The 1,064,644-nt window shown below is 36.2% G+C and overlaps 1 protein-coding gene and 2 pseudogenes across 2 annotated transcripts; 1 reads left to right on the forward strand and 2 right to left on the reverse strand.

Annotated features, from left to right (window-relative positions):
- Positions 1-133,318: 133,318 nt before the first annotated feature.
- On the reverse strand, positions 133,319-135,036 carry LOC122730435 (annotated as a pseudogene).
- A 66,877-nt stretch (positions 135,037-201,913) lies between these two features.
- LUZP2 (leucine zipper protein 2) lies at positions 201,914-974,295 on the reverse strand. Of its 2 annotated transcripts, XM_043973414.1 has the most exons (12): positions 973,772-974,292; positions 634,540-634,657; positions 630,751-630,821; positions 624,740-624,821; positions 602,401-602,463; positions 437,817-437,879; positions 424,255-424,317; positions 365,986-366,060; positions 336,705-336,872; positions 239,869-239,958; positions 203,820-203,897; positions 201,914-202,324 (listed from the first exon to the last, which is right to left on the reverse strand). In XM_043973414.1, the coding sequence occupies exons 1-12, from the start codon at positions 973,831-973,833 to the stop codon at positions 202,220-202,222; spliced, it is 1,038 nt and encodes a 345-aa protein (XP_043829349.1). In that variant the 5' UTR covers positions 973,834-974,292; the 3' UTR covers positions 201,914-202,219. The 2 variants fall into 2 exon arrangements, with proteins under 2 accessions (XP_043829349.1, XP_043829350.1); XM_043973415.1 differs by lacking the exon at positions 437,817-437,879 and having other exon boundaries at positions 973,772-974,295.
- Positions 264,177-265,262, forward strand: LOC122732959 (annotated as a pseudogene).
- Positions 974,296-1,064,644: the final 90,349 nt, after the last annotated feature.

The following is a 1,064,644-nucleotide window of genomic DNA, read 5'->3' on the forward strand; positions in this document are numbered from 1 at the left end:
TAAATTCGCCTACAAGCAATGAAGATCAATATGTATTCTTTCATACATTTGTGTACACAAAAAGACATAGTGGCATACTCCATTGATCCCAACCATTTGCCATGATGAGGCTGATGGATCACTTGATCTTGGGAGTTTTGAGCTTCAGTATACTCATGTGATCACGTATCCATACTAAGAAGGACATTAGGTGAGACCCCATGAGTGGGGGGGCAACCTGTTGCCTGAGGAGGTTTTGGAGAATGCTATGTGAATGTGATATGATATTATTGCTCAATAAAAAATAACAAAAATGATAAATTCAAAGAATAGTGAAAGAATTGCTTAAAATGATTTAGAATGAAGGAATACCTACACTTTAGAAATAACTTATCTTAAAATTGACAGCACTTTCAAACTATGAATAGGGTATAAAACAAACATTTCATACAACTGTAAGAAATAGAGGTCAAAGCTTTCACACCAATTAGAGTAGGGTGATACCCATTGAGAAGACATCGAACTTTTAGCCTGCATGAGATAGAGAGATGCAGAATAGATAGACAGATAGCTGTTTATATAGACTATACACACACACACACACACACACACACACACACACATATATACACACATATCAATCTATATGTGTTTATATTCATGCATAGGTGGGTATGCTTTCTGTCTCTGTGTCTCTCTGTCTCTGTCACACACACACACACACACACACACACACACACAGGCACATCTCTAGTTTTCCCCAAGGTCTCAAAACAAATACTGTCACTGAAAGTTTGCAACTCTGGCTATTGCAGCCCACTGTATTTACCTCTATTTTACATTGCCTCTTTCCACAAGTTTGCGTATACCTGTTGTTCAGTGATTTCATTCGTGTATGACTGTTTGTGACCCCATTTGGGGTTTCCTTTTTTTTTCTCCAGTTAATTTTGCAGAGGAGAAACTGAGGCAAATAGCATTAAGTGATTTGCCTAGGGCCCACAGCCAATAAAGTGATTAAGACCAGACTTAAAATCAGGAAGATGAGACTTCCTGAATTCAGGCTTGGCACTCTATCCACTGAATCACTTGGCTACCAATGCATACACCTATACATAATATAGAAAAAAAGTTTTGTTTTGTTTTGTTTTGTTTTTAAAAAGCAAGAATATAGGTATAACTTGAAGACAGGATCTACTATAGGAATAAGTGGTGTTGATAGCTATTCTTGGGAATAGTTTAGGGATGAGGTCAGAATATGAAATATCCTAATGAAATAATTATCTTGCCACTATTTCCTCCTCTCCTCCAGTTATAAGCACCAGACATCATTAAGCTCCTTGTTAAGTCTTTTTCAAGGAGAATAATTCCTGGGTGAGAGGGCAGGTTAAGCTATCATTATTCATTAATACCTCAAAGTAAATGAACTAATAATTATATATTATTAAATAATATTAAAATTTAATTAAATACAAATAATAATATTTTAAAATCATATTAAACAAAAATCAGTGTGAATGAGGCATTGTACAGATAAACTGACTAGTGTTACAAAAAGTGATATATTGAAAGTATGGAAATATTATCAGGAAGCAGCAGAAGTGCTAGAATGTGGGAGGAGAATTATTGACAATGGGACTGGGCAAGGGAAGGGGCAGAGGCTCTGAAAGATCATTCTTATTTCCGAAAACATTTTGCAGAAGGTAAAATAGGCTGAATAGTGAATCAAAAAGAGCACAGAGTGAGGTCAAAGTCATCAGTTTAAGTCTCTGCCTGATCCACTTTCTAGCTGGGTTATTTTTGTCAAGTAGCATTGTCTCTTTAACCTTGTCATCTAATCTGTTCAGTGGGCATAATGGTGACTTCCCTTTTTGCCTTACAAGATACTGGACAGGTGATGATGAAGACTGGATGATGATGATGATGACGAAGAAGAAACATTTGGAACTTACTTTGCTGGGCCATTGTGAAGAAAATTCTTTGTCAGTTATAAGATACTATATAAATGTTATCTATCTATTACTGTTGTTGCAATAATCAACCTCATGATTTCATTGTAAGGCAATAATTCTTTAAAGTACTATATAGGGGCAGCTAGGTGGCACAGTGGATAAAGCACTAGCCCTGCATTCAGGAGGACCTGAGTTCAAATCTGGTTTCAGCCATTTAACACTTACTAGCTGTGTGACCCTGGGCAAGTCACTTAACCCCAATTGCCTCACTAAAAATAATAATAATAATAATAACAATAATAATGAGCAGGATGCTATCAGAAAAACCTGAAAAGACCTACATTATCTGATCCAGAGTGAAATGTACTGTAAACGAAATAACAGCAGTATTATAAGATGATCTGCTTTGAATGACTCGGTTATTTTCAGCAATGCAATGATCCAAGACAACTCTGAAGAGCTTATGAAAATACAATCAATCTACAGAAAAAGAACTGATGGTATCTGAATACAGACTGAAACATAATTTTTTTTTTGTTATTTCCTTTAACTGAAGTTTTGTTTTTGTCTGTTTTCTTTCACAACCTGGCTGAGGATGGGGTGGGGAGGGAGGAAGAGAATTTGGAGCACAAAGGTGTTTTTTTTTTTAATTGATGTTAAAATTTGCTTTTAAATGTAATTAGGAAAAAAATCTAAATAAGCTATAAAAAAAAAACCAAAGATACTGGGCAGGAAAAAATTCAGAGCTCTTATAACTATATAAATGAAAGGATCTTTCATCATTAAGGCAGGATTTCTTTGAAGCAACGACGGATGCCTAGGGTGATTGGTGAAACCAGACAAATCTCAATCTCAATCTCTCTCCCTCTCCCTCCCCCCTCCCTCTCTCTCTGTCCCTCCATTCCATCAGTATGTTTGTTTATTTATTTATGTATAGAGCCAGTGTTCTGCTGGACATATAGGGAAGATAATCCTTTGGAAATATTTTAAATCAGTTCCTTATATACCATAAAAATGAGACTTTTATTAGAGAAAAGTCCTCCAGCTAATACCTTCTTTATAAACTTAGCTGTACTGTATTTCTTTATGAAAAAAGCACACCTTTTAAAACTGTAATATTCAAAATGTTCCATTTTAATTTTCTGTGATCATTACTAGATATGAGATTTTTTCCTTGTTTTAATTTGTTTATGATGTTTGTGTTTAGCTCATGTATCCAAATGTAGTTTATCTTGAAGTATACTGTGAGTCTTCAGTCAAAATCTAATTTCTGGATCAGTGCTAATTTTCCCCATCAGTGTTTTTTTTAGTGAGGCAATTGGGGTTAAGTGACTTGCTCAGGGTCACACAGCTAGTAAGTGTTAAGTTGTTGAGGCCGGATTTGAACTCAGGTACTCCTGACTCCAGGGCTGGTGCTCTATCCACTGTGCCACCTAGCTGCCCCCTTCCCCATCAGTATTAATGAAACACTGATTCTTTTCCCCAATAGTTGGGGGGTTTAGTTATTTATTTTTTTAACACTAAGTAATTGGCTTCATTTGTTTCTGTATGTTGTATGCTTAATTTATTCTCAAGATCGATGTTTTTCTTCTCTTTTGCCTAGAACCAAAGTATTTTGAGAATTACAGTGCATTGTTTATATTGATGATGACCAAATCTTGCTATACAGTTATAGTATCTCAGAGATGGAAGGAACTTCAGCAGTCAACTACAACTCATTTATTGGCAAGGATACTTTTACTGCTTCCCTGAGGATTAGTCATCTAGTTTCCCAGTAATGGAGAATTAATTCACTTCTTCCCAAGTCAGCCTGTTATACTTTTTGGACATTTCTAATCTTTACATAAGGTTTTCTCTTTCTTTCTTTATTTATTTCTGTACACCTATATAAAACTAAACTCTCTGTTGTTTCTGCTCATTCTTTATAGTTTTTCTCCTCCAGGGCTAAGCAGAAAAATGACATTCTTCTTCCCCATGACAGCCCTTAGAGTTTTGAAAATATCCTATGGCTCTTTTCCATCTTTGCTAGCAACTTAAGTGTTTCTCACTGAACTTCTCTCCAATAAACATAAATAAATGAGTTGACCCAACAATATAACTTGCCAACAATAAAATAGATTCACAAGGGTTTGGAATTCTATCCTCACATGTGTATTTCTGTGTCTGTGGGACACAAAGCATCTAGGGTGGTATCTGATAAATCTACAATAATAAGGAATTTTCATTTTTCTAGTAACTAGCTTTATATAACCCTTAAAATTTTACAATTTTCTTGAAATATATCATTTTGGTCCTATAAGCAGCCTTTGAAGTAGGTATTGCTGGTATTATTGACTTCATTTTTCTTTTTTTTTTTAGTGAGGCAATTGGGGTTAAGTGACTTGCCCAGGGTCACTTGACTTCATTTTTCTGAGGCTTAGCGAGTGTAAGTCACTTGCTCATGGGCCCACAGCAAATAAAGAACAAAGCCATGATTCAGATCCAGGACTTTCTGAATCCAAGAACAGAAATTTGCCTACTAGGCTACATTCTTGCTCTATTCCTCAACCTCTCTTCCCCATGCTTGCTCATTTATTTAGTGGTAAGATGGAATTCACTGTCCTTTGTAAATATCATTGAACACTCCTTTAACTTTTTGAGCCTGAGATTTGTTGGTTGTCACCATTCACTTGTTTTTGTTAAATATATATATATATATGTATGTATGTATATATATGTATATATATGCATACACACATATACATACATGTATATATTATATATAATGTATACACACACATATACAAATATATATAATGTGCATATATATTATATATATGTATGTATATATATATTTTTTTCAATAGCAGTTCTGGAAACAAATACCAAAATTTACTTGGGAAAGGTTCTGTTTAGAAAGTTATTAGAGGCTTAGAACTGCTATAGTTTGATACATATTGAGCAGGAATTTTCTTTAGGGAAGGGAGTGTTTTCCTTTTTTGTTTGTTTGTTTGTTTGAGACTAGGTCTTCTTATGTCACTCGGGTTGATAGTTCAGTGGCCATGTACAGAGCCAGCCCTACTGCTGATTTGGAAAAAATAAAAAGGCAAGCAACAACCAAAAAATTAACTTTAAGCTTTCTGTTTCTAACCTGAAGTAGTTCAGTGCTCCTTAGGCAACTTGCTGTTATTCTTGTCCTAGAAGCCTGTCATATTGGGGTGTCTATCTCAGAACTCCTGAACTCAAATGCTCCAGAAGCTTCAGCCTAATTTAATAATAGGGAAAACAGATGTATTCTAAAATGCATGGAAGAAATATTCATGTTCCTTTATTTTCCCAAAAATAAAGGTCCAAAGAATAAATGTAAGGCTATGGAAGGGACTCTGTATTCAATGGAGTGTAGAAATTGAAAGCATTGGGGGCAGCTAGTTGGTACAGTGGAGGACCTGATTTCACATGTGGCCTCAGACATGTGACATTTACTATCTGTGTGACCCTGGCCAAGTCACTCAACCCTCATTGTCTTGCAAAAAAAAAATGAAAGTACTTCAATTTTTAAAAAAATCTCTGTCCTAAACACAGTAACACTTATCCTTTTCTATATTCTATGATTTCCCCATATTTTTGAAGAATCTGACCCCTTATGAAACAAACACAAAATCTTTTGCTTTTAAACATGGGTTATCAATTTAAAATTATTCCCGTAGTCCTAGTGAATGGTCAACCAGAATCATTTACTAGAGAAAATCCCAATAAGCAAGGTAAATTCACAAATAATGTGCTACCTGAGTAGTCAGATCATTGAAATAGCTGAAAGGCATCAGACACTATTGAGCTCTTTAATCACAAATAGAGTTCGATTTCCAACAATGAGATCTTTAAATGTAAAGGTTACATTAGAGAGAAGGATCATTTAGTTCTTATGTCCACCAATGAGTCAACTAAAATGGCACAGTATATGAGTTGAGACCCAAGGTCTTGTCCTAGATCTTTTGTTAAACATTTCTGTGGCCATCAATAAGCCACCACCTCCTCAGTTCAAGTTTCCTCCACTATAAAATGAGATGATCACATTAGGTGACTTCTAAAGTCCCCTTCTGTACATCATATGCAGTCTTATGACTTAGAATACCATTTGTTTTCAACTGTTTTCAGGAAATATCACAAAAAATAGGGTTTCAAGTTCTTAGCTTCAGAATTAAGAACTAATGATGAAAAAAAAAGAACTAATTATGAAGAATGGATCAATATCGATTATGGAATGGATAGTATATTGGGATTGGAACAATAAAACCTGGATTCAAATCCCACCTTAGACCCTTAATATCTGTGGGACTCTGGCCTAATTTCCTCACTATGTAAATTTGGAAGTTAAACTGAATGACCTTTAATATCCCTTATCCCTTAAAATCAATATTTTTAAAGAAGGGGAGAGAGGCAGAATTAAACTTAATGAAATGAAAAGCCCCTAAACAATTAGGATTGCTAAGAACAGAATGAGCTATTACAGGAAGGAATGGCTTCCCCCTTAGTTGAAGTTTTCAAGGAAATATTCAATATCCACTTTGTACTTAGGAGGAAATTCTTATACAGATACAGGTTAGGCTTTCTAGAATCTAAAGTCCCTAGAAACTCTGAAATTCTGTGATTCATCCATAATCACCTCAGTACTTCTCTTAATTCTTTTGAGTGCTTTTTCCCCTTCTAGGGAAACCATTGATCCATCATCACAGCTGACTTTCCAAGGATATTTGGCCATAATTAGTCTTTGAATATTCACAATTTGTTTTTGTTCTGTTCAAGTGAGTAACAGAATAAGAAGGAAAGTCATTTAAAGTATTGAGCAGACCAAGGAGGAGAAAGGCAACAGATCCATATCCACACAAGATGTAAAACAGGATTGAGAAAAATTGCAGTTGCTTCACAAAGCTACAGGAAGGTGTGGTGACCAATTTTTAAATGGGGAGTGTTAGCTAAGTGGCTCGCTGCAATATTGGGGCAAAGAAGGAGACCTGCAGCCTCCCTCAAAACAGAACAGGATTTATTTTAACAAGAATGAACTTAAAAACACAAACAAGATCAGTAGGATCAAGGGAAAGGAAATAAAATGATGAAAGGGAAATTATACAACCTGAAAAGATAATACCACCGAGGAATCAGCTGAGAATATGCAGCAGAACTCCTGTCACCTTCCAGCTGGCTAGAATGCCCAATTCTCCTCCCCCAGTTCCAGATAAACCCCACACAGCCCCAGCCATTGGGATGGCCACTCTGACAGTCACATCACTGCCCTCACTGGGGTTCCAATCATTATAATTTTGCCAGGCCCATGTAGGTTTTGGCGAGTGGTGATGACGTGAGGTGCCAGTGCCATGGCAATGGCTACAATCAGTGGATGGAGCACTGTGAGGTTTGCAGAGCCCCAGGCCAGTGCACACCAAGGCATAAAAACCTCAAATAACAATTAATTCTTTACAAAGGTGATTTAGTGTTGATCAGGAAAACAATATGAATGGAATCCTGACCCATAAGAGTTGAGAAAAGTGCCCTTAAAGTAGCGACCCTCTCTTTAATTCTTTAATCCCCCACAACCAATACTTTTTTTTTTTTAGTGAGGCAATTGGGGTTAAGTGACCTTGCCTAGGGTCACACAGCTAGTAAGTGTTAAGTGTCTGAGGCCAGATTTGAACTCAGGTACTCCTGACTCCAGGGCCGGTGCTCTATCCACTGCGCCACCTAGCTGCCCCCATATACTTTTTAATATTAAGATAATAATAACGATTAAGAGGTTGTGTGGAAGACTGAATAAGTAATGCCTCCAGCACATCCATAGTGGCTGAGTGACCTTGAACTAGTCAAACCTCAGAATTTACCATGTAGTATCCCTAAGTCCATAAATTGTACAAGCGTTTTTCATCTGCATTGGCAGAGAGAGTTTCTTTCCCTGCAGGAGTTCTCTCTACCAAAGAAATCCTAATTCCAAAGGACGGTCAAAATAGAGTGGGGGAGAGGGGCATGTAGCAAAAGCAGCTTGCATTGTTATATTATTCTAGTTTTTGAAGAAGCATTTTCCTTGTAACAACTCTATGAAACAATTAAGGAAATTGTCAGTCTATCAAAAATAAATAATAAGCAAACTGAGGCTCAGAAGACTGTTGTAAAATTAATTTTTTATTCCCAGACCCTGATTATAAAAATCCCCTTATGCCAATCCATTCACCTCCCCAGAATACCAAACCTCATTTGACCCTCAAAGTTGCAGACATGTATTATGATTGTCTTTTAGATACAGGAGCCCCTAGATCAGTATTAGCGAGTAAACCTGACCCTGGATGACCAGCTGAATGTAATCATTCATCAGTTGAATAAGTACCTATGGCAAATTGGTGGTGCAGACAAAGCCAATGCTAAAGAATTCCACATTTTCTACCATAGAGAACAATATGACAGCATTAGAAAAATCAATGATAATTAGGAAACCCCTGCCACTTTGGCATGCAGAGAATTGGGGAACCAGTTAAAACAATGTGGATTTACCCCAAACTGGAGCGGTATAATAATTTAACTTTAACAAGGTTTTCCTTCTACAGGTAAACTACTGAGAGCACATGGCCTTGTTTTCTGGGCTACCTCAACCTCCCTCACCCCTTTCTTTTCCCCTACTTAACCCTACTTCCTTAAAACTGTTGTTTGTTTGTTTTTTGAAAGGCATTGAAAAGGCCTGGAATTCACCACATACTTAAGTTTCCTCATGAACACAAAAGGGAGCTTAGCAAACCTTTTGCTTTTTGGTTTTGGTTTGTTTTTGACTTCTGTTTCTTTTGCTTTCTTTTTAATTCAATTTTGTAAACTGTGTGAATTTTCAAAGACATTTTAAGTATATGCTGTGGGGCTATTAGGCCTCAGAAACTGAAGCTACAAGGAACCATGGGATTAGTAAGTTTGTTTATGGGATTATGTCTTTTTTTAATGTTATTGAAATCTATTGATTGATTTATCAATGACCATATTGGATATTGAGTCTTGTTGATTGAAGATTTATTTCTTTTTGATAAACTCATTATCACTTTAAGTATCTGTTATTGTCATACTAGAGAATTCATGTACAAGGTGATGTTGGTTTACTTGCTAAATGTTTAATATTATCAGCCATTTACATTCATTTATCATTTATATGTCATTGTGACTGTGTATACTCAGGGTATGGTTTGGGATTATTGTATATATTACAAGTATATCCTGTTATGCAGCATAAAACATTTTTACCATCATGTTGTCTTTGGTACAATTAATGAGATTTATGAATTATGAAAACTTATCATTTCAGAGACTAATTGCTCTTACAATGAGCTTGATGCAGGCCCTGGAGAGAATATATGTACAACAGGAGGAGAGACAGGTATACGTAAGTCTATGGTTTGCTTATGATGTCAACTATGTAGACTACAATTGCTGCACATAGTCCAGTTTCTTCTTCTCTCCCTCCTAAAATAGCCTGGTGTTATGGAAGCTCCAATACATGCACCTAATTTAATATAACTTGTTTTCTTTTTCTTTCACTAAGTCTGATGACATGGTCAGAATCCATCCAACTGTGACCTAGCACAATTGCTGGATGTCTTGGGACCATGAGATGTGGTATGGTAACCTTTTCATAACATTTTCAGGTGTCATCATGGACACATTACTAAATTTGGCCTTGATCCAGACACATGGTGGTAAAAAGTGTTATAGATTACATAACTGCCTCAACTCTGTATTATGTAAAGTGTAAGGAGGGGAATGTAATATTATATATATATATATATATATATATATATATATATATATATATATATATATATATATATATATATATACATTTACACACATATATATAAAGTTTGAGTATGAGTTATATTTTGAAAAACTCTCTCTGTTTAATTGGTCATTGACAATGCTATGCTAAGGATTAGTGAAAATCCAGCAGTTCAACAGCTAAAGAAGTGAGGTCAGTTTTCCTGATGACTCCAGACCAGAGTCCAGTTTTCCTGATTACTGCAGACCAGAGTCTATTTCTCCTGATGACATCTCATCACTCCAAGAAGACAAGATCTCAACGACTTTAAATGAGCAGTTTTGTTTTGTTGTTTTCCTTTTTCCCTTCTATTATCATATATACCATTTGTAAAGTATTCTCTGCAGAGGCCCTCCCTCTGCAGGCAGTGTCAAAGGGACTGCCCCTCTGGACAAACTTTCCTTTTCTACCTTTTCTATATTGTTATTAACATATTGTTTGTTAGCATAGGGTATTATATTCTGTTATTTTTGACGGTTTGGTCAAGGAAACACCCCATGTTCCTTGAAGAAACAAAGGGGAGAATGTGGTAAAATTAAATTTGGGTGACTAATTTGGGAGGGGCCACACTTGGCCTGCCCTAAAGTTATGTATGCTGCTGAGGTCAGAAGGAGAATCTGCTCTCCATAGACAGTTTTTGAAGGACCTCCCCTTTTGGGGTAGGAAAATTAGACACTCGCTGAGGGGAGTGAGTCTCTTGCTGAGCTCTCTCTTTCTCTTTTTCCCTTCCAGTGGTTGTGGGCAGCTAGAGCAGAGGTCCCAGGTGGTGAGTTAACACAAAAGCCCTGCTTTATTTTGAATTAGCTTAATTGGAAGCAAGTTGGGGATTGTATAGACTTAGGTTAGAGCTAGGAGGATTATCTGTATTTCTTTTTCCCTATTTCCTGGTCTTTGATTTTATTAATTTCACCTTATCTGTTTATTTTTTTCTCCCTAATAAAACATCTGTGAAATAGAGACTGTGAGGCTCCTTTCTTATTGGCCTGGGAGAAATATCAAAAAAAGGAAGTTTCTGAGGGAAGGGAGCTTTAAACCTAGAGGTCCCTCATTATCTCTGGAACCCCAATATTTAGGTGAGCCACCCAATTAACTCTTTATATATTAAATTTGGCCCCCACAAGACTTACTATCAAATGTATACCTTTTGCTAAACATATAAGACTTTAGAAGGGGCAGGTAGGTGGAAAAGTAGATAGAGAACTGGCTCTAAAGTTGGGAGGACCTAAGTTAAAATTTGAACTGAGACACTTACTACCTGTCTTACCCTGGGCAAGTCACATAACCCTTATCATCCTAACCATCTGGGGCCATCTCTAGTCATGCTAATATATATCTTGCACTGGACCCAGATAGCTCTGGAGGAGGGAGTAAGCCTGGAGACTTTAAACAGCCCTTCCTCAGTTAAATTAAATTTATAGGAAGTCATGACATCTGTCATGGTCTTCTTTGAGAACTAAGGATAAACAACAAACAAATACTTTAGAAAGATCACCTGTCTGGGCCTCAGTTTCTTCTCTCATCCAATGAAGAGGTTTGTCATGACCAAGGGTTAACCTAGGAACTGTGAACTTCTTAAAATATTGTGATAACTATTTCAACTTGTTTTCTTTTGCATTATTTTATATTTAATTTTATTTATTCATTTAATAATATTCTTCTAAGGATTTATCCAAAGGCTTCTTCAGTCTGCCAAAATTTACTATGGAAAAACAAAAACAAAACAAAAAAACAAATGGAAAATAATCCCTGTACTACTGGCTGGAAAGGTGATATCCTGCTAAGACAAACAGGTGCTCAGATGCCCAAAAAACACTCCACAGGGCTTAAGAAAGGTATCAGTCTTTGAAGAAATAGTACCTCTGGACTTCTTCACCAAGACCAATATACAGAGAAGGACCCAAGGAATTCTGCAGAGACCCTGAGATATAGAAGCCAGGGAATATGAAAAACAGATGAGTGGGCAGTCCAGGACGATTCCTGATTGGGGTTCACTCATTGCCAGCTTCCTTAAGACCAGTACCAGAAGCCCTAGAGAAAAAACAGGCCAAGTCATCCCTGAAGCAGTAGCTATTAGATGCCAGAACATAGAAGTAACCCCTGAACTTGTCAGTAGTTGGGGAAGGCCCTCAAGTAAATCTGAAACAAGGAGTGGTAACAGAGCATAGTGAAAAGGAGTGTCTGACCATGGCATAGTTACAGAGTAACATCACAGTCTCTTGGAACAAAAAACTTAGTCTTAGATGCTATATGATGCCCACATATTTTGTGGAGATTTGGATCTATGTATAATATCCCAACCTAGATATTATGATTGATGAAATGTACAAACCATGGAAAAAACCCAAGCACAATAGGAGGATATGTTAGCTTGAGGGACACACCTAGGGAGTAATATCTGAGGAAGATTGTCACCCAGCTTGTCGATTAAATCATTGGAAAAAAATGTCTCAACCAAAAGGATTACAAGACTACATGAAGAAAATTAAACAGATATGTAGGGAGAAAATATTGAAGAGTAATGGAATACTTAGGGAAGAAAGAATGACAAAAGAGAATTATTAAATTAGAAAAAATGGTGGAAATTTTCACACAAGAATAACATATCATGAAACCTAGAATGGACTGAAGAGAAAACAACAAATCAAAAAGACAACAAGGAATATTAAAAATAAAATCCAAACCAAACCAAAAACAAAAACAAAAAGATTAAATTTTTCTTTATAAATCTAATTAATTGTTCCTTTATGAATTTAGATCCTATGGCATTTAGAACATAAGTGAGGATAAATTAAATACTGATATTGATTAATTTTTATGGCTTCTTTCATAAAAACATAAATTTCTTATTTGTCTCTACTTATATTTTGAATGTTACTTTTGCTTCACCTTATAATATTATTCCTATTTATGCTTTATTGGATTCAACAGATGCATAGTCAATTTTGTTCCAGATTCCAATCTTTGTTCTGCATATGTCATTGCTTTTTAGCCATTTTGTTTTTGCAAGCAACATATTGTGGATTTTTTTTTTTATTCAACCTATCACTCATTCATTTAACTGAATTGTTTAATTCACTCAAATTTGAAGGACAAAATATAGGTTTGTATTTTACTCCTTTTGTCAATAATATAACATCTTTTCAGAATTATATTTTCTTTAAATACAGCACTTTTTGGATTTGATTATTTATCCTTAATCTATTTTAAAGCAACTTTTTCCCACAGGTTCTCTTCCCGTTATCCTCATTCACCATGTCGAATTTTCCCCTGTTAAATTGAGCATGCAGTACAATTCTCTCTCCTACCTGCCCTATAATCATTTGCTTTCTTATTTGCCATGAAATCCCACTCTTTGGTGTCATTTCATTCCCAATCTGACTATTAAATAGCAAAGTGGCTTTGATTAATTTTCTCTTAAGAAAGGATGCCCTCTATAGCTACAATACAGTTGTGGTGATAGTTGTCTCTCTATGCACCAAATCCCTGCAGATGATTCTCAATATAAGGTCCCTATATCCCAATACAGCATACATTTATTTCCCCATTGTTTTTCTGGTGGGGACCCCATTACTTCACTAAATTACGATACCTTCTTTCTTATATTTCATTACTTACTCTTGCTACCTCACATTCTACATTTCATTCTCCCAAATGGTGGTTGAGTTGAGACCAAGTTGATTTTAGCTTGTTTCATCACCACTTTCTTTCCTACTTAGTTTTTATCTGCATCTTCTGATATATTTTCAGATAGGAATTTCTCCACTGTCCAACTGTTATTTTGATGCTATTGTTTTCTGCTTATAGTTGTCTTCCCTGCTATGCCCTTTTAATAGACTCTACAGACAGGTATTTTTTTTTCTTTATTTAGTGGCTGCATTTAGGTCTTTTGCTTGTGTTGCTGTTTTCTAGCATATATGCAAATGGAATAATTGTGCCTGCTTTTTGTGGGAAACTTTCAAATGCCTCTCTTAACAAATGTTTTTAGTTTCTCTTTGGCTATTTAAATTAAGTTTCTCAAAGTATGTCATTTTGGGTTGCATTTTAAAATATTTTGCTTTTTCAGAATGCTTCATTCCGATCTTTTCTGTGTTTCCTGGTAGGTGCATAAGAGTCTTCTATTATTCAAATATTCATTTTTTACTTAAAGATCTTTTTGTTCTTCACTTGCAGAATGTGTTGTCATAGAAATTTTGAAATTTGACCTTTGTGGAAAACCTCTAAAGAATTTATATTTTACTGTCATTATTTTTCTGAAGACTATGTTTTTTTATACTTAAGATTGGTGTATTATTTTCTATATTCAGAAGTGCTAAGCAGTTTTCTTTCTTTGGTATAATAGTCTGTGGTATGGTGTTCAGGTGTTTTGTTTTGTTTTGATTAACAGGTTATTTTTCTCCTAGGAAATTCATGATCTTTAAATTTTCTTTCTGCATCTTTTATTTTTGAAACTAAATGTGTGTGGGTTTTTAATAGAGATCATGTTTGTTTGTTTTTACCAATCTTGGTTTACTTCTTCCAAGTTATCCTTTTATTTAGCATGTTTATATTCCTAATCACTTATTCTCTTATTTGTTTCTTTGCAGAGAATTGCCACCATGGATTCAAATTTGTCTATTTTGTTAATTATTCATGCTATTCAGGCAATAAATTCTGCCATTTGTTCCTATTTAATTCCTGCTTTCAAGACCCTTATTTCTCTTTTGAACCATTAAGAAATATCCCAGCTTTGAGAATCCTCAAAGCTCTTTGCCTTATTAACTATTGGCTCAATTTCCTTTAACTTGCAAAGTTTGTTTTAAGATGTTTGGACTCATTTAGACATTTCTGTGGCTATCTGCCATTCTGTTTTAATATACTATTCCCTGTTGATTTATCTGCTGGTGCGCTAGGATTTTAATTGAATTTTCTTTCAAGATGTTGGATTATTTCAGTTTTTCCTCTTTATCTCCTCTTTTTGTTCACTTTCTGACTCTTTTACCTTTGATGAGTGATCCCCTAGGAACTAAATCTCAAAGATTTATCAGTCTTCTCTGATACTAGGAAATTTACTTTCTCCAGACATTCTGAAGAAAGTATGCAACTTTCAAAAAAAAGTTACTAAACTCTATGTAATCATAGATTCAGCTAACTCACTATTATATCTTCCCCCCAAAGAGATCAAAGAAAGAAGAAAAGGACCAATATCCAAAAATATTTACAGGGACAATTTTTGTAAGGGCCCCAAAATAAAAACTGAGAGAGACATGTTCTTCTATGAGAGGGAGAGAGATGAAGCATGCCCTCTCTATTCCTTTTGTTCTAGATCTTAAATTACTTTCTCAAGTAATTATTAACTACAAAATTAATAATAAATAAGAATAACAATTAACATTTAAGCAATTCTTTAAGGTTTATAAAGCCTTTTACACATTTTGTCATTTGATCATGATAAAAACTGTTATAAGGATATTATTATTTTTATTACCCTATTTGTATAGCTAAGGAAATTGGAACAGAGTTGTTAAAAGACTTTTCTAGATGAGATTCTAAAAAAAAGATGGTATATAAATACAATGCAATATAACCAGGCTATAAGAAATGATGAAATGAACTGCTTCATAGGAAATTAGAAAGATTTCTATGAACTGATGCTGAGAGATCAATACTAAGAGAACATTGTGTACGATGTCAGTAACATTATAGTGGGGAAAAATTGTGAAAATTCAGAGAACTCAGATCAATGCCATGATAAACCATAAGTCCAGGAAAATGAAAGTGAAACTGCAACAAGCATCAGCCAGAAAAGGAATAGACATAATGTGCAGATGTATGTATATATTTTTATACACACTTATATGTGTATATATGCATATACACATATTATTCATATACACATACCTGTATTCATTCATATATACACAGATACATATAAATATATACATACATACATATATACATACACACACAATTTTGTCAATTACCAAAGTATAGATATGTTTTAATGGACTATGCACATATAGAATGTCAATTGTCTTTTTTCCCCTATTACTCATTTGGCTAAACTGTGAGAAGGACAGGTTATAAACGCTTATTGAAATAAATTTATTTTTAAAAGAAAAAAATTCACATTTTTTTCAATTAAAAAAACAAAACACTTTAAACAAAGGCATCTACCAAGATCACATTCTGCTGAAGGTTTTTCCTGGTCTTCCCTCCCCATCTCCACCTGCTAGTGCCTTCTCCTTTGAGAATAACTTCCATGCAGCCTTTGTCTTGTATGCATCTCTTTTTGTACCGTTTCTCTCTTTAGACCATGAACTTCTCTGGAGTAAGGATATACTTGCTTCTTCTTTGTAGCCACGCCAATTAGCACAGCACATTGCACATATTAAATACTCAAAAACCACTGCTTGGTTATTTATTGCCACTATGATACCACTATCTGGATTTTTGAACTTTGTCTCCTGAAATCCCAGACCAGTGTTCCTCCTCCTCTCTCCCCAATGTCTCCCAACTCCCTGCCAGAAGCAGAAATAATAGCACCTTACCATTTTAAACAGTAGAAAGATATGTCTGAATAGAACCGAATAAATGTTTTGGAGGTTGTTTAAAAATGCAGGAGAGCCTTGTTTAAATAGGCCATTCATCAACACCAGGCCCAGCACTTAATCACCTGAGCAATCACTTTTCATGATGGAATAATCAGGATATTTCAAAGAATGGTCCATAATTTCCACAACAATTGCTATTTCCTTTTCATCATCCTCCTATCAGAATCCCTTTTTCTCTCTTTCTTCATGCTTTTTCCCCAGGGTTTTTGAGCTGCCTGATTTATATTTTCCCATAAATAATACCATCAATTAGACTTCTTAGAAATGTCTATGCTATTTGCATGATATACTCCAGGAGAATTACAGTCTAACTTATATAATGCTGTTTCAAGGGGAATGTAACATGTTTAGTTTCCCAACTTTGCCTTTCAAATGCTAATGCTAGTCCTCCCCCCTACCCTTTTTTTTTTTTAATTTTGCCCTTTGGTCATATTAAACTTAGCCTATCAGCAACTTGAGCACAAGAGCATCTGGAATACATGATAAGTATCAATTTGCTCCAGAGAGTTTGGCTCTCAAACTTTCTCAACCTCCTGTCAAATATAACAGTAGCCTGTCACAGGTTAGCATTTATTTTAATGGATGGAACACCTTTTCAAAGAGAAATGAAAAATAAAAGTAATCCTACCACCCTCCTCATTCCTGTTTTTTCTACATCTCAAATAGACTTCTCTTAGAAGTCATTTTTAACTCTCAAAATAACAGCAAAAACAATAATGATAATAACTTCTATCATTTAATTAATACCTTAAGGGTTACAAAGTGCATATATCATTTTTTTTGTTCATCACAGCAATCCTTTAGTATTGCTGCTATTATCCTTATCATCCTATTTGCATAGATGGGGAACTTGAGATAGAGATGTTAAGTGACATTCTCAAGCTCATACATGTACTAAGAATAATTATTCAAATTAATATCTTTCTGATTTCTTGTTTGACTTTTTCCCCATGATGATACACTGTCTCCATAGTGAATGTTGACATGCATATAGAAAGAGATCCTGTGACTCAGTAGAAAGCATACTAGGATTTGAGGTGGGAGACTAGGTTTCTTTCCTAATGAATCATATTCTCTCAGCCTCAGTTTCTTCACCTACTAATTTCTTCAACTATCATTCATCTTTATTCAAAGCAGGATTGAGAGCAAAAAAACTTTAAGGACTTATAATGCCTCTGACTAGAGAATGGCCAAACAAATCATAGTATAATAATATAATGGGGATATTATTGTTACATAACAAATGGTGATGTTTATAGAATTCAGGAAATAAAACATAGAATCACAATGACAAGTTATAAAGTAAAGAAATAAGATTTAAGACAGTATATGTTTTGAATGCATTAAGGTTATTACTAAAGCACTGAAAATCAGTCTTATTTTGATGAACTATAAGGAATTTTCTCTGAACTGGAGAAGAAATAAAGAATTCCTCTTCTTAAAAAGTTTTTTTTTTATTTTTGCATGTAATACAAATGGTGAATGAAATACACCATCATATTTAGCCAAGAAATATTCATTAAACATTTATTATGTTCCAATTTTTATGCTAAAAACTGGAAATTCAAGGAAAGGAAGAAACAGACCCTATTCCCAAGGAATTCTCATTCTAATGGGAGTGGGGAATATATATGTATATATATATATATATATATATATATATATATATATGTATAGTGAGTGAGGTTTTCCCCATCCCTTAGTTATAAAAGATTCACCATAGTTATAATTGATTTGATTAAGATAATAATCAATATATTAACTAAAAATTGTGATTTATTATATTTAGATATTATTTTGTTACAATTACATAAGGTCAAAAAGTTAATTCTTTCCTCATATTTCCTAACTTTCCAATGTCAAGCATTAAGTAATATCACAAGATATATTAGTCAGCAATGCTATATTTTACTAATCATGAGTGACGTACTTTTCTTAAAAGAGTTCACTTTGCTGACCAGTGGCCTGAAAATGACCCACCCTACTGTCATCATAATGCTGACATTTATGGTCATTTAAGTAGTTCCTCATATTTCCTAAGAATATGTTCTAATTTTAGAAGCACAACTAATAAAGATTAATAAAATGTTATACAAGTGTAACTTTTGGAAGGGTATATAAACCCATGGATTTTGTAATTCTGGGTCTTTCAGGTCCAATGTCTGGATGACCGGCTTTATTGGGAGACTAAAACTCTCTCAATCAACATATTGGCTTGTTGGGGGACTAACCCTCTCTCAATAAGCCTATTTGCTTCAGCCTGGAAACTTTGTTGTTTTTGTTCTTCCATTGGACTTAAAAATTTCCCTGACAATATACATATACACACACACACACACATACACACATATATACATATATATATACACAAATATATATACATATATATATACACACATATATATACACATACATATATATGTGTATATATATAATGTATGTGTATGTACGTGTATATATGTATGCGTGTGATACATAGACAATTATCTTCATAACAAAAACATGGAGTAAATGATATAATGTTGGAAGGAAGTAGGGGGAGATTCTAGGAAAATTCACTTGGAGAAAGTTAGATTTGAGGAATATATACAAGAGAGTGCATTCCAGGAAGGGATCTAGCTAGCAAAATTTTATGGGCATGGAAGGTGGTGCATCATTATTCAAGGAACAGAAAGAAGTAAAGTCTCAGTGTCTCAGAGTGTATGAGCAAAGTAAGACATGAGAAAACTGGAAAGGGAGAAAGGGGCCATATTGCAACTGGCATTTAACACAAGATTTTGTACTTGATGCTACATGTTATAGGAATCCACCAGTGTTTATTGAGTAGAGGAGTGATGTGGTAAAAAGAAAGTCACTCTGTCAGCTAAGGAGAGGATGGCTTGAATGTGGAGAAACTTGAGGCAAGAAGAGTGGCCAACAGGATATTTCAATAATCCAGGCAGGAGGTGATGAGGAACTGTACCAGGGTGAAATGAGACAAGATATAGAAAAGCGATGTTGCAAGCATAGTAACAAAGCAACTTGACAGCAGATTGCATATAAGGGGTGAATACAAGTGAGTAGTTGTTTGTGATACAGGGTATCTGGGAGGATGGTGGTGTCCTTGACAACAATATAAAAATTGGGCATGTAGAAGGTCTTGAGGAGAAAAGATAACTTGTATTTTGGACACATTGAGTTAAACAACAGCGTCAAATGTGAAGCATGCAAACCTTCTGTGAGTGGTCAAATCAAATGAAAATAAACAGGAGGGGGGGCCAGCTGGATGCTGCAGTGTATAAAGCACTGGCCCTGGATTCAGAAAGACTTGAGTTCAAATCAAGGCTCAGTCATTTGACACTTACTAGCTGTGTGACCCTGGGCAAGTCTCTTAACCCTCATTTCCCTACCCCAAAATAAATAAACAAATAAATTAATGAATGAATAAATAAAAAATAATTAAACTTGGGAAATGTTTAACAGGAAAAAAAGTATAAGATATCATACATAATCCTATTTTGTGGTTTTCTTATTCAATATACACACACAGCAATCTATTTATTTTTATTTGAATTTGACACCACACTTCTAGAAGTTTATAGATTAAGACATGGTAAGTAGCAAGTCTTGTGCTAGATATATAGATCTGGTGATCATTTACACTGAGATGATAACGGATCCCATGGGACATGATGAGATTACTTTGTGAGAAGAGGGATCAAGAGAGAAACTTTTGGGATCACTCAAGATTAGTAGGAATGACCTGCATGAATATCCAACAAGGAAGAGTGAAGATTTCTCAAACAGCTAGAATTATCATGAAAGATTAGGGTCACAAAATTATAGAAAAACCAGAGGATGTACCTGGGAAAAGTTGATCTAAACTCCATATAAAAGGTCATAGAGTGGTCCAGAAGAATGAAGACTGAGAAAAAGTCATCAGATTCATCACCTAAGAGATAATCAGTAACTTTGAAGAGGGTAGTTTTAGCTAAATAATGAGATCAGAAGTCAGACAGCTTTCTTTTTAAGAGAGTAAGAAGGAAAAAATGGAAATACAAATTTTAGACAGCTTTCTCCAAGAATAAGTAAGGAGTTATATATGTCTACAGGCTAGGGTGATGAATGGATAAATTGAATGTTTTTTCTTTCTTTCACTTTTTTAAGGATAGAAAAGACATACGAATGCTTGTAATCGCCAGGGATGCAGCCATTAAAATAGAGTAGATGGAAAATTACAATGAAAATAAGGATGGGGGGGGGAGATTATCCACTAAGGAAAATGACAGGTGTTGTTGTTGCAATGGTATTGATTGACTTTGTAAAATTCCTTGCTTATTACAGGTTTTAGTATTGGTTCTGGGATTCTTTTTTTTTTTTTAAATCTTAAAATTATTTTATTATTTCCAGTTACATGTAAAGATAGTTTTCAACATTAGTTTTTATGAGATTTTTAGTTCCAGTTTCTTCTCTTTCCCTCTTTCCCAAGACAGAAAAGAATCTGTTATAGGTTATAGATGTAGAACTGGGATTCCTTTATAGTCGTCTCAGCACCTAATTCTCGAATCAAAAGACCTGAGTTAAAATTACACCTATGGAGCACATTACCCATAAAGCATTTGAAAAGTAACAACCTTTCAAGGCATTCAAATCCTTATTTCTATATAAAATAAGGGTCCTGGACTAGATTACCTCTGAAAGTAATTGTTCTTAAATATCTATAATCCTGAAGGTAGAACTCAATAGAGTTAATGAAGTAGTTATCAGGGTGGGGAAGCCTAAAAGCTATGGAATACCACCACCACAACCACCATTACCACCACCAATAACATTAAAAAATATATAAAACAAGTCATTATTTAAAGACAGGGTAATTTTAAGATCCTTTCTTATTTGAATAGGCTAAAATTAAATATGTTTTCAAATATTTCAAATTACCTCCTCTTCTATTAGATGTAGGTGGTTCCTCAGAGTTTAGTATTTAGTCATGAGACTCATTAGTTGTACCAGGCCAGGTCCTACCTCACACCTTACAGAAATTTGTAGTTTGGTTGCTTTTGCAGTCAGGTCCAATTCTTTGTGAACCCATGTTGGGTGGGGGGTTTCCATTTGCAAAAAATACTGCAGTAGTTCATCATTTTTTTCCTCTGGTTTGTTTTCTAGTTGAGGAAACTAAGACAAACATAGTTAAATGATTGAACAATGGTTACACAGATAATAAAATGTCTTAGGCTAGATTTGAATTCATTCAAATCTTCCTTGCCACTTAGTGGGACCAATATAAAATTATCTTTTTTTCCCCCACAATTTAAACAAGTGCTTTGCCCAATGACTGATGTCATCAGAAAAAATAAAAATAGAGAAGAGAAACAATGGCTAGCAGATCCTAAGCGAGAAGCCTTCTTGAGGAGGGATATCTGATATAATTAACTTGCATGGCACATGTCCAGATTCATTTTTATGAAGTTTTTTGTTTATTTATTTGTTTGTTTCTTTTTTTTTTACATTGAAGAGTAGTCAGTGAATTTAGAATCCTCAGTGCTAGCTATAGCAAGTTAACATTAAACAACATTAAATTCAAATAAAAAAAAACTTACTGTGTTTCTACATTTTTACCTCATATCCTATCACTAGTTGTATGTAGCTTTTATTCTGTAGAAGCATCTATAACTATAGTTTTGGAATATGGAAGGAGTGCAATTACTATATAGGCACTTTATTTGTGCTTAGTGCCTATGGAGTGTCCAGGTACCTCAGACCATCGAATGTTCTTTATTAACCATGTATAAACTTATAGAAGGTTGCTTTCTTTGACTATATGAGAGCTTCAATCTTAAAGGCAAGAGATCTTCGCTAAATATAATTAATTTTATTTCATGGTATATGTAACTTTAATTATTCAATACAGAATTGTCTTAAGGGGTAAAAACAACTGTTTTAAATCTATTTCTTTATGGTATCATTGGCTCTCATTATAGCTTTTGCACTTGACTTTTAATATAGCAAACTATTCCTGTCACCTTGCATTTATTGCAGACTATGAAGGGATTTTAAACTTGATGTATATTTTTATCATTTTACAGCAAAATGTTGAACATTTCATGAATCACTGTAGTCAAATCAAATGAATTTTAATAGCATGTGATTAACTTGAAAAAGTCTTATTAATAAAATGTCAAATTGATTTGAACACAACTAAATGACTTTATTCAATATGATTTTAATCACCATAGCTAAATTCAATAAACTGTTTTCCAAACATGCCATTTTCAATAATTTGCAGTGTACATAAAAAGAGATAACAAATTGCATTACCAGACAAATGAACATTTTTAGTAAGGTAGATTAAGAAGATATGATCACAAAAATGCCACTATCATACAATAAAGCGGTGTGTTATAAAGGGAAAAAATGACTGACTAGGAAATAGGATACTTTATTTCTAGTCTGGTTTCTAAACTAAACTGATCTCTGTTAAGTTGTAGGTAGTATATCATAACAATAGCATTGATAGGCTATAGATTATTTGGAGAAATTGACATAGAAATGTATCTAAAATCAATCAAGATAGTGAAGGTATTTGGTATCATTAAATATTAGGATATGTGTACAGTGTCATATACTTAGGGGTAGAAAGAATTTAGAGGGTTATTTACTCCATCTCCCACAATTTACACAAAAGAAAATTTGGACTCAGATAAATGAAGTGACTTTCATAAATAGAAAATCCATAAACCATTGAGGCAGGTTGTGAATCCAGATCTTCTGGATTCAAATCCATTTTGCTTTCTACTGTACTTAACTAGAGATGTTTAACCTGGAGAAAAGAAGACTAATTTGGAGGTATAATAGTTTTCTTTTAGTATTTGAAGAGTCACCTTTTACAAGGGAAATTATATATTTATTTATTTATTTATTTATTTATTTATTTATTTATTTATTTATTTATTTATTTATTTATTTATTTATTTGTTTGTTTGTTTGTTTGTTTATTTATTTATTTATTTATTTATTTATTTATTTATTTATTTATTTATTTATTTTCTTTTTGATCCCAAAGGTGAGAATTTGAAGCATTGGAGGATATAGGAAATTTTTCATAAATATAACACCTAAAATTAAATAAACAATCAGGAGCCTTGGAATCTCTCTTCTTAGAGGTCTTCAGTGAAGATTGATGACTATTTGTCAGCAATATTGCAGAAGGAATTTGTGTTTAGGTACAGTCCAGGGTAGAAAGCTTTAAGGTACTTCTTGGCTATGAAATTTATTGATTATTATGTAAATGCTATTTGAGGTTGGACAAGTTTCTCTGCCTGTATGAATCTTCACCTGCAATTGAAGAATATTAATGCTTGGGCTCCTTCCTTAGAAAGACTATATCAAATTGGAAAATATAGGTTAGAATGTTATAAATGATAGAGAGACATAAAGAATTATATGTGTTTTACTATTTTACCTTATGAAACTAAAGGAAAATAGTTACATTTATGTTGAATCCCAGCCTCAGAACATAAGAAAAACAAATAGCCTAAGGAAAACTTAACGCAACATTTTTTGATTCTCGATTTGACATTAGAATTTTTTTTTGATCAGTCTAAACATTTCATCAGACAACTGTTAACCATTTCGAGAAAATTCCAAATCTTTTGCTATTTTCATTTCAAATGTGACTTTTTATTTAATGGGCTGTAGTCCCCACTTTCTTTTCTTTTTTTCTCTATTAGGAAATAAAGCAGTGAATTCAATTCAATTCAGTTAATACTGATCAGGCACTTCCATGCAACCTCCTGAGTTTCTTGTGGAGAATAGAAAACTGAGTGATTCATGTTTTTTGCTCTGAATAAGTTACACAATTATATGAGAAGACAAGACGAAAAAAACTAGGCATATCAAATAGAATGTGATCAATTCCACAAGAGAAGGCAAACTTAAATGTTGTGGGGAATCAAGAAGGACAGGTCTTGGTTGTTTGCTGGGGTCAGGGAAAACCTGGAAGATAATGTTTAATCTGGGCTTTGAAAGCCATATACTATTTCACCTGGATAAGTTGGGATAGGACACTGGAGAGTGAGAAAACAGCACAGAGTTAATGTAATGCTTGGGAATTGATAGGCTGGTTAAAATACAGCATAAGTCAATGATATGGCAGAAAAGAATGGTTGGGAATATATTATGGGCATCATCAAATTCCAGGCTCAAGAATAATAGGGTCATAGAGTTGGAAGGGATGATAAACAATGGGAAAGTATGGGAGGTACTTGAGAAACTGACATAAAACTGAAGAATAATACATAAAATGATAAAGGTGGAAAGGGTCCTAAAGATTATCCAGTGCAAGATGCTTATTTTACAGAAGATGAAATGGAATTCCAGTGAATAAGAGAAATAAATTTGAAAGAAAAACAAACATTTACTAGGTACCACTTTGTATCAAATGCTATGTTTAACATGAGGGATAAAAATAGAAAAAGTGAAAAACCTCTTACTTTCAGGCAACCCATTTATAGATTAGTGCAATGAGGTGACTTGCTTAAAGTGAATAGGAGAGAAAGGCCAGATTGGGATGAGGATCTTCTGATGCCCTGATTACCATGCTTTTTCCATGAAATCACATTGGCTCCTAACTTTCATGATGTGGATCAGGCTTTGGTAAGTTCAAAAGAGTTGTGTGATCTAAGATTCATTATTTAATGCTCTTGTGCTACTATTTCTCTTGTAAAATGCTGGTGATACTTTGACAACTTCACAAGGTTATAGTTAAAAAAGTGCTTCACAAGCCACAAAGAACTAAAGAAAAATTATTCTCATTTGGCAAGCAAGGACTTTTAGGAACAAATGTTGAATTCATAGAGTTCAGTTAAAGGCAGAAGAGTAGATGGCATTAGGCACAGGGCATAAGGTGATGATAATGGAGAGAGTACTCTGTCAGATATAATATATAATCTGTCAGATTAGATACATGGCACATTTATCTAAAAAGGTGCTGGTGGAAGTGTGTGAGTATACATACCCCTATATGTATGTATGTGTGTAGGTATGCAGTTATATATACACACATAAATTAACACATATAAGCATATGTATACATATATGTATACACAGAGATGTGTATAAAGTTTGATATAAATATGTATGGATAAAGATACAGTTATATCAATATCTACCTCTGTGTCTACCTCTTTATCTCTGTCTCTTTGCCCCCCCCCCCGTATTTATCACCAAATCTCTATATCCATATAAGCACATACATAAACTTTATCATAACACACACACATATATGTGTGTGTATGCATGTATGTATTGAGAGCTCTTAATATTATGGAAGTCATATTATGAACCTTTATTATGATACAATATGTATATTATAATATACATTAAATGACAGACCTAGAGTCAGTAGAAATTGAATTTGAATTCCATCTTTACTACTTATCAGCTGTGTAACAATGATGTATACTTCTATAAGTCTCAGTTTAGGCATCTAGGTGGTACAGTGGATAGAGAATTGGACCTGAAATAATTATGATTCATCTTCGTGAGTTCCAATTTGGCCTTAGAATCTTGCTAGCCATTTGACCCTAGGCAAGGCACTTAACCCTGTTTGTCTTAGTTTCCTCATCTGTAAAATGAGTTGGAGAAGGAAATGATAAATCCCTCCAGTATCTTTGCCAAGAAAACCCAGAATGAGATAAAGAAGAGTCAGACACAATTGGAAAAAAAAAATATATATATATATATATGGTGAGGCAATTGGGGTTAAGTGACTTGCCCAGGGTCACATAGCTAGTAACTGTCAAGTGTCTGAGGTCATATTTGAACTCAGATCCTCCTGATTCCAGGGCTGGTGCTCTAGCCACTGCACCACATATCTACCCCATAATTGAAAATGATTGAACAACAAGCCTCAATTTGCTTATCTATAAAGTGGGAATTAATGATAATTTTAGTAACTATGTCTCACAACTGTTGTAATAATCAAATATCATGATATATATTTAACAGCTATGTAAATGTCAACCACTATTATAATAGGTATTTGAATATGGCTGTTTCTTTGACAACTATATCATAATGTGAATCATTTTTTTCTCATATGATACAATTTACTGTTTAAAAAAGGGAAATACAGGAATGATATATTCATCTATAGAAATACAGAAATATTTTGCATTGTAATACAGCAATAACCTGGAGGGAGGCAGCATAGATTGTGGAGAGAGATTCAGCTTTAAAGTCAGGAAGACCTGGGTTTATATCTTAGCCACATCCTGTCCATGTGAGCTTGGGAAAATACTTAAGCCCTCAATACCTCAGACAACTATGACTCTAAGATGTAAAGCAGGTCAGATTTCTGTTGAAATGGGGAGTTTACTCACTGATTATCTCCCTATACTGATAAATTCATAGGTCTAGGCAACAAAAATCTCATCTGATGGTACAGTATATTTCCAATAAAAGCTCATAAATTAGGCTGCATTAACAGAAGTGTTTTCTTCTAGAAATAGGAAAAATGTATCAGGTCTTTTAAATATTGTTTCTAGTTCTGGGTACCATTTTTCAGAGAGTCACTGATAACCCAAAGAGTATCTACAATGCTGGAATTAGTGCCATGAATGGAATGGTTAAAGACAGAGGATATTTATCCTGGAAAATAAAAGAGATGATGGGTAGCATGCAAGTGACCCAATAATAATGTTCATATATCATATGTATATCAGTTCATATATCAGTGTTGAATGTATGGATGGATTTGTGTATGTGTGCATGTGTATATGCATGCATACACATACTTAGATATGTATATGTGTATGTGTTTGTGTGTGTGTGTGTGTGTGTATATATATATATATATATATATATATATATATATATATATATATATTGTGAGATTAAAATTGGATATTAGATCATAAATCTCCCCTACTTAACTTTTCCCTAATTTATCTCCCAGACTAGTAAATGGAAGAAGCTTCTGGTTTTCTAGATAGAGCCTTTATTGTATGGTAGTCACAAGGTGATGTTGATTAGAAGGATAGGAAAATAGAAATACAATACAAATCGTCTTAAGTCTAGGCTTAGTCTATATTCCTTATAAAAACTCACCAAACCGAAAAAGGCCACCTTTGGAGAGAGAGAGAGACCGTCTGTGCCGCACCATCAGGAGTCCCGCCAAGCAGGCAAAAAGGCCTACTCCCATTCTCTCCACCCCGGAAGTCAAAAACCCGGCAGGCAGTCTGACACGCGCAGCAGGTGGACTGTTCATCTCCTCCCCAAAAGGGTGGTCCTTGAAAAACTGGCGTCTTTCAGTTATCCTAACTGACTGTTAAAAACTTTCATATTTTACCACAATATATAAAATCTTTTGCATTTATCTTGATAAAGCAAAACTAAAATCAGCAGGTGAATAGAACAGATTGTATTTTAATATCATGAAGGGTTTTCTAACAAGAAGTGTTGTCTAATAGTCAAACAGTTGGTTTATTTTCTGAGATACTAAATTCAGTGGAAGTTCAATTGGAAATGGTACAGAGTTAATTTCTGCATTGAGTGAGAAATTAAACTTTAAGACCATCCTTTTTAATTTTCTAAAATTTTATGTGATAGAGAATTATATTTTATACAAATATAAAACATTCATATAATATACACAGACACGTATATAACATGTAATTTAAAGATCTTTCTAACTATGAAATTATTTCCTTCTATGAAACCCGTGTATGACTGTTGAGGGGTGTTTGAATAAATATCTGGATTTGAATGTAGAGGCATAAATGGAATCAATTTTTCTATGTATCCAGTAAAGGAATTTCAATATAAATAGTTAAAGAAGAGTACTGGGCTTTTAGTCAGAGCTAAGTGGGCAATTCACTTGAGTTCTTTAAGCCCTTGTCCCTTTATCCTCAAAATGAGGGAAAAAAGTTTGGTTCAGGGTCAGAAAACTTGGGTTTGCCTCCTGGCTCTTCCTTTTATTAATTGCTATCTTTTAAAAATTTGGGCAAGTCACTGGGACTTTCTAATCCTTAGTTTCCTAATCTACAAAAGGAGAAGGTTGGAATACATATGATCTGAGGTCTCTTCTAGTTCTAGATATGAGAGTAGTTTACTTAGATAGTGAGCTGATGTCAAATCTAGAAAGACTTTGGTTGAAACTAAACCTCTAACACATATTGGCTGTTGCAACTCGTAAATCACTAAGTACTCTACACCAACTGTGTTAAAGTCAAATGAAAGCAGGGCCACTAAATCCTGCATAAAGAATCTTGCAGACAGACATTGACTTAGGAAGCCACATATTAATAATACATACATGAACACACACATATATGTGTGTGTATGTATATGTGTGTACATATACATGTATATGTATGTACACACATATATATTTTGTTTTTTTTTCCTTTGGTGAGGCAATTGGGGTTAAGTGACTTGCCCAGGGTCACACAGCTAGTAAGTGTTAAGTGTCTGAGGTTGGATTTGAACTCAGGTCCTCCTGAATCCAGGTCTGGTGCTCTATCCACTGAGCCACCTAGCTGACCCCCCCAGAACCATCTGTCTGTATGATGCCATTGGTCTAATTGAACCTCTAAGCTCATGTAAGTTTCAGAGAAACTATAAACCTTCTCTGGCAAAAGGACTTTCATCACATGGATTTCATTATATTAACTCACTCAGGGTTCCAATCACTATCTGTCACAATGTACTGAACTCTGAGGATGCAAAGACAAAAATCAAATATCCAATCAAATTTTCCATCAATTATTGTCTTTGCTGAGGAAGACAATGCATCCATAGGAAAACACATACAAGGGGGCGGCTAGGTGGCGCAGTGGATAAAGCACCGGCCCTGGATTCAGAAGTACCTGAGTTCACATCCGGCCTCAGATACTTGACACTTACTAGCTGTGTGACCCTGGGCAAGTAACTTAACACCCCTTGCCCTGCAAAAACAAACAAACAAACAAAAAAACCCAAACAAAACACATACAAGATAAATTCACAATAAATGCAATGACTTGGAGGTTTAGGGAATGGGACTGGGGGAACCATGAAAGACCTTTTGAAAGGCCCAGATTCCAATGATCTGGAGTCTCCTGGTAGTCTTTCTAGTATGTACACCACTGTATGGCTCACCTCCCTTCTTCATCCCGAGGGATAATTATCAAATAATTTAAAGGTTTGCTGTTCAGGTTAAAATAAATCTTCTATTTCTGCTTGCCTGTAGGTCAAGTTTAAGATGATTTCAGATGGGATTCTAGGGATTTAAGACAAGTAGGATTTCAGTCAAGTGCCTAAATTTGGCTTTGCTATAACTATGAGTTCCAGTGGAATATAAGCTCTGCCAAGTACAAAAGACTTTGAGTTCAGTAGAGGCAACAGATCATATATCTGGAAACAAGGACCAGCTTAAATAAATTAGTAGAGTAAAAAATTTGCAGAGAGAACACCACAGATATCAGTGTTGTGTTCACTCTTTTTTTTCCCTTTTTTTTTTTTGCAGGGCAATGGGGGTTAAATGACTTGCCCAGGGTCACAGAGCTAGTAAGTGTCAAGTGTCTGAGGCCAGATTTGAACTCAGGTCCTCCTGAATCCAGGGCCAGTGCTTTATCCACTGTGCCACCTAGCTGCCCCTGTGTTCACTCTTAAAGAATTCATAAAACATAAACGTTAGTGATTTCCCATGGAGCAAAGACTATCCACAATCTAAGGAAATCAGGAATGCTTAAAATATTAATCTATGGATAGTAGAACATTATGTTGAAGTGTCCTCTAGGAAAAGAAGAGAGTTTGGCGAAGTATTGCTTAGGAAGACATTGACTGATGCAAGTAATAGAGGGCTAGATTTAAAAAAAAATGCACTACACATCTTTTACAAAGGATTTAAAAAAATCTAGGGAGAGGGGATTCTACAGGCAGATATGATGGTTCTAACTTAAAAGTTTGGAGCTCTAAATAATAACTCAGAGAGATGAGATTCTAAGGCAGTTTAGGATTTAAAGAATAGAACTTTAGAGTTTAAATCCCTTCTCTGCTGCTTATTACCCTTTTAACATAAGGAAATTTTCTTCACTTCTCTATGCAATTTCTTCATTTGTAAAATGTGAATAGAAACAAAGCAGCAGCACAGTCAATTAAGAACTGGACTAGGAATTAGAAAGACTTGGGTTAAAAGGTCATCTGTGAAACATTGACTGGATGACAGCAGGCAAGTTATTTAACCTCGGACTCTCCTAGTTAGCTCTCTAAGATCAACAGTTGAAGATCTGGAATGTTATACCATTGATAATATAGCTCTGGTTCAAAAGGAAACAACACCACCACAATAATTTTATTATCACATGCCCTTTTCTAGGCAAACTTTTCCCCTGATTGGATATTGAGGCCAAGCATATATGATATTTAGGTTGAATGTATCCCTTGCCAGTCAAATCCCCTTTTAAAATGTAGAATTATATTTAAATTATATTTAAACCACTGGAAATGAAATTTGACACCATCAAATAAAAGTATACTACTTTACAGAAGAGAAAGTTGAGGCCCAAAGAGTTGAAATGACTTGTGAAGGATCAAAGAAGTAGTAATCTGCAGAGCCTGGATGTAAACACCAGCTCTTTGACTGCAAATCCATTCTTCTTTCCACTGTACTACATTGGAACCTCACTATGGGCCACATAAGACACTTGGGAACACAGAACCAGGCTACTTAAGGTCCTTACTGTTTTCTCTTGAGTTCATGAAGTTGGAATAGACAGTATATAAAACTGCAGATGATGAGAATTTTTCAGAACCCTAGCTGTTGTATGTTTCCCCATTTTCTTAAACATACTGAATGAGCCACAATTTCTTCATGGGATGGGCTGATCTGTCTAGGACACAACTGCCCTGTAGGCAGTGTAGATTAATTTAAGTACCTACAGTTTTGTTACTAGGTATGGGTGGAACTCCTGCTACTCATGTTTGGTGAATGGTCTCAGCTGAGAATGTTCACCCCCGGCACTTAGCCAATAGTCATCTATAAAAGCCTAGCTGGATTATTATCTGCTCCTCAAACTCTACAAAAATCTCTTGCATCAGGGAATTAACCCAGATTGTTTGGTATGCCTAGAATGCTCTTGTTTCTCATCTGCCTTTCAGAATCTTTCTCTTCCTTCAGGGCCCAGCTCAGATAGTCTACACCAAAAAAAGTATTCCCTCCCCCTAGCTGAAAGGTGGTCGTGGTGCTGTAGGGTAGTACATATTTTATTTTACAAAAGTACTTTAGGTCTTTCTTACCACAACCATACATTTCTTGTACATACTTGTATGTATGTATATGTTGTATTATTTCCAAAGCTCTCTCCCTGCCCCTGTAACAAATTCCTTGAGTGCAGCAGAAGTGGTATTTTATTTTTTTACCTTAGCAGAAGAACAAGCACAACCACAACCATCACAACAACAACCATCACAACAACAACAATAACAAGAACTTAAATTTATATAACACAACTGCTACAAAGCCCTTTATACATGCTATATTATTAGATTATATTAGATATATTATTAGATCCTCAGAAAATCCTATTATTTTAATACATCAGTAAACAGGCGGATAGAGGTTTAGGAATGTGCTTAAGATCACACAACTAATAAATATGGAGAGAGTCAAGAAGTATTGTGTCCAAATGTGACTACAGATATGATATGGGGTTGGGACATATCAAGGAATTAAGATGCTATTAAAGTTTCAACTGCCCTACTACCTGTCAGGAGGGACATACCTAAGAAGTAAGGGAGATAAAACCATTGGTATGGCAGCTGCCTGATTGGCACCAGGGGAGAGAGATAACTCAAGAAGTCAGCACAAACACCCTTCCATTCTCAGGTGGTCATCACACCATCTACCAGCTAAAAAAGCTTTTGCCTTTCTTCTATTCAAGGATAAATGTGTCTCAGAGAATCATGTCTCTATGCCATTTTCTTACCTTGAAGCAAGTCTTTGACTTCAGTCTTGGCCACTTTCTCTACTGCCCAAATGAAAGACTATTTTATTCTAAATGGATTGTGTGTAAGAACATGGAATTCTTTAAAGAGCCTTAGGGTGACCTAAGGAAACCCACCACCTATTTCCCCCATGACAAGATACTTACTAGATATATAACCTTGTATAAGTCCCATAAACGTAATGTGCTTCCATTCTTTCAACTAAATAAATATCCCTCCCACCTCCCATTTATGATTTTTGATCCTAAGTATATAAAGCAAGGTTCAAACTTGGGTCCTCCTGATTCCAAGGCTAGTTTTATTTTGTTGATCTAGGACACCATTTTGTATTCCCCAGTACTTAGCCCAGAGTTCTCAAATATATCAATGTTTTATAAATGTTGGCTGATTTAAATTGTGATATTGTATTATTCATATTCCATCACATTCAACAAATGTGAGCACCAGAATAAAAGGTGAGATTGTGGAATGATTTACATTGGTCACAGCTAGGGAAAGATGCCAATGCAGAAATGAGAAGCAAGAAAATGTGCCTCCCAAGGACAAACTATTTGGAAGGGCTATTCGTTTCCTAATGTTTCTCATGGTGACAGTAGACATAAACCCATGTACACATCTGGGTAAATATTGAATCACAGATTTATAGCTAGATTTAGATAGGGGAGGGAAATAAGCATTTATATAATGCCAACTATATGCCAGGCATGGTGCTGAGCATTTTACTAATTTTTATCTCATTTGATCCTTGTCACTTTTGAGCTAGGTACTGTTACTGTCCTTATTTTGCAATTGAAGAAACTTAAGTAAACAGAGGTCAAGTTACTTGCCTGGCTAAGACAGTCAGTAAATGTCTTAAGTCTACATTTGAACTCAGGGTTTCCTAACCATGGGCACGTCTCCCTATCCACTATGTCCCTAAGCCACTAGATAGAATAAATAGAAAATTATTCACTCAAACTCACACAGGTTGTATGAAGTAGAGTCTGAATTCTACTGCAGGTCTTCTGACTCCAGCTCCAGCCTTCTTTTCACAGTCCCATGCAAGGTTCTGATATCCTTAAAAGTCAACACCCCATCTGCCTGCTAATACTTGAACTTCTAGTCAGATCTCTTCCTCTTTAAAGCCTTCACCTCCTAGGGGGAAACACGGACAATTTTCAAACCCTACATCAAATGAAAAGACCAAGGGTAAGTTGTAATGGGACAGGTAGAAACAGATAAATAGAGGAGCCTTAGACAATGGAGACTGGAGTGAGAGAGAAACACACATAACTTGCTTGTGGGGTGGGGGGTGGAGAGGCTAAAACATAAAGCAGTCAAATCTTTTTGGAATTGAGGAGGGGAGCATCTTTTAGCACATGTATAAACACACACATTTCAAATTATATCTCCACAGGGTTGGTACTCTTACCTATGGAAAGAATAAATCCATGCACAACATAACCCTTTTTCTGCTAAGGCAGCAAATATCTTTAATAGAGATTACTATGGAGGTGAGCTCCAAACACCCTTCCTTCTACTCTCTAATTATGTATTCCTGACTTATACATGATAATCAGTGCACAAGGGAGACTGATCGATGCAATAATGAGGTCTGGTATACATGGCAATTTTTAAAAAATTATTTTTAATGCTAAAGCAAGGAGACACTACCTCATAAGATCAATTACCCTAACTCCCCTTGGAGTCCAAATTGAACAATGATAATTTTCAAGGCATTTGCATTTAATAACTTATATTTCTAGTTGGCTGTTTTCCTCCGTGAGTACAGGAATACACATGTCCTCTGTGGCTCATCACAGCCTACTTAAAATGGATGGTTGTGACTCATGACCATCAATGCTGATGCTGTGCATTGAAACAACGATGCCAAGTAGGGCCCCTGAGCTTCCTGGAGCTGTTTGCCTCTACATCACCACAGCCTAATGTATAATTTCTCTTTCTCTGCCTTCTGTAGTCTTTTTAGTTTTAAGAAGCAAAAGATCTCAGGGGAAAATTTTTTAGCAATCAGATCAAGTCTAAGGTACCCATAACCCCAACTCTTTGATTCCCTTTCTTAGGCACCCCATGCTGTTTTACAAGTGTCAATACTTTCAAGGTGAAGTAAGTTCCATCATCCCTTTTGAACTTCAAAACATTAAAGTGTCTCCCTTCAAAAGCATGGTAAGGAATCATGAATGAAATCAGCAATTTCAAATTCATCCTGACACCTCTTTGAAATTCTATCCTAGTAACTTTGTTGTTCGAAGGGCTGTCATAGACATAGGGAATTAGCCTTGCTCTGCTTGGTTCAAGGGGCCAGAATTAGGAGAAGTGGGTAGAAGTCAGTTTCAGGAAGTCAGATTTAGACTTGAAATTAGAAAAAATAAGTACAATAACACAGAGCCATCCATGGGTTGCCTTAGAAGGTGATTGACTCAGCAATCTTGGGGGAGGACTTGAAGCAGAAGTGGAATGACAGCTTGCCTGAGATGTTGTACAGGGCATTCTGATTCTGGTATATGATGGTCTATGTGGATCATACGATCTTATAGATATTTCTTTAGAGCTAGAAATGACTTTAGAGGTCATTGAGTCCAACCTGACTGTTTGATATGTGGATATGAATCCCAGGGAGGTTAAAAGAAATGATTACTCAGATCTCATTCAACCTATTTTCTGTAATTTCCTTCCTTTAATCCAAAGGCAAAAGATAACCCCTGCCCTCAAGGAGTTTATACTCTAATAGGGGAGACACGTTTATACCAAGCTAGCTATATACAAGAAAACAGGAATTAATTAATAGATGAAAGGCACTGGAATCAAGAGTGATTGGGGAAAGTTTCTATTGAAGTTGGGATTTAAAGGAAGAGAGATATATCATCACTTCTCACAATATTCTCTACATTCTAGTGAAACTGAACCAGATACTATCTATACATTCCATCCTCTTTTATGATTGTTTGGTGCATTTAATCCATTGTTAAGGCCTAAAATTCTAGCTAGTCTGTTTAAAATATCTAATGAGTGGTCGCCAATAAATTATAAGCTTTAGCAAGAGTTAGACTTTTAAGCATTTATTAAGGAGAATAAGAATTTGGTAAAGAGAGAGAGAAAGGCCTAGATTCCTATCTATTAAAGGGAGAGCACATTTCTAGCTCCCTTCTCCACCAGAGTCCAAAGGAAAGAGCATGAGACCGAGCGCCAGTCTCTTCCTTCCTCCTCCCACTAGCCCGCGTCACTTCCTGACACCAAAGAAAAGACTCCTGGTCTTGCCCTCAAAGACCTTCGCTTCATGGGTGGAACTCTTTTACAGTAAGTCTCCAGCAGGTGGCATCATTCCAATCGTTACACCATAAAATTACAAGTTTCATGAGTACAGCAACTATGTCTTATGCATCTGTGTATCCTTAATATCACCCAGTCTAGAATTCTGAAAATATTAAATACTTAATAAATTTTGTCAGAATCTGCTGGCTGAATTTGGAACAGATTCCAGGCACTTGCAAAAAATAATAATCATAATAGAGTGAGCCAAAGAAGGGTAGGATGGAGAATAACTTCCATTTGGATTTTTCCTTTTCTAATTTTAAGTCTTCTATGTAATATAACCACACAGATTGGTTTAGATGGGGCCAGGCAGATGGTGTAAGGAGGGGAAACAGTGTCATTAACCAGCAGTCACAGAAATTTATGGAAATACATTTCCCTCCCCCGGACATCAATGTTTCTAATACCAAAATCTTTCCTATGTTTTGCTGAGCTGTTCAGATTACATGCTGTGATACCACTGCAGGTCATGTGCTTCTGTAGCACATAAAAATTCATTACTTAAAGGGAACATACATTGACAGTTCACTCTCGGACATCAAGATCACTGCCCCTATTCCGCTTTCTGATGTAGTTTACACATAGAAAATTCTATCAAACGGGACCTTTGAAGGCAGGGGATAAGAAAGTAAACAAAATCCCAGTTGAACAAAATAGTATCTCTCTCCCTTTGGAAAATGGATATTTGGCAATTTACTTCCTAATAAAACTTTTGTTTCCCATTTTTTTTTCTTAGAACAAATTCAATAGCAATACAAAAATAATTTTTTAATGTAAAAAGAGCAGGGGAAGCTAGGTGGTACAGTGGATAAAGCACCAGCCTTGGATTCAGAAGGACCAGTATTCAAATCCAGCCTCAGACACTTGACACTTACTAGCTGTGTGACCCTGGCCAAGTCACTTAACCCTCATTGCCCCATATTAAAAAAAAATGTAAAAAGAGTTCTGAAGGATACATTTCAGTTAATCAGTGATTAAGCATACAAATTGTTTGATGAAGGATCCAACTTTTTATTTATTTATTTATTTTTTTGCTGGGGGGGCAGGGGTGGGAGGCTCTACCTGTAGGTTAAAGTCAATAAGAAGTAGCCTATGAGGACATCCCACTAGTTGATTCCACAGGTCAACTGTAGAAGGAATTCAGTTTTCTTCAATGAGATATAGGAAAAATTGAGTTCTGTGTCATCACTCTACACAATACTGTCCTACTTGGGTAAGTACCCAGGGAATCCTTTAGGATTTGATTGGCTACTGGACTTCATATACATAAATAATGTCTCTTATATTAAATGTAAACTGCTTGAGTACAGGAACTGTTTCACTTTTGTCTTTACATGTGCAGACACACGAATTTTGCCCAACATAAAAAGTCCCAGTCACTTATTGAAGATTTCCCTCTCTATACAATATCCTATTACACCTACCTCACTGATGCACATTATTTTTTGTATATACAGGGATATCTCATTAATAAAAGTTAATCCCTGATGTTTTTGATCACCCTTATACCATATATTATAGATTTAATTCAAGAAATCATGCAGTCAGCATTTAAACCTGTGAGGCTCAACTTTAGTTCATCTAGCTCAACCTTATTCCATCTGAAACAAAGATAGCAATACTAAAAATTGTAAAGAATTAATTGTTATTTGAGGTTTTTATGCCTTGGCACACACTGGCCTGGGGCTCCACAAATCGCACAGTGCTCCACCCACTGGTTGTAGCCGTTACCAGGGCTCTGGCACCTCACGTCATCACCACTCGCTGATGCCTACATGGGCCTGGCAAAATTATAATGATTGGAAGCCTAGTGAGGGTAGTCATGTGACTGTCAGAGCGGCCATCCCATGGGCTGGGACTGTGTGGGGTGTTTCTAGGTTTGGGGGAGGAGATTTGGGCATTCTCGGTGGAAGCTGGAAAGCAACAGGCATTCTGCTGCATATTTTTAGCTGATTCCTGGGTGGTGGTATTTTTTTAGGTATTATAATTTCCCTTTCCCCATTTTATTTCCTTTCCCTTGATCCTACTGATCCTGTTTGTGTTGTTTTTTTTTTTAAGTTCATTCTTGTTAAAATAAATCTTGTTCTGTTTTGAGGGAGGCTGCTGGTTTTCTTCCTTGCCCCAATATTGCAGCGAGCCGCTTACCTAGTACTCCCCAATTAAAAATTGGTCCCCACAGTTTTGATATGAGCATCCTCCAAAGGGGGGACTCCAATATGCTGTTTATGTATGTATGTATGTATGTATGTATGTATGTATGTATGTATGTGTGTGTGTGTATATATATATATATATATATATATATATATATATAGTTTAAACTTGTATATTTTGAAGAACTTTCATTGTTTAATTTGAACATTTTTGGACAATGCTATGCTAAAGATTAATGAAAATCCAGGAGTTCCGGAGACATCCAGAATCCAGACCAGAGTCCAGTTCCCCTGATGACATCTCAACCCTCCTTTGAAGACAAGATTTTAAAGACTTTAAATGGACATTTTTGGTTTTTGTTTTTCCTTCAGTTACTATATACATCTTCTGTAATATGTATTTTCCCTTTCCTATATTGTTATTAGTATATTGTTTATTAGTATTGGTTATGATAATCTTTTATTTTTTAAATTTATTTATTGTTTATTGTTTATTATTTATTGTTCCATCAAGGAAACACACCGTGTTTCTTGATGAAACAAAGGGGGGAATGTAAAGAATTAATTGTTATTTGAGGTTTTATGCCTTGGCACACACTGGCCTGGGGCTCCGCAAACTGCACAGTGCTCCACTCACTGGTTGAACCTGTTGCCATGGTGCTGGCACCTCACATCATCACCACTTGCTGATGCCTACATGGGCCTGGCAAAATTATAACAATGGGAGGCCTAGTGAGGACAGTCATGTGACTGTCAGAGTGGCCATCCAATTCGCTGGGGACTGTGTGGAGGTGCTGGGCGAAGGGAGATTTTTTTTTTTTGTCTGGCATTCTAGCTGGAAGCTGGAAGGTGACAGGAGCGGGGCTGTGTCTTCTCAGCTGATTCCTGGTTGGTGGTATTTTTTCAGGTTCTATAATTTCCCTTTCCCCATTTTATTTCCTTTTCCTTGATCCTACTGATCCTGTTTGTATTTTTTTTTTAAGTATGTTCTTCTTAAGATAAATTCTGTTCTGTTTTGAGGGAGGCTGCTGGTCTCTTTCCTTTCCTCAATATTGCGGTGAGCTGCTAACCTAATACTCCCCAATTAAAATTGGTCCCCACAAATTAGTGTTCATTTATTTAGAATTTAAGGTTTAAAAGACTCTTATATGCATATGATATTTGATCCTTACAAGGAAATTGCTATATTAGTAAGACAGGTATTATTATTCTCATTCTAGATCAGTAAAGTGAGGTCTAGAAAAATACAGTAAGTTGCCCAAAGTAACACAGCTTGTATGGGACTGAACCAAGATTTGAAATTCTTATTTTCTGATTCCAAACCTACCACCATTTCCACACAAAGAGAAACATTTTTTATGTCTATGATTGCTAATTTAACACTCAGAGAGACTGAACATTTTGCCCTAAAATCAGAGAGCATACTTGTTCTGAAGAAATATCTAGAAACCAATAGCATCGACTACTTACTAGTCTTGCCTTCAACCTCCTGAGCCATATTGCCTGGTTAATATGACATTGCCATTACTCAAGATAATTTGGAGTCTTTTATATGCTTCAGATATTAGTACACACACAGTGTGATAGCAGCCTTCATAACTCTATGGACCATGTACAACCCTATGATGCATTTCTCATAAAATTAAGGACAATTTGTTGGGATTTTCTCGCTCAACTGCCTTTAGCAATACATTGGCTGCCTTCCTCCATGCAGTGTGGGCAGGTTATGCATGTATGAATTTTAGCATATAGCCTATTTGCTGCAATTCCACCTTCCCCCCCCCAATTCAGCCTTTTATGCAATGCTGATGGCCCCTTCTCCAATAACACTGACTTAACCAGTAACAGATCCCAGATGATCTATGAGTGACTACAAGAATTGCTTTTCATTACATTTGATATGTTACAATATTGGCTTCATCAGCTGTCTTCATTAAACTGCGCTGTTGGCCATGGTTTGCTAGCAACAGTATTCACAGAGGGGCCCCTGATTCTGTAATAAAGCCAGAGGATGGGAAACCTGGCCATATCATTTCATGGATGACTGCTATGGAACTGTTGCATCTAATAGAGTATTGATCAAGGCAAGAAATAAAAATGGACAAGTGGTTGGGAAAAGTCCCAGGACCTCAAGTCAGATGGGTAACAGACATTACATTTCAGATGTTAGCAAGGGGCCTGGTAATTCTCAGAGATAGTCACTTTAATTAAATCTGTTCATATGGGATGTAAGTGCTTATGTTCAGTTAATATGTGAGGCAGTTTGAAATGAACAGAAGCTTCTGGGACACTACATAAATTATATGAAGTGTGATGTGATTACTACAGTTCTTTCCTTCATTCTTTCTTGGATTTAGCTTATATATTTCTGACTCATTCCTATTAAAGATATTCTAAATTGCCTCCTAATTGATGCTGCACTAATAAAGAATCAAATCAATCTAAAATACAAAATTATCTGCTTGGTGTTCAGAGTCTTTCATGGCCTCATCAACTCCTGCCTTTCCAGTTTTCTTATATCTTCTCTCCCCAAATACTCTGTGTTCCATTGATATTGGCCTCTCTATTCCTTGAGCAAGAAACTCCATCTTCTCGGTCCATGTATTTTCACTGACTTTTCAATCCTTCTAAAAGTCCCAGATGTATCCTAACTTCTATAAGAAGCTTTTTATACTCCATGATTCCCTTTAATACCAATGTTTTCTTTGTTGGTTAATTCTGTATGTAGCTAATTTTTGGTCTATTTACATATCTTTTCCCCAATAGACTGTCAGCATCTTGAGATTAAGGACTACTTCTGTCCTTTTTTTTGTATCTTGAGGGCCTAACACAGTGCTTGCCATATAGGAAAAGTTTAATAAATGCTTATTGACCAAGCAATAGCTCTTCATCCAAATCCAAAATATTATCTCCCTATTTTAAAACATTTTGGGTTCATTTTCCCTTCTTGCAACACCTACATTCTATGTCAGACATCCAGAATCCTTACCTTCTTTCAAGTTTTAATTCAAATGCCACTTACTATGTGAAGTGAGACCTTCCATATTCTCCCAGCTAAAAGTATTCTTTCACTTATCAAATTTTCCTAGAAATTTTTCTTTAAAAAAATATTTCCTGAGTTCCAACTGTACTCTCATTGGTTCCTACACTTATTAATCTGCTTGCAATCTGTATTTGTAATTAACACCTCCCAGCCCCAGTAGAATATAAGTTGCTTGAAGGTGAGAAATATCCCATTTCTTATTTCTGTAAATAACACCTAGTCAAATTCTTTCATTATAGCAGGCACTCAATCAAATGTTTCTTGCATTCATATTTAAGTATGGTGTATTCTCCCCATTTAAGATATATACATCCACATGTGATTTTTAAATGTACAAACAGGAAACTCTGGTGGAAGGTATCGGTATGGTTTTTAAAATATTTTGTCCATTCTTCCCTGAGAAAATTTGTGATATATGCCTTGAGGAGAGTAGTAAATGGGACCATGAGACAGGACACTGTATTTTTATCTGTGAAAAAGAATACTAGACTAGAATTATATCCATTTGTACCTACTCCATCAAAAACTGTTAGCCTAAGAAAACAATTGGTTCATAACAACAACAATAAAATATATACATATATATAATATGTAAATATTTGTGTGTATATATATATATATATTTGTATTTATATACATACATACACAGACTTTCATTAGGATAGGAAGATATGTCAAGGTTACACCTTTACCTTATCCCCTTCTTTCCAAACATTAATAACACACACACACACACACACACACACACAAGCACTAATATAAAGAGTAATTAGTGAGTAAAATCTTTTATCAAAAAAGATAGGAAACAGAAGTGAGAGAAGTTCTATAGATTAACATATACCATAAAATAAACAAGTATGAATAAACTCTCTATATGGGAGCAAGTTGATTTCTCAGCCAAGGCAGGAGTCCCTGGGCCACCAAAGGATAATTCCCCAAAGTGTCTAAGTAAGCAATTTGGAAATCAAAGACATGTTGAGAAGCCAATTTTTACTACAAGTCTTGAAAAGAGTATTTCTCTTTCTCCCTCAAGGATATTGCCTTGAAGAATCTGGAATCATGAATGACTCAAATAAAAAGAATATCTTCCCTCTCCAAAAAGTCTTCCACACACCGCACCAACCCTCCCCCCCACAAAACAACCATGACAATGACAAAAGCACACACAGGTATGTAGTATTAAGTCAGCCTTCTCTCCACCAACTGAGTGCCCTGGAAAACATCAAGCTTGATCAGAAACCAAGGTTACACATAGAATGCTGTGTCAATGGTTGTCAATTTCAGCTCTCTCCCCACCCCAACTCCTGACTGTTAGGGGTTTTTTTTGTCCTCTGATTCAGTATTACTTCAGATAACATATACAGTTACACAAAGCAATAAAGAAGATCATTTTTACTACTCCATCCTTTGCTATTCTCCCTTTCCTATCTTTAGCTACCTTTCTCCCTTCTTTCTATGTTCATTGTGTTGTAATAGTGTCCTCTAGAAATTTTATCAATTGATAGTACATTTTTTAAGTGTTTACTTTTGTTAGCCCCTGTACAAAGTGCCACAAACAAAAATAAACAAAAAGAAGAGTCTCTACCCTTAAGGAACCTCTATTGTTATAGGGGAAAACATATAACGGGGATCTGGAGACCAGGTAGGTTGGTACCTAAAGACTGGATAGCAAAGGGTTGAAATTTGGGGGTATATCTAGGGTGAAATGAGCATAGAATGGTGGTGCAGGATAGAGACGCATGAGTAAGACTGTGTCAAGGTTTTGGGGGGGGAGACATCTTCAGGGAAATAAGGCTACTGGTGAAGGGGATGGAGAAGTACAGATTCAATAAAGCTGGAATTGAGCTTTGATAAACATATCTTCCCACTGTCCAGCTCCATCTGAACTTACCTTACTCATGCAAACCTTTACCATCTGGAATTTATTCCATCTTTACCTGACATCTCAAGTTGTCCCAATCTTTATTTTCTCTAACAAGCATTTCTTGGGTCACTTTAGCACAAAATTAATGCTTGTGTCTCTAGCTCCAGTCCACATTTCTTTCTGTTTTCTTTGAGCTAACATTAGATTCTCAGGCAAGACCAGTCAATTTACTATCTATTATCTGGCTATTTCCTCCATGTCACCTTTGTTCCCTCAGCTAGACTCTAAAGAAATTGATGATGTGGATGGTTGCATCTTTTTACTGATGTGCAGAACTTAGAGGGAGGCTCCTTTCTGTTCAGTACATGTGCTAACGTTCTCTTCTTTTATGAGACATTGTGCTCCTGGGTGTAAAATCAAAGGAATAGTTCAATAAGGTATGGGGAGACCTAATCAATGAGCTCATATTACTAGGAACATGCAAAGCCTACACTCCTTGGTGGCAACCCATTTAAATGTTTGGGTTAGCCTGCTTCTCGGCATGTGTATTGAGGACCCTGAGTACGTGTAGGTATCCTACAACTGTTTGCCCTCAGTGTGATAATCAAAAGTGTTTTAATTGCCTGCTGAGCCAAAGTAAATAGAATATGAATACAAAAAATACCAATGTACTAAATCTCTCTTTTCCTTCCTTCTGTCCATGAGGTGTAAGGAAGTAAATTATTTTCTGTCACGATGGAGTAAGCATCAAAAATAGTCACAAAATACCACCTTTATATCTTCCAAAATAGAAGGTAGGGCCCGTCATTTCTTTTTTTTTTTTTTTCTTTTCTTTTTTTTTCTGTAGCAGTCAAGCATTAAAGTGAGTTTCTATCAGGCATATGAAATACACATATCTCCAGGGCAGGGCCCACATTAGCCAGTTTCCCCAACTTCCTACCTCATTTTACTAGGAAGAAAGGTCCAATATATTGGGCTAATATGCCCTTATTATATTTATAGCAGTATTGTTTATAATAGCAAAGAATCAGAAACAAACTAGATGCCTTTCAATAAAGGGAATGGCTGAACAAAATATGATATATGAATGTAATCACTGCAAGAAATGATGAATATTACTAATCCATGGGGCACATCAAAAGATTTATATGAACTGATGTGACACAAAGTAACAGGAATCATGATAACTATGCAGTTGATGAGTAAAGTGACATAAATCAAAATAACTAAGGCAGTAACCAAAGTCCTAAGTGAATCCTGTACCATTCTAACGACCTAACTTGATCCTGAAGGACAAGACATGAAAAGTTACCTCCCTCCCTTCTATGCAGGGATAGAGGACCACAGATATGGAACATTTCATGGAGTGTTGGATTTGATTTATGTGTACAGATTTGCATAAATAATTATTTTATATCCTTTTTATTTAGAAGAATGCTCTCTAGGTAGGGCATAGGAAAGGATGCAATTAGAAAATTAAAAGTTATTTTATATGTACATATACATATATCTATATATCTATATCTATACCTATATATATATATATATCCATATATATATATATACATAAGTGTGTATATATATATATGTGTGTGTGTGTGTGTATATATATATATGTGGATATATATATATAGGTATAGATATAGATATATAGATATAATTTCCTAACAAACACTTGACTGGGAGAGAAGTATACAGCTTCATATAATCATGAGCAGCACATTGTTAAGGATGTTCAATCAAAGGCTTGAACAAAAAATTAAAGGATAATTGATACCCTTTTTCAGGGATAATGTAGAGAGGATCTCTTTACTTATGTAAGAAGTTAAAGTAGATATTCTGTGAGGTCTCTTTTAGGTCTGAGATTTTATTATTCCAAGATGATGTACTCCATTCAACATTTATCAAAATGTTTGCATTATTGATTTGGGATTATCTTCTTATCACTCGAGAGGATTTTGAATTGAATCAGGTTTTTATGATTAGTGAATGAATCAGAACTTTTTTCATTGCAAAGGATTTTTTGTTGTGGAGGTAGGGATAATCGTCTATTTTTTTTCCTTTTAAAATTTATTTTATTGTTAATTTATGGAAGAAAACAAATATTTCTTCAATGTAGAATAATAATGAAAAGTATATTTGCACTTGAAATTACAAATCTATTATGCAGAACTTGCTATTTTTTTCAAATATACATATAATTATCATGTAAATATATTTTTCCTTCCTTCTCCCCGCAGAGATGCCTATGATTAGACACAAATAATTGTGTGTGTGTACACACACACGCCTATATAAACATACACAAACACATACATATATACATATGTGCATATAAAATTATTTTTACCCAATAATTTACCAGTTATGTCTCTGGATACAGATACTGTCTTTCTTCATATGTCCTTTATGGTTAATTTGGGTATACAAACATCCTTTAAAAAATAACGTTGTGGGGCAGCTAGGTAGTACAGTGGATAAAGCACCGGCCCTGGAGTCTGGAGGGCCTGAGTTCAAATTCGGCCTCAGACACTTGATACTTATTAGCTATGTGACCTTAGGAAAGTCAGAACCCCAATTGCATAACTAAAAAAAAAAAAGAATCATTTGTAAAAAATAATATAGTTACTATGTAGATTGGTTCATCTAGGACCGTGTTTTTTTAGCACAATTTAAGACAGTAGGAGGGGGTGTCTTTTACACACCTGTCATCATTCAGATAAGGAAGTAGAAAGGCAATTATTTTGAGAAATCATTACTAAACTTGGATCATGGTATTCAAGAAACTTAGTTTTCCACAATGTATCCTGGGTTAGTTTAGTTTGCTATCCTGACATAACTCCATCGTTAATTCAGCTTCATAAAAATAATATACCACCAAGTCTATCCAGGTGTCCTCAGTTATCTGTAATGTACAGCCTTTAGTAGCTTAGAAGTCAAGCAAGTCAAAAATGTGTTGATATATGTGACCAGAAGTTGGATGAAGTTAGAATATTTCCTTGAATATGAATAGAAAATTAAAAACTACAACACTGACAATCATGTGGAAACTTAATGGGGGGCGGGGAAGGAAAGGGGACATTTTTGTGATGGGAAATATAAGAGAGAAAAAAATGCTTCCAAACAACTGGGAAAGTGTCTCATGTGAAATGAGATTCCAAGTAGCTATACCTTCCTAGCTTACTTTGGCTCAAAGAAGAATAGAAGAATCACATAAATTTGAGATGGGAATGACCTACAGGTCAGCCAGTCCATTTCTCAGCTAGTGCACAATTGTTCTCTACTCTATTTTATGGTATAGTGGCCCATCTGGTTTTAAATGTCAAATAATACGAGCACGCAGGCCAAAATTACCCTCATAAAGTATAATCACACCAAGCCATACCGCTTGTCGACAGTGCATCATGCTTGGGATTCTGGTGGACTTTTCTTATTGCTTCAGTGTTAAAGAGCTGAGAAATCCATAGGCAGAGTCTCTAAAAGTACATGCTGTCCTAGCAGAGCTGTCAGTAAGCTAGCCTTTGCCATTATGGAGAATTTACTGCATCAGAAGATTGAAGGAAGTCCCTTATTGAAGGTATGAAGACACATTGATGAAAGCTGTTATTCCCCACTGTGGTAAAAAATATGAAAGTTTTTAACAGTCGGTTAGGATAACTGAAAGACGCCAGTTTTTGAAGGACCACCCTTTTGGGGAGGAGACAAACAGTCCACCTGCTGCGCACTTCAGACTGCCTGCGGCGCACTCGACTTCCGGGGTGGAGAGAATGGAAGTGGGGCTTTTGCCTGCTCCAGTGGTCTGCTGGCGGGCTCGCCACGCAGCACAGACGGTCTCTCTCCAAAGGTGGCTTTTCGGTTTGGTGAGTTTTTATAAGGAATATAGACTAAGCTTAGACTTAAGAAGATTTGTATTGTGTTTCTACTTTCCTATCCTTCTAATCAACATCACCTTGTGACTACCATAACAATAAAAGGTTTTCTATCTAGAAAACCAAAAGCTTCTTCCATTTACTAGTCTGGGAGATAAATTAAGGGAAAGGTTAAGTAGGGGAGATTTATGATCTAATATCCAATTTTAAATCTCACACCACGTTGTGACAATGGTTACATTGGGCAATGTGACTAAAGAGGCTTGCAGGATAATCTACTACTTCAGATAATAGTCAAGAATTATTTATTAGTGCTTAGTGTGTGTCAGAAACTGTGGCAAGCACTAGGTACACAAAGAAAAATAGAAAGAAATGGTGTCTTCCCTCAAGAAGTTTCTATTCTAAAGGTAAGAAGACAATACATAAAAAGAAGTTGACCTAAGTGTGGAGAGAGGAGGCTTTTCCTCATATGTCTTTCCAAATGTTGCAGATGTTTATTTTTTTAAAACTTCCAATGTTCCTGGTTGTGGCTCATATTTTGATGAATTTGTTTATGAATGTCGTCTCAGCACAAATCCTATCCTTATTACATAATGAGCATCCTTCCTGTTTGCAATTTTACAGTCTCTTCATGTGCATTAGCTCAATGTCAAGGAGCTTAATGGGTCCTATCACCTCTGGCGCTTCCAAGAGAGCAGGAAAAGGTTCAGGAGGGGTCAAAGCAATCTATGTAGCTTAAACTGTGAATTGGTAATAGTCATTATTGTTTTCTGTGCTCAAACCCTCAGGCTGATGGTTGCAAAGACAATTCTCAAGGACATATACACAAAGATTTTCTTGAGGACATATTCAACATGCCTAAATAAGGAAAGCTACATCAGATGTAAGAAAGCTTCTTTGTGCTGCCTCTTACCTCATGCTTTTGCTCTCCCTCCCTTTAACACACATCTGTTGTAGCACTAAAAAGATTCTAGGGATGACCAGGCCAGAGGTCTACCTCCCCTGACTTTTAACTACAGACTACAGGCAGCCTCAATGTCAGAGAGAGGCTGTTGACCACCTTAGACATATTGGCAATAGCTGCTTCCTTCCTGGTCTAAGCACCCTGCTTTCCTGGTTATACCAAAACTTGTTTAATGCTCTTCATTTTTGTCCAACTATTCATTACCCCTTTTGGGGTTTTCTTCACAAGGATACTTGAGAGGTTTGCCATTTTTTTCCCACCTCATTTTACAAATGAGGAAACTGATGTAAATGAAGTTAAGTGACTTGGTCACACAACTAGATCCTGAGGCCCCATTTGCACTCATGTCTTCATGACTGGATTGGGGAATGCCTGAACAAGTTGTGGCATATGCTTGTAATAAATAATACTACTATACAATAAGTGATGAGAAAGATGATTTCTAGGAAAAAAAAACACAGGGAAAACTTATGTGAACTGATGCAAAATAATTTGAGTAGAACCAGGAGAACATTGCATATAGTAGCAGTAATATTGCAGAATGATTAACTAAGAAAGACTTATCTATTCTGATCAAGACAAAGATTCAATAAAATTCCAAAGGACCCATGATGAAAAATGCTATCCTTTCCAGAAAGAATTAGTGAACTCTGAATGCAGATTGAAGCATTTTTTTAAACTTTATCATTTTTGTATTTGTGTGTATATGTGTTTTCTTTTGTAATATGGTTAAGATGGAAATATGTTTTTCATGATATCACATGTATAATTGATAACATATTGCTTGCCTTCCTTTTCAAGGTGTATGAGGAAAAAAGAATTTGAAACGCAAAATGTTAAAAAACAAATGGTAAATTTTTAAACGTAATTGGGAAATACTCAATGAAATAAAGAAAATACTTTGGAAAATGCAATCTTTTTTATATCATAGGACTATAAGATTTTATATTTTGAGCAATATGTCCCTGTCTGTGGAAAATAAGCCTAAATTTGCTTTTTTGTTTATTTTTATGGTTCCTGTATCATTCTTCTGAACCAAATTGAACTTGTGATATATTAATAAGCCCAGATCTCTATTCAGCTGAAATGCTGGTCCTTAATTTATGTACAGCTAGCTCTGTATGAATTTTCCTGAAACCCTGAGAGGAAAAAAATAAGTGACGTGAACACATGGGAAATTAATATCCTTTTGGGAAAATGTATCATCCCTTAAGGTAAATTTTATGAAATATAGATAATCGTCTAGGAGTTCTTTGTGATTCTGTACCAAAAAAAAAAAGTGGAGTGGAGGAGGCCAACAATGGAAAAGACAGAAAACAACTATCTTTATTATGGTAAAATATAAAGTATGAAGGCAATTCTGGAAAAAAAAAAGGAACTCGTAAGCTTGCAATATCTTCCTCCCATTCCCCCAAACATAGGAAAATATAATATTCACTTTAGATGAACTAAAGACTAAGTGAAGTCCCCATTTCTAGTTAGCAATAAATCCAGTTCTTCAATCCTCCAAATAGCGTGTTAATTGTTTAAACACTTAGATGGATAATCTGAAGCCTCTGGGATAGATGCCAAACACACAGCCTAAGGTAAAACCACTTTTGTTTCAAGAGTAAACACCCTCCATATTTGCCAATCATTAGACTTAAGTAATTGCTGATAATCAGCATTTATCTAGGTAAAAGCCTAATGTTCTAGGAAAGCAATTCATAAATGCTAATTAATCAACTGATAATATCTATTACTGAGTTCTGTAACCCTTTCCACAGGGGAAAAAAAAAGAGTCAAAATTCCTATGTGTCTTAGCCAAGAAGGGCATCTCCAATGCTCTAATGTAAGACACAGACTGATAGATCATTTGGTTTCTGCTTATAGTAGAAGTACAAATTGCTAGGAATGATTCTGTGAGAAAGACTCATAGATTCAATGCTAAAGATATTTAATAAAAGACTCTTGTCTTCTCTTCCTCCCTCCCTCCCCTTTCTCTCTCCAAACACACACACACACACACACACACACACCTATATACTTATATATGTGTATGTGAATATACCTATGTATACATAAATGTGCATTTATAAGGTATGCAAAGGTGGGTGATACGTCAAATAATAGCAGTCACACAAACCTCAAAACAGAAGCCCTGGTTAGAATGACCATCCCTCAGCCTCAGTTTCTGATACCCTGTGACTTAGCCAATGAATATGATACTATTCCCACTTTAATGACGAGGAAGCTAATATTCAAAAAAGGTCATGCTGCTAGTGATTTCTGGACCCAGAAGTCAAACCCAGATGTTAAGATTTTAAGACAAATAGGGACACATAGGTGGCAAAGTGCATAAGGCACTGGCCCTGGATTCAGGAGGGCTTGAGTTCAAATTCGACCTCAGACACTTACTAGCTGTGTGACCCTGGGCAAGTCACTTAAACATCATTTCCCTGGGGGAAAAAAAAAAAAAGATTTTTAAGACAAATGGTACAAAGATTAGCCTAATGAGACTCCTGAAGTGTTTTATCAATTCATGTGTGATACATGCCTTTATTTTATGGCCCAGATGAAGGTAGAGTTTTAAAACTATGAAGCAAGGGGCAGCTAGGTGGCGCAGTGGATAGAGCATCATTCCTGGTTTCAGGAAGAACTGAGTTCACATCTGGCCTCAGAAAATTGACACTTACAAGCTGTGTAACCCTGGGCAAGTCACTTAACCCCAATTGCCTCAAAAAAAAAAAAAAGACTATGAACATTGGTGTGGTTGGTTGGTCTTATTTTCTTTGTTCATTCCTTTCTCTCCCTCTTCTCTTCCCATAGGAGTAAAGAGACTGTGCACATGTATGGTTGGGGTGGGGGTGGGGGGTTCCTTGCTGAAATGGGATGGACCATTCTTGAGTTTCTGCCTGATTAAATGGCCAGAAGGAGGAGTCTGTTTTCTCCCTAATCCAGTTGTAAGTAGGAAGGGAAGCAACTGGCTTCTTGACCATGGAGAAAAGGACCAAAAGGGAAGCCCTGTCTTACAAGGTGCCATAGCAATAACAACAACAAAGTACCTAAGGCATCCTGAGGTGGCAGATACAGAGGATGGCTTTCAACTAGGTGGGTGGAAAAGATGAGCAGGAGCAGACAGAGATGCAAGAAACAAATGGCCCTTCAGTACAAGCATCAGCCCTGGCACCAACTGGAAAAGCCATTCCTGCAATCAGAGACGATCTCTCTATGGAGAGGTCATTGGGGAGGTTGTTTCTCATACTTCTCAAAGGGAATAAACAGTACATTGTACATATTTGTAAATATGACTTCCATTATTTTACTGATGATTTCTGACTCCATTAAGTTAATTATTCTTTAACCTAGGTGGTATGTTTGAAGAAAAGGCAAGACACGGGGACAGCTAGGTGGCACAGTGGATAAAACACTAGCCCTGGATTCAGGAGGACCTGGGTTCAAATTCAGCCTCAAACACTTGACACTTACTAGCTGTGAGACCCTGGTCAAGTCACTTAACCCTCATTGCCCTGCAAAATTAAAAACAAAAACAAAAACAAACAAAAGACAACAATAGCAACAAAACATCTTGCAAGTCATATTTCAATATCATTGGTTTCTTTTTTTAACTGTACATATCTTTATGCATTAAAAATAGGGAGTGAGAATACATAGACTTTGCCAGATTGTCAAAGGTGATATATAAAACGTTTAGAATTCCTACACTAAATATTCTATTTAAATGTTATCCTTTGCTTTGTTCTGATAGTATGGAAATAACATTAATTAGGCAGCTAGGCAGTATACTGAACATACTGCATAAGTAAAAATCACACCTACTATTCAGAGTTGTTCTTAAGATTAGATGAGCAATTTTTATAAAATGATTAACAAACCTTAAAATAGTATATAAATGGGGCAGCTAGATGGCACAATGGATAGAGCACCAGTCCTGGAGTCAGGAGTACCTGAGTTCAAATCCGGCCTCAGACACTTAACACTTACTAGCTGTGTGACCCTGGGCAAGTCACTTAACCCCAATTGCCTCACTAAAAAAAATAGTATATGAATGGTAATAATAATCAGTATTATTATGTTATTATTATCCTTGAACTAAATAATACATTCACATTTTCAATTGGGTCCAGCAAGTGAACTAAGGTATGTAAATAACCATTAAAATTCTCCACAATTTAAAACTTATTCTGAGAGGTTCCTAAAGTGATAGGGCCTACAAACCATAAATATATAAGTTGGTAAGAAGTTCAGTAAGTTCCCTTTTTTAATGATAAAAATATTTTATTATTTTCATTACATATAAAGATAGTTTTCAATATTTCTTTCATAAGATTTTTATTTCCAATTTTTTCTCCCTCCCTCTCTTCCCTTCCCCTCTCAAAGCCAGATAGGAATCTGATATAGGTTATATATGTGGAATCACATTAAACATATTTCTGCATTAGTCATGTTGTCAAAGAAGAATCAGAAGAAAAGGGAAAAAACTCAAAAGAGCAAAGCAAAAACAACAAAAGTAGAAACAGTATGTTTCAATCTGTATTCAGAATCTACATTTCTTTTTTTCTGGATGTGGAGAGCATTTTCTATCATGTGTCCTGTGGAGTGGTCATGGATCTTTGTATTGCTGAGAAGAGTTAAGTCTATCACAATTGATCATGGCACAATGTTTACATTACTTTTTACAATGTTCTTCTGGTTCTCACTTCAGTCAGCATCAGTTCACTTAAGTCTTTCCAGGTTTTTCTGATATCTTCCTGCTCACCATTTCCAATGAGGTATTTCACATTTCCCTGTATCTTTTCATTATTTTGATTCTGTTTGACTGATTCTTGATGTCTCACAGAGTAATTAGTTTCCATATGGCCAATTCTAAGTTTTAAAGCTTTATTTTCTTCTGTTAGCTTTTGTACCTCTTTTTCTATTTGGCCATCCCCCCATCCCCAATTTGGCCAATTGTATTTTTTAAGGAATTGTTTTCTTCAGTCAATTTTTGTGCTTCTTTTTCTTTTTTATCTTTTTGTTTGTTTGTTTGTTTGTTTTTGGTGGGGCAATGAGGTAGCTAGTAAGCGTCAAGTGTCTGAGACCAGATTTGAACTCAGGTAGTCCTGAATCCAGGGCCGGTGCTTTATCCACTGTGCCACCTAGCTGCCCCCTTGTGCTTCTTTTTTCCAAGCTGTTGACTCCTTTTTTCATAATTTTCTTGCATAACTCTCATTTCTCTCATTTATTTCTCCATTTTTCTTCTACCTCTCCTTTTATTTTTAAAATCATTTTTGAGCTCTTCCAAGAAGGCTTTTTGGTCTTCAAACCAATTCATATTTCACCTTGAGGATTCACATGTAGGCATTTTGACAGTATTATCCTCATCTGAGTTCATGTTTTGGTCTTCCCTACCACCATAGAAGCTGTCAATGGTAAAGCTCTTCTTCTTCCTCATGGTGTAACCCATTTTTTGACTTATAAAGCTGAGGTCTGCTCCTGTGGCACAGGGGCTACTGTTGCAAGCTTCTTGTACTGGGGGATAGGTAGCTGGCTTCCTGCTCTGAGGCTTCTGTGACTTGTAGATTCCTCATCATCCTGGGCTTGTTCCCTTCACATGCCCCCTGATCTGTGATGGCTTGCCCTAAGCATGTCTGTCCTGTGTGTGGTTCTCTCGCTGGCAGTTTGCCCTTTCTACCAGGCCTGGCAGGTCTGGTAACTGGTCTGCTGCACCACCAGCCTTCTGTGCCTGGACCAAGAGGCCTCAGTGGCCGATCTGTGTTGTGACCTGGAGCCTCCTGCTAACTTGTCCAGACCCCCTCCCCCTGTGCTGAGCTTCACTGCACTGGCCTTCTGACCAAGTGAGACCAACCTTTCCCGAAGTCTTCTAAATTATCTCAAGTTGGAAGATTGTGTCTGTATGTCTTTTTGTAGGTTCCGTGGTTCCAGAATCAATTTAGAGGCTCGATTTACTGTTGTTTTTGAGGGAAACATGGGAGAGCTCAGGCAATTTCCTGGATTCTCTCTGCCATATTGTTTCTGCCTCTTCCTTAGCAAGTTCTTAATAGCACCTGTCCAAAAGAAGAAATGATCCTAAACCTGCACTGTAATATTTAAAGTTCCAGATCCTTCAATATTTGTATGGAAAAACTAGAGATGCATTATTTTTATTTATTTGTTTTTGTTTGTTTATTTACTTATTTATTATTATTTATTTTTTCAGGGAAATGAGGGTTAAGTGACTTGCCCAGGGTCACACAGCTAGTAAGTGTCAAGTGTCTGAGGCCGAATTTGAACTCAGGTCCTCCTGAATCCAGGGCAAGTATTTCATCCACTGTGCCACCTAACTAACCCTAATTAGAGATGTTTTGACTGAAGAAGTGAAAACAGAGAGTGGATAAGGCATTTAAAAATATTTCTTTAATGGAAATGGTATGAGATTGTTCCTGCTTGTCTACAGAAAGAAGGGCTAGTAGTAATGGGTAAAATATATAAACAAGGGGTTCTATGAAAAAGTGTATTCATGAAACACTCTTTATATTTAATCCACATAACAAACATTTTATTTTTTCTTTTCTTTTTTTTTAAGTGAGGCGACTGGGGTTAAGTGACTTGCCCAGGGTCACACCGCTAGTAAGTGTTAAGTGTCTGAGACCCGATTTGAACTCGGGTCCTCCTAACTCCAGGGCTGGTGCTCCATCTACTGTGCCACCTCGCTGCCCCATAAACATTTTCTAAAACTTCATTTTATTAAGTCTAGACAACCAACAAAACAATAAAGCCAACGTTGTTTTGTAGTGTTTCTAGATCTTCAAGGTTTAAAGCTTCACACTGAAAATTTAACAATAGGCTCTTTGAGCCAGTTCAAGTTTCCTGGAGAATAGCCTTAGGTATGGGGTTGAGGATCATGTTGGTTAACTCTTTGAAGAGTTTCCTATTACTGCAGATGTTCAAATGGTGGTTAGAATGCTATCTGTTGGTGATGCAGTAGAATAGATACTAAGGCTCTGTTTATCCTTGATCACTTTGGCAGTAGTCTGGTAAAATACTGTGAACCCCTTCTCAGAATGATGCTTAGAAATGCATGTAGATAGCCAATCAAATGCAATCCACATTGATGAAGCACCTGTTAAGTGCCAGTCATGATCCTAAATATTGGGGATATAATTAATAAAAAGTAAGGCAGTTCCTACCCTTAAAAAGCTCAAGATCTCCTATACATACACATGCATGCATATATGCATTCATATGTATAGATTTGCATGTTGCATATACACGTATGTTTATATGTGTGTAAGTTTCTTTTATATATCTGTGTGTATATATATATATGTATATGTATATGGGTATATGTATATATACATACATATGAAAGAAACCAATTGTGCTGAAATATGATCAATAATCACCTCGAACTTTTTTATAAATATTTTTGAAAGAAATTATTATTTCAGCAAGAGACTAGTGAAAATAAAGATATTTTTTTCCTCATCTGAGTTTATAGACCACATGAAAACTATCCATGGCTCTTTTGAGAACCCCTGCTGTAAAAGGTATGCCTAATTTCTGTACAGGTCAGCCTGGGTGGTCTGTGAGGTCCCTTCCAACTATGAGATCTGGTTACTCTGTAGCTATACACCTTCCCTCGACTAGTACAGCATGCTTTACAGTACTTCATGCTCTGGCTCAGGGCTTGTTTAAATGCTGTTTTCTCTATCAGTCTTTTCCATCACACTAAACTCACCAGGGGCTAGAAAGTTAATATGCCTTGTAGAGCATCCAACATCCCTAGCCCAATGAGCTACTACTATATATGCACCCCATGGACTGATAGGCACAGAATTAATTCTCTGGATAAGGATAGTAAGTAATTGAGATGATATCTTGTCTCCAAAGGGCTCAGAGACTTTACAACACCCATGTGGGGAAAACACACACATGCATACACACAAATCGTGATATTGAAAAGCAAAAGAATGACTAAGTCTTTCCAGCAGTAGTATTTCCTAAAATGCAGGCTGCTTTCATCAATTCTGGTACTAAGAATATTTTAGAAAGTAACTCTGAAAAATTATAATATCTAATGGCTAGAGTTCCTAATGTATGATCCATGAATGGATTTTAGTAGGCCTGTGAACTCTAATGGAAAAAAAAAAACACATCCATATTTTCAATAACCCTTAATTGAAATTTAAAATTCATTTTAATTATAGAAGTTTAGAAGAGGTCCATAGGCCTCATCAGACTACCAAAGAGCTGCATCGATTAAGACTCCCTCCACCAACACCCATGAGTGACTTAGGGGATTCTTAGGGAGGTACCTCTGACTCATAGGAATTAAACTGCCTGACTAAAATCACATAGTTATCATCATCAGGTATGCGATTTGAACCCAAGTCCTTCTGACTCCACATGTAAAATTGTACCTACTCTATAATGAGGGTTCTATATACTATAGTTTACAAATAGATAATTGGGGGCAGCTAGGTGGTATAGTGGATAGAGCACCGGCCCTGGAGTCAGGAGGACTGAGTTCAGATCTGGCCACAGACACAACACTTACTAGCTGTGTGACCCTAGGCAAGTCACTTAACCCCAATTGCCTCATCCAAAAATTAAAAAAAACAACACAAAAATAGACAACTGAAGTAGTGATTCATTGCAATAGAATTGATACAATAAACTAAGAACAGATCCATCTGAGATCTAAACAGATTGTTCTAAATAACTCCCTGTTCTGTGCAGTTCTTGAAGCAGGTTTTTCAAAGTGATTTCCCTTTGAGGTTGAGTTTTCACTGCCTACCTAGAGATTGCAATGGGAGTCTCTTATTATCCCCCAATTAGTTGGAAGGAAAAGGGAGAGAAAAGGTGAAGGGCCTTGACCAATGTCACAGCCAATGAAACTAAGTGAAGAATCACTGGGATGTTACTATTTACCCCAATATTCTAGTATATGAGAATGAAATTTAGTATTATTCATGTCAATTACTATAAAATTTGACAAAAGGAACACACATCCAAAGTTGTTATTGGAAATATGCCAGAAATGTATTCCATGGTCATTATCAAAAAATGATGAAAATATCCAAGTTTCTCTTGTGGAATTGGTCTATATTCTCCATTAATACTCAGGTTCTTTAAAGAATTAATTATGAAGCATCAAAATCTGGGAAACTACTTTTACAAGAGAAAAAAAAACACATGACGTGGCCCACAAGCAAGGAGAATGTTTCAGTTAATATCTTGTTAACATTAATATCACATGGTTTATTGTTTTCAAAACAAATTGTAAATAAATAACTGAGCTTGAGATTTCTTATATAATTTAAAAAAATATTGTTGTGTATGTAAATCTATTTCTTCTCAATCATTAGTGAGGTCAGAATGAATAACCAACAAATAAATAAAATCTTTAGGGAGCCATGATTTTTGGTGTGGCTACTTTTGGTATTGGCTTTAAAAAAAAGAGTACTTGCTTTGGAGTCACGAGAACTGGGTTCAAATCATACCTATTAAACTGGGAAAAATCACACACTCTCTGGGCCTCAGATAATTCATCTGTGAAATGAGAGGATTAAAAAAGATGACTTCTGTGGTCCCTTACAATTCTAAATCTATGTGCCCATGATCCAAGTATCTCATGAATTGATGTGGGGAGAAGGGAGAAAGGAAGGAAGGAAAAAGCACTTTGGAAGGGAGAAAGGAAGGAATGAAAAAACATTTTACTTTGGCATCCAACTAAGACATTCCTCAAATGACATATAACATATGACTCTATAGTGAACAATTATACTCAAAACCTTTCCAGAAAGGTAGAGCCAGCCAGACTTGGCAGCATTGTTAAATTCTAGAGAATTTAGGATTTTATTCATGTCTTTGGTGACAGTGTTTTCTATATATTAAAAACCTTTTATTTTAGAATTTGTTTTATCTTGAACTCAATGAATCCCAAATAAAATTTGCATTTCCATGTATAGAATGCTGAAAAATAAGTGGTTGGTACAAGGATACTATGATACTCTAGTATGTGTAACAGCCATTTAGTCTGCTTATAGATTCAGATGTAAGCCCTTTTATTATGCTTTTGGTTGGGCAAAATTAAACCTATTTTGTATTTATTATAAAGTGAACATAAGTGCTCGCATGGGATCAGGGACTTTAAGGAACAAACAAACAAAAAACCTTATATAGAGACTGGGACCTGAGTTACATGCTAACATTCACAGTCAAGACTTCAGAAGCAAACAAAATGAGTTAAATATTGATACAACCAAGAGAAATCCTCAGTGGAAACATGAGTCAGTCACTTTGATATATGGTCTATGACTGAATTTGGCCTGTAGTCACCCAGAGTTTCAGTTCTAGACTAAGGATCACGTAACAACTGATTCTAATAATAGCCCTATGGGGCAAAGAGTACAAGTAACATTGAATACATTTCATAAATGAGAAAACTTAAGCTCACAGATATGATTTATGTTCAGTTATTGAGCTAGGAAGTAGGAGAGCTGCTAAACTTTGTATGTATTGGTTAGTCACTAAAACAATAATTTGGAAAGAAAATGAAATAGTATACTCCTAAATAATCTCATGGTATTTCCTAGAAGGATTTATTCTATGAGAAATAAGGTACCCTTCCATCATGATGGGTGATATTTATTAAATTAATAATGATGATAATAATGACAATGACAATATGTACATAATAAATTAAATAAGTGATGTTTAGAAATAGGGATTCTTTTTTTTTAATTAATAAAGTATTTTATTTTTTCCGTTACATGTAAAGATAGTTCTCAACTTTTGTTTATACAAGCTTTACAATTTCAGATTTTTCTCCCTCCCTTCCCTCCCTCCCCCCTCCCCTAGACAGCAGGTAATCTGATATAGGTTATGTATATATATACATAATAACATTAATCTAGAAATAGGGATTCTTAATGCCTGCCCTATATTATTTTCCATACAAGTACTGGTTTGTTTTCTTTTCTTTGAAGATACCAGAGCTAATCCTTCAATAATGTTATTATTTCTAGTTATAGCTAATATGCAAATTGATTTCATTATATTACAGAGAATAATCCAAAGTAGTCCAGTGTGAGCCAGTCACTTGATGCCCTTTGGCCTTTTAGATTCCGTAATTAATCATCCATGATTATCGCTCCTGTGACTAAATTTGAAACAGAATATCAACATGTGATTACATTAAAAGGATTTACCACTGGACAATTTATCTATGTATTTAATATGTAATTGAGAAGGATATTCAGATTATTTTAAAAAAAAGGATATAGCTATGAATTCAAATGTTTATTTCACCCAGGGATTAGCAGAAAATATTTCTGCCTGTTTACTAAGAAACATTCTTTGTGCCCAAATCTGAATAGACTTTTTGATGATCTAGCCTGGGATGCTTGGAGGTATTTCAAAAGCACTGCACTGGCTTTCAGCATGTCCCATGACATTCAAGGTTAGACGAACGTATCTTTCAATTAGTTTGGCAATTTTCTCTTCCTTCCATTTCCAGTTGCACATAAAAAAGAAAGCCAACATTCATTTGCTCTCAGGATGTGAAAGTGATGACCTAAATGAAAAGAGCACTGGAGCCAACTGGCTAGGTGACGTGTTCAGTCCATGGGGACTTGAAATGGGAATGAGCTTCAAGACAATAGAAACTGAACTGATGCTGAGCTTAGAAAACATTTTATATATACACATATACATACATATATATATATATATATATATATATATATATATATATATATACACACCCACTCTCTGTGTATATTCACACATATATTATTATACACGCATGCATGTTTATGGTATATATGTATATAACATGTTTGCAATGTGTTATATATACACAAGATATTTTAGCATATACTGCAATTGAAAGGCACCCTGGCAGGTGTTTAATTTCTGTTTTCATAGCTGACAGTCAATTATAAAAAATAATCAAGAAGAAGTCATTTTTCTCAGTGATAAAATCAACCATGGATGAAAAGTTATTACAGTTAATCAAATAATACATCTGAAATCATCATATATGCCTTATATGCATATGTCAGGCACATCCAATGTGGGATTTACAACACTCTATGTGGTAGGGCCAGAGGGAAGAGTTGCCTTCCATATCAGGGGAAAAAACAAAACAAAACAAAACAGTGCATTCCCTCAAGGCAGATAAAAACTGTGCTTTTCTCTATGAACTGGGTCTTTATTTCACTGCAATGGAAACAACATTCCTGGAGAGGAAGAAGAAGATTATAGAGAGGAAATGTGATTACTAACATGCATTTGTAGATGGTAAACTGAAAGGATAGAGATTTTTAAGGCATTATTTGATTTAGTGTAATAAGTATGACATTTCTCATACTCTTTTTTTATGCAAATGGTGTTAAGTGACTTGCCCAGGGTCACACAGCTAGTAAGTGTTAAGTGTCTGAAGCCAGATTTGAACTCGGGTCCTCCTGAATCCAGGGTCAGTGATTTATCCACTGTGCCACCTAGCTTCCCCATCTCATATTCTTTTGATGTGTTAAACATAACACAGAAGATCAATAGTTGTGTGAACTTGGGAAGCTCATTTGACCTCTGTTACTCATTTTCCTTATCTGTAAAGTGAGGATAATAACAGAATCTACTTCACAGGGTTGGTGTTGTAGATGAACTTTTCTATCTATCTATCTATCTATCTATCTATCTATCTATCTATCTATCTATCTATCTATCAATCTATCTATTAATCTATCTACACAGATACACCCATATACACAAATATACACAAATTTTGTATATACACATGCATGCATGTACATGTACATATTTACTATATATAAAATAGTTCTTAAATGTCTGCAAGATATAGATATATAGATTTATCTTTCTATGTGTATACATACATATACATACATAGGTATTAAGGGTTCTAAGCAGCATGATGCAGGAGAAAGGAATATAGTATTATAGGTAAGCAAAATCTCAGAGGTCATCTCATGAAACATGAACCTCAATGTTAGACTTTTCTCCTTAATATCCAACATGAAGTCATTCAAGTTTCACATAAAAACCACAAATTAGTATGAATCCATTGTCTCTAATGCCATCATATTCTAGTTTGGGCCAGTTCTAATTAGAGGTCATGTCTAAAGTGAAGATGTTGGCCCTGATGGCCTGTGAGGTCTACTTCAATTCAAAATTTACTATCCCCCAAAAAATACCATCCTCCACTCTTAACTGGAGCAGCTAAGTGCCACAGTGGATAGAGTGCTATACCTGGAGTCAGGAAGATGAGTCTTCCTGATTTCAAATCCAGTCTTAGAAACTTATTAGCTGTGTGACCCTGGGCAAGTCACTTAATACTTTTGCCTCAGTTTCCCCATCTATAAAATGAGCTGGAGAAGGCAAACCACTCTGCTATTTTTGCCAAGAAAACCCCAAAACTTCTCAAAGAGGTAGACATGGATAAAATGATGAACAACAACACAATTAATCAGCATCCAATAGAAATTTAATGTATCTCTTGAAATGGTTTCGTTCCTTTGTTTTTGCTTGGGAAAATGCCTTTCCTTTATTTTGTGGTACACACATTTGTCATAATATATTTGAATTTGTAGGGTTGAAATAAATTTCAAAAATAAAATGGGGAAGAATATACTCAGAATTACAGTGTGGAATTCTGGTAGTTAGGGGTAAATTCTATTATTTTCAATTGGTTGCAGTGCAATACCAGCCGACAACTCAGGAAGGAAGAAAAAAAATGGAAACAGGGAAGTTAGACAGTGTACCCTCATAGAAGAATGTCTGCCCTGGTTTTCTTGTTGCTTCAATCAATGCCCATGATGATAGGGTATGGATGAGGATTTGTGGTAGGTGATAAAAACATTTTTACCCAGCTGGGTGCTGAACAACCCCTGAGAAGCGGTAGCACCTGGGAGAGGCATAGAAGGGGTAGGCAGATTCAATTAGACTTGGTAACCAATTAGATAGAAGGACTGATGGAAAAGAATCAAAAATGATTCATGGGTTGAAAACCTCAGTTAATAATAAAAAGATAATGGAGCTCTCAAAAGAAATAGTGAAGCTAAGGATAGAGGATGGTTATATGGGGAAGTATAATTAGTCTCATTTAAGATATACTGCCTTTTAGATATATAATAGGAAGAAAATTGATGATCAGCAGAGAGGCTGGGAAGGAATTCTCAGACAACAGAGGAAGAGGTAGGAGAGTGTAGTTATTTGAAAACCAAAGAAGAGAAGATCTGAGAGGAAGAGGGTGTCGAATACGGCAGAGAGGTCAAGAATACGACAAACAAGAAAAGTCTGTTAGATTTATCAATTAAGAGACAATTGGAGAACTTGGATTAATGTTAGTTTAGGAATTTGTCAGGAGCCACATTTCAAGGAGAATTGCTTCCGTTTGTATCTTCCAGATTTCACACTCCAGAGCTCTCCATCTCTCTGGGGCTAACTAGGGGCTATGTGAATGTGATGTTTCCATAGTATTTATTACTGAAGTTTTGAATGCATGGCAAATATTTTTGCTCATAGGTTTGCCCTCATCCAAGCTTACTACCTCAGGAAGTGATCTCACCCCATCTTTTCTCTGCCAGCAGATTTCCCCCCTGTGTCATCCCTACTCTCTTATTTATCTTCATTCTCTTCCTGTCTACTTTCCCCAGTGCCTACAAATATGATCATGTCTCCCTTAGCCTCAAAAACCCTCACTTAGTCAGTCCACACCCTGAAAATAGAGTTCCATATCTCTCCTTCTTTTTCTTGATAAACTATTTAAAGGCTATCTAAAAAATATACCTCAATTTCTTCTCCTCGTACTATCTTAAGTCTCTATAATCTAGCTTCTGACCTGGTAACTTAAAGGAAATTTCTCTCTATACATACCAATGATTGATTAATTGCCAATTCTAATGATAAATTCTCAATAGTCAGTCATTTTGATGTATGTTAAGCCTTTCACAATTTTAATCACTGCTTCCTAAATAGTATTTTCCCTATATTTTAGTCATACCAATCTCTGCTTGTTCTCCTTCATACTATCTGAACACTCCTTTTCAACTTCCTTTGCTGGTTCTCTTGGGTCACATTTGATAACCACTGGTGTCCCACAGGGCTCTGGCCTATGCTTTCTTCTCTTCTCTGTCTAAATCAGTTCACCAGGTGATAATATCAGCTCCCACGGATTCAACTATTATCTCTATACCAATGTTTCTCAAATTTACTTATTTAGCTTTAATCTATCTCCAGTTTTATATATCCGAGTGCCTACTGAACATGTCAAACTAGATGTCCCATAGATTCAATAAATTCAACCTGTCCAACACAAAACTTATAATATCTTCCCCCAAATTTCCCCCTTCCAAAGGCCCCTATTACTATTGAGGACATCATGTACCTCCAGTCACCCAGGCTTTTAACTTAGGTTTCACCCTAAACTTATCAGTCTCCTCCCCCATATCCAATAAGCTGCCAGGTAATATTGATTTTAATTTTATTATATCTCTCCCATATATATGTTCCCTTTTCTCTTTTTACTACCAAGACTCCAATGTAGGCCCTCATCTCCTCCTGACTAGATGATGATAATAGCCTGCTGATTGGTCTCCTGGCCATAGGTCTCTTTCCACTCCATTTCCACTCAGTTGTTTATGTAATTAGGCAAACGCAAAGATCTGACCATTCAATATTCCCTACTGTATAAATTAGTGACTCCCTATTACTTCTAAGATTAATTATAAAATCATGTATTTTTCATCCAAAGGCTTTTGCAACTCCCTCTTTCCAGTGGTCTTCTGGGTCCCAGCCTCTTTCATACACTCCAATCTGGTGACACAGATCTCCTTGCAGTTACTTGAACAAGACGATCCATCTCACAATCCAGGTATTTTCCCAAGCTTTCTTCCATGCCTAGAAGGTTCTCGCTCTTCACCTCTGTCTCCTAGTTGTCTTCAAGTCCCAGCTAACATCTCACCTTGAAAAAAAACCTTTTGTGATCCCTCTTGATGCTAGTGACTTCAATCAGTTGATTATTTCTTTTTCTTTCTTTCTTTCTTTTCTTTTTCTTTTTCTTTCTTTTTTTTTCAGGGCAATGAGGGGGGCAGATAGGTGGCACAGTGGATAGTGCACCGGCCCTGGATTCAGAAGGACATGAGTTCAAATCCAGCCTCAGACACTTAACACTTACTAGCTGTGTGACCCTGGGCAAGTCACTTAACACCATTTGCCTCAAAAACAAAATAAAAACAAAACAAAAACAAAAGAAGTAATTTTGGGGCAGCTGGTGGTGCAGTGGATAAAGCAATGGCTCTGCATTCGAGAGGACCTGAGTTCAAATCTGACCTCAGACGCTTGACAATTACTAGCTATGTGACCTTGGACAAGTTACTTAACCCTTGTTGCCTCACAAAAAAAAAAGAAACAAAAAATACTTCAGTGCAATGAGGGTTAAGGGACTTACCCAGGGTCACACAGCTAGTGTCAAGTGTCTAAGACTGCATTTGAACTCAGGTCCTCCCCAGGGCCAGTGCTTTATCCACTGTGCCACCTAGCTGCCCCTCTGTTGATTATTTCTAATTCATCCTGAATATAGGCTGATTGTCCATTGTTGATGGCATGCTATCTCCTCACTGACTATGAATTACTTCATAGCAGTAACTGTCTTTTGCCTTTATTTGTTTGCCCTTCTTCCAGGCACAAAGTAGGTATCTAATAAATGTTTACTAGATGTTTGCTAATACACAACTATTTCAAAGTGATAAACAGAAAGCATGCATGTCTTTAATCAGCTAAAAGTAACAAAGAGAACATATTAAAATCATAGTAATAGTGTGTCAAATAATATGTCTGTCTATGTCATCTAACATAGTAGTCTGTCTAGCTCCCTAATAGATTTTCTGCAAGTTTGTTTGAAATATTGTTCAGAGTGATGATGATGGTAGATTATATTTTGCTTTAATATGTCTGTCTTTATATTGTGAGTTGTCCTCATTCACAGTAATATAATTTTAGATTAAGATAGGAGCTAAACGCAATTTGAAAATATAGGTTAACGCCTTTTGCTTCACTTTTTACAGTGTTAGAGAATTGTCTAGATAAATAAGATGTTAAGTGACTCGCCCAGGTTCACAAAGCCAAAATTTTGAAGAGAAAGGATTTGAATCCAAGTTTTCCTCGTTTTTAGGTTGATTTTCTATCTACTGTGCTAAGCTACCTACTTCAGAGATTAATATGCTTCTGACAATTCTTGGTTTATTCAGTTCAGAATAATCCCTTGCTAACTCTGATTGTTCTCCTATCAACCTCTGATAGGCTTTCCTCTACCTCACTTAAGATGAAAGAGGATTTTAGTAGTGTCTTGCTTGATTCCTTCTTTAAAAAATTGTCTTTGAAGTAAGTTTTACTTATATAATAATCATGTGCTAAAAGCTCATTTTATCTCCTGTACAACAATAACAAAACTGAGGAAAAATCTCTGGTATCCTGACTGGGACCTGTAACATATTTAGGATTCCAAATGCATAACATTATCTCTCTAATGTAAAGTAGGAGGTGATTTCCATCAGCCGTTCAATTGTTTGGTCTTATTTTATTTTCATTTACAGTATTATATTGATTTAATGAACTTTTTCTAGTTCTTCTTTATCCTGTTTGTAATATTTAATTTAAGTTTTCCTGTGTTTCTCTAAATTTCTATTTATCTCTATTTATGGCACAAAAATATTAAATCAGATTCATGCAAATTAATTGGTTTAAGTAATGCCGAAGCATAGGATCATAGGATACCCACTTTGTTAAAAGGTTTTTTGTTGTTGTTGTTTTGCTTTGTTTTGTTTTTGTGGGGCAATGAGGGTTAAATGACTTGCTCAGGGTCACACAGCTAGTATGTGTCAAGTGAGGCCTGTGTAGTCTTTATTTAAATGCTCAAACATATTTTTTAATTTTTCTGCATGTTAAACAATATTAATGAAATGTTAATATTATTGAGTATTTACTAATGTCAACATGACCAAAATGGAGCAAAATCATGGACTATTTTCATTATTTATATCTAGTGCTTCACAGGAGATTCTCATTTAATGAACTTTACTTCATTTGAAGTAGTAGTTTACATGTTATTTCCACTTTAAAAAAAAGTTCTTTAAAGTCTTGAAATTTTTTTCCCTTTTTAATCTCAAGCCTTTAGCACAGTGAACTACACATAGTAGTGAACTAATAAATGTTTCTTCAGTTGTAGGTTGTAGAGACTCAGGATATCTATCCAACAATGTTTATTCAAGAAACATCACATGGAACATGTACTACACTTATAGCCCTGTATCAGGCACTGAAAATACAAAAGATAAAAATGAATCAGAAGACATCATGGCATGATGACAAGTATACTAGATTTGGAGTTTAAAACAAGGGATTATATGCTTGACTTTGACAGTTCCTACCAAGGAGTACTTGTGTCAATAACTTAACCTTATTAAATGAGTAGGATCTCATAAAATGAAGAAGTTGGAATAGGAAACATCTCAGGCCCTTTCAAATTTTAACGCTGTGTAGGGAACCTGGTACAGGGGAAACAGTGCAGAATCTGAAGCCAATTAATATGGGTTAGAATGCCAATTTTGGCATTCAAAACCTGGGTGATCTTAAAGAAACCTCTGCAATATTCTGAGACTCAAATTCTTTACCTGTAAAATAGGAGGAAAAAAGGTTGCTTCAATTGCTTTTTGAAATTTCTTTCAACCCTAATTATCTGGCAATTGTTAGATCTCTATGCCAGTGCTCTGATCTAGTAAATTTCAACCATTCAACCTGAATTCAAGTTTCAGTGGGGAAAAAAAAAAAAAAAACAACAAACCTGCTAACTCTATGAAAACATACCATTCAAAATATTTATTAAATACCATCTATTAACACATCAACTGCCTCAGGCACTGTGCACAATATGGCCAAAAGTAAGACATGATTGCTACCTTTCCTTGTGAAGTTTATAGCTATTAGCTGTCAAAATGCATAGTGATATAGTGGAAAATTTACTGTATTCAGTCAAATTTCTGAAACCTGGCAATGTCAAATATAAGTAGATCTTAAAAAAGTCACTCTCCCTTTCTGGGTCTTTGATTCTTTACCTGTAACATGAGGAAGTTAGGAAAAACCCAAGTTTAAAGACCTCAGATGCTTACTACCTGTGTGAACCTGGGGAAGTCATTGAACTTCTTCTGGCTTTCGTTTCCTACCCCTAAAATGAGGACTTTTGACTATATGGCCTCGGAGGTCCTTTCCAGACTTAAATATCCAATCTGATCATCCTGTGTTGACTCAAGGATCTTTCTCGATCTAAATCTATGATTCAATTTATCTTCATTACATGAAGAAAGGTTTTGAAGGGAAATCTGTTCATCTGAAAATGTGACTCACAATAACTTCAGAAATCCTACAAAATAGAACCTCAGAAATCATAACGTCTTTTCAGTCACTGAGTTGGCAATTAAGTATCATAGGAAACTATACCACATAAGCATCTCAAGCCAATGACTTCTCTTTAAAAATGTTAATTACCACATTTACTAAGTGAAGTAACAATTTGGGAAATTCTGTCATGATTGAAAGTGAAGGAACTAGCCCTAAGTCTTCCTATGCAACAAGTAGATTTCTAGTGAGATAGCACAAAACAGGAGGGAAGCAGAATTATTTTTGGGTTTCATGAATTATCTTTACCTAAAAAAAAAAATCAAGAACAACCCATGACACATATTATTTTCATAGAAACTAAAAATGAATTAGGAGTGACTATTTTGTCATATAAAGCTGGAAGGGACAGAAGGATTCATCTAATCAAAATATCTCATTTTACAATGATCATATTGAGGCCTAGAGAGGCCAAAGAACTTTTGTTCAGTCATTTCAATCATGTCCAACTATTCATAACCCCATTTTTACTTTTCTTGGCAAAGATACTGGAGTGGTTTGCAATTCTTTCTCCAACTCATTTTACAGTTTAGGAAATGGAGGCAAACAGGGTTAAATAGCTTGCCCAGTGTCACATAGCTAATGTGATCTGAGATCAGATTTAAATTTGGGTCTTCCTGACTTCAGGTCAAGCACTCTATCCACAGTGCCACCCAGCAGCCCATCAAAGACTTATACAAGGCCAAATAGGGTGGAAGTAACAAGCACAGAATTTAATTAAAATTCTCTGATTTCAGTCTATCACTCTTTCCAGGGCATCATACTATGGAAACATTCTTCAAGGGAAGTACTCACTGGTTTCCATTTTGACACATGACATATCTATCCATTCCATGAAGGCTTATTAATAATAGTATTATTATAATTAATTATATCATGATTAATAATCTTAAAAGATCATAATAGAGAAATTAGTCAATATATTAACAAACATAGAATCATAGATTAAGAATTGGAAGTAACCTGGGAGGCCATTTAATCTATTAATTTACTTTTACACATAAGGACAATGAGGGAGATAAATTTTAAGCTAGGAAACTAGTTGGTTCAGTGAACGGATACTCGACTTGGAATCAGAAAATCTTAGTTCAAATTCTTCTGCAAGTAATGACTCACAGTGGAGAAGTCACTTCATCTCTTTCAGACCAATTTTTCTCAACAGTCAAAAAAAAAAACCTCAAGGTATAATAATGGAACTAACCTGACGTGATAATCAAAGGAAAAAAGATCTATATAATACTCTGCATACCTTAAAGTTTCCCACAAATACTAATGTTTCTCACTACTAAAGAGATCACAGAATCACAGAACAAATGCTAATAGGGATCTCTTAGACAATCATATAGTCCATGAAATATCATTTAGTCCAACAAGCTCATTGTACAGATGAGGAAACCAGAAGACAGAAAGACTAAGTTTTTGCCCAAGGTCATTCAGGAACTAAGTGCCCAAGAATGGATTTGAATAGATGCCCTCTGATTGTGGAAGCCATACTTTTGCCACCCTCCAGCACTGCCTGCCTGGATGACAAAAAAGAAAATCCTTTTCAAATTAGATTGAGGAGCAAAGCCTATGTTCCTCAAACAATGGCCACAGTTTTTGCCTCCAAAAAAATAATTGCTTACATTTATATTGGGCTGTAAGGTTTGCAATGTGCTTGGCTCTAAATCTTGAATTAGTATTTCAGTTTTAAAGGTGAAAGCACAGAGGTTCTAACGGGATAGTCACTGGATGGAGGTCATAGAGTAAGAATCTGAGACTGAACAGTATATAAAATAGGAACTATTTCCCCAGAAGATGCTGTACCTGAACCAAGTTTTGAAGGATGGTAATTCCCATGAGAAACAAAGTTAAAATTGGAGTGCATTGAAGGCATGGGAAGCATTTGCTTGGATACACAGAGGTAGAGGTATAAATTAGTAAGTGCCGAGATGGATAGAAGATTTGTTTTCCTGGTTTTCAGAGAGTGTCTAAGAATCAAAGGTTGGAGATGATTATTGAAGACTTTAAACTGGCAGACTTAGGAGGCTCCATTTTAATTAAGAGAAGGTACTCTTATGTGGATTCTAGGAATGTTTAATCATAGTTTTAAATGAATTTAATATAATTGATTTCCTTTGTGTTCCTATCTATTGTAGTTTATTTATTTAAAAATCATCTGAGAAGAGGTCCATAGAAGTCATCAAATTCGTGAATGCAAATGAAGAAGCTGGCCATAGTATACTTCCTGAGGGAACAAAATGGTTAAGAGTATTTGACCTAGAAGCAAAAGGGAATCAAGAAATGCTTTTGAGAAATAATTGACCCTATCAGTCCAAAGCATTTGTAATACTCTTTTGGTAGTTTTGTGGAGGATCTATTGGAGAGAGGAGAGTATGGAGAAGGAATAAACTTGGAATCCAAGTAGAAAGATACATATTCCAATATTATAGAGTACAGGCTTTTTGATATAACTAAACTACAGCTATGTCTAAAACTGGAAGGAAGGAAGGAAGGAAGAAAGAAAGGAAGGAAGGAAGGAATGCAAGAGAGGGAAAGAAAGAGGAAGCAAGCAAGGGAAGGAGCAATGGAAGGAAAAGGAAGGGAGGAAACAAGCATTTATCAATCACCTATGTGCCAGGCACTATGCCAAGTGCTTTACAGATATTATCTCATTTGATCCTTACAACATCCCTGAGAGGTGAGTGCTATCATCCTCCCTATTTTACACATGAGGTAATTTGAGATGGATAAAAAGTTAAATGACTTCCAAGCTCCTGAATCTGAGGCTGGATTTGAATTCAAGTCTTCTGGATTCCAGACCCTTATCTCCATTTACAATGTCACCTAGCTGCCTCTAACTCTAACCCAAAAAGATCAAAGAAAGAAAGTTCTTACATATAGGAAAAATAAATATGTATAGCAGTTCAAGTTTTGTACTAGAAAAAAACCATGAACTAAGTAGGTGTTAATCAATTAAGGAACTGTTAAAGAAATTGTGATTCATGAATAGATTAGAATATGTGTACTCTACTGTATGAGCAAGACAATTTCAAAAAGGCATGGAAAGACTTATGAAAAGATCAACATTTATTAAGCACCTACAGTGTAATGTTCTCTGTCTCAATTGAAGAGGAATCAAAAAGAGGATTAAGGAAATGGTACCTGTCCTTAAGGAGTTTACAGTCTAAAGATTCAGAGCAAAGTAAATAGAACCAGAAAAATATATGCTCTAACAACAATATTTTTAAAGTTGAAAAAAAAAAAACTCCGAAAGACATAAAAAGTCTGATGAACTAAATTCTCAACCATGATTCCAAAGGACTGATAAAGAAAAATGTTGCCTACTCATTACAGTGATATCATGGATAACAAACAGTATAAGAAATGCATTTTTGGATATAAACAATGTAGGAATTTGTTTTACTTGGCTGTATTTATGTGAAAAAGATTCTGTATTTCCTTCTTCCCTTCCTCTTTCCCTTTCTTCCTTCCTTGTTTCCAGTCAGTGAGAGAAGATGGGAGGGAAAAGAAAATTATTGCTTTACATTTGGAATATATATATACATATATATGTATATATATATATATATATGTAGATATATTTCATGTCTGTGTGTAAATATATGTGTATACATACATGTATATATGTGTGTGTATATACATACATATACATACATATATACATGTGTTTTTATATATATATATATATTCCTTGAATAGTCTATATGAGAGCTAAATTAAAGACCTTAACTAGGGAAGCAATACATGATAGATTTTGTCTTGGTAAAATTGAGAAGATCTAGCAATTGTTCAGATATGGGGATGGGGTGAAGGAACAGAGAAGAATCTAATAAGACGTTGCAGGCTGGGATTTTAGAGATTGTATTAATAGTACAATATTTAAAAGATATAGTGAAGCTTGAAGGAAAGACTATTTTAAGGAAGAAGTTATTGGCTTCTATTTTCTACATTTTGAGTGGAAGGTAGAGTATGGACATCTATGATGTTGTAGATATAGATTTTGAATTCTTGTGAGAAATTAAGAGTTCACAAAAATATTTAAAAGTCATGGAATAATGGACTTCAACTTAGACATAATGTAGAGTTCATCTGGATTAATTTATTTATTTTAAAAATGAAGCAACTAAAACCAAGACCAATTAAATGACGAGTTTACAGTCACAGAAACAAATCTAGGTTTGTTTTTTTTCTGCATGTAGATACGAAAACTGAACCACTAGAAACAGATGTAATCATTACCCCGCCCCAAAGTCATTTTTAATAGGAACTAGAAATGAAAAACACACAAGTCTTTTCCAAAAGGAAGCATCAATACAAGGTTTGTGTTTTTAATCTGATTTTCAAAATTCTTCACACCAAGCAAATATACTCTCACCAATAATTTACTTCTTTTCCTGGATTAGGCTGGCTGAGAGGTGCTACACAAGGAGAATTAACTGATTTTTGTTAAGAAATGCTTTAATCCTCCTTTAAGGCTCTGCTTTTGATTCCTTCTCATCTGTACAAATCCATTCAATCCAGTCCTTCCTCAACTTTGGTTAGAATATTATTTATTGTCTCTGTTTTTTTGTGGAATAAAAAAAAAATCAAGTTTTAAACTTCCCCACTCTCCATCATGATACTGCCTGGGAAAATAAATAAATAAATAAAAGTGAAGCTCTTTATGAAGGTTACTTGTTTCCCAGCTTACAATCTCTATGGAAACCACATTCATTTGTAAAGTTTCATGCATATCATCAATTTCAAATACATCAAGTTATATGATTTAAAGTTCAAGAAACATATTATATTGCCCATCTATAAATGGTCCAAATAATATCCTGGTTTCATCACCTAATTCTGATGCCCAGTTTCTGACAACAAATTATTCAGCCAACAGACTATTCAGCTTCATTTTGACAAAATGAAATACATTTAGTGATATCCTGTGTTTTGTTTAACAATGGAGAGAACAAGACAGGAGTTGATCAAGACATGCAAATGTCATGGTATATTTGATATCAACTTGATACCCAACGTATAATGTTTCATCTTAAATTTGTAACAAACTGAAACCAAAATTATTCTCACAGTGTTTTCTTCAGTTCTGAAATCTTAAGTATGGTTTTCATTCTTCAGATATTCTAGGTTAAGCAGCTCATGGGCACAATAGATAGACCCCTGGACCTGGAATTGGGAAAACCTGAATTCAAATCCAACCACAGTTACTTAATAGCTATGTAAGTGTATATAAGTCACTTAACTTGTTGACTCAATTTCCTCATCTGAAAAAATGGGTACCCACATCACAGTGTGGCTAGGATAAACTGAGTTAAGAGTTAATGAATTTTAGGGGCAGCTAGGTGGCACAATGGATAGAGCACCAGCCCTGAAGTCAGGAGGACCTGAGTTCAGATCTAGCCTCAGTCACTTAATACTTACTAGCTGTGTGACCCTGGGCAAGTCACTTAGCCCCAAAGACCTCATAAAAAAAAAGAGTTAACGAATTTTGTAAACAAATAACTATATTCATTTTTTCTAATGTTATTATTCTTTCCTTAAGAAGCACTATCATATGAGATGATGAACACTGCAGTTAGTGTAAAATGATATAGGTTGGTGATCTGATTCTGCCTCTTGGCAACTTTTTGATGGGAAAGTGACAACCTCCTGAAGACTCAGGCCCCTTAGATTTAACATGGAGATGATACCATATGTATTACCTTCCACATAGTGATCTTTTGAACACTTAGTGAAAGAGTATACATGAAGTGATATATAACCATGAAGCACCACAAATATATGTGTGTGTGTGTGTGTGTGTGTGTGTGTGTGTGCGTGTAATTGTGGTAGCACAGAATTGCAAATAAGTAAAGGCTTATTGACTGGGAAATTGAGAAACAAATGGTAATGCATGAATACAACAGATTATTACTGCTAAGTATTGACATATATGTAAAGTTCAAAGAAGCAAGAGAAGTTGTATCAATTGATGATTATCCTGGAAAACAACTTACTTATGTTAAAAAAAATAACATACTAATGAGGACAACAATGTAAACTAAAAGAACAAATGTGAAATTATGATGACAAAATATATCAATTGCACACACTCCACTCCCCACGCCCACATTTATCAGTAAAATATTATCTATTATATCACCAAAGCAGTAATTATTAATGCAACACAACTTCCCTTATATTACTTCCAGATAATATGAACTCATTACTCCATCTTGACTTCCCCATTATAACAGTAGCTGCATCAAGGCAGAGGATACTTGGGCCATTAATTTTTAGCCCTAGAATTTAGCATAGTGCCTGGCACATAGTTTTATATTAGAAAAATAATAAATGTGTTGACTAACTTAATTGAATACTTACTTAAAAATAAAGAAGTCAATTAGTAGAACAGACTAATTACCCAACAAAGAGAAGAAATAGATACAATATGATAGTTTTAGATAAAGTCAAAGATCTCATTACTAGGGTAAGGATTCACACATGATAAAAACTTCTGGGAAAACTGGAAAGCATTTTTGCAGACATCTTAAGGTGTATATCAAGTCATACTCCAAATGGAAATATAACTTAGATATAAAAGGTGATATCAGAGGAAAATTAGAGAATTAAGGGAAAATATAATTTGGATTTATGGACTGTGAAAGAATTCATAATTAAACGTGATGAAGATCACATAAAAGAAATGAAGAGTTTTATTACATGAAATGAATTTTTCATAAACAAATTTAATTTAGCTATAATTAGAAGAGAAACAGGCAACTGGGGAAGTAAATTATTAAAAAGAGTTAAATAGGTAATTATACAATTACTTTTGATGTGTATTTATATCTATTTGTTTTTCTTACATTTCATTTTAGGAGTGTGATCAGTATTCAATGAAAGCCTATGTACAGAAAACTAAGACTTTATTTATTTTAAAAAAGATTTTCTCTCTCTTCCACTGCCCTTCCCTAAATAAACAATAGTAGTAGTAGAATTTACAGCAATAGCAACAACAACAACAACAACAACAATAATAATAATAATAATAAAGTTATAATGAATATGTACAAACCAGTGAAACAATGTATCACATGGGCAATGTCCAGATGTGTATATTCCATTAATATTTTAAATCAATCTTTTATTTTTGAGAAGGCAGCCTCATCTTTATTCCTTTGGAGTCATAGTTTATTATTACATTAAGCAGAGTTGTAAATTCTTTAAAAGTTTTTTTTTTCCTTTTCTTTCTGGAATGTTGCCATTGCATATAAGTTGTTCTCCTAATTCTGCTTACTTTACTCTCCATCAGTTCATAAAAGTCTGCCCAGTCTCCTCTGAACCTGTCCATTTCATCATTTTTCTAGCTATGGTTTACTGTTGCTTTCCAGAATGGCTAGATTTTGCAATCTCCAGAAATAAAAAAGTGTGCCTGTTTTCCTGCAACCCCTTGAACATCTGTCATTTAATTCTTTTTTAATTTTTACCAATCTGATGGATGTAAGGTAGAATCTCACAGTTACTTAACTTTGCTTTTGTTTAATTACTAGTTATTCAGAGAATATTAAAAATGCTTTATATTGTCACTGTTCAAATTAATGATCTGCATTGTGCTTCTATTATTAAAAGCATAGTTATGCACCATAATGGATTTTGTATAAACTGGAAACAGGAGGTATAGTGCAGCAGAGGGGGACTGAGTGTAGTGTGACTAATACTTGGACCAAGGTAATCAGTCTAAAGTGTAGGTTTATTTTTGTTTTGTTTTGTTTTCATTTTATTTCATAATAGACATATTTTGGAGGACAGCTAGGACAGTGGATCAAGCTTGGAATCAGGAACATTCATCTTTTTGAGATCAAATCCAGAATCAGACACTAGCAGTGTAACCCCAGACAAATCATTTAACCCTATTTTCCTTAGTTTTCTCATCTGGAAAGTGAGTTGGAGAAGGAAATGAAAAACCACTCCAGTACCTTTTCCAAGAAAATCCCAAAATGAAGTCATGAAGAGTTAGACACAACTGACAAACAACAACACATTATCATTGTCTATTGAACTGGGGGATATCTAGCATGGAAATTTCATCCATTGATGGAGATTGACGTCTCATCTCTACCTCATCTGCTTTAGAGTTGTAGAGTTAGTTGACTTGGTTACTGAGAGCTTATGGTTCATATAGTTACAATGTGTCAAAGGCAGAACTTGAACCCAGGTCATTTTGATTCAAAGACCAGGCTGTTCTCCACTACACCACAGTATTTTTTCATTGATGTAGATATTTTTAATTAAAATTCTTACTCAAAGTCCTGATTTAGCATTGACTGCATTAGTATTAGCTCCAAAGGATAAATCACAGCTACTGAAAAGTTCATTATACACTTACTTGTTTGAGGTGCTATGCTATATTACTATACACACATTTTTAAAGCAGATAAGTGTGAAGTTTCCCACAGGTACAAAGGTAAGGGTAGACCTTGGAGAAAAGCAGTCATTTCAACTTGACCATAATGACAATAGACAAGTTTAGATATTTACATTGAACATAGGCTATCAGCAAGGTGGACAGAGCCAAGGAATGAAAGTGATCAATAAAAAGTTTCACGTTCATGATAATTTCTATTTCAGAGCTTGACAGGCTATAAAGAACCATTTTTGCTATTCATTTTGGGAAGTTCAAATGAAATCTCATTCCTAGAAGGCTGTGCTCCTATAGATAAGAGCCCTTCCAATTCGTAGACTCATTGATTACAGCTGAGGCCTTAAAGTCCAACTAGGTCTTTATACAGATGAGGATAATAAGAATTAGTAGAGTTCAGTGATTTGTCCAAGGTCACAGTGGGCATGATTTGAACTGAAGTCCTGACTTCAAAACTGATGTATTTTTCCACAGCAACAAGCAGCTGCAAAATTTTGTATGGTGTTTACATTGTACCAAGCATTGTGTTAAGCACTTTATAACTATCAAATTTTTAAAAATTAAAATTAAAATTAAATTTTTTTTTGGTTTTTGTGGGGCAATGAAGGTTAAGTGGCTTGACCAGGGTCACACAGCTAGTAAGTGTCAAGTGTCTGAGGCAGGGTTTGAACTCAGGTTCTCCTGAATCCAGGGCCAGTGCTTTATCTACTGTGCCACCTAGCTACCCCCATAACTATCAAATTTAACCCTTACAACAACCGTGGTAGGTACATGGTATTATTATCTTCATTTTAAAAATGAGGAAATTGTGGTAGACAGTGATTAACTGATTTTCCCGGAATCACACGGCTAGCTAGTGTCTGATGATACTTCACCACCCAGACTACAAAACCTGAGTATGTCACAAGGTTCACTTTAAACTCTGATACTAAAGCTTAGTGAAGCCATTCCTGATGTGAGGCAGAAGGAAAAAGACCAACTTACATGGGAACCTTTATTTAGATAAAATGGTAGGCAGTCCAGAAATCAAACTCGTAAAATAATAAGTAAGATTATAATGACAGTCTACAATACTTTTGGGTTATGTCCACCAAATAGCCCAGGTCAATTCAATTGGAAGTGAGGTGGCTCAGTGGATAGGGAGTTAGGTCTGGTGTCAAGAAGACCTGAGTTCAAATGTGACCTCAGACACGTCCTAGCTTCAGGATCTTGGGTGAATCACTTAACCTTTGTTTGCCTTAATGTTCTGGAGAAAGAAATGCCAACCCATTCTAGTATCTTCTCCAAGAAAACCCAATGAGCACTATGTTCCATGGGCTCACAAAGAGTCAGACAAGACTGAACAACAACAAAATGTAAGAGGTGCTTAGTTCTTGGCATACAGAAGATACTTAATTGTTGTTTGTTGATTGAGGAAACATAAATGCTGCTTCCCTGTAGTCTGGCCCACCCCTTTCTGGGCAAGGCTAAATCAAGATGGGACATATAATATCTAACTTGTTAATATGCCTATCAGAATAAGGCAGATATGGGCAGAGAACAAACTCTGCCTCTATTAAAAGCCAAAATTTGGGGGAGGTACTTTATGTCTTACAAATGACAATTTCCTTGGTACTTCTGGTAGCATGTTTCGCTGCCTTCTCACCATTTTTGATCTTTCCTGGCTTGAAAAATCTCTATTATTCTTTGATTTCCCACTTATCTTTCAGACTCTTGGACTGTGTTTTAACTGAGAAATTCCAACTCCTGGTTTCTAGAGGGGAGTGTCCTTCTTCTTTTGGTGACTGTTTTAATTCCTGGTCCACACCTCCTCCATTTCCCCCTTCACCTTCCAACAGTCCTTTTTGCCAAAAAGGTTGGATACACCCTAGACTAATAATCCATTTGCTCTTAATGGGAGGCAGCACAATCCCTGTTAGGCAGAGACTATGTATGAAGGTTATAAAATACAACAATTCTCTTAATTATATTTCTTGAACTAGTCCCTAAGTGACACAAGGACATAGATATAATGCTGAATGAAACCTTAGGGGCCTTCTTATTCCAATTCTCACTTTACTGAGTAAAAGACTAAGCCTGAAAGAGGTTAAGTGACTTTTCTAAAGTCACATGTGTTATGAGAGCACTAGAATTTAAACAGGTTTTCTCTCCACACCCTTTCAGCATCACCTGGTTCCCCTATAGTATGTGTAATAGGTGATGGTGACTGTAGAAAGTACCAATGACTTCATTGAAGTTATAAAATGCAGAAATCAGAGATCTACTTTTCAGTTATCTCCCTTAGGATAAGGGTGCAAAAGACATGACTTTCTCCTCCTGGGTAAGGTTGTGCCTTCCTCCGTCCAATATTGTCAGGGATGTGTGGTTGGGTGGAGACCTAAGGAGGGAGCAGCCACACATTGCTGAAAGAAAATTAAGGTTTCCTTTGTTATTTCGACACCTGGTAATAATGTTTCTAATAACAACAAAAAGTCTGTTATTGGAAAGCATCCTCCCTCTCAGTATATCTCCAAATATCAACTCATCTTTAAAAACATAAAATTACCCCCATATATTCGTAAATTTCCCAATTTCCAGCAAAGATCAGATAATTCCTTTCTTTTAAATGAAATCCAACAGCCAGGAATCCTTGCCTATGGCTGCCATCTAACAGTAGCCTTGGGAACTGCTTATCCAGCATAGCATATTCCCATATAATTTCTTTGAGCCTCCTTTCTAGGAAGATAAGACATCTTAGGCACCTTGGGAATGAATGTTGCCACTACTTAACTTTATGCATTAAAAGTTTTAAATTGGGTTGGCCAGTGGCCAGTTGTTAAATAGGAGGCCTCTGTCCTTGGCTTACATTCTAGAAGGGAATTGGCAGCAAGCAATTCGGGGCCAAATTTCTGTCAGCCATAGAGTTGCCCAATGAAAAGAATTTCTTCCCAGAATACAATTTGGCTTTACCTAAAGAAAAAAAGGGGACTTTAGATGTCATCTAGTCACAAGATGATAAGTACAAAAGAAGTGACTTCTAAGGTCATCTAGCCTAACACCTACATTGTAAAGATGAAGAAACTGAGGTCCAGAGTTGAAGGGACTTGCTGAATGTCACACAAGGAGTAAGTGAAAGTGCCAAAATCCAAAGCTAAGTGTTTTAAATACCCAATCCAATACTCATCCCTTTGTATCACTTAAAACTGCTATTAACTCATGTTTAGAGTTTAGTATAACTTTCTTCTTGGATGTTCCACAGTTTGGAAGTCAGAATTAAAATATGCACATATATTTCTATGTATGCATGTATTTGTACATATACATATATGTAAATGTACAATATAGAAATTTGTTGTATACATACATGTACAAGTACTATATGAGTACATGTGTAGTTATAAATATATGTATATGTGTATATATTACCTACTATAGTATACATACATTACCCATATACATATAGAGAGACACAATACATACATACATGTGTGTGCATATATGAGCCAACCAGACATAGTGTAAGGAAGGTTTCAGTCCATGGCATGATTTTGACATCTATTAGTCATGTGATTATACACAACTCACATCAATTCTCTAAGCCCCAAGGGAATTCTCTAAAAATTAGCTCCTAAGTAAAAGTTAAGCAATGAATTACCCTGATGATCCACTGGTGAATCTTCACTACATAGTTGCACAGATTTGTGGCATACTGAACTGTGATTCATCAAATACTCTGCCAGACACTTAGATTACAAAGGCAAGAGGATCAAGGAGCCTACATCCTTCCCAAAAATCAAATAGACAAACTAATGGGTGAGTACAATATATTTTGAAAAAGGAGGAATGGGGAGCAAAAGCTATAAGAGTAACAATCTGAGCCATGGGAGAAAGCCTTGAAAGAAGCTAAGAATTCTAAGAGAGAGAGAGGAGAAGAAAGATCTCTCTTGATTCCATGTCCAATGACATAGAGGCATTTTTTCCAATCCCGGCCGGATATAAATATGTAGAAGAATTGATAGAATATTTATTTCTAGGTTCAGAGAAGCTGTGTTTAAGTCCTGCCTTGGACCCATACTAGCAGTGTAATATTGTAGCTCAGTTTCCTCATTGGCAACAAGAAGTGATTGGGATAGTTGTTGTTTGAGAACCATTCTGATTGAGATCTATAATCATTTGAGTCAATCCACTGATTTAAAACTAATTTGTGTGAGGGCCAAAATTTGATATACAGAGCATTATTTGGGTGACTCACCTTAATATTGGGGTCCTGGAAATATGAGGGACCTTTTAGGTTCTCCCTCCACTCTGAACTACCCTTTTTAGATATTTCTCCCAGGCCAATAAGAAAGGAGCCTCTAAGCTTTAGTTCACAAAACGATCAGATTTTATTACTTGGGAATTAAACAACAAAGGTTAAACTAATAAAAATCAAAGATAAGGAAATAGGAAAATAGAAATACAGATAAATATTCTTAACTCTAAGCTTAACCTATTCACTGCCCAGACCATTCCCAATTAAGCTAGTTCAAAGGAACTTAGGGTTTTCTGTAATTAGCTCACCAAACCTGAAAGTCTACAGTTGATCATGCCACCAGCACAGCCAACACACCACTGCAAGGGGAGTCGCCAGAGAGTGAACATGCCACCAGCGTAAGGGCCAAGAAGGAAAAGACCGAGTTCTGGAAGACACCTAGCAATCTGGAAGCAGCCTGCCTCCTTTCAGGGAGTGTTCAATCTCTCCTCCCCCAAAAGGGGAGGTCTTTCAAAAACTGCCTTTCTGAGCTCTGTAGCATTTGTAACCACGGGGTGGGCCAGGTGTGCCCCCCCCAAATAAATTAGCTAAAAATGGGAATATTAATCTTTACCACAAACAATTTGTACCACAAAAGAGAATACACATTTTAAGATGGCAATGAGAACATTGGTTGTGTCTATATGTGTATGTGGACGTGTGTGTGGTTGCGTGTGTAGGAGGGGGATGGAATTGATAAAGCTTTCAATTTGGAATCAGAAATACTTGGGTTTATAGTTGTGTGAGTCAAGTAGGTTGCTTAACTCTCCTGGGCCTTGTTTTTCTCAGCTATGAGATGAGAGTATTGGACTAGATAGGCAATGATGGGTCACTTCCAGCTTGAAATCAATGATCCTGGTAAATGAAAGAAGTGTGAGAGGCCCATTACTGAAACCTGAAGCAATCTATCTTGAGTCACAGCTCACATAATAGCAATAGCTCACACGTGTATCATGAGTTTAGGTTCACTTTGATAGTGCTTTTCTAACAATCTGAAGAGACTGTGGGACCAGTGTCATTATCCCCATTTTATAGATTAAGAAATTAAAGTTCAGAAAGTCTAATGGACTTGCTCAAAAGAACTGAATATTAGTATCAGTGATGAGTTTTGACTCAGATCTTCTGGCTTCCACCTCAATGCTACTGTGCATGTGACATCAAATGTTATTATATCAGTGTTTGTCAAATGTTCCCTCCCCTTTCTCTCCCTTCAAATACAGGGCTACATTCTCCTTTCAAATCCTCTCATTTTTCAACCAAGAGGGACAACTGGAGCATGACTTACAGCAATGACAGTCTAAAAAGAGAAATGGATCATAATAGATTTATGCTAGTTAGACTCTTTCCTGAGATTCTGATGCCTGTTGGCTATAGAATAATTACCAAAAAAAATTAAACAAAAAAAAAAGAAAATAGTAGTGAGATGGTGAGCTTCCTATATTAGTCTTGGCAATGTTTTCTCAAAGGAGGTGACTGTCTTCTACAGGATCACACAGTTCATTGCCTCAAACACAAAGAAAATACTCCTTTTGCTGGGAGATAAAGTAATTGTCAGTAGCTTAGGTTAAATGTGGTGCTGTAAGACATGGATGTAGCACTTTCTTACTTTTGTCTTTTTGACACTAGAATCTTCATGCTATCAGTTTCTCGGACACAATGTTTCCATGCTGTTTCCTGCACAGGATCGTCCATCTTCTGCCTCTGTACCTTAACACTGGTTTTCCTGTGGGCCTAGAATGCTCTCCTTTCTCACCTCTGCCTTGATAAAGACTTAACTTTCTTCAAGATTCATCTCAACTGCTACCATTTTTTTTTCATAAGGGGGACTATCCCAGTCTCCCTAGCTGCTAGATACTTCCTCTCTCAACTTACCATGATATATACACGGGTGTATATGCATGTATGTATGTGTGTATGTATAGAGAGATTGATCATGTATCTATTTCCTATTTTGTATAATTCATATTATGTGATAAATGAGACATATCAGGCATATTATATGTAACATACCATACATCTGTCTATTTACATGTTACCTCTCCTATCAGAATGTAAGCTCCTTGAGGGCAAAAACTGTTTTGATTTTTCTTTGGATTCCCATTGTTTAGTCCATTACCTGAAACACAACAAATGTTTAACAAATGCTTCCTGGCTTTTTGATTTACTGTACAGTGGGTAAGGCATATCCCAGAGACGCTTCTGCCAGGACTGGAGGAAATGGTTGCCTTTACTGGTTCCTGATTATAAGAGAACACCCAACAAACCACTTAAGATAATCAGATAGCGAATGTACACAATAAAATAGTCAGTATAGTAGCAAAGATGTCAGAAGAGTATGTGGAATGTGGGCAAGAGGACAAAGCATTAAGCAGGAAATAGACATAGGTGTGATAACTATGGTCAGAGGACCAAGCAATCATCGATTTAAAACTAGAAGAAAGTGAGAGGTCAATGATTCTAATTCTATTATTTTATATTTCAAGAAACTGATGCTCAGAACTTGTTTGCCTAGGGTCCTATATCCAGTGCTATTTTCCAATATAGGTTTTCAGGGTTCCTTGCCCAATACTTGATTCACTATGTCATGCTATTTAGTGCTAGTCTTTTCAATCTCTTTATGAGTATTGCAGTGACCTGTACTACTCATTAGTGTGAAATCAAGCAAAGGCATGCAGGAGGACCCCCAGGGATATGCTTGTAAATATTTAACACCTGGATTTTTTTTGGGGGGGATGCATTTAAAATACTCTTTTTAAATTTAATCCACATTAACTTTTTCTCTATCACTTTCTTAAAACTAGACAATCGACAAGACTCAAGTCCTGCTTTTTAGCATGTGCCAGTTTCTGAGATGCAAATGCTCAAAATGGAAATTGCAAAATCTGTTCTCACGAGCTAGTATGAGATGACTTCATCATTGCCCTAAATCACCCTTCAATTCGGTTGGAGAAGGCCAATATCTTCAGCCTATCCCATCTGGAGGGGTGGGAAGAAAAGTGCAATGTTTCATAAGGAATAAACCCATAAAGTATCATCTATATCTAACCCAGCTATCCTATTTCTAGTGCTACTGATGAAATTTCTGGTTGCTCAGTTATTGGAACATATTTTTATTAAGATAATTATTCCATGAAGATATTTACTTCTTCCCTATGGCTTATACTGCTAGAATAGCCACTAAGGGCTCCTAGACAAGGGTAAAGCCAGTCTAGCCGAGTGCTTATTTTTATTATTAGAAAATTTCCTTCTCAAGCTTACTATCTGAGGGCACAGTCCCATCTCCCTCCTGCTAACTGTGAGGACACAAAGGGGAAAAATCCCCTCCTAGGGGATGTGACATGATTACAGGTAACCAGATTTAAGTTGGCACATTCTGACAGAGATGCACAAATTTATAGTAGTAGATGGTGAGAACCGAGGTAGGTCTCCAACACTGCAGGTGGGGATGATGTCCTTTGTTCAAATAGTACTACTGGCGCTTGTGATGGGAAGCCTCCCAATTTTTTTAAAGGTTATTTACCGCCAGTGAACAGAATCCTGAAAATGGCAAGGCGAGATCACCAGTAGCAGGCTGTGCCTGCTAATAATCTTTCCCCATTAAATTTTAAGCTCCATGAAGTAGGGACTATCTCCTTCTTATATGTATTACCAGCCATTATGTCTGGCACATAGTAGGTGTTCTATTGTTGTTCATGCATTTCCAGTCATACCCAACTCTTTGTGACCCCTTTTTGGGGGCTTTTCTTGGCAAAGTACCTGAGGTCTTTGAACTCCACTTTTCCTGACTCCAGGCTTGGCACTTTGTCCACTATACCACCTAGCTGCCCAAATGGAAATTAAATGGAAATTAAATACTGGGGCAATGGATAGAGCACTGAACTTGGAATCAGGAAGATTTATCTTCCTCAATTCAAATCTGGTCTCTGATATTTACTGCTGGTGTGAAGCTAGGCAAGTCACTTAACCCTGTTTGCCTCAGTTCCTCATTTGTAAAATGAGTTGAAGGAGAAAAATGGCAAACTACTTCAATATCTTTATTTTCTGTTGTTGACTTATTTTTTTTTCAGTAAATGCTCATTTATTTAAAGTTTTGAGTTTCAAATTTGATCCTTCCTTTCTTCCCTGCCCTCCTCCCTCCTGAGGTGGTAACAAATAAGATGTATTTTATATGTGTATAATTATGTAAAACACTGCCTTATCAGTCATTTTGTACAAGAAAACTTTAATGAAAGAAAAAATGAAAGAAAGTGAAAAATAGCATACTTCAGTCTGTGTTCAATCAATATCAGTTCTTTCTTTGGAAGTGGATAATTTGTTTCATCATTAAACTTTTGGGAATGTCTTGGATCATTTTTTTGCTGAGAACAGGTGTCATTCACAGTTCTTCATCAAACAATATTGCTGTCACTATGCACAACATTTTCTTGGTTCTGATTACTTCACTATACATCTGCTCATAGAAGTCTTTCCAGGTATTTACAAAATTATCTTGTCATTTTTTTTGCACAATAATAGTCCATCACCATCATATACCACAACTTGTTTAGCCCCAGCTGATGGGGCATTCCTTTTATTTCTAATTCTTAGCCCCCACAAAAATAGCTCTTATAAATATTTTTGTATAAATAGGTCTTTTTTTCTCTTTTGGTGGACATCTTTGGGATATAAACCTAGCATTGATATCGGTGGATCAAAGGGTATATGTACAGTTCTATAGCCTTTTGGGCATAGTTCCAAATTGCTCTTCAGAATGGTTGGATCTTCTCACAACTCCAACAATAGATTGCCATCGCAGTTTCCCCACATCCTCTCCAACATCCAAAATTTTCCTTTTTTGTTATATTATCTACTATGATAGGTATGATACCAGATAGACTACTTCAGTAACCTTGCCAAAAAAAAAAATAAATGAGATCATAAAGAGTCAGGCACAGACACAATAGAAACAACTGAAGAACAACAACAAATATACCATAAAGGAGTAAGAATGCATTAATTAATGAGAACCCTTTCTGACTTTATAGTTCCCAGAAATTCATTTTCCCTGATATTTGATTACTCATAAGCCCTTTGTCTGGCTGATGTTTTTCAATAACTCCTTCACCAATACCACTTTCCTTTGTGTATCATGGTTTATGTAAGTTTTACCTTCATTGTAAGTCTTCTGTATACTGGGAGGGGCATGGTAGAGGGGGTGTGCCAGAAAACATTGACATGAAAGCATCATTTTATATTTTCTTTTTATATATTACTTTCTTCTATTTGAAATGGACTGATTTTATCTGATGTTTGCAGCAGTGTCATGTTTAATTGCTCTATGGATCCTGGCAAATTAAATGTGGCAGTTACAAAGCTGAAACACTACCAAGCATCAGAAGACTTTTGTCGTGATTTTATTCTTTTTATATTCTCACTGTAATGGAAGGCAATTAATCCTTCAGTTAGTGGGATATAAAATCGAAGGATAGGGGCTCCAATGTATAAATCTAGACTATAATGCCTTAGCTATATATCTTCTTTTACATATGGAGTATTCTTAGTCTTACATAGTTGGACCACAATTAAATCCTGTCTGTAAAGATGAAATGCTTTGGCTATAACATGGCCAAAGTTGGTTTTCTTTTTTTTAAGATTCCTAATAATCTCTTTTAGGCTAATTTGATGTTTATTGAGGAGTGAAATTATAAATGTTAAAATATGTTTTAAAACATTTTTAAAAAATATTCACACTCCATCCATAATCATCCAGCTTTACTCCATCTGTTAGCTTAGAAAAAGAGTAAATTTGAGAGGCAGCTAGGTGGCGCAGTAGATAGAGCACCAGCCCTAGAGTCAAGAGTACCTGAGTTCAAATCTGGCCTCAGATACTTAACACTTACTAGCTGTGTGACCCTGGGCAAGTCACTTAACCCCAACTGCCTCATTTTTTTAAAAAAAAGAGTAAATTTGAGCCAAGGTTTTGCCACTTTATACATGTATGACCTTGGTAAAGTCATTTTACCCTTCAAACACTATTTTTTCTGTAAAATGGTGATATAGATACTTCAAATGTTACTTTCAGAATTGATAAAATAATATTTGTGAAAATGTCATAATTATAAAACAAAAATTGTGAAAAGTCCTTATTACTGCAAAGCCATAAAAATGGGAATATTTAAAAATATAATTATGTTCTTCATTTTTAGCTTATAATGCTAATATCCTGGCAAAGAGCTCTGATCAGGTTCAAAAGAAGGTCTTTGTAATGATCAGCTCTAGAAAGCACAAAGTGAAAGCAGTAGAAACATTTGCAGCCACTGACAGCGGTTGCCAATGAAGAAAAATAAATTAATTGGCTTGTTCCAGATTACATAGCAAATCATGATGAATTAGAACAATGAGTTTAGTTTTCAAACCTTATGCTAGAGCTAATAGAAAAAATGAACTCTTCCTCTTCTTTTTTTTTCCTCCCCAGTATGTGAAAATAAATGACTGATATAGGAAAATAGAGGTTGACAGCAAGACTTGATACACCCTTTTGGGGGGAAATGAAACCATATTTCCTCTGGGTTCAGATGTCAATCACTGTAAAAAAAAAAAAAAAACCTTGTAAATAAATGGAGTCTTGTTATCTCATCTATCTCTTTGTCTGTTTCTGCAGGAGACTTGTCACAAATACTGTTGCGAATAGCAACCTCTACACAAGGCAGTGTCTGAGAAGGGCGAGATGGTCTGTCAAAAGCAGATTCTTTAACAGAAATGATTTAGCTTCCAAATAGCTGGGAAAATCAAATTTCAACACAGCATTTTGGAAAGAAATTGGACTTGAATTTGGGGTTGGGCAGAATTGAAAAACTGACAACTGTCAGGGAATATTTGGGATACTTCTTAAATCTCAACTGGTCACATGATACTTGATTTTTATTCATTGCAATAGCCAAAACACTAGTCCCCTGAATCCCTGCGAATCTACTCAGGTGATGTGGAAGTTCTCAAGATTAGATGTTTATGTATGTTAATGTCAGGGAAAAGGGTAAAATGGGGTTATGCTTAGGGGTGTTAAGAAATTAAGGGACTCATGCAAGGTAATATAACCTTTAAGTGGTGAAAGTGTGGCTGGAATCCAGTTTTTCCTGATTCTGAGATCAGTGCTCTCCACTCCACTACAACTCCATCTGTTCTATGGAGATAACATAACTTGATTTGCCATACCTCCAGAATAGTTTTGAGGATGAAACAAAACTGTTTATACACAGTTAGATTTTTTTTAAAGTATATTATTTATTATATATCTTTGGAAATTGCTAGTGTAATGTAAGTTATAATGAAAACTCAAGATGTTGTGTTTGGGAAGGAGAATTTGGCTCAAGAGAATAAAATAGTAAACTATCTGCCAAGAATAAAGAGGCAAAGCTAACTGAGACAATTTCACTGGACAAAATTCATGGCTAGGGAGGCAGTCTAGATACAACATAAACATGAGTTCAGTGGAAGGAGTGCTGGATTTGGAACCAGAGAATTCACATTCATATCTTAGCTTTGCTATGAACTATTCTTGCAATCTAAAACAGGTTTCCTAACTTCTTGCAATCTCAGTTTCCTCACACCTAAAATGAAGAGATTGAACCAGATGGCGTCTGAGGTCTTTCCCAGCCATAATCCTCTAATCCTTTCATGAATTCCTCCATTGAAGTCCATCAATTTGGGGTAGAAGTGTCTTTGGGTTCTAGAAAATTAAGCCAGCAAATCTGCAATTGTGACAAGTTGTCCATCTATCTATCCAACCATCCTTCCATTCATATTCTGCCAAGTTAGAAAGTGTTTTCAATGAGTTTAGAAATGGACTACATGACCAAAGATTAACCTTGCCAAATCTGGAGAGTCATCATTTGGCGGGCAGCAAAGTGAGACTTCCTGGGAATTCTTAAAGATAGCAAAGTAATTCAGATAAACATATTGTCCTCCTTTGATGGAGATAGTTCTCACTTTAACACAATAATAGAATTAGGAAATATGTATCTATGTAACCATGTACCTCATATGTGCCTATTTATTATCATATATCATCTAATGAAATATAAGCTTCTAAAAGGTAGGGTCAGTTATTTTTGACAGCTTTTTTTTGGTTTGTTTGTTTTTGTTTTTGTTTTTTGTAACCTAACATTTAGCACAGGGTCTATAAGGGCTTTGAGTGGAAAGATGATTTTGGTTTTCCTTTTCTGTCCCAGTTTTTGAAACCCTCTCATGTGGTAAGGAGTTAATAAATTCTTGATGACTGCCTGTCTGCCTGGTGTATAGTAAGTCCTTAACAAATAATTTTTGTTTGATTTTATTTTGTCCACATATGTCAGAAACATTTTACTGTAAGGTAACACTGGAATCCCTTTGCATTGATGTTTCAATTAATTTAATTAAATTTTACTTTTCAAAATGTTGTCTCCTTGAACTTCTTCAAATCTCTGTGCTTTCCCATTGGAGTAATCTCCAAGGGAAAGATTAATGTTTACGTGCAAAGCCATGAATAATGAAGCCAGAAATTGAGAGATTAACTGGAGATTCCTCAGACATGATAATTGCATATGTTTGTTCAGTCATTCAGCAATAGACGGACAATCTCTTTATTCCTTGTTTTGTTCATTTTTGTTTAAATAAAAAATGCTATTCACATTTTTGAAATAGAACATGTTCTTCTTTTTCTTTCATATCTCTGATGGTGGAACTAGTAGATTTTTCTTGAATGTTTGAAGGAACCCTTCCATATTATCTAATAGGGGACTTTGATTCATGATGTTAGGAGTTGGCCAACACACTATTTGCCACCTCAACACAAGTAGTAATTCTTGATTGTGAAGGACAACAAATAGTTTGAATTGAATCCTAAGTCCTACCTAGTATGTCCTTCTTCCATTCCTCTGAAATAACCCTAGGGATACTTGACTCCTGGTTATGTGTATATATGTATATATCCACATCCACATCCAATCTATCCACACACACAAATTTCTGTAGACCTAGATGTAGATATACATATGTGTGTGTGCCCACATATATATACATATCTTGTTGTCTATATATACACATGTGTGTATATATACATATATATATATATGCATATGCATATATACAAAAAACACACACATGGATAAATGTTTTTCAAATTCCCAAAAGCATCCAGGAACATGGCTAGGTATACAGAAATTTGTTCCAAATACTCTCATAGTGTTTCTATATGAATTTCTAACTCTAGTTTTTCAAGAGTGAAGTCTACAAGGAAACAAGTAGCTGAGTTATACCCTGAGCTATTAACTGGGGAAGGAGGTTGTTTTTGTTCTATTGGGAGAGAAGATCCCTTGTCTCTCTGGGATACAGCTAACAAGTAATGGTGATTAGAGGTTATTAAAAATGCCTATGGTATCCTACAGGATAGAACACATAATCTCAATGTGTAAACAAAATATATCTGTGATAACCCAGTCAAAAAAAAAAAAAGGTGTTCCCTTAGGTAAACCATCTAGAACAGGTCAAAAACCTAGAACCAAAAGGTCAAAAGCCAGGTCAGAAATATGATTAGGATAAGGTACAGAATTTACTAAGGAAGAAGAAGTACTGACAGTGATTTACAGTATCTTGGATGAAACTTCTTACATTGGTGACATACTTATGTGTCCTCTTTACTCTGTTGTACTTATACCATTAGTATTTGCTATCATTCCAGATCACTCATTCTTAAAGATTCCTAAAGAAAAACTAGGTCATCACTGCTTGTAAAAGACCACTGAAATGGAAATGGTATTAACAAAACTCTTGTAGAGCGAACTATTTGAAATTGACTTCCTCATTTTACATATGAGGAAAGTGAGAATTTCAGTAGTGGTTATGTAATATGTCCACTGGATTTGTATGTGGCAGAGCCAGGACCAAAGGCCAAGCTTTTTGTTTCTAATATCAGAAAACTTTTTGTAGCTTTCTGGTTAGTAAAGTGCTACATTCCAACACAACAAGCAAATAAAATACAGACAAAAAGCTTAAATGCAGTTGTTGTGACCAATGTTGTTTTCATCTTACTTAATTTTATACCCTTTAAGTTATAGTGGTTTTATTCATTCCTCTCCAGAAATGCCCATCATTCATGTGAAGGATCCTAACTAATTTTTATATTTAGAAAGGGTGTGAAATTTCTCAACAATAGCCAGTTAATGAAAACAACAACAACCACATCTATTTGAGCTCAGTTGTGTGGTCATTTAGAAGACCTCAAGTTTAAAAGTGAAAACATTGGGAAGGTTCCTAAATTCTTAAAATAGCTCACCTGAAGGGGACTTTGTTATTACATGCTGTTCTTTATTTTTGCTTCCACTTCTTCAGTCCCTGTCATAGGGTGGGGGCCCTACCACTGGGCATGTCTTTCAAGGATGGTTATGTATTCTTAACCACCATAATCAGCTATGTAGCTCTCAGATGTTATGTCTTCATAAATCAACTCCCTCAGTGAGATCAGCCTCCATTATCTATATTGGCTTCAATACACAGTTGCAGACTAAAAAGCACAGATTCCTCATGGCCATTGATGTCTGGTGTCCATTTGAACACATACGGGCAGAGGAAATGGGTTTTTTTTAGGAAGTGGCAGGGATTTTTTAGCCCTTTGTGAGAAAAAAAAATAATGGGGTTCTATGAGACCCTGAGAGCCTGACCAGACCTTTCTTAAGGCCAGCTCAGAGTCAAGAGAATTTCAAAGGAAATGTGGTTGGACCTTGGACTGAGAATAGGGATTACAATCACACCTACCTGAAGGCTTTTTCCCCTTGGAGGGCTCCATACTCTGACATCAGCACGCACAGTGCCCAATCACCTTCAAATCCAGTAAACTAATAGATTTGAATGATGCTAGCCAATTAGCTTTGAGCAACGTGTAAGGGTGGGCTCTCCTCTGGCCCACAGGAAGCTTACACAGTCACAGGCTCTCTTGGCCCTGGAATTTGGAGAGGCAGATGTAGCCCACTATGGCTCCTCACTATCACTCTTAACTTTCTGAGCCGTGTGCTCTCTTTACTAATATTCAATATGCTTTAACAAATGCGTAATGCCCCCAAAATTTATGCAGTAGATTATAATTTCTAAGTAGCAGTATATTGGAATCCTAGCTAATTTTCCCTAAAGTTGGGACAGTAATAGGGCATTCCCATATAATTTTAATCACCACACCTTGAATATGTATTCCACCATTGTTACCTTCAGAAATATTCTGTAAAGGTTCAGGAAATAGAGATACAGACTGTAAAATATACATCTTTATTGAATGTGCATTTGAGTTGGATTAATCATGGGTGAAGAAAGTGGCATCAGCTCACAATCCCATTTAACTCTTCTCAGAGTTCCTGTCCATTCTTCACAATGTGCTGTTGTTTTTTAAACTATTCCCTCTTCTTCTCCTATACCTTTGGGGGGTCCTCCATTGAACATTTCTGACTACCTCATAATTCTAGATTTTTAGCTAGAAGGAACCTCAGATACCATTAAATGCAACTCTCTAATTTTACAAATTGGCAAGCTGAGGTCAGGAAATGCATTTATTTCTTTGTTTGTTTATTTATACAATTATTTATTTATTTATTCATTCATTCATTTGTTTGTTTATTTTTGTGAGGCAATTGAGCTTAAGTGAGTTGCCCAGGGTCACACAACTAGCAAGTGTTAACTGTCTGAGACCAGATTTGAACTCAGGTCCTCCTGACTCCAGGGCCGGTGCTCTATCCACTGCACCACTTAGCTGCCCCCTTGCTAAATTTTTCAAAGTAAATATCTATTTTTAAAATCTCATTGTTATTAAGTGGTTAAAAGAAGCTAAGTCACTAATCACTAGTACCACCTAGCTGTCTCAGGAAAGGTATTTATTAAGAGCCTACTCTATGCCAGGCATTATTCTAGACTCTGAGGATACAATGAAAGTCAAATACAATTCTTGCCCTCAAGGTGCTCCCAATCTCACTGTTAGAGGGGGGAGGACATATGCAAGTAGCTAAAAATGACTTCGATTCATAAATATAGATCTAAAAGACACATCGGAGATATTCTCAGAGGAAAGACACAAGCATTAGGGGAGATCGCTTAAGTTACATCAGGGTTGGAATTTGAATGCAGGTGCTCTGAAACAAAATCTGGCATGCTTTTCACTTCTATATAAGCAATGGTAAAGGACAAAAAGATCCATAAAAGTGCATCTTTTTCTTGGGCTCTGCAATTTCTAGTCTTTAAGGATTTCCCAGAGCACTTTGTGGTTAATAGACTATACTAGGGTCACACAAACAGCACATGTAAGAGAAAGAACTTGACTTCATTTTTTCTTGGGTCTGAGGCCAGCTCAATATGCAGCCTCCTAATGGGGAGCTAACTAAGATTAATTTAAGTTTAATGTATGTAAGTTCAAAGTCCCATAAAGGCACAAAGATGAGACATGGAATGCTGGATATGGGCAAGATCTATTAGGCCAGTTTGTTTACAGCATGGAGTTATACTGGAAAGGACTACTTTGGACAAGTCTCTCATACTTGACCTCATTTTCCTCAAGTCTAAAATACCTCTTAGTATGTGGCTTAAATGAATTCTAATGTAATTTCCACCTCTAAATTCTATGATATTAAAAGTTATGAGATGAATTACTGAAGTCCTCATCTGGATCACATAAACCCATGGAGGCCCCTTGGCTCCAGAGTAGAACATATCTCAGGAATCTCCCAGGATACCAGTCTATTGAATACTGGTTCTTAAAACTTACAAGAGATAATGGAACAGACCTGTTCTATTTGAATTAATGGAATTTTGCCACTAAATGGGAAGGGGCAAGAGATTTTTCATAACCTTGAATACAGCCATAACTTTGGAGATCAAACAACTCAGACTATGCCCTGAGGAATCTTGCAAACAGAACCTCAACCCAAGCAAGCTGGTAAAGATTGCCAGGAAAGAGGAAAGAACGTGTCACCAGTGTTGCAAGCCATTCTCATGCCTAATTTAGAATTTGGGCCAGAGATCCAGAGAGCAGATCTGAGAGGAGCTGTGTTTTCTGATGAGAGCAAATTGCCATTGACATCGGGAAAGAAAAACTCAAGGTATTGCCTTGAGCCTTACTCAGAAATGTAACCAACAGGGAGTCATTGGCTGTCGAGTCATAGATGTTGCCACATATATTTCAACTAAATCAGGAGCATGCATTCATAATCTACTGTAGAGAGGTAGCACATTTGTTTTCTAGAGTCTAGAAACCTCTTTAAGGATCACCAGGACTCATCAATTTTGTATGATGACTTGTCAACAGCAGATGCAATATTGATGCTACCCTTCATTATAATTCTCTGAATCAGAACCTCACAGGTGAGCGAAATCAGTCTATGTTTGGAAAATGTTCACAGCAAATCAAGGATAGCAGCATGGTGTAATGCAAAGAATTCGATGCTTAAAGTCAGGGGCACAAATCTGCCATTATTCTCCTTGAGTGAACTTTTTATTATTTATTCATTTCAGTTGTTTCTGACTCTGTGTAAACCCCTTTGAGTGTTTCTTAGCAAAAATACTTAGGTGGTTTTCCATTTCCTTCTCTAGCTCATTTTATAGATGAGGAAACTTTAACAAACAGGGTTAAGTGACTTCCCAGAGTCACACAGTTAGTAAGTGTCTGAGACTGGACTTAAAGTCAGGTCTTCCTGACTCCAGGTCTCTTCACTCTATCCACTGTGATCCCTAGCTGCCCCTGAGTGAATTTATGTAAATCATTTAATACCTAACCAACAAATGCTCTTCTTCCATATTCCCTTTTGAGGGAACCACCTACATCCTAAGAGCTTAACAGAGTGGGAAGAGTAATATGATCACTCATTTATTGGATGATCTAGAAATCACCTCTTCTCAACAATTTCAGATATACTTATAATACCATTCTGATGGCAGATAGAGGCTAGCTGGTGCAGTGGATAAAGCACCAGCCCAGGATTTAGGAGGACCTGAGGTCAATTCCATCCTCAGACACTTGACACTTACAGGTGTGACGCTGAGCAAGTCTCTTAACCCCAATTGATCGATCCACTCCCCCACCAAAAAAAACTGCTCAGTCTTTGTTTTGAATGATCTTACATGCATAACATACTGAATTGCCAGAATTCTTAAGGGAGGGGGAAGGGCGAAAGGAAGAAAATTTGGAACACTAAGTTTTAAAAATCGATGTTAAAATCTGATGGCAGACAGTGAATAAGAATTAAGAACCTTCTTGATGAGGGTAATAAAGCCCAGTCTAAAATATGGCTCAAAGCTACACATCAAAAACCTGCCTTGGCAACTGGGAACAACACTTGGCAAATAAAGAGAGAAGAAATGGAAGAAATGTCACCTTTTATACTCTTGGGCTAAAAGATCACTGCAAATATAACGGCAACCATGAAAGGAAAACATATTTTTCCTTGGAGGAAAAGCCATAGCAAATCTTCACAGCATACTAAAAAGCAGAGACATCACCTTGCTGACAAAGGCTTGTATAGTCAAAGCTTTTTTTTTTTTTTTTTTTTTTTTTTTTTTCCGGTAGCAATGGAAGGCTGTCAGACTTTGACTATACAGAAAACTGAGCATCAACGAATGGATGCTTTCAAATTGTGTTCCTGGAGAAAATTCTTGAGAGTCCCTTTACAGAAAGAAGATCAAATCAGTCAATGCCACAAGAAATTAATTCTGGGCATTCATTGGAAGGCCAAATACTGAATCTGAAGTTTAAATACTTTGACCACATAATGAGCAGAGGAAACACTGGAAAAAAATGCTGATTTTGAAAAAGATTGAAGGCAAAAGGAAAGGGGACAACAGAGGATGAAGCATATAGATATTGTCATGAAAACAAAGAACCTTAATTTGGACAAACTGTGGGAAATAGTGGAATATAGAAGGGTCTGATATTCTATAATCCATGGCTTCACAAAAAGTCATAGAGGACTGAATGACAGCAACAACACAACTTTCCGGGAGGTGCATCAATACTAGTCCTTACTGACTCCCTTCACGATGTATCTTAAAGTCCCCTATACTGTACCATACTGTGTGCTTTTTTCCCAAAGAACAGCTAGGTGGCACAATGGATAGAGCATTGACCCTGAAATTGTGAGGTACCTGAGTTTGATTTCTTTTTGAGGTGATTGGGGTTAAGTGACTTGCCTAGGGTCACACAGCTAGTAAGTGTAAAGTGTCTGAGGCTGGATTTGAACTCAGGTCCTCCTGAATCCAGAGCCTGTACTCTATCCACTGTGCCACCTAGCTGCCCCTTGAGTTTGAATTTCACCTCAGACACTTACTAGCTGTGTGGCCCTGGGCAAGTCACTTAATCCCAATTGCCTCAAACATCCAGGGACATATTCAGTCATACTGATATATATCTTGCCACTTGATCCTGATTGCTTTGGAAGAGAGTGAAGTTTGTAACCTTGCCCAGCCCTCCTTCACTTAAATCCAGTTCATTGCAAGTCATGGCATCACCCTAATGTCATGATCCTCTTTGATAACAAAGGGCAAACAACAACAGCAGGTGCAACAACAACATGCTTCCCCTCCCCACCCCCACGATCAGCAACATTGTTTCAGGACTTAATGTTGCAACTTGAGGACTCAAAAGTCTTGCCATTTGCCCTATTGCTGCATCTTTAGGAGTTTCTGGCCTTTCCATTCTCCTAGAATTCTTTTATGTATCATCCAAATAAGGAAGTGTCCTCTTGGAGAATAAGGATTGCATTTCATTATCTAATCAATGCTTTTTTTCCCCACTCATTTATTCATATGGTGTTTTTGAATTATTTAATCTGATTGTCACAGCAGCCCTATAAGTAGTTATTGATATTCTTCTTCTATAGATGAAGACACTGAGACTCAGAAGGACTAAATAACTTGGCCTTTTTCCAAATTTCCAGGAAGTAGAGGAAGGACTGGAATTTTGTTAAGCCCTGATTCCATGATTACTGTTCTTTCCACTCCCATATAATGTCTCTCCGTGCTTTAGTTTCCTCGGCTATACAAGGGATGGAATGGATGTGTGACCTTGGACAACTAGCTTAATGCCTTGGGGTCTCAGTTCCTTCATATATGAAAATAAAGTGCTGCCCAAATCATCTCTGAAGACCCTTTTTGTTGTCAATCTATGATCTTTTGCTCCCTCAAAATTCCCTCTCAAGACTTTGGGGACCAATTTTTAATTGGAGAGTGTTGGCTAAGTGGCTCACCGCAATATTGGGGCAAGGAAGGAGAAAGACAGCCTCCCTCAAAACAGAGCAGGATTTATTTAACAAGAATGAACTTAAAAAAAAAAAACACAAACAGAATCAGTATGATCAAGGGAAAGGAAATAAAATGGGGAAAGGGAAATTATACAACCTGAACAATACCACCGCCCAGGAATCAGCTGAGAACACACAGCAGCATCCTGTCACCTTCCAGTTTCAAGCTAGAATCATGAAAAAAAAAAAAACAAAAAACCCTCCCTTCTTCCCAGCAGACCCCAGGCTGACCACACACAGCCTCCAGCCAATTGGCTGGCCACTCTGACAGTCACATGACTGTCCTCACTGGGCTTCCATTCATTATAATTTTGCCAGGCCCATGTAGGCATCAGCAGGTGGTGATGATATGAGGTGCCAGCACCATGGAAATGGCTACGACCACTATGTGGAGCACTGTGCTGTTTGCGGAGACTCAGAGGCCAGTGCACACGCCGATGTTTTGTTTTTTTTTAATTCTAGCCAAAAGATGGGGTCATAAAAACCTCAAATAACAATTAATTCTTTACAAGACTAATAGGCTAATATTCTGAATGACTCTATGTAAGAAAGAATAGAGATGGCCATGGCAGCATCTACAATGATAGAGGGTTTGAGTTCTTCCTTGAAAAAGGCCAAATGTTGACTCATCATATACATTCTGAATGGGCTTCCCTTTCAGGCATATGTTGGATCAGATTTACCTCCAAACTCTCTTCCAATTCTAAAATTCTGTCCTTGTGAAATTCGGTGAAAATATGTCATGTATCCACTGAAAACTAATATTGCCACAACCTTGGTAATAGCCCCTTGTCCATCATCTGAAGCAAACAAACTATGGAGATGAAACCTGAGGAAGAGAAAGATTGCAGGGCTAACTCATTTGTCTCCTCCCTGAAGAAAGGAAAACTATAGGGAAAATAACTCTGTAAAAATAATAATGATTGAGTGGCTTTGGTGATTGTTATAGCATATTTGGAAGATTGATTTCAAAGGGTTTTAAGAAATCAAATTCAATTCAGTCATAGAATTTGCACCAATGGGAATTCCTCAGCAAACTATTTCAGTTCATAAAGACCTTAGCTGCTAGGTCTTAGGAAAGCCACAGTCGATAGGTTTGCAGTAGGTACTGGTGTCAGGTATCTGTAGTTGGTGTGTGATGGAGGATGTAGGCTGTGCTATAGACACAATTGAAAAGTCTTTGAAAAATCATCTTATTTCCCCTGAATTAAATCAATCTTGAATCTATCTGCTCACATTTCTATGATAATATAAGAATTTTTATAATCCTCTCACTGCCAGGGAACAATTCAGGGTAGCATTAGGTGTATTATATTTGAGAAGTACTTGCAATCCCATGCAAAAATAATGAGCCTGACAAATGATGTGTGTGTATATACACATATATATGTACGCATGTATGTATACACAGACACAGACACACACACACATGTATATACATATATATGTGTGTGTGTATATATATATGTATACATATACATATATACACACATATGCATACATAAAGACCATTATGTTATATATTTTGCTATATTATATTATAGATATCTTATGTATTGTATATGTACACATATGCTACATATATACATCCATATAGATATAGAGAGAAATATATGTTTGTTTAATTATGTAGTCATATTTATATACATATACATGTTTACATACCCATGAATATTTTACTCCACAGTGAAACATCGTGAAAAACATCAGCTTGTTATATTAATTGAAGCCAAATTGGTGTTATCAATGTAAAGTAAACATAAGCTTTCTATCCTTTTTCATCCAGTGCTCTAACTGGGAAATTGGGCCAATCTGAGTTATATTACTACTCTCACATGATATAAAAATCACACGCTTGTTTTCATTTATATTCATAGTGGTCTTTCTGCCTTGTCTTAGCAAATTTTAAGAAATGCAATTATATTGGAGGACACTGACTATTTTCTAAAGAGGAAAAAGACCAACATTGGCCAAATAGAGTCTCCCTACTGAGTATTCCATTTTTGATCTCTTAATATTACAGTCTATTTTTCATGACTTTTCTTTTGTCCCCACTGAAACATTTCGATTAAAAAAGAAAAAGTTAAGCAAAAGAGATTAAACCACAGCATTGGTGATGTAAATAAAATTATTTCTACTGTTTGTGCAACCATTGGGGTAAAATGCTTCCTTAGGTGCTCATAAAAGATTATCCTACCCCAAAACCATCCCTGGACCTGTCATATAACTGATATTGGGATGTTCCAGTGTAGAAGCTTCATGACAAGATTCAGATTGACAGATCATCTGCAATTTACATTGTCATAGAGTTGCCTGGCACATAACATGGAAAACATCACAAAGATAACAATGGTTCTAAGGATAATACCATGTAAAGATTGCAAGTTCTGGCACATTAGGATATCTATTTAAACCCTTGAGTCCTGGTTGGCAGTGTTTCCTCATTTGTAAAATAAAGAGGTTGGATGAGATATCTATATCTATGATCCAAATATTTCATTTACTAGCAAATTAGTCCTAAGTTGGTAGCTATGAGCAATGTAGATGGAATGGAAAATGAGAATATGGTAGCAGTATTTATCTGAAAATCAACCGATTTCCTCCTTTATGAGGGATAGTCTATTTGCTTATAAATATTCCTGATTATTAAACCCATTGGATAACATAATGAGATCCAGGAGACACTGACATAAAACCAAACAACTTGGGACCATTAAAGGATTAGAATAAAATGGCCTTAGCAAGGAAAAGGCAAACTATTTCAGCATCTTTGCCAAAAAGACTCCAAATGGTGTCATGAAGAGTCAGACATTGAAATGAATGAAGAATACCAATAGCAAAATGATGTGATTCATCTTATAATTCAGAGATTAGAATCTGTCACAATATAGTTTACAAATAACATCACCAGGTGCCTCTTCTCGCATTTCCTTACTTCCTTCTGGTCCTTGTGGAACATACCTAAATCTTCTATAGCAATCTTTTCTGCCACCAGCTCATCTCTTTACAAACAAAAGACAGAAACATTTATAAGAACAAAATTTGGTCATGTGAATAACACTCTCTCTATTTACATAGCATGGAAAAGTAGAGAATATATACTGATTTTTCAGTTAGAAAAAAGAGGGCTTAGTGGGGTGATCCAATTCATAAGGTTGTCTAAGGTAGAATTTCTCAGTAGGCATTTTACTTTCTCATTCTCCCTGAAGGTGGGCTTGACTGTGGCCTCATGGAAAGTTATTCTACTGAGTTTTTCTTTTTCTTTCTTTCTTTCTTTCTTTCTTTCTTTCTTTTTTTTTTTGTGAGGCAATTGAGATTAAGTGATTTATGTCTGAGGTCAGATTTGATCTCAGGTCCTCCTGAATCCAGATCCAGTGTCTATCAAAAATCAAATCTTATAGGAAATATTTATAAAAATTAAGATAATATTTTTATTAAAAACAAGAAAAACCTTCCATACAGCAAAACATTAATTTACTGTTATTTTACCCTGAATCTAGAATAAAAGATACATAGGGTATTTGAGCATAAAAAAAAAATTTCTTCCATTTAGGGTTATAGCATTTAGAGCTATAGGGCACCTCAGAGATTATAGAAGCAAACTCCATTCTTTATAGAAGACGAATTTGAAGCACAGAAGAGTAAAGGGATTTGCCTATGGTAAAAGTTATTTTTATATTGGGCTAATTCCCATTTGGATAAACAGTGATTCATAAATCTGGCTTTGAGCTAAAATTTCTCCAAAGTCACCATTGTATATATTCAATCTTTGTCTTGTATAAAGTTATAGCTCTGCTATGAAAATAATAACAATAACAATAATAATAATGACAATAACAACAACAATAATAATAATGATGATGTTAAGAATTGTCGGATATAATTGGCCAAGTAGTATTACTGACAAAGGTACAACATTCTAGGTTCATGATACCAAAACCAAAACCAAAACCAAACCAAACTAGTATTTATAAAGTGTTTCTAATTACACAACTATAGAGACAATATACACATGTATGTACATATATGAACAAAATGCAATGCATATGCATATGTGCATCTATTTATGCTTATAGGAATGTATAAGCAAGGAAATCTACTTGTGTGTAAATGCACACACTTGTATTTGTGTATATCTATATAAATGCATATGTATAACTCATAAACACAACAAGGTATACATATATGTATATATTCATACATGTGCATACACATGTGAGTGTGCATGACTATAAATGTCATATACACATGTTACACTGTTTGTGTAAATCACTATGACCATCCACATGTGTGTACGGTTACATGCCTATGTTGCATTGCATTCATGTATACATTTAGACTAAAGTGATTTAAAATGGTGAAATTATTATAATTTAGAATATATAATTATATAATATTATATAATATATAATATATATTATATTATATAATATAATTATATAATATATAATTTATAATTTATAAATCTAGCATTTTAAATTATTTAACATAATATTAAACCTATGTAAATTTGATATTCCACAAACATCTTTTGGTGTATATAATATTCATACTTAATTACATATATACATACACATACATATACACACACATATACACACATATTTATGTATTCATATATTCCTGGCAATATGCACATATACATAGATAAATTAGATAGTTAAATCTATTATTCTTACCTACAGGGTTGTGGTGAGTTCTGAAACATGTGTGGATATTTATACTCATAAGCAGATAATACACACATGAATGCATACATATGTGTACACATACATATACATTTCAGAACCTCACAATAACCCTGTAGGTAGGTGCTATAGTCTTGTTATTCCTATTTTACAAACAAGGAAAGTGAGACAAAGATCATTTCCAAAGGTCACCCAAGTGAGGAAATTTAACCTAAGAAAGGGTAAGTCACTTCCCTAAGAGCATACGACTAATTAGCATTGAATGAAGACCTGTACTTCCATCTTCTCTCATGTAGTTAACCACTTGAATTAATGAATATGTGTTACAAAAGACAAAATGAGATGTGGGAAAGACCTTAACTTAAAAAGGTCAGGTTTCCCACTGCATTTTGGGCCATTACCAGTCATCCTGACCGATGTCTTACCCCTGGACACCAATGACTCTGGAGGAGAGAGTTTGGCTAATGAATTTGCACCTGTCTGCCTCATTTAAGTCTAATTCATTTGCAAGTTAAGACATCACCCTCCAACTGGCACTGATACCTTTTTAAGGATGAAGGCCAAACAACAATAGCTAGGTTCTTGCATTAATTCCTGTGGGAAGCAAACCTTGTCAAGAAGTAACCTGCCACCACCAAAACTCATCACTGACAAACAGCTACTGAGAAGCAGGTATGCCCCAACTCTTGAAATAGCAGCATTTCCAGAACCCCCGCCCCATTGTTCATAGTTCAGGAAAGCAACCTTTATAGATTTGAGACTTGACAACTTTCTCTGTAGCTGCTCTAGCCTCTGAGTTCTAATTAACCACATTTACTGAAGATATAGAAAAGAAAGCTCCTCCCACCAAAATCTTTGGAACTATCATATCAACATCAGAAACCAATATGTTTTCATGAATGGAAACACCATTAATGTAGTTTCATTAATTACCAGCTACTTTGCCATGTGCCCTAATGACCAGGGTACGTTTCTATTTGATTTGCAGCTAAAACCCCCTTGTGTCTTTTCTTCCTTCATTCCAATAAGAGCTCCTTAAATTCAGAGACCGTCTTGTTTTTCTTTGTGTATCCATCACAGTTAACACAGAGTTTTGTAAGTAATATGTACTTAATAACTACTCATTCATGTATTCATTCTCTCCTAACTGAGGGCAGCACTCCACCTCCTATACCTCAATCCTTCCCATACTCTTGTACTATGTAACAAATGTCCCTGTGGCAAAAGATGACTTGCTAACATCTGATAGTATTCTTGAATTTTTCATTAACATTCAACAGAGACATGAATAGATGCATCAAGGGAAATCGACAAAGTAACCAAAAATCTCAGTAAATTCCAGTGCTTAAAAATATGAGGAAAGGCAGATTAGAGTCTTTTTCCTTACATAAAATTTGGTTCAGTTAGAAACAAAATAAATGATCACTTAGAACCAACGAGTCAGAGAATCTTAGAGATGAAAGGAATTGGAAGTCCATATAGGTGATATGACTTGCCAAGGTTAATCAGGTCATTATTGGCTGAGCTGGGACTTAAATTAAAATAGCTTCAGCTCAAATAATGCATCCTTGCCAAAATCTTCAAAGTGTTTCATGTCGACTGGCATGCCTCTTATAGACTGAGTGTAGTTGAGCACATTGAGATGTTCATTAATTCTTTCAGATCATTAGTGAACATTTACACATCCCTGCTTTCCTGCAGTAAGTGGCTCCCCAGAGCCTAAAGGAATTAACAATGTGCTAACATCCCTTAAAGAGGACAGCAGTCATTAATTAAATGAGAAACATATAATGTTAAAAACAGAGGTGTCAGAAAAGGAGCAACCTACCAATATGTTCACCATACATCTATGTGAGCTATATCTATATCTTAGACTAAAGATGAACATACATACATATATATGTTCATCTTTAGGGGTGTGTGTGTGTGTGTGTGTGTATATATATATATATATATATATGTAATATTGTATTGTATCTACCATGTATACTCATGTAACCTTTATTTTACCATGTATGTTATTACAAATACACATTGCACATATTCTTTACAAATATGTTAAATATATAATATATTCAACTGACAAAACATTTATTAAATTTACACTTCGGGAAACACTGTACTAAGTTCTAGTAATAAAAAGATTTTTTAAAAATTAATTGCTTCCCAAGAAACCTACATTTTACTTATAGGAACATGACGTCTACAATCAAGACTGATGGTGGGGGGAGGAAGTTCTTAGATTTATGATTTCATTGATTTAATGGTTTCATTGGTCTGCCAAAGGAGGTAGGTGATGTTTCTGCAAATTCTCACATTAGGAGACAATGTGAGGTAATGAGTGGTTAAATGACGTGCCCAGGACCACATAGCCAAAAATTTATCAGAGGCAGAATTTGAACTTGTTTTCCTGACTCTTAGGTCGGTTCTCTATCCATTCTGCCCCAATGCTTCTCTTATAAATACAAATAATAAAGGGAAACTGAGGAAGGAGAGAACTAGTAATTGTGGGAATTAGGAATGCTTTCACAATGGAAATGACTCCTGAGTTAAGCCATGAAGGAAAACTACTATGCTCAAAAGAGAAGAGTTTGAAGGAGGACGCTCCAGGTACAGAGGAATCAATTATGCAATTGCAAGTGATGGGAGATGAAATGTCAACTTCCGGGGACAGGTGATTGTCCAGCTTAGTTATGTCTACGTATCTATATTTAAAACATAGAATTCCTGAAGAGGACTTATATGAAAAAATAAAACTAGGAAGAAATAAAAGAAATACTGTGGAGTTAAATAGGGTGGACTTAATTACTTGATTAAATATTTTGAATATACTGGGGCTCAGCTAAATATTTTGAAGATAGGGAGTGACACGAGCCAATATATGCATGTTTGAACCAATGATTCTCATTATTCCTAGCCCAGTGAGCTTCCTATATTGCCAACACAAGAGACCCAGACTCTTGCCACTGCAAAATAATTTGACAGCTGTTTTGAATAAGATATTAGACAGGGAGCAAACTAGAAGCAGGGTGACTAATTAGAAAAATATTACAGTTATCTAGAATGTGGGTGATGAGCGAATGAAGAATAGCAAGTGACATTTATATATAATTTTCATTTTGTAAAACATTTTATTCACATTGCTCCATTTGGTCTGTAAATACAACACTTTAAAGGTAGGTACTACAGGCAATCTCATTTCAAACACTAAAGAGATAAGTGGCACTTGATTGGGACTGAGCTAGCTCCAGGACCACTACCCTTTATTCCAGTCTCCCCCACCCCTGGGGAGGTAAGATTAGGTGTGGCTGCTGCCTTTGTGGTGTGAGAAGGAGAGAGATGGCTTGATAGATCCACAACCACCCCTCACCCAACTCCCCCAGCAACCACCAGTGAGATGATCACCCCCATCAGTCCTTTAGAGCCACTCCTCTGGGCTATGCCTTCTCCCCATGAGAAGTTAGAGGATTTCTCTCTTGGTTTCCTTTCCCCAGCCCCTAAATACAATATTATCTCATTTTATTTGATTTGTGTGCAAGAGGGTGTAATTCTTTTAAGAGGAATTCCTAAGAACCCCAAACTCCTATCCCTGTCTCAACCCCCTACCTATTTTCCCCATAACAAAATGAAAAAAAAAAACATTTCCAAACGTGACAAAATGAGGTAATAATTTCAAAGTACTTAAGACAGTGCCTGGTAAGAGAAGGTACCTAATAAATGTTTATTAGTGTCTTCCTTTCTCCCACAATCATATAACTATTAATTATTTGAGGAAAGATTTGACCTAGTGTTTGAATTGACTCCAAGTCCACTTCTCTGTCTACATTGCCAATTATATCTTCCTGTGAACTAGGGAGATAACTTAATACTGAGAAAAGGGAAGTGATGTCAGAAAGGTTGTAAAGTTGGAATGGATAAGGTCTGGCAACTCATTAATTATGAGGGTGGGGCAAGGGTGAAAATTATAGGATGACTCTGAGGCTATGGATTTCACTGAATGGGACAGTGGTGGTACCCTCTGCAGAAACAAGGAAGATTGAATGAAGGACTAGTATATAGAAAGAAGAAAAGAAGTCCCATTCCCTCCACTAAGCTTTAAAAGTTGATGAGGTCTTAAGGACATATACAAATGCCAGTTAAGTATTCAAGACTAGAGTTCAGGAGAGAGACTGGAGAGGAAAATAGAGAATTCAGAGTTATTTTAGTAGAGGATAATGGAACCCATGGAAGTAGATGAGATCAATGGAGGAAGTTTTACAAGAAGAAGAGGGGACAGAGATTGCATGATCCAGCAATGTCACCAGAGAAAGAGTGTAGTAGTAATCTAGTGTTTGGGCTTTAAATGACTCAGAGTGAGTGTATATAGCAATTGTTTCTATTTTGACCAGAAACCCTGAGGGCCTTCTTCCCCCAGGCTGACTGACAGACTTCCTACCTTTTCTCCCTCCTTCCTATCATTTGTGTGTGTGTGTTTGTTTTGACTAGGTAAAGGAGGCTTTCTTTGCTTCACTTCTTACCTAGCCTTAATCACTGAATGGGCATTGCCTAAGTCAAATTGAGACCTGGGGAAAGACATTAGCTTAGAAAGGCCTACTTCTCCCACTGCTGCTAGGGCCATTCTCCAGGCATCTTCATGTGTATTTTGACACTTGCCCCAGATAACTTTGGAAGAGATTAAGGCTGATAACTTTGCGCAGCCCTCCCCCATGTAAATACAATTCACTGCAAATCATGACATCACCTCCCAATGTCATGGTTCTTGTGAGAATGAAGGACAAACAACAACAAGGATGACAAATTATTTGGTCAGTCAGCCAACAACAATTATTTAAACACCTAATATGTGACAGGAACTGTGGTAAATGCTAGAAATACAAAGAAAGATCAAAGAATGCTTCTTTTATCAAGAAATGTACAATCCACTGGTAGAGACATTATGAAAACAGTTATGTACAAACCAGAAATGTACAAGATAAAGCATACATCACCAACTGGGAAATCAGTAGCATTAAGATGGAGGAAAGGGGCAGCAAGGTGGCACAGTGGATAAGAGCACCGGCCCTGGAGTCAGGAGTACCTGAGTTCAAATCCAGCCTCAGACACTTAACACTTAGTAGCTGTGTGACCCTGGGCAAGTCACTTAACCCCAATTGTCTCACTTCAAAAAAAAAAGATTCTTATAGAAGGCAGGAAGGAGGAAAATTGTAAGAAAGCACTGCCATTGGAAGAAAAAGGAGTTGAGAGTCTCCAGGTAGATAGGTTGGTAAAGGAGAATAAGGACAGTAAGAAAGCCTTCAAACCTATAATGTGAGAGATTGTTGGCAATGTTAAAGGAAACCATTTTAACCTGATGATGGGCTAACAAGTCTGATATAAGAGAATTAAGAAGGGTGAGAGGATACATGAGGTTGTGTAGATAATTCTAACAGTTTTGCAAGGAAGTAGAGAAGAGATGTAGGACGATAATGAGAAGGGGTAGAAAAGCCAAATATTGTTATTATTTTAAGGATTGGACTGATCTAAGCATAAGAATGTGGAAGGAGTCTGTAACTAGACAATAATCAACAATTCAGTTCATTTAACTTCAATTCAGCAATCATTATTTAGTGCCTAAAGAATGCTAGACATTTTGTGTGGTTCTGAGGCTACAAAGACAGAATTGGGAGGGGGGGCAGCTAGGTGGCACATTAGATAAAGGCAATAGCCCTGGATTCAGGGGGACCTGAGTTCAAATCTGACATCAGACACTAGCTGTGTGACCTTGGGCAAGTCACTTAACACTCATTGTGAAGAAGGAGGAGGAGGAGGAGGAAGAAGAAGAAAAGAAGAAGACAGAATTAGAATACCTAATGAAAAGAGATTAGGTTGTATTAGAGGCAACACAATTTAAATTCCCCCTCCCATTATTTATTAGGAAGTAATCATGATCTCATTCATACAGGGAACTCTCTACTGAGAAAACTTCTTCCTAAGAAGGACAGCACATGCTCTGTAATTTTTAATTTTTGCAAGTTTTATGGGATACTAAAAGGTCAATTAATTTGTCCAGCATCACAGAAGGAATATGTATTAGTGTTGGGACTTGAATCTATGTTTTCCTGGCTTTGACGCCAAATTTCTGTCATTGAAATATCTATGTTGCAGTATCTATGTGAAGCCATAGTAGTAGCATAAACAGGGACACATCCACATGTTTAAATATGTTTGTGTTTGTGTTTCTGAGGTGACAGTTTGTTATCAAATATGGACCAAAAATTCATTCCACCTTAAAGAGCCTGGAGGGTGCACTCCTCTGGTTACATCCCTGCCAGGATGAGCACTGGAGTAAGACTTCAGTGGAGGTTAAGTGACATATTGAAATTAAAACTCACTCAACCTTCAGGTCAGTGAAAGCAGAACTGGAGTTGGGCCATTGAGCTTCCTGATCTAATTCAACAACAGCTGTTAATGTAATGCTTTGCTGCTTGTTAAAAGGGAGCAGCATTTTCTGAAGACAAGGAGATTGTGATCACTAGGCATCTTCAACATTAACTGTCCTTAATGTCCTCTGCAGCCCCTCTCTTTGTGGTTCGTATGAGTCCTAACCTAGAAGTCTAAATGGACACCAACAATTATGTTCCCATATTGATTGGCACAGGAATACATGATCAGCAACTCAGTAGTTAATATTAAGAGGCTTCTAATAAATGTCCTCATCTGAATACAGCTGTTTCATGATGAATATTTCCAGGGTGAAATTTTGAAGTCCTGTGAATTTGTACTACATTCACTCACAAATTCCTAACTCATCTTCTATTTTGAATTAGAGTTATTTTTCTGGAGTCCATTAACTTGGAGATCTCTCCCTCTCCCTCTCCCTCTCCCTCTCCCTCTCCCTCTCCCTCCCTCTCAATCATCTACCTACATACCCATCTGATACCTGAATCTACATATCTACATTTGTTTATTTATATTTATTACATTTACATAATATATGTAATATATTACAGTATTTTATTCTAATTTGTTTACTTTTTAATCTTATGTATTTCATTTTAAGCATTTACAGTCACTATTCTAAGAGCTTCATATGCTTCACCAGACTGCCGCAAATGTCCATGATAAACACACACACACACACACACACACACACAGAGTTAAAATCGAGAAGAAAGAAGTCAACTAGATTCCCTAGGAAATCATAGTCCTTTCATTTAGCTGATTCCAAGCTAGAGCCTCCACTAACCATCCTGGGAATTGTCCTGTCTGTTTTAAAGGGTGACTTTAAACTTAAATATATACATATATACATATACATACATGCATATACCTATACACACATACATACACACATATATGTGCATATACATATATGTACACACATATATGATCATTTGATCCTCACAACTACTCTGATTTTGTAATTAAGGTAACTGAAGCGAATAGTGATTAAGTGACTTTCTCAGGGTTGTTCCTGAAGCTAAATTTGAACTCAGATCTTCCTAACTTCAGGACCAACACTTTATGCAGGGAGCCACCAGATGCCTCTAAAGCATTTCATCTCACAACATATTTAATACCTTCCCTATATCCATAAATAGAATACTATGTAAATAATACAATTGTCTCCTAATGATTCAGGATCATTTTCAAGTGTCAATTGTTATTTTGTAATAGTGATCCTCTTTAGAACTTTTGAGTTGTGCATTTCCGCAAAGACTATTGGACTTTCAAACAACTTGTATATTCTCCCTTAAAACCAGATTTTTAGCTATCATGTCTTCTTGTTGTCTGCATACCTGCTCCTAGCATCAGCCTTCTACCAGTTTTATTCATTGACTGCTTCTAAACTGTAGATATATAATCTAGAGAAAGAGTAAATGTGATCTTCTAACTTGCTTATAGCATCACACTTCATGATTAAGTCACATAACCACTTAGACCTTACATTGGTATATGGTGTGAGATGTTAATCTATGCCTAGTTTCTGTCAAATTACTTTTCAGTTTTCCTAATAATTATTCTAAAATAATGACTTCTCATGCTAAAAACTTGGATCTTTTCATTTATCAACACTAGATTACTACAGTCATTAACTACTCTGTATTATACTTAATGCAATCCATTGATCCACCACTCTATTTCTTAGCCAGTACCAGATGGTTTTGATTACTAACCACTTTGTAATGCAGTTTGAGATCTAATATAGCTAGGCCACCTTCCTTCACATTATTTTTCATTGTATCCCTTGATCTTCTTGACCTTTTGCACTTCTACATGAATTCTGTTGTCATTTGTTCTAGCACTATCAAATATTATTGGTAATTTGATTGGTATGACATTGAATAAGAAAAATTAATTCAGGTAAAATTGACATTCTTACAATATTGTTTTGACCTTCCCATGAGCAATTAATGTTATTTTCAATTTTTTTGTGGGTGGGGCTTGACTTAACTTGTGTGAAAAGTGTTTTGTAACTGTGTTCAAATAGTTTCTGGGTATGTCATGGCTTTAAGGTTTCCAAGTATTTCATATTGTCTACAATTATTTTAAATGAAATTTCTCTTTTAATCTCTTATTTCTAGACTTTGTTTATAATATATAGAAATTCTGATGATTTATGTGGATTTACTTTATATTCTACAACTTTCTTATGATTGTTAATTGTTCCAGCTATTGTTTAGTTAATTCTCTGAGATTCTGTAATTATACTATCATATTATCTGCAAAGAGTGATACTTTTGTTTCATCACTTTCCATTCTTATTCCTTTAATTTCTTTTTCTTTTGTTTGCTATGGTTAGCATTTCTAGTATAGTATTGAGTAATAGTGGTAATAATGGGTATCCTAGGGGTTGCCCATCAATTGGGGAATGGCTGAACATGTTGTGGGATATGAAGGTAATGGACTTCTATTCTGCTGTAAGAAAGGATGAGCAGGAGGAGTTCAGAGAAACCTGGAAGGGCTTGCATGAACTGATGATGAGCAAGATGAGCAGAACCAAAAGAACATTGTACACAGTATCATCAACATTATGTGTTGATCAATTGTGACAGACTAGATTTTTCTCACCAATACAATGGTACAAGAAAGTTCCAAAGGACTCATGATGGAAAAGACTCTCTAAATCCAGAAAAAAATAAAACAAAAAACCAAAACACTATGGAATATGGATGCTGATTGAACCATACTATTTCTTTTGTTTTTGGTGCTGTTGTTTTTCTTTTTTGAGATTTTTCCTTTTCGCTGATTCTTCTCTTCTAACATGACTAATGCAGAAATATGTTTAATGTTAATATATACATACATGATTATATACATGTACACATATATACACATGCAGGCATACATGTATGTACATACATACATATATATACACACACACACATATATATATATATACATATAAACATACACACACACACACACACCTATATCAGATTACCTGCTGTATAGGGTGAGGGAGGGAGAAAAATTTGAAATTGGAAATCTTATAAAAACAAATGTTGAAAACTATCTATACATGTAACTGGAAAATAACAAAATGGGCATCCTAGCTTCACTCCTGATCTTACTGGAAAGGCCTCTAGGTTATCCCCATTACAGATAATGCTAGCTGATGTTTTTAGATAGATACTACTTATTATAAGGAAAGCTCCATTTATTCATATGTTTTCTAGTGTTTTTAATATGAATTCATGTTGTATTTTGTCAAGAACTTTTTTGTATCTACTGAGATAATCATATGATTTCTATTGGGTTTTGTTTTAAATATGGTCAATTATGCTGATTGTTTTTCCTAACATTGAACACATCCTGCATTCCTAGTATAAATTTCACCTGGTCATGGTATATACTCTCTGTAATATATTGTTTTAATCTACTTGGTAATATTTTACTTATCATTATTATTAATATTTTACCCCTGCTTTTTTTCTGATTATTATTTTAGTTAAAACATAATAGATTCTGCTCTAGCCTCTTACATTTACTCCATGTGTGTCTCTCTGATTCAGGTGTGTTTCTTATAAACAACATATTGTAGGATTCTGATTTTTAATCCACTCTGTTATCCTCAACTGTTTTATGGGCTAGTTCATCCCATTCACATTCTCAGTTATGATGATTGTGTATTTACTTCTACCTTATTCCCGCCCCCCCCATCCATCATTTTCTCTCTCTCCTTTCTCCCTGTCTCTCTTCACCAATAATTTTGTTCTGAACACTACCTCCTCAATCTGCCCTCACGTCTATCATTACCCTCTTCTCTAATCTCCCTCCACCCCCAAAGGCCTGTGTATGCTATTCTCTCTTTGAACCACTTTTAGTAAGAAAGTCCAAGCTTTTTATGCCACATCTTCTCATCCATTTTAAAAGTTTTCATGATTCATTTATGTCAGATAATTTACCCAATTCTACCTCTCCTTTCATTTAGTACATTACTCTTTCAATCCTTAATTATATTTTTTTATCACTCATCATTGTCAAATTATACTTGTGCCATCTATAAATATGTGCTCTAATTGCTATAAAAATGATACACTTCTTAGAAGTTATACATAATATCTTTTCATGAAGGATTGTAAACAGTTTAATCTTATTGAATCCATTGTGATTCCATTCTCTTTACATTCTTCTTGAGTCTTGTGTTTGAAAGTCAAATTTTCTATTCAACGCTGGTATTTTCATCAGGAATATGTGAAGTTCCTCCATTTCATTAAATATTCATTTTTATCTTGAAGGATTATACTGTTTTTCTTGGTAAGTGATTCTTGGTTGTAATCCTAGTTGCTTTACCCTTCAGAAAGCCATATCCCAAGCCTTCTGATTATTTAATGTAAAAACTGATAAATCTGGTGTTGTCCTGAGTATAAATCCACAATATTTCAATAGTTAGATTCTTACTCCTTGCATTACTTTTTCCTTGACCTGGGAGCTGTGGAATTTGGCCATAATAGTCCTAGGAGTTTTTATCTGGGGATCATTTCAGAAGGTAGTCAGTGGATTCTTTCAATTTCCATTTTAGTCTCCAGCTCAAGGATGTAAAGGCAATTTAACTTGATAATTTCTTGAAATATACTGAGTTCTTTCTTTCTTCCTTTATTTTTTTATCATGGCTTTCAAGCAGTCTAATAATTCTTGAATTATTTCTCCTACATATATTTTCTATATCATTTACTTTTCCAATGATATATTTCACATTTTCTTATTTTTTTTCATTTTTTTTTTATTTATTGATTGTGTTTTCTGTCTCATGGAGTCATTACTTTCCACATGCCCAATTCTAATTTTTAAGGAATTATTGTCATTGGTGAGCTTTTATAGCTGCTTTTCCATTTGGTCATTTCTACTTTTAAGAGATCTTTTCTTCAGTGGATTTTTGTGCCTCTTTTTCTATTTGACCTATTCTGTTTTTATAAGTTTTTATTTTCTTCAGTATTTTTTGTGCCTCCTTTGTCAAGCTGTTGAATCATTTTTTCATGATTTTCTTGCATTACTGTCATTTATTTTCCCATTTTTTCCTCTACAGCTATTTGATTTTTACAGTTTTTGAGTTCTTCCAGAAGTTTTTCTCTAAGATAAATTCACTTTTTCCCCTGAGGTTTTTTTGCATATAGCTGTTTTGTCATTATAATCTTCTCAGTTTGCGTTTTGTTCTTCCCCATGATCATATAGCCACATTTTTTTCCCTCATTTTTTCCTGTCTATTTTTTCATTTCTACTTTATCTTGAAGTTGGGCTTTGCTCCTCAGTTGGAGGAGGAACTTACCCAAATTCAGGGTTTTCATGCTGCTGTTTTCAGAACTAGTTCTGGATGTCACTAGCGAATCTCTCTCTCTCTCTCTCTCTCTCTCTCTCTCGCTCTCTCTCGCTCTCTCACTCACTCTCGCTCTCTCGCTCACTCTCGCTCTCGCTCTCGCTCTCTCTCACTCTCTCTCGCTCTCTCACTCACTCTCGCTCTCTCTCGCTCTCTCACTCACTCTCGCTCTCTCGCTCACTCTCGCTCTCTCACTCACTCTCGCTCTCTCACTCACTCTCGCTCTCTCACTCACTCTCGCTCTCTCTGTCCATGTCTCTGTCTCTGTCTTTTCTTTTCTTGATTTAGATATTAGCTCCAAATTTGTGTCATAAAAGGAAGTTGGTGGGACTCCTCCTTTACCTATTTTCCCAAATAGTTTATATGATGTTAGAATTATTTATTCCTTAATGATTATACATTCAGGGAGTTCATTTTTCAGCCATGTTTAATTATTCATGACCCCATTTTGAATTTTCTTGTCAAAGATACAAAAATGGTTTGTCATTCTCTTCTCCAAGTCATTTATTAATTCAATGATTTTCTTTCAATTTTATTAATCTCTCATATTATTTTTCAAGACTTCCAATTTGATGTTTAATTTTATATTTTTTCTTTTCTCTCTCTATATATACATATATATATTTGTGTGTATATATATATATATAGTTAGTTAGTTAGTTGCATGGTCAATTAGTTGATCTGCTCTTTCTCCTAAGTAGTGCCTTGGTCACAACCCATAAATTTTGGTATGTTAACTTGTTGTTGTCATTTTCTTTAAAGCAATTATTGACTGTTGCAATGATTTGTTCTTTGACCCACTCATTTTTTAGAATTACTTTATTTTGTTTTAAATTAATTTAATCTATGCTCTAAGACCTTTATATTGAATTTAATTTTATTGTGTTTTTATCTGAAAAGGATGCATTTAATATTTAAGCTTCCCTACATTTCTTTATAAGGTTTTTATGCCCTAATACATAATTTTTTTGCATAGGTGCCATGTCATGCAAAGAAAATTATATTCCTTTTGATTCCTATTCTATTTTTCTCCAGAGGTCTATCATATCTATTTTTTTTCCAAAATTCTATTAATATTTTTGTTTGCTTTTTTGGTGAAATTTAATTCTGAGAGGGGAAATAGAGGTTCCTTATTAGTATAGTTTTACTGAGGTTGTTTTTCTTTTCTTCCTATAACTCATCTATCTTTTCCTTTAAGAATTTACATGCTATACCATCTGGTTCATATATGTTTAATAACTATATTGTTTCATTGTCTATAGTAACACTTATCAAAATGTAATGTTCCTGCTTGTCTCATACCATATACCAAAATAAGGATAAAATGGGTACATTATTTAGTCATAAAGGATAATGACATAAACAAATTGGGGAGCATGATATAGTTTACCTGTCAGATGAAAGGATAGGGGAAAATGTTATGACCAAATATGGGCTAGAGAGCATTATGGGTTGTAAAATGGATAATTTTGATTACATTAAATGAAACAAATGTTTTCAGAAACAAAACCAATTCAGCCAATATTAGAAGGAAAGCAGAAAATTGGGGGGGGGGACCATTCACAACAAGTTTCTCTAAGGCCTTCATTATATAAAGAGATTTCAGAGTCAGATTTTTAAGCATTCGAGTCATTCCCCAATTGATACATATTAAAAGGAAATGAATAGACAGTTTTTGGGTGTGGAAATAAAAGCCGTCTGTAGTCATGTGAAAAAATATATATTCTAAATGACTTCTGAGTAGAGATTCAAATAGAAACAGCCCTTAGATACCACCTCATGTCAATCAGATTGACTAATACAATAGAAAATCAAAATGATAAATGACAGAGGTGATGTGGTAAAATTGGAATACTAATGCAGTATTAGTGGTGTTGTGAACTGATCCAAGCCTTCTGGAGATCAATTTGGAACTACGTGCAAAGCACTATAAAATTATGTATATGCTTTGACCCAACAATACCATTTCTAGTTCTGTATCCCAAAGAGATTTTTAAAAAGGAAAAATGACCTATTTGTGTAAAAATGTTTATATCGGCTCTTCTAATGGCTGGTTGCAAAGAATTAAAAATTGAGGGGATGCCAATGAATTGGGTAATGGTTGAACAAGTTGTTATATGTGATTATAATATGATACTATTAAGGTATAAGAAATAATGAGCAGGATGCTTGCAGAAAAAAACAAACAAACAAAAAAACAAAAATGAGAATTCTTACATGAATTGATACAAAGTGAAGTAAGTAGAACCAGGAGAATATTGTACATAATTAGTAATAGCAATAGCATGAAGATGATCAACTGTGAGTAACTCAGCTATTCTCAGCAATACGATGACCTAAGACAATCACAAAGGACATATGTTAAAAATTACTACCCACCTCCAGAGAAAGAACTGATAGAATCTGAATGCAGATCAAAACAAACTTTTTTTTTACTTACTTTATTATTCTTTGAGTTTTTGTCATTTTTTTCTTTTCATAATATGACTAATATGGAAATATTTTTGAATAACTGCACATGTATAATCTATATCAACTTCAAGAATTTAAGAACAAATTCAAGTTTACATTTGTTGCTATTACTCTGCCCATAAAGAGATCAAGTTAGCTATGGGAGTCAGCCCAAATTAGTTAGAAAATTTACAAAGTGGGGAAAACATAAATGCATTTCCTGCTGGAGCTTTTGTTTTATCTTGATACCCTTTTGAGGAATTAGGAGCCGGCTACTTCATCTAATATCAGGGGATGTTATTGTCATCTTCCCCTTGTCTGACTGCACTCATCATCAAATTACTTCTTCACAATAAGTGAATGAAGAATCTTGCAAGTAGAAAAGAATAGAAGACAATCGTTAACCATCTAACAAAAACCCCATTTTGCTGGATTGTGCTTAAAAGCAAAGTGTGAGAAGAAGTTTAAAATCTCTCAGATGTTCACCTATCTTCATTTCTGATATGTATTTCAAATGAGGAGAAATTATACAATGGTGATCTAAACTTCCCTCATGGTATAAACACATTAACCAAATGTCATAACAAAAAAGTAAAAGTTTTATTTTCTCACAACTTCCCTGAATAGTTTCGAGTAACTATTTCTAATTATACAGATAAAAAAAGGAAGACTATAGGGCTCAAATGATAATTGTGAAATCACAAGATGCTACAAAGGACGAAAGGCAGTGACTCTTCCATGTTCCTGAGACAAAAGTTAAAAACAATTTCATACATTTTCCACGTCCCAATAACCTTAATGAGAACAGTTTCTGGAAATACTATACAAAATAAAATTCTTATACATTGTTCCCTTCCGTAATTCCCTCAATTACTACCTGCAAAAGTATTTGGGATCACTTTATAAGTATGGGTTTGCAAGGCCAGTACTCAAGAGAATGCTCATTTCTTTCTTGTTGCTTTAACTTGCAATTTAGAAATGCTGCTCTTAGTTAGAGAATGTTCCTGCTAGCCTGTGATCTCAAGGTTTGATCTGATAGATTTGCCACACAGGAGACAAACTATGCTAGCCTGAGGCAGTCGGTTCATGGAGTCTAGGGCAGAAGAAGATGAGTTCAAATCCTGCCTCAGACATTTTTTTTTTAGCTGTGTGACCCTGGGCAGAGCCCTTAAACCCTCAAAACATCTGTTTCCACCTAAGTAAAACTAGAGATAATAGCACTTTCTTCACAGAGTTGTTTTAATATTAAATGAGATAATATACACAAAGCACATTCAAAATATAAAGCAATACATATACATACATATGTTGTTGTTTGTCCTTATTCTCGAAGAGAACTATGACATTGGGGTAATATCATTTCTTGTAGTGAATTGGATTTAAGCAAGGAAGGGCTGTGCAAGGTCACCAACCTCACTCCCTTCTCCAGAGACATCTGGGTTCAGTAGCTATCTATATCTATATCTATATCTATATCTATATCTATATCTATATCTATATCTATATCTATATCTATATCTATATCTATATCTATATCTATATCTATATCTATATCTATATCTATATCTATATCTATATCTATATCTATATCTATATCCACCTGTCTGTCTGTCTATCTATCTATCTATATATATATATATATATATATCAACACGACTGGAGATGGCCCTGGATGATTAAGGCAAATGGAGTTAAGTGACTTGCCCAGGGTCACACAGCTAGTAAGTGTCAAGTGTCTGAGGCTGGATTTGAACTCAGGTGCTCCCAACTTCAGGGCCAGTGCTCTATACACTGTGCCACCTGGCTGCCGTGTGTGTGTGTGTGTGTGTGTGAGAGAGAGAGAGGGGGGGGGTACATAAATAGATGGATATACATATAGATAGATATTGATAGATATGTGTATATTTGTAGATATATATATGTATATACATATATGTGTATAAATATATTAATATACATATGTGTGCCAGTGTACACATACACATATGCATATATTATATCTATATACGCAAATACATATATACATAATTCAGTCCTGTCCAATACTTCATGACCCCATAGACCATAGCGTTCATGAGGTTTTCCTGGCAACAATACTGGAATGGTTCACCATTTCATTCTCCAATGGATTAAGGCAAACAGAGATTAAGTAACTTTCTTGAGGTCATACAGCTAATAAGTATATGAGGCCAGGTTTGAACATAGGTCTTCCTGACTCCAGGCCCAATGCTCTTTCCAGTGAGCCACCTAGCATATTAACTACTATTATTAAGTGAAAGAAATCAGCACACTTTACCTCTCAATTCTGTTTTAACTAAATAAAATTGCTCAAACCCTAAACAAAATTATTGTAATTAGAATTATTAGTCATTACATTTAAACAGTATCGGCTCACATTTATATATCATGCTAAGTTTTAGAAAGGTCTTGACTCAAACTAACTCTGAATGGTAACTTGTGCAAGTGATTTTTATCTACTTTCTATACATGAAAAAAAAAAGAAAAAGGAAAAAAACATTCTAAAAGAAGATTGGGATTTGAATCCAAGAATGTTCTGATTCCAAATGCAGGGCTATTCCTACTACACCATGGTGCCTTTCACCAAGGATACAAAGGTAGAGCATAAAAAAAATACACAAATAATATATAGATTCAAATTAGTGGTTTGTTGAAGATCAGTGATTTTAAACAGATAGAAATTCCCCCACATCTGTGCACTTGAGCCCCCTGGGGCCTTGTATGATAAAATGTCCATCTCCCATTTTCATGCAAGAGGGAGTAGAGAGATTTCAATTCTACCTTCTTCCATTAATAGTCATTTTTATCAATCACTACTTAACAGAATCACTTTTCTCCTTGGGATTCAGCAAAATGTTTCTAGCTCATGCTGAATCTCAAGCTTTCTGGGCTAAATTTATTGCATTTGTTGATTTTAGGCAATCTAGGTACCCAAAGCCATTTTTTTTTTCAGGTAGGTTCAGAATTTAGTGGGACCATGGCCACTGGTCCTGTCCAATTCCGCATGACCCCTTGGACCATACTGTATGTGAGGTTTTCCTGGCAAAGATACTGGAATGGTTTGCCATTTCCTTCTTCAATGGATTAAGGCAAACAGAGGTTAAGTAACTTGTGTGAGGTCATACAGCTAATAAGTATATGAGTCCAGGTTTGAGCATAGGTCTTCCTGACTCCAGGCCCAGTGCTCTTTCCACTGAGCCACCTAGCATATTAGCTATTGTTATTAAGGACATCAGCCTTAATACCAGGCTTAGGAGAGCTAAAACAAAGTGTGGGCAAGAAGGGTAGGAATAAATAAGAAGAATGGTTTGTTCTCAAGAATATACAAAAGCTGTTGATCTACATGAATAAGTGACTGCAATAAAATATTGGACAAATATTCAGAAAATAGGTCTCAAGCAGCAGACAAATTGGAGCTTTTGGTAAAAAGTGAAGAAGGCAGTAAGGGTATGATAATCGACATATTCTATATGTCAGAAATTTAACATTTGTAAAGCACTTAATATGCACCTAGTACAGTGCTAATATAGTGAAGATAAAGTCTGAAATGGAAGCAATATCTGTGTTCGTATATGTACCTATGAATGTATGCATATGTATGCCTATGTCTATGTCTATATTGATAGATACATACATACAAACATAAATAACAAAGATATCCTCACTGTGCAGCTGACGTAGCTAATTGCATCTAGGTTGCTGTTTGTCCTTTGTTCTCTTTTTTTTTTTTATCTTAATGGTATTTTTTTCCAGTTGTATATAAAGATAGTTTTGTCCTTTGTTCTTGAAGAGGACTGTGACATTGGGGTGATGTCATGACTTGCAATAAATTGGATTTAAATCAGAGAAGGTCATGCAAAGTCACCAGCCTCCCTTACTTCTAGAGAGCCATCTAGGTCCAGTGGCAAGATATCTATGCGCATGACTGGAGATGGCCCCTGATGTTTAAGGGATTTGGCATTAAGTGACACATAGCTAGTAAGTGTCTGAGGTCACATTTGAACTCAGGTCCTCCCTACTTCAGGACTGGTGCTCTATTCACTGTCCTACCCTGGGACCCCAGCTACATCTAGGTAATACCATGCCCGTAGCTGCATCTGAGTAATATAATGGATGGAGCATTAGACTTGGAGTAAGAAAAACTTGAGTTCAGATCTTTCCTCAGATAACTGCTGTGTGATTTTAGGCAAGTCACTTAACAACTCTATGCCTCAGTTTCCTCGTTTTTAAAAAAAATGGGGTAATACTACCTGCCCCAGAGAGTTGTCTAAAGAATCAAATGAAATAATATATGTAGAATGTTTTGAAAACCGTGAAGTGCTATATCATTTAGTATTTTTACATCTCATATTCTCCCTGAAGTAATCTCAGGAAATTGTTAGCTCATTACATCAGCAAAGCCCTCAAAAAGGCTATTTATTCATTATTGTTCATTCATATCCAACTCTTTGTGACCCCCCTTTTTGTGTTTTCTTGGCAAAAATACTGGAGTGGTTTGCCATTTCCTTATCCAGTTCATTTCACAGATGAGGAAATTGAGGCAAACAAGATTAGTGATTAGCCTGGGGCTGTTTAGGTTTCCCTGATTCCAGGCTTTATTCTCTATCCACTACACCCTCTAGCAACATGCTACAACTAGTGTATTATAACAGGTTAAATTCCTTCATCTGCCATTTGTTGAGTAGCTTTATTCTCTTATTTATTTTCTCCTGCCAATGGAGCCATAAACAAAAGAATAGTCATTTTGCCAGCATTGCAAAAGACTGTGATTGTCTTTAGCCTAGTGGGAACAAAATTTCTCTGTCACTACCCTTTTTTTTTCTTTCCACCCTTTCTTCCCTTTTAATCAATATTTCTCCACCATACACAATTTTCTTGCTAAGTACTTCCTATCCTGAAACTTTATCTCTTGAGCTTAGCTTTGAACCTTTCCCAGATAGACCTTGGAATTTCAAAATCTCAGTCTATAAACAGACGGCAATTTTCAAAACATTTAATCATGACAAAACAAATCCTCTAAACAGATTAAAAACCATCCCACCACAAAGAACTTCACTGGAGAGATGTAGGACCACATAGTGTGAACAAAACATCATGAAATTGCTTTGGGGCAACTTTCCAGAAAACACTTTTTTCAGTACTTAGTATATACAAATAACTTTGCTATGTTCTGGAGGTCCAAAGTTTAAAAAACAAAATGAAAGTCTCTGACTTTAGGAAATTTATGTTACTGGGGGTTCATGATAGCTATAGAAATGCCTATAGATACAGCTATTTTTCCTTTTGATGTTAACTTCTGATTTCAACAATGCACTGTATTATTCCAAGTCTAAAATATTCTACCACTGATGCATATCAAAAATGCATTTATTAAACATTTACTGTGGATACAAAGAATAAGCAAAATTAATCCCTTCCCTCAAAGAATTTACTTTCTAATGTGGTAAACAACATATATAAATCAGAAAATAAAAGAAAAAAACAAAGTGGTTGGAAGATAACCTTAAACTCAATAAAACTAGAAATGCAGAGGAACAGGAAAGCTTTTCTGAAGAAGATAGAAATTAATCAGAGTCACAAAAGAAGTTAAAGAATTTAAGGTTTGGAGGATGGGAGGGAGAGCTAACAGGCATGAGGAATAACCAACCAATTGTTATGTCTTTTGTGCTTGAAGAGGACAAAACTGACATCAAGGTGTCAAGGTCAATGTATAGTGTGTCCAGCTGTGGCTGATCCTACCAGTACAAGATTAAAAGTCTCTACCACAGGTCAGGCACAAATAATCCAGACGATCATTTAGGAGCAAGATGTCTCTAAATTTGTGCTGCTCACATTTCTTTTGAGTTTCTGCAATTCTGCTTTGCTCAGAGAGCACAGGATTTTCTTTGATGAGGGCATGCCATGCTAGACACTCCTGCACTTCCATGTCTCACAATCAAAACTCACAACTATGTTTCACATCCAGTGATTCCTGTGTCTCCATGTCTCACAACCAGTGTCATCCATGTCTCACAATCAAGACTCAATTTCTCCAGAGAGATATTAAGAAGGTCTTTGTAATGCTTCTTCTGAAAACCATGTAGTGCCTGCCTTGTGTAAGTCCCTGTTAAATAGACTAAGCCTGAGCTTAACATTCAAACCATGTGCAGTAGAGTTTGAATGCTTGGCACTTAAGCTTTAAAAAGCATGTCAGCGTCTGACATTGTATCTTGCAAGGTGATTTTCAGAATCTCCTAAGACAAGCAAAATAGAAGTAGTTCCATTTTCTGGCTTGGCACTGGTAGATTGTCCTGGTTTCACAGGTATACAACAATGAGGTCAACACAATATCTCTATAGACCTTCAGTTTGGTAGGTATCCTAATGCCTCTTCTTTCTCACACATCTAGCTCTGGCAATGTGTGCATCAACCTCATCACCTATATGTACATCCATTGAAAGTATAGTTCCAAGTTAAGTGAACTCATCCACAGCATTCAGAATTTTTCCATTTGATGTAACTGATAGTTTTGGGGATGGATGTTTCAGTGCCAACTCTTGATGAATAGCCAGTGCAGAGACTATCAATGAAATTCTTTGCACAAGAACCAGCAAGTAGATAAGAATGACTTGATCAGATATATAGGGATGGGAGGAAAAGAAAAGGAAAGGTAGAAAGGGAGCAGGTTGTAAAGAGCTCTACATGCCAAAGGGAGGCCATTATTTCATCCTGAGAATCATAGGGAACTGAGAGAGTTTGTTGAGTAGTAGAATGACATGGTCAGACATTTGCCTTGGGAAAATCACTTTGGTGGCAATGTTAAGAGTGGAATAGAATGGTGAAAGCCTTGATACAAAGAGACTTATTAGAAGAATTATAGTAGTCAAGGTAAGTGGTAGTTAAAGCTTGAAACAATGCATCATTTTCTCACCTACAGTTTATACTTTTAAAGTTGCCGGTGTGGTAAAAAGTACGCCAGTTTTTGAAGGACCACCCTTTCGGGGAGGAGACCGACAGCCGTGCATGGGCTACACACGCCAGTCCGGCTGCTAAGCACTCCACTTCCGGGGTGCGAGCTTAAAAGGCAAGGAGAGAATGGAAGTGGGATATATCTCTTTTCGGATCTCCTTGTTTACTGGCTGTGCTGCACACACAGAGGCTGATGGAGGTTGGACTCGGCCCGGCTCACCAAAACAGCATGTGCTTGACGCAGCTCTTCCCCCCAAAGGTGGCCTTGGGCTTTTGGTGAGTCTTATACAGAATATAGACTAAACTTAGACTTAAGACTATTTGTTTTGTATTTCTATTTTCCTATCCCTCTAATCAACATCACCTTGTAATTGCCAAACAATAAAAGCTCAAACTAGAGACCAGAGGCTTCTTCCATTTACCATTCTGGGAGACAAATAAGGGAAACAGTTAAAAGGGGAGGTTAATGCTCTAGTATCCAATTTTAAATCTCACACCAGTATACTGAGATCAAGTGAATTACCAGTGACTTACCAGAGACACACAGTAGGTGTCAGAGACAAGAATTTAAATGAGGTGTTTTAGATTCCAAGGGCCACCCTCCATGTTCTCCAGCATACTGCTGTCATATACAATATGACAAATAATACAAGATAGAGGATAATGGCCATCAATGGAGAAATACAAAGAAAGAAGTGTAATAAATTTGAAGGAGAGATCATTTTCAGCTTTAAAATTTAAGCCAGAGGACAAAGGACCACATTCGGTTTTGTACAATACCAGCCTTCTGGGAGCACTCAATACATTTTTCAAAGTTGATGATATGAGTAGGCAGGCTTTTTTTAGTCTTCCTTTTCAATGTCTTATTTTATTCTATTTTGATTTTAAAGAGCCTATTTCCAGGGTACTTAAAAACTGAACCCACTATCTGTGGAGAACAACCTCTAAAAACATGTAAACATATTCTTAATATCTTGAGCTTGGGGTGGCCTCAGTCAGGCCAGTGTCCCATTGTCACTACCTTGCTAGGTTAGGTTTGGTTTGTAGTATGAAATGAGACCCAGGGAGGTCATGTGGAAGTGAACAAAGAGAAATCAACTTAACCCTAACATAGAAAGGATACACCATATATTTATGACAGTATTTAGTTCAAGATAGGCATGCCTACTTTCTCTTCCTCTCCTACATTATGGATGGCCTGCTCAACAAAGGTAGAAGTAATTATATAACAATGTCTATAAAAAGGAAAGAGTCCAATGCCATATAGTGCATGAGTGTTGCACTCCAAGTGCCTGTTGTTGTTGTTGTTTTGGGCTTTTTTAAAATAGTTGCTGTACTTATACTGTATGCATGCCTATACAAACTTAGCTCTAGTTCTCTGAAACTACTTTAAATGCTATCTATTGAATGTATCAGTTAATTGATCAAAGACACAAATATACCACTTTAATGAATGCTTGAAATATGACTGAGTTCTTTTTTTTTCCTTTTACTTTGATGATAGCATTCAGGTAATCCAATGATTCTTAAAATATCCTTCTTAATGTTATTAGGTCAATTATTATTTTGTAAGATAACTTTTACTTTATTCTGTTTTCAGGCTTAACTTTATTTTAATATTTATTTTTATCTCACAAACACATTAAATTTTATTTGATCAATGTTAGTGTTGATAAATTCTGAGGTAATTGAGGCAAAACAAGGTCATGACTTGTCCAGGGTCACACAACTAGTAAATATACGAGGCCACATTTGAACTTAGATATTTCCGACTGATAGAGGTCAATGCTCGATCCAATGTACCCTCTAGCTGCCTACCTACTGTTTAGATAAATTTTTTCATATCTTCTGCCAAACTCTTAATTCTTATTTCATGTTCTTCATAGCTCTCATTTCTTTTCTTCTACTAGTCCTGTAATTTCTTATATAAAAATAATTTTCATATTATATTTTATTTTTGCTTCCACCTCTTCAGGCAATTCTAGTATAAATTTTCTCCATGTCATGTTTATCTTTGAAGAATTGCATTAGATGTTTTGGATTTATTCTCTTTTTCTATATTCTAAGCTTCATTTTCATCATATAGTTTTTTTTAATATTAATGGTTTATTATTATTATTTGTCCATTCTTTAAATTCATTTCCTGACTTTGAACTTTACTTTAGGATCAGCCTCTTCAAATTTATTAAGAGAAGCCTGGGACTATCATATTCGTGTTTTTTGATGGTATTGAGTGTTTTTTTAATCCAGGATTAAATGAGATAATATCTAAAAAGTACTCAGCACAATCAAATAAATGCTTTTCCCCTTCCTTTTACCTTCCAAGATCTTAGGGACAGTTTAAGACCTGAAAGCTTTCAGCACCCTCAAAAAGTTTGATCCAATGTCTGATGTTTAAAATCTAATTGTATTGTCTAAAAAAATCTAATGTGTGGTCACCTTAAATTAGAGGTTTTAGCACCAGTCTTTGGGCATTAAGCATTTATTAAAAGCATACTAGGTATTAGGAAAAAAAAAAAAAAAAAGGACACATGGAGTTAAGAAGAGGCCTATCTAACCTAGAGTTCCAGCCTAGTCTGGTTCTTCCTCATGTCCTCTACCACAAGTCTGCTTCAACCATGAACCGCCCTCAAACTGAGTGTGGAAGCTGTTTACGGGAGCAGAGGCAGTCCTTACACACTGCTTCAAGCTAATTTGTAGGTGTCATCCAAATCCATTGGTTCACTGAACTTGAAGGTGGTCTCTAGTTGAGTTCAAAGTCCTTAGCTTCTGAGAACAATACCTCCCTAAGGGCCAGCCAGGTGTGGTTAAAATCTAATTAACTTAAAGTAGGCTAATCAGCAAAGCCAATCACTCTCACTTAATTCAATCAGTTTAGAGTATCTGCCAAATCCCATTATTTTCTCACATCCCCCCTGTGCTTTGTTAAGAAACATTGTTTCCTTAATGAAGCAATAACATTACAGATACTTATGACTAACAATGTAAAGGGAATGAAAATAGAGAAAAGAAATTTGAATGACCCATTGACAAAGGCTAAAGGGGGCACTCCCCTATTAGCAGGTGGACATTACAAACAGAAAAATCTAAAGGGGGCACTCTCCTTTAGTAAGTGGGCATTATAAACAGTGAATACAATGTGGAAAAGGAAAACAGGAAAATGTCCATTTAAGCTTTTTGAAGTCTTTTCTCAGATGATTCTTGAGATATCCTCTGGATGTAGTTGTGGAATGGAAGTGCTTTCAGGTATTGATGTGTGGACTCTAGTAATCAGCCAGGAAATTTTCCTACAAAAATGAGCTTAACACAACTTTAAATGGCTTTCCTTATAATCAAATCAAACAATGAGAGTTCCCAAAAACATGTCTAAGGAAATTTAGAATATTTTAGAGATTTTACAATTATTGTCCAGCTCTTATGCATGAAACATATTAAAAACAAAAATGGAAACATTCTCCAAAACTTAATATTACTACAAAGGTGAAGTTTTAACATTGCCTTTCTGGTCTGAAGTATTCAAATTCCTGAACTGAGTTTGGGTCTTACCAATATGCCTGTGAGCGTGCCTCTGGTTAAAATTCAGCCAATCGATTGCTTTTAGGATCAGTCACCATATCTAAAAGTTCTGCAGGTTAAAAGTGACAGAGCTACACCTTTTTTTTTTTTAAATCTGAGTTTCCTGCCTTCATTTTTTTCTCTTCAGGCTTCAGGATAGACTGGGATCTGGAACTGAGAACCCAACTCTAAGCCTGGGTTAAAACCATACAATTGCTACTTGTTTCTGTACTTGTTCATGACTTCATTTAAAGCCTGTGATCATTCATTACCTTGTACTGTCCCACTCTGATGCTCAGGTCCACTTTTTATTTTACTATGGATCTCTTCCTCAAAACTGGGTGGTGAGCAACAGAGCAGCAGTTTGGCACTTGTTCCTGCCCTACACATTGAGAAGTCCCTCACTGTGTATGTTAGACTTTCTTTTGTACTGAGGCAAACCTGATGCAGTCTCATCACTAGAAAGGGTGTTCCTGCTCTTAGCCACAACCATCCCAAGTGTTAGCAGATCCACAATGTCTTCTTATTCCAAACTGTACTGGAAAAAAAAAAATCTGTTTCCTGGGATTTTTTTTTTTTGGATTGTCCAGTCAAGACTTGGTATTGCACATTGTTTAAGATCTAGGAGTAGTTGTTTGGTTGAATATGGATTTACGTTATCCTGCTACTTCACCATTTTCTGTGATAAGTATTTTTCTACCTTATTCCTAACCTTTTCTCGTGTTAAAAATTGTGGCAACAAACCAGTTTGGCCACTATTTATCTGGCACTAGGACAAAGCATGAAGCCATTGAAAAGGTTGCTAGCTGATCAGTTGCCAAGTTTTATATAATTTATCTCTGGAATATCTCTAAAATATGCCCCTTTTTAAAAATAAATCCAGTTTAAACCTGGCCAGTTCAATAGTTAATGATATATTACTTATTTTCCTCCAAGAGTCTCCTAAATTTGTCTCCCTTTCTTAAATACTCCTTATACAAATATTCCAATTTGATTTTCCTGTAGCATTGCTCCGACCCTGTTGCTGTCCTGCTCAAGAAACTTCAAAGGCTGTCTATTGTCTCTATGATAAATCTGCTCTGTTTGGCATTTAAAACCCTTCAATATATTTTTATATATCATAGGTTCAGGAATCCTCAGGGAGGATGCTGACATTACAAATGCAAATCAGCAGCCACTCCACAACTTAGAGTGGCACAAATTTGCCAGGAGCACTGAAAGATCAAGTGATTTGGCCAGGGTTACAAAGCCAAAGAAGCAAAACCTGAATCATGACTCTGAAGATAGCAACTCTCTCTCTAATAATTTGTCCTTCTGCTTCTCAGTAATTTAGGGTTAGAAAGGTATTTATCATTAATTTAATTCCTACAAAGATACTATAGCCCTATATGCCCATTTCAAAGGCAAAAAAAAAAATCTGTGACATCTGTATGTTTGGACCTTCTATTAGAAGAGGATTTTGAAAGAAGGGATGGGATGTGGAGCATATGCCAGACCTAGGAGATGGCATGAGGGGGGAGGGGGAGTTGGGGAGGGGGAGAGAGAGGGAGATGAGGATAGTAGAGGAGGGGGAAAGGAGAATGAGAGTAGAGCAAAAGGAGAGGGGAGAGCTTAGTGATGTTAGTAAGAGACTTTTCCTGGAACATATAGGAAATAATATAGAATGACCTATGTCTGGAGAAATAGTTAAGCCAGAGTTTTTAGGGAATGGAGTGATAGCCTAGGCATTTTATACTTTATTGAAGAGGCAATGAGTGGGCTTTCAGATGAGATGTGACATGACCATAGTAATATAGAAGAAGAAGGAAAAAAAAAAAAAACAATAACCTTGGCCATAATAGCTGCTTGCTTGCCATGCAAATAAAGTTAATCAAGAACAAAATCTAAGGGACAAAGTCAAGGTCATTGTCCTATACTCTCCTAACTCATATGGCTGGTTTTATTATGTATAACTCTAAAGAAAAAGTATAGCAGAGCTGTGGCTTTGAGCTACATTTTACACATCCTCACATCATCCTATATCCATCCATTACCAATTCAGAAGGATTTCACTAAAGGGCAAACTGTTTTCAGCACAGTTATAAAACAGCCATACTGGACCTTCACAGCACAGAAAACACTCCTCACTTTTCCTTTCAGACATGGCTTTTTTTTTTTTAAACCAATTTCAGTGGATCCCCTATCACATTCTTTTCATCAGCCAGGACTGTATTCTATCTGCACAGCTGGCAGCAGAAACATGGTTGCCATTCCCCTGGGCAGGCTTTGAAATCACAGGTGGCAACATTTATCTATTCAGTTATGGAAAAAGTAAGATTCCTATGGCTTAGAAGAGGGGAAATATTTTTGCCTCATTTCAAAAAAATGGCGTTAGATTCTAACCCATTTCACAAGAATGTCCAAAAGAAAAGTTGTTGTTTTTTTTTTTTTTGGTGAATAAATGTTTATTGAACTAAATGGGATTAAAAGCACTTGGAGCTTTTAGCATAGACATTATGCAAATATCTGATTTCTAGCCACTTATTCTATATTCCGTGCTTAGAGGAAATCCTGAATCCTAAATTCATTCCTATAGTTAGCTGTCTTCCAGATTTTTTGAACCATTATTGCCTTTAGCTTTATGACATTTTTGAGGAGACAAGTCAAAAATACTGATTTCTAGTTATTTTTTAAATTAATCTATAAATCAATAACTACCTGTGATCAACTTCTACTGTTGTCGTATACTATGCTAGTCACTGGGTTAAATAGAAACAACTGAAGAGTCTTTCTCTTATAGTATATCAGGGAAAGAAAACATATGCATCCGCAAATATGTAGAAAATATATACACAATTAAAACAAAGTTTCTTGGAGGGTGGCGGAAGGATGCAAGGAACAGTGTAAGCCACTAGATGCTGGGCTAAGAGCAGCCAAGTTTTCATGTAGGAAAAGGGTTTCTAAATAAAATAGAAAAGGGTGCATACTAAATATTGGATAAAGATCCTCCCTGTAGGTTGCAGAATGACAGTTGTTAAATGCTATGTTATCTCTGTATTATCCTATTTTATATAGTTTGTGAAATATTTCCCACTTGTGTTTTAACCTGGTTTGAGCCACACTTGAACTTGATACCCCTGTAAAGTTGTTATCTGTATAGTGGCTAAAATTCTAGCTAAACTGTCTAAAAATCTATTGAGTGGCTGCCAAAAATTATAAGTTTTAGGAAGAGTTTAGACTTTTAAGTAGTTATTAAGGAGCATAAGAATTTGGTGAGGAGAGAAGAAGAGGCCAAGATTCCTTCATCTATCTATCTAAGGGATAGATAGCATTTCAGCTCCACTCAAACTGAGGTCCCAGGCAAAAGAGAGCTCGCTCGCACCTTCCTCCTCCCAGAAACCTCTTCTCCAACAGGAAAAAGGGCTGCACACGCACACACGCGCGTGCACGCGCGCGCACACACACACACAGCTCCAAGCTAATTGGCTGTTAGCTCTGATTGACAAGTCCCACAGGTGGTTCTATAGATGTCATTTCCAGATGCTAAAGACATATGGTCTCTAAATCACATGCTTTCTCCTCATGGAGAAACTTCCCTACAGTATCTCTCCAGTAGGGGGTGCAATTCCAATTCCCATACATCTGATATAGAAGATGGTACTTGGAGCCTTTCCTGATTGTTCATAAGTATATGAGTGGCTAAGAAAGGGTCACCTTGCCTCTTCAATTGAATCATATCATTCAGAGTTATGAATTAGGTGTGAATACAGACTAGTCTTCTGGATGGAATCCACCAACCACTGCACCCCACTTAAAGAAACTCCCTTAGCACAAAAAGTCTTTTATTGAACCAATCGAGGACATTAGGTTTGAGAAGTCATTAAAAGTCAGTGAATGGAATGGAACTCCCCCAAGAACTGTACTGGTAGCAGTTTCAGAAACTACTTGGTCACAGCCTTCTATGAAAGGGCAAACCAGTTCAAAGACCAAGCATTTAGCATTGGCCTGGCAGCATCACTTTAGGGGATAGGAAAATAGCAGTATCTGGTGTACAATAGAGAGGGGTAAGCCTCTGTCTGATCCCCTCGAGCCCTTCACCAGAGGACCTAGTGAACTTTTCAAGATCAAAGGAACGACTTCTCATTAGGGTTCTCAGAACATCTGTGAAGAGTAAATGAGGACAGAGTAGAGATAATGAGGAAAATCAGTCTCTCAATTCTGCAAGTATTACAACAGAGAATGGAGCCAGGACTACTTCCCAAGTACCCCCTAAAAGGAAAGCATATGACTTCCAGCTATCAGAAATGACATTTGATTCTTGGCCAAATGCTTTCAAAGCTTCAGTTCACTTTCCTTTGAGTCTCTATGTATTGGTAGGAAAGTATGCTATAGACATAGCCTATATTGATAACATGTTATAAGGGGCTATGCCATTCTTATTATATGACTATAGTAAACAACATTATTATCAGTAGTGATAACATTATTCATGATATATAAAATATTTACATATAAATTTAATGATGATGATGATAATTATAATAATAACCCCCTTTATATAGTGCTCACTATGTTCCAGGAAGGGCAGGTAGAGGGCACAGTGGATAAAGTGTCTGACCTGAAGTCAGGAAGTCCTCAGCTCAAATCTGACCTGAGATACTTCCTAGTTGTTTTTCCCTGGAAAAGTCACTTGACTCTGTTGGCCTCAGTTTCTTCCTCTATAAAATGAGCTGGGGAAGGAAATGGCAAACCACTCCAGTATCTTTATCAAGAAAATCTCAAATGTGGTCATGAAGAATCAGACATGACTAACAATGACTAAACAACAATGTGTGTTAGGTGTTATGTTAATTGCTTTGCAAATATTATCTCACAACAACCCTGGAAGATAGATGCTATAATTTTCCCTATTTCACAGATGAGGAAAATGGAGCTTATGAGGCTAAATCATTTATCCAAAGTCACAAAACCAGTAATTGTCTTTCTAATGATATTTTTTACCTTCTGTTTTTCTACTCCTTTAAAAAACCCAAAAAACTGGGGTGGCTACATGATGCAGTGGATAAAGGACAATCCCTGAATTCAGGAGGACCTGAGTTCAAATCTGGCCTCAGAAACTTGACACTTACTAGCTGTGTGACCCTGGGCAAGTCATTTAACCCTCATTGCCCCCCCAAACATACATTTACACACACACACACATATATATGTAGTATTGTCAGATAATTGATATCAACTGATAATCACTGGCAGAAAGCAAGCAAATGGGGTTTTGTAAGATTCAAAAGATACAATGCCCTAATCTTCTAAAGTTATTCTTTGAGCTCTGAAGGGAGACATAGACATGCCTATGCAAATTGGGCTTAAAAAGAATAGTTCCAATGCCTAAACTGCACATTGCACAGGCTTTAAAAACAAACAAACAGTATGGAATGAAGCAATGTTTTCAACAATGTGGGAGCTTCTGCAGAGAAAAGAGCTTCTAATACAGAATGGCAACTTCTCAGTTTGAGAGAGCTGCCTGGAACATGAAGAGATCAGATGACTTCCTCATGGTGATATAACTAGGAGGTAACGAAGCCATTACTTGGACTGAAGTCTTTGTGACTTCAGTATCAGTCTTCTATCTACTCCCTCAACTATTTGAAACTTGTCTTCTCACTCCCTTTCCTTCCCAGTCTCCTTCCTTCCCTGTCTCTCCATACACATACACACACACACACACTTTTATATATATATATATATATATATATATATATATATATATATATATATATATATATTTATGTCTGTATATATGTACATGTATACACAAAACACACATGCACATGAACATTATACAATCTATATGCACATGTGCATGTGGATATGCATGTGATGCTCATAGTGCATACATAAATACACATGTGCAACCATATGTAATGATTGGAATGGTGCAACCTACTGGAGACTTGCTGTGGGAAAGCTCCACCATGAGGAAATGCCTCAGAGGCATTGTGGCTTTTCCTTGGCATCAGGAAATGACGTTTGCTCATGGGTGCTGTCTATCAAAGCTACCAGCCAATCAACTTGAGGAGCCTCCTATTTTCTGGGAGGAGACAGGAAGGAGGATAGGGAGCCTGTGTGGAGAGCTCTTGTGCTTTTGGGTTCCTGACTTGGTGGTGGTGGCGGCAGCGGCGGCAGAGGACTTCACAGGAAATTTGAGAAAAAGATAAGAATGCCAGGCTGTTGGAATTCTGTTCTCAATCTTTTTCTTTCTATTTTCCAATAAACCCTTAAAAACCTAAACTCATTTTATCAATGATTTTAGTCAGTTTCCCCCAAAACTGGGGGAACAGATTAGAATCCACATTTAGAATCTTAAATTACACACATACATGCAATTGTGTGTGCATGTATCACACAAGGTTTTATTTGAAAGAAATTATCAAGAAATTAGACAAGCCATAAACCTCAGACATGGTAGAAGAAAGCATTTATCATAGAGTGAAATATGGATGATACCTAATAATAAGTGAATGATAGATTTCAAGATCTCAATTTTCCCAGAAACACTATGTAAACATAAATCTCAGTTGACTGAGATAAAACTCTTAGAAGTTCCAAATTTATCTGACTAAACAACTCAAGAATGACTTATGTTCATTAAATCAAACTGACATATTCAATTCAGAAAGTAGACTCAGAAACACTCAATTGAAAAAGGAAAATAGAGACACTGACTGGCTCTCTGGCTTTTAAATCAAAATAGGTTAAATGAGCATTTCTTTTTTTTTAATCCAACATTGCATGCAGCATTTAGCAATTAAAGAATTTGTCATAAGTATGAAAAACTTCAAAAAAATCGGGAATCTTTTAAATGCTTTAAAACAGAAACTCAAAGGGATAGATATGATCTACTTTGAATGGTCTTTAGCAAAGATATTCTCCCTATTAGAGTCCTGAAATAATTTCCATTTCATAAATCTGCTTAAGACAGGAATGTTCCATTCACATGAGAATATTTGGGAAGAAGGGGATAATTTAACATTCTTAAATAAAAGGTAAAGTTTAAGCAATTGAGCCAATAAAAAAATACAGAATTATAAAATAATAAAATAATTCTGCATATTTTTAATTTATGTTTAATATTCTCTGCAACCCCTCACAACTAGACTATTGCAATAGACCCTATTGGGTCTGCATTTCTCAAGTTCCTCTCCATTCCAATCCATCCTCCATTCAACCACTAAAGAGATTTTCCTAAAGCCCAGGACCTCTCATATTACTCTTTCTACTAAGATAATTCCAGTGGCTCCTTGTCTCCAGAATACAATATAAATTCTTTTGTTTGGCATTCAAAGCACTTCCTAACCTTGCCCTTTCTTATGTTCCCAGTCTTCTTATTCCTTGCCCCCTGATACCTATTCCTCAATCTAGTGACACTGACCTCCTGAACATTCCATGAAGAACACCCTCTATTTCATTCCAGGCTTTATTTTTTTTTTCCTGGCTATCCCTCAGACAGGGACCTGAAATGCTTGCTCTTCTCCCCTCCCCCACTGACCTCCTTAGCTTGATTCAAGTACGAACTAAAATTCCCTTTTATTGGAAGCCTTCACCAATGCCTTTTTTGTTTAAATACATGGGAAGCAGGAACAGCCAGGACATATCAAGAGCCCTGTGGGGAGGTCGGTGGTGGGTAGGTGGAGACGGCTAGAGGCAATTGAGCACTAGCAGGGCCCTAAGCTGGTGCTGGTGGAACCTGGATGAGCAGAGGTTTCCCCCCACCCTGCCATGCCCACCTCACCTCTCAGCCTGGGGAGAATTTTCTAATCCCCTGAAGTCCAAGGGTAGAGTTGGAGGAGCTACAGCTGGGAGGGGTCAGCTGCTAGGATGTGGGTCAGAACTAGGGTCCATGGTCCCTGATGCTGAGGGGGCTGGGAGGAGGGTGTCCAGTCATTTGAAGCTTCTGGCTCGGGAGTGATCTTTTCACTTACTTTTCTGTAGGTGAGTGAGGTCTGCCTTGGTTGTTTCCCGGGTCAGATTGGCTGCTGTGTCCAGGGCTTGTCCACCCAGGTTGGTCACCAGGCTGTCCTTGGAAGCCTTGTGCTTCAGGAAAATGGAGAAGATCAAGCAATGATACAGGATCTGCGAGCCATTACAAGCTACTGCAAGCATGCACCACAGCAAGAAGGCCCACTTCCCTACATAGTAGAAGGGGCACCAGAAAAGGAAGATGTCAGAGAAAAACTCAGCCAGACCAAAAATGCTGTATACCACTCAGTAGGTTACCAGATGGTATCGTCATCTTTGTTGTGTAAAAAAATTAATTATTAATAACTATAACTATCCTGGAAAAATTATGTATAATTGGATTTATGAAAAAATTATGATTATATGAAAAATTATAAATTTAGAAAAATTATAATTGGGCCATAAGTCCCTTCGTGGTCGCCATTCAAATGTAGAAATATTTTAAATGACTAGGGCTAATTTGGGGGCTGAAGCTGATGAAGGACTAATCTGGGGACTGTTGACTATTTGGCTATCTGACTTCGTTAATTTAATGTGGGCTGTTTTATAAAGTTCCACCACACTGCTCCCAAACTGATAGACTAAAGATTAAGAAGCCTCTTAACCAAATAATCAAAGCAGAGTTTATTTATGAGATACTATTTAAAATTAAGAATACAGGGAAATAAAGTGTACAACCTGACTGCTTTCCTGTGGTGTCTTTCCTCTCTTTCCCACCTGCTGCGCTTTGAACTTCTTGAATACAATAAGGGCCTTAGCTGCCTCCGGCCTCAGGGCACATTACACTTTCCCTGGTTTGTATTAAGGCCTGTAACCTTGTGAGACCCGGCTCTCCTTTTCCGAACCAAACTCTCCTCCGTCCTTGTCTGGGCCCCCCTCTAGTCAGCTTCTCTCCTAGTTCGTCCTTCTCTAGTCCGTCCCCCTCCTTTTCCTTCCTAGTGCGTCTCCCTCCAGTCTCCTTCCTTGCTCTAGTCAGCTGTTCTCTCCTTAATCTTGTCTCTCTATCTAGTCTGTCCTCGCTCCTTCTTTTTCTAGTCCATCTCCCTCTAGTCTCCTTCCTCCTCTAGTCAGCCGAACTCCCCCTAGTCCATCTCCCAGGTCTATATATAACTTTTCTTCTCTCCACTCAAATCTCAGGGCTTCCTTCACCCCCACAGACCAAGCTAATCTGCCAGCCAGAGCTGCGGCTGGGGGTGGGGGGGGGGAGAGTACGCTCCAAGTTTCACGTGCCTCCGCACAGGCTAGCCGGGATCGGCTCAGGTCAGAGGGAGCTGGGGGCTTTTTTTTTCCCCCTAGCTCCGTCTGACCTGGCGTCTTGTATAGCCCACGGGGCTTTTTCACTCAGCTGAAGCTAAGGAGGAGGGGGGAGACCCTGAGGGTCTAAGGCTTTCTAATCTCAGCCTAAAGGTAGGGTCCCCAAATCAAAATAAATTTCCACAGTTGGGACTCTCAGTGGCCTTCATGGAGGCATATGCTGGGTAGATGAATCCAGTGAGATTGCAGAGCAGGGAGGCACCATAGCCAAATAAGAGATAGAGGGCCCGGAAGGCAATGGTACCTGTGGCCAGGTAGTACTTATTGATACTGGAGATTTCCTCCAGCTTTCCCAGGCCATTGGTGACAATGTTTTTCTGATCCAGGAACCTCTGAAAACATTGCCTCAAGCTACCCATGGCTCCTGGGACCAGTGGGAGAGGGGAGGGAATGGAAGAAGACTGGACCTGGGTCCGAGGGGCGACCTCCAGGGCTTCTCCGCTACTTCACAGTGCAGGTGATCTCTCCCTCTCCAGGCTTCCAGAAGCTGCACTCCTCCAATCCCAAGGTCCTTCTCCTTCCCCCACCAATGGCTTTTAATCCTACTTGTCTTTGCCCTGGTAATGACTTCCTTTTTATCCTGTATTTGTATATATTTGCTTGCATGTTTTCTCCCCCAGTAGATTGTGAGCTCCTTGAAAGCAAAGACTGACTTTTGCCTCTTTTTGTATCCTCAGTGCTTAGCACACTGCCAGGTACATAGTAGGATTTTAATAAATATTGATTAATTGAGTGTTACTTGGTCAATGATGTGAAAGATGATTGAGAGAAGAGATAGACTAGACACATCAAGATCAACTATATCATTGTTGCAATACCTTAGGCCTGAATTAGGTTGGCTGCCATGTGAGTGCAGAGGAGGGGTCAGGGGTGAGATCCCTTTTGCAGGAAAAAAAACATGATAGGCAGCATGGGAGAATAAAAAGAACATTGCATTTTGAGTAAGAGGACCCGAGTTGAAAGCCTATTTTGGTCCCTTACTCCTTTTGCCAGTATCAACATCTCGTGGCCTTACCATTTCCATGAAATCTGTGGTGAGTGAAACTATATGTGGTCAACTTATTTCTGTCCCAAGTTTAGAGAAAATTAGCTGGGGTTTCTAATAAATTTTTAATTATAAATTAGAAACTTTAGCACCAGATTTGGGCGTTAAGCATTTATTAAAGCATACCAAATATTGGTAAAGAGAGAACATTTGGCTCAGAAAGTTAAGAAGCCTATCTACCCTAGAGGAGAGATAAGAGCTCAGTCTGGCCTGCTTCTTCCTTCAAGTCCTCCCCCACAAGTACATGTGAGACCCTAACTGAGTGTGGACACTTCCTCTGGGTCTGGCGGAGAGGCGGTCCTTAGACATTTCTTCAAGCTAATTGGCTAACATCACCAAAATCCACTGGTTCACTGTACGTGAGAGTGGTCCATGAGCAGTGCCCAAGGTCAGAATTCAGAGAATGCACCCCCTGATGGCCAGGCTCTCAGTTAGGTGTGGTTTCAATCAACTCAACTTTAAGTGAATTAATCAGCAAAGTCAATTCAATCAATTTCAACATTATCCTCTCAAACTCAAGTAGGGGCTTCTGGGAGTCCCAAAACCCATTATTTTCTCACAATTCTAAGGACCCTTCAATCTTTAATCCTAGAAGCCTGAGATTTGAAAGAATAACTTGATGGGTAAGAAGGTTAAGGAGAAGGAAGGTTTACAGATGATTTCAAAATCACAAGCCTCACAAATATTCTGGCTTCATTAACTATGTTCCAAACCCTGAAATAAGGAATTTTATGATTTATCTCTGCATAAAAAATTGTCCATCATCTAATGTAAACTGTTTTATATAATTTTAAAATTCTTAGTTGTTTGTTTTTTTAAAGTGATACTTTTTGAAGAAGCCCCCCACACCAATCATGCCTTTGATATTCCAAAAACTTTTTCCATCTTCTACCCATGCTTATCAATTCTTTTTTGGGTGTTATCTTCCCTACATTAAAATTTAAATTGATAAGCACAGTGAATGTCTTTTTGGTTATATTTGCATTCTCAGCTCTTAAAATATCACAATATCTGGCAAACAGTAAGTGGTTTATTAATATTTTATCTAATTTTATTTTTATAATCTACTCCGCCTCCTGCTGTGTATTTCACTATTGCTCCAGAAAGAGACTTCAAGCATATCCAAAAGGCAAAATGGGAGACTTTTATATGTGTATAACACATTGTATGTATGTATATGTATGTTACATATGTATGTCTCAAATAAAGAGGCACTGTCAGAATTTGAATATATATATATACACATATAACATAATTATATTGAATATAACATATATAAAATGAGGAGCAGTCAAAATTTGGATGTACATATTCACAGATATTCATATATGTATATGTATGTACACACACACATATGAAACACATTTGCTATACACACATCATTGATCTCCCATTTTGGCTTTTGGATATGTAACATTTGGATATGTATGTAACATGTATGTTAATGTGTATAGTATAATATAACTTTGTAATATAATTATATTATAAAATACGTACGTAACATCTATATTGTGCAAATGTTAATAATATAACTTTTATAGTATAAGAACATTTAATATATAATAAATACATGCATTAATTGCATTAAGTATTCATATAATTTTATAATTGTTGCATCTTATCAATAATAGATATCTAGTCCATGGATATTAATATAATATTTATTTATACTATAAGTATTTATGCATTCATTTATTAATGCCTATGTGTGTACAACATGGTAAGGTATATACAACATGTATGTATTCATGCATATATATGTGGGTATATGTGCATAGTTGTTTACAAGTATAGGGTATCTCAAGTATCTTGTTTTGGTTTAAAGCTTACTAGCATAAATTATAAAATAGATACATATGTGCATGTATATATCACATAGGTACATGCATGCTTACATAGGCATACACACATGTGTATATGAATGCATTCATATACATGAATATATATGTATATATGTGTGTATATATGTATGTGTGTATATATATGTGTGTGTATATATATATATATATATATATATATATATATATATATATATATATATATATATAATATGTACATACAGGGGTCAGGATGGACAATCTCAGCTCATAACATTCATGTTGTTCTCTTACTCTACTGTAGAAGTTTCCTTTAAAAAAGAAAACTGACAGTGAGTCCATGGTCAGACATCTCTCAGGGTTGCTGATGGTCAGACTGCCATAGGGATAATGGGACAAGAACACATAGCCAGCTCAAACTTGTGCACAATATGAAGTAGAGTCCCTGATATAGCCAAAGGACACATGATCTAACACTATTAATGATCCTGTTGGAGCTCTCCCTCCAGGGACCGTTTGGACACTACCCTTTACAATATCCTTTAGGACTTTCCCAGAATCCTTTAGGAATCCTTGGGACCTAGAAATGTAGAAAGGGATGGGAACATAAACACATCCCCTGTGAGCCTATGTCAACACATGCAATATACAGAAAAAGAAACCAAAGCTCAGAGGGTAAAGTGGTTTTACAAAAGTAACATGCTTGGTAAATGGCAGAACTGGATCCATTGACTTGTATACTACCATTTTTACGTACCACACTACACTACTTTATTCATTTTTGTCTTTCATATTGAGCATGGTGTTTTGAATTATAAATTGTCAGCTTAGAAGGAATAACTGAGGACATCTATGACAACCTACACTTCTGCGGAAATTTACTCCATAACATCCCGAACAGGTGATTACCCACATTTCACATGAAACCCTCTAGTGAGGGTTTCTATTCCATTGCTTCAAAGTCTTAATTGCTAGTAGATGTTTCTTTATAATGAGTCAAAATATACTTTCCTTGATGATCATCAATATATCATAGCTTTTGCCTTTTCATCCCAAGTAAAATATCTAATCTCTTTTCCATATGACTAATCTTCACATATTGGAAAACTACAATTATATTCTGCCATAAGAATTCTCTTCTCTAGACTAAATATCTCCAATATATTCAACATCCCCCAGCTGTTTCTGCTTTTTTTGAATGTGTTTCAGCTTTAATTCAATCCCTGTAAGGCATGTAGGAGGACGAGTGCTGAACTTGATTCCCCAGAGACCCAAATTTGAAGGCAAACTCAGATTCTTCCAAGTTGTGTGACTCTAGATACATGACTTAACTTCTGTCAACCTCTATTTCCTCATCTATAATTGCTAATAAAAATAACATTTACTACCTAGGGTTGTTATAAGGCTCAAACAAGATAATAAATGCCAAGCACTTTGCAAATTTTAAAGGATTATATAAGTATTAGCTGTCATTTAGATAGTTAACATTTTATAGAACTTACCATGTTGGTCAGGCACTGTGCTAAGCACCTCAATTTTGTTTCTTCTGATCCTCAGAACAACCCTGGTAGATACAATTATTATTCTCATTTTACATATGAGGAAACTGAGGAAAAGAGGCTAAGGCAGTAGCTTAGAGTAACAAAGCCAGTATATTTCTAAGGCCAGATTTGCAGTACTTCCTGATTTTAGATCCAGGACTAACAACACCAAAAATAATAATACTTAAAAAAAATACACAAATACTTATTAGGCACCTGCTATGTGCAAGCCATGTACTGAGAATAAAAAGATAGAAACATCCCCAAGACACTTATACTCTATTAGGAGAAATAATAGGTACATGGATAAGTAAATATAAGGCAAATTAAAGAGATTTTTTTTTTTTACACATAGACTCTCCCTCACACTCAGTTCTACTCACACACACTCTCACTCTGCCTCTCACTCTGTCTCTCTGCTACACTCACACACGCTCTCACACACGCTCATATATAATCACACAAATTGGAGAGGATCCACAAAAGCTTCAAAAAAATAAAAGAAGTGGCAATCGGTCATGAAACTTGAAATGCAAGGATTCATTAAGCACTTTTTATGTACAAAACACTAAGAACAGTGCCCAGCCCATAGTAGGCACTAAATAAATATTTATTCCCTTCCCTCCTACAAGGCAGTGGCAATACAAAGCAAATTGAATCATATCCTATTTTTAAAAAGGTTTGTTTTGTTTTGTTTTGCTTTAAAATCAGGGCGGTAGTTTGGGAGTCCCTGGAGTAGGGAGTTGATGTCACAATTTATCACCTTGTTGGAAGACTGATGGCTGTCTCTGTAAAAGGCAGGTGAACTCTTGAGGTTAGTTAATTATTCCCAATAATTTAGCTAAAAATGCTGAAGCACATGAGTTTCAAGGGAATACTATATGGAAATAAAGAATAGCATCAAAGATGGCTATAAAAAAACCAAAAAACTGCCAAATAGGATATTGAATTCCCAGATATATTTTCCTGACTTTTACAGGTGCTCCTGGGACATGTCTGGTGCTCAATAAATATCTGTTGATGAATGAGTCAATTGACAACCATTTTTTAAATGCTTACTATATGTCAGGCAAAGTGCTAGGTACTTGAAATATAAAGACAAAGGGGAAACAATGGTTGTAATTACAGAAGCTCACTTTCTACTGGGGCAACAACATCTACATAAAGAGTAAAGAGATACAATATAGCCTTGGAAGAGTTTTGAGGAGGAAATCCTAGGAGCTGGGAGGACCATGAAAGGCCTCATACAGAACACAATGATTGATTCAGGTCTTGAAGGAAAGCAAAGATTCCACAGGACAGAAATAATGAGCCTAAGGCAGCTAGAGAGTACAGCGAATCTGAAACTTGGCTTGGAGGCAGGAAAAAAACGAGTTCAAATCCTGCCTCAGCTATTACATGATCCTAAGCAACGGGAAGCCCTCTGAACCTCCATGTCTCTTTCAAAATGACCGAGAATGCCTAAATATCCTATTCTTATTGTTTAGTGTTTTTAGTTGTGTCCAACTCTTTGTAAGCCCCTTTTGGGGATTTTCTCGTTGAAGCTGCTAGAGTGGTTTGCCATTATTTTGTTTGGCTCATTTTTACAGATGAGGAAACTCAGGGAAACAGTGTTAGGTGACTTGCCCTGGGTCACACAGAAGTGGCGTCTCCTTTTGTTTAAATCAGATTTTCTTAATCTGGACTCCATGAACTTTTGGTGATAGGGAGAAAGAGGATGGATGAATGGATAGATAAATAGAGAAATGGATAGATGGGAAACTAGATTTGAATATATTTCCTTTGTATTTTAATGCATTTGTATTGAATTTTAAAAACCCTTCTTGTATAATAATTCTTATGCACTTAAAACCTTTTTTCTTTTTTTTTAACCTCTGAGAAGTAGTCCATAGACTTCTCTAGACTACAAAGGGGGTCCACATCACTCAAAAAATGTTAAGACCCTTTGTTCCAGAGTCTCCCAGTGCTTTAAATCTCTCCTATATCCTAACCACATTCTAATTTAGGGAACAGTCTGTATAGAACACTGACTTGGTTAAGAAAAAAAATGCCCAGTTTCAGCCCCTACTTCAGCCCCTACACTTATCTTAAGCTTATTGAGTCTAAGTTCTCTCATCTGTAAAAAAGAAATAATGGGGGCAGTCAATAAAAATATACAAACATCTATTGAATGCCTACTATGTGCCAGGCTCTGTCCTAGGGACCTGTCTCACAGGGTTTATTGAAAAGATCAAAAGAGATAACAGATATAAAGCATTTTGTAAACTTTGAAGTACTATATGTATGAGTTCATACTAAAGTTCAGATGACCAAGGGGAAAAACTATGCACTGTGAAAACATGAATATTAGGAAATAACAAATACAGTGAATTGCAGTCAGTATATGGTAGTGAATAGAATTCTTGCCTTAAGGCCTGGAAAACCCAATCTTGAATCCTGCCTCTGACACTTAGTAGCTATGCGACCCTAGGAAAGCCATTTTAATTTTCAATACTTTAGAATTATTTTCAACAGTTCTGGGTTGCAGAGAACTTTCAAACTTGCATTAGGACATGGAATTTACTAATCTAGAAGTTACTTAAACTACTGAAATTATAAGCCTGGTCCCTACCTCTATTAATAATTACTTAAGCATCAGGCATACTCCTCAAAGTGTAGGCTCTAACAAATTTTGAGGACACTTAAAAAAAAACAACAAAACCTTCTTTTTCCTTCAATAACATAACTTCCAATCATACAATTTCTGATTAAGGTTGGAAAAAGCATCATTACACATATGCCATTTGGGGGCCTGTAATCTTCAAAAAAAAACTACTTCTAAGAAAATTGTCCTAAGGCCGCATGCTATAATTCTTTAACAAATTGGTCTAGATAGAGGTTTTTTTTTTTTAAACTATAGCATTAAGTCATTACATGCCTTTTCATGGCTTTGTACTTAGAAAGACATTTATAGCCTGAGTCTCCATCATTGAGTCTCTCTTGCTTGTTAAACCTTCATTTTCAAGCAATTTCAGGTCTCTCTTTGGAAAATTATGGTGATTAAAAACCCTCATTTTGACACAACCCTCAATCTCCTAGTTGCAAAGTTCATTAACCCCAAGATTTTGATCCAAGTGTTAAAAAAAAAATAAATCTGTGAATAGATTTATAGTGTCTTTTGATAGTTTATTTGCCTTTGAAGTTTCACTACATGCACAGTTTATTGATGGAATAAGTCATTTCATTTTGTGTGGGGGGGGGCAATGAGGGTAAAGTGACTTGCGCAAGGTCACACAGCTAGTAAGTGTCAACTGTCTGAGGTCGGATTTGAACTCAGGTCCTCCTGAATCCAGGGCCAGTGCTTTATCCAGTGTGCTACCTAGCTATTCCCCAAAATAAGTCATTTCAAAGCCTGGATTGAAATGTGCTGGTCCTGTGAATGTTGCTTTGAGAGGAGCTCAAATATTGGTACAAATGGTTAAAGGAGTTTATCTATCAACAAGCATTCATTAAGCACTTACTAAATGCCAGGCATTGAGTTAAACACTGGGGATATACAGAAAAGGGAAAACAAAAAACCAGAAAAACAAAAAAATACAAAATCCAAAGAAAAAATATCTTTCTACTCAAAGAACTCATGTTTTATTAAGGGAGAATGTGTAAATGATTATGTATGTGCAAGATACTATATATAAAACTATAGTCCCACGTCTTTGAATTTTGACCCAGGTTCTTATTAGTAATTGATTTCCTGCTCTCCCTTGCTTTTCTTGAACAAGCTGTCTCTATTTTGTAGGGTGAATTGATCTGGTTACATTAAAATCTGGATTTTATTTGGGAGGAGGGCACCTTCAGAGATTGTCATTATAGCAACAATGTTGTTGTTCAGTCATTCAGTCGTGTCTGACTCCCCATGACCCCATGGACCATAGCCTACCAATACTGTCAATGGGGTCTTCTTGGCAAAGATACTGAAGTGGTTTGTTATTTCCCTCCCTAGGTGAGTAAGGCAAACAAAGGTTTAATGACTCAGGTCTTCCTGACTCCAGACCTAGTACTCTGGGCCTAGGTGCCTCCACAACAACAATAGCTAAAATCAATGTAGCTTTTTGCAGTATATGAACTACTTTATATATTTTCTCTCATTTGGTACTCTGAGCAATCTGATGAAATGCTGATATCTGAATTTTGTTGTTGTTGTTGTTGTTTTTGTTTTTGTTGTTTTGTTTTGTTTTTTGTTTATGTGGGGCAATGAGGGTTAAGTGACTTGCCCAGTGTCACACAGCTAGAATGTGTCAACTGTCTGGGGCTGGATTTTAACTCAGGTCTTCCTAAATTCAGGGCTGTTGCTTTATCCCCTGCACCACTTGACTGCTTTCTAAGAGATGTATCCACTTTTTTAGATAAGAAAAGTGAGACACAGCAAAGCCTAGTAGGATACAAATCAAGAATCCCTTATTCTTCCTAAGTCTTCTGACTCAAAAGTTAATTGTTTTCTACCACACCGCAATTGATAATCAGTCCCCATTTTTATTCTTCTGAATTTGGACTAAGACCTACACAAATAAGCTCACCAAAAGAATTTTGCAGAGCAAGAAATAATACAGTATGAATTAAAGAAAATTTAAGGGGAAAAGATCACATCATCTTAGATTGAGTGACAGAGGAAGGGAAATGGGGGGGGGGAGATAATATTATAACTTAGAGCACCTGGGAGCTATGTTCAAAATATTGTTTTACGTAGGATGGTCAGGAACAGGCTGTTGGGAAAGACTATAGTATGAATACTGGAAGTTAGTAGACTAAGTCATTGAATGCCTATAGGTGGTAGTGGCAATGCCAAGTACGTGTTGAGGTCAGCAGCCTGGGTGGATGATCATAGACCTGAATAAGGTAGTATTATCCTAAGATGACACTCAAGTAAAAACAATAAAAGAAGTGAAGGGACTAGTAAGATTTGGGGGAGGGGTTTAATGAAACATTTGGTGTGATGTAGCCAAGGAACTTAAGAGTTAAACATCAAACGTTTCTTTTTTTTTTCTTTTTTTTAGTGAGGCAATTGGGGTTAAGTGACTTGCCCAAGGTCACACAGCTAGTAAGTGTCAAGTGTCTGAGGCCAGATTTGAACTCAGGTACTCCTGACTCCAGGGCTGGTGCTCTATCCACTGTGCCACCTAGCTGCCCCAACATCAAACATTTCAACCTGTCAAATACCTTTGAGTGAGAGGGAACTTTGCTTTAGCTTTATCAAATGTTCCCTTCCTTCATTCCCCAGTTCACAACAGCTGACATACTCATTAAATGCATCCTTAATAAAAAAGAAAAGACTGTGCAATAAAGCCGCTCAATTCTCACCTCAAAACTATGCTATTTGGGGGCAACTAGGTGGTGTAGTGGATCAAGCTCCAGCCCTGGATTCAGGAGTAGCTGAGTTCAAATCCGGCCTCAGACACTTGACACTTACTAGCTGTGTGACCCTGGGCAAGTCACTTAATCCCCACTGCCCCGCCCCCCCCCCAAAAAAAAAACCCTATGCTATTTGATTTTAAGATATCAGGGAAATCATAGATATGACCAGTGCCATTTAGGACATTTTGTCAAACTTTGGGGGGTAGGAAAATCCATAGAAAAATGCAATGTCATAAAAACTCAAAGAATAAAAGCAATCACATAGGCTATCCTTAACAAGAATCTCCCCCATCCCCAGAAACTTAGCCAGAAATCATTAACCAATTCAATGAGCTCATTCAACTGTTGCTTGAAGATCTGAAGAGAGGAAATAGATACTCCATGACATAGCCCTCTCTACTTCTAGATCGCTCTCATTGTTAAGTTTTTCCTCACTTTAAACCTAAAAGCTTTTTTTTTTTTTTTGTATCTTTAACTCATCACTCTTGGCTCTGCACATAGAGAAGAAGAAGAAGTCCATTCTTTCTTCTTTGTGACACCCCTTCAAATACTTGTGGAAATTTTAAGGTTATGGTTATACCTACTTGATACAGCTAAACATATAAATAGATTTATCAATGAAATAATTTTACCTCCTTTATTCCTTTTATATTTCATTTAAGAATATGATTGTTTTCACTGTAAAACAAGTTTTACTTTTGGTTTAAGATTTTATATATATATATGCACACATACAACTATTTATTTTTCTCAGATAGACTCTCAGTATGTGTGTCTAAGAAAATAAGAGTGATTCTATCAATTCCAAGCATGCCAAGATAATTCAACCTCATCCCCACCCCCAACAACCTTTTTCGAGACAAAGAATTCTTCTGACCCCAGTTGGATTCCCATTGACTCTATTTTTTCCCCTTTTCAAATAAAGATAAGAATCATGTAGAAACATGAGCCCCATGGGACAGATTGGTCCCAAGAAAAAGAGTATACCTTGCCCAGCAAGATCTATATGCTTGAGCCTCTTTATCCTTTCTCATGATTGCAGCTATTAGTACTGATAACAAGATGGCTGAGACTTGCCCCCCTTTCCCATCAAACGTTGAATCTATATTCCACTTATGACCTCCTACTAACACTTCCTTAGTTAGTTAATGGTGTATGGTACTAGAGAGATACTAGATTTCTAAAAGTACATCTAAGAAGTTTTAGCATCTCACATGACTCAGGTGAGTTATAGTAACAAGAGGTTGCTGTATGGTGAGAGGACATACTTGACCACATATTCCTTGCTTTCCTATGATGCTTGTAATTGCTGTCCCATCTTGTTCCCCCCTTTCAGTTACTATGTCCACTAGAAGACCTCTATCATAATGCGTAGACAACCCCCTTACCATATATACACATGGGAAGTTAATTTTACTTTAACAAATTTCTATATTTTGAAGTCAGTCCCTTTAACTTTTCTCTCCACTGTTTTCCAAACTCCCACTTTCCCTTTCCTTCTTTCTTTCTCTCTCTCTTTCTCTCTCTCTCTCTCTCTCTCTCTCTCTCTCTCTCTCTCTCTCTCTCTCTTTCTTTCTCTCTCTCTTTCTCTCTTTTTTGGTGAGGCAATTGGGGTTAAGTGACTTGTTCAGGGTCACAAAGCTAGTAAGTATCAAGGGTCTGAGGCCAGATTTGAACTCATGTCCTCCTATATCCAGGGCCAGTGCTATATCCACTGTACCCCCTAGCTGCCCCCCTTTATTTCTAAGAAAGGAATAATATTATTCTTCACTGTGGCCCTTCTCACCTTCCTTTCTTCTCCTTTTTCAGTCTAGCTCTTAGATAACCATTCATGAATTCTTACAATATGAAATTAGACTTTTAGTCAAGCTTGAGGCATTTGCCATGCTGATTGCATATGTGGAAGGATACTTGACCTCTGTTTAAGGGGTAGAGTTCTTGACAGAGCTCCTTGAGGTGAGATATTCATCATTACAGACTTTGTAATTTACAATGTTTGGAAAAGAGACATGTAAAAATCTTTGTAAACTGCAGACATGGAAGGGAAACTGGATCCCTAACCAGTCCATGGTTTTCAGGTTCCCTTCCTAAAGATTTAAGCTACTTTCTACTTCAGTGAGGACTCAAAGACTCCTCTTTGAGCCAAGTTCTCTCCTTGCTTGTAGCAAAGAATTCATTCGAGGTATTAATTGATAAAATTAATAGCATTAGCAAAGTTGCAGGCTACAAAATAAACCTTGAAATATCAACTGTATTTCTGCATAACAATAACAAAAAACAAGAAGCAATAACAGAAAAGGAAATCCCATTTGGAATAAGTACAAATTTATCTAGGGATCAGCATGCCAAAGCACATTAAAGATTAATATATATTAAATTACAAAGTCTACCTTAAAGAAATAAACAACCTGAATAGCTGGAGGAATCCTTAGTGCTCATGGCTAGGTCATACTGATAAAAATGACAATACTAACCAAATTAATTTGTACTTTTAATAATATGCCAATCAAATTACCAAGGGTATACTTTACAGACTTTGAAAAAATAAAATCAAAATTAATTTGGAAAACAACAACAACAACAAAAAGTTCCAGAATATCAAGGAAATCAATGAAAAGAAGCAGAACAGAATAGCAGACCCCTAATTATTATAAATTAGCAGTCATTAAAACCATTTTTTTTGGGGGGGGCTAAAAAGTAGAGAGATCAATGAAACAGATTAGTTAAAGGAGATTCAGAAACAGAACTGTGAAGTAGTCACAACCACATTTTTTAAAATGCTCCAAATCGCCAGTAATAAAAATGCAAATAAAAATGATACTGAGATTTCACCAAGGAAATTGGCCAAAAAATAAAAATAAAAATTGGCAATAGTAAGTTTTGAAGTGGTTACAGCAAGATAGCAACATTAATGCATTATTGGTGAAGCTGTGATATGGCACAAATATTTTGGAAAGCAATTTGGAATTATTTAAATAAGGTGACTATAATGGTCATGCTCCTTGAACTAGAGATTCTATTATTGAGCCTATTTCCCAAGGAAGCTGTTGATAAAAAAATAAAAGTTCACATAAATGCCAAAATATTTATAACATCACTTTTAGTGACAGCTAAGAATTGGACACAAAGTAGATACCTACCAATAGATGAATGGATAAATTCTAGCATGTTAATGCAATGTAATAATACATGCCAGTGTTGTAAGATGCTGTTGTAGAAGTGTGAGAAATATGGGGGGTAAATTAAATGAACTAATGCAGAGCGAAGTAAACAGAGCCAGAGCCAGAGATAGAGCCAAAGCCAGAAAGAGAGAGAGAGAGAGAGAGAGAGAGAGAGAGAGAGAGATACACACAAAAACACAAAGTAACTACAACAATGCAAAGGGAAAGAACTATGAGAAAATAATTATTAATAATGAGTTTTCTTGGGGGCACCTAGATCAGTTTTATCCCTCCCCCCCCTTCAGAAAGTTCAATCCTGAGGAGGAACTTCAGCTGATTCAGGCCAAGCTCAAGAGTTGAATAGAAATGGAGATAGGCTCTTTTGTCTAGTTAAGTGAACTAAGGGGATTATACCACACCTAGATAATAGGTTCTGATGTCATTGTACAGCTCATTTTAACTTGGACCACCCCTCAGTCATGTCAACCAATAGAATTGAATGATGCTAGCCAATTAGCTGTGATCAATGTGTAATAACCCACCTCTAATCAAAAGAGGATAAAAAGCTTGAACACAAGGCTTGTGCTATTTTAGTCTTGCACTCTTGATCTAGACCTGCTGTCTGTTGGTGCCAGCTCTTCTCTTAGGCCAGAGCAGGTCATGTAGGGCTTCTGAGCACTGCTTTAGGCCATGTGCTTGCTGGAGCTTGCACTCATGCTTGCGCTTGCGCTCTCGCTCATGTTCTCTCTCTCTCTCTCTCTCTCTCAGAAGCAACATGGTGGGGGAGGGGGAGTGTTCCTCCAGCTTGTGCTAATTGCCATGTGGTCAATTCCTTAATAATATTCAAGACTAATTAATAATAAATATACTGTTTAAACAGGCACAATAGCCATTACATGAACAGCCATTATTTTATAAGTACCAACATTTTAGAAAACCCAGCATAGCCTAGCCACAAATAATTTTTCAAAACAGATCATTAGACCCCTACTCCCCCCCACAAAATGTGAATGTAGTAAAAAAAAAAAAATCAAAGACAAATGAAAAGACATGAGAAGACACATCCAACCTACTGCTTTGTAGAAATGGGAGGGCAGGGAGCAGCTAGGTGGCGCAGTGCATAAAGCACCGGCCCTGGATTCAGGAGGACCTGAGTTCAAATCTGGCCTCAGACACTTGACACTTGCTAGCTGTGTGACCCTGGGCAAGTCACTTAACCCCAATTGCCTCACCAAAAAAAAAAAAAAAAAAGGAAAAAAAAGAAATGGGAGGGCTACAGGTATTGTTTTTATATTTTATATTTTTATTTTTATTTTTATTATCCAATAGTTGCGTTGAATTATTCTTATTATTTTTCTCGTGGAAATTATTGTCTTACCATCTCCTGGAGATGGCTCTCCATGGATAGATTGTGATGTAAGAAACAGAAGATATATCACAGATATAGCACTGGCCCTGGATTCAGGAGGACCTGAGTTCAAATCCAGCCTCAAACATTTCACACTTAATAGCTGTGTGACTCTGGGCAAGTCATGTAATCTCATTGCCCAGCAAAAAAACAAAACAAACAAAAAAGAATATGTCAATAAAAATTACAGTGTGGAAAAAAAAAAAACATTCCCTCCTGTGTATTTGCAAATATATTCTAATATGAATATTCTCTACATCTCATCTATTGTTTGCATATATTGTTTTCCTTTTAATTTGCTATTTATAATGGCTTTTATATAATTAATAATTGATGCAAAGAGGGGGATGAGCTAGTTGGCGTAAGCTTGGGCTACTTTCCCCCTTAAGGGTGAGTAGAAGTAAAGTTTGTGTTCTCTATCTATAGTCTAGAAAATTATAGTTTAAAAGTCAATACACTGGGGGGAAAAACATGCAATACAGCAAAAACAGTGATTAGAGGAAATTGTATAAGTCTAAGTGCTTACATCAATAAAACAAAGAGCAGACAAAGGAATTGGGTATGCAATTTAAAAAACTAGAAAAAAAAAACAAATTAAAAATCCCCAATTAAACAGTAAATTGGAAAACTTGAAAATTAAAGGTGAGATAAATAAAATTGAGAGTGAGAGTGAATAGATAAGAAGCTTTTGTTTTAAATCACTAAAATTGCATTTCTACTAACTTTTAAAGAGTGTGGATAGATATAATTCTCACCAATAGCCCTCTTGGAGATAGGTGGGGAAGGAAGTTAGCTTCAAATGATGGCCCTTTCCCTGCTCTCTTTAAGGCAGAAATCAAAGTTATCTTCTGGAAAGTGGTGGGTCACATTTCAATATCTATCTAGTTGTGCTCCCCACCAAAAAATCCTCATCTATATATTCAAAGAACCCATGTATATACACAAATCTTGCAAATAGCACTTCATTCCCTACTTGAAGCTTCAAATTATACTATTCTCTGGAGCCTTAACTAGTATTTCTTTTTTTTCATATGGAATAAAAATAAATTGAGGAGAGGCATCTTTGTTTTCTGTGAGATGGAAAGTTAATGACATTAATGTTGTCACATATCTGGTATGTAGTCAGAGGTAGTACTTGAACCCATGTTGTTCTGACTCCTCTATTAAGTCTCTAACCAATTATTCTCAGCTTGCTAAGAATGGAACCAATTAGTTACACTGGTGGCCTTCACTGTGACCAATCATGGAGGTGTATATGGTTTGGCCTAGGCTTTGGGTCTTAGATTTATAAAGGTAACACTAGAAGGGAACTCAGAGGCACCTTATCCAACTCATTTGTTTTACAGATGTGGAAATTGAGGCTCAGAGAAGTTAAATGATTTTTCCATGGCTATGTAGTCATTAAATGGTAGATTAGACATCTGAACACAGGTCCTTTGACTCTAAACACAACATTTTCCCACCCCACCTCCCACATCAGGTGCCTAGCTTTATGATATATGGTGGAAGATTACCGTCATATGGTAACAAATTTTATAGTTGGAAGAGACCTTTGATACCTCTGGCCTAGATGATTTCAAACAAATAGAAACAGGACCACTAAACAGTACATAAAGATCTTCATGGGCTGCATACTTACAAAAAACAAAAGGAAAACAAACAAAAAAACACACGTTAACATTATCTATGCTCTATTTTATTTTTATTTCTTTTGTTAATTTTCCAATTATATTTTCATCTAATTCCCCATAGCTTTGGCAGAGTTGAGAGCTTCAATATGACCTTCAGGCAAAGGTTCAACATCTCTTATCTCTGTCAACCATTGATTTTTCAGGTGAGAACAAGATGTTTGAGTCAAGTCCCACAGATAGTAACAGAATTGGGAATTGAATATTCTGACTATAAATATTTATTTTCACTATGCCACACTGTAGAGAAGTCAGTTTAGATCTGAAGGTCTAGGCCAATTTGGGCCTCTAGTGCTTAGCTGATTTACCTGCAAAACTAGTGTATTCAACCAGATGACCTCTAATGACCTTTCTAGCTGTATAATTTGGATATGGTAGTAAATATATGTTCCTCCCTCTCTTTAAAGATTTTCTTCATGCTTCCCAACTCCTAGGAACCCAATTTTCTCCATATTTGATCCCCTACTAAAGACATAATATGATGCATCTTTACAATGGCAAAAATACACCACTGAAAAAAGTCATAACTGGTAAGCTGGTTTTGGTGCATGTGTGAGTGTGTACACATGTGCACATAATGGGCAGGAGGGAGAGGGAAGAGGAGGAACAATGAACAATGACATACTGACTGTTTTCCCTGTAATCAGGGATACTGGGGTAGTAAGATCCCAGTAGCTTCTTCACCATGGAGATACAACTTCCAGGTCTGCTGACAGGTCATACCAGGAAAAGGAGAGAGATGCTGAAGAGACAGTAGTTCCCCATTTCTGATAAAGTCCAGAGGACTTAACAGTGTACCTGCTGAACAGCTTTAGGACAAATGGTAGATATGGGTACAATCCTCAGTACCATTTTTTTATTCATGGAGAGGGAATTTTTTTTCCAGAACATTATTTCTCCAGGAAGGAGAAAGCCTTGTCTATACCTGTAACTGCTAAGATGAGTGGCAGGCTAGGAAGACTTCCTGGGACCCTGATTTTGTGTCTATCAGGGTTGGGCCCTCTGCGTCTAGAGGAAAGATTACAAATTTACCTAGACAGACCTTAGACATAAAGATGGAGGGAAGGGTAGAGTGCTTCCCCAAATACAGGTAGTCTGATTAAATAAAGACACCCTAGTTTCCCTGGTTCTTTGAGAAGCATACATTTCTCCAACCATCCACATTTAGGTGAGAGAATTCAACTATTACTCAGAATTCTGGGACAAATTTTATGCTAAAAAAGATCCACCTAGACACTAATTCTTCATTCCATTCACATCTCTGACAACTTGATTTGACCCAGATTGTAACAATTCCAACTGATAATTTCCAGAGGTCACTTAAGCACCTTCAAGGTTACATCAGTGTAGAAAATTCCATGGAATGGCTCATAATCAAAGGACCATTGCCTTGGAAGGGCCCTGAAAGTTCACCTAGTCCCACTGTCTCATGTAACAGATGACAACACTGAAAGCTAAAAGGTAAAGGCTTTGTGAATATAAGCTTGGTAACACAATGTGTTCTAGGATTCACCTATGTTTGGTCCCAAGGAGATTACTGTTTCAGCTACAACTACCCTAAGAGACCATCTCTTGAGGTCATGATTTCCACCAGTTCAGAGGGTCCTCTCAACACAAAAATCATAGATCCTTGAAGCATAAACTTTCTGCTCTCAGCTCTCATGTTTTCTGCCGTAGTCTTTATTCACAAGTGGTAGTTGTTTCTAATTTTAAAGGAAGGATTTGTGCTTGCCCTGATGTGAACAAAATGATACAGAAGAATTTCCAATTATACCCAACTTATATTAAATGAGATGAATTATATTGCAGTACTATCATTCAGAACAACTATTGCTGCCCTGTCTCCCATCTTCCCACAGAATTAGATTTATTACTTATGGGATCCCTAACATTCATTCCCATTCTCATGCTAGGTGGCTGACTCAAGCTGGAGGTTAATCTAAAGCCTTGGCCACCTGGTGGGGGGAAGAAACTAAGGTACAAATTGTCATTTCTCTGTGTCATCATTAGACAAGACAGTTTCCAGTCCCCAATGCAGCTGCCACATCATGGAATATTCTGCCTTACATGCAACATGTCATGTCAATAGGGGAAATGACATGTTTTTAACTCATCTACATTCTTGCTCTTTAAAAAACACACATATCCACGCATTCCCTTCTTTTCTTCCCACAACTTTTGACAAGTCCTCAGTCACTATTTTCAGTAGGATAAAATTAACAATGAAAGACCCTGCTTGCTCTGGAGGCCTCTCTTTTGATTTCTATTTTGGGGCCCATCTTGTCATTTGCTGTCAAAGGCCTCAGGTAAAAACATGGGCAGAACTGGCAAAGTCAACGTCAATTCTCTTCTTTATCCTGGGAAGGGAACAATAGAAGGGGCAGGAGTGTTCTTATTTCTGTCTATTTTCACAGCTGCTACTCTAGTGCTAGGCTCTTTCCAATTCAGAAGAGGCAAGGTGTATAGCACATGGGGCAATGGACCTGGATTTAGGACGACCTGGATTTAAAACAAAACAAAACAAAACAAAATCCTTCATACAAAGAGAAACTTACCAACTGTATGTCCATGAGCAAGTCACTTAATCTATTTGCCTCAGTTCCCTTATCTGTAAAATGGGGATAATACTGATAATAGCACTAGCCTTATAGGATTGCTGTGAGACTTCAGTGAAATAAAATGTGTAAATCATTCTCTCAGCCTGATGCACCATATAAAAGGTATTATTGACTTTCCAGTGTTCTCTAGGGCCACTCTTCTGCAGGAATCATCAATTTTATTTAAAACAGCTTATTTTAAATTAATTGTATTGATGCCTCTTTGAAAAATAAAACATTCATTTCCAGATACTGTCCACTTTCTCCAGAAAGTAACTCTCCCTTTTTTTTTTGTTTGTTTTTTTTTTGTTTGTTTTTTAGTGAGGCAATTGGTGTTAAGTGACTTGCCCAAGGTCACACAGCTAGTAAGTGTTAAGTGTCTGAGGCCGGATTTGAACTCAGGTACTCCTGATTCCAGGGCCGGTGCTCTATCCACTGCACCACCTAGCTGCCCCAGTAACTCTCCCTTTTAAAAAGACAGAAAAAAAAGTAACAAAAAGAACGAATAAAGAGTCCGTTGCTAACAACGCATGGCACATTGTGCTCCAATGTACTTTGGTACTTCTTTGCAGTGAGGAGGAAAGTTTGTTTCTGCCTTCTCGAGGGCTAAGAATTGCATCCTCTTTCCCATAAACCATTCTACTATCTCCTAAACATATCTTTCACTTTCTCATTTCTATATGTTTGCTCATAGAGTTTTCCCTACTTACTCCTTTCTACTTATCAAGAAATCTTTAAAGACTCCAACATTTAAGAACCTAGAGTAATATATAAGTGGTGATGGTAGTAGAGCCAAAGTTTATTAGTTACAACATTCAAATTTGTATCTTGACAACCAGTAATAGTTCTCATTTTGAAAGGCAGCATGATGAAATGAAAGTAGTCATAATTTTATAGATGAAAGGGAATAGTTTTCAATCATGGCTTTGCTATATCTACTACTTGGATAAGATGAACCATGACCCTGAACTCTTCCAACAAATACTATATAAATTTATTCTTCTTCTCCATCCTTCCTCTTCCCCTCCCCCTCTTTCTCCTCCCTCTCACCTCCTCCCTTCCCCTTCTTTCCCTTCCCCATGAAGTAAGGAATGCAATAGCACATATGGCTAAATAGCCTTGAAGAAATGAAATGACCTACCTAGGACCACACATGCAGTTAGTCTCCTTATACCAGGTACAACTTTCCTGGATACCAACTGTCATGTTCTTTGAACAATTAACAGCTATAAGACAGTGGCCACACGTTAATTCTTGATGTCCACAGAAACAGCATCTAGTCCAAAATTTGAGAATTTAATCATAGTTTACAGATAAAACTTAGGATTATGGCATACAAAAATAGCTACAAGGCTTGTAGAGCTTTGTGACCTCCTTGGGTGGTGATATATATGTTGTCAATGGAAGCAGATGGCTCTGGAAGAGAGAGTGAAGTTGGTGACCTTACCCAGCCCTTCCTCGCTTAAATCCAATTCAGTCCAAGTCATGATATATGTCATGGTCCTCTTCACAAATGAAGGACAATCAACAAGAACTGCAATAGCCTATTTTTGCCTCCTTGCCTCAAGCTCCTACTTACTCCAAGTGATTCTTCTTCATACCGTTACTGAAGTGATTTTCCTAAAGTATAGGCATGACCAGTTCAACCCTCCCCCCAAACCCACTCAAACTCTTTATTTTTCAGAAGTTTCAGTTGTGTCTGACTCTTTGTAACTCTATTTGGGATATTTTGGAGAAAGGTGCTGGAGGGGTTTGCCATTTCCTCCTCCAACTCATTTTACAAATTAAAAAAAAAAAACCAAAACCCGAGGTAAACAGGGTGAAGTGACTTGCCCAGGGTCACAAAGCTGGGAAACATATGAGAACAGAATTCGACTCACAAAGAGGATTCTTCCTGACTCCATGCCTGATACCCTAGCTGCTGCACCACCCAAACTCCAACTCCAGTGACTACCTATTACTTCTCAGATTAAATGTAACTTCTTCTGTTTAACATAAAAATGCTTTAGAACCTGGGCCATTCTTACCTCTTGCATTTTCTTCTATAATACTTCCACATAGCTGGTAGACCATACTGGTCTATTTGCTGTTTATCACTACATTTCTTTAATTTATCCCCTACTTCCATACCTTTGCTCTTTCTGGCCTGCATGCAATGGGGGCTCATCTTCTTAAAATAACTAGTTTTCTTCTAGACTTAGCTCAAGAATCGCCACCTTCTACAGGAGACTTTTTCCTGCTTTCCTCAACTACTCATGCCCATTTGTCCCATGTGATTTTTCATCTGTTTTGTATGTATCTTGTTTATAATTCTATTCTTGCAGGCTGCCTTCCTCTTCAGAAAGTAAACTCCTTGAGAGAAGGGACAACTTCATTTATGTCTTTCCATCCATAGTATTTAGTACTATGTTTAGCAAATGGTAAACACTAAATAAATGTTGATTGACTGATGAAAGAGGAAAATAGAGGTCAGCCTATAAGTCCACAATCAAAAGCCCATCAGACAAAAATCACCCCCCCCAAGAAAAAAGTGAAATTTTACCATTAGATAATGTTCTTTCGACATAATGTCTTGGGAAGGCCTTTGTCAAAGTGTATCTATCTTACTGGGACAGCTAAACTTCACCCAATACTACTGTTTTATTTATATTCATTAGACAATAAGATTTGACAGGAAAAGTTAATCATAGGATGGTTAAGTAAGAAAAGCACACTAGCTGTACATACCCTTTGACCCAGTAATATCACCATTATGTCTATATCCCAAAGAGATCATAAAACAGGGAAAAGAACCCCACACGTACATAAATATTTCTAATAACTCTTTTTGTGGTGGCAAAGAACTGGAAATTGAAGGGATGTTTATCAACTGGGAAAAGGCTTAAGTTGCAATATATGAATATAATATTATTGTTCTGTTAAGAAAAATGATGAGTAGGCAGATTTCAGAAAAACCTGGAAAGACTTACATGAACTGATGCTTAGTGAAGTGAGCAGAACCAAGAGAACATTGCACACAGTAATTTTGTGATGATCAGCAGTTAGACTCAGCTTTCTCAGCAATACAATGATGTAAAAGAATTACAGATTACTCATGATGGAAAATGCTCTCCATATCCAGAAAAATAATTTTGGAGCCTGAATGCAGATCAAAGCATGCTATTTTCACTTTTGTTGTTGTTGTTGTTGTTGTTGTTGTTGTTTTTCTTGTGGTTTTCCCCTTTTGTTTGATTCCTCTTTCACAATATGACTAATGTTTGACATGATTACAATGTATAACCTGTATCAGATTGTTTGCTGTCTTGGGGAGCAGGGAGAGAGAAAAATTTGGAACTCAAAAAAATCTTACAGAAATAAATCTTGAAAACTATCTTAACATGTAATAGGAAACAACAAAATGCTATTAAAATTTTAAAGTGAGAGAGAGAGAGAGAGAGAGAGAGAGAGAGAGAGAGAGAGAGTGAGTTATGGATCATGAAATCTAATATCAGCAGTGCCACCAATGAGTTGAATGAGTCTGAATTAGACTCTTCCCGTTTCTGGGGCGGTTTTCCTCCTGGGAAAAATAAGCAGTATGGTACAGTGGAAAGAACTTTTCAATCAATGAACCTGAATGCAAAATCCTTACCTGAGTACCTTTGTAAGCCTGGGACAAGTTCTTTAGCTTCCCTGGGAATTCATTTCCTCAAATGAAAAATGTAGGCATTGGACTAACTAACTTCCCTTCAAGTTCTAAATATTTGAGCCTATGATTTTGTGAGCCCTAATGTCTCTTCAGATCTGACATCCTATAAATTAACATTTATATATTTTATTTTTCCAATTAGATGGTTACAAATATTAATTTTTTGATTTCAAAATTATTTTTCCCTCTCAGCCCCACTCCCTGAGATGGTAAGTAATCAGATATAGATTATACATATATATTCGTTTAAAACATTTCCACATTAGTCATTTTTTACAAGAAGACACAAATAAAAGAAAAATAATGAAAGAAAAAAGGTGAAAAATAGCATGCTTCAGTGTATATTCAAACAATACCAGTTATTTCAATGGAGGCAGATACTATGCTTCATAATTAGTCTTGAGGGGAGAGTAATTATAATGTTTATAAAAGATAGAACCCTGAAGGAAACACAAGTGCAGACAACTCCCCAAGAACAATAGTCCCAGAACAACACCCCCCAATCGACACTAAGTGGGAGGAGAAGTAAAGAAATTTCACCTTCTTCCTTCAGGCAAGTAAAAGGGTTAAGGGCTACTTGAAGGAATGAACACACACACACACACACACACACACACACACACACACACACACACACTTTTCTTTAAGGAAAAAAATCTCTCCACTAATAATGTGATAGGCACAGGGGAAAAGTTCTAAAAACTAAATAGATAAGGGGCAAAGTCAGATCATGTTTCAGGTCAAGTCATGAAAGAAAAAAAAAAACTTAGAGGGCCCATTTGTGCCCTTCTATCAAACGCTAGGTAGGCCCAGCTGCCCTCCTCTCCAATGGGTGTCCTGTTGTTCTTGTCAGCCATCCCTGGAGTAGCCTGGTCAGGGAAAGGAAACACTATGAATGGCCTGAAAATGACAGCTCATTAATGACAGCTCATTAATTTCCTTTTCCCCTAGGTGATCCTGGGCTGAGGTTAAAAAACTTGAAGACATCACAGCTATCTTTACAAGACCACACTCAGTAGGCATTGTTTTAAAGAAACAAAAACAAAAAACCAAAACAAAACAAATGAGGGATCTGATCAGCCACAGCTAGTGATTTTTTTGGAAGCCATACTGAAAGCAGACAGGTTAGAGGTGATGTGCTTAGAAACACACACATACACAACACATCAGGAAATGCAGAGTAATAATCACAGGAGATGAAAGTTCAAGGAGGCCCAGCCTAGACCCCAGCCCCATTCTGAGGAGAAAGAAGCAAATAGAGGAGAACCTTGAAGCATCTTTACATTTTACTAGTAAAATCCCCTCATAAAATAAAAGATCACTTCCAGAAATATGAGAAACCAATAATTCAAGACAATCCTTTAGTTATAGCCGAAGTAAAGCAATGTAGCAGGACATTCTAAAGGTACCTGAAATCCATTTTGCATGGGCTCCTCAGGATCACTTCTTTTGGAAGCTGATTGCCGTGCACTGTGGGACTTCAGAGAGATCATCTAAGCACTCCCAGGTTTCAAAAATCTTCTAAAAGATTCATATCTTTGTTAGTTGGGACCTCTTTGAGGCAATTGTGCTTATGTGTACATAGCCTCTATTCAAGCGTATTAGGTCCTTCCAAGGCTTGAGCCCAAGTTCTCACTAGGACAGACTAGTGAGTATTTAGCATTTGGTACAATCTATCACTAAAGTCTCATTGCTTTACTAAAATATATTTCAATTCCCTCAAGTAAGAGTTAAGAGTTGGTCCCCATGTAGTTAAAAAGCAGTTCAGAAAGGCTATGTCAAAAAGGAAAAAAAAGGGTGGGGGGCAAAGAGGTTAAAAGCAGCTGACTAGAAGGCTTTCTGGTGATCTCAGGAGCTCACCTAAAACGTGCTCAGATAGTATTCTTGCTTGAAGGGCCCACAGCTGGCTTCAAATCAATCCACCTGCAGCCAAAGTTAGCTGAAGCTGCCATCCAGTCTGTACCATAATATGATAATTATAATGTAAACTGGGATAAGGACTAGAGTTCTTATAATGCATACATAAATTAAAATGGTTGCTATTATATCATCATAGCTGTTCTCACCTGGACATTTCCATAAACCCATGACCCTTATAAAGAGGTATTTCTGTGTAGTGGTAGGTTAATGTGGTCATTACATCTTGAAAAAAATGGCCTTATGGGGCAGCTAGGCGGAGCAGTGGATAGAGCACCAGGCCTGGAGGCAGGCCAACCTGAGTTCAAATTCAGCCTCAGACACAGGACACCTACTAGCTCTGTGACCCTGGGCAAATCACTTAACCTCAATTACCTCACCCCCTCTTTCTCCGCACCCAAAAAAAAAGAAAGAAAATCCTTGCATTTCCTGATAGCAAACCTGTGTCAGAGCTTTAAAAAAAAAATTCAAAACAGTTTAAAACATAACAAATAACCCCAAATAAAGTGCAAGTATTAGGCCAGGCACCAGAACAGTACAAGACTTCAAAGAACTTACCTTCTATAGGAACTTATGTGGAGCTTGAGATCTAGATAAGAGGAAATATTAATATGCTGGGGAAAATTAAGGAATAATTAAGTACTGAATATTAATAGCTTATATTTATGTCATCTCAAAGGTTTTTAATGTACTTGATATATATTGTTGAAATTGATGCTCAATACTAATAGTGGAACTATTATTTTCTCCATTTGCAAAAGTGAGGTCAAAGGTCAAAGACTGAGTTCATATCAGAAGCATAGTTCAAGTTCAGGTCTTGCATCACTTAATGTCCTATCCCGGTTCCCTTATACCATACCACCTCTCAAACTTTAGGATGTATCACTCTACATAGTATGACACACAAAGAGGGGGATTAGATTATCTTTCCTCTGAAATTCCTCTCCACTTTGCATCTACTGCTTTTACTGGTTTCAGCTCCATATGACAAGATGCCCCTGATTGTTACCCACCACCATTTCCTGCTTCCTTGGGTGCTTTATTTCCACACATTTTATTTTAGACTCCTTGAATGGATTGACCCACTTTCTTTTTTGTTAATTGTATCCCCAATACTTAGCTCACTATCTGGCATGTAGTAGGCACTTAATTAATGTTTACTGGATTTCATTGCAATTTTTCTCATTCTGTAATTACTCTAAGTCTCACACTTAAAGTAATCAAGGGCATCAGAATACAAAACTGAATAACAGAGTGTATAGCTGGAAGTGACCTTAAATTATAGGACACAGAATGTCAAAATAAGAAGTGATTTTAGATCATAGAATGTCATCTCTGAGGAGGGACATAGAACATATGACCCCAAATCCAGAATGATCCTTAGAACATAGACTGTTAGAGCTGAAGTGGAACATATAGATTTTCTAGTTTAGAGGTTCTTAACAATTTTGTAGTCACAGACCCCTTTGGTAAAACTTTAGATCTCTTTTTAGAAAAATGGTTTGTTGCATACATTCACAATTGAAGAAAATGCTCTGTTTCAGTGAGAGCCTAGTGAAAATCAAAATGTAATGTTGTCCCATCCAAGTATACAGACTCCCTGAAATCTATCCCTGGATACCACCATCAACTTCATGGATGCTAATTTAAGTGCTCCTGATCTAGCTCAAGCCTGATATGAGTAAAGTGAGAGCTAAGAGGGCAAATGACTTTTTGGGTGTCCCATTAACTAGGGGCAGAACCAGCATTAGAAACTGGGCCCCCTAAGATGAGGAGCAGCTTTTTTTTCTCAACTTCACACTGCCTTGAATATAATCACATCATTCTGGACATTGAATATGATTTACAAAATCTTTTATGAATTCCAAAAACAAAAGACAGTGATTTGTGAATTAGAGGAAGGATAAATGGAATTTCAATTAACCCAAGCTCTGATACTGGCATGCTATTGGGAAATGTAGGGATGAAATGCAAACTCTTTTTTCCTTTTTTTTCCCATTGCATTATTCCCAACATCAATTGTCAGTTGTAGTCAGTATCTCCCTTCTATCATCAATGCCCTACAGTGATTTATGCTCCAGATTAATTTACCCAATTAACAACAGGTAACTTTTCCAAAAGGATATTTTTGAGAAGATATGGTGGGGAATACAAACAATTTCCCTTTATACATGAAGGCACATAATCTCACTGTCTAAGTTAATGGTAAGGGAAAGGAATAAGCATCTATATAGAGGCTACTATGTGGTCAGCACTGTGCTAAGTGTTTGGTAAATATCGTATTTGATCCTTACAAAAACCATTCAAGTTTTCTTCATTTCACAGTTTAGGAAATGAACAGAAACAGAGATTAAATAACTTTCCCAGGGTCATATAGCTAGTAACTTTTTGAGACTGAATTCAAACTCAGGTCTTCCTGACCCTAGAAATATTGCTCTGCTCTACCCAAGTCACCTAGCTTCCTCAGCATAGAGTGGGAACAATCTTAAAGCAGTATCTAAAAAGCATTTGTCACAAGTTTACTTTTAAATATTTTATAGATAATGAACAATTTCCCCATTTGGATCACTGCCTTATCCTGACAGAGCTGCTTATAGCTTAATGAAATTGTAAGCTATGCTGTGCAGGGTTACCCAAGACAGAGTGGTCATAGTGGAGAGTTCTGACAAAAAGTGATCCATTGAAGAAGGAAATGGCAAACCACTCTAATATCTTTGCCAAGGAATCCCCATGGTCAATACTAAAATGATAATAGATGACTTAAGAAGATGAGCCCCTCGGGTCAGAAAGTATGTAATATACTACTGGGGGAGAGAAGAGCACAACTACACATAGCTCCAGTACTAATAAGGCATCTGGGCCAAAGCTGAAAGGAAGCTCAATTACAGTTTTGTCTGATGACAAAAAGAGAAAGTCTGATTTTGTAAAGACCAGTATTGCATAGGAACCTGGAATGTAAGGTCTATGAATGAAGGTAAGTTGGACATGGACAAAAAGGAGATGGACATATTAAACATCAACATCTTGGGTGTGGATGAACTTAAATGAAGAGTCAGTGGGTCCATTTGATTCAGGTTATCACTACATATGTTACTATGGGCAATAATCCCTTAGAAGAAAGGAAAACCCCCTTCTTAGTTTATAAAAGGGTTTAAAAAAAAGCAGTCACTGGGATATAATCCTTTAAAATGACAGAATGATATCTGTTTGAATCCACAGCAAACTATTCAACATCTCAGTCATACAAGTTAATGCTCTGAATACTAATGCTTAAGAGGCCAGAACTGATCAATTCTATGAAGACATACAACATCTTATAGAAATAACACAAGCAAACAAACAAAAATATTTCTCATCGATCATAGGGGATCAGAATGCTAAGGAAAATAAAAAGATCACTGGAATAATAGGTAAGTTTGACCTTGGAGTAGAAAAGAGAATCCAAGGTATCAAGGACACATTTCATGCAAAAATGGGCATGATATAAAACAAAAATGGTAGGGACTAAGTAGAAGCAGAAGAACTTAAGAAGAGGTTGTAAGAATACACAGAGCTATACAAGAAAGATCTTAACATCACAGAAAACCACTATGGTATGGTTATTGATCTAGAGGCACACATCCTGGAAGATGAGGTCAAGTAGGCCCTAGGAAACACTGCTAGCAATAAGGTAGGTGATGAAATTCAAGCTGAGCTATTTAAAATCCTAAAAAAAATGATGACATTAAAGTGTTGCATTCATTATGCCAGCAAATTTGGAACATTCAACAGTGGTTATTGAAATGGAAAAGATTGGTTTATGTCCTAATCCTAAAGAAGAACAACCTCAAGGAATGTTCAAATTACTGAACCATTGTGCTCATTTCAAATGCCAGCAGGGTTATTCTTAAGATTCTGGAAGCTAGGCTTCAGCAATATGTGAACTGAGAAGTACCAGAAGCCCAGGATGATTTTCAAAGAGGCAGAGAAACTAGGGATCAACTTGACAAGATTTCATGTATTGTGGAGAATGCAAGGGAGAGCCAGGAAACAAACAGACTACTTACTTCAGTAACTATATGCAAGCCTTTGTGTGGGTCAAAACAAAATATGGCAAGTTCTCAAATAGATGGTAGTACTAGATCATATTACTTGTCTCCTGAGGAACCTCTATGTGGGCCAAGAAACAACAATTGAAACCAAATATAGAACAACTGATTGTTTTAAGATTGGAAAATGAGTACAAAAAAAGCTGTATATTGTCACCTTATTTATTTAACCATATGCTGAGTGAACCATTCAAAATGCCAGGATGGATGAAGCAAAAGCTGGAATTAAGGCTTCTGGAAAAATAGCAACACACTCAAATATGCAGATGATATCATTCTGATGGCAGAAATTGAAGAGGAATTAAGAAGCCTCTTCATGAGGGTGAAAGAGGAGATTATAAAAGCTGGCTTGAAACTTAACATTAAAAAAAAGAGAAATTTTGGCAACTGGTCCCATCACTTCTTGGCAAATAGAGGGAGAAAAAATGGGATTTTATATTCTTGCATGCAAAGATCACTGAAGAAAGCAATTCCAATAATGAATTTAAAAAATACTTGCTCCTTAGAAGGAAAGCTAGGAAAAATCTGTATTGCATACTGAAAAATCAGACATGCCCTTCCAACAAAAATCTGTATAGTCAAAATGATCCTTTTTGCCTTTATATTCAATTCACACCTTTGCCCTCTAAGTATATTCCTTTCAGCTGCCCTAATACTCAGAAAGATCTTATGAGTTAGAAGTATTATCTTCCCATGTAGAAATATAAACAGTTTAATCTTTTAATAACCCTTATGATTTCCTTTTCCTGTTTATCTTTTTATGCTTCTCTAGGGTGTTGTATTTGAAAGTCAAATTTTCTATTCAGTTCAGGTCTTTTCATCACAAATGCCTGAAAGTCCTCCTTTTCATTGAAGTCCCATTTTTTCCCTTGAAAGATTATACTTGGGCAGCTAGGTGACACAGTAGATAAAGCACCAGCCCTGGATTCAGGAGGACTTGAGTTCAAATCCAGCCTCAGACACTTGACACTTACTAGCTGTGTGACCCTGGGCAAGTCACTTAGCCCCCATCGCCCTGCCAAAAAAAAAAAAAAAAGAAAGATCATACTCAGTTTAACTGGGTAGGTGATTTTTGTTTCTAGTCCCAGTTCCTTTGCCCTCTGGATTATCATATTATATGCCCTCTGGTCCTTTAATATAGATTCTACTATATCTTTTGTTATCTTTACTATAGCTCCAAAGTATTAGAATACTTTTTTTTCCTAGCTGCTTGCAATATTTTCTCCTTGATCTGTGATCTCAGGAATTTGGCTAACATATTACTGGGAGTTTTCCTTTTGGGATCTCTTTAAGGAGGTGATTGGTGGATTCTTTCAATTTCTATTTTACCTTCTGCTTCTAGAATATCAGGGCAATTTTTCTTTATAATTTTTTGGAAGATGATGTCTAAACTCTTACTTTCTTCATGATTTTCAGGTTGTCCAATGATTTTCAAATTATGTCGCCTGGATCTATTTCCATGGGAAGCTGTTTTTTTTTTTATTGTTTTGTTTTGTTTTGTTTTTGTTTTTGTTGAGGCAATTGGGGTTAAGTGACTCGCCCAGGGTCACATAGCTAGTAAGTTAAGTGTCTGAGACTGGATTTGAACTCAGGTACTCCTGACTCCAGGGCCGGTGCTTTATCTACTGTGCCACCTAGCTGCCCCCAGGGCAGCTGTTTTTCCAAGGAGATATTTCATATTTCCCTCTATATTTTTATTCAATTGGATTTGCTTTATTGTGTCTTGGTTTCTCATAAAGTCACTAGCTTCTATTTGTTCAATCCTAATTCTTAGGTAATTATTTTCTTCAGAGTGCTTTTGTATCTCCTTTCCCATTTGGCTTTTTAAGCTGTTGACTTTTTTCTCATAACTCTTCTGCATTGCTCTCATTTCTATTTCTATTCTCTCCTCCATCTCTCTAAATCTTTCTTCTATCCCTTCTACTTTCTCTTCAAAGTCCCTTTTGAGCACTTCTTTGGCCTGAGACCAATTCATATTTTTCTTGGAAGCTTTGGATGTTGGAACTTTGACTTTGTTATCTTCTGAGGGTGTATTCTGGTCTACCCCTCCCCCAAATAAGCTGTCTATGGTCTGCTGTTTTCTTTGCCTACTCATCTCAACCCAGAAGCAGATGTCTGATTGAAATATGTTTTTCTATGGTAGGAAGCTTGGCTTGACTGTGCCCCTCCCCCACTGGGCCACCATTACTGGATTAGGCCCACTGGTTCAGAACCAGGGCACTTCACCCCAACTCCAGCAGAGACTGTAGCCATTTCACCCTGGCCAACCACCGAACCCCTTCAGTGATCTGTGAGTAGAGCCTCAGAAGAACCCACTGGCAGAAAAGACTATGAGGTCCTGGAGGCATGGTCTTTTCCTGGCTGGGTATGGAACATGTGCTGAACTATTCTCTCACCCCAATCAGCGGGTCATCCCACTTGCCATCTTTGGCCAGAAAATTGTCTCACTTTGTTTTTATGTGTGTTAGGCTGCTCTATTTGTTTGATTTTTTTGTTTGTTTTATTTTGTTTTGTTTTTTATAAGCTGAGTACCACAGAAGTGATCATTTCAAATTGTGAGGCTAGAGGAGATTTTTGAGATTCCCTGGCATGGCAAGGAGATCAAATGAGATGATAATTCAAACCATTATTCCAGGCTATTCACTGGAATACTGAAACTGAAGTTTAAATACTTTGGCCACATTTGGGGCCATTCTCATCATTACGTGAAGATGGGACACATTGGGAAAATCCCTGGTGTTGGGGAAAATTGAAGGGAAGAAGAAAAAGAGACAGCAGAGGATAAGATAGATAGTGTAATGGAAGCAATGAACATGGTCTTTGACAGACTTTGGGAGATAGTGGAGGATAGAAATGCTTGCTGTGCTATGTATGACCTGAAGCACATAAAGAATCAAAGATAACCGAATGACTGAACAGCAACTACAATAATGAATAAGTGCCTCCCCAAAAATGTTTCTGGATCTTCCCTGCAGTACTGGATCCCTCAGGTTATTCCCTTCAAAAGGATACACTGGTGGGAAACTTTGGCATGAACTCAATCTCTCACCTCTAGTAGGTCTCCCCACCTCTCCACATTTCATATTGAAAAAGGTCATAGCCTTATCCCATCTAAAATACTCTTCACCTGAAGCAATGTAATGACTTCAGTTACCTCCACTTTCTGTGAAACAAAGAAACACTGAAGTAGTTCAAATCCCTTGAATCAATCTGTCTCAAAGTAAGGCAGGGATAAATGGCCTAAAGCCCCTTTCTCACTATTGGGGTTTTGAATATCAACCAGCCACCATTTGCCCTTGACTTGAATAAGCAACATTATGATCCACAGTTCCAGGCTCCTCATTTCCTCCTTCTGCACCCCTATACCCCATCCCCACATCAGGTTCAGTTTAAGCAAAGATAAAAATGAGAAAAAAATCCACCATCTTTAAGCAGCTTTAACACACCCAATTCTATCCAGCAATCCCCAGTCAACATTTTTCCCCTATGGTCTCTGACTGCACCTTCTTATTTGAATATTTTCAATCAATAAAAGTACTTTATTTACATTCTTCTGCTGATTCTGTTTAGTTGTGCTCCATGTTTCCTTGTACCAGACCTTGGAATCCCAAACTTTACTAAAATTCCTTTAAAACAGGCAGGAGAGCATAGACACAGTGAGATAGAAGTGTCATGGGGAATAGATGGTGGGGATCCTCAGGTATTCCTCTTTAATGAATTGCACCCTCTCCTCACAATTCAATTTGAATAAAAACATTTTATTTGGGCACTAGAGAAAGTGACCAAGAAGGAAATCAAAGACTTCCCTCCAGGGGAGAAAACAGCTTCAAGATAACATGATTCTCTGAGGCATATTTCTCTTCCAACAGAAGAAAAGCAAAAACTTTTATAGCTGGTAGATGGGGAGACTGTGACTGAACACCTGACAATGGAAGGGTGGTGGTACTGACTTCTAGAATTATCTCTGTCCCCTGGCACAGATCAGGCAGCAGCCACACCTAATAGGCTTATTCCCTTTACTTCTCAGGTGTGTCATAGGAAAAACCCGTTCTAATTGATTTTAGGCCCATGTCACTATGACAAGAGTATTAAAAGTACAAATCAGTTTAACATTTGACACTTGAAACCAAACAATGTAACAATAAATATGAATATATAAAAAATATATAATATTGTGGCAAGTAAAATTATATGTGGTCGCCTTATATCTGTCCCAAGTTTGGGGCAAATTAGCTGGGCATTCTAATATATTGCTACTTATAAATTAGTAGCGTTAGCATTAAGCATTTATTAAAGTGTATTAGATATTAGTAAAGAGAGAGCACATGGCTCAGAAAGTTAGGAAAGCCTACCTAGGATAGAGGAGGAGAGAGAAAAAGGTGCTGCCACCTATGAGTCTCAGGACAAAAAGGGAAGTTCATATCCCTCTGTGAGCAGAAGTTTCTTGCGGGTCAGGACAAGAGGCAGCCCTTACATACTGCTTTAAGCTAATTGGCCAGCATCACCCAAATCCATTGGTTTACTGGACTTGAGAGCAGTCAATGATCAGAAAGAGCTGAGGTCAGAGTTCAGAGAACACCACCCACACACACCACCACCACCACCACCACCAGGGCCAGGCCTTCAGGTAGTTGTGGTTCTAATCAAGTTAACTCCAAGTGAGTCAATCAGCAAAGTCAATCCAATCAATCTTAATATAATCCCCTGGAGTGGGTGTGTCTGGGTGGGGCTCCAGGCATCCCCAAACCCATTATTTTCTCACAAAATATTCATATTACATAAATATTTTATATTATTATATAATAATATAATATAAATATATTAAATATATAAATATGTGCACACATACAAATATATACACACATTGAGGACTCAATGGAATCACTTCAGAGTTACTCCTCAATGGTTATCTGAGGCCATTTAAAGAGAAGACTAGAATTAAATGACCTCTTTGATTCTGCTCCTTTCTTCTTAATAGTGGAATCCTTTCCTACAAGTACTTTGCCTATTTCAGGCAAAGAAGGAATCAACTCTACTGCATTATTTATGAAATAAACCTTAACTAGAAACTCCTCTCCTACTCAGCTTATTTCAACATTCCAGTTCTGGTTCAAAGGGTAGAGCACTTGGTACAGATGATTAATAAACAGTACCCATAATCCTATACTTTGTTGTGGTAAATTGGTGTTTGATATTGGCATCAGAGGCCAGGAATTATCATTCTGATAATTTGTTTATCCAGCAATGGGCAAGGAAGTAGAAATATTGTCAGGTCTCAGACTAACAGGGGGAGGTTGATCACTGCTATAGCATCATTTGCCCATCAAGAGAAGTATTATGATATTAAGATTATTATGCCCTAAGAACAAGTTCCAGCTGGCACCACTAAATTTAGCTGCACACTGTGACTTGTGGGAATTTCCTTGCAGATGGCAGTCATCTTATCTCCACTGGCAAAGGTAAAAGCAATATAATTTCATTACTTCAAATGAGTCTCTGCTTGAAGTGTTGAGGATAGCACACTAATAACATGAGAAGACATTAAACTGTTTGTTTAGTGTTATTCACCACAATGAAAATATAGGCACCTTACCCTATGTACAAACCACATAAGATCTCTCTCTCTCCCTACCTGTCTGCCTCTTTTCACTTTCTCCCTCCTCTTCTGAATTCATCAGCTTTGGAACTCTTGGTGAGGTATGCCCTTAGCTCTCTCTCTCTCTCTCTCTCTCTCTCTCTCTCTCTCTCTCTCTCTCTCTCTCTCTCTCTCTCTCTCTCTCTCTCTCACACACACACACACACACACAGAGCAATGTTTCTTTGAAGACAGAGGGCTCTGTCATCTCGAATTGCTTAGTGCCATCCATTCTCTATTGATTCTAAAGCTCAGTTTAATTATTTAAATGATCATGGTGTTTATAATCATGGATAAAATAGGATTAAAATTTAAAGTTAATTTGGGAGATCCTTTTGAAAGGATTGATTATATTATAACCATTTGGGTGACATTAAACATAGAGTGCCAGACATGGAGTCAGAATAACCTGAGCACAAACTGTCCCTCAGGCCTTAGCTGTGTGGCACTAGACATGTCTCTTAATCTCTCTTAATCTTGGTTTCCTTTTCCATAAAATGGCGATAATAATAACACCAAATTATAACAAGATTTTTGCATGGATCAAATGAGATGATAGATATATAAATATGTTATGGGATTGGGACATATCAAGAAATTTGGGACTATTAAAATTTAAACTAGCCAGCTAAACTGAAGGATGAATACACCTTGAGAAGTAAGGGAGATAAGCCCATTAGGCATGACTGTTCCCTGATCAGCACCATGGGACAGAGATGACTCCAGAAGTCTGGACTACCACCTCTCACTCAATCTTTCCCCACCCCCAAAGGGAACTTTCCATTGTCAGGTGTGACCCCATCTGGTCACCCCATCTACTATCTATAAAAGCTTTTGCCTTTCCCTTGTTCAACTAGGTAAGTATTTCAGAGAATCATGTCTCTAAACTACCTCCCCTTGAAAGAAGTCCTTGATTCCTCTCTTGGTCTCTTTTCTTTATTGCCTAAATAAAACATTGTTTTATTCTAATTGGATTTGTGCGTGAGAGGGTGTAATTCTTTAAATAGGAATAACTAAGGACCCCCCACTACCAATACCCACTGTGACAGATAGATAGATACCAATACCCACTGTGACAGATAGATAGATGATAGATAGTGTTGAATACTAAAATACATAGTTTATGTTGCTTATTTCCTACAAACAGATCAGAGAAATTAATCTTTAATCTCTCCTACAAAATTAATAAACCAGAGATATTATAAGATATTATAATCAGATCAGAGAATACATAAATCTGCTACTAAAACCAGATCAGAGAACATGGCTAAAAACCAGATCAGAGACAGACAGAAAAAAAACATAATACCAATTTATTTATTTGGTCCTAAGAAGAAAGAACAATAATCATGGGGAGACCCCCTTCCGTAGAAGGGAACTCGGGGATTCCCTCTTTCTTAGGGTATATAAGTTTTGGTTTTGGTGGGGTTTTTTGTGGTTTTTGTTGTTTGTTTTGTTTTTGTCCAGGGGTTACAGGGATAAGTCAGTTACAGATCAACCCAAAAGCAAATACTATAATGAGAATGGATGTAACAGAGGCATTATAACAAGATTACAGGATTCCCAAAAAGGGTTTGGGAAAGATGAGAACTCCAAGATATCCCAATAAGATAGGAACTTGCTATCCTTAGAGAAAAGAAGTTACCAGTTCAGGACTTTTATCAGCTAGCTGTCTGGGTTCAGTTTGGAGTTCCATTGAATGACATTTTGTTCCTATTAATCATAGTAATCCAGGGTTTCATAATACATACTTTTGATAAGAAGACACCTCCATCAAATCCAGGTGATCCATATATTCTTATTAACAATAGCTAGATAGCTAGATAGCTTTGCAAGTATTAAAATGCTGTATTCATGCTAGCTATTATTATTAAACAAAGAAATGAGATTTTTTTAAAGAAAGGTTTCCACAGGGCAGCTGATATTAAAGGAGGGAAGATGCTGGGTTCTGTTATACCTTGTTAGAATAATTTCTCATTTGCTATTAGTGAGTGGGTGGTAGAGCAGATAGGAACAAATCCTTGTCAGATACATTTACATGCTCTTTACATTTTCTAAGACATTATATGCCTGAAGGCCCAAGGATTTCAGGGAGACTCAATTTTGTGGAAGAAATCAATAAAGATGCACCAGGAAAATGTTTAAAGGTAAAGGGATGAAATGGATGAGAGGAGGGGGTATGGAAGCTAACATGATTAACCAGAAGTACTCCTAAGGAGAAGCAACATCTCCAAGTTCATAAAGTAGCAAAAGGCTTAGAGTCTTTAAACTATCATTATTTTAAAAAGAAAGTTAAATAAATGGGTAATAATTGAATAAAAGTGACTTATTTACTAAGGACCAATTATGCATAGGGATGGGAAATACAAAGAAAATAAATGAAAAAAAGTCATGACCTTCAAAAGACTTACATCATACTAGGGATAGAAGAGGTACATGTATAAATAAATTTAAGGTAATTCAAGGCAAGGAGAGCTTCCAACTTGTGGTGATGCTTGGTCAGAGGTTTCATAGAAGAGGTGGTGCCTGATCTTAACCTTAAAGGAAGGTAAAAATTCAGAGAAGCAAATTATACTTCAAATTCAAATATGGCTTTAAAGTTTGCACAGCCCTTGATTGACATCTCTTTTGTTCCTCAAAATATCTGTTGAGTAATATTGTTCTCAAGAAAACTGAGTCTCAGAGAACTTACATTTCTTACCTAGAGTCACACAGCCAGGAAGTGACTTTAGAAGGATTGGATACTGGGTCTTCCTGCCTCCAAATCCAACACTCTATCTTTATGGTTTTTCAGAGATGAGAGAGTGAATTCTAAGCAGCAGAGATGTAGAGGTTGGGTATATAATATTGACTTTGGAAAGTTGATAGCAGTCTATTGACTAGAATATGGAGTACATGACTTCAGTACATGACAGTTCCATATAAAACATGTTTAGGAGTGGGAATTTGAGAATTAATACTGTTTCCCCTTCTTCACTGTAACATATGATTGCTTTTTACATATTGAGAGGAACAACATCTCATTCTTGTATTTGCATAAGGAACAAATGTAAACTAGGAGCATCTTGAGAATAGGTTTTTCTTCATACTTTTAGTATTAAGTACAGAGCTTTGCACATAGTAGGTTTTTAATAAACATTTCTTGAATTGGAGTGAGTTCATCTTTATCTCCGTGAATGTTATCACAGGGTATATTTCGTGGATTGTATAGAGTTTATACAAATCAGAGGATTTCTACAGCTTCTGAATATAAATAGTCAGATCTAAAGGACAAAAGCAAAATGGCCAACTAATAATGACTTGCTGGGGGCACCAAGCTGGTCCCTACCAGTGAAGACTGTTTAATGTCTTTATCTTGACTTCTTGGAATCCCAAAGACCATTCAAGGTTGAGATGAGACCAGCTAGATTCTGGAATGGATGTATTTTCTAGCAAGAAATAGTGATGGGAAAAGCAGAAAGCTTCCTTAGCCACACAGTTCAAGAAAATGCAATAAACATATTATCAATGAATGGTTCCATTTGAAAAAGTGTGACATAACTCACTATATTGAAATGCTGATTGTATTGAAAACCAGAAAAGAAGGAAAATATAAAACAGTAGATCTTTCAGTTGGATATTCTGAGGCATTGTGTAATATGACATTACTTTTTGCACATGGAAGGCTTGATGGAGGATGAGAACATGAGTCAAGCCTGTGACAGCTATGGAGAATATTAAGTTGTCATGGGCAGGTTTGCAGAATGGACTGATTCAGGTTAATCAATGAGTCAATCAAAGAAGCAAACTCTCATTAAGTTCCTATTGTATTCTAGGCTCTGTGCTAGGTGCTGGGGATATCAAGATAAAAATGGTAACATTTCTGCCCTCAAGAGACTTATATTCTGGCAGGGGTCACAACACACACACACACACATATGTATAAAAGCATATTCAATATAAATATTTCATTGTAAAACACACATAAAGCAAAGAGATGGTAATCTTGCAGAGGAAGAAATGAGCAGAAGGGTAGATGAGGATAGGCTTCATGAAGGATGAGATATTTGAGAGCCTGGATAACTTGGAGGTGGTTGAGCACCCAAATGACTGGGATATATCTCTATCTCTATCTCTATCTCTATCTCTATCTCTATCTCTATCTCTATCTCTATCTCTATCTCTATCTCTATCTCTATCTCTATCTCTATCTCTATCTCTATCTCTATCTCTATCTCTATCTCTATCTCTACCTCTGTATCATCTGTATCTGTGTCTGTCTATGTCCATGTCCATGTCTATGTCTATGTCTATATCCATATGCATATCCATATCCATATCTATATCTATATCTATATATCTTTGTCTATCTCTATATCTATGTGTATATGTGTGTGTGTGTGTGTGTGTGTGTGTATCACTTCCCAATGAATTATATTAATTAGTATTCAAAATAACCCTGTGAGGCAGCAGGGAAGATGCAAAGTTCCATATATTTTCTTGTCATTGTGCTTGTGCAAATATAGCTGAATTTCTTTATTGTGTTGTTTGTTTTTTGCTTTAAGGAAATTACCTTGACTTTTCCCACCTGGAACTATTCAGTCTCTTGATTGCTTTCCATTTTTCATCTTTTCTCAAGGGTGTCTTAAATTTGAATCCAGAGCTCCAAACCAGATCCATTGTGCTGCTATGCTCGCCCAAGATGTTTCTAAAGAACATTAAATTGGATGAAGAACTACACTCTAGTCCTGGTTCTGCCATTAATGGACTTTGTTATCATGTTAAGTCATTTTATTTCCCTTCGATTTCTCTTGGAAAATCTCTTCAATTCCTCGTGATATCATTTATAGAAAGAAAGGGGGATTTTAGCAGGTGATCTGCATGCCTCCTTCTAGCTATATAATTGTAATTCTATATAGAAAAGATGTCTGTAGATTTCTGAATAGACTGATGGATATGACAGAAAAAATACTAGGTTTGGAGTTTGTTCGCTTCCATTCAAATGGTAGCCTTGATATTTACATCTGTGTTACATTAGCCAAACCATCTAATCCCCCACAAATCTCAGTTTCCTTGTAGGCAAAATGAGGGGATTATACTTAATCACCTCTAAGGTATCTTCCATCTGTGAGTGTAGGATTGTATAAGTCATTACCATTTGAAAGATGAAAAAAAATGAAACATAAACATTTAGCAACTTTTCTAAGGTTATTTAACTAGTTAGAGGTAGTTGTCTAAATTAAATTAGAACTCTGGTTTTCTGATTCTAAGTACAGTGCTCTTTTTCCCCAATATGATCATGTTAATCCCTCTTCATACAAGTGACTTCCCTCCGTGGATTATCTGTATTTTGTCCTCTTTGTATTTTGTTTTTACATAGTTGATTGCATGTTATTTTCCCCATTAGAGTGTTAGCTCTTTGAGAATAGGGATTTTGGGGAAGAACTCACTACTTGACAAAAACTGCTGGGAAAACAAGAAAAGAGCAGAAACTAGAATATATGGAACAACTTCACACACCATATAGAAAAATAAGGTCAAAATGGGTACATGATTTAGATATAAAGTGTGATATCATGGGCAAATTAGGGGAGCAGGAAATTGTTTACCTGTCAGATCTATGAATAAGGGAAGAATTAATTCCAAAGAAAAGATAGAGTAATAGAGTATGACAGGATGTAAAATGGATAATTTTGATTATATTATATTAAAAAGTTTGCACACGAAGAAAATCCATGCAGATTAGAAAGAAAGCATCAAGATGCAGGGACAAAAACCAACAAAACAAAACAAAAAAAAAAAAACCTTTTTACAAGTATCTCTGATAAAGGCCTCATTTCTCAAACAGTGTCATTTTTTAGTTTTAATGTATTTTGCATTTTTATTTTAGTTTTAGTTTTTTTCCAATTACACTTAAAGATATTTTTCAGCATTCATTTTTGTAAGATTTAGAGCTCCAAATTTTTCTCCCACACTCCCTTCCCTGCCCCCTCCCAAAGGCAGCAAGGAAACTGATATAGGTTATATATGACATTACTGTAATACTTCCACATTATTCACGTTGTAAGAAAAGAATCAGAAAAAAAGGACAAAAAAATAATAAACAACAGCAAAGCAACCATAAAAGTTAAAATAGTATGCTTCAATCTGCATTCAGACTCCACAGTACTTTTTCGGAATGTGGAGAGCATTTTCCATTATGAGTCTTTTGGCATTGTCTCAGATCACTCTATTGCTGAGAAGAATTAGGTCTATCACAGTTGATCATCACACAATATTTTTGATACTGTGTATAATGTTCTCTTGGTTCTGTTTGTTTCACTCAACATTAATTCAGTTTTTTCTGAAATCCATCTGTTTCTCATTTCTTATAGCACAATAGCATTCCATTCCATTCATATATATGATATAGCCATTCCCCAGTTGATGGGCATCCCCTCAATTTCCAATTCTTTGCCACCACAAAAAGAGCATCTGTAAATAATTTTGTTCATGTCCATTACTTTACCTTTTTGTGATCTCTTTGGGATATAGACCTAGTAATGATATTGCTGGCTCAAAGTGTAGGAACACTTGTATAGCCTTTAGGGCATGGTTCCAAATTGCTGAGTCAAATTTATAAGAATACAAGTCATTTTCCAATCGATAAATGGTCAAAAATATGAACAGGCAATTTTCAGATGAAATCATATATATCTCATCATATGAAAAAAAAATTCTAAAACACTATTTATCAGCAGTATGCTAATTAAAACAACCCTGAGGTACCACCTCACATTTATCAGACTGGATAATATGACAGAAAAATAAAATTATAAATGTTGCAGAGGATGTGGGAAAATTGGCACACTAAATACATTTTTGGTAGAATTGTAAACTGATCTAACCATTCTAGAGAGGAATATGGAACTATGCCCAAAGGACTATAAAAATGTGCATACTCTTTGATAGAACAATACTACCTCTAGGTCTGTATCCCAAAGAAATAAAAAAGAGGTAAACATCTATTTGCACAAAATATTTATATCAGCTCTTTTTTTTGTGGTAGCAAAGAATTGGAAATTGAGATGTTCATCAGGTGGTGAACAGCTGAACAAGTTATAGCATAATTATGATGGAATACTATTGTACTATAAGAAATGATGAGCAGGATGATTTCAGAAAAATATGGACTTACATGAACTGATGCAAAGTAAAATGAGAAGAAGCAGGAGAACATTGTACATAATAATAGAAATATTATATGATGATCAGCTGTGAATAACTTAGATAATCTCAGCAATACAATGATCAAAGCCTATCCCAAAGGACTCATGATGAAACATTCTACCCACCTCCAGAAAAAGAATTGATGAAGTCTGAATGCAGATGAAAACATGCTATTTTTGATGGGTTTTATGTTTTTTTTAATTATCATCTTTGTTTTAACAGCATGACTTATATGGAAAGATGTTTTGCATGATTGCACATGTATAACCTATCTCAAATTGCTTACCATCTAAGAGAGAGAGGAGGAGGAGGGAGGGAGAGAATTTGCAACTGAAGATTTTAAATTACTAATGTTAAAATTGTTCTTACAATTGGGAAAAACAATATATTTCTCAAAAGAAAGTAAAAAATATTTAAAAGAAAAAAACAATGTAGGAATTTTTTTCTGTGTGTGTGTGTGTGTGTGTGTGTGTGTGTGCCTGCCTTTTGGCCTTCATCAGAGTGCCTAGCAAATTATTAGGAACTTAATAAATTTGTCTTAATTTGCCTTGGCATTTCTACATTTGGGGTATGGATATTAAAAGTGCCTCAATTCCATATACTGTCGTTTACAAATTTTGTCTTCACCAAAAATAAAAATGCTACTTTAAGAGCCTTCTAATTGGAGACCATAATTCAAATATCTTCCTACTGCAGTCAATTCTCCATTTAGCTGCCAGTGATTTTCCTGAAGTGTACCTTTTACTATGTCACAAGCATAATCAGTAACCTCCAACTGCTTCCTATGACCTCCAGGATTAAATATAACATTCTCTCTTGAACATTTAAAACCCTTCAAAACTTGGCTTCCTCCTGCTTTACCAATTTTCCTTTTCTATAATGCCCTTTATGACTGCAATGATCCAGCTCTATTGGCCTAATTGTTGGTCTTCAATTATTATACTAGATCTTTCCCTCTGAATTTTCACTGCTTTGTGCATGTTAGGAATGCTTTTGCTCCCAACTTCTACCTTTTACTCTCTATGCTTCCTTCAAGATTTAGATCAAATGAATCTGCTATAGGGGGGCTTTTCTCTCTCTTTCTCCCTCTCTCCCTCTGTCTCTCTGTATTGCTGTGTTTCTCTGTCTCTGTCTGTTTCTGTTTCTGTCTCTCAGTCTCTTGCTGTATCTCTCTGTGTCTCTGTCTCTGCTTCTGAAGCTCTGTGTGTGTCTCTGTTTCTTTCTGTCTCTCTTTTTCTCTCAGTGTGTCTCTCTGTGTCTGTCTCTGTTTCTGTGTCTCTGTGTCTTTTTATCTATCTCTCCGCCTCTCTCTGTCTCTGTCTCTCTGTCTCTGTCTTTTTCTGTCTCTCTCTCCCTATCACTATCTATGATCCTCTTTTATGTAATACATCCTTGGTGGCAAGAAGTCAATCCTATGTTTGTAATCTTGGGTTACTCTTTCCCCTTTAAAGGATAGGAACAAGGAAAGAGTCTTGTCCCTAAAAGCAATCTTTCCCTTAGACCTGTAATAATTGGGGAGGAAGACATAAAATCTTAGTCTTATTTTGTACCCCCACCTTCATCTCCTGATTCCCCTTTCTCAGGAGAGAACAGACTGATAAGCATCATAATTGTTTCTGCTCTTTTCCAGGCAGGAATCAAAGAGTCCCTTTGACAGAGAGACAGAAAGGGTGACATCTATGTCCATAGACACCTATGCATGCCTATTTGTAAGCTACATTTAGACAACACTATGGACATGCACAGAAACCAATGAGAATACTCATCTTAATTTATGTTTCTCACACTTGCTCCAGGGCATTGAACATAATAAATGCTTAGTCAATGTTTGGTGACTGACAGACTGACTTAAAAGGCAGACAAATGTAAACAAACTCAGAGCTAAACCATTTAGAATACCCCCATCCCAACAAAGCATAGCAGCATTAAAGGTTCTTTATAATTCATAGATATACCACAAAGAATTTTCATAATTCACCATTTGTTAGAAAGAAATTATAATTATGTACTTTAAGTTTAACCAGTTAGTACCAAAGTTATCCATCATGTTTATCTTTAGTGTTGCTGTGGTTTTAATATTGTCTTACTTTACACAGTCATAGTTAGACTTTCATCCCCTTTCCAACTCACTGTTTCCTCTCCCTTCTAATTGGAGGGCTGTAGGGAAGGCATTAAACTCGTCCCAAAGGTCCCAGTTAATTCTCCGCTTTCCATCAGCCCCACTGCTTCATGCCAGACACACCCTGGTGTCTCCCCTGCCACTACTTTTTCTCACTTTCTTTTGGGTGTCACCTTTGCATATTAGACTTTAAGATACATGAGGGTAGAGACTGTTTTTTTTTCCTTGGTTTTTCCAATTTGTATTCCAAGCACTTGGAAAAGTTCTTCTCATATAGCAGGTACTTAATAAATGTGTATTGTATTGTATTAATAGAATTGTTTTGTGGTGTGGTATGTTGTGTTTTATCATGTTCTGTTGTGTTCTGTTGAGTTCTGTTGTGTTGTGTTATATTATATTGTATCATTATGGTTATCAATCTTCGATTTAGTTAATTTAACACAAAGTACTTCACTGTTCTGTAATTTAGGATGTACAAAATTGTCCTTTATTTTTCATGTCACACAAGACTATGTTTCTTCTTCTTTTTTTTAATGATTCATGAAACATTTATCCGATGCCTACAATGGGCAAAGTACTAAACTCAGAACTTGATATAGCACAGAAAAAAAAAAAAAACAGGGTCCTAGATCTAGAACTGAAGGTTGAATAGAAGAAATTTGAATGCCAACCTATTTGTTTCACAAATGAAGAAACTGAAGCCAAGATTACTCAAGTAATTACAAAGAAAGAAATTTGGAACTCAGGTCCTTAAACCCCAATTCAGGGTACTTTCCTCTAATCATATTACTTGGCAAAGAGTCCCTTCTCCTAAAGGTTTTCACATTTTTATTTATTTTTTAAAGTATATGTGTAGGACCAATTCTCTGAGTCTGAATGATAGCTTGGTAACTGATGAGGAAACTTGGGCTCAGAAAAATGAAATTATTTGCTGAAGATAAAAGAGGTAGTCTATCTGGCTTTGAAGCCATGTCTTTGGATAGAAGATCAAGGAAGCTGACATTTATTAAGCACTTACTATATACCAAGTATTATGCTAATTATAGGTGACAAAAAGAGGGAGAATATCCAAAAAAAACTGCTACCCTCAAGGAGTTTACAATCTTATTGGGGTAACAACATCAGATATATAAGTATTTACATAACATATACAAAAAGAATATCAGGTAGTTCAGTAAGGGAGGTCACTAGCAGGTGATTAATGGCAGAGATCAGGAAATCCCTCAAGCAGAGGTTTGCACTTGAGTCAAATCTTGAAGAAAACAAGAGATACCAAGAGATGCAACCAAAGAGAGAGTTCATTCCAACATTCTTGCCATTGAACCACCTAACATTATTTTAACTCACTGCACTTATTCTCACTTTGAACTAGTAACTAATTTGGTTAAAAGGAAAATGAATTTAGGAATTCATACAACTAGAGGAGGCACCTACATTGCTATGACTCTTCCAAATCACAGGGAAACTATATCCTTTCACCTTTCTTTAGAGCACCAGCAAAAGACATTAGGAAGAGACAATAACGTTCTAGAAATATGACAAACTGGGGACCTTGATCTGTCAGAATATGGAACATCCAAATCATGAGTTTACAATCCTATGTAAGCATCCATAAGTTGTCCCCAGTGAGAGGAAATGACAGAGAGTGCATATTCAAAGACCCAAACAGCACTACCCCAGTAAAGCAACAAATGCAAAATTCAGTTTGTGGAAAGGAAGGAGGTGGGGAGAAAAAAAAAATAAAGTCAGTTCCTAAAGATTAAAAAGCACACTGGGGGCAGCTAGATGGCGCAGTGGTTAAGCACCGGCCCTGGATTCAGGAGTACCTGAGTTCAAATCCGGCCTCAGACACTTGACACTTACTAGCTGTGTGACCGTGGGCAAGTCACTTTACCCCCGTTGCCTGCAAAAAAAAAAAAAAAAAAAAGCACACTGAAAGTCAAAAAACAGAATCTTCTAGAATGGCTAGTTTCCATGGAGACCAAGTCACATCCATCTTGCATGGCAGCCGATTAGATGCTTATTATGGGAATTATTATTAATGTTATCAGCCATCAGTTCCTTCCTTCTATATTATTATAAATTCAGAGGGGATGAGGAAATAAACCCATTAAGCTGCTATTGTTAAGAGTCAGTGATGTGGCCCTTTGCTGATTGCAGTGCCAGAAATATACCAGGGAGGCAGGAGAGAAGATTTGCTTCATGTCAGCTTGAAAACAATACACTGGAAAAATAAGGGAAGTCCCTATACCAATGGCATCATGCTTTCCATGAAGGGCCAGAGATGAAACTTGGAGACAGTTGTGTGTGGCCAATGCACAGAGAAAAGATGATTCTGAAGAATGGACAATTCTAAAAGGAAAACAAATAGTTTGGTTGCAGGAAAACCAGAGAGACAGTGTGGTATGTCAGTGGAAGGAATATGTCATAGAAATAAAGATTCTTATTTATTTGGTGCCAATCACTAATGGGATGACCTTAGGTAGGGCTCTTCATCTCACTAAGTGTGAAAGAAGCAGATTGGTTATTCTCTATAATGATGATTACAGACACACATATTTGCTAAACTCTTTAAATATAAAATCTCATTTGATCCTTATAATAACTCTATGATTTAAGTACTGCATGTATTGTAAACTACATTTCACAGGTAGGGTAAGTGAGTTTTGGAGAGGATAAGTGAATCAGCTAAGGTCACATGACTAAAAAGTATCTGAGGAGATATTTCAATTAGTGTCTCAACTACTTATTTTTCCCCCTTTTATTTTCTTCCTGCTGCCTCCCTCCCTCCATCATATTAAGAAAAGAAAAAGAAGAGAGAAGAAAGCAAAAGCAAAAGAAAACCATCAATACATAAATATATGCATAGTCCAGAAAAAAAAAATCCTACATTGGCCATGCCTGAAAATGATTGTCACTTTCTGTATTTTATTAATCACTTCTCTGGAAGGAGGTGAGTGGTGAGTTTCATTATGATGCTTTTAGACATGTGATTTATCATTGAATTGATCTTTATTCTAAATTCTTTAATGTCTTTCATCTCTATGATGTTATTATTATAGAGATTATTCTCCTAGTTCTGCTAACTTCAATTTATATCAATTCATAGAGGTCTTCCCTGTTGTTCTTGTTTTTTGAAATTATAGATCTTATTTCTTATGGTACAATGCATTTAAAAAAATATATATGTCTATATGTGTTAATGCTAAAAAAAGGAAAATATATATACTAATGCTAATGTCATAAAAGATACAGTATTTTGAGAATTTTTGACCTACAAAAATAAAACCACTCAATATATTCATATTATTATAATGGCCATTTGATATTGTAACTATGTATCTTACATCATTTTATTACATGTTTAAGACTGCATTTTATGTTAATTATAAAAAATGGATTTCAAGTACCTCCTTATTTTAAGTCTGATTTTTTCTCCCCAAAACTGAGGAAAATGACAAATTTGATAACATAAAAAGGTATAATCTGGCTATTTGACAAGATTCATTCTCATGTTTTAGAAAAAGATTTGTGATTTATTCTCTCTCCCTTCCTCCTTCCCTCTTTCTCTCTTTCCTTCCCTTTGTCTCTCATTCTTCTCTCTCATCCTATGACTCTGTTTATCTCCTTATAAATAAATGCTTGGTTTTTATTTTTAATATAAAAACAGCTCCATGACAGCTTTTTATGTTCCTTCAGCACAGTAGACAATAGCACACACTCTTTTTGATTAATCTTTTCTGGCTCTCTATGAAATGTACTAATTTTTGTCTTAAAAGGATATGTAGGGGGGCAGCTAGGTGGTGCAGTAGATAAAGCACTGAGGAGGGAAAAAAGAAGTCTCAAGTGGTGATATGGAACAACAACAAAACTCTACTTTACTAAGTACTACTACTTTATTTGCTCATTTAAATTTAGGAAGTCATTTCAATATGATATCCCCCATTCCAAAGATGAGGAAACTGAAGTTCACTGTCAATGCAGTGGTTCAAACCTTAGTCTACTACACATGAGTATATTGTGAAGTTTGATTCGCTCAACAAAAGCTCAATTTTTTTTTTGGGGGGGTGGGCAGGGCAATGAGGATTAAGTGACTTGCACAGGGTTACACAGCTAGTAAGTGTCAAGTGTACGAGGCTGGATTTGAACTCAGGTCCTCCTGAATCCAAGGGCAGTGCTTTATCCACTGAGCCACCTAGCTTCCCCAAAAGAGCAATAAGAAGTGAGGAGAGTAAGGGCAAGGGTTTGGGAGAGGACTCAGGTATAGTGAAAGAAACCTTCTAGTGACAGTTTAAATAGGTTGAGGAATAAGCCAAAGGAGGATCTAGAAAGATAAATGGTTTTTGATAAGATAAAGGACACTCAATGTTACTGATTATTGAAGTGGAATACTTATGGGTGACAGGGAAATCAAGGGTTATTGATGAAGGTTATTATCAAGGTTACCAAGCCTTTTAAAGCAAAATATTCTTTCAAGATCTTAAAAAAAAAAAAGATTCAGGGTTATCACCATCCCTTTGTGATAAAAATAATGGGATTTAGCAGATACTCAAAGGCCCACCTGGAGATTAATCTAAACTGATTGAATTAAGTGAGAGTGATTGCTGATTAGCCTACTTCAAGTTAACTAGATTGTAAACACAGCTGGCTAGCCCTTAAGAAGATATTGTTTTCAGAAGGTAAGGACTTTGAACTCAACTTAGAATAAGGGAAGGAAGGATAAAGGTTGGAAAGGAAGACTATGAGCTAGGCAGTGAACTCACTGAAAATTGAGGGAAAATATTTTGGATGTCCATTGGTAACAAATACCATAATCTAGGTGAATTATAATTTTGAACTAAAATAGCCTAAAAGGAAGAACGGTTGTAATGGTTGTAAAAGTTGAGTGTGGAATTAGTAATGATAATGAAGAACTAATGAAAGGAATGTTAAGGTAAACTTTGTTACTAGGAGGTATTTGGGGTTCAGTGCATGCCAACAGATGAAAGGAGTAAGGAAGGAAGGGATTTATATATGAAAAATAAATTAATTATGAGACAGGCATTCTTTTTTTTTTTTTTTTTTTTAGTGAGGCAATTGGGGTTAAGTGACTTGCCCAGGGTCACACAGCTAGTTAAGTGTTAAGTGTCTGAGGCCGGATTTGAACTCAGGTACTCCTGACTCCAGGACCGGTGCTCTATCCACTGTGCCATCTAGCTGCCCCTAAGACAGGCATTCTTGAAGGCACAGTGAGAAGGAGCAAGCATATCTGGTATGAAACACTGGAGACAAATGTTGAGTTGAATTTGAAGGAGATGAGAATTTTAGGAAACAGACAACTGAAGGGGCATGTTCTTTAGCAGTAGAGAAGGCTGAAATAGACAAATCTTTGGGAAATGAGTCCATTTAATAGTGAGGTTCACCAACGAGTCAGATATTTTGAAGGTTAAAGGCCAATGATTTATATTGTTATAGTTTTCCACTGCATGGCCTGCTCTATTGCCTAGTTGTAGGAAGAGCACACAGGTGATTTTTCTAAGAGGCTTAATCAGTATTTGGTTGAGGTTATAACTAAACCCAAGATTTCCTAATTTAGATGCTACTTCTAGATCAGATACATAGCAGTTTTTTATCATGTAAAAATGATATGAGAATTAAAAAGGCTTTATTTCAATGAGTGAAGGAAATCAGTTACCATAGAAGCTTCTATGCTCCTGGATTATGTATTATATATTTTATGTTCTTTAAATATTGGTGCCCTGGTACAAAGGCCTGATCAACTCATACTAGCTATAGCTCTGTCTATATACTATAGTCATGTGAATATGATCATACAATTAAAGCTGACAGTTCAACTTTCCTCTGATTCTTTGGTCATGTTTACATGGGGGCATGAGGAGATGATTAAGATGGAGGGGATAAGTAGATAATATGTGTATGTATATATATATATTCATATTTATTGAATTATCTATAAGTTTTACCCATTGACATTATTTTGTTTGTAAAGTTTGCATCTCATTAGGGAAGTACCACCTCGGGAATTTTGCACAGCTCATAGGGGACTTTCCTCTATGCATTAAATTGTATAGATCTTTAGATTGTTAATGATCCAAGAGACAAATTTTATTATTTGTCTTTGGATCAAAGGAGGGATAAGGTGAGTGAGATTTTCCTTATCCCTTAGTTATAAGCAATTTAACATGATATAATTATGATAATAATAAGCATATTATCTAAAAATTGTGATTTATTATATTTAGGTATCTTATTTTAATTGTATTACTAGATTAAGCCTCTCTTTTTACTACTTAATAATGTCAGATCATACATTCCATTCTCAAGCATTAAGTAATATCAGAAGATACAACAGTCAGCAATACTATATTTTAGAAACCATTCGTGTTATGCTTGACTAGAAGGGTTCACGGGGCAGAATTATGACCCTGTTGCCACAAGAAGACTGAAAAGAGTATTGGAAAATGCTGACATTTGTCACATGGGCAGTTTCAATATGGTTTAATTTTAATTTGAATGGTTTAATTTTAGATACTTTTAATTAGTATGCTACAGAAGCATACAAGCTCTGGAAGGGTATAAAAACCCATTGATTTTGTAACTTAAGGTCTTTCAGGCCCAACCTCTGACTGACTGGCTTTATTGTGAGGTGTTTTCTCAATAAACCTATTTTTTATGGCTTGGAGATTTTCGATTCCTCCATCGGACTTAGACATTTTCCCAAATATATGTGTATATGTGTGTGTGTGTGTGTGTGTGTGTGTACACAAATATCCACTATCCAGCAAAATACAGTACACATGCCATATATGTGAATGGGACAAATGTGAACATATGTCTATACATATGTTTAGATATATACTGAATTTTATGAAGTAGACATTTTTCACCATTTTTTGATTTACTGGTTGACTTTCTTTTTCTCCTCTTAAAAGAACTCACATTTCAATGTTCCTTGACGGAAAGAAGAATTTTGTTCACATATGTGCCTTTAAAAAGGGGTAAACAAGAATTAAAGAAAATCCAGCAGACTTTGGAGCTTCAAAGGGAGACTAGATGGAGAAGATTCTTCAGTCTCACAAATGAGCATAAAAAGCTCATTAAAAAGATAGAAATATGAGTCAAACCATTCCTTCCATCACATTTGAAATGTGGCTGTTTTGATGAATGTTTTATTGGTTCTTTTAACAGTCTCAGTGACTCTTGTACTGGGATCTTTATAAGAATTAAAGAAGGTTGAAAGCAAAAGGACATTTTCATTTTACTCTTTTTTAAAATGTATCAAATCAAGGGTGTCATTCAGAAATGATGCTGGGCTATACCTCCTTTCATCTGGGAAACAACTGTCTCTTTTGTTGCAAAGATAGAATGGTGTTTTTTCTTCTTTTTTTTACATCTTAGAATTAACAGAAAGCATATTGCTCTGTTCTCCAGCTTTTGTTTGTTACATGTTGATAGATGTAGGAGAATACTGCAAGCACAAATTTTTAAAAAATGGTTTAAACTTCATTCTTCTGCTAAACATCAGGAACAAACAGGTAGATATGTGTATATATGTGCCAAATATATGGGCATGTATTTCTATGTACATGTATGTTTGTTAAGTTGTATTTCATTCATGTCCCATGCTTCTTGACACTATTTGGGGTTTTCTTGGCAAACATATTAGAATAATTTGACATTTCCTTCCCAAGTTCATTTAACAGATGAGGAAACTGAGACAAAGGGGATTAAGTGACTTGTCCAGGGTCATACAGGTAATAAGTGTGTGATGCCAAATTTAAACTCAGGAAGAGGACTTTACCTGAACCCAGGCTGGGATCTCTATCTACTATTCCACTTATCTTCCCATAAATGTATGAACAGAAGCATATATGTGCATATGTATATACATGCATGTACATGAATTTTTATATCAAACTCACAGTCATGTATTAGAGGGAATTATGGAGGGAAAAGAAAAAGCTATAAAACAAATGCATTTGTGAAGAAATGTTACATGTTATTACACATAAATATCTTTAACATATATTTATATACATTACCCACATACATATATTCATGTATATTATTGCATATGTACACATTTGTCTTTTCCTATTAATACATGTGTATGTTTATATGTATGAATTGTCCACCTGCGTGAACACTTGTACATGTGTAGCTGTCATGTAAGAGTCAGTGTATAGCAAACCATCCTAAGGCAGGATAGGCTACATTCAAGATCCTCCTCTCTAAGTTGCTGATAGTGGCTGAGGCTGAAGTGTTAGAGAGGGTTTCTCAACTTGAGAATGCAAATAAAAATTCACATTTTCTTTATAATAGAGGACTCACCAAGATTTAAGTGTCTTAGAAATAGCAGATATTTAATAAGAATTTTGTTTGGATTAAATGATTTTTTTCTTTTTTTCTTTTTCTTTCTTTCTTTTTTTTTTTAGTGAGGCAATTGGTGTTAAGTGATTTACTTGCCCAGGGTCACACAGCTAGGAAATGTTAAGTATCTGAGGCCGGATTTGAACTCAGGTACTCTGGACTCCAGGGCTGGTGCTCTATCTACTGCGCCACCTAGCTGCCCCAAATGATTATGTCTTAAAAGCTTAATTCAGGCAGGGTCACTTAACTAGAGTCATCTGGGTCCAGTGGCAAGGTATACATCAGGACCAATGGATATGGAGATGGTGCTGAGTATTTTTTTATGTAATTGGAGTTAATTGACTTGCCCAGGGTCACACAGCTCATAAGTATCAAGTGTCAGAGGGCAGATTTGAACTCAGGTCCTCTTGACTCCAGGGCAAGTGCTCTATCCATTGAACCACCTAGCTGCCCACTCTCGATCATATTAGAGGAGATAATGGGAAAAAATATATTAGAGGAAAAAATGAAAAAGGTAGCAATTGAAAAGGTATCACAATTTTAAACCTTGATCTACATTATAAAGTAGTAAAGATTAAAACCACTTATTATGTATTAAAAACATAAAAGTACATTAATTAAAAATACTAGTTGAGGAAGAATCAGAATAAAATAGCTCAATCATCCAAGGTTTGATGAACTATAAAACAGAAATCGCTAAATAAAGAACTTCCTGTACTTTAAGAAACAGGATAAACTAGAAAGTAGTCTTGCAAAAATCAGGCTTGTATAAAATATTTGAACATATCCCACAATGAATTCAAAATTGATAGTTGATCTGAATATTAATGATTACATGATTGACATTATTAGTGAAGTACATCATAAATCACTTATACTTATGGTCAAAGAGAAGATAGAGGCAATTCCAAAAGATAAAATAGATGTTTGCTTACATGAAATTTGAAACCTATTGTTCAAATAAAATCAATGCACCTAGGATAAGAAGGGAAGTGTGCTAATGAGGAAAATTGTATCAAATATCTCAGACAAAGCTTTAATTTCCAACATATATAGAAAAGTAATAGAAATACTTAAGACAAAAAGCCATTCCCAAATAAATAGGAGGTCAAAGATATAATCAGTTTTCAAAAGTATTCTACACTATTAACCTCCTGAAAGAATACTCTAAATCAGTAGTAATGAGAGAATTTCAAATGAAAATGATGCTAAGGTTTCATCTCAGACAAATTACAAAGACATCAATAGATGGAAATAGGCAATGATAAAAACATTGCAAAATCAAAGAACTGAAACACTAATGAATGAGCATGTCCTTTCTGGAAAGCAATTTGGAATTATGTAAAGTGGCTGAAATGTCCATGCCCATTACCTTTGAAGTCAGAAATGCCACAGGCAAGTATATATCCCAAGGAAATAATTATAAAATGAAAGACCCCATAGACACCAAAATATTTTTATCAGTGCTTTCTGAGGAATAAAAAATCTGGAAACAAATACTCAACAATTTGGAAATGGTAAAACAAATTTTGATCTTTTAATACATTGGAATATAATTCATGAAGCTTTTGCTGGTGGTGATGATAATTGACATTTATATAGTGCTTTGAGCTTTCCAAAGCACCTTACATGCTAACTAATTGAACCCTAACAACCACCCTAGGTTATGTATCAATCAAAGCTTCTCAGAGTTTAATATGATCTCAGCATCTATTTGTCTAAAGCATGTTTGGTTGAAACTCCTATCTTTAATGTTCCCAATAAGAGGAAACTATTTACTTGGGGACCTCTAGTAAGGAGAACATTATACTTCTCTACTCTACCAACTCCATTTAAATAGCTCTAACTATAAGGTTCTTCTTTACATTTGGACTAAATCTGTCCCTTAGCATTGCTCTGAGGTCCATTTGATTATTTGATTATTATATTCTGCATCTTTTTATTTATTACCTTTCCCCCTGCCCAAACTTTCTCTTTTTCAGTCCCTATTCCTTTAATTGAACCTTGAATGGCCTAATTTTGAAATCATCACCATAGGTTGTCATTCCTTGGATGATCTCCAGGTTATCAGTGCCCTAGAAAAAATGTAGTTTGACAATGGCAAATTTTGCTGGGATTATCACTCTCCTCATTCTTGATACTATGGTTCTCTTGATGCAGACTAAGACAATTGATAGAGGTCAAATGCCTTGCCCATGTTCACACAGTTTAACAGCAGCACAGCAAGAATCTGAACCCAGGTCATTAATCCTAAATCCAATACTCATTTCCACTGGACCACTACCATGTGTTATCAATACAGCCCTTTTATTAAGTCACAGAACTTCCACAGAGGTGCAGTATCTTGTTAAGGTCAAATACCTACAAAGCAATGGAAATTGGATACTGGAAGAAAGACCCTGCCTCCTTTTACAGTATTTTTCTTTCTTTCTTTCTTTCTTTCTTTCTTTCTTTCTTTCTTTCTTTCTTTCTTTCTTTCTTTCTTTCTTTCTTTCTTTCTTTCTTTCTTTCTTTCTTTCTTTCTTTCTTTCTTTCTTTCTTTCTTTCTTTCTTTCTCTTTCTTTCTTTCTTCCTCCATCTTAAAAGTATTTTATTTTAACAGTTCCATGTAAAGATAGTTTTCAACATTTGTTTTTATAAGATTTTGAGCTCCAAATTTTTCTCCCTCCCTTCCCTCCCTCCTCCCCAATACAAAAAGCAATTTCATATAGGTTATATATGTACAATCAGATTAAACATATTTCTGCATTAGTCATGTTGTGAAAGAAGAATTAGAACAAAAGGTAAAAATCTCAAAAAACAAACAAAAAAATCCCACAAAAGAGTAGAAACAGAATGGTTCAATATGCATTCAGATTCCAAAGTGTTGTGTTTTTTTTCTGGCTGTGGAGAGCATTTTCCATCAGGAGTGTTTTGGAATTGTCTTGGATCATTGCATTGCTCAGAAGAGTTAATTCTATCACAGATGATCATCACACAATGTGGCTATTACTTTGTACAATGTTCTCCTGCTTTTGCTCACTTCATTCAGCATCAGTCCACTTAAATCTTTCCAGGTTGTTTTTCTGAAATCTGCCTGCTTATCATTTTTATATCAAAATAGTATTCTATTACATTCATATACCACAACTCGTTCAGTCATTTCCCAATTGATGGACATCCGCTCAATTTCCAATTTTTTGCCATCACCATAATATATATATATATATATATATATTGTGCTATAAATATTTTTACACATATAATGCTCTTTCTTTTCCAGAACTTTGGTGGAGAGAATTCTTGCTGAGAAACATAACCCAGCATTACAGATAGGCAATTTCTATGCCACTTATAGAGCTGAGGGGTTTGCTAACTTGCCCAGGGTAATATATTTAATACATGTTAGATGCAAGATGTAAACCAATAAATTCTGCCTCGAGGCCAAGTTTCTAATCACAACTCATGCTGCCTATTGTTTTCTCTCCTTCTAAGTTATACTTTCCGTTTTTTTTTTGTTTGTTTGTTTTTGTTTTTGCTTTTTTATTTAGTGAGGCAATTGGGGTTAAGTGATTTGCCCAGGGTCACACAGCTAGTAAGTGTTAAGTGTCTGAGGCCGGATTTGAACTCAGGCACTCTTGAATCCAGGGCCAATGCTCTATACACTGCACCACCTAGCTGCCCCTATACCTTCCATTTTCATTGAATAGGAAGCCAAAGGCAAGGAACTCCACCTACTAATGTAGAATTGCATTTTCTCTGCAACTTTTATTCTTAGAGGGTGACCTGGTGCACTGAGAGGTTAAGTGAAATACTGAGGGCCAAAGTCAGTTTTTGTCAAAGGTGGAAATGAATCCAAGTCTTGCTGCCTTGAGAACAATTATCTGTATACAAAGCCAAAATGTCTCTCAAATTCTTTACCACAACTAAAGCAGAAGCCTTGGTTTGATCTCATCAGCCTATCTTGAGTACCAAGGGCCATTTTAACATTCATCCATCATTCCCAATCCAGTAAACAAAGCAACAGCTCACAGTGAGAGGAGCTGAGAATAAAATATTGAGAGTCCCAGTCCATGTAGGAAAAGATCTTCCTGAATCCATGAAGAAGATCGGAACCTGTGGTTCTGATTGGTGTGACTGCCCCATCTAGATAAAGTTTGAAGATGCATAGGATAGTAATCATAAACTGCAGGACCAAAAACCTCCTCTCTGTCAACTAGATGAGCTCTGAAATGCCTTAAGAATAAAAACAGTGGATGAGGCCAAGAGAGGTGGTATGAGGTAGGAGGACAAAACAAAACATTCATACCTGGCAGTGATGTGGATGGATGTTGGCATCTGTATGCAAATATATAGGGTTCTAGCCACCCTAAGAGTGCATACAAAGTTTTAGAAATAGTTTTCCCCTCAGTCTTCCACTCCAGGGTGAGAAGTTATCTTTTTTCATCTAGAAGGACTCAAGGAGATTGACAGGTGGTTAAGGGAGTTTTTGACTTATTAGCTGGCTATGTGACACCTTCCCTTGAGCAGTAGAAGAAATACTTTGTTTTAGGCCTGTTAACTGTAGAAGTGCCCTGAAAGTGTTAGCTTGTGGTTTATTTGATGAAAATTTTGAAATACAGCTCAAGCTGCCATTGTAAATTAAGAAACAACCAATATAAAAAAAGGGGGGGGGGGGCTGCTAGGTGGCACAGTGGATAGAGCACAGACCCTGGAGTCAGGAGTACCTGAGTTCAAATCCGGCCTCAGACACTTAACACTTACTAGCTGTGTGACCCTGAGCAAATCACTTAACCCCAATTGCCTCACTAAGAAAAAAAAAAAAAAAAGAAACAACCACTATCTTAGGGAATCAGGTATTGATCAAAATGAGGTTTGGACTAAATGTTTCTGAGTTACCTCACAGCTCTGTCTCTGGTCCCATGCCTAGATGAGTTGTAACGATTGGAATAACGCCACCTGCTGGATACTTACTGTAGAGGAGTTCTGCCCATGAAGGGAAGGTCTTTGAGGGCAAGACCAGGAGTCAGGAAGTGACGCGGGCTAGTGGGAGGAGGAAGGAAGAGACTGGCGCTCAGTCTCGGTCTCTTTTCCTCTGGACTCTGGCGGAGAAGGGAGCTAGAAATGCGCTCTCCCTTTAATAGATAGGAATCTAGGCCTTTCTCTCTCTCTTTACCAAATTCTTATTCTCCTTAATAAATGCTTAAAAGTCTAACTCTTGCTAAAGCTTATAATTTATTGGCGACCACTCATTAAATATTTTAGACAGACTAGCAAGAATTTTAGCCTTAACAGAGTCTAAGTTCCCTTGCAAGTTTAAATATAGATTCTTGTTGATGTGGCAATAAATTTATAAAAGTCAATATCAGAAGCTCATTGTCATTATAGAGCCACTGGGTAAGGTGGAGGGAGAGTCTCAAGGCAGAATCTCTTCTGTATTATCTGACCATCTTTTCTCTTACACTGAGTTTCCAATTTAGTGTATGACACTGATGAGGAGCAAAAATCCTTTAAGACTAAGCAATAAGGGGAAGCTAGGTGGCGCAGTGGATAGAGCAATAACCCTGCATTCAGGAGGACCTGAGTTCAAATCCAGCCTCAGACACTTTACACTTACTAGCTATGTGACCCTAGGCAAGTCACTTAACCCCAATTGCCTCACAAAAAAAAAAAAAAAGACTACGCAATAAGGGTCAGCTACATGGCACGGAGATAGAGCACCAGCCCTGGATTCAGGAGGACCTGAGTTCAAATCCGGCCTCAGACACTTTACATACTTATTAGCTGTGTGACCCTGGGTAAATCACTTAACCCCAATTGCCTCACAAATAAACAAAAAACAAACAAGCAAAAAAGACTAAGCAATATGCTAGAGAAGCAGAAAGACTAAAGGCTGAATTTTTTGTATTTTTAAAAATATATTTGAGGGAAGGGGTATCTGTCCCATGTCCCTACCCCAAGGGACAGAGTGTGAATCACATTCTTTCTGGGTTAAGTATTTATCATTTAAAAAACAAAACAAAACCAGGTATCCTAATATTAAACAAACAAAAAAAACCCCACAGATTAAATTGACTATTCAGGCAGCTCAGCTGTTATAAGTAGAATTAGGATTATTCTATTTACTCAAGGACAGTAGAATTTACTTCATCCCTTCAGCACACATCTGTTGACCCCCTTCTATAACTGGTTCTAAGTTTCATTTCTTCAGTGGAAAGCTCAGAAAATAGAGTGATGAACTTATGCTTCAAAACTAATAGTTAATAAGGGCCATGCTTGTGATGTTGTCACTGAAATCTCCAAATCTTCCAGTGTTTTTGTTTGTTTTGTTTCTCTCTAAATCTCAGGAACATAATCAGAGTTTATAACCATTAAAACTTTTATCAATGTGCACTGGATTTCAAAGGATTTTGAAAAAGTACATGCAGTATATGCTATTTTGGGTAAATGAATCTTCCCTATATGCTTCATCAATCCCATCCATCACAGTATCTGGGATGAAACAGGGGGAAAGTCCCAATGTTTTCTGATACTGTTCTCCCATAACATCTCTATTGCTCATCTATCATTGGAAGCCAGAATCAACTAAGTTTGATCAATAGCACTGCCCTGCAGAAGAGAATGTAAAAATGCAAAAAGCAAATATCACAAGACCCTAAGGTTTCCCAGACTTTTCTGGCTTGGCTCAAGGAAGCAAGCATAAACAGAAGAGTGAGTGTTAATCTGGCAAAGCAGTCTGTAACAATACTATAAACCATAAATTATACTGTGAAAATAATGATCTATGCATTGTCACAGTAGCCAAGCCACTCGAACTATTTGAACTTCAGTTTACACATTTGTAAAATGAGAATAATCATACTTGCAAACCCTAAATTATAATGTGTTTTTGATAAAAAACCCTTTGCAGACATTAAGGCAGGATATCAATATGAATATTTGTTACTGCTCCATAGAATAAAGGGGAAAGAAAGACATTCAGCTCTGAGAGCAAGAGTGAGAGCTAGAGCAAGAGGGAGAATAATCATGCTTAAAGATTAGACACTAATAGGGAGTCAAAGAGCCCAGGGAAAGAAGTGTACTCCAGCATGATGTTGGTGGTACCATCTAAATTTTGACCTACTAGAGGAAAATTATTCCATGCTAGATATAGCTTGGAAATAAGGAGAATTGTATCTCAATCCAATTAAGTGAAATTAATTGTCAGAGAAGTGGCATGTCTATTAGTTATTAGTCTTTAGGTTGTTAGGCAGGAAACAGTGACCAGTCTCATATATCTTGGGGTGTGCTTATTCTTACATTGCAGACATCTGAAAAAAAGAAGAAAAAAATAGGCCTTTTCAGCTGCCAGGGTCCTTAGAGCTCAACATGTCCAATCCATTCATTTTACAAATATGGAAGTGAAGGCTGAAAAAAGTAAAAGAACTTGGACAAATTTACACTGAACATCTGTGACAGAGCCAGGAATAGAACCTGGGGGTCCCAACTCCTAGGCTTATTCTACTATATTAGAGCATTGCAAAAAGAATCAATTAGAAATCTTAACTTCCTACAAAGAACAGACTCATTTCAGAACAATTCCTTAAAATGGATTGCGAGGTACATTGTGGTCTACTTTAATTAATGCCTAGTTGGTTATTTCCTGTGTCAGGATTATTCATAGAGAGGCTGTGGCTATACAATACTAAATAAGGTAGAGTTAGTCAGCTTAAGTACTAGACATTTCATTGGCAGATTTAGATTTTGGAGTAAATCAGGCTTGAGTTCATAAGGTTTTACTGCTCTATAGTGTGTGTGTGCATGCATATGTGCATAGGCACATGTGTGTAAGCATGTATAGCAAAAGCAACTGTTAGTTGACCATGTTACGGAAAGTAATGTGGTTGAATAAATGGAAAATTAGACTTCTGAATAGTTCCCTGATTTACTACATATCTTTCCTTGGACAAGTTCAATTAGTCTCTCTTGAGCTTCTGTTTACTCATTTGTAAAATAAGGGATGAAGAGTTGGTTTTGGAGTCAAAGACGAATCCAAAGCTTGCTTTGACACTGGGCAGGTCACTAAATTTCTCTTCATCTGTAAAATAAGGAGACTGGACTCAATGACTGCCAAAATTCCTTCTATTTTTATGTCTATATTCCTATGATCTATGAATTTAATTTTTCATGGAGTTGTGAAGATCACGTGAAGTTATGGCAGTGAAGGTCTCTGCAATAAGCTGCAATATAAGTGTGAGTTATGTTAAGGCAATCTATGTAAATCAAGTGAACAAGGCACCAGCCAAACCTTTACTTCATTTAAAAATATAATCTCATAGACATATTCCAAAGATGAAAAAAGAGAGGAAAAAACCTGACAGAAGGGATTAAATGTCTGTTCTTTATGGAATAGTCTTGCATTCTCTCTTGGTGTGCTTGACCAAACAAAGTATTATTGGGACACCAAAGGAGAACAGAAAAAAATAGTTCCAAAAATAAATTTTATAAATTTCCCAAGTCCTGATAAATAGGATGTAACATTTTAAATTAAATATATTATTTCCAAATTAACATATAGATTAAAGGAATGTCTGTTTAAAATCTATTGTAATCTTGGAAAGTAAAACTTGCCTAAGGAAAAAAGTATATATAATTTTAAAATTTATTTTTATGCTCTTTTGCATTTGATGGTTAATATTATATGAAAAAATAATATGAGCACATAATACATCAGCTCAACAGGTTGCAGCTGTGCATAGTATAGGGGATATGTTTGCTAAGTAATCGAGTACACTTTGAAAAATAACTAGTCTTCTTTGCATTCCATTTGTCTGGCACACCTTCTCCCAAGACACCAATCAATAATTATTGTCTTGATTGCAATTAGTGTTAGTTACAGTAGCCAAGCCTATAAAAATGAAATATTCATTAAGGTAAACTTCTTAGACATTTTCAAATATAATTATCAATAGATTCATTATAAAACATTTTAAGTTTCTTACATACAAAATGGCTCACAAGTTGGAGTATGGGGGAACATTGAAATATTATTTTTAGAAAATAAAATATGATTCATTTGCAATGGCAACCACACAGTGAAAAGTCCAATCATTCAGTGTTCTCAATGAACAAAATGTTTGCTTTGATTCACATAGGATATACGGCAATGTAATTTTTCCTTCTTTGAATATGGTGGCATTATATTTACCCCCTACATATGAATTTGAGAATGTGTGCATGTATATTCACAATATATATGTGTATACACATCATAAACATGTATACATAGAGGTTGCTGTGATAATGCCAATACATCCTACAACATCTATGAACATCACTCATTTTCTCCAATGGGAAAGAAGGAATAGAAATAATCAAAACTGCATTGTAGTCAGGCATACTTGGTACTCTCTCTATGTATATCTATAGCACACATAATATACATACATGTTTGTTCAGTTATTGCAGTAGTATTCAACTCTTTGTGACCCCATTAGTAGTTTTCTTGGCAAAGTTACTGGAATGGTTTGCCATTCAGTTCTCCAGATAATTTTAAAGATAAGGAAACTGAGACAAATAGGATTACATGACTTAACAAAGTTCAAATAGTAAGTATCTGAGACAAGATTTGAACTCAAGAAGATGGGTCTACCTCACTCTAGGACTGGCACCCTATCCCTTGCAGTACCCAGCTGCCCTATGAATATATTTGAATATATAGGAGATATGATTTTGTTAGTGTCAGAAACTTTAATTAGCATATCACAACTGTATATTATTTATAATCTACCTTGACAAGGCTCATGTAAATTAAATTATTTACCTGTGGTTGTATAATTAATATATGTTTGATACATTATTTGAACCCAAATCTTTTTAATCTCAGCTCTGTAGTCTATTCATTGAACTGTGTTTGCTCTTTAGGAAAACAATTATATATATACATATATAAACATATAAATATATATGTGTGTATGTACACACATAAACAATATATATGTATACATGCATAAACATGTATATACATATATACACACATGTATATATAAACATGTGTGTAACCCATATTAAATATTTATGTGTATATCTTTGTGCAGTCTTGTGTTATGATTCCATAAAATATGTATGTATATATGAATTTCGCATACATGCATACATTATATGCATAGAAATATATATGCATATAGAGAATATGAGACAGAGAGAAAGAGACAAATATATATCGGATATAGTGTGGTGAAGTGCTTCTCAAAGCATGATCTGTGCCAATTTGGGGTCTTCAATACTTTCTTAGATGTTCCATGAAGTCAAAACTAGTTTCTTCATAAAAGATAGATATTTTGATTTCTAATATGGTAAATACTAGTAGCTATAATTCACATAAAGAAAATCTCTTTGGGGAACCCTCAATAATTTTTAAGAGTATAAAGAGTTCTTGGGGGCATCTAGGCGGCACAGTGGATAAAGCACGGCCTTCGATTCAGGAGGACCTGAGTTCACATCCAGCCTCAGACACTTGATACTTACTAGCTGTGTGACCCCCCCTGGGCAAGACACAACCCCCATTGCCCCACAAAAAACAAAAACAAAAACCAACAACAACAACAACAACAACAAACAAACAGAAAAGCATCTTCTAGAAGGTGATACTTGATTTGGCACTTAAAAGAAGCCAGTAGGTGGAGATGATGAGGAAGCAGAGTCCAGGCATGGGAAAGTCATAGGAAAAGGCTGGACTTAAAAGATAGAGTCTCTTGTTCATGGAATAGCCAGGAGGCCAGTGTCACTGGAACAAAGAGTATGTGGTGAGAAGTAATAGGGAAGAAGACTGGAATGGCAGGAGGGAAATAGTTTAGAGAGGGCTTTGAATACCAAGCAAAGGATTTTGTATTTGCTCTCTCTCTCTCATCTACCATCTATCTATCTATCTATCTATCTATCTATCTATCTATCTATCTATCTATCTATCTATCTATCTATCTATCTATCTACCTATCTATCTATCTATCTGTCTATCAAGCAATCTATCTATTGATCTATCAATATATAAATATATCAATTTATTGCTTTATCTCTCTATTAAATATGCATGTATATGAATGTATCATAAAATAAGTGCTAATTTGATTTTCAGATAAAATTATTTCAAAGCAAACAGAATTTCACAGGCAGTCCTAACATAGGAATCAACCTATGTAAAAAAAAATGACAATTATTTATATTTTTAAACAACTAAATATTATTTTTGCTAGCTTTGGTAACATATAGATAAAAAGTAGGTTATACAATAAAAGTTGTATAGTTTTTAATACAAATTAGTTTCTGGCCAACATAATTGGGTTATTTTTCCCCTACTTACCATGGATATACAATAAGATTATTCTATGCATAGGGGGCAGCTTGGTGGCATAGTAGATAAAGCACAGGCCCTGGATTCAGGAGGACCTGAGTTCAAATCCGGCCTCAGACATTTGACACTTACTAGCTGTGTGACCTTGGGCAAGTCACTTAACTCTCATTGCCCCACCCAAAAGGGGAAAAAAAAAGATTATCCTTTGTATAGATGACAGATATTATAATACTTTCCCCAATATTGGGATTTTCTGATAATCCCATGAATTTCAGGAAATGAATATACATTTTTAAATATGTTTAGTAAAAAAAATAGACCTACCATTATCATACAAAAGGAGCAAAATTGAATTCTACTATTAAAGATGGAAGTAACATAAGATTTTAAACCAATGCAGATCTAATTTCTATGTGGGTCATCTGTGTGATATAGCAGGTACTAAAGTGGATCCAATTTAAATTGAATGAAGGGAGTCATTGGGTCCAGGACTAGGGGACATCAGCCCTTCTCTACTCCATTCTCGTCAGATGACATGTAGAATGGTGCTTTCAAACTCAAATAGAGATTTCTGCAGTCTTCATATCCACTTGGTTTTAAAATATAATGCTATCTCCTATTTTGTTTTATTAAATATTTCCCAATTACATTTATTCTGGTTTGGGCAGCAGTTGTGTTGTTCACCAAATATTGCCTTCAGGCAGTGTATTTGACACCTCTAACTAGAGCAGTCTGTTCAACTTTGGGTTCCATATTTTAGGAAAGGTATTAATAACATCCAGAGGAGGGCAAACACGGTGGCAAAGAACAATGAATTCAAGTCATTGAAGGAAACTGGCGTTCTCTCCCACTACCCCAAACATTAAGTTTGTTGGAAGATATCTTCAAGCATTTAGAGAGCTATAAAATGGGCGAAGCATTATTATTTTGTTTATCCCGAATCTACAAAATAAGAATCAATCAGTAAAAGTTGCAAAGAAGCAAATTTGGGCTTGATGAAAGCAAAGACCTTATTAACCTTTAAAGATAACGAAAGTTTAAAGGGGTGCTTCAGAGAATAATGGACTCTCCCAAATAATAGGCCTTCAAGCCATGGTTAAATGATAAATTGTTCAGTTTTCAACTACAGGGAAAGTTCAGTTGACTCTGATCTTTCTAGTTCTGAGATTCTGTTCCTATTTCAACCTGGAGAAGACATTCAGTAAACTTCTGTGTTTATCATTCCAGTGGAACACAAAATCTTTTAGAGCTATGACTATTTTTCTTGTTTCTTTTCCATTGGGAACACCAATCATGGCACTTTTTCCTATAAGTGTTTAATAAATATTTATTTACTTATATTTTATTAGGGGATTTTAATGATTTTTTTGGAATGGCTAAAGTAAGTTTATTCATTTATTTATTTGTCTATTTATTTATTTAGTTGTTTATTTGTTTGTTTGTTTGTTTGTTTTTGCAGGGCAATGAGGGTTAAGGTATTTGTCCATGGTCACAGAGCTAGTAAGTGTTGAGTTTCTGAGGCCGACTTTGAATTCAGGTCCTCCTGATTCCACGGCTGGTGCTTTATCCACTGTGCCACCTAGCTGCCCCAATAAACAATTTGTAAAAGACTACATCTATGAAAAATATAATTATGGATCCCCATTCCTATCCAACTTCTGAAGGATCATAATAACCAAAGGTGTGATAGGGTATTTCAAATGAAAAAGTAAATAATATGTTTGAGGTTTGGGGTTTGTCATCTTAGTCATAAATCTTTGAGTGAGGCCTCAAAGTACCTTTTTATTTTTTTCTTCAGGTAATCATGTGGTTATGGTCAATATAGTGGCGTCTCCTTGCTTGATGAAGACAAATCTTGGTATCACTTTGGTAGATTGAGTTTACAAAGATAGCAAAAATGTATTATGGGGCAGCTCGGTGGCACAGTGGATAAAGCCCCGGCCCTTGATTCAGGAAGACCTGAGTTCAAATATGGCCTCAGACACTTGACACTTACTAGCTGTGTGACCCTGGACAAGTCAAAAGTCACTTTACCCTCATTGCCCCACAAAAAACCCAAATCAAAACAAAAAAACCACACACACACACACACACACACACACACACACGCAAAGAAACCAAACCAAACCAAAAAACAAACAAAAAAACCACACGCACAAAAAATGTATTATCAGTGTGGATAATGATGCAATCTAATCAAACCCCAAAGAGTCATATTTGGAACTAGACATTCCATTTTGGCTGCTTCCCCACTGAACAAATTGAATAATTAATTACACTGTTTCTACTTTTCCTTGTATATATAGCCACTATTAAGTCAGAGCATGAAAGTTTTGACAGGTTTTTTTTCCCTTCCTTTATTCTCCTCCTTTCCCTTCTCCTCCCCACCCCTTCCTTCTCCCTACCTTTTCCTTTCCCTCCCCCCTCTGTTTTTTTTTTCCTTCAGTTCCCATTCCCCATTCCCCTGCATTTATCCCTCCTTTTTCCCCCATCCCATGCCCATCATCTCCCTACCCCTTCCCCCTCCCTTTCCTCCTTCCATCCCCCCTTCATTTTCTTTTTTGCTTTTCACAAAACTCCATTTTTCATAAGAATCCCAAAGCTCTGAGTGGTCTGAGGGATGACCTTTTCCAATTCCTACCTGACCTGAACTCCTTTCAAATTATTCTGGCAATATGGTCCTCCAGATGCTAAGATAAGAATTTCAATCAATGGGGAACCTAACAACTCCTGAGATAGCCCATTTTTCTTTTGGACAACTCAAATTATTAGGAATTCTGACCTAAAATCTGGCTCTGATATTTTCATTAATTATAAATGCCGACAATTTCAGAAATCATAGATGTGAGCAAAAAGTTTGGCAAATACAAGGCAGTAGAAAGAGCACTGGGCCAAGATATTCTAACCTCAGATCTGCCACTTTACTTTTTAGGATTCAGTTTCTTCATCTTTAAATTAATATGGTTAAATTAGCTGATCTCCCATGTCTCGTCGAGCATTAAAGTGCTATAATTCAAAATTGCTACAGTCTTTTTATTCCTCCTCCTCCTCCTCTTCCTCTTCCTTTTCCTTTTTCTTCCTCGACCTTTGGTTTCATAGGTCAAATCACTTCCAAGTGAGAAACTTTTCTCAACCAATGCTGTTCAGCGATTGCTCTGCACAGTCTGCAATTGACACATAGAGAACTGCCTGGAAGAAGAGATTAAATGACTTTCCCAGGGTCACATATCCATACTTGTAGGAGGCAAGAATTGAATCTAGGTCTTCCTTGTTCCAAGGAATATATTGTAGTCACCATATTGCCCCTTAAATGTCCCCACTTCAGGTAGTAATTGAATAATAATTTAAATAGCTTTTATGGCATTTTTTAGGTTTGTAATGCATTTCACAAATAATATTACTTTTTTTTCTCACTGAAACCCTGGGAATCGTTCCCCAGTTTATACATGAAAAAACTGGGGTAGAGAGATGTCAAAGGACTTGCCAAAAGTGACAAGGCAGAAAGTGATCAGAAAGCCCAGCACTACATTATGCTACCTAGTTGCCTCCCATTTTAAATTTAATAATTTATTCCTTCCTAAGTTAGAAGACTTTACACACCACACACACACACACACACACACACACACACACACACACAGACTATGCCTACAACATGCCAAGATACCTCATCAAGCCAATCAAAAATGGCATTAGTCATCCAGATTTTTTTCTCTTTTTTGGCTACATAAAGACAAGCGTCTGTGAAAATTCATTTTCAAAGGCTTGACACTCTCTGGTTCAGTTGCTCTGGGGTTATCCAGATATAGCCAAGTGGACAATTAGTCATAAAGACCTGTGGATTGGATTAGATGAGATCGGAGATGGGAATTCTCTCTTATGTAACAGATCCCAACCTGGCCATGACTTTACAGCTTGTTCTAGGAGGCACAGAGCATTTAAATGATTTGCCCTGGATCACCTAGCTAGGATATGCCAGAAGTGAAAATTAAATATATCTTCCAGAATCCAAGCCCAGCACTGTACCATCTAATCCACAACACTTCTCATACTATGCTCACCTACAACCACATCCCATCAAAGTACATAATCTGGATAGCAGACACTCGAGCCCTGTGCATTGCTGTGCGGATAGCAAGATGCAGACTCCATTTGTAAGGCTGGTAGTAATGCTGGTACTAATGAAAAGAGTGGTCTTTATTTTCATGTTGCCATCAAAGCCTCTCCAAGAAAAGGATAACCATAGGGGAAAAAAATCAGGCAACAAAACAAACTTTGAAATGGTGTTAGTGTACAAAACCAACTATTTTATAGTAAGCAAGTTACTGATCCAGACAGCATAATGGCTTAAAAAACTGGATTCTATTACAAAAGCATTTTTGTGAATATCGATTTCAAAGATATTATTGCTAAAGGATAGTAAATGGCATGTAGGATTTTGGAAATTCTTTCGGCTACTTTACAAACATACAGAAAATAGTGGAAAAGATGCATGCTCTAGAAACTTAGTATTTTTGTCATGCCTTTGGACTAAAAATAATGTGAAGACACTAGCAAATGGGCATTTGCAACAGAGCTTCCTGAAGCCTACAGTGTCTTTTCTTCTGTATTTGCAATGCCTTTGGAAGTCTTCTGGTTGTTATCTTCTGATTTGGGGATCTCCAGCTTCGTTTGAGGAGGAGTGTACAGCTTCTGTCAAGCAACATAGAAGGATGAGTTAGTCAAGTTAGAGATAAATACCATCCCAGGAGCAAACATATTGCTGATGACTAGAATTTGGCAGGAAAAATACACTGACAACCCCGGGACACAGCATATAAATTGCATTTAAAAGCAATGTTTAATTAAAAAAAAAACAGTTTCTAAAGCTTCTGTAGTTCAATCTGTAATACAATCCATACAAAGAGTCTGTGTTTATGAAAAGGTTCTTTCCAACACTATTCTGACTATAACTTAAACTCAAACAAGACAGCTTAAGTCCATGTGCAATGATGGGGCAATGAAAAGCACTGTATTAATACAAAATTCTTGCAGTTAACTTGTGCTTTAAATACTTCCTTCGAACCCCTTAGCCACTCCCTCCTTCCACTCCCCTCCATTAGACTAAAAAGTGCTTAAGGAACAGAATTGTTTGTTATTGTTCACTACAGTGTATGACATCCTGTCTTGAAAACTGTAGGCCGTCAAGGAATGCTTGTTGAAATTGAATTTAATGTGTATGTATATTTACATTAAAATAAGTGATGTGCAAGGGCAGCAAGGTAGTACAGTGGATAAACAGTGGCCCTAGATTCAGGAGGACCTGAGTTTAAATCTGACCTCAGACACTTGACACTTACTAGTTGTGTGACTCTGGGCAAATCACTTAAGCCTCATATCCCCACAAAAAAAAAAAAAAAGAAAAAAAAAAGAAAAGGACATTCACAACAATTATCTCAAAGTCTTTGGTTTTGGTTTTTCTTTGCTTGTATTTGCCAGGTAAGGGGAGTTAAGTGACTTGCCCAGTGTCACAAAGCTATTAAGTATGTAAGTGTCTGAGGCTGGATTTGAACTCAGGTCTTCCTGAATCCAAGGCCAGTGCTTCATCCACTGTGCCACCTAGCTGCCCTGTCTCAAAATTTTAAATAATATATGTTATTCTTTTGAATTTTCAAAGGATAATTTAATGTTTTTATTGTAGTAGCACAAAGTAATTAATTACTAATGAATGTTTTTTTGGGGAGGGGCGGGGCAATGGGGGCTTAGTGACTTGCCCAGGGTCACACAGCTAGTAAGTGTCAAGTTTCTGAGGCTGGATTTGAACTCACGTACTCCTGAATCTAGGGCCAGTGCTTTATCCACTGCGCCACCTAGCTGCCCCAATGAATGTTTTTTTAATTAAATGTTTTAATTGAAATTGATTTTGTAAAATGGTTGATATGGGCAAGTTTTTATTTGAAACAAAATATTCAGGAACTGACCACATTGCTTTGCTATCCACTTCGGATATCCTCGAGTTCAAAAAGAGGATTAACACTGAGGCAACCCCAAAGTTACCTTGTTGAGACTTAGTCTGAATAGTTATCTAATGCGTACGCTTGAGTATGGGGATACATTCAGAAGGACAAAGCAGAATCTGACTTAAATATATTGACTCCGTTGACTGAGTTTTAGAAATATTTTCAATTTTACTCAAGGACAAGAATACCTGAAAGACAGGATCCAATTCTGTTGTCTTGTTGTTCACATTGGTAGAGTTGTGATTCACCACACATATCTTGCCACCCTATAAAAATAACCATTGAGAATGTCATGAGATGCATCATACAAAAGCACGGGTGGAGGTATGAACTCCCTGAGCTTTTCAGATCTTGAGAAAGTTCCAGCAGGTCGCCTTTCATTGAAAGGCCAAATCATAATCACAAACAGCAGAGATAATTATCACTAATAGAAAAGGACTCGGACAAAGACATTTGATGGTGGGTTTAAATACTCCTTGTATTATTCAGCTGCTGCAAAAGAGGGCAGTGGAAGAAGAAATGCCCTTCTCAGAATGAGAAAAAGAAATAATTCTAAGTAAGGAATAACAAACAAAAGCATGGAAATCCTGAACTATTTATCAGTATTGTCCATGAAAATGGAATATTACAATAGATTCTCTGTTATCAGAGCTCTCTCTTTTCTTCCACCTCTTTCTCTTCCTCTTTTGCCCTCCCTTCCCCTACTTTATGTAGAGTGTTTTGTATATGCATATATTCTATAATCTGTAGTTAAATAAAGATCATAGAGAATATACATACATATATAATACCATATATATTATGCTAGTTTCCATATATTTGTATGTCTAATGTATGTATCTATATGTTCTCTCACATTCTATGTTCTGTTTTTTCTTCTTTAGATCATATATCAACTGCATTTTATAATATAGAAACACATAATTGATATACTATATAAATACTATATTGCCTCCTTAAATATCAGACACACCCATATAGGCACATATATACACATATATACACATGTATATATATATATATATATGAAAGAAGAAAGATTACAATAGATGAGATCAATAGATATAGCACACTATATGTAAGTATATGTACATATACTATACTCTTTTTTGTCTTTCTCTCATTATATACACATACATATATGTGTATATTTTAAACATATGCATAAACACAAAGCATGAGAATAGAGAAAACATGCATGTGCATTTATGTAAACACATATGCATATGTGTACATTGAATGCACATCACTTGTATTATAAATGTGTGTTGTTATATGCCCACATATTATATAGTATATGTATAGCTTGTGTGTGTTATGTTATATATTCATACACATATAAATAATGCACATATGTGTTATATATACATAAACATCCATATTCATATCTATATAGAGATTTATTGATATATAATTACCTCCCTAATGCACATCCATACCCACACACATCTGTACTTAAATATTAGGGATATGGCATTGTAGAAAGAAATAGAGAACTGGTTCTGGAATCAGATAATGTAGATTCAACTCCTATCTCTTACAGCACCTATGAGACCTTAGGCAAGTCATTTAACCATTCTTAGCACTAATTTCTTCATCTATAAAATAAAGAGACTAGAGAAGATACTCTGTAAAGAGCTCTGTAGAATCTTTTGCAAATTTTGGTCTGTGACTCTGTGAGCTAGAGAGATAAATGAACAGGTGTCTCTTTAGGTTTCATAGGATCATAGACTAAAATTTGCAGAGAGCCCTAGAGACCATTTTATCCAAATTCATTTTAGTAATGAAGAAACTGGTGCATAGAGTATAATTAAGCGACTTTGCCCAACCAAGACTAGACATATGTGCGTGTATGTGTTTAACAGCATAAAGCCCAATAGAATTATCTATTTATCAGAAACAACTAACATATTTTAAAATCAACTGTGTTACTAAAATTCCTTTATCCTTTGCAAGAGAAAGTACTTTGAAAACTAAGCCACAATCATTAGGTAATCAGAAGAAAAAAATTATATTTATTAAACTCCATTGTTAATAAAAATGAAAGCACTTATAGCCAAGAACACATTCTAGATTAGTTATTCAAAAGTTTTTTTTTTAATCATTTTCTTGTATTGAACAGTTTAGAATAATAAAATAAGCTAATACGGGCTATTGTAATGTTCTGCACGGGTGTGAAATTTAGGTTTGCTTCTCTCTTCTTCTCACCCCCTCACCCCAACCTTAGTCATTCTGCCAATGACTATCAAGACAAGAAGCTGAGCCCATTAGCTAGCAAGAATCTGACCTTGAACAACTCATTTTTCTGGGTCAATTTCCCTATTATAACATGATGGGGTTAGGCTAGATGACATCTGAGATTCAATCAATTCTAAAAACAATGGGAAAGATTGAACAATGGGAAATAACCAGAGGCAGAGTGGTGAATAGTTACAACCTTCACATAGCATATACAGACATATGTAAAATCAAACCTCCAGTCCTGTGACAATTTCAAACTTCATGGTCTCCTTGAACCCCTGAATATGTAGGAAAAGATGACACTATATTTTGGACATCTCCAAGTTCATTGGTCAGTCACAACTGTAATGCTTTGCTTTTTGTAGATCTAATCAAGGGCTTCTTTTCCTTCTACCATTAGTATGTATACATTCATGCATATATACACAGATACACAAACAATTAAAATAAGCTCTCCACATAATGGCTGTTTCAATTAGTGAAAAGATGAATTATTAAAAAATACTATTCATAATAAGAATACCATCCCTCCTTAGATTTTTTTGTAGATATTTGCCTATAACTTTCTTATGTATTTATCATTATTCTCCTCTCTAAAAAGAAGTGAGTTGGACTAGATAATATTTCCTCTCCCTTTTGTCCCCAAATCTGTGATCATTACATTTGCTCTTGGGGGACACTCTCATTATCTGTCACACTCTTACCCTTCTTTTATCTTTCATGGTTTGCCCTTTGCCATAGCTATCTTCATACCACAGCCCCTAGGATGCCTTAAATATAGTGGTTTCTGGGCAAGTTAGTTAATATGAATTACATTGAAAAGTCAAGTCTTGTTAATTAAATTTCAATAGTAATAAAAATATAAAGCCCCCAAAGAGCCTTTTTCCTCCTACCATGCTCTATGTTAAAAAAAAAAAAAAAACAAAACCTTTAAACTTCTTTTCCTTCTGTGTTTCAGGAAGAAGCTTAATGAGATAGCATTCATAAAGCCCTTTGAGCTTCTCAGGAAGGCAATGCTAGATAAGGCCAAAGTTATTATAACTTGTAAGCATCTTGTCTTAATAAGCATCTTATCAAGCTTGTAGCTATTGTTGGAGCAAACTTTCCCTTTGTATGAAAACAAGGGACCCATGAAATCTGTATGCTTTATTACCTACTTTATAGAGTCCCTGATGGGAGAATAGTCCAGCATTCTAAACAAGCCCTGTTGAAAAATGATGACCCCTCAAAATGTCACAGGAGATTGTGCAAACCTTGGGGCTACCTCAAACATGGTCCCACAGGGATTGGGTGGAGACTTCATTTAGTCAGACATACAGGCCATGCTTTATCTCTGCTGGGACAGACTTGCTTTTCTAGACAATTAACTCCTAACCTACTGGGTTGAGGACTAAGCAGAAACAATACATATAATGATTTCGGTTGTAGGGAAGAAGGGGAAACATAACCACACCAGAACTGTTCTGCCCTGAGTGCTGAAAGATCTCGTTAATTATTGCTGGCTTCACTACTAATCCAAATGAGACCACAGGCTATAGCATTGCAACCAGTCTGGCATAGAACAGAAATACTAAGGTATTTTCTTCTTAAATATACTAACTAATAATTCAGCATAAATATCAGAAAGGATACTGCAATTACTTGGAAAGCAACTTCATTTGTTTCCTTTAGCTCCTCAGTTTTGGTAGATTTTCCCATATCCCAAGGGGCCCATGTGAAGTATAATTAAGGAACCATCCATGTCCTAGTCTATATTCAGCAGCACTGGGAGCCATTCTCCCGGCTGTGCTGACAGAATGGAATTGTTTAAATTATTACAAAAATATATATAAACTCTCCCCAGCATATTAGCACTTTCTACATTATTGACAACTAAAAATAACAAGAAACAGAAGATATTGTCACTAAGAAGGAAATATGTAGAATTAATAGTAATTCAAATACCACAACTAGTGGAAGGGAGAGAGGCATAGAGACAATGGAAGAGGAAAAGGAATGAGGAGGGGTAGAGGAAGGATGACTGGAAGAAGAACAAAGAAAGGAAGAAGGATAAGGAGAAGTTAGAGGAGGTGGAAAGGCATAAAGAGAGGGAACACATGGGGTATGGGAATTGGAATACAGAGTTTAATTTATGTAATTTTACTCTTTTACCGTGCTAATTTTTTTCAAAGAACCATTGCCAGAATTATAAATATAAACATGCATACACATGCACAAAAATGAATGTATCTATACAGTACACCCATATATATAATATGTATATAAATATGCACATAGGTATCAACCACAATATTTTGTGAATTAGAACCTACTGCTTTCTAATCAGATTAGATAAACAAGATTTTCTTGTATTTTGCATGAAATGAGCAAGCATAAATACTGCTACCTGCTAAAGAGTTGGCACATTAGCAAACTCTAACTTGGAGAAAGAAAGGGAAGAATAGGTGAATGTGGTAAAAATTATTTGTGATAAAATTATTATTGCAGTTTTTAGCTGACTCATTTGGGAGGGGCCACACCTGGCCCACCCCGAAGTTATGTATACTACTGAGGTCAGAAGCAGAACTCTCCATAGGCAGTTTTTGAAGGACCTCCCCTTTTGGATGAGGCAGAGATTCTTCTGGAACACTCTCTCTCTCTCTGGCTACTGCTTTTCCAGTGGCGCGAGCAACTGTAGACTGTCCAGGTTTTGGTGAGTTCATTACAGAAAACCCTAAATGCCTTTAAATTAGCTTATTTGGAAATGATCTGGGGATTCCGTAGACTAAGTTTAGAGTTAAGAGTATTTATCTGTATTTCTTTTTTCCTATTTCCTTATCTTTGATTTTATTAGTTTCACCTTTGTTGTTTAATTAATTCCCAAGTAATAAAATCTGATCCTTCTGTGAATTAAAGCTATAAGACTCCTTCCTTATTGGACTGGGAGAAATAACTAAAAAGGGCAGTTCAGAGGGGAGGGCAAACCTAAAAGTTCCCTCATATTTCTGGGACCCCAGTATTTAGGCACGTCACCCAATTAATGCTCCGTATATCAAATTTTGGCCCTCACATCTTGAAGATTCTTCTAAGTTTCCAGAGAAGTAGGGGTACATTAGTAATGAATCACAGAAAACAGGCAATGTAGTTGAACTTTCACTCTACTGGGATGACCTAGGGCCCATACCAAATTACTTTCCAAGTATTATTTCTTCACCCATTAATTTAAAAAGCATTTGTTTAGCCTTTATGTAGTCTGAACACAAGTGTATCTTCCACTTACAAAGATCTTTACCATGTTTATCTTTCTATTGGAGGAATTATCTAGTATGTCACAAAATTAGAGAATTTTACCATTCACAAAGGCAGGTAAAAAGTTATGGTAGTGGGAAACTCCCTCTGGGTTACTTTGTAAGGAAGGGGATATGAGAACAAATTTATGTATATGAGAATAGTTAATCACACCTGCTGTTAATCAAATCCTTCTGTAGTATGTGTCTGAAAAGCCAAAAATTGACTGTTACCTACTTCTCTAGATTCATGTGTGAATTAATTATCCATACTACAGAGACATGGACACAAAGCTATTTTTGAAGAGCAATAACTACTGGTCTAACCAATTTGCATGGTAATTTAAAGTTTGCAAATCTTTCCACATACTATCTCATGAAGGAACACAAGAGTAAGGTAGAAATATCACCATTTCCATCTTACAGATTCCTAATTACAGCTCTCTTACGTGGACAAATGGTAGACTTCTGAATAAATGTGACACTTTCATTACCTACTATAAGAGGTAACTTTGTAGTGGAAAGAATAAGGTAGAAATCAAAGAGCAAAATCAGTTGAATGACTTTTTGGTTTGTTTTATTTTAGCATCCTTATATAATCTGACAATGAGAAATAAATATATAGTAAGCAACTGGCTGACTAAAATTTGAAGAGATGGAAGACTGTCTATATAAAACCCCCAGACTCTGAAACCATTAAAGAAAGCATGCATTTGTCATGAAAATAATATCAAAGTATGTTGTAAAGTCTCAAGAAAAAAACACATATGATTTGGTTAATAAACTAAACAAAATTTATATTTATTACATATGCAATGAAATTTTATGGGCATTGCTGAAATTTAATAAATTTCAGAATTTCATATTTCATATCATGTATTATGATATCAGAATATCATAATAAAATACATATTTTGAATAAGAGAGATGGATCTTACAAAAGGGGAAGCGAAGAAGTTTTGTGATTGGATTAAACACGATATAATGAAAAGATCACAGTGTAGTAAAACTACTGCTGGAAAGATCTACAAATTTTATATCCTACATTCATTGTTTTTTGGTGTTTGCCAAAAGGGTCTTTCTTCTGTCTTGTTCTAATCAATATTTTAACCAGTTACTTAGATAAAAAGCAATATCTTTGATTTCTTCAGGGTAGGGAATTCCTTTACTACATAAATCCTAAGGAATTGTCTGAGGCATGAAGAGATTAAGTGACTTGCCCACAGAAATACAGTGAGTATATCTTCTTCACCCCTATTTTTATAAGAAAGACCACTAGATTCAGAAGCAGGGAAAACGTCTGCAAACACCAACTTTGTTACATCCTACCTGTTTGCCCTTAGGCAATTCATTAATCACTCTGTATCTCAGGTCTTCTCATCTATAAAATTACGGCTTTGGACTAGATGAATTCTATAGTTCATTCTATGGTATGGCACTTAAATTCTGAGACTGTTTTGTCTATAAAATGAAGATAACAACACTTTCACTAGTATCTTATTTCCAGAGATACTGTGAGAATCAAATGATATAATGTATGGAAAGAAGACTATCAATGCCAAATCAACATATGTGTGTACACATACCATCTTTACACACATATGTATGTGTGCATGTATATGTATATCTACACTTATGTATGCATGAGTAGATATGTTTGTGTGTATGTATATGTGTTGTGAGTTTTACTCTGATTATTAATTGTGGTAGATATATTTTTGAAAAATCTTAATTAATGACTGATTTAAAGGAGAGGATAATGGAAATGACAATATTGCTAGATTATACCATACTGCACCTAGAGAGATGAAATCTATAGATGATATTTTCAAAGTTTATCCTGGCATGGAAGTGACTATGAATTATGGAATCTGAAAGATTATCTTTGAACAGCTTGAGGTTTTACAGGTCTTAACAGGTCAGAAAGATCATAAGTATGGTACAGAGATAGATTGTCTTCTTTTGGTTGGGGATTGTAGTAGCATAACACATTAAAATATCATCTACCAGAAGGTTTGATGACTCTCTTTTAAATTTAATGCCTTCCTTATACTCGTTATCTCTAATTTATCATGTAGGAAACTTATTTATACATAGTTATTTGCATGTTTTTTTCTTCCATTAGAGTATAAGGTTGTTGAGAGTAGGGACCATATTTTGTCCTTCTTTGAATTCTGAAAGTTTAGCACAGTGCCAAAAACATAGTAGGCAATTGTTAACAGATGGACAAGCAAAGATTGTTGAATTCAATTGTCAGCACTTCTGCCAACAAAGGATTATTTTTAGGAGAAATATCAAGTCAGGAAGTACAGCTACTAAGGTGTAGAGAGATAGAGGGGTTCTTATTGATATTCGTGTTTCCACAACAGGAAATAAAAATACTGGTGCAGCACTAAAAAGCAAACAAACAAACAAAAAACCAATAGTTTTAGGGGAATATAACTCTGGATAACTGTCTGCAGCCTCAGTTTCTTAAAAAAAGAATGTTCAAAGAGGGTGGAGCCAAGATGGCAGAGGAAAGGCTGACTTGCCTGAGCTCTCCCCAAAAACCCTCCAAATACCTTCAAATAATTCAATTCCTGGAGCAGCAGAACCCACAAAAGGATAGGGTGAAATAATTTTCCAGTCAAAGACAACTTATCAGGTCAGCAGGAAAGGTATGTTTTATTAGGGTGAGAGTAGAGCACAGAGCAGTGCAAGCCATGCCAGCCAACCCCAGCACAGACCCTGCCCCAGCAAAGTAGGCCACAGGAGCTTCTGAATCAGCAGTGCAGGAGCTGTTTCTGGAACTCTGCACATGGATGGTGAGGGGGTCACGTGGTTGGCCAGGGGGAGATTACAGGGATCTCTTTGCTGGCATTGAGGCAGGACTGTTGTTTTGCTCATGCTCTCAGGCAGGTCACAGTCTTGGGTGGCAGCCCCAGGTGGGAGAGGAGCACAAACACACCAGAATTTTTATGCATAGTGGATCAGGACTCTGTTCCAGGTTCAAAGGTAGAGAAACAGGCCTGTAGTTGCTTGCAGACCATAGCATAGGCCAGGTGAGTGGTGATCATGCCTCTCCTTAAATCATACCACCTTGGAAGAACAAAGGACTTACAGAATTCTAGAAGTATCTCTGCAAACAGCTGCTAAAACCCCCTGAAGCTTAGGACAATACATGCTCCACCCTGGAAGCAGTGTCACACTTTAACAGAGTCAGAAAACAGATTGGGAAAATGAGTAAGCAGAAAAAATACTGACCCTAGAAAATTTCTATAGTGACAAGGAAGATCAAAATACACTCTCAGAAGATAAAAAAGTCAAAGCTCCTACACTCAACGCTTCCAAAAATAAAAATATGAATTGGTCTCAGGCCACAGAAAGTCTCAAAAAGAACTTTGAACATAAAGTAAGAGAGGTAGAGGAAATAATGGAAAGAGAAATGAGAGTGATGCAAGAAAATGATGGGGAAAAAAGTCAATAGCTTGAAAAGCCAAATTGGTCAAATGGAAAAGGAGGTACAAAAGCTTTTTGAAGAAAATAATTCCTTAAAAATTAGAATTGAGTAAATGGAAGTGAATGACTTTATGAGAAATCAAGAAACAATAAAGAAAAAACAAAAGAATGAAAAAATAGAAGACAATGTGAAATATCTCATTGGAAAAACAACTGACCTAGAAAATAAGATCCAGGAGAGATAATTTGAAAATTATTGAAGTACCTGAAAGCCATGATAAAAAAAAGAGCCTAGAAATCATCTTCCAAAAAATTGTCAGGAAAAATTGCCCTGATATTCTAGAAACATATAGTAAAATAGAAATGGAAATAATCTACCAATCACCTCCAGAAAGAGATCCAAAAATGAAAACTTCTAGGAATATTACAGCCACATTCCAGAACTCCAAGGTCAAGAAAAAAAATATTGCAAACAGTAGGAAAGAAATAATTTCAGTATTGTGGAGCCAAATTCAGGATAACACAAGATCTAGCATCTTCTACATTGAAGGACTGAAAGGCTTGGGATATGATATTCCAAAAGGCAAAGAAACTGGGATTACAACTAAGAATCACCCTTGACTAGAATGTATAACTGCCATTATCAACATAATTGGAAGCATTGAGCCCCACATCAGTGAAAACATGGAGTCCTAAAGCACTGGCATAAAATCCTGGGATATTCTGCCAACCCAGATATGTGGTGTAGTGGTGGTGGTGGTGTGTGTGTGTGTATTTCATATTGTCAGAAATAGTGTTATCCCTGTGATACAACTGTTTTTTTCAGGGCAGTGAGGGTTAAGTGACTTGCCCAGAGTCACACAGCTAGATAAGTGTCAAGTGTCTGAGGCCAGATTTGAACTCAGGTCCTCCTGAATCCAGGGCCAGTGCTTTATCCATGGCACCACCTGGCTGCCCCCCATGATACAACTTTAACAGTCCTTTTGAACATTAAAGGCCCAGTTTTTTCATCAGGGGCAGAAAATATTGGGAATAATTTTCATGAATAATTCTGTTCACTTTTGTTTGTTATTTTGACCAGTGTGAACCAAAGCAAGTTTTTTTTTTGGGGGGGGGGCTTCCAGCATAATAAAGATGTTTATTGTCCAACAATAGTCATGGTAAATTATTACTAATTGGGTTTATAGGGAAAATAATTTCTGGAGGGGTGGTTGGTATCTGGAATGTAACTAAGTCACTTAAGTTTTGCTTCATTATGTCATGAAACAAGTTGGTTAAATTAAACATGTTAAGTTATTAAAAGCAACCTTCATTATTCTCAAATACTATTTCCTCATTAGAATATAATTGGTTACAGTATTACAGATTCAGGGCCAAGGGTAATCCCCTAGGTTCTTCAAGACTCTGTTAGTATAACACAAGCTCAGGTCTTAGCAAAAAATAATAACCTGATCATAGATTAAAACAGGAATATCTAGAAGCCATTTATGCATGGTAACTATGTAATGCATTGGAAAGAGCAATAAACTTGGAGTAAGCAAGACCTCTATAAGTCTTAAAAAGTTAAAATCTGGCCTCAGACACTTATTAGTAGCAAGTGTTTGGACCGGTTATTCAACTTCTGTTTTCTTTGGTTTCTCATCTGTAAAACCAGGATAATAACAGCACCTTTATTCTAAGGTTGTTGTGTGTATAACATTTGTAAAGAACAGATAGATAGGGATATAGAGATTTATGAATATTTATATATACACATACATATGCATATGTATATACATGTATACATACATATACATATACACATATATATGTGTATTTCTAGTTATTATGATGGTGATTAGTAATTGGCGAGTGATTATGATAATAATGATGTCCAACCTCCTTTTATATAGGAGGAAACTTGGACCCATTGAAATTGAATGTCCCAGGTTCAACAAGTGGTAAAGAATAAAAGTAGAATTTGAACTCAGGTCTTTTGATTCTAAGTCTAAAATTCTTTTTACTTCTCCCTATTTCCTTCTTTGAATATTAATCAGTTAATGGCTCATAGAGCTGTAATCTGAGGACCAATTTATTCAAATGTGGTGACACATTACAAGGGAATTGAACAGCAGCTTATGATTTTACTTTTTTGGCTTGGGAAAGTTATTTTAGTAGTTCACTAAAGGGAGAAAGGATTGCTATGATGTCACTAATTAGGGAAGACTCACACTGAGAAATACAGGATCTCTGATAGTACTGAGAAAGAATCACAAAAGGAGAAACCTACAGTCATCAAATTGGTCACCTAGGTGAGATTATATCTAAGAATTGCTTCCTATAATATAGAAGAAATGTTCATTCAGGCATAATTAGACCTTAATCGGAGACAACTGACTTCCAAGGAAGTCCATTCACTTTTGGAAAAATTAAAATGTTATGAAGATTTTAAAAATTATTAACTTAATATAATCATTATGTTTTCCTTAAGCCTTCTCTTTTCCATTATAAATATTCCTAATTACCTCCACAGTATTTAAGCTAGTATGGCTCTGAGAATATTTAGGAACTTCCTGGCCACGTTTATGTCTGGGAATTTTTCATCTTAGTAATTTCCTCCCTGACATGTGATACACAGAACTCAATATAAAACTCCTACTATAATCTGACCATAGTGATATACACCGGGGCTACCACACCTTGAATTTTGGATACTGTGTCTCTCTTAAGGACTCCCAATTTCAAGTTACTTTTTTTATTGGCTAACAAAGCAATCTCATGGCTTTAATGATGCATGATTGTGTGAGGGAAGTGGGATTAAATGAAAGAATATGCTTTCAAAACTTAAAAGACTACCTAAGTACTACTTATCATTACTTCAATTATTATTTTTCCTCTTCTTTTACAGGATATCATCAAGGGGGAGTATGACCATAAAAATGGGTGGAAATAATGAATGATAAGCATATTTAAGGAAATCTGAGGGAGTCCTCAAGCAGGTCATATAGATTCCATGTGGAGGATTTATAGGAGGACAAGGACAAAAGTAATTCCCATGAAGGGACACAGATAGGTTGTGATCTGTACAATTACATGTCCTGGTAGACTGATGCAACCACAATACGGTTAGTTGCATAAAAAATGCTGTATTTATGACTCATAAGAAACTTGTTTTTCACTAGCATTTCCAGTCTTTTGCAGACAGATGTTTGTCTAATCATGACTTTCCATGTAATACTTGAGAAGTTCATTCATTTGAGCACAAGTATAAGGCTTATTGCTTTTACAATTAAATTTAATTTTATTCACTCTGCCCTAGTGTTGCAGAATTTCAAGATCTTGCTGCATCCTGACCCTCATACAATGTGGTTCATATTTCTCTTAGTTTGCATCATCTGCAAGTGTGATGCACATCAGCTATGCCTTTATCTAAGCCATGAATAGACATGTTAAAGAGCAAAAGGCCAGATTCCCTGGTGACTCTTCTAGAAGCTTCCTTCTATGATGATACTGAATCATTAATGGCTACTTTTTTGATCTTGCCATTTAATAGGTATGAAACTACCTCACTTTTATTGTCTATCCTGTGTTACATTTTGATAATGATAATTGCAAATAACTTTTCCAAATTTGAAAGAAAAACAAGGTTAACAATGTCTACAGCATTGCTCTGATGACAAAGCATAAAAACTTGGTCAATCAGGAAATGAATTATCCTGGTATAACCTCTTCTTATAGTCACTGTTTCCTTTTCTCGATTGTGGAAACCTCCTAAACCCACCTGTCCATTTAATAATGTGTCTGAACAATGGGCCAGGATCAAGATCACATTATTTTTTCTTTGATGGGAGACATTCTCTTATCTAAAAATGTGTCAGCTTGGTAGAGAGCTGGAAATGGAGTTAGGAAGACCTGAGTTCAAATCCAACCTAATATAAATACTAAAATGATCCTAGACAAGTTATTTAACCTCTATTTGACTTAGTTTCCTCAAGTATAAAAAAGTGTACCTGCCTCACAGAGTAGATGTGAAAATAAAATAAAATAATTTTTATAAAATTATTAGAAAGAGCCTGGCACACACTAGTTGCTATATAAATGATTATTCCTATTCTTTCTTTCTCCTTTCTTTAAAACTTAGAGCAATATTTTTTCTTCTGTAGTTCTGTGATATATCTCTTATTCATTCTTTTAAAGCTTACTGAAAATGTCTCCACAAGTTCTCTCCAACTCCAGCATGTACGTCAATCGATAAATATTTATTAAGAGCCTACCATGTGCGAGTCACTGTGCTAAGTGCTAGGGATATGAAAAGATGCAAAAGATACTCATTCCCATTAAGGATCCCATAACCTAATCTTCATTTGGTCTAGTAACTTTAATTCATCATAGATAGGTAGGGTTTCATTATTCTTATTATTGCTCTGTGTCTTTAAGTAAGTGACTCCCTATAAAGCATTTCCCCCCATATTTGCAGGTTAATAAGTATAACTATGCTTAATTTAACAAAAGGCAGGAGCAAAATTAGATTTAGGCAGTCTCACCTTCTCTTCATTATCTGTTATCATCATCAGTATATTTATGGAGTAATGTGTTCATATCATGCCACTCCATTTTAGGAGAGCATTGGTAAATTAGAATGTGTTCAGAAGAGGATTATTAGGATACTGAGATCATCCATTAAAGGGAAATAATTGCAGTAGACATGGAGAAGGCAAAAACTTTGGGGCAAGTGTTTTTTTTTTTCAAGTATCTGAAGTGTTGATGAGGACAGAGTAGACTTAGTTCTTCTTGCTTGATTCATTAGACAGGACACCAGTGAATAGACATTATGAGGAGTTTGATTATAGTTCAATATGACAAATATTTAGAATTATGTGCAAATAAAATGAGTTGCCTTGTGAGTTTGTGACTTCCTTGTCATTGGAGGTATTCAAGAATAAGAATAGGGGCAGCTAGGTGGCACAGTGGATAGAACACCGGCCCTGGAGTCAGGAGTACCTGAGTTCAAATCCGGCCTCAGACACTTAACACTTACTAGCTGTGTGACCCTGGGCAAGTCACTTAACCCCAATTGCCTCACTTAAAAAAAAAAGAATAAGAATAAGCAGTTACAAAGTAACTATAGCCAAGGAAGGAAATAAGCATACATTAAGTATCTACTATAGGTTAGACACTGTGCTAAATGTTTTACAAATATCTCATTTGATCCTCACAGCAACAATGAAAGGTTAGTGCTATTATAAACCTCATTTTACAGATGTTGAACCTAAGGTTAAGTGACATTCTCAGGGTCAGACAAATAGTATCTGAGGCCAAAGCTGAACCCAAGTCTTCCTAACTCTAGACCCAATGTTCTATGCACTATGCCAACCAAGGTAGGTCAACCTAGAGATTGAGGTGAGGATTAGCCTTCTTACAATAAGATTCTTTTGTTTCAAGGTGTTAAAAAATAGAGGTTAGCTTTGAGAGGCCCATTCTATTAACCAATCAGGGGAAAAAATCAAAGGGTAGATTACAGGAGGGTTGATGAAGAAAATATGTCACTGCTGGGCAATGTCAAATAGAAAAGTATGCATTATTTGCAATAAGTATTCTCATTGATTAATTTTGTGGTTTTCCTATATCACTGAACAAAAAGAAGAGATCCATATTACCTTAATGATCAGATTTAATTGACTGAGTTACTGATCTAAGTGAAGGGTTCTAAATCATGCCTCAGAGTTATTTCCTTTCAGATAGAATCCAAATTCAAGAATGAATTAAATTTGTGGTGTTTTTTTATTGTCATAAAAATACACCAAAACATTATATATTTTCCTCCTTCTTCCCAAATTAAAAATCCCAACACATTCAGAGTTTGCATGTATACATCAAATATTATGTGATTTATGTTTTTTTTCCAAACAGCTCTTATTAATGATGACATAAAAAAAAAAGAAGACCAACAAAAGGATTTCTGAACATTCCTTAGATTGGTAACTGTCATTGGTAAAACATCTCAGCACCACTTGGTAGCTCATAGGAGAAATATTTTCTTTAGCATATTGGTAGTCTAACATGACCAATGGCATCAAATATACTACAAGTCTCTCTGAATTCATCATTGTGAATACAACAGGGTCATGTTTGTTAATAAATAATTAATAAGTACCTGAAACATTTACTATGTGCCAGAGGATGTGCAAGCACTGAGGATACCAAGGAGGGTCCCTGCTCTCATAGAATTTACCATCTAAAGGGGGAGACACCATGCAAAGAACTTTGTACAAACAAGCTAAAGACAAGATAAATTGGAGATAATTAAAGGGGAAATACACTAGAAGTAAAGGGGATTGATAACTACTCTTTCAAAAGGTGGGACTTTAATGATGATTAGAGGAAGCCAGAGAGACCTGGAGGCATAGAAGAGAAGGAATAATGTTCCAGATATGGAGGAGAGCCAGTAAAAATATCTGGAGTCAGAAGTTAGAATATATTTGTTTGAGGAACAACAAACAGGAGGCTAATGCCACTGTACTGAAAAGTGTGTGTGTGTGTGTGTGTGTGTGTGTGTGTGTGTGTGTGTGTGTGTGTGTGTGTGTGTACAGGGTCAGAGTGAAGTAGGGGAGGTGTAAGGTATAAGAAGATTGGAAAGTTGGATGGGGGAATAAAAGATTTTCAGTACCAAACAGTTTCATATTTGACTACAGAGATGGCATTGAACCACTAGAGTTTACTGAGTAGAGATGGTCAGATATGCAATTTAGGATGATTACTTTGACAGAAGAGTGGAGAATGGATGACAGTGGGGAGAGACTTGTCATAGGGAGATTAACCATCAGGTTGTTGCAATAGTCCAGGTGTTAGGAGATTATGATCTCCATCTGGGTACTGGTAGTTTTAAGATTTAGGGATTATAAGAGTTCAAGGTGTTTGAATTGGGACTGCAAGATTCTTCTAGATCAGGGATTCTTAACATGGATTCAACGAACTTTTAAAATGTTATTTTGTAACTTCCCCCATAGAATTAATTTTATTTGTAATACCTTTATAGATATTATTCTGAGAACAAATTCAGAGGTTTCACTAGACTGCCAAAGCAGAAGATGGGTTACCTTTTAAAGGGAAAATTACAGGGGAGATATATATTTGAGCTGTGTGTCACACACACATATAGAGAAATCTGCAAACACAAATATTAAGAACTCCTCATCTAGGTCAACTCCTTTTTTTAAATTTTATGAAACTGAGATTCCAAGAACAAGAATGATTTTCCAAGTTAAAAAAAAGAATGATTTTCCATAGTTTGCATGGATAGTAAATGGAAAAGGCAGAATTTGAATCTGTATCCTATGATTCCACAATTAAAACTGTATATTTTGTTGTTCTTAGTTGTTTTCAGTCATGGCCAACAATTCATGACCACTTTTGGGGGTTTTCTTGACCAAGATACTGGAGTGGTTTACCATTTCCTTCTCAAGCTGATTTTATAAATGAGGAAACTGAGGCAAACAGAGTTAAGTAACTTGCCCAGGGTTACACAGATGATAAGTGTCTGAGGCCTGATTTGAACTCAGAGAGGAAAATCATCCTGACTCCAGGCTCAGCACTCTATCTACTGCACCACCTAGTCGTCTGCTGTTTTGGACCAAGATTCACATTCTCTACTCTGGAAGAAACATATTTAATGATGGTCACTGACACATTCTTCATTTAACAGAAATCATACATTCTTCCTAGGTATAGCTGCATGGTTCTAATGTTTCAATAGAATTGCTAATGTATCTCGATTAAAAGTATTCCTTGGGATTGACATTCAGTTAAATCTACATTTCTGTGATTAAATTCACTAAATAAGTTTAATATCATGGCTTAGCCATTCATAGAGACATATCTCCGTTTATACACACATGTATGTATATGTATGATATATATGTATATATGTGTTCGTGTATATATTTCCTTTAAAAAACAGTAAAAACCCCTTCCATAAATAGTAGCTCACTGAGTCTGACACATTCAATGTTTCCCCAAAGTGGATATGCTCCTCTGCTATTTTGGCTTAGCTATATCCTGCTTGTGTTTTTTTTTTTTTTAGCATAAAGATGATGTATAACTCCAGTAAAGAATTTTACCTCATCCCACTTAGTGGTTCTGAATTAAAAGATGCTGAATAATGAACCCTTGCAGTTCTTTCAGTTCTTGAACTATGTACTATGAACTCAGTACTATGGAAGAAGTACTAAAAGCTGATCAAAAAGCCAGAAAGACCTAAAATCTAGTCCCAACTCTGAATTATACTGTCTGTGTGACCTTGGGCAACTTATTTGACTTATTAGTGATCTAGGAAACTCTATAAGACTATAACTTGCAGAAGTGCCAACTTCCACTGGTACCAGAAATTTCTTCACTTGAGTTTTCTGTTTGTTTGTTTGTTTTCACCCCCTATCATTGCAATCCACTAATCTGGTCCCTATCTTGACATAACAACAACAAATAAGCCAATGGTTTATCTGCTACACTGAGGACTACACCAAACATAATTCCAGGTGAAAAGATACACTTCAGAAATGCTTCAAGATGAGGAGAATAATATGCCAAGTTGGCATATAGCTAAAGAATTAAGTGGGCCCATGGCATCAGCTATACAAATGCTATGAAATCATAGAACTGACAAAATTAGAAAAAAAATAGATTTGGAAAGAAGCCCATGTTTGCCTATGATCTTAGCTTAAAGCTATTAAGTGGCTTTTTTGGCCTCTCCATTTAAATACTTATGGTAAACATGCTTTTCTCCATCAGAGTCCAACCAAAAAGAACATGATGAAGTGGGCATGCGTGGGCAAAGCAGTGACTATAATAGATGAGCTACTACCTTCAAAGAATTATGAAGAGGAAAGTGTGGATAAATCACAGGACCTGCAATCAGGAAGAATTGACTTGCCATTTGCTAGCTATATGACCTTGCTTAAGTCACTTCATTTAACTAATAAATGCTGTATAATTATAATTATAAACTATGACAGATATATGAACAGCAGCAGTTGCTTATATAACTATTGCCCTATATTATTATTATTATTACTGTTGATAATTGTTATGATTATCATAAATACTGATTATTTTGAAGCACATTACCTATTCAAAATTCTCTCTTACCACTTTGCCACAGTGCCTGGAATTATCACATTTCAAGTCATTCATCTGTACTAAAGCATTGACATTTATTATTAAAATGTAAAAATAATAGTTCAAGTAATATTTTACCCATTATATAGGCAATATCTCTTTACACTAAAATAACGGGTACATTTTTTTCATACTCCCCTAATTTACTAATGAAATTAATTTTATGTCAAATCATTCCATTTTGACTTTATCTTGGTATATGGTGTGCAATGTTGGCCTATGCCTAGTTTTCACTAAACTACTTTTAAGATTTCCCAGTAATTTTTGTCAAATATGGAGTTGTTACTCTAAAACTGCTAAGATCATTAACTATTATGTATTGAGGACATACTCATTTCTTAGCCAGTATCAGATTGTTTTGATGATTACTACTTTGTAATATAGTTTGAAATCTGGAACAGATAGGTTACTTCCTTATTTTTTTCCTTCATTCCATTGATATTCTTGATCTTTTGTTGTTCCAGATTGATCTTGTTATTATTATTTCTGGCTCTATAAAACAATTTCTTCATATTGTGATTTGTATGGTATTGAATAAATAAATTAACTTGAGTATAATTGTTATTTTTATTATATTGACTTGGCCTACCTCCTAGCAATTGATATTTCTCTGAATGTTATGTCAGTTTGTACTTACATGTAAACTGTTTATTAATTTTGTTCATATAATCCCTGGTTTTGTCTTGGCAGATAGACTTCCAAGTATTTTATACTGTCTACAGTTATTTTAAATCAATTTATCTTTCTTTCTCTTTTTGGTGGACTTTGTTGGTAAAATATAAAAACACTGATAATTTATGTGGATTTATTTTATAGCCTACAACTTTGTTAAAATTGATAATTGTTTCAGCTTGTTTTTAGTTGATTTTCTAGGGTTATCTAAGTATACTATCATATCATTTGCAAAAAATAATAGTTTTCTTCATTTCACCAGAGAAGCTTTTTGTGATCACTTCTTTTGTTGTTTTTGTTTGCTTATTTTCCACCCTATTTCTTTATTTGGAACTTTTTGTTCAAATTTGGCTCTTTTCTCAGACTAGGGGTTGGGGTGGGGAAGCTTTGTTTCAAATTTCAGGCTTTGTTTTCAGACCTAGTTTTGGGATTTTGGATGTTTTGGGGGTTTCCAAGATTCTGTGATCATTTCTGGCTAAAGAACTCTAGAAGTTGATGCTGCTTGTCTCTACCATTTAGTCCTATCACTGAAATTTCATCCACATGGACTCCAGGCCAACCTCCTCCCCAATGTCACAAATCTCTCTTCCTGGCCTCTTATGGTAAGCTACAAGAATGTCTCACTCTAAACTTTTATTGGCTCCAATAATCTGGAATTCAACTTGAGTTATTGTTTTCAACTTGTTTGGAAGGGGATGTTGGGATAGCATAGCTTTTTCTCCTTTCCCATCATAAATCTGCCTTCTGAAGTCTAGCTTGTAGTTTCTAATGGAGAGTAAACTAGTTGCATTTGTTTCATGTCAGTCCTCTTATTATTTGTGCAAGAAGTGACATAAGAATAAGGATTGGGGTGGGAAAGGCCTTGGAAATGAATGAGAGGATATGCTCAAGGCTGCTTTTTTTAAGCAAGCATGCCATACTACAGATATAGATAACAGAATGGTGGTAGGGAGGCTCACATTGATGAAACACAGCAAGAACTCAGGGAGGAATTGGAGGACATTAAAGTAAAGGCATCTTAGTTGCCACCTCCTTAGAGGCTGTATAGCCTCTCTTTCTTCTCTCATAGCTTTTTTATTTTAGAAAGCAAATAGATATCTCTGATCTTTATTTTCCCTATTTCCCTTGGACCATTTATTGAATTTCCATTTCTCATGTTATGCTGCATGACCTTTAAAAATGGTAGCATTCTGAAAAAGTAAAAAGGAAAAAAATAAACCTAAAGTAACTATTATTGCATTTAGCAATGATAAAAATCTCTGTTAACCTCGACAGGGCTTAGATAACAATTATTATTAATATTATTATATTTCAATATAATATTTAGTTTTTACAAAGGATTTTATATAAATTATTACATGCGGTTCTCATACCATAATTATCATCTTTTTACAGAAGAAGAAGCTGAGGTTGAGGTAAATTACATGATCTGTCTATGGTCTCATAGCTATCAAGCTATCTATCAATAAATAAACATTCATTAATGCCTATATGCTAGGCATTAAACTTAGTAATGAGGATAAAAAGAACAAAAAAATAAAATGTTCCTGAGTTGGAACTTGAACTCAAGTACAGTATATTATTCATAACATCACATAATCCTTCCAAAATGTAGGGTACTGAAGCTTATAAAGTATCATGATTTATAAAGTAGAGAATAAAACACTGGGATTCCAGAACTCTGACTTGTAATCTTAGTTCTGACATTTATTACCTTTGGTGACTTTGGGGACATCATTTCTTTTCTCTGGCACTATCTCCCAATCTGTAAAGTGAAAGGGTCAGGCTGGATGACCTCTAAATGTTCTCCCCAATTATATTTTCTATGTTGTGACATTTTCTATAGGAGAGCGTTGCTCTGTGGAGCTACCTTCCATATCTTTTGCAGAATATAGATTCCTGAATAATTCACTGAGCAGGCTGACAAACTGGGCTTTATCCAGATTCTGAACATCTTTTCATTTACTACATGCCTCTCACTTCCACATCAGTACTGCAGTTCCCAGACTGACCTGCATAGCTGATTAGGATTTGCTGAGCTTTTATAACCTTGAGAGTGTCAGAATTTCTAGCACCTTGATGCTCTTTCCAGCATTCAAAGACCTTGAGAAATATTAGCAAATTAATTAAGTCACATGAAACCCTGCTTTCATAATGAAACATTATGCATTTCTCTTAATAAACTCCTGCACGTTGCTATTGCAATCAAGAAGGCAGGGCAGTGGAACTGTGAGGACAGGAAGGCAACAGCTATTGTCAGTAGCCCAGCAGAAAGTTGTTGGTATGTTGATCAATCAATTTACAAGCATTTATTAAACACCCACATTGTCCCAAGAAGTATGGTAGCTATTGTGAATACAAACACTTACAATAAAACAATGCTTACCTCAATGAGTTCCTATATTAACAGAATATCAAGGCGTGTTCACTAAGCAGCTATGCTTAAGCCAGTACTTAAAGTGTGGCAACCAAGCTTGGATGAATAACAAGAAAAGCACACAAGATTTCTCTAAAGCAGAACAGTGGGGCTCTTGGAGTCTTTCTAGATAACTTACTCTATGGGCCTGTTTGTATTGTCATAAGTCATGGATGTCCCTGAAGAAGTCTTGTGCTACAGAGTGCATGGGGGCCTAAACATAGAAAATACTTAAGTGAATAGATGATGATGATGACTGTGTCACACCATTAGCTAGCTCTAGCTTCAGCTTTGTGCCCTTTTAAGATTTTGTTCATTCTTTATGATGATTATGATTCAGAAAAGACTCAACCCTAATAGTTCAAGGTCACAGGACATGCATATGTGTATGTGTGTGTGTGTGTGTATGGACAAATGAAGAAACCCCTTTCCCCCCCACAAACTCGAAGGAACAAGTCCCAGGGTAAAAAACTCTTTTTACTAAATAAAATTATGGCAAATGGTAAAGAAAAGTAAGACAGATTTGGATTAAGAGGTGGGAGGTACATTGGCGATGATTTTAGTCCATTGCCACTAGTTCATTTTCCAGATGAGTAAACAGACTCAGAGATGTTACATGACTTGCCCAAAGTGATGTGTTTCAGGCAATACTTAATATGTGTATGTGTGTGTGTGTGTGTGTGTGCGTGTGCGCACACGAGCACATACACCAACTTGATTTAAAGGACTTTCTTTATTGAGTAAATATGTTATATTGGAATGAATGTGACAGTTGTAGTTACAAGATCTAATTTCAAATCCCAGCTTAATATTTGTTACTTGTCATTTAGTTACTCTGTTTCTTTGTCCTTAATTATAAAATGTGGTTAGAGGTAGGTTGGATTCAATTAGCCATTTCAGTTTTAAATCTATGATCTTATCATAAGCAATAAAAGAATATTTACATTGCTCTATAACTAAAAGGATTATAAAACACTTTCCTGAAAATAGCATTGTGAGGTAGGCAGTTAGGAACAGTTAGGAACAGGGTAATTTCATTTTTTGGACAAGCATCATGATACTTAGAGATTCCATGACTTTCATGGGTGACATGCAGAAGAAGCCAAGTTTGAAGCAGAACTCAGTTCTCTTGACTCTGCCTCCAGTGTCTTTGTTTCTTTGTTTGCTTTTTTCCTTAGGTTTCCATCCCAAATCTATTGTAAGAATAGACACACCTATGCAAGGTATCACAAGGATAAAATGAGAGTATGAGGTGGGCCCTGTTTTAAAGGTTGTGACAAAAGAAATACATGTGAAATACTGAAATGACAATATGAGACATCATTATAAACAAAAATAAAACATAACTGCGTAAGTACAGATGACTATAAAGAATATAGAGAAGTTTAAAAAACATAAATTGGTGAAAACTGAAGTTAGTCATACCAGGAAAAAAGAATACACAAGTATTACAAGAAATGGAAAAAAACAAACAAAAAATACTTGTCTGTCAAAAAATATATATATATATAGATGATCACCTACAATGATCAAATTAAGTGACAAAAGCATGTGAAAATGGTCCTTGCCTCCTTATTTGCAGAGGAGTAGAACTATGATTATTATATAATGCATATATTGTCAGATCCGGCTGATATACTGATTTTAAGTATAATTTTATATATTAATATGTAAATGTAAATATATACACATATGCATACATATATGTATGCATATATGTATATCTGGAGAGACAACTGAGTAAAATTTATGCGAATATGTCATTCCCAAATTGATCCCAAAAGAATATGAAACTAGCAAATTTCTTTACTTTTCCACAAGGCAATCCTATATCCAGGAGCTATTAAATCATTGTATATGGATCAATTTCATTTTGTCTAACTCCTCCATTCATTATCCTCTATATAAACTGCCAATGAACAGATTCCCTCCATTAATGTGATGGTCAGAACTCAACACAACACTGTAGACAGACTTAGACAATGATACATCTTTGTCAACATAATCATTTCTCTCTAAATAGGATTGTACATATAAACAGATGACTATTAGGTTGGAGAAGGCAGAGCTTTTGTACATTTCATGTGTCTTTCTATTTAATTCTGTGTCAAGAAAGAGGAGGACAAAGAAAGCCAAACTGGCCTTCTTGATAATTGACCTGGCATTACGATTCATTCTCAGCATAAAAGGCCTTTTATTTCATCAATATTTGAATGTGCCGATCACAATATCTGAATTTCCCTTAGCAAATAATTCCCTTTACCAGGCAGTTTGTGATTGTAGTACATAGTATTACTATAATCTGTATGTACCACCTGGATTTGATGGAGGTACCTTATTATCCAAAAGTATTTTTTATGAAAACCTAGGTTAATACAAACAAACTGACCTACAACTGAACTCCAAATTGAACCCAGATAATTAGCTGATAAATGGCCCTTCCTCATTGACTTCTTTCTTCAGAATAGTAAGTTCCTATCTTATGGGGAAATCTGGATGTCCTCATCCTTTCCAAACCGTTTTTTATCATCATGTTTCAGTATTTCCTCCATATTTGTTATAACTGAAATTGTTAAACTGCTTTTGCTTCTGGGTTGCATTTATAATACTATTGAAACTGATAACACTCTGTAAACCATGGACAAAAAAATCCTTATATAACCTCAGAAAGAGAGAGTCCCTGATCTCCCTTCTGAGGTGGGGGGGTCTCCAACATGATCGTGTTATATTTTCATCTTGGGAAAAAATTAAATTTCTTTATATATTTTTTCTGTCTCTGATATGGTTTTTAGCCATGTTTTCTGATCTGTTTTTTTGGTATGAGATTTATGTTCTCTGATCTGGGTTTTTGTAGGAGGACAAGTATGGAAACAAATTGTAAGAGACATTATGAGATATTATACTTTCTCTTATTTGTTTTGTAGGAGACAGGAAGATAAAAAAACAAACAAACAAAAAACTATATTCAACATTCAACAATAGACACTAAGAAGTTCCAAAGGTACATGGGGCTATGTGAGTTGCATAGTGTAACATATCTAATAAGAATCTGCTGGGAATTAATCCTTAGTCTTTCTGATAACAAGTTAAGTAATCCATTCATTATACTAAACCATCTTTATACCATTTCCTATATAATCACCATCACAGAATCCAATAATAACAAACTTGGAAGGAGCCTCAAAGGAACTCTTGTCTAACTTGTTAAGAACAAGAAACATTTTTACCACATGCCAAATAGGGGGTCCCTATCCAACTTCTGAAAGGGAACTTCTAGTAAGTAGTGGATACCCATCCAGAGACAACAAATGTAAATATGATTGCATTTTTCACCACCTATTAAGCCTAACTATACCTTTATGGAAATTTTATTTATTTCTATTAGCTGTGATCTCGAGGGCCAAGTAAAATAAATTCAATCACTTCTTTCTATGTTAACTTTTCAAAAATTTAAGGCCAGGTATCATAAAATGTTCCTCTTCAGCTTCTTACAAACTCCCTGCCCCAAAACTATGTCTTCTTTAAGTTTAAAAATGTGCAGGCCAGTCAGGTGATACAATATAGTATTGTGTTAAGAACAGTAGATTTGGAGCAACTTGATTTTTAATCCCAAATTTAGCTTTCTTTATTTCTGATTTTGGGCTGAGGTGTATACACTACATGTAAAACAGGTAAAATATAGTGGATAGAGAACCAACCTTGAAGTCAGGAAGACTTGGAAATGTGAGCCAAGACATATAATTTTTGACTCTTGGTGTACTAGGAAACTATAAAATTGATAATTATATATAGTAGTAATTGACTGGCATTGGGGTTGAAGGAGTTTCCCTATTGGGATTTATCTATAATAATTCAATCATAGAAACATATACACACAGCCAAATGCAATATACCCAAATGTGTACATATATATGTATCTATCTCAAACTACACATTTCTGTATGCATACATATATATATATATATGTGTGTGTGTATAAAACATCTGTACATATATATAAATACACACGGATGCTTATTGATTTCTCAAAAAGAATACCTAAGCAAAACAATGCCTACTTTCTCCCTCTATCATCAATCAGAACCAAAAATGATCCTCATTCAAGAAAATGGAAATTACACAATTTAGATCTTATTTTCTTTTTTTCACATGAATAAGAAAAAATGAAGTGATTGTCCTTTTGAAAGAATGTGTAGAGATTTAACATGTCTATTTGTAGTAAAGGGTTGATTATTTAAAACAGCTCCCTTTCTGCTACTATGAGAGAAATATGAAAGCTATAATAGTAAATTAGGGTAAAGAATATAGTAAAATCAAAGACTGGGGACAGGTCTAAAGATTACTTCCATCATCTCAATTAGTTAAATATGCAGCCTGATGAGCAAAGCACCTCTATCTGAAAATCTGGCTGATGAAAAATGTAGAATGATCAGGAAAGCATGCAAACATGTGGCAGCTACAGCATGCAGCTCACCCTTTAAATTATACAGAACAAGAGAAGTACACAGCTGGGCCCGTAAATTATGAGACTGGATGAGCCAAGAATGCATTTTCCTTAAAATGATCTCAGACATGTACATACGCAATATAACCAAAGAAACTCAGTGCATATCACAACTCTGAAAATGTCACTCAATTTGTCCATAAGCAACAATGTAGCTACAAAAGCATCCAGGGTAAATAGCAACACTATTTGTGTTGGCCAAATTATACTAATTACTTACCATGGTGTATGGAAATGCCACAAATCCATGGTAAAGTGATTTAGCAGAATTATCAAATGAGGAAAATTAGTATTTATAGATGAGCAGAGCAGATTTTTATACTTCACGAACCTCTCCCCATATTTTACTAGCCTTCATCCATACTTCTGAAATCTTGTACAGAAATTCCAGGGATCTTATTTGCTTCCAATATGTAGTCCTTGTCATTTTACCTGTTTTTGTTTCATCATACTAGCTTTGCTCCAGACAGTATGCTGACAATGTCAAGTGATTTGTTGCTGTTTTGTTTATTTGTTTTTCTTAGAAGCCTTTTTTTGTCTGCTTTCCTCTCTGTCCTTCTCTGCTTAGGATTCAACAGAGCAAAAAAACCAATCTCATGCATTAGTCCCCTAGACTCCTAGAGTAACCTTCACTTCTGATGATACCTTTGCTCTCATCTACCACATCTTCACTCTTCAAGATACTGTTCATCAAACCTGTCTATCAAATATACCTTAAAGCTTTTGGTATGACTGAAAAGTTTTTTCCTTACTTTAAAAGGCATACCTTTGGTTTGGATCTGAACATGACATTTGAGCAGTTTAAAGAGCCAAACTAGGTATGAAGAAGTACATGGACCAAGGAAGAACTATTTCAAAATTAACAGCCCATTAAACAGAAGCTGCTGCTTCTCCAAAAACAATATTGACTTTCTTTCCACTCTGAACTCTTGTAGTTCTCAATACAATAAAAAAGAATAAAGCTAATGGAGGGTTGTAGCTGTCAATCACTGCCAAGCATGGCTGAAGATTGGCTTTCCTTGTTCCATATGAGTGGCTCTTACACTTCTTTTGGTATTAATCATGCTGCATCTCCCTACCTAAGAGGAATTAAATTAACTTCTGAGGACCCACCACAAATATTCTAAAAACAAAGAATGATTAAATCAAATACATAATTCAAGCAACCATAAATTTTTGTAACCATCTGAGACCATGGCTTGAATGTGGTGGGGGGCAAGGGGAGTTTGGTGTTTAAGGACTTTAAGCTCTGTGATGGCCCCCTAAAAATTCTGTAGCTCAAAGCCATTTTGCTTGGAAATGTATATATGTTTGGGGCAATACTTTAGCATCCCCTGCCAATGCAAACTGATGAATTTGTCTTACTTATAAAAAGGATGCTTACCAATATGCTAAAGGCAGTTAATCAATCAGGGTTGCTTTTCTTTTCTGAATAGCCTGAATTTGGAGAAAGGAAATAATGAATAATAAGATGCTGAAATAAAGTAATGGCATGAGTTGGTTGATGAAATGAGAAAAATGAGGGCAGGACACCTGAGTTTTAGCCCTGGCTTCTTCATTATCTCCTGTGTGACTTAGAGCAGGCTAATTTCATAAAATCTTACTCATAAGGGACTTCCTTGGCCAGCTGGATCAATGTTTATGTGACTAAGAATCTACTCTACAATTCCTCCAAGAATGATCATCTAACTATCAAATGAACATTGCTAATGAGGAAGATCCCACTGCCTGAGGCAACCTATTTTTACTTTGGGATAGCCCTGATTATTAGTCATTTCTTATTTCTCCTTATGATTAGGCCTATATCTGCCACTCCAGCTTTTATTACTGCTCCCAGTTCTTCCCCTAAGGATCAAGTAGCCTAAGTTGAATTACTCTTCCATGGGCAAAATCTTTAAATATTTGAAAATAGTTATCATGTTCATTGCCACCCCTAAATTTTGTCCAGAATAAACATTCTCATTTCTTTCAAGCTTTCTACCATGATTTGAGCCACAGTACTTCAACACAGTAGGTATCCTAGAATACAGTGCACAGAAATACACAAAATATTCAATTCATTCTGTCAGGTTGTCAATTTTTGTTAATGTCAGAACTAAATGATCTGTAAGGTACCTAACAGTAATGTTCATTTAGGAGACATAGCTATAATGGCAAGTGTATCAATGGTCTGGACTTGGAGTCATGAGACTGTGAGAATTGGAGTGACGCCGTCTGCTGGAGAAATACTTGAGGAAAGCTCCGCCATGAGGAAAAGGCATCTGAGGGCAAACCATGTGATTTGGAAGGCCAATTCCTTGGCGTCAGGAAGTGACATTTGCTCGTGGGTACTGTTGATCAAAGCTCCCAGCCACTTAGCTTGGAGCTGTGGGTGTGTGGACGGGCTGTTTCTGATTTCACAGTAGGCTTCTGGGATGAAGAAGGGGTGAGGGTCTCACTTTTTCTCCTGGGTTCTCATTCTGAGTGGAGCTGAGATGCTGGCTCCCTAAGATAGATGAAGGAATCTTGGCCTCTCTCCCTCTCCTCTTCAAATTCTTATACTCTTTAATAAATACTTAAAAATCTAAACTCTTGCTAAAGCTTATAATTTATGTTGACCACTCATTAGATTTTTAGACAGTTTAGCTAGAATTTTAGCCCCTTACAGATAGCAAATTTACAAGACTCATGTCATCTTTAGCATATACCAACAGGATATTGGTTGGCAAGCCTTCTTACCTCTTTGAGTCTTATTCTATTACCTCCCCATAGGTATAAAAATAGTTGTTTCCTATTCCATGCAATTGTCATGAAAAAAGCACTTTCTACCTCATAAAGCATTAGCAGAAATATAAGGTCTTGTTAGCAGCACAGGATTAGAACTTTGGTACTATAAGGGACCTTGCAGACAACTTCTTTCAACTGTTTTATTTTACAAGTGAGGAAAGATTAAGAGAACGTAAAGGAGCATGCCCATGATCACACATGCAACTGACGTCAGACAAGGACATTTGAATCTACGCCATCTGTCTCAAAGTCAAGCTTTATGGCATGATTGGGGGAAAAATAATATGATCCAAGATCTCTTTGATATTTGAAGTCATTCAGGTCCAAAAGACCCCAGCTTAGTAAGAGTCCTTCCTACCTGCCTTCATCATTTTTATTTCATGAATTGATAATTATAGACAGACTGAAAATCTCATTGCATGAGTTGTAGGACAATAGATAATCATTGATCCATTGCCCTCTTGATAGTATGTCTGTTTCCCAAACCCATTAATATTTGACAAACAGCAGGAAATATTTCAGCAGGATATTTACTGGAATCATGGTAAAAGAAGGTTTTGACTATGTTTGCCAACATCCAGTTCTGCCTTAAACAGCCTACTGATCCTGCTCTGCTTTACCCCAGGATTTACATTCCTGCTCCCTTGCTGTCCCTAAATGCTATTCTGTTGCTGAATAAACCTGTCTTGGTGTAGGCTGTGCAAGGGAGCATAACCATACGAAAGCACCAGAAAGGTCCCTGAGCTCATCAAAAGCCATTGTTCGGAACCCAGCTCTTCATTTTCTCAGCACATTAACAAAAATTAAATATTCACTAACTCTCTAAGCCTGCCAGTTAGAAACATAACAGAACACATTTACTTTAAGCATTCAGTCTTAATCCCTGGGTGAAAGTTACAATGAAATGCACAATTTCTTTAATTCCTGCTATGTTATTAAACAATACAGTGAACATTTACATGGTGGGGGAGGGAGTGGAAAGTGCACAGGTAACTCCTCTCCTTCTGAGCACAGTTATTGAAGCAAAGCCATTGAGAATAACTAGCCATTTGAAAGTAATTTTCTAATATCCCAAACAGAACACTTATTATGGCCCCAAGCACTTGATGAGCCATTTCAACTTTAAGAAGTCCATTACAAAGGAACCCAAGAATGCATTTTTTTTAATAGTTGTATTAATACCATTGTGATGTGCTGCTGGGGGAAAGAAGGATTTGACAATATGCTGAACCCAAGAAGGTATCTTTGAATGAGTGCAAATGATCTTTTACAGATGAGAACAACTTGGCATGTTTAGTAATCACAGAAGTGAAGCATTTATGAGTTGGAAGGGATATTTACAATAGCAGTTTCTACTGTCTGGCTGAAGCAGGAAACCCTTTAAAAATAGCCCTGGCAAGTGTCATTCCAGTAACCACTTCGAGTTTCAGTGAGAAGACACTCACTACTGCCAGAGGCAGTACATTCTACCTTATAGAGACAGCTAGGTGGACCAATGGATAGAGCCCTGAAACTGGAGTCAGGAAGAACTGAGTTCAAATCCAGCCTAAAACAATTATCAATAATGTGACCCTAGACAAATCACTTAACCTCTGTTTGCCTCAGTTTTTTTGACTATAAAGTACAGAAAATGATAGCATCTACTTCCCACTGTTGCTGCATGGATAAAATGACCCATTATTTGGAAAGCACTTAGCAGAGTGCCTGACACATAATAGATGCTACAGAAAACTTATTCCCTTCCTTCCTCCCTCTCTGCTTTGTTTAATGATTGAAAGTTCTTCCTGCCACTGACCTTGAGAGTCAGTTCTGGAATCAGAACCATCTGAGCTCAACTCATATTAGTCATTTCAAAGATGGGTGCCCATGTTATATGGCCCCAAGTGTAATCTTGATTATTGTACTGAAAAATCCCCTATGACCCAAGAGAATGAGGTAGTTGTAAAAATAAATAAATAAATAATGTATGGATTACTCAGCCTTTCACTGCTTCCAGAAAGTGCTTTAAGACTAAAATAACATATAAGATCTGCCATGGTAGATGCAGTTTCCACACTAGAAGTTCCCTATACTAATGGCTCATCCTACCTCCTATACACTAAAAAGAGGAGAAAGGGAAGGCTAGAATATGGATCACATGGAGCATTATAATTTATATTCATTTGCTTTCTTTGGACCTCTTGGTCAAAGCTGAAAACGTTTAACCACTCAACCATCACATTGCTCAACAGATACCTGAAGATAGCAATCATGTTGCTCTTAGATCTCCCTTCCATTGGCTACACCTGTCTAGCTTCCTTATACAGTCTTCATGTAACTTATTCTGTGAACTCCTCACCATCATTGCTCCCCTTTCCCCTTTCAAATTGGTAGTCTACTTACGAGGTAGATAGAGGCAGTCAGGTAGTACCAGAGTGCATGGGCTACTGGGCCTGGTGTGAGGGAGATCTGAGTTCAAAATCAGCCTCAGACACTTACTAGAATTGTGACCCTGGTCAAGTTGCTTAACCCATTTGCCTTAATTTCCTCAATGATAAATTGGGGATGTTGATAGCACCTATTTCCCAGGGATACTGTATATATTAAATAAGACTATATATATATATATATATATATGAGATCCTTACTACAGTACCTGGCACATAATAGATATTCAATAAGTCCTTCCTTCCCTCTCTACTTCCCTCCCTTGCTCCTTCCTTCCTTCTTTCCTTCCTTTTTAAATGAGGCATAACACTATAGATGTGATCTCAATGCATGGAGTACATGAAGATGAATTTTCCCCCTGTTCTGAATGTTATGACTATTACCAAAATTTGAGACCACATGAGGTTTGTCTGAGTTTTTTTTTGTTTTTGTTTGATAGCTATATCATTCTTCTTTCAGAGAGATTTTTCAGGCCAATAAAATCTTCATATCCTTTTCAAACTTTATTGAGAGCGACACGTCTAAAGGCTACACTTGTGTAATAAGTCTCTTGACCCCAACTGCAGGACTCTTAATTTAGTCTTATTAATTTTTCATCTTTCTAGTTTATGTATAATTTCTTTTTCATCTATCATTACTTGTTTGGTTCTATCTTTATCAATCTAAAGATTGATTTTCCTTAGATATTAAATGGTATCAAAATAGAGCTGAGTGGTGGATTTTTTTCACTGCATTATTCTAACACAATATCACTCTATCTCCTATAAGCACGAAGACTATATCTTCCTCATTCTTCTGCCTACACTATATTTAAGAGACTTTCTCCTTGATTTTTTTTTATTCCGGTCTCAATATTTTGAGCAAGCCTCAGCTGTTTCTGGGAATTAGACTATTCTTACATGACTATGTCACTCTCCTGCAATACCCACAAGCTTTAATTATGTTCCTCATGTTAACAGCTCAGCATTCTGTCCCTATTAAATTGCTTCTTATTAAATTCAGCCCATCATTTAAGTCTGCTGAGATCTTCATGGATCTAGATTCTGTCATCCAACATATTGGTTATTCCTCAGTGTGTCTCATAAGTGTGGCTAAGTGTTAAAGAAACTGCTACAGATCTGTGGGGAAGGTAAAATAGTCCAAGAAAGCTTTCATTCCTCTTTTTGAGGTGAAACTCTGAAATATTTCCATTCTTCTGGGATGTTAGAAAGAAGACAACAGAACTTGAATATCATTAATATTCATTGTCATTAAAAAATGAATGAATGCATACAGAAGTGAGAGCTAACTTGTTTTTGTTTTTGTTTTTTAAGATGACGTTTTGGAAGATTGCTTAAGTAATACGTGGCCAATGCATTATTAAGATGAGACACCCACAGAACAGGCAGTAATAAGGAGCCAGAATAATCCCACTAAGACTAATTTAACCACTCCTTCCAGAGCAGAAATGGTATATCATGGAGTAAAAATACTGCTAGACTGCATGTTGTTTCCAATTGAGGTGAGATAAGTATCCCTAGAAGTGTGTGATAGATATTTTTTGTAGGTTAGAAATAATGGTTTTTTGTTTTGTATTGTTTTGTTTTTGCGGGGCAATGGGGGTTAAGTGACTTGCCCAGGGTCACACAGCTAGTAAGTGTCTGAGGCCAGATTTGAACTCAGGTATTCCTGAATCCAGGGCCAGTGCTTTATCCACTGCGCCACCTAGCTGCCCCCAGAAATAATAATCTTAAGTGAGAAACCACTTGGGGTGAGTGTAAGGCAAGTGAAATTATTACTTATTATTGGGAACTTATCATCTCCAATATTTGAGTCTTTATAACCCATATTCATTGTGAATATGCACATTTAAAATGTGCTGCCTTGTTAAATAAATTAAAGCCATACCTTTAGGATGGCTTCCATTCATCTTTACATTAACTCATTATTGTTTATTCTAAGCCTAAATCCTCAATTTCCAGCTACCCTAATTCTTCTTACATATCATATCACCACTATGACCACCACTGCCACCATCTCACTGAGACCTAATGTGAATATGATGCTGAGTGATTGCGTACATCCAAAGTAAATTGAGAATGGATGGCTGCTCCACAATGGCACCCTACTGTCCAACTTGACATGTCATTTTCCAATTCTGTCACTAATTGTTGACTTTGGTGAAATGGGTAATGGAATATAGTCATTGCTGCCAGTCAAGTGTCAAAAGGTAAAAGTATTTAAGATTTCACATTTATAAATAAAACCGATTTGAAAAATAATATGTTATATATAAACATAATGATGATTTCAGGGGCACTAGGAAAACTTTACCCACTGGAAAAAATCTCTTCTACATTATATTTAGTAACAAAAGTTCTGTTATTCTTCAATGCATCATCCCTTTGAGTTACTATAGATTCATGAATGAATGTTTGGGGTCCCCAAACATTCATTAAGTATGGTACAGGGGTTTTTGCAAGGATTAAATGAGGTAACATTTATCCTTTGGTAAAAGGAACTTTGATGTAGAAATTGTATGTAAAACTATATATCAGCAACTTCTCTTATTTACAAACAATGAAGTTCCTGGAAGATATGAGAAGTTGTGACTTATTCAAAGTCCTCCAGCTATAAAACATCAGATATAAGAATTGAGCTTAGATCTTTCAGATTCCTGAATTAACTCTAAAGGTCAATTTCAGGAAGAAATAATTACAAACAATTAGTGTTCCATTTTAAATAGAAATGGAATCAACTAACCCATTCATAAGCATTTCTGTGGGCTGCAAATTTACTTGGAAAATAAGATATTTACATTATCTATGTTCTATTGTACTTTTATTTGTTTTGATAAATATTTCCCAGTTTTATTAAGCCACACGAGTTCATTCTGGGTCAATGTATGGTCTGTAGATGATATGTTAGACACCTCTATGTAGGGTAGAATATTAGAGAATTACTTTATCAAAAATGTAGCTTAAACTTTGTAAGGAAGGTTTTATTTTCAGATTCAACTGTACCAGAAGGTTGATAACCAGCCAATTAGAAGGTAAGAAAGCATGACTACAGAATACAGATGCCTAATGGGAATGAAAATGCCAATAGAATACACAGACCTGAAGAGTATCTTCTCACTGACTACCATTGGAAGAGACATACCAAAACATCAAAGGCAAAATACTTTCCTAAGTAATATAAATAACATGGTCATAATTTTCTAGTGCCTTAGAAAATTAGTTTAATTACTACCTATGGAAAATAAATCTATCCAAAGGTACCACAAAAGCTAGTAACTACCAGTGGGAGACATTTGTTCTTCACTTTCCTTAAATCTCTCCCTGCATGCTGTCACCATGGCCATGGTGTTGACTGCACTAGCCGTTACTACTTGTCTTACCCCCTGCCATGGTATTGAAAAGAGAACAGTGTTGAAAGGAACTTTGAAAACATAAAATGGCCCAAGTTCGACCTGAAACAGGAAACCTGTCTATAATAACTCCAAAACCTGACTCTTCAAAGTCTTCTTGAAAATATCCAGCAACTTATAGCTTCCTGACACAGCCAATATAATAAATTATATTATGTGCCTTGAATATATTAAACATTTCAGAAATTTTTGCTTACTTTATATTAATAATACCACTCTAGGGTTACAAACTGCTTTCATATCTATGAACTAATTTTATTTTTACAATCTTAACATGGGGAATATGATGCAAGGATAATTATCCTCATTTGAGAGCTAAACAATCAGGCTCAGAGTGATTGTAACTTGACTAAGTCACAATAAGTGAGGCAGATTATACATAAATTCAGTTCTTCTGGTGATATGTGCCAATGTCTACAATATCATTTACTTCATTTCCCAGGAGGCTTAAAAAAAGTTAATGCATTGGTAGCCTTCTCAAGATTGGGAGAGAATTTGGAATTCAAAAACTGTGAAATTATTAAATGAAATAAATCAATAATACATCAAAAAAGTTTAACATAATTAGGTGAAGTAAAACCTACAAACTCAGAAATGTTATTTGTCTCTCACATATGGGCAGAGGCATAGTGTAGGGGATATAGCATTGGGCCCAGTGTCAGGAAGATTGAAATTCAAAATTTAACACTAACTAGCTGTGTGACTCTTGGCCCAAATACAACCTCTGTCTGCCTCAGTTTCCTTATCTGTAAAATGGGGATAAAAATAGCACCTACCTCCCAGGTATATTGTGAGTATGAAAGGATCTAATAATTGTAAAGCACTTCACGCATAGGACCTGGCACATAGTAGGTGCAATATAAATCTTTATTATTAATATTACTACTACTATTACAACAACAATCATCTTTTTTTAAACAATCATCTTTTCTAAACCACAACCTCAACTATCTCTTCTAGTCTCCATGCAGAAGCAGAATCATCTGCCTAAAATAAATGTTCTATATCAGTGGAAAGAAGACACTGGTTATATTAATATATTTAATGGATTCATTTTGGTTTCCATTAGATGCAATGCAGTGGTTTTTAGGGGTCCTTTATTTTAAGTGGACAGTATCTAAATTTAAAATGTTTTTAAGCCATATTTTATAACTTTGTGCAGCTGTCATTTGATTTTTGTGTAAATTGGTCAGTCTTTACATGTGTATTACCCTTGACAGATTTTGGAGTGTTTTCATATTCATTACATCTTTATAATAACCCTGTGGTATAAACTTGACAGTTCTGAAAGCTGAAGAAAATGAAGTCCAGAGGGGGTAAGAGAGGTCCTTAAGGTTTCATGTGCAGTAAGTAGAAGACCATGATTTCTATCCTAGTATCTTAATTTCTAAGTGAGTATTTGTTTTCACTACACAAAGGTTCCATAATGCTCTACAAATTCCTGCTCACTTCATCTGATCCTCAGAATTCCCTATATTTCTTGGTCATTATGTAGCAGAAGGCATAAATCCATCCTTTTAAAATTCACTCCTGTTATCATATCAAGTTAATCTTCTTCTTTTCCTTTCCAATGGAGTAGTTCTGACATGGAGTTTTGCCTGCTGCCTATTGGGAGTATTATATAACTAAGCTTGGCCCTTCATTATATATCAGCAGCATTCCAACTAAATCTCTGTGGGAACAAACAGATTGCTGAAACTGCTAATCATGAAGTTACATCTCTTGGACTGGATTATTCTACAAAAGCTTTGTAAACCCTGCTTACTAATACTTGATGGAAATGCCAACATATTTTAAGCCACAAAAACATTTGTTTTTGGCACCAAAGCAGAAAAAAAATGCTTAGATTTTTCTATATGTCGACATATGAAAAGATACTTGGATTTATGCATTTAATTAAAACAGATTTATGCACTATTTCTGGTTACATTATATAAATTAATCTTACATCTGGAGAATCACAGTTGGTACTTGGCTTTTCTTCTTTAGGTGATTCAACTTGAAGGCTTCTTTTATCTCCCAGGACAGTTGGTTGAGCCTAGAAATCAAGAGGAAAATAGACTGCTGAAAGACAGAAACTCAGTACATATTTGAACTGATGCAAAGGCAAATGAACAGAAACAGGAGAACAATACACATACTAAAAGTAATAATGTAATGATAATCAATTGTAAAAGACTTAACAGTACTTCTTGATACAATAATTTAGTAAATTTCTAAAGAATGCATGTTTCATCATGGTCCACCACCAGAATTAGAAATAATGGGCTCAGAGACTAAATCAGAGAATAAGCATATTTTTTCCTCTCCTTTATTTTTTCTTATTTTCTTTAACATGGTAAATATGGAAATATATTTTATATAATTTTATATTTATAATGGGTATCAGATATCTTTCCTTCTCAATTCATAGAGAAGGCAACAGAGGGAAGGAAAAAACATGAAAAAAACATAAAAATAATTCTCACCAAAAATTTAAAAAATCAGGCAATAACTGATAATATATCAACAAAGGACACCATTTATAATTTATGTTTATGTTCATAGACACAAATTAAATGTTAGCTACTCTTTCTTGGAGAGCTTCTTTCTGGGTTTCATAGAAACTTCAGCTCCACAGTAATGTTGAAAAATTTCTAAAACTTGTACCGAATTTAGCACTAGTAGTATCCAAAGTGAAAATCTTTCTTAAGAATACTCATTAATGATTCAACTCAACAAAAGTTCATTAAGTACCTAGCATGTGCAAGAACTTGGGAAACCAAAAATAAAAAAAAAAAGACATACTTATAAAGCAGTTGCAAAGTAGCATACTGGATAAGACACAGAAATAATTGACACATGATTATATTATTTAAATTGCAACAAATATTTTTTAAGTGAACTTGAAAATGCACTATAAAATATCTCATTAATAAAATTTATATTTAGCACAAGTAAACATTTTAATATATTTTATTTATTTTGTATTCTCCAATTACATATCAAATTAATATTCATTTAAAAAGTATTTTGAGTTCCACATTCCCTCTCTACTTCCTATCCTTTGCACCTCCTTGAAAAGGCATTCAATTTGATTATAAATATGACATTACAGAAAACATATTTCCATATTAGCCACGCAGCAAAAGAAAATACAGACAAAAAAACCAAGGAAAATGAAGAAAGCTTAAAATGAATGCTTCAATCTTCATTCAGAATTCATCAGTTCTCTCTCTGGAGGTGGATTTTTCAACATGGAAATTTTCTTGGATCCTTGTCTCGATCAGAGTATCTACGGCTACCATATTTGATCATCCTTACGGTGTTGCTTTTACTGTTTACAATTTCTGGTTCTACTTACTTCAATTTGTATGAGTTCATATGTCTTCCCAAATTTTGATGAAATCTTTCTACTTGTCATTTTGTATAACACAATAGTATTCCATTAGAATCATCAACTACAACTTGCTCAGCCATGTAAATAGATGGGTGTCCACTCAATTTCCAATTCTTTGTTACCACAAAAAGAGCAGCAATACATGGTTTCTTTTCTCTGTTCTTTGGTCTCATTGGGATATAGAACTAGTAGTAATATTACTGGGTCAAAAATTATGTTTAGTTTTGTAGCCCTTTGTGCAGAGTTCCCAATTATTCTCTAAAATTGTTCAACTGGGTCAAAACTCCATCAAAAGTGCATTAGTGGGGGCAGCTAGATGGTGCAGTGGATAGAGCACTGGCCCTGGAGTCAGGAGTACCTGAGTTCAAATCCAGCCTCAGACACTTAACACTTACTAGCAGTGTGTCCCTGAGCAAGTCACTTAACCCCAAATTGCCTCACTAAAAAAAATAATAAAATTAAAAAAAAAATTTCCAAAAAAAAAAAAAGTGCATTAGTGGGGGTGGCTAGGTGGCGCAGTGGATAAAGCACTGGCCCTGGATTCAGGAGTACTTGAGTTCAAATCCAGCCTCAGATACTCGACACTTACTAGCTGTGTGACCCTGGGCAAGTCACTTAACCCCCATTTCCCTACAAAAAAAAGTGCATCGGTGGGGGAAGGTAGGTGGTGGAGTGGATAAAGCATTGGCCCTGGATTCAGGAGGACTTGAGTTCAAACCCGGCCTCAGACACTTGACGCTTACTAGCTATGTGACCCTGGGCAAGTTACTTAAGCCTCATTGCCCAACAAGAAAAACAAAAGTGCATTAGTGTTGCAACTTTTCCACATCCTTTCCAGCATTTATCTTTTTCCTTTACTTTCATATTAGCCAATCTGATAGGTGTGAGGTGGTACCTCAGAACTATTTAATTTACATTTCTCTAATCAATAATATTTTAGAAAAATGTTTTTATGTGACTGTAGATTTCATTTCTACTTCTAAAAAAAGAGCATTTAACAACTGGTCAATGTATCTTTTTTATCATTTTGGCTCAATTCCTTATGTTTCAATTCAATATGTTTGAGAAATAAAGCCTTCATCATAGAAACTCATTTCAAAAGTCCCTCCACATGCCCATTTTTCCTTTTCCCTTCTAATTTTGGCTGTACTAGTTTTGGTTATGTAGAAGCTTTTTAATATCATGTTTGAATAAAAATTATCCAGTTTCCCATGATCACTTTTCTCTCGTTTGGGCATAACACCATCCCTTATCAATGGATATGAAAGTCCCCCCTGCTCCTCTAATTTACTTACTTATGTTATCATCTTTATGTCTAAATCATTTGTCTATTTTGAGCTTATCTTGGTATAGAGTGTAACATGTTGGTCTATGCCCAGTTTCTGCCAAACTGCTTTCTGGTTTTCCCAGTATTTTTCTCAAATATTGGGTTCTTACCCCAAAAGTTAGGTCTTTGGGTTTACCAAATAATATATACATTGTTCATTTACTACTGTGTATTGTGTACCTAATTTATTCCAGTAATCTGCCACCCTATTTTGTAACTGGTTCCATCTTACTATCATAATTAGCACTTTGTAATGTGGTTTGAAAACTGGCACTGCTAACCTTCTTGCCTTCACATTTTTTTACTTTTATATCCATGATATTCTTGGTCTTTTATTCTTCAATTATTTTGTTACTACTTTTTTCTCATTCCATAAAATAATTCTTTGATCATTTTGTATGGCAATGGAATTATATTACCTTGACTAGAATTGTCATTTGTATTATATTGGCTCAGCCTATGCTGCATACTAACTGTTCAGTCATGTCTAACTTTTTGTGACCTTATTTGGACTTTTCTTGGCAAAGATACTCACATGTTATGCCTGGTTTCTCTAGCTCATTTTACAGATGAGGAAAGTGAGGCAAACAGGGTTAAGCGACTTGCCTAGAGAACACAGCTAGTAAGTGTCTAAGGTCAGAATCAAACTAATAAAAATCAGTCTTCCTCATTCCAAGCATAGTTCTCTGCCCACTAAAGCATCTCTATTTTTTTCAGTTGTTTAAATTTGTTGTTGTATGTAAAGTGTTTTGTAATTGTCTTCATATATTCCTGGGGTTTGTCTTGACTAAGGCCATCCATTGCATACTCTGGTACCACCAGTCATCTTGATGTCTTGCCACTGAACTTCAATGTTTATGAAAGTGAGAATGAGGCTGACAACTTTGCACAACTCTGTCTCACTTAAATTTAATGCATGTGCAAGTCTAGACTACACCCTCATGATGCCATTGGTCCTCTTCAAAACCAAAGGATGAGCAATATGCTTTGCAGATAGATCCCTAAGTATTTCCCATTGTCTGAAGTTTTTTAAATGTACTTTCTCTTTCTATCTCATCCTGCTGGATTTTGTTCATAATATATAAAAATGTTGATGATTTATGTGGGTTTATTTTATACCGTACAATTTTGCTGTAGTTATTCATTGTTTCAACTACTTTGTTGTTGATTTTCCAGTTTCTCTATGTCATCTTCAAAGAGGGATAGTTTTGTTTTCTAACTGCCTTTGATTATTTCTTCAATTTCTTTTTCTTGACATTGCTATAGCCTGCACTTCTAGTACAATATTGAATAATAGTGGTGGTAATGGTCATATATGCATTATTAGTGATGTTTTGGGTAAGGCTTCAAGTTTAATCCCATTACAGAAATAATGCTTACTTTTGATTTTAGATAGATAGTACTTGTCTTTCTAAAAAAGGCTCTATTTATTCCTCTGCTTCCTAGTGTTTTTAAGAGTAATGCTTTTTGTACTTTGTCAGTCTTTTTCTCTATCTATTGATATATTCATATGATTTTAGTTGTTATGGTTATTGATGTATTCAATTATACTGATAATTTTCCTAATATTGAACCAGCTCTGCATTTTTGGTATAAATTCTATCCAGTACTACTGTATGATCATTGTGATCTCCTTGCGAGTATTTCAGTTAAAACTTTTTTATTCTTTAGATTTTTTTTTGTTCCCCCTTTCTGTTTTTTTTAAGGGGCAATGAGGGTTAAGTGACTTGCTCAGGGTCACACAGCTAGTAAGTGTCAAGTGTCTGATGCTGGATTTGAATTCAGGTCCTCCTGAATCCAAGGTCAGTGCTTTATCCACTACACGACCTAGCCACCCTCACCCCCTCTATTTTTAATGTCTATGATTTAGGTGTCAAAGCCATATTTGCATGAAAAAGGAATTTGGTAGGATTTTACTACTTTTTCAAATATTTTATAGTGTATTGAGATTAATTGTTCTGTAAATGTGTGGCAGAATTCACTTGTAAATATAAATGGTCCTGGGAATTTTTTGTGGGGACCTCTTTGAAGTCCTATTTAGTTTCTTTCTCTAAAATAGCTTATTGGGGAGAGCTAGGTGGAACAGCAGCGAAAGCACTAGCCCTGGATTCAGGAGGACCTGAGTTCAAATCCAACCTCAGATACTTGACACTTACTAGCTGTGTGACCCTGGGCAACTCACTTAACCCCAATTGCCCCACCAAAAAAAAAAAAGTGTGTTGTAAAATGACATATTTATATATGATATTTTAATAAGGCAGTGTATATTTTGCAAATATTATTCATTTCACTTAAGCTGCTAGTTTTATTGGCATATAATTGGGTGAAATATTTTCTATGAATTGCTTTAATTTCATCTTCATTGATGGTATATTTATTCTTTACATTTTTGATGCTAGTAATTTTTTTTTCTTTCCCTTTTTGATCAAACTAACCAGTAGTTTATCCATTTTTTATTTTTGGTGAGGCAACTGGGGATAAGAGACTTGCCTAGGGTCACACAGCTAGTAAGTGTTAAGTGTCTGAGACCAGATTTGAACTCAGGTCCTCCTGATTCCAGGGTCAGTGCTCTATCCACTGTGCCACCTAGCTGCCCCTATCCATTTTTATTAACAACCAGGTCATAGTTTTATTTATTAGTTCATTTTTAACTTTTGGTTTAATTAATCTCTCCTTTGATTTTCAGGATTTCCATTTTGGTGTTTAATTGGGAATTTTTAATTTGGTCTTTTCTTTTTTACTTGGTTAATAGTATTCCTACTTCATCAATCTCATTTTTTATAATTTTATTGATGTATGATTTAGAAATTTAATTTCCCTGTAAGTACTATTTTTGTTTGCTTTATCCTAAAAATTTTAGAATGTTCTCTCATTGTTTTAATGTTCTTTAATAGAATTATTTATTGTTTCTGTTATATGTTCTTTAATTCTCTCATTCTTTAGGACTAGATTATTTAGCTTCCAATTCATTTTTCGTCTATGCTTCTATGGACATTATTAAATGTAATTTTATTGTATTATAGTCTGAAAAGAGTGCATTTAATATTCCTGCCTTTGCTTGTGAGGTATTTATGCCTTACAACATGGGCAATTCTTATGAAGTTGTCATGTACAGCTGAGAAAAAGGTATATTTCTTTTTATTCCTATTACATTTTCTCAATGGCTCTATCACATCTAACTTTTCCATGATTCTATTGATGCTTTTAATTTATTTCTTGCTTAATTTCTTAATTTATATTTATATTTATCTAGCCCTGAGAGGGGAAATTCACCACAGTTATAGTTTTATTGTCTATTTCCTCCAATAAGTCTTTTTTTTTCTTTTTTGTGGGGCAAGGAGGATTAAGTGACTCACCCAGGGTCACACAGCTATTAAGTTATCAAGTATCTGAGGTTGGATTTGAACTCATGTCCTCCTGAATGCAGGACCAGTGCTTTATCCACTGTGCCACCTAGCTTTCCCCAATAAGTCATTTAAATATTACCTTTAAGAAATCTGATGATTGTTTAGTATTGACATTACTTTATTATCTACTGTTCCTTCTAGTAAGATGCAGTTTCCTCCCTTATCTCTTTTAATTAATTTTATTTTTGTTTTTCCTTTATCTGAAATCTTGATTTCTCTCCCTACCTTTTTTTATTAAAGGTAAAGGATAATAGATTCTACTCCAGTACTTTTTTGTTGGATTCTGGTTTCTAATTTATTCTGCTATTTGCTTCCATTTTATGGGTGAGTTCATCCCATTCATATTAACAATAATGCCTACCACCAGAGCACTTAATAATGCTTTCCAGTTGTTTCCATTGGGACCTAGAGCCCTAGGAACATGACCTGTGACTCCCTGGAGAATGTAAACTACCTTGAAGAAATGTAAACAGCAAAAGAAGCTCCAACTATTCCATATGACCAAGGACCATCCCTGGTACTATGGCCCTTTTCTCTGCTTCTATAAAATATATAGCCAGAATTGGGATTGCTGTGGGGATTTAAGACAATACTTCATCTTGCTTCCTCCCAATATGACATGCTCTTGTGAGTAAGCTCCCCTAATTAGCCCTAATAACCCTAAACCTCTTAATAACCCACCTGGCATTGCCCCCAACCTTTTTGGTATCACAGTATTATCTTGGAGTATAAGACATCCTACAATTACCACTGTTGGGGCAGAATTGAGATGCACCTTTAATTAGACATATTTGACAGGATTTCAAAGAAATAGGAAGAGATGAGGCCTCTTCAGGGAAATTCCTGGTCATGCTCATCCCTGAGGGAGAGGTAGCATATTTGCTGGGGAGAATCCTGACTTGGACACAGTTATTTAACTGCATGTGAGAGAGGTGGCCTGATCTGTAAGTCTACAGGACACCTGGAAAATGCACACTAGCTTGTGCCTTGATAGGCTTCCATGGGGGAAATCCCATATGCTCTCTGTATTGTGTAAGGGAAGATTTCTACCCTAAGCAAACATGAGAAGTTCCAGTGCTGTTTAGAGATACATTAAAATAACAATTGTCCTATGTGCCATATGATAAAGAACATGAAGAACCTCCCTCCCAACCCTGTACCTCTCTCTCATATATCCCACCTGACTGAACCTAAATCTAGTTATGATGTAGAATTATTACTGCATTGTCAACTCTAACTCTTTTAGTAAGACCTTTAGAACCACAGATGCTTTATTTTGTTATATATGTGTTGAGTCACTCTGTGCCCAAGGTTAAGGCCTGAACAACCAGTTTTGATGCCCTGATAATTCTGTACCTACTTTTCTCCTTTTATAGCAAATTTCTATAATAAAAGCAAGTGGTCACTAAAAGATAATAGCACAATGCGATTATTTGAGAACTTGTAGTTCTAAAACTATATGTGTAGTAATTCCATATCCCAGATAGCTAAGTAAATTAGTATTTCTGCTTGTCATATACCTCCTAATAGTTGCAAAGTCATGTATTAGATTAAATCTCTGAAGTTTCTCAATTTTTCACAATTATGAAAACAATTGGACAAAGTTGCAAAACTATTAAATTGTGAGGTTAAATTCAGAAACCTCTTCTGCTCTGTTTTAAGGAATATAATTTCAACATAATCAGTCATTTTAGGTGGGAGAAATGATTGTGTAGTATCTATTCCATTTGAATAAAGGTAACAACTTTTCTCTGTATACAATTGGGATTTGATTACTTAAGTGTATATACACATACCACCCCAGGTCTTTTATGACAATTGGAGTAAATTCAGGCCCCTGCAAGTAAATTGATTTGTGCAACCATTGAACCTATGTAAGGAGAACCTCTACCTGCAAAAAAAGTGGTGTTACCCATGTATTCATATACAGGAATATATCGTTAATGACATCTGATCCTTCCTAAAAAATTAGAATTAATTGGAGTAGGAAAATTTTGAAAAACCAACAATCTTGAATAAGCAACAAGATCAGATATAAATTATTATAAGGGGACAAGCAAAAACCTAAATTCTCTGAAGTTTCAAGTGAACTCCTAATTTGCTGTTATTTTTATAGCTTTATTGTTAATAATTTTATTACCTTAAAGTTTGAGGTAGTTTCCACCACATGAACTAGTTATTGGAGAAGTAAAATTTGGGAGGCAGTACTAACTTGCATTGGAATACTTTATAAAATATTTTAGAAGAAACATCTAAGGAGTTTCTACAAATTACTTGGAACCAGAGAAGCAAGATTACTAAAGAATGAGATCCATCCCAAAATATTCAAGAAAAGAAATTTCCAGAGAACAAATGAATCCATGGAATACCTAAGATGCAAGATAAAATTTGCAGATTAAATGGGAATTGGAGTTGGTTACTAAAATGCAAGGAGACTTAGTGCTAACTAATGTTAATGCTTATTATTATATTACTCTGGCTTTTTTGTTTCACTGTATCTGTATACTGGGTTCTCTCAATTATTTTGGTGTCATTCTCCTCTACTTTAGTCCCTGGCTTTAGATATTTATTGTTACAGCTTGTACTATGATTAATCAATCATATTGTCCTTACATTGAACAGTCATGAAAAATGTGACAGGTCTACCATTGACAAAAGGGGAAAATTAAGAAAAAACAAACAATTCTGATTACATTTTGTTATTGATTCTATTCTGCTATCACCCCTAACACATTGTAAAATTGCCTTTGCCCTACTGACACACGGGATGACAACTTCCTGTGAGTAAATTCTCCCAATTAACCTTAATAAACCTAAACTTATTAATAAAGAAGCTAGGATAGACCCCTTTTTCTTTGGTATCTCAATATTCTTTCAGAGGGTGTGCTGTCTTGCAAATGGCATAATTAGGGCAGAAAGGATGTACCACCTTTACATCTTGGCAAAGATATAAGTGGTTTGCCATTTACTTCTCCAGCTCATATTTTTACAGAAGTGGAACTAAGGCGGGGCAGCTACGTGGCAGAGTGGATAGAGCACTGGTCCTGGATTCAGGAGGACCTGAGTTCAAATCTGGCCTCAGACACTTAACACTTACTAGCTGTGTGACCCTGGGCAAGTCACTTAACCCCAACTGCCACACACACACACACACACACACACACAAGTGGAACTAAGGCAAAAAGAGCTAAGTGACTTGCTTAGGGTCACACAACCAGTTAGGTTGTGAGGAGATATTTGAACCAAAGAAGATGAGTCATCTTGTTATCAGGCCCAAAACTCAACTATGCCACTTAGCTGCCATCAACTGTGCATTTAACTCCACCCTATTTTATTCTGTTTATAATTCATTCTCTCTGTCTCACTCTGTCTCTCTCTTGTGTCTCTGTCTCTCTGTCTCTGTATCTCTCTCTGTCTCTCTGTCTTTCCATTCCTCTGAAGTCTGCTTTACTTCTGACCACTGCTTTCTTTTATTTGCCCTCCATTTTATCACCCATTACACTTTATCCTATCTCTTCCCCCTCCTCCTTCCGAACTGGATAAGAAAGATTTCTATTACCAATTTGAATCAACTCAGATGTGAATGAACTTCAAGTATTGCCCAACCCTGCCCTTACAATTTTCCCCTGCATTGTAAAAGCTCTTCCTTGTGCACTTTTTTTTTATATTAGATAATTTCCCTCATCCTCTTCCTTTTTTCTCAGTTCTCTCTCAGGACATCTCTTTTTTCTTGCCTATTCATTTTTTTTACATCATTTCAATGTAATCAACTCATCCCCACACCCTCTTTCTATGTAAGATCTTTCTAACTGTCCTAATAATGATAAAGTTCTGAGAAGCTGTATTGTCTTCCCATATATCAAGTGACAGAGTGAAACCTCTTTTAGTCCCTTGTAGTTTCTTTTTCCTGTTTGCCTTTCTATGCTTCTCTTGAATCTTGTATTTGAAAGTCAAATTTTCTATTCAGCTCTGGGGTTTTCACCAACAATGCTTGAAAATCTTCTATTTCCCTAAATATCCATTTTTCCCTGGAAGCATTGTATTCGGTTTTGCTGGGTACATTATTCTATGTTGTATCCCAGCTTTTTTATCTTCTAGAATATCATATCCCAAGCCCTTCACTCCTTTAACATGGAAACTGCTAAATCTTGTGTGAGCCTCATTGTGGCACCATGGTATTAGAATTATTTCTTTCTTACTCCTTGAGGTATTTTCTCTTTGACCTGGGGGAGGGGGGGGGGGAAGGTTCTAGAATTTGGCTATAATATTCCTGAAAGTTTTCATTTGGGGTTCTCTTTCAAGTGGTAACAGGTGAATTCTTTCAATTTCTATTTTACCATCTGGCTAAGTGATATCAGGACAATTTTCATAGATGATTTTTGACACGTGATATTTAGGCTCTTTCTTGGATTATGGCTTTCTGATAGTCCACTAATTTTTGCATTATTTTCCTCAGGGAAAAAGCCAAGAAAGCAGAGAAAAGGAAGGGGCTCCCTTGAGCTCTATCCAAAACCTCTCCAAAAAACTTCAATAATGCTTCAAAAAACAGGTTCTGGAGTGGAAGAACCCACAAAAGGACAAGATGAAACAATTTTCTATCCCAAGACAACTTAGAATGTTAACAAGAAAGGTATGTTACTCCAGAGTGGGAGTGGAGCCCAGTACAGCAGAGGCCATGCCCTAGCAAACAAGCAATAGGCTTTGGAGGCAACTGAATCAGTGGTAGCAGTGGTGGTTTCCATACCTTAGCCCACAGATGGTAGGGGAGGGCAGATAACTGGTCAAAAGATCCCAAGGGTCCCTTCAGTGGCACTAGTGGGGCAGGGCACTGTTGCATTGCTCACACTGGATCTGGGTCTGAGTCCTTAGTCTCTGTCTCAGGGCAAGAAGGGGCAATAGCACACAAGAGCTTGTAGCTACATGAGATCTGGGACCCTGCTTGTGGTCCCTCACAGACCAGAATACAGGCAAGGATAACACGATTCTGTAGATGGGAAGCACTGAAAACATACAGGTCCCCAGAATTATCTAGGAAAATAGCTGCTGCTGTATCGTCGTCATCATCATCATTCTGAAGGTTGAGGCAATACCCCTTCCATTCCAGAAGCTGAGACCTACTTTAGCATGGATTGAAAGGCGAGATACAGGCTAGAAAAAAATAAGTAAATAGCAGAAAAAAGGAAAACAAAGCCAAAATTTGCATATCCAAAGCCTCTAAGAAAAATAAGAATTATCCTCAGCCATGGAAGAGTTGGAAAATGATTTTTTTTTTAATCAAAAAAGGTAAAGGAAAAATTGGGGGGAAATTGGGGCAAGATAATCATGAAAATAAAAGTCAGCAGCTTGGTAAAGGAAGGATGAAAATACTAAACAAAATAACACATTAATAAAAGAATAGGACAAATAATAAAAGAAGTAGAAAAGTCCAATGAAGAAAATAATGCCTTACAAAGTACAACTGGCTAAATGGGAAAAGAGGTACAAAAGCTCAATGAAGAAAAAATTCCTTAGCCTAGCAGCAAGAGATAGAAAAATAAATTCTATTTAAAATAACTGTAGAAAACATAAAATATTCAGAAGTCTACCTACCAAGATAAATCCAGGGACTGTATGAACACAGTCATAAAATACTTTTCACACAAATAAAGTCAGATCGAAACTGGAAAAATATCAATTTCTCATAGGTAGGCTGAGCTAATATAATGAAAATGACAATTCTACCTAAATTAGTTTCTTATTCAGTACCATACCCATCAAACTACCATTTTTAATCGAGCTAGGGAAAAAATAACAAAATTAAATTATAAGAATAAAAAGTCAAGAGTATCAAGGCAATTACTAAAAAATAAAAATGCAAAGGAAGTTGGTCTAGCTGTACCAGATCTAAAACTATATTATAAAATGGCAATCATTAAAATTATATGGTACTGGCAAAGAAATAGAGTTATGGATCAGTGGGAAATATTAGGTACACAAGACACAGTAGTAATGATTATAGTAATCTACTGTTTGGTATGCCCAAACACTCTAGCTTCTGGGATAAGATCTTACTGTTTGACAAAAATTCCTGGGAAAACTAGAAAATAGTATGGCAGAAACTAGGTATGGGGCAGCTAGTTGGCACAGTGAATAAAACACTGGCCCTGGATTCAAGTGGACCTCAATTCAAATCTGGCCTCAGACACTTGGCACTTACTAGCTGTGTGACCCTGGGCAAGTCACCTAACCCCCCCCCAACAAAACAAAACAAAAAAAGAAAAAGAAACTAGGTATACACAAACATCTGACACCATACACCAAGACATGGTCAAAATGGCTACATAATTTAGACATAAAAGGTAATAAATACGATATGGAAGTTAGGAGAGTATGATATAATTTAAATGTTAGATCTATGGAAAAGGGAAAGAAACAAGAGAGAGAGAGCATTTGTGATGCAAAATGGATACTTTTGATTACACCCCTTTTTTGTGGGGCAATGAGGGTCAAATGACCTTCCCAGGGTCACACATCTAGTAAGTGTCAAGTGTCTGAGTCCGAAATTCAACTCATGCCCTCTTGAATCCTGGGCTGGCACTTTATGCAATATGCCACCTAATTTCCCCCTTGATTACACAAAATTAAAAAAATAATTTTGCACAAAAAAACCAATGTAACCAAGATTTGAAGGAAAGCAGAAAGATGGGAAATAATTTTGACAGCCAATGCTTTTGGTCAATACCTCATTTTTCAAATATAAAGAGAACCAAATCAAACTCATAAGAATACAAGTCATTCATTGTTGTTTAAAAATCTAAATGTGAGTTCTAATCTGCCCCCCCCAGTTTTGGGGGAAACTGTCTAAAATCACTGATAAATTCAGCAAGAGTTTAGGCTTTTAAGGGTTTATAAAAAGATATATTATAAGATAGTGAAGAGAGAGAAAGATTCAGAACAGATTCATTATATCATGGAAATCCTAGCTTTCCTAACTGCCCATGTGAAGTCCTGCCACCAAACTGATGTCTTGAACCAAAAGAGCAAGCTCCAGTCTGCCAGGCCCCCACTTCCTACTTCCTGTCCTCCTCCCTGAAAGGGTAGTTTCTTCAAGTTGATTGGTCCAGAGCAGTCTCCTGTTGATGTCATAGGCCATAACCTTTGAGAACACACTCTCCTGAGGGTTGGTCACGTGTTATCTCAATTTAATCAACTTTAACTAGGTTCAACTTCTGAGAACAACACCCTACTCAGGGCTGGCCAGGTGTGGCACCAATTTCTTCATCACAAGTAGGTACTTAGTCTCTCAGTCTCACTCAATTCAATCAATTCCAAATAAAACGTCAGGTGGGGGGCTCCTGGGTGTCTGCCAAGTCCCATTATTTTATCACATTCCCCCCCCCTTTATTTCTTTTAGAAACACAAGAAACACTGGGTGTTTCCTTGATGAAACAATTCCACAATTGATATATGGTCAAAAGATATGAACAGGTAGTTTTCAGATAAAGAAATTAAAGCCATTATAAAAAAAATGCTCTCAATCACTATTAACTAGAAAAAAACAAATTAAAATAACTGAGGTAACACCTCTGAACTAACAAATTGGCTAAGATGACAGGAAAGGAAAATAATAAATGTCAAAGAAGATGTGAGAAAATTGGAACACTAATGCATTGTTGGTGGAGTTTTGAACTGCTTCAAGCAGACTGAAGAACACTTTAGAACTGTGGCCAAAGGACAATCAAACTGTGCATACCCTTTAATCCAGCAATATCACTACTAGTTCTGTATCCAAAAGAGAACATATAAAGAAGAGGATAAACATGTACACAATATTTACAGCAGTTCTTTCTGTGGTAGCAAAGAATTGGAAAATGAATGAATACCCATAAATTGGGGAATGGCTAAACAAGTTATATTATATGAATATAATGGAAAACTATTGTGCTCTAAGAAATGAGGAGAAGGAGGATTTGAGGAAAACCTTGAAAGACATATAAATTGATGCTGAGTGAAGTGAACAGAACCAGGAAAACATTGTACATGGTAACAACAATAATATGCAATGATCAACCATGATAGATTTTGCTCTTCTTAGCAATACAATGACCCAAGACAATTCCAAAAGCGTCATGATGGAAAACGCTATGGACATCCATAGAAAGAACTGATAAGGGATGAATAGAGATTGAAGCAACCTATTTCCACTTTCTTTTTTTTTTCTCCTTGTTCTATTTCTTCTTTCACAACATGACTAATGTGGAAATATGTTTAACATGATTGTACATGTATAACATATATCAGATCACTTGCTGTTTTAGTGAGGGGTTGGAAATAGAAGGAGGAAGAAAAAAATTGGAACTCAAAATCTTATAAAAAGGAGTGTTGAAAACTATCTTTATATGTAATTTAAAAATAAAATACTATTTATATTAAAAAAATGAACAATTCCTTAAAAGTAGAATTGGAAAAGTGGAAGCTAATGACATAAGAAATAAAGGGAGCAGCTAGGTGGCACAGTGGATAAAGCAGTGGCCCTGGATTCAGGAGGACCTGAGTTCAAATCTGGCCTCAGACACTTGATATTTACTAGTTTTGTAACCCTGGGCAAGTCACTTAAGCCTCATTGCCTCACAAAAACAAACAAAAAAGAAAACAAGAAACAATAAATCAAAATCAAAATAATGAAATGGATGTGAAATTATAATTATCTAAAATAATATTAAGGGATAACAGGCATTCACTGCAAGAAGGGGAGAGGGAGAGGTAGAATGGAATAAATTATCTGACATAAAAGAGGCATGAGAGAGCTTTTACAGTGGAGGGGAAAAGAGGAGAGCTAAAGAGTAGTGCAAGAATATTACTCTCATCACAATTGACTCAAAGAAGGACTAATATAAAGACTACATTGGGTATAGAAAGGAAAATGGGAGGGGAAGAGGATAAGAGAAGACGGGGGTGGAGGGCAGATTGTGGGAGGCAAAAGTCAGAAGCAAAACAAATTTGAAAATGGACAGGATGAAAGGAGATAAAGAATGGGGTAAAATATGATAGAGGCAAATATGGGGTTAATATTCATAACTGTGAAAATTTTATAGAAAGCTTCCTTGTTAAATACATAATTTCTCAAATATAAAGAACTGAATCAAATTTACAGAAATAAGAGCCTTTTCTCAATTGATAGTCAAAGGATATGAACAGCCATTTTTCAGATGAAATAATCAAAGCTGTATATATAGAATCATATAAAATGCTGTAAATGTCATATAAAATGCTATAAATTACTACTGGTTAGATAAAGGCAAATTAAACTAACTCTGAGGTAACACCTCATATGTATCGGATTGTCTAATATGACAGAAAAGGGAAAATGGCAAATGTTGAAAGGTGGGAAAATTGAGACATGCACTGTTGGTGAAATGGAATACTGATTCAACAATTCTTTAGAGCAACTTGGTACTATGCCCAAAGGGCTATGAAAACATGCATACCCTTTGACCAAGGAATCTTACTACTTATTCTGTATCACAAGAAAACAAAGAAAGGGAAAGTACTTATATGTACAAAAAATATATTTATAGCAGCTCTTTCTGTGGTGCCAAACAAAAGGAAATCAAGGGGATATCCATCAATTGAGGAAAAGCGGAACAATTTGTTATACATGATTGTGATAGAATACTATTGTGCTATAAGAAAAAATGAGAAGGAAGTTCTCAGAAAAACCTGGAAAGACATATGTGATTTGATGCAAAGTAAAAATCAAAGAACAAGAATAACATTATATATAGTAACAATAATATTGCATGATGATCAACATGAGTGCCTTAGCTTTATTCAGCAATGCAATGATCTAGGACAATTCTGAAGGAACTATGATGAAAAATGATATCCATCTCTAGAGAAATAACTGATAAATTCTTTTTTTTTTTTTTTTTTTTTTTTTTTGGTGAGGCAATTGGGGTTAAGTGATTTGCCCAGGGTCACACAGCTAATAAGTCTTAATTGTCTGAGGTCACATTTGAACTCAGGTCCTCCTGACTCCAGGGCTGGTGCTCTATCCACTGCAATGAAGATTAAATCATTCTTTTTTCTTTAATTTCTTGGTCTGTTTTCTTTCATAACATTTCTAACGTGGAGATATGTTATATATGCCTGCACATATATAACCTGAGTCAGTTTGCTTAACTTCTCAATGAGAGGGGAGGGGACAAAGCGAAAGAGAATTTGGAACTCAAAAATATTTTAAATGAATGGTAAATTTTATTTTATATGCAATATGGGAAAATAAAATATTAAGTTAAAAAAAACCTTTCCAATCTATTTTTAGGTTGAGTTTTATTTTTCAGCGAGACATTCCATATTTTCTTTTTCTTTTTCCTATTCTGTGTACTTTGTTTTGTTTCTTGATGTCTAATAAAGTCATTAGCTTTACCTTGTCCAATTCTAGGTTTTAAGGAATTATTTTCTTCAGTGATGTTTTATACATCTATTTAGCCAATTCCGTTTTTTAAGGTGTTATTTCCCTGTGAAATTTTGGACATCTGTTTCCATTTGAGCAGTCCCGTTTTCAAGGTTTTCTTAAGTATTTTATGCCTGTTGATCTTCCCTAGCAGCACAGTAACTTTTTATGGTTAAATTCTTTTTGTTTGTTTGTTTACTCATTTTTTCACACTATTTTTGATTTTTATACTTTATGTTAAAGTTGGTTTCTGCATCGGTCGTGGGAGGCATGAGGGGGCACAATCTCAAGCTTCAGGATTGTTTACACTGCTGTTTTCAGACCTAGTTCTGTGGATTTGCAAGTTTTCAGTACTTTCCAACATGACATGACCTGGGGATCTGTTCACTGCTCAATTAGTCTGTAATCTTGTCCTAACCCTAGAAGGGCCCTTGATCCCTGGAGATTACAATGCTCCTCCTAGTCTGCAGAACCAGAAACAATACTTTTCCCTCAAGATCCTGCTTCTCTGGAACCAGAAGTGATACTGTTCCTCAAGGTTCCTGCTCCCTTTTGACCAAAAGTGATCTTTTCCTCCCTTGAACTATGATGCAAAATTGATTATTGACAGTGAAGTTGCCAAGCAGCATCTAATTTTTTTTTTTTGTGAGGCAATTAGAGTTAAGTGACTTGCCCAAGGTCACACAGCTAGTAAGTGTCAGGTTTCTGAGATCATATTTGAACTCAGGTCCTCCTGAATCCAGGGCTGGTGCTCTATCCACTGCACCACCTAACTGCCCCAAGCAGCATCCAGTACTAGCGTGAGGATTCCCTCTAACCTTTTTCTGACCAATTGCCACATCTCCATAATATATCTGGTTGGAAACCCTGTAAAACTGCTTCTGTTTTTTGCCACAACCACCTAATTCGACCACTGTTGTTTCATACACATGGTTTCTAAGGCATTCTCTACTCCTGTCCTAGATATATCTTTCTGATCTCCTAAGTTTTCATTGGGGTAGAAGAATGCCCTTTTATTGTTGCTTTCCTTTTGTTGTCTCTGCTACTCAGGAATTTTAATTGCAAGTTCTTTTAATGTTGCTCAGAGGGAAATGTTGGGAGATCTCATCTTTGTGTTTTCTTCACTTTTCCATCTTTGTTCAACCTCCAGAAGTCCCATAGTAACAAATCGTTGATATGTCATTCCCCCTTTTATTCTCATCCCCTGGTTTAGGTAGATTCTTTTCTTTCAAAAAAAATCCACAAAACAAAACAAAAACAATTAGTTAAGTAAAAACAATGTAAAGAAAAAACATGTCCATTAATTTATTATGTAATCTATTACCCTTTTCATTGCATCACCTTCAGAAATAAAAGGGAGGTCTGTTTGTTTCATCATCTCTCCTTTGTTACCAATGTTGTTCATAGCATATATTCTAAATTCAGTTGCATTTTAATATTCTTTTCATTAATATTCTTTTCAGAATTGTATATTATCATTGTTTTCTCTCCAATTCATAAGTTAAGGTTCAATTTATTTCCCATGTTCTTTTAAAAAGTATTAATAGGGCAGCTAGGCGGCACAGTGGATAAAGCACCTGCTCTGAATCCAGAAGGACCTGAGTCAAATCCAGCCTCAGACACTTGACACTTACTAGCTTTGTGACACTGGGCAAGTCATTTAGCCCTCATTGCCAAGCAAAGGAAAAAAAAGTCCATTTAGGGGACAGCTAGGTAACACAGTAGAGTACTGGCCCTGGATTCAGGAGGACCTGAGTTCAAATCCAGCCTCAGACCCTTGACACTTACTAGCTGTTTGACCCTGGGTAAGTCACTTAACTCCAATTGCCTCAGCAAAAAACACACATACACATGCACATAAATAAAAAGTATTGATAGTTCACTAATATTACAGTGCAAAAATTTTCTATTCAATCCATACAGAAATTAATTTGGCTATTCATCAGTTAAAGAACACATACTTTATTAACAGTTTTTGGATATCACCAAAAGGAATTCTCTGGATATCTGGCTCTATTTTGGATTTACTTTTTTTAAAAATTTTTTTAGGGTAAATGCCCTACAGGGCATTCACTGTAATAAAAAAGGTCTAAATAATTGAGGCAACTGTTCTTAGGTTATTCCAATTTGTTTTCCTGAAATTTTGGAATAAAGTAATAGCTTTACAATAAGGCACTATTGTGCCTCTCCTCCCCAGACTCCCAAAATATTATTTTCATCTTTTAGCATTTTTGACAATTTGATGTGAGATGAAACCTACACATTTTTCATGCTATTCATGGTTTAGATATTTTCATACGATTAGTTATTTTCTCTATACCCATGTCATTTTAACAATTATTTGTTGTGGAATGACTTTCATGATTTTCTGATAAAAAGCATAATGACTGGAGTTACAGGACTCACAGTAACTCTCTTCACCCTTCCTGATAATGCATGAGCTCAGACAAATCCTCTTGCTTTTTAGAACTTCAACTTCCTCACCTGTAAAATAAAAGTATAGGACTAGATGAACTTTTAGCTTTCTTTCAAATATAAATCTGTAATCTCATAAATGATTCAAAGAAAGAGATTAAGTCTTGTTGGGAAAACCAAGAAAATTATAATGGGGGAAGGGATACCTGGACTGGATATTAAAAGAGGATTGTGATAAGCAGCAAAGGGTTAAGAAGAGAGATGAATTCATTCCAGGGACAGAAGTTGTCACATGGAAATACACGAAGACAGAATAGAGTATGATGAGAAGATACAACAGCAATTAATTGAGAGGAAGTTTTCATTTTAATGTTCTTTGTATAGCTTTTATTTTTTATTATATGTTTTATTTCCATGAAACAGTCCAATCATAAATTAATTTGAACAATGAGAAGGAATTGTACATCACTTCATCAATGAGAGTACTGAACCATGAAAAGCTAAACTTCTTTAGGTTTCAAAGCTTATTATTTTGATGATTGAGGGGCAACTTGTTTCCTGAAGTGATAAATGAATTATTCACAATAGGCCCATTCAAAAAGGGTAATGATTCTTTTTTAAAAAAACACAGATTAAATTCTATGCATATCCAAGAGAATGAAATAGCAGTTGAAGAGTGAATGTTTACTTGAATAAATCCACATACTGCTGGGTACTCTGGGGAGTGGTATGTCAGCAGAAAAGGAATGTTTCCTCTAGTGATTTGGAAACACAATGGAAGTTCATTCCAAAGTTCTTGATTTTCCCCCCACAATCCTTTTCAAGCTGTACAATTGAGCATTTTCTCAATTTTTTTCAAGTCTTTGCCATATATATTTCAGCAGTGAAAGTAAGTAAAGTCTTTCCAGTCTGAATGGAAAATCCAAGTTTAATGTTCCAGCTGTCTGAATTAAATGAAATAACTTAAGCCAATTTAATTACTCTTGTCATGGCAAAGGCATCCATGGGAATATACCTGGCTTGCACACAGAATTACTGGACACCAAAATTTGCAAATAGCCAAAAAATCTCTTTTTCCAAGCATGTGGGCATATTGGTATTAACTTCAAGTCATTGCCCTTATTTCCTGAGTTTTTAAAAATATATTCTTGATTTTTCTATGTTGACAACAGTTCTTTTAAAGAGAGCTCCTTTATCCTCACCCACTGTGTTAGTTATATCTATGTTCTATTTAGTACCACATAGCTCTTACTTGTTCTATGGATGGACCTTTGGCAATGCCTCCCTCTGCCAAATTCATGAGCATACTTTTTCCATTTTTTAACAATAGTGATAAAACTAGTTGCTGTTGTGAGCCATTCCTATCATATCATTCTTTCACTTGGAGATCACTATAAAGTCTTTTCTTACTGAGGGTACTTAGTGACATCATCTTTGCTGCCCAATGTTTCCAAGCCTAACTTGGCACTGATATTGCTATCATTGATGTTATTAAGTGGTTCCCTGTATCTTACTCTTCATGACTCCTTTTGGGGTTTTCTTGTCAGAGATGCTAGAATGGTTGACCATTTCATTCTCCAGCTCATTTTACAGAGGAGGAGCTGAGGCAAAGAGGGTTAAGTGACTTGCCCCAAATCACACAGGTGGTAAGTGTCTGAGACCAGATTTGAACTCAGGAAGATGAGTCTTTCTGATTTTAGGTCTAGCACTCTAACCACTGTGGTGCCTATCTGCTTTTGACATTGATATTTATGGGATATGACAAGCCTCATATTATTTGTAAACATTTAAAGCAACCATATTATTTCTAATCTTTTCTTAATATGCAAAGAACCTGTGATTTCACTTGAAGGGTAATCGCTGGATAAGGAACACCATCAGCAAGTATGTTAGATCATCTTATATCCTTACATTGTAGGCCATCTATTAGTAAGTAGATAAAGCCTATGGATATGGTTGTGGTAAACAGAATTTAAATGATTTCCACAGGGATAGAGAGGAAGCAAGACTAGAACTTAGGTCCTTCTTACTCTGAGGCCAGAATTATATCCACTGCTATGATTCAGACTTTCCAGCCTTACCTTGTACTAAGCCCTTCCAGACACTTGGTGTCCCAAGCAAATATTTTATGCTTTTCTCTATAACTGAATGTCATCCCCCTCATCTCATTTGAATGTTATTTACTTGAAAGCAAGGGCTAGTTTTGCTTGCTTTGTATCTTTTCTTCTTAGCACAAAGTCTGAAACTTATCAAGCACTTAATAAATGCCTGGTTACTTGACTTGAATTCCCTTCTTCATCTGTTGAAGTTATTTTATGATAAGAAGCCATATTTAACAGGTAGAAATGAAGAAAAGATCAAAACAACTACAAAAATAAAACAAAAAAACAAAACATGAGTATAATGAAATTGGGAAGAGATTGCTTGTCCAAGTCAGTGAGAAGATAGTTCAGACTCTGTTCTGAAAAGAGCTAGAGTGAAATGAGGTCCTCAAAGAAACTTTATTCATGTTCCTATATTTGCAGAGGTTAGTCTTCATGGATATATTCCAGTAAGCCTATTAGTGCCTACTTATATGACAAGAGAAATATATTGGCCAATGAGGATAAAAGAATAAATGAGAGACATATTGAGGGGACATAGCCAAATATGATTCATGAATTTAGTACTTCTAGAATCTTAAAGGTCAGCTATTGAATTCTTTCCATTTTGTGGGTGGGGAAGTTAAGGTGTAATGAGTTAAAAGAAGGTATCTATATCCCACAAACAGTAAGTGGCAAATCCAAAATTCTAATTGAGATCCTTTGTCAAGTCTATCACTTTTCCCCCATTGTGCATAAATGAAATCCATTTCAGTTGAGCATTGTCTCTTCTAGTACTCTGTACTAAACCGTAATTTGGAGATTGTTGTTTACAACTTAATTTTTTCTTCTTTTAAAATTAATCTCAGGAGAATGAATAGATCACATGATGTTTATATCAGTAGAACACTGATATATTATAATATATTGGACTTATTCTACTCCTTCCACCTATATTATTACAGCATAAATGTGTATCATGTAAGGAAAGCCAAGGGCCAAGGTTGTTTGGATTATTTTTTGATAGTCCACAGATCTTTAATTTGGAATTATTCTCTCTAGGTTAAAATGGAATGGCATTTCTGTGGGATTCCTCATAATAATCTTCAAAGTGATACAACAAATCATCAACATCAAAAAAAATTAGGCTTGGCTCAAATCTCCATTTTATGTCATCTGGTCAAGAATGTTCTTTGTTAAAAAAGAGTTTTAAGGATCATAAACTGGATTGAGGTTCAAAATTTAGTCTGATCACAGTCGGTAGCTCTTTTATCCCAACATGCTGTGAACAGAACTATGTAATGTCTGTAGGGTACTCTTTTTCTTAATATGGACAATGAAGTAATTAAGATGCTGATTTCATAATGCAAGATTTTATAAGTCCTCTTCTCCTACTATAAAGCAAATTCAGTAGAACAACATTGGTTGTAGAAAAGAAAAGAAGAGGAGAGATGAAGTCTGAGAAAGGAAGTGGCAGGATGATATTAAGCCATTTATTGGCACACTAAAGGGAAATCAAAACTACCCAAAGAAGAAGAATGGTATCCTCTCTCTCAACCTTACAAGGTCCCCAAGAGGCATGCAAAAAAGAATTAGTATCATTATCAGCACAAAGGATGATGGGGGGAAAGGAGAAATATAATAATATACAAATAGTGAGAAGAAAAAAGAAAGTCAAACAAGCAAGCATTTATTAACCATCTAATATTTATTAAGCATAATTATACTGTGCTAAGAACTTGGGATACAAAGAAAGGAAAAACCAGTCTTTCCTTTGAGGAATTTACACACCAATATGGAGCTTGTAAACAGTTACATACATACAAGTGGTATTTAAAAAGTTGCTTATGAAATAGTTAGAAATAATCTCATAGGGAAGGTAATAACACTAAAAAGGAGTGGAACAGGCTGCTTAAGAATAGAGGAATTTTCCTGAGACTTAAAGGAAATCAGGGAATTATCAAGGTGGAGTTGGAAAGGAATGAAATCTTGAAAAGTAGAAATGAGAGTATTTAAGCAATAAATGGATTTATATGGTTCAAAATGAGGAGTCAAGGGGGCAGCTAGGTGGAGCAGTGGATAAAGCACTGGCCCTGGATTCAGGAGGACCTGAGTTCAAATCTGGCCTCAGACACTTAACACTTACTAGCTGTGTGACCTTGGGCAAGTCACTTAACCCTCATTGCCAAAATAACCTCAAAACCAAAAAAAAAGTTTAAAAAAAAAAAGAAAATGAGGAGTCAAAGATCACACCCAACTTGTGAGTCTAGGTGATTGGGATTATGTTGGAACTCTCAACAGCAGTAAGGAAGTTAGGAAAGCAAGGTTGAAGGGACATATAAGGAGCTGACTTTTAGAAATGCTGAGATTAAGTTGTAAAAGGGAACTCAATTTTAGGATATTCAATAAGCAGTTGGAGATGTGAGACGAGCTCAGAAGAGGTCATAGATAGATAGATAAATTTGAGAATCATACCTATAGAGAAGATAATTGAATTGATAGGAACCGATATAAGTGCTTGTCAGAGTATATAGAAAAAAGACCCAGGACAATGCCTTGCGGAACACTTGCAGATACAGGCCTGGACTGAGTAAAGATCTAGCAAAGAAGATTGAAAAGTAATGGTAAGACATCTAGAAATAGAACCAAGAGAGAGCAAAAGTAAAAAAAAAAAAAGGAAAAGGAAGAATTTTTAAAAAGAGGTAGAGACAACTTATCCAATGAAGCTTGGGATAAAGATCATCATAAAAGACAAAAGGCAGTTGCAATTGCATACAAGTGAAATGGATTTGTTTATTTGCTTTTGGTGTGGGGCAATGAAGGCTAAGTGACTTGCCCAGGGTCACACAGCTAGTAAGTGTCAAGTGTTTGAGGCCGAATTTAAATTCAATTCTTCCTGAATCCAGGACCTGTGTTTCATCCACTGTGCCGCCTAGCTGTCCAACCTATATTTACAATTGTTTTTTCCCTTGTCTTTTCAATCAATACTGGTGAGATTTGGAAATGTATATAAAATAAACTGAATTAAAAGTAAATAAAGGTAGTACTGATTCACTCGAGTTATTTCAACACTACCACCCAAAAAAGAAAAAATACAGCTTCTGCTTACGGCAAAGAATTTCAGTTGTAGAATCATAAGAGAAATAAAAGGAATGTTTCCTATAGAAATGTACTCTGGCATAGTCACCACCAGGCTCTGAGGAGTGGACGCTATGGCCGGTCCCACGTGGATCTCGAAGGTATCGCGGCTGCTGAGGGCCTTCCACAACCCAAAACAGGTGACACGAGGTTTTGCTGGTGGTGTACAATGACCTTAATCCTCGGAGATGGTATTGGACCAGAGATCTCAGCTTCTGTTGTGAAGATTTTTGATGCTTCCAAAGCACCTTTTCAGTGGGAGGAGAAGATTGTTACTGCCATTAAGGGACCTGGAGGAAAGTTGATGATTCCTCCCGAAGCCAAAGAATGCATGGACAAAAACAAGATGGGACTGAAAGCCCCCCTTAAAGACACCAATGGTGGCTGGACATCCTTCCATGAATCTGCTGCTTTGTAAAACTTTTGACCTTTATGCAAACGTGCGTCCGTGAGTCTCCATTGAAGGCTACAAAACCCCTTACATGGATGTAAATATTGTCACCATTCGGGAGAACACTGAAGGTTAATACAGCGGCATTGAGCTTAGGATCATCAATGGTGTCTTACAGAGTATAAAACTCATCACAGAAGAAGTGAGCAAGCGCATCATCGCCAAATTTGCTTTTGAGTATGCCAGGAACAATCACTGAAGCAACATGAAGGCTGTGCACAATGCAAATATCAAACAAAAGTCAGATGGGCTTTTTCTTCAAAAGTGCAGAGAAGTTGCAGAAAACTGTAAAGATATTTAATTTAATGAGATGTACCTTGATACAGTATGTTTGAATATGGTTCAAGATCTGTCCCAATTTGATGTTCTTGTGTTGCCAAATTTGTATGGGGACATCCTTAGTGATTTATGTGCTGGCCTGATAGGGGGTCTTGGTGTCATTGGCACTAATGGGATTGCAATCTTGGAATAGGTTCACAGAACATCCCCAGACATTGCTGGGATGGACATGGCCAATCCCACTGCCCTGCTTCTGAGTCCTATGATGATTTTCCAGCACATAGGGATGCATGACCATGCGGCCAAGATTGAGACCGCCTACTTTGCAACAATTAAATATGGAAGGAGCTTGACAAAACATTAGGGAGGAAATGCCAAGTGTTCAGACTTCACAGATGAGATCTGTCATAGAGTAAAAGACCTAGATTAAAAGAAGGCTTCTCTCATTAGGCATTTTACAGCAGTCACTCCTAATGGAAACAGTAGAAAAACCTATTGTAGACTATCTACCATCCATATGTGTTGGGGTTGCATATTTCTTGACAGAACAATCATTTTAAATTGAGCCTTTTTTTTTGGGGGGGGGTGGTAAGGCAATTGGGGTTAAGTGACTTGACCAGGGTCACACATCCAGTAAGTGTTAAGTGTCTGAGGCTGGATTTGAACTCAGGTACACATGAATCCAGGACCGGTGCTTTATCCACTGCGCCACCTAGCTGCCCCTGAGCCTTTTCTTAATACATTCTATACCCAGGCATGCAAGTGACCCTCTGGTGCCTGCTTCCAATAGACTTTTTTCGAACACATTGTTTTATTTATTAAATGTCTCGCTGGTGAAAATGTTTTATATATTGTAAGGATGGATTCCTGTCTTGTCATTTTCTATTGTTAACCATTTTACACTTCAGTTAGAACAGTTTTTTTTTTCTTCAACCAAAAGACTTGCTATAAATATGGAGATATTGAATTAACAGGATAAACGCCTAACTTTTTAAAGAAAAACCCTATTTTCCTTGGAGTAGGTAAAGTGTAATGGAACTAAAATAGGATATTAACATTGCAGAAGATGACATTCTTATAAAAATAAAAGGGTATAAGAGGAAATTCCTGGAAGAGTCACATCAAAGAGGGTGCAGATGATATATTTTGAAGTTGTATAGTGGGCTAAGAAATAAAGAGATTTGCTTTCTAAAAGATTTATTGTATGCATGACTAAAGATTACAAACCTGAGGGGAAAAAAAAAAGAAATGTACTCATAAAGGACTAATGTCCAAGGTAAGGAAATAATTGATACAAATTTATAGGAATAAGACTTATCCCCCAAAAGAAAAGTGGCTAAATTGCTTGAGCAGGCAGAACTAAAATGAAGAATAGTAAGCAACAAACAAAGGAAAAATGAGGCAAATCATCAAGTAAAGTAGAAAGGAAAATTAAAACTAGTGAGGTTTCATTTTGTACCCAAAAGATTGATAAAGATCACAAAAGGGGAAAATAGCCATGGTTGAAACAGTTGTGGCAGCCGATTTAACCATTATATGAAAACAAAATAAATTATACTCCAAATTTGACTAAATAATGCTTTCCCTTTTACCCAGCACTAACATTATTACACATATAATGCTAGGAAGTAAAGGACAGAGACACATATACCAGAATATCTGTACTGTCATTTTTTTTTTTATTGTGGGAAAGAACTGGAAATATCATAGATGCCTATCACCTGAGGGATGTCTGGCCAAATTGTAGCATATAAATGCAATGTTTTTTTTTATTGTGCCAAAAAAATGATGATTATGACATATACAGAGAAATGCAGGATCTGAATTTGAAGGCTTGCTACCTTGTTAGAGCCCACCAGAATTTATTCTCTAGATGCATAGACTTCAAGAAGTCACAGTACCCCTGAGACAGGGTTGAAATAGAGTAGTATTGGGGCGGTTAGGTGGCACAGTGGATAAAGCACCAGCCCTGGATTCAGGAGGACCTGAGTTCAAATCCAGCCTCAGACATTTACACTTACTAGCTGTGTGACCCTGGGGAAGTCACTTAATCCCAATTGCCTCACCCCCCCAAAAAAAAGAAAAGAAATAGAGTAGTATTTGTGGAAAGGAAGTGGGCAAGGCATTTAAACTCTAATTTATTTAGGAAGTAACACTTTCTCCTCTCTCCCCTCCTTTCCTATCCTCTCTCCCTTCCCTTCTCTCTGTGTCTCTCTCTCTACCCTTGTCTTTTTCATCATGTCAATCTACCCTTTCTCTCTCACTCCTCCCCACCTCCATTTCCATTTCTCTTCCTTCTTTTTCTATATCTTCCCTTCCCTCTCTCATTCCTTGCCTTTTCCCAACGCCCTTTGTCTAAAAATGTAAAAAAGGCACCTACAAAGGATCTCTGGAGAACCACGAATAAAAATCAAATCAGAAGAACAAAAGGCAAATAAGTTGCACTAAATAAAAGTGGAAAGAAATTCATCATAAAATGTAGGAGAACATGGACCTATTTAAGTATTGAAAAATGTATGTGTGTATGAGTATGTGTTAACTAACTAGAGATACATATATACATAAATCCCTAAATACAGTAGGCCTTTTCTGTAATTTACACAGTGATTTCTTAAATATTAGTTTGACCACTGGACAATTTAATTCAACAGATCAGATATTGAGGGTTGTGTTTGTTTTCATGGAAGCAAAGACTCCATTTGGCTTCATTTTTCATTTCCCAGTTAATCACCCTGATGCTGTGAAACTTCATGTGAGATTACTGGCTTAACTGTGAATGTGCTCTTGACAATGTGGCAACTCAATTTATTTAATAGCAACATGAGCTTCCTTCCTCCTAAAGGTTGGTGGAAGTTCCCCCCCCCTCAGGGCAGCCAATCCAACTGCCTCTCCCTCTGCTTCAGCACACTTCATTGGTTCTCAGCAGTCAATACAATCGTTTACAAGGAGCTGACGAATGCATCATTTTACATAGCACATAAACTTCCATTAGCAAACCCACCAGGATATTTTAATGAGGACTTGGCACATTGATAGTGCTGCTCAGAGGGGCTTAAGATACCACAAAGCTAAGAGTCATCAGCTTCTTGTCCATATTGACTCAGAGGGATTTCATAACCCAAGCACTGTATAGAATAATGGAACCAAACAACTTCATAGTTGAAAGGGCTCTCACATGCCATCTGGTCCAACCCATAACTGAACAAAAATTACCTCTAGAATCTCACTCTCTCTCTTTTTTTTGTGGGGCAATTGGGGTTAAGTGACTTGCCCAGGGTCACACAGCTTGCAAGTGTCAAGTGTCTGAGGTCAGATTTCAACTCAGGTACTCCTGAATCTAGGGCCAGTGCTTTATCCACTGTGCCATCTAGCTTCCCCTAGAATCTCTTTTAAAAAAATAATCTAACCAGGCTTAAAACCTAAAGTAAGGTAAGTTACCACTTCCCTAGACAGTCCACTTTAACCTTAGTTACTTCTAATTACTAATTTTTTTTTTCTTTTCATCAGATGTATTCAGACTCTTCAATTTGCATCCACTCCATCTAGCTTTTCCCTAAGTGGCTGAGAAGAAAGAGCCTTAACCTTCATCTTCTACATGATTGCCTTTCCAATACTTGAAGGTACATAATGTGTACTCTGAATCTTCTCTCTGCATCTAAAGTATAAACATCCACCATACTATCCCCTATCCTTAGAGGGGATGAACTACAGGCTGTCCCCCTCTGAATACTTTTCCATTTTCCCCCCATATACCATTTTCCCTCTATATACCTTAGGACCACAACCTCAAAACAAGTCTCAATGTGGCCTCATCAGGGCAGAGTTCCAACAGGGCTGTGCTCTTCCTAGTCTTCGTCAATGGCACTTAAAGGAGCCAAAGATAGAAGAATTGGGTTGTCTGAGGTACTGTGTCACAATGACGATGGGTGCCCACTAAAATTCTCATCTTCAGGCTTCTTGAGATTCTTAAAGAAATGTGAAGTTAACAAATATTTAGTATAATGAACTAAGAGGCAAAAGAACCAGAAGAAAATCATCACTGACCATGAAACTATGGATCTCTAATATGGTTGTGTGTTTGTTTTTTAATCAAGTGTACATTACCTCTAGTATGATAGTACCGAATCTGTCCTACTTGCCAGTGTTTCCTTTTGAATTTATTTCTCATGTCAGTGTATATTTCTTACATTTCTTTGATACTATTTTCTTTCTTTTCTTATTTTTTTTACATTATCTCTAATCCCCCAGTCCTCCACAACTCTCAATAAATTATAAGCTTTCTTGTAATAAATAATGTAGTCAAGGAAAAAAATGTGCATTGCTCAGTTCTAAATCTCTATGTCTCATTCTTTTGCTCTATTTTCCTTTTCCAAGCCATATATATATTTATATACATACATACATACATACATACATACATTTATCTGACTGCTTTTTTTGCTTTTTTAATATAGATTAGTAGGTAAGCAGGAATAATTTCAGGTATTTTTATCTTCCTAGTATAATCTCTATGATTATGGAAATGTGTCTGGGTGGATAGATACATAAATACATACATACATATATACATACCTATTTGTATTTGAGTATGTTTATTTTTGTGTATATGCATATATGTATATATGTCTATACATATGTCTATATGCACACATACACTTCTAAAAATTCATTTACTTATTTATTCATTTATTCATCCACCCATTTATTTATTTAATTATGCTTATAGACCAAAGCAAGGATTTCCATAACATAGTATGATTTTTTAAAAAAGATGGTTGCACATGAAACTGCAAATCTATTTTGTACAATTTGCTATTCCTTTTAAATATGTAATAAAATGATTTAAATTTCCTTTTTTCCTTCCCTCTCCCAGTTACTATAGTAATGACAACCATTAGAAATAAATGTGTGTATGTGTAGAATCATTCTATATAAGATTCTATTTCTCATTTCTTTCTCTGAATGCTGATTTTGTCTTCCTTCATATGTCCTTTGTAATTAATTTAGGTATTTATATTAGTCAAAATGACTTATATGCTCAAAGTGGTTCTTAAAATAACATTGCTGTTCCTATATACCACATTTTCTTGGTTCTGCTCATTTCACTCTTCATTTATTTTGTGCAAGTAAAAATATAGAATGCTTCACAAATTTGCAAGTCATCCTTGTAGATACAGCCTTATAAAATCTTTAATTATAATTACTATTGCAAACTCAATCCTATTTGCTTTTGTGTTCAGTAAATACTTCTGAATGGAAAAGTATACCCTTTTTGACCTTTCTACAGTATTTTCTACTGTTACTGTTTTCCAATCCTCGACTGTCTATACTTTGAGGTTTTCCTGACATTGCTGTCACCAGTTCTCCTTCTGTCTGTCCAGTTCCTGCTCTTCAGTGTCCTTTGTTGTCTCTTTACCCATGTTATGCCCACTCAACACAGCTTTCTTCTATAGGTCTCTCCTGGACATTTTTTATTTTACCCTCTATACTCTGTCACCCATCTCATGAGCTTTAGTGAATCTGATTATTACCTTTATGAAGATAATTCCTAGTTCTAAATATTTAGTCCTGGTCTATCTACTCATAATCCATATTAGCAACTTCCCTAATAACTAAAACCAGATGTTTCAAACTCAACATGGTCAAAACTGAATTTCTTCTCTTTCTCTCAAAAAAGTTCCCTATTTTGATCATCCCTACTATTATTTCTTTTATTGCTATCCTCTGAGTCATCCAGATTTACAAGGTTGGTGTCATTCTCAATTAGTCACCCTTACTCATTCCACATATGCATTCCTTTGGAAATTCTTCTTCCCCCATCTTCACCTCGTCTTTTGTCAATGAATCCTTCTCTCTGCTCTCACAACTACCATCTTAGTTCATGTTCTCAACATGCTTCATATGGACCAGTACAATAGCTTTCTTACTTGTCTCTCTGCCTCAAGTTTCTCCCCATCTCAATCTTTCTCAAATGTTAAGGTGCTTTTTCTAGAGCATAAGTGTTATGTTACCTCCATATTCAATAACCTATCATGATTTCTATTACATCAAGAATTAGATATAAAACACTTTCTTTGGTATGTAGAGACCCATAATGTACAATATGGGGCAATTAGGTACCACAGGGGATAGAGTGCTAGGCATAGAGTTAGGAAGACCTGAATTTAAATCTAACCTTAGATACTTAGTAGCTATGTGACCCTGGGCAAATCATTTAACCCTGTTTGTGTCAGTTTATGCATCTGTAAAATGAGCTGGAAAAGGAAATGGTTAACTACTCTGGTACCTTTTCCAAGAAAACCCTAAATGGGGTCACAAAGAGTTATACACAACTGAAATGATGCAGCAACAAAAAAAAAATGGTCAACATGTAGTTTCTTGATCGCAATGTTGTATCTGACATCTCTGTCTTTTCAAGATTTGTCCTCTATGCCTGTAATGATCTCTCTTCTTGCTTCTGGATCATAGCTTCCTGAGCTCCCTTCAAGAATCATATCATATCCAACTTTTGGCTAGAGGTCTTCTTCTTCCATTTATCAGAGTCCCCTCTCTCCACCCCAGCCTTTAACTCTGAAATTTTATGTAGTGTGGGTGTATATATACATATATATATATATGTGTGTGTGTGTGTGTGTGTGTGCGTGTGTATCTCATATGACTAGGTACAAACACACACACACACACACACACATATATATATATATTCTCATGATTATAATTCATTAGAATTCGAGGTCCTTGAGACAAGGGTGGTTTTTTGGTTTCCTTCTATCTTCAACATTTAGCACAATGTCTGGTATACTCTTAAAAATGTTCACTTAGCTATTTTGATATCATTTTATTTCGCATTCTCAGAAAATCCTGGACTTTTTATGCAGACATGGATAGTGCTGACTTGCCATCAGGAAGACCCAGTTACAAATCTTAATTTGACATGTATTAGTTATATCATTGTAGACAAATTGTGTTGGGTATTTGAGCTTCAATTCTTCATTGATAAACTAGGGTCATAAATAATACTGATATATAACACTCAGTGATCCCGAAAAGCTCTAACAAGATAGTCTACTGAAAAAAAACCTTTGAAAACCTTAAAATGAGATATGATCAGTAATGATGATGGTAACACCATGGTGAAGTTAAAGAAGGCTAGTTTAAAAAAAAATAGAAGGACAGTTTTAGAGACAAGAAGACCTAAATTAAGGCACTAGCTATGTCATATATTAGCTGCCTAAAAAGAGTCAAGTAACTTCTGATGGCCAAAGGCATCTCACTCTGTCTTTAAAGATTTAAATGTTTTTAATCTATGTCTCTAATTAGAGTTCCCACATTGCATGTTCCCCATACGGATTAAAACACATACTCAAATGCCAAAAGTTTCCATCATCATTATTATTTTTATTTTATGATTATTATTCTTTCCTGCAATGTTGTCATAGTATTTTAAATCACAGCCCTCTTATTTCATTTAATAGATAAGGAAAATGAAGGTGGGAAGATGAAACAGAATCTTCCCCCCACTTTTCTAACATTGATCAGAACTGGATTTAGAACCTAAAGATAATTGGCCTTAGGAATGTTGAAAGCTACATGTCACTACTAGCAGAATTTAACCATCTTTTAATTAATAACATCTGGGGATGGCTTCACCCAGAGTTCCATTACAACTTATTTTAAACATCCAAGGTTAACGGCCAGCTCCCTCAAGGCTGGGGTGGAAAGTTTGTCTCTTCAGAAATACTTTTGTTTGGACACATTAAATACAAAGGGATTACTAGCAGAAAAAAAAAATATTTAATTTTCTGCATTTAAAATCAGTAAATTTATGACCATGGCTGAATTATGGGCCCAGCAAATATCATGTGATCATTTTATACCAAGTTATTTTTTTTTAACTTGAGAGGAAAGACATCCACTTTTAGATGCTTTGTCCCTTAAATGATACTAAAATAGGAAGGACATTCAAAATGTCATAGAATAGACTTAGAAATGAAAAGAACTTTCGAGCTCATCTAGGCTTACAATTTGATTTTACAGATGAGTAAATGGAATCATTGAGAACTTAAGTGACTTGATTAAGGTTATATAAATAGTTAGATGGCAAATCTGGGATTCAAACCAAAGTGAGCTTTTTATCTCATTATATTGAGATTTCCTCCTGCAAGTCCTTCCCTAACTGAAAACATCATCTAGGTAAGGTACCTCACAACAGAACCAAAGCTATTGCTATTGTTGACTCAAATGGGGGGGTGGGGAGAAGGAGAGTGAGTGTGAGTGAGAGAGAAAAAGGGACAGTGACAGACAGACAGACAGACAGACAGACAGACAGACAGACAGACAGATACATAGGCCAGCTAGATGGCACAGTGGATAAAGTGAAAAACCTGAAGTCAGAAAAACCTAAGTTCAAATCCAGAATCAGATAGTTACTAGTTGTATGAGTCTGGACAAGTTATTGAACCCTGTTTACTTCACTTTACTTGTCTCTAAAATGATCTGGAGGGGAAAAAATGTCAACTACTCCAGTGTCTTTGACAAGAAATTTCAAATAGTGTTGCAAAGAGTTGGACATGACTGAAATGGCTGAAAACTTGCACACATACAATCATGTGTGTATGTATATGTGTATATGTGTGTGTATGCACACATATTACACATGCAGATCTTAATTCATTCAGCAAAAATAGTCATTGTTTGTATTAGAGCTGAAAGGAAATTTAAAGTCCATCTACTCTGACCTCCTAATTTTATAAATAGGGAAATCAAAGTACAGTGTGTTTGCCCCATGTTACAACATAACTGGACAGAATTTGAACTCTTTTCACTGTACCAGAGTGGCCCATAGATGAGCCAAATACTTATTTTCATCACCTGTTATGTGTCTGTTAATCTTGCACAGAACTATGGTCTTATCCCTGAACATGTTTAGAAACCAGTTTTTGCATAACTTGATATTATAGAAATAAAGTAACTGTTTATATCTTTCTAGTGGACACACAATTGCTCTAGATGTTTACAAAACTTTTGAATCAGCTTAACTTAGAATATGAGGGTAAGTTGGAGCAGAAACATTATGGGAGAATGGAAATCCCATTAGCATTACATTTAGAGGCCATATTTGAATTCTTATACTCTCAGTGACTTCATCTACAAAATGAGATGATTGGACTATGTAACCCCCAAAGTGTTTCCTATCACTAAATCTATGATCCTTAATTGTATTATCCCAAACCTCTAAAAGTCAGAAATTCAGTAAATTTATTTAAGATCATTGTTGAGCATTTGTCAGGAATGTTAGGAAGACAATTTATGTTTAGAAGGATTGGGAAGCATTGTGGTACATTGGAATGAGACATAATTTAGAATCAGGGGACTTGTGTTTGACTACTATCCCAACCCTTGTCAGTGTATTCCCATTGTTAAACCACTTATCTCTTCTGAACCATTATAAAGTGAATAAGTTAAGTTTAAAGATTTACAAGGCTCATTACAAGTCTAAAACTATTTTCCTTAAAGTACCAACACTAATATTCTAATAACCAAAGATTATTTTCCCAAATGGTGAGCAGGAAAGGTAACCCATACATTTGCAAGATTTATAGTAGAGGGGTCAGCTAGGTGGCATAGTAGTTAAAGCACTGGCCCTGGATTCAGGAGGATCTGAGTTCAAATCCATACTCAGACACATGACACTTACTAGCTGTGTGACCTTGGGCAAGTCACTTAACCCGCATTTCCCTGCCCCCCACCGGAAAAAGAAAAAGATTTATAGTACAGACATCATCAAGAGAGACTGTGGTGGAAGAGCAACTAAAATGTTGGTATTGGGATAAGAAAGACAGGAGATATCACCTATGACTTCTGGTAGCTATGTAGGCCTAAGTAATCCAATTAACCTCTATATGCCTTCAGTAACTAGGATTTATCTACTTACAGAATTGCAACACCAAAATATTACTCCGCTGATGAATCATATGCTTTGCATATTCAAATTCTTTAAGTAACAAAAAATTATGTTCACTTGTAAAAATAATTTATCAAGTCTCGGTGATGTTATAAATATTTAAAAAAAAACTGAGTCAGAAACAAAAGAAGAATAAAAATAATTTCACGAGCATGTAGGAAAGATTTAGTGGTTATCTCTATATGAAAGATGGTAATAAATAAAAAGGACTAAATATGATAAATCTATTATTTATTCAAAGTTAAAATCAATTTTAAATTAAAAATGGGAATCACATGATCAATGTTTCTAAAGCATTTTGGAGATGCATAAAGCTACATAACATAATTACTAATTAATGCATTTTGCATACATGTTTATTAATAATACATCCGGATATGAGATCTGGTATACATCAGTATGAGTTATTTGACATGTATTTTGCTGTTTCCAATTTATTCATTTCAAAAGAAAGATCATCAAACCTACAAAATATCTTTCCTAAATTGTAATTTTTCCTTTCTAGAATCCTGTTAGAGGTTTGGCCTAGTAAGGAAGTCAACTTTGGAAGTTTTGTCAGTGTTTACATTATAGTATTTATATGCAGAATGGAATGGTTTGAAAGAATGTTGGGCTTGGAGTCAAGAATTGGATAAATGGATTTAAATGCCTCCTCTTATTAGGTGTGTGATCTGTAAACTGTGGGCATCTCCCTAGGATTTAATTATCATGTTATATAGGGGATATAATATACTTTAGCGGAAGGAGTTCCAACACCAATCAAATAACAGCTCTTTTCTGTTGTCCTGCTTACCTTAATTTCCATGTTAAATAGGCTAACAATACCAGTCCAGGTGCATAGTAGAAGTCAAAGTCATGTTTGAAGTTGGTGCTGACTTAAGAATAGGCATTTGAGATGGAGCTGTGCTTCATTTGGTTTGTTACATACTTAAAGCTTTTTCTATTTTAAATTTAATTTCTTTAAACTCAGTTTACTAATCTAAAATGTGTCTTTAAAAATTAACTTAATTGTTTCTATCACAGGCTCCAAGCAAAATTCTTTCTAAAGTACTGATAATGATAAGCATTTGCAATATTTGCAAATATCCACAAGAGAGAATGCTGTTCTAGCTTTCCGTTTTCTCACAAACCCTTCAGTCAGGCAATTGTTTTCAATGCTTAACCTGAATCCCTCTGGCTTCATTTTGAGTCTCCTCAATTACATTTTTTTTTTCAGAGAAACTGGGTTGTTACTCATCAGTACTCAGGCATATTGTTTTAGACTTATGCTGACTATAACTGAGTCCCTCTTCAGCTTTTTGGCAGTGAAAGCAAACCCAAATCCTTATCTTTTCCTTATTGGATGTTTATTTAACATTTTCATTGTATATCTAGTTCTTTTCTTTACCAAAATGCATTTTTGTACCCTCTGGTCTACCATTATCTTTTTCTCCCATACTTAAAACAAAAACAAAAACAGCTGAACGTACTTTCAGCACTGTGCTCTTTCTGTAGAAGTGTGGCACATATAGTAGGTCATTTGGGAAATTTACACACTTAAGGTAGGTTAAGTATGAGTTGGGGCAGGTAGGTGGCACACTAGATAAAGTGCCAATCATGGAGTTAGGGAGAGTCATCCTCCTGAGTTCAAATGTGGACTCAGATACTTACTAACTCTGGGACTCTGAGCAAGTCACTTAACCTTGTTTGCCCTAGTTTCTCCATCTATAAAATGAACTGGAAAAGAAAATCTCAAATTACTCCATTATCTTTGCCATGAAAACACCAAATGGGGTCATGAAGAGTTGAACATGATTGAAATAACTGAACAAAAATGTGACTTAAATCTAACTTAACAAATTTTATTGCTCAGTAGATCTGGGAGTCAGTGAAGGGGAATGTAACTGAGTATACATAGGTTAAATGCCCATGTGGAGCTTTTATTCCATGAAAAGAAAACAAAACAATCTCTACTGGAGCAACTATCTGTACAATGAAGTGACATAAAAAAGAATCAAATGGGCTCTTGGGGAAATGAAGGAGTAAGAAGGTGTGAATTCATCCCAGAGGCTCATAAGGACACTGCAATAAATAATCCAAAAGTTCAAGTTATATTTAAGGGATAATGCTTGCATATAAGTAGTATATAAGGAAATAAACAGCATCTGTGGATATAAAAAAGAGAAAACTGAAGCTAAAATGTCTGTTAATGGTGAAATACATCCACTGCCATAGACATCAAGATCCTACACATAACTTTTTTTTTTTCCTCTGAACATCACTCTTAAGTGATGGCCAGGAAACACTCAGTGTGATATTTTTTTAAGCCCATTGATGCTACAAAAATAGATTCTGATTTTATGGAATATGGAATTTTCTAAACATTTCACATTATGAAATATGATGCCATACTTAAATCATAGCCCTAAATAAGGATTCTTGCTTTCAGGGCAAATTCAGTTGTAGTGGGATAAGGAGTGCTAGGCTATTCATTAAAAAACAAAAACATAAATGCTTATTAATTTCTGAATCAAATATTGCTAAATGAACTATGTATTAACTGGCTAATAAGAAACCTATTTAGAAATGCATTTAAAATAGGTAAGAGATACAAACTTGTTTTATCTAAAACTCATTTCTGTGTGTAAGGTGACCTCCTCTCAAATACATTCCCCCTGACATGGACCTCATAGAAAAATGGTAGAAATTGGAGCTCAGGGCTCCATGGTGATAGTAACTTGAGGTTCTAAAAGAGGCAGCTTTGGCAAGCAAAGGAGTTATTCGGGATTGTGTGAAATAGTAGAAAATTACATAAAAGGATTGCCCACAGGTAGGAAACAAGCGTCTCCTGCATCAGTACCTTGGACAGAGTTTGAGTTTCCCACTCAAGCTAAATTGATTAAAATAAGTGAGCACAGTTCAGATCACAATATAGAAGAGATCAAAGGTACATTTAAAATCACTAACTCCAAACCAAGCATGTGACAGATGAGGGAGTTGTTTTTGCTGAGTGTGATTTTTTTTTTTATCCCACATAGGAAATAAGTGGAAAAATACTATTGTAGCCATATATTTGATATATTTTATTTTATTCATTAATATTTTTGAGCAGTGTGGTACCATGGAAAGAACACTGTCTTTAGAGTCAGAACATCTAGGTTCCAATTTTTCTTCCAGTATCTATTATCGGGGTGACCTTATGAATGATGCTTGAATCTCCTGAATCTCAAATTTCTTCTTTGTAAAATGAGAAAGTAAAGCTGTCTCTCCTCTCTGCTTTAAAGATATCATCCTTGATGTTAAAAACAATTGATTTGGAGTCAAAAGCTAACTGCCAAGGTGTGACCTACAGGGAGTCACTTAACCTCTCTGGCTCTTATGTTTTGTCAATTGCAATAAGTAAAAGTTAGTATAGATGTTCAAAGAAGTCCCTTCAAGTTAGAGATTTATGATCTTATTTACTGTCATGTGCATGTGTAAAAATGAAATGGGATTTGTTGGTAGATATAATAATAAGAGGAGGTGCTATTGGGAAAATATGTGTGTAGGGGTGTGTGTGTGTGTGTGTGTGTATGTGTGTGTGTGGAGAGAGAGAGAGAGAGAGAGAGAGAGAGAGAGAGAGAGAGAGAGAGAGAGAGAGAACAAACTATTATCTTGGCGAAGTACAGTTTTCTCTCCTTTATTAGACCTTTTTTTTTCCCTCCCACTCTAAGGTCCAGTTCTCCCTGAAAGTAAGAGTCATCTGGGTCAAGCCCAACCAAAGTTTATAGCTGGGATGAAGAAAGTTCCTTTTATCTAGATAAGGAAGGACTTTACTGATGAGATTTAGCCTGCACCAAACCACACCTAGATGAAAACAATTGTGATCCCATCAGCTTGGGTAGGGTCTGAATTCTTTCTCTGATGTGTCTTTGACCAAGATTTGAGTGAACTAAGGCATGTATCCCCAGACTTCATTTTAATATAACATGCCTCCAATCATGTTAAACAATTAGATTTGATTGCTATGTGATGGACCTCCTATACTCAGAGAAAAACACCCACTGGCCATTGTTTTATTAATAATCTTCTGGCCTATTTATAAAATTATTAAATTGCTTGCAAACTATGTCTCATATTTTCATTGTGTATATATTTGTGTACATATGTGTTTGTATATATGCACATACGCCCATGGGAATATGTACATAGATATAAAAATATGCATGCATGGTAATGAATACATACATAAATGGTTACTATTATTTTTTTTAGAATTTCATTGTAAGAACATAATAAAAAAACTATTTAAACCCTAGATCCTTCTGAAAATAATCATTTGCACAGTTGCATTTGTGCAGCCACATGAGCTATAGGTTCACATGAAAACTGGATGGAAATACTATGGAGGTTTATCCTGGAGAAGAGAATTCTTGCGTCTATTTTTTGTATGGGAGGAAGTAGAATGGAAGGCGGTGTGATGGTTCTCTTCCAGTATTTGAAGAGCTGTCATGTGGAAGAAAGGATAAATTTATTCTGTGTGGCCTCAAAGAACAGAACTAGGAACACTATTTTGAAGTAAGAGAGAAGTAAAATTTATCTAACAGAAGAGAAGCAGGAGGGGAAGAAGGAGGAGGAGGAGGAGCAGAAGAGGGAATATAAAAGGCAGGAGAGATGGAAGAAGGGGAAAAAGGAGGAGGAGGAGACAGAGAAAGAGAAAAATAAGGGGATGGAAAAGGAGAAGGAGAAGAAACATCAGTAATTCGTGCTACCAAAAAGTGGAATGTGATGCCTTGGGAAATATGCACTTCCCCCTCTGTAGATGCCTCACTTCAATGGTCACTGACTATTTGCTGGATATATTGTAATATAATAGGAATTTCTAGTAAGGTTGGGGTTGGGGTGAATGTTTCTTGAGGAGACCTCTACCTTTACAAAGATATATTAGTGGTTCCAACTCAGGAAAAGGGTGTACATACATTTACTTCAACTGGAATTTTAGCTGTAGATATTAGAGGGAAAATTTACTCTCAACTTAGACTAACCTTTGGTGTGTAATTACATGATAATATCTGGGAGAGACATGTAATGCATTTTGCTCTGGTTAAATTATATGTAATTGCCATGGAAGGCCAATAAATATTTTTGGAGGGAACTCTCTTGGGACTGATTCTGAAAAGTTTAGTTCAGAGAAAGATGTTTCCTGTCAGGAGAGAGGATTTTTTTTTTTTATTAGAGCTCGGTCAAGGGTTCCTCCAAAATTTCCATGAACTTGAATTCCATTGCCTCCAGATTCATAATGACACCTCTAAGATAACTCTCTTTGTGTGGCTATAAGATAAAGTGACTCTCTACTAATTTTCAACCTCAATTTTTTTTTTTTTTAGTGAGACAATTGGGGTTAAGTGACTTGCTCAGCGTCACATAGCTAATAAGTGTTAAGTGTCTGAGGCCGGATTGGAACTCGGGTACTCCTGACTCCAGGGCCAGTCCACTATCCACTGCACCATCTAGCTGCCCCTAACCTCAATTTTTAAATAAAATTTTCATCTACTGCTGTCAACAGGGTGCAAAATAAGATGAAAAATGATGAAGCAAAAACTATATATTAAGGTATGCCTCAGAAAACACTCAAAGTCAAGGCAGAAAAAGATGGTTATTTCAGGATAGCGTCTCTCCAGTGAGATGATTTCTTTTGTTCCTATACATATCTCAAATAGAATTTTTAATAATGCCATAAAAATTAAATTAATAGATCCAAGTGTCTTAAAATTATTCAATGAAAGGTGCTAGCAAAATGTGAAAGATTCTGAAAACATGCTGAATTTTATTGGCAGGGCTAAAGAAAAAAAAAAGGTCTCACATATGATAGTGTGATATGAGACCAAAGTAAATTTAGAATGCAAATTAGTAATCACTAGTGTAGCTCCCAAGGTCTAAGGGTTACAATGAGTCAGAAATTAATTGCTAGTGCCACTTATGTAACCATCTAAATAATCACCACATGTCTCTTTTTTGTAATTTAATTACATTTATATGTTTCTATTCTAATACAATATTATCAAACATTGTAGTCTTGAAGTTCTTCTGACTTTCTTTTTAGGAAGAATGGACATCAAACAGAACAACTAACTTGATATATTTCTCTCAACTCACTCCAGTCCCAACCCCTGCAATGCAAAGAACAAAAGCCTTCTTTACTTGTGTATGTGTGTGTGTGTGTGTGTGTTTTCAATGAATTATATCACCTACCAAATCAAGTAATTATGTTCTTATAGAGCAGTGTTTACATACTCATGGTCTCTGGTTCTCTACTGTGTACACAACTTATTTCAATGAGACTGAAAATTAAAAATGCATGTCAAATATTATTATTTTGATGAGCATCATAGCTTTACAACTCAAAGGGACCTTAAGGTTTATCTATTCTAACTCTTTTTCTATAGAAGGAAAATATACCCTAAAGAGAGAGAGAGAGAGAGAGAGAGAGAGAGAGAGAGAGAGAGAGAGAGAGAGAGAGAGAGAGAGAGAGAGAGAGAGAGAAAAGCAACTTGTTTGCCTGATTGTCACACAAATAGTCTATACCTAAGCTGAGATTCCAACCTGGGTTCATTGACTATAAATTCTGTACACTTTTGTTTACACCAGACCACCTCTAACTTATTTAATTTAAAGAGGATGTGCAATCAGACATAGTATAATAAATAATCAAACATTTCTGTAGAACCTGTCCAGATGTGTACCACTATTTTTCTGTTGCATGTAGTGAGTATCATAATTAACAAATTCATTTAAAAAAAAAAAACCTTGCCCAAATTTTTATTAGAGAAGGAAGACTGAGAATATAAGTTATATTGACTGTTAAATTCCAAATACTGCTAGGAAAAATAAATTATAAATATTTAATAATAATAAAAACAGTTTTGCTACTACTTTTGAAATGAGGATGATTAGGTATGTTGTTCATTGTATATCAATAGAAGCTTTTTGACATTATGCACTTCCTCAGTAATATTAACATTTAACTATAGGAGTTTATCTGAGAATTTTTTTCTGCAGGACCTTATATTGTCTTTTAGACATATAAGAACATATTTCAATGACTCCCTTTTCTGTATATTTTGTCTTAGTTTTCCTTTATTTTTTAGGGGATTATATTTATCAACATCATTTTTAAAATTGATTAGTATTATAAAAAACATAATTCCAGAAAAATCATGTTGACAGACTAGTGATGGGTCCAAGATGCAAATTTTATACATACATACATGTGTATATGTATGTGTATGCATATATGTATAAATTCCAATAGAGCCAATACAGTAATATGTTTTGTTTGATTTTCTTTATTTATTACAATAATTTTGTTTTTTTCCCATATTACTGTATTGGATCTATTGGAATATATACATTTATGCATACACATACACATACATATACACACATGTATGCATGTATAAAATTTGTATCTTGGGCCCATCACTAGTCTGTCAACATGATTTTTCTGGAATTATGATTTTTATAATACTAATCAATTTAAAAAAATTTTCAGTCACTTTTTTTACAATGTTGCTAGAGTATAAATTGTTCTTCTGAATCTACTGCTTCAGTCCAAATCAGTTTGAATAAGTGCTCGATGGTTTCTACCAAAAAAAATGCCAACAAATTGATATGCCAATATTGGTTTAGACATTGACATTGGCCAGTTGATGACTCTCCATTAGTTTCTAATTTTTTGTTATGACAAAAAAAAAAGCTGCATGTATAGCAGCTTTTGTATACTCATGGATGAAATTTATTTTTACCTGATCCCTTTTGGACAAGTATTTGCACAGTTTAATGACTCTTGGAGAAGAGTGATTGCCTTTCAGAATAGCAAGACATTCACAGTTCCCCCATGATAAATTTATTGAATATATTTTTCCTGAGAATTTCTAACACTTGTCATTTTCATATTTTTTAAATCTTTGCTGATCTGATTGGTGTGAGGCAATTTGTATTTCTTTAATTTTTCATAATTGTAGAGCTTTTCCCATAGGGTGGTTTAATCTATTTCTTTTGTTGAAATACTCAATTGAAACTTCTACCAGTATTTTATAACAAGTTATCGTGGGATGGAGTATGTGCTTCATTGTTGATTAGAATTCACTGAAGTACTAAGGTTTTTCTTTACCATATCCTGACTCATCTTTCAATTCAATGTCCTATGAAATATTTTGTTCACTCATCTTCAGTCAAGAAGATAATAACCTTTGTTAGTTAAAACAGAAGTTACATAAGAGTAGTGTAGTATATGGTTGTCATGAATGATTGGTATTGCCTGAGGAAAGCACTGATTTCTTAAATTAAAAATATCAGTTTAAATACAAACATATATTTAAAGGGCAAATACACCAACACACACTCACTTTTGTCAGAATCCCATAAGATCGAGACACACTAATGATGTTCTACCATATTAAAGAATCATCAATCTGTCTCTATCATTTATCTATCTATCGATCTATCTATCATCTATTTATCTATCTATCTATCTATCTATCTAAATATATACATATACATACATATTTACACAGATATAATAAACATATCAATGGAAAACTATAACAAAACAAAAATAGTAATTTATTAATAAAGGAAATTGGGGGGGGGAATGACCTAGTTGAAGGCTGAAAAAAGAGCATGCTAAACAATTGGATCAATAAAAAATATAATGAATATATTAAAGAGAATGATAGCAATAGTTTATTGTACAAAAATTTTAAGCATACACATAAAATATTCCTCCGAGGGAAATTTATATAGTATTTATGAATATTGTTAACAAAAAAAGAAAAAAATAGAAGTTGAATTAACTCAGGATGAAATTTCAAACACTAAAAACAATGAAAGTAACTATCTTAAAGCAAATATATGAGAATAAATCTTGAAGATGAAAGAAAATAGATAAACTAGAAAATAAAATAATATGGATATAAACAAAATTTAGAATTATTTTAGACACAAAATCACCAAATGATTGATGAATTTGACAAAATTTAAATGAAATTAACATTATCATATTTTAGGAGGAACAAAGTAAATTCACAAGAGAAATTAGATTTTTTAAAAATCAGAACACAGGTATATTGGATGAAAAGTTCCAATTCATAGGGAATGATTTTCTGTAAAACAAAGCAAAAAATACATAAAATGTGTAACTTCAAAGAAAAAGGGATTTCAAATTATACTATTATAGAAAAATATATTGAGAAAGCCATAAATCAATTACCACTGGGAAAAGGATTATTCCTGAGTTAGAAAAGCTGCTTTTTATCCCTCAGATAAACTATAATTATTGCCAACTCTTCAAAAATATGCTTAAAATCAGGAAAAAATCCTCTTCTGGGACAGAAAAGCATCATGATACCAAAAGGAGAGAGAGGAAAAAAAAACAGAGAAAAAGAAATATAAGCCAAATTCACCAGTAAAAAGTAATGCAAAGAAAGAAGACATAATGAAAACTATTGTAAAGAGATTACAGAAATATACACAGAAAATAAATAATTATCACTAAGTTGAATTCATATAAAAACATAAGAATCATTTACCATTTTGAAAATAGTCAATCACACAAACTATATCAACAACAAAAATAAAATGATTACGTGGTTAGCTGGTAAATGAGTGTTTGAGAAACTTAAGTACTCATTCATATTAAACAAAAATCAAAGAATGACCCTTCTTTTTTAATAACAAATATTTTATTTATAGTTTTGAGGTCCAGATTTTATCCCTCTTTCCCTCTCTTCTTTCTGCCCTGTCTAAAGGGGTAAGCAATCAGATGGGGGTTATACATGTGCATTATGTAAAGCATTGTCATATTATAAATTTTGTAAAAGAAAATTTGAATTAAAGGAAAAAATGTATGAAAGTGAAAAATAGCATCATGCTTTAGTCTGTGTTCAATCAATAGCAGTTCTTTCTTTGGAAGTGGATATTATGCTTCATTAGTCCCTTGGAATTGTCTTGGATCATCATATTTATGAGAATAGTTAAGTCATTCACAGTTGTTAATCAAATGATATTGCTGTTTCTGTGCACAATTTTTCTCTTGATTCTGCTCACTTCATTATACAACAGTTCATACAAGTCTTTCCAGGCCTTTCTGAAAACATTCTGTTTGTCATTTGTTACAGCACAATAATATTCCATCACCATCATATAACCCAATTTGTTTAGCTATTCCCCAATTCATGGGCATTTCTTTGACTTCCAATTCTTAGCCAGCACAAAAAAACTGCTATAAATATTTTTTGACAAATAGGTCTTTCTTTTCACTTTTGGGGGATGGAATGACCCTTCTTTAACATGATCAAAAGCATATATATAAAACTAAATACCCAGTCATATTTTCAGTGGAGAGATGGAAATATCTCAAATACAAACAGGATTATAACAAGTATGCATAGTCTTTCCACTAATATTTGTTATACATCTAGAAAATACAGCAATCTTGGATCATATTTTCCCTTTTGTTAACATCCATGTTTTACTCAGTGAATTTCAGAACTATAGCAAAATAACTAATTGTGCTAATCAGTAAATTGGTTAGCTTCATTAAACTATCAGGATATGAAAATCACAAAACTCATAAGGTCTAACAAAAATGAGAAAAATGACAATAAGTGAAATTCCATTCTATATAACTAACCACCCAAAACCTTCACAACAATATTTTAAATATAACTATAAAACATTTTTATGGAAATAGAAGAATTAAATAACTTAAAAGTATTTATAGCTAAGCCATGCCAAAATAATAAAATAATGACAATACTTAAATTACAGATTTAATTACATGGCAGTTAACTTACTAAGTAGATACTTTATCGAACTAGACAATAAAGGAAAAATGGAAGAAAGCAGGTACAGCATTATTATGACTCAAAATATATAAAACAACAGACAGCAAAGGTATTTGGTGCGAATTAAAAATAGATTAGTGGAAGAGACTACATAAAGAGGAATCAGAAAGCCCCAAAGAAGTAACCCTATGCTTGGTTGACCTAATAATATAGATTAATGGGGGAAGGGTTCTTTTCATGATAAGTTTTAGGAGAGAAGCAAAGTAGTTTAATAGAAATTAGGCTTAGACTAGCATTTCATGCCAAATAATACTTTAATAGATTCTTGGCTTGAATATGAAAAAGTCACACATTTTAAAAAGGAACTGAAAGAATGAGGTACTATTTAAAAAAAATAACTAGGGGGCAGCTAGGTGGCACAGTGGATAAAGCACTGGCCCTGGATTCAGGAGGACCTGAGTTCAAATCGGGCCTTAGACACTTGATACTTACTATCTGTGTGACCCTGGGCAAGTCATTTAACCCCCATTGCTCCACAAAAAACAAAACAACAAAACAAACAAACAAACAAAACTAGATGAAGGTTATTCTCCCCCCCAACACAGGGATTGAAGTAGCCATACCAGTCAAAATTGGCTGTTTTAGTTATGCAGAATTAAGGAGCTTTTATATGAAGCAAGATGGAAGCAAAAAATAAAAATTTTAGGTAGATGAAAGCATTTTCACCAAATATCATTGATAGGACCTAACAGAAGCAAATGAATCAAAGCAAGAGCCATTCATCAATAACTAAGTGATCACAGGATATAAATGAATTACATATGAAGACATCATTATTGAATTTTAATAAGCACATAGAAATATGTTACAAGTTATCACAAAACTCCACCTGAAGTTTTTATTTATGTAGGTCACAACCGGGACATTGCAGCCCACTCCACCTTCCATTTATAGCTCAGATTGGTTTTAAGCTCACAGAATAAGACCCTGAGGTGACACTGGCCTTAGGACACTTATATTGCCCATATACAGTTTGTAGTCCCAGTTACATGGAATGGGCGTACTAATGCATGTAGATGCAGGAGAGCAGCTGACATAGTCACAGTCCCAGAGACAAGAGGAGCACTAACACTTGTGATCACAAGGTAAGAGGAGGTCTTCTTGTCTAAAGATCAGAACTCAGATGAGAACAGTGACAATATCATTCCCCAGATTAAACCAACTTGGAAGCACTGAAAACTTCTAACCTCATCTCCAAAACTGACTCTGAAAATAGTGTCATGAAAAAGCCTAAAATTTGGAATAGTTCTTCCCCACCCCTTTAACATAAAATTTGAAGTAAAGAAATAGACCGGGAAAACAAGCAAATTAAAAAAAGAAGAAGAAGAAGAAATTGTCCACAAAATTGTACTACAGTGCTACAGTGGCAGAAAAGAACAAAACAATCTCAGAATAATACAACAAAGTGAAACAACTACAATTAAAACCTAAAAAAAAAAGAAAAAGGAAGAAAATTGGACACAAACCTAATAAGTGTTTCTGGAAAAGTGAAAGCAATAAAGCTGGTAGAAGGAAAATTAGGGAAAGAAATGAGATTTATTCAAGAAAAATATTTAAAAAAAAGAATTAACAGGTAAGAGGCACAAAAAATTATGAAGAAAATGACACCTTAACAATTGATTTGGGCAATGTCTGAATAAGTTGTGCCATATAATTTGTAATGGAATACTATTCTGCTATAAGAAATGATGAGTAAGATGGCTTCAGAAAAAATAATGTTGACTTATGTGAACTTATGCAAAGTTAAGTCAGTAGTATCAGGGATCATGGTACAGAGTAATAGCAATATTGCAACAATGATCAACTGTGAAAGATTTAGCTACTCTGATTAATACAATGATCTAAGACAATTCCAGAGGCCTCATGATGAAAAACGCTATTTACTTCCAGAGAGAGGACTGATGAATTTGGAGGGCAAATTGAAGTATAATTCTCTCAATTTCCTCATTTTTCTTGCTTTTTTTGGTCACATGGCTAATATGGAAATGTGTTTTGCATGAATTCACATTTATAATTCATATCATATTATTTACTTTTTAGCAGGTGAGGAGGGTCTGGAGTGATGGAAAAAATGGAATTCAAAATTTTAAAAAGGTAAAATAAATAAATAATATTAAATTATCAAAAATGAACACAGATGTGGGAAGCTAGGAATATCTATTCACCAATCATTCTTTGATATACTTTTTTGATTACTTGAAAATATGTCCAAAATAGAATTCTTTACCCCACCCCCCATTTTTTTTTCTGGAATTCCTTATTTCTTTCAATGGTACCACCATTCTTCCATTATGCTAGCTTCATTACCTTGATGTTACCTTTGCCTCCTAATTCTCCCTCTGCCTACATAGCCAATCATTTGCTAAATCTTGTCATTTCTACCTCCGCATGTTTTTCCTCTGATTGTTTCACACTGCTAACATCTAGGTTCAGTGCATTTTAGCTACATCACTGAAAGAGCCAGGCTCCTAATTTGTTTGCCTGCCTCAAACAGCTCCCTACTTTATTTGATCCCGACACTATGATCAAAATGATCTTGTAATGATTAACTCTTTCACTGCTCTGTTCAATAAACTCCACTGACTTCTTTTTAGCTTTCAAATCAATTATCAACTTTTCTTTTTAGTTATGAAAACTCTTTTGCCAATCTTTCCCAATTTATCTTTCTGAACTCGATTGACATCACTCGCCTTTCAATGCTTTGTGACCCAAACAGGCCCTTTCTCTGCTTCTCAGAAATCATTTTGGTATCCATATGTGTGCCTTTGCAATAGCTGGCTTCATACTTCATTCTCCCTTCTTCCTTCTGCCTAATGAAACCCCTCTCTTTGTTCCAGACAGTACTAGCACTGTCTTCTGCACACATAATACTGACAAATTTAAACAAAAAGGTTATGAAAATAAAGTTAACATTCGAAATAGAGCAAATGGAAAGACATGTGTCACAAAGAACAGAAAAAGGAGAAAAATAGGCCTAGTACTACTAGGGAATTATGGTATACACACTTTCAAAAATAGTCATGTTCTTGGTGGTTGTGGCTTTTTCATTATGTTTCTGGAAAATGGGAGATAGGATGACAAATGGTGTCTTTATATAAGTAACATATTTTAAAAAAACAAAAAGTCTCAGAGAACATTTTTTAAAACTCTACCTTAGTACCTGAGTTCAAATCTGGCTTCAGATAATTGACACTGACTAGCTGTATGACCCTGGGAAAGTCACTTAAGCCCAATTGCTTCCCAAAAAAAACAAAAACAAAACCCTCCACTAAAAAGCCACTATCTGCAGGGTCTGGTGTTATACATGTTATAGAGAAACATAGCTAATTAAGGCACAGATCCTATCCTCATGAAGCTTATAAAGCAATATCAATCAGTAAATAAACAATTATTAAATGCTTCCTGTGTTCCAAGTACTGGGCTAAGTGCTTCTAATCCTTCTCAAATCTCTTGGCATATGTCATTTCCTTTAACAATAAAGAGTGATAAATGGTGTTAAAGAAAACAGTGAAAAGAGGGCAGCTGGGTGGCACAGTGGATAAAGCACCAGCCTTGCGTTCAGGAGGACCTGAGTTCAAATCCAGCCTCTGACGCTTGACATTTACTAGCTGTGTGATCCTGGGTAAGTCACTTAATCCTCACTGCCCCACAAAAACAAAACAAAACAAACAAACAACAACAAAAAAAAGAAAACAGTGAAGAAAAAAGAAAGGAAAGATATAATTAATTTTTAAATTTCCCAAATGTTTAAAGCCTAGAGTGTGGGAAGTATACTGTACTGAAAATACAGAAGAATGGCAAGAAGAGAAAAGAAAAATACATTTTTCTCAACTGACTTTCTGGGTAATTTGTACATCCTTACAAGTAGTTGACCAGAGTAGTAGATAAGAATACACTGCTCCCTCTTTAGCAACCCTAATTGATAGGTACAACAATAAATGGGTGAGAAGAGGTGAGCAACATGAAAATTGCTATTCAGACAATAGTTGGTGTTTTGATCATAATAACATCCTAAATGCAATCAGGCCTGAAAAAATATATGGTGAGTTGATAATTTTGTTTAAATTATTGTCAGTTATTTTTGCTTACATCTACTCTCAATGGAAGAATGTTATTGAAACAGTTAGATTACTGATGGATCAAATCATCTTTTCAGAATAATTTAAGAATGACAGAATCAAACTTTTTGGGGTCTATAGAAAAAAGAGGACTAAATGTTTTTTTTTTTATTTAACAAGATAAAAAAGGATTATTCTTGGAATATGATTTAGCCTTCTTTAAATGAAAGAGTGATTGGATATTTAAAATTGTGACATCTAGATTTTTTAATACTTACTTCTTTTCTAAACAGTAGAGATAAAAATTACTGGATAATAAGGAATCATCTTGTTCATGTTTCCTTCCCTGTACAAAAACTGAGATCATTGAAAGCATCTCAGCAACATATGACTCATAGGATCATAGGTATAGAGCTGAAATAGACCCCTCAGGCCATCTGGGTCCAAAATTTGCAGTTGAGGAAACTGCAGATGGATTGTAAGTGATTTTTCCACGTAAGGGAGAGAACACCACTTTCTGAAGCAGTCCAATTCAATTTGTAGATTGTTCTCACAATCAGGAAAATCGAACTACCTCCCCACCCCAAAATCAAGCCTACATGTGTTCCTTTTCATGTACTCATTGCTTCTATTTGTGCCCATTAGGCCCAAACAATTCCATATGATAGTTTAATGTTATTATGTGTGGATAAAAATACATATATATGCATACACATACACATACATTTATACAAACATACACATACACACAGAGACACACACACACACACACATATATATATATATACACATACGTATAAAATATTGATTTCTGTCTCAAGGAGTAGGGAGGGAAGGGACAGAGGGAGAAAAATTTGGAACTCAAAATTTTATAGAAACAAATGTTGAGGGCAGCTAGGTGGCACAGTGGATAGAGCACTGGCCCTGAAAGTCAGGAGGACCTAAGTTCAAATCCAGCCTCAGACACTTAACGCTTACTAGCTGAGTGACCCTTGGGAAGTCACTTAACCCCAATTGCCTCACCAAAAACAAACAAAAAAAAATGTAGAAAACTATCTTTAAAAAAAATTAGAAATAAAAAAAAGAAAACTATCTTTGCATGTAACTAGAAAAAATACTATTAAGATTAAAAAAAAAAAGATTCAGAGTATGGAGATTTTCCAATATGGAAACACATTCTGTCAATGCTGATCAGCATTTACATAGTAATATATAATCTTAGTTGCTCAGGAAACTCTCTAATTTAAAATTGACAGCATAAATATATGTATTATTATAAATAACATTCATAACATTGACCCAATATTTGAACTTTTTGTCCATTATAATGTCTGCCTCTGACATAAAATGGTGGTTTGCAGGTGGTTTGAAAGGGTTATTTGCCTTTCTATAGCATGAATTAATTTAAAACTGTGATCCGATTAAATGTTTTAAATTAGCATTCATGAAGTACGTATACTATGTTCTAATTCATATATTGCACCAAGTAAAGCAAACTCACATGAAAAAAAAGAAATAATTTGATAGACTTTCAGGTATTTAAAGAACCTTCCTGTCTGCCCTAAGTCTTCTCATCTCTGGCATAATGATATGGAGTTCAGTATATGACATTCAGGAACTTGAGAACCTGTACCCTCCTCTTATCCTCCAGAAACTCCCTAGCTTACCACTGTCCTTCCAACAAGGTAGTGCCTTTAATTCCCCACGGAAAAAAAGTATCTCCTGGTTATAGGTTTTAACTCCCCACAGATAAGGTATCTGCTGGTTATAGGTTACATACATACAAATATACACATGAATATACATATGCATATATATCCATGTGTATATATATGTGCATATATACATATAGAGAGCTTATATTTATTTACTCATTAATTTTATTTATTTACTTCTTTATTTATCTGATAGGTAAACCTGATACAAGAAATATTTTAATGTGAGAAATCTTAGGAAAGCCCTATACACAAAGCATGTCCATGCATGTGTCATTAGTATATATACACATTTGTTTCAATGGAGGTAGAAAAAGGGCTTTTTAGACAATAGTATGAGCTAACACCCAAAAAGATTGGTTCAAGTCAGACCATGGATTCCTTTCCTGTGTGCCTAATGCATTCCTTCCTTGCTGCAATTTGAGTTTGAGTACTCTGCTTCCCTCCCCAAAAACACAGAGGGTTCCTGACAACCATGAGCTAAATGTTCCCATGCAAAGCACTTTGCCAGTTGTAGATATTTCCTGATCTGATTAGAGATTCTAACCAAGCCTTCATTAATTCCAAGTACAGCAGAAGGAGATATAGACAAAATGATTTGGGTAATATGGCTCCATAAGGGCTTACAGAAAGGCTGTTTCCATGGTTTCTATTTCTCAGACTGGGAGAGTAGAAGACACACAGGAGTGTGAGCTTATTTGGGGAAAAAAAATCTGATTTGAAATTGTATTTTTTTTCTTCTCCAAAACACTAGCCATGTAGGGAGACAGCAAAAACAATCTCCATCACATTGGTGGTTTTTTTGAAATTGAGCTTTTAAATTCTGACTTTGTGCTATTCTTTTCTCTCTACTCAGAAGCTCTGGCTTCTGATGTAATTGGAAGGAAAACTAACACAGATGGATCTGCTGTCATTGATTTTTCTCTCGTTTGGCTTCACTTAAGTTCTGAGACCAGTTGAGTCAATATGAAGGCCAGAAAGAAACAGCTTCCCAAATCAAGGTGGGCAGGTCAACTGTTTCCTGGAGAAAAGAGTCAACGAAATGTTGTCAAAATAATGTGGGGACTTTGGAAAGTGACTAAAGTCAAAAGACTCAGAATAAGCAGATCAATCGAAGATAGTTCTGTTGCTTTTGGGCCAGTTCAGGTGACATCTAGAGTCATAAGATGATCTATTTAAAGTGAAGGGGACCATAGAGGTCATTGAAACTGACTCTTTAATTTTAGAGATGAGAAAACTGAGGCAGAGACTTCATAAAATCAGGGGTCTAGTAATGGATGGGACCACAGTTCCTATGAAGTATAGCAAATTCTCTCATTTTATAAAGGATCATGAAAATGTAAAGCATTTTGCTTTTAGTCATATGTACAGTTAGGAGATGAGGCAGGTTGTGAACTAAATGGTTTGGTGTCTTCACAGAAATACAATATCGGGCCCATTCTTAACCATTCAGCTTCACAAATCAGGATGTCCTTAGATTTCTTTAGCAAATCTACAAGGAGATGTTTCACTGAACACCCACGGGATGAGTTCTCATGGGGACCTCAGGCCCCCAACCCTATATGAATGGTTAGGAACATCTTTCCTCTCTCTAATCCTAATCCCTCTTCACACTAGATCCCCTGCCTTTCACATAAATCTATGAGGTGTTTGTATTTTAATATTTCCCATGATTGCTATGTATTATGCCACCCAAGGATGTCCATATATTGGAATACATTAAAAGGGGAGGGGGATTTATTTGGTTAAAAGAATGGCCACCATGCTGGAGTGAGAACATTTAAAATACATGATTATGTTTAGCCCCATGAAGAAAAGGTTGGAGAAGAATATTTTTAGTGCAATGGTAAAAACCACAGAATTTAAAATAGAGGACCTGGGTTCAAATTCCGGCTATATATTATTCCTGGCACAAACTTGGACAACTCACCTAAACTAATGCTTATTTTCCTCAATTGAAAAATGAAAGGTTAAGTTGAAATGGTCACAGAGGGTTTTTTCTAGCTCTAATTTGTTGATCTATTTGAGGTAGCAACTATAATTCTTTATTATGAAAAAAAAAATTTATGATGAATAAACAAATGCAAGTGTAAGGAATCTAGGAGCAACAACACCAAAAGATCCATGGATGCCAAACTGGCAAGAGCATGGCCAAAAATCTGAATGAAAATCCTGCATTAAATATTTATGAGCTTTATTATCCTTGGCAATTTATTCAACATCTCCGATTTTCCTTTTCCATTTTTTATTGTTTTAGAAAAGGGGGTTAATAGTAATAATAACATTTGTAGTATTTACCACACTGTGTTATTTGAAACTCAGATTAGAAAAACACCTGTTAGAGCACTAGCCCTGGAGTCAGGAGTACCTGAGTTCAAATCTGGCCTCAGACACTTAACTCTTACTAGCTGTGTGACCCTGGGCAAGTCACTTAACCCCACTTGCCTCACTAAAAAAACAAAACAAACAAACAAATAAACAAACAAACAAACAAACAAACAAATAAATAAATAAATAAATAAATAAATAAATAAATAAATAAATAAAATAAAAACACATGTGAGGCACCTTTATTGCCTTAGAAAATAATGTAAATGTCAGCTATTATTATGATCCTAATGATATCTGTATTGTCAGTATAACTAGCAAATTCAGAGGACTCAATTCTACATTAGGAATATCATAACTCAAACCAAATTAAACAGGCAGTGAGAGGAAAACAAAACTTGGTGAATTCATATTTCTTAGCATTATTTTTTATAACAGTGACATGCCTACCAGTGGCATCATGATTCATGGTACCTTTTCAAAAGTACTTTGCCAAATACCATAAAATTCAATTGACACACCTTTGTCTTATTTGATTTCATTTCAGTGTGACTTTTATGTCATTTATATCCCTCTGAAAAAGAACGTGGAAAGACCAATGTTAATCATTTCATTTAGATCAGTCAGTTGAAGGTAAATAGTGCACACATTGGTTCCTTGAGCCTTTGGACAGTCTAATGACACATAGTAGGTAACACATAAATGCTAGATATTATTAGTATTACTATAAATAATTAACTCCAGTGTCGTTTTATTGCTTTCAAGTTCAGGTACAAAATCCTGTTTCATTTTTAATTCCTTCATAAGCTGATCTGTTCCTACTTCTGCAGTCTTCTTTTGCCTTATTTCCCTCCACAAATTCTGTGATCAAGTCACACTAGCCTCTTTGCTGTTACTTACAGTAAATTTGCATACTCCAAATCTCAGCATTTTCTTTATTTTCTTTACTTTTTTTTTTAATCTGAGCATTTTCCCTGGCTCCCTCCAATTCCTAGAACTTTCTTCCTTATCATCTCAGCCTTATACACTTCCCTAGATTCCTTCAACTCAGAGTTAAAACTTTTAATTTCTTCAAGAAAGCTTTTGCAGTTCTCATTAATCTTAGTGCTTTCCCCCCAAACCATCTCCAATTTACCCTGCATATCTTTTAAAAAGATTAATTTTGGCAAGTTGCCTCCCTCCTACTGAGCTCCTTGAGAGCAGGGACTTTTTTGGTATTTTTTTTTGTATCCCCACCATGTAGCACAATAAATGTTTGTTGGATATCTGACAGTCCCCACTCACCATGTAAAAGGAATATATTAAAGGTAACCAACAGATTCACAATAAAGTTTTTAGTGAAAGTTCATCTTTGTCATCACCAGGATACCTTAGATCTAAAGACTAACAATTTGCCATCAGCAATGTACTATTTCTCCATTGGTTGGTCAAATGTAATCTTTCAAATTTTCCTTATGTCGAATTAACCTCCATTGAAAGGCAAAGCTGAATTTTCATCCATGTGTATTTCCAAGTCTAACATTAGAACAAAGAGTGCAGCTGGAAAGCTAAGCTACGACTTGGACTTCAGGTCCTGTCTGTCAATTTTCGCTTAAATCATTTCAGACAATGGCAAATTGAATTCCCTCATTGATGGGGAAGGTGGTAGACATTTTTCTTCTTTCCCCCTTTTTTATGTGTGTGACTGATGATTCAATGCAACATTTCACCAATATTATTAGCAGAAAAGGTGCTGGTTCTGGTTGTATTGTAAAGGTCAAGATGTTTTGATTCATTGGAGTCAATTAATGGTATTCTAATTAATGAAAAGAGAGGTAAAACCTCTGCTAACAAAGATGCCAAGAAGATAAAATTACCTTGACGAAACAAAGCCTAGGAATCCTCCCTCCTCCCACACCTAATTATAGGACAAAAAGTATAGAAGCCTGCCTGCCAGGCAGCCATAATTTTTGTCCTGTGTTTTTTCAACATTTTGTCCTCTGTATTTTCAACTCACAATGGAACTATAGCTATATCAATACTAGGCAGTGAGATCTTTAGGAGCAAATATGTTTCATGCATACAATCAACACATATCAATACAACTTTTGAAATGTCATACATATCATATATGCATGCAATTATATAAACATATATACAATCAATACACATAATACTTTTAAAATAGTATGTATATATATATATATAATTAATATCAGTAATCAGGATACATATCTAAAGAGCATATTATATGTTTGTATAAGCACATACTGTTTAACAAGTTGTATTGATATTGATATGACATTTTACCCAACTATATCCTCCATCCATTGGAAACTCCCTTGTGACAGAGAAAAAAAGTAAAGAAGCAATTAAGCAAAGCCAACCATAATAGATCCTTGTTGTCACTTTAAGAAAATATAGTACCCCTTTGAGAGCCACTTTCCAAATTCACAACATCTTTTGTTAGTTGGAGTCTTATCTTCTACTCTACTAAGTGATCAAAGGTAAACCTGAGAGGTTGAGGTTTATAGTTGCTAGTTCTCACTAGCAAGTTTGTTCTTGACAATTAGCCATTAGCTACAATTAGCATTTATGGAATGGTATTTATTGAGGTGATATAGCCAAACATTCATCCCAAACTAGGATGCATTCTTCCCCAGAACATACAATATCACTGCAGAGAGTGGACTCAAATTTAAAGCATTTTAGTTATAATAATAATTACATGTAACAATTATAATGCTTACCATGTGCTAAACACTAATATTTTCCCGGCTTTGCAGATGAGGGAACTGAGACAAATAGAAATTAAGTAATTTGACCTGGGTCACTTAGCTAGTAAAGGTGAAGTCTTCCTGATTCTAGGCCCAGGAACATACCCACTGGACCAAGAAGTTGCCAATGGTAGTGAGGTACATACATAGAAAACAACTGGCCAATGGGGTACCTCACAACTCATAATTACTGGAAGACCTTTGTCCCTCCTTTTTGATTCCTCAAACTTCCCATTAAGGGAATGTTCCTCTGTGCTCTGGGAGAATGCCTCTGTTGAGTTTACAATCATAATATCTTTATGCCGTGAGGTATTTTACTTGCTTAAACTGTTGTTATTCTCCGGGTTTTCTTCTCTTTTTCTTTTTCTTTTCTTTTACTCTTTTTTTGGACATCTCTGCTCTGTCAGTAACTACTATTCACTCTGGTGGCTGACTTATCTAGTTAACTGTCAGGAGTGGGGATAAGTAGAGAGGAAGAGACAACTATCTCCAATGCCTGTGATTTCCTCTCAGGGGTTTTTATGGAGCTTATCCACCTATGCTGACAAACTGGCTTGCCATTTTATTCACAGGACCAGAGGTATGTCTTACTATTTCATCTCAGCAAAAAAGTATTTCTTCTGTAACATCATCTGTGTTTTTCCAATAATTAAAGCACTTTATTCAGCTCAAATTCATTTGAGTTGTTGATTTTATGATTAGTTTTATAGTTTTAATTGAATCATCGAACCAAACTGTCTGAATTGTCTGTGATTACTTTAATAGCGATTCTACATCCATATGTTCCCACGTCACTACTAGGAAGAGGCCAATATGTTTCATCATGTGTTAGAATTCTGCGTTTCTTGCAAAACTCACCTGGGAATACTATGTTTTGCAAGGTCTTTCTGGCCTTGTGAATATCAGTGTCTTCTCCCTAAAAACAAAAGAAAACACAATACTGCTTCCTATTTCTCTCTTCTGTAAGAACAGAGGCTTCCAGAAGGCAGGATAAGCAGGCTAAGTAAAGAATCAAGAATAACTAAAGTAGGGGGCAGCTAGGTATACAGGGCATAAAGCACTAGCCCTGGATTCAGGAGGACCTGAGTCCAAATCTGGCCTCAGACACTTGACACTTACTAGCTGTGTGACCCTGGGAAAGTCACTTAACCCTCATTGCCCTGCCCCCCCCCAAAAAAAAGAATGACTAAAGTTGTAAACTTGGGGGACTGAAAGGATAATATAATATGATATAATATAATATGATGTGAAGTGATGTGATATGATATAATATATAATGTTGCATACATGACACACAATAACTTTTATTGAATTAGTTATTGTTGTTCAGTAGTTCAGTCATGTCTGACTCTTCATGACTCCATGTACCATACATAGCACACTAGGTTTTTCTATCCTCCATTATCTCTTGAAATCTGTCCAAGCTCATGTTTATTGCTTCCATTGCACTCTCTATCCATCTCATTCACTGCCATCCACTTCTCTTTTTACCTTCAGTCTTTGTCAACAATAGGACCTTTTCCAATGAGTCCTTTCTTCTCAATATGTGGCCAATGTATTTCGGCTTCAGCTCCACTATGTGTCCTTCCAGTGAATTCCCTCATTTAATTTCCTTAAGTATCGAATGGTTTGGTTTCCTCGATTTCCAAGGGAATTTCAAAAGTCTTCTCCAAAACCACAAGCCAAAGGCATAAATTCTGCAGCATACTTATAGTCCAACTCCCTCAGCAAAATATTACTATGAGAAAAAATGAAAGCTTGAACTATGTGGAGCTTTGTCAGCAAGGTGATGTCTCTCCTTTTCACTGTGTTGTGCTTTGCCATCATTTTCCTTTTAAGGAGCAGGCATCTTTTAATTTCATGGCTGAGTCACTATTTGTAGTGATCTTTGAACTCAAGAGTACCAAATGTGACAGTCCTTCCATTTCTTCTCACTTTACTTGTTTTTGTTTGTTTCCTTGCTTGTTTTGCTTTTGATGCTAAGCTTCAAGCCATCTTTTACACTCTCCACTTTTCACCCTCTTCAAGAGGCTTCTTAATTCTTCAATTTTTGCCATTAGAGTGATATCATATGAATATCTGAGATTGTTGATATTTCTCTTGACAACCTTAATTTTGACTCTTAGTTTCATTCATCCTGGAATTTCATATGATATATCCCACATATAAATTAAATAAATAAGGTGAAAATATGCAGCCTTGTTGTACTCTTTCTCAACTGTATGCCATTCATGAAAATATATAGTCCTGTACTCCTTTCCCAATCTTAAAGAAATTAGTTCTTCTATGTCAGTTCTAACTCTTGCTTCTTTAAAAAATATTTAATATTTTATTTTCCACAGTTTCATGTAAAAACAACTTTTAATATTTTTATTTAACACTTGGATTTCATAATTCTCTTCCTTCCTCCCTCCCCCTCCCTCCTCCATTTAGAAAGTATGCAATTAAATGTAGGTTATATATGTGTAGTCATGAAAAACACGTTTCTGCATGAGTCAATCTGGGAAATAAAACAGAAAAAAAAACAAACTCAAGAACAATAAAGAAAATTTAAAAAGTATCTTCAATTTTCACTCAGATACTATCAGTTCTTTGTCTGGGGATGGATGACATTTTTGATCATAAGTATTTCAAAATTGACTTAGATCATTATATTGCTAAGAATAGCTAAGTTATTCACAGCTAATCATATAATATTCCTGTTACTTTTTACACAGTACATTTCACTTTGCATCAGTTCATGCAAGTCTTTCCAAGTTTTTCTAAGAATCCTCCTCAACATTTCTTAAAACACAATAGTATTCTATCACAATCAAATATCATAATCCCAAATGATGTGCATACTGTTTCCAATATATAAATATTTCTGTATATATAGGCTATTTTCCTTTTTTTAATGTCTTTTTTGGATACAGGCCTAATATTGGCATTGCTAGGTCAAAGAGGATGTATGATATGCCTTTGGGCATAGTCAAAATTGCTCTAAATAATGGTTGAATCAGTTCACAACTCCACCAACAGTGAATTGATGTCTCATTCTCCCCACATTTCTATCATTTTTGTTTTCTGTCCTATCATTCAATTTAATAGGGATGTGCATGAATTCATGTGTGATATCTCAGTTTTGTTTTAGTTTGCATTTTTCCAATCAATGGTGATTTAGAGCATTTAATTTTCATAGATAGATAGATAGCTTTGATTATTCCTTCTAAAAACAATTCATATCTTTTGATCATTTATCAATCATGGAATGGCTTTTATTTTTACAAATTTTACTGGGTAAAATTTGAAAAATGAGGACATTATCAAGTAAACTTGTTTTACATTTTTTTTTCAAAGTTATGATTGCTAAATGTATTTCCCTCCATCCCCTTCCCCTTCCCTTTTCCATTCTTTCTCTCATTTCATCTTGTCCCTTCTCAAAAGTATTTTTGCTTCTTTGAGTGAATTTTGAGGGGAGTAAGGTTCACTCACTCCCTCCTCCTTCATTTTCCCCTCCACTGTAAAAGCCTGTTCTTGCCTCCTTTATGTGAAATATTTGTCCTATTCCCTTTATCCCAATACACTGCTCTTTCTCACCCCCTAATTTTATTTTTTTTAGATATCATCCCTTCATATTCAACTCACATCAGTGTCCTCTGTCCATATGTACTACTTTCAACTGCCCTAATGAGAAACAAATATCATCCCAGGTATGAATGTAAACAGTTTATTAAATCCCTTATGATTTCCTTTTCCTGTTTAGCTTTTTATGCTTCAAGCTTGTATTTGAAAGTCAACATTTTTATTTAACTCTTGTCTTTTCATCAAATTTTCCTGAAAGTATTTGGAATTTTTTATCACTAAGCTGGGGAGGGTCTATGCTGGTGCATCTTGTGCTGGACTGTGCTTAACTCTCATTCAGGTGCCATAGACCTTTCCTGACAATCCTGTAAGTAGTCTTTGGCTGGAAAAAGTATTTCACCTCATATTTTTGGGGGTCCTGCCACTCCAAGATTTTTAGGGCATTATTTAAAGGTGTTTTCAGGAGTTTGGGGGAGAGCTCAGATGAGTCACACTGTCTTTTCTTTGCCATCTTTGCCCTAACTCCTAACCCTTGCTTCTTGACCTTCAGAAGACAAGTAAGACAATCTGGTACTCCTATTTCTTTGAGGATTTGGCACATTTTGTTGTGTTCCACACAATCATAGGCTTTTGTACAGTCAATGAAGCAGAAGTAAATCCATTTTTCAGGAACTCTCTTGATTTCTCTATAATCTAGTAAATGTTGGCAAGTAAGTCTTAAGATCCTTTACCTCATTAAAGACCAACCTGTTTTTCTGATAATTATCACTTGACATGTTGATGAAGCCTAGCTTGTAGTACCTTAAATATAACCTTGTTGGCATTTGAAAGGAGCACAATTGTTCAATAATTTGAACATTTTTTAGCATTGCTCTTCTTTTGGATTTGGATGTAAAATTTTCCAATCCACTGGCCACTCTTAGATTTTCCAAATTTGTTGATCTATTGAGTCCAACAATTTAGTATCATCATCTTTTAGGATTTTTTGTAGTTCAGTCTTAATTCTGTCACTTCCATTAATCTTATTGCTAGAAATGTTTCCTAAGGACCACTTGACTTCATTCTCTAGGATGTATGGCTTTAAAACAGTAATCACAACACTGTGGTTATCAGTGATGTTAAGATCTTGTATAGTTTTCCTGTGTAAAACTGTAACCTTTTCTTAATCTCTAAATTTCATTTAAGTCTCTACCTATTGACTTATCATCCTCATTTTTGATTGAACAGTTCCTTTGATATCTATAATTTTCTTAAAGCGACTTGTCTTTCCCATTTTATTGTTTTTTTTAAATTTCTCTTTTCACTACTCATTTAAGAAAACCTTAGCTCTCTTTGCTATGCTCTTGAATACTGCATTAAGTTGGGTATATCTTTCTTTTTTTTTTTTTAGTGAGGCAATTGGGGCTAAGTGACTTGCCCAGGGTCACACAGCTAGTAAGTGTTAAGTGTCTGAGGCTGGATTTGAACTCAGGTACTCCTGACTCCAGGGCCAGTGCTCTATCCACTGCAACAACTAGCTGCCCCAAGTTGGGTATATCTTTATTTCAGTCCTTTTCCTTTTGCTTTCCTTCTTTCCTCAGCTATTTGTAATGTCTCTTAAGATAGTCATTTTGGTTTTTTGCTCTTGTTTTTCTTTGGCATCTTTTGTTATTGTTGTTGTTGTTGCTGCTGCTGCTAATGAGCCTACTGCTGATGTACAATATTGTGAACCTCTTTCCATAGTTCTTCAGGTACTCTACCAGATCTAATCCCTTAAATCTATTCATTATTAATACTTCATATTCATAAGTTATGGTATTTAGGCCATTTTCATAAGGTCTGATAGTTTTCCTTACTTTCTTCAATTTGAGTCTAAATTCTGCAATAAAGAAGTATATAATATGTGCCATAGTTAGTTCCAGCTCTTCTTTTTAATAATAAACATATTTTATTTATAAGTTTGAGTACAAATTTTTCTCTCTCCTCCCATCCCTACCCACACCCTTCACTGAGGTGGTAAGCAATCAGATATGCATTGTAAATGTGCAATTATGAAAAACATTGCCATATTAGTCATTTTGTACAAGAAAACTTGAATAAAAGGGAAAAATAAAAGTAAATCAAAAATAGCAGGCTTCAGTATGTGTTTCAGCAATAACAGTTCTTTCTTTGGAAGTAGATAGTATGTTTCATCAATAGACCTTTAGGGCTCTTTTGGATCATTGTATGTTGAGAATGGTTGTAACTCACAGTTCTTCCTCAAACAATATTGTTGTCTCTGTGCACAGTGTTCTTTTGGTTCTGCTCACTTCACTATACATCAGTTCATACAAGTTTTACGAGGCCTTTCTGGAATCATTCTGCTTGTCATTTCTCATAGCATAATAATATTCTATCACTATCATAGACCACAGCTTGTTTAGCCATTCCCCAATTGATGGTCATTCCTTTGATTTCCAATTCTTAGCCACCACAAAAAGAGCTGCTATAAATATTTTTGTATGAATAGGTCTTTTTCTCTTTTGGGGGATGTGCTGGGCATATACCCAGTTCTTCTTTTGACTGACTCTGAAGAGCTCTTCTGCCTTTGCAAAGAGTATAATCAATCTGATTTCAGTATTAGCCATCTGATGATTTTCTCATCTAGAGTTGCCTTTTGCATTATTAAAAATAGTTTTTGCTATGACCAACAAGTTATCTTGACAAAACTCTATCAGTCTCTGTCTTGCTTTATTTTATACTCCAAGGCCAATATTGCCTGTTATTTCAATTAACTTTTGATTTCCTCCTTTAGCATTCCAATCCCTTATTATTAATGCGACTTTTTTCTGTTATTTCTGGAAGATGTTCTGGGAATTCAAAGAACTGATAAATTTGTGCCCCTTCAGCATTAGAGGTTGAAGCAGAGATTTGTGTCACTGTGATGTTGAATAGTTGCCTTGGATTCTACCAGAGATCATTCTGTCATATTGGAGATTATACCCAGTATTGCTTTTCTCACTGATTGTTTTACTATGAGGACTACTTCATTTCTTCTAAGGGATTCTTGCTCTTAGGACTACATGTAATGATAACCTGAAATAAATTCACCCATTTCCATCCATTTAAGTTCAGTGATACCTAAGAAATAGATTTTTTTTTTATTCTTTACATTTTCGTAACCTGCTTGACCTTATCCAGTTTACCTTGGTTCATAGATCTTATGTTACAGCAGATCAAAAAATATATCACATACACATGTCAGAGTCACCTAATTTGTGGGCCAGAAATAAGGACAGATGCCATCTAGTTCAACAACATTGTTCTACAGATGGGGAAATTGAGACTCAGAGAGGTTGATTTGCCTGAAGTCATGCATCTAACATAGAGGAGAACAAATGAAATACACATCTGTGCTTTGAGACTTTCAAAACGGAGGGGCTTCGTCCAACTAGTTGGACTTCTTTTACACAAAGAATTATCAAAGTAAGAACAGAGGCAATCGTGCAAGCAATATCAGCTGTTTTTTACCTATTTAGTGTACTTTTATGCTTAAAATCTGGTGAAAGTATTTAGTGGCTTCGGTGAGGCAATGTGTAGATACAGAAGCTAAGAAGGGGGAGGTTGTAAGTTCTCCCACTGACACATAATGTTTATGGGATGATAGACAAACACTTAGGCTCTCTAGGACTAGTTCTCTAAGCAATTCTCAAAGACCATAAATTGTAGAGAAAAAAGCCATTTGCATTGGAAGAAGTAGTTTCTTTGCATGTGAATTCCCTCTGCTAATGAAATATCAAGTATAGCCCTTACCACAAACCATAATTCTTGGCTTCAATTCCTTATAAACTTTCATTCATTTCTGATTTTACTACCCAAGTGTAACTTTACACATACAGTGATATCTATAGTGGACTACAGTGACTTCCTGGATTTGTTCTGCTGCATAGCTTGGCAGTGTATTCTTTACAAAGAAAAGAAGGGGAGGCAAGTACTTATTTTGGGAAGGGGAATCAAGCAGTTTGAGTGCTGCAGTAAGATAGCAACTTTTCAGAGATCTAGAATTCTGTTGTTAAAAGAATTTAATGCACCTCTCTAAATCCACTCCTCTTCTGATTTTCCCCATTTGGGCACCACTACCTTTGCTTTCACCTAGATTTGTAACTTTGGATTCATCTTTGCCTCTCTATTTTTTTCTCATCCATCCCCATCCAATCAATTGCCTTGTCTTCTTGATTCTACCTTCACATATCTCATGTGCATCCTTTGTTTTTCTCCACTCAAAAGGCCACAGCCAAGCTCAGCTTCATCAGCTCTTGCTTGCAGTACTGGAACACCTCCTAATAGCTTCTTAGTAGGTCTCAATGCCTCAACACTTTCCCCTTTCCAAATAATGATCTCTTATGTGCAAGAAAAAAAATTTTATAGTGCATGCCACTTGTCTGCTCAAAACATTCCAGTGGCTTCCTATTTCCTCTATAATACAATAGATAGTATTTTAAAAAATATATTGTAGATTCCCAATCTCATTAAACAGTTCTCTGCTTTATACATTATATTCTCCAGTCAAACTGAACTATGTGCTGTTCTTCCTGTGTAACATACCTATGTTTTGTTTCCCCTGACAGAATGTAAGTTTTTCTTTTTTTTACAATTACCATTTCACTTGATCTGCTTAACAAAATTGTGAGGTACATGCTAATAGTATTTTCATTTTACAGTTGAGTGAATTGAGGCAAATATAATTTAAGTGATTTGCCCAGAATTACACGGCTATTAAATATCTGAGGCTGTACTCAGATCTTTCAGACTTCAGGCACCATATTGTATCCAGTGCTCTACGAACTGCCTTTCATTAAAACAAAACAAAACAAAACAAAACAAAACAAAACAAAACAAAAAACTAAAATGGAGTCTATTCAGATGAAGAAGATTGGTACTCCACTGGAATAGATATTGAGACCCCAGGATCAACTCCACACAAGGGCATGATATCAGGGAAGACTCCATATCAGGCTTTATCAGTAGCCACAGAATATAACAAGTACAATACCTATATCATTTAGGTGCATCTTCTATAAGAGACCAATACAAAAAAAAAGGGGAGGGGGATGAGGACTCCACAGGATGCAAAGTTTCTGATGTGATCAGCATTGAGGAGTTCAATAAGCATAATATGGAAAATAAAATAACTGCCCAAAAGGGAATTCTTATGGTGACTGTGTACATAGGTGTCAGGCATGATTTAGACTAATGAGAAGATAAAAGATGGGGCTCAAACAGCTCAAGGGAATGGCATAGTTAAATATGTAATAGGAGACATATCAGGTATTTGCATTTCAAATTCACCATATCATGGCTAGATACAAAAACTATATAAAATTCTATAGCTATCAATTTAACATGTTAATTGTGATTAATCTTTAAAAATCAACATAAAATGGGGGTGGAGCCAAGATGGCAGAGAGAAGCCAGCAAGTTGCCTGAGCTCTCCTTTGGTTCCCTGAAAAAGAACATTAAATCAAGCCACTAAATAGATTCTGAAACTACAGAATCTACAAAAAGACAGAGAGAAACAATCTTCCAACCTGAGATAATTTAGAAGACTTCTGGAAAGAGTGGGTCTCACTCAGACGAAAGGGGAATGCAGCACACCTCAGCACAGCACATTGTGGAGGGGATTTGGGCAAGTCAACAGGAAGTTCTAAGTCATAGCCCACCAACTCAGGCCCCTTGATCCTGGCTCAGCAAGCTGGTGGCACAGCAGGTCAGCGGTGAGATACAACAGAACCAGCTGAGAGGGTAGGCTGACAGCTAGAGGGCCACCCAGCATGCCAGAAGCAAACCCAGGGCAGTGAGAAATCCACAAGCTATAGAGGCCTCATAGTAGAAAGTCAGTGGCACAGCCCTTATCCTCCAGCACAATAAGCTTGAAACAGTGACCCTGGTGTACCAGGAGCAGACCTCAACTTAAAAAAAAGAATAAGCTGCATTACGAGTAAGAAACAAAAAAGAGTTCTTATCATTGAGAGCTTCTGTGTTGACAGGGAAGTGTTAAACACAAACTCAGATGAGGACAATACTCTCAAATTGCCTACATGTGAAGCCTCAAGAGGGAAGATGAATTGGTCTCAAGACCAGAGGGCCTTCTTGGAAGGGCTCCAAAAGGATTTTAAAAATCAATTGAGAGAGATAAAAGAAAAAATGGGGAGAGAAATGAAAGCAACACAAGAAAATTATGAAAAAAGAATCAGCAGCTTGGAAAAGGAAGCACAAAGATTGACTGAAGAAAACAATTTCTTTAAAAAAATTGTTTAGCCAAATGGAAGAGCAGATACATAATCTCTCCCAAGAAAACAATGCCTTAAAAATTTAAATTGGACAGTTGGAAGCTAATGACTCCATGAGACACCTGGAATCAGGCAAACAGAATCAAAAGAATGAAAAATATATAGGAAAATGTTAAATACCTCATTGGAAAGACAACTGATCTGGAAAACAGATCCAGGAGAGAGAATTTGAGAATCATTGGACTGCCTGAAAGCCACAATCAGAAAAAGAGGTTAGACACCATATTTCAGGAAATTTTCAAGGAGAACTGCCCTGGTATTACAGAATCAGAGGATTAAATCATCAATGAAAAAATCTACCAATAACCTCCTGAAAGAGACTTCAAAAGAAAAACTCCAAGGAATATTGTAGCCAAATTCCAGAATTATCTCATTAAGGAGAAAATACTCCAAGCAGCCAGAAAGAAGCAATTTAAATATCGTGGAGCCACAGTCAGGATTGCTCAGGACCTGGTAGCTTCAAAATTAAAGGATCACAAGGCTTGGAATATAATATTATGGAAGGCAAAGGAGCTTGGTTTGCAGCCAAACATCTATTACCCAGAAAAACTGATCATGCTCTTTCAGGGGGGGAAATAGATATTCAAGGAAATTCAGAACTTTCAAGGTTTCCCGATGAAAAAACCAGAACTGAATAGAAAATTTAATCATAACTTATAAGACTCAAGAGAATTTTAAAAAGGTAAATGAGGGGGGAAAGTCATTCATTAAAGTTAAACTCTTTACATTCCTACACAGGAAAACAATACTTATAACTCTTGAGAACTGTATCTCTATTTGGTCAGACAGAATGATTATACACAGAGCATATAAATATAAATCGACTTTGATGTGAGGATGTAAGGAAAATTAAGGGGTTCAAAAAAGGAGTTTATGGGGAAAAAGGAAAGGGGGGGTGGAATGGGGTTAATTATATCACATGAAGAGATGCAAAAAATGTACTACAACAGAAGGAAAGAAGGGAGGGCTGAACATTGTTTCAACCTTACTCTCATTAGAATTGATTCAAAGAGGGAATAGCATATATGTTCATTTGGATAAAGAAATTTAGTTTATTCTTTAGGGAAGTAAAAGGGTAAGGGGAAAGGGGGGCTGATAGAAGGGAGAGTTGAAGCAGGGGAGTAAAGGGTAAAGAAAAGGGATGGGGGCTCATAAAAGTGAGGGCAGATTGGGGGAGGCAGGGGTAAGAAGCAAAACATTGGTGAGGTGGAATAGGGTGAAAGAAGGGGGAAAAAGTACAAAAGTGGTAAATAGGAAATAAATAGTAATAATAACTATGAATGTGAATGGGATGAACTCTGCCATAAAACAGAAGTGAATAGAAGAGTGGATTAAAAACCAGAATCCTACAATATGTTATTTATAAGAAACATATTTGAAGCAGAGAGATATACACAGAGTAAAGGTAAAAGGTTGGAGCAGAATATATTATGCTTTAGCTGAAGTCAAAAAAGCAGGGGTAGCAATCCTTATCTCAGACAAAGCAAAGGCAAAAATAGGTCTAATTAAAAGATAAGGAAGGAAAATACATCTTGCTAAAAGGTACTATAGATAATGAAGTAATGTCAATACTAAACATATATTAACCAAGAGGTATAGCATCCAAATTCTTAGAGAAGTTAAATGAGCTATAAGAGAAAATAGACAGCAAAACTATACTAGTGGGGGATTTGAATCTTCCCCTGTCAGAATTAGATAAATCTAGCCACAAAATACATAAGAAAAGTTAAAGAGGTGAATGGAATGTTAGAAAAGTTAAATATGATAGATGTCTGGAGAAAATTAAATGAGAATAGAAAGGAATATACTTTTTTTCTCAGCACTACCTGGCACTGACCATGTGTTAGGGCAGAAAAACCTCATAGTCAAAAGTAGATTGGGATAATAAAAGTATCTCCTTCACAGGGTTGTTGTGAAAATCAAAGAAGGTGATAATTGTAAAACACCTAGCACATTGCCTGGCGCACATTCACTGATAAAAAATATTAACTATTATCCTTAGAGAAGGATTAGCTGTGGACCACAGAAGGGCACAAATCCTTGGAGCTCATAAGAGAATTATACTTAGTCATGTATAATTAGTGGGAACCTCATGAGGACTCCTTAAAAGGCAAAAAAAAAAATCCAGTAATATATGTGTGTTAACCTTTTGACCTCAAATAAATATTTTGCAAGTGGATGATCTTTGGATTCTTTATTGTTTCTTACATGTTGTAGTTCAGTTATTTCAGTTATGTCTGACTCTTCATTGACCCCACTTGGGGTATTCTTGACAGAAACAGTAATGGTTTGCCATCTCCTGCTCTACCTCATTTTACATATAAGGAAACTGAGGCTTACAGGGTTACGTGACTTGTCCAGAGTCACATAGCAAATGTGTATCTGAGGCCAGATTGAATTCATGAAGAGAAGTCTTCAGCACTCTAACCACTGTACCACCTAGTTGCCCTTCCTTCATGTTCACCTTCTCCTATAAAAAATGCTGGTAAGATGCTACACCTTGGAAAGTGGGTGCTTCCTTTACTTCCTCTTTATATTATTTACATGTAGTGACTTTCATTAAACACAGCAAGTAGGAGTCTAGTCCCTGGTATTTATCATAATAAGGCAAACAAACAATATGTAAAACCACTCCTAGATTCCCAAATGGGTTTACATACAGGGACCTTTACATGAGATATAACCAAACCTATATGGGGACTCCCATGAGTCCCATGAGTCAGCTATACTCTTGGAACTATAATCTGTAAAGGCATTTTGGGTGTGTACCGCACAGTAAGTGTTCCACTTCTGTCATTGTAGACCAGAACATGATGATTCTGGCTTATAAATCAGTTTCAAACTTTTGACTTATTCTGCCATCATACTTGACCACTCAAACTCCCATGTTGTTGTTGTTTTTCCTCAGAAACTGAAGATTCACAATTTCCATGAGAGGATGCAGCTAATTCTTCCATTGAATTCATTCTTCCCAATTCTATATTTATTCAATTATCATTATTTGTAATTTGCCCCTTCTCAAACCTTCCAATGCCATTTCTGACTCATGGAAATTAGGATAAAATAAAGCACTAGTTTAATTGCTGTACAGTTTGGTTAGTATATATAGGTAGAATCATATAATCCTTTAGATAGTGAATAATTACTTTAGCATCTACCACTTTAAAATTATTTTTTTAGATTTTGTCAGTCCCAGGAGCATCAAGAGATATGCAATTACAGATGTAAGCAATTTGCCTCAGTAGTTACTCAACCCAAATGAGGGAAGGAATATAAGCAGCATTAATAAATGAAAATAAGGAAGCATAACTCCATCCTATAGACAACCTTGAATCCAGTACAATGGAGATTTTAGGCAAGGCTACCCTCATTTCCACCTCTAATGAGAGGTTTTTTTTTTTTTTGAAAGCCATCTGGGTTCTGTTGCAACCTATCATGGGGAGAGAGGTACCATGGAAAACATATTGGCTTCTGAATCTGGGGACCTCCATGTATCCTTGGGAAAAGTCCCTTCAGACCTCAATATACTGATCTTTGCAAAGAGGAGTTTAAATTAGATGGTTTCTGAATTATTTTTACCTCTAAAGCTGTTATTCTATGCTCCAATGAAGAAATCATGAAAGAAGGAAAAATATGACAGCATACAGTTGCAGTTTGTGAGAAAATTATTAATAATAGGGTGTTTGAGGGACTCAGAAACCCCACACCACACACACACACACACACACACACACACACACACAGGAACTCTGGGTGGTTTTACAGGGCCAGCCCTTAGTCAGGAGATTATTAAAGGAAATGTAGATCGATCTTCCTAACTAAAGGAAGTTAACTAACTTAAGAACACCTTCAAGTGACGTGAATCAATGGACTTGAATGTTACTGGCCAATTAGCTTGGACCAAGGTGGAATGACACACCTGTACCTGAGACAGGTTAAAAACCCTGGAGGGGCATCTCTCACTCTCTTTGCATGCTCTTCTCTCTTCCACACTGCTTGCTCTCTGTCTTTCTCTGTCTCTCTCTCACCTCTATCCTAGGTATGTAGCGCTTCTGATCTTTCTGAGCCATTTGCTCTCTATCTTTACTAATATGCTTTAATAAATGCTTAATACCCAAAACTAGTACAGTAGCCTCTAATTTCTAAGTAACAAATATATTATAAACCCCAGATAAATTCTTTAAACTTGGGACAATAATAGGGTGACCCCATACATTTTTTTTTGTTTTGTTTTTTTTTAGTGAGGCAATTGGGGTTAAGCGACTTGCCCAGGGTCACACAGCTAGTAAGTGTTAAGTGTCTGAGGCCGGATTTGAACTCAGGTCCTCCTGAATCCAGGGCCGGTGCTCTATCCACTGCGCCACTTAGCTGCCCCTGACCCCATACATTTTTAATCACCATAAATCAATGTCTTTCCTGAATAGCTATTGCTATTTGTCCTTAATTCTCAAAGGGGACCATGATATCAGAATGATGGCATGACTTGCACTGAATTGGATATAACCAAGGGAGGGCTGTTCAAGGTCATCAAGCTCACTCTATCTCCAGACATATTTATGTCCATTGGCAAGATATACATCAAGATGACTGGAGATGGCCCAGGATGTTTAAGGAAACTGGGGTTAAGTGACTTGCCCAGGGTCACACAGCTATTAAGTGTCTGAGGTGAAATTTGAACTCAGGTTCTCAGGTTCAAGGGCAGTTCTCTATAAAATGTACCAACTAGCTGCCCAATAGTGTCCTGAATAGCACTATTAGAGTAAAATAATGGAGGGTCATGTGTGACTGTGCTACTCATTTAAATCCCTTGGAGCCTCTGGATTCCTCACTTATAAAATGAACTGGTTGAACCTGAAGATCTCTAAAGTCCTCTCAAGCTCACAAATTTGAAGACTGATATAATAAATCTCATCTGAAGCCTAAAGAGCCACTTTCAGAAATGTATTATCTATTCGTATTAAGGGGAAAAAAAATGAACTGGGTCGCAAGGGATTCTAATTTCCAAATAAAAATAACTGGTCTTTATAAAACATGCAATCACCAGAAGCACTCAAGCTTTCTCTTTTGTGGATAATAATTTGAGTTTTAAGTCTCCTAAGATACAGTATGCTTTTCTATTGGTTGACAATTGATTTAACTGATTTAGGAGTAATTGAATCATGTGTTAATGCCCCCAAAGTATCATTTCTATTATAGAATTATTTTGGCACAATATTGAATAAGACTTTCAGTTTTGCCTAAATATAAAAAAAAACAGAAAATGCAATTATAAAAGACAACTCTAGTTTTAAAAAAATAGTTCTATTAATAAAATGATAAATGTGTAATCCATCTTTTCCCCCTTCCTCTTTCTATAGGCATAAGCAGACAGACAGAAAGGAAAACACACATATACACACACACACACACACGTATACATACATATATACACACACACACGTATACATACATATATACATACACACACATATATATACCTACATATACACACACATACATACATATATACATATACACACACACATATATATACCTACATATATACATACACACACACACACACACACACACATATATATATATATATATATATATATATAAAACACAAATATATGGTTAGGTAAACACAGAAGCAGAGATAGAGACACAGACTGTGACAGGTAGGTAGTAGATAACATACATAAACTGACAAGTTCAACTATACTACATACAAATAAAATATTTAGATAATACTTATAGAGAGCCAGAAAGATGAAAGAGAGATAAATAGATCTATTGATAAAGATAGGCATAAGGATGGACAGATACACACACACACAGAGTCAGATAGACAGACCAAGAAAAGAGACACGGGGATGAATACAGATAGTTAAATTGATAGAAAGTATCAGACAAAAAGATAGTTAGATAAACACATGGGAGAAAGGAGGGGAGGAGGGAGAGAAGGAGGGAAGGAGAGAGGAAAGAAGGGAGAGATTGAGGAAGAGAGGAAGGGGGAAGGAAGAAAGGGAGGAAGGGAGGAAGGAAGAAAGGGTGGAAGGAAGGAAGGAAAGAAGGAAGGGAGGCAGGGAGGGAGGGAGGACAAAGGAAGGAAAAGAGAAGGGAGGCAGAAATAAAGGTAGGAAGGGAAGGAGAAAAGGAGAGAGGAAGGAAGAAAAGAGAGAAAGAAAAAAGAATGATAATGGTCAAATTTATGGACAGAGAGACACAGAGAAAGTTAGAGAAAGCTAGAAATAGAGAGCTAGGCCAATAGTTAAGGAGGCTTAAAAACTGAGATACAAATGAAGTGATAGTTTGACATCCTAAGTCTGTACTTTTGTCAACCAATAGCAAGACATCCACATATTAGAGCAAATAGTAAACTTTGGCTACAACTAGTCAATATCTAAAAGTTTAAAAAATGCTTAGGTGTTCTTTAATCCTGACTTTTCAGAAGATGAAGATAGTTCTGGGATACCTAGGATCAAAATTGTGACTGATTTTTGTAAAGAATTTTAAAACTCTTGACAAAATATACATACCCAGTAAGCTTCATGGTATTCTGAGAGGCAAGTATCCATTTGCCTTGAAATTTCTTTGGGACCGTGGGAATATTATTCTGCAGGTGCTGGGTACCTTACTATCTTATTAATGTATCAAAATAAAAGAATATTGTACTTCCTTACTGAAAGTTCAAGAAGTTAAGTAATTTCTTTAATAGTATTTTATTGTATTTTTACCAATTGCATGTAAAGATAAATTTCAACATTCATTTTTGTAAGATTCTAAGTTCTGAATTTTTCTCCTACCCTCTCTTGCCTCCCCTTCAGAATCCAGCAAGCAATCTGATAAAAGTTATACATTACAATCATGTTAAACATATTTCCATATTAGTCATATTGTGACAGAAAAATAAGAACAAAAGGAAAAAATACACAAGAAGGAAGAAATCAAGAAAAACAACTAAACAACAACAAAAGAAAAAGAGTGTGTTTCAATCTGCATTCAGACCCATTTTTCTTTTTCAGAATATGGAGAGCATTTTCTATCCTGAGCATTTTAGCATTGTCTTAGATCATCATTGTATTGCTGAGAAGAGCTCAGTCTATCAGCTAATCACCACAAAATGTTGTTGATACTGTGTACAATGTTATGTTGGTAGCTGGGAAAGAATTTTTATAGCCAGTATTTCTAATAAAGGCCTCATTTTTAAAATATATTGGGAACTAAATCAAATTTATAAGAATCCAAGTCATCCCCCAATTTAGAAATGGTCAAAGGATATGAACAGGTAATTTCCTGATGAAGAAAACAAAACTATTATCATATGAAAAAATGCTCTAAATAACTATTGATTAGAGAAATGCAAATTAAAAGTGAGATGCCACCTCACACCTATCAGATTAGCTAATATGACAAAAAAGGAAAATAATAAATGTTTGAGAAGCTGTGGGAAAATTGGAACACTAATGCATTGTTGGCGGAGTTGTGAACTGATTCAACCATTCTGGAGAGCAATTTAGAACTATACCCAAAGGGCTATAAAGCTGTGCATATCCTTTGACCCAGTAATACCACTATTAAGTCTTTTTCCCAAAGAGATCACAAAAAGTGAAAAGGACCCACATGTACAAAAATATTTATAGCTGCTCTTTCTGTGGTGACAAGGAATTGGAAATTGAGGGGATGCCCATCAATTGGGGAATGGCTGAACAAGTTGTGATATATGAATGTAATGGCATACTATTGTGCTGTAAGAAATGATGAACAAGTGAATTTCAGAGAAACCTGGAAGGACTTACATGAACTGATACTGAGTGAGATGAGCAGAACCAGAAGAAAATTATGCACTGTATCAGCAACATTTTGTTTTGATCAACTCTGATAGACTTGACTCTTCTCAGCAATACAATGGTCCAAGATAGTCAAAGGACTCATGATGGAAAATGCTCTCTAAATCCCAGAAAAAAAAAAGAACTTTGGAATCTAGATGCAGATTAAACCATACTATTTCTACTTTATTTGTTTTTTTTTTCTTTTTTGAGGTTTTTCCCTTTTGTTCTTATTCTTCTTTCATAGCATGACTAATGCAGAAATATGTTTAATGAGATTGTACATATATAACCTATATCAGATTGCTTGCTGTCTTGGGGAGGGAGGAGAGAGGGAGAAAATTTTGGAATTAGAAATCCTAAAAAAACAAATGTTGCAAACTATCTCTACATATAACTAAAAAAATAATAAAATACTTTTATGATTAATAGAAAATGTTAAGTTGTTTCTGCGTATTTCATTCAGCTTCAATTCATGTAAGTCTTTTCAGGTTGGCTTTGTGGTTTTTTTTGTTGTTGTTTTTCCTGAACTCTGCCTGATAATCATTTCTTACAGCACAATAGTATTACATTATATTCATATAGCACAACTTGTTTGGCCACTCCCCAATTAACGGGCATCCCCTTAATTTCTAAATCTTCATCACCACAAAAGAGCAGCTATACATATTTTTTACATGTGGGTCCTTTTGCTCTTTCTATGATCTCTTTGGGATATAGACCTAGTAGCGTTATTGCTGGGTCAAAGGGTATACACAGTTTTATAACCTTTTGGGCATGGTTCCGAATTTTTCTCCAGAATCGTTGAATCAGTTTACAACCACACCAAGAGTGCATTAGTGTTCCAATTTTCCCAAATCTTTTACAACATTTATTATTTCCATTTTTTGTCATATTAGGCAATTAGATAGGCATGACACGGTGCCTCAAGCAGTTGTCTTTTCAATATATACAAAGGTCCATGACTTCACTAACATGTGAAAACTATATTATTTAAGACTCACTGCTGAAAGTATTTAACTTTGAAAAGTACTGGCCTGAAATCATTCAAACATTTTGTGTGTGTGTGTGTGTGTGTGTGTGTGTGTGTGTGTGTGTGTGTGTGTGTGTTTGGTAAGGCAATTGGGGTCAAGTGACTTGCCCAGGGTCACAGAGCTAGTGAGTGTCAAGTGTCTGAAGCGGGATTTGAACTCAGGTCCTCTTGACTCCAGAGCTGGTGCTCTATCCACTGTGCCACCTAGCTGCCCCCAAACATTTGGTTTTTTTAGGAATTATACATCGGTCTGACAATGTCATCCCCCTGCTCAATCATCTCCAATGGTTCCCTATTGCTTCTAGGATAAAAAGAAAAAATCTAAATGGCTACACTTGGTTTTTAAAATGCTGCAAAATCATCTTTACATGTAACGGAAAAAATAAAATATCTCATAAGAGGAAAAAAAAAATGCTGCAAAATCAAGTTCAGAGTTTGTTGCCAGGCTGTATATATGTTACTCCTCTCACACTCTGCAGGACAAATTGGCTAGATTCACAATATTCCAACTATTGCAGTCATGCCTTTAAAGACTGCCCCTTATGTTCATAATGTTCTCCTTCCTCTCCTCTACCTCTTGGGAAAGAGCTATATCTGTTTAAGTTAGTTCAAGTGCTACATCCTTTAGAGAATAATTCAAACTATGTAAATACATGAATTCTTTCAGATATTAATCAATAAGAGTCTTACTTCTGATGTGGATAAAGAAAGCTGAAGTATCTAACCATCTGAAAGAAAAAAAAAGGTTGTTACATTCCCCTCCTAGGGTGCCAAGGGTATATATCATAATATATTGTATTATGGCATGCCATTTTAGGGAAATTCATAGAGCCTCTCATTCAAACACATATCTTAGGAAGTTATTCAAGAAAGACAATTAGCTCTACCCAGAATTGGACTAAAGTGGGCTAGATAGGCCTTGGGAAATTGTACATTTCTTTTTAATGACCTCAAACTTCTCTTTAAATCAAAGCCCAGCTTTTTATCATGAATATTGTCCTTGTGAATATATCATAGGGGTCATGATCTACCACAACCTCAATATAACATCATGAAAGTGACTAGGGAGATGTGTGATGGATGTAAGCAAGCTGAAACACATCCTGCGTGATGAATTCCACAGAAGAGATGTAAAAGATGTCATCAGACAAATGTATTTCTAGGGGAAAAGAAAGGCAGGCTATTCATTTAAAGAAGTATGAGAAATAACTGAGATAATTGAAGAATAGTTTCTGGCACAAAGTAAGAACTTAAATGCTTGACTAACTAACATTTTATAGGGTTCATTAGTATCTATTCAATGTCAAGAGAACTAGAGCATTCGGGAGAGGTGTTGGTTTGGGGTGGGTTTTCAGGGGGAAAAAAATGACACAGAATAAGGAATGACACAGGTGGTCTGTAATCTATACCATTTGAGATCACTAATCTATCATGGTATCTAGAAAAAGTTATATAAACAGTGACATACTGGAAGATAACATGGTTTCTAGCCATGTTTCTATTGTTAATCACCTATCAATTCCATTTTCTGAGCTTTACTTTCCTTATCTTCAAAGTGAGTACTTTGGGCCACATGGTTATTAAAGTTCCTTTCACTTTTCAAATTTTAAGATTCTGAGATTTACACTTACAAAAGAAATGCCTCCATGATGGTTCAGCTGGTTGTACCAGTAGAGGATAAAGAGACACATTGACAGAAGGGATTAGTAGATAAAAATTTCTGGAAGTCTTTTCTTTTTCCCAGCCTGACCACCTTTGCTCTCACACACCACCTCACCCAACTCTCTTAATTCATGGCCCTGCCAATATTCAGTATCCTTGACACACAGCTCAACTATGTACAGGGAATGGAAACTGGACCATGAACAAAACCTAGGAATTCCTAAAGGAAAATAATGACTTTCCAAATTAAAGATATTCATGATGCCTGCCTCTAAACTCTCCTCTGAAGCATAAAACAAAAGAGTCACAAGTTTAGGGTATGCAATACATAAAAATGTTTATAGAGGTTATTGTAAATTTATTATTATAAGATTGACAAGGGGGTAATCCCTTATATTTCTAGTTGAAGGTAATCAATTTATAAGAATGACAGGGTAAGGGGCAGCTAGGTGGCACAGTGGATAGAGCACTGGCCCTGGAAGTCAGAAGTACCTGAGTTCAAATCCGGCCTCAGACACTTAACACTTACTAGCTGTGTGACCCTGGGTAAGTCACTTGACCCCAATTGCCTCACTAAAATACAAAACAAAACAAAACAAAAATGACAGGGTAAAATCTTTCACATTTTTCCTTGAAGATAGTCACTTATAATAGGGAAATAGTGTCAAGAGTTGGTTATTTTCCATGCATGGCATGAGGGAAAGATTCACATAAAATGTGCTGATGTAGCATGTATAATTGTAGACCAATCTGTGATTCCATAACAGCCCATTTCACTGGCGGCAGATTTCAGTGGTTTTATATTTAGAGATAATGTGTAAATTCACAATGAGGTGATGTCAAAGTATCAAAACAGGACTGAAGCTCAATATTTTCACTGACATTTTTCTAGTGTATACCAGGTTTCAAAGCCAGTGAGGAAACAATATAAAATATATAAATAATAGTTTCCTCGTTAAAAAGAAATATTGAGAAAAGTCTTTCAGATATTATAGGAAAGATTTGCCTTCCTCTTTCTCACCTTCCTTCTTTCCTACCCCTTCTTGGTTTCTTTTACTCCTTTTCTTCCTTCATTCTTTTTCCCTATCTCCTTCCTTCACCCTTTCTTTTTCCTTCCCTCCTTCATTTTTCTTCCCTTCCTGCTTTCCTTCACGGTCTTCCACATCTGTCTATCTGTAATCTACCTACCTATCTTCCAACTTTTCTAGGGCTTTATAGAAAATATGGAACAATAATGTGCACTAAATTTGTTAAACATATTTTGTTAATACTTTGACTTTATTGTGTTATGCCAAAGTGATGTCAAGTTGTTATACTCTATCATTTTGTTATGTTTATGTTTCATCAAAATGTAAAGAGGCAATAAAGAATATTAGAACAGCTGGTCTTGGGGTCAGCTACGTGGCACAGTGGATAAAGCACCGGCCCTGGATTCAGAAGGACCTGATTTCAAATCCAGCCTCAGACACTTGACACTTACTAGCTGTTTGACCCTGGGCAAGTCACTTAAACCTCACTGCCCTGCAAAAAAATCAAACAAACAAAACGACAACAACAACAACAACAAAACAGCTGGCCTTAACGTCAGGAGAAACCAGATTTAAGTCATGACTCTGAAATATACTTTAATAATCCACATATTGTTTGTGTGACCCTGGAGAAGTCATTTGACTTGTCAGTACTCCCAGACAACTATGTAAAATCATAAACCATAATCATAAAATCAGAATAATAACAGATCTGCCTTCATAGAGGGAATTCCTCATTAGGAGCAACTTATATTGGTTGGAAAATCAAAAACAAAATATAAATACTCTGAATTTTAGGGTTGCATGTATAGATTTGCTACATTTCATTTATATTACTTAATAGACTCGTTTGAGATTGCTGTTTATAATATGTGAAGCTTCTATGATTTCAAGAGAATACTGAATCCTCCACATCAATGTAGATAGCAACCCATCTGTGACATAGTAGATCACCTAATTATAGCATTATAGATTTAGAGATAGAAGATCTCATAGAGATCATCTAATCCACCCCCTTCATATTGGAAGCATTGCATTTGGAATAAGGTGTCCTGGGTTTGAATCCTGTAATCTTCAAGCTCTGTGAATTAAAGATTAATTTGTAATTATCAGTATGGAAAACTCCCCAGAGCATAAACTTCATATTTTAAAGCATATATCACCCTGTTTATTAATAGATAAATATATATTGGTCTTTATGTTTTGCTTTCCCACAGCTCTTGAAACATCTCAATACAAGTCCTCCAGATTTGCTTGTGGCAAATAGATATTAAGTATTTGAGGCAAGAATGGAATGAAGGTCTTCCTCACCCCAGACCCAGCACATTCTTCACCATAGCATGCAGTTTCTACAAAAAGAAGTTTAGCGGAAGTTTTAGCTTAATCATTTGAGCACTGAGTGCATGATTCTGAAGCGGCTTTTGAAGGATCGCTCTTTTGGGGAGGAGACCTTGGTGAACGGCCGTGCATGTGCTGCTGCCCAGAGAGCTGGCCAAGCATGCCGTGTCCAAACTTCTGGGACAGCAGTTTAAAAACTGAGGGTGGAACGAAAGTTCAGGCTCTCTCAGTCTGGCTTCTCAGCTTAGCGGTGGCAGTGCACGCATCTGGTGGTTGGCTCTGGTTCTCAGCCTGGCAGGCAGTTTGGGATTTGGTGAGTTTTATAAAAGAATATAGACTAAGCTTAGATCTAAGATTATTCATTTGTATTTCTACTTTCCTATTTCCCTAATCGGTATCAACTTTTTGTTATCTAATTAATTCCCAAACAATAAAAACGAATCCCTCACTGAAAAAAAATAAAGAAGTTTAGAATAACAAATAGGTACAAGAATTGGTAGAGCCAGTATGGTGTTATCCTACATGAGAAGTCCAGAAAATCTACATTCACACACTTCTGGCATTTATTATGTGTGTAACTCTAGACAACATAACTTAATCTCAAAATGCCTCCAGAAATTTCCAAGGATTTGTCTATTAATAAACAGGATGATATGTGCTTTAAAATATGGGGGGTGTGCTCTGGGAGCTTTTCACACTGTTAAAATTACAAATTATTCATTAATGCAAAGTACTTGAGATATTCTGTAAAGATATTAAACACAGATTACTTTCTCCAATGAGACTATTTCACAAACCCCACATTTAGGACCTACTCTGCTTTTCAATATAGGAATCTCTCCAAGCCTAACTAGTATTCTCCATTCAGGAATCTTCAGGCAGTAGTTATTGAATCTTCCTCCTTCTTAGTGCTTCAAAGAAAGAAGGTCACACAGCATTTCAATGTAGACGTCAAATCAAGTTTGAAGGGCACTGGCATTAAAAATAGATCACATGAAATTTAGGATGTCACTAGGCTATATCTGTCTCATGCTGAGGTGGGACACCTGGAAACCAGTGCCAGTCAAAATTAGAATCACGTATTTAACTTTGCTTGTTTGAACCAACAGAATTGGATACAGTTCTGTTTCTGACTTCTAGACAGAATCTAAGAAATGAGACAATATTAACTGACCTTCATATATGGTCCATTTGATAGCATTGTGGGTTAGATAGGTTCACCCAAAGAAAAGTAATGGACAGTGTTGTCTCTTTTTTTGCCTCAACCTAAAATCTTCAAGCATCTGCAAAGAGACCTGGCTTCCCTTATTGGTTTTTTTCAATCTAACTAACATATATGAATATAACCAAAGTCCTTTTATTGCATGTATATTTCCTAACTGTCATATTTTGGGAACAAAATAACATGAGAATTAAATTATAGCCCCATGAGAAGTAGGGCTTCACTTACTATCCCAAATTTCTCTATCTTCATCCAGTGATACCTGGTGCTAGGTTTGCAACTTACAAAGAACAAACAGATATTCATCATATCCCTTCAATTTCTGATTTTATAAATGTTATTAATAATAATTTGAATGTTTACATTGGACTACAACTACAAATTGCTTACCACACATTATCTCACCTCCTTCCCATCTTGTGAAGAAAGTAGGGGAGGTATTCTTAGAAGGGGATTGGAGGCCAGGTCCTTGGATTTTATGCCCATCTGTCTTTCCATTCCACCTCAGGTCTTTTGTAATCTTCTTTCAGCTTGTGTTCTTCAAGGACAAACTTTTGATATTGTTAGTGCTGCTATTAATACTAATAGCATTATTGATTATTCCTTTTAATAAGAGATTTAATGGATGTGCCCATAGATATGTAAATGCAGGGGAGGTTAAATGTCCTTTTAAGTTCCATTTCACTACATAGGATAAAAGGAAAGGGGGCTGAATTGCCTTTGAAAAATTAGAAATTACTTTTTATGACCCCAACCCTCTAAAATAAAACCTATGTAATACAAATAGTTTAACTGCTTAATAACAATAATCTTCCAGTGATGTGTATGCTTGTTAGTCATGTAAAAATCTCAAGAACTGGGAGCAGCTAGGTGGTGCAGTGGATAAAGCACCAGCCCTGGATTCAGGAGGACCTGAGTTCAAATCCGGCCTCAGACACTTGACACTTACTAGGTGTGTGCCCCTGGGAAAGCCACTTAACCCCCATTGCCCTACTGGAAAAAAAATCACAAGAACTGAAGTTCTCTGTGTTACTCTATGAATGCCACATTTCTCCAGTTTTTGATCCTAACACTCTCCCAGACCTCAACACCACCCTAGAAACCCCTGCACCATGCATGCTGCCCTTCACATATTGCAAGTAGCGTCTGCCCTCTGGCTTCTTCCTATGATTTGCTGGTTATCCACAGAGCTTCCATTTTAAAGGAGAATAACCAGGCAGCCATGTCTTCGTTTCTTTCCTAGATGTCCTGGATTTTTTCTACAAAACCTCAAACTGTGTCTCTCCCTGACACCTTTCATTCTGCTTTTATGTGTGGGCAACTCAATGGCACAGTCGATAGAGCACTGGCCCTGAAGTTGGAGGACCTGCCTTCAAATCTCACCTTAGATCCTTACTAGCTGTTTGACCTTGGGAAAGTTACTTAGCCCCAATTGCCTTAAATATCCAGGGCCATCTCCCGTGTACATCTTGCTACTGGACCCTGATGGCTCTGGATGAGAGAGTGACGTTGATGACCTTGCAGAGCCCTCCCTCACTTAAATACAATTCACTGTATGTCATGACATCACCCTGAGGTCATGATTCTCTTGTAGAAAAATGACAAGCAGCAGCTGCAGCTTTTATGTGAGGCCTTCCCACATTAGAATAAAAGTTCCCAGAGGGCAGGAACTGTCTTTCTTTCTGCTTATATTTATATTCCTAGCACTAAAGGATGGTGCCTGTAACTTAGTAAATGTAGAACTTTTTTCTTGACTTTACCCAAAGGGCAATGATAAGATATGTCAAAGGAATGAACAGACTACAACATGTACATGTAAATGCCATTTCATCCATATTGTGAGTTACCAATGAATAATTCCCTCTTCCCTTGAAGATCTGTACCCATTTAGTAACTTCGTGTTTTGCAGAGTTGCCTAGGGGCATGTACCCAAGCATATGTGATTTCTTGATTGTCACACATAAACTCCAAGACAAGTTCTTGATCAAATTACTCCATGCCGCCTTATATATTATCAACTAAAAATTATGGAAGAATTATATCAGGGAGAGATATGACCTGCACAAAATATAAACCTATCCTGTAGAGAGATGAAGGGATGACAGGCCTGGGATTCCATTTGTGGCTTCACAATTTTATCAATGTTAGATGACAACTCTTAAAACATAAGCTCTACATGGAAAAGAACAGCTCTGGAAGGGGAGAAAACAGAAGGGTTGCAAACTGTTTAAATGGGAGTATATACAATGATGACATTATAGATCTATGGAGTACTGTATTTTGAAGAAATAGAATTTTTTTTTTGCAGGGCAATTGGGGTTCAGTGACTTGCCCAGGGTCACACAGCTAGCAAGTGTCAAGTGTCTGAGACCGGATTTGAACTCAGATCCTCCTGAATCCAAGGCCGGTGCTTCATTCACTGGGCCACCTAGCTGCCCTGAAATAGAATATATTTTTTGTTTTGTTTGTTTGTTTGTTTGTTTGTTTTTTTGGTGAGGCAATTGGGGTAAAGTGACATTTATAAAAAAAGAAGTTGATACTTTATCTTTGCTTTTCTTCATATCACGATGATTCCCAGATCTCATTTTACAATATACTTTCTCATTAAATATAAATGTCTTATTAACATTATGATAGCAATAAATACCACACTAAGAAAACATTGTTACTAATGAAAGCAACATGCAAGAATTTGTTGGAGGATTAAATTAATTATATACCCATGTTCCTAATTAATGTTTCTGAAAAGAGTTCAAAGCTTTCTATCCAAACATCAAATTCTAGAAGTAATGTCCCCATTTGATATTTATCAATGAAGATGGTTAGGATATAATTTCAGATTCTTTTTGAAAAAAGTCAACCAATACGCCAGTGATTAAAACAAACAACCCCCCAAAAACAAAAAAGAAAAGAAAAAACAAAAGAAAACTTGTCTTTAGCCAAAGTCAGCAATATCATAGATAACCAATTTTAAAAACATGAAACGTAGAATATACTTTTTTTCACTTCCAGTACAGTTCTATTTTACTTTGGAACTAAGACAGAGCCTCATAATTCATCTCATTATAACTTTCCCCTGCCCCAAACAACAAGAAATCAACCCTTACATTTTCTCTGTTATATTACTTTGAAACAGTTAAGGAAGGTTATAATATTTCCACTTACAATATGTGGAAACTGGGGTTTAGAAAATTTAAAGAGATTTATCTATTTTTTTTTTAAAGTAGAAGGTTAGATATTGTTTTTCACTGGACAACAATAAAAACTTAAATGTACTTGGCTTGCATTTCCGTTGAGAGAGCATGGAGAATTCTTTAAGGCCCATTAGCATCTGAACTGGTTTTAGGGAAATCCTGAATAGAAGCAAGGAGCAAGGGGTTGGTAAAATTGAATGCTTAGGCTCTTCCCCAGCCCTATCAGGGACTATGATTGAAAAAATACATTAAAACTCACTCTCAACATAAGAAATAAATGTACAATGAAATCGTTAGCTGGCAGAGATCTTAGAGCTCATTGAATCAAACATTTCATTTTACAGGTGAGGAAGGTGAGATCCAGGGAAGTTAGCATAGAAGGAGCAATGATTTGGAAGTCAGACAACCTTGGTCACCATCCTCACTCTGCTACTTGTAAGCAGTGGGACCTTAGGAAAGCCACTTAATCCTCCTTGGGCCTCAGTTTCCTTATCTGAAATATGAAGAGGTTGCCCTAGAGGGCCTATGCAATCCCTCTTATCTCTAAACCTATAATCTGATGATCTTGTAGGTGACAATTTCTTGGAACATCAGTTGTTCATCTGTAAAATAACAGATTGGATTAAATGAACTCTGAGGTCCCTCTCAGCTCCAAATCTATTACTCTGGGGTCCTAACTGACTTTCGAAATTCAAAGATTGGCAGAGCTAACAATTCTTTTCATTCTCTGACTCTAAACCCAATAGGTTTTTTTTTTGCTGCACCATATTCAAAATATTTGAGGTTGTCTTCATCCAGAATTTTAGAAAATTACTTAGAAATTAAATAGTTTAGTAGGAGATAGGGAGATATCAGACTAACTTGATGTGGGGAACAAGTCAACTATTACATATGGGTTTCTCCAGTCTTCCAGATGGTGCTCTGTTTGCCCACTAGGTCACAGAACTCGAGGGTTTTTTTTTTACAGTTTGACAAGATGAACAATCCATGCTTGTCCAATTAGGCAGACACTTCAGCCATGGCCTTTCTTAATGCAAACTGCAACTGAGCGAGTGCCTGCAACCAATTGGGCCAGAAAAGGAGTCAAAACTAGGGAGAGAATACTAATTACCTTCAGGGGGAAATAGAATTCTGGGTTTAATAATGTAATTTCATTGCTTTCTTATCTGTGTTTCTGCTCTGAATTGTTTTCCATTCCCAGGGTCTTTCAATCTTCTCTCTCTTCATGGCATTTGCTATTATAATCCCTGAAGTGAAACGCATTGTCAGAACTGTTGGGTACTGTCATGCTATAAGATTGTATTAATACTTAATTTGGGAGATGTATTATATTCTAGTGTTAAAACAATAAAACAAGTAAAGTGCTGTATTTGTTAAAGCCTCATTTTTCTTAGAGCCTATTGTCACAGAATGACCTAGTCTTCTGTACATCAAATCCCAGAGATATTATTTCAATTCAGACTGGATTTTTTTTAAGTTGGAAAAACACAAAGAAAATAGTGAGTTTTACAGAAATAGGCTGATATAAGTGTATTTGTTTATTGGAATACAGTTACCACTGGGCTTCCTAATATGGTAACTTGATCCACTTGGCGTTAGTGCCACTATAAAGAGTTTATCTTTTGGCATGGGGGCATTATATGGAGTGTGGAAGACGATATAGGTATAAAAAGACATGGAAAGGCATGGGAGAAATGGTGTGAAATTGTCATGACCATGGTGGTCCCTTTTCTCCAAGGTAAATTGGTCAGATATTCATAACTAAATTTTATGGACACTGGATACTCCTGGTGAGTGAAAATTTCAGTCCTATATTTTAGAGCAATAAGAATCTATGCTTGCCAGGGAGCCAGAATGGAATGAGGAAATTGAGGCAAACAGGTTAAGTGACTTGCTGAGAATCACACGGCTGGTTTTCAACTCAGGAAGGGTCTTCCTGACTCCAGGCTTGATGCTCTATCCACCATGCCACCTAGCTGCCCTTCAGAATATTCCTTCAACCATTTGATTCCAATAGGACAGTCCAATTCTTCTCTGTTTTATAAATATTGTGTACATACATATTTAATTGCATTAGAATATAAAGTCCTTGTGGAAAGGATTTGATTTTTAGCTGTATCGTTTTGTTTTTGCCTTTGTATCCTCAGAGTGTATCACAGTGACTGTCATAAAGAGCTTAATATATGTTTGTTGACTGATAGCATGTAATTTACATGATGCTGAAAATATTGTGATAATTTCTTGCAAAACTAGATGCCTGCTTCCCTATCCAGGGTGATGAGATTCTAATTATATCACACCTATGCGTACACCCATTGAAAGGGTGCAGGGTTTTATGGGATGGATCCTTAACAAGTGACCTTTCTAAATTCTTTCTCTATGGCTTAGGTATATGAAAAGAGTAATCAAGGGAGTGAGACTTTACCCTGCGGGGTGGAAATGTAAATCCGCCCTAGCATATGCTACTTGATTTGCCACAGCTAACTTTACCAAGGCTCAATTAATTTAAATCCATGTATTTGTTTAGTTATTTCAAGGACCTGAGATATTGTACAGATAAACTACAAACAAGGTCTAAGAAGCATTGGGACATTTTCTAGTGGAGTGAATCAATGAGAGGAAGCCTTAGGAGTAAGAAGTTCTATACTTCCCACTCACTGAATGAGTGAAAACATCTATTAAATCAAACAATAGAGTGTAAGAATCAGAATCTCCAAGTGAACAGAGACCATAGTGGGCTCTAAAAGAAAGGATACTGGATTTAAGGATAGCTTAACACTGCTCTATACTAGCTCTGTGATGAGCAGCTAGGTGGTACAGTAGATAGAGTGCAGGGTCTGGGGACAGGAAGATGAATCGTCCTGAATTCAATTCCAGCTTCATACACTTACCAGCTGTATGACCCTGGGGCAAGTCGCTTAACCCTGTTTGCCTCCATTTTTATCATCTATAAAATGAGCTGGAGAAGGAAATGGTGAACCTCTCCAATATCTTTGCCAAGAAAACCGCAAATGGGGTCATGAAGAATTGGACACAACTGAAATGACTGAACAACAAGAAAAAAACAAAACAAAAGAAAAACAAAACCAGCAGCAATGTGATCTTGGGAAAATCAGTACATTTGGTCATAGAATTTAGATTGGCAAGGCCCCAGAGGATACCTAGCTTAATTCATACTATAAGAAGAATTTCTTCCTTAATATACCTGACATGAAGCAACTTGACCTTAGCCTAAAGACCTCTTTTGAAGAGGGAACCCACTTTTTCACCAGAGAAAACCTATTCCTTTTTTGTATGGCTCAAATTGCTAGCATTTTTGTTGGTTTGTTTTGTTGGGTTTTGGATGGTAAATCTAAGTCCATTACTCTACCACCCTTCCACTTCTCATGAAATATGGCAGATATGCAAACAGCCCAGGTAAGATTTCCCAGCTTTGACTTTGGGGGTAGGAGGAGGGAAGCCACCAGCATGAGCTTCCACGAATGGGCTTTTCATCAGAAAACAGCTCAAACATGGAGCTAAAAAGGAGATTCGAGATGGCAGGTGGCCCCTTTCCCTTCTTTATCTTGGGGTTCTTCAGACATCGCTGCACCTGCCCCACCCCTCCATGGTGCAACTTAAGGGTTATTTTGTGGTTATAGTGTTAGGAAAAGAGCACATTATCAGATTTAAAGTTCTGCTATATAGGGGGCAGCTAGGTGGCACGATGGATAAGGCGCCGGCCCTGGACTCAGGAGGACCTGAGTTCAAATCCGGCCTCAGACACTTGACACTTACTAGCTGTGTGACACTGGGCAAGTCACTTAACCCCCATTGCCCAGCAAAAAACAAAAACAAAACAAAACAAACAAAACAAAAAAAAGTTCTGCTATATAGAACTGTATGCAGAAAATTGGTGGTTTTTTCCAGCAATTCCTAGCAAGAAATTACAGTTTTCTCTATTTTACAGAGGTTCAATTTCTCAATATTTACATTATTTTTCTTTTGTGCTCTTTTCTAGGAACATTACTCCTGTGAAAGTTGAGGACTGACTTTATATACTTCTATATTATTTTCAAAGAACTTCACAATTATCTCATTTTTTCCTCACAATAATTTTGAGGGGTAGGGGCTAGGATCATTCTCATTTTACAGACAAGGAAATTGAGACAGAAAATTTTAGATGACTTGACAGATTCCAGATATTCCTAACTCCAAATTTAGTGCTCTATCCACTATGCCACATAGCTGCCTCTAGTATTTCTGAATAAAACCATTCTTTGCTTTCTAAATCTTCTGTTTCTCAGAGACATACTATTATTTTAGCATCCCCTTCCAGAAGAAAAACAACTTTAAGAAAATGTTTTAATAGATGCAACCAACCCCAATACTCACAATTTATAAGTTTCATTGGACAAAAAATTCCAAGGTATAAAAACCTGGCTAATAACAAAACTATGTGGGAATAGGCTGGAGTCTATATTTTTACTATTTTTCTCTCTGCCACTGGAATTATATCAAGGATGCTTTCAGTAAGTTTACCAAGGATGAGTTTACATCTAAATGCTTGTATTCAAGTATAAAAAGAAGTTATTTTATATGTATGTGAAACAGACCAAAATATTTAATAGAAAGGAACAATAAAATAGTGACATATGTCAGGATGTTTCCAGTAGAAACACAATGAATTGGGGCAGCTAGGTGGTGCAGTGGATAAAGCACCAGCCCTGGATTCAGGAGGACCTGAGTTCAAATTCGACCTCAGACACTTGATATTTACTAGCTGTGTGACCCTGGCCAAGTCACTTAACCCTCATTGCCTTACCCCCGAAAAAAAAGAAATGCAGTAAATTAAATAGAATGATACTACTGCTATTGAAAACGATTTCTATTTTGAATAAAAGTTTCTATCTGAAATGATATGGTTAACAATATAATAAATTTAATAAATTTTTACTTATTCATAATAACATTATAAATAACTTATTCATAACAATTGAGAAAATGATGATTTTGTTTAGATATCGGGCAAAGCATATAATGTCATTTTTTATTCAACTACAAAAATAGTTATTTAATTCATCTGTATAATAGATATTCTACAGGGTAATGAATAAAATATCATTTGAGCAGAGGGCAAATGACAACTTTTGGAGTATGTTATAGTTACTGGCAACTCTTTTCTTGTATGTTTTAGACTAGATGACTGCTGAGGTACCTTCTAGCTCCTAAATTTTGTGATTCTGTAGTACTATGATAACATTAGCAAATGCCAAACATCATCTTAGCTCTACTAGTTTTGTGATATCTTTAGCATGCACCATAACAAATTTCCTCTCTTCCATCTAGCTGTTTCTTCCTCCTCCTCCTCCTCCCCCTTCTTCTTCTTCTTCTTCTTCTTCTTCTTCTTCTTCTTCTTCTTCTTCTTCTTCTTCTTCTTCTTCTTCTTCTTCTTCTTCTTCTCTCTCTCTCTCTCTCTCTCTATATATATATATATATATCATACATATAGAAGTGGTCTTAGGAAAAAAAGCACCATCTTGCTATGACTGCTTTTGCATTCATTGTAAATAAAATAATTATGTTTTAACTAAATAAAAGTTTTAGGATGGCATTTTTATGTTCTCATCTTGTTTTCTTTAATTGTTTTATCAACATTCCATCAAAATTATTATTATATTATTTTCTTATTGTTTAAATCATATTTTACTTTAAAGTTATATTTCTTCTTATTTGAGGACATCATAGTTTCTAAAATTAGCCAGCTTTGGAATCATACTAGGGAAATGTTTTCATTAAAAAGATATTAAATGCTATGAATATTAAACTTTACAGTCAATTTGCATGCATTATATGATTTGGGGCTCACAATAATCTCAGGAGGTAGGTAATATTCATGTCCCCATTTTATAGATATGGTAAGTTAGGAATTAAGTAACTTCTTATGTACACAGAGCTAGTGTCACAGATGAGAATGGAAACCAGAAATTCCAAGTCTCAGTGCAGACCCTTAATTACTACATATAAAGAGAAATGGAAAGATCATGGTAGTTCAAAAATGAATTATAACAGAAATAGTCATTGAAGTTAGCCTAACTTGGGAAAGAGAGCCCAGGCTGCCTCACAAAGACAGATTGCTGAGTTCAAAATATGCTTGTGTAGCAGACATTTTAATAGGGTGAACAGTCTATGACAGTTCCTATCCCTCTTATACTTCCTATTTCTTCTGTTCCATAAAGGACCAGGAAAAAGGGTGGGATTTCTATAGACATATGCTTAGTTAAAAGACTTGACTGGCCTTTGGAATTGACAAAATAACCAGTGCAAAGAGATCCGGCAGCCATCAGAAGAAAACAAAGTAACAACGAGCACCTGACTAAGAGGAATGAAAAACAAAGAAGCCCAGACAAGAACTTCATCAGCAGGGAAAAGATAAGTAGATGATATAATGTTCATTATTTGACATTGGGAGAGGAGCATACATTCCACCAGTACATGGGTTTGTTTTTCAAGTCTTCTGCAGAATGCACTTGAGACTCTGAACTTATCCAGAGGATACTGAAAGTTTTGAAACTTCAATTGCTATTAAACTTATGAGAAAACTTGGATAACTAATTTTAAATTCTGTATTAACTTGTTTTCTTGAGGGGGAAAATAGTTTTCTTCTATCCCTTGCTTCTTGTTATCTGTGGAAAAAAATATACTTATCTCTGCTTCTCCCATTTGAAACTGAGCAGTCATTTATTAACTTGATATGTTTCACAAGTTTCCAGGAAAGACTTTGTAAGTTAAAATAATAATAATAATAATAATTTGATTTTATCAATTAACAGAAACATCTATTTTACCTCCCCAATGCCCAAAAACAATTGAAAAAGAAAACCTTTCTAACAAATATGTTAAGTTGGTTAGAAAATAAGTTAACTCTCAGTACTTATAGAGCAGGAAAGACAATTAAATACCCATAGAGGGAAGACAGGTATGAAATTCACATGAGTGTAACAGAATAAAATGATTAGCGTGTAAACACAGAGTTTTACACACCTGGGGATGACTTTAGAGAAGATCCAAGTCAGCACTCTTCATCTGATAGATGAAGAAACATAAGTTCAAAGGTAGGGAGGCTTCATACCCAAGGGACACACAGTGACTTGGTGACAGAGTGCTGACTATAACCGGCACATGCTGCCCTGTAGCTCAGGACTTGTTCTGTTGGTCCATTCTACACTGGTTCACCTGTAAGTTAGACTTCTCCTTCCCAGGAACCATCATGGCTGCTATTATTAGTCAGCGCAGGAAACTGTTCACGGATGTCTTCGTTTAAACACATACTGAATTCAGTAAATATTTTAATAATTCATCAAATATTTGATTAAATAATATTTTAATAAAATACTTCATTTACAAGGAAATGTGGCTGATGAAGCCCATCCCATTCACGACCTCTCTCAATTTAAGTGTACTAGAGGTACCTGAATCATAAAGTTCAGAATGTATATAAGATAGTTTTATATAGAAGGGAGGAATAGAGGCAGGAAGGAAGAGAGGGACGATGAAGGAAGAGAGGGAGGAGGAAGAAAGGAAGGAAGGAAGGAAGGAAGGAAGGAAGGAAGGAAGGAAGGAAGGAAGGAAGGAAGGAAGGAAGGAAGGAAGGAAGGAAGGAAGGAAAGAAGGAAGGAAAGAAGGAAGGAAAGAAGAAAGGAAGGAAGGAAGGAAGGAAAGAAGGAAGGAAAGAAGGAAGGAAAGAAGGAAGGAAGGAAGGAAGGAAGGAAGGAAGGAAGGAAGGAAGGAAGGAAGGAAGGAAGGAAGGAAGGAAGGAAGGAAGGAAGGAAGGAAACAGAGACCAAAAAGAGTATTCATAAAACAATTAGCATTAGTCAGGCACTTGTGTAAGAACTTAGGATACATATACAAGCAAACAAATAATCCCTTTCTTAAAGAAGTTTAAAAATCTAATTGGAAAGAACTCAGCATGAAGACTATGGCAACAGCAGAAAGAAAAATATGCAACATCTTAATATCATTATACAAAAGAGAATTTCCTGTTTTCCATTAACCTAGACATAATCAATTTAATGAAAGAATTGGGTTTTTCTGATATTGTCTGAAAAATATGTGATCTCATTCATAATGACATCCCAAATATTATTATTGTCATATGTGACATAATAGGGAAAACAATAATTATATGCTATTCATTTCATTGGCATAGCATGAATTATTCATTGGAAATTACTAAAGGCTAAATCAGGAAATTCCCACACATTTTTGAGTCATGACAAGTCCAATTATTAATGATAGATTTAATGCCATAATCTCTGCTCTTAAATGGTGTTGAAGAAGATGATATTCAAGCTATTTCCTTATTTTTTAAAAGAATCTTATTAGATTGAAATATAATTCAGTATGTTCTATAAGACACTTATTAAGCCCTTTCCTGGTACATTGTAGGGCAACTAGGTGACAGTGGATAGAGTGCCAGGTCTAGAATATGGAAGATTCATTTTCCTGAGTTCGAATGCACCCTTAGACACTTACTAGCTATGAGATGGTGGGCATGTTACTTCACTAGGCAGTGGTTTAACAATTTTTGTTATCTTCACATCTCCAGAGACTACTGCAGTACAATGTATCTTGTTGGTGCATTGTCCCTTAAGTCTTGTGTCCAACTCTTTGTGACCCCATTTGGGATTTTCTTTGCAGAGATACATGAGTATAATCATGTAATGAAATGTTACTGTACCATAAGAGATAACAAAATAATGGAAAGTTTCAAGGAAAGCAGAAAAAAAAGTCTATGATCTGACACAGTGTGAATTGAGAACCAGGAGAACAACTGGCCTAAAGTACTATTCTATTAGACTCTACAGTTGATCTTGGACTCTTCTAGAATCATAGGATCATCAATTTAGGAGGGGGTTAAGCTTGGATGTCATTCTTCATTTTAAAAATGAGTCACAGATAAGATGAATAAATTATCTAAGTTCACCCAGGTAACAAATATTAGAGGCAGAATTTCAACCCAGTTTCTCTGACTGTAACAGATAGTTAGGCCCTAGTTAGAGCCCAAGATGAAACAAATGCAGGATAATTGAACAATGCACTGTGTAGAACTGAGATATAGAAAGAGATAGAACATATTAATGTGTTAGAAAAATCACCAAAGATGTCATTGAGGAGGGGATTCTTGAGGGCTGGCGAATACAGAAACAAGTTAAAAGAAGGAGGGGGGATTTGTAGGTGGAGGATCATCAAAAGCAAAATTAACAAATGTTCTCTCTGCCAATGAACAGCTGGCATATTCTGCACAGCTCAACTTTGCTGTGTTAGAGCAGAGGGCAAAGTGATTCCTGAATATGCATTAGTATCTTTATAAACACGTTAAAACAATTTGGGATGAGATGAAATGTACTGTGTCACAGCGATCTGTTTCATAAACCTCATTAGTTGACTAATTGGATCACCTCATGTCATTTTCTCCACATGGTTAAGAAGTAACCTTTTCCCCCTCAGCACTGAAATGAATATCTTCATGGATTTTAAAGTATGGACATGTTCCAAAAAACTTGTTTCATCCTGGCATTATTGGTTGTTTTGCTGTGTTCACCATGCTGGAGAACAGAGTGGGAAAAGAAAAAGAAAAAGAAAAAAAAAATGAAAAGAAGTCATGGATCAGATAATCGCTGAATGCTTGTGTAGGAAGCAAGTAAGTATTTGGACAATAAAACAAAAAGAAACAAACAACAACAAAAGCAACCTTGGGCATTGGATATTACTTTATCACCATTGGTTGAAGAGTTAAGAATATGTGTGTGTATACACATATACATATATACACATACATACTGTAGGGGCCAAATTTAGTATGGGGAGATTTAATTGGGTGGCTCACCATGATATTGGGATTCAAAAAAATAATGATGAACCTCTAGGTCCAAAGTTTCCTCCCTTCTGAACTGCCTATTGTAGTTATTTCTCCGAGGCCAATAAGAAAGGGGATAGACAGCCTCTTTTCCACAAACAAATCAGATTTTATTAATGGAAATAAAATACATGCAAAGGTGAATTTAATTAAGCTAATGACAAGGGAATAGGGAAAGAGGAAAATGAATAATCTCCCTGGCTCTAACAAAGACAGACACAATCCCCAAACTTGCTTCCATCTCAACTAATTCAAAGACTTGGATTTGTTGTTATTAACTCACCACCTGGGGTCCATATTTTCAACAGGAAACAACTGTTCAGCCTCTCATCAGTCTCCTCCCTGAAGCTTATCAACAGGAAAAAGACCCAGTCCTCAGTGAGCATTCTTCTTTCTACTTTTACTTTCCCTCCCCCAAAAGGGAGGTCCTTCAAGTTGGATGTGGAGAGTGGTTCCCCTGCTGACATCAGCAGCATCTGTCACTCAGGGCAGGCCAGGTGTGGCCCATATCCAATCATCCCTAGCCAGTTTCCCAGACAGTACAATCATTCACAGGGGGAGCCCTGGGCATCTGCCATCTTCCATTATTTTATTTTATTTTATTTTGTGGAGCAATGGGGGTTAAGTGACTTGCCCAGGGTCACACAGCTAGTAAGTGTCAAGTGTCTGAGGTCAGATTTGAACTCAGGTCCTCCTGACTCCAGGGCCGGTGCTCTATCCACTGCATCACCTAGCTGCCCCCATCTTCCATTATTTTAATCACAATACACATGTACATATACATATATACGTGCATATATGTGTACACATACACATATAGAAACATATAAATATGCATGCATTTCTACATATACACTGTAACGATTGGAATGACGCCACCTGCTGGATACTTACTGTAGAAGAGTTCTGCCCATGAAGGGAAGGTCTTTGAGGGCAAGACCAGGAGTCAGGAAGTGACGCGGGCTAGTGGGAGGAGGAAGAGACTGGCGCTCAGTCTCGCGCTCTTTCCTCTGGACTCGGGTGGAGAGCAGAGCTAGAAATGTGCTCTCCCTTTAATAGATAGGAATCTAGGCCTTTTTCTCTCTCTTTACCAAATTCTTATTCTCCTTAATAAATGCTTAAAAACCTAACTCTTGCTAAAGCTTATAATTTATTGGCGACCACTCATTAGATATTTTAGACAGACTAGCTAGAATTTTAGCCCTTAACAACACACATACATAGGCATATGCGTGTACATGTATACAAGCATATGTACATAGAAAACCCCAAATAGTGTCATGAAGAGTCAGACATAACTGAGAATTACTCAACAATAACTTTAGTAACATCATCTTAGTCAATAAGAATTTATTAGCGACTACATTGAATCATGTACCATACTAAATGTTAGGGATAAAAACGATAAAAATGAAACATTCCCTTCCTTTAAGGACTTCACATTCTACCAATGCAAACCTTTGCACATACAATACGTACTCTCATATTGCAGATTTTAAGAACATTCTTTATACTATCTTTTTGCTCCACAGAGACTCCCTACAAAAGTCACTATAAATTCTTCCCAACTCTTTGAATAAGTGTGCAGTTCAGAAAGCCTCATCACCTATCACTAGCAGGAAATAAGTGATTTGGATGAAGATTGCATCTTTTTTGAAGAGAAGGGAAGCTGATAGAAATGAACAGATACTTTCACATGGAGGAAAAATGTTTCTGGTTTTAAAGCCTGGCCTAAACCCCAGTACTCCCTGTTCTTACACTTGCAGCATGTAATGCCGCCTAATGGAATGACAAGATAAATGGAAACACTTTTCTGAGAAATGATTTTTGACTGGGAAACCTGTTTTCAGATTACTTGGTGAAATGACAATGTGGATAATTGGCCAGTGGAGAAACATAAGTACTCTATATGAGGTCTATTCCTGTTAAACATTTTGTCCTGATCTGAAACATTTTTACAAAAATAAGTGCCCCTTCCCCATCCACCACCTTCCTAAAACATGAGCCCATCTAAGAAAATTGGAAAGAATGGTTAAGAAAGCAAAAAGGAAGAGAAATCCTAATTAGTATGTGTCATCTTCATCAAAAATGACCATTTGCTACTTATACAGACAATTAATCTTCCTGTGAATATATAATTTAATTTTAGAGTAGAACCTCATTAATATTAATTATACATATGAGATGGTATGAATTTGAGGTAAGTCAGATAATGACTGAGCCATAATTCTTGTTTGCCTTTGGAAGGGAAACAAAAATAAAAGTAAAAACAGGGTTTGCTTAGAAAATGAAGTATAGATAAGATCACTGTGGCACTATTTAGCCACATGCTGCCAGCACAACTTCCCAGTGTTTTGGAAGCAAATTAAATAATAATTGGGGGATGTTTAACAAAATAAAAAAAAAGCATACAACACACCACAGATAATGTTAATTTGTTGTTTTCTAAGTCTATTTATGAATGACAGGCACTCATCTCTATTTTCATTTTCCACCTCCTTCTTAAGGACAGTAATTGGACCTGTGTTTAACATAGTACAAGGAAGTGTCAGGTAAAGAAAACTTCGTTATTCAGAGCATCTCAGCACTTTCTCTGACACTGAATCTGAATGTACTGCTGAGAGCAATGAGAATGACATTCTAAAACACAGAGCCAATATGTGTCAGAAGCAGGATTTGAACTCATGTCTTCCTGGATCTAAGGAATGCCTAATATCCACTATGACAAGTTGAATATCTAGTTCTAATCATTAGAAACTGTCTTAAGAGAAATTGCTTTGAAGATTAAAATTGACTTCAGGTAACACAATTGGATTCCTTTAAAAAATATATAATTAATTGACTTTTCACTAAGTTTGGTTAGACTCATAATCCAATTAGTCTGAAATACTGAATCTGTAATGTGTTAGAGAGAAATCGTTTCACTTGGGGAAAAAAGCCAATTGAAAACTTTTTCAAAGTAATTTTGGTGACATGAGAAACAAGGTTAGCATGATCTTCGAGATTCTTCTTAATCTTTCAATGAATTTGAAATCCTTCTTGGTTCCACTTTGATGGTCTCTCAGGAGAAACTGCAAAGTAGTATTTTATCTTATTTCATTTTTAGAAGCCCAAATAAAATGTACCTTTTTTCCTGTCACAGCAACTGGAACTTTTGAGTCATTGGTACTGGGTGGCGGCAGCCTCCTCTCAGTTACTTTGGATGATATTAGGCTCATAGCTGGAGGTTGATTGCGCAGAACGGATGTCAGGCAGAGCTGGACAGTCTCTTTCAGAGCTTTCAACTGGGACTCCTAGGGAAAACAAAGAGGGATCAAGTGTTTTAAAAACTGAGTCCAATCAACTGGAATGATCCTATATCCATTTCCTCCATGGCTACCAATTAAATGCTTTATGACAATCATATATTTTTAATTAAGATTAAACCAACCAAACATGATCTTTTTATAACTTTAAGTTATGCTGTGGGGATTAAGTAGTCTGGAAAATTCATAATTTGTTTCTTTCGCACTGACATATAAGAGTTATTAGGTTGAAACAAGGCCAATCATGGACAGCGAAATAGGAATATGTCATATTTACAAAAGGCTAAAGGAGTTTCCTTACCCTTTAAGGAAAGTATTCAAAAAGAACATTCCTATTTTACAGATGAGGGGAATACTAAGCATGAAAGAACTTGGTCAAGGTGACACAAATAGCAACTAACAGAACCTATGACTTTGATCTGCATCTTTTAATGCAAAAATGATCATTTTATGTTAATATGGGAACACATTCTACTTGGTGTTGGCCTTTGGATAGCAATAAATATTATCACATCTGCAATAAGCTCCAAATACCTATCTAAACTACCTGGACAAATGTTGAGCTTTCTAGCAAATAGAATATCCCAACACTTCCACTATTACCAAAGATTTCCCTGACACAAAGGAATAGGTGGAAGGACCTGCATTTAAAAAGGTCTCTCAGTTTAGCCAGAGCCACCTCTTTCATTCCCCACTCAAATAGCTCATTGGAGTAGACTCCATCATACCCCTTGGTGCCTCCTTTTCAGATTTCTTGTGTATGTTATCTTTTCCCACAACAAAGTAAGATCCTGAAGGGCAGAGCTTATCTGTTTGGGAGTTCTATCCCAAGACCTTAGCAAAGTACCTGGCACACAGTAGTCATTTAATAAATGTCTACTGGCTGACTAAGAGTAATCAACAAACTGCCTTTTGAAGGTACCACATCCAGATATAGAATTTTGAAGACATTCACTGTACTTTATGTGTCTTTACTATCCACCCCACATAACACTGACCCAATTCCTAGTATATCTTGGCCACAAAAGGGAAGCCAATAAGAGCTGGGCCAAGAAAAGCAATAACTGGTTCTTACCTGACTCAATGACAGGTCAAAGTAATTTCACACTTGTGATATCACATAATACCTTACATCTAAAACTGAGCAGCATTGGTAGGTAGTGAGGGAAAGAGAGAGACCTTTCTATTCCCCTCTTATGCTTACTGCAAGGTTCCTAGGCCTAGAAGCAAGAAGGGCCTTAATCTTCTCCATGGGTACACAGAAGGAGAATTTATGCAGCAAAGTAACTCTTCCTTGTCTTTTTATTTTCTTTCTCATAACTGCGTGGGGGTGGAAGGAAAGTAAATGATAGAAGAAAAAGGGAAAATGCTAATTATTATTCTATGTATATGCACATAAAATGCTTACATTACATGAGCACTATATTGCTGAATGATAGCTTTTTCTCAGCATAAAGGGGGCAAAGGAGGAAATTGGGCTCATTACATTCATATATGTGTGCTTGAGTCCATACACCAACACCATAATCAGGAGTTTTCCCTGAGGGCAAGATTTTACAAAGACTATAAATACATGATAATAAGAACTCCCATTTGGATAGTGTTTCAGGGCTTACAGAGTGCTTTCCTTACAACAATGTCATTAGGTAGGCAGTGCAAGTGTTATTAGTCCCATTTCTATTCATCTCCAGACTAGAGTTCAAAGGAATATGCGACTTAGCTGTGACAACATACTAAAAAGTATCAGCATTGGTAAGCCAACTCAGATCCTTCTCATTCTAAAATTCAGGGCTCTGTCTCCTACCTCTTACAGGCATACTTCATTTTACAAATTGCATGTTGGTGGCAACCCTTACTCAAAAAAGTCTATTGGCATTTTTTTTCCAACAGCATATGCTCACATCATGTCTCTGTGTCACATTTTGGTAATTCTCATAATATTTCAAACTTTCTCATCACTACAAAAATTATATCTGTTTCTTTGATCAGGGATTTTTTATGTTACTGTTATAATTATTTTGGTGTGCCATGGACCATACCTAAATAAGATAGTGAACTTAAATGATAAATGTTTTATGGATTCTGACTGCTTCAATGGCTGGCTACCCCATCTCAGTCTGTCTTCTCAGACCTCCTTATCCCTGAGACACAGCAATATTGAAGAATATTATAAAAAACTTAGTTGATAAAGCAGCAGAAGGGTTTGAGAGGGTGACTTCAATTTTGTGGGGGAAAAGCTATCAAACAGCATTGCTACTTAGAAAACTATCATGAAAGGGAGACTCAATTGATGTAGAAAACTTCATTATTTTATGTTAAGAAATTGCCACAGCCACCCCAGCCTTCAGCAACTACCACCCTGAGCAGTTAGTGGCCATCAACATTGAGGCAAGACCCTCCATCAGCAGAAAGATTATGACTCACTGAAGGCTCAGATGATGGTTAGAATTTTTTAGTAATAAAGGATCTTAATAAAAGTATGTACATTGTTCTTTTAGAAATAATAACATTGCACACTGAATAGACTACAGTATGGCATAAGCGTAACTTTTATATTCACTGGGAAACAAACAAAAATGTGTGTGACTTGCTTTATTGCAACATTTGCTTTATTGTGGTGGCCTCAAACTAAAACTATAATACCTCTGAGTAATACCTATAATGTTGGTAGTTTTATATTGTGTAAGACACAATCAACTTAAGAAGCTTACATTTGACTGAAGAAGAAAGTAAACATATGTATATCCACTAAATAGATATAGATATGCATGGTGCATATACATAATATGTATATGTACATGTTATATCTCTATGCCTATACCTATATAGTGCAAATAAATATATAGTATACTTGTATATACATGCATATATGCATGCATTTTACTTGCACAATAATGTATATAATATTATATATTATATATATATATATATACATACATATACACACATATATACACATGCATGTATACATGAATATATATAAATATGCATATATACATATATCTATACATCCATCTCTCTATCCATCCATTTATCTATATATTCAGATGTTGCTATTTCTCTTTTGTGTTTTTTTTTTAATTTTGAAAAATTTTTTGTGGGGCAATGAGGGTTAAGTGACTTGCCCAAGGTCACACAGCTAGTAAGTGTCAAGTGTTTGAGGCTGGATTTGAACTCAGGTCCTCCTGAATCCAGGGCTAGTGCTTTATCTACTGTGCCACCTAGCTGCCCCCATATTTCTCCTTTGTTTTTAAAGTGGACCAATGATATCACAAGTAATATCTTGACATGCACAATAATTGGAATCAAGTGAGGCAGAGAATTCATCAGCCTCACTCTCTCTTTCACAGCCATCAAAGCCCAGTGCAGGATAAACTCAAGATAATCATCAATGACCCATGATGCAGTGCATTGCCTTAGCTTCTTCAATGGCTAACTAAGCTCTATGCACTCCACATCATCTTCTTCAGCTGCCTTCATGGCTATAAGAAATAAAGTCTTTTCATCTGCCCATTTCAACAGGAAAACTTCACATACTTGAAGAAGGCATCCACCTATTGCCCTGTCAATTACCTTTACTCTGGTTTAGCCTCTCTGTCAATAAGCTTTAGCAGGATGTGCCTATTACTCATGCTACAGCTTCTTGGAGGCACAGGTGAGATTTGGGTGAAGGTGGACACCAAAGTTCGATGAGCAGCTGTGAAAAGGGTTTGGCAAGTCCCAACAACAGAAATGCTAGTCCTACTTGAACACCCCATATACCTCTATATACACATATACACATTAGGTAATGATACACAAGGTATATATACGTATGTGTATATATGTTGCCACATACACATATAGGTATAAAGGTGGAATAGTGATTGAATAATGCAATCAAGTTTCCCATCCCACATAAAGTGATGATACTCTGATATTTTACTGGGGCCTAGCATATATTAAACACTTAATGAATGCTTGTTGACTTAATGAGGTGAGAATTAATCAAAATCTAAATTAATTAAAGACTTAAGATTAAGTATGAGAAGCTTTTGAGTAAAGTTACTAATAGGTAGAAGATTCAGAGTGGCTGAGAATATACCACCACCATGAAAAACTGGGAGATGTAGAAATTCTGATCACAGACCTATTTCAAGCTTCTGCCACTGGAGAGGAAAGAATGGGGGAATCAGGAGCAAAGCTGAAAAGAAGCAGTAGACCAAGGGCAAATGGAAAAAAAAAAAGAGAAATGAAAAGGAAGATTTAGCATCATGATATTAAAGACTCAGACTGATACTAATAGTTGTATTCATCTCTTCAAGGATTGAAGAAAATTCTTAAAAAACTAGTCTGCTCTTTCTTCTACTACCTTTCCTGGGACCTGTCCATCAATAAAATAATATGTGATACTAATTTTTTTTTATTTTTATTTTTTTTTAGTGAGGCAATTGGGGTTAAGTGACTTGCCCAGAGTCACACAACTAGTAAGAGTTAAGTGTCTGAGGTCGGATTTGAACTCAGGTACTCCTGACTCCAGGGCTGCTGCTCTATCCACTGCACCACCTAGTTGCCCCTTATGATACTAATTCTTAACCCAGATGTTTCCAGAATTCTGAATTGTTTCTCTTTATAACAAAAATGGGTGGTTAGTTATAGTTAAATATAAATGTAAATTATGGCAAGGAATGAAAATTCTTATGAAATGTTGGAAATTTTCCTAACTAGGGACCTAGAAGAATTGATACTAAACGCCTAAGATTTCATTTGATAGAAATTCCCTAAAGTAGCAGAGGAGGAAAGCAAATGGACCTGAAAGGTACTTACAATGTTTCCTATGCTTTTTTAAAAGAGTTAATTATCATAATGAGTTCCAAATATAGATATGTCCAAAAAAAGATCTGAGGTAATTTTAAGAGGGGCAAAAGGAGGTAGTACCTGGGGGAAGAGTAACAGGAAAAAAATTCATGTAAAAGATAGTATCTCAGGTGAACCTTGAAGAAAACCTAACAAGGAGGGAAGGAAGGAAGGAAGGAATGAAGGAAGGAAGGAAGGAAGGAAGGAAGGAAGGAAGGAAGGAAGGAAGGAAGGAAGGAAGGAAGGAAGGAAGGAAGGAAGGAAGGAAGGAAGGAAGGAAGGAAGGAAGGAAGGAAGGAAGGAAGGAAGGAAGGAAGGAAGGAAGGATGTTATTATCTTCATTTAACAGATGGAGATAAGTAATTGTTGAAGGTCACATTTAGTAAGTGCCACGGTGGGGATTTGAAATCAGGTCCTTTGATTCTACCTCCAGAATTCTTTCTAATATGTGGCAACTTTCAGTGAGCACACTATAAAGGGGATCAAGTCTGGTTTTGTTACTTTTTCCACCCTTTGTTAAAAGTGATTTTTTTTCACCCCAGCTAGGAATCTCCTAGGTTTTGTCATTTATCTTTCCTCTCCTTTTCCAAATGATGCACTTTGCTGACAAAACGTTGTCTCCCTAGGCTTCAACAAGCTGGCAGGAAATTTCTGCAATGGAATCGTCTTTCCCTTTCATTTAAAAATCAAATTACAGCTCATACTTCATCTAGGGACCATATACTAGGAAACTTTCCATTTCTGAATGAAAGGACACTAAGACATAGACTATTATAGCCAATCCAATTTGCAACATGGCTATATATAACAAACAGATTATTATGCAACTTACAATATCATCACAAGACGTATAATGTATAATAAATGTGATCAGATAAACCTTATGGACAAAACCCAGGCATTTTCTCATTTCTTTTTTGTTCAAAATCCAATTTTATTTTTATTTATTTTTCTTCACTTTAAAAAAATTTCTTTTTTCCACTTATTAGTATTTTTCAATTACAGGTTAATATACTTTTAACATTAATTTTTATAAGATTATGAGTTCCAAATTTACCTCCCTCCCTTTTCCTCTTCCCCCTCCCGAAGACAGCCACCAATCTAATTTAGGCTATACATGATCATGTTAAAGACATTTCCACATTATTAATGTGGAAGAAGAATTATAATAAAAGGGGAAAACCATGAGAAAAACAAAACTAAAATAAAATTGAAAATGGTATGCTTTGATCTTCATTCAGACCCCATAGTTTTGTTGTTTGTTTGTTTGTTTGTTTGTTTGTTTTCCTGGGTATGGAGAGCATTTTCCATCATTAGTCTTTTGGAATTGTCTTGGGGCATTGTATTGCTGAAAAGAGCTAAGTCTGTCATAGCTGATCATTTTCTAGTTTCTTAATTTTTCAACTATCTTTTCAGGTCCTTTGGGGGTAATGATGGTATATGGTTCCCTGATAGCTTTATGGTGTCCAGCACAGAGTCTTAGACAGTGTAGGTTCCTTAAAAATTGGTTACTTGTGGGGCAGCTAGGTTGCACAGTGGATTGAGCACCAGCCCTGGATTCAGGAGAACCTGAGTTCAAATCCAGCCTCAGACATTTAACACTTACTAACTGTGTGACCCTGGGCATGTCACTTAACCCCAATTGCCTCACCAAAAAAAAGGAAAATTGGTTACTTGTTAGCACCTGGCTAATATTTGTTGCATGCAATGATCACATCCTTTTTCTGCTATATTTGTGTGTTCATATGCATATGTTATGTGTATGTGTATTGCCATCTTCTTGACCTCTGCCCTCCTTGGAAACTGATTCCATTTCTCACATATCATTGCATTATCCCCAGTACCTAGTCCACAAAATATACATTTGATAAATGTTTTCTGGATTGAGAAAGCTGAATTGAATAGCAATTTTAAAGAATCTCACCACCACCTTTTTTTTTCAGGAGACAGGGCAGCAATAATAGGAGAGCAGCTGTTACAGAGACTGTGAATAATGTAGGGGAAAATAGAATAGATAGATTAGCTTGACCTGATGACCTTGCTATGTTGAGCTTTCTAAAATAGTATGATACTCTTAAAAGAGGGCTTATTGAATGGATAGCAAATAATAAAGAAGCTCTTTTTTTTTTTAAATGCATCTTTTCTGTTTTTTTTTCCCTCTGCCCATTTCAGTTCCCAGTCTATAAGTGAACATAACAGACATTACATTCTGCATTTCTATGTAAGAAAACTAGCAATTCGGCTGCTTAACAAAAGAATGGAAATTTAGGAGCAGGTGAGGAAGAAAGGTATCACACTCCAGAGACAGAAAGTTGGGGGAGGAAGCTGTTTGCAGATATTGCCCATTGGAGAGGGGCACCTGCTTATCCCACCTGCTGGGGTTGGAATTAGCCATGATAATATTTAACTAGGTGCATTACAGATAAGAAGATGCTGGCATTAACAAGCTTGCCAATGTCATCTTGTAGTGGAATAGGAGGAGGTTGAGTATCTGCCACATCAGCCAATATGGTTATACTTGATAATTTTGGATCTTGTCTTTATGTTTAAGTCCCCTTTACAACCTGCAGTGCCACTTGGCTCAAGAGTGTGCCCAGAGAGGATTTCTTGTGTTGTTGTTTTGGGACAAGTGGCACTTGTGTCTTGAGCTAAAAAAGACAATCAGAGGTAAAATCAAGGCAAGCAGACCCCAGAGAAACTGCTCTCTTATGGTAGAAAAATCAGCGCTATTCACTAGGAGTAGTCTTCTTTCTTACTCCATACCATAGAATTTCTCTACATTATATCTCATTCTCTATTTTGGGAGTTTTCTAGTCTCTAAGGAAGTGCTTCTCATTGCCAAAGTCAACTCATCTATTTATAATTAAGATCTCTCTTCACCTCTAAGAATTTTTTTCCCTTTACCTTCAATCTCTCTCTTTATATTGGCTATTCTGTACCCCAAAATACCCTCATATCCTAAATCTTAAAATACACCTCTCCTCAATGCTGCCATCATATTAGATTATCCATCTTTACCTCTTCTACTTTTCAGAGGTAAACACTTGCTATTTGCGATTCCTTACCTCCCAATCACTTCTGAATACCTTGCCATCAACTTCCTATAGCCCCATGATACTAAGGATTACAGATGCTTTAAGTGACAAAACCAATACTATTTTCCCAATCCCCATATTTCTTGGATCTCTACATACCTTTTGAAACTACTGACCTACCCTCCATCTCTCTCATGTCCTCTTCCCTGGATCATCATATATCTCTTACCTCCTAAGAGGCCAATCTTCCAAAGTTTTGTTTTGTTTTCTCTCCTCTGTCCTTTATATATTCTACTCCTTAGTCATCTCATTATTCATATGCAGTTAATCATCATCTCTACTTGTATACCTCCCAAAACTGTATGCAAAGCTCTTTCATTTTTTAAAGCTCTTTTCTAGTACTTCATGGTCCCTGGCCTAATACATGGCTACATCTGTAAGTCCCAGTGGCTTATATAAATTCAGCTCCAAACTTGCTCTTTCTTCAAGCTCCCATATTTCTACTGTGGGTATCCAAACCTCCTGTGTCATTCAAGTTCAAAAATTACATTGTTATAAATTACTATTAATTGCTGTTTCCTTTCCTTCATCCCTATATCCAATGAGATATATCAATTAACTCCACAACTCTCAAATCCACTCCATTTGTCTTCACTCACATGAGTCACCATACCTTGCATCCTTATCAATTCCCCCCTACTACTGTAATAACTTTCTAAATGTGCTACTTTCTTCCAAATTCCCAATATCTGAGGAATCCTTTCTACAGATGAAAAAACAAAACAAAACAACAATCTTCCAAAGTGTGGACTACATCATTTCCCTATTGAGCTGCTATACAGTACCTTTAAGATTAACTATCATTTCATCAATATGACATTTATGGAACTGACAAACATGGTTCTAACCTACCATTACAAATTTTAAATCAGTTGCCTTTTCAAAATCTACATCTAGCCAGACTAGCATCAATAACTTTCTATTCCATTTCTCCATTGTCCTTGCTTTGGGAAGCTATTTGTCCATTCCTAAGTGCACTCCTTCCTCATCTCTACTTAGAATTCTAATCTTCCTTTGTGCAGCTTTCCCCTAAATCCTAATGTGGAGGGTTTGCAACCTACTCAAATTACCATTTGTATCAACTTCCTGTAGGCTCCCTATCTCAACTCTTAATATCACCTACAGAATGGGTTCCAGGATAAGCAACTTGCTATTGCTTGCCTCAGAGATCAAGGGGTAACACTGAGGAGTTGTAGATACTATTGTTAGAAAGCACCCATCAATCAGTGTGATGCCCCTGACCATAATTTGATACCAATTAGCCAGACTTATTTAACTTTTAGATAAGAATATTTTATAGGGTGGTATACTTAGAAAAAAACCATTTCTCCGAAAGTCTGGAATGTTCGCTCTTTCAAATATTTATAAAGATCTAAAGAAGGTAAATGGATGAAGTTAACACAGTAGATGTGGCAAGGGGTGATTTGCAGTTCCTGGTTAGATGAAAGTCTGTTTATCCTTTTGTGGAGATCACATGAAGTTCCCATAAGCTATGCATAGTTCACTTATCTACCCAGAGGGTTGGAGCCCTCATAAAGTCTTGAAGTTACACCTCTTTCCTCATGTCTAGTCCATCTTCTTTCAGTTTTGTCTGTTACTTGTCTGGTTTCTCAGATGACATAATTTGGTTGTGGAGGAAGAATAGGCATGAAGAAGATTTTCCCTTTGGATTAACCTGACCCTTCCTGCCCTCTGGTTTTAGGCATAAGAGTTTGGCTTTTCAAAATGTTTCCAAAGCTTTACTCCTGAAGTAGTGATTCACATACTTCTGTTGCAACATCATCCTTCTCTGAAATACATAATGCCCAGATACAGGCTTAATCTTTCAGCCAGGCAACATTTCATCATATGCTTTTATCCCAAAGTTCAAAAGCATGTATTCCTACCCAAATCTATTAATTAAATTGATTGAACCTACTTTATGCCTTCAGTTAATTGGTTCAATTTGGTCTAAAATATTTAATTTATGTATTAAATGTATTTATCTCTTCTGTAAATTAATCAAAAATACATTCTTACCTGATGTTATACTATTAGTGTCAGGGTGTAGATATTCTTATTATCTATGTCAACTGTTTCTACACTTACATTAAGTGATCTTGGTACCTTGTTTATAATTATCTCCCTTCATGCCAGAAGATTATAATTTTTTTCAGTGCAAATAATGTTTAATTTAGTCTTTTTTTTTGGTCCTTTCATTCTTACTAAATAGAAGATATTTAATGAATATTTATCACAATGAGCATGCCATTATTAGGACAATTGCCCTCTGATATAAGTGCCAGTTGTATAGCTAGAGATCACCGCTGAGACTTTCTATTTCTCCTTTTGGTTATGGGTATTCAAAATCCAGAGACAAAAACTCTGATATAAACAAATAAAAAATCAGTATTGGGGCAGCTAGGTGGTGTAGTGGATAGAGCACTGGCCCTGGATTCATGAGGACCCAAATTCAAATCCGGCCTCAGACACTTGACACTTACTAGCTGTGTGACCCTGGCAAGTCACTTAACCCCAATTGCCTAACCAAAATAAAGTCAGTATGTCCTTAAAATAGATAGTTCATAACCATCCAGTACATCTTCTTTACTGTCTTACAGATCATTTAGTGAATGTCTTCTGCTTGTTGTTCAGTAATTTTTCAATCATGTCCAACATTTTCTTACCCCATTTGGGATTTTCTTGCAAAGATAATTACTGGAGTAATTTGCCATTTGCTTCTCTGGCGCATTTTACAGGTAAGGAAACTAAGGCAAAGAGGGTGAAGTGACTTGCCCAGGATCACACAGTTGGTTGGTGTCTGTGATCACATGCAAACTCAGGAAGATGAGTCTGCCTGACTCCAGGTCCTGCACTCTATCCATTTCACCACCTAGCTGATCATTTACTGGATGTAACACACCTTTAATAAAAAAAAAATCTTTTGTGTTCCAATTGGGATCTATTCCATTCTCTTCCTTTAATCAAATGCTAGATCCAACTAATAGTATATATGCAAAGGCTGCTTTGGATACATATACATATAGATATGTACTCAAGAGACAGGGCATCTGATCACATATTTGTCTGTCAAAATGCGTTTTTTATCCAGTAAGTAGATTCTTCTTCAATTGTAATCTGGTTCAGAACATTCTCAATGATAATAGTAAACTTTCCCTTTAATATTTGTTACTTTATCCTACTAATAAGATAGTCCTTGAATACAGTATTTCAGGGTTGCATTTACAAAGTAAACTTACATGATATTAACATTCTTTAGAGCCTCTTTGTTGGATAAGTGTTTCAGTCAAACTTTTTTTCTAATAATCAACAAACTATAACTAAGGTAGAATCTTTTTGTCTCTGTACATCTCACTCAAAAACATATCTCACTCCAGTGACTGACTGTGAAGGTATACTATTCAATATAACAGAATATATTTTTTTCATATTTGCATCAAGCATAACCTCAATAAAGTATTACAGTTTAAAAAGACAAAAAAGAGAATATCTCTAATACATTGAGAGACATTAGTATAAAGATAAGAAAATAGGTGACAAAGTTATTGATTTAGAGTTGGAAATCATCTTAGATACCCTGTAGTCTAACCCCATCATTTAAAGAAACTACAGGTTGGAGAGATTACAAGATTTGCCAAATATCAAAAAGACAATGAGAGGCAAAGCCAGGATTCAATTTTAGGTCCAAGCTTCCTCAAGTAGAAAGAGTAAGAGTAAAACAAGAAGGGAAGAGATAGAACAGACCACTGTAAAGTATACATTAAAACAGTGTTTTCTTTGAAGATTTAGCCACTCTTGCCAAGAGATAGAAGGTAAATTAGGACCTATTCTCTTTACCTCAACAAAAATAATTGTGATTATTTTAAATATCTTCTCATTTTTCTCCTTTCTTATAATTTGATATTGATTCCTGTGGTTGTTCTATTCTATCAACTTATTGGACATTACTGATTCTGCTACCATGTTTCATTTTTTAAAGACATAGTTTCAGGTTCTGTTGTTGTTCAGTGCTTGCCATGGTCAGTACCTCTTAACTTAATACTATTACAAAGTATTTCTAATGTATACTATTGAGATCCTTGATAGTTTCCAAATCCTTGGTCTCTTTTTCTTTCTTTTTCCCAAGTATTTTTCAGTATCATCTTCGATGTTAACTTCACTGAGAATATTGTACATGTTGATTTGATTTGCAGGATTTTTGTTAATTTTTAAAAATAAAATTTCTCTACCTTTTCATATTTTACACCAGCTGTTGGCATTTAACGTGAAATTACTTTCTTAGAGGTCTTTTGCTTACATCCATAAGAATTGCATATTGCGAGACAAAAATATGCCATAAAATTGTTTCTTGCTGCCTTTGAGAGCACGATGAAACCATTACAGCCAGCTCATTTGTTTGCCTCTCCAGGAGAATATATGAATCATCCAATTTAGCAATCACCTCCTTTTGACTTCAGATTTTAAATCACTAGAATATCAATATTGATGTAGTTCCCAGCTTCCAAAAGTGTAATGATTGGATATTGGAAAAGATTTCACATTTGCAGGACATGTTTTGAATGGTTATCATATCCTATCAAGTCTCAGATGCGTGTGAAAGCAGGGAGAAGCCACACAAATCTAATTGGTCATTTTGACTTTTTTCCCTTTGTTCCTGGGGTCAGTACTTCATCAGTTACTATCCAACTTGTGTTTGGAGAGTCTCTTGTTAAAATGTAAACTTCTTGGAAGTAGGAATTATTTAATTCCTTTTAGTCATATCTCCACTGCTTGCTACATTGGATAGGAGATAAGGACTGGACCTATAATTTCATTAATATAAGGATTTCTCAAGAAGAGGAACATCCCTCTAATACTTCAGATCAATACCTTTGCCTCAACATTGTAGAAAGTCACCTACATCCCTGAGATGATATGTGACTTGCCAAGCAAAATATATAGTGTTTCTCAGAGGCTAAAGCTAACTTTCAATGCACTATGACATACTTCCTTCCCCTAATACCATCTATACCCACAATAAAGCCATGAAAATATTCATTTATTAAATTTCTAGCTGTTCTTCAGATAATAAACTCAGTCTATTGACAGAACTGAACTAAATAATAATCATACCAAAAAATTTGAAATAGTAGGTATTTTTCATATTTCATTGAGGAGTTCTTTTAATGAGACAATTAAATGTGTATTATATACACACACACAAATGTATGTATATATATATACACACACAAAAATGTATGTATATATACACACATATATATTGTGTATGTATATATGTGTGTACATACATGCATACATGCATACATACATGTGTGTTAGATTAGATTGAAACCATAACTCATTTATCTTCAATTGTTAATTTTTTGTTTTTTGGGGTTATTGGGGGGGGGTGTTGGTGAGGCATTTGGGGTTAAGTGACTTGTCCAGGGTCACACAGCTAGTAAGTGTCAAGTGTCTGAGGCCGGATTTGAACTCAGGTCCTCCTAAATCCAGGGCTGGTGCTCTATCCACTGTGCCACCTAGCTGCCCCCTTCAATTGTTACTTTTGGAGATCCTCGAGACTTCTTTTTGACCCTATTTCCTTAAATAACACCAACACAACCTATTGCAAGCATTAAACTCATACTTACTGACTTATATATCTAAAAATAAATTCAAAGGTTTAGGCTAAGATTATACCTGAGTTCATATACAGAAAAACAAAATAAGCAAACAAAATTAAAAAAATTATGTGAATAAAGAGTCAACTTCAGAGTACAGAATTCCTTGGTTCAAATCTCATCTTTGAAATACAACTATGTGAGCTTGAACAAATTATTCCTGGAAAAGTACTTTAGACTGTAAGTTGTAGAACAGTATCTGATCTATATTGGTGAAGTTTCTTTATTGCAATGAAATCATATATCTATTTCAAAAAATATTTTAATGATTTCAAAGAACATTACATAAGTTATCTCATTTGATTTCTGAATCTCTCTGTGGACTTAAGTTGTAATATCTGTAATTTAAAAGCAAGAAAAGAAAAGCTCTGCCAAATCATTTCACTGGCCACTGTAAGTTCTTAATAGTGTTTCATGAATGAATGGAAAAATAACAGTGAGTTGACATTTATATAGAATATTAAGTCTTACAATGCACTTTGTACATATAGTTTCATTTGATCCTCTCAATAAGACTATAAAGAAGAAACCACGGTTGTTTTTGATTGTTGTTTTAAGCTAATTCTTTTTAAGTGAGGAAAATGATGTTCAGGCAAGGGAAGGGACTTAGTAAGTACACAAAACTCAGAAGTGTTAGGAGCCAAACTCAAAGCCAGTTATCCTGATTCCAATTGCCTTCTAGCTTAAATCTCTTTCTTCTCAATGCATGATTAGGGAGGTTGAAAACCTTCCTGAGATTTGTCTTCTTGGCCAGAGCATATCCACTGCATCATAATTGGTTTTGGATTCAACATCTTTGGGAAGGATATTGAGAAGCTGGCGAGAGTACAAAGGGAGGGAACAAGGATGGTGAAGGGTCTCAAGTGTTTCAAATGGCAGGGAAGAGTTGAGGGAAGTTAGAATGTCAAACCTGTTTAAGAGAAGACTTATTTAAAAAGGTCTGCTTTCTTTCAATATATAGATGGCCATCATATCAGAATGGAATTAGATTAATTCCCCTTGGTTCCCTAGAGTAGAATTAGGAGTAAAGGGTGGAAAATTTCCACTTCATATAAATAAAGGCTTCCTTTCTGACTGCCTTGGGGGACTGGGTTTTTCTTCTCTGAAGAGCTTCAAGCAAAGACTGAACAACTACTTGTCAGTAAAAGTACAGATGAGTTTCACATAGAGATGTGGGTCAGACAAGAAGGTCAGGGACATACCTTCCAACTCTGAGATAATGTAATTCTGTGGATAAAAGAATGAATAGCTATATGTATGAATAAATGGATGAATGAATGAAAGAATGAATGAATGGAAGGGTGATTGACTTCCATCCATTATACCTATTTTACTAAGTTGTAGCAACAAAATATCTTTCAAAAGTAAGGGCAACCCTTTACAATAACCTTAAAAGGCAGACACTCAAGGAAAATTAAAAAAAAAAACACCATTATGTAAAGAGATGTAAAGAAATGAGCTCATATTTATTGTGCTGCCAACCCCTAGGTAGCTTAGTCTTTTACATTTTAAAAGTTCTTTGTGTCAGTAGCTAAAGGCTGTCATAACTCAAAACACAATCATAATAATAACTGACATTTATCTAGTGCTTTACATTAAAAAAGCCTTTTTATACCTTACCTCTTTTATACAGTGTTTTATATTAGAAAACTTTTTATACCTTGTCTCATTTAATCAACACATTTCTGTGAAGCATACTCGTCCCCATATGACCAAGGCAGAAACTAAGGATTGCAAAGGGAAAATGACTTATTTATTGTCACATTATGGAAGATATGGAATTTGAACCCTGATTTTCTGCCTCTACTCTCAATACTTTTTAAACCACATCGTGATGCCTTAAACCCAAAAAATAATTAAAATTCTCCAAAAATTCAGGGTTGATTCAAAGATGGTGAGATTTTTCGTGCATATATCAGTCATTGTAAATATCAGTTTTCTTTATCAAAATAGAGCCCAGGACCAGGATGCTGAAATGTTAAAAAGGAAGCTGTTTTCATAATATTTATGAGGACTTTAATGAAATCTGAAGGCCTGATCCAGTAACCTAAGGAGACAGACACTCAAAGTGAATAAAAACCTCCTATAAAGAAGATGGAGGCAAATAATTTGATTTGTCATTAAAGTAGACTTACTTATATTGTGAATGTGAGCAGAGCATTTTCATTTTGCTTTATGTCTCCGGTTAATAGGCCACAGTATCATTTGGGAGAGTCCTTCATGAGGGATCCATCAGTTATGTGAACAGGACATTTGGTTCTCTGTGATAACAAAGGAAGTAATGGAGACTAAGGGGTAGATGACAGAAATGGTAATACAAAGAGACAGGCCAGAGTTCCTGTGTTCCTATTTACATTGTGGAGAGAAATCAGAATGGACAAAGAGCTGAGAATAAGAAGGGGAGAAGGTCTGGGGAGCAGGGAGGGGGCAGTCTACATAAAGGGGATCATGGGTAAGGTGACTGTGGACAAATCTTCGTTCTGCTTTTATGTGTCTTCATATGCATTCAGTTGTTTTAGTCATGTCTGACTCTGTGAAACCATTTGGAAACCATTTTTCTTTAGTAATGATATTTTAGTGGTTTGCTATTTCTCCAACTCATTTTACAGATGAGAAAGGGAGGCAAACAGGCTAAGGAGACTTGCCCAGAGTCACATGGCTAGTAAGTGTCTGAGCCCAGATTTGAACTCATGAAGCTGAGTCTTAATGACTCCAGGAGCAGTGCTCTATCCAATGTACTATCTAGCTGCTTCTATATTCTGTGCTTTGTGGCAAGCTTCCCCTCTTCCCTTCAATAACATTCCTTTTCTCCTCTATCCACCTCGAACCTAATCATTCTCTAGAACCCAGTTCAAGTACTACTTCCTCCAGAAAGTTTCTCTGATATTCTAGCCATCATTGATCTTCAGTGTGTTGAATTCAAAGACCACAATGTATACATTTTGTGTGTGTGTTTTAAATGTAGACCTGTTATTTCATTAGTGTATGTTCATCGAATCAGAGATTAAAGTTGAAAAGTAACCCCAAATTCTCAACTGATTCCAACCCCATATTTCTACACAAAAGGAAACCAAAGAGAAGGGGGGTAAAACAAGCTGTTTGAGGTCATGGAGTTAGTAAGTCATAAAGGGCAGGGCTGTGAGGATGGAAATTCGAACTGGATCTTGAGAGCCAATTGTTAAATTTTCAGTAGGAACATTTACACCTTGGAAATTGTTAAATCCCTACAAATCAGGGCTTGATTGACTCTTCTGTTGATTGTCTCCACTTAAGGAAGTCATGGATAAAATGATATTCTTAAAGATTAATTTGGAAAGTGGGTCATGCATACATATAATTTATGTTAAAGATTTACCAGCTAGGTGTCGAAGTAGATAGAGCACTGGCCCTGGATTCAGGAGGACCTGAGTTCGAATCCAACCTCGGACACTTAACACTTACTAGCTGTGTGACCATGGGCAAATCACTTAACTCCAATTGTTTCAAAAAAAGAAAAAAAATTATTTACCAGAAAAACACTGACCAAGGGGCAGATGTGTACTTGGATTTCAGAGCAGTAACACTCTACTATACCAGCTCCTCAAAGAAGAAGCATTGTGTACCAACAGAGAATGACAACTGTTATTGAATTTATGGTCTTAGTGAGCAGTGAAAGGTTGAGTCACCTAGTCAGCTTGCATAATAGGCAGGACCTGAGATCACCTTTCCTGACTCCAAGGCCAGCATTGTATTCCCTATAACATGTTAACTCTAACCATCCAGATTATCATTTAATTTTAAAACATTTCACTATTTAATATAAATTTTATATTATTTTCCATATCTGATGTCCTAGAATTTTTCATCTTGTATAAATCATTAGCTCTTCCTTTGAGATTGGCCTCATAATGAAAGGGGCTTGGACTGGATGCTCTCTGTTAACCCTTCCATCTCTGAATTATAGCCTGGGAACATTTGCTGCATTGGATGGAATGTTGAACAAGTTCCATCTAGTTCTGAGAACTTGAGATTTTATGAATCTGTCTAGGGAGTGAGATTTGAGGAATGATGACACAAAATCAAGATTACTTATTGTCTTTCCCAGTGCCTGAAATTTACATTGCAAGAGTCATTCCATTTGCCTTTTCCTCTGACCCTGTTAAAAACCACATTATTTTTTTAGGAAATAATAAATTAAATGCCCTTATATCTTCTGGGAGACAGGTGGTATTAACATTCCTATCTTTCCAGTCTTCTCATACTTTATTCTTTTACATAATATACAATCTATTGATGTTGGCCTACTTATTTCTTTTATAAAATGCTCCAGTTTCATTCCCTACCTTGTGTATTTTCATGGAATCTTCTTCATGCTTTCAATGCTCTTCCTCCTTACCTTTACTTCCTGGCTTCCTTCAAGTCTCAGGTAAAATCCTACCTTCCATAAGAAACCTTTCCCTCTCTGCCTCTATGCTAGTGTCTCTCCTCTAAATGACCTCCCAACCATAGTTACTTTTATATATCTTTTCTATACACACACACACACACATAGATGTAATTCTATTCATTTCATTTTATGCATTTTAAAACAGTATTCTACTAAAGGGTTCATGGTCCTTACCAGATGGCCAAAGGTATTCATAACACCAAAAAGGTTAAGAATATCTTTTCGTTGGTGCTAGGTGGCTCAGTGGATAAAGAACCGGCCCTGGGTTCAGGAGGACCTGAGTTCAAATTCAGCCTCAGACACTTTACACTTATTAGCTGTTTGACCCTGGGCAAGTCACTTAACCCTCATTGCCCTGCCCCCCTCACCCCCCCCAAAAAAAAAGGATTTCAAAAGAATATCTGTTTTAGAGAGTGTCCATGATGAGCTAACAGGGGAAAACCTGTAGTATTTGAATACTGCTGGTAATAATAAAAAATAGTAGGGCAGCTAGGTGGCACAGTGGATAAAGTACCCACCCTGGATTCAGGAGGACCTGAGTTCAAATCCAGCTTCAGACACTTGACACTTACTAGCTGTGTGACCTTGGGCAAGTCACTTGACCCTCACTGCCTCACCAAAATAAAATAAAATAGAAAAATAAAAGAATGTTAAAAATATTCTTTCCATATAATTGGTAAAAATAAAATTCTACAAAAAATAATAATAGTAAAAATAGTCTTATATTATTGTGATATTTTAAATTTACAAAGCACTTCAGCATACATTCACCCCTTGAGCTTCATAACAGTATTGGGAGTTATTTACATAGAGATCATTCTCACCATTTTATTGTCCCTTTACTAGAGATATGGAAACTGAGACAGACATTTTAACATGAATAACAGGCTTCAGGTAGAAGTTGGAAGAGTGTATATTGAAATATTAAGATGTACTCGTATGGGCTAGCTGTGCTATCATAGAAAAAATATGGTATTTACTGTGAATATGATTTAATAGAGACAACATAGGGTAAAAAGTCAGGAAGACTTTGGTCTTAATCCTGTCATAGGCACTTATTCTCTGAATCACAGTGGTTAAGTCACTTAACATCTCTGGGTCTCAATTGTTTTGTATGTAGATTGAGAATACTAGACTCAGGGACTTCTAAGTTATCCTCCAGTTTTAAGTCTATCCTAGGAAGAGGAGGAAGGAAAAGTAATAATTATTTCTAAGTGCTTTACAAATGTTATCTCATTCTGTGACCTGGCCTAAAATCTTTTCCCACTGATTAGCAACATGATTTTAGATAAGTCATTCACCGTTTTCAAGGGTCAGGTTCTCCATCTATAAAATGAAGACAATAAATCCTACCTTGCTTATATCACAAGATTGTTTTGAATATGATTCAGGTAAAAGCATTTTATATTGTAAAACACTATATAAGGACACAGCTAGAACAATGAGGATACTGAGAATGCTAAAGTCCTTTCTCCCTCAAAAAACAATGTATATAACTTTCCCAAAGTTCCACAGCTAGTTAGGGAAAGAACTGCCATTTAATTCAAACTTTTGAACATTGGCTCAGCATTTACTAGAGCAAGGTACTTTCCTGCATCTAGGGTACCTCAATGAGTATAACATTCATCTACAGGTAAATGACAAGTACACAGATAAATAAACACACCATAGATACAAAGTGGGATTGAGATCTAACAATGAGGGGAGGAGAAAGTTCAGGAAAGGCGTTTTATAAAAGATGGTACAAACTATGTTCTAGATTCTGCCAATCTTCTCTTTACATTATAGCTGCACCATTGACATCTTAGTGCTATTAATAATTTAAGTTCTGTTATCTCCCCATTTCAGAGGCAGTCTGCTTTATGATTTAATACAATTAGACTGTGGCAGAATCTAGTAAACAAGGACGCTGATTGGGAATTGACAGTAAACCAAATCCCACCTGATAATCACCAAACATCTTGACTACTTACCGAGTCTTATTCTAGAAAACCTAAGTACAAATGCAGCTAGGTGGCACCATAGTGTATGGAGTCACTTAGCCCTTAGTTCAAACCTGCCATATAATATTTACTAGTTAAAAAGTTGGAGGAAAGGCAGCAACTTGCCTGAGCTTTCCCTAAAACCCCTCCAAATATATTTAATTAATGCTATAAGGCAATTCTTAGAGCAGCAGAATCCACAAAAATGACAGTGCAAAATAATTTTCCAGTCAAAGACAACTTAGAAGGTTCTCAGGAAAGGTCTTTGGTACCTGGGCAAGAGTGGAGATCAAGTCCCAGCAAACCAGGAGTAGGCCTGGGGAGTCACTGAATCAGCAGGGGAAGTTACTACTTCTGGAACTCTCAGCCCACAGACAGTAAAGGGGTCAAATAACTGGTCAGAAGGAGAGCACAGAGATCTCTGCATTGAGGCAGGACTTGGGTGTTTTGCCTATACTTAGATCCCTGTTACAGTCCTGTAAGGCAGTCTGAGGGTGGGGAGAAGCACTAGCACACCAGAGCTGTAGCCAGAACTAAGTGAAGACCCTCCTCACAGTTTCCAGGGCAGAAAAAGAGGGCTTGTGGTTGTTCACAAACCAGAGCACAGGCCAGGAGAGTAGCAAACACATCTCTCCTTAGATCTTACCACTTTGGAAGAACTGAAAACGTACAAGTCCCTGGAAGTTTCTTGGAAAACAGTTGCACAAAACTCCTGAAGCTTGGGAAAGTGTGCCCTTCACCTTGAAGCAGAGTCCCACTTTAACAAAGAGTTAATAGTCAAGAAATGGGCTAAGAAAATGATCAAACAATAGAAAACTATTCTAACCATAGAAAGTTCTATGGCAATGAGAAAGATCAAAACACACCCTCAGAAGAATAAAAAAAAGTGAAAGCTCCTGTATCCTCTATCCAAGAAAAATATGAAAGGGTCTCAAGCCATGGAAGGGCTCAAAGAGGACTTTGAAAACAAAGTAAGAGTGGTAGAGAAAAAATTGGGAAGAGGAATGAGAGTGATGGAAGAAAATCATGTAAAAAGAGTCAATAGCTTGGTAAAGGAGACACAAAAAATATGGAAAAAATAACACTTTAAAAAACATACTAGGATGAATGTTAAAAGAGGTACAAAAAGTTGATAAGAAAAGGAATGCATTGAAAGTAGAACTGGATAAATGGAAAAGGGCACAATAATTCAGTGAAAAAAAAACACAACCTCCTTAATAAGTGGAATTAGCCAAATGAAAAAGGGGATAAAAAAGCTCACTGAAGTAAATAATTGCTTAAAAATTAGAATTGAGCAAATCAAAGCTAATGACTTTACCAAATCTTTACTAGGTGTGTGACCCTGGGCAAAACACATAACCTCTTTCTTTCAAAGTTTCCTTAGTTGTAAAAAGGAGATAATAACACCATCTTTCTCCTAAGGTTTTTGTGAGGATCAAATAAAGTGCTTAGGACACTGCCTGTCACATATTAGACACTATGTAAATAATTATGCCCTTCCTCATACACAAGTATATGTGTCCCAAGATATGAAATGGAAATAATATCAATAAAATATTCTATTATATATCATATTTATTAGATAATATTATGTTATTGTATTATATAGGAGCTATGATTTTGCTTTCTTCTTCTGAGGGTGTGTTTTGATCTTTTTGCGATAGAACTTTCTATGATTAGGATATTTTCTATTGATATTATTTTAGATATTATATGCAATAGAATAGATAAAATATATTCAATAATATTATAATATTTTGTGTATATGTTTGCCATCTTGTCAGCTTTGCATCTGTGCTTTAACTTAGCTGAAACACCTACTTCAAAATAAGTAACATTGTGTAACTTGTTGGGCAACTAGGTGGTATAGAGGGTAGAATGCTAAGCCCGGAGTCAAAAAGATTTATCTTCCTGAATTCAAATCTGGCCTCAGACACTTATTAGCTATGTGAACTTGGGCAAGACCCTTTTTTTGTAATAAACATTTTTATTTATCATTTTGGGTTCCAATTTTTATCCCTCTTTGCCTCCCTCCCCTATCCCCTCCCTGAGGTGGCAAATAATAAGATATGGATTAAACATGTATGATTATGTAAAACATTACCATATTTGTCTTTTTGTAGAACAGAACATGATTAAAAGAAAAAAAAGAAAGTGAAAAATAGTATGCTTCAGTCTGTTCCATCAGTATTGGTTCTTTCTATGGAGGTGGATAGTATGTTTCATAAATAGTCCTTTGGGGTTATTTTGGATTATTGTATTGCTGAGAATAGTCAATTCATTCACATTTCTTCATCAAACAATATTGCTGTCTCTGTTCACAGTGTTCTCTTGGTTCTGCTCACTCACTATATATCAGTTCATACAAGTCTCTCCAGTGCTTTCTGAAATAATTCTGCTTGTCATTTCTTATAGCACATATCCCATCACCATCATATATCACAGTTTGTTTAGCCATTCCCCAATTGATCGGCATTCCTTTGATTTCCAATCCTTAGCCACCACAAAAATAGCTGCTATAAATATTTTTGTACAAATAGGTCTTTTTCTCTTTTGGGGGATATCTTTGCGATATAGAGCTAGCAGTGTTATTGCAGGATCAAAGGGTATGCACAGTTCTATAGCCCTTTGGCCATAGTTCCAAACTGGGCAAGACACTTAACATTATTTGCTTCAGTTTGCTTATCTGTAAAATGAACTAAAGAAAGAAATGGCAAATCACTTCAAATGGGGTCACAAAGAGTCAGAAATAGCTCAAAAATGAGAAAAATGACTGGACAACAACAAATATAATTGGCAGGCCCACCAAGGATCAGGGAAAATATATTCTATTTTCTATTTGAAGAAATAATCACAAAATAACTGGAAAACAACTAGAAAATTATTATTATTTGTGTTATTCCTTAGGATATTAATCATAAAATGATGATATTATTTAAATAATTAACTTACAAGAAACAACAAGGTCTCTCACTGAAGGACATCTCCAATAATGTTTGTTTTTAAGTCTCTCATGTCAAAGATCTAATATAACTACAAATATGCTAAAAATTTACCCAATCTATAAACATTCAGCATTATTTTGATATTCATTCTGCCTTTTGACTCCAAATCTTTTCAGTTATGCAATTAGTTTTCTCTGAGATATGGTAAAAATGATATGGTTGAATTGTCTCTGGATATAATGACATTAAAAAAATATCCCAACACTTTTCAGGAATTCTTGATGAAAAGAACAGAGATGAATAATAAATGTGACTTTCAAACACAAGACAGAAGTACAAAAAGGTAAACAGGAAAAGGAAATCATAAGGGATTTAATAATGTTAAACTTTACATTCATACATGGGAAAATGATAGCAGTAACTCATGTGAACTTTCTCTTTATTATTGCAGTTGGCAGAGGGCACAGGTATAAATTGAATTATGACGGTATGATATCTTTAAAAAAGTTAAGCAGTGAGAATGGAATACATTGGGAGAAAAGGAAAGAGGTAGAATGGGGTAAATTATCTCACAAAAAAGAGGCAAGAAAAATGTCTACAATGAAGGGGCAAATGGAAGAAGTGAAAGGTTGGAAGGGAATCTTACTCTCATCAAAATTGGCTCAATGGGAGTATAACATACATGATCAGTTGGGTATAGAAATCTATCTTACCCTGTTGAAAAGTATGAGGGGAAGGGATAAGAGAATGAAGTAAAGAAGGGAGGACAAATTAGGGGTGGGGATAGTCAGAAGCAAAACACTTTGAGGAAGGACAGGGTAAAGGGAGAGAGAGAATAGGATAAATGAGGGTATAGGAGAGTGGGAAATACAGTTAGCAATAGTTACTGTGAAAAAAATAAAAAAAAGCAAACTTCTCTGATAAAAACCTCATTTGTATAACATAGAGAGAAGTAAGTGAAATTTATAAAAAGACCTATTTTCCAATTGATAAAAGATCAAAAGATATGAACAGTTTTCTGATGAAGTAAAGCTATAGGTATATGAGAAAAATACCTATAACTCACTATTGATTGGGATGATGCAAATCAGCACAATTCTAGGGTACCACATCATACCTATTGGATTGACTACTAGGACAGAAGAGGAGAATGACAAATATTGGAGGGATATGTGGAGAAAGATTTTAATACAAAGTTGATGGTGTTTAAACTGATTCAAGCATTCTGTAGAGCGATTAGAAACTATGCTGAAAGGACTATAAAACCATGGATACCCTTTGGCCTGACAATGTCAGTTCTAGGTCTGTATCCAAAAAGAGATAATAAACAAAAAGGAAAAGAACCTATATGCACAAAATATTTATAGTAGTTTTTTTTTTTTTTCTGGTGGTAAAGAATTGGAAATTGAGGGGATGTCCTTCAATTGGAGAATGGCTGAACAAGTTAGGGTATGTGAATATGATGAAATACTATTGTGCTTTAAGAAATGATAAGCAGGACAATCTTATAAAACCTTGTAAAGACTTACATGAACTGATGCAAAGTGAAGATTTATTGTGTACAAAATAAGAGCAATACTGTAAGAAGATCTGCTGTGAATGACAGCTATTTTCAGCAATACATGATCCAAGACAACTCTGAAGAGCTTATGAGGAAAACTGCTATCTACCCAAAGATAAAGAACTGAGGGTGTCTGAATACAGATAGAAACATAATTTTTTAAACTTCATTTTTCTTGTTTGTTTTTGTCCCTTTTCTTTCACAACATGACTAATATAAAAATGTTTAGCATGCACACACATGTATAACCTATATCAAATTGCTCGCCTTCTCAGTGAAGCAGGGGGAAGGATGGAGGAAGAGAATTTGGAACTCAAATTTTTACAAACAAATGTCAAAAATTGTTTTTACATATAATTGGGGGAAAATAAAATATTAAAGTCAAAAACATAAAAAAGAGATATATCCAAACCTAAGGAAAATATTTCAGGCAGGGGAGTTTGGAGCTGGGCTTTATTTATTATTAAATTTAATGGGGAAAGAAATGGGATAGAAAAGCCATCAGCAATCATTTATTAAATACTTATGTGTTTAATGGGTCAAACATTGTGTAATGTGCTGGGAATTCAAAAAAAGCGGGGGGAATCAAAACCAATAAACAAGTACCGCCAACAACAAAAAGATTCTTGCTTTAAAAGACCTTATATTTTGCTGGACCTCAACTTATACTACTCCCCATTTTTTCAGTCTTGTTTAGTAATAGTACTGTTCTCCTATTAGCACTCAGCATTCTAGCTTACTCATTTCCTATTTTTTTATTGTAATTTTGCTGCGTTTGTGGTATGACCTTGGGCAAAGGGACTTAATATCTCTTGGGATCAGTCAGTCAACAGGTCCCTCCCAACATGCCTCTTAGTCTCCAGGAGCTCACAGTCTAATAGGGGAAAGAAAACATGACAACGATGATATATCTGTATCTGGGTCTGTCTGTGTCTGTGCCTATTTCTCTATATGTATCTGAATATGTGTATTATTATGTATGTGTGTATATGTGTATGTGTATACATGTATATCTGTTTAAATATACATATACATACATATACACAAAGTACCATCCATCTTCATTATTCAAAGATTCCAGATACTTGCTAAAATGTATCTGTAACCCCAAAATCAATATTCAAAACAATTTCACAGTCAATGGTATATAAGTGAAAGGCATTGAAAAATTAGAATTGCCTGATACGCACATTCCCAACTAAGGGTAAACAAGGCAATGCCTGACCTTCTTGTTCAAGCTTTCACATGTTAAACAAGTTTCCTTTTCATGGTCTATTCAGTGCCATGTTTCTCCCATTTTTATGCTTTTCTTTGGTGATTTCACTGTTTAAAAAGGCCTCTAAGCATAATGCCGAAGTCGTGTCTAATGTGCCTAAGTGTAATAAGGTGGTGAGATGACTTACAGAGAAAATGCCTGTCAGATAAGCTGTGTTTAGACATGAGTTATAGTGCAGTTGGACATGAGTTCAATGTTAAAGAATAAAAAATATAGTATGTCCAGAAAAAAGGCTGAGGAAATGTGTCATTCTATATCTCAGCCTACTATAGAAAGTATTAAATTAACTGTTGTGACGAGAGGCTCCCAAAAAACTAAGCCTGTATTTCCCTAGGAGACTGTAGCTACCATGAATGTTGAGAATAGTGTCTAGCTTCCCATGACCTCATTTGGAGTTTTCTTGGCAAAGATACTGGAGTGGTTTACCATTTTCTTTTCTAGTTCCTTTTATAAATGAGGAAACTAGGGCAAACAAGGATAAGTTTCTTACCTAGGGGTTCAGAGCTAGTAAGTATCTGAGGCCAGTTTTGAACTCAAGTCTTCCTGACTCTGGGCCCAGGGCTCTATCCACTGCACCACCTAGTTGGCCTAATTACTTTTCATGGTGATTTTATAGAACATAACTTCTTTAATTGATGAGAATCAACTGTATATACATGATGAATTGGATCTCTAAACTGAGTACATTAGGTTATGTGAATCCTTAGGTCATCTTAGATCTCTTAACTTTCTCTTTTTTTTGGGGGGGGGGTTGGGAAATGAGGGTTAAGTGACTTGCCCAGGATCACACAGCTAGTGTCAAGTGTCTGAGGCTGCATTTGAACTTAGGTCCTCCTGAATCAGGGGCCAGTGTTTTATCTACTGTGCCACCTAGCTGTCCCTGATCTCTTAACTTGCTTAAGCTCTCAAGTGACACCATGAGATAATGGATAGAGTGTTGTAATAGGTGTAATAGGTAAAATCTAGAAGGCCTGGATCAAAATTCCACCCCTGGAATTTATCAAGGTATGTGACCATGATCAAGTCACTTCTCTTAACTTCATTTGGCTCATCTATAATAAAGGTGGGTCATAGTATCATAGATGCTAAATTTAGAGATGGAAGGAAACATAAAAGTCACCTATGTATTCTAACCTCCTTACTTTATAGTCAATAGGTTAATTGTTCCTAGGTCTGACATCTGGTACATAGCAAATAAATTCAATTACTCTCCAATCATCATCACTGACATCATTATAACTAACACTTACATACTTCTTTCTGAATTTTAAAGCACTTCACATGTAAGTCATTTGACCTTCCATGTGGAATCTTTTAAAATATTGGTAGACAGATATAATGGCTTCCTATGTCTTCTCTTGTTTAGACTCAACACCCCAAGTTGGATCGACCAGTTATGATCAGGTAAGAACTCAAAGTTGTTTACTATACTGCTTGTTCCCCTCAATTGCCAGCTTGGATATCACTTTAATAATGAATTTAAATATCAGAAATATGGAAGATATAGGAAGATGTAGCTATTAAAGCTACTTGCTAATCATATGGAGAAATCTTTATAGCTTTGGAAGCTGAGTCAGTACAATAAGCCTTCTTGTACTTAAGCAACACCTATACCTTACCCTCTGATAGGAAGCTCCCCAAAGGAAAATTATCAACATTGTTTTTTGGTTTTTTTTCTTCCCATTTTGTCTTTCTAATTCTCTCAGAGAGAGTTAATATGGGCTAGCTTAGTTGATGTTATAGAACATGTTTATTCATGGAAATGTTGAGTGAAAACTCCCATCAATTGTGGGAAAATGGCATTATGAAATTGCTAAGCTTCAACCTCAGGTCAACTGACCCACTGTCATAACTTTTAAAAAATGGATTGAATATAGACCAACATCTCACATTGTATACCAAGATAAGAACAAAATGCATAAATGATTTAAATATAATGGCTGGTATCATGTGCAAGGGTATGAAAAATTTTACTTATCAGATCTATAGATAAAGGAAGAATTTATGACCAAACTAAAGATAATAAGGATCATAGGAAGTAAAATGGATAATTTTGATCACATCAAATTAAAAAGTTTTTATAAAAACCAATGCAGACAAGATTAGAAAGAAAGCAGGAAACTGGGTTGAAAAGTTTATAACAAGTTTTTCTGTTTAAGGTCTCATTTATCAAATATATAGGAAACATCTAAATTTATAAAATTGCCATTTTCTAATAGATAAGTTGTTAAAGAATATGAACATACAGTTTTCAGAAGAACAAGTCAAAGCTATCAATATTCATATAAAATGTTTTAAATCACTATTGATTAGAGGAAATGTGAATAATAAAAAGAAAAACTTTGATGTGACACCTTACAAATTGGGTAACCTGTAGAAAAGGAAAATGACAAATCCTAGATGACATGTGGAAAAATTGTGGCACTAATGCACTGTTGGTAGAGTTGTGAACCGGTCTAACCATGCTGGAAAAACTTTGCATATCCTTTGACCAAGCAATAGCACTAGTATGTTTTATCCAAAAAAGAACAAAGAAAAGGAAAGAGGACCAACTTCTACAAAAGTTTGAATAGCAGCTTTTTATAGCAGCAATTTCCAAGAATTGATAATTAAAGGGCTGCCAATCAAATGGCAAATGGCTGAACAAGTTGTGTTATACAATTGTGAAGATGATACTACTGTGCTATAAGAACTTATGAGGGGGAGGTGTTTTCAGAAAATCTGGGAGAACTTATATAAACTGAAGCTAAGGGAAGTGAGAAGAACCAGGAGAAGATAGTTAACAGTAACAGCAACATCATATGATGATCAACTGTGACAGACTTAGCTACTCTGATCAATATGTTGTCAGCCAGTTCCAAAGAATTCATGGAAAAAAAATGCTATACACTTTCAGAAAGAGAAGTGATGTACTTAGTGTGCAGATTTAATTATATTTTTGCATTTAATTTATTTTTCTTGTTTTTGTGCGTTTGTTTTCTTTTGCAACATGGCTAATACAGAAATATGTATTGATAACTTCACAGGTATAATTGAAATCATAGTGCCTTCTCCGTGGCTGAAAGCAGTGCAGGATGTAGAAAAGGAAGAACTAAAAAAAATAAAGTTAAATGAAGGTTAAAAGTTGATAAATAATATGTTTAGAAAATTGGACCTTAAGGGGTTATATTTTCCTAATAAATTTTGTATCATGGGGGTACAACGAGCAGAATCGCATAAGCAAATCAGTGACAGAAAGGATTGTCCAATGTTGCCAATAAGCAAGCAAATAAATAAATAAGTAAAAGTATATTAAGAATCTAGCCTCAGAAAAAGCTCACCTTGTCAAGAGCTGCTTTCTCCAATTCATCTTTAGCAACTGCTAGTTTTTGCTCCAAATCTGTTAGCTGTTGTGCCTGTGGAATAAATAGAGATGTACATTTAATCACCTCTTTCTATTAGCTTACGCGATTCTCTCCTTCAAATCAATCATACAAAGACTTGTTAAGGGCCTACTATATAAAATATCCTGTGCTAGGCTCTGGAGCTATGCAAATGAATGAGGCACAGTCTTTGTACTCAAGGACCTTTCAATGATAATATACATGGGATCTTACATTTGGAGTATGGAGGAAACCCAGAAACCATCTGCTCTAAACCCTTAATTTTACAGATGAGGAAATTGAGGTTCATGGATGTTTCTCCAAGGTCACACAAGTCAAGGTCTGGAGGCAAATCTGAACTGCATTCCAAGGACTCCAGAGTTTTCTACTGTACTAAGTAGTGTCCTCTCTGGTGTGTCTTACAGTTCACCAAACAGTCCCTTAGAAAGAAAATAGATAGGGCTAGGTATGTGGCACAGTGGATAGAGCACCGGCCCTGGATTCAGGAGGACCTGAGTTCAAATTGGGCCTTAGACACTTGACACTTACCAGCTGTGTGACCCTGAACAAGTCATTTAACCTTCATTGCCCCGCAAAAAATAAATAAATAAATAAATAAATAAATAAATAAATAAATAAATAAATAAATAAATAAATAAATAAATAAAATAAGCAAATAAAAACGATGATTTATTGTAGAACAGCTAAATACTGGGCTTGGAGTCAGGAAGATTTGAGTTGAATGCCTTCTTCCAAAATTCAACAAGCTGTGTGACTCAGATTTAGCGACAAACACTCACTGCATTTCAATTTACTCATTTATAACATGAGTGGTCGGGACATTGAGAGTATTCAAGATCTTCTTAAGCTCTAAATCTATGAAGCTGTGATCCCTCTTCCAAAGACTGACCTTTCAAATACTTTAAAAATAATGATTTGGCTGGAACATAGAGCATGTTAAAAGGAACTGTGTGGAATACAGTTATAAAGAAAAGGTATTATTAAGGTGTGGATGCATTGAATCACAATATAAACCTAACAGAGAGTGCAGCTACACCTTCCTACCACAAAAAAGAGTTCAGAAGTATTGTGATAGGGGCAGCTAGGTGGCACAGTGGAGAGAGCACCGGCCCTCAATTCAGGAGTACCTGGGTTCAGATACAGCCTCAGACACTTAACACTTACTAGCTATGTTACCCTGGGCAAGTCACTTAACCCCCACTGCCCCCCCCCAAGAAAAAGTATTGTAATAGATAGATTCAAAGGGGACGAAGAGATTGAGTCACATAGCACCAATCACAATAGTCCAAGTGAGAGGTAAAGATTAAATGAGATGATATTTGTAAAGAACAAATCACAGTGCCCAGCAAGAAGTTGGTGTTTAATAAATGTTTGTTTCCTTTTGTTCCTACTATCATCCTAGTAGGAATATAGGAAAACAGGTGATTGGTCATGCAGTACCCAGAGATGAAGAAGAAATATGAAACCATACTGCTTTTTGAAAATCAGTTAAAATTGAAGGGGGAAATAGTATACTGTATTAAAATATTCACTTGATTAGGCTGAGATGAATTGTTTTCTGGATGATCAAACACCAAGTAGTTTACTGGACCATAATGGCTAATTTCCATGCCAATGTCAAGTCCTTTCTAGTGTTTGATTTGAATCTATAAATGATTCCTCTATGCTTCAATATTTATCTATTATGTTGCTCATGTCATCCCCCTGTGCTTCTGTGAATATTGTTCTTATCCTTACCAATTACAACAAATGACAACCTATGTTTATTTCAAAGACTATATCAAAATCATGTTCCAATCTAATGTCTTATTAAAGGATGTTAAGGGAATTTAGACATAATACAGTCTCAACCCCTTGTGGTACTGGGAAAGAGACTGAATCCTAGAGAAATGAAGGCAAAAGTAAGTTTTCTGAAAGCAGGGTCTTCAATTATATCCAGATCACTTAGCCTTGTTTCTGGCATATAGTTCACATTTTACATACACTTTTACATATATCAATTTACTAATGGTCACATATAAAACAAACAAACAAACAAAAAACAGGAACTGATGTTCACTGACCCTTTGGTCACTCGGCACCCCTCTGTCACCTTCCACACTGTCAGCAGCAAGGCTGCACCAGTGCATGCAAGGATGCAACAAAGAATTACATCAATATTCACCCTGGCACGCTGGTTCCCCTTTCCTCTTTCTATCATCACAGAGATCCTGGTCAAAAGCAGTAGAATATTGCTTAGCCCTTGACAAGGAGCTTGACCATAGCCCTTCAGGAGCAAAAGCCTACAACCCATAAGCACCAGAGCTGCAAAGGTCAAAACTGTAGTTCCAGAAAAAGAAGACTCTGAATTATCAGTCCCAGACCAGATAAAGAAAAGATGGGGTGGGACAGCTCACCAGGAAAGGACAGGATGGATGTGGGAAACTATGCAGCACTCTACCAAGTCTGAGGGAAAGAACACAGCATCCAGCTGGAGCCAGTTTTGACCTCATAAAAGGCAGTTGAGGCAGAGATGTAGTCTGACGATTAATGAATTACCCATTGTGGGAGAAGACTGAGATGATTTGAGGTCTAGCCTCTAATTAAATCTTACTCAGATGGAAGGAAGGCATATGTGAGTGATAAGGAAAATAACAGGGATTGGAGAAAGTGCAAGGAAAGAATCCAGGAAGAAGAAAAATAAAAGATCTTGAACACATGCAGATAAATAAACAGGAAAAACAGTAACAGAGGGAAATATGCCCCCTCCCCAACCTTAGTAAACGAATTCAGGAAAGTGAATAAATATTGTAAAATGAAGGGAAATGGGGGCAGCTAGGTGGGGCACCAGCCCTGGATCAGGAGGACCTGAGTTCAAATCCAGCCTTGTACACTTGACATGTACAAGCCGAGTGATCTTGGGCAAGTCACTTATCCCTCACTGCCTTGCAAAAAAAAAATAAATAATGATTCAACACTTGGTAAGACAGGGTACCTTTTGAGATTTGAAGAGAACACGGAATTACAATATCTTCATAAGTAGTTTAAAAGAGAAATTAGAATTATGAATATATAATTTAGGTTCTAAGATGGACTTGAATCTGCAATGTTAAACCTCATAAAAGAAACAAGAGAGAGAGAACAATAGATTGGGAATGCAAATAGATCGATGTGAAGGACAATCTAAAAGAAGAAAAGCAAAACCCAATAACATTAAAAGAAAATATGCTCAGTAAGAAAGCAAGACATTATCTTCTCAAAGATGGGAAGTGTAGAGACAACCTAAGGGTCATCAGTCTTCAAGAGGAACATGAGAAATAAAAACAACAACAACAAAAACCTGTAACACTACAGTGAAGGAAATAATAAAAAGAATTACTCAGAACTTCTGAATATGGAAAATGAAATTTCACTAGGAAGAATTCTAAATTGTCTTCAGGGAAAAAAACAAAAACAAAACCAAGGCTTCAAATTCTACGTCCCTCAGTATCTAAATTTAAAAATTCCATTTAGAAACAACTAGTTCTGCAAGTTATCAGGAGAAAGATCTTCAGATATAAAGAGAAGGATGTTCAGTAATAAGATTTAGTACACAGGGAAGCTACGTGGCACAGTGGATAGAGTGCTGGACATGGAATCAGGGAGACTTGAGCCTTTGTATATCTTATTTCTCCCATTTTATAGAGAGAGAAATTAAGACAGAGATTGATGATTTCTTCTCCAAGATCACGCAATCAATAAGGTTTGGAAGTTGTATTCAAATAGAGTTCTCTTTTGAGTCTAGCACTGAAGTTTAAGCAGTTTCTCTACCAAGTTTAAGAGTTTCTCTCTTAAATCGGTCAACCTTTTTGTATCTCAGTTTCCTCCTTTGTAAAATCAGTGGATCAGAGAAGATGATCTCTAATGTCCTGTATAGATCTAAATCTCACTTGACACTCACAATGTTCCTGTGAAGGAGTTTGATGTTGTTTAGTGATGAAATTAACTATATCCAGTTTGCATTTTTATAGAAATCTACACCCTCCGTTGCTTTGGTTTTAACTTGTGTAATGTTCATATGGTACAATTGAACATATACAGAAATTAGGATCTAAGGATCTAGTTTCTAATCTTAGCTCTGTCAATTACTCCCTTTGTAAATGTGGTCAAGTAACTTAATATTTATCAGCATAATTTTTTCATCTGGAAAATTAGAAAGTTGGAATAAATAAAATAAAAAAATAGCTAATGAACAGGTCTAGGTGAGGGGAAAAGAAAGAGAAATTTACATGCTTTAGAGGAAAAAAGAGTGGAAAGATTTTTCCCTCTATACCAATACTTTGGAAAAGAGTTGTTTTCTTGGGGATAAAGCACCCTAATGGTCAAGCATAATTCCTAACCATTACGTTGTTTTGTCCCCAAGAAAACTACTCTTCTCCAAAGTGTAGGTATAGGGGGAAAAATCTTTCCATTCTTCATCTTTATAGAAAAATTGAGCTAGAGACTTGACACTTTTAACACCAGGTGGTCCAGTAGGGCAGAAATCCAATTCTTTTCTTAGCATGGGTATTGAACAACACTACAGGGGGAAACAAAATGAAACTAATGCCTGTCTGTGGGGTTGCAGAATGGTCGTTGCAATATGACTCAGTGGTCATTAGAATCTATGCTAGAAAGGTTTGCAAATTGTCTCTTCCTAGGATTCTGGCAGATGTGACTAATACTTAGCCCTGTAGCCCACAGCAAGCTTTCTCTCCTCAAAATGCCTAGAGCATGTTATTACATGGGCCACTCAGCCTGGCATTTGATCACTTGTTGTTTGGAACTGTAAACTGTGTCTTTCTCATCTTTCTATCTACAGCATAAGCCTTCCAGAATTGGGAAGTCCTGTGTCTTACTTTTCTGCTTTTCTCTCCCCTTCCCCTTAACTTCAGCTCATAACCCCAGATTAATAATAATAATAATAATAATAACAATAATAATAATAATAACAATAATAACAATAATAAACAAGATTTTATAATCATTACAGTATACAAAGTCCTTGACATATATGCTCTCATTTGAGCTTCAACATTGATCACATGAGTACTGTAGTCATTATTTACCCACTTTACAGATCAGAACACTGGAGCATAGTTTAAGTGACTTTTTCATGGTCCTCGAGCTAATGAGTAAAGGGAACATGTTTTAAATCTAGGTCTTCCTCAAGATATATAGTCTATTTATAATGTGGAGTTGTACACTGTAGACATACCGAACATGATTTCTTAAGAACTTGAAAATATGATATCAGAAAAAGTATAAAGAGAATGCCAGCATCATTGCTCATGTGTTAAAAGTCATGAAGGGGTAAAAAGGGGTAAAAACTCATAATTGGTATAACTTATTTGAAAATAATTTTCAAAAGGTTATTGAAACATCAGACCCTTTTGTGACTTTTGGCCCATGCTTTGTAATATAATTTATTATCTATAACATTAATATAATGCATGTACATATGTATCTATATCCGTTCATGTTTCTCATTGTTTATTTTTATTTTGTTATAGGCTAACATGAGCATCAGTCAATTACAATTACAACCCTTTTATATTGACTGAACACCCTGACCCTCAGATCCCAGGGAATTGGGGCATCTGGACCCCAAATTCACAACAATAAGAATTCCTTTCTCACATGTAAATATCAGGTAGCAGATCTTAGGTAAAGCCTTATGAGATTAATCATTTCCAGCATTGTTCACAAGTCTTGTCAAAGAGGACAATTCCTGTAAAAGGGTTAGCTTTTGTTTTAACTTTTTCAGCAGTGCCATTCTGCAAGCATTTATTGATTACTATGTGGAATATGCTGAATGCATTATAGAAACAAAGACCTCCTACCACCACCCCATTCCCCTCATACAAAGAGGGAAGGGGAGAAAAAGAGGAGACACACATAAACAAGAGACAGAAAAACACAGAGAGGGGAATGGAGAGAGATTTAGAAAGAGACAGAGGGGGAAGCTAGGTGGCACAGTGGATAGAACATCAGACCTAGATTCAGGAGGGCCTGAGTTCAAACCTGAGCTTCAGACACTTGACACTTACTAGCTGTATAACCATGGGCAAGTCACTTAACCCCAATTGTCTCAGTAAAAAAAAAAAAAAAAATTTAAAAAAAAGAAAAAAGAGAGAGAGTCAAGGATAAATAGAGAAAAAGAGAGCAAAGTGAGGAGAAAGACAGGGGGAAGGGGGAGACAGAGAGAGACAGAGACAGAAATAAAGAGACAGAGGCAGAGAGATAGACAGTAAGAGAGAGTCCCTGACCTCAAGGAGCTTACATTAAACTGGTAGAATAAATTCACAACATATATACATTATTAGAATTCATTTAGAAATTAAATACATTTCAGAAGAAAAACACTAACAAGGGAATCAAGAAAGGCCTCCAGTTGGAGGTAGCAGCTGAGCTGAGTATTGAAGGGAGTTAAGAATTTCAAGAGATGGACTGCAACATAGAGATAGGAGTTCGAGTTGGGATGTGTGAGAAAATAATTATTAGTAATGGATTTCTTAGGGGACCCAGAGATCCCTTTCTCATTCCTTTCTGCCTCCTACTCCAGAAAGTCCAGTTCTCCTTTAGAAACTACATCAAATATTATCTGGGACAAACCCAAGGAAGAAAAGGAATGGAGATATATTCTTTTGTCTAGATGAGTGAAGGACTAATGGATTAAACCACACCTAGATAATGGGCCTTTGCCTTGAGCAACTTGAATGAAGGGTCTTTTGCATTTTTTTTTCCTTGATGTCATCCTAGAGTTCATGTTATTGATGTCATGGATAGAGTTCATTTTAATGTAGACTACCTTCAAGTCATGTCAATGAATGGAATTTATTGATGCCAACCAATTAGCTTTAATCAATGTATAGTGACCTCATTCTATCAAAAGAGATTAAAAAAACTTGTACAGGTAACCATGTTGGCTTTTCTTCATCTTTTGGGGCATCTTCTGAGTTTCTCTTGGCTTTCTGGGACCAGACAGTCTCTGTCTCTCTCACTAGCTCTCTTGGGTTTCCTTAAGACCACATGATGTCTCTCTGGAAAACAGCATGGGTCTTTGGGGGATTTTCTCCTGCTTGTACTAACTGGCATGCTGAAGTTCTCTCCCTGTTATCTCCACCAAGCAGCCTGAGACCATGAGCAGTTAGGGAGACATGTAGTAAGCCCTTTATTTGTATATTGATAAATTAAGTTATGATTACTTAAACTGGTTTCGATAGCTACTGTAATTAATTTAAAAAAAAACTAAGAGATGTCATAAATAGCAACCATCGAGTAGATGCATTAGCTTGGGACTTAGAAATCTGAGAAGTAATACTGTGAATCAGTATTTATTTGAATGCCAAAGAGAGCCTAAAAGCAATGGGAAGCTGCTGAAGATCTAGGAGCAGAGGAGTGACATATACAGATCTGTGTATCAATTTGGCACCTCTACAGAAGATAGACTGAAGAGCATAGAGGATGGAGGCAGTATAATGCTAATTAGGACATAATTAAATATTTCATTAAGAGTCAATGATAAGGGGAAGCTAGGTGGTGCAGTGGATAGAGCACTAGCCCTGGATTCAGGAGGACCTGAGTTCAAATCCAGCCACTTGACACTTACTAGCTACGTGACCCTGGGCAAGTCACTTAATTCCAATTGCCTCACCAAAAAAAAAAAAAAAAGAAAAAGAAAAAGAAAGAAAAAGAAAAAAAGAGACGATGATAAACATGTGAATAGAGAGAAGGGGGGTTGGTTATTACTGCCCCAAAACAATTGGTGATCTCTTTGGATTTCCAAAATGCACTTCATTATTGTGTTCTCTTGGTCACAGTGAGTATCTAGCATTAGTCAAGATGCATAGTTAGGTGATTCAGCCAATTCAGTACTGCACCAGCAGTCAGGATGACCTGAGTTTAAATCTTTTTTCAGACACTTACTAGCTGTGTGACACTGCACAAATCACTGAACATGTCTGAAGTCTTCATCTGTTAAACTGGAATCATAGCAGCACCTATCTTCCAGGATTGTTGTAAGGATCAAACAAGATCATATTTGTAAAGTGCTTAGCACAATGCTTAACATATAATGGAAACTCTCTCTATCTCTGTGTATGTGTGTGTATATGCATATGTATATGTATATATATATATATTCACACATACATATATGTATGTGTGTGTGAGAGGAGGGAATAAGCATATTTACACATAAATGTAAATAATGACAAACTCATACAAATACAAATATTCATACATATGGATATACATATATACATACTTTATATAAATGTTTATAATCATAATTTTAAGAATAATGATTATTATATAATTTTTCTTAATTCTATCTTTGATCAAAGCCAAATATCATTTAAATTAATCAATGAACAACCTTCATAAAGGAAATATAAACACATGTTTAACCCGATATTTGTTCATTTGTTGTTTTTTTTACTGCCACACACAGTAACTTATTATCCAATACATGCCATATTAATCACATTGTCCAGATGCAGTATTCCTGCCATCAAACTCTCCTTCTTAGCCCATATATCAAATCAGGATATGTGTGTGTCCTGGCAAGAAGAATGATCTCCAAGAGGAGCAACAAATATATCTTTTGTCAACAGCACTACTGGCTGTCTGTACCATTCACTCCTACCACTTTGCTATTGTGGGGCTATACTGCATACATTTCAAAGGGATCATGAACCCTGAGGATGCACCTGTTCTACATGGGCATAAAGTGAAGTATACCTTTAGCTGTGGCCCCAAACATCTAATGGAACAAAATAAGAATATGCGTTGCTGGATAACAACCCCCAAGGAAAGTGGTGATATGGGTTATACTACTAAGACATTTCTCTTGGGTCTATGAAATGTCCAGCTGAAATTTAATTTGGCTAAGATGATTAAACACTAAGCAGCAGGTGATGAAGGAGAAGATCTGCTACATTTAAAACATATGTGATACATCTTCCTCTGCCTTCATAAAACAGTTGCACAGATTGGAGGTACCTTCTAGGTACATGAATAAGAAAGGAAGAAAGTACATAGTAGCAGATGGTTATCTTTCCCATCTAAAATTTTAATCAAGCATTGTGTAATTTAGATGCATATGAATAACTGGAAGGTTCTAATTCATCAGTTATAAAGAACAAATTTTAGGTGACTGCTTATATATTTCTGGAGATCTCATTACTGTAACTTATTGCTAATTTCCCACTGGTAAACAATATCCAACTGCCTATTTCTTTTTTCTTTTTTTTTTTTTTTTTTTTTAGTGAGGCAATTGGGGGTAAGTGATTTGCCCAGGGTCACACAGCTAGTAAGTGTTAAGTGTCTGAGGCTGGATTTGAACTCAGGTACTGACTCTAGGGCTGGTGCTCTATCCACTGTGCCACCTAGCTGCCCCTGCCTATTTCTTTTTTATGAAAAAATATCAATACATACATATATAAAGTTTTTTTTCTCCCCCTCTCTCTTCCCTGCCATTTATTTATTCTGGTCTAATAGATTAACTGTAAACTTTTGAAAGGGGGTGGGGACTGAAAACTTATTAAAGAATATCTCAATCTATGGTGGTAACTGGTGAGGGCTGATAAAAAGAAAAAGCTCAAATCAACTAAATATTTATTGAACACCCACTTGATGCCCAGGGCTTTAGGGAATACAAGGAAATAAGAAATGAATTTACAACCTCTTTGTTCCAAAGAACAATGAAAAAGATAACTCCAGCCATTGGATTCCACCATCAAAGTCCCATGTGTTTCAATGGTAACTTCTCAGGAAGAATCTGAACAGAATTGGCCTTGCCTTCTAGGCATATGCAGAATGAGTAAATTTACTTACTAAATTGCATAAGAATAGCTTAGCATAACATCTGGTTGTGTAATCTATTAAAAATGAATTTTATTGGGGCAGCTAGGTGGCACAGTGGATAGAGCACTGGCCCTGGAGTCAGGAGTACCTGGGTTCAAATCCGGCCTCAGACACTTAACACTTACTAGCTGTGTGACCCTGGGCAAGTTACTTGACCCAAATTGCCCCACTAAAAAAAATTAAATTAAATTAAATTAAAATTAAAAATAAATTAAAAATAAAAAAAATAAATTTTATTATGACAAAGCTATGAAATTTAAGGATAAGTCATTTTCTGGGCAAAGTAAAACAGACTTACCTTAGCTCTCCCACTTTATGTGTTGCTGAGAAACTGTGAATAAACTGAATTTTGAAAATCCAATCTACTTTTAGCAGCATGCTGATGAAAGGTATTGAAAAATAAACTTGAAGCAATGATTTTGAAATTATATGAGTGATTAACTTTGCTTTGAAATCAAGATTGCTTAAAATGGGGCTTTCCTCTCAATGCTAGGTATCATGGGGTTGGGGGGGAATCATAAAATTTCTGATCTGAAGACTCCCAAGTGTACAAATCCCTCTTCTGCTATCTATATTTATCTATGTGAACTTTAGTATTTATTTAACCTCTTTGGTTCTCAATTTCCTTACTTTAAAATGAGGTGATAAGGCTCATTGACTTCTAGATTTCCTTCAAACTCTAAAGATCCCATGATGTTCACTTTGAAGAGCAGAGATAACTGTGTACAAACCATCCTTTCAGATAACCCTTTTGTAGACAGTACTCTGCTATGGAAACAACTGATGGAGAAAGCATCTGTAACAACCTAAGAGAAGAGCTTAACCATCAAAGATGATGTAGAATTGTAGTTGAACTGGGAGTCAAAATTGCTAAATTCTCATACCCAAACTTCTCCCTAATTATTATATACATTCCTTTGATCAACTTATATGCTGGCTGCCACATTCGTCACTTATCAAATTAGAAAAAAAATTGAATTCCTTCTCCAATTTTCCTTTTATATATTTTCCTGCTTGAGGCCCCCCAGTGTGTAAGAAAAAAATATTTATGATAAGAATAGCTATCCTTATATTGCATATGAATCTCCTAAAATAAACACTGCATTTTGGATTGAATCAGTTAAGCTCTCTGAGCCTCATTTCCCTATATGTAAATAGGGGTAATTATGGCAACTTCTTCACAGGGAGTACAGGAGAGATTGGATATAGAAATCACTTTGTAAGCTATTAATTTATAAATATTTACAAATATATAAACATCTTCTGTTATTTATACTTAATTCCATAATGCACTTATTTATTTATTGAATCAGTTTTTACTTGTTCTGGGTGGTTGCTATTTTAAGAGGTTTGTTTTCTGTGAACAGTACTAGATCCAGGTGAGAAAGAGGTTGCTGAGATCTATAAAATGAAGAGTTTCAACAAGATTGCCTCTAATGCCTCTCCAGATTTAAATTCCATTGTCTATGAATCATAGTATTTTCCATGGTGCCAATAGGAAATCATAAAGAACTTAAAATGGTATAGGGAATGTTGCTCTTTGAATGAAGCCCAACTAACTACTTGGGTTGCTAGCCCAATAAATAATAACAGAAACTCATGTATATATTCATATATACATATATATATCTACATACACCTATTTCTCTTATTTAACAAAGTATCTTCTTCCCAATAAGCCTTGTGCCATAGGTAATACAACTAGCATGATGACTTGCTGATGAGTAAAGTCAGATTCAGATAAGTGATGTCACTTGTCTATAGCCACACAGATATATACTGGAGATGGAATTTGAATTTTAGTTTTTCCTGACTGCAAGGCCAATTTTTCCCCCACTATACCATATTTTTTTCTCTTATTAAATATTTCTTTTCAAAGAGAAAAAGGTCGACCTGCAACAACAACAACAACAAAATTGTCAACACTGTAAGCAAGTTTGAATTCTGTTACCCTCCCCCTCCTCTCCCAGAAGGCCTTTCTAAATTTGGTGAGTTTCTTCTTTCTTTCAAGAGGTGCCTAGTATGAATTCCATTGCATTCCTTTTATCTTTCTCTGGAGCCTGGGAGGTTCTGTGGAAAGATCAGTGGCCCTGAAGTTGGGAAGACGAAAGTTCAAATCCCCCCCTCAGACACTTACTAGCTATGTGACCCTGTTCAAGTCACTTAATTCCAATTGCCTTCAGCATCTGGGGCCATCTACAGTAGTCCTAATATGTATCTTGCCACTGAATCCAGATGACTGAAGAAGACAGTGAGGTTGGTGACCTTGCACAGACCTTCCTCACTTAAATCCAATTCAGTGAAAGTCATGACATCATTCTGATGTAACTGTCCTCTTCAGGAACAAAGGACAAACAACAACAACTCCTCTGAGGCCTGGGAATTGGTCTAACAAGCTGTCATTAATTAGCTTCTTACTGTTACTAGGAGTGCTATCTGCATGTTAATATAAGGCTTTTCTATATCATAGAATACAATCTGGAAGGGGCTAGAGAAATCCTCTAGTTCAAGTTTCTCATTTAAAAGATAAGAAAACTGACATATGAAACATGCAATGATTTGGCAAGGGTCGTGTATTTAATAAGTAACAGAGAAGTGATATGAACGCTGGCCCTTTAAGTCCCAATTTCACTTTTTTTTTTTTGTAGGCAATCCAGATTAAGTGACTTGCCCAGGGTCACGTGGCTACTAATGGTCTAAATCCAGATCTGAACTCAGGACCTAATGATTCCAGTGCCAGTGCTCTATCCACTGTGCCATCTAGCTGTCTCTCCCACCCCCAATTTACTATTCTTAAAGAGTTGAAAAGACTTAAGATCTTTTCTTAGTCTTCAACAGCTTTGGATATCAGTGCAGCATTTGATCACTCTAGCCTTTTGGAAGTTTTATCATTCCTTTGTTTCTCACTAGCTACTTCATATTCTTCTAGTATGATTCAATTCAATTAAAGTGACTCTTTCTTCACTCTTCTTCCTTCTACTCTTACAAATGGGAATTTCCCAATCCCTGACCCAAAGTTCTTTCTTACATACTGTTTTTTCTCAGGAAACTCATTCACCTGAAGAACTATGTGGGTGACAAACATGAGCTCTGAATGTCTCCTAGGTTCTTCCCAAGTCTCTCAAGTTCTTCTTTTATGCCTCATTATCTCTTCAATCTCAGCAAATAAACAATTGAATTGCTTCTATTCATCCTCCTCAAAAATGCCCTTTGCTGAGTCCCTGGTTTCTTTTACTGGTGATATAATTCATTCTTTAGTCATCATAATAGATGGCATTCATGTATTGTGCTTCAGAGTTTGTAAAGTCCTTTAGAAAGATATTCTCACTTTATCCTTATAACAATCCTGGAAGGTAGGTGCAATTATTATTTCCATTTTACAAGGAAGAGTTGGTTGGTTGGTTGTTGTCTTTCATTCTCAAAGAGGACCAAAATAATATCACTATGTCGTGGTCAAAGTGTAGGTGTCCACCTGACTGAACAGACCAATACGTAGACCCAAGGAGTTCACATAAACATTTGGAGTGCTAATGGCTCTAAATTTGCACATCTCACATTTCTTTTGAACTCCTACAATATTGCTTTGTTCATAGAACACAGTGACTTCTTAGACGTGGGTAGACCATGCTGGCGTTCCTATGGTCTCTCATGTCTTAAATTGATTCAAAGTACGTCAGAGTGTACTTGTATCATTTCCTCGGATCTCTGTGTGAGTTCTCCATAAAATTGTCTTTTAGGCAAACATATGTTTGATATTCAAACATGGATGTCCCATCAGAATTGTGCTCTTTAGGGGCAGCTAGGTGGCGCAGTTGATAGGGCACTGGCCCTGGAGTCAGGAGTACCTGAGTTCAAATCCGGCTTCAGACACTTAACACTTACTAGCAGTGTGACCCTGGGCAAGTCACTTAATCCCAATTGCCTCAATAAAAAAAAAAAAAAGCAGGGAGGCAAGCACACAGTCCTTCACTCCACTGATGAATGGAAAAATGTGAGAGTATTGGGGGTTTTTTTGGGGTTGTTTTTTTGTTTTCTGTTTGTTTTTGTTTTTGTATTTTTGTTTTGTTTTTATCCACAGGACATGCAAACATGTTGTAGTGGAAATAGTATATAATACTGATGAACATCTCCAGGCAAGAGAATTTTGCCATGACCTTCCACAAGCCCTCATGACTAATAATATCAAAGGCCTTAGTCAAATCCACAAATGATATGTTCAGAACTATGATCTGCTCCTGGCATTTCTCATGAAATTGTTGGGAAATATATACCATATCAGTCATTTTTTTTTCTGAATCATTCAATGATTTCTAAAATCACATGAGCTCTCAGGTAAATGACCATCTTCCAGGTAAAGAATCAGCCTATTAAGGAGAACTCTGGCAAGTATCTTGCTAGTAATGGCTATTAAAGAGACCTTCCGAATAGTATTCATAGGACAAACTATTCCTTTTTCCTTATAGAGATGGATAATGGAGGCATCCTTGAACTCTGGGGAAAAAAAAAAACAACAACACTTTTTGCCATGTAACCTAGAATATTTTAGTCAGGTTTTCATGAGCAGTGGACCTTGTGCCTCAAACATGTCAGCTGGAATAGAATCAATACCAGGTGCTTTGCCATATTGGCATTCAAAACCTCTTCTTCAATTGGAAGTTTGGCCAGAGAGGGATTCATTTCAACCTGAAGCATATGGTCAATATCTTCACCATTGGTTAATTATGGTCTGTCAAGAATGCTATGGAAGTATTCAGTCCATCTCTCCGGGATCATGTCCTTATCACTAATCAATGTGGTTCCATCAACACTAAGTAGTTGAGATACACCATAGGTCTTTGTCCCATAAACAGCGTTCAGGGAATTGTAAAAGTGCTTTGGGTTTTCCGCCATCTTGCTGATCCAAGAATCCTGCATCTTTCTAAGCTTTACTTGTACTTTACTTTAGAGTACTTTAGAGAACTCCCTTCTTAGAGTTAAACTTTCTTGCTGGTAAATGCCATGGAGTTCTCTTTTTTCATTTAGCAGATTCTGACCTTCCCGCATCATTTTTATCAAATGAAATCTTGATGTTTTTAGTGTTCTGGCCCAGAAGAGTCAATGAATAATTATCAGAGTAAATCTCTGAAAACTTCCCACTTCTTTTCTGCTCCACGGTTGCCAACCATTTATTGGCTCAGTTTTTCCTCCAAGTTAGCAACAAATTGTTTATACTGGGAGAAGTACTTGAATCTGTGGACATTAAGTCTTCTGGTTGTCTTCTTGCCTTGGATCTCCTCTTTTGTTGAATACAAATGTTTATCTTGGAGAGGATAACTCTTATCAGTCCAACACTCTGTGACACACATCATCTCTGTCACCCTGACATCCTGTTTGTCTCTTCTAACAATGACATGGTCTATTAAATGCCAATGTTTTCTTTGTGTTTGTGTGCATGTGTGTGTGTGTGGGTGCATCCCTAAAGTTAAATTGCATTTATGGAAACAGTATGGGTAAGAAGTTCATGAGATGTACAAGTCTACAGTAGCAAGGGATCATTGTTGTTGCTGTTTCCCACCCCATGCTTCCTGAGGACTCTCTGCCATGTCTCAGAGTCTATGTCTACTTTGGTGTTAAAGTCACCCAAAATGTCCACTTTCAGGATCTTGATGACGAGGGTTTCTAGGTCTTTGTGAAATTTTTCTTTGACTTTATCAGGATTTGTCATGGGAAAAACATAAACACTGGTGATGGAGGCATGGCACTCTTGTGAAAGTATCAATTGCATTGTCACAAGCCTGTCGCTCACTTGTTTTGGGAGGCATACACATTTCTTAACTAAATTAGTTTTTATTATGAAACCTATGCCAACATCATTGAGCCTAGGTTGTCTATGTGTAAGCTTGTGATTACAGTTCCATGGGTATCTGTACCAACTACTTCAATACTTGGCTGTGGACACAAGGCTTTGAGGAAGGTAAAAATTTTAAATGATATGGGTGATGTCTTTTGAATGATGTAGAAATTGGATTTAAGTGAGGTCAGAGGTACACAAAGACATTGGGTTAACTCTCTCTTCCAGAGCCATGAAAGTCTAGTGGCAAGATGAAAGTCAATGTGACAGGTGATGGCTTGGGATGAAGTGAATGAAATCATCTGTGATGTCTAACCAAGCTCTAAGTATTTCACAGCACCAGCTTCCACTGTTTTTATGGCCATTGGAACAAATTGTTTTCATCTGCCCATTGAGCTAGGTGAAACCTTCATATGCTTTGGGTTGCCATGTTTAAAAATGCTCAAGAGATATAATTTCTGAGGAATTTAATCATTTTATTAATAATGCCAGCATTTTAATAAAAGGATGATCAATTGACCATGTCTCTCTCGCACAAAGGCCATCATAGTGCTAGGCTTACAGCTTTTAAGCCCTTTGAAGAACAGGTGTTCCCCAGGGTGGTAATCAATTCTGATTGGTTAACAATTAATGAGAGAATGAATATTACAATGAGGGGCTGGACCAGAACTTTGATTATGTCATTTATTTCATAAGTTAACTCCAGTTTTAGGCAATCTAATAAAACAAATGTATCTCTACCTAAACCTGAGTAGAACACAAAGGCTGCCCCACCTAGGTAGGGTCTGGATATAGGAAAAGGTTAGCTTTACCTTCAGATGTTGAGGTGTTAAAAGGAGAATAAAAGAAAAAGGGGGAATCTGAATCTTTCAAAATAATTGGTTATTAATAACCATTTATCTCAGGGTAGACACTCCCCTAACTCATAGATGTGCTTGAAACGACTTGGTTACCCTCAGCCTGGTGAACCCTGTTCCCCAAAACAATCTACCAGGGTATGGCTACTGGCAATATTAAAGCTTCTTTGGAACCATAAGTGAGTTAGGTGAATCAGGTGGACATTAAAAGTAGAAAGCAGCCCTGACAGGTATTTGGTAGCCCTGAGACCAGAGGTACTGGTCTTTGCTGAACACTCATAGAGACACCAATGGGGAAAATACTGAGACAGGCAGTGATTAACTGACTTTCCCAGGGACAAGCATATAGTAAGTGTCTCAGGTGAAATTTGAACTCATAATTTCCTGAATCAAGCCAAAGTACTCAATCCAGTAAACCACCTAGCTGCCCAAAATGTCAGAGATATCGTTGAATTTTCCCCTTTTAGAAAGAGAGGATATAAGAAGTGGGTATATAACTAGTGAGGAACTGAACAATGTTTCAATTCCAACTTGGCTAGATTTTTAAAAATTTGAAAAGAAAACTCGGAGAGTATCTCCTCTGCCTAAGCCATGATTGATGACAATATCAGTCCAAACAATAATGATTATATTAAAATTTGCAAAGCAGGGGCAGCTAGGTGGCACAGTGGATAGAACATTGGTCCTGGAGTCAGGAGTACCTGAGTTCAAATCCAGCCTCAGACACTTGACACTTACTAGCTGTGTGACCCTGGCCAAGTCGCTTAACCCCAGTTGCCACACACACACACACACACACACACACACACACACACACACACACACACACCAAAAACAAAAACAAAAACAAACAAAAAAAACTTTAATACTTAGGGCAGCTAGGTGGCTCAATAGATAAAACACTGGCCCTGGATTCAGAAGTACCTGAGTTCAAATCTGGCCTCAGACACCTGACACTAACTAGCTGTGTGTACCTGAGCAAATCACTTAACCCTCATTGCCCTGCCAAAAAAAAAAAAAAAAAAAAAAAAGAAAGAGAAAAAAAAAGAAAAGAAAAAAAAAGAAATAAAATCTGCAAAGCATTTATATTATAAGGGTACTTTATTCTCCCAATCAATTGGGGGAGCTAAATTTTATTATCGTCTCCTTTCCACAAATGAGGAAATTGAAGCTAATAAAAATTAAGGAACTTGCCCAGAATCACATAGTTAGTCACTGTTGTTAAGGGCTAAAATTCTAGCTAAACTATCTAAAATATCTAATGAGTGGTCACCAATAAATTATAAGCTTTAGCAAGAGTTAGGCTTTTAAGCTTTTATTAAGGAGAATAAGAATTTGGTAAAGAGAGAGGAAAAGGCCTACATTCATCTATCTCTTAAAGGGAGAGCACATTTCTAGCTCTGCTCTCCACCAGAGTCCAAAGGAAAGAGAGTGAGACAGAGCGCCTGGCTCCCCCTTCCTCCTCCCACCAGCAAACGTCACTTCCTGACACCAAAGAAAAGCCTCATGGCCTTGCCCTCAAAGACCTTCCTTTTATGGTGGAGTTTTTCTACAGTAAGTCTCCAGCAGGTGGCATCATTCCAATCATTACACTGTCTTAGGTAAGATTCAAACTCAGGTCTTGCTGACCCAAAGTCCAGCATTCTATTCATTATGCCAAGTGGCCTTACAGATCACAGATTACTTCAATCACAGGGAGAGGTAACTTACTCCATTTTGAGGCAAACCATTCTACTTGTGCCCAGATTTAACTGTTGGGAAGTTTTGTTGTTGTTATTTTTGTGGTGGTGGTGTTGGTGTTGGTGTTGGTGGTTTTTCATCCTATGCTAAAACAAACAAACAAACAAAACTGCTGCTCTGTAATTTCTAACACTTTTCTTAGTTCTGACCTCTGAGGCACAGCAAAATAAGTCCCATCTGTCTTCTACATAATAGCCTTCCAAATACCGGAAGAATATTAATTTTGAGAAATCATATCTTCTGCAGATTTACCATCCCCACTTCTTTGACTGATATTCATTTGAATGTCATATGTTGTATTGTAGAAAAGGAAGTATCAATGGAATCAGAAAATCTGAGTTTAAATGCTCCCCTGGAGGGGTAAAGCCAATGTGACCTTAGAAAAGTGATTTTTACCTCTCTAGGATTCGGCTCTCTCATCTATAAAATGAGTTAATTAGACTATATGGCTTCTAAGTCCCTTCCAGCTCTCAATCTATGAGCCCTTGATCTATCCTTTCACCATTTAAATTACCCTACTCTTCATGCTTTTTATGGTGTTAGTCTCCTTCTAAAATTTGGTACTCAGAATTGCATGCAGTTCTCCAGATGTGGCCCAATCAGAGCACCAGAAAGTGAGGAGGGCCTCTACTCCTGAACTTTGGGTTCTGTACTCCCAATGACATAGTCAATCCTTCCTTCCTAAGCACTTGGCTAAATGATTCCATCTGGACTGCATCTTTCTCAGTGATGGAGCTCACTCTATATGGCTGAACACTTAGAAAAGCTGGAATCTTTAGTTCAATGTAGCCCCAAATGCTTCCGTAAGAGCCATAACGGTACATCATGGAAATCTCTCTTGTTTGCCAGATGATTGACCCAACAGATTAAGACTTATCTTTCTTCCATCAAGCATGAGAAATTATCATGCATCAACATAAAAAACTACTTTGCTTCAATGGGGACTGGTTAAAAATCTATCAGAGAAAAACGTGTGGATATGTGAATTATTGTCAGTAGGGAACATTTCTTCTAAGTTCTTTATTTTTTTTTATCCCTTTCAATTTGATCCTGATGGAATATAATGGTTCTCTCCATTGTACAAATCCTTTTGTAGACTGAAGTGTATATGGAGCCAATTGTTGGATTTTGTTGTTGACAAAGTGTTACAGTTAAACTGAATCCTTACCGTGAAAATCTTTTCAGAGACTGCTGTAAAGAAGTAAATTACATAGTTCCATGGCAGCAGATATTTCAACCTCCACATAATGGTTTGTCAATACTCTCATAATGCTAAAAAGATGTTTTTAGTTTGTGTTTGTGTGTGCGTGTGCAGGTGCATTCACATGCAATTTTAAATAACTTCTGAGTTTATATATCACTCTTAGTTTATTTCATGATTCCTTCCTTCCTTCCTTCTTTCCTTCCTTGTTTTTCCTCCCTTCTTTCTTTTTCCCCTCATTGTTTATTTTACTCATTCATTCTTTTTATGTGTCTCTCATAATAAACATATGCATATGTGTTTATATATATATATATATATATATACAGGCATGCATGTACACATCATCATCATCATAGACTAATCCAGAAAAGTTATGGAATATAAGAGGTAGAAATGAGCTGATAAAATAAAGGATCCTACAAAAAGAAGGGGGGATTTAGCAGGAGTCATGGAGGTAAATACAGAAAAAAATAGATGAAACAGAGACATTGGGTTTGAGAGAGGAAGGAGGGGAAACAAGATAAGAGAAACTTGTGAATAAAAGAGGGAGAGGAAATGCAAGAGAGCTAGGAAAGTTGACCCAAGGGATGGGAAGAATGGGGAAAGGGAAAAGAGGAAGGGTGAAGGAGAGAAATAAAGAAAGGGGCTGAGGGGAAAAGAGAAGAGAAGGGAATAAGGTAAGAAAGTAAAAAGAAGATAGAAGGGGGAGGAGAAGAGTAGAATGGGTGGGAAAGCAAGGAAAGAAGGAATAGAGGAAGAATAAAAGAGGAGAGGGGGAAAAAAGGAAAAAGAGGAAATAAAAGAACTTTCCTTCTGTGCCATTCTCCCTTCCCTCCATCTCCCTCTCCTTCACCCTCTCCTTTTCTCCCTTTCCCTCATCTTTTTCTCTCCCTCCCTCAATGATTATCTGTTGAATAAGTAATTAAAAATCTGAAAGTATTTATTGACCTCTATTTGGGTAGACGCTCTAATTGGGCTAAATATATTCATACAGAGAGATATTTCTTATGTTCTGAGTGTTCTGTTTCACATGTTTTAGGAACAGGTGGAGGGAATGGACCATTTCTGAGCACATCCTTTCAATGCTACTTCATCTTCCAAGGATATGTCTGCATGGAACAATTCTACAAACCCTTATGACTAACTTCATCAATAAAGCTGGTTAAAATGTTTCACCTCATTTCCCCACATAATCCAATGGTCATTTTGGCATAACAAAGACAGAAAGAATAGTAATGATGCAATCTTCCCTTTTTTGCCAGAAGAAACAAACAGAAAGCAACAACGAAAGTCACATTTCTATGCCATGCTTAAATCCCAATAAAATTCCAAGCTCATCACAAATCACCAAGGAAGAAAAAAATAATAAAATAAAATAAGATGACTTTCATTAATAGTCAAATTTGAATGTACTTATACTTTGGCAGGATATTTTCAGTTCCCACAGGTATAGAATTCAAGTGATGTTTAGAGACTTTTTGAACAAGATGAGGCCCAAGAGAACCATGCTGTCCAATAGCTCCATTTCATCAGGAAGGAATTTTGAGACCTGATTTTATAGCTGAGGGCACTTAGGCCTAGAAAGTTAAAGTAGCATGCCCAAAATCAAACACGCTGTTAGTGGTGGGGCAAGGCTACAAAATACTTTTCTTAACTTCTCACCCAGTAGTCCTTCCAATATTATCAAATATTATCAAATAATAAGGCATTTATTAGGTGCCCTGAAAATAAAGGTATAAAAAACAAAACAATTTCTGCTCACAAGGAATTTACATTGCTATGGAGAACACAGGAATAGCACAGTTTATATGTGTAACACACTCAACCGTACAATTGTATATATGTATAAACACATATGTATACATGCATATATATGTGCATATTCATATAATGCTTTCCTCTTGTACATATGCAATGGATATTCCATAGGCCTTAGTGTGTAATCTGATGTTCTTAAAATTTGGGGTATCAGAGACAGAAAAAGATATATTTATATGCCTATCTATGTATCTATCTATCATTTATCTCTATCATTTATCAATCTATCTTAAATCACAGAACTGTAATAGCTTGTTTTTATAATGTCCCTGTATAAATTGTATGTGTCCCTTTGTGACCCCATGGATTTGTTCATGGTTTTTTTTTTGGCAAAGATAATGGAGTAGTTTGCCATTTCCTTCTCCATTGTGTCCTCACTTTATAGAAGAGGAGCTGAAGCACATAGGGGTTAAGTGACTTACCCAGAGTCATACAGCTAGTAAGTGTCTGAGGCCAGATTTGAACTCAGATCTTCCTGACTACAGGCCTAGAGTTCTATCCATCATACCACCTAGTTGCTGTAATAGCTTAAAACTTCCCTATATCTATACTGGTATTTATACTGATATAGGTACAGATATGTAGAAATAGACATATACATATATAGATAAATATAGATAAAAGAAATATCTATCTATATAGGAACACAAAAATCTATCAACCTACCTGCCAAGCATATAAATGTAAACATTTATGGATATGTTTATTATGTATGTAAATGTATATACACATATAAATATATGTGTGCATAGAAAGACACACACTTGTACATATATGTATGTGTCGTAATAGAAGAGAGGAATATCACATACATGCACACACAAATAAAACATAGAGGAAAGTATGTTCAGGAGGAGAGCGATGTTAACATTGTCAAATGCAGTAGATAAAATTGGAAATCATTAGGATTGAGAAATCATCCAATTTCCCAATTAAGAGATGACTGACTGTGAGAAAATTATTATTAATAATTAATTTCTTGGGGACCCAAAGACCCAGTGCTGGCCTTTTCTCTCTTCCCCCCACCCCCCACTTCAGAGGTCAATTTTTAGAAGGGACTTCTAATCCTGTGCAGAGTGTACAATAGAAATATGGAGATAGACTCTCATTTTACTGATAGGATGAAGCTGCACCTATCTGGACTTTGCCTTTGTCCCTCAGGGGGTCTCTCTCATTAGCCCTTGATGTCATCACTGTACAGCTCATTTTAATGTGGATTACCCTCAAGTCATGCCAACCAATGGAACTGAATGATACTATTTAATTAACTTTGATCAGTGTGTAAGAAGCCACTTCCATTGAAAAGAGGAAAAAGACTGGCCACAAAGGGCTCACCCTCTTCTTCCCTTCACTCTCTCTTACTCTCCATGAGCCCTCTCTTGCCCTCTTGATTCAATACACTGGGTATGTAATTATTTAGTCCTATAAGCCTGTGACCAATGGGGAAGTTAGGGAGACATGCGGTCAATACTTTGATAATATGTGATATTAATTAATAATAAATGCTTGCTGCCAAAACTGGTAAAATAGTCATTAATATATCATTTATTAATAATTTAGAAAACTCAGCCTAGCTCCCCAATAATTTAGCTAAAAACAGTTGGTGACCCTGTAATTTATAGAACAAATGGGAGCTCTGCAGAGGTAACTTGCAGTTGAATCATGAGTTCAAAAGCCAGATGACAAAACATTGTATTGTGATCAAGAATATGTGGAAGCGGGGCAGCTAGGTGGCGCAGTGGATAGAGCACCGGCCCTGGAGTCAGGAGTTCCTGAGTTCAAATCCGGGCTCAGACACTTAACACTTAACTAGCTGTGTGACCCTGGGCAAGTCACTTAACCCCAATTGCCTAACTAAAAAAAAAAAAAAAAAAAAAAAAAAAAAAAAAAAAAGAATATGTGGAAGCAGTGTGTGTAGACCAATTTTTCAAGGAGTGTGGCTAAGAAAAGAGTAAACATATAGAGCTACAGCTTGAGGGAATGGCTAGCTATAGAGAAGGGTGTAGGGGTATTTTTTAAATTGGGGAGCTTTGGGGAGCTTTGGGCACATTTGAAGCGAGTATGGAAAGAAAGAGATGATAGGGAAATGTTGAAGATTTGTTAGAGGGGAATCACTGAAAATTAAACCTGCTTGAGAAAACAATAAGGTCTAGAATCAAGTGGACATTTAGAAGGGCAGGCCTTGGTAAGGAGGCCAACATTTCAACAGATACTGGTAGAGAGAAGGAAAGAGTAGAAGAAGATCTAAAGATGATTTAAGATGAAAGGGAATAGGCAAAGATCACTTCAAATGTCTCTATTTTTTTCAGTGAAAGTAATAGGTCTGTTCCTTAACGGGGGGGGGGGGGGGGGGGGGAGGTCAAGAGGATCAGTTTGAAAGGGGATGTTGGAAGGAAAAGATGGTTTGGAACAGCTTCTATAAGGGGAGGGAGTCAATAAAGGAAGAATAAAAAAGACTATCTGCATTTCTGCTGTCAAAGCTGGATAATAGGAACTTGTTATAGACATAATTAACATGATCCTGCGGTGTGCTCCAGCTTCATTCAGTGGTTTACATGCAGTAGTGGAGGAAGAAGGTGGCAAATATGATGTAAGGCTGAGGTTAGATTAAAAAAACGATCCATGAGAGGGCCAAGCAGTGGGACATTTAAGAACTGGAGACATTATAGAGTTGAAATGTCTAATCATTTCCTTAATGTCACAGAGGGAAGAAAATGAAGTATGAGTAGCCTTACTAACTTGAGAATATATTGAAGGGCAGAGGTCTCAATGAAAGTGAAGAACAAGCAAAGAAAGGGTCCAGCACAGAGAGGTGAAGTATATACTATGTGGCCTGCACATATAAAGAACAAGTTCCCACATATTCCCAGAGCTTAGCTGTAAAACTGGAAATAAAATTAATATCAGATGAAAACCCAAGCTGTCTTGACTACCTCTGCAGCAAATAGAAAGTTTTTCAAATGGATTTCCTCACTAATTAAAGATTCAACAATAACAGAGATAGACAGGTAGATATTTACATGTGTATCCATATAATATACAGATATGCATCGTATATATCTATACACATACACACAATATAAACATTGTGATGTTTAAAATCTAAATGTGTGGTTGCCTTAAATTAGAAGCTTTAGCACCAGTCTTTGGGCATTAAGCATTTATTAAAGCATACAAGGTATTCACGTGGAATTCAAAAAGTTAAGAAAAGGCCTATCTAGCCTAGAGTTCCAGCCTGGTCTGGTTCTTACTCAAGTCCTCTGCCATGAGCCTGCTTCAACCACTAACTCCCCTAAAACTGAGTATGGAAGCTTTTTATAGGTCTGGAGCAGAGGCGGTCCTTACACACTGCTTCAAGCTGATTGGTAGGTGTCATCCAAATCCATTGGTTCACTGGACTTGAAGGTGGTCTGGAGTTGAGTTCAAAGTCCTTAGCTTCTGAAAACAATACCTTCTTAAGGGCTGGCCAGGTGTGGTTACAATCTAATTAACTTGAAGTAGGCTAATCAGCAAAGTCAATCACTCTCACTTAATCCAATCAGTTTAATCTCCAGGTGAGCCTTTGAGTATCTGCCAAATTCCATTATTTTGTCACAACATATATGTATATATCTACATATATGTATGCATATATGTGTGTTTTGTGTGTATATGTATAATGCATTGTGTGTATGTGTATGTGTGTGTGTGTGTGTTTTCCTGAAGGCTAAGAAAAGAGAATATCTGCCACACAGAGATGTTTCCTAGGTCTATCTGGTTGCTTAGAAATAAAATGACATATAAATTCTTCAGATATGTTGTCTCCATCATGTCCTGCATTAATTAAAATGCATGAGTTCAAAAGAAGATTCACAGCTCATTTATCAAAATGATTAATGAGCTATTTGATCAATAAATGTTCACAAACCTCCTACCAGGAGGAAGACGTAGAAAAGACATAAAGTTGGTCCTGAAGGTGAGCAATGGAGAAGGCCAGTACAAAGTCATGCATGGCCTGAATGTCCTGGGGAAGTGATTAGCATCCTGGAGCTCAAAGTTCAGTGGTTAACTTTATTAACAAAATAGGTTTTCTTCAACAAAGGCCAATAAACATTATTCTTCATTCTGGAGCCTCTTTAAGACCCAACAAACAGTGAATATTTTTAATGATGCAGGCCAAAATTGCTAAGATCCTGAAAAGGAGCATCAGATTTGGGGACAAAAGATTTGAGTTCAATTCTTGGTACTATTACTTGATTTTTTTTGTTGTTTCTTTGTTTTCTTTTTTGTTTGTTGTTTTTACCTTGGACAAGTTTCTTTTCCTTTGGGACTTGAGTTTCCTCATTTGTAAAATGAGTGACTTAGGCTAAATGATCCCTAGTTAAGCATTTCTCTGATCCCAATGATTTCTAGTTAAGCATTCTCTGATCCCATGGTTGGACTTTATTACTAAAAGCTTAGTGTTTGTGTAGGTAACTAACACACACATAGACATATACATACACATACACACTATACACGCACTATACACATACACATCATGTACACACTATACACATCCACATCCACATCCACATATACATATAAATATGCATATGCATATACATATACATATACATGGGGGCAGCTAGGTGGTGCAGTAGATAGAGTACTGGCCCTGAAATGGGGAGGTTCTGGGTTCAGATGTCACACCAGATAATTACTAGCTGTTTGACTCTAGGCAAGTCACAACCCCAATTACTGTAAACACCTGGGGCCATCTCAAGTCATCATGATCTATATTTTGCCACTGAATCCAGATGGCTCTGGAGGAGAGAGTGAAGTTGTACAGACCTCCCTCACTTAAATCCAATTTAATGCCTGGCATTATATCACCCTGATGCCATGTTCCTCTTCAAGAAAGAAGGACAAACAGTAACAAGACCACTACCACCAAATACATAATCATATGTACATATGCATACACATACACAATATGTTTATATTCCATATATGTTCCATGTGTACTATACACATGTGTGTATACATAAAAATATGTGTCTATATTATATATATACTCTATGTGATATGTAACTCTGCATATATATAACCATCTATATCTATCTACATGTAATATTCAGGGTCGTTCTACTAAATACCTACTTTGCACCCACTCAATTTCAAGCATCTTTTGACTTTACAAAATACAACAGTTTAAAAAGATATATTGCTTTGATGCAATTTTACAAAAGTTATTTAATGAAAAGAAAAGAAACTAAAATATCCCTGACCTTCTAAAAACTTATTAATGAATTGTGTATAAAATAGATGAAGCTGGTGTATTATAGGGGAGGAAATGATCAGGATAAGTGAATACTATTTTAGACTCTACTGTCTAACCTGGGGTCATTTTTTTTTTTTGATGAGCCATAGTTTCCTTATCTGGAAAAGAGGGGGAGATAAAGAAAAAAATAAAATATTAAACCAAAATAAAATGTTAAATGAATAAAAGAAAGGAAAATAATAATGATAATAGTAATATAATTAACATTAATATAATGCCTATATGACAGGCACTGTGCTGAATTTACAAATTTTATCTCACTTGATCCATACAATGACCCTGTGAAGTAAGTACTATTATTATCTTCATTTCACAAATGAGGAAACTGAGGTAAGGACCAGTTAAATGACCAGTCCAGGATTACAAATATAGTCTGAGACTGAATTCGAACTTATATCTTCCTGACTCCAAGCCAATCATTCTATTCACTTTGCCATGTACCAGACCATAAATTAAATAATGTATTTTAAATTTTTTTTTCAAATCTTAAGTATGTGAATGATTCAGAGAATCATCACATTTGTATTTATGGGGGAAGGGTCCATGACTTCTGTTAACCTGTGATTTCATTGGTTTAAGGCACTCCTAGATAGTGATCTTAACTATTCAGCACTTTTTAATCTCAGAGTTGGCATGTTGAATGAGAAACAGTTCTGTTACATATATATGTATGTGTATACCTCTGTATAAATTTATGTATACATTTATGTATACGTATCTAAGTCTACATATACGTATTTGTACACACATACATACACACACATATATATTTATAGATATATATGTATATAGATATATTGAAATTTGAAATGCATACTAGAATTTTACCTTGAATTGGGTAAAAAGGGATGGAATAGTGGGAAATATATTGATCTTGGAGTGGGAAGAACTGATTGAACTATGGCTTCCACCCTTAATAGTAGGCAAATCACAGAACTATAGGATTTAACTTTCTATGCCTCAGTTTCCTCATCTGTATAGTAGCTACAATGATACTTTATAGGGTGGTATTAAGGAAAGCCATTAAAAAACCTCAAAATGCTGGAGAAACACGACCTCCTATTATTTATAAGCAGCACAGAAAAGTCTGATTTCACCAATGAAGAAAAGATTTTGAAAACCTAGGGGTTTTTGTTTGTTTTTTTGTTTTTGTTTGTCTCTTTATATCTTTATTTATTTTTCTATTCAGTTATAGGTTATGTAAAATGCCTTACTTCATCATTATAAAAGTTCAACCCATTCTCCCCACTCCCAATCCCACAGTGAATGTGGTCGGCTACTATTTCTCCTGGGCATTTACTTGTGTATATAAATCTGGACATGAGGTACACAAGATTGGAAATATCCTCCATTGTATCTTGATGTTTGATTCTGGCTTTATCATTTGGAAAGGGGGCATCATGTCATAAGCTCCCTCCCATCCACTTCCCCTAAAATGAAATTGGCAGAGAGCAGCAGGGCAAAAGGGAAATATTTTGACATTGAACTATGTCGTGGGGATCTGAAACTGGCAAATAAGAGGCTCTTCAGAGAAACATGCTGCTTGCCAGGGACATCTGGCAATTTAGGTGGTATTTAGGCTGCAGTTTACAAAAGACTCAGGATCTCACAGCAAAAAAAAATTTTTTAGTGTCCTTGTTAGGTACTTGTGAAGATAATGTCTTAAAAAAACACAAAATCAAACCAAAAAATCTCATACCTTGATCATTCTGGGCATCACAGCTGTTACAGAGCTGAATAGTGAGGCATGCTTGGCTGAGCCCCATACCCTCTCTTCTCTGTTCTCATACTGTACCCCCTCTTAGCTTCCCTTCACATCTCTGATTAAATCTTATCTTTTACAAAGACCTTTTACCACTTCTCCCTTCAGAAACTACTTTCTATGTGGTCTATAAACTCATATGTTCCCAGTTATTTAAATGTTTCATTCATTAGAATGGGCTCCTATCGATGAGGTCAAGGGCTGGTTTTTCCTTTCTATCTTTTTTATTCATGCTTTGGCAAATTTCCTATCAAAGAGTGAGTGCTACATAAACAATTTGTGATTGTTTAACATCTTATTTGATAACTAGCATCAAGTTACCATTTAGTCTCTGGGGATTCATGGATTGAGGTCACAATTTTCTATTATTAATAAGAAAGAATTCTCCTGATTCAAAACTATGGACTTCAATGAATTGGAAGAAAGAGAATAAGAAAGTGGCTTTCTGTTTATTGATAAGGCAGAACTTCTTTCAGTCAGGATAGAATTATCCATTGAGTAAGCTACCTCCACAATTTAGCAGAATAAGGAAGTTAAGAGATAATGATGTTTCACCTTCCAGGAGCAGATAAGGAATAACTTTGGATTTTAACATGACTGCAGTAGAAGTATGTTACTTGGCTTGAGCAGTAGTAGGGAAACTCAGCTCTTTTGTACTCTTCTCTCAACTTTTCCTGCTACTGAATTTGCTCCTAACTAGGAGAACAGAAGACTGTAAGCATGTCTCTTCTTTATCTGACAGCCAAGAAAACAAAATCTCTGGGTTTTTTTCTTCCTCTTTTCTTCCTTTCTTACCTTTGAGCATGTAGTAGAGAAGGGATCCATCACTAACCTACTCTTTGTTTTTTTTCCACCCATTTTGACACAGTGTCAACTGTGACTCTTTACTTAATAATAACAATATCTATAATAGTGATAAAAATAAGGAAAGAGAAGAAAAAGGAGGGAAAAGAGGAGAAGGAGGAAAAGAAGAAGGAGAAAGAGGAGGAGAAAGAAGAAAAAAAAGAAGAGGCAGCATGTATATACACCTACCTATCTACATCCCAGGTTCTGTGCTAAACATTTATCAATATTATCTATTTTGAGCCTCACAACAACCCTGGGAAGTAGGTGTTGTTATTACTCACATTTTACAATTGAATAAATGGAGGTAAATAGCTGTTAAGTGACTTGCCCCAAGGTCACATACCTAGTAAGTATCTGAGGCTGTATTTGAACGAGGTCCTTGACTTCAGACTAGTATTCTACCCGGTGTTTCACCTGTCTCCCTTTATTCTTCTTAGATACCATAAGAAACAATTAAAGAGATGATTTCACAAGAAGACTTGTATGAAGTTATACACAGTAGAGTAAGCAGAACCAGCAGAACAATTTGTATATTGGCAACAACATTGTAAAAAAAAATCACTTTGAAACATATGAAAATCTCTAATCAAAGCAAAGACAAACCATTATTATAGAGTATTGATGGTGAAGAATGTTACCATCCTCTTGACAGAGAAGTCAAGATTTCAATGTGCCGAAAGAGATATACAATTTTCAACATGGCTAATGTGATAATTTGTTTTGTTGTACTATTCCTATTTGGTACAAGGATTTTGTTTTTTCTTTTCTTTTCAGTGGTGGATAGGGGAGAAAGTGGGGAGTGCTTGTTTAAAAAAATAGCTAATAACAAAATGAAGGCATTAGACCAGAGCATGTCTTAGGTTCCTTCCAATTTTTATGTTCCATAAATCTATGAATAAATGAAATATCAGGAAAAATAATGTGTCAAGTGTAGGAGACATATCTATATTCTTCTCTAATCCTTTGACACCCTTCCCTCATCTTTTCTTTAGTTGGGTCTCCTTATACACCATAATCATCATCCACAAAAAAAAAAAAAATAAATTGTGACATTGAAAACATAATTTAAAGGCAGACATACAGAATGTCTCAGTATTTAAGTAACCTCAGACACCAGGGAGTCCAATCCATGCCTGAAAAATAATATCTCCAATCTCACAGACAATTGATAACCCAGCAATTGTATGAAATATCCCCAGCATAGTAAACCTACACATTCCTGAGACAATCTATTCTACATCTGAACAACTCTAATTATTAGGAAGTAGTCTCCTTCCCATAAGCCCCTTCCATCTTGCCTAATTATTTCTTTCTGTGACTCACTTAATTGCTCCTACTTCCATATTTTAGGGCCAAGTCAAAGCAAGCATAATCCCTGTTCCATATGACAACCAGAAATCTTTTACATCCATTTTCTCATTCATTCTGCCATGAGCCAATGACATTATTAGTTCAAATAGAGTTATCACCATTTGGCTGCTAAGAACACCATGGCCTGCAGAGGGTATAATTTAGCCAAGGTCATGACAAAGGTTCTATGTCTTGCTTTTAAGATCTTTCATTCTCAAAGGCTAAAAACTGATCACACACATTAGCATGTATAAGACAGCAATGGAAATGTTATCAAGCTATTGGAAATTGATGACTTCCTGGCAAGCTGTGACCCTGGCATATAAAGGTGCATATTACTATTTAAGACTATGGTGTGAAATGAATTTATATTCAATACTCCTGTAAACCAACCACAGGACCCTCAGGGAAAAAAAAAGTCTTTCCCACATTTACTTTGTGTTAACGTAAAGCTATTTGCCTCTACCGTTACTGAGATATCAGGACAATTAAATTAGTATCCACTGTGTCTAGACACTACAGAACATGTCACACCAATGTCAGGTATGACTTTGTGTCCCAGTTTCAGACAGAAAAACCTGTTTTTCTCTTCATTTCCTCAGTAACTTATTCCAGTGATAAGTAATGAGACATCCCAAGTAGCGAAAAATGCAACTGAATCTATAGTCAGGGGATCTGAGTTCTAGTCTTAACTTCATCACTAGTTATTAGAGTGGCCTTTAACAAGTAACTTCATTTTGATCAGATTAAGTTTCTTCATCCATAATAGGCTATGGCTGAAACACATCACATTAGCATGAATGCTAAGAGGTCAGAGAGAATGATCCTCTCATTTCACCAATGAGGAAGAAGCTGAGATATACAAAATGATGTAACTTGCTGCATGTCATGGACAAATTAGGTGTCAGAACTGAGATTTAAACCCAGATCCTGAACACCAATATAATATTATTTTTGCTGCATCCTGCAACCATCTCAACTGATGAACCACCACCACCACCCAACCCATTCTAATTACAAGTAAAAGTAGTCTTTCCTACCTATCAGTTTTCCTGGACTTCATCACCATCTCTAGAAACTCAACTTCCTGTAAGATTGCTTTAACTCTGAAACTCATACCTCCATGTAATTCTCTGTGCCTAACCCCTTCCCTCCAAATGGAGAGGGAAGAGGGTGGATATAGGAGATCTATTCTCAGAATATTCATTTATGTGGAGGTTCATCCTAGCCATCTCATTTCCCCAACCTCCCCCATTCTAACTTTTCTCAACTTTCATATAATGCTTTTTCCTATTTGATTGGCAGGGGCTATCCTCTGTCTTTCTTTGTATCCCATTGCCAACCATGTTCCTGGCATATTGTCAACATTTAATAAATAGTGTACCCACTGATCAAATACATAGCCAGCATTTGAACTCAGGTCTTCCTGAGCCAATCTCAACTCTTAATTAACTACCTTTCTAAATGCCATATATTATTATTAGTATCTAAGAATCATTCCAACTATAACATTCTGAGTTACTAATGCAACTGGAAATAGTTTGATATTTTTAAGTGTCTAAAATGTTTTTGAAAAGTGTTTAAACTCAGGGCAGCTGGGTGGCACAGTGGATAGAGCACTGGCCCTGGATTCAGGAGGACCTGAGTTTAAATCTGGCCTCAGACACTTGACACTCACTAGCTGTGTGGCACTTGGCAAGTCACTTAACCCCAATTGCCTCACTTAAAATTTTTTTAAGTGTTTAAACTGTTTTAAAGTGCAAAAGTATTTTAAAAAATAGCTAAGGAAGAGAAAAGTTACTTTGTTAAATACACAAAGTAATATCATCCCTTCCCTAACATAGGGAAGGCAAAGCACTAACAACTGGGGGAATAAGGAAAGACTTTATTATGTGGTGGTATTTGCGTTAATCTTTGAGGGAAGCTAGAATTGGATTCCCAGAAGAGGAGATGAGGAGGGATTGCATTTTACCTCAAGGGCACATCCTGTGTTATACTTTGCCTCATTTCTTACCTAGCCTTGTATCACTGAATCACTGAATGGGTGTTGCCTAAGATAAACTGAGACCTAGGAGAAACCTTAGCTTAAAGAGGCCAAGGACTCCCTACTGTATCTGGGGCTATCTCCAGTTATCCCAACCTGTCTTGACACTGGACTCAGATGGTTCTTGGGGAGAGAGTGAGGCAGGTGATTTTGCACAGCCCTGCCTCACTTAAATACGATTCACTTACAAGTCAAAACATCACCCTCATAATGTCTTTGGTCCTTTTCCAGAATGAAAGACAAACAACAACATGGAAGAGAAAGTATACTTTCTTCCTCTCATCTTTTGGGTTCTCTATATGACCAAGATTAAAGCATGAGCCCAGCAGTGAACAAAACACAAACTTAACAAGACTGTCTAGAACAGAGAAGGTCTATACAATGGATTCCCTTATCATTATCTAAAACAGTTCAACCCCAATTTTGTTACACAGCAGAGGCAAATTTAATTTTTTTAAAATAGCTCATTAAATAGCAAGACTCTTTTCATGCTGATTAAAAGGTTTTTTTTAATTAATAAGAATTATGGGACAGTGAAGAGGTAATGTAGTGTAGGCGAAAAAATGAACATGCTGTCAGAAATTATGCCTTCATGCCCCACCTCTGTCATTTACTAGCTGTGATCATGGATAAGGTCTTTAGGTCTGTTAAATTAGATAACATATTAGATTAGCTTCTAGCTCAACACCATATGAAATCATCATGATTACATTTAACTTTTGAAGACACTGTTCAAATATTCTTTTTTTTGTTTTTCCTTCTTAGTTATACTTAGAAATTATAGACATTTTAAATTTGTGGGTGAAGAAAGACATAAATAGATGATCCAGAAGGCCTACTAATCAATCTGTTCCATCAGCAAATTGCATCTCCTCCCTACTTTGGTAATTTGCAAATTTTTTGTTGCCAAACAGACTGGCAGATTAAGTCAGGCACAGAAATCAGAAATAAAATTAAACAAATGTAACTACTGTGTGAATATAACACCGTATTAGACTGGGGAAGGGGGAAGCTCGGTGGTACAGTGAATAGAGTGCTGGGATGACAATCAGGAAGACTCCTCTTTCTAAGTTCAAATAAGGCCTCAGACACTTACTAGCTGTGTGACCCTGGGCAAGTCACTTACCCTGTTTGCCTCAATTTTCTCATTTGTAAAAGGAGCTGGAGAAGAAAATAGCAGACCACTCTAATATCTTTGCCAAGAACACCCCAAAAGGGGTCACAGAGTCACATAACTGAAATCACTCAACAGCAACAATATCAAGAGCAACAGACCTCAGGAGGTATGAAACTTAGATATTTCATGACCTTGACTTATCTAGAACTTACATTCTGAGGTATTGGGAAGAAGACTGGATTTGGCATTAGAGGATCTTGGTTTGAATGCTTCTGCTTACTACTATGTAATTTTTGATAAGTCCTTTTCCCCTCACCATTTTGAAATGAAGAGAGAGTCATATAAGGTCTCTTTTTAACCTCTCTAAATTCTATGAAAAATTCTATGAAAAACATGAAGGTATGTAATAAGGTAATTAACTCCACACTGAGCATATGGGAGTTATAAACACAGTGTGGTATAAGATCAGATGGGGAAGGAACTGATACTTACTAAAGGAATAAGGGGAGGGCACAGGGAGGAAGGGGAAACATAATTGAGATTTGAATGATGGGGAGTAAAATGGAGAGGATAGGTAGAGTTTTCTAGGCAGAGGGAATAGAATGAACAAAATCAAAGGGGCTGGATGGTACAAGTTGTGTATATGGTGTGGTGGACCAGAGATTCTAAGCAGGAGCATAAGTTGATTGGCATCAGAGGGACTTGCAACCAGGCTAAGGGAACTTTATTCTGTAGATAATGAGGAGCCATGAAGAACAGTATTTTACTTATTTTTAACAGCAGAATGACAGTAATAGTTACATGCATAAGGGAAACTAATGTGATAGTGATTTGAAGGATGGATTTGGGAGGGCATAGGAAGACTTGCTGGTATGGTCCAGTTGAGTGGTAATAAGGGTCTCAGCTAATATGGGGGCAATTGCCAAATGAGGGAGGATATGGATACTGAAGTTGATGTGGTGGTGTAATCAACAGGACCTGGTAAGTGACTGGCTATGAGATTCAACAGGAAAAAAGAATCAGTGACAGCACTGAGGCTGGTAACATGGGAGACAAGGTGGCTGGTGCCACTGACAGAAACAGGAAAGTCAGGGAGAGAAAGCAGGTTTTAGGGGAAAGATAAGAGTTGCCTTTTAGACATCTTGAGTGTGAGGCACAGCTCATCTGTCAGGAGTCTGCATCTTGTTCATGACACTAAAGTAAACCTTTGGATGTGAGATATGTCACTTTTATTCTGAGTGCTCTGTGCATAGAACCATTCAGCTCCAGAAGCCCAGCTCAAATGTGGAGCTTTAGAAGAGTTTGGAATGAAATGAAACTCTTCCAAATAAACCTAAATCAATTAACTTCCCCTATGATAATGTGAGAGCAGCGGTAGTGTTTTACCTTTCTTTGTATCCCCAGTGCTTGCCCCCTTAAAAACTGCTAGTAGAACAACCCATCGACTAACCTATTAACAGTACAGTTAAATGATGGAAATAAAACATCGTGCAGCTGGAAAGGAAGACAGATTAGCACCTGCTGCCCCACAATTATTCTTCTCCCATGATGGCATGTGAATTATCTGTATATAAGCATATTAAAGTTTGCCAAGTGATGAGCCCATTCACGAATCCAAATTAGAGCAGCTAAGGTTCATTGTTCATCTATCTGTCCATGTTTAGAGCAAATTTCTTTCAGTCACCTGCTCCCAAACAATATACCAACGGCAGCTGAAAAGAAAACATGAATCTTCTAAATCTCTGACCCCGGACAACAACCTCCAGCCACGAAGTTAATAGATGGCATAGAGTTCTTTTTATCCATATCTATTTCTCAACATTAATAAAAATTTATCTAAAAATATGGAGGGGGAAAATAAATAAAATAACAACAAGGGCAGCTAGGTGGCATAGTGGATAAAGCACCGGCCCTGGATTCAGGAGTACCTGAGTTCAAATCTGGCCTCAGACACTTGACACTTACTAGCTGTGTGACCCTGGGCAAGTCACTTAACCCCCATTGCCCCCCACAAAAAAATCTTAAAAAATAATAAATAAAAATAAAAATATGGAGGGGGAAATGAGCAAGTGACACTCTCATTTTGGGAAAACCTAAAGTATCTTATAAATTGTAGGTGGTCTAATATAGCACAGTCTGAAAGTATGGTACACAGACTCTGGCGGGGGGGGGGGCAGTTCCTGAAATCGTTTTAGTGGATTCATGAGGTCAAAACTATTTTGTAAAAAGTAATAGCATTATTTATGTATGAAAATACTCCTCCAAGTATATACAACTAAAATAGTTTTCCAGCTACAAATCAGAGTGGGACAAGATTTTATTTATATACTTCAACCAAAACAATGTATCACAACAGTTCAAATGCAGAAGCAGATATAAAAAGCTCATCTTCTTTTAAGTCAGACAATAAAGAGTTTTACAAATATATATGTGTGTGTGTGTGTGTGTGTAAAACATTATTTTTCTAAGCATTTAAAATAGTTTCTATGCAAATGTTGTTAACATGTAATGAATTTATTATTAATATTTCAATGGCTATTAAAGAAATATTATTAAATTATCAGTTTTAATTTCTAACATGGTAAATAACAATAGAAATAACTAGCAAAAACAAAGTCTTTAGGATCTTTAAAAATATTTAAGCAGGTGAAGGGATCCTGAGGCCAAAAAGTTTTGAGAACTGCCAGTCTAATAAGATACTCCAGACCACAAGTTGTTCTTATGCCCCCTCTCTCATTCTGGTAACATCTTCCTTTTTATGTTTAAATAAAGAAAACAGTGAGACTTGCCTCTGGTGAAACAGAAATCTTTTTTTCTCCTTAGCCTAAAATGTAGCTATATATCGTAAGGACAGCTTGGGTCCACAGAGTTCTGTTCCTCATATCCATCCCAGAGATAGAAAAGCAAGAGAGTATAGGTTGAGGAGGTGCAAGAACATCTCTTTCAAGAGGAAAAAACAGAAATTGTTTTGCTGTCTGAAAAAAAAAATGAGATCAGGAATTGCTAGAGGAATAAAGGACATTTCTTTCCTAAAAAGAAACTAATATAAAATAAAAACAGGTAGCTCTGTTTCTTCTTAAATAGGAAAAGAACATTTTGAAGGCTAAGACAAAACAACACCAGAATTAGTCAAAGCAAAAATCACCCTGAATAAACATTGATGCATTGTTGGTGGAGCTGTGAACCGATCCAACCATTGTGGAGAGCAATTTGGAACGATACCCAAAAGCATTTAAAACTGTGAATACCCTTTGACCCAGAAATAACACTAATAGGTCTATAGCCCAAAGAGATCATAAAAAAAGGGGGAAAGGACCCACGTGTACAAAAAATATGGCTACTCTTTTTTTGGTAGCAAAGAATTGGAATTTGAAGGGATACCCATAAATTGGAGAATGGCTAAACAAGTTGTATTAAAAGAATTTAATGGAATACTCTCATGCTGTAAGAAATGATAAGCAGATAGATTTCAGAAAAAACATAGAAAGACTGAATTGATTCTAGAATTAGCAGAACTAAGAGATTATTGTACACAGCATCAACAACATTATATGATTATCAACTGTGATAGACTTAACTATTCTCAGCAATACAATGATCCAAGACAATGACAAAAAAATCATGAGGGAAAATGTTTTCCACTAACAGTAAAAAGAAATATGAAGTCTGAATGCAGATTGAAGCATACTATTTTCAATTTTGTTGTTGCTTTGTTGTTGTTGTTTATTCTTTCTTCTGTTTTTTCCCCTTTGGTTCTGATTCTTTTCTTACAACATGACTAATGTGGAAAGGTCTAACATGATTGTAATGTATAACCTATATCAGATTGCTTGCTGACTTTCAGAGGAAGGAGGAAAGGAAGGTGGGATAAAATTTTGGAACTCAAAAAATATCTTTACATGTAATTGGAAAAAAATGGGGGGGGGGAATGAGGGTTTAGTGACTTGCCCAAGGTCACACAACTAGTAAGTGTCAAGTGTCTGAGGCTGGATTTGAACTCAGGTACTCCTGAATCCAGGGCCAGTACTCTATCCACTGCACCACCTAGCTGCCCCAGAAAAAAAAAAAATTTTAAAGAAAAAAAGAAAAAGAAAAAATCACCCTGAATAGCTCAATCAACAAACATTTATTAAGTTCCTACTATGTTCCAGGTAGAGTGCTACGCTTTGGGGAAACAAACAAAAAGAATGAAGGAATACTAAATTTCAGGAAACAAAGATTTAGAGAAGACAATAGAAAGATCTTCTGTCCCATCAGTGAATCCAGACCATAATCCAAAGGATGTGGTCAAATATACTCTGGGGGAGATTTTTAAACATAGGATGAATGTACCCTTGTAAGGTGTAAATGAAGTCCAGTGCTTCCAGAGGCAGAGCTTGAACTCTCAAAATGTCTTTTAGCATTGTAATTCAACCAATGCATTTAAAGCATTTGCAAAGCTAGTATATAAATCATGGTCCAGGAGACAAAAAATGAATAGAGTAGAGAAGGGGAAGAAAACCAGTGGGATGACTTTTTACTGGATAGGAAGAAACCTTTGATATGGAGTTAGAAGTCCTATTTTTGCTACTAATTTACTGTTGGAACATGGGAAATTTACTATTTCTTTCAGGGCCAAAGATGTATGGCAAAGTCATAGAATCAAAGGATCATAGAGGTTGACTGGGGTTCTTAATCCAGGATCTACAAACTTAAGAAAACAAATATATATATATATATATATATATATATATATATATATATATATATATATATATATATTTGTGCATGTGTATGTGTGAGTATATACACACACACATACATAAATATATATACATATATAACTATATTTCAATGCAATTGTTTTCTTTTGTAAGTTTTTTCATCTTATAAATTTAAATACATTATTTTGAGGAGTATATACCAGATTATCAAAGGGATTCAAGGCTCTAAAATGGTTAAGAAGTGCTGAACCAGAGCTAGAAGAGAACTCAAAGGACAACTAGTCCGACCCCTCATTTCTCAGAAAAAAAAAAAAAAAAAAAGAAAGAGATGTCTAAGCAATTCCAATAGCTTGCTTATGGATGCCTTCGTGGTGTCAGAGTTGGAACTTGAACTTGGGACCTCTGACTCCAGGGCTTCTTCCAAGAAAACTGTAGATCTTCACTGATTACTAAAACGTTAAACAAAGAAAAGTTCTTTGACCAAATGGATATCGGTCAGTTTATTTATTTAGCTTTTTACTACATCTTATTCTTTTCATATATGGGTACAAAAAACAAAAACATAGTAATGGAGTCCAGATGAGGGGTTTCCGTGGGCCTGCCACCATAATTGATTTAAATTGCTACTTATTTCTTTCACCACTATCTATGATTTCACTGGTGTGAGCATACTCTCTATGGATGCAGATCTTAACCCTCCCCTGTATACTTTAGTGGATGGGATAATCACACATATTCATCATCTGTTTACTCATTTCCACAGACAAGCCAAACTATTCCTCTAAGTATATGAATAAAATTTATCACTGTGCATGATCTTGTGGGGCTTTGCCAGGAGAATTAAAATTTCTAAGGCATGGATTTTAAGAACCCAGATTTACCCCCATGCTGCCATGAGACTGGGTAGGCCTTTAATAGCAGATTTAATATATGTCTAATTACATCAGAGACATGATTCTCCCAACATGGGTCCTAAAACAATGCAAACAACAATGCCTTGATTTCTTAGTATACAGTCTACACAAATAACTATTGCTGAAAATGTCATGACCTTGTGGCTAGCATAGTGATAGGCTTCTCTCAATTTACCCAAATTAATCTTTGAGCTTTCAGTATGTTACTAGGATGTGACTCAGTTATTATTATTTTCAACCTTTGTAGAATTTGCTTGAAAATGCTCTGTAATATTGTTTGAGGATCTATGGCCCCAAAAGAGTAGGACTTCAGTGGAAGAAGAAAGCTCACTTTCTAAAAAACATTTGCCCCATTCTAGTCCCCTCATTTTCTTTATCTTTCTTCAGGTATCATCTCCAAATAGCCTTGGGATGATCTGCCTTAACTTCATCACATCTCATGCTCTCTGCTTATGATGTCATATATTCAAACCTCTACTACTTCAGTAAAGTTTTGCAAATAAGCCTGTTTTCTATATTAAGTTACCTTTGCTTGTTATTGTTCTGGGTAGGGTATGATTAAGCATTTGTATGCTGGGCAGTTTCTGGGTTCTATGAGCATCTGTGTTACACTGACTCTTGAAAGTTCATCAGACCTCTACAGAAATGGCCATAGGGCTTATCTTCACTGTTGTCTAATTTTAAAGGTTTCCAATAATGTCCTCTTATCTTTTTCCATTTCTTTCAGTTTAGTACTTCTTTTGACCTTTGCTCTAACTAGTCAATCCCCCAACTATATAAAAACATTTTATCCTGAAATACCTGCTACATCTGCATCCAGTTATTTTCTGTCTATTAAAATAGAATCAATTTTAAGGATGCTGTTCGATGCTTGCCATATCCAACACCTTATGACTCTCACTAAATAAAATATTCAGGATGCAGAGATATAAGACCCCTGAATAGTCTAAAAGCCATTGGTACATTTTCTTCTTTGATACTGTAAACAGATTTTCTAAAATAGTCTTTGCCATTTTCTGTGTGTTATTTTGTCCTGATCTTGATAGAATATTTATTCTTTGTCACCCAGATTTCTCTTTAATTGATTTCAGCACAGATTGTAATTATCTTCATAGTTGCATGTATACTCGAGCTTGATGTAAGCATTGTAAAGCAAGATGACCAAAGAAATGCCTCATGATATTGGTGTCACTCATTTGATATCACTTTGGGTTTTATGATGAAACCTAACCTGTCAAATATTTATTTCATCATTCTGAGAATATGTTAAATGTCTTTCCACTTAGCCACGAATATTTTATATCTTCTAGTTTCTTTTATAGGAAGTATGTCAATATATATCTGGTTCATTTCCTACACCAGAATATCAGCTCATTAGTTATTACCAAAAGACAACATCTTAGTAATAAAAATGGTTAAATTGGTGTCTGTAAATGATCTAAAAACTGAATAGTTCCTAGTGTGGCTTGCCTATATGGACTATGGAAGCAGGGTCATACATTTATGAGAGATTTTCTAGCTCACCTTTTATACAATTCACCTTCTCTGTACCAAAGGGAGGGAGGGAGGGAGGGAGGGAGGGAGGGAGGGGGAGAGAGAGAGAGAGAGAGAGAGAGAGAGAGAGAGAGAGAGAGAGAGAGAGAGAGAGAGAGAGAGAGATCTAATTGAAAATATTTTTATAACACTGTGAGGTTTTTTTTTCTCCAGGATAAATATGGACAGATTGTTCAGCCACTACTTTAAGCCCTTCAACATTACACATTACAGCTGTCCTCCTCTGGCAAAACCTAACCTACCAATATTCTATTTAAACAGAATCCAGAACTGCTTATAGTGCACCAGAGGTAGCCTAAGGCAGAAGAAAGTTGGACTATTCCATTAGCTGTTTGGGCTGCAATATTATATGGCTGACTTTCATTAATCTTGCAGTTCAATAAAATACTCAAATCTTTTTTTTTTCAGAACTACTAGATAACCATGCCTATCCCATCTTATCAAGTGAAGTTGACTTTTTTTCTCACAGGCAAAACTTGACATTTATCTCCATTGACTTAAATATTATTAACTTCACCTTAGTGATTAAGTCTAGCCTGCAAAATACTCTGAGATCCTGAATCTGTCATCTACTCCTCCCAATGTTGTGTCCTTTGCAAACTTAATGAGTATGTCTTTAAGTCATTGATGTACAAATACACACACATACATATGTATACCTATATGCTGTGTTTATAGATATGCAGTATATATGTGTGTGTGAAATATACATGCTGTATATATATAAATATATAAAACTATATACATATACATATACACATGCACATACACATACATATACATATATAAATGCCAGCTCAGATTTAAGCATAATCCTGTCTGAGCTAGGCATGACTCAAGGCCAATGCCCTGATATTTTAGGTTCAATACTGAAAAAAATGAGATAACCATAGGTCAGTAAAATGTTAACAAAAGGAGATTTACTTAGAGATAGTAGAAGAAGGATATTCAACATGGATAGGCATTGAGTACACTTTAAAGTGATTCAGCTATGCAAATCTCTCATCATGCACAATCTACCAACCAAGCATCAGAGGTTCCCTTCAGTTCTTAATGGTTACTTTGTACTCATAAAATAGGCCTTCAGTTGCCTGAATCAACAAAGTTCCATGAAATATCTCACTATCTTTAAAAATAAAAAAATAAAAACCCACAAACTAGCCTAGCCCATATGGAGAGAGGGTGTAGAATTTTACCCTCTTGGGAAATGGCACTGGAGATCTGCTGCCACATGGACATTAACCATGAAAAATGACTTTTCGAGTTTAGCCATCTGAACAGTTCTGAGTAGGATTATATAACTATCTAATCCATATATTTCCATCTTATCAACAGTATGAAATACTTTACCAGAAACTTTGAATCTAGGTAAACTATATATAGACCATTTTATCTACCAATTTAGTAATGTTTTTTTAAATGAAATTAAGTTCATTATCATTACCTGTTCTTGATGAAGTCATATTTATTTAATCTTTGTAATCACTAATTCCTTGTCTTGATATTAATTATCTCTTTAGCCATTCATTGTAGAATTTTCTTAGAAATCAAAGTCAAGGTCTCTTAGATTGCCTTTAATGAATTTAGGTTGCCAGGCCCAAATGAACCATTTCCTCTGGTAGAGAAACAAGTTGGAAACTATCATTGTAGACTCACTGCCAACAATTTTTAAGAAATATTTCAAAGACTATAGATAATAAGAAATATATCATAGGACAGAGAAGGGCAAATGAAACAATTTTCAAAAAAGGGAAGAAAACAGAACCTCCGGTTATAATGTAGTGACCTTGAATTTGAATTCCTGGCAAAATTCTAGAATATACTATTAACAAGATTTCAGAAAATATCTATAGAAGTAAGTTGTGAACTCAAAGGGGCTTTAACAAGGAAAACTTATGGTGCAGTGACGTCATTCCTTTTTCAGTGAGTTGATTGGCCTCACATACCAATTTAGCCAGGTTTTAGTGAAATATTCCTGTAAAAAAGATGGAATTACATTGGCTAGATAAACATATATTTAAGTGGTTTCATATCTGACTGAATGGCTGGAAGCAAAGAGAAGCCTCAAAACTTCAAACAGCAACTTAGAAAGAGAATTCTAGCATTCTAGGCACCTGTGCATGGCCCTGCAATATTTGACATTATTATAATTTTATAGGTTGTAGGCACATATGTCATGTTTAACAGATTTATAGATGAAACAAAACCAGGAGGACCTCTAACATATTGGGTATCAGAATAAAGATCCCAGTAAGTATTAAATGCTTAAGATATTCAGCGTTATGTCATCAACTAGGATTTAGTAGGAATGAATGTAAAGTCTTAACTTTGGTTTTAAAAACACAAAATCACAAATACCAAATGGTAGCGATATGATTGGATTCCTTCATTAATTGTTCTTTTAACATTGTACTTTAGAATTTTTTCAGGAATAAAAAAAAGATGGTTGGTTTATAATTTACAGATTTCCTTTTCCTCTACATTAAAAAAAATGGTATGTTTGATTTTTCTAATCCTGAGATACTTCTCACATTTTCCACAATCTTCAAAGATCTTTGGTAGTATGTCACCAAAGAATGTCATATTTGAATCTAAGATCTACTACCTACAAGTGAATAATATCTAGAAGTTGCAGGTTTTGTTTGAGTGAACCAGATATAAAATTGAGAAAGAGATTAGTCTAGAACATAGTTGGATAATTCTACAGTGGTTTCAATAAATCCAAACTGTCTATTCTTTGAACATCTGCATTCTACCAGGGATGTTATGAACAATGGAACACCATTGTCTCGCAAGAGTACAAGTTAAAATTAACTTAATGTACAATGGATGCATGATGGGCATAATGAGTCTGTAGCATGTGACCAGCAATGGCATGCATTTGCAAAGTGGCATAAACCAAATAACTGAAGACATGAATGACTTGGAATAGCAGGTGGTGCTAAAACTAAGAGACAATTGCTGAACAGACTGAGTCATAACTTGGCATATCAGGCCAATGGATAGCTTGCTGGACCTTGAGTCAGGAGGTCCTGAGTTCCAATCCAGATTTCAACATTTACAAGCTGTTGTCTTTGATTTGTTTTTTCATTTGTTTGTTTGTTTGTTTTCTTTAGCACCTACTTCACAGATTTGTTGTGAGGATCAAATGAAATGATATTTGTAGAACAAACAAAGTAACAAACAAACAAAAAAAAACCTTAGCACAGTGTCTGGAACGTGGTAAGTACTATATAAATGCTTATTCCTTTTCCTTCCTTCTGTATCCAAAAGAAGCAGAGTAAGATCTTCATGGTTCTGTATGGATCTTCTTCTGAGAATTTATGGAAGTATATAGGGACAGAGGGGTTGTGATGTGAATCAATGGAGACATGTCAATCTTACAAAACTGGGTTACATCAAGTATGTTTTTCCCTTACTATAAAGTAATATCCTTGAGGCCAAAGACTTTCACACTCAATTATATTAACATTTTCAGTACAGTTCCCAACACATAATGAGTACTTGATAAATGAGTAAGTGCTATTTCATTCAAAGCCCCTAAGAAAACAGTAATAGAACAATAACTCACATTGCTGGAGTATTTACAACATTCAAAGCCTTTTCCTTATAGCAACCTTACGAAGGGAGAAGTGCTGATATGTTCATTTTCTGTAAAAAATAATATGGCAGCAAAAACAAAGCTGCCACCCCCACCCCCACCAGGTTCAGGGGTTAAGGTATGAATGCTGCGGCAGCCATGCCAAGGCCTGTCATACATGAAGTTTATGGATACTTGCCTGGAATTTGCAAGCATTAAATTTACTTTGGCAACCTACACATTTGGTGGAGAGGCATATATTTTTTTAATTGCTCAGAACAGTGTCTGTTGCTTGTAGCTTGCTACATAATTACCTTCAGAGGTAATTGGTTTCGTCTTCTTTTTTTTTTATTACCAGAAGGTTAACAAACATCCTTGTACTTGAGCATTGCTGATGAAATGAAGTAAAATGAATCAAATAAAAAGTTTCAAATCCAACTCCTGGTAGAAAAAAGTCAAGTATCTCAATGTTTTGCCCTCTCCCCCTACCCTCCCAAAAAATGACTTACGTAAGAACAATAATGTGCTCTCATTTTATTAAAATCACAGTTGGCATCACTATTAAGGTAAAAGATTTGGGGGAAGGAGTTGCTTTAAAATCATTTAATTACTGAAATAATTGCATATTGTCTCCCCTGTCCCTTCTTTCAATTTTATGTTCATAATAACATTTCAGTTTGAACATGCAGGTTTGTATTGAAAGGTATCTATATTTTAATTAAAATTGAAAGCCTATTTGAATATCTAGTATTTCCAGTACTATACATACAAAATGTCCCAAATAATTAAGATTTTTAAATCACTTTCCCTAGCATGAATAACCTTAATTTTTTTTTAGTAAGTATCCTTTTGGTTTTGTTTTAATAACTTTTTACAGCAATTTTAGGTACCTAATTTTACAACCATCTTGTGGCTGAAAATGAACGCGGTGCCATTTTGGTAGTCATAGACCACTTATAGGGTGCTGCTGTGGTGAAAATTCCAGCTCATGTATGGGTTGCATACCAGCGTCCCTGGAGTTTCCTTCCAGCTTAGAGAATTGATAACTGTGTGATTATTTCCCATAAGGCTGACCTCCTAACTAGCAGAGCCCATTAAATGGTGGGACCATGACAGTAGGAAAGCTTTGGCCAAGGCCCACCAGGACTTTCACACCACGGGAGGCAAGCAATGAACTGTTTAGTGCATATTCAATTCACCCTTTAAAACTGTGTTCCATTTTTAATGTCCAAGTTTCTCCCAAAGACTCAGTTCTTTGAATTTCTTCTTATACGGCAGCTAGATGGTGCAGTTGATAGAGCACCAGCCCTAGATTCAGGAGGACCTGAGTTCAAATCTGCCCTCAGGCACATAACACTTACTAGCTGTGTGACCCTACATAAGTCACTCAACCCCAATTGCCTCACCAAAAAAAAAAAAAAAAAAAAAAGAATTTCTTCTTATAGACTGAATCCTCTCCAAGGTCAGTGCATACATATTGGGCAAGATGGACTGTCAGAATATGACAGATGGTGAGCAATGCCTGTCAGAAATGATTTCTGGAGGCTGAAAATTCCAGGCAAGGGAAATGCCTTTGAATTCCATCTGATTTTTGACTGACATACAACACCTAAAATGGTGTCTAGGATTATGGGTTTGTGTTATAACATTAGGTTTATCTAGGTAGTACAGTGGATAGAGCACCAGGCCTGAAGTCAGGAAGTTCTGAGTTCAAATTTGGCCTCAGACACTTACTAGTTGTTCATCCCTAAGGAAGCCACAACCTCTATTTGCCTCAGTTCTTCTGTTAAACAGGAACTCACTGGAAAAGGAAATGGTAGACCAGTGCAGTATCTTTGACAAGAAAAATGTTGATTAGGTCACATAGAGTCAGACATGACTGACTGAATGAAAAACAATAACCATAACATTACTAAATGCTTTTTTACTAATGTTTTTTTCAAAAACATTATGGCATATCACATAATGTAATATAAAGGTACTCATTTTCTCCCCTTAGATTGGAGCTGATATCAAATATTTATTTTGGCATTGAGAGTTCTTTCCTTGACCCAAGGTTGAAATTTGGGGAAGGAAGGAGCAAAACTTATATGGTCTAAATGTAGTGATAACTAGGACAAATTATCTTATCTACCAACTACAGATGTTGAGAAGAGCGATAGGATGGATATCAACATTGAAAATAATAAGCAAGCTTATCTATGATTTTGAGCATCTGTATTCTATTTTTGTTGTTGAGTCATTTTCCAGTTATGTCCAACTCTTTGTAATCCCATTTGTGGTTTTGTTGGCAAAGATACTGGACTACTTAGTCATTTCCTTCTTTAGTTCATTTTACAGATGAAGAAACTAATGTAAATTGGATGAAGTAACTTGCCCAGGGTCACAGAGGTAGTAAGTATATGAGGCTGGATTTGTACTAAGGAAGATGAGTTTTCCTGACTAAAACCTGTCACTCTATTTAAAGTGTCACCTACTATATTCTAGAATTTATAATAAATATAAGTGTAGACGTCCTATGTATTTAGGTCCTCTAACTGGTAGGCAAAGAAATGAAATCAGGGACTGGATAGATTAGAGTGAAATAACAAAGAGGTAAGATTCTTTCCTTTTACTATTGAGTTAGGACCAGTTATCTCTGCTCTTCTTTATAGCTCCAAGTCACCATGTTAACTTAGACTTAAGTCTAATCATCCACATTAAATATGGGAAAAGAAATAAGGAGAACTAGGCAAGAAATATAGAGGTAGCTATAACAATATGTACCCCACCAGAAGCTCATAATCCTCTTTCTCAATAAAGAATGACATTAGTATTTAAGCATATATACAACCATTTTGTTATTGAGGTGTTTCTTTGGACCCTGATTCTTTTTAGATATCTATATAGCATACACCTATATGTAATCTGGAGGAAAAAAACCACTGTCATATTTATAGATTACCAAATACATGTGTGTCTCAGCCTTGTTAGCACCACCAGAAAAATAACCATGGGAATTTAGATCTTTTTGTCAGTCAAGTGCACCAAAATGAGATTGTCGACAACCAGAATCCTTAATAAAAGAGAAGCAATATAACCACTGAGCAGTAGGTTGCCCAGTGGATAAAGCACTAGCCTTGGAATCAGGAAGACTCTTCTTCATGAATTCAAAGCTCAGACTCTAGCTGTGTGGCCCTGGGCAAGTCACTTAACCTTGTTTGCCTTAGTTTCCTCATCTGTAAAATGAGCTGGAAAAGGAAATCACTACTGTAGCTTCTTTGCCAAGAAACCTAAAAATGAGGTCATAGAGCTGGACATGACTAAAAAATGACTCAACAACAACAATGTAAACACTGCCAATGTGTTGAGAGAACCCTTGTAATTCTTCAGACACTGGGACATAATACAGTTTAGAAGAAAGAATGCTAGATTTGGGGTCACAGGTCATGCATTTGAATCTTAGTCCTTTGGCTTTCTAGCAGTAGGATATTGCTTTCTATCTCCAAATCTCTGATTTTATGATAGAATGAGGAGAGAAAAGGAAGAATTCAGTAGGACTCAGTCAGGCAGTAATAGCCAGGGTGATTTGGCAAACCTCGTTGATTTTCCTCTTGGTTGTCATTGTGCCCAATCACTGCAAATGCCCATTTCAGAGAGGCCGTCTAGAGGGCTATCTTGTCACCATATGGGTCTGATGTATGTGCCTAGACAGTTAACACACTCTCCCAAAGTCCATAGTTTATAGTGCTATATATGGCAAGGCTATCTCCTGATATTGAGGTGTGTGTGTATGTTTTATATCTCCAGCACCATCAAAGCTCAACTTTAATTTCACTTTCTGAAATCACATTCTTGTCCCCCCAGAAACAAAGCATTGATAGTGCTTTACTGTTGAGATTACCTTTCCTTTTCACTGTAACTATCATATATGTACCATTATTTGCATGCTGTCTTTGTCATTGGAGTGTGACTAATTTTGCCTTTCTTTGTAGATCCCCAGAACTCAGTGCAGTGTTTGGCACATAGTAAATACTTAATACTGAAGTATTTAACCATTTTTATGTATGGACCACTTCTGAGATTAATGTGTTTAAATCCATTAAATAAAATATATAGGATAACAAAGGAAAATAAAGGCTATTGAAACTAAAGATCATTTTTTCCTATAAATGTTGATGGATCCCACAAAATCTATTTATAAACCCAATGAGAATCTATGCACCCCAGGCTAAGAACACATATTTTAGAGATAGTGCATAGTAAATGCTGAGAAGAAAAGTATGTTGATCAAATTGATCTTTTTCATTTGTGCCATGTTGTTGTTCAGTAATTTCTGACTCTTCATGACCCCATTTGGGACAAAGATACTGGAGTCATTTGCCATTTCATTCTCTAGCTTATTTGACACATGAGGAAACTGAGGCAAATACAGTTAAATGACCTGCCCAGGGTCACACAGATTGTAAGTGTCTGAGGCCAGATTTGAACTCAAGAAGATGAGTTTTCCTGACTCCAGGCCCTGTTGCTCCATCTACTATGGCACTGCCTAGCAGCTGATCTTTTTCATGGTTGTGTTAGGTATCACAAAAAGATACCTGATAAGTATTAGCAGAGTCTAATCCTTTGATTCATGGTGATACAGGAAAGCATCAGGAACAGGAATGATAGGCAACATATAGGTCAGGCCTTTCAGTCTATCTGTCTTTATTCTTTCTTTTTCTTCTTTCCTCCCTCCCTCTCTCCCTTCTTTCTTTCTTTTTCTTTCTTTCTTTCCTTCTTTCCTTCCTTCTTACCCTCTCTCTCTTTCTTTTTCTCTATTTCTTATTTGGTTATTGTTTATTTGTTTGCTTGTTTTTTTTTTTCTCATTTAGATGCTTGGTGTCATTTAGAAATACTATCTGAAGATTTCCCAAATACAAAGAAAAGCCCAGGGAACATTTTAAAGTTGAATCCTCCTACTTCCACGAAGGATTTGTGGGAGAAGAACCAGAAAAGATAAGATGACATTGAAAGATTTTGATTGACATCATCAGAAGAAAAAAACATATTCATGGGCACACTGTCCCAGAATGAAATATGTGAAGATAACTATACCTAGCAGAAACAGACCTTCTTTAAGTGTCAAACCAAACTAAGGGATAGTTTAGAAACTCCCCAAGCTTCCTCCCTTCTGGGTTGCTGGCCCTTTGGGGCTGAATCTCATTTAAATCAAGTAACCTGTACCTTTTAACAAACAAATGGGACAGAAAATGTTTTTGCTCATTAAAAAGCCAGTGAAATGTACTGATGAGCTAAGTGCAAATTAATCAGAAACAGATGCACTAAATTACCTTAAATTACCCAAGGGCTTCAAAATTAAGGGGCAAATGCTTGACTGAATACCCTTAAAGGTAGTTCAAAGTACTTTGGAAATATTCTGATACTTGTTGATCTTAATGGTTCTATTTTCATTATTAAGGGCAAATGCAAAGGGACCAAGTAAAATCAATCTCATGCTATTTCTTCATACATAACAGCAGAACTCTAATAATAATGCCAACTTTGGGGGAAAATAAAACGATTTAGAATGATTCCTGTGTCTGAAAATTGTAGCCAGAGTGGCCCAAACACCAGAAGCCTTCCAACAGTTTAGATCAGCATTTTAATCTCATGAGATGAATTTATATTGAAGAATTGCAAAGTGGTAATAATTATCCAATTCATTCAATAGGTAACAATGATGCCAAATAAAATTTAGAGAAAGGTCTTCCCAATGTCTTCAATTTAAATTCAGAAAATCTTTGGTGGTAGCCAATGTGGAGACAAAACAGGGAATTAGATTTGGTGGAAAGTAGTTTGGACAAAGAATCAACAAAATTCCTGGATTTTAGTCTGGGTTTTGCAGGTAATTAGCTATATATGCAATATTTCATTGTAAGTCTGTCTTTCTAGTTGTCTTGGACAATTATGATTATAAATTACCACCTCTTAACCCTCTAGGCATTTGAAGTTGGGAAAGATAATTTATTTAATTTCTTCTCAGCTCCAACTAAAAGAGTAAGTCTTGAAAAGAGAGGCAGTAATAAGTGACTCCATTGAAGAGGCAACTCTTTGTTATCTTAATTCAAAATGTATTTGACCTTTGATGAGGGCTGACTCATGCACTGGCCCTCAGATACGACAGTGAGCTTAGCATGCAGAAACGGGGAGAGCACCTCTAATTCAAATGATGTGCTGATAATCTCAGGACAGAGAAATTGGTAAAGAAGCTAATTACAGTCATACTAGGTATGAAATAGTGGAGAGAACTTGAAGACTGTCAGGCATTCAGAACTCTTCCTCAGCCCCCATCCTGGAGTCTCAGAGCAATACATAACAGTACTGCCCTCTTCTTTCCAAAAGGAATAGTAGCAATTTTCTTCAGTTTTTTTTTATAGGTCTTACTGTGTCTAAGATAGATATAAGTGAGAATTCTTGTCATATTCTCTATTCAGAAAGTCTAGTTTGTCTTTGTCTTTAAGGACACCATTAAGAATTATAGTTTCAGGGGCAGCTAGGTGGCACAGTGGATAGAACACTGGCCCTGAATTCAGGAGGACCTGAGTTTAAATCCAGCCTCAGACACTTGACACTTAACTAACTAGCTGTGTGACCTTGGGCAAGTCACTTAACGCCAATTGCCTCACCAAAACAAAAAAAACAACAACAAAAAAACCAAGAATTATAGTTTCGATTTGCAGAAATATTGTTATGGCTTTTTTTGTTTCTGAATTATATTTTTCCAGAAACTCCATAGTTTTGCAAATTCTAATTATTCATTTCTCTAACTTTCTAAGCAAAACAGTTTGCTTATTTGATGGAGTTGAGGCATGTCATCATCCTATTGTCCACCACTTAAAACTTTGCAAGGTCACTTCAACCCTCTGAGACATAGGAGTGACTGAACTCCATTATCTCAAAGAAACTTTTCTATTGCACACATTCTAAAAACTTATAGTTCTATGAACAAGGATCTCATGATAACTAAGTCACCACCACAGAGAGCTTCCCCAAAGAATTGCCATGAATATTATGAGAACAAAAATGGTGCCCAAATAGGACTCCCTTATGCCAAGATATGGGCAGCAGTATACTGAGAAGGTACAGATGTAGATGAAACGCAAAATAGAGATGGCAGAAATATATGATAAATCCTTTCTTGGTATGGCAAGATGACCCTGGGTTCTATAAACCTATAGCATCAGAGCAGAAACACTAGCTGTTTTTTTTTGGTTTTTTTAAGTTTTCGCCATGCTTGAAAGGCTTTGCAGGTGTATCCAATGAAGACAACAATTTGTTAGCTTATGGATTGGTCACCATATAAAATTCTCTCCCTCCCTCCCTCTCCCTCCCTCCCTCCCTCTTCCTCCCCTCTGCCTTCTTCTCCCTCCTCCTCTCCTTTTCCCCCCTCCTACTCCCCTTTCCCCCTTCTCTCCTTTGCCTTCCTCTTCCATATCTCATTGAGATAATTTATAATGAAAAGGGGGGGCAGGGATGGGGAGATGAAATGAAGGATTGTAATCCCTTCAACTGAAAAGCAATGTGGTATATTAGAACCTAGGACATGGTGTCAAGAGAGAACTGGGTTTAATCTGCCCCAGACAGTAACTATTCACATTAGAATAGACAAATGTTTTGTTTTGTATTTGTTTCTTTGTTTTCCATTTTAATTATTTAATTGCTTCCCAGTTACATGTAAGGATAGTTTTCAACATTCATTTTCATAAGATTTAGAGTTCCAAATTTTTCTCCCTCCCTCCCTCCCTTTCCTCCCCCCTCCACAAGACAGCAACCAAGTTATATATGTACAATCTACAAGTGCTCTTTTTATCAGTTCTTTCTATGGGGGTGGATAGTAAGCTTCATCATTAGTCCCTTGGGATTGTCTTGGATCGTTGCATTGCTGAGAGTAGTTAAGTCATTCACAATTGCTCATTGAGCAATACTGCTGAGAATAGACAAGTTTTAAAAAATTCTTAGCCTGTTTTCTCATCTATAAAGCAAGGATGATATTGACTCTACCTCTCTGCAATAGTATGCTATATGCTTTAATGTGGTACAATGAAGGGGTTTTTTTTTGTCTGTTTTCTTTCACAACCTGGCTAATGTGGAGATGTTGCACATGACTCCTCATGTAAAAAAAAAAAGACTCAAGTTTGATTCTAGCATCAAGTACTTATGAACCAAGACCTTGGGCAAGTCACTTCACTTCTCTCTCTCTCTCTCTCTCTCTCTCTCTCTCTCTCTCTCTCTCTCTCTCTCTCTCTCTCTTTTCAGTATACTCATCAATAAAATGGGGATAATAATAGCACCTAACTCTGAGTAACTGTGAGGATCAAATGAGAAAATAACTATAAAGAATTTAGGAAAGTGACTGTCACATAATAAGTATATATATGAACTATTTATCATCATCATCATTATTTTTATCTAAAAAAGAAGTAGGGTGAACTACACTGTGGCACACTTAGCACTATGGCACACTTAGCAGGGGCATATGTAATGGAATACAGTAGAATATGATAGAATAGAATATCTCCATGCATATAGACATATACATATGTCTATATGCATGCACATGTGTTCATGTATGGATTTGTACATGTATAAAGTATAGCTTAAAACCACCCTGTGACAGTCGGGACACCCTATGTAATTATCAGCTACTATTGTTTGTTACGCTGCCTGTGACTCCATCATGCTGGGCAAACCTATTGTGGATGTTTCTTACAGATTTTATTGTCATATAGAGAGTTGTCCAGGAAACTGAGAAGTGTAATGACTTTGACTTAGTCACATAGCAGGTCTGTGTTAGCTAGGGTTTAAGCCTAATTATTTCTGGCTCTAAGGCCAGTTCTCAATGCCCTGTGTCATTTTGACTGTTTATTCAACAGCAAGAATAGCAATACCTGCCCCCCCAAAAAAATGAAAGAAAAATTAAGCATTCTTGAATAAAAATTACTGTTCCTGGATTTGATTGTGAGAACCCAAAGGAAAGGAAATGTTTTTTTGGTTTTTTTTAGTCACTGCAAACGTACTACTCTGCACACAGCAATAAAAATAATAACTCATATATATGTGATATTATACTGTTACAAAGTGACTTTTTTTCTTTTTCTTTTCTTTCTTTCTTTCTTTCTTTTTTTGTGGGCCAATGGGGGTTAAGTCATTTGCCCAGGGTCACACAGCTAGTAAGCATCAACTGTGTGATGCCAGATTTGAACTCAGGTCCTCCACTGCACCACCTAGTTGCCCTGACAAAGTGCCTTTCATATAACCTATATATGAAGTAGGGGGTGTAAGTATCATTTTATAGATATGGATACTAAGGCTCAAGGAGATTTTAGGAGTACTTACGATTAATATTGTATCAATCTTTATTAAAAGGTCATAATAGACACTTTTCAATTGACAAATATATTGATATTCATAGAAACACCTACACAAACACACACACACATACACACTTCGGAGTATTTGTATAGGTGATCCCCATGTCTGGAATGTTCTCCTTTAATTGTACCTCTACAAAAATCCCTATCTTCCTTTGAGGCTCCTCAAATGCCACTTTCCACGTCAGGCCTTTTCTGAACCCTCAAGTAAGTTTTCAATGTCTCTCTCTTAAGAAATTATTTTATATATCATTAAATTCAGTGATCTATGTGCTTATAATTTCCCCAGTAGAAGTCCAGCTACTTTAGGTTAGCTTTGTATCCCTAGCACTGAGGAAAGTGCTCTCAACTATTAGAGAAGGTTAGAAATGCTTCTGAAATGGAATTCAAATGTATTAATATCTTCTAATAGCAACTGCTTAATGAACTAACAGGGAGAGGAGTAAGCTTCTTCTATTTCCACTGCCACTCTTGTTTGGCAGGGTCTAATTTGTGTAAACTCATTTATTTATTCCCAAAGCCTCTGACTCTCATTTGGATGGGAACTTCCAGATGATATTTGACCTCAAGCTTGGCCACCATGCTGATTTTCAGTCAAGATTGTTCTGAACCTTCCTCCCATGAACTAGGCCACTGGAGGAAAATCTCTTGGCTTGCTCAGAGAGTTGGCCAAAGTCTGGGTTAAGATTGGAATGATGGTGGAGCTACTTGAAGTCCTTCTGAAATGATAAAAGGTAGGGGGTGGGGAGGGACCAGGACATAAAACATCAGCTTCCAAGAGAATCAATTCTTACCCAGATAGCCTATAGCTAACATTGACCATGATCCCCTCACTTCTGCAAAGGGAGAGTAGTTGTTTCACTTGGTCCTTCCCCTAAAGCAGAGAGTTAGGACTGAGCAACATTAATAAAGAAAACAAATTTATCATCTGGCTTTCCAATTGTGAGCCTACCATTTATTCCAACCACAGAGAGCTTAGTACACAGACATCTGTCCTATTTCTGGCTATGTTAATAACCTCCAAATAGCATTAAGTCACAGTAATGGTAAGACTGAAGAAAAAAAAAATATTCCCAAACCAGTTATTTCCTCTTTTATGGCTCAATCCAAGGGTCCAAAACCAATAGTCAATATTATAACAAAAAAATTGCTCATCTGTATATAGTGTTTTAAGATTTGCAATGTTTTTTTTTAAATTTCATAGCAGAAATTGCTTGGTTTCAAATTAAACAGAACTGAGTTTGAATCCTTCCACAAATAGTTGCCAGCTATGTGACCCTGTCCAAGGCAATTAACCTCTCAGAGCTTCAGGTCCCTCATCTGTAAGGGGAATGGATTTTACTCAATTACCTCATTTTCTCATCTATAAATAAAGGGGATGGACTCAATGACCTCTAACCTCCCTTCTGGCTCAGTATCCATGAGTTAATGACCTCATTTGATCATATAGCTGATATAAAAAGGCACTGTTTGCCATGGATGCTAACTTGCTACACACTGTTTCAAACTCTTTACAGTTGTTTTTGTGTTTAGATGCTTAACACTGGAGAACTTCCCTTCCCTCTCCCACCACCACCTTACTACTTGAATTCTTTGCACCCTTTCTGATACATTGTTCATTTATCCTATTCCTCATTTTAAATATGGAAGAATGATAGGAACAGAGTCATAAAAGGACATTTTAGATTCTGGAACAAAGTGGAGAACAAGGGATGTGCAGTGGGGCGGCTAGCTGGCGCAGTGGATAAAGCACTGGCCCTGGAGTCAGGAGTGCCTGAGTTCAAATCCGGCCTCAGACACCTGACACTTACAAGGTGTGTGACCCTGGGCAAGTCACTTAACCCCCATTGCCCCGCAAAAAAAACAAAAAAAAAAAACAAAAAAAACCAAACAAGGGATATGCAGCAAGAGAGGTTTGATAAAGGAAACCTAGGCAGAAATATCAGTGGATATTTGATTCACCCAGGTTCATGAGCATGCTCTTAAATTTTGGCTTACCAAAATGAAGCCCTAGCTATGAATCTGGTCAGGATAATTTCTGAAAGGTTATCCATTCCTCATCTAGTCTGTATCCATTGTACCATGAATCCCTCCACAAATCATCAAGATTTAGGGTGTGTTCGATTCACCATTGAATAACAAATGGTATGATAAATAGCATGACATAATAAACAGAATTTTAACTTTTCTTTAAAATTAACTAGCCAGGTAACACTGAGCTATTCACATCCTCAGTTGCTTCATCTCTAGAATGGGGATGTCAAGAACTATAGTAATTGCAAGTTTTGGGAAAGTTACTCTGAGGCTCAAATGAAATAATACATGTAGAGTATTTTGCAAACTATAAACTACTTCACCAATTCATCAACCATATATATTAAAGTAATTACTGTGTACCAGGCATGATGAGAAAAAAATGTCAGCTATTATGATTATGAATATAAATTAATAATAAATATGGAATGTCAATTCTCTCTACTTCCCACCACCCCTTATTAGAATCAGAGCCAGCAGAGAACTCCAGAGGTTACCTCAAACAGTATCCCCCATGGCAACATCTCTTCCAAGTAATTAGCTAACCTCCGAATGCAGACCTCCAACAAGAGAGAACTCACCACCTCAAGGTTCCTTCTAGCAATTCAAACATGAACCAAACTTTCATAAGGTTAGAGGGGAGGAGTGTTGTGCAGAAACTAATTAAGGCCTCTTCCCAGCATGATTTCAAGCTTAGCTCTATTGAGATATAAATTTGGCCATTTGGAGTGCTTTCAGGAATACTAAACTAGAACACTGAGGGACTGGACTCTGGATTAAAGAAACCCTCCAGAGATTCTCCGTCTGCCTCTTAGGTTGCCTAGCTTATTTCAAAGCAGAGTTAAGATGCCACCTACAAGTTTCCTAATCCAGCCTCCCAGTAATTCTCCCGTACTTTGAAATTAGTTTGTCCATGTTTTGCTTCTAATTATAAAATACAAATAAAAAGAGGTAGCAGTGCATAGATAAGAGAATAACACTTTGAGTCAGGAAGACTTGGGTTCAAATATCTCTTCTGACACAAAATAATGACTGTATAGGTAAGAGTCTTAACATCTCACTGGTCCAGGTTGGCATATAAGTCTATAAATACAGATGGTAAAGGGAGTACCTCAATCTTAAGTCCTGTCCAAAACAAAACTATATATATATATATATATATATATATATATATATATATATATATATATATATATATATATATATGTCATTGCTGTTTGTTCTTCATTTTTGAAAAGGACTATGACCTAAAGGTGATGCCATGACTTGCAGCAAATTGGATTTAAGTGAAGGAGGCTGTGCAAGGTCACTAACCTCACTCTCTCCTCCAGAACCATCTGAGTCCAGTGGCAAGACACATATCAGGATGACTGAAGATGGCTCTAGATGTTTGAGACAATCAGTTAAATGACTTGCCTAGGGTCACATAGCTAGTAAGTGTCTGAGATTGCATTTGAACTCAGGTCCTCCCAACCTAAGGGTCCATGTTCAAATCTCACCTCAGATATTTTCTATCTGTGTGACCCTGGGCAAGTCACTTAACCCCACTGCCTTAAACATCCAGGGCTATCTCTAGTTGTTCTGACATATATCTTGCCACTGGACCCAGACAGTTCTAGAGGAGGGTGAGGTTGGTGACCTTACACATCCCTCCTTCACTTAAATCCAATTTACTGCAAGGTGTGACATCAACCAACATCATGGTCCTCTTTGAGAACAAAAGACAACAACATATATCAACCAAACACAGCATATGATAGGGATTTATAAATGTTTGTGAACTTGAATTGTGTTTAGCAAGCATATTAATGAAAATAGGTTTTCTCTGTGTGTAATGCACATGTATTATATATATGTATATACAATAAATCATACACACATGCTTATATGCACACATATGCATGTGTGTATATATGCATTTGTTGTATATATCCTATATCTAAAAACAGTACATAGAGGATACATATTTTACATGCATATTTATGCACATATAGAATACATATTTTATAGGCACATTGTATGTACAACTAGCACAGCATTTCAGATATTTATAAATGTTTGTTAAATGGAATTGGATTTAGAAAGCACAATTAATGGAAGCATGCTTGCCCTTAAATGTTCCCAACTCTAATTAGCTTAGCAGGGAAATTACAGTCCCTTCTATGTTATAAATGTAGTTACACTCTCACTGAATGACTCTGATGGTTCATTTATTCTAGGAAAATACATGTGCCCAATATAAGCAAAACAAAAATAAAATTGAAAAAATAAAATAGAGACAAACAGACTCACCTTGAAAATCAAGTCCTTTTTCCCATAACGCAGCTCTTTCAATTGGGCTTGGATCTTTTTGGACTGAAAGAACAGAATAATCGATTTATTCCTTAAATCATTCACATTTTAGAACACACAGACAAAAATACAATCATCTCAAACAATAGTTTCCCAATAAATGAGATGTCAAAATCAAACTAAGTAAAAAAAATAATAAAATTGAGGTCAGATTTGGGTAGGGGCAATCACATAACCTGACAAAGAAAGAGATCTCTCAGATGAATTTAAAATACATAGAAACAGTATTTGAGCTGCGATGGGTAAAATCCCCAGAGATACAGCACAGCTCACATGTACCTCCTCCTAGTGACCTTCCTTATAACATTCTCTACCTCCTGAAATAACTTTCCATTGTATTTATGATTTATTTTTACTTACTTATGTACCTATTTCATATCTCCAGGAACAACTAAGATCCTCCTCCAGAGAAAGAATGTTTTTTCTTCCTTCCTTCCTTCCTTCCTTCCTTCCTTCCTTCCTTCCTTCCTTCCTTCCTTCCTTCCTTCCTTCCTTCCTTCCTTCCTTCCTTCCTTCCTTCCTTCCTTCCTTCTCTCTCTCTCTTTTTCCTTCCTTCCTTCCTTCCTTCCTTCCTTCCTTCCTTCCTTCCTTCCTTCCTTCCTTCCTTCCTTCCTCCTCATAGGTGGTTATAATATGTTTGTTGGAATGAACTGAATAATCATAAGACTTTCATTATTTCCCTATACTCAGCTCAGGCCACTACTCATAAGACAGACTATAGAGTTTCATGAGCCAAATATAACTAAGGTTGCTTTAGATCAATACTCTTAAGAAGGTTGATTGATATCTTGCTTTTAAAGTTTTTTTGTTTAGAAGATGAATTTTAAATTAAGCATTTCAAAATTTTAAAAATAGCTGGTATTACACACACACACACACACACACACACACACACACATATATATATATATATATATATATACACACACACTCTGGCATGTTTGTGTGTGTACACACACAGAGACACAGAGACACAGAGCAAGAGAGTGCTAATATTAGCTAACATTTACTTAGTACTTACTATGTGCCAGACACTATGCTAAGCACTTTACAGTTTTATCTCATTTCATCCTCACAACAACCTTGGGGAGTAGGTGCCATTGTCTCCATTTTACAATTGAGGAAACTGAGGCAGACAGAAGTGAAATAACTTGCCCAGAGTCACACAGCTAGGGTCTAAGGTCGAATTTGAGTCTGTACTTCCTGACTTCAGGACAAGTGCTCTATTCACTACACCACCTAGCCAGTAGTGCTTATGAGAAGGCACTCCATGGTGTGTCAAGATAATGGAATGTGATAGATGAAATTTAGCAGATACTCAGAGGCCCACCTGGAGACTGGTTTAAACTGATTGAATTGGATAAGGTGACTGACTGCTGACTGGATTATTGGTTTACTTCCAGTTTACTGGATTGTAAGCACATCTGGCTGGTGCTTAAGGGTACTTAGGAAGGTGATTGATTGTTCTCAGAAGCTAAGAACTTTGAACTTTACATGGAGACCACCTTTGGGTCCAGTGAACCAATGAATTTGAATGACACTAGCCAATCATCTTGAAGAACTTCCCATTTCTGGGAGGGGAACAGGAAGGAGGAAGCAGATGCTGGCAAAAGAGCTTGGCCTCTTTTTGGTTGGAGAGATCATCATGGTGGCAGAGGACTTCAGAAGTGGGAGTTTAGGAAGGTTAGGATTGCCAGGTTAGAGGAAATCTGTTCTCAATCTTTCTCTTTCTTTTACTATCTTTCAATAAACCCTTAAGAAACCTAAACTCCTTTATCAGTGATTTTAGTTTCCCCCCAAAACTGGGGGGACAGATTAGAACCCACATTTAGAATGTTAAATTATACAATGGAGAGAAATTGACAAGGCATATATATAATTGGAACCTGCTGAACCACAGAAGGTTTAAGCATAGAGTTAGCTAAAAAGCCTCTGCAAGTGACTAAGCAACTTAATAGGGAACTTACATCAGAAGGGATGTTTGGCTATCACTTGAGACAAAGGGATTATAGAATAGATACATTTATGTGTATGTGAATGAAAAAGTCAAAAGGGAAGAAATTGAAGAAAAACCAATCGTATTAATTCATAACTGATAAAGATAAGAAACTTGGGTAATTTAATGTCAACTCCGTGGTAGCTACATAATTTTATGGACCAGAAATGGCCATTGATAGAGAAGCCTGGGATTTCAGCAAAGAAGACCTGAGTTCAAATCACACAGTAGATGCCTATAATCTATATGACCCTGAACAGGTCATTTCATTTCTCTGGCAGTATGTTTCATCTTCAGTAAAATAATAGGATTTGATTAGATGATCTTCAGGGCTTCTTATGTTTCTAAACTTAGGACCCCCCAAATTCTAGAATGATGACTTAGTTAAGAAGTCCATCCATTTCCTAAAGAGGGGAGTGAGTCTACAATAGCTTATATTAGGTTATATTATCTACTCATAAAGAGACAACCATCTGGCTTGTAGGGATAATGGAATTGAATGATATATCAACCACAGGGAACTCATGAGAATAAAAAGAGGTGTTTGTTGAAAGAGTTTTAGACATATTAAGAGCTATATAATGTAACTTAAGTGATAGGGCAGAAAAATGGAATTGCAGTCAGATTCTGGAAGTTTGCTACCTGTGTGACCCAAGGTGTGAGCTCCATACAATGGAAAGACCATTAACTCTATAGTCGTCTTTGCATCTAGGTGTTCTAGTCAGTGCCTGGATTCCAATCCCACTTTTGATGTTTTACCATCTATGAAAACTAGGTAAGACACTCAAGCTCCCTGGACTTCAGTTTTTCCACCTATAAAATGAAACCCTTTAGTTTAATTGGTTTACATCTATTGAGGTCCTTTCCATTTATACTTCTGTCACTTGAGAACAGGTTATTTCATATTCCTATGTCACTTCTCTCTCATCCCGGTTCCTTATCAGCGACTCAATGGCATCCTTTCCAGCAGATCCTAAAAACAATGCAATTTGCAAAGGTTATGGATGTGTGGCAATTACTTTGCAATCATTTTACTGGCTAAAAGATGCCAAGAGAGGATAAAACAGAAGGCACAGGTATCATGAAATGGAGTGCATCAGAAAAAAATATCCATATGTGTTTTCAAAACTATGAATTATGATGCACCAGGAGATTCTCTAAAGCTCAGGAAAGAATAGAGGCCCTAGGCACACCAATAATTGTTTGGGATAAGTCAATTCAGCTCTACATTTCAGAGAGCCAGTAATTGCTGTTTCTGACAAATTAGTTAAATGATTTGCAATTTCCTTACGCACATTTTTTCTAGTTTCTTTGAAGTAGCTGGCAATTATGAAAAGTAAGATATAACAGATAACAATGCCAGAAACCCATGTTGTATGTGCCTGGATGAATGGTGGCCTTAACCACTGAATGGCCATTAGACACACAAACATATAGATAGCCAAATTTAAAAATCTTTATAAGGAAAAGCCTGTTCCTCTCTCTCTTCCAGACCAAATGAGGACTCCAGAGAAACTATTGGTAAGCAAGTATTCAGAGGAAGGTATGAGATAGAATGTTTTGTTGTGTTGTTACATTCATTTTATCTCTGGGTCAATTCCTGGTTTGCATATTTATTACAATGTCAACTCTAGTGCTTTCAATGACCAGGGCCATTCTTGTCACCAGTCATCAGCTCCAGGAAGACAATTTGCACCCTTTCCCTGCTCTTTCGATATACTGTTCAGGATTCCTTCAGCAAGGCAACAGGATGGTCTCTCAGGTAAACATGAATTTCTGTAGTTTCCACTTGGCTTAAAAAATATATACACTAGCACCTTACATGTTCAGAATCACTGGGGAAATAAATTGTTGCACAAAAAAAATTTTCTACCAGGAACCTAGCAATTTAAGCGGTGAAATGTTGTTTATCGGTGAGAAGCACTGTGACAGTATGGCTAATGTACTACCTAGAATTGGAAAACTTGGGTTCAAATCCCACTTCAGGTACTTATTATCATTGAGATCTTCTCTCGAGTTTCAGTTTTCTCATTTTAAAATATGGACTATAATAATATGGCTGATATGGGGAACAAATGATATTAGATGTGTAAAATACTTTGTAAACCTTAAAGTATTGCATATAAATATTAGCTATTGTTATTATTAAACTAATTATTCATTATTAATAGCTAATAGAGATTATTATTATGAAAAGTAGGATGGCATTGTAGACAGAGCAATGGACATGGAATCAGGAAGAGCTGTATTCCATAATTGCCACAAATATTTACTAGCTACATGATCCTGAATAAGAAATTTAAATTATTTGAGCCTCATTTTCCTTATCCAAAGAAAGACAATAAAACATACTTGTATGGTCATCACACTTTTATTCTGAGGAACAAATGAGATAATGTATGTAAAGGCTATGCAAACTTTAAATCACTCTATAAATGCTAGTAATTGTTATAAACTTATTTTTCTCATATTTTTCAACAGAGTTAAGGGAGGAAAAAGTTCTGGGACAAGGCACTATTCTGATGTTCTACATTCCATGAATTACTGCACAAGGAAAGAAAACTGCTTTCTCTACTTTCACAAAAGTATTTTGAAGTTGTTTATTATTATTGTTTAATGTTGTTCAGTCATTTCAATAATGTTAGATTCCTTGTGACCCCATTTGGGGTTTTCTTGACAAAGACACTGAATTGGTTTGCCATTTCCAGCTTATTTTACAGATTAGGAAACTGAGGCAACAGGGTTACATGCTTTTCCCAGGGTCACACAACTAGTCACACAACTAGTAAATGTCTGAGGCCAGATTTGAACTCAGGTCTTCCTGACTACAGGTCTCTTGCTTTATCCAGTGTGCCAACTAGCTTCCCTATGCTTGCTATTATTATTAGCTATTATGACCATTTTGATTGAAAACATTCCAAAATAATACACATGTATATAAATATATACATGTATACTTTTTAAGATACCAGGGATATTATACATCACTTAACTTTTGCTTGATAAGTCATATATACCATCATTATAGCCATAGACTACTACACCATCATGGGCCATTGAGCTATTATTCAGTTGCTTTAAGTCATATCTGAAACTTCCTTATCTCATTTGGGATTTCCTTGGAAAATATATTAGAGTAGTTTGGTATTTCCTTCACCAACTCACTTTACAGGTGAGGAACCTGAGGGAAACAGGGTTAAGTGATTTTCCTAGAGTCACACAGCTAGTAAGTGTCTGAGGCTGGATTTAAACTGAGGAACATGAGGCTTCCTGATTCCAAACCTGACAACTCTACCCACAGCACCCACCTAAAGGCCCTATTAAATTATATTTCTCCCTATACAGAATAGATATATAAATGTGTGTGTGTTTGTATCATCTTTCTGCCAATTAGACAAATACATTTTCCTTCTTCTTGCTAATTTTCAGGCTATGATTTCACATCACTCCAATCCTTTCTAATTTGATAATTAAATTTTTCTCAAGGGCTCTGATACTACCTAGTTGAACCTAAGGGAATGGCATTTTAAATAAAAATTAGTAAATTCTACCTGTGTACTGAAAGGAAACCTTTATAAATGACATTTATGATCTTTGGAGTATGGCTTTTGTGATAACCATTTAGTTTCCCTGAAGCCTTTCATTCTCAGCCTTCTTTCACATTCTCACTAGCATTTTGGATAGCTGTGGTGTTAGATAGGTAACCAAGAGGAAATTAAGGGATTACAATGTTGGGATTTGTATATGAATCCTAAATGTGATTAAATTCAGCATCAGATTCCTATGTTATATTTTGCGGTACACTCATAAGAAGGACGGACAAAGAGAAAGAAAGACATGGAGACAGAGACACAGAAAAAGCCAGAGAGACAAAGATGCAGAGAATTATTCTGACTAGTAGGAACACCCACATGACAGATGAGATCTATCATATTGGTGCTGTATGGAGGCCAATAACTATAATACAACCATTTCAATATCAAATTTTTGTTTAGATCTAAAACCTTTGAATGGATTCTGAATCTCAAGTATGATACTCAGAATTAGAAATGTATTTAAATAGCATTCAGCACTAAAGTATGCAGTATCCTGCAGGTGAATAATACTAAGATATGCATCTCACATACTCTGAAAATAACTGGAGGAAAAAATCAAACCTCTCTCAGGAAAAATTAAGGTTCATGGATGGAGGCAGGATATCATTCTACTGGCCATCAATTTCTTCTTAACTATTTGTGATGACCATTTTGTAAATATATTTTTCAGCTATTGTGGGTAGAAGACAGCTTTACACAATGACTGGTTGTAGGAATCAAGGATGTTGAATCTGAAGAAAAAGAAGGCTTCGAGGGGTATGATCTCTGGCTTCAGATATCTGAGCATCTGTCATATGGAAGAGAGATGAGACTTGTTCTATTCAGCCCCAGAGGAAAGGACCAGGAGCAATATTTTTCTATAAAATTTAAGTCAATATGAAAATGAATGTCCCTACCATTAGAGCTGTCCAACACTGATATTGGCTGGCTCAGGACACAGTGGATTGAGTGAACTACTTGGCAGGGATGTTACAGAGAGAATTTATGTTTCAGATAAGGGGTTGGATTGTCTGGTTTCTAAAGCTCCTTCCAACTCTACAATTCTATGAATTTTGGTGGCAGGGAAAGGGGTAGTAGAATGAGTACACGCTCATCATCAGCCCAGGCTTCCCACCATGTGGATTTTTAAAGAAAGGTTCTCTCCATGTGCAAAGCTCAGGTCCAATCCTCGGAGGGCACCTCTTATTGAGGTGTTCGTCCTTTCTTATGCCTTGGAAGTGCAAGGTATCCTTTGGATTGAATACATTCTTGTCCAAAAAAAATTATTGTGTCTAGAAAAGGTTTAGGAGGGAGCAGTAGGAGACCTGCCTGTAATGTATCCTGGCTGTATGACCTTAGACAAGTCACTTCATCAGCCCACCAGGCAACTTCCTAAGACTGTTGGTAATAGAGCATTTGTTAGATCTGCAATGGTAGACAGAATTCTTTTTTTTTTCAGGTTAATGAGGGTTAAGTGACTTGCTCAAGGTCACATAGCTTGTAAGGGTCAAGTGTCTGAGGCCGGATGGGAACTCAGGTCCTCCTAAATTTGGGGCCTGTGCTTTATACACTGCGTCACCTAGCTGCCCCAATGGAATTTCTGTACATGTATATATACATATATAAACACATAAAAATACATATTTAAATTGTACAAAATGCTTTTACTATGTTATTTAATTTTTCTTCACACCAACCCTGGGAGGTACATACTATTATGCCCATTTTATAAATGAGATAACGGGGTATGTGACAGGCTAAGTGACTTGCAGGTCAAACATATGACAAATATATGAAGCAGAATTTGAAGCTAGATGTTACTGGCTCCAATATGTCAGACACAGCACAGGATTGAAAGCCAAAAATTATTGTCCTTACCCTTCAATTTCTTCCATTATATTAGAGGTAAGCACTATATATAGAAATAAGTAAGTATAAATATTATATGGATACATAATATAAAATAAATGTATATGTGTGTATGTAAAAGTACTTTTTCAGTTGTGTCAGATTCTTCATGACCATGGGGTCATAACCATACTGTATCATAGAACATAATGTTCATGGGGTTTTTGTGGCAAAGACACTGGAGTGGTTTGCCATTTCCTTCTCCAGTAGATTAAGACAAACAGAAGTTAAGTGACTTGCCCAGGGTCACACAGCCAGTAAGTGTCTGATGCTGTATTTTAACTCAAGTATTCCTGACTCCAGACTTAATGCCCTATTCCCTGAATCACCTAGCCAACTCCTATGTGTGTTTATGTATGCATGCATTATAAACATACATACATGTCCCTTTGTGCATATATGCATGCATGTATATGTATGTATATGCATGTATGCACATGTATACATGTACACACATCTATATCTTCTATACCTATATCTATATCTATATCCATATATCCCTTTTTATACCACTTTAAAAATTTTCAAAGTTTCAAGGTTTATAAAACTTTAGAAATATGATCTTATTTTATTATCACAACAACCCTGGGAGGTAGGTACTATTTTTATACCTGTTTACAGATGAAGAGAGTGAAGCAGACAGCAGTTAAATGACTTGACCTCATTTACATATATAGTAAATGTCTGAAGAAGAATTGGAACCCAGGTATTAGTCTAGCCATTTATCCACTGTGTGCCATGGGGAACAAATGTGGGAAATTAGGTTGAGCCTGATAGAGAAGGTAGTCCTTTTTATGAGCCTTGAAGGATGAGCTAAGAGGTGGAATTGAGGAAAGAATACATTCCGGGTAAGGAGGACTGCATGTACAAAAGGCATGGAGATGAGATATGGAGAAGGTTCTTTTTGTCCCCATAGGTCTTTATCCTAAAGACCAACTGCCATTGTCCAACACCTCAACTATATTGTTGTTTTTCCTTTCTTCTCAAGGGTCAGGATATAAGAGTGATGTCATGATTTGCAGTGAATTTGGATTTTAAGTGAGGAAGATCTGGGCAAAGTCACCAACTTCACTCTTTCCTCCAGAGTCATCTGGGTCCAATGGTAAGATGGATGTATGTGTGTGTATGTATGTATATATGTATGTATGTATGTATGTATGTATGTATGTATGTATGTATGTATGTATGTATGTACATGTGTATACTTGTACACACACATGTACAGACTTTATTGATCTATATCTATGTCTCGGTGTCTATCATCTATCTATCTATCTATCTATCTATCTATCTATCTATCTATCTATCTATCATCTGTCATCTATCTATATCAGGATAACTGGAGATGGCCCTGGAAGTTTTCTAAGACAATTGGGGTTAAGTGACTTTTCCAGGGTCACACAGCTAGTGTCTAAGGTGAGCTTTGAACTAAGGTCCTCCCAATTTTTGGGCGAGCTAGGGCCATCTAACTGCCCCACAGTGACTATAAATTGAAATATGGAAGGGTTAGATTGAATATGTTCTAACTATACTTCAAGAATACCCAGGTTTTGGGGGCAGCTAGGTGGCACAGTGGATAGAGCACCGGCCCTGGAGTCAGGAGTAGCTGAGTTCAAATCCGGCCTTAGACACTAAACACTAGCTATGTGACCCTGGGCAAGTCACTTAACCCCAATTGCCTCACTAGGAAAAAAAAAATTGTTCTGTTATTTTCTTGTAACCCAGCCATTTCTTCTCAAAGAGAAAATTTCCAATTTATCAACATTTTCACTTATTACTTTATCACAAGGATGTCACACCGCACCCACTCCCACACAGAACAATAGAGAATTCTGCCTAGTACAAAGTGAAAAGAACAAATGTCTTCAACATAAACCTTAAAGCAGACAAGTAATTTCAACTCTTTCCGTTTTTCTTTTCTTTGGACTCAATGACTACAATTGCGGGGGAGCAGCAGTATTCCTATAACTAATAAAAAAGATTATGAATAAGGATATACAATTGAACAAATTCATGAAATGGCTGGTGAGCTTGAATGCTGAGGTTCAATGTGCATGGACTTAAATCATGCCTCCCATCTAGTTCAGAGGAAGTCTGTATGAGAGTCATGTCTGATCCTGACTCCCTGGTGTGGAATGTAAACATTTATAAACTTCAAATACAATTTGACTTATTAATGGTTCAGCAATGTCTTATAATCAAAGCACAGCTTGTTAGCTGAAACCAAATAAAAGACTAACTTGTTTATTTGACTAAGATAATTCATAAATTTACTAATTGCTTTTTCAGCTTTAGACATTAGCTTGTTTGGGTTTTTTTGGGGGGTGGGAGGAGAAAGGTGGATTCTGGTAGTTAGCAGACAGCTAGGTAGCTGAAAGGATAGAATGCTGGACCTAGAATGAGGAAGAGTTGAGTTCAAATCCAACCTCACACACTTAATAGTAATGTGACCCTGGGCAAGTCATTTAAGCTTTGTTTGTCTCTGTTTACTTATTTGAAAAATGGGGATAATAACGACAGTTACCTCCTAGGTTATTGTGAGTATCAAATGAGATACAAATTGTATCTCATAGCCCTGTATGTTTTTAAAATTATTGTTAGTGTAATAATAATAATAATAATAATTATTATTATTATTATTATTAAAGGATTCTTACCATGGGGTCCATTAATTTTTTCCCCTTTAACATATATAATTACATACATTCCACTTTGTACCTGCAGCTCTGCCTGGTTTCATCTCCAGGGAACAGAAGGACCTGTTCCAGGATAAATTCATCATCAAGAATCTAACTTGAGCTTTCATTGACACCTCCTCCCTCAACCTCCACTCCCCAGTGATGGAGAGCTAGAGGATGGAGGACCAATTTCCTCTTAAAGCCTTCCTTTACAAAGGGCAGAAATGGAACTGCCAATTTATTCCCCATTGCATCCAGAGCCTGGCCTGGTAGCAACTCAATGGAACAAGATGCCCCTCACCTGCTATCCCCTGTTGCACTTCATCCCCATATTCATGCCTTTCAGTTCTTCTGTTTCTGTGTTGTCTTCACCCTTTACACTGCAAACTCTTTGAGGGCAGGAACTATCTCTTTTTCTTATTTGTAAAGAGCAGTGTTTAGCACAATGCCTGACACATAGTAGTAACTTAATAAATCTTCCTTGAATTGAAATGCATATATATTTTATAACTGGTGTTCTTTGTATTCCTGTGCATGTCATTTTATTCATTTAAAATCATTCTGAAGGGGCAGCTAGGTGGCACAGTGGACAGAGCACCAGCCCTGGAGTCAGGAGGACCTGAGATCAAATCCGGCTTGAGATGCTTGACACTTACTAGCTGTGTGACCCTGGGCAAGTCACTTAATCCCAATTGCCTCACCAAAAAAAAAAAAAAATCATTCTGGGAAGGACTCCATAGGCTTCAGCATACTTCTAAAGGGATCCTGAACATAGTCAAAAAAAAAAAAAAAAAAGCTTAAGAATCTCTGATTTTGAGATACCAGAGAGAAGATCTTGTCTAACTCTCTCATTTTGCAGAGAACAGTGAGGCCTAAATGAAGATGAAACAATTTGTCTAAGTCCATTCAGAAAACATAAAGAGGATCGATTAACTTCTCTCCAGAACAAATGACAGCAGAGAGAAATAACTATGATGATAATCTTATTAGCTATGAAGCTTGGTGAGTCCCAAACTCTCTCAGCCTCAGATTCTTCTTCTTTAAAATGGGCAAAATTGGGGCAGCTAGGTGCTCAGTGGATAGAGCACCAGCCCTGTAGTCAGGAGTACCTGAGTTCAAATCCGGCCTCAGACACTTAACCCGTACTAGCTGTGTGACCCTGGGCAAGTCACTTAACCCCAATTGCCTCACTAAAAATTAATTCATTAATTAATTAAAATAAATAAAATGGGCAAAATTAATACCACCTTCCTCAGGGGGTTGATGTGAGGATCAAAGGAGATAATACATGTAAAGTACTTTGGAAATTATAAAATACTATAAGGAGTCAGTTATTACTGATATAATCTAAACAGGAAGCTTAACCAAGTCATTATCTTTTGGCCTTCCTTTCAGCAACTCATTAGCATTTTTGTTTAGGTGTTTTGTGTGTGTGTGGTTTTTATTAGTTTGTTTTTCGGGGCAAAGACAGGTAACTGACTTGTCCAGGGTCACACAGCTAGTAAGTGTTAAGTGTCAAAGGCTGGATTTGAACTCAGGTCCTCCTAAAACCAGGGCCAGTGCTTTATCCAGTGTGCCATCTAGCTGCCCCCCATTAGTACTTTTAAATTAATGACCACCACTTTCCCTTCAGCTGTGTGTTTCCATATGCCTGTTTGTTTACTGTGAATAATAATAAATGTTACCAATGGTCCTAATGACCTCCATATTGTCTGACTTGACATGCATTATCTCTTCCCACTGACCCTAAGACCCTTAAATACACACATATTGGAAAGAACACTAGGCATGGACTGAGTCAGAATAGCTGAACTCTAGACTCATTTATTTGCCAGCCATATTACCTTGGGCAGATGAATTTACCTCTCTAAGATGTCTTTATCTTTAAAATGGGAATAATATTTCTTGCAATACCTGACTTAACAGTGTTGTTGAAGGCTTCAAATGTGATATTTGAAGGGGCAGCTAGATGGCGCAGTGGTAAAAGCACTGGCCCTGGATTCAGGAGTACCTGAGTTCAAATCCAGCCTCAGACAGTTGACCCTTACTAGCTGTGTGACCCTGGACAAGTCACTTAACCCTCATTGCCCTGCAAAAAAAACAAAAACAAAAAAACAAACGTGATATTTAATCTGTCAACTTCTATGTAAATGTAAACTGAGCTAATATTTCAGAATCATTCTTATGCAATTACTTTGTCTAATAGGAAGATACAAGACTATGTATTTTAAGTCCCTAAACTTGGGGCTTTTGTTCAATTAAAAATATGGTTGGGTGAAGGAGGCTTTTCAAATAGAAAAATTAGGTCTTACATGGTAGTGGTATAAATGAATGGCTTTCCTTTGGGTCTGTGTCTTCTTTCACAATATGACTAATATGGTAATATGTTTTGCGTGATTGAACAAGTATAATCTATATCAAATTGTTTACCATCTCATGGAGAGGAGAGATGAAAGAGGGAGAGAAAAAATGTAGAACACAATTTTTTAAAAAATGAATATTATAAATTGTATTTACATGTAACTGGGGAAAATAAAATAGTTTAAAAAATAAATTAATTGGTGTTTCATTTGCAAACAAATAATTTTATTTTGATCCAAAGAAAGAGAAACACATTTAGAAAACACACTGTGTCAATTTGGAGGCAAACATTAAGACAGTGCTGAGTACTTGGAAGATTTTTCTTTTTCACTTTCCAAATATCTTAGCTTCGTGTATACCAGAGATTTTCATTTTTTTTAAATCTCAGGACAACATTTTTCTCTTAATTTAGAAAACTTTTGATAATATGTATCATATCTATCAATATTTACTAGATTAGAAATTAAAATGTCTTAGTACTATTAACAAAAATTATTTTGACCTCAAAGACTCCCTGAAAGAGTCTCTGATGGACTTGGTGGGTTCTGGGGTGGGGATCTTTTAGAACCACTATTGTATATCATTATAAGAGAAACAAGATTCACATAATTAAATAATTCAATCTTTGACAACCTGTTGATGAGTAAACATTATTATTTGGAGGGACTCCTAGATTTCACCCTCAGGTTTCTCATTCACCTTTGGTTTCACTGAACTTCCCCAGGGAGGACTCCAGGGAGAATTTTTCAAACTGATTTTGATATCTTAGTCAGTTGGATTGAAACCAGAGCACTAGCAAGAGACACATTTAAGATCATTGGATTGATGTGGTAAAAATCTCTTAAGTCCCCATACTGTCCTCAGCAATAATAGGCTACTCTCTCTCACCAAATCCAGTGGGGCTGGAACATTATCAGACTGAAATGTTTGGCACCGCTATTGCTAGATTTTGCTTAAAGCTGGGAGGATAAGGGCTCCACTCACCTCTTCAGCATGGATTCCACATAACTTGTTTCCTGACAGCAGCTTGTTTTTCAAGCTTTTATTCTGAGAAAAGAACACGGTTTTATTACTGAAGAGTAATAAAATATTAAGGTTTCCTCTAAATATTTCAGAACCATTGGTTTATGTTTTGTACATGGATAAGTTGTTCAAGATGGCAGCCAGAACATAAATTAGAAGCTTATGAGTTGATAATTAGAGAAGACATTCTTCCCTTTCCTCACTGAAAACTTTAAGTGAATTATCATTACAAGGTTCATTGAAATGATTAAATTAAATGCTTAACACATTCATGGTGATATATTTTAACAATTTAATTTAACAACTATTAAAAGCCTAATATGGGGGAGGGAGCCAGATGGTGGAGAAAAGGCAGGGACTCACCTGAGTTCTCCCTCTGAACACCTTTAAATAATGCCCTAAAACAAATTCTGGAGTGGCAGAACACATAAAAGGACGAGGCAAAAACACTTTTCAGCCCAGAATAACTTAGAAGGTTGGCAGGAAATGTCTGTTGTGCCAGGATAAGAATGCAGCATAGTCAAGTGCATTCCAAGTCAGTCTATACTGGGCCCCTGCAAATCATTAACTTGGGAGAGACTAAATCAGTCTTAGCAGTGGCTGCTTCCGGAGCTCTCAGCCCACAAATGGCAAGGGAATCAAACTGATCAGAAGGAAATTATAGGTGTCTTTTTGCTAGCACTGAGTCAGGACTCTATTGTTTTGCCCAGATATGGGTTGCAGTCCTCGGTGGTAGTATGATGTCAAGGAAGAGCAGTAGAACATTGGAGTTTGCAGCCCAGTGGAGCAGGGACTCTCAACATAGTTCCAGGGAAGAAAAGAGTTTGTGGTTACTCAAAGACCAAATCACAGTCCAGGAGAGTAGTAAACACACTACTCCTTAGATCATATGACCTTGGAAGAACTGAAAATATATAGGTACTGAGAAGTATTCCTGAAAATAGCTGTGCAAAACTCCTGACACTTGGGACAGTGTGTTCTCCACCCTGGAAGGAGAGCCCCACTTTTTAGCTAAGAGTTAAAAGTTAAAAAAAAAACAGGGTGGAAAATGAGCTAACAACAGAAAAATATCTGTCTATAGAAAGTTATTATAGTGACAAGAAAGACAAAAACACTCAAAAGAAGATAAGAAAGTCAAAACTCCTATATAAGACTCAAAGAAAAATAAGAATTGGTTTCAACCTATGAAGAGATAAAAAAGGATTTTAAAATCAAATAAAATCAAGAAAAAAATTGAAAAGAGGAAGGAGAATAATGCAAGAAAATCATTAAAAACAAGAGTTAACAGCTTCACTAAAGGAGGAACAAAAAATACTGAAGAAAATAACAATTTAAAAAACAGAATAGGTCTAATGGTAAAAAGATGTGCAAGAGTCCAATGAGGAGAAGAATGTCTTGAAAATCAGAATTGGCCAAATGGGGGAAAAAATATAAGGAAATTTACTGAAGAGTAGAGCTCAAAAAAAAAAAAAAAAGAAAAAGAAAAAGACAAAAGGAAAAAAAAAGCGTTGTCCAAATGATAAAGGAAGTACAATAGTTCACTGAAGAAAATAATTCCTTAAAAATTAAAATAGAGCAAATGGAATGACTCTATGAGTCATCAATAAACAATAAAACAAAACCACAGGAAGGCAGGATAAAAGAAGACAGGGTGAAATATCTCTTTGGATAAAAACAAGTGACCTAGTAAATAGATCCAGGAGATTTAATTTAAAAGTTGATGAAATTCTTGGAATCCATGATAAATAAAAAGAATCTAGATATCATATTTCAAGAAATTATTAAGGAAAAGTACCCTGATATTCTAGAACTAGAGGGTAAAATAGAAATTGAAAGAATCCACCAATGACCTCCTGAAAGAGACCTAAAAATGAAAACTCCCAGGAATATTATGGTCAAATTCCCCAGCTCTCACGTCAGGGAAAAAATATTACAAGAATCCTGAAATAAAGAACCCAAGTATTGTGGAGCCATAATCAGAAAAACACAAGATTTAGCAGCTTCTATCTTAAAGAATCAGGGCCCTTAGAGTATAGTATTGTGAAGGGCAAATGAGCCAGCCAATAATCACCTGCTCCACAAAACGGATTATAATCCTTTAGGGGAGAAAATAGATTTCAAAGAAACAGAGGACTTTCAAGCATTTTTGATTAAAAAAACAAACAAACAAACAAAGAACAACTAGAGCTGAATTAAGACATTTTACTTTCTAATACAAGCCTCAAGAAGAATATAAAAAATGGAAATATTAAAAGGAAATCATAAAGAACTTATTATAGTTAAACTGTTTACATACCTACATGGGAAGAAAACATTTGTAAGTCATAATAACTTTCTTATAATTAGGGCATTTAGAAGGAGTGTATCAAGATAGAAAGCACAAGTGTGAGTTGATTATAATGGGATGATATCTAAAAAAATTAAATAAAATTAAGGAGTGAGAAAAAGGAATGCCTTCTCTAGGTTAGATGTCATGTATAGATTGTAAATCCTGACAACCAGCCAGTAGGAGTAGGACAGGGATGGAAGGAGTTATTGTGTTAGGAACATATATAATACTTGTTTCGGAACTTGTGCATGCATGCTCACTATATGCTGGTGTGTGCCCTTTCTTGCAAGAAAGAAATAAACGGAAACAGCTGAATGTGTCTGCTGACTTCAGAAGCAAAGGGAGAGGAAACTGAAAGTTTAAAAAAAAATGGGTAGGTCTGGACTTAGGGGAAAAAAAAGAGAAAGAGAGAGAAAAGGCAAAAAGATACATAAGTGTGTGCACAAGAAACAAAACAAAACAAAAAACCTGGGTAAAAGTCTTCTGAGCCTCCCAGGACGAGGGAGAGTGTGTGAAGGGCATCCTGGGATGTGGTGGGTTTTGAGTAATTTTTAAAAAAAGGGTGGGGGGCAGAATGTAACTACCATAGCCTGAAGCCTGTTGAGTTTGCAGGATTGAAAAGGTCAAGAGACCAATAGATACCCTGAACAAGACACAGGGGAACACGTTGGGATACATTCTTGATTCTGTTGAGTTTTCAAGACTGAAAAGTTGTACAGTGCCTGGCTAAATAGACATATCAAAGAAGACACAGGGAGACACTCTGGGATGGGTCAGGAATTCTCAGAACCACAAGTCAGATCAAATAAGAACTTATCTGGAGTATCCAGGAAAAAGGTTAAAAAAAAGATCTCACAGCACTTGGGTTTCATGTGTGTGTGTGTGTGTGTGTGTGTCTGTGTGTGTCTGTGTGTGTGTGTGTGTGCTTAGACATGTGTCAAGCATTATATTTGTAGGAACAATAAATTTTTAGTTGTAATTCATGAGGCTGATTCTAGCCCCTAAAAGTTTTAAAAAGGAATTTTGCTCTGGGAGTTGGGGAAGAGTGTGGGATGTCTGAATTGATAAATTACTCTTTTTGAATTTGGCATTAGAATTCTCTGCAAAGCCTTCATAGGCCTGGACTAAAAGCTGGGTTGTTTTTAAGTCACTAAATAGTAATCCTTCCAATTCTTCAAGACCAGGAGAAGGGTGAATATTGTGAATTTTTTCTTAATTTCCAAACCTATTGAAAAGGGGGGGGGGAGGAGGTTAAAATCAAAATGGAGGGTATCACAAGTCCTAGAGCCTCCTGGAGGTTTCTGCTGTGAAGGGAAGGGTAGCAATCTGATATCAACTAATATTCAAAGGACTTAGTATGATTGAAATCTGTTACATACTGCCACTTTTGAAATCTTTTGTAGTGGAATAGTTTAAAATCAGGAATTATTTGTAAAGTGTAAAAAGTTGCAAAGAAAAAGATTTTTTAAAAAAGTCTCTAACCATTGTACCATACAGCCCTAAGAACAGTTTTCATTTAACTAGGGTAGACAATGGACCACACCCTGTCAGCTCTGCTAAAGATCTGCTGGCTGAAAAAAAAACTTGTCAAAAAGACTCTTGGAGAAAAAGAAAAGTGGCTAACTGGTTATCTGATAAGTTTCTAAGGTATGGGTTTTCATCTCATTTTAAACATAGCTGGGAAACTCCCCTCCATATATCAAATGTACTATGTGAATTTGTGGATAATAGTCTTTTCTTTTAAAGTGCTCAAAGCATTAGGCCTTAGAAAGTTAAATTGTACCATTTACTGTCTCATAAAGCATAATAATAGATTTTAAGTGTAAAGTATAAAGCAAAAGCACAATGCAACTGAATTAAGATCACCTGATTGGTAAAATCCCTAATATTGTTTTTGTTTTGTTTTGTTTTGTTTTTTCAGGGCAATGAGGGTTAAGTGATTTGGTCAGGTTCTCTGTTAAGTCTCTGAGGCCGGATTCGAACTCAGGTGCTCCTGAATTCAGGGCCTGTGTGGCACCTAGCTGCACTGCTAATATTGTTTTAAGGTACTGTGTTTTCTACGTTTTCTCATAATGTATAATTTCGTTACTTTTAAAACGGGGAATGAATGGGTTAGGAAGCTGTTTGCTGACCACATGGTCTGAAGTACCATGAACTTATATTAACTAAGCTATTTGGAGTTATTGTTTTAATTAAGTATTTTTTTAATCTTTTTTTTTTTGAGGGGCAGTGAGGATCAAGTGACTTGCCCAGGGTAACACAGCTAATAAGTGTCAAGTGTCCGAGCCTGGATTTAAAGTCAGTTCCTCCTGAATCTGGGGACACTTCTTTATTCACTGTGCCACCTAGCTGCCCCTTAATCAAGTATTTATGATTGGTAAAAGGAAAGTAATAGGAGAGTCTTGCCCTGTTTACATTGACAGTGTGAACAGAGAATTCTGTGAATTGAGAAAAGAAAAAGGATGGGATGAAAGATGTTATGTGAAACCTCTTACATGTGTGTGTCTCCTGGCAAATTTATATTTTTATTGCAACTAGACAATATGAGCAGAACTCAATTATGTAAGATGTTATTGTTTTCAGTCTAAATGTGTGGTCACTCAATATGCAAAACAACTAGGTACATTAATGGTCAGGTTTGTCACCTGACTGCTAATGCTTACATGGTCATGTTATTATTATTTTACTTCTAATGAGAATTTTTTGGGGGGAAATAATAGAAAAGGACCTTCTAGAGTCCCCTTAATTTGTAAACTTGCCAGAAAATAACTTATTATGGGTTGTGAAATTTCTGGACAAGGAATAGTCCTATAGAGAATTTATAAGGATGCTTATTATGTATAGAAGTAATTTTTTTCTTTTTTTTTTTTTTTCAGGGAAGTGAGGGTTAAGTGACTTGCCCAGAGTCACACTGCTAGTTAGCATTTGAGGCCAGATTTGAACTCATGTCCTTCTGAATACAGGGCAGGTGCTTTATTCACTGTGCCACCAAACTGCCCCAGAGGTAATTTTGAATGATTGGTCCTTATGCCAGGATAATTTTAAATATGATAAAATATTTTAGAACTGTAATTCATATTCTTTTGAGATATAGTTGTCTGGTGGATTATTAAAGCAGTAATCTATGAAACCAGAGAATGGTACAATTAATTTAAGAGAATGTACTGTTACACTTAGGGCACCTGGGAAAATGTTGACGGTTTTGGTCTTACCTAAGTAGGTTTCTATAAATCAGAATAAGCAGTCAGTAAAAAATATGAGCACAATGCAATGATATTTTTAAAAGATCAAGAAGAGGGATAAAAATATGGAAGTTGCATGTGATTTCTTTGTGAAATGCAGCTTGGTGTTCCAAGAGGGGCATGGGACTTGGAAATCTTTAGAGCAGGTCCTTATCTTGAAAGCCAAGAAGACAAAAAAATCTAGAGATAAAAGACCTGGTCTGGCTGAAAACAGCTGGGTTATTTTATCAGTCTTACTGACTTTGTATTGTGATGTTTTGAGATAATGTAATTTGAAACAAACAAAAAGAGTTAATGAGAGAATTTTAAAGGGCCCAGTAAAAATCTGTTATTTTAATGAGAATAAGTTAATTAGATGTTTCCTTTTTGATTTAGAAGAAGCTAAAACCCCTCCCCACTGAAAACATATTTGGATAAGAGAGAAGGGAACAAGAGTAAACTTAACTTTCCCCAACTAAATTGAGCAAATTCTAGCCTTAAAGGTTCCTTTGTAGCTTTGAGGATTGAATAAGACAGAAATATTTGTCATTAGAAAGTATTTTATCTCATGAAAGTTGGGTGAATATTTCTTTTAACATCAGGAAGATTTTTTAAAGCTGTTTCTCAAAAGAAAGGGTTTTTGTTTGTTTGTTTGTTTGGTTAGTTGGTTTTTTTGCAGGGCAATGAAGGTTAAGTGACTTGCCTAGGGTCACACAACTAGTAAGTGTCAAGTGTCTGAGGCGGGCTTTGAAGTCAGGTGCTTCTGAATCTGGGGCCCGTGCTTCATCCACTGTGCCACCTAGCTTCCCCCTTCGAAAGAAAGGTATTTTTAAGATATATTATGTATGTATTTAATTAATACTTCTATGATTTTAGAAGGCCTGCTATCGTAGTTGTAAGTTTATTTTTGCAATGACAATTTGATATTGATAACAGTTATGTCCACATCAACTGTGTGTGAGAAAATAATGGGTTTGGGGAAGCTCAGAGAACTCACTTGAGGGATAATATTGGGAATTATGGGATTGACTTTGCTGATTAACTCAAAGTTGACTTTATTGAAACCAGAACTACCTGAGGTCCTGGACCTCAGGGGTGTGTTCTTACAACTCTGACCTAAGCATGTTCTACACATGGACCACCCTCAAGTCCAGGGAACCAGTGGATTTGGGTGATGCTAGCCAATTAGCTTGAAGCAATATGTAAGGACCGCCTTTCGTCAGGAAACACAGGGAGGTTTCACTCACACAGAAGGACAGGGATTGCCTTTTTGGCCTAAGACTCATAGGTGAAGGTGCCTTTTATCTCTCTTCTCCCCTAGATCCTATCTAGGCTTTTCTATCTTTCAGAGCCAATATGTTCTATCTTTACTAATACCTAATATGATTTAATAAATGCTTAATGCCCCAAACTGGTGCTAAAATTTATAAGTAACAGATATATGAGGAACCACAGCTAATTTTCCCCAAACTTGGGACAAAAATAAGGCAACCACATATAGTTTTACTCACCACATATGATTTGTGAGGTTTTATTAATTGAGGGAAAAGCTTTTTTCTAGGACCCTAAATATTCTCTGTTTCATTCTTTGATATGGTGTGTATATTTCTATCATCAGGATAGAAAAAGTAGAAGGTTGTTATTGCAATATTGAATTAATTGGTTAGTAAATTGATAGAAAAGCATCTAAATTATTATACTAAGCTGTGGGAAAGATCTTGCCACTTTGATCTGAATTTATTAGTAGTTATCAATAGTTAAATTGGAGCCTGAACTTGTCATATGTATAAGATATATTATGCATATGTATTGTATATATACAATGGTAATTTATGAAGTCATATCACTTTAATGGGAAATTTTATGATTGTCATTTAATTTGGAATTAGAACATATGTAGGTAGCAAGTACACATGCAGACTAGTTGAGTCATCTCAAAGATCTTTTCATTGTTTAAGGAATTTTGAGGGCTGCTTCCTCTGTGCTTATATGGTTAATAGCTGAACTTATTTTACTATGTGCTATTATGTGACACATTTCTAGTCTGTTCTCTGTATGTAATTTGGAACTGTTTACATTTATTTCAACTATTGTTTGTTATTGAGCATCTCAAGGCAGATTCATTTGTGTAATGTTAACTTAGGAATGAAAAGCATCAAATTAACAGAGGTGGAAGTATAGTTAATGCTTGTTACCAAGGATATATGATCCTTGAGAAGTCAATTCATCTGAAGTACTAACTGTTCGAGTTTGCTATTTAAGAGATTATGGGACAATTTATGATATTAATTGATAATGTCATCATAGGAATGCAACATTACTCCTGAGCCAGTAAGCAGTCATGATGCTAGCAACCCTGAGAGGTTTTATGCAGCATTAATAGCATAAGGTGGACTGTCATGGGAAAGGCTGGGAGAATGACTTCAGCAAGAGCTGAGGTAGATTTTTCCTGGCTCAGTTTACCCAATGTGTCACATGGGTCCCACCTAGCTGACTTTGCTGACTTTGAGACTGACTCAAGACATCTATCTGTCTGCAAAACTTCTACCTGGAGTGGACATGAAGTTTGGGAAAGTTTTATTCCCTGAGAGCCTTGTCTCTCTTCTTTTATGGAAAATTCCTATAATCATATCACTTGATCAGCACCAACACAATACTGGCTCTTCATCCCTAGGTTAATGCTGCAATGTCTGAGTGAGATATAGGTATAAGATTCAAACTATTTAACCTAGAAATTCCAGTGTTGTTTTTTTTTAAACAACTAAAGTGTATAGGCATTTGACTTTGTCATCTGTTTGTTATTAATTATGCATTTTAAAACCAAATCAGAAACACTTCAAGTTTCTTTTGAAGAAGGGAATTTTTAATGCAATCAGTTTTCTTAGATGGGGCAACTTATAGAATGTTTTGTTACACCTAAAGAAAGTTCAATTTTATTTTAGTTTATTATGAACAACTTATTTGACATGCATTGTTTTGAAACTAATTACTTAAGGGTCATCCTAAATTCTTTATTACAATTGAAATTAATTTGCATAACTTTTTATGTAAGTTCATTTGTGGTCATCTTTTTACAAATGTATTCTGTAACCTAAGTTTTATGTTAGTATTAGATCTTAAATAATTGAGTAAAATTTTTGGACAAATGATGTCAAAGTGAACATGTGTGTAATTTGGAAAGATTTAAGAGTTCTGCCTGGTATTTTGAAACATTTAGGTTATATGACTTGTATGTGTCAAAGAAGTGGTAACCCTTTGGCCTGTTGTTAATAATATTTGTTACATAAAGTTAGATAAGGCTGTAAACAGAATGGGGCACTCATGATATAAATTCTTTAAGGTTCAGGCAAACTATGGGACTTTGATATTGTTAATAAGATTAGAGCCATAAGGTTTGAGGTAGCTTTTACCACATAGACTAGTTATTGGAGAAGTATAATTTTAGAGACTGTACCAATTTGTACTGAAATCTGTTTTACAAGAGATTTTAACAATAACATCTGAGGAGTCTCTACAAATGATTTGAAACTAGAGAAGTAAATCTACTGAAGTGGTACTATGGAGACAAGACAATTTCCCCAAGCAAAAGAGTTCCAGAGACCAGACCCCTGTATGGAACATCTCAGATCCAAGATAAATTACTAATTGAATGGACAATGGGAGTGCGTTACTGAAATTACAACAGGACTTGATATCAGTTAATACTGTTATCTATATTATAGTCTTGGTAATTATTGACATTTGTTTCTTGTGTTATATCTGGGAGTTGTTACTGAAAATAAGATATGAACCAAGAACAGTTAATTGAATGTATGTATAATAAGTGGAGCTTTAAATGATGAGAAAAACACAACCCTTAGAAAATAAGAGGGGGAATTGTGAGAGATAACATAGTGTGTTCTTCTCAGAGGAACCATATCCTGGTCATATATTTTGTTATTTCCTTAGTTTCTAACTTACATCCTGCCATTGTGTAACTTCAGGGACACACTGGCTATACCTGCCCCTGATCTCATTGATGAGTTCTTCCTGGAGCCTCCATTTTGTGAAAGACCCACAGTTGGTGTGCCTTATTCCCCTCCTGTACCTTTTCCTGATTTTGTGGGTTTTAAAAACATGTACTTTAATTCTCCTGTCTCCCCTGCCCCTGACCAGTATTTTCAACTCTATTTTGTCTTCCTCTCAAACTATAAGCCCTTTGAGGAAAGAGACTATTTTTTTTTCTTTAATTTGTATCCCCAACACTTAGCAAAAGTGTCTGGTATAGAGTAAGTGCTTAATAAATGCTTGTTTCCTTATTTCTTGAAAAGGATTTGCAAATTTCAGAATGATATATAAATTCCATGTAGTAGCAATAGCAGCAGCAGCAGCAGCAGCAGTAGTAGTAGTAGTAGCTGTTGTAGTAGTAGTGGTATGCTGAGTATCATTTTCTACATTAAGAAGAAATGTAAGTGACTGGTTAAAGATAATTCTTGGAAGAGAATAAACCTTGAGTATCTCTCTCATTCTGTGTTTTTTGTTTTTGTTTTTTGTTTGTTTTTACTTTTGTACCATTTCTCTGGCACTATTATCACAAGCTCCAGACATTTGTGGATAATAAATTGAACCAGAAAATCCTTTAAATGTGAAGTCTTCCTGAGAGACAATTTCCAAAGAGTATATAGAACTGCAGTTGGTATAAATGGAACCTGACTCCCTTGGGTCAGATTTCATTACATCTCTCTTCGTTTCACATCAGTTACACTTCATTGAACAACTATTACTCCAAGCGTATGAATTATCTCATGAAATGAGGATGTCAGGAGAACAATCCTCTGGTTGGATGGACCAAAGACAATTCTTTGTTTTTTTTTAAGGTCTAGAAAACTACTTGGGTGTTTAAAGTGGCAAATACATTGGGAGGAATGTTTGGTCGATGTAGGTCGGTTTAGTGTAAAGACTGGAAATTTAGAAATCTGAGTCACTAAGTGTCAACTGCTCAACTCCCATGGTGATTGATTTAGAGGTTGTTGTTTCTATGCACAAAGGGAAGACTCCCCTATAACCATTCTCCACCATGGGAAAAAATCTGTGATATAACATTTTGAAGTAGTCTTAAGGTTCAACGAAAGCCAGATTTGAAGTCAAACAATTTGGTTTGGGATTTTAGCTTCTATACTTGCTATTCACCTGACCTTGGACAAGTCACTTTACTGTCTCTGGGCCTCATTTTACTTATCCATGAAAAGGCATTGGATTAAATAAGCTTTTTGGCTCTAAGGCTATCAGCAATGCAACTATGATTGCTCTGTTCATTTTATGACTTTGGATAAATCAGTTGCCCATTCTGGGCCAAAGTTTTGTCATAGGTAAAACGAGGAGGTTGGAGATATCAATTGAAGTCCCTTTGATATCTCTCATTTTATGATTCTAGAACCAAATAATACTTTCCTTGGCTGTTTCTGGTCCACAACCACTGAATGCCTGCCAAAGACATTAGCCAGCACTTATGGATCTGATTGTTTCTTCACTCAGTAAATTGCTCAAAGGGTTTATTTTAAACCATTGTTCTACTACTAGGCCCCAAGAGGGGGAAAAATCTATTTGCAATTCAATTCCATGCAACAAACATTATTATACTAAGTGCCTATTATATGCAAGATACCGGCACTGTGGTGCTAGGCCTTAGAGGCCCTAAGATTAAAAATGACAGTCCCTGCCCTTAAAGAGTTTACTGACTAACGGTGGGGAGATGACATATACACCAATAAGTATGCCATAAAACATAATGAAATGGAGGAAAAAGAGAGGAAGGCAACACACTATGACAATTTTAAGTAATAGAAATCAGATTCCTGGGCAGGACAGTAATGTGGTAGAAAGCAGAAGGACCAGGCAAGTTGTCTTCCTGGAGTAGGGTATATATGAGCTGAAGGAAGGGAGAAATTTTAATTAATGTTGAAATCTTCAATGGTTCCCTTTTTTCACAAGGGTAAAATTTTGATCCTGGCATTTAAAGAGATCCACAAAATGGTTTCTACCTGCCTTTCTGTTCTTTTATCCCATTACTCCCTCTTGTCTACTCTTCATTCCAATAAAAGTGGCCTTCTTGGCAATTGGATGTTAACAGAACCAAGATCTAAGATATCGGATAGGCTTTGTATTAGACTTTAATAAGACCACTGAAAAACATACCATTGTAGCAGATACAACCCTTAAATCTGTAGGAGAGCCAAGATGACTTATTTTCCCTTATATTCTTTTTGAGCATCATGTTATGACTAATTCTCCATAGTGTAACAATAAATAAGACAGTTGGGCAGCTAGGTGGCACAGTGGATAAAGCGTCAGCCCTGGATTCAGGAGGACCCAACTTCTTATATATCAGACATTGTCCTAAATGTAGGAATATATCCCCTCCCCTTGCTAACAAAAGTATAACAATCATTTTCAAGGACCTTATAGAGTCAGTAAAATGTGGTATTCAGGGAGGGGTGTGTTGATGTAGGACATCATATGAATGAGTGGAACTGTAGGAAATTGGCAATCATTCCTAGGAATCAAAGTGTTCATTTGATTAGAAGAATAAATTAAGAATTGAAAGGGACCATAAAGGTCACTGAGTCCTCCTCCCTCTCCTTTTGAAGATAAAGAAACTGAGAAATTATGTGACTTTTCCTTGTAATTATTTCTAGAGGTAGAGGTAGAAAGAGAAAGACAACTGTGATAGGAAATTGGCAAGAGAAAAGTATGTCCTGTCTGGGTGGGGTAGATATAGAGAACTCTGATCAATCAGAAGCCAAGGCCCCAGAAAAGGTGTCTGGGTAACAGGTCCAGTTCAGGGCCAGAAGGGAAAATGGAAAATTATGGCAAGGTTATGATGAGATAACAATGTAATGATTTAGATTAAGCATCAATCACTTATAGCAAGTATATCCATGGATGCTTTTACCACCACAAAGAAATAGTAATTAAGACACAATTTCATAAACCACTCTGAGAGCCAATAATTCCAGGCAACTGGCAGAACCATTGGATTCAGCTAAGTCAAATGTGTTTCCCAAAACTAGGGAGGCCAAGTTTTGCCTGCTCCTGAAAAATGTCCAGGACAGGCAACAATTAATCACACAAGCTGTCACACAGATGGCCTAATGGTGCTTGAAAACTACAAAAGAGCAGGGAAAGTTTTTCCCAGAGGTCTAAGTTGTGGAAGCCCCTGCAGCAAAAGAAAGAAAACAACCACTTGAGAGAAATGAAGGGCACAGATGATGGAGGAGAGTGAGCCCAATTCACTAGCAGTTTCCTAATTCAGTGACATGCATAATCAGTGGTGGGCAAAAGCACTTAATGCTGGTTGGCAGCTTGAAGGTGCTCAGAGCAAAAGGAGACTTTGGTGGTCTTGGCAAGGGTATGGGAGCTCATTTTGTCTATACTACTAATGAGTAGTTTTTAGGTGGCAATCTGCATAGTCTTTGGACAACTTGAATAAACTGCTGGGCACAAGCTACCCTATCAACTATATAGGCTGAGTCTCAAAACAACAGCCATTTCATTTAGATGAAGCATGGTACCATTTGATGTTTTCCAAATGTTGTTCCTCTGTACCCGGCCATCTCCTTGTATTCCATATTTATCTCTTTTTAATAGCTAGTTACTCTACCGTCCCTCTACTATAATGTATATTTTCATTGCTTTATTCAACAGATGTTTAAGTGCCTACTGTGTGTGGAACAATTCAATGTAATCCACTTCAGCTAGCATTTATTAAACACCTACTAGTTGCTGGACACTATGAAAGGTTTTGATGATACAAAGACAAAAACAAAAGAGTCCCTGTCCTCCAGAATCTCTGCTAAGCACTGGGGAAGACATAAAAATTAGATTGTCTGTATCTCAGTCCTCTTGCTTATTATATTGTTGTTCAGTCATGTCTAACTCTTGGTGACCCCATTTTGGATTTTCTTGGCAGAGATACCACAATGGTATTGTTTGTTTGCTATATCTTAAAAAAAAATCAATAAACATATATTAAACACCTACTTTGTGTAAGACATTTTGATATACCCTGGGCAATATGCATGAAATGAAATGATCCCTGACCTCAAGGAACATCCATTCTATTGGAGGGACAAAACATGGACATACATAAATGCAAAGTATAAGGAAGCTTAGAGGGTGGCAACTGAGCATGCTTTAAGTGAAACTAGGAATCATATAAAGCTCAGGTGAAAAGAAGGTACATTTGAGATGTGGAAGACCCCGTGAACAAAGATGCAGAAATGGTAAATGGAATGTCATGACATGATGGATGATAAACAAGTACTTTTGGATTTACTGTCCTCTGATTTGTATTGATGGCGATTCCATGTGCTTCACTTTCCTATATTTGTAAACATCATGTTATTTCTGCCTCTTCTTTTCCCTTCATCTCTCCGTAGTGAATCAATTAGTGAGGCTTGTTTATGCTCCTTCCTTAAAGCTATTGCCTTGCCTCTAAGTCTATGTCCAATGTATCCTGTACATACCTTGTTTGTACACAGTTGTGTGCATGATGTCTTCCTCATTAGAATGTGAGCCCTTTGAGAAAAGAGGCCGTTTGTGCTCTTCTTTCACCTTTGGCTATTAGTATAGTTCCTTGAACATAGTTGTTGTTCAGCCCTCATTTTCTTTTTTGTTTGTTTGTTTGTTTTTGGTGAGGCAATTGGGGTTAAGTGACTTGCCCAGGGTCACACAGCTAGGAAGTGTTAAGTGTCTGAGGCCAGATTTGAACTCAGGTCCCCCTGACTCCAGGGCTGGTACTCTATCCACTGCTCCACCTAGCTGCCCCTATCCCTCATTTTCAAAGAGGTCAAATAACATCCCAGGAGCCAAAGACTTCAACTTCAATCTTTCTTTCTTTCTTAGTCATTGAAGTCCACTGGTAGGACAAAACGCAGGACAACCACTGATGGCTGAAGATGCATTAGATGACTACCATCTTCATTGTCAGCTCTAAGTGCTAAATAGTTATTAACTTGACTGCTACTGTCAGGTCCTCAATGACCACCTCAATTACCCATAAGGACCCTTATAACAGCCTCCAAAAAGGTCTGTCTGCCAAGATTCTTCCCACTCCAATGTCTCCTTCATACCATTGCCAGACTAACCTTTCTTTTGAATAGATTTCTCCATATCATTTTCCTATTCAAAAATCATCAGTGACATTCTATTATCTAACAAGAAAATCCCAAATATATTTCCTTAGGATTCAAGATCCTCTACATTCTGGTTGGATCTTTCCTTTTCTGTTTTGATGCATTTTTCTCTCTTCCTGCTAGTTTCCATCTTTTTCAAATAAATCAGATAGTCAAGACCACTTTTAATGTATCCTCTCTCTTTCTCTTACTGGGCTTTGTTGTTCACCCTGCTTCTGAAGTCTTAAATATGTTCTCTCCCACTATATTGCCATTGGCATTCATGTTTAAAGTTTCACTTCCTAAGGCAAGCCTTCCCAGAATGCCCTATTCCATTATTACCTTTTCACTCTCAAGCCTTTGTTTTGTATCTCTCTTATGAATTTCTGTTTTATTTTTTTCAGCATGGTTATTTGTGTGTCATATTCCCATAACCGATTATGTGTTCTCTGAAGGCAAAGACTGTATTGTCTAAACTTTGAACCTAGAAACAGTCACTTTAAAATCTTTCTAGAAATGAAGGGGTTATGAAGGCATAGCAGTTGTTGACTTTATTTTAAGGAATAATAACCACCTGAATCCTTCATTATTTCTCAAAGCCAAGAACATAAAGCAGTCTTTAGGATTCCTATGATAGAAAACCCTTTGAGGGGAAAAAAGCTAATGGGGAAGGGGAGGGCAGTCTACAAAGTCACACAGGAACAAATGACCTTCCCCCACAATATGCCCACACCTATACATCAGGAAACTATCGCTTTCCTAAACTAACTTTCCCTCCTTCCACATCAAACTGCAAAACCACAACACTACAAAAGTAAAAAATAAAAAATAAAAATAAGGCTACTGTAAAGAACATTAGCCCAGAGTGTTCACTACTAATTTGAATCTCACACCAAAAGGACATTTTTTGATTAATCAAAAGACTGGTGAATTGCTAAGGCTATTTCCTAACCAATGTTAGCCATATCCAGAGTTCAGCTGCCTAGTCACCTATAGAATATCTATACTTTCTGTCTCCAAGTGATATCATGCAGTCTTTCAACCATTTGTTCTGAAAACAAATAAAACAAAAACCATAATTACTTTTGCTTCAATTATTTCTAAAAGAAACAAGAGTAGCAGATAATACTGCCTTTTTTTTTTTTGTAAGTGAGGCAATTGGGATTAAGTGACTTGCCCAGGGTCACACAGCTAGTAAGTGTTATGTGTCTGAGGCCAGATTTGAACTCAGGTACTCTTGACTCCAGGGGTCATGAATGCAGAAGCAAAGCCATCGTTTGAGTTTCTGAATACTGTTTTAGATCTTTGGAAGGCTACAAGTCACATTCCCAGAAGGTGAGAAGAGGGGGATGCAAAGAAATCTTCAATCAGACTTAAGAGTAAACTCCATGGCCAGTTCTGTTAGCAACTCATGTGTTTGCATTTGAATTATTACAAACTCCAGCTTGTTCTCATGTTTGTTTACTCATGAACCCACATCAATGGGACAATTTATCTCCCTTCCCTGTCCTCCTCCAGATAAATGATAATCTCCCTTGGTTTTAAACCCAAAACAAATGTCTTCAGACAGACACACAAAACCTCACACCACTGAATGAGTTAGACTATCTCCAGACTTTTGTGACAAATAGAAAATTTGTAGTTACTGACCATGGGAGCTTGCAGCTCTAACAAATCCTCTGGGGTGGTGAAAGGGGATGAACTTCACTCAACAGATTATCAGACCTTTCTCTTACTGGCTTTTATACCATGGCTGGTGAGTGACTGCTTAAGAGAAAAGGATGGAGGGAAAGTGTTGTTATTCATCCTTCATTCTCAAAGAGGGAAAGCATTAGGAGCTGCCCAGCCTGGGGTATCAGCCTCTGACTTCCTAATACCTCAACCTCTGGTCCATAATTGTATTGTGATGAGGCATGATTCCATAAGGTTATGTCTGTGATTCTCCCAAGACTGGTTTGAATCAGCAGCAATAGCAACAACAATTAACCTTGTAATAGTTAAAAGCTTTCAAATTGAAGTTCTCAGTAAAGCCTCTCAGCATTCTCATGTGATAAAATAAGCAGTATTATCTCCATTTTACAGATGATTAAACTGAGGCTTAGAAAATTTAAGTGAGTTGGCCAAGGTTAAATGCCTATCCAGAGGCAAAGCAAGGATTGGATCCAAGTTACTCCTATTGTAAATTCCGTGCTTGTAGCAAGACGTTATACTGCCTCTATCATCTAGTGACATCACTGATAATCCTCCTAACACATCAGAAGTTTAGGAGGCCACTCTGTACAGAATTTTTGGATAAAGAAATATAGAGTCAGAGCAAATTGGAGGATAATAGCCCACAAAATGACTACTTAGAGTTCATAAGCCTTGGGTTGGGAATTAATTGTAAATTCTAAATTTACTTACCAGAGGTAGCTACTACCTTATCAATGCTCTGGACAAAGTAATAGGGAGGGAAAGATCAGTTTGGGATTGCACGCTGACTAATGAATTCACTTAATAAAGGTGTGATCTTCGAAATGAGGAGGTATGGTGAAGTGGAGTAGGAACCAGCACTGTATGGGAATTAGGGCTTCTTATCTTTAAGCTTGGTGAAACAACCCACAACTCTCTGGCTTTAGTTCCATCCTACAATTTGCTGTCACACTAGTAGGCTTAGGTTCCCAGAGATAGCTCTCACTAAACATTTATATTCAGATGCCCTTAGGGTCCCAGGGGTAATACAATTGAGAAGAAATGTACTTCTACTTATCATCTAGATTTTGGGCCCCTATTAAATGTTTTCTTTTTATCCAGTGACTAGCAATAATGACACTCATATCTCAAATATCATCATTTACTTAGTAATAAGGTAAATGTAATAATATAATAAATACTACATTAAATCAACTAAATAAAACATGAAATATATCATGTTGCATATATAAATCCAGATTGTACTCTTCCAACAATGGACTAAATAGATATAGTGAAGAATGGGGCTCATACATATAAGAAGCTGGTAAGTGTAAGCAGCTAAAATTAGCCTCGGATGCCCTGAACAGGCCGCTCCTCCCCAGTGTGACTGGCTCTCCTGAGACTGCCCTGCACAGAGGCCTCGGGAGCCCAAGCCCCACTCAGTGGGGATACACACGTAAGCCTCACACATGTGCTAGCTTCCTCTACCCAGCCAGCAGCTCCAGGCATGCTTGGCACAAAGGCTTAGTGCCTCTGCTGGGCTTGTACACCTGCCTTGGGAGTGGCGTGGGTGCGGCACGGCCTGAGGGTCCCATGAGAAAGAAGGGTTTATATTCAGGAACAGGAGTAGTGAAAGGGGTGGCTGACAGTGAAAGGAGAGCAAGTAGAGAATATATAGTAGAGAGATGCTAGAGATACTGGGGGGTCACTACAGAGAGGGAAGTTAAAGAGTGAAAGGGAAAGGACTGAGAAAGTCACAGAGGACTGAAGGCACACCAATCCAAGAGAGGTGTGGTTGCAGCTGCCACAGCAGCCAGAATACTCTCAGGTGAGAGACATGCAGGTGACAGGAGAGAAAGTTTAAAATGCAGTCAGGTGGTATTTTGTGTTTTTCTAAGTTCATTTCTAAGTTTGTTCTTTATCAAAAAACCCTGTATTTACGTAAATTGTAAGAGGCTTCCTAATTTTTTTCTTTTCAATCTGGGAGAAGCAGTCATGGGAATTTATAAACAGCCCATACTTAATTAAAGTAATTAGATAGCCAGCCAGCAGTTCACAGATTAGGGCCCAGTTAATAATAATAATAATTATATATATATATATATATATATATATTATATATATAATATAATTATATATATATATATATATACATAAACAAGCCCATAAGGTAGGAAAACTCATGTTCTTAGGGGTAAAATACAACAGTAGTCTTCAGACTTCAGTGTTATTGATCTGGTTTAGACTGCTGTGTACCTCAGAAGTTTTCTGGGGTACTTCAAAGAACCTTTTCCTTGAGAAACTAAACCAAAGGACAGACACACCTAAAAAGATAAGTGGCACCAGATTGGTACTGAGCTAGCTCCAGGACTACCACCCTCATTCCAGTCTCCCACACTCTTCAGTGGGATAAGATTAGGTGTGGCTGTTGCCTTTGTGGCATGGGGAAGACAGAGATGGCTTTAGAGATCTGGAGCCACCCCTCACTCAACTTCCCCCAGCCACCACCAGAGGGGGATGTTCCTCCCCCAGTAAGGGGACTTTTCATGAGTCAGATGATCACCTCATGGGACCACCATTGGTTCTCTATAAAAATATCTATCTGCCTGTCTCTTACCCGCGGAGAAAGGTATCTCAGAGAGCCACACCTCTGTGCCATTCCTTCTCCCCATGAGAAGTCCAAGGATTTCTCTTTTGGTTTCCTTTCCCTAGCACCTAAATAAACTATTATTTTACCTGAATTGGATTTGTGTGCAAGAGGGTATTATTCTTTAAAGAGGAATTCCTAAGAACCCCTACCCCAACCCCCCCCCCATCAATTTCCCCATTCAGATCCATTCAGAAGCATTATCTCCACCAAATACTGCAGGGCTGCTGATATTTTTCACCAGGAGAAATCCTCTTCTCTTCTCTGTGAGAAAATCATGGGGTTCTATGAGACCCAGAAAGCCTGCCTGACCTTTCTTAAGGTCATTCCAGAGCCAGGAGAATTTCAAGGGAAATATAGAATGACCTTGCTGACTGTCTCTAGGAGCTACAAACCAGCCCACCTCAGAACAGAACACATACCGACAGTTGGCTAGCTCACTAATAGACCACAATGACAAAACCCCTTCTGTTTTTCCTTCTCCAGCCACAGCTAGCTACTGAGGACGAGCCTTTAGAACAGCTTTCTCCAAGTCTAGGTAGCACTGCAGAGCAAGAGGTGAAGTCCTTGGCCAATGGAATCAGTTTGCCCTGACCCAGCATAAATAAGTCTGCTGAAGCCTCTCGTCAGCTGTTTCCCTCTCACTAACTTTGCTCCAGACTGAGATGCTTTTTGCCTAACCACTGACATTACTCCTCCTCTGATTCCTCTCCCTTTCTCTGTTATTGCTTCTTCTATTACCTTTCCCTTGGTTTTAATGCCTTAAATGAAAGCCTCATGATTGTCAAGGAATCATCTGTTTTTTTAAAAAGTCACCATTTCCCAAATTTCTCATATCAATCAACAATCCTTAAAATAAATTTTGTTGTTTTGACTTTTACATTCTTTGGTCAGGACATATGTATACAAATTAGCTGAGCAATCCATTGTCCCCTCTTTAAGTCAACACCAATATAGTCTGTCTCTTTAGTACCCTTAAAGCTATTTCTTGACAATCATATTTATAGAGCTTTTAATAAACTACACCTCTTTATAATTATTAACTGTTCTACACAGTGAGGTATTATTACTATGCCTTGTTTCAAAGAAATCAAAGTACACAAATCCAAACCAAATTCATTTTTAGTCCACAAGTGTTCAAAATCATATTTGAAAGCTATGTCTCTTCATATACATATTTTACTATGTATAAAAGAAAGGTTTTCCCCCTATATTTTTAGGTTTTTAAATATCTATGCACAATAGAAATATCTTATACCCTTCAGTAGTATAAACCTCTTACTTTACTCATACATACACAGCCACCCCCACCACTATCACCAAGCATTCTTTCCTACCTTTTTCATCATTAACTGCTCCATAAGAACAAGCCTTTAAAGAGAGAGTATACTTTACAAAGAGATAATAAATCTCAGACTTCCAACTAACTTCCCATTTCTACACATCCATAGAGTGTCCCCAGTGACTGAGATTCCCTTGTTCATCATCTCTACCTGTTGAAATCTTTCTCCTGTTTAAAGATACAGCTCAGTGTCATATTCTCATTGAGGACTTCCCTGATTTTCCAAATAAAAGTGCTTTCACTTTCTTCTATTTCTTCCTTCAAACTGTCTTTGGCTTCTCCTGTTTTTTTTTGACATTCTAAATTACCCTATCCTCTTCATTAATATATGCCATACAATGCTGTTGACTGTAAGCTCAATAGGGGCAAAGACTGAATCATTTTCATCTCAGTAGCATAAGCATTTAGATGATGTATGAACATATAAAAGATCTTTGATTAAGTCAGGGTGGGAAACTCTTCAAACGAAGCCACATAGGTGTTAACTGATGTGCCATGGGTTACACTGATAGTATCAGATGTAGGATTTTAACCCCATATTCCTGACTGTGAGACATGCTTTCTAACCATTGTGTTATGCTGCCCAATACATATCAGGAACATAATAGTGCTTGGTGAATTGAATTTGCTGAATTGCACTACGTTCTGTGGCAGACTGTGGGCAAAAAAGCTGAAATATATCATTGCATTGAACTGGCTTTTAATGAGGCAAGTCCCTAGTTTTATTCCCAAAGGGTCAAAAAATTTCATTCTCCAAATTTCCCATCCAAGCCCCTGTCTAGCAGTGCGAGAAATGACAGTTGGAAATTAAAAGGAAAAGAAAAAGGAAAAAAGACCTTGTCCCTAGAGTCATGACTATACAAAGTAACTTTGTTGCTCAGCCATTAGGAAAGCTTGGTTAATTCTCCAATAATTGCTGTGGTGGACATTCTGGCCCTGACCTATACAGTCAAGGACTGAACACCTGCCACCCTGCTGGAGAAAAGAATCTATAAACTGGTCTGTTGGGATTCCCAAGTGGCGAGCAAAGCCATTTCGACACAGGACAATGGCTGAGTGACTAGTTTGATTAAAAATTGAACTTTGCTTAACTTGGCAAAGAAAAGCAGAACCTTCTTTGGAGTTTAATCAAGAGTTTTTCTCTCTGCACTAGAATTAATATGTGTATACACACAAATATTTGTATGCACACAGATCCATGTATGTCTATGTATTGTATATGTATGTGCATATGTGTGTGTGTATATATATATACATATATATATATATATATATATATATATATATATATATATATATAAGCCTCTCTATAGCCATATTACATATGGCTAATGGTTTCCTATTTTAGGTATTCTATTCAATTAATATTGACTAGCTATGGAGACTTGTTTTCCTGATTTCAAATCTGGCCTCAAACACTAACTGTGTGACCCTGGCAAAGTCACTTAACTCTGTTTGCCTTAGTTTCTTCATCTGTAAAATGTGCTGGAGAAGTAATGGCAAACCTCTCCAGTATCTTTGTCAAGAAAACCCCAAATGGGGTCACAGAAAACATTTAATGATAAGCTATAGAGTATTCAAAAGATAAAAATATTCCAGGTGAAGAGATAGAAGGGACCTATGAAGTCATCTAGGCCCACCCTGTAATATAACATTTAAGGACACCGAGTCTTAGAGAAGTCACCCAGAGTGCCTTGCATCCAAGTCTATGTGATTATGAGTGGCAGAGCCAAAATTTAATCCCAAGTCCTCTGATTACAAATCCCATAGTGCATCATGAAAAAGTTAATCAGGATTTTAAGGGATAATAACAGATACAGATTGGTTGCAAAAACTGGGAATGATTATCCACAAGCATGAACAGGGTTGCACACATTGTAGCTATCTTCAAATATTTGAAGGGGTTGTCCCTAGACATATTCTGATTGTTCTCGAGGGTGAAACTAAATAGAAAGTCAGTCCTCATACAGAAATGATATCACTGATACAAAGGAAAACTTCCTAACAGAGTTGTCCAAATGACCACTTTTTCCTGATATAGTGGGTATCAACCATAGGACACTGGTGGTCTTCCCAGAATGGCTTGGGAACACTCAGCGACACAATCGTTATAACCTCTTTGTTGTCCTTCTTGTATCCCTAGTACAAATGCATATTCTTTTCTATTATGTATTTTTAAAATTGTATTTGTACCCCCAAGTACTTATCAGAATGCCTGGCATATAATGTGCATTTAATAAATGCCATCTGAATATAATAGATTCTCTCTGAATAACTGATTTATGGATTGGATATTTCATTCAATTGCTACTAGATAGTAAAGAGTTCTCACAAGGAGCATAGATGCTAACATATAAAGAATAAATTTACACCTTGTTAAGTATCCCTGGATTAATTGGAGCTCATCAAATATTGACTCCTTGGAGCAATTACTTCTCTATTTATTAGTCCTGACAATCTTATACCTCAGATCCTGCCAGGGAGCAATCCTTTCTTTTTTCTAAGATACAAAAGCAGCATGATTCATCTCTTAGCAGTGCTGGATTTTGTCAGTATTACTCACAAATTCATTTTGGTTGCATGGATTTTACTCCTTTTAGAATTCTGGGAAGTTACATAAAAGGACCTACTGAACAAACATACACAAATGCCAAATGTTAGGTTGAATATATGTGTATATATGTACACATGCACACACACACAAATATATACATATATACACATACACACATGTATATATATATATATACACATATACAGACACATACTTACAAATAGGCACACTTATATGATATGTAAAAAGAGCCAACTTCACATCTAAAAAGTCAGTATACTTTTGAAGTAGATCTCTCTCTTAAGGGCCTGCCAAATATTCCTTTTTACAAGTCATCTCAGATATATTATATTCATGTGTTTGTGAGTTGGTTTAGTTTTAATAGATAACCTGATCTTTTAAAAGACAATCATTTGAATTTAAACAAATACTTCATTAAATGACTATGGATCAGGTGCTGTGTACTATGGACAAAAAATAAGAAAAAGAAATAGTCTGAACACTAGTCAACAATTTTTTAATATGTGCCAGGTACCATGCTAAACACTAGGGAAACAAAGACAAAAAAAAAACAAACAATCTTACTTCTAATATATGTATGTGTATAAACACACACACATACCTTCTACTATTCACAAAATATTTCTTGTAACAAAGAAAATGGCTGAGTCAAACTAACCACCAAGGAAACAATCACCTTTAAAATGCCTAGTATGTGCATGAACTATTCTAGGTTATTGTTGTTATTGTTAGTCCTTCATTCCCAAAAAGGTCCATGACATCAGCAGGTGATGTTATGACTGGAAGTGAATTGGATTTAAGTCAGGGAGGGCTATGCAAGATTATCACCCTCGCTCTCTCTTCCAAAGCCATCTTCCAGTGGCAAGATTTATATCAAGATGAATGGAGATGGCTTAGAATGTTTAAGGCAATTGGGGTTAAGTGACTTGCCCAGGGTCACACAGCTACTGAGTGTCAGAGGTAAGATTTAAATTCCTCTCTTCTTGATTTTAGGGCCAGTGCTCTATCCACTGTGCCACCTAGCTACCCCACTATTCTAGATGCTAATAATACAAATACTTGCTTCCATTTTGTAATTGTGAAAGGGATTTTCTGATTTCATTACATCTAATCATGATCAGTATCAACAGACTTGACTCAGTGTCATTGACTAAGAAAAGTCTAATGGTACAGGGCCAAGTGCAGATGACTTCCTTGCAAGTCAAAATCAAACCATTAATGACAAATAGTTTGATATTTGGGGCTACAACAGAAATAAGATCTTTTATTTTTAACTATGTCTTCTATTATTTTTATATGATTAATAAGACAATGACTACCACTACCACCACCACCAGCACTATTACCAACTGCTACTACCACTTCTTCTACTTCTAATACTGCCAATTTTGTACATCTTGACTTATTTTTTTCATGTGTTAATGGAAACATGTAATGTCATGTAAGTCTTCCAACAAAGTGGGGAAGTAAATAGATTGGATATTGTAATGGTATTTTAAGAAATTGGAAACTGAAGCTAAAGAAAAAAAAATGAATGGAATCAGGGTCATAGAGATTAAGCTCCTTTTCAAAAATCACATAGCTCAACCACCATATAAAGGAGAATTTGTTATAGAATTCTGTGTAGTATATGCTCAATGAAGGCATAACTGAATGACTAAACAATGTATAAAAATTCACTGATATATAGTTTATTAAGCAAAGAATTAATTCATTATACATTCCATGTACTCTTACTCAGATCTATTATCAGATCAGAACCCATGCCCTTGCTTACTGGTGCCTGACAAAGAACATGAACTCCCATCTCTTCCTACAGGACTCTCTCCAAGAGAACTACCTTCTCTATCCATCCATCCCCCCAAAAGTCTTCATATGGAGCAGGGAAAAGTGACCTACAAATATATCATGGCAGAAAATCTATAAATACTATATAAGACTTGTCTCATCTTTTTAAAAATTTAAGAAATACACTTTATTAATGCCTTTTGCCTTGATATCACAATGATTCACCTTCCCCTTTATGACAAAGAAAAATAATTGGGGAAAAATATCTGCTCCAGAATTTATATCTAACATTTTAAACAATCTTATTTTTAGTATCTCTTCAATTCTCTGTCATAAGGAAGGAGAAAACATTCATAATTTCTTCTCTTTATGACATTCATTAATTTTTTCCCATGATTGAAATTTTAAATTTCTTTTGATGATTTTGCTGTTACATTATTGTAGACATTTTGTTCATTATTATCTTGGGTTGGCTTATTTCATTCTGCATCATTCCATATTACCACATTACCCACCCCAGCCCGACAAACACACCATGTTTCACTTAATTCCTTATATTCTTACCTGAACCATTCAACTTATGTTTATTAGTACTTGAGGTGTGGTCTTAAAGGAATATGTCTGGAAGCCTACATTGTACACACATGCACAAACATACATGTGTACATATATCACATATACATGTGCATGTGCATATGTAAAATATGCATCACGTATACATACATAGGAATCTAAGTGTGGATATACACACATATACATAGGTATATATGAAAGGGTTTGTGCATAAAACAAACTAGGATACAAAATGTTGACTTGCCTTTTATTATTTCAGTAGGTATTTATTAATACAACTTTATTGTATTAGAAGAAAGTACAGTTTCTTTTCTGAGCTATAGCAAAAGACAGACACAAGTCAGACCTTTGGAGCTTAAAAGACATTGTGCAAGCATACACCAGTGAAATTATAGGTCCAGTTCATATTCCTAGGTCCAGTACCCAGCGCAGTTCTTGGCATATATTGGGGGTTAATAAATGCTGGTTGCCTAAAATTGAAATAAACTAAATACAATCATATAAATTTGGTCTGATTATGGAAGAGCATATGAAGACCACAACCTTCCTATGTTCTGCACAACAGGTTTCTGTTAAAACAACCAAAAAATTAGAGTGAGGCAAAGTAGGCTCAGTTGATCAATGCTGATAAACCGCCCACAAGATTCATTTTTTTTTTTTTTGGTTCAAAATCCAGTTAATCTAGAGCCCATATGCTTTCATAAATGTGTGTTGACTGGTTTGATAAATCATGCAAATTGAGCTGGGCTGATGCTCATTCTTTTTGAATGAGTTTAATCTAGATGTCTATTCCAACCTTCCCCAGCTCTGGATTGAACTGACAGTTCATTCTGAGATGAACCACTTCCCATTTTTTATTAAACAAAAACTGTTCAGAGGAATGGATGGAGGAGGTTGGCAGTAGCTTGGCATCCAAATCAACTGATGACTAGATCTAGTGTCAAATTCATCAACTGTTTCCAATATTCTAGTCACAGAGGCTTTTATCCTATGGGAAGTAGATATAAAAAGGCAGGTTTTCCACCTGGTGATCTTTTCTAATTCTTTTAAAAGTAAAGGATAAGATTTCAAATACTATATATTAAAGCCTTTTGAATGTGTGTTGGCTGACTTGATATATGAGATAAAGTGAGAGAATAGAATAAGCATTTATATGATAATACTACTATTACTACTACTGATACTACTACCACTACCACCACCACCACCAGTTCTATTACTAGTACCACCATAGTTTGATAATAATAATGGGGATATCAATGAAGTAGAAAAATATGACGACGATGATGATGATAGCCAGAATTTATATAGCAGACAATATATACATGTGTGTTGACTGACTTGATAAACCCTGTAAATCAAGCCAGAAGACCAGGTTTTCAGTGAAAATATTTACCACTAACAAACTAAAGAGGAAGCTATGATTCAGTTAAAAGAGCTTTTGAGTCAAAAGACTTGAATTCAAAAACTATATTGGCTACTTCTTAGCCTTGTGATTCAGGGCAAGCCACTTATCCTCTATATATGTCCTATAAAATTGGGATGCTACTATCTACAAAATATGGCTTTTTTGAGGAAAGCTTAGGGTAAACATTGAGGTGTTCTATATACTACTTCTTGTTATTAACTGCAGAACTTTGAGCCTGGCCTTGAAGATCACTGGTATTAGATCATAGTTATTAGAAAATAAACTTCAGATAGTATTATATGCCCTCTTTCTGCTGAGTAAACCATGATCTTCATAGGTTTCAAACCCAGTTACAAGCTCTCAGAGACATCCTCAGCTCTCTACATTTCCTTATCCCCCATTATCAGTCATTTGTCAAAGTTCATTGATTTTACCTGCACAACATCTCATGCATCATCCCCCTTCTCTCCACATACAGAGTCACCAATCAGAATCAGGCTCTATCCTTCATATCTCTCTTGGGTTGTTGCCATAGCCCCCTATTTGACCTTTGGTTCCCTGCTCCAAAACATACGTCACATGGCTCTTAAAAACAAAAACAAAAACAAATCTTCCCCTATATCCCAAAGATGTCCTAATAAATCCTAAAGACATCTGAAAAAAAGAAAAAGACCTATTTGTACCTAAAACTTTTCTTAAACCCCACCCTAGATGCCATTATGCTCCCTTCTGTTACTAGTATTTATTTTGTATATACTTATACTTAATTCCCCCCCAAAAAAGATTATGTGTTCCTAAGGGTAATGGAAGGTTTCATTTCTGTCTTGGTAGTTTTAAGACAATGGCTGGAATGAAGTAAGGGCTTAATAAAGGGTTGGGGGCAGCTAGGTGGGGCAGTGGATAAAGCACCAGCCCTGGATTCAGGTAGACTTGAGTTCAAACCCAGCCTCAGACACTTGACACACTTACTAGCTGTGTGACCTTGGGCAAGTAACTTAACCCTCACTGCCCCCCACCAAAAAAAACAAAAAGATGGTGAGTATTTTCTTTTAAATCTTAGTCCAGATTCTATCTCCAAATGAAGTTTTTCACAATTATTCTTGGTACTAGTACAGACATTCTTAGTCTGGGTCTGTGAACTATTAAAAAAAATTGATAGTGGAATTTCAATATAAATGGCTTCTTTTTGTATTTTTTTTAAAAGTTTAATACATTTAAAATATTCTTCTGTGAAGGCATACCCAGTCTTCATCAGACTGCCAAAGTAATCCAGGACACAAAATTGTGAAGAATCCATGTACTTGGGGCAGCTAGGTGGCACAGTGGATAGAGCACAGGCCCTGGATTCAGGAGGACCTAAGTTCAAATCCTATCTCAGAAACTTGACACTTACTAGTTGTGTGACCCTGGGCAAGTCATTTAACACCAATTGCCTCACCAAAAAAAAAAAAAAAGGAATCCATGTACTTGCTCCTTCCCTTTACCCCTCAATATTTTATTTCAATTTATTTTTTTCCAGGCCACTGGACCTGCTTTTTGTCCAAGCCCATAGACAACACTGAGGAGAGAAATCATCGTGGAGAAGGTACCTGTTTTCCTCAGCACCACCAGCAACAAATGGAGGTCTAATTCTACTAATGGGAACCAAGTATTGGACCCATGGGTGTGGCAGTATCCATCTAGTTCTAATTCTGGCTCAGCCCTCACAAGCCAATTTCAAGGCAGGTGACTCCTAAGGAAAAGTGCCAGTCACATCTACCAACTGTCACCCACAGGGATGATAAGCCAGAGTAACTAAAACAGCCGAGCTCCCTGAAAGAAAGAGAAAGGAGGTAAAATATGCCATTGGAGGCAGACTACCTTCATCACCATCTCACCTCACATCCTGATGGGGACAGTCTGGGATGCTGAAACTAAGAGCCTTCAGCATAATAAGATTCCAGATCAGTGTCAAAAGGTTCGCCCTCAGAAACTGATATTATTTTATCAGTGCAAAGCACATGAAAGAAGAGTCATTATAATCTACTTTGCCATTATGCCCTAGCGATCATGGGACAAACTTTCTGACTCTTACTGAAATCCTTATATGCGTAGCCTCCCCTACTAGATTGTGGTCTCTTATAATGCAGGGACTGTTTTCTTTTACTTTGATTCCTCAGCCCTTAGCAAAATGCTGTGTATATAGCAAGCACTTGATTCATCTTTATTCATGAATAAATTTTACATGTGCATATGTACATATATATTTGTAGGTACATAATTTGTATATATATGGAAATAATAAGTTTAAGTGTATATATATGCTTATATATATACACACAGACATATATAGTATATATACATACTATCTACTATACATACTACATAGCATTACATTAAATATACTATATAGAAACTATATAATCTATATAGACTATATATTATACACACTATGCATATATTAGACATGCACTATTTCCTTTAATAAATATACACATATATAATCTAGTTTATATATAGTATATATACATATATACTGACTTATATGTGTATATATAAATAGATATAAATAGATAGATAGATGCACATGTTATTTCCCTTGATAGAAGATAAATTACTTGAGTGTAAATTCTGTTCCATTTTAGTTCTTCTATTCAGACTGTCTAGCAAGCTACCTAACATTTAATAAGTACTTAATAAATACTTATTGTTAGATTGATTTATTATGTGGTCCTAGCACTTTACATAAGAGGATTCTTAGACCCAGGGAGGGAAAATACTTTCCAGGGTCGCATAGGTAGGTAGTGAGTAACAGGTTTAAAGCCCAAATCCTTCCTCCAACTCCAAAATTAGAGCTCATTTCAGTATGCCACATCTCTTCTATTCAATTCAATAAATAATTTATTATGCTTACTGATTTTGTGCTGAGCAACTCTGCTGGCAAGAATAAATGGACAAGGTTAAGGTAAGGCAATGCATAATTGCCTTTCTAAAGCTTATGGACTAGAAGCAAAATAGGACACACCAGTAACCAAGATACAACCTCTTTGAGAACTAGTTTCCTTTTCTGGAAACTAGAACTGTACTCAGGCTTGTTATAAGGTTCTAGAAAATAAAGCTTGTGAAAGAATTTTGAAGGAGGTACTGTGAAATTAACTCTCTGGAATTCCCTCCCACCCCTAATTAGTTGTTGACAGAATAATATGCTTAGTTTTAAGCTTTGACCTTCTAAAGTTACTAATTCTGGGTAAATTATGTTTACAAATAACTAAACTTATTGTATAAGTAAACTTATTTGCATCTTAGGGTACCCAGCTCTAAAATCTATTTCCCACAGAGCTACCAAAACCACCCCACAAAGTACAGGTCATGTTCCATGTTGTTCTCTTGCTCCTAAGTCTTCAGTGGCTTCCTATTTCCTCAGGTAGAACACTAATTCATAAATTGGCATTTAAGGCCCTTTGCAATTGAGAGCCAACTTGCCTTTCCAGGGATGATTTACACTTATCTGCCTTTCCTACTACATTCCAGCCAAATTGGGCAAAAATCTCTCCCTCTATCTCAACATATTGCCTTCTGCCCACAAACATTCATATCCCCTTTTCTTGCAATTCACTTTCTCCACATTACTATTTCCCAGATTCCTTATCTTACTTCAAGGCTTGCCTAAGGTGCAGCATCTTCTCTATTTAGATTTTCTTGATCTCACCAACCAATAGTGCTCATTCACTTCAAACATTTGTAGATTGCTTTGTATGGATCTTCCCTTTGTCCTCACTCATCACTGCTTGACTTGAATTATGGTTATCTATCAGGTCCCTATCTTTTCTTACACCTAATGAATATAAGCACAGTGAGGATGGAGAGTACTTCGTTTTTGTTTTGTTTTCCCCAGAATCTAGTTTAGTTTCTGCCACATAGGAGGCTCAATACTTGTCTGCTGAGTCACATTTATTGGGATTAAGCATATGTCTGTGAGATCTAAGAGACCCGATAATTGATCAATCATTTGATCAATAAGCATTTATTAAGTACCTACTTTTTGCCAGAAATTGAGCTAACATCAACTTAAATTATTGGCCTTGAAATCACTACCACAAGCATCTCTTTAGGGGATTATAATATTAGAATTCTGAGTCCTAGCGCTGTCACTTATCAGATGGGTTACTTCAGGTAACTTACTCTACCTCTGTGAACATTAGCTTTTCCATCTAACATTAGGGGTAACCATACCTGCCCTAATGACTTCCTGATGATGTCATGAGGATCTAATATCACAATGTACATGAAAATGTGCTCTTAATTGCAAAATGCTGTATCAATATAGGGTATTTTGAGCTATGAGGACTATTTCTCCAGAATATCCTTTCATATTACTAATGATCACTACTCATTAGTACATTTGAATTAATTCATCAGATTAGGCAGTGGAGAGTTTAAAAAAAAAAGGGAAGGAGGAACACAAGTTAGGATCCAGTGTGGGATGGAGAAAGTGGAGATTTGGGCATGAGTCCTTAAGGGAGGGGCCTTACATAGCCATGAAACAAGAAAAAGCTACCAGAATATGTGAGAGGAAATAGGGAAGGTGACACCAACAGAACAACAGGATCACCAAAAAATGAAACAAACAGAAGACAAAATAAAAACTCACCAAATAAAACAAGGAAACACAAAAGGCTTTCTTTATTGTACAAATCTGCCATAAGTGAACCCTATCCATTTTGTAAGGCACTTCTTATAACAGTACATTTAATAAGTTGTCTCAAACTCAAAATTATTACCACAGCCAAAAAGTCAGAGAAAGTTTGTGAAGCAGAAAGGCAGCAGCTACTGGGATAGTACTAATCGATCTCTGTCTAACTCTTCAGATTAAAGTAAACAGTAGAGTGAAGGAAAGAGGGGCCAGTTCCTTGCATTGGTGTTTGGGTATACCCATTTACATGGTGATGGTTGAGATAAATGTTCAGGAAGGAGGGAAAGAAATAGAATGTGTAATACTTACTGTGGAAAAGAATAGCTTTATAACAGTCCTTTTCCTCTGCCCTGCATCCTCTTGGAGAAGGTCTTATTTTTTTTTATACTTTTGTTAGTTATTTAACCCCCCCCCCTCTCTCTCTCTTTATATATATATATATATATATATATATATATATATATATATATATATATATATATATATATATATATATATATATATACATACACATATACATATAAACACATAAATGTAGTTACATATATTTCTATATAATTATGTGTGTGTGTGTGTGTATGAGAGAGTTGGGTAATGACTGCTGAAAGTCCAAGGGATTATACATGTAGAGCTGAAAGGGTCTTTATTGGCTATCTTGTCAATCTCTTCAATTTGTAGTGGAGGGCCCATGGCCCTGGAAATGTAAGTGACTTGTCCAAGTCATACATGTAATTTTGCCTTTGGGATTTGAACTCAAAATCTGCATTCTTGCCCCTGGACTACACTGCCTGCTCTGACCTTAGCTATATCCTTGATAACACCTTCTGATCTTCCTAATTTCCTTATTGTCCTTGAGTCAGAGGTCAGCAGATCCTTGCAGTCAGTGTTGGTAGGATGCCTACAGCTCCCAAGAGGTAATGGAGGTAAGTGAGGAGAATGATTATTCCTTTCCCTGTGGCTACTCTATACACCTGAGGATAAAACCCTCCATTTTCTGCCATCTCTTGCTATCTCTTGGGGAGACTCCACATCAGAAATGATTTTCCAGGATGAACTGCTTGATTGGCATATGGTTATTTTAATAAATTGCTCCACTATTTCTACCTTCCAATTCTTTCTGCAGTAGGGAAGGGGGGAGGGAGGGAGGAAGAGCGAGTGAGAGAGAGTGAGAGAGTGAGAGAGAGTGAGAGAGAGAGAGAGAGAGAGAGAGAGAGAGAGAGAGAAGAGAGAGGAGAGAGGGAGAGAGGGAGAGAGAGAGAGAGAGCGAGCTCTCTAATAAATCTCTGTATCTACTGTATCAAAACTCAGTGATCAATCATGCTGATGAGAATGCAACTCCAGAAGGCTTTAATATAAGGCTGCCACTGTAACCTCTCCGTGAATAATAAATCCTCATTTCCTGTGCTCTAATCACATTACCAATACACACATTAAGATGAGGTCTGGATATTTTTCAAGACCTGTTGAAACCAATAGCTCTCAATTATTGGTCTCTAACAATACATCAGGTTTCTGATAGCAAATCCAGTGTCCATTAATGTTCCTTCTCTAAAGGCCCCATGTTCTGTAGTTCATTTAAAAGGCTTTATAATAGGCAAAGGTAAATCCTGCCTCCCTGTGTGATCCCTCATGCCTCTGATGATGTAGCTTTATGACTGAAATAATCAATTTTACAGCCTTGGTTCTATTAGAATAGGAATACTCATTTTAGGGTTATCCTGTATACTAGCAGAAGTATTTTGATGGCAGAGGGTAGGCATTTGTTGTCTCCCTGACTATAAATGTGAAAAACACTTTGGAGATAAAGGGAGATGATAATTGGATTACATTCCTTAATGGTCAGAGCATATAGGTTCATCAGCTCACAACTACTTGCCTCTACCTCCTATGGTTCCCGTTTTATGAATCTGGAAACTGAGGCCCAGAAAAATAGAATGTTTTACCAAGGCCATCCATTTAGCAAATGGCAAAGTTGGCAAATGAACCCAAATCTATTAATCTTATTAGCCAAACAAATAACATTAAATAACAACAACAACAAGAATGCTTGCATTATCCCCATAACCCTGTGTCCTTCTTTTCTGCTCTATTATTGAATGTATATAGTGGCATTGTCCTCCACTTCCCATGCTCTTCAGGCAGCAACATTGAAACTCCGAGGACAGAGATGGAATCACTTTTCTATTTATATCCCTGGGAATATGACCAGTACACAGTAGGTGGTTAATAGAAGGTTGCTGATTGATAGAATGTTGGACTAGAAGGAAGACCTGAGAGCAAATCCTACCACCATCACTTCACATCTTTCTCTCTACCTTTACTGTTTTTTCAAATGCAAAAGAGGGACAATAATAGAATCAATATCTCAGGGTTGTTGTCAAGATGAAATGAGATAATATACATAGAGCAGAATATAGTACTTATATGGAGACAGAAAGAACTTCAGCCACACACAGATGTCATCTCAGTTGAGGAAAGATATATTCTATTTTAAAACCTGCAGAACAGAGAATCTCACTTTAAGAAACGTAAAGAAAGGCAGGTGGAGGTGGGGTTCGCCTGACTTTCCACAATTGCATTCACTTATTTCTGCAATATTCCTACTGAGATTTGTTCCTTTATCCTAACACTGGGAAGTGAAAGGATTAAAGCCAGAGAATGAACTGTCATCATGTCTGTCTCCATCCCATCTCCACTTGCTCCTGCAGGGCACACCTGGATTGAACAGTTTCACATTAGAATAAGGGAATGAGTTGCTGTGCACACCCTTAACCCTGGGTGCCAGTTAGCTCACCTGTACATGTAGGCAGATAGAGCTATAGAGCCCCATTAATTCAAAGAACATTGAGGCTGGGGGACAGGCTGAGGTTGGTGGGATATGTGGTATTCTGTACTATCCTGCTGTTTCCTGGAGATTAGACAGACACACAGACACACAGAAACACACACAGACACACACAAACAATCCGTGCTTCTCAAATATCTCCATTTTCTTTTTGCTTTCTTTTTTTTTTTCCTTCTTGCTTTCTTGAGGTGAAGAATGCTCAATATGTTTTACAAAAGAAAGCCAAACTCAAGATTCTGCATAGTACTCAGTAGTTGCTCTAGTTAGATTGGGCAACCGAGTTGAAAACAAAGTTCCTCGAATTTAGTCTAACCCATCTCAATCCTATAAGTATTTACTAAATGCCTATTTTATACAAGACACTGTGCTTGGTGTGCCAGATTCAAAAAACAAAGACAAAACCCAGAACAAGTAGAAACTTACATTCTGCCAGGCAGGATTTGTACAAGAAGAAGTAAAGCATCAGCCTGGACCTATGATTTCATTGGTAGAGAGAAGTCTCAGGTGAAGAAACTCCTGCCATCAATGCAGGTGAGACTATTCTCTGAAACTTAAAGTTTTAGCGATCTACCCAGAGCAAGAATTGCTGAGAAAATTACAGAGCATTCTGGCAAAAAATGGGCACATAAGTGTTGCTGTTGATAGAGTTCCAGGCTTGGAGTCCAGAAGACTCATTCTTGTGAGTTTAAATCTGGCCTCAGCTGTGTGATCTTTGATGAATCACTTAATTCTATTTGCCTCAGTTTCCTCATCTGTAAAATGAGTCAGAAATGGAAATGTCAAATCACTTCAGTCTCTTTGCCAATAAAATACCAAATGAGGTCATAGAGTCAGACCCAACTAGGAAAACAAACCACAACAAAACAAACAAACAAACAAAAAGCAACTAACAACTTCCAAAATTTAGGATTAGACCTACATATACCATGATCCACAGTAAATTTTAAATGGATATGAACTCAAATAGTCACAATCACAAAACTAACATATTAGAAAATAAGTAGACAAAATAATTTCCTTAAAAATTCTTATTGATATAGTAATCTCAGTTTTGGGGTTTATTAAACATTGTTATTGAATTTGACTATTCCTTCTTTTATGGAATGCATATCATCCTTGTACAGTGGTTGTGATAATCTCCGTAATGTTTCAATTTTAGAATGTAAGCTCCCTAAGTGATCATGAATTTAATTGTTTCTGGTTTTCTTTATATAGTAGTGTATTCAAAAAATATACTTTTTATTTTTAATTTGGACTGAATTTTTTGGATGATTACTGGTTTATAATAAGTCCATAAGCGTTTATTAAATTTCTACTTTCTGCCAGGTACTGTGCTACATGCTACGGATACTAAAAACCAAAACCAGAAGCCATCAAGCTACTGGGGGAAAAGATAACACAAAAAAAGTATGTAAAAACAAGCTGCATACTAGATAACTTGGAGATAGTATCCAAGGGAAGACATTAAAATTGAGGAAAAGACTTTTGAAAAAGGTAGGATTTTAACTAAGAATTTAAGAATATAGAGAAGCCAGGAGATGAAGGTTCATAGGAAGGGCATTATAGGCATGAGGGAAAACTGAAGAAAATGCAGATTTGGAAGAGAGAATGTTTTGTTTGAGAAATACCATGGAAGCTAGACTGAATGGATTTTGGAGTATGGAGAGTGGAATAAGATCTAAGAAGATTGACTAGGTAAGAAGGGACCTGAGTTTTAAGGGCTTTAAAAACCAAAGAGAAGATTTTATGTTTGCCTATTAGGTTTTGTTTTGCTAAGAAGAAGTGCTGTTGGTTGTTGTGGGCTTATTTTGTAATTAGCAACTTGAAATGGTTATTAATCATCTTTGTTGATTCTCTAAGGTATTCTAAACATATTATCATGTTACCAGCAAATACAGATAATTTTATCACCATTTTCCCATAATTCATACCTTTAATTTCTTGTTCCGGCTTAATTGTTAGTCTTTTTTTTTTTTTTTTTTTGGTGGGGGCAATGAGCATTAAAGGACTTGTCCAGGGTCACACAGCTAGTTAAGTGTCAAATGTCTGAGGCTAGATTTGAACTCAGGTCCTCCTGAATCCAGGGCCTGAGCTTTATCCACCTTCCTACCTAGCTGTCCCTTGAATTGGTATCTTAACTAACTCTGCAGCCTTCTTTCATTTTATTTGTTTTAGTTCATTTACATTTAAAGGCAAAAGGCTTAAGTTTAGGTTTTCCTCCAGTTTTATCTTTTTAGAAAGATTTCTCTTTTGTCCCTTTTTTCTTTTAAATAAAAACTGTCCTCATGACTACTTTTTTTTTTTTTTTTTTTGCAGGGCAATGGGGGTTAAGTGACTTGCCCAGGGTCACACAGCTAGTAAGTGTCAAGTGTCTGAGGCCGGATTTAAACTCAGGTACTCCTGAATCCAGGGCCAGTGCTTTATCCACTGCGCCACCTAGCCGCCCTACTTTTTTTTTCTTAAGTAAGTTTAATGCACCACTATTTTCATAGCTCCTTTATTTCCCTCACCCCTTCCTCTCTTGGTTATCAAGATTCCCCTAGTTTTAGGGATTTCCTTAAGTTAATGTTTTATTTTTCTTTCTTTTGTCTATTTAGATCTCTATTCCTTCCCCTCTTCTTTCTCTTTTCAAGTAAGTAGTTACTTCAAAATTCCCTCCACCTTTCTTCTTCCCAACTTTTCAAATGTATTAGTTTTGTTTTTCCATTTTTTTCCCAAGACAAAATGGTTTTGTTCTCTTTATTAATTCTTTTCTCATCTATTCCAAAACTATAGTCTTTAATTAAAGAAAATTAACCTTACTTAACTTTCTCATGTCTTTGTTCCTTATGTAGTTAAATTTTCCAGAATTATTACTGTGAGTTTCCTTTTCTAACCAACTTCAATGTTTTTGTCCTGACAGCTCTTGCATAATTCTAGTATTGTTATTTCTTCAGTTATTTTTAGGGACAAATGAAGGTTTTTAAAATATGGATGCTAATACGTAGGAACTTAATGCAGTTCCTCATTAGATGTTTCAGAGAAATTTACAAATTAAGTCTAATTTCATCTTTGAAAAGTTGCCAGAAGAAATGCTCCAAAGTCCCAGAAGGATCAACAGGACCATTATGAACACAAACCGAAACCATCTCCCTGGGATATACACAGGCATATCAAATGTTCTAGCCTCCTCTCCTCTAAGGTATTCAGTTGCTTTAAAGATGAAAACTCAAGTGGAAAAACTATTTTTATATTTAAAAAAATCCTTGTTTCCTTCCTTTGATTAAAATGCATTTTATTAATTATATATTTCGAGAAAAAAGAAATATATAGTCTATAATTCATAATTTGTCATTTAATTGGGTCCTCCCCGAGCTCTTCAAAAGACTTCTTTAGCCAGCTTACTTAAAAGTTCAGTTTCCCTTGATGTCCTGTTTCTAAAAAGCTGGTTCTAAGCCCAATCTCCCCACCCAGCAGATTCTGCCTTGAGGAAGAAAATAGATCATTAGACAAAGAGGTACAAGATCTGCATCTGAAATGTGACTATACCACAAGCTACTCTTTTGACTTTGAGTTAGCTTCTTCACCTCTGGAGGGGGTCTTAGTTTTCTCATTTATAAAGGGAAGAGTAGAGGGTGGGATAGAGCTTTGCTAAGTTCTTTTCAACTCTTAATTTCATTCTATGAACTTGGATTTGGTTTGTCAGGTGGATTTCATAGTAGGTCTGAAATGAGGTATGATTGTGCATCTAGGATTTATATTTGCTCATTATTTGGCATCGAGGTCAAGAAGATTGTACTTTAGGATTACAGGAAAGGAGAAAATCACAGAATTAAAGACCTAGAAGGGACCTTCTTGCTCAAGCCATATTAGAACAATAAAATACTCTGGATTCTTAACCTGATTTCCATGAACTTGTATTTTTTTAAATATTTTGATAAATGTATTTCAATATCATCAGTTTGCCTTTGTAATCCTTATTTATTTTATTTTAGGCATTTAAAACATTATTCTGAAGAGTCAATAGACTTCACTAGACTGCAAAGTAAGACCATGACATTTAAAATAGAAAGGTTAAGAATCCCTAGTGTAGGGGCAGCTAGGTGGCTCAGTGGATAGAGCACTGGCCCTGGAGTCAGCAGTACCTGAGTGCAAATCCAGCCTCAGACACTTAACACTTACTAGCTGCGTGATCCTGGGCAAGTCACTTAACCCCAATTGCCTCACTAAAATAAAAATAAAATAAAAAAAAAGAATCCCTAGTCTATAATATTTTAGACAAGAGATCATTTGCCTTCTGCTAGAAAATTTCTAGTAGGGAAGAAGCCACTGATTTTTAAAACAATGTATTTAAAAACTGGATTATTCTCATTTTAATAAAAAATGTCCCTTACAATAAGTTCACAATTCCTTCTCTGAAGATACCACTCATTGTTCCCAGTTTGGCCCTCTAAAGTCTCTAGGGCCTACAAGAAATCAGCAGTAGCCTCCATTTGACAGCCCTTCACATTCTTTGAAGTCATTCCCACCCTTTCCTGTGAGCTTCCTTATCCATCACAAATTTGTAATACTCACATTCTCCACCTTTATGGTCTTTTATGAGGAAAATGTAAACTTCAAAACACTCTAAGTTATTTGTAAGCTTTAAAGCTCTTGAGGAAAGTGGATGATTTTTAAATCGATTATCCTAAACAGAACTGGAAAGTGTCAACTTGTCCAAACCCTTCTTTTAACAGATGAGAAAAGTGTAAGTGACTAGGCTAAGGTCATACAGGGGCAGAATTTCAGACCCAGGACTCTAAGCCAGCTTCTCTGATCCCAAATCAGGTGTTCTTCCCTCAACAACACTTTGTGCTTAAGGGAGTGTCCCTTTTCATAAAACAAATATCCCTTACCTGAAACTCAGTTGAAATAATGAGTTTGATAAAGGGGCTTGATAGCTTTCAGATATATGACTCTGGACCCTAGAGAGAGTGCTAATGCAGGGTTGTGGAAAGAGTCAAGAGATTTCTGTTTTTAAGAGGTCTTTTGTTGCCCCTCAAATCACAGTCTGTTGTGAGAGGGTTCCCGAGGGAAAACATGCCAATCTCTATACTGAGTTAGGGACAGGTTAAATATAATGGTTCATTTAATAGAGTGTCCTACATTTTACAAAGCACTTTCACAGATTGGATCTCTTTCTAGCCTCACAAAAATGCTGTGTGGTAAGCTATTCAGGGATTATTATCCCAATTTTACTTGTGAGGAACCTGTGGTGTGAGAAGAGAAATAGAGCACACACAGCTACTAAGTAGCAGAAGCAGAATTCTGGAGAGGAGAGAGCCCACATTTTGTAATAGGAAAAACTGGTGACTGGAGTCAGATCTGATTCAAGTGCTCCTCCACCCCCCCCCCCAAAAAATGAAAACAAAAACCAACCAAAACCCTCAAAAACCCTTCAATTGATTCTGTATCTATCTTGTAAGTTATGTAACTATCAGAACATCAACAAATATTTATGAAGCCCCTACTATTTGCCATGCTATGTGCTAGGAGATGTGAATAAAATCCAAAGAATGAAAAAGTGCCTATTCTTGGAGAGAATATACACTTTCTCCCCTCATTGAATATAAACTACTTGAAGACAGGAACCAGTTGATTTTTAACATTTTTATTTGTTACACAAAGTCACATTGCCACCATACTGCACTGAAAATTCTCTTGTTGATCCTGACAATACTCAATAAAAAGAGGAAAATGAAACATTTCTTCTCCTCATACTCTCACCTATCAGATAGGTGTTGTAGTAGAGAGACTTCTGGACCTTCAGTTGGGAAGCTCTAATTCAAATTCATTCTCAAATATTTTCTTTCTGTATGACCCATGGCAAATCCTTAATCTCTGCCTCAGTTTCCTCAAATGTAAAATGGAGATAATTATCACACCTTCCCATGGTTGTTGTGAAGATCAAATGAAATACTGTACTGCTTAGAACAATACAGTGCCTAATATCAAGCAAATACTTAATAAATCCTCCCTCCTACCCTCCTTTCTTTCTTTCCTTCCTTCCTTCCTCACTTCTTTCTCTCTCTCTTTCTCCCTTTGCTTCTTCTCCCTCCCTTCCTTCCTCCTTTCCCCTTTCCTCCCCTCTCCTCTCAGTAGCACATCATAATGCCAGTATCACCCCATCAGGCTCTTTAGCTAAAGATCTATATAGGAAGGAGAGAAAGCTGAGATCCTGCCTAGAGGCACAGTAATTACACCAATGAGCTGGTTTCATCAATGGGAGGCTAGAGGTCAGTACAAGGAAAGGGAGTGAATTCTTCAAAATTGGTTTCTCACTAACTCACAAACAGATTGAGCCTTTGCTCTGTGCTCCCCTTTGAGACACCATCCCCGTCTCCTCCCAGCATTAGAATAAGGCAGCCATCAAGAGTGTCACACAAAGATACTTTCTGGCTCCAGAGTCTTCAGTTCTTTGTTCCATTTGCAGAAATTCTAAGGCAATGGGGGTGCTCAAGCAGCTAGGTAAGGAGCAAAGCTCAGATTCAAACTCCATATTCAGGAGCAAATTAGAGTTTGTCACCCAATTATAAGGATCTGATCAATATTTTATTTTCTTAGACGTTTCCCTTTCTTTAGAATCATATCATCATCATCTTTTCCACAGTGAGATTTTGGGGTGAGGAACAAACCTATGATTTCACTGATATGGGTAACTCCCCATGGGGAAAATTCCTTTAGCAATGTTGATAGGCTCCTGATCTGTAGTCTCAGAAGTGCTTGGTAGCACAAAAAGTTTCATTGACTTGATCATGGTTAAATATTACAGAGGTGGAGCCTGAAGCCACACCTTCCCCATTCAAACACTTAGGTTATATAAGTCCTGCAAAGTACAGGATTTTCATTAGGCTCACTGAAAATCTGAAAATCTTTAGACGATATTATTACTCCAGTTTTCTAAAAGAAAATGGAGAGGATCTGAGAGATTCAGCAATTTGCCTGTTCCTATGACTAGGAACTGCTAAAGGTGGGATTCAAACCCAGATCTTTTTACATTATGACAAAGAAGGATCCTTCATTATTTTAAAAAAAATATTGTGGTAGCTATTTCATTATAGTATTGAAGAGCAATCATATTATACTATACTGTACTCATTTGTAGCTATTGTACTGAAAAGCACCTAAAATCTCTGGACTGAATGCATATTTAATTTGACTAAATTAAAATTTACTCCACTTCTCACAATATTTATGTATACACAGTTCATGGAAATTAACCCGAGCTTTAAAAAAAATAGTACTTCTTATTTCTGGTTCTGTTCTTTTAACCTCATTAAAACGGAATTGAATACAATCTATCACTCTTGGCAGAAATATTTAACTTGCCATCTTATGTGGGAACTATGCCAGAGAAACTGAGTGACCTGTCAATGTGACAGACTTGGAGACAAGGAACCGAATGGGGTATCTCTTAAAGAAGAGTTATAAATCATGGGCTTTTCAACAGGATCTGGGCTAGAAGCTACTTGTTCTTCATTTTCATTCATGATCTGGAGATGGGATTGAACTGTGATATCTCCCAGTTTCCAGTAACATGGGGTAAATGGGAATAAATCATGACTTTTGGGTCAAAAGAACAAGGTTTGATTTCAACACAAATACCAGTGTTGATTGATTGAGTGGTTTGATTTCTAACTATATGATAGTGAACATGTAATTTCCTATCTCTTACCTTCCTTATATATAAGATAAGTGACCTTAATAAGCACCTGTTATATACCAAATGCTAGGGGAACAACTACCACTAATATCAACAGAACCAACTAGAACAACAACAATTCCTATAGAGTAACCTCTAAGATTATAAATAGCTTGAAATTGTATGATTAGGAGTGTGCTGGTAAATATATAATATACAACTCTCTGAGAAAAAAAAATACTATCTTTGTTATTACCAATTTTTCATCACTTTTTTAAGCCTAGTCAATCAACGAAACAATCCATAAAGGTCTGATTTTTAGTGTTTGCTGATTTTTGAGCACTGAAAATTTAACAACTAGCTCTCTTAAACCAGCGTGTACCAGCACACTTTAGTTTATGATCCTATTTCTTCTATGAAGTGAAAGTCAAATCCATGGTGGTAGAGTATAGATGGCCTTATAAGGATAGGTGAGCAAAGAGAAAAATGGTATAGAAACTCCTAGTTTAAGGTACTTTCAGTGAAGGAGGTTGGAATGGGAACAATATCAAAATTGAATTCACAGGATGATGCTCTGAAGTCATCCCTTATAACTTCTTGATCTTAATTCACTACTCCTGGGAGACTTCGGCCTACTGTGTTATTTACACTAACAAAGGGTTTAATACCCTTTATCATCTCAAAGATTTTTTGCAATAAATAAAGAAAAAGAAAAGAATCCTCTCTTTATTGGGGAACCTTGGGTAGCTAGTAGATAGAAAGAAGGCCCTGGAGCTAGAAAGACTTGAACTAAATGCCATCTTTAGACACTTTCTAGTTGTGTGAACCAGGGAAACTCTCTAAATAGCTGTTTTCCTCAGTTTCCTCATTTTACAAATGAGGACAATAATAGCACCTACGTACTAGGGTTGTTGTTAGGATCAAAAAAAAAAAAGATTGTTATTCTAAAATTATTAGTAAACTATATAAATGTTATTATTATTATTAGTAGTAGTAGTAGTATAGCTATTGCTATTTATCATCATCATCACTTTAGAATCAATGCATGATACATCTGCCCCTGGTATAACACGTCCTGTTTGGGGTAAAATGAGACTACAGAAAACACCAAGAAGATAACCACCATGTTAGAAAACACAACAGGCCACCATAGGACCCCATCCAAAAAGAAATGAACTGGTCAGGAGCAGCTAGGCAGCGCAATGGATAAAGCACCAGCCCTGGATTCAGGAGGGCCTGAGTTCAAATCTGGCCTCAGACACTTGACACTTACTAGCTGGGTGACCATGCACAAGTCACTTAACTCTCATTTCCCTGATGAAAACAAAAACAAAAACAAACAGCAAAGAAATGAACTGTTCATTTTTGAAAGATAGCAACTGAGAGAAGACATGAACTCTCTATGATTATTCAAGGACTTGTGATTTCATTCACTTGGGGACTATCTGATAAGAGTGCTTTCTACAGCTACACTGCTGGAAGTTGCCTAAGGCAGAGGTGTCAGAGTCAGAGTGACCAGCAGAGTAAACCTCCTACATGGAATCTGTATCAGATTAAAATATAATTGGGAAATAGTTGACAAAATAAATTAAAATAAAGTAAAACACAGATGATATTGAAGTTTAAAATTAAGTGAGGAAAGAAATTAAACTCACAGAACTCCTGACACAATTACCCCCAAAACAGCAATAAAACAACCCCTGGAGCAGCAAAACCCACAAAAGGATGGGTTGAGATTATTTTCCAGCCAAAGAAAGATTAGAGGGAAGCGTGCTGGGCTGCAAGAAGAGTCCAACCCCACAATCATGCCAACACAGACCCCAGGCTTGCTGAGCAAGAGGAATTTACCCACGAGCCTCCAAATCAGCTGCAGCACCAGAGTCTTCTGGAACTAAGCTGACAGTCATGTGAGAGGGCTGAATGGCTGGCCAGGGGGGGAAATACAGGCAAGTCTGCAGGACCTAAGGAGGAATCTGGCTATCCCAAACCAGCAGGGAACCAGGAGGAAATCTTGAGTGGCCGGAGGCCCGGGGGGGGGAGGGGCACAGGCTTGTCAAAGCTAAGAACCACCACAGCACACAAAGTTCTGCTGGCAGGTTAATTAGTAAGTTGGCTTAAGGTTGTCTTAGGACCAGAGAATAAGTCAGGCAAGAGAAAAACCTACTCTCCTTCAAATTGAAAAAACACCTGGGACCCTCTGAAGCTTTGGACAGTGTAACTTGGAAGTAGGACCCCACTGTAAGAGGCAGTTAATAGTCAAGTAAAAGATGGCAAGATGAGCAAGCAAAAAAAGTTGAGAATTATTCAAAGTTTCTTCAGCAACAAGGAAGATCGAAGTGCACCCTGAGAAGAAAATAACAACCTCAGGGCCCCTAATTCCAAAGATTCCAAGAAAAATATGAATTGGTCTCAGGCCATGGAATCTCTCAAAAGGGACTTTGAATAGAAAGTAGGAGAGATAGAAGGAAGGTTTAGAGAGAGGGAGGAAAGAATAGAAAGAGAAATGAGAGCAATTCATAGGAATCATGAGAAAAAAAGTCAACAGCTTGAAAAGCCGAATGAAAAAGGAGATAAAAAAGCTCTCAGAAGAAAATAATTGCCTAAGAATTAGAATTAAAGAAATGGATGCTAGTGACTTTATGAGAAACTGAGATATAGTAAAGAAAATCCAAATGAATAAAGAAATAGAGGGCAATATGAAATATCTCCTTGGAGAAACAGCTGACTTGGAAAATAGATCCAAGAGAGATAATTTGAAAATCATTGGACTACCTGAAAACTATGACCAAAATAAGAGTTTAGACAGAATTTTTCAAGAAATTGTCAGGGAAAAATTATCCTAATATTCTAGAAGCAGAAGGTAAAATAGAAATTGAAAGAATCCACCTATCATCTCCTGAAAGAGATCCCAAAAGGAAAACCTCCAGCAATATTATAGCCAAATCCCAGAGCTCACAGGTCATGGAGAAAATATTGCAAGCAGCTTGAAAAAAGGAATTAAAATACTGTGGGGCTGCAATAAGGATAAAAGAAGCTCTAGCAGCATCTACATTAAAGGACTGTATGGTATGGATTATGATAGTCTCGAGGGCAAAGGAACTGGGACTACGGTCAAGAATCATGTACCCAGCAAAACCCTGTATAATCTTTCAGAGGAAAAAGTAGGACTTCAATGAAAAACAGGACTTTCAGGCATTTGTAATGAAGACCTGGACTGAAGAGAAAATTTGACTTTCAAATACAAGACCCTAGAGAAGTATAAAAAGGAAAAGAGGAAAAAGACATCAGGAAGGATGTTAAAAGATTAGACTGTTTACATTCCTACATGGGAAGATAATACTTCAAACTCATAAGAACTTTCTCAGTATTGGGGTAGCAGAAAGGAATACACTTAGAGGAAACAGGTCTGAACTGAATATGAAGGAATGATATCTGTAAAGTATTTTTTTTGTTTAAACTTGTATTTTGTGGGGCTGGCAGGGTGGGGATATTTTATGTCTCAGGGTGGATTTGGGCTCAGGGCCTCTTGTGTCCAGGGCTGTTACTTTGTCCACTGTGCCACCTAGCTAACCAATGATGATATCTTTATAATAGGGTTGAGGTGTATGAGGAATGGACTGGGGGAGGGGGAAAGGGAGAGGTGGACTGGGGAGACGTAGCTCACATGAAGGAAACAAGAAAAAAGCTTCTGGAAGGGAGGGGAAGAGGGGAAAGGAGTGGGGGAGTTAGTGAACCTTACTATCATAAGAATTGGCTCAAAGAGGGAATAACCTACATACTCAAGTGGGTATAGTAATATATTTTGCCCTGAGGGAAAGTGGGAGAGGAAGGAGATAAGGGGGGAGAGAGAAGAAGAGAAGGAAGGAAGGGCAGATTGGGGGAGGGAGCAGTAAAAAGCAAAACACTTTCAAGGAATGTGAAGATGTTCTGCATAACAGCACATGTATGACACACTGAATTGCTTAATTTCATAGGGAGGATTGAGAAGGGAGGAAGAAAATTTTAGAACACAGAATTAACTCAAAGGCTTTAATCTCATCAGAGTGGGCTCAAGGAGGGAATAACATATACACTCAAATGGAAGGAGTAATCTATTTAACCCTACAGGAAAGTAGGAGGGGAAGAGGATAAGGAAGGAAGGGTGAAAGAAGAGAGGACAGAGCAGGGAAGGGGGTATTCAGAAGTAAAACACTTTTGAGGAGGAATAGGGTAAAAGAAGATGGAAAATAGATTAAATATCATGGGAAGGGAATCAGATGGAGGGAAATAGTTATGATGATTGACTATAATGGCAAAATATATGGTACCTACTTTGCTGGGAAACTGTGAAGAAAATTCTTTGTCAAGTTTATGGTACTTTATAAAAATTATGATTAACAGGATGCTATCAGAATAGCTAGGAAAGACCTACATGAACTGAAGCAGAGTGAAATGTACTGTATACAAAATAACAGCAGCAGTGTAAGATGATCTGCTGGGAAGCATGTGGTTATTCTTAGCAAGGCAATGATCCAATATAACTCTGAAGGACTTATGAAAATTGCAATCCATCTACAGAGAAAGAACTGATGGTATCTCATACCAGACTGAAACACATTTTTTTTTTACAGTAGTCATGTTTTCCATGACTACTCATGTATAACTTATATTGAATTGCTTGAGTTCTTGGGTGTGTGGAAGGGAGGGAGGAAGAGAAGTTGGAACACAAAGTTTTTTTAAAAATTGATGTCAAAATCTGTTTTTACATGTAATTTGGAAAATAAATTTCTAAAGAGGAAAAAAAAAACTAAGTCAGATGAAACCACAAGAATCCTTAGGTAGGGATTGGCGGCCCCATTTCTATTTGAATTTGATACCACTGGACCCTAAAGCATACATAAATTAAGTAATCTGCCCTTTATACATAATATTGTAAATAAGAAAAGTATAGTTTGACACTAAATCTTTTAAACATCCATAGATGAAAACAAAAGCATGGCAAGGTCCTATAAAATTAGTATTAGCAATTATAGGAAAGAGAAGAGTTGATCCTTGAAAGAAAATCTAGGGACAATAGATAGATAGATAGATAGATAGATAGATAGATAGATAGATAGATAGATAGATAGATAGATAGATCTATATCTATCTATATCTATACCTACACCCATACCCATACCCATACCCATACCCATACCCATACCCATACCCATACCTATGCCTATAATCTAATTATCCTAGGAAAACAAACATAAGATCAATGGAAAAAAAAAGGGCCCTTATATAGAATCTTTTCAGTGAAGAAAACTGACTATAGAGAGAGCACACTTGGGTGCCTTTTCTAGTAGTTCTTGATTTAGTGATAAACTCAATTGTATTCCATTTATTTGTTCATGTACCGGATCTGCCCATTCCAATTACAATTTGACTCTGAACTCCTTTGGAATTCAGTGAGTATTTCTTGTTTATTTTTCTAAGTGATTCCTTATCACACCAGAAGTAAACACAATGATGTGCACATGTATTTGATGAGGTTGTATTTTTTTTTTTTTGTGCAGGGCAATGGGAGTTAAGTGACTTGCCCAGGGTCAGACAGCTAGTAAGTGTCAAGTGTCTGAGGCCGGATTTGAACTCAGGTACTCCTGAATCCAGGGCCAGTGCTTTATCCACTGTGTCACCTAGCCGCCCCTGGTTGTATTTTTTTTTAAGTTAGGTAAATTGATATATCTATGTTCACCAAAATCAGGACTAGAATGTGGGAACAAACACTGAGGCTCAAGAAAGAGTAGTTTCAGTTAAATACAATTCAGTTACAGTTAAAGGATCGAAGCTATATGGAGATTTCAGGGTTATGTAGTGTCAGAAATAAAAATATTAGACTTTCTCTTTTGGGGAATATATGAAGGCTTTTAATTTATATATATATACACATTATATATATATATATATATGTGTATATATATATATGTATATGTATATATATATATATATATATATATATATATATATATATATATATATATATATATATATACACACACACACACACATTTTTTTTTTCCCGTGGGGCAATGGGGGTTAATTGACTTGACTTGCTCAGGGTCACACAGCTAGTAAGTGTTAAGTGTCTGATTCCGAATTTGAACTCAGGTCCTCCTGAATCCAGGGAAGGTGCTTTATCCACTGTGCCACCTAGCTGCCCCCAAGCTTTATTATATTCTTGCAAGAATGGGCATGCACTATAAAGAAAAGTGACACACTTTGCCACAGCAAACTTCCCATTTTTTCCTTAAATCTAATGCAAAGTCCCTCCCCCATTTTACCTGTTAGCTGGCTACTCTGGATGCACTTTTGGAGACACTCCCACTTCATATTACTCCTAACCATGTATCCCCACCATGATTGTATGATGCATGTCTAATTATAATATTAAATTTCCAGCCAGGGGTGTGTTAGATACTATGTATGAGGCTTATTAAGCAGACACAGTACAATTTGGGGTTAGCTGGGAGATGCAAAAGTGTCCATTTGGGCTGGTATGCTAATCTCCCTGATGCTGGGGAGAAATCGTCCTTGTGGGACAACTTCTGACTGGACTAGGATTTGTGTTGTCTTCTTGTTATCTGCCCTAAGCAACAGTAACTACCAGCTCAGCAGAAGGGAGAAAAGGGAGGGGGAGGAGGGCTCTGGAGGCTTAAGCAAGAAGACCTGACTACAATGAAGAAAGCACATTTCCCTTGTTTCTCTCATGTAGCTTGACCCCTTCCTTTATAGATGATAAAATGGAGTCTTAGAGCAGTGAAATATTAGCTCAAGGTCATAGATATTTGGTGGTAGAGACAGGATCTGCAGGTCCCATGAGCCCCAAATAAATATATGCCATAGTGCCATGTAGCTACCCAACACAAGCAATGCCTCTTGCATTGAAAGTAAATCCATGGGGCAGCTGGGTGGCACAGTGGATAGAGCACCAGCCCTGGATTCAGGAGTACCTGAGTTCAAATCCGGCCTCAGACACTTAACACTTACTAGCTGTGTGACCTTGGACAAGTCACTTAACCCCAATTGCCTCATCCCCCCCCCCCAAAAAAGAAAGTAAATCCATGAAACTCATTACAGGAACTGGGGAACAGAGTAAAATTTAAAAAGAAGATTAAAAGAATGTTTAGATGGGGTTTCTTAAACTGGGATACATTTTTCTTTTCTTCCTTTTTTTTTGTGCAGTGCAATGAGGGTTAAATGACTTGGGTCACACAGCTAGTAAGTGTCAAGTGTCTGAGGCTGGATTTGAACTCATGTCCTCCTGAATCCAGGTCCAGTGCTTTATCTACTGTACCATCCAGCTGTCCATTCAACTTTTAAAAAATAAATATTTTGACAAATGTATTTTAATACAATTGGTTTCCTTTTAGATGCTATGTATTTTATTTGGTTCATTTAAATATATTCTAAGAAGGAGTCCAGAAATTTCACTAGGATGTCAAATAAGTTCCATGTCACAAAAATAAAAGGTTATGCTTTAACAAATTAGGAGGTGATAGAATCATACTGAATTACTAAGGAAAATGAGATTACTTAGAAAGTTGATGTTATTGGGTTTCAGTCATTTCTTCAGTCTTGTTTGACTCCTCATGACCACATTTAGGGTTTTCTTGGCAAAGATACTAGAGAGGTTTGCATTTTCCTTCTTCAGCTCATTTAACAAATGAGGAAACTGAGGCAAAGTATTAAGTGACTTGCCCACAGTCACACAGCTAGCATCTGTGGCTGGATTTGAAATCAGGTCCTCCTGACTCCAAGGTCAGAACTCTATTCACTGTACCACCTCACTATCCAGAAAGCTGATGACAGGCATATAATTCCCTCCTTTCTTATTACTACCTTTTAGATTCTTTAGCTACCTTCATATGTCACCTCAGGTGCCAGTATTCCCTGACCTCTTTTGTTACAATGCTTTCTTGATGCTCATATTCTCTTGTATTAACTTAGATACTTATTAGCTGTGTGACCCTGGACAAGTCACTTAACCATGTTTGCCTTAGTTAACTCATCTGTAAAATGAGCTTCAGAAGGAAATAACAAATCACTCCAGTATCTTTGCCAAAGAAACCCCAGAAGGCATCACAAAGACATGACTGAAAAACAACTAAACATCAATGAAACTATTTATATGCCATATTACCAGTAGAATGGATGTTCCCATATGGACAATGACTGTTTTTTAGTTTTGTCTTTGTACTACCAGAAATTAATATAGTACCTTGCCCACAGTCCATGATTAATTAATTTTTGTAGAACTAAAAGGTATATGCACATTTCATAGGGCTATATTAACAACAACAATAACAAGATTCTTTTAAAAAGTGTAGCTTTTTAGACAGGACAAAATACTCTGTAATCATTTACTTATTTATTTTTATTGGCAGAGCTATAGAAGTCTTCAAATTCAACTTAATTCAATCTAGGGCAACTGCATGCAGTCTTTCCAGATGCGCTGAAATGCTAATGATGTTGCCCCAAGAAATTACCTTTTATTCATATGTTTATTTTGATTATATTTGTGTCTGTGTGCTTGCTGTCACCCTTGATATAGAATAATTAATTGAGGGCAGGGATAATTGGATTTTAGCTCCTGCCATGTTATTATACTTGATACATTATCAAAGGATCATTAATTTAGATCTGTAGTTGACTCTAAAGGTAAATTATAATTATTGAGTCAAGCTCCTCTATCTAACTCATGAGGAAACAGGTCTAGAGAGGAGATATAACCTGTCTATTGTTACACTTCTATTAAGTTATTGTAGCAGGATTCAAATCCAGGTCTTCCTGACTCTACATTTAGGGCTCTAAAATGCTATCTTTCAAAAAGAAAGGAAGGAAAGCAGCTAGGTGGTTCAGTGGCTAAAGCACTGGCTGTAAATTCAGGAGGACCTGAGTTCAAATCTGTCCTCAGACACTTGACACTTGCTAGTTGCATGATCCTGGGAAAGTCACTTAACTTTCATTGCCCTGCAAAAAATTTAAAAAAAAAAAAGAAAGAAAAGAAAAGAAAGCATAAGAATATTCCATATTGAAGAAATTAGCCCTGTTTTTACCATCTGACAGGCACACTCTTCAATATGTTTTGACCATGGAGCAGGTGAGGTAATCTTTGGATTCAAGCATCGAGTGAGGGTCAGAGCTCAGGAATAAAAATCACACCTCCTGAGTACCCCACCTCTCCTACTCCCGCCCAGTTCAGGGCTTTCTGCATTCTAATGCTGCTTCTCCTCATTTCACATTCATGAAAAACAAAAGGCTCAAAACTTCTGAAACTAGAAGCAAGTTTGGTTTTAATAATGTTAGGGTCACAGATTCTTGCCTATAGAACGTGTTTGCCTGACACCAAAAGAACACTTTGTTTGTTCAAGCTTTCAAAGGCAACTTTTTAGCGGGAAGAAATCCCCCACAATCCTTTGTAATTTCTTTTGAGCACACAGAGCCTCATCATTAGTTATCCCTAGGCTATCCAAGAGGTTTTCACTCTAATATCCTAAAGAAAGATAAACAGAAATCTTTTCATGCTGATGAGGACAGTTAGAAAATGTTCATTGTCACTCCAGGTGACACCAGTATGAGTTAACAAAGATAATTCATATCCTGTGACTATTAAAAGCATTACTGAATAAGTAAAAATTAAATAACCCTGCAGCAACTGCATGTGATAGAACCCTGGCACGAAATGAAGCATGATGTAGCAGATAGCACACTGGCCATGGAGATGGAAAACCTTGGGTCAAATTCCACTTCTGACAATTACTCTCTGTGTGACTGTGGACTAGCCAGTTAATTTCTCTATGCCTCAGTATCCTCATCTGTAAACTGAGGAGATTTCTACCTCCAAGGTATTTCTACCTCTAAGTCCACAATGATTAATCTCACTCTTATGCATTCTACCTGTGTGATCTTGGACATGACACTTCTGGACCTCATTTTTCTGATGTAAAAGGAGCCATGTAGATTAAATGGACTTTAAGATCCTTTCCAGATCTAGGTTCATCATACTCTGAGAAGAATTTTAAGAAGAGTATGGTCCTTGAAACACTTTTATGAAATGGTGTATTGTGAAGGGAGCAGAACCAAGAGAACATTTTACACGGAGGCAGCAATATTGTTTGATGAAGAACTGTAAATTACTTTTCTCAATAATACAATGATATAAGACAATCCCAAAGGACTATTGTTGAAACATACACTCCACCTCCAAAGAAAGAACTGATATTGATGGAACAGACTGAAGCATGCTATTTTTCACTTTCATATTTGTTTCTCTTAATCAAGCTTGCTTCTACAAAATGACAAATATGGCAATGTTTTACATAATCTTAAAAAAGAGTATGGGGGCAGCTAGATGGTGCAGTGGATAGAGCACCGGCCCTGGAGTCAGGAGTACCTGAGTTCAAATCCGGCCTCAGACACTTAACACTTACTAGCTGTGTGACCCTGGGCAAGTCACTTAACCCCAATTGCCTCACTGAAAAAAAAAAAAAAGAAAAAAGAGTATGGATGAATTTAATGTTTTTCTTCATACTCTTCTCTTGTCCCTGCTTTCTCTGCACCATTCACCAACAATTTCCCATTTCTGACAGATTCAAGAGGTGCTATAAATAAATTTTACATGTTATATTCCTTTTTTTCCTTTGTATAAACCTTGAGTCAATTAGTTGCCTGCCAAGTAATTGACTGATTAAAACAATATTTTAATGAATGAATTTGTGTCTGATGACATAAGACAGATAGTACACTTGAAAATTTGCTTAGGAAAGGGATGAAGTTATTTAAGTTGATTGGAGACTTTGTTTAAGTCACCCAAATGGGGAACTGAAAATAAGTAGCCTGAAATTTGTATTCATGGTTTATCCGAGCATGATGCAGCTGTGGAAAAGGTGCTATCAATAATAGATGACAACCAGAATGAGGACAAAAAAGAGGATGTTAAGACATAATCATCCGGAATATAGTGAGAAAGTATCAGGTTGACAACCACTCTATATTCTTTAAATGACTGGTGGGGAAACAATAACTAGTTGAGTCGAATCCTTCCACTTTGGTGTACAGAAAGAGTTTTATGTTGATGGACAGGAGTGCTTCTATTATTTGGGAAATTTTAGGGATATAGTCCTTCTAAATCTAACATTATCTCCAGTCCCAGAAAAGTAATGCTATTCTTTAGACTCTGAGAAGTCAAGAGGCAGGAGAGACAGCTGAGGGTTTTCTTTCAGTACCAGAGCTGCAATCATCTTGAGGGACTGGAACAAATGACCCAGGCTAGAGCTGCTTCCTCTCACTTGTCCAGACTCTTTGATGTCATTGGATAGTCATATCTCTTTCCCCTTATCCCTGTCTTTAGAGACCCCTATATCCTCCTATGTCGTTGCCACAGTGTGGCTTTATTTCTTGGAGAGAATAAAGAAGGTATGCTGAAGTTTTTATGTCAAGGTTTAGAAATGTAAGTTCTCTCTCTGTCTCATGCTCGTGCATGTGCAAGCACACACACACATACACACACAGTTTCAGATAAGGAAAAACTCTGGACCCATCCAGCCCCAAATTTTGTCTCTGAGAAACATTCAGGGGACAATGTCAGAAAAAAATTGTTCTACATTACATTGTCTTTAGATATCATACCATTTTTACTAATCTTAAAAAAAAAAATACATAGAAGGGTACTTCACTGAATCTGTGGTACTCTCACCAAATGGTACTCTCAAAAACTTGTCCATATTTGTCATCGCATGGTACTTATGTCTGGCTTTTACTCTAGTTTCTCAAAAGTAATTCACCACAATGGGCTACAAGACTTTCTCTAGGTCAGTTAACCTGTTGACCAATTCAGAATCGTAGACTGTTGATCTATAATCCTTAACTCTTACTGTATGTCCAACCCACATCTTTTTTTTCCAGTTGTACAACACATTGAAGATATCTTTAGTCCACACACTTACATGGAATTCATCATTAGTAATAGGTTGTAGCCCATTTCTATTTACCATGTGTGTCCCTGCCATTCTTTTGGTTGTCTTACATTTTGCCTAGTTTATTTTCTCTCCTTAAAGATGAATGATACAGAACTTTTAATTATGCTCAATAATTGGTTTTTCTTGCAAACACTTTGAACATAGTAGCATGATTGGCTTCTCATGTGCTCACAACTAGATTTTATCTATTTCTATCAGGGGGTTCTCGACTTACACACATAACTCTACAATTCCATTGAGGTTTTCCCTCATTATTCTCCAAACCTGTGGAAACAGGGACATAGATCAGTTTTCAGTTCACATCCTCAAGCATTATTTTCAATTAATATCAGCTGTGTACAAAGAACTATACAAGGCAGTAGGGCTACCTCATAGAGTCAACTAAGTGGTAAAGTGGATGGAGCATTGGCCCTTGGGTCAGGAAGCATGAGTTCAAATTCTCTGTGACCCTGGACAAGCCATATAAGCAGTATCTGCCACAGTTTCCTCAACTGTAATTTGAGGATAATAATAACACCTTCCTCACATAAATGTTGTGAGGATCAGATGAGATAATATTTGGAAGTGTTTCACACAGTGCTTGGAACGTAATAGGCACTTAATAAATGTCTATTTCCTTTTTCTAGCCAATTTGAAACTAATAGTCTTTGCCCTCAAGCAGGTCACATTCTATTTGCAAAGGGTCACGCAACACACATACACACATAGAGAGACATAAAACAAAGAAGGGAATGAGTGGGGAAAGGAGAGTGAAAGATAATATGTGTTTGGAACATTTGAAGTAAAGGAAACTTTCTGTTGAGAGAGAGAGAATAAGAAGACATCTGCCTTAAGCCTGGAAATATGATGAGTATTTGGAAAGGCTGAGATGAGGTAGGAGTGTATTCCAGGATGAACTTGACCATTGTCATCAGGAGGATGGAGACAGTATTCCATGTTCCAGAAACAGTAGAGCAATTCCTCTACCATTATAAGTATCAGCACCTAAGCTACTTTAAGGTCTGTTCATTCTCAAGTGAAACAAAACTAAGTTAATTTTCATTTTCTCAGCTAGGCAAGTTATACTATCAGAGATCCATCAGAGCATCATAAAGGTCCCCAGAAGTCAATAATTGTGGGTATAATGTGCCTGCATTTTAAATAGTCCAAAGCACATACAACAAGAGCACTCAAATCTCTTCAAAGACATGGCTTTGGAAGGCCATCTATTTTTCCAAGCATGATACCTCTATTCCAAACATTTTCTGAATCTCTTCTCTGGGAAATTGTCTTTGGAGTAAGTTTATAAATACACAAAGAAAGGGAAAAAAAACAACTCATTTCAGTATTTCATAGCCACATTTCTTTTCTTTTTTAAAGTCTTTTTTTTTGCAGGGCAATGAGGGTTAAGTGACTTTCCCAGGGTCACACAGCTAGTAAGTGTGAAGTTTCTGAGGCCATATTTGAACTCAGGTCCTCCTGAATCCAGGGCCAGTGCTTTATCCACTGTGCCACCTAGCTGCCCCCACATTTCTTTTTAATCCAAACATACATAGCACCTATTATCCTGAAGGTCTTTTAAATAGTTCCAAGAAAATTTTCTCGGATTTGTGCTGCCATGTCCTTGATGTGACTATCACTTTGTCGCTCATCTTTGCTATTGCCTCAGGAAATTGGAAAACTCTTCAAACAGTTAAGGTCTTGAAAGATGTATCTTACCATTTCCATCACATATCTGCCACTCTGTCCTTGTTCTCTCCCCTCCCCGCCCCTCATAACTTCTTGATGGGTAGCATCTAGTCCTAATAATTGGCTGCAAATGATTTTCTGTATTTGCTCCCTGACTTCCTCAGCTGAGACCCCAATCTCAGTTAAAATAGCATTATTCTCAGGAAGAGGATCTTTAGAATTGCTATATATTCTTCACATGGCTTTTTTGCCCTTTTTATTTATACCATCTATAATCAGAGTTTAAATTTAATCAATTTCTTATATTGGTGCTTTTTGACAGCAGAAATGTTTAGTGTGAATAATCATTATAAACATTTGAATCCTTAGATCCAACTAGAATATCTTTATCTTTTTTTTTCTTTTGTTCTCATAAATAGATTCCCTTTTTTTCTTTCTTCGGGTATTGTACCAAGTATTTCTGCTAATTTATTTTTTCTTTTACTTTATAATCTGCTAATAGTTTAATTAACTCATACTCATGGAAAAACTGAAACTTACATTTGAAATTTGGAGGTCAACTGATCCAAACCTATACCTGATAGATAAATTCTCTTTACACCATCTTCAAAAACAATGATAATCTTGTTTCTGCTTCAATGCCTTCCCTTATCAGGAACTTGCTACTTCAGGAGTGCCTTTCCTACTTTTGGTGTCAAGTAGAAAGACTGATGATGATGGTGAAGATGATTTTGTTGATGGCAGTGATGATGGTGATGAAGGAGAAAGAGGAGGAAAACAAGAACAATAACAAGAAGAACAATTGTTTCTACAAATCTCATTCCCACTCTTTCCCAAAGAAGGATTATTCTCAAATTAGGCCAGAGAACAATAAAAAAAAGACCAAGAGAACATAGGGTTCATCCTATAAAGATTATGCCATGTTAGATGAGACTGGTGCATGTAAATGACCAGACTACAGTTATGTCAACTATCATGAAATGGCAAATCCTTAGTAGGTATTGAATTAGAGCAAAATTGATTATTTGACACCATTATAGTCAAACAATAAGCATTTATTAAGTGGTTAATGTGTACCAAGGTTTGGTCAGACAGTCTATGAAGTAATTTTCTGAAATTTGGTGACTGTGGGTATTTTCTAAAAAAAAATGTTCATTTCTCATCTTTGCTTTTTCCTCTGCTCTTTCCCTTGTTAATCTCAGCACTTCACAGTCAATAGATCACAGGAATTGGCATCAGGAAGACTTGAGATAACCAGCTGTATTATTATAGACAAGTTGCTCATCCTTTATAAATCTGTTTCCTCATTTGCAAAGTTTTGATAATAATGTCCGCATTACTTACATCACAAAGATTTTATGATGATAAGAATAGCAAGCACTTATACATCCTTTTTTAGATTGGCAAAGTTCTTCACAAATCTTCCCTTGTTTGATCCTTACAATAACCCTGGGAGGTAGGGGATATTATTACCCTATTTTATAGATGAGGAAACTGATACTGAAAGCAGTTAAGTGATTTGCTTAAGGTAATAGAGCTAGGATTTGTCTGAAACTAAACTTACACTCAGGCATTTCTTCCTCCTAGTCCAGCACTGTATTCACTATACAAATGAACTAACTCAAATAAGATAATGAAAAAAAATGCATTTCGTACATCAAGTCATATATCAGTATCTATTCATATTTTTGTTCTTTTAATATATTATTCAATATATACAAGAGGTATGGACAGCTGGATGGCACACTGGATACTGGGCTTGGTTTCAGGAAGACTAATTTTCATGAGTTCAAATCCAATCTAAGACACTTACTAGCTGTGTGTAATGGGGCATATCACTTAACTTTGTTTGCCTTAATTTTCTCATCTATAAAATAAACTGTAGAAGAAAATTACAAATAACTCCAGTATATTTGCAAAGAAAACCCAAAATGGTGTCACAAAGAGTCAGACATGACTGAAAAAATGTCTGAACAAAATGAAGGCCTAAATAGTAAATCATAATTTCTTCAAATCCCACTCCACCATTGTTACTTCAGAAAACTCAAAATTATCTTTCCCTGTATTTAGTCTTTCTATATTATTCAAATATAGTCATGAAATTTTGAGGTTTTTATTTCCCTCCTTATTATAACTTTTACACATGATAAAAAGAAAAATAAAACTCATAACCCTACCCTAGAAGATTGTTCTTTTATGCTCAGGCCACCATAATTCATATGGCATCTATATTTTTTTCCCTCATTCTGTATAAATGTCCCTGCATAGCTACTCCCTCTTCATGTAGTTATGGTTGTTGTTTTTACAATTATATTGATTTTGCATGTGAATGTCTTCTCAGAGATTCTTTGAAATCCCATCTCTTTTTGATAATAACCTCTCTCAGGAAGGAGTTCATCCTAGTGATAGTTCCTGAGAGAAAAGATTGTAAAGTGATGTCTCCTCAGGCCACAGGACCTGTGGAAATCCCCTTCCCCTGTGTTTTAGCAACAGGAAGGTTCAGGAAAGTCCCCACTCACTCTCCAGTCAATCAGGAGAAAATAGGAAAGTCCCCAAGTCTAACCCTGTTCTTTAGACATTCAACATAGAGCAGGAACAAGACTGCACACCACCAAAGTACAGAGGTTAGCCAGGCCAGACAGAACCAGCCTAGAGTTGACCTGACATAGATGCCTAGCTTAAACTGAGCTTGCTTAATAGATCTATTCATATTAACTAACACACCTCTAGGAGATTTTAAATTATAATGAGAAGTAGGAATATTGTATGTGGAGGGTGGGTTCATGAAGTAGGCTGGATGAGAAAATTGTGACTCTCTAGTACTCCACCAATGAGGAACAAGGGGAGGGAACTTGCAATAGGGACAAAGGGATAAAGCCTGCTGTGACAAGCATTGGGTGTGGCACTTTTCTGAGGTGTCCACGTGCTCTACAAGCCACTAAAAAAGCTTGTTTTGTTCACTACTTCTGGGTTGGTGGTCCTGGTTGTTATAGGTGTTTCCCACATTCCTGATTGGATACTGTTCACAGTCTACAAGATCACTTGTCCAATCCATACAACATACAGGCATCAATTCCCACTTCTCTTCTTACCACATTATTTTAATGCTAATTACCTGTTGCTTCACTTCTAAATCAAGCAAATCTACTACAACCAAATTTAGTTTTTACTTCTAGGATTTGCATAAAGACAACTTCTCATTCTCCCACTTGCTATTCATAATTTCCTTTCTGATTTTTGGAATATATGATTCCCTTTTCTTCCCATTTTCTTGCCTCATTCAGTTATCTCTCAGTTCATGTTTCTCTCCTTTCCTTTTTTAAAATTTTGTCTTTTCTTTCCATTTTTTCCACCTTAGCCTCCCCCTCAATAGTTTTTTTATCTTTTTTTTTTCCTCTTTACTCTTTTCTGTAGTCATATTTCACAGAGAGGGCTACACCTGCATCTCTATCTCCTTTTGCTTCTTCTTTCCCAGTGAAAAAATGAGAATCAACTTGCCTTGTACTCTCAGCAGTGAGCTACCTGTTGCTGCCTTTCTGCAAGCCAGGTGTAACCCCTCCCCTGCCCCTAGAAAGGTAGAGCCATTTTTGCCTGTGATAAGCATCCCTAGGAGCTATTCATCCTTAAAATCATAGCAGTTCCTGGGCCTTTTATTTTCTTCAGCTTGTTGCCTTTAATATACCCCAAGGGGATACACACACACACACACACACACACACACACACACACACACACACACACACACACACTTTAAAACAAGAAAGACCTAAACCTTGTTCCCCCTGTTCAAGCCCCCGTGATACATCTGGCCACCCGCAGTTTTTTTCCATTCAGTCTGAATGTCTCAGCTGGTGGCTTCTCATGTTCTTTAGCTCACAGAAAAAAATCAACCCTGCCCTGACACGGTGGCATGATGTTTCTAAATTTCCCCTCGGAACTTGCCTCCTGAAGCCCCAGCCTTCAGCAGCAGATAAAATGCTAGCTTGCAATCCACTGAGTCCAATGGCAGGTAATATTAAGAGGTATATCAGTCTGCCACAGAGATGGTAATTGTGAAAACTGCCTGCTGAGCAGGAGATTGGTAAGTAGGGTATCAATAAAGTTTTATGTGGAGACACTGACTTGGCACTTTATTATGGGAGGTTTATTTCTCCCAAATACTGTACATGAGGATTTTTTTAAAGCATACTGCCATTGTGAACTCCGTTGTTTTTAAAATACAGTGGCATTTGGAACACAAGCTTGAAGCCTCTGGCTATTTTCAATATGTGCTTAGTTTTCTGTGGACTTCTCTGCTGGAGAAAAAAAGTAAAAAAAACACATCAAATTTTTAGCCAGTACTTATTGACCTCCTACTATGCACCCAGTCATGTTTTAGGTCTAAGAGTCATACAAAAGATAAGAAAAATTCTGGGCTTCTAGAAAGATAAATGGAGGTCAAGACCTGACCTCCAAACAGCATCTCGTTATCCTTCCCCTGTCCAAGGTATAGGAGTAGCTTAGACTCATAGGAGTTTAGGAGATTAGGAGGATCAAACACCCTCATATACAAATGAATAAACTGAAAACAAGAGGTCAAATGACTTTGCCCAAATCACAGGAGATAGCTAGATAGTGCAGTGGAAGGAACTTCACGTTTGGACTATGAAAACCTGAGTCCAAATCATTCTCTTGACACTTGTCCCCTAACCTCCTTGCCTCAGTTTACTTATCGATAAAGTGTGGACTGTAATAGCATGTACAGAGTTGATGGGAGTATTGAATTAGGTTTTATTGATTAAATGCTTTGAAAATTTTAAGGAGCTAATTAAAATCCTATGATGAAGAAGGAGGAGGAGGAAGAGGAGAAGGAGAAGTTTGTAAAGTGCTGTATATAATTAATCATAACATAACACTATTTCATATTCAAAATAAAATACATTCTATTTATAAATTGATCCTTACAACAAACTTGTGAGGAAGGACCTATCATTATACTCATTTTGCTGATGAGGAAACAGAGGTATAAAAGGTTAAATGACTTCAACAGTATTTCATAGCTAGCAAGCTTCTGAGGCCACATTTGAACTCAGGTCTTCCTGACTCAAAGTCAGGCATCCTATCTACTTGGCCATGTAACTGACAAAATATTAATGTTCCAATATCTATCTGGATGTTTGGGATGCGCTAGTCAAGCTTTGTGGATAGACTGCATTATTCTGGGCCTTCAATCCTAGTCCTCCCACTTCATTACTTAAGGGGCCATTGGAATGTCCATATCACCTTCTCCTGAAGGCTCCCATTTATTCTCACCATGCTATGTTTTACTGAGATTTCAATACTTTCGAGTCTAGTTTTCACATGACTTATCCTATCCTCTGTGCCCTTTGGAGTTCTGGCTTTAGAGTCCCCAAATCTCTGTTATGTTTCTGGTTTCTTATCCCACAAACATACCTTCTGACTACTCAGTTGAACAGACACCTAAGTGCCCTGAAGGCAACTACTATTAGAATCAGTGCTTAAACCCATCTTCCTAACTCCTGGGCCAACATTCTATGCCCTATACTATAGCTGTTTCTTCATCGAATGTCCATCTGTCTTCTCTTCACCTATTTAATTCATATACATTCCTCAAGGCTACATCCTCCAGAGAGGCTTTTTTACCCCATCGATCAATAATTCCATTTTCATTATGACCTCACATACTACCTTCTCCCCGCCCACCCCTCCATAACAGCTGATGTTTCAGTCATATCCAACTCTTTGTGACTCCATTTAGCATTTTCTTTACAAAGATACTAGAGTTGTTTACCATTTTTTCCAGCCCATTTTCCAGAAGAACTGAGGCAAAGAGGATTAAGTCACTTGCTCAGGGTTACACAGCTAATAAGTATCTGAGGCTGGATTTGAACTCATGAAGGTAAGTCTTCCTGATTCCAAACACAGAGCTCTATCCATTGTATCACCTAACTGCCTTCTCATGTTGTATTATATGTTGGTTTTTCTGCATTAACATCAGATCACTCTACTAAATTGGGATCATAATGAGGGCAAGGACAGTGACACCTAAACTCTGTTTATTCCCTAGTGGCTGACATAGTATCATTATGTTATGTGTGTTTAGTATCCATGTATGCATGCATGTATGTATATATGTTTGCATGTATGTGTGTATATATATACCTCTCTATATAGTATATGTGTGTATGTATATGTGTATACCTATGTATGTATATGTAAGTATAGCATAGCATAGCATAGTATGTATATGATAACTACTTAGTACCTTGAAATGACCGTGCAGAATTAGTACTGGGCTTACAGTCAGAAAACTTGGTTTTATATACCAGTTCTTGCACTTATTATCTGTGTGACAACCCATCAACCTGCTCTGGCCTTTAGTTTCATCTATAAAAAATGAGGATTTGATGATAAGATTTTTGATTTGCTTTTTAGCTCCAAATGTGTGATTCTATGACTAACCTCGTATACATAAAATCATTAGAGAATAGCTACAGTTAAGTGGTAGAGAATGGATTGCAAGTCTAATAGGAATTTTGAGAATGAGGGGTTTTATGGACTGTTATAGACAAAGATGACCATGGGTAGTCAGTAATTAGGTGTCATTTAGTGTAAATAAAGCATTGGCAGATGGTAAACTCTTGAGCTTTACCTGTAATATTTATTATCCAGTGAGCTTGAAGCAATTCCTTTAATTACCCCCCAATCCTCGGTTTCCTTTTTGGTCAGCTGGAAATAGTAATAGTTGTATTATTTATCTTACGAGGTTGTGTACCTGGGGATATAGTATATAGAGCTAGATGTGGAGAGAGGAAGATCTGTGTTCAAACTGTGCTGTGTGACTTGGGCAGTCACTTATTCTCTTAGTTACCCAAGGCAAAATGTTAAGATTAGAATGGTCAAATTTCATGGGTTCTCCATGGAATTTCCCATACTACTGGAATCAAAGGTTTAATTGCCTCCTTGACAGCACCCTTGGGAGTGAGGGGAGGGAGGAAAGGGCTCCAGGATACCAAAAGTCTCTACCCACTAAGCAACTAATATTATCTGGGTGTGGGAGGGGTGTATCATATCCACAAATAATAGGGGAGTAAGCATTTTATTAATAACTATGGGAGATTAAAAAAAAACTTCATCTAATGAATCATGGACCAGCTTCTCAGAAAACACAGCCTCCATTTCCATATTTGTAACAGGCCTTTTGACTCATAATAGGGATATTAAGTAACCTCTTAGGCTTTAATTGTCCTATCTGCTCTTTCCTACAAGATTTTGGTAGCTACTTAAGTTAATAATGATCATAAAGTGATAAATATAATTAAAGGAAGTAAAAACAATCAGATGAAAAATACTTAAAATCTTTTCTGTAACATAAGTTTCACTATGATTTAAACACCAGCTTGAGTTTTCTCCAAGGCATAGAAGAAGAAACATCGAGAAAGACATGAGTTCGTATGTGATCTCTACTATTTACACCACATGTCTTTGGGCAAACCATATTACCTCTCTCTGTGCACCTTTATATGGTTCTCTTAGACTTGCCAAAAAATTATAGGCAGGCTTTGACCTACTTTGGGATGAGAAATCCTTTTATTATAAAAATAGAGGGGTGATTTCTCCTTTCCCCAAAATGCAAACAGATGTTTAGGCTGAATAGTGGTCAAAACACTTCAAGTATTCTTATTTTGAAACATTTAATTAAAAATCTTGATTAACTTAATTTTGTCCCAAGAAGAGAGAACAATAAAAGTTGGAGATGGGAACAAAACCCACTCAGTCTCTTTGTCTCTTGGTTTCCTCAGGGAAATCAAAACAAGGATATTTATTTGTGTTTGTTTTCAAGGTGCTACAGGGATAGAGAAGTTATTTTTTAAAATATACTTTATAGACTCCATAAATACGCTTTATATTACCCACTATTGAGGGAAGAATGCTTAGTGTTATTATCTTATCAATTTACCTATGTCTGTGGAAGATAGTTAGGAAGTTTTGAATGTTAGCATTTTATGGTTCTGGTGGGGAATCTCAGTTTCTTTTACTCCTAATCTCATAATAAATCATCAATTACTACTACTACTACTACTACTACTACTACTACTACTACTGCTGCTGCTGCTGCGGCTGCTGCTACTGCTACTACTACTAGTAATAATAGTAATAATAGGCATTTGGATACACATTATGTGGTTTCAAAAACAGGCTTCTAAAGAAATTCAATTTGGAGTAGAGATCATGGGATACTGTCATGGTGCGGTGGTAGGAAGAGACTCAAAGTATTAGCTTTTAGGTAAGGAGACACCTGAATGCCATTAAGCTTCTGGAGAAGTTGCTGCCAGCAATGGAGTGGGGAAGTAGGTTCTGCCCTGAAAGTTCTTGAAAGAAGCTCATAAGAGGTGCAGCTGAAAGAGTAAAGAAGTTCATGGCATCATAGTTTCCTATTTTGAGTAATTATTATTGATAACTGTATGCTAAGTTCATTTGCTTCTCTGCATCTAAAAAGATAATAAGGGCTGTCAGAACCCTTCCCCGAGGGAAAGTACCAACATAGTACAGCTCTGGTTCACATGGTTAGAAAAATTCTTTAAAAGTATCTTATAGACAGCTCTTCTCAGTAATACAATGACCCAAGAAAATTAAAAAAAAAAAAGACTCTTGATGGAGAATGCTCTCTACAATCCAGATCAAAGAAGATCAAAGCATAGTAGCTTCACTTTTCTTATTCTTTTGTTGTTCGTTTGTTTCTTCTTTCTTGTGAGTTTTTTCCCCTTTTTTTCTGATTCTTCTCTTACAACATAACTAAAGTGGAAATACATTTAACATGATTGTATTATATAACATAGCAAATTGCTTGCTGGATTCAGAAGGGGGAAGGGGAGTGAGAATTTGGAACCCAAAATCTTATGAAAATGAATGTTGAAAATTATCTTCACATGTAATTTGAAAAAATAAAATAGCATTAAAAATTAAAGCATCTTAATGGATCTTATAAAAAAGAAGGCAAGTAAATGATTAAATATGGTTTGGCACCAGGAATTATTTATAAACCAGGGCTGACAACATTATCATCATCATCTTTGCAAAGTGGTTTATATATATTGTTTTAGCCTCACAAAAGCTCTGGGATACAAAGGCTATTATTATTCCCATTTGACAGATGAGGAAACTGAAACTAAAAGAGACTAGATGACTTGCCCAGGGTCACACAGCTTGTTAGCATCTCAGGCATTATCCTAAGTCAGATCTTTCCTTCTTTAAGACCACCACACTATCTTCTTCACCATTAGGAATTCCAATTCAGTTTTCTAATTTTAGAAAAGGAGAGACTCAAATTTGGAGAAAGGGAATAATCTGGCCAAGATCAAAGTAAGTGGCAGAACTTACCTGGGAGCCATGCATAAAATAATCACTAAACTGGATAGATCTTCCATGGCAAGGGGAAAATCACATATACTTGTGGGAAAATCATGGCAGGCATCCTGAGGGATGTGACATTTGTGAAAGGTTGGATTTTGATGACAGGTAAAGATGGATATTAAAAGAAAATTAATAATTTTAGAAAGAGGGAAATACATTAGATTGCTATTGTTCATTCATTTCAGTTGTGTCCACCTCTTCATGACCCCATCCAGGTTATTCTTGGCAAAGATATTGGAGTGGTTTGCCATTTCCTTCTACAGTTCACTTTACAGATGAGGAAATTGAGACAAACAGGGTCATATAGCTAGTAAGTGTCTGAGGACAGATTGGAATTCAGGTCTCTTGCACTCTATAGAATGAGCCACAGGTACAGAGATAGGAAAGAATGGGGTGTCATTGAGGAAAAATGTAATGACACTGACTAAAGTTTAGGGCATACGGATAGAAGTAGGGTGAGATATAGTTGAGACTTCATAAAGCATGGGGTACCTCAGGTAGTATGCTAGCAAGTTAAGACTGTGCTTGCTAGACAATGGGAGACAGCAAATGATTCTGCAAAGGGAGATGTAATTAAAACTGAGCTTTATGAAAATTAACATTGTCTAATATTTTATTCAATTTCTCTTTAGAACTTTACTAGCATATTTGTTTTTAGAATCAATGCTGTGTCTTTGGGAGAATGGAGGAACTTGATTTTTCCCCCTTTCTTATCAGATGATATCTTTGGGATTTTGTTGTTGTTTTGGTTTAATTCATACAAACCTCAGAGCTAAGCTTCAATGCCAAGTGCTGTCATTCTCCCTGTCCTAGTAGGTATTTAATATTGGCTGAATGAAGGAATATCGGGTTCAAGTTAACACACATTTTTTCTTCTACTCTTAGCCAGTGTTTCTTCTGCATTTATTTCTAAATGTCCACTGTAATAACATGTTTAATTGGATGAAAAGCCTCATAACCTTGTCAGAAGTAGATAGGCATAGAAGTCAAAATTCAGGGAAAAAATGGTGGGAGAGAGCAAGACCACTTGATTAAATCTCAAATCATATGTCAGTTCACAGAATTTGGCTTCATAAAAGCCTTTAGTTGATTCCCTTTTGCCTATAAGATAAAATACAGAAAAATAAGGCAAATTCTGTCATTCAAAGTCTTCTACAATATAAGATTCCAATCTGTCTTTCTCTCCTTATTTCACACTATTTGTGTCTAAATCAATTCTACTTTACTATAAGCTCTGTAAGGTCAAGGACAATGTTGTCTTTCATGATTTTTCTTCTCTCAAACAAGTACAATGCTTTATAGTTAATAAAAGATTGCTGACTTGAACCTGGATCTACTTTAGATTATTCCAGAACCATCATTTTCACAATACTTCCACCAAATATATTAATTTGAAGAATTATGAAATGCACCTTATCCCACATCATCTATTTCTAAACAGGGTTTAAACTGTTTTTACTCGCAATCCCTTTTCACCCAATACATTTTTACACGACCCCAGGTATATAGGTGTATAAAATAGGTATAAAAAACCTTTTATTAATGCCAAATTTTTCACAACCTCCACATTCAGTTACGTGACCCTGTATGGGGTGGCAACTCACAGTTTAAGAAGCTAGGACAGACTCTAGGCAATGATCCCTGATATTAGAAATAATGATCTTGAGACTATGAGAATGATTGAGTTGCCTTTTGACTCATTAAGGAAATAATCAGTACCATCCCTTCAATAAACAAGTTATTGTAACAAATATTTTAACAATATATATATATATATATATATATATATATATATATATATATATATATATATATATATATATATATATATATATATATATTTAGGCAATGGGGGTTAAGTGACTTGCCCATGGTCACACAGCTAGTAAGTATCAAGTGTCTGAGGCTGGATTTGAACTCAGGTACTCCTGAATCCAGGGCCGATGCTTTAACCACTGCGCCATCTAGCTGCCCCCTTTAACAATATTTTAACAAATATATTCTGACTTCCTCAAAGATAGTTCCATAAGCCATTCCCAATCCTCTTTAATTTCCATGACTCTTTTCTGAGACAACCCTCAATTTACCTAGATACAACTTTCTTAATTATAGATATATATGGTTATTCACATTCCTAACCCATTAAGACACTGAGCTACTTGAGATAAGAGATGTTTCTTTTTTTTTCCTGCCTATTTGTTGTTGTTGTTGTTGTTTTTTAACCTCTCTATTCCTAGTGCTTCCTGTACTGTCGGACACATAGTAGTTGCTTAATAAATATGAGTTGAGCAGCTGAGAAATATGTATTAATACTTTTCAGAATTGTAATGCTCTGTTCTTGGGGGGAGGAATGCAAAGGTTAGATAAGATATAGTCTCTGCTTTTCCCCAGTCAAGCTTATTAGTGTCAGAATAAAACACAGAAGTTAACTCTAATACAAAATATCACATAATTAGTACATTAGAGAAGCTAGAACTAAGGATACTATGAACTCTTTAGGGGGAGTTGAAAAAAGGCTTTATGAAGGAGGCTGAACTGTGTTATAAAGATTGGATAAGAATTCTTTATTTTTAAAATTGTTAAGACTATCACATTGTATTTTTTTTATTTTTAATTGGGGGTGGGGGTGGGCAATGAGGGTTAAGTGACTTGCCCAAGGTCAAACAGCTAGTACATGTCAAGTGTCTGAATCCGGATTTGAACTCAGGTCCTCCTGAATCCAGGGTAGGTGCCACCTAACTGCCCCCACATTGTATTTTTTAAGGAATTGTTTTCTTCAGTCAATATTCATGCTTCCTTTTCCAAGCTGCTGATTCTTTTTTTCATGATTTTCTTGTGTTGCTTTCATTTCCTCCCCAGTTTTTCTTCTACCTCTCTCAATTGATTTTGAAAATCCTTTTTGAGCTCTTCCAAGAAGGCTTTTTGTTCCTGAGACCAATTCATCTTCCCTCTTGAAGCTTCACATGTAGGCAATTTGAGACTATTGTCCTCATCTGAGTTTGTGTTGCCCCTTCCCTGTTGACACAGAAGCTCAATGCTAAGAGCTCTTTTTTGTTTCTTACTCATATTGCAGCTTTTTTTTTTTTTTAAGTTGAGGTCTGCTCTGGAGGCACCAGGGTCACTGTTTCAAGCTTCTTGTGCTGGGAGTTAGGGGCTGTGTCACTGGCTTTCTACACTGAGGCCTCTATGGCTTGTGGATTTCTCACTGCCCTGAGTTTGCTTCCGGCACACTGGGAAAGCCAGGCCTTGTCATGCCTGTCCTGTGGGTGGCCCTCTAGCTGGCAGCCTGCCCTCTCGGCTGGTGCTGGTGTGTTTTTCCACTGGCCTGTTGCACCACCAGCTTGGTGATCCAGGATCCAGGGGCCTCAGTTGCTCAGCTGTGGCCTACAGCTTCCTGCTGACTTACCCCAACCCCCTCCACGCTGCGGTGTCCTGCGCCTCCCTTTTTCCTGAGTCAGACCGACCTTTCCTGAAGTCTTCTAAATTATCTCTGGTTGGAAGACTGTGTCTCTCTGTCTCTTTGCAGGTTCTGTAGTTTCAGAATCCATCCAGAGGTTTTATTTAATGTTCTTTTTGAGGGAACCAAAGGAGAGCTCAGGCAACTCACTGGCTTCTCCACCTCCTATCACATTGTATTTTAATTTAATGAACACAGTATTCTATAGGAAGAGCTATTTGTGTTAAGCTAGATAACCCTTGCCTCAAGTATTCTGGATAATAGGTAATATTTTAGTTTGTGTTTTTATGTGTTCAGGAACTGCCTAAGAGTTAGGTTAATTCTAGCTTTCACTAAGATACAATTTTATCCAAAGCAATAAGGATTTATTAAGCACCTACTATGTACCATGTGTGGTGCTATTCCCATATAGGAAAAAAAAAGTTGAATGCATAATGGGAGTCCATGTTTTCATTAATCAAAGACATTTTTTGTAATTTTCAAAAACTCATTTTGATGCTAGTTAAAAACTCATGTGGAGCCTATTTCATTAATGGCACAATAAATATTTTATATCGCTAAGATTTACCATTAATGATTTATTTCTCAATATCATGTTCATACAAACAGAAAATGGAATTATTTTATGAAAGCTGATAACACAGGTATTAGTATAACTGACTAGATCCTTTTCGATTCCTGATTTAGTCTCACCCTGAAAACAGATTTGTTCTAGGAAATGAATATGTCAGAGCTTCAGGATAACAGCAACTGGATTTATTAATGGTGAGCTACCTTTCTTTACAGATATCACTTAATGTAAATAAAGCTATACTGTTTTCTTAATAGCTAGCAGTTATGTAGCACAGATTCACAATCTTCTAATAATATTAATGATAATAATTAGTTTTATATAGTATTTTAAAATTTGCAAAGCACATTACAAATATTTATCTGATCTTTACAAAATTCTGTGATGTAAATATTATTATTATTATTGTTTACATTTTAAAAACAAACAAACCTGGGTCCCAGAGAGGTTAATTTACTTACACAGTGTCTTACAGCTAGGAAATATCTGTAATAGGATTTGTTTTTTTTTTTTTGTTTTGTTTTTATTAGTGAGGCAATTGGGGTTAAGTGACTTGCCCAGGGTCACACAGCTAGTAAGTGTTAAGTGTCTGAGGCCAGATTTGAACTCAGGTACTACTGACTCCAGGGCCGGTGCTCTATCCACTGCGCCATCTAGCTGCCCCTGTAATAGCATTTGAATTCAGGTATTCCTGATCCCAAGTCTAGTACTCTATTATGGCTTAATACAGATCACTAAATGTATAAGAGGCAGGCTACTGTGTGATGGAGGAATGCTTAGAATTTCCATCTGTTCACTGTGGAACAGCTAATAAACTCTTGACTTGCTTTGATGGTTCTTTCAACTTTCAAAAGGAGAGAATGAACTAAGAGGAATTACAAACCTGATCTTAATTCTGACCAACATATAAGAATCCATTGGTAATGAGAAAGTGGGGAGAATATTAAGAAAAAGTGACCAAAACCACTTTTTAATCTATGATCCTAAATTTCTATGATTCAATGAAGCAAAATGTTTTTAAAGCCTAAAATACTCTCCTCTACCCCAACAAACTAAACTAAATAAAAACATCCAATTGCAACCAAAATATGGGATCAAAAGTGATCCTTTCTTCCATGTCATATGAGCAGAAATCAAAGGGGAATAGATGTAAAGTTGGCCAAGTGCTTGAACCTTTTCATTTTACGGATGAAGAGACCAAGGTCTTGGAAGTTTAATGAGTTATTTGATGGTTGAACAAGTTGTGCTATATGATTGGAATGGAATATTATCGTGCTATAAGAAATTATTACCAGGATTACTTCAGAAAAACCTGGAAAGACTTGAAATGATACAAGGTAAACTGAGCATAACCAAGAGAACATTGTACACAGTAACAGCAATATTGTATGATGAAGAATTGTAAATGACTTACAAATTCCAAAGGCCTTGGGATGGAAAAAAAGCTATCTGCCTCCAGAGAAAGAACTGACTCCCAGATTTAAACATACAATTTTTCATGTCCTTTCTTTTCCTTTTTCTTTTTCTTTTTCTTTTTTTTTGGGGGAGTGGGGTGGGGCAGGGCAATAAGGGTTAAATGACTTGCCCAAGGACACACAGCTAGTAAGTGTTTCGTGTCTAAAATCCGATTTTAACTCAGGTCCTCCTAAATCCAGGGCCAGTGCTTTATTCACTGTATCACATACCTGCCCGCAATGTCCCTTCTTTATTTTCCTCCTTCCTTTCCTTTCCTTTCCTTTCCTTTCCTTTCCTTTCCTTTCCTTTCCTTTCCTTTCCTTTCCTTTCCTTTCCTTTCCTTTCCTTTCCTTTCCTTTCCTCTCCTCTCCTCTCCTCTCCTCTCCTCTCCTCTCCTCTCCTCTCCTCTCCTCTCCTCTCCTCTCCTCTCCTCTCCTCTCCTTTCCTTTCCTTCTCTTTCCTTCTTCCTTCCTTCCTTCCTTTCATTCCTTCCTTCCTTCCATTTATCTTTCACAAAATGACTAATATGGTGTTAATATGAATGTTAATATGGATTTGATGGAGCTGCCTTATTATCCAAATAGATTTTATGAGACCCTGGAAAATGCCCTTTGACTAAAATGTCAGGCTGGACCCAGATAGATGGCAGATAAGTCCCTATTTACTAACTTCTTTCCCCAAGAGAGCAAGCAAATCAAAATGCCCCTTTTGAATTTCAACTTCAACTAATGAGTCCCCATTCATTATAATTTGGAACTCAAAACTTAAAAAAGGAATGTTAAAATTCCTTTTACATGTAATTGGAGGGAAATAAAAGATAATTAAAAATAAATGACTTATCAAAATCATACAGGTAGTGACTTTGTGAGTCAGGATATACACTCAAGTCCTCTGGGACCATAGGTATTGGCCATTTTGCCATATCAACCTGCTACCTACCATATTACCTCTGGAATGTTGTATAAGTGATTCCATACACTTCCCAATTCCACCCTGCCTCCATCCGAAAACATCTAAGGTCCCTTCCAAGGGCAGCTCAGGTATCACCTCCTACATGAGGTCTTGATTGTTCTCCTTAGTTATTACTTTCTCTTACTTGGGATCATATATTCTTTATATTAACTTCATATTTACACAGTTGTATGTATATTTTATCTTTAATGTGAACTACTTAAAAACAAGTGATTGGTTCCTTTGTTTAAAATTGGATGAACAGCTCCTGAAAACCAATATGTTAATATGTGTGTGTATATATAAAATTAGAGGGTGATTCTTCTTTTTACAATAGCATCCACTATTTTAAAATAGTTCAATAGTAGAAATAAACGTAAACATAACTTTTGCAATATGACATTTATAAAGCAGATTTTATTTGAAAAAAATTCAATGTCATCCTTGCCAGTCATGTAATTAATATCATATGAAGTGAAGATCTTCTCAAACATCATTTTCATTGTAATTTAATTTTTAAAAACTAGTCAAAAGACTGGTCTGAGGTCAGACAATATTTGATTAGACCTAGATTCAAGAGGTTCTATTGAAGAAAAAAGTCTGCTGTTCCTCATATTGCAATTAAGATGCAACATTCCCCTATTACAAGCTTTAAGCTGTGTGTTGAAAGGCCACTGGGAAAGAGTAGATTGTGCTTCAGTTTGTGTAGTCCAGAAAAGAAGTAATGCATGACAAAAGCATAGAATCACTCAACCACATAATCAGAAGGAACCAATGACGGGATCTAGTCCCATTTGTGCTGGAAAGCCTGTGATGTAGTTCCAGATGATACTCTAGAAAAAAGCACTGGATTTGGATTCAGAAAGAAGCTCTGAGTTTTATTCTTGGGAGAGACACTTCACTTTCACTCAGTTTCCTTTTCCTATGAAATGAAACAAACAATGTTGACTAGGATTTTTTTTTTTTTTTGCTTCTGAAATGATGTGATTCTATAAATAAACAGAAATCCCTTCTTCAAAATCTTTGATGGGTAGACAGGCAGGATCCCTTGATGATATGATACAATTGAGAAACTCACTACCTTATGAGGCATCCCATCCCATTCATTTTAGAGCATTCTTGTGTGTTTCTGGGTTAGAACTAACCCCCTATTATTCTGTTCTATTTTCATACAGTTTGGTTATCACCTTCACTTTGCGCCATCATTGGTCTAAAATATTTTTGTCCAAGCACAAAACCCATAAACAATTTTAAGTCAATTTCATGTCTATTTTCCACTTGGATTCAATAGTTAGAAAATTTATTGATTAATTCTCAAGGAGAAACATAAATCTCTTGGCCAGTATCTGTCCCTACTAAATATATAATCTCGTATTATTGATTTACAAAAAATAGCATCACATGATAGATAGAGGAACACCTGAGTTCCTCACCTACCTTTGACATATACTGGCTGTGTGACCATGGAGAAGTCACTTCATCTTTAAGGGGCTCAAGGAAATTTCTAAGACTATAAGTTTCTGAGGGCTTACTTATCTTCATCTATGGAAGGAGTTTAAACATCAAGAGTAAACTTTAAAAATGAAATCACAATACCAAAGAATCTGAAAACCTGAACATTAGCAGAAATCACAAAAACAAAATGCAGATTAAGCCACTTAGCTTCCACTGAAGCTACACTAAGTGGGATTTCTTTTCCTTTTATAGAGTACCATTTAATAATTGCTAATTTGATTATAAAGGAGATTATTGCTTTTGGCATATTTTGGAGATCCTTCCAAATAATGGAAAAGGCACTAGATTTAGAATCAGAGGAACTAGGTTCAAATCACACTGTGTCATTGTCTACTGGTGTGACATTGGGCAAAATACATCAATTATTCTGGAATTTTGATTCCTAATTTGTAAATTAATGGGGTTGGAATAAATTACATTGAAGGTCTCTTTAAGATATTTATGACTGAAAGGTTGACCACTGTACATGGAAGGCAATGAGGGGTGACAGCAATTATCAGAGGACTTTAGAAAGGCATCAAGATATAATCTTCATGATTGGGATTATTAATTGCTTTAGCAGTATGATAATTGAATAACAGAAGCATAGAATTTTGAGAGCTAGGAGGGAATTTAGATGCCTTGTAGTCCAAAACTGTGTAACAGAGAAAGTGGCCAAAAAGCCTAGACTTGGCATCATTTCTAATGTACTTTGTTTTTTAGTTTTTTTTTTCTTTTTTAGTGGGGCAATTGGGGTTAAGTGACTTGCCCAGGGTCACACAGCTAGTGTGTGTGTTAAGTGTCTGAGGCCGGATTTGAACTCAGGTACTCCTGACTCCAGGGCCGGTGCTCTATCCACTGCACCACCTAGCTGCCCCTCTAATGTACATTGTATGTTAGGAACCCACATAGAGGCTTTGTGACCTTGCTTTTTTGAAATATGTGATGTTAAGAAATGAAAAGTTCCTCTCTCCAATTAAAACAATACAAAGACATCTATTGATAGTTCCTCATTGGCTTTCTGAAGGGAGATAGAATGGCCTTTTAACTGGCTGATGAGCTGGAAATGAATCTGCATGCAAAAGGCAAAGACAGATCAAAAATCCTCTCTCTTCCCCTTTGAGTGAGAAAGAAGAGCTGTATTTCTTAACTTCAGCTGCTTGATGGCTAAGAACACATTGTGTTCATGTTCATTCTTTTCCTGTTGTGTTTGTTCTTTCCTGACTTTAAGTATGGAGTGTCAAAGAGAGAGGAAGCCAGATTAAGACCTTATAGATTCAAAAGGTAGGAAAAGCCACCAGAGGTCCAACAACTGGAATCCATAGGATATTCTTCCAGGAGCTACAGCAGCTGAGTTCAGTGTAGAATTTGCTCTTAGGAGTGCCTTGCCTGAGAGAGACCAGAAGTAAATCTGACTAGCAGCTAGATGCTGGCTATGTAGCAGAGAGCAGTCAACTATGTGAGTGGGTGTGTATTTGTGTGTATTTAATGGTGGGACAAGGGACTACATAGCACCTACTTTAAATTTGAGCCAGCTCTTCCAGCAAACAAGCAGACATATAGCTAAGAAATTATATTGTCTTTTTAGAGGGAGTGAGGATATGGTTATCAATATATACATATATAGAGACAGATGGAGGCTAGGATATAGATATATAAACTATGTATATATATATATGTGTGTGTGTATGTGTGTATATATGTATACATACATACACCCATATATACACATGAGTACATACATATATACTGATATGTTAATATATAGATCTCTATCATTCTATATGCATACATACATACAGATGTCAATATGTATAACTATATATTAATATAAAATCTATCTATTCACATCTCCATCTTTTATATCCATATATCTAAATATACACATGTGTATATAGATGCATCTATGTGTCTATATAGACTATAGAGGCATATAGATATGTGTCTATAAATATATGTACACATACACAGACATGCATGTATATGTCAACATATGCATATATTTGCATGTATGTATGTATATACACATTTCTATATTTACCTATACTAATGTATCTCCAGCAAATATTCCTTTGTTAGTTGGTTAATTGATATTAAAGAGAGATTAGACATTTTTAAAAATTGAATCATAGTAAATTTTCAGATTAAGGTGAAAATGGTGAATCTACAGTAAAAGGCTCAGCCAAATTGACAAGCACAACTGTTCCACAAAGATCTAGAAAACCAGCCTGAATCTTGATTGGTAAATCTAAGTCTTGAGCCTTGATTGGGGAAAAAAAATAATCATAGTAAGTCATATTTCCAACCCAGATTGATAAAAGGTGATAAATAGGCTTCTCTATACTTGGGATGGGTTCTAGATAGGAGTATGGCACATAGATCATTTTAACCATCTGGAACTCAAAGTAGAGCAGGACTCTGACACAGGAAAAGGAAAAGCCCAGACTCTTATGGGCAGAGGAGGAAGGTAGAGGGCAATCTTATACAGACTAAAGCAACTGGTACCAAGTGGTAGCTCCGCCATTTGCTACCCAATTCCATTTCAAAGATGGAGGGTGGACTAAGAAGGGGCACTGTTCGTAGAGGTGGCTTTGCAGGGTAAGGGATTATCATCTTGCCTTGGGTATGTTTTGAACAATGGTCAAATTCAGGAACAATCTTTCTACCAATGACCTCAGAAGCAGAACAGGGTTTCCCTACCAGCTTCCTGACCCTTCTGACACCTGCTGCAATTAATAGGATATGAATCTTAGACCAAAGGGAAGCCTCCAGTTCCATCACTCTAAAGCTATAGATGTTTCCAAATGCCTGATAGTGGCTGGTTATAACAGCAGTCTAATGAAAACTCAACTGGGGCAAAGCAGCAGGTGTTTTCCTCATACCCAAATACAGGTCAGGAACTGGCAAAGCTCAGACCAGGAGGAAGCTGATCAGAATTTGCCCTGGAAGATATCTCTTTGGAAGAAGTAAAATTTGACAGGTCACCAGGCCAAGCTGTTCTAATATTCTACAATACCACAACACTAAATACTCCAAGAAAACATAAGAAAAACCCATATGCTCAGCCCCAACATTCTTTGAAAATCAGAAGGAAACTGGAGGAATAAGCAAATAAAAAAATTACCATAAAGGGCCTGGTGACAGGGATGCTCAAGTTACAAGATTAAGAAAGAATGATTAGGGCAACTAGATGGCTCAGTGGATAAAGCACTGGCCCTGGATTCAGGAGTACCTGAGTTCAAATTCGGCCTCAGACATTTAACACTTACTAGCTGTGTGACCCTGGGAAAGTCACTTAACCCCAAATGCCTCCCCCCCAAAAAATAAATAAATACAAATTTAAAAAAAAGAAAGAATGACTATAAAATATTTTAAATCAAGGTATCTAAGTAAAACAAAGTTTGGACACAAGTTCAGATGGAATTCTAGAGATAAAATAAGCATTTTTAAAGGGGGCTAAATATAAAAATGGGAAAATGAATTTCATCTGTGGAAGAAAAAATTGGAAAGAAAATAGCATCTTTAAACAAGAGAAACAAAACACTACCAAAGAAACAAACTCCCTGAAAATTAAAATACACTGAACAGAATTAATTCTATGAGATGAGAGATTTCAAAACAAAATCAAAAGACTGGGGGAAAAAGAAAATGTAAGGTATACAATAGCAAACACTGAGTAGAAAAACAAAACAAGAGATAATTTAAGTATCATTAGTTTTCTTAAAATCATGATTTATAGAAACAATCCTAGACATCATGGAAATCACAATTGAAACTTTCCAGGCCTCCTAAATTAAAAGTCTTAATGAAAACAGAACCCATCAGTCATTTGCTAAAAAACAGAACAAAACAAAATATTCCAAATATTAAAGACAAAATCAAGAGTTTAAAGGTGGTAAATAAATATATTGCAAGCTCCAAAAAGGAAAAAAAAGAGTAAAATAAGTCATGTTCCCACAAGAACTAGCTGTCACTAATATAAAAGACTTCAACTTAATTGGAAAAATTACTGTAAAAATGTTAACATTTAATTAAATATAATAATTTCAAGCATAACCCTTGAAGAAAAAAAAAATTGAGCCAAGTAGAAATTTTGAAATACAAACTCCCTCCAAAAAGACACTGAGTTTAATGTATGAAAACAGGAGCTTTGGGAGAAGGGTAATGTGTGTGTGTGTGTGTGTGTGTGTGTGTGTATAGATATAGAGAAAACATTTTTAAATCATACGCGCTCTATATGTTACCATCAAAATTCAACAGGACAAAATAGAGAAATTCCATTTAAAATATTTAAGAATCTACCTGCCAAGATATATTCAAGTATTATATGAGCACAATTACAAAACATTATGCACAGAAATAAAACATATAAAAATAATTGGAGAAATATTAATTCTATCTGTAGGTCAAGCCAATATAATAAAAATGGCAATATTATCTAAATTAATTTACTTATTCAGTGCCACAACAAAGTTTGAATGATTTATTTAATAGAGCTAGAAAAAATATAACAGTGAAATCCATTTGGAATAAAAAAAAGATCAAGTATCTCAATGGAATAATGAAAAAAGAGGGAAGGAAGGAGATGTAATAGTATCACATTTTCAACTATATAACTAAGCAGTTATCAAAATAATTTAGTTCTTGTAAAGACATATAGAAGTAGATTAATGTAAAAGAACAGGAACACAGATACAAATGAGCACAATTGCCTAGTGTGGGATAAACCCAGAGATCCCAGCTATTGATGCAAGAATTCATTATTTTACAAAAAAAAAAAACTTTTTGGAAAACTTGAAAGCAGTCTAGCAGAACTAAGTATAAATCTGTACCTCACACCATTTACCAATATAAATTTCAAAAGAATACATGACATCGATATATTGGGTGACATCACAAACAAATTAAAAGAAGGAACAAATTACCTGTGAGATAAAAGGATGTTCATGATGAAACAAATGATAGAGAGGATCACAGAAGAAAGAATGAGCCTATATGTGCTAGAAACTTTTGCAGATCTTTAAGGCAAAAATAGTGAAGAATAAAAGGGCCTGATATGCTCTGGTCCACAGGATCACAAAGAGTGAAAGACACAACTGAAAGACTGAACAACAACAAAAAACATCAATAAAAAGTCAGAGAAGGCATCTATCTCTCAAGGCACTTTTGTACATTTCTAAGTGTTACAAAGGTTTTACTTCAAATCAATTCTAAATTGGTCTATTTGCAATATTCATCCATTGTTCCTGGTAATGCTCTCTGCTGCCACATTGAAAGTCTAATCAGTCTTCCACATGGCAACACTTACAATATTTAAACATAGCTATTATCCTCCCACGCCCACCCCTGCTCCCATCTTCAAAGAATCTACTCTCCACTCTAACCTTCCCCAGTTCCTTTAACTGATCATCAATAACTCAAGGTCCTTCACTATTTCTAGTTACCCAACTCTGGTCACTCTCCTGCCAATCAAAGTCCACTTTATACCATAGTGCTCAGACTAGGCAAAGTTCCCCAAATGAAGTTTGGAGAGGGCAAAGTACCATGGGACAGACTGTCATTTCCCCAGTCTTGGAAGTTATGCCTCTCTGAATGTCTTCATGAAGCCCAAGTTTGCTTTAACTTTTTTTTATCTGACCCCTATGTGTTTATTCCATGGGTGACAAGAATGAGCCAGTTTTCAAGGGGTTAAAATAGAATGGGAGTGTTAGAAGCAATACAATGCAGATTAATGATTGAATAGTTTCAAAAAACAGTACAGAAATAAGGAATAGCATATGAGGAAGGAGAAATTTTCTGTCTAAAGATCCTCAGGGAGAATTTTTCATTTATTGTGAGTCCTGAATTGTGAGTGCATGTTGAGATGGGGTACTAGGCTGGCAGATGTAGGCATACATTGCCCATATAGCTAGACAAAAAAATTTTCAGCTCTAGTTCCTAATGCTGTTTGTTCCTCAGGGAATAATTTCCCAGCAGTCCCCATGCTAATCACCTGACCCAGTATATACCTGCCACAAGAAAATCCTTCACATGCCATAGACCTATCCACTAGAAAACCAGATCTATCAATAATGGTCATCTTGTCATTTTCCCCAGCAGTATCTTTATTCCTCTCCCTTTCGCGCATTGTTCTTCTAGCCATTGTTCTTTTTCATCACAAAATAATTTTATTATTTTCTAGTTACATGTAGAGATAGTTTTCAACATTTGTTTTTATAAGATTTCTAGTTTCAAATCTCCCTCCCTCCCCCCTCCCCAAGACAGCAAACAATCTGATATAGGTTATAGATGTACAATCACATTAAACATATTTCTGCATTAGTCATGCTGTGAAAGAAGAATCAGAGAAAAAGTGAAAAATCTCCAAAAAGAAAAACAAAAAAAGTAGAAATAGTATGGTTCAATCTGCATCTGCATTCCACAGTTCTTTTTTTTTCTGGATTTGGAGAGCATTTTCTATCACGAGTCCTTTGGAGCTATCCTGTACCATTACATTGCTAAGAGACAAGTCTATCACAGTTGATCAACACACAATGTTGTTGATACTGTGTACAATGTTCTCCTGGTTCTGTTCCTCTCACTAGTCATTGTTCTTAAGGAGCAATCAAATCTATGTTACAATTGCTATTAAAAAAGGGTATGACAATCAACTCCCTTTTGCCTCCATTCCAAATCCCTGTGACTCCAAAGACCAAAACTCAATCACCTACCTAACCCTCCTTTACCCTATACGTGTCTTTCCCCCTTTTACAGTGAAATTTCTTTGAAGGCAGGGGCTGACTCATGTTTGTCTTTGTACCTTTAGCACCTAGCATAATGTACTTGTTAAATTCGTGTATTTTTATTAAGGCATCTTTTTTATGGGGTCAATGATCAATGTAGTGAGTAGGGTGGGGTCAATGTAGGGTAACTGATGCTTACAAGCAAGCCCAAGCAAGCAAATCTAAACCTGATTTGTGTTTGAGTGAGTGAATTGGTCTGTGCCCAGAAGATACTAAGAGTCTTTCAAATAGTCATCTCCCCTAGTGAATTTAATAATGTGACTCAATTTATTTTTTTAAACATCATTTTGCACTTTTTTTTACAACTTTTTCAGGAACAAACCTATTCTGGAAAGTTAGGTAAGCAGAGCTCATATCCTCATAAGAAACATTTATTCTCTTGGTATCATATTTATGTTGCAGATGCAAATATATTTGGGGGACATTTCTGCTATTGAAAAACAAAACAAAACAGTTCGCTGTTAAATAACCATGCAGCATAATTTCCCTACCTATATTCTTGTTTACCAAAACAGGTATCATATGATGAGCATCACCGTGGGGAGAAAGCTTCCCTGATGAATGTTCAAAAGAAAAACAGACTTCTGAAGAGCTGATATGAATCAGATTAATGGATAGAGTCACAGTATATGGAGTTACATTTTATGAGCTATAAAAGATGAAAAGCAATTCAAAATCATGGATTGATAAAACACTTTGAACAGAATTAAAAAAAAATAAACTCTAGACAAGTTTTAAACTTTAGGCTTATTGACTACATATATCTGTAAAATTGTGCGTGTGTGTATACCTAAATATGTAAAAAATAAAATAAAATAGTAGAGCCTTGGGGACAAAATACTGGTTTTACAAAAAAATTACTTGTGCAAATATTTCAACTGTATATTTTACTTAAATTATGTAATAACTGTCATTTATGAAATATCCCAAAAAGATTCTTCTAAACATGATAATTAGAGCTCAAATTTATCAATAAAAATATGTATTAAGTGGGCATTGTATGATAATCACTCTGCTAGATGGTTTAAATAGAAAAATGAAAATAAAATAATCCCTGTCCTCTTATATTCTCCTGGGAGAGATATGTACATAAATATATATATTCATGCATACATGTGTCAACATATTTATATTTATTATATTATATTTATATACATGTATATATAAATTATATATTATATATATTATATTTATATATATACATGTATATATAAATGCAGCTATACATGGATATTTATACACAAATGCATTATCCCCCAAATTATTTTGAATGCATGTATATGTGTGTATAAAACATTATATATGTACAAACACATGTACACATAAACCCTGAGATAATTTGGAAAATAAGGTAGCAGCATACTGGGAATCAGGAATAACTTTTAGTAGAAATTTGTACTTTGGTTGAAATTTATTTACATGCTCCTTTTTTAGGGTGTAATTGGGGTTGCTGGACTCAATCAATCATCTCTTACCATTGAAGCAAAAATAATAAGTAAAAGTAACTAGCATATACATACAAACTTGACTTTTGTAAAGTACTTTACAAAAAGCACATTTTATGTCCACAAAAACTCTTGGAACTAGATGTTATTGTTATCTGATTTTGTTGTTATTGAGTCATTTCAGTCATGTCTGACTATGTGATGCTATTTTGGATTTTCCTGGCAAAGTTTTAGAAAAACAGGCAGAGGGGGCAGCTAGATGGCACAGTGGATAGAGCATCAGCCCTGGATTCAGGAGTACCTGAGTTCAAATCTGGCCTCAGACACTTAACACTTACTAGCTGTGTGACCCTGGGCAAGTCACTTAACCCCCAATTGCCTTACTAAAAAAAAAAAAAAACAGGCAGAAAGATATACTTTCTACATGTGTTAATGACTAAATCTCTCCTCAGTTAATTAGGAGGAGCAATAACCCACCAAATCTGCCCATTTTTAAAATCTCCTTTTCATTGACTTTATTTTCATGGAGGAAAAAAAAAGTTGATATATTCAAGCTTGAAAAAACTGTTAATAATTTTGTTCATTCCTTCAAGTCACAGCTGAAGGTATCTTGCCAACCTCCCCACACTCAGACCACATAGTTTGTAAATATCTAGATTAACATATGCTACTTTCTTTAACTGAAGAGTTTCAATAATGGACGCTTGAATAAAAATGAGAGGCAAACAGAGGGAGACATTTTGACCACAAGGTGAGTTGAATGTATAAGGATTCAGGAGAACTTTGATTCTAATATTGTTCCTGTTGACTGCTTTTTCCCCAATTTTTTAGTCAATTCTTCATGACCCAATTTGTGCTTTTCTGGGTAAAGATATTAGAGTGTTTATTCATTTCCTTCTCAGACTCATTTAACAGAAGAGGAAACTGAGGCAAACAGGATGAAGTGACTTGTCAAGTGTCGCACAGATTTTAAGTGTCTGAGGCTAGATTTGAACTCATAAAGATGAGTCTTCCTGACTCTAGGCCTAAGAGCTCTATTCACTGCCCTTCCCCACTAATCCTGACAAGTCAAATCATTTCTCTGAGGCCCATAATAGTCATAGCAACATTCTTTGTGGTAACAAAAATAACACTAAACAACTAAGATTTACTGTGATTAGCAATCTTGATTTTGGAGAATTAAAAATAAAAGACATATCTCTTATCTCATAATAGGAATGCAGGTCTAAAGATACAGAGTGTGGCACATAATGTCAGTAGAGCTTGCTTTGTTAATTTTTTTTTGTTTGTTTGCTATGTTGTGATTTTTCTTTGTTGTGAGGGAAGGTTCTTTTGGTTGGGAATATGTTGTGAAGTAGTTGTGAAATCTAAGAAGAAAATGAAATGGAAAAAAATAAAGTGATGCAGTTGGGTTAAATTACTTTTAAGTTCAGCCTTTATGCAATTTCTATGGAAACATAAACAGAGTAAAAGTGGAGGTACTGTTTGAAAAGGAATATTGAATTTAGATGGAAACAACTTAGAAAAACTTGGTCAATTTATTCAAAGCATGTAAGAGTATAAGAGTTCTTAGTATATAAACTCAAAAACAGACTTTAAGAGACACCCCAAAAAAGGCAATGTCTGAGGCAGATTTGAACTCAGGAGTTGTTTCTTCCTGACTTCAGGTCTGGCAGTCTGCCCACAGTACCATCTTGCTGCCCATTTACCCTGTTTTACAGATGAAGAAATGTAGACAGTGAGCGGTTATGTGAATTGCCCAAGGCTGTCTGAGATCACTTTTGAACTCATATCTTGCTAACTCCAGACTCAGCACTCTACCCACTATACCAAAAGCTGACAATACATTTATTGGGTGAGGAAAACCCATTTTGTAATCTACCAGTCAATGGAATTGAACTAAATGTAGAAAGTCCTTAATCAATTTGGAAAATCTGAAAGTCCTTAGATGAAATGAAATGGCCATTACACAGGAAGTGTATTGAGATTGAATGAAAAAAGTTGGTCATTCGCAGTTGGCATTTGAATAAAACAGCTAGTTTGAAAACCAAGTAGCTGATGACAGATCTGCCTTGAGTAGAGGGAAGTTTGAGCTAAGAAGAAAAAAAATTTTCTTTTTTTACTTAACAGGGAGAGAAGAAAATGTTCTATGTTGCCTCCTTCCTTGAAAAGTCGATGACCTTGTAAATTTCAAAAGAAAGAAGATTTTGGAATTCTCATTGGAATCCTAGCATAGTCTCCAAAAATACTGACAGCAGTCACTTTGTATTGTAATACTAAGATGAAGTAGACACAACTGAGTGAAGAAATGCTACTTCAGGACTCTACAAAGAGCACTGTAGAAAGCTATGCCCCATCTACAGGTAACTTCATGACAATCTCATGAATGAGAGAAAAGGACTTCCAGAAAAAGACCTCCTCCCTCCACCCACACCCTGTCATCCCTGCTAAATATAGATCTGTCAGTAATTTATAGTCACACAATTGAACCCTGCACTTTTGTCACCTTGTAGAGCATAATAAATGTAGCTCCCTGTCCAGTCCTCTTATATAGCCAAGGGAAGTCCTCCTATTTGAGTTTACCTAACAGGCGATTCAGTCTATTAGTTGTTCAAGGGTGAAAAAAAAGACAGGGGAAAAAAAAAAAAAACCTGAACATCATCACCCAGTTGGAAGACTGATTACCCTTCCTTGTCAACCTCCTGGCAGGGTGACTTCACTTCCCAGTTGACAACAGTGCCATTCTGTCAATCTGTGTAGAGGAATGGAGCCTGATATTGTTTTAAAAGAACTAAGCTGACTGCAGGAATCTGAATGGCCCAAGCAATTCTGTGGAGCACCACCATCTTAATAGTATCATTTAGCCAAAATGAAGGCACCAACCCACCAGTGTTTAAGGGTCTCATTCAGGTTTGAAACTAACTGCAAGTGGGACATTGGGTAAGCAGGATACAATGATACCAATACATTTTAGTACATCAGCTTCATAAAACGTGACCTGAAAATACAGGAGCCCTTATCCCTACCCTACTCCATATGCCAAGCAGCCCCTTTGGAGTCAGATAAATAAGGACAGTCAGAGTCTTACTTGGCTACTTGCATTTGCAAAGACATGACCTTTACTGTATTTCACTCTGCATTTACTGAGTGCGCTGTCATCTCTAACTCCCCCAAATAAATAATGAATTGCTCTTTCCATGGCCACACAACAACCCTGGCTAGAACAGAGATCAGCTCAGGGCTGCTTCAGACCTGAAAACAAGTCTCTACCACCTTTTATGGCTCTCCCCAGCCAGCCACACTCGATTAAATTGACCGACATCTTGGAACAGAACTGAAGAGACTCTATTTGGCTTAACCTCATGTTTCCCATAACAGCACATGTTGAGGCTTTGCTTTTCATCTGGCTGCTTTTTTATTTAAAGAGCAGCTTCAACTCAACATGAAATAAACCAATAGTTCCTGCTGAAAGTGAGATTTAGATTGGCTCTTTCTAAGCTGCCCTACCTAAGGCTCCCCATGACCAAGTGCTTCCAGACAATTTCCCAGTAAGGTATAGGGTGACGTCAATTATTTACATGTATGATGCATGTACTAACCTGGAGAATAAGAGAAGAAAGGTGTGGTGGGAAGAGCATTGAATTTGTGTTGAGAGAAACTGGGATCGAATCCCATATTGGCTACTTAGTACTTGGGTGACCTCAACTAGATCTTTCCACCTCTTTTGGCCTCATTTTCCATATCTCTAAAATGAAGGGGTTAAATTATTTAGAGATAACCTCTGAAGTCCCTTCCAGCTTTGAATCCATGATCCTATTTTCTTTATTTGTAAAGTGTGTGTATGCAAGGATTAAGCCCTGTTTTGTAGCTGAGAAAACTGAGACTAAAAGAAATCAACTGGTTTGCTCTTTGCACCACTGTACCGAGCTAATAAGCAGTTCCAGTAAATAAATCTGATCTTGAGGAAGAATGTTGTTGCATTGAAGTGAACATTGCTTTTGATGGTCATACCTCTGTCCCATTTATTCACCATGGACACAAGACAAGGCCATTGGTCAATGATCAAGTTTCGTTTTATTTTGTGGGTGGCATTTTCTTTAGTATTGCATTTTCAAGTCAAATCAACATAAGTATATATATATATATATATATATACACACACACATATATATACATATATACATATATATACATATATATGTATATATATATATTTTTAAGTGTCTACTCTGTTTAAAGAAGTATGCTAAGTGATGGGAATATAATGACAAAAATGAAATGGACCTGTCCCTAGGGAGCTCATGGGAAGTGTGGGAGGAGAGAAGAGGAATGTGTAATATAGGTTCAGGTCTTGACCCTGCAACTTAGTACTTGTGTGTCCTTGAATCAATAACATCATTCTGGGCCTCAGTTTATCTTCCTTCATTGTCATGGTTCAATTAAATGACTTTTACATTCCCTTTCCAGATCAAAATCCTATGTCCCTACAACTAAACTCTCTTGGTGGGAACTTTTCTATAATCCCAGTATCAAACAGAATCATAGAGTAAGAACTGGAGAGAGAGAAAAGTTCCTCAAGAGTGGGAACTGCAGAGAGAATGGAAAAAGAATGATCCCTTCTTCTTTCTCCAAAAGGACAGAAGCTCACTAAGGGAAAGGACCATTTCTAATTTTATTTTTTATCCCATTTTTTAAAAATCCAATCTAATAAACATTTAAGAAGCAGCTACAATGTGATAGGTACTGTGCTAAGTGGTGGGGATATAAAAAAATAAAAAGAAATACAATAGTTGCCCTCAATGAGCTTACAATCTAAAAGGGGAGATAGACACAAAAAGAGGCAGGATATGTAGGTGGGGGAAGAGACAGCAAAGGGTACCTTGTTCTGTGGATTGGAAACCAGGCAGATCAGCAGATGCAACTTTTTATTGCAGTATAAACAATTCCTGGTGCATAATGAGCATTTAATAAATTGATTGATATACTTTTGGATTGGGAGATACCCAGAAAAAAGGCATTATTACCTGGGTTTTACCCATTTGGGAAATAGAAATGTAATTAAGTGAAATGACTTGCCCAACATCACATGCCTAGTATGTAGAGGATATGACATTTAAATGTCATTCTGACTTCAAGTTCTGAGTTTCCTTTTTTTTTTTCTTTTTCTTTTTTTTTTTTTTTTTTTTTTTAGTGAGGCAATTGGGGTTAAGTGACTTGCCCAGGGTCACACAGCTAGTAAGTGTTAAGTGTCTGAGGCTGGATTTGAACTCAGGTACTCCTGACTCCAGGGCCTGTGCTCTATTCACTGCGCCATCTAGCTGCCCCATGAGTTTCCTTTTTACCTTCATGACACTTTCCCCTTATCCTACCACCCTCACGTTATGTAGTCTTCTTGTTGTTAATGATGGATATCCTACCAAATGGGGAATGACTGAATATGTTGTGGTATATGAATGTAATGAAATATTATTGTGCTGTAAGAAACAATGTGCAGGCAGATTTCAGAGAAACCTGGAAGGACTTACATGAACTGATGTTGAGTGAGATGAGCAGAACCAGGAGAACATTGTACACAGTATCAAGAACATTGTGTGTTGAGGGCAGCTAGGTGGGTGCAGTGGATAAAACACTGGCCCTGGATTCAGGAGAACCTGAGTTCAAATCCAGCCTCAGACACTTGACACTAGATTTGTGACCCTGGGCAAGTCACTTAACCCTCATTGCCCTGCAGCCAAAATTAAAACAAAAACAAAACAAACAAAAAAAAAGCATTGTGTGTTGATCAACTGTGATAGACTTGACTCTTCTCAGCAATACCATGGTCCAAGATAGCTCCAAAGGACTTATGATGGAAAATGCTCTCCAAATCCAGAAAAAAAGTAACTATGGAATCTAGATACAGATTGAACCATACTATTTCTATTTTTTTATTTTTGTTTTTTGAGATTTTTCCTTTTTGCTCTGATTCCTCTTGCATAGCATGACTAATGCAGAAATATGTTTAATGTGATTGTACATATATAACCTATATCAGATTGCTTGCTGTCCTGGGGAGTGGGAAGGGAGAGGGAGGGTAGGGAGGGAGAAAAATTTAGAGCAAGAAATCAACAAATGTTGAAAACTATCTCTACATGTAACTGGAAAATAATAAAATACTTTTATGGGAAAAACATGATGTATATCATAATGCCAATGAAAGAATGGCCAATCATTCCTCAGATTGGAAAGGACAGCCACTTACATGGACTCCATGCCCATTAGAAACATCTTAAATGGTTAACATTATTAGTTATTCCCTAAGTATTATTTGGGCAGTTAGATGGTATAGTGGATATAGTGCTAGGCCTGGAGTTAGGAAGACCTGAACTCAAATCCAGCATAAGACATTTACTAGTTGTCTGACCCTGGACAAGTCAATTCACTCTGTTTGCCTCAGTTTCCTAATCTGTAAAATGAGCTATAGAAGGAAATGACAAACTACTCTCCTGGCTCTTCCAAGGAAGCACCAAATGGATTCAAGGGGAGTCAAGGCGACTGAACAACAGCAATGGGAGGAAGTTTAGGACATTAGAGTTAGTTAGAAGTGCTGGTTTCAGGGGCAGCTAGTTGGCCCAGTGGATAGAGCACCGGCCCTGGAGTCAGGAGGACCTGAGCTGGGATCCGGCCTCAGACACTTAACACTTACCAGCTGTGTGACCCTGGGCAAGTCACTTAACCCCAATTGCTTCACTTAAAAAAAAAAGTGCTAGTTTCAAACCCACCTCGGATACTTCCTAGCTTGGTGATCTGAGCAAATCATTTCATGTCCCTTATCCTTAATGTTTCTTTTTTTCAAAATAAGGGGGTTGGACTAGATGGCATCTAAGTATCCTTGTAGCACTAATTCTATGGTCCTATGAGTATTGGACTTGGGTTCATATATCAGCTCGATTTACTATCTGTGTGAACTTGGATGGGCCACAACTTCCTTCATGTGTAGTTCTCACTTCTCTCTGTCTTTTTCTCTATATCTCTGTCTCTCCCTTTGTCTCTTTCTTTGTCTGTCTCTCTCTCTGACTCCCTTTTCCTCTCCCTTCTCTCCCTTTTCTGTCTTTGCCTCTGTCTTTCCTTCTCCATCTCTCTTCCTCTCTCCCTCTCCTTTTCTTTCTTTCTTTTTTTGGGGGGTAGGGGAAGAGAGGTGGGGACAGGGTAATGAGAGTTAAGTGACTTGCCCAGGGTCACACAGCTAGTAAGTATCAAGTGTCTGAGGCTGGATTTGAACTCGTGTCCTGAACCCAAGTTTGGTGCTTTATCCACTGTGTCACCTGGCTGCTCCATCTCCTTTCCTTTTCCCTCCTTTTCCTTTCCCTTTCCTTATCCCCTTCCTTCCCTCTCTATCTATCCTTCTCCTTACCCCTTCTTTCCCTCTCCTCTTCCTTCCCTTTACTTCTCTCCCTCTCCCTCCTCCTCCCTCTCTCTTTTTCTAGTAGGCTTCATTTCCTCTCATAATTTGTTTGGATCATTTGTTTTCCTATATTGACATACACATTTTAACATCTTTTGTTTAAAAAAAAATAAATGAACTAACATTCTAGAACATAATCAACACTTCTAACATGCCGACACTTCTGCATCAGCTCTGCTTATGAAACTATAAAGTCTATTCAGGCTTAACACAAAGGAGCACATCATTAATGGAACAGGAACTGTACCAGTGGAGATTGGTGGGTCAGCAGAATAATGAATGGCTAAAGAAAGAGGTATCAAGAGGTCTGAAACCTCTTGAACCAGGCACCTTCATTAAATGCCTGAATCTCTTTACCTGCAAAAGGAAGGCAGAGTTCCTAACTCTTTCAGTAGGGCAATGAGGAAGAACAATGTCTCCAAAGGAAAGGCTGATTACATTGTAAATACAAAGCATTTAATCAGTTCTTTGTTAAAGCCACTCTTCCCACCTGGAGGCTAAGGATTTACCCCCTGCTTGAGTATTGGATTCTTTTGAACAGCATCCTTTCTGAGGGGTTAAGGCTCTGTACCTTCTTACCTGACTCTCTAGCTTTTACTGAGCATCCTGTATGTGGGATGCTTGAGTGGTCCCAAAAAGACCATCAGTACATGTGGAACTGAAAGAAGCAGAGCCTCAACCTACAGTCTGTTTACATTGTACTCCGACTATGCCTTAGAAACATTGGAAAATGATAATTCTATAGAAAGGCACTGGAGTTGGAGTCTGAGGACCTGAGGACCCTGAGGCTCGAATCCTAAATTATAGTTTTGCAGGGGGGGGGGGGGATGGAGGGGTAAGCTATAAAAAGAGGTAAGTATAATCCATAATCTTTTGTGATAACTACATTAGAGAGTGTGTTCAAAGAGCTCTGTGTAGTTGGGGTTTGTATGGGCAAAATGCTTAGTTATCAAGAGGAATTAGGAATGCTTGATAGAAGACGTGGCATTTGAGTTCATTTGGAAATGGTTACCTTAAGAATAACTTCAGGGGGCAGCTAGGTGTCACAATGGATAAAGCACCGGCCCTGGAGTCAGGAGGGCCTGAGTTCAAATCTGAGCTCAGACACTTGACACTTATTAGCTGTGTGACCCTGGGCAAGTCACTTTAATCCTCATTGCCCCAGAAAAAAAAAATAACTTCAAAAAATGTGTCTTAATATTTATAGGTAGTTGGCACAGTGGAAAGAATCAGGAAACCTAGACCCTATGCATAGCATCCGGAAGACCTGAGTTCAAATATGGCCTCACATACCTGCTGTGTGATCCTCAGCAAGTAACCTAATCCCTATTTACCTCAGTTTCTTGATCTTTAAAAATGGGCATAATAATATCATCTATCTCCTAGGATTGTAGTGAAGATCGAAAGAGATAATAATTTTAAAGGGCTTAGTACAATGTCTCACATATAACAATCACTATACAAATTTTAGTTGTTTTTGTTATTAATGTCCAAATGCCCTATTAGGCTCTATGTTTCCCAAGTATAGGGGTTACATTTTAGCTATCACATATATCTCCTTTGCTGCATACACACATGTTTGGTATAGTATTCTGAATATTTTACATGTATTGGGCTGTAGAATGGCATTATGGAATTTGTTGTCTTTCTCTTACTGGAAAGCAACAAATTTCATAATGCTGTACTGAACCCTGGTGTTCTCTATAGATGATAGGGAAAGAGAGAGAGAGAGAGAGAGAGAGAGAGAGAGAGAGAGAGAGAGAGAGAGAGAGAGAGAGAGAGAGAGAGAGAGAGAGAGAGATGTAGATATATACATATATAAATGAATTCAATTTGTGTATATGTGCATAAAAATACATTTCGGGGACACCTAGGTGGCGCAGTGGATAAAGCACCGGCCCTGGATTCAGAAGGAACTGAGTTCAAATCCAACTTCAGACACTTGACACTTACTAGCTGTGTGACCCTGGGAAAGTCACTTAACCCTCATTGCCCCACAGAAAACAAAACCAAAAACAAACAAACAAACAAACAAACAAAAACATTTAAATTCAATATAGGAGCTGGCCATAGACCAGCTCCTGTCTCCTATGTGTAAAGCAAGAGGGACTGCACTCCATGACCTCTAGGGATGTTTCCAACTCCAAACTTCCTATTCCTCTCACACAGTCTCTGTTAGAGTCAAACTCATCTCAAAGCTATTCTCTGGTTACATTGCCACTGTGCTTTTGCATAGTTTCATACAATCCTAGATCTTTTTTGGGGGGGAGGGGCGGTAATGAGGGTTAAGTGACTTGCCCAGGGTCACACAGCTAGTAAGTGTCAAGTGTCTTGAGGCTGGATTTGAACTCAGCTTCTCCTGAATCCAGAGCCAGTGATTTATCCACTGCACCACCTAACTGCCCCTCACAATTCTAGATGTTTAGCTGGAAAAGGCGGAAACTGAGGCTGATCAAAGTTAAGTGGCTTGTCCATTATCCCACAGCTAGTAAATTTGTAAGGCAGGATTTGAACTCAGCTCATTTTGACTTCAAGATCAATGCTCTATGCACTGTGCATTCAATGTGATGAATCATCATGATAGAAACCCTTGTACCCTTCCACCCCAATATCTGGAATGTGCTTTCCCCTTCTTTTTATCTTATAGACTCACAAAGTTACTTCCCAGATCAGCGTGGGTGGAATGAGAGTTTTCCTGATGCCCTCCTTTAGAAATGTCCTATACTTCATAAAATTGCTATGTAACATCAACCAGTGAAGTTATCACACATTTATTAAGTGCTTACTGTATACTAGGCACTGCACTGTGTGCAGCTCTGTGTTTATTGATCTATGTACAGTATATGATATAGTGTCCTCTCTCTGGCCCCAGATCATGAATCAGAGCCTGACTCACTAAAGGGACTTATTATATCTTTATTGAGCTGAACAAGGCACAGTAAAGAGGAAGTCAATCAAATCAGTGCAAACATGTCTCAATTATGGACAAACAGCAAAAACAGAAAGAACTGGGAGTTCACTGGGATAAGGTTGAAGCATGGCATTTTTCATAAAAAGTTCCTTCCCAATGATATCATTTGCTTTTTAAAGGGCTGGGAATTATTGGTTTATGCCAAATTCAATTGATGGACTTGTCCATAATTAAATCTGAGGGTCCATGTGGGTAAGTGATAATACCACATTTTGTGTGTTGGGTACTTTTAAGTATGCAAAACACTTTAACTTCTCTTATTGTTTTTAGTCCTTATAGAAAGCCTGTGAAGTTTGGCAAGGCAGGCTTTATTATTCTTTTCTCCTAGATGAGGATACTGAGGTTCAGAGAATTTAAGTGACTTGCCTGAGAGAAAATAATTTAAAATGAATGAACACATTTTGAACCTAGTCAAACAATGTCAATGCCAACATCAATGACATTCTCTCATACATATGTATTCTAAGAGCCCTGCCCCCTTTCAAAACCAAATCATGTTGAATCACACAAAGAATCATGTAATCTTCAGCACACAACAGATCATTTGGTTTCCTCTTTCCTAAATGGAGACCATAAAACAATGCCCATACTCTGTCGCTCTAGGAGAAAGTCTATGTCAGGAAGCTCTGTGTATAAAAAGGAGCAGAACTACACTGAAAGTATTGAGAAGCAAGGGCATCTCGACATAAGAAACATTCCAGTATATGTTATTAAGGCGAAGACAATTTGTAACCAACCACTGATGTTTTTAACTTGTTCATAGAGGACAAATGGAGAAGTCCCAAGAAATCCAATTCAATATTCTCAAAAATGCCTAAAGCTAAATTCCTGATTAAATCTTTTGCTTATCACCTTCAATGCTTTTTAAAAAAATATATACATATCCTTCAGTAGTCCCCAAAGCCAGTATAAAAAATGCCCTCCAAAGCAACTGCAGCAGCATTGACTGAGTGAACCAGGAAGGGATAATATCATTTAGAATGGCTGTTATTTAAACTGGAAAGAAGTTTGCATTTTCTAATCAAATTATGAAGATAATGACACAGTTCCATTCACCCAGACATTTTTATAGGCAAATGGGCGCATCTGGGCATAATCATGGAAAAGTCTAGTAAATTTCCTCTTGTCATTGTAAACCTGCAGATGTAAATAATGAAGGCTCAATTTCCCCTTCTCAGTTATGAAATCAATATTATTCTGGAAAGGCAGCTTAATAATAATCAATATGGTTCTCAAATATTGTAGCTACACCAACAGAAACTCTTCACATATTGTTGCATAAATCTCCCATCTGTAGCCTGTTAAGCTCTAAACACCATGAGTCCTCTGGGTTTTTCTGCTGAGCAAATCATTTTACCTTGGTGGTTCAATGAAGAACTCAGTTGCGGGGGAGGCAACACTTCTGCAAAGGTGAGTCTGAGAGGAAGGGGAATGTTTTTCCACAGAAAGCTTACTTTGGAATACAGATGGAGGAAAAGAACAATTTGTATTACAAATGTGAGAAATTGGTTGAATTCTACCATGATTGTTGCATCTATGTATTCCCCAGGTAGGGAGGAGAAATACCCAAAGATTAAGCACCAGTGCTGGCCTTCCATCTAGAATGTTTTACCTTAGGGAGCTGCCTGAGTCCCACTGAGTTTTTCCCATCTTATTTCATAATACTATACTCCCCTACATACATTGCACATTCCAGGTGAAATGACCTACTGGCTATTCCATTGCCTTGTTTTGTGTCTTTGCATAGAGTATTACTCAATTCTAGACTATAGTTTCTTTTCACAGTAACCTCTTAGAAACCGTACTTTCTTTCAGACCTTAGTTAAGCACCCTCTATGACATCAGGCATTTCTAGAAACCTTCTCTTTTCTTATTATTATATATTATCTTTCACCTATCCTTTGGGTTCAAATTTCTATCTATATTGTATTCTCCATTTAGAATGAAAGCTCTTTGAGGTCAGGTATGTTTCACCCCTTTGTCTGTATCCCTGCTGCTAGTACCTTTCCTGAGAAATTTTCATCTATGTTGTTTCTACTTGGTTTGTAGGCCTTGACATAGCACTGTCTTTCCTAATTATAAAGTAAATTCCTTGAAGGCAGGGACTGTTTGTACATTTTTTTAACCCCAGGGCAAAGGACAGTATTAGGCATATCAGGGACTTAATAAGTGTTCGCTGATTGATTAATGTATCATATATTGTATTAATGTGAACTATAAAAAGTTCAAGAGATATTTGGGGGCAATTAATCATTTCATTAATCATTCTAGCAATAATTAATAAAATGGATTCAATGACACTCTTGAATGCCAAATACCCTTCATGAAACCCCCTTAGCACTTAGGGGTGCTTGGAAGAGTGGGCTTTCCTGAGGGTGGGAATCAACTGATTGGTTAACAATTAATGAGAGAATGAATATTATAATGAGAGTTGGATATATGCTAATGAGGGTCTGGGATGCTTGATTTTGATTACTCAGTCTTGGTCAAAGAGACTTTTCTATATTCATATCACTCTGTCCCACAAAGGGAGAATCCACATTTCCCCAGACATGTCTGACTAAAACACAATGGCCAGAATCCATCAATTCACCTAAAAAAAAAATTCTTTACCTTTTGAACAGATCTAAGTTTTCCCTCTCTGTATCAGCCCTGGACTTCAAAGGCGGCCTGGATAATCTACAGGTGTTCATTTCTGAATAAGGAAATAGCAAAGTAGAAAAACTTTGGTCTTAATTAATTAGTTATTAATAACAAGAGAGAAATATTTTTTCTCCATTAACTCCTTCTAAATTGAAGTGACATAACTCATGACCCCATGCAGATTGCATACAGATAGATGCAAAGTGAGGTCCAAAGGTGGGGTTTTAATGCAAGTCTTTCTGATGCCAATTCCAGTCCTCTCTTCAATAGTTCATGTGTTCAGCAAACATTCACTGAACAGTTACTCTATGCCAGCCTCTATGGTAAGAGCAAGGTGATATTTTTTAAAAAGAGGTAAAAATATTCCCCTGTTGTCCTCAGAAAACTTACATCAAGCAAAATTATTGTCCATAGAAGACGGATATAGAGCAAATGAGAGGTAGAAAAAAGGGGAGGGGAGAGAATCTCTTAAAGAAAATGTAATTTGAGTTTCATCTTGAAGGAAGCTAAGAACCAAAAGTGAAAGAGGAGAGTAGTCCAGGCATGGGAAAAGCAGACAGTAAAAAAGGCATAGGGATGGGAGATGATCTGCCAGGGATATGAATGAAAATGATACTTAATCAGGAGGTGCTTTCTTCAGAATAACATGAAAACCCCTGAAAAGTTATGAAGGGAACAGGTTAAGAAGAAGCCTGGTTAAATGCCAAATGAAGCATTTTGTATTTTATCTTCTAGGTAAGATGGAGGTATTAGAATGGAGAGGGGAGGTGCAGAGCATTATCTAAATGGGCCTGTACTTTAGGAAAATCACTTTGGTGGCTGAGTGCAGGACTGATTACCGTGGGAAGAGATGAAGCAGAGAGACCAACCACGATGCTATTAGAATATTTCAAGCCAGAGCTGGTGATGGTTTGCTACATTGTGGTGGCTGTATGAGTTAAGATAAGAGCGTGGATTGATAAGAAATTCTGTGAAGGTAGAAATAGCAAGACTTGGCAACAGCTTGAATAGGTGAAGTGAGTGCCAGTGGGGAGTCAAGGAGAATACTGAGGCTGAGAGCCTGGTTGACTGGGAAGCAATTAAATGGAATAGTAAACAGAGCACTGGAACTGGAGGTGGAAAGACCCAAATTCAGATTTAGCCTTAGACATTTTCTAATTGTGTGACCCTCCGCACATGACTTAACCCCTGTCTTCCTCAGTCTTCTCAGCTGTAAAATGGAGATTATAGTAATGCCTCCTTCACAGGGTTTTAAGGATAAAATGAGATAAAAGTGCTTCATTCAGGACCAGGTACATAGTAGGCACTTAAGAAATACTTCCCATAGTGGCAGCTAGGTGGCGCAGTGGAAAAAGCACTGGTCCTGGATTCAGGAGTACCTGAGTTCAAATCTGGCCTCAGACACTTGACACTTACTAGCTGTGTGACCCTGGGCAAGTCACTTAACCCCCATTGCCCTGCAAAAAAAAAAAAGAAAGAAAGAAATACATCCCCCACCACCTTGACAACCAGTACACCCTGCCCAGGATGCTGGTAATTCCTAGAGGAATAAGAAAATTCAAAAGAGGGGAGGCTTTGAAGAGAAGAGATTGAATTCTTTTTTTGGACATGTTGAGTTTAAGGTCTTTATGGGACATCTGTTTCAAAATGATCAAATGATCAAAAGACAGGTGATGAGAGTGACGAGCTCAGAAGACAGGATGAGGCTAGAAAAAAAACAGATCTAAGAATGATTTGCATAGACATAATTATTGAGCCCATGGAAGCTAATGCGATTACCAAATGAGATAATACAGAAGGAAAAGAAGAACAGGCCCAGCTAGATTCTTGGGGGAATATCTGTTGGTAGTAAGTGTGACCTGGATGAAAATCAAGAGTGGAATATTTTCTTTTCTTTCTTTCTTTCTTTTTTTTTTCATTTCCCCCTACAAATCCTTGCCAGGTCCTCAGGTGTTTCAGAGATCCTATGGATCATTTTTCCAGAGTTGGCAGGTTATCTGTCTGCAATTTTTATTCAGTTCCTGGGAATCTCTGAACAAAGAATAAAAAAGTGTACCATAGGAAATGTAAAGAAAACTGTTCTTTCCCTGAGAGAATACCCCTGTCTATAAACATCCCTGTTTCTCCCATATGACCTTTTGTTTTGTTTTGTTTTGGGGGGGGGGGGTTGTGGGTGAGGCAGTTGGGGTTAAGTGACTTGCCCAGGGTCACAAAGCTAGTGAGTGTCAAGTGTCTGAGGTCAAATTTGAACAGAGGTCCTCCTGAATCTAGGGTCGGTGCTCTATCCACTGCACCACCTAGCTGCCCCCCCCATATGATCTTTAATAACTCTGCATTGTGTCTTCCACCACTACCCCCACTCATAGAAACCCACAGAGGGAAGCTAAGATAGTTTATAGTATACTATTCTAAAGCCACAGGAAAGAGTATGAAAGAGAATATATATAGATATGTATATATCTATCTATCTATATATAGATAGATAGATATAAAATAACACAACCTTGTTTGTAAAGATTTAGCATCTTTGTTGTGAGACATTCAAATTGCTTCACAGACATTATCTCAGCAAAAGTCACATCATGTCAGAGGTAGGCCAGAGAACATTTTATTCCTATTTTTAAAAGGGTAAAAAGAGGTTAAATGACTCATTTGAAGAGCTTGAAATAGAAGCTACATCTCTCCTGACTCAGTCCTGTATAATATTAACTGCCAGCCTACATTAGGAAAAGGGTTTAAATTGAAGGATATTGGTCCTTGACTTCACTCATGTTGAGCTGATGGAATCAACATTAGTTTGTAAGTGACAGGCTTTGAGCTGAAGGAAAAATTTGCAAGCTTTCCCTTCTAACACTTTCCAACCCAGCCTGTTGGTGAATTTTTCTTCATTTTTCAGCATTCATTCTGAGGTCTAGGCACAATTTCTACATATCAGTCTCAAATTAATCCATTTTGAAACAAAAAGAAATGATGAAACAATGACACCATAAGGATAGATTTTTCTGAATAAATTATACTTTTTTACATGAGATTTCTATATGCCACTTTGAACTTGATTAGAGTTCCTAAGCTAAGTCAGGTATTTGTGGTGATGGAATACATCATCAGGAGTAATGCAAGCCCTATTGTCTTTGTTTTTGTTTTTGTTATTGTTGTTGTTGTTGTTGTTTTATTTATTTTTTTTGGTAGGGCAATGAGGGTTAAGCGACTTGCCCAGGGTCACACAGCTAGTAAGTGTGTCAAGTGTCTGAGGCCGGATTTGAACTCAGGTCCTCCTGAATCCAGGGCTGGTGCTTTATCCACTGTGGCACCTAGCTCCCCCCTGCCCTATTGTCTTAGGAAGGAGGATCAGGGTAAGCACTGACACACAAAAATGGCTGGTGCCTTACTTCAAATGAGGAACTTTCCTCATCTGGGATAAGATAGCAAAATGATTTAGGGTATGTTTTACATATAATAGTCATTGTAAAAGCTAGAACTTTAAGGTTTGCAAAATGCTTTATGTGTGAATATCTCACTTGTTCCTTACAATGACTCTGAGAGGGAGGTGCTATTATTTTATCCATTTTACAGTTAAAGAAATTGAGGCTGAGAGGTTAAATGAATTGCCATGGGTCACATAGCAAATCAGTGCCTGAGTCAAAAATCTAAACAACTTCTTGACTCCAAAAGTAGTGCTCAATGTACTATATCCCCTAAATGCTTCTGGAATTCATGTTATTATTAATATAATTTAAATTTTAAAATCTAAATATTAGTAAACTATTTTCAATAGTTTTCAAGCATTCCTAATCTGAAATTTAACTTCTGACATGTCAAAAACATACAAAAATATGTGTATCGTTTTTTCTATCCAAACTAGAAATTTAACTTCTAAAATGTCAAAAACATATGATAATGTGTGTATTTTTTTTTCTATTCAAACCAAACTAGTAAGAAATGAATAATCCAGGAGATAGGGAGCAACCTACCATTTCCTTCATACAGAGAACTACAGGGTAAGGAAATTTCTTTAACCAATGCAGGTCAAGATCTTCTCTGCAATTTACAATATTAGAAAAATTTCTAGAACCTTGAAGGCTTACGTGACAGGGTCACACTGCCATTAGATGCTAAGGCAAGACAAGAATTCAGTTGTTCCTGGATTTGAGGTTACCCCTTTATCACTACCCTGCCTGTTAATGTAGAGAAGTTCCGTGGAAATTCACAGACAAGCATACTGTCAAATGTGTATCTCTACATCTTTTCAGACAGTTTATACATATACAATTTAGTACTGGGACATTGTAAATGATTCTTTCAAATGAAACAAAGCAAAACAAATAAACAAACAAGAATATTTGAAAATGTCTTGCTCACCCCAGGACTTAATCCAGTGAATAAAGGACTAGACACATTTAGATCAGTCAGATTGAATTATAATATTCTAAACCGGTTTGTGATTCAATAGCCACATCTCATTTGATTCTCGGAATTACCATATGAGGTAAATACTGTTTTCTCCATTTAAAAGATGTGGAGTTGGGCAGGTAGGTGGCACAGTGGATAAAGCACTGGCCCTGGAGTCAGGAGGACATGAGTTTAAATCCGGCCTCAGAAACTTGACAGTTACTAGCTGTGTGACCCTGGGCAAGTCACTTAACCCCAACTACCTCACCAAAAAAATAAACAAACAAAAACAACAACAACAACAACAAAAAGATGTGGAAATGGAGGGTAATGGCAGGATTCAACTTAGTTCTTTACACTCCAAATCCAGGTGTCCTAAAATACGTTGTTTCCTCAATTATCCATGAAATGCAGTACAAGAGCACTGTTTCTGGTATAAGAAGACCTGGGTTCAAATCACATTGCAGATGATAGGTGTGTGAATTTGGATGCCACTTAACTCTCAGGGATTCAGTTTCATAAATTGTAAAATGTGGGGATTTTATTAGATGGCCTCTGATATCCCTTGCTACTCAAATCCAACATGTTAAAATTACACTAAATAATGATATGTACCTGTGATCTCATTGGCAGGCAGATTCATTCTAATCATGTAGATAACAATGCAAACATCTAAGGTCATTCTCTGTGACCCTTATCTATGTCGTCTCATAAGTACTCCATGGGATAACCATCCAATATGTGCCCTTCACTTTATTTGGGTGAAATGAGCATACTAATGGGGCTCTTACACTGCCATTGGTTATCTTTCATTCCCCCCACACCTCTTCCATGTTTGTATTTTTCTTTTTTTTTCCCCTCTGAAGCATTGAGAGATTACAAGACTTACCTAGAATCATAAAACCTTATACAGACCATCAGAGACAGGGGTTGAACATGGTTCTTTCTGATTTTGAAGTAATCACTCTATATATGATTACATTCTACCTCATGTGTATCTACATGCACACAAAATGTATTTCTTTCTTTTCTTTTCTTTTCTTTTTCTTTTTTTTTTGTGGGACTGTCAAGGGTTAAAATTCTAGCTAAACTGTCTAAAATATCTAATGAGTGGTCGCCAATCAATTATAAACTTTAGCAAGAGTTAGACTTTTAAGCATTTATTAAGGAGAATAAGAATTTGGTAAAGAGAGAGAGAAAGGCCTAGATTCCTATCTATTAAAAGGGAGAGCACATTTCTAGCTCCCTTCTCCGCCAGCGTCCTCCGGAAAGAGCCCCAGAGTCAGCGCCAGTCTCTTCCTTCCTCCTCCCACTAGCTCGCGTCACTTCCTGACTCCTGGTCTTGCCCTCAAAGACCTTCCCTTCATGGGCAGAACTCTTCTACAGTAAGTATCCAGCAGGTGGCGTTATTCCAATCATTACAGGACAATGAGGGTTAAGTGATTTGCCCAGGGTCACACAGCTAGAGTCAAGTGTCTGAGACCAGATTTGAACTCAGGTCCTCCTGAATGCAGGATGGGTGCTTGATCCACTGTACCACCTAGTTGCCCCCAAAAATGTATTTCTATGGATATACATACATTACAAGAAGGTTAAATGTTGGTAAATGAAAGGTAATATAGACTTTAGAAAGGGAAAATAAATCACTGGGCTTCGATGAGACTTCTGGGGCCTCATGAAAAGATCATCATTAAACAGTTATTTTTTCCCCTATCTCAGAAATACGAAAAGAAAAAGGATCAATAGCATCTACTCAAGATTTTGAAATATTGATTCAAGTTCTTATTTTTTCTTTTCCTACATTGTTATAATTCTCTTTTAAGTAACCTTCCCACTGGGCAAATCCAACCATTTCACAGTTGGCAAAACTTGGCAGCTTACCTTATTTTGCTAGGGAAAAAAAAATCCAACAAATTTATCTCATTTCTCCTTTTATTTCCCCTGCCCAGAAAGGAAGGACTCAAAGTGAATGTGATATCAACTTTAAAAAGCTAATCCTCAAAACCAAGCCCTTCCCATTGTTAGTGTCATTCTTCTCTTGGCCATTTAGAGAAGCTAGTTCTGTATCTAAATTATAAGACCTTTAATTCAGCCTACTTCATGACATAGTGCCCCTAACTATTGATTCCTCTATCACCAATGGAACTTCCATGTTGGATGACAGTAAAAAGTGGGACTGAATACCCACTAGATCTCTTCTTAAATGACTTGTATAAATGAGGAGTTTTGATTAGAGTGAGGGTAACTTGGGGTGAGGGAGATTTCTGTTTCACTAGATGGCAACATGAAAATATTGGGTCCTAGGATTTAGGAGGGAAGAATCACCAGAATATGAGAATTGGAATTGACTATCATTTGAAATCAAATAGACTGTGTCCACTTAGAGACATGGCAAAAAGGAAAAGGGTCATGGGCATTCCTCCCTTCAAAAAAAATCAAAAAAGTGAGACATATATAGATAAACATCCCTCTTTCCAGAGAAATTGGAATCATGATATCCTTAGTACTTTCTTCTTCTGTGTAGGATAAAGCACAAGATTATAATAGTACTGAGATGAAAATGTCACATTCATAAAGTCAGGTTGACCATGAGAGGCCATTGAGTACAATGGCTCTCATTGGTCAGATAAGGAAAGTGAGGCAGAGAGTATTTAAGTGACTTTCCCAATGTCATTGAGCTAGCAAATTTCTGAGGTAAGATTTAAATCAAGGTCTTCTTGACTATAAATCCAGTGCCCTAGACAAGAGCTTCTTAAGCTTTTTTCCATTTGTGACCCCTTTTCACTTGAGAAATTTTTATGTGACCCTGGATATAGAGTTATATAAAATAGGTATACATGACCTTTTACTCTTGCCAAATTTTTACCACCCCCACATTCAGTTAAATGACCCCATTTGGGGTTGCAACCCACATTTTAAGAAGCTTTGGGGGGGCAGCTAGGTGGTGCAGTGGACAAAGCACTGGCCCTGGACTCAGGAGGACCTGAGTTCAAATCCAGCCTCAGAGACTTGACATTTACTAGCTGTGTGACCCTGGGCAAGTCACTTAACCCTCATTTCCCTGCCAACCCCCCCTAAAAAAAGAAGCTTTGGCCTATGCTATACTATGGCACCATGTAGAAAGTCTATTTGGATTTTATCTTAATAAAAAAGAAAATAAATTTGCATATGGTTCAATGGGAAAGAGTGCCTGGAGTCAGGGAAATTTGAGTTCAAATTCAGCTTCTGGCACTTACTAGCTGTGTGCCTCTAAGCAAGTCACTTAACCCTCTTTCCTTCAGTTTCATCATCTGTAAAATTAGCTGGAGAAGGAAATGACAAACTACTCCAGTATCTTTGCAAAGAAAACCCCAAATGAGGTCACAAAGAGTCAGAAATGACTTAAAAGACTGAGCAACAACAATATAATCAGTGGAAAAAGTGCTGAGTCAGATGAACTAAGTGTGGATATCATGGACACTTACCACTTACCACTAGGTGACTGTGAGGTCATTTTACCTTACTGAGCTTCAGTTTCCTTATTGATACAAGGTGGAAAAGATGATCTCTTAGGTCCCTTCAAGCTTTATATCTATGCCCCCACTATTCATCTGTTAAAGGATTTTCTTTAGAAGTAATATCATCAAGGAGTCATATACTTCCTACTTCAGGATCCATTAATGGACTTTATGTCTAATATCGAGAAAAAAAAAATTTAAGAATCCATGGAAATATTAGAATTAGAAGTCATCCTAGGGGCAGCTAGATGGAGCAGTGAATAGAGCACTGGCCCTGGAGTCAGGAGTAACTGAGTTCAAATCCAGACTCAGAAACTTGACATTTACTAGCTGTGTGACCCTGGACACGTCACTTAACTCCAACTGACTCACTAAAAAAAAAAAAGTCATCCTATAATTATAAATTTAAAACCTGTAAGAAAATCAGAGGCCTTCAAAGTCCAACTCTTATTTTTTCAGGGAAGGAAACAGAGATTTCCTTTGGCAAAGTGACTTGTCCAAGTTATAGAGCAAATTGAAGTGAAAAATGGACTCAGAATCCAAGCTTCTTAAAGCCTAGTACAGTAGTATAAAATCTTTCACCTTTATGAATTCTGAACAAATTTCAACATGACATTATTCCAAAATTGGGCCACGTTTTTCTAGAAAATCTAGGTTCCCTCATATTTCATATAAATAAAACTTAAATGTAGCTACCCCATTATCATACTTCTATTTTTATAGGTTGTGAAAGCATCACTTTAAGGTAAGAACTGCAGAGAACTTTCACTGGTATGTTCATGATTTTATTTTTTGTTATGATAGTAGTTTGTTTTAACTGTTTTCTACTCTTCTTGATAATTGGTATCATTTGTGGAGCAGTAAGTTAATTATTCTAATTGAGATCATGCTAGATGAGGGATTCTTTTGGGGGGGGGCAGTGAGGCAATTGTGGTTAAGTGACTTTCATAGGGTCACACAGCTAGTAAATGTCAAGTTTCTGAGGCTGGATTTGAACTCAGGTCCTCCTTACTCCAGGACTGGTGCTCTATCCACTCTGCTACCTAGCTGCCCCTAGATGAGGGATTCTTAACCAGGAGACTTGGGCATTACTGTTTCAAGAAAAGATTTTGATTATTTTACTTGAATATGATTGGTTTCTTTTACGACCCTATGTATTTTATTTTTCCATTAAAAACATTATTCTGGGGCAGCTAGGTGGCACAGTGGATAAAACACCTACTCTGGATTCAGGAGGAGCTGAGTCCAAATCCGACTGTGTGACCCTGGGCAAGTCACTTAACCCTCATTGCCCCACAAAACAAAACAAAAAAACCAAACAAAAAACATTATTCTGATAAGGTGTTCTCCAGCTTCATCAGACTGCCAAAGGGTTACCGGACACAAAAAATGGTTAAGAACCCTTTCTCTAGATCAAACTGTGAGTCACAACCCCATATGGGGTTGTGTAACAGAACATGAGGATTGGGAAAAATTTGGCAACAAAAAAGCTTATTTATACATATTTTATAAACCTATATACGCAGGGTCATGTAAAAATTCCTCAGGGTTGGGGGGAAAGGGGTTATAAATGGAAAAGGTTTAAGGAACCCTGTTCTAGATATTGTGCTCATATTTTTGATGTGAAAACAATATGAGTGACCATGACAAGAAAACTTTATAAAATGATTATAATCATATAAATGCAGATCTGTTATAAAGATCAAATCTATAGAATCAATTAATCAATCAATTATCAAAGCATGCCTTGAACAATCGCTAAGTGCCTAGCAGTAAGGATCCAAAGATGAACATGAACACTTCTTCACTCAAGGAGCTTAAATTGGGGGAGAATCATGTATACATGTAAGTATGTATACAATATAAACAAAATAAATATATAAATATTTCTCCACTTGGGTGGGATGGAGAAAGGCATTCATTCCCAAATATCATAAGAGCTTGTGCCCTTGAGAAAGGGTATTAGGAAACACATCATGTACAAGATGACATTTGACCTTCACTTTTTAAAAAGTATTCATTTTTTTTCCTCAATTACATGTAATAATAATTTTTTACATTTTCTTTTGTTGACCTTTGTTTTGAAGGAGACTAAGAATATCATTTTACTTGGGGATCTCATCACATCTCAAAGATTTTATGGGTATCACTATGTGATAATGATCAGACTGACTTGCCCAAGTATAACTTCACTGCTGTCCTCTAGTATGCATTTCCAACTGCCTACTCAACATCTTTAACTAGATGTTCAGTAAGGATCTTAAACTCAACCTGTCCCAAACAATTGATTTAAATTTCCCCTAACCATCCCCATTTTCATATCTATTACTGTCCAGAACACCATATGTTTGGAGTGACCCAAACCCACAACCTAGGTGGCATCCTTCAATCCTCACACTCTCTCAGCCCCCTTAAGACCAATTTGTTGGGGCAGCTAGGTGGTGCAGTGGATTGGCCCTGGACTCAGGAGGACCTGAGTTCAAATCTGGCCTCAGACACTTGACACTGCATGACCCTGGGCAAGTCACTTAATCCTCATTATCCCGCAAAAAAAAAAAAAAAAAAAAAAGAAAGAAAGAAAGAAAAAAAGGCCAATTTGTTGCCAAAACCTATCACTTTTACCGTTTAACAGCTCTTGAATGCGTCTGCCCCCTTTTCTCATCTGAGACTGCTACCACCTTGATACAGACTCTCATTGACTCAACACAGACTTGCAATAACTTGATCATTTCTTTGGCTTCTGCAAGTTCTTTTTAGTTTTTCCCACTCCAGTCCATCTTCCACTCAGATACTAAAGTGATCTTTCTAAAGTGCAGGTCTGATTTTGCTAGCATTCTATGCCAACTCTCCCCCTTTCTCAATAAACTATGATGCTTCCTTGTAATTGCCAAGATCAAAAATAAAATATTTTGTTTGGCATTTCAAAATCCTTTAGAATCTACCCCCATTCATCCCTTAGGATTCTTACATCCTGTGGCTCTGCAATTTAGTGAAACTAGCCTCCTTATTATTCCTCAGGAACACCCCCCCCATTAATACCTCCTGTTTCCTTCAAATCCCAGATAAAATTTTTCCAATCTACAGGAAGCCTTTCCTTATCATCTTCCCTGCCCCCCCAGCCCAACCAAGAAGTATTTTTAATTTAAAATAATAAACATTTTTATTTATAGTTTTGAGTTCCAATTTTTATCCCTTGTTCCCTCCCTCCCCCATCCCTGATAAGGCAAGCAATCAGATATGGGTTATACATATGCAATTATCTAAAACCTTACCATATTAGTCATTTTGTACAAGAAAACTTGAATAAAACAAACAAATAAAAGAAACTGAAAAATAGCATCTTCAGTCTGTATTCCATTAATATCAGTTCTTTCTTTGGTGGTAGATAGTATGATTACAGTGTCTTCCCTCTGTTTAGTATTTACAATTAATATACTTTATAGAGTTTGTTTCTAAAAAGATATTTGTATGTGTTCTTTCCCTGTTAAATATATATATATATATATATATATATATATATATATATATATATATATATATATATATATATATATGTGACCCTTTCTAAAGCCAGTAATTTGATGATTTTACTTGAATATGATTGGAAATAAAAGACCCACAGAACTCTGTTCACGTACTTTACCAGCTAATTATCAGCTCAATTTATTACCAGGTTCCTTTTCATTTCTCCTTAGTCAAGATCTAAGCAAATCCTCCCTCCATCCTTTCCTAATTAACTTATTAAAACTGAAAAGCCTTCAATGGCCAACATCAGGTGGCCCAAAAAGCACACTGTGTCCCTGTGTGTGTTAATGAGTGAGAGCTAGGCAGCCAGAGCTCAGAGAAGAGCTGCTTATTTTACCCCCAAGCCTGTGTAAGACTGGGTGACTCAATGCTACCCTTCTGTGGAGTGGACATCATTTCCTGTTAGGTCCTTATATTCAGAAGAGTGAAAGCTGAATCAGCAACATTGTATCCCTCCAAGCTGCCTCAAATCTCACTGGAAAAGATGTGAGAGAAAAAAAAAAATGTCCTCAGAGCAAGTGTTTCCCCAGGAGCAGAGCACATTTTTTTTTAAAGGCATGCTCCTTTCTAAATGCCCAGTTCACAAAGCAGGGCCTGAGGAAGCCATGTTAGCTCCTGAATTCTTAGTCATTATGACTCCATGAAGGAATCACAGATCAGACAGACCTCTAGGTGATGAGTTTGACACTAAAAATATAATTTTAACCACAACATAAATATAACCAAAATGCCATTTCATAGACCTGCATTGTTGAATATTGGAAGAGATCTCAGCAACCATATGGCCCAATTCATACTGTAAAAAGGACCCAAACTAGAATAAACCAGACAAAGCACCATGCAGGCTCTATGAGATTACCAGTGATGTATAAATATATCTCCACAGGCAGCCCATTCTATTTAAGATAATCCCAGGTCAAGGGGCAGTCCTTAACTTGGGGTCCAAAGATAGAATTGAAGATACCACTAATATCTATGAATAGATTTCAAAGGATCTGTGAAGTTGGATAGCATAAAATACATTTTTAATTTCCACAAACCTTTGGTTTTGTTTATAAATCTATGTATTTTAAGTGTTTTGTGATTGCCAGGTATCATCACCATCATCTTCATCATCATCGTAATTCTGATCATTCTATTTTTTCTAAGATTAGATTAAATAAATTTTAGAAAGAAATAATCCTAGAGCAAATTGGTATGCTAATATTGGCCATTAATGCTTAATGTTTGGCAGATGATCATCATTATCATGCAGAATGGGAGAGGATAGAGAGAAAAAGGGAGGAAAAAAAAGCCTAGAGTAGATAAAAGGATTAGAGCTTTCTTCTCCCTCATTATCCACCTGATTTCCTGCTAGGTTGTTTTGTTTATCAATAAAAAATTTTAAGCCCTTTGATTTTAGTCCTTTTTTGCTGTAGCAACAAATCAACTGTATCTGTCCCCCACCCAAAGTATATGAACTGATTACTTAAAGTAAATGAAGCCCTCTTTTTGTTACCTGTGTGGTCATTTAAGATCATAGAGTATATTGAGGCAAATGTAAACTTCTGAAAGGCAGAACTATTTCTTTATTATTTTTGTATTTTTATCATTAAGTATAGTGGCTTGCATAGAAGAAGAATTTCATTTAAAACAGAATATGGACTTTGAACTAGGAGCAACCTTGGAAATCATTAGATCATCAGTGCTACTCAAAATTTTCACCTCAAGATTCCTTACACTATTAAAAATGATTGAGCAAACCAAGTAACTTCTGTTTGTGTCAGTTATATCTATCAATATTTTCCATTTTAGATGTAATTCTGATGTTTAAAAAATATTAATTAGTTCATTTAAAATAACAAACCTATTATATTTAAATGAATAGTATTTTAATGAAAATAACAGTATTTCCCCTCCCAAATGTGAGAAGGAAAGCATTATTTTACATATTTTTTAAAATCTGTTGTCTGGCTTAATAGAAGACAGCTGCATTCTCATATTTGCTTAAGCACTCAATCTGTTCTAATGTGTTGTTTTATTTGCTGTATGTGAAGAAGATCCAGAATCACACAAATATATAGCAGGCAAATGGAAGAATATGTCAAGAGGTAAATTGTGTCCTCTTAAAATACTAGAATAATACTAAAAATAACAATATTAAATAATAATAATAATAACAATATTACAATAACAGTGAAGGAAGATAGGTGGTAAAAGGGACATAATACCCAGCCTGGTAACAGAGAAACTCATCTTCCTGAGTTCAAATCTGGTTTTAGAGACTTAATAGCTGCATGACCCCAGGTAAGTCACTTAACCTTGTTTGCTTCAGTTTCTTCATGTTATGGGGGAAATGGGGTATGAGGTTTGGGTTAGATTAGGGGTTCTTAGGAATTCCTCTTTAAAGAATTACACCCTTGTTGAGGGTGCAGAGGACCCCAGAAGTTCTCTGGGGAACAGTGAGGAATCTTTTCCTTGAGAAACTAAACCAAAGGACAGATACACCTAAAGAGATAAGCGGAACCAGATTGGACTGAGCTAGCTTCAGGACCTCCACTCTTCATTCTGATCTCCCTTACCCCTGGGAAGATAAGTTTGGGTGTGGCTGCGGCCTTTGTGTCCTGAAGAGAGAGATGGCTTGAGAGATCCATAGCCACCCCTCACCCAATTCCTCTAGCCACCACCAGTGGGGGATGGTCCTCCCTCACTAAAGGAACTTTCCACAGACAGATGGTCTCATCCCCATTAGTCCCCTATAAAAGTACCTGCTGGTCTCCTGCTCAAGGAGATTGGTACCTCAGAGCCACGTGCTTTGTGCCTTTCTCCCCAAGAGAAGTCCAAGGATTTCTCTTGGTTTCCCTTCCCTTCCCTTCCCTTCCCTTCCCTTCCCTTCCCTTTCCTTGCCCCTAAATAAACTACCATCTTAATTTAATTGCTTTTGTGTGTAAGAGGGTATAATTCTTTAAAGAGGAATTCCTAAGAACCCCAACCCCTAACTCAAATGCTTACCCCATTTTCCCCCATTTTTTGGGAGGGAGGCAGGGGGTGGGGCAATGAGGGTTAAGTGACTTGCCCAGGGTGACACTGCTAGTAAATGTCAAGTGTTTGAGACCGAGTTTGAACTCAGGTCCTCCTGAATCCAGGGCGGGTGCTTTATCTACTGTGCTACCTAGCTGCCCCATCCTCAAATGTTTTACAGCCATTCTCTGGATATATCACATTATCAAGGCATTCTCAGAGGATTCTTCCAAACTAACAATTCCAGATCTAGAACCATCAGATAGCATACAAGATAGTCTCTACCTCAAAAAAATGTCAATTGAAAATTTAACTTGGTTATTCGGAGACAGCTGAGTTCAGTTCCAGCCCCAGCCTCTTACTAGTTGTGAAACACTAGGTAAGTCACTTCATTTATGTTTTTCTTAACTTCTTCAACTCTTTAATTGGGATAATGATATGGACTACTTCACTAGGTTATTGGGAGAATTGAATGACAGAATATTAAGTGCTTAGCACAGTGCCTAGCACAGAGAAGGTGCTATAGAATTGATTGTTCCCTTCCCCTTATTTAGACCACAGAAGATATCCCTTTGGCCCTTTCCAGTGAAACGACCAATGTTTTAGTCAGTCAGACTTTAGGTTCCCATGGTCAACTACAAAAATCTACTGAAACAGTAATATGAACCGTTGCCATCTTAATAGCACCTTGTAAATTATTTGCAGCCTCAATTAGAAAGTTTTCTCATTTTTTTTTCCCCCGAGATTTACTCTGGAGTCCAGAGAAATGCATCTCCTCTGAGCCTAAGAGCAATAGCATTTTCTTGCCCCAACCTCCAAAACTCATCCCAGAAAATGTAAGGTAGACATCCCTGAATGCCAGACCTTTGTTCCATTCCACATACCTGCTGAAGACAAGGTACTTCTGTATATCAGAAGAAAAAGATATTTCCTCTTTAGTCACCCTCTAAAGGGATCTAAATTACAGAACAAAGGATGGTGGCTCCCAAGGTAGATGGGAAGAAAAAGCTCCAGGCAAAGACTCCACTACCATCCAATTCAGGAGAGGTTATTTTAAAGTCAATTACATCTTGTGAATTCCGTGAATAAAAGGGAGAGTCCTTGGTTCAAAGAAAGGAGAATGCTGAATAACTTGATTTTTATAATCCTTTATTTAAAATCCTCAGTGTGTGCTTAGGTTGGATGAGGACAAGAAAGAAAGATTTTTTTTTTCCAGAAATGCTGCCACATGTATTAAGAGCAGTGGTTTTAGGGCAGCTAGGTGGCACAGTGGATAAAGCACTGGCCCTGGATTCAGGAGGACCTGAGTTCAAATCCAGCCTCTGACACTTGATACTAGCTGTGTGACCCTGGGCAAGTCACTTAACCCTCATCCCCCCCACCCCTCCCCCCCCCAAAAAAAGAGCAGTGGCTTTAGTCTAAGGGGAAAAAAGAGCACAAAGTGGGTGCTGAAAAGGAAGGAGAAGCTCAGGAAGGCAAGCAAGATAATGTGAAGGAAAACAATCCAATCCATAGGATGGAGGGATGGGGTTCAATGTACCTCATATAGGGAGATGGAGATGATAGTTGGAAACAGGTGGCAGGAAATACAATACAAAGTCCTTATGGGCAAGGGCAATTTCATTTTCTTCTTTATACCCAGAGCTTATCTTGGTGCTTAATAAATGCTTGTTTTGAGATTCTTTGATTAATTGATGCAGAGAAATGAGTCATGTAGATAATTTATTCAAAGGAAATTTGAAGCAAGATAAAAATAAATATTCAGTTGGGGGATTTGGGAAAAGTTTAATTGAAGAGGTTTCACATACCTTTAGCCTTGAATTGGTGGGGAGTAGAGGGGAGTAAAAAGTGGTGTTAAGGTTGAATAGATAGGAATTGTCAATACCTCTATATGATGACTATAGGAGTAAGGGAGGAGGAGGAGAAGGTATGTGTGTGTGTGTGTGTGTGTGTGTGTGTGTGTGTGTGTGTGTGTGAGAGAGAGAGAGAGAGAGAGAGAGAGAGAGAGAGAGATGTCTTTATCATTAAGGCTTTGCATTTGTGTGACTAAGAGAATGTAATTAATATCAATAGAAATCTGGGAGTTGAGAGGCAAGAGAGTTAGGTGGTGACCAGGTCACAGAATGAGAGCTAGAAGAGACCTTCAAAGACAACTAATCCTAACCATTTATTTAAAAGGTGAAGCAACTTAATGCCTTGGGACATTAATGAACTGGTGCAAAGTCAGAATGGGAGTGAGAGCTAGAGAGTTTAAAAATAGGTTCTCAGATTATGGTATCACACTCTCCGGCTGAGGGGCAAGTGAGGAGAATATTATAACTCCTTGTTGTTATTTTTGTTCAGTCATTTTTCAGTTGTATCTGACTCTGTGTGATGCTATTTGGGGATTTCTTACCAAAGATATTGGAGTGGTTTGTCATTTCCTCCTCCAGCTCATTTTACAAATGACGAAACTGAAGCAAACAGGGCTAAGTGATTTGCCCAGGGTCTCATAGCTGGTAATTGTCTTAAACTGAATTTGAATTCAGGTCTTCCTGACTCCAGATCTGATGCTCTAACTACTGAATTACCCAGCGGTCCCTGATACCATGTTAGACATTTTAAATTTGAGTCACTGCCAAGACATCAAGGAAGTGTCTTGCCTGTGAGGCTGCATGGTACAAGAGGGGAAAAAAAAAAAAAAAAAGACTATTACTATTGTAACGATTGGAATAACGCCACCTGCTGGATACTTACTGTAGAAGAGTTCTGCCCATGAAGCGAAGGTCTTTGAGGGCAAGACCAGGAGTCAGGAAGTGACGCGGGCTAGTGGGAGGAGGAAGGAAGAGACTGGCGCTGACTCTGGCGCTTTCCTTTGGACTCTGGTGGAGAGCGGAGCTAGAAATGTGCTCTCCCTTTAATAGATAGGAATTTAGGCCTTTTTCTCTCTCTTTACCAAATTCTTATTCTCCTTAATAAATGCTTAAAAGTCTAACTCTTGCTAAAGCTTATAATTTATTGGCGACCACTCATTAGATATTTTAGACAGTTTGGCTAGAATTTTAGCCCTTAACAGATGGCTGACCACGAAGAGGAAAGCTAAACCTCACTTCTGATCTTCCGGTTGGGTAAGAAATTTCCCCTACCCTTTAAACTGCTAAGTACTGGCGTACTGGCTGTGTTTTCCCTTTAAATTTTTTCGAATGGACCTTTTAAACTCCCTAATTACCCTATTTTTGATTTTAGTCTGTTTAACCAGACAAATGGGAGATAAGATCATGTTAATGCTTTGTTTTTGTGGATTTTCTATTTTTCTTTTTATTTTTGTTAAAAGAGCCAGCAACTTACTCACACAAGGAAATATCTCTCCCTCTCCCAACCATGCTTTTTCAGAGAAACCTGAAGAGATTCCTGCAGCTTTTCCCAGTTCTAACACTAATTGTTGCTCTAATTTTGCATGCCTGGAGGCAATGACCCACCCTCTAGAAGCTTTTAATCCCCTAGCACCTGGAGGCAAAGTGGGGGAAGAGGAATCCAGGCCTGAGTTCAAAATCAAGTCTGATTCAAATTGCTCTGGTCCCTCCCCTCCTCTCCAGACCCCACCCTCTACTCCTCCCATGGCTAAGCCCATTGCTCCCCCTGCCTGGGAAGTCCAGAGATCTAATGCTCATGCGCAACTTTCTCTAACTACATTTGCAGCTTCAGGCTCAGCCCTTCCCCAGGCTGGCTGTGCTTCTGAGACAACCTTAGAAAACCCTTTAAATTCCAGATATGCTCGTTTTGTTCATAATTTTGCTAACCTGCTTTTGTCTTTAATTAGTAATCTTATAAAGCATTTGTATGGTGAAAAGACTGACAGACAATATAGAGGGGTTAAAGAAGAAAAACTTAAGCTGAATAAGAATGACAACCATCAACATAGTTCAAGACTCTGCTTCTTTTGCCATGGAAGGGTATATATTTTAGAGAAATGTAGAAGTAAGCAGCAAGGTATTGATATGAGTGTTGGGGATTTTAGATATCGGAATCAAAAGTGTTCTGAATTCACTCAGAGTATTAATGTCAGTTCAGAGGTTACATAGGATTTCTATGCTATTACACCTACATTTTGAAATTAATGGTATGGGTTTATTTTCATAGAGATTTTCATGCTTTTGAGATTGTGTTTTATACTTAGTTTTTAAAACAAGGAGAATATTTGTAAAAGCTTTTTATAGTCATGTGATCAAGTTTATATTTTATAATACTCTTATTGATATTAAGTTCATATTCATTTAGATTTCCTTAGTTTGAATTTCACTGTATTTTATTGTTCCATGTGTATTTTCTTCTATTCATTTGTCTATCTAATTTTGAAACATTGCAAGATGGTTTTGATTTTATTATACAATGTTAATTCTAGGAGTATTGTGCTCCCATATTCTGAGTTGTTTGTTTTTGTTATTTTTTCTCAACTGATTATTTGATCAAACTCTTTAAAGCATTTCCCTGGCAAATTGTTTGCCATGGCAAGTGTAAATTGATTCTAGAAGTATTATTTTTGATAAGCATATTCCAAAAAAAAAAAAAAGAGGGGAACATTTGTAAAAGTTTTCTTTTAAAAAAAAAGTTTTCTTTGAGATTCTGTTGTGCTTTAACTTGTATTTAAATATGTTCTGATTTTTCACAAAAGTAATTGTATACTAAGTAAAAAAAAGGTATTATTTGAAATTGTTGCATAATTATATATTATATTCTGAGTCAAGATGTATTCACATTTTTTGCAATCATTTATTATCCTCAATTTTTAAATCCATATGAGACTTGGATTATGGGAACTTATCATTTAAGACATTAATTGCCTTTATTCTGAGTTATCAGATGCCAGTTGGCCAAGATGCCATCCAATCACAAGAGGAATACATGCAAGAGCAGACACTGAACTGTCACATGAGGGGAGACATGCATGAAGTCAAGGTATGGCCAAGGGAACGGCTTTTGACAAATGTTGAGGTTGGATTCTCTTGGTTTAATATTTTATTTTATTTTTCCCCACAATATTGTACAGATGGCTGGAAGTATTGATCCCACCCATCTCACTTCTACACCTGGCTTCTATGCTCCCTCCTATATGCCTGATGCCATGGACCATCTCAATCCCATGCATCTGATTAAGTCTGACTCAGTTTCTTCCAATATGTTTGGTGGCATGGACATATATTCCATCCACCTATTTTAAGCCTAGCATACTGCATGGGCAGTACATATTGCTCAAGTGTGGGAATACTCATATCCCATCATTTCTCTGTTCTTTTATGGTAACCCCCATAATTATCTCAGGTGTCATGATAAATACAGTGTTGAATTTGGCCTTGACACCTGTTACCAATTATATTAGATTTTCTAATTTCTCATAATGGCATGAGGATAATTAGGCAGATGATGCAAAAAAGTGATGAAACAAAGATAAAAATTATTTTTAAAAATTAATATCGCAGCAATTGTCTTCTCAATTACTCTCCATGAGGGGGGACTATAATAATAATATAATTTTAAAGAATGGTTCAATTTTTGTTTTATTGTATGTTTCACGTGTTAACAACTAAGATTCTGTATTCCCTTAGACATGTTTTTGAGAACTTTCATTGTTTGATTTGATTATTGACAAAGCTATTTTAAAGTTGTGTTAAGCTCAATTTTGTAGGAAATTTTCCTGGCTGATTACCAGCATCCACACATCAACCCCTAAAAATATAGACTTCCATTCCACAACTACACCTAGAGGACATCTGAGAAAAGACTTTCAGAGACTTTAAATGAACAGTTTTGATTTTTTGTTTTTGTTTTTTTTTTTCTCTTTCTGTTATAATATACACCATCTGTAACATGTATTCTCTGCAGAGGCCCTCCCTTTGCAAGACTAATGTCAAAGCGTCGGTTCATGAGGACAAAAAAAATCGCCCCTCTGGACAAAACTTTCCTCTCTTCCTTTTCTATATTGTTGTTCACATATTATTAGTTAGCAATAGTTATTATATTGTTTTTACTGTTCCATCAAGGAAACATTTTGTTTCTTGAGGAACAACAGGGGGGACTGTAACGATTGGAATAACGCCACCTGCTGGATACTTACTGTAGAAGAGTTCTGCCCATGAAGCGAAGGTCTTTGAGGGCAAGACCAGGAGTCAGGAAGTGACGCGGGCTAGTGGGAGGAGGAAGGAAGAGACTGGCGCTGACTCTGGCGCTTTCCTTTGGACTCTGGTGGAGAGCGGAGCTAGAAATGTGCTCTCCCTTTAATAGCTAGGAATTTAGGCCTTTTTCTCTCTCTTTACCAAATTCTTATTCTCCTTAATAAATGCTTAAAAGTCTAACTCTTGCTAAAGCTTATAATTTATTGGCGACCACTCATTAGATATTTTAGACAGTTTAGCTAGAATTTTAGCCCTTAACACTATGGAATCAGAAGCCCTGGGTTCAAATCCTATCTCAAACACTTACTACTTGTATGACCTGACCTTAGCCAAAGTTCATAATCCCACTGAGTCTCATTTTCCTTCCACGTAAAAAAATAAATAAACAAGTGGTTACAGTAGATGGCCTGTGATGTCCTTTGGAGTTCTAGATCTTCAAGTACCATTCAGGTCCTGATTCCGGAGACTACATCTCAACCTCTCTCCCAGTGTCATTCTCACACTAGCAACACCCTCACCCTCACAGATTCCTTTCCAGATTACCAAATGACTCCTTGGACCCCCTATTTAGAAAAGTACAGACAATAGTCATGCTCATTTCAAATATAGAGTCTATGACTCTCTGAACTACTTCTTCACCTTGCCTACCTTGGGATAGGTCTTCCCTATTATGGGGTTAGGATTAAAGTTGAAACTGGCCAGATAAACTGAAGGACACCTTGAAGGAAGAGAGATAAGGCCATTAGGCATGACTGCTGCCTGAGTGGTGCCAAGGGGACAGATAACTCCAGAAGTCAGGATCACCTCTCCTCATTCCAGCTTTCCCTACCCCCAAATGAAACTTTCCACAGTCAGATGATTACCCCATCTGTCCCTCCACCATCCAGTCCTCAATAAAACCTTTTGTCTTTCTTCTGCTTGAGAATATAGGTATCTCAGAGAACCACATCTCTGGATCTATCTCCCCTCAAGGCTTCCTTTCTCTAGTGCTCAAATAAAAGATTCTTTTATTCAAATTGGATTTGTGTGCCAGAGGGTATAATTCTTTCTTTTTTTTTAAATTTATTTTTCATTGTTTTTCAGGGCAATGAGGGTTAAGTGGCTTTCCCAGGGGCACACAGCTAGTAAGTGCCAAGTGTCTGAGGCCGGGCTTGAACTTGGTTCCTCCTAAATCCAGGGCCAGTGCTTTATCCACTGAGCCACCTAGCCACTCCTGAGCCACCTAGGCTCCAAGGGTGTAATTGTCTAAGGAAGAATACATAAGGACCCACACACCAACCATTTCCCCCATGATGCCGACACTTTCAGATCCATTTTATGTGTTCACCTACCCCATTAGAGTGAAAGCTCTTGAGGATAGAGTCTGCCTTTCTTTCAGCTTATATTTGTACTTCCAATGCTTAGTACAGTACATTTTCCATCTATTATCTATTATATCTCTGTCTCTCTCTGATTCTGTCCCTTTCTTTTTGTCTCTGTCTGTCTCCGTGTCTGTGTCTATGTCTGTGTCTGTGTCTGTGTCTGTGTCTGTGTCTGTGTCTGTGTCTGTGTCTCTGTCTCTCTCTCTCTCTCTCTGCCTTTCTTTCTCTAGTCATAGGATCTTATGTCCAGCAGATACTTGGAGATGCAGGAGGCCCACATATAACAATTAAGGATCATTTCTGGCAGCTAGATGGCGCAGTGGTTAAAGCACCGGCCCTGGATTCAGGAGTACCTGAGTTCAAATCCGGCCTCAGACACTTGATACTAGCTGTGTGACCCTGGGCAAGTCACTTAACCCCCATTGTCTGCAAAAAAAAAAATTTAAAAAAAGGATCATTTTGCTAAACCAGCCTGTGGAAGTAAACATTGGACAGAGCATTAGAAGATAAGCACATGGGGAGGAGGTGAGAAGATGATTGAATAGTGAAGGAATTAAATGGAACAAAACATGAGAAGAGATATGGTAGAGAATAATATTGCTGGAGCCAATGGAAAAGAGAATATGAAGAGGAGGGTAGTTAGTAATACTGAATGTGGCAGAAAATTGAAGAATGAGGAATAAACGGTCATTTGATTTCACAATTGGAGAAGTAATATTTACTTTTAAAAGAATAATTTCACAAAAGTAAAAGCCAAATTGCAAGCTGTTGAAATGTAAGTAGATAGTGAAAAGAAGTAGAAAACAAGTATAGACAGACAAGTCAGGGGCAGCTAGGTGGTGTAATGGATAGAGCACCGGCCCTGGAGTCAGGAGGACCTGAGTTCAAATCTGGCCTCAGACACTTAACACTTTCTAGCTGTGTGACCCTGAGCAAATCACTTAACCCCAATTTCTTCATACAAACACAAAAAAAAGAAAGAATAAAAGTATAGACAAGTCTTTGTGGGAGTTTATAGTGAAGAATTTCATTAGTGTTTATTTTTTTAAATATAATTACTATTCCTGTAGAGACCAGTTTGGAATTTATTAATATTATATACCAATAAAGGATTGAACATGTGTCTCCCTAACTTCTCATGGTCTCAGGCCATACGGTAGAGAAAGCAGAGAGAGAGCTTCAGCGTACCAGTTAGCACCAGCAGGAGAATATCCCTAAAAGACCCATGCTGTCTCCCAGAGATGCACATGGTTTCAAGAAGACCTGATAGGGTTAAAAAGATCTAAAAGAACTATGTGGTCCTCAGAGAGAGAACCAAGAGACCTCCTGGCCTCCTCCCAGGGTTTATATCCTCTTTTTATTTTTTTTTTTTTTAGTGAGGCAATTGGGGTTAAGTGGCTTGCCCGGGGTCACACAGCTAGTAAGTGTTAAGCGTCTGAGGCCTGATTTGAACTCAGGTACTCCTGACTCCAGGGCCGGTGCTCTACCCACTGAGCCATCTAGCTGCCCCTATATCCTCTTTTAATAGAGTCAGGTCATTATACATTGATCAAAGCTAATTGGTTAGCATCATTCAATTCCATTGGTTGACATGATTAGAGGGTGGTCTATATTAAAAAGAAATCTACTGATGACATCAAGGATAAACATGCAAAAGATCCTTACTCAAGTTGCTTAAGGCAAAGTCCATTTTCTAGGTGTGGCTTGATCCCATCAGTCCTTCTCTGAACCAGACAAAAGACAGGCCTCCAGTCAGGAATACGTAAGTTAAAATACAGTCTCAGATACTTACTAACTGTGTGATTCTGAGCAAGTCACTTATATCCCTGTTTGCCTCAGTTTCCTTATTTGTAAAATGTACTGGAGAAGAAAATGGTATTCCACTCTAGTAGCTTTGCCAAGATAATCCCAAATTGTGTCACAATGAATTGGATATGACTGAAACAACAACAGACACGTAATATTTTTTTGTTGTTGAACTGAGACTCAAATTTCTTTATACAATAGAATAGGGGAGAATTTGAAGAGGAAAAGATGTTAAACAAGAGTTTTGTTTATTTAAGCACAAAGCAGCAGGTCACAAATGATACCCTTGAAGGAAATGGCAGAATAAGATTAGTAAAACTGGGGAGAGGTAAGGTTTAGCTAGATGAAGATGAGGAAAGAGGTGAGGCAGGAAGCCATGTGGTTGTAGAGGTGGGGAGGGGTCCACATTGCCTGCCTGTTTCTCACATTTACTGGAATTCATTGAGCAATGGGTAGGAACTTGCTATCCCTGAGGTAGCATAACTACAAAGTAGAGAGTTACTTAGAGACTATGGTGTTTCCAAGGTTCTAAATAGAATACTGACATATGTCTGAGCCTGAATAGTTCATTTGATTAAAGCACCATGTCAGAACCCAAGGATTTGAGTTCTATTTCTATGCAGACCACTTTATGATTTCCATGATTATATAGTGATCCCTATGCCCCAAATTCTCATCAGCCATTCCGAAAATGCAATCCATTCAATTCAAATCAATCTCTTTCTAATCCAAAGGGATACATGGAATCATAGTGCATCCCCTCCCACTCCATGCAAATTAACTCAAACCATCTTTTCCAATTAATAGTGGCTCCATAATGCATTTTGCTTGTCTTTTTTTAAAAATAAGAATAACACGGAAATGCATCAATCCGAATAGATTTTTTTTTCTTTTTCCCCTTGATAGAGCAATATTTAATAGACACATATTCTTCTTCAACACTGCATACATCTTCTAAGGAGATTGGACAAGACTACTAAGGCTATTCTATTCATTGCTAGTTTTAAGATTATTCTCTAGGTCATATGGATAATTTGACATTTTCAAGGAAGCCTTATCAGGTTTCAGTTATGTTTAATAAGAAGCTTAAGATCAAGGAAGATATACCTTATTTTGTGTTCATTCTTCTTTTTAGAAAATGATTTTTGTCCTCCTCTTTTGGAAATAAATTCCGTATAGTTAATAGAGGAAACAGAGACGGTAAAATATGTAGAAGCAGTTACCCCTTCTCTTATGTATTGTTGTTGTTGGTCCTTTGTTCTTGAAGAGAACCATGACATCAAGGTGATATTGTTTGGGACAAACTGCTTCAGTTTATCCAAATAACTCGAGGAGACCACCTAGTCAAGCAGAGACAGATTTATTACATCCTCATGAGGACGGGCAAAACCCAATTACACACTGAAGTCTTGCAAAGATATGCCCAATCCTCTAGGTTTTTATAGTAATCTTGAAAAGGACTGTCCCCACGTACACCTAGGGTGGATGAGCTCACAATCTAACATCCAATCCTGTCTCATCCAAGGTGCATACCCAGCTCGCGATCCATGTATGGAGACATGCATACGTGTTCCAAGAGCAAGGGGGAAATGGGGAGGGGGAACAAGGTCAAACCTAAGGAAGAGGAAACAGAGGAGTGAGAGTCAGATGTTTCAGATCTCACAGTTCCCACTGACTCCCCTCTCCAGGCCCCTGTCTCTAAAGATAAGGATGACAGGGTTAAAATTTATCTTCGGCCATGTTAGGAAGTCAAAGAAATAATTGGCAATAAAACTTAAAGGAGACAGTGAGAATTTGACAAGCAATAAACTTCTAAACTAACTATATTGGGTCAGGGCTGGGTACCTTCCAGACCCCATCCTCAGAGTTTAATCTGACTCAAATCCATAATCATATCATACAATATCATGACTTGCAATGAATGGGATTTAAGTGAGGGCTTAAGTGACTTGCCCAGAATCACACAGCTAGTAAGAGGTGAGATTTGAACTCAGGTCCTCTTGACTCCAGGGCCAGCACACTATCCACTGTGCCACCTAGCTGCCCCATATGTAGAGTATAATTGACTCTATTGCCATAGAGTTGTTAATTGTGGTACTGTGAGCTATGCAGGCAAGGGCAAGATGGATGTTCAACTTTTGGATTGACAATCAAGACCCAAGAGATATACTCAGACTTCAAGGATCAAGTGAAGCAATGAAGGGAGAATGACTCTCACATCCAAATCTAGTCAGCAGGGGCCTGAAGAAGCCAAATGAAGAATCTGGGTATCAAGAAGCTTAAGACAGATAGGCTTGGTAATGGATAGAGGGTATTAGCAGTAAGGAAAACTTGAATTTGAGACTATCTTCATTTCCAATTGGAAAGCTCCTCAAATGATTCTGTATGGAGCTGGGACTTAGCCAAGTTGTAAAACAGCTGAATAATTATAAACACAAACCAGTTTACAGGTGTATGTGACTAGATGGAGCAAGAGGAGAAGAAAATAAGACACAGGTGTCCAAATAGGCAGCTCTAAATATATTTGACCCATATGACCTCAAACTCATACATTGATGAAAACAATAGAGAACTTGAGTTTTCTCTTGATCTGAAAAGATTAAAAAAAAGTTTTTTCTATCAGTTGGCTCTGACATGGCTAACAACAGTTGATGCATTAGAAAAGTAAGTCCCTATTTTGAAGCACCTCAATGATCAAAAGTTAGAAAAAGGAAGAAGCACATGCCCATTTAGACTGAAGAAAAGACAGTAACTTACAATGTGACCTAAGCATTAAGGGGAATTTTATGACATTTACAAAACTGATGAATCTTCTCAGTTAATCCTTGTTGTTTTGTTTTGTTTTTCTTAGTTTGAAATTTAGATGACAGAAAACTGACTTTAATGCCCTACTTCAGTTGGTACAAAACTCACAAAGAGCACGACCCTAAGTCAGAAAAAAATAAAATATGTGAAATCTGTCTTGTAGAGGAAGAAAACAATAAATGCAAACTGCAAGACAAAGTATATCTTCAAGAGACCAGAAAAAAAAAATGGCTCTATACCTAGCAGCAAGATACATATACATAATAAAGGAGACTGTGAGAGAAGAGAATTGAGGATTATACTTAGTGTACAGGCCTCTCTGGGTTTGTTCCTCCTTATTTCCCATTGTTTTTTTTTAAAATTAATAAAGTATTTTATTTTTTTTCCCTTACATGTAAAGATAGTCCTCAACTTTTGTTTATACAAGCTTTACAATTTCAGATTTTTCTCCCTCCCTCCCCTCCCTCCCCCCCTCCCCTAGACAGCAGGCAATCTGATATAGGTTTTATATATATATATATATATATATATATATATATATATATATATATATATACACATAATAACATTAATCCTATTTCTGCATTAGTCATGTTATAAGAGAAAAAAATCAGAGCAATGATTTAAAACCTCGAAATAGAAAAAAAACAACAGCATCAAAAACAAAAGAAATAGTATGGTTCATTCAGTATCTATACTCTGCAGTTCTTTTTTTTTTTTTTTTTCCTGGATTTGGAGATCCTCTTCCATCACGAATTCCCTGGAACTCTTCTGTGCCATAGCATTGGTGAGAAGAATATAGTCCATCACAGTAGATCAACACTCAATGTTGATGTTACTGTGTACAATGTTCTTCTAGTTCTGCTCATCTCACTCATCATCAGCCCATGCAAGACCCTCCAGGTTTCTCTGAACTCCTCCTGCTCATCCTTTCTTATAGCACAATAGTATTCCATTGTATTCATATACCACAACTTGTCCAGCCATTCCCCAATTGATGGGCACCCCCTCAACTTCCAATTCCTTGCCACCACATAAAGAGCAGCTATAAATATTTTTGTACATGTGGGTCCCTTTCCCCCTTCCATGATCTCTTTGGGAAAAAGACCCAAAAGTGGTATTGCTGGGTCAAAGGGTATGCACAACTTTATCACCCTTTGGGCATAATTCCAAATTGCTCTCCAGAATGGTTGGATCAGTTCACAGCTCCACTGACAATGGATTAGTGTTCCAATTTTCTAACAGCTTCTCCTAAATTTATTATTTTCCTTTTTTGTCATTTTAGCCAATCTGATAGGTGTCAGGTGGTACCTCAGAGTAGTTTTTATTTGCATCTCTCTAATCATTAGAGATTTAGAGCATTTTTTCATATGGGAATAGATAGCTTTGGTTTCTTCATCAGAAAACTGCCTGTTCATATCCTTTGACCATTTCTCAATTGGGGAATGACTTGGTTTCCTATAAATTTGATTTAGTTCCCTATACATTTTAGAGATGAGGCCTTTATCAGAAGCACTGGCCTCAAAAATTGTTTCCCAGCTTTCTGCCTCCCTCATAATTTTGGATGCATTGCTTCTGTTTGTACAAAAATTTTTTAATTTAATGTAATCAAAATCATCCACTTTGCATTTTATAATATACTCTATCTCTTGTTTGGTTAAAAACTGTTTTCCTTTCCAAAGATCTGATAGGTAGACTATGCCTTTCTCTCCTAATTTACCTATGGTATCACCTCTTATGTCTAAATAGTGTATCCATTTTGACCTTATTTTAGTATAAGTTGTAAGATGTTGGTCTATGCCTAATTTCTGCCATACTATCTTCCAGTTTTCCCAGCAGTTTTTGTCAAATACTGAGTTCCTATCCCAGAAGCTGGAGTCTTTGGGTTTATCAAACACTACATTACTAGTGTCATTTACTACTGCATATCCTGAGCCTAGCCTATTCCATTGATCTACCACTCTATTTTTTAGCCAGTACCAGATAGTTTTGATGACTGCCGCTTTATAGTAGAGCTCCAGGTTTGGTACCGCTAACCCACCTTCCTGTGAATTTTTTTCATTATTTCCCTGGATATTCTTGACTTTTTGTTTTTTCCAGATGAATTTTGTTGTTATTTTTTCTAGCTCTATAAAATAATTTTTAGTTAGTCTGATTGGTATGGCACTGAATAAGTATATTAATTTAGGCAGTATTGTAATTTTTACTATATTAGCTCTGCCTATCCATGAGCAATTGAAATCTTTCCAATTATTTAGATTTGATTTGATTTGTGAGAAGAGTGTTTGGTAGTTGTGTTCATAGAGTTCCTGGGTTTGTCTTGGCAAGTAGACTCCCCAGTATTTTATATTATCTGCCGTTAATTTAAATGGAATTTCTCTTTCTATCTCTTGCTGCTGGACTTTGTTGGTCATGTATAGAAATGCTGATAATTAATGTGGATTTATTTTGTATCCTGCTACTTTGCTAAAGTTGTTAATTGTTTCAAGTAATTTTTGACTTGATTCTCAAGGATTCCTTAAGTATACCATCATATCATCTGCAAAGAGTGATAGTTTTGTTTCCTCCTTGCCTATTCTAATTCCTTTAATTCCTTTCTCTTCTCTGATTGCTAAGGCTAACATTTCTAGGACAATATTAAATAATAGGGGTGATAATGGACATCCCTGTTTCACCCCTGATCTTATTGGGAAGGCCTCTAATTTATCTCCACTGCATATAATACTTGCGGATGGCTTTAGGTAGATACTGTTTATTATTCTAAGGAAAGCTCCCCCTATTCCTAAACTCTCTAGTGTTTTTATTAGGAATGGGTGCTGTACTTTGTCAAAAGCTTTCTCTGCATCTATTGAGAGAATCATATGATTTTGGTTGGTTTTCTTATTGATGTGGTTGTTTATGTTAATAGTTTTCCTAATGTTGAACCAGCCCTCCATTCCTGGTATAAATCCCACCTGGTCATAGTGTATTATCCTGGTGATCACTTGCTGTAATCTCCTTGCTAATATCTTATTTAAGATTTTAGCATCAATATTCATTAGGGAAATTGGTCTATAATTTTCTTTCTCTGTTTTTGCTTTGCCTGGTTTTGGTATCACCAACATATTTGTGTCATAAAACAAATTTGGTAGAACTCCTTCTTCACCTATTTTTCCAAATAATTTGTATAATATTGGAATTAATTGTTCTTTAAATGTTTGGTAAAATTCACCCGTAAACCCATCTGGCCCTGGGGATTTTTTCTTAGGGAGTTCATTAATGGCTTGTTCAATTTCTTTTTCTAATATGGATTTATTTAAGGATTTTATTTCCTCTTCAGTTAACCTGGGCAGTTGGTATTTTTGTAAATATACATCCATTTTATTTAGATTGTCAAATTTATTGGCATACAGTTGGGCAAAATAATTCCTAATTATTGATTTAATTTCCACTTCATTGGTGGTAACATCCCCTTTTTAATTTTTGATACTGGTGATTTGGTTTTCTTCTTTCTTTTTTAAATCAAATTAACCAATATTTTATTTATTTTATTGTTTTTTTCATAAAACCAGCTTAGTTTTATTGATCAATTCTATATTTCTTTTGCTTTCAATCTTATTAATTTCTCCTTTGATTTTCAGGATCTTTAATTTAGTATCTAATTGGGGATTTCTAATTTGTTCTTTTTCTAGCTTTTTAAGTTGCATGCCCAATTTATTAATCTCCTCTTTCTCTTTTTTATTCATGTAAGCATTTAGAGCTATGAATTTTCCCCTAAGCACTGCTTTGGATGCATTCCATAGATTTTGGTATGTTGTCTCATTATTGTCATTTTCTTGGATATAGTTATTGATTGTTTCTATGATTTGTTGTTTGGCCCATTCATTCTTTAGAATGAAATTATTTAGTTCCCAATTGATTTTCATTCTACTTTTCCCTGGCTCTTTCTTACATGTAAGTTTTATTGCATCATGATCTGAGAAGGATGCATTTACTATTTCTGCCTTTCTACATTTGACTATGATGTTTTTGTGCCCTAATACATGGTCAATTTTTGAAAATGTGCCATGTACTGCTGAGAAAAAGGTATATTCCTTTCTATCCCCATTCAATTTTCTCCAGACATCTATCATGTCTAACTTTTCTAGTAATCTATTCACCTCTTTCACTTCTTTCTTATTTATTTTTTGGCTAGATTTATCTAATTCTGAGAGGGGGAGATTCAGATCCCCCACTAGTATAGTATCACTGTCTAATTCCTCTTGTAACTCATTTAACTTCTCCTTTAAGAACTTGGATGCTACACCACTTGGTGCATACATATTCAATATTGATATTACTTCATTATCTATAGTACCTTTAAGCAAGATGTAATTTCCTTCCTTATCTCTTTTAATGAGATCTATTTTTGCCTGCACTTTGTCTTAGATAAGGATTGCTACCCCTGCTTTTTTTTACTTTAACTGAAGCATAATATATTCTACTTTAGCCTTTTACCTTTACTCTGTGTGTATCTCTCTGCTTCAAATGTGTTTCTTGTAAACAGCATATTGTAAGATTCTGTTTTTTAATCCACTCTGCAATTCGCTTCCGTTTTATAGCAGAGTTCATCCCATTCATATTCACAGTTATTATTACTGACTGTCTATTCCCCTCCATTCTATTTACCCCCTTTGTACTTTCCCCACCTTCTTTCACCCTATTCCTCCTCACCAACATTTTATTTCTTACCCCTGCCTCCCCCAATCTGCCCTCCCTTTTTATCACCCCCCTCAGTTTTCTTTACCCTTTTCTCCCTTGCTTTTGTCCTCCTATCAGTCCCCCCCCTTTCCCTTCCCCTTTTTGCTTCCCTAAAGAATGAGTTGAGTTTCTTTATCCCAATGAACGTATATGTTATTCCCTCTTTGAATCAAATCTAATGAGAATATGGTTGAAACAATGTTCACCCCTCCTTTCTTTCCCTCTATTGTAATAGGTTTTTTTTTTTTTTACCTCTTCATATGATATAATTCATCCCCTTCCATCTCCCCTTTCCTCTCCTCCCCATAGACTCCCTTTTTAACCCCTTAAAATTTTTTTTTGTATCATCACATCAAAGACAATTTATATTTATACCCTCTGTGTAAAGTCCTTCTCTCTGCCCAAATACAATTACAGTTCTTAAGAGTTATGAGTATTATCTTCCCATGTAGGGATATAAACAGTTTAACCTAATAGGGTAGCCTTTTTTTCCCCCTCTGTTTACCTTTTTAAACTTCTCTTGAGTCTTGTATGTTGAGATCATATTTTCTATTCAGTTCTGGTCTTTTCACCAGGAAAGATTGAAAGTCCCCAACGTCATTAAATGCCCATCTTTTCCCCTGAAAGAAAATGCACATTTTTGCTGGGTAATAGATTATGGCTGCAATCCATGCTCCTTTGCCTTCTGGAATATCATATTCCAAGCCTTGCGGTCCTTTATTGTTGAAGCTGCCAGGTCCTGAGCAATCCTGACTGTGGCTCCATGATATTTAAATTGCTTCTTTCTGGCTGATTGGAGTATTTTCTCCTTCACCTGATAATTCTGGAATTTGGCTACAATATTCCTTTGAGTTTTCCTTTTGGGGTCTCTTTCAGGAGGTGATCGATGGATTCTTTCAATGATGATTTTATCCTCTGATTCTATGATATCAGGGTAGTTCTCCTTAATAATTTCCTGGAATATGGTGTCTAGATTCTTTTTCTGGTCATAGCTTTCAGGCAGTCCAATGATTCTCAAATTGTCTCTCCTCGATCTGTTTTCCAGATCAGTTGTCTTTCCAATGAGGTATTTCACATTTTCTTTTATTTTTTCATTTTTTTTTATTCTGCTTGACTGATTCCTAGTGTCTCACGGATTCCTTATCTTCCAACTGTCCAATTTTAATTTTTAAAGCATTGTTTTCTTCAGTAAGATTATGCACCATTTTTTCCATTTGGCCAAGTGAATTTTTTAAGGCAGTGTTTCCTTCAATTAGATTATGCACCTTTTTTTCCATTTGGCCAACTGAATTTTTTAAGGCATTGTTTTCTTCAGTGAAATTATGCACTTTTTTTTCCATTTGGCCAGTCAATCTTTGTGCTTCCTTTAAGACTTTGTTTTCTTCAGCTTCCTTTTCCAAGCTGCTGATTCTTTTTTCATAGTTTTCTTGTTTTGCTTTCATTTCTCTCCCCATTTTTTCTTCTACCTCTCTCAATTGATTTTTAAAATCCTTTTTGAGCTCTTCCAGGAAGGCTTTTTGTTCTTGAAACCAATTCACCTTCCCTCATGAGTCTTCAGATGTAGGCAATTTGAGGCTATTTTCCTCATCTGAGTTTGTGTTGGCTTCTTCCCTATTGATACAGAAGCTCTCAATGGAGAGGGCTCTTTTTTGCTTCTTACTCATTATTGCAGCTCATTTATTTATTTTTTAAGTTGAGGTCTGCTCTCGGGGCACCAGAGTCCCTGTTTTGGGCTTCTTGTGCAAGGGTATAGGTGCTGTGTGACCGGCTTTTTACTCTGAGGCCTTTATGGTGTGTGGAGATCCCCCGCCCTGCACTTCCTGTCTGGGTGTGCTCGGCCAGCCAGGTGCTTGCTCTTGGCGTCTGTTTCCGCCTGACCCATTTGTGGCCTTCCCGGCCAGTGCAGGTAGTTTTTTCCACTGTCCTTCTTGGCCACCAGATTTTTGAACCAGGTTCCAGGGGCCTCAGTTGTTCGGCTGTGGCCCCCAGCTCCTGCTGACTTGCCCCGACCCCCTCGGCGCTGGGTTGCTGCCCTGTACTGGGCCTCCCTTTTGCCCGAGTCAGACCGACCTTTTCCTGAAGTCTTCTAAATTATCTCTGGTTGGAGGACTGTGTTTCTCTGTCCCTTTGCAGGTTCTGTAGTTTCAGAATCCATCCAGAGGCTTGATTTAATGTTCTTTTCGAGGTAACAGAAGGAGAGCTCAGGCAGTTTGCTGCTTCCTCTCTGCCATCTTGGCTCCGCCCCCCATTTCCCATTGTTTTTTATGCCAAGTGCCAAAGGATCTTGGGAGGTGAGGGAAACTGAATGAAGTTAGAATGCTTATAGTCTTTGTGTGTGCTTGAGCGTGTATATGTGTATGTGTTATTTGAAAGCAGCCTCAAAAACTGTATTAAAGGAGTGTGGCTTGGTAACTATAAAGCAATGAGAAATAAAAAAGGAATTTCTAACCACAATTAAGATAGACACATGATAAAAATTTGAATTCTCCTACCTGGAAAAAAGTAGTTCACATGACATATATATATATATGTGTGTATATATATATATATATATATATATATATATATATATATAATATGTGTGTGTGTATATATGTATATAGATATATGTTTATATGTATATAGATATATATATGTGTATATATATGTGTGTGTATATATATATACACAGAGAGAGAGAGAGAGAGAGAGAGAGACTTATCAAAGATAGATGGCTGTTCTAAGTTTCTAAAGACGTAGGCCCCTGAAGACTGAAATACTAAGAGCAAAGAACCTCCTTTTTCCTTTGGTGAAAAAGTCAAATTAACTGGTGTATATGAGGGTTATACCTTTCAAAAAGAGATGGAGGATAACACCTGAAAAAAAATGATTACTGCATGACATCTGCTAAAAGAAGGATGATAGAACCCCTTGCTCTTTTTATATAAAAGAGGCAGCTAAGGGATTTAGCCAGTCTAAAATAAGAAAGTAGAGACAAAATTCCTTGCCCTGAAGGGAAGAGGTCTAACAGAGAGCAGTATCTAGTGAGGAACTGGCCTTGTGAGACTAGGATGATATCACTTAAAGGCAATGGTAGCTCTGCAGCATTAGAAACATGAGACTTCTACATACACATAACTGGTCCATTTGTGATGTTCCTTATGGGTGTTACCCTTACTTTTCATGTCTGGACATGTATATTCTTCCAACTGAATTTATGTACATTTCTAGGAAAAGTAGGCCTCAGGCTATGGGTGGGGCAATATATTATATTGCCACTTGTATTAATGTATTATATATTAAAGATCTTTATTTCGACTAATTTCTTTTCACCTGGCTGAATAAAAAAAGGTTAAAAAAAATGGTGGATCAGGGGCAGCTACATGGCACAGTGGATAGAGCACTGGCCCTGGATTCAGGAGAACCTGAGTTCAAATCTGACCTCAGACACTTAACACTTACTAGCTGTGTGACTCTGGGCTCATCACTTAACCCCAATTGCCTCACCCCCCAAAAATAATAATAATAAATGGTGGATCCTTGAGAACTTTGAACTTGGTATAACTTTTGGGGAGGGTATGTGTATGTAAATCTTCTACCATTCCAGAAGTCTTGCTTATAATTAGGAACCAAAGTTATCCTTTTTTGTCATCAATATTTACACAAATTATTTGAATACTTCTAGGATCTTTGGTTCCATCTGATAGTCATCCACATTAAATTACTTCTCTAATGCATCTATATAGCATGCAGGGGACGTATTGAGGCCTATTTTCAAACACATCAATGATTTGTGATTTTAATAGTAAGGGTCGGGCAGCCAGGTGGCACAGTGGATAGAGTACCAGCACTGGAGTCAGGAGGACCTGAGTTCAAATCTGGCCTCAGACACTTAACACTTACTAGCTGTGTGACCTTAGGCAAGTCACTTAACCCCAATTGCCTCACTAAAAAAAACTATATATATATATATATATATATATATATATATATATATATATATATATATATATATATATATATATATATATATATATAAAAGGTGTTCCATTTAGCCAATCAGGTGCTACATGTCTAATCTTAGTACCTGGCCTTCCAGAGTTGCTGTGGCCAAAAGTCCATCACCCTAATAAGCACCTCCAAGATTTTAGTTTGACTGCTGCTTAGACTACAAATATATGGTCTATCATCTGGCAGCCACTCAAACTTTTCCTAGCTTGGTACAATTCCTCAGATGTTATGTTCTCTGGGTATATCCTTTGTGAACTGAGGATCACTTTGACACTCTCATGAGTCATCAGAGGTGGAAGCAACAGGAGATAAAGAAGAAATGATAACAGAAAATTTAAGATCTGCGTTCCCTCTGATAAATTCTAACTTTGGAAGAACTGAACTAAAGATAAGTTTCTTGTCAGAGTCTGGTCATGGGTCATTAGGTGACAAAAGGTCAGCTTTATATGGAATTGGAGCAGAAATCAGCAAATGTTAGCAGAGACCCAAATGACTACCATCTCCCATAAGCTGGTAGTGTATTGAAATGGAGGGAGCATTATGGATTGTTGGGATGGTAATTAAGGAGGCCAAGGTTATTAAAGGGAGTCAACACTAAGAGATATGGCCAAGCATAGGAAATAGAAAGGAAGTGATGTATTACATGCAAAAACAAAGATCATAAGCAAAATTAATCCCCAAACTCCAAGTCCATGAAATTGTAAGCATCATTCCAAAAGATAACTAAGCTGAACAGGACAAATAGGACACCAAAAAACCAAGTTACATGGGTCACAATCACATTTGAGAACAGTTCACTATGCAAATAGCCAAATTGTGATCCATCCATCTCTCTCTCTCTCTCTCTCTCTCTCTCTCTCTCTCTCTCTCTCTCTCTCTCACACACACACACACAGAGTTTCTCTCTGTTTCTCTGTTTCTCTCTCACACACAGTTTCTCTCTCTCTCCCCCTCTCTCTCTCTCCCCTTCTCTCTCCCTCCCTCTCTCTCTGTCTCTCTCCGTCTCTCTCTCTGTCTCTCTCTGTCTCTCTGTCTCTCTCTGTCTCTCTCTGTCTCTCTCTCTCTGTCTCTCTCTCTCTGTCTCTCTCTCTCTGTCTCTCTCTCTGTCTCTCTCTGTCTCTCTCTCTCTGTCTCTCTCTCTCTCTCTCTCTCTCTCTCTCTCTCTTCCTGTCTCTGTCTCTCTTTCTCTTTTGTCAGGCACATCTATTACATTTCTACTTGCATGTCTCATCTCAGTATGGCAGCCAGCAACCCTGTATCTGGAAAATCAAGTCCAGTAAAATCTATCATGCTCAAAAAACTTTACAAGTATAGCATAGTCTCTAGCATCACTCTCCTAATATCCACTTCAACTAGCAATCTGGATTTCCAATGGTCAGCTAGTACTTTTACCCCTATAGGTTTAAGGGGAAATTTAGGGGGAGGGAGATTAGGATTGGAGGTATCTCAAAAGTCTCAATGGAGTGATTCTTGTTACTGATGACCATTTGGCATTAAATGGCTAAATAGGTATTTAGCTTTTAGAATATTTACTAGTATCATATAGTTAAATACTGTTAGAACAAAATAATGCCCTCAAAATTTGTAAACAAGGGCCAGACTCGCTCAAAAGGACACACAAAAGTCCAGGGTAACAGAACCTCAATTACAAGTACACTATAACTATAAAAGCATCCTTAAAGATCCTAGAAGTCCTTTTTGTTTTCTCCCATTTGGGGGATTTTCATGAATTTCTTCTTAGGTATGATGTAGCTTTTTATTGTTCTACAGGGCCTTAAAGTTGCCTTTCCTTACAGTGTCTAGGTTGTATTCATCTCCTGTTACAGGCACTGAGTTCACCTGTTCCAGGAAGACTGGTAAAATGTCCATGGGAAGTTAATTTACCTGTTCTTGCTTTGGCCAAGGTTCAAAGTGAAGACAAGGCTCTTCTTCCTTCCAACTCCAAGTTATTTTCTCATAGACTAATCTTGGTTACAATTTCTCTCTCCTGGCTGCCACTGACACGTCAGATTCCAAATTGGTTTGCTATTTTTTGGAAGGGGATAAGGCTCCTCAAATAATCCCATCATGACTCCTATGAACTATTATTTCATTTCATCTAATGATTAGAAGTATTCTCTGCCTTTCCAAATTGATTTACTCATAAAAAAACCTGTTTTTGACACAGTTAAATGTTATCTAATTGAATGATTGCTTCAACATAGGTATCCTTAGCTGATTATTGTATAAGGGTTTAGCTTCTTAAATATTTTAATTGGGGGTGGCTCAGTTGATTGATTATTTCCCCATATGTCTATTGTTTCAGGATGGGCCTCTTTGAGTTCAAAAAGGCTAATCACAAGATTGGCTAAAATATGATGCATATTGTTTCAGAAGAATTTATATAGATTCTCTGTCTGGAACTACCCAAAAGTGAAATACACTTCCTTGGGAGGTCATGAGTTTTCACATATTGAATGTCTGTACAATGACTAGAGCAACTAACCACTTACTGAGATGTTATAAAAAGGATTCCTGTCTTAGTAAACAGATTGCTTGAGCTCTCAAGACCTTCCAACTCTTAGATTCTATAAGACTCTGATCTACTAAAACAGAGGAGGTTAATGATTTTTGTCAAGGGATAGAATATTCACACTCCTGAAAACAGAGGATCTAGGAACACCAAATTATTTGAAAGAGAGAGTCAGTGCCATGGCCCCATTTAATTTCCCATTTCATTTAGGGATCCAATGCACTACCTTATTTGTTTAAATTTTCTGATGTTCCTAGGTGAAGTGTTGAATGTATAGGAAAATCATCTTTTTTGTTTTTGTTTTTATTTGTGTGTGTGTGTGTGTGTGTATGTGAAGATAAGATGTTTAAACATTGATAGTTTATGTTTTCAATTCATTCTTGTACTGTCAAAATTCTGTACTTTAAGTGACCAATATAAGAATAATAAAGAACAATATTTATTATATATAGAATTGGAGAGTTTTCATTGATGTAGATAGAACTTTTAGATATTGCCAAAGAAACTATGTGAGATGATAGAAGGAATCTAAGACTGGGAATAAGGTCTGAGGCTTAGTAGTTGTACAACCACACAAAAGTCATTTACCTTCTCACAGCCTCTCTTTATTTATCTATATAACAGGGCTAATGCTATACTGATGTTCCTGAGGAAGGGTCACAATATTTGTCTTATGTTTCTCAGAGTGATATTGTAAGGAAATCACTTTGTAAACCTTAAAGAGTTATAAATATGTGAGCTGTTAATCAAAATATCATTTCAGATTTTAAATTATTCTGCAATTTATACTGGTTTATGTGCTACAAAAAATAAATGTCTTATTATAACACAGCTTAAATGTTCCTAAATAATTTTCCAACCAACTTTTTTTAATGTAGAAGAACAATGTAAGAACATTGCTTAAAAGAAAACAAACAAAATCCTTTGTTATTTACTGTTTATATTTTGAAAATTATATGCTTAGGCATTTTATGGAGAAAAGTATTGTAATCATGTCTTGAAAAAAATTGTTTTTGTTTTTAATGATACTTTTACTCTCTTCTCTTTAGGTTTGCCATTCAACAGATATTTGGATACCTGCTAAAAATGTGAATAAAAGACAAAACAAAAACAGCAGGAAGCCAATTTCCAAAGGTATGACTAGTAACTATGTGACCTTGGGACTTTAGTATCAAAAAGACTTGATAGGGCAGGAAAGCTCAGTCTGACTAGATAAGAGGGGGGTAGGCAGGCACTATGTCAGATATTCTCAAGGTCAAGAAGGAGGGAGGAATTGATTAAAAAAACACAAAGGAAGCCAGATATTGTGGGTTCCAGAGAAATAAAGGATATAATGTTTGGTTAAGGCTAGATGATATCTAAGTCAATGAACAAGAGTTTAGGAACCCACCATAGGATACTAAGGAATGAATAGACCAATTGACTGGGTAACATGAATAAGAAATGTTTGCCAATAAATCAGAAGATGAGATCAAGATAGAAGCAAGCTGCTAATTAGCAAAATAACAGCACCAGCAGTAAGAATTGAGTTGGACAATGAAAATCAGAAGCTCCCTTTAAAGTTCCTGCTCAAGGGCAATTCTAGTCTCTCGATGTGGGAAAGCATGAGCCCTTGGGTAGAGTTATATAGGTATACTTCTTCAGAGTATAGGTGAAGTGTGAATAGAGGATTTTTAGGCAAAGGGCATCTGAATGCAAACTAGCTGGAATTATTGAAAGCAAGGCCAACTTTGTGGATTTTCTAATTCCATAAAAGATCCATGACATATTCTAACTATATCTATAGGGGAAAAAACAAAACAAAACAAAAAAAAGAAGAAATTAAGAAGAAATTGATACCAGTTAAATATTATTGTGAATATTGTCTAACTATGTCTAGGAGGTTATATTTATTTCTATCTTATTTTAACGAATATCTTATTTTTCATGAGATCATATATTTTGTGCTAGAAAACATTTTAGAGATCTTTTGAGGTCAAGAAACCTTAAGTGATTCATCCAAGGTTACAAACATACGTGAAATACTGAAGCAGAAGCTTAAATATTTTGGCCACATCATGAGAAGATGGGACTCATTGGAAAAGACTCTGATGTTAGAAAAGATTGAAGGCGAAAGGAGAAGGGGACAGCTGAGGATGAGCTGGATAAACAGTGTCGTGGAAGGAAGGAACATGAGCTTGGAAAGACTTTGAGAGATGTGGACAGATAGAAGGAACTGGTTTACTTTGATCCATGGGACCATAAAGATTCAGACATGACTGAACAATAAGCACAACCACAACAAGAATGTGATTGGATAAATCAGGATTTTATTTCAGTGCCTTTTCCATAACACTATTCTTTATGGACTTATACTACTGCTGCATCTTCTTCAATGAACATTGCCTCATAAGTTACACTTATTGTGATGATATATTCTTTCCTTCACTTTCCTACAGTTCTTCAAGGCAAAATGAATAAATATTTCATGCAGGGGTTGGTTTCCGATGTATAATGAAACTAGTACTTTCTTTTCTTTACCTCCCAGCAAAGAACTTGTGAGCTATTCTTTCATTTAGCAGCAACCTGTCTCTATATTTTGAATGTGTTTATAGCAACAAGTCAGTATAGATATAACTCCATTCTTTCCTTCCAAAGATGTACTGACAAATAGATTAGTGGACAAAAAAATTCATATTCAGAATACTTCTAATTAAATGATCTGTAGGATGTCTAGAAAATGTTCTTTTAGCACCTTCTATTTTTTACCACATGATCATTAATTTAGTGTTGGAGGAGACACTAAGGTTAATTTTGTTTAAACACCCTCCTCCCCCATTTTAGTTTTTTTTTTTTAATGTATAAGGTATTTTACTTTTTCCGTTCAATGTAAAGATAGTTCTCAACTTTTGTTTATACAAGCTTTAGAATTTCAGATTTTTCTCCCTCCCTCCCCTCCCTCCCCCCTCCCCTAGACAGCAGGTAATCTGATATAGGTTATATCTATATATCTCTATACATATACATATAGATATAGATATATACACACACATATATACACATAATAACATTAATCCTATTTCTGTATTAATCCTGTTACAAGAGAAAAAATCAGAGCAGTGATGCAAAATCTCAAAATAGAAAGAAAAAAAAACAACAGCACCCAAAACAAAAGAAATAATATGGTTCAATCAGCATCTATACTCCACAGTTCTTTCTTTCTTTTTTTTTCTTGGATTTGGAGATCCTCTTCTATCATGAGTTCCCTGGAACTCTTCTGTACCATTGCATTGGTGAGAAGAATATAGTCCATCACAGTAGGTCAACACTCAATGTTGATGATACTGTGTACAATGTTCTTCTGGTTCTGCTCATCTCACTCATCATCAGCTCACGTAAGACCCTCCAGGTTTCTCTGAACTCTTCCTGCTCATCCTTTCTTATAGCACAATAGTATTCCATTGTATTCATATACCACAACTTGTCCAGCCATTCCCCAATCGATGGGCACCCCCTCAACTTCCAATTCCTTGCTACCACGTAAAGAGCAGCTATAAATATTTTTGTACATGTGGGTCCCTTTCCCCCTTCCATGATTTCTTTGGGAAAAAGACCTAAAAGTGGAATTGCTGGGTCAAAGGGTATGCACAACTTTATCACCCTTTGGGCATAATTCCAAATTGCTCTCCACAATGGTTGGATCAGCTCACAGCTCCACCAACAATGCATTAGTGTTCCAATTTTCCCACAGCCTCTCCAACATTTATCATCTTCCTTTTTTGTCATTTTAGCCAATCTGATAGGTATCAGGTGGTACCTCAGAGTAGTTTTAATTTGCATCTCTCTAATCATTAGAGATTTAGAGCATTTTTTCATATGGGAATAGATAGCTTTGGTTTCTTCATCAGAAAACTGCCTGTTCATATCCTTTGATCATTTCTCAATTGGGGAATGACTTGGATTCTTATAAATTTGATTTAATTCCCTATATATTTTAGAGATGAGGCCTTTATCAGAAGCACTGGCCTCAAAAATTGTTTCCCAGTTTTCTGCCTCCCTTCCAATTTTGGATGCATTGCTTCTGTTTGTACAAAAATTTTTTAATTTAATATAATCAAAATCATCCATTTTGCATTTTATAATATACTCTATCTCTTGTTTGGTCAAAAACTGTTCTCCTTTCCAAAGATCTGATAGGTAAACTATTCCTTTCTCTCCTAATTTACCTATGGTATCACCTCTTATGTCTAAATCATGTATCCATTTTGACCTTATTTTAGTATAAGGTGTAAGATGTTGGTCTATGCCTAATTTCTGCCATACTATCTTCCAGTTTTCCCAGCAGTTTTTGTCAAATACTGAGTTCCTATCCCAGAAGCTGGAGTCTTTGGGTTTATCAAACACTACATTACTAGTGTCATTTACTACTGCATATCCTGAGCCTAGCCTATTCCATTGATCTACCACTCTATTTTTTAGCCAGTACCAGATAGTTTTGATGACTGCCGCTTTATAGTAGAGCTCCAGGTTTGGTACCGTTAACCCACCTTCCTGTGAATTTTTTTTCATTATTTCCCTGGATATTCTTGATTTTTTGTTTTTCCAGATGAATTTTGTTATTATTTTTTCTAGCTGTATAAAATAATTTTTAGGCAGTCTGATTGGTATGGCACTGAATAAGTAAATTAATTTAAGCAGTATTGTCATTTTTACTATATTAGCTCTGCCTATCCATGAGCAATTGATATCTTTCCAATTATTTAGATCTGATTTGATTTGTGTGAAGAGTGTTTGGTAGTTGTGTTCATAGAGTTCCTGGGTTTGTCTTGGCAAGTAGACTCCCCAGTATTTTATATTATCTGCCGTTAATTTAAATGGAATTTCTCTTTCTATCTCTTGCTGCTGGACTTTGTTGGTCATGTATAGAAATGCTGATGATTTATGTGGATTTATTTTATATCCTGCTACTTTGCTAAAGTTGTTAATTGTTTCAAGTAATTTTTGACTTGATTCTCGAGGATTCCTTAAGTATACCATCATATCATCTGCAAAGAGTGATAGTTTTGTTTCCTCCTTGCCTATTCTAATTCCTTTAATTCCTTTATCTTCTCTGATTGCTAAGGCTAACATTTCTAGGACAATATTAAATAATAGGGGTGATAATGGACATCCCTGTTTCACCCCTGATCTTATTGGGAAGGCCTCTAATTTATCTCCATTGCATATAATACTTGCTGATGGCTTTAGGTAGATACTGTTTATTATTCTAAGGAAAGCTCCCCCTATTCCTAAACTCTCTAGTGTTTTTATTAGGAATGGGTGCTGTACTTTGTCAAAAGCTTTCTCTGCATCTATTGAGAGAATCATATGATTTTGGTTGGTTTTCTTATTGATGTGGTTGTTTATGTTAATAGTTTTCCTAATGTTGAACCAGCCCTCCATTCCTGGTATAAATCCCACCTGGTCATAGTGTATTATCCTGGTGATCACTTGCTGTAATCTCCTTGCTAATATCTTATTTAAGATTTTAGCATCAATATTCATTAGGGAAATTGGTCTATAATTTTCTTTCTCTGTTTTTGCTTTGCCTGGTTTTGGTATCACCAACATATTTGTGTCATAAAACAAATTTGGTAGAACTCCTTCTTCACCTATTTTTCCAAATAATTTGTATAATATTGGAATTAATTGTTCTTTAAATGTTTGGTAAAATTCACCCGTAAACCCATCTGGCCCTGGGGATTTTTTCTTAGGGAGTTCATTAATGGCTTGTTCAATTTCTTTTTCTAATATGGGTTTATTTAAGGATTTTATTTCCTCTTCAGTTAACCTGGGCAGTTGGTATTTTTGTAAATATTCATCCATTTTATTTAGATTGTCAAATTTATTGGCATACAGTTGCGCAAAATATTTCCTAATTATTGCTTTAATTTCCACTTCATTGGTGGTAACATCACCCTTTTCATTTTTGATACTGGTGATTTGGTTTTCTTCTTTCTTTTTTTAATCAAATTAACCAATATATTATCTATTTTATTGGTTTTTTTATAAAACCAGCTCTTAGTTTTATTGATTAATTCTATAGTTTTTTTGCTTTCAATCTTATTAATTTCTCCTTTAATTTTCAGGATCTCTAATTTAGTGTCTAATTGGGGATTTCTAATTTGTTCTTTTTCTAGCTTTTTAAGTTGCATGCCCAATTCATTAATCTCCTCTTTCTCTTTCTTATTCATGTAAGCATTTAGAGCTATAAATTTTCCCCTAAGCACTGCTTTGGCTGCATCCCATAGATTTTGGTATGTTGTCTCATTATTGTCATTCTCTTGGATAAAGTTATTTATTATTTCTATGATTTCTTGTTTGGCCCATTCATTCTTTAGAATGAAATTATTTAGTTTCCAATTGATTTTCATTCTACTTTTCCCTGGCTCTTTCTTACATGTAAGTTTTATTGCATCATGATCTGAGAAGGATGCATTTACTATTTCTGCCTTTCTAAATTTGACTATGATGTTTTTGTGCCCTAATACATGGTCAATTTTTGAAAATGTGCCATGTACTGCTGAGAAAAAGGTATATTCCTTTCTATCCCCATTCAATTTTCTCCAGACATCTATCATGTCTAACTTTTCTAGTAATCTATTCACCTCTTTCACTTCTTTCTTATTTATTTTTTGGCTAGATTTATCTAATTCTGAGAGGGGGAGATTCAGATCCCCCACTAGTATAGTATTACTATCTAATACCTCTTGTAACTCATTTAACTTCTCCTCTAAGAACTTGGATGCTATACCACTTGTGCATACATATTTAATATTGATATAACTTCATTATCTATAGTACCTTTAAGTAAGATGTAATTTCCTTCCTTATCTCTTTTAATGAGATCTATTTTTGCCTGCACTTTGTCTGAGATAAGGACTCCTCCCCCATTTTAAAGATGAGGAAACTGACACTCAGGAAAAGTTTAGTAATTTGTTCAAGGCCATGCAGGTAAGTGACACTTCAACAGTACAAGGAGATTACATAAGACTGAGATAAATTTTTCACATTTATGCGTTTTTTCATATACACACATACATATATATATATATATATACATATACACACACTTTTATATTGATATCATCTGTGTCTATATACACAAAATATCCCAAAAGTCTTGTTGCAATGTTAAGCTATTAAAGCCAGGATTTTTGCTCTCTTCCATGGCTTTTAGGAATTCTGGATCACTTCTATGATAATTAAGCAGAATTATTGTTTGTCCTTCATTCTTGAAGAGGGCCATGATATCAGGGTGATGTCACGGCTTGCACTGAATTGTAGTTCGTGAGGGACCAACCTCATTCTTTCCTCTAGAGCTATCTGTGTCCTGTGGCAAGATACATATTAGGACAACTAGAGCTAGCTCCATTTGTCTACGACAATTGTGGTTAAGTGGCTTGCCCAGGGTCACATAGCTAGTAAGTGTCTGAAGTGAGATTTGAACTTAGGTTCTCATAATTTTAGGGCCAGTGCTCTATCCACTGGACCACCTAGCTACCCAGGTATTAGAGAAGGCCTTTAAGGAAACAGCATGGCTTCTTTATATACAGAAAAAAATTCTGTCTTCACTATAATCCTATGATGTAAATGGCACTAATTGGTAACCACTGCAACACCATCCTACCATATGACCTCTTAGATTTATTCTAAAACTAAGTTTCTATATGTAAAATATAGAGATATAGATATTTAGGGATAGACACGCACACACACACACTCTCATACATATATATGTATATGTATGTATATATAATATACATGTGCATAATGTATGCACACATAGTAATGTGTATATACCTAATATATACATGTGTTTATTGTATCATGCATTCACAACCATATGTATAAATACACATATACACACAATTTATATATATACCAGTAATTCATGTGAACATAGTGTACATATGTGTATATATGCATAAGAATGTAACCATGTATATATACACAGACATATACCTATACGCATTTACACAAATATATACAGATATATTCACTATGTATATATAAATTGACATGAACATACATAAATTATACATGTATTTATATAAACTTTGCAAGCTAAAGTGCTATTTATTCTAAATGATAACGACTAATATATTTTTTTTTCACTTTTTCTCTGTTTCAGTCAAGCACATGTCCCCTTAACCCATCCCTTGCTCAGATTCATTTATGGGGGGAAATACATACATACACAATCATCTACACACATACATAAAGACCATATATATATATATATATATATATATATATATATATACTCCATGTATACATGTGTGTATGTATCTATGGGTGTGTGTGTTTTCAGGAAGGAGTATAGACCATTTAGTCATAGGACAGTATCTGTGATCTCAGATCTCAATCTCTTAGATTGAGAATAAAGCTGTCCGTTGAGTGTGTCAAGTGCAGGTGAAGGGAAGAAAAGGGGTAAGATGTCATGAACAGTCCTGAGGAAGCCGGTCTGGTAGAAAGAGGTCCTAATTCTTGTACTGCTACCTTATCAGTGATTAGAGTATCCATTAAAGTTTAGCAAGATGACACATCATTGTCCTAATAAAATAATAAGTGATGTGGGGCAAAGTATAATATTTAAATAGTTTCATAATGTGACATAGTTAAAATTCATGCTTTCCAAATTACTTTGAACTTTCATTTTACTTTCATTTATAATTCAGATATCACAAAGTAGATTATTTCAAATATGTAATATTCCCTTTGTCATAGTTATTTTAATTATATGGAAGCTTAGACTGATGTCATATTCTACAATTCAATACAGATTTATTTAGTACTTCAGTAGAAATAAAGACATATCTGTATATATGTCTATTGTAATGATTGGAATGATGCCACCTGCTGGAGGCTTACTGTAGGAAAGCTCCACCATGAGGAGAAGGCCTCTGAGGGCAAGGCCATGCAGCTTTTCTTTGGCATCAGGAAGTGACATTTCCTCGTGGGTACTGTCTATCAAGGCTACCAGCCAATCAACTTGAACAGCCTCCCATTTCTGGGAGGAGGACACGAAGTAGGAAGCAGATGCTGGTGGAGGGGTTCTCTCTCTTTTGGTTCCTGACCTCGCTATGGTGGGTCGGTTGATAAGGTCTCTTAGAAATAGTTAGATTTTTATCTTTCTTTCTGATCCTAATGCACTTTTTTTTTTTTTTTTTTTTGCCGGGCAATGGGGATTAAGTGACTTGCCCAGGGTCACACAGCTAGTAAGTATCAAGTGTCTGAGGCCGGATTTGAACTCAGGTACTCCTGAATCCAGGGCCGGTGCTTTATCCACTGCACCACTTAGCCAAGCCTCCTAATGCTCTTTAATAAATACTTAAACATTTAAATACTCTTGCTAAAGCTTATAATTTATTGGTGACCACTCATTAGATTTTAGATAGTATAGATAGAATTTTAGCCCCTTACATGATATGGGTATATCAATCTATTTATCTTCCATATATAGGTAAAATTATGCACATACATGCAGACATGCATATACGCAGCTTGATAGAGTATATATACATATAACATACATATATATACACACATACCCTCATCTATTTATTTGTTTGTTAATTCATTTGTTGTTTGTTTATTTCAAGCTGTGTTTGCACTATATAAACAAGATCTTCCCTGGGTTCTTGAAACAAAATAATTTATTTTGGAGCTGGCTGCTTATCACAATGGGGAACCAGTAGTTCCGTAACAACAAGAGAACGTTCATGTCAGTCAAGTCAAAACTGAAGCATTTCCCAGTGTTTAGGCTAGTGAGGATCAAAATACAACAGATAGACAGACTGACAGAAATATATATATGTGTGTGTGTGTGTGTGTGTGTGTGTGTGTGTGTATGAGACAGAGATTTAGATAAATATAAAGGGACTGTTTCCATTTATGCCTGTCTAATCATCTATTAATCTATCTGCTCACCTACTTTGTGCTACTTCTTATGAAGATCTAACATTGTATTGTCCCAACATACTAAGCAGTCTATATTGGTTAGAGAGTGTGCTATAGTAGAAAAGTTCCATGTACTTGGAATCATAAAACCTCAGTTCAAATGCCAGATCTCATAAGCTTCGTATAGCTTGTAATTTTACTCAAGTCATCTAATTTCACTGGGCCATTTGCAAAATGAGATAAGTGAACATTGAGGTCATCTAAATTGTCTTCTAACTTTAAATATTATTATTCTATTAGTGATCTGCAGCTTCAACTAATATCCAGTTCCTTCAATGAAAGACCCAGCCAGTTCTCCAGATGTTTGGTCTACATAATGCAATACATCTGGAATGCCTGCGATATTTGACTAAAATTGCCAAAACTGCTGCACAAGCTGTGTTTGCATGCTGTCAGAACAGCTGGTCAATTCGGTAATTCAGTAAAAATTCCAAAAGACCTGTTGTTCAGTAGCATTTGCAGGCAAACATTCAGATGAAGAGATTGACAGAATCATAGAGACATGTCCCCTAAATCAATTGCCTGAGTTCATGTTTCTGATTAATTAACCATATAACTGTAGGCAAATCACATGCTCTTAAGACTTTAGTTTCCTCCTCTATAAAACAAAAAGAGAGAAATTAACTGAATGCTCACAGAACCTTAAAGGTTCAGCCTGCTCTTATTCTATTAAGGATCTCTCTCACTCTTTAACCCTAGAGAATAAAGATTGGGATGGGTGTGGGGTGGGGGGTGAGAGAAAAGACAACCCACTACTTCTCAGGCCATTAATCTGTAGAAGGTAGAAGTCAATAGTGTGAATGGGATCACATAAACAATCCCTTTTTAATTTAAAATTTGACATTAAAATTGCATTTAGAGAGGAAATCACTTCAATCAGGTAGCATGTCTGACCATTATTCATTCAAAGTAATGTGTTGTATTTAGGACAGAGTAATATGCTTAGCTACTTATAAAATATAATAAAAATCCCCTGAATTTTTATTTTTATCTTTTTTTTTTTGGTGATGCAATTGGGGTTAAGTGTCTTGCCCAGAGTCACATGGCTAGTGTCAAGTGTCTGAGGCCAGATTTGAAATCAGTTTCTCCCAACTCCAGGGATGGTGCTTTATCCATTGTACCACTTAGATGCCCTATTTTTATAGGTAAAAATCATATTCCCATCAAAATCAGGCTAACATAATAAGGATCATGATGGGTAAACATGGTATAGACTGTATTAACATTCTAAATATTAAGATCAAAGATGGTCATCTCCCTGCCATATTTCAAGAACCCGTAGATTAAGTCAGAATAACCTGTTCCAAATTAAGCATGTTCAACAAAGAACTAATAACTTTCCCCTGAAAAACACTTATTTTCCTAACTTTCCTATTGCTCTTGAGGACACAACCATTCTTGCAGTCTCTAAAGTTTGTCACCTTGCAATTATCTTCAACCCTCCTTTCTCTCACTCTATATACCCAGTCAAAGATACTGGAGTGGCTTGCTATTTCTTTCTCCAACTCATTTTACATATGTAGAAACTGAGGAAGTCAGGGTCATACAGAAAATATGTGTCTGAGGCTAGATTTGAACTCAGGTCTTTTTGACTCCAAGCCTGGTGCTCTATGCCCTGTGTCACTGACAGAACAACAAATCAGCTGCTAAATCTTCTTGATCTTACCTTCATATCAAAATCTATCTATCTATCAATCTATTTATTTGATCATCTATTTATATGTGTATGTATATGTAAATGCACAAACATCAATCTATTTATTTGATCATCTATTTATATGTGTATATATATATGTAAATGCACAAATATCAATCTATTTATTTGTGTATGTATATGTAAATGCACAAATATAAATTTACATATAGGTATGTGTACCTATATGTATTTATGTATATGGTGTTAATATCCTATAGCTTATATGTGTGTTATAATATACCATATAACACACATATACTATATAGAGATATCATATATATTGATATAATCCATATTATATTAAGAGGATATATGATTTATACCTATATGTGTTTTTTCTGGGCACATGTCATTTACCCTTGAAGTCTAAAGTTCTTTTATTATTCTTTTATCTCCTCAACACCTAGCAAAATGCTTAAAACAGAGTAGTCACTTAATAATTGCTTGCCAAATTGAGTTCATTGGAACCTAGTTCTCTATAAACTGAGTGTGATCTTTCATCATAATGCCTACAGAGAACTCCTAAGCCTGGATCTATTTATTTCAAGAGGAAACTGAGCATGGTGACTAGAGGGCCAGATCTGGAATCCTACAAGGCCAAGATCCTGTTCCCCCTCCTTCATTTACCAGTTGTGTGCTCTCAGCTAAATCACTTAACCTATCTTGTCCTCAGTTTCTTTATTTGTCAAGGAAGGGGTTTGGACCCAATCAGTTCTAACATCTTTCTATAGGAAGCATCTCTTTAAAAAAAATGATTATTCATTAAAAGGAAAATGGAATGAAATAAGGAGAAACATTTCAATAGAAAAACCACTGGGTTTAAGAAGGAACCTCGAGGCAGCTAGGTGGCGCAGTGGATAGAGCACTGGCCCTGGAGTCAGAAGTACCTGGGTTCAAATCCAGCCTCAGACACTTAACACTTACTAGCTGTGTGACCCTGGGCAAGTCACGTAACCCCCATTGCCTCACTAAAAAAAAAAAAGAAGAAGAAGAAGAAGGAACCTCAACACTGATGGGATGTTGCAGATGTTTTTGTTTTGTTTTTGTTGTTGTTTGTTTTTCTAATGGTCCTGATTCCCCTGTACAAGTCAAGTCACCAGTCCCATCCTTTCTTCCCAGTGAGGGCCAAAAACAGAACTACTGTGGCATCATGAAGGACACCTTAATTTTCTGAGCCATAGAGGCACCCTCCTCCTTTAAATTTCAGCCTCAAAGGCATTTTAATGAGGAGCTGGAAGCTTTCATGGAATTTTCATGGTGGCAGATTTTCTAAGTCCCTGAGTTCCCAGCATCTGCTACATAGCTGAAGCAGAAAAGTAAAAAGCTAAGATTTAGAACTGTTGTTATACCTGAGACCTTTGCCTGACTGCCCAGGCAGTCATGGGGCAAGCCTTACCTAGGCTTTGCTTCTACTCTCTCACAGAGAAAATATGTAAAAAGAGATTGGGTGCAGGCTCAGTGATATAGGAAGGAAATTTTTACAGGTGTTCTAGATACTCAGTGTTGTTATCCTCAAATTCCAGGGCCTTCCTGGTTAGTAGGTGCTAGAACAAATTCCCCCCAGGGTATCTACATGTCAGGCTCCTTTGTGTCATCAGAAATGGGCTTAGAAGTTTGTACTTGCTACTAAACTTGGATAAGCATGCTGACTTCTCTAGAAACCATCAAAATGATAGGGGAATTACATTAGATGATTTCCAAGGTTTTATCACTAGTAGTCACTGCGTTCTGTGATTCAATAAATGCTAAGGAAATGCCTAGTGAATACAATTCTGACTCAAGCCATATGACAACTTGATTCCAAATGTATAAATGCAATTGCATAAACACCTTATAATAATTTCATTTGTTTTAAGGCCTGGGTGAAATTCCAGCCCATACATGAGATTTGAGCTAGGGGCTCAGATAACCTTTGAGGTTAATGCCTTTCCCAAGACTAGATGGGTAGTAAATATCAGGGCTGAGATTTGAACTGTCTCCAAATCCAACTAGCATGGCTTTCTAGTAGTTATACTTGTCTTCAGAAAACAGACAGATGGGTTATAATTTGAATCACTGGAGGTGGTACCTTCATATTTTTTTTAGAGCAGAGATCTAATGAAGTGCCTATTTAATTGCTAACTTTCCTTTTCTATTAAATTTCTCTGGTACCTCACTGTGTTATGGAGTTGACCCTGGGTTCTTGAAGCTATGCCATTGGAACCAACTGCCTGAACCAACTATTAAGCTATACAGCCTTTAAATGTGTATGCCCCCAACAGATTAGACTTTGCCTGAGGATCAAACTAGTTAAATTTAGAGAGATCCATCTCCAGAAGGTTGGCCACCAGGTGGTGAAGGTTTCTTGGCCACTGTAAGCCATTGACACTTACCAAGGCCTGGGAAGTGAGCAATCTGCTTCAGTGGACATGGTGCGCATACTGATAAAATCACATTTCTCTTAAAGTCTGAAAGTAACAACAATTGGTATCTTTTTAAACATTGTCTCCACCCATACTGGGTTCTATTGCTCTAAATGATTGTAAAAATATAAACATGTTTTCTCCTAAAAGCCTTCAACCAATTCTAATCACACTACCTAATTAGCTTGGGTTACTTGTGACTCCAAAAACAAAAACAACAACAAAAAGCCTTGAGCAAATAATAAGAAAACAGGTGAATAAATGGATGTTCCTCTTGTGTCTAATCAGCCAGGTAGTCTCTAAGGAATCTGGTTTTGTGAGTAGTGCCTGACATAGTACAGGCTCAGTTTCTCAGTCCCGATAAGAATGGTGTTTCATACCCCTAACAATATCAAAAAACCTTAAAAGTGCATATTAGTTGGGACATTTAACTTTGGTTACTTTTGCTAGAGCAGCAAGCTCATTTAATGAGCTGTGGCCTTGAAAGCAAACACTGAATACAGAAAATGTCTTTCTAAAGACAATTGAGGAAGTTAAATAACCTAGCATTGTTCCTATCACCCATTAACCATAATCAGACCAATTGGAAGAGGCAATTAACTGGATTTATCTATTCCCCTACACCCTGCATTTTAGAAAACAAGTGACAAATTGCAACAATAAAATAAATTGTCAAGGTATTCTCCCCTCCCCCCAAATAATAAATGAAGCTATTGAAATTAAAACATTCTGATAAATCTCTCAATCTCTCTCTCTCTCTCCCCCACCCCACCCCCCTTCTCTCTCTCCGAATCTTAAGTCCCTGACAAAGAAAACAGAGAACAACTCTAAATAATAAGTCTGGGGTCTTACAAAATATTTTCATCGCCAAAGGCACAGTGTCATATAGCAAGCTTTGAATTTCAAATAGGGAAGACAGGAAGGTATATTTCAGTTTTGCTAATTGTTATTGATATGACCATGAAAAAAAACAAAACACCTATTTCCCCTCTTTAACTCTTGACATCCTCCTATGAAAAGATAGGTTTGGCCTCTTCCATTTTACATTCTATGGACTTAGAAATATGTATGTGCTCTATTAAGACTTAGAAACAAAAGAAATCTTTGGAAAGATTTTGACCAGTGGAGGCTAAAGGGGAGTTTTCTGGTTAACTTTGAATTACTACCAGTCACTTCCTCAGAAAATTCAATTAACTAGCATGCCTGCTCCCCAATTGTTTCACTTAATTGAGGAGCTACCATATAAGTGTGCCACTGATGCATGCAGTTGACAAATACTGTTCACATACTGCTTGAGAATGGGCAGTAATTCAGTTTATAGGTGCAATACATTTTTTTTAATTTAAAAAAACAGTTGAAGTCTATTTTTCTTTTTTTTTTTTCTTATAAGGAAAAAGATATGTTTCTGTTGCTTGGGTCTCAAAGAGATACACACCAAGATATGTTAGTAGCCCTGGGAGATCTGTTAAAGCATAGGTGAGAAATGAAATGCATTCCTAGGTGCCAGTAGATGAAAAATGCTCCCACTGAGCTAATATAAACTAATATGAAGGTGTAGGGAAGGTCACAGCACTTTGCTTTATCTGGAGTACCACAACCTGAAGCATGTTTGTGAGTGGGAAGCAATAGACCAGAGTGAAATGTCACATCTCTGTGAAGGCATTCACTAGAAGAGTGCATTCTTGTAAAAGCCTGCATAGATTTGAAAGGAGATGATATGGCGTTACAGATGCAGAGGTGTAAGGGGCCTATAATTCAAAGTCATATAATTCAAAATCTCATTGAACAAGTGAGGAAACTGAGACCAGTAGAGTTTATGTGACTTAGGATTGTAAGACCAAAGATTCAGAGCTGCAAAGGACTTAGGGGTTATTAAGTCTAACTACTGTCATTTTACTTATTAGAAGTTTGAGGCTCAAATTTTGACTTACCCAAGGTCATAACTCTAATTGTGTCTGATGGAGAATTTAAAGTTGGAACTACCCGACTCCACACCCAGCACTTTGCCCAGTCACATTCTACATCTAGCTCTTTCCCAGCAAGCCAACCTTGTTACCCATTTAAAGTCTGAGAACAGGTTGGGCTCATACTCCATTTCACACAGGAAATAAGTACCAAAGATAAAAACTAGAACTTATGTCCTGAAACCATATTCACTGCTTTCTTCACTGCATTAAATTCCCATCTCACAATCTGAGAGCCCATTCAGTGTTTTAAATTGATGAGCAAATTCACCCCATATATATTAGCTGCGGAGCAACTACGTGGTGCAGTGGATAGAGTGCCAGAATTGGAATCAAGAAGACTAATATTCCGGAGTTCATATCTGACCTTATACACTTACTAGCTGTGTGAACCCTGTTTGCCTCAGTTTCCTTACTTGGAAAATGAGCTTGAGAAGGAAATGACAAACCGTTCTAGTATCTCTGCCAAGAAAACCCCAAATAGGGTCATGAAGAGTTGAACACAACTGAAAAATCACTGAACAACAACAATTACATACTGCTACCGAGATCCTCTTTGTACTATTGCAAATTCTACATAATTAAATTAATCTAACTCCATTGCACTTATCAGTCCCTCTCAGTAAATTAAAAAAAAGAAAAAACAATTTTGGGGAAACTCAAGTATGATATCATGTACTCTTGTTATTTTTGTTTTGTTTGTTTTGGGGTGGGGCAATTAGGGTCAAATGACTTGCTCAGGGTCACACAGCTAGTAAGTGTCAAGTGTCTGAGGCCAGATTTGAATTCAGGTCCTCCTGAATCCAGGGCTGATGCTTTATCCACTGAACAACCTAGCTGCCCCCTAATAACATGTACTCTTACAAGTATATTCAAGAATGAATCCCAAATCAATATTTTCACACACTAGCCCTTGAAAAGAAAATGCCACATCCTCATAGCCATAGCAGATGGCCAAAGTATCAGTCTCAGGTCTGAAATTTGTTTTGCCTGTGTAGCTTTGAGTAAGTAATTTAATTTAACCCCTCTGAGTTTTTTTTTTCCTCATCTGCAAAGCGGGGAAAACATACACATACATACATACATACATACATACCACACACATATATACACATATACATATGCATGTATAAACACATGTACACATGCATATGCATACATAATATATAAACAAAATTGCACATATGAGCATATGTATATGAATAAATATCCATATGTTTATAAGTAGAAGCATTCTGTTAACTGTAACATGCTTTATAAACATGAGCTTTTGTTGCTTTTATAAAAACAAATGTTCATCCTTCACCTTTTAATTCTTCCCATTGTAAAGATATAAGTGGAGTAGTAGCTCATGTATTTCTATATATCCTTGAAGTATATGTCTTCAAAAATGAAGATACAGGGTCAGCTAGGTGGCACGTGGATAGAGCACTAGCCCTGGAGTCAGGAGGACCTGAATTCAAATCTGGCCTCAGACACTTAACACTTACTAGTTGTGTGACCCTGGGCAAGTCACTTAACCCCAATTGCCTCATCCCCCCCCCAAAAAAAAAGAAAATGGAGATACAAATGGAGATTTTTCTCCCTTAATTCTCCCATCAACAGGATTGTTTAATTATCAGGATCCTGCTTATCTTCTATGATTTACCAATACATATTTCTAGCAAAGATTTAATTGCTTATGTGAAATCTAAGAAAACACAAGAATGAAAACTTAGAAACAGTTGCTTCACTCTGCATAGCCTGATTATCTCTGTATTTTTGCATAACGATGGTGTTGTACATGTATGCATGGGAAAAAATGAATGTCTTCTTCCCCAGGCAATCTTCTGGGAGGATAAAAACAGAAGGAGTCTCACAACCACAGACTCAGTTTTTTGTACCTCATTCCAAATTGATGCCTTCATCTTGGAAAGGCAAGGTTTTATTTAATAATTTTCCCCCACTCACCCCAAATATCTGAGTGGAGGCACGAACAGAATGACGTTTGTTTGATAAAGAAGAGTAGTGTGTCACCAAGAAGCACAAGAAAAACAAGGGAAGGGAAGAACATGGGAAGAAGCATTTATTTATTTATTTATTTGTTTGTTTGTTTGTTTATTTTTAGTGAGGCAATTGGGGTTAAATGACTTGCCCAGCATCACACAGCTAGTAAGTGTTAAGTGTCTGAGGCCGGATTTGAACTCAGGTACTCCTGATTCCAGGGCCGATGCTCTATCCACTGAGCCATCTAGCTGCCCCAGTAGCATTTATTAAGCACTTATGCCAAGCATTTTAGGAAGGTTATCTCAATCAACATGTTGATTTTTTTTTTTGGTCACCAAATATTTTTATCAATAAAATTAGAAAAGCTTTATATTAGAAAGGAATAAGATATTCAATACAGATCTAGTAGATATCTTATTTATTTATTTATTTATTTTTGGTGAGGCAATTGGAGTTAAGTAACTTGCCCAGAGTCACATAGCCAGTGTCAAATGTCTGAGTTCAGATTTGAACTCAGGTCCTCCTGAATCCAGGGCCAGTGCTCTATCTACTGAGCCACCTAGCTGCCCCTTAGTAGATATCTTAATAATTATAATTAAAATGTAAAAAATGTTCCAAGGCTTAATGACCTACATTTTTCTTTTAAAAACAGCCCCACGAAGGGGCCATGGATAGCTTATAGAAGCTGTAACAGGTAAACTTTTTCTATGCACTTGCCACTGGGGATAAAAGTTGTTTCCATTTTTGCTTTTGAAATTGTGTGTTGAAGCCACAGTCAGGATAACTCAAGATCTAGAAGCTTTTACATTAAAGGATCAAAGGGCTTGGGATATGATATTCTATAGGGCAAAGGAATTGAGAATACAACCAAGAATCACCTATCTAGCAAAATTGAATATACTCTTTCAGGGGAAAAAATGGGAATTCAATGAATTGTGTGTTTAATTCCAGACAATCTTAAAATTCTGTAGGAGAGGTTAGCTTCAATAATAATAATAATAATAATAATAATAATAATAATAATAATAATAATAATAATAATAATAATAATAGATTTTAGTTAGAGAGAAAACTAAGGCTAAGACCATGACATTAAAAAAAAAAATCTGAGCTACACCAAGGTAAGAACCAGTTACCCAAACATTCAGGGCTGTAGTTTCTAGCCATGGTAAGAGATAAAAGTTGAATCATGACTGGAAGAAAATCTGTTGTCCTGGGTAAAGGTATAGTGGAAAGAGCTGTGGATTTGGGAACATGCCAAACAACCTATGCTCCTATTTGGTTCTATAGTTTATTACTTGTGTTACTTTACTCTGAGCTTGCCTTTTCTTTTCTGTTATCTGAGAGGACTGAATGAGATGGTTTTTAAATAATCCCCTAGTACCTTATGAATTTGTATAGTTCAAGACATGAAAAAGAAAATCTCATACTTTCAGTTTTAAAGCTTTGTATTCCTATATTTATAGCAAGATTGCAACAGAGTCAAAGAGGTTCATGTCAAGTTAAGTAGTAAAAAAATAAATAAGAGATTTGTTAAGCACCTTCTGTGAATCAGGGACTGTGCCAAAGCCCTGTGTAGTAAATTAGAAGATCAAATTTATCTACTTCCAGAGTACAACTTGCTTTGATTCATAATGGTTGTCTGGGAATAAGGGAAGAACCACCAAATTATTAAACCTTATGCTGTAAAGGCTAGAAGGTTTCAAACTGTTCATCATTTCTGAAGCTCTTCAGAAGGAATGATGAAAGGACTTCTAATTCTATGAAGCTCAGTGAGAGCTAGTAGCATACTTTATCACATTAGAGCATTTTGTTCTTTAATTTCTTCTTATAAGTTTATCATGTATAACTTCTTGATGTTTCTATAATTCTTCACCATTTCTTACATCTACCACAGAAGTTTTACCTAATGGTCTGGGGACCTTCTCATTATCTTTATGTTCCGTTGTGTTGGAGCATGCAGGCTAACCATTAGATATGCCTTTTTCTTGCTATGTTCCTCTTCCATTTCCAATTCCACTTTCTCTATACCCTTTGCTCAACTCCCATATTCACACAATTTCCTGATAAATAACCTAGGCAGCAAAGTGAAATCAGAGCACCTCAGTCAAATTGTTACTATTTTCCATACCACCTCTGTGATGTTGGGGAAATAATTTTACTTCGGTGTGCTTCAATTTAATTATCTGTAAAATGAGTAGGTTAAACTAAATGACCCTAGGTTCCTCTGAACTCTAAATTTATGATCCTATATATTTTATAAAGTAAAGTCTTGCTGGTATTATTTATGTTGATGCTTTAATAAGTAGAACTATGTTTGAATATTTTACAAGTAGGTCAACTTATCTTCTTTTGCTCATGTTTATGAAAAGATTAACTACAAATCATAGCTGCCTAAAGGAATCATATAATGGTAACTAGCATATTTTAAAATATATTTTATTGGAGTCTTGTGGTTTTACATTGACAAAATTTCTTCTTTCATTTTACCCTTTTTCTTCCCAGAGAACAATCCCCTATAAGAAAGAACACTTTTTATGAAATAAAAAGGGAAGATTTAAAAAGAATTAATGGGGTAGCTAGGTTGCACAGTGGATAAAGCACTGGCCCTGAATTCAGGAGGACCTGAGTTCAAATCTGGCCTCAGACACTTGACACTGTGTGACCCTGGGCAAGTCACTTAACCCATATTGCCTCACTAAAAAAAAAAAAAAAGGAATTAACACCAGTCAATGTAGGACCCAAATCTTACATTGTATGTAGGGTTTCACATTTTTGAAATCTCTCCCTCCATCCCCTCCAGCTCTGTAAAGGAGTGGGATCAGATCACATATTTCTTGCTTGGGGTAAAAATTGCTCTTTGCAATCTTTCAACATTTCTGTTTTGATTATTTTGTGGTTATTGTTCTTTCCATTTACATAATTCTTGTCATTGTGTATAGTATTTTCTTGAATCCGCTTAGTTGACCTTGCATCAGTTAATGTAAGTCTTTTCATGCTTCTCTATATGAATCATCTTAATCATTTCTCACAGCACAATTAATATCACAGTTGGTTTAGCAATGGATGGGCATCTTTTTCCCATTGGTTCCTACTACAAAAATCCCTGCCATTAATATTTTTGTTATATAAAGGATTTCTTTTTGTCTTTGATCCCTTTGGGGTGCCATGTGAATAGAAGACTTTCTGGGATAAAGGGTATAGACATATTAACCACTTTAATTGCTTCTATAGAGATTGCCGGAATGGTTGTACTAATCCACAACTCCACAAAAATACAATAGTGTGCTTATCCTGTCATAACTCCTCTAACTTTGAACATTCCCTTTCTTTATCGTCTTTAGTAATCTGCTGAGTAAGAGGTTAAAACCTGGGTTTATTGTGGTTTACATTTATCTTCTTATTAAGGATGGAAACTATTCCTCCATGTAGGACAACTGTATTTTAGACGATTTATATTAGACTGTGTGGGGTAGTGCTGGGAGCATTAGAACATTTCAATGGTGACAATTTCCAGAATCACACTATTCGTTAAGAAAAAGAGTCAGGGCCATTCTACTAGGGAGTGGCCCATTCTTTCAAGAATGTAAATAAGGACTTTTAATACTTCTCAAAAAAAAAAAAAGAAAGAAAGAAAGAAAAAGAAAAAAGGTCAGAAGTGGTGTGGGGTTGGGGTACATCTGATCTTGGATTTGTAGGCCTATGTGGAAGGTCAACTACCTGTGTACCATGACAGTAGAGAACAGGGAAGCACCACCTTCTCACATTCCTGTCCCAATCTTTACTTATCTATTGGTGAATGAATGGAATTATTTTTCCTAGGAGTCCAAATCTTCTATCCACAATGAATTATGTAGTTTGACATCCAAACACCATTCACAGGGAAAGTCTGGTCATCTAGAACTATCAAGGATATTTAAAGAATTTATGATTTCATCTTATCAGTGAATACCAGATATTGGATCTTCTGGTATAGAAATGGGGATTTCAACTTGTCTATAATTTAGCAAATCAATCTTAGGGAACCTCTCAGGTTAAGTCAAATCAATGAGTATACATTTTTTTGCCACTCTGAGTTACAGAAAGATTAAATGACTTGCCTAGGGTCTGATAGCAAATTATTCTAAGAAACTGAATTTAGACCCAAATCTTCCTGTTTTAGACCAGCTGTCTAGACACCTATGTTAAACTTCTTAGTGTCACCCAAATGTATAAACAACTACTAGCATATTACTCAGAGTTTGGAGAATGAAGAGAGCACCAGGCTCCTAAGGAAGATAATGTAAATCATAGATGGGAAAGAGACACAGAAAAGACAAATTTATCAACATTAGGAAACTACTATTAAAATTGAAGGAAAGGGAAAAAAGGAAAACATGAATCACTACCATGATTCATTAATTCTGATACTGAATGCATGCAATGAGATTACTTACACATGAATATCTTATAGAATGAATGAATCCTTCATAAATTCAACAATTATGTATCTTAATATATTTCTCCAAAGTTTAAGTTGGACACTAGGGATGAATTAGAGAGAGTCCTTGAACCAAAGCAACTGAAAATCTAATAGGTACATTGCCAGTTAAGTAAAATTACTTAAGTTACAGGAATTAGAAACAGAAAATAATCATTGGGAAATGTGTTTCTGCATCATTTCAAACAGTTTTTTCTTCAGTGTTTTGGGTTCCAACATTTTACAAAGATTCAAAATGAATTTCCAACATTTTCTGGCAGAAGACATGAGATCCTATTACTAGGCATAGTTACACATTTATTTTCCCCATTTTAATTGGTTCCTTATATGGTCTGGTAAAGGAATATATGGCATCTGCCTAAGGTAATATTTATATTTGTGAAAATCATCTTTTCAACATTTATCACCCTTCAACTTGTTAAAACTCATTGACCAGAAACCAGGAGCTCTGCTGAGAGACAGAATCCCCAAGTGCTGTCCAGTTGCTGAAATTGACAGACACATCCATGAGTCAAAATTGAGACTGTTTAATAAAGTTGCCACCCTACCTTTCCTCTTTTTCCCATCTTATTCCTGTCTCAAACACCACCCTAATCACTGAGGACTCTAAAGACCAGAAAGATTCAGGAATACAATAGAGGCACAATGGAACATATTTCAAAGAATATCAGGTTTTATAAGACTAGACCTAGAGCTAGAAGGGACATTTGAGATAATTCAGTTCAACTCTTGTACTTCACATGTGAGGAAACCATGGCCTGGAAAAGCGGTCACCTTCCCAATACAACATAATTAGTAATTAGCAATAGAATTTAAACTCACAAACTTTAGATTTTTGTCCTGTTCTTGCTAATATACCATATTCTCCTTTAAGTAGAGATAGACCATGTAAGTACACTTATCAGCCTTTTTGTTGTTGTTTTTTCAATTCTTTCAGTTGTGTCTGATTCTTCATGACCTCATTTTGGGCTTTCTTCACAAAGATATTGCCATTTACTTCTCCAGCTCATTTTACAGATGAGGAAACTGAAGCAAACAGGGTTAACTGACTTTCCCAGAGTCATATGGATAGTAAATGTCTGAGGCCAGATTTAAACTCACAAAGATGAGTTTTCCTGATTCTAGGCCTGGTACTCTATCCATTGTGACACCTAGGTGCCCTTATTACCCATATTATCTTTGATATGTCACTGAATCTTGAAAAGCCCTTTTTTCTCTCATTTTGAAACTGTTTATAGCATCTGTTTTGTTTACTTCACAAGATTATAAAAATTAACATGATGTAGCATATATAAATTATGTTGTATCCATAAGCTGATAAAAAAAATCAACATAACTGTTGGTTGCAAATTGAAAACACGTAAAGGGGAAGAAAAACTTGTTTAAAAGCTTCATTTTGATAAGAACAGGAAGTAGAATAGGTCTCTGACAAATATCATCAGGGACTATTTTCTAGCTTATAGGCAGCTACTAGTTACATTGGGTCACTGAGAGGACATCTTGCCAGGATGTTTCAGAAGTGAGAAGTGTAACAGCCTTCCATAACTCTGAGAGCAGTTGTCTATTGTATTTTACATCTGACTTCATATCACAGACATATTATTTTCAGTGAAATATTTTAGCACTACATTGTTTGGGGTTGTATCATGTTATATCATGTGTGGTAAAATAATGGAACTTGGCAGATGCCCAGGGGTCTGACCTGATTGATTTAGTAGTGTTTGAATTGGGTGTGAATGAGAAACTACTAAGTACCCACTTAAGATGATTAGATTTTTAACCACCTAGTTTAAACTTGTCCAACCCTGAGAAGAAGTATCCTCAGAGGCTGTGGACTGTGTCATCAATAGGGAACCAGTCTCTGCCACACTACTTGAAGGACCTCCCCTTGGGGGAGGGTGAAAAAGGTAGAAAAAGGGACTCCAACAGAAAGTAACACAAACTTTCAATCTCTCTCTGGTCTTGGAGGAGCATTTGGAGCAGAGTAGAGACTGGCTGCTGACTCCCAAAGAAATTATGGACCCCTGGTGGTGAGTTAAATCCAGCCCTTTGAATTAACTGAGCTGAAAGTGAGTTTGAGTTTGAGACAGCCCTTGCTAGAGCCAGGGAGATTATCCATTTTCCTTTTTCCCTATTCCCTTGTCTTTGACTTTATTAATTTCACCTTTGCTGTGTATTTTATTCCCATTAAACAAAACCTGATTTGTTTGTGGAAAAGAGGCTTTTAATCTCCCTTCTTATTGGCCTGGTAGAAATAACTAAAAAAAGGCATTTCAGAGGGGAGGAAACCTTGGACCTAGAGGTCCCTCATTATCTTCTGAACCCCAATATTACACGAGCCACCCAATTAACTTTCCCCATATTAAATTTGCCCCCTACACATGTTTCAGGTAAGGATTGTGCAGGATAACCTCAGATGATCCTTTTAACCCTCCGGTTTTATGAATAATGTGTCTATCAAACTCTGTTAGAGGAGTTCAGAAAAGATGGGCATCTAGGAGAGTGGAAGTAGGCCAGGATATCTGGATGAAGGAGGAAGAACTGGAGGTGAACCTTAAAGAGATGGGGTGAATATGAGGGGGTGGTGATTTCAGAAAAAGGGAAAGAAATGAAAGCAGAAAGCAAAAAATGAGCTCAACCTATGTATGTGTAAATGAGAAGAGATGCTTAAATCAAGGTGAATATTCTGTGGACATTTTAGCAAAGAAGAGGAAAGCAAGTCCACATTATGAAGGATTTTGAAAGATAAGCAGAAAGGATGCATTGTGATACATGAAGTGGAAAGAATGCTGAAATAAGAGTATTAACTTCAGAATCATGGTATCTGAGTTCAAATCCCTGCTCTGTAGTTTAATGTGTGACCTTCAGAAAGTTATAGTGCTACAGTTTCTTCATTTGTAAAATGAAAGAGTTGGACCAAGTGACTTTTAAGGTCATCTCAAGTGCTAAATCTATGATCCTATCATTCAGCAGGATTTCAATGATATAAGCATTCATTCATTCATTCATCCAGCCTTGACTCTTTGTAGAATCCTGATGTGGGAGATAGATAATTTAAGATAGCCCTATTCTTATCATTATGGAGCTTACAAAATAGCAATATGTGACAAATTTTCATTCAGGCAGAACTGCTCTAACAAATCAGTATGACATTCTGAACTGGCATCTTAATGCCAACATATACACTTAGCACAGCAGCATGGTGATATAGTTGGCCTTGAGAACCAAAGATTTCTGTGGGAGTCCTTGTTCTGGTATTTATTAACTGGGTAACCTCAGGCACTTTGACTTACTCATGTAAACTCACTTCCTTCACCTCTCCACGACTCAGTTATCTCATTTGTAAAACTGGAATAATAAAATTTGTATGAATACTGCTCTCACAAGGGTGTTAGGAGAAAAATATAATATAATACTTCAAAGAGCTCCATAAATGTGAACTCCCATCAGTATTATTTCTAACTTATTGATAGATTTTCCGGAATTTTGAAATGAGAGAAAATGTTCAATTACTGCTGTTGCTCTTGATAATAATCGTGCTAATAGTATTATTCTTTTTGAGACTGTGCAATTCCAGGAAAGTGACTGAAAAGGGGAGTTAGACTTTAGTGCATTCTGGTTCTGATTAGACTTTATTTCCTTGACAGTTTTTTTTCAAACTAGAAAAGATGAAATTCAGCAGCAGGCACAAAATAACTGCTTTGATAGCGTTCCAATCCATTAAAACTATCATGACTTTCTGAAATATTAAGAAAATTTTCTTTGTCCTTGTAAAACAGAGCTTACTTAACCTTCTACTGCCATATTGGATAGGAGTATTTCTGGGGTTTATGACTCTTGATGGGATACATTCAGGAAGTAAAGGTCTCTTGAATGACATTCTTATTCAGAATGAGAACTCATAGACCTGACTTGGCACAGATTCAAAGGTCTCTGCAAGGATGCTGAACAGAAACTGAATTTTGTTACCATATACTATTAAAAGTGACTGACTCCTACATTTTAAAAGACAAATCATATATCTTCAGAACAAATTAAATCTATAATTATTAGTTCAAAATGATTTATTAGATGGGAATGGATAGTTGTAAGTTTGTCACATTTTACAATGTCAATGGAACAATAGCATAGTAAATTGAATAGGTGATTGGATTGGAACTGGGAAGATGAACTTGAATTTGCACTTTGATAGTCACTCCTTGTGTGACCGTGGACAAGTCATTTCATTGTAATATTCTTATGTCTATATCAACAAAATAACAGGGCCAGACTAAACAATATCTAGAATACATTCTAGCTCTAAATGTGTGGGCCTATGATTCTCTACAAGGAAGCTTCCCTGCTCATATAAAATGGAAATGAGATGACCTGAAGTGTTAGAAAAGGTAGATTTGCAGTCATAAACCCCAAATTTTAGTCCTAGCTCTCCATATTATTTGTTTGCTACTGGACAAATTGTTTAATCTCTTGGAGACAGGTAGCTGACAGGGAGATTAATTTTGACAATTTAAATTTAATAATCATTCATTGAATTCATATTCTATACCATGGTTGGCTACCATAGGTGCTGGAGCTCTAAAACCAAAACAGACCTTGGCCTCAGGAGGCTTACTTTTGACTTTTCATTAGAAAACTTTTAAAGTCTCCTATTTCACTGAATGTCTATCTTTTCCCCTGCAAGATTAGGGTGCTTACTTTTGTCTGGTACAAGGGTTCAAAGAATATTGTTAGTCAAAGCACTTTTGATATGGTAGATTCTTATAAAATGGTAGGTATTAATAAGTGAAATGAAAAGCAGCAGTGTTGGTATAGTGCACAATCTTCCTTGAAACCAACAAGACCTGATTTCAAATCCTGATTCTGATAGATACTACCAGTTGTTATTCAGTAATTTTTCACTTGTGCCTAATTCTTCATGATCCCATTTGGGGTTTTATTGTCAAAGGTACTAGAGTTGTTTGCCACTGGCTTTTAGACAACTTTTTAAATGGCAGAGAAAGTGTCAAGCTTCACTGATAGAAGACATTTTGACACCTAGGAGCTTCGTACAGTAGTAAATCATTCCAGATCTATAAAAAGGATACATTTCTCATCAAATGTCTACCTACACTTGCTATATATACTTCTCCAACAAGATTTATTATACAAGTCCTCATGATTTGTTTCCCTCTCTTATCTTGCTAACTAGAATACAAGTTCCTAGAGAGCAGGAACCACATTTCTTCTCTCTCAGCACTTCATTTGTGTTTCACAAGTATTTGTGAAAAGGAGTAGAAGGGAAATCATTGAAGGCAGAAAAGAAAGGTGAAAGAAGGGGAGAAAGGGGAAAGAAGGAGAGAGAAGAAGGGAGAAAAGCAAAAAGGAAGGCAAAGGAAGAGGAAAGAATATTAGCTGGTTGTTCATGTGAAATATGGAAGGGGATCCCAATGTCTATTTGAATAAATCTTCTTTACTAATGGTTATTTTTTTCTTTTTTGTTTGTTCATCTTTTTTTAACTTTTAAATAAGAAATATTCAACCAGGGATACAGCATGGTTAAATCTCAAGTACTTGACTAAATAATTAACTGTATCCTTCAATTAGATTAATGTATCTTTACTGAACTTAACATTTAAGAGACAAGATTGAAGAAATCAAGACAAGAAGGATACTTTTTAAAATGACGACATACCTAGGCTATGTCAGTAACCATTTGGCCCAATCCTCTACTTGTTCTACATCTCATTGAAAAGTGAACATTGAACATTTATTATGCATTTACTATGTGCCATACAATGGATTAGGGAGAGGTGTACAACCTAATATAGAAAAAAAATATGAAGCTTCTAATATACTCAAAGACCTAATGCATGACCTCAAGTCATCAAAAGCTGATGATAGATTAGATATTGGAATACGAATGAGCTTAAAATATATTCTTGGGTTTTCATTCCAAGTAAAGGGTAGAACTGACAATAAAATGAATAAACATATGTTAGTCTAGAGGAAGAGTTAATTTAACATGGACTTTTGGAGTCTGGGTAGAGTATCAAAAGGGAGACACCTGATCATTAGTTATACATGTTATTCCAGAATTCAGTGCTAATGTCTTGCCTGGAGAGACGGGTTTGTTAGTATCACTATTATAGTGCTGTTTGAGGCCAGGTAAACTAATGAACTATCCAAGGGAGAGAGTATAGAAAAAAGTCAGTCAGAGGAATTCTTTGAGGAATGCTTAAGCATCAGTTACATGAAATATATCCACTCAAAGATAAAATTTACTTTATTTTTGAGATGTCTGGGTTTAAATCAGACCTCTTCTACTTACCACCAATGAGACTGGGAAGGCTATGTCTTTATCCAATGCTCCAAATCCCTTAATTTTAAAGTATGACTGTTAAGCTGGATAACATTTATGGTCATTCTCAGCTCAAAATCCTATGATACTATAATGATGATTCTCAATTCTTAAATCAAGAAGTATAACTCTAAATCGCATGTTGTGAGTGTGGAGAGGAAGAGTCTTTGATGGATATACCACAAAGTCTACTAAATCACTGCTGTAATTTTACTTTGCCTTTCAGATTTCTTTGGTAGGAAAAAAAATCAGATATTTATGTTATAAAGGTAGGAAATTGAGAAAAATTACACTGATGAAAATATAAGGAATAGTGAACAATCTATGTATCTAATCAGCCTTGTACCCAAGGTGCAAAACAAAACAAAACAAAACAAAATTGCCCACAATTTACTTTTAAATCACTCTCTCCACTTGGCTTGAATAAACATGAATAAATTCAACACTGTGGGTTCCAAGGTCAAATTTATTCACTTTTTTTTTGTTGGTTTCAGATTTTTTTTTGGAGCTAATTTATTTTACAGCAATATAACCTAGTAAAGCTGACAAAGCACAAAAGTAAATATAAATGACAACAACTGATCAAGAATTTAGCAACCATCTGAGAGCTCCCCTAAAATAACTTGTTCAAAATGAAAAATAGTATGAATTATCTGTAGACCTACCTGTCCCTAATTCTAGATCTTAGTTTAAAAGAAAGAAAATCTGTGGAAAAATCTTCAATGACCAGAAACTTATAACTGAAAAGTAAGAAACCATAAAGTCCAACCAAATGAAAAAGAATTCCTGCATTAGGGTTCTTATTTGCCATGTCACCACAAAGATCAGCAATGAGCTTGAAATCCCCTAGGACCCCTAGGTTTTCTTTGTTTTCTTTTATTGACTAACTCATTCATTCCTTTATGTTTGGTTTCATTTTGTTTTTCAAATGAGCTCCTACCCAGTTAAGCCTCTCCATCTTGAACTTTTAAAACAACTTCAATGTTGTAAATTATTTTAATTAAATTCCATCTTGTTTAGTTTGTCCTAATTATGGGGCCCATCAATGTGTTCATGAATCTTACTTCTCTCACCTGCTTTACGTCATCTACAAATCTACCTTATAGGGTTTTTGTAAGGATCAAATGGGATGATATCTATAAAGTGCTCAGTACAGTGCGCAAATATCATTGTAAGTCTCTTTGCCTTCAGTGAAATACACAGATAAAAATGTTAAATTGCAGAGTAAAGTGCAGACATCTCAGGCTATCTAATGGATTCTTCTTTCCAGGGGGGCATCACAATATCGATCTTGGTGAAAACAGTTTCCTTTGCTTCATGTTCGCCCACCATGACTTTAAATAATAAATTGTAGAATTTTCCTAGGAATCAAAGTCAAGGACCCCTGGCTATAATTGGCTGCAAACTATAGTTTGCTAACTAGTTTCTCTCTCTCTCTCTCTCTCTTACCAGGTCTCACCAGGACATTTTACCTTTCTTCACTTTCTCCATAATATTTTCTTATTTTCTTCCATTCTCCTGTCCTTATTTCACTCTTCATTTTATATATATATATATATATATTTTTTTTTTTTTTGGGGGGGGGACTTTTTTTTTTTTTTTTGCAGGGCAATGGGGATTAAGTGACTTGCCCAGGATCACACAGCTAGTAAGTGTCAAGTTTCTGAGGCCGGATTTGAACTCAGGTACTCCTGAATCCAGGGCTGGTACTTTATCCACTGCACCACCTAGCTGCCCCCTCTTCCCAATATTTTAAATACTCCTCCTCAATCGATGAGTAAAATTTGACTCAGCAATCATGCCTGCTAGTTTCTTCAATGTTTAAAGCATTTATGTGGTTCAGTAACTAGAGCACTGGGCCTGGAGAGAGGAAAGACCTAAATTCAAATTCAGCCTCTGATACTTGCTAGTTGTCTGTCCCTTGGTAAGCCACTTTATATATTTGTCTCAGTTTTTCCAACTGTAATATGAGGATAATAATACTACCTACCTCACAGGGTTTTTGTGAGAATGAAATGAGATGATATCTATACAGCACTCAACACAGTGCCCAAAACAGTGCTTTTAATATGCTTCTTCTATCGTTGCAAGGATGTAGTTTATTTGAGCTAAGGGATTTGTACTCATCTAGGTCAGTTAAGTGTTCTCTTCCCTAGGTACCAAACTACAATATGTCTTTTGTGGTGTACCATAACCAGTCCAGAGATTATTCTCTTTGGCAAAAAAATAAAGAATGCAAACATACAATTATGCAGCTTTGCCTTCACTGTCAATAGTTATCACCATCTTGTTTTCTTTTGTGCAGCAATTCTAGCTTTTGTTTTTGTTTTTCATTACCATCCCCTTCTCCTTCCAATAGCATTGGCATCCTTTTTTGTTGTTGTTCACTTTCAAAACCTCTCTCAGGTGAATTCTGACACTACTCAACCTTAGTCTTATAGAATGTGTCAGGTTTTTGCCTTCAACATCTATCAACTGTCTTTGCTTCCTTCTTCTATATATACTTATCTTTCTTCAATCTAAATTGATAAATTCATTCCCTGCACATCCATATCAGTCAACAGTCCATATCTTTAGACGTAGAATGGCAGGATTCATATAAGTAATCAGCCTGGAAGATTCCCAACCCCTCCCTTGTTGGTAGCACTTTTGAGAATTCTCTATATTAAAGCTATGAAATGACATCAAATGTGATATGATTTCACTTGTATGAAATATGATTGGATAAAGAATTCAGAATATAATGAACCCTGTACTCCATATGACCCTAAAAACAATCAACCATGGTTATATGAGAGAATCAACAAGATGATTTACCGTCAAATATATTCTTATTAAAGTTTTCCAAAATAACAATTACAACCAGAAACATTTCAGTAACAAATCTAAACTTTCAAGTTCAGCCCATTTCTTTAAATGGATCAAAGAGAAAATTATTAACAATCAAAAGAAAGAGGAACCTTTTGTCAAATTGTATTTTAAATTCTCTCTCCTTTTCTCTATGCCTCACATGCATTTATTCTTATTTGTATCTTGAACAAAATCCTTAATGTACTTTTTCTTTCTCTCTGTCTCTGTCTCTCTCTCTCCTGTTTTCCTTTGTTAAACCAAGTAAATGGTGTTAAATATAAGTCCAATTGTGATGTGATTTTTTTCTTCATTAGGATTAAGGGGAATGATTTAATATGGTCATATTTTGGCTAGTATGCAGTAAATTATGAATTTATAGATACAAGGAATCCTCGTCAAGTCAATGGCTCACTCATCCATTTATTCTAAGTGGTAAAGGCAATAATTGCCTGAGGTACATCTTCCGTCTAATCCAGGTAAGTAGCATATTTATTCATTAGGAGGTAATTGCAAAACCTTTATTGGTCCCCTATGCTCTTTTTAAATGAGATAGTGAACTTGTCTACATGGTTGGCAGACACCAAAGTAAAAATCGATGAAATATAGAAACAAACGAGGAAAGAGTATGACCATAGTGGAGAAAAAACCATTGCTACTCAAAAATAGGGAAATAGAAAAGGATGGGACAAAGTAGACAGTTTTAAATAGGAAATTCTATAAACAATGTGGCTGAAGTCTGAATTTATATTCCATTTCTCAGTTATCCCGAAGAAGATTATACATGATACATTTGTTATCCTATATCAGAAGATAAATGGGAGGCAAAATGGCATGTTATCCATAGCTCAGTCATAATGCTCTGGGATATATATTTTCATTGGTTTTAATAAAACATTTTCCTTAAAATCATTCTTACCTCATTTTGTAGATCTCGGATCATTTTGCTCTTTCTTTCCATTTCTGTCTTTAAAAAATTAATCTGAAAATGAATAGAAAATGAATTATGTAGATACGTTTCCAATTTATCCCCACATTTTCCTAATTTACCATTCATGATTTCAATTTATAATTAGACAATTGCCTCCACAGTTATCAATATAATACTGAGAAGGGATTGAAATTCTTATTCACCAAAGAGATCATGAATAGACCAATATACACACCTCTACTTAATGTGAAACTGTTCTTTTTAGATTTAATGGGAGATCATAACTGTCCTCAATGAAAGATCTTTTATGGTTGAATTTAAAAAATTGTTGTAGGCCATGGTAATGGCCTCAACAGTTTGCCTTCCTATGTAAGAGTCCGATATAGTTCAAAAAGCTCTAAGTGAAAAGTCAATGATGATGATGAAGATACCTAGAATTTATATATAACTATAAGGTTGGCGAAACACTTTGCATGCTATTTTATTTGAGCTTCACAATACTTCTCTGAGGAGAGTGCAATTATTTTCTCCATTTTTAGTAACAGAGAAACTGAGGGTGACATAGTTTAAGTAATTGATCCAAGTAACATGGAAAGTAAATATCTGAGGCAGAAGTTGAATTCAAATCTTTCTTAATCAAAGTACAACATTCAAACTTCTGTGCCACCAAACTAACACTATCAGACACTACTTACTATGTGCTCCTAGGTAAGTCACTTAATCTATTTCTGTCTCTGTAAAAAATATGGGTTACCTCTTTTCTTATCAATATAACAGCATTCTCATAAGCATCAAATGAGATAATAGATAGAAAATTTCCTGGAAAAGTACAAAGAACTGCCAAAACTAAGGTTATATTCTATACTAAAAAGAAAACACAGTTTTGCATCCCAAACTCTATTTGGAATTATTTTTGGTCCTTTGCTGTTTTTTTATTCTTTCACATCATTTTTGATCAGTTGCTTATGAACTCCCTAAGTCAGGAAAGTAAAGATTCAAAAAGGGAAGAAAGAGGAAAACATGAAAATATAAATGGATACTGACTCTACTCTTATACTTCAAAGGCTCTTTGGAAGTTCAAACCAGAGTATCTCATCTAAGGAGGCATTATAAAATGTCAGATGTAAAATATTTTGTTCAAACATTGCTGAAATCCTTGTGTGGCAAAGGAATAATATGGAATAATTTAATATGTTGTTTACCAATATTGTAAGACACACAGAGATAGAGTTGCAGAGAGAACAAGATCTATCAAAGTGCTAATAACATTAGACTCTATTCAGTAAAGAATCAGGTGCATCATGGGTCCAATAATACCCTATTACATGCAATAATTTAATCTAAATAGTACATAGAACCAAAGTCAAATAATTGTAATGCCCCTAATACACACACACACACATACACATATGCCACATTCACCACCACCATCTAAAGAATTATCAATTTCCCAAAGACTTATTAATAACTCAGGAACAAAATAACCTTAAAATAAACCAATTCTTGACCTATTTTTGTATTACAGACTAGAATTTTGTTCTATACAATTTTAAAGAGCAACCATTAATTAAATGACCACCTTGTACAAGAAAATATTTGGTGTTCATGAGGATGCAAAGATAATATCAAAAAAGGCCTTGCTGAGCTAATATAATAAAAATGAAAATTCTACCTAAATTAATTTACTTATTCAGTGCCATAGCAATCAGACTACCTAAAAATTATTTTATAGAGCTAGAAAAAATAACAACACAATTCATCTGGAAAAACAAAAAAGTCAAGAATATCAAGAGAAATAATGAAAGAAATGCACAGGAAAATGGGCTAGCTCTACCAAATCTGAAGCTTTACTATAAAGTGGCAGTCATCAAAACTATTTGGTACTGGCTAAAAAATAGAGTGGTAGATCAATGGAATAGGCTAGGCTCAGGAAATGCAGTAGTAAATGACACTAGTAATGTAGTGTTTGATAAACCCAAGGACTCCAGCTTCTGGGATAGGAACTCAATATTTGACAAAAACTGCTGGGAAAACTGGAAGATAGTATGGCAGAATAGGTATAAACCAATATCTTACACCTTATACTACAATAAGGTCAAAATGGGTACATGATTTAGACATAAGAAGTGATACCATAGGTAAATTAGGAGAGGAAGGAATAGTCTACCTATCAGATCTTTGGAAAGGAGAACATTTTATGAGCTAACAAGAGATAGAGAATATTATGAAATGCAAAATGGATGATTTTGATTCCATTAAATTCAAAAGTTTTTGTACAAACAGAAGCAATGCATCCAAAATTAGAAGGGATGCAGAAAGGTGGGAAACAATTTTTATGGCCTGTACTTCAGATAAAGGCCTCATTTCTAAAATATATAGGGAACTAAATAAAATTTAAGAATCCAAGTCATTCCACAATTGAGAAATGGTCAAAGGATATGAACAGACAGTTTTCTGATGAAGAAATCAAAGCTATTTATTGCCATATGTAAAAAGGCTCTAAATCACTATTGATTTATTAGAGAAATGGAAATTAAAACAACTCTGAGATACCACCTGACACCTATCAGATTGGCTAATATAACAAAAAAGGAAAATAATAAATGTTGGAGAAGCTGTGGAAAAATTGGAACACTAATGCATTGTTGGTGGAGCTGTGAACTGATCCAACCATTCTGGGGAGCAATTTGGAATTATGCCCCAAATGCTATAAAGCTATGCATACCCTTTGACCAAGCCATAACACTATTGGGTCTTTTTCCCAAAGAGATCATAAAAAAGGGAAAAGGACCCATATGTACAAAAATATTTATAGCTGATCTTTTTGTGTTGGCAATGAATGGGAAATTGAGGAGCTGCACATAAATTGGGAAATGCCTGAAGAAGTTGTGGTATCTGAATGTAATGGAATTCTATTGTGCTATAAGAAACAATGAGCAGGTGGATTTCAGAGAAACCTGGAAGGACTTGCATGAACCAATGCTGAGTGAGATGAGCAGAACCAGGAGAATATTGTACACAGTTTCATCAACATTATGTGTTGATCAACTGTGATAGACTTGATTCTTCTCAGCAATACAACAGTACAAGATAGTTCCAAAGGACTCATGATAGATAAGGCTCTACAAGTCCAGAAAAAAAGAACTGTGGAACTTGGATACAGACTGAACCATAGTATTTCTTTTGTTTTAGTGCTGTGTTTTTTCTTTTTTGAGGTTATTCCTTTTTGCTCAGATTCTTCTCTTATAACATGACTAATGCAGAAATATGTTTAATGTTATTGTACACATATAACCTATATCAGATTACTTGCTGTCTTGGGGAAGGGGGAGGGAGAAAAGTTGAAATTAGAAATATTATAAAAACGAATGTTGAAAACTATATCTACATGTAACTGGAAAATAATAAAATACTTTCATAATTTTAAAAAAAGGTCTTAACTTCAAGGACAAACATATCTATATGCATACAAAAAATATATGTGTTTATGTATATATACACATATGTATATACATATGTATATATGTATATGTAGAAATTGATGTAGAGATATAGATAAGGAATTGAGTTTTCACAAGTAATTTCAAGGGAGATGGCATGAAAGTTTTTGTTTCTTATTTGTTTTTTGGTTTTTTTTTGTTTGTTTTTTAGAAACAAGGTGTCCTTTGTGGTGGTAGTGAGGAAGAAATACATTCTAGACAGGGAATACCACTTGTGTGGGTTTGTGTATGTGTGAGATGAACTATCATGTTGGAAAATTCATTCAAGAGGTGGTACACCCTCAACAATTCAGTTGGAGTACCTGAGACAACTTAAATCCCAGAAAAGCTCATATAGGAAAAGTAATTATTTTATCCAAATTCATTAGTGATACTAATTTCCAAGGACAAAGTGATAATATTATTCACATGTTATCATATTCTTTTAAGAAGAATGGCTATGTCCACAAAGACAAAATTAGGACTGGGAAAGAAAATTATGTCCGACATAGAAACCTGATCATTCTCTTGTTTTGTCCAAATCCTGTCAATGGGGCAAGCTAAAGTATATACTATAGCTTTTTAGTCATACTGAGCAAAGAAGTATACACACATATATGTTTAGTATGACTAAATGTGACATATATGTATGTATTTGTATGTATGTGTGTGCATGTTTATATGTGTATCTATGCATGTTTGTATGCAGTTACAGAGTGACAAGAATGGAGTCATGAAGATCTGAGTTCAAATCTGTCCTTAGACAATTACTAGCTATGTGACCATAGGCAAATCACTTAACCCTGCTTTTATTTCCTCATCTGTAAAATGAGCTAAAGAAGGTAACGTGAAACTACTCCAGTAGATTTACAAAAAACAAACAAAAACAAATGAAGAATCAGACAGAACTGAAATGACAAAACAACTATATATACATATATATGTATATGTGTGTGTATTTATTTTTGATCAATGAAGTACTGATGGAATTAAACCACACACAGATAGTGCACTTTGCCTTAAGCAACTTGAGTGAGTATCTTTTTCATTCTTTTCCCTGATTTCATCTCTAGAGTTCATTTTATGGTAAACTACCTTCAAGTCATGTCAACCAATGGAATTATATGATGCTAACCAATGTATAATGACCCAACTCTATCTAAAGAGGATTAAAAAAGCCCTTGGAATATGCCATGAAAGGTCTTCAGGGTATTCTGGGGCTTCTAGTACATCTCTTGGATTTTGGAGACCACATGTGCTCGCTCTCTCTCTCTCTCTCTCTCTCTCTCTCTCTCTCTCTCTCTCTCTCTCTCTCTCTCTCTCTCTCTCTCTGGTCTCCCTGAGACCACATGTTGTTTCTAAAGGAGACAGCATGGGTGTTTGGAGGTTTTCTCCTGCTCCCACTAACTGTTATGCTGAAGCTCTCTCCCTGCTTTCTCTACGTTGTGACCTGAGACCATGAGAATTTAGGGAGACATGGTTAATTCTTTACTGTTGTATACAGCAATAGTAATTATTTTTCAAAACACAATATACATACATATATACATATATATGTCTGCATACATATATGCAGACATGCATATGTGTATGTGTATATATGTGTGTATATATACATATGTATATATGTGTGTGTGTATATATTCCATTCTTATTGGGATCTTGGGATCCCTGCCTGGCTCATGCTGTAAAAAAGTTTAATAACTGTCTATAACTGTCTGTGAGTATGCATGTGTGCATGCGTGTGTGTTGATCTATACTTGTGATTTCATCAGTGTGAAAAACTCCTGATGTGGAAACTCCCTCCAGTGGTCCAGTTTGCTGTTACATCTACTCTTAGAAAGCTGACTGTACAAGAAAAAGGGAAGGAAGAAAGGAAGGAGGAAAGGAAGGAAGGATGGAGGAAGGAATGGAAGGAGTTAGGGAGGAAGATAACTGATTAAGTTCTTACTATGTACCAAACACCTGGGGATATAAAGAGAAAAACCCAGAAGTTTGTATTTCAAGGAAGTCTCATTCTAATTCTAAGAAAGGAAGACATCATATTTTTCAGCTACAAGATAGGAAGTTACCATGGGCCCCTTAGTCATGACTTTGAAAAAAAAAACCTTTCTATTCTCATAAAGATTTTCTTGGTGTGACTCTTAATATTTAACTAATTTATTTGTATTGGATTTTGGGATGTAAAATACAAAATTAGATACTCTTTATTTTTGTTTATTCATCCATCTCTCTAATTTCGATGTTTTTATTTTCCAGTTTCTACCAGCTTTCTGTGAAATAGAGAATCCCTTTGTAAGCAACATGTGTTCTTGGATTTATTAAAAGCAATATTACCATTAGTATTTATTTCTGAATCCTATTTATCTTGTGTTCCACTGATACGTTTTATATTTATCCAGTATTACATGTTTTTGATTTTCACTTTTTTGTAGCATGATTCGAGATTTCATAGAACAAAGTACTCACTGTCTATTTATTTCTTTGTTTCTCTTATATATTTCCTTGCTATATTATTGCCAATTTATTTTCACAAGTGATTTTTAATTCACCTGTCTATAAAATATATTAGCAATTTGACTGATATGAAATTAAATATGTTCTTATTAAAGATTATGGTAGTTTAATGATTTCTGGTACTTCAGAACAATTCAACCATGAAAACCAACCATATTTCTAATTGTTTAGTTCTTCCCTTAAACCTAAATTTATGCAGCATTGATCAAACTATCAGTTGTGTTCTTCATAGTTCAGTTTCTAGATAGCTGACAAATCTCTTGTTTTATTTAGTAACATTTCATTTTCTATTAGGTTTTGTTAACGAAGTAAAGGAAGACAGGGCTTTTTTTTTTGGTTAATTTATTTTGTATCCATTTTATATGTGTGTGTGTGTGTGTTTGTGTATGTATATGTATGTGTACGCATATGTGTGTATATATTATATATGTTATTTACTATCTCAGAATATCATCATTCCATCTTCAAATAATGATATGACCTCTTTTTTGCCTATGAGTAATTATTTTTGACACTGTTATATTAATTATTTATATCACTATTGTTGTTCCATCATTTCAATCATGTATGACTCTTTGTGACCCCATTTGGGGTTTTCATGGCAAAGCTATGGAGTAGTTTTCCATTTCTGTCTGCAGCAAACTTTACAGATGATAAACAGAAGCAAACAAGGTTAAGTGATTTGTCCAGAATCACACAGCTAGTAACTCTCTGAGGCCATATATGAACTCAGGAAGATGAATCTTCCTGAATTCAGGCCTAACATGCTAACCACTGCAGCACCTACCTGCCCATTTCTTATTATAAACACCTAATAATAGGAGTAATGGATATCTTTGCTTTACCTCTGTTCTTCCTTAAAAACCTCCTATTTTTCCCATTACAAATAATATAAACATTTGGTTTTATAGATAGATACTTTCCATTATAGTTAGGAAAAGCCCAAAATCCCTTATTTTTTAATAATACATAAATATTGTGTGTTTTTTCTTTTAAATAGTACTTTAGCTTTTTTTTTTCAATTACAGGTAAAGGCAATGAAATATTATTTTTTATATAAAATTTTGAGCTCTGAATTTTTCTCCTTTCGTTTCCTTTCTTCCTAAGATGATGGGCAATTTTTAAAAGTTTACATATGCATAATCATATAAAACAAATTTTCATATTAGTCAAATTTAGAAAGAAGAAAACAGAACAAAAGGAAAAAAAAACTACAAAAAATTAAATAAGTGAAAATAGTATGCTTTAAACTGCATCCAGACTCCATCATTTCTCTCTCTGGAGATGGGATACTATTATACATCATGAATCCTTTGAAATTGTCTTGGAACATTGTATTGATGAAAAGAGTTAAGTCAATCATAGTTGATCATTGCACAATGTTGATTTTACTGTGTACAATCTTCTCCTGTATTTTGCTCACTTCACTTTGCACAGGTTCAACAAAGTCTTTCCATACTTTCCTGAAATCTGTCTGCTCATCATTTCTTAAAGCAAAATAGAATCCCATTACATTCATACACCACAATTTGTCCAGCCATTCCTTAACTGATGGACATTTTCTCAATGTAAGTATTTGCCAGCACAAAAAAAAAGAACTGCTACAATTTTTTTTGTACATGTAGGTCCTTTTCTGTTTTTTATGATCTCTTAGGAATACATACCTAGTCGTGGTATTGCTGGAACAAAGGTTATACACTATTTGCCCTTTGGGCATAGTTCAAAATTGTTCTCCAGAATCATTGAAACAATTTACAACTCTACTGACAGAGCAATAAATGTTGCATTTTTAGAAAACATGTTCTTTATTGATAAAATTCTGTGGTTTCTCTTTTATGTTTGAATTTTCCAAATTTTAAAAGCCTCTGTCATCATTGTACAATTTCTACTACCTCATAGTGAATATATTGATATAGTTGTTGAGATATCATTCAATATTGTTGTATCAAAATTTACTAATGTATCTATAATTTTCAATATAATGTCTATCTCTCAGTAGTTGAGTATCAATACAACATTTATCTTGTAGAAAGAATATGTTATATATTCAAAGTGTTTTTCCCCCTTTTGTAAAATAAATGCAAAGCATAGAGGTTATTTGCTGCTTAATATTTGATGAATTCCTGGCTGCACTGGAGCCCAATCAAACTAGCTTATGAGAGCCAACTATTAAATTTTCAGTGTGATCATTTATAATTCTGTAAAATGTCAAATGCTCCAAATAAGGTCCTGATCATTTTTGTTAATTGTCTAGACTTATGAAAGCATCAAAAATATGTTAAATATACAGATAAGATGAAAAAGTGAACTGTGCATATATTTTTCTAGGAAGTTGTTAAATATGAACTTTGCTTGTAAATCCGTCTGAAAACTATTCCCCTCCATGTTTTGGGGAATTCATTTATGGATTATCCAATGTCTCCTTTTTAGGTAGAGTTGCTTAAATTCTTTAGTTGCTGTTTTGCTAATCTTGATATTTCACCTTTTTCCTTAATTCATTCTGTTTGTATTTTAGTTTTGTTGGCCTTTAAGCAGGTATGATTTTTTTATAATTTTCCTTTTTTCATGTCCATTTGTTTTCAAATACCTCTTTTCATCAAAAAAATTGTTTAACTTTTGACCATTTTCCCTTTCTCCTTCCTCTTTTACTCCTTGCTTTATTTCATTTTTCAAATTTCTTATAGTTTTTTTTTTTTTTTTGCGGGGCAATGGGGGTTAAGTGACTTGCCCAAGGTCACACAGCTAGTAAGTGTCTGAGGCCGGATTTGAACTCAGGGACTCCTGAATCCAGGGCCGGTGCTTTATCCACTGTGCTACCTAGCTGCCCCCGAAATTTCTTATACTTTTGATATAATAAAAGGGAACTGCTTTTATATGCAAACTTGTATCAAGCTACCTTTCTGGAAAGCCTTTATAAACCCTCCTTTTTTAAAGTTAAAGCTACACACAGTGAAGAAATTGCCTTCTGAGAGGTTTTCTGATAATGGCTATATATACGTTAATTTAAAGGTATAAATAGTGGGAGAGGTTTAGAAGAATTTCTGATTGTATCACCCCAAAATACACTCACATCAATTGACCAACACCGAGTTAAGATGAAAATGATTTTTTGAACCACTCAATTGTGAGGCACGTAGTCATTTTATCAGAGTTTTACTCATAATTTCCCATCAAATCTCCCTCCATCCTTCTTCTTTCCTGTCTCCCTCTCCCCTGTTCTTTTTCCCTCTTCCTCTGCCTCTCATTTTTCTATTTCTCTAAGGCTGGAACTCTCCTTCTTATTGGGGCTAGTTTGTTCCTTCTTAGCCTGGTAGCCTTCAACTTCTGGGGGATCAATATAATGGAGATGGACTCTGTATATATAAGAGCACTGTTTAAAAATAAAAATGACTGCTGAATTTTAGAACAAATAAATAAAGCATCACTTTATATGGCAGATTTAAGAAGTGCTTTATATACATTATCGCATTTTTCTCCTTCTACCATAATAACCATATGGAGTAGGTAATGCATATATTTATGAACTTTACATGTAAGGAAATTAAGACTCAAAAAATTTCCCTGATTGTCCACCTAGTCCCAGGTAGGAGAAGAACAGGAGCAGAGATTTAGAGCTGATTGGATTGAAGACAGACATCATCTAAACTAATCCTTCCCTTTACAAATGAAGCTCAGAGAGATTAAGTGATTTGACCAACATTGAATGATTCAGAGGTGTGATTTTTGATCCAGATGTTTAGACTAATCTAGCACAATTTCCATTGAAAGATAAGATAGGAAACAAACCCATCTTGATCTAATGCCACCAATCTGCTTGTCTTTTTTAAGTGGATCTCTCAGAAATATTGGGTCTCAGTGTTGAAAAAGGTTTCCGTGAACCACAAATCTAATCCATTGAATGAGTTTCTGAATTAGAAGTGGCCTTAGAAGCCATCTAGTCCAAATTGTGTTTAAACATGATGCTCCTCTACTTGACAAGCAAGTGACCATACCATTTTTTCCTGAAGACTGAAGTTTGGGAAATCCATTACCTCCCAAGGTATTCTGTGCCACTTTGCTATACCTCCAATTGTCAGAAAGTTTCCCTCCATCAAACCTAAGTCTACCCCTTTGCAACTTCAGCCTATTACTTCTAATTTTGCCTACCTAAGGCCTGATAACCTTAATGAGTGAACAAACAGCATTTCGATATGTAATTTCCCAAGAAACTTGCCACCTGACAATGATGATCATGTTTTGACAGTTGAATTAGTGGGGGAAATTATTAAGATCCTATGTTAGATTGTACACAGTATCAACATGGAGTGTTGATCTACTGTGATGGACTATATTCTTCTCACCAATGCAGTGGTACAGAAGAGTTCCAGGGAACTCATAATAGAAGAGGATCTCCAAATCCAGGGAAAAAAAAAAAAAGAACTGTGGAGTATAGATGCTGAATGAACCATACTATTTCTTTTGGTTTTGGTGCTGTTGTTTTTTCTATTTTGAGGTTTTCCATCATTGCTCTGATTTTTCTCTTATAACATGACTAATGCAGAAATAGGATTAATGTTATTATGTGTGTGTGTGTGTGTGTGTATATATATATATATATATATATATATATATATATATATATATAAACCTATATCAGATTACCTGCTGTCTAGGGGAGGGGGGAGGGAGGGGAGGGAGGGAGAAAAACCTGAAATTGGAAAGCTTGTATAAACAAAAGTTGAGAACTATCTTTATATGTAACGGAAAAAATTTTTAAAAAATTAATTAATTAATTAATTAATTAATTTTTTAAAAGATCCTATGTTAGTACACAGCAGAGAACAAAAGAAAACCAACAAGGAAACAAATATAAACTGGGAAGATTTGAAAACAAGTGTTGTATTTATGATGTTGTTTTTCTTGAAATGGAAATTTGTTGTGATATATTGAACCCTCTTCTACCTTCCACTGTGTACATGGCAACATTTTTTCTCTTTCCTCATTTTGTATTTAAGTTAAAAATGTACATCTGTATATGTATGTGCTTATCTATCTCTAATGCTACCCATATCGATATCATCTACATCTACATCGATATCTATCATCTATCTAATTTCAAAAGATTTGTGATTAATACAAAATAAGCTAATACCCTCAAAGAACTTACATGCTGTATGGGGGAGCCAGAGTAAGCAAGTATAGGGGCAGGGCAAAGCAGGAAGTCAGAATGCAGGTGGCCTGGGTTAGAGACAATTGGAAGTCATTGTTCCTCATTAGCCAGACTCCTAGATATTAAATGGGACTGATTAATTTGTAGTAGGTGGCAGGATAGTTTAGAGATAAGCAAGTCCTTGGGTGGGCCCTGGAACAGGATAAGATGAAGGAGTACTAACTGTGAAAAAGTTGCTCTCCATATTTATCCAAAAGGTGTTTCCTGTGAATTTGTTTTAGGATTTCCCTTACTAAAAGACACAAAAGAATGAGGGGCTTCCTTGCATATCTGAACACACCTGCTTAGTTTATGATGCTTTAATGGTTTTCCCCACATCCTTATGTTGCTCTGCTGTTTATAATTAACAACAACTATAATTAAATTATAATGAAAATAGATTAGAACTAAAGATTGGAATCTTTTCAATGTCACACAAGGACAGTGGTTACCTAGCTATGAAGAGGAGGCACAGAGGATGGCCTGGGCTGTTTCCTTACTAATATGATGACAATGAGTAAATCAAACATATTCAAGCCAAAGCCAATAGCCTCCCACCATGTGTGACCTTGAAATGACCGAATTACATTCTCCCCATTGAAATAACTGCTGGCCCTAGCAGAAACCCATGCCTAATTCTAAGAGACAGGCGACATTTAGTTATTTACCAGATATAAAGGATGAATGAGTCCACTGGCACAAAATCCTTGGTGCGGAATCAAAGCTTGCAGCTGTTTCTTACCTTTATACTGATTATGTCTCACTTAGGGCAAGTTAAGCCATAAAAATTAACCAGGGTAGTGAAATGCATCAAATCCACATTAATATCTTTAATTACTGTGCCATACCTGAGTGCTCAGTCCTGCTTTAGTAAGCTATCAGGGTTCTCCATTAGGAGTTCTGCTTTCACAAGCTGTAGCACTGCTAATTTGCCTCAGGTGAAAAAAATAAAAATATGCAAATCTCAGAAAGGAGTATTTTTAAACAAAATTAGACCAAAGGCAGTTTACTGCTTTTAAAATTAATGTATCATTTTTTTTTAACTGCCCCTTTTCACTTTGGGTGATACTGAAACTCAAAGTGACTTTACTTTTAAAAATACATTTTACTATGGGCCCAACTCAGTGTGTCTTCGGGACTTCCATAAAAATCTATTGCCTCTTACCGAAAATATGTACCTTTTCTTTCCCTTTGTAGAAAAGAAACAGTGATCAGAGACCTAGTCAAGATAAATCCTAAGGTCTATTTTAGCATCATATTAATAAATCCATTAGGGATGAAACCATGTGTTCTGGTTAAAATAGCTCTTGTTATGTGGATATAACTGAAAAGTTTTACATTTTTAAAGATTGTAGCTTAGGAAGATAGCTCACTATTGAGCTTTTGAAAGAATGTATTGTGGGGACCAATTTTTAATTGGGGAGTGTTAGCTAAGTGGCTTGCCCTACTCCTCCCCCAATCCCAGAAATCCCACAGAGCCCCGGCCAATGGAATGCCCTCTCTGACAGTCACATGACTGCCCTCACTAGGCTTCCAATCATTATAATTTTGCCAGGCCCATGTAGGCTTCCGTGAGCGGTGATGACGTGAGGTGCCAGTGCTATGGCAACGGCTACAACCAGTGGGTGGAGCACCGTGCGGTTTGCCGATCCCCAGGCCAGTGTGTGCTGAGGCATAAAAACCTCAAATAACAATTAACTCTTTACGTTATGTAGATTATTTTTGTACAAATAGCAACTAATCAAGATGTTGGAAAATGAGTCTTCTCAGGAGAAAAAAAAAAAAAAGGAAAACAGGAACCTTATGAGTCATAGATTGCTATGAATATCAGAGAGGTATCCTGTATAAATAACTGGCATTTTCAAAGCATTCCAGAGGCTGCCTCTTGCTTTATGTATAGACACCTATTGGATCCTCATAACAAGCCCATGAGTTTAGCATTTAAGACATTTTAATTTCCACTTTATGAATGAGGAAACAGATTAAGAAGGTAAAGTGGTCATGTTCAAACTGCTAGAAGCTGCCCGAGGCAGAATTCATAAGGTGACCTTCTTGAATCTAGTACCATTTTAGCAACCATGTTGGACAGGATGCCAAATTCTGGAGCTCATCTTATCTCACTAACTGCTCTGCTTACATCTCTTTCACTAGGGATGTTTTGTGGGAAATGGAACTGGCCACTAACTCTTAGACAAATGAGGAAAGGGAAGGAGATCTGAGAGTGACTTTGACCATAAAGAATTTATACACCTGGTACTCCTATGGGCAGTTATATATCAGAGAGTATGATAATAATATTGAGGATATATAACTCACCCTAGAGAAGAAAGAGGTGACAGGTAATTTTCACTTTATCAACTGAACTGCTGAAACAGTATATAGAATAACTCAGTTGGGCACTTCATGCTAATGGATGACAGGATGGGCTTGGCATTCACCAGGTCTCAAACAGCACCCTCTACCAATGAATGCCAGCATATCCTTTTTTGTTTTTTTGTTTGTTTGTTTTTGGTTTTGCAGGGCAAAGGGGGTTAAGTGACTTGCCCAGGGTCACACAGCTAGTAAGTGTCAAGTGTCTGAGGCCGGATTTAAACTCAGCTCTTCCTGAATCCAGGGCCGGTGCTTTATTCACTGCACCACCTAGCTGCCCCCAGCATATCCTTTACAATTTATATTCTTAGAAATCTGCCTAGGGCATGGGGAGATTGTGATCTGTCCAGATTTATATAACCAGTATATGCTACAGGTGGATGAAGAACCCATGTTCCGTGGTTTCAAGACTAGATATCCATACATTACCCCTATGATATCTGGATTTATCATTTCTTTCAAACTCAAATTATCTGTCCAGCTTCCATCAGTCCTGCACCATCCTGAGCATTATAGAGTGAATATTGATGCCATATTAAAACACACCCCAGACTGTAAGGTCCTTGAGGTCAGATACTATTATTCCCAGTTTACAGTTGAGCAGACTGGAGTTCAAGTTTACATGACTTGTCCAAAGTCCTATATCTTGCAAGTAGGGAATAGAATATCCTACACTTAGTATAGAATCATTGATTTAGAATTGAAAAGGACAGTTCATTCAAATCCTGAATTTTATAAATGTGGAAACTGAAATTGGAGGACTAAGATTAAACTCACATCTCATGACATCAAATTGAATACTCTGTGCTTTGGGGGTGGCTAGGTGGCGCAGTGGATAAAGCACCAACCCTGGATTCAGGAGTTCCTGAGTTCAAATCTGACCTCAGACACTTGACACTTACTGCCTGTGTGACCCTGGGCAAGTCACTTAACCCCATTGGCCCGTAAAAAAAAAAAAAAAAGAATACTCTGTGCTTCTCAGCAGATTCTGAATGAGCAATGAGATGTGATTACTTCTGAGGGTCCTAAGATTCCAAAGATACATTCAAATAATACATATAATTTATGCTATTTAAACACATGCATGGTAGATTCTGCATTAGATTTTACTTATAAAACTAAATGTTTTGTCTCATTTTATCAATAAGATGAAAAAATTATATTCACTCTTCATAATTAGTATTCTTTTAGCACCAAACCTAACCTTATCCTAGAAGGTCAAACTAGAGTGTTTTTTTAAAATATAATTTGATTTCCTTAATTGCTTTAAATTCATCAATATAAAAATAGGCTAATATGGGCAATCATCACTTCATATGCAGGTGCTCTTTGTTTACTACCAATCAAATTCCAGGGATAATTTGCCAATCAACTAATATGGAATCATGTGGGATGTGATTGCATTATTATGCTCAGCTCTACAGGAATAGTATAACCATGCCGGGTTTGCTTTTAATGCTCTGTGTGTACACAAATTGCTCAATTAGGAAGGTCTTTTGTGTAGAATGTATTGAAAATTAAAGATTAGATTACACCTCATTCCTTATTTGACTAGTCCCTCACCAAAAAAAAAAAAGAAGAAGAAGAAGAAGAAGTAAAGAGAAAAGAAAGAAGAGAGAAGTGAGAAGTGAGGAGAGGAGAGGAGAGGAGGAGGGGAGGAGGGAAAGAGGAGAGGAGGGGAGAAGAGGAAAAGGGAGGGGAGAGGAGAACCCTGGAAAAGAATAAGTCAATTTGAATTAAAATTTCCTACTTCCTCAAATATATACATACATATACATATAATGGCATTATCAATTTATAACTCAAATAGATTTTTAAGCTTATTACTTAATTTTAGAGAGGTGGAAAAGAAAACAAAAAGGTCCCCAAAGATTAACTGACTCACCTGAGATTACACAAGGCACATAATTATAAAGTTGAGTTTCCAACTCAGTTCCTATGACTCCCACATTCACTGTTCTTTCCAAGAGTCAAGAACAAAAGCCAAGCTGAGGAATATATTCACTTTCATTACCAACTCATAGATGATACAAGGTTTTAGTAAATAGCTGGGATAAAAAATGTAAAGCATGTCCAATGTCGTGCATGAAGTTGAATTCTTATGTTAAACAGTGATGACAAAGATATAACAGAAATAAGTGTGATTGCAAACACACACACACACACACAGAGGCAAAGGAATGACACAGATTCTCACAGTGTGACAGATCAGCTGGTTTGATAAAATCCCTAGTCATCAAGTCATACATTCCACTTTTTCTTATTCTCTTCCTTTATGCAAATTTGATGTGCCTCAGATAGAGATAAGACCATGAAATGCACATCTCCATGTTATACATACTTTTCTTTTTCAATTCTATATGATTTTCCTTTTTGTGACAACATACTAGTAGATATCAAGTCCAAATTTGATTTGCTATTTGTTTTCCTCATTATGCCTGCAATCACTGATGACTCTAAATGAAAACACAAACACGTCCAGCCTGCCTGTATTCTTGGGAATGAGGTCCAATTACCAGAGAAACATCCAAATCCCCAATTTGTTATTAGTCATAAGGGGGCCACAAGAAGGCCATGTTTAGCTCAGCTATCTCCAGAGACAAACAAAAAGCTCATTTTCCCCATAAGAGCTGAGCACTTTTATCTCCCATGAGGAAATGGAAGCAGAACTCTAAAGACTTAAAATCAACTTTTCAAACAGTGGTTAGCAAAGTAAAACCCAATGTGGCTGCCAAGTTCTTTCTCATAGAACCTGATATTCAAGGCTATGGTTTTGGGTCCCAGGGTCTAACTGGGGAAAAAAAACATAATTGTCAGGTAGAGAGAATTTGCCTCTGCTGCAATTTCAGGTCTTTCCTTCACTTTATAGCCATCTACCCTTCTACTGTAGTATCAATTGAAAATAATTCAAGACATCTTATAAAGATTAATAACAGCCAATATAACTGCAAATTTATTTACTAAAATATTTTCATTGCCTACTTACAAGGCCCCAGGGTAGTTATTTCAAATATTTTGATCCCTGTTCTACAAATGTGCAAAACATGAGTTCATATTGTCATGGGGTTCAGAGCACCCCAGAAATTCTCTGGGGCACATCGAGGAACCTTCTCCTTGAGAAACTAAACCAGAGGACAGATATCGCCTAGAAGAGATAAACTGAACCAAATCGGACTGAGCTAGCTTGGGATTCCTACCCTTCATTCTGGTCTCCCTTACCCTGGGGAGATAAATTTGGGTGTGGCTTCAGCCTTTGAGTTCTGAAGAGGGATCCGCAGCCACCCCTCATCCAATTCCTCTAGTCACTACCAGTGGGGGATGGTCCTCCACTCCTCACCCAATTCCCCCAGCTACCACCAGTGGGGGATGGTCCTCTCTCACTAAAGGAACTTTTCACAGGCAGATGGTCCACCCCCATCAGGCCTCTATAAAAATACCTTCCAGTCTCCTGTTCGAGGAGATTTGGCACCTCTGAGCCATGTGCTTTATGCCAAATCTCCCCATGAAAAGTCCAAGGATTTCTTTCATGGTTTCCCTCCCCTGACCCTTCCCTTCCCTTGCTCCTAAATAAACTATCACCTTATTCTAACTAAGTTTTGTGTGAAAGAGGGTGTAATTCTTTAAAGAGGAATTCCCAGGAACCCCAATCCCTAACCCAACCCGTACCCCATTTTCCCAACATAACAATATATTCAAACCTGGAAGGGGCCTTAGATGTAATCAGCTCAGATTACCTTACCTCTGGGTGACAGAGCTAATAAGTGAATAAGGCAGAATTTGAACTCAGGTCTTCTTGACCCCAAGTCTAATGTTCTATCCATTATTCTGCTTAGAGTTTGAGTAGTTTGTTCAATACTGTGTTAACTTGGAAATTACGGAAACAATATAGGAGAAATAAGGTCTTTAATCATGTGAGAATCAGAGTGCCGCCCCCCTGTTAAGAAAGACATTGTGAGAACCAGGGCAATGCTTTCTCCCTGAGTAGAAATCATGTGACTAGCATCTATTCATAGAACCCCTTGTAAGTCATGTCAATCAATGGGACCAGCCAATTATCTTGGGGCTGTGTGTGGGGACCATGCTGGGGCAGTCCCGCAAGGAGCTTCCACTCTAGGGGAAGCGGGATCTTTCTTTTTCGTTGGAGGTGGTGGTAGGAGCAGCAGGTTCAGGGATCTAGGCTCTTTCCTTCTGAACTCCACATGTTCTCTTTACTAACCCCTAATATACTTTAAGAAATACTTAATGCCTAACGATTGGTAATATACGCTTCTAATTTAACATGACCACACATTAGATTTTTAATCATAACAATTAGATTTTAAACATCACAATCAGGGCAGAGGAACTATAGTTCATGGTCTCTCAAAGCTCAGAAGCTAGGAATACCCAAAGATGGGAACAGAGGACAGGGTTTTTATGGGGTAACAGAACAGAAGGGAACCAAAAGATTGTTCCAGATTCAAGTACAACTACTTAATGTAAATAAACCTTTAACAAAAGAAACCATAGAACTCCTCCTGAGTTAAGTATAAAGATTACTAACTCTAAATAGAAACTACTTAATGTAGGTGAACTCTTTTTACATACTAACAGGGAGAAAGGCAGGGATCATTTTGCTTGAGGGAAGGTCCATAAGTCAATCATAAGTCAGGAATTGACCAAAGATTGGTTAGCCCCAGGCAATTCAACCTGCCTGGGGGGGGGGTGGGCTGGGGGGGGAATCAGTTCTCTGTAAATTTTGTTGTTATTGGTGGAAAAGTTGGTAAGTAGCACAGCTTGGATTTGAACCTGAGTAGTCTGATACCACATATAGTATTCCTTCCATTTTCTTAAATAATGGAAAGAAAGGTTTTTGCAAGTGAATTGTTGTTGTTCAGCTTGTCAGAAGCTATGTAACCCCATGTACACATAAGGGTTTTTCCTATGTCCATGGGGTTTTTCTTGGCAAAGATACTGGAATTCTTTGCCATTTCCTCCTCCATTGTGTCTCCATTTTTACAGATGAGTAACTGAAACAAATCAGGGTTAACTGACTTGCCCAGGGTCACACATTTGGTAAATATCTGACGTGAGATTTAAACTCACATCTTCTTGACTCCAAGCCCCAGTGCTCCTCCACCTAGGTACTCTCTGGAAAATGAATAGGGAACTTTAATTGAATACTAAAAATCTTCTCTAAGGATAAAAATAAATTAAGAATTGTGAAACACTAGGTATGTGAGGCAGAGATGAAGTGATATTAAGGAGCAAGGATGCTGAGAATGCCAATGTTATTGTCCTGCTCCTTCTTCTCTTCTCAAGAATCATGTTCTTTCCAAGGATCCCAGGAGACCAGTACATTGGAAACCTGAATCTCAAGAATATTCCCCTATGGGATTCCACAATGTCCCTCATTTGATGAGCTCAACTAGGTCAGCAGGCTGCCTCTCCATAAGCAGCTGCCAACCTCAGAGGAGAAAGCTGCCAGCCATCTTTGTTCTACCCTTTTCTAACAATTAGCTGGCAAGGAAAAAAATATATGAAGACATGGTACATGATGCTTCCCTCATAAGTTATGTAGAACTAAAAGAGGAATCAGGTATGGGAAGGTATATCAAAACTTGCTCCCTCCATTTTCCCACCTGTTTTTGTAAATTATGTCTCTCTTATGTTTACAGAACCCTAAATATGTGAATAAATATTTAGAGAGATGAATGCATAGATCCATCCATCCATCCATCCATCCATCCATCTATCAATACATACATGGATTGATATGTAGATAAAAAAAATCACAATCCTGAGCACTATCTGCTTAAATCCTGTACTGACAAGTTAGGAGATTTAGGGAGAATTTTTTAGATGTGTTGAAGTGAATTAAAGTTTTTTTTCCATTTTTTTTTTCCTTTTTCTTTTTTTTTTTTTTGCAGGGAAATAAGCATTAAGTAACTTGCCCAGGGTCACACAGCTAAAGAGTGTCAAGTGTTTGAGGCGGGATTTGAACTCTGGTAATCCTGAATCCAGGGTTGGTGCTTTATCCACTGTGCCACCTAGCTGCCACTCATGAATTAAAGTTTTAGCAGACCCATTATTCTCTGACAAATATTCCAATGGACTTGTGATTTCACTAATGAGGGCATTTTCTCCTATGACTGAGGTTACCACCCATTCATGCTGGTCTCTAATTTGTGCCTCTTATTCATCTATGCCCTTCTCTAAATTTGCTGCAGAGTAGATATATTTATGTTCTGGGGGCCTTTCTAGCATTCTCTTCACATTGAGTGAATACCAGACACATGGGTTCTATCACTTAGTTGGGCCTACCTCTTTCCATGTGATTTGTACTTTTTGCTCCTAATCTTTCATATCTTTGATGAGGCCTGGTATATACTTCTCTAATTGTCCATCATAATTTCTGATTTATTATTAATTAAAGCCCATTTGCTCACACTCACCATGTTCTTTTCCATTCCCTTTTGCATGATTCTCAAATTCATTTTTTTTTGGAGGGGGAGGAAACTTAAACTTAATGGGATTCTCTATGTGCCTAGAAAAAAATGGTAGCATTTTTGAATAATCTTCCTTGATATCAAAATTAATAAAATTCTAAGAAGCTTTTAGGGCTTTCTGTAGAACATGCTTAAATAGTTATACATAGAGGTGATTAAAGGTCCACTTTCAGCTGTACATCTCAGAGACATCCAACATAATTATTTGGAAAACAACAGTCTTCCAATAAGAGATGTCAGAACCTTTGATCCTGGCCATGAAAGACAGGAGTAGCTGTGTCCTTTTGGCCCACAGAGAGTAAAAAGAAAGTGTTTTCATCCTCAAGCATGACTATGGTGAACTCCATTCATTGGAAAGCTGAGAAATAAAGAGTGATGTTACTGGCTATTCAGATGTGCTAATACTGATGCCTCACCTTTATGGGTGGGGGCATACACAAGATATTGAATTCTTCTGGATTGGCCTTCCATGCTTTCTTGATGATTTTTTCATGTGAAATTGTACCTAAGAGACAGTGTAGCCAATTAAAGAATTATCTTTGGAGACCTAAAGATGTGAGCTTAAATTTTGCCACTGTCATACTGTATGGCCATAAATGAGTCATTTAATCTCTTAGTGAACCAGGAAACACTTTAAGAATCTATATTTAAATGCATTGTCAATCTGCATCAGTGAAAGCAATATCCACATGGGAATTCCTCAATGGAATCACAGGTACAAGATTTTTTTTTTATTTTTAAATGATGCAACTAAATGGTAATGAGACATTACTGAACTCCCCACATAGATCTCAGGTTTCTCCCAAAGAGGACAATCATATTCTTTTTTGTTGTTTTTTTGTTGGTTTTGTTTGTTTTTTTGTTTTGTTGGGCAATGAGGGTCAGGTGACTTGCTCAGGGTCACACAGCTAGTAAGTGTCAAGTGTCTGAGGCCAGACTTGGACCTAGGTCCTCCTGAATCCAGGGCCCAGTGCTTTATCCACTGTGCCACCTAGTTGCCCTATACTCTTAAAATAATAAAAAAATCATAGCAAATATGTAGAATCAAATGATTTCCTATCAACTGAAGATTCTTTGAATAAATTATAGCATATTGATATAATAGATTAATGATCATTAAGATATGAAAGTTATGAGGAAAGCTGACAAACATGATGTTTTATGTCAACTGATGCAGAAAAAAGAAAGTAGAATCATAAGAACAATGTGTATGATGTCTAAAACCCTGCAAATTAAATGTTACAAAGCAGCCAAACTCAGATAATCTATAATGACCTTGTCCAAGAAAACAGTTAGTCAAACACTTCATCTTAGCACACAAGTGATGGACTAGGCTAAGAAATTGTTGCGTGTTTTCAGATTAATTGATTTCTTTTGTTGCCTAAATGGTATTCATTGTAACATGGGAGATTCAGGGCAGGTGGGGGAAAAAATGGAAATAACTATGATAAAAACCCAACATTTATTTATTTTAAAAACACCATCTATGCTAGAATTAATAGATTCAGAGTTTAAAAGTGAACATCTTAACTGACATGAATTCTCATGCCTTTAGAATCCAATCCAACCCCAATAGAAGCAATTATTTAGTACCTATTCAAAACACTCTAGCAGGTTCTAGAGATAAAAAGACAAAATAAAAAAAAAGTCCCTTCCCTTAAAGAACTTACTTTCTATAGAAAGGAAATAACATGTAAATATATAGTTATATATCTAATAAATTGAAGAGGATGGAATGAGCATTAATAGCTAGGGGGATTAGGAAAAATGTAGGAGCTGACACTTGAAGTAAACCATGAAGGGTGGTAGAATCCTACCCCATCAGTATCTCCATAAGAGAAATAAACCCCGGGTCTCAGTATAAGTGGTGGTGTGGTAGTAGTAGTACTACTACTAGAAGTTGCAACAACAGTGGTGATGGTAGTGGTGGTGGTGGTAGTTGTAGCAGTAACAGCAGTAGCAGCAGTAGTAGAAGCAGCAGCAATACTAGTGGTGGTGGTGGTGGTAGTAATAAGGATGGTAATAGGGATAGTGGTAGAAGAGTAGTAGTGGTGGTAGGGCTGGTTGTGGTAATAATACTGGTAGTAGTAGCAGTAGTATTAGTAATAGAAGTAGATAATCAGTAATAGCAGCAGCATTTATAATGCAATAAGGCCTAATCACGGCTCTTTCTGGTAAGATATACTGAAATGGTAAGTCTGTTCACAAATGTTCCATAGCAACTTTGTAATGAATTTCTATTTCCCAGACCTTAATAGAAGGGAGAAAACAAGAAACACACTCACTGTAGCCTGCTGCTTTTCTGCTTTCTCAGCTGCCTCATTAAGTTGCTTTTGAAAGGCCTCCTGGAGAGACTTCATTTCTTCCCTAGTTTAGTACAAGGAAAAAAAAAGACATAATACAATTTCTTCAGTCCTTTCTGCCCATGAGGAGAGAGGATTTGTTTGTTTACTTGTGTTTAGAAAATAGATATCTTGAACCAAGTACGGACAACCTGAAGCAGTCAGCATCTATCTAAGGGTCCCCTTAATAAAGGTCTTTGTCTCTGGATTCAAATGAAAAAAGTAAATTTTATTTAAAAGAAATTGCCTTGCCATTATGTTTAGCAAATGATCACACTGTCTAAAACATCTGTGAGCTGCATAATGGGTAGCAAATCAAATTAATATAATAATATAAACCAGCAATCTAATTCCTCTCAAAATATGGTAGTGTGGGAACCCGCCAGTTATAGAAAGTTACTCCAGATTTGCTGAATAAGCATACTTCCAACTTCCATACCTCCTAAGTGATGGCTTCTCTTTGCTTAAGAGCATGATGCTATCCACAATGTTTCAGAGGTCTAAGTTTTTCTGGTGTGTTTAAGGGAAAGTTTGTGTTTAGGATTAAAGGACAGCCTCACTGTTTTGAGACAAAAAAGAAAACAGGACCACACATGCATACAAACCCACACACTTCATGAATAAATGCTGGGCCCTTAACATGACCCCTTTTTAAACTAGAGGAAATGCAAAGATTCTCAAAAGTGCCATGCCCTTTCCTGAATTTATCCATCTGTCATATGGAATTTTAAAAATAGATTTTTTCTAATTATGTTTTTTTCCTAGGCTACTTAATGCTTCTTGTTTTGTTTTGGTTTTTAATCACCTAAGCTATATTTACAAAACCAAAATTCGATTTTCATTGTACACATTTCAAAATTTATTGTCCTGCCAAGTGGAAGTATTTTTTTTCTAGACTCCACCCATCCATATGCACTTCTATTAGCCATCAAACAGAGCCAAAACAGAAGTTTCTAGCTGAAAGAGACCTGACAGATCTTTTATAATTTCCTCACTTTACAGATGAGGAAAATGAGCCTAAGAGAGGTTTGGCCAAGGGAAAAAAAAACCTAGTCAGTAGGCTGAAGATCAGTAATCAGAAATCTCTCTCAATACCAGTTCCACAAAGCATTCTGGTATTCTAGGAACCGAAAGGAGTTCATGTAAATATCAAGTGATTTTCCAATTTAAGAGACACTAATAGCAGCTAAGTAAAGGTTAAGGAAGCATTACATATGAAACTAGGGGTTTCGTGCTTTCCTTCAGTCTAGATTTCCTTCACCTCACTCTGAGGAGAGTGGAGCCAATTGCTCTTTCCACCTCACCAACATATCCATCCTGTTTACAACAGATAGATATTTCTTGCTCACTGGTTATGATTTGTGTCCTGTGGAAATGAAAGCCATATCCTTAGATGCATCCCCTCAGGCATCCAACATTAGACAGGAGAAAATCTAATTCCCCCAAATTTCCTGCCTGGTAGACATGGATATCAAAGTCTTTGTATGTAGCCTTCAGACTCTGAATGGGACTGTTCTATCATATTCTTCAAAGGCTTGACACCATTTGCCTCACAAATGAACCTAAAATAGTATTGACCTTTTGTCCTTCCTGAAATAGAAGGTAAGATTGAGGGCATAGAGTGTTTTATTTTAATCTTTGTATTTCTACCTCCTTGTAACATGGATGGCACTCAAAGGCATTTAATAAAAGTTTGATAAATTGGATTGACTTGGTTAAAAAAAACATACAAAAATTGAATTATTGTTTTGTTTTTGTTTTGTTGTATTTTGTTTTGTTCAGGTCAATGGGGGTTAAGTGACTTGCCCAGGGTCACACAGCTAGTAAGTGTCAAGTGTCTGAGGACACATTTGAACTCAGGTCCTCCTGAATCCAGGACCGGTGCTTTATCCACTGAACCACCTAGCTGCCCCAAAACTGAATTATTGTTGAAGTGTGGTATTGTGAGGGGAAGAAAGATAAAGTAAAAACCAGGAGCCACTTGGATTAAAATACATGGTCTGACTTTTGGCATGTGATCACCAGCAAGATATAGCTTTGAAATATCAGTTTTCTCATCTGTAAAATGCCAGTAATAACACCTACACTATTCACCACTTAAGGATCAAATGAAGTAATATTTGTAAAAAGTGCTTAAAACAGAGCCTAGCACATAGTAGGTGCTATGTAAATGCTTGTGCCCTCCCCTACCAATGTAGAGAAAGTACATTATCAATCTTACAGGGTCACAGAATTGTGAGTTTCTATTATACTTGAGGGTGGCAATCATTTCTGTACTTATGGTTAGGAACAATGAACGATAAAATACAGTGACTCAAAACTAGTTATGTGACCTTGGATTAACCATTTAAGCACTTTGGTTTTCTGTTTCCTCATCTTCAAAATGAAAAGAATACTTTTACTCTCCCTATAGGACAAGGTAGCTGAGGAACGTCCTTTTTAACAGTTTAAAAACATGATGCAAATTATGGAAATGCATGTGGTAGTGGTAATGATGATGATGATGGCAAAGACCTACTACTCCTTTGGTGAAACACCTAATAAGAATGTTTTGGCTTTGAACCTCTATATTCCTGTTAAATATTTTGGCACCCCAATAACCACTTATGAATCAGTTCCATTCACCAATTCATTTGAATATCAAATTTGAATTACTAGTGATTTTACAGAATCACTAGGTAATTCACAATCATTTTATTAACTCAAGTATTGGTTTCCATGATCACAGAGCTAAGTTGAAAGGGGCCTCAAAAGTTTTCTAGTTCTAGAACTTCATTTTACAGATGAGGAAAACGAGACTGAGAAAAATTAAGTGAATTACACAAGGTCATATATATAGTAAGCCTTAGGGTCAGGTCTTCTGACCATAGAGAAAATGCTGGTTTTACTGGACTAAATGAAAACTTCTAGGACATCAGCAGCAAATATTTTTTTCCTTAGAAAGGTTTGTATTACTTGTAATTTTTTTAAATGTGTTTTTTATTATTATTTATTCCATCCCCTGGGAAATGGGACTCTGATATTTTCTCATAATTGAGTTATCAACAAGATAAGATGTTACTTGGTGATTTGGGAGGAGAAAGCAAGAATAAAACAATTTGCCAAATTCCCACCAGACTCATTCATGTTAATCCATGTTACATTTACTGCTTTCTTATTTTGTTTTGGTTAGTTTTCAAATAGTAGACAAAATGCCCTTTTAATAGTTTCCTAAACAAACCTCTGTGCTGCTGCTCATTACAGCTCCTGGAAATAAGCCAAAGGAACATGTTGTTTACAGAATCCATAAAAGAGATAGACAAAGGTAGATTATCCTTCCTGCTTCCATTACAATTACAGGCATCAGGAACGCTCTTGGTTGAATTGGAAAGTTGTGGGATGATCTTCTGAATCTCTTCACTTCTACTGAGGACCTTATATCAATCCCACTCTGGCAGTTTTCCCTGCCCTCTGCTCTAAAGGTGCTCAGGATTAAGGGTGTGACAGAGCAAATCATATATGCGCCTGAGAGCCACTTGTTAAATTGGAAATTGCCCAAAGTTACAAATCAGTGCTTTTTTTTTTTTTTGCTTTTATTGTTTGCCTTGATTTAAGAAAGTGTTAGGAAAATATTAAGAATGCAGATCAAACTGAATAGTAGGCCATTTGGGCAATATTTATTTTGATAGTTGATTGTTAAAATTTACCAGAACATGGCTGCTCAAGTCTTTCATGATGGATTAGCAGTCTTCTACTGAAGTCAACGATCCAGTCCTAGCGTAATCTAGAACACTAGGGACTCACTGGATGGGAAGGTAAGAGGGAGAGGAAGAGGCAATGTCCAAATTATGGTAGTATGGATTGAAGGATGGGAGGGGTGATGGTATGTTTAGAGAAGATAGGACTGAGTTGGATTTCTGCTATTGCATTTAAAACACATTTTGTCAAGTTCATCAACCAGAATTTTGTTTGTTTATTTTTCATCAGTATAGGTAAATCCTGATTAGGGAACCAACTCTATCTATGTAGACAAGCACTTGCACTGTAACTTAGAGTTAGAGAAAACTGCCTGGTGTTTTGAGAAGTACTCAAAGGCACAGAGCACAGAGTAACACTCTAGGGAGCATGTTTCAGATGGAGGACTTTAACTCATATGGCTCTTTCTGACTTCAAAGCCAGCTTTTTTTTTTTTTTTCTCATAGTGACACAAGTAATGAATGGTAAAGGACTGCTGCAAACAAAAGAGTATTGTGTTTAAGCAAAAATGGGAAAGAGGTTTTAATTACTGATAGTAGTGTCCAAAAGTCACTTTAAATTCTGTGTTGGCTAATCCTAGCTCCTTCTGGAGGTAACTCAAGTTCCTCATTGGCCTCGAAATGCATATATAAATGTTCACTTTGGTTGTGATCATTTAAAATCCAGTTAATGTATTATGTTAATTAATAGTGGTCAAATGGCAAGTTGACTATAAATAATTCTTACCAAATTGTCAGATTTCTAACTAGCAATTTTAATAACTAGGGTAAGTAGTCAGTATGGCCCTGCTTAAAGAAACATTCCTTGGCCTTTAACTTCTCCAAATCTCCTAGCTTCTTGGACCATTCTCCCCTAATTATCTTGTGTTTATGTTGAATAAATGTATGTACCTCCATCTAAAATCTAAAGATATATGCACCTATATGAAAGGCATATGTGTATATAATATATGAAAACATATTACATATATACACCCACATATAAATGTATACATACATATATATGTGTATATGTGTGTATATATACATATAAATACCAATATACACACATGTATATGTATGTATATGTGTGTGTGTAAACATGCTTGTGAATGTCTACAATGTACCCCTTAGCTAGATTATAAGCACTTTAAGAAAGTGTTTCTATTTTTCTTTTAATTTCTTTAACCCTAGCACCTAGAACAATGTATATCACAGATTAGGGGCATATGTAAATCCAGCTTCATTAACTGAGATAAAGGTATCAGTACATTAAGACCAGCTTTTGTAGGAGGGCACTATGAGGCTGATTCTAGGATGGCTACTAGAGTGGAAGTACACAGGACAGAGTCCATTACAAAATCAGAACAGGGTGGGGCTCAACTGAGACACAGTGAATAAGAGTGATAGCTTCCCATTTTAATTAATTACTCTCCGGAACAAGGTTTTAAAACTCATTTCTCTTGACTAAAAACAACTGTAATTACGACAGGTGCTTTCTCTATTTTGACAGCTTGGTGCAAAACCTCAGTCCTAAATATGGCTGATGTTGCACAGTTAACTGAGGAACACAAATTAATATATTTTCCCTTCACAATCATCAATTTGCTATCAAGCATTCTAATAGCCTTAAGTTTGGATGACTTTTGACATGACCTTCTGTTCTCCAAGCCCTGTTGAAAAGATTTCCTATATAACTTGTGGTCACAAGTGAGGAAAAACCCTCTACTGCAGAATGTTCACTCTAGGGATGTTGCCTGTAACAACAGGTTCTCCTCACAATGGATAATTTGGAGTATGATTAAGTGCAGTGTGCTTTGAGAAACCCATTGTCATGTTCACCTCTTATTGTAGCCATTTATCAGGGTCTTTTTAACTAAAATGCTATGGAATTGCTTTTAAAATGTATTAAATGATGGGGTTGAACCACATTAAATAACTTTAATAGACTCTGTACAATCTAAATGCTTATCTCTAGTTAATCTTGCCAAGTTCTAGCTGCTAAATGAATGATGACATCTATCAGCTAACACTTCATGTGTACCTGAAACAAAACAGTTTCTTCCATTCTCAATTGTCACTGTTGATAGTGTCTCTACAAAATGACCTCTTTTCACCTTGCCAACTCAAGCTTCAGAAAAATGCATGATCACAGTTGCAGAGTTGGGATATTCAGGAGAGAATGGACAAAGGAGAAAAAAGAAAACAGAACAAAAAGTGTCTATGGGGAGAGAGTCTTACCTTTGTTTTTTGCCTAATTCCAGAAGCTTCTGAACATCACTCTTGGCTGATGCTTCATCATTTTTCAAAGACTGGGGAGGAAAAGGAAAGAAAAGGGTGGGGAAGATCTTATCAGTGTTACTTGACTATGAAATGATGATTATAGACTCCTTTGATTCCTCTTTCCATAGAACACCAAATGTTGCCATCAATAGGACCACTAGTGAATATTTTGGGATTCCAATGAAGGATTCTATTGAAATTATATTGGCTCTGGTTGGCTTTAAGGATATATTAAAGAAGCAAGCAGGTAGGTGATGCTACAGATAGATGTAATAGGTTGTGGTGTCAGGAAGACTTATCTTCATATATTCAAATGAGGCCTCAGAAATTTACTGTCTCACCCTGTAAAAATCACTTACTGCTTTTTGTCAAAGTTTAGTCATCTGTAAAATAAGTTGGAGAAGGAGATGGAAAACTACTCCAATATCGTTGCAAAGAAAACCACCCCAATGTGGTCACAAAGAGTTGGACACAACTGAAAAATGACTTAACAAAAAGTACAACGAAATAAGGAGAAAGACTTCCAAACTGGAGTGCTCAAATGGATCAGAAGAAAAGAGCTAATATTTTTAGGTGCAAGGGAAACAGAGTGCTCCCCAAAATTCAAATCTCTCTGTAGCAAAAGAACACAAAGTATCAACACTTTCTTCTGTTTCTAGGCTATTGTTTTGTTCACAATTCTGAGCATATATACTCTGCCTTGCAAGAGGGGAGAGAGAAATGAAGGGAAGGAACGCAAACAGCATCAAAGCAAAGCAGTGTCCTAAAATCAAAGCAGCCAAAGAACAAGAGAACGTTAACCCCATAAGATCATTATTCACCTCAATGAATTGATAGATATAAAACCCTAAGGACCTATACTCTATAAAGAAGACTGTGTAATACAGGAACAAAAAAAAATGAATACTGCAAAGGCAAGTGCAGGATGTCCTCACTTATCTGTGTTTCCAGGAAAGTTACTTATCTAGCAAACTCAACTACATTGTTAAATTTTTTTTAAATTTATAATTTATATTTGATCCATTCCCAACATGGATTTGAGATATCCAACTCACCCATCTAGAACACAGGCAAACACCAAAAATTAAATAAAAAGTACCTATGAGATGTTGCCATATATAGGGCACAATCCATATACTGAACATAAAATTACAGGAGAACTCCAGAGATCTTCATTTTGAACCCATTTACTCTATAACAATCTTGTAGCACAGTGCGCTAAATAGGGCACTGAACTGGAAGGTGAGGAGCTGGATTCAAATATCAGTTCTATCACTTAATATGTGACCTTGGACAATCCATATATTCACTTCACATCTATGAGATTTATTTTTTCTTCTATAAAGTGTGGCTGTGGTGCCACTTTGATGAAATTATTTCTAATTTCTCACCTCTTTATCATTAATTCTATGAACTTCCATTCCTCTATGGAAGAGAAAAAATAGATTAAAAGTTAAGAAGACAAGACTGAAAGTGATGGCAGGTACACTGCCTAAGAGGAAAGTGATAGCAAAAATCCTTTCAAGATGGAAGGAAATTAAAAAAAAAAAACAGATAAAGAATTTTTTAAAATCCACAGAATGCCTGGGCAACATATTGAATGAAGCAAAGAGTTCAGTGCATCTCATGGGTTACTAAGTGCATTTTGGTTCATAGATTATAATATTTTAAATTAAGAAGTAACTTTAGAGGTAAATGAGTCTAATCCCTTTTATCTTTATATTATAGCACAATACAATAATGGAAGTGCATAATGCTAGTCTCTATCGAGTATAAGCCTTGGGCTGGATCAACTCTTTTCTGTGATAAGGAGATATGCTGTTGTTGTTCAGTTGTTTCAGCTATGTCCAACTTTTCTTAACCCCATTTGGGATTTTCTTGGCAAAGATACTGGAGTGGTTTGCCATTGATCATTTTGAAAATAAGGAAACTGAGGCAAACAGAGTGAAGTGACTTGCACAGTATAATACAGCTAGTAAGTGTCTGAAGTCAAGTTTGAACTCAGGATAAGAAGACTTATCAATCTTCTTTACTTCAAGCCACATACTCTATCCACTGTACCGCCTAGCTGCCCTATAAGGGAATATAGTGAATTATACTATTCAATGTCACGGAAGACTATCTTCATTTCAGATTTGCCATGTCCACACTTAACTGGGCTTTCATTTTCAACCTAATTGTTTTTTAGTGTTCCCACTATCCTGTGAATTTCCTTTAAGCTTAACCTAGTCTTCTGTTCCAGGAACCTTTGCCTCCTCTCTAATTATTCTAATGCCTCTCTACCCCAAACAATTGAAATTTCCAATGGTTAATTCCATTCCCTCAAGGCCTTGGTCTCAATATAGCTAATCTGATGTTTTAATTTATGCTAAGGTATTAATGAGGGGTTATTGTTTATGCAACTCCATAGAATGTACATCTACCGGTTTTTCCATTTTATTTTCTTTACATATATATATATACACACACACACACACACACACACACATATATATATATATATATATATATATATGTATATATATATATATATATATATATATATATATATATAATCTGGGGAGCCTACATAACTATGAAAAAGTACTTAATGAATATTCACTGAATCATATTATATTTCCCCTTTCATAAAACAGAATTGTCTAGGAGAAGAAAATCAACAATCAACAAATTTTGAATTAAATGTCTAGAGTCTTGATATCTATCCCAGTTCTGCTATGAACTTACTATGTGATCTTTAGTAAATTATTTAATTCAACCAAGATATCTCTTTCCTCATTTGTAAAAAGAGGATATTGAATTTTAGGACATCTGAATTTCTCTCAGCTTTAAGTTCTTGATCAAATTTAAAAACAAACAAAAAAACCCTATAATACTTAGATAGGCAATGAAATACTTTTGGAAGAAAATGATAGCCTAGCATCTTGGACGCAGATTTCCCTATGATATTTTCTTAAAGGCCTAATGGAAGTTATTGCAGCCTATTTTTCCTGCCCTTTCTAAGTATAAACTGAATTCCTGACTTAAAGGGTAAGGGCAAGGTCATAGAATAGGTTCCTTTATTCTCCCCTCTGACACCACTAGGCATGGTGCATTATATTCCTACAGAAGTTGGACAAAGTCTTCTGATCAGAATGCTCAATAGATTCTTTTTCAAAGACTTTCATGATGTAAATGATGATTTCATAGGTGTAATTCTATCCCCTTCAGCCTTTCCCTGATTCAGTGATTTTGGTTTGTCAGAAAACTTTTAGACCCTGGGCCAGTGGGAATTTAAAATGTTCTCTTTTAGATAATTCCTGTATTCATTTTCTCTGCTGCTCATTATTGCTTTTCATTATTTTGTAATAGGAAAAACAGTGGAGTCAAATTTGTCTTGGGAGCTGTGGTTTGGCAAATCACAAAAATTTCTCATTCTATCCATTTGCAAACTGCAAATTCCCAGGCTGCCTGTTCAAATGATATTTCCTTGCAAACCTCACACCTTAATAAATAACATTTTATTATATTCCAGAACAGGGACTTTTTTCAATGCTGGCTAAAATCAAAATAAATTGGATTCCAAAAATTTTTATTAAATGACCTACTATGTGTAAAAATATAATATGTACAATGTATGGGTCTAGATATAGAGGATGCAAATACAAAACAAAAGAAAACAAAAAGTATCTATGTTGCTATCAGAATTAATAGCAGCTAATTTGTTGAATGTCCTACTCTCACTGGGGATATGAATATTAATCTTACCTGAAGGTTTACTTTAATTCCATCAAGTTCCCTGGAAGTCTTTGACAGCTGTCGGAGGATATTGCTTCTTTCCTTGAAGACTTCTTTCAGCTGCCTCTCCAGTTCTTCATAGCCCTGTCTAACACAGAAAGAACAGGCATGAAGTCCTCTCACAATGCCACCCCAGTGTATTGGCACTGATTTGGAATCAGAGGCTTGGTTCTGACAAATTTTTCATCCCTCTCGATTGAAGCATCAAACTTCATTCATATTAGGTAATTATTGTGTCAGTGAAATCTATAATAACCTCAAAGACAACCTATAATCCTTATGGTAAAAAAAAAAAAAGACAAAAACAAAACCCTGCATCTTTTCTGATAAGCTAAGAGGTAACGTAGATTACCTACTCTGACCCTCATATTTTGCAGATGAGCCAACTGAGGATGAAAGGGATAAACTGATTATATTCAATGTCACACAGGCTGTAAGTGGGAAAATAGGGCTCCCAACTGTTGTTGCTCTTGCTGCTGCTACTACAACTGCTGCTACTGCTGCTGCTGTTGTTTGTCCTCAATTCTCTAAGAGGATCATGACATTGGGGAGGTGATGGCATGACTTGCCAAATGAACTGGATTTAAGTGAGGCAGGACTGTACAAAGTCACCAGCCTTATTCTTTCCCCCAGTCACTTCGGTCCAGTGACAAGATATAGACCAAGATGACTGGAGATTGCTCCAGATACACTGGGGGACCTTGACCTTTTTTAAGCTAAGGACTTTCCCAGGTCTTAGTTTGTCTGAGGCAATACCCATTCATTGATTAAGGCTAGGTAATAAATGAGGAAAAAAATGTCTATTATACCTACTCAAGGGGAAAAAAAGTTCAAAATAGGAGGGGAATGGGGCAGCTAGGTGGCACAGTGGATAGAGCACCGGCCCTGGATTCAGGAGTACCTGAGTTCAAATCTGGCCTCAGACACTGAACACTTACTAGCTGTGTGACCCTGGGCAAGTCACTTAACCCCAATTGCCTCACTAAAAAAATAAATTTAAATAAATTTAAAAAAAAAATAGGAGGGGAAGACCCTCAGTTTCTATTTTCTGACTGAAATAGAAACAATTGCTATTTATAGTCACTCTGCTCCAACAAGAGCCCAAACAATGGTCAGAATGATTTTGAACACAGTTCCTCTGAAGTCAAAGCCAGTACTGTTTAATCATAGAGACATTGAAGTATGATGGGTACAGCTCTGAAGCTGGCACTAGGAAGGATGAGATTCAAGTCCTGATTTAAATGACAATGAAATGTTTTGTGATCTCCATCAATAAATTAAGGTCTCTCAACCTTATGGAACTCTGTGAGACTGTAAGTCATTGTTGCTTTCAATTTGCCTTGCTATAAAGGTATTTCACCCAATTATGAAATAACAAGTGCTTGATTCAGAATACTATTTGGACCCCCTCATTTTCTTTCACCATGGAAAAATGAAACAATTATCCTATTCATAGATAAGATTTGTTTATTTATGCATCCATATTTATTAATGACTTCGTTCATTTTCTTTCCTTTTCAGAGAGGCAATGTGACATAATGGATAGGAAGTTGGCCGTGAACCTGAAATGCCTTAATTTCTTAGTGCTCTTATGCCACTTGTGTCAAACTCAAATAAGAATGGGGGGGTAGGGTGGGAGGGGATTAATCCATATATAAGTATCCCTTTAGGCCTCATATTGACTTAGAAAACCACATGTTGGTACTATCTATGTTCTATTGTATTTGAGGGCAGTTAGGTGACTGCAATTTATAGTATGCTGGGCCTGCAGTCATGAAGTCTCATCTTTTTGAGTTCAAATACAGCTTCAGACACTTGCTAGGTGTGTGGTCATGGACAAGTCACTTAACCTTGTTTGCCTCAGTTTCTTTATGTATAAAATGAACCGGAGAAGGAAATGACAAACCACTCCAGCAGACTGCTAAAAAAACAAAAAAGACTCTAAAGAGTCAGACATGACTCAAAAACAACTGAACAATTATACTTTCATTTATTTTGTTAAATATTTCTTATTCATACTTTTTAATCAAGTTCAATCATCACTCTGTAGTGCTCTGTCCCAACCCATTAGGGAAATATATTGGACACCTATGCTCTAGACAAATAAGACTGTTTCAAAGAAGATGCAGATCTCCTTTGGGAAAAGCATGTTTCCTCAACTCCAAATTCTCCATTCCAATCAAATCACAAGGCAGACTCTCTCACCATTGTTCTAAGTAAATTTCTATAGTATATGCTGTGATAAATAGAATTTTTCCTTCATTTTTTGCATCTTTTCCATCTGTGGCCCCTTCTGATAATCTCTGATCCTTTGGATTCTCTGTCCATTCAAATACATTGCTTCTGTTCATATATTTGAGGGTCTCAGAGACAGAGAGTATTGTTTGCCTATTCAATCCTTGCCATGGGGAAAAAAATAATACTTGAATAAATCTGAATAATATGAGTAATTACAAAGTTTGAGTAGCCTTTGAGCCAGACCAAAGAAAAGATGCTGTATTTCCCCCATGCAGCATCTTTAAGATTATTAGCAAGTAGCTTCTGTCCAGAATGAGTTTCTTTGATGATTCTTTCTTTTCCCCATTTTTTTATGCAGAAGGATGTGAAAGCCTTCTGCCCTCATTCTCTCTCCTTCTTTGTGGTGAATGAGAATAGTTTCCTCCTACAAAGGAAAATAGCACTTCTATCTGACCTTGTAATTTACCCTGCCGAGCAGTGCATTAGCTGGCAATCAGACTGTTATTAATGTTCCCAGGTTTCCTCTTATTCTTGCAGAACCATGTAAGCATGGGAAAGGTTCAGAATGGTGTTTTCTCCTTTTCTCCCCCTTTTTCTTTAATAAAACTATTCCACTTTTATGCATACCTTCTTGCCCCTACTCTTTGATTCACCATATATGAAGTACATATTTTACATATAGAAATATATTCATGTGTGTGTGTGTGTGTGTGTGTGTGTGTGTGTACCCACATACGCAGGCACACACATACACCCACCCCCCATTAATGGAGATATGAGAGTTAGTGACTTAACTGGGAAGACAGGTTCAAACATCCTTTAATCTTACTTTTATCACCTCGGGCAAAACAGTTTACTTTACACTCCAAATGTTTATGTGGAATATATGTGCCCTATCTGTGACAGAACCTTCTGAGCTCATATTGGTCTGATCCACTACATTCAGTCACACTGTACCTTGACTCCAAAATAGTGATGTAGTTTTGCTCCTATTTGAGAACAAAGGACAACACCCAAGTAGCAATGAATGAACAAATTCTTACTAAATATCTATTAGTCACAGATGTTCTGTGCAAGCTATTCTGTGAAGCTACAGTGATAAAAATTTAAGTCACTTTTGTCTTCAAGGAACTTATATATTCTTAGTGTTTCAGTAAATTTGCTTATAAAATAAATATTGTAGTAAGTGTTGTTCTCTGTTGGTAGAGGGAGCTTCCTAAATCAATTAATTAATCAATCAATTTTAATCAATAGATGTTTATTATACATCGATGCTTAATAAATGTTGATTTAGGAAGCTCCCAGTGAATAAATCATCTGTTGCTAGAGGAGCTTTAATCACTGCTAGACTCCTGAATCAATCAATCATGTATTAAGCATCTGCTATGTGCTAAGAGCTGGGGATACAAAAAGAGGCAAAAGACACATCCTGTCCTCAGTAAGTTTGAAATATAATTGAGTGATTTTGCTCTACAAATGAGTGAAATCACAGATGGAACCAAAACCAAATAAATGAAAACAAACTTTTCCTTCACAGTCTGCTGAGTCTGTAACACAATTTAGAATTCAAGTGTGTGTTAACCCATCTTATCTCCCCAGGGAGAGAGTAAGTTTCTTGGAACCAGGATGAACAGGTGTGTAATATTACCTGTAGATGGGTGGGGTTTGTATTGTTAAGTCCACTGAGCCTTCCTGCCATTAAATGCAATGCATGTTGGTTCTCAATGGTAACAGTGGAGCTTTTAACTCTGCCTGCTGAAAATCAATGTTGCTTATCCTGGGGAAATTGTTTACTGTTTTCATTACATTCCTGTGGTTGCCGGTTTTATCAAAATGTGTCACAAGAGCATATGAGATGACTCTGGATTTAAAACCCATAAAAATCGAGACTCCAGTGTATGTGCTTTACAAACCTCAAAAATATTTGCTTTTTCCACCAAACAAGTACAATAAATGCAAAGCAGAATTAAAGATGCATCCAGTCCCTGAAGTACTAAGCTCTCTGGATCTCATCAGGTCAGGGGAGATTAGGAAAGCACCTTTCAATATGTATGGCATCTCAGCAGGGTGGATCTATCCACATTTCCCTTAGTTTTCTCATCTGTAAAAAGGGGATAAAATAGTACCTACCTTCCAGGTTGTTATGAAGATCAAATAACATAATATGCTTATCACAGTGCCAGACATAAAGGAAGTGTTATGTAAAAAGTAGTAGTAGCAGTATTGGTAGTAGTAGTAGTAGTAGTAGTAGTAGTAGTAGTAGTAGTAATAGTAGTAGCAGAAGCAGCAGTAGGAGGAGGAGGAGGAGGGGGAATTGTAATTTTCCCCCCACTGGGGAAGATAACAAACTAGCCATATTCCTTCTTTCTGTTTGATGATTGCCCCATCCTCCCAGAAAGCCTTGAGAGGAACTACACTGTTCCATCCAGGTATTCATTTTACTATTCTGTAATTGCCACTAGAGAACTTAGGCTATCTATCTATTATAACTTATTTTGGGGAGTTAACTGGTCCATTTCCTTTTTTAAAAAATTACACATTTCCTGACTGGTCCCTGTAAATCCACTTCTTGAATGCCAATAATCATCAGGTTTACAATATCATCTATTGGGGAAGTCTCTGACTTTATTCTTCCTAATATCTAACTCTCTAAGCTTTCAAATTTTTCTAACCCAAAAGTTGTATTTCTGAGTCAGGAGATTTGGAGAGAAGGAACTATGAAGATACATGCTTCCACGAGACACCTGGCAGGCCTGAGCTCCTAAAGAAGGAGCTCTTGCTTAAGCCTTCCTACTGTTAGACAAAGAAAAGACACAATCCTCTTTATTCCCCTGATCTATGTAGGTGAAGGATTATGAGTTCCTTTTCTAGGCCTGTCTTGTACAGAAAAAAGAAAAATGTGAAACCTTAAACAATGGAGTTTCTTAACCACTGACAATTCAACAGGGACTTTCATATTTGTAATTCTCTTGCAGTAATGATATAATGTGAATGTATTTCCACTTCAATTTGTGAGCTATGAAGCGATTCCCTCAGAGAAATTCCAATCTTGGTGTTAGTGCAACAAGAAGGCAGTATAGCTTAAATATGGGGGTGATCAGGCAGCCTAAATGATAATAGCCAAGTTAAAAGCCCTGAAGAATGCGCCAGTCTTTGCTGGGATTCTCACATAAACAGGAAAAAACAGGCTTTCCTTGTTGGTACATATACCAGCCTTAGTAATGCACATGAAACAGGGCTTTATATTGTTAAAGAGAAAAAAAAAAAGGAGGATCTCATTAGTACATGGCTACAAGGTTTGTGGTTTTCCCACCCTCTGTCTATGAGTGTACTTGCCTTTAATATGTACATTCCCTACAAAACCTTTTATATGTTAAGTCATGCTTCTGAGTAGCCTCATGCCCGAGATCAGATTAAAGCAAAGCCCTTTGCTGGTGACCAAGTTATCCCAAGATGAGGATATCCCTGCTTGCACCTGAAACTTCTATTATTCCTTTTTTTCCCCTTCCACAGGAGTGTTTCCCTGACAGTTAGAGGTCAATGGACCTTGACACTTAGGTGTATCAGGTCAAGCCATTTACCTTGATGCCAGTAATATTGAACATTGGCTAGACTTCTTCAATGAAGAATCACACTCAATATATAGATTCCATGCTAAGTTGGATAAATATTGCCCTGGGTTTTGAGAAGGAAAATATCCATCTAAAAATAGTCAAGGAGGTAAAGAATAAATTGATCTCCTCCAGTCTGTCAATTCACTCCCATTTCCAAGCATCAATTCATTCTTATTTATTCATAAGCAGGGTAATTTAGCAATGGTAACTTTTTATCTATTGGTTGGGGTGGAATATTGCAACTGTAACCACAGGGAGCTATTAAACTAAAAGTATTTGCAATGCTTACCCACCCTAAATGAAACACAGGACATCTATAACATTAAATTTATGTCCGCAAATGTGGGCAAACAACCCACCTATCCCTTTTCCATGTACAAGTGGCATGGTTTGACATTTGGTACCCTTCTCCATGTAAAATAGAACTGCCTGGAGATGCCTATAACAAGAAATACACTAAACTTTCATTACCATGAATACCAGTAGAAATGTTTGGCCCATTATCTCTGAATGAGCCAAGTTGAAGTAGAAAGCATATTGAAATTAGAGAGGACTAGGGTTTTAGAGCAAAGTTATATTTACTATCTCTGTAGTTGTGGGAAAGTGATCTTTTTCTGACTCTCAATTTCTTCATCTGTAAATGTAGGGGTCCTTCTGCCTATTTCCCAGGAGTGTTGGGAAAATGAAATGCAAAGATTTTATATATATGACATTTAAAATTCTTAATATGACTTATAAAGGATGGCTAGTATTATTAAGCCAAACCAAACAAAAAAAAAAGTGCCTACTGTTCTCAGGTAATATGTCAAGTACCAGGGATACAAAGAAAGGTAAAATGCAATCCCTTATCTCAAGGAGCTCACAGTCTAAGAGGGAGAAAACATGTATATTTCTCCATCGTAATCAAACATATGCTGAATACCTTGGAAATGATTGAGAGAGGGAAAGCACTACTATTAAAGGGAATGGGGAAATATTGTTGGTAGAAGGTGGGATTCTATCTGATACTTGAAGGAGTCTAGGAAATCTGGGAGGGAGAGATGAGAAAATATAAAATTAGAAACTTTGGATATAGCCAGTTAAAATGGCCTGTGTTTCAGGGGAGTGTCTTGAGCAAGCAAGAGCAAGGAGATCAGTATGTTTGGATCTCAGAGTATGTGAGAGGGGATGGAGACATTAAGGCATATGAACACTAGAAAGGTGGAGGAGGGGGTAGATTATGTAGGATTTTGAAAGCCAAAGGATTTTCTATTTTGATCTTGGAGGTAATAGGGAGATCCTGGAGTTTACAAAGATATGAAGGATATATGCCCTACCTTCTTTTTTTTCTTTAAAATGAAATAGCCTCAGAATATGAGGGTGCAATATGTTCGTCTCCCTCCATTTTTCTATGCAGAATTATGATCTTATATTAACCCAAATAAAGCCTCTTCTTCAAAAATACTGTTCTTCTCCATTTAGTCTACCTACTACCATTTTACCCTTTGATTCCCTGCCCTTTTTCTTCTTGAGCTGGAGCGCACGCGCGCGCGCACACACACACACACACACACACACACACACACACACACACACACACACACACACACACACATATATATCCAAAGTAAGTAAAAGGTAATTCTATTACCATCCACAGTTATGTGGAGAGGTAGTCTTCAAACTCTGGTCTCTCCTAACTCCATTTCTGCACTATTTCTACCACACTTTACTGTCTTTTAAATAAGAGGAAAAATAATAGAAAAAAAAATACTAGAGATAATACTTAAAAAAAAAGGAGTTAGGAGCAGCTAGGAGGCGCAGTGGGTAAAGCACTGGCCCTGGATTCAGGAAGATCTGAGTTCAAATAAGCTCTCAGACAACTGACACTTCCTAGTTGTGTGACCCTGGGCAAGTCACTTAACTCTCATTGCCCCTCAAAAACCAAAACAAAACAAAACAAAAATAGTTAAATGGATTTGCAAGTTTTTACAGTGTAAAGATTTCAGACTTGCAATCAGGAGATCTGGGTTCTGACCTCACCTCTGGTTTTTTAGTTTCAGCCTTGTCACCATGGACAAGTCATTTAAGGCAGTAAGCTCTGCTTTTCTCATCTTAATATGATTCTTTGCAACCAGACAGTTTCTAAACTCCCTTCCAGCACCAACTTTCCTTTGATTCAAAGGTGAGTTTTATTTCAGGGAAAAAAAAGAGAGAGAGAGAAATGGGATAGCTCTGGAGGGATATGATCATTTTATATCTTTAGTTTTTCTCTGTATCATGCTCAGAGATTTATTTTGAGATGTCAAAAAGTCAGTGGTTTCATTGTTCCCTACATTTTGGGAGGACATATCCTCTTGACAATGCAAGAGGAAGTATGGTCAAAATAAATCATCAATTCTTCCTAGCCTTCAAGTCATGAAATTTGACACTTAGTTTATCTATCCCTCAGGCAGATATACAAGCTAGCAGCCAGGTGGCATAGTGTATAGAGCACTGGGCCTGGGTTCAGGAAGATGTGAGTTTAAATCTAACTTCAGGCACTTACTGGCTACATGATCCTAAACAAGTCATTTGACCTTTCTCAGCTTCAGTTTCCAGTACTTATCAAAGTGTCTGGCACATAGTAGGTGCTTAATAATTATTTACTGAATTGACTTGAATTCCCTCAACTCTAAAATAGGGATAATAGTAGCACTTGGTATTCTGGTTGTTTGTGAGGATCAAATGAGTTAATATTTGTAAAGTGTTTTTTACACTGTCTAACACAAAGTACTCACTTAATAACCAAACTCACTGTCTTTACAGAATTTTTGCAATATTAACAAATATAATAATAATAATAATAACTATAATAATAAAAACAAATCACATGCATATACCCCATCCATTTTTCCATGCTCTTTCTTCACAATAGTCCTATGGATTAGGGAAGGTACATATTTTTATTTCTATCATAAAATCAGAAGAAAATGAAGCCTTAAAAGATGAAATATTCTAAACAGCTTAGTTCTTTGTTCTCCAAATCTAAGAATTTCCAGAATTTGCAAGTGTTCTGTCATAGCACCTTAGATACAAAGGTCATGGTCATGCTATGATTGGGCATGGGTTCTACTTTGATATTTGATAAATAACCGGAAGTTAAATGTGTAGAAATGTGCACACACTGTCGTCTACTATTTGTCACACATTCAGAGAGCTAATCATAATAGTAGCAATAACAATGATGATAATCTCAGCAACAATGGTGATGAGGATGATAGTTACATTTATCATTTTAAGGTTTGAAAAATGTTTTCCATCAAGTATCTCAACTGATCCTCACAACATTCCTTTGAGTTAGATGACATGATTATCAGCTTTTACATGTAAGAAAACTAAGTCTGGGATGGGTTACATGACTTGGTATGTTTGACGCAGCTAGAAGGTGTCTGAGGCAAGGTTTTTAACTCAGAGATTCTGGAGTCATCATCATACTAGTCCATACACAGTGTCACATAGCTTAATAATGTCCAGATAGGGGAGAGGTCTTTATCAAAAGGATTCAGAATGGGAAGGACGCTCTTTCTATTCTGTGAACCAATGATGGAAAATGGGGGGTAGATTTTTTCTCTGGAAGATGAGCATTACTCCCACTGGGGTAAGATGCTACTCTGTACATATAAATAAGATGCTCACTCCATATGAATATATGATGATAGTGGGACGAGTCAATTTCATCACAAAGGGCAAAGTGAGATACAATAATCTTGTCTAGGTAAAGTGCCTTCAGGCAGGCAAGCAGAGAACTGAGAAAATATTAAACAGGAAAAGAATGAATATTTTCTAGGAGTTGTTAGCTCTAAAGGGACAAAGGAGGATAAAGGAAGCACAAGATTAAATAGAAAAGAGATCCTCTTCTCCCAGGAATAATAGGGCAAGAACATTGTTTACCTAAGTATGTAAACACTGACTTTGGGGTGAGAAAATGATAGATAGATAGATACCAACTAAAGGAGCAAGCATGGTATAGTATATAGAGATCTGGGCTTACATCCACTAAGACAAAGGCTTAAAGTCATCCTTTGATTTATACTGACTGTGATCTTATCATGTAATCTCTCAGTATTCTAGACAATACCAAAGAGCAAAGTTGCAGAGAAGCTATTAGCCTACAATTATATTTTAAATGATAAACCTAAAATGAAACAATGGAATTTCCTCACCTAGGAATTTCTGATATCTGTGAAAAGCATAGCACTACCAATGTTAGATTAGATTTAAATTATACATTCATTGAGGGCAGGGACCATTGTTTTAACCTCTTTTTTTGTATTCTCAGGGATTAACACAATTCCCAGCACTAGGTACTTGATAAATGTTCCTCTATTGATTTACTGGCTGACCAGATTAGTGGTATACTGGTAAATGTACAATAATTAGCCCCCCCCCCCTACCCCCTCAAAAGTATGTATGGCACATTTAAATTTGTTTAATGTCCATTGTTCACATTTTCACCAATATTTTCTAAGGTGTTGATAAAACAAGAAATCAAGCCCTGCTATTTACTGTTTTCCAATTACCAAGGTATGATTTTTCATACTGAAAATTTAAGACAGCTAGGGGCAGCTAGGTGGCACAGTGGATAGAGCACTGGTCCTGAAGTCAGGAGTACCTGAGTTCAAATCCGGCCTCAGACACTGAACACTTACTGGCTGTGTGACCCTGGGCAAGTCACTTAACCCTAATTGCCTCACTAAAAAAAAAAAAAAATTATGACAGCTCACTTAATTTGAGCTGCCTCCAAGGCACCCCTGGCTCTATCCCTTAGAGGAAGAAGAAGATGAGGAGGGGGAGGCAGAGGAGGAGGAGGAAGAGGACCACAGTAAGAAGGAGCATATATATAATTATATGTAGGTAACTCAAGGTTTTCAAAGGCTAAGTCACTGTTATTCATGGTATTGACATCTCCTCTCATGATGAATCTTTGACTATAGTCCTAATGAAGGATTGTCTCTTCTTTTTATGTACCAGTCTATCAATGTTCAAAGTTCCTGTTAGACTGGTTGAAGACAAAATGCTACCTATCATTGGCATGATAACCACCTTTTCATGTAAGAGGACATGAAGCCTAGAAGAAATGATCATGGCTGGCAGGAAAGGTACAAGAGAAATATGAAAGAAGTTTCTCGGCTCCAGCATCTATAACTGAGTCATTGGAGTGACACTAAAATTCATAGAATTAAAATTCAACAATTAGAAAAGTAATGCAGATATATATATATATATATATATATGTGGAAGTTAGGAAGTAGTTAGTTTAACAGGAACATTAGATAACCCTAAACCTAACTGCCACATACCTTTGTTGGGAAGGAGGCACCACTCTTCCTCAAGTTCTTTCAGCTAACTCCAGGGAGCATGCTGTGTTCCTTTATTCAAGGCCTTAAAATTCCCATCCTCCCTCCGGAGCACATCAAGCCATGACAGAAAACTGCCATCAAGTATACTTGGTAAGGTATTTTCTTTGAGTTATCAATTTCCTGTCCTTTACTCACCCAGTCTCATTTTTATCATTCAAATTTTCTTATACATGACAGGTTTTCATCAAGGAAAATCCCTGGATTCAGTGATTGCTATTTTACAAAGTTTATATAACATCATAATACATAAGATTCTCTCTCATTTAGCTCAGGATCCCCCAGAGCAGTTACACTTGGATGACTTGGACAAAAGGTCTGAATCTCTGTACTTTCACCTCTCATACGTTTTCCCCTCTTTAAATAATAATAATAATGTTTTTATTCATTCATTAGTTTTTAATTTTCTTTATTTTTCAGCTCTATTAAAACTAAGGAAACACAGTTCATTTAGGACCCATTATTTATACAGCCAGTGAATTAAAATCCATATTAAATATAAACTTTAAAGAACAGGAAGATTTTGCATTTTTTTTTTTTACAAACCCAGAAACCAAAAGAAGGCTATCACTGTTTCTCAAAGCATGTGGGAAGAGAAGAGCTCAGCAACATGGTACCTGTTGTCATTTGGACCTAAGGATGTACCATATGACCATAGTACACACACTTGGTTATGGATACCCTAGTGGTAGTCCAATCCAGACAACCATTTTCTATGCTTCATTCCACCCTTCCTAATTTTTAAACCCGACACCATAAAATAGTCTCTGGAGCTTCTCCAAAATCTAACCAAATTGACCATTCAACATCTTCCTCCACTACAAACACATAAACGTTCCTCTGATCTAAAGGAGGTCACATTCTAATTGCAAAAGACAACACGTAAAATTAAGTTCAGTGGTAGGACAGATGGGCAATTCCAAAATTCTTAAGGATTCAGCTGCTATGCAGAGTTCTTTGGTTACCTAATCATCAAAACACTGATAAAGTCCTGGAGTAGGTCAGATGACAATGTTGTGGAATTATAGGACACATGGTAACTTCTGGAGGAACTTAGGAAGCAGCCAGAGAAGAGAATATAAAGGCTGGTGGTCCACTTGATCATGAGAAAGTAGTTGTTGACATCAGGCAGTTGAATGAAGGGGGTGGTCCAAGGAGAGGAGGGTAAATTTCCTAATGGAAGCAGCTCAGCCTGACAGTCAGGTCTGACCTGTCTCAGAGGGAGAAGGCAAGGGAGGAATGGAAAACTAGAAATGAGTACCAGACTTTGGGGTTTATAATTGGAAGGAAAAGATGAGTTAGACAATAAGAGGCAGATAAAAAAAATACATTAGTTTCCTATTAAAGGCATTTAGGTTCAGTATTAAGTTTGCAATGCATGACAGAAAGATTATTTAATGTGGCATCTGGAATCAAGTTCAAATTTCAGTTCTAAGCAGCTAGATAATACAATAGAGTACTAGGACTGGAGTCAGGCAGACTCAAGTTCAAATCCAGTCTCAGACATTTACTAGCTGTATACTGGACAAGTCACTAAGCCTCTGTCTGCCTCAGGTTCCACATTGACAAATGTACCTGTTGCCCAGGGTTGTTGTGATGATCAAATGAGATAATAATTATAAAGCAATTAGCACAATGCCTGGCACAAATTAGTAAATTCTTTGTCCCTTTCCTCTTCTGTTGCTTTCATTTCAGCTGTGTCTCATACTTTGTGACCCCATTTGAGGTTTTCTTGGCAATGATACTGGAGTGTTTTGCCACTTCCTTCTCCAGCCCATTTGAAAAAGAAAGCAAATGAGGCAACCTGGGGTAAGTGACTTTCCCAGGGTCACATAGCTAGTAAGTATCTGAGGACAAGTCATTTAACCTCCTTCTTATACCATTTCCTCATCTCTATAACTTGGGGAATGTACTCAGTCTCAGATCTTCATTCTAAGATCTGTTATCTCTGATTTGATGAGCTGTAATATGAACATTTACCAATGAATTCCCAGCTTCTTTCTACATTGGAAGAAAGGCCCCACATGACCTTTAGAAAACAGGAAAAGTGTAAATGATGATAATACTGATAATGGCTGTCAGTTATACAGCACTTAGTATATGCTTACTGTGTTCTCTTACAGTATATACTTGACCAGGCAACAGTGGTGAATCCTGTGTGGAGAAAAATGGTGATTTTTAAAAATCCATTAGCAGGTAACTAAGCCAATTCTGGTGAAAGAAGGAAGTGTGGAACCTCATGCAATGTCATTCATACAAGGCTGGGCCAAGGATAGATACTCAAGCCCACCTTGCTGTAGCAATGTCTCAAGTTTAAATGAATCGAATGGGAAAAGAAGCCTGACCTCATTTCTAAACAGAACATGGGAATTTCTGAAAGGAGTCTCAATAGTTCACAGAATGGATCCCAACAACAACAACAACAACAACAAAAATAAATAAATAAATAAAAATTGCCCTTCCAATTCCTGTTCAATTTGTTAAGTCTCTGATTAACTCAATTTGTCCAGACAAAAACACAATTCAGGGGAAGGACAGAAGCCTAGGGCTTTGCATTCTGTTTGATACATGAAATGAATCTTGGGCTAGGTGACTCTGACTGATGAGAGTTCTATTGATTTTGTAACTCTGCTCTGCTCCATCACTTTAATGCTGTCATCTAGTGAATAGTATCTGGAGTCAATAGCAAAAACTTTAAACAGAATAAGAAAGCAATATATAAGGCCTGCATGATCCTTAGGTTTCTGCAAGAGAGAAACAGCAGAGGAACCTTTAGAATAATAAAAAAAAAAAAACAACTTACATTTACAGAAATCCTTTAGTTTCAGGAGTGCAAACTGGCTCCCATATGCTATCTCACTTACCCTCACTATTTCCCACAAAGACAGGGACAAGAGCCTATTAAAATGTTAAGTGTGGAGGGTTACAGCAAATGATAAACCTAGTTATCTGGGTGAAACGGTACTTTTCAGATGCCTGCATTTCCATTTCTTCCCAAGGTTTGAACATTTAAGAAAGCAATCGGATACTAGGGCATGGTTACTGAATTGTGTGATGTTCCAAGAATCTGAACACACCAGCAGCAGCCAAGAAAGGCAGTTAGGAGTGAATTTAATTTGCTGCTGAATTGAAAGAATACAGCCCTGACCCAAACTCTTGACTAGATTACAGAGTTGGAAGCGACTTTAGAAATCAGCTTGCCCAACCCTTTTCATTTCAGACATGAGGATATTTAAAGACCTTAGAGCTTGTTTAAGGTCATATACCCATTTAGAGGCAGGGTTGGGATTCAAATTCAAGTGTCCTGAATCAGTACTCTTGTTACTCAACAGCACTGCTTCTTCCATAATGCTTCTTCCTGAAGACTGATGGTAGTGACGGCTGAAAATGACAATATGAGTTCAATAATTGATGACATTTTACAGTTTAGAAAAATGCTTTCCTCACTACCTGTCTCTATGGCAAGAGGTACAAATGATCATCCTATTTTACACGTGGTACTTGGTACTTGGAAGATATTGAGTGAATTGACCAAGGTTGCATAACTAAGAAGAAGGAGAGCTAAGATTACAATTATACCATAGTGCTTCTTTCAATTCTTTCTTTCTGTCTAACATTGATGGTGACAACTACTGTGGAGGATAGAGCATTAGAATTGGAATCAGAATGATGTGGTTTCAAATCCTACTTTTGATATTTATTGCTTTTGTGGCCATTCAGAAAAACAATAGCATAATAAAAATCGCCATACCTACATCACAAAGTTACTGAAATGAGCTAATAAAATAATGGATTTACAAGCACTTTATAAATATGTTATTATTCTTTATTTCTTTACTCTAAAATGAAAGAGCTGGACAAAATAGCAATTAATTTACTTTCCATGCTAGATCTACAATCATATGATCTCAGATTCTTCTAATTCAGATTTTGTTCAGTTCCATCATATTTAAAATAAAGGTTTTCTTAATAAGAAACAAAATAGTATTTGAAATATCTGAATTTCATGTTTTCTTAACCTAATGGCAAGCCAAATAGATCCAATTATCTATGTTAGAACAAAGTTCTTCAACTGAGTCACTATGCAGTTACCCTATGTTGCCAATAGATGGCACTTGTGCACTACCAATTTTGAAATATGACACTTGGAAGATGGATGGATAGATAGATAGATGATAGATGATGTATGTATGGATGGAAGGGTGGGTAGATAGATAGATAGATAAATAGATAGATAGATAGATAGATAGATAGATAGATAGATAGATAGATAGATAGATAGATAGATAGATTAGATAGATAATTTTAAACAAAGCAGCAAGTTGATGGCACTTGCCTGAATGCAGGTATAATGACACTCAACTTAAAAAGGTAAACTTCTTAGAGGGGGTTCAGTTTTTTGTTATACAAATATTAATATGTCCCTTGCTGATAATGACTTATTCTTATATTTTTATTAAAGCAGGTCTCCAAAATGTCTCTTATTTATGTCATTGTATTAGTACTTTTTGACTTGGAGAAAAAATGTATCTTTTGAACTTGTGTACAAATTCTTTTATCAGTCCAAGCTATATTTCACTTGAAGTGTTGTCTGAATCTTACATTAATTCTTCTAAAACAAAAATTTTTGCCTGAAAAATTAGATATCCTAATGGAAAAATAGGAATATAATCTATTATTTCTCCCACGTATCAGCATACACCATTACAGCATGGATTGGTATCACTAATGGAATATTTCATGTGTTTGTATTTCTATTAGAATTTGGTATATTGGTAAAATTCTACAATAATATTAAGAGAAAAAGAGTAAGATTTAGGATGAAGGAAGGATGCCTGCTATTCCTGGGAACTTGGGGTTGTTCCTCCTTTTGGTGTATATTTGCTTATTCTTTTTGGTGAAGAGTATTCTGCTATGTTTTCTCAGTCTCTCTGCAGCCATTCAATTCCAATGAACCACTAGCATTTGCTCTCCCTACCAGCTTACTGACTTCTTCCTAACATTTATTTTTCTGTACTGTCTTCCTACTAATACATATTCTAGGTTTTTTCACCTAGGGCAGCTTTGCTATTTTGAGGAAGTAGACAGGATGTCAGTAATCCCTGAGCCTCATATGTCTTCCAAGTATCTCTTTGGAATTGTTGAGGCCAGGAAAAGAAGAAAGGGGGCAAAAAGACAAAGATTCTGCCCAACTGGCCAAGGCAACTTAACTATTTTTAGATTAAGAAAACTTTTTGTGATATAATCAATCCTAAAACAATAAACTGCATGGAGTGAAAACCACCCTGGATAAAAGCTAAAACTCATTTTAAGGATTTATTTGTAGACTGGAGTAAAGAGTTGAAACGAGTAGTAGTAGGAGTAAATTGTGAGACATTACGTTCGGTATAATTTATTTTATTGCAAGCTTCTCTACATATTCCTTTTCATGAATGACATTGGAAAAATTGGATGAAGTCCCAGAATATTAAAGGAGCTTCTGCACTAAAATCCATGACTATTCAAAAGAGATCAGCATAACAATTTATATAGGAAAAACAATTCAATGTAAATGACCAATGACCAGATGACACTATGCAGTTAAAAGGTCCATTTAGTGAACATAACACATGTATTTGGGATAAGCAGAACAGATGGGCAATGATAGCCTTAATTGACATAAGTATAACAGACTTCCAAAGGTGAACTAAGAGTAAATAGTAGAAAAGGTGATATCAGTCAAGTCATGCATGCTAATAAAAGGAAATCGCAGGTTATAGAGCAAGAGTAGAGAATAATGGATGGGCAGGCTGAGTAGTACACAAGCTATTCATGAAAGAAAAGTAAAACATACTACAGAAAAGGGTCCAATATTTTAGATCGATTCTTTATAGAGGTGGTTGGAAAAACAAAGAAGGAAACAAAGTATGAGGAAGCATGGCGAGCTGGTGAGCTACTTTAACAGAGATTACTAATATGTACGAGATTATAATCACTTACATATGACATTATAAAGTCGTTGAAATAGCAGCAACTAGACGTATAATATATATGTGTGTGTATATATGTAAAAGTTCTAAAGGTTTGTCATGCTGGGGTGGGAGTGGGGATAAGCTCCCACTCTCTATAAAATGCTCCAATAGCGTGCGTCTCAAATAGCCTTTGACGACCGAAGCCCAACTCCTGGCCTTCTCATGGTGGAACTGTTTCCACTAACAGGAGATGGGGCGAAGGGGCGAAGGTGAGTCACTGGCACCTTAAAACCAGTCTCTTCGGGCAGGTGGGGCTCATTAGCTTGGGCAGGCAACCCGCCTAGGGGAAGGAAACTCTGATTTTAAACCTCTGCTGCCTTGTGGCTAAACCCATATATGGGATAGGCTTCGGGAGTTAATCCAGAGGAAAAATCAGGAGTCCAGATTCCTTAGGCAGTTGGATGTTGGACATCACATCCCTCTGGCAACTCCTGCAGTGGCACTGGTGCCAAACTGTATTGGCTCGGCCTCTCCTTTGGATCCACCAATGTCGTGGAGAGGGAAAACCTGCTGCATGGGCAACAGCTTGTTTTCCAATTGATCCGCCCAGGCCAACCCACTGGAGAGGACACTCCAGCTACTCCTCATGGGGTAGATACAACATGGGATGCGGCAGTTATAACGGGCAATTACCCGTTATAAGTCACTCAGGGGCTGTGGCTCCCGTATCAGAAGGCACAGCCACACTGTGGCCTGTGGCTCTTCAAGGTGCTGATCCATGGTCGTCTGCAACTGATGGAGGCCTACTATATATGTAAATGTATACTTATACATATCTATCTATCTATCTATCTATCTATCTATACATGTATATGTCTATCTGTCTGTCTGTCTTTCTATCTTACCTATCTTTCTCCCTCTATCATCTATCAATGTATCTATCTTTGTATGTATCTGTCTGTCTGTCTGTCTATTTAAAAGCACTGGCTTCCATGGTAATAAGGGCCTTTCCTAACACTAGACAATCAACAAATCTACCTTAGAAAGAAGATTCTTCCCTCAATGGTAAGTGATACTGGCTTTCATTTAGCTTTTAAATTCCTACACAACCTATGACCAAGATATCTTTCCAATTTGGTTGAATAATTCTCTCTTCTACACTCCATGCAGTCCAGCCAAATTTATCCCATATCCTGTCCTCATGTTTTTTCATGGGTCATCCCCCATGCTTGGAGTTAAATCCCCTTTTCCTTTTTCCTCAGTATCAGAGAATCAAGTTCCTTTTGTAAGATCCTGCTCAGGTATCCTCTTTTGTATGAAGCTCTTTTCCTGATCCCCTCAGCTACCTGTGCCATCCAATTCAAACTAACCTGTATTTTCATATTTAACTACTCTCAATATATTTGGAGATATATAGAGATATAGATAGATAGATAGATAGATAGATAGATAGATAGATAGATAGATAGATAGATAGATAGAGGCAGAGAGAGACAGAGAGAAAGAGACAGAGAGGCAGAGAGAAAGAGAGACAGAGAGAGACAGAGACATAGATAGATTACAGCTAAATGGTGCAATGGATAGAGCACTGGGCGTGGAGTAAGGAAGACCTGAGTTCAGATCTGACCTCAGATACTTACTAGCTGTTTGATCCTGGGCAAGTCACTTACCCCGTTTGTCTTAGTTTCTTCATATATAAAATGAGCTGGAGAAGGAAATAGCAAACTACTCCAGTATACTGGTCAAGAAAAATCCAAATGGGGTCATAAAGGGTCAGACAGGACTGAAAAGACTGAAACACACACACACACACACACACACACACACACACACACACACACTTTTATACATACACACACACATATATGTATATTTATATATGTATGTATATGTGTACACATTTTTTGTTCTTTGTAATTGATACATTTTATATGTCTTCCATTAGAATTTAAATGTGTCATGAAAAGGTATTATTTCATTCTTTATAAATTGTATCCTTAGTTCTTAGTACAGCGTCTGCCTAACAGCAGACATTTAAACACTGATTAGTAACGAAAGGCATATCTCTAAGTTCTACTCAATAAGTATTTACTGAGAACCTGCTGAGTACCTATTAAGTGACAGAAATGATGTCAATCCTCTGCCTCTGCCCCTACCTTTCTCCTTCTCTGTATTTTTGCCATCTTTCTCTCCTTTCATCTCTCTCCTCCCCTTCCTTATGCCTTTTTCTCTCTGCTTCCATCTTTTATTCCATGTATCTGTCTTCTGATCTGTTTCTCCTTTCCTTCTTCCCTCCCTGTCTCTTTCTTTCCCTCTACTATGAAAGATTCATTATAATTCTTAATCACTTTTCTATAATCAATTCTTTAAAAAATGTTTCTTTAAAGATAGTTTCACAGTGGAAAGCATTTTAAATTTGTGATATATGAATTAGCATTGCATGAAATATGATGACTCATGATGAGATTTAATGTATTTAGGGTGAGGAAAAGATTTTGCTATTGTATATACTAGGCTTTACTGTATATACTTGAGAGACAGTGACCACACAGAAACAAACACTTTCATCTTCCCTTCTCAACCTCCATCCTTTATAATAAAATTTTACTGGACACATTTTCACTAACTCAATGTATTCCTACCCACTTAATTCTGTGACCATGGATATATGTCACTGAAAATCTCTAGACATCATTTTTTTCACCTGATAAATGAGTGGGACAGACTAGTTTGGACTTATGATCTAAAGCTATGACTCTATCCCTAAATCATTCCGTTCTCAATAAAATAAGGTGGCTACCAATTACCTTTAGGACCAAATAAAACTCTTGTTGGGCATTTAAAGTCCTTCACAATCTGGCTCCAACCTACCTTTCCAACCTTATAAATTTCTCTCCTTCACAGACTATTACGAACCAGCCATCCTAGCCTTCTTGGTGCTCATTACACACAACACTTCATTTCCCATCTCTTTTTATTTGGACAGGTTGTCTCCACACCTAAAATATGCTACCTCCTCAATTCTCCCTTTCTAAATTCTGGTTATTTCAAGTCTCAAATCCAACACCACCTGATACATCAGAATTTTCCTGATGATCCCAGCTGATGGTACGTCCCCATCAAAATGAACTTTTACTCACTTTGTCTACATTTTGAGTTTATTTTTTTATGTACTTATATCCTCCCCAGTAGTATATAGACTCCTTGTGTTCAGGTTCAGTTTCATTTTTATTTTTATATCTGTAATACATACATACATATATATATATATATATACACATATATATGTATGTATTACAAGCATCTATCAAATACTCTGATATATATATATGGAGAGAGAGAGAGTATTTGATAGATGCTTGTTGATTTATTCATAGATGTTTTGATGCCACTTTTTGGAAACCATTGATCTTCCTCACCTATTTCGACATTCTTGCATTTCACAACCACTTATAAGCTGGATAAACTAACTGTGCCGTGACTAAATGCCTTGCAAGGTGATGCAGAGTCAGGCTGTCACCTGGCCCAAACTTTGTAAATCTACGTGATGCTAATATATTATCTGGAGTATGTTTAGGCCAAGTCCACAATTTAACAACCAAAAAAAAAAAACCTATAGCTCAATGTGATACTGTCCCTTTGGCCATATCAAAATGCTGGCTTATCATTTTACTTGAATATGTCTTATATAAGGTAATTATTTTGATATTTAGGTATAGTCTTATTGGACCTTAATAATTCATTCCAAAGCTGTCTACAAATACAACTAGGAATGAGGTACTTCTGCAGGTTTTTAAAATTTTGTTTTGGTATACATAGTAAATATTTTTCCACCATCTTTTCTTTTCAAAGGCTTGGTCTTTCTTTCTTTGAGTATTCCTTTCACCAAAGCAGATACCAATTTTTTAATGACTTCATAGATTTTCCTTCATTCCATTCACTCAAACTGAGGTAGTAGACATGGAATCAGGCTGGCCTAAATTCACCTGCTAGCTGCATGATCCTGAGAAAATATCATAACCTCTATTTGACTCACTTTTCTCAACTGTAAAATGGAGCTAATAAATGGTCCTGAAGGGGCAGCTAGGTATGACAGTGGCTTTAAGTCAGCGAGACACATCTTTCTGAATTCAAATGTGGCTTCAGATACTTACTAGCAACGTGACACTGGGCAAGTCATTTAATCCTGCTTGTCTTGATTCCTAATCTAGAAAATGAGCTGAAGAAGGAAACAGGAAACCACTCTAGTATCTTTGCCAAGAAAACCTCAAATGGAGAGTTGGATACGACTAAAATGAATGAACAATACCAACACCAACCACAGAGTACCTGTCTCACAGGCTTACTGTGAGGATCAAATGAGATAATGTTTGCAAAGTACTTAGCCCTAGCCAAGCATGTAGTAAGGTGTTATATAAATGCATATTCTCTTTCCTCCCAACCAAATGATTATTACTGGCAAGACAATTTGTTACATGGTAGGGATATTAAGACAAATAAAACAGTCCCTAAACTCAAAGAGGTTTGACTTCTCTGGCTACAAAATGTACACAGACACTTGAAATGCATAATAAAGAATAAGGAGTTTAAGGAGAAGGTTAAAAAAAAATCACGAATATTTCTAGACTTAGACAGCATCAACCCCTTATCATGAGGTTCAGGGTAAGATTCATCAAGGAGGTAGCAATGGAATTGAGTGTTAAAGAAAGATAATGGTTCTTTAAGAGACAAGGAGGAAAGTATACATTCCAAGTATGGGATGCAACTTTTTGGAATATATGGTGGCGTGGGATAGAATGGTCAAGTTGGGGAAAACATGTACCAGTTCAATTTAGCTTGAACTAAGACGTAGTGAAAGGAAATAAAATGATTTAAATAATATGATATAAGATCAGCTAGAGACTTTTTAAGAGCTTACATTTTCAGATTAAGTAGTCTATATGTCTTGCTAAAGGGAATAGCAAATCATTGGAGATTTGGGATCAGATCCGTGATATGGTCATAAATATAGTTTGTTTGGACTGGATAAGAATCACATGGAAGAAAGATTAGATTTAGGAACAATGGTAAAAATTCTGAAAAAGGAAATCAATGATGAATCATCAGTGGAGTTTTTTCATGGAGATAGAAAACATTCTTAACTTTCCTTATCGAAGTTTTCTTTAGCAAGCTTATAAATTCCCACAGTTTGCATGTCATTTTCCTTACCAAAATAATAGCATTTTCACAGCATATTGTAAACCTCCATTTGTTGATGATAATATTAATAGGTCAAGTTGGGAAATATAAATCATCACTTTTTCTTTCTTTCTTTTTTTTTTTTTGTGACGCAATTGGGGTTAAGTGACTTGCCCAGGGTCACACAGCTAGTGAGTGTTAAGTGTCAGAGGCCAGATTTGAACTCAGGTCCTCTTGACTACAGGGCCAGTGCTCTATCCACTGTGCCAAGTAGCTGCCCCATAACTTTTTAATAGTACAAGTGGTATAGAGAATCCATATTTACCAAGGTGGAACATGGCAGTTGGCAAAATTCCAGTTGGTATAGGTCATTTGTAACGTTATAATGGGTTATACTTAGTTTCTTCCCATGTATTATTGATTTGATGTTAGTTAGATCCTAATGTGACATTGTTATGTTACAGTTTTCATCTGACACTATGGTTTTTCATCACCAATGTATCACGATAAGTACGCTTTGAGGAATCTAATATCCAATAGGTATTGAAGTGTCTTCATAATGGACTCGGTTCCCCACCTCCAAGGCACATGTCACTTCTCATTGAGACTTCTGAAATCTTATGAGCTAGGCCTCTAGTCCTCAAATAAGAATCAAATGTGATTTCCTCTGAATAATATACAAGGTTTTAGGACAAGGGAAAATTGAGTTGTGAAACCCTCAGGGAAAACAAAGTCTGTCTATGAAATACACATTTACTAAACACTCCCTCCTTCACTCCTACACTTCCTCTACAGGAAAAATGGAAGCAGAACCTGTTAAAAAACATAACAAAACAAAACAAAGAGAAAAAAACCCAACCCATTAAATAGAAAATAAAGTTTAATTAAAATATTGGGTTGTTATACTTGTCCCCCAAAATTAGTGTTGAGCAAGAAGACTTTCAATAAAATAAACTACTTCTTGCTTGGCTGCCTGCTTGGTGAATAGAGCCTAAGACATGACCTAATTCAATATTTCTGAGTTTTTTAAATCCTGAAGCTAGCCTTAATATACACAAGAAGAAAGATTTGGGGATGCTAAGAAATTTCTGTCCAAGGTAACTAGAGATTAAATATTTTTACTTGCATGCAAAACATGTGCAGTGTGACATTACAAATGAAAGGGCATTAAACTGATAAGTGAGGTAAGCCTGGGCAACACTGGACTCAGATTCAAGAATTTCAAGCCTGATTCTATACCTGGGGACCCAATGGAAGTTGTAAAGGATATTTTACAGTCCCCCAGTCATTCTTTGTTTGGTCTGTTGGAGCAATACTCTTAGGATTATCGATTGTTTATCTGAGAACTAAAATGGGAGCAGAGAAAGGTGGGGGGACTGCTTTTGAAATGTGCTGTAATAACCTGAAGTCAATATGGGATGTTGTACTGAAGGTCTGGGTTCAAGTCCTACCTCTGACACATACTAGTTTGTGACCATGACCAATTCACTGAACCTTTCATTGCTTAGATAATGTCCTAAGACTATGTTAAAAATGAAATACCGAATGGAACTATGAAGACATGTCTTTTTGTTTTATCTATACCAAAAGTTCCTCCATGCTAATGCAATAATGGGTAAAGTTTGGGGAAAAAAAAGAAAGAAAACCTTAGAGCATAATGTAAATGTATGACAAATAGGATACTCCACTCTCCTCCTCCCTCATCCAACTGGGATGGAAGCATCTTGAGACTGTTTGAGAATGGGTGGGTGGAGGGATAGATTGGGAAGAACAGATTTTGCATATGTGCACCATAAGAAAGGGGATGAGATTACCTCTTGAAACTTTGAGTAGAATGGGTGGGGTACAGACCACCTGTTCTCTTAATTATTCTGAATTAAATGAAAACAAATACTAAGCTTCTAGGGGCATTTTAGTAATACTCAATTGCCTTTATACCTTGTGACCCCTTGACAAGAGGGAGTAAAAGGAAGTCACATTTAGAACAAGAGTCACAGAACTATGATAAAGGGCATACATATACACCCAGGGAATGCAAATCAAAGCCAACATCAAAACAGTGTGATTGAACTAGATAAAAGGCACATCATTGACCAGACTGGACCTAACTTGGAGGAGCCAAAGATTATATCAACAGACCAAAGTCCCAACCTAGTATGATACCCTATAATAGCATCAGAGCAATGGAGAAACTTTTAAAAATTTTTCCTCTAGAGAAAGGGATCTCTCTTAAACATTTCAATGGATCCAAATAGCTTTCAAATATTTTTCATCCAAAAATATTCATGAACCAGTGCTTTAAAAGTGATGATCCTTTTCTTCACATGATGCCCCCATGACATGTGGCTCCATGATTTTGTCATTAGATAAAATTCACTTGACATGTGATAATCACTTCCAGCAACCTACAGAAATTAAGTTCCTCACCTTGAACTCCCCTTGTATCCCTTTTTTTTTTGCTTCTTGATGCTCAGATTCTAAACTTCCAGATGAAAATTCTCTTTCTTTCAGAAAGCTACTATGTTTTGCCTCTTTCAAAACATTCTCTGATAAAACTCAGTCTTTGTGTTAACTGATCTCTTCTTTTCCAGATGACAAATAACTACAAAAAAGTCCCAAAGGCACTCACTAGAAATGCCCACTGAAACACTGAAAAGACATTGTTCCTTTCAAGTTTATTTTCTTAAATGTATATGTAAGAGTAAGGCAATGTAATGTATTGGAGAAAATATGGAGCTTAGAGTAAGGACCAACTAGGTGAAAATACTGTCTCAAATAATTACTAGCTAGGTGACCCTGAGCAAAGGATTTGACCTTTCTGGGGCTGTTTCCTCATTTATATAATGAAACAGTTGGGCTGGATGACCCCTTATATCTCCTCGAAACATAAATTTATGAATCCATTTTTCATTGGGTAATAAAACAATACCGTCTCAAACATTAATAGCTCAAATATTAGCTGTAGTGTAACATATCAGACCACAAATATCAGTATAAAATATGACACTTTATTCTATGGGTATTATAGGTATATACATGTGTCATTGTTAAAAAAAAAAAGGAAATATGATCTAATAGCCATATTGGAAAGATAACTGTATAATTGTTAACTGTTGATGTTCAGTTGTTTTTGTAATGTTTGACCCTTTGTGACTGCATATTTGGGGTTTTCTTGGCAAAGAACTTTGAGCGGTTTGCCATTTCTTTCTCCAGCTCATTTTACAGATGAGGAAAATCAATTAAATAGGATTCAGCGATTTACCCAGGGTCATACAGCTACTAAGTTTCTGAGCTGGATATTGTGTTAAGATAATGGAATGTGGTAGACACCCAGGGGTCCGACTTGTTTGACTTAATAGTGTTTGATTTGGATGTGAATGAGGAACTACTAAGTACCCACTTAAAGGTGATTAGTTTTTAGTCACTAGCCAACCCTGAGAAGGAGTGTTCTCAAGAGGCTATGGACTGCTGCATCAGCAGGAGACTGCTCTCAGCCAATCAACCTGAAAAGCCTCCCATTTCTGGGAGGAGGACATGAAGTGGGAAGTGGACAACGGCTGAGGGCTTACTTCCTCTTTTGGGTTCTAGACATCAGCTTGGTGGCAGGATTTCACGTGGGAGGTTATGAAGGCTAGGATTTCCATGCTATAAGAAATCTGTTCTCAATCTTTCTCTCTCTTTATCATCTTATATCTTTTAGTAAACCCTTAATTTATCAGTGATTTTAGCCAGTTTCTCCCCAAAACTGGGTGGGGGGCAGATTAGAATCTACATTTAGATGTTTAAACAACACAATATGAATTCAGGTCTTCCTGACCCCATTGAGCCACAAATATATACTACAATTTTTAACTACAAGTCTTTAATGTAATTGTGGAGAATAACGATGTATCTAGTTACATAAATATATACAAATATGGGTGTGTTTATGTATATATACATGCATGTGAACTAAGGGCTCACTGTTTTGTAATAGAAGGAATACATTTATATTTTTTATGTAGTTTAGACCCCTCAATAAACAATAAGAATGAAATACTTGCTCCATTTTTCACTATGCAGTACTTTGTATTCTTCAAAGTGTTTTTGGAAACATTATTTCATTTAATTATACTGTTGGGTATTCTTGACGTCAATAAACATAGGAAAATGTCACCCAATTAAACACAAGCAAAGAATTGATCAAGTTTAAATCTCATTCTAGTGAATGAATATGCTTAATTTTTCCTTCCTATAAATATTAACTATTCAGTTGTAGGCAACAAAACAAAACAAAACAAAAAACATAGAATGCCTCATGGGGTTGCCTGTATTTCTGAAGAGCATTAATTGGGTTTATGTTTTCAAAATAGATTTTGAACATTTGTTGAACACTTACTACAGATAATATACTCTACCAGACTTCAGGGGAATAGGAAAATGACCAAGACATGCCCCTTTGAAGAAAGCAACTAATAATAATCTGGTAAGATAGAAGCACCCAACTAGATATTGCAAAAGGTAGATCATTATTGAGCTCATTCTGGATTTAGACAACCTCAACTTGTTATTGTAAATCTATAAAATAAATAAATAAGGGAAGGAAGGAAGGAAAGAAAGATGATATACATTTCCTTTTCCCCACCAGTTTCATTCCATGCTTCAATTCTTCTCTTTAAGGTCCCTCAAATTATAATCATGGATGTTCATATATCACATTGAAGTTTACCAAAAAATGTTTGCATGTATATGCTCTCTCTCTCTCTTTCTCTCTCTCTCTCTCTCACACACACACTCACACATATATATATATATACACATATACACACATACATACATACATATATATACACACACACACACACACACACACACACACACACACACACACACACACACACATACTCATTTAAAGCTTAAAATATTCCTGCCATCAGATAATACAGAAACGAGTATCTCTGTTTTCCAGATAAGTACTATGACAGTGAGAAAAAAGTGAGTAGCATTTGGGCAGACAGCCAGTCAGTGTAGAGGCAGGATTTGAATTTAGGACTTCCTCACTCCAAGTTGAGCACTTTTCTCCTTTGGCAAGTCAACTCACTTCTACTCTAAACTTTGGGAGTAATGGTGTTTTGTTGTTGTAAGGGGAAAAATACTCAGAGGAAATTTCCAAGGTTTCCCACAAGGAATTAACATTACAGAGAGTGACACTTAAATGGTTTTGGATTAATCTATTTCAAAGTCTTAAAACACCCTAAATGTCTTTAATATTGGAGAGTTTTGATCACTCTTTTTTCAATTAAATTACTTAGTATTAGAACTAAAGAGTACTGTGAGCTCTTTTAAATTACCTTCCTGATTGTTAAAATGGGTTAAGTGGGAAAAGGTATTGTTAAGTTACTTGACCAAAATTGAATAATTATTAATAACAATTAATACATAGTAAATAATAACAATCACAGCGCAAGGAATTGAACCCAGATTTTCTAACCCTAAGTACATTATTTCCTCTACAATATCAAAATCAGATTTTCTGAGATCATTCATTTGAAATAAATTTTAGCTTCCTCTGCAACTGTAACATCTCTAAAATGCTCCCCTTCAAGGGCAAGGCTTAAAAGTATCACATAGTCGTAAGGCATAGCCATGTGACCTTGGGTAAGTCACTTACCCCCAACTGCCTCACCAAAAACCAAAGAAACATAGTTATGAAGGAAATATATGAAGGTCAGGCTAACTTAGTATACAAGGATGATTGAGGATGATCACAATTGTGAGAAGTCTGTTAGGATATTAAGGATGTGAGGGAAGTTTGCCTGGTCACCTTATATTATTCCCTACTTTACGTATAAACAAGTCCCAATTCCTTAAATTTTGAAAACTTTCTAAGGTCCAAGGTCTTCCTTGCCAGGCACATTTTCCACAGATATCCTCTAGTCTATTCATAGTATTCTCATCATCCCTCCCCCCAAATCTCTTGCAATTTCTGACCTTGGTACATTGTTAATGTTATCCCTTCTGTCCCCCAGACCCTCTCCTTAACTCTGACTACCAAAACACTGCATATTTTGCAAGGTCCAGGTGTTACTACACATTGATTTGAATCCTTCCCCAGCCATTGAATTCCTCAGTGGCTTTTCATTCCTCTGAAATCCCCTGCCATTTATTGTGTCAACAACTTTTTTTTTTTTAACTATTTTATGCCTCTTGGGTATGTGATCTCGTTACAGTTCCATGTCTTATATTCTTAACAACTTTATTAGGCCCTTCAGATCAGGACTTGATTGCATTTTGGTCTAAGAATCATAATTATTCTGTTTTGAAGGGTTATTGTATGGTAGTGAGAATGTATTTATTAGTCTCAGCCTTCAATGTTCAACTGGGGAGCCACATGTAAAAGTTATGGAAAAATAAATTTCATCAGGATATAAGAAAAAGATTCTTTAAACAATTTACACAGTTCCAAAAAATGATAGGGTTGCTTTTTTGGAGAATCTTAAACCCTTGGCTTTATGACAACTGATGGGTGATACTACATGATAGGGTTTTCCCCACTATAGTTGTGGGTTCAGTTAAATTGTTTTAAGTTTCATTTTGCCTCTAATATATTGGGAGATCATGATTCATACTCAAAGAATTCCAATTATACATCCTACATTATTTTCCAGAAGAGATCATATGCATCTTGAAATCAAAGACTGATTATGTTATTTCTATGATTATTTTTATAAATACTGGGATACCTAGCAACATAGGTTGGAAAAAGGAGACCTTTAGTATTATAGAACACATTCATGAGTGAATGTTGGTTCCTAATCATCTTTCTAAAGACAGAGGAAAGATCCAAATTAACAGAAGTTCCTATTTTATATTTTGATTTAGTATAAAAATCAAACTCTATTCTTATATCAGTACCACTGCATGATTTTTTGAACACTAATAACCAGGGATCATTTAATTTCATTTCGGATGAAATATTTGTGGCTAAGCTGTCCTTGCCCTTATGTACTCTTAGGTTTGATTTTAAGGTGTCATCTTTAAAACATTTCATTAAGTCACTGCACTTGGAAGACACATTACTCCAGTGACCCCATGTGAAAGATCAGCTGTTCTAATGATCTATTACATTAAAACTTCACAGAAAATACTGTCATCCTAACAGCCTAATAGTGCAATAAATCACCCAATGGTTGTGCAAAAAACAGAATTTTTTTTTCCACAAAAGATATTATTGTTCAGAAAGGTACAGAAAAAAGGAACAGAAAAGCAGAACTAAAGTAATCAACACAATACATTCAACTGAATATGACTCCCACCATTAGTTTAAGGGTTATACCATATAATCACAAAACATATTTAATTAAGAACATGTTGCCATTTTCTCCAGGATTTGAGTATTCTCTGAATGTACAATGAAAATGAGGGGAAGAATCAAACAAACACAAACACATAAATGAAGGATTTGATTTCAATAGGAATGAATATTTAGGAAGGAAATGATGACACTGATAAGAATGGAAATGCCCTCTATCAATGACATTTGACCATTAAGACAGTAATTACATTGCTCAAGGTGTCGTTATAGCACACCCTTCACTAGATCAGACAAAAATAATAGGTTGCATCAAAATAACTCCCAGATTGGAGCTTTGTTTTGTAGTCCCAGAATTCAAACAAGGTTTTAATGTTTGCAAAGATTTACAAAGATGATGATGGTGATGGTGGTAATAATAATGACATTTATATGTACTCTTTAAGGTTTATAACCAATTTATATATAAATGTTACCCAAAAATTCTTAGTGAAGTTTTAAATTTTAACAACTTTAGATACCCTATTTACTGCTCTTATTTGTCCTCACATTAACCTCATGATGTAGGTGTTTTATCCTTTTCATTTTCATTTTAGAATTTTAATTTCCCAAATTACATGTAAATACAAATTTTGACATCAAATTTATTTTAATGAAGTGTTCCAAATTCTCATCCTCCCTCCCCAAACCCCCCCACCAAGGACTCAAGCAATTCAATACAAGCTATACATCAGCAATCATGCAAAACATTTCCACATTAGCCAGGTTGTGAAAGAAAACGGACAAAATAAAAAATTCAGATAAAAGAACTAACAAAAAAATTCTTCAATCTGTATTCAGACACCATCAGTTCTCTGTTTTTTCTCCTTATTTTACAAATGAGGAAACTGAGGCTGAATGAGTTTAAGTTACTTGTCCAAGGTCAAACAACTAGAAAGTATCTGAAGAAGAGTGCTAATTCAGTTCTTGTATCCAAGTCCGCTATTTTATCTACTGTGAAATATAAACTGAGTTATAGATTATCATATAATACTTACAAGAATGTTCTATGGAAAGTATTATAGAAATATATTATATGTATTTTATAAATAAGGAAACTGAAGCCCAGAAAGGTAAAACAACCAGACTAAACCTATACAGGTTACAAATATTAGGTGCAGGATTTGAATCTAGGGCTTCCTGATTCTACATTCAGAAATCATCCACTGTGATATTATACTCCTCACTTAAGGATGGGCCTTGAAGAATTTAGCTGGTAGGATTTGAGTTAACAGAAATAAAGTCTATCACTAGCACCAGTCTGGTACTCTTCCCTGCCTAATAGAACTTGATAAGAGAGTTTGCCCTCTTCTGATGTCATCATAAGTATCTTAGGGTCACCTACATTCCAAGAGGTAATGATAGCATAGGCCTTTATTTTTTTGTTTGTTTTGTTTTTGTTTTGTTTTGTTTTGTTTTTTGCAGGGCAATGAGGGTTAAGTGACTTGCCCAGGGTCACACAGCTAGTAAGTGTCAAGGGTCTGAGGCTAGATTTGAACTCAGGTCCTCCTGAATCCAGGGCCCATGCTTCATCCACTATGACACCTAGCTGCCCCCAGCATAGGCCTTTAGTTAACATTGTAGACATGGCTATCAAAAGGAAACTTAATGTAGATACAGTGGGCAAAATATTACGTGTTTGAAGTTGTATGTGGTATTATTTCTTTTTCCAGCTCCATGTTAATTTTGTTTAATTCTATTTTTTTTTGGGGGGGGGAGTAAACCTAACTGGGTTTCTTCTTATAGTCTCATATAACCTGATAGTCTAATCACCAATGGTGTTTGATAAATGGTCTTATATAACCTTATAGCCTCAACAGAACCAAAAAACTCATTTCTTGTTCTTGGCAGAATGGTCATCTGGAGTGTAATGATAATGAGTCTGGACTTTTTGTTTATAGACCTGCCTTAAGCAGTGTGATGAAATAATGAGATTTAGCAGATACTCAAAGACCTACCTAGAGATTAATCTAGACTGATTGAATCAAGTGAGAGTGATTAACTGCTGATTAATCTACTTCAAATTAACTGGATTGTAATCACACCTGGCTAGCCCTTAAGAAGGTATTGTTCTGAGAAGCTAGACTGTGAACTCAACTTGAGAACACCTTCAAAGCCAATGGATTTGGATGATGCCAACCAATCAGCTTGAAGCAGTGTGTAAGGACCACCTCTGTTCCAGACCTATAAAAAGCTTCCACAATCAGCTTGCTGGGGAGTTCCTGATTAAAGCAGGCTCGTGGAGGAGGACTTGAGGAAGAAACCAGATGAGGCTGGAACTCTAGGCTAAATAGGCTTTTTTCTTAACTTTCTGAACTCCATGGGAATATCTCTATGCTTTAATAAATGTTTAATGCCCAAAGACTGGTGCTAAAGCTTCTAATTTAAGGCAACCACAATTTAGATTTTAAACATCACAGCAGATTGAATTTTATCTTTCTAAATTCTTAAAAATTTTGTATGATAATAGAGTTTCTAGATATGGAAATGAAAGACTTAACAGAAGTGAGGGTAAGATTGGACTTTGGCAAGCCCCTAAATCCATCGTAACTAGTGTGAAAATCAGGGCTCCATCTTGAGTAGAAAGCATGTTACTTGGCATCTGGAAGTTATGTCTATAGAACCTCCTGTAGTCATGTAAATCAAAGCTACTAGCCAATTAGCTTGGAACTCTGTGTGTGGATGGCCTTGCTTTATGTTTCACAGAGAGCCTTTGGGAGAAACTGCTCAAAATTGGCCTCTTTTCATGCGGGACTTCTGTGTGGTGGCAGAACTTCATGTGGGCTGCTAGGAACAGGCAAGGTTTTCTATCTGGCTATTCCAAATAGATCTAAGGTAGGGTTTTCTCTTTCTGTTATAATATACACCATCTGTAACATGTAATCTCTGCAGAGTCCCTCCCTTTGCAAGACCAATGTCAAAACGTCGGTTCATGAGGACAAAAAAATCGCCCCTCTGGACAAAAACTTTCCTCTCTTCCTTTTCTATATTGTTATTAACATATTGTTAGCATAGGTTAATATATTCTGTTATTTTTGACTGTTTCATCAAGGAAACGTACTATTTCTTGAGGAAACAAAGCGGGGAACTGTACCGATTGGAATAACGCCACCTGCTGCAGACTTACTGTAGAAGAGTTCCACCCATGAAGTGAAGACCAGGAGTCTTTTCTTTGGGATCAGGAAGTGATGCGGGCTAGTGGGTGGAGGAAGGAAGAGACTGGTGCTCGCTCTCGGGCTCTTTCCTTTGGACTCTGGTGGAGAGCGGAGCTAGAAATGTGCTCTCCCTTTAATAGATAGAAATCTAGGCCTTTCTCTCTTTACTAAATTCTTATTCTCCTTAATAAATGCTTAAAAGTCTAACTCTTGCTAAAGCTTATAATTTATTGGCGACCACGAATTAGATATTTTAGACAGTTTAGCTAGAATTTTAGCCCTTAACACTATCAATGAACTCTCTAAGAAAAAAATCTCTAGGGTCAGATGGGTTTAAAAGTAAATTTTACAAAATATATAAAGAACAATTAATTCTAATACTATACAAAGTATTTGGAAAAATAGATGAAGTAAACCTACCAAATTCTTTTTATGAGACAAATATTGTGCTGATACCTAAATGAGGAAGAATGAAAAGAGAAAGAAAATTCTAGGCCACTCTCCCTAATGAATACTGATGCAAAAATTCTAAAAAGAATATTAGCAAAAGAGATTACAGCAATTTATCACCAGGATGATACACTGTAACCAGGTGGGATTTATTCCAGGAATGCAAGGCTGGTTCAATATTAGGAAACTATCAACATAACTGACTATCAATAACAAAACTCACCAAAACCATAAGATTATCTCAATAGATGCGGAGAAAGCTTTTGACAAAATATAGTACCAATTCCTATTAAAAACACGAGAGATCATAGGAATAAATGGAGATTTCCTTAAGATGATAAACAGCATGTATCTTAAACCATCAGCAAGTGTTATATACAATGGGGTAAGTTAGAGGTATTCCCAATAAGATCAGGGGTGAAACAAGGATGTCCATTATCACCACTATTATTCAATATAATTTAAAATTTATTTGAAACAATTAAAATGTTTCTGCACAAAGAAAACCATTGCAAGAAAAATTAGAAGGAAAACAGAAAGCTAGGAAACATTTTTTTACAGTGTTTCTGAAGAAGTCCTCATATCTTAAATATATAGAGAACTGAATGAAATATATAAGAATGTAAGTCATTCCACAATTGAGAAATGTTCAAAATATATGAACAGGCAGTTCTCAGATGATAAAATTAAATCTATCTACAGCCATATGAAAAAATGTTCTCAATCAATCCTTATTAGATAAATGCAAATTAAAACTATTGTGGGGTACCATCTCATAACTATCCAATGAACTAATATGACAATAAAAGAAAATGATAAATGTTGGATAAGATGTGAGAAAATTGGAACACTAATGCACTGCTGGTGGAACTGTGAACTGATCCAACCATTCTGGAGAGCAATTTGGAACCATGCCCAAAAGGCTTTAAAACTGTTCATAGCCTTTGATGCAAAAATGCACTACAAGGTCTATATCCCAAAGACATCATAAAAAAGGGAAAAGAAGCCACATGTACAAAAATATTTACAGCTGCCCTTTTTGTGGTAGCAAAGAATTGGAAACTGAGGGGATGCCCATTTATTGGGGAATGGCTAAACAAGTTGTGGTATATGGATGTATTGGAATAATATTGTGTTATAAGAAATGATGAGCAGATGGGGTTCAGAAAAACCTAGAAAGACTTGCATGAATTGATGCTGAGGGAAATGAGTAGAACCAAGATAACATTATATGTAGTATCAACAACACTGTGGGATGATCAACTATGATAGACTTAACTCTTCTTAGCAATACACGATAATGCCAAAAGACTTTTGGTAGAAAATGCCCTCTACATCCCCCCAAAAAGTACTATGGAATCTGAATGCAGATTGAAGTATTCCATTTTCACTTTTCTTGTTGTTTGTTATTATTCCTGTTTATTCTTTCTTTCATTTTTTCTTTTAGTTCTGATCCTTTTCTTACAACATGACTAATGTAGAAATATGTTTAATGTGGTTGTAATACATAACTTATATCAAATTGTTTATTGGCCTCAGGAGGGGGAAGGAAAGGGTGGGTGGAAGAAAATATTGAAACTCAAAAAATATCTTGACATATGTAATTTAAAAAAAAACACATTTGAAAATCGATGGTAGGGAAGGCACAACAAACATATATTTTGTTCTTTGTTTGATTTGCTGTTGAAATGTGTGGTTTGATAGTGTATGGGTATGTTTCCCCTTTCTCTTCTGATCAAAATACAAACAGTTCAAATAGGAATGTTTGGATTGGAAACTGACCTCCTGAGGTCTACCCCTGAGTCAAGAATAAATAACAGCAATGCTTTCATTCCACCTCATTTCATCTGGCCATCCTTTAAACGTATCACTATCAAATGACTGGATTTGTAGTTAACATTTTCAAGTGCCTATTTTGGATAGAATCTTCTGTAAGTACTAGAGGAACATTAAAAAAAATAAGAAAGAAATAGCCTTCCCCATAAGGAATTTTAGTCCAAGCTTTAACCCTGGGGAAATATTAATAGTTTGGATCTCTATCATGCCTCCAGTCCTTAATTGCTATGCATTTTTAAAACTCTGTCTTGTCATCTTTTAGATATATGTTCTCCATAGACGTATGCTGCAACCCAAGATGCATGATTCTTTTTCTGGTCATTCCCTAAAACATCCAATGAAGAGGTGTCAAAATCAAATATACACTGTACATAAAACCCCCTTTTGGCCACATAGTGATTTAAAAAATAACATTAACATCACCTCGGTCATATTGAACTTTTCGTTAAATATTTTCCAATTGGATTTTTATTTGGAAGCACTCAGCACGATTGCACTGTGTTTGAACTATCTGCTTGTCAGGAGGGTCCACTCAATGTGATACAGACTTCCTCTTATTCTCTTGTAATAGTTTGCATTACAATGGCACACACACTATCGATTCTTTTTATCATGTGCTTTCACTTTATTAGTGTAACGATTGGAATGACACCACCTGCTGGAGACTTACTGTAGAAGAGTTCCGCCCATGAAGGGAAGGTCTTTGAGGGCAAGACCAGGAGTCTTTTCTTTGGCATGAGGAAGTGACGCGGGCAAGTGGGAGGAGGAAGGAAGAGACTGGCGCGCTCAGTCTTGCGCTCTTTCCTCTGGACTCTGGTGGAGAAGGGAGCTAGAAATGTGCTCTCCCTTTAATAGATAGGAATCTAGGCCTTTTTCTCTCTCTTTACCAAATTCTTATTCTCCTTAATAAATGCTTAAAAGTCTAACTCTTGCTAAAGCTTATAATTTATTGGCGACCACTCATTAGATATTTTAGACAGACTAGCTAGGATTTTAGCCCTTAACATTAGGTCATACAGCTTTCCTTGGTTGAACATTCCCAGTGAGTAGGTTAAGGTTGATTTAGATAATTTCTTCTAGTGGTCTTAAAGTATCCTGGAATTTTAGATTTGGAAGAGTTTGCAGCCATTTCTTCCAAACTTAAAGCAAAGAAATTACAACCCTCATATACTCCACAAGTTGTCATCTAGCCTCTCCACGGAGACCTTTTTTATTTTATTTTGGCAGAGCAATGGGGGTTAAGCAACTTGCCCAGAGTCACACAGCTCGTACGTGTCAAGTGTCTGAGGCCAGATTTGAACTCAGGTCTTCCTGAATCCAGGGCCGGTGCTTTGTCCACTGAATCACCTAGCTGCCCCATGGAGACTTTTAATATAGGGAAAATTAAAATCTCCTGAAGCATCCTATTCAATGTAATTATGGTTCTAATGTTCAGGACCTTTTCTCAGATATCAAGCCAAAATGTACTTTTTGCAAATTCTACTTAATGTTCTTGTTTTGGCATTCTGGGGATAAAAAGAGCAAGTCCAATCCCTTTTCCACATTATGGAGCTTCACAAACTTGAAGACAGCTATCATGTCCTCTTCTTTTCCATATTAAACAGTCCTAGTTCCATCAATAGGTCCTTCTTATGTTATGGACTTAGGGCCTTTCTGGGGGCCATCCTTTGGAAGTCCCTAATTTATCATTGTTCTTCTTAAATGGGTACCCCAAACTGAAAAATCTACTCTAGAAGAGTGACAAGGGCAGTATGATTACCTCGTTTTTTTTGTTTGTTTTTTCAGGGAAATGAGGATTAAGTGATTTGCCCAGGTTCACACATCTAGTAAGTATAAAGTGTCTGAAGATAAATTTGAACTCAGGTCCTCCTGAATCCAGGGCTGGTCCTTGATCCACTGCACCACCTAGCTGCCCCAGTTTCTAATATTTTACATGAATATTTTACATGATCTAAAAACTAATTCATGGTATCTTCTGCCACCCTCTTTCACAGCTCTACCTCTATTTCCATGAGATCAAGTGTTATTTTGTACTTTTATTTGGATAGTATGATACCATAGTCAAATATTTCATCAAGTAGTCTATCTATTGGTGATAAACTTTGCTGAACATTGATAAGCTTGTCCAATGAAAGGAAAGAGAATACCTTACAATAACCATACTCAAAGATTTTTTTTAATAAAGAGTTAATTGACATTACTTTGAGTTGAAACAACATGGCTTTTGAGACCCTAGTGTGAACTCCATACATATACACATAGACATACTCACACACATATGTGTATATACATAAATGTGGCATATACATACACATGGGTATATATGTGTCATATATGTATACAGACAGGTGTATATCCATACATCCATATACACACATGTGTATACATGCATATAGGTATGTATAAATACATATATACACAAGCATATACATGCATATATATATATACACACACACATACACACATAAATATAGAATGTACACCCTATTAGAACAGGGAAAGGATTTAGGATTTTACTGATACAGGGAAATTCTAGTTAATGAAACTCCCTCTACTGATGCAAATCACCAGGAACATAGTTGAAACTTACAGTATAAGGGAGTTGCCTAGAGCATTGAGGTCTTGAAAGATTGTTCCAGGTTCATATATACAATGTTTGCCAGAGACAGAACTTGAATCCAGGTCTTTCTGACTTCAAGGCAGATTCTCTATCCACTTTGATATGTTACTTTTATTACTACAAAACCAAATGCTGAGGGTTTTTTTAATCTTTTTCCCCCCAGAGGGTCTATACTAAGAATCTCTGCATTAAAAAAAAATAAATCTGTGTACAACACATCGTCTATTTATTTTTTTTTTAGAAAAAAATAACATTTTTAAAATCCTGACTTTTACTCCTTAATGAAGGCTACTTCATGGTATCCTTACAAAATATAGTATTTGAAATGTAGAAGTGCTCTGTGTCTTTCCAAAAGATTTTTTTTTTCCTTCTGAGACTACCCCTTCCACCCAGTACTTCCCCCCTCCCCTCCCCTCCCAGGGAGGATTGCTAAAGCCTTCAAAAATGCTTCCTTAGGGTGGATCCACCTCAAGAGTCAACATACTTCTTGGTGCTGATACATATTCTATAACCCACCCCTTTTATAGATGAGAAAACAGTTGTTGAAGTGAGATGAAGTATGTCATGTTCAAATGGAAAGCATTTTCTAACCTGCTTTGCAATTTGTTATTCAGAGCATTCTTTTCACCAGGTTTTCCCCCAGGGTATTGTGTGATTGCTTTGAGGAAAGGAAATTAAAAAAAAAAAAAAGGACTATTTAATTGTTCAGTATTTTACAAGGTGATACTTACTGACCACAGATAGATTTTTTTTTCTACTTATAACTTGGCTTTATTCAACTTCCAGACAATTTGGTCCTTTCTGGTTGACTTCAAGGTTATCATTTTATGTAATTCTTTCCATCATACACCCTACCTATGAACACAATTCTAGACTCATCTAGGGGTCTTCTCCAAAATCTCCTGTGCTCAGGAATTTAGAAACATCCAGTTGGTGCTGTGGATAGAGGGTCAGGCCTTGAATTAGGAAAACTTATGTCTGTCAGTTCAAACCTGGCCTCAGACATTAATAGATAAGTGACACTGGGCAAGTCATTAAACCCTGTTTGCCTCAGTTTCCTCATATGTAAAATGAGCTGTAGAAGGAATAGCAAACCATTTCTGTATTTTCACCAAAACAAACAAACAAACAAAAATGAGCTCACAAAGAGTCAGGCACAAATGAAGTTTTGTAGAGAACAAATTTGCATCTTTCTCAGGTCACTTCAGTATTGGGAAGCTTCTCATACACCAAAAAAAAAAAAGTGGAAAATATTTAATAAAAGGTAAAAATCCCTTTCTACTAAAGGAACTAACTTCCATTTTCACTGTATTTGTGTTATTAACTATGAAAACCTAGGCATTAAAGTTCAAATCTGTACTTATACCTTTGGGACACCCTGGATTTCTTTTACATTTTTTGATGTTCTCAAAATGTAGATAAAAACAAATCAAGTGCTAATAAAATCTGGTAGTTCCCTAATTGTGTTAATTATAATACTGGATTAATTCTCCTTTTCCAGTTCACTGAAACCAGGGTTTCAGCACCGGTTGATACCCATTGTCTCACCTACTGTTACTACCATTCTTAAAAAGTTAGATGCTTAAATTACTCAATGAGTATCTTAAGAATTACTCCTATTTCTTGCTCTACAGAATATACTCAAGATCCAAAAAATTCCTCTACAACATATACCCATACTTTGTTAACTGGTTACATCTTTCAGAATTCCTTGTGTTAATATTTCCTCATGAATGTTTTCTCCTGTTTGTTCCTATGGAAAAGCTTCTCTGCCTACTGATTTAAAGAACCCTTCATTCCACTTCTCATATACGAAGAGAAGCTTGGTAGAGTTGACTGAAACACAGCAGAATTGCGTACAATATAATAAGTGGTATAAAATTCTTAATGATTAACCCCAAATCACTCATATGAAAGTTTTTTTTAACATATTAGAAATATGATAGGACCTATCATATTTTTGAACACACAGTGGTTAGTCTCTCTATCCCTCTCACATGCAAAAAATGGTTATTCTGTATTTCAATCCATTAGTATAATGTACTATGGATAGTTTTTCCAAGGACTTCAGAACTATCTTGATATATTTTCCTCATGAAAAAAAATGCAAGCAAAAATATCAACTTGTGCTAATATTGTGTTATTATTCATTCACTCATGTCTGACTCTTCAGCAACTCATGGACATGCCCATGGGATTTTCATAGCAAAATTACTGAAATCATTTCTTCTTCCTGTGTGTCCCCATTTTACAGGTGAGGAACAGAGGCAAATAGGGGTGAATTGCCTTGCCCACTGTCGATAACTAGTAAGTGTCTGAGGCTGGATTTTAACTCATACTCTGTATTTTGCTCTATACACTACACCACCTATCTGCCCATGTTAATATGTACCTTGCATCAAGATGCAAAGGATTGAAAACCATATGGACCTTTAACAAAACATCTTCCACTCTACAGAACATTGCTCCCTCTAATTTTCCTTAGGGAAAGGGAATTTTATTTTACTAAACTTATCTTGTAATACATTTCAATTAAGCTTGAGTTAATAATAGCATAATTATTAAATATTTAGCGCCTACAACAGGGATACAATGGCATCTTTTTGAGTAGTGCATGTTATGAGAGGGAGGACACAAGAACAGTGGAGAAGACAGGCAGGCAGAGGATACACACAAAGTCAAAGAGCTTCTTCTAAGTGTATCAGCTAGAAATTATACTCAGGTATTTCTGAGTGAAGGCCCAGTGCTCTATCCATGGTGCCAGAGAGAGACAGAGACAGAGACAGAGACAGAGACAGACAGACAGACAGACAGAGACAAAGAGGAAGGAAAAGAACAAAGAAAAAAAATATTGGAAAGGTTCAGATAGATCTTACATTTCTGGTATCTTATTTTACCCAGTTTTAGGAGTATCCAAACTGCTTTCAACTGGAAATTTATAGCCTATGCATACTCTAATCATTATCTAGCAATTAAATATTTGGAGCATGTTAATGTTGATGAAATCTATAGGGCATTCACTTTTGTAAAGTATTACATCTTTAGAAATAAACCCATAGGATCCAAGAAATAGATAATATGCATCACAGACCATTATTTCGAGTTGCCTTTGTGAGCATGACTTCCTTCAATAGAAATCCCCCAAAATATTGCTTTGTATACTCTTGAATACTTTTAGTAACTAGGAGTTCACCCCCCCCCACATAAAGCAATTTAACTCCATTTTCAAACCCCTCTAAAATGACTGATAGAGTAAAGTTGGCTAGAATTAGCAGGGGAACAAATGAAACCCACATTTCTTAATGTCTCTACTTATCAATGCTATAGATCAAAAATTTCCACGGGAAAAAGGTTAAAACTAAATGGCTGAAATGAGCTTTGAGGATCTGGAGGGAATTTTCTTTATTCATGTTCACCCTTGTCTCTGATCACCATAGAGGTTCACAAGAGTCTACTAAGCTGATTTAGAAAGCACATTTATTTGGCAATCTTGACTTCTTTAAATCCCTGGATAATCTTAAAATCTCTGCAATAGGTATAATGAAATAATTGCTCTTTACTGAACTTGCTCACTTCTGCACAGATTTAGTTCAAATAATGATAAAACAAAATAAAATCAACAGAGACCTAGATTTTTTTTCTCCTTTCTCCTAGTGTAGTCTTTCTTTCTACATTGCCATTTATGCCAAGGTTTGAGAATAAAAAGCTTCCATGCTATATTGCAAAGACCACTTTTTTATCTACCTGTCAGTACCAGAACAGCTTAACACAGAATGTGCTCTGTCCTCTCCCTGGGGGTAAAACTGAATATATTACCAGTTGACTACACTTCTGAGACAGCAGGAGATACTCATTGACCTATCCATCTTAATTGGGGGATGTTTTTTTTTTCTCTCTAAATTATTGAATCCACACTTCTCTTTGAGCCATGTTTAGTTCCAATAAAATGACTCAATTTCTTACTCCAGCAGACACCTCTGAAAACATACTCTACTGAGGGGAGAATTGATCATGTTAGATGCCAACATAGGTTATCGATTGAAATTTTAAAACTATGCTTATCATTTATGTTACTATTCTCTTATTTATTTTTAAATGTATTTATATCTTCTCTTTTTACATGTTTCTTTCTTTTCTTTTCTTTTCTTTTTGTTTCTTTCAAAATATATTTCCCTCCCCTATTCAAGGAAACATTCCTGTAACAAAGAAAAAACCAAAATGGGAAGAAAATAAAAAGCAGTGCAGGAAAACTAATTGAAAAAAAAAAAAACAAAACCTGAATCTCACTATGTGTGTGTTACATATATACATGTACATATATATGTATATGTGTGTATATATATATCCATACTCATTTTCCCCCCACCTCCTCAGCAAAAAGAGAGAGAAGTCAAAGGATTATAGAAATAAATTTAAGGACCTTAGAAGCCATCGATTCCATCTGCTTCATTTTACCAGTGGAGAAATGAGGCACAGAGAGGTTAAATGATTTGTCCAGAGCCAGACAGCAAGTATCTCTACTATCTAAAAATAAATAATTACAACTGGAAATATAGAAATTATACAAACATATGTATACATACATATTCATCAGCATCCTGGCAAGCCATCATGGAAGTTACACAGATATGTAATATCCTCAAAGTCCTCGTGCAACTTTTGGACTGACTTTGTGAATACTATGTCCACCAGTATGGATCACATTCTAATGATACCCTATCATTTTCCACATCTCTTCTCCATGGTCCCTATTTTTCCTTCTTAGGATATCTATCCAACAAATTTTGGATCTTCTATTATATTCCAGCATTGTGTAGAAACAATGTGGATAGACCATTTATTGTCCTTTGTTCTCATTATATGACCAGTCAAACTCTCTCTGGACATATGCCACTCTTATGAGAGTCTCACGAATATCTGTTAAGAAGTTCCTACTATGTACTGGATAACGGTTTATAACTTCATGATCAAAATGAATCAGAATCTGCCCTAAAGGAACTTACATTCTATTGAGGAGTCTCTGTAGTTAATATTCTATAGACTTATGCAGAAGTGGATGCAATAACTTTTTTTTGGCAATCAGTTAAAAGCATTAGAATGCTTGCTTATTTTCTGTGGGTTATTCAAATTATCTTTAGTATAATCACAGTAGTAGATGAAGGGATAATAGATACTTCATCCTGTTCCCATATTATATTGATATCTTCTAGGACTCTATATTTTGAAGTCCTCATTTTAATTCAATAATGTGCTCATCTTCAATACATTATTAAAATCATCATTGGTATAACTCTAGTAGTATATATGATGAAAACAGTGATATGGATCTCATTTCATTCTCACACATTTTTTTTTCTGCTAGCTGTCTTTTTTGAAAATTTTTCCTTCTCATAATTTTGAGATTCTGAATATTTGGCATGGCTATCTATTAAAACTGTTCTTAAGCTTTTAGGTATCAATATTATATTTGAGCAATTGAGAGCAACAGTTGGCTCTTCAATGAGGTTCTCATTCCAGTATACTTTATTGGCTATATTGAAGGATGTTCTGAAAGTTTTACTGGATATTTGTCTGTCCTCTAATGACAATAAGTAACTGATGCATGATTCATCAAGTCATGTCTTGCTTGATTTTAGGTAAATGGTTTTGTTTTCAACCTGTAATAAGGTGTTGCACAGGTTCTACTTTCCTTACATACTGTTACTCACTGTTTAGATTTTGATGGCTCAGCAAGGGTCTAAATAGCAATTGTTTTCTGTTCTGGGGAGAAACTCTGAGGGTCTTCCCCTCCCAGATTGATATCCTTGTGCTGGCAAATTGAGCCATCTTTTGTCTCAATTCTTACCCAGCCCTTAGTCATTGAATGGGTATGGCTTCAGACAAACTGAGACCTGGTAAAGACCTTAATTTAGAAAGGTCAAGGTTACCCATTGCATCCTGGGCCATTTTCAATTGACCTTTGTCTTGCCACTAGATTTTGGTGACTCTAGAGGAGAGTGAAGCTGAAGACATTGTGCAGTTCTGCTCCACTCATATCCAATTCTACTTTTTGTGCAATTAGGGTAAGTAAAAGGTTAGGATTCCATTGTCTATTTTCATTCTTATTTGGTGATTTCATTTTGTTTGTTTTTTCCCCCAAACCTTTCCATATTTTACTGACTTGTTTATCATGTACTTTCAGAATATAATTCAATTCCCTTTTCCTTTAAAAGAGGAAATGCAAATCATTCTGTATTTATCTTAAAGTGAGAGGCCCTGTGTATTCTCAATAATGTACAGGTTTTTAAGTACAGGTATGTGACACAGAAGATAGAGTACAAGGCTTGAAGTCATGAAGACTCATCTTCCTGAGTTCAAATTTGGACTCAGACACTCAGTAGCTCTGTGACCCTGGACAAATCACTTAACCCTGTTTGCCACAGTTCCTCAACATAGAGTAGTAGTAATGGTAGAAGTAGTTACAGTGGTGGTAGTAATGAGATGCTACTACTCTTACTATTTGTATTGTGGCTACAACTTCTACTAGCATCATTACAACTGCTGTTAATATTTCTACTACCACTATCACTACCCCAATTACTACCACCACTATGACCAAATCATTTAATTTAATATCCAAAAGACCTACACTTCCTAATATTCAAAATGAAAACAAATTAAATTGTTTCAAGGATAACATTTTAACAGATCCTTAGCATGGCATATAAAGTCCTGGGCATTTAAAATCCCCTTAGTGCTCATACTATCCCTACCTTTCCTTCTTATTTCACATAGTTCACCCCTACAAACATTTTGTCTGACAGTCAGCCTGACCTTATAAAAAATTTGACCTGCCACTTCAATAGATTTGTGTAAATGGACTCCCTCATGTGAGAAAATGGGTAGTTGTCTCCTCTCAGTTAGAATGTAACAGTCAATCATGCCCGTCCTGACCTGCATGTAGGGCAAAGGTCTCAGATCCTTTCCTCCCCATCTGGCAAAAGAAATCACATAGTTCTAGGAGCTCAAGCTGGTCTCAATTGGGTCCAACTGGTCTCAATTAGGTCTCGATAATAATAGGTCTTTGCTGGTAGATTGTAACCCTTGAGTAATCAAATAGTGATGAAAAAGGGGAGGGTATATTCGAGCTAGGGACTAGGGGATAAAATGAGGCCTTCGAGCCTCCATTTGGGGCACCCATTAGCTGCACACTTGGGTGCCTCCTCACAAGAGGGAAATAAAAACCTTTGTCACATCGCTGCTGAGTTCCTGAGGATTATTGGAAGAGGATTCATTATTTTCTCACACTTATCATGCCATATCAGAAATACATTTCCCTCTTACTCCCACTTCTTAGAATCCTTAGATTCCTTTAAGGAATAGCTCCCATACCACTTCAGTAATAAATGTGGTGTATTTTTTTTGGCAACTTCTTTGCATTACCATATATTGCTGCCCATATTATTTGTCCATCCCCACACTATTACTACAATTGGAAACCTCTTAAGAGTGAGGAGTATATTTTTTCTCTGTTTTTGAATCCTCTGGACCTACTATGATATGCTATGATATTTCGCATTTAGTAATGTATGTTTGTTGATTTGAATTGAAAATATCAGGTTCTTTTCATATGTGAAGTTTGGCGTTCTTTTTTTTCTTTACCCCCTGGGACAATGAGCTTTACCATTCTAAGAAATTCCCAGAGAACAAAGTAACTTTTGGTACCTGGTACTTGAGGACAGTGATATCACACAATCTCTCCATGAAGTCATGAAGCCTTCCATTTTATTAATAACAAACAGATTCAAAAGTCCCAAAGCTGTCTTCAGTAATACCATGGAATTGTTCATGATACAAGACTCTTACAGTGATTTATCTATTCTCCACTGGTCATTCAGACCATTTTAGAAAAGGGTGATTCAGATAACCTGATATCACTTTAAAGGATTTATTGATTTTTCTTTGTGTCTGAACTTTAAGAGAGCTTTGTTAAAGCAATTATAACATGAAAATACATACTGAGGACAAAGAAGGCAAGGTAATAAAGAATATAAAGACTTTTTCTCCCTTTTTATTTCAATATTTTAGATGTTATCTTAGCAATTGTGGTCACCTAGAGATTAATATTGATTTATTTTCAAAACTCTAAATAAAAGCTTTAACATTAGTTTTCATGAAAATGGTTCCATTTTACTGAGATCCTCATTTAACTCTCCAGACTGAAAAACATTCAATGACTTCCAAGGGGATCAGAGACTTCAATGAAAGGTTTGCCTCAGTAAGCAAGAAAAAGGCTGGCTTATTGTTCAACTCAGCAGACAGAATAATCTAACTCTCTTCCTCAACTGGGTGAAAGGTCCAACACTAACCATGGCCCAAATTACACAACTTTTAATACATCACACATTATGAGAGACATCTCTCCCTTACAAATGTACCTATTGCTGCATTCATTTTCTTGGAAAACCGATTCCTTCATAACATTATGTCATTACTGGCCAATTAATACCCTTTGCATATGAAGAACTGCACTTTATCTTTTTCCCTAAACCCTGGTGAGATCAAATATAAAAGGAAGGAGAAAAATTCTACTTTGAATCAAATAATCCTAATACAATTGTTCCCTCAGTCATACTGATTTGCTTCAAGACTTCCAAGGATTACATAACCTTTAAGTCCTCAGATCTTTAATGTCTACTAAGGAGAAACACCCAGGTTTCTAGTTGAGATGATTTTAATGCACAAAGAATAGGGATTTCTTTATATTCTTCTGTATAAAGATGTCATCTCTTTACTCAATGTCCATCAAAGGTCTTCAATGATTGATAATCAAATCAGTGAAGGTCAATTATTATTTATCTAACTGTAAGAATTTGTTTTCTATAAAATTAGAGCATACTACAACTGGCAGAGTCCCAAGACAGCACCAAGTCCAAACTTCTCATTTTTTTTTTCACTCAACCATTATGGAACACCTACTACGCATGAGATACTCTGTCCTGTCCTTTGGGAATTATAAGAAATGAATGATGAAGTTACTGTCTTTAATTTTGCCAGGAAGAAGGGAAGTATATGTCATAATACTAATAACAATAATAATAGTAAACAAAAGCAATAATCATAGCACAATAGCATTTTGTGCTAGGTTGGGAACTAGGGTCATTTTTATCTGAACCTCATAAAACTATGATGCTTAGATTCATCATTACAAAACAATATTTGTATAACATTTTCATGTTTTCAAATTATTTACATAATTTATTCTATTTTATTTTAATATCAGACCCATGAAGTGGGTTCTAATGATCCTTTATTTTTTTGGCAGGGCAACGAGGGTGAAGTGACTTGCCCATGGTCACAAAGATTGTGTAAAGTGTCTGAGGCTGGATTTGAACTCAGGTCCTCCTGAATCCAAGATTGGTGCTTTATCCCCTGTGCCACCTATCTGCCCCAGTGATCTTTTAAATTTCTTTTTTACAAATGAGGAAGAGAAGTAATATGCTACAGTAGATACAGGGTTAGACTTGGAGTGAAGAAAGCCTGAATTCAAGTCCTGCCTATGACATATCCTAACCATATGATCATAGTCAAAATATATAAGTCCCAAAGCCCCAAGATAATTCTACATACTTTACAAATTACAAAGTTACAAATAAGTTATTGATATATCTTTATCTCTATCTCTCTATCTCTCTCTCTATCTATCTCTCTATCTATCTCAGTGAAGGATAATAGTCCAGCAATGTATTCACTACCAAATCCCTTAAAAGAAGATATATCCAAAAGACATACCAATGATATTAATAATACCTCAGATTTATGTGGTAGCTATAAGATGTTAAAAGTTCTTCTCCCATCCCCCACAAAGCAACATTACTGTGTGTGTTCTTATTGCCATCTACAAAGCATAGAGCAAGATCACACAACTAGTTGTTGTGGAGAAAGGATTCAAATCCAGATCTTTGACTTTAATACCAATTCCTTATATTATATGACATTGTCTTTCATGCTAAGCACAAACTATAGGAATAGAGACAATGGAAAAATCTGAATTGTCTTTGCTAATGTGGGACAAAAGTTCTTGGAAGTTTATTTGCTAATTAAATGCAATGGTTTGCTTAGTTAGATTTATCTATCCATACACACACATACAGATATAGGTATAAATATAGATATTGATACAGATATAGATATATACATATTTATGTATATATGTATACATTCATGTATAAATGCATGTATATATGTGTCATGTATGTATACAAGTATGCACAAACACATATATGGGTGTATCTAAAACCTTAAGTTGTAGAGAAACCTTTTATGCAGTGAACAAATTATGTATTAATGTATGTATAAATGTGTTTATATTTGTTAAATAAATACATACACATATACACATGCACATAATTTTAACAAACAAGCATTTATTATATGCCATGCATTGTTAAGTGCTAAGAATCCAAAGAAATTCTTAAACATGATCTCACTCCTCAGGTACCTCACATTTTTTTTTTTTTTGGTGAGACAATTGGGGTTAAGTGAGTTGCCCAGGGTCACATCACTAGTAAGTGTCAATTATCTGAAGCTGGATTTGAACTCAGGTACTCCTGAATCCAGGGGTGGTGCTTTATCCACTGTGCCACCTACCTGCCCAGTAGCTCACATTCTAAAGGAGAAACAGCAAATAAATAACTAGATATGTATAAGATATCCAAAGGGATTGTTGTTGTTTGTCCTATATTCTGGGAGAGGACCAATGACATTAGGAAGCTGTTGTTCTGACTTAAGTGAGTCAAGGCTGTTCAAAGTCTCCAGTTCTTCTCTGTCCTCCAGAGCCATCTGGCTTAAGTGGCAAGACATAGATCAGAATGACTGAAGATGGCACTGGATGCAATGGGAGAGACTTTGCCCTTTTTAAGCTAAGGTCTTCCCCAGGTCTCAATTTGTCTGAAGTAATACCCATTCAGTGATTATGGATAGGTAAGAAATGAGACAAAAGAAGGTTTCTTTTACCTATTCCAAAAAAAAAAAAATCAATCTGGGAGGGGAAGAACCTCAGTGTTTCTGGCCTGAACAGAAACAATAGCTATTTACACTCATTCTGAGCCATCAAAACACAAACAATGACCAAACAGAGGCTTGGAATGGGACATATTATTGGCCAATCAGTTTGAGGCAGATTGATTTAGGTTTAAGGTATAGTCAAGTAGCTCCCACTGAATCCCAAATTGCTTTACCAAAGCCTGGTTTTTCCAGAGTTCTGTTTCAAGAAATATGCTTTCCTATGGGCAGAACAACTACATGTAAGTGCATGATTCCCCACGTGGACAGAGGGAAGGAAGGCAGGCAGGCAGGGAGGCAGGAAGGAAGGCAGGAAGAACAAAGAGATTAGAACTGCTTGAAAGAGGTCAGAGAAGTCAACACGTTGAGGTGAAAAGGGAAGGCATGAGGAGAAAAGACTTGTAACTGTAAGATGAAGGGTTGTGCATATGCAAGGAACAGAAAGAGGTGCATGGAAAGTGGATTTTCACCGGACATATAAAATAAGAAGACTGAAAAAAATGGAAAGGGGAAAGAAGTGAGGGGCTTAGGAACCAATGGAGTTTAATGAGTATGGTCTTGGAATGTTCAAATCTATGCTTTGCAAAAATCACTTTTTCTAAAAAGTGAATAGAGGACAAATTGGAATGGGATTAGACATCTAGATGAAGGGAATACAAAGAGAAGGTTGTTGTGATTGTGCAGGTGAGAAATGATGAGGACCTGAATCAGAGTAGTTATGGCTCTTAAGAGGTAACTGAATTCAAGAGACTAACTTCAGGAGAATAATGATATCAAAATCTAAATCAATGATGTAGAAATGAAGTAGAAAAGGAGAAATGGAAGCAGAAATCAAGACAGCTTTCTTAACAAGTTTAGCCAGGAAGAGGAGGAATAACATTCTATCTAGCCCATGCTTAACATAGACACCAGAGGATTATTTGTGGCACTGTAGGCATTAAAATTAGCCTCAGGCTCCCTGAGCAGAGCTGCTCCTCCCCCTCTGTTTCAGTTGCAGGGGGCCTCTGAGCTGGGCTAAGCTGCACAGATGAAAAACCCCTGGGCCCAGGGTGTGGCACATCATAGCCCCTGCACACAGTGGAGATGTGCACAAAAAACCAGAGGGTCGCTGGAGCTTGCTGCACCCAGCCCCCATCTCCCAGTGTGTGCAGCATGGGGGCTCTGCCACAGCCCAGGGGTGCCAGCCCAAGTTTCACTTGAGAGAGGAGGTTAATAAAAAGAGACACAGGGAAACATAAAGGGCAGTTGACAAAGTGAAGAGGGCTTGGAGGTAGAAGAAAGGAGCGGAGCAGTGAAGCAGGGGGCTTTTGAGTTAGAAAGGATGATACTACAAGGACACTAAGGAGACTGAGGAAAGGTACAGAAAGAAAGAGGACTTGCAATAAGATGTAGTGAGAGAGAAGTTAAAGAGTGAAAGGGAGAGGACTGAGAAATTTGGAGAGGACTGAAGGTGAACCAGTCTGAGCAAGACGTGGCTGCAGGCTGCAGAGGTAGCTGCCAGCAGACCCATAGGTGAGATATGTGGCTCAGGGGTAATAAGATCAATGGCAGGAGAGAAAGTTTAAAAGTCAGGTCATATAACATTGCATTTCTTTACCCTTATTTCTTACATTTATTTTTATAAATAAACTCTGCTTTGATTATTTAAAAAGGAGGTGTTTGCTTATCAATTTGGGAGAAGCAGTTGTGGGGGAATTTTTAAATGGCCCATACTAAATTAAAAGTAGTCAGATAGCCAGCCAAAAGTCTACAGATTAGGCCAATTAGTGAAATATTTTTACATTTGAATGGCAACCATGGCAGGACTCAAGGCCCATACATAATTTTTCATATAGCCCATAGTTATAAAATTTATAGATTTGGGTAAGTCAATTTTTTTAAATTTTATTTTATTTTTTTACTGAGTACCATTATTTTTGCATGCAACTCTTCTAAACAATGGGTGGGATACCTGATGATTGCGACAAATCCCAGTTTGAAAAACATGAATCCAGATAAGGTCAGTGATGGTCCCATATAGTACCCATATTCAGTAATTTTTAGAGTTACAAGCTTCAACTTCAATAGCTAGTATCAATATTGAATATTTTAAATAGAAATGGTTACACTTCTTATATTTGCAGATAAAAGGATTAATGCAGTGCTTATTATGCAGTAGAACAACTAAGTGATCCAAAGGATAGAGCATGGAACCTGGAAGTCACTTAACCTTGTTTTCCTCAGTTTCCTCATCTGTAAAATGAACTGGAGAAGGAAGTGGCAAACCACTCCAGTATCTTTGCCAAGAAAGACCCAAATGAGGTTATGATGAGTTGGACACAAAATGATATTGTTTTGTGTCCAACTCATCATAACCTCATTTGGGTCTTTCTTGGCAAAGATACTGGAGGCAATCAATAATTAACTATTCTAGACTATTAAAGAAGCATGTGACAACTTTTTTTAAAATAAGGTTTAAATATCTTCTGAAGGATAATCTTTTGCACTATTTCCATATAATTTGCCTTCCTCAGGTGTCATCATTTGCCAGAAATGGTTTAACATGCAACTTGAAATTGACTATAAAGAGAGTCATTATATAAGTCCTCTTTCAAGGCCATTCAATGTTATCTAGATAATGTTGAGTTTCTGAAGGCTCTGTCTATAGAACAAGAAATTGGAAAGTTCCTAACTCAAAATATCTTCATATACATACTTAGTGATAAACTCTGTGTCTATAATCCAAGAAGCAGTGTAGAGCAGTAGTGTCAAATTCAAAAAGAAATACAGAGCCATTACACTGTATGTAAGGACCTCTATAGACCACATATTGACTTAGAAAACCACATAATAACATTATTTATGATATATTTCATTTTTCTGTTAAATATTTCCTAATTAAATTTCAATCTTGTTCACGGCACACTTACAATCAGGAATGTTACAAGCCTTATGTGACCTTCTGCATATTTGAAATCTAAAATGTAAAAAAGTTCAGGGAGTCTCATTATAAAAAAACTATCAAGATAAGGCATTTCTTTTCTGGTTGGAGAAGTAATGGGAATCATAGAATATTATAAAATATCAGAATTTAGACTTGAGAAGTGATTAATGGCCAGCTACTCCAACTCACATTGGATCAAACCACCTCTAACATCTCAAAAAACAAAAAAAAAAACAAAAAAAAACCTTTTATCTACACCTAAAAAGGGGGAAAACATTCATTCAGAAAGCAGTCTATTTACAAATCACATTACCCATTAAGAAAATTTGCCTTACATGGAGGAAACATCTTCCTCTGCAATTTTTACTCATAGTAACTAGTTCTTTCATATGGAACCAAGTTGAAACAATATTTTCCATATAAAAATTGCACAAAAATTATGATGAAAACAATTGCATTAAAGTATCACCACTCCACCCCCAAATTTTCTTCTACAGTAGAAACATATATTTTCTTTAATTGACTCTTTCATGACATGGTTTTATGCCCCCTCATGAGCTTGGTAAACTTTGGTAAGCTCTTCAGGTTGCTAACATGCTTCCTAAAATTTTAACATTCCTCCTTTCAACTGAATGAATACCATTGTAATGTTATGATTTAAACATGCAGAGTACAGGAATAATGTTTTGGCTGTTATGTCCTGCTGTTGACTCATACTAACCTCTTAGGCTCCCAAAACTCTTAAGACTTATCTTGTAAATGTCCCCTGTCTACTAGTTATAAATTTTTGGGAAATAATGTAGGACTATACAGTTATTGTTTATAAATTTCATACTGATTTAGATTCTAACATAGAGACTATTTTCCTTTCTGAATCTATCATGTAGCATATTACCTACGTATCTCAGCTGGGTATCAACAGCAGATTTGATAAGCCTGCAAATTAGAACTTCATACAAGTCATTGATAAACATTCTGAAGAGAATAACATAGGCTCATCCCCAAAATACTCTACTGGATACTTTGCTACAAGGTTAGATTAGAAAGATTACCTTCTGGTTCTATTTGTACAAACAGTTCCAAATCCATCTACATGCCCAATCACCTAACCCTCATCTAATATAAGGAATTCTGTCAAATACTGTGTTTAGATAAAGCTATAAATTGATTAAGGCATTTCTAGTATCTCCCATTATAGTATTTAAAAATACTATAAAGTCAGCCTAATATGACCCATTTTTTAATTCAACATGCTGGTTTTTAGTGATCGCAGCTTCCTATTCTAAAATTTTATATAGCATCCCTTTAATAACACATTCTGTAATTTTACTAGGACTCAAGATCACTGGCCGATTACCATTAAAAAACAAACAAACAGAATATTTGAGTTCCTTTAGTCCTACAGCACATCTCTGTCTATGTCTCTCTGTCTCTCTCTTTCTCTCTCTGTCTCTGTCTCTCTCTCTTTGTCTCTGGCTCTGGCTCTCTCCATGGCTCTCTCTCTCTCTCTCTCTCTCTCTCTCTCTCTCTCTCTCTCTCTCTCTCTCTCGTAGTTACCAATGAATGGAAGGGTTGTTATCCATGTTGGTGAAACAAAAATCTACTTTTGTGAAATCTCAGATCTTTTAATATGTTGAAGTGTGTGTGTGTGTGTGTGTGTGTTTGATGAAACAGGTCTATTTTCTCATGGAAAGAATCAGATGTGTTTCCCATAGAGAGTTGAGACCAGCACATTTGACAGACCTCCTCCTTTATAAGAAGAATTATTCTCAGATGATTCCTCAATGACTCTTTCCTTTGTACCTCACACATCCTGTTTCATTTCCTCTCAAGTGATGTATATTAGAATGACACTGCTGAATCAACTAACAACAGCAAGTGAGATAAATAGAATTTTTGCTGAACCAAAAAGCATTCCTCTTCTTCACACCAGGAAAGAAATACTACCAAGTATATTTCTTTCTAACTCCTCAATAGTTGGTCTTCATTCAACATATACTGTCAGCACCTACTAGGTGCAAATCACTGAGTATTTTTGTAGTACTTTGCTGTTACATTTAATATTTTAAAGTATAAATATATATATATATATATATATATATTTGTAAAATGTAAAATAAATAGATTTAAATTTTGAAAATATTGCTAAATTCAGGAAAACACATTGCTCCACATTGACTGCTAGAGTCATAGAACATTTTAAAATATTCTAAAGAACATTGCACCACTTACTAAAGCCAATAAAAAGTAGAGATTACCTTGAAATAGAAAGAACTACAGATTTATAGTTCATTAATGTAGAAAGGAAGTCAGAGAACAGCTGGCCCAATTCTCTCATTTAACACATGGGAAATGCAAGGCCCAGAATTGTGGCATTATATAAGGTCACTCAGAAATTCAACAGCAGACCAGAAACTAGAAATATAGTCTCCTGACTCCAAGTCCAGATCTGCTCCCTCATCCTCTAGAGATGACATCAATTAATTTCATAGTTATTAGACAGATAAACACTTACATTGAGAGGGGCAGTAATTCCAATCATTCAATCTATCTAAGAACAAGCAATGTTAAGCACTCTTTGAATGCAAGGCACTTTTCTAAGCTCTGGTCCTATCAAAAGGATTGATCATGGGTTCTAAAATCAAGGACTTCTGTTTTCCTATTCCACTAAGGGCAAACTCATATTTGGATTTTGTGACCTTCTAAACTCTCTGTGACTCAGTGTTCACCCAAAGAAATTCTTTTTTTTTTTTCCATTGAGAGTTGGGGAGGTCAGGAAACAGAGCTAATATGAATTCTTATCCTCAATGATCTCTTAGTGACACTTCAGAAGAAGCACAAAATTGAGTTAGAGTTTGAAAGTTTGATACTGTAGAGTCTAGCTCAAACCCTTATGATATCTCACCAGTACTAATGAATAAACTTTTAATTGGTTTCCTAAACTCCATGTCTTTGACTCTTTCAATCTTGCTTACATCTACCAAATCAATATTCCTAAAACACATATCTGATCATGTCACTTCATTGCATAACAAGGTCCAATGGTTTCCTATTGCTCTTAGGACAAAACAAATATCTCTGCTTGGAATTTAAAGCCCTTCACTGTCTAGGCTCCAGCCTTTTCATGCTTATTACAACTTATTTCCTTTCACACAATTTAACTAAGGGCCAATTAGCTTATCTGCTCTCCATCTTTACACAATCTTTTATTTTATGGGTCCATGCCTGGAGTATATACTCCCTCTACCTCATGCAATCATGAACTTCCTTATCTATTTCACCTCCCACACAATGTCTATCCTTGCCCAGTGGCTAATACTGTTCCCTGGAATTTTATTGTCTTTCTATTTTGCATTTATTATGCAGATTCCCCAGTAGGATGCATGTTCCTGGAGGTAAAAAAAAATATTTTTTTCTTTGTTTCCCTGTCACCTGGCACAGTGTTTTGTATATAGCAGACACTTAAAAAGACCTCTTCTTTTGGGATAGAATGTAAGTTTATGAACATATTGCCCTCTAAAACTCTTAGGTTGTAATACCAGTTCCTGTTCATCTCTCTTTTATCTCCAGATAAAGGTTGCTCAAAGAAATCATCTATGTTTACTATGAAAATACAAGAAGACAATATATATAAGTCAAACTTCCCTGACCTAATTAGTCATTTGAAATATATGGCCTCATTAATAAGGAACGTTATTTACCAGGAAACAACTTCCACCCATGTATTATATTAATATATGTAGTATATTTAAATCTTCCTTTACTCCATACATTTCCACTAGAATTAACCCTAAAATGGAAGGTTGGACATGTAGCTCCTTGGCTTGCCAATGGTTCACTGTGTCATTCTGTGCAAACCACTTAATTACTTCAAACCTCAATTTTCTGTCTGTAAAATGAGTAGGTTCAAATAAATCTCCTAGTCCCCTTTCAATTCAAGTGATTTATAAGTTTATACTCTTATACACTCAGGCTTCTTCTAAAGCATATTTAAAGTGATAGGCAAATGAACTATCCTCCTTAGACTAAGAGAGAGGCATCATGGTACCTATAATAGAAAGAGCAATGCCTTTGAGTCCAAGGACATGGATCCAAATTCCTACCCTGTCACTTACTACCACTACCTGTACTGCCTGGAGTAAGTCACTTTAACTTTAAGGGTCTCCATTTTCTCATGTGGAAAATGAGGGAGTTAGACTAGATAGTCCCTATGGTCCCTTCCCTTTTTAAATGTTTAATATGACCAATGAGAGATAATAAAGATCAAGGGTCACTTTTTTCTCACTATGTTTCAAGGTATTATCCAGATTTTATATTCATATAACCTATTCCCATGAGTAACACCTCAACTTAGGAGAAAATGGTAAGAGGACTAGGCCTTTATTGTTGTTTGTTTATCATGTATGTTTTACAGAGCACCTCACATGATATGTTTCCTCAAGAAATACTGAACAAAAAAGGTGTGGAAATAAAAGCAATGAGGCGGAGCTTTGAGTAGTTACTAAAATTGATGTTTATCCTCAAAATAAGACATTTGGATCTCACCCAACTTGTTTGTCTGTCAGCTTATGGTTTGATGAATAGTCTAAAGCCTGCTGGCCACCCTGGACAGAAAAGATGAAGAACTTCTAAGAAATACAAGAGAAAAAAAACCACAAATAAATGCTGAATTCATATATATATATATATATATATATATATATATATAGGGTAAATATTGCAAATTTAAATTCAAACTAAATATTAAAATTCAAATAAATTTTATGGGTGAAGTTGGAAATGTTATATGTAAAGAGAGGGGGTAAAACAGCCTGATTTTTTTCATTTAATGGATATGTTTACATGCTTTCAAAAAAATTGCTGACATTTGGTTTTACCTACATCAGTTACTTTTCTTGGAGGGGAAGAGAGGGAGGGAGGGACACACACACACACACACACACACACACACAATAATCCCTTACAACAAAGAATTTAAAAGAGTGGAAAAATTTTAAAAAGTATTTCAGCAAAACTAATCAATATATAAAATGTCTACATAATTTTTAGTATATTTCAAATCCATAGACTCCCTTCCTCATACCTCTTCATTTTTATTTTAAATTGTATAAATTAGAGGTAACCTAGGTGGCACAGTGGATAAAGCATCAGTCCTGGGTTCAGGAGGACCTGAGTTCAAATCTGGGCTCAGACACTTGACACTTACTAGCTGTGTACCCCTGGGCAAGTCGCTTAACCCTCACTGCCCTGCCAAAAAAATAATATAAAATAAATTGTTTAAATTCAGTCATATTCAGCCCATCGACTTGATAACTAACTCTATATTAACAAACAATAACACAATACAATAACAAAATCTATGCTGGTACTCCTAAATATTACAGTGATGTATCTCTTTGATTAGTACTAGGTTAACCAGCCCCAGGTCCATTCCTTATCTATTCACTCATATCCAGCCTGTTGGAAAAGGACTTATCAATATAATGAATTGGTAGATAAGAAATGCTTATTTTAGAGAGTAGCAGAGTGAGAGATGGAGGGGAATTTTGAAATCATCTACTCCAAATACCTAATTTTAGTTGAAAAAACTGAGACTGAGGGAGGTTAAATGGATTGCCAAAGTTAGACAGAGTGAGCAGAGGATCTAACTCTATCTCCAAGTATCTTTAAATTACTCAACATAAACAATGACAATGATAATAAGAGATATCCATAAAAATAACTCTTCCTTATCCAAAAGAGAGGGGATGGATATATACCCTCAGAGCACAAGAAAAACAGGTTAAAAACTTATGTGAAAAGTCTTGCAATAAACAGACCTCATTTTACCATGAAAGTAAAGGTTAACAATAGCTAAATGACCCTGGATTTATTGAGTGTAACCAAAAGTGTAGGAGGTGGCACAGTAGACTGAGTACCAGGCCCGGAATTTGATAGATTTATCTTCTTGATTTCAAATCTTGCCTTAGATATTTACTAGCTATGTGACCCTGGGCAAGTCACTTAACCCTGTTTGCCTTGGTTTCCTGTCTGTAAAATGAGTTGGAGAAGGAAATGGCAATCCACTACAGTATTTTTTTTTTTTTTGCACAGGACAATGAGGCTTAAGTGACTTGCCCAGAGTCACACAGCTAGTGTCAAGTGTCTGAGGCCAGATTAGAACTCAGGTTCTCCTGAATTCAGGGCCAGTGCTTTATCCACTGAGCCACCTAGGTTACCTCCACTACAGGATTTTTGCCAAGAAACCCCCAACAGGAGTGAGACAAGAATGAAAAAAATTACGGACCAACCACCAAAAGTGCTTTGTGTCTGAATGGAGCTGACAAAATTGCTTTGGTTCAAGATTTGAACCAAAAGAACTTCCATGATAAATATTCACATACACTCTACCAACAATATATTGATAATGAAGTGTCAAAGAAAAAACTGAGTCATGTTGATTCCCTATCAACAATGGAAGGTTTTATGATAACAATGAAAGACTTTCTCAGATCTATTACAAATTACAGAAAGTTAACAATTAACGAGGTCAGATTAATTCAGCAACACAAGGAAAAAGTACAAAATGTGCAACATTGAAACATTTGCCACTTATTGAATACCTATAAAAACACAAACTAAAGGCCTGGATTATTCACTAAAAGCTAGGTATCCTCCATTAACCTAAAAGATAAAAATAATCCCTGAATTGTAAATACAGAACTCATAATACCAAAGAGAGTTCAGCAAATTAATATTCTAAAACCGGAGTATTTTCACACCCAAAATGTGGCTCACAATTGCTCAAACATAACATTGATCCATAAGAAATTTATACAAGATAATACACATGATCCCCAAAAATATAAGTGATGAAAATCTTTCAAAATAGAGATATCCAGCATAAGAAATCAAACTCTTGTGAGAAAAATATGAGATATAAAGTATCCTCAAAGTTGGAGGGTAACATAAGCTAGTCAAGCTTAAATACAAGTATACGTCATCCCTATTATTCTTTCTGCTCCTACAGTTGTAGTATCTCTTAAAGGCTGTCTCTAAAGTCTTAGTTCATTTTAAAGTCACTAAAGTTTTAAAAGTCTGATCTAAAATTTTGGGGACACCTTTATATTATTTTTATCATCTTGTTACACCAATTGTTCTCAACATGCTGTCTGACTCTTTGTGAGCCTATTTAGGTTTTTCTTGGCAAAAATGATCTTAACATTTACCTCTATGACACCACCATTTTCTTCCAATTACCATAAACACATCTCCTGACCCACCTTCACCTTAGGTCAAATAATTCTTAACTAAAATAGCTAAATATAGGTTGGATGCTAGACTTGAACAAAGATGTTCCAGACATATAGACAGGTCATTTATCCATTACTCCATATGCTTCTATTTATACATGTTCTTGTTCAGTCATTTCAGTCATGCTTGACTCTTTGTGATCCCATTTGGGGTTTTCTTAGCAAAGACACTAGAATGGTTTGCTATTTCTTTCTCCTGCTCATTTTACAGATGAAGAAACTGGGGGCAATAGAGTTAAGTGATTTATCCAGGATCACAGTTAGTAAGTGTCTGAGGCTGAATTTGAACTCAGGTCTTCCTGATACCAGCTCTCTATCCACTTATACACCCAGATGCCCTGCTATTTACAAATAAGGAATAAGGAATCTTATTAGGATAGACAAATAGTTTTTCTTTTCAGAGGATATTTTTTCCTTTAGCATCAACTGCCAATGGTTTTGGCCTCTTGACAAACATACAATAAAAGAATCTCAGAGATAGCAAGAACATTAAAAGTTATCTAGTGTGACCCCCTACAACACAAAGGAATTTTTTTTAACATCCTCAGTGACAGGTGGTCCTGTCTTTGTTTATGATCATTCCTCTCAGGAAACTGTATCCCCATATAGACATATATTCCAGATGTCTGTGAGCTTTGTGCTATTCTTTGCTTTACAACCTACATTTCCTTGACACTCTCTCACACTAAGTGCAGTCTGTGATATAATCATTAATTATGGCCCCTTGGTATGGGTCATCAATACTCCACAGAGGCCCACATTATAAAGATAATTGATGGACTCTGGGAGGAGACCATTTATCTCATGAATCCTGCATTGCTTTCTGTTCCTTGCATAGGGTTAGTTAGGGCTCACTATTTTGGTACTTGTTACTTTGGGTATTTTGGCAATCTTTTCTGTTCCTATTATAATGCAAACTCCTTGAAGGCAGTCAAGGTTTTGGACATAAATCACTGAATTTGAAGTGAGGAAGAACTGAATTGACAACTTTCCTGGTACTACCTGTATGACAACCACCTCATCTTTCTGAGCTTCAGTTTACTTTTCTATAAAATAGGATGACAAATAATAATAAGATTAGTACCTACCTTGAGGCTTATTGTGATAATCAAATGGAATAATTATTTAAAGGCGCTTTGAAAATCTTAAAATGCTCGATGACTTTCAGTCATAACTTCTTGTTCATGTCTCCCTCATAGCCACGCTTAGTGTTTTGCACACAGATATTTTTTTTAAAATTCAGTAGTCTCTGTAACAATTCAAAGATTAAAGGAATCCCAAAAGTCTAACTTACATGGATGTTACATATTCTTTTTTTTTTTTTTTTTAGTGAGGCGATTGGGGTTAAGTGACTTGCCTAGGGTCACACAGCTAGTAAGTGTTAGGTGTCTGAGGCCGGATTTGAACTCAGGTACTCCTAACTCCAGGGCCGGTGCTCTATCCACTGCACCATCTAGCTGCCCCTGCGCCATCTAGCTACCCCACATACTCTTAAAAATAGAAGGAAATTTGGATTTTCAGTATTCATCATGCAATAAACAACCAAAAAATAACTTTAACAGGTCTATTGTACAGATAGATAGATTTATACATAATATTTATATTTATATATACATAAATATACATACACTCAATAGATATGATAAATTTTATGTTGGTCCTAGCCAAGTATGAAAGACAACATACAATAGATGGACCATCAACTATTACATTAGATTCCCTTGGGCAAAAAGTAGCTCATAAAGAGCCAGCAAAAATGGCAATATGACCTGATGGACTGAATTTGTTGATAGAGATGGAAATGTCAAGTGTAGATAGGCCAGTTTAATCAAGTGTTCTTTGGGGCTGTAATTGTCTAGAGATGAACGATGATAGGACATAATATACAATGTGGAATAGTATTTTCATATTTATTTTAGCTTGGGGCCCCCAACAATTCTCCCTAAATTATTGTTCCTTTTGTTTATTTTTAAATTCTGTCATTACTTTATTACTTTTTTTTAGTTTTCAACATTTGTTTTTATAAGATTTCTCATTTCCAATTTTTCTCTGTCCCTCCCCTTCCTCACCCCTCCCCAAGATAGCAAGCAATCTGATATAGGTCATATATGTACAACCACATTAAGCATATTTCTGCATTAGTCATGCTGTGAGAGCAAAAAGGAAAACCCTCAAAAAAGAAAAACAATAAAAATTGAAATAGTATGGTTCAATATGCATCTAGATCCCATAGTTCTTTTTTTTTCTGGATTTGAAGAGCATTTGCCATCATGAGTCCATTGGAACTATCTTGTACCATTGCATTGCTGAGAAGAGTCAAGTCTATCACAGCTGTTCAATACACAATGTTGTTGATACTGTGCACAATGTTCTCCTGGTTCTACTCATCTCACTCAGCATCAGTTGATGTACTGTCATTACTTAAAAAAAATACCGCACCAAAGAAACTGTCCCAATGATACATCAATAGTAAAATCCTGTCCATTCTGTTCTGTTTGTATTTTTTGGTCATCCAGTGATGCCAATGTGAATCTAACTTTGAGGGGAATATTTTGTCCATGTGAAAAAAGGCAATGTCATTAGATCATCTCCTCTTCCTTGTACATACTTTCATCTTAAAGCAGGAAATAAAACCCTCCTGGAATTATACTAACATCCATTTTAAACTCTTGCTTCATAGTAAAAATCTTGGACTATTTCAAATTGTACTTTTATCAGTTTTATTCTTGCTCTTCTTCTTAAATAGCAGGGAGATTTTTATTTGTGAACTCTTTTTTTCCCCCTTTAAATTATTTCCTTCTTTGCTATGCCTGCTGCTATCTTTGTTTCTTTAATTTCAGACATAACTCTTGATTTTTTCCATAAGATTATTCCTTAGTAGAAGCACTTCAGTAAATTTTGTTATTTAGAACAATGGGCTAAGTCATATAGGAATGCATGGGTCTAAATTGGTGTCAAACTCACAAGTAATGGGAATTAGTAATTTTTAAAGATCCAAGGGTAAATTTACATACTTTCCAATATTTCAATGAGTTGAATTGGAAGTTCTACTCATTAATATATATCTTTCCTGATCCCCTAAGTCTGAAAGATCCTTTCTCCATCAGACCTAACACTGCATTTTTTCTTTCACCTCTCTAATAATATATATTTATATATATATAATGTATACATATATAATTATATCTATATCTCTGTTTCTATCTATATCAAGAGAGAGTAAGAGCATCTCTTATAGATTTTTGTATTCTCATTTTCGATTTAACTCTAACTTTCACAAGGTTACGGACTGTTGGATATTCAATCTTTGTATCTCCCCTAAAGACTAGCACAGAATTCTGTAGACAATATGTACATAATATTTTTTTAAATTGAATTAGCACTTCTAACTTTGAAACTAAACAAGATCTAACAGTAGCTGACAATTTTTGCTGGATATCCCCTAAAACTAGGACTTTCAAATTTACAAAACATTTTATGTGCATTTTGTCATAGGAACTTTATAATCTCCTTCCCCCAGTAGAGGTACTACCAAAATTTTTATCTTGTTCCTTTTGCAGATTAAAACAGCTGGACTTCAAAGAAGTCATATGACTAGTTTATGGCCACACAGCTAGTAAATGTCAGAAGTGGGGTTCGATATCTGGTGCTTTATCCATTAGACCCCAAACCACTCATAGTAGGCACTGGCATTTACTCCCTTTCCTTTCAACATATGCTATCTTTCCCAAATTCATCTCATAGCAAAGTTGGTACAGTAGCTAGAGTGCTGAGTGAGAGAGTATGGCATTGGATTCTCCTGACAAAGGACTTGGGACAAGTCTCTCAACCTCTTATTTCTTCAATTTCAAAATCAAGTGGTAGGACTAGAGAACTTATTTGGTCTTTTCCAACTCTTAATTTATCAGCCTATGGCCTTTTCAAATGTTATATGTTTCATGCCCAGAATGTCTTCTTCCTCCATATCTGCTTATTATAGCCCTACCTGTTCTTCAAGACTCAGCTTGAAAAATCACTTCCTTTGTTCCAGCCAGCAATGATTCATCACCTGAACTTTTGACCTCATAACATTTTGTATTTATCATATGCATTAATGATGATTAATGCTTTGTGTTTCTCTTCGTACATATTTTTTTCACATTCCATAAAGCGTAAGCTACACTGGGGTAGAGAATATTTCTTAATTTTCTTAATGACTTTAAGCCTTCAACATGCATAGCAGGCATGTAAGAGAGTGTTGGGAAGAAGGAAGGCATCAGTGCCAGCTCTCCAAAGGAAGCACTGGAAGTAAACATCAGAAGAAAACCTCCTTAGCAGTTCCCACAGAAATAGATCAAATGGAGTTGCTTGTTTGGAAATGTACCCGGTGTCAAGTATACTTCGAAGTTGGACTGATCTCTAAGAAGATTCATTTTTTTAACCTCATAAGCAAATGTGCTCTCAAGACTTTGCCAAGCACAATTCTTATTCCAATTAGCAATCACTTGACAATGAAGAAGAGCTCAAGTTGCCAACCTCTAGTGTTTCAATGTTGCCTGCTGATTCTGAAGAACTCATTCAAGGCACTGGGGTTACTGGGTATATTGTATTTTTAGAATGCAGTTGCATGCCTCCCCTCTTTGCTCTGTCACTCAACAGTGTGAAAGGATGATTTCAAATATTTCTGTTTTAAAAGTATCTATAAATCATTTGAAATAAATGCAGCCTCTGAGATTCATGGTTCTCTCTCACTCAGTGGTGGTGACTCCAATATTCTCTTCAAAGTACAACCTCGCAGATAAATAGCCTGAGTACAATGGCAGTGAAAGAAAAAAAAAATCCGTGCAAAAAGTTTAAGGGATAATGGATACAAGCAAGATCCCCACCCAATTCTTAACAGAAGCTTAAATACGACATTATTAATAGGAAAGTGCAGGGTTGGATTTCATGATTAATCGAATAGTTCTTTTTAGCTGAGGAACATATAGAAAGACTGTTTTAATTAGAAAGCTCTCTAAAATACCTTAGCTTACTTCCTGGCTTTAGTAAGCCCTTTCTGTGCAGCTAGGTGAAACAGTAGATAGAGCACTGGCCCTGACATTAGCAGTACCTGATTTCAAAGCTCACCTCAAACAGTTACTAGCTATGTGACCCCATCTGGGGCCACCTCCAGTCATCTTAATATGAATCTTGCCACTGGACCCAAATGGCGGTGGAGCAGTTAGTGAGGTTGGTGACTTTGCACAGCCCTCCCTCCCTTAAATCCACTTCACTGCAAGGCATGACATCACCAAATTGTGATTGTTCTCTTCAAGAATGAAGGACAAGGAGCAACTAGGTCGTTCAGTGTATAAAGCACTGGCTTGGGATTCAGGAGGACCTGAGTTCAAATTCGACCTCAGACACTTGACATTAGATGTGTGACCTTGGGCAAGTCACTTAACCCTCATTGCCCTAATTAAAAAAAAAAAGAATGAAGAAAAAATAATAGTAAGCCCTTTCTAGTAGACATTATGATGACTGTGGATTCTGCCATGCCTTTTTGTCAGCATTCTGAACTTTACATTTCTCTTAATTTAGGATAGTGGGTATAAACCTTACAGGACACTAGACTGACTATTTACCCCAAAGACATTATTGAAAAGTTTCTAATTGGAATCCATTCTAGGAAGCACTTTCTTTTGTTGCCATTTAACTCTTTCCCATTGAAGAAGAGTTCAGAAAAGAAGTCCAGTTAAATGAGAACATTCTATTAAATTGTCTTGTCTAACTATGCTTTGATTCTATTTTCATTAGTTACTTAAAAAAAAAAAACTTGCCATGCAATGAATAGTGTGATAATATACCTGTGTGTATAAATATATGTGCACTTACATTCATCTAGTATAAGTGCATGTAATATGTCTGAATAAATATACATGCATACACATGTCCATATACACATATGAAAATATATGCCCATAAGCATGCATGTACCAATATACATCTGCATATGTATAATGTGTGTTAGTATGTGGTTGGTTGGTTGTTCTTCATTCTCAAAGAGAACCAAAATGACATCACTATGTTAGAGTCAAGTTACAGCGGTTCTGACTGTGGCTGATATGACAAACATGAGTTCAGAATACTCTAAAACAGGTAGGGCACAAATAATCCACTAGGTCTTGAGTCAAGAAGACCTGGCCTTAAATTGACTTCAGAAACTTAAATTGACCTCTGTGTGACAAATTTTTCTCAACTATAAAATGACCTACTATCTAAACTATAAATTGAGGATAATATTATCATAATTATTATTTAGAATATAGTTTTGAGAGAGAAAATAAAATAATATTTTAAAGCACTTAGCATAACTCCTGGCATACAGAAGTCATTTAATGAATGGTTCTTCTATCGAAAGACCTTTTCCCTTAGCATTTATTTTTGTTTTGGGTTGGATGGTAGCAAATGCTATGATCATGAACAAAACCCAATATTTCAAGCCTTTAATACTCTCCATAGCACAGCAAGACATGTCTATTTTTCTCCTTAGCATGAAATAAAAATTGAGTCATTTCTCATTCTACGCAGCACACATTTTCACACCTCTAAAAGTCCAATATTTTACCTTCTACTTTATGCATTTTATGCTATTATCTTGCTTAATACCCTCTTGAGTACTGCCAGTCTAAAGAGATTATGAACACCAGTCCCTGAATGTTCAACATCACCTCGTAATTCATCTCACCCAGTTTATTTCCCAAACAGTAACTCCAAAGAGTCTCAGGATACTGGAAAAAAAAAAGATGTGTGGGAATGTTATACAATGACTCCATCTCTAAGTCTCTGTTTTAAGAGGCACAAAGATACTGAGACATTTTCCAAATGCTTTCTGCCTTCTGCCATGCATAAACATGGAACAGTGGAAAGAGCACTGGATATGTAATCAGAGAACTGGATTCAAATTGCAGCTTTTCTATTTGCTCCTTGTGAGTTCCTTGGGAAATTACTTCTTTGGGGGCCTCTGTTTTCTTATCTGTAAGAGAAAAGGTTGCAACTGATGATTTATAATTCCCCTGAGCAGAAATGCTAAGCCACTTATTTAAGACATTAGTCTAGAAAACGAAAAATAGTGTTGAGGTTTAGGTGGGAGCAAAGACAGGGTTAAATGAAGATTCAGTTTCTCTGAAATAATCATGGTAGTAGAACTAGGGACTGTGGGATGACACAATAGATAAAGCATTGGGCCTCAAATCAGGAAGTCTTGGGTTCAAATTTGGCTTCAAACACTAACTTGATTCTCAAAGACAAATGACCACAGTAGCACCTTCAAATTTTAACTGATTCTTGTAATAATATGTTATTATACAGTGATTTCATTAAATCATGCTGAAGTACTTCTTTCCAATTGGGGAATTTTTCATAAACTTTTTTTTTGAGGCTGCAGTGAACTCGGTAAACACACTTGTTATCTAATGGAATGGAATATTATTGATATTTAGTACCTGTGGGCTTTCATTCATTATGAAATTTATTTCAATTAGTGGCCAATCAGTAATTTATCTGCCTGATCTTCTTTTCTGGGTATTTTTTTGTTTGTTTCATTCCTTTTAAGATCCATTTATTTACTTGCATTTTCTAATGAGATAATACAGAATACTTGCACTACATATCTTGGAAAATTAAGGCACTGAAAGTGTACTGAGTTCTCTCATTTGTTTTGCATGAGTTTTCAAAATGTTGCCTTCACCCCACTGTGATGTTTAAAATCTATATTGTGGTTGCCTTAAATTAGAAGCTTTAGCACCAGTCTTTGGGCATTAAACATTTATTAAATCATACAGGTATTCACAAGGAGTTCAGAAAGTTAAGAAAAAGCCTATCTAGCCCAGAGTTCCAGCCTGGTTGGGTTCTTCCTCAAGTCTTCCTCCATGAGCCTGCTTTAATCAGGAACTCTGCAGCAAGCTGATTGTGGAAGCTTTTTATAGGTCTGGAACAGAGGTGGTCCTTACACACTGCTTCAAGTTGATTGGTTGGCATCATCCAAATCCATTGGTTTTGAAGGTGTTCTCAAGTTGAGTTCACAGTCAATCACTCTCACTTGATTCACCTGGAGATTAATCTATACTGATTGAATCAAGTGAGAGTGATTGACTGCTGATTAAACCTACTTCAAGTTAATTGGATTGTAATCACACATGGCTATAACTTAAGAAGGTATTGTTCTCAGAAGCTAGACTGTGAACTCACAGTATCTGCTAAATCCCATTATTTCATCACACCACAGATGGGTGCAATTCAAGTATTGGGGGAAGGAGTGTAGGTGGACAACAGAGTGAGACTGCTTGGCCTGAAAGACACTGAATGGCATGAAGGGACTTTAGAGATCTCCTACTTAGATGTGAAGAATTTGAGGTCCATGGTGGTAAAGTAACTTGGGTCAAGGCCACACAGTCATCTTTGCTTTCCAATCCAAATTGAGGAGAATTCAATGAAATAAACTTTCTTGTTGCCTTTTGTAACGATTGGAATAACGCCACCTGCTGGATACTAACTGTAGAAGAGTTCTGCCCATGAAGCGAAGGTCTTTGAGGGCAAGACCAGGAGTCTTGTCTTTGGTATCAGGAAGTGACGCGGACTAGTGGGAGGAGGAAGGAAGAGACTGGCGCGGAGTCTCGGGCCTCTTTCCTCTGGACTCTGGCGGAGAAGGGAGCTAGAAATGCGCTCTCCCTTTAATAGATAGGAATCTAGACCTTTCTCTCTCTCTTTACCAAATTCTTATTCTCCTTAATAAATGCTTAAAAGTCTAACTCTTGCTAAAGCTTATAATTTATTGGCGACCACTCATTAAATATTTTAGACAGACTAGCTAGAATTTTAACCCTTAACAGATGGCTGACCACGAAGAGGAAAGCTAACCCTCAGTCTTCTTCTGATCTGCTGGTTGGGTAAGAAATTTCCCCTCCCTCTCCCTTTAACTGCTAAGTACTGGTGTACTGGCTGTGTTTTTCCTTTGAATTTTTTCGAATGGACCTTTTAAACTCCCTAATTATCCTATTTTTGATTTTGGTCTGTTTAACCAGACAAATGGGAGATAAGATCATGTTAATGCTTTGTTTTTGTGGATTTTCTATTTTTCTTTTTATTTTTGTTAAAAGAGCCAGCAACTTACTCACACAAGGAAATATCTCTCCCTCTCCCAACCATGCTTTTTCAGAGAAACCTGAAGAGATTCCCGCAGCTTTTCCCAGTTCTAACACTAATTGTTGCTCTAATTTTGCATGCCTGGAGGCAATGACCCACCCTCTAGAAGCTTTTAATCCCCTAGCACCTGGAGGCAAAGTGGGGGAAGAGGAATCCAGGCCTGAGTTCAAAATCAAGTCTGATTCAAATTGCTCTGGTCCCTCCCCTCCTCTCCAGACCCCACCCTCTACTCCTCCTATGGCCAAGCCCATTGCTTCCCCTGCCTGGGAAGTCCAGAGATCTGATGCGCATGCTCAACTTTTTCTACCTGCATTTGCAGCTTCAGGCTCAGCCCTTCCCCGGCCTGGCTGTGCTTTTGAGACAATCTTAGAAAACTCTTTAAATTCCAGATATGCTCGTTTTGTTCATAATTTTGCTAACCTGCTTTTGTCTTTAATTAGTAATCTTATAAAGCATTTGTATGGTGAAAAGACTGACAGACAATATAGAGGGGTTAAAGAAGAAAAACTTAAGCTGAATAAGAATGACAATCAACATAGTTCAAGACTCTGCCTCTTTTGCCATGGAAGGGTATATATTTTACAGAAATGTAGAAGTAAGCAGCAAGGTATTGATATGAGTATTGGGGATTTTAGATATTGGAATCAAAGGTGTTCTGAATTCACTCAGAGTATTAATATCAGTTCAGAGGTTACATAGGATTTCTATGCTATTACATATACATTTTGAAATTAATGGTATGGGTTTATTTTCATAGAGATTTTCATGCTTTTGAGATTGTGTTTTATATTTAGTTTTTAAAACAAGGAGAATATTTGTAAAAGCTTTTTATAGTCATGTGATCAAGTTTATATTTTATAATACTCTTATTAATATTAAGTTCACATTCATTTAGACTTCCTTAGTTTGAATTTCATTGTCTTTTATTGTTCCATGTGTATTTTCTTCTATTCATTTGTCTATCTAATTTTGAAACATTGCAAGATGGTTTTGATTTTATTATACAATGTTAATTCTAGGAGTATTGTGCTCCCATATTCTGAGTTGTTTGTTTTTGTTATTTTTTCTCAACTGATTATTTGATCAAACTCTTTAAAGCATTTCCCTGGCAAATTGGTTGCCATGGCAAGTGTAAATTGATTCTAGAAGTATTATTTTTGATAAGCATATTCCCAAAAAAAAAAAAAGAGGGGAACATTTGTAAAAGTTTTCTATTTTCAAAAAAAAAAAGTTCTTTGAGATTCTGTTATGCTTTAACTTGTATTTAAATATATTCAGATTTTTCACAAAAGTAATTGTATACTAAGTTTTTAAAAAAGGGGTATTATTTGAAATTGTTGCATAATTATATATTGTGTTCTGAGTCAAGATGTATTCACATTTTTTGCAATCATTTATTATCCTCAATTTTTAAATACATATGAGACTTGGATTATGGGAACTTATCATTTAAGACATTAATTGCCTTTATTCTGAGTTATCAGATGCCAGTTGGCCAAGATGCCATCCAATCACAAGAGGAATACACATGAGGGGAGACATGCATGAAGTCAAGGTATGGCCAAGGGAACGGCTTTTGACAAATGTTGAGGTTGGATTCTCTTGGTTTAATATTTTATTTTATTTTTCCCCACAATATTGTACAGATGGCTGGAAGTATTGATCCCACCCATCTCACTTCTACACCTGGCTTCTATGCTCCCTCCTATATGCCTGATGCCATGGACATCTCAATCCCATGCATCTGATTAAGTCTGACTCAGTTTCTTCCAATATGTTCGGTGGCATGGACATATATTCCATCCACCTCTTTTAAGCCTGGCATACTGTATGGGCAGTACATACTGCTCAAGTGTGGGAATGCTCATATCCCATCATTTCTCTGTTCTTTTATGGTAACCCCCATAATTATCTCAGGTGTCATGATAAATACAGTGTTGAATTTGGCCTTGACATCTGTTACCAATTATATTAGATTTTTAAATTTCTCATAATGGCATGAGGATAATTAGGCAGATGATGCAAAAAGTGATGAAACAAAGATAAAAAATTATTTTTAATAATTAATATCGCAGCAATTGTCTTCTCAATTACCCTCCATAAGGGGGGGACTATAGTAATATTATAATTTTAAAGAATGTTTCAATTTTTGTTTTATTATATGTTTCATGTGTAACAACTAAGATTCTGAATTCCCTTAGACATGTTTTTGAGAACTTTCATTGTTTGATTTGATTATTGACAAAGCTATTTTAAAGTTGTGTTAAGCTCAATTTTGTAGGAAATTTCCTGGCTGATTACCAGTATCCACACATCAACCCCTGAAAAGACTTCCATTCCACGACTACACCTAGAGGACATCTAAGAAAAGACTTTCAGAGACTTTAAATGAACAGTTTTGATTTGTTGTTTTTGTTTTTGTTTTTTTTTTTTCTCTTTCTGTTATAATATACACCATCTGTAATATGTATTCTCTGCAGAGGCCCTCCCTTTGCAAGACTAATGTCAAAGCGTCAGTTCATGAGGACAAAAAAAAATCGCCCCTCTGGACAAAACTTTCCTCTCTTCCTTTTCTATATTGTTGTTCACATATTATTAGTTATCAATAGTTATTATATTCTTTTTACTGTTCCGTCAAGGAAACATTTTGCTTCTTGAGGAACAACAGGGGGGACTGTAACGATTGGAATAACGCCACCTGCTGGATACTAACTGTAGAAGAGTTCTGCCCATGAAGCGAAGGTCTTTGAGGGCAAGACCAGGAGTCTTGTCTTTGGTATCAGGAAGTGACGCGGACTAGTGGGAGGAGGAAGGAAGAGACTGGCGCGGAGTCTCGGGCCTCTTTCCTCTGGACTCTGGCGGAGAAGGGAGCTAGAAATGCGCTCTCCCTTTAATAGATAGGAATCTAGACCTTTCTCTCTCTCTTTACCAAATTCTTATTCTCCTTAATAAATGCTTAAAAGTCTAACTCTTGCTAAAGCTTATAATTTATTGGCGACCACTCATTAAATATTTTAGACAGACTAGCTAGAATTTTAACCCTTAACACTTTCAAAGCATAATAATATCCAGTTCCTTCATTTGACTTTTCAGTGAGTACCTCTGAGCCATCATTTCATTTAGAAATGGCTTCCTTTGATCTTTCATGCTTTGTTTATACCAATAATATCAATTGATATAACAATTTTTCTACTTGTCTGGGCCCTTTTTGGTCACTGGCCAATGATAAGACTTGTGTAGATAAATTAATTTTAGCAACTACTTTGAGTGATTCTTTCTTCCTCCTTTGCCAATATCACTTCAGAAGTGATAGGGGACACATAAGACCAAGGCCATTTTGTCTGTTTCATTAATTATGAGAGCCTAAGAATCAATAACTTAGTGGTTCTTCTCCAGAGGATGAGCCTCTCCATACATTAGGTTTGTCAACAGAAAGTAGGAACAAACTGATCTTCTCCCAGATCAGTATTAGAAGCCTGTAAAGGATGATGAAGGGGAAGCTAGGTGGCACAGTGGATAGAGCACCTGCCCTGGAGTCAGGAGGACGTGAGTTCAAATCCAGCATCAGTCACTTGACACTTACTAGCTGTGTGACCCTGGGCAAGTCACTTAACCCCAATTGCCTCACTAAAAAAAAAAAAAGTGATGAAAACTGCCATTAGGTGAACTTCACAATATCCTTACTTTGCTTCCATTTCCTAATGTTATTCCTTCTCAACTCAACCTTTTGACTTCTTTCATGATTCAGCTTCAATCCCACATTTTACAAGACGCCTTTACTGCTTCTTCCTTCTGTTCCCTGGCCAACTTCTAGTGCTTTTGGGTATCGCAAAGGAAATGGGAGATGTGCAAATTTAGAGACCTCTCTACTTGAAATGGACCATTTGTGCCCAATTTGTGGTAGAACCTTCCAAGCTCATATTCATCTGATTAGCCACAGTTGGACACACTGTAACTTGACCCCAACATAGTAATATCATTTTGGTTTTCTTCAAGAATGAAAGACAATAAGAGATCAATTTGCAAATTATGTGCATATATCTTTTATGTATGTACATAATTTGTTTGCATGTTGCTCCATTGGAATGTAAGCTTCTTGAATATAGGGTCATGCTTTTTGGGTTTTTGTTGGGGGTTTTTTTTGCCTATTTTTCTTCTTTAACACTAGCATCTTATACACAGCTCGTATGTAATAAATGCTTATTGACTGATTCCACTGCAAAAACCTCAAATACCTAGAGTTATTGCTACTCAAAACAAGGTCCTGGAGTAGGGCTTGTAGAATGAGTTAGCACCAATATCATTGCCTTCTTTTTACAGAGAGTGTCACTGAAGTTCAGACAGGTTTAGTAACCCTTTCAAGGTCATATGTCTCTTTTGTCTGATGAAAACCAATTTTATATTGCTCTCTACTTGATCATCCCTTTGCCTTTAGGAGAATAGGCATCTTAATAGTGAATTGCTGGTCATTCATTCACATTTTGCTTTTGTAACATACAAGAGCCTTCCTAGTTCATGTTGTTTATAGTTCTGCATTTTGTTTTTGATGTCATTTTTCAGTCATGTCCAACTCTTTGTGAGCCTATCTGTGGCTCTCTTGCCAAAATGCTGGAATTGTTTAATATTTCCTTCTTCAGCTCATTTCACAGATGATGAAACTGAGGAAAATATGGTTAAGTGACTTGTAAATAACTAGTAAGTGCCTAAGGCCAGATTTGAACTTAGGAAGATAAGTCTTCCTGACTCCAGGCACAGCATCCTACCCACTACACTACTTAACTGTTCCATAGTTCTTCATTGGGCAGTGATATTTTAGCTAATATACAACTCCTCCTAGTCCCACCCACCTCTCCATATGACCTTCCTTAATCTTTTTTGGACATCTATTCAAATCATATGGGAGCTGCTAGAGTGGATGGCTAGAATTCCTGTTAATGGAAAGCTCACTGGATACATCAATATTTTTGGTAGCTCTCAAAATGAACAATACTGCTGAGTCTTGCAAATAGTTTTGGGTATTGTGGTAAAAAAAATCTGAAAGTTTTTTAACAGTTGGTTAGGATAACTGAAAGACACCAGTTTTTCTTTAAGGACCACGCTTTTGGGGAGGAGACCAATGGCATGAGCTACGCACGCCAGTGCGCCTGCTGCGCATGTCAGACTGCCTGCTATGCACTTGACTTCTGGGGTGCGAGCTGAAAAGGCAATGAGAGAACGGAAGTGGAGCTTTTTTTCTGCTCTGCTGGTCTCCTGGCTACGCTGCACAGACAGACGCGGACTGGAGTTTGACTTGGCCCAGCTCTTGGTTAACAGCACACGCTTGACTCGGTCTCTCTCCCCAAAAGTGGCCTTCTCTTTTGGTGAGTTTTTATAAAGAATATAGACTAAGCCTAGACTTAAGACGATTTGTATTGTATTTCTACTTTCCTATCCTTCTAATCAACATCACCTTGTGACTACCATAACAATAAAAGGTCTATCTAGAAAACCAAAAGCTTCTTCCATTTACTAGTCTGGGAGATAAATTAAGGGAAAGGTTAAGTAGGAGAGATTTATGATCTAATATCCAATTTTAAATCTCACAGTATGCAACATTAAAGAACAAAAAAAAACCAAAACCCTACAAGTCTTCTTGTCAGTCAAAGAAACAAGTGCCAGAAAGATGGAAGTAGATACCTAAAGGAAGAAATGCAACCTTAGCATCCAAAATAGGGGACGTTGAACATGTGAAGAGAAAAAACCTTATCCTCACTAATTTGTAACTGAATTTTAGCCGCTCCTTCAATTATGAGTGGATTATCTGCTTTATCAGACTACAGGGTCCCTAGTAGAAAAATGGCTAATGAACCATAATCTAAAGGATGAAACTCTACAACATAACACTTCTACGTCTTTGCTTTTCTTGTTCTTTTGTTTTGTTTTGTTTTTTTTGATAAGGCAATCGGGGTTAAGTGACTTGCCTAGGATCACACAGCTAGTAAGTGTTAAGTGTCTGAGGCCGGATTTGAACACAGGTCCTCCTGACTCCAGGGCCAGTGCTCTATCCACTGCACTACCGAGCTGCCCCTTTGCTTTTCTTCTAATGCTGCTTGCCAAGCTAGGTTCAACCTCACCTACACATAAATGCTGAGAAAGTTCAGGGGATCTCCATGTCCAGTGGGATGTAATCTAATCATTGCCTGTTGAAACTTAAATCCTACTGGCCTATGGGACCAAAATGTACATAGAGAATCAAATGCATGGTGTGTGCTTGTGTATGTGCATACACACATGCATATATAGTTGCACATAAGGAAATAAAAATAATTTTAAGGAAGATAATACCAAGTACTTTGATGATGAGGAAAAGACTGACAGAGAAGATCCAACTTGAGATAAGCCATGAAGGAAGTTAGAAATTCTAAGACACGATAGGTTAAGAAGGGTAAATATTAGGCTTGGAGGCAGAATATTCAGTGCTGTATGAAGAGACAAACGAATAGGCTAATTTGTCTGGAAGGCAGAGCAAATGAGGGAGGTGAGGTAAAATCAGTCCAGAATGATAGATGGGAGCTGGGTCATGAAGGGCTAGAAATACTCAACTAACTAGTTTTCATTTTATCCTAGAGAAAGAGAGAGGTACTATAACTTTTTGCATAGGTGTCAGGATCAAACCTATTCTTAAGTAATTATAGATCGATATCTCTGGGAAAGATGGATTGCAGAGGAAGAGACCCAAGGCATGAACATGCTTTCTTAGTCTCTTTGCTGAGCTACCAACCATGTCCTAATTCATCAGAATGAAAGCCTTCCTCCATGCCAAAGCTCTTCCTGGGACATTTCTCTGCGCTTTCTACTGTCTTCTGCTTCAGATCTCAGCTCCTGAGTTCCAATTAGTCAGACTATGCAACGAACTTCCTTCTCTGGGTGTCTTCCACTAGTGAGGCAATTGGGGTTAAGTGACTTGCCCAGGGTCACACAGCTATTAAGTGTCAAATGTCTAAGGCTGGATTTGAACTCAGGTCCTCCTGAATCCAGGGCCAGTGCTCTATCCATTGTGCCACCAGCTGCCCCTAAATGCTGTTTGTTATCTTTGACTTTCCTCACCAACCTCTACTCATACATTTGTTGTTGTTGTTGTTGTTGTTGTTATTTGTTTTTTATTTTTTTGCGGGGCAATGAGGGTTAAGTGACTTGTCAAGGGTCACACAGCTAGTAAGTGGCAAGTGTCAAGCCAGATTTGAACTCAGGTCCTCCTGAATCCAGGGCTGGTGCTTTATCTACTGTGCCACCTAGCTGCCCCCTATGAGCTCTAATTTTACATGATCAACTTCCTATTAAACATTTTTAATTTCACATGCCTTTTGTAACTCAAACTCAAGACGTCCAAAGTAAATCAGATTTTCTTTTCTTTCCCTCTAATCTCTTCCTCATTCCATATTCTCTCTTTCTGTTGAAGGCACAATCATCTTTCCAGTTATTCCAGTTCACAAGCTGTAAATTCAATCCTGAATCTTCCTTCTACTTCTTTCTTCATGTTAATAAAGTTGCAAAGTCTTATGGATTCTAACTCATCTTGAATCCATCATTTCACAGACACAATTTTATTTTATTTTTTTAAATTTTGTGATATATAATTAAATTTTATACATATATCAAACATAGATATAATATACACATACATATATATGACATATATAATATATTTTCTATGTTATTACATTTAGATATACCTATATATATTCTAGTACATATAACTTAGTATTTTAAATCCTTCCTCTTCCTTTTTTTAAAAAATACAGGTAAATAACTTTTATAATATATACATATCCATTTATATAAATAATGTACATGACTAATTTGTTTAAATATAATTATTATGTAAATAATACCTAAATAACTTATATATGATCAACATATATATTTTGTTTTGATTTTGGTTTTGGTTTTGCAGGGCAATAAGGGCCAAGTGGCCAGCTTAGGGTAACACAGCCTGCAAGTGTCCAGTGTCTGATGTTGGATTTGAACTCAGGTCCTCCTGAATCCAGGGCTGGTGCTTTATCTACTGCACCACCTAGCTGACCCACGATCAACATATATATTTACATGTGTGTGAATATAGATACATATATACTTGCTATGCCCTTCCCAGCAAACCCCTACCCCACTTTTATTTATTTTAGGTTAAACATTTTTATTTATATTTGTCTGTTCTAATCTCTATTTCTCCTTCCCTCCCACCTTCCCAAGGCTACAAACAATCTGATATGGGTTATACATATATGATCATGCAAAATATCATATTTGTCTCTTAATGAAAGAAAGTAAAAAATAGCATGCTTCATTCTGTTCCATCAATATCAGTTCTTTCTTTGGAGGTGGATAGCATGTTTCATCAACATTCTTTTGGGATTGTCTTAGATTATTTTATTATTGAGAATTGTCAAGTCATTCCCAGTTCTTAATTTTATACATATATAATTATATATGTATGCGTATGTGTATATGCATGTGTGTATAATTATTCATTTTGAAGATGGTAAACATGAGGCTTAACATCATGAAGTGCCTTACCCATAGTCACAAAGGTAGCAAGCGAGTGTTGCAGGTACAATTCCAACTCAGATTCTGCTAGTTCCCTTTTCACAGAACTCTTGTCAGAGAACTAACTAGTATGGAGTGACATCCTAGGTTCAAATTCCATCTTTGAAATGATTACTTCTTTGGCTATGTTATATGAGCTTCACCTTTTATTGTCAGGGACTAGGTTTCCAGGTCACTTTCTACTGTCTACTCATTATGGCCCCAGGTAGGTTCCAGAAATACTTTATGAGTTGTCTTCTCTTATCAGAGTGTAAGCTCTTTTAGGACAGAAATGTTTTATTTCCTTGTGAGTATATCCTAACCCACAACACAGTGTCCAGTGCATACTAATTGTTTAATAAATGCTTTGTCTGCCTGTATAATTGCTTGTGTGACCATAGACAAGTTAATTAACCTGTCTAGATGATTTCTGAGGTCCCTTCTAGATCCAGGATACTAGGATCCAATTTGATTTGGCTGAAGATCCAGGAGGTATCATTCATTTAATACTCTTTAGAAAAGTCTTATTCTATTTCCCCTTTTAATTTCTTTTCCACTGCTCTAACATTACACACACACACACACACACACACACACACACACACACACAAACACACACTCTCACACACATATATGTGTGTTTATGTATGTGTGTACATACATATGTAGAAACACATATATGTCTGTCTATCTATCTATCATCTATCTGTCTGTCTGTCTATCTATCACTAACATTTATTATGGCCAGCATAGGTTTGTATTCTCAGCTCATTACATCTGTGAAGCTATTTCTGCCTCTTGTCATTTAAGTAATGAGGTTGGGGTTGGTTTTGTGATTGAAATGCTTTAAAAAAAGAGCAAAACTGACAGCAGTACTTTTGGGTTATAAACCATTCCCACCTTCCTTTTGGAAATGTCCTTAGATACTTCGCCTGAATACTTTTCAACTCAATTAGCTTATTTCTGTAAAGACCACATTATTACCAAATTAGCACTTTGGATAATTGTAGAGGGATGAATTGGCATGGTTGAGTCTAGTAATGTTGACTTTGAAATGCAGATGGGCATCAGGACATGCCAGGAATTGAAATGATACATAGCAAAAAGAAGACCACAAACTCAGAGCATAGATATATAACAGCTGCAGTGCCTTCCCTTCTTCTCCACCCCACAATGTGTCTGCAAATAACCCTCTCCAAGAACAAAGAATCATTCTGTGGTTGATAAATCTAATTAGCAAGATGCCTTACTACTGCTTGTGTCTCTTAACAATCTGCCAGTGTTTTCCTTAAAGTACTTTTAAAAGGAAGTTCATTTTGTCAGTTTTTGATTATACAGAGTTTAATGTCTGATGCCTTGGTTATCACTTTGGTGAAATATCTCTTTTGAAAAAAAATTAGCTACTCGTTATTTAAAAAAAATGCCACCTTCTGAGTCTGCTTCCATGGAGAATTAAATTATAGATTTGTTGTATTGTTATGCATTATTAATTTTTTTGGGGAAGAGATGTTCAGACCTGCAATAATGTCATCAATTAAGCATATATATATATACACACACACACACACATACATGTGTGTGTGTGTGTGTGTGTATAGATAGATATAGGTATAGGTATAGGTTAGATATTAAGATATTAGTCTGCATATATGTGTGTTTAATATATAAACATTCATTATACATGAATTTCTGTGTGAGATACAACAAATTTGTGTTTCAAATCATTCATAAAAACAAATAAAATAGAAAAAGATACAAAATATAAATATACATAATTATAATATTTTCAATTAATTTAAAAACAGAAAATATCATTGCCAAAGACAGAAAGGAAAAAATCAACCTGTAATAGAGAATTCTAATATTTTAATATCTTTTTATCTTTCTTTATCAACCATAAAACATTTAATAAAATCTAGACTTACATTGTTGAAATTTTATTTGTTAAGATGTAAAAGAGAGCATGAGGAAGATTGTGATCTGATGTCAAACTGACTAATAAGTAGGGACTTGTTGGTGAAGTGGAAACATTCAGTCCCCTAAAGGCATTTAACCATGTAATCTCAGAGTTTGTGACAAATAAGAAGGAATAAGTCTAGCATAATCTTCACATCTCTATGAGAGAGGATTTCACATGCTTCTTATATAGACAAAGTAGGATTCATGGTTATTCTCCAATAAAGATCAACTGAAGGAGAGGATACTCCAAAGAAAGAAATTCCAATTATTTAAACCAAAATGATTTTGATGAGGCAGAAAAACATACGTGAATAATCTTGTTTAATAGATGAATATCACTGCACCATCACCTCATCTATAAACTGTTTTTCAAAAGATACATACAGAAAATGAACACATGATGAGTAACTTGAGAATACATATGAAAGGCTGACGTAGTCCATTTTAAATAGTGTCAAGAAAGCTAAAGTTTAGAACAAGCTTAAGTTTATAGTCCAAGGTCTGCTCTGTCTGATTCAGCTTGCAAAATGATAACCCTTTGATATTGAATACTGCATATATGGAAGGTTATGTGATTCTTGCTTATATGAAAAAAAAAACAACAACAACATGAATTTTAAATACTTCACCAGGTAGAACTGGGAGAGTGAAGAAGAGAAGGGCGAGCTTTTCAACAGTTAATGGGAAATGTCCATGAAGTCACAAATGTGGAAAAATTAACTCCCAATAGTATTCTTATGTATAGCTATTTTATTTTATTTTATTTTTGCCGGGCAATGAGGGTTGACTCGCCCAGGGTCACACAGCTAGTAAGTGTTAAGTGTTTGAGGTTGGATTTGAACTCAGGTCATCATGAATCCAGGGCCACTGCTTTATGCACTGTGACACCTAGCTGCCTTCCCAATAGTATTCTTGACTTTTAATACCTATAAATTAAACACTATTAAGAGTATACTTTAGCAGTGGAAACTTTTTTTTTTTTGGTCTAAGTGAGAGTTTATCTTGTTCCCAACTGAAGAGCTTATCTACTCTTGATAATTCTCCTACTCTAATCAATAAAGTTCTTCTTATTTCTGTTTACTGTTTGGTTGAATAATTGCTTTTGCTCACTAATTGCGATTGATTTTTATATACCAAGCATTTTATAGAAAGGAATGAAGCAGGTGAGGGTAAGCTGTGAACTATTTTATTGAGGGTGACTGGGAAAAAGTGCCATTGTTCCTGAACCCCAAAAGAAACCTAAACCTAAAACACAAATATTTGAGATGTTTAGACCTATACAGTGTTGGCCCCATAGTCCTGTTGGAGTTAATAATAAGAAAAGGAGACAATTATCACTAGAAAATACATGATCTCATTAAGAACAAATCACGTAAGGCTGGAGTAATTTCTCCATCTGTCTCTGTTTCTGTTTGCCTTTGTCTCTCTCAATATAGAGTTGTTGGAATGGTATATCAAAGAACGTACACCAGACAGAATATATGGAACTTTGGAAGGCATTTGACAAAATATTTAATGTTTGTAGGCAAGAAAGAAATATATAAAAAAAATTAATGAAGTTTGTACATATTGGAATGGTTGAACTTGTCCCAGTGGCAACAATTAAGGGTTTGATATAAATCTGGAGGGAAGGCTACAGCCCAAAATGACTATTCTGTTCAATATTTTTGTCAATTGCTCAGATGAAGGCACATATAACATACTAAACAGTAAGTTAACATTATGGATGATAGAATGTTAAAATCATAGAATTCAAGTTGGAAGAAATAAAAATCGTCATCTAGTCAAATTTCCTCCTTTTACAAATGAGGAAACTGAGGTTCCAAGAAGTTAAATGCCAAATTTCTCTCACTCCATGTCCTTTTCACTGTAACAAGAATTAAAATTCAAAAATATATTGAAAAGCTGGAAGTATAGGTAAAAATCCAATATGATAAAATATAATTCATTAGACATATTAAAATGTCAACTGTATGAAAGTCAATACACTAGGTAGTTAATACACAGTTTTTATTAACCAATTTAATAAAACTAATTGTAAAATCCTCAGCTTCATTTTGAATTAAACTGAAGCAAAAAGATGTCACGCTGTATTGGGCCCTGGGCCTGGATTAGGTTAGACTGAATTCAGATCCAGCCTCAAATACAACAGCTCTTTAACCCTGATCAAGTTACTTAACTTGTCTGCCTCAGTTTAATCAACTGTAATACCTACATTACTGGACTGTTTTGAGGCTTACATGAGATAGCATATATAATGTGCTTAGAACAGTGTCTGGCATATAATTGTTGCTCAATAAATTATTATTTTCTTCTTTCCAATCCCTCCAAAAATAACAGCTTCACATGGATAGGATAGAGGAGAAAATTCATGAATCAATCAACAGGCATTTATTAAGAACCTGCTATATTCCTGGATATTTGTCAGACCCTGTGGATACATAGGTAAAAATCAAGTTAAATCAAGTCAACAAGCATTTAAGTATGTACTATTTGTCAGACATTTTGCTCAATTCTGGAGATATAAAGAAAAGGGAAAAACAACAACAGTCCCTGCTCTTAAGAGGCTCATAGTCTACTAGAGAAAACAGCATTCAAACAGCAATGTACAAACAAGCACTATAAATTGGGTGTAATAAAAAGAAAATGGGAAGGCTCTAAGGGTGAGGAATAATTACTATTCACCGAAAATGGGATTTACCTGAGACATGAAAAAAGCCAGAGAAATAAGGAGTGAAAGATAAAGAAGGAGGACATTCCTGGAATGTGGAGCAACTCATTAAAATGTCTTTTTTTTTTTAAATAACAAGTAGTTCAGTGTTCCCAAATCACAGAGTACATGGAGGAAAGAAAGGTTAAAGAAGACTGGAAAATTAGAAATTGGCCAAATCATGGAGGATTTTAAAAGCCAAACACAGGGTATTATATTGTATTCCGGAGGCAATAGGGAATCATTAGATTTTATTGAATATAGAAATGACATCGTCCTGAGCTTTAGGAAGTTTACTTTGTTAGGTCAATGTTGGGTGGGCTGGAGTGAAGGAAAAGTTGAGGCAGGGAGACCAACCAAATGATTACTGCAATGAGGTGATGAGGGTCTGGCCCAGGGAGACAGAAGAGTCAGAGGGGATAAGTGGGTATATATGAGAAATATTTCAAAGGGTAAAATAAGAGCATTCGACAACTGATATGATAAAAGGTGTGAGAGAGAATCTCGAATCAAAAGAACATCTAGAGTGGGATCCCAGGTGAGTAAGAGGCTAATCCCTATCCACAAGGCACTTATAATCCTTCAAGAAGACAATGTATAGCTATATAAATAGACATTGAATAAATGCAAGATAATTGTCTATTTCGCATTAATGACACTACTAACTAGGAAAATGAAGAACGGCTTCATGGAAAAGATTGTGTTTGAACAGGACTTGATGAAAGAAAGGTATGCCAGTAGGCAGAGAAGAGAAAGGACTGCATTCCAGCAATGGAAAATGGCCTGTACAAGGTTACAGTGACCAAAGATACAATGCTTTTTGAGGTTAAATCTGCGAGGTCAGTTGGGCTAGACCAAACAATGCAAGAAAAACAAAATAAAATGAGGATAGAAAAGTAGTATACAACCAGGTTGTCAAGCATTTTGAATGGCCTTTATGCTTAAAAAATAACCCTTCACTTCAATGAAATTAAAGTTTGACATAAGAATAGAATATGGGAGTTTATGAAAGCTCATGTTCTCCTAGGCTACATTAATCTCAGTGCAGTGCTCACAATAAAAGGGGTAGCATCACCACTATAATGTACTCTGCCTTTTAGGGCACATTAGAAATATTGTGGTCAACTGGGGATTTTACATTTGACAAAATGGAGCACTGGAACACAGCAAAAAAAAAAAAATGGTGGGAACCAGAAGGATGAGGGACTTTGAAATTTAAGAGGAGGACAAGTTGAAAGAAAAGGGGACTATTAGTCTAGCAAAGAAAATAACTAAGGGAAAGATGGCAGCTGTCACTAAGGATGAAAAGCTATTGTAGGGAAGAAGAGTGAGACTCGTTAAGTTTTATACCAAAGAATAGAACTAGAGTTCTACTGTAGAGTAGTAGGAGGAAGGTTCAGAGGAAGCTTTTGGTTCTATATAGGGGAAAATAATGTTTTCTAACACTGAGAGATACTTAAAGTAGAAAGCACTGTTTCAAAAGATAGTGAGATTTAAAGCAGTGATAAAATTCAAGCAGAAGCTGGCTAACTACTTTTTGAATATTTAACTTTTTGAAATTGAACTAATATATAAAACTAGGATGTGGTTTTATGAAAAAAATAGATTAGTCATTGGCTGATTTGATTTAAAAAAAAAAGAAAAATAGATTAATGCTATTCAAAAATGAAAAGGTTAAATGCACCACCGATGAACATGAAATTAATGCAATTTTTAGGAGTTATTTTTGCCCAGTTAAATGCCTTACAATCCAAGTGAAATAGATGAATATTTATGTAAAATTCTCTAGATTAACAAAAGAGGAAATAGATTACTTAGAGACTACGTTTAAAAAAAAATTGAACAAGCCATAAATGATCTCCTTAAGAAAAAGTCCCCCAGACTTTATGGATTCACAACTGAATTCTAGCAAATATTTAAAGAACAATTAATTCCCATAATATATAAACTATTTGTAAAAAAATATGCAAAAGAGTCCTACCAAATCCCTTTTATGAAACAGATATGGTGATCATACCTAAAACAGGAAGACCAAAAACAGGGAAAGAAGACTCTAGATCAATTTCAATAGTGAATATTCATGCAAAAATTTTGAATAAAATACTAGCAAGAAGATTACAACACAATATGACAAAGATAATATACTATGACTAGGTGGGTATCATAATAGGTATTCAGGGGTGATTCAATATAGAAAACTGTCAGCATAATCAACCATATCAATAACAAAAAACAACAAAAACTTATTATCTGAATAGGTAGAGAAAAAGCTGAGTAGATGCAGAAAAATGCTATACTCATTCCTGTTATAAAACAACAACAACAACACTATAGAGCATAGGAATAAATGCAGCTTTCCTTAAAATGATTAGTAGTATCCATATAAAACTATAAGCAAGCATTAGCTGTAATGGTGATAAGGGAGAAGCATTCCCAATAACATCGGGGGTGAAACAAGCATGCCCGTTATCACCACTGTTATTTAGTATTGTACTAGAAATGCTAGCTATAGTATTAAGAAAAAAAAAGACAAAGAGAAGAAATTTGATTAAGCAATGTGAAACTGAAAGTATTACTCTTTGCATATGATACAATGGTATATTTAGAGAATCCCAGAAAATCAACGAAAAAATGAGTTGAAACAACTTTAGCAAAATTGCAAGACATAAAATAAACACACACAAATAATGAGAATTTCTATACATTACCAACAAAGTTCAGCCAGAAGAGGCAGAAAGATAATTTCCATTTAAAATGATGCAAACCATATAAAATGCTTATAAGCCTATCTGTCAAGAGAAAGCCTGCAACTATATGAACATGATTATGAAACACTTTCCCCCATAAATACAGATATAAATATTTGGAGAAATGTTAATCATTCATTGTAAGCTGTCAATATAACAGAAATGACAATTCTACCTACATTAATTTACTTATTCAGTGTCATGCCAAACTACAAAATATTTTTTAGAACTAGGAAAAAATAAGAACATTAATCTAGAATAATGAAAGATTAAGAAGATCAAGGGAATAAAAGAAAGTGTGCTTGCAGTATCAGATCTTAAATTGTCCTAAAAGTGGAAATCAAAAAATTAATCTGAAACTTGCTAAGAAACAGTCGTAGGTCAGTGGAACAAAATACAGCAGTAAATAAGTATGATAATCTAATACTTAATACACTAAGCTTAATACTAAGTTCTAAGCTTTTGGGACAAGAGCTCACTATTTAAGAAAACTGGCTAGCAAAACTGGAAAGCAGTTCGGCAGAAACTGGTGATAGGACCAACATCTCACACCATATACTAAGATAAGATCAAAATAGATAAATGATGACATAATGAGCTATTTCATAAGTCAATCTATGCATATGGGAATAATTTATTACCAAACAAGAGATAGAAGGCATTGCAGGGAGTAAAATTGATATTTCTGAATGCATTAATAAGGGTTTAAACAAACAAAATCTATACAGACAATATTAGAAGGAAAGCAGAGATTGGGAGGTTACAGTCAGTTTCTCTTATAAAGACCTCCTTTCACAAATGTATAGAGAACTGAGCCAATTTTATAAATATTTGAGTCATTCCTCAATGGATGAATATCCAAAATTACAATTAACGGCCAGCTTTCAGAAGAAGAAATGAAAACTATCTATAGTCATATAAAATTCTCTAAATGACTACTGATTAGAGAAATGCAAATTAAAACAACTCTGAGGTACCACTTCACATGTATTAGATTGGCTAATATGACCAAAAAGAAAAATGACAAAAGTTGGAGTTTATGTGAAAAAATTAGGACACTAATGCACTGTTGGTATTGCTGTGAACTGATGCATACATTTTGGAGAACAACTTGTTGCTATGCCCAAACGACTATGAAACTATTCATACCTTTTGACCCCCACAATACAGCTAGTAGGTCTGTATTACAGAGAGATTTTTTTTTTAAGAAAAGGACTTATATGTACTAAAATATTTATCTGTCCATCCATCTATCTACTTACTCATTTATTCATTCTTTCATTTGTTTATTCACTTATTTATTTATTCATTCATTTGCTTGTTTGTTTGTGGGGCAATGAGGGTTAAGCGACTTGTCCAAGGTCACACAGCTAGTAAGTGTCAAGGGTCTGAGGCTGAATTTGAATTCAGGTCCGCCTGAATCCAGGGCTGGTGCTTTGTCCATGAACCTCTTAGCTGCCCCCTTGTACCAAAATATTTATAGCAGTTCTTTTTGTGTTAGCAAAGAAGTGCAAATTGAGAGGATACCCAGGAATTGCTAAATAAGCTGTGGTATGTGAATCTGATGGCATACTCTTATGCTATAAGAAATGACTAGCAGGATGGTTCAAGAAGAAAAAAAATGGAAAGACTTTTATGAAAGGATACAGACTGGAATGAGCAGAAGCAGGCAAATATTGTACTTGACACATTTATAACAGTATTGTACAATGATAAACTCTGGAAGACTTTAATATCTTGATTAAGACAATAATCGAAGATAATTCCGAACAATTTCTGATGAAAATTGCTATCCACTTCCAGAGAAAGATCTGAGAGAGTCTCAATGCATATTGAAGCATACGTTTTCTCATTTTATATTTCTTACTATTTTGTACCTGGTTAATATGGATATATATTTTGTAAGATTTAACATGTACAATTGATATCACATTTTTTGCCTTTTTTATGGGTAGGGGAGAAGTAGGAGGAAGAAAGAAAATTCCTAGTGCATTTAAAAAAAATGAATGTTAAAATAAATAATAACAAAGACATATACATTCAATTGTTAAGAATATTTATGTACTTGAAAGTACCATACTGTTAATACTACTGGTAAATTTTGTTCTTAATGTTTTATATTGATTATCCTTTCAAAATAATTTATCATGTCCTTTCACCTTTTGAACATTAAAAAAAAAACTACCATTGGAAGGGGATAGAGGAAATTCCTTGAGTCTGGTTGAATTTAATGACTTCTGAAAATTTTCTTAATTATAGGATTCTATTATTGGGGCTTGACATAAGATGACCTGCTTTTGATTTCCAGTTCTGAAACTAATATGTTATATGAACAAGTGATTTGCTGTCACACAGCCTCAGCTTTTCCATTGGTAAAATAAGCAAATATATATAAAATACGTTGTGCCATTTCTAAGGTTCCATTTAAAAAATCTTTAAGATTCCCTGATTCTAAATTTCTTTAAGTATCTCATTTAGAAGACACATTATATATCCAACACCTATGCATCAGCAACTATCAACATCTAATATGAAATTCTTGTGAGATTAAAGGGAGTAAAGTGGCCTCAAGAACTTTGGCAATGAGCCTTGCAAGAGCCTTTGTGGGAGGTAAATCATTCTGTCAATAAATCACGGATCTGTGATTTCATCTTTATGGGAATTTCTTTCACTAGTGCAGACTGTCACTGTTCTGTAAGGTATAGTCACAGAGGACTGCTTAAGTATCCTTGAAGTGAAATGACACAGCTATTAAATTTCAGATCTGAGATCTGAATCAGGACCCCTTACTGTGTCAAGCTGAGTCTTTTATACAAGGTATTGTATAATATGATAGGAGCATCTTGTGTAGGCTACCAATTACGGGTACATTTATGACTGCTAGGCTATTTTGAGGCATCCAGTCTTTAAATCTCAAACTATATTAATCTAACATGTTGATGTCGTATCAATATTTGCAATAGCCTCATGTAAAATAAGTGGAACTGCCTAGCCCAAGGAAACCATGGCTTTCCACGAAGTGTTGACATCTGGGAGACTATGCCTCTTGTGAAGAGAGCTGGTCTAGCTCTTTATCTACCAGTGACCTCACTCTGGAAGGTCCACAGTCTATCACTCTCTTCTCCTATTTTTCCTTCTACCTAGTGGGGAGGACTGAACAATGATGGCCTGACCTGGGAACAAATGGTTTTTGCAGTCATGGAATAATTGGAACAAGGAAGAGTTGCCAGAAACACCTCACCTTACCCATACCTGCCAATGATAAAATTTGTCCTAAAGGTCCTCAGTCTTTATCTTATGCTTTTTTTCCCCACCGAGCTTTTAGAACCCCTTCAATCTACCTCTTTTGAAGCTACCTTGCACTCCAAATAGATTTTTACTTATTTTTTTTCATCTTCTACCACTCTGGGTTCTAACATTCTCTTGAAAAGGCATCTCTTGGAACCCTCTCCAAGGCTCTTCCTCTCACACCCCTTATTAAAAAAAGAACCAAGGTAGAGGAATGAGTGTATGCTCCGCTTCCCATTGTCACTTTAGGACTCCCGCTCTGCAATTTGGCATTCAGCTACTGCTCTCTTCCTTTCAAGTGCATTATGATGCTTTATGCAGTTCTTTGTTAGGTATATTCCATTTATGGATCACTAGATCACTCTCCTAATGAGTTTATTACCTGGCTCTCTATGTTTTTTCTCTATGCTACTGTGGTAAAATATGAAAGTTTTTAACAGTCGGTTAGGATAACTGAAAGACGCCAGTTTTTCAAGGACCACCCTTTTGGGGAGGAGATGAACAGTCCGCCTGCTGCGCATGTCAGACTGCCTGCCGGGTTTTTTTACTTCCGGGGTGGAGAGAACAAGAGGAGGCCTTTTGCCTGCTTGGCGGGACTCCTGACGGCGCGGCACAGACTCTCTCTCCAAAGGTGGCCTTTTTCGGTTTGGTGAGTTTTTATAAGGAATATAGACTAAGCTTAGACTTAAGATGATTTGTATTGTGTTTCTACTTTCCTATCCTTCTAATCAACATCACCTTGTGACTATCATAACTATAAATAAAAAGGTCTATCTAGAAAACCAAAAGCTGCTTCCATTTACTAGTTTGGGAGATAAATTAAGGGAAAGGTTAAGTAGGGGAGATTTATGATCTAATATCCAATTTTAAATCTCACACTACCCTTCAACATCTTGGCTGTCTAGTTCTTAGCACTCCCTAATGGCCATGATATCTATTGTTATACTCTACCATCTACTTTAATGAGGTACACTACAGAAGTAGTCATACTGAAGAGCCCAATGTCACTCAACTGAATACCATACTCATGGAACCATGATTGCTAAATACATATGTGATATAAAGTTAATGGACCTCAGTGTCCTCATCTTCAAAGTAAACAATGTGAATGGATGCTATTTTAAAGATCTCTTCAAAATCTAAATTTTACGATCTTCCAAGAACACTCCAGAAATATTTTACAATCTTGCTTCTGGTAGATTTTGAATAAATTTTTTCTCATGGTCTTTCCTCAAGTAGAACTTAAATGCAGAACATCAATAAAACTTCAAAGCCTTAAACAGGGTTTCTTTGTCTCAACCAATCTGTGGATCATGAGTATCTTTTATTTCCAATGTTCTGCCAACTTTGCTGGCAAGAATTCTCTCCCTGCATTTTGTGTATTGCAATGAAATTAAGGTTCTTGAGCCCTTATGTATACTGAATATCTTTCTGTCAAGAGTTGTCATTTATAAGGTTTATTGCATGTTGCCCTGATAAAGAGATCATACTTCATTTTATCTGCAAAGTCTCCAAAAATTTCAAGCCTAAAACAAATGGTAGAACTGGGTAATGTAAGTATTCTTATGAGATTTCTGTTTTGTTTATTTGTTGGTATTATAGGGGTTTTGTTTGTTAGTTTGCTGCTTTTTTGTTTTTGTAAAATTGAGACCTCCAAAGAAGAGCCCATTGGGAGACACTCTTTAAATGGGTAGAGAGAGTAATAGGAATGGAGGCTGGACCTCTTATTCCTCAGAAGTGAGGAAATTCCTTTATTCAATTCAGTTCCTTACCTTCTTTACAATCTTAAAAATTATCTGGGACATCAAGGGTTAAGTAACTTGCAAGGATAACAACAGCATTATGTGTGAGAAACATGCCCTAGACTCAGGTTTTCCTAACTTAAAGAAAATCTCATACATTAGGCAATGCTGTTTTTTATAGGAATTTCTAATATTAATAATTAACTTCTGCATAGTACTTTTTGGTTTTGCTAAATACTTTAAATCAGTAAAATTCAAACAGAAATGGGAAACACTAAACCATATATAATGGTTACTGCCAGCTATTGACCTAAAAACATGTATTAACATTATGTTTTATTACATTATAATTTATTTTGTTAAATACTTCTCAATTAAAATTTGATCTGGTTTGGAAGACACGAGAAAGATTAGAATTTGACACTTGTGCTTTAAGCATATGATGTTAATTGTCTCTCAACACAAAATTTTTAGGTAGGAGCAATTATCTTTTTATGAATGAACAAACTGGTACTGGGAGATATTAAATGACTTATCCATGGTCACATACTTAGTAAATGCCTAAGATGTTTTTGGTGAACTCAACTCTTGCAGATTCTAAGTCCAGCATTTTATCCAGTATACTGAGCAGCTTTTCATTCTTTTATCAATCCTACAATTTGTCAGTTGTCTTGGTATTAAATGAAGCAAAGGGTGGTGAGAAAACTTGTGATGATGACCCATATATTCAATCAAAAATTATTACATACTAGATTCATTTTATAGTTTTAGATTGTTTGCTTACAGAAAGAAGTCTCCCATCTTATGCATCCCAAGAATCAAGATGACTGTTAAGCTTGAATATTTCATACCGTAGACTTTTTAATCAGTGTACAATCAAGCCCAGTCATAATGGACTACTGTAAGTACTATAGAGCATATTTACATTATTCAAGATATCTATCTTTAAGAGGATTCTATATTTGTTACCCCAAGAGATAATTGGTAAAAATGTCAAAGAATGAAGTATTCCACAGTGTTGCCCCTTTTGGTGTTGCAAAACTACTTTAGGCTACACCTATGCTAAACTTCATTTATCAGCATAAATCTAAAGGAAACTGAGAAGTGAATCATCAAGGAACTATTACCTCCCAGGTTTGCAGTAATTCAGTAGTGTCTTTAACAGTTCTCATCTATTTTACTCCACTCATCTAATCAGTTGCAGAATCTTGTGGATTTTACCCCTAAAATCTTACTGGTGTCTCTCTTCCTTTCCCCCCAAAGCTTCTCTCCTCACTCTTATTGCAGAAATTTATTGAGTCTACCTTGGACTATTGTATTAGCACCTTCTAAATTTTCTCTACCTGCAGTTTCTCCCTCCTATAAGCTCTCCTCCTGTATAGCAATAACCGATTATTCTTCATTAAACACAGTTCTCATCAGGTCTTTTTGTGTGTGTGTGTTTCAACAATCACTCATAACCTTCAGTAACTTTACACTTCCTGTCCGAAGAAGCCTGAAAATTTTAGCCTGATGTTCAAAGCTTGTCATGATTTGTCTCTGAATTTCCTTTCCAGACTTTTCTTCAACAATCCACATCCAAATAAGCTCTATGCTCCAATCAACATTAATTCTATTTCTATGCTTTTTCTACCTATATGTCTCTTTCCTTCAAAATGAATTCCTATTCTCAAGGTTCCCAGCCTAATCCACAGGAACTCTTTAAGTCCAGTGCAAATATCACTTCCTTCATTAAGGCTTCCCTGATGCCACAGGTATTCATCTAATATTTTACTCAAACTCATTAGATCTGGGAGAGCCTTGGGAGCCATCCGGTAGGTAGCTTATTAAAGTACTAGGGAATCTTTTCCGTAACTCTTTCTCTCAAAAATAATTCAGGTCCCCAGATCTAGGCTGCCTGCATTACAGTTCTCGGGGAGGGGGCAGGGAAACTCAATGGCTTAGGTGTAATTCTCAATCTTCAGCTCAAATTCCCACCTGTTTGCTTCTTTTCAGCAATAATTTGAGAAAGATTTTTGCTTTTGTTGCTGTTCAGCTGTTTCAGTCAGGTCTGACTCTTTGTGACCCCATTTAGGGTTTTCTTGGTAAACAATACTGGAGTGATTTACCATTTCCTTCCCCAGCTCATTTTATAGATGAAGAACTAAGGTAAGGAAGGTTAAGTGACTTGTCCATGGTCAAACAGCTAGTAAAATATCTGGGGCCAGATTTGAACTCAGGTGGATGAGTCTTCCGGACTTCTGACCCAGCACAATATCCACTGTGCCAACTAGCAAGTCCTTGAGAAAAATTTGCCTTGCTTCAATGAACTTTTAGAAAGGGGTATTTATTAAGGTGGTTACATATAGATAATTGCTAGAAAACATCCCCTTCCATAAAGGTTGGCTACCTTCTCTCCCACAAATACATACAAAATATAAAGAAGAATACACACAAAATTAAAAAAAAAACACATGGGGTAAACTGTAAGTCACAGATCCTAGGTGCTAGAAGTTTTGATGTTGTTGTTATTGGGTTTTTTTGTGTTTTTTCCCCCCATTCATGGAGTTCTTAAGAATTTTATGTTAGAGTCTCTTTTCTAAGATCTCTAAATGCTGTGAGTTCAGCCTTGTTCTTAGATTGAGAAGCTGTAAACACTGCTCTTAGATGTCAGGGGATGATGTTTAGGCCATCAAAGGGAAGTCCAATATCTTCTGAATAACATCTAAGGCCTTTTCTGGTCAAAGGAGAAAAGTTGTGAGACCTAGAAGAAGCTAAGGACTATCTTCCCCACTCAAGTGATTCCTTCTCATCCTTGTATGAAAAAGCTCCAGTTTCTTATTTTAGCTAATGTGATGCTTGTAGACAAGAGTCAAAGGGTAACTGAAACAGAGCTATTGTTTCACTCCATCGTTTGATTTGGTCAAATAGCTTTCAATGATTTTCCACAATAAGTACAAGGTCATTTGGCTGACCAATTAATATGGATGTTTTCTTGCCTAGTTAACATATAGGGCCAAAAATGGGGTGGGGTGGGTTTTTACCCACCCTTATATAAATAGCACTTTTATTTTCAAGATGGGGGGAAAAACCCTGAAGCCCAGAGAAGCAAGAGAATCTCCCGAGGTTACAGATCTTGAAGAGCCAATTGCAAGTGCATCAAATCCTCTGCCTCCAAATACATGCCCTACTCCCTGGACCTTCTGCTGTTTTTCTTTTTTATATATGTATTTATTTGTTCTGAGTCTTATCTTCCTTCTTGTACTAAGCTCCTTATGTGCACAGACCATATCTTATTCATCTGTATATTCCTCACAGTGCCTAGTATAGGGCTTTACATACAGTAACCACATGCCAAAAAATAAAAATAAAAAAAAATTCAGTCATTCATATAAGCAGGAAATTCAGGAAGAAACTGACACTGAGAGAAGCCAGTTAGGCTGTTTTTTAACTCTAGGAAATATTATGTCCTCTAGTACTATAATCTCTTAAGAGTTAGAGCATCCCCGTTCTCTCAAAAGAGATTTTCCCAAAAGCCTGAATTATGCCAGGCTTATCTCTCCTTTCTCTAGGCAATTCTCTTTCCCTCTGCTCCTAGCCTGGTATGTGACTGCTCCCTCAGGTCCTGAAGGCACTTGCTGAGTCATTTGTTTTTCAAGCCTCTGTGGAAATAACTTGGGATTTTGCAAAGTGAAAACAAGACCTGCTTAAGGTGATCCCACAAAGACTCATCCAAACTGTAGAAGATCTCATTTCTAGCTGCTTTCTTGCCTATTTCCCTCTAAGCCAGTGAGCTTTAGGAGGGCATCTCCTAGGGCCTCAAAGCATTAGCTATCCTCAGTCCTTCTTTGATATGGAAATTCTTTGCTCTGTTCTTTCCTTTTTTTCCCTAGGCAAACAATCCATTCCATTTCCCTTAATCTGACTATCTTTAAATTCAAGAAGCTTGTCTAATATACAAAAATGCAAGAAAATTGAAAGCTGAGTAAAGCACCAAGGAGTTCATGTTTCTGTTGGATTGAGCCAATGATGGAAGTTCAGGATTCCCCCCCTCTAAAGTCCATTTATACTATTCCCAGATCTAAGATTAAAAAAAGTCAGAAGTCATGCAACATCACCTTATGCAAGGTCAGAAGATGTTAGTGAATTAAGAAGAGCTCCTAAATGAATCTAAATCTATTTTCCTACTTTTCCACTTCCCACTTGAGCTGAAACTCATAGATCAATGCTACTCCTGAAGCTATTTTAATGTTAGTTCAATTCAAGAAATATTGACTAAGGACCAATTCTGTGAAAGACACTATGCTAGGCTTCAGGAAAACAGGTCCAATGACAATAGAGATCATGCCTTTGAGAGATTACAGTTTCCTGGGGTAGGAGTAGGTGGGAAGAAAGTTGATGGACACAAGTAATTATGATATAAGTAAGTTAGAATAACGGGAAGGAGATATAAACTGGGGGGGGGACTGATAAGAGATAGATTACTTACAGCTGGGACTATAAATTGGAAACTTAAAGGGACCACAGAGGGCATCTAGATCAATCTCCATGTTTTACAGATGAAGAGACTTCCAGGTCATGAGAGCATCAAGACATTTCTTCAGTCCTCATTGACTCTCAAAATACCTCAAAAGGAGAATTATGTGCCAGGGGTAGAGCAATTTTATAGCTGTCTGCACAGACCAGGACTCAACATTAGGAATGAACAGTAGAGAATATAAGGTGCTCACTCAGCATCCAAATCCCTGCCCTTGTGCCCTGTTATCTGTCACACTCCATCAGTATGTACAACCTAACCCACTGGCTTGAGCTCGGGCCTACTAAGCAATAACCATGTTGCTATCTTCTGTCACATTGCCCTCACCCTACTATTCAGAGACAACCAGCAGCAGGCATACATTCTGTCCAGTGACTGGGAAGGGAAAGTTAGGAAGTGGTGGCACCATGCTCTCACCATAGCAGTGTTCTGAAAGAGAATTTTAAAAAAAGAGGGAATGAAGGCAGAGTAGTAGTGTGAGGGGATTCATGAGGCCTGAAGATAAAGCATCTTGCATCCAGACGGGACCTGTTCTATTCCAATAGAATTCTTTTGGGACAGGGAGTGAGGGAAGTGAAAAGTACAGTTTGTCAACATAGTAGAAGCATAAGATAGATTTGTGGTCCAGTCCCTAGGGGTAAACATCATCAAAGGCAAGTAAGCAGAAAGCAATTTATAAGGAGGAGGAAGAAGAGGAGGAAGAAGAAAAAGATACTGGAATGATTTGCCAGCTTCTTCCCTGACTCATTTTACAGATGAAGAGGAGGTAGGAGGAGAAGGAGAAGGAGGAGGCAGAAAAAAAGAATAGACTCAAACAATTATTGGTCTAAGGTGGAAGAAAATGTTGTTAAAATCCTAGCTTAAAGAAGAGAAATTAAAAAGAAAGATAACAAAACAGGAAGAGAAGCTGGTTACTAGGACATCCAAATGTCTACAATTTTCTTTAATATGACAAAACAAAAGAAATTTACTCACTGCCTGACAAGATAGAGAACCTTGTGGATTCCTAAGACATAAATGAAATCACAGTAGAATATTCCTGAAATTTTTCAATAGAGAAATGAAAATCTTGAAAGAAGTTAAAAGGGAACAATGGGCATGATTTATGGCTCACACAGCAGAAATATTTAGCATAAAAGAAAACTTGAATCCACAGTGATATCTCCCCAAAGAAGTAAAAGAAAGAACTGTTGATTCAAAGTAAATATATATGTACATGTCTAAATATCTCTATACACACAAATATATATATGCATATATGTAAAGAAGTGAAAGATAACTGAAAAGCAAAAAGCAATAATTTCATAAAACATGTTCACTATATAGGTAAAACACATGGATCTGGAAGGATAGGACATATAGAGACAGTTTAATGATCATAGGTATCCCAGAAGAAGATGACAGATTAAAACACCTGAGCATCATAATGCAAATGAGGAAAACAAGGCCCAAGGAGAGTAAGTTACCCAAGGTAGGGGAGCTCAGAAATGTCACCAACAGTCCTAGAGCCTCTTTCTTTTTGTCTCCAAATCCCATGTTCCAACTACCATAACATACAGCGCTATGTCATTACAATAATATGTTAAAGTTTTGTCTTAAGATCCTTAAAGCTTAATTTAGGATGCAGCCTTACAGAGGCCAAACTTTCCTTTTGGAATTATCTCCTTCAAAATCCTTGGAAAAGCATCATGTGTATATACGAAATCAATATGATTGGGTGGTATATTTTCTTTACAAAGGGATATAAAAAACACATAAGGTTGCTTACAACAAATGAAAATGAGCTAAATTGCTCCCTCTGCAATAAAAAAAATAAAAATAATAACCCTTTCCTCGAATGGATTAACTTAATAAAATGAAATTGGTTCCATTTAAAGATATATTGACCTAGAGAAGGAATATCGTTCAAAAGGGACTCATCAGTAGTTAATATACAGAATAAGGTTTAGAAACTGCTTTGTTGAAACAACTCCTTTGATGCAAGTGCTGAAATAACCTAATTTTTTCAGAGTGGAAATTCAGGCTCAGGGAGGTCAAGGAATTTGGGCATTTCCACATAGCTGGGAAGTATCAGAGCTGGGTATTCTGATTCAAAGAAAAGGTTGCTCTTATCAGTCTACAATTAAAAACAAAAGATATAATTATATTTTTCAGGTTCAGAAGAGACAATATCTAGACTTGGATAGATTGGCCTTCAACCTTGCTCAATTGCTTTTTTATACCTTTTTTTCATGGCAAAGCATGAATATAGGTTTCCAAAAAGCTGAATTAAAACTTTGCCCAAGTGTTTGTTACTTCTTTTGTCCATTTCTGTTGAAAACATAAAAGCCAAATGGTTCTTTTAAATCACCCAAACTTTAATGTGACTATTAGGACTCTGGTTATGATTGAGAAAGAAGAGAGATAGGAGATAAAGGTCTGTTTGGAATCAAGGTATCTTTATTTTCTCTGTGCCACAGAAATACTTACCAAACATTTAGAAGGACTTTCTAAAATGGGAATGTGAATCAATCCTCCTGCTCTGACTGTGAACCTTACTAAAGTAATTGCTGTGTCTGATGAAGGTCTTATATGATAGGGCCTGGAGTAGGAGACTCAAATGCGACCATTACTAGCTACTTTGATCATTTTAATTAACTCCTCTATGTCTCAGTTTCCTTATGTATTAAATAAGCATGAAAATCCTGGCACACCCTTTTTCATAGGAGTATTATGAGCAAAGCACTGCATTTGCGTAAATCCTATAACTTCATAAATATATTTTATCTAACTATATATCCATCTATTTATCCATCCATCCATCTATCGATCTCTATGTATCTATCCCTATGTATCTATCCATCTATCTGTGTTTCTTTGTGTTTCTTTTTTTTCCTTTTTTTTTCAGGGCAATGAGGGTTAAGTGACTTGCCCAAGGTCACACAGCTAGTAAGTGTCAAGTGTCTAAAGCCGGATTTGAAGTCAGGTCCTCCTGAATCCAGGGCCAGTGCTTTATCTACTGCACCACCTAGCTGCCCCCTCTTTATATTTCTTTATGTTATTTTAAGAATAGCAGTAAAAAAGAGTCCTGATCTTTACATCTGTAGCCCTCGGTTGGCTCTGTGACTACTTCTCATAGCCACAATTTGCATATTTATAAAATGGCTATCACAGTATTTGGTAATTCAGAGTCTCTTATAAAACACACACACATACTCACACACACACACACACACACACACACACACACACACACACACACACACCAGGTAACTAGGATGGAGCTCCATGGCAGCCAGTTATTCCCCATCTGCCTGACCAATGTTGTTATTGTTGTTCAGTGATTTTCAGACTTGTCTGACTCTTCCTAACCATATTAGGGGTTTTCTTAGCAAAGGTACTGGAATGGTTTGCCAGCTCCTTCTCTTGCTCATTTTACAGATGAGGAAATTGAGGCAAAGAGGGTTAAGTGACTTGTCCAAGATCACATAGCTAGTGAGTATCTGAGATCAGATTTAAACTCAGGAAGTTATACTCCTGGCCTTTCACACTATCTTCTGAACTACCTAGATGCTTGCCTGATTAATAGTAGGAAGTTAATAAATGCTGACTGATTGATTAATTAATAATAATGGAATTGAACTAGTTTTCTCAGTGAAAATTTAGAGAAGAAACAAACACCAAGGGATGATCCTTAGGGGGAAAAATCTGTGATCATACAGATATAAGGAAGAGACCAAGGAGCTGTCAAACCAAGAGGAGAAAAAGGAGGGCTCAATATCGTAGAGGCCAACAGCTAAGAAAAAATTGAGGAAGCTATGGACAGTTGTGAAATATTTAAGGCAAAACAAGTAAAATAAGAATTTTGGGAGAATTACTGTATTTAATAATAAGAAAAATTATGTTTTTGACCCTTTTTTGCAACCTATTTTGTGGCATAGGATGAGAATCTATATTTTGTGAATCTGTAGTATTGGTTAGTATAAACACACTCTGAAACTTGAAGCTGAGCTTTTCTTCTTCTTCATCACCATCATCACCACCACCACCATCACCATCACCGTCACCGTCATCATCATTATCATTCTATTCACCATAGATAGGATTTCTATAGTGTCTGAAAATTTGTAGAATGCTTTAGAACATTATCTCATTTATCCTCACAACTACTCTGGGAAGAAGGTACTGTTAATCCTAACTAAGGCACACTGAGGTTAAGTGACTTGCCCAGGTTCACACAGCTAGTAAGTGTTTGAGACTGAATTTGAACTCATATTTTCCTGATCATAGGCTCAAAATCCATCTAGTGTACCACCTAGCTTCTATGATCTTATAGTAAAAATTCTGTTTTGAGCTTCTGCTAACTTTAGCTTTTTGTATTTTCTTGCTTAAGGTACTATTTCATGGTGTTAATCATTTTCAATCTATTCAAGCAGTGAGCAAAAAGTGCTGGGGCTCCCTCAAATGATGATGCCAACAGAAGGGGGAATGATGCTAAGTCCTTGTAATTCACTACAAAGCCAGCCTTGCTCAAATCAATGAGAACTCCCCACATCAAACAAAAAAGGATGTGATTCAGATTGGAAAGAAGCCAGTCACAATGTTAAATTTAAATCTATGATGGAGCAGACTGTTGACATTTCAGACACTGATTAGGATGTGTAAGTATAAAGTAATGAAATATTTTTTTCCCCTCAAATAAATGTACCATCATGAAACTTACATATCTAACTAAACCCTTACTCAGGATCTTCAAAATAGTTGTCTTGCTACTTATTATGATGTCATCACTACCTATGACATGACAGCATTGTCTCTCTGACTTTCTCTTTGCATCTGACTCAGAGTCCCTCTCTTCCTTTTGGATGTTTCAAGTCCTATCTTGTGCATAAAGCCATTCCTAGTTCCTTCTTCCCCTCCTTACTTTGTAGTTAGCACATACATATACCCTCACATATATACATACATATATGTATGTGTATGTTTAAGTATATGTATATACATATATACACATACATTTGTATATTTATATGTGCATATACATACATACCTACACATGCACACACATGCATATATATGGGTATATATGTGTGCATACATATATACATACCCATAAATATTATATGCATTAAAATTATAACCTCCTTTCTAGTAGAAATTGTTTCATTACTTTTATCTTTATTTTGACTTGTATCCTTACTTGCAGTGTCTGGAAGATAACGGGGGTTGAATCAATCCTTACTGATTGATGAAATAATTGAGTGAATGTTTGAAACACCCCTTTGAATGGTTGGAGGGAGTTTATTTATGAGCCCCACAATCCACCCCAACACTTTTTACTCAAATCTTACCTATGACTCCCAAATGGCATTACCTGAGGCCATCATCCATCTTGTTAACCAGAATCAATGCCAACTGACTTTTAGGTGTTTTGAAAAATCAAATCCACACATCAAAGGATGAAAGCCTACCACTATTAAAAATATTAAAATAAACAATCCTGTATGTGAACACCATTAAAAAAAAGCACTATAAAAATGTATATAACAATGGCAGAATTATCAGGGTGCTACATTTTATGATGAGGTAAGTCTCATAAAAGACAACAGCTGCAGAGTAAATTTTGCCATGTGTTTTTTTTAAATGCCAGTCACAATTTTAAAGTTATACTTCAAGATGTTTATAGAATTTATGATTTAAAGACAATCAGACAATCATCACTTTTCATTTTATATATATATATATATATATATATATATATATATATATATATATATATATATATATATATATATATATATATATAAATGTTTAATCTAGCACAGCATCTGATAAAAAGTTTTCTCTATCAGTGCTAATGATCAAGCAGACAAGGCAACACAATAGTAGAAAGAACACTGAGTTTGCATTTAAACTATGCCTTTGGTACATATTAACTCAATCTATCAACATATGCAATATGAGGATCAGTGATGATGAACTAGAGATTCTACCTTGACACTTGGTAGAATAAAACACATGACAGGAGTATGATTCTAGGTAAGTATATCTTTAAAAAAAAAGCACAGGTAAACAGGAGTGAAACGGGGTAAATATTTTTTATATTGAGAAGAAATATATATATTTATATATTACATATTTCAATTTATGATATATGTTTTGCACATGTGTATGTAAAAATAAGAATAAGGAAAGGTAGCGGGGAGAATATGGAAATCTTGGAGGGGTCAAGATTTGGATGATGATAAACAGAGGCACAAACAGCAGTGTATTATAGACCCTGAGGACAGAAAGTAGAAATGGATTAGGTATTTGGGAAAAAGATCACAAACTTGGCACAAAAACACAATATAGTAATGATGGAGTACTTCAATGATCCAGATGTCTGCTCGAGTTCCCTTACTCACAAAAGTGGAATAGATAAATTTTCCATAACCTTTGGCAAGGGGCATCGAGGGGACAAATTGAACAGAGTACTGTTCTTGGAGTCAGGGGTGCTCATCTTCATGAGTTTAAATCCAGCCTCAGGCATTTACTAGCTATGTAAATTTGGCCAAGTCACCTAACCCCATTTTTCTTAATTTCTTTATATGTAAATTGAGCTGGAGAAGGAAAGAATAAATGACTCCAGTATCTCTACCAAGACAAAAGCAAATGGGGTTACAAAGAGTTGAACACAGGTGAAAAATGCTTCAACAACAACAACAACAAAAACAAAAGCCTTTGGAAAGAATGACAGATTTATACCCAGAAGGGACCTTATAGGCCATCTATACCAGCACTATCATTTTACATATGAAGAAACTGAGGCCCAGAAAGATTAAGATACTTGCCCAGTTCCTGACACATAGTAGACATAACATAGTAGATAGAATTCATATACTATGGTAGACATAATAAATGACTGTTATTTGGAGTAGGTACATATAATTAAAAACTGCATGAGGTGAGATCTGCTTGTTTCTAAGTTCAGTGACACATTTACCACATTATTTAATCCCTCCATGCCCCCAGCTTTCTTCTATGTAAAATGGGGATAACGATACTTGGGTTTCATGATGCAATCATTATGAAAATTATAAAAGAAAATGAGAATATAAGCTTGTTTTTATCTTAGACCACCATCTTAAATTACTTTTCGATCTCACTTTTGAATTCAGTCAGGCTATATACTGTTTTCACTGATTGAATTTATCAATCAAACCATACAGAACAATCAAGTCATTTATAAGTTTAAAGGGGATAAACATAAATACTTCTCCAGTTCTAATAAAAAGAGAAAACTAAGCATATTTTTCATACATTGCTTTAGTCCAATTCGGTCTGTGCTGCTTTGTATTGACTCTGAGACATAACATTGTCTCTGTAGGACCTAGTCTTTCTTGGAGGTTTGGCAAAAAAAGGAAACAGTCTTGATATTTACTTTTTACAGATCAGCATTTAACAGCGTTTTAAGGCATTTATTGATTCATTCTGAGAAAAGAAATGAGTTATATCTATAAGAAAAATAAGAATGTTATGAACTTTGATGTATAAACATTTCTACCCAAAGAAATTGTTTTTCCTTTTCTACCTTTGGAACTAAATTTCATTTCTACCACATGAAAGCTACATCATATCAAATATTTGACACACTTTAAATTTGCTATTATGGATCACTAAAAAATGTGACTTTTAAAACATCATTTATTTTTTTTCTGGGAGCCTTTTCTCTTAATTTAACTTTAGCAAATGTTAGGATTTTGATTGACTGATTTCATAACAGCATGGCTAGATAATTGAAATGGAAACTTGACCTTGGAGTCTGCTTTTCTTTCAATTTTTTTTTCAGAAGGCAGAATGGTTACATTATTTGCTTGGAATAAAAAGGTACCCAGAATTCTTTCTCAGTATAGTCAGGGTTTGTTTTTATGGTCACTCATTTATCCTGGGCTTGGAATGTTTGGGTTCTGTGGCAGCATCTCTTTATTTCATTTTTTTTTCATATTCTGTCTTTAGTTTGTTTTGGTACATGTTCTCTTGTTAAATGTTTTAGATGGAGATATCAGATGAATATAAGCATATATATATATATATATATATATACATATATATATATATTTCCATTTGAATCAAAACTTCACTTACTTCAATGGATTTATAACTTTTTTTTTTTAACCTAAGTACTCCTGCCAGTCAATTATCAACAAAGACTTATTAAGTGCTTGTTATTGGCCAGGCACAGTGTGAAATATTAGAGATGCAAAAAAAGGTAAAAAAGTTGTTTCCTGCCCTCAAGGTGCTAATGTTTGAATGACAGATTGAAACCTATCCTTGTTTTGTTCTTGTCAATGTCTTTCACAGGAAAGTGCCCTAACATGCTTCCTGTAAGCCTTTGTTTCTAATTGGCTGCTCTGGATCAGCACCTCAGCAGTTGCCCTTCATTCTTGCTCTAACCAGACAGCCTCCTATTTCATACATATGCCTCCGAGGATGCCTTCCAGGCACTCACAATGCACTACTCAAGCACACAGGAATTGAGAACATTTTAAGGAACCATAACATGTTTTCGGGTTAGCCAGCATTGTGTCTTACCACTATTATCTGCCGTATAACAACTCAGAAGGACTATTGGTATTAAAAACATGGGATATATGAAGCAAAGTACCAATATATACAATAACTAAAGTACCTTATATGAGAAGAACAGTAAGAGAAGGTGAACAATGGTTAACAATCTAGTAAATGATGGACTTGAAGAAGAAACAATAAAACAGAAGGAGACACACGGGGACCTTACACTATAGGAGCTGAATATTAGTTATGGTTACTGTATTTATTTTTGATTAGTCAGTTTTCTCATTTTGATGTATGCATGTGTATATAAAGTATATCTGAGAATAATGGAATTATTAAAATAAAATACATCTTTTTAAATAGGCTTCTATGTAAAGGAGCAGCTTGGAGTGACTGAAGGTGGTATACAGTTTCTTAACTGTGAGCCTGCCCATTCACTTTCTCATTCAGTTTTAGGCATACAGTAGCAACCAGGAACCCTTTCTACTAAAAAAATTAAAAAAAAAAACCACTCATTCCAATTTAGAAAATCCAATATGACCCCAGTAAATTCCTGTGGTTAGAAGTATAGGTACAATGCAAATCTCAAAAGTACTTTATAGGGGCAGCTGTGTGGCGCAGTGGATGGAGCGCCGGCCCTGGAGTCAGGAGGACCTGAGTTCAGGTCCGGCCTCAGACACTTGACACTTGCTGGCTGTGTGACCCTGGGCAAGTCACTTGGCCCCAATTGCCTCACTAAAAAAAAAAAAAAAAAAAAAAAAAAAAAGTACTTTATATATTTCCATTGAGCTACATGCCATTATGGACAAAGGATGCTGAAATGGAACAAATAGATACCAAAGTTCTTTCATTATACCAAAATAAGTGTTGTCTGCACAACAAAGAATTAGGTTCCTACAATCAGAGAACTAGAGTGTGGAGGAAGAGGCTTTATGGATGAGGAAACTGAACAACTAATGAAAAGCCAAACAGTAAATAGCAGAAGTGGAAACCGAATGCAGGTCTAAGTTATATGTTACAGTGGACTGGTTGTCATTTCTCTCCATATAGACATAGCTTCTTTCTCTATCAAGCTTTTGAATATCAATGGACCGCCTCTTTTATAGCATGGTCCTGAGATAAAACTTTCCAATCTGAATTCAAATTCTAAGTCTCACCAATCTCCCAAAGTCAAATGAGCCTAAATGAAACTTATCTTTTCAATGAAGCCATTTCTTGTTCTAAATGTCAATATTTTTGTCATTTGTATAGTACAAATGCTGATAGATGGAGCATTTGATAGATTGTCAGGCCTGGAATCAGGAAGACTCATCTTGCTGAGATCTAACCCAGCCTCAGACACTTGCTAGTTATGTGCCCCTGAAAAAGTCACTTAAATCTGGTAGCCTCAGTTTCCTCATATATAAAATGAGCTGGAGAAGGAGATGGTAAATCAGCCCAGGATCCTTGTCAAGAAGTATCACATATGACTGAAACATCATTGAACAACATATGACACAAAGGTACAGAAAATTTTACTATGCTTATTTTCATTTGATTCATAGGGTATATATGATAACTATCATCATTCCAATTTTATACATGTAGAAATTGAAACTCGGAGAGGTTTTGTGACTATCCCATGACTAAAAGTCCTACATATCAGGAGTTATATTTGAATCTATACCTGATGATTCTAAGTCTAGCATGCATTCCATGGGACCATTCTGTTTCCCAATGAATAAAGGCATACAATCAACAAAGACACAGATGAGATGCTCTTACAGTAAGAAGAGAGAAAATGGTGATCAATATTTTTGTCTGGGTAAAGGGCTGAATTAATAGAATTTTAGGGAAGATGGAAGGAAGTTTCTTGTCAGTTTCTGGAAGACCTTTTATTCTAGGCTAAAGAATTTCACCTTTATTTTAAAGAATTTAAACTATAGTCAGTATGTTATAACTCACATTTATATGGCTTTTTTTTTTTGCAGGGCAATGAGGGTTAAGTGACTTGCCCAGGGTCACATACCTAGTAAGTGTCAAGTGACTGAGGCCAGATTTGAACTCAAGCCCTCCTGAATCCAGGTCCGGTGCTCTATCCACTGTGCCACCTAGCTGCCCCCCCTACATGACTTCTTAATACTAACACAATGCTTCATTTACAAAAAACTCCATCAAAATTTGGGAACAATGGAGAGATGTTAGATGGGGCTTGGTCCAGATCAGTGTACAAAGAAGATGAATCTAGAAGTGGAAGGAAAGATATATTAGAGAAGGGAGAATTTGGAGGCAATAAATCCTAAAAATGTTTTTCTCCCTTCCCTATGGCATACCTTTTATCATTGGCAGTGGTGTAGAAGAGGATCCAAGGACTTGTCAGAATCAAAGTATTTGCAAACATCTCAAGGGAGGGGCCAGGGAAAATAAATTACTAAACATGAAACAGCTCAAAAGTATACAACCTTTTAAAGAAGACACAGTACTTTCCTCTTAAAAACCCAGGGAATTTTCCCTATTTTCCATATGAGGAGACTGTGACTCCTCAGTGGTGAGGAGACCAATTACGAGCTCCATGACAACATAGCAGGTGGCAGAAGGTTCTCCACAACAGATGTTCTCACTCCAAGTCTACCAAATATTGCCACTCAAAAAATGTTACACCATTTCTAAGTCTCCAAAAAAATCAAGGAAATATTCTGACTGAGGCTCAATTATGGACCCAGGGGAATAGAGGCATCTTAAATACATTCACAAACCACCATGAGACAGGAAGACTGGTTTCAACGTTAAACAGCCTAGGAGAAGTCAATTTGGTTTCAGAAGAGAATTCTCTTAAGCTAGTCTTGGGACTGCCTAAGTAGGTGCTTCCTGGATACACAGACTCTGGTAGCAAAATCTAATTTGTTTGACAACCTCATGGCATGGATAGTTCATGTTTTTTTTTTCTTTTTTAATTAAATTTCCACTAGAGTTTAGTGCCTTATATTAAAATAGTTCAGCAAACAGCAAGAATTGGACCATCCATGCTATCATCAGAAAGGCAGTATTGCTCCATTTCTTGTTCCTTTTTGATCTGGGCAAAAGAAAGAACTAGTGACCAAAAAAAAAATCAAATACCTCAACATGTATCCATGTTTGTCCATGTTTACGCAGAGATGTTATAGAACTTTTATTTTGAAAGATTAGTTAGGATTCATATGTTCAAATAAAGGTTCAGCATTCTAGGGGGATGTAAATAAAGCATATAAAAGAGACCTACTCTTTTATAAGTACTTAGTATTGGTGGATATATGCAAATGAACTATATTATGATAGATCTAGAGTTTGAAGGAAACTTAAAGTCAACTGAATTCTATTTATCAATGATGTAGCAGAGAGCTTATTTTAATTTCATTTGTTCAAGTTTTCACCTCAATATATAGATTGCAATTTTTCATCTGTCTACCCATATTATAGAATTTTTTATCTGTGTCCTCTCATAATTTTGTCACTGAAGTCAACCCATTATTGTGGATGCTTCCTTTCCCTTCCAACATTGCTAAGTTATCATTGGATCATTCTGGAAGTCCCCTTATCAAATTTCGTTCTTTTCATGTGACCAGCTCATTTTGACTTCTTACAGTAGAAATCCTTGGTGGTAGTATTGAAAACATAAATGCTTGCTATCACAGAAAGTTTATGGTTAGTAAGGAAGTTTTTCATTTCCATGAAAACAATGCAGCTTTCTTTCAATTTCCTAAATGACTCTGGGACCAACTATTTGTCCACCTATATTGTCAGTCCCAGGTAATACATTCTGTTGGAGATGCTTCACAGAGTGTTAATCCAAATGCCTTTTCTAACATGGGTAATAGACTATTATTCACCACTTGGTCTTTCATGTGAATAGACAGGCCATTGCATCAATAAATAACTCTTAACAGGAAGACCTACAATGTTCTGATTGATGTAATCAGCACCGTATCATCTCTACCTGCACCCCCTGAAATCTTTGAACAGGGTTACTAATCTCTTTATAGTTTCTAATGAATTATGATTTTAAAGAAGGAATGATAGGTACCTTCCTATATTTTGGGAAGTGTTTTGTTCTATCATATACATATTGTATATATATCATACCTGTTATACAATCATATACATATTGTATAACAGGTTCTTATATACTATACATCTTTCAATAAATTGTGAAATGATGAAGACAGAATTCATTATTGTTTATTGCTTGTGAAAGATTCCTATTTCCTACTAATGCTCCCATTAAGGGTGTTCATATAGGTGATAAATCAGGTGTATAGATGTGATAGGGTTTGATTACCAATCGACTTGAGTTTGATCTTACTAAGGTCCACCATTTTTCCACTTACTTGATATCTTCCCTTCCTGAAAATATCTTATATCATTCCCATGTCTATATGATTATGCTACATACAACATGGAAAGCTTATATCTATATCTATGTATGTATATATGTATATATAGATATATCTACATATACAGACACACATCTGTACTTTTCCCTAATATAGCTGCTTATCTCATTTCTAGAAGCACACCCACTGATATGATTTAAGCATACAAATATAATGATTCCTTTGCCCTAGATCTGAGAAATAGATATACACATATATGCATATTTATATACATACATATATAGTATAAATTTTATACACATATGTATAAAATTAGTTTGGGAAATATTTAAATTTTTTCTTATTATGGTTTTCCATTTTTATCCTTGAATCCCCTTTGGATAAATCAGTTTTCTTTTATATGTTTTTTTTTTGTTTTTTTTGCCAGGCAATGAGGATTAAGTGACTTGCTCAGGGTCACACAGCTAGTATGTGTCAAGTGTCTGAGGCTGGATTTGAACCCTGAATCCAGGGCCAGTAATTTATCCATTGCATCAGCTCGCTGCCCCTTTGAAATGTGCTTTTAGCCTTCACAGCTTCTTTCTGCTTTATGAGGTAGTGCTATTCATAATCCTCCATCATCCTTCTTCTTCCAAACTTATAAACAACTTTATATTTTAACTAGGTGTTGCCTTTTAGAAACAATCTCATTGTTAAGCAAATAAATCAGATTTTGCTGACAAAGGCCCTTTCTGTGGTTCTTTGGTTTTGTTTCAGTGATCACAGCAGTAAAACATTTTGATAAAAGTATGATATTGGTGAAGATACTATACTTAAACTTGGACAGGTCATGACCCTCAAAAAACTCACGAGCTAGTAAAGAGAAAAAATGCTAACAAGACCTTCACAGATACTCAGATAGAAATAGTATCTCAACTTACTGTTCTAAGTGTTCCTTTCAATGATTCAGATTAAAACCTATCCATGCCTGCCAATCTTTACTGACTCTATGTGCTAGGCACTATGCTAGGCACTTTTAATTTTTTTTTTCTTTTTTTAGTGAGGCAATGGGGGTCAAGTGACTTGCCCAGGGTCACACAGCCAGCAAGTGTCAAGTGTCTGAGGCCAGATTTGAACTCAGGCACTCCTGACTCCAGGGCTGGTGCTCCATCCACTGCACCACCCAGGTGCCCCTGAATGCTAGGCACTTTTATAAATATTATCTCATTTGATGCTCACACCAAACCTGTGAGGTGCTATTGTTTTTTTGGCATTTTCAGTTGTATCTGACTCTCTGTGACCCCATTTTTGGAACTTTCTTGGCAGAGATATTGGAATGGCTTGCCATTTCCTTCTCTGGCTCAATTTATAGATGAGGAACTGGGGCAAACAAGATTAAGTGACTTACCCAAGGTCACACAGCTAGTAAGTATCTAGGGTCTGATTTAAAGTCATGAAATGACACTGCCTGGTTACAAGTCTAGTGCTTTATGCAGCGAGCTAATTAGATGCCCTTTGAGGTAGGTGCTATTATTATCCTCATTTTACAGCTGAAGAAACTGTAAGAGACATACCCATGAGCACACAACTAATAAGTTCCCGAGGCTGGATTTGAACTTTCTATCTTCAGGCCCAATACTTTGTCTACTGCAAACAAGTAAAATAATTAAGAATCAGATGGTAGTCATCACTCAAAGATGAATTTTCTCATTTCAGAAACAGTAGATGGAAGCTTGAGTCGTAAAACTATTTTAAGATAACAGCTATTGTAAAAAGAAAACAGTGGGAAAATATCATCAGTACTAGGGATGGAAGCAAGTAAAGGCAGACTATCACATAAGAACGTGGCATGGGCTTTCTTCCATAGATCTAAACTGGTGAGACTAGATGACAAGAATTTGCAGAATTAGAACAGTGGAAGGGGAATCAATAAAGAATGACTTCTAGGGGGCAGCTTGGTGGCACAGTGGATAAAGCACCAGCCCTGGATTCAGGACCTGAGTTCAAATCCAGCCTCAGACACTTGACACTTACTAGCTGTGTGACCCTGGGGAAGTCAATTAACCCTCACTGCCCTGAAAAAAAAAAAAAAAGAATGACTTCTACAAGTAAACTACCCTAGAGTGCCCATAGAATGCAGAGCTGTGGTGTTTTGGTTATATATTACCCTAGAGTATCTTCCTCTGGTATCAGTGAGAAAAAACAATAACAGTAATGACCATGGATCACAACCTAATGAAAAATTGATTTTTGTGTTCTTTTCCACAAAGTATTTTGGCTTGTAAGTTAAAACAATCAATACTAAACAAAAGCCTACCACTTGTCATGGACCTCAAAGCAAAAAGGAATCTCAGGTGATTATTGAACTGAGCCCTCTGCTTTCACAAAGGTAATGCTATATCCCCAATTTATTGATGAGGCAATCAAGGACCTGAAAGTAAGTGACTAGTCCAAAGTCACAAAGCTACTTAGCAAATTAATAATAACACCTCACATTTATAATGCACTTGCTATGTGTGAGGCAATGTTGAAAGCTTTATAATTATTAACTAATTCAATCCTTATAATGATCCTACAACATTGGTGCTGTCATTAATCTCCATTTTACAGATGAGGAAAGTGAGAGAGACAAAAGTGACTTGCTCTGGGTCACACAGTTAGTAAGTGTCTGAGGCTGATTTGAATTCAAGACTTCCTTACTCCAGGCCCCAAGTTCTATCTACCGTACCAGTTAACTGCCACGAATTAGAATTCATCTTTACTGCTTTCTTTCTAGTAGAGTGTGAGGCCAACTTCCAGCTACAATATGATCTATTTCATCTCTGTGTGTTAATCAAAACACATCTATTTTGTTAAGAAAAGTCACATTATTATTTTTTTTTTGCTAAACAATATCACTAACAAGCACTTGTTAAGTGCCTATTCTGTGATAGATAAAGAAGGGTATACATAATTCCTCCCTGTGATAGGCTTACAAGCTTAATGGGGGTGGTGTCAGGGAAACAACTAGGTACAAACAAAAATACAGGATCAACTGGAACTAATCTCTGAGGGAACACACAAACATCAAGCAATATGGGGAGAAGTCTCTTGGAGAAAGTGAGATTTTAACAGACTTAAAGGAAACTATACATGATGGATGATATTTATAAATACATCTATCACACAGTTATAATCCCTTGCCTCTCCAGTGCATGCCAAGTTATGAATTTGCCAGTGTAGGATAATACTAGTGCATAAATATGCTATCCTATGGCATTGGGAAAATTGTTGAAGTTAAGTCTTCAAGAGTTGCCTGAAGTAGCGAGTGATTAAGTGCCTTACCCAGCATCCCACAGCCATCATATTTTAAAGGTAAGCCTTCATCTCAGGTCATTGTGACTAACCCTCTATTAACAAAACCATCCTGATTCTCTAGTTAATTATTAATATTAAATTAAATCGCTATTCTTTAATCTTTTAGGAAGATATGGAGATGACATTAACTTCTGGAAGGCTATGCCCAGGAAGCACATACACTGGTAGTATTTGACAGTAAGGAAAGGAATTCTTGGAGGAACCTGGTGATGAACAACTTTTTATTTTATTTTATCTTTACTTTATGAAATAAAACAAGAATTTCCATAACACAGTACAATAAAAAGATGATTGCATATGAAACTGTAAATATACTATGCCCAACTTGCTGTTCCTCTCAAATATACAACAAAATTGTCATGTAAATTACTTTTTTTTTCCTTCCCTCCCTGCCCCCTCTCACAGAAATGACTACCACTGACATAAATAGGAGTTCTGAAAATAATATTGCTGTTATTTTAAGCCATGTTCTCTTGGTTCTTCTCATTTTGCTCTCCATTATTTCATGCAAGTTTTTGCATGTTTGTTTGGTATTTTTTTGGTTTTGTTTTTGTTTTTTAGGGCAATGAAGGTTAAGTGACTTGCCCAAAGTCACACAGCTAGGAAGTGTCAAGTGTCTGAGGCTGAATTTGAACTTAGGTCCTCCTGAATCCAGGGATGGTGCTTTATTCACTGTGCCACCTAGCCGCCCCCTGTTTGTATTTTTATTAATAATGGAGCTCATCATTTCTTATTGAAGGACCAGGCTATCTAATTATTGAAGAGTCATCACCCAGTTATGCAGAGTCAGACAAATCTTTTGGCCATAGAAAATAATGAACAAATCATGAAAATCTGAGTAACAATGGTAGACAGATTAACAAATCTAATGAAACAATGGCTCCTTAAGTGTTGGTTTTTCCTTTATTTTCTTCAGTCTTTCTTAAATCTTAAGCAATTCATTGTTACCAACTAGTATAAGGAAACATAAAAATAAATTGGATTTTTTTCAGAATTGGAAGGGACTACAAGATCATTTGGTCTAACCCATATCCAAATTGGAATCTTCTCCACAATATCTTGAACAGGTGGTTATAACACCTCTGGCTTGCAAACTTGCAATAATACAAATGATAAAAATAATACAATAATACAATTCTTAAGGCATCCACTTCTACTCTTTAACAGTACAAATTATTAGGGATATATTTTTAATATTTAATTGAAATTTATCAGTCTTGAATTTTCACCCTTTGGCCTAGTTGTGAAGGTTAATCAAAATAATTTTAACACCTCTTCAGTACAACTCTGATAATTGTAAATTCATCTTTCCTATGCTAAATATCCTTAGTTACATTGATATATACTACATGCCATGGTTTTCATTTTCTTAACCATCCTAGTTACCTGCAAGAACCCCAAATTTCAGGGTTAAAATAAATCTCAAAGATCATCTAATTCAATCCACATTCAAATATAAGTCTCTTCTACTATTTCTTCTACCATTACTCTTCTACTACTGACGAGCAGTCATCGAGCCTCACCTTGAAAACTAGTACAATCTCCTTCCTTTTTTTCTCCTCCTGTTTTTACTTTCAACTTTATAGAATTCTACTCCAATCACCAGCCACAATCTCATGATGGAAAATGTGTCTTTCTCAGTGGCCTTTCCACACTGTAAGATCCCTCCACACTTCCTCTGATTGAAAATTTATTTCTGGAAATATCCATTTGAGGAAGCACTCATACCAGACCCCTGAGCACTCAACACCACTCCTGGCTTCACTTCTGACTCTCCAGAATTTACCCCCATCTTCCCCTACCCTGCTTTTAGGCTCCCTTTTAAGTATTATCTTCCTTTATTAGAATATAGAGTTCCTGAAGGGATCTTTTTGTTACTATTTGTATTTACATCATTCAGCACAGTGCTTGCAACATGGTAAGTGCTTAACAAATTCATGCTGCCTTGGCTTGACACGACAAGTGTCTACCTAGCATCACATTGAAAATCTCCAATGTTGGAGAACATTCTATTTCCTAAAAAAAGCTAATTTCATTTAGGGACATCTCCAACTGCTAGAAAGATCATATTCTGTATCCCCTTCTTTATATCAAATATATATCCGTATTTTTATAAACTACACACATTATTCCTTGTTTTGTTGACTAGAGCCACAATAATGACCAATATCCAATCTGTTGATGTCATTTCTAACATGTTCACCCAGAACTCCACGCAATACTTCCCCCGCCCTTCCCCCCCCCTGCCCTGGGAAATGAGGGTTACGTGACTTGCCCAGGGTCACACAGCCAGTAAGTGTCAAGTGTCTGAGGCTGGATTTGAACTCAGGTACTTCTGAATCCAGGGCCAGTGCTCTATCCACTGCACTATCTAGCTGCCCCTTCTCCACACAATACTTTTAATAAGAGTGACAAATGAAGGAGCAGTTAAATACTTTTCATATATTCTGGAAGTTGATAGAGTTCATGGGAACATGAATTTGATCTGGAAGGAAATTATGAGGTCATTTAGTTCAAGGAAATCTCAGAGAAATGGATCAAATTGTTTAGCAGCAGAGATTATATGTAGAAGATCCAGGTATTATACATAAATCTTGTAGCTTCTAATAAATGGCCCTGCACTGTCTGCTCTCTAGACACCAGATTCCTGAAAATGGTATCATTTTTTTCATTCGATAGTGTTACATTATGCATCATTTTGGTCTTTTTCTAAAATCTCAAATATGTGACAATTATGTTGAACTTAGGTACTAATATACATATACTTTTTATCCCTATGCATAATATTAATCAAATTTGTGTAAACTATATCATCTTTTCCTACTTCAAACCTTTTCATAGCAATATCTGTCCTTCATTATCATTTGGGCCCAGTTTCATTGTGGTCTTCTAACAAATAATTGTCTAAAGGTCACTATAGGATAGAATTTATCCAAACTTTTATGACATTTACAGAGCCTAGCTCCTTCATTGATTATTCCTTTTCCACCTCTCCCTTATGATTGGTGAAAAGGTTACATTCTCAATGATGCAAGTGTACAAGGAAGGAAAGCAATATCAACTATTGATAAAATGTCCAAAACAGGGGAAAATGCAATTGTGATTCATGGAGTAAACTGCAATCGAGAGTCTCTCTTTTAAAGCTTTATAGTTAGGAGATATTTGTATTGTGTCCTTCCATTTCCCCTCCTCTCCAATTTGTAAACCTATATTTTAATGATGCATCACTTCTTTCCGATATGTTTTAACAGCCTACTTCTTGAAGTGTCCTTCATAAATCATTTTATTGGTCAGATATAAAAGCAATATTTAATTCTGTCAATTAAAATAGTGATCATAGCAATACCAGCCCTTAATTACCAAGAGAGAGGATATGAGAATATATAAGTGAATGAACAGACTCTATATAGGTCTAGGGATCACCATCAGCTACACAGCTATTTACCTCGCCTACTTTTCAACTCACCTCCCCTACTTCTCTCCCTACCTTCCCAGCTCCTCTGCCTACCTCCCTCCAAACAAACATGGATTTCAAACTCCAAAGGTAACATCAGCAAGAACCATTAGGGATGACTTAAATGAAATTCATTTTGTGGTATGGCTCTTTGGAGAAAAGAGGAAATATTTTGCTTTTGCAAAGCAGATGTAATTGCTTTTAAATAATGTGCGCATTGTAATGACAGGAAACTTGATCCTCCATCACACTATTTTCCCTACTCTCTTTCTACCTCTGTGATTTTGAATTCTCAAGGTGGAATAGAATCTGATGCTGATGTTGCCATTATTCTGGACATAGCTTCAAAATGCCTTTTCTGCTATTTTTCTCTGCAATGCATTCTTTCCATTTTAGATCATGGTATATTTGTGAAACATTGTAGAAGAGAATGTCCATATAAGTTTTTTTTTCTTCCAAATGATTTGTCATATTAAAATGTTATTTGGATAAATTGGATTGTGACCATTTTGTTGAAAGTATTCAGGGGATCATCTCATCAGCAAAAAAAATAAAGAAAGAAGGAAAAATATAAATCAGGAAAGTACTAGAAATGTCAAGCTTTATTTACTGTTTTCCTATAAATATAGTTCTCAAGGTTAAGACAAGTCCATAAAGACAATTGTAGTGATTGATAGTGACATAATATGTTTTAAAAATGAAAAAGACAGAGGGAGGGAGGGGAGGGAGGGAGAAAATTTGAAATTGGAAATCTTATGTGAACAAATGTTGAAGACTATCCCTGCATCGAACTGGGAAATAATAAAATACTTTTATTTAATTAAAAAAAAGAAATGAAAAAGTCACTAACCAAATCATACTACTATAGTTGCCTGAAGAAGTATACAACTGTCCACGTGGATTCACTAAATGACTATTTCCTCCTGGTTAGGCTTAAACTGTATTCTGAGCCCTACTCCCGCCCCACAAGGGGCCATCCTCCATGGACTGCCCTCAGCCTAGGACACCACTGGATTACAGATGTACATTATAAGATAATTTACCAATTTAACTGAATCTGCCGCAGGTGAAATTTCAAGTGGTTGTGTATTTGTATGACCTTTCTATATATATATAAAAAAAATCTTATGGTAGAAAGATCACTGTGAATTTGCAGTCTAATACTATGAAATAGAAGTGTACTTATTAACTTTGTAACCATAAAGAAATCTGTTAACCTTTTTGGCAGGTCAGTTTTCTCCTCTAGTAAAGGGTAAAAGTCATACACACACACATATACACAAACACATATACAAATGTAGATATGAATACATATATACACATACATATGTGTGTATCATATATGTATATATTATTCTAGGAAAATCTCATAGGTTTGCTATTAGGAAAAATGCTTTGCAAGCTTTAAATACTACAAGAAATCCAAGACATTAAATAGTATTTCCATAACTGCTCAGTAAACTCAAGGCTTCCCTATTGACTTTGGGATAAGGAAGTTTCCTTTGCTATTTAAAGCCCTTCTTTATCCTATCAGAGCCAATGTTTCCAGTAGAATAGAGTTTCATGTATTTCAGGTCACCTAAGCTGAAGACACCCTCATGTGAGATACCAGGGACTTGCTTCTGGGTAACAGTAGGGCTGCCATATGTGTGAATCTTATACCTTGATCTAATACTTGTTTGACAGAAGCCTCTTTCAGCTCCACAATAGGCATCACCTCTGTCTCTAAAAGTACCTGACTAGTACATCTATGCCTCTCTTGTCCTGAAGCACCCAGGGGCAAAAGATATCACTGAATGGCAAAATAGAGTAAATACATGGAAGACCAAATGCTCCCTCTCCTTTCTCTTAAGGCCATGTGGCCCAGAGAAATAGGCCTGAGGTTTTGATCTAGTTTTGTTTGTTTATTTGTTTTCATTTCTAATTTCAGGAAGTGGAATGCCCAAACAGAGAATTTGAGTATTAAGACACTGGGGCTCAGGTTTCCAGACTGAAGGTTGTAGCCAGCTAAGGAAGCTCTGAAAATCTAGGGTCCTAGTACAGGCTTTGGGGGCGGTGGTGCACTATGGACTTGAGAATTGAATTAGGCTCTGAACATAATCTACCTCTGGACCACAGAGGTGGAGGAAGTATGGGGAAAGAGGACTTAAGACCCTGAGATATTAGGGGAAAATGTACACTTGAAGTAAATATTCCTTTGCAACAGATAAACTGATTTAATTGGGTAAATGGAACTGGGATACTTGGATCCATAAGACTGGGGAAACACAAATAGCGGTCTCTCTAGTAGATGGCAGAGATTGGAATTCCCAAACCGGGGCAGCTAGGTGGTGCAGTGGATAGAGCACCGGCCCTGGAGTCAGGAGTACCTGAGTTCAAATCCGGCCTCAGACACTTAACACTTACTAGCTGTGTGACCCTGGGCAAGTCACTTAACCCCAATTGCCTCACTAAATTAAAAAAAAAAAAGAATTCCCAAACCCCATCAAGGTAGAGGAAAACTCTTGTGGAGGGAAAAATAAAATACACACACACACACACACATATATATACACACACACACACACACATATATATATATATATATATATCTATACACACACACACACATATATACACATACATATATATAAAACAATACTGACTTCTGGCCAGCAGGATCCAGAGAATCTCTGTGCACCAGGCCTCCTGTGATTACTTACTGTCAAATACTCTTCATTCTAGCCAAATTAACTCAGTATCTCTTTGCCTTTCATAATTGTGGCAAGTCTGGAATGCATTCCTTCCTCATTTCTGCCTATTAACATCATGAGTTTATTCAAAGCTTCCCTCATGGAATCCCTACAAACAGAGGCCTTTCCTGTTTCCCTAGCATTTAGTACAGACTTGAAAAACACTTAAAGGCCAGGTACTACATTAAGACTATCTAAGGATACAAAAATAACCACTGCTTTCATTCTATTGCTAATCAATAAAAGTATAAGGTAAGTAACATGTGACTTAATTCTGCTCATCTCAGTTTCCTCAATGGCAAAATGGAAATAATAATACCTACCTCCCTGTGTTGGATTGCAGATCAAATGAAATAAAGTTTGTAAAATGCTTAGCACAGTGCCCAGGACATAGTAGCACCATATAAATGCTTATTCCTTTCATTCTTTTACTTTTTTTAACATTCAGGGAGCAAGGGCCTATCTTGATAATTATCTTACAAGTGTTTCACTATTTACCCCAACTGCATTTGCTTGGTATGTATGACATCTTTACTTATATAATTATTTTCTATAAATAGAATGTAAGTTGTTTGAAGACAAGAGCTTTTTTAGTTTTGCCTTTGTATCTTCAGAAGCCTACAACAGTATCTAGCCATCAAACACTTATTCAACACATAGCAGGTGCTAAGTTCTATTCTGGGTGCTGTTAATAAAAAGACAAAAATCAAAATGATGCAATCTACATTATATAAAAAATATACATATATGTATATGTGTATATATGTATATACATATATTTATATACTAAAATCATGCAATAAATACATTCTAAAATGCCTTTGGATATGGGGGCAGAATTTTTTTGCTTAGGAACAATTTTGTAAAGTGATTCCTCTTAAGCTTTCCACTCTCCTAAATGAAATAGTTAGGTTGAAGGTATCTAAGGTCTTCATTTGCTTAGAAATGCTGATGAAATGAATGGTGAATAAAAATAAAACAAAATGAAAGGCTATTTTAAGAGGAATATGCCACGTACTCAAAAAAGGAAAAAGAAAAGCAAATGTGAGAATTTTTTTCCTAAAATCATTCCAGACCAGAGCCTTAGACAACATCACCAGAGATATAACTTATTTCCAGCCTCAGCAAAAACCAAACTAAGCTGCATGGCTTAGTAGACAAAAGTTATGGCAAAAATCCAGATTGGGTAAAATATGCATTGGAATTTGCTGAACATGCCAACTTCCCCATTCTGTAGTGGAGAAGGCCAAGTTCGAGATTAATGTAACCCCGTTTGAGAAGCCATAAATACTGGGCAAACACAGATGTTTAATTGGATGGGGCAGATTTAGATATAACAATTAGGGCCAACCTATGTCTGACTCAGCCTTTGTGCCTATAGACAGCTCAGTTGAATAACTGGCAGGTTGAGCTGTGCCCTATGAACAGAGTTGGAAATGTATTTGCTGAAATACCATCTTGAGAAAGTTCTTCAGTGGCTTCTGTTTTACTTATGTACAACAAACCTTCCAAACTGCCTACCCTTACAATGAGCGCTCAACATAGGCCCTGAATGTTGGGCTCAGCTAGCATTTCTTCCTGGTTTGTTTGAGAGTACTGGCTATTGTTTTAGTCCTTTGTAAACATAGTTACAGTCTGAATTGACCAAACCTTGAAAAAGCTTTCCCAAAGACTCAAAAGGCTAGGAGCAAAATGGTGAAATTTATGTTAAAGACTTTGATACCAAACCATTATCCCTCAAATTCAAATTCTACCACCCAGATTGTAGAAAGAGTATACATATGTTCTGGTCACATGCTTGATAGTGGCTAAATCTCTTTAAAAGGCTGAGAGCACATATATTTTGGGAGGAAACATGCATATCTGAATTTCCTGATGGAATGTAAATTTACAAAGGACAGGGTTTCTCATTGTTTTCTGCTTGTGCACCCAATGCCATATGCAGGCTTGATACATCATCACTAATAAATAGATATTTGTTGATTTATTTATTTGGATTCAAAATAACTTGATGCAAAATATTTTTGTTAACCTTGACCTTGAGAAAATCATTTAAATTCCCTGAACCCCAATTTTTCTCTAGTGTGAAATGGAGGGGTTAAACAGGAAAAGCACTCAGGATCCTTCTGAACCTTGATCTAATATGCTATTATCAAAGCCTTGCCCCAAGTGTATTCATTTTGCCCCAGCATTTTACAGGGAGCTTCCAAGGGTCAGAATTTGGCTCAGAGTTTATTGCTTGAAATATCCCTATTTAATGACACGTGAGACTGGAAACCTTGAGGTACCTCAATTCAGACAGAAAGTAAAGATCCATTTAGTGGCTTAGAGTTGAGTCAAGAAGAATTCATTTTGTCAACACCAATCATTCCAAGATTTTCACTCTTCTTTAGAATAATTGCTATCAATTTTTCATCCACTCAATTACTATCAGTAGCTACTACCGTCACATTTTAAAATGTATTTGCTCAATGGAATGCCAACGTTTAGAAAAAGCTGACAAACTCCCAAACCACAACGAATAATAGTCCTAGCTCTATCCCATCTCATCCCAACTGTTTGTTAAAAATATCATTATGAAATGGTTAGCGTATTAGTAAACATGAATCAAGTGCCTTCTGTGTATATAACCTTGTAAAAAACACTATAGAAAAATAAAAATGTAAACGAAAGGAACCCAACCCATACATAGTGAGTTTCTTATGCATCCATTTTTTCAACTGTTCCCCTTCACCATCACCTTGGCATTCAAAAGAATTTAATACCTCTTCAATATGAATAAACTTTCCAATGAAGTCAACACAACTTATCCATAGCTTTCCATATTGTGACTTCTACCCATATCCATTCATAGACTCAGTGTGCTAGAGAACTTCCTTTATATCTCTTCACACTGGTTAGTTTCCAGGGAAATATACCTACCATGCCTCTACTATCCTCTTAATCTTCTTATGTTCCTGGAAAATCTCTTTACCCTCTCATAGCTACATTTGAACTTCTCTCTGATGAAATCTTTTGCACAACTGCTCTTTCATAATTCTCCATCATTTTCCAGCTCATGCACACCCACCATACTACTATCCATTGTTTTTTGGGTGACTTGCATGTCTTGGACTCTAGGAGAGATTGTGACTCCTACTACCATGACAGAAAGAAAATAGAAGAAGAAGAGGAAAAAATAAATATAAAGGGGAAAGAGAAGGGAATGAAACAGATCCTGATCACTTTCTAAAATTCTTTACTGCAGTTATATATCAGAAATTCCAAAATTCTCTATTTTGGTTACTCCTACCTAAGTCTCCAATCTTATAGTGTTATTTTCCATTATATACACTTTAGTCTACGGACTCTAGCTTTTTTATTCTTCTGCACAAAAATATCCATCTCCATCTTTATGACTTTGTTGGGGCTTCCCCTCCACCCACCATCTAGAATATATTCTCTACTCTTTCCTCATTTATTGTTCTTAGAATTCTTAGCTTCCTTCAAAACTCAGCTCAAGGACCATTGTTTATATGAAGCATTTCTCTTCAGCTGGAAGTGTCTTGTCTCTCAAATTCCCTTTATACTTAATTTGTATTTTTTGTTGTTCAGTCATTCCAGTTATGTCCTACTCTTCCTAAACCTGTGTGAATTTTCTTGTCAAAGATACTGGAGTGTCTCACCATTTCCTTCTCCAACTCATTTTACAGATGAGGAAACTGAGCCAAATAGGGTTTAGTGACTTGCCCAGAGTAACACAAGTAGTATGTGTCAGAGGTTACATTTAAATTCATGAAGATGTCTTCCTAATTCCCAACCCAGTGTTCTATCCACTTTGCCACACAGATACTCTCCTTTGTACATATTCTGTTTTTAATAATATGAATTCAATGTCTTTCTAATAAAATCATGCTCCTTGAGGGCAAGGTTTGTCATTTTTGCTTTTGTATCCATAGTGGATAGCACATAATAATCATTTGCTAAAGTTATGTAGATGCATGTGCATTAAAGGATGCTATATGACTCAATGGGAAAAGGGCCCATAAAAATATGCCCCATCTTTGTTACTATTAAATTACCAGCCTACGGAAAAGGAGGCCAAGGAATGAAGTGAGTTTTCCATAAATAAAGGCCGCTTATTATAGTAGATAAACTTAAAATATACAAAACTTTAAACTCAAATCCCACCTCAGAAACTAATTTTATGATCATGAGAATAATTTAATTTCTCTAATCCTAAATTTTCTCATCTCTAATTAGAGGATCATAATAATTATCTAACAAAATTGGGGTTTGGATGCAATAATGTGCAAAAACTACTTTGTAAATGTCAAGCACTTTTGTAGTTGTAACAGTAGTAGTCATAGTAGTAGTAGTAGTCATAGTCATAGTCTTAGTCGTGGTGCTGGTGGTGGTGGTGGTTGTAGCAGTAGTTGTGGTTGTAGCAGTAGCATTAAATATTTTTTTTCAATGACAATGCAAGAAAGTAGTTTTATGGGGGAAAATACCAACTATGAGTTAGGCACTATACTAGAGATGAGGAAGGGACTTTTCTAAAAGCATAGATCTAAGTATGTCACATCTCAATTAACACTATTGTTTCTCTGTTTACTCTCTAATCATATTTAAATTAATCTAGTTGTCATTTGAAATTCTTCAAAATCTGGCCCTATGCTAACTTTGGGGGTATTTACACATGTTAAAGGCTAAAATTCTAGCTAAATTATCTAAAATACCTAGAGTGGTCACCAATAAATTATAACTTTAGGAAGAGTTAGACTTTTAAGCATTTATTAAGGAGAATAAGAATTTGGTAGAGAGAGAAAGGCCTACATTCCTCTATCTATTAAAAGGAGAGCACATTTCTAGATCCACTCTCTGCCAGAGTCCACAGGAAAGAGCCAGAGTCAGAGCGCCAGGCTCCCCTTTCTTCCTCCCACAAGCAAACATCACTTCTTGACCCAAAGAAAAGACGCATGGTCTTGCCCTCAAAGACCTTCACCTCATGGAGGAGCTTTTCTGCAGTAAGTCTCCAGCAGGTGGCATCATTCCAATCATTACACACATTAACCTTTTGGATGTATTTTATAGTTTAACCTTATTTTCTTTTAAGCACACATGATGTTATCTCCTTTCTCTGAATCTTTGAACTGGTTGCTTTCATCTATAATATCCTTTCTTCTTGTCTAGAGGTCTTGAAACCTCTGGTTTACTTCAAGGGTCTTCTTCTAAATCAAGTCTTGCTGTTATCTTGGATACCAGTACCTTCCTCACGAAGGTGACCTTGTCTCTAGACTAAATGAATTTAATATGTGCTCATATAGATATATATTCCCTTCTCCATTAAAACATAAATCCCTTTAGGGCAAAGACTGGTTAGCTTTTGCATTATATCCGTGTCTAGCATGGTACCTGGAATATGGTAAGTACTTGACAATTGTTAAAATGATTGATAAATTATCTTATTGTACTAAAATATTTTAACCTTCTGGAGGCCCACATAAGGGGAAAAATTACAACAACATTGTAACAGAAGGAGAAAAGTGACTAAAGGTGAGAAATGCCCACAGAGTTGGAAATGGAAAGACTCAGAAAACAAATTTCATTACCTCACTATTATGAGACCCAAATCAATAAGGCTTAAAAATCTTAACATAAAATATAACCTAAATTGTCAAGGGAAAGCACCAGCAAATCTACTCACATTCAGATTCTAAGTTAGAATGGTAAAGATTTCCTCAAATAATACCATGATGGTAAATCATGGGTTTAAATTCTTAGGTTAGAAGTTTCATCAGATTATTTTCCAGGTACAATACCACGCGACCTTAACCAAAATACTATGGATCATGACAATACTGATTATGTTTGAGGTCAAATTATATAGGTATAATAAAATAAAGGAAAGTGAGTCTATAACTTTGAGATCTTATTTTGAATCTAATATCAAGGATAAGCTTGGACAAAGACATTCACCCCTTTGCTTCTTAATTTCTCCCAATGCATTTCTATCCGTGAGATCTCCACTACCTATTTATTCCAGTCTCAAATCCAATTCATTCTTCCCATTCATTTTCTTCAATTAAATGAGATATTTCTGGTAAATTCTAGCTCTATTGTTGCCTTATACTATGACTGATGAGTTAAAGCTTTGACATCCACTTTTAAAATTACGGCTTGGATCTGGGAAAGGATTTTAAAGATTATCTTGTACAAACATCTCATTTAACAAATGCCTTGGGTGGGGAGGGAGGAGTGATTTGCCTAAGTTCAATCATAAGTCTACTGGTACAGTCAAGAGCAGAATGTCCCCCTTATCTTTTAACCTAGGTTTAATGATCTCCAATATGGTTTCCTATTTGGTGTACCTCAAACTTAGCATTTTCTCTGTCAGTCTCTTTGCAGAGGATTCCTCTAAACTGAAATGTACTCTTTCCTTACCTCAACCTCTAAGGATCCAAGGCTTGAATCATCAACTCATGTTTTACCTCCCACAAGAACTCTTTTCTAGTGCCACTAGATATATTTTTCTCTCTCCTGTTGGTATTTACTCTCTTCTCAAATATTAATGTACTTATTGCTGTTCAGTCATTTCAGTCATGTCCGACTTTCTGTGGCCTCATTTAAAGTTTTCTTGGCTAAGCTCCTGGAGTGGGGAGCTATTTCCTTCTCTAGGTTATTATACAGGTGAGAAAACTGAAGCCAATAGAGTTAAGTGATTTATCCAGGGTCACACATCTAGTAAAGGTAGAGATAACATTTGGACTCAGGAAGATGAGTCTTCCTTTCTCTAGCACAGCATTTTATACACTGCACCAGCAAGCTGTCCAACATCATTATCATCTTCTTCTTCATCTTCTTCATTTTCTTCATCTTCTTCTGGTACTACTACTACTATTACCACCAATAATAACAGTTTATATCATTATTTATGGTTTGCAGAGTACTTTATAAATATCACATTTGATCCTTTCTACATACCCAGGAGGATAGGATTCTAATTATGCCTTTTTTTTAAAGTGAGGCAATTGGGGTTAAGTGACTTGCCCAGGGTCACACAGCTAGTAAGTGTTAGGTGTCTGAGGCCGGATTTGAACTCAGGTACTTCTAACTCCAGGGCCGGTGCTCTATCCACTGTGCCAACTAGCTGCCCCTTATTATTCCTTTTTTATAGATGAAAACTAAGGAAGACAAAGGTAAAACGAGATGCAGCAGGTTTCACAGCTCAGAAGGATATAAGGTCACAACTTAACTCAGGCCTCCTGAAGTCCTTTCCAAGTCTAGCACTCTATCCATTTCACAAACTAAGGACTCAGCTGTCTGTGTAAATGCAGTACACTTTCAGAAGAATATAAGCTCCTTGGTGATAGGAACTTATTTTCATTTTGCCATTCTTTTTTTTCAAAGGCTTACCATAGATTATTGTGCAAAGGAAATGTTTAATAAATGTTTGATAGATTATATTTGAATGGGGTAAAGATAATTCTCCATAATACATGAAAATGCAATTCTGAGAGTGGGGGACTGGACAGGAATGTATTTATGCCATTTTCCTTAGGTAACAATAATTTCACTTTCTGGCCAACATGGAGAAGGCATGCTACTCTTTAGCAATTCCTCATTGCTGCTACAACATTTTTTAACTATTGAAATCAAGGATACAATTGAGGCAGGACACAATAAGGGCTCTAAGGAATTACTGAAGAGATAGAAATGTATTAGAAAATAGCAAAAATATCCCAAATTAAGCAACTTTGCTGAAAAAAAGGAAATGAAATTTTAAAAATTAGACCAAATAACAGGATTCAGTTCCATAAAACAAGCATAAAATTGAAAAATGTCTCTGTTATGAGAGCTATGTAATACCCCCTGATAAGCTGTTTATATAGAGAAAAATCAACATTAAAACACTCTGTAAAAGGAAGACAGATTATTTGATGAGCGAAACCCTAATCTCATTGTAACACTTGTAGCTTCCTGAAAATCTATAGATCTCACACTATTTCATAGATTCTGTTGTCATAATCAATTGCTTCCCTTTGAAAAATAAAAGAAAAATAAGTAGTGGAGAAAACAAAATGTAATTATGGCCAGTAATACACATCCTAGCTTTAAGCTGACATCCTAAATTAGTTTATGAAATAGAAAGTGTGAGGATAAAGGATTTCATCTGCCTGTATTTTGTTACAAAAGCACCTGAGTTTCTGAACATTTCACCAAAACTGTCATGCGATGAGACATACTCCCACAGTGATATGAACATGCATCTTTTGAGGCAGAAACTGACTATGTTTCCATAGAGGAAGAAGGTTTTTGCTTTTTCATAACCAAAATGCAGCATGTGGGTATCAATTTAGTAAGAATAATGGAGGCGGTAGAAAATTTTCTTTCACTGCATATGTAGTATATCTAAATTTAAATACACAAGTCAAATCATACCTTTTGAAGTATAACTCCATGTAAGAGAAGCCAAATTTCCAATAATTAGCCTAGAGAGTGGGTTGTAGTCTTGTCTCCCAGCTCCACTATAAATTCCATTGTGTAACTATTTAAGCTTATCAGACTCCTTGGTCTACAATTTTTTTTTTTTTAAATGAGGCAATTGGGGTTAAGTGACTTGCCCAGGGTCACACAGCTAGTAAGTGTGTGTTAAGTGTCTGAGGCCAGATTTGAACTCTGGTACTCCTGACTCCAGGGCCAGTGCTCTATCCACTGTGCCATCTAGCTGCCCCGAAAGCATCTCAAAGTCTTTTTTTTTTTTTTTTTGGTGAGGCAATGGGGGTTAAGTGACTCGCCTAGGGTCACACAGCTAGTGTTAAGTGTCTGAGGCCGGATTTGAACTCAGGTACTCCTGACTCCAGGGCCGGTGCTCTATCCACTGCGCCATCTAGCTGCCCCCTGGTCTACAAATTTTAATCCAATGGTAGGATAACGATATACTCTTTTCTACTACCACTAATAATAGAAATATCTCCAATAGTTATTGTCTTTTTTTTTATTCATGCCAAAAATGTTTAAACCTACAAATTTATTTTCTCTTAAATTTTATTCCTGAGGATTAACCTGGAGTGAGAGAGAGATGAGAGGGAGTGGATAGTGGAGAGAGGAGAATGGATAAGGAAGGATGGAGAGGGGAGAGGAGACAGAGCCCGAGACAGACATAGAGAGAGAGAGAGAGAAAGAGAGAGAGAGAGAGAGAGAGAGAGAGAGAGAGAGAGAGAGAAAGAGAGAGATTCCTTTCTCAGTTAAGAGCACTTCCCTATCAATAATATGAGATACTGAAATTCATTCACATACCTCCAAAAAAAAAATGTCATAAGACAACTCCAGGAGCAGCAAAACCCAAAAAAGAACAGATCAAAATTATTTTCCAACCAAGGATCGCTTCAATAGGTGGCAGTGATCGAAAGCTGTTCAATATGAAAGGGGAGCTCAGCATGTGGCACAGATCCTATCCCAGGCAAACTGTGCCTCCAGAGCCTCAGAATCTTTAGCTTGAGCGGCTTCTTCTTAAACTCGGCTCATGCACCTGTGAGGTGATCCAGCAGTTGCCAGTGGGGAAATATTGGGGGCCTCTATGCGAGCAGAGGTGGAGCACAGTGGCCAGGAAGCAGACTTAAGTGGCAGACCCAGTGGGGGAGAGGTACAGGCACACCAAGCTTTTGAGCATAGAGAATCATATTTCAATCATATTTCTGCCCCTGGTTTAAAGAGAAAGCAGCCTATGTCTACTTATAGGCCAGACAGGCTGAGAACAAGCCTAATCGTATCACCTGGGACCCCTTGTAGCTTGAGACAGTGCATCCTGGAAGCAGTGTTCAATGTTAAGAAGGAGTTAAAAACCAAGAAATAGCCTGACAAGATGAGCAGGCAGAGAAAGCAGCAGACCAGCAAAAGTATCTTTGGTGGAAAGGTAGATTAAAATACACCCTTAGAAGAAGATAACAAAGTCAAAGCTCCTACATCCAAAGCTTCCAAGAAAAATATGAATACATCTTAGACCATGGAAGCATTCAAAATGAACTTTGAAGATAAAGTAAGAGAGGTAGAAGGAAAAGTAAGAGAGGTAGAGGGAAAAGTAAGAGTGGTAGAGGGAAAAGTAAGAGTGTTAGAGGGAAAAATGGAAAAAGAAATGAGGGTGACGCAGGAGGGTCATGAAAAACAAAAGTTAACAGCTTGAAAGTCCAAATTGGCCAAATAGGAAAAGAGGTACATAAACTCTGAAGGAAATAATTATGTAAGAATTATGATAGAACAAATAGAAGCTAGTGACTTTATGAGAAATCAAGACCCAATAAAGCAAATCCAAATGAATAAAAAAATAGAGGGCAATATACAATACCTCCTTGGAAACACAGCTGACATGGAAAATAGATCCAGGAGAGATAACATGAAAATCATTGGACTACCTGAAATTCATGACCAAAACAAGAGCTTAGATACTATCCTCCAAGATTTTTGAGGGAAAATTGCCCTGATATTCTAGAAGCAGAAGCTAAAATAGAAATTGACAAAAATCCACCTACCACCTCCTGAAAGCAATACCAAAAAAAAAAAAAAGCTCCAGGAATATTATAGCCAAATTCCAGAACTCTCAGGTCAAGGAGAAAGCATTGCAAGCAGCTAGAAAAAAGGAATTAAAGAATTAAAATACTGTAGCGCTCTAATAAGGATAAAGCAAAATCTAGCAGCATCTACATTAAAGAACTGGAGGGCATGGAATATGATATTCCAGAGGGCAAAGGAACGGGAAATACAGGTAAAAATCACATACCCTGCAAAACTGTGTATACTCTTTCAGGGGAAAAAATGGGACTTCAATGAAAAAGAAGACTTTCGTGCATTTGTGATGAAAAGACCTGAATGGAATAGAAAATTTGACTTCCAAATACTAGACCCTGGAGAATCATAAAAAGGTAAACAGGGAAAAGAAATCAGGAGGGACATTAAAAGGTTAAACTGTTTACATTCACATATGAGAAAATAATATTTCCAACTCATAGGAACTTTTTCAGTAAGGAATACACAGAGAACACAGGTCTGAACTAAATATGAAGGGATGGTATTTATAAAGAATTTATTTTCTGTGTATCCTTGTTCTTTGGGTAGCAAATAGGGTGGGTTGTCTAGTGTCTGTGGCCAGATTTGGGCTCTGGGCCTCCTGGGCCCAGGGCTGGTGCTTTCTCCACTGTGTCACCTAGCTAACCCATGGTGACATCTTTAAAATAGGGTTGAGGAGTAGGAGGAATATACTGGGGGAAAGGAAAGGAGAGGGGTGGAATGGGGAGAGGTAGCTCACATGAAGGAAATAAGAAAAAAGATTATGGAGAGGAAGGGAAGAGGGGGAAGGAATGGGGGAGTGAGTGAACCTCACTATCATCATAATTGCCTCAAAGAGGGAATAACATATATACTCAAGTGGGTATGGTAATATATTTTTGCCCTGGGGAAAAGTGGGAGGAGAAGGATATGGGGGGAAAGAGAAGAAGAGGGGAAGGAGGGAAGGGAAGTTTAGGGGAGGGAGCTGTAAAAAGCAAAACACTTTGAGGAAGGTGAAGATGTTCTGCATAACAATGCATGTATGACATATATTGAATTGCTTGATTGCATAGGGAGAGTTGAGGAGGGAGGGAGGAAGAAAAATTTAGAAAATAGAATTAGCTCAAAGACTTTAACCTCATCAGAGTGGGCTCAAGGAGGGAATAACACACCCACCCAATTGAGAAGAGTAATCTATTCAACCCTACAGAAAAGTAGGAGGGGAAGAGGATAAGGAGTGAAGGGTGAATGAAGGGAGGAATGAGCAGGGGAGGGGGCAGTCAGTAGCAAAACACTTTTGAGGAGGAATAGGGAAAAATAAGATAGACAATAGAATAAATATCATTGGAAGGGAATCGGATGGAGGGAAAGAGTTATGATGATTGACAACAATGTCAAAATGTATGGTACCTACTCTGCTGGGTTATTGTGAAGAAAATTCTCTGTCAAGTTCAAGGTATTATATAAAAATTACGATGAACAGGATGCTATCAGAAAAACCTGGAAAGACCCATATGAACTGAAGCAGAGAGAAATGTACTGTATACACAATAACAGCATTAGTGTAAGATGATCTTCTGGGAAGTATATGGCTATTTTCAGCAAGGCAATGATCCAATATAACTCTGAAGAACTTAGGAAAATTACAGTCCATCTGTAGAGCAAGAACTTATGGTATCTGAAAACAGAGTGAAACATGTTGTTTTTGATAATTCCTTAATCTGAAGTTTTGTTTCTATCTGTTTTCTCTCACAACCTAGCTAATGTAGAATTGTTTTCCATGACTACTCATGTATAATTTATATTGAACTGTTTAAGTTCTTGGGGTGGGGGTGAGAAGGGAGGGAGGAAAGGCAGTTGGAGCACAAAGTTGTTTTTTTTTAATTGGTATCAAAATTTGCTTTTACATGTAATTTAGAAAATAAAATTCTACAAAAATATTTAAAAATTATAAAAAAGAAGTAAGCACAGGGGAAGGGGGAGGGTCAAGAACAGACTCTTTGATCATAAAAAACAGAAAAGGATCCACATGTACAAAAAAATTATAGCTTCTCTTTTTGTGGTGGCAAGGAATTGGAAATTAAGGGGATGCCCATCAACTGGGGAATAGCTAAACAAGTTGTGGTATATGAATGTAATGTAATACTATTGTGTAGTAAGAAATGATGAACAGGAAGATTTCAGAGAAACCTGGAAGTACTTACATGACCTGATGCATAGTGAGTTGAACAAAATCTGGAGAACATTGTACACAGTATCAACAACATTGTGTTTGATCTGCTGTGTTAGACATGACTTTTCTCATCAATATAATAGTCCAAGATATTTCCAAAGGACTCATGATGGATAATGGTCTCCAAATACAGAAAAAAAAATAACTGTGGCATCTAGATGCAGATTTAAATATACTATTTCTATTTTTTTGTTTTTCTTTTTTGAGTTTTTTTCCCTTTTGTACTAATTCTTCTGTCACAGCTTGACTAATGCACAAATAAGTTTAATGTGACATTACATATATAACTTATATCAGATCACTTGCTGTCTTGGGAGGGGGGAGGGAGGGGAGGGAGGGAGAAAGTTTTGAAACTAATAGTTTTATAAAACCAAATGTTGAAAATTAAAAATTAATTAATTAATTTAAAAAAAGACAAGCCTCTTTGTTGCTACATGCTTTATACATTTAAGAGGCTAAGGAAGAGGGTGGAGCCAAGATGGCAGAGAAAAGGCATTGACTTCCCTGAGTTCTCCCTAAGAACTCCCCAAATACCTACAAATAATGCCATAAAAAATTTCTGGAGCTGCAGGACCCACAAAAGGATAGGGTGAGATCATTTTCTAGCCAAAGGCAGCTTAGAAGGTCAATGGGAAGATCTCTTGTGCCAGGGTGAGAGTGCACCACACAGATCCTGCCCCACGCAGGCCAAAATGGAGGAACTTATAAATCAGCTGTGGTGGTAGCTGCTTCTGGAACTCAGCCCACATAGGGTGAGGGGGTCAAGCATTTGCCTAGGGAGAGATTACAGGGGTCTCTGCTGGCACTGAGGCAGGTATCTGTTGTTTTGCCCAAGCTGGGAGCCAGGTTGAAGTTTTGGGGAGGGTTGCAGGCATGCCAGGTTTAGCAGTCATGGTGCAACAAGATTCACTTATAGGTGAGGGCAAGTAGGCCTGTGTTTGCTTGCAGAACAGAGCATAGGCCAGGGGAGTGGTACAAGTGCGTCTCCTAAAATTATACCATCTGGTACCCCCTGAAACTTGGGACAGTGCACCCTCCACCCTGGAAGCAGTGCTCCAATTTAACAAAGAGTTAAAAGTGAAGAAATAGACTGGAAAATGAGCAAATAGAAAAAGATTCTGACCCTAGAAAGATTCTTTGGTGACAAGAAAGATCAAAATACACTCTTAGAAAAAGATTACAAAGTCAAAGTTCCTACATCCAAAGCTTCCAAGAAAAATATGAATTGTCCTCAGGCCATAGAAGCACTCAAAAAGGACTTTGAAGATAAGGTAAAAGAGGTAGAGGGAAAAAATTAAAAGGGAAATGAGAGTGATGCAGAAAGGTCATGAAAAAGAAATTAACAGCTTGAAAAGCCAAATTTGCCAAATGGAAAAGGAGTTACCGAACACTGAAATAATTAATTGCTTAAAAATTAGGATTGAGCAAATGGATGCCAATGGCTTTATAAGGAATCAAGACACAATAAAGTAAAACAAAAAGAATGAAAAATTAGAGGGCAATGTGAAATATCTCCTTGGACAAACAACTGACCCGGAAAATAGATACAGGAGAGATAATTTGAAAATTATTGTAATACCTGAAAACTATAATCAAAAAAAGAGCTTAGACATCATCTTCTAAGAAATTTTCAGGGAAATTGCCCTGATATTCTAGAACCAGATAGTAAAAGAGAAATTTAAATAAGAGATCCCAAAAGGAAAACATCCAGGAATATTATAGCCAAATTCCAAAATACACAGGTAAAGGAGAAAATATTTCAAACAGCCAGAAAGAAACAGTACAAGTAAGGTGGAGCCAAAGTTAGGCTAACACAAGATCTAGTGGCTTCTACATTAAAAGATCAGAGGGTTTGGAATATGATATTCCAGAGGGCAATGGAACTGGGAGTACAACCAAGAATCACCTACCCAGAAAAACTGAGTATAATCTTTCAGGGGAGAAAATGGGAATTCAGTGAAAGAGACAACTCTCAGGCATTTGTGATGAAAGGCATGAGCTGAATAGAAAATTGGACTTTCAAATAGAAGACCCTAGAGAAACATAAAAAGCCAAACATAAAAAAGAAATCATAAGGCATATTAAAAGTTTAACCTATTTACATTCCTACATGGGAAGATGATACTTGTAACTCATAAGAAATTTCTCATTTTAGGGCAGCTGAATGGAGTATGTCTAGACAGAGAGCACAGGTGTGAGTTGATTATGAAGTAATGCTATCTTTAAAAAAACATAAAATTAAGAGGTGAGAGGAATGCACTGGGAGAAAGGGAAAGGGGGGGTAGAATAGGGTAAAGTAGTTCACATAAAAGAAGCAAGAAAAAGATTATGGAATGGAGGAGAAGATGGGGGAGTATCGGAGGAGTGAGTGAGCCTTACTCTCATCACAATTGGCTCAAAGAGGGAATAACCTACATACTCAACTGGGCATAGTAATCTCTTTTATACTGCAGGAAAGTAGAAGAGAAAGGGAATAAGGGGGGAGGGGTGAAAGAAGGGAGGGCATATTGGGAGAGGGGAAAGTCAGAAGTAAAACACTTTTGAGGAGGGATAGGGTTAAAGAAGATAAAACATAGAGTAAATATCAAAGGGAGGGAATAGAATGGAAGGAAATACAGTTAGCAATAGCAGCTGTGAAAAAAATGGAAGCAAGTTTGTCTGATAGGCCTCAGTTCTTAAACACATAAGAGAACTGAGTTAAATTTGTTAAAATAAGAACCATTCCTTAATTGATAGAAGATCAAAAGACATGAAGTTTTAAGATGAAATAATCAAAGTTACCTGTAGCCATATAAAAAAAAATGAATGGAGAGATTCAGGTCAAAACAATTCTGCGTACTACCTCCTACCTATTGGATTGGATAATAGGACAGCAGAATAAAATAGCAAATATTTGTAGGGGCTATGGGGGAAAATGAGACATTAATAAACTCTTGGTAAAGTTGTAAACTGATTCAAACATTCCATACAGCAATTTGGAACTATGGCAAAAGGACTATAAAACCATGCATACTCTTCAACTTAGCAATACCAATACTAGGTTGATATCCTAAAAGAGATTTTTTTTAAAAGTTGAATTTGAAATTCAGGAGATGCCCATGAATTGGGTGGCTTAACAAAGTGTGGGATTACATTATGATGGAACACTGTTATGCTGTAAGAAATGATGAGCAGGATGATATCAGAAAAACCTGGAAAGATATACATGAGCTGATGCAAAGTGAAATTTATTGTATACAAAGTAATAGCAATATTGTAAGATGATTTGCTGTGAATGACTTGGTTTTGTTTCAGCAATGCAGTGATACAAAGCAACCCTAAAGGACTTATGAAAAATGCAATCCATCTACTGAGAAAGAACTGATGGTATCTGAATACAGATGGAAGCATTTTTTGTTATTTCTTTTTTCTAAAGTTTGTTGTTTTTGTTGTTATTGGTTTTCTTCTACAATCTTCCTAATGAGGAAAACTTTTTCATGACTACACATGTATAACATATTGAATTTTTGGAATTCTTAAGGGGAGTGGGGAGAGAGGGAAGAAGAGAATGTGTATCACAAAGTTTTAAAAATTGATGTTAAAATTTGTTTTTACGTGTAATTTGGGAAAATAAAGCTCTAAATGGGGAAAAAGGAGGCCAAGGGAGATTTTCTGGAAGAAGGGATATTCAATAACAAGTAAAGAAGAGAGTTTCAATTCCTGCCTCTGTGACTAGCTGTGTGACCATAAGCAAATCAGTTAACCTTTATGAGAATCAGTTTTCTCATCTGTAAAATGGGGATAACATCAATAGTTCTTACTTCCCAGGGTTTCTGTATGACTCTAAAGAAATCATGCATTCATTGTAAAATACTTAATAAAAGAGAGAACTTAATGCATTTCAGTGATTATCATCATCTTCATCACTTTGATTTTCTCATCTTTTTTGATGGAGATCAGATAGAAATGTATATGGGAAAAGCAACAATACCTTTTTTCTCTTATATTTAATGTTCTACTAACTACTACAGAGCTGGATATAATTACTGCCTTTTTTTTTGCAATGAGGGTTAAGTGACTTGCCCAGGGTCACACAGCTAGTTAAGTGTCAAGTGTCTGAGGCTGGATTTGAACTCAGGTCCTCCTGAATTCAAGGCCAGTGCTTTATCCACTGCACCACCTATCTGCCCCCAATTACTGCCTTTTGTAACTCAATAATATAATATTATATAATTTATAATATAGTAATAAATCATGGAAATATAACCTCATTTTCTGAAGGCTTACTGAAAGTATCCATCCTAGTTGCAGAGAAGGAAATAAAAACATCAAATTTACCCCAACCTCTTCCCATATAACTTTAATGTCTTCAACTAGGTCCTTATAGTTTGAAGGTTTTTTTTTTTTAATTTCCATGTAGCTTAGGGATTATAGAAGTATGTGGCTAAAGTAATATCCATTTAAAATGTAATTCTAAAGATTTTGTTTAACAGTGTTAACAATGACTACTTGATTATGGGCAAAATTTTGGCCGATGATTTGGATTAATTTCTAGTATATCTTAATGGTTGACTTCTGGGATATTTGTTTTTCCACGAATAAAATTTAGGATGCTCACCGATATTATTCTATCATCAAAAGCATCATCATCATTAAGATTATCATTCTTAGTCTTCAAGAAAAGGTCAGATGACCACTTGGCAGGGACATTGTATAAAAGATTCTATTTGAAGTATGGGTTGCAATAGAGAGTTTTGGGTTCCTCCAATACCTGAAATTCTATGACTCTATATATGTTTCTTAGCCTTTGGTGTTTTACTCTATAATAGCCTTGGGATAGAGACTTCTTTTCCCTCAATCTCAGCTGCCAATATAAAGGGAGATTGTGCTAGATTACATCCAAGGGCCCATCCATATCTCAGTGAACATTCCTGTGTTAAAGAGCTTATGTCAGACCGCTGCTCATTGTAACTAAATCCACAAAGTTCCTTACCAGAAGACAAATCACTTATCAGGATGTTTTCTACTCTTTTGCTTTATTTCAGAGGGAATCATGAACCACATTAGGAGTATCCACAATGGAATTTGGAATCCTTTAAATCACTGAAGAAGAACTTGCTTCTATCTGAAGACTAAGGTCCCAGATTGTAGTTCTTTTACATTATTCTCTTATGTCCCTCATAGTAATTACGGTAACAATAGTCTAACAGGTAATGCCCAACTGCTACTCATTTAACTGAATTAAAGCTTTGGCAGAATAAAATTGTTCTTCCTAATGTGTATCCTAGAGCTTTACTGAAAATGAGCTTCATTAAATTCATCACACAATTACCTATTTCTCTTCTCTTACTCCCATTATTTAAAATGATATTTGCATTGAGATGTCTGCTGTTTTAATAAATCTTTTTATATTTCCTTAAAACTATTGTTAGATGTAAAGATATAATGGATTGCTGCTCTTTATAGGTGAAATATGGTTGTCAAATCTCTCAATGTGGAATACATTTCTGACCTATCCTTTCCTTTGAAGATGTGGGCACTGCCCATAGGACCCATCCTGTTTTATAGGTTTCTTTTTGGTCCAGCATAATGCCTATTTTTGGTTCAAATTAAAATAATGTTTCTCAAATGACTTCATGTGGCTCTAGAGAATAAATTGTTTAGAATCAGTGTGAGACACATAATATTCAAATTATACCTTAGAAATACTATCCGTTTCACCCTGAGCATGTAATTAACTGTAATCCCATATGACTCAGACATTGTTGTTGCTATTGACAAGAAAAACAAAATCAAGGAAGGTTAGCCAACTATAGTTCTTTTGAGATGGCCAATTTGATTTAATCCAAAATTTTCACATTCCTCAAATATTAGAAGTATGTAAGGGTTTTTTGTGCTGTTTTTAATCAGATCACCCAATCAATGTCAAAAAAAAAAAAGATATGATAAATGTATTGAAATGAACCACAAATGATTAGATCCAAAGAATCACCTCTAATCTACCAAGGTTTATACCCAAGTATTACAGAATAAAATACTTCAAAGAGAACATTTACAAGATAGGAACTAATAGGTGAAAATAAATTATTTGGGCCTAACACCACTTATCCATCATTGTTACCTCTTTCCCAATCATAGCAAAACCTCTTACTGATTGTGCATTCCCTGTTCAGTCTCCATTTGGCAGAGTCTAACTGGTATCTCACGGGAAAAAAAAAAAAACAGAATTGTTCAGATATCTTCCTATTCCTGCAAATGAGCTATTAGGAGCATTGATACCAATGTTGGACATGAAATTAAATTTAAAAAAATGTTCCAGAAAGCTTGATTGCCTCTCTTCTCTGGGACTTGTGTTCTCAGTGACCCTCTTATTTACTGTAAAGAAAGAGAGTTGGTCTTAGAATGAGTTCAAGCTCACCACACATTAAGGCCTAATCAGTGTGGCATTAAGTAATATGTTATCCTGGGCAAGAAAACTACCTTCAATCATGTGCAAGCTGCTCTTTGCCCTATAGGTCCTGAAACTGCTCTGACTGATATCTGAAGAGTGACAGCTGTATCATTATGGATGGTGACACCAGAGAATTAGTTTCTCTGGAGCACTGGTCTGTCACCTAGAGTAAAATCTATCATTCACCTTCACCATTCCCTCCCTCTTAATGCTGAGCTCTAAAAGCCACTGACAGAAATTTAGGTAGGCCATGCTTTTCTTTATACAACTTTCTGTTTGATAGGGAGCTTCCTAAATTAAGTTGACAATTCTATGTTATTCTCCACAGTTACCCAAAGAACTCCGTGGAAGGTATTACTAAGCATGAGAGAAATTACTTTCATTTCAATATTATTACTTTTATTAATAATAGATAAATATGTAATATAGGGACAAGGAGGTGGCACAGTGGATAGAGGGCAAAACTTGGAGCCAAGAAGAATTGAATTCCAATATGACTTCAGATGTTTATTAACTGTGTGATCCTGCACAAGTCATTTAACCCTGTTTGCTTCAATTTCTTCAGCTGTAAAATGAACTGGAGAAGGAAATGCAAACTGCTCTAGTGTCCTTGCCAGGAAAACCCCAAATGGGGGTCATGAAGAGTTGGACATGACTGAAACAACTCAATAACAATGACAACAATATATAATATAATAATAATACACACACATATATACATATATAATATATGTACATATATGTGTATACTTTGTGGACATTATCTCATTTGATCCTCAAAATATTGCTGTGAAGTAGGTGTTACTATTTTCCCAGTTTTATAGATATGGAAATTGAAGCTGAAAGAACTCAAATCATTTTCCTAGCGTGCCCCAGCTGAAGCATGATTCAAACTATTTTCTCCTTGATGCCATGTCTAGTGCTTTAACAATGACTGAATATACTGCCAAGGAACGTAACCTATCTGACTAACCTTTGTTTACACATAATTCTACTCATGAGTTATGAAGGGGTGAATATAAGCTATAATTGTGACTCAAAAAGTCCTCAAATTGTTTGAATATACTTACTCAAATACCCTGCAATTATGCTGCCTTTTTGCTTTAAATGTCTGACAAAATCACTTTTTTTTTTATTTTAGGTTTGTAACATTTCCTCGAGAAGGCCACCAAAAATCAGCATATTAACCAGGAGATGAGGGTAATAGAGAAGGAGGAGAAAAAACACCGTTCTCCAAATAAATCATTAAGATGAATTAGTTTATTAACTATTAACTATTAAGTTTATTAACCATTAATAATTAAAATGGATTAGTTTATTAACCTTGCAAAACAAGGTAACAGGAGCAATGAAGATCAAAGCAGATTAGCATCAATGAATAGAAAAGGAGTCTGGTTTGGCAAGTAATATCTTGTGCCCTAGGTGGATAAGTTTTGGAAAGAAAGAAAGAAAGGAAGGAAGGAAGGAAGGAAGGAAGGAAGGAAGGAAGGAAGGAAGGAAGGAAGGAAGGAAGGAAGGAAGGAAGGAAGGAAGGAAGGAAGGAAGGAAGGAAGGAAGGAAGGAAGGAAGGAAGGAAGGAAGAAAGAAAGAAAGAAAGAAAGAAAGAAAGAAAGAAAGAAAGAAAGAAAGAAAGAAAGAAAGAAAGAAAGAAAGAAAGAAAGAAAGAAAGAAAGAAAGAAAGAAAGAAAAGACAACAACTCTGGAAGCCTGGAATCACTAAATAGACTTAAAACAAACTTATACAACTTTGCCTTACTTTGGACTTTGTGGCTCTTTGAAATAAGCTCATTTTTTAAACCTGGTTTTCCCTTATGGCCTTCATCTAAATACAATCTCATCCATGCTGTCCATTCCTATCACCTTCTTGTCCCAAAACAGGAAAAGATATTGGATAAAGTTGAGGAAAATAGGTTTTGTTTCTGAGTATCAAGATATTACTTTACTCACTTCTGAGTTAGTAAAGTTCATAATTTAGGATATTAGGATCAAAGTTTGATTGTATCCATATGTTCCAAAACTTTAATTGATTGGTGATTTTGTGAATATGGCTATTCCCAGCAATCCAGCTGGGTCTTTTCATTCTTTTTTTTTTTTTTTTTTTTTTTTTGCAGGGCAATGGGGGTTTAAGTGACTTGCCCAGGGTTACACAGCTAGTAAGTATCAAGTGTCTGAGGCCGGATTTGAACTCAGGTACTCCTGAATGCAGGGCCGGTGCTTTATCTACTGCACCACCTAGCCGCCCCCTGGGTCTTCTCATTCTTGAAAATGTTTTTGCCTTCGTTTCTTTAACCAAGACGACTTTAAGAATTTACCATGAAGGCTTTCCTATGGTACTTTTTAACATTCCATGGCTATAGTTCAATTCCTCCGGTAGTCTATTAGTTCATTGGCAATTAGAAAAAAAATTCATATTGCGAGTACCAGCAGTTAAATTAATATTTATAGTTTTTAAATGGTATGTTTCATGGCAATCTGTAACTGCTTACATAATGCCTTGTTAACATGACTGTGGCTGCAGGATTAAGGGTCTACTTGTCTTTATATTATTCTGTGGGTTGCCATGCCCAAATCATTTATTCCCCAGTGGAAAACATTTTAGCTATGAGAGTCTCCATTCTTAGTCAAGTTGGTCCATGGTCAGCAGACCATAGAATGCAAAACTACAACTTGAAGTCTTTCTAGCTTTTTTTAAGCTCTCCAGAAATTGTGATCCATTGACTTAGCTTTGAAGAACCAACATTTACCTTCCTATCACAATTAGGCACTAAATGAGGGCTTGAGATGGAGGGATTCTGCATATGCTCATAATGCAAACATATTGTACAAATGTTCAGTCTCATATTACACAGTTCATAATTGCATAATAAAAAACATTAAAAAGGATTCATCCTTATGCAAGTATTATGACTGTCAATTATCTTACATAAGTTAATGACTTTACTTCAACTGCTGCTCCATATGGGAAGAACACTTTTTGCCCCTTAGCTTTAAATTAGAAGGGCATAAGTTGCAAATGATAAATGTTCCCTATGCTCAATCACTAGTTGAAGACAGAATGTCCTACTTCTTCTTGAGGGTACTATTGTGTTTTGTTGTTGTTGTTGTTTGTTTGTTTGTTTTGTTTGGTATTTTTGGCAGAGCAATGAGGGTTAAGTGACTTGTCCAGGGTCACACAGCTAGTAAGTGTCAAGTGTCTGAGGTCAAATTTGAACTCAGGTCCTCCTGAATCTAGGGCCAGTGCTTATCGACTGGGCCATCTAGCTTCCCCAGGTTCTATTGTTTATTTTAAATTTCATATTTCAAGAAATTGAGAGAATGAGTTTGGGATTTAATACCATAGAAGCATTTATAGAAATCTGCATGCCAAATGCTAAAATGATTTGAGGACCTGTAGTTTTATTAACTTATCTTTTGATTCATGAATTAGAGAAATTTAAGGAAGAGAACTCTTGACCTCTGGATGATAGATCACCTTTAAACTTACAAGAGAAGTCTCAGGCAATCTAGTCCACTTATTTTTCAGATTAGGAAACAGAAAATTATGGCTCACTCCAAAGGTTCTAATGATCTCTTAACTATCAAAACTAACATTTTTATCTTTCCAGTCTTCATCCACCTTAAAATTTCTATGGTCTTGCCCATTATCATAACCCTTTTTTTTTCTTGGTGCTCTCTTTCTAAGTTTTCATGATCTTACTTTATTCTGGTTCCCCTTCTATCTATGGGATTTCCTTTTGGTCTTCTTTGCTGGATTATCATCCAGGGCATATCTGCTGATGAACTAAACTTCTTTATCAGTCCCATTCTTCTGGCCTCTACCTACTGTGTGAAACTGATTTTCTTTAGTCGCTATACGTGTCCTACAGACTTCTGTTCTGGGTCTTCTTCATTTTTTCCCTTTGATCTCATCAACTAGCATAAATTTAATTATTATCTTTATGATGACAATTCTCAAAGCTACTTATCTAGCCCTAACATCTCTGCTCACCTCCATACCCATATCCATCCTGAACTGCCTATTAGAAACCTTAAACTGGAAGTCCCACAGATGATTGAAACTCAACATGTCTAAAACTGAATTTATTATCTTTCCATCCAAAACCCTTTCTCCTTCCTAACTTCCTCATTGCTGTCAAGGGGATCACCTTTTTCCCTGTTTCCCAAGCTTGCAACTTAAGTGTCATTTTCAACTCTTCTCTCTCTCTCTCTCTCTCTCTCTCTCTCTCTCTCTCTCTCTCTCTCTCTCTCTCTCTCTCTCTCTCCATATCCTATCAATGCCAAGTATTGTAATTTCTATTTTCAAAACGTGTCTCTTCAATGCACCCTTTGATGCGGCCTCTACCCTGTTGCAGACCGTTATCACTTCATCTCACACTTAGACTACTGAAATAGCCTACTGATGGTTCTGAATGGTACCTGTCTCTCCCCACTCCAATCCACTCTCCACTAAGCTGTCAAAGTGATCTTCCTAAAATACAAGTCTGACCTTCTCACTTCCCTATTTGGTGAACTCTAGTAGCTTCCTATCACCTGTCTTGGTGTTCAATGACCTTCATAGCTCAACTCTTCCACACACACCTTTCTATTATGCTTATACTTTACTTCAATATGGTGAAAAAAGCTTCATTGCTCTTTCTAGAGCCAGGCATTCTTTCAACTCCAGGTACTTTTGCTGGTTGGCTCCTATGCCTACATTGCTTTCCTTCTTCAGTTATATCTACTGCCTTCCCAGACTTCCTTGAGATCCAGTAAAAAGAAACAAATCCAAACAAAACAAACAAAAAAACCTTCCCTTCCATATGAAGCCTTTTATAATCCCCTATACTTCTAGATTCTTTGCTTTATTATTTCAAATTAATACTGTATATAATGTGTTAGCATAATTCCTGAAATACAAATGAGTATTTAATAAATGTTTATTGACTAATTTGTCCAAATTTGTTATTTGATTGTCTCTTTACAGATGAAACATAGTGATATTCATGTATTGCTACATAGTATAATGGAGGCAGCTAGGTGGTTCAGTAGATAAAGTTCTGGGCCTGACATGAGGAAGATCTGAGTTCAAAACCAGCCCCAGACACTTACTAGCTGTGGGACTCTAAGAAGTCACTCAACTTCTATTTTGCTTTATGTACTGGAGAAGGAAATGGCAAACTACTCTAGTATCTCGGTCAAGAAAACCTTATGGATAGTATGGTTCATGGCAACATGAAGAGTTGGACACAAATGAACAACTGAATGACTATAATATAATAACCTGCATTTATTGTATTATGTATTATAATTATAATACGATAGCAAGATATGGTAATAAAAAGTAAAACTCACTAGAAACTTCATAAAAAATCAAGACCTTGAATACAAAACTAAATCAATTTTTATTTATGATATATGTTCTAATGCCTATATTGATAAAAAAATAATTTCTTATGTTAAAAAGGAAATTGATTACATCCTTTCCCCTATTTTTTATTCATGCTTTCTGAGTCCAGTATCTTTGAATTCTCTTATTTTTTTAAGGATTTATGATATAATGGAATGAAGTTTTTTTTTCTAGGTCCTATTTGGAAAACTTATATGACAGATGAAAATCATATAGGGTAATAAGGCATGGATGGACTATATGTTGGACAAGTTGTGAGATTTCCCAAATCAGTGAGATTTCCGTGATATTTATGTAAGTACAAAATATTTTATGTTAGTTTTCACTTTGAACCATGCAACTAAGTATCTAAGAAGAAGATGCTCATTTTTTTATCCTCATTTTTTTTTTGGTTTCTTTTTGGGTTTTTTGTTTGTTTGTTTGTTTGTTTTTGTGTGAGGCAATTGGGGTTAAGTGACTTGCCCAGGGTCACACAGCTACTGTTAAATGTCTGAGGCCGGATTCAAACTCAGGTATTCCTGAATCCAGGACTGGTGCTCTATCCACTGCGCCATCTAGTTGCCCCTATCCTCATTTTTTTTAAATGGGGAAATTGGGGCTCAGACAAGTTGTGGTTTACCCAGGGTCATGTATTTAATAACTATTAAAACAGATCCTAGTACTTCAATGAATTTTATTCTCTAGGCCTACCTCTTGCCTAAAGATTTACTTATATGGTTTGATTTGAAATAGAACTAATGGTTCAAAAATTAGCATAATCCAATAGAAGAGCACTGGCCCTGGAATCAGAGCATGCTTGTAAAAATCTTGACTCTGCCATTGTTATTTTGGGAAAATTATTTTCCCTCCATGGGCCTGAGTTTTTTTTTTTATATGTCAAAGGAGGTTATTGGATTAAAGGGCTTCTGAGGTCTTTTTTCAGTTCGAAATCTATGATCCTATAATCTCTCCCTGAGTGAAATTTCATTAGTAGAAATCATTTCCTAAAAGGTATATTTAAATGGAGCAGATGGAGTTTCATGATAGAGAAGAATAAACTATGAACTGACCTCTTCCCTTTAAAATAGAAAGAAAATCTATGTTTGGTCCAATATAGAAATTCAAATCTAAAATGCAATTACTTAAGGAATAGTGACAAATTAGAGTATTAGTAATTATCAGTGTTTGAAATGTCATTGGTGTGGGAATTTCTGCCATCAATGTAGACCATAACTTAATCTAATCCAATTAGCAATTATTAAATAAATACAAGGTTTAAAGCTCTCTCTGTGTGTGAAGCACCAAGGATACAACTATTTAAAAATAATTGCATAAATATGTGGTCATCAAAGAGTTTATAACTATTTCATATAGAATTAGACAGGTTTCATGGGGAGCTATGCTCTTTACAAATGAAAAAATATGAAAAAGTTCATATGATAGTCAACTTTCAACGTTTTGTAAACTTTTCCATAATTGGTGATTATGGTCCTCAGAAGATAGATGCTTGGTTGTAAGGTCAACAGTCAAAGCAAATGGCCTCTGATTGGTTTCAACCCGGGTATCCACTTGGTTTTCAGTAAACCATTCAGTACCCTTGGTTGAGTGTGAAAAGAAATAAATGGTAGATAGTCTTTCCAACTTGAGATGAAATAATAGCTTACTCTCTTCTAGCATTACCCTAAAGAATCTAGGATTACCTCCAAAACATGATAGACAGAATCAGATAAGGACAGCAGTGGAGGTAACAGTCCTTAAAATGTTGATAATTTTTAAAAATTTTAAATATTTATGGAACACTTTGTAGTTAATAGTGCATATTCACATCTAACACCTCATAACAACCCAGTTGAAGATTTTGACAGGTATGATTTTATAGATGAGCAAACACAATCTCTAAAATGTTCATTGAGATCCCAGGATTACAGAACCAAAAAGTGGCACAAGGCCATCTTTTCTTTTATGCCAACCTCCTTAGAATGGGGTTTGTCTATCCCCTTTCTTCTTTTCGTAGCAAGTTACTCTTATATGGGGAAGGTTAAAGAAAAGAAAGCATAAGACTGATCCAAGGGGGGGTATGTGCCAGGTGGCCTATAAATAGAGTCTCTGGGAAGGCAGAAGGTCAATGTGATGATTCCCATGTCTCTTCAAGATTATGTCAGGAGCTATCCCCTCTAAGGATACTTTCCATATACCTCAATATATGTTAATGCTCCTTTCCTCTTGAATATATATCTTATATTAAATGTACAGCCCTCATATTAACTTAATTGTATATATCCTGAATTCCTTTTCACTCAAATTATAATATAAATTCCCTGGGGGAAGGTGTTTTCGTTTTATCTTGCCCATGTTAAGTACAATGTCTAGCATGTTAAAATTGTCTAATAAATGAGGAATTAAATTCAGAAGAAAAGCTAATGTCAAACTTTGTTTACTTAATTTCCAAGGGTCGATGTCACCTGTAATTCAGAATGAAGTAAGGATCATACTATAACCTTTTAAACTTAAGTACAGCTAGCCATTCCAGAGTGGTTTTTATCTTGTTTGTTACTGGTTTCTCTCTCCCTTCATGAGAAAAGTCACTTCAGGCATGAAATTTTAAAAATCAGGATTTTAAAAAATATGAACACAAATCAAAGAGCTACAATGAATTCTAAGATCTTTTTAACAACATTTTTTTCTATTTAAGCTAAACTTCCCTAAGTAATTTAAGATTACATTGCCTCTGTGAATGGTTGGATAACTCTAAAAAAAAAAAATGTGTCCATGATGTTTCTGTACCAATTATATTTTCCATTCTTCAATAAAACTGTGATATTATTGGCATGGATATTATTTCCACCAGGACAGAAATCAGCAACACATTTTCTTTTAATAGACTAATCTTAAACAGATGTTCCCACAACTCTTCCATTAGAGGTTCCTTTGATACTACTTCTTAAATAGCAGTCATAATGAATAAGGGAGTATTTCCTTCAGCCTTTGATTCACCTTAGATGAGTCTTTTCAGTTGACTTTATTCTGCCTACTAAGGTGACTTCTGAAAATGGAAATTCCATGATTTCTTGCTATCTAGCATAACTCAGAGAATGTTAACACTGAAAAGATGAATTTGGGAAGCAGTAAACAATTTAGGATCATGGCAAGTTTGCTTCTATTTTCTCGCCATAATCCATCTTGCTGTTTTCTTCTTGTTCAATTTTGAACTTAGATTATTATCTATCCTAGGATAGTACCTATTCTAGACAATATCTACTAAAAGACTAATTCAATTACTTGCTTCAAGGATGGGACACCACAATCTAGAAAAGGAATGGTGATCTTCATCTCTTTTTCCCTAGTTAAAATGAATTGCTACAGAATACATTGAGAAGGCCCAATAGCGCATGTTAGAATAGAAAGAACCCTGACCAGAGTTCAATTCCTCATTCTACCATATACCTGTATAACTTTGAAAAAGGACACTTGACTTCTCTTTGTCTCAGTTTCCACAACTGTAAAACCAAGGTTGCTCAAATATAAATGAATGAATGAATGATTGAATGAATGAATGAAAACAACTTCTAATGTGCCTTCCATCTCTGAATCTGATATTCCATGATTCTGATATGGCATGTCTGAAAAGACAAGTTTCTACATAATCTCTCTATCACCAAAGAACTCTTTCCTTTGTACTTTTAGTAATATATTCTCCTCTACAATGTCAAATACTTTTTGATGATTATACAGTTCCTTGACCATGGCTTTGCTTAATCCAGATACTCAGTTTTTAAATCTTATATAATCTATACATATGTGGGAGGTACTATTTTTGAAGGGAGCCTTTTAAGTATAGATTTTCTTCTGCCAAATCTAATATTAGTGTGTCTATTTCCCCCGTAAACACTAGGCACTGAAAAGTATTCTATTGTATACACTTCTAGCCAATGACATGAGAATGAAATTCTATGGAGGAAATAATAGGTAAAAGCCTATTTCTTTCCTGCTTTCAAGAAAGTTGGATCATTACCATTAATATAGGAATGAGAAAATAAGTCAATGAGTGAATTATTATAACTATCTTCTTGATGACTTTTTTTACGTTCTGTAATAATTTTCTATTTTTTGGTGATCCCCCTTCTCTCTGGGAAATATGGAAGATCAATCTTCAAATTCCTTATGATTTGTCACTGCCAGCACAGATGTAATTCTTATAGATTTACTCAGTCAACAAACATTAGTCATGTCCATGTCCTACTCCTAACTATTTTCTAAGTAAGTTTTTCTTCTTCTTTCCACCAGAGATTGAGGTAATGGACCCTAAATATGGATGGCTCCCCTATATTTACTGAAGAAATTACTCATTATAAAAATATGGGAACATCTGTTATGGTTCATGTTTAATTGTTGTTGTTTTTTAATTAGTGTTATCTACAAATATCATTGAAATGATATTAGAAACATTTCACATTATTTTAGAGGTTTGTTTTCACTTCTTATTCATTTCTAAGTGATAATGGTGGGGATAGGGAATAGGTCCTGCATCCCTGATTTCATTGGGTGAGAATATTACCTCTACTGATGTAGATTAAATCATTCTTTGATACTTATATTATAGAAATAAGTACAGCACTGAGGTTCTAAATAAAAGATTCTTAAACTGTGGGCCACAACCCCCATGGGGTCACATAAATAAATGTGGTGTTTGAAAAAACTTTGGCAACAGTAATAGGTTATGCCTATATACCTGGGGTCATATAAAAATTTCTTAGGTGAAAATGAGTTACAATTGGAAAAAGTTTAAGAATCCCTGGATTAAAGGATTTGTACAAGGTCACACAATCAGTATCTGCCAAAGTAAGTAATTAAACTAAATGACCTCTTCACTATAGGTCACTGACTTTTATACTGAGAATTGATCCTGCACATTAAGTTCAATCTGAGTAATCCTGTTGATAATATCCCTACCAGCTTCTTCTATAGTGCTTTCAAAATGACCTTGAGTCTCAAAACAATATTGCCCTTGGTTGCTATATTTCTCTTTGCCAGTTAAACAGTTACTGGTTGATGTGTTTCTGAATTTCTTTTGACAAGCCTGGAGATCTTATGCAACCCACTCTGATACTGGGTATTGGTAACATTAGATCTCATTGTTTATCTGTGCCATAATATGGTCAGAGGCATCTGTATGAGTCTTAGCTCTTCTACCAACAAGACACTTCATCTCTCAGCTTCACACATGTTCTCTGACTATCTTCCATGCCTGGCATATTGCCCTCAATCCTAACAGCTGATTTCCCTGGGTTGCTTTAAGTCTTCACTAAAATCTCATCTTTTATGGGAAGTCTTTTCCAATTATTCTTAATTCTAGTTATCTCTCTCTTAATCATTTTTTATTTGTGCTATATATACACACACATATATACAAAAACATATGCATATATGTGTATATATATGTAATGTATGTATATATACACATATGTGCATGCACATGCATGTATGCATACACACACTTATGTATTGTCTTACCCAATAGATTGTGAGTTTTTAAAAGAAGGGACTATCTTTTGCCTCTTTTTGTACCCCTGGTGCTTAGTATAGTGCCTGGAACATAATAAGTTCTAAATAAATGTCAAATGATTGATTGTGGTCACACAATGTTTTTCATGTACTTGGGGTTTATTAAATTTTGTGGTCATTGACGCAGAATAACAGTTGGATCACTAGGCCCCTTTACTAATATGGAATGCTTCCTAACTATTTCTTAGATTTCTTACCATAAACTTCTTCTGGATATCCTCCAGCTCTGAAGACTCCTTTCTCATTCCATCTTTTATAATGGTGATAAAGATAATAATAACTATTATTATATAAAACTTTAAGGTTTGCAAAGTGCTTGACAAATATCATCTCATTTGATTTTAATAAGAACGGAGGGAATCAAGTTCTATTGTTATCCTAAGTTTTCAAGAAACAGTTGATTAAATAATGAATCTTATCTAAGTAAATAGTTGCATTCTGTCTATTAAAATAAGTTCAATTTCATTTCCCCTTTCTCCATGCTCACTGCATCTAGAATCTTCAAATTGTCTTCTTGAAGAAAATATTTAAGAGATGCAGACAGAATGCTTCTGAACAACCCATATATCTATATCTTCCTTTATTTCTTGATTATAAATATTTTCCAATGTAGTTTTCACCAAGTATCCCTGTACTTAACTACCCATACATGTCACTGAATATCAAGATAAATACTGATTTAGGAGAAATTCCATAATTTTCATAAAATGTCCCTATGTCAATAATCTGCAGCAAAAATTGGTATATGCACTCCATTATTTTCCTATTCATCTCTGCTTGTACTCAATGTCATCATTGTAAGAGCAGATGACCAAGTAGCCCATGAAATGATTGTTTTTGTTACCTTTGGGAATTCAATCAAGCTAAATTTGCCATCTCCTTCATTTGTTTTGTGTTTTTTTTGTTTGTTTGTTTTTTGCGGGCAATGAGGGTTAAGTGACTTGCCCAGGGTTACATAGCTAGTAAGTGTCAAGTGTCTGAGGCTGGATTTGAACACAGGTCCTCCTGAAGCCAAGGCAGGTGCTTTATCCACTGCGCGACCTAGCTGCCCAATCTCCTTCATTTGTGATTTGAAGAAGAGTCTTTCAGCTGTACTTGCATGTAGCTACTACTTCTTTATGCCTCTGGATTGAATGATAGGAAGAATGTCAATAGAAACATGACTCATTTCCTCCTGAGGGGTATCCATGTATCAGTTGGATAATAGAAATGTCAACCTTCAAATAAATGACTTAAGAACTGTAGTTGAATCTTGCCACCCTATAGAGTTTTTACTGATGTCATAATTATACAAAAAAAAACCCTTTTAAAATAATACTATATGATTAAAGGTAATAGAGACTGAAATACTCAGGGACACAGTAGATAATTGAGAGTCAGATTTTATCAATTTAAAGTAAAAAGTTACGTAGCAGACTACAGGAACAGGCCTGAGCAGATGTGCTTTAACCTAGAATTTATGAATTTGCTTTAAAATATTTTGATAACTGAATATCAATATAATAGTTTTCCTTTGCAATCCTATATATATTATTTTAAAAATAACAGGCCAAAGAATTCACAGGCCTTGTGATAGAGAGGTTTTTTTTTTTAAGCTAAGAAACTTAGTAGAGTTATAAATCTTTAAACTTTCATGCTGATGTTATTTTTCTTATTTTCTCTGAAAAGAAAAGGTTATTCATATGGAAAAAAGAGAGAATGAATCTTTGTCCCATGTTAGCAAAACTTCTCATGCTTCAAAACAAATTATTCTATGAATGCCAGTGATAAATCTATTTATATATTCAAGATATTCGAGATATTATCATGTTTGTTTTAAGTGCAGAATTCTCTAAGAGAGTCCCATAGCCTCTAAAGTATATATTTTTCAATATTTTTTAGTATGAAAAGTATCCACTGGTATAAAAAACAACAACAAAACAAAAATCATAACAAAACAACAGCAATAAAAATGAGTGCTTTTCACTCCTTTTTTAAGATAGGAACCAAAAGAAATTTTTGACCAGGACATTTGACTCTTAAACTTATATATCAAGAGAAAAGATGCTAAGGAAGTCTCTCTCCCTTTGTAGATATTGCAGTGACTAAGAAATATAAGAAAAATATCTTTATATCCAATTAATCTTATGACATTTTAAATCTATTTTTCTATGTTTATCCACTTTCAAATATACAGCAATTAGCCTTATGATGAATATCTGCATTTCTAGAATGCTAAATTCAGCTTCTAGATATTTGTTTATTTACTATTTATCTTTCCAAATTTAAAAAAAAAATAAATCTTTCAGGCTTATCTTTCCTCAAATGTCAGCCCAAAGATAGCATTTATTTTAATAATTACCGGTATACATTCAACCTGTATTTTGCAACCTGCTTTTACAACTTTTCATTTCATGTATCATTTTATTGTCATAAAAACATGTTGATGCAGGCATTATTATGGTCATTTTGCAGTTGAGAAAACTGAGGCTAAGAGGTAAAGTTTCTTACCCATTGTAACATAGTAAATGAGTGTCAGAGGTGATTTTCCTTATTCAAACGCTAGTTCGTTCATTGCTTGCTGAGCCCTTATAATTTCTGTGAATTACTATACTAACGCTTCTCTATACAACTCTATAAACTCTAAGGAGACAAAAGATCAACTTTTTTCCTGCAAAAATGAAGAGATTTGGTCAAATCAAAGCAATATGGCAAATGATCAAAGCTTTACTTGTACATAGAAGCAAAGAATTTTGATTGAATATGTCTTTGATTGAGGTATCCTAGAAATCTAAAAAAAAAAAAATCCTCAAGGTATTCCACCTCAATACTATATTACTTCGCGCATAATTTTCCACTCACCTTCAGTCTCTTGGACTTTTCCATCATGATCCAGAAACCTTTTAATCTTTCAAGATCACATTAGCCTTGGAACACAAACCTTATCAGTCTGTTCTCCCACTCGGGACAATGTAACTTGATAGTGAAGAGCTTCTCCCATAATCGCTATTAAAGGAGGGCACCCTGGCCATGTGTGTTTTAATTTCCCACTTTACTACCTACCTTTGGACTTCTCCATCATGGCCTCAAAACAGGTACTTTCCCTTCCCATCTCCAATTTTTTTTTTCCTAATAAACATTTATCAAGTGCCATGTTCTGGGCATTAGGCTAACTGCTACAGATAAAATTAATAAAAAAAAGAAAGATAATTCTTGCCTTTGAGGAACTTCAAAAAACAATACAGAAACTAAGGCAGGAAATTTGGGGGGGGGAGATAAGGCAAATGGGACACTATGGTCTATCTTGTTCCATGGAGTTGAAACAAGGCAGAACAACAGATGCAAAGAGGATTGAGTTGAGAGTACACATTCTGTCTTCTAAAAAAGAAAGACATTTGGAGGAGTTTATTACTCTGCTATGCAGCCTTCCGATCTGGGGAGAGAGGAAATTGAGGGATGTGGTATTATTTAAAGGCTGAGTTAAAAGCATGGTAGTGGGGGGGGCACAGCTAGGTGGCACAGTGGATAAAGCACTGGCCCTGGATTCAGGAAGACATGAGTTCAAATCCTGCCTCAGACACTTTACAGTTACTAGCTGTGTGACCCTGGGCAAGGCACTTAACCCTCATTACCCTGCAGAAACAAAACAAAACAAAAACAAAAACAAAGGTTGAAAAGCATGATAGTGAATTAATACATGATGAGTTTGTCCTGGAAGAAGCATCCTTTTAATATCTTGCACAATTCCTTGAATTTAATGAGTGCCTAAGAATTCTTTTTTTTTTTCATTTTGATTGGCCCTTGGATAACGGACACATGATTCATCAGGTTGCTCATATTCAAAGACTTTCCTACTTAGTAAGACTTTCTATAAATTCCATTTTCCATAGCTTTCAGAAACCAGGTTTAATTCCACACCACAACAATATATGAAGACAATAACCTTGGTCCTTCAATAGTAAAGGGTTTACTTGTTTGGATCAACTCAGTGACTAAAAGCTCAGGCTAATCCTTTTCAGATGGTTAATTTCCTTTCTTTCACATCAATTCCATAAACTGACCAATATGAGCTATGCACTTATAATGACAGAATTTACCTTTAGAATCATTTGAAAATACTTATAGAATTAAAATATGCAATTGAACTCAACAACACTTGCAATTGCCTATGCAATCTTTGTTTCTAGATGATCTATGAAATACACTTTAGGCATTCCAGAAAACCTGTAGGAATAACTCAGCTCTTCATTAACCTTTTACAAAGAGAATTAATCATATATTTTAATAACTGGTAGATGTCATTGAGAAAAAAAAAAGCTCTGCAACGTGAAAAACCCAATTAAAAAAAATAAACAAAACTTCAACTGATGATCAAAATAATGGAGATGATGCATTGACTATGACAAGATAGTCTAATTCAAATTCAAACTCTAGCCCTGAAAGTCAATTGGGAAATGCAAATAAGGAGGATCCTTGGACTTCAACTACATCATTAAATAGGTATTCAATAAAAGAAAAAAAAACATGCACAACAAATTCCATATAAGTTTTGGGTTTGACCTTAAAAAATAGGCTAATGAAGAAAGCAATAAACTACCTAGCCCAAGTCTTCCTCTAAATATTTAATTTAGTAACTTCAATCTTTCTGGACATACTTATGATACATAGCTTTATTTAAGTCCTCAGGCCAAATTAGGAAAGATGCTCTGACTGTCTAGTGTGCTCCTTTGTCATCATACAGTAACACTATTCAGACTGACACCTCCATCCTGAACCTCTACAACTTGGCTGGCATGGACATCATGTCAGATTTATGTCATGCTACATAAGAAATCATTTCAAAGGCACTAATATTAGTCACAGCTTACTGTGGGAGCCCCAAGGGAAGAACCATGCCATTTCTGCTCTGTCAGGGCTCCAAAATGATTAATAATTTTAAAAAGTGGTTAGTAAGAAAATCAATGCTCTTTGGACAGGTCTCTATCTTTCTAGCTTCATCTAGTTGAAACTTTACCAGTAGTAGATCAAATAAAAGACTTGATTAAAAGGCAAAGTTTGAAATTCAAAAAAACTTTAAAAAGTAATTTCAAAATGACAAATTCCATTAGTATTATAAAGACAGCACATACATCTCAATGGGAATTTCTTTGACAAATGTTTCTGCCAAATCACATGGATGGTGATGGTTGGGTGCCTAGTGGTTATGCTGTAAATTTCTCAAAATTACCACCATAAACATGACACTACTTTAAGACTCCATGATATGTGTGCTAAAAAAAAGAATGCAAACTCATCAATTGCTTACATTGATTATATTTCTCAGGGGATCATTAATCCTTGAGGCATGAAATTCACTTTTAAACTCCTCCTTTCCTAAGCAGCAGAGCAAATGTACTTCTCTATTTCAATATTCTGTAGGCAACCAGATGAAAATCAGAATTGGCAATTTTCATGACAAGGTAACATAGCAGCTTCCCCTATTGCCTGGGTTACTGATTCTGTAGACTTCACCACTAGGACTCAATGCCCTTCTGGTTCTAGAATTTGGAACTTCCCTCAGAACCTGTGGCCTTTTTAATCTAGAATATTTCTTCTCTGTGACAGCCTCCATCTCTTTCTTATTGGACAGTTTCTTCCAAAGCCTATATTTTGATTGGAGGCTTAAGCTGCCCATGCTGCTGCTTCTTCTTTTTTGGACATTCTTCTCCTACCACTGATATCCACCCCCGCTTTTAAGCTCCCTTTCTTTTTTTTCTTTGATAGTATTTCTGTTTTTTCCCATTTACATGTGAAGATAGTTTTCAACATTTGGTTTTATAAGGTTTTGAGTTCCAAATTTTTCTCTCTCCCTCCCTTCCTTACTCCCTCCCCAAAACAGCAAATAATTTGATATAAATTATACATGTACAATCACATTAAACTTGTTTCCACATTCGTCAATATGTGAAAGAAGAATCAGATCAAAAGGGAAATCCCTCAAGAAAGGAAAAAACAAACAAAGAAAAAGTAAAAATAGTATGGATCAATCTCCATTCAGATTCCACAGTTCTTTTTTTCTGGATGTGGAGAGTATTTCCCATCATGAGTCCTTTGGAAATGTCTTGGATCACTGTATAGGTGAGCAAGGCAAAGTCTTTCACAGTTGATCATCATGCAATGTTGCTGTTAAGTACAATGTTCTGCTGGTTCTGCTCACTTCACTCATCATCAGTCCACTTAAGTCTTTCCAGGTTGTTCTGAAATCTGCCTGCTCATCATTTCTTATAACACAATAGAATTCCATTACATTCATATACCACAAATTATTTATCCGTTCCCCAATGAATGGACATCCTCTCAATTTCCAATTCATTGCCAGCACAAAGATAACTGCTACAAATATTTTTGTTCATGTGAATCCTTTTCCTTTTTTATGATCTCTTGGGGAAAGAGATATATTACTGGGTCAAAGGGTATACACAGCTATATAGCTCTTTGTACAGAGTTCCAAATTTTAGCTCCCTTTCTTATCTTCTCCTATTCAAATGTAGGTTTTTTTCTTTTTATTGTTGTTGTTGTTTTGCAGCCAGGGACCTTACACTTTTGTTTATGGTTGTATCGGAAGCACTTATCCCAACTTCTAAAACATAGCAATTGCTTACTGAATACTTGTTGCCTTGTTGGTAATTTATATATAACATGTGTGACATATATAGTATTGATATCTGTATGATATTACATATGTGATATGTAGATGAAAAGGACAGGATATATGGACAGGCTATCTTTTTCAAATTCATCTAGATAGCATAACAGATAGATATCTAGACTTAGAAGGAGAAAAATCTGGATTCAAATCTAGCCTTAAAGACTAGCTGTGTCATCCTAGTCAAATTCCTGAAACTTTGTCTCTTTTATTTCCCTTATTTGTAAAATGATAATAATATCTAGCATTCACCTTACAGATTTGCAAAACTTAGAATACTGTAAAAACGTAAAACTCCTAAGGGTTAGGTGTGGCTCCATTCTTGTCTTTAAATTTCTTTGCCTAGGACAGCTCCTAGCACACAGTTGTGACTTTATAAATGCCTGAGTAGAAGAAGAAGAAGAAGAAGAAGAAGAAGAAGAAGAAGAAGAAGAAGAAGAAGAAGAAGAAGAAGACGAAGAAGAACAAGAAGAAGAAGAACAAGAAGAAGAAGAACAAGAAGAACAAGAAGAAGAACAAGAACAAGAAGAAGAAGAACAAGAAGAACAAGAACAAGAAAGAAAAATAATAAGTAAATAAAAAGATAGATGATAGATAGATAGATAAGTAGCTGAGTAATGAGGAACAATGAGAGCCCTTCCTACATAAACTTAATCCCAAACAGAGAACACAATATCCCTAGATCCTCATAGCATTGTTCAGGTTCTCCAGATCAAACCTCTATACATATGATTAGTAATTTATACCATTTAAGGCTCAAAATGGAATAGAGGCAACCTTATATTCTCAAAAGCATTGGCCAGTGGGACATGATTTCTGACATGTCTGATGTCCATATGGGGAGGCTAAGGACATATCTTTGATGTGAAGGTTAGTCTTGATAAGTTTAAAAAGTTTGATTACTAGAAGCTTGGACAATAGATAATTTAATTTTTATTTTTTGGATGACAGAAATTAATTAAGGCTACAGGAGGAAAGTACTTCAAAACTTACTATGTGAAGGGCAACTAGGTGGCGCAGTGGATAAAGCACCGGCCCTGGATTCAGGAGTACCTGAGTTCAAATCTGACCTCGGACACTTGACACTTACTAGCTGTGTGACCCTGGGCAAGTCACTTAACCCCCATTGCCCCACAAAAAACAAAAACAAAAAAAAAACAAAAAAAAAAAACTTACTATGTGCCAAGCACATTTCCTATCCCTAGAGATATTCAAAAAAATTGGTGGGGTGAAAGGAAAAAACACAAGTAGTGGAGTTATTTGTGGTGGCGGCGGTGGTAAGTTATGACCTGAATCAACTGACAAAACACTTAAGTCAGTGAAATTATAACATTGTTGGGGCAGCTAGGTGCAACAGTGGATATAGCACTAGCCCTGGAGTCAGGAGTACCTGAGTTCAAATCCGGCCTCTGACATTTGACACTTACTAGCTGTGTGACCCTGGGCAAGTCACTTAACCCCAATTGCCTCACTAAAAAAAGAAAGAAAGAAAGAAAGAAAGAAAGAAAGAAAGAAAGGAAGGAAGGAAGGAAGGAAGGAAGGAAGGAAGGAAGGAAGGAAGGAAGGAAGGAAGGAAGGAAGGAAGAAAGAAAGAAAGAAAGAAAGAAAGAAAGAAAGAAAGAAAGAAAGAAAGAAAGAAAGAAAGAAAGAAAGAAAGAAAGAAAGAAAGAAAGAAAGATTATAGAATTGTTGCAAGAGAGATGTATGTACAAGCTCTTCATTTCTCAAAGCATGCCTATGGTATAACCACAGTGTATCTGTCCAGGCACATGCAGTTACTCTTGAATTGACTACATTTTGATTTGGGGTATGCCATTTCTTTCCTGTGCTTGGATGATGTTCAAAATTTTCCAAAAGTACATTAACATCTGGAAGAGTAAGATAAATATTCTGCTGACATCTAAGGTAATGAACTGAAACAACCTAGAAATGGTATTCTCTAAAAAAAAAAAAAAAAAAAAAAGGAAAGAAATGTTGCTAATATTTAGGTCACCCTGAAATAGCCTTTGGTAGTTCAAAGAGAGATCCTGCCAACAGCCTATAGTATATGTTAATAATATCTCCAGAAAGTTCCAAAGGCCTACTTCTCCACTAAGGTAATATCTGAAAACTCAAGTTTCCTTATCTAGGCTACAATTTTCTTAGTCTTAAGTCATCCTCTTCATCTGGTAGTTTTTTTTTTCTGCTCCTGAACCCTTTAGACCAAGTTGCCCATGTGGCTGAGAACTTCCAAAGGCTTAGAGATACTTGGTAGTGACTTCAAGACCAGCTTTCCATATCTTCTGAGATAATCATGGCAGCAGCAGCTCATTTCATAATAACTTTGAGTTTATGATTAACCCATAAAACTTACAAAAAAATTATCCACCCTTGGGCACTAGCACTTAAGAAGCCCGCAGAGTTGTTGTCCTAGACTTTCCCTTTTTCACACTAAGCAGACAGGGACCAATGTGTTGATGAACATTTTAGCCAACCCTTTTTTCTGTGCTTCTTTCCAAAAATCAGCCTGTGGTTTCTGTTTGTTTTTAACTGTCCAACTTACAAACCTGATTAGAAAACTTTACCACATATTTAGCCCATACCACCTATGCAAATTTAACATTAAGATACTGATTTCAATATATCTAATGTCAATCTAATAAGTCATAAGCCTATCTAAGGTTTCTCATTGTCAGAGAATGCAATTTTTCTATAATTTAGAACACTGAGGTTTGGGCATCATTATGGTACAAGGATGAGGCTTTTCTAAATAGGGATTGTTTCATTCATGCTACACCTCTTATAAACACAAAAGTTTAATTATCTTTGACCCCTCCTTAAACTACTATTACCTCCATACTAACTACATATACACAGTCCAAACATATAAAACCATAATAAGATCTAGAGTTTAAAGAGGACTTTGGTTTAATTTAGTCCAATTCTCTCATCTGACACCTGAGTAAACTGATTCCCCAAGAATTTACAGTTACATAATGAAATTGACATAAATATAGAGTGAAAATTATGTAAAATTTGAGCCCAAGTCCCCTGACCCCAAATGTAGAGCTCTTTTCACTGCTCCCTGCTTTTATGAATGACTATATATACCAAAAAAACATCATTATAATATTATTTCACCTTCAATTTAGTCTCAGAGTAGGTTTCTAGTCTTGAAGACAGTGAATTAGAAAAAAAAATAGTAGCATAGCAATACACAATAAATAGAATGTAAACTCCTTAGGGGAAGGGACAATTTTATTTCTGTTGTATCCCCAGTGTTTAGTACAGTGACTAATATGTAGAAGTCACATAATATGACTGCATATAATTTATTGACTGACTGGGGTAAAATGGCATATAGAAGAGTGTTGGGCTATGTATCTCGATATCTGGTTTCTGGCCCCTGTTAGGATGTTTACTATCTATATGAAATTAGGCAAGACCTTTGGCTACTATGAATAAAACCCAAAAAAGGAGGGGTCTTCATTAGTGTTTTCTCCAAGGTTACATCTAAATTTCTATAATTCTATGCAACTATGTTCAATATCAGAAGCCATAATTATGTAATGGATTGATAACAGGCTCAAAGTGAAGAAAATTTGGGTTTGAGTTCTACCTCCTCTGTGGTGTGACCCTGGCCACAGTATCTGGCCAAAGTAGGCAGTTAACAAATGTTTGTTGCATTGAATTGGCAAGTCATTTAAATGTGCAATGACTTAATCAAATCTTTAAGGGTAGGGGCAGCTAGATGGTGCAGTGGATAGAGCACCGGCCCTGGAGTCAGGAGTACCTGAGTTCAAATTCGGCCTCAGACACTTAACACTTACTAGCTGTGTGACCCTGGGCAAGTCACTTAACCCCAATTGCCTCACTTAAAAAAAATCTTTAAGGGTATACTTTGAAGAACAGTTGCTTTCCTGCATTGGTAGAGGGACTCTATACATTAAGGAGCTCCCAACCACAATGAAATCACAGCCCTAGACTAGTATTCATTGTCACTGAACATGGTGTACCTTTTCGAAGGCATATTGTTTTCTATAATTCTCTGTAATCAGATTACAATTGGGTTCTAAAATATGGATAGACATAATCAATTAAATTCCAACAAAGAGAATACTGTTGGAAGGAATGAGCAAGTGGTCAAAAAGAGTCTGCTAGCTCTCAGGCAAAAGATTCCCTGCTAATTCACAAACTAGGTGAAAAAAAAATTAAATTTGTTGTTTTAATATTCCATTAAGCTACTGTAGAGGGCATCATGCTTCAGTATTTATCTATGATTCAGTATTTATCTATATTTCTAGGAGCTGCCATCCTTTCCCCATCCCATTGGAGAACACTGCAACTCACATATACCTGAGTTCCTTTATTTGGAATAATCATTTCTTTAGATATTTCCTTTTTCTTCATAATTCTCTACAATAGGACAGGGCAGCTAGGTGGCATGATGGATAAGGTACTGGCCCTGGATGCAGGAGAACCTGAGTTCAAATGTGGCCTCAGACACTTGACACTTACTAGCTGTATGATCCTGGGCAAGTCACTTAAACCTCATCCCCGCCCCCCCCCCCAAAAAAAAAATTTCTCTGCAACAGAGTAATTTAACCATGCAGAAAAGACACATTCATTCTTAAGTTCTTTAATATAAGAATAAGAAAACAGCTGGAAAATGTGGATAGAAATTTAATCCTTTTCTTGAACATCATCTGTCTTCTTTCACTTCATAATGCTATTTGATCAACCAACTCACTAAAGCCTGAGCCCTGGACCAAAGATCAATTACCCAACTAAGAAGGTAGCTAAGGGAAAGTGAAAGGGTAGGAGTAGGTGGGAAGTAACAGTGCTAGCATGGCTTCCTTCCTTCCTTTTTCCATTCCTTCCTTTTTTTTTCCTTTCTTCATTCCTTCCTTCTTCTTTCCTCCCTTCCTCTATGTCACTATTTCTGTCTGTCTGTCTGTTTCTCTGTCGCTCTTTGTGTTTCTTTCTCTCTGGCTGTTTCTTTGTCTCTCTGTCTCTTTTCCTTTCCCTCCCTCCTCACCCACTCCCCTCTTTTTCTGCCAGTGTGGATCTTTTTTTGTCAAATAGGAATTGAAAAGGGATGTAGTCTCTTCATTGCCCTTAACTGATTTGTCATGTTGACCTAGTTGAGGACAGTAGATATAAGTTAAAAAAACAAATTTAAGAATGTAAGACAGTGGGATGAAGTGCCAACATGATTGATACAGGTAATAAGTGCTTTAGGAGTTGCATGAAGGGAGAGATCAATGAGAGCCAGAACAGCAGGTAAGGGACTCTTACAATTCTCCAAATCTTGAGTTGAAGGATGAAGGATACTTAGTATCTGGGTAGGTCAAAGGGAGAAGGAAAGACATGCATAGTGGAAAGAATTCCACTTCCTCAGGAGAATTTTAATAAGGATTTGTTCCTTATTAAATTAGGATCGTAGATTTAAAACTTGAAGGAACCTAAGAGGGCATTTAGTTCACACCCCTTATGGAACATATGAGTAAACTGAGGTCCAAAGTTTTCCATGACGTGCTCAAGATCACATAGATGATGAATGACAAAGATGGGATTTGAACTAAGTCTTCTGAAACCACAGGTAATGATTATTCCATTGTACTATGATGAGCAGAAGAGAAGTAATACAATGAATAAAGTTCAGGCAGGGCTTGGAGGGTTTAAATCCTAACTCTGACTCTTAGGAACATTGTAAACCTAGGAAGATCATTTAACCTTGAGGTACAAGAGTAAAATTTCTGTTGTTTATATAAATAACTCACATCCGTTTGGCAAAGAGAATTCCCACACCAGTATTAATCATGCTTTTGAATCACATTTTTTGGATATGTTCATAATTAGATTCAAAGAATTGAATTCAAATTCAAATATTTCCCACCCATCAAATAGTCTGGGGCTATGTGTGTGGTTGGTCATGTTTCCTGTGCAAGAGGGGGCTTCTGGGAGAGAGAAGTGTGGAGAGCTCAAGATAGCTAACAAGCATCTCTTCAGAGACAAGTTCCAGATGCTGAAGACCATTTGACTTGTCCTCACCCGGTTTCTCATGATGGCGGGGCTTCTCTCATTATCTTTTGACCAGGCCCATGCAGGTATGCGGGTGTCTGGTGTGAGGATAGCATGCATGGGTGTGCACCGGGGCCTCCTATCCCAGCCAAAGATGGGGTCACAGAAACCCCAAATCACAACCAATTCCTTACAAAAGACACCATTGTTCCTGCCTGTTGGGAAATTACAGTATGATAAGGGCATGGGCCTGTCTGCAAAATGAATATAAAAGGAGATTAAATATGATAAATTTTTAGGACAATTTAAACAAAAGGAAAGAAGAAAACACTTTTTAACTGAGGGTGAAAGTCAATCAAGGGTAACTTCATGTAGGAACTCTTTCAATTCTTCATGAGTAGGGAGAACTTTCTCTGAATTTAGAGTTGGATATTCTGTCTATGTGATGTAACTTCCCTACTCTTTGCTTCAGAAGAAATCAATCGAATAGTTCATTTCCCATAGAGCGAAATGGATTCTTTCCAAGTCTAAATTGCTTACCATCCTACAGCCATTCCAGGCACAACATATAGCTTTCCTAAGTGGCAAATGGGAGAGGGACAGTTTGAAAATGCCGTGTCCATGATGTAAAAGAAGTGTGAAACAACTCTGGAGAGCTAGAGACTGGCTGTAGATTACATTGAAGGCCAAGTTTAGTAGTGTTCTATTCTTTCACACAATGGAGAGTTGCGGGTAGGAGAGGCATAATGCTAAGTCTAATGGGCACTAGTCTTGCAGTTAGAACAACCTGGTTTCAAATCCAGTCTCAGACATTTACTTGCTGTGTGATCTAAGAAAACAACATAACCTCTTTGTGCCTGGTACAGTTTTTAAATGGGGGGTAATGGTCTCATTGGACTTTTCGGTCCTTTCTAACTAAATATAATCCTATGAACTCATAAAGGAAGTCTTTAGAGCAATGGAATGCCCCATACTTGTGTGTTAGGAAGGTTACTTTTTTATTAGAGAAAGACTTGACATTGGACAAATCAATGTCAAGGGTATCAAAATCTTCCAGGCAAGAAGGAATGAGGATGAGGAGCTATACCATTGTGAATATAAAAGAAGTGATAAATGCCAGGGTACAACCTAAAACTCCACTTTTTTGAAGGGGGGCAGCATAGTAAAGAGTTTGAAAGAGTTCTAAATGTCTAAATGTGGAATTAGAGGACCTGAATTCACCTATCAGCCCTGTACCTAATTATATGTGTGACCTTGGGCAAATATTTTAATCTCAGTTAAGAGTCTCAGATTCCCCATCTGAAAAAGTTAAGGGCATTAAACTAGATAATATGTATGGTCATTTCTAGTTCTGAATTTCTGGTTTAAAAGTAAATGTCTTTATTCCAAACTGGAAGCCACCTTTCAATGAATTAAGGCATAGTTCAGTTGTCAAACCTGATCCATCAATGACAGCTGTTCATTAGCACAGTGAACTACATACAAAAGGGTATCACATCCGATTTGCCATCCACAGGCACTCATGATGCCACTTAAGCATTTTCTTTATTGCCTGAACCTATCTTAAAACTTAGGTCATCATACCTTTTAACAGGCTCTCCCAGGAAAGTTGACTCATTTCCTAAAGTGCTCTTAGAGAGTAGGATTAAAGGTCCTTGGGATGAGTAATCCTTCAAATCTCTGTTGCAAATGCCAATAGACTTGACAATTACATTTCAGTTGGGGTGATATATCCACCATCTCGTACGAACTGGGCTGAGACCATGGACTCCTTCCCCAAATGTTTGACAAGAATGAATTTCAGTCACTATTGACCCAGGCCTAATGTAAACCACTGACCTAGAGAAAGTTTCATATCCTATTAGCAATTCTTTTTCTTTGGTACTTGCTTCTGTGCTCACTCCTAAAGTGCCTGGCATTTTAAACTGATTATAGGGCAGTTTATTTCTGTAAGGTACTTGTACACATATATACACAGTATGTCAATACTTAACTGCTTCTTAGCTTTCATTCTTTCACTCAGAAAATGCAACACTGGTGTGAAGTCCAAAGTCAGAATGCTTTATTTTTGAGGTTTTTTTTCAAGAAAACCCCACAATTATAGAGAGCCACATGCTGGCTATGACTGCAGAGAGTACTAAAGATTCTTATTCATTACTGTTTCAGCAGCCTGCCTGAAGTTGCAATGATGAGATATATTTCTTTGGGCACTAAAGGTTCCTTTTCATCTAAAGAAGAGTAATCAAGTAATCAACCAATGATTGGTGTCTTTCATTCTCAAGAAGGATCAAAGTGACATCACCATGTTGAGGCTGAGTTACAGTGTATCTGATTGTGACCAGATTGATATAAGCTCAGGATGATCTACCATGGGGCATGTACAAATATTCCATTTGTACATCTGGGGTGGAGATGTTCCTTAATTTGTGAATATCATCTTTCTTTTGAGCTGCTGAAATCCTTTACCAATTATTTATGATGTGCTGGAAATCGTACTAAACATTGGAGATGATGATGAGAAGGCGGATAGTTCCTGGCCCTAAGAACCTTATGCTCTAATCATGAAGTTATCAGGCTTATAAATAGGATCGAGGCACATACAATATTAAAGTGGCACATAGCAGCTAGGTGGCACCATAGTACATAGAGTGCTGTGCTGGACTCAGGAAGATTCATCTTCCTGAGTTCAATTCTAGCCTCAGACACTTACTGGTTATATGATTCTGGGAAAGTCATTTAGCCCAAATTACTTCAGTTTCCTCATCTATAAAACAAGCTGAAGAAGGAAATGCCAGACCATTCCAATGACTTTGCCAAGAAAACCTTTAATCGGGTTGCAAAGAGTATACATGACTAAAAATAATTAACGTTTAACTTTAGAATGGAAGCTATTAGAAGCCAAGAGACCAGGAAATGCTTACTGCAGGGGTGTGGTCAAATAATGGAATTTGGCAGATGCCCAGGGTTCAGGCCTGATTGATTTAGTAGTGTTTGAATTGGGTATGAATGAGAAACTACCCACTTAAAGATGATTAGATTTTAGCCACATCTGGCCAGCCCTGTTAAACCTAGTTTAAACTTGGCCAACCCTGAGAAGGAGTGTCCTCAGAGCCTGTGGACTACATCATCAACAGGAAACCAGTCTCAGCCACATAACTTGAAGGACTTCCCCTTTGGGGGAGGGAGAAAAAGGTAGAAAAAGGGAACCCAACAGGAAGTAGGTGTCTGTCTGTCTTTCTGTTTGTCTCTGTCTCTGTCTCTGTCTCTTTCTCTCTTGCCTTGTAGGAGCTTTTGGAGTAGACTGGAGATGAGCTGCATAGAAATTAAGGACCCCTGGTGGTGAGTTAATAAAATCTAGCTCTGTGCATTAGATGAGCTGAAAGTGAGTTTGGGTTTTGAGACAGTCTTTGCTAAAGCCAGGGAGATTATCCATTTTGCTCTTTCCTTATTCCCTTGTCATTGGCTTAATTAATTTCACCTTTGCTGTGTATTTTATTCCTATTAATAAAACCTGATTTATTTGTGGAAAAGAGGCTGTTACTCTCCTTTCTTATTGGCCTGGGAAAAATAACTAAAAAACGGCAGTTTGGAGGGGAGGAAACTATGAACCTAGAGGTCCCTCATTAATTTCTGAACTCCAATATTATGGTGAGCCACCCTGTTAACTCTCCCCAAATTAAATTTGGCCCCTACAGGGGCTACATTTGAATCTTAAAGGAAGCCAGCGATTTGGGTTAGGAGAGTGAGCCTTCTAAGAAAGGATGTCAGCCACTGGCACATAGGTGGAAAATACTGCATTATCTATGAGGGATAAGAAGTAGGTTACTATGGTTGAACACCAGGGTGTGACAAAGGGAGAACTTTGTAAGAAGACTGAAATATAAGGGGGCTGATTTTTTATATTTTTTTAATACTAAAAAATAATTTAAATTATTTTGTTTTTTTTTAGTATTTTAGTTTTTAGCTTTTTATTCTTTTTCAGGGCAATGAGGGTTAAGTGACTAGCCCAAAGTTGCACAGCTAGTAAATGTCAAGTGTCTGAGGTCAGATTTGAACTCAGGATCTCCTGATTCCAGGGTCGGGCCTTTATCCATTGTGCCACCTAGCTGTCCTTTAAATTATTTTATCTTAAAGACCTACTCTAAACAGATGTGAGGTTAGCACCGAGGATAAAAATCCAAAGTGTTATAGTATTTTCCTTTAAATACCTTGCTTTCTATTGAGTAGAGATGATATATACATATAAAGTATAGGGCCAGGTAGGTGCATAGAACCATCAGCTTTCTTGCCTATTTCGTGTTTCCAACCTGGAGAAGCTGAGAAGCCTGTTTGTAGAAGATTCATGATGCCAGGGATAGGACTTACCCTGGAGAGTCTATGGAACAAAAGTAATTCTGTAATTGGTTCTGCTTGGCTAACCCTATGTTGAAGAGAAGGCTCTTAGACTGGTTGTCTTAAAAACATTTAAAAAGCCTAGTCAGCTCTGTCTACTTCCTTGATGATTGACTCCTTTGCACAGGGTGTCTAGAGACAATGGGCCACAGGACCCACTCCCCTTCTAAGTTCAAAGAGACCTATGAAAGGGCATCAGTCTTTGGCCTTACTGTTGTTTGTTCTTTCCACTTTTAGGTGAAGAATATTGGAGCACATTTGATCTTGTGAGTTTAAAAGTTCAAGAAAGTAATATAGCATCCTGATGTTCCAGAGTCAGGGTTCAAGAGTGAGAGCAGCATGGATGCCTCAAGGAGCAAAAAACATCCTTTAAGAATAAATGCTGGTGCAGCTAGGTGGTACAGTAGATAGAGCACCGGCCCTGGAGTCAGGAGGACCTGAGTTCAAATCTGGCCTCAGACATTTAACACTAGCTGTGTGACCCTGGGCAAGTCACTTAACCTCAATTGCCTCACTTAAAAAAAAAAAAAAAAGAAGAAATGCTGAGTTGCCAGTCCAGTAGAAACAGACAAAATCTCATCAAGTAGTTGTTATGCTTCTGAAATGAATTTGGAGAGGCCAGTTGTATGTAGTATAAGTCTATCTCCCCAGAGACATAAGGGAAAACTATGCTGAGTTTTGTGGGAAAGATTGCTACTTTGCTCTTGCTTATACCTTTGAAAGGTACTCATGTGTAAAAGTGCAACCATGTTGGTTAGTTGGTTAAATGGCATTTGTACACTAGTCACTGGACCTGAATAAGGTTAGTGAGGGAAGAGGGGGAGATCTAACCACTGTGCACATAGCTGATGTAGCAGAAAAGAGATACCCATAAATCCCTCAAGACATACTTCATCCCTGATGGGCAAATGTATCTTACATGGCCTGGGAAGAGAGGACCAGAGAGATGTGTGTCACATATTCTAAGTAAACACAAATAATAAAATATTTGTGAGGTATGTGTTTGGGGTGGAATGCTGACTGACAACTTAAGGGGGAGCCATGAGGAAAAGTTTCATTTAAGAGGCAAAATGGGAACTGAGCTTTAAATGAACCTAGAGAGTCTAAGAGGCAGAATTGAAGGAGTGAATTCTGAGCATGGGAGACAATAGGTAACAGGTTAGGCTATTATCAGCCATAACCTACTTTAGCTCAGCAGTTTAAGCTTCATAGAGAGGATGGATCTAAGAGAATGTGAAAAAGGACAAGCTAATTTTGATTGTTAGGGGAACATGGGGTCTGGAACAAGAGGCACTGCTGGAGAACACTTGCAAAGGCAAGGTGTGACATTAGTGTGTATATGAGGTTAATGGATTATGGCAATAAATCAAATGGAGAAGGAGGTATGGTACTGAACCAGAAAGGGAGAAACACAAAAAACATGTTGGTCACTTTATCATCTGGGTCATGGCTAGGTTTGATATCTACACATTAAACATTTGGACAGCCTTGAAATTGAGGCAGGTGCTACTCACATGACCTATTCATTTAAAAAATAATAATAAACATTTTTATTTAAAGTTTTGATTTCCAAATTTCATCCCTCCTTCTCTCCCTCCCCTCACCCTTCCCTGAGTCAGTAAGCAATAAGATATAGGTTATATATGTGCGATTATGTAAAACATTATCACATTAGTCATTTTGTATAAGGAAATTTACATAAAGAAAAATGATAGAAAGAACAAATAGTATGTTTCAGTTTGTGTTCAATCAATATCAGTTCTTTCTTTGGAGGTCGAGAGTATGCTTCATCATTAGTCCTTTGAGATTATTATTTATATATACTTAAGTTATTCACCATTCTTCATCAAACAATATTGCTGTCACTGTGCACAACATTATCTTGGTTCTGCTCACTTCACTAGAAATCAATTCAAACATGTCGTTCCAGTGGGCCAATGCTCTTAAGTAGAGGTAGATTAAGATGTAAGTACTTTCCCCCTAGTCATCACAAAATAGTCACAATTTAGTTACCTGAGAATATATCCTGCTAATCTTAGAAGATAGGTAGTTCAGTGGATAGAGTGCTGTTCCCAGAGTCAGGAAAGCACAAGTTCAGATTCTACTCAGCCACTTACTATTTGGACATTCCATTTAATCTTTCTCTGTCTCAGTTTCCACATCTGTGCAATGGGGATAATATAACAATTATCTCACAGGCCTGTTATGAGAATCAAATAAGATCTGATTTGTAAAGTGCTTTATGAATTTGTTTTATATAAATGCTATTTATTCTAGCTATAAACTTGACTTCTGGTACTATTTTATCATTACCTATAAATCCCATAACCCTACAATCCCCCCCAAACTGTTAGCAGCACAGAACAATGGCTAGTGCACTGGACTCAGAGTCCCGAAAACTAGGATTGAATCTCATCATAGATACGTAGTGGCTATTTGATGTTGAGAGAGGTGGGCCAACCTGTTTGTGCTTCTGTTTTCTCCTCTGTCGATTGAAGACATTAAATATGATGGACTTAAGGTTTCTTCCAGCTCTAAATCTATGATCTTATGATTCTATCTCTTTGCAAGGTAACTTGGTTTGATTTCAGCCTTGCTACTGATACTTCTCTGACCTTCGACCCTCTAGTTTCAGTAACTGGATATTAGATTATATCCTCATGGGCTGAATTGTCATTTAATATTCCATTTCCCATAAATTATTTCTATCATTTCCTGTAGGAGAAATATGCTCAAGGAGACTAATGACATTCCATAAGCCTCGATTGTTGCTGAGCACTGAAAAGGCAGGATAATTATATGAGAAGCATGAGGGAGAGAGACTGAGTCCTTGTCCTTGTCCATTTCCCCCAGAGCAGGGGTCATGACTTATCTTCTACTTCTAGTTAATTCAGGGCCTATCTCCAATCCCTGTAGATAGATAATGACAATTTTTCTGCAGACTATTTATCAACTACTATACCTCACTCATGTTGTCTGCCTGCCCCTATGACTCCGAAGACCTCTACCACTTTTTGATGTTTTAGAAGCTCCTTATCACTATTCGACCATTTTTACTTCATTGTCGACACTGCCCTTGTGGCACCAACCATACTCTATAATCCCTGTCAGCCTTGGTCTGGCCATTCATACTGTGTCAGGCTTGATCTGGCCCTCCCTACTGATGACTACATCCAAGCCTCTCTTCCTGGTGTCTATAATAACTCCTTGGCCATTGAACCTGGACCATTCTAATCTTAAAAAGAGAAACAAACAAACGGAAAAATGTTTAAAGGGACGATCATCATGTCAGGCCTTCACATCATCACTTCTGAGATGTTTTCTTACTTTGGTGCAGTGGAAAGTGGAAAGATCTGGGCTGAGGGGAACTGTGTTTGAATCACAAATCTGCTGCTCATTAGCTATATGACTTTGAAGGAGTCATTTAACATCTGCCAGCCTGAGATGGAATCAATGTATGGTCTCTTCTGGCTCTTCGTTTGTGATCCCATGATTCTCCCTCAATGGATGTACTCCACCTTCCCCATTTTAATCAAAAGTCTGGGAGGAAATAGATTTAACAAAAGAAAAGCCAAATTAGAACTCAGTAAGGAAGCCCCATGACTGCAGGATAAAGACGTACCTTTTGGTTCTCACCAATATTATAAGAAACCAGGCCAATGGTTTCCAATGAAAACAAAAAGCTCTTTCAACACCATGGAAGAGCACTTAGCATTTTACAAATAAGCTTCCCTTTATTTCTTCCTACACTCTCCCTTGGTCTCTCTCAAAACTACTCTCCAAGTCAGCTTTTATAATTTTCAATTCTTGTTCAACTCCTACTGAAAAAAAAAATAAAAAAAGTTACATCCTGGGTAACAGAATGTGGGAAAGTGGAAATTGTTCGAGTTCTCTGGATTGCTGATGTTCTTAATGGATTCTTTTCTTAAAGGGACAAAGCATGTTCTCGAAAGCCTGCCTGTTTTCCTGTCTAATTTTGCTTCCCCAGCTCTACCCTTGCCACAGTACTGTTCTACCCTTATAAAGGATATTTTTTTCCAACTCTCTACAGCCTAGATTTCACCTTCACTGCCAAACCACTTAGAGGTTATTTCTATAATGCTCTCCCTTTTAATCTAATGAGAGTTCTGCAGACAAAGATCGGCTTTTTTTACAGACACCATGGTTGGACACTGAATCTACTTCAACCTGTTCTCATTCTCTTCTATGGGCAGGGGGCACATTTGCCTAATGGAAAGTCTTCCACAAACACTTAAGGTCATTTGTAAACCAGACAGATGCCTCCAGCTAATGATCACTAAAGCTCTTTAAGAAGGAAGGGGATGTTGTGAGTCTTTGTGTTCCCACTGCTTAGGATGATTTCTCATAACGACTAAGTGCTTAATAAATGCTTGTTGACTGAGGCAACTAGGCTGAAAAATGACAATCTCCCATTAAATGTGAATGTACTCAACAAATATTAATTATGGGGAACCATGATCAGGACTACAGCCAAAACGACTGAAAACAGACCACAATGATGCACTGTATGTGAAATCAACTGTGATCAGTCATTCTACAGAACCTAACTGGAAAAAAAATTTCTGCTACCATTTCCACATAAAGGTAATTCATATTTGCTTAACACAAAGAGGTGGTGGGGTGGAGGGGAAGGGATGTCACAGCAAAGTCCTGCACGCTGAATGGATAAGGAGCACCAAATATGCCCTTATAAGTTTAGTCACTTCCTGGCTGGAGATCCACGCCAGGCTGAGCTCACACAGACTATTTGCTATTCTTCATGGGACTCAACGTACAGGTTACAGTACAGCCATCCTTAGTGGGGACAGACTTAAATGAAATCTGGCAGGTTTCTCTGTTTTAATTAGAGGCCAATATGGTCAGAACAAGAGGTGTGCCAAGCCCCCTAGTGAATGTCTTGGAAGTAATAACAAGTTATTGTTATTATTATTGTTTTTATTGCATATGGCACATTTCCTCCCAAGGGCACCAAATTTGTCACAAATGTAATCTCATTCATCTTCACAGCATGTAGCGCAGGTGTCAGGGATTATTATCCCAAATTTACAGATGGCACAACAGAAATGTAGAGAGGTTAAGTGAATTGTCCAAGGTCACGCAGCAGAACTGAGACTGCAGTCCCATGGTGTACTCATCCGTGTTGCCTATTTAAGAGGGGTATGTTCATTTTTCCTCACTTGCCCTGTTTTGGGCTTCTGCTTTCTAAGGAATGGCATGCAAATAGAAATATTGAAACTCAGAAGATATGTGAAAGAGTGAATCACCCCTTTGACATCAAATTCTCTCATGTCTCCAGATAATATCAAGCAACCTGTCTACTCCTCAATCCCATCATGAGTATATGTATGTATAGATGTATGCATATATGTGTATATATGTATACAGGCATACACACATGTAAATATATACATACACACACGTATGTGTGTGTGTGTGTGGATACAAATTAGAACTTTTTTTCTTCCTATTAATATAGGGAATTACTATAGTTGAAGCCCCAGCACCTATATAATAGCATTTTCTCAGACACTTTTCTAGGGCACTTAGACATTAAGTGACACGCTGAAGGTCACAGCTAGCTGTGGGACTTGGAAAACAATCCTTTCTCCTTCTGAGGTGGACTCCCTACCCACTATACCTGTCTCTGCCTTCCAAGCATTTACACAGTTTAAGTGAAGTCTCATATTTATATGTATGTGGCCATTTACACATGTATTGAGAGAGGAACCAGGCAAGTATTAAGTACCTACTTTGTGCCAAGGACTATGCTAAAAACTACAAATATTATCTCCTTTGATTCTTACAAAAACCTGAGAATTATAAACTGTTATTACCCATGTTTCAGTTGAAGAAACTGAGGCAGACAGAAGTTAAATGACTTGCCCAAGGTCACAGAGTTAGGAAGTGTCATTTTGTTGGTGGTGGTAGTAGTGGCAGTGGTGGTTCTTCATTCTGCAAGAGGACCATTGCTTTGGGAGGCAATGTCATGACTTGCAGTAAATTAGATTTAAGTGAGAGAGGGCAGGGCAGAAACACAAGTCTCCCTCTCTCCTCCACAGCAATCTGTATCCAATGGCAAGATATATATCAGGATAATTCAAGATGTCCCCCAATGTATGAGACAATTAGGATTAAGTGACTTGGCCATGGTCACATAGGTAGTAAGTGTCAAGTGTCTAAGGCTGAATTTGAACTCAGGTCTTCCTGACTCCAGGGCCAGTACTATGTAACCTAGCTGCCCCAGGAAGTATCTAAGGATGGATAAAACTTGTTAAGATAGAAAATTTATATTTGAGATACAAAATGGCCTAGACAGGTTAGAACAATGAACCAAACCTAGTAAGGTAAGTTGTAATATAAAATCAATGTAAAAGAGAAGCAACTTCACATACTGGATAAGGAGCTGGAATTGAATCCCAGAAGACCTGGATTCAAGTCCCAATTTGGCAAAAACTGGCTATTCTACCTATGCCCATTCAATTAATATCCCAGTGTTCCAGGGAGCTCTCTAAAACTATACATTTCAGAGAAGGTCATACACTATTGTTAGATGGAATATCCTCATTCCATCTCTTTCTCAGTAAAAATATAGTTCCAGTCCTTATCTTTGTCCTATATCTCTAACTCTATCTCTATCTCTATCTCTCCAAGTGTGCATATTTCGCAATTTCCATCTGATCCCAGTCTCCAGTCACTATTCTTTCCCCACTTCTTCATTCCTCTTAAACCCATTATTTCTTAACTTGACTTCTGATTTGTCAAACCCTACTTGGCTTCACCAATTTATCTCCCACGCGAAATACATTCTGACCTTACCTTCATCTTTTAACAATAAAATATACGGATACTAAAGTTAGTCCAATGAGACACTTTCCGCCATCCTTGATTATAAAGTACCTGCTAAGCTTCAGCCCCATATCAACCCCCACAATGCTAGAGGAAATAATGAAGTCATAATAATTGGTTTCACTACAAAATGGCTTTTCCAGCTATGACACTGACCCTTCCATGCCAAATTTTTTATCCTATTTCTGATTATCTCCATAACTATTACCTCAAACTTTTATATTTTCTCCTCCAAGCTCCCAAGTTTATCTTCACTCCCTTCTCTCTTAGTAGATGACCTTTCTATGCTACAGAGATGATGGAGGCCATACGACTTGTACTCACTTTTACATATCTCAAAAACACCATCTTATCCCCCTCTGTTTTTCCTTTTCTCAAGTCACAGAGGATGAGATGGATGATGTTTTTCATAAGTATAAATCCTCCACTTATCCTTTTGATTCTCTCTTTCAGAGAGAATCTCTCTTCTCTCCTTCAGAAAATTTTCTGTGATTCTCCCTCTCTTCTTATAATCCATTCACTTTTTCATCATTTGTGATGGGGCTTCTGACCCTATTCCTCTACTGAAAGGGCTGTAAGAAGTCATCTCTTAATTGCTAAATCACTTGCTTTTTCTCAGTCTTCAACTACCTCCACTTTTTGATATCATTGCTGCCAATCATACTTTTTTTTTGCTTTCAACTTACAGTGTCATGATGTAGTTTAGGATAATATTTAAGTGTTGTTTTATTTCCATGTATTTGCATTATAATTTTTTTCTTTAAGAAATTTTAATTTTTAATTTAAAATAATCCTTTATACAGTGTCACTGTAATAGGGGAATTAATGGCATTGACATTAGGTTTATAAACAATAATTTGAGCTGTCATCTGACATTTTTTTTTCTTTTTACCAAAAATTTATTTTGGATGTTTTCTAGAGAACGCTATGTGTTTTCTTTTTCTATAGCTATTTCTACTGCCAACTCTGCTTAATGAACTGAATGCATCTCTGTCTGTAAATATAATAAATATTGATGATTCTAAAATGTCTGTTCCATATTTGTTAAACATAGAAATTTACTATTTAGATTGCCATCTCCTTTCCTTCTCAAAAGTTGTTATATTTTTTTGTTTTGTTTTGGTTTTTTTGGTGAGGCAATTGGGGTTAAGTGACCTGCCCAAAGTCACACAGTTAGTAAGTGTTAAGTGTCTGAGGTCAGATTTGAAAAGTTGTTATATTTTAACTGAACTTTTATTTATAAATATAATTATATTTAACTTTGTGTTTCAATCTAAGGATAATATAGAATTCAACTTCAAATTAAACATTCCTTGAATGACAGTGCTTTATCCACTGTGCCACCTAACAGCCTCAGTTGTTTTTGTTTGTTTGTTTTGTTTCATTTTAATAATGGATTACGTTGTTAAGTATTTGAGCTCTCTTTGATTTTAAATATTTTCTTTTGCTTTCAAAGCTGTATACGTGGTTTCACTATATATAATTCTGGGTTATACTCTAAGTAGCCTAGCCTAAAAACTCTTTTTTAGCCTTGTAACCCTTTATGGTATTTCCCATGTTTCTAAAACACCTAATGATAGTTTATCTGTGTTCTCAAATACTTAATAGCTTTCTTCCTTCTCAACACTCAGAAAAAAGTTATTCCATTGTCTTTATAATTCTGAAATTCAATTTCTTTTGCTAGTGTCCTGTGATTTTTTTATTTTATTTAATTTTACTACTTGGGGAGCATAACTTATACCTCTACTCCTGAAAATCTTCTTTAATCAGTTCCAGAAATATTGGGTCCATTCCTTCTCTCCTCCAAACATCATTTTTTATTTCCTCAGGAATCCTGATTACTCTAAGATTCCAAGTGCTTACCCTATCTTCCAAATCAGTTCCTTTTACATGAATGTGTTAATTGCTTTTTTAAGCTTAGTTATATTCTGGTTCTGTTCTTCAATTTTACATTTATTGAATATTCATCTTTCCTTGACTATATTTATTCAGTTATTTGATGCTTCTCTTGATAATTTGAGTTTTTTATGTTACTTTGATTTTCTATCAAATATTCATTTATTAGTTTGTGTACTTTGGAGCTAAATTAAGACTTTCTATTAAGGAATCCCAACCATTTATTAGAGTAGGGAGGTAAGTAGCTTCTCTTCAACAGAGGACCTCAAACATAGGTTGAATAACTTTTTCTGGAAGGGTATGGAGGGGATTCAAATACAGCATTGACTATGCATTTTAGGCCCCTACAAACTTTGAAATCCTTTGATTAATTTTAGCTGGGGGAGCAGGAGAAATAGAGCCCCCTACAAGCCCTGATATTCTTAGCATGAATCACTCATTTAAAGTATTGAGAGAGATCATCTACTATAGCTAACTCTTTCATTGTCAAAATTATTAAGCTGAGGTCTTCAAAGTGATTTTCATCCCTAAAGGTCACATCTAATGATGTCTAATTACTGGAAAATCTGAAATTTAGAACCTTGGTCTTCCATGAAATAATCCAGGACATATATATATACACATATACATATACATATACATATACATATACATATACATATACATATACATATACATATACATATACATATACATATACATATACATATACACATACACATACACATACACATATACATATATAATTAGGTCATATTCTTTCTTTTGGAAGGAAAGAAAGAAGCAAATAAACATTTATTAAACACAATACATATGCCTGGCATTGTACTAAGCATTTTACAAATATTACCTCATTTGATCCTCACTACAAACCTTGGTTATAGGTGTTATTATTATCTTCATTTTATAATTGCAGAAACTGAGGCAGAGAGAGGTCAATGATTTGCTTGGGGTGATAAAATTTGGGAGTATCTCAGGCAGGATTTGAACAGGGGTCTTCCTGATACTAGATCCAGTGTTCTATCCACTGTGCCAACTAGAATATTTCAAGCCATATAACTGCTCATCTGCTTAATGTAGTTTGAAGAAAACAGGGAAACCTCTTTTTTTTTCTTTTTTTTTTTTAACAGGCAAACTTCTAAAATATTCTTCCCCCAAAGGATCAACTTGGCAAAAATATGTAAGTTGAACATAGATTTAATTTTCTCTGAGAATAGCTCTCCATGATTACTAAATAATTCCCTGTCCTATTCCTAACCTCCCTCTGCAGATAGATGGTTTTATATATATATATATACACACATACACACATATCCATATGTATATATATATATATATATATATATATATATATATATATATATATATATATATATATACACATACACATATACATATATATGTGTGTGTACACATATATACACAAGAGCAACTGAAAGTCAGCAACAGAAAAGGAATTCTTCAGAGGACAGTTACATGAGGATATTAAATTTGTAAATTAATAGAAATCTGGAACCACCTACTCCAAACTCCTATTTTTGCTGATTATCCAAAAAAAATATGCTTTATGTTTTTCAAAGTATGTTTCCAGATATTAGGCCAAAATAATCTTATGGGACATAGTGCAGGCATTGGTGTCCCTCCTTTTTTCACTTCTGTGGGAAGTCAGAGTTATGGCATTCCAAGTCAAGGATGGTAATGAGCTAGTCCCTAAGGGCCTACATTTTGGGAAATGCCAGGCTGGACAAACTTGATTTTCCTCCCAGCTTTCCTTTGGACTTACTGAACTTTAACATCATGCCTCAACTCCAATCTCACTCTTGGGACTTCTCTCATAACTTTGTATGATGTGTCTCAATCAATCAGTATACATTAATTAAGAGCCTAGTAACAGCCAGATATGAGCAAAGTGCTGAGGATTGAAATAAGAGGCAAAAGACCATCCCTGTCCTCAAAAAGCTTACAATCTAAAGGAGGATACAATAGGCAATCACATGTGAACAAAGCAAGCTATATAAAGGATGAATAGCAAATAATAAGCAGAGGAAAATCATTGGGTTTAAGAGGGATAGGGGGAGATTTCATGTAGATAGATGGTGTGATTTTAATTGGAACTTAAAGGAAGCCAGGGAGGTCAATAGTCTGATGAGGTAAATAAGAGTCTTCTTGGAATGAAGGACAGCCAGAGAGAATGTCCAGATCTCAGAGATGTAATGTCTTATTCATGGGACCTAGAAGAGGCCAGTGTCATTGGATTGAAGAATAAGTGTCAGGAAATAAGGTGTAAGAAAACTGTAAAGTTATGAGGGGGTTACATTTTGAAGAATTTCAAAAGTCAGAGAATTTTGTATTTACTTCTTTTTTTTTCCTAAAATATAAAACATTTATTGAAAGATAATACAAATGTAGTAACAATCATAATTGTTCAATGGAAGGCAAAATTGTAAGTAACCATAACATACCAACCATCAGTAAGTGTATTTACTTCTGGACACAATAGGAAGCCTCAAAAAGTTTGCTGAAGCCAGGTTGTGAAAGTCTTTAAATACGAAATAGAGGAATTTATAGTTGATTATATTGATTATAGAGGCAATAAGTAGCCTCTTGAGCTTCTTAGCAGAGAAGTAATAAATACAGTCTGACCTGTGCTTTAGGGATATAAATTTGCTAGCTTTAGAAGATGAATCAGAGAAATCATGTCTACTTTCTTAGAGCTGTGTCCAAAAGACCTTCATGCTTTCAATAAGAATTATATAATAAGGCATCCAAAATCTGTTCCAACCTATGCTTCTATGATTCAGAGGTGGCTAGGTCATTCAATGGACAACTAGGTGGCACATTGGATAGATGTCTGGGCTTCGAATCAGGAAGATGTGAGTTCAAATTCAGACATTTACTGTGTGACTCTGGCCAAGTCATTTTACTCTGTTCATTTCAGTTTCCTCATCTTTAAAATGTGCTGGAGAAAGAAACGGCGAACCATTTCAGTAATGTTTCCTAATGGGGTTACAGAGGGTTTGATATTAATGAAATGAATGAACAAGGAATAAATGCTAAAATGAGAGTCAGACAGAGACAATTCTCTGGAAGAATTAATGACTTACCCCAAGAATTTATAGCAAATCAGAGACAGGGATAGAAAGATGTGTGCCTCTTGGTCTACATGCTACAGCATGAACTCTCCCTAAAATATAACTAATTTTTAACTTCTCCCATATATCAAGAAACCAGATGTTCCCATCATTATCAAATTAAACAAAGGTATAAGTGTAAAGAATTGCAAATGGGATTAATGCCCATGTTTTGGATAATGACTAAATGAACTTTTTTACATGAAGGAAATGGAATATTATATCACCATGTAAAATGGAAAATATTAGGAATTAAAAGAAGTATTGGAAAATATCTGAACTGATGCTCGATGAAGTAAACAGACCCATAAAATATATTAAGTACAATAATATAAGCAGAAAAAAGGAAATAAAAAGACAAAGATTATACTGAACAAATTGGACCCCTTGAAGAGTTATGGAAAAAAACATATCCCTCTCTTCTTTGGAGAAGTTAATTTGCATTTTTTGCATATGCTGTCAGAAAAGGTTCATATGGTGATTGATTTCTCTAAATTGCTTCTCTCCCCTCATTGTTTATAAAATATTTGTTAGAAAGGAGTTTCACTGTACTACAATGGGGAAAAAAGTGTATCAATTAAAATAAGATAAATTAAGTAACTGAAAAAAAACTGGGGCAGAGCCAATGTGGTAAGGAAAAGGCAGACACCCGAGCTCTTCCAAATTCTACTCTAAACTTCTGAAAATAACATCTCAAAACAAATTCTGGAACAGCAGAACCCACACAAGGATGGGGGCAAACATCTTTCCAGCTTAAGACAAGTTGGAAGGTTGGAAGGAAAGGTCCCTCCCAGTAAGAGTGTAGCAGAGTCCATGCCCCCAGCAAACTAGCAGCAGGTCTTCAGGACAAATCAGCTGGATTAGCTTCCAAATTTCTAATCCCACAAATTGTAAGGGTATAAGACAATTTGTAAATCTGAGATTATAGGGTCCTTTTGCTGGTATTGGGTTTGGGACTCTGCTGCATTTCCCATACAAAGATGCAGGTTGCAGGTCTGGGTTGCAGTCTTGGTCACCAATGCCAGAGTGAGGAGGATCACTAGCACACCAGAGCTTGCAGGCCCAAGGGAGTGGGGAGTATGGTCACTGTTCCAGAGTAGAAAAGAGTGCTAGTGGTCACTCCCAGACCAAAGCAAAGGCTAGGAGAGCAGATACTATGCCTTTCCTTAGATCATATAACTTTGAAAGACCTGAAAACTCACATACTTTCCAGAATTAATTCTGAAAGCAGCAGTAAAAAATCCTGACCTTGGGACAGTTCCCCTCCAGCCCAGGTAAAGAGCTTCACTTTAATACTGAATTAAAAGCCAAGAAATCAGTTCACAATGTAAGCAAAGAACAACAATGACAAAAAAGAACCTGACCATAAAAAGTTACTGTGGAGACAGGGAAAATTACAACAACAAAAACTCAGGATCACCCCACACCCCCGCCAAAACAACAACAACAACAACAACAACAAGTCAAAACAAGTACAACCAAAGCCTCTAAAAAATTTGAATTGCTTGATTTCTCTCAGCTCCACATCCCCCCCAGAAAACCAAAACAAAACAAAACTTCTTTAAAAGCACAAAAATGATACTAAAAGTAAGACAAATGGAGGAAAAATTGGAAAAAGAAATGAGAGTGATACAAGAAATAATGAAAAAAAGATTAAAATCACTTATAAGAGGCACACACACACAAACACACACACAATTCTGATGAAAATAACACTTTTAAAAAACAAATAGGCCAATTGTAAAAGTGGCACAAACATCTAATGAAGAGAACTTATTAAAAAGCAGAATTTGCCTAATCAAAAAAAGAAGCACAAAAGTTCATTGAATACAATAATTGCTTAAAAATTATAACTGGTCAAGTGAAAGTGAATGACTCCATGAGACATCAAGAAACAATGAAAATTTAAAAATTGAAAAATATATAAGAAAATGATAAATATCTCATTGGAAAAATAACTGATCTAAATAATTTAAGAGATAATTTAAGAATTTTTGGAATACCTGAAAGCAATGATCAAAAAAGAATAGCCTAGGGGCAGCTAGGTGGTACAGTGGATAAAGCACTGGCCCTGGATTCAGGAGGACCTAGATTCAAATCTGGCCTCAGACACTTGACACTTACTAACTGTGTGACCCTGGGCAAGTCATTTAACCCTCATTGCCCTGTAACAACAACAACAACAACAAAAAGAAATTATAAGGGGAAAGTTCCCTGATAATCTAGAAGAATAAGGTAAAATAGAATTTGAAAGAATCTACTGATCACCTCCTAAAAGAGAAGTCAAAATGAAAATTCCTAGGAATATTACAGCCAAATTCCAGAGCTCCCAGGTCAAGGAGCAATTATTATTTTTTTCTCTTGTTTTAAAAAAAAATATTCTCCAAACATTTATTTTATTTTTTCCAGTTACATATAGAATAGTTTTTAACATTCATCTTCATAAGATTTAGAGCTCCAAACTTTTCTCCCTCTCTCCCTCCCTTTCCTCCCTGCTCCACAAGACCACAACCAGGTTATATATGAAGAATCCACAAGTGCTCTTTTTATCAGTTCTTTCTATGGGGGTGGACAGTAAGCTTTGTCATTATTCCGTTGGGATTGTCTTGGATCATTGCATTGCTAAGAGTAGTTAAATAATTCACAATTGCTCATTGAACAATACTGCTGTCACTATGCACAATGTCCTCCCAGCTCTGCTCACTTCACTATACATCAGTTCATGAATCTTTCAGGTTTTTCTGGATCATCCTGTTTGTCATTTCCTATAGCACAAGACCATTCCACCACAATCATATACCACAACTTCTTCAGTCATTCCTCAATTGATGGACATTCCCTTGATTCTCAATTCTTAGCCACCATAAAGAGTTGCTATAAATATTTTTTTTGTACAATTTCCACCCTTTTCTCTTTTTCATGATTACTATTATTAACTGTTTCCCTTCCATTCTATTTCCCTTTCCCGTTATATTTTATTCTATTATCAATCTTCTCTCATCCCATCCCATTTTCAAAAGGATTTGCTTCTGTCTGTCCACTTCCCCCAATATGCCATTCCTTCTTTTTGCCCCTCTCTCTTTATTCCCTTTCCCTCCTATTTTCCTGTAGGGTTAGAGAGATTACTCCACCTAGTTGAGTGTGTATGCTATTCCCTCTTGAGCCAATTCTGATGAGATTGAGGTCTTTGAGACAATTCTGATGAGTGTTAGGCTCATTTACTCCCAGATTAAATAGATTATTCCACCCAGTTGGGTGTGTATGTTAATCCCTCCTTGAGCCAATTCTGATGAGATTGAGGTCTTTGAGGACAATTCTGATGAGTGTTAGGCTCATTTAACTGCCAGATTAAATAGATTACTCCACCCAGTTGGGTGTTGTATGTTAATCCTCCTTTTAGCCAACTCCAATGAGTTTAAGGTCTTGAGCCTTTTCTGATGAGTATCAAATTAATTTACTGCCCTGTTCCTCCCCCCATCTCTGCCCCCACTCCAAAAGACTTTCCTGTTTCTTTCATGTAGGATTTTACCTCTGCCCATCCCCCCCCCAAGTACATTCCCCTCACCCTCAATTTAACCCTAAAGATTTCATCATGGGGGCAGCTAGGTGATACAGTGGACCAAGCATCCCACCTGGACCCAGGGGGATCCCAGCCAAAACCCCAGCCTCATACACAGACCTCACACCCATTAGCAAGACCCCAGGTATGGCCCCCATATCCAATTTTTTATGGCTCTCTAGAGTCTTATATTTTAAAGTCAAATTTGCCATTCAGTTCAGGTCAAGGAGAAATTATTACAAGCAGTCAGAAAGAAACAATTCAAATATCATGGAGACACAGTCAGGATATAGAAGCTTCTAAATAAAGGTATGGTGGGGTTGGGATATAATATTTCTGAGGTTAAAGGTGCTATGATTACAAGCAATATTCACTGACCCAGTACAACTGAGTAAAATCCTTCAGGGGGAAGAGAAATGGATATTCAATGAAACAATGAACTTTCAAGCATTCCTAATAAAAAGACCAGAACTGATTAGAAAATTTGACTTTCAAATACAAGACTCAAGAGAAGCCTAAAAAAGGAAAACTGGAAAGAGATTCAATAAAGTTTAAACGATTTATATCCCTATAAGGAAAGATGAGATGTGTAACTCCTAAGATCTTTCTCATTATTAAGGCAGTTAGAAGGAATATACAAAGAGAACAAAGTTGTGAGGTAACTATGATGGGATGATATAAAAAATTAAATTAAAAGTAGTGAAAAAGAGGAATATACTGGGAGAAGGGAAAGGGAGAGGTAGAATGGGGTGAATTATTTCAAATAAAAGATGTATAGAAGAGTTTTTACACTGGAGGGGAAGATGGGGGAGTTGGTAGGTGCACTGTAGTCTTACTTGTCAGACTTGACTCAAATAGGAAACAACATACACACTCAGTTGGGAAGAGAAATCTATAATGCCCTACAAAAAAAAAATAGGAAGAAAGAAAGAAATAAGAGAAGGGTGGATTATAAAAATGTAGGTCAGGGGCAGCTAGGTGGTGCAGTGGATAGAGTACAGCCCTGGAGTCAGGAGGACCTGAGTGCAAATCTGGGCTTAGACACTTAACACTGTGATCTAACGCTGTTAACAGCTGTGTGACCCTGAGCAAGTCACTTAACCCTATTGCCTCGCTAAAAAAATAATAACAAAAAATAAAATAAAATAAAATGTAGGCTGGGATTTGGGAGGTGGTATTCAGGAAAAAATCACTTTTGATGATGGCCAGGGTGACAGGCAGAAAGAGTAGGATAAACAGCAGGGAAATATAATGGAGGGAAATGGTAGTTATCATAAACTGAAAAAATACAGCAAGTTTCTTGCATAAAACTTAATTTTTCAAGTACATATGGAAGCAAGTCAAATTTAGAATGAAAAAATAAAAGCCCATTCCTCCAATTCATAAATGGTAAGATGATATGAACAGGCAGTTTTCAGATAAAGTAATCAAAGCTATCTAAATACATAGGAAAATATGCCATAAATTTAAATTGATTAAAAAAATGAAAAATAAACAACCCTGAGCTACCACCCCACACTTATCAGATTGCCTAATATGACAGAAAAGGAAAATGACAAATGGTGGAGTGGATGTAGGAAAACTGAGACAGTAGTCACCCATTATGTAAAGCAATTTAGAAGTAAACCCAAAGGACCTTTGACAGGGGTGGGGGGAAGGGGGAACAACCTGGGAAGATTTATGTGAAATGATGCAAAGTGAAGTGAGTAGGAGAACATTGAATGTAGTAACTGCAATACTGTAATGGTGATCAACTCTGAAAGACTTAGCTACTCTAATCAGTACAATGATCCAAGACAATTCCAGAAGACCCACAAAGAAAAATGCTATCTATGTGCAGAGATACATGCAATGATCTCTGAGTGCAGATTGAAACATAATTTTTTCAGTTTCTTTACTTTTCTATTTTTGACAACATGGCTAAAATGCAAATACATTTTGCATGACTTCACATACATAATTGATAGCATATTGCTTAGCTTTTCAATGCATAGGGAAAGGATTGGAGGGAGGGAAAGCATTGAGAACCCCATTTAAAAATTAATGTTAAAATAAAGAAGGCATAATTATTTAAAAAATGTTAAATTTAGGCTTAATGTAAGGGAGTAAAGTACCTTATGATTGAAGCTGTCTAAAAGTTGAATGGATTACCTTGGGAGAAGATATTATGTTCTTCACTGAAAGTCTTTTTTTTTTTTTTTTTCTAAAATTGTATTTACTGCTTGTGAGGTAGCTTGGAGAGGAGATTACTATCATGCATAGTTAAACTGATGAACTCAAGGTATTTAAAACTCTTAACTTAGAATCTACCATTTGAAAGTAATCAGGTATATTTGCATTTTCTTTTTGAAGCCTAGTAGATGACAAGCACCTAAAAGGAAGAGCCTTAAAATAGACAAAGAAACAAACAAAATTATGTTTTTTCTTGAGTTGTTTCAATCATGTCCCAGGCTCTGTGACCCCATTTGGGGTTTTCTTGCCAAAGGTAGTTTAGTGATTTGCTATTTCCTTTCCACAACTCATTTTTAAAATGAGGAAACTGAAGGAAAGAGGGTTAAGTGACTTTCTCAGGGTCAAACAGCTAGTAAATGCCTAATACTTGCTATGAACTCAAGTCTTCCTGTCTCCTGGTCTAGGGCTCTATCCCCTACACCAACTAGCTACCCCAATCTTTCTTTGTATCCTCAAGCATTAGCATAGTGTCTGCTATATAATACGTGATTTTGGGGTAAATATAAATGATTGCTAAATATTTTGATTCCTTTTTTTGTTATCTCTCCTCTCCTACCACCACCACCACACACAATATTTTGATTCCTTTTTTTGTTATCTCTCCTCTCCTACCACCACCACCACACACACACACACACACACACACACACACACACACACACACACACACACACACACATATAATTTGACCCTGGTTAATGAACCCAATTGTTTTATAAGTAATAGGTATTTTACATTATTGGTTAGATTCTCTTAGGAATTGTGTACACTAAATCTTTGAATATTACATAAAGAGACTGGATTTGTCTAAATTGAGGTAAAAATGAACACAAAATAGCAGGAAACATGTTTCCCCTTTAATTTTAATTCATTCTTTACCTGGGTTGATGATTTAATTGAACTGGAGGTTATGATGACTATAGCAGCTAATATTTTTCCAGGATTTTGAAGTTCATAAAATTTTGCAGTTCTAAAAACAAAAGAGGTATTGTGACCTATTGGATCATGCATTGAACAAGTCTTTGGGGATTCCAGAGGTTGAATCCTGTCTCTGAAATTTAGTCATTGTGTGACTTGAAGCAAGTCACTTAACCTCTCTACTCATCAATTTTCTCCTATGTACAATTAATGGATTGGGTTTATTTTCAAGTAAGGCTCCTTTCAATTTTATGTTAATCATCCTAGAATCCTAAAATATTTCCCCAATCCCTATAGGAATATATACTAAATATATATTTTGTCTTTGTTTTACAAATAAGGAAATCTAGGCCCAGAAAAGTAAAACTAGATGAGAAATATAGCTAGCAAGTTGAATTTGAACCCATAAGCCACTGACTCTGAGTGGAGGAAGCTTTTCAATATATAATACTCATAGAGGAATATATATATATTAGTGTCTCTTATTAATGGTTGAAATAATAAAAAAATAAATAATGATCTCTGGGTACCTATATTTATCCTGCCATCACTTTTTTGGCATACAGAATGAAAGTTGCTAATGCTGGTAGCCAATGCTAAACCCACAATTATTTTTGTTTTTGTTGGTTTCTCATGCCATCATTTTTTTTTTGTCTGGCTACATTGCTTAACCAACAGATAAAGTTTCTCCAATTTAGAGCTTCCTGTCTCATATCAGTCTTATAAAATATACGTCCACTTCCTTCCCATGTTTCTTTTTAAAGTGCTTCCCATTGGCCTTGATGCTACTCTTTTTACCTGTGAAAAGGAAAGTATTTTGTGCAATGCCATCTCTGTCAATGACATTTCTTAGAATAACTTAGAACTGATAGTCTCCTCTCCTTTATAACAACTAAAGGGAAAACCTTGCATTATCTTATTTTAGATTTGACTAATCTCTCTCTCTCTCTCTCTCTCTCTCAAAAATACATTCTCACCATGACCAGATGTCTAACAACAATCACCAAAGGAGTTCAGAATATTTGATGCCTTAAATATATAACAGTTCTTCTGAGAAGGAAACACCTGTTCCCAATAACCTGAAAAAAATCTTAATTTATGTTCATTTCTCAAAGCAAGAGCATCATTTGATCAAACACATAAAAATATAGAATCTTATTAAGGTGTGTCCGAGTTTAACTGAACAACAACAGTGACAAAAATCATGCATAATCCTTCTTTTATGCTTTTCTACCTTCCCACAAAACTGTTACTCAAGTATCCTTCCTCATAAAAGTACAAATCTGGCTAAGTTTCTCTTTTCCTTTGGAGGCTTTTTTTTTCCTAGACCCCCAATCTCCTCAAAGATTCACCAGAGAGATTGTATATGAAAAAAAGGAATTTTAAAAAGCATTCCAGAATTCCACATAGATAAAGTATATAGTACCCAGATGTAAGAAGTTCTTTGAGCTCTGTGATTTGAGTACGAGCTCACCCACAACAGAGCATGAAGTAGAAACGATACCCAAAAGAAACCACAAGGGGATCCAATCATTCCTTAAAGATAAAGGGTAGGGTATAACCATTTTGTTGGAAACAGGTTATGTAAAGTCTCTGTTCTTTACAAAGTTATGTTGCTGAATCACCTTTGATAGAAAATGGTCATGCAGACTTGCTTATAGAAATAAGAAGCTATATTTGATGCTTGAATTTATATCCACTACTTCAATGACATCAATTCATCAACAAGCATTTATTAACTGCCTACTATTTGCCAGGCATCATGCTGAGAGTTGGGGTACAAAAAACAAAACAAAACAAACAACAAAAAAAAACAAACAAAAACCTAAAACATTTCTTGTCCTTCAGAGTTTACATTCTAGTGAAGTATAGCTTAAAGAAACTGGGCATATTTGGCCTGAAAAGAGAAAACGTGGATAATGGGATATTATAGCTCATCATATGTATCTGAAGGACTGCCATGTAGAGGAGAGATCAAACTATCCGGTTTGGTCTCAGAAGGTTATATGAGGAACAGTGTTATGAAGCTATAAGGGGGCAAATCTATGCAGTCTTGATATTGGGGGAGAAACAATGCAAAACAAAAACCAAATAACGATAACAACAAAAACACTCTCAAAACTTCTTGGTGACTTGAGCTATCAAATGGTGAATGGGGCTTCCTCAGGAAGTTATGGGTTTTCCTTCTAATAGGTTTTCAAGGAGACACTAGAGAACAACTTATTGGCTAGGTTATTGTGGGCTTTGCTTTCATGTATGGGTTGAAAATGATCTCCTCTTATATGCCTTACAACTTGAATTCTGTGATTACATTCCATATGCCTGGGAATAAAAGTCATCTCAGAGGTGAAAAGCTCATTTTTTTCAATGAATTGGGGGATCAACTAGCCTAGAGTTTATTCTCCCAACTCTTCACTTGGTAGACCTAAGTTCAACCATTCTTCTCAGCTCTGGGGACTTCTGAGAGAAGCCATTATTGTGCCATTATTGTCATTTATAAAGGGTTTTATTTCTGAAATTCAATCAGGATGTTTGTTTTCTCCCAAGACATCTAACTGAAGAGTTTTCATTTTCCTTAATAAATACTAAGAAAAATAGATCTTCTTCTGGGACAAAACAGGACTCATTTTTAGATGGATTTATAGCCCTAGTGAGCTTATTATCTTAGTTCTAGTGACCTGAATTTCAAAGAAGCAATAATCATAAAAAGTCATAAATTTTCATGAAATAAGACTTGATCTGTTTTCATGGTTAATAAAGGATAAGTGGTTTTCATTGTGGCTCGGCCCCAAAGCATCAGAAGCAAACAGAATAAACCCAGGTATTTTATATTTAATACTGAAATTCACATGAAAGAAACTAAGAACAGGGCAATTAATCCTCGTTGCAGCAGATTCTTTTGTGGTGGCTATATAGGAAGGGCAGATCAGCAAGATTTTACAAAGCCAATAGATAATTCATTTTTCTCTTTCAAGTAGACTTACTGAAGTACATGCATGTGCTTTTAAGGCAGTATCTGAATGTTACTGCCATTAAAAGTATGAACATCTTGATAGGATGAAGATTGTTATTTTTATCATGATACTTATTATTTCTGTCCAAATAAATAGATAATATAAAGTAAATAAGTAGGGTTTAGTAGGAATGAATAAAATACATAATATTTTATGTCTTAAGATATGAAAAAAGATTTTTAAATAGCACAAATAAAGCAGTACACCATATTTTGAAATATTCTTAGGTTAAAACTGTATGCATGCCATGTAAATAAATTGAAGGCAATTTTTTATACTTTGGCAGCTTGTGTAATTCCTGACCCATTCATCATTTATTTTACAGCTCAATTGGTATACAAAATATATTATGTCAAGGGCTCACCCTCTCCTGGATTTGGCCCCAAATATCTTTCCTTATCAGGCTACAGGAAGCAAGTGGTAACTGAGGATATCAGCATGTGAATTGTTAGGAGCCACAGAGGAAAAGAGCAATTTCAGTTGGGAAAGATTATATCAGGGAATGTGTAAATGAGGAAATGCAGGAATTACACATTCCCTAAAATTATCCTCTTGTTCAATTCTAACTGGTGGTACGTTAGGAATGATATCTTGGCTCTGGAGACTTTTAAAGCACATACACATCAGTCAGCCTGCAACTTTTTTATGTACTCTACAGTGGCTTGGTAATACCTTCTGTCCATTGCAGCCCTGCTCCAAGGAAGCAAAAGAAGAAACCAATGGAGAAGGATATTATCAGTAATAATTGCCAAAATTAGCCCTGCCCCACTTCTCTTATCACCAACAGCAGGTTTCTGAAGGATAGTAACAAATTTCTGTCTCTCTCCCAGGCTTTTCATATACTCATATACATAAGGGTCAGGAGTGGAAGAGAGGAGAAACCACCCCTATGGATGCCTGTTTTACTGATATGCATTGCAGCATAGTGGAGACACATGCTTAGGGAGGTAGTGTGCAATGGAAAGGTCAGTGATTGAGGAAGACCTGGCTGTAAAGCATGCCTTGATGAACAAGGACTTGAGCAAGTCACTTACTTAATCTCTGTGGCCACCATTTTCCCCAACTGCTTACTGAAAAGAATGGGCTAAATGGAGTATGTATTTCCTTCATATTCTATGATCCTTTGCATCCTATCATGATGCACAAAACCCACAAGGATCCCTGGAACTATAAGATGATGAGAGAAAAGAACACAAAGTATCTTTAGGCTTTAACTGAAAGTTCAGGAATTGATCATCATTGAAGTGATCCTCTTACACATTCTCTCTCAGGAAAGCCTTGAAAAATTACCATCTAATCATCAACAAGAAAGGACAACTGTATTATTTTTATTTTAGTTTCAGTATTTAACTATGTGAGGGAGCTTCCTGTCATTTTTTTCCTTAATTTGAGGGCTTTCTGGTACTAGAGTGCTTTTCACAATTATTCAGTTGGAAGATAATTCCTAGGAAGTTGCCAAGGACAAAAGAAGTCAAGTGATTTATCCAGGATCATTCAGCTAGTAAATGTCAGAGACAAAATGTGAAAGAACCCAAGTCTTCCTCATACAAGGCTAGCATGTGATCCACTCCACACTGGCTCTATATATCCTATAACTGTGCAGCTAGGTGGCTCAGTAGATAAAGTGCTAGACCTGGAATCAAGAAGATCTGAGTTCAAATTTGGCCTCTAACACTTACTAGCTGTGTGATCCTGGGCAAGTCACTTAACCGCTGTTTGCTTTAATCTACTAGATTAAGAAGAAAGTAAATGGCAAACTACTCTAATATCTTTGCCAAGAAAAGATCGTAGACAGCATAAGCTTGCTATGGTCCACAGTGTGGTCATGAAGAAATAGACATGCCTGAACAACGATGGCGTTGGAGGAGTATTTGCTAGCAAGTAACATCAGACTGGTGTTAAGGTTGTCCCCTTGCTTCTATACTTGCTGCCTTATGTTACCAGTTCTCATGCTAACACAGAATAGATTTATGATACTTCTTAATGGGAAGAGCAAAATAATGAAAACTTCACATTATATAAGTAGGCCGATACTAAAAAAGAAATACATTGAACACGAGAATTTGGATTGACATAGCTGTTTTTTTTTTTAATCCTGTTCTTTTAAAGATTGCTACTTTCCTTTTTTTATTCTTGACTTCAGCCAAAATCTATTCTTTGTTTGAACAATTTGCTCTCTCCTTCAAATGGGGAACCTTAAAGCACTCAGCATGAATTCCTCAATTTGCTGAGCCTTGACTTGGAGGATAACAACTCTGCAAAAAATAGAGTGATCCCAAACTGAATTTGTTCTGCTGAGTATCCAGAGACACAGAACCAGGAGGTAAGACATTAAACATTAGCACTGAGAGCATCATTTTCTTATTTAATTAAAAATCTGACTTACCTAGGCAGAGAGTTGTAGTTTCCATAACGTCAGATCTAGCAGTTATGCTTTATTTGGTGTCCCTTCATTTGGGGGGGATTCATTTAAAAATGACGTTTAATTTCCCCCAATTACATGCAAAAACAAGTTTAACTTTAAAAAAATCGAGTTCCAAAATTATCTCTCTCTTTTCCTCCTCCCATTGAGAAGGCAAGCAATTTGATATAGGTAATTACATGTGCAGTCATGCAAAACAAAATTTTATATCACTCATGTAAAAGAATTCACAGACCAAACCAAACAACAACAACAACAAGAACTGAAGAAAAATAAAGTAAAAATGTATGCTTCAATCTGCATTCAGGCTCCAGTTCATTCTCTGATGATAGATATCATTTTTTACCTTAAGTCCTTTGGAATTGTCTTGGATCATTATATTGCTAAGAACACCTAATCCATTCACAGCTGATCATGTACACTATTGCTGTTACTGGATATAATGTTCTCCTGGTTCAGTTCATTTTCATTTTCGCATCACTTCCTATATATTTTCAGTATATTTCTGAGAGCATTTTGCTTGTTGTTTCTTATAGTACATAGTATTGCATATCAATCAATATACCACAACTGGCCAAAGCAATTTCACGAATCAATAATGATTTAGGGCATTTTATATGACTATTGATAGCTTTATTTTGTGTGTGTGAAAAAAAAAATGTCCGTGCATATCACTTGACCATTGATGAATTTGGAAAAGGCTCTTATTTTTATAAATTTGTCTGAGTACACTATATACTTGAGATGGAGACATTTATCCAACCAAAACAAAACAAAACAAAATGAGCTATACATTTTCCCCTTAGTTTCCTGCCTTTTTTTTCCCTTCAAATTTTGGCTACATTGATTTAATCTGTAAAAAGCCTACCTGACTTCATGTTGTCATAGTTATCAATTTTACTATTTTTAATACTCTCCTTCTGTCGTTCAATAATAAACTCTCCCATTATCCAAAGATCTCACAAATAAAATTTTGCACGTTCCCCTAATGTGCTTATATCACCCTTTATTTCTAAATAACATACCCATTTTAACCTTATCTTGCTATGCAGTATGAAATTTTGGTCCATGACGAGGTTCTGCCAAACTTCATTCTGCTTTTCTCAGGAACTTCTGTCAAGTAATAGTTTTTTGTCCACAAAGTTTAGATGTTTGGGCTTTTCAAACACATAAATTACTATGAGCCTTTACTAGTGTCTCTTATGTACCTGGTCTATACCACTGATTTCTACTCAATTTCATAGCTAATACCAGATCATTTTGACGATTATAACTTTGTAATACAGTTTAAAATCCAGTATTGCTGCTTTCCTTCATGATTAAAGAAATGATTCCCTTTATATTTTCATTTTTATTCTTCCAGTGGAATTTAAAAAATAATAGCCTTATGAAATAATTCTTTAGTAATTTGATTGCTATGGAATTGAATAAGTAAATACATTTAGATAAAATTGTCATTTTGCATTGTATTGTTTCAGCCAACTCTTGAATAGTTATTTTTCTACTTATTTAGATCTTTGTCTGAAAAACATTTTGTAATTATATTCATTTAGTTCCTAGATTTGTCTTAGCATGTATCCTTCCAAGTATTTTATTATGCGTACAATTATTTTTTTTAATTTTTTTACATATAAGGCATTTTATTTTTTCTGTTACATGTAAAGATAGTTCTCAACTTTTGTTTATATAAGCTTTACAATTTCAGATTTTTCTCCCTCCCTTCCCTCCCTCCCCCCTCCCCTAGACAGCAGACAATCTGATATAGGTTATATCTATATATCTATATACATATACATACATATATATATATACACACACACACACATATTTATATATATATATATCCATAATAACATTAATCCTATTTCTGCATTAATCCTGTTATAAGACAAAAAATCAGGGCAGTAATGCAAAACCTCAAAATAGAAAAAAAAAAACAACAAAAGCACCCAAAACAAAAGAAATAGTATGGTTCAATCAGCATCTATACTCCACAGTTTTTTTTTCTTGGATTTGGAGATCCTCTTCTATTATGAGTTCCCTGGAACTCTTCTGTACCATTGCATTGGTGAGAAGAATATAGTCCATCACAGTAGGTCAACACTCAATGCTGATGATACTGTGTACAATGTTCTTCTGCTTCTGCTCATCTCACTCATCATCAGCTCACGTAAGACCCTCCAGGTTTCTCTGAACTCCTCCTGCTCATCATTTCTTACAGCACAATAGTATTCCATTGTATTCATATACCACAACTTGTCCAGCCATTCCCCAATTGATGGGCACCCACTCAACTTCCAATTCCTTGCTACCACATAAAGAGCAGCTATAAATATTTCTGGCGTACAATTATTTTTAATAGAATTTCTTTCTTTCTCTTCCTGCTCAATTTTGTTGGTAGTATAAAAATGCTAATGATTAACATAAGTTTATTTTATATTCTGCAACTTTGCTAAAGTTGTTTATTGTTTCAACTGATTTTTAGTTGATTCTCTGGGGTTTTCTAAGCATATCATATTGTTTACAAGGATGGAAAGTTTTGTTTCCTTGTTACCTATTTTTATTCTTATCTTATTTCTTTCCTATCCCTCCAATATAACTAGAAAGGGTTTTAATTTATTCTTGATTGGTCTTGGTTTTGGATAGATAGTTGCTATCATTTTAAGAATAGCTCCATTTGGGGAACAACTAGGTGGCACAGTGGATAAACCATGGGCTCTGGATTCAGGAGGACCTGAGTTCAAAACCGACCTCAGATACTTGACACTTACTAATTGTGTGACCTTGGGCAAGTCGCTTAACCCTCATTGCCCCACAAACAAACAAAGAAACAAAAACAACAACAACACACAGAATGAACTTATATTAAAAAAGAGAATAGTTCCATTTGTTTAGGTACTTTCTAATATTTTTTAATAGGAATAGGTGTTGTATTTTGCCAAAAATGTTTTCTTCATCTCTTGATATATCAATATGATTTTTTTTCTTTTGGCTATGGTCAATTATGGTTATAGTTTTCTTAGCATTGAATCAGCCCTGCATTCCTGTTATAAATCCTACCTGTAGTATATCATCTTTTTATCATATTGCTATAGTCCTCTTGCTAATATCTTAATTAAAATTGTTGTACCAATATTCATTGGGGAAATTGATCTTTAATTTTCTTTCTCTGTTTTTGCTCTCCCTCATTTAGTTATTGAAATCATATTTGTGTCATAGAAGGAATTTGGCAGAACTTCTTTACCTGTTTTTTTTTCAAAAAAATATATAAAATTTGGATTAATTATTCCTCAATAATTTGCCATTTTAAAATTTCTATCCATTCTTGAATCTTATAAAGGTTCACAGAATCATGTACTTAGAACTAAAGCAAAGTTTATTGGATCTAACTTCCTTATTTTATAGTACTGAATACTGAAGCCCAGACAGGTAATATGACTAAGGCAGCTAGAAGCCATAGTTGTTTTTCATAATTGGTTAAATGGGAATAATAATAGCACCTACTCTCCAGAGTTTTGTGGGGATCAAGATATATATATATATATAACTTTGCATACAAATGCTAGCAATGGTGGTGGTATTGGTTGAGTGGTGATAGCAACACTGAAGATAATGATATGAGGTCACAAAGTATTGAGTGACTAAAGAAGGAATTCATCCACATGTTCCAAATGCCAACCTCAGTGCTCTTTCCACTGCACCATGCTGTCTCCACCAAGATAATAAGTTTATTTCTTCTGCCAGATAGCCCTTCAAATACTTGAAGACTCATTATCTTTCCCTGAAAACTTTTTTCCCCTCCTTCACTTCACTATATCTGTCAAAAAGCACCACCATCCTCTCAGTCTCCAAGGTTTCTAATCTCATCATTATCCTCAACTCTTCATTCCCTGTCATCCCACACATTCAATATGTTGTCATGTCTTGCTGTTTTGACATCCACAAAATCTCTCAACATCTGTTCCTGTCTCTCAGCTCATACAGCTACCACCTTAGCTCATGTCCTCATCACCTCCTACCTACCTCAAGTCACTTGACATTCTAGTTCATCCTGTACACAGCTACCAAAATCATTTTTCATCAATTTTCAATAAATTCAGATTTTGTCTTAACCCCCTCTCTCCCCAACCAATCATATTCACTGGCTCCCTAGTGCCTCTAGGATAAAACAAGAATCTGTTTAGCTTTTTTCAGTCCTTTACAATTGGGCTTCAACCTATCCTTCCAGTATCATTGGATATTACTCTCCTTCTGGCACTCTGTGATCCAAACCCAGATTTTTCCCCTTTCCTCACAATAAATCTTATACCTGCTATCTTTATACCTTAACACTGTCCATTCCCCATTCTTAAAGTCCACTTTTACCTCAATTGGATTTCACAGAATCTTTCACTTCCTTTGAGATGGAGCTTATGCACTAGCTTATCTTTGAATCCTTTCTTGATCTCACCAATTGCTTTTGTACATCTTCCCAAACTCCCTTATTTAACTACTATGCATTTATTCTCTTTATATTTATTCCATATATACTTATATATGTATTTTCTATCTTCCACAACATACCTAAATTAGTCATGGGGGCAATTGAATCAATATCCCTATCAAAACTAAAATAAATAATGAGATGTTCTTGCTTAGATACTTCTATCAGGTAAGGGCACCTCTTATGAAGCTGTCACTGGAAGTCATTAAACTAAGTAAAAAACAGTTTTTAATCAGTTCGGGAAGAATAAAATGACTGCACCTAGATGATACCAGAAGTATTTTATTGGATGAAGAATTTATCATGTTCCACAGGCCTTTGATAAAAAGAGGAAGCTATCATGGAACAAAGATTTTAAGAGTAGGCCATACTAGTGATGGTAGAGGTCCAGTTAAGTACCTGAGAGAGTTGCTTGTTTGGGAAAGAACCTTTCTATTTCCTTTCTTCTCTTGACCAGAGGATGATTTTTTGATCATCAAAAAGTCAGAATATTTATCTTTCTCAAAATCAAAGGGACAAAGAACCAAACTTGTTATTAACAGGTATGCCCTGGTCTGAGTAGGAATGTGTTCCAAACTCTTATGACTGAATCTATTTATAATAATATAGAATCAAGAATAGTATAGTGTAGCGCCCCCCCTCTCTCTTTCTCTCTCTGATCCTATGACACACACTCATGCAGTATGTTTCAAATTAATGGAGGCCATAGGATTCATGTCACACCTTAGTACTTTGACCCATTCATTTTTTTCACGTTTCCACATTAGTCATGATGTGAAAGAAGAATCAGAACAAAAGGGGAAAACCTCAAAAAATAAAACAAAATAGAAAAAAAAGTAGAAACAGTATGGCTCAATTTGCATTCAGATTCCTCAGTTCTTTTTTTCTAGATGTGGACAGAATTTTCCATCATGAGTCCTTTGAAATTGTCTTGGATTTTGTTAAGAAAAGCTAAGTCTATCACATTTGATCATCACACAATGTTGTTGATACTGTACAAAAGGTTCTCCTGGTAGTGCTGCTTCACTCAGCATCAGTCCACTTAAGTCTTTCAAGGTTTTTCTGAAATCTGTCTGCTCATCATTTCTTATAGCACAATAGCTTTCCATTACATACCATAACTTGTTTAGCCATTCCCCAATTAATGGACATCCCCTCAATTTCCAATTCTTTGCCACCACAAAGAAATTTTCTATAAATATTTTTGTACATGTGGGTCCTTTTCACTTTTTATGATCTCTTGGGGATATAAACCTAGTAGTGGTATTACTAGGTCAAAGGATATGCACAGCCCCAAAGTCCTTTGGGAATAGATACAAATTGCTCTCTAGAATGGTTGGATCAGTTTACAAGTCCACCAACAATGCATTAGTGTTCCAATTTTTCCACCTCTTCTCCCATATTTATAATTTCCTTTTTTTCTGTTATATTAGCCAACTTGATAGATGTGAAGTGTTTCCTCAGAGTTGTATTAATTTGCATTTCTCTAATCAATAGTGAATTGGAGCATTTTTTTTCATATGACAATAGATAGCTTTGATTTCTTCATCTGAAAATTGCCTTTTCATATTCTTTGACCATTTCTCCATTGACTTTTGGCCATTCTTAATGCCTGGAATGCAATCCTTAACCTCCTCTGAGTCTTAAGAACCCAGAGTTTCCTTCAAAACATAGCACAGATGCCCTATACTACAGAAGTCCTTTCCTAACCTTCCTCCTTATTAATTATCATAGCCTTTCTTGAAATCCAGTTATATTCCTTTGTTTTCATACATCTGTGTAATTGCTATATTTCCACTGTATATTGTAGGCTCATGATTAGAAGGGGGGTTTTCTTGTCTTTATATCCCCAGTACCTAGCCTAGTATCTCTGGCACTCAGATAATGTTACTAAACATTTGGTGAATTGAGAAAAGTAAGAATCTGAAACAACAGTATGATTTGCCCATGGTCATACAGCAAGTTTCAGAGGTGAGATTTCAATCCAGCTATCTTCCAATTCCAAGTCCAGTCTTTTTTCCACAGCCTCTTATAATAAATTATTGCTTTAAAATAATTTATTTTACCTGGTATTTAATACATAATCTATGATATCTTCTAATGGCATTCATACTAAGTTAAAGATCACTGCCTTTTATAAATATTTGCATTTGCCTGAACTTTCTATTGAATTTTTATTAAAGTAAAAAAAAATAATTACTAGAAAAGGACATACATTTTATGGGATACCTTCACATATTTTCATATTTATTTTCCATCAAAAAGCTATTTAAATACTTGAAGAGAAAAAATATATCACTACACTGACCATACTCAATAGGTCAGTTATTTATAAGGAGGATTAAGTCACATATTCATCAACTTCCATGTTGGTAGGAAACACAAAGTTAAATGATTACAGAGCAGATGCTTACCAACTATTTTCCACCTTAACTCAAGTTGGACTTGCAGCAAATGAGTTCAGAGATCAGTAGGAGGGTTAGGGGGTGGCTATAAAGGCCAATTTCCAAGTGCTTGAAATTCTGAAATGTCCTATCAACAGTGGGAATCATGCTAGACCTTCGATGACAAAAGGAGAGGAATGTTCACTTAAGAAAGGGATTTGTGTGTTGATGCATTAGCACACGTTCATACATACTTGTAGAAGAAAAGATGCTACCTTGAAGTTCATGTCAAGGTGGTGTAGAGGTCTATCTGGAGATGTCAACTACTGCAAGGAGTTGGAAACTTCAATTCATTAAAGCAGTCAAACAATCTTGATGCCTGAGAGATCAGTCCTTAAAAATCAAGAACACAAACTGAGGAAACAATGTGTCAAGCCCTAGGAACAGGGACTAGGAGATGTGCCATGGGGGAAAAGTACTAGAGATAAAGTCAGTAGAGCAGCACTCAAAGCCAACTTTTATATATATATACGTATGTATGTATATATATATATATATATATGTGTGTGTGTGTGTGTGTGTGTATATATGTATGTATATATATACGTATGTATATATATGTGTGTGTGTGTGTGTGTATATATATATATATATATATATATATATATATATATATATAGGTGACCATGGTTTTGTCAATTATTCATCAAGATCCCCAGTTTCAATTAGGGGCAGCTTGGTGGTGAAGTGGATAAAGCACGGGCCCTGGGTTCAGGAAGACCTGAGTTCAAATCCGACCTTGGACACTTGACACTTACTAGCTATGTGACCCTGGGCAAGTCACTTAACCCTGATCACCGCCCCCCCCCCACACAAATGATCCTCAGTTTCTTCATCTATAAAATAGAAATAATAATTGCTCTACCATACTCAAAAGAGTTTCTGTTAGGAAGGCACTATAAAAATTGGAAAACATTTTCTAGACACAGGATAGGTGTATGTATATATATATGCACACATATATACACAAATATATATGTGTACATATACAAGTATAAATATATACACATTTATACATATACATAGATATACATATAGTAGCATTAATATATGGTAGCACTAATATATAAATTATCTTATATATATATAGTGTATATAATAAAATAAAGTAATATAGTAGCAATAATAGCTAAAATTTATATAACACTTATTTTTTAGGCACTGTGCTAAGTGATTTACAATTATTATCTCATCTGATCCTCAAAACAGCCTTGTGAGCTAGGTATTATTATTATCCCCAGTTTACAGTTGAGGAAACTGAGAAGAGAGTTTTAGTGACTTGCCCAGGGTCACACAACCAATAAGTGTCTGAATATTTGACCTTGTCATCCTGACTCCAAGCCTAACACTCTATCCAGTGTACAACTTATTTGCCTACCCCCATCCTGTGCACACACATTATGTTTATCTACAGAAATTTGTGCTGATACTCATATTCATTATCAAACAATCAGTAACCATAATTCAAATTTTTTGCTGAACAAGGGATTATGTGTGCATCAAGAAAGATGGGAAACACACATAGGCATCAGCAGGAAAAATATAACTAGTTACTGATTCAAAAGTCCGTGAGTGGCCTCTTATATTCTTGCCTAGCATCATAAGTGTTTTCATAGGAGGTATTGGACCAAAGCCAGATGTATAGTGAAATAATATCATAAAATAATCCCAAAATGTAACAAAGTGTACATTTAAAAATCTGTAATTGGTAACATACCTTGGATTTTCAAGAATGACATAGCAGAATATTAACCAGACAAAAACAGATATACTCTTGTTAAATAGAGAGATAGTTACTTATTGTGGTTAGGAAGCTGTCCTCAGAGAGATGAAGACTTGAAGTATACTGATTACAGGTCCCTAGGCAAGTCACTTAATGTGTAAGTATTCTAGGTAGCTTTCTAAGCCTTTAAGTTGCCATGAAGGTGCTGACCTTAAATGCTACAGAGAATTACTTCCTGGATCAAGGAGATCATATTTTCATTCCCTATACTTGTAGCTAAAGAGAAGCCAATCTGTCAGTAATACCATTCAGGCTGTATACCCAAGAAGTAGCAATTGGTTTCTATTCTTCCAAGGAAACAAATAGATCCTGTGCAGTAACATTTCTTAGTGCTATAACTTTGAGACAGACAGCTCAAGGGTGAGGCAAATGAAAATAGCCTCAGAGCTTTGAGAAAGGTATTTCTAATTGGCTTCAGTATAATCACTTGCCACATGGAGATATTCATGACATAAATGGAGGGAGAGTGCACAAAAGGAGATTTCTACTGATATTTTACTCCTCCTCACGGGATGTGGCAACAAAGTGAATAACAGGTATAAATCTATTTCTGTCCCTGGGAGGAATGCTCTTATAACTCTGGTTCCAGAACTGCTGGCATCTGGATTACATAGTTCTCCTTACGAGTAAGATATGGTGTACTGATGAATACATTTTACTAATGAACACTTTTCAATTAATAAACATACACGAAAACAGCATAATTTGGTAGGGAAGTCAAATTAGGAAAGCTCATTAAAATCTGCAGATCTGCCACAGACATTGAATGTTGAATAATTCATCAGCTGTTTAACACATTTACTAAAAAAACATGCAAATTACTTTTATTGCTGGGCTAATTCTAATTTTTTGTTTGGTGAAAGGATTATATATACTTTTCCCCCCTCCAAACTGCAGAGCCTCCAAAAGTTTAATTGCAAATTGATTAACATGGAGCTGTTGCTAATTAAATCAGCTGAAGGAGATTTAGCCTGACACTCTGCTAGGTGCTCAAATTAAGGGACTGTCCCATTGCATTAAACAGAGTGCATTTATCACAGATAAACTAACAGCCTATTTATTCGCTATGACAGGCAGCAAGGAAGGAAAATGAATCTTTCCAGGATTATATGCAGGAGATACACAGCTGTTTTTACTTCTAATCACCTCCTCAACATGTTTCTCAACAATTAGAGGGGATTTAAACAATGCTGTTCTTCACCTCAACCAGAATACAATAAAATCTGAAGCAAATGGTTTATGACTAAGTATAGGCTTCTCTAGGAACTGACAATCTATTTGCCAACTCTATGTGTAAATTTATATAGGTTATATTCAGATGCAAGTAAACCGCCAAGATTCCAAGGATTTCTAAAGCTTACAAAATAGAAGTAATGCACATATATACTCAGTGTCTGATATTGTTATGGCTGAGCTTATTTCAATAGCCTATTACCATTTTTTTCCCTTGCTCAGAGAGTTGGTATATGGAGAGGTAAAGCTCATGGATGATGGGGTCAGAAGAGCTGGGTTGGGATTTTGACTTGGTCATTGTATTCACTAGTAAAAGGGAAGGTATATGGTGGATTTGAGCAAGCTGAAATGAACTACAATGAACTAAACAAGTAAAGGATTCCGTTTTGAAACAGGACCATTAAAAAAGGAAATGGGGAGGTCACAAAACAACTATCAGTTATTGACAGACTAGGAACCTTAACAATATCACAGTGATGTCAAGATATCCTCCCTATGTGTTGGGTAGATGCCCTGTGGGTAACTTTGGGGAGAACATAAATGAGAGACATATAGAATAGACAGGAAAGAATTAAATGGATCTGAACTACTGGAAAGAATCCTAAACTAATGAGATCATAGATTTATTGAATAATACTTAAAAAAAAAACAACAAGAAGATGTCACAGGACCTGAAGTCAGGAAGACTTGAATTGATATTTGACCTCAGATACTAACTAGCTGGGAAGTAGCTAAATTCTGACTGACTTCCCTTATTTGTAAAATGAGAAAAAATAATAGTACCTCTCTTGAGTTGTTGTGAGGATAAAATGTAAATTTTGTAAATCACTTTGTAAAGTACCTTGCAAATCTTAATGTGCTACATAACTGCTTCATCATCAATTGTTTCATTTAAAACTGTGGCAAAAGAGAGAAGGAATCTGAACTTAGAACTTGGAACTGGTGTCACCTAAGAAGTCTGCCTACGTTACTACTTTATTTGAGTCGATTGGTCAATTCAACCAAATGTTTATATTTAATGAATTCTCACTGTGTTCTCTCTCTCTCTCTCTCTCTCTCTCTCTCTCTCTCTCTCTCTCTCTCTCTCTCTCTCTCTCTCTCTCTATCACATACACACACCCCTCTGTGTTTGCGTGTTCTGTCTCCTTCTTTGTCTCTGTCTCTCTCTGTCTTTCTGTCTCTCTTTCTTACCTTCCTCCCTTTCTCCCTTCCAACATGCCCTCCTCCAAACAGTAGTCTAATTGAGGGGTTGAAAACAACAATCCACAGTATTTTCTGAATCAAATGGTTCAAGTTAGAGTTCAATATTAAGCCATCCTCTCAGTGGTCAATTTCCTCATCTATAGGACAGATGACCTAGGAGACTCTTTCTCTTCCATCCTATTATTTTCTAATTAATAATCCATGACTGGTGTTTCCTCTCTCCACAAACATATGGAAAGGTCCCATAATCTGTTTTATTTCAGTGCTCAAGAATTAAGCAGTGTATTATCTTGCTACCTGCTGTGCTAAATCAATATGGTATATTACCTACCCATCTATTTCCTTTAAAATGCACCTGCAGGTAGGATCCTCCAAATGGCACCTCTATGAAGCTTTACTCCAAGCTACAAAAAGGCACCAAAGATCAGGAACATGGAACTAGTTGCAAGCCAAAACAGTCATAATCTACAAGTAGGAGCAAATTGATTTTTCCCTTTCTTTCTTTTTTAACAATATTTTCTTTAGTACAGTTCTGCAGGCCTGGGTTTTTATGACCTTCCAAAAAAACAAGAGAGTTGAGCTTCATAATAAATTGATACCAGAAGTTTCAAGCAATGAAGAATATTGTAATGTTGCTTCCTCTGCCTGCAAGATGCATTTATTTAATGCTCAACATTTTGGTCTGCCTTTGAAAATGCAGGTCCATCAAGGATCAGTCTAGCTAGTCAGGATTCTGTAGGGGTGGGGAGAAAGGAGGAAGGAATGAAGACAACAAATAATCCCTTCATTCCTTAAGATCCTGTGCATGGCCATCTCAGATACTGATTTCTTTTTTTTTTTTTTTTTTTTTTTGCAGGGCAATGAGGGTTAAGTGACTTGCCCAGGGTCACACAGCTAGTAAGTGTCAAGTGTCTGAGGCCGGATTTGAACTCAGGTACTCCTGAATCCAGGGCCGGTGCTTTACCACTGTGCCATCTAGCTGCCCTCAGATACTGATTTCTACCCTCTCCAAATTTCCCTAGGCACTTGTCTGAAGCCTTGTTATATACATTATGAGCTTTGTTCTGAAGTTTGATCATAATTGTCGTATTTATATCCTGAGATTATAGATCCCAAGGAGACAAAAGCATTTCCTTTTATTTATCCTGTATGCTTTTCAGGACAAGTTCTCTACTAGAGCTTGTGCTAGGCATCCATCCATCTCTTTCTTATCTGTCTTATCTGTATGTCGGTCTGTCTTTCATCACAGGCTTATAAAACCTGGAATTTGAGGCGAACAGAATAATGCAAAATACACTACATTGGCTCTGATAATGCCAAGGGTTTTCAAATAGCAGCTAATTTTTACTCTCACACTTGCATTCCAGACCTATAATTCTTGTTTAATTTAGTTTAATTCTTGTTTAATTAAAGTTATTTAGGATGCTGATAAATGGATTTTTCATAATGATACATGAAATAAATGTCAAAAGCAAGATTTGGCCACAGTTAATTCGTGCCTCTCTCAGTCTCTGTCTCTCTCTGTGTGTCTGTCCCCCTCTTTCTGTCTCTTTCTCTCTGTGTGTGTCTCTTTGTGTCTGTTTCTGTCTATCCCTCTCTCTCTCTGTGTCTCTCTGTGTCTGTTTCTGTCTGTCTGTCTGTCTGTCTCCCTATCTGTCTCTCTCTGTCTTTGTCTCTGTCATTGTGTGTCTGTCTTTCTCACTCTCTCTGACTCTCTCTTAAATTGCTAAAGAAAAATTTGTGGTCCAATGAGAAGTATGGTATAGAGTAACAAACAGCAGAACCAGAATTCAGAGGCCCTAGGGTCTAGGACTGACTGCTGTCCAATTCATCATGTGCCCTTGTGCATATTACTTTGCTTTTATGAGCCTCACTTCCTATATTTGTTGAAATGAGATCAGACTAGAGCTAATCTAGCTTGGCACTTTTCTGATACTGAAAGTCTCCCTGATTTTTCAAGACTATCCAGCTGGTTATTGACATTCATGATTGTAAATGCAGCTCTACTCAATGAAATAAATATGCCAAGTTCAATTAAGCACTTGTATCATTTCAGATACTATGATAAATTCTGAGGAAAGAAAGAGAAAAAAATAAAACACTCCTTGTCCCCAAGGATTTTACTTTCTCTTTGAGGATTCTTGTTTAAGCGTCAACATGATAAGAGAAAAGAACTCTGGCTTTGGGTTCAGAAGACCTGGGTTCATGGGGCAGCTAGATGGTACAGTAGATAGAGCACCAGCCCTGGAGTCAGGAGTACCTGAGTTCAAATCCGGCCTTAGGCAGTTGACACTTACTACCTGTGTGACCCTGGGCAAGTCACTTAACACCAATTGCCTCACTAAAAAAAAAAAAAAAAAGAAAGAAAGAAAGAAAAGAAAGACCTGGGTTCAGACCCTGTCTCTGCCTTTCTATATCCTTGGGCAAATCTTTTAATTTCTTCATGTAACAAATTTGGTTTTATATTTCTTTTTTCTTCCATAGAAGGTGTTTGACTATAGAAATGGCCCATAAGATTTAGAACTTGAAGAGATGGTCCTTGGAGTACCAATCCTAAGAAAATATAAGGGACGTAAGGAACAAATGCAAAGCCAGTCATTCTCTTTTTCTTCTGTTTCTCAAAGATTCTTTCAAGAGCCTCTTTAGGGGGGCAGCTAGCTGGCACAGCCAATAAAGCACCGGCCCTGGATTCAGGAGGACCTGAGTTCAAATCCAACCTCAGACACTTGACACTTACTAGCTGTGTGGCCCTGGGCAAGTCACTTATCACTCATTGCTCTGAAAAAAAAAAAGAGACTCTTTAATCACCTAAACATGACTCTCCCCTAAGGAAAGAAAAAGACCTAACTTGATTCACTCCCCCCTACCTCATTTTTGTCTCGTATAATCCTTTCCTTCAGGATAGTTCAAGAACTTATGGTCTACAAAATCTTTCCTGAAACTCCCAGCAATTGTTGGTGTCTATCCTATGATAGATCATATTTATTTACTTTGTATATATTTGAGTTTATTCACTTTACAATTATACTGTGTGTGCTTATGTGCACTTGTTGTCTCCCTATTGAATAGAGACAGCTTGGAAATAGTTCTTATTTTCTTCCTTGTAATTGTCTCCCCAACATCTAACATATTGCCTGGCACAGAGTGGTAATGCATGTCTGCTGCTTGCTTGATTAATTTACTGACACAACTTATCAGATAATTGGAGGGGAAGATTGCATATACACATCTAGTTCACCTTTGTCATGAGTTTGGAATGTCACTTGACCATATTGGACATATAAAAATGGACAATATACATATAGAAATAATGTTTCCTTTAGGAAAAAATAAAAGGATAAATTCAAGAATCTGTTATGGTGTAATAATAGAAAACTTTAGTATAAAAGCAACATGAGCTTCCAAAGCTTATGAATGAATAATGTATTGTTTTGTTTTGTTTTTTTGCTTTTCAGCAAGATTATACAGAACCCAGAAGTGCTGTCATTAACTTTGAAATGAGCTGAATGGTTTCAAATAAACAATGACTTAAAATAATTAACATATTATGTTTGCTATTGCTTTGATGGTGGCCTCTCAAGTGGAATCAATCAAATCAGACAAATAAGACTTCATGTTTGCAGTATTATTATCTTGTTTGCATTAATTATTCATCACTTTTGGGGGGAAATTGACCAGAGTCTTCCATTTCTGATGATTTAGTACAGATTAAAGTATTCTGATAAACAAAATGGGGTTTAACTGTACTTCCTGTAAATGAGGAATGAGCCAAACCTAAAGTCCATTCAGTTCCTCCTATTAAGCACCTCCTAAAATCCCTCCATGCAAATAAATGTTATCTAGTTGATTTGCCAAGATTTCTTTCCTCTTTCAACTGCACAAGATATCTTCCTCCCAGTGACCTTAGAAAGTTAATTCTTCATGATTCATTGGAAAAATAAGTTTTTCCTCTGGTTATTGAATATAAGTTGTCATGTACAATTCTTTTATTTTGGGTTTTACACTGTCAATTACTTTCTTTTTGTTTGTTTGTTTGTTTGGTTTTTTGCAGGGCAATGGGGGTTAATTGACTTGCCCAGGGTCACACAGCTAGTAAGTGTCAAGTGTCTGAGGCCAGATTTGAACTCAGGTACTCCTGAATCCAGGGCCAGTGCTCTATCCACTGCACCACCTAGCTGCCCCTGTCAATTACTTTCTAAAAGCAATTTTTGCAATTGGCAGTCAGGCATGGTTTGTTTGAATACATAGTTCACAAATCATCCTTTGGCCAGGGAGCTACTTAGCTGCTGAAAAACTCTCATTTTGTGAGTAAAAACTTGTGTTCTCTCCTCCTTCCCATCCCACCATGCTCACCCAAGTATTGGCCACTCATTTGTGAAAGTGCAGAAAGGACTTTTCCCTTTATTCACCTTCACTCATGGAACTTCTAAAAGAGGGCAGGAAGCAGAAAACCCCCAAGATGCCAAAGCTGAAAGGGAATTGGGGGAGGGAGCAGGAACTGGTTCCTTGGCACATTGCCCTTTTCTGAAAAGTTGCAGAGATGTAGCAAAACTTTGAAGTGGAGGAGGCACAATTTAACAGAGGGAGAACAGAGAAGCAGGAGCTTCCCAAAGAGAAGAAATAAAATGTGTCATGTATGAGCATAGCATGGTAGAAGATTAAAAAATGGTTCAAACCAGGCAGAATTCAATATCAAAGAACTGGTGTTCAAAACCTAGCTTTGCCATTTATTACCTAATTCACTTTGGGCAAGTTGCTTAACCACTCCATGTCTCAGTTTCCTCATCTGTAGAATAAGGGAAATGGGCTAGATGATATGTGGGGTTCTTTCCATTTATAGACCAATGATTACATGATCCTAGGTGTACTACAATCTCTACCTTCCAATAGCTTAAAGTCTACTTTGATTAAGAAGACATGGGAAAATTAACCATTACAAAATACCAAATAAATTCTCAATGTATAATATAACTATTATATTCTGTAGGATTTGAGATAATAATGGGTCCTTGAGGATTAGGAATGGGTTCAAAAAGAATCATAGGTTCAGATAGAATGGCTCCTTCAAAATGGAACTAAGAATAAAAGGGCAATAAAACTTCCAGAACTGAACTTGTATTGTAAAATTGTAATCCTCAAAAGGAGTCCATGTTGCTAACAGAAAAGTAAAACAGTGGGATGAACTAAGGAAGCCTTTAAAATAACTGGTTTCAGTTAATGATTGTCTGAAAAACCAAAACACATAAATTAATTATTTTAAAACTCCCTTTTTGAGAACATTGTACACAGTATCAACAATGTTATAAGTTGATCAGCTGTGATAGACTTGATTCTTCTCAACAATACAAAGGTCCAAGATAGTTCCAAAGGACTCATGATGGAAAATGTTCTCCAAATCCAGAAAAAAAAAAAAAAAGAACTTTGGCATCCAGATGCACACCGAACCATACTATTTCTATTGGTTGTTTTTGTTGTTGTTGTTGTTGTTTGAGATTTTTCCTTTATGCTCTGATTCTTTCATAACAAGACTAATGCAGAAATAGCTTTACTGTGATTGTACATATATAACCTATATCAAATTGCTTGCTCTCTTGGGGAGGGGGAAGGAAGGGAGGGAGAGAGAAAAATTTGAAACTACAAATCTTATAAAAAACAAATGTTGGTTGCAGCTAGGTGGCTCTGTGGATAGAGCACTTGCCCTGGAGTCAGGAGGACCTGAGTTCAAATCCAGCCTCAGACACTTAACACTTACTAGCTGTGTGACCCTGGGCAAGTCACTTAGCCCCAATTGCCTCAGCAAAAGCAAAACAAAACAACAACAACAAAAGTTGAAAACTATCTCTAAATGTACCTGGAAAATAATAAAATATTTATATGGAAAAAACCTCCCTTTTTGACAAGAATTGCTGGGGAAAGTGGAAAGTAGTTTGGCTGAAATTAGGTTGATGTCACCATGTTATTCTAAAAATGGTTTTTAAAAATGATTATATGATCTGAATTTTAGAGTTAATATCATGAAAAAAGAACAATTTCAGATAATTTTCCCAATTATAGATACTGGGTGCCTATTTTGCCTACATGACACGGAAAGGTTTTTCCATAACTACAATTAAGAAAAAAAAAGAAGGGTTAAGAAGAGTTAAGTTAGGGAAGAGGTCTATTAGGAGAAATATTTGCATCAGATATCTTTATTAACAGTGCAATTACAAAGAGAAAAAAATTAATTTAGGCAAATATATAAGAACAAAAGTCATTCCACAATAAAATAAGAGGCTAAAGAGTATATGAACAAGTAGTTGTCAAAATAATTGCAAAGCTTCAAAAAGACTGTGAAAGTGTGTTGCACATAACGAATAAGAGAAAGGGAAATCAAGTTTTAGGTTTCACCTCAATTCCAGAAAAGATAACAAAAGATGGTAAATCAATGTTTGATCCCTTGTGGAAAGAGGCACATTAACATACACTTTGGAGAGTTTTGAATTGATCTAACAATTCTAGAAAGCAGTTTGGAATTCTGTGAAAAATATATATCTCCTATAAGCCTGAGAACTTACAGTAAAGGATGAAAATAACTATGCATCTTAAGACTATTGACTCGCAAAGTGAGGTAAGCAGAACCTGGAAAATATATATGACAATGATGTAATTGGAGGGAGGGGAAAAAAAAAAGTAAAACAAAAGAAACTGAATATTATGAAATTATAATGAACAAACTTCCCCTCTACCCCTACTGGAAAAATAAAGTAAATGAGAATTCAATTCTTGCCTTTTTATATGTGGATGTGGAACTCTGTTTTAATCAGTGTAGTATAGTCTATCTGAATTTTTCCTGATCATCTCTTCACTATGCATTCTCTACTTTAGCTATCTACTCTTCCCTAACATAATTTACCCTTTCCAGATCCCCTTCCCACATTAGAATGTAAGCTCCTTGGGGCGGCTAGGTGGTGCAGTGGATAAAGCACCGGCCCTGGATTCAGGAGTACCTGAGTTCAAATCCGGTCTCAGACACTTAACACTTACTAGCTGTGTGACCCTGGGCAAGTCACTTAACCCCAATTGCCTCACTAAAAAAAAAAAAAAAAAAAGGATGTAAGCTCCTTGAAATAAAGAACTGCCTTACTTGCTTTTATTTGTATTTCAAGTGCCTGGGACATAGTAAGAACTTAATAATTCATCTTTCTTGGAGGGATAATATATTTTAGATGGCTATTGATAATTAACTTTTTAAAAGTTGTTATTTTTTTCTTTAAGAAAGCACAAGGAGTATTTTGAATATAATATCAAAGATGTTATTGTGCTTTCTGTAGGCCTATCTATCTATCTGAGAACTTTGCCCGCCTGAAAAAATAACTCTTTTAATTAGAAAGATAATTAGAAAGAGTGATCTGCATAGATATTTTTCTCTATGTATATATAAATAAAAATTTATAAACATATGCATATATTATTATATCTCATATATTCTTATATATATACCTTATATACACACATAATCATTATATATATATGTATATACTACTACTACTACTACTACTACTACTACCATCACCACCACCACCACCACCACCATCACCACCATCACCACCTTTGAAATCACAAGAATAATTGTGTAGGACAGATAAGCTTTTGCTCTTTGAAAAAAATGCATAAATAGTAATATTTTTCTTCTTTCCTTCTTTATTCAGAGACAATTCATATCACTGTCTTCTTTTTAAAATAAAAAATAGATGTTCTAATTGATTGAATTCCACTAGATAAATTTAAGTCTTCTTGATAATATTTTAGAGATCCCTGAGTCATTGGATGGGATTTAAGAAAATAGCTAATCTGATTACCAGCTATATTGCATGACAGATGACATTTGCAGATGGCTAACCTTATTCATTATGGTTCACTCTATGACAAATCTTAGCTTTACAAGAGACTCTTTCTGACTTCTTCCCCAACTTCAATAAATCAGGAAAGCAAACACTCATTATGTTCTATATTTCATTCGAGTTTGAGATTTACGGAAAGTAAAACAATCTATCTTAAATGAGCTTAAATTCGAATGTGAAAGATAAGATGCATGTATGCAATACACATCTGGGGGGAGACAGAAAACTACTTCAAGGTACGCATAAAGAGTACAACACTAACAACCTAGGTGTGTGTTGCGGGGTGGAAACCAGGAAAAACCTTTACCAGTAGAAGCTTTTTTAACTGAGTCTTGAAGAAATAATTCAGATGTTCTAAGGTGAAGAGGTAAGGAAAGAAAGCATTTTGGTCAGTTCAAGACTTGAAGATAATTCCTTCAAAGTCATGGAGATGGTGTCTTGTATAAGGAACTAAAAGTTGAGTTAGGCACAAATCTAGAGTATAGAGGGAAATATTGTATAAGAAGGCTGGAAAATATAGATGGGGCCAGGTTGTAAAGAGCTATAAATATGAAAGTGATCATTTTATATTTAATAATAGAAATAATAGCTAGCCACTGGAATTGACTGAGTAGGGCTTGATATAAATATATTTACATTTTAGGAAAATCACTTTTGGGTACTAGAAGGGATAAGCATAGGGAGAATTGAGCTTTATTTTTTCCTACTGGAATAAACATCAATAATCATTTTATCTGATGAAGTAGATGGGTGGCAAAGAGAAAAAGTAAATGCAAATTGTAATAAGCCTAGTATGGAAAATTATAAATTATAAATAAATCATGGGCACCATCAAAATAGTTGTAATTAATACCCAGTAGAGGTCACTTTCCCAGGGAAAGAATGTGGGTCCTAATACTACCCAATTGGAAGAGAAAGAGTGGAAGGATGCCAAAAAGAAGAGAAATTTCTCTGCTGCAAATGACTTATACTTTGATTTGCCTAAAGATTTGGAAATAACAAATCAATCACAGAAGCTTAGGATTTCTGGACTGGAAGGACTTCCAGAACAATCTGGCCCAATTGTGAAACAAGAAGCTCTTCTACAACAGGATTTCTTAAGCTTTTTCCACTCGTGACCCTTTTTGTCAAGTGGATAAAGCACCGGCCCTGGATTCAGGAGGACCTGAGTTCAAATCCGGCCTCAGACACTTGACACTTACTAGCTGTGTGACCCTGGGCAAGTCACTTAACCCCCATTGTCCCGGGGCAGCTAGATGGCGCAGTGGTTAAAGCACTGGCCATGGATTCAGGAGTACCTGAATTCAAATCCAGCCTCAGACACTTAACTTTCATCTGGTTTCTGTGTGTGTATACACATATACATATACATATACATATACATATACATATACATATACATATACATATATGTATGTATGTTTGTTTGCATGTTTATCTCTCCATTAAAATGTGAGCTCCTTGAGGTCAGGGAACCATGGTTTTACTTTTTTGTGTGTATCTCTAACACTTGGCACAAGACGTAGTAAGTGTTTAATAAACGCTGTTGGCCAACTCAAAAAAAAAATGTGGTAAAAAGTTTTAACAGTCGGTTAGATAATGGAATTTATTAATTTGATCATTGACAATGCTATGCTAAGGTTTAGTAAAAATACAGCAATTCAAACAGTTAAAGAAGAGAATCCAGCTTTCCAGACCAGAGTCCAGAATCCAGTTTTTCCAGACCAGAATCCAGACCAGAGTCCAGAATCCAGTTTTCCAGACCAGAATCCAGTTTCCTCCTGAATGACATCTTACCACTTCAAGAAGACAAGAGAACTCAGAGACTTTATATATTTTGTTAGTTTTTTACTATCTCCTTTCTGTTATAATATACACTATCTGTAACATGTACTCTCTGCAGAGGCTCTCCCTTTGCAAGACTAATGTCAAAGCGTCAGTTCATGAAGACAAAAAAAAAATCGCCCTTCTGGACAAAACTTTCCTCTCTTCCTTTTCTACATTGTTGTTCACATATTATTAGTTAGCAATAGTTATTATATTCTTTTTACTGTTCTGTCAAGGAAATATTTTGTTTCTTGAGGAACAAAAGGGGGGAATGTGGTAAAAAGTTTTAACAGTCGGTTAGATAATGGAGAGATGCCAGTTTTGGGGTTTTTTTAGGACCACCCTTTTGGAGAGGAGACCAACAGCATTGCCTGCTGAGCACTCGACTTCTGACTTCCGGGGTGCTACCTTAAAAGGCAAGGAGAGAACGGAAGTGGGAGATTTTTCCTGCTCCGCTGGTCTCCTGGCTGCGCTGCACAGACAGACGCAGACTGGAGTTTGACTCGGCCCGGCTCTCGGTTAACAGCACACGCTTGACTCGGTCTCTCTCCCAAAAAGTGGCCTTGGGTTTTGGTGAGTTTTATACAGAATATAGACTAAGCCTAGACTTAGGATGATTTGTTTTGTATTTCTACTTTCCTATCCTTCTAATCAACATCACCTTGTGACTACCATACAATAAAGGCTCTATCTAGAAAACCAGAAGCTTCTTCCATTTACTAGTCTGGGAGATAAATTAAGGGAAAGGTTAAGTAGGGGAGATTTATGATCTAATATCCAATTTTAATCTAACAATACTCACCCACATACATACATACATAGATACCTACCTACCTACATGCATACATACATACATAACATACACACATTTTAATTCCCCATCCCCAACTGAACACACCAGAAGTGCTGTGGGTACTGTGTAGCTATGGGGTCAAGCATCCCTTAGGACAGTGTAGAAATCTGCATCTCTTTTTGGTATAATAATGGAGTGCTCAGAGAGGACTAGCATTTTTGATGTGAGGGCTTGCTGAGACCTTTTCAGGGCTATTCATCCAATTTTGGTGTCCACCTGACACTCAATTCTCACATGTGATTTGAAGAAGTTTTAGTAGGTGCAGTGGCCACACCATAGTAAAACCATCTCAGTAGACAATTAGATCAGGTTGTGAGTGTCCTACAAACCTCACAAACTCAATCCAAAAGACATGAAGGTAGTTGAAGAAAGAACTGTGGAGCACTGAGACTTGGTCAGATATAAAAGATGCCAAGGTCATACACTGCATCCTGGGACATCACCAGTCATCCTGACTTTTGTCTTGACACTGGAAGAGACTGAGGCTGATGACTTTATGCATATTTATCTCATTTAAAACCAATTCATGCCTAAGTCAAGACATCACCTCTTTATGTCATTGGTTGTCTTTGAAAACAAAGGATGAAAAAAAAAAACAAACCAAAAAATAATGTTGAAATGTCCCCGGAGACTTCAGACTTAGAACACCAACAGAGTACCCATACGAATTGGGAGCTAGACAAGAGGCTATTGCTGTTAGAACCACAGGCAATCCAATGAGAATGTTCTATCAGTAGCCCAAGGAAATTTTACAATATGTTCATCTTGGATGCATTTTACATACTTTCTTATCACCTGGAAATAGCAGAATGTTTGTTCTGGGGACTCTTCTCCAACCCATCATCATAATATCTTGCTATTTTCCAATGAAATAATTAGAAGCAAACAGAGACATTACCACTATTCTTTTTTGCTAAATGTTGTTCTAAATGGAAAATGGCCAGATACTTATACATTATGTTTCATTATTGTCTTTTTACTGGATTTCCTTGAACAGTATGTGGCATATAGTTGATCATCAGAGATAACATGATAGATTTAAAAAGGAAAAAGAACTTAGACATTGTTTAGAACCAAGTCCCTCATTTCAGTTGAGAAAATTTAGGCACATAGAAGTTAACTAACTTTCCTAGCATCAAACAGCTAATATTAATCTGAGATGAATTTGAACCCAGTTTATTTTTTTTTATTCCAGTTCCAATACTCTATCTGCTTTACTATGCAGGTTAACAGATTCTGGTTTTTAAAAATGTAAATATGTTGTGATACAACTGGGAAAGCTGATTTTTTTTTTATGTAGAGTACCTGAATTCAAATTTAGTTCTCTATCTTAGTATCTGCATGATCTTAGAGAAGTGACAATACTTTCCTGGACTTGAGTTTTCTCATCTGTAAAATACGAAACCAGATTAGATGGTCTCAGAAGACCATTCTAACTATAGATCTATCATCCTATGATCCTAAGCCACTTGGCCTCAGTTTCTTCAAGTATAAAATGAGTGTTTTAGATTTGATATTAAAGATCCCTGGGGGCAGCTAGGTGTTGCAGTGGATAAAGCACCAGCCCTGGATTCAGGAGGACCTGAATTCAAATCCTGCCTCAGACACTTGACACTTACTAGCTGTGTGACCCCAGGCAAGTCATTTAACCCTCATTTTACCCTTATTGCCCCATCAAAAATAAAGATTCTCCAACAGTTCTAAATCTATGATTTTGTGAATGCCTATGCCTAGCAGAGTATCATGGACCAACTTCTAAAATCCACAATAGAAATTAGCCTCCCAAAGAGGATAAGCATGAATTCTTTTTTTTTCTTGAAAACAGATAGTATAAACTATTCCAAAAATTAAAAAAAGAACTCTTTTCTATTCAGAGTTAAAATAAAGTTAATATAAAAATAGACATCAGACTCCACTAAAAGTCATAGAGGACAAATTATGAAGTGTCAGGTAAATAGGATAGGTTCATCTGAGATCAATGAAGGAGAAGAGATCTCAAGCTGCTGCACAGTTTCAGTGCTGCATGTTTTAATTTTGCATTTGGCAACCCCATGGCATCATCTTCACACTCAGAGTAGGATTTCATCTGTGATGATGAATTGTGAAGACAAAAAATGGTGCTCTGTGCTTTGCACATTGTCAGAGTCTTGAAACAGAATCCAACCCTCCTCCATCTCCATGCTGAGCAGAGTAGTTCTGTTTGTCCAAAAATCCTGTCCTTTGCAGTGGCAGCCTAGAACTATGAAAAGAAGAACCTTCAGAGAAGAACCTTCAATTGCTGTACTCCTTCATATGTATGTGACATGGAGGGTATGGAAGAAGGGAAGGAAACGAGGGTTAATATCAGTGAGAATTTAGAAAAATAATGCAAGAATTTTCTATCTTTCCTAAGTAAGGAAGGAAAAATCCAGTTGGGGAAGGAAAAATAACATTTCAAAAATCAGAATCCCATATAAATTGTGTAATTGATTTGGCTTTTGTTGTTCTAGGTCTTAAGAGCACTGGAACACCAAGAGCTAAGAAAAGGACTGAGAAAGGAATAGTTTCTTCCCTAATTTCTGGGATGACATCGATGGTTCTTAGTTGTTTGTTTGTTTGTTTGTTTGTTTTCCCATTCTGCTCCATAGCCCATGTTGTCCCTTCCCCAAAGAAAAAGTATGGATTCATCCCATAGTCACATATATACTCAAGTTCCTAACACATATCTTTGATTATTTCAAGCCTCTTCCAAGTCTTCATTGTGGCATTATCTCACCACTACTATAAACCTGTTGCTGAACCTAGTATTTCAAGAAGATGAATATATTTAATAGTAACCAGGGGCAAAATACAAAAATTAGGCTTCAATCTACCTTTTCTGATTTATTTCTGACAATGCTGCCATTCACTATTTATTTCTGTCAAACCTGACAAATATGCATTCTTCAACTTCCAAATGACATTTTTTCTTCTATGCCTCCAGACCTAGAATGCACTTTTTCCTTGGTGGTGCCTATTAGAATAGCTCAAACTCAGGTCAGGTGCCAAATTCTGTGTGAAATGTTTTCTGATATTCCTCTCTTTGCTCCCTCTATCTATCCCTAAAAACATACAGATGCTAACCCTTTAGCATTCTCACAAATTGCATAGTTTTTTGTGTGCATGCATGATATGTTTATTAGAATTTAAGTCACTTGGGTATAGTGGATTTTTTTTTAGGTTTTATGATCTTTGGGTATAGTGGATTTTTTGTTTTGCTTTTTTAAGGCAACTTGGTGGATTGAGTGCTGGATCCAGAGTCAGGAAAACATGAGGTCCAATATAGCTAAGACATTTAAATAGCTGCCTAAGACATTTATGTAGCAGTGTGATCCTGGTTAAGTCATTTTAACATCTGTTTCCCTCAGTTTCCTAATTTGTAAAATAGGGGTGACAATAAAGGCAACTACCTCCCAGGGTTGTTATGAGGATAAAAATCACGTCATATTTGGAAAGGGCTTTACAAATCTTAAAGCAATAAATAAATGCTAGCTATTATTGGTAGCAGTAACAGTAGCAGCACTTGTAGTAGTACTAATAGTAGTAGTAGCAATAATAGTTGTAGTCATGTCATCAGTCCTTTGTACTTTGTGTACTGTTACTGTTTGTCAGTCAGGCCCTCCTTTCACTGCACAAAGTAGGAAATTTTAACCATGTGTTTGAATGGTAACAGTAGCTTTATATAATAGGAAGTGAGGTGTAAAAGATAGCAAAAGAAGGATACCATGAAGTAAAGGTCATAAGACCAGGCATGTAAGTACACTGTCCATATGTCCATAGGACACTCTCATCAGGGCAAGTCACTGAATTGCACCAGAGGGAACCACAGATAGGAAAAGAAGATGAATATTTTTAATAGTAACCAGGGGCAAAATACAAAACAAAACACCACCAACACCAACATCATCAACAACAAAACACATTGGTTTCTCTGAGTTCCAATCCCTGGCCCATCAAGTTCATGAGTAATAATCTAAAGACCAGCTCTACTGGATCCCTAATCAAAAGTCTGTAGTGAACTTTGTAATAATATACATACTCCCTTGCAGAATTGAAGAATTTTTCTGTAGCCAGAGTAAACAACTGTGCATTTCTTTAAACTTCTGGTGTCAAAATATCCCAAGTCATCTAAAAATATCTTGGTCTAGGAGAGAATGGTAGTGGCAAAAGGAAAAGGGAGACAGGCTAGCAGGGAGTCTATTGCAAGATACATCATTAAATATTTTTATTTGCATAATTTATTTTTTGTTGTTTTGATGCTAAGATTAAAATGCTATAATCAATACAATCAGTGCTGTATTTCTTCCTGCAGGCAGCAATTCTACTGTGCCAAGATATAAGATCTAGGGTTCAGTGAAATATACAACCAGTTTAGGAAAAGGCATGGTTTGCCATAGGTAGTGGGTTGAGCCTTCATTCTGAATGGGTCAATTTATAATCATTGATGCCTATTATATAGGATTAGTTACCTTGAGAAATGTGAAGCTGAGGGAAAGTGAAGCTACACATTCTCTGAGACAAATTAAGAGCTTGAAATCTCCCTAAGACTTTTTTCAACTTATTGTAATACCCCTGTCAGCACAAACATGAGACTGGCACAAGACCTAACTTTTTATTGAACATTGCCAAAACAGTGACTATCAATATTATGATACAGTTAAAAACACCAACAATGACAGCTTTAAAAAGCAATTTTTGTTAAATTGAAATTCAACTACTGATGAAACAGAAATGAATTTAATTGGTAGTTTATAGCAACAAAGATTGTTCCATTTCACTGTGGCTACAAACACTTGAGTTAGTCCTTGCATATATCATTAGACCCATTGAACAAATGAGAAAATTGAGGTTTAGAAAACCTTGACTGGAACAAGGACAGTGTTCATTTATGTCCCTATGACATTTCTGAAAACTACATTTAATTGTATTAGATTTGGCACATCAAACGGCCTTGTTAAAATCTTTTTTTTTTTTTTTGGATCCAGACTATCACCCAATCTGTTAGTCATACCTCCCAACTTTGTGTCATAGGCTTCATACAATTCACTGATCAAAATGTTGGACAGCACAATGGTAAGGAGAGATGTCTGGGATATTCTCCTAGTGATATTTATCTAAGTGACATGATGTCACTGATGACTGCTATGCATCTCCTAACTAATTCATTCAGTTTTTAATTCTTATGACATTGTTTTCATCAGTTCACAAAAATCTCATTTGCCCAAGAATAACATGAAAAGACTTTATCATGTTCTTTTCTGCAATCTAACTATATGATAATTACATCTTTCCCTCAATTTACCAGTCTACATACACTGGCAAAAAGCAAATGAGTTTCTTTTTATGTCTTCTTCCCAATGTAGTGATCACTGCTTCTCTTTCCAGATATTCATAAGCCATCCTTTTGAAAATAATTTGTCCTAGAATTAGAGCCAACTTGAACTGACTGGTGAGAGCAATTCTGAAATTTTTAATGTGAGAATTTTCTACTACAGAATTTGGCAAATACTACATATCAGGGATTTATTTCTTATTTTCTTGATTGCTATACTTAAGACAATGATGGAGAAAATATTTGATGCATATCAAACTTGTAACTGTACTGTGTGTTCATTCTTACTGTAGAGCCAGTTGTTTTATATTTACCTATATGTCATGGCATGTTGTCCTGGAAGAGATTTATTGGTCAAGAAATCCAATCGGTCATTTCATAAAGAAACAGAAGAAGAAGCAGCTTAAGCAATTTGTTCAAGTTTCCACAAATAGTAGAATTAGAGTACAACAGGTCTTTTGACTCTAAATTAAGTGGTCTTTCCATTCTCCCATATTGTCTCCCTTTTTCCTTCTATAATTATCATCTTTTCTTGATACAATAAAACAAGTCAAGATAGACAGAGAAACATTTTTTCTCTCGGTATGGTCTATATGAATATTGTCTTAAGTAATAATTCCCCAAATATGCAGAAGATAATATTAAATACCATTTCATATGCTAGTTGCCTTCCCTTATGTATATCTTTAAAATATACATTGGGTTATATATGTCCTGAATAGTGATAGAAATTTATGTAGGTGGCATCATTATGTCTTTCTATTTAAGATATATTTTCTCTTATCTTCAGAATTTCATTCTGAACAGATTCTCAGCATTCTTTGGCATATATATTGTCAAGGCTCAAATTCTAGCTAGTCTGTCTAAAATATCTAATGAGTGGTTGTCAATAAATTATAAGCTTAGCAAGAGTTAGGCTTTTAAGCATTTATTAAGGAGAATAAGAATTTGGTAAAGAGAGAGAGAAACACCTACATTCATCTACCCATTAAAGGGAGAGTGCATTTCTAGCTCCCTTCTCCACCAGAGTCCTCACAAAAGAGCCCGAGTCAGAGCACCAGGCTCCCCCTTCTTCCTCCCACTAACAAACATCACTTCCTGATGCCACAGAAAAGACACATGGTCTTGCCCTCAAAGACCTTCACCTTATGGCAGAGCTTTTCTATGGTAAATCTCCAGCAGGTGTCACCATTCCAATCGTTACAATACAGAACATAAGACCATCAGATGCTACTAATCCTTTTGAAACCCTGTCTCTCAAAGTCATAGAATATATTTTAGATTAAACTAACCATTAAAGTCCTTATTTTCCCCCATCATTTCTATAAGATTGACAATTTCCTTCTTATTTGTCAAAGTTGGGGCCAACAGTTATTCATACCTTTGTTGGTTCTATTACCTGTACATAAACTCATCAACTATATGGCATAGTGAACACAGGATTGGACCTAGAATCAGAAAATCCTGAGTTCAAATCTATTATCACTACTTACTACCTTTGTAATGCTGGTTAAATCACTTAACCTCTGTTTTCCTCAATGTCCTTATCCATGAAACAAGGTTAATAAAAGTTCCTATCTCAGAGGGTTGTGGTGGGGATCAAATGAGATATTTTTTTGGTCAAGTCCTTAGCACAGTATCTCGTTCATATTAGGTGCTATGTAAACATTATCATTCTTATTATTTGTTGTTGCTGTTTCTGCTAGTAATAATAATCGCACCCACCTCATGGGGTTGTTGATAAGATTAAATACAATTATATTTGTAAAGCATTTTGCAAACATTGAACATGATATATAAATTCTAGCTATTATGGTGGTAGAAGTTATTATTAACATTACATTAGATCTAGGTCATGTGCTTTATTGCTGATTTTTGTCCAGTATATGGTTTTCCAAGAATTCTTCTTCTTCTGGTTCACTTTGTCCTGTGTTGTCTTTACTATTCTTACTTTTCATCCTGACACGTTGGTGCTTTTGCTGCTCAGCTTCTGGGGTTTTCTGGCTTGCCTTCATACTTAAATCTCTTATCAGTCACAAAAGGATCAGCATTTGCTGTTCCTGAAATAAGAGTAAAAAAGACTGTGGATGGACTTTAAAGAATCACCTGCAGAGCACTCATAACATCCTGAGGCAAGCTGTAGTTAGGAACATGTGGCAGGAGTTCAGATCCACTGAGGGATGCATACCTTTATCCACACTGCATTATCAAAATCAATGTGATTTGAATTATATATTGGTTTATTTTCTGGTCTTTATCCTTTCTTGGCCACTGAGAAAAGGGAAGATCAGAGAATGCTCTTGGACTACAACCATCAGAAGAATGGATCTCTGCATTCAGTTTGTATACATTTGTATATTTCATACTCACTACATATAGATTTTGTGAAACTCATTTTTGGGGGAAGAAAGTCTACTGTATGGATATGTGGCTTGAGGTACTTGTTCTCTATTTAGGAATACTTATCAGGAGCACAGATGATACTTAAAAATTTTTAGGGGGTTAGGGGGGCATATAGATGTAATTCTTGCCCTATTCCCTCTCTAAGGAGAGCAGAGTAATAAACACCATGGCCATTTTCTTGCTTCACCTCCTAACATAAATCGAATGTCTCCTTGGAGAACAAAGAGTGGAAGAGAATTTAGAGATAGACATGCCTCACTGCTTACATCTAGATACATGTTGATACATTGAAACTTCATAGGCAAAACAGACCTCACAATATGCAAAAATGTTACATGGATTTTTTCCCAAGAGAATTAGTCATCACAGGAACCGATGCCAAAAATAAAAACAATTTCTCTACCTGAAAGGTATAAGAGAAATCTCCTCCCTATCCACACTCTGGAAAAAAAATAAGGAACAATCACTGCAAGGAGGTTCTCCCTCCTATTTCCTTCCTCTGGGCAGAAGGTTTGCTTTAAGATGCAGCTCAGGTACCACCTTCTGCAGGAAGTTATTCCTATCACTGCAAAGCCCAACTGTTGGTTCCTCTCCTTCTACTAATTATTATCTACTACTTTGTAAGCATCTTGCATATGATATTATGTTTATGAGTACACACAGACACACAGAGAGAAGTTCACTCTTGTCTTATCATACTGGAAATACCTTCTGATCCTGAATCATGTTCCAAAGATTGGTTGGCTTCTTTCCAACGCTCCAATTTAAGCAGAGTATTTAAGCCTTCCAGGCAAGTCTTTATTCCTCTCCAGACTCAACACTTGCAACTGGACTTTTTCCACCACACAACTTAGATATTAACATTCTCCCCTGACACTTTAATTTCCTTTTATGTGTTGTCTTTCCCCATTAGAGTGTGAGTTCTTTGAAGGCAGGATAAACATGTCTAATTAGCTTTTAATAAGTGCTTGTTGATTGATTCATTCTAAAGGAATAAAGCATCCATCAAAGATGCTAAGGGGTAAAAACTTCACATAAAACATCCTTGTTGGCCAAAAATAGATAAGCAAATACAGGTTAAAACTTTGCTCACCAATGGAAAGTTTCCAAATACCACTTCACTTCAGAATGGAACATTTAAATAGTGTGTTTTTTTTAAGTCTGTAAAATGTAATCCTGAAATCAAATTTCTGATATGGGTATCTTTATCAATACAACAGGACTCTCTAATTTTATATATACATACATATGTTTGCATATATAAACATACACATACACAAACATACATATAAATATATATATATATACATACATGTGTACCACAAACACTATATGTATGTATATATAAAATTATATAATTTGTCCAAGAAATTAAAATGTCCTTCTCCCTTATTTGTATTCTAAGACCTTCGCTAAATTGCTATTTCATAGAAAGTATTATTGTGGACTACAGGTATGCACATGTACATGTGTACACACACACATACTATATTTTTCCTTGATGGCAAGGATTTTTTATTTTTTATTTTTTTTTTTTTTTAGTGAGGCAATTGGGGTTAAGTGACTTGCCCAGGGTCACACAGCTAGTTAAGTATTAAGTGTCTGAGGCCGGATTTGAACTCAGGTACTCCTGACTCCAGGGCCGGTGCTCTATCCACTGCGCCATCTAGCTGCCCCCTTTTAATTTTTTTTTAACCTCTAAAATATCTGTATTACTTAGCACAGTTCCTAGCACATATTGGGTACATATAAAATTATTGGTAACCAAAGAATTAATTTTCACTTTTAAATTACTGGACAAAACAAATTAGAACTATGCTGTCCTTTTTTATTCCCTACCATATACAGGGAGAAATAGGATGTCATTTTTCAGTATGTATCTACCACTTTTAATTTTTTTTTTTTTTTGCTGTGGCAATTAGGGTTAAGTGACTTGCCCAGTGTAAAGAATTAATTGTTATTTGAGGATTTTATGCCTTGGCGCCCACTAGTTGTAGCCATTGCCAGGGCTCTGGCGCCTTACCTCATCACCACTCACCAACACCTACATGGGCCTGGTAAAATTAGAATGATTGGAAACCTAGTGAGGGCAGTCATGTGACTGTCAGAGCAGCCATTGGTTGGGGCTGTGTCGGGTGTTTCTATGTTTGGGGGAGGAGAATTGGGAGAATTGGGGATTCTAGGTGGAAGCTGGAAAGCTACAGCCGTTCTGCTGCTTATTTTCAGCTGATTTCTGGGCGGTGGTATTTTTTCAGGTATTATAATTCCCCTTTCCCCATTTTATTTCCTTTCCCTTGACCTTACTGATCCTGTTTGTGTTTTTTTGTTTTTTTGTTTGTTTGTTTGTCTGTTTTTAAGTTCATTCTTGTTAAAATAAATCTCGTTCTGTTTTGAGGGAGGCTGCCGGTCTCCTTCCTTGCCCCAATATTTCAGCGAGCCACTTAGCTAGCACCCCCCAATTACAAATTGGTCCCAATATATGCAGTTTTTTGGTTCCCCCACACCAGTGTCACACAGCTAGTAAGTGTTAAATGTCCGAGGGTGGATTTGAACTCAGGTCTTCGTGAATCTAGGGCTGGTGCTTTATCTACTTCACCACCTAGCTTCCCCATCCCCCCTTTAATTTTAAACGTGTCCCTCAGCCATAAAAGTTAAAAAAAAACGATATATGAATGCACATCACTCACTAAGTTCCTTATGAAACAATGTAATGGATTCAGAATGTAGTTATTCTTATTAGAATGACAATTTTACTGGGAATATGCTCTAAGAGTCTCTCAATACATAACATACGTGAGCTTATTTTGAAATAATAATGGGGAAAAAAGTCAAGTTAAATATTTACCTGGGTTGGAGCTGGAATCAGACTCTTGATGCCATTATAGTTTTTGTTTAAAAATATAAAACCAGAAATTCACGAATCAGATGTTCTTCATTCAGTCATTGGTTCCGATGATCAGTCAAATCTGAATATCAATCATGTCGAATGTGTTATTTTCTTTTGTGGGTTTTTATGAATGAGTACATGTGTGTGTATAGTTTGAATATTTATGGAATAATTGAAAATTAGGAGAACAACAGATCTGTTAGCAAAGCCCAGACACACCTTTCTATCTTCTATGTTCAGTTGTCCTCACAAGTCCAGATTTCAGAGAAGCTTTTTAGGTTTTGGAAGAAAGATATTTTTCATCAATTATATTCAATATTTTGGTTTTATATCGGAGAATATGATGGGGTAGTAGGGTATGGTGAGGCACTAAAGGGTGCAGAATGGAACTGGACTCTTGTATCCTGCATCTGTCACTTAATACTTTGTGGTCTTCAAGAAGTAATTTTCTCCTTCGGAATTTTAAAAACTCCATTTTTGAAAGGAGGAGGTAGGGGGAGATGCCTTCGAAGTCTGCATCCTTCAATTACTGATTGACCACAAGGGAATCATTTGATCTATTAAATATTCTGTCTCTTCATCTGCACATTTAGTAGATCTGGTCACTAAAATAGCGATTCCTGTTGGATTGATGAAGGTACCAACTTAAATGGGTTGGTGAGAGGATTATGTTTCGAAAATTTTAAGGAACTATCTATTTCAATTATTATCAGAAGGAATATTCTAAATGTTCCCATCAGAGAGCAAAGTTTTGACACATCTTCCCTCATCTATTATTGGCCAAAAGGAATAGTCTATCTGGAGGTTTCATCTCTAAGTAGTTTTGAGGGCTGCTTTGTGCCCCATATAAAGCTAGAGTAGAAGGATCCACTGACACATCAACAAGCATTTATTAAAGTGTTTACTGTACACTATGCACCATGGTACGTGATTTGAATACAAAGCAAAAGGAAACAGTCCATGTTCTAAATATCTATAGATACACACACACACACACACACACACACACACACACACACATGTATGGTAAATGCAGAAGAGTTGACAAGTAGCCTTAGTGCAAATGGAACTATCAGTTGCTAGGACAGAAAAATTGCTGCTGAAAAAGGCAGTATTTGACTTTGGTCACAAAGGAAGCCAAGTATTCCAAGAGTTAGGGGTTAGGAAAGTGAATATTCCAGGTAATGGGAGGGGGGAAACTCTGAAAGGGCATGAAGATGAAATGTGGAACATAATGTGTTAGGAAAACTAAATAGAAAAATATAATTTTAAAACAGATCATGTAGAGAGAACAATATGTTTGGATTAGAGAAATTTGAAGTTAGCAGGTTCTGAAGCTCTTTAAATGCCAAACAAAGGAACTTATATTTGATCCAGAGGCAATATGGAGACTTTTTTTTTTTTTTTTTAGTAAGAGCTAATATCAATAGACCTAGGTTTTAGGAAAATCACCTTAGCAGCTGTGTGAGGGATGTTTGGAAAGGGGAGTGACTTGATCCAGGTAGATAAATTAGGTGGTTCACATAATAGTTCAGGTGAGAGATAATGTTGGCCCAAACTTGGTTGGTGGTTTTGCCAGTTGATAGAAGGAGAAGTGTGTGGGAGATATTGTAGAAAAAAGAAATCATGTGATTTAGAAAATGATTTGATATGTGGGGTAAGAGTGAGAAATCTAAGAGGAGACTTAAGGTGTGAGCCATACATACCTTGGAAGATGACAATATCCATGAGAGTAAATGTCCCCTGATCATTCTACATCTTAAAAAAACAAAAACCAGAAAACAAACAAAAAAACAATAGCTGGGACAACTAGGTGGCGGAGTGGATAAAGCACTGGCCCTGGATTCAGGAGAACCTGAGTTCAAATCCAGATTTAGACACTTGACACTTACTAGCTGGGTGACCTTGGGCAAGTCACTTAACCCTCATTGCCCTACCAAAAACAAATGAAAAGATGTAGAAGGATTAGAGTCAAAAAAAGGATACACTGTATATTTTGTTTAAAAATTATTTTTAGGAATCACCTATATTCCCCCATGTACCATCTCCTTTAACTCCTTCCAGAGTGCAACTACATATATAGCAAAGTATAAAAAAGTGAGAAAGCAGTTCAGGAAAAGGATAGGATATGTCAAACAAGTCTGATTATGTACAATATTCCACAGCCATTGGCATACAGAATAAAGACACATGATGAGATATTGGGGTGCCAGCTTATATATCTTAATTAGGGCCAAACCTTGTTATCATCATTTCACTCATTCTATGTTTTAAGTCATCATGTCTCTGACAGCAAATTGGCATAATGATTTGGGTTAGATATTAAGCTGGAATATAATTCAATATTTTCAAGTTGTTGTGATGGCGGTGGTATGTTTCATCCATGAACTTACATTGCCTAGCATCTTGTTTGTACACTTTACAGACCCATGAACTCTTCCTTATTCCCTTGAGTTCATGGGGAGATATGACAACTATGGAATGATGCTAATGTGGAGAATGGAGTCTCTTTGTTCTAAAATGAAAGGATTAGGGCTAGAAGACTAGGTATCATCCTAAAGAGACACGTGGATGGCACAATGGAAAAAGCACTGGACCTAGAGCCAGGAGGCCTGAGGCTTCAAGCCTACTTCAGACACTTACTGTATGACCACAGTCAAGTCACTTAAATTCAATGAGCCTAAGGGTCAGCTAGGTGGCACAGTGGATAAAGAACTGGCCAGAAGGACCTAAGTTCAAGTCTGGCCTCAAACACTAGACACTTACTAGCTGTGTGACCCTGGGCAAGTCACTTAACCCTCATTGCCCCATAAAACAAACAAACAAACAAACAACAATTCAATGAGCCTCAATTTCTGCATCTGTAAAATGAAGACAAAAGCATTTAACACCAAAAGTTCTTATGAGAACCAAATACAATTACGTATGCAAAAGACTGTGCAAAACTTCACACAATATATAAATGCTAGCTATTATTATATTTTTGGGGATCATTGCTCCTGGGTGCCAATGAGCATTGTTGATGTTGAATTGTGTCTGACTCTTTGTAACTCCATCTGTGGTTTTCTTGACAAAGATCCTACAGTGTTTCATGTTTTCCTTCTGCAGCTCATTTGACAGGTGAGGAAAGTGAGGCAAACAGAAGTAAGTGACTTGTTCAGATTCACACAGCTTGTAAGTAAGTCTCTGAGGCCTGATTTTAACTCAGCAAAATGAGTCTTACTTCCTCCAGGTCCAACACTCTATCCACTTGGGCACCTAGCTGCCCCCATAATGAGCATAAATATTAGTAAACAAATGCACACACATCTTATGCCTAGGCTCAAAGAGCCTGAAAAAAAAAGACTGCAGTTTTTCAGATGGCATACCTTGCAAAGAACATCAACAGTATTTCACAAGCAAACAGAAATTTTATTTCTGCTGGGCAAAAATGCCATTATTGATCTCCTTAGGGCTAAAATGCATGCCCTTGGCTACTCTCCAGCTACTGGACCAGCTGCAGCTACTAGATAAATGGGACTGGCAGGCCATGTAGAAGTCTCTTCATTGTGCTCAAATCTCATGCTCAAGACATGTCATTTTGCTGTTCTTTATAAGTGTTTATCCAGAATTGTGGTGAAAATGTTGATATCAAAAAGTGCCGAGGAATATCTCTTAAAAAAAGTATTACAATTTCCCAGGAAGAACTACTTCTCTTGGCCACAAACACTATAGTCTTTTTCTCCTCCTGGTAATCAATGGAAGTCTTATTTTTAAGATCCGAGACCTAATTTCAGTAGCAAGGAGAATAAACTCGTCTTTGTTCAGAGATGCAGATTGTGCCAACAGGCTAAAAACCAGAGTGTTTAGGCAGGCCTATATTCCTACAGTGTTGGTTTCTATTTTTTGAAGGAAGGTTAAAGAATATTTTCAGAACTGGGCCATTTGTACAACAAAGTCTGAATACAGTCCTGGAAGAATACATACCTTGAATACAAAACCCTCTTTTATTCAAATAACTATCTTTGAGAATGAAGATGCTATGTTCAAATAACTTCAGGCTTCAAGATTATACTTACTGAAGCATTTCCTGCTAAACTAAGATTCTGGAGAATTCTGTTCTAGTCTCACTTCTGTCACTAACTCACTTAGTGACCTCAGGTAAATGAGATGTCCTCTCTACTACACCTCAGTTTCTATAAAATGCATCTATAAAATGCAGGTAATAACATCCAGTCTTTTGGTTTTGTTAGATGGAAAGAAAGCAATTTAAAGCTTCTATAAATGGACATTGAAATCTCTATCAGAAAGAAACATAAGCATATAAGTAAAATTCCTTATCTCTCACATCAATCTTCAGTCTAACTGTAACTATGTTGCAAGGATGACATCTTCAAGGTTTCAAAACCTTGCTTGCAATTTATCAGAAATGTGCTAAGTTGTCTCAGGAGCCCCCATTTTTGGAACATTCCCTCTATATGTTTGGTCTTTATTTCTATATAATCACCCCTCTTCTACACACACACACACACACACACACACACACACACACACACACACCCCACACATGCATGCCCACATACACAGTAAGTGATGAAAGCTTAAAATTACAAGACTATAGCCATGGACAATTAAATTTTACCCTCTTGGGATGGGGCGAGGGGAGGGGAAAGAAGATGAGAAAAATATTTTAAGGGTCTTTTTATGACTAATAGTTATGGTACCTGTTAAAAGACCTGAGGGACAAAATGCTTAATTTCCTTTGAATCAGTTTATTTATTGTGGATAATGGAGCCATATAACAAAAATAACAGAAAACCAAGACATTAGCTATCCATTGCCTTATTAAAAACAATTAAATTAAAAACTGAGGTTATGTATGTCAATGGGGAAATAGTTGAACAAGTTGTGTGGTGTATAACAGTAATGGAATGGTATTGTCCTATAAGAAATGATGACGTTTTCCAAAAACCTTGGACGGACTTACATGAACTGATGCAGAGTTATGTGAAAAGAACCAGGAGAACATTGTAATAGTAACAGAAAAATTTTACAGTGAAAAACAGTGAATGAGTTATATATTCTCAGAAATATAATGATCTAAGACAATCTCAAAAGACTCATAATGAAAAATAATATTCACCTCCATAGACAGAAATGACAGCATCTGAATACAAAGTGAAGTATACTATTTCCTTTTCTTTTTTTATACTTCCTTCCTTCCTTCCATCCCTCCTCTTCTTTTCTTTCTTTTTATTTGATTTTTATTCCTCAAAATGACTAATATAGAAATGTTTTACATGACTGAAGATGGATCACTTATGTTGGATTGCTTACCATCTCAGGAAAGGGGAGAAAAAACAACTTGGAACTCAAAATTAAAAAAAAAAACAATAAATATTTTAAAATGTTCTACATGTAATAAGGAGGAAATAAAATATTATTTGAAAAAGAATCAAATGATTCTCACATTTTCCTAAACAACATACATTATGTTTTATTTCATATATACATGTGTGTACATAGGTACACATATATGATATTTTTATGGTCTGTTTATAAAACATATACTAGATCACACATCTAACTCCTTCTCTTTATTAACAGGATAACTCTGCTTCTCATTCTCTTTCACCTGGACAATTTTAACAAGGTCCTAAGTCCCTGCTTCCTATCTCAACAACATTCTCCATACACCTGCCTAAATGATCTTCCTATACTAAAAGTCTGACTGTGTCACTCCCCTATTCTGAAATTTTCAGTTTATCCCCACTGACACTGGAACAAAATATAAATTCCTCAGCTTAGCATTTAAAGTCTTTTTGCAATTTTTCCCCAGTTCACCAATAAACTTTTCTAGGCTCAAGGAATGCGTCAATAGCCATTCCTACAGAAACTAGAGATAATATATATTGCATCTTTAAAAGAAAAAAAAGAGTCTTGTGGAAGGAAGTAGTCTCTCATCTTTGAGAGAAAATACATACAGTATGGAGAGAAAGGATGAAAAGCACTTCTTTCCAGAAAAAGTTGAATGACCCAATTGACAAAGAGAATCTAAAGATCTATTTCCTGAGTGAATCAAGGCTAAACGTTGTCAAGTAAAGAAGACAGTCTGTGAAGAATCTTGTTGATTCTCCTTAGTTCCTGAAGAGGACGAATGCCATCAAGGAGGGTCATGTCTTAACTTGCAAGTGAATTTGATTGAAGGGAGGCTGAGCTGTGCAAAATCAGTAGTCTTACTCTCTCCTCTAGAGTCATCAGAGTCCAGTGGCCAGACATAGGTTAGGACAACTGGTCATGGTTCTGGATGCAGTGATAGGCCCTGGCCTTTTTATGTGAGGATCTTTCCCAGGTCTCAGTTTGCCTGATGTAACAGCCATTCAATGATTAAAGCCCGGTAAGAAATGATCCAAAATATGAGCTAGTTTGAATTCCTAAAAGAATCCATCAGGGAGGGGAAAAACTCAGAGTATCTGGACAGAACAGAAACAAACCAGCTGTGAAGAAGGCATCTTCAAAAGAATTCTAGAGAAATTGAGATTAAAAGGTTAAGAGACTAACTACAATCTCAAAAGAGTTGAATGGTGGGGATTTTCTTTTTGTTTATTTATTCACAGTTGCAATTGGTGATTAGGGGTGACTTTTGCTGTGCTAGAGCTACGTGTGACACACTGTTGACATTGTCAATATATTTTGTATTTCTCCTTCCATGTTTAAACTGCAGAGCAACAGTGATGCTTATTTATGCCTATGGTGCTAAAAAGATTTAAGAGAGAGTGAGGAATAAGACATTGTGCATTTCTATTTTTTTTTGACATTTCCTTCTTTATTTTATTTTATTTTTTTATTTTTTTTAAATTAACAAAGTATTTTATTTTTTTCTGTTACATGTAAAGATAGTTCTCAACCTTTGTTGAGGATTATACTTAGTCTACAGGCCTCTCTGGGTTTGTTCCTCCTTATTTCCCATTTTTTTTAAATTAATAAAGTATTTTATTTTTTTTCCCTTACATGTAAAGATAGTCCTCAACTTTTGTTTATACAAGCTTTACAATTTCAGATTTTTCTCCCTCCCTCCCCTCCCTCCCCCCTCCCCTAGAAAGCAGGTAATCTGATATAGGTTTTATATATATATATATATATATATATATATATATATATATATATATATATGTATATATATATATATATACACATAATAACATTAATCCTATTTCTGCATTAGTCATGTTATAAGAGAAAAAAATCAGAGCAATGATGAAAAACCTCAAAATAGAAAAAAAAACAACAGCATCAAAAACAAAAGAAATAGTATGGTTCATTCAGTATCTATACTCTGCAGTTCTTTTTTTTTTTTTTTCCTGGATTTGGAGATCATCTTCCATCACGAGTTCCCTGGAACTCTTCTGTGCCATAGCATTGGTGAGAAGAATATAGTCCATCACAGTAGATCAACACTCAATGTTGATGTTACTGTGTACAATGTTCTTCTAGTTCTGCTCATCCCACTCATCATCAGCCCACGCTAGACCCTCCAGGTTTCTCTGAACCCCTCCTGCTCATCATTTCTTATAGCACAATAGTATTCCATTGTACTCATATACCACAGTTTGTCCAGCCATTCCCCAATTGATGGGCACCCCCTCAACTTCCAATTCCTTGCCACCACATAAAGAGCAGCTATAAATATTTTTGTACATGTGGGTCCCTTTCCCCCTTCCATGATCTCTTTGGGAAAAAGACCCAAAAGTGGTATTGCTGGGCCAAAGGGTATGCACAGCTTTATCGCCCTTTGGGCATAATTCCAAATTGCTCTCCAGAATGGTTGGATCAGTTCACAGCTCCACCAACAATGGATTAGTGTTCCAATTTTCCCACAGCCTCTCCAACATTTATTATCTTCCTTTTTTGTCATTTTAGCCAATCTGATAGGTGTCAGGTGGTACCTCAGAGTTGTTTTAATTTGCATCTCTCTAATCATTAGAGATTTAGAGCATTTTTTCATATGGGAATAGATAGCTTTGGTTTCTTCATCAGAAAACTGCCTGTTCATATCCTTTGACCATTTCTCAATTGGGGAATGACTTGGTTTCCTATAAATTTGATTTAGTTCCCTATATATTTTAGAGATGAGGCCTTTATCAGAAGCACTGGCCTCAAAAATTGTTTCCCAGCTTTCTGCCTCCCTCATAATTTTGGATGCATTGCTTCTGTTTGTACAAATTTTTTTTTTTAATTTAATATAATCAAAATCATCCACTTTGCATTTTATAATATACTCTATCTCTTGTTTGGTCAAAAACTGTTTTCCTTTCCAAAGATCTGATAGATATACTATTCCTTTCTCTCCTAATTTACCTATGGTATCACCTCTTATGTCTAAATCGTGTATCCATTTTGACCTTATTTTAGTATAAGGTGTAAGATGTTTGTCTATGCCTAATTTCTGCCATACTATCTTCCAGTTTTCCCAGCAGTTTTTGTCAAATACTGAGTTCCTATCCCAGAAGCTGGAGTCTTTGGGTTTATCAAACACTACATTACTAGTGTCATTTACTACTGCATTTCCTGAGCCTAGCCTATTCCACTGATCTACCACTCTATTTTTAGCCAGTACCAGGCAGTTTTGATGACTGCCGCTTTATAGTAGAGCTCCAGGTTTGGTACCGCTAACCCAACTTCCTGTGGCATTTCTATTAATTGATGGAGAAATATCAGAACAATACCTTTTTGTTGACTTAGAGTTTAGGATGAGCAATAATGAAATAAATCAGTAAGTTAAGAGGTGGGGATATAGTGTGTTTCTGTAACATTCTACCTAGCCTACCTGATCCCACTGAAGCTTTATATGTCAGTCATCCTTACCTAAATGTTGCTACTCAAATTATGCTCTTTTTTCATCTTCTGTAAACCAGAGAAACTAGTCGATGTCTTGTCCCTGAACCTGCTGTTCCATCTCCAATCTCTGAGTCTTTGCAGTTTGCAATTGGTCCCACCCACCAATATCCTGACTATATTCTTCACATCAGCCTATGGGAATCCATTATTGCTACATTTTTCTGTCTTTACCTTTATTTAATTATTAAAGGTATATTCCAGTTATTCTGTTTCATGTCTTGCCACTGGACCCAGATGGCTCTGGAGAAGAGAGAAAGGATGATGACTTTTCACGGCCCTGCCTTATTTAAATCCAATTCATTGCAAGTCATGACATCATCTCCCTGATGTTATTATCATTTTCCGGAATGAAGGACAAAAAGCAAGTGTATACTCAGGGATATATAGATTATCACATTTTTAGTATGAGCATTATCACCTTGGAAATGGTCAATAGCAAAAAGTTAGAGTTTGACTTATAGTATTGGTGATTATCTGTCCTTTAGAAACCACTAACCATGCAGATTAAGCTTAAAATGCATGCATATTTCCCCCCAGAACATTTACCAGTAAACCTCTGTGATACTTATCCTCTTACTGTTTATACTCCACATGCCCATAAGAAGAAAAAGAGGAAGAAGAAAAAGGAAGAGGAAGAGGAAGGAAGGATGAAAGAAAGAAAGGATGAAATAAAGGACAAAATAAAAGATGAAAGGAAGGAAGGAAGAGGAGAGAGGGAGGAAGGGAGGAAGGGAGGGAGGGAGGGAGGGAGGGAGGGAGGGAGGGAGAGAGAGAGAGAGAGAGAGAGAGAAAGAAAGAAAGAAAGAAAGAAAGAAAGAAAGAAAGAAAGAAAGAAAGAAAGAAAGAAAGAAAGAAAGAAAGAAAGAAAAACTTTTTTCAATGGTTAATAGCAATTATTATGATTATAACCAATTTGATATGCTCTTTAATATGTATAAAGACCACATAACTAATCTATACCCATTACCAATTGTAGAATTTAATCTATTGGATAAAAATGCCTTAGTCCTTTAGAATTTTGGTACAAATACATAACATTACATCAAAGCAACTATGTTTCAGATGGTACAATTATGATATCCAGGATATGTTGTTCTTTTATCTAAGAAGTCACTTCCTTTACCCTAGTCGAACTACATTAATATCATGTAGTACAGTGAATATAGAATTGGAATGAACACTCAGGAAGCAGTGCGTCCAAGTGGTACATCAAGATGTTGTCTGTGTGACCCTGGACAAGTCGCTTAACCATTCTCTAGGCTATTTGTTTGAGACAAGTTGCAGAGAAGTTGCTAAGATGTAGTTATGAAATGACAGCTCTAGTCTAATTCTTACTTTAGAAATTTCAAACACACACATGTATTCACACAGATATGTGTTTATACATATATATATGTATACATAAATATGTATATATGCACATTTTGTAGTATATAATGTATACTGTCATTGTAGTATATAATGACATATATATGTTTGGGTATGTATACCTATATATGTATATGTGTGTATGTGTATAAATACACATATATATGGATATATAAGTAATATATATGGAACATATACAGAATACATCCATCCATCTATATTCATATTCTGACTTTTATATCCATGTTGTCCATCCCCATGCTTCTATTTCAATAATTCAATTCAACAACAAAAAAGAAACCATAGCTAAGGGCTATTGGCTCAGACCTCTGGGGTGGGCAAAAGAGAATATAGAAATATAAAATTTCACCATGACATAGTCTCTACCCTTGTGAAAATACTTGTCAAGAAGAAGCAATGACATTCAGTTACAATATTTGAGCCAAAAAGACAAGCAATCACCTTACAAAGGCACAAGGGAAGCAAGGTGTTGATTCGCTTGGTGGCCACAGGAGGTATCAGGGAAGGCCAGAAGGAGGGAGCATATAACTTGAACTTTACAGATAGGTAGAAATCTAAGCAGAAGAAGGCAAATGTATTTGGAGTATAAGAAATATTAGTAAAGTTATGGCATTTGTTGCCTTCTTAATGAGAGGGTTATCTATCTAGCATCTATCTCATGTGTATATATAAATATGTATATATGTATGTGTATGTATATATGAATATGACTATGTATATGTATATATAAGCATCATGACATATTTTATCCAAAAACTTGGGTTTTTTTGTTTCTTGTTTTTGTTTTTTGCAGGGCAATGAGGGTTAAGTGACTTGCCCAGGGTAACATAACTAGTAAGAGTCAAGTGTCTGAGGACAAATTTGTAATCAGGTCCTCCTGAATCCAGGGTTGGTGCTTTATGAACTGTACTTAGTTTAAAATAAAATTAAGGATCTGTCACATTGTGATTTTTTTCCAACTGAAGACAAAACAATTAAGTGTCATATATATATATATATATATATAGGTGTGTTTGTGTATGTGTGTGTGTGTGTATACTCCACTGCCTGTGTTCTTTGATTCCCTTTGGTAAGTTTTTTTTGAAAATTAATATAGTTCAGATATTTAATAATATGACAAAAGCAAAATTACCATGTATTAGGGCCCTTAGAAATTATGAACAAATGTTAAAAGGTGGAAATTCTGAATCTTTTTTTTTTAGGCAATTGGGGTTAAATGACTTGCCCAGGGTCACACAGCTAGTAAGTGTTAAGTGTCTGAGTCTGGATTTGAACTCAGGTCCTCCTGAATCCAGGGCCGGTGCTCTATCCACTGCGCCACCTAGCTGCACCATCTAAATGTCTTTTAAAAATTCCAAATTAACCAAAATCTAACTTTTCAGGGAATATAGAAGGCAAAAATAAAAAAGAAGATTTATTACTGTAATTCTAGATAATCACAAGGTGAAAGAATAAATAACCAAGATCTCTAATAGTTATGGGATAGATAATCCCAATGATGAAACAATATGACAAAATTTCTGGGAAGCACCTAAAGTAGTCCTCATGGGAAAAAGAAAGCATATATGCATATACATATGTATGTGTATATGTATACATACACACAGGGTATATGTCTGCACACACAGTTATATATATATATATATGCACATATATCAATCTCCCTATAACATTCATTGACCAAAGAAAAATATTAATGAACTCAATAGTTATTTTTGAAAATTAGAATCACAAAATAAGCATTAAAGTTCAAAACCAGAAAAATTAGAGTATTAGATAAAGTAGAAACAAAATAATAACCTGCAGAAATGCTTAGCCAACAGAAATATGGTACTTTGAAAGGATTACCAACATCACTTAACATGTTTATAAGCCCTGAGACTACAAATAGCTGATATGTCATCCAAGTTATGCTTAAAGTCTATTAGTAAAATGTTGTTGAACTTGGAACTCAATACATAGACCTTGAGAATCCGGGATCATCTCCACATCATGATAGACTATAAATAAACTATCAATGGAGAGAGGAAAAGTATAGTAGAGAATTGAGACATTACTTAAAACAATGAGCAGATCATGATTTGGCAGACAAAAGGCCAGTCCCAATATCAGAGAGACCTGATTTCAAATTGTGCTTCAAGCTACCTTTGTGACCATAGGGAAGGTTGCCTTATATCTCTCTTTTGGATGCCTGTCTTATCCTTCTAGCTAGAGTAAAGATGCTGATCCACGTCAATGGATGGAGATTCCACACTCAAATTTTACTAGGGCAATGAAATCACAGGTCTAGCTCACATGCACAAATAACAAAAAACAAGCAAATTATTTTCATATCCACTAGTCCACAAGTATCTATTAAGCAACTACTAGGTAGCAGTCAACTATACAGGTGATTACATCAGCAAAAAGTAAATCAAAGTTTAAAAATACTTTTGAAATTCATTTAAAAGTATTTTAGAGCATTAATTGACCCATACTAATACATGAATATGTTTGTAAATGAGGAGGTTTTCTGAAACAATCAATGTTTTACAGCTCCCAATGATAAAAAGTATATCTACAAAATGCTTCATTCCAGAACAACTAAACTGTGTAGGAACATACCATAGAATTTACAAATCTTTAGAACTATGCAAGAAAAAAAATTGCTTAAGAGAAAATCGAAAGCCTGTCATATCTATCTTATTGCAAGCTGCCATAGAGTTTCAAAATTAGACTTTTCATTTTCTTCCCTTTCAACAATGTAGGCTTGATGTGGGAGTTAAAGCTTAGCCATGAGCATATTCAATTCAGAGTTAGAAAGGAAAACAAACATCAAACTCCCAATCTTCTGTGTACTCCTCCAGAAAGGGCCTGGGAGGAAGGAGAGTCCCTTACCATCATTATTGTCAGTGTTTTCTTTCCTCTAAATATACAAGACACTTCCAAGGTCTTTCTCCCCCACAAAGAACACAAAGATATTCATACATATGACATTTTTAAAAAATTCTTTTCTTTTTTTCTAGTTTGGAGAGAAGTAACCAGGAGAGAGAGAAGAATTTGCCAGGTAAAGAAAACTCAAACCTAAGTCTTTATCCACATAATTTTAAAGTTCGCAAATGGTTTGATCATGTATTGGTGCTTGATATAGGATAACAGATTTGGAATATTAAAGGTTTTAAGAGGCCAACTACTTCATTTTTTTTTCATTTTCCCATTAAGAAAACTGAGGTCCGAGATGATTACGTGATCGTCCCAAGGTAACAGAAGTGCCAAAGATTAGAAGTGTGATTTGAAAACAATAATCTTTTTTTTATTGTACTATGTTGTGGAAGTGCTTGATTTATTCCATAAATTAAAAATAAAATAAAAAAAAAACAAGTGGGGTTTGAACCCAAAGTCTCTGACTCTACATTCTATCCCACTGCCTTCTTCTATAACATACTAGCTCAGGGCAGCAGCTAGATAGCGAAAGGGATAAAGCACTGGCCCTGGTTTCAGGAGCACCTGAGTTCAAATCTGGCCTCAGACACTTGACATTTGTTAGCTGTGTGACTTTGACCAAATCACTTTACCATCATTGCCTGGCAAAAAGAAAAACAAAACAAAAAAATGTAACAACTCATTTTGGGGGGCAGCTAGGTGGCGCAATGGATAAAGCACTGGCCCTGGATTCAGGAGGATATCAGTTCAAATATGGCCTCAGACACTTGACACTTAACTAGCTGTGTGACCCTAAGCAAGTCACTTAACCCTCATTGCCCCACAAAATAAATAAATAAATAACATACTAGCTCAGAGAAGAGATCCCCTTTCAAGTGGCATGATGCCACAGTGGACAAAATGCTAGAATTATGATCAAGAATAGGTGATGATGTAAAATCCTGATGATCAATGAAATTCTATGCATGTAACCTTTTCCAATATCAGTTTCTTCATCTATAAAATGTGGTAATTTTTTTAAAAAACTACCTCAGGGGGTTTGTGTGAGACTTATAAGAGTTAATATATGTAAAAGTGCTTTGCAAAACTTAAATGTGTTTCATTGATATCAAATATAATCAATAGTCTTCTACCCTTTCCCTCCATTCTGCAAAACAGAAGGGTTAGCAGTAGCTGACAGTTACATGGAACATTAAGTTTTAGAAAATATTTTGATTATTTGACCTAATTTGAAGAAAAAAAATGCAACTAATATGAAAGTGAGTATTTTACTGTACTTTGCTATCATCAGATGTCATGTGGAATATGTATGTTTAGTTTTGGTTACTATAATTTAGAACAGTGTTGAAATGCTATGACCCAAGGGCCAAATCCCATCAAATATCTGCTGTTGTATGGGCAACAAATTCAGAAGGGCTTTTACATTTTATATATATTCTATTTTATTTAAAATGTAAAACCATTCTTAGCTTCCAGTCTATACAAAAAAGGGCATAGTTTGCCAACTCCTAGTTTAGAAAGACATCGATATATGGGAAAATGTCCAGATGAGTTCAATGAACATAGTGAAGGTCCTTGATTCTATGTCATCTAAGGATTGGTTGAAGGAATTAAGTATGTTTAGCCTAGAGAAGAGATGACTCAGCAAGGTCATTATAATTTTCTTCAAGTATTTAAAGGGCTCTTCTGTGAAGTAGGAATTAAACTCATTCATTTTGTCACCAGAGAACAGAACCAGGAGAAATAGGTGGAAATGGTGAGGGAACACATTTAGACAATGTAAAAAAGAAAAATCTGTACAAATGAAGGTTACCTGTAGTGAACAAGACTACCTCTAGAGGTTGTGGGCTCTGCCTCATTGGAGGTCTTCAGAAAGATGTTGAAAGGCCACTTGTTGGTTATGCTAGTAGCAGGATTTCCTTTACATAAAGATTAAAAAAGATGGCCACTAAGTTATTTCCAAATCTCAAACTTTGTGAGTCTCTGAACTGATTTTCAGAGTATACTCCAATCCAAAAATTGAAGAAACAATAATGAAGGTTCCTTTATAAAATCTAGTCATTTGATTAACGAGGAAGGATGCCTAATGAAAGATGATGTCTAGAACTCATAAAAGGACAACAGTAGTTGAGACATGAAAAAAAAATTTAAAACACGCCCTATAGGATGATCTCAACCTACCACCCAAGACATATGACCTATAACAATATTTAACTTGGCACAATTTAATATTTTAGAGTATATAGTTCTGAAGCATAGTAAAATGAGGTGTTGATTGGGTTAAAAAAATTGACGACCAATTACAGAATCACATTATTCAATTACTGAAGGAAAAATTAACAGCTGACTACTCCAAACACGCACAAAAGGAATCCCCATTCTGGCATATTTGACAAGTGATTGTCCATACTCATGAAGACCTTCAAACAACTCATTTTACTTTCTTGGTGTCTCTTATTTTTAACAATTTTTTTCTCTAATATGAAGCCTATTTGGTTATTTGCCTGCCCTTAGTGTTTGTTTCATTCTTCCTCAAAACTTAGGTGCTCCTGAATTAGATACTGTTCTTCTGACTAGGCCTTAAATGTTGTTCTATGGATTCCAGGCTTGACTCTACAAAATGAAGAGACAAAATTTACATTAGGATGAGTTCAACAGTGGAGGCTCACCTAAGAGAGCAAATTTGGGGTTCTGGACTTTCCAGAGGCCCCAAATCATGCGTCTAATACCCATTATTCTTCATATTTTGACAAACCTACTACTGGGTGGAACAGGTATCTTAAAGATATTTTCTGCATATCCACTCTTATCTACCTCTTTGAATCCCAAATGTAGTGGAAGCTAGGTATCTTTGGATGTTCTGAACTTTTGACTAATTGCCTGGATATAGCATTGAAACACAATACATACATACATACATACACATATGCCCCCAACCAGACACATATGTGTATTTATATGTTTAAGTGGCACTATTAACTCACAAACTATAACATGAAGTAGCCAAAAAAGAGTGAGCCTATAGATCACCTATATGTTGAATCATGAAGCATGTAGAATACTGAAAAACGGATACCTCAGTTTTGAATGTAAAAAATCATTAAAAATTAATCATGTGGGAAGATAGAATCCTTAACAATTACACTATATATATACAATACATAATTATCCAGTGGATCAATACTTGTACTCAAACAAACAAAATAAAAGGTTTATCTGGACAAGATACAAATGGGAGGGGGCATCTAGGTGGCACAGTGGATAGAGCACTGGCCCTGGAGTCAGGAGTACCTGAGTTCAAATCCGGCCTCCGACATTTGACACTTACTAGCTATGTGACCCTGGGCAAGTCACTTAACCCCAATTGCCTCACCAAAAAGAAGAAGAAGAAGAAGAAGAAGAAGAAGAAGAAGAAGAAGAAGAAGAAGAAGAAGAAGAAGAAGAAGAAGAAGAAGAAGAAGAAGAAGAAGAAGAAGAAGAAGAAGAAGAAGAAGAAGAAGAAGAAGAAGAAGAAGAAGAAGAAGAAGAAGAAGAAGAAGAAGAAGGAGAAGAAGAAGGAGAAGAAGAAGGAGAAGAAGAAGAAGAAACAAATGGGAGAATAGAAAAGGATAGAGAGAAAGGGGAAGACAAGAGAGCAAGAGAGACAGAGACAGAGAGACAGAGAATGATATAGATAGAAAGCATAGGGAAAAAGAGAGGAGAGGTAAGAAGAAAAATAGATAAGAAAGACAGAGAGAGAGAGAGATCCAAGGAGAGTCGGGGCTAAGGATACCTCACAAAATCATGAAGGAACAACAGAATAGGGTTGCCAACAACAAAAGATAGTATACATTTATTCCGTGCACATGTGGAAATGGGGCTAAGATTCTGAAAAATATCACTTTGACTTGAAAACTTCCCAAACTATACTGGAATTACAGCTGATTTCTTTGTAATGGTTAGAATTAAACATTTTAAATAGCCTCATGACAACTTTACGAACTACATTCAGGGAATGGAACAAAGAAGAAAAAATTCATGTAAAGAGTTTTAATACTGGAAAGGACTCTCCAAAACCTCATCTAAACCCAATTGTTCCATTAACAGATAAGGAAACTAAGTCTCCAACAGAAAAATTAACTTGCAAAACTTTAATTGGATACACAGTAGAAGATACAAGACCTGATTTCTCTTAGTATCATTTTCCTCATCTGTAAAGTAGTTACAAGTACCTCCAGTGCTAAATTCTCAGTATTGTTCAGGATGATCAAAAAGTTCTTCCTGACTTTTATGTTTTACAAGTTTTAGTGAGTGACTCAAATATCATTATTGTTATTGTTGTTAACAATGTTATTTAGTGCTTTGTCGTTATTGTTATTATCATATTTGTATGTGTCTTGCTTAGCTTAAATAACCAGTTGCTTAGTTTAAATGACATAGTTGGGACTTAGACTTGGTTCATAGCATCTTCAAGCAGAATTCTATTGTACCACAAAATGTCAAAACAATTGTGAATGAGATGGGATTTTGCCTGGTTTTATGGGAAGTTTCTATTTTTTTAATAAAAAAGAACTGGAAATTAAAAAAGGTGCCCATCAATTGGGGCATGGTTATAAAAACTTATGGCTTATGAATTTAATGGAATACTACTGAACCATAACAAATGGCAAAAGGAAGAGTTTCAAGGAATCCTGGCAAGAATTGTATGAATTGATGCAAAGTAAAATGAACAGGAGAAAATTTATACCAAACAATACTGTAAAGACAAATAACTTTGAAAAGTTTAAGAATTATGAGAAATACAATGGTGAATCACAATCCCAAAAAGTGATGACGAAGTCTTCATCTGCTAGGGATGAGACCAGGATTCAAAATAAGACATCTTTTTTTTTTTTTTTGATACACAGCCAATGTGGGGATTTCTTTGATTGGTTATGCCTATTTGTCACAAGGCCTTTGTTTTTGTTTATATTTTTGTTTTGCAATGTGGGAATTATAATTAGAGGAAGAAAGTAATAGGGACAAGAGAGAGAGAGAGACAGAGAGACAGAAAGAGAAAAAGAAAGAGAGAAAGAGGCATAGACAGAGGTAGAGACAGACAGAAAGAGAGAGGGGAGAGGGAATGAGAGGGAGTCATTAAAACATCTTTTTTTTAAAAAATGCAAAGGAAAGCAGTAAAGTCAGAAAACATCATAGTTAAGTATAGCTTTCATGGATACATACTGACTTTTTACATAAAAATAGAAAAAAAAACTATAGTTAGTAGAAATTTGAAGTTTCATATAAAATCCTCCATTTAGCTCATATTACATAAATGGAAGTTTCTTTTCTTGCGTGTTCCTAAGTTCCAACTAAACAAGTTAAAAACAAAAGCAAATTATGTATTTCTACCATCTTCCTGTGGTAAAGATTAGAATCAAACCAGACAAATAAGTATGTGATTCCTTGAGGAAATTTCAGTCAAGTTGAAAAAAATCCTTATCCATCTCCGTTTAGCATCTTTTTTTTTATGAGGCAATTGGGATTAAGTGATTTGCACAGGTTCACACAGCTAGTAAGTGTCAATGGTCTGAGGCCAGATTTGAACTCAGGTCCTCCTGAATCCAGGGCTGGTGCTCTATCCACTATACCACATGGCTGCCCCCACACAGGTTCTTATAGAGCTCATTCTTTCTGTTCAAAGGGCAAATTCTGGTCAGTTATACACAAATTTCAGATGTACACAAAGAATACTCACACCAAACTTTGGCTGTTTTAAGTTACACCTCTAGGTGGAACATTCAAAATTAACTGGCCAAAATATTGAGGTATTTTCAAGATTTCTATTCCTACTCATTTACTTCAAAGGATCTGTGTGTTGACAATTTGAAGTCCCTGTCAATGATGTTCAGCACAACACCACCATGCCTGCTCATCCTGTGCAGCTCTGTTTCATGGTTTTCCATGAATCCTCCACAAAGGAATCACTCACTAGAAGCCCACCACATATCTTGACATTGTGTGTGTAAACACCCCTGTACACAATGGGTTCTCTGTCATACTACTCTTTATAATTTAAGTATCAAAATGTGCATTGAAAAGAATCTACCTAAATTCTCCATAATTCTCTTATCAAACTAATGAAATAGTTAACTCCATTTATCCAATTCCAACATCCCTAGAAGGTAAAAGGAAAGACACAGCCAACTTGGAAAATCCATGTAAAAATGTTGGCCCTTCCTTCTTTCCAGAGAAGTCCGAGGTTTTTTTTTTAATTATTATTTTATGGGATCTTTACAATACTTTTTTTGTAAAATTTGGCTTACATATTTGTCATAGGCTCTATGTAGGTCAAAGCAGTGTCATCTGCTCCTGCAAGACTCCACCAAAATTCTCATTTATAGCAATTACTTATACAACCCCAGCATATATCACAACCGTAAAGTCTAATGTCACAATCTGGGAGGGATAACTGCATTATATAAATCTAGTCTAATGGTAAATGGGGAGGGGATATTTACAGAGGACACACATCTCTGATACAGAAAAGGGGAAAGCCAGTGTCCCAGAGAGCCCAACCTGTACCTCGTATATCTGACACCCACTGACCATCTAGAAGCTTGAATAAGGCGGAGGGATGCCACAACTGGCAAAAGCCTGGAAGTAGTGGCCCAGGGCTTAATCACCACAGGTCATTGAGTAGAAAAACAAACCCCTTAAGATATCAGCATATGGGTCAACTAGGTGGTGCTTTGGATAGAGCACTAGCCCTGGAGTCAGGAGGACCCAAGTTAAAGTGTGACCTCAAGACACTTGACACTTACTATCTGTGTGACCCTGGGTTAGTCACTTAAGCCCAATTGCCTCACACACACACAAAATCCAGGATTAAATATATATATATATATATATATATATATATATAGAGAGAGAGAGAGAGAGAGAGAGAGAGAGAGAGAGAGAGAGAGAGAGAAAGAGAGAGAGAGAGAGAGAGAGAGACAGAGACAGAGACAGAGAGACAGAGAGACAGAGAGAAACAGAGAGAGACAGAGACAGAGACAGACAGAGAGACAGACAGAGAAAGAGACAGTGAGACAGAGAGATAGAGACAGAGACAGAGAGAAAGAGAAAGAGAAAGAAAGAAAAAAAGCTACTTCAAGCATGTCTAAGCTTGCCAAGTCTATCTGGGCAAAGAATAAACTCACAAGATGAACCACATTTGCCATCTGTAGAGCATGCGTCCTGAGTACCTTACTGTATGGCAGCGAAACATGGACTACATACACTAGACAAGAGAAGAAGCTTAACAACTTCCACATGCGCTGCCTTTGGCACATCCTTGACATATCTTGGTCAGATAGGGTCACCAACACAGAAGTGCTCCAACGCGCTCGACTTCCGAGCATCTACACGCCACTGAAACAAAGATGGCTGCGCTGGCTCATGTGCACCACATTCCTAAAGACCTACTCTATGGCAAGTTAGCCTCAGGCCAAAGACCTGCTGGACGCCCCTAACTTCACTACAGAGATGTATGCATGGGAGGCTTGAGGGCTCTGGGAATAGACACCAGCAGCTGGGAGGAGATAGCCAAGGACCGTGCCTGATGGATTTCATTACTCAGGAGCAGCTTGCATGCAGCTGATATGGGCCTCCAAGCTCTGGAGTTAGAAAAACGAATGAGACAAAGGAACCAACAGGCAACAGAGAGCTCAGTTTTCCAATGTCCTGGCAGCTCTCCTACTGAACTGCACAGCCACACTGTTGCCTGTTGCTGTTCAAGGTGCTGATCCATGATCATCCCGACTGGGGGAAGCCTACTATATATAAACAAGATATCAGCACCCTAGGGCCAAACTCAGATTACCTAATTCTAGTTTTGTCTCTGGATATCACTTAAATCTTAATCTATTTGTACATCACTTGGACTCTTCTCTTTCTGAAACTTCCCTTATCATCTGGGGCCTTCATACCTTGAACCATTGCTCCATTATGCTAGCCTACTTATTTCATCAGTGAACTTGTTCTGGATGCTCCATTTTCGGAATGGTCATAGAATGGCCATGCTTCATTCTCCTCCTAGCTATAGTTATTCACCCCTAGGCTCTATCTGGATACTTGTCCTTCCCACATATATCTCTCTTTTCAGTTTCCATTTCTGTTTTCTTTTCAAACATTAGACTATATGTTGTTCTTTGAGCACATCGCTTGTTTGTTTATTGAAGGGCAGTTGGGGTTAAGTGACTTTGCCAAGGTCACATAGTCAGTGTCAAGTAGCTAAGGCCTGATTTGAACTCAAGTCCTCCTGACTCCAGGGCTGGTGCTCTATCAACTGTGCCACCTATCTGCCCCTGATGGGTAATTATTTTAAAATATCTCCAGTGTTTAGCATGGCACCTGGGAAAAAAGGGCTCTTACTTATTTTTGGCTAACATAGTAAGCACTTAATTAATGCTTGTTTTCTTACTATTGTCTAATACAGAGACCAAAGGGGTGCAAGAGGTAAGAGAAGAGGTTTGGGGAGGGGTGGAGTATGACTATGACATTTTCTTTTCCATGCTGTTATAAGCCACCACCCTTTTAAAAGTAACTATTTAAGAATGGAAAGGCTAAGCAAAAGCTTTACTTCTTCTCCAGGCCCTCAAGAATGTAATAAATTTCTCCAACACAAAAAAGTTAATGCCCTTGAAATTGATTAGCATGGGATTTAACTTACATTTCTCACAATTTCCTTCCAAGATAAGAATGAACCTAGTGCCATCCTGGTCTGTGAAAGACATCAAGGAGAGGCTTTTTGAAATACATGAGCAACTTAGAACTTGAAATCTGGCAATAGTGAAACATCTTATTTCCTCACCTGACCTTGCTGTAAGTGACTATTCGTTTCTGGAGATCTTTGGATAATGGGCAGCTAATTCAATTCCTGTAGTTGACCTTCTCTATTCACTGTCCAAGGTAGAATGACATGTAGAAGGCCAGAAATGTACCCTCAAAATTGCATTCCTCTTCTATGAAAGATTAAAATAAAAGTCCTCAAAGGATTTCCACCCCCCCCCCTTTACTAGATTTCTCAGCAACACCAAAGTTAAAGAGACTAATTAATTCACTGAACTTTTAGCATTTTTTTCACACAGGTTCTTATATTAAATGTAGTGAAGACATTATCTTCCCTGCAAATTTGTAACCTTTATGTTGGCTATGCCAACTTTTTTTTTTTTTTGGCAAGGCAATTGGGATTAAGTGACTTGCCCAGGGTCACACAGCTAGTTAGTATCAAGTGTCTGAGGCTGAATTTGAACTCAGGTCCTCCAAACTCCAGGGGTGGTGCTCCTTCCACTGTGCCACCTAGCTGCCCCTAGCTAACTCAATTTTAATGTGTTTCAGTTGCCCTGATGTCAGAAGTGTGCACAGATTGTAGGAGTTTTACATTTATCTATGTTTATTTTTTTCTGGAAATATTATAATTTTTAATAATCCAACTACATTTGTCAAATTGAACACTTTTCCTAGAAGGAAAAACCAACCAGGATGTCAGGAGATGAAAAAGGCAATGTTTTCAGTGTATATAGCTTGAATCCCACTGGAAGCTCAATACATCCCATATCAAAGGAGCAAGAGGATGATTACAAATCTCCCTCTTTGTTATGAAAAGCCCCAGTAAAGCCTGCATGAGACTGAAATAGTAATAATTAGCAAGAAAGGGCATTTCTCTATGGGATATTTTTATTTTTTGGGGGGGTGGGAGTACCTGCTGCAGTATATCCCTTTGCATTTTTAGAGTTCCATTCATTTTCATTACTGTAATAACAAAAGTAATTCACTAGCTCCAAAGGGTGTGTGCTTCTTTAGGTCCAGAAAACTTCGCAGTGAGCTGCTGGTATAGAGCCAATTGGCAGTCACTCCTTACATCATCTGCCCTTGACTCAGCTCAGGAAAGGGAGTTCAGACACAACCTCTCTCATTAGGTACAATATTGTTGTTGGCCGTGGGCTGAGTGGAGTCCAGAAACTATGGGAGGTGGGAGGGAATAAGAATCTTTTTTTTTTTTTGGTAGACTCTCAGGATTGTTATCTAACAAAGGGGACAGCCTGACAACCAAGGAGATCTGTGGACTGAAGATATAACTCAAGTGCCGTTTTAAGAGAGTAATGTTTTGTGGAGAAAAAATGAAAAAAAAAAGATCTTTGAATAATAAAGGATACAATTATGGGTACCCAAGTCTATGGTTAAGATACAGAAAAGATGACTCTTACAGATTCAGAAAAGCTTGACTTTAGAGGACCAAAACAGATGGAATGATAAGAAGGAAAGTTCATCTTTCATGTTCTATTAGTAGATTTCTTCTAAGGCTAAACAAAATGTGGTCCTTTTAACTCCACTTTTGAATCCATTAAAATTCATTTCAAGGAAGAATTAAGTATTAAGACTATATGGGGCAGCAGGGAACAGTCCCCATTTGCCAGGAGCATCCATCCTAATAAGAAGATAAAGCATATACGTAGATAAAAATACAAATTATAGAAAGCAATTTCCAGAAGGGGAGAAAAAAGAAAATTTTAATGGGGAGAGAATGAGAAAAGGTTCCATGCAGAAGCTGAGACCAGGGGTAAGCTTTAAATAAACTAAACATTCTCTTCAGTTATATATCCATAGAGCATAAAGAGCTATAAGTGTGCATGGAAACCACATTTCTCCCTCTCCTCACCCTGTCCCCTGCCTATGATCCAAGAATGTAAATTGCATTATTTCTGAATTGAATCTTCAATTAGTGTAACTTCTGTATATGCCAACATATATACATACATATGTACATATATATACACATATGTGTGTGTGTATATATATATATATTCCTTTTAAAGAGCTGTGACTTTGGGCATGTGTCCTACATTCAAAATAATACAGTATAGTGTGTAAATTATTTTGGCTTCTTCTTAAAGAGGAGATGTGAACAGGGGCAGCTAGGTGGCCCAGTGGATAGAGCACCAGCTCTGGATTCAGGAGGAACTGAGTTCAAATCCGGCCTCAGACACTTGACACTAGCTGTGTGACCCTGGGCAAATCACTTTACCCTCATTGCCCCACCAAAAAAAAAAAAAAAAGAAAAAAAAAAAGAAAAGCAGACGTGATCATGTTCTCCTAGGTGATTCAATAGGATGAATGAGATTATAGGATTTAGACTTGGAAGGTATCTCAGAGATCATTTAGGGACTATTTTTCCAAATGAGAAAATGAGGTACATAGTAGTTAAGTGAATTTCTCAAGGTCACACAGGTAGCACTTAGCAAAGAGGGGTAACTTGAGCCTAGTTAGACATTCCTGACTCTGAAACCAACATTATGGTTAATTTGCTTTTGACAGCTGCTTTGGAACGCTATACTAGAGAAGAGGAATTAGATTGAAAAACTCCAGAAGATAGAAATAGGACTGATAGTTTGAGATATAAGAGTGCTTATATAAGTTCAATATTAAAATAAAATCCTAATAATTAAGAATATTATTATAACAGAATGGACTTTCTGGTGAAATATGTTAGAGCTGCCTATTATACCAAAAGTACATGTCTGACCATATCAACAAAGTTATCCCTTCCACATCATGGGAGTCAGGAGTGCAGCGCCCCTGATATCTGGAAAATGCACATAAAATGTTTTTCCCCTCCTTTTGTACCAGAGCAGTCCATTTTTTTTTCTTTTTTCTTTTTCCTTTGTGGGGTGTTTACAGTACCATATTGTAAAATTTGGGTTAATCTTATACAATATCATACATATATTGTATTCATTTCTGACTTTCTAAAATTTTTCTGTGTCATTCCATGGCCTTCATGTGTAGTCTGCAGCATCCTCAAAACTCCCCTGAAAATTCCATTTGATTTCTCCATGATATATTGAAACTGAGATGGGGAAAATCACAATTTGGAAGAGATAACTATAAATTCAATTAGATTACTATTACCTCTTCAGGATCAAATAAAACCTTCCATGGGTTTTAAAGCTGTTCATAAACATCTTCCTATCTATCCAATCATCTTTTCTGGGGGGGGGGGCGGGGCAATGAGGGCTAAGTGACTTGCCCAGGGTCACACAGCTAGTAAGTGTTAAGTGTCTGAAGTTCGACTAGAACACAGGCCCTCCAGAATCCAGGGCCAGTGCTTTATCCCTACACCACTTAGCTGCCTCTATCTAATCATCTTAACCATTAGGCTCTGTTCTGGGCCCTTGTCTCTTCTACCTTTATCCCATTTCACCTGGTGAACTCAGCAGCTCTATAGGATCAAGTTATCATCTCTATGCTGAGGATTCTCTGATCTACTTATCCAGTCCAAACCTCTCTCCTAAACTCCAATCGTGTGGCTGAACATTTCAAACTGGATATCTTCTAAACATATTCAATTTAACATACCCCAAAATTGAATTCATTACTCTCCCTCTCCCAAACCCTCCTACTGTCTGACTTTCCTTATTCTGTTGAAAGTACCATCACTGGGGCAGCTAGGTGGCACAGTGGATAGAGCACTGGCCCTGGAGTCAGGAGGACCTGAGTTCAAATCCAGCGGATTTGAACCACAGACACCTGACACTTACTAGCTGCATGACCCTAGGCAAGTCACTTGATCCCAATTGCCTCACCGAAAAAAAATAATACTACCATTTACCCAGTCACTTGGGTTTACAGCCTCAGTATCATTCCCAATTCCTCATTATCCATATCCAATTTGTTGTCAAGTCCTGAAATTCTACCTTCAACACATATCTAATATACATCCCTTTCTATCCTCTGGCAGTATCACAACCAGAGTATGGACCTTTATCTTTTCACATTTTACTATTGCAATACCTTTGGAGTGGGTTGTCCTGCCTCCTCTGTCCTCATTCTCATATAGTTTCCTAATATAGTATCTTCTGAGTCTGTCAATTAATCTTCCAAAAGTGGAAGCAATACTACTATACTTCCTCATTCAGTAAACTCCAGTGGTTCCCTGTGACTTTAGGTTCTAACAAAAATTTACTCTCTGGTATTCCAAGGCCTCATAACTTTGTCTTTTCCTAACTTTCCAATCTTTTTTTTTTTTTTGGCATGGCAATGAGGGTTAAATGACTTGCCTATGGTCACACAGCTCATAATTGTCAAGTCTGTGAGGCCAGATTTGAACTCAGGTCCTCCTGAATCCAGGTCCACTGCTCTATCCACTGTGCCACCTAGCTGCCCCCTTACTTTTAAATTTTGTTTTAAACTATACTCTTAGTTAGATACAATGACATTGGCTTTTTCATTGCTGCTCACACATGACACTCCATCTCCCAACTTGGATTATTTTAAGAAACTCTGTCCTCTCCCTTGATTTGTCTCTCTTCATCTCAATCATCTACCTTCCCTGGCTCCCTTCAAGATCCAGCTAATGCCCAACCTTCTACAAGAATCATTTCTTCATTCTCTTTATTACTAATATCTTCACTCTGTTGAGCCAACTATTTTTCTTCATCTTATTTAGATGTAGTTGCTATTATCTGGTCTCTTCATTAGATAATAAATTCCTTTTTTGTTTGTATTTTTTTAGTGAAACAATTGGGATTAAGTGACTTGCCCAGGGTCACAGAGCTAGTAAGTGTTAAGTGTCTGAGGCCGGATTTGAATTCAGGTACTCCTGAATCCAGGGCCGGTGCTCTATCCACTGCATCACCTAGCTGCCCCATGAATTCCTTTTGAGAAGGAGGTTTTTTTAAATTTTATTTGTATCCCTTTCATTGAGAACATTACATGGCACATTGAAGTTGTTTAATAAATGATAGTTGGTTGATTGAAAAAAAGAAAGTCTGGAACCTCTCCTAAAAGGGACATCTCTTATGTGCTTTCTGAGGACAGAGGTAACTTGCAAATTTGTCTTCCTTGGTCATGGACAACATATCCCAGGTACTAAATGTAGTATAATATGTTGAATTATTGAAAAGCATGTTCAGAAGGACTCTCAGATATTGACTAAAAGGTGGGACAGGATGACGTCCAAGGCTCCTACCAAGTTGATGACCTTAACTAATGGTTCACATCACCATCCTATATAGACAAATCATCTCCTCTTTTTATCCCTATACAGGGTCGGCCAAATGTCACAATGCTTTAATAATTTTTGTAATTTATTTTTTTTCTTTTTCAGCATTGATGGGATTAGATTTTTCAGATGTAATGTACAGTCACATCATATTTATGATGCTATGGTATTGTAAATTGAAAATGAAAAAAGAGTTATTAAATATTGAAACAACTTCAATGACTATTGGCCTATATTGTAGAAGATGACACTAGTTTAAGAAAATGGCAATAATGGATTTCTCATCTACACATATTTTGGAGGGGGAAAGGAATAATAGTCTCCATTGTTTAAATTCCAATGTGTCATTTTAGAGGGGTCATGCTCAAGTCTATTAATATAAAGATTTTTTTGTTTGTTTTCCTGCCACTAGAAACAGCATTAACATCAGAAAACTTACTTTTGAAATGTTGCATTGTTAATAATCAATAAATAAAAATCTCAGTGGATCCCTATAACAGACAGGTAAAGAAGATATTCATGATTGTGCCCATTTTGCAAGTAAACAAAATGAAGTTCAGAGAGGTTAAAGGACTTATTCACTGTCACAAAACTATAAAATTCCTTTCATGGGTTTCAGAGCCCTGTCTTTCTAAATCCAAGTATAGCATTTTATTGAGTACGCCATGAGACCTCCCATTTTATCTTGCAAGAGAAGAAACAAAAGTTGTCTCTAAAATAGTTTTCTAAATGATACTGTTTCATTATGATGGATTAATGTGGAATTATTGAAATCAGTTTTACAGGACACTACTACACTGTTGGTAGATCCATTGAGGGTGAGTTTTCTTCTTTACAAGTAGTGTTTGCCCACTGGGCTTTTTCAAAACAGGCATTTGATGGCCCCTCTTAATCCCTCTATTCTGAAGAGCTGTAATTCTGTCCCTTTATGGCATACTGAATTTTCCATCAGGTACCCACAGAACTGCCATTAGCCACCAAGGGAACATTGGATGGGTTTTAGCTCAGAATTGCTAGTATTTAGAAGCACAAAATTGGTCTCATTTAAAGTCTCCTCTATAACATGTAAAAAGACAGTCAAGGTGACTGCAAATAAAACTGGCTATGGTGGCAGAAGATTTAAATTGGAACCCAGCCTCTTTTTGAAATGTATGATTTTTAGCTGTCACCTAAATCCTCAGTTTCTTTATCTGTAAAATAGAAGCATGTCACTTTCTTAGAGTTTTTCTGTGCAACTAAAAGACCTTGTAATTATACTTTAAACACAAAATACCATGTGAACACAAGCTTCCATTTATCTTAGTCACAAAAAAATACATACATTCCAAAAAAGGCCACAATGGTACAGATTAATCCAGTAAGAGGACAATTTACTTAGAGAAAACTCACATCCTTGGCAATCTCCAGAAAATCCTGGGGGAGCATATGAAAAGAAACACGTGCTTAAACAAAAAGAAAGAAGGATAAAAGATATGCCCCAGTTTTCCCAAACTTCTATGCAAAGTCATAAATGGTTGGTGCTTGGGGAAGGTGGTATGGTTGTGTAGAAAGAACACTAAATTCAAAATCAGATGATTTGGGTTCAGATCTAAGTTCATATAGTCATATATGCACTAATACCTATGTGATATGCAGCAAGTCACACTCAGTTTTTGCCTCTGGGCTTCAGTTACCTATTTTTTCTAATGAAGGAATTATACAATATGACCTAAAAGGTCTCTTTCAGCTCTAAATCTATGATCCCAAGTTTACCTGCACATAGATCTACACCTCTTCTAGTTCATCTAATGACTCTGTCACCAAATGTCATTGAATCAGGTATAGAAGCATATCCAGACCTGGAAAGGGGATTAGGACATTCTAAATATTTGTATATTTCTGTAGAGGGCTGGGTGACTCAATGGATAGAGCACCTTGCCTAAAGTCAGAAAGACATGAATTCTAGTCCAGTTTTAGGCACTTACTAGTCCTGTGACCCTGGGCAAGTTATTTAAATACTGTTTCCCTTAATCCACTGGCAGAAAAATCATCCAGTATCTTTGCCAAGAAAACCCCATGTAGGGTCATTAAGAGTTGGACACTGCTGAAAAACAAAAAAATAAATACCTACACACACATAATGTGAATATATGTAGTTATTTATCCATTCATTCATTCATTCATTCATTCTTTCATTCATTTACTGGTTTCCTTGAATAAAATATCTGGGCAACTAAATTCTCCCCTATAGGGACTCAGTAACTCCCAGGATTTATCTCTAAAAGTTGTCAGGAACTCAAAAGGGTGATTAAACCCTCTTTAATTCATTTTCGTATTTCTGAAAAGATTTCTGTTAATTCCAAATCTTTACCAGTTTTAATCTCAACTTGAGGATTTTTCAAACACAGTGTGAAAGGCATTAGGTCTAACAGGAAGTAGGTAAGGGTCATAAAACTGGGAGCCATTTTACCTGGAATGACCTCCTAAAGGGATCAAGACATCTACACATACAGAACATTCATCATCAAAGCAATTTAGCAAATTAGAAATTTCTGGTAAGTTCAGTGAAGGCCTGAATCTCAGGGATATAAGATAAACGTTTGGTGATCAGGGGCCAAAGTTTTTCCAGAGCCAAAGCCCAAAAATGTGGTCAGCACAAGAGAAGTAGAAGATCTGAGTTGTGAAGGCATGGAATGGAGAATGCAGAGACTAGCATAAGGGAAATAATAAGGCCTAGGTTCAAATCCTCTCTCAAATATTTGCAACCTGCATGACCATGGACAAGTCACTTTACCTGCCTAGGCCTAAATTTTCTTATATGTAACTTTAGGGACGCACTTTAGTCCCTGAAAACTCATTTTGAAAAACAGTATAATGAATATAAATGGCTTTAAATTGTCAAATTACTAATTATATTAAAAGGGAAACCTACTACTTACTAGATCAAATTTGTTAAATATAGTTGTATCAGACACTTTATTGTCATTTTTACTGAACAGGAGTAAATATTCCTTTTTTTTAACTTCCATGAGATTGGATGCATTATCTAGAGCAAAACTTCTTAAAGTGTGGCTTGCAACCCCATATGGGGTCATATAACTGCATGTGAGTGTGACAAAAACTTGACAACAGTAAGAGATTATGTATACCTATTTCATGTTCCTACATACTTGGGCCGTGGAAAACAATTTCTCTGGGGATAAAGGGTCAAGAGTGGAAAAAGTTTAAGAAGCCCTGATTTACAGGTCCTAACTACTAAAATGTTAAAAGCTTTATCTCAATGTGAACTAGATTAAAGTATGATTTACCAGCATCCCTCCCTACCTCTGGAGCCTGTCGGATCCAGGACAAAAATCTATGCTTGGTGACAAAATGGACTTGGAGTCAGGAAGAACAGAGTTTGAATTCTCTCTTTGAAATTTACTGGCTGTGTTACTCTGGGCAAGTTATATAACTTTTATTAGCATCAGTCTCTTCATCTGTAAAATGGAGATAACATTTACCTTGTAGGGCTACGGTGAGCATTAAATGAGAATAACTGTAAAACACTTTGTAAATCTCAAAGCCATATATAAATATTATTTGTCTTATTTCTATAACCTGTTCACCCTTCACCTATGATTCCCCACCACCCCCACCAACACTTGGAAAACAAAAAAATTACATCCAAATGAACGTTCCAAATTAATGATGTTCTCTGATCTTAATTAAAGCTTCATTATTGTAATCATTTTACTTTCCCCTGATTTATTCTTGATCTCTCTCTCTCTCTCTCTCTCTCTCTCTCTCTCTCTCTCTCTCTCTCTCTCTCTCTCTCTCACACACACACACACACACACACACACACACACACACACTCATGTATACACCACCTCCATAATAAATATTCCCATTTTTTTCACTTTCTCAAGCTCCCTGAAATGCCTACTCCTCAAAACAGAACATCTCACATTCTACTTTATGTTGGGAGAAATGGTAACATCTACGCTGAGCTCCTTTTCTCACATTCAACCCCTCCCAAGCATTATGCATTTCCTGCCATTTTCCCTTTCTTTATCCCAATCTTCTTTGAGGGACAGATATCTTTCCCCTAATGGTTTAGAGATTGATAGTTTGCTATCAGATTTAGGAGAAGAGTATGATTAGAAACTAGATGGCAAGAAGTTGAGAAGTGAGAGATAAGAAAACAGAAGAACTAAATTGAATAATAAATAAGACAAATGGTGGAAATAAAATGCATAAAGTAAAACATTTTAACATAGAGTCTTCTTTTTTAGAACTTAACTTTTAAAAAGAAAGAATAACTTATCTTCATGCATTCTTAGTTCCCTTATTACCTTTTCTTTCATGGTAGTTTCTGCCTTTTTATCTTTATTCATACATTCTCCCTTTCTTTCTGGATATGTCTTCCTTCTCCCCTTACTGGCTACTTCACTAGGGCCTAAAAACATTCTCAGCTCTAAATCATTTTTTAAAGACATCTTCCCTTAACTTTGACATTCTCTCCAGCTCTTGTCCTTTATCTTCCCTTTCTTCCACAACTAAATTCTAAAATGAGGGCTCAACACATTCTTAGCTATTTTCTTACTTCTCACTTCTCAATCCCTTGACATTCAGGTTCTAAGTTTACTTATTCCTCTACTTCAAATGCTCTTTACAAGGTTACCAGCAATCTTGTAACATCTGATGTCCTTTCCTCTGTCATTTTCCTTGATATCAATGCAGCTTTTGACACTTGAGACTTTTCTGTTTTCTTTGATATTTTCTCTTTGCATTTCCATGGAAATATCCTATCTTAATTCTCATTCTAGAGGATTAACAATTTTCATTTGCCTTCGCTAAATATAGTCTATCTTCTGCCTAGTGAGTAGGGTGTCCACCACATTAAATCCCTGGACTCTACTCTTTTCTCTTTTTTAAGATTTCATATTTCACATTCAATTTCCCCACTTATATATAAAAATAATTTTAACATCCATTTTTAAATGTTGTGTTCCAAATTCTCTCCCTTCCTCCCCCCTTAAGAAAGCAAGCAATTCAATATAAGTTATATATGTGTAGTCATGTAAAACATTTCCATATTAGTCATGTTGTAAAAGAAAACAGACAAAAAAGATCTCAAGAAAAACAAAGTAAGAAAAAATATGCTTCAATCTGTATTCAGACACCATCAGTTCTTTCTCTGGGGATGGATAGCATTCTTCATTTTAAGTCATTCAGAGTTTTCTTAGATCATTGAATTGCTAAGAATAGCTAAGTCATTCATAGCTGATCATCTTAGACTATCACTGTTAATTTGTACACAGTACATTTCACTTTCCATGATGTAAATCTTGTAACTCTTTCCAGGTTTTTCTGAGAGCATCCTGCTCACCATTTCTTATGGCATAATCATATTCCATCATAAACACATACCAAAATCTGTTCATTTATTCCAGGATAGATAGACATCCCCTCAATTTCTGATCCTTTGCCCCCCAGAAAATAGCTGCTATAAATATTTTGTACATATATCTCATTTTTCTTGTTTAAAAATATCTTTTTGGATACCAACCTAATGGTGCTATTGCTAGGTCAAAAAGTATGCATGGAGGGGCAGCTAGGTGGCGCACTGGATAGAGCACTGGTCCTGGATTCAGGAGGACCTGAGTTCAAATCCAGCTTCAGACACTTGACACTTACTAACTGTGTGACCCTGGGCAAGTCACTTAACCCCAATTGCCTCACCAAAACAAAACAAAAAGTATGCATGGTTTTATAGCCCTTTGGGCATAGTTCCAAATTGCCATACAGGATTGTTGAATCAGTTTACAACTCCACCAAAAATGCAGTAATGTCTCATTTTCCCAACATCCCCTATAATATTTGCCATTTTCCTCTTTAACTCTATTTGCCAAATAGGTATGAGGTAGTATCTCATAATTATTTTGACTTGAATGTTTCTAAGCAATAGTGAGTTATAAGATTTTTTTCATGTGACTTTGGATAGCTTTGATTATCTCATGAAATTTGTTTATGTCTTTTGCTCATTTATCAATTGGGAAATAACTCTTATTTTAATATAACTCTTATTTTAGATGACTCTTATTTTAATAAATTTGACTCAGTTATCTATATGTTTTCAAAATAATGCTTTTGCTTTGCTTTGCTTTTTTAATTACTAATTCTAACTGTATTCCCTTTAACATATTCCCTCCCCATGTAGTTTATTTTATTCTGTTATTTCACCCATTCACTTCTCAAAAGTGTTTTGCCTTTGACTACCCCTTTCCCCAATCTGCCCTCCCTTCTATCACCCCCCCTTCTCCCCTTCTCCCCCTACTTCCATGCTGGGTAACATTGATTTCTATACCAAATTGAGTGTTTATGTTATTTCCTCTTTAATCTAATCCTGATAAGAGTAAGGTTCACTCACTCTGCCTCACCTCCTCTATCTTCCCTTCTACAATATAATCATTTTCTTGCTTCTTTTATTTTATTATTTTGTGGGGCAATGGGGGTTAAGTGACTTGCCCAGGGTCACACAGCTAGTATGTGTCAAGTGTCTGAGGCCAGATTTGAACTCAGGTCCTCCTGAATCCAGGGCCGGTGTTTTATCCACTGCACCACCTAGATGCACCTTCTTGCTTCTTTCATGTGAGATAACTTACCCAATTCTCCTTCTACCTTTCTCTTTCCCTTAGTGCATTCTTCTTCTACCCCTTAATTTTATATTTTTAGATATCATCCCTTCATATTCAACTCACACCTATACCCTTTCTCTATATATACTTCATCCTACTGCCCTAATAATGATGAGAAATTTCTGATTAGTTACAAGTATCATCTTCCCATTTAGGAATGTAAATAGTTTAACCTTTTTAACATCTGTTATTTTTCTTCTTTAAAAATATTTACTTTTTCTTTTGAAAGTCAAATTTTCTATTCAGCTCAGGTCCTCTTTTTCATTGAAATCCCATTTTTCCCCTGAAAGAATATATTTAGTTTTGATGGATAGGTGATTCTTGGTTGTAATTCCAATTCATTTGCCCTCTGGAATATTATAGTCTATGCCCTTGGGTGCTTTATTGTAGCAGCTACTAGATCCTATGCTATTCTGGCTGTGCCTCCGCAGTTCTTAAATTGTGGTTTGTTTTTGTTTTTGTTTTTTGTTTTTTGTTTTTTGTTTTTTCTTGGCAGCTTGCAATATTTTCTCTTTAACCTGGGAGGTCTGGAATTTGTCTATAATATTGCTGGGACTTTTCATTTTGGGATCTTTTTCAGGAGGTGATCAGTAGATTCTTTTGATTTTACCTTTTGTTTCTACAATATCAGGGCAATTTTCCCTAACAATTTCCTGGAACAAAATGTCTAGGCTATTTCCTTGATCGTGGTTTTCAGTAGTCCAATAATTTTCAAATTATCTCTCCTAGATCTACTTTCAAGGTCAAATGTTTTTTCCAAGGAGATATTTCACATAGGCCTCTATTTATTTATTCATTTGGATTTGTGTGTGTGTCTTTATTTCTCATAAAGTCATTAGCTTTTATTTTTTCAACCCTAATTTTTAAGAAACAATTTTCTTCCCAGATCTTTTGTACCTCCTCTTCCATTTGGCCAATTTGTCTTTTCAAGCTGTTGACTTTTTGTTTCATGACCCTCCATCATCATTCTCATTTCTCTTTCCATTTTTTCCTCTACATGGCTTATTTTATCTTCCAAGTCCTTTTTGAGCATTTCTATGGCCTGAGACCAATTCATATTTTTCTTGGAAGCTTTGGATGTAGGTGCCCTGATGTTGCTATCCTCTTCTGAGGGTTCACTTCGATTTTTCTTGTCTCTAAAGAAACTTTCTATGGTCCTCACCTTTCTCTGTCTGCTCATCTTGCCTGTCTTTTAATTGACTTTTAACTCCTTAAAGTGGTGCACTATTTCCAGGCTTCAGGGGGTCCCATTTGGTATGACTTAAGGAAGGGCAGGTTCTTCACTTACCTGGCCTGTTCCCTGCTCCATAGATAACCCCAGGCCAATTTGCTCATTAACCAGACAGAAAAACTTTGTGTGCTATGGTTGTTAGCTCCAACAAGCCTGCACCCTTCCCCAACCTGGGCCACCACTACTCAATCCTAGTTCTTGATTCCCAGAAGGGGTGAAAATCCCAAGTTCTTACTCAGCACAAGCAGAGACCCCTGTAATCACCCCCTGCCAACTGCTCAGCCCTCTCACCAGACTGTGAGCTTAGTTCCAGGCAACACTGTTGCTGCAGCTGATTCAGAGGCTCTGGGGGTCTCTTTCCCTGGCTCCAGCTGCCTGGGACTGGATCTGTGTCAGCGTGATTGTGGGGTTGGGCTATACTCCAGCCCTGGCACAGCAACCCCCTCCTGCCAATCTTTTAAGCCAACTTTGGCTGTAAAATGATCTTACCCTGTTATTTTGTGAGTTTTGCTTGTTTTTGTTTTATTGTTTCTTGATTTCTCATACATTCATTAGCTTTCATTTGCTCAATCCTAATTTTTTTCTTTTCTTTCTTTTTTTTTTTTTGGTTAGGAAATTGGGGTTAAGTGACTTGCCCAGGGTCACACAGCTAGTAAGTGTTAAGTGTCTGAGGCCGGATTTGAACTCATGTACTCCTGAATCCAGGGCCGGTGCTTTATCCACTGCGCCATCCAGCTGCACCCTCAATCCTAATTTTTAAGGAATTATTTTCTTCAATGAGATTTTTACCAACTTTTCCATTTGACCAATTTGTCTTTTCAAGGCATTCTTTAGCTCATTGGCTTTTTGAACCTCTTTTACTATTTCTCTAGTTTGTTTTTTAAGGTGTTATTTTCTTCAGTATTTTTTGTATCTCTTTTACTACGCTGTTGACCTTTTTCATAATTTTCTTACACCAGACTCATTTGTCTACCTCTCTTACTTTATTTTCAAATTCATTTTTGAGCCTGAGAACAATTAATATTTTTCTTGGAAGTTTTGCATGTAGGAGCTATGAATTTATTATCTTCTTCTGAGATTTTATTTTTATCTTCCTTCTCACCATATTAGCTTTTTATGGTCAGATTTTTTTCTGTAATTTTCTCTTTTTCCCAGCCTATCCCTTGACATTTAACTGTTAAAGTAGGTTTCTGCTTCCAGGATGGAAGATGCATTGTTCCAAGCTTCAGGGGTTTTGTGCATCTGTTTTCAGAGATACTTCTAGGGACTTATAAGTTTCTGTTTTTTTCTAAGTTGGTATGATCTAAAGAGAGATATGTTTACTATTCTCCTGGTCTGTGCTCTGTTCTTCCAGCAACCACAAGCCTGATTTTCTGTCCTGGATCTAGGAAGAGCATCCTGCTCTACTTTAGCTGAAAGCTCTGGTGTGCTAGTACTCTTCCCCAGCTGGGGACTACCACCCAATACTGCTACCTAGATCTGACTATGGGCAAAACAGAATCATGCCTCAATGCTAGCATAGAGACCCCTGTAAAACCCTTCTGTCCAATTGTTGAACTCTTCTATTGTCTGTCTACTCCCTGTTTGCTGGAGTCAGGTCTGTACTAGAGCAGCCTGCACTGGACAGCACTCTACTCTCACCCTGGTGTTATGATCCTTTCCTGCAGACGTTATAAATTATCTTTGGCTGGAAATTTATTTTACCCTGTTCTTTTGTGGGTTCTGCTGCTCCAGGAATTATCATATGATATTATTTGATGTTATTTAGATGGGTTTAGGGGAGAGCTCAGGTGAGTCTCTGCCTTTCCTCTGCCATCTTTGCTCTATCAATTATTCTTGTCTCTTGCTAAATTCTTTTTCTGGTGATCTCATGATCTCCTACAAATTTATTATCATTTCAAATATTACATATTTTCAGTTAAATATAAAAAAAATCTAGCATTCATTTCTGATATTTTAAAAAAATTATATTCAAATTCTTTCTGTTTCTCCTCCTCCCCCCTCATTGAGAAGGAAGATAATTAATTCATTTTTATTTCAATGCAGACAACTTCAAAACAGGAATGTCTAACCATTTTACCTCAATTCCAATCTCACATTGTCAATTGCATGCTGAAAGCCATCATCTTCATGTCTTGTAGGTAGCTCAAAGCAAACACTTCCTAAATGAAGTCTGTGTCTTCCTTAACCCTTCACCTTCCTTCTATCTTCCCTGTTCTTGTCAAGGATATTACTATTCAGGGGCAGCTAGGTGGTGCAGTGGATAAAGCACTGACCCTGGATTCAGGAGGACCTGAGTTCAAATCCAGCCTCAGACACTTGACACTTAATAGCTATGTGACTCTGGGTAAATCACTTAACCCTCCTTGCCCCACAAAACACAAATAAAAAACAAACAAAAAAACAACAACAAAAAAGAATCACTATTCTTCCAGTCACCAAAAATTTGCCATTATAACACAACTATCCTATTTGCTTCCTTCTCCCTGAGTCTTCTATAGCTAAAGTTATCAATTTTTGTGGATTCTAATGATATTTCATATATTGCATTTGTCCTTTTCTCTGCATTGACATAACTACAACTTTAGTTTGTGTTATTCCACTTCCTACTTGGACTATTGCAATAGACTAATTGGCTTCCATGCTTCTATTCTCTCACCATTTAATCCGTCTTCCATAGATGGGCCAAATTAATCGTCCTAAAAGTGTACTACTCACGTCCATCATTTTAACTAAGATTATTTCTTCTACACATACCCATATATATATATACATACATACATACATATATATATATGTATATTTATATATATATATATGTATATATATGTATATATATACATACATATACATATACATATATATATATCCTATTTGGGTATATATTGTTCATAATTGAAAATGATCGGGGCAGCTAAGTGGTACAGTAGATAGAGCACCAGGCCCTGGATTCAGGAGGACCTAAGTTCAAATCCGGCCTCAGACACTTAACACTTACTAGCTATGTGATCCTAGGCAAGTCACTTAACCCCAACTGCCTCATCAAAAAACCAAAAAAACAAAACAAAAAAAAAAAACAGGAAAATGATCAATCTTTTCCACAGGGAAGAGGTAGGTGCTACAATTGTCTTCATTTAAAATGAGGAAATTAACTTTAAGAGAGGATAAACTATTTCCCTAGTAACACAGTTAAGTGTTAATTGTATGAGGCCACATTTGAATCCAAGTCTTCTAGATTCAAAATCTAGCTCTCAACTCACTACTATCATGGTCATCTCCCCCATGTCACCTCTAATGATAAATATTTTCAGATCTACATTTTTTTTATTATCCTTCAAAAGTTATCTTGTATGTTATTGGATGTGAACAGGTATCACTTCAGTAATGGAATAGTACTCATTGTTTTGCATTCAGTAGGCATTTGTGAAACAATTCTTTATTTGAATTAATTAAATTTAATTATTTTGAATATTTTCTTAATTTAATAGAATAGTCTCCCAAGAGATTAACTAAGCATGTGTATAGTGTGAAAAAGATTGAAATCTAAATATTTTTCTCCATGAATATTAAGAAGTAAATTAAATTTTCAATTCATTGGTGACCCCCACCTATCAAAGGTTCAGGACACTGTAGATAAAGATACATGTGGACAGGCAGGAATGAGCATGTAACACACATATACATATATACATATACATATACATACATATACATGCATATACATATTCACATATATAATTTAATATTAATATGCATATAAGGAATATAATGAATGTATGGTATTATAGAGATGTAAATTTAATCACGAATATTTATACTTAATCTCTACAACATCACACATTCATTTGGCCTAGTCTTTATTGGTGCATAGTGCTTTATTCTCAAAATAATTGACTTCTAAGAAGAGAATACTGGCAGTTAAAGGGTTATATAACTTAAGCTTACTTGTAAATTATTATTTGGGTCTACTTCAATTAGATAGACAGAGGACAGATGGCATAGATAATGATATATATGTAACTTTTGCTTTTTTTTTTTTTTAGATCACCTATATGTCCTAATGCATCTTTATACCTTCTCTCTCTCAGGGAGTCAACCCTTATAACTTGGAATATAAATTGAGTTTTGGAGGGAATGAGAGTAAATGTCAGCAAAATTAATCCAAATTATTGATCCAGTATAGCATCACATTTTTTTGCTCCATTCTAATGTATCACCCACAACCACCACCTTCAAGAAGTAGGGGAGATATCTTCTCATATATTGTCTTTGGGGAAAGTTTTGTTCACAGAACTTTCAAGAGCAGTGAGATTAGATTATTTTATTATTCTTTCCATTATTATTGTAGTATTCATTCTTTTAAAAATGTTTTTCTGATTCTGCTTACTTCACTTTGCATTTGTCCATAAAAGGCTTTTCACAATAATGGAATTATTTAAGTCATCTGAAATACTATTACAAATTTCTAACTGATATTTCTTCAATGTATGTCATAAGAGCTAAGACTTATTTACAAGTTCATGATACTTCTCAAAATATTTCACATAAACTGTCTCCTTAAACCTCATTTATTATGTCTAGTGGCAGTGGTGGTATATGAGTGAGTCTTTGGGTGAATGTAGATGAATGATATTATCCATTGTTAAATATCTCTATTGGAAAAGTAGTAAACTGGGGGAATGGGGAGCAGAAAGTCATGTGTATTTCTCAGGAGCTGCTCCTCCCCTAAAAACTTAATAATAAATAATAGAGTTAAAGTTTCTAGACCAAATGTGTCATTAAATCCAATTGAGTTCTAAAATCCAATAACTTGTGCCTGCAGCAAAAATCAATATCATTGACCTGTTTGACAATTGTTTATACTTTTTAGCACTATTTGACCAATTGGTTCCTGCTACTTTGAACTTTAGAAAAGGCATACACAGTCTTCAACCAGATTCTGAAAATAAAATGTTATCATGATCTTACACAAGTCACTTGACCTAGTATGTTGCATAGTTCTCTTATAATGCTTAGTCAAACACAACGGATGTGAGACTACTGATTTCCTCCCACAAACTTGATAATGTTCTTGGGAAGAGACTGAAATCAAATGGAGCCATATTTTCCAATAGACAAAGTCATGCCAACTTTATGAAGCAATAACTGGGAAAAAAGAAATAACTGAAAACTCTGGCTTCTTCTGTCAGTTTTCCCAATCACTGGAAATTAAAGTATGCCATCCTTCCAACATTCTCTTATTTTCAGCTGTTTCTGATCTCAGAAAAATAAATTTCGGTTGAAAACGAGCATGCTGTTGTCGGGATATGCTCCAGGTCACCTTTGGAATGAGGCATAAAGTGATGGAGAAATAGGAATAACTACTTCTGTGAATAAAGTCCTAGCTTTGTCCACCCAACCACCTCAATCAGGTGTGTGACTTGAAAATAAGAAGAGCAATAGCTAATGTTTATATAGTGCTATTTAAGGTTTATAAGCTTTATGAATATTAGATAAGTTGATCTCCATAACAATCATGCTATTCATTATTATTCCCATTTTATAGAAGAGGCAACTGTGGCTGAGGGGCATTGTTACTTGTTGAGGGGGCCAAGGGCAATATATGTATGAAGCAGCACTTGAACTCAGGATTTGTGATGCTGAGGTCACTGTTCTAGCCACTAGGCCACTCAGCTGTCTATGAAACTTGGTATGCATATGTACAAACTACAAATCAACCACTCTCTTTTTCTGAATTTTCAAAAAAAAAAATAGTGAGCTGGGTAGTAAGAGATCAAAGGTAGCATTTGGACCAAAGTGCTCTAATCTAATGCCAGTGCTCTTTTCAAAGAATAGCTTATCAAAAAAAAAAAAAGATATAAGAAAGGGGCAGCTAGGTGGTACAGTGGATAGAGCACTGGCCCTGTAGTCAGAAGAACCTGAGTTCAAATCCAGATTCAGACACTTGACTTTTACTAGCTGTGTGACCCTGGCCAAGTCACTTAACCCTAATTGCCTCGCAAAAAAAAAAAAAAGATACAAAGAATCGCTTATCATATTCTCCTTAAGGAATTCTCTAAATATTATTGGCCTAGTGAAAATTGGCAAGAGAATTCAGTGTTCCATTTCTGGTAGGCAAATTAGCTTAATGTACAAAAATGTACTAAATTACGAGCTCAAGGTAGTAAAAAATAGAAAGCAAGAAAGTTCAATCATATATAGCTTTATTTACATAAGACAATGTGTCATTTTCTACTTTTTTATTGACATCAAATTTCTCAACACTGTTGCATTAAAATGGGAGTGAAGGAAATATCAGCAAACCTTTAAGGAGTCTAAAGTTTTGGAATCTCAGGTTTGGAAAGAATCTCATAAATCACAGAGACAAAGATAACACATCAGCACAAATTCCATCATTACCATCCCTGGAAAAAGTTCTCAATATCACATCTTAAGACCGTGAACAAAGGGAAACTTGTGATGCAGTTTGTTTTGGTTTTCTTTTGGAATTTTTTCTGTCTGCAATTCTTTTGATGGTCCTATTTTTGCCCTCTAATTCCTCTTCCACAGGATAATCTTGAAATAATTTAATATAGTCATTATAACACTCTCATTCCACCTCCCTATGCCCCAATTAAGCCTTTTACTGTCCTGTCTAAACATCCTAGCATCCTTCATCTAACCATTTCAGGGTATACTATCCAATCCCTCTACCATTTTATCTACCTCCTATGAGTTTGTTCCATTTTTGTCATGTATTTAATAAAATGTGATGCCCTAAACTGAACACCACAAATGACCCACTTCTATTTACTTTGAAAACTTATTTTGAAAAAATGTTTACACTGACAAAATTTAAGTATACGTGGTACTTTTTTTTCTTATCAGTTTACTGGTACTTTGATAAAATTTTTCCCTCATCTATTAGAGTCCATTCTATGCTCATTATCAATGAATGAATCTTTAATTTAAATGCATATTTAGATCTCATTTAAATAAAATGCAATCACATTAAAATAGATATTTAATGGAATGAGTTGTAAAACTAAAGGATGATATTGGATATACAATTTAGAAAATGCAACCTAAATGTCTGAATTAATGAATCATTATGAGAGGATGCTTCTATTTATAAAAATGATAACTTTAAGAAATTACAGCTACTAAAATTAAAACAGGGATTGGGCTAGTACCTCATTCCTTAATGACATTTCTTTGTCCACTATACCATTATATATGTGTTGGTATGATTGTATCTAAATTGTTAGCTCTGCATGAGTTAATACCATCAACTTATTTTCTTAAGAGCACATACTGGCCAATCAAAAAAAAAAAGGTGATTATTGTTTAATTTGTGAGAGAAAGCCTTGGAAAGAAACTTTTAGAAATCTACTGTGTTCAGCTACTTTAACAGTCATGGAAGGTCAAAAAGGTCAAACTGACATCTAAACCCTCATGTCCTCCAGGAAAGAAAAAATGTAGATCATGAAATCTTGGGGATAGAAAGAATTATGGACACCAACTAGGCCAACCATTTAATTTTATAATATCTAGTCTGCCTTTTTTTGCAAGAAGTTCAAGGGAATGAGAACTGAGCTCTTACAAAATAACAAGGGCAATATGTGAAGGAGGGCAGAGGGACACAGAAAAGGTCAATACATGCAGGAGCAGAATGTAAATACCTTGAAGACAGAAATGATTTCATTTTTTCTGCCCCCAGTATCTCATAAATAGAAAGTATTTAATAGGTACTCATTAGATTGGGTGATATTCCTCAAAACATTTCATAAATATCTACATTTGTACGAAAAACCATTTCCTCTATTTTATATGAACCAACTTTCTTAAGTCTGATTTATGGAGACATGAAACTTACAGAATTCTGGGAACTGTACTAATGAAGGCCTCATGGTTTAACCAAATGTCCTGAGCAACAGAAACATATATTCAAGCAAAAAGAAATACACTTACCTGCCCTTAAAAAGTTTCTAATGTAGGGGACAATTCTAATAGGGTACATTATAATGTATGGGACCACAAAGTAAGAAAAAAAGTTTAAAAGTGAGTGAGGGCAAAGGAAGGAGGAAGAAAATACTCCTTTAAATAAAGAGCAAAGTCCAGTTAGAGGTGAGAGAGGCCAGCATAGCTACTTCCTCAAAATGAACTACTGAGATGAAATTCAAAGACTGATGAAGAGGTCACAGGGGATAGAAAAAGGAAAATCCATGCCGTTTATGTAAAATAAGGACATCAAAAGATTTTTTTGAATTCTAAAGGTGCAGAATAGACATGAGAAAAAGAAGACAAAAAAGACAAGAAAATAAGATTGTTGTAGTTTTGTTGTTGGTTTTTTAAATTATAAAAGTATGTTATTATTTTCCAGTTACATGTAGAGATAGTTTTCAACATTTGGTTTTATAAGATTTCTAGTTTCAAATTTTTTCTCCCTCCCCTTTCTTTTCCCTCCCCAAGACAGCAAGTAATCTGATAGAGGTCATGTATGTACAATAACATTAAACATATTTCTGCGTTGGTCATATTATAAGAGAAGAATCAGAGCAAAAAGGAAAAACCTCAAAAAAGAAGAACAGCACCACCAAAAACAAAAGAAATAGTATGGTTCAATCTGCATCCATATTCCACAGTTCTTTTTTTTCCCCTGGATTTGGAGAGCATTTTCCATCATGAGTCCTTGGATCATTGTATTTCTGAGAAGAATGAAGTCCATCACAGTTGATTTTGTTGTTGTTTTAATATAATTATGTGGTAGAGTCAAAAGGGCCTTGGCTTTAGACTCAATGCACCTGCTTTCAAAACTTAACTATAATGATTACTACCTAAATAACTTTAGGCAAGACATTTAACTAGCATAGACTTCAGTTACCTTGCTTGTGAAATGAGAGGGTTGGACTAGATTCACTCTGATACTTTTTCCAACTCTAGGTCTATGAATCTATAAAATAGGTAAGTAACTTTTGGTGAAAGGGAAAAAAAAGTTATAAAATGAACATCTTTAAATTCAACTTATACTTGAAATAATTCAAATTTTAAAAGGTCTTCCAAAATCTTTGAGGAAGTGAGTTGAATTAGCAATATGGAAAAAAAGTGATGAGTTCTCTTTGAGTTTAGCCCAAATTTCTCAGCACAAGAAATAGATGATTAACTCTAGCTCCCATTTGTAGCTACAGACGAAACACAAACAGAACAATTATCTACATTTCAAAGCTTCCTATGCTTATAGGGATAATCACTACTTTAGAGTAAAAAATATTCTATGGGCAAATATGTATGTAATAATGTATTGACTGGTCAACCAAAGAAGCTTATGTCAAGACACAGTTCCACATGACTGTTTTTGTTGCTAACTAAAATTAAATAGTAGTCACATGCCAGAGTTATTATAGGACCCTCACTTTAGAGTTTAAAAGACCCTCAGACTGAATCAACTTGTCCAGAGATATCAAACCTGGCCCAAAACACTACTGAGGACTGGCCAAACCAGATTAAAATTTTAATTGGGAAATATTTAGTAAAAAGAAATGAAAATTCAACAAAACAAAGATAATATGAACAGGTGGTTAACCATGAATATGTAACTGATAATGACCCAAGATTTTTTGCGAGTTTGACAGAACTAATCTAATCCTAGCCTTCTTATGCTAGAGATGAGGCAACTGAGGCATAGACTAGAGATGTTAAATAACTAGTCCAAGTTCACATAGACAGTAAGTGGTGAAGCCAGGATCTGAAATAATCCAGTTATTATAAAAGAAAAAGAGGACTGTATATGGGAATTTGCATACTCACAGTTTTCTGGAGAGAATTGTGTGACACACAGATCTGTGACAGATCTTTGTGACATACTCTACCTCCTCCCACCAAAAACAAACAAAGAAACAAAGAGACTAACAAACAAAACGTCTAAGGTGGAGCTCAACAAATTCGGGACTCATTCATTAAATAAAGGAAGGTAAATTCTTGGGCCAATTTGCCTTGACTGAGATTTTCATAGAATTCAGTATTAATTAGATGAAACCACTCTTCCATAAAGAGGGTAAGATCCATAACATTCTGTGGAATACTATTTTTTTTAATTCATTGGCAGAGAAAGAAAAATAATACACATTTCCAAGAACGTGATAGGTGTTAACAAGAGAAATTCCAATAAATCTATATATTCTTAGCATAAAATCAGAAAGCGTGAAATCCATTATGAGTTAGTGTTCTGAGGGCCATTGAATTTCAGATCGTATTAATTGCTCCATTTCTTAAAACTCCTTAAAAGAAATAGGGGTTAATAAGAGGAAAAAATTAAAACACATCAACACTTTGGTGCCTCAATTAACAACTTGCATAAGGAATGAATTCTTGGAATGAGCAAGATCCCAGAGAAGTAGGGGTAAAATTTCAAACTCTCATCCATCCATCCTTTGGAAGGGCAAGAAAAGCCATCAAATATCCTCATTTATGGACTTCTCTTGTACATCAATATTTTCCTACATATTTCAAAATGAATGCTCTAGACCTTAATTAGCCTAATAGTTACCCTCACATAATTAAAAGTAGAATTCATATTAAAGCTTTCACGGTGAAGTGAATTGTTCAACTACATCACCATGGGGAAAGTAATGCCACCTCACATTAGTACCCTCATCTGCAGAATACATGTGCAAGACTTGAAGATTTCCAAGTACACTCACATCTCTAATGATCCAAGATTCTGACTTTCCCAAATGTTGGTTGTTCCAGATGAGCTGATTGGAAAATACGATTTCAAAAACCACTTTTAACAAGGACAACAGAAACACTGGGAGATGGCATAGCCATTACCTATGGAATCTGACAGTCTCAGAAAAGACAAACCGGATCTCCAAAAAGAAGTCTCTGATCAGAGCATTTTCATGTAGGTAATGTCACTCTTTTTCATTGAAGAGTAACATGTGGAAGTAATCAATCATAAAAACAATTATCCTTCAGAGATCTCTATCTTTCAAGTGAGAATTATTTGATTTATGTTCTTCAGAAATTGATTGCCTTTGTCTGGCAAGGCCAGAAGGTAGATTTCAGGGGGAAAAGTATTGAATTGTGGCATCTTGGACAAGTCAATCAAAATCTATGTCTTAGCTGGCTTATTTGTGAAGTGAAAGGGTTGTATTAGATATCCTCTAAGGTATTAGATCTCCTCTAACATTCCCAATTGAAATAAATTACTCTCCAGGATCCTACACTATCATGATGGTCTTAAATGGAATATGGAAGAACTCATAAATGCATACACTTCATAGGAAATCATGACTAATAGATCTGGATTTTTGTTTTAATTTGGGGGTTCCTTGGATTTCATGGATATTTGCCAGGATTTGAAAGAAACAGATTTATCCTTTTAGGTTCACTGCTTTGTGGCTGTGGTATCTGATTTGGGTGTTGTTTCTCCTCTGATACACAGGAAACCAAAACCTAAAAGTGATCTAATGCTTGAGGTTCTTCAAGCCTCCAAATTGATGTCACTATCCTCTGAGCTGCAAATTGTACTTGAAAATGTGGCATTGTTATCTCCTTTACTTTGAAAATAGAATTTTAGAAGTGTATTTGTTTAACATGTATGTGTAGAATGCCATTATTCTGATGATCCTATGGTATAGGATGTTTTTTATGAGCTAGAATGTATATTTTAGTATGTAATTTTCTCAATGTATAAATTTGTATGAACTGTCTATATTTATCCCAAGTAACACTTTCTAGAGGTAAAAATTTTCAGTCTTAAAGGTGAACATTGGCTGTATTTGTTAAAAAAAGAATGCACTCAAAATGGGCATTTTTTAATATATAGAGGAGAGGAGAGAGGACAAGAGAATTTAAAATACTCCGGTTGCAGAAAAGAATGGAGATGGAAAACAACAACACAAAAATGTTTCTTAAGCCAACTCAGAATGGGGTACTTTTCTTGTGAGTCACTCGGATGTCTTAGATTTTTTTTTTTTTGGTGAGGCAATTGGGGTTAAGTCACACAGCTAGTAAGTGTCAAGTGTCTGAAGTCGGATTTGAACTCAGTCAGGTAAACCTGAAACCAGGGTCAGTGCTTTATCCACTGTGTGACCTAGATGACCCAATGCCTTAGTTTAAAAAGCAAAAATTATTTCTCCTATTAGCTTTCAATATAGAAATACTGGTTTAAAACCAAAGAAATCGGCCTTTCTCTGTCTCTTGTCCTATACAATATATCAATACATAAATGTACACATGTTTATTTATATGTCATCTTTATCTGTGTATGTATATACATATATGTAGACACATCCATACACACATACAAAGAGAACTCAGGTGCTATGGAATGCAAGAAAATATTTTTTGCTGATGACAAATGGAGGCCAAGAGAGATTAAAGGGCTTACTCAAGTTCACAAAGATAGCAAGCGTCAAAAGAGGGAATTTAAGTTCTTCTTGACTGAATGCAAATCCACATCTATTTCTATTCAATTATGCTACAATGTGTGAGTGTACTCAAGAAATTACAAAATAAAATGTAATTTACACACATGTATGGGGGGGAAGCTAATAATGACAGATAGACATATATTCTAAATCAGAAATGTCAAATTATCTTGGCCTGCACAACTCGCAAGCAGGCCTGATCCAGATTAAAATGTAACTGGCAGATTTTATTAAAAAAAAAGGTAAAAATACAGTACAACCTAGAAAAAATAATCTGTGGTTTTCTCACCCAATATGATGTCTGCAGGAATTTGTTTGTATTTGAGTTTGACAGGTGATTCTGAAGTGTTCCTCAAATTTTGAATAACATTTGACACAGACAAGGAGACCTACTTTCAAAAACAGTGGTCATTAATACTGGATTATTCACAGTACAAATACATTTTGCTCTACTACATGAAAAAAGGAAGATTGATAATGATAGGTAAGTTGCACTTCAAGGCAAAGCGCCCATTCTTTGGCAGTAGTCGCCACACTCCACAAAAGCGATTTTCAGTGATAACTGTACAAAGAAGTCACATGTGCTGTATCTACTGAGTGCTCAAATAGGGATACCCAGCATTTATTTTAGTTTGAAATGGAGTAAACAACTCTCTTGGAAAGTTTAAAAAGAATATCTTCCACTTTTGTGCTAATCTGATGCCTCTTTGTATCAAGAAGAGGACCATAGGTTCATGGTAGATCAGTCAGGAGAACACAAGTCCAAGCAGATGTTATTCTATAAGCCCAAAGATAGATGCTCTGGCCTACTGATGTCAGTCCATATTCAAAGAGATTCCTTAACACAAGGTTGGACAGTAGAGACACGAGATTTGGTTTTGTTGTGGTTTCTTTTGTTTTAGTTTTGATGAAAGAATGAATGTTTCCCATCCAAAGTCATGAAAGATCATATAACTAAGATATGGAAGTGTCTTGATCAGTTTCATGGAAAGAAATATACATGCCAACGAAAGAGATCTTTTGAATGATTGAAGGAATAACATTAATTTGTTGATGTTTAATTAAATAAATTCTGAGCTACGACAAGCTACTGATTCAATTACGTGGTATTTTAAGGATGAAGATAACATTTCATTGATCCATACTTTATTCCTGTTATGGTCCATATTTATGTGATAGCTCATAATGGTCAGTGATGTTACAGGACCATGTACTAAACTTTGTTAAATAAGGGAAGCAACATAGTATAATGTATGAGGTGGTACAGTTGTTTCAGTCTTAGAAGCAGGATCACCTGGGTTTGAGTTTGCCTTTGACACATACTGGCTTTTTGAATTTGGGTATGTCTTTTGACACTCACAGTCCTCTAGCAACTCAGGAAGGGTATAAGTTTCATAGAAGATGTTGCCATCCATTGCTAGAGGAAGCTTCCTTATTATAATAAAATCACAGGTCTAGTGAATATCTACCTAGTCCACCTAGAGATGGAATAACTAACTATCACTACCACTGTACATCTTCTAATCAATGAAACTAATTGAATTAAATGGGACAGCTAGGTAAATAGAATATTGGGCCTAGTGTCAGGAAGAATCATCTCCCTGAGTTCAAATCTGGCCTCAGACACTTACTAGTTATGTGACCTTGGGCAAGTCACTTAACCCTGTTTGCCTCAATTTCCTCATCTATCAAATGAGGTGGAGAAAGAAATGGTAAATCACTCCAGTATCTTTGCCAATAAAATCCCAAATAGGATCATGAAGAGTTGGACATGACTGAAAACCAAGTCAAAGACAACAACTGACATGGAAAATTGTATGAAAAGTGTCCAGTATAGAATGTAGAATAGAAGTTCTTAACCTTTTTTTTTTCTGCCATAGACATCTTTGGCAGGTTGGTAAAACCTAGAGACACTAAGAATGCAATTAAATACATTAAATAGTATACAGAATTACAAAAAAAAATAGAATTACACTGAAATATACTAATCATTTTTTAAAAATAATCATAGAACCCATGTTAAGAACCCTTGGTACAGAAAGAAAAAGGACAAAAGCATAATTTGTTGTGTTTTTAGGTAAAGTGGGATAATTGTATTGTATACTGTTGAGAGCGCAGTACTGAGGGGGCAGCTGGGTGGCACAGTGGATAAATCACCAGCCCTGGATTCAGGAGGACCTGAGTTCAAATCCAGAATCAGATACTTGACACTTACTAGCTGTGTGAGCCTGAGCAAGTCACTTAACCATCATTGCCCTGAAAAAAAAAAAAAGAGTGCCATTCCGAGACTTAAGGAATTGGGGCCCTAGTAATTTCCTTGGGTCAGTCTTCTATTCTTTATAGGCCTCAACTTACTATACTATAAAATGAGAGAATTGGCATGAACCACCTAAGATCATTTTTATTTTTATTTTTTTGCTGTAATACTTTACCAAGCCATGATTTCATCTTGTCAAAAAATTTTAAGAATGTCAATCACCCTGCATTTTCAGTAAGCAGCTTTTCTTATACTAACATTGTTGCTGAGTCATTTCAGTTGTACCTGACTCTTTGAGATATGACTTGAGGTTTTCTTGGGAAAGATACTAGAATGGTTTGCCATTTCCTTCTCCAGCTCATTTTACAGATGAGGAAACAGAGGCAAACAGGGTTAAGTGACTTACCCAGGGTCACACAACTAGGATGTGTCTGATTACAGATTTGAACTCAGATAAGTATTCCTGATTCCAAGCCCAGTGCGCTATCCACTATACCATTTACCTGTCCTACTTATACTACAGGTACCTTAAAAAGGGCACTCTCCTAATTCAAACCAAAAACCCCTCTGCTAATCTCCACAACTGGGCAATTTTCTTCATGATAAGATATATTGAGCTTATTTTGAATTAAAATATAATAATAACACCACAGCTCTTGACTACTCTCCCATGGACTATTCTGACCTCTCTCTGCTTTGGAGATTCTGGGATTAGAACCATAATGCTTAAAATAGAAAATGATAGTTTTCTAGAGTATACTTCTTTGCCTCTTTGTGATTTGTAGTAATTTTTTTCACTTGCTAGAGAATGGTTTTAAGCAGCTAGGTAATGAAGCAGATAGAGTTCAGGGTCTGAAGTCATGAACACTCATCTTCCCAAGCTCAAATCTGACCTTGGAAACTTACTAGCTGTGGGACACTGAGCAAGATACTTAATTTTGTTTGCCTCAGTTTCCTTATCTGTAAAATGATCTCATGGAGGAAATGGCAAGCCATTGTAGTATCTCTGCAAAGAAAACTCCAAAAAGAGTCATGAAGAGTCAAACACATATAAGCAACTGAACAGCAACAGAAGATGGTTTTAATTGATTTTGAACAACATTGTTTAAAACTGTTTCTTAAATATCCAGTGTGGTGGTCATAATTAAAAATAAAATAAGCACCATAATTCTAGAGCTGGAAAGGACCTTAAACATCATTCAAAGTTCCTCATGTTACATAGAAAAAAATTGAAGAACAGAGAGGCAACATAACTCCTCAAGGCCACACAGGTAGTAGATGGCAAAGTAAAGAACAAATTGAGTCCTGTTCATCCCCTGCCTTGTTATTGAGAGAACTCAAGGCCCTCTTGTGGCAGGCATTAATAAGAAGCATTAATAAGCTTAGGTCTCTAACATTTCCCCTTTGCAGAGAAGCAGGGATGTCTTAAGGCCAGAGCCACTCTCAATGCATTCAGGTTTAGTTATTCATAGCCAAGAGAGGTAAATAGCACTTCCTCCCATTTCCACCAGTACATTAGCCACACAATTTCCATGATTCCATTTTCTATTCACCATTAGAACCTGGCATTTATTGAGCACATCGGTCCACATAGATTGCTTGGCTATTTGGTATACAAAGATCAGCATCTGCCAGCCGCTAGATAAAGATTCAAAGAATTTCAATCAGGAAAAGAAGTATGACCCTCACATTTGCAATTTCTGGCTGCTGATCTATGTGGTCACAAAACTAAGTGCTGTGTGGCTTTACTTGTGAAACAGGGAGCTTTAAGCTATTCAGATAGACTCCTTTGCTGAGTTTTGCATTTGAAAGATTTTTAAGATTGTTCTCAGAAACTTTTAAAGGGTTTAGAGTACTGCCAAGCATTTGCAAAGAAAATGAGATGACCCAGAAGCTAGCTGAAGAGTGACCCAATTTGGAGAAAAAGAAGAGTGCTCTGTAGGAGACACTGCATCTCTACATAACCCTATTTATGATAGGCAGCCTCAAAGGAATCAGAACTCTGATTACCTGGGTTCTAGTCCTATTTATGCCACTGCTAGTTATGGGGCCTTGAGCAAAGCCCTAACCCTCCCTATTTGCCTTACCTATAAAATGTGAACCAGTCATTTCCTTCTTACTGTCACAGTGATTGTTGGAAGGGTCACATAAGAGGCAATACATGCATCTGCCCTGTAACCCAACAGTGTCTAAATCAAATAGAAATAGGGCCCACTACATCACTCATAAAGATCCTTGAGGACTGCAGACTTAGTTTTAAAATTAAATATTAGCTGTGTTTTATTGTGTTTTTATGTATTTTGTTAAATATTTTCCAATTATATTTTAATTTGGTTTGAGACATACTTGGAAGTGTTGTGGACCACATGTTTTACTTCTCTGTTGTCAACTATCCAATCCAATGAAGACACAGCATGTCACAAAAATCAAAAGAAACAAACAGAAAACAAAGATGAGTATTAAAGGTTCAAAAAATGTAAGATGGAAGTAGAAAATTATCCAAGAAAGATAGAAATGAATTGTAAAGAATAAAGTGCTTCCCCCTTCTTCCCTGATTAAAGCACAGGAGTTTTCCCTAACATTAGTCAACCCAAAACCTCCTGCTGGCTTGGATGTCCAATGAGTAACATTGACAGCTCATCCATGTGTACCATTAGCCACAGAGAGACAGGAAAATGTCTAACAGTTCACAGCATTTAGAGATGAGAGGGTCCTAGAAGATCATCCAGTGTAATACTACCATTTTACAGATGAGAAAACTGAGGTTCTGAAAAAATGTAACTTTTCCAAAATAACAAAAACAGTGAATGGTAGAACTAGGAATAGAAATCAGGCCTCATTTTTTCCACTGTGCTTTTTACACTAAAAGAAACTCTTCCTTTCCCTGGAAAGCACCTTTCGATTATAAAATCACAACTACTCCAGTGATAATAATGGCTCACATTTATAGGGATAGGGTTTTATTGTTTGTTGCTGTTGTTGCTGTTGTTTAGCATCGCTGGAGCTTTACCATAAGCCTATATTGTTGATGATACTATTAAGATTCCAGACATTTTAAGAAATGGAGGCTCAGACAGATCAAGTGAATTGCCCTAGCCTCCCATCTAGAAAGTATGTGACCCATATGTTTGTATATTTATGGCTGGAAAAAACCTCAGAGGCCATATATAGTCAATGAGCCCCAGGAGGTTGAAAGTTCTTTAGAGTAACAAAAGGGATTACAGGTAGAATTTGAACCCTGGACTTCTGACTACATAGCCAGTGGTCTTTCACCATACTACCAAAGTCTTAAATCTTGTCTCATCTAACTATAAACCCCGGTTTCATTCAATTACATCTCATTACCTCTCAGTTCAATGACCCTTAGGAATTGGATCACATAGACATCAACACTTTCATCAGTCTCAATTCATTAAGCTACATTGCCTTGGTTTGGAATCCTGAGTTTCTTCAGTCTCAGCTCTTATACAAACCAGGCATTTTGTGATTGCCTCAGTTTTAAGTACCCCTCCCGGCAAAATTATTTTATATAGTTTGCATTCAGTCAGGCAACAAACATTTGTTAAATGCTTACACTATAATATTCCAGGAACTTTGCCATACTATGAGGACACCAAAAAAGGGGTAAAACAGTCCTTAACCTCAAGAAGCATACATTCTAAAGGGAGAGACAATATGTAAATAATGAGAGTCATTAAAAATGCATTCAAAGTAAATGGATAGTAATCAAAAAGAGAGAAGCATTATGGATTGGAGGGAAGCTGGAAAGGCTTCCTGGAGAAGACAGGATAGGAGGTAAATCTGAAAGGAAATAAGGAATGCTAAGAGATGAAGGTAAAGAAACAGAACATTCCAGGTATGATAGGAAGCAGTTATTAAATCATCAGAAAACCACAGATTACTTGACAGCAGGGGCAATTACATTTTCAACTTTGCATTTGAAGCACATTTAGTATCTTCAATAAATGCCTGCTGAATGAATGTATCATTAAACAACTACAAATGACAAAGAAGATACAACTAAAAGGAAATATAATTCACAAATTCTCCTTGGAGGGGGAAACTAGTTGATTGAGTTGCCTTCATTCTGCACTCTAAAGCTAAAAGAAACTTTCCTTCAAGGGATAATCATTATGTTCAATCAACATATAAATAAGTATTACCTAAGCTCTTATTATAAGTCAAGCACAACCAATAAAACAGTACAAAGAAAAAGCAGTCCCTTGCCCTCAGGAAGCTTGCATTTTATTAAAGTAGTCTTGTAGGCTTCATCATAAGCTCATACAAACCTACTATCATGGAATTTGAAATGAGAACAAGTATGATTTTATCTGATAATCTATAGTAAAATAATAATAATGATAATAATAATAATAATAATAATCACGATCATAACGGCAATGATGATACACATCTGATGCAACCATTTTGGAGAGCAATCTGGAATTCTGTCCAAAGAGTTATTAAACTACCTATTTCCTTTGATCCACAAATACCACTACTTGGGTTGTTTCCAAAGATAATTAGGGGAAAAGGAAAATAATCTGTATGTTCTGAAATATTTACAGTAGCTCACTCTATGATGTCAGAGAACTGAAAAGTGTAGGGATGCACATCAGTTGAGGAATGGCTGAACAACTTGTGGCATATGATTGTGATAAAATACTACAGTACTATTAGAAATGATGAGCTCAATGATTTTAGAAACCATGGAAAGACTTAAACAAAATGATGAAGAGCAAAATGAGCAGAACCGAGAGAACATAGTAAACAGTAACAGCGATATTGTTTTAGGAATGACTTTGAGCAAATAAGTTATTTTGAATATTATAAATACCCAATTTAACCATACCAGATATATGGAGAAAGATGCTATTCGGATCCAGAGAAATAACTGAAAAGTAGAAGCATGTATAGAAGAACTTTACATATCTATATCTATATCAATTTGTGTCTAATGGCAGTCCTCTCTATAGTAGGGGGAAGGAAGAAAAAAGAAATTTACAGAATAATTTTGTTGTATATTTGAAAGGAACAACAAGTTGTAGATAGTACTTTTATATTTTAACATGCAATCATGTTTAATTGTACTGTTATTGATTTGCTTGTTTTATTCCATAAATTAACATTTAAATTTTAAAATTAAGTTAAATACAAATTATGCCATTTAAAAAAAAACAAAATGCCATATTTAAACATATGCACATTAATACATACACACACATGGAATCAATAAAATAATTTGACAATAAACAGAGAAGGACAATAAAAGCCAGGTTGGAAAACAAGGTGCAGGATTAAGAAATGAAAGACCAAAGCAGGTTCATTTCTTAGATGCCCCAACTGTGACTACATATTTTCTTTTTCAAAAAGAATGCAGGAAGGTGCTGGACATGGTAAGCATTAGGCATTGCCTCAAAACATGAAGTTGCCTACATCTCAGTAGACAGGATAGCACTAACTGCTAATGGGGGAGTTATTTACAATAAATGCCCAACCAGATAGAAAAGAAAATGATGACAAGAAGACAGTGTGTGAAATTACAATAATTCTAATATGTTCCATCTGAACAAAGTAGCACCTCTGGAGGAAAAAAAGGAAATGAGCAAAAGTGAAAGTATTGACTTTCATTATCACTATTTTTAGGGAGTTTTACTTATCTTTAGAAATTGTCATAAGAAGGAGACTGGATAGCACAGAAACCTTATTCAGAGAACACTTGATCTCCTTGCCAAATGATAGATAATATGAGCCAAACTAAGGTTTCACTGACTCAGTAAAATTACATGTTTAAAATACCCTAGAAGAGACTAATAAAAAATTAGAAATAATATCAATTAAAAAAACAGACAAACCTTCAGATATTTTGCCATGGGACCTATTATTTATAGATTAAACTAGAAAGAAAACAAAAGAACATAAAAAGAACAGATTTTCCCCTTATTTGTATACTTCATTATGTCCATCAATGATAACCAAGGCAATCTACCATCTTAGTATACATTGTGCTATTGGAGTAAATGACAAATAAAACTTGAGAACATTAAGTCATAAGGACCAGTTAGATAAGACTAGATATAAATTTGGGTTGGAATTGATGCTGTTATTCTCAATACCTATCCAAGGGAAGAATAATGTAGAAGAAAGGTAAAGATCAGAGATATCAGCAACAGACATGAAAAGGTGACTGAGAAGACATCCATATCTCTACTTTCTCATTTCTTTAAAAATACTTATGAAAATAGCTTACAAATGCATTCTAATATCTTGAAGGCAAAAAAAGAGCTTTCATATGAAAATTTCTATAACAAATGTTATCTTCGTGTCACATAACAGACTAAAAAAAATTACAGAATCTATGGTTCTACTTTGTTTTTATAATCATTCACTCAGTATTTTACTTATTAAAGAAAAATACTACTGTAAAGGTTTCTCCACTCTACAATATCTCCTAGTCATATATTACATACAAAATTTCTTGTTAGATGTGACCTTGCAGTTGCTGAGGTGAATGGTTAGTGCTCAGTTTGGGACAGACAGGTTAGTACAGTACATAGAACACCTGAATTCAAATCTGCCTTCAGACACTTTCTAGCTGTGTGACCCTGAGCAAGTCATTTAAACCCGTTTGCCTGTAAAATGAACCAGAGAAGGAAATAGCAAACCACTCCAGTATCTTTGCCAAGAAAAACCCAAATGAGGTCAGAGAGAGTCTGAAATGACAAAAAACACCTGAAGAACAGAGTGTGTGTGTGTGTGTGTGTGTGTGTGTGTGTGCATGTTACCTGGACACATCAGATAGACCAAAAAAATTGTTACAAAACTTTGTATTCAGAATGAAACGATGATGCATTAATTTAAGAATATCATATAGCATTCCCCGTGACTCCAAAATTATCTGTCATGAAATTCTATTTTCTTATCCCATATATTCTACTTGTGATACTATATGGCTAGGAATCATGAAATATCACAATATCAGGAGGATCACAATTGTCATTGACCTCAAAGTAAAGATGCTCAAGTGCTGAACATAGGATGCAGAATATTCCCAATAATAACCATCACATAAATAGTACTACCAAAAGTCATCTTTAGGGGCAGCTAGATCGCGCAGTGGTTAAAGCACTGGCCCTGGATTCAGGAGTACCTGAGTTCAAATCTGACCTCAGACACTTGACACTTACTAGCTGTGTGACCCTGGGCAAGTCACTTAACCCCAATTGCCTCACTATAAAAAAACAAAGTCATCTTTAATGATATGTACACAAGCAAACACACACACACACATGCACAAATAAATAAAAAATAAATAAAGCTACAGGCTGTCCCAGAAGTCTTGGTGCAGTTTAAAAGCTTGGACTTAAAGGACAACAGTTACTGGCTATACTGCAACAAGACTTATGAATAGCAGATGGACAACCAAAGCACTGCCTCAGTGTGCATGAAATATGAAAAGATTCAGGTTGGGAGAAGCTTCTAGCCCACTGGATAGATTCTCTATGGAAAGAACTGGAAAAGAATCAAACAAATTGCAAAGGCTTGGCTGAATTGTGAGCTAGGCCAGTGCAGGGAATACCTGCATAGTTGAGATCACAGTTCCATAGAAATAAAGTAAAAATCTAAAAGACTCTAAAGTTCAGACACGTAGTTATGAATGCATGTGTAAATCCTTCCCGGAAAAATGAATAAAAAAATTACACAACTGATTCAAGTCTAGCAATCTCTTCTTTCATGCACACACACACCCCACCCCTGTATTTCTTCTTAATTTTATTATGAATAAAAATGGCATGGTTTCATCACCTGATTATGAAAATAGAGCATTTTTAGTTGTAAATAAGTTCCTTCGGTTTCTAGCTAAGGATCATTTGCTGATTTGGGATTTAATAAGCTTTTTGTATATTATGATTTATGTGCTATGAGTTATAACTGATTAATTAGTGGTAATTGATTTATTAGCTTTGGGAGAAAGGCAGTAAGTGAAACACTTCCTAGCAGAGCTATTACTCTGGGAAGCCCAAAGTAACAGATGAGCACATCAGCAGTCCTGATTTTTCCCTTTAGAAATCTCAGTTTCAAATAATTTTATAATGAAAATGTTCAACTGGACTGCAGGAATTCAGTGAATGCAGTGGTGCAGCTTTTCATAAGATGAGCAAACTGAGATGCCTATTTAGAGCAAAGCAAAAAATAAAATAAAATAAAATAAATTCAGGGTGAGAAACATGATTAGGAAGAGTTGGTATACTATTTGATCCCAATTATGCTCCTGCTCATTGCTTTGATAATATTCTATTTTTCTCTTTGACCTTATATTTCCAATCATAAAAAACATTAATGGGTTGGACCACTAAGACTAAAGAAGGCTGTATAGAAGGTTGCAGTTCAAAAACATTTGTTAGGGTGTTGCTAATTAACAACAATGACAAGAACATTGCATTTTTGCCTATAGTATTTTTTTTATTTTTTCCAATTGCATATAAAGATAGTTTTCAACATTCATTTTTGTAAGATTTTGAGTTCCAAATTTTTCTCACTCTCTCCTTCCCCACCCCCAAAATCATCAGGCAATCTGATATAGGTTATATATTACAAATGTGAGGAAAAAAAGTGGATTTCTTGGGGGGACCCAGGGATCAGTTTCTCAGTCCTTTTCCTGACTTCCACTCCAGAAAGTTCAGATTGTGTCTGGGACAAACCCAAGGGAAGAAAAGAAATGGAGATTTATCCTTTTGTCTAGCTCAGTGAAGAATGGATGGGATCAAACCACAGCTAGATAATGGACTTTGCCTTTGCCTCTCAATGAGGGTCTTTTACATTCTTCTCCTTGCTGTCATCTATAGAGTTCATTTTAATAGAGACCACCCTCAAGTCATGTCAGTCAATGGACTTGAATGATGCTAACCAATTAGCTTTGCTCAATGTATAATGATCCACTTCTATCAAAAGAGGATAAAGGGCAGCTAGGTAGCACAGTAGATAAAGCACAGTCTCTGGATTCAGGAAGACCTGACTTCAAACCTGGCCTCAGACACTTGACACTTACTAGCTGTGTGATCCTGGGCAAGTCATTTAACCCTCATTGCCCCACCAAAAACCAAACCAAAACAAACAAAACGAAACAAAAACCAGGTCATGTCAAACTAGCCTCATGTCCTTTAAAATTTTTTAAATTTAAATAAAATTGTCAAAGAGGATAAAAACTCTTAGAAGAGGCCACAAGTTCTCTCTCTGGGCCCCCACTCTTGGCTCTTGGGGGGTGCTCTTGGCTTTCTGGTTTCTAGGTTTTCTGAACTCTCTTAAGTCTCCTTGAGACTTTGTGCTAGAAACAGCATGGTTCTATTGGGGCTTTTCTAGTTCACGAATACATCTTCATCATTGATATAACTGCAAGGGACACAAAGTTGCGTTTTAATTAATTACTTGAACTGTGAGTGGAAAGGTAAAGTGGGAAGAACTTAATACAGTCCTATAAATATTCATTCAAGTGTTTTCTGTGTGCTAGCCACTGTGCTAAGTTCTGGGGATACAAAAAGATGAGGTAAATGGTTCCTGTCCTAAAGGAGGAGGGACTAACGGGGAGAGACCACACACCAAAAGAGACAGGACAGGGGGTGAGGAATATACTATGCATGGGGTGGCAGTGGAAGGGGGGCTCTTGTTCTGCAGAGTTAAAATTAAAATTAAAAAAAAAACATACAGGGCAGCAGATTCAAAGAGACGTGAGACAAAAAATTCAGTGTCTGCCCTCTCCAAGGGAAGGCATTGGGAATAGTTTGGTACTCCACTGTTCAGCCCTTTCATAAGAAGGGAGAGGAAGCTGAAGGAAGTGTTTTAGTAAAAGCTTATTAGTTAGTGATATGATGAGGAGATTAGAGGTGATGAGCTTAACCTAGGAAAGACAAATAATTTAATGTAGTAGAATATAAAGGCACCTTGGAAGTCATCTTGTGCATCCCCCCTCATTTGATAGAGGAGAACCCTAACATATAGAAATATTCAGTGATTTCCTCAGGCTTACACAGAGCTGGGACTGTCCCCAAGGATCCATGCATTCAAATCCATTCCTCCAAATCCAGGACTTTTCTCAGTTTTGTTTGGTTTGGTTTGGTTTTTTGTGGGGCATTGAGGGTTAAGTGACTTGCCCAGGGTCAAACAGCTAATAAGTGCCAAGTGTCCAAGGCTGGATTTGAACTCAGGTCCTCCTGAATTCAGGGCCAGTGCTTTATCCACTACACCACCTAGCTGCTCGCCCCCCCCCCCAAGGGCTTTTCTCATTGTTCTACACTTTTGACCTTGCAACTTTCGTGGTAGGCTCAGGCAGAACAAGTATCTCCAGAAGGTGAGGCCAAATATGAATCATTAACTAGATCGAGGCAGTATCTTTGTTTAAGAGGAGAAAATGCTCTTGCTTCAAAACTGTATTTCCTTTTCCCTAGTATTTAGGGCTTGTAGAATTTTAAATACCAAAGATAAAATGTTTTCATCATTTCTCAAGAATGGAGAGTGTAGGCTTGGGAATTCTAGGACAGGAGCAGAAGACAAGAGAAACAAGTAAGTGGCAATACAAGACAGGATTTTTTTGTGCTATTCTAAGATACTTCCCCTCCCTTTTGAACAAAAATATTTCTCCTCTAATGGCTGGTTTTGTTATTGTTTGTGGTTCAATCATTTTCAGTCACATCCAACATTTTATGACCTCATGTAGGGTTTTTGTGGCAAAGATACTGGAGTGGTTTGCTATCTCCTTCTCCAGTTCATTTTTTTAGATGAGGACACTGAGGCAAAAAGGGTTAAGTGACTTGTCCAGGGTCACACAGCTAGTAAGTCTCTCAGGCCAGATTTGAACTCAGGAAGATGTCTTCCTTAAGGCAGGCCTGGTACTCTATCCACAGCACCACCTAGCTATTAGTTTAGAATAATCCACTTTCCCCTTCCATTCATGAATATTTATGAGAGAGAGAGAGAGAGATCTTATTTGAGAATATAATCTTTAACAATAGCCTTCATAGGAGTAGATGTAATGACCATTTATGATCTAAACATTCCTCAACAATCCACCAATCCATGTGCAGGATAATTCTTATCTTCAAGATATTTTATTTATTCATTTTAAGGAAATTAAGCCAGCAGCATATTTTACTGACCAGGGGGCACAGAATAGCCATGAAAATCTAGAGAAGAGGGTTTTCAGGAGTAGAAGGGAAGTGACGGTGACAGATGATACAAAGAACTCAAAGAGCGTGAAAATTAAGAAAAGGCCATTGGATTTGGCAATTGAGAGATAACTGGTAACTTTGGAGAGGGCAGTTTCTGTTAAATGATGAAACCAGGAGTCTAGAAGAGAAGCAGGAAGTAGAAGCATGTAGTATAGAACACTTTCTCAATGAGAAAGTTTGACTGAGAATGAAAGTAAAGCCAGTCTATGTTCTAAAAAGTTGGAGAGAAGAGAGTGACCTTGCAGAAGAGGACAGAAATAACAAGCCTGAGCTGCTTCACAAATTTGCACAGTATGTATGCTGTACAAAAACTAGAGTAACAGAATCATAAATGTGAGAGAACACTAGCCTACACCTCTCCCCTCTATTGCGGTAATTTTAATTTTTTAATTTTTTAAATTTTGTTCTTTCATGTTTTTCTTTCTTTTCTTTTTTCTTGCTGGGCAATGAGGGTTAAGTGACTTGCCCATGGTCACACAGCTTACAGCAAGTATCAATTGCCTGAGCCTGGATTTGAACTCAGGTCTTCCTGAATCCAGAGCCTGTGCTTTATCTACTGTGCCACCTAGCTGCCCTTACCCCTCTATTGCTGTAGAAGAATAGGATTAACATTCAACATTTTTAAGGGCTTTCTGCTTCTTTGGGCACCTAAATACAAATGAAATAGAAATAGCTTCTTTGGGCATCTAAATACAAATGTATGTCATCTCACATTTTGCCACAAGTTGATTCCACGAAACTTGAATGAATTGATGTCACAGGTTATCACACTTAACCCAAGATATTTCAAATAAAAAAGATCCTAAAATTAATTTGTGATGGAGTAAGGAACTCTATTATAAAGAACTTACTGATATCTATCTATCTATTTATGTATGTATGTATGTATGTATGTATGTATTTATTTATTTATTTTTGAGGGGCAATGGGGGTTAAGTGACTTGCTCAGGGTCACACAGCTAGTAAGTGTGAAGTGTCTGAGGCCAGATTTGTACTCAGGCCCTCCTAAATCCAGGGCTGGTGCTTTATCCATTGTGCCACCTAGCTGTCCCCCTTACTGATATTTAGAAAAAAAACAAAACCAACAAGTTTTTTTTCCAAGAAGACACAGAGGAGGCCGCTTTTCTACCTGTATCCATCCCTCCTCAAAATAGTCTATATTCTAACAGATGTCAAAGTGATACTACTAAAGTACAGAGCTGACCAGATCATGCCACTTCTCAAAAAGGTCTTCTGTCTCCTCATTAACTCTAGGATCAAATATAGACTTTATTTGGCATTTAAATCCCTAAAAAACAAGTTCTTGCCTACCTTTCCAGAATTGTTACATATTATTCCCCCTTCATCTAGTCTATAGTCCACCCAAACTGACAAATGTGCTATTCCACAATTAATACCAACAATATTCCATGTCCTATCTTATATAGTCAGGGTGCCTGTCTGGTTCTTGAAGTGTACTCCTATCTTATATCCACTTTCAGTCTCAGTTTTCTTACTTCAATACAATTGTTATCTCTGCTATAAGTCTCACCCTCCAAGCTGATAATCTCTCCCAAAATTGTTATATATTTCTATGTATATGTACACAAACACATAGATACATATGTGTATGTTTATATATCCATGTGTATTTATATACATGCGTGTTTGGGTCTGTGTGTATACACATATACATATATGTGTGTCTCTCCATATATAATGTATGTGCATATACCTGAACATACATGTTCACACATATACATGCTCATACACATACAAATATATCATCTTAGGGACAGCTAGGTGGCACAATGTCTCCTCTTCCTGAGTCCAAATCTGGTTTCAGACATTTACTAGTTATGCGACCCTAGGCTAGTCTTTTAGCCATGTTTGCCTCAGTTTCCTCAGCTGTAAAATGAGCTGGAGAAGGAAATGGCAAACCACTCCATTATTTTGCCAAGAAAACCCCAAATGGGCTCATAAAAAATTTGATGTCATTGAAAGTGACTGAACAAAAACAAAAACAAAAACAAAATATCCCTCTTACTTTAGAATGTATTTTTATCTTAGTGTCCCTAGAATTTGGCACATTGTAAGAGCTTAATAAATATTTGTCAAATGACTGGATTTTTGTGGGCGGAAGGGAGATAGGGTGACTAGTTTGAGCCATTAAACAGGAGAAGCTTGTGTTCAGTCAGTAATGTATGACTCTTCATGACCCTCGTTGATGTTTTCTTGTCAGAGATATTGAAATGGTTTGCCATTTCTTTCTTGAACTCATTTTACAGATGAAGAAACCAAGGCAAGCAGGGGTCACATAACTCTAAGGATCTGAGGCCAGATTATCTCAGCAAGAGGAGGTTTCCTGACTCCAAGCCTTGTACTCTATCCAGTATACTACCTAATTGCCCTATTAAACAGGACAAGGAAAATATTACAACTACTAAGACATCAAAATGGCATGATTTGAGAGGACAAGTCAGTTTATAAATCAGAAAGTCCAAAATAGAAAGGGAATGTTGATGTTAATTTAGGTCTTAATGGTCTCATAGAGATATTATGTATTTTCAGAAGTTAGTTATTTTTCATGCCAATCCCCCAATCTCTGACATCTAGGACAGTTACTTCAAACTGAAAGAAATTTCATGATTAACTCTATATCCCTGGAATGTTCTTATCAATAAGAATATTTATCATGATACGATGAAAAGAACAATGCTATAGAGTAAGAAGACGAGTAATTTTTGCCACTTTCAAGCTTGCTATAGATTTGCCATTGAGTAACATATATATAATTTCTGAGCTTTCTGTTCCCTAAATTATAGAATGAAGATGTTGGAAAGGATGACCTGTAATGCTGCTCCCAGCTCTGCACCGGTGATCTTTATAGCCAATCCTTGCCTACACATTTCAAGCTTAAGTCAGAGCACGCAACAATTTATACTACAATTATTTTAGTCTCTTGCTTTACTTTCTAATATGACTGCCCTTGTATCTCAACAAATTTCTAAAGGACTGAGGCTGCAGAACAATTGCCCAGGATTACAGAGAAGGGCTCAGCACAGTAGATGAAGTGCTTTGTTTGGCACTGGAATGACTGGAGTTCAAAATCCACCTCAAAATCCACACAGACCTGCTGTGTGACCCCTTACCTTCTCTCAACCTCCATCTTCTCATTTGTAAAACGGACATAATTATAGCATCTCCCTCTCCGGGTCATTTTGAGGCTTACATAAGAATGCACAGAAAATTCTTCATAAGCCTTAAATCCCTATATAAAAAGGAGTTACTACTCTCATCATTCCTATTTCTTCAAGCAGATAAGATACACCAACATCAAGTTGGAGCTATCTTCTAAAAGACACGTCCGTTTCTGTCAAGAAATATATATCATTAGTATTATATTACAATATGTTCTCTTTATTAATTCTTTTAAACAAGGGATTAAAACAGATATCTGACACTCAAAGTAGGTGTAGAACAACAAAATATGGGCAAAAACTCACCAGATGCTCTTAGTGGGTAAATGCACTTACCTGTCATGACTAACAAAATTAGGAAACAAAACTCAGCATTATGTTTGTGGCAAACACCACATTTACAAGAAATATTTCTGTCAATGACATCAACATAATAGGCTCTGTTAATTTGGAAGGAGATTGAATTGGTGTGATTTCTAGCCAATTTTTCTATATCACTGATTATACATTCAGTGCCTAAGTGACAGACAGGTGGAGGCTTCTTTTAAACATCTTAAAATGTAATAGAAGGCACCTTTCAATTTAAAAAAGGAAAGACTTTGACCTCATTTCAAGGACACTTCAGTCTCTCTATAGCCTACAGCTTGTTCAATCAGCCTTGGCTGTTGCCGATGAAGCTGAGTCAAAGACCTGAATTCAAAATGTTGATATAATGAGATTTGAACATGGGAAGGAGGGGAGAAATCCAATTCAAGGGGGTTGCTATTGCTTATTAGCTTGGAGTGGAATTTGATTATATCACCCTTGAGGGCAAGCTTTTCATCTTCTTCCTCTTGTAGCTAATGTTGCCCCCATCCAATTGGTGCTGAGTAATTGTTGCTTGATGGAGTTAAGTTTAGTGGGTATATTAATTCTTTTACTGCTGCTACGTTCAGTTCAAAAATGTCACCTCCATCTCTTCTTCTTTTTTTTAAAAGGCAATGGGGGTTAAGTGACTTGCCCAGGGTCACACAGCTAGTAAGTGTCAAGTGTCTGAGGCCAGATTTGAACTCAGGTACTCCTGAATCCAGGGCCGGTGCTTTAACCACTGTGCCATCTAGCTGCCCCCACCTCTATCTCTTCTAAATGTGTGCAGTGACCTTAAGGGATTAATATGTACAGTAAAAGGGTTTCATTCTCATCATATCATTGGAAGAAAGGCCTTAAAGTTTTACATTGAGTTCCAAGAAAAGGGTTACTTATTACCTGATCTTTAATTATCTCCACTATATGTGAGAGATCCAGGCTTTCAGTTCAGGGAGATTGGGAAGAAACTTTCACAACTAGAAACTACAGAGATGCATCAAGTAGAGAACCTTTCCAAAGGGGAGGTCTGAGGGAAAAGTTCTTTCTGCCTGCACATTTCAATACATTTGAAATTCTCAAGGGGGTACAGCATCCTTCTAATTGGGCCACACCAGGATCCATCAGTCACATTATATTATATGGCATGACCTTGTAAGGGGCCAATGGACAAGACTTGAATTTAAATGGGCAAGCTTCGAAAAGTGTGTTTTATGTAAAAATGAATAATTGTAATGTATTCTCTTTTTCCTAATCAAATATAACATTTAATGTCTTTATCACTTGGCAGAAAGCACAGGGCTGCCCAGCTCAATTCCTATGGTACCTTTAGTTTCCAGCATGTATAATTTAAGAGCTAGATTTTTATCCCATTTCATATCTAGTTTAATTTCCTCAAAATGACAGGGGGTAGTTGAGGAATTCTAAAACACCAATCATTTAGTTTAACCCAATATGTATGGATTAAGCACCTACTATGTGAAAGAACTGTGCTGGATGACAATTGACATAATAAAACACAAACCCAGATCTTCAAAAGGCACTTAATTCTATTTATCTTCTAAATGAAAGTAGCATTAATTAATTCTTCTCCACACATGTTGTGAGACCATACAGCTCTTCTAAAGTAGAAATGATCATTAGATGATAGATTCTCAGTTTCTATCAATTTTAGATGTTATCTAGGTCAATGCCCTCATTTGGTATAGATGCAAACTGAGCCCTAAAAGAGCAAGTGATTTAGCTAACCAAGGTTATACAGGTAGCTAGTGGCAGGGCCAAGTTTGAAACCCAAATGCTATCATGCCAAATTTAGTACTTTTTATATGATACCATTAAGCCCTTCAAGGATTGTTTTTTAAGCTGTGTCAGCCAATGGCAATGGAAATAATAAAGCTGGGTGTGAGATTTACTAAGTTTTATTACATTGCATTTAAGGCCTAAAATGAGAAGGACTCCTATTGGTTCAGGGACATGATTCATTATCAGGAAATGATACACACCTAGAATGAATTCAGGATCCATTCTGGCTTTGCCTATGGACGGACATCATATAATATCCTATTAGTCCTGTGTTGTTAATGAGATACAAGTAATACAAATAGTGGTAAAATGACTACACTCAGTTCTTACTAGAGTTTGATTTGGGAATAAGTATTGCAAATGCTAGCCTTAGAGGCTCAGAGATTGATGACAAAACTTTGGCATTTCACTGAACAAATTTCAAGAACTTTCTTTTTAAAGGAAAATGGAGTACAAAACATGTTTTTTTTGATATTTATAGAATCATAGAATTTTGCATGTTGGAAGGGAGCTCAGGAGCCACATTGTTAAAATCATGTTTGAGAGCAATCTCCATTAAGATATTTCTCACAATTCTTCATCTAGCCTTTGCTTCTGGAAGTCCAGTGAGAGGGAATACAGCAACTCATTGTGATTTTGGCTAGTTCTTATTCCTAATAATAGTTTTCCTTTGATATCAAGCCTAGATTTAAATCTTTGCAATTTTCATTGAATTTTTTCTGGTATTGCACAGAGAAGGAGGAGGAGAGATATGTGGAGGAAAGAAAGATGATGGAAAGGAGGAGGAAAAGGATGACAAGGAGGAAGAGGAAGATAAAGAGGAGGATATAGAGGAGGAAGAGAAGGAGATCCATTCCTTCTTCCACAAGACAGTCCTTCAAAGACTGGTTGGGTATTTGATGAGGAAATGATATACAGCCATTTTTTTCTAAAATAAAGATATGACAGTTTTAACAAACTACTCTTTCCTTGTTAGTCCTCATGTGGAGTACTATGCTCCATACTGGGTACCATGGTTGAACAAAAATATTATTCATTTGGACTGTGTCAAGACGAATGCTACTAAACTGCTGAAGGGTCTTCCGTCTCTGAAGTATGAGGATCTACTGAAGGAGTTGAGCATATTTAACTTGGACAAGAGAAACTTGGGGTGAGAGGCATGATGGCTATCCTTAAATATTTCAGAGGCCATCATATGAAGGAGACACTTGACTTATAACACTCTTCTCAATATTTGAAGTAGAAGCAATGGAGAGGATATGCAAAGAGGTAACTTTTGTTTTTTATTAGATAGAAAATCAGACAGAAAACTTCTGAACAATTAAAAATATTCAAAAAATGGACAGCTAGGTGGCACAGTGGATAGAGTACCAGCCCTGGAGTCAGCAGGACCTCAGTTCAAATGTGGCCTCAGACATTTAACACTTACTAGTTGTGGGCAAGTCACTTAATGCCAATTGCCTCACCACAAACAAATATCCAAAAAGGAATTGGCTGTTGGGAGCAACAATGGATTCCCATCTATTAGAGGTCTTCAAGAGGAGGCTGGACAACATTATGTCAGTTGTGGTATAGTAAGGATTCTTTTCACGTATTTTTCAACTAGGTGGTCTATCACTGTATGATTCTGTAACTATGTTTACCACTACTACCAATCTTATAACATAAAGATAATAGCCAAGAACAACCATATATACTTAAACAGCACAGTCTGAACCAAAAAATCCAAGTCATACTCCAAAGAATATCCCAGAAAGGAAAATTTCAGATCTATAGTTTACTTGTGAAATGGAATTTTCTCATAGACTGTTGTATGCCTCCCCAATTGGCATACATACACACATAAGTTTGCATATGCATGTGTGTAGTATGCATGTATATGTGTATATGTTTATTTTATTTATATATTTTGCTGGACAATGAGGTTTAAGTGACTTGCCCAGAGTCACACATCTAATGAGTGTCAAGTGTCTGAGGCTGGATTTGAACTCAAGGCCTCCTGAATGCAGGGCTAGTGCTTTATCTACTGCACCATCTAGATAACCCATGTATATATTTTTAAACATATACATAAAGCATACCCATGTATCCTATCAGAAGTCATTCCCAATCATCTCAGTTACTAATGTCCTTTTTTCACAAATTATCTTGTGTTATGTATCTCTTTAAATGTTTCATTCCTCCATCCACCAAAATAGATCTCAGACATCATCTTCCAAGAAATTGTCAGAGAAAATTGCCTTGATATTCTAGAACCAGAAGGTAAAATAGAAATTGAAAGAATCAACTGATCACCTCCTGAAAGAGATCCCAAAATGAAAACTTCCAGGAATATTATAGCCAAATTCTAGAACCCCCAAGTCAACGATAAAATATTGCAAGCAGCCAGAATGAAACAATTCAAGTATGGTGGAGCCACAGTCAGGATAATACAAGATCCAGCAGCTTCTACAATAAATGATTAGATTGATTGGAATACGGCATTCTGAAACGCAAAAGAACTGAGCTTACAACCAAGAATCACCTACCAGAAAAACTGTGTATAATCTTTCAGGGGAAAAATGGGACTTCAATGAATGAGAGTACTTTCAGGCATTTGTGATAAAAAGACCTGAACTAAATAGAAAATTTGACTTTAAAATACAAGACCCTAAAGAAACATAAAAAGGTAAACAGGAAAAAGAAATCATGAGGGATGTTAAAGGTTAAACTGTTTACATTCCTACATGGGAAGATGATACTTGCAACTCATAAAAACTTTTTCATTATTAGGGCAGCTGATTTGGAGTATATTTAGAAAGAGAACACAGGTGCAAGTTGAATATGAAGGGAATATATCATTTAAAAAATAAAATTAAGGGGTGAGAGGAATGTACTGGGATAAAAGGAAAGGGGGATATAGAATGGGGTAAAGAATCTCACATAAAAGAAGCAAGAAAAAGCTTATGGAGTGGAGTGGAATATGGGGGACATGCTGGGGAATGAGTGAACCTTACTCTCATAAGAACTGGCTCAAAGAGGGGATACCATACACACTCAATTGGGTCTAGTAATCTATCTTACCATGCAGGAATGGAGGAGGGGAAAGGGAAAAGGAGGGGAAGGGGGGTTGAAAGAAGGGAGAGTCAGAAGCAAAACCCTTTTGAGGAGGGATATGGTAAAAGAAGATAGAAAATAGAGTAAATATCATGGGGAGGGAAACAGTGAGCAATACTAACTGTGAAAAAAAAATTGAAGCTGAAGCAAACTTCTTCAGAAGCTCTATATTATTTACAAAACAGAATAACTTCTCTAGAAGGCCTTGAAAGTCACCCACTGTCAGCTTGGTATAAGGAAATGACCAAGGATTCTAGAGTCAGGGGCTTTGGTTTCAAATTCCACTTCTGAGGCTTACAATCTCTGTAATCTTGGACATCAATCTATAATTAAACATTTCTTAACGTGCCCACTATATGCTAAGAACTATGGATACAAAAAAAGGGTAAAAAACAGTCCCTGCCCTCAAGAAGCTATTTTTTTTTAAATTTAAAGCACCCTGGCTTATGGTTACTCATCTTTAAGTTGAGGAGGCTAGACTATATGACATCTAAAGCCCCTTCTAATTATAGGTCAGCTATCATATTATCCTTTTCAAGGTTTATGACATATTTCTATTCTTCTCATACTCAAAATTCTAGACAAATTAAACTTGTTAGTGGTTCACAAATATCAAATATTGAATCTTCTGCTTCCATGGGAACTACAGTAAATCATCCTTATGTCGAGAATAACTTTCTCCTTAACTATCATTCTATGAATCTTTATCTTCAATCAGACTCACTTTAGGCATCACTTCTTTCCAGAAACCTTCCCTGCTGCCTTTATTCTAAGATATTCCTGCTTTTTAAATTTTGACTTTGCAGAGTAACAGAATCTAAAAGTATGGCCAAATCTCAGAGACTGATTCATCAACCTTCTTCAAAGTCCACAACAAGTGAATGTCCTGCCTATGTTTGAAGCCCTCTGGGAAAGGGAAATTTATGGCTTCATGAGAAAAAAAAACACACTACTTTGAATAAACTTGAGGATTTTTCCCCTATTATCAAGCAAAAGTTTGCCTCTCAGTCGCAGACGTGCCATTCTTTTACAAGATAGTCCGTCTACTACTTGAAGACAGTTACCGCCTTCTCTATAATTATTTTGCAATCCCATTTTCTTCCAGTGCATTTTAATCTTGCCTTTGTCTTCCCTTGAAATATGATGTGCAAACCCTGATACAGTACTCCAAATGTGGCCTGATCAGGGCAAAGTATAGTTGAGCTATTACTTCTCTTGATCTGGATATTATCTCTCTAAATTCAACTATTCAGGAAAGCATTATCTTTTTTCAGTGGCATGTCATATTGTTAGCAGAAAACAATCATATCTCTATGTAATGATATAGTCATCATAAATATCTTTTTCATATACATATATGCAACAATTTTATGATTACTATCATGTAGAATATATATTTTAAAATACAATGTAATTGGGTAATTAATGATATAGAATGTTGATTTCTGTCTGTATTTATAGTGCATAACAGACAGTAAATATTTAATAAACATTTGTTGAACTTGTTATTAAGAAAATGAATTGAATGCTGAATTCCATTTTAATAATGGCCCTTTTTTAAAACAAGGATAATTTTGTTTTTGTCTTTATTCCCCCTATGCAGAGGAAATTGGGACTAAAGCACTGGATTGGAAGTATGGAAGACTAGAGTTTATATTGAGCCTTAAATATTTTATAGCTGTGTGAACCTTGGTAAAACAGTTATGTTGTTATCTGACTCAGTTTCCTCAACTATAAAATGCAGATGATAATAGACCCTACCTCTCAGGATAATTGTGAGGATGAAATCAGTTAATATTTCTTAAGTGTTTAGCAGAATGCACGTCATATAATAGGCACTTAAGAAATATTATTTTCTCTCTTATTGGATCTAGTGTTTCTACCTCAACCAAAAATCAATTTATGTGTAGAAGCCCAGCACAGAGACATAATTTACTCAAGGTCACATCACTGGTTTAGTATAAATAAGATTATATTGTGAAGGATGTTGAAGTATTATAATTATGCTCTTCAATTATTTTTAAATCTTATTATGGAAATAATTCATGCAAATATATGAAAATGAAGAATAATTACAAAGAAGTATAGAAAAAGCAGTAAATGCTATATCATAATATAATATATATCATATATAATGTATATCAGTGCTAAAAGACTTGGGATAAGTAAGCACCAAAGAACTTATTGGAAAGAATTCGACATAAGCCTTAGGGGAAAGGTAGGATATGGGGTTAATACTGAGAGAATTTGTATAGCATTAATTGCTTGAAGTTACTTAGGCAGGAATAAGAAGTAAAAGAAGTAGTAAAGAAATATTCCAGAGTGTTATTTAGAAATAGGGAGATAAGTAATTTGACCTCACAAAGATTTTAACTCTCAGCTACAATAATGGATTAGTTTGTATGACCCAAGTGCTAAAATTCCTCCACACAGTATTTCTATCCCACACAATACACCTGCTCCCTTCTCTCATCAAAGCATGGATGTAAAAGAGTTCTGAGAGGTCATACCAGTAGAGTACAGGCCCTGTCATGTTCTTCTGAGGAAGAAAGGCTTTTATTATAAGTTCAGTTACAAAAGGTCTCTGCTTTGTGTGAATCTGATTGAATGCACTCACTGGGATGACTTTGGGGTAGGGGGAGAGGATTGGGGGGAGAATCAAGTTAAACAAATTATATGATATGATCACTACCCTGAAGGTCCTATCTGGATTGATGGTGGCAGACAGTGGGCTGAAGATGTTTAGAATCACATAGGTCTTTGATTTTTAACAAATGCTTATTTGATGCCTTGTATTCAATGAGACATTCATCCAACAACTTTATTAATTTACAGGGTTTTCCACAAATCTTGGTGTAGTTATAACATATTAAAGTTTAGTTGCTAAAATGTTGGTTCAGGTTTAAGCTTGCACTGAACCAAAGCCAATATCGGCACTCCCATTACAAAGGAAACTTGATGACAATGCAACTGTAGAAAAATATTATCTACTCAGAGGCAGATAAGGTATTGGAGCTCACGATACACCCCCAAATCAGAAACATTATTTCCAAGAGTTACTTAGCCAACTTTACTCAAATTTGCCCAATCATCATGAAGTGAACACCTTACAAGCTGACATCTGCTCCAGAAGATGGAATCCAAATGGAAAGTCTGTAGAGAATTGGATTATTTCCTTCTGACTAAGCTGGCATACATTCTAACACTTCTAAAAGTTTGCATGTTGAAGAAAGACAAAACAATGTATTGGAAAATATGTTTCAGGATCAAGAAATGGAAAAAAAGATAAAGTATTTTTCAGACAACTGGTTTCTGAGTATTCTACATTATCAATGCTTTCTGAAAGAAAAAGGAAAAAAAAAACAACAACAAAAGCTGCAAGATGTGGAAAGTACTAAGATAGGGATAAGAATCAGACTTGTCATTTTGTGGTACAGAGAACTTCTAGGACAGGAAATTCCCTCTGCTATGTATAGAATTGGACTTTCTCTTCAACTAAGGGTCTTAGTTTACAGAGCAATGAAAAGTTTAGTAAAACATGGCCATATAACCAATATGGATCAGCAATGAGACCTATAACCAGGACATCCTGACTTGAAGGTTAGCTCTCTATATCATACTGGACCTCTTTATTAGCAGTAGGGATGCACTTAGAAAACAGAAAGCAATTGAAGATAAGTGAGAAAGCTGGGATGATAGAGGGAAAAATATGCCAGAGGATATGGGATGGGATGGGTTCACTTTGTCCAGGTAAAGGGATTTGCCTTGGCAAGAAGAACAATTAATTATTTGAGACAGGGGTAAAGGAGAATATCCAAGTGGTTTGATATAAAGGGGTTAGGGAAAGAAGGAATTGATGTAATGCTTAAGGGTTTGCTGTTGCTAGGATTTCGAATAAAGTATTGAATAATTGAGAGGAGGCATCCTTCTTTCCACAACTGATCTTACTGGGAAGATTTCTAGATTATCCCCATTACGAATAATGCTTGCTGATTGTTTTAGATCAATGTGTTTTGTTTTTTTTATCAATTTAAGAGAAAAATCCATTTATACCTATGTGTGCAACACACTCTAATTGTTTTTACTCATTTTATTTTGACAACAACTCTGAGTTTGGTGGTACTATTATCCTCATTTTATAGATGAGAAAACTATGGTATATTTCATGTAAATGACTTGCCTAAAGGTAACATGTGACCCAGGATTAAAACTCAGTTCTTCCCAATCTTCAGTCCTGAAATTTATACACTATGACAGCTTCCTAGCTAAAAAAATACAGCAATTATTATGCTGACAGAGGACTAGTGATATATACTACTGAATATGGAACCAACTAAGGAATCACAAATAAAAAGCACCAAAATAACGCCTACAACAAGAATCAAAAATATAATTTAAAAATGTAAAAACTGAATCAGATAGCCCTTCTCTGTGATTTCAGACATCTGAGACTGTGGGGCTAGCTCTGTCTTATTTTTCATTACTCATTTGTCATGATATCAGGAGATGAATAGGCACTGCACCTCTGATATCACTGACATAAGCAAATCCCAAATGAGAGAACTCCCTTCTACCAATGCAGGTTGGCATCTTCTCTGCAATCTAGTTTTGGAGAGTTGTCAAGAGCAATAAGTTTAATGATTTGCCATATATCACAGTACTAGTAGGTAACAGGTAGGATTTGAATCCAGCCCTTCCTCTGAGTTCAGTTCTCTGTCCACTATGGCACACACTGTCTCGTATGTTATCATATGAAAAATCAAATATCACCAGGCATCATGACATATACCCATCTTCTTTGCCTCAGGAAACCCTGGGTCTGGTGCATTGTATCAGAATTAGAGAATTTCTAAGGTACATGGTCATCAGTGGTGAAATTGAGTTGTGAGTGGTCACTTCATTTCTAATCTGAGTGAGACAAAGGAAAGCTATATTTATATCACCACAGGGAGAACATAATGATAATTTTGTTTGCATGAGGAAAGGAGACATAGAATCATCTATTTAGATGTAAAACAGACCTTGAAAGCCCTGTAGCTTAGCCTCCACACGTTTTTGTGAAGAAAGAAACTATGGACTGAGGAAAGTTGATTGAGTTACTGAAGGTCACACAGGTGGTAAGTGCAAGAGCCAGGATTTAAAGTTAACCCCTCTGATTCCCAGCTCAGCACATAACATTGATTCATAATTGTAACTATAGAGTCATTCCCCTAGATTGGGGAATAGTTAAACAAGCTATGGCATGTACATGTAATGCAATACTCTTATGCAATAAGAAATGATGCGTGTGATGAATATATAGAAGCATGGACAGATCTATATGAACTCATGCAGAATAAAGTAAGAAGAGCCAAGAAAATAACACACCCTGTATCTACATCAATGTAAATGCAAAGAACAATGACACACACAGACCACCCCCCACCATGAATGTAAAAACATTATAAAGATCTAAGAGGATTTGAATGAATATATATGAGAGGATACTCCCAAATCACCCCTTCCTGAAGGTGGGAGGTCCACAGGTGTTATATATTGCACGTATTTCTAGGTTTTTTTTTTAATGTATCAATCACTTCTCCTTATTTTTTCTTCCTCTCTATAAAATACTATTTGTTTTATGAGATAACTTTTTTTTTTTGGTGGAGGAAGGTTGGGGGATTTGGGATAACTGTCATAATGTAAGAAACAGAAAATTTCAAAGTTTAAAATAAAACCAAAAAATGAGTATTTTGGATATAATTAGAACCTTTTTAATGAGGTATCCCAAATCATATGTTAATGAATAAGTATTATTTGAGAGCTTACTGGATCTGGGACACTCTGCAATGAAGCAATGGACAATAAAAATGTTCTGAGGCTCACTCTCTGCCTTAAAGGAGTTCCCAAGCTGAAGGCATTACAGCCAAGCTAACCTTGCTAAAACCGTGCAAAGTAATTTAAGATGCTCCATGGCAATAGCAATCCCTTTGTGTTATGCAGAATTTGGTTCATGTTTTCAATTATCTTGCTTTCAACAAAATACTCAAAAGCTCAGCAACCTGGTACCTGCATTCCACAAGAAAAGCATTTTTGTTTGTTTGATTTTTTTGACAACAGACTCCCAGAAATGTATGATTTTCTCTTTCATAATGCATCCCTTTAGGGATAAGCTTCAAGGTAAGCATCTTGCAAAGTATTTATCATCTGTGAAGATATTAAATGAAGTAATGTGTTCATAGTACTTTGCCTAAAGGATGATTTAAATTTGATATTATCAAGACCTCAGAAAAGCAAAAAAAAAGGATTGTATATAGTCTTTATTAAAAATTGCAAAGAACATTGTATTTTTTAATTGAAGGATCTGGCTCAGATATTTACTACCCATATGCCTCAAGCCATTCACTCCCATTCCAAAGAACTCAGTTCCCCATCTATAAAATGGAGGTCATTTTTGAGGAAGAGGACTTGAGAGGTCTTTTCCATCTTTAAATGTCATGATCTTAAATACTTAATTTTTAAACCTGCTACATTTTATCTTTTCTTCAAAAAGAAAAACCGAACACGGGTAATGATTTAACACTTAGCTTTTCAAAACATATTCCTTGTTACTGTTCCCTTGACTTTTTTTTCTTTCAAATGACTATAGCCTATTTTTCTATTGTCATATTTGACATCTTTGTGTCTGTAGAATAAGAATCAAGAATAAAAGGAAAAATAGTTGCAAATATATTACAAAAATCCTTTTTAACATTTGCTTTTCCAATACCCCATTTGAAGCTGGGAGTTCGAAGTCTCAGAGTCTTTGCATGTCACTGGTATTCTAGAGATGTATTCTCTCCAAGAGGGAAATCAGAACAGAACTAGAAAGCAACCATCTGTTTTGAAATGTAAAGCAGCATGACATTCCATTGTGATCAGCTCCACTGGAACCAGATTATTAAACTTTAAATTCCTAATATATTTCTTTTTAATTAAACAAAATTTAGGTCACTTATCTACACAAAATAATAAAGTTCCATCACAGCTCTGGAGAGCACAGAACTACCTGCTTGCAAACCCAGGAAAATACAGAGTACACTCTAGCCTGATAAAGTGTATAACTTATTATTTAACCTTCCTAACCGTTGTTGTTGTTGGTTGTGGTTGTGGTTGTGGTTGTTGTTTTTTGGTGTGGCAATGGGGGTTAAGTGACTTGCCCAGGGTCACACAGCTAGTAAGTGTCAAGTTTCTGAGGCCGGATTTGAACTCAGGTCCTCCTGAATCCAGGGCCGGTTCTTTATCCACTGTGCCATCTAGCTGCCCCCTTCCTAACCTTTTATTTTTAAGGCTGTGATCCTCTATGGAAGAAAATTACCCTCGAGATTTCTTAGCTACTATTCTTTCTTTTATTGTCTTATGTTGTCTCCTTCAATTATATTTGCATAGAATAGTTGGTTTTCTTAAAAGGTTACAAAAATGGCAACGTGTATGTACATGAATCTTAGTGTTCAGAAAAACCTTCTAGGAATTAAACATACATCCACCCACGTCCTTGCACTATTGCCCTACTCTGATGTCACATCATTTTTTAGGGGTTACTCTTGGTTTTCAAAAGCTACGTCAGAGATAAAACTCTAAGTTGCCCTAGGTACTTGCAATGACAAATCTGTTTGAAAGAGGAGACTTTTGGAGTCCAGTCCCTAATGAATGGCTACCAATTGGTTTCAGTGGATGATGATGGCAATAATCACTGTAATTATGCTGGAAATAACAGACAGATTGGTGACCCAGTGGCATAGAGAGCTCTCTATGGAGTCAGGAAGCCCTAAGTTCAATTACTGCCTTAAATTTATTATAATTATAATTGTGGGCAAGTAACAATCTCTCTTAGAACCAATTTCCTTTTAAGAAAACGGGAGTGAGGGGCAGCTAGGTGGCACAGTGGATAAACCACCAGCCCTGGATTCAGAAGGACCTGAGTTCAAATCTGGAGTCAGTCACTTGACACTTACTAGCTATGTGATTCTGGGCAAGTCACTTAACCCTCATTGCCCCACAAAAAAAAGAAAAAGAAAAAGAAAAATGGGAGTGAAATCAGTAGCCACTTGCCACGATTATTAGGAGGTCCAAGATTTCATATGTACGGTATGTTGAAAATATTATAGAGCCATAGAAATGTGAGCCATTTTATTAATGATAATAAATCACTTATAAGAACATCAACTGGGTATATTACTACTTATGTATTTATATATGTCTTCAGAGGTAACATGGTAGAGAGACTAGAACCATTATCCAGGAAGATCTAGTTCTACATCTTACACTTACTGTCTGTGTCCCAATCAACTCTTTAATAATACAAATTGCGGGGCAGCTAGTTGGCACAGTGGATAGAGCACCGGCCCTGGAGTCAGTAGTACGTGAGTTCAAATCTGGCCTCAAACACATAACACTTACTAGCTGTGTGACCCTGGGCAAGTCACTTAACCCCAATTGCCTCACTAAAAAAAAAATTAAAAAAAAAAGAATAAAAATTGCAGAGATGGTAGAGTACAATGGGAGAGGGAGCTAGTTGCAAAATGGAGTGATGGCCTTTGAATCAGATAGGAGTTTAAATCCAGCCTCAGATACTTACTAGTTTTGTGGCCCTAGAAAAATCTTTTCACCTGTACCTCCCTCAGTTTCCTCATCTATGAATGGCAATGATGATCATAATATTGCTTAGTGTTGTCGTGATACTGAAACAATATTTGTGGAGCATTTTATGTCTTTTTTTTTTTTGATGAGGCAATTGGGGTTAAGTGACTTGCAAAGGATCACACAGCTAGTAAGTGCTAACTGTCTGAGGCTGGATTTGAACTCCAGGGCAGGTGCTCTATCCACTGCACTACCTATCTGCCCCACATTTTGTAAGTCTTAAAGTCCTTTATCTTACAACTGTCATCACAGGCTATGTGCGACTAAGATGCATAAACAGAAGTTATCATTGTTAGAATGTTTTAATATTGAAAAGGTATTTGGGAATTTTCTAAAACTGGTCAGAATCTGCTGAGAAAGGCAATATACAATATAGATTGGATCTTGGGACAGGGGAAGAAAGTTTAATCCTGGCTCTCCCACTTACTCCTTTGGCATTGCTGGGCCATTTTCCTCATCTATAAAATGACAGTGTTAGGTGAACTATAAGATGCCTTCCCACCTCATAATCATGACTTTCAATTAATGAGCCTCTTTTGAAAAAACATGATACTGTTTAATCTGTGTTTAAGTAGAATATGTACAAAGTAAACCATGGATTTTTGAAATATTGAAATGTATCTTCAAATAATCTTCAGAAGATTCAGCATCCTCTTTCCTAGATCCAGACATGCCACAGGTTGGTCATAAAATGCACACACACCTTCCATTTCACCTTGGTCTTTCTGAAGAAAGATGAGAATATTGATTGGCAAGGCATAACCACTTCTGCCAATTGAGTTGGCTTTTTAGGAAGGTGGATAACCAACTATCATCAGGGGTTCTTATCCTGGAGTCCACAGATCTCCAAGGAAGCCATGGATAGATGTCAGGGAGTTCATGAACTTGGAATGTTTCAACATTTTGATAACTATTTCACTGTAACTGGTCTACTTTATAATCCTATGCATTTACTTTTATTCACTTAAAAATAGGAATCTGAAAGGGGGCCATAGGTTTCACAAGACTGCCAAATGGGTGCATGACACTCCTGCCCTGGACATAATAAAAGTACTTAACAAATCCAGCCTCAGACACTTGACACTTACTAGCTGTGTGACCCTGGGTAAGTTACTTAACCCCAACTGCCTCACCAAACAAAAAAAGGACTTAAAAGGACTTTTTTATTGTGTTTTTTTTTTGCTTATTTGTTTGTTTTCTTTCACTTTAGTTCTTCATTTTAAGGTAGGCTAAAGATAGGGAGTGGAATAACAATGTCTTTGGAATAGAAAACTCTCAGGTGGGGAAACTCCTTTTATCAGTACAGCTTGGTAGCTTCACTGTAAGCTATCAACTTAAAGAATGATCTAGAGCAAAGCTTCTTAAACTTTTGTGTCAGGACCCCATATGGGGTTGTATAACTGAATGGGGGGGGCGGTTGAAAAAATTGGCAACAGTGAAAGGTTATGTATACCTATTTTATATACCTATATACCTGGGGTCCTCTAAAATGCCCTTGGGCAAAATGGGGTCACAAGTGGAAAAATTTTAAGAGGTCCTGATCCAGATCACTGGGAATTTGAGCAGCTTAATTAGGGTCACACAACCAGACTTTGATGGAGGTCCGACTTAAATCTAAGCATTCTAAGTTTTAATGAAAGTGCTATAACCACTATGACCTATTACCTCTTTCTACCTGACTTCAAGAGGCAAAAATAAAATAAAATAAAATAATTTTGGCATGATGCTTTCAAACAGATACAAATAAGGATAGTCTTAGTAAGTTAGTCATTCTCCCTAGGTTGCTGATAGCAGCCTGGAAAGAAAACCTAACAGTGTTCTAAATCCAGTGGAAACATGATAAATGTGAGTTGATAAATGAATGACTGTCCTTCAGGGTAGCTAGCCAGGAATCTAGCAAAATGTTCAAGGTAAAGGGCAAAACAAATAAAATTATGTCTGGAAGATAAGCATGGGTTGTTAACCAAGCAAGGAAATACATACAAATACGTGGAGGTAGGTGGGCGTACTGACATCCAAGGAAAGCATAAAAATCCTCAATGTCTGTGGAGTAGGTGGGGGACATGGAGAAAAACCACATGACTGTGCTCAGAGCTAAATATATTTTTGTTTATTTTAATGCATTACTGAAAATCTTCAATAGAACTCTTATTTTCACTTTATTCTTTTTAAATATTCAGCTTTTTAAAAGTCATCACATCTCTCAAAACCTCTCACTTTGTCTCCCTTCCCTAATAATTTAGAGAATAACCAAGTGGAATATAAGCATGCTTCTCCACAGACACTGTACAATACTCACAGGCATTAAATTCTTCATTCCATATAATGAAAGAATATCAGAGCTTGGAGAACTATTAGTAACCCCTCATTTTACAACTGAGAAAGCTAAGACTGAGAATAGTAAAGTGACTTGTCCCAGGTCACAAAGCTTTCTCAAGGCAGAGGACAAGGGAGCAGAAATTGGACCTTCAGTTTCCAGATCTAATATCCTTTATAACACAGCCAGGTTGTATATATTTACAGCTGTCCAAATAAGTATTAAGGCTTATTTAATTAAATATTTTCTTAAGCACATATTAAATACCAGGTAAACAATGAATACAGCAATCTCTCCTCACATTCTAATAGGGAAAGCCAGAAGAATATGTAAAAAGATATAAATATATGTGTACATATATTTATAAATATAAAGTTCACAAGTACATATATGTCAATAAATCCAGGGTAGTTTGAGAGATAGACACTAAATTTGAGGGATTGATAAAGGCATTAAAGAGAAGGTGATGCCTGAGCTGAATCTTTTAAGAAGAGAAAGATGCTGAGGTAGATTCATTAGAGACATTCTAGAGATCTGGGATCAATACTGAAGAGCCATAAAGATGTGGGGTCATACAAGACGAATAGAGAGAACAGTCATTTAGCCTGGATCAAAGAGTATGGGAGAAATATCCAATGGAGTTGGAAAGATAGGTTGGGGCCAGCTTCTGTAGGGCTTTAAAAGCTAAACATGAATCTATATTTTTTGTTATAGATACAATAAGAAGCCACTGGAATTGGTTAAGTTGGAGAGTCACATGTTTCCACTTATGCTAAATGAAAATATCTTTGGTATATGATGTCTAAAATCTAAATTATGGTCGCCTTAAATTAGAAACTTCAGCACCAGTCTTTGGGCATTAAGCATTTATTAAAGCATAGAGGTACTCACAAGGAGTTAAGAAGAAAAAAAATCCTACCTAGCCTAGAGTTCCAGCCCGGTTGGGTTCTTCCTGAAGTCCTCCTCCAGGAGCCTGCTTTAATCAGGAACTCTCCAGCAAACTGATTGTGGAAGCTTTTTATAGGTCTGGAACAGAGGCGGTCCTTACACACTGCTTCAAGCTGATTGGTTGGCATCATCCAAATTCATTGGTTTTGAAGGTGTTCTCAAGTTGAGTTCACAGTCTAGCTTCTGAGAACAATATCTTCTTAAGGGATAGCCAGGTGTGATTACAATCCAATTAACATGAAGTAGTCTTACTCAGCAGTCAATCACTCTCACTTGATTCAATCAGTATAGATTAATCTCCAGGTGGGTCTTTGAGTATCTGCTAAATCCCATTATTTCATCACAGTTAGCAGTGTGTGAGATGTACTGGAGTAAATAAGACTTGAGGAAGGGAGCAAAGAAACTAACATCCTATTCAAAAATTTACAGGGGTTCCCTATTTCCACTAACCTTTAATATAAAGTCTTCTATTTTGTGCTTAAAATTTTTTCATTAACTGGATACTTTCTGTCTTTCCACTCTTCTCAGTCATCACTTCTTCAATGTACTCTACCATTTATTGGCCAAATTGGCCTTTTTAATGTTTCTCACACATGATATTTCACCTCGCAGGTCTATGCTTTTGCTATAGCTGTCCACAGTTCCACCCTCAGTGCCCTAGCCCATGGATACTCTCCCTCCTGAGTTTCACATCATAAAATTCCTAGCTTCCTTTAAAATTAAGCTCAAAAAAAACTTTCCTCAGGAGCCCTTTCCTGATCATGTAGATGCTAGTCATATCTCTAAGGTTACTACCTTCCATCTTCTCTATATACATCATAGATATGACTATACTCATGTTTGCCTTTCCCAATTCACTTTTACTTTGGGCAAGCTTCCATTTTATTTCTCTCTAAAAACAAGAGATGGCTGGAACTTTGCAAAATGTAATAACAGCATGGGAAAGGGAAGAAGATAAAATGGTAAGGGAAACCCATGAAGGATCTTTGAAGTTTGAACTTAAAAGTAAGCCCCTTGGCTCCATAAAAATCCTACTCTGATGACTTTTTGTGCTTTGGAGGGCACCTGAATTCTAGAAATTATTCCAGTTGAGTAGAAGTTCTGAAAAATCTCATACCAAGCTGGATAACCCTCCAGTACAATCGTGGAATAGATAGTGTGTCTGCAGTCAGAGGACAAAGATGATTAGATGTTGAGAGGCTCACCACAAAGAAATTGCCACTAGGAGTGAATATTTCATTGTTATTTTGTTTATGAGTCACAGGGATTCACAAAATGAAAAAATATATATCAAAGGATCATAGATCTATAATCAAAAGGGACTTTGGAGGCCCTCTACTCCCATCTCTCCAATTTTAAAGATGAGGAAATTGAGGGTCAAAGAGGTAAAGTAATTTGCCCAAGTTTCCATTCATAGTAAATGACAGACAGAATGTGACCCCAGGTGCTCTGAATAGAAGGACTATGTGTTCCTTCTATTAGAATACACTCAGAAGCCACCTTTTATTTCCACAGTGACAGTGATAGAGACTTGAAAATGCAATAAGTTAAGGACTCTCTAAAAATATTATATTTAAATATTGCTATATTGATCAATAATTACCTTGACTAACATATATAGGCATAGAGCTAAAGAAACCAAGTTAGGAAGGAAGGAAGGAAGGAAGGAAGGAAGGAAGGAAGGAAGGAAGGAAGGAAGGAAGGAAGGAAGGAAGGAAGGAAGGAAGGAAGGAAGGAAGGAAGGAAGGAAGGAAGGAAGGAAGGAAGGAAGGAAGGAAGGAAGGAAGGAAGGAAGGAAGGAAGGAAGGAAGGAAGGAAGGAAGGAAGGAAAGAAAGAAAGAAAGAAAGAAAGAAAGAAAGAAAGAAAGAAAGAAAGAAAGAAAGAAAGAAAGAAAGAAAGAAAGAGGAAAGGAAAGGAAAGGAAAGAAAAAGAGAAAAGAAAGAAAGAAACAAAATCATATAAGATCATCAGGGGAAGAGCAAGAGAGCTTTGGATAGACATTCTGTGTAGAACGGTGTATTCAATATCCCCTAATCCAGAGTCAGAAGTATAGTCTTCAAATATATACTGTCCCAATTACTACCTGTGTGAACTTTTGTAAATTTAACCTTTCTGGGCTTTACTATCTCCTATACAAAATGAGGAGTTGGATGAGATAATCTCAAGCACCCTATTTTGCCCTAAAGCTGATGATCCTGAGAAATGTTTGAAAAATCTTGAAAAAGAATCACACAAGGTGAGAAATAATCAGAGATGTTATGCATCTGTCTGTAAATGGTGTGCACATCTCAATGATATTTTGGTTTTGAATTAGGAAAAATAATCCCTACAAAATGAGTAAAGAATACTTATTTTTATTTGAAAGTAAGGTCTCTGAAGGTACTTTCTCATTTTTTTTCCTTTGCATTTTCATCACTCGGCATGTTGACATGAACATAGTAGGCACTTTGAAATGTTTGTTGAATTTAATTTAATCCACCAAATATTTATTGGATCTCTACAATCTGACTAAAGGCCAAAGTCCTGGGAAAAGATTGTTTCCTGTGGGTTTATTGCTATCATGATTTTTAAGACAAAATTGAATAAACTAATGAGTTTATATTCATATGGGTTCTTGACTCAGTCATGCTGTTCATTCCACCAGTACATTCAATCACTGCTTCAGGGAAGGAGGGATAGACATTGGAACTCAAAACTATAAATAAAATGTGTGTTACTTTTAATAAAAAGAAAAGGACCCATACTTTTTGACTGGCAGAGCATAAATTTAGAATAGAAATGGACATGAGAAGTCATTGCATCAAGTGTCTTCATTTTTACAAATTAAGAAACTGGATGAGGCTATGACAGACTAAGTGACTTGCTCAGGGTCACACTGCCATCAAGTTACTATGGTGATACTTTCTGCCCAGCCAGGTTGATTACCTCTTCATTCTTCCAGTTGTCAAAATCTAGCATCTGTCCTCACCACTTTAGTCAACAGGCATTTGTTAACAACTAGGCACAATTAGCCAAAAGTATCAAGAATATTTTTTTTCAAATCTTGGTTTCTTTATTAAAGGAGATCATGAAGCTGTTTGGGAAATGTTATAAAATAAACTGCTATTAGTTTAACTGCTAGTTAAACTAATCTAGACTGTACTCCAACTCTGGTTGTTTGAGAAAATGATGGGTTTTAAGTGGAAGACACCAAAATACATTTGGTAAATAGATTATGAACTGAATAGAAGAGACCCTCATGATCATCTCAACCTCACATTCTACAGATGAGGAAGTTGACTACAAGAAAGGCAAAATAACTTTTCCAAAGTCATGGAAGAGTTATCAGTCAGCTTACAAATCGATTACTCTTCATATAAATCTATTAGTCTAGCTTTTCCACCATGCTGCTACCATACTGACATGGAATTAATTACAGGATAACTGGTTGGAAAGGCAGGATTGGAGTTGAGGGGACAAACTTAGGACTGCACATTTAGAATCAAAAATGTCTACAAAGGAATTGAACAAATGGCCCCTGAAATCCATTCTAATTCCGATTTTTATTTCCCAGTCACTACCTGGGTTTCAATTATAGATTTTTTTCCACTCTTATATTTTTAAAATATTGAATTGGTACAGGGCAGTTAGGTGGCACAGTGGAAAGAGCCCTGGATTCAGGAGTACCTGAGTTCAAATCCAACCTCAGACACTTGACACTTACTGACTGTGTGACCCTGGGCAAGTCACTTAACCCCCATTGCCCTGCAAAAACAAAAACAAAAACAAACAAAATATTGAATCGGCTATTAAGACATTGTTATCAAAGCTATTATTGTGAGTTAGAACCCAAGTGATTTCTTTTTACTTGATTGACTTTTTTTTTAATTCTCCCTTATAAACTTGCTGCCCGAGATTATTTTCTCTACATAGTATTAACATGTCATCTCGAAATGAGTCAAAATTAAATGCTAATTCTAATAACTTTAAATGCCATGATCATTACAAAGAATTTAAATGGTTATTTGAAGGTGAATTATAGAAACTGACCCAAGAGATTACATTAGAGCCATATTTTTCGTGTAGATAAACATTCTCATTAGAATAGGGATTATATTCAGAATTACTAGATCTTTTTAAGAGTGAAATCTTGGATTATGATAAAAGAAGGATTAAACAGTTGTGTAATAATTTTTCAGTGAGCCAATATTTTCTTTTCAATGAATAAATGAAACAATCATTACAGGAATATATTTTAGTTCATGATCTTTTTTTTTTCTTGTTGTTCAGTTGTTTCAGACTCTTCATGGTGCCATTTAACACTTTCTTGGCAAAGATACTGAAGAGGTTTTCCATTTTCTTCTTCAGTTAATTTTACATATGAGAAAACTGAGGGGCACGGGGGTAAATGACTTGACCAGGCTTGTAGGTATGTATCTGAAGCCAGATTTGAACTCAGGAAGATGAGTTGTTTTAACTAGAGCCCAGATACTCTCTCCACTCTTCCAGCTAGCTTTCTTACTTTATAGATGATAAAACTCATTCTCTGAGAAGGAAGTAACCTCACCCAAAGTGATACTGTAAGAAAATGGTAGAACTAACACGAGAACTCAGGTTTTCTATCTTTCCAATCTAGGACTCCACCCCTGTACCAGGCTACCCCATTATTCTGCATTTGTTGGTATAGCTGATATACTCAGTTTCCTCCAATTTCTATTGTTTACAAAAGAACTCTATGATTCATGTCAGGAAAATCTAAAGTTTAGATATTACAAGACACAGTACACACCTTTGTGCCTATCTTGAATTTATAAGGGGGATATAAGATACCAAAATAACTGAAATAAAGTCTAGACCTGAAATGCCTAAAAAGGGCATACACATAATGTAAAGTCAGAGATGGGGAAGTCAACTGAGAAGGGAAATACTAGTGAATACTTTCATATGTTTTTGTTGTTGTTGTTGTTAGATGGGGAGGGGATCACTTTTGTGTGTGTGTGAGGAAATTGGGGTTAAGTGACTTGCTCAGGGCCACACAGCTACTAAGTGTCAAGTGTCTGAGGCTGAGCCTCAAATCAGGTCCTCCTGAATCCAGGGCCAGAGCCCTATCTACTGAACCACCCAGCTGCCCGCAATGAATACTTTCATAGGCAAAAATCAACTAAACCTTTTAACATGAGGAACACTGTGGATAAAGGAGTGAAATAGGAAAAGCAGGAAAGCAGTGAAATTATCTACAAGACATACAGTGGAGCCAGGTTTGGCTGAAGCAGAGAGCATGTAGAAAAAAAAAATAAAGTGAAACATAGCTATAAAGCAAAGGTATTAGCAGACAGCAGAGGGCTTCTAATGTCAACCCTAAAGAGTTTGAACTTTACTGAGGAGACAATAGGGAGCTATCAGTGGGTATTGAGTAGGAGTGACATGATCAGATATGCCCTTAAGGAACATAATTTTATTAGTTGTATAAAGGACCTATTGGAGGAAAAGGAAGGAATGGAGGTGGGATGATATTTATATTGACCTTTTTAATAAGTATGGTTACAAGGGTATAAAATATGCTGATGATATTAAGACAGAACAGAAAATGAGAAGGAACTGGGGCTTTAGCCAGTGTCATTCTTATCAGAAGAATTTCTCTTAAAAACTTATACACAGAAACAGGTATGCATATTATTTTCTGTATGTCTATATTCTTCCATGCATGCATACATATATACACATATGTATGTGTATACGCTCATACATATATACACATATATCCATAAAAGAGACTGCTGGGCCTGGAATCAGGAAGACTCATCTTACTGAGTTCAAATGTGACTTCAAATACTTACTAGGTGGTTGACCATAACCAAGTCATGTGAACCTATTTGCCCAAGTTTCCTCATCTGTAAAATGAACTGGAGAAAGAAATGGCTAACACTCCAGCATCTTTGCCAAAATAAAAAACCAAACAAACAAACAAACAAAAAACCCTAAAACTAAAACAAAATGGAGTCACAAAGAGTCAGATACAGCTGAAAAGGACTCAAAAACAATATCATATCCATAAAAACATTTGCAAGGAATGGACTAACTTTTAAATCTGATCCCACAGGACCACAAAGTGTCAACAAGAAATCATAAACCAATAGCTCTGTGTGACCACAGAAGTGGGGGGAGGTGGAAAAGGGAGAAGGATACACGTCTTGTAGGTTTTGTTTTCTAGTGAACTTACCATTTTTTCCCCAATGAATAAATGAAGCAACCATTACAATCATATGCACTGGTCAATGATCTTGAGCAATAATTCCTGAATCACTGCATATATATTAAAATCTATATTTTCTTTGTCATTTCCATGTCATTGCTCTATAAATCAATCCATGGGATTTTGAGCTAGAAGGGACCTCTTAGAGAAAACTTATTCCAATGCTCTCATTTTACAGACAAGGAACCTGAGGATCTGGGAAGGAAGTGACTAGTTCTAGGTGACTCTGTGAGTTAATTGTAGAACTACCACTAGAATTCAAGTCTTTATCTCCCCAATCTAAGATTCTACCCCTATACCAGGCTGTCTCCATTATTCTGCATTTATTGCATTTAGCTACTTTAACCATTTTTAATCCAGTTTCTGTTTCTTAGTTTCAAGTAGAAGATATATACATATATATACAAATACATATATATATATACACACATACATGCATGTTGTATATATTCATACATATGTGTGTATGTGTGTGTGTGTGTGTGTATATATATATATATATATATATATATAAATTCTATTCCAGTACATGAATCTCCTTCATTTGACCTAAATGGTAAACTGATGATGACTTAATAAGGAAGTCTAAGCAAACAATGTGGTCAGGATGACACTGAGAAAAGTTTAGGTGACTGAATGAGAAGCCAGGTTTTTTTGGTACCAAAGGCAGACCCAGATCATCTATTTCCAATTAGTTTTAAATAAAAGATCAAGGTTCCTAAAATTATTCTTACCCCACACCCAACCCTGTTTTCATAATCAGATAAAAATCTTATTTGTTCTCTATATCTGGTGCTAATAAAGAAGTTTTATTTTCAGATTCTTAAACCTACAAATGAACTATCATAAGGAGGCAATTACTGACAAAGCAGACATGCAAAGGGAATGGTTTCTATGCCATTAACCGAATCTGGCAGTTCAATCAATCTCCAAAGGTTTTTCTACTGCTTGACTTCAAGAGCACCTGACAGTTGGAAGGCCCTAGTACCAAAAGCAAAAATCTCTTCTTATCTTTCCTCTTTCATGAGACAATATAGTGTATTTGTGGAGGAGGGGGCCTAGATTGGGTATCAGAGGCCTTGAGTTCAAATTCTCTGCTACTTAATTTTGGTGAACTAGGATAAATCAATTTACTTCTGGGGTTTAGTGGTTTCATATACAAAATGAAAGAGTTGTATTCTAGAATCTAAGGTCACCATCAGCCTTAAAACTCCTTTGATGTGTCTCCTCCAACCCCTTTGGCCTTAATAACCAATTCAAGAAGCAAATTTTCAGAGTAACAACCACTGATACCAAAATCAGTCAAAAATGAGTTGATACTTCTAAAAAGTTGGTGACATCAGCTGTGCCAGGGTATGTCCCCAACTCCTGTAACCAATGTCTTTATAGATTGGCTTCTTATTTGCAGTGGTGAAAATAGTTTATAAACAGGTGGCTGACCTCTTGGAAATGAGATTCTCTGAACTTGGGAAGGCTGGTATTTAGATGGGAAAGATTTTTTCTACTATTCCCATGAGTCTTTTGGGTTTAAGAGGACCAGTCTGAGCTGAGGCTCTGCTGTGTCCACTTTTGAAAATCATGAGTCACTTCCTGACAATGATAAAACCAGAAGAAGTATGCGAATTCACACTTAAATGATTCTTTATAGCCCATCAAAGCACTATTTTTACAGTAACTCAGACATTTGTTCAACATTTGTATTATTGGCTTCTGAATCAGCTCAAAATTCATAAAAGGTTTCTATCATTTTAAAACATAGTTTAATTTTGATATTGTTCCTTCCTAATATACCCTAATGCACCCCATAGCAAAAGCAAAAGTAGAGCGACTTGTCATTCCTCATAACAAAAAAGGAAGGGGAGTGAGCAAGAGAGAGGGTGGGGGGGGGAGGAGGGGAGGGGAAGGGAGGGGAGGGGAGGGGAGGGGAGGGGAGGAGAGAAATGCAATTCAGCAAAACCAAGCAACACATCAACAGAGTCTGAAAGCACATGAAACATTCTCAACCCATAATCTACAACCTTTGGTGTCAAGGAAAGAGGGAATTATTTCTTTGCCTCTTCTGCAGTTTCCTTTTCATGTTTCTTGTACATTAGAATTGTACAATGTCCAGCTGTTTTCTAGTTATTGACATTTACATTGTTGTTGTTATTGTGTTTATAATTTTCTTTGTTTAGCTTACTCCCTCCTAAATCAGATTGTAAAAATGTATTCTAAAAATAGTGATAAATTCCTAAGACAAGGTTAAGCTAGAACCCACCAAACTGTATGAACATTGTATGAGGGTTAAGTGACTTGCCCAGGGTCACACTGCTAATAAGTGTCAAGTGTCTGAGGTCAGATTTGAACTCGGGTCCTCCTGAATCCAGGGCTGGTACTTTATCCACTGTGCCACCTAGCTGCCCCTCCTTTTTATGGGGTAATGAGGGTTAAGTGCCTTGCACAGGGTCACATAGCTAGTAAATGTCAAGTGTCTTTTGAAATGTACACTATAAGGTGAGTCACTTTTGTTGTTATTCTTGTTTTTGTTTTGTTGTGCCTTGCTTTGTTGTAGTTGTTGTTGTTTTTTTGTTTTTAGTGAGGCTGGTTCCCAGGGTCTGATGAAGATTCAGGAGAGGGACTTGGAATGGATACATAGAACAGATATCAGACTTATTTGCATATAAATAAGCATTGAGCCCATGGGAATTCATGAAGCCACTGAAAATTCAGAGAGGGGGGAAAAATGAAGGAAAAAAAAAAAAAAGAGGGCCCAAGACAGAACCTAAGGATTCATTGAGACTTACAGGCAGGTTACAGATAATAATCCGAAGGAAAGTGGCCTGTCCCTTGAGTCAGATAGTAAGGAATTCAAGGCATAATGAAGCAAGATGACTTCAGGAGAACCTCTCCAAATGCATATACAGTAAATACAAATCTTTTCAAGAATGTGCTTATTATTATATATCAAAGATTGTGCATTCTATCTGAGGAACTCTCTAAATGTTCAGCATTAGAGAGACCATCCTATTTTTTTTTTTCTCTAACTATCCCTCAAGAAGTGAAAAGGAACACTCACATTACCCAACCCAATCAATTGATTTTAATTGTCAATGCCCTCCCCCTCAAAAGGGGTGGAAAGCCACCAAACTGCTTCTTTTAAGTAGAGGTCAGGAAGCAAAGATCCCATCACGAGGGTCATAGAAGCATCAATTTAATATTGTGAAGGACTACCAAGACTGTCTAGTTGGAACGCCTTCAATTTGAGGTTAAGGAAACTGAAGAAGTCCAAAGAGATTAAGGAACTTTTTAGCAGCCCCTGACTATTAACCAACCTGAGTAGGATTTGAACACAGGTATTCCTGACTTCAAGTAGCTATATAATGATAAAGTATAATATAAATCTGATTGCTAAACTTTCAGAAATTAAAATTTTTCATTCTATGAGACAGAGTCTCTGGCAAAGATGGAGTCAAAGGCCAGCATTCACTAAGAAATAGATTGAATCTCTATTGTTCTAAAATTTCTCTTGGTCAGAGTGAGTTACTCAAAAGATATTTCCACGTTTTTACTCATTCATCTGTGGAGAAAAAACGATATTGCATCACCTGCCAACAAGATGGATCCTAATTAACCATTCTATATCCCTGTAGGTCTTTTTCATCCATCTGTCTGATGCTTTTTTTTTTTTCATTTTAAGAAATATCCCACATCTACAGGCTCATATCCTTCTTCAAATTCTAGACAAGTAAGACTTCCTCCATTATGGGTCCTCAGGATTAGGTCATAATAGCCTATCCTAATTCTTTTATCTTCAAGAGAAAATGAGTCAGAGTCTTGAAGGGAAATTATTCTGAATCTCTCTTCTGGCAAAAACACAAAACAAAACAAAACAAAACAAAAAACCTCCTCATATTTTCTTTTAAGTAAAATATTTTTGTGAAAAACACATGGGAGGCAGAAAGCCATCCAGAAAAACTGAAGGCCAGGAAGAGATAAAAGATTCATTTCAACCAAACAAATTAACAGGTATAATATATACCAACCATATGACTCAACAGGCCTTCAGGCTACAACAAAAAAGGCCAAAGCACTCTGAATGATGTGGCAAAATGAGATGCAGGGGCAGCTAGGTGGCACAGTGGATAGAGCACTGGCCCTGGAGTCAGGAGTACCTTAGTTCAAATCCAGCCTCAGACACTTAACACTTACTAGCTGTGTGACCCTGGGCAAGTCACTTAACTGCAATTGCCTCACTAAAAAAAAAAAAAAAAAAAGAAGATGCACATGCATCAAGCAAGGGAGAGGTAGTGTGTTAGATCAGATAAAGAACTAGGCCTGAGTCAGGATGATTTAGATTCAAATCCTACCTCAGAAAGTTATTACTTTTTTGACCCTGGACTGTCCATTCATCTTCTCTGGGCCTCACTTTCTGAATTGGGATCTACATCAGGAATCACAGATCCTCCAGGCTTTTGAAAGGGATATACATTTTAATATACAGAGGGTAGGCTATAATTTCAGGTGACTTTGGAGTTGTTTATTCAACTACCAATTTAAGAAGGAATATTGTTCACTATGATGTCATTGGAAATCATCTTTTGAGCCTAATCTACTGATACTATGGAAGAAACTGCTACAGGTAAGCCCACATGGATCCATAAATTCCTCTAGGTTTATGGGATATGACTCCCTAAAACACTGTTTCCCTTGGTTTCTGTGTTTTTCTATTTTCAGCAGCCTAACAACTGTATTCTATTTGGGAGGTGGAGAATGGAGGGGAAAATTGGGAAGATAGAAAGGAAATCTCCAGGCTTCCTGACAATCATACCATATTTAGACAGTTCCTTTAGATTGCTCTGCTGTCTACAATTTTCTGAAAATCACTGTCCTTATGGGAAGTTTGCTTTGCTGAGAAGAAGCTGATCTGCAGAGGTAGCAGCACAATGAAAGGTAAAACTAGTGAGCAATCCATGCAATACCGATATATGACTATATATAAGGACTTAGAGCCATGAAGGTCTGAGTACTCATCTCAACTCAAATAGTTTCTAATTGTGTTACCCTGGGAAAGTCATTTATCTTTTCCAGTCCTCAGTATCTGAATCATGTAATAAATTATCTGATAAAGAGCATAACTTTGAAATGAAAACAATTGCCTTTAATTTATTTTAATATTCCGCTCTGGAGTAGCTTATTGAGCTGCCAATTTCAGAAAGGAAGGGTGTTCCTACAAACTGAAGTTAAGCATGGTCTTTGGGAAAACATACTTAGTCCCAGCATAGGTATGGTAGTTTTGCATAAAGTCATTCCACAATATCCATTGTACAACAAAGACTTGAAGAGTGGCATAGTCACTGCTACAGTGAATAGATTTTGTTTCATGATAGATATAATCCCAGTTTCATTTTCTTATACTCTAAAACTTTTTCTACTCAAAATCCCTTTTCACCAGAGAAATTTTTATACAACACTGGGCATCTAGATATATAAAATAAGTATATATAAACTTTTACTGTTACCAAATTTTTAGTTATTCAACCCCATATGAAGTTAAAACCCACAGTTTAAGAAACTAGTCTCTAGGGGCTTCTAGGTGGCACAGTGGATAAAAGCCCTGGATTCAGGAGGACCTGAATTCAAATATGGCCTCAGCCACTTAACACTTACTTCTTGTGTGACCCTGGGGAAGTCACTTAACCCTTGTCGCCCCGCAAAGAAAAAGAAAAAGAAAAAAGAAACTAGGCTCTAACATACCTGTGGGGGGTATGTATAGTGCATGAGGTAGTACTGTGTCAAGAAGGCCTACATTTGATCCTTTTAACCAATCAAAAAATCACATAACCTTGCAAATATCTCTATGCCTCAGTTGTCTCATCTGTAAAATGGGGATAATAGTACCCAGCTCAAAGATGCCTGTTATGATCAAATCAAATAAGACAATTCAATTAAAGTACAATAGAAATTTTAGTTGTCATCATCATTATCATTATCGTTGTTGTTGTTATTATAAAAGCTAACATGGGAGGGAAGGCCAGGTGGAACTTTTATTATTCTATGTTATTTTACTTACTAAATTCAACTATTAAGGGCAGATACATTCTTCTTTAGGGAAAAAAAAAAGAAAATTCAACATCAAAGCAACACAAAGGGGGCAGCTAGGTGGCGCAGTGGATAGAGCATCGGCCCTGGAGTCAGGAGGACCTGAGTTCAGATCTGTCCTCAGACACTTAACACTTACTAGCTGTGTGACCCTGGGCAAATCACTTAACCCCAATTGCCTCACTTAAAAAAAAAAAGCTACACAAAGTTTCTATACCTTATCTAATTGGATACCTGTATTATCTCAAAAGGAGAGCATGAGATAGAATTTAAAACATACAAACAAAAAATAATTAGCAAACCTAACAGATGTTCCAGCCTGTGAACTATAACTGACCAACAGCACAATGGGGGCCACCTCAGGCACTGAAGCAGAGGCAGATGACCAGATTCATGTAGTGAGCTCAGAATTTTGTTGGTTACCATTCTTTTTGATTACTGGTTATAAGTATAACCTATGAATCATATACATAATGGTCATAGAATTGGCTGACATAGAAGAGATTAAAGCACAATTTGTAGCCCTTGAATAATCCCTTTCCTAAGGGTTACCTAGGCATTTCTTTATACAAACCCTCTCCCCATGGTATTCCTCCTCTGCCCCTATCCTATACCCACAAATTCTTCCCTAGCACAAAATGCAAACAATTCCCTCATCTCAAATGGGCAACATGCCTCCTAAGATCACAGCAGTAACTACTCAGGCTAGACTTCTTTCTCCTCCTGCTAGCATCCCACTTTCCTTTGTCTCTTGTCAAGAGCTAGAATTCTTGTGATCACCCTTTTCTCCTCCTCCATTCCAACTCCACCCTTACTATACTAGAGTTCCTTCATGACAAATAACCTTTGCTAATACCATAAAACATGCTGAAAGAGAATAGAGGCCATCTCATCTAAACCTCTCATTTTACAGATGAGTAAACTAAGGCACAAAGAAGGCAAATGACTTGTCAATTGTCACATGAGTCATAACTGGCATAAATGGGATGCCAATTAGTTCTTTCAAATTTCCAGACACATTTGGATCACACCAGAGTTTAAGTTAACCCCTTAGCTACCATAACTCTATATTCCAAACTTCATGGAATCTTGACAATGTTCCACATCGCTCACCCATGACACTTCATTTCCAGTCTTAGTGCCTCTGACCATCACTACAACCCTGGGTGCACTGATCATCTCCCATGTCCAGGAAGCATTCCCTCTTTACCTTTGAATCACATTATCCCTCTATTTAAGATGCTTCTGAATTACCAAAGTAAGTCAGGAAGCTTTTGCTAATCCTCTCATTTCTCACCCTCAACCTAACTTCTATTTAACTACTTGGTATATGTTAGCACTTATTCAACACATCACATACGTACATGTTTGGTATTTGTATTCCTCATGTAAAATCCTTGTCATAGGGACTGTTTCATTCTTTTATAGCCTCAGTGCTAAAAACAGTGCCTGGAACATAATAGGTACTTAATACATAGTTGTTAATTAATTTAACATAGTTTCCTTAGAAATCCATTACCATGAAAGTTTTTGTACTTAATCATTACAAAGATACTGCAAGTGCTCATGGATTCTTCTTCATGTGTAACTTATACCAAAGACAGTTTATGAGCTGGCTCATAAGAAGAATGAGACAGGGGCAGCTAGATGGCACAGTGGATAGAGCACCGGCCCTGGAGTCAGGAGTACCTGAGTTCAAATCTGGCCTCAGACACTTAACACTTACTAGCTGTGTGACCCTGGGCAAGTCACTTAACCCCAATTGCCTCACTAAAAAAGAAGAAGAAGAATGAGACAAAGAAATCAGTCACATCTGTTCTATCAAAGAAAGTATTATTTCAGCTTCATCAGCCACTATCATCCATACCAACTTTTTTCCAAGTGATTTTTCACTTACAAAATAGCCCTCTACTTTGAAAAGATTTACTCATAAATAAGGACATGGAGGCAGCATACATGTAGAAGTAGTGGACATTGAACTTGGATTTAGGGGGACCTGTGCTTGAAACCAATGTACACTCAGTAGTTGTACTAAGTCAAGTCACAACCTCTCAGAATTTCAGGTTCTTCTTCTGAAAAATGAGAAAGAAAACCTTAATAGTAGGGTGCTCGCAGATTTTCTGGATGAAAGTGATTTGTTAAGCACATGAATTATTTTTTTTAAGTTACTATTATTACTCTAAAGTATCATGGGTTTCAGAAAACCATGCTTAAGTATCTGGACATATTTTTAGCAATGATTTGTTTCTTAACCTAACTACTCTGATTGGAACAGTCCTCATTTAGATGGGTAAGTTCTAGTAAATTCAATAAAACACTAATTCCATGATGTTATTGTCACATCTTCAACTGTGTTCTCTCAAAGCCTAGTATTATGAAGAAAGTAGCATTGATAAGAGCAATTTTGATGCTATTTAGTGGTATTACCTATAAAATTCACACTTATATATCAAACATAATTAAACCAGGTGATGTTTCAGTGTAGAAATATACTGAATTTCTATTTCTTTGAAATAAAATATCACCTTTATATGAGCGATATTCCATATCACTCAGACTCCCCTGAATCAACAGTGGTGGGCAGGTTCTCTCCATATATTCCAAAGCCCAGTATGTTCAATGAGTCAATAATTTCTTGAAAGTTACATACATTTCTGAGGCATGTGTAAAATATTTTCTCCAGACATCAACACTTTAAAATTACAGTTGAAGAAAAATCCAAAGTTTTAGTTGGAGGAAAAAGAAAATGGTTATATAACAAAGAATATCCTAGTCCTTCTAATTCATGCCTTTGAGCTCATGTGTTTTGGTTTTCTTCTTCATATGTCCAGCACTGATTGGTACAGGACATTTGGTGTTCTCCTAAACTCTTACCAGGAATTTTATTTGGGAAGGAGTGTCACACATTTATTTTCCTCGAAGGTCAAGATCCCATTCTCATGGGGTCAACAATAAGCACCACTGCTATAAATTAGAGCATCATTGACTACGACCTCAAAAGAACCAGAGAGGTTCAACCCACTCTTTTTCCAAATGGAGAAACAGAGGTTCAGAAAAGTAAACTGAATTGCTCAACCTCATATAGATTAAAAAATGGGATTTGAACCCACGTCTTGATATTCTAAATCTAATTGTTTTATGTTGAACTAGAAAGGGACAGTTAGATGGGTAGCAACTCCCCAGCCAGTGTGAAAGCAGTGACAGACAAAATGGAGGGACTAAGAAGTAACTAGCTGCTATACCCTTCAAATAGTACAAAATTGACACAGACCCTTTAGTGTACATATACTTTTTTTTTGGGGGGGGGCATGGCAATAGGGGTTAAGTTACTTGCCCAGGGTCACACAGCTAGGCAGTGTAAAGTGTCTTTGGCCAGATTTGGACTCAGGTCCTCCTGAGCTAATGCTTTATCCATTGAACCACCTAGCTGCCCCTTTTCCTATAATCCTTGATGGAGCTACACCAGTAACTTTTGTTCATTATGAAAGAGATTTCATCTGAATAAAGTGCAAAGCCCCATTCCCACCAGTATCATCTTGCCAACCATTTTCACACATATATGAGACAAGGCCTCCAACCCTACAGGGTCTTATAATATTTCACCATAATGAAATACCTTGTTCGGTCTCTAATTTGAGGTAAACTCTAATATCAAATCAACAAAACAAGAATTTTCATGTAAGGAGAATTTTTAAAAAATAATAAATATTATTTTTTATTTAATTTATGAATAGAAATATGTGTTAATTGTCAAAGACTAGTAGCAAAATAGGGATGTATATTTGAGGGAATTGAAACATAATCAAGAGGTCCTGTTTGCTAGCTAGAAAAATGATCGACTCCAAGCTAGAAAATGAATAATGTATACTTCTAAACGCCATCTGCTGGCCATTCTTCGGTACTGCTGTACCAAGCTGCTAGCCACACATCCCCACTGCTGCGGATTCCAGACACTGAAAATGGTACAGTATCAGATCTGGGATAAGTCGAAAAACTGCATCCTTCCCTGCCTGACACCATCAACACCATCACTACTTTCGTCCAAACATCCTGCAATTATCAGTAACTATAGAATTTGAAACTTGTCTCTAACAAACAAGACTGTTTTTTTATTTATTTCTTTTGGGGGATTGGACCTGTGATTTTGTTGGAATAATAGGAAAAGTCCAGTTGGGAACCCTCTTAAGCTATGCAAATCTTTATCTTGTCTAACTTCTAGTCCTCTTTAATTTATTTTCCTACATTTTTCTGGGGAGCACAGAGGAATGAACTGACTTTGCCTAGGGTCACCGTCATGTGTGTCAGAGATGGGATTTGAACATTGGTCTTCCTAACTCAGAAGAATAGCTTTCTATGAACCCAAACTGACTCTCATTTAGGAAATATGTACTTAAACACCAATGTGTGTTAGGCAGTAGAATTAACTACATACAACCCCATTCAATGCATATTGACATATGCATTTCAAAAAAGACATATTAAAAGGCACCCCTTAATATTGCCTGCTTGTCCTCTACTCTAGGTGCATTTCTATGTTCCATGGTTCAAGTCCTAGTTCTTTGAAATAAAGTATCATATGTATAGTCATACTATTTGAAGCTGAAAAGGTCTACTCTCAGCTCCTCATTTCATAGAAGGCACCAGAGAAATAAAACCCCCTTTGGCCAAATTATGCAAAAAACAAATGGAAGATGGAAGAAAAGTACTTAGGTCTTCTGATTACAAATCCAGAATTCTTTCTGCAGGACTACACCAACATACCCCTATAGGTATATGAGAAACTATGCTGTCCTCTGATGATAAGCAAATCTGACTTTAGAAAAGGTTTGGGGATAAAACAAACTAAAAAAAAAATGATAGAGGGAAGGGAAGAGGAGAGTTTGCAAGGAGAATCTTGTAATAAATGACTAGGTTTTAGGGTGAAAAACTCCTTTAAAATGGATGTTTTGTTTTCTTAGACAAAAGGGAAAATGGTTGAAAAATCCAATTTTCCCTTGTGAGTCTAATCACCAAAGATTGGATGTTGTCTCTCAAATATTACAAATTAAGACGGGGATTTTTAAGAGAAAAATAGCATTTGAAAACTAGCTAATTCCCTCAATATTTTGATCTTTATCATGCCCCCTATTCCTTCCCTTGGCAATTTCTTTTGCAAAGAAAATATATCAAGAACAAGAAGAAAAACAACAGCAGCAACATACATACACTAAGACAGCTAAGACAAGACAGCTGGGAATGTTGGGCTGCCTGTCTGCTCTAGAAATGAGAATTTGTTTTTACTCATCCAACTGCGGCAGCAGAAAATCATCGTAGACCTCATTTTTACGAGGCTGACTCTGACAATCCACACAGTCGGCAAATTCAGAGTCCAAGCGCCAATTAGAAGATGAAAAATATTTCAAGTATACTTTTGCCTGCTGCCTAGGCACTTTGTTTTTTAAAAGCATTGCAATAAACACACTTTTTGGTCAATATCCCAAAGGGTCTACCCTAGAAACAAAGGCATTTCTTCAGTCAAAGGAATGGTAAACTTAATTGTTATCATAATTATCATTATTATTGTTATTTTAAGTTTAGTGTTTCTCAAGAGAGACTGGTGAAATAATGAGAAAATGAGGCAAATTTAACTTCTTACGTTTTAATCATAAATAAAACCAGGAGACTTTGTATAGAATAGAACATAAAGTACCGAGCTTAGTCAGAAAGAACTGACTTCTAATACTACACCTAAGACATTTTTCTTCAGTCATTTCAGTCATGTTTAACTCTTTGTGACCTTATTTGGGATGTTCTTGGCAAATATACTGGAGAGCTTTGCCATTTCCTTCTCTGGTTCATGTTTTCTGGTGTTGTTGTTTTGTTTTATTTTTGTTTTCTTTTCTTTTTGTGATTTTACAGATTAGAAAACTGAGGCAAACAGGGTTTAAGGGACATACCCAGGGTCACATAGCTAGCGAACATCTGAAGCCAGATCTCAACTCACGAAGATGAGTTTTGACTCCAGGCCTGGCAATCTATCCACTGTGCCATCTATCAGCTCACACCTAACAATGACTAGCTATATATCCATAGATAAATCACTTAAGCTCTCTGTGCATCTATAGAAAAAGAGTGGATGGTGGTTCAGAGGGAGAGTAAGGAGAGAATGGGAGAACTGGAGGACTGGATAAGTCACAACTTTGTCTAAGCCCCATATTCTTCATTTATAGACATGGTACATATATATATATATATATATATATATATATAGAGAGAGAGAGAGAGAGAGAGAGAGAGAGAGAGAGAGAGAGAGCTATATGAATATAAAGCTATATAAATATAAATACAGGGATAGACAAGCACAAATAGATATAATTGGTGTACCTACTTCCCAGGGCTAATTGGTGGCTCAAACCTGCTAAGACATTTAAAGCACTTGGCAAATTTTAAAACACTATATAAAGGTGAATTTATCCTCTAAGTCTCCTCTGTTCTACAAGTTTTCTAGACTTAGCTTTTCTTCTGGAAGAGAGAATCCCAAATGTCATACTTCTACCTTCTGTTGATTTTTCCTAGATTTAGCTTTTTCAACATCTCAGTCTTTTTTCCAAGTAGGCTCAAGGAGTAAGCAATAATCTATAGAGCCTACAGAATTGTAAGTACAAATGAAGTGTGATACCCTCCAGTGGTTCACAGAGTGTGATCTGAGGACCAAAACCTTGCAGGGAATCCATGAGGTCAAAACTTTATTCTTAATAATACTAAGATTTGTTAATTTCTAATAGAGTAAATATCTATAGCTCCAACCCACAAAAACAATATCTCTTGGATGTGTTGTGTTTATATCTACATAGATAAATGTATATATTCATATATGTGTACATGTGTGTGTGTGTGTGTGGAGGGAAAGACAGAGAGAGAGGGGGAAAGACAGAGAGACAGTATAAAGAGGTCCTCAGACTAGAAAGATGGAAACCTGATTTTGTAGAAGATCCAGCACTAACTTTTTAGTTCGTTTCCATGAATCATCACCAGGCTTCAACATAAATAAGGTGTGTGAGCACTGAAAAGTAGTTGAATGTCTTTTTTCATCTGTTTTCTCACTTACTTGATTCTATTCACACTACTTAGATCATATAGCTATTAAGGGGCAAAGTACTTTGTAAAACTTATAGCACTAAATTGAAATTAGCCATAAGTCATTGGAGTCTCTCAAATTTGGGAGCCAAGGAGGAAAAGTTTTGATTTTCTTTTAGGGATGAGGTTACTATAGACCTAAGTTTTCTTGTTTTAGGGAAATCTCTAGGAAGCAAATTCCCTTTACTCTTGTAGATCTGCAACTTCTCGGTCATGCATGGTTTCAGAAGATTACTTGGAGCACCAAAATATTAAGTGACTAACTTCAAGTCACAGCCACTCTGTCAGAGCCCATATCTGTCTCCAGGACCACCTTTCTCTCTATCATAACCTGATCCATTGGAAACATTATTTACCCCATTTTAAAGTTGAGGAAATTGGATCCCGGAGAGAGTATATAATTTGTACAAAGTCACAGAAATATAGGATTCTTTATCCAATGCCATATTATCTGTCTACTAACAGGAAACTGAAAAAGTCAAATAGATGGGATTGAGTGCTGGCCTGTGACTCAGCAAGCCCTGTTCTTAAGTCTTGACTTAGACATGGACGTTTTTCCAAGTGTATGTTGGGTAAAGTCACTTAGCATCTCGGGGATCAGTTCTTTTTAGAGTAAGGATATTATACTAGACGGCTTCTAAGGACCTTCGAGCTCAGAGTTTATAATCTTAGGTTAAGGCAATAGTAAAGGAAGTTGGAAATAGACTACTTGTTCTTCTACTATGAGGAAGACTATATTATAATTGCTTTTTTCTATTTTTCTTCAATCAGTAAATCAGAGTCACAATCATTGAGGCTACTATCTCTGTGTATGGATAAGATTTTATAAATCTTAGACAGCTGCCAGGAGCATCAAGATGATAAGTGCTTATCATCCAGCCAATAAGCAGTTGATGCAGGATTTGAAAGCAGTTCTTTTGACCCCAAATCCACTGTTGTTTGTGTCCATGTTTATCTTCAATAGCAAATAATAAATCATAACACCAAATAGTTTACCAAATAATAAAGAATAAACCATACATTATATATATATATATATGTATATATATATGTATGTATAATAGAGCTAAATAATATGCTAACGGTATATACAGAACACAGTTGTTTTGGTGGTGGTGATGGTGGTAATGGTGGTAATGTTCTTTACGGGAGTACAAGGCAACAGGTGACGTTACTGGTGTAGCGAATTCCCAGTATGCAGAACTCTTCTATGAATACAGATTAGCAACTAATATAGGATGCTTATTTTTAGAGAGATGCATAGAACACAGAGAGGTTAAATAAGTTTTCCTTTACAACAAAACTATTGTGTGTAAGAAAACTATGAGAAAACTTGGTCCTCATTACTCTAAGACCAGCCCTTTATCTACTCTGTGTGTGTGTGTGTATGTGTGTGAGCATGTACATGCTCATGCCATTTGGAAGAAACATCTTTTTTTCCTTCATGTTTCCAAGCTCATGAAATATATTTTATTTTGCTGAATCAGTAGGGACAACCTGCTGCTTCTCAATATCCCATCTTAAGCTACTCCATGCACATCTGCTTTGCACAGCTCACTTATTTCAAAATTTTCCCCACTTTTCCTTCTTCCTTATACATTTTAGTAAAGCTTCGCCTCTCCTTTGGCAGCATGTTGCCACGAGCTAATTGTTTGCCAAAATCACAGGTAAATTCCCCCAAATATGAGAAGAGAGGAATTCACAAAAGGAAGATGTTGAGGACTGGAACATATTCTTTTTACCCCTAATCACTAGAAAGTAAGTGAACTAGTGGGAAATATTTAAAACCATATTTTTTTTTCAGTTTAACATCATAAAAAAACAACAACATTCTAGTGGGGGGAAGAGTTTTACAGTTTCCTTGGTAGAAAGATTCAAAATGTGGAACAAGCTCCATTGTTACATGTACTGTTCTTCATTAAGATGACCTGCCCTCCAAAGCATTGGAAATGGAGGGGATGCCCATCAATTGAGTAATGGCTGAGCAAGTTGTGAGATATTTGTGAATATATATATATATATATATATATATATATATATATATATATATATATATATAGTGATATATATATATATATAGTGATATATATATAGTGAGATATATATCTCACATATACATATCTTACTATATATATGTGATATACATGTGATATATGTGATATATGTGTGTGTATATGTATATGTGTATATATATATGTATATGTGTGTGTATATATATATATATGATGAGTAGGCAGATTTCAGAAAAACCTGGAAAGACTAACTTGAACTGTGAGCAGAACCAGGAGAACATTATATACAGTTACAGAAACTTTGGGCAATGATCAACTGTGATAGATTTAGCTCTTCTCAGCAATCCAATGATCCTAAACAATTCCAAAAGACTCATGATAGAGGGGTAGCTAGGTGGTGCAGTAGATAAAGCAATGGCCCTGGATTCAGGAGGACCTGAGTTTAAATCCGGTTTCAGACAGTTGACACTTACTAGCTGTGTGACCCTGGGCAAGTCACTTAACCCCAATTGCCTCACAAAAAAAAAAAAAAAAAAGACTCATGATAGAAAATGTTATCTATGTCCAGAAAAAGAACTGTGGAGTCAGAATGGAGATGGAAGCATACTATTTTCAATGGGTTTATTTGTCCCTTTCTCATGATTTTTCCCTTTTGTTCTGATTCTTCTTTCACAACATGACTAATGCAGAAATATGTTTAGTCTGATTGTACTGTATAACCTGTATCAGATTGCTTGCTGCCATCACAGGGAGGGAAGAAAAGGAGGGAAGGAGAAAAATTTGGAACTCAAAATCTTACAAAAATGTATGTTCAAGACTATCTTTACTTGTAATTAGGAAAAAAAATATAATAGTATTAAGTAGAGAAAAAAAAGATGAACTACACTCATGTCTGTTCCTTTGTCCTATTATTGGAATAAAATAGCCTCAATTAGCCAAATCCAAAATGTTAAAGGCATTTGTTGTTTTGGTTTAGGGTTTGGTTTACATCTTATTGACAAAGTAATTGAGGCAAGATGACATAATGGAAAGAGAACTGGACTTGTCATCTGTAAAGATTTGGGCCAGCTGTTACCAGTTTTATGACCATGAGTAAGTCACTTAATCTAATCCTGTTTCCTTATCTATAGGGTAGACATGATATCTATAGTACCCACTGACTTGAGGCAGAGATCAAATGAGATGATAGCCATAAAGTACTGTCTAAACTTTGAAAGGCCATCCTATGATTTTATTCCCATCTTCTCTACCAACTTACAATGTGATTGTAAGAAAATTGTTTCTTCTCTGGTTTAGTTTCTTCTGGATTTTTGTTTTGTTTTGTTTTGTTTTGTTTGAAATGAAAGACATCTATCACTGATGAGATTGGAAAGAAGATTAAAGATTTAAAAAATAAAGAAGTTGTTTAAGGCTGACACGAAATAGAATTCAGTTAAAGGAAAGATAAATAGTGAATGAATTCTAATGTCCATTCCAGACCTAGGTATTTTGGCACAACATTTGAGCACAATATGATCTTTGGGCAATTAAATTGGGTCTAAGTTTAGGGGGCAGCTAAGGAAAGGATGGAAACACATAAGGTTAGGTAGTTTTCTTTCTTTGACTGTGGAAAATATTCAAATTCAACTGTAAAGAATTATTCATCCCTGGAACTAAGCACAAAAAGGAATTTATCATATGTTTACTAGTAATATCCTTAATTTAGAAGACATAAGACTGTATATTTTTCCTCTCCTAAATGCTTAAGAACCACTTCCACCCCAAAATCTTTCCAAAGAACTCCCCAGTGGCCTCTATAGCTACAAGCTCTTCTGCAATATAGGGCATGTTGAATAATGGAGGCAGGTTATTTTTCTATGGTCTCTATGTTTTTGTCATGTTTCTCCATGGCTACCCCAACCCAAAGTGAAACAACAGTTAACTATCCCATCTTCCACCTTAGATTAGCAATACACAGATGGAACAGTGCTCCTTTGCGACTTGCACAGCATTCAACAATTTCCCAAAAATGATGGATGGCTGTTTCTTGGAGTAACACATTAAGGGAGGACATTCACATGGATATACTAACCTAAATTCTATATGGGATCAGTCCTCAATTGATAAGGATACAGAATGTTCTTTATATCGTATTTTTTAAAATAGCCACTGGAAGACTAAAAGAGCTGAGACTCAGAGTTGTAGCAGAATGAGGGTAGTCAAGCTTGTAAAGTATAAGAAAGCAGTTGGATATACCAATGATTCCCCTCACTCCCAAATCCAGAGGGTCCAAATTTCCCTGTCATGCTTGTTTGGCCAAGCCATGTAAGATTGCCTTTCTTTCACCTTTTTTCTCCTTCATTTCTTCCATCCTTCGTTTCTATCTTACTTTTTTCTTCTGAGCCAACTGCATAACACATGGAAAGTTAATGACGGGATCAGAGGGAAAGTTTCTAACTGAAAAGTTCACTTCATGTATTTTATTAACACGTAGAATAGGTAAGGAACCAACCCTATTCATTTTTGAGAGAACCAGTAGGACAGATTTGTGATTTCATTGTTTCTGTGAAGAAACTCCCTCAATCAATCAAGATTACTTCTTCCTCTGCAATTTAGAGTCTTAAAGAACTATTTGGTGAATTAAGAGTTTAAGTGACTAGCCCATGGCCACAAGTGTGTGTCAATGGCAGAACTTAATTCCCTTGAGAGAATAGAAGCTTGTTACCTAGTATCCTTGCAGTCTCTCAATCAGCTATACTTTAGTATATGTAAACGGAAGCTCAATCTATTTGCATAAGAATCTCCTCATTGGTATAGACTGATTTATCAATGCAGGAAACCAGAAAACCAGACTTCTTCCTCTCTCAAATTCTAACTGCCACTCATGCAGGCACCAACTACTAAGTAATCATCTGCCATGAATGAGGAAAGTCTCATGCAAATGGATTGAACTATGTGTTAAATATATATTAGCTTAATAAGTCTTTTATTTTTAGCTATAATTAAATGATACTACACACTACAAATTAAATAGTTTGGTCTAGGAAAGAATTTTTGAAGATGAAGGAATTAGATAGGAGAGAGGGCAAAAAAAAACCCATTACAGCAATGGGTATCAATAACTGTAAACCATGACAGACATTTATGTTGTACCGAAAGGTTTTCAAAATAAATTAAATGTTTTGTCATTTGTTCTACAAAATAACATTGGGAGATAAGAAAAACAGTCACCATTATTCTCATTTTACAGAAGAAATAGGTTCACCCAGATCAATTCACTCATCCATGATTAGAGAGCTACAAAGTGTCAGAGAGGAAGTATTTGAAACAAGGTTTTGACTCACTCCAACTCCAATGCTATTTCAGAGCAAACATGTTAAGTAGGAATGTGGTTGTGAATCCAAAAGAAACTTACAAAGGCCAGGAGACAACACTTTTGCTCAATTTGTAAATCTGTTTAAGGATTTATTAGTATCTAATATGTCAATGACTGAATTTAGATGGAGGGCTAGTTTGTAAGGCAAGAAACCCCAGTTTACCAAATTCAACTCTACCTTCTTGTCCCTAGGAACAGAAAAGAGAAAAAAGTAAACAGAGATAAAGTGTATTATTTCCTACCCTATTGTATCCTTCTTTATCATTGTTGATGTTTTTAATTGTCCTTTAGTTTTGAAGAGAATCAATTACATCAGGTGGGTTGTCCTGACTCATGCATGAATTGGATTTAAGTGAGGCAGAATTACACAGTCATCTGCCTCATTCTCTTCCAGTGGCAGGACCAAAAAATCAAGATGACTGGTATTCAGTGGATCATCTTGTCATCTTTGATGTCTGGCCAAGTTCTAAGCACTTCACAGTGCCTGCCTCAGTTATCTTTACGATCCTTGGAACAAATTTTTCTCATTCACCCATTCCAGCAGGGAAAGTGTTCACAAGCTTGGAGTAAACATCCTCCTGACAGACTAAAAGGTAATAGGCCAATTAGTTACCCTCAACCTGCTTTACTTTGTCTTTCAAGAATTTTACTGGGGTGTGGCTACTTTGCATGCTATAGCATTTTGGAGCCACAGGTGAGAGTTAGGTGAAAGGTGGGCAAGAAAGGTGGATGATCAGTCATCCTAAGAAACGTTCAACAAGCCCTCACACAAGAGGTGCTAGTCCATTGTAAAGTATTGATGGGATTTCCCTATTCAGGAGTCTTTTAAAACATAGCTTGGCAAAGCCCAGGGTCGGCCTTATTAAAAAGGAGAGAGAGAAAGAAAGAAAAAATAAGTACTGTTTCATGTCTAGATGAAAGGAATATCATATCGGGTTCTTGGTGAGCACTCCCAATTACCACAAATATCCCACATCAAACACAGTAAGACATAATAATCTCAAGGTAGAAAAATAATTGAAGTTCAAAAGGTATTTTTCCCTAAAACCTTACTTTATCAATAAATAAAAGCACATAGGCTAAAACCTCCTCTTGTTTCCTACCTCTTAAGAATTAGTCATTAAGGGTTTGGTTTTTTGGGTGGTTTTTGGTGTGTCATTAACTTTTAAACTCCATCCACAGCACCTAGCAGCATCTCACTAGGGCATATGCCAATATGTGTTGGCATCATGGACAGTCAAGAGCCTCAGAATTACTAGGTATATCCATGTCCAAGTCACTGAGGCTCTTTGAGCTTCTGTTTCCTCATCTGTAAAATTATTAAGAATGATTCGTGGGACAGCTAGATGGTGCAGTGGATAAAGCACCAGCCTTGAAATCAGGAGGACCCGAGGTCAAATTCGGCCTCAGACACTTGATACTTACTAGCTGTGTGAACCTGGGCAAGTCACTTAACCCCAATTGCCTCACAAAAAAGGACAATTCTTGCTCTTCCTGCTTCTTAATGATTATGGCAAAAGAAATGCTTTCTGAAATTCTTACATAAGGGTTTGGCTAAGTCCAGAATTTCAATTTAAAGCATTAGTTATTGAGATTTTTTTTCCATTTTCTTTCTTGGATATGTGTTTTACTACAAATGGTTCTCAGTGAGATTTTGAAGCAACTGAAGTGTCCCAAGTGGAACATAATACAGGCCTGTAGCACCAGAATGAGATGTATTATAAAAACTCAAAATCTTCTACGACTACAAATGTGTACACCCAGTCATACATTAGAAAATTCTGAAGAAGAATCTTACTTTTTACATATAAATGTACTCGGCAAGATCAGTCTAGAAGCAGCACAGCCCCTTCCACATTGTTTTCAGAATAAGTACTAGACATAACAAACAATTAATAAACCAGAAAACAGATTAACTCCAAATGAATTTTAATCCATCTTTACACATAAAAAACAGAGACTATTTATAGGCCTCTTCCTTGCCAATTGGCAAATTCCCTATTCAGGAAACACCACACCATGACAACCCAGTGTTGTTTTATAGGTCAACACATACAAAGTGTTACAATGTCTAACCACTACTTTAAAAACTCCAACTTCACTAATGTCTAAAATATACACAGAATATTATCTTCAAATCTAACAGAAAGGTCAATCTGGAGCCCATAAATACAATGGAAAGAGAAATGGCTCCGGAGTCAAAATGGTGGGTTCAAATCTTACCTGTAACATTTGCCTATGTAACCTTGGGAAAACCTTCTAACTTCACTAGGCTTCAGTTGTTTTCATTTTTTGGGGTGGGTTTCTTTGTTTGCTTTTTTCAACTGTAAAATGAGACAGTTGGCATATAAAATTTTTAAGGTCCTCTCCAACTTTTAATTTATGAGTCGTTGAACAGAAGTATTTTTCAGATTAATCCAAAGAAGTAAATAATAGCTCCCACTTTTATAGAGCATGTTTAGGTTTATAAAGGACTTTCTTTTGATAAGGTAGGCACTTATAAGTAGTTTACAAATGAGGAAACTGGGGATCAGAGACTAGAAGTGACTTCACCAGGTCCTAAAACTAGTAAGTGGGAGTTAGGATTTCATCTCAGTTTCACTGATTCTAACCTGCCATGTTTTCCACAATCCTGCACTGCATCTAGGACAAAAGAATAGATGTTTTAATCATGAAATTAAAAAAAAATTGTCATCATCTAACAAAATAGCCAAACAACCCCCCCCAAAAAAATCTGAACCCAAGCTTCTAAGGAAAACACATTTTCTCAATACCATAATTGTCCATAGCTATGATACTATACTCTAGCAATCAAGAATTCTGTTGGTTTTCTATTGTCATATGACATTTCTTCTTTATCTTTTATATCATTCATATATTTATCATCATATAAGTACCCAGGAAATGTCAGATGATAAAGAGGAAAGAGGTTTAAAGAGAGGCAACATGAGAGAGCAGAGAGCCTAAAAGCAAGAATGAAAAGGCCAATAGCCAGCCTTACTGGGCAATCTACTTCAGTTCTCATGTGTCACTTTCCTCTTTTATAAAGTGAAGGGCTTAGAAGATCAGAGATCTTGAACTTGAAGTCTGTGAACTAGACTTTCTATGTTTTGGTAACTATATTTCATTGAAATTGGTTTCCTTAGTAATCCTATAAATTTTAGGTTATTCATGTCTGAGTAAGCTTCAACAGGCTTCAAAAAATAGCCAAAGAGGTCCATGGCACACACATACAAGATTAAGAAATCTTCAACCAAAAGCTCTCTAAGGTCACCTCCAAGTCAGGGCCACTTGATTAAGAGCAGGAAGCGACTTCAGAGGCCCACTGACCGAGCCCATACCCCAGGGAAATACCAAGTTTAAAATATTTGATGCTTCTTTCTCAAATTTGTTTTTCTTTTTTTAGACCTTCAATAATGGATGTCAACCACTACTTTTCATAGCTGCCCAATCTATATGACTTTGTTCAGATCTCATTTTCAGAAAGTTTTTTTTTTCCTACCACTCTACCCTCAACTCAAACCTGTATTTGCCTCTTTGTCCCAACTACCCACTGCTCTTGATTCTGCCATACCTGGCCAAGTGACCCAAGATTTGATATGAGGAAGTATAAAACATTATGATATTACAAATGCCCATATAATTAACTATACTATATGTTGCTGGAGGTTCTGTAGTTAAACTGACTAAAGAAAATGAGGTCAAATACATTAAATAAATAATAATAATATAATAACAGTGGAGTTTCTATAGTATGTTAAGTTTTGTAAAGCATACTATACACATTAAGTTATTTAATCCTAATGGCAATACTTAGTGATTTATGTGGTCATTATCCCCATTTGAAAGTTAAGCAAGCTGAGGTTCACAGGCATTAAGTAAGACTTGCCCAGGATCATACACCTAATAAAAATCTGAAGAGTTTCAAGCTCTGGTCTTCCTGTTTCCCATATCACCATCCTGTGCATTGTATTTCTCCCTAAATGTGTGTTCAGTCATGTCTGACTTTCCATCACTCTATTGGGGGTTTTCTTGGCAGAGATACTGTAGTGGCTTGCCATTTCCTTCTGCAACTCATTTTACAGATGAGGAAACTGAGGGAAACAGGGTTAAGTAACTTGCCCAGGGTGACATAGCTAGGAAGTGCCAAATTTGCACTCAGTGAGATGAGTCTACCTGACTTCAGGCCCAGAACTCTATCAACTGTGCCACCTAGATGCACATTGCTCTGTAAATACATGTGAAGAGACCCACCTCTCTACTGCAGGAATTCCTGGGGCTCATAGCAATGAAAATCAACACATGTCTTCTTGAGAAGATTTAAATACATTTCCCCATGAAGCAGCCTTATTGTTACTTAACATAAGGATCAGTTACAATAAGGCTCTGATTGAGAGGTCTCGATTGGCTACCTAGTCTTCAGACCATTTGGCATAACATATTTATAGCAGAAGCCCAAAATCTGCAAATACTGTTCATTTAACCTAAAGACCCTTTAGTTCACTAGCCAAGATTAATTCCTTGTTGATTACACTGAGACAAAATCTTAAATTAGTTCACAAGTTTTCTGGACACTTTTTTCTCTCTTCTTAGTTTATGCCAACCTACCTCTGCCCAACACCCTACCGTGCCCTCTTCTAGCTGCTATTCACACAAAGGATTCCTTTAAACTGTTGCTACATCACCCCCCTATAAATGTATTAGGTGATAGAGACTTAGTTTTCACTTTCCTAGGGATATTTTCTTTTTTCATAAAAGATTGAATGCCACAAAGGATATCTGTTAACATTTGCAGAAATGAATCTCTAATGATAAAATTTCAACCGATATTAGGATGGGGTAGATTGGATATTCTTGGCAGGCAGGGAATCTAAATAACAATAGGAACTCTTATGTTGAAGCAAAAAATTGATCCTGATGAAATTTATGTATTCCCTTCCCCTCTTTTCACTTTGCCTGTCTTTGTCAGACCTTTATTCGCCACTTTCAGGGTCAGCCAGCTGAACTATATCCAAAAATTGGAGTACCCCCTGCCAGTTCCTGGACAAGGCCATTTGAAGATTTCATTCAAATGATGATTTATGGCTGGGGGGTATTTACATACAGTGGAAGCAATTACATCATATAATCTCTATTACTGGCTTTGGTGAATAGAAGGGAGCCAGTCTCAAGTTCTAGGACATGTCATTTTCAAGCACAAAACTGAAAATAATAGTTCTGGAGTCTTAAATTCAATAAACATTTTGTGTTCACAGAAAAGAGTCCTTTGAATATTGCCTCTTCTTAACTTATAGAGCCACAGAATTTAGCGAACTGGAAAGAATGTAACAATTTATATACTGCAACATGCATTTTACCAATGCCACTGATATCTAGATGGGTCAAGAGAAATGGATCATTAGTGGCAATGTTGGGAGTAGAACCCATATGTCCTGACTTCCAGAACACTGCAATTTTTACTGCATCATACTCATTTAACAAGGATTGTTAGTTGGTATATAGAGTATATAGAGTTCTGGAGTTGGAATCAGGAAGACTCAAGTTCAGCTCCTTCCTCAGAAACTTACTAGCTGTATGATCTTCAACAAGTCACTTGACCATTTTCAATCTCAATTTCTTCATCATAAAGTGATAGATATCGAGAGAGTCAACTCCCAGGGAGGTTATAAACATCAAATGGGAAAGTATTTTCAATCACTTTAGAGCACTATATAACTGTTAGTGATTATTGTTGTTACTTTACCAATTCTTACATGTTTAGCCTATTTTTTTAGCATAGGTAACTCCCCTAAGAAACAGGAATGGCAGGACTATGACTAAGTTTTCAAATACAATTTTACCTGTTTTATTTTATTTTTATTAATTTTGCTAAATATGTCCCATTAATCTGATTCAGACAGTACTGGGAATGTGTGGACAATCTGTTGACATAAGGTACATGAATGGTCAGTGACATGGTGGTAGAGAGAGAAGAATCCAAGCAGTCCTAGCTTCTAATCCAGCTCTCTGTCTACTGTGTCTACTGGACCTTCTTCCCTTTTAAAGGAATAATAACATCCCTTTTGAAAAACTCAATAGGAAAACTTATACACAATCATAGAGGGGAGCCTTCATTTTCCTCAGCTGTTCCAGTAAACCCCGCTTCATGACTGGCAGATGTTTCTCGCCATTACATGAACTTTGGGTTGAGATGCACAAGCGAAACTTTGCACCTTTAGAAATTTACCCATAATTAACCACAGGGTTAATGTAATCCTCAGAGATAATCCCCAAACATTGCATTCGGAAATTGTTATGGAAACAGCCACCTGAAGTCTGGAATTTAAATTTTGAAACGTCAAAATTTTTGACTACCAAATTGTTCCAAACCTGAGAAGTCTCTCCATCTCTAGAGAACCTAGACCTGGATGCATTCTTAGGATCCAAATCAATCATTCCATTAATTTTAGTAATGGGGAACAGAGGACCAAAAAGGCAGTGAACAGCAAGAGGACAAATAGCAAATGAATCACAAAGCTATGACTGGAACTCAGATCTCTAGATTCCCAATCCAGTATTATCTAATATTCAGCTATGTAGAGCTATTTCTCTTGATTATGTCTGATTAGTAATATTTCTATTTGAAGTGTGACCCATAATCCTCCCAAATGACCATTTCAATCAATTATCAATTATTAAAAATAGTTATTAAGTATGTTTGAGAAAATATGATAAGCCATAGAGATTAGATATTCAAAAGGGAGACATTGCTTTCAAAGACATTACATTTGACTGAGGAAGGGGAAGGGGATATACTATATTTTTAAATTCATGAAATATATGCAGATATATGGATCCCAAAAGGAAGAGAAGAGTAGGAAAATCATTCAAGGTTTCTGTGATATCCTGTCTAAAGGTGAGTCAGTGGGAGATACAATGTCTTGTATAGGAAACCAGAAACGAGGCAGATAGTCTCAGGCACATAGGGTTGGAAGAGGAGTCCACAAGTCAATTCAGCTGGCCTTTATTAAGCACTGATTACTTGCTAGATACTGTTGAATACTGAAAAAGACAATATAAGCAAAAACCAAGATGGTTCCTGCCATAAAGGGAATTATAATCTCATGGGGGAAGACAACACAAAAAAAAGAAACTTAAAATAGGTGGAAGAAAGAAGAGAGAAAGGAGTAATCATTTTTTGTTTTTTGTTTTTCTTTTTGGTGAAGCAGTCGGGGTTAAGTGACTTGCCCAGGGTCACACAGCTAGTAAGTGGTAAGTGTTTGAGGCCAGATTTGAACTCAGGTCCTCCTGACTCCTGGGCCAGTGCTCTATCCACTGCACCACCTAGCTGCCCCGAGTAATCAGTTTTTACAAGCGTGCTGGAAGAAAATTACATTGCAGAAAAGAACCTTTAATTTGTTTTTAAATTTACATTTATTTGATTATTTATTTTTATTTTTATTTTATCCCAAAAGCAACTGGGAGCTAGTGAAGCTTCTTGAACAGAGGAGTAACATGTTCAGAAATTATTTTTAAGAATATCACTTTGACAGCTTTGGGAGGAGAGAGGCTGGAGACAAGAAGATGAATTAAGTAGATTTTTCACTTATTTAGATGAGAGGTGATATGGGCTTGGGATTGGGATATGTCAAATGAGATTAGAAGAGAGAAATCTTGAAGAAGCAGAAGTCATGATACTGGAAAACTAAAAGTATTGGAGAGCACATAATTAAGTGAGAGTGAAGAGTCAGTGATGATGCCAGGTGAAGTAAACCGGGCAACTTCAAGAAGGGTGGGGACATGAACAGATATAAGAAAGTTCACAAATGGGCAGGATTTAGGGTAACAAATAGTGAGCTCTGTGTTAGGCAAGTTGATTTGGAGAGACTTACAGGATAGCTAGATGAATATATCTGGCAGATAGACATACTAATGACTCAAATGATAGACTGACAGAACCAGAGATCAAGTATTTATTAAGAATTATTTGCCAGAAACTGTACTAAGTGCTGAGAATACAAATGTAAATAATATAGACCCTGTTCTCTAGAAGCTTGCATTCTAATGGAAAAGACAACATATATAAGGGGGAGGGTGCAAAGTGAGAGGTGGGTTTGGGGCTACCTATAAGAAGGAATCATGCCAAAGGAATTTTGGTATTCATGAAGTAAACCAAGTTTGGCATAAACATGGTTTGTATGTATTTCTTTAAATGGAAGATTATAGATAAACTAACCAGTCAGAAGAGGACGTTCAAGTGGAACTCAGTAAGTAGATATCTTAATTTTGGATGATAAGAATTTGGGTGATCATTAAACACATAGAAGCTGATTGACCAAGTAATAATAGAGACAAAGGAGGAGAGGGCTCAGGACAGATCGCTGAAGTAAACCAAGACTTTGGGGATTTGTGGATGATTGAGAATGTCAAGTCATAATGAAAGGACATCAAGAGAGATTAGTGGTAGAAACATGAAGGAGGAGAGATCAATGGCATAAACGTGGAGGAGGAGATTATCCAGACAGACAAGGTGGGCAACAATATATTTAAAAAACTACAGAGAAGCCAAGATGGATGACAACTGGAAAAAGGCTATGTGATTTTAAAATAAAGAGGGTAACAGTAACTTTGGAGGAGGTAGTTCAGTCAAGAGGCAGGGATGGAAGCCAGACTAAAAAGGGATGAGAACTAAGAAGGTGAGGAAGTATAGCTGAGAAGTATTTTCTAGGAGTTTGGCTGTAAAAAGAAGAAATATGTAGGACAATATCTTGAAGAGATGATAGTATCAAGGGAAAGAATTTTTTAAGGCTAGGAAATAACTAGATATGTTTAGGGACAGCAGAGTAGAATTCAGGAGACTGGGAGAACTTGAACATTAGGGAGAAATTTGAAAGGTTCCTTTAATAGATGGGGTTATCTTTATCATAAATAAAGATAACTGGGCATGCTGCAGGAGTCCCAATTTCGAGGGGATATATCGAATGGATTATTTGCAACAACTTCAGGTAACTCAAATTCTTAATATTTCTTGATAAAAAATGCTTGCTTTAAAAAAATCCACTGTAAATGATAGTAGAATAGTAAATACATACTTTTGGGCTACAGAAGCTGTGGCAGACTAAATCACTTATGGGCATTTATCTCTATGTGTGGCATATCCATTTTGTTAAGAAGCATCGGGCCTACATGACAAAAGGTCTTTTATAAACCACTCTGAGATTCACAATGCCTTTAGAAGCACAAGAAGCAAGTAGGGCAAATGTTATTATTCCCATTTGAAGAGAAAAGGAAATTGAGGGTCAAAGAAAGGAAGGTCCTCACCTAGTGCTGCATAAATACTAAGTGCTAGAGCTGAGATATGAATCTCAGCCTACTTTCTACAGCTCTAGAACTCTTCCCATTCTGTAATGACCATTCTTAGTCATTCTATACTATATGACCTTCCAAACATACATATTGGCTTGAAACTGCAGACAACCCAAATAAATAGTAGCCAAGGGTATTGTAAGTCTACAGCACATACTAAAAATAGATGCCAAAGGAAACACATGGTATGTTTGCTGAAGATCCACAGACCCTAGTGAAACCTCTAAGGTGACACTTAGTGGGAGGTCTATAAGAAGCCATCTGCCTCTGGGCTTTTCTTGATGGAAAATAATTTAAAGTTAGTGAACCTTCAGTCCTCCCCCACCATATAGCTTCCCTAGCAAGTCATTAAAAGGGGAATTTAAGGTAGCAGGAGTTGAATCACAGCCAAAAATCACAACTAAGGGAAAGAGGAGGAGAGGAGACAGAAGGATAGATGGATGATTGGGCAGAGTGAGTGAGAGAGAGAGAGAGAGAGAGAGAGAGAGGGAGAGAGAGAGAGAGAGAGGGAGGGAGGGACAGAGGGAGAGGGAGGGGGGCATAGACAAAGAGAGGTATAAACAGAGAGGCATAGACAGAGAAGGGAAAGGAGAACAAAGAGACAGAGGCAGAGAAAATAGGAGGGATGCAGCTACAGAAAGACACAGAAAGAAGGGGGTGAGAAGAGAAAGAAAGAGGGGTTCAGGGACAGAGAGACAGAGAAGCAGAGAAACAGAGACAGTGACTGATCAAAACAAATAAACAAGAGAGAAAGAAAACACATAGAAGGACATACAGGGGCAGGACAGAGAAACAGCAAGATACCTACAGTCAGAGAGGCAAAAAACTTCAACAACTATGTATAAGCCTTCTCCTACTGCTCTGGGAATGCTTTTCACCAATGACAACTAAAGCACGTGCCATTCACCCATGTGTTTCAATACCTCATATATGGAGTTAAGTATGTTTTCTCTGTTGGGAGTATGTTTTCTCTGTAATAACTATGAATATTTCTATAAAACATCATCATTAATGTATCCAGTCACCCTCCATGCCTCAGCTATTAAACTCCCAAAGAGAAGTTTGGTTGTTTTTACTATCTTGTTATTGGGTCCCAGACTAATGAGATGTCTTATTAACCCCATTATTTATGTGATTAAGCTGCATTTTGTTGAGTTTATAAGCCAGCATGGGAGTTGGCAAGCTAGTTGCCAACAAATTAAGCCAGGTTCTTCATTGCCACAGGGCATTCTATTAAAAGAGCAAACTCTTGACAGTGTAGACTGAGAGGGGGAACTTTCCTGTAGGACAACTAGAAAGACAAACTTTCAAAGGGGTCAACTAAAGCTGTTTCCTCTAACAAAAGTGAGAAATACTCCCCTGAACCTATTTTTGTCTCTAGAACCAATAGAGATAATGAGGAAGGGGAAGAGGGGCAGACAAAAAGAGACCCTTCAGTTTTGACAAAAACTACAATAACAAAAAATTTTAGAGCGAATACTCTTTTTTTTTTTTTCGGTAAGGCAATTGGGGTTAAGTGACTTGCCCAGGGTCACACAGCTAGTAAGTGTTAAGTGTCTGAGGTCGGATTTGAACTCAGGTACTCCTGACTCCAGGACCGGTGCTTTATCCACTGCGCCACCTAGCTGCCCCCACCAATACTCTCTTGGCTTCCATACCATAAACTGATTTTTTTAAAATGAGTATTGAATTTTTCAGCAAGCATACAATTTCCTTTTTAAATGCACATGTGCATTTTAGAACTTTCAGAAATGACAGTAGTTGAGTTTCAACAACTTGTGTACACAGCAAGGAATGTTTATATAAATGCATTTCCAATTAGGATTCTCATCTCTACAGTCCCCATACTTAAATAACTTGACCAAAGGAAGGCCACATCAGCCACTGACTCAAGGGGAAAAAAATAGCACTCTCTTACTAATCAGATCAGGTCTGGTTTAATAGTTGACTGTAGATGTATCCTTCCAAGGACATCTTGGGCTACAAAACTTTCAGCTGTTCATCTGCCTGAGAGGTAGCATTTCTGTCCCTTCTGTTAGAGACGAGCTCTGATTTCCTAAAGCAGCATGTACAGAAACCATACATTTCCAAGAATGCTTAACTATCCCTGAAAGGATAGCCTTCTCTTTGAGGTGATTAAAGTATAATTGTTTCCTGCACAATGATACTTAAAGCATGATTTTCATTTTCTAAAAGGCATAATGCGTAAAATCATAAGATACTTCAGCTAGCTAGTAAGATCAGTGACTCCAATGTAATAGCATCCCTCTTAGAAGATTTGTCATAGCTTCCAGATACTTCTCCTCCAGCCTTCAGTCTCACTATCTCAAAAATGTCCAGTTTGGTTTCCTGGGGATCAGGCTTTTTAGAGACCTGATGGAGAAACAGGAGTCGAATTCTTTAGATCAAACAAACCTACATGAGAGAAGTTTCATTTCCAAAGTGACCCAAGAAAGATCCTATGCTCTAATTTCTCTCCCAATTAAGATGATGGCATTCGTTTCCAATATTAAAGACTTTATCCTTATAGAAATCCATTAAAATTTTACCAAAAAAGGAAGAGCTAATGATATTCATTTTCTATATCATATTAACCAATAGTGAAAAATAGAAACTAATGACTTCTAAGGCACTTGAATTACAAGCTTGTTGTTCTTGTTTTTATTGTTTTGTTTATTTTTTAATGGGAAACTTTCGTTCAGTAAAAGGAAAAGGGGGAGAGGTAGGTGTTTTGCTTTGTTTTTTAAAATTTTCTGATACCATTGCAAGACTGTGGATATGAGTTTAAATGACCATATAAGTTTTAAGACACCCAGTGGCAGAGATATGAAGAAATACCCAGTTTAAGCATTACTTTTCTCTAGAGGGCTCTTTGAGTAATAATGAAATGACAATACAAGGGCTCAGAATGAATGGCAAGAGGCATCAAAGAAGAATCCAGAAATTCACAATTGCTAAAGATGAATCATACTATTAAAAGAGCCCAAATTAGAAGAGGGAGCCAGTATGTTTAATACTTGGGATTTCTCTTCTCTCAACCAAGGTTCTCTTCTGCTAATCCTTCCAAAGTATCATCAAACAAGGACACTGCCGCCTGTGTTTGAAAGAAAATTCCAACCTACTTTTTAAATGGGATGTTAAATGAATAGTTCAGGGGAAAAAAGTAACACTTTAAAAAAGAAAGAAAGAAAACAGGTTCAGAAGTCAGAAACTAAGTATGGGGACTTAGTTGTGTCTCTTTTTAATTCACCATTTGGGAAAACAAAGAACCAATCAACATGTTTGAGAACCTAACAGTGGGAAATCACATTTATATCTACCAACTATATTTCAAACTTCCACTAAAAATAGCTACTTCTGTGACCAGGCTTAATGCCTTCTCTATGACCAATGAGAGTGCAGTGTAGTCTAATTGTATCTGACTGCAAGTTGCAACAGCAGGGCCAGTGAGTGTTAAGGGAACTGAGCTGCTTCTAACTTTTAATCACCTCGTGTGTTATTTAATTAGCTCAGATTTTACTTCGACTCTAGGAAAATGCAAAGGTGTCCTCAACTATGTCTCATGGCCCCAGGTTTAAAAAGACCCTGGATGATTTCAGAATTCTAGGAACTTTCTTATCTTTCCATGGTGCCAACCACATTTGGAACAAGACACTTTAAAATGGGCTTCTTGTCAAATAGGAGAGCTGTTTCTGACTGTTACCACAACAATAATATCATATCACCATAGGTTATAAGCCTCTCTCCGGTGTTTTATTCTAACCCCTCAGCTGGGTTATGTATGACTAACTGGCGCTCTGCTGCTCGCTACTCCTATGACTAGTGATATTTTCTTTTGTCCTCTGAGCTTTGTCTCTGCACTTTTGACACTTTCCCCCTAAGGCTGGCATAACTAGGGAAGGGCTTCGCTGTCCCTAAAGTCTTGGGGAAACTGCAATTGACAAATGTCTCTCCCAACTTAGGAGGTGGGGAGGGGAGGGATCTTAGAAATTCTGTTTCTTTTGACCCCCAGATACAGACTCGCTCCTGACAGAACAAATATCATTCCAGGCAGTGCAAGAAAGAATCAAACCTCTTTTTTACTCACCTGGTGCTGAAGACCAGCGCTGGGAAGAGAGGAAACAAGTAGAATGCGGTGATGAATTTCATCTTGTAGCTGGTCCCTTACGTTCTTCCTTCTCTTTCTCCTTCTCCCTCTCCCTTCTTGTTGCCTCTTCTCTGCTCTCTCAGGCTTGCTCTCTCTCTCTCTCTCTCTTTCTGATTCTCTGATTTGCAAAGCCTGGCTCCTGAAATAAGATAATCCCCTTCCACGAAGGTTTTCAGATCTCGAAAGCAGGCAGGCAGACGGACCTACAGACTGCCTAAGGAAGAGAGCTTCGAATGGGGGGCTGAGCTCCAAGAAGTGATGTCACAGGCTATGAGGCTGCCTCTGCAAGCCTCCTGCCGAATAGTCTGCCAGCCTCCAGCAAAGCGGCGACTCTATTGATGTCCTGAAGGATTTGTTATTACTAGCGGTTTAAGCAGCAACCAGGGAGATAGAGCGCGAGGACCACGGGCAGCACCTGGCACTGAGGTCCCAAGCCTGCAACTCTGCTCAAAGCAATGCTCCAGCTAATTAAATCAGCATCACTTGGCAGAAGGTGAGCTGAGCTCCACTGAGGAGGAAGGAGTAGGCACTGTTTAAAGTAACAGACAGGTTGCTAGCAACCCATTGAAAATGCATATACAAGGACTTAGGCTGTTCAGGGAGAATTTAAAATGCTACTCTTATGTGAATAAAAGAGATAAGCCTTGTGGGTAAATATCAGCTGTTAAAGACGAAGCATGACCCATGCATGCCAAATCAAAGCCTTTCACTTTTGAGAAGAAACTGTTAATATGGTTAAAAAGTAATTAAGACCAATTCTAGCTGTCCCTCAGCCTTCTGATTTTCACTTAGGCTCCAATCAAGCTACCCCCACCACCATCTGGCAGAACTTGGTAGCCGGAGCTTAGTCACCTGCTCTGTCCTCTGGTGAAACTCTTCAGGTAGACATGAATCAGTGAGTGTTTCCCTTCCCCAAAATAACTTTTCTTTTCTTTTTCCCACAGAAATGCAGAGAAAAGAGGCATCAACTAGCAGTCGAAGAAAATTCTGGCTACTCCAGAAGGAGAGAGACTTGGCATGAAAAAATCCTCGTTGATAATAGCTTTGCTTGCAAAGCAGTGAAGGTTTCCTGGAACAAGATCAATAACAGTTCACTTCATTCTTCATATAAAGAAGGAACAGACCACCTCCTTCCAGTGGTACTCAATTCAATCCAACAAGCATTAGTCAAATTTTTATTACATGCCAAATATCAAGGAAGATACTGAGATGAGAAAAATGTAGCCCCCTTTTTCTAGGACCTTACAGTAGTAACAATTAAATTATTTTTATGCTACTGAAAGGTTCACAAAGTACTTTACATAAACAGTTTGATGCCATAGGTATTATGCTCATCTTGTATGTGAAGACACTAAGACTTATAGAAGTGGCTCCACCCATTGTTACACAGCTTTCAATTTAATAGGAAAAATATCATGCAGACAAATGACTATAATACTAAAAGTACAAAGTGGAACTTAAGTTTATAAATTTAGAAAGGAAAGGTATACTACAGGTCATCTAAAGGGACCTCCATCATTTCACAGATCTGATAATCAGAGAGGTTAAATAAGTTATCCAAGAGCATGGGAATAGGAAGCTGCAGAGCCAAGAAACAAACTCAGGTCTTTAATTCACATTGATCTTCAGAAGCATAAATTACCCTATAAAGTAGTATGGTAATTAAGATATATGTTTAATCTTGAAATCCCAGGGATTTTTTTTTTATTTTTAATGACAAGTCCTAGGTTTTATACAATCCTCTGAGCATTTGTTGAGGACTTGTTACATTCAAGAGATAGTGCCAGATGCTAAGGGATTAAAGAATAAAAGTAAACTAACAATAAATGAAACAAAATGACAAACAAAAACAAAAACAAAAAACAATCCCTATCTTCAGGAAGCTGCCCTCCAGGGGGATGACATTTTGTAATATGTGCTTAGGGCATCTGAGAAAAGAAAATAAAAACAAGCAAAATAATCTAATCAGGAAAGACTTCATGATGACACATGAACTGAGTATTAGAAGCAAGCAATTTTTTTAGCAGAAATGAGTAAGGAGTTCACTTCAAGCATCCTAAAAGAGCATCCTATGCATAGGTCCAATGGTGGGAGAATTGGAGCAAGACACATTGGCACAGAATAGAAGAGAGGGTTTGGGAGGGGAATTCCAACCCACAACATTGAAAAAATGAATAGTATCTTGTTCAAACTGAACAACAACTCCCAGGACAACAATCAGATTTATAGAAAACATGAGTAGACACACAGAAGTTTGCTCAGATGTGAACTACATGTCATTTGGGAAGAAAAATAAAGCACAAATCTCTCAAATAAAACTATGAATCTAAAGGAAATCATCATTCACATTTTCTAACATTAGCTTTCTGGTTCAGTTTGAAAAGGCATTTGTGGAGTTTGATTATCTACCACTGACAGCCTCTAATTCTATGTATTATCTGTTCTATAATAATACAAAGCAAAATAAGTCAGGTTGGTATCCATCTTATGGCTTATGTATACAATAATGTCAAGGATAAGGCCAGGAAAAGTAATATAGCAGATAGAATACTGGACTTGTAGTGAAGATGATAAAGATTTGAATCCTGCTTCAGACATTTCATAGGTGTGTGTTTCTAGGCTAGTCATTTAATATCACTCAGTCCCTTTACTCATCTGTAAAATGAGTGTGGTGATAATAATAGGATTATTATGAGGATTGATCACAGAATTTTGCAATCTCATTGTCTCCCCATATGTATGCATGCATGTATATGTGTATATATGTATATGTATTTTGTGCATATATACATACATATACATAAGCATATATGCAATATATATTGACATTTTTTGAATGCCACTTATTAACTTTATGATATTTCTCAAAGAAATTTCTCCACCCTCTGTTCCCACCAATATATGATGTACCCTATAACCACATCACTATACATACTCCTAAAACTTGATGGGTCTGCTATGCTTTTTTCTAAGGGGGAGGGAAAGCTTTTTTGGGAAAGCAGCAGTGTGTCAGGATGCTTATTCATAGAATATATGCTTGGAGTGAAAGTTTGGGAACTATTTCAATTTGGGAGGATAAAAGAATGATATCCTGAATTCTGATGCAGTTCTGCCTCTAAGGAGAAGTCTTTATTTCTCAGGAAATGATGTAACCATTAGTCTTCATTGCTCACAACATTCTGTCTGCAATGCCACAAGGAAACTCATACCTAGAATTGGTTTGATAGCTTCAGAACAGGAGTATATGAATTTTAAAGCTCTCTCTTTCCTGTACTTAGCATATACATTTAAGAAATAGTGGTCAATGTATCCTTTATGCCACCCTCCCTATGCCCTCCCATAATTGCCTAACCTAGGAAAATATAGTCCTAACCTAGGAAAATATCAGAAAAACAGGTGCTGTTACAAATATAGTTCAATAAACCTCATAAATAATACCTGAATTGTATGCATATAACTTGTAACCATAAGACAGGCAAAATATTTTATCAGGCTTTTCCTAAATATGAGATGGTATTTCAAGGGTTATTATTTGACCAGGATAAGCTAAAATTGAATGATCTTTTTCCCCCCGGAAAAAAAAAAAACAGCAAACATAGAGAAATATGGCAGACAAAAGAAAACAAAACAAGAAACTGATGACTTCTTTGCTTTCATTAAAAGAAGCATAGTAGGGACAGCTAGGTGGCACAGTGGATGGAGCACTGGCCCTGGAGTCAGGAGTACCTGAGTTCAAATCCTGCCTCAGACCCTTAACATTTACTAGCTGTGTGACCCCGGGCAAGTCACTTAACCCCAACTGCCTCACTAAAAAAAAAGAGAGAGAGAGAGAGAGAGAGAGAGAGAGAGAGAGAGAGAGAGAGAGAGAGAGAGAGAGAGAGAGAGAGAGAGAGAGAGAGAAGCATAGTAGCCAGGTCTAGGGACATATTCATTGCACTGTACTCCATTCAGATCACATCTGGAATATTTTGATTAGTAATTTTGTGAAAAGCATTGCTGTTATCCAGAGAAGGGTATTTGGGGTGGTACAGACTATGACATAAATGGAACAGGTAAAGGAATCGTTCATGTTCATTTCATAGAATACTTGGGAAAGTCAGGGTAAGTATTCAAGTGTTTGAAGTTCTGTCATGTAGAAAAGGGATGAAATTTGTTCTGTTTTGAACTGAGAAAGAAGAACTAGATATAATGGGAAGAAATTGTACAGAGGCAGCTTTTATCTTAATATACACGAAAGCATCTGAAAATTGGCCTACAGAAATGATGTGCCTCAAGAAACATGGAGATTGTCCTTATAGTAGGTTGTCAGGTAAAAGCTCAAGATCATTTGGTAATTATGATGTCATATGGACTAGTTGTTCAGACATGGGTTAAGTTGGAAGACCTTTGAGGACTTTTTCAAAAACCTTCTGCTACTGCATGATTTTCCCCACACACATTTCTTGGTGTTCCATATTCAATGGGCTTTCCCATCATCTGAAGCCATCTGCACAGCCAAATATGTGCGTGTGTTTTTTTTTATTCTTGTTTTAAAGTGAGATAATCTTGCTAATGAGCTTCAATGATCTCTTATAAAATCACTTCTAAACTTCACAAAACTACTATATCATTTGGTCTTATGCTGTTGAGTGCCTCATTTACCTACTTCTTAGAAGATGGCATCTCTTGTTTTGTAACCCAAAACTTTATGCCAAAGAACCATAAATGTACAATTAGCCAGTAAAGAAACAGGGATAATATATAGCTGAAGCCATTCATACACTTTCTTTCCCTGGCAACAATCCCCTGTCATTCTTATGACTGATCTCATCATTTATGTGAGTTAGATGAAGAAGGGGGAGGAGGAGGATAAGAAAGAAAGAGAAGAAGGGGAGAAGGAGAGGAAGGGGAAGAAGGAAGAAAAGGAGAAGGAGAGAAGGTATAGAACAAGTATATGAAGAAGAAGAGAAGGAAGAAGAAGAAGAAGAAGAAGAAGAAGAAGAAGAAGAAGAAACTAGAGTAGCACATGGTAATACAAGTCCCTTGACTTTGTATATGAGACATATTCCTTAGTAATCATGAATGAAATTTTGGTCAAAATTAATATTTAGAATAAAGTAGGGGGAGCCAGTGCTCTCTAGTAAATACTTTGGCTAAATGAAAAACTCCGTTGATACAAACTTTAATTTATTGAGAGTGTATATTGTGTGTATGTACATGTTTTAAGCTTGACTATTTAAATATATTCAATATATTGGCTTTCCTTGAGAGGTCATGTCCAAATAGTAGTCTAATGTTTTGATTAAGACTCCAGATAAAAGCATTCCCTGAGCCTAGTTCCTCTCTAGGGAAGGGCAGTTTTGTATTTTTCCATCAGATTTGAACTTCTGTTCCAAATCAGATCATCATACATAGTATCAGTGGTCCTAATTAAATTTTAGGATACAGGGGAAGACAATGAACAAATAGCTTCCTCTTCTTCTACCTCATCCCCTGATCATGATGCACTTTTTACTACTAGTCTTAGCATAAGATTTAAAGTCCTAGACTAACTTGTGTGGTTTTGATAGATTGCAGTAAGTTCTACCAAAAAAAAGAAGAAGAAGCATTCATTTTAACAATCATTCATATTAAGTCAGGATAGATGAAGCCCTTGGGAAGTGGTATTATTCATGGAAAAGCTCATTGGTTCTTAATTCAGAGGATCTGGCTACAAATTTTTTCATTTTACGTTTTCTACTTTGTGCGTCTTTGAGCAAGTTACTTAAACTCTCAGGCCTCTATGAAATAAGGTGTTTGGATTAGATGGCCTTATTTGCTAATGTCTAGCTCCAGCTCTGGGCAGCTAGGTGGCACAGTGGATACTGCACTGAGCTGAGAATCAGGAAGACTCATTCCATGAGTTCAAACAATTTCTTCAGACACTTATTCTGCCTGTGTGACCTTAGGTAAGTCACTTAACCCTATTTGCCTCAGTTCCTCATTTGTAAAATAAGCTGGAAAAGGAAATGGCAAATGACTCCAGTATCTTTCCCAACAAGGTCCTAAAAGGGGTCATGAAGGGTTTGAAATGACTAAATATCAGCAGGCTCTAGATCTGTGATTCTACATGGAATGTATCCTATTTTATTTCATTATAAATTCTACTGAGTCATAAAATGGTATTTATTTTACAACTGCTTGCAAGCTTAGTAATTTTGATGAGGAGCATCGTGACAGTAAATGGATGGATGGATGGATGGATGGATGGATGGATGGATGGATGGATGCATGCATGCATGGATGGATGGATGGATGGATGCATGGATGGATGGATGGACGGTTGGATGTATGGTTGGATGTATGGTTGGATGGTGGGATGGATGGATGGATGGATTAAAAATAGCCTTTAAGTGCTTGCTCTATGTTAAGCCTTGTGTTTATTGTTGTGGATGCAAATACAAAAAAAAAAATGAGACGGTCTCTTTACTTAAGGAGCTTATATTCTGATAGAGGGAAATAGATTTGGAAAGTCAGACCAAGAGGGAAGTAGATTGAGACATTCTTTCTAGTATAAATAACAATATGGATTTCAATACAGTTCCTTAACTGGAAAGGGAGAGTTGAGGGAGAGGGTAACAAGGTAGTCGTGAGAAAATTGTCAGGCTTAAGGTGAAGCTCTGCTGTGGCTGCCTACAAATAGAGGGCCATGAGAAAGAATCATGAAGTCTAATAGTGGAGGACAAGGAAAGAATACTGGCCTTGGAGTCAGAAGACCTAGGTTCTATTCCTAATCCTATCCATTATGAACTCTCGAACAAGTTTGACATTGATAAAACTATTCAAGGTGTCCATACTTAACTATCCTTATGGGGAAAAGTCAGTTATTGAAAGAGATGAGCTAGGGGGCAGCTAGAGGGCTCAGTGGATAAAGCACTGGCCCAGGATTAAGGAGGACTTGAGCTCAAATCCAGCCTCAGACACTTGACACTTACTAGCTCTGTGATCCTGGGCAAGTCACTTAACCCTCATTGCCCCACCCCCCAAAAATTTATTTAAAATAAAAGAAAGAGATGATGACATCTAAGGCTTACTCCAGGGGCTGAATTTTTTTTTTTTTTTGGTGAGGCAATTGCGGCTAAGTGACTTGCCCAGGGTCACACCACTAGTAAAGTGTTAAGTGTCTGAGGCCAGTTTGGAACTCAGGTCCTCCTGACTCCAGGGCTGGTGCTCTATCCAGTGCGCCACCTAGCTGCCTTGGGGCTGAACTTTTTGAGAGGGCCATCTCTATTATATGGCTCCACTTCCTCTCTTACTTGCTCTTAAAGCCTTTCTATTCTGGCTTCTGTCTTTATCATCCAACTGAAACTCCCCTCTCTAAAGCCTAGCTTCTTAAGCTGTGGGTTGCAGCCCCATAAAGGGTCACATAACTGCATGTGGGGGTTATGAAAAATTAGGCAACATTAAAAGTTTATGTATACCTATACATATCCAGGGTCCTGTAAAAAATTCTCCGGTAAAAATGGGTCAGGGGCAGCTAGGTGGCACACTGGATAGAGCACCAGCCCTGGATTCAGAAGGACCTGAGTTCAAATCAGGCCTCAGACACTTAACACTTACTAGCTGTGTGACCCTGGGCAAGTCACTTAATCCCAATTGCCTAAAAAAAAAAAAAGGGTCACAGATGGAAAAATAAATTAAGAAGCCCTGCTCTAAAGTTAGCAAATCTAATGGCTTTTTCTTAGTTCTCCTCCCTTCAGAATTCTGTGGCCTTTGACACTGTAAATCACATTCTCCCCTTGAATATTCTCCTTTTTTTTCTAGATTTTTAGAACATTGATCTCTCCTGGCTCACTACCTTCCTGATCACTCTTTCTGATGCTCCTTTGCTCCACCTTCATTTAAGTCACTAATTATAGGTGTCTCCCAAGGTACCCTTCTGGCCCTTCTTTTCTTTTGCCTCTATACTTGCTTTAGGTCCTTTGAATTTAATTAGATAGATAAATAGACAGATAGATATAGATAGATAGATAGATAGATAGATAGATAGATAGATAGATAGATAGATAGATAGATAGATAGATAGATAGATAGATAGATAGATAGTCCTTAACCCCCTCTCCTATCTGTTGATGTATCTTTGGCATCTCAAACTCAACTTGTCCTAAACAAAACTCATTATCTTTTACTCACTGACTCTCCCCTCTTCTGAACTTTGCTATTATTATTGAGGACACCTGGATCCTTCAAATTACCCTGGGTAACAAAAACATGTTTCACTCTTACTTCCTCATTCCCACTGGTTCCATATATCTAGCCTTTTGTCAGATCTTATTGTATCCATATTCTCATATTTCATTTTCATCTCCTTGACTCTGCTCACAAAATCAAAACCTTGTACAGCACTCAATGCCTCTCTCTTGGACTGTTAGAACAGCCTTCTAAAGGATGACCCTTCTTCAAGGCTAACCCCACTATAGTTGATCTTTCTTTCAGCTACTTGAGCTGACTTACCTAAAGAACAGATAAGACCATGTCACCCTCTTAATTAACAAATTGCTGTGGCTTCCTATTCTACCTGCAGTAGTGAAAGTAAAATAATTCTCTTTGGCATTTGAAGCCCTTCACTACCTGGTCCCTTCCAATATTCCTAGTTTTCTTATATATACTCCTCAATATTTCTTACTTTGTTACCCTCAACACATTCTATGGTCTTATTGCTCTTACTTATTTTATACAACACTCCACCTCCTAATGCCTGGAATGATCTTTCTCCTTATATCCCACTCTTGTATTCTCTTGCCTGCTTGAGAACTTGGCTCAAATCTCACCCAAGCCTTCTAGTGCTGTCCTCTGTGATTGCACATACATACATACCTACATACACATTCTGTATACATTGGTCCCAGTATATACACACTTGTATGTCTATATGTGTGCATGTATATATGTTTTTCACATACATACTTTTTTGCACATTGTCTCGCTCATTAGAATATGACCTTAGAGATAGAGATAGAAATATAGAGATAATTATGCCAAAAGAAGGTGATTGAAATACTTTTTTAATTCATAGAATAGACCAGAAGGTGACAATTGAGACAGCTTTGGAAGTGCCATATTTAATTTATGTATGTGTGTGTGCATGTGTGTATATGTGTATATAGTGTGTCTATGTATGTGCTTATATAAATAAAGAGAATATATAACATTTAATATCCATAATTTAATATACAGTCCTATTTTTCTATTCTTTGTTCTGGAAATTTTTGTATTTTTCAAGTTCAAAGTAATAAAAAACAAAATAGAAAAAGTATAGGAGCTCCTTGAGTGCAGGAACCATTTTCTCCCCACTTTCCTTGTATCTCCAACACTTAGCATAGTGTCTGGTGCAATTAAGTGACTAAATCCATGATCCTATGATATTCTACTTATTAGCTGTGGGTGTTGATAGTTATGTCATTGATCCATTCTAAGAGTCATTCATCTCATCTATAAAATGGTAATGACCAGGACAGCTAGGTGGTACAGTGGATAAAGCACTGGTCCTGGATTCAGGAGGACCTTAGTTCAAATCCAGCCTCAGACTCTTGACACTTACTAGCTGTGTAACCCTGGGCAAGTCACTTAACCATTATTGCCCCACAAAAACAAACAAACAAATTAAAAATGAAATGATAATGACCCAGTTAACAAAGTAGCTAGCTATATACACAAGTTATTATTGAGTCTAAACACAACATTATAATGAATGAATCTTAGAGAGGTATAATAATGTCCCAAAGGCACTTGTTCATTAAGAGACAGAGATGGGATTTGATCACAATATTTCTGATCCTGGATCTAAAAATTTCTTGGACTATATGACTACTTCTAACAGAAACATTTTTATTTTCCCCTTTTCTGTATCATTGATTAAGACTGCTGCCATTATAAAGCAAGTAAACATTTTCAGGAGTAAATCCATTTCTTGATATATCCTTATGAGCTTAATGTTACCAAAGTGTTCTAAGTTCCAAGTATTAACATTATAATACCTATTTTAAACAACTACCTTTATAGTCAAGACATTCCCTAATTCACTCAAGCCCTTCCAAACTTGAATTTCTCAAATAAAATATGATCAGATGGCACATTTTTAGCATTTGTCATGGTTGAATCTGCCAATTTCTCATTTTTATTTAAATGTCTTTTCTTGGTTTATTTGAACACAACCTGGGGTGGGGGGCTGGAACTAAACCAAATAAACAAAAATAACCAGAGCCAATCTGGATGGAGGAATAGCACTAAAGAAGGCATTGATACATGCTGTTTCATTTCTCTGGTGATAGGGAGAAGGATATACTTCCCTAAGGCTTTTCTGTTCCTTTCACCAAAACCCAGAAATAAAATCATGCCCATCACTGTTTCTCATGGCTTTAACTAAAAAGGAACAGACCAATCGACTCAGAGGTGTTGGCTAAATTGATAGAGCTGGAATATTCCCCTTTATGATAGGCTGATTAGATTTTCTGCATTGAATAATTTTGATGTCGATGATGTAACTTCAAATGTATAACAGAGCAATGGTGTACAGGAAACTTCCTTATATTTACAGTTAGAAGATGATTTAAAATACTAGCTCAACCACTCACTGAATGATCCTGAACAATTCACTTAAAATTTCTGGTACTCAGCTTCTTTCATCTTCAAAATAAGGTTAGTAACACTTGACCAACCTACTTCAGAGGATTTCTATGAAGATCAAATTAGATTATATATGTAAAGAACTTTTTTGTTTCCTTTTAGATCTGCATTGTAGAAAACATTGTCCCACTGCTTGTAGAAGCTAATCCCCATATACCTCCTTGCAAGTATTCAATTATATTTTATATCTATCTATCTATCTACCTATCTATCTACCTATCCGTCTATCTATCTATTATGTGCCAGGCACTGTGCTAAGCACTAAACATACAAAAAGAGACCAAAAAACCCCACAAAAAAACAACCAACCCACAACCCAGTGCCTACCCTCAAGAAGCTTACAATCTAACAGAGACAACATGCAAACACATATATACAAAGCAAGCTCTGTGCAGGATAAATAGGAAATGATTAAAAGAGAGAAGCAGTTTTTTTTTTCTTCTATCATTACCCTGCTTGAGTTCTGACCCAGAGGACATGTTTTGATGTTTCACATCCATAAGACAGTAGGGATGCTTTCAAGTTCTCTTCTTGTCTACATGTCTTTGTCAGAGGTCAGAAGGGTGTGACTTTCTTTCTTTAGCCTTTCAGCAGATAGAGAACTACAGGCTGCCAGCCTCAGATAAGATATGCTCTCAGCTTTGTCTGTAGAGTCATCATTAATTTTTCTAAGACTCTTCTTCATATCCCCTACTCCATTTAAAAGAATGTCCCTCACAATCACATTGTAGCATATTTTTCACATACAAGTCATGGGCCAATTTGAGCTTCCCTAGGTCATGCCGGAAACAATATCCACAGGCTTGTAAATCTACTGTAATGAATTGCCAAACAAAGCCTCTTCTTCCTAATATTCCTTCAGCAGTGAGTATTAATATAGAAACAAAAATTTCAAACATTGTTTTGAGTCCCTGAAAAGAGTCAACTAACATGTTCTTACCCCCTTCCAAAAAGCAAAATAAAAAAAAATTGCCCTCATATCATTAGACTACCCAGTTGCTTGTTCTGCAAAATGACAGTTTGTGTATCTATCTATCTATCTATCTATCTATCTATCTATCTATCTATCTATCTATCTATCTATCTATCTATCTGTCTATCTATCTTTCTACCTATCTAATTATTCATCCATTTATTTGTTAATTTATTCATTCATTATTTATTTATTTGTTAGATTTTTTTTCCTCTCCTGAAAAATAGAATGAGTATAGAATGAAGCAATAGTCTCAATGTACTGTCCTGATTGTTTGCTCACCATAGTATTACCTTTCTCCCTCCACAGGTTAAAATTACAAGAGTTGTGGTCTCAAGATTATCCATTCAACATTGCAGGACTGCCACCCTTGAAGAGCGATATTTGTCATTTCTTGATTCCTGTAGCACCTTTTCCTAAGTTGAAGACACTACCAGACTACTTCCATTTGTGGCATGAGAGTGAGCATCACATCTGAAATGAGAAAAATGAATTCTAGTCTCAGGACCATGAACTAACACACTGAGTGATTCTTCACAAATGACTCAAACTTTTTTTTTTTGCATCAGTTAGCTCAACTGTAAAATATATTGTCATTTTAGTGCCTACCTTGCTTGCCTCATTGAGTAGTATCAAGGATGAAATTGATATTGCATGTGATTGTAAATCAGTCATTTTTAGCACCTTTAATATATGCATGTTGCTAAATTAGGTCTTGAGGAAAAATGCATAGTGACTGATCATAGTCCTCAAGAACCTTATGAGAGAAAGAGAGAGAGAGAGAGACAGAGACAGAGACAGAGACAGAGAGAGAGACAGAGACAGAGACACAGAGACAGAGACACAGAGACATAAGCAGATAGAGACACAGAGACAGAGACAGAAAGATAGAAACAGAAACAGAAACAGAGAGACAAAGAGAGACACAGAGACAGACAGACAAAGACAGAGACAGACAGGAAAGGAGGATACAAACTAGAGGCACAATTGGAATGGCATTGATAATAAGTGATAAAGATCAGCTAAGGTTTTGAAAAGTCAGGAAAGTACTGAGACAAACTGGGCTTTAGATGATGGTGAAAATTTAAGGGAGGGAGGAAATTCTAGATAACCAGAATGTATTACAACAAAGACATTGATGTAGAACATAAAACTTGTGTAGAAATTGCATGAGGCATAGTGAAATGAACAAGTGTCTAAGGCAAAATTTGAACTCAGGTATTTCTGACTGCAGGCCTGGCACTCTATCCCCAATCCACTGAACCACCTAGCTAGTAGGCACAACTCCAGTGCGTAACTGGTAAATAAATATTTTTGGATGCTCTAGTAGTGTTTACCATTTTTTTCAGCATGAGTAATTATTTTTACCATCAAGAAATTATTCATGTCTATTCCCTTGCTTCCCAAGTCAGTAGTTATGCTGCTGCTAGTAGCCATCAATTAAGTAAATCATGCTTATATTTGTATCTACAATTTTCTCAACATAGGGAACTTCTAGTGTCTAATTCCTATGCCAATGCATATTACAAACTACTTAGGACTTAATAGGTAAACCCAAGGGGTTGCCTGATACTCAGAGAAATTAGGAAATTTTCCTGAGGTCTCACATGTAATATGTCAAAAGCAAGGTTTGAATTCCTCTTCCTGACTTCTGGCCCAGCCTTATAGACAGGCTGTCTCTACATGAAATAATATGCAAAGAAAAAATTAATTATAAATTTATTAATGTTCTTTATATTAATTTGTATGTTGTCATAGCAGCATGAATAGACATTTGAAATGGCATGTACACATACAAAGAAAGAGATTTATCTATCTATCTATAAAATTCAGGGTACTAAAGCCTTTTTTCTTACTTATTATAACAAGTAATGTCACATAATGTAGTGATGCTAAAAAGGGTAATGTGTGGACTTTTTGTATTTACTGCAAGGCACCCTGGAATCCTCATTCCAAAGGTTGGAAACCTGAGAAGAAAGGTTGGCATAGATTTTAAGTGGAAGATAAAAAATGTGATATTGCCACACTGTGAAATGCCTTCAACACTAAACTAAGAAATTACGATTTATTCTATGGAAAATGGATAGCTAGTGGGAGTTTGTGAGCAATTAGGCAATGCAACAACAGTGATTTTTAAGAAAATTATGCCTGGGACATTTGAGTAGTATGGATGAGAAGAGGGATATATTAGAAGTGTAGTGTTGAGTTAGTAGTGAAGAAGTGATATAGAGATGGACTAAAGTAAGATGGTGGCAGCAAGAATAAGAAGGAAAGGAAAGATTTAGAAAAAAAGTAATTCATTTTCTTTTAAAATTAAATCTTAACTTATTGATGGGGGGGAGATGGTTTACCTTTCCTGTATTTCTCAACACATGCCTACATTCCTCTCTTCCAATGAATCACTAAAAAAAGAGAAAAAAACATTCAGCAAACCAAATCAGCATATAAAAAGCCCAGTAGCATATTTATATTCATACTTATCCACCTCTACAAAGCAGGGATGAAGGTATATTTTCTCAACTGTTGTCCTGTGTATCTTTGGCAATAACAATTTTGAAGAATTAGAGTTTGATTTTGTTTGACTTTCTTTGGTTTTTGTAATTCTTTATATTTACACTATTCTAATCATTGTGTGACTAAACAACAATCACATTTTTTCCTCATTCTACTTGTTTTACTCTCTATCAGATCATATAACTCTATCTATGCCTCTCAAAATTTATAATATTTCACTATTTTCATGTATCATAATGAGTATGTTCCTGTATTCCATTTCATTTCTAGAAACCAAGGTACTGCTTGGGTATTTTGGTTGTATATGGGATCTTTCTTCTTTGTGTTTGACTTATTTCAGTATATGAATAGCAGTGAGATATCTAGGTCAAAGAGTATAGGGGCGGTTTTTTGTCATTTACATTAGAATACTGGTAATACACTTCACAAAGAGATATATTCAAGGCTCCTATTTTTATACTACCTACATTTTTCAATGTATACAATTTGATTATCCTCTCAGAAAACATTCTCATTACGAATTTATTTTAAATGGGGAAGAGAAAGAAACCAGCAAAACTAATCCACATAACTGAAATTTCTGATATTATACCCAAGTGTTCCATACCCAAAGTCCCCAAACTTAAAAAGAAATTGGTGGGACAATTGCCTTCTCATACCTTTCTCAGGAACTAAGCCATTATTATCTCAGAACATTCCATTTAAATTATGTTGTAGTTCTTTCAAATTATACTGTGCATATTCATTATGCATATCATTTGATTGGGTCTGCTTGTATCACTTTTCATCAATTCACATACATCTTCCCATGCTTTTCTGAATTTACCATATTCATTATTTTTTATTATAGTCCATTGCATCCAAGTACCACAATTTGTTTGGCCATTTTTAAGTGAATGGGTATCTCTTTTGATAAATATCTTATAGCATAAGGGATCTTTCTGTTTTCAACCTGCTTGGGGTATAAGCCTATATGTCAGATGCCTTGGTTGAAAGGCAGAGACAATAAAATATATAAATATACACACATACATATACATATATAATTTTATTTTATATAGTATATGTAATTACATTATATATGTATATCTATGATAAAATTATATTTTTCAAAGTACAAAATGTTTCACAAGTAAACTTGACTTGAATGGAGAGGACAAAGATTTATATTAGCCTTCTTGCTATATCAAAGAGATAAATTTGAGAAGTACAAAACCTAAGATCAGAGATCTCTAACATTAAGATACAGAAATACGAAGTAAATGCAATGCCAATGCTATTCAGTTACACTGGTGTTAATAATCATCCCTGAGCATTAAACCAGGAGTCAGGAGATCTGAGTTAATACACTAGCTGACATTAAATTTAACTGTGTGCCTTTGGTCAAATCAGTTTACCCCTTTCGGCCTCATCTGTTTAATGAGGGTTTTGACTATAGGGCTTTATGTTCTGCTCTAACACATACTATGATTCTATTATATGTTCTCATGCCACTGACAAAAAGAACTGGGAGTTAAGGAAAACTTGATGACAATGTCATATATTAGAAAAAGAGGGATTTAGGAATGAATAGCCTCATATTGATTATCCTGAACAGTCCCTTGGCTGCATTTTGGGGGATTGGGGGTTGGTCTTCTGTGCTGTCTACTTACCAGGATCATATATCCTTATTTCTATTCACTTTAGATGACTCCAAAAATTGGAAAAAAACTCACTTGAATTTTTCTCCACAACTTAGATTAATTTTTTGTTCTTCAATTTAGTCCTGAAAGAATTGAGATTTCTACTCTTTCTATGTCGTGGCTCATTGGAAATAGCACAAAAACGTTTCCTTTTATTGTATTATAGCACTCCAACTTCTTACTGAGAAAGTGACTATAAAATTCAAAAAACATTTAAGTCTGTATCTGGTTTGAGCCTCTTTTTATTTGATGATCTATCTTTACTTGAAATGAACTAAACTGAATTCCAAAGCAGGACTATGGAAATGAAGGCTAGGTATGCCGCCCACTAAGCTCCTGCATGGATTTATGCAGAGACCTAAAGCCATTCACTGCAAAATCAATCAGATTCAAATAGAGAATGTACCTCTCTGAAAGGAAACTATTGCACAAGTTTTGGTTACAATTGCATAAAAATGTAATTGGATAATAAAACTTGGTCTTTATAGCACTCAGAGTCCTCAAAGGATGCTGGAAATAAAAGCATGTGCTGTTTAATAGATAGAAGAATGAATTATAGGGAAGTAAAATGACTTTTCCAAGGTCACACAAGATTGGGTACAGAAAGCTCATAAGAATAAGGAATATAAAGTTATTTTTCTACCTACCAGGATCTCTATGGGGTGATGTATTTTGGCAACACTTTTTGCTGTTGAAACAGGAGTCATAACTGTGGTATTGGTACCAATTTTTCTTTTTTTAATATAGTCCTCTTTTTTAATATACTTTTTATACTGGTTCTGGTGGATTCTCTTTATCCATTTTTTTTGAAGTTTATTTGACATTTTTTTTAAAAAGAGAACTTCCTCCTAACTTCCATCCCCATCATAATTAAATAACTAAACATAGTCAAGTGAAAGAAAGCAATGAATCATGACTAATTATTTGAACTTCTAGTCAACCATGTTCATTCTGAAAGTCCAAAGGTCAGCTTTGCCATAAGTTATCTGATGCCATGACTGGACACCAAATTGATCAATGCTGATGCTTTAAATGTTATTTGCTTTTATATGACTGTGGTCATTGTTTAAATTGTTTTCATTGTCACACTTCATTATGCATTCTTGTCTTATATGATTTATCAAGTATTTTCTTTATGAATTTTTCATATATGTAACTATTTACAGTGCAAATATGTTCCTTTTCAACCATATATCAGTATTTTCCCCAACCAATTCCAGTGGAAATGTATTGCTTTGCATTCAGAGGATCTGGGTTCAAACACATATTTTGCCTGTCACAACATTATGGTGCTTCACTTTCTTCAACTTTAAAATAAATAATTGGACTAGATTGTCACTGAAGTACTCAAGGAATATAGTCCTATGATGCTTAATAGTTAGTCACCCACTTTCTTTCTAGGTTTTTGGTTTTTTTCCTTTCTAATTTTTTTGTACCTATGGGACTTTCCATATTGTCTGTGACTTCCTTGGGATTTATGACTATTATCATTGCTTCAAAGAATGTGGAAAAACTTAGTGATTTTTTTTTTGGTATAATCCCACGTAGTTATCCTTAGTCAATTTTTTATCATCCTTTCATTATCCTCCATCTGGCTTCTGTACTTGGCAATTATGTATTGTATGCTTTACTTACACTGTTTGAATTTTTTTTGGTGGTGGTGGTGGTGGTGGTGGTGGTGGTAGGGCAGTTCTTCCTTGGAACTCCCTAATTTGAAGATCAGCAGTCTTTCTAATGCATACATGGCAGTGTCTTTTCTATATAGAGATATTCACAGTCAGATGCTTGACCTTCCCCATTGTCTTTAAATTCCCAGCTATCCCAAATTTCATTGTGTCATTAGCACTTGAATTATAAGAAAACAGACTAGGAATATATCTCTTAACAATCTTCCACAGATACTTTAAAATTACAAACGATTTCCAGGTACATTGTTAGATCAACTACTCCAGTCACTTCATTTTGCTAATGAAAAAAAAAAAATGAGACCCAGAGATTGTTGTCTTGCCCCAAATCACAGAGGTGACAAAAGCAGGACTTGAATGCAATATTTGCTCTGAAGCTGGAAGTGAAAACATTAGTATATCCTGGTTCTGCTTGGTTGTTTTTTGGGGGTAGTTGGGGGGGAAGGAACAGGATGGGATAGTGATTGAGTGCTGGACTTGGGGAAAACGAGTTCAATTTCTGTTTCCGTTGTTTACTAGCTCTCTTGAAGTTGGCAGAGTGCTTAAACTTCTTGTGTCTCAAGAAAACTCTCTAAGATTTTATACTAACAGCTCGTTTTTGATCTCTTCTTCTCCTCTTTAGAGTACTCTCAGCATGGGAGATCACAAATCCTTCACATATTTGCACATAGATTGGGACACTGAGGCTCCACACAATTAAAAATGGTGAAGCAGATGCTAGAACCCTTTTTAATTCTAGGTCCAGCTTTCTGCTCTACTATTACTTTTGTGGTAACATATTTTATTTTGCAGTGTTTATGCACACACATGTAGATACACTCATGCAGATGATTGTAGAATACAATATGACGATCTATGGAAAAATTCATTATATTCATTAGGTTCCAGTTAATGCTAGAGGTCTAGCATGACATCCCTTCTTACTTAAGAAAATTCTGTATTCCTCTTTGTAAGCAGTGTTGAGCATCTCTGTTTATGCTATTGGGGTCTCATCTCTCAATGGGACAAGGGAGCTTTGCATTCAGAGAGGCAAGTTAGTGCCAAGGGAATCTAGTCCAAAGTTTTTGCCAAGGCATCCATAGAGTCTTTGAATACAGTGCTCCAGGGAGGGGAGAGAACTGTCTCGGAGCCTTTTTATCCCCTTCACAAATCCTTGCTTGGGTGCCAAGGGATATTTGGCAGATTTAGGCATCTTGGAGAATTGGTCCATCATGGTAACTCAGGACAACACATATTGCTTGGTTTTGTTTGATTTAAGGAATTTCTCTTGCTCTTTCCTAGGCATATATAGGGGCTTGAGACTATTTCACAGGGTTACCATAAAAAAAAGAAAAGCTCACCACAATAGCCCCACATTTCAAGGTTCTTACTTGGTTTTCACAAAATGAAAATAATCATAAAAAATACCAATAACATCTCATATACATTACTGCATGGTTAAATTATTTCATATCCAACATCTCATTTTATCATACCAACAATCCTGTGGGGGAATATATGTACTAGGAACTTCATTTGGAATCTAAGACTCAGATGCCAAGTACCTTGTTCAAGATCACATATCTAATGCGTGGCAGGACTAGAAGTGAATTCAGACCTTGTGATCCCAAGTCTAAGGATTATTCCACTTATTGAGTTGTTTCCCTATATGAATAAAAATCCTGTCTAAGTACATACTTATTGTAAGAAGGAGCTAGAAATAAATGAAGATTATATTGTGTCTTGCATCCTTGGTACTGGTTGGGACTGTGACATTGGGTAAGTTACTTAACACATTCCAGCCTCAATTATTTGCACCTACTTAAGAGACAGATTGTGTGATAAAGAGATGATGAGATAGTTAATGAGATAATGTTTGTAATGTCCTCTGAGGTTCTTGGATAAAAGATGCCAAATGAACAAAATGCATTCTCTCACAGTTATTCTGTAGGGGGAAATGAACACATGGAGACTTTTTTTGTAGCTAGCTATGTGAAAGAAAAGAGTGTTGGATCAATTCCCAATTCCTTGCTGCATAGTCAAAAGACATCTCTCTAGATCTTGACTACTATTCCTAAAGGGTGTTATCATTGGAGTATGTTACAGACCTGTGAAACCATATGAGTGTCATCATTAATGAAAGATAAGACCATATTTGCAAAGGAAGTTATAACATAAAAATGATACCATTCCAGAAACAAACATAAGAATCATGTGGGTGATCAGTGATATTTTGGTTTACAAAGTTAGAATCCCCCTAATTCTAAAACATATCTCAAAATGTTATAACAATTGACATAACCTAAACTAAAATAAAGGTAAATTTTGAGTTTTCTATGGGGGAAACAGAGAGGGAGAGGGAGAGGGAGAGGGAGGGAGGGAGAGAGGGAGAGGGAGGGAGGGAGAGAGAGAGACAGAGAGAGACAGAGAGAGAGACAGAGAGAGAGACAGAGAGAGAGAGAGAGAGAGAGAGAGAGAGAGAGAGAGAGAGAGAGAGAGAGAGAGAGAGAAAGAGAAAGGGAGAGGGGTGAATGTACAGGGTAATGGACCTATAGATAGAAAGCAAATGTTATTAGAAAGATGTAAAGTTTTAGTAGTCTTCAAGCTTGATATGAAGAAACAGGGTTATATGGAAGCCCAAAAAACCTAATGAAATTATAGGCTCCATTTTAAAAGGACAGAGTCAAAGAATAAGAAATTAGATAGTTCCTCCACACTGTCTGCTGTAGTCACATTATGCCTAATCATCCACAACTTTATTTCAAGGTTCCACATTTTGGAAATGTCTTGATAAACCAAGAGTCTATCTAGAGGAAGATGAAGAGGAAGGTGAGAACACTGAGAATATAATAGGAGGATATGTTAGATGAAGTAGTAATACTTAGTTGGAAGGAGAAAAGACTTAGTGGAGCCTACAATTTTTGCAAGCATTTTGAGGGCTTGTAATATGTATGTCATTGACTATATTCTGCTTTGACTTACAGTAATGTCTAAAAATTTCAGGGAAGAAGACTTTGGTTCAGTGTAAGAAGGGGGGATTCCTCTAAATAAGTATGAAAGAATAACCTACATAAATAGGATTTGATCATTTAGTACTGGAAGAGACCTTCAATGCCATCTTGTCCAACCCTTTCATTTGATAGATATAAAAGTGAGGTACCAGTGGTCACACATTGAGTACACTCAAGAGCATGAAAGTAATGATAGCAGAATTAGAAATATATTTCACAATCCCTGATTGTGGGGAGTCATAACAATTTGTGATGAGGCCTTGTGAAAACAGGTGAGGAGGGCTAAATAAGGGTAAATATGTGAGAAAGGGCTACTGCTGTTGTAGTGGAAAATGGCTTATGATGCCCAGATAAGGGGGCTTGTGTCTGGAGATGAAGGAAACTGGGGAACAAGATTAGGGAAAAGACAGGAAATAGTTCCACAACTATTCATCTTTGAGTTATATAGCTATTCTGAGTGGTACAAACTTTTGGTTCTGATGCTTTCTCATCATCATCTTCAAGGATATTGTAAAGGAATATCTGGCATGTCCATATTAAATGATTTCTGAGGCAATGTCCCATACCAGATATCTCAGTTTTTGCAGTAGCTTATATTTTATATTAAAACTTTTGAGTTTACAATGGTCATAACAGCCCTCTGTCGTAAATAGCCTCTTATTACCTTCATTTTATATAAAATAAAACATATTAAGGTTGGGTGACTTGTTCATACTCATACAACTGCTTCAGTAGCATACACTCAACTCTCAAATGATTCAGCTAAAACTTCCATTTTTTTTTTTACCACAAAAGAGATTGTGGAAGTAGGACAAAAATCCAGGTTTTCTCAGGTTTTTGTATTTTATCAACACAGGAGACATTATCAGATAAAAATATATTCCTAAAGAAAGAAGTTACAGTGAATTGGCATCCCAGTTCCTTATAGTTAGCATAATTTATGGCAAATCAGTCAGTTAATGTTATATTAAATTGGCATTAAAATTAGGATGCATCATGTTGTGATAAAATAATGGGATTTAGCAGATACTCAAAGACCCACCTGGAGATTAATCAAGACTGATTAAATCAAGTGAAAGTGATTGACTGCTGATTAAGCCTACTTCAAGTTAATTGGATTGTATCAAGTTAATTGGATTGTGATCATACCTGGTTATCCCTTAAGAAGGTGTAATTCTCAGAAACTAGACTGTGAACTCAACTTGAGAACACCTTCAAAGACAATGGATTTGGATGATGCCAACCAATAACCTTGAAGTAGTGTGTAAGGACCGCCTCTGTTCCAGATCTATAAATAAGCTTCCAAAAACAGCTTGGGGGAGTAGGAGTAGCTTTCTTTTTACCTGCTTGGCGGGACTCCTGACGGCGCGGCACAGACTCTCTCTCTCCAAAGGTGGTCTTTTTCGGATTGGTGAGTTTTTATAATGAATATAGACTAAGCTTAGACTTAAGACGATTTGTATTGTGTTTCTACTTTTCTATCCTTCTAACCAACATCACCTTGTGACTATCATAAATATAAATAAAAAGGTCTATCTAGAAAATTAAAACCTGCTTCCATTTACTAGTTTGGGAGATAAATTAAGGGAAAGGTTAAGTAGGGGAGATTTATGATCTAATATCCAATTTTAAATCTCACAATGTAAAACAGAAGTTAATATCATAGTAGATTCCTACTTGTGTAATATTTCCTCCAATAACTAAAAGTAATAAGACCCAATTAGTTCAATTCTCCAACACTTTAGAAAGAATAATAAGTTAGGAGAAAAGTATGTTATGATTCTCATCACATGTCTTTTATGCCTCTTGTTGTAGGGAAAAGAATGAAGAGGAGGCAATTTTTTCCTAGGGATAAAACTGAGTACAAGTGCCAAATGAGTTAAGTTAATGATGTTTTTATTGGTATTGTTTCCTGTTTTGACCAGCTTGCAAGGCCTAATGTAACTAGGTAGTAACAAGAGCATTGGACTAATTTGGGGCTCAGTTTCCTCAGCTAAAAAAAAATAGGAGACTGAACAATTTATTCTCTAAGACCTCTTATCCAAATTAGCTTTTATTATTCTATGCTAAGCATTGATACTGAGGTTCCCAAAGAAAAGATAGCTGTATCTATAAGATGCAATGTTGTACATCTGTCAACAATTGAGCAACTGTTAAAATTACTCCTTTAATACATAGACACATACATACATACAAACATGCACACAGCAGAGTTGTTGATGACTTCTAAGATGAGACTCCAATGATAGTGTATCCTTTAAGGTTAAGGAGGAGATAATAATGAACAAAAGTGTGTGGGGGGGGAGAGTCATATTAGTTTGTGACGAGGCCTTGTGAAAATAGGTGAGGAGGTCTAAATAAGGGTGAATATGTGAGAAAGGGATAGTACTTTGGGTGCATGTGACTGTTGTATCAGAAAATGGCTTATGACGCCCAGATTAGGGGGGCTTGTGTTTGGAGATTAAGGAAACTGGGGAATAAGATTTGGAAAAAGGCAGGGAATAGTTCCACAACTATTCATCTTTGTGCTATGTAGCTATTCAGAGAGGTACAAGCTTTTGGTTCTGATGCCTTCTCATCACACCAGGATTCAAGGAACGTGGGGTAGAGCACTATATCCAGAACAAGATCTCAGATTTTAAAGATAAGTATAGTAAAAAGGTTCCTGTTACTATCATTCCATGAGGCAATGAGTGTTTTTAATGGTGTGGGAGGGGAAGGGGGAATCATTCAAAGGAACTACTCAAAAGAGAGAGGATAAGGGATACTAACCTTTCCTCTATTAGGTTGGGTAAGCCCCACCTACCAATGCACTAGTTTTAACCTAAAGAGACCCAATGTGTTCACACACACACACCCTATGATCCTCCATAACACTAGAATTTTATTTCCTGTGGGGGCTGTTCTGTATATTGTATGGAGAAACTACCTGCCATTTAAAAAAAAAAAACAAAACCTAAAAAAATCCTTATTCATTAGGGAAATGATAACTCTCTGAAATGCATCAAAGTCAGTAGATATTCTGCACACACGGGACAGGAGAGAGTAATAGTAAGAATAGGTCAGATTTATGTAGTATTTTACAGTTTTATTGGATTGTCAAAATCTAAAAAGATTTAGAGGAAGATCTTCAGCACATTGGACAGAACCTCAATGGAGGATTGATGAGGGATTCAGAGCTTCAGACTTAGAAGGTAATTCTACAGTCATCTAAGGCAGTCACACTGGAAAAATAATGTCCACTATAACACACCCGACAGGTGCTCATTTGCCTTTGCTTGAAGATCTTCAATAATAGTAGAGCCCATTACTTCCTGAGGCATCCCAATCTACTGTTGGATAACAAATGATTAGGAAGCTTCTCCTTGCATCATTTCCTCAAATTCTCCTCATAAAGCTTCAATTTGCTTGTTTGCAATTTCTACCCATTGTTCCTTTTCTCCTACTACTTGCCTCTGAAGAAAATAAAATTAATTTTAATCTCTTTCAAATGGCAGTCTTTCAAGTCATGTAAGTTATTATTTTCTAAAATATTGTATATAAAAGGGCAGAGCCAAAATATTATAGAAAAGGCAGGGACTTGTCTGAGCTCTTCCAAATTGCACTACAAACATCTTTAAACAATGCCTCAAAATGAATTCTGGAGCAGCAGAACCCATAAAAGAAGAAAATTTTTTTAAAAATCCATGCCATGACAACTTAGAAGGTTGGAAGGCAAGGCTGCTCACAGTGGAGTGAGAATGGAGTGCAGTCCATCTCATACAATGAAATGGCAAGACAACCACAGACCTTAAAAAGGTGACTGAATTAGCATAGACAGCAATGGCTTCCAGAGCTCTCAGTCCACAGATGACAAGGGGGACAGAAAACCAGTCAGAAGTAGATTAAATGGGTCCTTCCTCTGGCACTGGATGTAGGACTCTGTTGCATTGCCCATAATTGGATCTGGGTCACAGTTATGGGTTGTAGTACTAAGGAGAGGGGGAACATTAATTCACCAGAACTTGTAGCCTCAAGGGACCCTGTTCATAGTTCCACAGTGCAAAAGAGTGCTTGTATTCACTCATAGACTAGAATGTAGGCCAGGAGAGCAGTGACCACACCAGTGATCAAAGGACCTTGGAAAACCTGAAAATTTGCATACTGCCTAAAACTATCTCTGAGAGCAGCAGAGAGGACTGAAGTTTTTGACAGTGCCGTCTCCATCCTGGGACCAAAGCCCCATTTTTACAGAATTAAAAGTGAAGAAACAAGTTAGTAAAATACGCAAACAACAACAATCAAAGAATCTGACCATTGAAAAATACAGGGAAGGTGAAAACACAAACCCATAAAAAGACAACAAATTCAAAGCCTCAAAAAAATGTGCATTGGTCTCAGGCAAAATAATAATAATAATAATAATAATAATTCCACGAAGAGCTCAAAGAGGATTTAAAAAATCAAAACAACTTTTAGCTCAAAGACTGTATAGAGGCCATAGTTTGCTGAACCCTGCCACAGGGTAAACCCAATGAGGAAACTTCGCCTACCAAAACATCAGCAATTGTTCTGCAACTAATAATTGTTGTTTGTCCTTTGTTCTCAAAGAGGACCATGATGTCATGTGATGTCATGATTTGCAATGAATTGGATTTATGTGAAGAAAGACCGGGCAGTTAACAAAATCACTCTCTCCTCCAGAGCCATCTGAATTTATTGGTAAAATATATATCAGGATGAGCAGAGATGCCCTCAGATTTTTAGAAGGCAATTTGGGTTAAGTGGCTTGCCCAGGGTCACACAACTAATAAGTATCTGAGGTCAGAATTGAACTCAGGTCCTCTGAACATTAGGGGTAGTGTTCTATCTACCGTACCATCTAGCTGTCCCACAAGGAACCATCATAGTTAGTTAGACATATTTGGGCAGGGAGACCCTGGTTCTGAAGTGGAAAACTTCACACAGCTGATATGTATCAGAAACATGAACCTAAGTCTTCTTGATGCTGAGGTTGATGATCTTTTCACTATTAAAGACTGTCTTTGGTTTGGTTAATGCAACGATTAGACCTAAAAAAGGATGAACTAGGCAACGTTTGTCTTCTGAATATGCAACCTATTTTTTCAATCATTTTTCATTCTTTCAAATACTCCCATTACCATACTCAAAGTATCCAGTGCAATTATGCTGCCAAAGATTCTGACTGTCATATTAATTAAGATTTGAAAAATTCATTTACATTAATATGTAAGAAGCTTGGCTTCTTCTATTATCTTTGAATAAAGTTTTGTACTCTAAATGTGGATCCATGAAAAGTATATGAGAATGTTAGAATTTTCGCATTGGATCATACTTATGATCTATCTCTATCTCATTACATCATGAAATGCTAAACCTTATTGCTTCCTGCCTCAGGGAGGAGGGAAGGGTTGGAGGGAAGGAAGGATAAAATTTGGAATTCAAAACAATAAATAAAAATGTTTATTATTTGGAAAAAGAAATACTATATAGCTGAAAAGAACCTGAGACCAATTGGGGGGACTCTAAATTTTTTATATGTCAAGCTTCTTTTTGGGTAGAGGGAGGTTGGCAAATCTGCCATGTGTCGGTCATGTAATTAGTTGACCAAACAATGAAACACCATCTTTCACTGCTACTGGTTCGTTTATCTTATTAAATCTCTATCCAGGTTGAAAAACACTCTAGCATATGAATATCTCAGAAATGACTAATATAATGCCAACCCTTTGCCTAATTGTCTCATGGACAAAATTTAGATTTCTAAACAGAAGTAACCTCATTCATAACTATTTATTGCCTAACTCTAAAATGTCCTAATAGGACTTGGAATTCAACAACAAGAGCTATTAGAAGTATAATAATTTTACTAGAAGTAGATTTTTAACAGATAGAATAATTAATTTAAAATGATACTATCAGTTGGCCATCACTGGTTGCCTCCACCACCCTGCCACTCTTTTTGCCTAACAGTAATGCTTAACCTTAGTTTATTGTATAGTACTTGTACTAGAGCCAAAATTCCCAAGATCATGTTCTTAGGACAGTAAACTACTTCAAATAGGCTTTTAGACATAGAAACAAAATCACAGAATTTTAAAATGAGAAGGAATTATCTGTCAAGGTAATACATATAATACGTTACTAACAACTTGTCATACAGCCACTACTTGAAGAGCTCCAAGGAGGAACCCACAGATTTCCAAATTTTCTGCTTTTGACCACCCACAATTATTAGATTTTCCCTGCTATCAAGCATAACTTGATCTCTTTTTAACTTTTACCCATTGCTTCTGGTTCTGCCTTCTTGGACTAAAAGTTAACAAAACCTATTCTCTATCCACATTATACGTCCTCGAATTCATGAAAATCCAGTCTTCTCTGACCTTAGCTTCCAGAATCTGTCTTCCTTTATCTGGGACCAATATGTCTATTTCCTCTCATAATCATATGACATGGACTCATAGTCTTTCATTATTTAGACTGCCTTCATTTGAATGCTCCCCAGGTTACCAGTAGTATTTGAAATTAAAGCATGATAGCTAATGTGGAAAAGGACTTGGACGCAGGAAGATCTGGCCTGACACTCACCAGTTCCATGACGAGAATCAAGGCACTTAACTCTCTGATAGTCAGGCAACACTCTAAATTTATTGAAGCACTATTTTCTGTGTTGGTTACAATACACTTTTCTTGTTAATGTCCACCATCTTGTTAGAATTTTTGGTCAGCAGTAGTTTTACAGTAGCCCTATGCCTCCAGGGAGGATAATGCATTATCTAAAGGAATGAATCTCTAAGGCTAGAATTTTAGGAAATGTGGCAAAATATTGTAATGGCCTTCCCAGAGTATCTAAAATCACACTTTGTAGGGAACAGCTAATTCTGCCTTTGTATAAACTTATTTCTGAATAGAGTATAAAATTAATCTTCTGTTGTAGTTCTAGTATAGGCCTTAAATAGTGTGAATGACTCCCACAGAGTGGTCACGTTATTCAAAATTTTACTTCATATTTCCATTGAGCTAGAACCAATTGTCACATTTTTACATAATTATAACTTTTTCATACTTATAAATTCAAATACATGAGAGCTCCTTGTGACATTATTTTAGACATTACTTGAGGCCTAATTATACCAGACTAAAATAAATTATAACAAACCTGTCTTGGACCTGTTTTCCTAAAGATGGAATTTCCTACATATTGGGGACTGGCATGTTAATTTGTCAATAAATGAATGAATACATGAATGAAGGGATAAGCAAAGTGCTTACTTACTATGTTCTAGACATCATGTGATGCACTGGGGTTGAAATACTATAAGATAGTCCCAGGAAAGAGAACATACACAAAAGACTCATTACAGGAAGAATTTTGTATGCTATTCATTCATTCATCTATTTACTTTTTGCTTATATATTTATTTATTCATTCATCCAATTGTTTGTTTATTTTGGGGCAGAGAAGTCAGAGGGCATTATGATTAGAGGCACTGGGTAGTTGATTATTATGTTCTTTCTAGGAACAAAATGTTGATTTAGTTACTATTCTCATAGCTAGAATTGGAAAAGGAGTGCAGAAGTATACAATATAAACATAAAATGATATAACATGGTATTGTCTTTGAAGTCCTGGGGGAGGCCTGGATACAGCTTAGATAAAGTGAAAACTCACCAATTAGAGCCTATGGTTCCAGGGATGGAAGCACAAGTTCAGGGCTAGAGATGCAGGAGGTTTAAATGGCATGGGATGATAAAGTGAAAGGATTTGACTAGATGGCCTCCTAGGTCATTTGGAGCTCTAACGTTCTATAATTCAAAGCATCTCATCACCTAATAGGGTTGACTCTGAAAGGCATAGACATTGAATATTTTCTAATTAACTCTAATAGCCCCTGGCTGTAGTACATATTCCTGCCACCAGGTGGTAGTGGAGGTTTGTTTTTGAGCCCCCACCAAGCCCTATAAAATATCTTGCTAGAGTTGTTAGACGCTGATTATAATCACAATCTCTTTAATAACAATATGGTGCTTTGTAAAATCACTAGATATTCATCAAAGTATACCATATAAAGCATATAAATAAATGAAATGCTGCTTAAAGCAAATGAGTGCTCTAGGCACAATTAGGAAACTACACTCAATTAACTTAATAAACAAGACTTTAAATATTTCTTAAGATTGTAAACATAGTGTGTATACAAGGCATGCCGCAGAAAGAAGCTTTGATTTAAAGTTGGAGACCCAGGTTCCCTTACCTGTCAGTTACTACCTGTATGCCTTTGGACAAAATTTTGATCCCAGGATATCTTCTGTGAAATACTATGCACAAAATGAGCTCTGAGATTCTTTCAAATTCTACATATCTGGGTTTTTTGTTGTTTTTGTTATTGTTTTTAGTTTGTTTTTTTTTCAGGGCAATGAGGGTTAAGTGACTTGCCAGGGTCACACAGCTAGTAAAATATTAATTGTCTGAGACTGGATTTGAACTCAGGTACTCCTGAATCCAGAGCCGTTGCTTTATCCACTATGCCACCTAGCTGCTCCCTCATATATAGTTTTATCATCAACATTTTCCACTTAGTGATCATCTATGTTAATCCCTTATAGTTTTCTAAAACTTAACATCAAACACTGGGAAGAAGGCATGAGTTGGAAGCAGAAATATTTCAGTTTAAATTCTGCCTCTAATCTTACCACGTTATCATAGACTAGCTACTTAAATTTTCTAAGCCTCGGTTTCCTCTTCAATAAAGTGAGCATAACACTGTGTGCAATCTCTCTTCACTCAAGGTTCTTTTGAGGATCAAAGAAGATGATTTAGGTAAAAGACTATGCAAATATTATAATCAGAATATAAGATATATACACATAAGTACACACCTGAGTGTATTTATACGTGTAATTTTTTTTCCCCCAGGAGAAAAGACTACAGTTATCATGTCCTGACACTCAATGGCTCTGAGTGGGACCTTGAGGCAAAATTCTGATGAACTGTGCTTTTCACCAGCTGCCTAGTAGGATGAGTAGATTAAAGAGGGGAAGAAAAGAATGAGCACATCAGCAAAGCTTGGAAAAATTGGAGGAAGATGGAAAGTTTATATATGAAGTTAAACTGGAACTTCTCTGTTGAACATAGTAAGTTTTGAAACAGTATCTGTCCTGGCTCCAGTGACTCTGGAGTAAGTACCTGATACATCACCAGTGAGAGCCGCTTTCAATTTGCTAATGCTTTTACTTCACTTTATCTCTCTACTGCAGGCCTTAAGACACCCACTAAGTACAGGCCCTCATTAACTCTTGTTGGTACTTTTCCAATAACCTTCTAACAGGTCATCTAACTTCAGCTTTCTTCCTCCCCTTCGAAACTAGAGTTCCAACACTTACAGATAATTTCCTTCTGCAGAGATGTGGTCATATTTGAATTTATAAAAAATGGTTACTTCAGTATTTTCTTTCATCTCAATTGAAATCTACTTTCAAAGGTCTTATAATCCTTGGGCAATGTTAAATAAGAAATTACAAATGTCCTTGAGTGATTAATATTCTGGGTTATATAATATTACATATTTTTACAGGACTAGTGTGCTAAAATTAATGATTTCCTAGTTTCTTTTTTTATTTCACTATCCTTCCAGATTGATAACACCTTCTCCCAGTAGCTTTTTGAGGGCAGGGACTGTTTTGGTTTTTGTTGGCGGTGGTTTTGCCTTTGAATTTATAAGCAACAAGTACACTTTATGTAGTAAGTGCTAAATTACTGCTTGTTGGGTTGGATTGGATTGGGCATTCAGGAGCAAACATTTAATATTGGTTCCATGATGTAAAGAAAAAAAACTGGTAAAAAATATTTATGTGCCCTGGGTAAGGTTTGAAAAACTTCCTAAATGTCCTCCCTCTCTCCTCCCATTTGAATATTTTCCTCCTGAAAGGGTGGGGTTCAAACCACTCCATACAACTTTAGCTTTGATACCTTTTTCTAGGCATTTACTCCATTAATCAATCACAATGTAGACCTTATATTAAACGTGATTTTTTTTTTAAATCATTAGATTCAAGGAAATGGAATCATATAAGAAGGCTGATCCAATAAGCTGGAAAATTTAGTCAGGAATCCAGGAATCATCTTCAAATTGTTGTTGTTGTTGTTATTGTTGTTGTTCCATACTCTTTGTTCTTGAGGAGGACCATGACATCAGGGTGATGTCATGAATTGAATTGAATTGGAATTAAGTGAGGGAGGTCTGTGTAAAGTCACCAGCCTCACTTGTCTCCAGATCCACCTTGGTCCAGTGGCAAAAAATACAGGAGGATGACTGGAGATGACATTGGATGTTTAAGACAATTGGGGTTAAGTGACTTGCCCAGGGTCACACAGCTTGTAAGTTTCTGAGGTCACATTTGAAATCAGATCCTCTTGACTCTAAGGCCAATGATCTATCAACATCTTTACATTATCAAGAAAGGAAGCATTTCCAGAAATTGGAGCCTGTGGCTTTCCAGCATATCCTTGAAAAAGAATTGCCTGGAGGGAAGAAGGAAGGAGAGGCCTCAGGTTCAGATTCAACCTAGGCCAGGTCTCCTTCCCTTCTTTCTTTTGTATCTTTTAAAGATACAAAGGATGTTAGACTGCCCCTTTCCCTTCAATATCCTGGCATCTTACCACTAGGACAACAGTAGCTCCCAACTTCCCACTGTTATCTTAAAAGGTGTCTCTGGATTAGCTTGCAGCAGTGTCTGTATCATCTAGGGCCAAGAACAGACTGAACTCATGGATCTTCTAGGACCCCAGCAAAGAAACTACATGATGCCTAAGGGGAATTTCTTGAGCACCTCACAAATGGGAGACAAGTACTTCCAAAAACCAGGACCTGGGAGTTAATTCTGTCCTGGAAATGCTGTCTTAAATTTGAGCCTATTTTCTGCTGGACTCTTTATGTTCTGGAGGAAGAGTATGGCACAAATTTCTATAAGGATATTTTATATTAATTGTTCATTATGAACCACCTTGGCAAAGACTCCCTTCTAAAATCTACTTAAGGTTGATTGATCCATAGCTGATAATCATGGGGGTGGGGTACACTGAGGTGGTGAGTGGCATTATAGAATTAATTACCACTGGCCCTTCAAGGATACCTTTAGAACCATGAAGGGAAGATATAGCCAGTCTAGCTTTAGGAATCCAATATGGTTTACAAGCCATTTGTGATACTATTAAACCAAACTCTTCACTGTAACACATGTGACTGGACCTATTACAAAACAAATACCTATGTGCTACAGGGAATGTAATTTTATGGTATTAAGGGATTTCTAAAAATAGGTGAAATAATGGATAGACCTTAAAGCCAGATAGAGCTGAGTCAAAATCTTACTTAAGAAGCAGATAGTAGTCTAGTGGACGGAATATTGTTTCTAGAGTTAGGAAGACCTGAAGTCAAATCTGGCCTCAGATATTTATTAGCTGTGTGACTCTGGGCAAGTCACTCATGTATTGTTTGCCTCAATTTCTTCAACTGTAAAATGTCAATAATAATACCATCTATCTTGAGAAGTTGGGAGGCTTATGAGATTTTTAAAGGGGTTTGTTCAGCATAGTGCCTGGCTCATAGTAAGGACTATATAAATGTTTATTGCCTTCCCATCCCTTTAGTCAAGATACTTCCTAGTTGTGTGACCCTAGGCAAGTCCAACCTCTCTCAGCCTCAGTTTCTTTGTTTTGTTTTGTTTTTGTTTTTCTGCAGGGCAATGAGGGATAAATGACTTGTCCAGGGTCACACAGCTAATAAGCGTCAAGTGTCTGAGGATGGATTTGAACTCAGGTCCTCCTGAATCCAGGGTTGGTGATTTATCCACTGGGCCACCTTGCTGCTCCCTCAGCCTCAGTTTCTTACATGAAAAGATAATTTTTAATAATCAATTTCTTGGGGGACCCAGAGATTACTTTCTAAGTTCTTTCTACCTGCTCCAGAAAGTCCATTTGTCCTCAAGAAAGTTCATGAAATCTCATCTGAGACAAACCCAAGGGAAAAAAGGAATAGAGATAGATTGTTTTGTCTATATTGGCTAAAGGACTGATGGGATTAAACCACACCTAGATAATGGACTTTGCCTTGAGCAACTTGAGTGAGAGGGTTTTGTATTCTTTTCCCTGGTGTCATCCCTATAGTTCATTTTAATATAGACCACCTTCAAGTCATGTCAACCAAAAGAGTTGAATGATGCTAACCAATTAGATTTGTTTGGTGTATAATGATCCAATTAGCCTTGATTAATGTATAATTACCTGCCTCTATCAAAAAAGGATAAAAACCCTTGAAAAATGCTACACATTGTCTTCTGTGGTGTCTTCTGGGTCTCTCATGGAACTCTGAGACCATATGGTCTCTGCTGAGCTCTCTCTCTCTCTCTCTCTCTCTCTCTCTCTCTCTCTCTCTCTCTGGTCTCCTTGGGAACACATGTTATCTCTCTGGGAGACCACATGGGTCTTTAGAGGCTTTCCTCCTGCTTGACTTAACTGGCATGCTGAAGCTCTCTCTCTGTCTTCTTTACTACATGGCTTGAGACCATGACAAATTAGGGAGACACATAGTCAATCCTTTAGTGATATAATGTTGATAAATTAATATATGCTTACCCCACACTGGTGTCTATAATAATGATTTTCCCACAACAACACTTGATATATAAATTGAGTATAATGTTACTCAGTATTTTAAGGAATAATTAATATAATAAATAGTGTTCTTTAAAAACTTTAAAGTACTAAGGCATTATCATCAATAATTATTTCATATGGGACAACTGCCTATCTTGGCTCTATCTTGTCCTGCATATTTCTTCAAAGAAACCTTCAGTTTCATTATTACATGATTTGAATGAGTGTATCCTTAGATTTCAGTTTGATCTGCTTCTATTATAGCTAGTAGTACAGGAAATTGAGTTCATGGTCACATTTAAAAGAACCAGGCACATGCTGCAATGAGACACTGAATACCTCTTCTTGGTTGCCACCTCCCTCACCCCACCCACAGCAGTTGATCACATTTGAACTTCCAAATTAAAAAAAAAAAATCTAGAAACTCAGAATGCCCAGCTTTAATTTCAAACTTTCCTAACATCTTGCTATGTGACCCCAAACAAGGCACTTAACCTTTATACATACTATCTTCTTCTAGCAATATTGAATATGAAAGAAAATACAAATATAGAAAAATACCACAAAGGGGTGAAAATTCAAACCAACAGCATTTTCCCCAGTGTCTACAATGTACAATTGCTTGTTTCACACTGGGGATACAGAAACAAAAATGAAGCGGGCTCTGCCCTCAGGGAACTTACATCATACTAATATGAGAAATAACTAATAAAAAATAGTGTTCCATAGAAATGATCATCTCTGTAACCACATCATTTCTAAGTTTAATAGGAAGAAAAAGGAAAAATTGCATACAGACACAAATGATATAAGCAATTTTAAAAGCAAAGTATGTGAAGTGCACTTAAAAAAATAAACCCCATCCAAAATGACAATTTCCTTATGTATTTATTTCTGATGAGTTCTTTTGTTATTTTTAATGTCTGAAAATATGTTCATTTCAATTCCATCAATGACACTCAGACATCCTTCTTCAAAAACTCAAAATCCAGACTAGTTCAGAAGCTCATGATTTGAATACACCATACTGGACAGAAATTGCCCCATCCATCATCACTTATTCCACACTGACATGCTCTATTTGGAAGGGAACAACACATACAGGTCACAGGCATCTCCTTCAATAATCATGCCACTATTTCCTGAAACTCACCACAGCTGTTCAGGCTTCTAGGGAAAATCATTCTAATTCACAGATTTGCTCCCCTGCCTCAGCCCACAAGCTTCTCTCTCTCTCTCTCTCTCTCTCTCTCTCTCTCTCTCTCTCTCTCTCTCTCTCTCTCTCTCTCTCTCTCTCTCTCTCTCTCTCTCTCACATACATACACACACACACACACACACACACACACTCTCACACTCTCACACACTCATACCTCTCGTTCGCTCACTCTGTATTCTCACAGGGACATATTCTCTGCACAGCTGCTGACTCTCTTGCCATGCTGCATCACTCAGCACTCCCAGGTGGTCTCCCAAACCAGCAATCAACATGCATCCATTTCCTGATGCTCCTAAGTACCCCATAGAAATACCAACACCTGCTTCCCTGAAGAAAGATTGAGAGGGAGAACTCTTTTCTCCTTTCATCCTGAGTCACAGACTTCTCACACTCTTTAAATGGAAGTTTCAGAAGAACTTTAATGTACTATGACTTTGAGGAGTTTCTACCCAAGAAGCTATGCACATGCTAATCTCTAACGAGAATGATTATATTATAAATGATAATAATATACTATGGTGCAGTTTTATTGTCACTGTAGGTATCTATAAACTAAAGTTCTCCCTCTCACTCTCTTGATCTGACTATTTAACAATAAGCATATGTCATCTCTTTAGATTTTACTTTCCCCCTCAGTTAAATGGACAAGATGATGTAGCTTTCACCTCTAAAGTCAGGCCATTCTTTCATTCATATCTTGTCAACAGATTGATCTCTTCACAAGGTTATTTTTTCTATACAGGAAAGGAATCCAGAGACCACACCCAAAATTTATTTTTTAACTCAGCCAGCATTTAACATAGTGGGTGTTATATAGTAGAAACTTACTGAATGTAAAGACTTATACTTTGTTAAATGAATGGGATGATTTTAATGAGGAATACATTTGTCTATATACCCTCAAAATTCTTTCCCAACTCTTTTTGTTTTGAGTGTTATAGGAAATGATAGAAGATAAATATTTATAAAATTAATGGTTGAGATTACATCAAAGCAGGTGTTATTTAGGACCAATTAGCACAGTTCTACTGAGTATTTGGTATATGTACAACCCTGAGCCAGGTGTCCTGGGGATACAAGGAAGTATGATAGAATTCCTTCTCTCAGTGAGTTTATACTCTGGGGAATCAAGGGAGTGTATTAGGAAAAGCTCTTTGACTATGCAGTTAGAAGAATTCAGTTGGAAGCCTGGCTCTGACATTTACCACCTTGTGATCTTGGGAAAGTCAATATTTTTACCCCAGCTCATCTGTAAAATGATCCTTTGGGATTGCATAGTATAGAGATAAGGTATTGCAACTGGATTCACATAGACCTAGATTAGAATCCTGCCACAGACACTTATCAGCAGTTTCACTCTGGGGAAGTCATTTTCCTCTCTGGGACTCAGCTTCCTCCTCTATAAAATAAGAGAGTTAAACTACATCGCCTCCAAGGTCCTTCCAGCTTTAAAATCCGTGATCCCAAGATAACCATCATGAGCACTCATAATATACTTTCGATTATTAAAATATAGCATTTGTATCTGCCTGTCTCCTACAAACAGATCAGGGAAATAATGTTTAATCTCTCCTACAATTTAATAAACAGAAAAAAATTAAAATTAAAAAATTAAAAAACAAATGAATAAACAGATCAGAGAAATTACAACATCTTGTATCTCCTACAATGAACCAGATACATGATAAATCTGCCTGTCTCCTACCAACAGGCCAAAGAAATAATGTTTAATTTCTCCTACACATCAGAGACAGAAAAAACACACCTGTCCTCCTGTGAAAACAGATCAGAGACAGACAAGAAAAAACAAATCTATCAATTCAATATTTTATTATCCCAAGAAGAAAGATAACAGGACACACGATCATGTGGAGACTTCCCTCCTAAGAGAAGCTCAGGGGACTTCCCATTTCTTAGGGTATATATGGTTTTAGTCCACTGATTACAAGGCATTGTCAGTTTCAATAGTATGATACAGAAATCAATCCAGAAGCAAAAAGTAGTTTAACAATTTCAGTTATAACAAGTATGGAGAAAATACAGAAGCATCATGATAAGACTACAGGATACCAAGAAAGGGTTTGACAAGGATGAGGACACCCAGATGTTACCATAAGATAGGGACTTACTATCCTGAGGGAAAAGAAGTCACTAGGTAGGGTCTTTCATCTGCTAGCTATCTGGGTTCAGTTGAAGGACATTCAGGGAAGGTGCAATTGCTTTGTGTTGTCTTTTAATGTAAGGCACAAAATAACAGAGTGAGCTCCTATAGTATGTTTCTCCATCCCTATTATCCCTGTTTTTTTTGTTTGTTTGTTTTTGTTTTTTGTTTTTTGTTTTTTTTTGCTCCAGGTCAACATAGATTCCAGTCACGCAGGCTTTTCCAAGTAGATTTGCAGCCCAATCTCCCACTACCTATGATAGTGCTGGGCTGCCCTGGACAGATCAGTACTAAAACACTGCAGTAATGAATTGTGAATCCATGGGTAGCTGTCATCAATGCAAATGAAGAGGTTTCACTAATTCTCCCTTTTATTTGAAGTCTTTCTTAAATGTGATACAAGGCTAGTCTTTTACAGTCTTCATGTATGACTGGGATGTCTTGGAATTAGATATTTTAACTGATCCTCTAGGAATACCTTTGGACCCTCAAAAAAATCCCTAAAGTCACCAAATGGACCATAAAACTAAAGCATATGTCCTGTCTGGGGAAAGTGAGTAGAATACCATCTAAAGATTGTGTGTAATGGGTAAAGCAAAAACTTGTATAAGTGTCTTCCACATAGTAGAAATTTGATAAAGTCTATTGAATGGACGAATTAATATATGACTCTGGGCAAGACCATTGACTTTTCTTTCTGCCTAGAGAAATCACAAGAAACTAGAGTGCCCCACTCTATTGAATGACAAGGACTCATTTACCAAGACAGTAAAATGACAGGTGGATAATAAATACTTACTGTTTGATTAATTGAACTAAGGTGGCTTTGGTGGGAAAAAAAATATATTGACATGGTAGCTGTCTTCATTTCCCTTAAGAACTGTCATGTGAAAGAGAGATTAAACTTTTTTTCTATTTGGAACCTTAGAGTAAAAGAGGAAAAGTGAGTTTATAATTTCAATTTAGTGTTTGACTCATTCTTCTCCTTCAAAAAACTTATCGAACCAATTGCCAGAACTTACAGATTCTATCTTCACAACACCTCTCAGACCTATCATCTTCTCTCTACTCACACTGTATTTAAATTATTTAAGCCCTCATCTCCTCTTTATATACTTTGAATAATCTACTTGGACTCCCTACCATCAATTTTTCATCTCTCCAATCTACCATTCTCAAAACTGCCATATGGATATTTCTAAAAACAGCAGGTCTGACCATATTATCTGCTGGGTTAATTTTTTATTAGTTTCATATTGCCATTAGAACCAAATATGGACTCCCTTGTTCATATTTTTATCTTTGTGTCTCATTACATATAGTAGAAGTTTAATAAATCTTCACTAAATGGAACTGAAATTGCAGAAGGGAGATATTTTAGTTTGATGGAAGGAAATGCTTTATAAATGGAGCCCTTGAGAAGTGGAACAGGATAACTCAGGAGGCAGTGGGTTCCCTCTCAATAAAGAACATCAAAGAAAAGTTGGAAAATAAATTGTTGATTGGGATTATTATAGAGAAATTTCTTGTTTAATTTGAAGTTCAAATAGATTAACTAAGGTTCTTTCCAACTCTGCTTCTATGTTTTTGTCATTTTAAGTATACGTAGGCTAAGGTTAGTGAAGCTCTGTAGAGGAAGGTAACATTTTTTCTATTTGGGGAAATCTTTTTCTACTAGGTTATTTCAATTTTGTCTTTGAGTTGTACTTTCCCCTTGCTTAACTTGTGAAAATGTTTGAACTTTATTTTTTTTTTCAGGATAAGCCTCCCAGTTTGTAAATTACTGCTTCCAGGGGCTAAATGATACCCTAGAGACTTAATGCATCTCTGAAGAATGAGCAATTTGCTTCCTACTTACATCGAAAATCAGGACCAATGAGTGTCCACTTATTACTGGAATAAAAGGGATTCACATGTCTTCTGATCTTCCCTTTTTCCCTCTTAAAACAACCTAAAATCATAGGTTTGTAAAATTGACATCTAGAAGACAGCTTGTTTCACTCCTGCATTATAATAAACCACTAGATGTTAAGTTTCTAGTTCCTTCTTTGCAAGGCTTCTCCCTTCCTTTCCAATACTACCACAAAAACCTGATTTAAATTCTTAATATCTTGTGTTGGGATTATTGCTGTTATGCCCTAATTGATCTTTCCATTTGTAGTGCCTTTTCTCTTCTACCCATAAGTACAGATTTTGCCCAGATCAATCATCTTAAAACAACACAATTATCCGAACATGGAAACAATAAGACTTAACTACATCATGATCACTCTCATTAAATAGGTGGAGAGTTGCCAACAGGTAGCAGGATTAGATGCAAGCTGTACAACTCCAGAGAATGGAGCACTACATTCCAAAAGTCATTGGCAGTGTAGGCAAAGGACCTGGTTTATAATCCCAATTCTGCTGCTTTTTATTTTTTCTGTCCTCTGATAAATCTCCCTGGGACTCAGTTTCCACATATGTTAAATAAGAGATTAGACTGGGTGGTCTCTGATGTCCCTTTTGGGTCTAGATCTAGGAACCCATTATATAATAGTAGAAATTAGGTGGGAGTTATGAGCAAATTCCTCTATCATACATTTACGAACTCCATAATGATTCAAACTGTCCCCAAATGCAATTCACTGCTTCATGTTATGCTGAATTCTCTGCCAAAAGACTCATTCAGGTAAAAAGCTAGATGAAATCTTATTGGAAACATTAGAGTCAGGATTTATTTGTCATGTAGAAGGTATGATTACATGACCCTTATGACCCTTTTAAGTCAAGGATCCCACAATCATCTCATTCATAGTTTCAAAAATCCTAAATAACAGGGGCAGCTAGGTGGCACAGTGGATAGAGCACCGGCTCTGGAGTCAGGAGTACCTGAGTTCAAATCCGGCCTAAGACACTTGACACTTACTAGCTGTGTGACCCTGGGCAAGTCACTTAACCCCAATTGCCTCACTAAAAAAAAAAAAATAATCCTAAATAACTCCCCACAGTCAAAGGATAAAATCCAACCTCTAAGGCCTGACATTCAAAGTTCTCCAGGATCTGACTTAATCAACCTTTTAAACATTATCTTCCAAGGTTCCCCAATACTAATACTTTGCTTCAAAATTTTGGGGTACTATTTCCTTAATTCATCTTTCACATGCCCACTTTCCTTGTTCATATACTTTCACATGTATAAAATGACTTATATACTTTCTTCTACCCATCCAGATCCAACTCATTCTTCCAGGCCTGCCATAAATATCACCTAAGTGACATATTTCCAGATTCATGTCAGAATGATTTCTCTTTCTTTACTCCTCATTTGGCACTGGTTTTTTGGTCTAATGGGGAGGAACTCTCAGAAAGGGGGCTGATATGTATTTGTAGAGGATGTCACTCACAAAGATCTTTGAGAAGTATAGTAATAAATTATTGTGAAATATATTTTCATTTGCTTAAGTTGTTTCATCCAACTATGAAACAAACTTCTTCTTTTAAAAAAGGAAATACATTCCAAATCTGGCCTTAGACACTTGGTCACTATGTGACAATGGGCCAAGTCAGTTAACCCTCATTTCCCTGCAAAACAAACAAACAAATAAATGAATAAGTAAGTAAATAAGTGAATAAGCAAGTAAATAAATAAATGATTGGGCAAATGAATAAATAACTAAATCTATGAATACATAAATGAATGAATAGACAAATGAATAAATAAATAAATGGATATATGTATAAATAAATGAATAGATTAATAAATAGTTAAATGAATGAATAAAAAAAATATAAAAGGAAATAGATGTGTGTATGTATATGTGTGCATCTATACATACACACATATGTGTGTATGTATATATATATATATATATCCCAATTACATGTTAAAACAATTTTTAAACATTTGTGGGTTTTTTTAAAGTTTTAAGTTCCAAACTCTATCCCTCTCTTCCATCCCCCATCTCTTCTGATATAGTAAGCAATCAGATATATGTAATACATGTGCAATTATGTAAAACATTGATGAAACAAACTTCTTAAAGGCCATATAGAGAAGACCTTCATAATCTTCTAGTTCAACATCTCTCATTTTATAGTTAAAAAAGCTGAGTCCCAGAAAGATTTATTGACTCACCAAGCTCACACACAATAAGTGGCTGAATCTAGATTTAAAACCAAGTCCTTTGATTCCAAATCCATTTCTCCCTTTGACCTGAAATAAGCCATGTGATTTTTCTTTGAACCTGTCAAGCACCTAGACCTTCACATATGAGTTGCTCAAGACCTTGAGTTACATCCGACCTTGCACATTGCAGTTGCTCAAAAATAAAGTTTGGTTTGTTTGACTGATCACCCTTTTGTCTACATACAAATGCATGCTGAATTCAGAGGTTACAATCACAACTCTAATTTGAATAGTAATATATGAATATTGTTGTCCAGTTGTTTATAGCCCTGTCAAACTCTTCATGACCCCATTTGGGTTTTGTTTTTTTTTTTTTGGCAAGCATACTGGAGTTATTTGCCATTTCCTTCTCCAGCTCATTTGTACATAAGGAACTAAGACAAACAGGGTTAAAGTGACTTGCCCAGGGTGATACAGCTAGTAAATACCTGAGGCCAAACTTGAACTCATGAATATGAGCCTTCCTGACTCCCAAGTCTGGCACTCTATCCACTACACCACCTAGCTTCTTAATTTGGTAATACATATTTTGAAGCTCATGTTTGATGCCATTTAAAATATGGAGAAGACTCAGACAGAAGCCCTGTGTTCAAGGAAGAGCCAGACTTAACAAGTGAGGAACTGGAAAACAATCAAAGCCAGACTTTGGGTCAGTTATTCAGCCTATGATTATTAAACACATTTTACGTATAGAGAACTGAGTTGTGACTCACATGGCATATAAGCAAGTGTGGCAAGAGCCCTAAGAAAGAAAACATTGTATTAGATGCAATAGTAAACAATGGCTTGTCAAAAATAGTGGTGATCCTTGAAGCCTGCATGGGTTCTAGATTAATAGAGAAGGACATTCCAAGTGGGGGTGGGTGGGAACAGGACAAACAGACATGTAGAGGCAGATGTTATGGAATATAGAATCATAGCTCTATACCTTTCCCCCATTTTACAGATCAGGAAACTGAGGCCCAAGAAGGTTAAGTGACTAGCCAAAGATTGTGCTTGTAATAATGATATATTGTGTGTTTATATAATATACACATGCATGTGTATGCATGTGTATATACATATACATTTATATGTATTTACATAATATACATATATTTGATATACTAAATATTTTGTCAATGAAAAGTATATACATGCATGTGTAAATATATGTGTGTGAATATATGCTTATATACATGCATATATGTACATATACATATGAATATGCATATATACACATATGCATTATATACATACACACACAGAGTTTCTTGGAGCTACAGGTGAGAGTTGGGTGCATCAGGTAGAAACCAAAGGTGGAAAGCAGCCCTGAGAAAAACTGACCATCCCTCACACCAAAGGTACTAGTTTTCCCTGAACACACCTAACTCTAAAGCAGGTTGAACGTAACTGTGCGATCTCAAACCCTTCAGTGAGTTAGGGGGATATCTGACCCAAACCTATGAAGATTTCCCCTGGTGGAATGGGTGGATGAGAACAGTTTGTTCCAATGACCATGAAGGCAGCTGAAGCAGGAGCTGTGGAGCAGTCAGAGCTTGGTTAGACACTGAAGACCCTCAGGTCATCCACTGTATCTCCGTGCATCACCAGTCATCTTAGCTCTGTCCTTCCATTGGACTGTGATGACTCCGGGAAGAGAGAGTGAGGCTGATAACTTAGTGCTGCTTGGTCTCACTTAAATCCAATTTATGTACGAGTCAAAAGACATCACTCACATGTACGAGTCAAAAGACATCACTCACATGATTTTACACACACACACACACACACACACACACACACACACACACACACAGAATCTCCTGGCTCCAGATCTCATAGAGTAAATATGTTTAGATCTCCCCAAAGTTCTCTTTTAAAGGCTTTTTTTTCTTTATTCTTTTACTTTGTAGTTCTTTATGGATGAGTGCAAGGAAGCAAGTTTTATTTTTCTCATCAGAGGGATTATATTAAGGAAGTCTTTCCCTAGTTCTCCAGCACAGAGAGAAGTTCCCTAGGTGTGTCCTAAACTTTAGGCATTTGTCTCTGATGGGAAATCTCTGTTCAGATTAGCCTTGGTTTTCTGAATACTAAAAGACTATTGTTTGTCCTTCATTCTCTAAGAGGATCATGACATCAGGAGGTGATGTCATGACTTGCAGTGAACTGTAATTAAGTGAGGGAGGGCTGTGCAAAGTCACCAACCTTCCTCTGTTCTCTCGAGTCATCTGGGTCCAATGGAAAGACATACATCAGGAAGTCTGGATGTAGCCCTGGTTTAAGACAATAGTTGTTAAATGACGTGCCCAGGGTAATACATCTAGTAAGTGTCAGAGACACTTGAGACTTGAACTCCACTTCTCCCAGCTTCAGGGCCAGTGCTCTATCCACAGTACCACCAATGAAGGATAAAGCATTTACTTTGTGCCAGGCTTTACACTACTGTCTGGAAATACAAATGAAATAAAGCAATATTATCCCTGTCCTTGAAAAGTTTACATCCTAATGGGATAAAAGAACAGATATTGAGAAGTGGAGAAAGGGGAAGAAAAGTTCAGGGTCCAATTACTGCTTATCAGCATATTCTATCTGTAGAAGAAAGGGGAAAGGAAGGTGGCAAGAGATTGGGAAATAGGGTTGTTGCATGTGGGATTCCTAGACTTCTTTGTTTTGGTTTTGGTTTTTTTTTTGCTTTGTTTTTGCTTTGTTTTGTTTTGCTTTGTTTTGTTTGGCAGGGCAATGAGGGTTAAGTGACTTGCCCAGGGTCACACAGCTAATAAGTGTCAAATGTCTGAGGCTGGATTTGAACTCAGGTCCTCCTGAGTCCAGGGCTAGTGCTTTATCCACTGTGCCACCTCGCTGCCCCTGGATTTCTGGGCTTCTAATTTATTCTAAGTAGACCAGAGGATTAACACAATAAAAATGGAAATAACTTATTGAAATGAAATGCTTGAATTTACAAAGGACAATCCTTTCCTATAGAAGGCCTTGCATCTCCCAATCTTTCCTTTTGAGGTGAGGGATTACAAATATGGATCATTATATATAATGTTGGACTTTGGTTAGTTTCACTGAACAGTGTTTTCTTCTCTTTAAAAAATGATTCTTAAATTTTTTAGTCTTGGCTCTCTCTGATACTACAGGTCCTTTTCTTTTCTTTTTTTTTTTTTCCCAGAATAATATTCTTAAATGTCAATGATGTTGAAACATAGTCATAAAAATATTTAACAAGCAAGTTCACAGACTACAGGTTAAGAATTGTTGAAGTAGATTTTCTGCTTATACTATGAAGGATAAAAGGAAGGAAGATGAAAGAAAATGTCTTTTTAATGCTTTATAAAATTATCTTCATTTTGATTTGAGAGGATTAGTCTTAAACTAATCATAATTATTGCTGAGGTTCACATAGGACTTTAAGGTTTACAAGATGTCTTATATAGATTATTTCATTTGAGCTGAACAACAAATCAGTGAGATAAGTTCAATTATCATCTCTATTTTGCCAGTGTTGAAAGTGATATTAAAATAACATATGTCCATTCACACATCTCGTTCAAAACTGAGGCAGATAGTGAATTGAACCCTGTACAGTTTGACTTCAAATATAATGATCTTTCTCTTTTTTCTAATATTTTTAAAAATCTCATTTGTTTTTATATAATTATACTTCCAAATATATCTTGTCTCATTTTTTGAGCCATCCCTTAAAACCAAGAGTTATTTTAAAAAAAGAAAGAAAAATGAGAAAACACTTTTCAGTAAAACTAAGCAAAGACATCAATCACGTTCATCATTATATGGAGAGATCCACATTTGTAATCCCTCACCTTAAAAAGGAAGAAGTGAAATACATTTCCTTCTTTGGGTCCAGCTTGTCTATTGCAATTCCACAACATTTCATTCCAATAGGTTATTGTTGTTATTCATTTCCATTGTTGTTTTGCTAGTCCTTGGTTATCATGATTTCCTGGTCATTGTGCATCAGTTCAACACCAAAGTTCTTTCAACCAGACTCTGTTGTCTCACCAAACTTCCAAATACATGTGTGTATAAGTAATGTGATGTGATATGATATGGTGTGGTATGATGTGATATGTGTCTTTATGTATGTATTACACAGATACATATTAAATATGCTTCAAGGTACATATATATATATATATATATATCTGTACATACAGATGTATGCACACACTATCCATTCCAATAGTTTATATTACAGCAAACATTACTACATGCCGAAGTAAAATCCCCAAAATGACCTGCCCTAGATAAGGGCTACTATTCAATATATTTTCTGGAAATTACAATTCTGAAAGGTTGTTTAGGCAGTGAGAGTACCTGTGTGGGCCTGCCCATTATATTCAGGATTACTGTTATTAAAAATGTAAGGGTCAAGCAGGCCTGGTAAAACACCTCTGGGGAAAATGAATAAATAAAATAATAAATGAGAAATTTCCCCTGTGGGGTAGAAAGCAATTTTGACCAATGTATTTTCACATTTAAGAAAATGTCATCTTTGTTTTTCACTCAGTACTATTGGAAGCAAACTCCCACATTATTAGGCTAAATGATTCAGGAACCTTCTGAAACACACATGTACAAACTTTCCTTCCCACAAGGATATTTCAGGAGATTAACTATTGCTTCTCTGAGCCAATTGCCAGGCAAATATACCTACCATTTCATCTAAGTGGGATATAAAAAAATGGGGCTCCTAATTCACTAATGATACTTCAAAGATAGAAGAGCAGCCGTGATATGATATTGTCATCTCCTTGAATGCAGAGAAGGAAAAAACAAACAAACATATTTCTGTTGTCTCTCTTAAAATGACCAGTTAGGTTTTGGCTTTGTGATTGTTCCAGTCATGTCCAATTCTTTGTGACCCTATTTGGAGTTTTCTTGGCAAAGATACTGGAGTAGTTTGTCATTTCCTTCTTCAGCTCAGTTTGCAAAAGAGGAAACTATGGTTTATAGGGTTAAGTGACTTACCCAGGGTCACACAGCTAATGATTGTCTGAGGCCAGATTTGAACTCAACAAGATGAGTATTCCTGACTCCACACCCAGCACTCTATCCACTGTACCACCTAACTGTCCTGAAAGGTGTGAGGTACATAGTACGTATTCAATAGATACCAGCAGAACTATAACCGAAGTAGGGCAATTGGAACTTTTCCCAGAGCAACTGAACATAGAAGGTTCTGGCAGCAATCGCATTCATTCAGCCATACAGAAGCAAACTTCACCAGTAAATAGCTAAAAAAATTATCATAAGAAACCACCAGATGCTATACTTACTCCCCCCATCTCCTGTCCTCCAGGCAGTCTCCTTTACCTGGTCTCAATCTGTTCTTCTCCATCCCATGACAGGTTTCCTAATGGGGCTTTGTGTGGTCCTCACATTTTCTGCCCAGAGAATCTCAACATGTCCACCTGTACCCACCTACACAGTATCCTATGTTCTTGTGTCTAGGTGTCTCACTCCTTTCCTGTTCAGAAGAATTAGCATTAAGACATTCATTTGTATCTCATCCTGATTCACCACAATTGCTGTTTATGACTTTGGTTAGAGTCATGCAGTATCCCTTCAATCAAATGTCATTAAGTAGTATGGTTAAATATGATCTGAAGTACAACATTAATGCTGTGAATAGCTGTTTTCATACTGAACACATTCAGAATGGGAGATATGTTTCTGCAAAGGCAGACTTCAACCTGGAAAAGATGAAACTCTTAATGGAGGACTAATAGTTTAGTTGGAAATTCAGGGGAACAGGATACTCTGGGTGGGCTAACGGACCTAAAACTCCAAGTCAGTTGAGTTATCCCTGAGATTTGCATCTATTAGACAGCCATTAGAGGATTGTCTTGAGCGTGAAGAGCAGACATGAATGGTACATTGATTTAAAGTGCTTACACTTGGAAGATAGATGTCAGAGTGTTCATGAACTTGGATTGGAAAAACCATTACATCTAACCTCTATCTGAAATTTAGCATTTCCTCCAATTATAAACAAAGGAGCAAATCTTCCTCTGAGAAGGGGTACATGGACTTTACCAAAGGAACCAGGACATACTCAAAAAATGCTCAGAAGTGTTTATAAAGATTCACTGAAGGAGCTGAGGTATCCAACTAAATCCAGCAAAGGCAATGAAAAGAAAGATCAATTCCTCAGAAATCCCTTCACTTTTAGTTTAATATCTATCAAGAGATGAGGCTCTCAAATAAATATTGATGGAAATAAATAAGCATTCATATAGTCATCATGTGCCAATATGCTACACATTACAAGTATTGACTCATTTGACCTTCACAATCTATGAGGTAGGTGCTATTCTTGCCATTTTATAGTTGAGGAGATAGAAACAAACAGAGGTTATGTGACTTGCCCAGGATCGTACAGATATTAAGTGTGCAAGGTTAGATTGGAGCCCAGGTCCAGTACTCTGTGCACTATGATGCCCCCTAGCTGTCCATTATCTCTAATATGTCTGAGGCTCAAATGACATGTTATAATTAGACTATTCTGCCAGGTTTCAAATGCTATATCCAGGTCAGATATCTGTATGATCATCATTATTCTTACTTCCTACATCTGAAGAATACACATTCCATCTCTCCAGTGTAACAAAGCAGTATCATATATTCCATAGGGCAATGGTCTTGGCATCAGGAAAACCCAAGTTCCTACTACCTTAGACACATAGTCCCTGTGTGACCCTGAGTAAATACCTTACCCTCGGTAGAACTTAGTTTCCTTATCTGTAAAATAAAGTGGGGGGGGCATTTAATAAGATAAGGGAATAAACATACATGCATGCATGCATACAGGCACACACACATATGTGTGTGTGTGTGTGTGTGTGTGTATATATATATATATATATAATTTTACAGATACATATAAGAACTACTATGTGCCAAGCACCGTACTGAACACTTTATGAATATTATCTCATTCAGTATTCATAATAACCCTGAGAAGTGGAGGCTATTATTATACCTGTCTCATTTAAAGACTTATCAATTTCCTTCTCCTGTTACAACTTTGATCTTATGATAAATTGACTATAATCTCATCCCCATCCCATTTATAATATCAAAGATGGGAACCATCTTAGGAGGCCACAACAATTTAATAGGTAATAACAGGCTGGGCTAAGTTGCTTTTGGTGGCAACATGGGAGGGAGAGGAACTGGAGAAATTCTATGAATGGAATAAATGTGACTTGACTAACTAACCAAATATAGAAGAAGGGGAATCAGAAGGTTTTGTATTTAGGAGACTGGATAAAATATAAGGCCACTCAGATTAACTGCTATCTAGGGGAAGGGGGGAGGGAGGGAGAAAAATTCGAAATTTGAAATCTTATATAAACAAATGTTGAAAACTATCTCTACATGTAACTGGAAAATAATAAAATACTTTTATCAGGAAAAGAAAAAGAAATAAAAGGAAAACCAAGGAAAACAAAACAAAAAAAAAGATAATGCCACTGGCAGAAATATGAAAGTCATATGAAGAAACATGTTTTAAGGGAAAAAAGATTTAAAAAAATATTTAGTTGTGGCATTGGTGGAACATGCAAGTAGAAATGGCCTTGGAAGTTTAAACAAATCATTCCCAAGCTTTTATAAAGATCAGACAGGAAACAAAGATTTGTAGGCATCAACAAAGAAGCTCTTTCTTTTATCCTTTTTTTTTTCTTTTATCTTTTTTGCTGGGAAATGAGGGTTAAGTGACTTGCCCCAGGTCACACAGCTAGTAAGTGTCAAGTGTCTGAGGTCAAATTGGAACTCAGGTCCCCCTGAATCCAGGGCCAGTGCTTTGCTACTGTGCCACCTAGCTGCTCCCCAAGAAAGAAGTTCTAATGAAAGTCATACAGTGAGTAACTCTGACTGGTAGGAGACAGGGAAAAAAGGAAAATGAGGGAAAGACAGGGAGAAAAAGAAGGAAGGGGAGAGAGCAACATAGAGAGAAAATGAAAGAAACCAGAGAGATAGTGGAAAGAGAGAATCTGATGATTTCAAAAACTGAGAACCTTGAGGAAATAATTTATCTGGACATAAGAGAAAATAATACCTCCACAATGACCACATTTGAGAAGGTAATTTGATCTCTGGCAGGTATTGCCATTAGCTCTGAAGAGGGCATCAAGCTTTCTTCTACTCTGGGGCTTCCTATAGATAGCATGGAAAACCAGAGAGGAACCTGGATCTTTGTGTTATACAGGCTCATCACACTATGGCAATTTCCATTTGTGCTTTTGATGCAAGGAGATGAATAGATCTCATTGTGGCAAACTAGGTGAGGTCTGGGAAGTATGGTTACCAGGGTGATTTCTTCCTGTGTGTTAATCTTTCTCTTTTTTGTCTCTATTCACGCCACCCCCAGAGAAATTCTTCTGTACTCCTTTCTATTTCAAAATTACTGAAGGCCTAGGCATAACATAAACTTAAAGGCAGGGCAAAGATGTCTTTATGTTACATTTGTAACCTTATTAGCATCCCTTTGCTATAATCTTGGAGATGCTTTGGCCAGTGGTTAAGGGGCCCTGATAGACAGTGGCTATTGGTTTGGATGGAAGAGCTGTTTAATCAAGTATATCAAATGCTGCAAAGTGATGAAGGAAGGAGAGGAATGACAATAGGCTACTAAAATTGACAATGAAGATATCATTTATGGCTCAGAGAGAATGCTTTCAGTAGACCTGAGGAGATGGAAATAAAATTGTCAGGAGTTGAGAAGACAGTGGGTTGTAAGAAGATTGTGATTCTGTAATGTTCATCCTTAGAGTTGAAGCAGCCAGTGGAAATCAAAGATTCTTTAGAAGGAGATATTGATTTTTGAAATCATATCCTGTAGAAAGTAGGAGGAAGGCAATAACAAAAACACAGATTAGGTTTGTCAGTAAGTAGGGATGGAAGGGGAGAAAAGAAGAGTGATACTTTTAGAAGTTTTAAGAAGGAAAAAAAAGGTTTTCTTTTCTAATGATACTGATTTTTTTAACCAAAAGAGGAAGCTAGTTCAACTATTACAGTTGTGAAGTTGGAAGGCAGCTGGGGACTTAAATAATGAAGACAAGTTTGGCAACTGCATGGAGATTGAGAAGATAATAGAATAAAGCCCAAAAAGAAGTGGGAGAAGACAGATAAAAGTTCTGTTCCTGAAGGAGAATTAATTGTTCCACCAATACAGGTGGGAGAAGAGATGAGAATATTAGAGATTTTTTAAAATGATGGCTTAGGATATGGTGATATTGAGCTGAGATGATTTGCTGAAAGTCATATAGGACGAGGTGGCGACACGATACACGGGAGAAAACAGTGACTATGGGACCAAAGAACTTGGAAACAAATTCTATCTCTAATTACCACCTAGGTGACCTTGGGCAAGTCACTTAACTTATTGGCTATCTGTTTCCTGTAAAATAAAAGATCAAGATGGTGCAGCTCCTGAGTATCTTCCCACCTATATAGATCAATGTGACCTAGGCCTGATCATATGTGGACACTAAAGTGTTTGGAAGCTTGATGAGAGAGTAGAAAGCTAGGATCAAGTGTAATAGAGAATTGTCACAAATAAAATAATTGTTGTTTGTCTATGTAGGTTCCATTGAGATTAAACAGTATGAATTTATAATGAAAAAAGTCAGCAAAACTCCTTGTCTTTTTTCCAGTAAAACTCAGCAGTCATGGAATAGCGTAAGCAGGTCAAACTAAAGTCTTCCTTAAAAGAGCTGGAATACAGTTATCCATCAATATACTTGACCTCAAACCCTGCCAAATGATTCCAGCCCTACTTTCATCCTCTTTTCCCAATTCCAATCTTATCCAGAATAACTTCAATAATAGCTTCAGTGAGCCAGCCCCATTCCTATCCCTCACCTCCCTAAGAATTAAATTCCAGCCATAAAAGTCCACGTTACTGAAAATAGTACTACTTTATACATCATAATTCATGCTGAGATAATTTAAATAAAAGCATATACTTGTTTCTCCCTGTTGGACATTGAAAGTATAAGTCTTTCTGGAGGAGTTTTTTTTTTTTTTGTTCTTCTTTTAAATCTTCTATTTGCCAACACAATACTATTTAAATAATTCATCTCTATGGCTTCTCCCATTGTAGTCTCCAGGCTTTTTGACAAAGGGCCTTTCTTAGCATAATGTGTGAAGAATGGTTCTTCACAGTTCCTAATAAAAGATTAGAAGAAGCAAAGATATTAAGAATTTATCATGTGTATATAACTATGAAATGGATGAAGAGCTAAGCTAGGCTTGAAAGCTTTTCAGTGTACTTGATGCTAGGAGGATTTTTTTCTAGTTGCATCTTTAGGTTTTCTCAAGATAGATCATCATTTCAGATACTTTTTTTTCATGCTTCATCAAATAGGTCCATCACTGGTGACCATTTACTTAGGAAATGTTAATAAATTATATAGTATCCCTGAAATGTATTATTAATCATGTAGAAACACTTTAGAACTTTACCACTGAAATCCATAGAATTTCAGACCATTAATATGGGGCCTTTCTATTACTTTAAATCATGATTTCCATTTTGTGATTGCCACATTCTCTTTTTAAAAGAAGAAATAATGGCCTGACAGAATTCTCCAGGAAAGGTAAAATAGACACATTTTATATTAATTACATTAATCAACTATCCTGTGGTGTCAGAAAATACTAGATAACATCCACATTCCAGGCTAAAGCGATCTGATGAAGTTGGTAGTTTATGGTTCAATGAATTTGCCTGCAATTCAAATGTTAGGGATAGGGGCTGTGACATCTTATACTGAGATTAGCTCTTATAATTACATGATACAGTTCCACATGGTGAGCTTTTAATGTGTAAAATTGATGAATCTACTTTCTGATGCTTTTAAGAAGTGGGAACCACTTTGATTGGATCAAGAAGTAGACAATGCAATTGGATGATTAAATAAACTAGCCATACCTCTTAAGGCTTTGAGGAGATTGATTATTTTTTAGCAATTAGCATTCCAACTGAACAGTACAGGCTGAGAAGTGTTTTGTGGGAGATATTCTATTGGGGTGGGGTAATGTTTCTCTCCCCCACCCCCTCCATCGACCATATTATCAGAACTAGGGTACTAATAGGAGACAATTTAACTATCTGGGAGCACAGACACACTTGTGGACAGATATGGATACAGAAAGATAGTCACATTATGGTGGACACAGCTTCAAGGAGTATAACTCCCTTGAAACAGAGACAAGTACAAGTTATGGAGTCATGGAAGGACAAGACACATTGGAAACATGGGTGATTGTTCTCCCTAACAGAGATACTACAACTAAGGGGAGCTACATGAGAATTGTATAAGAAACAAAGTACTTCCAGGCCATGTAATACTAAGGATTATGAATTAACTTTTGCCATACGTTTTCTACATGAACACTTTACTTTGTACTCCTAGTTGACTCAACTCATCCTCTCAATACTCTGTGTATGTATGGGAGTATGTACCCCAGGCTTTATGGAAGAATAATTTATACCGTCTTAGTAAACATCTTTGTTAAAAGCTATTTAAACCCACTGGCTATTTGTTAATTGGAAGTGTACCAGCTGGGGCTCATAAGCTATACCAACATTAGGTAGAGTAGACCAGAGTATGCTATACAAGTTTTATTCTCAATCACATGTTCCTCTGTATATCTAAAGATAACACCTATGTGACTTGACCTGACCATATGGTTAGGTATTATGCTTCATTTCAAGATCACAATGGAGCTAGATTCTTGTGGAGAATACAGCCTCAGAAAACAGCCCAGCTGGTGTTGAGTCCCATGTACTAGGAAGGGGATGTAAACTCAAAAGAGAAGGAGTATACAAATCCAAGTGCCAGGCAGCTGTATATAGGAAGTTGGTTCCACATGGAAATTCTATAGAAGATGACAAACGATGTTAAATTCTACTCAAAGTAATCCAATGTTTAATACAGGACATAGCAAGGTAAGGGTAGGACACTGACCAGACTACACTCTGTTTTGTTTTGTTTTTTCATATTGCCACATATCATTTTGTTCCCTGCCTTTGTTCAATAAAATTTATCTATGGCGCTCCTTGGTAGCATATCCAAGTCATCACTGCCATGCCAACATCATAGGCAAGAGAAAAGGAAGCCTTGTTTTGAGAAAAAAACATTGGCCTAAAATTTAGAAGACATAGATTCTTGTCCAGCTCTTATACTTGGTCAATATTTGACATTGCACATTGTATAGTACAGTCATTGTTAAACATGTGAGTGTGTGTGTGTGTGAGAGAGAGAGAGAGAGATTCCTTGAGGAATCTAGTGAAACTTATGAACCCCTTCTCAGGATGATTTCCAAATGCATAAAATAAAATATAGAGAATGATAGAATGATAAAAGAAACCAAATAATCTAGAAAAGTTCTATAACTCAAGGTAAAAGAATGACTCCTGGATGAGGAGTCAGTAAAACATATACTTACTCTGTTTCTAACATTAGCTAGCTGTGGGACACTGGGCTAAATATCCCCAATATCAGGGTTTCATTTTTATTCGCTCATAAAATAGAAATTATACATTCATTACTTCCTTAAAGGAGTGTTTTTCAACATACTAGAAAAAGCAACAAGGAGTGAATGGAGAGGGAGAAAAAGAGAGCAGAGAAAGGGGGGGGAGAGAAGGAGGAGAAGAGGAGAAGGAGAAGGAGAAGGAAAGGAAGATGATGAAGATGAAGATGACAAAGATGAAGATGAAGAAGGAGAAGAAGGAGGAGGAAAAAGAAGGAGGAGGAGGAAGAAGAAGGAGGAGGAAAAAGAAGGAGGAGGAGGAAGAAGAAGGAGGAGGAGGAGGAGGAGGAAGAAGAAGAACAACAACAACAACAAGAACAACAAGAAGAAGAAAGGGAACAAAGAGGGAGAGGAAAGGGAGGGAAAAAAGGGAAGATGGTAGAAAAGAAAGAGGAGGAAGATGGATAAAGGAAGAGGAGGGTGGAGGAGGGCAGGTGTGGGGAAAAGAGGGCAAGAAGTTGGAAGAGAAGGATTAGGGGGAGAGGGAAAGAGAAAGAGAGGGAGACAGAAAGACTTTAATTTTCAGTTATTTTAAATACATTATATCATTATATCCTCACTACAAGCCTGTGAGGGAGGTGTTACAGTGGGTCATTATTGCTTTCTATTTTTTTAAGAGCTTAGAATCAACTACAGGTTGGGCAGGGTAAAATTTCACTTACTGTTTGATATAAGGTGCCAAATTATTTATGCCCAATCCTGGGTGAAAGATGCCCAGTCCACTCCTCTTTCCCAATTTCCATTGTGATGAACTCTGTCTACCCTTTCCCTTTTGCTATTAAGATTATCCAGATATGTGTCAATTGTTATGATTCAAAGGTGATTCATCTCTGTTTAAAGGATTGCTTCAAATATCAAACTTTCTGGGGGAAAAAGCTGAATTATGCAATTATTTCATATTCCTCCTGATTAACTTTGTTAGGATAAATGTGTGGCAGGGGTACCTCTGTGTATGTAGGCAGAGGGGGGAGGGGGAGCTGGGTTAATCTCTGAGTGGTCTCATTAGTGCTACTTCTCATAGCAAACCTAAAATATTATACACACACACACACACACACACATACACACACACACACACACAGAGGAATTCATCATTTAAAATCATGACATATGTCTAGCTATCATACCTTAGAAACTTTCATCTTCAGTGTTCAAGAAGTCTAATGAAATGGTTTATAACATCACTGGGGGCAGACAGGATGACATACCCAGAGCCTTCTCTATGCGAATCAATTAGCAGAGCTCAAATTATGGAGACATTATTCAGTTGGTGTTTCATTACCATGATGTGACATCTGCCAGATTCTCTCTGCTATCTAAGGATAGCTTGTCCTACTTCCCTATACACAAAAGAACTACCATCCGAACTTAACTACTCATCACTTCCCAGTTATGTCATTCCACTCATATATCACCATTTATCTTGCAGGTCCCCTGTTAGACCATAAGCTCAACAAGGTCAACAGTCATGCATTATTTAGTCATTGCATTGTGGTGTTCCTCCACTGCTCCCCACCATCACCCAGAATAGAACATCAGGTTTTATTTTATTTGTTCTCTTTTTCCAATTGGTTTGAACATACTAATTACTTTAATAGATGTTGAAGTTGAAAGTGGTCACTTTATACTGATGATGATGTTGATGATAGCTGATATATTCATCATGCTTTAAAATTTGCAAAGCACTTTATGTCCATTCTATCATTAGAGCTTCATGGCCCTCCCATGAGGATGTCATTACAGGTATTATCCCCATTTTGTAGATTAAAAATGATGATCAAGGAGTACAAGTAATTTTGCTAGGTCACACATCTATGTGACATTTAAAAAGGTTTGAGATATAATTTCCGGGTAATGCAATCATTTTATTAGTAATGCCAGTATTTTAACAAAAGAATGATCATTTGTCAGTGTCTCTCCTAGACCAATAACTATCTTGTTGGTAGGCTCACAGTTTATATGTCCTTTTGGTAGAGGCTTGTTCCCAGGGTGACAATCAATTCTTTAATTAAAAATTAATTGCAGAATGAGTATTACAATGAGGGGCTGGACCTGAACTTTGATTACAACATTTACTTCTAAAGGTAGCCCCAGTCTTGGGCAATCTATTCAAAGAATTTATCCCTACTCAAACCTGAGTAGAACACTATAGCTACCCAGTCCAATCTCATTTTCAGCAATGTCCTTTAGGAGACAAAAATTTATAATTATGAATTTAGTAAAAGGAGCTAACTCTAGATCTTCCCAAATCATTGGTTATTAATAATCATTATTCTTAGCTATCAAGTGTCAAAGGCAAATTATAAATCCAACAGTGACAGCAACACTCTTTCCACCATACCCTCCTAACTCACACCATACTTTTGGGACACAGATAATTCATGTTATGCTTACAATGCAGTATGAATACATTACCATGGAATTCATACTAAACAGTTTAACCTAAAGTTCTGGTTGATGTAAGATGGAAAAAAGCCTAAGATCCTTCTCATCAGACCAAACCCATACTAGGTAAAAGAACAGAATTGAACTTACATCTTCTGTCTCCTAATCCAGTAAGCATTTTCCAGGTGGATGGAGTTAATTACTGGCAGAGCCATGAGTTAAAACCACATATTTTGACTCTATACGAGGGATAATTAAGGTGGTTTGTGTCACAGACCTCTCATTCAGTCTGCTGAAAACTTTGGAGCCTTTATCTGAATAATATGGTTAAATGCATAAAATAAGATATATATATATATGTATATATATATACATATACATATATGAGAATGAAAACTAATTATATTAAAAAACAGTTATTATAATATTGAAAAGGAAAACACATTCATGGAATCCAGGATTGAGGTTAAAAATCTTGCTCTAAATACAGCATTATTTCTATTAGATCATACTGATTTCTTCCCAATGCTCTCTTAGTACAACTTAGGTCAGGGATAGTGTTTGATCAATCAATCAATCAACTAATTAATAGGCATTATTTAAGAATTTATTCTATGACAGGTATCTGTTAAGAGGTTGGAGGGTCAGGGGAAGGGCAGAGCCAAGATGGCAGAGGAAAGGGAGTGACTTGCCTGAGCTCTCACCAGAACCCCTCAAAATACCTTCAAATTATGCCATAAGACAATTCCTAGAGCACCAGAACCCACAAAAAGACAGGATGAAATAATTTTCCAGCCAAAGATAACTTGGAGGGTCAGCATAAAAGGTCTGTCATACCAGCATAACACTGGAGCACAGACCGGCACAGGCTGTGCCAGCACAGACCAAGCTCCAGCTCCAGCAAACCAGGAGAAGACCTTGGGAGCCTTTGAATCAGCAGCAGCAGCAGAAGCAGCACCAATTGCTTCTGGAACACAACCCACAGACAGTAAGAGGGTTGAACAATTGGCCAGAAGAAGATGACAGGGATCTTTTGCTAACACTGGGCAGGACTCTGTTGTTTTGACTATACTCATATCCAGGTGTTCTTGAGTGGTGGTCCCAGGGAGGAGAGGAGCACAAGCACACCAGAGCTTACAGCCAAAGTAAATGGAGATTCTCTTCATAGTTCCAGGGCAGAAAAGTAAGCCTGTGGTTGCTTGCAGACTAGAGCACAGGTCAGAAGAGTGGCAAATATATCTCTCCTTAAATCATACCACCTTGGAAAAATTAAAAACTTACAAATCCCTAGAAGTATGTCAGAGATCAGCTACTCAAACCCCATGAAGCTTGGGACAGTGTGGCCTCCACCCTGGAAGCAGTGCCCCACTATAACAAAGAGTTCAACGTCAAGAAATAGGCTGGGAAAATGAGCAAATAGAAAAAAAAATGCTGACCATAAATAGTTTCTATGGTGACAAGGAAGATCAAAATACACCCTCACAAGAAAACAAAGTCAAAAACAAAGTCAAAGCTCCTACATCCAAAGCTTCCAAGAAAAATATTAATTGGTTTCAGGCCATAGAAGTCCTCAAAAAGGACTTTAAAAATAAAGAGAGCTAGAGGAAAAAGTAGAAAAAGAAATGAGAGTGATGCAAGGAAATTATGGTGGGGCGGGGGGGGCGGGGGGCCGGGAAGCCAACAACTTGTTAAAGGAGACACAAAAAAATACTGAAAAAAAAATAAGACCATAAAAACCAAACAAGGACAAAAGGTAAAAGAGGTACAAAAAGCCAATGAGGAAAAGAATGCCTTGAAAAGCTAAATTGGCCAAATGAAAAAGGATGTACAAAAGACCTCTGAAGAAAGTAACTCTTTAACAATTAGAATCAAGCAAATAGAAGCTACTGACTTTTATGAAAAATCAAGAAACAATAAAGCAAAACCAAAAGAATGAACAAAAAATAGAAGGCAATGTGAAATATCTTCTTGGAAAAACAAATGACTTGGAAAATAGATCTAGAAGAAATAATTTGAAAATTACTGGACTACCTGAAATTCATGACCAAAAAAGAGCCTATATATCATCTTCCAAGAAATTTTCAGGAAAAATTGCCCTGGTATTCTCAAAACAGAATGTAAAATAGAAATTGAAAGAATCCATCATTCACCTCCTGAAAGGGATCTAAAATGAAAACTCCCAGGAATATTATAGCCAAATTCTAGAGCTCCAAGGTCAAGGAGAAAATATTGCAAGCATCCAGAAAGAAACAATTTAAGTATTGTGGATTCACAGTCAGGATAATACAAAATCTAGTAGCTTCTACATTAAAGGATCAGAATACTTGTAATTTGATATTCTGAAGGGCAATGGAACTGGGAGTACATCCAAGAATCACCTACCCAGCAAAACTGTGTATAATCCTTCAGGGGAAAATGGGAATTCAATGAAAGAGAGGACCTGCAGGCATTCTTGATGAAATGACCTGAACTGAATACATAATTTGACTTTCAAATACAAGACTCTATAGAAGCATAAACTTTTAAGCAGGAAAAAGAAACCAAAAGGGAAATTAAAAGGTTAAACTGTTTACATTCCTACATGAGAAGATGATACTTGTAACTTATAAGACCTTTCTCATTATTAGAGCAGGTAGATAGAGTATATTTAGACAGAGGGCACAGTTATGAGTTGAATATGAGAGGATATTATCTAAAATAAATTGAAGGGTGAGAGATGAATGCACTGTGAGTAAGGGAAAGGGAGAGGTGGGAGGGGGTAAAGTATTTCACATAAAAGAAGCAAGAAAAAGCTTAAACAGTGGAGGGGAATATAGGGGAGTTGCTGGGGAGTGAGTGAAGCTTACTCTCATCAGAATTGGCTCAAAAAGGGAATAACATATACATTCAATAGGGTATAGTAATCCATTTTACCCCGCAGGAAAGTAGGAGGGGAAGGGGATAAGGGGAGGGGGAGATGATAGAAGGGAGGGCAGATTGGGGGAGCATGTAGTCAGAAGCAAAACACATTTGAGAAGGGAAAGGGGGAAAAGAGATAGAGAATAGAGTAAATTACATGGAGAGGGAGTATGATGGAGTGAAATTCAGTGAGCAATAGTAACTATGAAATGATGAATAGAATGCTCTCTGAAAAACATGGAAAGACTTAAATGGGCTGATGCAAAGTGAGATGTACTGTATACAAAGGAACAGGAACATTGTAAGATGAAGAGCAGTGAATAACTTGGCTATTCTCAGCAATGCATGGTTTTAAGACAACTCTGAAGGACTTATGAAAAATGAGCTCCATCTCCAGAGAAAGAATTAATGGTGTCTAAGTATGGATGGAAGCATATTGTTTTAGTTTCTTTTTAAGTTTTTTTGTCTGTTTTCTTTTATAACCTGACTAATGTGGAAATGTTTTGTGTGGCTACACATGTATAACTTAGAATGAATTGCTTGCATTCTTAAGGGGGTAGGGGATTGTGAGAGAGGGAGGAAGAGAACTTCATACACAAAGTTTTAAAAATGGATAATAAAATAGTTTTTACATATAATTGGGGTGAAAAGAAAATTCTAAATAAATGAGAAAAAAAAGAAAAGAAATGATGTGTTTCCCTGTCTGGGTTGGGTCTGGACAAGACTTAGGAGAAAATTAAATCGGTCTTAAAGCTGTGTTCTTCAGAGACTGAGCCTTGAAATGAGAAGTTTATAAAAAGGGGGAACTCTGAGTCTCCCCAAATCATTGGTTAGTAATAATAATTTCTCTCAAAAACAAAAAAAAAAAAGAAAGAAAGAACAAGGGAGACAAAGAAAAAGCAAAACCACTCCCTGCCCTAAAGGAATTTACATTCTAATGAGACAGATAACATGAACAAAAAATTTGGAAGACAGGTATATGCAGAATAGATGGAAAGAAACCTGAGAGGAAGGACTAACATAATGTCATGTCATAATAGTCATAATGGAAGCAAGTGATTATAAGAGTGATGGTGAGAAAGAAAAGGATTCCGGGACACAGCCAGGTCATAAAAGCAGAGAGAGAGGGAAGAGGTAATGTTTGTCAATTGTTGAATAAAATGCTGAATGATTTCTTTCTCAGGCAAAGAACTTAAAAGACATTACTTAGCTGAACTACTGAGGTTGAAATGTATATAGGACATTAAGGTTTGCAAAGCTCTTTAAATACATTTTCTCATTGGATCTTCACATCAAATCTATGAGGAAGCTGTCATAATTATATTACAGATGAGGAAACTGAAGCTCAGAAAGTTGATACAACTTACAGTCACACAGATTATAAGCATTGTAAAAATATTTTTAAATCACTAGCCTAATTTGGGGGGACTAATTTGACTGGGGTACTAATTCTGGGACCATTGACTAGCTGGCTATCTGACTTTGTTAATTTAATGTGGGCCGTTTATAAAGTTCTACCACACTGCTCCACTCCCAAATTGATAAGTAAAATATTAAGAAGCCTCTTAACCAAATAATCAAAGCAGAGTTTATTTATGAGATACTATTGAAAATTAAGAATACAGGGAAATAAAATGTACAACCTGACTGCTTTCCTGCGGTCTCTTTCCACTGTTTCTCTTTCCCACCTGCTGTGCTTCGAACTTCTTGAATACAATAAGGGCCTTAGCCGCCTCTGGCCTCAGGGCACGTTATACTTTCCCTGCTCAGCTACTTTCTTCTAACTCCTCTTAATCTTCACTTTCTCCAACCTGTACCCTGTGCTGACCGCTTCTGTGCTCTCCGCTGCCTCCTGTTCAGTCTGTCTTCTGCCGCCTTTGCTCCTAGTCCTGTGTTGCTGTTCTTCTAGTCCCCGGTCTCTCCTTTCTAATCTCGTCAGCCCCGTGTCTCCTTGTCCGACTGAACTGTCCTTGTCCGACCAAACTGTTCTTGTCCGCCCCTGCTTTGCTGTCTAACTCCCAGGTCTATATATACCTTTTCTTCTCTCCACTCAAATCTCAGGGCCTCCTGTGCCCCCACAGACCAAGCTAATCCATTAGGCAGTGCTGCGGCTGGTTGTGGGGGGAGGGTGCTAGAGCAGCCAGCACAGGCTAGCCAGGATCTTTCAGATAGCCTCACTCAGGTCAGAGGGAGCTGAGGGCTTTTTTCTTTCCCCCAGCTGTCTGACCTGGCGTCTTGTACAGCCCATGGGGCTTTTTGACTCAGCTGAAGCTGAGGAGGAGGGGAAGAGACCCTGAGGGGCTAAGGCTTTCTAATCTCAGCCTAAAGGTAGGGTCCCCAAATCAAAATACATTTCCACAGCATGAATGGCGGGATTTGAACCCTGGTCCACAACCCCAAGGCCAATGTTCTTTCTATTATACTATGTTGTTTTCGACAATTTAGCAGGGTCCTTTGGCAAAAATGCAGAGGATGACAAGCCAGAAGATACATTTCCTTAGTCCTAACTTATAACACCACAAATGTATAATGTTTGGGGGGTAGGTAGGAGTATGGGGGCTCCATTTTTTTCATTTAATGAGAAGAGTACTCAAAGAGAATTGGCTTAAAAAAATACCTTTGTCACCAAAGAGGACAGAGGCGCCACGGTGGCTTTTGGGGGTTGGCAGTTCTGAATAATTCCAACCTTTCCTACTTATTCTGATCTTGCCAATTCTACTGTGAGAAAAGCCACCATGAGGCCATCCCATGGGGCTGTTGCCAAAGTTCAATGTAGCTCATTCTGACATATCTTTGGAAAAGAAGTCCTTGTACTTGAAATGGAGAAGGGAAAAAATGTGACCCAAATTTTCACTTGCTAAGATAATAAGAAAGTCAGTCCCAATGTGGGAGACATGTAGGGAAACATTTCATATGTTCAAATAATGACATTTTGGTTCCATGTGCCAATACAATTGTAATTTCAGTTAATCAGTGATGGGGGCAATAGATCAATTTGGGGACTAATTATGCATCTAAGATGCCCAGAAACTTGACATCATTTAATAATTATAAGGTAGAAACTAAATATACCCCCCCCCATGTAATGCTTGGCTAAGATCTTATTTTGAAACTTGGCCTTTACAAGGCACCCTACCTAGGATAATCTCAATGTGAAATTCCCTGAAAGTAAGCTCCCCGTCTTCCCCCTTGCTTTGAAAATGTATTCATTAATGTTCTGTATCCTCATTGGATTTTTTTCTCATTGCATTATTAACTCAGTTACTAACTACAGCTCATGCCTATTGAAATTCCAGGGGAGCTATAGTGTTTGCCTTTTATGTTTTACTGCCTTCTCACATGCCAGGAAAAATAATTTGAGCATCAAAATAAAATCAATTATGACACATCACATTAAATATGAATTTTTATCTATTAACTTCCCCTCAAAATAGTGGCATACTATGGAATGTGCTTCGTGAATATTTGGTCTGAGCAGGTCTAGAGTTTAATTATATCTGATACATTCTTTCTCACTCTTTTCTCTAGCTTTGCTGCATCAAGACTTTCCATATTCATGACAGAACTACCAGAACACAGAAAGGAACCTTCTACCCGGTGTATTAGTAAAAATACAGCCAAGCTCTGGGCTTACAGGTATGTTAGAAGACTCAGTAATGACATCGAAATAGACAACTAGAGTGGCAAAAATACTCCATGCTGAGCACCAGAAGATCTAGTTTATAGGTCCTGATATATAATTGACTAAGATGATCTGTGACCTTAGAGAGGTACCTCACTTTTTTTGGTGCCTGTCATCTGTAAATTAAAGAAACTGGATTAAATAATGACTAATATCCTCTCCAGGTCAAATATTTTGTGAACCTTGAAGTTTATATCTGCCAATATCATGGGGCCATTTTGAGTAAGCAATACAATAATGAATATAAACTTATGAAAATATATAAACACTAATATAAATGAAAACATTGGGTAACTCACAGTTGAAAGGAACTTTCTTTGGCCAATTAATCCAATATACAGCAGTGAAAGCATAGCCAAGATTATATTTCTGAAATGTGTGTAGCCAGCCTCTTTTGGATGATCTCAAATGAGGTACAATATACAGCCATATAAAAGAGACAGCCCTTCTGAGGTATTTTGGTATAGTTATAATTGCTAAGGAGGCCATCTTTTTTCTCTTTTTTGTGGAAATCTTATAAGATCATTTTCATTTCTAAGTTCTTTATTCCATAATTTATCTCCTTCTAATTATTCCATGTTTATAGTAACTATCCTCTAAGAGAAATAAAGCATTCTTGGGGGCAGCTAGGTGGCACAGTGGATAAAGCACCAACCCTGGATTCAGGAGTACCTGAGTTCAAATCCAGCCTCAGACACTTGACACGTACTAGCTGTGACTCTGGGCAAGTCACTTAACCCTCATTGCCCCACAAAAAAGAAAGAAAGAAAGAGAGAGAGAGAGAGAGAAAGAGAGAAAGAAAGAAAGAAGCAAAGAAACAAAGAAAGAAAGATCTTTCATGGGAAAATAGTCCAAATATTTAAGATATTAGTTACTTCACAGATTCTTTTAAAATTTTACTTCTCTGTCCATCAAAATAACATGACTTTATCCCCTCAACATTCTAGTAGGCTTCTTCTAGAAATGATCATGCTTATTTTCACTGCCTGCCTAGAATGTGTTTTTATAAGTCGTTTATGATATGATAGATATAGAGTACTTTTGGGATTCTTGAAGAACAAGGTTTCTGCCTTTGACTCTCACAAGTTGTGTGAGTCAATGGGCAAACTATTGGACCTCGGGGGCAGCTAGGTGGCACAGAGGATAAAGCACCGGCCTTGGATTTAGTGGTACCTGAGTTCAAATCAAGCCTCATTCACTTGACACTTACTAAGTGTGTGACACTGAGAAAGTCACCTAACCTTCACTGCCCTGCAAAAAAAAAAAAAAAAGCAAACCACAACCAAAAAAACAAAACAAAACAAAACAAAAAAACCAACAAACTATTGGACTTCTTAGTACCCTAGATTCCTCCCTAATAATATAAAAAATTTTGAAGAGGAGATGTTAATCTTCATTGTTAAAATGATTTTCCTCCTCTAAGAATTCCTTACATAATGAAAGCAGTTCATTTCCTGTGATATCTGTCCTATAATATAGGACAGATAATACAAGGAATGTAAACATTCTTGTTTTAGACATACTGCTCACCATAGTAAGATCATATTGGCATTGGGCGGGGGGGGGGGAGAGGGAGAGATGCAATATTGAATCATATTCTCAAATCTTGCAGTTACTTTTCATATAGTTTTTGTAGTCACCATATTTTCAATATCCTGTACCTTATGATATGATGACAAAAGGTAATAAGGAAATGCAATCAACATAAAGTTATGGTCTTGCATTTGGGTTTTTAAAAATCAACTGCATAATTCTAGAATGAGGAAAATATGGCTAATAATAATAAAAATAAATAATGGTTAATATTTGTCTAGCTCTTTAAGATATACAAAGTGCTTTGACTATATATAATTTCATTTGATCCTCACAATAACCAAGAAAAGTAGAAGCTGTCATTATCCCTATTTCATAGGTGTAAAAAATAAGTCTGAGAGAGCTTAAGTGACTTTCTCAGGGTTACACAACTAGTAAGTAGTTAAGGGACTATTTGAACTCAGGTCTTTTTTTTTTTTTTTTTGGTGAGGCAATTGGGGTTAAGTGACTTGCTCAGGGTCACACAGTTAGTAAATGTCAAGGGTCTGATTCTGGATTTAAACTCAGGTCCTCCTGGCTCCAGGGCCGGTGCTCTGTCCACTCTGCCACCTAGCTGCCCCAAACTGAGATCTTCTTTTTTACTCTATTTCCAGCATTCTATACAGCACACAATCAATAAGTACCTCAAGAACATAAAATTATTATTTTCCTCTTTCTTTGTATCCCTGGCATCTGGCATAGTGTCTTATACTTTGCAGGAGCTTCATAAATGCCTTTTCACTTGATAAGTACATGCAACAGCCTAATAAGATAGCATTTGTTTTAATGGAGAGAGCATTGGATAGAAGCCAGGAAAAATCAGGGTGTGACTCCTGCCTCTATCACTACTAGTTTGTTATGTGATTGTGTACAAATCACTTAACATTTTGGTATTTGACAAACTTAATCTTCATAATGCGTATAATAATAATAGCCAGGGTATTTTATCTCAAAGAGTCATTCTGTATATTGACTTAATGCACATATATAATTTGCAAAATGGTTTTGTTTTTTTCATATATATGCGTGTGTGTGTGTGTGTGTGTGTGTGTGTGTGTGTGTTTTCTTAATCGACAGATCTGATTTGTTCCAGATAGCAGAACAAAGACAGGTAGGTTGCAAGTCGAAAATGTGAGCTCATCATTAGAGAGGTATTTATAATAATTAGTTGTCTATAAATGGAATTGACTGCCATATAACATACAGATTACTGAAGGTCAAGAAAAGGATGGAGAAAGGAATCTTGTGTAGGCATAGATTGGACTATATGAACTCTGAGAACCCTTTCAAATATAATTCATGTGACAATGGCCTAGGTTTCTGCTATTTAACATGGTCCATCAATTTGGTAAACTTTTCATCTGTGCCTTCATCTAAGTCTTTGATAAATGGAGCTCTGGTCATTCTATTAAAATTTTCTTTCCAGGGTGACATCAGTTCATTATTCAGTCAGTTCTCCTTGGGCCTGGTAATTCTAACAGTTCCAAATCTACCTGTCTGTTCTATCATTTAGTCAAAATACCTTCGTCTTCTCTAGAAGAATGTTGTGAAAGATTTTGTCAAATGTCTCTCTAAAATCTAGTAAAAGCATGGCTAAAACAGTGTTCGTTAACTTAGAGAATATGAGGATGTCTCCTTTTTAATATAAAAAGTAATGACAACCACTCCCCATGTGATTGTGATTATGTTCTAAATAGACAAATTGAGATCGGAGAAATGCCCCCCCCCAACTCTTATTATGAATGCAGCCATGCTTTTGAATGTATGTGTATTTTAATAATTACAAATTCACATAAGAAAGTAGTGATACACATGCGGGCAGCTAGGTGGTGTAGTAGATAAAGCACAGGCCCTGGATTCAGGAGGACTTGAGTTCAAATCTGACCTTAGACACTTGACACTTACTAGCTGTGTGACCTTGGGCAAGTCACTTAACCTTCATTGCCCCTCAAAAAAAAATGTAGTGATACACATATATTTAATACATCTTATTTGAGGTTGCAGGAGTTACATTTGGTTATCTGTGGATTCATATTTAGATTTGAAGACCCCATTTAATAGTTCAAAGGTGCCCCAAGGTCCACGACACACAGGTTGTGGATCTCTGGACTATGAAATTCTATGATTTAAAATCTAGTGATTCCCTTATGAAAAGGACAAAGAGGGTTGTCTAGAATAATTTAACTTAATGAAACCATGCTGAGTAGTAATAAACAGAAATTCCTTTTATAAATGCTTACAACCATTCCTATAATAATTGGTTATAGAATGTTGATGGCAATCTAATGCCATTATCAAAATCAAGATAACACATCTCCATAGCCAATCTTGTGACATGACTTCTATGTTCCATATTTTTCCCCCATATTAATCAGTGGGAATTAGAACCTAGTCCTTTTCTTCTAGGAAGCTCAAGCAAATTAAAACAAACCAACAACAAAAACAAACTAAAAGCAAAAAAACAAAACAAAAACAAAAACCATTTTAAAACCATTTCAGAAAATGGGAAGCATATGTTTTCATTCTACATCTAAATCTGATACATTTACTACCAAGTCCATCCAGCATACACACACATTTCACTATAAATCACAATTCAGCCTTTCAACTCTTCTAAGAATAGTCTTAAAGATAAACTGAGTCTAATGACTGTGAAAATATTAGTAAATATGAGACTGGCCTTATAGGAATATTGCCTATGACATCTATGGTTCTGGGAATAGCAAATGTATCCTAGTATTCTTAAATTCTGTGTGTTTATTTGTGTGTGTGTGTGTATGTGTATGTGAGAGACAGAGACAGAAACAGAGGCAGAGAGACAGAGACAGAGAGAGACAGAGAGAGAGACAGAGACAGAGAGAACTTTAGAAATTTTTAAAGAACAAACTCTCCTTCTATATGAATAAAAGTCACTTCAGTATGGTCCAAGCTCACAAATATTTTCAGCTATGTATTTCTGTACTTTTGAAAAGGTTCTTTCTTCCACGATCCAAATAGGGTGATAGGTTGTAATGGTATGTTAGTCATAAAAACTTCTGGCTTCCCCCTGCCCCAACACTTTGAGTTCCAAAAGCCTTATATATTACAATCCCCCTGCTATTGGTCTGCCCTCCTGCCAATAACCACACTTTTCTGGAGACTTCTATGCCCAGAAATCATCATGCTACAACTTCTATTATTTATTCTTCTGGGCCATGGCCAATCCTGGTAGGTGTCACTGTGCCTAGTACATTAAAGATTGGAAATCAATAAGGGCTGAATAGGAGCTTGCCCTACCTGCTAAAAGCCATGGTGAATAGCTTTTTCATAGATACCTCTAAAGGTGGGCTGTCCTAGGCTGATTTGTGTCTGGGTATGTCCTAGTACAGGCGAAGAGATGGCTAACTTGCTCTGGAGTTTGGAGGCATTGGCTCCTGGCTTCACCACTGGCTGTTACCATGCAGCTCTCTTGAGATGTGTCATCTCCCATTGCCCATATGAAAGGCTGGCATAATGTCCTACCTTTAGAAGCATAATTTTCCAGCTGCAATGTGGGGCTTCAGCATGCTGCCAAAATGGTATAGATGAAATTAGTGATTTTTAGATCAATGATTTATTAGAATAATATATTTTTTTAGCCATGGTAACAAGTAAATTGCAGGGAGATATGTTAAGGCCAATTAGTCACTCTCTGGAGTACTATCATTGGACTCTCTTCTTCTTTAAACCATGACCTCAAAGACCTCTATACTAAAAAGTCTAGGCCCTTTTGTATCCATCCTGACTTTTTCCCCCTGTAGGTCTCACCATTGCAGGTCCCCATAAGCCTTAAGTCTTCCCCTTTGTGAGTTCAAATGACCCAAATCTTCCTTTTTCTTTTAATTTCATTGGACAGTCTGGTTCTTTTAAGAAACCCTATTGAGTAACCAAAAGTTCTAAAATGTATTGGCATTGATGTGCACATCTAGAAGAAAAGCCACACTTCACCCCATTTTACACCCTCACCAAATGGATTCAGTGGACAGAAAGCAATATTTTTCCACTGTCTCTGGCCCTTCCTTTAGACACTGTCAGTTCTGCTTTTCTTTTACCTAATCCCCTTTGCTTGACAGAAAATCAAGTGGGCCTGAGTGTGAATGAAAATTCTAGCTATTATGGCCTCATTTCTCTCATACATTTAAGGATTTAAAAATTCTGACAGTCGAACATTTGCTCATAGATAGCAGACCCAGAGAAGATTTGCCATATTGCTACTGTTTCAGTGAAACAGTATTGTTTCCTGAAACTTAAAAAAAAAATGTCTGCTTCAAACCACCAAGAATCCTCAGGGATTTAAGGACAATTCCTATCTATGCCTTGGCAAGTATAGACATCTATGGCAAAGGCAACCAGTCATTTCCAAGCTTTCTACTTAATCAAGCCTATTAAGCACCTGCAGAACTGAACAAAATCACTATGGCTAATTCACAAATGTATTAGCAATCAATGTTTCCATGAAACCAAAGGTTCATATATGATTATGAAAGATGAGGTGGTTTAGTTATTGAAATAGTATTAGTATTAAATAAATAAATTAAAAGAATAAATAAATAAATGTTAAGTATAGAAGATTTTATTTTTCTTCAAGGGAAAATTGATCTATTTAGATTTCTTATAGGGTAGCTGCCTAATAAATTGCTGTTTTCAAATATCATGAGTTATGGGCAATAAATATATTTAAATTTCCCACTGGTTATAAAAATGTCACATAGCACAAAGTCTAAAAGAAAAATTAAGACTAGGTAATTTTTAAAGGTCAAGGCAAAGCAAATATTTTACACACATGTGTGTATAATTACACACACACATCTATATGTATTTGTGTAAATTTTTATACAAATGTATACATATATGCAGATAAATGTGATATGCATGCAATATATGAGTACATAAGTACATCTATCCTCTATATGTATATAGATAAGTATGTATATATAATATGTGTATGTGTGTAGATATATATGCATATACAAATATACACACACACACACACACACATATATATATATATATATATATATATATATATATATATATATATATATATATATATATTTCTGTATTCACACTCAAATATATGTATGTAGACACACACTAATGGGACAGCCCATACCACCTCCTCATGAACTTGGGATTATTGGGGGTTGGGGTATGTATGCTATTTTCTGCTTAGTGTAGCTTAAGGCCACACTTCAAGTTGATAAGGGAAGTGTCTGAAATGTCGGAAGTCAACCCATGTTTAGATAATTAGGATTATGTGACAGTGAAGACAATAATTATAGACACACTTGGGGTAACCATATTATCAATTTATCAATTTCTACCAGTAAAGGGTTGACCAAGCACCTTCTTAGATTCTTATGTTTCTGAGACAGAGCATGTGGTCCCCCAGAGTGAGCACATGATCCCAAGTGAGACAGAGAGAGAACACATGGCTACCAGTCCAACTTTTTTATCCCTTTTCAATAAGAAGCAGGTCATTATACATCAAACAAATCTAATTTGTCAGTACCATTAAAATCTAATTGGTTGCCATGACTTCATGTTAGGCTACATTAAAATAAAGTCCAAGGATGACATCAGAGAAAGGAATGCAAGACCCAAACTCAAGCTGGTCAGAACAAGTTTTATCTAGACATGGTTTACTATCATCAGTAAGTCCTTAGGCTATTTACACACACACACACACACACACACACACACACACACACACATCTCTCTACCTAAAGCTCCTTTCATGAGCTTGGGGTTGGATTGGGTTTGACCTAGATGATATTTGATTAAATCTCTCAGGGAGACCCTGACCTTGGAAGAGAAGAACAAAAACGGGAGATCTCTGGATCCTCAAGATATTGATTATTAATAATTATGTCTCACAATTACAATGCTACCAGAAATGTAAACAAGCAATATCATAAAATCACCAAAAGCATTCAATTTGAATAACAAAATTAGGCAATGTAACATTAGGAACACATTAAGCAACCATTCCTCAAATTAACATATTCTCTATTTCCTTTTCCTTTTTACAGTATGAAGTATGAAATTTTTCTCATTAAGACTTCAGTCTGCAAACTGGGTAAACTATGTGTTTTCTTGGCATTTACTGCTCGGAGTTCTTTTGAAGTTCAATACAATACTATTGTGAAGCCGAGAAAAATAGTGCAACACTCAATTAGCCTCTGAAGATTGGGTAATCCTCACTTCCAGATTGGCATGTTTGAGCAATAGCCTGTGGATCTAGTCAAGTGCTCATTGGTCTCACTGGTCAGCTCCATGATTTTTGATTCCTAATCACCCCCTCTCCAATCCGATGTGTCCATACATCCATTTCCATTTTCTTCCAATTCCTGGCCATAAGGACAGTCCTTCTAATATGGCAAAGTGTTTGGTGGGGACTTGAAATCAAAAGGCTCTGACACCAGGTCTGGAAAGTCACTGGAAATATAGTCCTGGCTGTCATTATAGAGTTGGGGACTTATTGAAGAGGTGAGAAAATCTTGCTCTTTTCTGACCTCATTTTTATACCAAGTACTTCTTTTGAATCTCCTTTTTTTAAAAAAATGAGTAGATTCTTAAAATTCACAGTAGTACAACATAAACTATAGCTAGTTAGACATAGCTGGGGTAAATTTTTTTTTTAAATGATCTTCAGAACTGGGCAGAAACACAATCTTGGGGCAGCTAGGTGGTACAGTGGATAGAGCACCAGGCCAGGAGTCAGGAGTACCTGAGTTCAAATTCAGCCTCAGACACTAAACACTTACTAGCTGTGTGACCCTGAGCAAGTCACTTAACCCCAATTGCCTCACTAAAAAAAAAGATACAAGGGCAGGCCTAGCCACAGAAAAGTCTAAATATTAATGACTTAGGGATAGCTAGGTGGTACAGTAGATAAAACACTGACCCTGGATTCAGGAGGACTTGAGTTCAAATCTAGCCTCAGACACGTGACACTTACTAGCTGTGTCACTTAACCCTCATTGCCCTGCCCCCTGAAATATATATACACATACATATATGTACATATGTATGTATATGAATGATTTAGCTCTGTTCTGAGCTCTTCTCTTCTGCCTCTATATTATTAAATTTGTTGATCTCATTATCTCCTATAGATGCAATTATCTCTATAATGATGATTCTCAGACATATTTATCAATCTCTAGTTTTCCTTTGGACCTCTACTCTTGCATCTTCAGATGCTTATTGGACATACCAAAATGGAACATTGTAAACATAACATATCCAAAAAGCAATTCATCCCCCCACCCACCAAATATGCACATATACACTCTTCTAAACTTCCCTATTATTGTTAATGTCACCATCCTCCAAGTCACTAGGCTTAAAACCTAGGAGTTATCTTTAACTCCTCACTCTCTCTCTTCTCCCAAATTTAATCTTCTAAGTCAAGTTGATTCTACCTTCATGACATCTTTCATATATGTATGTTTCTTCCCCTTTGAGAATGTCACTGCAATATACAAACTCATCACCTCATGGCTGGACTATTGCAGTTGCCCAGTGATTGGTCTCCCTGCCTCAAGATTCTCTCTACTCCAGTCCATGCTCCACTTAGCTATCAGAGTGATCTTCCTAAAGTTCAGGCCTGACTCAATAAATTCCAATTCTTCCAAATCAGATTTAAAATGCTATATTTGGATTTTTAAAGCCCTTCACAATCTGGAACCTTCCTTTTTTTTTTTTTTAGTTCTCTTATTCTGTACTCCCCTACACATACTCTCTAATCCAACTATACTAGCTTCATTCCCCCAACTCTATGCCTATTCACTGGCTGAACCCCATGCCTGGAATATTGAGTACTTTTGATGATCAGATAAGTGTTGATTACAGATGGTATTCATATTGTAGAAGGAATGCTGTAGAAAGGATTTTTTGTTTCAGACATGAGTTCAATTAAATTCTCTTCAATTTTTATTTCAATTCTGAGATTTCAAGATTAAGGGAAACCATTTTTTTCTTCTCAATTTTACTTTAATCTTCATATACATGTTTTCAACTGTATAAAAGACTATATCCCTTAATTCCAATTTTTCTAACTTTATCCATTTATAATATTTTAAAAATAACAATTAGAAATGTGATTGAATTTTTTTTTAATTTGGGTGCCTTCAGCATTTGGGGAGAATAATATCCTCTCCAAACTCATTTAAACATGTTGTTTTGCAGCATTAACTTGCATGTAGGCAGATTGAAGTCTATCATTAAAATGAGTTTATTTGATTCTGAAAAGTTTCAATTTGTGTAAAATGGAAAGATGTAACATTATGTATCATTTTATGACAGTGTCTAGATAGTTAGAAACTCACACATTTGAAGTCTCATTTGCAATATAAGTGACTAGAGTTAGTTTATTAAAATAGTATACTCATCATTTATATAAGGAAACCAGATGGCTGAACCCAGCTATGTAAATAACTGTTAGCTACATCACTCCAAATATTATGGAATTGTTGAATTTCAGAGTTTGATGGGACATTACAGATCCCAGAGACCATCTGCCTTTTTCTTAATAGGTAATGGAAGGAAAGCACTTTAAGGGAGGAGACTGCTGTATTTTTGTATTTGTAGCTTCAGGGACCAGAATAGTGAATTATATAAAACAGCCAGTTGAAAGTTTGATGGATTCAAACCAATTATTATTTTTTTGCCTGAACCTATTACTTGATTGGCATAGGTATCTCCTTGGTGAGGAAACACTCTCTTCCAAAGGAGATCAACAACTACTTGGCAATCCTTAGTCTTAGATACTAGCCAAGAGGCCCTGAAAGTTAAAGTGGGTTGCCTAGGGTTCAAAAGAACCAAAAGTGTAGTAGAAGCATTTCATGAAGCCAGATGGTGGGGATAGCTAGGTGGCACAGTGGATAGGGCAATGGCCCTGGATTCAGGAAGACCTGAGTTTAAATCTGGCCTCAGACACTAGACACTTACTAGCTGTGTAACCCTGGGCAAGTCACTTAACCCTCATCGCCCCACAAACAAAACAAAACAAAAGAAAAAAACCAAAACCATGAAGCCAAATATTTCTCGACTTTGGGGGCTGCTATTTATCCACTAAATCATGTTGGCTCTCATTTATTAATTGAATTAAAAATAAATGGAATTTATGTAACACTTTAAGGTTAACAAAAGACTTAATACTTAAAATTTCCTTTGTACCTCACAAATACCTTGCTAGACATGTACTACAGGCACTTCTATTCCCACTTTATGGTTGGCAAAATAGTCTCTGAATAATATAACTTGTCTATGATAATGGAACTAATGACAGATATGGGGTTGGGGCATATCAAGAAATTTTTGGGTAGTAAAGTTTAAACTGGCCAGTTAAACTAAAGGACTTCGGTCTGGGGCAACTCTCTTTGAGAAGCTAAGTCATAGGGGGCAGCTAGGTGGCCCAGTGGATAAGATAGTTTATCTCCATTCATTCCATTTCCAAATATACATTGGTGACTAGTTAACAAAGGAAAAAAATGTAATCAGTATTTATCACATCTTGACTAGTCAGAGAAATACATGGATACACCAAAGAAGCATATGTACACATAACATGAAGTTGCCTAGCTGTATTTCTTTTTGGTTTGAACATAGCCTGAAACTTTATGAATCACAAAATGATATGTAGTTCCCCATTTCTTGTATTTAGAATTTGGATTTCATTTTACTTTGAAAAGGTTCATATGCTTATTTAGATAGAATTCTTTGGAATTAACTGAATGTTATTTAATTTATTTGGAATTTTATTGTTTTCCATAACTACATGTAAAAAACAATTTTAACATCCATTTAAAAAAAATAATTGTGTTCCAAATGCTTTCTCCCTCCCCCCACACCCACCTTAAGAATGCAAGCAATTTAAGTTACCCTATTAGGTTAAACTGTTTATATCCCTACACAGGAAGATAATACTCATAACTCTTAAGAACTGTAAATGTATTTGGGCAGAGAGAAGGACTTTATATAGAGGGTATAAATATAAATTGTCTTTGATGTGATGATACAAAAGAATTAAGGAGATAAAAAGGGAGTCTATGGGGAGGAGAGGAAAGGGGAGGTGGAATGGGATGAATTATATCATATGAAGAGGTGGAAAAAAACCTATTATAATAGAGGGAAAGAAAGGAGGGGGGAACATGGTTTCAACCCTATTCTCATTAGATTTGACTCAAAGAGGGAATAACATATACGTTCATTGGGATAAAGAAACTTAACTCACTCTTTAGGGAAACAAAAGGGGAAGGGAAAGGGGGGGACTGAGAAGGGAGGACAAAAGCAAGGGAGAAAAGGGTAAAGAAAAGAGAGGGGGGTGATAAAAAGGGAGGGCAGATTGGGGGAGGCAGGGGTAAGAAGTAAAACGTCGGTGAGGAGGAATAGGGTGAAAGAAGGGGGGAAAAGTACAAAGGGGGTAAATAGAATGGAGGGGAATAGACAGTCAGTAATAATAACTGTGAATGTGAATGGGATGAACTCTGCTATAAAACGGAAGCGAATTGCAGAGTGGATTAAAAACCAGAACCCTACAATATGCTGTTTACAAGAAACACATTTGAAGCAGAGAGATACACACAGAGTAAAGGTAAAAGGCTGGAGCAGAATATATTATGCCTCAGCTAAAGTAAAAAAGGCAGGGGTAGCAATCCTTATCTCAGACAAAGTGCAGGCAAAAATAGATCTCATTAAAAGAGATAAGGAAGGAAATTACATTTTACTTAAAGGTACTATAGATAATGAAGTAATATCAATATTGAATATGTATGCGCCAAGTGGTATAGCATCCAAGTTCTTAGAGGAGAAGTTAAATGAGTTACAAGAGGAATTAGATAGTAATACTATACTAGTGGGGGATCTGAATCTCCCCCTCTCAGAATTAGATAAATCTAGCCAAAAAATAAATAAGAAAGAAGTGAAAGAGGTGAATAGATTACTAGAAAAGTTAGACATGATAGATGTCTGGAGAAAATTGAATGGGGATAGAAAGGAATATACCTTTTTCTCAGCAGTACATGGCACATTTTCAAAAATTGACCATGTATTAGGGCACAAAAACATCATAGTCAAATGTAGAAAGGCAGAAATAGTAAATGCATCCTTCTCAGATCATGATGCAATAAAAATTACATGTAAGAAAGAACCAGGGAAAAGTAGAATGAAAATCAATTGGAAACTAAATAATTTCATTCTAAAGAATGAATGGGCCAAACAAGAAATCATAGAAATAATAAATAACTTTATCCAAGAGAATGACAATAATGAGACAACATACCAAAATCTATGGGATGCAGCCAAAGCAGTGCTTAGGGGAAAATTTATAGCTCTAAATGCTTACATGAATAAAAAAGAGAAAGAGGAGATTAATGAATTGGGCATGCAACTTAAAAAGCTAGAAAAAGAACAAATTAGAAATCCCCAATTAGACACTAAATTAGAGATCCTGAAAATTAAAGGAGAAATCAATAAGATTGAAAGCAAAAAAACTATAGAACTAATCAATAAAACTAAGAGCTGGTTTTATGAAAAAACCAATAAAATAGATAAAATACTGGTTAATTTGATTAAAAAAAAGAAAGAAGAAAACCAAATTACCAGTATCAAAAATGAAAAGGGTGATGTTACCACCAATGAAGTGGAAATTAAAGCAATAATTAGGAAATATTTTGCCCAACTGTATGCCAATAAATTTGACAATCTAAATGAAATGGATGAATATTTACAAAAATACAAACTGCCCAGGTTAACTGAAGAGGAAATAAAATCCTTAAATAAACCCATATTAGAAAAAGAAATTGAACAAGCTATTAATGAACTCCCTAAGAAAAAATCCCCAGGGCCAGATGGGTTTACGGGTGAATTTTACCAAACATTTAAAGAACAATTAATTCCAATATTATACAAATTATTTGGAAAAATAGGTGAAGAAGGAGTTCTACCAAATTCGTTTTATGACACAAATATGGTGGTGATACCAAAACCAGGCAAAGCAAAAACAGAGAAAGAAAATTATAGACCAATCTCCCTAATGAATATTGATGCTAAAATCTTAAATAAGATATTAGCAAGGAGATTACAGCAAGTGATCACCAGGATAATACACTATGACCAGGTGGGATTTATACCAGGAATGCAGGACTGGTTCAACATTAGGAAAACTATTAACATAATCAACCACATCAATAAGAAAACCAACCAAAATCATATGATTATCTCAATAGATGCAGAGAAAGCTTTTGACAAAGTACAGCACCCATTCCTAATAAAAACACTAGAGAGTTTAGGAATAGGGGGAGCTTTCCTTAGAATAATAAACAGTATCTACCTAAAGCCATCAGCAAGTATTATATGCAATGGAGATAAATTAGAGGCCTTCCCAATAAGATCAGGGGTGAAACAGGGATGTCCATTATCACCCCTATTATTTAATATTGTCCTAGAAATGTTAGCTTTAGCAATCAGAGAAGAGAAAGGAATTAAAGGAATTAGAATAGGCAAGGAGGAAACAAAACTATCACTCTTTGCAGATGATATGATGGTATACTTAAGGAATCCTCGAGAATCAAGTCAAAAATTACTTGAAACAATTAACAACTTTAGCAAAGTAGCAGGATATAAAATAAATCCACATAAATCATCAGCATTTCTATACATGACCAACAAAGTCCAGCAGCAAGAGATAGAAAGAGAAATTCCATTTAAAGTAACGGTAGGTAATATAAAATACTTGGGAGTCTACTTGCCAAGACAAACCCAGGAACTCTATGAACACAACTACCAAACACTCTTCACACAAATCAAATCAGATCTAAATAATTGGAAAGATATCAATTGCTCATGGATAGGCAGAGCTAATATAGTAAAAATGACAATACTGCCTAAATTAATTTACTTATTCAGTGCCATACCAATCAGGCTACCTAAAAATTATTTTATACAGCTAGAAAAAATAATAACAAAATTCATCTGGAAAAACAAAAAATCAAGAATATCCAGGGAAATAATGAAAAAAAATTCACAGGAAGGTGGGTTAGCGGTACCAAACCTGGAGCTTTACTATAAAGCGGCAGTCATCAAAACTATCTGGTACTGGCTAAAAAATAGAGTGGTAGATCAATGGAATAGGCTAGGCTCAGGAAATGCAGTAGTAAATGACACTAGTAATGTAGTGTTTGATAAACCCAAAGACTCCAGCTTCTGGGATAGGAACTCAGTATTTGACAAAAACTGCTGGGAAAACTGGAAGATAGTATGGCAGAAATTAGGCTTAGACCAACATCTTACACCTTATACTAAAATAAGGTCAAAATGGATACATGATTTAGACATAAGAGGTGATACCATGGGTAAATTAGGAGAGAAAGGAATAGTGTACCTATCAGATCTTTGGAAAGGAGAACAGTTTTTGACCAAACATGAGATAGAGTATATTATAAAATGCAAAGTGGATGATTTTGATTATATTAAATTAAAAAATTTTTGCACAAACAGAAGCAATGCATCCAAAATTAGAAGGGAGGCAGAAAGCTGGGAAACAATTTTTGAGGCCAGTGCTTCTGATAAAGGTCTCATCTCTAAAATATATAGGGAATCAAATCAAATTTATAAGAATCCAAGTCATTCCCCAATTGAGAAATGGTCAAAGGATATGAACAGGCAGTTTTCTGATGAAGAAACCAAAGCTATCTATTCCCATATGAAAAAATGCTCTAAATCTCTAATGATTAGAGAGATGCAAATTAAAACAACTCTGAGGTACCACCTGACACCTATCAGATTGGCTAAAATGACAAAAAAGGAAGATAATAAATGTTGGAGAGGCTGTGGGAAAATTGGAACACTAATGCATTGTTGGTGGAGCTGTGAGCTGATCCAACCATTCTGGAGAGCAATTTGGAATTATGCCCAAAGGGCGATAAAGCTGTGCATACCCTTTGACCCAGCAATCCCACTTTTAGGTCTTTTGCCCAAAGAAATCATGGAAGGGGGAAAGGGACCCACATGTACAAAAATATTTATAGCTGCTCTTTACGTGGTAGCAAGGAATTGGAAGTTGAGGGGGTGCCCATCAATTGGGGAATGGCTGGACAAGTTGTGGTATATGAATACAATGGAATACTATTGTGCTGTAAGAAATGATGAACAGGAAGAGTTCAGAGAAACCTGGAGGGTCTTACGTGAGCTGATGATGAGTGAGATGAGCAGAACCAGAAGAACATTGTACACAGTATCATCAACATTGAGTGTTGACCTACTGTGATGGACTATATTCTTCTCACCAATGCAATGGTACAGAAGAGTTCCAGGGAACTCATGATAGAAGAGGATCTCCAAATCCAAGAAAAAAAAAGAAAGAAAGAACTGTGGAGTATAGATGCTGATTGAACCATATTATTTCTTTTGTTTTGGGTGCTGTTGTTTTTTTTTTTCTATTTTGAGGTTTTGCATCACTGCTCTGATTCTTTCTCTTGTAACAGGATTAATGCAGAAATAGGATTAATGTTATTATGTGTATATATATGTGTGTGTATATATATATCTATATGTATATGTATAGATATATATAGATATAACCTATATCAGATTACCTGCTGTCTAGGGGAGGGGGGAGGGAGGGGAGGGAGGGAGGGAGAAAAATCTGAAATTGTAAAGCATGTATAAACAAAAGTTGAGAACTATCTTTACATGTAACGGAAAAAATAAAATATCTCAAAAAAAAAAAAAAGAATGCAAGCAATTCAGTATATCATACATGTGCCATCATGAAAAATGTATACATACTAGTTAGGCTGTGAAAGAAAACAGACAAAAAACATTAAGAAAAAGGAACTATATATATATATATATATATATATATATATATATATATATATATATATATATATATATATATGCTCCAATCTGTATTCAGACACCATCAGTTCTTTCTCTGAAGATGGATTGCATTTTTCATGAGTCCTTCAGAGTTGTCTTAGATCATTGTATTGCGGAAGGCAGCTAACTCATTCATATCTGCTCATCTTACAATATTGCTGTTACTTTTTATATGGTACATTTCACTTTGCATCAGCTCATGTAAGTCTTTCCAGGTTTTTCTGAGAGCATCCTGCTCATTATTTCTTTACCACAATAAAATTCCATCATAATCTCATCCCAAAATTGTTCAGCCATTCCCCAATTGATGGACATCACTATTTTAAATTCAACTTTTTGTTTTTTATCTCTTTTTTGGTACCAACCTAGTAGTGGTATTACTAAGTCAAAGAGTATGCATGGTTTTATACCCTTTGGCTATAGTTCCAAATTGCTCTATGAAATGTCTGAATCAGTTTATAACTCCACCCACAGTTCATTAATGTCTCATTTAACCCATATCCCCTACAACATTTGTCATTTTCCTCTGCTGTTCTCTTATGCATTCCAATAGATATGAAATAGTACCCCAAAATTGTTTTGACCAGCATCTTGATAAACAATAGCAAATTAGAACTTTTTTAAATATGACTGCAGATAGATTTAATTATTTCATCTGGAAACTTTTCATATCTTTCTGTAATTTATCAATTGAGGTATGGCTCTTATTTTAATAAAGTTGACTCAGTTCTCTATGTGCTTGAGAAATGAGGCCCGTCAGGCAAACTTGCATCAAAATTACTTTCACAGTTACTATTTTTTTTTAACAATAAGATAGTAGTTTATTTCAGGGTTGAGGAAAGGAAGGGGGAGGGAAGGGAAGGGAAACCATGAAAGAAGTCCTTGGACTTCTCATGGGGAGAAAGGCATGGCACAAAGAGAATGGCTCTGAAATACCAATCTCCTCAAGCAGGATACAGGCAGCTACTTTTATAGAGGACTGATGGGGGTGACCATCGGTCTGAGGAAAGGTCCTTTAGTGAGGGAGGACCATCCCCCACTCTTGGTGGCTGGAGGAATTGGGTGAGAGGTGGCTGCAGATCTCTCACAAGCCATCTCCTCAGGACACAAAGGAAGCAGCTATACCTAATCGTATTGCCCCAGGGTTTAGGGAGACTAGAATGAAGGGGGGAGGGTCTCTGAGCTAGCTCAGTCCTATCTGGTTCGATTCATCTCTCTAGGCGTGTCTGTCCTCTGGTTTATTTTCTCAAGGAGAAGGTTCCTTGATGTGCCCCAGAGAACTTCTGGGGTGCTATGGGCCCATAACATTCCCCACTTCTCTATATATAAGGAAAGGGGATGAAGATTCTTCTGAAACTGCTTCATGCTGAGTGGGGGTCACAAGGGAGGGTGAGGGTAGAAGTGGAGAAGGCCTGGTCCTGAGTGTGAGGAGCTGTGAGGTCCCAAGGGTGAGCAGAGACAACATAGCCATAGTGGGTATCTGCCATGAATCCTTGAGCCTAGATGGAACAAACTTAAAGATTTTAAAAGAAACCAGGGCAAAAAAAATGAAAAAGGGTTTATCAGATAAGGAGTAAAAAGTGTGACCACTTTTTTTTTTTTTCCCCAGTGGAAGCTGGAAAGGCTGAATGCAAGACAGGGCATGGCCTACCTTACAAGAGTTAAGTAATCAGATCAAAAGCTTAGTTCTGTGAAAGGCAGTGTATGTCTACATTGTAGGGTCCTTTCCTTGATCCCCACAACTTTATGCCTTGATTCAATACTAGGACCTAAATGAGAGAATAAGACAGTGGTCGCCCCTGAGTCATTCCTAGATTTGCCTCTTACCTCTAGCTTGGCCATGGGCTTGGCCCTGGAGATGTCAGTGACAAGGGGCTGCACTGGGGGACAAAGGTAGGAGAGCTGGCCTCACATTCGTGGGGTGTCCCCCACTCCTGTGTCCCAGTTTACTGCAGCTGCTAGAATCTTGGCCACCTGGAGATATGCTGGTAGCAGACATGATGGCTGCTGCTATTAGTGAGGCTTGGCCTATGGAGCAGGTATGAGCCATCTTTTCTCTCTCTTTGGAGTTGTGAGGATGGGGTTTAGGGACTCCAGTCTAACTTCTGGAGTTCTCTCCTAATGTCAGGAGCATATTGGCTGATAAAATGAATATTGAGGACAGTTATTCCTACATCTCTTTCTGGTTCTAAGTTGGTATATTTCTTCAGAGACTCCACAAGGTGACTCATGAACAGAGCTGGGTTTTCCTCAGGCCCCTGTGTGATCTCCTTCACCTTTTCATAATTGACTTGTTTTTTAACCCCCCTTCTCATTCCCTCAACTAGGCAGGTGACCATGTGGTTCCTATGAGCCCAGTCTTCCCTGTTATGATAGTTCCATCTTGGGTCTCTAGCTGGAACAGATGTAGTTCCAGGAACCCCAGCCCAATTTCTAACCTGCGAGTACTCATCCCTGACTTGTACTGCCAGATCCCAAATCTGTTTTTTTTCTCATCAGGGGTAGAACAGCTGGCAAGAATAATTGGCAAATCAGTCCAGGAAAGGTCAAACTGTACTATCAGACTTAAAGCCATCTATTAACTTTGTGGGGTTCTCTGAGTAACACCCCAATTTCTCTTTAATCTGAGATAAACTGCTCATGTAAAAAGGAACATGCATTAATGTTGTACCCTTCACAATGGGAAATTCCCTTAATGGAAGCAGGGAAGCAGTGGGAGATGCTGGTATGGACCTGAGTGAAGACAGTTGGGGAGGGGATGAGGAGGTTAACGGCTCGGGGGGAGGCAGAGTCAAGTTAGTTTGTGGGATTGGTTCTGAGATCAGCCGGTGGATAAAGAGGAGTCTCAGTAGTGGAGTGGTATGACAGTGGTTGACCCATAGCTATGGAAGCAGGCGGGGAAGAAGGAGTCAAAAGAGAAACAGGTAGGGAATGAATATGAGGAGCAGGAGGGGATGGGGTCGCAGAGGAGGTTCCGAAAGGGTTAGCTAATTGCTTGGACTTGCATTGATTTTCTACTGGCAAGAGGACCTCATCCTTTCCTTTTGACTTCTGGCTTAAAGTCATAAAGGCCAATATTATGGAATCTCTGTCCATCTCCCTTCATGCCTGCAAAACTTGTCCAATTGCACAATAGTCTTATAGTTAAAGGTTCCATGTACAGGCCAGTCTCCTTGAGACCCTAGCAGATAGTGTTACAATAATGGATCATGCATCTCTTTCTCAAATTCCTAAGTTCTAATTTAGTCCAGTCTCTTAGGATACACCCCAGTGGTGAACCTTTTGGAACACTCCCTTTCTGTCCCATGACTGTACCCAGATATTGTCCTGTCTAAGGAGAATGGTCTGAATGTGGTTTAGACATGAGGTTTAGCTTTCTCAAGGGAGAGAGACACAGGCTGCCTGTCTTGTGGAAGAGCAGAGCTCCAGCAGGGGATAGATACACAAGCACAAAAGTTGTTACCCAGAAACATGGAGTCTAAGGGTCTGAGCATGGTTCGGACATCTAGCTAGCTTTTTGCAAGGGAGGGAGACCCAGGCTGCCCGTCTGCCATTGCGTTCAAAAGCTGACCGTCTCTACCTCTCTGTGACTGAAACCGGAGGTTAAGTCAGGTGTGAGAGGGAGAAAGGAAACCCAGAAGGGAGGTTCCCACCCCCAGGTTTTGTGTGCCAAGAGGAAAGAGAGAATTTCCTGTACCCTTCCAAAAAATGTCACGGGGAAAATGGGGTATGGGGTTTGGGAAAGGGATAGGGGTAGGGGTTTGGGGTCCTTAGGAATTCCTCTTTTAAAGAATTACACCCTCCTGCACACAAAAGCAGTTAGAATAAGATGGTAGTTTATTTTGGGATTGAGGAAGGGAAGGGGAAGGGAAGGGAAGGGAAACCATGAAAGAAGTCCTTGGACTTCTCATGGGGAGAAAGCAATGGCACAGAGAATGGCTCTGAGATACCAATCTCCAACAGTTACTATTGCTAACTATATTTCCATCCCTTTTTCTTCCATTCCTTCCTCATAACATTTACTGTATTTTCTACCTCTTTTCACCTTGTCCCTCCTCAAAAGTGTTTTTTTTTTCTGACTGCACCCTCCCCAAAACTGTCCTCCCTTCTATCACCCTCCTTTTATCCTCTTCCACTCATACTTTCCTGCAGGGTAAAATAGATAACTAAACCCAAATGAATGTGTATGTTATTCCCAAGTACCTCCCCCATTTTCCCCTCCACTATATAAGCTTTTTCTTACTTCTTTTAAGTGAGATAATTTTGTCCATTCCTCCTCTCCCTTTACTTTTCTCCCAGTGCATTCCTCTCACCCCTAATTTTATTTTTTAATATCATCCCTTCGTATTCAACTCACACCTGTGCCCTCCATGTAAATATACTCCATCCACCTTCTCTAATAATGAGAAAGTTCTTATGAATTACAAGTTTCAACTTTCCATGTAGGAATGTAAACAGTTTAACCTTTAATAACCCTTATGATTTGTTTTTTCCTGCTTACATTTTTATGCGTATCTAGAGTCTTGTATTTAAAAGTTAAATTTTCTATTCAGTTCAGGTATTTTCATCAAGAATGCCTGAAGAAAACTGGGAAACAATTTTTATAGCCAGTACTTCTGATAAAGGTCTCATTTCTAAAATATATCAAGAACTAAATCAAATTTATAAGAATCCAAGTTATTCCCCAAATGAGAAATGGTTAAAGGATATGAGCAGGCAGTTTTCTGATGAAGAAATCAAAGCTATCTACTGCCAAATGAAAAAATGCTCTAAATCACTATTGAATAGAGAGATGTAAATTAAAACAACTCTGTGATACCACCTGACACCTATCAAATTGGCTAATATGACAAAAAAGTAAAATAATAAATGTTGGAAAAGCTGTGGAAAAACTGGAACACTAATGCATTGTTGGTGGAGCTGTGAACTGATCCAACCATTCTGGAGAGCAGTTTGGAACTATGCCCAAAGGGCTATAAAGCTTTGCACACCCTTTGACCCAGCAATACCAATATTAGGACTTTTTGCCAAAAAAAGATCATAAAAAAGGGAAAAGGACCCACATGTACAAAAATATTTATAGTTGCTCTTTTTGTGGAGACAAGGAATTGGAAATTGAGGGGATATGCATCAATTGGGCAATGGCTGAACAAGTTGTGGTATAGGAATATAATGGAATACTATTGTGCTGTAAGAAATGATGAGCAGACAGATTTCAGAGAAACCTGGAAGGACTTGCATGAACTGATGAAGAGTGAGATAAGCAGAACCAGGAGAACATTGTACACAATATCAACAACAGTGTGTGTTGATCAACAGTGATGAACTTAACTCTTCTCCGCAATACAATGTTCCAAGATAGTTCCAAAGGACTCATGATGGAAAATGCTCTCCAAATCCAGAAAAAAACAAAACAAAACTGTTGAATCTGGTTGTAGATCGAACCATACTATTTATATTGCATTTGTTGTTGTTGTTTTTCTTTTTTGAGGTTTTTCCTTTTTGCTCTGATTCTTCTCTCATTACATGACTAATGCAGAAATGTGTTTAATGTGATTGTACATATATAACCTATATCAGATTACTTGCTGTCTTGGGGGGGGGAGGGAAGGGATGTAGGGAGAAAAACTTGAAACAAGAAATCTTATAAAAACAAATTCTGAAAACTATCTCTACATGTATCTGGAAAATAATAAAATATTTATGAAAAAAGAGAATGCCTGAAAATCCTCTCTTTCATTGTATTCCCATTTTTCTCCTGAAGGATTATACAAGATTTCTGGGTAGATGATTCTTGGTTGTAATCCCAGTTCCTTTGCCCTTCAGAATATAAAATTCCAAACCCTCTGATCCTTTAATGGAGAAGCTACTAGATTTTTTATTATCCTGACTATTGCTCCACAATACTTGAATTGTTTCTTTCTGGGTGTTTGCAATATTTTTCCTTGACCTGGGAGCTCTGGAATTTAGCTGTAATATTCCTGGGAGTTTACATTTTAGGATTACTTTCAGGAAGTGATCAATAGATTCTTTCAATTTCTATTTTACATTCTGTTTTGAGAATATCACGGCAATTTTCCCTGACAATTTTTTGGAGGATGATGTCTAGGCTCTTTTTTCTTTTTGATCATGCATTTCAGGTAGTCCGATAATTTTTAAATAATCTCTCCTAGATCTATTTTCTAAGTCAGTTGTTTTTTCCAATGATATATTTCACATTGTCTTCTATTTTTTTCATTCTTTTGGTTTTGCTTTATTGTTTCTTGATTTCTCATAGAGTCATTAGCTTCCATTTCTGTAATCCTAATTTTTAAGGAGTTATTTTCTACATCCTTTTCCATTTGGCCAATTTGGCTTTTCAAGGCATTCTTATCCTCAGTAGCTTTTTGTACCCCTTTTACCATTTGGACTAGTTTTGGGGGGTTTTTTTGTTTGTTTTTTTTTTTAGTGAGGCAATTGGGGTTAAGTGACTTGCCCAGGGTCACACAGCTAGTAAGTGTTAAGTGTTTGAGGCCGGATTTGAACTCAGGTACTCCTGACTCCAGGGCCTGTGCTCTATCCACTGCGCCACCTAGCTGCCCCACTAGTTTGTTTTTTAAGGTATTATTTTCTTCAGTATTTTTGTGTGTGTGTCTCCAAGCTGTTGACTTATTTTTCATTATTTTATTGAATCACTCACATTTCTCTTTCCACTGTTTCCTCTACCTCTCTTACTTTATTCTCAAAATCCTTTTTGAGCCCATCTGTATCCCAAGACCAATTCATACTTTTCTTGGAAGCTTTGGATGTAGGAGCTGTGACTTTGTTATCTTCTTGTGAGGGTGTATTTTGATCTCCCTTGTCACCTTAGAAACTTTCTATGTGTAGGATTTTTTTTTCTGTTTGCTCATTTTCCTAGCCTATTTCTTTACTTTTAGCTCTTTGTTAAAGAGGGTCAGCTAGATGGCGCAGTAGATAGAACACTGGCCCTGGATTCAGGAGGACCTGAGTTCAAATCCAGCCTCAGACCCTTGACACTTACTAGCTGTGTGACCCTGGGCAAGTCACTTAACGCCAATTGCCTCACCAAAAAAAAAAAAAAAGACTAAGGACCCTTATAAATACAATGACAAACCATGATTTGGTTCCAAAGGTTGTCATGCTGGGGTGGGAGTGGGGACAAGCTCCCACTCTGTATAAAATGCTCTAATGGCGCCCATCTCAAATAGCCTCTGACAACCAAAGCCCAACTCCTGGTCTCTTATGGCAGAACTGTTTCCACTAACAGGAGAAGGGGTGAAGGCGAGTCACTGGTGCCTTAAAACCAGTCGCTTCAGGCAGGTGGGGCTCGTCAGCCTTGGCAGGCAACTCACCTATGGGAAGGAACCCTGATTTTAAACCTCTGCTGCCTAGTGGCTATACCCATATATGGGAAAGGCTTCAGGAGTTAACCCTGAGGAAAAATCAGGAGTTGGAGTCCCTTAGGTAGTTAGATGTTGGACATCGCATCCCTCTGGCAACTCCTGTGGTGGCACTGGTGCCAAACTGTTCTGGCTCTGCCTCTCCTTTGGATCCACCAATGTCGTGGAGAGGGAAAACCTGCTGCATGGGCAACAGCTTGTTTTCCATATTGATCTGCCCAGGCCACACTCCAGCACAGTCACACTGTGGCCTGTGGCTCTTCAAGGCACTGATCCATGGTCGTCCATGATTGACAGAGGCCTACTACTACTACTACTAAAGAGGGGCACTGCTTCCAGCTTGGAAGACACACATTCTCAAGCTTCAGCAGGGTTGTGCAGCTATTTTATGAGATACTTCTAGAAATTTATAAGTATTTAGTTCTTCGAAGTTTGTAGGAGATGTATGTTTACTACTCTCCTGGCCTGTGTTCTGGTTTGCAATCAACCACAGGTCTGCTTTTCTTCCCTATCACTATCAACAAAGTCTTGATCTACTGTAGTTGTAAGCTCTGATGTGCTTTTGCTCCTCCCTTACCTAAAATCTCCACCCAAGTCTGTGACGTGGATATGAGTATGGACAAAACAACAGAGTCCTGCCATAGTGCCAGCAAAAAGATCCCTGTAGTCTCCTTCTGGCCAATTGTTCAACCCCCTTACTGTCTGTGTGCTGACTTCCAGATGTGGTTGCTGTTGCTGCTAATTCAAAAGCTTCTAAGCTTTTGCTTTTTTTTTTTTTTTTTTTGCTTTTTTTTGCCCCTGCTTTGCAGGGGCTGGGTCTGTGCTGGGGTTGGACTGAGCTATCATGTCCCCTGCTGGGCAGGCCTCAAATCTCACCCTGGTATAGCAGACCTTTCTTGCTGACCTTCTCAATTGTCTTTGGCTGGAAGATTATTTTACCCTGTCTTTTTGTGGGTTTTGCTACTCCAGGAATTGTCTTATGGCATTATTTGAAGGTACTTTGAGGGTCCTGGGGAATAAGTCAGGCAAGTCACTGCCTTTCCTCTTCCATTTTGGCTCTGCCCCTGCATGCACTGAAATTTTTGAAAAGGATATCCCCTAATGGTGGATTTTAAACAATCTATTCATATCACATTTAACAGTTGAGTTTTTTAAATGTATTCAAATTTTCTAATTAATACATTAAAGAGATAAAAATTTGATCACCAAGAATTAACAGCCTTTTATTAAAAATAACTGAAGGAACAAAATATTATCTTCATAGAAGAAGTAAACAACAACGAAATCTTGTTTCTGAAAAAAAAAAGTATTAGAGACAAAGTGAGGAACATAATAAACCTAACTTTCATCACTTTAAATGTCAATGCATTTTTAAAATCCATAAGACAAAAGAAAAATGACAGAACAAATAAGAAAATAGAACACCACAATCTATTGCTTAGAAGAAACATATTCAAAAACTAATCACAGACAGAAAATAAAAGCAAGAGGAAAAAATTGACTATGCATCACATGACTCCAAAAAAGCAAGAACTGAAATCTTATCAAGCAAATCAAAGACAAAATTTAACAATATAAAATAAAAAAAGGAAACTACATTGTGCTCAAAAACAGTAAACAAGCTAATAATTATATTAAACTTGCCTAAATCCACAATGTTGAGGGGACTTGTGAACTGGATTGCAGGGCTAGCGAACCCAAAGCATTGAAGGTTCACTGTGAATCTTGTCAAATAAAAAGAGATTTATTAGGAGAGAGGAATATGGGTGAGAGACAGACTCACTATGGAGAACTGTCTCACTAGAGTAAAAGAACTCCTGGTCTTTTGTATCTTTATGAAACAAAGGGGAGGGAAGGGCAATATAACAGTCGGGGCAGATCTTGGAATAATGGGGTATCAGTAGGATATGCAGCATCCATCCACATCGTGAATATCATCTTGCAGACCTTGATACTGCCTATCAATGTACCAGTGTCATGCTTTACCACACCTTATTCCTGAGGTGGGAGACAGAGCTGCTTTTTTACATTGGCATGGGAGGGGTTAGAATCTTTTGGATTTCTTGAGGTGCCATTATATTCCCCCCTCTCTTTTCTGGGGAGGAAGGGGTGAAGGTCCATCTTCTGCAGCTTTTTCAAGGCTAAAAAATGGGGTGTATGGGGCAGCTAGGTGGCGCAGTGGATAGAGCACTGGCCCTGGATTCAGGAGGACCTGAGTTCAAATCTGACCTCAGACACTTGACACTTACTAACTGTGTGACCCTGGGCAAGTCACTTAACCCCAATTGCCTCACCAAAAAAAAAAATGGGGTGTAAAGATCTCCCTGTTAATTAAGGAGATAGCTAGTGAAACATTTGGTGGGCGCAGTCCAAGGGAATCACTGTACCTTCAGTGAAGGCTTTAATTCTATTTTTTAAATTTTGTATTTTTTAATAATAAGCATTTTTCTCTATAGTTTTGGGTTCCAACTTTTATGCCTCTTTCCCTCCTTCCTCTCCCCTCTCTCTGAGGCAGCAAACATATATGGAATCTACATGTATAATTATATGAAATATTACCATATTTGTCATTTTACACAAGAATACTTGATGAAAAGAAAAAAATAGCATGCTTCAGTCTGTTCCATCAATATCAATTCTTTCGGAAGCAGTTAGGTGACATAGTGGATAAAGCACAGTCCCTGGATTCAGGAGGACCTGAGTTCAAAACTAGCCTCAGACACTTGACACTAGCTATGTGACCCTAGACAAATCACTTAACCCTTATTACCCTGCAAAAATAAATAAATAAATAGTCCTTTGGGGAGTAGCTAGGTGGCACAGTGAGTAAAGCACTGGCGTTGGATTCAGGAGGACCTGAGTTCAAATCCAGCCTCAGACACTTGACACTTACTAGCTGTATGACCCTGCCTGGGCAAGTCACTTTACCCTCATTGCCCACAAAAAAAAAAAAATGTCCTTTGGGATTGTCTTGGATCATTGTATTGTTGAAAATAGTCAAGTCATTCATAGATCATCATCAAACATTATTGCCATCTCTGTGTACAATGTTCTCTTGGTTCTGTTCTCTTCACAATATACATCATTTCATACATGTCTTTCCTGGCCTTTCTGAAGTCATACTGCTTGTCATTTCTTATATCACAATAATATTCCATCACCATCATATACCACAGTACGTTTGGCCATTTCCCAATTGATTGTCATTGAAGGCTTTAATTCTAGAAGTGACTAAAGAAGTGACAGTATTACAAATACAAGGTCTACACAGCAAGATGCATGCAATGATCAAAATTATAGGTATAAAAACAACCAGGCTGTCCAGGATGGATAGCTGGAGAACAATTGGTTAATAGTGTCTACCATGATATACATGCAGCACAAAGTATTCTGAACCTTCCATAGCCCACCTAGTCTAAAGCTATCCTATTGTCCATTGCCACATTGACCAAAGAATCTATGGACTCTTGGAGGTCCTTGAGCCCCAAAGGGATTTTGTTAGAAATCTTTTCAATTTCTAAGGTCAGATTAGTCAGGACTGCCTCATGTTCTAGGTAACCCAACAAAGGAATGACAAGCAGCACAGTTTTATGGTTCTAACAAAGGAGATTGTTCCAAGACTGCCTTTTTGCCCTTTGCCTTTTCTCAGAAGGAAAGGGGCTCAGAGCATTCTGATATAGGGATACATGAGGATGTATAAAACCCAAAGTGCACTGACAATAATTGATGTATGGGCTGAGGCAGGAAGTGATTAAGACCATGGACATCAAAGCTTCCTCAGAAGGTCAACCTGGTCCAAAAAATGGTATCTCTGCCCAAGATGCCAGGGATGTGGTATAATAACCAGAAATAAACCTTTATTCTGGAGGAACAGATAGGTCACTTGGTTGACCTTAACAATCCAGGAACATTAGGCCCCCATTCAGAAGATTTGTCACAGGAGAAAAGCATACCTGGTCTGAGGACTGCTTGTGATAGAGTGTTTCCCTGGAAGTACAGGCATGGGACATGGCCTGGAGGCATCAAGGCCATGAGCTGGGGGCCTAGAGTTCTCTTTGCTCTGTGGATGTCTCTTATATACCCAGCAGTCAAAAAAAAAAGGCCTGCTTTAGTTACTACTTCTCCTAATTGAATCAGGACATTATCAATCCAGGTAGCAGAGAGTGCATAATTCAAAAAAACATGGGAGAGCCCAGAAGATGGTGAGGAGAGTGGCACTAGATGGGATGGTTCAGACCCTGAGGCAGCAGGCTGGCTAGAATGGGAGCAGAAGGGTCAAAAGTAAAAATAAGAAGAAAAGAAATACTCATTCCAGGGGGTCTGCCAGCAGGAGAGAAAGTTGAGATCCTCAATCAGTTCACAGCAACGTTTGTACTTTTCAACAGTTTGATTATGAGAGGACAAAGAATTTAACTTGAGAAACATGAGTGCATGTATTCTGTCCGTTACTCTTTACAAGTGTGGGTATTGATAGGATGACTCTTTGGGAATCCTCCCATACAAGAACTAGTTGGTTCTGTCTTTCAATTGGCAGTTCTTGCCAATCATTCTGTAAAAGTTGAGGAAGGGTTTTATTTTCATAATCCCTGAGAACTTGGTGAATTGTCCCAAATTGTTCAGAAAACTGAGTGAAAGAATGTGTTTCTGGGTCTAGGAGAGAATCATCTGTGGTGAGAAAAGTTTTGCCATAAAAGAGTTTAAAGGGACTTAATCCCAGATTATCTCT

The sequence above is a fragment of the Dromiciops gliroides genome, chromosome 6 (genome assembly GCF_019393635.1).
Source record: "Dromiciops gliroides isolate mDroGli1 chromosome 6, mDroGli1.pri, whole genome shotgun sequence".
NCBI lineage: Eukaryota > Metazoa > Chordata > Mammalia > Microbiotheria > Microbiotheriidae > Dromiciops > Dromiciops gliroides.

What these genes read in the sequence shown, in the direction of transcription:
- LUZP2 (XM_043973414.1), bottom strand. Translation starts at nt 973,833, where the DNA reads ATGAAATTCATCACCGCATTCTACTTGTTTCCTCTCTTCCCAGCGCTG. An exon ending in GAATTAGGCAAAAAACAAAG is followed by an intron (nt 624,822 to 630,750) that starts GTAAGACTCTCT and finishes GTACTAAACTAG; the next exon opens with GGAAGAAATGAAGTCTCTCC. An exon ending in TTGCTGTGACAGGAAAAAAG is followed by an intron (nt 239,959 to 336,704) that starts GTACATTTTATT and finishes CTTGATTTCTAG; the next exon opens with GCTCAACCAACTGTCCTGGG.